Source organism: Tursiops truncatus, chromosome 4 (genome assembly GCF_011762595.2).
Source record: "Tursiops truncatus isolate mTurTru1 chromosome 4, mTurTru1.mat.Y, whole genome shotgun sequence".
Taxonomy (NCBI): domain Eukaryota; kingdom Metazoa; phylum Chordata; class Mammalia; order Artiodactyla; family Delphinidae; genus Tursiops; species Tursiops truncatus.
In genome coordinates, this window is record NC_047037.1 from 76,549,591 (window position 1) to 77,641,994 (window position 1,092,404).

Below are 1,092,404 nucleotides of genomic sequence, written 5' to 3' on the forward strand. Positions count from 1 at the left end.
TGGCCAGAAAGCACAAGGCTGGGAAATAAAGAGGTGGAAGGGATGATGATTCACAAAATTTTCCCCAGCTCTGTCACTTACTAAGTTAATGACCTTGGGTAAATCACTTTGACTTCTCTGTGCCTATGTTTCCTCATCAGCAAAATGGGCATAATGGCCCAGTACCTTCATCACAGGGTTGTTGTAAGGATTAGATGGGATAGTGAGTGTAAAGGTTTATAAGAATGCCTGGTACAAAATAAACACCAGTAATATTAGCTAGTACTGTTTCACTTTTCACCTTTCTTGGGGTTCTTCCTCTCAGACTTGGAACACAAAAGGCCTAGAGAATTTAATGTACAAAGAATGGATGTTTTCACCAGAGGACATGTTAGTGTTTTATTCAATCTTTATTTTTTAATTTATTCATTTTTTTAATTTAAATTTTATTTTTGGGCTGCATTGGGTCTTCATTGCTGCATGCAGGCTTTCTCTAGTAGCAGCGAGCAGGGGCTACTCTTTGTTGTGGTGCGCGGGCTTCTCATTGCGGTGGCTTCTCTTATTGCAGAGCACAGGCTTTAGGCACACGGGCTTCAGTAGTTGCAGCACGTGGGCCCTAGAGTCCATGGGCTTCAGTAGTTGCAGCACATGGGCTCAGTAGTTGTGGTGCACGGGCTCTAGGGCACGCGGGCTTCAGTAGTTGTGGTGCACAGGCTCAGTAGTTATGGCACGTGGGCTTAGTTGCTCCACAGCATGTGGGATCTTCCTGGACCAGGGATCAAACCCATGTCCCCTGCATTGGCAGGCGGATTCTTAACCACTGTGCCACCAGGGAAGTCCTTTTTAAACAAATAGTTTTGAAGTACTACCTTAGGTGCCTGGGATCCACTGGTGAAGAAATTAGACACATTCCTGCCCTCACAGAGCCTGGACAGTTTTCTTTTTTCTGTAATTTCCATAATTTCCATAATGACTCTTCTCACATGCCATGTATTTATTTATTTTTAATTGAGATATAGTTGACATATAACATTGTATTACTTTCAGGTGTACAACATAATGATTTGATATAGTGTATAGTATGAAATGATCACCACAATAAGTTAACATCCATCACTACACATAATTACGAATTTTTCTTCTTGTGATGAGAACTTTTAAGATGTACACTCTTAGCAACTTTCAAATATACAATTACATGCATTTATTTTATAATCAAAGTATTTTCAATGAATAAATTTTTATACTAAGCTTTTGTTTAACGTACATGCAAGCACACATTACATGGAATAAAACATTACAAACTGAAAAGCAAGAATCCCTTCCTTAACTTCAGATTTCCTAGTTATCCAGAGAAACAACATCCCTTACCTGACATATGTCTCAGTAACTAGATAAACATAGAATCATATGAGACACAGAGGAAAGGGAAGAGGAGAGGGTTTAGGGTGAGTCAGAGGCTTTTAGCTAGGTGACTGGAGAATGGGGCTACCTTAGAGCTGTTAAGAGGAAGGACATACATTAGGAGGATAGAGGGAGTAATATCAGACTATAAGTACTGTTAAAATAGAAGAAGAAAATTCAGACTTTTACATTATTTTAATAGAAATTTATTGAGAACTGCTCTGTATAAGAATAGATACACGTATATGTATAACTGAATCACTTTGCTATACACCTGACACTATCCCAACATTGTTAATCAACTATACTCCAATATAAAATAAAAAGTAAATTAAAAAACATGTTACAAAACAGCAAGATGCTTAGAGCCTAATGAAGGCAAGGGCAGGGCAGAGCACACAAATGGTACTATTACAAGTACCAGCATGGCTAGCATAGCCATCTATAACCCTTTAGGGTCCTTTATGTAGAATAAGAAGAACTATTATTTCTGGGACTTTCCCAAAGTTCTCTTTAGGTTTGGACTGAGGCTTCTCCATCCCTTAGTGATGCTGCCTTAGAGCCAGAGTCTCCTAACTCATTTCTACAGGGCTAATATATTCCTCTCTTGCGCCCAGGTTTCCTGTCATTGAGAATGACGCATAGACAGTCCTCAGACACAAGTTTGCTAGCCCTGCTCCGGGCCAACCATCACCTCCTTAGGACATCTGCAGGCTAAGTCAGCCTCTGGGCAATTTGTATTCTGGTCCTTTTAATTCTGCCCCAGCTCCTTCTCTCTCAGCCATTCATTGAAAGAGCCCTAAGCCTCCTTCCATTCACCCCATTATTAAGATGATAGCTCTCCCCCGCCAGCTCTGCTTCCAGCCAGATGAAACATCACAACAACCTGGCTATCATCAAAACCCCTCCCCAACCTCCAAGGAAACTGCAGTCGGCCTTAAGTCCATTTGGACAGACTGTCCATCTGTTGCTCTTCCTATGGCTTGTCGAAGGACTGGACAGACTGAACATTCATGTGTATTTCTGTTGGTCAAGATCTTTCATTTTCTTTCCTGTTTTGAGTATTGCGATCTCTCTCTCTTCGCTCTTGAACAGTTGCCCCAGGCCATCGTCTCAGTCATTTTCTCTGAGAAGAGCAGCAGGGTTTATGGTGCACAGCACTCTCCTGCTGTATCCAGCACTCTTTGCTAAGGCTCGGCAGTAGCTTCTTGGGCAGGTGGATCCTCCTCAACATTAGCAACAGCCCAGATGGTAATGGCTGCAGGACTGGTTCCTTCTCTGTCTCTAATTTCCCAGGTTTTGAGTTGGTCTGCTCATTGTTGTCAGCACACTGGGCCACCACTTTCCTTACCCTCACAGAGGGACAGGAACTCCTTAGCAGAGGGTGGACTTTTCTCAGTAATTACATTATTATAGTACATATTTCTTTATACTTCAAAATATTAATATTAACACTATAAGGCCATAAAATACATAACTCCCACCCGGACTGAAAAGGTAGTTGTTCAGTCACAGGTATACAAGATGGAATGAGGCACTACCTGAGATTCAGAGTAGATAAAAGCCACAATTCCAGGAATTGGGAGTTTTACATAAAACACAATGTATAACATTAAGAAAAGAGACTGAATCTGAAACAGGAGGTGTTAGTCTTACACAGGCTTCCTGAGCCAGGAACCAGTTAGGTGGGCTTGACCCACAAGTGTGCTCTGAAATGAAAAGAAACAGTTAAAATCTGCTCCTGGCATAGAGAGCAGAGCTGGCATTGTAGGGAGGCTATTTCACTTAGAGGGAATCGTGAAGCCCCCTCTATTATTAATAGTAATATTTTCTTGCCTTCTGGGAAGGCTTAGAGAGACAAGAAAAAGGTCAGTCAAAACTTGAAAAGAAAAGCATATAAAAACCGGATAGTCATATGGCATTTACTCTTTAATTAAAAATGCGGAGCACTTTTGTCGCCTGAGGCTGTCTCTGAAATGTTAATATCACACTGGGCTTCATCAGATCTTTCAGGTTCTTGGAGTTCTACTCTGGAAAAACAGAGAAAAGAATTCAGTGAGATTTCACAGTAGAGCCACTTTCTCTTTCTAGATTTCAGTGATAGGGCAGAATATAAGGGGACATTGCAATAGCAATGAGGAGAAATAAACTACTGAAGAGAGGTGGAGATGTACTGTCCATACTTCCTAAATTACTATCTTTGATTTTTGTCTGGGCCTGCCCCTGCCCTATGCTGATTCTCTGCTGCCTTCCCTCCGCAGCTCTTCCGGACCACTTCTGAACTAAGTCTGACAGGGCAGGCAAGATCTCAGCACCTGGGCTCACCATCCTGGATTCCGAGACTCACAGCGACTGGTGTATCCAGATAAGTGCTAGGCACACTGGGAGCTGTGCACCCTGGGATCATGACTTGTGTCTCTGTGACCAGGTTTTTTTTTATTAATTAATTTATTTTTGGCTGCATTGGGTCTTCGTTGCTGCGTGCAGGCTTTCTCTAGTTGCGGTGTGCAGGGGCTACTCTTCGTTGAGATGCGTGGGCTTCTCATTGCGGTGGCTTCTCGTTGCACAGCGCAGGCTCTAGGCGTGCAGGTTTCAGTAGTTGTGGCACACGGGCTTAGTTGCTCTGCGGCATGTGGGATCTTCCCGGACCAGGGCTCAAACCCGTGTTCCCTGCATTGGCAGGCGGATTCTTAACCACTGCGCCACCAGGGAAGACCTGTGACCAGGTTTTTGACTTAGGGTTGCTTTGACCCCATGACTGTGTGACCAGAGCCTTGATATTCTTGAGAGTCCAGTTTCTCAGGGTGGGTGGAGGTACAGACAATCTGATTGCATCATGCTGTGAAAGGATGGATCACCAGGAATCTTTGTGTATTCCTTCGTGCATACATTCATTCTTTCAACAAATATTTATTTTTATAGCCAAGATATGGAAACAACCTGAGTGTTCACTGATGCATGAATGGATAAAGAAATTGTGATACACACACACATACACACACATACAGTAGACCATAAAAAAGAATGAAATCTTGCCATTTGTGACAACATGGATGGACCTCGAGGGTATTATGCTAAGTGAAATAAGTCAGACAGAGAAAGAAAAATACTATATTATTTCACTTATATGTGGAATCTAAAAATAAATGAATAATAATAACTTTAAAAAATAAGTTTATAGATACAGAGAACAGATTGATGGTTGCCAGAGGTGGGGGGGGGGTAAGGAGGTGGGAGAAATGGGTAAATTTTTTTTTAGTTTAAATAAATTGAATTTTTTAAAACAATCTGAAAACTTGAACTCTTAAAGAAAAAAAGCACCTCACCAAATTTTGCCTTCCACAGCCCTCGTATGTGAACAAAGGAAAATATAAAGAAAAGGGTATACACACTTCTCCCTATGCCATATTTAGGGTTACTTAAGTGCTGTTCTTATTTGAATTTGATTAGGTAAAGGATCTAGAAAGAAAGCCAAATAAATGAAAAATAAGTACAAATCAAACAAACAAATTATTGCTCAGCTGAAAGCAAACGTAAGAGAAACTAAAGCCCAGCATAATGTTTACTTTTCCACAAAACTCCTTTTCAACATGTTATATACTTATCAAACCATTAGAGTGTAAATTCTATAAGTGCTATCATCTTTCAACCAGTATTCACCATGAAAATTACAACTACTGAAAACTGTTAGTATTATTAAAAGGCTACTTTCTATAGATCCAAACATATCTGCTGCTGCAGTTTTACAGTTTAAAAAATTTATTGAGCACCTACTATATGCCAGGCACTGTGCTAGGTTCTGGCAGCACAATGATGAGCTTCGATGATATGTTCCCTGCCCTCTATAAAGTTTGATTTAGTTAAGTTTATAGAGTTTAATAATATAATTACACCAGTATATAAGTATAACCTGGTGTTATGAAGAAAAAACACAGAAATCCACATGATACTATAACAGGCTGACACAATCTAGTTTGGGAAGGGTTTTTAAGAAAGTGCAACTTGAGTCAGGATCTGAAGAATGAGGTGAAGAAGTGGCAAAGAACATTCCAAGCACAGGGCACAGCAGAAGCAAAGACACTGAGGCTAGAGGGTACATATTATCACTCCTCACTTATTTATTTATTCATTCCACACATATAGGACACCCAGGCACTGTGCCAGGTACTGCAGTTACCATGTTGAATAAGATGCAGCCCATGCTCACCACATCAGACCCTTTTGGTATTAATTTTTTACTTGACCACAACTGAACTTGCCATGACCCTTGGGCATTGTGCATAGGGCACACTGCCATCCATTTATAGCTAGGGCATTTCCCTCCAAGTCCTAACTAGTCTCACTTTCCTTTTCCTCTCCATTAGTTCATGTATGCTGAGATCCCAGCATGCCTCAGACCAAGCCTAGTTAAATTATAGACTCTCTGGGGATTGTACCTCTTTCAACAATGTTGTAGGGTCAGGACTCACCTTTTCTCAGTCTGTTCACTCTCTGTCCCCTCCAGTTTGATGGTTTCTGAAAGAGACAAAAACAACTTCAGAAAATGTATTGCCCATAAATACTAAAAGAGGGAAAGTTTGAAGAGGCTCCTAAGTCCTAGGACTCAGAGAGAAATCATTGTTGCCATATATGTGGAATAGATGGTTCCTTGATGAAATTTCATGGGGACTGAGAAGGAGCTTCCTTCATCCAAAAAGTAAATGCCTTCTTTTGTTCATTGTACCTTAAGTTCTAATGTTGGGAATAGGTTTTACTTACAGCTCTATTCTTTACTAAACTAAAAATACTACTGGGAGGTATAATACATTTAGTTTTAGCAATCATTTAGTGATGGGGAAAAAAGTTTCCAATCCTTTTCTGAAAGTAAGGTTTAGAAGGAGGAGGAAAAGGAAATCTTGCAGATGTTGGTGACTAAATGGGTTAGCCAGCTGGCGCTACCAAATAATACACAAGGTTGCATGGAGAGGTTCAAGTGGGAAATTTCTAGTGGGCTAGACCTCCCAAAGCCTGAGTTCCTACTGGCATGGACTTACTACTGATGCAACTTTGGGTGAAAATTCCTCTATGCTGACTGTTATGACCGTGCTGTTGTCCCGCTCTGCGCCTTATAGCAGGGGTTGTTAACCCAGGGTCCATGGAGGAATTTAGGGACTGCAGCAATCCTTTCAACAACACCCCTGATGGTTTTGAACACTTCCTGTCTTTGGCAGTTCTCTTTGTGTGTGCATGTGTGTGTGTGTTTAAAAATAATCAGTTTTATTGAGGTAAAATACACAGTAAAATCCAATCATTTTCCATACAGATTTTGATGAGTTTAACAAATGTATGCAGTCATGTAACTACCACCACAACCAAGATATAGAACATTTATATAAGCCCAACGAGTTCCCTCCAGCCCCTTTTCAATCAATTCCTTCCCCCCACCCCATCCCCTGTAACCACGGATCTGCTTAATGCCACAGTAGTTTTGCTTTTTCTAGGATTTCATGTAATGTATAGTCTTTTCGTGCCTAGTGTCTTTCATGTAGTGCAATGCTTTTGAAATTCATTCATGTTGTTTCATGTTACCAGTAGTCCATTCCTTTCTATAGCTCAGCAGTATTTCACTGTATGTATATAGCACCATTTGTTTATCCATTCACCAACTGCAAAAATTCAGGATGCCAGATTTTCAGTATTATGAAGAAAGCTGCTATGGACATTTGTGTGTGTGTGTGTCTGTGAAGACATATGTCTTTATTTCTCATGGGTAAATATCAAGGATTGCTGAGTTGTATAGTAGAGCATAAGAATTTCAGTTGCTTCACATCCTCTCCAACATCTGATATTTATCAGTCCTTTTAATTTTAGCCATGTTAGTGGGTATGGGGTGGTATCTCATTATGGTTTGAATTTGTATTTCCCCAACGACTAATGGTGTTATGACTGTGTAACTGTGCTTATGGGCCATTTGTGTATATTTTTATGTGAACTATCTATTCAAGTCTTTTACTTTCTGCCTTTTGTTACATGGATTGTCTTCTTATTACTGAGTAGTATTATATAAGTATGTATTCTGGTTATAAGTCCTTTATTATATTTATATTTTGCAAGCATTTTGTCCCAGTCTGTGTCTTGACTTTTCATTTTCTTAAAGTCAAAGGGCAAACATTTTTAATTTTGATGAAGTTCAGTGTATCAATCTTATCTTTTTATAATACAGTTTATGCTTACCATGTCCTATCTGAGATTTGCCTAACCTAAGCTCACAAAACTTTTCTTCTATGTTTTCTTTCAAAAGTTTTTAATTTTAGCTCTTATTTTAGGTTTATGATCCACTTCAAGTTATTTTTTGGGGTGTCTAGGTTCATACTTTCCCATGTGGATATCTAACTGACCCAATACCATTTGTTGAAGACTATCCTTTCTGCATGGAATTAACTTGGCACTTTTGTCAAAATCAGTTGACAAAATCATATTTTTTGACTCTCCATTTTGTTCCATTGGTCGATATGTCTGTCCTTTCACCAGTGTCACACCTTGACTACTATAGCTATATAATAAATCTTGAAATTAGGTAGTATAAGTCCTCCATCTTTGTTGCCATGTTTCAGAATTGTTTTGGCAATTGTAGATCCTTTGCATTTCCACATAACTTTTAGAATAAACTTTTTAATGTCCACTAAGGAGCCTGCCAGGATTTTGATTGATAGTGCATTGAAACCAAAGATCAGTTTGGGAGAACTGGTATCTTAATAGCTAGTCTTCTAAACCATGGACACAGCATAACTCTCCATTTATTTAGGTCTACTTTAACTTCTGTCAGTAGTCATGTTTTTTAGTTTTCAGTATACATACAGGTCTTGCACTTGTTTTTAAAAATTAATTCCAAAGCCTTTAATATTACTTGATGCTACTGTAAATGGTATTAAAAAATTCAGTGTACAATTGTTTGTTGTTAGTATGTAGAGAAACAATAGATTTTGTGTATTGACCTTGTATCCTGATACTTTGCTACACTAAATCAGTTGTAATAGCTTTTAATGGATTCCTTAGGCTTTTCTACAAACATGATCATGTCATCTGCAAAATAAGGCAGTTTTACTTCTTTCTTTCCAATATGTATGCCTTTTATTTCTTTTTCTAGAGTTGTGGCACTGGCTAGGACCTCCAGTACAAGGTTGAATAGAAGCAGTGAGAGTGACATCCTTGCCTTATTCCTGATCTTAGGTGAAAGCAATCAGTCTTTTATCATTAACTATGATGCTAACTAAAGGATTTTAGTAGCTGTTCTTTGCCAAGTTGAGGAAGTTCTTTTGTATTCCTACTTTTATGAGCGTTTATCTTTCTTTTTAAAAATTATGAATGGGTATTAATTTTGCCAAATGCTTTTTCTGTATCCATTGACACGTATTCTGTATCCACATGATTTCTCTTTTCAGTCTGTCAATAGGTGAGTTTTATTGCTTGGTATTTGGATGTTAAACTTACCTTATATTCCTGGAATAAACCCCACTTAATCATGATGTATAATACTTTTAATACATTGCTAGATTTCAGTTGCTAATTTTGTTGAGCATTTTGGCATCTATGTTCACAAGGGATATGTGTAGTTTTCTTTTCTTGTAATGTCTTTTTCTAGTTTTGGTATTAGGGCTCCCCCTGCCTTCAGAGCAGCCTAGAAACCAACTCCAGGCAGTAAGTTGTGGAAAATCATAGGGCTCACCTTATCTTTTCCCTTCTCTCAGGGACTATAGTTTTCTGTAGCCTGTTGTCCAATATCTGAAAACAGTTGTTGCATATATTTTGTCTGATTCTAGTTGTTTACGGCAGGAGGGCAATTCCTGTAGCAGTTAAGCCTTAATGGGAGGAAGGAAAAGTCTGTGTCTTCTATATAATTTTAAAAGAGCTTTAACTGTTAGAAAAGTCTCTTATTTCCTTCTACCTTCTTATAACCTTCATCGAGATACCCTTTAGAGCCTCAGTTAAGTAATCTTTGCACCCTATGGCAGTTTTTAGATATTTAAAGGCAGCACTTGTGTCCTCCCCAAGGCTTTTTTTTTTCCCCCCTGGCTGAGCATTCTGAGTTATTTCAGATATTTCTTTCTTTTTTAAAATACATCTTTATTGGAGTAAAATCACTTTACAATGCTGTATTCGTTTCTGTTGTACAACAAAGTGAATCAGCCATATACATGTATTTATATCCCCATATCGCCTCCCTCTTGAGCCTCCCGCCCACCCTCCCTATCCCACCCCTCTTGGTCATTGTAAAGCACCGAGCTGATCTCCCTGTGCTATGCAGCAGCTTCCCACTAGCTGTCTATTTTACATTTGGTAGTGTATATATGTCAATGCTACTCTCACTTCGCCCCAGCTTCCCCCACCCCACCCGCCATGTCCTCAAGTCCATTCTCTATGTCTGCGTCCATATTCCTGCCCTGCCACTAGGTTCATCAGTACCATTTCTTTTTAGATTCCATATATATGTGTTAGCATACGGTATTTGTTTTTCTCTTTCTGACTTACTTCACTCTGTATGACAGACTCGAGGTCCATCCACCTCATTACAAATAGCTCAATTTCGTTTCTTTTTATGGCTGAGTAATATTCCGTTGTATATTTGACTGATCTTCCAGATACTTTGTAAATCTAATTACATTCTATTTTTGTCAAAGTTCCTCTTAAAAATAATGGTGCTTATAGTGAATACAGTATTTCAGGATGTCTGTACACCAACACAAATAATATTATCCTTTCATACTCATGACAAAATCACCACTGGTTTTTTTTTTTAAAAAAAGCTTCTTTTTTAAAATGAAAGCAGACAATAAAAAGACAGCTTCTAAACTTTTGGATTTGATTACAAATTTAGCATTTTGAAGAGTAGATACGATGGTATCACCTGGTTTCAGTTTTTCAGCCCTGTGAAACTTTCTGTTTAAATGGTGGTTAAAAATAATTTATTTTGGAAAAGGCATTTGCCCTTTAAGAAATCATTCCTGAAAGAGCTGAGACTCTTCCAAATTTGGAGGAGGGAGGCAAGTTGTAAAAATTGTAGGTTGCTAGGCACTATTACAATACAGATTTTAGTTAGACAAGAACCAAATGAGGAAGTAAAACTTCAGGAGGAGCTATTTTAGTCTTTCTCCCCAATGGGTAAGCTGAGAGGGTAACTTCTGATTGGGAAAAGACAGTAATTGAAGGTTACAATTTCTCATGCTTTAACTGCCTTATTTGACAAAACAAAAAAGGAGAAGAGAGATTAGAAACCAGCTAGAACAACCATGGCATTTCCCTTTTATTCATTTAACAGCCTAAACAGGGTAAATATGTACGGTTGAGGAATAGAAAAACTGTAACTACTGAACAATCACTGGAAAGGACTTTTGACACCAGGTTAGTTAGTTGGAGGGCTGTCTCCTCTGAGAAAAGGATTAATATTGGATTAAGAGGAAGCTGCACTGTTGGAAAAATTTCTACTCATCAGTAAGCTTGTGTCTCTGTGGATGGGTCATGACTGTTTCCATGTTTGTCTACTGGCAGAATTTAGTTCCTTGTGGACTGAGATCCCCATTTCCTTGCTGGCTTTCAGCTGGGGGCTATTTCCAGTTTCTAGAGGCCACCCACATTTCTTGGCTTACGGCCCCTTCCTCCATCTTCAAGGTCAGCAGTGGTGCGTTGAGCCTGTCTCAAGCTTTGGATCTCTCCTCCTTCCATTTCCTCTTTCTAATCCAGGTGGGAAAGATTCTGTGACTCATGTGATTAGATTGGGTCTACTTGGATAATCCAGGATAAACCCATCATTTTAAACTCAGTATTTAATCACGTATGAAAAGTCCTTTTTGCCATGTAGGATAACATGTTACAGATTCTGGGGTATATGAGGTGGATATCTTGTTGGTGGCATTATTCTGCCTATCGTACAGCCAATGCCAGGGGTATCCACAAACAAGTGCAGACATTGCTAAAGTTACAAAACCCAGTTTTACAAACATCTCATATCTACGTGGCATGGTTACTTGGTACATCTCCCTCCTCCAGTAATATCAAGGCTCTTCTCTTTGACCAAACTTACTGGCACATGTGACTATCTGACCAAACAACTTTTTTTTTTTTTTTTGCGGTACGTGGGCCTCTCACTGTTGTGGCCTCTCCCGTTGCGGAGCACAGGCGCCGGAGGCGCAGGCTTAGCAGCCATGGCTCACGCAAGATCCCAGCCGCTCCGCAGCATGTGGGATCTTCCCGGACCGGGGCACGAACCCGTGTCCCCTGCATCGGCAGGTGGACTCTCAACCACTGCGCCACCAGGGAAGCCCCAGACCAAACAACTTTTATCTACCAATATTCTTTATCACATTCTTGAGGGGGTCGTATATGTACTATGCTCTCTTGTGGTCTTCTGCCTTTTAATACTCGTAGCTCAATTTGACCATCTCAAATGCAACAGACACCCTTACAACTCTCTCATGTGTACAGACACATCCTCTTTAACTCCCTTTATCTAGTCTCCTGAATTTTTCTGATTGCTTTTTTAGGGGAAGAAACATTTTACTTGGCTTTTCTCCATCCCTTTTCTTTGTTTCGTTTGTAAGCTAATCATTCCAATGCAAAACCAAATTTAGGAGACAGCTTACTTCCAAGCAGAAGGTTGCTTCTGCACATTTAGCTAATTCTAAATGGCAATGAGATTGACAGAAAGAGAAGTTCAAAACGCTCACTTTGAAAAGTCAAAGCCTGGACAAGCATGATATATCTGTACATCTGACCCTGCACTGTGAATTTTACACTTTTGTATCATAGAAATCTCTCGGTATACCCTGTACTTTGGCAGTTTGAACGGCTCTGCTATAAGCTTTGTGTTAATGTATTGAAACTGGATTAGCACTCCTAAATTTCTTGTTTTTGGAATACAGCTGGATGAAATGAATGACTGCTAATGTCATCCGTCTATTTTCTAGATGGATCTTAAAATCAGTACCCTGAAATCTTAAGATGCTGACCAGAAGCCTTACTCATCTTGTGCTTTTTACCATAAGCGAGTAAGAAGGTTTTACCTTAATTATTAGCACCAACCAAACTTTTACTGGAGGCAGTTACTGAGATAAAGTCCAAGCTTATCTTACAACTTCATCCAAACCAGCCCAAACCACAAACAGGCATGGGATTCTTATAAAGTCAGGGACCACTTTGCCCCCCATTAAACACAGGGCATTTTTACAACAGAAGTCAGCGGGGAGGCAGCTCAATGCAGTGCTGTTTAAAATAGCAAAACTATGGGAACAACCCAACTGTCCCACAATATGGACTTGGTTAAATAAATCAAGGTGTATCCACATAACGGAGTATCTTGCAGCCATTTTAAATGATGCTGTAGGATAATACTTAGTGACACTGAAAATATTCTTCCAACATTTAGTATAAAAAAGTTAGAAAACAGTACCTGTTATATTATTCAAATTGTGAAAAACAGTCCTCATAATACTGTCCCACTTATGGAAAAATAACGGGTTAATACATAGAAAAATCTGGAAGTTATACACTAAAAAGTCAGCATAATCATTTTTTCTTACTAGTAGAACTGTAGGTGATTTTTATTTTCAGTATATTTGGTAATGGATATGTACTACTTGGTAATCCATATGAGTTAATATTATTTTTTAAAGTCAGTGGGGAATAGTTCATCTAACTTACTTCTCGGTAAACCGAGACTCTTAGAGATGAGAAGGCAAATCTTATCGTCACCTAATCCTCCCCTTCTCCCACCAAACATTCCTGCTTGAACATCATCAGGTTCATAATCGTGAACATTTAGAAGTGTTTTCACCATTTTACTTCATTGAATTCTCACAGTAACCTCATGAAATAAAGTAGGTAAGGCAAGGAATCATCAGCTTTGTTTGGAAACCAGAAGTACATTTGTAAACCTTAGGTTAGAAGTGTTGCCTTTCCTGGAAATCCAGGCAACCTTATCAGCTGCTGAGTCCATATGGGCTTGAAACCCTGAGGGAACCTTTTCCTCCAAACACCTGCTGACTTTTTGCCAGCCTGGGCTCAGCCAACGAGCTCCAGAAGGCAGCTGATTGGGAAGTTAGCTGCAAAGTGGCAATCTGCAGAGGACACGCACTGACTCACCACATTCTTTAGAGGGGCCAGCCTGCGGCTTCTTCCTTTTCTTTAGTGTTAGAAAGAACACCATCCCACACACAACGACCAATGTTACAAGTAGAGCTGCAATCCAGAGGATGTGGTCTGGGACAGGGGGGCTTGGCACAGGTGGCTTTGCATCTAAAAATGAACCCAAGTTTTCAATCAGCCAGGAAGGTTGATTATAAAAGCTTTATAATTGCTGCTCTTCTCTTTATTTGCATGCCAGAATCTCCTCAGGGCTCTCCTGCCAGAGCAGCCTGAAATCCACTTGATTTGGGCCATAGAAAATCCCAGTCTCAGGGCCTCGGCAGCTGACTGAGAACCAAGCCAGCGACTCTGACCAAGTGCCTGGACTGAGCTGCCTTGCCTTCCCTTCCCACAGACTGAGACGACAATGACTATGATCTAGAAGAGGGTCACCTTGGCCCTTGGTTCTGGAATCTGGGTAATGTACCTGTACTGAGGCTCTGAAGGTACAGTCATCTGGGCAGCATCCGGCTTCCTCAGCCCCCTATGTGGTCAGGCCCCAAGTTTTTTTGTTTTTTGTTTTGTTTTGTTTTGTTTTGTTTTTTGCGGTACAGGGGCCTCTCACTGTTGTGGCCTCTCCCTGTTGTGGCCTCTCCCGTTGCGGAGCACAGCCTCCGGACGCGCAGGCTCAGCGGCCATGGCTCACGGGCCCAGCCGCTCCGTGGCATGTGGGATCTTCCTGGACCGGGGCACGAACCCGTGTCCCCTGCATCGGCAGGCGGACTCTCAGCCACTGCGCCACCAGGGAAGCCCTGGGCCCCAAGTTTTGACGTTTCTCTTATAGTAATTCCTCCATCCACTATCATCTCTAAATCAGGCTCCAGACACCTGTCACCCGGACAAACATAGCAGCCTCTTTACAGGCACCCATCTCCAGCTTTGTTTGTTCTTTCCCCTGATGTCTGGGTGGACTTCCTCAAGCATGGCGTTCAGCCTCTCTCTCCTACTGGAAAACTTTTGATATGTCTTCATGCCCTGAGGATCAGGGTCAGAATCAGCTCCTGGGAAGTCAGGACTTACTTCCTTGCACAAGGACTCCTAAACTTACGGGAAGTTAAGAAACAGGCTTTGGGTGGAAAAATTAGGACTGAGTGGCCCATGTTATAGACATTTATGGGAAGAGGTCTGGTAGTTAATCTCAAATTACAGGAGAATAGGACCAGCTGACCTTCCATTAGCTTAGGGGCATTTTGTGGACCGATGCCCTGTTTCTGGGACCTTAAGAAAAGGAATTGTTGGTACTGCAGGCCACATTCAACACTTTTTGAGTCTATCCCAGTTTAATCTCACTTGAACCTGTTTGGCATCCCAGTGAAGGAGGGTAATACTTGTTAACATGGAGGCTGCTACCTTTTGATACCCCAAAAGATTCCTTGACACAGGGCCTAACCTATATCTTATCTAGCCCCATTTTCCTGAGGCAGCTAGAGCTGAAACATTTCTGAACATGGCGGCAGCTAGGAAGGTTTTGGCAGCGGCTGAGAAACGGCAGAAAGGTGAGCCACGGTGAGGCTCTAGTGGTGGCGAGGCTCTGCTCCTGTGGGAGTCATGGCAGAAAGCCCCAGGGTGTGTCATGTGTGGTGATGTTGGCAGTGCCAAGAAGGTGCTAAATTTCAGGACAGCATGGGAGAGGCTTCTATCAGGTCAAGAGAGGCTACAGTGGAAGCAACCAGGACAGACAGGGTGACCTCGCCAGCTACTGAACTGTCAAGAGTCAGAGGTGTCTGATCAGAAGGAAATCAGCACCTGCACAGGGGACTGGCCCACTGGTACAGCTAAGCTGACTGGTGGGGACTGGCCCCAGGGGCTGTCCGTAAGAATGCATCAAGAGGCCAAGTTATGTTTGAACAATGAAACACCAGGAGAGGGGAGGCATTAAAGCCAGAGGATGGAGCAAGGAGCTGGATGGATGCCTTAGGAGGGGGCAAACCAAGGGGCCAGAGTTGGAGGAGGGGCCAAGGCAAACAGAAGGCAGATGGGTGGGGGGAGGGGTCAGGATCAGAGCAAGCAGTGTTGAAGGCAGTGTGGGTACAGAGTGCCTTTATTGCAGGAGAGACTCTTGCAATTACTGCTCCTCAAAAGTGGGGTCTCAAGTATGGATGTATTCTAGGGCAAAGCCAGGAATTTAAAATGGCAGGCTCCTATTAGTGTACACGGCTTAGTTTCAACCCTTTCCCAGTGGGATTGGCCCCCATACTACACTGTCAACGTGCCACAAGCATTTCTGCTTCTGCATATTTCCTTGACACATGTGTGCTGATGGCCACCACTGCCTGTGCCCATGGCAGGTACTGCTAATAGATTGTGGCCCTCTCACCTCCCAAGCCTGAATGCTGTTTCAGAATTTTTCAGAAGCTACCACAAGTTTGAGTGCCTGTCATCTCTTTATCACACTTATTAAGCCCAGTTATTTCTGTTATGGTAATATAAGGTCCCATGTCCTTTAGGAAGCCTTCACTGACCCTCAAGGAACTTGCCTATCTCTGAATGCTTATAAATCTTATTATCAGGCACTCTTGTTTTTAAATTTAGTTGTATATTTCCATGGGATATAATTTAGATTCTAATTCAGTCCTTTTACAATCCAATTTACCATGTGTGTCCATTGTGGAGTTCTGATTCTATTAGAAGGGCAGAGAGCGTGTCTTATACCTTTTGGTTTTCTCCCCTGAAACCAACAATGTTTAGAATGGTTTTGTACTCATAACAAGTGCTATATGTATATATGAATGTGTGCGTGTGTGTGTTTTAATGAGTGGAAGAATTTTAGCCTGGAGAAATCCTGGCATCTTCTAACCTAAGCTTCAGAATCTTCTATCTAAAGGTAGCCCAAAAGACTGGGCCAGTGTCAAGGCTAAGAACGTGCTTCCTCAAGAGCAGCATAGGTTCATAGCCTCTTGGACCTTGTAGCACTCAGATGAAACAAGAGCCCTCTGTCTGGGTCTTTCCTAACAGTATGAAAATGGCCCAGTTGGAGGTTTCCTGGCAAGCAGGGGACACTGGATGATCTGCCTTACCCATCTGTGTATAATACCTGATAAAAGAAACTGTCAGGCTTACCTATATTGCAAGGTGGTGAGAAAAGCAGTGTCTTCGTTGGCTCAAGTTGCAAGACACAGAAGATGCTCACATTTGTTTCAGGAGGGATGGAAAAAGACATGCTGATAGAAATGTTGTACAGTTCTGTGATATTATTTTGAGATTTCTTCATGACAGTGTCATACTCAGTAGTAGAATTCTTAGTTTTTACCAATATATACATCCTCTGAGGTTCTGGGTAACCTTGTGTAGATGAGCAGGTCAAATTTATGATGTTAGAATTTTCTGTTTGATTAGGAATTAGATTTATTTCTGGTTGACTGAAGTTAGCTGAATGCAGAATAGAGATACAAAAAAAAACAGAAATCAGTTTAAATTTAGATGTATCTAGAAGGGAACAACAAATAACTAGGTATCCTGGGAACTCACTGGGGGCACACCTGGCAGGCCTCAGGGTGTCTAAATTGTGGGCCTCAGCCCACGGTGAGAGCCACATAATGATCCCACATTTATTTTTCAGGAATGGAGTTGGGGCCACCATGCTTACTTCCCGCTGACCCCAATCAAGGATGTGCTCTCTGAGCAACAGGAGGGGCTCTCTGAGCAACAGGAGGGCTAGCTCCTTCTGCCAGCCAAATCCCTTGCTCTTCTTCTGTAGTCAGTAGGTACTGTGCAGGTTCTACATACTAATTTATAATTTAGTATATTGTTTCTAAAACTTCAGTGATTCGCATGATATTGTTACAAGTTTTGCTATATCCAACTACTCCTTAAGCGCTCTGCTTGTACGTGATGTGGCCGGTGGAAGGTAGATTGCCATGGTGTTACCTACTTTAAACCTCATTAACAATAATTAATCTGGACCTAGTAATCCCACACCTGGGTATCTACTCTAGAGAAATGAAAACTTACGTTTACACAAAAAATTTGTGCATGATTTTTTACAGCAAATCTATTCATAATAGCCCCAAACTGAAAACAACCCAATGTCTTTCCATGGGTTGAGTGGATAAACAAAATGCTACTTAGTAATAAGAAGGAACAGATTTTTGATACGTGCAACAACTTGGATGACTCTCAAAGTCATTACGTTAAATAAAAGAAGCTGGTCGTAAAAGGTTACATACTGTGTGACTTCATTTATGTGATATTCACACAAAGATAAGACCATAAGTTGCAAAACAGGGGTTATGGGTATAGAGAGGGTATGACTATAAGGGCATAGCATGGGGAAATTTTTTTAGGGTGCTGAAAATGATTTGTATCCTGTTTATATTGCTGGTTATATAAACCTATACATAAGTTCATATTAATAGAACTGTACGCCAAAATAAAAATAATTTTACTGTATTTTAATTTTAAAAAGTCTGTAGTGACATTTAGGTTTTTCAAGGCCTGGAAAAACAAGGGAGCTGTTTTGTCAGCTTTCGGGTTGTGTGCCTTGGGTTATTTCCCTCCTGTCTACTGGGCTTATGGTTGGGCCGCAAACAAGTCATAAGCAACCTCCAGGAGGCCGAAGGGAAATCCCAAATCAGCCAGCTGTCACCCTTGGTAGGAGCTCCAGGCAAAGATTTAGTGGGTGAGAACTCTTGGACTAAAGGAGAAAATGAATGTAAAAGAGATTTGAGACCTATATGGTTCATATAAACTCAAGGGCCAAATCACCCATGGTTTTCACTTAGCCACATTACCTTGGTTTCCTTAGTTCTATCTGGTCCCCAAAGCAGATTCTTACAGATCATTCAGAAGTAAACTATAAAAAGTACGAAGGACTTTTAGTTCCCTCCTCCCAAGCCCCGCACTCCCTTCAAACGGGCTTCCCAGAATTGGCTGTCCTCTGCCTCTCTCGAGGCGGCCCTCTCCCCCACCTATTGCAGTCTCATCTGAGAAGTCCCCGGATCTGAACGCGCCATTGGCTACATACCCAGCACTGACAGGTCAGAGCTCATGTGGTAGGTGGGCATCAGTCCTTGGGGTCTTTTATGATGGATGAAACATTGATACGAGCCCTTGTCCTTGATCTGAACGTTGTGGAGTCGCAGTGTCCAACTGTCCTGGTCAAAGCTCGTGCGGCCTATATACTTGGGATGAACATTGTGAGGTTTCTCTTGGCCTCTGTACAGCTCATAGAGAACCAACTTATTCTGGTCCTGCCAAAATATCACCAGGTCATCCAGGCTTAGGTTTTGCGAGTTTGGAAAGTGGCATGGCAGGTCTCCAGTCTCATTGAAAAATGCCTGACTTTCCAAGGAAGCAGCACCTAAAAGAAGGAAAGGTGGACAGTGGGGAAAGAGGCACAAAAGGGAAGAAAGAAAGAAAGAAAAAAAAAAAACAGAGACTCCATTTCTCTTTATACAATACCCAGATGCTATCTTATCAGTAATGATCTTGAAGAAGTAGATATTAAACTCTGGAACTGTGCATACACATTGGCATGTGCAGAAAGGAAGGGGCTTTTGTCCTCACTCTACTGATAACTAACTGGGTGGCCTTGTGCAAACTGCAACGCCTATGAGGTTCAGTTTCCTTATCTGTTTAATGAAGGGGTTGACTAAATGTTCTAAGGTTCTTTCCAGTACTATGGTTCTGTGAATTTAAATCCGAGAACAGAGAAAATCAGCAAAGTTAGACAACTCATTCACCCATTGGTTACTTCCCTATAATCTGAATATTGATCCTCTTCACTCTAGCTGTTACAGGCTCCATTACTTCTTCACCATGACCAAAAGCTCCCTATCTCCCCTCCCTATCCCCTTATTCCTTGGCCTGCTGTGGTGAAAAGAGTTCCGATATCCCTCCTTTCATTATGCCTCGGTAGCTGGGGATCACGGTGACTAATATCTTTGAAATTCAAATAGTTCCCTTTATAGACTTTCCCTCATGACTGCTGCTCCCATGGCCAGCTCTCCCAAGGGTAAAAACAGTTTGGAAATGACACAAATGGTCAACCAAGGCCTCTATTCTGTGACCTCTCTAAGCTCTTTCGGAGATCAGAAAGAGAACTGGGCAGATTTGATGGTTGTTTTGGGATTGTGGTGGTCGAAGACCATTTAAGGTACATGAATGAAATGCTGGAAATGAATCATAAATGGGAAGGTGAGGATGTACTTTTGGAGTACTGGGGAATCCCCAGGTACCACAGACTTGCTCTGCCCAGGACGCATTGCTTTTGGAAATGTTTTCAACCCCTGGAGAATGTGCTGGGAGAGTTCAGAGAAATGCTTTCATCCCTGAGGGCATATTGGGGTTTGTGGAGGGATTTGGGTCTCCTCACTCCTTAAATGTGATTGCTTGTAGGGTTTCTGTAGGACCTATTCTGGATCACAGAATTACTTGAGACCCGGCCAAGAAATTAAGTAGTGGTGAGTGAGAAGTGCAGGGTTAGGGGAGAAATGCTGTTTCTTAGTTAATATGAAGTTAGACGCCACCTTGGGGAGGGAGTTAGGATGGGTTCTAAGTAAAGCTTCATCATTCCAGACTTCAGTAAAGGGATGTTGACATTAAGGAGGAAAGGAGAAGCAGGTTGGTGAGGGAGATGAGAGGAGTTATCTGAGGCGTTCTTTGAGGGATGGCAGGAGAAATTAAATTGATCTGATCAATAGGGTTCTCTTCTAAGAGGGAGTAGAAGAGAAATAACAGTGACATGCACTTGGTGAAATTGAACTGTGTGCAGAGTGGCCCAGTGAGAACCATAATCAAGGGGGTGGGTGCCTGGGGTGGTCTTGAACTCTATGGGAAGGGACTCCAGGCATCAGGGAGAGTCAGCACAAGTTTGAATCACTGCCTATTGCATTACGCTCACTAGAAGCCTGTGAAGCTCTTGAAAGCAGAAAGTACAGTCTGTACAAAATGCATTCCCATATTGGAGGGAGGCGGGAAAATCTACCTGGGTACCTGGAACAGCGAAAGGGGGACCTAAAGAAGTCTTACTGTGTTCAGTAACTACTTATCAGGCACTCCTGGGGTGCTGCTACTCCTCTGCTAAACTCTGAATGATAATGTAAGTGTGTCACCTACTGTAAAAGCTTCTAGCAACTATCTCTGGGGAAACTCATGCTGGTTTTATGACTAACTTGCCATATGATATAGAGCAGATGGCCTAGTGGGGAAACCAAACACATAGTTGAAAATTCTGCCAGTTAACAGTCACCATTATGTTATTATTCAGCAGTGCCTCTGGCCTGGAAATGACTTTGCCTTTGGCTTCTTCTGTCTTCCTGACTTAGGGTTGCTTCTCTACAGAGCCTCACAGAGCCTCTTCTCCTGCCCACCCACTCTCTCCACTCACAGAGGGGTCCAAGACCCAGGCTCCCTCTCCCAAAGATTATATGGAATTTTTCTTCCACCCATGTAACTGCTCCCCTCTCACCTGCCAACCGAAAGTGTGGTCTGTGCTCTAAAGGCATCGGCATCCCCAAGGCGATGCAGAATCCCTGGCCCCACTCCAGACCTTCTGAGTCAGAATCTGCATTTTTAACAGATCTCCAGTTTGAGAAGCTGCAATAGAGTATTTCTATCTCTGCCTCCAGAGTGGAATAGAGAGATGACGGAACAAGAAAAATTTGTTTCCATCCATCCTTCCCCAAACCCTCTCTCTTCACCCTGGGGTGGAAATCACGCTGAAGTCCATTCTGAGTGGAACTGAAAGTATTTCACAACTTACTCCATAGTTCCTCGCCAACCACTGGCTTCCATGACATCACTTAGAGCTACGTATGCTAATTGCCTCTCTGATGATATGGGAAAACTTAGCTCAAAGTCCGTTTTTTCTAAGTGGCTTCAGGCCTCCCCTGTTATGACCCTAAACCTTAGGCCACCCAGCTACGGGACTTGCTGGGCTCCCCTGGAGGGTAAGCATTGAGATTCTCTCTCTTTCCTAGCACTTGAGTCATAGAAATGGTCTGGGTCTAGTTAAAACTGGTTGCTATGATGATGTTAGGAGCTAGGCACTCAAGAATCCATCTAGACACCTCCCTAATCAGCTGAAGACATTTCTTTCAAAGGATACTTGAGGACGTCATCAGCAAGAAACTGTTTGGCTGTCAGACAAAAACTACAGTCTTCTAACTTTGTGAGGTCTCTGACCCCACCTGGGACTTCAGTCTTCCCCAGCTACTACCCCGCATGCATGTCTTATGTATTCTAGGGTCATATCTGCCTCATATTACTATGCTTATCTGTACTCATGAATTTCCCTTCTTTTACTAAACTTCCTCCAGAGCTTTACTAGGCCCTATGGAAGCCTCATTCCATTGTAATAAACTCCTCTATGTCTTCAACCTCTTCATCAAATGTTTCCCCCAGGGTTGTGCTTTCATTGAAATCTGGCCCAACCCAAAGAACGTCGCATGCCTCCAGCCGCTGCTTGTTTTATCACACATCAGAGGGACCTTGAGCAGCACTCTTCCCCTTTTGAGGTGTTCTCCTCCCTCACTGCTGTTAGCTACTAATCATTTGTCACTACTTCCTTGCTCACTGAAGATTTTTGGCATTAGATGCAAGGTCTTTCTTTCCAATCAGTTATTCCTATCAAATTGGGTGACTTTGGCATGGATGAGTTTACCAACACCCTTGCCTCAAAGTTCTTTGATCTTTCCCACTTCAAAGATCTTCATCCACAGGCTATTTCAGCAGCCCCTTTCCCATGACATAATCTTAAACCTTATCACCAAGAACACCTCTGCCCCTAGAATCTTAAACCTCAATATACCAATCTCTGTCCACAAGATATTTTCCACCAAGATTTGCTCTTGATTCTACCTACATCTGTTCTTCAACTTTATTAAGACCTCAGCTCTGTCCAGTCTAGACCCTATAATGCAGTGCTTTCCAAAAGCACTCTCTTAATAGGTAGCTAGTATGACTGAGAAACTGAATTTCCATCTTATTTAATTTTAACTAATTTAAATTTAAATAGCCACATGTGGCTGGTGGCGGTCATATTGTTTGCACAGTGATAGAATATTTTTTCAATCATTCTCTTGCAAGCAACTTCAATAAACTTGCCCCTTTGTGCAGATTTCATCCCAAGAGCAATCTACTTTTGATCTGCATATCTGTTCCTTATGACTGAATGTTTGAGCACTCCTGGAGGAAATTATGCAGTTGATCAGGCTGGTGACATTACAAATTGGTAGTCTGTAGTTCCACTTAACTTGGCCTCTGAGCTGCTCGCCCTGCTCACCACCCTCTCCCTTCCTCACAGCACTTACTTCAGCAGTACCCTCTGCTACTGCTTTTAGTTTCTCTTTCTCCTATTTTTTTAAACATGTTTATTGGAGTATAATTGCTTTACAATGGTGTATTAGTTTCTGCTGTATAACAGAGTGAATCAGCTATACATATACATCCATCCCCATGTCTCTTCCCTCTTGCGTCTTCCTCCCATCCTCCCTATCCCACCCCTCTAGGTTGTCACAAAGCACAGAGCTGATCTCCCAGTTCTGAGCTGATCTCCCTGTTCTATGCTGATCTCCCTGTGCTATGTGGCTGCTTCCCACTAGCTATCTGTTTTACATTTGGTAGTGTATATATGTCCATGCCACTCTCTCACTTTGTCCCAGTTTACCCTTCCCCCTCCCCGTGTCCTCAAGTCCATTCTCTAGTAGGTCTGTGTCTTCATTCCCATCCTGCCCCTAGGTTCTTCATGACCTTTTTGTTTTGGATTGCATATATATGTGTTAGCATACGGTATTTGTGTTTCTCTTTCTGACTTACTTCACTCTGTATGACAGACTCTAGTCAACTCTCTGAAAGAGTAAGTGGAGATTGCTGCCTCCACCCCCAGCCTCTGTCCCCACCTCTGTGCTGAAACTTCCCTGGCAGATGTTGTCAGTGGCTTCCCCCCACTGCCAAACGCAGAACACTTTTCAGACCTCATCATCTCTGACCACGCTGTCGCATGCCACACTGTTGGCCATCTCTCCTTCTGAAACTCTATTCTTTCCCAACCTCTGACATCCTGGTCAGTTTTCTCTCATCACTCCTTAAATGGTGACTAGGGCAGGGATGGTTCTCCAGGAGTTTTCATGGCTGATATGGTATTTCTGTTAAGATTAGCTTTGCTTTGATCTCATGCTCACCATGGATCCCACTATAGATATAAATATAATGTGTATACAATTATGTATATTTATATATTATAGATATATAATGTGTATATTTTATAAAATATAGAACTATACTATATGTTATATGAAATACGATCTATTAAAATATATGGAGCATCATATAATGTAAAATGTAAAATGTAAAACACATCATTACATGCCAAAAAATTCAGCTCCTGTTAAGTGCAAGCCATCAGATTACACTACCCACTGCTCCCAGTATCCATCTCCTCCTAGGCACCTGGCTTCTCCATCACTTCCCTTGCCTAGGCAATTTCGGTCTCTTGCGCACAGTGCCTAGCCTCTCAGTTTCTTGTCCTCCTTTCCTCCAATATCTTGTCGCCCACTCTACCCCAGCCATTTCTTCCCTGGACCAGACCCCAGACCCTATTGTTACCACTGCACCCCATAAAAACTCTCAATATCAAGCATCTCACCTTGTGACCACCACCTCTTATCTTTTCATTTCATTCTTTCTTCTACCACCACTCCATCAATTCTCCCACCTCACTGGGATATATTATGAATTGGAATATTTCTCACTGTATCTGCAGATACTACCCTAGGCCAAGACTCCATTACCTCTTGATTAGATAGTTGCAATTGCCTCCTAACTGATCTCCCTACTTCCACCCTTGCCCACAAATCTAATTCCTTAAGCCCAATTGATCCTTTAAAATATGTCTCAGATGGTATAACCCTCCTGTTCGAAAGTCTCTGGTGACTTCCCACCACTCTGAAAATTATATCCAAATCCTTTCCCATCACACTGAGAACTATACCCCCAATCCTTCCCATGACCTACAAATTCTTATGTAATCTGGCCCCTGGTTCCTTTCAGACCTCTTCCCTTCACTTACTCTGCCCCAGCCATACTGGCTTCCTTGCCATTCCTCCAAAATGCCAGGCACATTCTATCTCAAGACCTCCCCCCTTCACTCTTGTTGCACAGCCAAGAAGGCATTGCAGTCTCTGAAGGGAGTTGCAGTCAAGGACTCGGCCCCGTCACTGGCCAGTCACGCTCTTTCACATATTTATATTTGTAGCCCAGGCACTTTCGTTCCTCAGTTTCTTTATTGGGGCCTTGGGCAGAGGTCTTCTTCAGATGCTTCTGCTCAAGCTGCCTTATGGTAGGAGGGAAGGAGGACCTTGGAGACACTTTCCCCATGGAGAATTACTTTTCCCCAGCTGACTCAGTATTTCTACTCTTAGCCCTTTCCCCTCATCCTTCCCTTCCACCTCTCCCCAGGGTCCATAAAACTGCTGGAGCCTTTTGTCTGGGGCTCCCTCAACAGTGAGAAGAACCCCCGTGTCTGTGCTGATCCACCTGATCCTTGACTGGTGTACTGCACAGAGGGAGAAAGAAATAAAAGTGTGGAAGAACAAGTTAAGAGTCAAGGGGAGTTAGTCTGAGAAGCTGTAGTATTTTCTAGAAGAAGAGAATGCGAGGAAAGGTAGAGAAACAATATTTAAAGAGATAAAGATTGTGACTATTCAAAATGGAAAAAGACGCAAGTCCTCAGATCAAAAGTGTGTTCTAAGTACCGAGTAAGATAAATGAGAATAAATCCACACCTAGATATGTTGTGGTGAAGCTGATAAACAAAAAGCATAAAATATTTTTTCAAATTTACAAAGAAGAAGAATTGAATCTTTTCATTCTTTAAAAAAATGAAGAAAGAATACCTATAAAACAATGACAGTTACAATGAAAGCTCCTTAGCAACCATAAACCAAAGAAGACAATGGGGCAATAACTTCTGAATGAGTAAAACACACACACATTCAAATAAAGCAAATTACAGCATTTCAACCCACTGGACTAATACAATTTCAAAAATTATAAAAATGAAAAGAATTTAGAAACATGAGAAAGTGTGTATGAAACAATATTGAATAGAACATATTCAGGGATTTGCCTATATATTGTGGTCACAACTATATATAACTAATTTTACTCTCTTGTCTGTTACACTGTAGTAAGGACCAGAGGAGTGATTTTTATGTATTTTTTTATTTTCTATATTTTTAAAGGTTTTTTTTTGATGTAGACCATTTTTAAAGTCTTTATTGAATTTGTTACAATATTGCTTTTGTTTTATGTTTTCGTTTTTTTGGCTGTGAGGCATGTGGGATCTTAGCTCCCCGACCAGGGATCGAACCCACACCCCCTGCATTGGAAGGCAAAGTCCCAACCACTGGACCACCAGGGAAGTCCCAGAGGAGTGATTTTTAAGTAGTGGAGGGAGCTGACTACTTTTTAATGGAGACATCTATAGGGAGAATGAATGAAAGAAAGAGTGAAAATGAAACCAAGAATGGGTAAATACTCTTAGAGACTGTTGAAAGAGTTTTCATAATTTTGAGGTCCTGGAACTTGGCCCTGTGACTGGCAATGGCTATAAAGGAAGGGCTACAAGTGTTTTTGTTTCTGTAAATCTTAACAGTACCGAGGGGGCCAAAATCCCGAGTTGCATACTCTGGAAATGGTATTAAGATCTCTCACAGAGTAAAAACAAGCCACAGTCTCTCAAACTCTTGCTGCTTCCCAAAGTAGTCTGTTTGCCATTGGAGCCTCTCTGTTCCCTACAAATTTCACTCGTGCTCCCAATCAGCCCTCTACTTATCCTATTCAGTGACCATCTTCCACTAAATTAACTTGTCTGACAGCCCATTCTCTCTGGAACCTACTAAATACTAAAATGATCCACTACTTCGGAAGTAAGATACTCCCTACTGGGGAGCAAACATCTATTTCAAAGGCCTCTGAGACAGTACCTTAACATAAAGGGGTGACTCCAATAGGAGAACTACTAGGCTCCATGACAGTTCTTTGGGAATTTGGGAATTACGTCTGAACTATCTATCTATTCACCTCTGTGATTATAGTGACAACTATCAACAGCAACAGGAAGTGGGAGTCAAAGTAATCATATAAACATAATCCTCATGCAGCCACCCATGTAGGCACCTGCAGAAACCTGGGAGGAAAGAGTAGACCCTTACACAAGATACGAAATGAGGGTTTGAGCCAATTTTATGTAAATCTTAAAGTGAATGAAGACCCCCAACTATACTCCTGGTACATTAATTGAACCAGAGGTATTGTTCAAGAGAAATGAGAAGCCTTAGGACCCAGTAAACCCCCAGACAATAAGAGCAACCATAAAGAGTCAAACTAGGAAGAAACTTCCTCCTGATACGTGAGCTACTGATTTTCCAAACACCACTCTGACTCCAGCTTTAAGTGCTACTGGAGGTGCTGGGTAGCAGCCAACAGAGCTGGACAGTTAGAGGTGTCTTTGCAAGTGGCACTTCAACATTCCTTTGGCTTTATGAATACAAAGCACAAATTATAACCTAATTCTGCAAGGCCATGGCTGCCCTCTCGCCCTTTTAGGTTTTAAACTCTCGTCCAATTTTCGCCTCATGGGCCAGGGCAGCAACTATAATGTCTGATTTCCATGACTAGGGGAGGACACAAAACATATGGAGGAAAAAGGAGACACAGAATTATTTCACTGTCCTGTTTTATCTCTGCTGTCAAATGAATTATTCAGCCCTGCATTTTTGCCGTGGATTATCTGGGTCAATTGCATCTCCTTTCTCCCTTTGGATTCCTGCCTATGGGCAGGTCACTGCTTGCCAGCCCAGCAAGCAGAGATGTGCCCTGAGAAGAAAGATAAAATTCAAATAGATTCTTTTCCATTCTTTAAAAAAGAATGAAATCTGTTTTATTATTTTTAATCGTGTGTTAAGTATTGGCAATGTTATCTTCCAATCAGGTGTCACCATTTTCCTATCCCACTTAAAATTTCTACTGCCAAAAATATAACTACTATTCTCTCACCACCATAAAGCTTAAATGACTTCCGTTTGGGGGAGTTATTTTTAAAGTTTCAATATTGATAACTCTCTTTTTAGAATTTAGGAAGTATCCAGGTATCCAAGTATCTGGTACATTTTTCTTTCTTCTCTCCCAAGTCATAAAAGCTGGGCTGGTCACTGTATGAGAAGGGCCAGGGCCCGAGCTGTAGGGACAGCTAAGGTGTCAGCTGCTGGGAAGGTGGAGGATGGACCTGGTGGGGAACTTGTGAACTTGACTAAGGCACAAGCCACATTATCTATCAAAGTTGTTTGAGTCCCCAAGGGACAAATCCTAGTATTATGGAGAGTTCCCTAGCAAGAGTTAGGAGGAACAGCATAATGTCAAGGTGAAGTGAAGAGAGGCTGAATCTATACTGCTAGGTGTGAATCCAGGCTCTGCCACTTATTAGCAATGTTGTCTTAGGCAAATTACTGAACCTCTCTGGGCTTTAGTTTGCACAGCTGTAAAATGGGGAATCATATAACAAGACCTAAAGCAGAGAGTTATGGTGACGTTTGAGTTAATATTTATAAGATGCTTAGAACAGTACCTGGCACAAAGTAAGCACTACATCTCTGTATTTGTCAAATAAATAAGAAGTGGGATAGGAAGGGGTTCTTGCTGGATAATGTCCTGCAAAGCTTTGTTTTATCCCCTTTCTCTCTTGCTCTTGCTCACACATCACTTCTACCTCCCCAAGAGCTAGAGTAACAGGTCATATTGGTGCTGGGAGGTGGAAGCTGCTGTTATGACCTAAGTCAGTAAAGTGATCAGTTAGCCCATCTATAGATCAGGCAGCACGTGTATAGCACAGACCCAACAAGCTCCAAGGTGCTAAACAGAAAACACATCACAAAAGGCCTGTCCCAGCCAGCATCAATCTGAGGGAGCATCTCTTCCTTGTAGCCTGACTCCTTTTACCCACAGCAGGGACAAGGACAGTGGCCAAGGGCCTGGTGTGTGGCTATCAGAAGGAGGTAAGCTCGTGGCCGGGCCAGTTAGTCAGGGGCAGCCTGTGTGCCGTTGTAGCCAAACAGCAGGCTGGGCTCCCCCTCCACGTCTGCCCCACACCAGGACCAGATGCCTTCCCTCTCGGTGCTAAGGGTGGGGAAAACAAGCAGCAGGAAGGGGATGGGCCAGGAGAAACTAAAGGCACCCAGTCGCAGGATGGGCGGCAGGAACCTCGGCCAACCCCAGTTTACAGATGAAACTGAAACTCAAAGAGATCAGTAAACAGGGAAGGTCTGAGTTTTGTGAGGCCTGACACTGCTAAAATTTCTTCTGAGGGGGAAGAGCTCTTTCAGAAAAAGAATACAGAACACAAAACAAAATGCCCATGGCCACTACGGTGCCACTCAACATGGGGAGAATGTGATAGAAAAGTCGAAAAGTCGCAGTGGAAAGAGACAGTGGTCTTAACTTATTGTGGTTAAAATATCTTATTAATGAAAATTTTACTAAGGCTTAAGACACAGGACCGCACTGTTAGGGCTCCTCCTGGGGTCTCGGAGGGGCTTGGAAAGAGCTGTGCAAGTAGGAGCCCTGAAGCTTAGTCCCTTAGCTTGATGGTAAATCAGCTGATACAGTTAGCTGAGGCTCACTGAAGCAGGTGGTAGCAGAGCTGGGTTTCTTGATCCTCCCAGTAATCAGTGCCAACTATGATCTATGGGCACGGGCTGGTGGGGAGGGCAGTGGATTGGGGGGGAGAGGGAAGGTAGGGAACGAGAAAAACAATGATCGCTAGTGGAAGGAGACTTCTAGAAGCCTGTCAGCCATTTCCTAAAAGTGTGAGAATGCAGAAGTGGGGACAGAGGAGCAGAAGAGTTAAGCCTCAGGCGTGTCAGAGTAGGGACCCTCCCTCAGCTCCCTGGGCACCAATGGACAGGCCAGGCTACCCTCCTCTGTGCATCCAGGACCACGGGTGTGAGACGACAGAAGGTGTAGGGCTCCATCTCAGGCTGGGCCTGCCATCAGCTGAGATACTTGTTCTCGATTGTGATACTTCCTTCTTCTCCATGAAAGTCTTTTGCATGTGGTATTGTGAACGCTGAATAGAAAGTGAGTAAAACCCATCAAATCTCAAACCCCAGCTTGGAGGTCAGGTTCATCGGGAGAGAGTGGGAGGATTCTAGGACTTTATAAAGCCCCGAGGGTGCTTACCAGACAGCAGGAGGGCCATCACAACGAGAGTGTTTCTCAGTCCCATGGTGCTAAAGTTAAAAAAGAGAGATAAAACTTGATTAGAAAATGAAACCAAAAACCAAAATATAACAAGTGGAGTTTGAAATTCACTTAGGCCCATGGGTGTGGCAGAGATCAAACAGTATGTACACCAAAGCCATTTTCTTTTCCTCCTAACCCCACAGACACGCTCTATTTCCCAGTCCCCCCCACCCCATGTTAGGTGGGCCATGTGACTGGTTTTTGGCCAATGGAATTGTGGGCAGAAGTGACAGGTGTTACTTCCAGATACAGCAGCACTAAAGCCTCTCTCTTACCTCCTTCCCCTGCCTTCTTGGATGCAGAGGCTCCAGAGGAGGAGTCCAAGGGCCTAGAAGATGGAAAGCCTCACTATGAAAGAAGCTGGTTTGCTGGACAAATTAATAAAACAGCTCTCAACACCCCACAGTGATCTATATTGGGCTGTGACATGAGCAGAATATAAAACGTTATTGTGTTCAGCTAATGAAATTTTGGGAGTTGTTTACTGCAGTAGCTAGCACTACTTATCTTGACCAATAAATGGGTATGGCGGGGCAAATAGAAAGTATTTATGTTCAGAAATCAATTTTTCTTTGGCTTCCCTGTGGTTTTCAAACTTTATTGTGCACAAAAATCATCTGGAGGGCATGTCAAAGCAGTTTCCTGGGCCTTGTCCACAGAGATTCTGATTTAGTAGATTGAGTGAAGCCCATGACTAACAACCTCACAGGTGATAGCGATGCTGCTGGTCTAAGGACCCCACTTGGAGAACCACTGCACTAGAGTGTTCACTTAATCTATATGATGGAGCCAAGGAAAATGACAGGCATTGCTCTATAAACTCCATCCTCTCTTTTTAACTCTCCTGCCCTCTGTCTTTCTTCATTCACCCACTTACCCCAACTTAGACCAAAAGGGCTGTAGAGTGGCTTACAGGGAAGCACAGAATAGGAAAGATGACCAACATTGCAAACGGGAAAAGCAAACCAAATGCAGGAATATAAAGTGGAGCCGAGTACAAGGCAAATGCCAAATGCTTACCATAGAACTCTGCCCACTTTGCATGGTGTGGGTCACAAGTTTGGCTTGTAGCTTTTTTAACAGCCAAAGAGAAAAGGTAAACCTAATTGGTGAATTAATTTACGGATCTGTCCATGAGATAAAAACACACCAATGCTCAGGGGAAAGTATGTAACTATTCCTGATGCAATAGCAGAAATTTCTTTCTTAGGGGTGATTTGTCTAGAAGCCATCCCTGATGACTTTGGGCTAGGCTAGACACCCTTCCTTTCTTTTCCCATAGCACCCAGCACACAGCTTTGGGCCAAAGGTGTCTGTTTCTTCCCTTCTGGGCTATAACCTTTCATTTTTAATTAAAAAAATTTTAGTAGATCATACCTGCACATGTTACTAAATTTAAAATGTAAAGGTGATCAATAGTGGGAAGCAACTCACTCCCAACCCTGCCCCCTAGCAGTCTGATTTTCCCCCATAGTAATAACTGGAGTGACCACTGATACCTGTTAGCAGTTTCTTGCCTCTACTTGAAGTTATTTTAGACAAAACGAAATGAAAACTTATACCCATATTTTTTTTCATTTTATTATAAAACACAACTGTTAGCATACTATAATGCAGTTTTGCACACTAACCACTCCCCTGGAGATTGTTCTGTATCCGCATGTACTGAGTATCCGTATTCTAACAGTCGCATATTATTCTGGTGTATTTTATTGGATGGCAGTAATTTACTTTACCAGCCCCTATCAATAGACGTTTAGGTTTTTCCAATCTTCTGCTGCAATGAAAAACCTTGATCATATGCCAAATCACATATGTGAGAGTAAGCTGTCTTCCTATAAGCAGAATGCCTTGACCAAAAGGTCATTGCAATTTTAATCTTCACAGATACTGAAAAAATTGTTCTCCCCTAAAATTTTATGTTTATGCTCCCAGCAGCAAAACATGAGTGTGCTTAGTTTCACGTAGCTTTTGCCAACAAAAGCTAATTTGCGATCTTTATCAATAGGGAAGGTTAAAATGACATCTCAGTGTAATTTTTAAAAATTTTTTGTTGTCATGAAATACACATAAAATTTACCATCTTACTCATTTTTTGAGTGTGCAGTGGTATTAAACACATTCACATTATTGTGTAACTATCACCACCACCCATCTCCAGAACTTCTTTCATCTTGCCAAAATTAAACTCTGTACCCGTTAAGGACTAACTCCATACTCTCCCCCACCCCTTCGTCCCTGGCAACCACCATTCTACCTTCTGTCTCTATGAATCTGATTACCCTAGGGACCTCATGTAAGTAGAATCAGACAATATTTGTCTTTTTGTATCTGGCTTATTTCACTTAGCGTAATGTATTCAAGGTTCAACCATGTTGTAGCATATGTCAGAATTTCCTTCCTTTTTAAGGCTGAATAATATTCCATTGTATGTATATGCCACATTTTGTTTATCCATTCAACTGTTGATGGACATCTGAGCTGCTTCCTCCTTTTGGCTGTTGTGAATAATGCTATGATCATGGATGTGCGAATATCTCTTTGAGACCTTGCTTTCATTTCTTTCAGGTATATACTCGAAAGGGGAATTACTAGATCATATGGTAATTCTATTTTTAATTTTGGGGGAACTACCATATTGTTTCTCATAGCGGCTGCACCATTTTACACTCTCACTAACCATGTACGAGAGTTGCAATTCTCCACATCCTTGCCAACACTTGTTATTTTCTGTATTTTTTTCTTTAGTACCCATGCTAATGGGTGTGAGGTGGTTCTCACTGTAATTTTATTTTATTTATTTATTTTTTGCGGTACGCGGGCCTCTCACTGTTGTGGCCTCTCCCGTTGCGGAGCACAGGCTCTGGACGCGCAGGCTCAGGGGCCATGGCTCACGGGCCCAGCTGCTCCGCGGCATGTGGGATCTTCCCAGACCAGGGCACGAACCCGTGTCCCCTGCATTGGCAGGCGGACTCTCAACCACTGCGCCACCAGGAAAGCCCAATGAATCACGTTTAGTTCAAACAATTACATGAAATTGGTATGGCCCTGGGAAATCCTGGACAGATGGTCCGTGTAATTCGTGCAGTGGGGAGGAGCACTGGATATGAGAAGGAAGTCAACATCGTTTCTGACTTCTCTGTTTGGAAACTCTTTCTTCCCGAGGGAGAAGCTGCCTCTCCTTTATTTCCTCTCATTGATACTGGTGTTGTTCTCTCAAACTATGCAGAATAAGCCTACCACACTTCTATCTCAGCCCTTCATGGATTTGGGGGGTAGAGATCATGTTTGTTCTCAAAATCCTGGCCCAACAGTGACATTCCTAGTAAACTTCACTAACATTAATTTGGAGACTGCCCACCATCCTGGCCAACACTTTAGACACTTAGTTTATGAGGCCCTTTTAAAATATAGGGCTAAAACACTTGAGATTGACATGATTCTCTCTTATACAGTATAAATGCCCCATGTAAAAAATTTCTCTCACCTCTAGCCATGGAGTGTGCGTGAGGGTGGAGGCTTGACTTAGGAAGCCAGTTTTCTTCAATGTCATCGGCTCTGAGGAAGAGCAGAAATGTAACTGCTTCCTGTGCAATGAACTCTTAACCCCAACTATGAGTCACTGCTTTTTCCAGGGGGCCTGAGAAGTAGACACTCTAGGCTTTGGAGGGAGAGAGCAAAAAGGGGAATGGGAGAGGAAAGAACCTAAGAATTTACAGAGAGGATTCTCTGAGAGGAGATTTCTGTCAGCTATGAGCAGAGTAAAGTCTGTAGGTGTGTGAACTGGTCAGAAACCTAGAATGAGTAGCTTCCATTTAGCTGGAGGTTCACTTCAGAAACCAAAGAAAAGTACCCATCAGACACTACTTTCCCTTGCTTTACATACCTGGCCATCATAGAATGTGAGTGAGAGTCAGCTGAATGACTAAGTATATTATTATGCCCCACAACAAGGTGAGATTATTTCTCCCCGTGTTACAGATGAAGAAATGGAGTTTCAGAGAGGTTAAAGAATGTTCCGAGTCACCTGGAGGTTGAGATTGAGATTGAGAGGTTGAGATCCAAGGTTGGGATTTAAACCTGCACAGCCTCCTTGCATTCTTTTTAATAAATTCTTTTGAGGTAACATTGGTTAATAACATTATATAAGGTTCATGTATACAACATTATATTTCCACTTCTGTATACACTACAGCTTGCTCACCACCAAAAATTTAGTCTCCATCCGTCACTCACTGTGTTCTTTTTAACACTGGTGTGGTTCCTTTAAAAGTTCCAGCTGGTTTCAGATGTGCTGTAGGACCCAGTGAAAGGATCCCAGTTCTACCCTCTCAGGACAACAGGAGAGCAGCACATCCCTGGGGCCAAGTGTGACGGTGGCTCCTGGAATCAGAGTGTGACACTCAGGGGGACGGGCTGGGCTGCGGGCAGGAGGGAGACATAAGTGTTCCTGTGTATCAGGAAAAGTTCTGTCCTGAGCTGCCATTCAGTCCACAAATATTGCTTGAGCACCCACTATGTGCCCAGCGGAGGATGCTCCTCTCCATTCCAGCCCTAGACAGGTAATCAGTTTCCTGGCCTGGGCTGACCTCCAGACACATGTTACTGTGTTTCAGCTAAGCTTCACCTAGAAGAGCTCAGGGAACTACAAGTATTGGGGCAGAAAAAGGAGAGGATTAAGAAGAGCTCTTTTTCATCTCAGGTCTGCAGGAGGATGTGGGATCTAGTTCAGGCCAAATGCAATATGCAGAGGTGTGGTGTAGTGGTGGCCAGCCATGGGGTGGGACAGGGGAGCACAGACATGATGACTCAGGAAGTGAGAGAAGGATTCCAAGGCAGAAGTTGGGGAGCACGAAAAAAGTTCCCTATTTCTCAACTTTTTCTAGACTATTAGTGGTGATCAGGGCACCAGGAAAAATGATGATAGGTTTGCTGGTGTCTAAGGAAGGTGTTCACTGAGACCGTCTCCTGCCAACATGTAGTGAATTTGCTCGGCGTCAGGCTTGTTCTAGAGGTTATGGGGGAGTGTAAAGATCTGCAGGCCTTGGTCCCTGACCCAGCATTAAAAAGAGAAACAGAATGTCCACAAATAGCTACCATTCAAGCTCCAGGCCAGTGTGGAAGGTGGACTCATTTATCTCCTCCTGGCACATACGAGAGTCCTTGCTCCGAGCGAAGTGGGAGACGCCACAACCTCCGTGGAGGGAGGACTAGATGGGCCTCAGCCCAGTGCTCAGGCCCTGGCCCTTTGCCTTCTGCCAGCTCAAACTGTGACTGGACAAGCCAGGTGTGCTGGATGGGCACAGCCAGCCAGGTGAGAAGAGAGTGAAGGCCAGGAGGAGGACAAGTTTGCCCGGGGCTTTGGCTGGCCTCGGGGTGACGTGCTGCATGAATCACTTCTCAGGGCACCAGAAGCTCTACCTTTAGAGCAGCTGTGATAACCTCTGAGGCCCTGGGAGGAATAGGGTAGGCTTATTTCCTTTTTTACGAAGTTTCTGAACTGCAAAATAAGAAGGTTGCTGGGACTTGACTATATCTGAATTTTAACTTCTGACAGGGTGTCTCATGATATGCTTGAGAGCAATGGAGAAATATGGGATATATACTCGCACAGTTACTTGGCTGAAAAGCTGTGCCCTAATGTCATTCATTCATTTAACAAATAGTTAGGAAGCCAGGCCTTGTGCTAGGTGCTGGGAATAGAATGATGAGCAAAACCAGAAAGGACTCCTCTTCATGTGGTTGCTTACAGTTTAGCAGAGGAGCAGGATAATGACCATACAAATAAATGTAAAATTACAATGGTGACAAGTGCTACAGAAGAGAGGTTCATGGTACTCTGAGGGCCCATAATAGGAAGAATGTTGTGATAGATTAAAGATGGACACATAGTCTTTGCTAATCTCCTCTCTTGAGTCTGGGCTGGGCTTAGAGGCTTGTTTGACCAATAGAGTGCACTAGAAGGGATGTTTAGGATTTCTGAGGCTAGGTCAAAAGAAGCCTTGCAGCTTCTGTCTTTCTTGGAATACTCGTGTAAGATGTCCCACTACTGAGACCACCATGCTGGAGAGGCCATGTGTAGGTGTTTGGGTCAATAGACCCAGCTGAACCCAGCCTTCCAGCCATCTCTGCCAAGCCACCAGACATGTGAATAAAACCTTGAATCATCTAGATCAGAGGTCAGCAAACTGCAGCGTGAAGACCAAATCAGGCTATCACCTATTTTTACAAATAAAGTTTTGTTGGACTACAGCCGTACCCATTTATTTAATTATTATCTATGACCGCTTTTGTACTACAATGGTCGAAATGAGTAGCTGTGACACAGACCATATGGCCTGCAAAGCTGAAAATATTTTCTATCTGGCCTTTTATGGAAAAAAAAATACTGACCCTTGCTCTAGATCAGTACTGTCTAACAGAAATATAATGCAAGCCACATACGTAATTTGAAAATATCTAGTAGCCGCATTAAAAAATTCAAAAAGAAATAGATGAAATTAATTTTAATAATATGTTTTGTTTAATCCAATATACCTAATATTATAATCTCAACATGTGATCAATATAAAAATTATTAATGGATTTTATTTTATTTTTTTTTGCGGTATGCGGGCCTCTCACTGTTGTGGTCTCTTCCGTTGCGGAGCACAGGCTCCGGACGCGCAGGCTCAGTGGCCATGGCTCACGGGCCTAGCCGCTCCGCGGCATGTGGGATCTTTTCGACCCGGGGCACGAACCCATGTCCCTTGCATCAGCAGGCAGACTCTCAACCACTGCACCACCAGGGAAGCCCTATTAATGGATATTTTACATTCTTTTTTCTGTACTAAATCTTCAAAATCTTGTGGATATTTTATACCTACAACAAATCTCAATTAAGATGAGCTACCTTTCAAGTGGTCAGTAGGTACATGTGGCTAGTGGCTACTGAACTGGACAGTGTACTTCCAGACTAGCCCATTCATCAGTTTAATACCGCCAAGTGACCTCAATTGATGCCATGAGGACCAGAAAAATCACTCAGAAGCCTGCCCAAATTTCTGATTCCCACATTGTGAAAGAGTAAGATATTCATTGTTGTAAGCTGCTAAGTTTGGGAGCAGTTTGTGTTACATCAGTAGGTAAAGAGAACAGATTGTGATACATCAATAGGTAAAGAGAACAGATTGAATAGGTGCTAAGTAGGTGAAGGGTTGTGGGAGTGACTTGGAAGGATGCTAGGCAAAGGGAATAGCATGTGCAAAGGCACTGAGGGCACATGAAAGGAGGTCAATGTGGACAGAGCAGTGGAGGACAAGATTGGAGAGGTCGGCAAGGGTCAGACCATGCTCATTTTATGGGTCAGTTAAGAATTTTGGTCTTTATTCTGAGAGCAACATCAACAGCAGAGGAGTGACATAATCAGGTTTGCATTTTGAAGATGACTGGCTGCTGTGTAGCAAATGGATAGTAGGGAATCAGGGCAGAAGCCAGAAAACCAATCAGTTGGCTACTCTAGTTGTTGAAGTGAAAGAAGATGGCCTTTGGTTGTGGTGGCAAAAGTAGGTAGAAGTTTATAGGTTCAAGCAGGATTATAGCCAGCAGGACATGATGATGGGTTAAATATGGGGAATGAGGACAAGGTATTGATTTATTCATTCACTCAACAACTGAGTGCCAGGAATCATTCTTGTTTAATAGACTGATACCATGGTGGGTGCTGTGGGGCTGTTTTTTCACTTTCACATATTTAGTAAAACTATGAATGAAAGCACAGAAATCATACTTCTGCTTTCAAATGTGCAGATGTGCATAAAAATGTGCACAAGAATGAGCCAGATAGCTGCTGGTCAGTTGGTAAGCTGAATTAATATTTATAAAGCCTGAAAAGAAAGTGGGATACTAGCATGCTGAATCTCAGGGTCCACATGAAGATCTGCACTTAAGTGAAGTAGTTAAGTAGACAACAGAGAAGTAGCTTATCCATAGTAAATGTAAAAATCATATAAGCGTTCGCATGGCAAGGCTAACCAAAAGTTAATTCACTCTTAGTGTAGAATGTGGTCACTGTGCTCTGTGCTAATCAGACCACATCACTTGTGGTTATACTTGAATGACAATGACAAATTAGAGTTTATCAAGGGATTCACCGGGGAATAGTGAAAGTATGTCAAATGAGGAACAGTTAAAAGGCCTGGGATTAATTAACTTAAAGAAGAGAAGCCTGTAAGTACCTGATGGCCCTCTGCAAATATTTAATGGCCCTCCCACAGGAAGACACATGCACTGTTGTTAAAGGGCCAGTAGTTCCAATAATTGGAAGTTACAGGGAGCCAGAGCTCAGCTTCAGATAATGAAGAACTTTGAATAGAGTGGTACAACCAAGGACTGGACTTTCTTGTGAGGTAATGAGCTCCTCATCACCAGACTTGCTCAAGCAAAAGTGGGGTAGTAATGCAGAGAGACATTTTAAGAGAGATGCTTGAATTGGGTGGGTGGTTGAACTTTATAACTTTTAAGTTTACCTTGAAGCTTCTCATTCCATTCCCAGGAGGGAGGAAAAATAAGGGAGAAAACCTGGACACACCACCTTTCCCTGCCCCCACCCAATTCCATTCCTCTTATTTTTAGCATAGTATATGGTAGGGTGCATTTAGAGGATCCCAGGGTCTGTGGAGGGTCTGCTGAGCTGACATGTGGTCTAAGGCTTCAGAAGAGATGGAGAACAGCAAGCACTCCTATAGTCCGGAAGGGTGGGGTGAAGATGGTGATAACTGACCTGGGACTTAAAAGTAGGTCAGATTTGGTCTCAGATCTGTCCTCTGGTGACAGGAACAGAGTAAGCTAGGGGTGTTAGTGCTTGCTGGAGAGAGTCAAGTTCTGTTAGAGCAGATGAGGCTTCTACCCAGCGCTCCACCTAAGCCCACTCATTCTGATATTCCCACTCCAGAGACTTGTCAGCCTAGGCCACTGCGTAACAGAATCTTTCTCAGAGAATTTCTGTCTTCCTTTCATGTTAGCAATTGTTGATTGTCCAGACCTCGATGTGGTGGCTATCTGCCTCTGTCCTTGAAAGCCTTTGCAAGCTTCCAACAATTCTTCCCAGGACAGCCCTTCAAACAGATTCCTGAAGAAGTACCATCCTAGGCATCCAGTTAATATGTCTCAAAAAACTGCTGCCTCCTGATGAACCACTTTTAAATGTTTGATTGAGTTTAGCTGGATAAGTATTTTAGCCATATTCTTATTTATTTTATTTTATTTTATTTTTTGCGGTACGTGGGCCTCTCACTGTTGTGGCCTCTCCCGTTGCGGAGCACAGGCTCCGGATGCGCAGGCTCAGCGGCCATGGCTCACGGGCCCAGCCGCTCCGCGGCATGTGGGATCTTCCCGGACCGGGGCACAAACTCGTGTCCCCTGCGCAGGCAGGCGGACTCTCAACCACTGCACCACCAGGGAAGCCCTTTAGCCATATTCTTGAAGTGCATGCACATGTATAAGAACAGAGGCAGAACCCTGTGTTCAATGTTTCCTACTAGTATAAAAGTCTTTGGCAACTTCCTAAGCTACAATCAAATATAGTAATGTTACGACACCTGGAAATAAGGGAAGTACCATGGTCTTTTCATAGGACAGTAAGAAAATCAGGCTGGACTGGAAGAGAGGTTGATGGTTGACTCTGGACAAATAATGGGAAATGAGTTTCTGTAAGCAGCGTAGGATAGCTTAACAAGGCCTAGAAAGTCAGATAAAGAGTTTATATTTGATTTGATAGAAAATTGGGAGTTTGGGATTAATAGTGTGGGAGCAAAAGAATTATGTAATGAAAATTTAAAGAAAATAGTCCTGTCAGTGGCCTGAGGAAGGAGGCGAGGGCTGATATCAGGGTGATCAAGAAAGCCAATGTTAAAGGCTTGTAGACCTTGAGATGAAGAGGCCGAACCAGCTTAGGGGCAGCAGGCATGACATGAAAGAAGATGGGCATTAGTGATGCCTTGATGAAAACGTGAACACTTCCTGGTGTCTGGTGGACATGGGAGGTGATTGGTACGGACACACGTCACCCATCCTGAGCTCTGCTTTCCTTGAGCTTCCCCACCAGCCACATCTCCTAGCTTAGGCTGGATCATATGTCTGACTTGGTTTCCAGTCTCTTCTTGGAGCAAATCCCTTTGGGCCCTCATTGGTGGAGAAGTTTCTTACCTAACACTGCCTTCCTTTCGTTAGCTGTCCTTTTGCTCACCCATTTGGGAGCACAGTGTTTCCACACAGATATGAGGGGAGCAGTATCAAAGATGCCTAGGTACAAAGAAGAAATGTCTAGGCAGATTCATAAGGAGCAGGGGGATGCTTTTCTTCACTCCCCAATATTGCAGGTAACTAAAGTCTTAAAATTGAGTCCATTCCCCTCACTTGCCCAGAAGAAGGAGCGTAACATGGCAATAGTAATTAGCTTTTCCAGTCTCCCAGCAGCAAGTTTGTGTATGAGACAGATGCCCAGTTTTCCTAGTCGCATCTAGAATCGAACCTTTCTGAGTCAAGAAGCACTGCTTTTTCAAATTATCAATGGTTTTGGAAACCACTTTTCCCCTTTTGCCAAAAAGTTCCTATGGGTAAGTATCATGCAAAGTTTTACAAGTTCCTCTCTCTGAGTCTGTAAACATCCAATTAGGGGCTCTGCCTGCCATGAATAAGACCCACAGAACTTACCAAAAGGCAGCCATGCCAATTCCGGCAACCTAAGGGAGCCCCTTCCTGTTCTCTCAGAACCAGAATCACGGTCAAAAAGAGAAAACCAAAGTTTCAAGGGCACAATCTTCTCCCCATTCCATGTACTAACCCAACCCTGGTACTTGGAATTCCCAAATTACTCATTCCTTGGGTAAAGGCATTTTTTGAAAGCCCCTGTTAAAATGCAAATGCTATCTGGAAAGGAGAAATGTCTTTTGTTTTTAGCTATTAAGAGTTAAGTTTGGGCTTCCCTGGTAGCGCAGTGGTTAAGAATCCACCTGCCAATGCAGGGGACACGGGTTCGAGCCCTGGTCCAGGAGGATCCCACATTCCGTGGAGCAACTAAGCCCGTGTGCCACAACTACTGAAGCCCGTGCTCCGCAACAAGAGAAGCCACCACAATGAGAAGCCCGCGCACCGCAACGAAGAGTAGCCCCTGCTCCCTGCAACTAGAGAAAGCCTGCGTGTGGCAACGAAGACCCATTGTAGCCAAAAAATAAATTAATTAATTTAAAAAATAATAAAAGAGTTAAACTCAAGTTAATTTATCTAAATAGGAAATGGAACTCGGAAAGAAATCATATTCACGAAAGGAGGGAGAACAGGGAATGGGACCTTTCCCATCTTGATGGAGAGACAGAAAGTGCTGGATACTTTTCTTCTTCTACATATATTCAAAATGGTTTCTCTCTCCCAAACCTCAGCCTAAGTGTACTCTGATGTGCAGCTCAGAAGGTCTCTATATCAGATTCGAGATGAGGATAAGTGTCTAATAAAGGGTTATATGCTCAGCCTAGGGCCCTATCCGTCCTTCCTGTCCATGAAAGGTGAAGTGTCCCCACTTGCTTGGACTCTGAATGACTCCAGGAAACTCCCCACCACCTCCTCGCTTGTTTAGACATGTTTGCTCTAGTTCTGTGTCTTCACAGCTTCAATCTCCTGGCCCAGAGACCCCTAAACTCAACTCCCACCTCTATCTGATTTTTTTTAAATAAATGTATTTATTTGTTTATTTTTGGCTGCTTTGGGTCTTCGTTGCTGTGCGCAGGCTTTCTCTAGTTGCAGAGAGCGGGGGCTACTCTTTGTTGCGGCGTGCGGGCCTCTCATTGCGGTGGCTTCTCTCGTTGTGGGGCACAGGCTCAGTAGTTGTGGCTCGCGGGGTCTAGAGCGCAGGCTCAGTAGTTGTGGCGCATGGGCTTAGTTGCTCCGCGGCATGTGGGATCTTCCCGGACCAGAGCTTGAACCCATGTTGGTGGATTCTCAGCCACTGCGCCACCAGGGAAGCCCATCTGATTTTTGAAGCATGGTATCTGAACCTTGATTCTTCTCCTAAGGAATCTAGCTTGGCTCACCCTTTCACCTTTCATGTTCTCTCCCCTCCCACCCTAGCCTCAATTTCATGAAACCCAGTCCTCACCTCCACCAGGAGGGGACATCTGTTATCTGGGGATATCAGAGGAGCCAAAATATCAAGCTCAAAGGCATAGTTATTGAACAGTGAGCACAGTCACAAAGAACCATTTCTTCTCTTCAAAGCACTGTTGCTATATGGTCATTTTTTAGTGTGACTATTTAATTAGCACTGTTTTCCCACTAGGTTAGAAGCTTCAGGAGGACAAGGACCATGTCTTTTATGCTCCCTGTTAGAAACCCGGTACCTAGGATGTAGGAAGCATTCAATAAATGTATTTAGAACACACAAATGAGCAGAGATTTGAAAAAGCTTCCATTATACACAGGATAGCTCATGTAAATAGAGTTAGTGGTATCTGTAGCAGCAAACAGAAGATATAATATAACACTGTGAACTTGTGCACATAATTAAATTGACTTATTTTAGTCTAGAGTCTAAGTCCCAAGATTGAGGTTGGGAGGAACAGGTCAACTCCTCAGTTATTACAATTTGAGAGGAGTGGGAAGTTCCCTTGGCCAAAAATTATTTTCACCTGTCTCTCCAGAGCCTTAAATAACTATTAGTGGAGGCACTATTTTAAGCCTATTTGCAAATGCAAATATGTTCATGGTATACAGAACATGATAAACCACTGCCTGGGCTCTCTTTTGACCTAGGACTATTTCTTTCCAAAGAAGCTATTGGTCTCTGGTGCCAGAAGGGGCCAATATTGGGATGGGGCACTTGGATGGGAGGAAGAAATGGGCAAAGGTTTCTGGACAGGAGAAGGGAAAGGCCAAACAAGAAAGCAGAGGCCATTTCAGAGGGTGTAAGTTTTGTCCCCGTCCTCTGGACTTTCTACTAGCACAAGGGGCTCAGTCAGGGCTAGCATACTTGGACAGCTTCTCCTGGAGCAGAGCTACTTGTAGCCCCCAGCACTCCAAGGCCAAGAGCGACTGCCAGTGTTTGGTAACTGGTGCCCTCTATTTCCTGCCTGTCGCGTCTCTTAGCTCACCAAAGCAGACAAAGGGATCTGACTGGAAGAGACACGGTTCAATAATGTCCCACCTCCGACGTAGCTGGTCTGAGAATCAAGCCTAATGGTCAAAGGTTTTAAACACGTACCCCTCACCCCTTCTTACCCACTCCCTTGTTGGCTGTCAGCCCCACCTCTGAACATCTGCCCCAGATGCAGCTTGATCCCATACCATGCTCCCCCAGGCATACAAGCTTCATAAGAACATACCTGTCACAAATGCCCATCCACTGCAGCTCCCAGAGACCAGAGGCATAAGCCCAGTGGCATTCCCGAGGAACACAGAAGCAAGGTATTAAGAATAAACGAAGAGGAGCCTTTGTGAGCTCCCCATACCTCCCAACACTCCTAATAGAGAAAGAATGTCAGGGCTGAGGCTAGATCTCAAATGCAGAAAGGGGAACTGACCAGAGAGAAATAACACCACAGACAGTGACAGTGTTCTCGCTGGTTCCAGATAACTTCTGCTGACAGGTGGGCATTTCCACTGATGAGAATGACTACAGATGCACTCCTGAGAGCGAGTGACTGTAAAGCCCTGAGGAAACCCCCCAAAGACAGCCCCGCCACAAACATGGCAAAGACACCTTCCCTGACAGATTACAGAGGTCTACAGGTAAAGAGTCAGCTCAGTTCAGCAAATGTTTTACTGGGCAGCCATGTGCCAGATGCTCTGTCTGGCTCGGCCGGGTTGCAGGAGACAGTCCTCAACGAGAGAGAGCAGAGAGTCCCAGTGTTTCACCTGTCACCTTCCCCACAAAATCATTCATTGAGTTTCACTCCATGGATCCTGTGAGAACCCAATGAGCCTACACAGCCCCTATTTTCAGATTACCCTAATCTAATCCTCATTGTCGTAGCCTAGAATGTTTCTGTTACCTTGGTTTGCTATTCCTGGAAGCCGATGGTACTCTTGAGTCTGGGGAAAAGTCACAAGAAGAAGTATGAAAGTATGTGAATTCCAAGTGGATTTTTCCAAATCCAGTGCTTAGGCAGAAATAGGCCTCACATATATAATCCTGCCCCAAACGCATAGCTTCTTTTTCTGACCCGATCAGGCCCTACAATGCCCTCTGCTCAATTTTGGGGGCAATTATGTGCCTCTGAGTCTGCAGCTCAGGAGAGAGGCAGCCCCCCTCTGAGCATGCCTCCCCACCTCTTGGAGGCTAGCTGTGCCCTGCAAGGCTGGAGAAATTAAGAGTGACAGAGTGAAAACTGCTTGATGTTGTCTGAGTGGAGGAGGTCCACCCAAGCAAGGGCGTGTGGTGCAGGGGAAGTAGTGCAGGTTTGGAACTGGTGATCAGCCCAAGGGCAAAGCCTGGCTTGAGCCACTGGACCCTGGGCAAGTTATTGAACGCCTCCCAGTCTCAATCTTCTCATCTATGAATTGTGACTAGTAATAGCTTCCTTGCCGCGTTGTTGTGAAAAACAAATGAGGTCTTGCATGTAAAGCACCCGACACAGAGCATGCTCTGCACTGTTTAGTCTTCGTTACTACTTTCCTACCTTCTTTTCGGACTTTCCAATTCTCACTTTGACCTTTCCACAAAAATCTTCCTTCTATCACTGGAAAGGTGATGATCATTCTTTCCCACTACTTCCCCTCAGCCACTCTGTGTGCATACCTTGGAAACGTCATCCTTTACTCGAATAGGCCCCACCTGGGGTTTTCCTCTGGATTTTACAGTCATATAGTTTTTAATTTGAAAGGGTCCATTTGGTTTCCTTATTGTAACACATGAAATTACCCCACCTATCAGAGCACAGGGAACTAATTCACATTCAACTTACTCTTCAACTTTTCTTCTCTTCCTTGTACTCAGCCATCAAAATATAAGGTTGACTAAATTGGAAAGTCCTGCTATCAAAATATTTGGAATAGTATTTCCCAAACTTCAGTCATTCTAGGTACTCGTACCACTTCATACCCATGTAAAATCTGTACTATTCTTTGTACAATATTTTTTTCTTAACTTACTTTAAGTAAATTTATTTTAAAAGGGATCCTTATGTCAATACTAAAAATTTTAAAAAGCAGTATCATTTGCCATAAGTAAAGGATGAGTAAAAATAACACGCCACACTGGACTTTGGGATGACAGAGACCTGTGTTCAAACCCCAGCTCCAATAGTTAATAACTGTGTGCTCTTGGGGAAGTTACTTAACTTCTCTGAGCCTTAGTTTCCTCACAGAAGTAATACTAAGTATCTTATAAGCTTGTTGTGAGGGTCAAATAGGATGACATATATACATATATATACATGGTACCTAGCACAGATTCTGGCATGTAGTAGGCCCTTTTTTAAAAAAGGGTTTTGGTTTTTGTTTTCTTTTTTCCATATCCCTTCTTTCATACATTTATTTTAGTTCTTGCTTAGAGCAGCCTCCTCCAAAGCTGTAACATAGAAGTGCAGGGAGATGAGACAGGCAGCAGAAATAAAAGATGATACAGTGTCATGGAATTCTCCTACTCTATGACTTAATTTGAGTTGCAGGGTTGTTTAAGGGACCTCAGAAGTCATTCAGTCTCTCACTCAAGTAACGACCCCCCTCGATATCATCTCTGATAGATGGATGTCCAGTCTTTGCCTTTTCACTAATATTAGAAAACTCACTACCTGATAAGACAGTTATAAGACAAAGGTCTTTTTCAGAGAAAGACAAATACCATACCATATTGCTCATATGTGGAATCTAATTTTTAAAAACGATATAAATGAACTTATTTACAAAACAGAAACAGACTCACAGACAACAAAAACAAACTTATGGTTACCAAAGGGGAAACATGGGGGGGAGGAATAAATTGGGAACTTGGGATTAACATACACACACTACTATATATAAAATAGCTAACCAAGAAGGACCTAATGTGTAGCACAGGAAACTCTACTCAATATTCTGTAATAACCTATATGGGAAAAGAATCTGAAAAAGAATGGATATACGTATATGTATAACTGAATCGCTGTGCTGTACACCTGAAACTAACAAAACATTGTAAATCAACTATCCTCCAATAAAATTAATTTAAAAAAAGACAAAGGTCTTCTTTATAATAATCCCAAACCTCCCACTCCTTACTCCTCACCCCCATAAGTACCATCTAGTTGTCCTTGACATGTTTTCTAGAACTACCAGAATGTATGTATGTGTGTGTCTATATCTGTATCTATATCTATCTAGATATAAAATCCTCCAAATAGTCAAAAGCAGATATTACACATTTCCTTCATAGTCTCTTCTCTCAACTAAATATGGTCAGCATCCTCAACTGTCCCTCATGTGATTTGGTCTCTAGAACCCTAATCAACTTGGTGGCTCTCGTACTGGCACCCATCTCCCTGAGTTTGTCAACTGTCTCTTTGCTCACAGAATGAAAGGTGCAGTGACAAGATCACTTTTGTTAATGAGTCAGAGATCAAATTAGCCTGTAAATAGTTGCATTGGGAGGTTGGCTGACCATGATTTTTTTCACATGTCGAGTCAGATCACCACCCTCTGGCCCCATCTTGTTTGTGTATCAGTATTTGGGGCCAGCGTTCAGCCAATCGAAATTACTCTGAATCCCACATATGTCATCCATTGTAAATTAGCCATCCCTCCAAGCCTGTGCCATTCGAAAATCTGATAAGGAGGCCTTACCAAGGGTCATCAGGGCCAAGGACAGAGGGTTCAACAGTGTTGGCGGTCAACAGTTTCAAATGCTAAGAGGTCAAACAAAATGAAGATCAGTTCCTTGTGTTTAGTGAGGAGGAAGTTGCTGGTAACCTCAGAAACCTGCCTTCTGTGTGGGGCTGCTTCCTCCACTGCCTCACTCCCAGGTGCTGTAAGGTCTGAGGAGGCCAAGGCTACCAGGAAAGCAGCAGGAGGGGAGCGGCTTATAGATGGTGGCTGAGTGGAGGAAACAGATCCCTTCCCTATGTCCTTGCTCAGCTTTGCTCAAGAGATGTTCCTCTGGGACCATATCGTTAGGGTCCACTCTGGGAGGCAAAGCTAGAAACCTGTGGTATTTGGAAACAGCCAAACACTTAGCTGAATTTTCCAATTCCATTCGTATTTGTTGCTTTATATAAATGGCTTCCTGTGGCCAGTGGTCAAGAGGCACTCTAAAAGTATTCCAGGTGGTGGTTCTGATACTGGATAAAATAGTTTCCACAAATAATTGTAGAGAAATGATTTATTGAAATGTTAATTAGTGTTTGTCTTCTGAGCTTCCTTGACACAGAGATTTTTGCAGAGAAGAAAGCAGAAGAGATCTAAAGTCAAAGGCACTTCTGGACTTTTGTGAAAGCCCCTGGAAAAGACAATACAGGTGCCCTAGAGGGTGAGACAACACGGAGAGTGCCTTTGAGATGCAGAAGGGAGAGAGGGCAGAGGGGCATGGGGACCACGTGTAGTGGGAATCAAGCACCGCTCTCACTGCTCCCAAAGAGACAACAACCTCAGGGGCAGTGGCTCATGCCTAGAGAGCCAGCGCCCTTGGCTCAGGGGACCCAGCCTCAGTACGTGACCTCATTCCCCACCGTGGCGTGGGGCAAAGAGCTGCCAGACTTCACAGACCACTGTGGGCTAGAAAGTAAGGCTGCCAATGGCAACCAATACAGACTAGGACTTCCACCACTTCTTAGGCACCAGGCAAACTTCCTGAATTCTGACTGGGCCCCAAGAGGGGAAGGGCACCCCTGTATGATCAAGATGGAGTCTCCTGTCCGACTGGCAGAATGGGGGCTCAGAGTTGGGATTAAGAAATAGGAAAAGTGATCATCTCTTACACACTTGGATTCATGGACAGAAATGCATAGCCTACACATGGTATAATCCATGCAGGGGGCCCGGGATTGGACTGTAAACACAGTTTCTGAATTTTTCTTTATTTAGAAGTGATGCAGCCTAGGGCTGGGTCCTGTTCTTATTCCCAGCCTTGTCGCACAACCTCTAATCATGCAGGTTGGTCAGCCACCCCAGCATCTGACTCTACTTTTTTTTTTTTTTTTTTTTTTTTTTTTTGCGGTACGCGGGCCTCTCACTGTTGTGGCCTCTCCCGTTGTGGAGCACAGGCTCCGGACGCGCAGGCTCAGCGGCCATGGCCCACGGGCCCAGCCGCTCCGCGGCACGTGGGATCCCCCCGGACCGGGGCACGAACCCGCGTCCCCTGCATCGGCAGGCGGACCCCCAACCACTGCGCCACCAGGGAAGCCCCTGACTCTACTTTTAATGAAACTCTGCTGGGTCCACAAACAGGATTCCCTGACACCACCTGAGAAAGAGCATAGAACATTTGCTATGACATTTGCCTTTTACTGCTGTTGTAAAATTGTATTTTTAGAACCTTCCTCCTTAAAGCATAAACACACTAACCACTAAGAGAATGAAAAGACAAGCCACAGACTGGTAGAAATATTTGTAAAACACAAATCTGATAAAGGACTGGTATCTAAAATGTACAAAGAACTCTTAAATCTCAAAGATAAGAAAACAAACAGCTCAATTTAAAAATGGCAAAAGATCCGATTATACAAAGTCACCAAAGATATACTGATGGCAAATAAAACATATGAAAAGATGCTCAGTTTCATATATCATTAGGGAATTGCTGATTAAAACAACAACGAGCTACTAACTACATAACTGTTAGAATGGTTACAATTCACAAAACTGACGGTACCAAGTGCTGATAAGAATGTGGGGCAAAAGGAACTCTCATTCATTGCTGGTAGGAATGCAAAATTATATAGGCGCTTTGGAACACAATCTGACAGTTTCTTATAAAACTTAACATAAGCCTACCATATGACCCCGCGGTCATGCTCCTAGGTATTTACCCAAATGAATTGAAAACTTATGTCCACACAAAAACCTACACATGAATATTTACAGCAGCTTTACTCATAATTGCCAAAACTAGAAGCAACTAAGATGCCCTTTAATAAGTGAATGGATAAACAAACTGTGATACGTCCACACAATGGGATATTATTCAGTGATTAAAAAATGAGCTATCAAGCCACAAAAAGACATGGTAGAACTTTATATGCATATTGCTTGATGAAAGATGCCAGTTTGAAAGGCATATATACTGTATGATTCCAACTAGATGACATCCTTAAAAAAGACATAAACCATGGAGACAGTAAGAAGATCAGTGGTTGCCGGGGTACTTGAGGAGGGATGAAGAGGTGGAGCACAGGGGATTTTTAGGGCAGGGAAACTACTCTGTATGGTACTGTAATGGTAGATACAGGTTATTATAAATTTGTCAAAAGCCATAGAACACAAAGAGGGAGACAAAGTATGGACTTTAGTTAATAATAATGTATCAATATTGGTTCATTAATTGTGACAAATATGCCACAGTAATGCAAGATGATAATACTAGGGGAAACTGTACAGCGTAGGGGGTATACGGGAATTCTCTGTATTATCTGCTTAATTTTTCTGTAAATCTAAAACTGTTTTAAAAATAAAATCTATTAATTAAACACACACATGCACACTCACCACATGCAATGATTCCTGGTAAAGCAACCAAGTGAACGATGTGACATTTTAGAGGGCTTCTAGACTAGTGGGTAAGAAATTAGCATGAATTTCACAGTCCAGAGGTTCACTTCTCCATGTTGCACATTTATCAGATGCCATGCATAAAATGTTGCAGGGAAAAATCTCCAGTTTTGTGGTTCTGCCCTCTATTTTGACATTTTCTGCATCTTTCTGGTGCAGAGCCATAGGTTTTTATGTCAATTACTTAGGTAAATTAAAGAAAAAGCCCCTGTTGTTTTCTAAGGGCCAGATCAATGTAAAAAAAAAAATAGCTTTCAGTTCCATGTTTCTGGAGGAACATTCTTAGAAATAAAATGTTTCTTTTTTCTTTGAGGAGGAGATACAATCTTGAACTACACTTAAAAAAGATTTTATATAGTTAAGCATCAGAGTCTTTTTCTCTGAGCCCAAATTCTGCAGCCTCAGTATTTATATCCTGCAAGTGGGTCGACAAGGTAGGAGAGACCCTCACCCTTACAACCTCTAGCACGGGCTCCCCTCCCGTCCTAGTCTGGCTTGTTTGGTCTCCCTAGCTGCCCCTCCTTCTATTCACTTTCTCATGATGCAAATTCACACCTATCATTCATGCATGCTAAGAAAGAGGCCATGTGTATTGTTTCTTAACTTGTATTTGATCAGCTTCTGAACACCGAAACTAGGACCCAGTGATACACTTTTGCCTAGATGTCCTCTAAGAAGTCAGAAAGGCAAGAGGCACCAACAGTTGTTTTGCAAGATGCTATCAAGTGAATACAAAACATTCTCTCAAAAATCACACGGTGGCTTAATATTCAGCAGCAAAGTACGTCTATTTGGATTGAAGATTACATTAGCATGTATTGAAAAGTAGGTTAAGGAAAAAACTGTCGAAAGGGTAAGCGTCAGGGTACATGCATTTTAGAAAAAGAAGTACTGTTGTACTGGAGATGAGGGTGGCCTTTAGATGAGCTCTTACTTTAGTGGTCTGGGTGAGTGAGGAAAGGGAGGAAGATGGAGCTGGGGGCGACAACCCCAGCATGTGAGGAGCCAACAGGGCAGAATGGGGTGGGGGTGTGCTACGACACACCCAGAATCAGGAGTTTCTGAGAAGTGTGATATCTACAGTGTGGTGAATGGAGACACTTCCTTGTTTGTCCCCATGGAACAAGGCCCTTCACTGGGGGACAGGCCCTAGGGACCAGCGGGGAACTGGACCACAGGTCAGAAACAAGGTTGAGCCAGAGAAGAACGGCAGCTCAAGGGAACCAAGGAATTCACAACTCAGTGGACAGAGACCAGGATTATACCAGCAAGATCACAACTAGAGCATCCCTCCTGCCTTGCCTGCCTGCTGAGTGCACAAACACCTCCTGGAAGGGCTGGGCAGAGCACCAAGGCTGGTGCCAGAGCATGTATGGGAACTGGTAGTAACTATAGACTCTAGTGACGTCCAAATACATACATTTTATGCTTCACCTGTGTTCCCACTGACCTTTGTATCTCAGTTAACATTTCCCATTTTTCAATAATTCTTAAAAATCCACAGATGTAATTGCACCATTTGGAATTTCTACTTTTTAATTTGCCTTCATTCACCAACAAATGCTTAACCAGCCTTGATTAAGTACAGGCCCTGAGCTGGTCCTGGGATCCAAGGTGAACAAAAGCAGAGGGTCCCTGTCCTCCCAGATCCTGCAGGTGAGTGCAGGAGACCTACGCGATCTAATAATGTCAAGGTACTTGTCACCAACTGATTTTCAACATAAACAACTTCAGTTACATATGATGTCCTAATGATCAAATACCATCTTAAAAGCATGAGGCAGATTCTAACTAGATCATGCAGGCCACAGTTAAGAAAAATTTCCCCAGGCCCTCCATCTCAAGGATAGGCTCTCTGAGAGATATTTCATATTTTAAATGGTCACAGTGTCTGCATGACCATTAGTCATGGGTGGAACAATCGAGAGAGCTCACTTGAGGGAGGCGTAGACTCAGTGATCCTTAACTAATTTAATAATTCTGTGCTCTAGCTATTCAGTAAGGTTTACAATACAATTTTACAATCCCAGGACTTTCTCTGATAGTTTACTCAAAAGATAGTTTACTCGAAAGATAGTTAACAGGTAACATAACCACATAAAATCTTTCCAAGAGGAAGGAAATATATACAGTGGCAAGTTTAAAAATTGATACAATAAATTGCCAACATTGGTGATGGAACTTTTCACAATCTAACAGTGAATATCTGATTCCAAACTTACATCCTTTCAATCTTTAGCATTACCTGGGAACATTAAACCTCAGTTCAGAAGATTGTGATCTCTGAATTTAAAGAGGCCCCTTGCTTAAGAGTATGCACTTACGCATTCTGAGAAACTGTCATTTCTTTCACAAAGCGTTTGACATTTGCCATTTCCTTTATAACCTCGGTTAGAAGAAATAAAATGAGGTAATATTCTAAATGTAAAAGATGCTAGAAGAGTTAAGTTCATGTATTTTTTGCTGTGTGTGCAGAAGAGGGAATACAATACATAACAAAACTAACACATTTTAACAAATGGCAGTATATTTCAAATTTAGGGAAGCACAAAGACCTGAGAAAGCACCTTTTTATGCAAAATATTTATATAGGAGTATAAATAAAATGTGCACTACAAAGTAAAATAAAATAGACTGGGGCATACAGGACACAACTAATATGACTAAGCTTGTTTAAAAAAAAAAGAAAAAACCACTGGATTTTTTAAAGCTTCCATTTCACAGCAGGGTTGAGGGAGGGGGTACTTCATACCCAAAGGCTCACTTCCCTGTGTCATCTTTGTAACCAAAAGCAATGCACATAAGACTTCTGTGAACCCTTAAAATATGTATTTGTCAACTTGAATTTGCAATTTTTAAAGTTGGTGGTGCAGAACCATAGAAGTGTAATTTTTGCAGTTCCCTTCACACACCTTTATCTGGAAAATTCTAAAGGTCCACCACCCGCAGAGGTGTTGCTATATGAAAGAAATTTTCCAGTAAAACAAGATGTTGCTCTTCCTACTCTGCAGCAATGTCAGTAAAGCTTCTTTTGAAAAGTGCCTTAAATAGATTTCCACATATCTGGTTTAAGACTGAAAACAATTTCAAATAAGCCTTGCGCTGGTTAGCTACAGCTTTAAGGTGAGGAGTTGGAATTTTTAAGAAGGACAGCATTTGTAAACCAGTTCCATCTTTGTGTTTCATGGATTGAAGACAGAATATTGTATCTGTCATCACACTTGAGTTGCATTTTCACTATGCACGGCCTATTTGCATACAAACAAAAGAGATTATTTTTAAAAGAGGTTTTCTGTGTTTTTGTTTTGGTCCTTTGGGATGACTGTGGTAAGAAAGGACCAAGCCATTTTCACACCTTGGATTTCACACGTGTTTAAGTGACCCCCTCACTTCCCCTTCCTCCCCACCCACTTCCAATGTCAATGGCGGTCAATGTTAGGATCTTTGTCACCATTTGTCCGGACTATTGCGGCAGCCTCCAGGCTGGTTCCCTCTCACTATCCTTTACCCTACCATTATCTTTCATCAAAAACAATCTGACTTTGAAACTTCCTTGCTTTAAAGACTTACTCCCTGTTCCTCATAGGCAGAAGTCACACTTACTTAGCAAGACACATGAGGCCCTTGACAGCCTGAATCCAAGTTTTCTCTTCTGCTTTTATCAGTCAACTCATATAACTTACCCTCGAGTCACACTTGAACTGTTCACTATTCCCTGACCCTCTCAAATCCTTTCAAGGCTTTTTTGCCTTCTTTGCCTTTGCACAGACTGTTCCTTCTGTCTGGAATGCCTTTCCTGCCTTCTCTGTCGGCAAAATGCTCCCCTTCCTTTAAGATCCAGATCATTCCACAGTTCACAGCTGAAACCTTTTTTTTGGCCATCCTCCCCTCCTCTTTTCACAATATCTATACCTTCCTTGCTCCCAAATCACATTACTTATTCTTCCATTATAGCTATTTCCTCATTGTGCTACAATCTCACTGCTCACATGGCTCTCCTGTCCCGAGTTCCACAAGGGCAAGGGACATGTTTCATTCCCCTTTGCGTTCCTGGTGCTTAGCAAAGGAACAGGTCCAGTAAATGTTATTAAAGTTAATATCTGTTAGCTGATTGCTTATAAGCTAGGTGCTCTGCTAAGTACTTTAAATCTATTACTTCATTTAATCTGCACAAAAAACATACAAAGTTTTACAAGTGAGGGAACTAAGTTGCAGAGAAGTTAGGCCACTTGCTCAGGGACACACAGCTGGCAACCTCAAGGTTTTAGTGGTATATAGAATTGAATCTGTTTAATTTCTAACTGATAATACTATGTGACTATCATTAGAATGTCAGGCATCAGCGTACTTTTTTGGTGTGGTTTGGCACTTTTTTGAGTATATGTCTCTACTCTGCCCCTTACTAATTTTGTGATGTTGAGTAACTTACTAAACCTCTCTAAACCTCAATTTCCTCATTTTTTTTCAATGGGGAAAATAATACCAAGCTCACACGGTCATCGTAAGGATCCAGGGACAACACCTATGTAAGTTCCTAGCCCTGTCCCTGCTCATCACAGCCATCACTGTTCCTTCCTTCTTGGAGCCACGCATTTCATATTCCTCCATTAGTTCACTTAATCCTTACCCTCTGAAAAACTGAAACTATTCAACCTTCTAACAGATGAAGAAACTGAGGCTTAGAGAATTAAGTAACCTGCCCAAAGTTCCTTTAAGCAGATGTTTTTCCTAAGGCCCCCCAGAACTGAATAAGCCCCTGATATCAATAACTAAGTAGTGTTTAAAGGGATCATGCTGCCTGTATGTGTGAAAATTCAGCTGGAGGCATTAAAGAGCCTGGGTTTGAGCCTGTTTTCCTTTTTTTAACTTTTATTTTCTGGCAACCATGAACACTTAACCAGCCAGGGAATTCTCTTGGAAATAAAGTCTTGGGTGAGCCACTGAATGGGCACATTAACTTTTCTACTCCCTACTGTCTAAATTCTCCATGTTCCTTGAATTTCCACCTTCTCCACTGAGCTCTCAATCAAGTTCTCCCCTCGCTCCCAATCCACTTCCTTCCAACCCCCCGGGGGAAGATCATGGGAACACTCCCAACTCAGTCAGAAGAGAAGAAGATAAGTGGCCTCTGCCTTAGGATCTGGTTTCCATAGGGAAGTGTCTTGCTGGGTCCACACTTTCAACCCCCTTAGCTTCTGTCTCCCAGCTCTCACCTGTCTTGTTCCATCACTCACTTCTGTTATCTGAGGGTCTCAAAGGTGTTCTATGTTTGCCACTTCTGACTTAGAGTCTGTACCCTGCTGCTAGATGACTTTTTACCTTGATTTCATCCTCCTTAGCAGAGCAATGAAATCCCTATTTCTAAAACCCACCAATCTAGAGGTAATCACTATGACTATTTTGACGTATTTGCTTGCTATCTTGTTTCTCTGCATTATTTTCTTTATAATTCCATAGTCTTATGTTTTTTTCTGTCATCAAGAAGTCATCATCAACTTCACTTTTAGTTTACTTAACCATTCACCTACTATGAAAAATTTAGGTTGATTCTTATTTTTCATTATAGTAAATAATGGTGTAATAAACATTTTTGTGCACAAATCTGTTAACATCCCTGACTGTCTAATTATATAGATCCCTAAAGGTGAAATTATTAGAACAAGATAAATAAGTGTATTTTTATGATAAAGAAAAATGATAGTTTATGTATCTTCTAGAATTAGAAGTATAAATTTGAATATGTTACCCATGATGACTAATGAGCAAAAACGTCTTTATAAATTAAAAGCAGATAAACAGAACTAAAATATTTGAGGTCCAAAAGGCTACAAAGGGGGTTTCAAGGACAACTTCATGAAGACACTCACTTGATTACCAATCACAGGACAGGGTTTCATTTTAATGTTTTTGGCATCCTACCTCATATAAATATATTTTAGGTGGCTTTTTTGTTTGGCTTTCACCTTATTCACTTGCATTGAGCCTGGCCTTCTCTTATCTATAATTAGGAGGTCTATTATAGCAACTTTTGAGTTACAGGTAAAAATCCATTTGCTAGAACTGAGTCAGAAAAGGCAGAGCCAAAGAAATTTAAGACTTCATTTAAAAGATAGGAAATAATAGATTTTAAAGAAAAGAATGTGAAGCCTAAAATATTTCATTTTCACAAGACTCTACATCCATTATAAATTCTTATAACCCTCATAGCATTGGTGAGTACCAGTAGCCTCATTTTACAGATGAAAGCACTGAAGTTCAGGGAGCTGGATAGCTTCCCCAAGGTGACATCACTAATAAGTACAAAATCACTTATTAACTACTTATTATTTGACACCAGCCCGACGGACTCAAAATGCTGGCACTTATCTAAGACACAATACTACCTACAGACAAACAGAAAACAGACACCTTTGTGCTCCTGGGGAACCCCACACACTTCACTCATAAAAATATCACCACATTTGATATATTTACCACTAAGCTGAGCTCTTTCAGGACAGAAATCATATTTGCTCGTCTTTGGTATATTTCAAATGTGTGGCATAGTGCCTGGAACAAAGGTGCTGAATGAACTGAAAAAATTACTTAGAACATAGAGAAATAGGCAGTGGCCAAGTGTGCTTGTATCTGAATTTTTAAGTCTCTTGATACAGCGTCTTAAATTGCTTTCCAGAAAAGTTATAGCCATTCACAATCCCACAATCAGTAGTATATGAAAGAACCATTCTTCCTGTATACTCTGAGCATTAATACCCCCATCCCCTAATGAAATATAAATTATTAATTTGATAAATGAATATATCTCATTGGTGTTTACACTGGCATTTCCTTAATACTTAGTGAAGATGAAAATTTTGTCTTTTAAAATTACATTTTAAACTGTTTATTTTGAAATAATTAAAGATTCAAAGGAAGCTGAAAAAATGTGTACAGGGAGGCCCTATGTACCCTTCAACCAATTTCCCCCAATGGTAATGTCTTGTATAACACTAGTACAATGTCAAAATCAGGAAACTGACATTGGTTTAATCCACAGAGTTTATTCAGATTTCACCAGTTTTATGTTTTATGTGCACTCCTCTGTGTGTGTGTGTGTAGTTCTGTGCAGTTTCATCACACGTGTAGATTCATGTAACAACTGCCATTATCAGGATACAGAACTGTTCCACCACCACAAGGCTCCCTGGTGCTATCCCTTTGTAGCCACACATACCTCTTCCTTTCCCCACCACCCCTAACTATGGCAACCACCAACTTGTTCTCATCTCCGTGATTTTGTTGTCTCAAGAATGTCATATAAATGGAATCACACAGTAGCATTTTGGGATTGGCATTTTCACTTAGCCCTGGAGATTCATTCAAGTTTCTGTGTGTACCAGTAGTTCTTTCCTTTTATTGCTGAGTAGTATTTCATGGTATATGTGTAGCACAGTTTGTTTAATCATTCACCCAAGGAAGGACATTTTTCCCCTTAGTTTTCGACCATTAAGAATAAAGCTGGTATGAGTATTCATGTACTGTTTTTTGTGTGAACATAGGTTTTCATTTCTCTGGGATAAATGCCCAAGAATGCAATTGCTGGGTTATATGGTAAATGTATGTTTAGTTTTGTAAGAAACTGCCGAACGCTTTTCCAGAGTGGCTGCACCATTTTACAGTCCTAGCAGCCACGTATGAGTGATCCAGTTTCTCTGCAACCTGCCAGCATTTGGTGTTACCATTATTTTTTACTTTAGCCATTCTGATAAGTGTACGATAATAGCTCACTATGGTTTTAACTTTCATTCCCATAATGGATAATGATGTCGAACATCTTTTCATGTGCTTACTTATTATCTGTATATCCTCTTTGGGGAAATGTTTTTATGTCTTTTGCCCATTTTGTAACTGGATTATTTGTTTAACTGTTTAATCTGATAAGTGAAAACACCTCATTGGTGTTTCTTCAATGTCTACTGAAAATGAACATTTTTTTGTTATTTGTATATTTTTAAATCACTTAATTATTAACGGCATTGGATTGCTTTTGTCACTTCATAATTGTTGTTTTCCATTCCCAATTAGATTATAAAAATTGTATGTCTGCTTTTTCTTCTGTATCCTCCATACTGCCTTAAAACTATCAGGTTCTTGATAAAGATTTATTGTTTACTCGGTTGAAAATAGTTGTAAGATGGAGGTGATGATCTAGGTTTATCTTTTGGGTACTTATTTATTTCAGGTTTTACCCCATGGTTATTTCCTGGCTGCTATTGACTAATTCATTTATTTTGCTAAATGTTCATTTAAAAAATTTTTATTAGATCTTTTAGTAGAGTCAAACCTGATTAATTTGATCCCCAATAATATAGAAGTGTGACATTTGCATTGCTTGGCCAATAATATCCTGAGGCTACAGAAGGCAAATTTTAAACTCATTTTGACTTCCAAGCTTTCTAAGACAATGCTTTAATACTTCCCTATTCCAATTCTACTATGTTTTTTCCTGCTTATTGACCTAAGTTATAATAATCCCCCAAATTCCACTCAGGCTTGTTTTTTCCTTTACATCATTAGGTTCACCACAGTCTTACAACATCCCCCTTACAACATCAGATTCATCATAGGGTTCATCTCTGAGAAGCTTTGAAAAACACATTTCTTATGGCTTAACAAAAGAGAATGGAATCTATGTCAGTACCACAAATCCAACATGTGAAATGACAGCTGCAGAAAGCAGAGGAGACTCCAGGTCTGGCCGATTGACTCTAGGGTGTCTCCGTGTGGCTCTTTATGGACAGCAGAAGTGAGTTTGGTTCAGTGAAGAGGTCCCCTTTCATCACCTAATGTTTTGTGGGAGTGATCTATCTGCTGTCTCTGTTCTCAGCTCTCTAAGATCTACCCCCTCTACTCAGCTGGGCGTGTGCTCCACAAAGGTCACCACGGACCTCTGGACTGACATTTCAGTCATTTTCCTACTTCACCTTTCTGCAGAATTTGACACCGTGACTACCCTCTACTTTTTGAAATATTTTTCTCCTTTTAGCTTAGGTGACCTAATCCTTTATTGGTCCCTCACCAACCTCTCTGAGATATTTATTCACAGTTTCTTTCTCTGGCTATTTGCACCCTCACCAAAGGATTATGTACACCCACCAAGTGGATTAGTTTGTTAGGACTGTGATAACAAAGTACCACAAACTTTGTGGTTGAAACAACCCTCCTTCTGAGGGTTTTAAGGGAAGGATCTCTTCTAGGCCTCTCTTCTTGGCTTGTAGATAGCCATCTTTTCCAAGTCTCTTCACATGGTCTTCCCTCTATGCATGATTCTGTGTCCAAATTTCCTCTTACTTTTAAGCATATCAGTCATCTTGGATTAGGGCCCATCCTAATGACTTCATTTTAGCTTGATTATCTCTGTAAAGACCCTATCTCTAAATATAGTCACATCCTGAGATACCATTAAGAAGAATGGTATTTTCATATACTACTGATTGTGGGATTGTGAATGGCTATAACCTTTCTGGAAAGCAATTTAAGACTCTGTACCAACAGTCTTAAAACATATAAATTTTGAGGGGACACAACCAACCCTTAACCCTTAGTCCCTAGAGTCACTTTTTCTGTATCTCATGTGCTCAGTGTAGAAATTTGGTAAATATGCTTTGTCTTTCCATGAACATGTCCTCCTCTTTTTTTAAACTGAAGTACAGTTGATTTATAATATTATGTTAGTTTCAGGTGTACAGCTGTCCTTCTCTTTCTTGCATCTCTCCCCTCCCCTGGTTCCTATGACATCACTTTTCTCCTGCTCTGTTCCCATTCTCTCTAGTCCCTCCTTGGTGTCTACTATGGACTCTTTATCCTCATCTACCTCCTTAAATGTCAAAATTTTCCAGCTTCCATCCTTGGCTTCTTCTCAATTCACCATCCCCTCTCCCTAGTGATCTCACCCACAACGAGAATTTCAACTATCACCTATACTTGTGCTGAAGCCTCTTAATGTTTTCTGCAGCCCATACCTCTTTTTTGAGCTTCACACTTGTATATCCACTTGTCTACTTGGACATCACCATCTAGCTGCTCCAAGAGATCTCAAATTCAGCATGTTAAAAAATGAATTCAACTTCTGTCCTCTTTCCCCTAGCCCAAACCCAATCCACTTGCTATATCCTCCATTTTGTGAGGATGCCACTGTACACTTAAATCTCTCCTTCCAAGCTCCATATCTGTCAAAAACCAAATCCTATCAATTTTGGTATGTAAATATCTCCTAAATGCATCCTCTCCTCTCTCACCCTACCATAACTGCCCTGGTTCTATGTCCTTAACGCCTCTCCTTGAATTAGTTTCCTATAGTCCTATTAGCCTAATAGTTTCCTAAATGAGTTCCTTGTTAACTCAGTTCTGCACTCTGCTGCCCGAGGCATTTTTAAAGCAAATTTTATCGTATTTTTGCTTGTTTATGGTTCTTCAAATGTAGGCTGTGACTTTAGGATAATCACAATGGATGCCTGGGCTTGGGGCAGGGGGGAGAGAGTGTCCTTGTTCTAACCCCTCCCAGTGTCCACCTCATCCTCTATGAGTACTACTTGCCAGGCATCTTCTCACAGCTATACCTGCAATTCCCCCATGCACCCCATTTGTCTACTTAATTACCCAGACCTTGGGTGTTTAAATTATGTTGACTTCCCATGAAGCCCACAGCTGGTGGTCTAAAAACCCTCAGGAGGGTCTCTGAGCCATCTTTTCTCTCCTGTACTAGTTCTCTGCTCCTGGCTTCATCCTTGCATCTAACTTGGCTCTTGGCTTCCCTACCCTCATCCTCCTTTCCAGCATTTAGCTTCCCACTGTGATCAGAGTCATTTCCTGGAAGTGGCTGGTCTTGTCCTTGGGCTCTGCCTGTTTCACTGTCAGCTCCCCTGGGAGCCCAGCCTAGGGTTGTCCTGACAGGCTCAGAGGGGATTGAACACTTCTGCTGGGAAAAAACTTTCCTGATTCTAATCCTAGCATTGACATCAAGTAGCTGTATCATCTTGGACAAATGACCTCCCTTCTATTTCTTAATCCTAACAGTAATAGTAATAAACAACAACAATAATAATAATCACTGAGTACTTATCGAGGCAAGGTTCTAAGTACCTTACATGGATTATCTCATTAAAATCTCACAATTATCACAATTATCCCAATTATACAGTAAAACACTAAGGATTTCAATTGTTAAGCAATTTGTCCAAGGTCACACAGCTAGAAAGTGAAAGAATCCGGGACAGAAACACTAGCACTTTGGTTCCTAACTGTGGCCACTTAACCCCTGCACTGTTCTTCCTTTCACCGTGCAGCTCACTCCAGAGCCATGAGATCCATTTGTAAAATAAGGAAATGAGCACTCTGGTCTCTTCCACATAGAATATTCTATGAAAATAGGCTTATCAGGATCTAATGATTTATGGGTAGAGTGAGTATATTTTGAGAAGGAGTTAAGAGACAAAAAAGTTAAACATAAAGGGCCAAAGCCCTAACAGTGGAACTCCACAAATTATGAGTGATCACATACCACTAGGTAGCTGACTGCTTTTCTGAGAGAAGCCAGCTATTGGTTACTTTTTCTTAAATATCTAGTTTTATTTTTCTGCCTGCAGATGTGATCCAAGTTCAAAAGCACAAAGTAGAAAATAAAAATCATCTGTATTTCTAACATTGTATGTATAGAGGTATCATGTATAAAAGTAGTAGCAGTGTACATTCTGTTTTTTGTCTTATACAAAATACATTAAGAATTGTTCTACAATAGAGTTTTTAATGATTGCATGGTATTTCATCATGGATGTTCCATAATTAACCAACTACTTATGTTTAGATATTTAAGTTGTTTCTAAGATTTTCCCTATGAGAAACAATGGCAAGAAAAATATGCTTGCACCCTTACAATAAATTCCTAAAAGTTGAACTACTTGGTTAAAAGGCGTATGCATTTTGCTTTTGGTATGTATCACTAGATTATTGTCTAGAAAGATTATATTATCATCAACAGGTAATAAGGATATAAATGTTCCTCCCTCCTTAGAAACACATAGGATTCTTGCTTGCTTGCTTTTCAAACAAAATATTTGCCAAGTTGATAAAAGAAAAATGACATTTCACTTTTAATTTGCATTTCTTTTATTTCAGATAAGACTAAATAGTATTGGCCATTTATATTTTAAAATTTCCTGTTCATGGTCAATTTTCAGGCACTGTGAAACAAAGAGAATCTTAACAAGAACAGTATAGACAGTGGCCTGTGGTTCTATAGACATCTGCAGGCAGTGTTAGCATAAGGTACCACTTCTGTGGTTCCACAAAATTATATATTCTGAAATTGCTCACTTCATACGTGGGTAACATTTCAAAATTTCACTGGAGGGAAAAGGAGTCTTTACTTGGAAATTAAATTCTAATCTTCTGAAATAAAAGCAGCAAAGCTGTCTACCAAACCAGTAAGCACTGGATAGACGAGGGTTACGTAGATTTTCAAAGAACAATAAGAAATAACCAGTGACCCCAGCTGCCACCATCCAAGAGAAGGGTGGATGTGACTTCTTCCAGTAAGTCACTGCCATGGGGGCCTGCCGGGACATGGAGAAACCTTGTGGTGCAGGACAAAGTGGAAAGAAACATTTTTACTCCTTATGACCAGCGTGACCTTGAGTTAATTATTTAGCTGCTTTAAGCCACAGTTATCTCATCCATAAAACACAATGATGATATCATCTGCCTGAGAGTCACTGTGAAGATTAAAATTCAGTGAAATCACACTAGTAAACTACACAGCATATCATGCATATTCAATACCTTGTAGCTAACTGAATTACTCTACCTCCTTCTGCTACCTCACCCTGCTCAGAATCTCCCGTGGCCTCTTTGTGACTCATGATCTGGGTTCTGCATTTGCTTTTTACACCTCTTATTCCTCTTCCTTTTCCTCAGCCTCTCTCCTTCTACTTTCTCTATCTCATTCCCCACCCCCAGGCCAAACTGACCTTGGTGTCCATTGAATTTACTCCCTGTCATTTGTTATACTTGTACAGACATTTTAAAATTTCCTGATTCTTGAAATCAGTAACTGTAACATTTAAATATCTGAAAAAAATTTTCAAAAATCAAAATTAAATCACTTAAAAAACCCCCAACAACCAATAAACATTTTGACATTTCCATAATTCTCATCTTTAATTAGTAGTCAAATATCTTCGGTAGACATTTTTTAAAAGCTCTCCTGCCTTGGAGGTATGGGATCATCTTAGAGTGATGGAGCAAGAAGGTGCGAATGGCTTCAAGACTCTAGCTAATCTTCCATAGCATAGATTGCTCTTTCTCCCAGATATTCCTGCTGCATAAATACATCCTTAATACATAATTAGCATTCTTGGGCAGGAAGGACAGAAAACAGTACCATCCTCGATCTCAGCCTGACACTGAGGTCACTTAACTCATAACTGCCTTTCAAGAATAAGAATGATCACTCACCATCCGAGACCCATCTTCACTGGTTTCTGCTGTTGGGGTAACTGTCTGGGCATGACCTCGTTTGTTGTCTGTCTGTCTGTGCTAGTTGGCAGTGGGAGGAGGAGCAACCCCTCCTACACTCCTGAAAGCTTTCCTCCTCAATGACTGTATACTTTGTAACTTTCTTTATTAAAGGCTGTTCCTCTTTTTTTCTACAGATTTTGCCAACACTTGTGGAAGAAATTTAACCCTTTTCTTGCATTTGAATTTGTTGACCTAGGTCTAAATATATTTAAAAAATAATAATTCAGTGGCTTGAGTTCCAGACATGGCATTAAGATGAAGCTGACTAAAAATCCCCCCTCTTGAAACTCCCTCAAAAAGCCTAGAAAATAAGATAATAAAAAGAGAAAAAAAGAAACCCACAACACTCTGCATCTGTAAGATAAAATAAAAGAATGTTCTGTAGATTTTGGTAAGACAATAAAAAGTGTGATTTATTATGGATGTGTATTGGAAGTGGGTAGCCTCCCCCTGTGATTTCCACCACCAGGATGACGGAGGATTTCACTGAACTTCAAGGGCAAGGGGGTGACCTCCTATGAGAGCTGCACAACCAAGGAGGTCAAACAAAAACTACCACTTTTATTATGTCATTTCTACTATAGCCAAAAGTTAGATTGGTCAAAGAGAGGATTCCTGAAATAGAGACCTGAAAAAAAAAAGCAGAACCCTAAAATTAAAAGATGTACTTGAGAGAGAAACATAAAATTCATCAAGTGGAATCTATTACCAGAAGAAAAGAAATTTCCACGTATGAACTAAAAAAGGCACAATTAAGGAACTCAAAGGGTTCAGATGGTCAAAAAAATGTTTTTAAGAAAATGGATTTTCATCCAGAGAAATCATTATGAGCATTTTAAATTCCAAAGACAAAGAAAACTAAAAAAAAGAGAAAAAAAATTAAAGTAGGATGACTGCAGAGAAAGTTAAACCAGCTTGGCATCTTAATCAACCCTAAATGTCAGAAAACTACAGAACAATATCCATAGTGTTTTGAGGTAGCATTCTCTGCCCAGATAAGATGCCAGTTAAGTGTGAAGTCAGTAGAAATATATTACCAAGCAGACAAAAACAACAACAACAAAAATACCACCACTAAGATAACCTTCCAAAATAAATTACTTAAATATGTGTGTTCCCAAATAATTAGAAATGAATTAAAATTGAAAGCCTAAGAATGGAAAAGCTATGATTAAAGAAAGAAATAAAACTTTGGTAAGCTTAAAAGCCAGTAAAATATACAGAGATAACACTAAAAAAAATTGTTGTAAATTAGTTTAGAAGATCAGAATGTTAAGAAAAATTATTAGAAATAGATTACCTATATTATTTTTAATGAAGTTTGAAAATAACAGGTGATAGGATTCTGGGAAGATGGCAGAGCAAGAAGCACCAGGAATCTCTCTAACTGCCTAGACAATTGCACTGGCAGAATCTGTCTGATGTAACTATTTTGGAACTCTGTAGTCTATTGAAGGCTTTCAATTTCCAAGGGAAGGCTTGGACTGTAAATTGTGGTTAATTTCAATCAATTTCAGCTCGTGGCACAGGGGAGCAGCTACGCATCTGCCACTCCCAGTTCCACTGCAGGCAATTGTGTACAAGTTCCTGGAGCATCTTGCACACAGCTTGCATGTATCAAGGTGGGCAAAACAAGACCCTGTACTCCAAATATCTGGGATATATGTCCTGATCCCTGATTGCTGCTTCAGGTACAGAAGTGCAGGCAAAGAGATGAGAAGCCGTTTTTGTTGCACCTCCCCAGCCGCCAGCTGAAGTGACTTACAGTGGATTGAAAGGACTGGTGCCCTTCCTCTTCCTTCCTTTTTCTCTTTTTCCACTCTTTGGAGCCAGACATTAAAGACTAGGAAATTCAAAAGCAACTGCATATATGGGGAAAATTAGAAAGTGGGAAAGACAAAGACTCAACAAAGACCTGAAAGGACCTTAAGTTTATACCTCAGTGTGATCCTTGGCACAGAGACAGCCTACAACGATTTAAAAAAACAAAAAGAATAACAAAAAGCAAACAGTGGGAAAGGTGGCTAATCTGATGTCCAGAGTTACCACAGTAGATTCAAATGTCCAGCTTTCAACAAAAAAATCATATCACAATGTATATAAAGGAAAATATAAACTTCCTCTTAGAATTTTCCATTAAAAGGAAAAAATAAATCAACAGAAACTGATCTTGATAAAGACTTGATGGCACATCTACTTTAAAACAACTATCTTAAAGATGCTCAAAGAACTAAAGGAAGATGTGGAGAAAGTCAAGGAAATGATGTATGAACAATATGGAAGTATCAATAAAAGAGATAGGAAACCTGAAAAGAAACCAAAAAAATTGTAGAGCTAAAAAGTACAATAACTGAAATTTTAAAATTCACTGGAAGGAGTCAAAGGAAAATTTCAGTAGGCAGAAGGAAGAATCAGTGAACGCGAAGATAAGACAAAAGAAATTGTCAAGACTGAGAAACAGGAAAAAAGATGAAGAAAAATTATCAGAGCCTAAGGTACCCATGGGACACCATGAAATCAATCAACATATTCATTGTGAGAGTCCCAGAAGGAGAAAAGAAGGAGAAAGGGGCAGAACACTTCACAAATTTGATGAAAGACATGAATATAAACATCCAGGCAGCTCAACAAACTGCAAGTAAGACAAACTCAAAGAGACCTACGCTGAGACATATTATGATGAAGTTTCTGGAAAGCTAAATACAAAGAATCTTCAGAGCATTGGTTGAGAAGGACTTGTAATATACAAGGGATTCTCAATAAGATTAGCACCACATTTCTTATCAGAAACTTTGGAGGCCATGGGCCAATATATTCTAAGTACTAAAAAAAAAAGAAAAGAAAAACCTGTCAATCAACAACCCTATATATGGAAAACCTGTCCTTCAAATGTAAGGGAGAAATTAAGTCATTCCCAGGTAAACAGAAGCTGAGAGAGTTGTTTACTACTAGATTTTCTCTGCAAGAAATGCAGAGAAAGTCCTGTAGGGTGAAATGAAAGCAAACTAGAGAGTAACTCAAAGTTGTATGAAGAAATAAAGATCTCAGTAAAGGTTAATACACTGGCAATTCTAAAAGCGAGTATTATTGTAACTTTGATTTGTAACTCTACATTTTGTTTTCTACATAATTTAAGAGATTAATGCATTTAAAAGACTTATTAGTTTATGTTTTGGAGCACACAATGAATAAAGATGTAATTTTGTAATATCAGCAACTGAAAGAGGTGGTGACAGAGTTGTAAAGGAGCAGAGTTTTTGTTTATTATTAAAGTTAAGCAAGTATAATTCAGATTAGAATGCTACAGCTTTAGTATGTTTAATTGTAATCTCCATGGTAACCACAAAGAAAATAGATATAGAATATGTGTAAAAGGATATAAGAAAGAAATTTAAACATTTCACTGCAAAAAATTCAACTAAACACAAAGGAAGATGATAATGTAGGAAAAGAGGGACAAAAAAGTCTATAAGGAAGGTAGAAAACAAATGGCAAAATGACAAAAGTAAGTCTCTCCTTTTCAGGAAGTATTGATAGTTGGAGACTTCATTAGACCACTCTCCATAATGGATAGAACAACCAAATAGAAGATAAGTAAGGAAACAGAAGACACAGTAGACTGACTAGATCCAGCAGACATACATAGAACACTTTACCCAACAACAACAGCATACATCTTCTCAAGTACACTTAAGATATTTTCCAGGGTAGACTATATGTTAGGCCTCAAATTAACTTTCAATAGATTTTAAAGATGTCATGCAAAATATCTTCTCAGACCACAATGGGATGAAGTTAGAAATCAATAACAGAACCCAAACTGGAAAATTCACAAATTTGTGGAAATTAAACAACATATTTTTAAGCAACTGCAGGATCAAAGGGGAAATCACAAGGGATATTAGAAAATACTTAGAGATGAATGAAAACAAAAACAAAACACGAAAACTTATGGGACACAGTGAAAACTAGGACTAAGATTGATATTTATAGCTATAAACACTGATGTCAAAAAACAAGGATCTTTGTTGTAAAGCGGAGACTAACACACCATTGTAAAGCAATTATATCCCAATAAAGATGTTAAAAAAAAAAACAAAAAAAAAACAAGGATCTCAAATCAACAATGTAGTGAACTAGAAACTTTACATCTTAAGAAACTAGAAAAAGAACAAACTAATCCCAAAAATAGCAGAAGGAAGGAAATAATAAAGAATACAACAGAAATAAATGAAATAGAAAAAAATAGAGAAATCAATAAAATCAAATTTGGTACTTTTTAAAAGATCAAAAAAATTGAGAAACCTTCAGCTAGGTGGATTAAGAAAAAAGACTAAAATTACTAAAATCGGTAGTGACCAATGGGTCAAAGAAGAAATAAAACAAAGGAGTCAAAAAGAAACTTTGAACAGACAAAAATGAAAACACAAATTACCAAAACTTATGGTATGAAGCAAATGCATTTCTAAGAGGGAAGTTTATAACAATAAATGTCTAAGTTAAGAAAGAAAAGAAGTTCTTTTCTAACTAGGTCTTTTAAGAATTTATCAGTAAATTTTAAAATTGTGCTATTTTTATCATCTATTTTACTTTTACTCATGTTTTAAACACACTCCATTGTCATTTTTTGCTTTATATGATCAGTTATTTTTTTAGCACATTTAATTCTAAGAAAAAAAGATTTTATTTTCTTTCATGTATTCCATTTTGTTTATTCTATTATTTCATTAAATTTTTTGTATATACAGCCATCCCTCATTTTATTGTGCTTTGGTTTATTACACTTTGCAGATACTGCATATTTTATAAAATGAAGGTTTGCAGCAATCCAGACTTGTCAGATAATGGTTAGCATTTTTCAGCAATAAAGCATTTTTAAATTAAGGTATGTTCATTGTTTTTTTAAATATAATGCTATTGCACACTTAATAGACTACAATATAGTGGAAGCATAACTTTTATATGCACTGGGAAACCAGAAAATTTGTGTGACTCACTTTGTTAAGGTGGTTTGGAAACAAACCAGTTGTATCTCTGAGGTATGCCTGTTAATTTCTGACCAATACATATTCCTTCACCTAAAGGGTTTTCTGTTTGCTTGTTTTCTGCTTTTTGTGTTTTTTTACATTTCTTGGGGAGTATGCATACTGGCAATGAATTTTATCAACATTTATCTGAAAAAGTATTTCTCCATCATTTCTGAAGAATATTTTTGCTGAGCAAAGAATTGGAGTTGACAGGGGTTTTTTTACTTTCAGCACTTTAAATATGTCACTCCATTGTCTTCTTACTTGCATGGTTTCTTCCTACTTGCAGGGGGAGAAAAAGAATTACAGTCTGCTGTAATTCTTATCCTTGTTCTTCTGCAGGTACTTTTTTTTTTTTTTCCTATTTTTAAGATTTTCTCTTTGCTTTTGGTTTTCAGCACTTTGAATATTGGTGTGGACTGAATTGTGTCCCCCCCTCAAATTTATATGTTGAAGTCCTAACCCCAATTACCATGGATGTGACTGTATTTGAAGGTATGGTCTTTAAGGGGGTGATTAAGTTTAAAATGGCTGTTAAGATGGTTCCTAATCCAATCTGACTGATATCCTTATAAGAAGGGAAAGTTTGGACCCAAAAAGAGACACCATGGATGATAGTCATGGACAAAGGGATGACCACGTGAAGAGACAGAAAGAGGATGGCCATCTGCAAGCCACAAGGAGATGCCTCAGAGGAAATCAGTCCTGCCATAACTTGATCTTGAACTTGCACACTTCAGAACTGTGAGAAATAAATTTCTGTTGCTTAAGTCAACCAGTCTGTGGCATTTTGTTAGGGTAGTCTAACAAATACAAATATTAGTGGGTTTTGGTTTTTTGTGTGTTTTTTTTGTTTTTTGGTTTGGTTTGATTTTGATATTTATCCTTCATGGTGTTCTCTGAGCTTCTTAGGTCTGTGGTTTGAGGTATGGCATTAATTTTAGAAAAATTTTGGCCATTATTTCTCCAGATATTTGTTCTGTCTCATATTCTTTTTCTTTAGTCCTCTGGGATTCCAATTACATGTATATTATACCATTTGGTATTTTCCTTCAGCTCTTGGTTGCTCTGTTCTGTTTTTTATTCCCCCATCCTATTTTTCGTCTTATCCGTTTATGTAATTTTTATTGACCTACTTTCAAGTTCCATGATTCTTTCTTTTGCTATGTGGTCTATTGATGGGCCTGTTTAAGGCATTTTTCTTCTCTGTTACTGCATTTTTAAATTGATTCTTTCTTATAGTTTACATTTCTCTGCTAAAATTATCTTCAAAATACCTTTTCCATTAGATCCTTTAACATATTAATTATAATTACTTTAAATCTCCTATAAGATAGTGCCAACATCTGTATCATATTTGTGTTTGGTTCTGATGATTGCTTTGTCTCTTCAGATTTTTATTTTTCTTGCCTTTTTGTATGCCTCTGCTATACAGATTTGTATGTTGAGGCCCTAACATCCAATGTGATAGTATTTGGAGATGAAGTCTTTGGGAGGTGATTAGATGTGGGACCCTCCTGATGGGATTAGTGCCCATATACAAAGAGACACCAGAGAGCTTGCATGCTCACTCTCTTTTTCTCTCTTACCATATGAGGACACAGAGAGAAGGCAGCCATCTGAAAGTCAGGAAGAGAGCTCTCACTGGTACCAAACCAAACTTGGGTCTGCTCGCCCAGTGCACAGCAAAGCCAGTCCATTGACACTGGGTTGTGGTGCAGGAAAGTATAGCATTTATTGTAGGGTGCCAAACAAGGAGAATAGGCAGCTCATGTTTAGAATACCTGAACTCTCCAATGACTTTCAGGGAAGGGTTTTTAAACACAGTGTGAGAGAGGGTGTGCACAATCTATGCACAGTTTTTTGGTTGGTTGATGATGAGGTAATAGAGTGGTGTTTCGGGGATCTCGATCATCAACATTCTGGTTCCAAACAGTCTGGGGTTTACTTGCTGGTGGTCCCCATGCAGTTAACTTTTTTCCACCTGGTGGGGTTTTTAGTATCTGCAAAACAACTTAAGGATGTGGCTCAGGATGTTATCTACAGCTCTTGAGGAGGAACTAAAGACTTGACTTTCTTGACTTTGTTTTATGGCTAAACTATTATTATTTTGTTTTGCTTGATTGTGTTTCTTTGTTTTTTCACCTTTTTCACTTCTCTGATTAAATTTGCTCTTTGGAACTCAGGGAAGGCCTAGGAAGCTAAAGCAATTTTATGAAGAAGAGATGGGGAACACAGGGGTGGAGCATGTCCCTGGGAAGGGTCCTGCTTGTTTTCATCATCAGAGTCCAACCATGCTGGCACCCTGATCTTGGACTTCCAACCTCCAGAACTGTGAGAGATAAATTTCTGCTTAAGCCACCCAGTCTATGGAATTTTGTTATGACAGCTTGAGTCAAGTAAGACAGCCTCATAAATTTTTGTTCAAAATCATATGTGTTATATAAAATAATAGATGCTGAGGTAAATATGTTTTGTGCTTAGAGATAAACATGCCTTCCTTCTGCTAGGTCCTTAGCAATGTGGGGATTTGTGTTAAGTTTGTCTGGAGTTGAGTTGGGTTTGAAGTTTGTTGTTGGTATGGTTAACCTCAGTGTACCATAGGCTTCAAATTTCTCTAATGATAACTTGTGTGGGCTATTTACTAGGGTGTTTCTCCAGATGTCTGCTCTACACCTGGCTTCATCTCTTTCTGCTTTGAGTCTTCCCTTTGAACTGCTCCCCAGAAAGAATCTGTCTTTTGCAGCTCTCCTAGCTGTATTCCATTCTTATCTTACTTGATGCTTATCAGAGTGGTTATGGAGGAGGGGCATGGGGAAGGCAGAGTTCTCTGATTTTCTAATTGTTTCAGTTTTAGTCAGACATTGTGAACCTGCTTCCTGTGGGCCTTCACTAAATGTTCCTGTCCCTCCTCCAAATCAAGCGCTGGGCTAGAACCTATTCCTGACTTTTTCCCAGGGATGAACATGGCTTTCCTGCTTTTGTCCCCCAGTGGCAATGGGCTTCTACAAGTGCCCTAAGGATATAGTTTTTGTTTTCATTGTCCCTGCAGATTAAGCCTTTTGTTCCATAAGGGAGACAGGATAGATGGGTTTGGGCAGAGTTTCTGCAGCAGTTTCTAATCTCATCTACCCATCCCTGTGAAGAAAATTTCCTCAGGATTTTCTCCAGTTTTCCTTGTGAGCTCCTGATGATGTTCTCACAGAAAAACGATGCAAGCCAGGGGCTTCACTGTATCACACTAACCTACACTCAGTCTTTACAATTAATTGTTACAATTTTCCAGCTGATTCTTGTTACTGACATGTGGCATCTGGAGGCATCTGCCCCAGGTAATCAAATGCTCGCATCCTATTTTTCCGTATAGGAGCTTGTCTCTCCCTAAATTTTGGGTTATATTTTTGCCCTGTCATAGAAATTCTTTTAAGAGTTCTTCATTGGTTTGCAGTTTGTCCAGCATTTTCTCGTTGTTAGGGTGGGAACAACTGTCCTTATAGCTTTCTACATCTTCTGGGGTGAAACTAGAATTAACCTCTATAATTATTCATGTACAATTTCTGGGGCTCAACAAAAATGACCAGACGCACAAGTCTGCTGAATACAAGGTTAGTATACAAAATCAACTTAGTGTCTATATACCAACTGCAAATAATAGAAAATAAAATTTTTTTAAGGATACAATTTGCCATCAAACAATATCAATAGAAATAAACCTCATGAAGATGTGTGGCATTTCTATCAAAAAAAAAACCCCTTAAAATTTATTAAGAGAAATTGAAAAATATAAAAATAAATAGAGATATTGGAGGGCTCAAAATATAAAAATGTTAACTCCCCCAAATTGACCTACTGATGTAAGGCAATCCCAATTAAGATCCTAGCAGATTTTTCTGGAAATTATCACACTGATTCCAAAATGTGTGTGTCAATGCAAAGAGCTAAGAATAGTTAAGTCAGTCTTAAGGAAAAAATGAGGTAGAAGGACTTGCTCTAGCTGATATCAGGACTTGTTATAAAGCTCTAATTAAAAGAGTGTGGTATAGATACAAAGGTAGGCAAATAAATAGACCAATGGAAGAGAATAGAGAATCCAGAATCAGAGAGACACATGTATCAACACTTGGCTTTTGGAAGAGCTAACACTGCTGAGCAGTGGATAAAGAAATTAATTTTCAATAACTGGGCTTGGTCAATTGGATCCATATGAGAAAAAGAAACTTAACCCACCCCGTACTTCACAACTTAATTCTATGTGGGTTATAGCCCTAAATGTAAAAACCAAAATATAATCCTTCTAGGAGACAATAGAGGAGAATATCTTCATTACCCTAGGGAAGGCAAGTATTTCTTAAATAAAATACTAAAATATTAAGGACATTAAAGGAAAATATTTTAAAATTTATAAATAATAAATTATTAAATAAATAAAAAATGTTTGTTCATTAAACAATATCATTAAGAGAGCAAGAAAGCAAGTCCTACAAATTAGGAGAAGATATTTTTAACCACGGAAAGGACCATATCCAAGACACATAAGAAACTCCTAAAAATCAAGAAATTAATAGAAAAATAAGCAAAAGATTCCACCAAAGCCAAAAATAAGATATCCAAAAGTCCAAAAGGCCAATAAACATATGAAAGTTTACTAGTCATCTAATCAACTTCATTAGTCATCAGGGAAATGCAAATTAAACCACAATGCAATACCATTACACACCTACCCATAGAGCTATACACGAAAAGACTGTCAGTTCCAAGTATTGCCAAGGATGTGGAACAATTAAAACTTTCATACACCGGTGGTGTGTGGGTAAATTTGGAAAAAATCTTTGGCATTTTCTACTAAGGTTGAACATAAGCTTCCTCTGCTCGTAATCTATTGCTGCATAATAGAAATATTGTTTCAGTGACTTAAAATAATAAATATATTTTCTCTTACTCTTTCTGTGGGTCAGGTATTTGAAAGTAGTTTAGCTGTAGGGTTTTTGGCTCAGGGTCTCTCACGAGTTTAGTCGAGATGTCAGTTCTTTGGAAGACTTCACTGCAGCTAGACAATTTCCTTCCAGGATAGCTCACTCACATGGCCACTGGAAGGAGGCCTTACTTCCTCAGTGTGTGGGCCTCTCCATAGGACTAGCTAAGTATCCTCATAATATTGCGACTGCTTTTCCCCCAGAGGAGACAAGGAAAAAACTGTAATGTCTTTTATGACCTAGTCTCGGAGGTAACACGGTATCACTTCTGTTATTTTATTCATTAGAAGTGAGTCACTAAGTCCGGCCTACACTTGAGGGTCATGGATTTAGGCTCCCCCTTTCGGAGACAGGAAGGTCAAAGACTTTATGGATGTATATTAAAATCACCACACATACCCTATGACCAAATAATTTGACCCTGAATTATAGAAGCAAAAAAGGGTGGGTGTATGGCCCCCCAAACATTTACAAGTACGTTTATAGCATCATTATTCATAATAGCCAAATTGTAGAAACAAATCAAATGTCTATCAACAATAGAATGCATAAATAAATTGTGGTATATTCTAACAATGGGAAGCGATTCAGAGATGAAAATTAGTAAACTACAGATTCATAAACTACAGGTACATGTGAAACCATAGATGAATCTCACTAATTCTTTTGCTCACTAATATTGAGCAGAAGAGACAAACTTCAAAAACTGTGCTACATTATTTCCTTTATATAAATGTTAAAAGAAGCAAAACCAATCTACAATGTAAGAAATCAAGATGGTGGTTACCTTTGAAGAGGAGAAAGGAGGGAATGACTTCGAGGGGTAATGAGGCGGAGCTTCTGAAATGCTGTTAACTGTTCTGTAACTTGCCCAGAGTGGTGGTTGCAAAGGTGTGTTTACAGTGTGATGGTTCAATGAGCCATACACCTCTTATTTGTGCAGATTTCAGCATTGTTTTATACTTCAAATTAGGAAAATTTTAAAAAGATACCAAGGAAAGAAAAGAATACTCTTCAGGCAAAGACAGAACAGGTTTTTGTGCTGAATTTGGCTTTCAACTAGCCAGTTTATAATACCTGCTCTAGACCAGGGTTGGTAAATGTGATCTTCAGCAGGCCTCAAAGCATATGGGTTACAGTAGCCTTTGGTGGTAGCATAAATCTATTCCTATAGAATTTGGAATTGTTGAATGTTGGTTCTGGAAAAGACCTTCTGGATCATTTGATCCAGTCATTTTTCAAACCAGCCTCTCTGGCAGAGGCAACCCCTTAGATATTCCACAGAACAGTTTCTCAGAACAGTTTAAAAACCACTGATCTAGTTTAACTCCCTTGTGCTACAAATAAACAGGCTTAGAGAGTGTGTGTTACTACTGTGTTATAACTGTTCAGAGTTATACAGCTATTACTTGGTGGTAATGACCTGAGATTCACTGCCATCTGAAGGTACCATATTGTGCTGCCCTGATGGAGAAGCCAAAAGGGAAAATTACACATCTCAGGATCATAGTCTTTGGAGTAGAAACTCTCCTATTGTGTCACTCAAGGTGGTGGCAAAGCAAAGTTACTAAAGAGAAGCTGACGTAGGAGATGTGTTGGAAAGCGTTTCATTTAGGGACTGCGCTAGGGAATACCCTGTTTGGTAACAAATATGTGGGGCATTCTTTTATCCAGCTCACCCTTCAACTAGCTTCTCAACTCTGCCTGCACATTAGAACCACCTGGGAACTTTAAAAAAAAATACTCCTTCCTGGGCCTCCCCATAGACTAATTGAACCAGATTCTCTGAAGTGGGCTGGAAAGAACTGGATATTCTGACCCTCATTGAGCTTTACCAAGATGTGCATGGAATGAGCTCATCATCTTAGAGGAGCTCTGAGTCTGGATAGCAAACTGGGCCTTGACACAAGAGGAAGAAACACTAGAGAGGAAAAAAAAATCCCTCTGGTGGTAGCAAAACTCCAGGCTTTCTGCCTTTGTTGCTATGACCTGAGGACATGGACCTCTTCTCTATGGCTCCAGCCTCAGGAATGCAGCCCCATCCCCCCAGCCCCCCCCCCCCCAACCCCAGTTCATCTCTGGTTTCTCTCATAATAAAATATTGAGCGAACCAGATTCTTAGGCCTTTCAATGACAAGTGCGATTAAAGTACATGGGTCTCATGCTTTGGCAGAACATGGGGTCTACCCCTTTGCTCAGAATGGGCAGAACCCAACAGGACCCTTCTCTCAGGGAGGTCACCCTTAGAGATGCGTTGGTTCTGTATTCCTCTGTCCAGCTAAGGGACCCTAACATCTTCCTAATCTGGGTTCTTCTCACCTTTGAACTGTAGAATGCCAGAGCTGGGAGGGACCAAGGGGGTTATCTCATGCAGTTTCCCATTTGATAGATAAAAACATCTAGGCCCAAAGTGACTTACATAAAGTCACACTGAATGCCAGTGGAAATGTCATGACACAAACACACTTGGTCTGATTCTACACCCAGTGCTCACTCTCTTTTTTTGTCTTGAAAGTATTTTTTAAATACCTAAGATACCAAAGATACAGAAAAGCACACAAAATAATATAATCTCACACTTATACTACCTAAATTTAACTGATTTTACCTTTTTAGCATATTTGTTTCAAATATTAAAAAGAAAATAAAATGTTACAGATTCAGCTACAGTCCCTTCCAACCCATTTCTCTCCTCCCCCTCTCTCAGGAGTAACAACACTCTAATGTTGGTGAATCCCATTCCGCTGAATGTTTTTATACTTTGTTCTACATATATATGAATCTTCTGTAACACTACATGATATTGTTTTGTGCCTTAACATTTGACAAAACAGTATCTTGCAACTTCTTTATTCATATAACATTATATTTGTAATGTTCATCCATGGTATAGATCTAGTTAATTCATTTTAACAGTGGCATATTATCTCATTCCATTGATAAGCCCTATCTTATTATTTCCCTCCAGTAGAAAGTTGTTTCCAAGTTTCGCACAAATTGCTTTGCAGTGAACACCCATGCACATGTATCTGTGTTCACAAGAGTTGAGAGTTTCTATAGAGTGGAGACCTAGAGGGGAAATCACAAGATCCTAGGATATGTTCACCTTCAACTTTATGAGGCTTTGTAAAATTGTTCTTCAAAGTAGTTGAACCAATTTACACTTCTCACGTCTTTACTAATGCTTAGTTGGCTCAGACTTTTACATTTTAACCAATTTGTCAAATGTGAAGCAGCATTTGTTGTTTTAAATTTCCAGTTTTTGATTACTAGTCAAGTTGAGCATCTTTTAATGTTTAATACTGAATCAGATTTCCTCTAATGTGAATTGCCTGTTCATCTCCCTTACCATTGGATTGTGTCCTGCTTACTTTTTAGGAGTTTTTTAATATTTGTTGGTTACAATCTTTTTGCCTTTTAAATGCACAGCAAATATATTTTTCCAGTTTGTGGTTTGTTTGTTCACTTTGTATATGTTGTCTTTTGTTTATAGAACTTTTAAATTTAATATAGTCTTATGTATCAGTCTTCCTTAATGAATTATTCTTTTTGTTTTCTGTTTAAGAATTCAGTCTTTTCTACAAGGTCATATGGGTATTCTATATTTTCTTATAAAAAATTGAAATTCTTGCCTTTAATATGTAGATTTTAATCAGTTTGGAATTTTGTATGTGGTATAAAGAAAAGATACACCTTATCTTTTAATACAACAGACACTAATTGTCCCAGCATCACTTACTTAATAGTTTATAGTTGTCCCATTGCATTGTAATGCCATCTCTGTTATATATCAAGTTCCCATTATTATGGGTGCCTATTTCCAGAATCTCTTTTACGTTCCACTTGTCTGTCTATCTATATGCCAGTGCCACATTGTTTTAATTACTCTAGCTTTATCATTTGAAGAGGCAAATTCCCTCTTCCTCCTAATTTTTCGTCAAAATTATTTAGCTACTTATCACCGTATAATTTCCTTTTAATCTTAGAAATGGCTTGTGAAGTTTTACAGAGATTTTTTTCAGAATTTTGTTAGAAATATATAGAATTTGATTAATTGGGGAAATATTATCATCCTTAGTGATATTGAGTGTTCTTATCTATGAGCATGGTACATCTTTGTATTTATTTAAATCTTTAAAAAATGTCTTCAGTACCTTTTTTCAATTTTCTTCATAAAGCTGTTCCACGTATATTTTTAGACTTATTCCTAGTTACTTTATAGATTTATTGCTATTGCAAATGTATATTTTAAATTCATTTCTTCTAAATGGATATTGTTGGTATATACAAACACCAGTGACATTAGTATATTGACCTTGTTTCCAGCAACCTTTCTTGTTAGTCCTTATATATAATTTATAGATTCTCTTCAATGTTTTGTGTAGATAATCATAATGTAACATCTTTATTCTTCATTTTCAGACTTTTTATTTTCTTATTATACTAGTTATAATATCCTGTAAAATGTTGACTAGGAATGGTAATAATAAACATATTTGTTCTCAAACTCCTTTTACTAGATTCTACCACCTTCTGCTTTTAGCCCTACTCCAAGATAAATTGTCTTGTTATATCCCACTAATCCAGAAGGTTTCTCAGTCCCTACTAACCCAGACCTCCCTATATAGTTGTGCAGCTCCTACTAACCTAATGTAACCAGATTGCACTTAATAAAGATGTCCAACCCTCCATAGGATTTTCATTTGAATGGTCCACTATTCTCTCAGGTGCAATGTGTTTGAAGTGATTCAAAACCTTTCTATATATCTATTTTCTTTAAAGGCATCACCATCCACCCAGGCTCAATAGTCAGAAACTTATATTCTTCTCTCAATTCCCACATCTAATTTATCACCAATCTTGTCAATTCTATATTCGAAATATCTGCCCAAGTATTCTCTCCTCTCCATTCCCAACACCAACGACTGGCTTAAGCCCTCAGTATCTCCCACCTTGACTATAGTATCAGTTTCCTAACTGGTCTCCCTGCCTTTCATCTCCGTTCTCACCTACCATTCTTCTTACTGCTACCAAGTTTATTTTTCTAAAATGCAAGTCTGATCATGCCTCGCCCAGCTTAAAACCCTTCACTGGCTTCCCAGTGTCTATTATATGAAGTCTTAGTAATCCAGCTGGTCATGCGAGGCCCTTTATTTACCCTGGCTAGCTCTCTAACATACTTTCCTACCACTCCCCACCTTGCTCTATAGTCTAGCCGAACTCAACTGCTTATAATTCAGCTATGCTATTTCCTGGTTCCATGATTCTTCACATACTGGTCTCTCTGCTTGGATCACTCTGGCAAAATCTTATTTGTTTTCAAACCCAGATCACATGTCACTTCCTCCAGAAACTATGGATTAACAGCTCAACAAATATTTATTGAGCACTACCTATATGCCAGGTACTATGCTATATGCCAGGCATACAAAGATGACTAAGACATACTCCAAATGGTGCAGCATCAGTTGGTGACTTTCTTTTCTTGCCCTCCTTTACCTTTAACTGCCTGAAGCATAATTTTTATTTACATGTTCTTTTGTTTTCTCCATTCTTGATAAATACACATATAGATATAGAAATATCACAGTATTCTCAAATACAGATGCATATGCACATATAGACTCAGTATTCAGAACATTCATGGATACAGTTTCAACTAGGAAGTGCAATTATAAAGGGTGAGATCATAAGCTCAGTACTTTGTGGTCAGAGCCTGGACCAGTCGACTCATAGAAGCACAGCATAACGAGAGTAGTAATTAAGGGTGTGTGCTCTGAAGACAGGTTGCTTGAGTTTGCATCTCAGCTCTATTACTTACAAACTGGGTGGCCCTGGGTAAATAACTGAATCTTAGTGCCTCAAGTTCATCAGCTATAAAATGGGGTCAGTGTTAGTCCTTGCCTCATAGTGTTGTTGAAAGAATTATTGAAGTTAAAACAAAAAGTGCTTAGAATAGTGCCTAGCACAATGTAAGTGTTTAATAATAGTAGCTATTATTATTTTACAGATGAGGACACTTTTGTCTCAATCAGTATCAGCAGGTCAAATGATTTTTACTTCTATATCTAGCAATGAAAAAACTATTTGTTCTGAGCCAAATGTATAATCTTATCTAATCTTTGTTGAATGAATGGTACATATTGGCAAAATGACTGGCCCAGGAGAGCTCATGACAGTGGAATGGAGTTTTTCTTTGTCTGGAGCTAAATGGCATATGTGGAAAGAAACTGCATTAGCACACGCTGATAGAGTCAACTATACACATTGAGACGTAACTAGGTGAGAGTGCATGGTGGTATAATAACTAAGAGCACAAGATCTGGAATCAGATTGCCTCACTTAGACTCATAACTCCACCACTTACTAGCTTTGTCACCTTGGGCAAGTTACTTCTTTGTATTTCAGCTTCCATTCCGTAAAATGGGATTGATAGTAAGTTCCTATTTCATACAGTTATTGTGGGAATTTACTGAGATAATGCATGTAAAGCACATAGAACATTACTTGGTACATAATATGTAATAAATGGTGAAGAAAAAAAGATGCACATAGTAGACAGAGAACCATATAAAGTTAACCTAAGTGTTCACTACAAGAGAAGAAATGGAGGTAGATGTTCAGTTGAATGAGTGATTCTCAAGAGAAAATAAGGGAATCTTCTAATTCTACTACACTTGGAATAACCTTTGTTAAAGTCATTATTTTGTTGTTGTTGTTCCTATGTAAGTCTCAACGTATTCCCGCAGTTATGTTTGGGGTAGACCACCAGGCTTTCCCAGAATATGTTCCATGGGACATCTGCCCTAAGATATGTATGAGAAAAAAGGGTTTTGTGGTTGAACAATGCTGCATGACATATTCTCTTGGAAATTCAAATGTATATTAGCACCCTAAGGGGTTGATAGGTCCTGGAAAAATGTTTCACTTAGTTTAACCCAGCATTTCTTGAATATATTTGATCAAAGAGCCCTTTTTCCATATACTATTTATTAACATTCCATGGAACTACTGTTCCATGAAATGAACATGGAGAAATGCTGACTTCAGTGAATAGCAAAATGACCTTAATACCAAAGCAAGGGCTAAGGGAGGTATAGGTGTGGGAAGGAGAGGGCTCATACTTTTTTAGACTGGATTGAAAATTTCCCTAGAACAATTCTCAAAGCCAGGAATCACACAAATCCCTCAGGGTCACAAACTCTCAAACACATACAAGGTTCCTGGGAGCACATGCAGGATCCCTGGAAGGCGCTGGGGGAGCACCCCTCACTCACATTGTATCCTGCTGCTCCTGCTGTGCTGGGATCCCACTGTGGAAGATCCAAAGGCTCCTAAACACACTGTGCCATCTGCCTTTGGCCATGCATTTCCTGATTCTACTTCCTACTTTTTAGAAGAGAAGAGGCTACAAGAAAACTATTTAAAGTGGAGAGGCCCTATAGGGGAACCAGAGGCCAGACACAGGAGTGGAGGGGGGAGGAGGGGATTTGGAGAGAAGAGACTGGGTTGAAACCTCCAGTCAGATTCAGGACAAGGATGCTCCTCTGGGTGGAGGCGAGATGAGGGACTCCAGTAGTGCCAAGCGAAGAGGAGCCTTCCTGGCAGAGCAAAACAGGAGATACACTTATGAGAAGTAATACTGACTTGTAAGGTGGGTGAGCAGAATAGGAGCTCCCTGAGGGCAGAAACCATGTTCAATGCATTTTTATAACTATTTTCTTCAGGAAAAAGGTGGTGGCTAGGAGGAGGGGGGAATTGTGTTTGTTACAGAACGGGGAGCACAGTGAGAAATCCCTGATAAAGGAGAGGTGTATAAGGTGGCTTGCTGTCTATTTATATTGGCCAGTGTTCATGTCACTTTCCAAATTAATGTCATTGGTTGGCTGGTTCCTGAAGGCAAGTGTGCCTTCCTCCTCTGATTTGCTTTACCCCTTACTTCCTACCAAGGAAGAAGGAGAGACTGGGAATACATCCTAGGTGGCCTGGTGCAAAAAGACCTAGAATCTTTCATCTTGGGCGGCTGAGGTCTGTGAGGGGCTGCTGAGCTGCATGCAGGATGGCAAATAATAAGGCCTAAACCAATATTAACGATGCCTAACTATGGATGGTGGGAGCACGGTTTTTTCTTACTTCCATTAATTTATATTTTTTCTAACTTTTCTATAATGAGCACCCTTTTCTTTTATAACTTGGAAAATTAGGTCTATTTCTCTAGTTCACACCCCACCATCTTTATTTATAGAAAACCTGAACAATCATTACACATAAACTTCCTATTAGTGTGTTTTTAGTGGGGAAAAAAAATGTTTTCCAAGCACGTGTGAGTGAATGGAAACATACGGCAGGAAATATTCCCTAGAAAGTTATATCCACATAATTCTACGAAGAGTGAGGGAGAAATTTGCTAGGGGTAAGATTTCCCAAGAACTTCTGGGGAAAATGGTAACAGGCTCTTATAGGTGGGAGGCGAGAGTGGCACGAGATGGTGTTTCGGTGAGGAGAATCACCTGGCAGCCTGCCTGGGCGGGGCGGTGGCAGGCAGGAAAGGTGGCCGCGGGCCAGGGCCGGGGCGGAGCAGGAAACGGCGGCGCGCGGAGCGGGAGGCGGAGCCGCGGGGAGCTCCCAGGTGGACAGGAGCCGGGCGGTACCTGCCCGCGGAGCCGGACCGGTCCTCCCGCCGCGCCGCACGCAGTGAGCGGAAAGCGGGGGGATTCCTAGGAGAAGTGGTGCGCCCTGAACCGGCCGCTGATGAAGACAGACACAGTGTCCCTGGAGCCCCTGAGCTGAAAGGGAACGGAGAGGGCCGGAATGAGCCCCGAGCTGCCCGCACCTTGGCTGCTGCTCTTCACCTGGCTCCCAGCAGGTGAGCCGTGGGAAAATGGGTCCCACCAGGGGCCCAAGGGGAGAGGAAGCCATTGTTGCCTGGCCTTGCAGAACTGGCCACAGGCAGGACAGCGGAGGCCCGGGCCGCGCTCAGGTGGCTCTTGGCACGGGCGCCAGGAGTTGCGGGGACTGAATCGAGTTTCTGTCTGTGGGAACCTGTTGTTTTCTTCTTTTATTAGCCTAGGCCCTTCCGAAACAGGTGCAACTAAGGAAGAAGCCAGGAGCCTCTGGGCTTCTCCTCCTGCTCTTTAGGCACTCCTTGGTCTCTAAAGCCAAATTGATAGAGGCGGAAACACCACGCTTACAATTCCTAATTGTAATTCCTAATTCCCACTTCTGACCCTGGGCACCCCATCCTCAGAATTAGGACTCTGTAGCCAGCAGTCATCTAGGTCAAAAGAATAATAAAAGAAGCCTTACAGACAAAAATCCCATTAGGGTATGAAACCCAATCCTTAAATCACCAGCATGATGTTTTAAAAGCTGTTCTATTTTTACAAAGAATATTGAACGCTCAACATTTTTCAAACACAATGATTATAACCAAAGGGTATATTCTTTTTTTTTTGAATTTTATTTTTATACAGCAGGTTCTTATTAGTTATCTATTTTATACATATTGGTGTATATATGTCAATCCCAATCTCCCAATTCATCCCTTTTTCCCCCTTTGGTGTCCATACATTTGTTCTCTACATCTGTGTCTTTATTTCTGCCTTGCAAACAGGTTCATCTATACCATTTTTCTAGATTCTACATATACGTGTTAATGCATGATATTTGTTTTTCTCTTTCTGACTTACTTCACTCTGTATGACAGTCTCTAGGTCCATCCACGTCTCTACAAATGACCCAATTTCATTCCTTTTTATGCTGAGTAATATTCCATTGTATATATGTACCACATCTTCTTTATACATTCATCTGTCGATGGGCATTTAGGTTGCTTCCATGACCTGGCTACTGTAAATAGTGCTGCAATGAACATTGGGGTGCATGTGTCTTTCTGAATTACCATTTTCTCTGTGTATATGCCCAGCAGTGGGATTGCTGTGTCATATGGTAATTTTATTTTTAGTTTTTTAAGGAACCTCCATACTGTTCTCTGTAGTGGCTGTATCAATTTATATTCCTACCAACAGTGCAAGAGGGTTCCCTTTTCTCCACACCCCCTCCATCATTTGTTCTTTGTAGATTTTCTGATGATGCCCATTCTAACCGGTGTGAGGTGATACCTCATTGTAGTTTTGGTTTGCATTTCTCTAATAATTAGTGATGTTGAGCAGCTTTTCTTGGCCAGCTGTATGTCTTCTTTGGAGAAATGTCTATTTAGGTCTTCTGCACTTTTTTGGATTGGTTGTTTGTTATTCTAATATTGAGCTGCATGAACTGTTTATATATTTTAGAGATTAATCCTTTGTCCTTTGATTCGTTTGCAAATATTTTCTCCCACTCTGAGGGTTGTCTTTTCATCTTGTTTATAGTTTCCTTTGCTGTGCAAAAGCTTTTAAGTTTCATTAGGTCCCATGTGTTTATTTTTGTTTTTATTTACATTACCCTAGGAGGTGGGTCAAAAAAGATCTTGCTGTGATTTATGTCAAAAAGTGTTCTGCCTATGTTTTCCTCTAAGAGCTCTATAGTGTCTGGTCTTACATTTAGGTCTTTAATCCATTTTGAGTTTATTTTTGTGTATGGTATTAGGGAGTGTTCTAATTTCATTCTTTTACATGTAGCTGTCCAGTTTTCCCAGCACCACTTATTGAAGAGACTGTCTTTTCTCCATTGTATATCCTTGCCTCCTTTGTCATAGATTAGTTGACCATAGGTGTGTGGGTTTATCTCTGAGCTTTCTATCCTGTTCCATTGATCTATATTTCTGTTTTTGTGCCAGTATCATATTGTCTTGATTACTATAGCTTTGTAGTATAGTCTGAAGTCAGAGAGTCTGATTCCTCCAGCTCCATTTTTTTCCCTGAAGACTGCTTTGGCAGTGTCTCCATACAAATTTTAAGACTTTTTGTTCCAGTTCTGTAAAAACTGCCACTGGTAATTTGATAGGGATTGCATTGAATCTGTAGATTGCTTTGGGCAGTATAGTCATTTTCACAATATTGATTCTTCCAATCCAAGAACATGGTATATCTCTCCTTCTGTTTGTGTCATCTTTGATTTCTTTCATCAGTGTCTTATAGTTTTCTGAGTACAGGTCTGTTACCTCCTTAGGTAGGTTTATTCCTAGGTATTTTATTCTTTTTGTTGCAATGGTGAATGGGATTGTCTCCTTAATTTCTCTTTCTGATCTTTCATGGTTAGTGTATAGAAATGCAAGAGATTTCTGTGCATTAATTTTGTATCCTGCAACTTTACCAAATTCATTGATTAGCTCTAGTAGTTTTCTGGTGGCTAAAGGGTATATTCTTAAAGTAAGCAAATTGCTAAATGGACAGACTTCAGAAAGTGGAGCTCCAGGTGTTCATGAACCAACCATGCAGTGTGAGTAGCCAGGATACTGAGGTGGTCAAATAATACAGACTGCTGTATTTGCCTGGCATTCGTTAAATGGAAGCCTACCTGCGTGACACATTTTAGAAGCAAAGAATGCTGAACACGGAAAGATCCTAAGTCCAGGAAGAAATACAGTTTACATTGTGACATATACACACATATATGAGATTTATAAAATAGGAACAAAAGGTACACACACACACACACACACACACACACACACACACAAAACCAGTTACTATGTTGGATAAAAGAATAACAAATTAACATTAAATATTACTTTAATAACATTTAAATTCATAGAACGTAATCCCCAAATTAACAGTATTAAATAGAAAAATCCAGTAAGTTGATTTTCTCAAGACCCACTGCAAACCGAGGTATGAACTTTGGAAAACCCTGCATTAGAACATATTCATTTTGGTCTGTCACCTTGTTCTCTTCTGTTTCTAAAGAAAAGTCAACCCAGCTCTCTGATTAGCATCCAAGTTTCTGCAGTTGCGAAGTGTGGGTCAGGAAAGAGATTATGTCAGATGTGGGTACTGGCTAGTTGGTGTGGCTTGGGGCCTCGATGAAGCCTCTGAGGTCAGGAAGTCCTGTGAAGTTACCAGAGTCTTTATGTTTGGAGCTGTGGAGAGATGGATTGTCAGAGGGTTTTGTGTGTGTGTAATTCTCCAAACTGTTTTTCCTTAAAAAGAAAGAAGTTTTTTTTATCACACAAGTGATATTTGCTGCTTAAAACAGAGCCTTAAGATACGGCTAAAGTAAGTTCCTATAGCTCTTTGCATTATTGGCTAATAGCTCTGGTTACCTTCATCCAATCTCAAAGTTTATTCCTGGAATGAAAAGTTTAGATTCCACCCCCGCCCCCCCCCCCCCCACTGCCAAATTCTAAATGGTTGTGTGTTGTTTGTGCTTTTGTGAATATTTAAAAAGATCTTAGAGGGGTGTTAGCTTATAGATCCACGTAGCTATCAACTTATATTATTCTTTAGGAAATCAGACAGCTGACTTCTAAGGGACAAGATTCTTAGCATCTAGACCAGGAGCTTCCCCTTGGTGGTCGGGGTGAAGGTTGGGATCATACTGAAAACCTAATGACATCTTGGTCCCTGATACAGTAGATAGTAAAAAGTAGAGCTTCTCAGGTGTTGGATAGGGGACTGTCCACTCGACTCCTCCCTTGCCCCCCACCCCCCTGCCGTGAGGCTCCCTGAAGTACCTCCCAGAACCCCAGTGCTCTGCGAACACAAGTAGAAATCACTCCCAGTCCTTGTCTTCTCCTCCCAGCCAGTTTTACAGATAAGGAAATCTGTGTCCAGGGAAGTCAGGCATCTCAAGTTGACACAGTGGAGTTGGTTTGAGAGCTGGGACGACGGGAACCCTGGCGTCCTCACTCTTAGTCCATTGCTCTTTCACCTATTTCATACCATGGAGCAGGTTTGTTTTGCCTAATTGAATCCTGGTAGAAATAGAAATTGACTACCTCCTGGAGGTATAACCAGATGTTAATTATTAAACCTCTTGCCTCAACAACAGTATAGTGGGATGAGATGCTGGGTAATTACTGTACTGTCTGCCTAAGTTTCTTTCAGCCTAATACTTTATTTCATTATTTGAAGTCCTTAGGGGAGAAATAAGATTGTGTGTTTTAAGAATTAGGAAGACTCTGATCATGTCTTGTCTTTCTCCAGTCCTCGTTTCTGGATCTTCCAATCTACAAATCTTAGGGTAAGGTGGGGTCAGAGGAAAGCATTCTACACTTTCTTCATTTCCCAAACCCAGTTAATCACCATGTGCTATTGCTTAATCCCAGCATCTTAACCATCTCCTTGCCTCTAGGCCTGCTACCTCTCTGCCTAGTTTCAACCATCCTCTACCCAGATGATAGGTTAGCCTACCTGGATTAATCTTTCCCACCTTCACTTGAGTCCTCCAAGAACATCTACTAGATCCCCATAGTTTATATGAGTGGATTAAAGCTCTTTGGAATTCAAGCCTCACTCATTATGGCCTCACTAACATGGGCAGCCTTGTCTCCACTACTGTGAGCGTGCTCTTGCACCCCCTCTCCCCCCAACATACACCGTTCTTCCTTGCTTTTTGTCTGGCCATATTACAAATGGTTGACTTTAACCATTTGTTTTCTGTACTTTCAGAGCACTTAAACTTTGTTCCAAGCAGCTTAGCCTGTCTTGTATGAATTTATTTGTTTATTCAGCAAAGGTTTAATGCACACCATGTGCCAGACGTACTCTCAAACAAAAGCAGACACGGCTTTGGTCCCCATGGTGCTTATGGTCTAAAGGAAATACAAGCAAATGTAGAAATACAACTATGATAGGGACTATGAGAAAGAGATACAAGGTACCACAAGAGCATATAATAGATGGATTTTGCTCATTCAGGAGGCCCTCCCTGGAGAAATGATGCTCACATTGAGAGCTGAGGGGTGATCATCCCAAACAAATGAATAGCATGTGCAAGGCTGCTGGATAGGAGCTCAGTGAGAATGAGAGGTGGCAAGAATATCAGTGTGACTGAAAGGAGGAAGCCACTGGACGTGTGGTGGAAAGGAGGCTGGGGATGGGTAGGACCAGATATGCATGGCCTCATGGGTCATGGTGGAAGGCTTTGTATTTATCATAAGAACAATGGACAGCTTTTGGAGATATTTAAGGAGAAAGAGTTGGGAGACGGGTGTGAAATCCACGTGGAGGAAAACCAGAGTATGTGCAGGTACCAGTTAAGCTGAAGCAGTATCCAGGCTGGAAGTGATGGTAGCTTGTGCTAGGGTGACGGTGATGATGGAGAGACAGAGATTCCAGAAATACTTAGGAGACAAATAAACCCAATTTGATAATAGACTTTATATGGAGTGAGGAAGAAAGAGATGTCAAGGACGATTTCTAGTTTTCAGTCTTGTCCACTCACTGAGATGGGAAATAGGGAAGAAGCCCAAGTTTGTACAGAAGGAATAGGATTTAGATTTGGGGTCTGATTTAGATTCTGAAACAACCAAGAAGAGCTATGAGGAGGATTTGGACCCGTGTGTCTTCTTGGCTCTTATTGTACAGTAGTAGGATTTGTTATTCAAAACTCTACCAGTTTCTAAGCCATCCTATAAAGCTTAGCCATGACCAGAGGTACCTTGCTTATCCGTTTACTTATGTATTGTTGACTTTCCCCAAGAGTATAAGTTCCAAGAGTACAGGGACCTTGTCTCTCTCATTAGCTACTTTACCCCCATCGTCTGGAACAGCTTCTGGCTCATAGTAGGTATTCAATAAATGAGTGAATGAGTGACCCGAAGGCCCAGGGCACACAGAAATTTGTCATTGTGGTGAGACTTAAATTTGCATGTGCTCTGAGATTAGCATGTGGGGACACAGATGAGTCACTGAGTCACAGACACTGAGCGTCTGGCTTTGGGAAACCCCAAGCATCTGCCTCTCAACCAGGTCTTGTTGTCCTCTACCCCTAATAACCAAAGGATATCAAATTCAAACCACCTGAGGGGCTATTTTTTTCACCTAGTAGTTTATCAAGAAATTTTTAAAGATTGATATTTCCCCTGTTGGAAAGATTGTGGTGAAACATGGGAGTGTCACACCCTGTTGATGGGAATATAACTTTCTTTCCTGAATTATCTATTAAAATATAAAAGTCTTATCCCCTTTGACCCAGCACTCTCTCTTTGAGAAATACATCCTACTAGAATAAAAGCATGCATGTGAAGAGATACTCTATATAATATAAAGGTATTCATTTCGACAAATTATTTCAGCATTGTTTGTAATAGTGAAATATTAGAAACAACCTAAATGCCCATCATTAGAAAAATGGGTAAATTATGGTTCATCCATGTAGCAAATTTTCATGCAGCCACTAAAATTTAGATCAATATATACTGAGATAGAATATAATGATATCTCATTAGTTTGAAGAAAAAACAAAGTTGCAGGTCAATGTACATAATATTAATTTTAATAAAAAAAAAACGTGTAGGAAAAGATGTGGAGGGTAGACACCAAATTATGGTGCCTCTGGAGAGTAGAGTTCATAGTGAGCAAGGATGAACATTTTACTTTATACCCTTCTCTATTGTTTGAAGTTTCTTATTATTTATCTTATAAATAAAAAAGGAAGAAAGGGGTTTCTCTACAAAATGCTTAAAATAAATTTGTGAATGTCTCTTAAAGGGTTAAACCTCCACCATTAGGAAAGTTATCCAGAAGGCAGGTGGTACAATGGAAACTGTAGGATTTGGGATTTTAGAGGTATACGCTTATATCTAGTTTCGCTATTTACTAGCTGTGTGGCTTCAAACCGGTTACTTAATCTCCCTGAGGATTTTCCTCATCTATGAAATTGAGATAAAAATAAGGCTGATCTCATGGGGGTTTGCCAAGGTTAAACTACGTACTGCATAATGAAGCCCCCAATACCATGCTGACCAACACTGAAGTGCTCAGTAGTTACCAGTTTCCTCCCGAGGGTAGTCATAGGCTTCTGCCACCCCAAGCCTAACAACTGTCGAGAAGCACCCCCAGACCTTTGTTAAACGTGCAATACGTAGACATAATTCCTCCCCCGCCCCAACCTGCTTCTTTCTCCCCTTTTCTCCTCTCCTTGCTCTCTCCGTCCCTTACTTCTTGTCCATGCATTGCCAGGCCCTCTTCCCCTTGATTCCTCTTCTGTTTGCACTGTTATCTGAAGAAATGTAACAAATACTGATGGTAAATATACTTGGGGAGATAGCTTGCCCTGACATAAACTCTGATAGGATTAAACCTGTGTACTTTTTGTTAACCTGATTAGTGGAGCAGAGGTGACTGGGTGCCTGAAAAACAGGAATCAAGACCTTCCATTGGAGGCACCATTAGGCCACTGCCCCTTGCTGGGAAAGACCTTGCTCTCCTCCCTGCCTGCCACTCCCTTCCAAGCAAGACCTTTCACGTGGAAATGAGGGGAAATGCCATCCAGTCCCCTGAAAAGGATTCTTAGTTTAAAAGGAAAAAAAACTTTTGTATCTGTATCCCTGTACTGTATGGATAATATGTTCTAGAAACTATAAAACATCTTGCCCACTCTGATACTACACAGGGAAGACAGGCTGAATAAATAAATGTGCAAAGATCTGCATCTATTTGGGAACACATGGCATTTAGTTGTAAAGATACTGTTTTTTTTAATTGGTATATTTACCTTCCACTTCAACGCGGGATGGTAGTCCCCACTCTGCTTAGCAGCGTAGTCTTGGAAAGTACCTCATGGTGGGAAACAGAGAATCCCCTTCTCCTTCCCTCCTTCCCATGAGCTCTGCTATCTCATCTGAAGTTACCTTTCCACCCTTACAGATCTCCCTTCCTCTTTCACAGAGACAAACTGTGAATGGGTTTGCCAGGTAAGACGCAGCTTTAAAAGCTTTTAATGCACTAACTCATTTTGCAAAGAGAAGGCAGTAATGATAGCTTACATTTGTATCATTTTAATTCATTCAAAATGTTTTTGCATGCTGTTCTCAATTGCTCTCAACCTCTTGAAGTGGGCAAGATAAGAACAAATGATACAAGTAATAGCTACTGTTTACTGAGTGTCTATTATGTGCCAGGCTCTTTGCTAAATGCTGGACATATTTATCTCATTTAACCCTCACTATTACCCTATCAGGCACGGATTATCATCATCCCAATTTTGCATATATAGAAACAACTGTAGTTTGGAAATAACTTGTCAGGTCTTTTAGCGAGGAGGGGAGTGGAGGCAGAATTTGAACTCAGAAAATCAGTCTCCAGAATTCATGTTTTCAGGAGAAAATTATAGACACAACTAGGCAATTAGATGGTGATGAACTGGGGAGAAGGAGATGCCACAGGATGAAGGGAATTTAAGAACAGAAAGAAAAATTAAGAATTTGAAAGCCCGTAGTACCAGGTTTAAAAGAGCAAGGATGCAACCAGGACACATATAAACAGGACACTTATCTTTTTGAATCTCTTCATATTTTCAGCCCAGATTCTGCTGCCCTTAGTCTCTTCTTGAAAACTTTACCTGCTTAGTAGTGTGCGTGTCCAGTGTGGTTAGTTTTACAGAGAAATTAGAGGCTAAAGGAAAAGATAGGAGGTTTCTGCCTTTGAAATGGTCTGTCTTGCTACTTCTTCTCTCTTCCTCCCAATCTGGAAATTCCTCCTGCTTTTTGAGAGTCCAGTGCCTGACTTCTACTTGGAAAGTCAGGCTTGCCTTCTTGGGAAAGATTGGATTTGGTGTGAGCAAGACCCGAGTTCAAATCCCGAGGCTGAGAGGGCTTGGTTTATTACAGTCTCTGAACTTTTGCCCACAGATATGAGCAGGGCTGACCCCACCCTAGGGAATTTTGTGAGGATTAGAGACGATGTATGTACATCACCTGGTACACAGTAGATGCTGAAACCCAGAGCAACAGCTGAGAAGAAGGGAGAAGGGTTTGCTGGTTGCTCGGTACCGTTTGGCCTGAGACTCTCCCCCACTCTCCATGTGAGGGTGGGCGAGGGGTGAAGGTCTGGGAGCTGTACAGGATGCTGTAGGGCCAACAGACCGCTGGAGGGAGTGTGAATGAGTTCAATATTGTCAGATATGTGGGAACCTGGCGTATTTCAAGGCTTGAAGTTCACGTAAGGCATGAAATTAAAGAGAGGATAAAAGAGAAATACCAGGCAACAAAGCCAGTGCTGACGTTGGTAAAGGTGAGTCAAGTCACCCCACGTGTGCTTTGTCCATAACAAGAGCATTCATGGGAAAGAAGCTGAGTGCGCATTTGGTAATGAAGGTGATCACCCTTGTCCCCATTCTTCTGCCTCAGGGTGTCAGATTCAGCCATCTTCAAAGCTACCCCAGAGCAACTTCTGGCTCCAACCAAATACCCTCTCTGACTCCCAGCAAACCTGCACTACCCCCCTGCAGATATTCCACCTCTATACAAATAATGTTGACTGGAGTCCTTTGAATAAACTGTCATTTGTATTGAATTACCATTCAGCAAAATAAAGAACATGTAGTTTATTAATCACGGTATTAGAGTAACTGCTGCCCGTTGTTTATTAATTATTGCTCATGTAGCCTGGCCCCATGTTCTGATTATTTGCAAGCTATTGAATACCAAACATCTTCCTTTATTTAAAGAATAGCCAGGTAGAGTGGCAAGAGACTGCTCAGGGGCAGAATCTTGGCTCCAACCCCCTTAGAAAATGAATGACCACAGTCAAGCCACTTGCCTTATTCAATCCTAGATTTGCTGTGTATGCACCGGCACAACTTGTTTCCTCCCAGGGCTCATATTTAGGGAGTAAATGAAAATATTTGAAAGTGCTTTGTGAACCTAAGATTTTGTTTACACCACAATTCAATGTTTTTCTCTCTATTCCAATCCATGTGTGTTACTGAACAAAATAAGCTAGTGTTTCTGTAGTGAATAGTGCCATCCTATTCATTGTCAGATCTTACCTGTAGCTGCTTCTGGTATGCAGTTAAAGCTGTGTTGGGTAAAAGCTCCAAGGCCTACTTCAGGTCAGTTCTGGAAAAAACCAAAGAGGTGGTGAAGGTGGAGAAGCAAAAATAAAAAATCAGATTATGAAATAATCCTTGTTAGGCTTGAGATACTAGTCATTAGCTCTTCCATTCTGATTGGACTGATTTCCAGGAACACTACAGCTAGTAGAGACAGCAGCTATTTCCCCCAAACTCCTCAAGGCTTATTTTCAAAGTGATGTTCTTTTTCCATTCACAACTAAATAAGGAAGTTATCCATCTTCCTAAAAACATCACTTTCACCTTATTACTCTTCTTCAGGAAAGCCTTCAGTGATTATCCATTAACTGGAAATAGACTCTGGAGTGCAATTTACACTCCACCCCACCTCCCCACTTCCTACTCCCCACAACCAGCTCGCCTTATTTATCCTCTGTCTATAAAGCCAGAGGCACCAGCTGGGTTGGTTCCCTCCAGGTTCTCCAAGGAACTGCCCCTTCCTGATAAGGGCCTTTGCTCACTCCTTTCTTCCATCCTGATACAATGAGTCTCTCTGCCCTTTCCCTATTTTTCACATATCATTTTTTTTTTTTTTTTTTTTTTTTTTTTTTTTTTTTGCGGTACGCAGGCCTCTCACTGTTGTGGCCTCTCCCGTTGCGGAACCCAGGCTCCGGATGCACAGGCTCAGCGGCCATGGCTCACGGGCCCAGCCACTCCGCGGCATGTGAGATCTTCCCGGACCGGAGCACGAACCCGTGTCCCCTGCTTCGGCAGGCGGGCTCTCAACCACTGCGCCACCAGGGAAGCCCTCACGTATCATCTTAATCCTACTTGGGTTTTAGGGTCTAGCTTAAATCTCTTCCTTCTATGTTGCTTCCCACCCACAGGTCTCCCCCACACTGCTGCAGACCCTCTCTCTAGCATGGCTGTCACTGGCACATCCTCATTACAGCCCAGCCCTGGAGATGGCTCAGGTCATTTCTGGGGACCAGAGCCTGTCCCAAGCAACATTCTGCTACCTCTCTGTGGACATGAGAAAAGTGGCTGCTGGTGGCCATCACAAACCATGGTGGCTGTCTTATGAGGGTTGTGTCCAGAAGGCGAGGCAGGACCCAGAACCATGTGGCTCTGGCCGTTGAGCCAGGCTCACCCAGCTGCTCTATAACAGGGGTGACTGTATTTATTTTGTTTATGGGAGTTAGTCAAAATGAAGGTAGCTCTACCTGAGAACTCTATTGGAGGGACTCCCAGCTTGAACCCCTTTCTCCTTGGCCCTCATAATTAGGGAAAAAAGGAAAAAAGACTCATACAGTGTCACTAACATGGCAGCATATATGCCAGCACCTTGCCAGGTACCATGCCAAGTGTCAGGAGTGGGTTATCTCATTGCATTCTTGCAAGGACCTGATTAGGTTAGTACTATTATAATCTCCATTCATAGCTGAGGAAACACAAGCTCAGAGAGAGTAAATAACTTGTCCAATGTCCAAGTGAGTAGTACAGTTTGATTTGAACCCAGTCGTATCTGAGTCCAAAGCCTGGGTTTACTTTAGCTAGTCTACACCGGTGGTTCTCAAAGTATGGTACCCATCAAAGTAGTATCAGCAACTCCTGGAAATTTGTTAGAAATATAAGTTCTTGGGTCCCACCCAAGTCCTACTGAATTAGAAACTCCTGCTGACAGTGATCTGGGCTGTCACGAGTCCTCCCAGTGGTGCATGCTCAAGTTTGAATACTACTGCTCTACACTAAACCTCCTATGAGAAGGCCGCTATAACTTGGCCTAGAGTCCATATTGACATAGGAACATTTGAAGATGCTGGTTATGTGTGGACTTCTGACCATGTCAGAGTCCCACCTGACATTTCTGTGCCACCTGGTTCCTCATCAACACACACTTGGAGCTTTCAGTATATCTGTAGATTTGGAGGGTAAGGGGAGAAAGTTTTTAAAAAGTAAAAAGAAAAATTGTTAGTTCCTTCAAGTCTTTCGTGATAAAATTTGTCACAGTCTGATCATTTTTTTATTTTCTTTATGCTTATGTCGACCAGTTGAACTGCCAAGTTTCACTGGTCATTCATTCTATCATTTATTCAACAAACATTTGTTGGGTGCCAAGGAGGTGACAGGCACAGTATGAGGCTCTTGTGTTTGAACAGTGAGTCAGAGGCAAACCCAGTTGGCCTTCTCAGAGCCTACAGTAGACAGGCCATCCCCAGAAGTGTGAAATGCTCTGCCTGTGGGTAGGATGAGGCACTTTGGGAAAACAGAGGAAAGCCCCTCTCCCAGACTTGTAGTCAGAGGAGGCTTCTTGAGGAGGTAAGGGTGCAGCTGAAGACCTAAGAAAGAAGTAGTACTTAGCCTGGTGAAGGGAGTGGAGTGGCAGCTGGTGATGTGGAAGAGTGCTCCAGCCAAGAGATGTGCATGTGGGAGCACCTGGGGAAGACAGCAGTCCTAGCACGGGAAAGACTGAGGCAAGTCCAGAGTGGCTGAAGCCCCAAGTTGGGGTGGGCATGAAGGGAGATGAGGCCACAGAGAAAGGCTGAAGGCAGACGTGACTGGCCTCCTAGGCCAGGGTACAGAGGTTGAACTTTATCCTTAGGGAAATGGGAAAACATTTTAAGAAGAGAAGTGACATGAAAAATTATATATATTAGCAAAGTCACTCCAGTACATACATGACCTTCTTTTTTTTTTTTTTTTTTTAAAGAAGATGTTGGGGGTAGGAGTTTATTAATTAATTAATTTATTTTTGCTGTGTTGGGTCTTCATTTCTGTGCAAGGGCTTTCTCTAGTTGTGGCAAGCGGGGGCCACTCTTCATCGCAGTGCGCGGGCCTCTCACTGTCACGGCTTCTCTTGTTGCGGAGCACAGGCTCCAGACGCGCAGGCTCAGTAGTTGTGGCTCACGGGCCCAGTTGCTCCGCGGCATGTGGGATCCTCCCAGACCAGGGCTCGAACCCGTGTCCCCTGCATCGGCAGGCAGACTCTCAACCACTGCGCCATCAGGGAAGCCCCATGGCCTTCTTTTAATATCGTTTCTTTATCATTGTTGGATGTGTTATCACTCCCTATGGACTGGGAGCACCTTGGGAGTCATGGTTTTTGCTCTTTTTCTCCTCCATCTCCTCCAGGGTGTCTGTGCAGTTTCCGTCCCAACCCTGCCCAGGCTAAGTAAGAACACAGACAGCTTGTGAGCTGCTCCCAACCAGTCAGGCGGTGTGTTTGCTTGTGTGCAATGCTTTTATTGCCCCATGAATAGAAGTAGGTCACCCCTTAGAGACCTACCTAAGGTCTGCCTTCAGCATTGTCTCCTGCTCTTGGCTGCAGGGTGTGTGTCCTTGCTGGTGACAGTCCAGCACACGGAGCGCTATGTCACCCTGTTTGCCTCCGTCGTTCTCAAATGTGACTACACCACCTCTGCCCAGCTCCAGGATGTGGTGGTGACGTGGCGCTTCAAGTCCTTCTGCAAGGACCCCATCTTTGATTACTACTCTGCATGTGAGTGCCCTCATCCCTCCCCCCTGCTCTCCCGGAGTCCTTCTGTGAAGTACCGCCATTAGGGTGTAGGAATTATTTAGGATCACAAATCCTTATAGTGAGAAGAAGCCAGAAAGATCACTTAATACTGTCCCCTCGTTTTATAGATAAACAAACGGAGGCCAGGTAGATGAAATAACTTATTCAGGGTCACATAATATTTATTTATTTTAAAATTTATGTCTCACCTTGTTCTAAAATAAATGAAGGCAGCTTAGACTTTAAATAAAAGGCAGAGCAAGTTGTGACTCCTAGTTCATTCCTGGTTGCCCACCCATGCGCTAAGATGAGGATGTAGGTCTGCCTCTCATCACCCCCACCTCCTCCGAACGCAGACAAGAAGACTCCTACCCGCCCCCCAATGACGCATGAGGAGTGGTCCCTTGTGAGCCTCCCGCCCACTGCCACACTCCCTTCTAGAGCCAGCCTTCCTGGTGGACAGTCAGTCCTCTGTGGACTAAACACTCTCAGTGCTGGAGAGCTCCCTGGCCACAGGCAGCCTGTTCATTGTTGGACATCCCTGAGTGCTGTGCAGCTCTCCCCATGCTTAGCCAAGTCCTGCCTCTCAGTAACAGCTGCCCTACTCACGTCAGTCCTGCTGTCTGGAACCAAAGCTCTTCCCTAGCTGCCCACCTCTGCCTCTCTCAAGAAACAAAGGAACCCTGATCCCCACCACCAGCCTGGGACAGTTAACCGTTAGAAATTCGGAGAATAGAAGTAGATACCCTGTTCACAGGAAGGAACTGAGCTTCCTGAGATGAGGAAAAGCAAGGGGAGACATCAGCTTTACCTTTTTTAGCCCTAATATCTTACAATATGAACTCCAAAACCTAACTGTCTGAGCCAGCCACAGAGCCTGACATTGTCCCCAAAACACCCCTCTCTAAATTGAGGCATTGTTTCCTGGGGGTTACTCTTAAAATGCCTGCATTAAGTGGGAAGGTAGGAGGGACCGGCTAGTAGGCATTTATCATCAGCAGATTTAACAGCTCTCAAAACTTTTATTGTGAGGGCAGGTGGATGAACCATATGGGAGCAGATTCTGGAGTGACTTTGAAAATGAGGCAAGAGAAACTGGGGGGGGGAGACGGGGATGCAGTCAGGATTTGGAAATGATGGCCTATTAGAGGGGTCTGGAGTCTTGCTGCTCAAAGTGTGGGTCATTGGTGTCACCTGGGAACTCATTAGAAATGCAGAATCTCAGATCCCCACTCCAGAATCTTCGTGGGGATGCATAGGCTCGGGAAAAATTGAGAACATTCATTGCTCCAGAAACCACTAAGGGCACCTTTCTTCATGGGAATTCCCCACTGCTGTGTGACGTAGGTGTGTACTCTTTCCCCAGCATACCAGGCGGCTTTATCCCTGGGCCAGGACCCATCCAATGACTGCAATGACAGCCAGCGGGAGGTGCGCATCGTGGCCCAGAGGCGGGGGCAGAACGAGCCCGTGCTGGGGGTGGATTACCGGCAGCGCAAGATCACCATCCAGAACCGTGAGTGTGGAGGCAGCAGGGAACTGGGGGTGGAGAGGTGTGTAGACCAGGCCCAGAGGTCTGAGTCATTGTGGGGATTTCCCCTTTTTTTCTGCTGCCTGATGGTCTACTTGGTCACTTTCATTTTTTGAGGAAAGTGCCAAATACACAGAATGTGCTATATACCATCTGAAGTCATTACCCTGGAAGCTGGTCTCAGGCAAGAAGACATCCTACAGCTTTGGCTAAAGGTCAGGGAGTGGGTGATTTCCTTTGCTTTTCCAAGATGCAGGTCTAACGTGTGGCTCAGGCTCCCTTGATTCCTTCCACAGATTGTTCTCAGGGCCTGCTCGAACCCCAGGCCCCTGAGTTCCCCTCTGGCTACTTCTGTTGCCCAAATCTAAGGAAATAGGGGTTTCCAAGTAGATGGCCACCTTAGACCCTCGCCCTCCATTGGTAGAGGAAAGAGCATTGTGCTTAGAATCAAAAGACAGGGTGGGTGCCCCCATGCTTCCACTCCCTTGCTTAGTGACCAGCAGCAGATCCATTCTTTTCTCTGGCCTCTGTTGCCACATCTGAAAGATGGGCATAATGGCCTCTGTCTCCCCACACCAAAGTGAGTATCAAATGTGATACCTGAGAGCTATGTCTAAAGCATATGCATTCTTTGTGGGAGTACAGAGAGTAGTGGTCAGCCCCGGCTATGGAGTCAGACTCAGGTGTTGGTCCCCGTTCTGCACTTACAGGGTGTGTGAACTTGGGCAAGTCCCTTCCATTTTTTTTAGCCTCAATTTCTGTAAGATGGGACTTGCCGTAGTACGTATCTCATAGAGAGTTGTCAAGATTAAGTGAGATAATACGTATAAAGCACTTAGCAAACATTAAGTGTGCAGTAAACTTCAATTATGATCACTCAACACTTTTGAATGGATGGGTCAGTGCCCCACATTCCTGTCTTATAATCCAGGACTGCTGCAATGGATTATTGGCACAGAATTCAGAGCGTATTTCAATGAGCTTTATGTGCAGTGTTACATAAATATTGGCTGGTTGAAAGTGAAAAAAAAAAAAAAAGTGGGAGAATACACCTAGAAGGCCACTCAGGGTACTCTTAGCAACAATGTGAGGAAATCAGTGAATATTCTATGACTGTTGAGGTAGATCAAGCCAGTTTAAAAATTGCTTCCACCTTTGTGTATAATACTTTGGCTATAATACATAAGTCTGATCCATTTACATTCAACCTCAGACCTTCCCAAGTCAACCCTTGAATGCTTAGCCTTAGGGAACATCTATCCTTTTCCAGTTTCTAGGTGCATCCTCAGAGGTTCAGGGTGACTCTGCTTTCTCCAGAGCCCACAGAATTAGCTCCAATCTAACCTCAAAGTTTAAAGTCTCCTTTACAGTTTTTGAAGGATGAAAGTGCCCATAGGGGATAGTCCCTGATTTGCCGTCTTTTTTTCTAATTTTGCGCAGCACTGTCTACTACTTCCCCTCCCAACCACGTTTGGGTCAAACTCTGCCTCCTTCTTACTCCCATGGGAAAACGGTATTTCCCCTTGGTCTTAATTTTTAACCTCAGGCTTGTTGTGACTTCTTGGAGCCCTTGTTTTCTGATACTTTTATGTCTGTGTTTGCATCATTTGAGAAGACCCTGTCAAATCAGTTCTTGGATAATTTAAAATATTAACATATCTGAATGTCCTCATTACTCTGACATCCCTGAAATAATCCTTATGCCTCTAATAAAATTGGGGCAGATTTATAACACACATTAACCTTGGAGGGGGAATTTCTTCCTAAGCACTTTCACCATTCTTCCAAGTCTGGGGCAAGCTTGTTTCTGGGAAAGGCAGTGGGTTTGGAAAATCATGGGGTAGGAAAAAACCGTAGGGATTGACGTAGAAAGAGAAGGAAACAGAAGTCGAAGTTAGCTCCAATGGTGCGTGACCTTGCATGTTTGTTTCATTTCCTCAGTAAATATTTCTTGACAAAGAGATAATAAAGAATTGCAGCTACGACTGCCAGCTGAGCAGGAGCAAGTCTTTAACTGAGGTCTTTAAGAATTTGAAGGTGTCCTCTGGTACTTACTGTGGCTGAAGTAACAGGGACGTGGGAGCTGCCCTGATGCCTTTGACTGGACTTTAAGCGCTTTGAGGACAGAAATAGGTCTTGTTTGACCTTCCATAGAGTCTGATATAGTGCTGGACCCACAAAAGGTCTTTAGTGAACATTTGTGACATTTACTAAATGTGAACATAACATTCACCTATCTTAATGGGGTAGATGCTTGGTGCTCATGAAAACTGAAATTCTTTTCTTGAGTAAGCTTTACTCTTAAAATATTGGCATTTCATCCTTACTTATTATTCAAGTTCATCTCACCTATCCTTTCAAGATTCAGAAGTATGTGTTTCCAGCTTGTGAGGAATCCAGGCTGTGGAGTTTTCCACCCAGTTAGGAGAGGACGGTAGAGCTTGGTGGTTAAGGGAACCAGCTTTGGGGCAGAGACATGAGTTTGAACCTACCTCTGTTACCTCTCTCTGTTCTAGCTTCCTCTAGTCCTAGTTTCCTCATCTGAAATGCAGCTAATAATCCTACCCACTGTATCAGGATTAAGTTTGATTGCAAGTAAGCAAAAGCCCCAAATATTAGTGACTTAAACAATAAAGAAGTTTATTTCCGCTCATGTATAAATTTGGAGGTAGACAGACAAGAACTAGTGTGGTGGGTCTGTTCCATTATGTCCTCAGGTACCCAAGTTCCTTCCAGCTCACCAAGAATGTCATCTCCTTCCTCATGGTCCAAGATGGCAGCCATCACATTTGCTTTCCAGATAACAGAGTTGAAGAAGAAAGGGGCAAAGAAGTTCCTAAACTGTTTTTAAAAAAGTTCCTGGGAGCCATCATGTGACACTTCTGCTTATATTGTGTCCACCAGAACTGAGTCACATGTCCATGTCCATCTGTAGATGAGGATGGGAAATAGTGATTTTATTCTGGATGGCCATGTACATGACCAAAACTTCTATGATCATGAGAGAAGGGGAGAACAGACATTGGGAGATAGCCGGTAATCTCTACCTCACCCACTTAGAGTTGTTTTGGGAAGTAAATGAGGTGATGTATCCCCAGTCCTTTCAAGGTACCTAGTAGGGCTCAATGAATGGTAAGTTCTGCCACCTTTATATTGTTTGGAGAAAGAAGAGAGTCTCAAACGAAGGAATTGAGGCCTTTCTCTGAACTATGAGAGGCCCTCTTGGGATGTGGAAGTACAATGCTGGGGACTTGAAGCGACCATAGATCAGATCCCTCTCCTTTAACCACTGGCACCTTCCCCTCCCCTGTTGCAGGAGCAGATCTTGTGATTAATGAAGTGATGTGGTGGGACCATGGAGTGTATTATTGCACCATTGAGGCTCCAGGGGACACGTCAGGAGACCCAGATAAGGAAGTGAAGCTCATTGTCCTGCGTAAGTGCTCCTGGAGCTTTCTATTCGGCCACCCCACTGTGACACTTTTACATACAGGAAAAAAAGAAAAACAGAAACACGCAAGCCTAGGTTATTGTTGTCGGTAGCCAGCCTCTGAAGTTCCCTTACCAAAGATAAACTTTTTTTTTTTTTTTTTTTGCCTGTATGTTGCTCACCCTTAACCTATAGTTCAAGAGCTGTGTTGATCAGACCTCTACAATGTTACAACCTGAAGCATGCACCTGCATGTTTAGTTCAATCCCTGCTCGGCTTCTCTCTTGCAGACTGGCTCACAGTGATCTTGATCATCCTGGGGGCCCTCCTTCTGCTCCTGCTGATTGGAGTGTGCTGGTGCCAGTGCTGTCCTCAGTACTGCTGCTGCTACGTCCGCTGCCCCTGCTGTCCCGACCGCTGCTGCTGCCCCGAGGAAGGTGAGAGGGGACGGACGAGCAGTGCGGTGGTGTGGTGCAGGAGCCTTGTGCCCCAGACAGATCCATTTCATATGCCCAGGTCAAAACCTTGGGTTCTTCCAGGTTCTCCTCCATGCCCTTCTCCCGTCAGAGGCTCAGAGGTCTTTGGCCTCAGCCCAGGAAATTATGCTCAGGGAAGCTATGGAGCAAAGTGGGAGGACTTCTGCCTGTTCACCTCCTAGCCTGCCTAAGGCTTCGTTCAGGTGTCTCTGCCTACATATCAGTGGCCCTGATGTGCCTGTGCTCCAGCATTTGCTCCTAGCACTGACCTTGCTTGGACACGAGGTGGCTGGAGGGAGTGATTTGCATAGAGCTGTGAGAGAGAAGGCCACTTCTCAAAGATGACTTGAAAAGAACAGATGAGAAGAGAGAGGTGTTGGAGCAGGGATTCTCAAACTTAAGAATCTCCTGGAGGCCTCCATCTGCAGAGTTTCTGATTTAATCGGTCTTAGGTGGCTCTGAGAATTTATATTTCTCAAAAGTTCACAGGTGATGCAATTCTGCCAGTCTGGGTGCCACACTTCGAGAGCCTCATTTTTAGACAAAGGAAAGAGGGGGCAGAAGAAGATCTTGCTCTAATGTGATCTTTCTTTGGGCTCAAGTTTGACCTTTTAAAACAGAATTGTGACATGCCATAAAAAATTTGGTAAAGGCAAAAGAAAAAGAATTATTCTACAAAGATCTTTCCTTACTAAAGAGATGGAATCAACAGCTTTAAATGGAAGGAGGTTTTTTTGTTTTTAAAGTAACATTTCCTTTTCCTGATGATATAAGTGAAGTATTACATTGTCGAAAATTTGAAATGTAGGAAAATGAAAAGACTAATCTAAGCACCCAGATATAACCACTCTTATCATTTTGGTCCATTTGAAAAGAAAACTTTTAAAAGAGAAAAAAAAAAAGAAATTGGTTGTTAAGACAGAAACAAAACCTAATCTACAAGGTCAAGAAGGTCAGTGGTCTGAGTCTAGTTTCAGGCCTATGTTCTGAGGTTGCTGTCTTACAGGAAAAGAGAACTAACTTTTATTGGATGTCTGGTGTGTGTGGGCCCTTTGCATATATTTCCCTTTTGAATCCTCACAACCCTAGAAGGCAGGTATCATCATTATTTAACCATGAGGAGACTGAAGGTCAGAGGAGTCACACAGCTGGTAAGTAGCAGAAGTAGTGCAGCGTCGTATTCATGATTATCTGACTTATGAGCGCCTGAATTTCCCACGAGAGAGGCTGCCACGACCTATCTGTGTAGATCACTATGGGATTGGCTGAGATACCAATGAACTCCTTCAAGAGAGGAAAAATAGCAGAGAACTCAATATTGGGCCACGGAGATCCCTACCATTCAGAGGCCTCTGGGAGAGATGCCACGTAGAAGTCACTGCCACTGGAGCAGAAACAGGCAGACTGAGATGGGAGAAACTCTCCCAAGATACTTTCTTGGAATCCCTAGGTCTGTGGGGTACTCAAAACAGTCAGAGCTAGGGACTCAGTCAGCACAAGCGATAAATGTATCCACTGTCAGTAAGCTGATAAACAGGTTCTGGGAGAAAGTGGTTTCTCCTAAGTGGTTAGAGGTCATTTAGAAGAACTGGTAAAATAAAGAAATGTGGGCCACAAATAAAAGATCCCTGAACTTGAGCAGATGAGATCACTTTCAAAGTGAGTCACTTGGGGAGTCTGTCCTGAGAAATTTGGTGATAAGAGGAGATTACATAGAGGGGGCAGGAGTTGTCAAGGAAAGCTCTTGGGTGGGGAAGAGGGTGTATGTGATCGTTGATTTTTTTTTAGAATAAGGTAACCCTAAGCATATGTGTAGGCAGAGAACCAAGGCCAATAGAAAGAGAGTGAAGGGAAGCATTGTGAAGTGAGGCGATGACTCAGAAGGGATGGAGCCAGTGGGAGAGACATCAGGCTTACAGTGAAAGGATTACCTTTAGACAGAAAAGGAAAAGGAAGCCTGCCCTCTGAAGAGAGAGAGGAAGTTGTTAACACCTGGAAGATGATTAAAGTGTCAGGGAAGGAGCTGAGGGAGCGAGCTCACACCAGCCTGTCTCGATTTCAGCACATCAAAATTCTAGATGCAAAAGGCAGCTTCGAGAACGATGCCAGTGATTCTTGAGCTTCCGAGACCACAGCCCACCTCCCCAACCTGCTCCTACTTTCCAGTGAGAGTTAACAGAGGACCAGAGAGGAGAAAAATGAAAATGACACCAAAGTTTAGTCATCCTTGGTAATTCACTTAGTACTAGTAAACAACCTACAGTAGAACTTAAAGAAGAAAAGTTATTGACACTGAATCTTATTTTTTTTCCGTGGGAACTGGAGCGACAACTTCCATCCCTAGATTGGTTGTTGACCCTCCTCCCCACAGAACCCCTAGGCGCACCCTGCAGTGGGCTATAGGCCACATGGAGAATCTCTGATCTATGCCACCCACCTCCCCATCCCCTCAGCTGAGGGAAGTGAGGCCTAGAGAGACTTTTCCACAGTTACACACAGCTTGTTAGTGATGAGCCCTGGACTAGACCTAGGTCTCTTGATTCCATGTCCAGGGCTGGTTCCTCTTCCTCAGCAAAGACATGTCATTAGCTGAAAGTTCATAGGGAGGGGAAGACATGAGAAGTTTAAACTGCTGCTCTGGAGGAGGGAAGCAGGGTTGCTAGATCAGTCAAGGAGATCTACGCACATTGCGAGAAGGGCTATATGAGGTCAGTTGCCTGACTGTGCAGCCAGTGTGGGCCCAGGAAGCATTGACTGGTGGTTTCCTAAAGCTGAAATGGCAAAAATTCAAGGGGCATGAGATTCTAGGATGCTCCTGAGGATGTCAGTGGAAGGACTGCCAGTCAATTTGGTATACTGTGTATACTGCCAGTATATGTATAAAAAAAAGGAATGTGTGACCATGGGTCAGAGAGGGCGAAGAACACACTGTAAGGGCAGGGAGGGGGTGGTAAGGAATAGTAAGAAGTTGGAGGTCCTCAGGGGCACCATGGGTGATGCACACAGAGGATGCTGGCTGCAGGTCTCTGCAGGAGGGGAGGTGTTGAGTGTTATTTCTGCCACAAAAGGGTCTTCTTAAAGAACATGCCCTGGGTTTTCCTCAGAAATGAGGATGAATATGCTTTTGGTGGTCTAGTCTCCAAATGTGTACTTTTTGAGATCTAAGGTGAAAGATGAGATCTTTCTATGAGATATCTTCTATCAGATCTAAGGTGAAAGAAGCGACTTATTTTAACAGTAACAGTGAGAGCCATGAGCTATTAGGCATTTCATGTGCATTACCTCATTTAACTTCAACAACTTTGTGAAGTAGGTATTATTATCCCCAGCTCAGATATGAGGAGATTGGGCTCAGACACTCTGGAAACTCACTCAAACTTACACAGCTAATACATGCTGGGATTCAAGTTGAAGTCCACGTGACCCTCAAAGCCTGTGTTTAACCTATTCCTGAGGACCATAATTCTCAGAATGTTGTTGAGAATCCACAATAGTCAACTCCAGTTCGACTCCCTGCATTAAAATCAGAGAGCTTGTTGAAAACATGGATTTTCTTACCTTGTATTAGACTGAAGGTCAGTCTGCGAGCAGGGTCCAGGAGTCTGTATATATAACTAGCGCATTAAAGGTGACCAAGGCAGACTTTACACCACTGAGGTTCAGAGATAACTTATTAGGAGTCTTGAAGCTTTGTTCGTTTCTCCATGTTTCTTATTTTATTACCTGATTCCCCATTAGGTGAGCAATAGAAACACCTGATAGCCTAGACTTCCCCATGGAGCTGTTTCCAGGGAGAGGAGGGCAAGGGAGAAGCTCAGAGGCTGTATTTTTCCACTCCCATCTCATCAGTTCCAGTGCATCAGGGAAGGGAGGGACCCTGGGAAAAAGTCTGTGGCAGCTAAGAAGGGAGCAGGTGTGTTAATCTTGGGAATATGTAAAAATCTGACAGGAAAGCGCGTGGAGGATCTGGAAGGGTCTCTAGGGAGTCATCTCTGCAGGGGGTCCCATTAATTAAAAAGTCATTGGGGGAGCAAGGAGTTAAGCCCAACTCTCCATTTCCCTCCTATTGAATTGGAGGAGTTGAAGAAGGAAGTGGCCCAAAGGGGGAATGGTATCATCTGGAGGAAACCAAGATTCAGTCAGAGGGGCAGGGGGTGGGTAGGGTTGTTCCCAATGGAATCAGATGTCCCCAGGCCTTGGAAGCAGAGGTTAGTCTGAAGTGGGTTTTGAATGGTGTGGTGCTGAGTGGAGAGAAATAAAGTGAGGCACTACCACTAGAGAAGGGTTTTTTTTTGTTTTTAGGTTTGTTTTTTTTTTTTTGCTTTATCACATAAATAAAGGAGTCTGGGGACTCTGTGGTTTGGCAGAAAGAGTACAGGCTTGAGTGGCAGGCAGACACCGGGTCACATGCTGCCTCTGCCAGTCACCAGCTGTGGGACATTGGGCTGGGAAGATAACCTCTGTAAGCCTAACTTCCTCATCTGATTCTCATATTAAGAGATTCCTCTGAGGATTAGTTAGCTCATGTAAAGTGACTGGCACATATTAAGGAGGGCATTGTGTGTGCTGAAGATATCGTGTATAGGGAGCTGGGGGAGGCACCTATTAGCAAGAGGGAGAGGAAAGTGCTGAGCAATTGAACCTATCTTTAGAGGGTCTGGAGTGCTGTCCTTTGGCATGAAGATGTGGCAGCTGGGTGAGCTGCTCTAAGTTTGCATCTGACTTCCTCCATGCTGGGCTGTGACTCACCATCAGGGCTGGGGCTCCAAACATTTTGGGGGGCTTGGCCGAAACCACTTCCTATTGTGCTGGAAGTTGGTTTCATACTAGAGCCATTGGGTAGCCTTCCTGATGGCCCTTTAGCTGCTGGCCTCAGCAAATCTCCCAACCTATGCAGCTGGGTCCAAAATGTCTGTCTTCTACCTCTTCCTACTGTGGTAAGAGGAAGCCTCTGGCAGAGCCCTGCTGCTTTAGGGGTGGCCACTGGGCTTGGGAAACCCAGGAGGAGGTGAGAGTGCTAGGCTGGCAGGCACTTCCTGCACTTAAGCACACAAGTACATTTCCTACGTGCATGGATAGACAGGGAGCTTGGGAGACATGTGCACTTGGTCACAATTACCTCATAATAGAAATTCATGAACAAAAACAACTAGATGTGTTTGTTTTTAATTTGTACTTGCTGTGGGTTGTGTGCTTCAGACCAGCTGCACCTAAGGGACTGGAGAAACATTTCTATGGATCCCTTGTGCTGCTTTTTTCTATTATTTTCTTTGCCCTGAAAGGAAATGGTATTTCCCTTCTCCCTTCTCTGCCTCTACCCCACCCATTAGAGATTCCCCCTACTTAGGGAAAACCCCAATACTTAATAAAGTGAGGAGAAGAGTAGAAAGGATCCACTTCAACTTTTTTGCATTCTCTGCCTTCTTCCCCCTGGTTTTCTCCCACCCAGGGCTGGCATTACCAGCTAGAAACGTTCTTCAGTCCCTCTCCCTTTACCAGTAATTCTGCCCATTGACCTCAGCACCTGCGTCCTCTTTTTCCACTCTGAGCAGGCAGTCCTCCCAAGCAGCCCCTGACTAACAGCCTCCTCTGAGCCCTTTGCATCTGTACCTTCTATATTTGGCCTATGGCCTGAAATTTCATTGCCTGCTAATACCTATGCATCTACCTATACATTTTAGGTGACCTTGGAAATGGGCAGAACAATGAAATGTTTTCAAGACTAGGAAGTCAGGTTTTAAGATTATATTTCCTAGTGTGCAGGAGTTGCAGTGTTGGCTAGGGAATTTATTCCCAGCTCCTTGCCAAAGGAATAGTTGATTCACTACTTCCCTTACACCCATGCGAGAGAGGTCACAATAAACTTCGAAGAGAGAAAGTGGCCTCTTGGCAAGGCTGCTAGGTGGAGAGAAGTGAAGTGGGAGGTGTGGGCCTTGCCCTGGCTGAGGGTCTGCATTTCTCCTTTTCCCCCTGCAGCCATGGCCCACCAACGCAACATGAAGCAGGCTCAGGCCCTAGGCCCTCAGATGATCGAAAAACCCCTGTACTGGGGGGCGGACAGGAGCTCCCAGTTTTCATCTTATCCAATGAATCCACTGCTGCAGCGAGGTAAACCTTGCCAGAGATTTGGGGTGGGAGAGGGTAAAGGGCAAGGGTAGGAGCATGGGCTGCATTGGGGCCTTCATGACCAATATGGTGGACATCTTTACGACTGAGGATGGGAGGGGGTAGATGCATGCTAATAAGGTGGCACTTCGGTGCCCTGATTCTGAGGAGTGTGTTTTGGATCAGCAGTTCTGCATGTTCTTTTCCTTATTTTCAATCAGATTTGTCCCTGCGATCCAGCCTCCCAGAGATGACCACCGCTCACCCTCCCATCACCAACGGTGTCCTAGAGTATTTGGAGAAAGAGCTGCGGAACCTCAACCCAGCCCAGCCTCTGCCGGCTGACCTCCAAGGCAGATCTGGCCAGCCCCGCAGCATGCTGTCCTCCCTGGGCTCTGAGGTCGTGGAACGCAGAATCATCCACCTGCCCCCGCTGGTCAGAGACCTGCCGTCTCTGCGGGGGACCAGCAACTCCTCCCACCAGCAGTGGCTCCCCCCGCCTCCCCCCGGACCCTGGGATCTGAGGGAGGGGAGAAGGCAGCACCGCTACTCTGATTTCCAGCAGGAGCACCGGGACCGGGAGCCTCAGCGCTGGGCGCTGGAGCAAAGGGAGCTGGGCCGACTGCGGAGCGGAAGGCACCGCAGCTCCAGGCAGCGCGGGTCACCCATGCCCTGGTCAGACAGGGACAGCCTCAGCGACGGCCCCTCGTCCAGCGAGGCCCGCTGGCCGCCCAACCGCCCCCGTCTCCGGAGCCGCTTCCCAGAGAGAGCCCACGGGCCCAGCCCCCGGGGCAGCGCTCAGAGACACCAGAGGCGCCGGCACCGCAGCTACTCCCCTCCCCTGCCCTCCGGCCTCAGTTCCTGGAGCTCCGAGGAGGAGGAGGAGGAGAAGGAGAGGCAGCCCCGGAATTGGGGGCCCCGCCGCCGCCGCCGCCGCCGCTCGCGCTCCCCAAACTGGCCTGAGGAGAAGCCACCCAGTTACCGCTCGCTGGATGTCACCCCAGGCAAGGATGGCAGGAAAAAAGGGAGTGTGGAGAGGCGCTCGGTGAGCCTGGGGCTTCCTGCTGAGGGTCGGGCGCGGGCAGAAGGGACCCTTCAGCCAGGCTGACACGGGCCACCTCACCTGCCGCCGCAGAGGGTCCCTCATCTCTGTTTTGCCCCGCTGGCCCTCTGGGCGTGGTGAGACCCCTCTTGCAGAGCTGGACGGGACCAGTGAGTGCCAAGAGCAGGGGAGGGACTCTGGGCGTGATGCTTAAGAGGGCCTTCTCACTCTCAGTCTGGCTCCAGCCCTCATCACAGTCCCGTGAGGCCAGTCGGGCCGTGTCCCCCCATTTCACGGGTGAGGAAACGAAGCTCAAAATAATTAAGCGCTTTGTGAGTAGTGGAGCTAGAACTCCAGCACAGGCTTCCACCAGCCAAGGCTTTACTTCCTGTCATAGCTGCCTTGCTTTACTTAGCAACAATTTCCATACCCCAAATTAGAACCGTGGGCCTGACAGGACGTTTGTGCCACTTCTGGGTGCTGCAAGTCAGTGTGCAAGGGCCTGAGACCCACCCCCAACCCCTCCGGAAAGTATCGTTAAAGTGATTTAGGGAAACAAAAACAAAACAAAACCCCCCAAAACCCTGATATCCCAAATATGGGTCGAAACTTTAGGACTCTGTGAACAGGCAAGGTGCCAATGGAAAGGGGCACAAAGGGGGATGCAGGCTCTTTAAGCCTCTGAATATAGACCTTTTTTCTCCTTTAAGATGCGACTTTAAAATATCATCTTATAATTAATATACCCCTATGATAGTATTCTTTCTGTGTTGTCACTTTGCAAAGTTATGCTGGCTGTTGCTCAGAAATATTCATGAACTGCCTCAGAACCAACCTACAGGCTAGCCACAAAAATCTATTTCTCTATTCGACTAAAATCCTTTTTCCGTTTTGCTTCTGTTGAGATAAAGGGATACGTAGTCAGTTGTGAGGGAAGTTCCCAGAGTAGAGGGATATTAGAGGAACAAGAATTTTAATCTCTCATGCACTTTGAAGGATACAACTCTCGTTTGGAAATGCAAATTCTGCTGTGACTTGTTTTAAAACCAATCATCTGCATAGTGTGTACAAAGAAACAGGCACCTTATGAGAGCCCCAGTGCTGGCCTTTCTAGGGAAGAACCTTGGCGAAAGAGTGATTTGTGAGGAAGGTAGCAAAAGCCCACAGGCATTTCTGAAATAATCAATGGCAATTATATTCTCACAGATGTCCCACGAGAGAGGCAAAGACCAGTAATAATGAAACTTAGTAGTATCCTTACTAAGTGGTACTGAGCTATGGACATTTATGCAACATCTCATTTAATCCTTTCAACACCCTGTGAGGTTTGTACTATTATGTTCATTTTACGGTGGATACAACTCTTTCTTCCATGTTACCAGTAAGAAAATTACACCCTGAAAGAAAATACAGAATCAATCAGAGCCAGGACAACCACTGTTACTTTGGTCATACGATTACTAGACAGTCTCTTATCTTCATTTTAACAGAAAAATGTAATTTAAAAGTCAGCTTTTGGCTTCAAATCCAAACCCTATTTTTTTTTTAAGTTAAACTTTTTCTTTATTTTCTTCTAAATTATATGGTGTCTTTTAAGTGAGAGAATGGTGAAAGGAGCACCAGTTATGTTTTGGATAACAGAATAAGCCCTTTCCAAGCCTTATTTCATTTAATCCTTGCGATAGCCCTGTGAGGCTCAGTGAGGTTAAGTAACATGCTCAAGGTCACACAGCCAATAGGGAGTGAAGCCAGAATTTGAACAAAGCCCTCTGACTCAAGACTATGCCCTTTTCAATAACTCATGCTGCCTAATTAGAAGAGAATTGTGTGGGGCAATGATGTTTTCTTGTGACTTTATTTCTTATCATCAAGATGTACACACAAATAATTCTATCACAAGCAAACCAAATTTTCGATTGTAAAGTTGCTTGTGAGAGGCAAAGTCGCTCAAGATAATTGTAAAGGCCTTCATTGTTTTGGATTTCTCTGAGCTTATCTCCAAAATAGTTATCACTTTACTTTATCACATTCAACTATCCACTCAAACTCTGAGTGACCAGAGGCCCAAGACCAAAGCTTGATTTGGAAGGTTGATTTTGAAGGGCACCGTGTTTTGTTTATTTTGTTTGTAACTTGAAATTTGAATGCTTTTAGTGGGCCCCAAATCTCTCTTCGCTCCTCTCCTTGGCAGGGCCGGATGCTTTCCACACACCTTCTAGCCTCTGAAGTCTTTGGAGCTTGCAGCTAACTTTAGAAGTTATGGTACAATTGGGCCACTAGATGGTGATCTTTGATTATATATAACTTGAGTTTCTTAAATTGAGCTGATAAGATGTATGACTATTTTCTTAAATCAAGCTTTCAACAGTTACAGCTTTACCATAACTTTTTACAAAATACTTATTAAAAATACTTTATTAAATATTCAGAGTAATATGAATTAATCAAAAAATCTTTTGGCTCAAATGGAGTGTCTCTCTAGAGTAATGTTTAACAAGTAGATACCAACAGGCAAGGCCTTGCATGTAAATGATCTCATGGGAACTGAACTAGGTAAGGAGTATTGTCTGCACGGTGCCCATGAGAAAAGGGAAGTTATGTTGAGGTATCTTCCATTTGACTCCAGAACCAGGACTCCAGCCAAGATCTCATTGCGTGTCTGGTGGTCTTTTCACTCCACCAAAAGTCAACAGTCTCAGAAATATAAGAAGCAGTAATATCAAGCTTTAAACTCCAGGGGTTTCAGACTGAGTGGCCCCTCTGTTTCTGGTATCCTTCAAATCGATCATCTTTCTTTCCAGTCTTGCTCTGTCAGGAAGGGCTTCCCAAGGCATTGCTGATTTGTTCCAATCTTGGCCTGTACACACCTGTTCTAATGCAAGAGAAAGTTACTGCATTCTTTCCTCTCCAAGCTAAACTCAAACTTGCTGTAGAGAATCCAAGATTTTTTTCTTTTTTCTTGACTCTTTGATTTAATTAAAAACATTTTAGATTATGGTACTTTCTTCTACTTTCAGTAAAATGTCTATTCTTTGATAATGTCTTTTCTTTAGAAAACCCTGTACAACTTCCTTTGGCTCCATTTTGTTGCTTTCCTTTGTCAGAGAGCATTCATCCCACAGCATTTTTGTTCCAAGAAAAATTTTTTTTATTTAATTTTTTTTTTATTTTGAAGTATAGTTGGTCTACAATGTTTCAGGTGTACAGCAAAGTGATTCAGTTTTATATATATATTATTTTTCAGACTCTTTTCTGTTATAGATTATTACAAGATATTGAATATAGTTCCCTGTGCTATACAGGAGGTCCTTGTTGTTTATCTACTTATATATAGTAGTGTGTATGTGTTAATCCCAAGTTCCTACTTTATCCCCCGCCCCTTTCCCTTTGATAACCATAAGTTTGTTTTCTATGACTGTGAGTCTATTTCTGTTTTGTAAATAAGCCCATTTGTATCATTTTTTAATCCTACATATAAGTGATATTATATGATATCTGTGTTTCTGTGTCTGACTTACTTCACTTTACTTCACTTTGTATGATAATCTCTAGGTCCATCCATTTGTTGCTACAAATGACATAATTTCATTCTTTTTTATGGCTGAGTAATAGTCCTTTGTATATATATACCACATCTTTTTAAAAAAAAATTTATTGGACTTCCCTGATGGTCCAGTGGTTAAGACTTCATGCTTCCACTGCAGGGGGCATGGGTTTGATCCCTGGTTGGGGAACTAAGATCCCACATGCTGCGTGATGTGGCCAAAAAAAAGAAAAAAATTATTGAAATATAGTTGATTTACAATGTGTATTAGTTTCAGCAAAGTGATTCAGTTTTATATATATTATTTGTGTATATATGTGTGTATATATATATTTGTATATATATTCTTTTTTAGATTCTTTTCCATTATAGGTTATTACAAGATATTGAGTATAGTTAGTTCCCTGCGCTATATAGTAGGTCCTTGTTGGTTATCTGTTTTATAAATATATAGTAGCATATTTTAATCCCAAACTCCTAACTTATTCCTCTCCCACCTTTTCCCCTTTAGTAGCCATAAAGTTTGTTTTCTATGTCTATGCATATATACCACATCTTCTTTATCCATTCATCTGTCGCTGGACATTTAGGTTGCTTCCATGTCTTGGCTATTGTAAATAGTGCCACTATGAACATTGGGGTGCATGTTTCTTTTCAAATTAGAGTTTGCTTCTTTTCCAGATATATGCCCAGGAGTGGGATTGCTGGATTATATGGTAACTCTATTTTTAGTTTCTTAAGGAACTTCGTACTGTTTCCATAGTGACTGTACCAATTTACATTCCCACCAACAGTGTAGGAGGGTTCTTTTTTCTCCACACCCTCTCTAGTATTTATCATTTGTAGACCTTTTGATGATGGCCATTCTGACTGATGTGAGATGATACCTCATTGTAGTTTTGATTTGCATTTCTCTAATAATTAGTGATGTTGAGCATCCTTTCATGTGCCTGTTGGCCATCTGTGTGTCATCTTTGGAGAAATGTCTAATTAGGTCTTCTGTCAATTTTTTGATTGGGTTATTGGGTTTTTTTTTATTGAGATGTATAAGCTGTTTGTATATTTTGGAAATTAATCCCTTGTTGGTCCCATCGCCTGCAAATATTTCTCTCCCATTCTGTAGGTTGTCTTTTCATTTGATTTATGGTTTCCTTTGCTGTGCAAAAGCTTTTAAGTTATTTAGGTCCCATTTGTTTATTTTTGCTTTTGTTTCCATTACTCTAGGAGGCAGATCCAAAAAAAAATTGCTGCAATTTATGTCAAAGAGTGTTCCACTTATGTTTTCCTCTAGGAGTTTTATAGTATCCAGTCTTATATTTAGTTTGCTTTTGTATATGGTGTTAGAGAATTTTCTAATTTCATTCTTTTACAGGTAGCTGTCCAGTTTTCCTATCACCACTTGTTGAAGAGACTTTCTGTTCTCCACTGTATATTCTTGCCTCCTTTGTTGTAGATTAATTGACCATAAGTGCATGGGTTTATTTCTGGGCTTTCAGTCCTGTTCCATGGAAGTATGTGTCTGATTTTGTGCCAGTACCATATTGTTTTGATTAGTGTAGCTTTATAGTATAGTCTGAAGTCAGGGAGTGTGATTGCTCCAGCTCCGTTCTTCTTTCTCAAGATTTGTTTAGCTATTCAAGGTCTTTTGTGTTCCCATACAGATTAAAAATCTTTTGTTCTAGTTCTGTGAAAAATGTCATTGGTAATTTGATAGGGGTTGCATTGAATCTGTAGATTGCCTTGGGTAGTATGGTCATTTTAACAATACTGATTCTTCCAATCCAGGAATATGGTATATCTTTCCATCTGTTTGTGTCATCCTCAATTTCTTTCATCAGCGCCTTATAGTTTTCAGAGTACAGGTCTTTTGCCCCCTTAAGGTAGGTTTATTCCTAGGTATTTTTTTTAATGGTATTGTTTCCTTAATTTCTCTTCTGATATTTTGTTGTTAGTGTATAGAAATGCAACAGATTTCTATACGCTAATTTTGTATCCTGCAACTTTACCGAATTCATTGATGAGCTCTAGTAGTTTTCTGGTAGTGTCTTTAGAATTTTCTATGTATAGTATCATGTCATCTGCAAACAGTGACAGTTTTACTACTTCCTTTCCCATCTGGATTCCTTTTATTTCTTTTTCTTCTCTGATTGCAGTGGCTGTGACTGCCACAACTATGTTGAATAAAAGTGGCAAGAGTGGGCATCCTTGTCTTGTACCTGATCTTAGAGGGAATGCTTTCAGCTTTTCACCATTGAGTATGATGTTAGCTGTGGGTTTGTCATAAATGGCCTTAATTATGTTGAGATATGTTCCCTTTATGCCCACTTTCTGGAGAGGTTTTATCATAAATGGATGTTGAATTGTATCAAAAGCCTTTTCTGCTTCAATTGAGATGATTGTATCATATGGTTTTTATTCTTCAATTTGTTAATGTGATGTATCACACTGATTGATTTGCAGATATTGAAAAATCTTTGCATACCTGGGATAAATCCCACTTGATCATGGTAAATTACCCTTTTAATGTATTGTTGGATTTGATTTGCTAGTATTTTTATTTATTTATTTATTTTTGGCTGCGTTGGGTCTTTGTTACTGTGCATGGGCTTTCTCTAGTTGTGGTGAGTGGGGGCTACTCTTCGTTGTGGTGTGTGGGCTTCTCATTGCAGTGGCTTCTCTTGTTGCAGAGCACAGGCTCTAGGCACATGGGCTTCAGTAGTTGTGGTTCACAGGCTCTAGAGCACAGGCTCAGTAGTAGTGACACATGGGCTTAGTTGCTCCACAGCGTGTGGATCTTCCCAGACCAGGGCTTGAACCCGTGTCTCCTGCATTGGCAGGTGGATTCTTAACCAGTGTGCCACCAGGGAAGCCCTATTTGCTAGTATTTTGTTGAGGATTTTTTCATCTGTGTTCATCAGTGATATTGGTCTATAATTGTCTTTTTTGTGTGATATCTTTGTCTGGTTTTGGTATCAGGGTGACGGTGGCCTCAGAGAATGGGTTCAGAAGTGTTTCTTCCTCTGCAGTTTTTTAGAATAGTTTCAGAAGGATAGGTGTTAACACTTCTCTAAATGTTTGGTAGCATTCATCTGTGAAGCTATCTTGTCCTGGACTTTTGTTTTGGGGGAGGTTTTAAATTACCGATTCAGTTTCCTTACTGGTAATTTCTTCGTATTTTCTGTTTCTTCCTGGTTCAGTCTAGGGAGATTGTACTTCCTAAGAATTTGTCCATTTCTCCTAGGCTGTCCATTTTATTGGCATAGAGTTGCTTGTAGCATTCTCTTATGATCCTGGATAAGTCTGAGTAAAGGCTTATCAATTTTGTTTATCTTTTCCAAGAACAAGCTTTTAGCTTCATTGGTCTTTTCTATTGTTTTTGTGGGTTTTTTTGGTCTCTATTTCATTTATTTTTGCTCTGAACCTTGTGATTTCTTTCCTTCTACTAACTTTGGGTTTTGTGTGTTCTTCTTTCTCTAGTTGCTTTAAGTATAAGGTTAGGTTGTTTATTTGAGATTTTTCTTGTTTCTGAGGTAAGCCTGTATTGCTATAAACATCCCTCTTAGAACTGCTTTTGCTGAGTCCCATAGGTTTTGGATCATTGTGCTTTCATTTTCATTTGTCTCTAGGTATTTTTAAAATTTCCTCTTTGATTTCTTCAGTGATCCATTAGTAGCATATTGTTTAGCCTCCACGTGTTTTTGTTTTTTTGCAGTATTTTTTCTTGTAGTTGATTTCTAGTCTCATAGGGTTGTGGTCAGAAAAGATGCTTGATAAGATTTCAATTTTCTTAAATTTACCAAGGCTTGTTTTGTGGCCTAGCATGTGATCTATCCTGGAGAATGTTCCATGTGCACTTGAATGTGTAACCTGCTGCTTTTGGATGGAATGCTCTATAAATATCAGTTGAGTCCATTTGGTCTAATGTGTTATTTAAGACCTGCGTTTCCTTACTAATTTCTGTCTGGATTATCTGTCCATTGATGTAAGTGGGGTGTTAAAGTCCCCCACTATTATTATGTTACTGTCAGTTTCTCCTTTTATGTCTGTTAACATTTGCCTTATATATTGAAGTGATCCTATGTTGGGTGCATATATATTTACAATTTCTTTATCTTCTTCTTGGATTGATCCTTTGATCATTATGTAGTGTCCTTGTCTCTTATAAGGACAAGGACACTTGTCAGTGTCTTTATATATATATATATATATATATTTAACATCTTTATTGGAGTATAATTGCTTTACAATGGTGTGTTACTTTCTGCTTTATAACAAAGTGAATCAGTTATACATATACATATGTCCCCATATCTCTTCCCTCTTGCATCTCCCTCCCTCCCACCCTCCCTATCCCACCCCTTTAGGTGGTCACAAAGCACCGAGCTGATCTCCCTGTGCTATGTGGCTGCTTCCCACTAGCTATCTATTTTACGTTTGGTAGTGTCTATATGTCCATGCCACTCTCTCACTTCATCCCAGCTTACCCTTCCCCCTCCCCATATCCTCAAGTCCATTCTCTAGTAGGTCTGCATCTTTATTCCCGTCTTGCCCCTAGGTTCTTCATGACCATTTAATTTTTTTTTTAGATTCCATATTTATGTGTTAGCATACGATATTTATTTTTCTTTTTCTGACTTACTTCACTCTGAATGACAGTCTCTAGGACCATCCACCTCACTACAAATAACTCAGTTTCGTTCCTTTTTATGGCTGAGTAATATTCCATTGTACATATGTGCCACATCTTCTTTATCCATTCGTCTGCTGATGGACACTTAGGTTGCTTCCATGTCCTGGCTATTGTAAATAGAGCTGCAATGAACATTTTAGTACATGACTCTCTTTGAATTATGGTTTTCTCAGGGTATATGCCCAGTAGTGGGATTGCTGGGTCATATGGTAGTTCTATTTTTAGTTTTTTAAGGACCCTCCATACTGTTCTCCATAGTGGCTGTATCAGTTTACATTCCCACCAACAGTGCAAGAGGGCTCCCTTTTCTCCACACCCTTTCCAGCATTTATTGTTTGTAGATTTTTTCATGATGGCCATTCTGACTGGTGTGAGGTGATACCTCATTGTAGTTTTGATTTGCATTTTTCTGATGATTAATGATGTTGAGCATTCTTTCATGTGTTTGTTGGCAATCTGTATATCTTCTTTGGAGAAATGTCTAGGTCTTCTGCCCATTTTTGGACTGGGTTGTTTGTTTTTTTGACATTGAGCTACATGAGCTGCTTGTAAATTTTGGAGATTAATCCTCTGTCAGTTGCTTCATTTGCAAATATTTTCTCCCATTCTGAGGGTTGTCTTTTCATTGTTTATGGTTTCCTTTGCTGTGCAAAAGCTTTTAAGTTTCATTAGGTCCCATTTTTTAATTTTCGTTTTTATTTCCATTTCTCTAGGAGGTGGGTCAAAAAGGATCTTGCTGTGATTTATGTCATAGAGTGTTCTATGTTTTCCTCTAAGAGTTTGATGGTGTCTGGCCTTACATTTAGGTCTTTAATCCATTTTGAGTTTATTTTTGTGTATGGTGTTAGGGAGTGTTCTAATTTCATTCTTTTACATGTAGCTGTCCAGTTTTCCCAGCACCACTTATTGAAGAGGCTGTCTTTTCTCCACTGTATATTCTTGCCTCCTTTATCAAAGATAAGGTGACCATATGTGTGTGGGTTTATCTCTGGGCTTTCTATCCTGTTCCATTGATCTATATTTCTGTTTCTGTGCCAGTGTCTTTATATTTTAAACTCTATTTTGTCTGATATAAGTATTGCTACTCTAGGTTTCTTTTGACTTCCATTTGCATGGAATACATTTTTCCATCCCCTCGCTTTCAGTCTGTAGATCTGAACTGAATCTCCTGTAGGCAGCATATATATGGGTCTTGTTTTTGTATTCATTCAGCCAGTCTCTGTGTTTTGGTTGGAGCATTTAGTACATTTACATTTAAGGTAATTACTGATATGTGTTCTTATTGACATTTTGTTAATTGGTTTGGATTTGTTTTTCTGGGTCTTTTTCCTTTTCTTCTTTTGTTCTCTTCTCTTGTGATTTGATGACTACCTTTAGTGTTATGTTTGGACTTCTTTCTCTTTTTTGTGCGTATATCTATTATAGATTTTTGGTTTGTGGTTATCATGAGGTTTTTATACAGCAATCTATAAATAAATATTTTTATTTCAGTTATTTTATTCTTCAATTCTGTTTGGTTGTTCTTTATATTTTCTAATTCTTTGTTAAAAATCTCTAACTTCTCACTCTGTGCATCCATTTTCTTCTTGAGTTCCTTGATAATCATTATGAGTATTACTCTAAACTCTTTCTCAGATAGATTGCCTGTCTCCACTTCACTTAGTTCATCTTCTGGGGTTTTATCTTGTTCCTTTGTCTGGAACATATTCCTCTGCCACCTTATTTTGTCCAAGTTGCTATTTGTATTTTTGTGTATATGGTATATTAGTTATGTTTCTAACCTTGGAGCAGTGGCCCTCTGTAGGAGGCGTCCTATGGGTCCCAGCAGTGCATTCCCCTCTTGTTACCCAAGCTGTATTCTCTAGGTGTTCCCCCTAAGAGGGCTGCTTGGGTCCTTCTGTTGAGGCAGGCTATGTGGGCAGTCTGGTAGGCTTGGTTGGCCCCTAGTTTGGTTGGTGTCAGCCCCTGTCTTGTACAGATGCTGCTGGCTGCTGTTTAGTGTGGTCTGGTCATGAGGTGCCTGGTTTTGGGATCCAAGTGGGCTCCCCAGGGCTAGTGCTGGCTCCCTGGTGGGCAAAGTCAGGATCCTGAAGACTCGGGCTGTTGCCCACCCACTAGCAGGTGAAGCCAGATCCTGGGGTTAGTGCCAGACTACTGGCAGGCAGAGCTAGTTCCCAGGTCTTGCTGCAGGGTCCAGGGATCTCAGAGCTTGTTTCAGACCATTGGTGGAAGGGGGGCAGTTCCTGACACAATTGGGTATGGGGTCTGGGGTGTCCTGAAGTTTGCATTCACATGATAGTGGGCAGGGTCAGGGTCCAGGTGGTCCCAGGGTAGGATCTGGCCTGCATTGCAGGATTGTGGATTTCTTGCTTCTGGTGTCTGCCCCCTGGTGGGTGAGGCTGATCTAGAGGCTTGTGCAGGCTTCCTGGTGGGAGGGGCTGGTACCTGCCCACTGGTGTGTGGAGCTGGGTCTTGGCCCTTTGGTGGGCTGGGCTGTGTCTAGAGGCTTTTGTGGGCTCTGTAGTCTTTAGGCAGCCTGTCTGTGGATGGGTGGGGCTGTGTCCCCGCCAAGTTAGTTGTTTGGCCTGAGATGTCCCAGCACTAGTGCACCTACAGGCTATTGGGTGGCCCAGGTCTTGACTCTAATGAGCCAATATGGCAGCTGCCAGGAGTGTTCATGTGGCTGAATGTTTAATATGTCTGCAACTAGTGTCTGTTTCCCCAGGGTGAGCTGTAGCCACCCCTACCTCTCCAGGAGACTCTCCAAGACCAGCAGGTAGGTCTGGCCCAGGCTCCTATCAAAGTATTGCTTTTGCCTTGCGTCCTGGTGAATGGGAGCTTTTGTGTACTCCCTTTAAGAGTGAAGTCTCTATTTCCCCCAGTCCTATGGGGCTCCTGCAATTAAGCCCAGCTGGCCTTCAAAGCCAAATGCTCTGGGGGCTCATCTTCCTGGTGCTGGATCCCCAGGTTGGGGAGCCTGATGTGGGGCTCAGAACTCTCACTCCTGTGGGAGAACCTCTGCAATATAATTATTCTCCAGTTTGTGGTTCACCCACCCAGGGGGTATGGGAATTGATTATATTGCAAGTCTGCCCCTCCTACCTGTCTCATTTTGGTTCTTTCTATATATCTTTAGTTGTAGGAGATCTTTTCCTGTAGGTTTCAGTTTTTTGTTTTGTTTTGTTTTTTATTGATGGTGATTCTGAAGATAGTTGTGATTTTGGTGTGCTCATGAGAGGAGGTGAGCTCAGGGCCTTTCTACTCTGCCATCTTGGCTACAGTCTCCCATCCCACAGCATTTTGATTAGAAACCATGCTCTCAAAACTCACTTTCTTGATAAAATGGAAACACACAATTTTTATAGCAACATGAATATAGTACATACATATACATTTTGAACAGTATGTTTTGAGGCAGATACCTTATCTTGCCATTTCAAACAAGAAAGGTTACATTCATAGATGACGTTGTAGATATTCAAAACTGAAATAAAAATAATCTCCTCCAATACAAAGTTAGAGACATACGAGAAATTAAAACCATAGTTCTTGAAGCCCTCATAGCGCAAGATGAGAAAGCCAAAAGATCAAGTGGAATAACTTCTGAAGAAAAGCCACCGCGTTTGGTCAGGAAAAGATAATTAGTGATCTGAACAAATAACATCAGAGAAATACCAAGGTGTGAAGCTTAACTTTTTAGATAAGGGCTAAGAACAAATCGTTCAGGAGAATATAAATGGGAAAAGGAAAACTGGGCCATATCTTCATGAATAAATGATAGAGAGAGGGACTGATGAATGGAACAGGGTACCTTGTTTTTCGATCTAAGAGAGACTTAAAGATGTTAAAAACCAGCAAAAAGCAGAGTGAATGAGACTCTAAGAAATTTTCAGAAATTAAAGGTGTTTGAGGGAGGCTCCAGCGAGGTAGAAAGATGAGAAACATAAGCCAAGGGGAGAAACTGGCTTCATGACAAGTCAAGAAATAATTTTTAGATTCAGAGCTGCTGTCCCAGCAGCCACCACTCACTGAGGATTTGCACCAGAATCAAGCCTACTCGTGTATTGTATACATAGACAATAGAGCCCAGCTGACTGGATTTTTGTATATTCTTCTATTCCCCAGGAGAGAGAGAGCTCCCATAGTGGAAGGAGTGTGGTCATTTAGTCACCAGGCACAACACTGCTTCTGTGGCTACTTCTCAGCTCCTGCATGTCATCAGCATCACCTAGATTTCCAGCTGACTTGGGAGGGGCCATTCCAGCTGACTTGAGATGGACACCGCAAGTTTGTATCTAACAGTTTTGGCTTAGATTCTGAGAATCAAATAGAAGAATTTTATAAACAAAGTTTGAGGAATTAATGACTGTAGTTTTAGCCTTGGTACACACTCTGCATATTTAGATAGTCAGACTTGTAATGAATTCTAACTGGGATGTGATCCCTCAGGAACTTAGTAGCCTGAGTCTTCAACTAGGTTACACTGCTCAGAACTGTGGCCATTCTCAAAGTGAGAACTCAGGAATCTTTAAGAGGAAATCAAACATTTCCTGCTCCTCTTAGGAGCAGAAAATCTATGGAGTACTATAGGGAAATTTCCATGGAAACTTGTCTCCCCCTATAGCATATCTAGAGGATCCCTCCATGTTACGAGTCCACTTTACTGCCCCCAAGCCTGGTCCTGAATGCCTTTGAGGGTTCACTCAGAGATGGCACAGGAAATACTCCAGCAATGTGCCCTCTCACAGGCTATTTATTGCATGTGTAGAAAGTCACAGAGAAGCACTTTTCCACCAGTCTTATTCCTGTCATTTGTTTTCTTCTTTTTTTTTTTTTTTTGCCTATATCTAATTTATATTTTCCTATATAACATGCATCCATTGAAACCACTTCAAATGCTTCTTGGGAACAACAAAGTACATAAGTAAAGAAGAAGTAAGTGAAAGCTACTGGCCTGAGGATTCTGCCCCAAATATCTATTTTGATGCACTTGATGAAGTTAAGCCTTGTTCCCGACTAAAGCTCAGAGAAGAGCCAGGCCAACCTGATAATTTTGGAGCGACCTTTCTCCTGGCACTACTCAGCCTTGCAGAGTTATTCCCCAAGCAAAGGCATCCAGGCAGGTTTTACTACTCAGTGCCCCAGGAGGAAGGGTCTGTGCCTCTCTGTAATAGGCCCTACCTCTCTCTCTCATTTTCCTCAGCCCCTTCTGGTGGCTTCATCAATCCATTTGTGCTTCATGTAGAGACTCTCCTTAAGCAGACTGTAAGTAGATGGCCTGAAAGGAAGCGCGTGCATGTGTATGTGTGTGTGTGTGTGTGCGCGCGCGCGCGCGTTCCTCAACAATATCTTTATGTGTATGGCCTTAAGCTCATTTTAGATCCTTTTGTATTAACATCCGTTGTTTCTCCCAGTCTCATTAATTACATGTTAGAGAATATTGGTTAAATACCTGCACTGTGCAAAGGTGTCTTTGGGATTTTTACTATCCATAATGTAACTGCGTCTAAATTGGTAAAACAGAAAAAATAAAACTTTAATGGATAATTCAGTAGCTGAGGGACTTCTGGTCTGGACAAGATGGTATAGACCTCTTTTTCCCTGCTCCTCCTCCCTAAGCACAACTTTATATATCCTAGAAATGACACAAGAGACGAGCAAAAGATGACTCTGAAGGGTGCTAAGAAGAAGATGATCTGGTTTGGGAACCTAAGACCAGATGCCAACACAGAGGCAGGGCATCTTGTGTCCCCCAACCAACAGAAGGCAGCCACCCAGACCTGATGTTTTTCTGGCTTCCCACTTGGCAACAGAAAGTAGTCCAGTAGCTTGTTCTTCCCCCTAGATGTAGTGGGAGTCCCTCTGACAACTTCAGGCAAGGGGGAACAACCGGGAGTCCTGCCAAAAATAAGTGACCAGGGGAAGCATTCTCCTACCCTGCTGGGCCAGAGACTCCTCTCTTCTATGGAGAGATACTGATGTGGATGGGAGCAACCAGTAAGAGACACCCAGGTAAAGCAGGTGGCCCACCTGGGGAAGCCTCTTTGTCCCCAACTCCTCCTCTGCCCAGAGACATTAGGGCTGACTGGTGGAATCATGAAAAAGAACCTGTCACAGCTAGCAGCCCTGTAGCTAGCAGCCTGGTCCCAGAAATCACTTTATCTCTCCTCCCTGCCCAGAGGAACCTGGGTAGCTGGGGGTGGTGGTGGTTACTAATAGAAGGATTTCCTCACCTGCCTCCCTCAGGCAGTCACAAAGTCTCTGAAAATTAAACTGTTGGAATCACAGCCCACAAAAGTAGGCTAAGACTCATGTGTTAAACCTAAATAGAGTAAATTCCTGTAAAATAAAATATTTAAATAGGTCCCAGATTGTCCTAACACAATAGACAAAATGTCCAGGATATAAATCAAGAACCTAGAAAACCACAACTTGAATGAAAAGTGAAATCAACTGATGCCAACACTGAGATGAATCAGATGTTGGAGTTATCTGATAAGAATTTTAAGGCAGACATTATAAAGATGCTACAACAATTACAAATTGTCTTAAATAAAAATGTAGAAAATCCCAGAAAAGAAATAGAAGTTATGAAAAAAAACAAGTGGAAATTATAGAACTGAAAAATACAATAGAAATTAAAAACTTGCTGGATGGGCTCAACAGAAGACTGGAGATGATGAAGAATAGAATCAGTGAATATGAGGACAGAACAGTAGAATTCACCCAATATGAATAATGGAAAAGAGGTTGGGAAAAAAATGACCAGAGCCTCAGGGACCTGTGGAACAATAACAAAATATCCAACATTCATTTCATTGGAGTCCCAGAAAGTAAAGGAGAAAGAGTGGGGAAATGAATAAACATTCAAAGAAACAATGACTGAAAACTTCCCAAATTTGATGAATGACATCAACATAGAGATCCAAGAAGCTGAATGAACTCTAAGAAGGATAAACCCAAAGAATCCATGCAATACACATCATAATTAAACTTTTGAAAACTAAAGACAAAGAAAAAAATCCTGAAAGCAGCCAGAGAGAAACAATGCATTCCCTATAGGGAAACACCAATTTGAATGTATTTCTCATGTGAAATCATGAAAAAGGAAATGGCCAAATATCTTTTTAAGCACTGAAAGAAAATAACTGTTGACACATAATTTTATATCTGGCAAAACTAGTTTTCAGAAATGAAGGGAAAATAAAAACATTCACAGATGAATGAAAACTAAAAGATTTTGTGACTAGCAGATACACCCTGGAAAGACTGGACAAAGGAAGTTCTTCAAACGGCAAGAAAATGATAAAAGGAAACTTAAGCATCAGAACGCAAGAAGAAACAATAGAAAGATCGGAAATATGAGTCCATACAATAGACATTTTTTGAGTATTAGATGGTATTATAATTTGTTTCAATAAAATATGATTTATAAAACCCAAAAGGAAAAAATCTCACAAAAGAAATAGAAGTTATGCAATGTGTTAACAATGATATGTAAAGGTGGGAAAGGTAAAGAGACCTAATTGGAAGTGAGGTTTCTATATTTCATTTTAAATGGTAAACACTGTGATACCAAGTACAGAGTTATAAGTAGCACCCAGAGCAACCACTATGAAAACTGCAGAGATGAACTCAAAAGTGCTATAAATTAAGATGGACTCCTAAAACATGTTCAAATAACCTGCAGAAAGGCAAGAAAAAGAATAAAGAGCAACAACAACCAAAGGAAACAAGTAGAAAATAAATAATAAAATAGCATCGTAAAGTGCTAACATATCAATAATTACCTTAATTGTAAATGGTCTAAACATACCAATCAAAAGACAGAGATTAGCAGAGTAGATTGAAAAATTAAAAAACCAAATCCAACTATATGCTGCATATAAGAAACTCACTTCATATTCAACCACAGGTAGGTTGAAAGTAAAAGGATGGGAAAAGATATACTATGTACACATTAATAATAGAGAAATAAAAAGCAGTGACAATATTAATATCTTATAAGGTAGCCTTCAAAGCAAAGAAAATTATCAGAGAAAAAAAGGGATATTATATAATGATGAAAGGCTCAATCTGCCAGGAAGACACGATATACTAATGTGTATAAACCACAGAGTCTCAAATACATGAAGCAAAAACTGTTAACGCTGAAATGAGAAAGAGAAGAATGTATGATTATAGCTGGGAACGTAAACACTGCTCACATTCAGCAACCAATAGAACTGTTAGGCAAAAAATCACAAGGACATAGAAGATCTAAACAACACTATCATCAGGATCTAATTAACACATATAAAACAGACCATCCAACAACAGTAGACTACATTTTTCTCAATTTCCTGTGAAACACTGACCAAGTAGGAAAAAAAAAAAAACACCTAAAACAAATCTTGACGAATATAAAAGAATTGAACTCATAAAGTATGTGTGCTCTGACTATGGTGGAATCAAACTGGAAATCTGTAAGAAAGACAACAGGAAACTCTCAAAACACTTGGAAGCTAAGCAACACACTTCTAAATAATTATGGGTCAAATAATAAGTCTCAAGGGAAATTAAAAAGTATGTAGAACTAAATAGAAAATTAAAACACAACTTAAAGTATGTAGGATGCAACTAAAGCAGTATTGAGATGGAAATTTATAGGTCTAAATACTTACATTTAAAATGAGGAAAGGTGTCATATCAATAACTTCTTTCCTCCAGAAACTAGAAAAAGGAGCAAAATAAACCCAAAGCAAGCAGCAGGAATGAGATAATACAGAAAATAAAATTGGAAATAGGAAAAAATTACTGAAAACAAAACCCCAAGGAAACAAAAAGTTCGTTCTTCAAAAAAATAATGAATTTGGCAAACCTCTAGCAAGACTGACAAAAATAGAACACAAAACACCAATATTAGGAATGAAATCAGATATATCATTCCACATAGTGCAGCCATTAAAAAAAATAAGGGAGTACTACATACAACTGTATGCTCATAAATATGACAACTTAGAAAAAAAATGGAACAATTCCTTAAGAACCACAAACTGCTAAAATTCAAGTAAGATGAAATAGACAATTTGAATAGCCCTATAACCATGAAGGAAATTGAATTTTTAATTAAAAACTCTCCAAAATGAAATCTCAAGGCCCAGATAGTCTCACTGGATAATTGTATCAAACCTTTAAAGGGTAGTTAAAACTAACTTTATACAATCTCTTCCAGAAAATGGAAGAGGAAACATTTCCCAACTCATTCAGGAAGACAGTACAGAGCCAGACAAAGATATGACCAAAAAACAAGGAAAACTACAAACATTCCTCATGAACTTAGATGCAAAAATCCTTAACAGAATATTACCAAATATTTTAATACACAAAAATAATTATACACCACGAACAAGTGGGATTTATTCTAGGTATGCAAGACTGATTACCAGAATAGTCAAAACAATCTTGAAATATACAATTGGAGGACTTATACCTTCCCATTTTAAAATGTACTATAAAGCTACCATAATTGAGACAGTGTGGTACTGACATAAGGATAGACATATTGATCAATGGAAGAGAATTGAGAGTCCAGAAATCTTATATTTATGGTAAATTGATTTTTGGCAAAGCTAGTTAGGCAATTCAATGGGGAAAAGATAGTCTTTTCTACAAATGCTGCTGGGTCATTTGCCAATGGCCACATGCCAAAAAGTGGATTTAGACCCTTAATTCATAGCACACAAAAGCAGTTAACTCAAAATGGACAGTGGACCTAAGTGTAAGAGCTAAAACTGTAAAACATTTAGAGGAAAAGGTAGTAGAAAGCCTTTGTGTCCTTGGATTACTTAAAGAGTTCTTAGCTATGACACCAATAGCATAATCCTTAAAAGAAAAATTTATAAATTGGACTTCATCAAAATTTAAAACTTTTTCACTTCAAAAGACACCATTAAGGAAATGGAAATACAAGCCACAAACTTAGAGACTATAGTGACAAATCATGTTTCTAATAAAATACTTCTAACCAGAATATATAAAGAAATCTCATAACTCAATAAGACAAAGAACCCAATTTTTAAAAATAGATAAGATTTGAATAGTGATTACACCAAAGAAGACAAAGATGGCTAATAAGCACATGTAAAGATGCTCTTTATCGTATCATGAGTCATGAGGAAAATACAAATTAAAACCACACGCCCACTAGAATGATGATAATAAAAGAGACAGACAATAATAAGTGGAGGCCTAGACATGGAGAAATGGGAGTCCTCATAATTGCTGATAGAAATGTAAAATGATGTAGCCACTTTGAAATGCCTTTTGTCAATTAAAGAAAAACCACATTCTAAAAAAAAAAAAAGTTCTGAAAAACCTAGGGGCAGGACAGGAATAAAGATGCAGATGTAGAGAATGGATCTGAGGACATGGGGAGGGGGAAGGGTAAGCTGGGATGAAGTGAGAGAGTGGCATGGACATATATACACTACCAAATGTAAAATAGCTAGTGGGAAGCAGTCACATAGCACAGGGAGATCAGCTCAGTGCTTTGTGACCACCTAGGAGGGTGGGATAGGGAGGGTGGGAGGGAGAGGCAAGAGGGAGGAGATATGGGGATATATGTATATGTATAGCTGATTCATTTTGTTATAAAGCAGAAATTAACACACCATTGTAAAGCAATTATACTCCAATAAAGATGTTTAAAAAAAAAAAAACACACGTTAAACATAAATTTACCATATGACCCAGCAATTTCACTCCCTGGCATCTACCCAAGAGGAATAATATATTCATGTAAAGACTTGTACATGAATGTTCATAGGAGCCTTATTTTTAATAACTAAAAATGTAGAAAAAAATCCAAATTTCCATCAACTGGTGAATGGATGAACAAAATATGGTATATCCATACAGTAGAATTCTATTCAGTAGTAAAAAAAGAACAAATAAGTGATACATGCTACAACATGGATGAACTTCAAAAACAATATGTTCAGTGAAGGAACCCAGATGCATAAGACCACATATCATATGATCCAGAAAAGACAACTCTGTAGAGACAGCAAGTAGATTAGGGGTTGCCTGAGATTGGTCTGAACAGGAATTGACTGCAAGTGGACAAGAGGTTCCTTTCTGAGGTGATGGAAGTGTTCTAAAATTGGATTATGGTGATGGTTGCGCAACTTTATACGTTTACTAAAAATCATTCAATTGTATACTTATAAGGAGTGAATTCTATGATACATCGACTATGCCTCAATAAAAATCTTAAGTATAGTACATGAATATCATTTCAAAATGTTTTCTCTGCATATATAGAGTGATAAAAATCCTTTTAAAATGTCTAATTTTAATTAAATATTTTAATTAAAAATTAAATTCTAATTTTAATTAAAAGTTTTTCCTACTTTAACAGAAGGAAATTGAAGTGAAACTAGAGGATTTGTTAAACTTCAAATCGTTCAAGTTTTTTTTTTTTTTTTTAAAGAGCCCTTCCAGATTATGAAAAAAGACAAAGAAAAATGCTGATTTCAAATGGACTACCTGGTATAAACATGAGAATGCTAGCAACTCTCATATTTCCTCTAATCTCTCCACTCCTCACCTCCCAACTTAATCTTACGGTAAAAGTAAACAAAGTTCCCAGTTACATTTATTTTAGAAAACCTGCAAAAGACACAGTTTTTGTTCAAGATATTTTCTAACTTCTGCAGAAGGATGGCCATCTTAAAAATCAAAAGCTGTTCTGGTCTTTTACAACTCTGTAGAGTAAAACGCTGCACTTTTCTTGGGGTAGTGTCATGGACACAAAGTCCTTAGAGTTCATTTTAAGATCCCATACATCAAGACAGGAACTAGCCAGGCATTCGGACTTCTTTTCATTATCTCAAACATATTTCACAATTCTTGAGAAACAAAGATTTACATTTCAGTTGAGTCATTAGACAGTTTGACAGCACAAGAGTCTTAATTTCTTACACTGAATAGCAGGTAAATACCACAGAGAAATTGTAGGCAAGATAGAGCATAGTCAGGTTTTGTATTCCTGAAGACCTCATCTGAACCTGAATTAGTTAGTAAATTCAACCTTTCTTTAGACACTCAGGTCATAAATATCCTGTACCCTCTAGATTCCATTTTCAGAAAAGTGATTTACAAGATAGTGTCTGAATAAAAAAAAAAAGTACTTTTAGGACCTGTTATTGATCTTGTTTAGTCTCCTTTTAAGTTAAAGGTGATGCCTGTCTTAAAGAGAGGCTCAAATTTTGGTTCACATATTTCATCCTTATAGATGAGATATTTTGTCTCCATATACATAAGTATTATTTTATCAAAGTTTATATTTATAATCTGCTTTACAATCATCATTCTCACAATTAGTCAGTGTTGGTTTTATATTTAACACAACTTCTCCATTCCCGAGTTCTTTATTTTTATTCATCTTATCTGGATTTCATCACACAGCTTGTGCAAGAGGTTCTCTCTCATACAGGCAATCTTCCTTAAGTTTATGAAAGCTATCAGTGGCCCTAAAAATTCAACCATATTTTGGTATAATTTTTTCTTTAGAATATTGTAACAACTGCTCCATTATCTTTTGGTATTGAATGTTGCTGTGGAAAAACATGAGGACAGTCTGTGGGGATTTTTTTTTTCTCTTCTCAGTAGATCAGTGGTTCTTAAAGTATGGTCCCTGGATCAGCAGCATTAACATCACCTGGGAATTTGTTAAAATGCAAATTTTCAGTCCCCATTTTATAGCTACTGAATTAGGAATATGGGGTATAGAATCCAGTAATCTGTTTTAATAAACCATCCAGGCGCTTCTAGTGCATGCTAAAGTTCAAGAACTGATTAAATATTTCCTTTTTCTGCCTGAATACTTGAAGATTTCTTACCTTGAAATCCAATAGCCTAATCCAAAATATCTTAGAATTGAGAGCTCTCTATCAAAATTTCCTGGATTCATCTTGCAATGTGTACTCTGGCTGGTCATGAATACCTAGTAAACAAATTAATCACTTGGCTTTTATGACTGGATGGCCATGTATGTCAGGATAGTTTTAATTTATGCCTGTTGTCCCAGCATATTTATTACTAGTGTCCCCTTTACTCTCAAGACATTCCTAGTTTGAATGATAGATGATTATTTATGACCAGTGAGTCCAATGGTTTGCAAAATACCTATGACTGATCAAGATGCTGTATGGCCTCTGTGAAAGCCCTGATAGGAGATTCAGAGTAGAGGCCCATAGGGTTTTTGAGTAAAATCACACCTATTTCGAAAAGTTCTTATCCTTATTTTGAGAGAGAACTCTTGGCTTCCTATTGGGCTATGGTAGAGACTGAACACTCACTTGACTGTAAAACAACAGCTGCCCCACATGAATTGGGTGTCCGATCTACCAAGCCACAGAGTCAGGCATGACCAGTAACACTCCTGCATCACGTGGTATATTTGGGACTGGGCTTGAGCAAGTGTAAATTGGATGAGCATGTAGTTCTCACTCCTGGTGTGCTACTCCCATTGCATTGCCATCCTGCCCTCATACTATGCTTAAGCCGCATGAAATGCTCTCCATGGCCAGTTGACTGAAAAGAAAAAAATCTGAGTCTAGTTCATAGATGGTTTTGCATGACAGCTGGAGATGACTTCTGCAATGCCGCAGCCCCACCAAGGAGTGGCCCTTCAGCAAAATAAAATGGAAATTCCATCCAATGGGCATAATTTTAAACAGGACATCTCATTGCCCATTTTGCCCACAGGAAAGCAGGCCTGTGGAGCAGCTCTATAGTAATGCATGGACAGGGGCTAATGATTTGGCAGGATAGTCGGGGACATGAAAGGAATAAGATAATGAGGATTGGTAACAAGTTGGTCTGGAAAAAGAGGTATGTGACGGGATCTCTAAGAATGAACTCAGAGTGTGGGAATATCTGTGTCCTATGTAAATGCTCACCAAAGGGCCTTTACTTCAGAGAAATTTTTCTTTACCCAGGTAAGCATGATGACCCTCCTAATTTCAGCGCTAGTGACCCTATGATCAGTTATTCAATGCCAAATGTTCCTGTGAGTCAAACCAAATTGATTACCCACACCAGCTCTTCTGCCTACTAAAATAACCAGCTCCAAGTTGTTTCTGACAATTTGGTGCCACTTATTATCTCTTCCATCCCAAGCTGCCATCATCCTTATTGAAATCACAGAATCTATTTCAATATCAGTATTTTCCACCTTCATCTCTGACCTACAGAAGGTAGCCACTGTGGTGCTTTTCAAATACGTTGGCACTACCTTCATTAATGCATTTCTCAATGTTCTTACGACAGCTGTGTCCTCAGGGTTGGGATGGTTTAGAGGGTAGTACATAAATCCACACTGGCATTCTCATCTCCCTAGATCTTTCTATTCCTTCCTCTATAAGGGATTTCTGGCATCTCAACTCAGCCTAGGTGAGAAGTGAATCCAATTTTCAGTCTACAAAAAGATAAAATAATTAGAACTCTACCAACTGCATGTGATAGCACATTGAATGCAGACTCTCTGATAAGTGCACCTATATAATCATTTTTAGCCTAACTGAAAGTCTTTTCCTCCATTTCTAGTGTGGTACCCTCATAATTCAGTTCCATGTTTATTCCTCTGGGGTTTTGCTGATAAACATTAGTGCAGTTTTGCAACTCTTTTACCATGCAGGCCTCTTGCTCCCAAATTTGACTGTGTAGTTGGCCCACATGCATTTTAGGATCTGCCTCTAGCTGTAGATGTGGAAGCAGTGAAGGAGAGCTGGGGAGTGTGTGAGGAAAGCTGGCACTCACTTGACTGGTAATCACCTCAAGTAGGGTCATTACAGGGTCTTCAGGCAAGGCTGGCACCATCAATCAGGTGTAAAGCGGCTGCTTCTGGCAACAGAGGCTCAGTGGTGTTTGTAGCTAACAGATTCCTAGTCATCTGAATTCTTCTAGGTTGAGCATTCCAATTCCCTGTGTTCCTGATATCCTGTCCCCTTTTCTTTCTCACTTTTCCCTGGATGTCTGTCCTCTTGTCTCTTTTTGTTTTCCTTCTAAGCTGTGTGTCTTCATACTTAAGCTTTTCTCTTTTTGCTCATCTGTCCTCTCAGCTAACCACATTCTTTTACAGGATTCTAATCTCACCCCTGTGTAACTTCTGCTTACACAAAAGTTGCCATGCTGCCACCACCCCTGACCCCCCAAAACCCACACACCCTTCAGTTTGAGTGTCCTATTCCATTTGACTCTCTGAACCTTTGTCTCAATTCTAAATTCTTGAGAGACTCTGATGAGCCCTACTTGGGCCAATGTTCCACCTTGGTCCAATCTCCAAGGATGGCAGAGTTGCTTAATACCTAGGGCTTCCCCTCTTCTGGGTGTGGCTGGTGAGGTTCTCTAAGAGAGAGGTTTGGGCAGGGAGGATCCTGTGGAGAATGTAAAAGAAATATAAGATATGATCCTTGTCTTTAGGGAATTGAATATCATGGACGCAGAACCTGCTGTGCTTCATGAGTAGAATTCTGGCTCCTTTTTGAATTTCTATAATTGGATATTGCAGAGAATATAGATGAAGTTAGCCCAAGGCAGGTTTATACCAGTAAGTTCTAACTTACTGAAGATCTGAACTTTCTTTCCTAAAGATTAAAACTTAATGTAGTAGACTATAGTATTTATGGAGTACCTACTGTATCCCCAATGCTTTGCACATATTTTATTTTATTCTCTGAGAAACTCTATGGACAGTTATTATCACCCTTTACCCAAGTCTCAGAGATATTAAGAAACTTTGCAAAAGGACCCACAGTAGTAAATAAGAGATTCAAACTAGAGTTTGCTAGTTCAGAGTCCATGTTTCTTCTGGTAATAATACAAAGCTGTCTCTCTAACCAGAGCAATAAGAAACTTACCTTTAGTTAGAACTAAATCCACCTCTTCTAGAGGTCCTAGTGTCTCAGAAGGCACCAGAGCAATGCAGAAACCAGACATGTTAAAAGTGAATTGTGCTGGCTTTGTTTGTTATGGCATAGCCTAGGAAGGAGGCCACATGCCACTGCTCAAGCTACACGTTGCAACATGGTCTACGTCCCACCATACAGGACTCATAATTTCTCAGGGACCACACAAGACCTTACAGACCCTCCCTAGATGCCATACCAAGCATTAATCTCACCCTTACAAAGGCCTCCACTATAGTCTGTGGAAGAAAGGAAAGGACAACAAAACAAAAAAAACATTATGTTTGGGTTTTTAGAAAGTAAACTCACAGGAATTCCTAGGTTTCCTTTTGTTTCCTATGTATCTCAGGCAGGGTGCTGGAGAAGCCTACAAACTGCAACCACTAACAGATGCAGCCAAAAGAGTCCTCCATAACGACTGTTCACCCAGCCAAGGAACCAGAAAAAGAGCAGGTTAGCAGAACAGAAAACACTGTTTGCAATACCAATACTACTCCATCCAAACACCAATGGAAAACTGTCTCCTCCACTGTAATGTCTGTGGGACTGAGCAGGGAGTTGAATTTTCATCCCTCAACCATTGCTACCATTCTGCTTCTCCCATCAGGGTGGTGTATGCAAGGTCAGTGATAGCAGGCAGTACTCCAGTTCCACCACTGGGGTAGTGTCAGCATGACTAAGCAAGGAGCTGAGCTTCCAACCCTTCCCAACCCTTGAAGGTGGTGCTAGTCAGCACTCTTCTTCCTTCCTGCCCTTGTGTCAGCAGGGCCCAGGGGGTTGCTGAACTTCTTCCTCTACCAGGCAGCAACGAGATGGAATGAACTGGGACATATTGGTGGTCCACGTTCTCCACTCTCACCATTTTTCCATCCCTAGTTTAAGTGGAGCTCAGCAGAGAACTGAACTCACACACCCACCCACTAGCAATGAGATGGAAGGGGAAGTATGAGGTGGAGCTATGTGGCACTCTAAGCTCCCCCATGCTGTCAGTGGGGCCCAGCAGGGAGCTCAACTTTAAACCCAGCAGCAATGAGGTAGTGCCAGTTGGTATCATAGGACCCAGGGTTGTCACAGGACCCAGTGGGGAACTGAATATCCACCTCCACCTGACCTGAGCACTACTCTTAAACAGGGTGACTTCTGCCAGAAAAGAAAAAGATTGCATGTAGAATCTAACAACATAATAACCAAAATGTATGAGATACAACTGAAAATAATTCACCATTCTAAGCACCAGGACAATCACAACTTCAATGAGAAAAGGCAATTAGCAGATGCCAACAATGAGATGATTCAGATGTTGGAATTATCTGGCAAGCACTTTAAAACAGCAATCATAAAAATATTTAAACTACCAATTACAAACAGTCTTGAAACAAATGAAAAAATAGAGTCTCAGCAAAGAAATAAAGCTATAAAAAAGAATAAAAAAATTATAAAACTGAAAATTACAATAAATGAAATAAAACTCACTAGATGTGCTCAACAGTACACTACAGATGACAGAGTAAAGAATCAGTAAACTCAAAAACAGATTAATAGAAGCTATCCAGTCAACAACAGTAAATGAACAGAGCCTCAGCGGCATGTGGGACAATAACAAAAGATCTAATGTTTATGTCATGAGAGCCCCAGAAGCAGAGGACGAGAGTAGGGCTGAAAAAATATGCAAAGAAAGAGTCAAAGGCTGAAAAAATTTCAAATTTGATGAAAGATGTTAACTTACAGATTCAAGAAGATTAGAGAGAGAGACCTTCAAGACGGCAGAGTAGTAAGATGTGGAGATCATCTTCCTCTCCACAAATACATCAGAAATACATCTACATGTGGAACAACTCCTACAGAACACCTACTGAATGCTAGCAGAATACCTGAGACTTTCCAAAAGGCAAGAAACTCCCCACGTACCTGGCTGTGTGGCTGACAGGGTCTTGGTGCTCCAGTGGGGTGTCAGGCCTGTGCCTTTGAGGTGGGAGAGCCAAGTTAAGGACACTGGTCCACCAGAGACTTCCTGGCTCCGTGTAATATCAAACAGCGAAAGCTCTCCCAGAGATCTGCATCTCAATGATAAGACCCAGCTCCACTCAACAACCAGCAAGCTACAGTGCTGGACACCCTATGCCAAACAATTAGCAAGAAAGGAACACAACCCCACCCATTAGCAGAGAGGCTGCCTAAAATCATAATAAGGTCACAGACACCCCACAACACACCACCGGACGCAGTCCTGCCCACAACAAAGACAAGATCCAGCCTCATCCACCAGAACACAGGCACTAGTCCCCTCCACCAGGAATCCTACACGACACACTGAACCAACCCTACCCACTGGGGTCAGACACCAAAAACGGCGGGAACTACGAACCTGCAGCCTGCAAAAAGGAAACCCCAAACACAGTATGTTAAGCAAAATGAGAAGACAGAAAAACACACAGCAGATGAAGGAGCAAGGTAAAAACCCACCAGACCAAATAAATTAAGAGGAAATAGGCAGTCTACCTGAAAAATAATTCAGAGTAATGATAGTAAAGATGATCCAAAATCTTGGAAATAGAATGGAGAAAATACAAGAAACATTTAACAAGGACCTAGAAGAACTAAAGAGCAAACAAACAAACAATGATGAACAACACAATAAATGAAAAATAAAATAAAAATTCTCTAGAAGGAATCAATAGCAAAATAACTGTGGCAGAAGAACGGGTAAGTAACTTGCAGGATAAAATAGTGGAAATAACTACTGCAGAGCAGAATAAAGAAAAAAGAATTGAGGACAGTCTCAGAGACCTCTGGGACAACATTAAACACACCAACATTCAAATTATAGGGGTCCCAGAAGAAGAAGAGAAAAAGAAAGAGACTGAGAAAATATCTGAAGAGATTATAGTTGAAAAATTCCCTAATATGGGAAAGGAAATAGTTAAGCAAGTCCAGGAAGCAGAGTCCCATACAGGATAAATCAAAGGAGAAACACGCCAAGACACACATTAATCAAGCTATCAAAAATTAAAGACAAAGAAAAAATGTTAAAAGCAGCAAGGGAAAAACAACAAATAACATACAAGGGAATCCCTATAAGGTTAACAGCTGATCTTTCAGCAGAAACTCTGCAAGCCAGAGGGAGTGGCAAGACATATTTAAAGTGATGAAAGGGAAAAACCTACAACCAAGATTACTCTACCCAGCAAGAATCTCATTCAGATTCGATGGAGAAATTAAAACCTTTACAGAGAGCAAAAGCTAAGAAAATTCAGCACCACCAAACTAGCTTTACAACAAATGCTAAGGAACTTCTCTAGGCAAGAAACACAAGAGAAGGAAAAGACCTACAATAACAAACCCAAAACAATTAAGAAAATGGTAACAGGAACATACATATCCATAATTACCTTAAATGTAAATGGATTAAATGTTCCCACCAAAAGACACAGACTGGCTGAATGTATACAAAAACAAGACCTGTATATATGCTGTCTATGAGAGACCCACTTTAGACCTAGGGACACATGAAGACTGAAAGTGAGGGGATGGAAAAAGATATTCTATGCAAATGGAAATCAAAAGAAAGCTGGAATAGCAATTCTCATATCAGACAAAATAGACTTTAAAATAAAGACTGTTATAAGAGACAAAGAAGGAACTTCATAATGATCAAGGGATCAATCCAAGAAGAAGATATAACAATTGTAAATATTTATGCATGCAACACAGGAGCACCTCAATACATAAGGCAAATGTTAACAGCCATAAAAGGGGAAATCGACAGTAACACAATCATAGTAGGGGACTTTAACACCCCACTTTCACCAATGGACAGATCATCCAAAATGAAATAAATAAGGAAACAAAAGCTTTAAATGATACATTAAACGAGATGGACTTAATTGATATTTATAGGACATTCCATCCCAAAAAAACAGAATACACATTTTTCTCAAGTGCTCATGGAACATTCTCCAGGATAGATCCTGTCTTGGGTCACAAATCAAATCTTGGTAAATTTAAGAAAATTGAAATCGTATCAAGTATCTTTTCTGACCACAATGCTGTGAGACTAGATATCAATTACAGGAAAAAATTTGTAAAAACTATAAACACATGGAGGCTAAATAATACACTACTTAATAACCAAGAGATCACTGAAAAAATCAAAAAGGGAATCAAAAAATACCTAGAAACAAATGACAATGAAAACACAACAACCCAAAACCTGTGGGATGCAGCAAAAGCAGTTCTAAGAGGGAAGTTTATAGCAATACAATCCTACTTCAAGAAACAAGAAACATCTCAAATAAACAACCTAACCTTATACCTAAAGCAATTAGAGAAAGAAGAACAAAAAATCCCCATAGTTAGCAGAAGGAAAAAAATCATAAAGATCAGATCAGAAATAAATGAAAAAGAAATGAAGGAAACAATAGCAAAGATCAATAAAACTAAAATCTGGTTCTTTGAGAAGATAAACAATATTGACCAACCAGTAGCCAGACTCATCAAGAAAAAAAGGAAGAAGACTCAAATCAACAGAATTAGAAATGAAAACGGAGTAGTAACAACTGACACTGCAGAAATACAAAGGATCATGAGAGATTACTACAAGCAACTATATGCCAATAAAATGGACAACCTGGAAGAAATGGACAAATTCTTAGAAAAGCACAACCGACTGAGACTGAACCAGAAAGACATAGAAAATATAAACAGACCAATCACAAGCACTGAAATTGAGACTGTGATTAAAATCTTCCAACAAACAAAAGCCCAGGACCAGATGGCTTCAGAAGTGAATTCTATCAAACATTTAGAGAAGAGCTAACACCTATCCTTCTCAAACTCTTCCAAAATAGAGCAGAGGGAGGAACACTCCCAAACTCATTCTACGAGGCCACCATCACCCTGATACCAAAACCAGACAAAGAAAGAAAGCTACAGGCCAATATCACTGATGAACATAGATGCAAAAATCCTCAACAAAATACTAGCAAACAGAATCCAACAGCACATTAAAAGGATCATACACCATGATCAAGTGGGGTTGATCCCAGGAATGCAAGGATTCTTCAATATACTCAAATCAATCAATGTGATAAACCATAATAACAAATTGAAGGAGAAAAACCATATGATCATCTCAATAGATGCAGAAAAAGCTTTTGACAAAATTCAACACCCATTTATGATAAAAACCCTCCAGAAAGTAGGCATAGAGGAAACTTACCTCAACATAATAAAGGCCATATATGACAAACCCATAGCCAACATCGTTCTCAATAGTGAAAAACTGAAACCATTTCCTCTAAGATCAGGAACAAGACAAGGATGTCCACTCTCACCACTATTATTCAACATAGTTTTGGAAGTTTTAGCCACAGCAATCAGAGAAGAAAAAAAAATAAAAGGAATCCAAATTGGAAAAGAAGTAAAACTGTCACTGTTTGCAGATGACATGAGACTGTACATAGAGAAGCCTAAAAATGCTATCAGAAAACTACTAGAGCTAATCAATGAATTTAGTAAAGTAGCAGAATACAAAATTAATGCATAGAATGCTCTTGCATTCCTATACACTAACGATGAAAATTCTGAAAGAGAAAATAAGGAAACACTCACATTTACCATTACAACAAAAAGAATAAAATACCTAGGAATAAACCTACCTAAGGAGACAAAAGTCCTGTATGTAGAAAACTATAAGACACTGATGAAAGAAATTAAAGATACAAACAGATGGAGAGATATACCATATTCTTGGATTGGAAGAATCAACATTGTGAAAATGACGCTACTACCCAAAGCTATCTACAGATTCAATGCAATCCCTATCAAACTACCAATGGCATTTTTCACAGAACTAGAACAAAAAATTTCAGAATTTGTATGGAAACACAAAAGACCCCGAATAGCAAAAGCAATCTTGAGAAAGAAAAACGGAGCTAGAGGAATCAGGCTCCCTGACTTCAGACTATAGTACAAAGCTACAGTAATCAAGACAATATGGCACTGGCACATAAACAGAAATATAGATCAATGGAACAGGATAGAAAGCCCAGAGGTAAACCCACACACATATGGTCACCTTATTTTTGATAAAGGAGGCAAGAATATACAATGGAGAAAGACAGTCTCTTCAATAAGTGGTGCTGGGAAAACTGGAAAGCTACATGTAAAAGAATGAAATCAGAACACTCCTTAACTCCATAAACAAAAATAAACTCAAAATGGATTAAAGACCTAAATGTAAGGCCAGACACTATAAAACTCTTAGAGGAAAACATAGGCAGAACATTCTGTGACATAAATCACAGCAAGATCCTTTTGGACCCAGCTCCTAGAAAAATGGAAGTAAAAAGAAAAATAGGGCTTCCCTGGTGGTGCAGTGGTTGAGAGTTCGCCTGCCGATGCAGGGGACATGGGTTTGTGCCCCAGTCCGGGAAGATCCCACATGCCACGGAGCAGCTGGGCCCGTGAGCCATGGCCACTGTGCGTCCGGAGCCTGTGCTCCACAACGGGAGAGGCCACAACAGTGAGAGGCCTGTGTACTGCAAAACAAACAAACAAATGGGAGTGATGAAACAAATGAAACTTAAAAGCTTTTGCACAGCAAAGGAAACCATAAACAAGACGAAAAGACAACCCTCAGAATGGGAGAAAATATTTGCAAATGAAGCAACTGACAAAGGATTAATCTCTAAAATTTACAAGCAGCTCATGCAGCTCAATATCAAAAAAGCAAACAACCCAATCCAAAAATGGGCAGAAGACCTAAATAGACATTTCTCCAAAGAAGACATGCAGATGGCCAAGAGGCACATGAAAGGATGCTCAACATCACTAATCATTAGAGAAATGCAAATCAAAACTACAATGAGGTATCACCTCACACCAGTCAGAATGGCCATCATTTAAAGATCTACAAACAATAAATGCTGGAGAGCGTGTGGAGAGAAGGGAACCCTCCTGCACTGTTTTGGGAATGTAAATTGACACAGCCACTATGGAGAACAGTATGGAGGTTCCTTAAAAAACTAAAAATAGAACTACCATATGACCCAGCAATCCCATTACTGGGCATATACCCTGAGAATACCATAATTCAAAAAAAGAGTCATGTACCACAATGTTCGTTGCAGCTCTATTTACAATAGCCAGGACATGGAAGCAAACTAAGTGTCCATCGACAGATGAATGGATTAAGAAGATGTGGCACATATATACAATGGAATGTTACTCAGCCATAAAAAGAAATGAAATTGAGTTATTTGTAGTGAGGTAGGTGGACCTAGAGACTTTGAAATAAGTCAGAAAGAGAAAAATAAATATGATATGTTAACACATATATATGGAATCTAAAAAAAAAAAGTTTCTGAAGAACCCAGTGGCAGGACAGGAATAAAGATGCAGACATAGAGAATGGACTTGAGGACACGGGGAGGGGGAAGGGTAAGCTGGGATGAAGTGAGAGAGTGGCATGGACTTACATATACTAACAAATGTAAAATAGATAGCTAGTGGGAAGCAACCACATAGCACAGGGAGATCAGCTCCGTGCTTTGTGCCCTCGTAGAGGGGTGGGATAGTGAGGATGGGAGGGAGATGCAAGAGGGAGGAGATATGGGGATATATGTATATGTATAGCTGATCCATTTTGTTATAAAACAGAAACTAACACACCATTGTAATGCAATTATACTCCAATAAAGATGTTAAAAGAAAAAAAAAGAAAAAATGTGTTGAATGGATAAAGCAATGAATAAATGAACAGATGCAAATAAAGACCAGCTCAATGTGGGAAAAGATTAAAAAAAAAAGAGTAGCACCTGCTCGCCTCAACTAGAGAAAGCCCGTGCGCAGCAACAAGACCCAACACACCCAAAAATAAATAAATAAAATAAACTTATTAAAAAAAACTATTAAAAAACCCTACTATTATCCTAAATGTGTATATTATAAAAAAGAAAAATAAATGATCCAAGTATCTATACACTATTATCCTAAATGTGTATATTATTAAAAAAAAATAATAAATGACCCAAGTATCTATATCAAGAAGTTAGAAAGAGCAAAGCAAATTAAACCCAAAGAAAGTAAAAGGAATGACATTTAAAAAAGAACGATTCAAGGTTGGGAAGGCTCAGTACGGTAAAGATGCCAACTCTCCCCAGACTGACCTATAGATGTGATAAAATCCCAATTAGGATCTCATCAGATCTCTGTGTGTGTGTGTGGGGGGGGGTGCAACTTGACAAGGGCCAGTGGCAGGATGAGACTAGTTAGGTAGGTAGGGACAAGGTCAGATGGCCTTGTTGAGGAGTTAGAAGTTAAGACTGAATAGGGAGCAATGAAGTGCTTTTAAGCAATAAAGCAATATGAATTACATTGTAAGAAAGATCATATTGCTAGTAATGTAGGAAAAATTGGAGGCCGAAAAGTAAACTTAAAAGGCTGTTGTAGGGCTTCCCTGGTGGCGCAGTGGTTGAGAGTCTGCCTGCCGATGCAGGGGACACGGGTTCGTGCCCCGGTCCGGGAAGATCCCACATGCCGCGGAGCGGCTGGGCCCGTGAGCCATGGCCGCTGAGCCTGCGTGTCCGGAGCCTGTGCTCCGCAACGGGAGAGGCCACAACTGTTGAGAGGCCCGCGTACAGTAAAAAAAAAAAAAAAAAAAAAAAGTCTGTTGTAATAATCTACAGATATGATGGTGGCTTTAACTGGTAGAGCAGCAGTGGGAAAGGAGAGAAGTGGACAGATTCGAAGCCTACTAAGTAAGTAGAATCTCCAAGACTTGTTGATCAACTGAGTATGTGTGAAGTGGCAGAGGGAGGAATCATGGAAAATGCCTAAGTTCCTAATTTGGAAAATGGGTAAATGATGTTGAACTTGGAACTACATAATCAGTCTTGTGACTTTTTCCTCCACTCCCAGGCAATCCAAAAATAGGAATAGAAATAATGGATATATGTGCCTAGTGGTAGAAGAGATTGGCAAAGACGTTGGAAGGTGAAGAAGGCCAAAAATTCTGAGGTGGTAGCAAATGCATAATTAAAATGTGGAGCTATAATAATTGACCATAGGTCCAAGCTAGTTTCATGGCCAGACTAGCACGCAGTATGAGAAAACTGAGATGTGTCAATTGGAGGTTAAAATGAAGATGAACAATGAGTTCAATAGAGAGGGGGAGGAAAAGTTGTAGAAGGATAGAAGATCTCAAAATTGGAGATTTTGGAGGTAGAGTCTTTCAAGGTATGTTTAAGTTTAAGATATAGTTGAGTTTGAGAATGACTGAGTTACCCTAGATAAAGTAAAATGGAGATCACTGGCATTAAAAAGGAGACAAAGAATTGGTGTTAATGTTTATGTCTATGGATGTGGAAGACTCCAACATATTGTTATATACTTCTCCAGCCTTATCTCCCACTACTACTCTGCACACACTCTACTCCACACAAATCAGACTACTCATCATTTTCCCAGTGTTTTGTATTCCTGCCTCTTCACCTTTGCTTGTGAGGGACTCTCTACCTGCAATGCTGTCTTGTCCCTTGCTTCCATGTCCAAATTCTAGTCACCTTCAAGGTCAAGCCTAATACACTATCTACTCCATGAATCCTTCCCTAATTCCCATGGCCAGAAGTAATCTCTCCTTCTTATGAATTTTTGTAACATTTTGTAATTTCCTTGGTATAGGTGACATTCTGTCTTCAGTAAACAGGATTGAAATAATGCATGTGAAAAGTAAAATGCTAAACAAATGAAAATTATTACACTAATTTTTATTTACATGATAGTTATTTAGGTACATGCCTTATCTTCCTACTGCAAACTCCTTAAGAGTAGGGACTCTATTTATTCCAATTTATTTCTCCCATAGCTTCTGACATAATGTCTCTCAGGTTAAAAAAAAAAAAGTTCCATTAAATTGAATTAAACCATGGAGGCAAAAGAATTCAGGTAAACTTACATAGAAATTACCAGAACCCAGGTTTCCTAAGAGGAACATGTGCTTCCTTTAGGTCAAAGATTTTTTTTTTCATTTTAGTTTCATCTAATTGTAATAAATAATGTATAATTAAATCACATTCTCCTGGTTTCCCTCTTACTTCATAAATCACTCATTCTCATCACCTGTTCTGGATCCTCCTCTTCTAGATCTCTAATGTTGGGAAACCCCAGGACTACACCTTGAACCTCTTCTCTGTATACGTTTACTTCCTAGGATATCTGCTCCAGTGTCACGCCTTTAAATACCGTTTATATGCTGATGACTCTCAAGTTTATATACCCAGCTCCAGGCTCTTAACTGAACTTCAGACTCATAAAACTGCCAGCTCAGCATCTCCAGCTGGATACCTTATTGGCATCTGAAGTCCAACATGCACAAAACTCTTAGTTACTTTACACCCCAAATCTATTCTTGCCCTAGTCTTCCCTACTCTCAGAAAATTGCACCATCATTCATCCTCATTACTCGAGCCTTCAAATCTAACAGTCAGCACTGATTTCTTTCTTTCAAATCATATATGCAAACCATATTCAATTCATGTCAGTCCTACCTTAAAGATAATTTAATTTATTCCAAGTCAAGCCATTTCTCCCCACCTCCACTGCTACCACCTTGGCCAAATAACAATCATGTTTTACCTGGACTATTATAAATATCTACTAATTGGACTCCCTGCTTCCATTCCTTCCTGCTTACAGACAATTCTCTACTTAGCAGCCAAATTGATCTTAGAGAATGTCAGATTATGTCATCCCCATGTTCTAAACCTCCAACGGTTTCACATCTCACTTAGAATAACATCAAAATGTTTTATCATGGCCACAGGCCCCACATAATCTGGTCCCTAGCTTCCTGGGACTGCATCCTCTACCTCTTTACACCTTACTCACTCCAGTCCTGTCATACTGTCCTTCTTGCTCTTCCTCAGTATTCCATTACTTCCTCAAGCCCTGTGTACTCTCTAAGATCTTGACAGCTAGTCAAGATAAGTGAGGTAACCTTGCACACAGGTATAGCAGATTACTCATCTTTGTTTTTCCAACACCTAACTCAATGAATGGCATATAGTGAAACTCAAAGATGTATTTGAATAAAAAAATAACTCTCTTAAAAATATTGAGGTTTTAACCAGCCATGTGATTAAAATGTAAGCCTACATTGTGATGCAGTTGCCAAAAACATCTAATGTTACCTAAGGCTACATTAACAGAAGTGTATTGTTTGGAGAAAAGTAGGTTGTAGTTCTTCTGGTCCAACCAATTCTGGAATGTCGTACATATTTGGCTTCAGATATCACATATTAAGAGGGATTCTGACCCACTGTTACATTTCAGGGAAAGGATATTTTTCAGAAGTGGAAAAACAGTTGTGAAAGGACTGGACTACGCCCTGTGAAGAGCCATGAAAAAAAACTGAGAATCTTTAGCTTGATGAATACTTACTTGATGACTGGGGAGGCGACATGAAAATTCTCTCCAAATAGCAGAAATTCTGCTGCATAAAAGAGAGGTTTATGCTTATTCTTGTTAGCCATAAAGGAAAGAACCAATGGTAGGAGGTTCCAAAGAGAAAGCTTTCAGTTCAACATAAGGAAGAATTTCCTGCCAGCTTTTCCCAAGTCAGTGTTCTGCAGAACACTATACCATGTGAAACTAAACAAAGTGTCTTGTGTCTTTACTGAAGGATATCTCAGAATCCTTAATATGCAAATGTTAAGAAGAAGATATATATGCTTCATTTCCAAAAGCTATTTATCCATAAAAACTTTTATTCACAGAGCACTGTTACTATCTCTTGAAACAATAGTTCATAGAACAGATTGAGTTAAAGCTGCTCAAAAATGAACAGAGAATCTTCTGAAGAAGCACAGTCAGGTTCACATTAAGATATCTGTGGAAACTGGATGGTGTTGCTGTCACTTCGGTACTTCGGAAAACTTGGTAACTAAGACTAGAGTATTAAAGCTTGGGAAACTTAAGCAACTTTCCTTGTTACGTTTATAACGTGAGACTGACTCAACACAGTTCTAGATGAGAATAATGGAGCAAAACCAATGGAAATGAGGCTCTCTAGGACAACTGTTCTGAACTTTTCCCCCAGCAATACACTGTAGAGTCATGATATTCCCATGTCTGTCCACTGATTCATTCATTGTGTGCAAGGTAATATTTCTCAACTTCTTTCGCCAACACAGCAACAAACAAAAACCTGTCATGTTCTACCACTCCTTCCCTCAACCCCCACATTTTGTTAGAATCCTGATATGGGACCATGTCCCCCATGGAGCACTGCCATTTTAGAAGCTCAAACCTAGAGTATTAATATAACTTTTTTTTTTAATAAACAGGAAAATCTAGGCCTAAATGAAGAAATGGCATTTAAAAATTTTGGGAAAAGTAAAACAGGAAAAATTATCAAAACAGATCCACTACTTTGAGGCCGAAGGAAGTACTAATAAAAAAGGAAGTTATGTTCATAAAAATACTGTTGTTATTAAATACTTGTTGCAATAAGCAAGATGATGTAATAATAAGACAAAGCTGGCCCAACAACATTGAAAAGGCAGGGGTGGAAAATTATAATTAGTGTCTACACAGCTGTCCACAGGAGGGCGTACTCTAGGGCTGAAACATTGTAGTCCCTAAGAAGAATGTACACTGTAGAAGAAATGGCTCATCAGGACTTCTGCAATTTATACTTGTTCTCTTTTCCAGAGCCATGTTTACTATCTTTAATTTGGTTTCCAAATATCTATCAGTACTGAGAAAGGGGATTTGGGTTAGTGGATAAAATACTGTAATTATCAGAAAGATATATCTTCTCCTATGTGTTAATAAAATGTCATTTTGTTTCCTACTCTCTGTACTGAAAAATTAACTACGGTCTTATCAAATCTGGATACCTGAGAAGCCAGGCCCTGGACCAGATCACACCAGACATACCAATTCTTGAGGTCCTTGTACACAGTACAATTACACTGCTAATGAAGAAACTTGAAATACCATTTCTCTGTTATTCTGCAATTTTGCCTCTAAATCAGCACTTCAAAAAGTGGGGTCATCAGTTCTAAATGGCAGGTAAAACAATTCCTACATAACTTTGATAACCACAGAGACTAACCTCAATTTTACATTTGTGTTTTTCATGGCCATTTGGAGGTAGCAGGCCAGCTTCAGCAACACTACACAAGGTTTACCGAGTTCACTGAGAGATGGGAAGACATAGAGTCTCAGGGGACTTGCTATAATGTACTGAAAAACCCAGTCCTAGAACTGCCTCTATCATGGGAGAAAAATAGAGGAGATTAGCTCAGATATGACACTACTTCTCTCTTCTAATCAAGTCGGAGTGAGAAATGCTTAAAGATGGTGATGGCCAAGATCAGAGTCAGGAATTGGGGTCTGGGCAGAGTCCAGGGAGTCATTAGAGCTTTGTCTTCTTGGTCTCCAGGTTGATCATGTTTCCTTGGATTTGGGGAATCTGCTTATCTGCTGACCCCTGAATATCCTCTAGCTTTATAGGAACATAGTAGTGGCCCATGATGGAGAAGATCAGGCAGACCACCAGCAGGAGGCAGGAAAACAAAATGAATTCGGCCCACTGCAGGAAGAAATACATATAAGAGAAGAATATGGAGAACCTGAAACTAAAGGGATCTTTATAGGATGAGGACTGGGGAGCAGATTTACCCAGGGTCACCTGTTTAGGAAGAGCTTTGGCAGAAGACAGGGCTCACTGGCCTCTCCTTGCATGGGCCTATGGTAGTCATTATTGCCACTTACATGTCTATTTTTCTGGCAAAGTCTGTGGGTATCTAATCCATCTCAAGTCAGAGGGCTGAGTGGGGAATGTGGGAGACAGAGGGGAGGGGGAAGAGAGAGCAGAGGAAGTTGGATAGACACGTGCTCCTGCTTCCCTTAGGTCCATACCTGTACCAGGCTGCTGAACTGTGCCACAATAAGCACGATGATGTTCCCAACTGCAACTGTCAACAACCAGGCTGCCTGGAGTACAGACTTCATGCTAGAGGGAGCCTAGAGAGGACACAAATTTGTTAGTAAACAAACTCCCTACACCACCCTCATGCCCCATGCATCTAACCAGAAAACTTCTCCCACAAAAACTTCCCCTACTAAGTTCAGCTATCACTGATGGTAATAATGTTCAGAGTAACAATACGATGGAGCTCTTAACTGAATATTTTAATTCATTATATCATAATCTTCATTACAACCCTAAGGGATAAGTTCTATTACTATTATTTTCTACATAAAGAAAAATAGCATTAGAGAGATACACTTGCTCAAGGTTACACATTAGGTGTGCAGCCAAAATCTGAATGTGGGCAGTTTGATTCCGTAGCCCTTATTCTTAGTATTTAAGTATCCTTTTCTGGATTCCAAACAGCATAGGGATGCAGCCTGCCATTACCCTAGGAGTCAAGTTGATACTCTGTTCAGGACCATAAGGAATCTAAGGCCAAAAAATATGGAGGCCTTGGCCAGGGTCACATACCTAATTAAGGCAGTGCCAGGATTAAAACTCCACCCTCTGAGCAACAGCTCCACCTCCACCTTCCACTTGCAAAAACCTACCTGAGAATAAGAAAACTCAAGTCCTGTGACAGAGAACATGACCTCCCCAGCTGTAACAAGGGCATATTGTGGTAGCTGCCATGCGATGGACATTTTGTTGGCTGGGATATATTCCATCTTCCAGGCCTGAGGACCCTGACTGGTGCTCTTAGTGAGGGAAAGAAGAAATGGGCTTGTCAGGAGTCTCAAGTAAACATTCCTGGCCTAAAACATTTTATGGTCTTATATCCGTCCCCTCATTGTACTTTCATCCTTGTGCTACCAAGCAATTTCTACACAATTTCAGTTTTTTGAAATTCCTTTCAGTAACACTGAACTCACTTGCCTGACTTCAGTCAATCAAATACCATTACTGCAGAGCCCTTAAATGGTAGACTATTTTGATACTGTACTTTAGATTCCCACCATTTTGACCTACTGGGTATTTTGATCCTGGCCAACATTTTAAATGTAAAATGGCATCTGAATTATACAAACACAATGAATTTTCAGAAAAGCATGTACTTAAGAAAAGTTTAACTCCTTGTTAAATTTTCTATGTAAATACAGTTAAACTATTTCTAACATTTTCCATTTAAATATCTATTTTACTAAAATTACTTTTATCAAAATGAGTTATTTTCTTGGTAACCCTCACATTGAAGATTTTCTTGATCAATGTTTTAAAATCCATATCAAATACCACTTGCTATGTTGAGTTCTATTTATTAGCCATTATTTTTGAACTCAAATCTTACACATTCAAATTCTGTCAAAAAGATGCAATTTTTCTGTGAAATTTTGGTCAAAAAGAAATCTTTTCAGGGTCAACTTTTTGTTATTAATGTTACCAATATACATGATTCTACAATTCTTTTTTCATCTAAAATTACTTTTATTACATGCAGGTTTTTAGCTGTAGTTGGTTTTATTTTATATAGACTATATTTACTAATATTTCTTACAATAATGGAATTAAATTTTTGGAATTATGTATTTTTGTTGGAGTAAAACCCAGTTATTAGGTAGTAAGTGTTATTAAATAGCCGGTGTAATATCTGGATATATCATGAGATAAAAATAGCAGAGCTAAAACATATAGGTCAAAAGTCCCTGAAATCAAAAGTCTTTCATGTCCAAATGCCCTTGATTCTCTGAGTCAAAAGCCATTGCGTTCGAAATGTAGTAAGGCAAATGTTGTTTTAGTTGGTATTGTGAACAATACCTAGGCATATATTTGGGTTTTCTTAGCCTAAGAGAAGACTGTGACCTAAGCTCGTAAATCAAGGTCACATTCTCAAATACCCACAGGCAGGTAATTAACTAAACAAAGCAGGCTGAATGGGAATGATAGGGACTATGGTGAACTGGACAGCCCAACCCCATCTAAAGTGTACAGCCAGTATAGCACCAGCCAACTGACATGGTAATACCTGTTATAGAATCTTCTGATTTTGTTTTTAAGAAATATAAGGAATACAGTTTCTTAGGTAAAATCACTTGAATTTTAAATATTGTCAATTAATAATAATTATTTTTATTTTTGTCAAGACTGTACAGACCAAACAAAACAGGACTACGTGAGGAACTGGGCCCTTAGGTCTCTAATATATGATCCGTACTCTAGATGCTTATTATCCTGGCATTCAGAAACAATATATATAGCCTCTATCTTGAGCAGTATATGAGAGACAGAAGGAAAACACCAGGAATGCAAGTGTTATGGGTTGAGTTGTGTCCCCCTAAAACTCATATGTTGAAGTCCTAACCCCTAGTACCTGAGAATGTGACCTTATTTAGAAATAGGGTTGTTACAGATAGAATTAGTCAAGTTAAAATGAGGTCACTAGGGTGGGCTCTAATCTAGTGTAACTGGTGTCCTCATAAGAGAAATTTGAACATAGACAAACATACAGGGAGAACTCCATGAGAAGATGAAGGCAGAGACTGGAGTGATTCTTTTACATAACAAGAAACACCAAATACTGCCAGAAAACCACTAGAAGCTAAAGGAAGCTAAATGAAACAGATTCTTTTTTTTTTTTTTTTTTTTGGTTCACAGGCCTCTCACTGTCGCGGCCTCTCCCGTTGCGGAGCACAGGCTCTGGACGCGCAGGCCCAGCAGCCATGGCCCACGGGCCCAGCCACTCCGCGGCATGCAGGATCCTCCCGGACTGGGGCACGAACCTGCGTCCCCTGCATCAGCAGGCGGACTCTCAACCAGTGCGCCACCTGGGAAGCCCTGAAACAGATTCTTTCTCACAGCTCTCAGAAGGAACCAGCTCTACCAACACCTTGATCTTGTACTTCTAGCCTTTATGACTATAAGGAAATAAATTTCTGTTGATAAAGCCACTCAGCTTGTGGTACTTTGTTACAGCAGCCCTAGAAAACTAATACAGCTAGGTCGGTTTAACATCAGAAAATCAATTAATATAATATACCATATCAATAGAAAACCATATGATTATCTTAATAGACACAGAAAAAGCATTTGACAAAATTCAACCTCCCCCCTTCATAGTAAAAAACAAACAAAACCCACAACAAACTAGGAATAGAAGGGAACTTAACCTGATACCTGAGAAATACCTATGAAAACCCCACAGCTAACATACTTAGTGATAAAAGACTGAATGCTTTCCCCCTAAGAGGATGTCTACTCTCACCACTTCTATTCAATACTGTATTGGAGTTTCAAGCAAGAGCATTAGTCAAGAAAAAGAAATAAAAGTCATCCACACTGAAAAGAAAGAAGTAAAGCTTCTTTATGCAGATGACAGGATCTTGTATGTAGAAAGTCCTAAGGGATCCACTAAAAAACTATTAAAACTATCAAATGAGTTCAGTAAGGTTGCAGGACACAAGATCAGTATCAATTGTATTTCTACATATTTGCAATGAACAATCTAAAAATGAAATTAGGAAAATGATTACATTAGCAACAGCAAAATAAAGAATAAAATACTTAGGAACAAATTTAACAAAATAAATGTAAAACCTATACTCTAAAAACTATAAAATATTGTTGAAAAATTTAGGTCTTAAAGAAGACCTAAATAAATGGAAAAACATCTCATGTTCACTGACCAGGAGACAATATTGTTAAGATAGCAAAACTCCTCAAAATCACCTACAGATTCAGTGCAATCCCTCTCAAAAATCCCAGCTGCCTTCTGATCCTAAGCTGATCCTAAAATTCATATGAAAATTCATGGAACCCATAATAGCCAAACCAATCTTTAAAGGGAAGAACTAAGTTGAAAAACTCATATACTTACTGATTTTGAAATTTACTACAAAATAAGAGTAATCAAGAGATTATTGTACTGGCACAAGAATAAATATATAGATCAATAGAATAGAACTAAGAATCCAGAAATAAGTCCTCACATTTCTGGTCAATTGACTTTTGACAAGAATGTCAAGACCATTTAACGGGAAAAGATGAGTCTTCAACAAATTGTGCTGGGCCAACTGGATATTCACATACAAAAGAATGCAGTTAAGCCCCAAGCTCACATCATATACAAAAATGAACTCAAAATGGATTAAAGACCTAAATATAAGAGGTAAAACTATAAAACTCTTAAAGGAAAATAATGGGCATAAATCCTCATGACACTGGATTTGGCAATGGTTTCTTAGATGTAACACCAAAAGCACAAGCAACCAAAGAAAAAAATTGATAAATTGAACATCATAAAGATTAAAAATGTTTGTACTTCAGTGGACACCATTAAGGAAGTTAAAAAGACAACCTATTGAATGGGAGGAAATATTTGCAAATCATATATCTGATAATGGACTTATGTTTAAAATATATAAGGAATGCTTACAACTCAACACAACCCAATTAGAAATTGGGCAAAGAATTTGAATAGACATTTCTCCAAAGCAGATTACAAATGGCCAAAAAGTACATAAAAAGGTGCTCAACATCATTAGTCATCAGGAAAATATAAATAAAAACCACAATGAAATACCATTTCATACCTACTAGGATGGCTATAATTAAGAAGATAGAAAAACAAGTGTTGGCAAAGATGTAGAAAAATCGCCACCTTTTATTGGTGGGAATGTTAAATGTACGTTCACTTTGAAAAAGTCTAGCAGTTCCTCAAATGGTTAAACATAGAGTTACCATGTGACCCAACAACTCCACCCGAGAGAAGTGAAAATATATGTCCACACAAAAACTTGTACATGAATGTTCATAACAACATTATTTATGTTAGTCAGAAGGTGAAAACAACCAAATGTTCATCAACTGATGAATATATGCATAAAATGTGTTATACCTATACAATGGAATATTATTGGGCAATAAAAAGAAATGAAGTACTGATGTATGCTATATGAATGAACCTTAAAAAATATGCTAAATGAAAGAATCCAGACACAAAAGGCCACGTTATATCATTCCATTTATACGAAATAGGCAGAATAGGCAAATTTATAGAGACTGAAAGTAAACAAGTGGTTGCTAGTGCTAGAGGGTATGGGAGGGAATAGTGAGTAACTGCTAATGAATATGGGGCTTCTTTTTGGAATGATGAAAATGTTCTAAAATTACACAACTCTGTGAATTTATTAAAAACCATTGAACATATATTATTGAAAATATATTCTATATATGTATTGAATATACAATATATATTGAATATGTTAATGCATTGAAAACCATTATACACTTTAAGTGGGTGAACTGTATGGTATATGACTTATATCTTAATAAAGCTGTAATAAAAAATGGCATACTAAAGATATGCTAATTAATTAAAATAAAAAAACTTTACAGATTATTCTCATCACACTTCTAGAAATTTTCCATCTTTTCCTTATTCACTGTCTTCTTTTTATATTTAATACAATGTCAAAAGTAATGAAATAGGGCTTCCCTGGTGGCACAGTGGTTAAGAGTCCGCCTGCCAATGCAGGAGACACGGGTTCGTGCCCCGGTCCTGGAAGATCCCACATACCGCGGAGCGGCTGGGCCCGTGAGCCATGGCCACTGAGCCTGCGCGTCTGGAGCCTGTGCTCCGCAACGGCAGAGGCCACAGCAGTGAGAGGCTCGCGTACCGCAAAAAAAAAAAAAAAAAAAAGTAATGAAATAAAATTAGAAGCAAGATTCACATCAGAATTAAAATTCAGAGGTGTCATGTCCTGAGTGCTGAGACAATTGCTTTTGCTGGAGCACAGTTAATTCATCCCCCAAACTTTGTGTAGAGACTGACATTTGTTACCAGTCTTGGTATTTCAGACTGTGATATGCTAGCAGATCAGTTTCCAAGGAGCTAGGAGACCCACATGTGGAGTCAGTCAAGAAGACCTAAACAATTTTTGTTTTCTTGGGGCCATAATGAGACTGCAGCAAACCATGTCACCTCATAGCAATGACTCAAGATAAATTATGTCTACCATTCCCCAAGACCCTGTGCCTGTTGCCAATGTTATCTCTTTTAAGTTCTCATGGAGCCCTTAGTAGGTTTTCTAAAGTCATTATAGAAACTATCACCTTTCACTAGAAATAAGTATGTGATGCTGTCTTGCCACAGAGTCTTATCTGGGTCCCAGGACAGATACAGATTCAGATAGATATAGATTTATATATAGAGATATGATATAGTTATCTAGACATAAATATAGATACAGATATATGGAAGGAGAGAGTAAGGATGGCCAGGAGCTACTTACATTAGTAATAACAAACAGATAAGCTGCACCAAAGTCTAGTAGACCCAAATTCAGTGAAAATTCCTCATTTTTTGTTCTACAAGGCACCGCAGAATATCTGGAACAGGACAATTTTAGGTTAGAATAGACATTACAGTTTAGAAAAGCATTCCCATCTCTGGAGGAAAGAGTGATTTCATCTCTCTACTGATGGTGAATCAATCAGCAAAGCTACCATTTCTCTTTGAGGAGAGGAGTCTCAGAGTGAATTATTTTCATGCCAGGTTTTTTCTACCCCTGATCTGAGCTTTTCATTGTCTGTTGGCTAATTTTTTTTTTAAACCTTAAACCTGAATGCAGAAGGCACAAATTGTCTTCTTTTGTGAACTTCAGACTCTAAGTCTTCTCATCTAAATTTTAAGAATTTTTCTCTTCTAAGTCTTATGAATTAGTGGAACAGCATAAAACAGTGAACCTGAAAGGATAAGCTCGAACGAGGTGTTAATAGGAGTTACCAAAGGGTAGGAGTGGGAGCCAGTAATAAACTGGCAAACCTCCCAGAGATGGCCTTGTTGACTATACAGTATGGCCTTTACAACAAGCATGGTCTCAATATATCTATGCAGAAAAAGGTGAGACTGAGGGAAGCAGGCAAAGGTCGAAAGAGAGCAGGAATCTGTGTATATTTAAAATTAGCTGAGATATACCTAATCCTCCCACCTATATGCAAAGAAAGCATTTAAAAAACAGTTGTTGATAAAAGTAAAATTACAAGGGTAATGCTCTTACTCTCCTCTTTGCACAGTTCTGTAAGCAGACACACCATAGTCTTCTTCAACACTGAGGGAGGTATCTGTACCCAGGGAGATGTTGATCTCTTCATGCAAAGTGTTAACAAACCTAAGGGTAGAGACATTGTTACAGATCAGACAGACTCTCCCACCTGATAAAAGGGCAGGGGCCTTTTCTGTTTTGTTTACTGCTATATGCCTAGTGCCTAGAATAGTGGCTGGCACATAAAAGGTACGTGATGTATATTGTTAACTGCGTGAATAAATGAACTCACATGTAAGAAGCAATCAGTAGTCTTAGCTGTCCCTAACTTTTTCTTTCCTCAGGTATTAGCTTTTTATCTGCCATACTCTCACCTGATTTCAGCTGGGATGACACTATTGTGATCACCCATGGCAGTCCGAGTCTCCTTACTAACCTACCTTAGGTGCACCTAATTTCTTTCCGTCTTCTAATGGTGTAATTCATCAACTGAGACTCCACTAAGAAAAATAATTATGTGTGTGTGTGTGTGTGTGTGTGTGTGTGTGTGTGTATATATATATATATGTATATGTATAAATACGTACCAGTATTTATATAAAACTGACACTTTATCCTCTTACAAATGAAGTCTGATTTGACTTATGCAAAACTCAAGACTCCCAGCCCACAGTAGGTTGAGCTATCATTGTTTTGGGTCTGCAGATAACCCTGGACTCTTCCAGAACCATCTTTCTAGTCTTTTGAACCCGGGCCGCTAAATTGCTCCCTCAGTTTAGGTTTCTGGTAGCATTTGCATTGGTCCCTGGCCCATGGGATTAGAAGGGCAGTTCCCTCTAAAATCCTTGATATTGATTTCTGGACATTCAATCATCCTGCACTAACCTAGAAATTGCTCCCTTTCATCCTTCCTGGAGGTTCCCATTGCTCTCTGACCCAGGGAAGTCCTATCCTCATTGTTGTCTTACTTATTTTTGATCTGTTTACTTTTTCTGAAGCTGCATATGCAAAAGTAGATTATTATGACTGTTCCACCCTTCAGTGAAATTCAAACTTTTTATTGAAAGCTCTCCTCTAAAATGCTATTCTCAACAGCAACCATCTAATCTTGATGGTCATAGGCACATGCATCTGTCTATTTCATGTCAGATTCCTGCCCCAGTGAGCAGGTGACCCCTTCAAGGCTCCATTTCTGTAAATGTCCCAGACTGTCTAACAAGACCTTCAGCCTTATCTAGATTCAAAACCAAGTCTTTTGACTTCAAGTGTGTTGCCTCTACTAAACCATGAGGCCTCTATAGGTTTATTTTAAATTTTACTTAAAAAACACAGTAACTATAAAAGATATTCAACTACCAATAACAAAGGGAGGATTATTTGCTTACTTCTAAATTTCTCTCTGGTGATCACCGAGAGGAAAGAATTCAGTTATTTTCCTAAGAGCAAGATAAGTGGATAAAATTCAGCAGAAGAGATTTATGTTGCAGAGCACAGGGGGCGTACATAAATACAGGGTCATCTTTGAATACCACATGAGAAAGCAAGCCAAAAGACTTGGTTTTGAATCTGTGCTTCTCACTGCCCTGGGAAATGCCTTCTGACACTAATTCTCTTGACATTCTAGGAAGAGAATCCCTGTACAAGACAAGTAGAATGTGAAGTCTCTTCATGTGAAGCCCCACAGATCAGAAGAGACCCAAGATTCAAGAGAACAGAGAGGCCTGGGTCTCCTTGGCATCCAAACCTCATGGCTGTCATCCCATTGGTTGTTTTGTTTTCTTCATCCTTTACCTACAATAGAGGGAAGTAAACATCAGTTACAGCTGACAAGAGGGAACTGATAATAAGAAACTTTGATCATCATTCATATCCTTGGTAAGATATTGATGAGCCCAGTCATTGTACTCTAAGATAATTTGGAAACTAGGCCATTCTTCAACTTACCATCATGCTAGAAATACTTTTCCCATCTTCTCGAATGATCAGAGTGTACCATTTTTTCTCCTCCACAGAATGCTCAGTGTAGACAGACAAATTGTGATATTTCAGTTGGAAGTGGAAATTCTGGCTTTTTGTCTTCAGGTGGAGTTTGGAATAGTGTGGCATTTTCTATAGAATGAAGAGCCTGTCACACTCACCTTCTACCCCATCTTGGAATCACAATCTCATAGTAACCCAGGGCAGGTGACCTCATTAGATACTTTCAACATTACCCTTTAACCTAGTAATTCCATTTCTAGAAATATACCATAGGAGTAATTAGAGGCTTGAATAAAGATTTATGAGTACGGATGTTCATTATAGAATTATGTATAATAACAAAAAAAATTAAATACCTATAAGGAAATACTTTACTAAGCCATGTTATATCCACAGAATAGAATATTATGTATCCATTAAAATCACATTCTCAAAGTTTACCTAAGGGCATGGGAAAATGCTTATGATGGTTAATGTTAAGAAAAAATCAAGGTCAATACAGCATATAGTGTTTCAACACTTTTTAAAAATTTATTTATTCATTTATACAAAAATGCTAACTATGATTATCTCCGTGTGATAGATTTATAGGTGGTTTTTATATCTTTTGACATACTCCCCAATTTTCTACAATAAATGTATATTACTTTTGTTTAAAAATATTTTTAAATGAATATTTCAGAATATATATAATATAGTCGTGAAAATATGCAAGCCAAACTCTTCCACAGGGTGTGTGTTACAAGGCAGTTTGAAATAATAACACAAATTACAACTATTGAGAGCTTACAATGTCCCAGACATTATGCTAAGCACTTTACATATAATATTTATCCTTACAACAGCTTATGACATAAAAATTATTGCCATTTTACAGATGCTAAAACTGAGGCTTAGAGATCAAATAACTTGCTCAGGGTCTTATAGCTAGGGAATGGCAGAACCAGGAATTGGACTGGGGCAGTTTGACTCCCCAAGTGCATGCTCTTCACCACTGTATTATGCTGCTGCCTTTGCACATAATCTGAATGTGTTTCTGATTCATTCAAGTCCATACGTCACCTGAAAGGATTTGATGGACTCTGCCAACAGAGAGTTGTTTTCATCTCCCAGCACTGTAACCTTCACCTCATTATCTGCCAGATTCAAGACTTGTAGGAAAATCTCTTGGGAATCTGGTTGGGGTGGGGCCATTTCCTTAGGACAGAGAACACGTTTTAGAATTACCAACAAATAACCCTTCAGATACCATGAAAACACATACCTCAGTCCTTTCTCGACAGCCTAGCTCATCTAGTCAGGAGGACACAGTTTCCTACCTCTAAAGAACATTTGGCTTAGAAAACTCTGAAGGCAGTTTGGAGGGGGAAACACCAGCTCAATATAGCAAGCACTGATGCCAGGTAACAAACTCCATGCCTTTTGACTCAGCCGTGGCCTCATACATCATTCCCTAATAGTGGCTATTCAACCTGCCAAAAGTTATTTGAGTGTCTGGTAAGCTATCTAAGAGATGGTTATATATCTTGGATACTGGTGTTTGGAAATTCCTTGACAATATACTCTGAATCACTCAGGTGGGAGGTGGGCTTCATTTTGCACTGCTGCTTTACCCCTGTATCTACTCATTTACCACAAACACTTATTATGCACCTTCTTTAAAACAGGTACTGTGCTTAGGGCCCAGGGAATCAAGATTGAACAAGTCAGAAAAGTGAACAAAATAGGTATGGTCCTGCTCTCATGGCTTAAGATTTATTGTACTCACATTAATTTTTATCTCTACAGTAGCAGCAACTGCAAAGGCCAGGCATGCTAGGATCATACCAACAGCCATTTTCCTAAGTGATCTATAGGGGAAAGAAAGAGACAATTATAGCTAAACTCTAGACTCTAAAGAATAAAATCTAAACCCCCTAAGCTTAGCTAATTTGGTCCCAATTACTTTTCAAAGTATTGCCTCCCCTTCATATAACCTTCTTTCTACTTTTACTTGAGTCATACTGAATTGTTCTCTGTAATGCACCAAATTTTCCCCTCTATCTTTGCTTATGATTTTTTTATCCATTATGTCATAATAACAAAAATAATAGTAATATAGCCAGATTTACTGAACATTTACCATATACCAGTCACTATACATTATTACCTCCTTTTCCTCTCCTTCAGAAGTCTTTCTTGACCCTGGCCTCTCTCTTCCATCTCTGCATTTCCCTGGCACTTTGCTTTCCTTCTTAGGGCACTTAACAAATTTCACCTTGTTGCAATAATTAACCTTGCATATTTTCTAGCTTCCTTACTAAAGAGTAAACTCCTTAAGAGCAAGATTTGTGCTTTTACATTTGCATAGCACTTGGTGCTGAACTCAATAAACTGCTCAATGAATGAGTAAATGACAAAAGGTCATCTGAATATGGTAAGTGGTTATCAAAAGGAAATTGCTATTAAATCAGAAATTAGAGAAAACTTAACACCCTCCTCTGTCAAACTTTACAAAAAATAACACTTCTATTTAGAAGGGGGGGAAAGCAGTAATTAGGGACAATTCTATCCCCACTCTTATGAGGTCCCCCATTTGTTTCATAGGGACAGTGGAAGATTTAAAGGGATTAGTTATCCTCAAAGGCTTTGGACTTCTTTGAAGAGGCAACTTTCAAGAACAAAGCAACAAGTTGGTTTAGGAGCCTAATCTCACATACTTTTTGACTTCCCATGAAGTAGAGTCCTAACTCTTCAACATCACATATGTAAGTCTGCAGTAATGGCTTGGACTCTCTATCATAAAAATTAATTAGATCTAATTCCTGTCCTTCAGTATTAACAGGCATTTAATCTAACATGGATAAACAGAAGCAGAAAAATGATAAATCAAAACAAATCATCACTAAGTAGAAAAGATATTGACTCTTTATCAAACTGGGCAAATGTTGAGTCAGTTTGGAGCAACATAGGCATAGTGAGCACTTACGTGAAGTTAATGCCACACTTGGAGACCAGAGGATAAATGATAAAGTCAAACAGTGGGATGAAGATAAGAACCAAAAAGGGATTTAGTACCTGTAACACCATGGTAAAAGGGATTAGTTACAACGTTCTTCTATCATGAGTGTGAGCATGTGCTCTCATTTGCATGTGTGCACTCTCTCTCACATCCAAACACACTTTCATCATACTATGTACAGAATGATTCCACATCCTTCAGTCTCTTTACACCCAAGACTCTATTTCCCCTGCATAGCACATTATCTTCCAAATATCCCAAGGAACCAGTTTCACTCTGAACCTGTTTTTCTGTCAATCAACTGGGAGCTTTCCCCTCCCATTTTCACTTATCTTCTTCAGCACCACAGCCAAGGGAAAAATGTCATGGCCAGGAGAAAGGAATGAGAGAAGGAAGAATTGGGGATTGTTGAACAAGAGTTTAAAAAGATACCTGGGAGTCACCAATAAACAGAGATTCTGATTTTGTTGCTCACACAACAAAGCCTTATACTTTCTTTGACAATATTTCCATGATACTTGACATGGAAAAAAATCCAGTGCTTATACTTTCCCTGTGAGCTCAAAACTCAGTCTCCCTGGAGTTGATCAGGAGCTACTTACTAAACAGAGGATGTGAAAGAGAAGTGTGGGGCTTAAAGAGAATATTTTCATTCCTATGTTTAGCTCTCCTCAGCATACAAGGAAAAAAACATCAAATTATGGTTGGTAATCCTACTACTATAGGTAATGGTGTAGATGAGGAAAGAAATAAGTACCCGGGACTATAGAGAAGTCTCCTACCTGCATCTGGTCAGGCTGAAGCACAAAAAACCCCTGAAACATGATAACAAATCACATTAAGATGGTGGCCTAAAGACAAAAAAAAAGCCTAGATCAACCATCTTGCTAATTAGCAGGTGAGAAGCTTAAGGTAAAATCTATCAGGTCTTTGGTTCAGGATCACTATTATCCTTGTAAGGGTATGCCGGGGGTGGGGGGGTGGGGGGGTGGGGGTGGGGGGCGTGGGGGGCGAAAGAGACTGGGAATGGCTTTAGGCTATGTCTCCTGAAGGCAGATGGGCTTAAGGGAGAATCTTATTTTCTGTTCACTATGCTTTCTTTAACTTGAAAGAGAATAAAGTCAGTGTGTTTTTTATTAATCTCAGTAACTGCAGTCGTAGGTGGTAATAATATGACGGACAAGACATCATGGTTAGGGTGAAGACTCCCACTGACACACAGGGTTTCTGAAGTTGTTCTCCAGGAGGTCAAAAAGAGGACAAACATGGTAAATCCTGGACAGCCAGGGGAAGGAAAAAGGTGAAATTATATTAAGCAGGCTCCAAACAGACTGGCATCATAAAACCCTGGCATCATTCCACCCTGCCCTCTTCACAACTGAGATGATAGAAAAACAATACAATAATCTAGGAAGTGGGAACAAATGAGAGAAGCGTTTTTGCCAATGAATGGAAATTGGAAAAAGAGGAAATAATGTTTACAATTTTCCCGTTATTTCTGTATCCATGTACAAAATATCCCACCTCTGGGTCCTCTGCTGTTAGCCCTGCCTAAGAGATGGTGTCAATTGTGTTGTAGCAGCAATCAAACCTGCTGTTCCCTGGCCAGGCTTAGATGGAAGAAAACATCCACTTCCCCAGGCTCTATCACTTCATTTGCTATCCTCTCAATGCTTCTTTGTATACATTTAAACCTTTCCATCCTTACATTTCTGATTTCTAAAGATAAGATTCTGCTTTTTATTTCTAGATTTGCTTTCTTTATTTTGCCTACTCAGTATCTTCATGCTAAAGGCACATCTATTATGATCTTATGTCAGTTTTCAGGCAAAAACACAAAGAAATTTCTCCTTAATATGGATTATAAAGAAAATGATAGACTTCTCTGGAAAAATCTCTTCTACTCACCAAATTCCCATTCATCCTGGTGGCTTGCAAGGTCCATCGTGAGCCCTAGGGCAAACAGATGCTATTAAAAGAAATCCTTTTCTCTGAGAGGGAAGGGGCTGGAGGAAGGGGTAGCTTTCAAAAGAACTATTCTTTTTTTTTTTAACATCTTTATTAGAGTATAATTGTTTTACAATGGTGTGTTAGTTTCTGCTGTATAACAAAGTGAATCAGCTATACGTATACATATATTCCCATGTCCCCTCCCTCGTGTCTCCATTCTTACCTGCTGATCCAAAAGAGCCCAGAACATGGGCAATGGGATATAAAGAAACAGTACCCTGGTCAGTGCCTTCACATCCATAATGAGCTGCCTCTGCAAGAAGGGGTGAGAAGGAACAGGCTGAATTGCCAGATAGGGTTTTCTTGCTTACAGTAGAAGTGGCCCAGAACAGTAAGAGAAGAGGTCAAATACAGCACGAGGGAATCAGTTTGGACATTAGGAAAGACTACATGGAGGCATCAGATGTTTCTGCAGTTCCAACTTACTGGGTATTTCTCAGCTGCCCAGTCCAGCCAGTGCTCTCGCTTTGGAATGTCCGCAGAACGGTTCTTGAAACGGTTGGAAATGGCAAACTAGGGCAGAGCGTAGATATCAGAGGAGAGACCAAAAAAACATCCCCTGCTTTTTCCAATTCATTATCTCTTCCCTCAAACACACATAACTCTTAAGTGACTTACTCCAACCTTTTGATTTCATCAGGCATTGAATTTCAGAATATTTCAAATCTAATTTTACCTATCCTTATTTTCTGTTGGCAACATACATAACTACATTTCAGAAGACTTTTGCCCATTTTTAAAAACGATTACATTATTTTTAACTTAATGGTTAAGTAGAGGCACAGAGGGAAGACCGATTAATCTCAGTTTGCCAAAAGGCACAGAAGTAGAGCAGAGGTCATTGAGAGAAGCCATGTTTGAAGACCTATATGCTCAGCACAGCATCTCTTTCCCTTTGACTGAAAAAGGTAGGTAAACAATTCATGGACTTACCCAGATACATTTGACAACTTGAGTCACTATGTTTCCTTCAGGAGGTGGTTTTCTGTATATTTTGCTTCCCATTGCAAACACAACTGCAGTTGATAGACAAATAAGGTTCTTAGCTTCTCATTTAGCACATTCAGTATGTAAACACTAAGGACAGAATGCTGAAATATAGGAGTAACTGGCACATCTCAAAAAGGGAGGGAAATGACTGACGCTATCTGACTCTGGAGTTAGAAAAACTATGGGAGCCAAAATGGTCAGTGTTGAGACTTTCCTGTTATCACAGAAATGAAAGTCACCTTTGAATTCTCACTCTTCTTTCTTCATCTCTACATCTGACATATTAGCAACCTTCACTGACCCTCTGTCTTCAGTGCATTTCCTGCCTGCCCCCTCTTTTGCATCACCACTGCTGTGACTCTTGTGTAGGACCTCATAACTTCTATCCTGCATTATCAAAATGGCCACCAACTAGTTTCTCAGTCCTGTTCTCTTCTTCTTTTATCTGATGCCAAATTAAAATCCTTTTTCCAGGACCTACCTAACAAGCCCAAACTCCTGGCATGGAAGGCCTTCCCAAATTCATTATTATCCTGGTGGTTATTATTATCATTAATGATCTCTTGGTGTTAGGAGTTTTACATTCAGTACTGATTTAACCTGACAAAATATGTAATACTCTATTTTACACATGAAGAAATCAAGGATTAAAGAAATTAAGCAATCTGTACAAGAAAGTGCCAGAAACTGCATTTTTGACCTGAGGCCTGACTCAAGAATCTATACTCTTAACCACCATAAAGCACCTCATTCATTCATTCTTGCATTACACACTCTGCTAGATACTACTGGTAATAAAGATAAAAAAGAGGTGGCCCCTGTCTGCAATGGCGCTCCCCCTCAACCTACCACTTTCCACTTTACCTTTCATTATTCTCCATTTGGCACCTTATCCTCTAACCACTATTCATCATTCCTATGAAAAATTCTTTTCTGTTCTATTTCTGTTCTTGAGCTCATTCTCTTTCCCTCAACGCCCATCTTTATCCTTTAACCACATCTCCACAGTTATCTACAGGTGAATTTAATTTTCTTATTTTCTCCTTTATTTTACCAGCAATGAGATATTAGTTTTATAATTATAAAAAAGTAAATTTTTTTCAAGTTTATTAAATTTAACTAAAATCCGTGGGAAACCTCCATCTTGGTACCCTCCCAGATGTACTTTCCTCCTGAATGGACTTCCCAGCTCTAGCCAGATGCCCCTCTAGTAGATCTTCTACCCAAGATGCTTTTCTCAGTGACCAGTAGCAATTTCCAATATCCTTACATCTAGAATGCCTGAATCACCTTACTTTTCTCTATCTTAACTTTCTAATTTCTCCATTCCTCTCAGTCAGATTCACTCTACCACTTTTTCTTTATTTATCCTCTCAGTTTCCCCAAAGCTTCTCCAAATAGCACCCTTTACCTACCACAGCCTTCTTACTGTTGATAGAAAAAATAGTTCAGAGAAAAGAATGCTAATCCTGGGAGACCAGTGGACAGACAAAGAGGTATCTAGATAAGTGGAAGATTTCGGACAGGAAATAGACTGCTCTTGAAACTAAGAATGATCCTAGAAAGAGGCTGAAATTCTCAGGAATTCTGGTCTAAAAAGTGACAGTGAAGTGATAAAAGGAAGACCTTGACAAGTTCACACTTAAATTTCAAGGCCACTTAACCAAAGAAGCTGAGTAGGGACCTTGAGTTTCTCTACCATCTCCTTCTACTAGTAGACGTTGCCTCTTACTTCACAAAGAAGATAGAAGGCTTCAAATGAAAACCCCCTCAACTTCTTGCCACCAAATCTATTAACTTCTGTATCCACACCCATCCTCTCCTCTCTCCATTTAGGTGAGGGTGATTGATGTTCCTCCTCCTGTATAAAGGCAATTGTGCCATGTGTGCTTTCATACTGATTATACTGTTTTATCTTACATCTTCAACATGTTTCTTTACTGGAGTCTTCCTAATGACATTCAAGCATGCTCAACATCCTCTCTTGACTCCATGTCGCCTTTCAGCTATAAATACTGTCTTCCCCTTCATCCCTCTTATTCACTTCCCAGTTTACTCTAATTAGTCTCAAATCTCCACCAATCTACCATAGATGATATCATCAAATCAATGACCCTCTTGTCGCTATATTTAATGGACATTTTCCACCCTTATCTTGCTTTCCCAGTCAGTAACATTCCTTACTCTGAATGAGTCCCTTCTTGAAATCCTCTTGGTAGCCAAGATAGAACAACTATCACTTTGGCCATTCCTTCTTAGTCTCATTTGTGGGTTTCCCCTCTTTGCCTGTCTTTTTTTGTTGTTAACTGTTGAACCCTTTACCTAATTCAAATACAAAATTTGACCCTTAACACATTTTTATTGTAAAGGAAATACAAGAACTTACAAGTAAATGCTGGCTTGTATAAAGGTATGCTCAACACTGAATAATCTCATTTAATAATATAAATACATAACAAAGAATTGACAATCTATATATTGGAGAAAATAATCATTGTTAAGTTTTCATTACATTAAGACTCATTCCCATACAAATTTGAAACATTATTCTAAAGGTTTATGCCATAGAGATTGCCCCTTAATTTGATTCTGGCATTAATGAAATCACCCTGGTTCTCAAAATACGATTTCTGCCTCTCCATTTGCACTGTTTTTTTCCTACCTGGAGAGCCATTCCCCAACTTTTCTTTTGTGAATCTTTATTTGAATAACTTCAGTGCAACCTAGTTACTCATGCCTTTGCTGCACTTCCTTGTAGATATCTTTATTTCTGCACTTATCACAGTGAACAGAACTTCATTGTTCACTTATCTGTATCTTTACCAGGAAAATAAAATTCTTTGCAAATAGGTACCATAACTTGTTTATCTCTAATTCCTGGTGCTTAGATCATTTGACTGTCTTTTAAATACCAGTGTTCCTCACGGTTCTATCCTTGCTGTCTTTTTACCGTACTCTTATTATCTCTTAGTTATTCCATCCATTTTCATGAATTAATTGCTATCCATATATTAATAGCTCCAGATCTTTATAGCTGAAACATTTCTTCTGAACTTTAAACCTGTATTTCCAAATAAATGTTTGATACTCCCAATTAAATGTTCCAAGGACATCTAAAATGTAACATGTCCAAAACTAAATTCATTAGTATTGCCCCAAACGTTTTCTTTCTTATTATCAGTTAATGACCCTACTATCCACCATTTGCTCAAGCCAGAGCCCTACATTCAATGTTGGCTTTTCTTCTCCCTTACTTTCACACATCTAGTCATATCAAGTTTGTCAATTCTGTCAGGACCAAGGAGGGTGAGCTAAGTGAGGCACTCACCTTGAGCACAAAATTTAAGGGAGTACCAAAATTCATTAATCAAGACAAAGGGTATCCTTGTCTCACCCTTAACCCATTTTTTCTCCACATTACAGTCAGAAATACCACTGAAAAATAAAAATCTAACCATCATTCCTCTATTCAAAATCCTTTTGAAGCTCTCTACTAGTCTCCTGATAAAGTTCTAATTCCTTAGTAGGTTAAAAGGCCCTTCATTATCTAGTTTCTGTCAATTTCTCCTCTCTATCTTTCCATTTATGCTCCAGGCAATTTGAATTCCTTTAAGGCCTTCAAATATGTCATACTATTTCTCATCTCCTTGTCTTACAGATACCGTGTCCTATTTCTGTTTCACTTTCAATCTTTTCTTTGATTAATCTTTGAATTAATTGCTGCTAATCCTTTAGGTCTTACCTTACACATCATTTCTTTCCTGACCCTCGCAGTCTTAGTCAGATATCCCTCCTATGTGTTCCTATAGCTTTCTCTGTATTTCACCAGCTGTGACAGTGATCATACTATATTGAAATTTCCTGTTTTCTTATCTGTCTCCCTCCTCCTGCTGGACCAAATAAATTCTTTGAAAGCATGAATTCTGTAGCTATCTAATTCACCAGTGTGACCCCAAAACCTAGCACAGAATCTGACACATAAACGGCTCATTAAGTCAATGTCTATCAAATTAATGAGTGAAAAAAATCAAATGAATAAATTAAATTATAGTGAAAAGTCAGAGAACTGACTTATTAGTACCCAGAAAATTGAAGCAGCTGACTAATGATGACAGCTAACACTTATTTAACATTTCATAATTTATTAAACATTTCCATTACAGCATCTCTTTTGATCTGCATAATTACTCTGATATGTAAATAATATTATTGTGCAATGATCCAGAGAAAAAGACATAGTACTAATCAGAGGAAAACCAGGAAAATATTTGGCTTCAAAGGGAGAAGGAAGCAGAGAATGCATTATCACAGGGCTCCAGGAATTACGCATAAATTTCCTTGGAATTGGAATTGCAATCTGATATAATAATATTAGCCCCCCCCCCCCAACCCCGGGTAGAAAATAATCAGATGGAACATTGAGTCTCTGGGCTCTTTATCCTCTATTGAGCTCTTTATGTGTTTGGACTGGATATCTTCCAGTGGGGGGTGTCACCCAAAGGCTCAGTGTGAGAACAGGTTTCCAGGTCAATGATTAGAAACAATCATGTCCAAGTTTCCCCTTAGGCTGTGTAAACTAAGCAACACACACATCCCCCTTCCACTTCCATTGCTGGGTTCCCTGTGGTAAAGAGAATGCCACTTGATCTAAGTTGCATCAGTTTCCCCCTACTTATCCAATTCCTCTTATTCTCTTTGCTTAAGAGCAAACTTCTTGGGAGCATTGCAGAGCAGGGCAGAAACGGCTAAACCTAGAAGCTACTTTAAAAGGCCCAACGAATTTTAAAAGTCTTTCAATTACCAGATAAATAACCATCAGATGAAATAAGCTAGTTCAAAAGGAAGGATTAATTATTTTCCTTGCTTCATTATATACTGTAGTGTAGATCAGTACATCTCAACCTTGACTACACATTAGAATCACCTAGATACTTAAAAAATTACAGATGCCAAGGCCTTATCCCACAGAGATCCTGATTTAATTAGTCCTACATAGGGTCCAGGGATCAGTCTTTCTTAAAGCTCTCTAGGAAACTTCTTATTAGTTATGTAACCTTGGGCACTTTTTTTTGAGGTTTCTGACTTTATTCAGTTAATTTATCTCCAATGTCTAGGGAAAACCCCTATAATAACACTTACCTAATAGGTTAGTGTGAGGACTGAATGAAATAGTTTGTGTAAAGTGCTTACATCACCCTTTACATGTGGAAGGCATCAGTGGCTATTAGTTTCCTTTGCCCCACTGCACTTACCAAGAGCTATCACCATAAGCAATCCTGGAACTCCAAAAGCCAATGCATAGCAGTCTTTCCCAAAACATTGCACATCTCCTACAGGAAAACAAAACAAAACAAAACAAATTAATCCTGAATCTTAAGTCTTTGATGTTCTATTCTGTAAACTCAGGTTTTTGAGGTCATAGACATAGCCATCCTCTTTCTTCCCATCACCTAATCCACAATCCTTCTTTTAGGCCAGACAAAGCAAGGTTAAAAGAAATTCTCTCAGATTTTCAAACCCTTATAAAAGGAGAAGATGGACAGGAGGAAGACTTGAACAGATTTCTGGCTGGCCTGAGTAAAGCTTATACAGAGTCCCTCAGAAAAGATACCAACCTCTCAGCATGGGTGTGACAAATGTAGAAATCAAGCTCCCTGCATTGATGGAGAGGTAGAAGACTGAGAAGTATCTAGTCCGTTCCTCTGCCTGAAAAAAAAAAAAGGCCAAATCATCAGTGCAATATGCCTCCTACCTCCACCCCCTACCTCACGTTCAGACTAAGTGAGAGGTACATACACAGAGACAGATTCAGGCACTGCCTCTGTGAATGTGTATGTGAATATCATATCAGATATTTTAACACATATCTCGCTGACCCCAGACAAACATTTCCCTATCTTTCAAACCCTAGTACAAGCATCTTTAACATTCTTTTACCCCTTTATCTTGGCAAAAATGATCATCTTGTACACTATGCCTATGTATTGTGTCCTATACATATCTATTCTAATATTAGTTTCTTTGCATTAAATGTCTGTTTCTTTCTGTAGGTTGAGTTCCTTTAGGGCAGAAATTGTATCTTATTATTTTCTGTATTCCCCACTAGCATAGTACCTGTTATACTACAGACAATAAATGTTTATTAACTGAATTTATTAAGTGATTGAGTGACTAAATTAAATAATTGATTTTGTGGAATGTGTGGTAGGAATAGGACTAGAACATGGGACAGTGGAGTAAATTGTCCGTCAAACAGGATAATTTACCTAATGTTTATGGGAAGTCTGCCAAAGAGTATAAAAGGATGTCTGTGGGCTTGGAAATGGCTGGTGGAAACCTGGAGGTGGGTTTGTACTATTATTGAAATATCTTTGTGGAGCAGTTACAAAATGAAGCAATTTTCAAATACAGTTGCTGATGCTTTATTCATTGTGCACTTCTGTGCTTCATTCTGACACCCCAGATCTTTTCCTGACACATCAGCACAATCCTCATTTTCTATTTATGGTGTGTTTTGCTTCCTCTTCTGGTCCCCATTTAAACTCATTACACCAATCTATGGGTATAGTTCATTGTGCATAGAATCCCACTTGCCAGAGGTTGGTTATTTCTCCAACGTCAGCAAGCAATTATGATCTATGGACCCTCAGGCAGATAAAGAATATAAAATAACTCAAATGGTCTGAAGGGTTAGAGACATGAAGGAAGACAGGACACAGAGAAAGAACAGAGTGAAAACCCAGAAACATGGTAACCAGCTACAGAAGAGGGAATAATACATGGAGACAGACAAAAAAGAAAACTGAGAGGAAAAAAGAGGAAGCTAGAAACGTTAGCTGATCTAAGAATAGACTACTTCCCTTGCCTAGTTGTCACTGCTTCCTTATACAGGCCCATTTTTACCTTTATTCATACTGTTTTCCCCTCCCACTGACAGTGGCAAGTATTTAGGAAAAGAAGGAATGATCATCCAGACAGGTTCATCTAGAGAAACTCATTCTGTTTTATTCCAAATGGTCCTTTTCCCCTTTCATAGAATCTCAAAGCTAGAGATGCTTAAATCATCTCCATACTACTCATCACCTCCCATTCCCAAAGTGATTACCATGTACCTTCTTAAGTAACTCAAGTGAGAGTAAACTCGCTACTTCCAACTATTTGAAGTTTTTCTTTCCATCAAGCCAGAAGCTAGCTTCCTATAGCTTTCAGCCATTGACCTTTGGTTTAATTACTGATATCCTTCAAATATCTATAGACAGCTAAGATATTCTCTTTAATTCTTATCTTATCCAGGCTATAAATATCTCCATTTCCCTCAACCTTTCTTCATAAGAGCATCTTTTAGTCCATCTACCACCCTGGTCACTTTCCTTTGAAATGTTGCAGTTTTTCCCTCTATTAATGACCAGTACCCAGCACTGAACACAGCTCCTCAGATATGATCTGACTGGTGGATCACTTCAATCTTGGCAAATGGTTACCTGCCGTTTGATGCCTGCTCTACATTCGTGAAAAACACAGAAATTACAGGACTCTTACATGTTTTTCTTCAAACTGGTCTCCACCAAAAGCTGCCACACAGGGTTTGATACCTCCTGTCCCCAAAGCTATTAGACTCAAGCCGACCATTGACAGGACTCTGAAATGGAGAGGTGAGAGTACTAACCATATTGATACTAAACACAACTGTAGAAATAAAATATAGAGCTACAAGAGAAAAAAAATGTGTACAAGGGCAAAGACCTCCTTCACATTTCTACACTGTGGGCATTTTCCATATGCCTTCAGTCCTAGGGGAGACTCAGGTACACTTATAATCCTTGAGTTTCTGCCAGAAAATATACATTACATGGTGAGATGTGTCCCTGATAGTTTCATTTACCCCTTGTGCACAACAGATAGAAGCAGATACTGAAGGAACTCCAAAGTTAAAGCACTGGTTCTCAATCTTGTCTTAGTCAAAGGGACACTTCAATAGAATGACCTTGTGAACCCTTATCCCACATATCCTTAGTAACCACAAAATAAAATGTTAAACTAGTCATAACTAATAGGAGTAGTGTCACTGATTTCTGAGGGGACAAAAATAAGGAGGTATTTAATATTTATTAACTTTCAAACAAAATTCTTAACTCATTGGAAAATACACATATAGGCACAGTATAAACATGAATATGTACGACCTGCTTCTTGAACAACTCTAATCTTCTCTACTGACTGAACCAACAGACATCAGAATCTATCAAGAGTCTCTGGCATCATAAACATCAAGAGCTTAATAAAGAGGGATAGAGAAACTGGAATATATGGAACTACACATAAATGGGAATAATCCAAGCTTTGAAAATGAATTCTACAATGTATTATAAGGAAATATCACAGACATTTTTTTTTAACTCTGGTAAAGGTACAATGTGTGGATGGGTGAATAGGTGAGGGAATATGGAGGGCATGAAGGTTTTAATGTCTTCAAGCACATGAAGAGTTTTTATCAAAAGGATACTAACTGGGCATTCTACTAGTCCCCAAATATTTAATAAAAACAAATGAGCTCAGATAAAGCAGGAGAGTTCAACTGGTCAAAGTTTTTTCCTTAACCAATTTGGTATTAAAACAGATTGGAAAATAAAGGGACATCATTGGTAAGAAGACAGAAAAACATCTGTAATGAATGTGTGAGACATTTACCTGCCCAATGGAGGAAAAGTGGTTTAGTTTATTCCATGATTTTACTCACGTGTGTAACATTTGTCCCCCCAGTATTGGTAAGGCACCCATGGACTTGATCACATGGCCAAGCACATACACCAAGGAGAGATAGATGATTGTCCTGTTGAGAGAGTTAAATCAGTCAGTCTACAAACAGAATTCAGAGATTTGAGTAATTACAGCCTCAGAGTTCATACTGTTCTCAATGCCAGGATAAATGGAGCGGCAGGAGGAGGGGGTAGAGGAGGAAAGAATTACCTGAGATATGCAAATAGAAATAATAATGGTGAATGAAACAAATAGTCTAGAAAAAGAGACAGTAACTCTTTACCCTGTAGTGTTAGAGATAATGGACATTCCTTTCTCATACCTGCTCTCTTTTCCCTCACTAACCCCACACAAACACAGAGTACCCCTGATCTTGTGTAGATATGTCATGACCAGGTTGGATTTGTAGCCAGCGATAATGTTTTAAGTAAGGAGAACCAGAAGAACAGGATACTTTGACCCGAGGTTTCTTCCAAGGAATGTCTTTGGCTCTAGAAATCCATAAGGGTCAAGAAAGAATGTCACATAAACAGGAAAAAAGGGATGGTTAACACAAAGAACTTTCTCTAAACACAATCACTGGGATATACAGAGAGGTAAAGGGCTCTCAGGTTCAGTCTGAACACTTGGGTTAATTGTAATCCCCACCACAGTTTCCTCATGGACAATTTCCCAAGGGTAAGAAAGGAACCAGGGTCTTTGAACAGACTTTCCAGTGATATAGCTCATGCAGTTGATAGGGACTTGTTGTTATGCTGTTTTTTCAAAAAAAATCTGAATGACAAACAGGAAGTAGAAGAGTGAGGAATTCCAGTAAGAACATATGTAGAGATATACACACTGAAACATGGCATACTACCAAATATACAATGTGTATTATTTGTATTAGGACACCAGTATTCTCTCTATATATAAGTAGAATATTAATACTAGAAGGAACTTTGGAAATTATATAGCTTACTTCTGTGATTTTGAAGTGTTATATGCTAATGTGGAATATAAAGAATGGAATGAAGGTAGCAGAGAGGCTGGAGATGTCAGAAATCTCAGAATGTGGATTTCTCATTCTAAATGCCTAATCTTCCTAGGTTGGCTCTCCAGGGAAGGGATCTTAGAGGGTTTATAATGGGAAGCAGGGGATAAGAAAGCTGAGTGACTAAACCAGGGCTAATTAATATTAGGGGAAGGGGCAGCCTTTTCCAAAAGGCCTTGTAGTGTCTTCTGGAGAAAAGTTTCCTTCATTGGAATAAAAAGAATGAATAGAAAGAAAGGGAATAAAAAGGGACTGGAAAAAAAGGCCAAAAATTATGAACACAAAATAGATAATCTATGCTAAATCATCACAGAGAAAAAACAAAAGGAGTCTGAGCTGGAGTGATAGTCTGCGTTGGGAGAACAGGGCAATATCAGGTTGTTGGACTAAATGAATGAGAGAAGTGTAAGTGCCTTAAAAGGAAAACAGGCAACCTTCTAGGTGAAAGATTCAGGGAATTAGTCTAGAATGTGAGGAATATAAGACAGGAAGCTAATGGCAGAGAACTTTAACAGAAGTAGAGAGAAGTCAAGAGAGACTTGGAAATTCTGCATTTGAAATGGAGTCATTGGGGTCATTACAATCCCAACCACAGGACACAGATCTGTTTTAGATAGACTTGACCAATCTTCCATTTGCAAATGAGGAAAGTGAAATCCAGAGAAGTCAAAGGATATTTTTAAGGTGACATTCTAATTAGTATTAGGATTAGGTCTAGAACTTCCACTTTCTTACAGCCCAGCATTCCTTCAATTTTATCATGAACAAGTTAATGTGGAAAAAGGAAAGGGAAGAGAAAGAAGTTTTAAATTTTATTTAACTGTAAGAATATCAAAAGCCAGAGACATTTTTAGTTAAAGCTTAGGAACTGAGAAGGAGTATGTGCAGTAGGCATATATTATTGTACATACTTCCTCTGATGGCAGAGGAAGAGACCTAGGATAAAGAGGGTCAGCTCTGATGAGACAAAAAAAAAAAAAAAAAATAGTGGGGGAAGGACATGCTATAGACACACTCAAAAAAACCCCAGAAATTGTAGAGAAGACGTCCAAAAGCATATTTGGCAATAAACATATTTAAGAGAGTGGCTTTTAGTGATTGCCATGATCAGGAGTCCAGAGTAATAGGCACAGGTCACAAGGTAAAAACCAACACTAGGGACTATGACTAAAAATGTTATTCTCTCTTAAAAGCAACTAAGCATCAAAAATTGCATCTGAGCATGTAATTAACCCTCTCAGTAGATGTTTATAGAAATAATAAAAATCCAGTGTCCATGCTTAAAAATTTTCTTTTCCATTTTATATCCACTGGCTACTCTTTCCTGTGTGTAGCCCTGAAGGAAGGTTCACCTCTTTCCTGACATAGCGAGTTCCTTATACAAGAGTCAGGGACCCTGGGTACCCATTTTCTCTTAACAAAGCTATGATTCTGCGACTGCAAACAGAGGAAGCACTTTTAATAAAAGTTGTTTACTAAATTCAGATGTTTCTAATGTTATAGGATGTTTTTCATCCTGAAGATAACATCTGAAGAAAAGGAGAGGAGTTTTAAATACTTATATGCTTATGTTGCTGTCATCATTGTTTTTGTACATGTGAGCTCACACACCCCCCGATAGAACAAGTTACTCATGTTTTCTCCAACTCACTTTCTCTCAGAAAGAGATACCAATTCATCCCCAAAGAGTTTTGTTATTTAAAAAGCAACCACAGGGTTTCCCTGGTGGCAAAATGGTTAAGAATCCGCCTGCCAGTGCAGGGGACACGGGTTCAAGCCCTGGTCCGGGAAGATCCCACATGTCACGGAGCAACTAAGCCTGTGCACCACAACTACTGAGCCCGTGTGCCACAACTACTGAAGCCCATGCACCTAGAGCCCGTGCTCTGCAACAAGAGAGCCACTGCAATGAGAAGCCCACTCACCGCAACTAGAGAAAGCCCGCACACAGCAACGAAGACCCAACACAGTCAAGATAAAGATAAGATTGGAGCTGATTTCTTTGATTTGCTTTGGTGTTTTCACGGCAGGAAATGCTTTCAAATCATTTTCTGTGTGTAATCTGAATGCAGGTAAAGAATTCCTCAATTTGTCAGAATGCTAATTAAATGTAATAATAATTTGTGTAACCTGCTGTGATACTAAAGTGGCTAATGACAGTCACTTGGGTTTCCAACCAGGAAGGGTTTGTTTTAATGCACATGTCTAATTTAAGAAGTTCACTGCTTTATTATCATGTAATATTGTCGTTTGCTTGAAATAGTGCAAAGCAAATAGTTGACTGATCACTCCTTAAGAATTTATGGTTTCTTGTAAAATCAACAGAGAATCTATTTCCAAAGAAAGAAATATCAAAATTAAGTAATAATTTAAAAATGTACGGGGAAAGTATCTCAGGCAACTCATAACAATTCCTAGATGTTTTTTATTAGTCCATGATGTTTTCACAGTAAGAAAGGCTCTAAATTTATAGATAAATGCTGGGCCTGCTACCTTAATATGTGAGTGTGGTTGCCCTGGATGCAGTGCAGAGGATACACAGAGGTGATAATTTTGTGCTCCAAGAGAATTAATGGTGGAAAGTTACACGATGCTCAAATAGCTCCTTCCTTAGGAAAAAGGAAACTATCCAAAAAGTCACACACCTAGCAGAATCTATTGGAACCTTGGGACTTAGATATTTTTATAATCCTATTTCTTTTTTTATAGAGCTTCAAAAAATCATCTTTGTTCAAAAAGAGGAAATATTTTCTTTACTATAAACGGACAGAACTTTTCTCATATTTTCACAAATGTTGGTGTTCTTCTATTTCAGGAATTAATTAAAAATGTTGTCATCAAATAAAAATTCCCATATTATTTAAATTTTTTTTTTTTTTTTTGTGGTACGCAGGCCTCTCACTGTTGTGCCCTCTCCCGTTGCGGAGCGCAGGCTCCGGACGCGCAGGCTCAGCGGCCGTGGCTCACAGGCCCAGTCGCTCCGTGGCATGTGGGACCCTCCAGGACCGGGGCACAAACCCATGTCCCCTGAATCGGCAGGCGGACTCTCAACCACTGCGCCACCAGGGAAGCCCTAAAATATTTCTTTTATTATTATCAAGTGTCAAAGGTAATCAAGGCTATTACTCTTGAGGCACAAAGCAGATGTTGACATAAGAATGCTCTTTGTCACTACCCCTTATTGTCGTATGCCATGGTGCCAGTGATGTCTCACCCTAAACCCTAGAACCTATGACTATAATGAGATGTCACTTCTTTAATTATGTTATATTATATGACACAATTGACAGTAAGATAGTGAGATTAACTAGATGAGCCTGATCTAATCATATGAGCCCTTAAAAGCAGAGACTTTTCTCTGGTAACAGAAGGGGAAGAGATTCAAAGTTCGAGAAGGGTTTGATACACCATACTGATAGCCTGAATATGGAAAGAACCATGTGTCAAGGAAAGGGGACACCTCCACCTGAATGATGGCAAGAAAATAAGAACCTACAATGACAAGGAAATGAATTCAGGCAACAACGAATGAGGCTGGTGGTAGATTATTACCCAGAGTCCAACCTAGGAGACACCCAGACCTGTGAGCCAACTGACTGCCTCCAACTTCTCACTTACAGAATTGTGATATAATAAATGAATCTGTTTTTAAGCCAAAAATAAATAAATAAATTTATTTTAAAAAAGTAGCTGAAGTAGAGATTAAAAAAAAAAAAAAAGGAATCACAATACCCACAACAAAATAAGTCATCTTCACACCTGCCCACACCTACCTCAGTCTTGTGCCTACATTTGAGTATCTGAGGGTGAATAAATTTATTAATTGAAACACTTGCTGTGCTGTGGGCCTGTTATGTACCAGGCACTGTTCTAGGTGCTGTGGATAAAAATATAAATGAGACTTTGTCTTCTAAGTGTCTGAAGAGGTATTAGATTCATATACAATAGTTGTGATAAGACAGAGTTTGGTAAATGTCACATGAGGGTAAAAAATGAGTTCAGAGAACTTTAGATTACTTCTGGCTAGTGGTGAAAGACGTGGGGCAGAGAATACTCCACTGCATAGGTGGAATTTGAACTGAGCCTTAAAGGGTTTGGACATAGAAGGCTGGGGAGGAAGGAGATTCCATGAAGTAGAAACTATGCAAACAGACATGGAAAAGAATGTCCCTGTTTATCATTAGGTAAGTATTAGTATTTGGTTTTTCTCTAGTGTACATTTTTGAAAGGGAGTATGATAATAAGAGCAGAAAAGTAAGTTGGATGCGATTAGTAGACAGTGTGTTAGCAGAAATTTTTGAGCAGAGTAGTAATATGAACAGAGATTTCTTTTAGGAAGATTAATTTGACAGAAGTGCACAGATTCAATTGTGAACAAAAGATATGGGAAGCAATGAAAACATCATACACGTCCATTTCAATAGCCCAATTTAGAGGCTAATGAAAACCAAAACTAGAGTAGTGGTGATTGATGGCCATGGGATTCAGTGTTGAGGAGGGAGAATGTGAGAGAGATTATAGAAATAGAATTGGCAGAATTTGAAAACTGATTGGATGTGGGAGTATAGGAAAGCTAGGAGAGAGGATAAGGTGGAATATCCAGGAGATGAATGCTAACATGCAGTTATAATGCATAAGGGCGCTTGAGTGACAGGTTAAGATTACAGAGTTTGAGGAGCCATTAGCATATAGGTAAAACTGACACCGCAGAGCCTGCTAAGGGAGAATCTGGAGAAAGGGAAGAGGGTAAAAGGTATACACTGGGGAAATGCCTACATTCAGGAAAGAGTAAAGTAAACAAAAAGCAAAAGAAAAGCCAAATGAGGAAGAATCCAAAAAAGTAAAAGAACCAGAAAATACAGTGTTAGAGAAGCCCAGGAAGTTTCAAGAATTTAGGAGTGATAACAGACTAAAATGTTAAAACACGTTCAAAGTGAATAAGAATTTAGAAAAGACCACTGGGTTTGATAACAAGGAGATCATTACCAGTGATCTAAGAGAGAAGAATTTCAATAGGATAAAAAGATGACATACTATATATTATTTCACTTACCGTAATCTGCTTTGTATTAAAGCTAGTTGAATATGAACACCATGAAGCAGGTATTATGTCTTATTCATCTTTTTATACCTCATGGTTCTTTGGACAAATAGAAGTTGCTCAATAAACATTTACTGAATTAAACTCGATCAGCTTAAGTTGAATCTGATTGGATTCTACTGCACTGCATTACATTACTCTACCCTAAGGAGTGATAATGAAGAGTGAGAAAGGAAGGCAACAAATAATAAGTGATTCTTTTAAAAATCTGAAGGTAGTGATTCTTTTAAAAATCTAAAAAAGAAGATAGAAAAAGAAAGGTTAACAATAATTTTGTTTGTTTAAAGGTCTCATATTTGCCCTTGCTTCTAGGTACAGGAATCACAAAGAGTGTCTCTGAGGAAGAATTTGAAGGAAAGAGATGGAGGTATTGAGGGTACAAAGACACCAAGGAGAGTGATCTAGGTGACGGTGATACATTTGTAAAAATTCATCCAGCTGTACATTTAAGACTTTTGGATTTGTGTACTTTATGTAAGTTATACCTCAATAAAAATAAATTCAAAAAAAATTAAAAGTACCTCATAAAGGATTGAGATTGAGGGCACGAGTGGAGGTTGCTAAATTTCCTCTGAAATAGTCAGGAAGCTATTACTTACCAAATCTCAGATCTATACTTTTTCAATCTTAAAGGAAGTCATTTTAAAAATAAATAAAATTACTACGTGATATATGTGAGTCTTTTATTCTATAACTGAATGAAGACTATATACCATGGTTTATACTTTCTTTCTGCACATAGTGCCAACCCTCTATCTGGATGGACTCGGTAACTACTACTACATAAGGAGCAAACATAGATCTCAGCCACCTGCCATACCTTTCCCAAGGCAAGAAACTGTGTTTAGTACTAAGTTGTGGTTGTAGCGCTATATTGGGTGCTGATTAAAAACTTTAGAAGAATGAATATATCTAGGTCAAAGTGAGATAGAAACCAATGTTTACTAAAGAGGATTCCTTGGAACACTAGGTCCACAAGAAATCCTGGAAAAATATTCCACGGTTAAATAAGTTTGGAAAATACTACATACCATAACCTCCTCTTGGATATTTTATAGTATGAGTTCACAAGTTAAAGGCTGTAAGAAGTCATGCAGTAAAGATACCTTTTTAGCTTTATTCAGCCTAGCATTTTCCAAACTTATTTGACTATGAGAGCTTTATGTTCCCATATAACATTCATTAGATCCTATACAACCAATTTTCAACAGAATGCAGTTTGAGAAATGCTAATTTAGACAATTCCATAGATGACAAGTCTACAGAAAATACCTGAGTGATGGATATCTAAGAGCCATCTCTAGCCCATGAGGATGATGTTATAGGGGACAAAAATAACACTATCCCAAACATATCTCTTGGTGCTATTTTCAGGGACTTAAAAGATACTGAACTGAATAGACCATTAGTCTAATTCATGAAGATATTTATTATATTATTAAGAAATAAACTACAGAAGGTTAGAGAAGAGAAACAGAGATGGTAAAAGAGCTAAAAAGAGGGATTCATAAGAAGATAGTAGAAGTGTTGGGATGACTCAATCTAGAGAAGAGATGGATAGTATATCAAATAACTACATTGAATTATAAATTTTCTTGTGGGTAGCAATCTCTATCACCTGAGATCAGAACAAGAACTAGTCTTAAATTACAGAATGGAAGATTAAAATTAGATAAAAGAAAAAAACCCTGCTGACTGAAAAGGGTATAGAAATATTGGAAAAACTGATAATGAAGAGACAAAACCTTTCTGTATTGTCAGTCTGAGAGAGATTCTTATTTGTCATGGATGACATAAGCATGTTCTTGCTTGGAAGCAAGAGGCTAGAAGTGATAGTCTCTGCACAATTAATATGTGCAGCTTCTTGGACTGTGACCTCCCATCATCCTTACTTGAATTTTCCCAACCATGAGTCAGCAATGGCTGCTCCCAGGATGGGAGTGAAATAACAGAGGCTGCTGAAGGCATGGTATACAGATGTGGAAGTGTCTTCACTCCAGTGCAGGAAATACAGGAAATACAGGGTCAGCACAGCTGAAGCAAAAAAAGAGAGACAAAATAAAATAGATGCATTAAAATGATTTATGGAGCAGAAGAACATTTGATATGGTCTTTGAAGTTGATCTTGACCTTCAACACTCCTATCAGTGAAGTGATGAGGGGTGATTGCTGGGCAGTAGAAGCAGGGCCCCTTGGAGTTGTGGGAGTAAATGGGGCTATGCTTAGTATACAAATGCAATACTCCTCCCTTCAGTCTACGTGTACATAGCATCATTTAGGCTAATCCAAAAGATAACATGGGGCTTCTAATATCCCTTCCTTCTCCTTCCCAGCAATGATATAACCCATAGACCCGAGGAACAGAAATGAAGAATGGAATGTCGATGATGAGAGTTTTTCCACTTATATTCTCATAGGCTGTGTTCTGATTTCCACTTGGCCTTTCTGTTCTTGGCCTGTATGAGTTAGTAGGTGAAATCCCATGAGGCATTTTTTGGAAGTCTTCGCCAAAGGAAAGGACCAATTGGATGAAGGCAGAAAGAGTAGATAAGGGAAATAAGTGCATATGAGATAGGTTGTTACAAACATGGGGTGAGAGTGAGTGGAGAAGAGTAGGACTCAGGGACACAAAATTACCTTTCATGCCATAATAGGAAAAGCGCTCACAGAATTCATTCACCACAATGAAGACAATACTCAGTGGATAGTTGGAGCCACAGATTTTCTAAGAAACAAAAAGGCAATGGTTCAAGCATGAACTATATTTCCCTGTTTAAACCATTAGATTGCTCCACAACAGAAAAAAATCATTTATTTTAAGTTGCCATGATAGGTCATGCGAAACAATGGCCCCTGCTCTTCATGAAACAGCCAGTATCACACTAAAAGTGCTTGCATTGCTGATTTAGCAGTGAGAAGCTATTCTGAATATTACTTTGTTCCTCAATTCATTTAACATGAAACTGCTCAGGCATTCCTTGATACTAGACACCAGGACCTGTTCATCTTCCCACAAGTACTAAATGAAAAGCCTGGGGCTCTGAGTAGGAGAATAATCATACTTATTTTCAGGAACATAACAAAGAGTTGGCCTATGGAGCACTTGATGTCCAGGCAGTCACACTCACATGTCAGTATCCTGCTTAGCTCCACTGTGCGGATTAACCTTTCTGTTTCCACTTGCCCCATTCACTCTGCTGGGAAAAATCCTAGCAACATGAAGGTTTCCCATTCAGTGGCTACTGAAGCCAGGCACAGAGCCTAGTACAGATTGCTAAAGGTAAGATGACTGATCACCTTGACCTTGGGCAGAGAGTTCTTAAATCTTGTCAAATTAAATGGCCATTGTTTCTATGAAAGAGAGATTCTATAACATTTTCATGTTAATCCTTTTGGGCATTAAAAGGACTACGCTATTTCATGCACTGTATCAGTCAGAATAAAAGGAACATCACGTATTATTTCAAATCCTTACCCATTATGATAGTCCAGTCAATATGAGAGGGGGATGGAGATATGTGTCCTTGGTTCAATCAAATCTTATCATGAGATTTTTATTGCCTTTTCTTATTCATAAGATGTACATACATCTTTGTAAGCAGCCTCAAATTCTTTGGGACCAGAAAATGTATAACTAAATAAATTAATGTATTCATTCTTTTATCCACATGGATATATAAAAACAACCCTCCAAAATGTTAATATACATTAACATATGATAAAAACTTGCTTGGAAGACAATATGAATTAGTCTTATTACCTTCCCAGCTCACAGCTCGAGAATCATGCAAACTGAAGTTTAGTAACACATTTCTACTAGCTATGTAACACTGTCACTGGCTGTGTTAACATACTGATCCAGGCCATGTCACTATACTTGGCTTTATACTTCAGTTTTGTTATTCCAAAGAAACTACCACCTCTAGAATACTACTACAGTTACCTCTTTGCCTGTAGTAAGAATTCAGTAAATACTGGCTAGTATGTCTGTATCCTCTCCATTTACAGGATTTTGATATGAGGACTGAATAAGAATTGGCAAGTGCTTTAACAAGTGTATAAAGTAAAACATTATTATTACTCTCTTGTTTCTCTGTCCTTTCTCCCACTGTAAACTGGAACACAGTAACAGAAACTAGATCTATTCTAAAACTTCTCTTGGTGGTCAGCATAGATTCTGTGCACAGGGGAAACTAAGGGCTGAGATTTTTTTTTGGTGAAGAAAGAACAATCACACACAGTTCTCCAGAAAGGAGTACTTGCCAAGTTTCCCTGGACATTCAAATTGCTTTTTTTCCACCCCAGAGAAACTCAGAATATACAATGAAATATAGCCAAGTCCTGGATACCAACTGAAGAACTCTACCTCTTTCTGCTGCTTCCTCTCCTAAGTTAAAGGAAACTTCTGTTTAGGTTTGGTTTACAGGTTAATTCTAACTCCAAGAGAGAATAGTTTTTAATACTCTAACACAGCTCAGCGTGAAGCTCCAGGGGCCAAGGAGGAGAACCAAAGGAGTAAGTCTGTTCCTACCAGAGACAGAACTGAATCTGAAGACTCACCGGAGATGGCTTCTTTGGAAAGCTGGGGGGTCGAGGTGGTACCTCTTCAGGGGAGACAGGTAAAAAAGGAGTTTCCTTGAACTCATTTGTCTGGAAGAGATTCATGGCTGGCTCCTTACTCTCTCTCTCTTCAAGCATTTGGCTTCGGTAGGCAGTTGGGACAGCTGCCAGGCTACTGTGAAAAGGGGGACTGGGAGGGGAAGAGGGGGTGGCTTCAGCAACTAGGTTTAACCCTGTGGGTGTCAGGCGTCAGCAGCTGCCTGCAAAGCAGAAAGCTATAGAGAAAGGAAGGATTGGGTCTCAGAGACTAGTTCAAAAGAACATTTATGTCACAGGGGAGTGAGAATAACACATCACGGGATGAGACAGTATAATGCTGGAAAATTTCAAATGAGTGAAAATTAGTTAAGAACACAATGCCTGGAGCATAGCTTAGAGCAGATTTTGAAATCGATTTCAGGGTAATAATAGCTACCATTTATTGCACACCTATTGTGGGGAAGGTTTATACACACACACACACACACACACACACACACACACACACACACATATATATTATATCTACATGTTCTAATTCTTACTACTATCCGCATTTTATAGGAACTAATGTCCTAAGAGGTTATGTAATTTGTCCAAAGTCATGTGGCCAGTAAGTGGCAGATCTGGAATTTTCACTATGCCACTACAGATTAGTATCAGTAATGCCTGTGGTCGTTACTTAGGAATGGAAACTATAGAAATAAAAACATAGCAATGTAGGGGAAATGAAATGCATCAAAGAGGGAAATAGAATTTGGAGAGATACAAAAAATGTTGATTTTTGGTTTTCAGCATAATAAAGTTCAACTAGAAATGTCTTATAAGCAATTAAAGAGGTGGAGCTGAAGAAAACAAAAGGAAAGGGTTGGTGATGTACATTTGGGAATCATTCTTCTCCTTTGCTAAATTCATTCCCTGTGTTTTCATTTTCTCACTTCAAGATGAATCCATCATTTAATTAGTAAATAAAATTTAATTTGTGTAAAAATTATGAGCCAGTTATTTTCTAGGAACCATTATAAACATCATATTTCTTAATTTTCAGTGAATGGACTCCCAAATGACTCCAGAATATAATATTTAGTTCTTATCAGAGGAGGAACAAGAACAGAGATGACAATGATAGATACATTTTAGACAGTATTATTTTTGCTAAGTCAAAGAGGTAAAAGAACAAGAGAGTACGGTGCCCATCTAGATGTCAATCAAAAGAAAAAGGAAAAGAGTGGCTAGAGAGCAATAAGAAAAATGAGGACTAAACCAAAAAAGAAGTCAGGAAACAGGAGAATGAATTATTTTATTTTAGAATATGAGAACCTATGACTCTCTCCCTCATAAAATTCTTACATTACCTATTTGAGTTATTGACAAATAAGACCAGGAGAAACTCTACCCTTTCCTCCCTAAACTCCATCTTAGACTTTGACCATGTTTTCCCAGCTTCTACTCACTCCTCCTCCTGCTTCTCTCCCATCAACCTTTACCCAAAGAAGGGTCCACTTCATTTCTGTTTGTGACATTAATGATTAAGCTACAGTTATTCTTTCAGGAAGTACTGCACTTTCTGACCTAGTTTGGTTAATGACTCTGGATACAAAACAGATGAACAGTCAAAACTTACTAGTCAAATTAACCACTAGAGGCACAGATGCTTTTAAGATCTAATTATATCACCGGCTCCCCCTGCTCTGGCCTTGTACCTCTGGAATAGCATTTGATCTCTCAGAGCAGATGGAATAGCACCGGTAGGCAAGGCACCAATTCATTTGTGCTTATAGGTGCCCTAAATACCAGACTTTAGAGTACTGGCATTGGTTCTCTGATACTCGTTTGTTTAGGTGAAATTCTTCTTTTGATTATGGCAATACCATGCTAGCATTTATAAAATCGAATAGTATCAGAGATGGAAGGAATCTTAATCTTGTCCTACATAAACTAAACTTCCCTGATGCTAAAAATCACTTAGGGATATATATATTTACATATATATTTATATTTGTATATATACTTATAACTACAAATTTTCACAGCAATTCACACACACACCACACACAATTTACAGGCCTTTGCTTTGAAAAGTCTTATTGAATAGATCTAAGTAGGTATCTAAGAACTTTTATTTTTAATAAGCATCTCTGGTAATTCTTATAATAGGGATTTGGTGAACACTGGTTTGAAATCCTTTTCCTAGTCTAGCCTGAAGAATATTACAGAAGAGCCTCCCAGCCTCCAAGACCTATTCTAGAGCCTTTTCTATCTTATCAAGATGCCTCTTGTACACCATCATTTTTGCTAAGTTGAAATCAGATAGAAGGATAAAAGGGAAAAGATCAAAGAGAAAAGCAATTCCTGAATAGAAATGAGTACAAACTCTTGAAAGATAAAAAAAAATAATAGAGTGAAAGAATCTAAAATATCAGTGATAAGAGTAAAAAATATTTGTGACCTCAATGATTATGACAGAAGAGAGTGATATTTTACAATCATGTACAAAAAGGAGGCTGAAAATGACAGATACTAATATAGTCAGAGAAGAGGCAAATATGAAATTAAAAGAGAACATGTGTTTAGCAAGGTGTATGAATACAAAATCATCACATAGAAATAAATTGTATTTAAATATCAGCAAAAACAAATAGAAAAGGGAATTTAAAACATTATACCAGCTCTAAAAGCATAAAAAATACCTAGGAATAAATCTATTGAAAGATGTCTAAGACATCAACACTAACCACTCTTAAAACATTATTGAAAGAAATTAAAGATCTAAATAAATGGAGAGACATACCATGCTCATGATTTGGAAGCCTCAGCAAAAATGTCAGTAATCCCCCAATCAATCTATAATTGCAACACAAAATCCAACAGGTTTTGTGAGTGTAGAAAATGACAAGTTGATTTTTAAAATTCATATAGAGATACAAAAAGCGAAGAATAGCAAAGGCAATCTTGAAGAACAATAGTGGAGGATTTGCACTAACCAGTAGGAGACCTATTATAAAGCTATAGTAATTATAACAGAGTGGAACAGACACAAAGATAGATAAGGCAACCAATGCAACAGAACAGAGTGCAGAAAAAGACCCACACATATACTGAGGCATCAGTTATGACAAACGTGACACTGCAGTGCAGTGGGGGAAATGATGGTGTTTTTAACTAAAAAAACACCATCTAGGGCTTCCCTGGTGGCGCAGTGGTTGAGAGTTCGCCTGCCGATGCAGGGGACACGGGTTCGTGCCCCGGTCCGGGAAGATCCCACATGCCGCGGAGCGGCTGGGCCCGTGAGCCATGGCCGCTGAGCCTGCGCGTCTGGAGCCTGTGCTCCGCAACCGGAGAGGCCACAACAGTGAGAGGCCCGTGTACCGCAAGAAAACAAACAAAAAAAAAAAAAAAAAAAAAAAAAAAACACACCATCTAGATACTCATATGGAAAAAAATATGTTTACCCATGTTTTTATGCATGGTGTAAATATATCTTACACCATGCATAAAAACCAATTCAATACAGATTACAGATCTGTCAAAGTTTAAAAAATTAAAGCTTTTAGAGGAAAACGTAAGAGAGCATCTTTATGGCTGTGGATAAGCCAAGATTTCTTAAATAAGACATAAAATATGGTAACCATAAAAGAAAAAGAATTGATATATGGGACAGTATTAAAATCAATAACTTTTTTGGGCTTCCCTCGTGGCACAGTGGTTGACAGTCTGCCTGCCGATGCAGGGGATATGGGTTCGTGCCCCGGTCCGGGAAGATCCCACATGCCGCAGAGCGGCTGGGCCCGTGAGCCATGGCCGCTGAGCCTGTGCGTCCGGAGCCTGTGCTCCGCAACGGGAGAGGCCACAACAGTGAGAGGCCCGCGTACCGCAAAAAAAAAAAAAAAAAAAAAAAAAATCAATAACCTTTTTGTTCACCAAAAGATACCATTAAGAGTAAAAAGACAACTCACAAAGTGGGAGAAAATACTCATATTACATATATTGTCAAAGGATTTGTGTCCAGAGTATATAAATCACTTCAAAAATCAATAAAAAAAGGTTCACATTCAGATTTTTTTAAGTCTTTTGCAATTATAAATAATACTGTAATAATAACCTTGCAAATAAGTCAAATGTATCTGTAGAATGAATTTCTAGAAGTGAGATTGCTGTGACAAAAATGTTTTTATAATTTTCAAAACTGAAGATTCATTCCCTTTTTTCTATTGAGTTGTTTGTCCCCTTCTTGTAAGTTTGTAAGATCTACCTTTATATCATTTATGTTACAGCTGTGCCACCCTCTATGTTGCAAATATTTTTTCTACTGATTTTGTTTGTGGACTTTTAAAATTAAACGTAACTTAAAAGGCACAAATCTTAAATATAAAACTCCACTATTTTTTACATATGTGTAACTCACACAACCACCACCCAGGTAAGATTATATATATTTGTAATAAATATTTATTTATAATAAATATTGGGTTAGCCAAAAAGTTCGTTCAGGTTTTTCCATACCATCTTACAGAAAAACCCAAATGAATTTTTTAGCCAACCCAATATAATAATATATATTATATATTATACTACTCCTACGAATTGAGTTAGTCCCTTTGAAGAAGGTTTCAACCTTTTTAGAATATATTTTTATAATATTTTTCCCATTCTTGAGTTGGTAATTTTGATTCATCTCTTAATAAATCAGAAATTACTAAAGTAATTATTACATGAATGATATGTGAATGATACAATTCCTGAATTCTGACATGTCTAAGAATGCCTTCTTGCCAAACTGTAGATGATATTTGATGAATACATAATTCATAGGTCACACTTATACCTTGTGCTGATACAGCTTTACTAACTTTAGAGTTTTAGTGTAGTGTTATGGAATAGTTCAAAGCCCACTGATTTTTGTTCCTTTGTAGCCAACTTACTTTCACGCTTATATTATCATCAGTTAGTGGATAAATAAACTATGGTACATCCAAACAATGTAATAATATTATTCAGTGCTAAAAAGAAATGAACTATTAAGGCATGCAAAAGACATGGAGGAAACTTAAGTGCATATTACTAGGTGAAAGAAGCCAATCTGAAAAGGATGCATAATGTATGATTTCAATTATAAGATATTCTGGAAAAGGCAAAACTAAGCAGACAGTAAAAAGATCACTGATTACCAGGGGTTGGGGTGTGGAGGAATGAATTGGCAGAGCACAGGATTTTTAAGGCAGTGAAACTATCCTGTATGATACTACAGTGGTAGATAAATGTCATCGTACATTTGTTAACACCCATATAACGTACAACACAAAGAGTGAACTCTAATGTAAACTATGGACTTTGGGTGATGGTGTGTGAATGTAGGTTCATCAATTATACAAAAAAAAAAAAGGTACCACTCTGGGGCAGGATGTTCATACTTGGGGAGGTTGTGCATGTGTGGGAACAGGGAGTATATGAGAATTCTCTGTACTTTCTGCTCAATTTTGCTGTGAAACTAAAACTGCTCTTAAAAATAAAGTTTATTAATTTAAAAAAAAAAGAACTTGCTGCTGGTTAGTGACTCTCAACTATAATATTTATCATTTCCCCCCAATTCAAAAATGTTATAGGTATAAATATTATTTATCTCATTAACATAAATGCTTATTTTTACTCTCAAAAGCAAAATAAGAAAATGATTAAAAAGTATCAAAGAGATAAGAGAACATGATAAAATGTGTGAGAGATAAGAGGACAATTGTTTCATTAAAACAATTACTTAGCTTCACCTTTACCCTAAACTTTAGCTTAATTTTCAACCAAAATTTAAGGAATATCAGATAGAAAGGCTCAGAGATGTAATTAAAACCAGGACATTTATTATAAATCAACAGTTTTGCCATTCACAATTGAAAACAGCAGTGTGGTAAAACAGAACACTGAACCTGAACTTCAGAACACCTGATCTGCCACTTGTTAACAATATGTGGGCAAGTAACCTAACCCCTGAAGTTTGTTTTCTCATCTGTAAAACTTCCTAGGAGTTTTGTTAAGATTAAATGAAAATACATGAAAATGCCGGTACCCATAAAAGGTAAAAAATGTAACATCAACTGAAAATTCTGAATCAGATTAAATTTCTCTTATCATCAAAGTTAAGATACATTTTCCTCAGCCTTAGGAATTTTTATTCCTAATATAAAATAAATTATCACATGTCTTATAAACTTTATACTTATAGCTGAATATTTCTTCAGTCATCACTGTCACTTCCTGATTCACTCAGCTGCAAATCATTTCCTAAAATAAAAAAAGGAAAACTGTAGTAATTGAATATTTAATATTTAATATTTTTGGATAACATAGATGTTTTACAAAATATAACCCCAAGGTGATCCTGTTTAGCCAACATTATGTCTTTAAATTATAGGATAAGCAATCTGATTATTAGTCACATCAGTAGCAACTCAAAGAATTAATATTACCTGTAAAGAAAAAATAAACCACCAATCTTCAGCATAGTTTTAGTATCACTTGGCATCTACTGATATTTTAATCTTCTTTCACATACCAACATCACCCTTCTTTTATACCACTGATTTAATTACATCAGGAAATGAGGAGAAAATGTGGTTCAGAAGATCAGACTATTCTGAAGAGTAAAAAACGTATAATTTTTTACTACAAACTCAGTCAAAGTCATTAAATAGTGTATGTTAAGAGTACCTCATCATTGATTCTTTTGTAATTCATCCATGTTCTTACAGTCAGGGAACTTACATTCCAGTGGGGGAGACAGACAATAAACAAATATATAATGTAATATTTATCCTAAGTAGGGATAAATATTACACTATTTAGATGGGTCTGGGGAGAGTGGTGAGAGATGCTATTTTAAATAGGGTAGTTAGGAATGCCTCCTCAAGGTGGGACATTAGAACAGAGATCCAAATGTAGAGAGAGAGTAATGAAAATACAGAGGTGGGGGAAAATGTCCAGGCTCAGGTAAAAGCAAATACAAATGCCCCAAGGCAGAAGCATGCTTCTTGTGTTCTCTGACAGCAAGAACACCCCTGTGGCTGGAGTGGAATGAATGAGGAAGAGAATGTAGGGAAATAGGTCAGAAAGATATCCAGAAGACCATGGTGTATAGATCATGGAAAAAACTTTAGATTTTGTTTGAAATGTAATGGGAATTCAATTCACTGGAAAATTTTAAACAGGCAACTGACTTGAACACTATTGTATATCAGTGAATAGACTATAATGGTGTGGAGGAAACATGGAATCAGGGAAAACAGTTATGAGTCTGTGCAGTTTCTCATGTAAGATATAATATCAGCTTTAAGAAAGACAAATACTGTATGACTTCACTTATATGTGGAATCTAAAAAACAAAACAAATGAACATATAAAAAGGAACAGAGTGACAAATACAGGGAACAAACAGGTGTCATAGGGGAGGTGGGTAGGGTGAGGAGAGAAATAGGTGAGGTACAAACTTTCAGTTATAAAATAGTGATAAGTATGAAATGTACATTGTGGGGAGTATAGTCAGTAACTATGTAGTACCTTTGTATGGTGACAGATGGCAACTAGACTATGGTAATTGCTTTGAAATGTACAGAAATATCAAATCACTATGCTGTGTACCAAGAACTAACATAGTGTTGTAGGTCAATTATACTTCAAAAACAAACAAACTCAGAGAAAAAGATCAGATCTGTGGCTACCATGAGTGGGGGGTTGTGGGGAGGGGAAATTAGATAAAAGGCAGTCAAAAGGTACAAACTTCCAGCTATAAGATAAATACTAGGGATGTAATGTATAACATGATAAAAATAATTAACACTGCTGTATGTTATATATGGAAGTTGTTAAGAGAGTAAATCCTAAGAGTTCTTGTTTCAGGGAAAAATTTTTTTCCTATTTCTTTAATGTTTTATGTATATGAGATGATGGACAGTCGCTAAATCTATAGTGGTAATCATTTCAGGATGTATGTAGTTAAACAGTTGTACACTTTAAGATTACACAGTGCTGTATGTTAATTATATCTCAATAAAACTGGGGAAAAAAGAAGTAATACTGGCTTAGACTCAGGTGGTTCAGGTGAAGGTGGTGCTAAGTGGTCAGATTTATAATTTGCTTTGAAGATGGAGCTTACAGGACTATCAACAGTACTGGACTTAGTACATGAGAGAAAGAGAAAAGTGAAGGATGACCCCCAAGATTTCTGGTCTAAACAACTGGATAAATGGTGGTATCATTTACTGAGATGAGAAAAACCAGAGGAACAAGATTGTGTAAAAAAAAATCACAAGTTCAATTTTTAACAAGGTACATTTGAAATACCTAGTAAATATTCAAGTATATATGGTATAGGCAATTGGATATACAAGTCTGAAGCTCAGGGTAGAGGCTACAGCTGCAAAAGATTTGGGAGTCATTGATTACAGGGGGTTTATTTGAAGCTATAGGATTGGATAAATCTTTTGGGTGGTAAATTACAATGGTTAACAAACTCTTGTATTTTTAAACTACTCCACAATCAACAAAAGCTGGCGTATTTTGAAGTTAATATCCAATTTAAGATGAGTACTTTTTAGGCCATATATAAACTGTTGTAAGATACCTCAGTCCACTGCATGAACTCCAGAACTAATTACATCACTTGATAAAGAAACCTGCTAAAGCTTCATTTGTGCATCTGGTTCACATGACCATTTTCTTATTTTCAAGGCTTAAGTTTCTACTTATTATGGCATAAGAATGTTTATCCTGATGTGATGCCTATAAAATGAGTTTCTCAAGTGACACAAACCCAAATGTCCTGAGTTCCGTGTTTCTTAATAGACTTCATACTACGGAGGTTATAAGCACAGCATTACCATGCTGTTGGCTGAAATGTTGTTTTGAAGATATGAGATTAGCCTTTGAATATGAGATGCTTAGTAAAGGAAATATGTTTTCAATCAAAATGGTAATTATGACTTGGAAAAAAGAGTATACCCATAGCAAATGCATTCAGATACCTAAACCAATGTTTCTCAATGAGAGCAATACTGCCCTCTAGGAGATGTTACAGAAATGTACGTGAGGGGTCTCTTGTCCCAGTGATTTGAAGATTGCTAGTGGCATTTAGTGAACAGGGAACTTAGGAATCTTAAATGTCTTGTAATGCAAGGACCAATCATGAACAATAAAGAACCCTTGTACATTCTGTAAAACTTTTGAAAGTCCAGTGGGATACTCATGTACTTGAGAGGTCTGTTTATAATTTTAAGGCCAGAACTAATTGCATTTTTATAAACTAAAAGTATCCTTTTGCACAGACATAAAATTCTCTGAAATTTACAAGGATGCAACTATCATGTAAACTGAAAGACTTTACTTTTCTTCTAAGAGCTTTACAAAGATTGTTTAAAATTGTTTCTGAAAACACAGTGATATCTATGTTGCTCATTGGCTTTGGGTCAGCAATACAGCACCTCAAAACTTATCTGTGTATGCAATTCTATGAATATGTATGTATATACCTTTCCAGTTCTTATTTTAACAAGATAAATAAAAAGAAAAAATATTGACATATGAGTTGAATATTGCCTTGCTTCCCTTAATTCCAAATATATTCATTAAAATTAAGTGCAAACATATGGCACTTTGTTATGTTGTCTCACCAGGCCTGAACATTTACAAAGTAGAATATCTATTACTTTACCATAAACTATTTTTATTTTGTCTTAATATTACATTAATTATTTTCAAAGATATATGTGCCTAGATGATATTAAGCTATGAAATTCATTTCAGAATAGTAAAGGGGACTTAAATATATGTTATAAAAGAGGGTGTTGAGTCTGCTAAGGTTGAAAATGGGATGACTGCAGTTAACAATAAAAAAGGGTTTATTTCCTCTTAGGAAACTTAAAGTTTGGATAAAATATATCAAGCAAAGAAATTCACTATTTTTTTGAAAGAAATTCCAAGTGGTTACTACTTGTATAACAAGATTGCTGCTGATTTTTCCATACCATTGTTGCATCCAAAATATTTCTAAATTCTTTTACTACTTCTGTAGTTTGTGGATTCCTTTGGATTTTCTATGTAGACAATTACATTGTCTACAAATAAGGATCATTTTATTTCCTGTTTCCGATTCTTATTTTCATTTCTTTTACTTGTTTAACCACATTTTCTAGAACCTTCAGTACAATGTTGAATAGAAATCATGATATTAGTCCTCCTTGTCTTCTTCCTGACTTTAACGGAAATGCTTCTGGAGTCTCTATTAGTATAATGTTGGCAGTAGTTTTGTTCTTCGTGATTAACTTTTATAACGTTAAGGAAATTCCCTTATATTCAATCTTCAGTAAAAGTTTTAAAATTAATAAATACTGACTGTTGTCAAATTCAAATTTGTTGAAATGATCATATGGCTTTATTCCTATAATCTGTTAATGTGGTAAATTATATTGATATAATTCCAGATATTGAACATTTCCTACACTTCTGTGATGAGCTTTACTTGGTCATGATTTAGCTTGCTTGTTTTAAGTACCGTGGTTATTCAATTTGCTAATATCTTATTTGGTAATTTTACATCCATGTTCTTAAGTGAAATTGGTCTATAATGCTTTTTGTCTTGTTCCTGTTCAGTTTTGATATTGAGATTACCCTAGAATTATAAACGAATTGGGTTGCTTCCCCTACTCTTCTATTCTCTGAAACAGTTTGTAGAAGATAAGAATTGTTTGTTCCTTGAAGATCTGCTAAAATTCATCTGTAAAATTATCTTCAATTTTCTAGCATCTTGGGGATATGGAGATAGGATGAAGGAGGAAGAGACGTTAATTGTTAATGGTTTCTTCAGACTTTCTACTTCTTTTTGAGTCAGATTTGGTAAATTATACTTTTTTCCTAGAAAATCATCCATTTTTATGCCAAATATACTGGATAAAATATTTGTAAAGTTTTCATAATGAAAAAAATAAAAACATACTATAATTTTAACCACTTTTTCATTCCTAATACTGTGTTTTATTCTTTTTTTCTTCATCAGCCCTAGTTACAGGTTGGTCTTCTTATAAGTTTTCAAAGAAATAACTTTTAGTCTTGTTGATCCTCTAATGTTTCTTTGCTATCTATTGTACTAATGTCAATTCTAATCTATAATACTTTCTTTCCCTGTTTTAAGGTCTTATTGTTCCTCTAGTTCCTAAAGGTGAAACTTTCACGCATTTATTTTCAATTTTTTTTAAAAAAGAACATTTTGAGGCTACAAATGTCCCTCTATCATTTTGGTTGCAACCCAAAACTGTTGAGATATTTCTGATATTGCTTAATTATAAATATTTTATAATTTCATTGTAATTTCCTTTTGTGTGTGTGTGTGTGTGGTACGCGGGCCTCTCACTGTTGTGGCCTCTCCCGTCGTGGAGCACAGGCTCCGGACGCGCAGGCTCAGCGGCCATGGCTCACGGGCCCAGCCACTCCGCGGCATGTGGGATCTTCCCGGACCGGGGCACTAACCCGTGTCCCCTGCATTGGCAGGCGGACTCTCAACCACTGCGCCACCAGGGAAGCTCTGTAATTTCCTTTTAACATGTAAGTCACTAGGTATGTGCTCCAAAGTTTCTAAGCATGTATTTTAAACTATTTTTGTTATTTATTTATATTCTCATTGTTTTATAGCCATGTGATATGATCAATAAAATATGAATTCTTTTAAATGTGTTATTTCATTTGTCCTAGTAGAAAGTAATTTCCATAAATGGTTTATATTATTAAAAGAATGCCTGCTTCTCATTTTTAGATTGTAAGATTCTACGTATTTACTGTTAGAATGGGCATGTTCAGCCTCCCAAGGCAATAGAAATAAAAACAAAAACAAATTGGAGCGGGGCTTCCCTGGTGGCACAGTGGTTGAGAGTCCGCCTGCCGATGCAGGGGACATGGGTTAGTGCCCCGGTCCGGGAAGATCCCACATGCCGCAGAGCAGCTGGGCCCATAAGCCATGTCCACTGAGCCTGCGCGTCCGGAGCCTGTGCTCCACGACGGGAGAGGCCACAACAGTGAGAGGCCCGCGTACTGCAAAAAAAAAAAAAAAAAAAAAAAATTGCTGGAGAGGGTATGGAGAAAAGGGAACCCTTCTTCACTGTTGGTGGGAATGTAAGTTGGTATAGCTACTGTGGAAAACAGTATGGAAGTTCCTCAGAAAACTAAAAATATAATTACCATATGATCCAGCAATCCCACTCCTGGGCATATGCCCAGACAAAACTATAATTCAAAAAGATGCATGCACCCTTATGTTCATAGCAGCACTATTCACAATAGCCAAGACATGGAAACAACCTAAATGCCCATCTACAGATGAATGGATAAAGAAGATGTGGTACATATATACATATATACAATGGAATACTACTCAGCCATAGAAAAGAACGAAATAAGGCCATTTGCAGCAACATGGAAGCAACTAGAGATTATCATACTAAGTGAAGTAAGTCAGAAAGAGAAAGACAAATACCATATGATATCACTTATATGTGGAATCTAAAAGATGACACAAATGAACCTATCTATGAAACAGAAACAGAATCAGGTACAGAGAATATACTGGTGGCTGCCAAGGGGGAGGGTGGTAGAAGAGGGTTGGATTGGGAGTTTGGGATTAGCAGATAGAAACTGGTATATATAGAATGGGTAACCAACAAGGTCCTACTGTATGGCACAGGGAACTATATTCAATATCCTGTGATAATGGAAAAGAATATGAAAAAGAATGTATATAAATATAAATAAATATATATATATAACTGAGTCACTTTGCTGTATAGCAGTAATTAACACATTGTAATTCAACTATACTGTAATAAAAATAAATTTTAAAAAAGGTATAAAAAAGAAAAAATAAATATGGACACAGACACACAGAGAAGGAAGACAGAGGCCAAGTTTGGAGCACTGTGTCTACAAGCCAAGGAACACCAAGGATTGCCAGCAACCACCAGAAGCTAGGAGAGTCACAAAACAGACTCTTTTTCAGATCCTGCAGAAGAAATCAACCCTGCTGACACTTTCATTTTAACTCCTGGACTCCAGAACTGTGAGAGAATACATTTCTGTTGTTTTAAATCACCTAGTTTGTGATATTTCTTAGCATCCCGAGAAAAATATCACAGTGTAGTTCCTTCCATTTGTTTGCGCTCTTGCAAAAAATAAACTGCTTCCTATGACCAATTTTAATTTACATAAATGACACTGTGCTGTGGACCAAAAAAAAAAAAAGATAGAATTTATTATATTTAAAAAAGGGCATGTTAATTGTGTTGTTCAAAGATTTTATACCCTTACTAAATTCTGTATCCTTGAGTACAGATACATTAAATCTACCATTACAATAGACTTGTCAATTTCCCCTACTTCTGTCAATTTTTTTTATATATACAAATACACATATGTAACTACATTTTTTAATACATAGTTACATACATTATGAAGGTATATTATTATGGGCATACAAATTCATTACTGTTTATCCTCCTAGTATTTGTCATTATTTGGCCATTCAAGAAATCAGATGCTATAATTTCACCTCTCAAGTTATAAATAATAGCACTAAATACATAAATAACTGGAAGTTCAAAAGACCTTTCCTAGTCCCTAATTAACACATAGTTTTACACTATCATAACCATAACCACAGTTTTACTCTACCACCCATGCTTGGCTCCTCCCTTATTTACTTCTGTTTTTAAGTTAGAGCAAGTTGGTCTTTCCTAGATATTTACTTTACCATTAAAATTAATACAGTGAGATTAGTTTTAAATATACAGAAAGTCCCATTCTCCCCCAGAGAGTATCAACCTGCGTGCCTTTGTTAAAAAGAATTTACTGAGCATCTACTATGTATCAGGAACCGTGTCAGGTGCTAGTATTCAGTGATAAGCAAAATAAGCAAGATCACTGCTCTCCTGGAGCTTATACTTTAGAAGAGAACAAATGAAAGAAATATAAATTTATAAATGATAATTGATATAAAGAAGATATTGCTCTGAAGGTCTATAACAAGGGGGATTTGATCTTTTCAGAAAGGTCAAGAAAGGCTTTCTTGATAAAGTATATATAAAACTACCATCTAAAGGAGAAAAAGTTAACTACATGAAAAGAAAGAACTATTTCTAACTGAATGGACAGTATGGGTAGAGTCCCTGAGGTAGGCAAAAGTATTTGAGTATGGTGACAAAAAGAAGGAAAATGTTGCTAGAACAGAGAGGGCAAGACTCTTATGTTAAAATGTTTTGTCTCTATCCTAAAAGAAATTATAAGCTATTGTAAAGTTTAAAGTAGGAGAGACAAATAATACTTGAATTATGAAAAGATCAATATGGCCGCAATGTACTTAGTAGATCAAAAATGGGTTTGAGTAGATAAGTGGTGAACCAGTTAGGAAGTCATTGCATTATTAAAGCAAGAAATAATGGTAAGTTTAACTAGAGTGACAGTGGTGGAGATGCAGAAAAGTAGATGAATTTGAGATTAAGGAGGTAATATAAACAGGACTTGGTGAAGGTGAAGGATTGACTATACTGTAAAGAGGGAGAGAAACTCAACCCTAGAATACAATCACTTCTGGTTTGCATAATTAGATGACTCCTGCCTTTCACTAGGAAGAAACATAGTGAAAGATTATAAATTGGTTTTGGACAAGGTGAATTTGAAATGCCTTTTAATATGAGATGTGTTGGACTTATGTGTCTAGAGCTCAGAGGTGTGGGTCAGAGATGCAAATTACAAGTTATCTATATATAAGTATTGACTGCCACAGAAATATGGAGATTATCTGTGGAAAGAATATAGAATAAAACAAAAAAAGGACCTAGAATTAAGCCTTGCAGAACCCCAGCTCTAATGACTAAGTAAAAGATTATAAACTAGCAAAGAAGAGTCAGAAAAGTATCTACAAAGGTAGGAGAAAAGCCAATAGGACGTTATGTTACAGAGTCAAAAGGAAATGAATAATTCAATAAGAAGGTAATGGTTGAGATGGCAGAGAGCAGAAGCAAGAAGAACTACAATTCTGCAGCCTGTGGAACGAAAACCACATTCACAGAAAGATAGACAAAATGAAAACGAAGAGGACTATGTACCAGATAAAGGAACAAGATAAAACCCCAGAAAAACAACTAAATGAAATGGAGATCGGCAACCTTCCAGAAAAAGAATTCAGAATAATGATACTGAAGATGATCCAGGACCTTGGAAAAAGAATGGAGGCAAAGATCAAGAAGATGCAAGAAATGTTTAACAAAGACCTAGAAGAATTAAAGAACAAGCACCTAGAAAAATTAAAGAACAAATAAACAGAGATGAACAATACTATAACTGAAATGAAAAATCCACTAGAAGGAATCAATAGCAGAATAACTGAGGCAGAAGAATGGATAGGTGACCTGGAAGACAAAATGGTGGAATTCACAGCTGTGGAACAAAATAAAGAAAAAAGAATGAAAAGAAATGAAGACAGCCTAAGAGACTTCTGGGACAACATTAAATGCAACAACATTCACATTATAGGGGTCCCAGAAGGAGATAAGAGAGAGAAGGAACTCGAGAAAATATCTGAAGAGATTATAGTTGAAAAATTCCCTAACATGGGAAAGGAAATAGCAACCCAAGTCCAGGAAGTGCAGAGAGTCCCAGGCAGGATAAATCCAAGGAGAAACACACCGAGACACAGAGTAATAAAAATGACAAAAATTAAAGACAAAGAAAAATTATTGAAAACAACAAGGAAAAAACTACAATAACATACAAGGGAACTCCCATAAGGTTAACAAGTGACTTCTCAGAAACTCTACTAGCAGAGTAGAAGAAACTCTACTAGCTAGAAGGGAGTGGCATGATATATTTAAAGTGATGAAAGGAAAGAACCTACAACCAAGATTACTTTACCAGGCAAGGATCTCATTCAGATTCAACACAGAAATCAAAAGGTTTACAGACAAGCAAACACTAACAGAATTCAGCACCACCAAACCAGCTCTACAACAAATGCTAAAGGAACTTTTCTAAGTGGGAAACACAAGAAAAGGATGTACAAAAACAAGCCCATAACCATGAAGAAAATGGTAATAGGAACATACATATCGATAATTACCTTAAACGTGAATGGATTAAATGCTCCAACCAAAAGACACAGGCTTGCTGAATGGATATGAAAACAAGACCTGTATATATACCGTCTACAAGAGACACACTTCAGACCTAGGGACACATACAGACTGAAAGTGAGGGAATGGAAAAAGATATTCCATGCAAATGGAAATCAAAAGAAAGGTGTAGTAGCAATACTCATATCAGATAAAATAGACTTTAAAATAAACAATCTTACAAGAGACAAGGAAGAACACTACATAATGATCAAGGGATTAATCCAAGAAGAAGATATAACAATTATAAATATATATACACCCAACATAGGAGCACCTCAATACATATGGCAACTGCTAACGGCTATAAAAGAGGAAATCGACAATAACACAATAATAGTGGGGACTTTAACACCTCACTTACACCAATGGATAGATCCTCCAGACAGAAAATTAATAATGAAACACAAGCTTTATGACACAATAGACCAGATAGATTTAATTGATATTTATAGGACATTCCATCCAAAACCAGCAGATTACACTTTCTTCTCAAGTGCACATGGAACATTCTCCAGGATAGATCACATCTTGGGTCAAAAGTCAAGCCTCAGTAAATTTAAGAAAATTGAAATCATAACAAAGCACCTTTTCTGACCACAATGCTATGAGATTAGAAATCAATCACAGGGAAAAAAAAGTAAAAAACACAAACTCATGGAGGCTAAACAATACGTTACTAAATAACCAACAGATCACTGAAGAAATCAAAGAGGAGGGCTTCCCTGGTGGCGCAATGGTTGAGAGTCCGCCTGCCGATGAGGGGGACGCGGGTTCGTGCCCCGGTACTGGAGGATCCCGCATGCCGTGGGGCGGCTGGGCCCGTGGGCCATGGCCACTGGGCCTGCGCCTCCAGAGCCTGTGCTCCGCGGTGGAGGAGGCCACAGCAGTGAAAGGCCTGCATCCCGCAAAAAAAAAAAAAAAAAAATCAAAGAGGAAATCAAAACATATCTAGAGACAAATAACAACGAAAACACGATGATCCAAAACCTATAGGATGCAGCAAAAGCAGTTCTAAGAGGGAAGTTTATAACAATACAATCCTACCTCAAGAAACAAGAAAAACCTCAAATAAACAAGCTAACTTTACACTTAAAGGAACTAGAGAAAGAAGAACAAACAAAACCCAAAGTTAGTAGAAGGAAAGAAATCATAAAGATCAGAGCAGAAATAAATGAAATAGAAACAAAGAAAACAATAGCAAAGATCAATGAAACTAAAAGCTGGTTTTTGAAAAGATAAACAAAACTGATAAACCTTTAGCCAGACTCATCAAGAAAAAGAGGGAGAGGACTCAAATCAATATAATTAGAAATGAAAAAGGAGAAGTTACAATGGACACCACAGAAATACAAAGCATCATAAGAGACTACTACAAGCAACTCTATGCCAATAAAATGGACAACTTGGAAGAAATGGACAAATTCCTAGAAAGGTATAACCTTCCTAGACTGAACTAGGAAGAAACGGAAACTACGAACAGACCAATCACAAGTAATGAAATTGAAACTGTGATTAAAAATCTTCCAACAGACGAAAGTCCAGGACCAGATGGCTTCACAGGTGAATTCTATCAAACATTTAGAGAAGAGCTAACACCCATCCTTCTCAAACTTCCAAAAAAATTGCAGAGGAAGGAACACTCCCAAATTCATTCTACGAGGCTACCATCACCCTGACACCAAAAACAGGCAAAGATACTACAAAAAAAGAAAATTACAGACCAATATCACTGATGAATATAGACGCAATAATCCTCAACAAAATACTAGCAAACAGAATCCAACAACACATTAAAAGGATCATACACCATGATCAAGTGTGGTTTATCCCCGGGTTGCAAGGATTCTTCAATATATGCAAATCAATCAATGTGATACACCATATTAACAAATTGAATAATAAAAACCATATGATCATCTCAATAGATGCAGAAAAAGCTTTCCACAAAATTCAACACCCATTTATGATAAAAACTCTCCAGAAAGTGGGCATAGAGGGAAGGTACCTCAACATAATAAAGGCCACAGACAACAAACCCACAGCAAACATCATTCTCAATGGTGAAAAAACTGAAAGCATTTCCTTTCAGATCAGGAACAAGACAAGGTTGCCCACTCTCACCACTATTATTCAACATAGTTTTGGAAGTCCTACCCACTGCAATCAGAGAAGAAAAAGAAATAAAAGGAACACAAATTGGAAAAGAAGAAGTAAAACTGTCACTGTTTGCAGATGACATGATACTATACATAGAGAATCTTAAAGATGCCACCAGAAAACTACTAGAACTAATCAATGAATTTGGTAAAGTTGCAGGATACAAAATTAATGCACAGAAATCTCTGGCATTCCTATACACTAATGATGAAAAATCTGAAAGAGAAATTAAGGAAACACTCCCATTTACCACTGCATCAAAAAGAATAAAATACCTAGGAATAAACCTACCTAAGGGGGTAAAAGACCTGTACGCAGAAAACTATAAGACACTGATGAAAGCAATCAAAGATGACACAAGCAGATGGAGAGATATACCATATTCTTGGATTAGAAGAATCAATATTATGAAAATGACTATACTACCCAAAGCAATCTACAGATTCAGTGCAATCCCTATCAAATTACCACTGGCATTCTTTACAGAACTAGAACAAAAAATCTTAAAATCTGTATGGAGACACAAAAGACCCCGAATAGCCAAAGCAGTCTTGAGGGAAAAAAACAGAGCTGGAGGAATCAGACTCCCTGCCTTCAGACTATACTACAAAGCTACAGTAATCAAGACAATATGGTACTGGCACAAAAACAGGAATACAGATCAATGGAACAGGATAGAAAGCCCAGAGATAAACCCATGCACCTATGGGCAACTAATCTATGACAAAGGAGGCAAGGATATACAATAGAGAAAAGACAGTCTCTTCAATAAGTGGTGCTGGGAAAACTGGAAAGCTACATGTAAAAGAATGAAATTAGAACACTCCCTAATACTATACACAAAAATAAACTCAAAATGGATTAAAGACCTAAATGTAACACTGGACACTATAAAACTTAGAGGAAAACACAGGCAGAACACTCTTTGATATAAATCACAGCAAGACCTTTTTTGACCCACCTCCTAGAGTAATGGAAATAAAAAGAAATAAAATGGGACCTAATGAAACTTAAAAGCTTTTGCACAGCAAAGGAAACTATAAATAAAACAAAAAGACAACCCTCAGAATTGGAGAAAATATTTGCAAACGAATCAACAAAGGATTAATCTCCAAAATACATAAACAGCTCATGCAGCTCAATATTAAAAAAACAAACAACCCAATCAAAAAAATGTGCAGAAGACCTAAATAGACATTTCTCCAAAGAAGAAATACAGATGGCCAAGAGGCACATGAAAAGCTGCTCAACATCACTAACTATCAGAGAAATGCAAATCAAAACTACAATGAGATATCACCTCACACCGGTTAGAATGGGCATCATCAGAAAATCTACAAACAGCAAATGCTGGAGAGGGTGTGGAGAAAAGGGAACTCTCTTGCACTGTTGGTGGGAATGTAAATTGATACAGCCACTATGGAGAACAGTATGGAGGTTCCTTAAAAAACTAAAAATAGAATAACCATATGATCCAGCAATCCCACTACTGGGCATATACCCAGAGAAAACCATAATTCAAAAAGACATATGTACCCCAATGTTCATTGCAGCACTATTTACAATAGCCAGGTCATGGAAGCAACCTAAATGTCCACTGACAGATGAATGGATAAAGAAGATGTGGTACATATATACAATAGAATATTACTCAGCCATAAAAAGGAATGAAATTGGGTCATTTGTAGAGACGTGGATGGAACTAGAGATTGTCATACAGAGTGCAGTAAGTCAGAAAGAGAAAAACAAATATCGTACATTAATGCATATATGTAGAATCTAGAAAAATGGTACAGATGAACTGGTTTGCAAGGCAGAAATAGACACAGATTTAGAGAACAAACATATGGACACCAAGGGGAGGAAGTGGGGCGGGGTGGTGCTGGTGGGATGAATTGGGAGATTGGGATTGACATATATACAGATATGTAAAAAACAGATAACTAATAAGAACCTACTGTATAAAAATTAAATTAAAAAAAAGAAGGTAATGGGTAATACTGTCAAATAAATAAAAAAGAAGTCTTTCTCTGTATGCAAATTTTAGACCATAATCGGTATGGCTCCACTGTAAATTCTTACTTTTCCAATTACGCATGCTTATGTATACTTACTTAAAGTATTCATCAGGAGGCCATTGCTGTCATGATGTTTATTATGACCAGTCACTACCTCAGGAATTCTGCACTGTGGCATGGTAGACATGGTAGGATGTTCCGAGACATAATTCCCTGGATCAGAGGGAGAGGATCTACACTCTTCATCTTCTGAATCACTAGAACTATCCTTACTGCTTGAAGATGATGAACTTTTGGAATCTGATGAACTATCACAACTACTCATCTGGTCCATTAGACTAGCTTCTGCCTTCAGTTCTGAAAATAAAACAGAAGTTAATAGCGTAAATAAATATTAAGTATAAATATTAAATAAATATAATAAAATTTGAATGTATCAGTTTCTAACAAACTTGATGGGGAATAAATAAGACTAAACGTACATTTACAGATTTAAAGCATTTTATTTAAAAAGCTCCTCTACTAGTAGAAAATGAAAAGTAAAATCCCTCTTCTTACCCCTTCTTCAAGTTCCTTTAATCCTACTCTCCAGGAACAATCACTCCTAACACTTTCTTGTGACCATATATGTTTTAAAATTCTGCTTGGAAACTGGCATTTTAGATTTTGACACCAACTCACTTACTGTTAGAGCTTGAGTGTGGTCTTTGTTACTAACCAACCAAGAGTTTAAAAAAAAATGTCAGGACTTCCCTGGTGGTGCAATGGTTAAGAATCCGCCTGCCAATGCAGGGGACACGGGTTCAAGCCCTGGTCCGGGAAGATCCCACATGCCATGGAGCAACTAAGCCCGTGCGCCCCAGCTACTAAGCCTGCTCTCCAGATGCTGCAAGTCACAACTACTGAGCCCGCGTGCCACAACTACTGAAGTCTGCGCACCACAACAAGAGAAGCCACCGCAATGAGCAGCTTGTGCACTGCAATGAAGAGTAGCCCCCGCCCGCCCCAACTAGAGAAAAACTGCGTGGAGCAGCTAAGACCCAATGCAGCCAAAATAAATTAATTAATTAATTAATCTTTTTTAAAAGTCAACTTTTCTAGCAAAAATTGCATCCCTGAACCCAAACCTTTCTTTCCCAGCTCTTCTCTGGTAGTCTTTCCTTCTCCCTGTCCTATGTCTGGACAACATATACACATAGTTCTCAGACACCCCAAAAAGTAAAATAAAAAGCTGCTCTGCTATCAAGCTGAGCTATATTCAATGTTGGGATTATGAAAAGTAAAAGACATAGGCAATATCTAAACTTAAATACTATATTTACTTATGCCATTATACTTAATTACCCATGTAACTCAAATAAAATACAAAAAAGAATGTGAACGTTTTAAATTGTAAAAATTGAAATCTGTTTTGTTAGAAACCGTCCTCCAATTCTCTTCTTATTCCCCCAGTACATGTAATGCAACACAATACATAGAGATGAATTTTTTCAGCTTTACTGAGGTATAATTGGCAAAAAACTTGCACATATAAAAAGTGTACAACATGATGCTTTGATATACATATACATTGTGAAATGATTACCATAATCAAGTTAATTAACACATAATCTCACATAGTTGCCATTTTGTGTGTGTGTGTTTGTGTACTGTGGTAGAAACACTTGTCTTGACTAGCCTGCTGTTGTTGGATAGCCCTTTCAATCTGGGAGAAGAATAAGCTATCTGAGTAGATGCCTTCTGTAACTAAGCTGGAGTCAGGACATGCTGGGCCTGAATTGTCATCTTCTGAAGGAGGAGGTTACAAGATGCCCTGAATATGCTGTTCTTCTAGTGCTTCCTTGGGTCCCTAACCAGATTACCTTCCTCTTTCAGATTTCTCCTTTGATTGTCTTTTGCATTATTTCCAGGGTTTATAGTTTTACTTAGTGGGGAGAAGCAGAAATAGATAAGTCTATGTCATCTTGTTCCACAATACATTTTAAGAGACTGATCTTACACAGAATATGTTCTCTATCAAAACAAAATAATTTAAAATTTATAAATGGAACCTAGATAATATTCAAGTAGTTGAGAACTAAACACACTTCTAAGAAACCCATGGGTCAAATACGAAATCAAAAAGATTTCAGAAAATACGTCTAATTGAATGAAAATAAAAACACAACTTATCAAAATCTGTGGAATACAACTAAAGCACAGCTTGGAGAGAAATTTGAAACATTAAATGATTATACTGGGGGGAAAAAGGAGGTCTCAATTAAATGAACTAAGCTGTACCTTAAGAAGTTAGAGAAAGAAGAGCAAATTAAAACTAAAGTAAGCGAAGGAAAAAAATAGCAAAAGCACAAAACAAGAGAGACAACAGAAAAAAAAGGGAAAATAAATGAAACATAAATTGACTGCTTGAGATAAATAATGTTGATCAAACTCAACCAGGTTTATCAAGAAAAAAAGATACTAGATATAAATTACTAATATCCAGAGTGAAAGAGGTGACAGCACTACAGACCTTACAGCATTAAATGAATAGAAAGGAACACTGTGAACTACTTTATGTCCACAAACTCAATAAATTAGATGAAATGGATCAATTCCTTGAAAGGCACAAACTACTAAATTTCACTCAAGAAGAAACAGATAACCAGAATATCCATAAATCTTCTAAAAAAAACTGAGTTGTAGTTAAAACCCTCCCCACACCCTACACACAGATCTCTAGTGACAGATGACTTCACTAGTGAATTCTACCGGTTATTTAAGGAAGAAATAATGTCAGTTTGATACAAATGCTTCTGTATAATTAAAAAGGAAGAAATACTTTCCAATTCATTCCTTAGGGCCAGAATTACTGATACAAAATCCAACAAAGACATTACCAGAAAAAAAAATATCCCTTATGAACAGACACAAAAGTTTTAAAGAAAATTTTACCAAATCAAATTTAATAATATATAACAGTGGTTTTCAACCAGCTATGATTTTGTCACCCAGGGAGACATCTGGCAATCTGGAGACATTTTTGGTTGTCACAACTGTTGGGGAATGGTGATACTAGCATCTAGTGGGTAGAAGCTAGAGATGCTGCTAAACATCCTACAATGCATAAGACAGCCCCTGACAAAGAACCATCCAACTCCAAGTGCCACTATTGCTGAGGTTAAGAAATGTCCTATATTAAAAGGACAATACATCATGATTAAGTGGGGTTTTCCAAGGAATACAAACTTTCAAAAATCAATCCATATAATTCACTATATTAAAAACTGAAAAATAAAAGCCATCTCAAAACAGCAGAAATTTCAGCAGTGATTCTTGATAAAAACTCAGCAAAATAGAAATGTAAGTTAACCTTATGAAGGACATCTAGGAAAAGCTTACAGCTGAAATCATACATAATTGTAAGGGACTGAATATTTTCCCTCCAGCATCAGAAACAAGAGGTTTTCCACTTTGACCACCTCTAGTCAATGTTGTACTGAAGGTTCTAATTGGTGCAGTAAGTCATGAAAAAGAAATAAAAGCCATCCAGATTGGAAAGGAAGAGGTGAAATTGTCATTATTTACAAATAACGTGATTGTCTATGTAGAAAAGCTGATGGTATCTACAAAAAAGCTCTAGAATAGTGAGTTTAGCAAGGTTAAATACACAGGGACAATATACAAAAATCGGTTTTATTTCTATCTACTAGCAATGAGCAATTAGAAGTTAAAATCATATAAACAAAAGCATTTATAATAGCTTCCGAAAATTAAATAATTATTAAAAATTAAATAATTATAGATAATGCTGACAAAATATTTGAAGGACCTGTATGTTGAAAACCATAAAGCATTTCTGAGAGAAATTAAAGATCTAAATAAATGGAGAGAAATACTGTGTTCATGGGTCAGAAGACTCAATATTGTTAAGATGCCAATTTTACCCAAATTGATCTATGGATTCAGTGCAATCCCAATAATAATTTCAACAGAAATTGAGAAGCTAATTCTAAAATTCACGTGAAAATGGAAGAGTCCTAGAATACGCAAAACAACTTTGTAAGAGAACAAAGTTGTAGGACTAAAATTTCCTGGTTTCAAGACTTATTATAAAGCTACAATTATCAAGACAATATGGTGTTGCCGTAAAGATAAACAAATAGATCAACATATCAGAATAAAGAGTCCAGAAATAGACACACACAATATGGACAACTGATTTTTTTTTTACAAAGGTGCAAATATATGAGGAAAGACAGTCTTTTCAACAAATGGTGCTGGAATAATTCAATATCCACATGCAAAAAAAAAAAACCTTTGATACATACCATGTACCATATACAAAAATTGACTCAAATGAAGCATGGGCCTAAATGTAAAACTATAAAACTTGTAAAAGAAAACATGAAAGAAAACCTTTGTTACTATGATCTTGGTTTAGGCAAAAAATTTCAATATGACACCAAAAGGAGAATCCAGAAAAAAATGGATAAAATGCATGTATTCAAAATTAAAATCTTTGGCTCTTCAAATTACATTGTTAAGAGAATGAAAAAATACAATCCACAGACTGGGAGAAAATATTTGCAAGGCATGTATATGATGAAGAACTTGTATTCAAAATATATAAAGAATTCCTAAAAGTCTAATAAGAAAATAAATAATCCAATTTTTTAAATGGGTAAAAAGATTTGAATAGACATTGTGCCTGAAGAAAATATAATGATGGCAAATAAGGACATGAAAACATACTCAACATCATTAGTCATTAAGGAAATGCAAACTAAAGTGACAATGAATATGATCCAACAATCCCACTCCTGGGCATGTATCTGGACAAAACCATAATTCAAAAAGATAGGAGCACCCCTATGTTCACAGCAGCACTACTTACAATAGCCAAGGCATGGAAACACCTAAATGTCTATTGATAGATGAATGGATAAAAAAGATGTGGTGTGTATACACACACACACAAACACACACACACACATACACACAATGGAATACTACTGAGCTATGAAAAAGAATGAAATAATGCCATTTGCAGCAACATGGATGGACCTAGAGATTATCATAGTAAGTGAAGTAAGTCAGAAAGAGAAAGACAAATACCATATGATATTACTTATATGTGGAATCTAAAACATGACACAAATGAACTTATCTATGAAACAAAAACAGACTCATATACACAGAGAACAGACTTGTGGTTGCCAAGGGGGAGAGGTGGTGGAGAGGGATGGGTTGGGAGTTTGGGATTACCAGATGCAAACTAGTATACACATTGGGTTGGCCAAAAAGTTCACTCAGGTTTTTCTGCTGAATCGCTTTGCTGTATACCATAAACTAAAACAACATTGTAAATCAACTATACTTCAATAAAATAAATTTAAAAAAATTTATTTTTTAAAAAAAATTAAGCCACAATAAGATACCACTATACACCCCATTAAAACTGATACAAGCATTGATATAGATGTACACTGCTGGTAGGAATGTAAAATAGTACAACCACTTTGGAAAACATTTTGGCAGTTGCTTAAAAAGTTAAATACACACCTATCATACAATCCAGCTATTTCACTCCTACATATTTACTATGGAGAAAAGAAAACATTTGTCTTTTCAAAGACTTGTATGTTATGTTCATAGCAGCTTTATTTGTAAAAGCCAAAAACTGGAAACAACCCAAATGTCCATCTTCAGGTTGAGCAGATAAACAAATTCCTGTATATCCATAAAGTAGATTACTGCTCAGCAATAAAAAGGAATGAGCTATTGATACAACCTTCAATAATGGATGATTCTCAAAATAATTATGTTTAGTGCAAAAATCTATGCAAAAAAGAGGACATACTATATGATTCCACCGATACAAATTTCTACAAAAAGCAAACTAATGATAATGACATAAAGCAGATCAGTAGTTACCTGGGAATGGATGGGGTGGGAAGGAGTGGGAGAGAGGGATTTCAAAGGAGGAGGAGGAAACTTTTTAGAGTGATAAATATGTTCATTACCCTGATTGTGGTTGTAATTTTAGGGTGTACACATATGTCAAAACCTAGCAAACTGTACCTTAAATACATGAAAATTTTGTGTCAGATACACATAGAAACACACCCGCACAAGTGATCCTACATGATTTCTGAGCCTGTGTAATTAAAAAGACAAAGTTTTGACCTCACTCCTCTGTATCCTTTCTCCCTTCCACTCTCCCTTTCTCGACCCTTATTCTTGGAACCCAGCCACTATGTTGTGAGGAAGCCCAGGCCACCTGGAAAGGAAATGTGTAGATTTTCCAGCTGACAACCCCCAAAGTCTCAGCCAAAAGCCAGCAACAACTGGCAGGTGTGAATAAGTGAGTCTTCAAATGATTCCAGCTGCTAGACCCCAAGTCAGTCCAGCTGACACCAGCTGTTCCTAGAACAGCTATGAACTATCCCTACTGACCCTACACAAATTGGAGATTTATGAGCAGAAATATGTTGTCATTGTTTTAAGCCTGCCCAAGATTTTCCTTAAATTCCATATATTTGGAAACCACAAAATATTCTTTATTTTTTGATCAAGAACTTTATTTTACTGGTTGTAAAGGTGCGCACATGCAGGCGCACACAATCACCAGTGCTTTTAAAAATTGTGGGACAGAGTTAATCATAATTATTGAGTTTAAATGCCATTTATCAACTTATTAAAGTGCAAGCAAGCAGCGAAAATAAGCTAAAGACAAGTCTTCCGTTTTTTGTTTTTTTATATATATATATTTTTAACATCTTTATTGGGGTATAATTGCTTTACAATGGTGTGTTAGTTTCTGCTTTATAACAAAGTGAATCAGTTATACATATACATATGTTCCCATATCTCTTGCGTCTCCCTCCCTCCCACCCTCCCTATCCCACCCCTCCAGGCGGTCACAAAGCACCGAGCCGATATCCCTGTGCCATGCGGCTGCTTCCCACTAGCTACCTACCTTACATTTGGTAGTGTGTATATGTCCATGACTCTCTCTCGCCCTGTCACAGCTCACCCTTACCCCTCCCCATATCCTCAAGTCCGTTCTCCAGTAGGTCTGTGTCTTTATTCCTGTCTAACCCCTGGGTTCTTCATGACATTTTTTTTTTCTTCTTAAATTCCATATATATGTGTTAGCATATGGTATTTGTCTTTTTTCTTTCTGACTTACTTCACTCTGTATGACAGACTCTAGGTCTATCCACCTCATTACAAATAGCTCAATTTTGTTTCTTTTTATGGCTGAGTAATATTCCATTGTATATATGTGCCACATCTTCTTTACCCATTCATCCGATGATGGGCACTTAGGTTGTTTCCATCTCCGGGCTATTGTAAATAGAGCTGCAATGAACATTTTGGTACATGACTCTTTTTGGATTTTGGTTTTCTCAGGATATATGCCCAGTAGTGGGATTGCTGGGTCATATGGTAGTTCTATTTGTAGTTTTTTAAGGAACCTCCATACTGTTCTCCATAGTGGCTGAACCAATTCACATTCCCACCAGCAGTGCAAGAGTGTTCCCATTTCTCCACACCCTCTCCAGCATTTATTGTTTCTAGATTTTTTGATGATGGCCATTCTGACTGGTGTGAGATGATATCTCATCGTAGTTTTGATTTGCATTTCTCTAATGATTAATGATGTTGAGCATTCTTTCATGTGTTTGTTGGCAGTCTGTATATCTTCTTTGGAGAAATGTCTATTTAGGTCTTCTGCCCATTTTTGGATTGGGTTGTTTGTTTTTTTGTTATTGAGCTGCATGAGCTGCTTGTAAATTTTGGAGATTAACCCTTTGTCAGTTGCTTCATTTGCAAATATTTTCTCCCATTCTGAGGGTTGTCTTTTGGTCTTGTTTATGGTTTCCTTTGCTGTGCAAAAGCTTTGAAGTTTCATTAGGTCCCATTTGTTTATTTTTGTTTTTATTTCCATTACTCTAGGAGGTGGGTCAGAAAGGATCTTGCTGTGATTTATGTCATAGAGTGTTCTGCCTATGTTTTCCTCTAAGAGTTTGATAGTTTCTGGCCTTACATTTAGGTCTTTAATCCATTTTGAGCTTATTTTTGTGTATGGTGTTAGGGAGTGATCTAATCTCATACTTTTACATGTATCTGTCCAGTTTTCCCAGCACCACTTATCAAAGAAGCTGTCCTTTCTCCACTGTACATTTCTGCCACCTTTATCAAAGATAAGGTGACCATATGTACATGGGTTTATCTCTGGGCTTTCTATCCTGTTCCATTGATCTTTCTTTCTGTTTTTGTGCCAGTACCATACTGTCTTGATTACTGTAGCTTTGTAGTATAGTCTGAAGTCAGGAAGCCTGATTCCTCCAGCTCCTTTTTTCGTTCTCAAGATTGCTTTGGCTATTCGGGGTCTTTTGTGTTTCCATACAAATTGCGAAATTTTTTGTTCTAGTTTTGTGAAAAATGCCAGTGGTAGTTTGATAGGGATTGCATTGAATCTATAGATTGCTTTGGGTAGTAGAGTCATTTTCACAATGTTGATTCTTCCAATCCAAGAACATGGTATATCTCTCCATCTATTTGTATCATCTTTAATTTCTTTCATCAGTGTCTTATAATCTTCTGCATACAGGTCTTTTGTCTCCTTAGGTAGGTTTATTCCTAGATATTTTATTCTTTTTGTTGCAATGGTGAATGGGAGTGTTTTCTTGATTTCCATTTCAGATTTTTCATCATTAGTATATAGGAATGCCAGAGATTTCTGTGCATTAATTTTGTATCCTGCTACTTTACCAAATTCATTGATTAGCTCTAGTAGTTTTCTGGTAGCATCTTTAGGATTCTCTATGTATAGTATCATGTCATCTGCAAACAGTGACAGCTTTACTTCTTCTTTTCTGATTTGGATTCCTTTTATTTCCTTTTCTTCTCTGATTGCTGTGGCTAAAACTTCCAAAACTATGTTGAATAAGAGTGGTGAGAGTGGGCAACCTTGTCTTGTTCCTGATCTTAGTGGAAATGCTTTCAGTTTTTCACCATTGAGGACGATGTTGGCTGTGGGCTTGTCATATATGGCCTTTATTATGCCTACTTTCTGCAGGGTTTTTATCATAAATCGGTGTTGAATTTTGTCAAAAGCTTTCTCTGCATCTATTGAGATGATCATATGGTTTTTCTCCTTCAATTTGTTAATATGGTTTATCACATTGATAGATTTGCGTATATTGAAGAATCCTTGTATTCCTGGAATAAACCTCACTTGATCATGGTGTATGATCCTTTTAATGTGCTGTGGATTCTGTTTGCTAGTATTTTGCATCTATGTTCATCAGTGATATTGGCCTGTAGTTTTCTTTTCTTTCTTTATGACATCCTTGCCTGGTTTTGGTATCAAGGTGATGGTGGCCTCGTAGAAGGAAGTTAGGAGTGTTCCTCCCTCTGCTATACTTTGGAAGAGTTTGAGAAGGATAGGTGTTAGCTCTTCTCTAAATGTTTGATAGAATTCGCCTGTGAAGCCATCTGGTCCTGGGCTTTTGTTTGTTGGAAGATTTTTAATCACAGTTTCAATTTCAGTGCTTGTGATTGGTCTGTTCATATTTTCTATTTCTTCCTGATTCAGTCTTGGCAGGTTGTGCATTTCTAAGAATTTGTCCATTTCTTCCAGGTTGTCCATTTTATTGGCATATAGTTGCTTGTAGTAATCTCTCATGATCTTTTTTATTTCTGCAGTGTCTGTTGTTACTTCTCCTTTTTCGTTTCTAATTTTACTGATTTGAGTCTTCTCCCTTTTTTTCTTGATGAGTCTGGCTAGTGGTTTATCTATTGTGTTTATCTTCTCAAAGAACCAGCTTTTAATTTTATTGATCTTTGCTATTGTTTCCTTCATTTCTTTTTCATTTATTTCTGATCTGATTTTTATGATTTCTTTCCTTTTGCTAGCTTTTGGGTTTTTTTGAGCACTCTTATGTGACTGATATAGGTATACCTATGTAATTATGTATCTATCTGTACAAGTTTCACAATAAGAGAAATTTCTAGACTTTCTAGGTAAGGAATAGGTACACTTTTAATTTAACAGTTATTAGCAAATAAGGATGATAATGAGAGCAGAACCTTATATAGTAGTTTCTTTGTGCTAGACCCTGTTCTAAGTGTTTTGCAGGAAAAATTCCTCTACAAAAAAATATATGTCAATTTATGTTTCTTCAAAAATGTATGCACACATTTGTTTCCCTTTATATCCTCACCAGTACTGGATGTTGACAATTATTTTAGCTACTACCAAGCAGATAAATGAAAAAATATCTCTTTCCCTATCAAAATACTCATGACATTTTTCACAGAACTAGAACAAATAACCCTCAAATTCACATGGAACCACAAAGACCCGAAATTGCCAAAGTAGTCTTGAGAAAAGAGAACAAAGCTTGAGGTTTCACATTCCCTGACTTCAGATTATGCTACAAAGCTACAGTAATCAAAACACCATGATAGGGCTTCCCTGGTGGTGCAGTGGTTGGAAGTCTGCCTGCCAGTGCTGGGGATGTGGGTTTGAGCCCTGGACTGGGAGGATCCCACATGCCGTGGAGCAACTGGGCCCGTGTGTGCCACAACTGCTGAGCCTGCGCTCTAGAGCCCACACGCCACAGGTACTGAAGCCCGCAGGCCTGGAGCCCACGCTCCGCAGCAAAGAGAAGCCACCGCAATGAGAAGCCCATGCACCACAGCGAAGAGTGGCCCCCACTCGATGCAGCCAGAGAGAGCCTGCGTGCAGTGGCAGAGACCCAGCACAGCCAAAAATAAATAAATAAAATAAATTTATAAAAACAAAACACCATGATACTGGCACAAAAACAGGCACATAGATCAGTAGAAAAGAATAAAGAGACAGAAATAAACCCATGCACTTATGGTCAATTATGACAAAGGAGGCAAGAATACATAATAGAGAAAAGATAGACTCTTCGATAAGTGGGGCTGGGAAAACTGGACAGCTACATGTAAATGAATGAGATTAGAACATTTCCTAATACCACATACAAAAATAAACCCGAAATGGATTAAAGACAGAAATGTAAGACCTGAAACCACAAAACTCCAAGAGGAGATCATAGGCAGAACACTCTTTGACATAAATTGTAGTAATATTTTTTGATCTGTCGCCTAAGAAGAAAGAAGCAAAAGCAAAAATAAATGGAACCTAATTAAACTTAAAAGTTTTGCACAGCAAAGGAAACTAACAACAAAGTGAAAAGACAACCTCCTGATTGGGAGAAAATATTTGCAAACGATATGACTAATAAGGGGTTAATATTCAAACTATATAAACAGCTCATAAAACTCAATATCGAAAAATACCTAAACAATCTGGTTAAAAATGGGCAGAAGACTGGAATAGACCCTTGCCAAAGAAGATATACAGATGGCCAACTGGTACATGAAAAAATGTTTAACATCGTTAATCATCAGAGAAATGCAAATCAAAACCACAATGAGATATCACCTCACACCTGTCAAAATGGCTATCATCAAAAAGTCTACAAATAACAAATGTTGGCAAGGATGTGGAGAAAAGGGAACCATAGTACACTGTTTGTGGGAATGTGGATTGGTGCAGCCAAGCTTCCTTAAAAAAACTAAAAATAGAATTACCATATGATCCAGCAATCCCATTCCAGGGTATATACCCAAAGAGAACAAAAACACTAACTTGTTTATTCATTTCTAGGCATACTCTTGTAACCCCTGCACAGTGTCAGACATTGCAAGAATAAAACTATTAAATTTTAGAAAAAAATATCTTTTAATCTTAAAATTTGAACTTTGAAAGCATTAGTGAATCTGATCCACTTTTCATACATGTATTGGCCACTGTACATCTTATGTTGTGAGATAGACTTAAGTCCAGAAAGAAATTCTGCATGTGACAAAAATGGCTTTTCGGAGCTAGAAGATTTAAGGAACAAACAGATGAAAAATACAATAACTGAAATGAAAAATACACTAGAAAGAATCAATAGCAGAATAAATGAGGCAGAAGAACAAATAAGTGAGCTGGAAGACAGAATGGTGGAAATCACTGCTGCAGAATAGAATAAAGAAAAAAGAATGAAAAGAAATGAGGACAGTTTAAGATGTCTCTGGAACAACATGAAACTGACCAACATTTGCATTATAGGGGTCCCAGAAGGAGAAGAGAGAGAGAGAAAGGGCCTGAGAAAATATTTGAAGAGACAATAGCTGAAAACTTCCCTAACATGAGAAAGGAAACACCCACTCAAATTCAGGAAGTGCATAAAGTCACATACAGGACAAACCCAAGGAGGAACATGCTGAGACACATATTATTCAAATTGACAAAAATTAAAGACAAAGAGAAGATAGTAAAAGCAACAAGAGAAAATCAACAAATAACATACAAGGGGATTCCCATAAGTCTATCAGCTGATTTTTCAGCAGAAACTCTGTGGACCAGAAAGGAGTGGAACAATATATTTAAAGTGATGAAAGGGAAAAACGTACAACTAAGAATAGCCTACCCAGCAAGGTTCTCATTCAGCTACAACAGAGAAATCAAAAACTTTACAGATGAAAAAGTTAAGAGAATTCAGCACCACCAAAGCAGCTTTACAACAAATGCTAAAGAAACTCCTCTAGGTGGAAAAGAAAAGCCTGTAACTAGAAACAAGAGAATCTAACAGGTAAAGAGAAACATACAGTAAAGCTAGGATATCATCCATACACAAATATATCAAAACCAGCAATCGTGAGAAGAGGAGAGTACAAATGTAGGATATTGGAAATACATCTGAAATTAAGAGAACAGCAACTTAACACATTATTGACCGGGGGTTTTTGCAGAAACTAACACCTGAGGCTGTAATACATCGCTGGTAAAAAATGTGTTAAAACAACCATCTATATCTATATCTATATCTATATCTATATCTATATCTATATATATATATGGGCTGCTATATCAAAACATCATGGTAACTGCAAACCAAAAATCTACAATAGATACACAGAAAAAAAAGAAAATACAATCCAAACAACACTAAAGACAGTCATCAAATCAAAAGAGAAAAGAACAAAAGAGGAAGGGAAGAAAAAACACCTACAAAAACAAATCCTAAACAATGAACAAAATGACAAGCAGAAATACATATCGATAATTACCTTAAGCAGTTCTAAGAGGGAAGTTTATAGCAATACAATCTTACCTTGCGAAACAGGAAAAATCTCAAATAAACAACCTAAACTTATAACTAAAGAAACTAGAGAAAGAAGAACAAACCCCAAAGTTAGTAGAAGGAAAGAAATCATAAAGATCACAAAAGAAATAAATGAAATAGAGATGAAGAAAACAGTAGAAAAGATCAATGAAACGAAAAGCTGGTTCTTTGAAAAGATAAACAAAATTGATAAACCTTTAGCGAGACTCATTAAGAAAAAAAGGAAAGTGCTCAAATCAATAAAATTAGAAATGAAAAAGGAGAAGTTACAACTGACATCATAGATATATAAAAGATCACAAGAGACTGCTATAAGCAGTTATATGCCAAGAAAATGGACAATCTAAAAGAAATAAACAAATTCTTAGAAAGGTATAACTTCTAAGACTGAACCAGGAAGAAGCAAAAAATATGAACAGACTAATCACAAGTACTGAAATTGAAACTGTGATTTTAAAACTTGCAACAAACAAAAGCCCAGGCCAGATGGCATGGCAGGTGAATTCTATCAAACATTTAGAGACGAGTTAACACCTATACATCTGAAACTATTCCAAAAAATTGCAAAGGAAGTGACACTCCCAGACTCATGCTATGAGGCCACCATCACCCTGATACCAAAATCAGACAAAAAAAGAAAATTACAAGTCAGAATCACTGATGAACATAGATGCAGAAATCCTCAACAAAATACTAGCAAATCGAATTTAACAGTACATTAAAAGGATTATACACCATGATCAAGTGGGATTTATCCCAGGGATGCTGGGATTATTCAGTATCTGCAAATCAATCAGTGTGATACACCACATTAACAAACTGAAGAGTAAAAACCATATGATCATCTCAATAGATGCAGAAAAAGCTTTTGACAAAATCCAGCACCACCCATTTATGATAAAAACTCTCTAGAAAGTGGGCATGGAGGGAACATACCTCAACATAATAAAGGCCTTATATGACAAACACACAGCTAACATCATACTCAGTGGTGAAAAGCTGAAAGCATTTCCTCCAAGATCAGGAAAAAAACAAGAATGTCCACTCTCGCCACTTTTATTCAACATAGTTTTGGAAGTCCTAGCCATAGGAATCAGAGAAGCAGAAGAAATGAAAGGAATCCAAATTGGAAAAGAAGAAGTAAAACTGTCACTTTTTGCAGATGACATGATACTATACATAGAAAATCCTAAAGATGCTACCAGAAAACTACTAGAGCTTATCAAGGAACTCAGTAAGGTTGCAGGATAAAAAATTAATACACAGAAATATCTTGCATTTCTATACACTAACAATGAAAATCCGAAAGAGGAATTAAGGAAACAATCCCATTTACCATCACATCAAAAAGAATAAAATACCTAGGAAAAAAACCTACCTAAGGAGGCAAAAGACCTGTACTCTGAAAACTGTAAGACACTGATGAAGGAAATCAAAGATGACACAAACAGATGGAAAGATATACCATGTTCTTGGATTGAAAGAATCAATATTGTCAAAATGAATATACTACCCAAGGCAATCTACAGATTCAATGCAATCCCTATCAAATTACCAATGGCATTCTTCACAGAACTAGAAAAAAAATTTTCAGAACTTGTATGGAAACACAAAAGACTCTAAATAGCCAAAGCAATCCTGAAAGGAAAGATGGAGCTGGAGGAATCAGGCTCCCTGGCTTCAAACTATACTACCAAGCTACAGTAATCAAAACAGAATGGTACGGGCACAAAGACAGAAATATAGCTCAATGGATAGAAAGCTCAGAAATAAACTTACACACGTATGGTCAATTAATCTATGACAGAAGCAAGAATATTCAATGGAGAAAAGACAGTCTCTTCAATAAGTGGTGCTCGGAAAACTGGACAGCTACATGTAAAAGAATGAAATTAGAACATTCTCTAACACCATACACAAAAATAAACTCAAAATGGATTAAAGACCTAAATGTATGACCAGATACTATAAAATTCTTAGAGGAAAACATAGGCAGAACACTCTGACATAAATTGCAGCAATATCTTTTTGGATCCACCTCCTAGAGTAATGAAAATAAAATAAAAAATAAACAAATGTGACCTTAAAATAAAATGGGACCTAAAAATAAACTTAAAAGCTTTTGCAGTGCAAAGAGAAACCATAAACAAAACAAAAACACAACCCACAGAATGGAAAAAAACATTTGCAAATGAAGCAACCGACAAGGGACTAATCTCTAAAACAGACAAACAGCTCATGCAGCTCTATATCAAAAAAAATAAACAACCCAATCAAAAAGTGGGGAGAAGATCTAAACAGACATTTCTCCAAAGAAGACATACAGATGGCCAAAAGGCACAAGAGAAAATGTTCCACATCGCTAATTATTTGAGAAATGTAAGTCAAAACTACAGTGAGGTATCATCTCACACCAGTCAGGATTGCCATCATCAAAAAGTCTACAAACAATAAATGCTGGAGAGGGTGTGGAGAAAAGGGAACCCTCCTACACTGTTGGTGGGAATGTAAATTGGTACAACCACTATGGAGAAAAGTAAGAAGGCTCCTTAAAAGAGTAATAATAGAGCTACCACATGATCCAGCAATCCCACTCCTGGGCATATACGGAGAAAAACCATAATTTGAAAAGACACGTGCACCCCAATGTTCAATGCAGCATTATTTACAATAGCCAAGACATGGAATCAATCTAAATGTCCAATGACAGATGAATGGATAAAGAAGTTGTGGTATATATACACAATGGAATATTACTCAGCAATACAAAAGAATGATATAATGCCATTTGCAGCAACATGGATGGACCTAGAGATTATCATACTAAGTGAAATAAGTCAGACACAGAAAGACAGATATCATATGATATCACTTATATGTGAAATGTAAAAAGATGATACAAATGAACTTATTTACAAAACAAAACAGACTCACAGACTTCGAAAACAAACTTATGGTTACCAAAGGGGAAAGGTGGGAGGGATAAATTAGGAGTTTGGGATTAACATATATACACTACTATATATAAAATAGATAGTCAACAAGGACCTACTGCATAGTACAGGGAACTATGCTCAATACTCTGTAATAACCTAAATGGGAAAAGAATTTGAAAAAGCATAGGTACATGTATATGTATGACTGAATCACTTTTCTGTACACCTGAAACTAACACAACTACACTCCAATATAAAATAAAAACTGAATTTAAAAAATGGCTTTTCATATCAGCAGAAGAAATACTGGCTTATTCAAAAAATGGATATTGATACTCTTTTTCAATACTATATTTGTTGATTCTCTATCAATATCTATGTAATTACACTGTTGGGGAGGAAGGAAGTTTAGATTCTTATTTCTTAGACTAGAATTCCAGATAGCCCAAACAGGTAAATGTAAAAAGTAAACCAGAGAAACACTAGTAAAGCTGACAGACATCTAATCATAAACTTAAAAAAAGTGTTTCAACCATAGCAGTAGGCATTGGCATAGTAGGGTCAAATATTAAGAAAATATTTAAAAGAAGATAGTCTAAGGAACATGCTCTGCAAACTGTAAATTCTTATACAAAGTTAGATCTTATGCTTGGATTACCTTAACTTATATTCTACAATACAATGTTTTTATTAAGGTCTCTGCTAAAAACCTGTCACATAGAGAAACTTCTTTTTGTATTGTAAAATTATAGTTGAAGATACTATATAGTTTAATTCTCCAAAGAACAGATTCCATACGATGAATTCCTTTTAGAATTTAGTAGCAGGGAAGAGTCCAAATCTTTGGAACCTCTTAGATAATACAAAATATACTAAAGTTTTCAGTTTTGTATTAGTGGATAGGAAGCTCAGATATAAATTTAATGTCTTAATAATTAGCAAATTTGCTTCCTCTTCCCTCCAATATCTTAATTTTCTGTTCCAGATTTTTATTGTACACATATATAAAATGATATAATGATTCAAATCCATTTTGGAAGCAGATATAACAATAAAATAAAATTCAAGATCCCTTGTAGCAACAAGGGTTCTGAGCTTATATTTTCCTTATTGTTTGAAAAGGGAACACTAATATACTAGGGAACTAATACTATACCGGGCCTAGAAGGGGGCAAGTGGAAACGGAGAGCTATATGCAAGTTATGAAGGCAAAGTGTAGAAACAAATAAACTTTGGTGACCAGGGTCTTACCCCTACCACAATTACTATAACATAAACACCCAAACTGCAGCTAGAAAAAAAAATGGAGATTTAAGTTTCCTTACTTTCAAAAAGACTGTGCCTCTCTAGAAGCACCTACCTGCTGAGAAGTGAGCAGCAGTTCAGAAGAACTTGCCTGCTGCTTTGGCTTACTACATCTCCTCACTCCACTACTGGTTTGGCTACATCTTAGACATCTATAGTCTGGCTACACATAAAAAAACTTCAACAAGAAGATGCTGTGAAGGACTAAATTGGAATCATCACAACTGTCAAAAAGAAGAAAACTCCAGTTACACATATCTAAACAGTTACTTTTTCCCCTGAATAATAAAAAATATAAATTCTGTTATATAGACACAAGCTTACGTACTTAATACTCTAAATCATAAACTACACTTCTCCCCTAGAACCATAACAAAAAACATTATGTTTTTAGAATTTTACAGTTAGTTCCCTTGTCAATTAAAATGAAAAATTTCACTTAACATTTATTAATAATTTATTTTAAAGGGCCATTACATACTCATAGATTTTACCTCTTTCAATATCATCCATCGGAGATGCTGGGGACATCTTGTCTTCCGATGGAGAATGTTTTACAAGATTGGGAGTCCTAGTTGAATTCCGCATTTGTTGCTGCTGCTGCTCTATACGATACTGAATTTTACTGCTTCCTTCAACTCTGCAATTAAGAACATCAAAAGGTCAAAACAGGTATGATGATTGCAATATAACAACAATTTCAACTTACAAAGCTACTAAAATCGACCACTTATTCTTTTTCCTAGAGATCTTTAAAACGATATTCAAGGATTAAAGCATTAATTTAATTCATTATTTAACAAACCTTTATTGAGCCCTGCTATAGGCATGGCATACACACAAATCCACTGAGGGATACAAATGTGAATTTAAAAAAAGCCACTGCTCAAAACTGAAGAGATAAGACATACAAAATGACTAAAATAAAATGAAATTATACATGAGTATAGCAGACACATTACATTCCCTAAATTCTGAAATTACCATTTCTGTTAAAATTAAATCACTCCCACATTTCTCATTCATAAGGTTAAGACATGTTATTAAAGGAGGTTCGTATACTTTCCCTTCAATACTTAAAAAAAAAAAGTATATAACACAACTATGCTTGACTTTGCCTCTCCCATTTCCAGTCACCAAATCCTGTTAGTCCTTCCTTCACAAAGTATTTAGAACTTCACTTTTCTCTTCATTCCTATTCTAAAACATCGTGGTTTGTGCATTTTTCTCTTTCCCACATTGTTTCATTTAAATCAATTTGTTTGGTGGATTTACATTTCAAAACAAGAATGTAAGCATGTCGATCCCTGGTTAAAAAAACTTTAATATGCAACCACCGTCAATAAGACAATGTCCTAATTTCATAGTTAATATTGAAGGCAACCTACCTTTATAACCTTACCTCTAGTCTACTTTCAACCTCATATCCCACTTTCTATACTTGTATACAGGGAAAGAAACAAATCTCTGCTCTATTCAAGCAAGTCTTATTCATAGGTTCCAAATAAGTCAGATACATTCCTGTCTTGTTTACATCCTCATGTTCTCTCTGATCAATTAAATCAGTATTTTCCAACCTTTCCTACAAATAAAAATCACCTGGGAAGAGGGGATAATTAAAAAACAAAAAAAAGTTTCCTGGGCTCCTTCTCTGATCTGTAGTTGAACTGGGGAACTCATTTGTTTAACAAGCACCCAAAGGCAATCCTTATCATGAAATATGTTTGGGGGGAAAAAAAAGCCCTAAATCTTAACCTCCTCTTAAGGTACATCAGTAAGGGCTCCCTGAATGCTCCGATGAACCATGTCTTCCTTCCTTTAATTCCTAGAACAATTTTTATCTATACTATTTGTATGGCTTGTTAATGCACTGCCTATTTCCCCCCAAAAAACATGTTAATTAATGCACTGCCTATTTCCCCCCAAAAAAACAATTTGAGATGGCTATGTTCTCTTATTGACATTTTTAATAGAATTATCTGCTAATCCAATTAAAACGTGGACGTTCTGAGGTTAGTATTTGTATAGGAAGTTCTCCTTTTTCTTGCCTCACATTTTCTAAGTGCTTGATAAAATTTTACTACTGATAATGAAATTATTTTGGAGATTGTGTAATGGCTCCTTTTAGTCCAGTTCTACAAAAGTATCTACAGTAGAATAAAAGACGTACCTACATATAAGAAAACATACAGAAACAAAACAAGCTTTTAAATATCATAGGGAGAAATGGTAAAAGCTTCTGGCTAAAGGATCTTCACCAAATTTAAACTTGGAAAAAGATCAAAACATTTTTGTAGGGCTTCCCTGGTGGCGCAGTGGTTGAGAGTCTGTCTGCCTGCCGATGCAGGGGACATGGGTTCGTGCCCCGGTCCGGGAAGATCCCACATGCTGTGGAGCAGCTGGGCCCATGAGCCATGGCCGCTGAGCCTGCGCGTCTGGAGCCTGTGCTCCCCAACGGGAGAGGCCACAACAGTGAGAGGCCCACGTAACGCAAAAAGAAAAAAAAAAAAAAAATTTGTACCAGACAGAAATAACCCTTATGTAATAGTGTGACTTAATCCAATAACTTTTTTCACTGACATTCTCTTAGCAATTTATGTGTTGATTAAATAATTTATTTCATTAACCACATACCTTGTTCTTTTTACAGTGATGTTGCTGCTGAGTTTTTCTAGTCGACATTCCCCAGTATCATGGTTAATAATCAAAATGCATTCTTTTAAGTAAGGTTTCTTTGAACCTTTGAAAACAGTTACTGGTGTAGTTGAACCCTGTTTAAAAAAATTAATTATTATTACTTGAAATTTATCATAGAAATTCAGTTGAGAGGGCCTTTGAGATCTTCTTTCTCAATCTATTGATATACTGTACTTCAAGTCACCTAACTGCCTAAATTTACTACTCTGGCAATAAGGAGTATAGTAAAAAAGACAGATGAAGAGAGGCTGAGATCTCAAAATTGCTGTCTTGAGGAAAGGGAACAGAGGAAGCAGCTGCCCTGAGCCAGTAAAGATTCGTTTCACAAATCTTTGTAGACGTGGTCTACAACAGGAAATTGGGATTCAATTCTAATACAACCAATATACTTTACAATAAGGGAACAAAAGTCCTGAGTTATATTTCCTACTCTTCCTCTTCTTCCTACCTAAATTTAATTTTTTAAATCTGGCATTTTATTAAAGGGGGGCTTCCCTATGCAGATTAAGGAAAATGAATGTATCAGGGAACATATGTTACATTAAACTCACTGATCAATTTTAGTGTCCTTAAAAGTGGGACAACCAGACATTATGTGCTTCATGATGTGATATAAAAGAAAGTAGGCAGCATCACCTATAAAGTGTTCTTGCCTGAAAAAAACCCCACAAAGAATCTAACTCTCACCAAGGCTTTAGAAATAACTACCAGTTTATAGGAAATATGAGGAAGGAGAAACAAGTTATATAATCCCAGACAGAAGTAATTTGAAATCCAGAATGTGGGTATATTCTCTAGGACAATTAACCTGGTTTCTCCAACAAACCAGTGGCATAAAAGGGGGGAGGGACTTTTACAGAATAAAAGAGATAAGAAACATAATATCAGAATACAATATAGAAATATAAAATAGGTAAACAACAAGGAACTACTGTATAGCACAGGGAACTATACTCAATATCTTATAATAATCTATAATGGAAAAGAATCTGAAAAAGAATATATATGTATAACTGAATCACTTTGCTGTACACTTGAAACTAACAGAACTGTAAATTAACCTCAGTAAAAATAAATAAATAAAAATACAATATAGGGATTTTATATGGATTTCTAGGGAGAAAAACTGAAAAAGGACATTTTTGAAACCATCATGAAAACATGAATATGGACCAAGTATTACAATTAATTCTACTATGTGTGATAATAGCAGGGTTACCATGGTACTTAGGTGAAAATTAAAATATCCTTATCAGTTAGAGATGCATACATAGCATTTGTGAATGTCTGCGATTGCTTTAAAATATGCCAGGAAAAAAGTAGGAAGCTCTATTAAAAAAAGATTAGCGGGGCTTCCCTGGTGGTGCAGTGGTTGAGAGTCCGCCTGCCGATGCAGGGGACACGGGTTCGTGCCCCAGTCCGGGAGGATCCCACATGCCGCGGAGCAGCTGGGCCCATGAGCCATGGCCGCTGAGCCTGCACGTCCGGAGCCTGTGCTCCGCAACGGGAGAGGCCACAACAGTGAGAGGCCCACGTACCGCAAAAAAAAAGGTTAGCAAAATGTTGATAATTGTTGAAGCTCAGTAAGTACACAGGAGTTCATTATACTATTCTATTTTCCATAATAGAAGGTTAAAGAATCCTGGTCATTACTAATAACCTACATCTACCTATGCTCCTCTTCTATCCTTTGTCCCTGCCTCCCTCAACCCTGAAGGAATTTTATGTTTCTCATTCTCTTATTTTATCCCACATATATGTATCCCTAAATAATATATTGTTATAATTGCTTGGTTTTGAACTTTATAAAAGTACATTAAATTTTTAAAGCACTGATTATAACAATTTTGCCAAATACAATAGTAATGTTAGATCAGGTTAGAAAAAGATGACTTCTAAAAAAGACTAAAGGGCCTATCATTTTTTTAAAAAATATTTATTTATTTAGCTGCACCGGGTCTTAGTTGTGGCACGTGGGATCTTCGTTGCCACATGTGGGATCTTCTTTGCGGCACGCGGGATCTTTTAGTTGAGGCATGCAGGCTGTTAGTTGTGGCATGCGGGATCTAGTTCCCTGACCAGGGATCGAACCCAGGCCCCCTACATTGGTAGCACAGAGTCTTAACCACTGGACCACCAGGGAAGTCCCAGGGGATATCATATTTTAAAAGTTAACAATCATTAGAGGCTTAACGCATTACCAGAGGAGTATGAGATAAATTTGGTAATTGAGGATGCCATAAAAAAGGGGTAGGTTAGAGACCTCTGAGAGGCTGGGAGAGAAAATTATGAAACCAAAAGTAAGGAACAAGTTTTTCTAAAACAAAAATGATCTACAGGAAGTCAAGCATGCATAGCACATAGATAAGGACATATCTGGAGTGGCCCCTAGAAGAGTGAGATGCAGAGCACTTAGCTGAAGCCCTGTAAGGTAGAGAGCCAGAAGCATGATCATGACAAAACTAAGTTGGGCCTACTTGGCTGATAAGTATATTTTTCAAACGTCTTGACTAAAAACAAGTGAGTAAGATATCCCAGAATAGCAACCCAAGGGCTTCAAATTACATTTAAGAGAGTCACGTAATATATTCTTCTTAAAAAATACTTGTATTCTTACTTAGAAAACATTTTAAAATACATTATTGTACTCTGAGTTTCTGAAGGAGGAGGACTGGATTAGAAATTTTTTATTGCTCCTAGCACCTGAAGTACCAAGCTCTTCACAGGTACTCAATGAATGTTGAATGTGAACAATATGAACATTTTTACCATAAATAACAAGTTAAGTAAGCCTTTCACAATCCCTGTACCTGCCTTCTATACTTTGAACAAGTTTTTTTAAATTAAACTTTTTTCCTCATTAAATTGAGCACCATTCTTATTTTAAATTTCAATTTCTGCCCTCTTATTTCATATTTCAAGAAAGGGGTATTAAACTATTAAGGTACCAGGAAACTCCGAAGCATATGAACTCTTTTTGCCTCTGAATAACTATGGAACACATGCTACCACCTCCATGTTTACTGCTATAACCCAACATCAGAACCCAATCATCAGGTCACCTAGATTACTGTTATCCTCCTCCCTATTCTCCTTCTAGTTTTATTTCCCATCTGCTAACAGGCGAATCTGATCATGCCTGATTATGAATACCAGGAAAGGAAAGTAATCAGTAATGGAATGGAAGAGTACAATAGTACTTCCAAAGTAACATGAGGGAAAACAAAGAAAAAGAAAAGGAAGAAGAGACGCTTGACAAAACTAATAAAGAACAGAAAAAAGAAAACAAATTAAAATAACTAATACACATACTATAAGATGATAGAAATAAAAATCAAGTATAAAAACTTTGAACTAAATGTGTATAGAATTCTCCTAATAAAAATAGAAAGTGTCAAAATTGGTTTAAAAATGAAACAGAATATTCTGTTAACAAAAGATATACTTAAAATGTAAGCTAAATAAAAGTAAGAGACACTTAGATTCCATGAACATGCAAACAAAGAGAAAGCAAAGGTGGCAATATTAATATTAAACAAGGTGGTATTTAACCTTAAAATCACAGAAACAGGGTAAAAAAGGTTTATTATACAATGATAAAAATATAATTCATTTAGAAGTATAACTGTTATAGGACGTTAAAATAGGAGTCAAGTCCTAAAATAAGCTGAAGTCCCAAGAACATGGTAGGCTATTTTCCCATGTAAGCTAAGTAAACTCAATGGAAAGAATAAGACTAGGCTCATCTTGGAAGGGACTTTGACCAACAGCGTCATCTAGAGTGGCATAGTAGCCATCAGACATATGGAACTCTCACAAGTCCAGGGTTTGTGGGCAAAAGCTGTTGAGCAACCACTAGAGATGCACTCATTGCATAATAGGAAGTGTAGCTGGAAGTTTCCTGTGGGCTATTTCATCAAAGTCCACAAAAGTACCTCACAAGATAGCACTAAAAATATGCCAAACTGGACAACACCAATAACAAATCATAACAGTCAAGTAAATCTTTTCCTTTCAATATTCAACATTTTGAAATTTTATAGCAGTCAACCATAGAGAATTGTTTACAAAAAAGAGAGATTTGTAAATGCCCAATATTAACCCCCTTAACAGTCTTCATTTTTATTAGTTTCTTCTATTTTATACTACCAAAGAAAACCTAGAGGAATGAGAATTAGAAAATCTACCCTATCGAAGAACCACGAGAACCTGAAGGTACTCTTAAAAGTATAATAATAAAAATTCTATTTTATGGAATGCCTCCAAGCTTCTAGGCATTTTCACCAAGATGATGAAAGCAAGTTGATAAAGAAAATAGGAGAATATAAATGCCTCAAACTAATAATCATTACATTTCCACAAAATTAAGAACTGTGAAGAAATGTAAACCTCCTACTTATTTGAAGAAGTTCTTTAATGAAGGGGTAAAACTCCACAAAATTTGAGAATATAATTTCTATTCTTATTCACAATTGTTCAAGGATTGTAGGCCCAGCAGAAAAAAAAATTTGCTCTTAGCAAGTGGTAATTTTAACAATTCTCTTCCATTCCAGCTATCTGAAAGATTCACAGGATAAAATTCAAATTCTTTTGCATTACACATCAGGCCCTTCTTTATCTGATTCCTAAATACCATCTCCGACTATGTCCCCATATGCACCCTTTCTTACCTAGCCATAGTGGCTTATATATAGTTCTTCAAATGTAACAGACTCTTTTGTTGCTTTGTCTTAGCCCACGTCTTTCTTTTCTCTAAGAGGTCCTTCCCTCTTTCCTTCACCTGGGTAATTTCAACTCATCTTCAAGACAGCATATCCTGATGTCTCCTCTCCCTCCCCAGGCTGAATCGCCGCTCTTCTGTACTCCCATAATATTCTGTGTATACCTTTATGATAGTCCTTACATTACTAAATTTTAATCAATTATCTCCTATCTTCCTCATTAAATGATAATATTTTTTAGGACACCTACCACGTCCAGTCTACCTCTGTCTTCTTTTTTTATTTTTATTTTTGGTCACGCCACATGGCATGCTGGATCTTAGTTCCCCCAACAGGGATCGAACCCGTGTCCCCTGCAGTGGAAGTGTGGTGTCTTAACCACTGGACCGCCAGGGAAGTCCCTACCTCTGTATTCTTAACAGCTACCTAGCAAAGGACTTACCACACAGAAAGTATATGCATATATGGACTGTCTGTCCAACCATCTCCCTTTCTCATACACACATATACACACAAAAATATTGAGGCGTAGTCATTTTGGACATATCTCTGGTGGGCTGAGGTGGGGAGGGAACTACTTTTTCCCAAATGATTTCTCTGCTATTTCATAAATTTACAATTTGAAGCTTGAAATTTTCCTCCTATAGTTGTCATTCCTTCAAGAAGTATTTTCAATTGAGACCAAAATCGAACACATGGTAGATGGTAACTCTTGATTAAAGCAGGATTATGTGTGAATGAAAAAGGTTTATTAATAAATGTAAGAATCCCCATCTGCTTGGAGTAGAAAGACAATGCAAGGGATGAGGATGGGAGGATTGCAATTTGAGAAAATAATATGCTACGTGGCAAAGAAGAACTCATCTAAAGTTCTGCAAACCAATCATCACTGATCAATAATCCTATAATCTGAGACCAGGATAACAGGTGGTGCCTGTTATCCACCTGAGGCTTTTCAATAACTTTTAAGATTAAGTGAATGACTTGGGCTTTTCTTTAATAAACCTCATAAAGCAAAAAAAAGCCTTAGATTATTGGGTACTTAATATCCAAACTATTTTAGAGACACCAGAATCTGAACACTTTTTAAAAACAGAGTAATACAAAGGCTTACTAATCTACAATGTTTCAGACTGAGTTGATTTTTCATTTTCTTCAATTTCTAAGGGAGCAAATGAGAAATATACAATAAAATGCACCCACAAATTTCATTAACATTAGGGAAACCTTCAGAGGCAGCAACTCATATAGTCTGACATATAGGTGGGGTCTCAATATATAGTGTTGACAGACAAAAGGAAACAGATGGAAGGCTAGATAGAGGATAGAGAGCTTGCTTGCTATACCTCTAACCATGACAAGCCATCACATAAATGTATACAAGAGAATGTGGATGAACTAGCACAAAACCATTCCTATTACAAAAGTTAAAACAATGTAAAAAAATCTCAGAAAGTCTAGTGTTTTCTATGTTAGAGTATAAAGTTAGTCTTGGTTTTCTTTGAGAATAGATCAAGTCAGTATAAAAGGAAAAAGAAACTTAGGTTGAATGCTAAGAAATTTCTAACTCAAGGACTGAGAAAACTAGAGCATACAACAAAGAACTTGCATATTTATGTAAACAGTATTTGACAGCATTACTTTGATATATCTGAAAATTTTTGAAATGGGCAAAATTTTGGTAAAGGCCTACCTGACCTAGTCTCTTTCTTTTCCAGTCCATTCCCTAAGTCATTGTTAAAATCACTCCCAAAGCACAAATCTAATCATGTTAGCTCTCTGCTTAAAAACCTCTAATGGTTCTCTAATACCTATGACATAATCTCAAAATTCTACATTACAACATAAAAGATTCTTTATAATCTGGTCCCAACCTACCTTTCCAGTCTCTACTCCTATCAATCATTTTTCATTATTCTGTAATTTACTACATTCATTCATTTATTCCACTTGTCCTTTCTCCATTTGGAGCCTTTCACATACTGTTCCTTTTGCCTAGAATATTCTACTCCTCTTATAACGGATGAAATTCCACTTGTCCTTTAAGTTTCAGCCCACATAGCATATGCTTTATGAAGCCTTTCAAGATTCCACCAGGCAGGGCTTCCCTGGTGGCGCAGTGGTTGGGAGTCCGCCTGCCGATGCGGGGAACGCGGGTTCGGGCCGCGGAGCAGCTGGGCCCGTGAGCCGTGGCCGCTGAGCCTGCGCGTCTGGGGCCTGTGCTCCGCGGCGGGAAGGACCGCGGCAGTGAGAGGCCCGCGTGCCGCAGGGAAAAAAAAAAAAAAAGATTCCACTAGGCAGAGTATCTAATTCCATTTATGTGCTTAAACAGAATTTTGTCTCTGTTCTAATCTATAGCACTAGATAGATGTTTATATGTCTGTCTGCTGTAACAGATTAGGACTACATGGCAGGGCATATGTTATTATTCCTAGTTTGGAGAACAAAATCTGGCTCATAATAGTGATTTAATAAATATCTGTTTAGACCTCCAATTGTTTCAAATCATTTAATATGATAGTTCTTGAAACTTACAAAGTAAATTTTAAGAGTTTAAGATTGTTTTACTTAAGATAGTTTAAAATATGATTTTTTTGCTTTGCTATATTTATTAATTTTTTAACTGACTACCACTACATGAATTGTACAATCATTTTCATTTAAATTTAGTGGAAATCCTGTAAAAACATCTATTTAGTTTAAATATATGGAAATACTCACTTCTATATTTGGTAGAGTAATTGTCACCTGTTCACCTTTGCCGACTTCAAGCTCTCCTTCACAAGAAGTGTCAATAGAAGCAGGTTTGAAGTCATCTAAAAATAGATATAGATACTGGTTTTTATAAGATGGAAGAATACCTGAATACCTGGGTATCAAAAATATGAGCATGTTTCAGAGTGATAAATCATTTTTCAATAGCCAGTAATTAAAAAGGCTTAGAAGAGTCTTAATATTGCAAACAAACAAAATACAATCCAGATTATTTGTGTATGTATAATTCTGAGAGAAAAAGAAATAGCTACACTCTAAAACAGTGTTCCTCACTTCATGATCCCTTGGGATCCTGTTTAGATCAAGATGAACTAGACTACGATGTTCCACTGCTAAAAATGAAATAATGTCAGTATCTTGACAATTTTCTAAAAACCAATATCAGTAGAACATCTTCAATTTTCAGTTTTTTTCCTCCCCTAAATTTTTCTTAAACCACCTTGGGCTCCTACTACCACTTGTCTGCTGTCCTAGCAGAATACAAAATGAATAAAAACACAGCAAACACACATTCATGGGGAAAATTTAAAGAAAACTTATTCAGTTTAACAGCTTGAGTTTTTCATGGATACATACACCACTAAAAGATGTGTAAATTTAACCAAATCTGCCACTTCAGAAGAAATTAAAATAAGTTTTCATTTTGAATTAGATTATAATTCAACTGATGTCATTAAAATATATCACCTAGAGGGAACACAGGGTGCTAAGATATTTCACATACTGAGCAAGTTTAAAAACCTCTAAGATATGAAAGTCACTTAAAAATAATTCACATCAATATACATCAATGACTAATAAGAACCTGCTGTATAAAAAATAAATAAAATAAAATTCAAAAAATATATATATATACATCAATGACTGAAAATAATTCTGATACAGAATTCCTTTGCTGTTGCCAGGTTATCTTCTGGTTTCTTTTAAATAGAGGCTGGTAATCCAGATTTTTGTATAAAAGATCTTGATTTTTAGGTATTTACAACCAAATCATGTTAAAACAACAACTGTGTGGGTCAAAAAAAGCATCTCTAAAGTCAAAATCAGCTGATAGGATGTAAATCTATAACCTCTGTTTTAGTGTTTAAAAACAGATTTTTTTTCTTTATATCATTACTTCTGATCTTCACAACTCTCTGAATTGAATATTCTCACCCATATTTTACTGATGGTGAACTCCTCTAAAGTAACGAAGCCAGTAAAAGATAAGCGAGGAACTCAAGCCACACACTCTACCCAGCCCATATTATATAGCCTCTTTGCCTTAGATCCACAGTTCCAAACTTTTGTGTATATGCATGTGTCTGGAGGGGTGGTGTTAGGAGATGAGGGATAGTCATAAGTCCCTATCGGAATCTGATGAAAATTATAGACCAGCTACAGATCCTCTCTGTATAAAAATGCATATATGGGGACTTCCCTGGTGGCGCAGTGGTTAAGAATCCGCCTGCCAATGCAGGGGACACGGGTTCGAGCCCTGGTCCAGGAAGATTCCACATGCCGCAGAGCAACTAAGCCCATGTGCCACAACTACTGAGTCTGCACTCTACAGCCCACGAGCCACAACTATTGAGCCCGTGTGCACAACTACTGAAGCCCGTGCACCTAGAGCCCATACTCCACAACAAGGGAAGCGAAGCCACCGCAATGAGAAGCCCGCACACTGCAATGAAGTGTTGCTCGATGCAACTAGAGAAAAGTTGCTCGATGCAACTAGAGAAAAGTGTTGCTCGATGCAACTAGAGAAAAGCCCGCATGCAGCAACAAAGACCCAATGCAGCCAAAAATAAAAAAATTAATTAACTTTTAAAAAAGTAATACATGCTTAAAATATGCATATATGAATATACATATCAAATTCTATATAATTTCAAGGGATTCACAAGCCCTTGAAGCCTATGCATAAATGCCTATAGTATATGTGATACCAATAACAGACAGAAATGTACTCAAAATATCTGTAGGTTTGCTTAATGAGCTGGAATTTATAACCAGTAAGTCCATCAAAACTATTCTGAACCTATTTATATTTCTAATTATTATTGTTAGAATAAATTGCACATTTTATTACTTGTTATATTAAGTAGTGTTGTCTTTTATTTACCTTCACACAAGAAATTTCTTTTTAAGTATACAAATTTTGAGATTCAAGGGGTTAAATATAGCTCTAGAACTACAGAATTTGTTGAATAATCTCATGTTCATGCTTTCCATATGTTTTCTAATGTCAAATGTATTCTCTTCTAAGTTGGAATGATTCCAGACTAAATAGTTTATTTCTTTTGGTTCTTCTTGGTTTGGAAGCCTCACCACTAATTTTATCGTTTATTTTCTCTGGATTTCCTTCATTTATGTTATTTTCTTCAGATTTACAATACAATTACTTATATTACATAAAGAGTGGAAAAACATTTCCTGCCTTATTCTCAACACTTTTCCTATCATTGTTGATCACTTCTCTGACTATTTTGGCTGTAGCATCACACAATGTCAATATCTTCACAAAAGAGTCCACAATTAGTAACATAAATTTATTTCCTGGGATCTGAACTAATTCAACTAACTCCAAAACCCATACCCTTTCCAGTATACCACACTAATCAGAGAACATTAATTGTAAATATAATTTCAATCCTATTTTTCATTAGTGTACTTTCTAATGTGTGCCCATACCAAAGCTTAACAACCAGTTTTTTGGGAGTGGCTCCACTTGGTGCCTCAGACAATCTTCCTGTAGTCACTGTCCATGAGCTCATCATTTCATGACAGGAAAAAATGGTGTCATTTACAAACTTAGGAATTTCAATCTTTATTCCCTTATCTGGTTATAAATTGTAAAACTAGTACTAGCTCAAATCCAAAATTTATTCTAATGGGTCCTATTGCTCAAACTCTTCTACCCAGTGAAGCATCTGCTGTTAAGCATTAAGTTTATCATTTACAGAACATCCCACGTCTTCCCTACCACATGCCAGACTATGTTTTTGATAGGTTTTACTGCCAAGCCCTGATAAATGCTTTTTTTTTTTTTTGCAGTACGCGGGCCTCTCACCGTTGTGGCCTCTCCCGTTGCGGAGCACAGGCTCCGGACGCACGGGCCCAGCCGCTCCGCGGCATGTGGGATCTTCCCAGACCGGGGCATGAACGCATCCCCTGCATCGGCAGGCGGACTCTCAACCACTGCACCACCAGGGAAGCCCGATAAATGCTTTTTGAAAGTCTAGGTAAAGTACATTTATTGGCACTCTGCATACACACATGAATATAACCCTTCAATAATAATGGTGACTACTATTTATTCTCTACCATGCACCAAAAACTGTGCTAAGTTGTTTATACTATCTTACTTAATCCTGAAACTCTGAAATGTAGATATTACAATTTCCATTTTACATTTAAGAAAACTGAGACTGAAAGCTTCGAGAATATTACCAAAGTTACATTACACATATAGGTGGTGGAGGTCAGAATTCACATCCAGGTTTTTCCAAAACCTCAGTGTATTGAACAGGCATCATTACCCAAGTACATAAAGATAGAATACTACTTTCTCCCAGGTAACATTGATTTGTTATAAATTAGGTCCACCCTGAAGGGGATTAAGAAGTACAAGCCTCCAGTTACATAAGAAACAAGTCATGGGGATATAATATACAGCATAAGGAACATGGTCAATAATATTGTAATAACTTTGTATGGGGACAGATGGTTACTAGACTTATCTTGGTGATCATTTCATAATGTATGCAAATGTCAAATCATTATGTAGGAAACCTGAAACTCACATAATATTGTATGCCAACTATGTTTCAATAAAAAAAATTTTAAATAAATAAATGTCATGCTAAAATATATTTGAACCATCCTTACAAATTATCATGATACTTTCAATATATATCTTTACAGCCTTACCTGTTAAAAAAAACTTAGAAGATTTAGAAAGATATTTACATTTAGTGAATGAATGAAAGCTTCAAGCATTATATAAAACTGATATTGAAAATATTGTATTTTTCACATACCTATCAATTTAAGGGCAGTTCATAATTTTAATAAAAAATGATAGAATGGCTGAATTTATTGCTTCATTCTATAGATAAGATGAGCTCAGCAACTTAAAGTGAATTGTCTATTTTACATGTTAATAAAAAGTTGAAATTAATGTATTATCTGTGTGTATTTCTGTTCTACTTTATTACAGAGCTTAAACATGAGTATATTTTTCTGAAAATAGAAACAAAGTTCTTCTTCAGTTCCCTGAGGAAAAAACATATCTTTATATGTAGTAGTGATAATTAAAAATACTAAACATTTTTGGTTTTCAGAAAGAAAAATGTGCAATTTTTAAAAAAAAAAAATCATATCCACCTGCCTGTATGAAACTCTATAGTTTCCATCCCTCACTCTGAGTCCTTAAGGATGAGAATCATATGGGAAATGAACCTATCCTCAAGGATAATGATTGGTTTTCTTTTAATAAATCTAGAAAGGTTCTGTCTGCTTCAACAAGAATAAAACTAAGGGCTGAAAACCTTTCTGATGTCTTCCACAGGACTAAAGGTGTATTCAAACATTTGGGGTTTTTGTGGTTATTATTATTGTTGTTTTGTTTATTTTCATTCTTGTAACAGGATCACCCGATACTCTGATTCTGAAGACACGATTCCAGCATTTTGAGAACTTTTATAAATAAAAGGCTTTGAAGCACCTGCAAAGTGCTTTTCGAAGGCTATTTCTTATTCACTTAATTTGGGGCTTATGCCCTTAAAAAGAGACTATATACCCAAGTTACACGAAAATAGATTCTTGAGCAAATTTGTGTAATCTCAAACCTTATCATTAAAAAAACTGATACTAAGATTACTGCATACCTGAGAAAGACGAGGAAAGGAGAGGGAAGTTATTACTTGAGAGAAAGGCATGGAGAAACCAGGTAAGAACTATATCATACTTCTGAAAAATGGGGCTGAAGAAGGAGAGAAACTGCACAGCCAGCACTAGCTGTTTCAAGGTCTTAGACCACAAAGTATGGTAAAGAAGGGACAGTGTTGAAGATCTGTTTGCAGATATCGCCCCCATTTATTCTATCAACCGGATATTAATTTTGCTTAATAAAATCCTTTCATAAAATGTAAATATATCCTTGGAGAGTTAAACTTATTGGTTCTTCATACCTTTACTCTGAGTTACTGTAATTAGATTGTGTACAACTTAAGTAAACTTTTGGAGAATGTGAGTTTCAATTGAAACATGGAACACTTCAGAGTAAAAACCATAAAGATCTCTGAACAGTCTAAGGACAGAATGACTGAGAAGGGTGGAATGATGAGACACTAAGGAAGGGCAGGGCTAGAAAGAGGAAGTGAAAAAATACCTACTTTACAATTTGGCCACAGAAAAATAAGAGGTTATGATTCAATGATCTCAAAGTTTCCTTCCCACTCTATAATTCTATGAGGGCTATTATGCAAAAAATGAATGTTTTACATACCAAATCATAATATACTATATTTTCCTTCCTGGAATCTACACCATCCAACTATTAAAGCATCCAACTATTGAAGCAGAACTGAGGTAGCCTCAATAACATAAAAGAGAAAAATGTATCAAAACTAGTTCCAGAGGACAAAGGGAAACCAAAAGGAGAAATCACAGGGGGTAAATATCTAATAAATTCATAACACACCCTTCAGTACAGTGATAATCAGTATTTGATAAGTGACTGAATGAAATCAGGGGTCCAAAAGAGATACAGATTATTAGAATCGTCCAGAATATTTCTCCAGGAACACAGTAAATAAGAACCCTCATCAGTCAGACACCGAAAGTGAAGAAAGGAGAGAATGTTTTCCTACCAACCTAAAGGCATTTTCATCAGCCAGACACCAAAAGTTAAGAAGGGAGAGAATGTTTCCCTACCAACCTAAAGGCATTTTCCCTTCCCATTTCCCTTTGCCCCCTTCCATTTGTCACCTTATTACAGCTGTTCCTTGAATAACACGCACCGGTCTGCACCGCACGGGTCCACTTACATGAGGATTTTTTCCATTAAATAGAGTATCTGTATTTTCATCTTACAGATCTTTAAATTAACGAAGTGTGGGGAAAAGTCTGTGTTCCATTAGAGATCACAATACGTGTAATGAAAAAAACTACAGAGTTTGAGTCCTGATTCTACCCAAACGGCTTCAGCTTCGGGATCTTGGGTGAGTCATGTATCGATTCCTTCGTTTTTGAGGCAGAGATAGCAGTCCGTGGATTTTCCACTGCGCGGGGTCGACGTCCCTAACCCCTGCGTTGTTCAAGGGTCAACTGTATACTTTCCTTACCACCTCTGCATGATCCGCCAGTCACGTCTGCCTCCACCCATAGTCACCCCTGTAGACCTCCTCCACAAAGCGTCCCTTTCTACCTGCTGGTCTTACCTAAATCTCTCTGCTCAGAATTACCCACACCTGCTCGACCAGGCTGCTTCCACCGGTCCCCTAGCACTCCGGACAGGGCAGCGGGTCGCGCTGGGCACCGCATTCTCCCATAGAATAAGGGGTGGGGGCCTCTGTTCGAACACGACTTGGAGAGAGTTGTGCTTCCGCACCCCCATACCCAGAGCTCCCCCCAGTTTCCCCGGGGGTCGTCCTCACTCACAGCGCACAGTGTGGAAGGCGCAGCGCGGCTGCTTCTCAAAACTCTCCCCTAACTTGAGAACCCGCTCGCGACTGTCAATATGCGAAGTTCCCGCGATTCCATTCATCATTCTCCTCTGGCTCCAACTCTGCCTCGGCCACCGACGCTCACTACCCTCTGCCAACTCAGCCTGAAGAACAGGCGCTCGGCCGCCGCGGGCGTGACCACCATAGCCTCCGCCCCGCGGCCGACAAGCGCGGTCCCACCCGGCCTCTCGCGTGCTGATTGGCCTCCTGGAGATTGGCGCCCCGCCCCTTGGCCCCGAGGCTCCTGGTCCTGCAGCCAGGCTCCATTTCCCACGTTGCGACGCACGCAGACCCCGGCACGCCGCGTTTCTGAGGTGCGCGGTGGGGGCGGGGTTATTCGGCGGAGCAGCGTGAAGCAGGACTGAGGTAGCCGTCCTGACTGGGCGGCTGGGGAAGGAGGGTGCCCCGGGATACCGGGAGGCCCGGACCGCAGGCTTCTGGACCAAGCGACCCGTCTTGTAGGAGCTCTTAAAGGGAGAATCGGCCTGCTCCACGCCTTTTCTGTGGAGATCTGGTGTGGAAACTGAGGCGGGGGAGGGGCGGAGCCTGGGCACTAGGCCTGATGTCTTGTCCAAGGCCAGATAGCACGAAAGCCGGCTCTAGAATCCGGAGTAGAGACGCCCGTGGCCTCAGAGACGCGGTCGGTAGACCTGACTGAAGGCGACGCCGTTGCCTCAGCAATCGTTTTTTGACCTTATGTTCCAGAGGAAGTTCCTGGTGGTATAAGGACTGGGATAGAGGGAGGAGGGTGAAGTGGGGCGGGTAAAAAAGTTTCAGAGTTTGGAACTGCAGATATTTAGGATTACTTGCAGCTGGAATCCATTGGGTTACCTTCTTTATCTTCTTCACAGTGATCTGTGGCGGCGGTAACGGCACGGCCCTGAAGACCGAATTCCCAAAAGATCAAGGCCAGACCTTGTGCTCTGGCAGCAGGGTAATAGCATTAATAATTGAAAAATAATTGTCTTTTTTTTCATTTTTTCTGTCAAAAGTTCGTGAGTTTAAGGGTAAAGATGAGAGAAGTGCTGTATTAGAAGAGAAGCATCCAAGAGAAGGTTTACAAATGGTTGCCATAACGGTGGTTTTTCAGGGTAATTACGTAATCCGAAAACTTTCTTACTTAACTGCTACCGTCGCCAGGTTTGTAATTTATTGTTCCAGGCAGGTAGATGAATGTGTCTCTCGCAGCCTATCCGCTTGTCCAAATTCTACTCTTTTAAGGCGGACTAAGACTGTTCCCTGAGGTAGTTAAGCGCTCGGGTTCTAAAGCCAGAATCTTTGGGTTTGAACCCCAGCTTCATACTCTGTACAGTGTGACTTTGTGCAAACCAAAGTTAAGGATACTGATCATTAAAATGGGAGGAAAAAATAATAGTACTTATTATACCTTACAGTTGTTGAGAGGATTAAATTAGGACAAGAAAGCATTGAAAACAATTCATGGGATAAAGTAAAAGCTCTCTGAATGGTTATTATTTCTGAGACTTTACTGTCATGCAACATTTTAGGGCCATCTTTGGTGGTTGCCTTCTTTTCTAAACCTTGAATTACTCTAGGAGGTAGGAATTATTATTTTGTTTACAGGTAAGAAAGCTTGTTCATGGAAACCCTGTCCTCTGACTCTGTGGTCTTTATTCTTATCATCTGTGTCACCTATTTGGCATGTAATGTATTTTACATAATTATTTTATTTTACATATGTGCGTATATAGGTCTGTGTGTATACTTTTCTTTCCTAACCAGAATGTGAGCAGGAAATCCGTCCTATATAAAATCTTTGTGAACCTTGGGTCTATCATAGAGCCCTACGCATGTTTGGTGGTGGTGATGATGTTTTAGTGATGTTTTATTATATTAGCCAGAGGGGAGAAACAGTGTTGTGAATCTATTTTACTTTAAAAAGGCTTTCAACCGGAAGTCTGAGGTTTCCATTTATAACCAGGAAAAAAGCAGAGCATCAAGAAGTTGAGGTTTTGGAATACCCAAAGTTTGTGCATTTATTCATTGTTTCAACATATATAAATACTAAGTACCTACCACGTGCCAAGTGCTAGTTTAGCCTCTGGGAATATAACAGTGAACCAAAGAGGTAAGAAGGCAGCCACCAAGGATGGTATGAGTTTTGCCCTTGTGAAGCTTACCTTCTAATGTGAATTTTCTCTAAACATACATCTAAATGAAATATGTTGTACTAGCCCAGGAAGAAACAAATAGACTAATGGACTAAATAGAATCTAAAAATATACCCAAGTGACATTTCAGATTGCTTCTCTTGTATCCATTCATGATAAATTATCTCAGAAATTTATGATAGCTATGTGCATTTGTTCTTTTTACACCAATCTGTAACCTCATCTGACGTTATAGCTTCCTATCTTAAACCACTCACAAAAATAACTTACATTTGTATTGAAGATATAAATAAAGTATGTTTTTGAAGATATAAGTAAAACAAAATAATAAAAACAGTAGAAAAAATTAGATTATATTTTAGCTCTTAGGGTAGGGAGGACCTTTCTAAGCATGACACCAAAGGCAAAGTCATAGAGGGAAGATTGTTATACTTGACTACATAAAAATTGTAAAACTACGGTAAAACCATAATCAAGCTTTAATAAATAAACGACAGATGAGGATAAAGTGTTTATAGCCAATATAAAAGATAAAGGGTGTATATCCATGTATGAAAAACTTAAAGCTTCTACAAAAGAATAAGATAAGCCAATAGAAAAATTGTTGAGGGATGTGAAGAGAAAATATATAAAAGAATAAATGGCCAGTGAACATGCAACGTGCTGAACCTCCCTAATAAAGAAATAGAAATTAAAACAAGATGATTGGGCTTCCCTGGTGGCGCAGTGGTTGAGGGTCCGCCTGCTGGTGCAGGGGACGCGGGCTTGTGCCCCGGTCCGGGAAGATCCCACATGCCGCGGAGCGGCTGGGCCCGCTCATCCGGAGCCTGTGCTCCGCAACGGGAGAGGCCACGACTGTGAGAGACCCGCGTACCGCAAAATAAAAAACAAAAAAACCAAAACAAGATGATACCATTTTTCACCTAGCGGATTGACAAAAATATAAAATATAACATTAGGTACTATTGAAGGCATAGTAAAGCGAGCACCCTCATACATTGTTGGTGGAAGTATAAATTGGAACACCCATTTTGGAGAAAAATTTGGTATCTAATCAAAAATTTTAAAATATGTGTCCTGCCACCCAGCCATCTGACTGCAAGGGAAAAATTCATCCCACAGAGTACTATCATGAGTACCTAAGACATATACTTTGATATTCATTGCAGCATTGCTTGTACTAGCATACACTCTGAATGACTTCCAGTAGAGGAGATGTTTAAATATATTTTGATACTCTCTTACAAAGGAAACATAGCATAATGCAGCCATTGGAAAGAATGAGATAACTATATCCACTCTCCTAGAAAGTTTATGTGCCAAGAGTTGTGCTGGGCTTTCTTTAAAAATGTTTCCAGAAAACTTGTTTTTTAATGATCTGTATTTTACCTAAAAAGGAATGATTTTTGGATCCTGTATTATGGCCAACTCTTTTTTTTTTAAATATTTTATTTATTTATTTACCTTATTTTTGGCTGCATCAAGTCTTAGTTGCAACATGTGGGATCTTTCGTTGCGGCACGGAAGCTCTTCGTGCCGGCATGCAGGCTTCTCTCTAGTCATGGCCTGCACATTTTCTCTCTCATTGTGGCGTGGGCTGCAGAGCGTGTGGGCTCTGTAGTTTGCGGCACACGGGCTCTCTAGTTGAGGCGTGTGGGCTCAGTAGTTGTGGTGTGTGGGCTTAGTTGCCCCACGGCTTGTGGGATCTTAGTTCCCCAACCAGGGATCGAACTTGCATGCCCTGCATTGGAAGGTGGATTCTTTACTACTGGACCACCAGGGAAGTCCCCAACTCTTTAATATAAAGGGTGAACTGTGGTGCCAGTTATGAAGAATAATAGCTTAAAAAGTGAGAAGTAGGTTATTTGGGAATATGTTTTGTGTTTCTTTACTCTTTTATGTGGGAAGGAATATAATGAACATTGTAATGGAAATTGGATTCATACTGATCTGGATTTGAATACTGACTCCACCACATGCTGGTGGAACCGTGACAAGTTTCTTAACTTCTTCAAACTTTACTTTTTTTTAATCTGTAAAATGTAGGTGATTAAAGGCTCTACCTCATAGTCCTGTTGTGAGGATTAAATGAGATGATGCATATGAAAGCACTTAGCACAGTGCTTAATTCATAGTAAGCACTTAATATATGTTAGTGTTTATTATAAATAAGTTAAGATTATACTTTTTTAAAAATGGTATCTTTGAGCTTTGAATGCCTTAATTAAAAGAATTTAATTTTCTTTAAATTTTTTAAAGAAAAGTTTTAGCAACAAATTGAATTGGGATGTGGATTTTTTTAAGATAATTGATTTATTCACTATGCTATTTATAAACAAGCTTTGGTTATCTTATAATAACATTTCTGAATTGTGTGTTGGGAATCCCCAGGACCAACTCCAGGTTTAGTAATTTGCTAGGAGGGCTCATAGTTCTCAGGATATAATCATAATCATAGCTATGATTTATTACACTAAAAGGATACAAAGAAAAATCGTCAAAGGGAGAAGGCAGATGAGGTGAAATTCAGAGGAGAACAGGTGCAAACTTCCAAGAGTCCTCTCCCAGCGGAGTCACATAGGACATGCTTAATTCCTCCTTCAGTGAGTTGTAGTAACACGTTGAAGTGTTGTTTACCAGGGATGCTCACTGGAGACTCAGTGACAAGAGTCTTTATTGGAGATGGTCATGTAGGCATCCTCTGCTACCGCATATCAGAATTCCAGACTTCAGGAAGGAAAGCAGGTGTTCAACATAAACCACATTGTTTTTACAAAGTTTAGGCCCAGTGAGCCAGTCATACTAGGAAATTGGTGGAAACCCTCCTGAAATCCAAGTTCCTAGACACCAGGCAAGGGCCAACCTTGTAAGAAGACCTTTAAAAAAGATATCAGTCTTAGGCCTGTATTAGCTCATTTCTGCACACTCGGTTTCTCTTTTATGATGAAAGAAAATTAACTCCTAACCTAGGATTGTTGTGCAGATTAGGGAGAGTGAATGTGAAGCACCAAGCACAGTTTCTGACTCTTAGAGAGTGCACAATAAACAGTACCTAGTGTAGCTGTTACAGTATGGTATAAGGGTCTTTAGCTCTTTTAGAGGTACACTAGTTGGAAAAACCAATTTCTCCCTATAAGGAAGAAATGAGAAAAATCTACCCTTCACTTCTTGAACCAAGCAAAGCTGCTGTCATTTATATTTCAAACATTATTTAGGGGGTGAATGTTTTAGGCTGTTGACCTTTATTTTTCTGATTTTGTCAAATATAGGTGGTATGAGAAATGAAGCCAATGGGTAGAGACCCAAGGATCTTATCTCTAGCTGCTGAAGTTGCAATAAGTCCTGAGCAGAATGTCCCTGTTATACTGTTGAAGTTAAAAGGTAAGAAAATCTTTTTGTGATCGGCTGACACTTTAACAAAACAAATTCCATCATGGGTACAATTTTAGCATTTGTTTTTAATTTGTTCAGTGAAATCTTAACACTGTGATAAAGCAGTGATTTCTTTTTCCTTTTTAATGTATTTTTAGTCATTATTCAACCTATAAAAATACGGATAACTCTTGGATTTATTGAGCAAAAATAAGTATATCTTATTTCCTTTTGCCTTAGAAATAATAAACAACACACCTTTTGGAAGCTCAGAGTTGAAGAAAGTCAAACAAGATATATATTGTTATGATCTCATTCAGTATTGCCTCTTGGTCCTCAGTCAAGATTGTTCTCGAATCCAGGGTGGTTGGACTACAATTTCCCAGCTTACACAGATATTAAGGTAAAATGAACAATAAATCAGCTTGTTGTTAAGGGATATAGTAGTAGATTCTTTTTTTTTTTTTTTTTTTTGCGGTACGCGAGCCTCTCCCTGTTGTGGCCTCTCCCATTGCGGAGCACAGGCTCCGGACACGCAGGCTTAGCGGCCATGGCTCACGGGCCCAGCCGCCCCGTGGCATGTGGGATCTTCCCGGACCGGGGCACGAACCCGTGTCGCCTGCTTCGGCAGGCGAACTCTCAACCACTGCGCCACCAGGGAAGCCTGAGTAGATTCTTAATTTCAACATTTGCTTTCTTTGCTTCATCTGGCTAACAAGCATTGGCATCCCATGGTATGTTATGGATGTACTTTTCCTTCATACTATATATTATTATTCCTAACTGTATTTGTGAATATTTCACTGTCAATTTCACTCCATAAGCTCTACGAAGATGGTGATCTTGTGCTCACCACTGAATCCCAAGGGCCTAATAGACTAAAGACTAAAGAATATTGAAGAAATAAATAGATTAAGGCACTGGCTTTATACTGGAAAAACTTACAGTAGACATGGGATGACAGTCATGTGGATTTATCATACAAGGCAGAATGAAATAGGTGCTGAAATGAAAGGCATAAGCAAAGGGCTGCAGAAGAAGAGATACAGAAACTTAATTTCACAGTGTATTGGTATAGCTGTCTCAACTGTATATTTCATTAAGTAACCCAAATCATGTCAATAAATTTAGAAGCAGCATTTACTGATCAGTAGATGCTAGATCAGCCATGCTAGAAATTTTGAGAAAAAGATCAAAATCTTTTTTCATATAGGAGGCAATAAAATAAATCAGGTGTTCTCAGTGTCTAAGCCACTTCCTAATTAAGTAACTGAAAATGCGCAGTACTAGTTGGATCGTAGCTTTTGAAACTGCTTATAATTAAACATAGATAGATAAAGGCCAGATTCAAGGTATACAGTTAGGAAAAACAGTTAACACATGTAATATTTTTTAATACCTTAATTTTCAAGATTAATTATTTCCTTAAGTAAATAAAGCCTTATGTCTTTGTGTTGTTAGATATGTTAGCTCATGGAAATATTGATGGAGCTAGGCTCTCAGAAGTGGACTCCAAGTCTTAAGAAATCCCCATGTTTGTGAACGTACAAAAAATGTATTTCATTTATTATTTTCAATGAAAATAGTACTCTTAATTAACTTTAGAAACCAAAGGGAAAAGAGAAACTGGTACATGTGAGTGTAAGTCTATTGACCTTAGGAAGTGATACGCAAAAAAAAAAAAGACACTGAGCATTAGTCAGTTTTTAGTGTACTCAGTATGTAGTCACTGTTGCTTATCAGTGTCTGCACAAGCCTCTAACATCGATACTTACTTATTAGAGTACACACATAGAGACCATTCTTGGATTGGGGACTTTTTTTGGTATTAGTCTGTACAAATAATTCTTACCGTTGAGGCTTTTGAATATACTCGTTTCGTATCCAGGGGGTGACTTTATGTGTGGTTTCAAGAGGACCCATTTCTCTAAATAACCTTCTCTCTTTCAATGTATATTGTAAACTGTTCCTACTAGACTTTTTGCTGTCTCCTCTTCTGATCTAGGGAATGTGCAGTCAGATATTTTTCAGATTTTAGGAAAGTAGATCTGTTGGGAAAAATTGATTATCTGTCCCTTGTAGACTAATGCTACCCTAGCTATTTTTCAGCTATCTGATGTGTAAAATGTATCAGTTAACACATATGTTACTCTTGAATGGTATTCTATTGCTTTTAGAGTGTGTGTAGCCCCTTCACTGAAAACTTGCCTCTTTCTCTTTATTGTGAGCCAAGTGTATTTTGTTTCCTGAAGGATTGACAAGTAAGTTTTTAGGACAGGTAAGGCCTAGCTCTAAGTACAGGCAAAATCCACACCACTGTTTACTTGTTACTTGTTAAGAAAGTCGTTACACTAATTTTCCTGTAAAAGTTCTTTATTGGCTTGGCAACAAAAGAAAGATACTAAAAATTCTCATTAAGGCATGGTGTCTATAGAAGCTTTAGCATTCATCTAAAATTTATAATTAGCACAAACTGAATTACAAACTTGTGCTCTTATTTCAGCCATTGCTGTGTGGGTTTGGAACCAGGAGAAGATGCAGAGGAATTTTACAATGAATTGCTTCCATCAGCTGTAGAAAATTTTCTGGTTTTGGGGAGGCAATTGCAAACATGTTTCATCAACGCATCTAAGGTATATGTATTTATTTAGGGTTTTTTGTTTTGTAGCCAAAACAAGTTAATTCTTGAGACGATGTTCCACATTGTTTTTTCAGGTGTGCAATATTTGGCTGAAAGTACAATTAGAGTAATGGATTCAAACATTTTGAAAGCTACAACCAAAAAAAAGAAAATCTCTACATTTGAAATTTTTAAAGTGCTGACTGAAGCATATTGTATGACAATATGCTTTTTGAAGGATCTGTTTTACTACTCAGTTTTGACCATCACCCATAGACATTTATTTCCATAACATTTTCCTAAAACATACTTTCTACTTAAATCAGTAGTGGAAGAAAGTATTGTTCTTTAGGCCCAAGGCTTTTCTCAGTAGCTCCAATGGTGAAGAAGAATATATGCTCCTTCAGATCCTCTCTAGTCAAAATGTTTCAACCTCAACATTTGGGTTCATTTCAATCCAACAAGTATTTCTTGGGTGAATTATGCTGGATGCTATATGTACTTTTTTTTTTTTTTTTTTTAACCTATGGATCATTTAGAAGTTTGTTGCTTAGTTTCGAAATATTTGAGGGTTTTCTTGCTGTTTTATTGTTATCAGTTTCTAATTTAATTCTGTCATGTCAGATAACATACTCTGTCATTTCAGTCCTTTGAAGTATTTTCAGACTTGTTTTGTGGCACTCCATATGTTTTATAGTGGTGAATGGTCCATTACAAGCTGTCCTTGCTTTGCACAGTGCTGTCTTAACTGAAATTCATGGATATCAGGGACATGTAAAGCTTTTGATATATACAGATTTCATTTAACATGGTACCATGCAAAAGCAAAGACTCCCCGTTACCTGAATGTGAACTCCTCAGTTGTAGTGTGTAATGTTCTGTAAATGTCAATTAGATCACTTTGGATATAGAATATATAAGGAGTGATAAGTCCACAAGGATGAAATTCCACCTTGGAAGAGTTCTTGGCTATATGTACATTTGGGCCTACTGCCACATCAGAGATAGAGCAGATTCAAAACTTTTGTGAATTATGAAGGGAAATAATGTAAGTCACTATAGGATGTTAAGTTCGATTTGAGATGCTTTGGGTATATAAGGAATACACATAGTTTTGGCTTTAAACAACTCTCAGGCTAATAAAGTAGATAAAACCTCTAGGTATTTCTTATAGAAAACATAAGACAGATATATTTTTAATTCAAAAAAATAAGTTTAAAAAGTTTAAGAGTGAAATTGAGCAAGATATACAACAGTATGGACAAAAAAGTGGTTTGAGTATGAGTATTGTTGGCAGAGAATTTAACTTAATGGTAGAGTATATGGGTCACAGATGCCACTTCTACCATCTCCATTGACATTTTGAGGGATGCTAGCAGTAAATAAATCTTTGCATATTTGCTAGATATAATTCAGTTCAGTTAAAGCAACATGAACTATAGAAATTGTGTTGAACTTGATTTCTTTTCTGGCTGTGCCACAAACTAACTCTGGGTTCTTGGGCAAATCACTTGATTTCACTCCACCTCAACTTCCTCCTTTGTAAAATGAATTTCCATCTCATGAATAGCTCAGACCATTATGAAAGCTTTATGTTTTCTTCAAAGCACTTTTATTTAATATTCCCCACTTAAAAGCAATAATAGTTATATTCTTTTCATTTATATAGTCCTTCAATACTTTTCATAATACTTTCTTATTCTTAGTCATGGTATTTGTATAGAGATAAAAAACTGTTTAGTATATACATCAAAGGGAGTAAATCAGCTACAAAAAAAAGAGGGCCACTTGACCACAGAACAAATTAAAATGGTGAATAAAAAGAAAATGACGAGAGACAGGATTCAGTGCACAGGGCCAGGAGGACACAGAAGTGTCCAGAATCCAGGCAGGAAGTTGCTGTCTGAGTCCATGACTCAGGTTCCAGTGGAGCAGGTACTGGTATGATAGACAGGCTGGTAGGGCAGGAGGACCAGCTCTCCTTGGTCTGAAAGCCCAGCCTCTGCCACTGAGCCCATCCAGTTCTTCCTGTCACACTAGTTTTTTAACATCTTTATTGGAGTATAATTGCTTTACAATGCTGTGTTAGTTTCTGCTGTATAAAAAACTGAATCAGCTATATGTATGCATATATCCCCATATCCCCTCCCTCTTGCATCTCCCTCCCACCCTCCCTATCCCACCTCTCTAGGTGGTCACAAAGTACCAAGCTGATCTCCCTGTGCCGTGCAGCTGCTTCCCACTAGCTATCTATTTTACATTTGGTAATGTATATATGTCAGTGCTACTCTCTCACTTCGTCCCAGCTTACCCTTCCCCCTTCCTGTGTCCTCAAGTCCATTCTCTACATCTGTGCCTTTACTCCTGTCGTATCCCTAGGTTCATTAAAACCATTTTTTTTACATTCCATATATGTGTTAGCATACGGTATTTATTTTTCTCTTTCTGACTTCACTCTGTATGACAGACTCTAGGTCCATCCACTTCAGTACAAATAACTCAGTTTCATTTCTTTTTATGGCTGAGTAACATTCCATTGTATATATGTGCCACATCTTCTTTATCCATTCATCTGTCGATGACACTTAGGTTGCTTCCACGTCCTGGGTATTGTAAATAGTGCTGCAATGAACATTGTGATACACGTCTCTTTTAGAATTATGGTTTTCTCAGGGTATATGCCCAGTAGTGGGATTGCTGGATCATATGGTTATTCTATTTTTAGTTTTTTAAGGAACCTCCATACTGTTCTCCATAGTGGCTGTATCAAGTTTACAGTCCCACCAACAAGCAAGAGGGCTCCCTCTTCTCCACACCCAATCCAGCATTTACTGTTTGTAGATTTTTTGATGATGGCCATTCTGACCAATGTGAGGTGATACCTCATTGTGGTTTTGATTTGCATTTCTCTAATGATTAGTGATGTTGAGCATCCTTTCATGTGTTTGTTGGCAATCTGTATATCTTCTTTGGAGAAATGTCTATTTAGGTCTTCTACTCATTTTTGGATTGGGTTGTTTCCTTTTTTGATATTGAGCTGCATGAGCTGCTTGTAAATTTTGGAGATTAATCCTTTATCAGTTGCTTCATTTGCAAATATTTTCTCCCATTCTGAGGGTTGTCTTTTGACTTGTTTATGGATTCCTTTGCTGTGCAAAAGCTTTGAAGTTTCATTAGGTCCCATTTGTTTATTTTTGTTTTTTATTCACATTTCTCTAGGAGGTGGGTCAAAAAGAATCTTGCTGTGGTTTATGTCATAAAGTGTTCTGCCTATGTTTTCCTCAAAGAGTTTTATAGTGTCTGGCCTTACATTGAAGCCTTACATTGAAGTTTTTAATCCATTTAGAGTTTATTTCTGTGTATGGTGTTAGGAAGTGTTCTAATTTCATTCTTTTACATGTAGCTGTCCAGTTTTCCCAGCACCACTTATCGAAGAGGCTGTCTTTTCTCCATTGTATATTCTTGCCTCCTTTTTCAAAGATAAGTTGGCCATATATGTGTGGGCTTATCTCTGGGCTTTCTATTCCTGTTCCATTGATCTATATTTCTGTTTTTGTGCCAATACCATACTGTCTTGATTACTGTAGCTTTGTGCTATAGTCTGAAGTCAGGGAACCTGATTCCTCTAGCTCCTTTTTCCTTTCTCAAGATTGCTTTGGCTATTCAGGGTCTTTTGTGTTTCCACACAAATTGTAAAATTTTTTGTTCTAGTTCTGTGAAAAATGACATTGGTAGTTTGATAGGGACTGCGTTGAGTCTGTAGATTGCTTTGGTAGTATAGTCATTTTCACAATATTGATTCTTCCAATCCAAGAACATGGTCTATCTCTCCATCTGATTGTGTCATCTTTGATTGCTTTCATCAATGTCTTATAGTTTTCTGCATACAGTTCTTTTGTCTCCTTAGGTAGGTTTATTCCTAGGTATTTTATTCTTTTTGTTGCAGTTGTAAATGAGGGTGTTTCCATAATTTCTCTTTCAGATTTTTCATCATTAGTGTATAGGAATGCAAGAGATTTCTGTGCATTAATTTTGTATCCTGCTACTTTACCAAATTCATTGATTAGCTCTAGTAGTTTTCTGGTAGCATCTTTAGGATTCTCTATGTGTAGTATCATGTCATCTGCAAACAGTGACAGCTTTACTTCTTCTTTTCCGATTTGGATTCCTTTATTTCTTTTTCTTTGATTGCTGTGGCTAAAACTTCTGAAACTATGTTGAATAATAGTAGTGAGAGTGGGCAACCTTGTCTTTTTCCTGATCTTAGAGGAAATGGTTTCAGTTTTTCACTATTGAGAATGATGTTGGCTGTGGGTTTGTCATATATGGCCTTTATTACGTTGAGGTAGGTTCCCTCTATGCCCACTTTCTGGAGAGTTTTTATCATAAATTGGTGTTGAATTTTTCGAAAGCTTTTTCTTCATCTATTGAGATGCAGAAAGGTAGGTTGTTTGAGATTTTTCTTGTTTCTTGAGGTATGATTGTATTGCTATAAACTTCCCTCTTAGAACTGCTTTTGCTGCATCCCATAGGTTTTGGGTCATCATGTTTTCATTGTCATTTGTTTCTAGGTATTTTTTTGATTTCCTCTTTGATTTCTTCAGTGATCTCTTGGTTATTTAGTAGCATATTGTTTAGCCTCCATGTGTTTGTATTTTTTACAATTTTTTTTTTACTGTAATTGATATCTAGTCTCATAGCATTGTGGTCGGAAAAGATACTTGATATGATTTCGATTTTCTTAAATTTACTGAGTTTTGATTTGCGACCCGAGGTATGATCTGTCCTGGAGAATGTTCCACGTGCACTTGAGAAGAAAGTTTATTCTGTTGTTTCTGGATGGAATGTCCTATAAATATCAATTAAGTCTATCTGGTCTAATATGTCATTTAAAGCTTGTGTTTCCTTATTTATTTCATTTTGGATGATCTGTCCATTGGTGAAAGTGGGGTGTTAAAGTCCGCTACTATTATTGTTTTACTGTTGATTTCCCCTTTTATGGCTGTTAGCATTTGCCTTATGTGTTGAGGTGCTCCTATGTTGGGTGCATAAATATTTACGATTGTTATATCTTTTTCTTGGATTGATTCCTTGATCATTATGTAGTGTCCTTCTTTGTCTCTTGTAATAGTCTTTATTTTAAAGTCTATTTTGTCTGATATGAGTATTGCTATTCCAGCTTTCTTTTGATTTCCATTTGCATGGAACATCTTTTTCCATCCCCTAACTTTCAGTCTATATGTGTCCCTAGGTCTGAAGTGAGTCTCTTGTAGGCAGAATATATACGGGTTTTGTTTTTGTATCCATTGAGCCAGTCTGTGTCTTTTGGTTGGAGCATTTAATCCATTTACTTTTAAGGTAATTATCGACATGTATGTTCCTATTACCATTTTCTTAATTGTTTTGCATGTGTTTTTTGTAAGTCTTTTCCTTCTCTTGTGTTTCCTGCCTAGAGAAATTCCTTTAGCATTTGTTGTAAAGCTGGTTTGGTGGTGCTGAATTCTCTTAACTTTTGCTTGTCTGCAAAGTTTTTAATTTCTTCATCAAATCTGAATGAGATCCTTGCTGGGTAGAGTAATCTTGGTTGTAGGTTTTTCCTTATCATCACTTTAAACATGTCTTGTCTTTCCCTTCTGGCTTGCAGAGTTTCTGCTGAAAGATCAGCTGTTAACCTTATGGGGATTCCCTTGTATGTTTTTTGTTGCTTTTCCCTTGCTGCTTTTAATGTTTTTTCTTTGTATTTAATTTTTGACAGTTTGATTAATATGTGTCTTGGCATGTTTTTCCTTTGATTTATCCTGTATGGGACTCTGTGCTTCCTGGACTTGATTGACTATTTCCTTTCCCATGTTATGGAAGTTTTCAACTATAATCTCTTCAAATATTTTCTCAGACCCTTTCTTTTTCTCTTCTTCTTCTGGGATCCCTATAATTCAAATGTTGATGTGTTTAATGTTGTCCCAGAGTTCTCTGAGACTCTCCTGAGTTCTTTTCATTCTTTTTTCTTTATTCTGCTCTGCGGCAGTTATTTCCACTATTCTATCTTCCAGGTCACTTATCTGTTCTTCTGCCTCAGTTATTCTGTTATTGATTCCTTCTAGAGTATTTTTAATTTCATTTATTGTGTTGTTCATCATTGTTTGTTTGCTCTTTAGTTCTTCTAGGTCCTTATTGAATGTTTCTTCTGTTTTCTCCATTCTATTTCTGAGATTTTGGATCATCTTTACTATCATTACTCTGAATTCTTTATCAGGTAGACTGCCTATTTCCTCTTCATTTCTTTGGTCTGGTGGGGTTTTACCTTGCTCCTTCATCTGCTGCATATTTCTCTGTCTTCTCATTTTGTTTAACTTGTGATGTTTGTGGTCTCCTTTTCACAGGCTGCAGGTTCGTAGTTCCCATTATTTTTGGTGTCTGCCCCCAGTGGGTGAGGTTGGTTCAGTGGCTGTGTAGGCTCCCTGGTGGAGGGGACTGGTGCCTGTGTTCTGCTGGGTGAGGCTGGATCTTGTCCTTCTGGTGGGCAGGGCCGTGTCTAATGGTGTTTTTTGGGGTGTCTGTGAACTTATTATGACTTTAGACAGCCTCTCTGCTAATGAGTGGGGTTGTATTCCTGTCTTGCTAGTTGTTTGGCATGGGGCATCCAGCACTGGAGCTTGCTGGCTGTTGTATGGAGCTGGGTCTTAGTGTTGAGATGGAGATCTCTGAGAGCTCTTACTGATTGATGTTATGTGGAGCCTGGAGGTCTCTGGTGGTCCAGTGTCCTGGACTTGGCTCTCCCACCTCAGAGGCTCAGGCCTAACACCTGGCCAGAGCACCAAGACCCTGCCAGCCGCATGGCTCAGAAGAAAAGGAAGGAAAAAAAACAACAGAAAAAAATGAACAGATAGAACCCCAAATCAAATGGTAAAAGCAAAACTGTACAGACAAAATCACAAAAAGAAACACACACACACACTGATAAAAAGAAAACAAACAAAAACAAACAACAACAAAAACGAACAGACAGAACCCTTGGACAAATGGTAAAAGCAAACCTAAACTGACAATAATCACAGGAAGTAACATATATACACACACTCACAAAAAGAGAAAAAAGGAAAAAAATTTTTTTAAAATAAAAAGGAAGAGAGTAACCAAACCCGCCAATGATAACAAGCACTAAAAACTAAGATAAACCTAAACCCAAAAACAAATCAGACGCAGAAAGCAAACCCCATGTCTACAGTTGCTCCGAAGTCCACCGCCTCAATTTTGGGAACATTCATTGTCTATTCCTGTATTCCAAACATGCAGGGTTTATCATGTTGATTGTGGGGATTTACTCCACTGCTTCTGAGGCTGCACAGAGAAATTTCCCTTTCTCTTCTTTGTTTGTACAGCTCCTGGGGTTCAGCTTTGGTTTTGGCTCCACCTCTGTGTGTAAGCCCCTCTCAAGCATCTGTTCCCTGCCCAGACAGGAGGGGGTTAAAGCAGCAGCTGATTAGGGCTTTCTTGCTCACTCAGGCCAGGGAGAGGGAGGGGTACAGTAGTCATAATTGGAATGCGGGCCAAGCATGTGGCGGGAGAGGCCAGTGTGACATTGCAACAGCCTCAGGTGTGCTGTGTGTTCTCCCAGGGAAGTTTCCCTGGATCATGGGACCCTGGCAGTGGCATGCTACAAAGCCTCCCAGGGAGGGTGTGAGTAGTGACCTGCCCTTGCACGTAGGATTCTTGGTGACAGCAGCGGCAGCGTTAGCGGTACATGCCCATCTCTGGGGTCCAAGCTGACAGTCGTGGCTCATGCCCATCTCTGGAGCTCGCTTAGGCAGTGCTCTGCTGTCTCTGGGCACACGGAGCAGGAATCCCCTCTCCTTGCGCACCCCGAAACAATGGTCTCTTGCCTCTTAGGCAGGTTCAGACTCTTTCCCAGACTCCCTCCCGGCTAGCTATGGGGCACTAGCCCCCTTCAGGCTGACTTCACGCAGCCAACCCCAGTCCTCTCCCTGGCATCTGACCTCCAAAGCCTGAGCCTGAGCTCGCAGCCCCCACCCACCTCGGCGGGTGAGCAGACAAGCCTCTCAGGCTGCTAAGTGCTGGTTGGCACCGATCCTCTGTGCAGAAATCTCTCCGCTTTGCCCTCCGCACCCCTGTTGCTGCACTCCTTCGTGGCTCTGAAGCTTCCCCCCTGGTCACCCCCTGTCCCCAACAGTGAAGGGGCTTCCTAGTGTGTGGAAACTTTTCCTCCTTCACATCTCCCTCCCAGAGGTGTAGGTCCCGTCCCTATTCTTTTGTCTCTGTTTTTTCTTTTTTCTTTTGCCCTACCCAGGTACGTGGGGATTTTCTTGCCTTTTGGGAGGTCTGAGGTCTTCTGCCAGCGTTCAGTAGGTGTTCTGTAGTCATTGTTCCACATGTAGAGGTATTTTTGATGTATTTGTGGGGAGGAAGGTGATCTCCACGTCTTACTCCTCCACTATCTTGAAGGTCCCTGCACTTGTTTGTTGATGGGTTATCATGGCAGTGGGAAGCACAGAAAAAGTTAATTATCAGCACAGACTAAAATGGATCAATTTGGACTTTGGTTTAAAATTAATTAAAATTCTGTTTCTAGTGTTAAAAAAAGAAAAAGAAAACTGAATTTTTTTTCAGAATTATTATTATTTTTAACATCTTTATTGGAGTATAATTGCTTTACAATGGTGTGTTAGTTTCTGCTTTATAACAAAGTGAATCAGTTACACATATACATATGTTCCCATATCTCTTCCCTCTTGCGTCTCCCTCCCTCCCACCCTCCCTATCCCACTGCTCTAGGTGGTCACAAACCACCTAGCTGATCTCCCTGTGCTATGCAGCTGCTTCCCACTAGCTATCTGTTTTACGTTTGGTAGTGTATATATGTCCATTTATCTATTAGTTCTATCTACCTAGTTGTTTCCCAATTATATATATATTTTTTAATTAGCTAGCAGGTAGGTAGTAGAGCACATGGTGGGACATACACAGGGTATTATGGCCTAAACTGCAAACTCGTTAAAATATGCATACACACATATATATATATATACGTGCACACACACACACACACACACACACACACACTCTCTCTCTCTCTCTCTCTCTCTCTCTCTCTCTCTCTCTCTCTCTTTCTCTCTCTCTCTCTCTCTCTCTCTAGGTTGGCCAGAAAGTTCATTTGGGTTTTTCATAACATGTTACAGAAAAACCCGAACGAACTTTTTGGCCAACCCAATATATGTATTTTATATGTAAGAATAGGAAAATAACTGCCAGAATTTTGTAGTGACTTAAGGGTAAATTTTGTTAACCAGTCTCAGAGGCCATGAATTTGTGGGTGACATTATCTAATGGGTTTTTAAAGGAAAGTAGTAAGTATAGGAGCCCAGCACTATACCTCGAGGTTGGCAGCAATGAAGATTACTGTGCCCTTTATTTCAGTGAAACTGGCTAAGGCAGTTTATTGGAGTAAAGGGATTCTTGATCTAATGTGACACTTCTTTCTTTTTTGATTGTTGGTATATTTGTCAGTATACATTTATTTAAGCACCTATCTAACCCTGAGGAAGAAAATACTTTCATTTTTATGAAGAGTAACCATAGCAGCCATGTTTTTGCTGTTGTCATTACTTTTAGGCCACAGTACATTCATGACATGGATAAGATAAATGGCCTTTATACAACTTTCCACTAAAATTATGTGGCCAGTAAGACAGAATTGTGAATGTAATCTGTTTCTTATTTCCCATTGTGACACATACTCTAATGTAGAATAATTTCTCACCCTACTTTCCAGAAGGAAAGAAGCAGAAAAAATTGTCATTTATTTATTGGATAAATATTGATTGAACATTCACTGTGTGTCAGAACTGTTTTAGACACTGGGTGTATAGTGGAGAGCTAAATAACATGGTCTCTGCCTTCATGGAGTCATAGAGTAGAAGCTGCAACTGAAATGCACTAATAATAATGCTTTTTATGTTGACACCTACATTTGCATATTGCAGTGATTTTCAACCCTGGCTACATAAACAAATCACACACCTAACCTTGTAAAGAGTCAGAGGTCCGACTTTTAACTTTGGAGATTCAGATTTCAGTATGTTTGGACTAAAGCCTGTGCACAGGGATATTTTTTAAAACTCCACAGATGATTCTTATGTATAGCTGGTATCGAAAAATCCTAGTGTATCAACTTGTAGTTCTTATACTACGTATATTGTCCCATTTGACCGCTGGATAGCAACCATTTCTGTTAAGTAGAGTAGGTATTACTAGCCTGTTACCACAGTTTTATAAATTAAGAAACTAAAAGCTACAAGATCATGTACCTCATAAATAGCTGAGATAGATGCAGAAACCAGGTCCTGTGACTCTTCAGAGAGAAGTCTATTCTTTTATTAATTAAAACAATTACAGAAAAGTCAATTGGTTTTTTTTGTGTGTGTTAAGGGTGAAGAAAAAGATGCATTACTACACTTTTTTGAAATTGTGACTGATTCTCTCTTCTGGCTATTGGGAGGACATGTTCAACTCATCCAGAATGGTAAGAAAAAAGATTTTTTAATTGATAGTCATTGTAGAGTCACCTGCTAACAGTTTGTTTTTTTTCTAAAAATAAATACCCCATTAACTACAGATAACCACAGTTAAATGAAACCACACTGAAATAACCCCACACACAAAAAGTAAAAGCACATTTGGATGTTCCAGCTTTAAATAGACAACATCAATAATGTGGATGTTACATTAAGTGGAAAATTGCTAAAATATAACTTTCTCCTTAGTTTTTTCTATTTAGCAAATCTAAGATAAGGATTAATGATCTTAACAGTTTAGTCTAGGGAAAATCTTTTTTTTTTCCCCCAAAGATTACAGTTATATTTTAGACTTAGTATGATAGACATCCCTATGTACAGAGTATAGATATAATTTAACTCACAGCCTAACTATTGATGTAAGAGTAAGCTTTTATATAGTGATATTTTACTAAACTTGAAAGTTACTATATAGGATTTCTGTACTTACACTGAGCAATACAAATACATGTTAGTTTTATATTATGTTTCCTTAAGACTAAGAAAGTAAACTAATAATAATTATGACAACATTCTTACCTTCTTGAAAGATTTAATCTAAGAGAAATGTAATTATATAGGAATAATATAAGAACATTGATATTTTTTAGAACGTTAAAATTGAACTGAATATTAATATTTTATTTTTTACTCTCAGAATTATGTCTGTGCATAATTTAAAGAGTCGGATAGTTCCGTAAGAATTGTTTAAAAAATACACACAATCCCTGGCCCTCACACCTCACTCCAGTTCCCGTTTTCTAAAGGCAACTACTTTCGATTAGTATAACTAATACTTTTGGTAGTTATATCCACATAGAGCTAAGTAACATGCTTGAATACTTCTTTTAAAAATAAGCATTATCTATTCATTTCCCATTATAGAACAAATATTAGTATAAACTTCCCAACTTAAAGAACTATTTTATCAAAAATATAAAGTACTTAGCCACACTATAGTGAGATATTAAAGACCTAGTTAATGAGAGACAGTGAGAGAGCGAATACTTGAAAAATTTTTAAATATGCCATATTCCTTTTCAAAAATTATAACAAAAGTGACAGTACTCCTCAGATCAATCTGTAGATTTAAAACACCAATAAAGTAGGTATTAAAACTAAGGTAAACAATTGGATACAAAATTAGGATGTCCAGTAACCTTTTCTCTCAAAAGAACCACCTCCTTGGAGAAATGGCTGACTATACATAGGTATGAGGTAGAAAATATGCAAGATAAGCCAGAAGTATCTTGAATAACTAGATAGGAAGGAAGCAATCAAAGTCTGTTAGGATTCTGTGAAAAGGACTCAGGAGCCAACATAAGGAGGCTTCTACTAGCTAAAAATGCGAAATTTGAACAGTAATAAGGGTAATAACTACAGTGGATTAAAACTCGTCAAATATAGTGAGATTATTAACTTTAACCTTTTATTATGGAAAGTAGAATAGTATAATGAACCCCTATGTACTCATCACTGAGCCTCAACAGTTATCAACATTTTGCTAATCTTTTTTTTATATATTCCCATACCATTATTAATAAAAGTTACCATTAGAGTCTGCTAGGGGACCAGTTCATTTTGAAAACTGTTAAATGGAGAGTTCGGCATTTATACTGCCTTTTCTTACATATTGATGAGGAGAAACTTTTCTTTATAAACATATCCCAACTAATAAGTGAAAAGGGTATGATAGAATAGTGCTATTTTGCAACCTTTAGTGAATTATCCATCACTGTCAACACCTCAAAAGGAGAGACAACCAGATAATAAGTGCCTCATCATAACCTCACATATGACATGGATATGCCAGAAATTCAAACATGAATCATTTTGATCCTGGAGCTCCAACTACCAATTTTTAGAAGGTCAGAGAAACATTAAATTATACGCCAGGAATGCAGTTAGCAAAGCTAGACTGTGGGAAACTCATAGGACAATTGACATAGTTTCGTCAATAAATAAATTGCAAGGGGGAAAAAAGGTAAAGTAGAAACCCATAGGTTAAAAGAAATTTGAAACATAACCAGTTCCAATGTGTGACTCTTAATTGGATCTTGATTCAAATAAACTTTTAAAAACTCACACAAAGGGCTTCCCTGGTGGCGCAGTGGTTGAGAGTCCGCCTGCCAATGCAGGGGACATGGGTTCGTGCCCCCGTCCGGGAAGATCCCACATACCGCGGAGCGGCTGGGCCCGTGAGCCATGGCCGCTGAGCCTGCGTGTCCGGAGCCTGTGCTCCACAACGGGAGAGGCCACAACAGTGAGAGGCCCGCATACGGCAAAAAAAAAAAAAATTCACACAAAAAGTGGAAATGGGAGGACTGACTGGATATTTGATAAAATCAGGAATCATGACTATTTAGGTTAGATAATGGCTATGTTTTATTTTTTAATAATTCATATGTTTGGGGAATATGTATTGAAATACTTGTGGATAAAATGATTTGATGTCTTAGATTTGCTTTCAAATAAAATGAGAGGCAGGAAGTAGATGGGATAGGTAAAACAAGATTGTTGGTGAGTTGATCACTGTTAAAGTTGAGTGACTGGTACATGCAGGGTCATTATACTGTTCTCTCTTACATATGTTTGAAACTTTAATTGTAAAAAGTTTAATTAAAGAAAGAAATGGGCAGAAGTATCAGTTTTAGTTTGGGGGACCAAATAGTTATCTGACTGCACTTGAAAAACATAATAGAGGCTCCAAAAATAAGTTATATAATAATATAAGACAAATAGTATAAAAAATAAAGTAGAATAACTTTAATAAATTATCATAATTTTTCCAATATAGAAAAAAGGTATATACACACTAGATACTATATGATTTCAGTGAATTCAAACTTAATTAAAGAGTTGTTAATGAAACATCTTTAAGTAGACAAAAATGGAAAAATACACTTATCCCAGCTACAGAGGAGAATTTTTTTGCTATTGAAGAATAGAAAATTAGAAGCCATAAAAATATTTAATAGTAGTGGTATTGTGCTTTGAAGTTGTTAAACATTAAAAAAGAATGGTACCTGGTGAGATATTGAAATACTGTATTATATAAATAGAAATGAAGAACAGTAGTTAGTATGTGAAAGAAATCAAATACGTTCCCTCAGGAAACTGAAAGAGGAAAAGAGGAAAGTTGTTTTGTAGAAGCTAGGGTAGTGTTCACAGAGCTGCCTTGCCAACATACCTGATCCCACTTTAATTAAAATTCTGAGGGGCTTCCCTGGTGGTGCAGTGGTTAAGAATCCACCTGCCAATGGAGGGGACACGGGTTCAAGCCCTGTTCCGGGAATATCCCACGTGCCACGGAGCAACTAAACCTATGTGCCACAACTACTGAGCCTGTGCTCTACAGCCCGTGCGCCACAACTACTGAAGCCTGCACACCTAGAGCCCATGCTCCACAACAAGAGAAGCCACTGCAATGAGAAGCCTGAACACCGCAATGAAGAGTAGCCCCCGCTCACCGCAACTAGAGAAAGCCCATGCACAGCAACAAAGACCCAACACAGCCAAAAATAAATAAATTTATTTTTTAAAAAAATTCTGATCAGTTAGTGAAGAAAGGACTATAAACTGACATTTACTGGGAACCTACGCTGTTCTAGGACATTTTACAGTAGTCTGTGAAAGAGCTGTTATTTTTAGTTTTATACAGGCAGAAATAGATGTTCTGAGAGGTTAAGCGACCTGCGTAAGCATCCAGTGCCAAGTCTTCATAACTGGCTGCTCAGAACCTAAAAATTATAAACCAATACAAACAAATACTCTACTGGGTAATTAATGATTTATTATTATTTAAGATAAGATATTAGCAGACATGATAAATATGATACATTATATAACAATTAAATTTTTAAGGACATGAGCCACTGATTACGGTCATCTGTACCATTGCTATTCCTTCACATTCTCTTTTTTTCACAGAAAATTTGGTTTTTTTCACTGAACTCACTGCTAGAAAAGGAGATTCAGTTTTAGGATTTTATATTTTACTTTTAATTTAAGGGGAGATAACAGTAGATTCTTAGCTTAGTATTTCTTTATTTTTCTTTTAATTTATTTTTGGCTGCATTGGGTCTTCATGCTTTCTCTAATTGCAGCTAGCGGGGGCTACTACTCTTCGTTGCAGTGCATGGGCTTCTCATTGCGGTGGCTTTCTTGTTGCGGAGCACGGGCTCTAGGTGCATAGGCTTCAGTATTTGTGGCACACGAGCTCAGTAGTTGTGGCTCGTGGGCTCTAGAGTGCAGGCTCAGTAGTTGTGGCTCATGGGCTTAGTTGCTCTGTGGCATGTGGGATCTTCCCAGACCAGTGATGGAACCTGTGTCCCTTACATTGGCAGGCACATTCTTAACCACTGCGCCACCAGGGAAGTCCCATCTTAGCTTAGTATTTCTTTATTTGTAACTGTCCATAAAAATGGGATAGCTATCTATTATAGTTATTGAAACTATTCTAGAAAATCTTTACTGCAAAGTATATAAAGGCAGGAAGTTTAACAGAAATGATTATGCTTTGGCTTGGTTTTGAAAGGGCAAGTAAATACTAATTGTATCATCATAGAATCTTAATCTTATTTTCTCTTCCTTTAGTACTGCGAAGTGATCATTTCTTGCACTTACTACAAACTGACAATGTTCAGGTAGGATCTACGGTCATGACCATGCTACAGAACATACTACAGATCAACAGGTAACTTGGCCTTACAAAATATGTAGAATTTTTTTATTTGTGATCAGAAGCATTACCAATTTTATTCCAATTTTCCTAAAATCTTCGATTGCATATGACTTGTACATGGCATTTAAAAAGCTCTATTATTACCATTGTATTTCAGAAAAAAATGGATGTAAAATACTGTAAAAGATTGGAAATTTGTTATCAAATTTGTATCTTATCGTAGAGCTTAAGAAGATTTTAATCCAAGTCGCAGGCTTAGAGAAGAAAAATTACTGTGATATCTGAAGGAAGATATTGGGATCACAATAAAAAATATTTAATCATATATTTATTTAGCAAACTGCAAGCTTAGTATTTGCCAGGTGCTATAGAAGGGCATAAAAGAAGTAATAGGCAATTTTCCCGGGTTAAAATAGAAAGGCAGAGTAAACACTGTTGAAATCATTGATTCTTTCAGTTCCATATGGATTTGTTAAGCATCTACTATACGTGCCAAGTATTCGTCTGTCATTGGGTTTACAAAATTGATTAAGATATGAACCTTGTCTTCAAATAGCTTACAGTATAGTGGAAGAGACTAACACATAAGGACAATTATATTACAGTGTAATAAGTTACCATGTTTAAGGGTACACAAGTATTAGAGGAGCTCCTAAACCAAACTGAGGGGGGGCTACTTCCTGGAGAAGGTTAACACCTGAGATGAAACTTTACGGATAAGAAATTAGCCAGGGAGGAAGAAGAGAAAACAGTATTTCTAGGCAGAGGTAACAATATAAGCAAGTGCACACAGGTAAGAAACAACATGCAGAGGGTGAAAAGTAGGCTAGAGTTTATAAGACAGGATACCGTAGAAGAGAGAGCTACACAAAGAGAGAACCCTAGAGATCTGCAGAGTCCCCTACAAGTTTTCAGTAGAGTACTGATCAGCACATGCGTTTGAGGAAACTATCCAATGTCGTGGAAAACAGTAATCCAGAAGGATTAAAAGGAGCAGTACCAGAAACACAGAGCCAAGAATACTGACTGATTCCAGCAGCCAAACTGGAAAACTACATGAAAAATGGAGCACTGAGAGTACTCAGGATGGTTTCATCCTAGTAGTAAGGGATAATAGCACTAGACTGAGCACCATTCTGGATCATCCCAACAAAATGAAAGCAAGATCTGAAAGGATCAAATTGTTTCCAAGCAACTTAACCACATGTGGTTATTGAAACTGCCTACATCTTAAAATTTTCTTTATTTGTAAAGTAATACAAAGGCAGGAAGTTTAGCAGAAATGGTCATACTTTGATTTGGCTTTAAAAGGATGAGAAAATCAAACTTGTGCCATGATAGAATCTCTGCTTTGCTCTTTTTTTTCCCCCTCTTCCTTTAGTAATACAAAGTAATCATTTCTGCAAACTGATGATGTTCAGATAGGATCTACAATCATAACTATGTATAAAATTCTAGGAAATGTAAATTAATTTATAGTGACAGAAAGCAGATCAGTGGTTGCCTGAGTATAAGGTGCCAGGGAAGGTAAGAAGGGAGGGACTACAGTGAAGCAAAAGGAAGCTTTGATGGGTGATGGGTATGTTCATTATCTTGATTGTGATGGGGAAATGTCAGAACTTACCAAATTGTACATTTAAATGTGTGCAGTTTGTTGTATATCAATTATACTTTAATGAAGCTGGTCAAAATAAAAAATCATCAGGTCTTCATGAGCATTTTGATACGGAGTAAAATAAAGGATGCATTCAGGTATGACACCAAGTTTTCTATAATGGATAATAGACAGTGGTATAGCCAAAACAAATTCAATATTGGTTATGTCCAACATAGGTAGATATTTTCAGCAGACAGAGAAATAAGAGTCCATGCAAAGACTTGTACACAAATGTTTATAGCAGCTTTATCTGTAACACCCAAAGACAAGACAACTTAAATGTCCACTGACAAGTGAATGTGACTTCTGGAAGAGATCTGGACTAGAACTGTGGACTTATGAGTTAGCCTAAAACCGATAGTTAAAAACATGAGAGAAGATGAGCTCAGTGGAAAATATGAATAGACTGAGAAAAGAAATGGGCTGAAAATAGAATCCTGGGGAGTAACCTTTAAGGGGTATATTGGGGAAGGGGAGCCCACAAAGAAGACTGAGAAAGAATGGTCAAAAATCTGTAAGTAGAGGATGGAAGAGGATCAGAAGAACATTTTATCACAGAAACTGAATGGTAGAGAATATCAGGCATAACCTTTACGGTTACTTTTTCTAGTGGATAAAAGTCATTTATATTGTTGTTGAGTAAGAATCTCTTTGCATTGTTCTCAGATAATAATCATTGCCATTATTTGCTTTCTACAAGCCAACATCTACTTTTACAGAATTGCAAAATATCCTAATCAGTAGTAAATGGATAATCAAAGGTACACACCCCTAGAAAATCACATATTCCTTGGTGGGGTGAGTAAAAGAACACCCAGTAATCCCTTTTGACTATTTCGACGTTTCAGGTAATTTTTCATGACATCAGTAATGCAACATGAGGTTGTTAGTGTAATAGAGGAATACTAAAAGAAAAAGTTCCTTCTATATTAAGTACATGATAATTGAATTCCTATAACATGTTTGTCTTCGTACATCATTAAGCAGTGAACCATGTACTTAATGTCCTGTGATCTTCCTCTTATTATTGCCTTGAAGCTTTTGAACCATCTATTTACTATTTTGCACATTTATCTTTCCTCCAGTATTTGATTGCAAGTTTCTTTGTCAACTTTGTATTCCTTACTTTACCTAGCATGGTGCCTTACAGTAAGAATTCAATTAATTGATTTAATGTGATGTATTTTTGGAACTAAGCTATCTGCTTAAACTATTGGTTATCTTCATGGATCAGGCCATAGGCATTAACTTGCTGCACCTGTAATGTTTAATTTTTTGAGATACTTATGTGTTGTTTAGTAACGGTACTTTTTTTTTTATTTTGTTCTATTAGTGGTGATTTACTCAGAATAGAAGTGAAAACCCTGCATTCAATTTTAGATGAAGTTGTTTTCAAACTTTTATCAACTCCTAGTCCAGTCATAAGAAGTACTGCTACAAGGCTCCTACTGTTGATGGCTAAATCCCATCAGGAAATTTTGATTTTACTGAGACTAAGTGCCTGCTACAAAGGTAGTACATATATTCTTTCTGCTCTTGAAAGTCTCAAAAAGAACATTTTTATTGATGGTTTATGGAAAACAAAATACCTGTGTTTTTAAAAAGTCAATAATTGAAATGTGCAGATAAACTCTGTCACAGCAGATAACAGTTCAGGGAAAAAACCTTTATGTAATCCAGCCATCTTCATGTCTCAACAGGTGGCATATGATACCTTATTGACAAGGTTACAATGAATATTTGCTCCCTCTCTGACAAAAAGGCTGTGTATTGATTATACCATATAGTGTAGTAAAATAATGACCAAAAAAAGATCAGTGATCTTACCTAACTTTACTGAGAAAATAGAGCTGTGCTTCAGAGATTGACAGCCCTTTTGATCTTTACATCAATTAATAATTACTCTTCAACTCCTATACTGCCTTTCCTCAAAGACAAACAAAAAATTTCCCTCACCTCCAAAATCAAACATATATGTGAATAAAAAGTCAGAAAACTTGAGAAGGAAAGGACTCAGTGTTTTACCATTACCATAGAATAATCTTTCATTTAATTGAGCATTTACTATGTGTCAGATCACTATTCCTCATACTTTATGTGTATTAAAATATTTAATCTTCATAACAATCCTGTGAGATGTTTACTCTTATCCTCATTATATAGCAGTGGAAACAGAGGCATGGAAAAAATGTAGGTGTTTACCCAGAATTACTCAGGTAGTTTTTTTTTTTTTTCAACTGTTAATCAAAGTTATATGTTAGCTTTGTTTTATTTCTTTGCTAGCCAGAGCCATGAATCCATTACAATATATTTTCTTATTTGGTATGGTCAAGAAGTAGGTTTCTAATTGATTAAATATACTTACTAATACAGGGTTATATTATATATAAAATTTCAAGAATTAGAATATAATGTGATGTATTTAATACCAAAACTATTACAATGGCCTTTAATCATTCTTGATGATTTGGAAGGCACTTTAGTGACTTATCTTGCATGAGTCATTACTGTGAACATTGTAATTATTTTATGTATTATAGAAATAGGGAGAGAAGTGCCAGTAATAAAACTGTCTAGATGATATTGTGCCAGATACACATTTTTTTATTTCTGTAATTAGATTTCCTCTATAGAAATGTGAATGTCCAACAGTTCATTCTAAAGGAATTTTATCTTAAGCTATCTCCCTTTCTTTTCTCAACAGTAGAACTTATTCAGTTTCCTCAAGATATTTTACAATTATTAATACTGCTGAGAACTTGAGTCTTGAAGAAAGTATGACATGGAAAGACCTATCTAGTGGCTTCCCCATTTGTACACTCCAAGACCATTTTCCCTTGCTGATGTATCTTGTGTACATACATTGTAATACATCATTCCTCCATACGCTGGAAATAGTACTTACTTTGTAACTTATATTACTACTCAGTTTTAATTTGGGATGAAAGTGCAGTATTTTAATATTATAGCACTTCTCCTATAGTAAATGCTCAGGAACCTATTGATTTACCCCAAATTACATACATTACTGTATATTTTTATGTAATAATAACTCCATATAATTAGTAGTAACTAATAACCTGCTTAAGTGCTTCCACAGGATAGGCATTTACTCAGTATGTATTCATTATCTTTTTTTAAATGTTTTTGTTTAAGGTATTTATGTTCAAAAAAAAAAACCACAACTATATGTCTCTACCCTTTGACTTATCACAGTGATTCCATTCTCCCTTTTTTTTTTTAATTAAAGAGGTTGACTAGACAGATTTTGCATCAGATCTCACGAGTAAGCACATAAGAACTCCAGGACAGTGGAAAATCCTAAAGACCTCAATCTAGAAGTTTTTGAGAAAAGGAAAAAGAAAAATCATGTGATTAATCTTGTTATTGTTTTCATTTGTTTCTAAACTAGACTTTTTAACCTCAAATTAATTCTGATTAGATAGCAAAATCATATTTTATTATTAATAGTTGTGCCTTTGTTATTGCATTTCAGGACTCAGAAGTCTACTAAATAAACAAGAGCCTGGGACAGAGTTTAGTCAAGAACTTAGACAGCTCATTGGTCTTTTAAGCCCTAAGGTCTATCAGGAAGTAGAAGAGCAGGTATTAAATTATAAAAATAATTTGCATGATATTTACTAACATTTCAGTAAACATTTTAGTTTCAAAATATTGGATAGTGGTAGTCTCTTGAATCTTTTATTTGCTCTCTCTCCCCCTTCCTTTACTTATTTTCCCCTAACATCCAGAGCAGCCATAGTTTGATGGGAGAAGGAGTTGTTTATGGTCTAAATTTTTAACCCCAGAGCCTTTTTTTTTTTAAACCTATACAAAGAGTCCCTCATACCCTTGAATCTTTGAATAAATGAAGCCAGGCATAGGAAGTGAAGCAAAGAAGTTAAAACATTAAATAAGCAAAACTATGAAATCCTTGTAATGGGAATGGAAGTGAGATTAATCAGGGAGAATTTGAAGCTAACTAGACTGTATCTTGAATACATTCTAGATAATGCCTAACTGAGCTTCCTTTGGGAGATCAGGTTTAATATTCTTAGGCCTTCCCTGTCCTGGGCCTATGCAGATGTTGCCTCCTGCTCAGCTTATTAAAAATGGAGATTAATACTTGCCCAGGCCTGATATTTTAAGAAGTAAACTTCTAAAAAAGACTTTCCTAGAGATGTCTCTAAATTAATTCTGGCCTTTAATTTCAGAAACTGCATCAAGCAGCTTGCTTGATTCAAGCTTTTTGGAAGGGTTTCCAGACTAGAAAGAGATTAAAGAAGCTTCCATCTGCTGTGATTACTTTGCAGAGGAGTTTCAGGTAAAAAATTTGGGTGAGAGGAATTATGATCTGAGAGGGCTAGATGTATCTTATTAGAGTATAGCTGAATGAAAACTTATAGTTTGGGGTGTTTTTTTTTTTTTCTTTTTCAATATTCTAATCCGTTTCTTTCATTCTTGCTTCATACATTTCTGAGTACCAGCACTTCATTAACTAGATGTACTTCCAAAAGCAAAAGACATAATGTAAGACAGGAATGTGATGTAACAAATACACAATCCTGTTCACTTAATGAGACTTTCTTGTGGGCCAGGCCTATAGAGGGAGCCAGTAATGGTCAATTATCTCATCAAACCCTTAAAACTAAAAGTTGCCATAATTGTTCATATGTAATTTTGGTAAAAATGTGTATGAGTACAAAAAGGTTTAAGTATGTTAACCTGATTTTCCTCAGTAAATATGGCATGGATACATATGGTCATTGAGATATGACATAGTTTGTCATTTGTTGCTATTTCAAGTAAACTAAAAATGAAATACTGAAGACATGGCCCAGTTTTTACATGACTAATCCATCCAGATTCTTAGAGGTGACAAAAAGAACACACACACACCACACACAAATGAGTTAGCTCTTAGGTCATTGTTGATAAATTAGAGCCATCTCAGAGGTGATTTCATGTAACCTAATTTAAAGCTAAATTTTAGTTCACTAAAGTGTAACTTGCATATTCCAGAAGTCAATGTTTTTTTTTTTTGTTTTTTTTTGTTTTTTTTGTCAATGTTTTTTTTTAAGAAAACTGAAACTATTCTTTTAATAACTGCAGCTGTGTTTCTCAGTTACAAATGTGTTTTAAAATAGTGAACTAAAATTTAGCTTTAAGTTAGGCTGCATGAGAAATCACCTCTGAGATGGCTCCACTTTATCATAAATGACCTTAGGAGCTAAGTCATTTGTGTCTGTGTGTTTTCTTTCCATTGCCTCTAAGAATCTGGATGGGTTAGTGGAAGGTATTGAAGCCACTCTGGCTGTGTCCCTTAGTGGACATGCTTTTCATTGATAAAAGTTTCCTTCAGAGAAAACTTAAAAGATAAGTTATTAATATCATTGGGCATGAGTTTTGTTGGTAGCCAAAAAATCGTTAATTTTTTAAGCATGCTTCAAGTGCCTAATATATGCCAGAGGCTGTGCTAGGTATTGGGAGAGTTAAACAGACTTGAGTTTGTATCCCTCCTCAGCAACTTGTGAACTGAATGATCTTGGACAAGTTGCCCCACCTCTCTCGCCTCAAATTTCCCATCTATAAGATGGGGATAATTGTCTGTGTACCTCACAAGATTAAAATAATAGAAAGGTTTTTTTAGCATGTTACTGGGCACTTAGAGGAAAATGCATATGGCACATTTTTTGCCCTTGAAGATTTACAAATCTAGTTAGACAGGCAGATCTGTTAAGTAAATAGTACTCATGAGAAGCAAGTATAATCCATTCCAGCATTGCTCAGAGTTTGTCTATCCTACTAGCTATTTCTTTAAAAATATTTAAAAAGTTATTTCTTTGGTTAAATAAGTTTGGGAGATGATGAATATTTTGAGAGTCACACTGTATATTCTTCTATTCAAGAGTCTGAGATGTTCTTGGTATAGCCTTACCTTTGTAGTGAACTCAGAGTAGTTATCCCTTATGGATCTTCCTGCTACCATTCTCAGCTATGTATCTTACATTTAAAGGTGCCCCTATGCCATGGATTCAGACCTTTAATGTTTAGTCTTACAGTAGTTGCCAAATTTGCCAGTTTACTTTTCTTTGCAATATTAAAATCTTTACTTAAAAGCATCCTAGGATTAAAGATTTTGTCCACTTAGAGGGGTATCTGTGGAATCTAATTAAGATTCCACTATTTTAAAATAGAAATTCCATTGCTTTATGAAACAACACCAGACCAGTTATAAATATATCCATTATAAGACATCAGCCATGAAGCCAAAATTATTTAAATCTCACATTATAATGAGTTTTTAGTTTTTTAATCTCCAGTTTGCTCCAGGCTTCAGCACCTTTCCTCTTCTATTAGTTGCAGCAAGTTTATGCAAATTTCTTTTACTTCCTTTGTAGCTGGGCTTTCTGCCAAGGTTATTTCTGTCTCTTTGTGGTCAGGTTATTATCTCAGAGTAGTTTCCCTCCCATGTTTTTTGGGGGGAGGGACTGCCCACCACTCACAGTTATGGACCTAGATTCATCAGAGCTTCGGATTCAACAAGAGGTACTCTTTTATAGTCACACCCTTGCTAAAGCACTTTCTTGGGGGTTTCTTCTTTATTTAATCACTTTTCATGGTCAGAAACTTTGTTTTCTGTTAAGTACCCTTTTCCTCAGCAAGGTTTACTGAAGCAGCTAACAGCTGCCTCACAAGCAGGAAAGCTCACAATTTACCTTCCTCTATCATGGTGCTGATACTTAGGTATTTTAATTTTATTTGTTTGACTTTGTAGGGGAAGAAAACAGTTTTTACCTCTATACATTTTAGGTTCGTTGGTTGGGGCCCTGAAAATTATACTGACAAAAACAAAAACAGATTAACAAGAGAAAAACAGTTTCTTAACATGTGTAGCACACGTCACATGGAAGAAACCTGACATGATGCATAACTCAAAGGGGTGGTTAGAATTTGGTCTTATATAGCTCTCGCCCTCTGAGATGGCCCACACTCTGTGGAGTGTGTTTCTCCCAGGGCCGTTCTCGCCTTTTGAGACAGACCACATTTTGTCTATGGAACATGTATTTCTCTAAATAAATCCACTTCTTACCTTAAAAAAAAAAAATTGGGGCCTATATAGATGTTAACAAAGAATAATTTATAGAGAAGTGACAGGTGAAAAGAAAAGGATTTTAGGCTTCTGAGGGCAACAAACTGTGGGAAGGTAAGTATATTGGGGAAGGTAAATATATTGGAGAACTTATGGAAGATATGGGTTATTTGTGCAGTTCCATCTCTATGGCCATAAAACTTCCTTGGGAGGGGAAATTTATGGCAGTCCTCATTTCTCAGCTGTTTCTGCTTTTAGCCAGTTAAGGGATCCTCTGGGAAGGCTTCTTTCTGTGTTTCCTGATTCTCATTTGCCTCCAGCTCAAAACGATCTTTATGCCAGAGTGGCATATTCCACTACCGTTCAACTTCCCCCTTGAAACCGAGCTTAAGGGCATAACTCTATCTCTTCTTTGTCTGCCTTAGGGACAGTGATTGCTTCTTTGAAATTTTTATTTTTTCATAGTTTATAGAATTCCGTCCAGTGAATGAACCAGTATTTATTTATATAACTCACTATTGTAGGACATATGGTTTGTTTTCAACTTGTTACTGTTGTAATGCTATGGAGAACATCCTTTAACATAAGTCTTTACATACGTATTAGATTTTTCCTTATGAAAATAATTAGAAATGGAATTAATTGGTTAACATTTTTAAGGCTTTTGATACATATTTTAAGTATTTCTTCAGAAATATTTTGATGCATGTATCCAAAATATTTCTTCAGAAAGGTTGTAGAGCAGCACATGAAAACTTATTTCATCATACTCTAACTACACTAGGAATTATCTTTGAAATTTTTTTTGCTGTCTGTATTTATATGATTACTAGTGAGGTTAAGCCATTTTTCATAAATACTTCTTGAGTGGACATATAATTATGAAAATTGTGTGTACTTAATGTTTCGTACTTAATGTTTCCATCACAGATCTAAGCGAACAAAGATGTTACTGAAGCTAAGTAGACAGAAGGAAGAAGAGGACTGCAGATTACAACTGCAACTTCAAAGGCAGAGAGCCATGAGACTTTCCCGAGAATTACGGCTGAGTATGCTTGAAATAGTTCATCCAGGTGTGTGGCAGTATCAATTTTATAAGTGTAATTAAGACTGATTAGGATATCTTTTAATAAACCAAATTTCCTAGCTACCTGATGATTTATTTTTTTAAATGGGGACCTTTTCCCTGTTTCTCCTTTTTCAGATAAATCTTATTAAATCTCTTGAGTCAAAAAAAGTAACTATTTTTTTTTGATTAAGGCCTATTAGTTTATGATGAGCAATCTCTCCAGTAATTTTTCTTTTCTTTCAGATAAATTAGTGAAACAAAATTTTATGCTTAAAGATATCTGTCTTTGACATAAAGAAAGAACCCCCTTGAACTTAAGTAAGGTGTTAGAATATTGCTACATTCTGCCCTCAGAACTCAGTACAAACCTTGTGACACCTCTTGCCACTTTCGACACACTAAGCTGAAATTAATATTAAAGTGTAGTCTGGGAAATCTGAGTCATTTCAAGATTCCTTTTTAGTTCTGCTCCTTCCCCCTTCTACTACTCATTCCCAGTATCCTTCACTAGCCTCATATTTCTCTTTCTTTCCCTTAAATTCAGATGTTTCCCAGGGTTCCATCCTTACCCCATTATTTTCATGTTGCTCTTCCTGAGGTATCCCATCCATAACTGCAGCTTCAACTACCAACTGAGTGCTTAGCACTCTGGAATCTTGTCTGCATCCTCACCCTCTCTCCTAAGCTCTAGACCAGCCCTGCCCAGTAGAACTTTCTACAAAATGAAGTGTTCTATATCTTCACAGTACCAATGGCTAGAGGTAGCTGTTGACTTGAAATGTGGCTAGTGCACTTGAGGATCTAAAATTTTATTTTACTTTCTTTAAATTTATGTAACCCATTGTGGCTAGTGCCTACTACATTGGACAACACAGCCCTGTAGCCAGCTGCCTATTGGTTAGCTTTACTTAGATATCCACAAGCATCCTCAAAACTAGTCATTATCTTCCCTCACTGATTTCCTCTTCCTGTATTCCTCATCTCTCAGGTAATTGCACCAACAGTCTACTCAGTGTCCCATCTATGAGACATCCTAGAATTTTTTCCCTCCCTCCACATCTAGTTCACCACTAAATCCTATCAATTTTTGGTACTGTCTCTCAAATATATCCCTTTTTATTTTTACCTTCCACCTTATTCTGTCACTTAGCTACTGTGAACCCTAGACTGTATGCTGACTAACTCCCAGAAAGTAAAAAGAAAGTCATCTGTAGAACTAACTGAGTGACTAAAGAGAAATTTAGAACCACGCAGAGTAGGTAACATATATACACAATGTGCTTTTCCCTTTTCGTAGTACTGAATGACTTTCTAACTATTTACTTGTGATTCTTTTTTCTAAATGTTCTTGCTATTGGATTTTTAGCCCTTTTCTCATTCCTCTGAGACAAAAAAAATGATATGAGTCTTTTCCAAAGAAGATGCATAATCTGAGAAAGCTTTTGGAGCGTTTTGTTTCTAAAATCTTATAACCATTGTAAAATAATAGAATTGGGAAAATCAATATTGAAAAAAATAAAAGGACTGCAAGATTGTTGGTACTTTCATTGTCCTGATTCTAGAACTTGAGAAAGCATAGAAGTGAGTATGTTGTAATAGTGTTTGTTATCTTTTTAGGTCAGGTGGAAAAACATAATCGGGAAATAGAAGAGAAATCAGCATTGATTATCCAGAAACATTGGAGAGGGTACAGGGAAAGGAAGAATTTTCGCCAACAGAGGCCATCTCTTGTGGAGTATAAAGCAGCTGTCACACTTCAAAGAGCAGTGAGTCTGAGTTAGTAAAAAGAGTACTGGATTAGGAGGCAAAGACATGGGTTCAAACCTGACTTTCCTGTTTATCTGCTGTAAAGTCTTGGTCAAGTCACTTAGCTTTTCTGAGCCTTAGTTTCTTAAAATGAGAACATCCTTATCACTGGCCAAAATGATTTAGACATTCAGTCCTTAGTATTTCCATAGACCCTTGTACATCATTTACCAAAATGCAGTGTTATTTGTTAATTTTTTTCTTTCTTACTTGAGCAATGAGAATCTCAAGGGTAAGGAACAAAGTCTTATTTATTGTCAGCTTCCTGCATGTACTTGACATATGAATGAATGTCTACCCTATCTTTTTCACTCAGTTGTTATGTGGATCAGATGACCTAATTTATGGGAAAGTATTTTGTCAATTGTAAAGTCCTGCGTAGGAGCAGCTTATCATATTAGATGTTTTTTAATGCACAGATAATACATTAGGTATAATTAGATCATTGTAATTCTTGAATTATAGAATGGTGTTCTTAAATGATGATCTTCCTGGGATTTATCTGGAGCATAGTAATATTTTATTGCCTTGGAAAAGCATAGTACAAGGCTGTCTATTTCACTTAATGACCAGTTTTCCTAATGTCTAGTTATTATACATAGTTAACGTTCATATTAGGATTTCAGATCATGTAGCATTTAGTTTTATTGTTATTGTTAAACTTATTTATTGTTATTGTTAAACTTTAGGTCAATTTATTGACCTAAATCCCTTTTTGTTGAACTTTGTTTGTTAATCCCTATTGTTAAATCCCTTATTGTTAAACTTTAGGTCAATTTCAGTTTTTCACAGTGATAGATTTTGAACAGTCTCCTTATTGATTTCTCTGATTAAGCTTTTACAAAGATTTTTTTAAACCACTTAAAAAACAGAGTAAATACTAGGGAAATAGGAAGAGATGTCTGCTGCCTCCATCTTTCTCAGGCTCTTTTGGGGATTTTAGGCCATGTGTGCAACAAACCGTCCTGCACCATCACTGAATCACACCCACATCTGCTGTTTACCCTCTGCTAAGCAATGCCACCTAAGGATTAACCCATGGACCCATGGATATCAGTGCCTTGGGTCCTTTCTAATACCTTTACCTCGTGGCTACCGACTTTTTTTTTTTTTGGCTGGGCTCCGTGGCAGCATGCAGGATCTTAGTTCCCCCACCCGGAATGGAATCTGTGTCCCCTGCAGTGGTGCAGTGGAAGCACGGAGTCTTAATTACATGTGGAAATGCTAATATTTTACATATATTGAGTTATGCTTATGTAACTCAGTACATGCAAAATATTAATTTCACCTGTTTTTACCTTTTTATTCTGCCTCCCAGAAAATTAAAAATTACATATTTGACTCATTTTATATTTCTATTAGCACTGCAGATGACCTTGATAACAAAGAAAAGGAAATAATTATCAATTTCACAGAACGAAGTTGGAATATCATTTCATTGAACTTATCCCTCAGGAGGAACTGGTTATTAGTGTCCTTGGCAGACAAAGGCCAGAACTGTTGTTTACCTTCTGTCCCTCACTTTGCGTAAAAGAGAGGCATTGTTTCTCAGATAGATAAAAATCAAGAAAACCTTATGTACACCTGCTCATTTCAAATTACACATCCTTACGTAAACAAGTTGGAGTTCTATGTAGTGGTATAGTATTAGAATTAAATTTGAAGAATTAGCTGTCTTTTCCTTCTTAATGTTCCAGGATTTTCTTTTCTTGCTTTTTCATCTCTTAAGCTCAGAAGGGGCCCCCAAGAACACTGGAGTACCGGGTACCCATGGGGCCAGGCGGGACCGGTGCCATCGATCAGTTAGCAGGACCCCACCCTCCCCGGCCAGCTTTAGACTCCCAGGGGAGTCTCCAAGGGAGATGGCCAGGGATGCTTAAATGGTCCTCTGCAATTTGGTGCAAGTGGCAAATGACTTTTCTTTCTGCAGAGCACTGCAATCTGCTAAGCCTCAGCATGCTCGCATTTTAGCCTTTATATGGCATCCTGCAAGGTTACCCTCAGTGCTTAGCTGGGAGCAGTCAGAAGGGGTTGGAGCATGGGTCCGCAGAAGCATTGGCTGACCTTAGTTTAAAAATCTGGATCCATTTTTACTGTTTGATGAATTTAAAGGCGGTAGACCAGGTGGATTTCCTGATCACCCACACTGAGGTTTTGAAACAGTGTATTACCTCCTGGAAGGGGGTTATCATGGCCAGCGAAGACTTCTGTGGACATGCTGGTCAGTTGAACACAGGAGACCTACAGTGGATGACCATGGGCTGGGGCATTGTGCGGAGATGCCTTGCTCGGAGGAGTCAGTCCATGGCCTACAGCTGTGGGTTAATTTGAGGAGCTCACAGAAGATGGTGGAGCCTTGGTACCAGGAAGTAAAAAGCAGCAAAATCCCTAAACCCATAAGGATGGTGTTACTGTTGCTGTCATTTCTGGAGAATCCCTGGGAATCAAGTCCAAGATTTATACTTACACACCAACTTTATATTTGGAGTTAAGATTGGACCAAGGAGCAAAGCATTCCCAGCCTATTCCTAAAGGGTGATCAAGCTTCATTTATACCATATCTGGAAACGTGCATATTGGACCTAACACCCAACAAAAGATAGAACCTCATCACACAGCTGTGCTGGGGGAAGGTGACAGTGTCCAGGTGGAGAACAAGGATCCTGAGAGAAGCCACTTTGTCCTAATTCCTGAGGAGCCATTAAGAGAACCAGTTGTTGGGCTTTCCTGGTGGTGCAGTGGTTGAGAGTCTGCCTGCCGATGGAGGGGACATGGGTTCGTGCCCCGGTCTGGGAAGATCCCACATGCCACAGAGCGGCTGCGCTCATGAGCCATGGCCGCTGAGCCTGCGCGTCCGGAGCCTGTTGCTCTGCAAGGGGAGAGGCCACAACAGTGAGAGGCCCGCGTTCCGCAAAAAAAAAAAAAGAAAGAAAGAAAGAAAGAGAACCAGTTGTTGGGACTCCCCTGGTAGCGAGTGGTTAAGAATCCACCTGCCAAGGCAGGGGACATGGGTTCGATCCCTGGTCCGGGAAGATCCCACATGCCGTGCAGCAACAAAGCCCTTGCGCCACAGCTACTGAGCCTGTGCTGTAGAGCCTGTGAGCCACAACTCCTGAAGCCCGTGTGTCTAGAGCCCGTGCTTTGCAACAAGAGAAGCCACCGCAATGAGAAGCCTGTGCACAACTAGAGAAAGCCCATGCACAGCAATGAAGAAGACCCAGCGCAACCAAAAATAAGTTAATTAAATAAATAAATTTTAAAAGAGAGAGAGAAACAGTTCAACATGGAGAAGTGTGCTGACCCCTAAAGAATCCAAAATGTGATTCTTTCTTGACTTGAAATTTTTGTAATCTTTTGTTATTGTCAATGAGGTGCTACTAGTTTTCAAAAATTACTTAGACTCCTCATGTAAGGACACAGCCTCATATACTGCAGAGACACGAAAACTATGACAAGATGTGCCAATTTTTTTTTATCAGATCAGTTCAGTTCTTGACATCAGCCAATGCTATTTAACTGACAACTACAGTAAATCTTTTTTTTTTTTTTTTTTTTTTTTGGTGGTACACAGGCCTCTCACTGTTGTGGCCTCTCCCGTTGTGGGACGCGCAGGCTCAGCGGCCATGGCTCAAGGTCCCAGCCGCTCCGCGGCATTTGGGATCCTCCCAGACCGGGGCATGAACCCGTGTCCCCTGCATCAGCAGGCAGACTCTCAACCACTGCGCCACCAGGGAAGCCCCAGTAAATCCTTAAAGTTCTCATCATAAGAAAAAAAAAAATTCTCTAACTACGTATGGTGACAGATGTTAACTAGACTTTTTGTGACAATCATTTCCCAATATATACAAATATCGAATCATTATGTTGGACACCTGAAACTAATATAATATTGTATGTCAATTATACCTCAATTAAAAAGAATAAAGAAGGTAAAAAGAACTAAAACTACAAAAATGGTCATAATAGAACCAAACCTAAGAATGTTTTTAATAAAGAGATTGCCATTGCTGATGACAGCCTGCAATGGATGAGTGAGGTCTAATTGCATATGTTTATCTGAAGTTTGGTCTTTATAATCATACACAATCCTAAAAACCTGTTTTACCATCCTCGAGGATCTGATGCTGGGAAAATAACCGTTTGCTATTCAGATATGCCTGAGTTTGTTTCAAATTAAGAACTACAGAAATATGCACCATTTTAGTGGTAGAAGAAAATTCTCATCACCCAGAACTTTCTGAATGTCTCTTTTTACTCTAGGTTCATTTTTGATGCACACAAATGAAGAGATTTCTCAGGCCATTCTTGATTTCAGAAATGTGAAAAATGGCTTTGAAAGAGCCAAAACCTGGAAATCAAAGACTGGAAACTAGTGACAAGCACAAGGGCAGGTCTGGCTGCCTTCTAGAATTTTCCATCTGTGGCATCCACCAGTTCAGTGCATCCAGTTTCCAAAGTTGCCAGTGCTTCTAAAGAATTCCACACTAAAGTGATAAACATGGTTTTTATAGCAATGTATGTGAGATATTTCCTGGCACAAGCAAATAAACCTAATTGTTCCTTCTTAAAAAAAAAAAAAAAGCAGCTCAGAAAGAAGGTGATGTTTGCTGGCGTCTGCTCTCTAGAGCCAGAATGATAGCTAATTCTTGCTACTTGATTATAGCAAAACAGTATCAAATATACATATCTATTAAAGACCAACAACAAAAGCACTTACTGAAACAAACCAGTTGAAAAAATAAACATTGGGAGATAAATACAATTTCAGAGAGTCCTAAAATGACAAAGAATGAGGAAAAGAGACAGAGATGTCAAGGTGGACTTTTCTGATCTAAGGGCAAAAATTCCTCTGTTCTGGAAACTTTACTCTGAGTTCCCAGAGTAGCATCATAAGCCTGGCTTCATACTAAAAGCAGGAAGTAGAGGAAAGAGAAGGAGAAGCAAGGAAGAAAAATCAAGAAAAGGGAAGAATAGAAGAAAAGGAGAAAATCTCAATAGGAGAATGTAAGCGCAATTGAAGGCTCAAGTACTATAGTAAAAACAAGGGTATTAAGGAAATCTTTATACTGAATGTGAAAACCTCCAAGCCCTTTTTTCTTCTCAGATCTCAGTGCTGTCAGCCAGGCTTGTATCCTGTAAACAGTAGGTTGAAAACATTTTCTTTAGGAAATCTGAACAGCCCAAGGGAATAGTTATACATGTACTCACAATGAGGTACTCCAATGAAACAGCCCAGTTCAGTAGCCCTATAAAGAAGTACAGAATAGATAAACCCTACCCATCTGCTCAGCATTTCTAAACAGCTTTTTAGTGCCCACTCTTAAATATCAGCTGAAAGTATCACTGGACGTCTGCAGGAAGCTAAGGCCAAAACAAATAGAATAAAACTACTTGGTGGAAATAGAGATATTGCAGGGATAAGAAAACTTTTAAAATGTATTATTTTCTCCGAGAGCTAAAAGAAAATAATACAGAAGCAAAAACCAAGATGCTGGATAACAGGGAACAAATGGAATAAAATTTGACAGAAAAAAGAAAGACATAATAAAAGGGCTAGAAAAAAAGGTTTGGGAAATCTAGAGAGCAGGGCAAAAAGAAACCAGAACCAGTCTAGGAGGTCAAACATTTGAAACAAAGAAAAAAAAAAAAAAACTGGAGGAGAAGAAATCAAATAATTTAAGATTTCTCAGAATTGAATATCATGTGGTTTAGATTAAAAAGACTGAATGTCCAATACAATGACAAAAATACACTCACATCTATTTCACATTATTGTGAAATACACTGGGGCAAAAAGTACTCCTCAACAGCATTATTGGAAGCTAAAAGATATTGGAGTAAGGCTGTCAAATGTTTGAGGGAAAATGATTTCCAACTAGAATTCTACATCCAACTAAACCATCAGTTAAAGGTAAAGATACACTAAAGACATTTTTATGCATCACAAAGTCTCTGAAACAAAGGAATAACCCAAGAAAGGACAACATGGAATCCAGGAAACACAAAGGAAAGATGAAAAGAGTCACCAAGATGATGGGGAATGGGAGATCTCGGGATGACAGCTACGCACCAAGCATAGGGAATAATCTATCCAGATTGGAACAAGTCAGAAAGCTCCAGAATATGTGTATCTAAGGAAATTAATTTGATAGATTGCCTGATGTGTTTTAATGTATGAACAGTTAGGGCAGAAATTGTGATAATCAGTGATAAATATATAGAAAAATAAGCACAGGAAAATAATAGAGTTATTAATTCCAGTGAAAATAAAAATATGCAAGGAAGAAAAAGTAATCATCACTACATGGTTGAAAAATGAATAGCCTTTATGCAGTCATAATAATGTAAACACTGAACATTAACTAAAATTATGATTTAATAATATTGGATATTTGGAGATATAAAAAGTATGTGTGAAAGAGAGCTAAGTCCTTATCTTTCATACAAGAAAGTCAATAGATAATACCTATCACTGAAAAAAATCACAAAAATGTAGATGGAGATAAACATCAGAAGAAAAACCTGAAAGAACTAAAGTTGCTGTCTTTGGGGGAGAGGTTTTTAACAATTCTTCTAAAACTGACACTTTAAACAATAGTTATATCAACAAACTTTTTGGAAAGCATCAAATAGTAAAATATTTTAGGTTTTGCAGGTCATACAGTTTCTTGGAACTATTCGACTCTACAGTTGTAGCCCAAAGGAAGCTGTGGATAGTATGTAAACAAATGAGCATGACTCTTGTTTCAATAAACATTTGTAGACACTGAATTTTGAATTTCACATAATTTTCACATGTCATGAATTAATTCTTTTCCTTTTGAACTTTGTAATCATATAAAATGTAAAAAACCATTTTTCAGCTGTTCAAAAACAGGCAGCAGACTGGATTGACCTGTGGGCCATAATTTGCCAACCCTTGCCTTAAGCAATGTGAACATATAACTTCGATGAAAGTAAAAACTACAAAGAAGGGAGAAGAGTGAAAAAAAAATTGGGCAGAATAATTTCAGATGTGTCTCCACATCTTGCCTGTTAAAAGATTTCTTACCAGGAATTCATTCTGAAGGACAGGAGAAAGCACATTCATTTACCAAGCTTTTTCTTGTATACCTTCTCCTTGATCTTTACAATCCTTTGGCTAAGTACAATTGGGATCCCTGTTTTCTGTAGACATAGAACCTATCCTATAGAGATTGAATGAGTTGCCCCAAATCAAACAGTTTTATAAGGGGCTAGAATTAAGACTAGAACCCAAAGCTGATTTCCCTTTTTTTTTCTTTATTGCCTTCTGTACAAATAATACATGAATATATCCTTGTAAAATATTAAAACACTACAGAAGAATATAACGATAAAGTTATTGTCCTCTGTCACCCCAGTCACAATCCTATCTTTCTCCCCATACATAAAAGGGTTAACAGCTGTTGTCACTATCATATGTTTTGGTAGGAAGGAAATAGTTCTGCTAGGGAAGAAAAAAAATCACAAATCTTTTTTTTTTTTTTGTCCCAGACTCTTAAATTCCTAGCAAAGTGCCGTAAGAAAAAGAAACTATTTGCTCCTTGGCAAGGACTCAGAGAACTCACTGATGCACGCAGAGTTGAACTGAAGCAACAAGTGGATGACTATATCAGAAGACATCCCGTATGTAGGCTTTTGTGCCATGGTACCAGTGTTACATTATTGCAGTGGGTGATATTCACCAACAAATAAGTGTCTCAGCTGTATATGTACATTTATTTTTGGCATAAGGTAATGCAGTTGCTTTACCGTAGTCAATGGATTTGGCGTCTTATAATTACGTGGACCATATAAGTAAAGTCAATAGTAAGGGAGACTTCACTTCAAATTAGTGGTTTTCCGTACTGCGTCAGCAAGACTTCTTCACATCCTCACCAACATTTATTATTTTCACATCCTAATGAATGTGAAGTGGTATTGTGATTTGGATTTGCATTCTCTAATAATTAGTGATTTTGAACATCTTTTCATATGTTTATTGGCTATTTGTATATCTTTTTTGGAGAAATTTCAATTCAAGTCCTTTGCTCATTTTTTAATCAGGTCGTTTGTTTTTGTGTTGTTGAGTTTTAGGAGTTCTCTGTATATTCTGGATATTAATCCCTTATCAGATGTATGATTTACAAACATTTTTTTCCATTCTGTGGGCTGCCTTTTTACTGTTGATAGTGTCCTTTGATACACAAAACTTTTTCATTTTGATGAAGTACAGTTTGTCTGGTTTTTCTTTTGTTGTCTGTGCCTTCAGTGTCATATTTAAGAAATCATTGCCAAATCTAATATCATGAAGCTTTTCCTCTGTCTTTTCTTCTAAGGGTTTTATAGTTTTAGTCCTTATGTTTAGGTCTTTGATCTCTATTTTTTTTAATGCACTGTGTGTGATTGTGATGCATTCTCCTGTTAAAAAAAGAAGTGCTGCTCTAGCCATACTCTAGTACACCTGTTACTCTGTGGCTGAAAAGTAAGGTGTTAGCTGGAACAGGGCTGTATCCAAGATCCATGAACTGGAATATTTGAGAAAGCTGGGGTGTCAGAAGCTCTGTCAGCTTCAATGTTGAGATTATTTCATCCTTGTCCAAACTAATTAGGTAAGTTCCTTTTAAAGTAGCTGACTAGCCAAAAGAATATGGTCCTTTGAATGATTTTGTCCCTTGTTCTGTGAAATTAGAAGCCGTTATAACATTATGGCTTAGATAAGTTTGGGAGTGGGGTTAGGACAAGAAGTTAGGTAGTCTTACCAGGTGGGGCTAGAACAAAAGGATTGGTCTTGTTACTCCTCTTCCAGGCCAGTATCTTTACCAAACCATTTGTAATTTTCACTATGATTTCTCAATCTTACCTCTTCTCCCAGAATACCATACTATGTGAGGAAGTGAGGTATAGGAGCATACCAAAAAGAATCTGGCCCACCTGCATTTTCATTTAAAGCTGCTTTTAAGAGGCTATTTAATGCTTGCTCAAGAGTACAAGGTAGATATCAACCATAACATTCAATTGATGAGAGACAGCTAAGCATTCTAGAACCTCTACTAAGTGGTTAAGTGAAACATACTTTGATATATGTGTCCTTCATGTGACACTTTTTTTGTCCTTTGTTCCCAGGGCTCTGAGGTATCAGATGTGATCAGCAGGGAGCTCCATTCCCAAGCACAAGAACGACTGCAACACTACTTCATGGGCAGGGCTCTAGAAGAGAGAGCCCAACAGCACAGGGAGGCACTGATGGCTCGGATCAACACCAACATCGAACAGTTGATGAGTATGTGCTCATTCCATTTTTGCTTCCTAAAAGGAACACCCTATGTAAGATTTTGTGACATCTAGATCTTCAGAAGGAAAACACCATTTAGTGGTCTATTAACCCATCTCCTATCCTCAGAAATTTCTCCTTCTAGATCATATCACCACACAATGATTTCAAATGATGCAGACCCCATAACCTTCTTGACTGCTTCCCTCAGCCTTGTGATCATTGATATGTGTCAACTCAGAAAAGTTATTAATTATAAAGATGCTGAGCCCTACTAGCCAGATTCTGATATACAGTATGAAAAGCTTTTTGAACATATTTTAAAAGTAGATGATGAGAGTGGTTATGGTGGCACTTTAATGAAGTGTTTTCACAAAAATTAATTCATCTGCTTCTCACAACCACTGGTGCATTTAATGAGAGATCCCATCCATGAAGCCAGTGTCTCAGATGGCCTCTGAAACACTTTTAGTATTTGTGGAGCAAAAGGGGCCAGGGTCCTCTCTTTAGTGCCATTACTTGCAAATTTTGTGTTTTTGAATGGATAGGTGGCTGGAACTGAGCCTCTCATCTGTAAGGATTCTGCTATTATATTAAAAGTTTCTGCTCTTTTAAATAAACCATCTAAAAAAATCTACCTCTTTCTTTTATTCTTTCCCTTTAAACACGGAAGCATGGGCTACAACTTGTGAATAGTCACATGCCATCTACAGCTGACAATAATAATAGACTCAGAGTTGGAACCTTGTTTTTGCCTGCTATTGCAGAGTTCCAACACTGTAGTTTCCAAGTTCCTGTTTGTTTGGTACAGAACTCTTCCACTCACCTTTTTATTTTCTGTTTACTACAGAAGCACCAAGTCTGAAGGAGGCAGAAGGAAAAGAACCTGAGCTCTTCCTAAGCAGATCCAGGCCTGTGGCAGCCAAGGCCAAGCAGGCCCATCTTACCACCCTGAAGCATATACAAGCACCCTGGTGGAAGAAGCTTGGGGAAGAGGCAAGAGATGAGATTGATGTCCCAAAGGATGAACTTAGTATAGAATTAGGAACTTTATTCATTGGTGGAACCAAACCCCCTTAAGGGAGTTACCTGGAGGAATGACAAATTATATTTCTAGAGATTATATGGGTTCTGCCTCTGACATGCTAGTAGACTAGCGTTATCCTAACTCATGGTTTTCCAGAGGTTCCTCTCCAAACAAGACTTGAAGGCAGTAAGCAGAGTTATCTTCTACCTTGATTTCAGTTCTTTTTCTTTATCCATACTTCCATCCTTGGCCACACATAAAAATTGGTATGACTTTTATTATGGAACTAAACTCAGCATTGTATTCTATTGCATATATGAAATGTGATATTTCTATTTTTGTTTCTGCTGTTTTCCAACTAAAGGTGTTTTCTGAATATTTTCAACAATTGTTCTGAAAAACTTGTCAGGGTTACTTCAGCTTTTCACACTTATTGATTTTTCTATTAATATAGGAAATGTGCTCTTGGCATTTATTATGGTGAGGAAAAGAAGTGGTCATTTGAAAGACATTTGACTATTTTCGACCAAACAGTGTTTGAACTCAATTTGTATCTTGTTATTTCTAAAAGGAACTACATTAAAAAGTCCTCCTAGGATTCAGTGCAAGAAAAATTTCTCCTGATAAAATTGCATTCTTCGTATTAAACTAAGAGAACTATATAACACACTATTTGCATTTTGATTTGTCTCTTAGGAATCTCAGAGCTAAAACAATGCTTACTTTCTGTTACGATTCTCAATACCTACATGATTATTTGGTTCCAATCTAATAATTTCTGATTTTCCTGTTTATCTTTAACTGTGTTTTAATACCAGAAGCCACCTCTATGTTTGTGCTAATATGGAATTTAAGTTAAAATCAATTAAATCATTGACTCTGTATCATAAGGAACCTGGAGTGTGCTTTTTCTATAAATGAGTAGGAAAACCAGTATTTCTGGATAAGAAGACCAAATACTATAATGTTGTTCATCCCACCAAAGTTAGTTTAGTAAAATTCTAGTCAAGATTCTAATGTAATTGTTATTCATAATTGAAAATGAATAAAATTCATTTGTAAGAATAAGGAGATGAGAGTTCTGATTTCACTTAGAATGTAAAAATCTCCATGAGAATGTTTCTTCCATCTTAACAAAAAAAATGCCAGGTAATCTATAAAAATCATTTTTCTTGAGCCTATCAGATAGTTGAGGCCTCAAGATAACCAAGTAAATTGATGGGACTCAGTATCTGTGAAATAAACCATTTCATCTTTTTTTTTTTTTTTTTTTTTGACTGCATTGGGTCTTCATTGCTCCACGTGGGCTTTCTCTAGTTGCGGCGAGCGGGGGCTACTGTTCGTTGTGGTGCATGGGCTTCTTATTTCAGTGGCTTCTCTTGTTGCCGAGCATGGGCTCTAGGCACGCAGGCTTCAGTAGTTGTGGCATGCGGGCTCAGCAGTTGTGGCACACGGGCTTTGTTGCTCCACCGTATGTGGGATCTTCCAGTACCAGGGCTCGAACCCATGTCCCTTTCATTGGCAGGCGGATTGTTAACCACTGCACCACCAGGGAAGTCCCCCATTTCATCTTTAGTAGAGCACAAGAGTCAAAAGTGGCTGGATAGGAAGAAATCAACTAAAATGTTAACAAATTCTTAGGAGTCCTAGGTGGTGCAGTGGATAAGGCTGCACTTCCAGTGCAGGGGGCCTGGGTTCGATCCCTGGTCAGGGAACTTTATCCCATGTGCATGCCGCAACTAAGAGCTTGCATGCCACAACTAAGGAGCCCACGTGCTGCAACTAAGGAGCTGGCTAGCCACAACTAAGGAGCCCGCCTGCCGCAACTAAGACCTGGTGCAACCAAATAAATAAATACATGTTTTAAAAGCAAAACAAAAAAAACATTCTTAAAGGCCAAGTGTGGGTAGCATGTCAGTTTAGAATATCTAGGGACTTCCGAAGGAGAAGTTAGACCTTTACCAAACACAAACAAGAAAGTTTGGGAGCAGGGCAGGAGACCTGCAGAGATGCCTTTAGTGGCACAGGCAAACATGAAGTGATAGGCTGCTGTTGGGTGACATGCCCAAAGACTCACCTGCTTTCCCAAACCCTTCTCTTAAAAGTCTTAAGCTGCTAGAGCAGGGGCAGCAAGCCCTCTTACCTCCAAGGCTCAGAGAAAATTCCATTGCGCTTAAGGAAGGGACAGAAACAAAACCTAGCTGTCTGTGTGGGGGCAGGGGGGGGCGTGTGGGGTAGTGAACAGTCTAGCCCCAGATACAAGTAGAGATCCAGTGTTGCTGAGGGCAGGATAGAAATAAAAACCCTCTCTCCTGGGAGGGAGGCAGGAAATGATTTTGGGCCCAGAAATCCTACACCAATACAAAGCAGATGTCTGCTAATGCTAATGATTGCTACTGAACTTTAATGATTAAATATTGAAGACTTTATTCATCTTATAACAAAGTTTGTACCCTTTAACCAGCATCTCCCCATTTCCCCCACCTAGCCCCTGGGAACTACCATTCTACCTTATGTTTGAGTTTGACATTTTTTTTGAAGATTCCACATAACAAGTGATGTCATATAGTTTTTCTCTGTCTGGCTTATTTCACTTAGCACAATATCCTCCAGGCTCATCCTTGTCACAAATGCAGGATTTCCTTTCTTCTCATGACCAAATAGTATTATATGTTTATATTTTCTGACATTTTCTGTATCTATTCATCCATTAACACTTAGATTGTTTTCATATGTTGAAGATTGTGAATAATGCTGCAATGATGTCTCTGAGATACTGATTTCATTTCCTGCAGGTATATACCCTGAAGGGGGCTTGCTGGATTACATGGTAGTTCTATTTTTGGTTTTCTTTTTTTTTTTTTTTTTTAGGAACCTCTATACTCTTCCATCATGGCTGTACCAATTTACACTCCAACCAACAGTGTACAAGGGTTTCCTTTTCTCCAATTTTTGCCAACACTTGTTATCTCTTGTTTTTTTTTAATAAAACATCTTAACAGGTGTGAGGTGATATCTCATTGTGGTTTTGATTTGCATTTCCCTGATGATTAGTGATGCAGAGTACCTTTTCATGTACTTTTTGGCTGTGTGTGATATAATATTATCCACTGGAGTTAATGCAAACTCCAAAGTTGAGGTCATAGTCCCCAACAAAATTCCCTCATAAATTTAGATATACCCAGACTGCCCACACTTCTGACCAACTTACCACAAATTTGGGGGTTCCCGCAAACCTATCAGGTTTGATAATTCTCTAGGATAAACCAGAGAACTCAGGAAACATTATACTTATGACTAGTTTTGCTGTAATGATACAAATAAGGTTTAGCCAAGTAAAGAACACTTAGGGCAAGGTCTTGGAGGATCCCAAACATGGAGCTTCCATGCCTTCTCCCCATGGAATCAGGATGCATCACCATCTTGGCACACTGATGTGCTCACCAACCAGGAAGTTCAAATGACCCTTAATGTTCAGAGTTTTTACTGGAGTTTCATTACATAGGCATGATTAATTGTACCACTGGCCATGTGACAGAAAGCAATCTCCAGCCCCTGACACCTCTCCAGTGGTCAGAAGGTCAGGCTGATATCATGTGGCTCGAAGCCTCAAAACTCTAATCCCTTTGAGCCCACCACAAAGATTAAAGACACTCCTATCGCTCAGGAAATTCCAAGGGTTTAGAAGCCCCATTGCAGGAACTCGAGGCAAAGAACAAATTCTTTACTGTACAACAACCCCACATTAACTGTCTGATATAAAGAGAGATGTACCCATATCTGGGCATAAGCAGTATCTACCTTAGTCCTTTCTGTTCTATACATGTATGACGTTTAGTCAAAAATTGAGACACACTAAAAAGCTGGGAAAAAAAAAAACTTTTGTCGAAATGACAAAAGATTCAGATTCAGAGATTCAGAGATGACTCAGATATTGGAACTCACAAAAAAATACCTTAATAACTGTGATTAATAAAAGACAAAATGTAAAAGTAAACAACGTGCAAAAACAAATGGGGAATTTCACAGAGATGGAAGCTTTTAAAATAGATTAGTGGAAATGCTAGCAAAAGCACAATATCAGAGGTTACGTTTATTAGCAGTTCTTTGACAGGCTCATTAGCAGACTAGAATTGAATAAAGAATAGGTAACTTTGCCAATACATCAATAGAAATTTTCCAAACAGAAACACCAAGAGAAAAGAAAAAAATGAGGGGTGGGGAAGTAAGGAGAATAGAGCCTCCAAGAGCTAGGAGACAATATCAAACAATATGACATGCAAGTAATTGAAGTCCCAGAAGTAGAAGAAAGAGAAATGAGGTAGAAATAGATGAAGTAAAAATGGCCAAGGATTTTTGAAAAATTAATGAAACAGATTCAAGAATCCCAGAGAACCTCAAGCAGGATAAAAAACAATTATGTTACAAATGTAAAAGCACACCTAAATACATCATAGTCACATTGCTTCAAATCAAAGATAAATAGAAAATCACGAGAGCAGAGAAAAAGGAAAATTTTATACCAAGGAACAAATATGAGTTTCAATAGACTTCTCATCAGAAACTATAAAAGCCTGAAGACAATGGAAATGACATCTTTAGAATGCTGATAGAAAAAACTATCAACCCAGAATTCCATATACAGCAATAATATCTTTCAAAAAATTAAGGCAAAATAAAGATTTTTTCCAGAAAAACAAAGCTGATCATAAAGGAAAAACTAAGATTTTTTAAAAGAAGGAACAGGATACAAGATAGAAATTAGATCTACACAAAGAAAAGAAGTGAGGGAAATTGTAAAAAGTAAATATAAAAGATTTTTTCTTATTTTTAATCAATTTAGAAGTTAATTTACTGTCAAAGATAGAGAATCTCAAAAGCAGCAAAAGAGAAGTGACTTGTCACATACAAGGGATCCTCAATAAAATATCAGCAGATTTGTTATCAGAAACGTTGGAGGCCAGAAAGCAGTGGGCCAATATATTCAATGTGCTAAGAGAAAAAACCTGTCAAACAAGAATCCCAGGCTTCCCTGGTGGCACAGTGGTTGAGAGTCTGCCTGCCTATGCAGGGGACACGGGTTCGTGCCGCGGTCCAGGAAGATCCCACATGCCGCGGAGCGGCTGGGCCCGTGAGCCTTGGCTGCTGAGCCTGCGCGTCCAGAGCCTGTGCTTCAAGAGTGTGAGAGAAATTAAGACATTCATGGATTAACAAAAGCTGAGGAAGTTGATTATCACTACACCTGCCTGGCAAGGAATGTTTAAGAGTCCTGCAGGGTGCAATGAAAGGATATTAGACAGTCAAAGCTGGTATGAAGAAATAAATATCTCGATTAAGGAATCTGGGTGATGGCAGGCATCTGATTGAAGACAACAGCATCTGAGAAAATAGAAACCCTACCATTTGGATGATTCAGTGAACATACCATGGATTCATGGCTGTGGTTTTTCCATAGACTCTTAATCATTTCCTATTTAGGACTGTTGTGAAATAATTCATATAAGTAATGGGGATATGTAAAGTCTCAAAGGATGACAGAAAAGCTCTACATTTAAAATAAGATCTGGGAAAAAAAGCATTTATAGGACTCACTCTCATAGGTCACATTTACATTTAAAATAAAAGCAACCATATGGAAATATTAGGCCAGTTTGTTTTTAAATGTCTATTTCTGACTTTGAATGTATTTACTTGAGTTTGTACATGTCTCAAAGAAATGAGGAAAATATGATGTTCTCAAAGGCCTACTTCTTCTTTGCCAAAGTGTCGAGAACATTCATGGTAACAAAACTATATCTACATAGCCACTCTAACACATTCATATGAATTAAAGGGCTTAAAAGTTATACTTCCAAAAAAACATATTTCCTATTTCTTAATAAAATTTTAAACATTCTACTTTACTTCTTCAATGGGTTTTTTGAAGAGAGGTTCTACAGTTTCTTGGTCAGCAAATAGAGGAACTGAAGAGCTTGTGTTCTGTAGGCAAACGTTAACTGATAAATACCTAATGTCTGTAAGACTAAAAAATGTTTGGAGAGTTGTACATCTGCATGTTGTAGTTGGGTTAATGAGTTTCAAATTATATAACATAAGCAATATAATTTTTTAAAAATTAAAGTCAACCTTTTCCCTTAAGGAGTCTACAGTATAAAACAATGATTTTCAATGTGTGCTTATGGATCCCTGTAGGGGGTTGTCCTGAGACCCCTTCACTTACTGAAGAGTCAAAACTATTTTCATCATAATACTAAGATGTTATTTGCCTTTTACACTGTGTCAATATTTGCAATGATAGTACAAAAGCAATGGTGGTGAAACTGCTGGCACAAATCAAGGCAGAGGCACCCGACTGTTAGCAGTAACCATTGCATTCTTCATAGCCAGGCATTCACAGTATTGAAAACAAAAGATGACCTTCACTTAAGAATGTTCTTGATAAAGGAGTAAAAATTAATTTTATTAAACTTCAACTTTATATATTAATATGAACTCACATTTGAATACATACCAATATTACTTAGTTAAAAGGTATTATTAAAAATAAAATTACAAAAAAATAAAAAAATAAAATTACATAAACTGACAGTTCAGTAAATCGTATTTGAAAGTATTATATCTACTGTATCCCTATATGGGAAATACCGTGTGTGTGTGTGTGTGTGTGTGTGTGTGTGTGTGTGTTTCTCAACATTTCTGCACATTCAGTGACGATATATTAGTAGTTTGAAGTCAGACATGGTGGGTGTGCCTATACCACAGAAATCAGTAAATGGTACATGTCTAAAATTTTACCCTTGAAGAAACATTTACCCCAGTTGTTAAACATTTACCAGCACATCACTGGATATAATCTACCTAAACAAAAGTTCAGTGGGATCTGTGATGGTTAATTTTATGTGTCAACTTGACTAGGCTAAGGGATGCCAAGACAGATGGTAAAACATTATTTCTGGGTGTGTCTGTGTTTCTGGAAGAGATTAGCATTTGAATCAATAGACTGAGTAAAGAAAATCTGCCCTCACCAATGTGGGCATGCATCATCCGATCTGTTGAGGGCCCAAATAGAACAAAAATGGTGAAAGAAGAGTGAATTCTTATTGTCTCTTTCTGAGCTAGGATGTCAGATATAGTAGCTTCTGGTTTTCAGGCCCTTCAGACTCTGGGACTTATACCAGCAGTCCCCCAGTTCTCAAGCCTTTGGCCTGAGACTGGGAGTTACACCACTGACTCCCCTAGTATTCAGGCCTTTGGACTGGGACTAAATTATACCACTGGCTTTCCTGGTTCTCCAGTTTGCAGAAGGCAGATTGTGGGACTTATCCTCCTTAACCAGTGAGCCAATTTCTATACTAAATCTCTTCTTATATATAACTATATATCTATAAAAAAGATGTATTCGTTCTGTTTTTTCTAGAGAATGCTAATACAGAGTCATCATTAATTTAAGTATATTAGGTGGTCCTGAAACCCAAAAGTTTAAGAACTCCTGATCTAAGATAATCTTGCAGCATTAGTCTTTAACAGTTTGTTCCTTACCTAGTCTATCTGAGAATGTAAGGATATGCTATTCATAGACCCTTCATCAAATCATCCCACCTTGCCTCTTTTCAGGAACCTAACTATACTACTCCTACTCCTAATCCTACTCCTACTCTTTCTCCTACAACTGCTGCTCTTGCATTTAACTGCAACTATTGCAATAAATAGTTGACATTTATTGTGTGATAAGTGCCTGACTCTACTAAGTATTTTATGATCATTATTTCATTTATTTCTTACAAGAACCCTACAAGATAGGAACATTTATAATTTTCATTCTATAGATGTGAAAACTGAAGCTGTGAGACATTGACTAACTTGCCCAAGTTTAAATCCAGGTCTATACAACTCTAAAATGAACCACTTATTCATTTCAATTAATCATCTATTCATTCACTCACTCTTTTTGTACTTGAGATTTATGTAGGTATTTAATTTGTTGCATGAAAATGGCCCATCTCCTTTATGGAACATCTCTTGAGGGCTGGGATGGTGCCCTATAATTTTTTTTAGTCCCTCAACTGTTATTTATGCACTTTGAGGTGCTCAAATAATAATTGTTGAAGACTGAGTTCTCAGTGTTTGACAAAGTGTCTATTACATCAGAGATTTTAAACTCTAAGATACTATTCATTCAATGAATACCTATAAGCATCTATGACGTAAAAGATGCTGTGCTAGATGCAGAAGGCACATACAGTCTCTGCTAATGAAGCTTATGTTCCAATAGAAGAGATAAACATTAAACAAGTAAATGATTTAAACTGTGATGACTATTATTTTGCAGGAAATGATGTGTATATGAGAGTCATTAACTTAGTCTGGGAGATGACCAGAAGAAGTCCCTCAAAGAAATGAACTAAAGAATGAACTGAGTGAATTACAGAAAGTTAGATGAAATGAAATGGCAGAGGATTATGTCCCAGATGAAGGAACAAGATAAAACCCCAGAAAAACAACTAAATGAAGTGGAGATAGGCAACTGTCCAGAAAAAGAGTTCAGAATAATGATAGTGAAGATGATCCAGGGTCTCAGAAAAAGAATGGAGGCAAAGACTGAGAAGATGCAAGAAATGTTTAACAAAGATCTAGAAGAACTAAAGAACAAACAGAGATTAACAATACAATAACTGAAATGAAAAATACACTATAAGGAATCAACAGCAGAATAAATAAGGCAGAAGAATGGATAAGTGACCTGGAAGACAGAATAGTGGAAATCACTGCCATGGAATAGAATAAAGAAAAAAGAATGAAAAGAAATGAAGACAGCCTAAGAGACCTCTGGGACAACATTAAATAAACCAACATTCACATTATAGGGGTCCCAGAAGGAGAAGAGAGAGAGAAAGGACTTGAGAAAATATTTGAAGAGATAATAGCTGAAAACTTCCCTAGCATGGGAAAGGAAACAGTCAACCAAGTTCAGGAAGGGCAGAGAGTCCCAGGCAGGAGAAACCCAAGGAGGAACATACTGAGACACATAGTAAAAAAATTGACAAAAATTGAAGACAAAAAAATATTAAAAGCAACAAGGGAAATATGACAAATAACATACAAGGGAATCCCCATAAGATTATCAGCTGATTTCTCAGCAGAAACTCTGCAAGCCAGAAGGGAGTGGCAAGGAAATATTTAAAGTGATGAAACAGAAGAATCTACAACCAAGAATACTCTACCCAGCAAGTCTCTCATTCAGATTTGATGGAGAAATCAAAAGCTTTACAGACAAGCAAAAGCTAAGAGAATTCAGCACCACCAGACCAGCTTTGCAACAAATGTTAAAGGAACTCCTCTAGGTGGGAAAGAGACTAGCAACTACAAAAATACCTTGTACATATATACACTGTTATAGCAAAACCTCATGGGAACAGTAAACCCAAAAACTACAACAGATACACACATGAAAAAGAAAAAGCAACCCAAACACAACACTACAGATGTTCATCAGACTATAAGAGAAGAGAACAAAAGAGGAAGGGAAGAAAAAAGACCTACAAAAACAAACACAAAACAATTAAGAAAATGGCCATAGGAATACATGTATCGATAATTACCTTAAATGTAAATGGATTAAATGCACCAACCAAAAGACACAGACTGGCTGAGTGGATACAAAAGCAAGACCCGTGTATATGCTGTCTAACACAGACCCACCTCAGACCTAGGAACACATACAGGCTGAAAGTGAGGGGATGGAAGAAGGTATTCCACACAAATGGAAATCAAAAGAAAGCTGGAGTAGCAATACTCATATAAGACAAAATAGACTTTAAAATAAAGACTGTTATAAAAAACAAAGAAGGACACTACATAATGATCAAGGGATCAATCCAAGAAGAAGACATAACAATTATAAATATATATGTACTCAACAAAGGAGCACCTAAATATATAAGGCAGATACTAACAGCCATAAAGGGAGAAATTGACAGTAACACAATAATAGTGGGGCACTTTAAGAAGCCATTTTTATCAATGGAAAGATCATCCAGACAGAAAATCAATAAGGAAACACAGGCCTTAGGTGACACATTAGACCAGATGGACTTAATTGATAGAACATTCCATCCCAAAGCAGCAGAACACATATTCTTCTTAAGTGCACATGGAACATTCTCCAGGATTGACTATATGCCGGGCCACAAGACAAACCTTAAATTTAAGAAAACTGAAATCATATCAAGCATTTCTTCTGATCACAACACTATGAGATTACAAATAAACTACAAGAAAAAAAAAACTATAAAAAACACAAACACGTGGAGGCTAAACAATATGCTACTAAACAACCAATGGATCACTGAAGAAATTAAAAAATACCTAGAGACAAATGAAAATGAAAGCACAATGATCCAAAACTTATGGGATGCAGCAAAAGCAGTTCTAAGAGGGATGTTTATAGCAATAAAATCTTACCTCAGGAAACAAGAAAAATCTCAAATAAACAACCTAAGCTTACACCTAAAGAAACTAGGGAAAGAAGAACAAACCCCAAAGTTAGTAGAAGGAAAGAAATCATAAAGATCAGAGCAGAAATAAATGAAATAGAGACAAAGAAAACAATAGCAAAGATCAATGAAACTAAAAGCTGGTTCTTTGAAAAGAAAAACAAAATTGATAAACATTTAGCCAGAATCATCAAGAAAAAAAGGGCAAGGACTCAAATCAATAAAATTAGAAATGAAAAAGGAGAAGATACAACTGACACCACAGAAATACAAAGGATCATAAAAGACTACTACAAGCAACTATATGCCAATAAAATGACAACCTGGAAGAAATGGACAAATTCTTAGAAAGGTACAGTCTCCCAAGACTGAAGCTGGAAAAAATAGAAAATATGAACAGACTAATCACAAGCACTGAAATTGAAACTGTGATTAAAATACCCTCAACAAACAAAAGTCCAGGACCTGATGGCTTCAGAGGCAAATTCTATCAAACATTTAGAGAAGAGATAACACCTATCCTTCTCACACTCCTCCAAAATATAGCAGAGGGAGAAACACTCCCAAACTCATTCTATGAGGCCACCATCACCCTGAAACCAAAACCAGACAAAGATACCACAAAAAAAGAAAATTACAGGCCAATACCACTGATGAACCCAGACACAAAAATTCTCAACAAAATACTAGCAAACCGAATCCAACAATACATTTAAAGAATCATACACTATGATCAAGTGGAATTTATCCCAGGGATCAAAGGATTTTTCAATATCCACAAATCAATCAGTGTGATACCCCACATCAACAAATTGAAGAATAAAAACCATATGATCATCTCAACAGATGCAGAAAAGCTTTTGACAAAATCCAGCACAGATTTATGATAAAAACTCTCCAGAAAGTGGACATAGAGGGGAATATACCTAAACATAATAAAGGCCATATACAACAAACCTACAGCTAACATCATACTCAATGGTGAAAAGCTGAAAGCATTTCCTCTAAGATCAGGAAGAAGACAAGAATGTCCACTCTTGCCACTTTTTTTTTTTTTGCGGTATGCAGGCCTCTCACTGTTGTGGCCTCTCCCATTGCGGAGCAGATGCTCCGGACACGCAGGCCCAGCGGCCATGGCTCACGGGCCCAGCTACTCCGCGGCATGTGGGATCTTCCCGGACCGGGGCACCAACCCGTGTCCCCTGCATCGGCAGGCGGACTCTCAGCCACTGCGCCACCAGGGAAGCCCAATTGCCACTTTTATTCAACATAGTTTTGGAAGTCCTAGCTATGGCAATCAGAGAAGAAAAATAAATAAAAGGAATCCAAACTGGAAAAGGAGATGTTAAACTGTCACTGTTTGCAGATGACATGATACTATACATAGAAAATCCTAAAGATGCTACCAGAAAACTACTAGAGCTCATCAATGAATTTGGTAACATTGCAGGTTACAAAATTAATAAACAGAAATCTGTTGCATTTCTATACACTAACAATGAAAGATCAGAAACAGAAATTCAAGAAACAATCCCATTTAGCATCGCATCGAAAAGAGTAAAATACGTAGGAATAAACCTACCTACAGAGACAAAAGACCTGTGCTCTGAAAACTATAAGACACTGATGAAAGAAATCAAAGAAGACACAAACAGATGGAAAAATATACCACGTTCTTGGTTTGGAAGAATCAATATTATCAAAATGAGTATACTACCCAAGGCAATCTACAGATTCAATGCAATTCCTATCAAATTACCAATGGCATTTTTCACAGAAGTAGAACAAAAAATCATAAAATTTGTATGGAGACACAAAAGACCCTGAATAGCCAAAGCAACCTTGAGAAAGAAAAACAGAGCTGGAGGAACCAGACTCCCTGGCCTCAGACTATACTACAAAGCTATAGTCATCAAAACAGTATGGTACTGGCACAAAAATAGAAACATAGATCAATGGAACAGGATAGAAAGCCCAGAAGTAAACCCACACACCTATGGTCAATTAATCTATGACAATGGAGGCAAGACTACACAATGGTGGAAAGACAGTCTCTTCAACAAATGGAGCTGGGAAAACTGGACAGCTACACTAAAAAAATGAAATTAGATAATTCTTTAACACTATGCACAAAAATAATCTCAAAATGGATTAAAGACCTAAATGTGAGACCAGACACTATAAAACTCCTAGAGGAAAACATAGGCAGAACACTCTCTGACATAAATCGCAGCAATATTTTTTTCAATTTGTCCCCCAGAATAATGGAAATAAAAACAAAAATAAACGAATGGGACATAATTAAACTCAAAAGCTTTTGCACAGCAAAGGAAACCATAAACAAAATGACAAGACAACCCACAGAGTGGGAGAAAATACTTGCAAATGATGTGACTGCCAAGGGATTAGACTCCAAAATTTACAAAGAGTTCATGAGGCTTAATATCCTCAAAACAAACAACCCAATCAAAAAATGGGCAGAAGACCTAAATAGACATTTTTCCAAAGAAGACATACAGATTGCCAAGAGGCACATGAAAAGATGTTCAACATCACTAATTATTAGAGAAATGCAATAACTATGAGATATCACCTCACACCAGTCAAAATGGCTATCATCAAAAAATCCACAAACAGTAAATGCTGGAGAGGGTTTGGAGAGAAGGGACCCCCTCCTACACTGCTGGTGGGAATGTAAATTGGTACAGCCGCTTTCGAGAACAGTATGGAGAACAGTTCATTAAAAAACTAAAAACAGAGCTACCATATGACCCTGCAATCCCACTCCTGGGCACATATCCAGAGAAAAACATGGTCCGAAAGGATACATGTACCCCAATGTTCATTGCAGCACTGTTTACAATAGCCAAGACATGGAAGCAACCTAAATGTCCACTGACAGAGGAATGGATAAAGAGGATGTGGTACATATATACAATGGAATATTACTCAGCCATTAAAAAGAATGAAATAATGCCATCTGCAGCAACATGGATGGAACTAGAGATTGTCATACTGTGTGAAGTAAGTCAGATAGAGAAAGAGAAATATCATATGATATCCCTTATATGTGGAACCTAAAAAGGTATGATACAAGTGAACTTATTTGGAAAATAGAAACAGACTCATCGACCTATAGAACAACTTACAGTTACTGGGGGGAAGGGTGGGGGGAAGGGATAGTTAGGGAGTTTGGGATCGACGTGTACACACTGCTATATTTAAAATGGATAACCAACAAGGACCTACTGTATAGCACAGGGAACTCTGCTCAATGTTATGTGGCAGCCTGGATGGGAGGGGAGTTTGGGGGAGAATGTATACATGTATATGTATGGCTGAGTTGCTTCGCTGTGTACCTGAAACTATCACAATATTGTTAATTGGCTATACTCCAATATAAAATTAAAAATTTTTTAAATATAGGAAATAAAATATAAAGTGGATAGAAAAGAATTTTATGATTAAAAAAAAGAATGAATTGGGCAGCTCAAGGAGTAGAAGGGGAGTGTTCCATGAAGAGGGAATGAAAAAACAGTATATCTATTCAACCAATGTATTATGAAGAAGGCACTTGGTAACTATTTGTTGTGTGAAGATTTGGCTAGCACACATGGAAAAGCAGTCTTGCCTTCCCATTAAGAGACCCAAGCAATTTTAAGTGCTTTGAATTCTCATGTAATATACTCAAAAAAATATCTAATAGGCAGAATAGAAAGATTAAAAAATAGATCAAGTTAAAGTAATAAATATGGAATGAATAAATTGGCTTCATAGGATGCCCATATGACATAGAGAGGACAAGAGAGTTGAGGGACTTTCTTGGTGATCCAGTGGTTAAGACACCATCCTTCCATTGCAGGGGGCCCGGGCTCAATTCCTGGTCAGGGAACTAGATCCCTCATGCCACAAGTAAAAGATCCTGCATGCTGCAACTAAAGATCTCGCACACCACAACGAAGATCCCGTGTGCTGCAACTAAGACCTGGCATAGCCAAATAAATAAATAAATATTACAGAAAAAAGAGAGAGCGAGTTGAGGCAAGGTCCTAGATGGCTGTCTCTAGAATGTGCAACCCTCAGCATTACACAGGCATAAAGAAGTCATGTATCTTAATGGAAAAGAGTCTCCAAGGGAGCAGAGACTCAACACCTGTGTCCCTACAGGAGTCCTAAAAGGTGTCTTATTACTGGGTCTATATATTATGCAGCCAAATCTTTCACTCATATTAATCAGCCTGTATTTCTTGTGCCTGTCAGCCTAATTAAAATGTGTGTAAGCCAAGGAAATTAGAAGGTTGGTCATCTTGAGGGCTGAGAGGAATGAAGCAGGAGAAAAAGGCTAGGGCTGCACTTCCTTCAGAGATCAGAAGAGAGACTGTTAACTGCTGGTTATACAAAACCTGTTAATATCTTAGTTTTGACTCTAGGTTGAATACACCTTCCTAAACAGCATGCGCAGAACTCTAAAGTAATAAATGCAGAAAATCTCTTAATTGTTAAAGAAATCTTCTAATAAAGATCAAGGCGAGTTCATTGAGCAGGACACACCTAGGACAATTTAGAGATGTTTAGGAGGTCTACAGACTTCCTCACAATATCTGCTCTACATGCAAATTTATTAGTTATACCAGCAGTAGTGGGGTAACTATGTTAAACTTTTTGATATTCTAAACTAGGAATATTGATGAGGGTAGGCTTTAGTGATACAGTCCTTGAAAGTACCTATGAAGCATATCAGAGATGCCAATTTGATATGTAACTTGAGTCCTAGTGACCTCTTCGTGCTAGTGTATTAACCATTAAATATAGTTGTATCCTGAGGGACTTTTATAGTACTTGGGAGTTCTCCAAAAAAGGGGCCTACCACATCCCCTAAGATACATGATAAGAACATTCTTCAAATTGATGGGCTAGAGAAGTCTCCATCACAAAGCCTGCTTTAAAGGCCCGAGATTTATTCTTAGATCCCAGATAAAAAATAAGCCACATAAAGTGCCTGACACATGGTCTGTGCTTAGTAAGTATTTGTTGAATCAATGCTGAATAAGAGCTGTATGGTTACATCTCCTAGGAATTTTCTTCTCTTTGATTTCAGGTTCCTCATGCCCTTGGCTCTAGGTGCCTCAGGATGAGAAAGTCACCACTGCTCCCCATATGACTTCCTCATATATTGTAAATGCTCAGTAACAATTCATATAGAAATAGTAACTGAGTTCTTGTGGCATAAATGTTGCTTCTCCTCTACAAACTACTGTGGCTTCATCCCCTATAGAGAATAATCCCACTTGTTTCAGCCATTCCCACCCTTTGCCCACCAGGGCTTCCAAGATTTTCTGCCTGGCTCCACATGTTCCATGAAGTATCCAGAGCCTGCTGATTCTGTGGGGGAAGACTCTTGAAGTTAGAAGAGGGCTCAATCAATTCTCCTGGAGCCTGGATTATTCCAGGCCTTTGAGTCAAACAGTTATAGCATCTCTAGCCCCTGAAGACACAGGGGGAGTTTTAACAGTGGTTTCTTCTTCAACTGTCAGAGGAGCAGATCCTAGCAAGAGCTGGGAGACAACTCTTGCCATCTTCCAGGCAAGAATGCCTGGTCTCTTCAGCTCTCCTGTTCTCCCATGTGCCAGGGTTCCTGCTTAGCCCTACCCACCTTTGGGCAAAACCGCTGCTGCTTGAGGATGCCCAGCAAGAGCTGAAAGACCTTCATATCAAGGCCTTAATATCAAGATAAGAGCATAAATCAGCAAGTTTCTGTATCCCTCAGGCATCTCTGATGCCTCTGAGAAGCTGAATCAGGACATCTACTCATTCCACACTTATAGCCTTCTCAAGAAACAACCTGCCATCCTTGGTCCCCATCCCAAAGTTCATCCAGCAGGAGGCAAGGAGACACCTGCAGCTCCACAGACAGAAGAGCCCCCAAATCCTAATCTCTTCCATCGTCAAAGATAGACTATCTACAGGGACCCATGGAGAGCAAAAACTGGAGCTGGGCTGGAAAAAAACACATCAAGGGCTGCTGTACATTTCAAGTTTTAAGGAGTGCAGGAAGCTGGAAGTCATCAGGCCTGGTCTCAGTTTTCCTAAAGTCAGCTCAGTCTCTCCATGGGTCTAGTGCTTAATCAGGAGTGCTGACATTCCCAGGAGGAAAGTCAGGAGAACAAAAGTCCTAATTCCTGTAAAGAGCTTCCTCTGGCATCTGTTTCTAGGAGTTAATTGGCATGAAGGATGACTACCAACTGCGACATGGAGACAAATGGCCTGAAATCTACCCCATGTCATATTGGCCTCCTTGGGACACCAGAACAAAGCCCAAACAATTCACACAGCAGCAGTCCCTCTGTCCTCAATGTAGGTGGGACACCAGTCCCGTCTACTGTGGCTGCATTCTGTAGGCAGGCCCTAGTCAAGAAATGGGCACCAAAGTATGCACAGGCATCTCTGCACTTCCAGAGGAGACACCCATGACTTACTACTTATGAGGGCTAGGGATTTCAGAACAGTCTTTTCTTAGGCTTTGAGTATTGGGTACACTCTGGATCCTTCTGGGATTTTTGCTGTCCTAGGGGAATATAGATAAAGACCCAGACCTCTGTGGACAAGTATACACAGATACTTTCATACAAAATCCAGATCTCATAATTTAGACTTCTTTACCACTAGGGAATCCTGATTAGTGAGGATTTTATTTAATGACTGTATTTAAATATAACTCACAGAGACCAGCTACATGAAAGGTCTGCACATCATCAGGGAGCAATTTCAGCTGTTGATGCAGTCAGCTGGGTGCCTCAACCCTAAACAGCTGCAGTTGATATACAGCAACATTCCCTTGCTCACTGACCGCAAATAAAATCTCTTGGAGAGCCTGCAGAATAAGCCCTGCAAGCCCTGGCTCATGTTGGGCCCTGGAAGGGCTGCCCTTTACATTCCAAGTTTTAAGAAGTACAAGAGAATGAAGCAAAAGCCAGCATGCCTGGTCTCAGTTTTTCTAAAATTGCAGTCCCCCGCACCCACTATACTCCATCTCTGCTTGCATCTTTCCTAAGCATTTTGCCATCTACCATATTACAGTTGACCCTTGAACAACATGGGAATTAGGAGCACTGACCCTCTGTAGTCGTAAACCCCAGAATAAATTAGGGAGTTGGTTCTCCCTATACATGTTTCTTCCTTACAGGTGGTTCTGTTCACGGGTTCAACCAGGCCAGATAGTGTAGTATTTATTACTGAAAAAAAAATCAGTGTATAAGTGGACCCGTGCAGTTCACACTTGTGTGGTCCAAAGGCCAAATGTTTATTTTCTCTCTCCTCACTAAATTATTATTTTCAAAAGGGCAGGAACTTTTGTTTCTTAGTCTCAGCAATATCTCCAGGTCTAAGAACAGTACACGGTGATTACAGGGGACTACAATTTTAGATGGGTAGCCAGCAAAGGCCTTACTGATGTTCAAACCTCAAAGGGTTATGTAAGCACTAGGGTGAGGATGCATATAGTGGGCTGAGTGCCTGGTACACAGTAAGCTACTTTCCCCCCTTTCCTTAGTCACTGACTCCCATTCCAGGACCCAAGCCCTCAACCCTCAACCTCTGTTTAAGGGCCAGTTCAAGCCCCACTTCCTAAAACGCATTTCCTAGTGTTCACTATTCTCTCTCTCATTCATGTCCTTAGAAACATCTCTGATCCTTTCATACAAACGCCAGGTTCTTGCCCAAGTTCCATCAGTAAGTTGCTGTTTGTCTTTGGGCAAGTCACTTTAAACTGGTTCTCATTTTTCATCAGTAAAATGAAAAAGTCATATTAGACCACCTACCTTCTGGCTCTAATATTTTATGACTCTAAGAGCAAAACCCACATCCCCACTCCCTTCACAGCTCATTCAACAATCCTAACGGCAGCTGGTTTCCCGGGGTGCAGTGTCTCAGCAAAACCCCAAGCCCTAAGCTGGGTCAGGCACCGCCAATCCAGCGGAAGAATTAGAAGAAATCGGCCGTCCCATCAACACCTGACCTTACCAGAACGCCCGCCCTCCCGGCATTTCCGGCTCTTCCCTAGATTTTCTTCCGGAACCCTTGCTCCCGTCTGACTCCGCCCCTCCTCTACTCTTCAGAGTCCATTGGCTGTTTCTTTGAGGAAGCGGAGCACATCCCGACGTTGATTGGTCTCTGTCATTGTTGATGAGTTAGTTACAAACAAGGCGTGCCTGGTCTCCCTGGTAACGCCCGGCTGCTAAGTCCTGATTGGTCCATAGCCTAATCCCCTTTTCCGTCCCAACTGCCAGTGGTTGAGTCCCTTGGCGGGGCGCTGCAGCGGTAGGTGTCGCGTACGGGATTCCCGAGCTGACGTGGCTTAAATTTGGGAGGGGGGCAGCTGGAGCCTCCGGCGACAGCCTCTTCCAGGTGAGTGGGGGACGCTCCCCAACTCTTCGCCTCCTTGAGCCTTGTAACGGTCACCCCCGCCACAGGACCCGCGGGGCTGCCAAAGCAGCCACACTCGGATTCCCTCCCCGTCCTGATTCAGTCCCGGATCCGGCCGTTCAGTCCGCCTCCCTTCACCTACCAGGCCTAGTTCTAATCGTCCACCCGCCAGCTGGCCCCGCCGGATGGCTTCGGGGTCGCCCTGTGCAGCCTCTAGGCACATATGCACTCTTTACCCCGTCCCCAGGACGTTTCTCCTCCGGGAGCGACGGGGAAAGGCGCTCCGGGCGGTCCTGTCAGGACGGCCTTGTTCCCTGAGCGGCCTGCTCAGGCTGACCTGTGTACGCAACAGCTGACGTCGGAGAGAACCTGCCAGGCCCCTGCGCTCAGGCCCTAAACAAACTTAGTGTCGGGAAGGGGAGGCGGGACCCAGACAAACCAAAAGTCTTGAGGGCAGAGATCGCAGAAACATTGGCGACAGTAACTCAAACGAGGGCCTGACGAATGATCCTGCTAATGAGTTGCTGGAGAGATTCGGAGAGAGGGAAGATCCTTGCGATCCCATCAGCACTAAAGTCCCAGGAATCAGAGGTGGTCAGGCAGTTAGAGGAAAGGGAACCCTTAATAGAGTTTGGAGGAAAAAGAACTTGATTTGGTGGTGTGGAGGATGTTTATTCTGCGTAACAGGAGTGGTGCGTAGGAGTGTGAAGCAGAGGATGAGCCCCTCGACAAATGAGGAATATATTTGTCTGACTTACTCAAAGAGTTCCAGTTGGTCTGTGCGGAGAGGACAGTTTAAGAGTGGGGCAGAGATATTTAAAAATCACTGGATAAGTACTTTCACTTTTGGAAGTAGTTGGAAGCTTTCTGAGCTTTTAAAGGCTCTCACAGTTCTGTGCAAGATGGCAGTGGAGAACTCCCCGCAGAAAGGCTGGAGGCCTTTTCAGAAGAATGAAGTAATTAAATTTGGATGGTCAGAATAATTGTGAATGGTCAAAAAATTGCAGACGTTGTACACTGACTGTTTCACAGCTTTTACTTTTCATCCTTTGACCATGGAATGGCCATTTAATGCTTTCCTCTTCACTGTATTAAATTTGTTGGACTACATCAGTAGTTTCCAAACATTTTTAATTGCTTGCCCTATCAATAAAACTTTTTTTTGAGCAACCATCCTCTAAATACTGTATATTTAATTATAAATAATGTATGAATAACACTGTAAATATATTACTTATAAAATATACAAAAACATACATATTTAAAAGGATGAAAACAAATTCTTGCCCATTTTCTGGGACACTCCCACCCCAATCTGGAGATCACATAAAGATGTTTCCTTATTTTTTGAGAAAGGTGTTTGCATCTCTGAGGACTTCCAGATTGGGGGAATCCTTTTTATTTTAATTTATTATTATTATTATTATTGAGGACCTCCATTCCTCTGAGATGCAGCCTCTTCTAAAAATAATCATCTTTAGGATATAACTCTCTTTTCCCTCTGCTTGAATATTAAAGTCTCTCTTTTTATCCCCGTTACATTAGTGGATTAATTAAAAGGATGTTGATTTTATTCTTGTTTATAAAAAATCATTCATAAACTTCTCTAGCTTAACTACTATTAGAAATAAATTATTTGGGACACATCTCATCACTGATCATTACCTACTGGTATATTGTTAGGAACCACAATATGAAAGGATGTTAAGCTCTACAATACTCCATTTTTAATTAAGGTAATTTAAAATCAGCAGTATGTGCTTTTGGTAAAAGTAAATTCAATACAAAAGGATATAATATAAAAACAAAAATCTCTTTCTCCTCTATGTACTGATCCTTTTCCCCATTCCCTATTTCCCAGAAGTAAGCACTGTAAAAAATTTGTTTATTCTTAAGAAAATTTCTGATCATATTCAAGCACATGTGTAATATATATCCCTCTCCTTTTCTCTCTCACACAAGTTGAATCGTAATATACCTGCTATTCTACACCTTTTTTTTTTCCACTTTATACTATAAGGTATTTTTCCCATATCCATAAGTATAAACTATCCCATTCTTTTAAAAGGCTGTACAGCATTCCCCTGTAGAAATATCAAAATGTATTTAGCCTGTCCCCTACTGATGGACATTGATATTGTTTTCAGTCATTAGTCATCACAAACACTGCTGTAGGGACTTCCCCGGCAGTCCAGTGGTTAAGACTCTGTGCTTCGACTGCAGGGGGCATGGGTTTGATCCCTGGTCCAGGAACTAAGATCCTGCATACTGCGAGGCCAAAAATTTTAAAAAGTAAAAATAAACTCTCTTAAAAACAAACAAAAACCACTGCTGTAGTGAATATCCATGTGCAAATATCCTTTGTTCCCTTGAATGAGCCTATCTATGGTATAAACAATACGGAATTCTTTAGAGCCCTACTACTGTGAGTCATTTCATTTTAGTCTAGTGGTTATATAACTGTAAGTATGTACAAGTATACGAGTGCCCTCATGCCTCCAGCACTATTTTCAGCCCCAGTGAAGAATGTTGGGTGATGAGGTTGCTCAGAAAATAGGTTATCTTCTGAATCTCTACCAGTAAAGAAGCTTTGTCGAGCTCTGTGACTGGGAAGATTACTTAACTTCCCTATGCCTTACACACTTTAATACTAGGGATATTGATAGAACTCCTCCTTGGAGTTGTTTTAAAAATAAAATGAGTAAAATGATGAGGATAAATAAGGTATTATATGTAAAGCAATTGGAGTAGTATTTAGTACATAGTACTGTGTATATAAGTTATAGATACCGTTTACTGCTAAATTTGTTTAATAAAAACAAGTTTTTTTGTGTTATGAAAACTGGTTTTCCATTTTCTAACTGTAAAATTATATCATAGTATTGCATATGCTTTTCCCAGCTATATAGCACCATTTCCTATCAGCTTCTCAAACTGGTTGAGGATCACTTAGAATTAAGGAAAACTACTGAGGCTCAGCTAAACATGCATTGAGTGAGTTTGAGGACTGATACGGAAATACAACCATTTTCTGTGTTGTTGTTTCTGTGGGAAAATGTGATTTAAATTCCAAAGCAAGTGGTGCGTATGCATGTAGTCATAGGCATGTGCTCACTGTCTTCAGTTACTTTATTTTCCCATGCATTTTGTACTAGGTTCTCTGTGGTTGGGGCATGCCTTATATTTCTTTTTATATTTTTGTGGTTCTTAGCATAATGCTCCACACCAAGTAGATATTTTGAAAACAATTAGCAGTGAATACTGAGAAAATAAGACTCATGGAATTCTAAATGCCACCTCAACACAGAAGTGTTGAGATCCTGTGGCAGAATTTATAGAAGGTGTGGCCAGCATTGACTCTGAGGGATTGTTTTATTTGCCTGAATGTTTTATTGAACCCTGACCTTGGCATGAAGCTCTTTATTTTATTCTTTTCCCAAATTGCTATTCATGATTCTGGTGCTTTATAAAACAACAGCAAGAGCATTGCTTGTCCAGTAGTCACAGATATTCCTTACATTAATTTATTACTATATGTTTTCCCCTTTACTAATTTTTATATGTGCATTTGCCCATTTCTATCCTACAGTGAGCCTTTCAGAGGCAGAGATCCATCTTTCTTCGTTTAGCTTAAGCATGGCTACTTAGTGGCTCTCTTGCCCTCAGATTCCCAACCTCTGAGCTACCTAAAGACCCTAACTGTGCCTGAGGTGCCCATCCTTTTACACTTCCATGTTATTCCTTTAATGTCAACAGCTATAGAAATCACTCTTGCATCATGGAGTCATAAGGCAAAGTCCAAATAGAAAAGACAAGAGAAATCCTTGTACTTACCTAGTTTTCATGATACTTAGTTCAGGTGATGACCAGTTTATTATTATTATGAACTTGTGAATTTAAACATTTTTGGTGGATTTAAATATCTGTTGCAATTTAATTCATAATCTTATTAGAAACTCAGTTGTTCCTTTGGCCTGTGGGAACTTCTTCAGTTTGTCTCCTGGATCCTTTTGACATGACTCTATGTTAGTCTTTGTTAGCTTCCTTGCTATTTTGTATGAAAAAATGTTTCAGGCTCATTTTGTACCATTTCCTGCTTCAGAATTGAAATCAGCCATTTCTCTAAGAAGCCCTCCTATTAAAAAAAAATTTTTTTTTAACGGGGAATAGTATTTCAAGACTAGAAATACTTACTGCTTCTCAGTTTGTCATAGTTTTTTTCAATGCACAGAGCTAGGAAAATATATGTGCTAAGGTAAAATACCTTATAGGTTCATACTGGTACTTTTGATTCAAATTCAAGATTAGTTTTTATTTTGGGGTTCTTAATTTCTTTTGTGTTATATGTCTATCTCCTTTTTTCATAATGACTGTATGATAGAATTACTATGCCCATAATTACTCATTTAATTCCACAGGGCACATATAATAGTTAAGGAATAATAATACTGATAATGAACACCGCCAATTTTGGTTGTTAAAATTTTTATAAGTTTTTTTTTGTATGTGCTATTTACATTTTCCCCATTTTTTAAAAATTGGAGCCCTATATGTTGTCAGAGCATATAATCATTAAATACTATGCTGTCTCCATCCCAGTCTTAGTTCTATGAGTAATATATTTAGTGCTCACACCAGTCCTTATGATGATGTTTCTTTAGTCATTTTGGTTATCTCAAGCTTTTTCTCTAATAGATGCCTTAGGAAAGGCTCCTGGGAAAATTTTTCATTAATTTTCTTGCAAGTTTGTAACATTCTGTCTGTGCTCTTTATATCTGAAGGTCATTTTTTCTGAAAATAAAATCCTTAGCTCACATTTTCTTTCCTTAAATATCTCAAGTCTGTAACTCCATTTTTTTTTCTGGCAAAGCATTGTTGTTGAAAAGTCTGACCATAGTCTTTTTTTTTTTTTTTTGCTTGTAAGTCACATTTCAGCCTAAACCTCAAAGAATTCTTTTAAGTCCATTAATTTTACTAGAATGTCTTGTTGGTCATTCTGGGTTGATATTCTCAGGTATCTGGTGGCTTCTTTCAGTATGTAACTTCAGATCTTTTAAAATTTCAGATAAGTGCTCTTGGCTTTTGTTTTTTGCGTTTGTTCTGTACCTTTGCTTTGGTTTTCTTTTTCGGGGATCCTATTATCCTCATTGCTTATCTGCAATATTTATCACTTTCTCTTGATTCCTTCTTTACTATTTATTTCTTTGAATTTTTTAAGAGAAACAAAGCATTAGGAACAATATTAAATTTACTATAGAAAATATGCAAAGATAGTTCAGAATTCAGTATATCTCTCACCCAGTATTCTCTAATGTTAGCATGTTACAGTGGAAAAGTGCATTTGTCAAAACTAAGAAATCAACACTGATGCGTTACTATTAACTAAACTCCATACTTTGGATTTTACTCATTTCTCCATTGATGTCCTTTTTCTGTTCCACGGTATTATCGTAAGATATCACATTTAGTTTAATCTTTTTATTTTTTAAATTGAGGTAATTGTGGATTCACATGCAATTCTAATAAATAATATAGAGAGAAACCTTGTATGCGTTGTTCAGTTTCCTTCAGTGGTAACATTTTAGAAAACTATTGTATAATATCACAACCAGGATGCTGATAATACATTCCCTGATTTTATTTGTATACATGTATGTTAAGTTCTATAAAATTTTATCACCTATGTGTAGGTTCCTGTATCCACCACCATAATTAAGATATTGAACAGTTCTAACACCACAAGGATACCTTGTGTTGCCGTTTTATAATTATAACCACCTCCTACCCTCTCACCTTCAGCTTCTCCCTAAGCACTGGTAACCATTCATCTGTCCTCCATTTCTAAAATTTTGTCATTTCAAAATATTCTGTAAATGTGGAATTATATAGCATGTAACCTTTTGGAACTGGCTTTTTCTTTTTCATTCAGCATGATTTCCTGGAGATTCATTCATCTAAATTGTTAGGTGTATCAGTAGCTTGTTCCTGTTTATTGCTATGTAGTATGCCATGGTATGTATGTACAGGCATACCTTGGAGATATTGTGGGTTCAGTTCCAGACCACTGCAATAAAGCTAATATCACAATAAAGTGAGTCACACAAATTTTTTGGTTTCCCAGTGCATATAAAAATTACATTTACACTATATTGTAGTCTTTTAAGTGTGAAATAGCATTATGTCTAAAAAATATACATACCTTAATTAAAAAGTGCTTTATCATGAAAAATGCTACCATCTGAGCCTTCAGCAAGTTGTAATCTTTTTGCTGGTAGATACAGGATCTTGCCTTGATGTTCATGGCTGCTGACTAATCAGGGTGGTAGTTGCTGAAAGTTGGAATGGTTGTGGCAGTTTTTAAAAATAAGACAACATTGAAGTTTGCTGCATCGATTAACTCTTCCTTTCATGAACAAATTCTCTGTAACATGCAGTGCTGTTTGATAGCATTTTACCCACAGTAGAATTTCTTTGAAAATTGGAGTTGATCCTCTCAAACCTGCCGCTACTCTGTTAACTAAGTTTATGTCATATTCTAAATGCTTTGCTGTCATTTCAACAGTCTTTGTAGCATCTTCACCAGGAGTAGATTCCATCTCAAGAAACCACTTTCTTTGTTCATCTAGAAGGAGTAACTCCTCATCCTTTAAAGATTTATCCTTAGATTGCAGCAATTCAGTCACATCTTCAGCCTCTACTTTTAATTCTAGTTCTCTTGCTGTTTCCACCACATCTGCAGTTACTTCTTCCACCAAAGTCTTGAACCTCTCAGAGGTCATCAGTGAGGGTTGGGCTTGACTTCTCCCAAACTCCTGTTAATGTTAATATTTTTACCTTTTTTCGTGAAGCATGAATGTTCTTAGCAGAATCTAGAATGGTCAGTCCTTTCCAGAAGGTTTTCAGTTTACTTTGCCCAAATCCATCAGAGGAATCTATGACAGCTATAGCCTTAGGGAATGTATTTCTTAAGTAATAAGACTTGAGAATTGAAATTACTCCTGGGTAATTTCAAAAAGAATTTGGGTTGCAGAATGGATGTTTTGTTAGCAGGCATGAAAACAACATTAATCTCATTATACATTTCCATGAGAGCTCTTGGATAACCAGGAGCTTTTTTTCTGAGCAGTAGGTCTCAACAGTGGGCTTAAATATTCAGTAAACCATGTTGTAAACAGACGTGCTGTTATCCAGACTTTGTTTTTCCATTTATAGAGCACAGGCAGAGTAGATTTAACATCATTCTTAAGAGCCCTAGGATTTTCAGGATGGTAAATGAGCATTGGCTTCAACTTAGTCTCCAGCTGCATTAACCCCTAACAAGAGAGTCAGACTGTCCTTTGAGCTTTGAAGCCAGGCATTAACTTCTCGCTAGCTATGAAAATCCTAGATGGCATCTTCTTCCAATAGGAGGCTGTTTTGTCTACGCTGAGAATCTGTTGTTTAGTGTAGCCACCTTCACTAATTATCTTAGCTAGATCTTCTAGATAACTTGCTACAGCTTCTACATCAGCACTTGCTGTTTCACCTTGTTTCAACCTCATGAACCAACCTCTGCTAACTTCAAACTTTTCTTCTGCAGATTCCTCACCTCTCTCAGCCTTCACAGAATTGAAGGGAGTTAGGGCCTTGCTCTGGGTTAGGGTTTGGCTTAAGGGAATGTTGTAGCTGATTTGATCTTCTATCTAGACCACTGAAACTTTCTCCACATCAGCAATAAGGCTCTTTTGCTTTATTATCATTGTAAGTTCACTGGAGTAGCACTTTTAATTTCCTTCAAGAAATTTTCCTTTGCAATGACAACATGGCTGTTTAGCGCAAGAGGCCTTTCGTCCTCTCTGGGCTTTTGACCTCCCTTCCTCACTAAGCTTAATCACTCCTAGCTTTTGATTTAAAGTGAGAAACTTGTGACTCCTCCTTTCACTTGAACACTTAGAAGCCATTGTAGGATTATTAATTGGCCTAATTTCCATACTGTTGTGTCTCGGGGAATAGGGAAGCCCAAGGAGAGGGAGAGGCGGGAACGACTGGTGGGTGGAGCAGTTAGGACACATACAGCATTTATTGATTAAGTTCACCACCTGATAAGGGTGTGGTTCATGGTGCCCCACAACAATTACAATAACATCAAAGATCACAGACCACCATAAATATAAGAATAGTGAAAAGGCTTGAAATAGTGCGAGAGTTAACAAAATGTGACACAGAGATATGAAGTGAGCAAGTGCTATAGGAAAAATGGTACCAGTAGACTGGCTCAACACAGAGTTGCCACAAACCTTCAATTTGTAAAAAATGCAATCAATATCTGCAAAGTACAATAAAGCAAAGCTCAATAAAACGAGCTATGCCTGTACCATAGTTTATTTAACCATTTACTTGTTGAGGGACATCCTTGCTGATTCCAGTTTGGGGTACTTACAACTAAAGCTGCTAAGAACATTCATGTATAGGTTTATGGGTGAATTTAAGTTTTCATTGCTCTGAGATAAATGCCTAGGAGTAAAATTACTGGGTCACAAAGTAGTTACATGTTTAATTTATGGTGAATTTCTTTTTGATTTTTAAAATTATCCTTCATTTCAACTTTCTTTTTTTTTAAGGCAATCTTTGTTGTGATTATTCGTATACTTATTCCCTTTAGTTTCATCTTTATTTCCAAAATATTTTTTTAATTTTAAATTATTTCTTGTGTTTCTGCTTCATTTCTGGGTTTTTCTATTTTTGTTGGGGGATAATTGATAAATTTATTTGTTTTAATTCATATGAAGAAATCACATATATACCTATGTGTGTGTGTTCACCAAAGTTTGCATCATAGAAAATGGTAAGAATATCAAAGTTTAATTTTTCTTTTGTAAAAGTAAATATGATACACATTTCTGTCATATACCTACGGTTTGTGCTCTGCTGTACTGTTAGGTGCTCTACATTCATTTAGCAATTAATACTTACCCGTTAATTTTTGTTAAGTAGGTGTCAATATTGGAAGTAGATATTAATCATTTTTTTAAGCTTCTTTGAGGTGTAATTGACAAAAATATATATATTTAAGGTGTTAGTGATGTATTGATATATGTATACATTGTTAAATGATTACCACAGTCAAGCTAATTAATATATTTATCATCTTATGTAGTTACCTTTTTTTTTTGGAGGTGAGAATATTTAAAATCTACTCTCTTAGCAAACTGCCTGTAGTCACCATGCTGTACATTAGATTCCCAGACATTATTCATCTGGCATAATTGAAATTTTGTACCCTTTAACAAATATCTCCCCATTTCCCCTATCCTCTACTACCTGGCAATCACTATTCTACTCTCTGCTTCCTTGAGTTTGACTTTTTTAGATTCCATATATAGATGAGATCATGCAGTACTTGTCTTTCTGTACCTGGCTTATTTCATTCCGCATAATGTCCTCTAGGTTCATCTATGTTTTCACAAATGGCAGGATTTCCTTATTTTTTTTAGGACTGAATAATATTCCATTGTGTGTATATACTGTATACATTTTCTTTATCCATTCATTTGTCAGTGGACACTTAGGTTGATTCTGTAATTTAGCTGTTGTGAATAATGCTGCAGTGAACATGGGAGTGCAGATATCTCCTCAAGATACTAATTTCATTTCCTTTAGGTATATACCCAGAAGTGGAATTGCTGGATCAGATGGTAGTTCTATTTTTAGTTTTTTGTAGAACCTCCATATGTTTTTCATAATGGCCATGCCAGTTTACATTCCCACCAACAGTGTTCAAGCATGCCTTTTTCTCCACATCCTGGCCAACACTTGTTATCTTTCGTCTTTTTGATAATAGCCTTTCTAACAGGTGTGAGGTGATGTTGTGATTTTGATTTGCATTCTCTTGATGATTAGTGATGTTGAGCATTTATCATATACCTGTTGACCATTTGTATGTCTTCTTTTGAGAAGTGTCTATCTAAATCCTTTGCCCATTTAAAAAATTGGGTTATTTGTTTTCTTGCTATTAAGTTGTTAGAGTTACTTATATATTTTGGATATTAATCCTTTATCAGGTGTGTGGTTTCCAAATATTTTCTTCCATTCCGTAGTTTGTCTCTTCATTGTTTCCTTTGCTATGCAGAAGCTTTTTAGTTTGATGGAATCTCATTTTTCTATTTTTGCTTTTGTTGTCTGCACTTTTGGGATCATAGCCAAGAAATAATTGCCCACACGAATGTCGAGAAGCCTTTTTTCTGTGTTTCTTCCACTAGTTTTACAGTTCAGGTCTTATGTTCGAGTTTTTAACCAAGTTGGAGTTAATTTTTGTATGTGGTGTCAGATAAGGGTCCAATTTTATTCTTCTGCATGTGGATATCCAGTTTTCCCAATACCATTTATTGAATAGACTGTCCTTTACTCGTTGTCTATACTTGGCACCTTCTTTGATGATGAATTGATCTTCCTTGCTTTGGCCTTTCAGGGTCTTTTGTGGTTCTATATGATTTTAGGATTTTTTTTTCTATTTCTGTGAAAAAAGCCAGTGGAGTTTTGATAAGGATTGTGCTGACTCTGTACATTACTTTGAGTGGTAGGTACATTTTAACAATATTAACTCTTCTAATCCATGAACACAGGATATCGTTGTATTTATTTGTGTCTTCTTTAATCTCTTTCACCAATGTTTTATAGTTTTCAGTGCACAGATCTTTCACCTCCTTCGTTAAATTTATTCCTAAGTACTTTATTATTATTTTTGGTGCTATTAAACATGGGGTTGTTTTCTTTTTTTGGTTTGTTTTGTTTTGTTTTGTTTTCTTAATTATTTTTTTGGCTAGCTCATTGTTAGTGTATAAAAACAATAACTTTTGTATACTTATTTTGTATCCTTTGACTTTACTGAGTTCATTTATTAGTTTTAACAGCCTTTTCGTGGATTCTTTAGAGTTTTCTCTTTGTAAGATCATGTCTTCTGCAGAGACAATTTTACTTCTTTCTTTCTGATTTGGATGGCTTTTATTTATTTTTCTTGCCTAAATACTCTCCCTAGGAATTCCAGTACTATACTGAGTAGAAGTGGTGAGAATAGGCATCCTTGTCTTGTTTCTGATCTTAGAGGAAAAGCTTTCAGCTTTTCACCATTGAGTATGATGTTAGCTGTGGTCTTGTCGTATGTAAACTTATTATGTTGAGGTACATCCCATCTGTATCTAATTTGTTCAGTTTTTATCATGAAAGAGTGTTGGATTTTGTCAAATGCTTTTCCTGCATCTATTCAGATGATTTTATGATATTTATCCATCATTTTGTTGATGTGGTGTATCACATTAATTGATTTGTGGATGTTGAACCATCCTTGTATCCAAGGAATAAATTCTACCTGATCATGGTGTATGGTCCTGCTAGTGTGAAGCTGAATTTGATCTTTTAGTATTTTGTTGAGAATTTTTGCATCTATGTTCATCAGGGACATAGGGCTGTAATTTTCTCTTCCTGTAGTGTCCTCGTATGGATTCATTATCAGGTAACGCTAGTCTTGTAAGATGAATTTGAAAGTGTTCCCTCCTCTTTGATTTTTGGGAAGAGTTTGAAAAGGATTGGCATTAATTCTTCTTTAAACATTTGGTAGAATTCACCAGTGAAGCCACCAGGTCCTGGACATTTCTTTGTTAAGAGGTTTTTGATTACCATTTCTTACTGTTATTGGTCTCTTCAGATTTTCTATTTCTTCATGAATGAGTCTTGGTAGGTTGTGTGTTTCTAGAAATTTATCCATTTCTTCAAGGTTATCCAATTTTTTGGCATATAATTGTATATTGTAGTCTCTTATGATCCTTTGTATTTCTGTGATATCCATCTTACTGTCTTTTCTTTATGTATTTATTTTTGGCTGTGTTGGGTCTTTGTTGCTGTGTGTGGGCTTTCTCTAGTTGCGGCAAGTGGGGGCTACTCTTCATTGTGGTGCATGGGCTTCTCATTGTGGTGGTTTCTCTTGTTGTGGAGCATGGGCTCTAGGCGCTCAGGCTTCAGTAGTTGTGGCACATGGGCTTAGTTGCTTCACTGCATGTGGGTTCTTCCTGCATTGGCAGGTGGATTCTTAACCACTGTGCCACCAGGAGAGCCCCTCTTTTTCTTTCACATATACTTTTATTTGAATTTTCTCCTTTCTTTCTTAGTTGATATACCTAACAGTTTGTCAATTTTATCTTTATAGAAAATCACTTAGTTTCATCAATCTTTTCTATTATTTTTATACTCTTCAGTTCATTTATTTCTGCTCTGATCTTGGTTATTTCCTTCCTTCTGCTAACTTTCAGCTTAGTTTGTTCTTCTTTTTCTAGTTCCTTAAGGTGTAAAGTTACATTGTTTATTTGAGATATTTCTTTTCTTAAAGGTTGGCATTTGTTGCTATAAAATTCCCTCTTCGGGAACTTACCTAAACATAATAAATGCCATATATGACAAACCCACAGCCAACATCATTCTCAGTGGTGAAAAACTGAAACCATTTCCTCTAAGATCAGGAACAAGACAAGGTTGTCCACTCTCACGACTCTTATTCAACATAATTTTGGAAGTTTTAGCCACAGCAATCAGAGAAGAAAAAGAAATAAAAGGAATCCAAATTGGAAAAGAAGAAGTAAAGCTGTCACTGTTTGCAGATGACATGATACTATACATAGAGAATCCTAAAGATACTACCAGAAAACTACTAGAGCTAATCAATGAATTTGGTAAAGTGGCAGGATACAAAATTAATGCACAGAAATCTCTGGCATTCCTATATACTAATGGTGAAAAATCTGAAAGTGAAATCAAGAAAACACTCCCATTTACCGTTGCAACAAAAAGAATAAAATATCTAGGAATAAACCTACCTAAGAAGACAAAAGACCTGTATGCAGAAAAGTATAAGACACTGATGAAAGAAATTAAAGATGATACAAATAGATGGAGAGATATACCATGTTCTTGGATTGGAAGAATCAACATTGTGAAAATGACTACTACCCAAAGCAATCTATAGATTCAATGCAATCCCTATCAAACTACCACTGGCATTTTTCACAGAACTAGAACAAAAAATTTCACAATTTGTATGGAAACACAAAAGACCCTGAATAGCCAAAGCAATCTTGAAAATGAAAAACGGAGCTGGAGGAATCAGGCTCCCTGACTTCAGACTATACTAAAAAGCTACAGTAATCAAGACAGTATGGTACTGACACAAAAACAGAAAGATAGATCAATGGAACAGGATAGAAAGCCCAGAGATAAACTCACGCACATATGGACACCTTATCTTTGATAAAGGTGGCAGGAATGTCCAGTGGACAAAGGACAGCCTCTTCAATAAGTGGTGCTGGGAAAACTGGACAGGTACATGTAAAAATATGAGATTAGATCACTCCCTAACACCATACACAAAAATAGGCTCAAAATGGATTAAAGACCTAAATGTAAGGCCAGAAACTATCAAACTCTTAGAGGAAAACATAGGCAGAACACTCTATGACATAAATCACAGCAAGATCCTTTCTGACCCACCTCCTAGAGAAATGGAAATAAAAACAAAAATAAACAAATGGGACCTAATGAAACTTCAAAGCTTTTGCACAGCAAAGGAAACCATAAACAAGACCAAAAGACAACCCTCAGAATGGGAGAAAATATTTGCAAATGAAACAACTGACAAAGGATTAATCTCCAAAATTTACAAGCAGCTCATGCAGCTCCATAACAAAAAAACAAACAACCCAATCCAAAAATGGGCAGAAGACCTAAATAGACATTTCTCCAAAGAAGATATACAGATTGCCAACAAACACATGAAAGGATGCTCAACATCACTGATCATTAGAGAAATGCAAATCAAAACTACAATGAGGTGTCACCTCACACCAGTCAGAATGACCATCATTTAAAAATCTACAAACAATAAATGCTGGAGAGGGTGTGGAGCAAAGGGAACCCTCTTGCACTGCTGGTAGGAATGTAAATTGATACAGCCACTATGGAGAACAGTATGGAGGTTCCTTAAAAAACTAAAAGTAGAACTACCATACAACCCAGCAATCCCACTACTGGGCATATACCCTGAGAAAACCATAATTCAAAAAGAGTCATATACCACAATGTTCATTGCATCTCTGTTTACAAGAGCCAGGACATGGAAGCAACCTAAGTGTCCATTGACAGATGAATGGATAAAGAAGATGTGACACATATATACAATGGGATAATACTCAGCCATAAAAAGAAATGAAATTGAGTTATTTGTAGTGAGATGGATGGACCTAGAGTCTGTCATACAGAATGAAGTAAGTCAGAAAGAGAAAAACAAATTCTGTATGCTAACACATATATATGGAATCTAAAAAAAAAAAAAAGGTTCTGAAGAACCTAGGGGCAGGACAGGAATAAAGACGCAGACATAGAAAATGGACTTGAGGACACGGGGAGGGGGTAGGGTAAGCTGGGATGAAGTGAGAGAGTGGCATGGACATACATACACTACCAAACGTAAAATAGATAGCTAGTGGAAAGCAGCCACATAGCACAGGGAGATCAGCTTGGGGCTTTGTGACCACCTAGAGCGGTGGGATGGGGAGGATGGGAGGGAGACGCAAGAGGGAAGAGATATGGTGTTATATGTATATGTATAGCTGATTCACTTTGTTTTAAAGCAGAAAATACCACACCATTGTAAAGCAATTATACTCCAGTAAAGATGTTAAAATAATAATAATAAAAAAACAAACAAAAAAACTTCCCTCTTAGACCTACATCCCATAAGTTTTGATATGTCATGTTTTCATTTTCATCTGCCTCAAGATAGTTTTTGATTTCCCTTTTGATTTCTTCTTCGACCTGTTGTTTTTTTCAGAGTGTGTTAATTTTCACGTTTGTGCATTTTCAATTTTTCCTCTTGTTATTGATTTCTAGTTTCATGCCATTGTGTTAAGAAATGATACTCAATGTGATTTCAGTCTTCTTAAGATTGTTAAGACTTGTTTTGTGGTCCAACATATGATCTATCCTAAAGAATGTTACATATGCACTCGAAAAAAGTGCATGTTCTACTGCTGTTGGATGGAATGCTCTATATATGTTTGTTAGGTCTTTTCTGTATAACGTGTTGTTCAAGTCCAGTGTTTCCTTATTGCTTTTGTGTCTGGATGATTTATCCATTGTTGAAAGTGGGATATTGAAGTCTCCTACTGTTATGGTATTGCTACCTGTTTCTCCCTTCAATTCTGTTAAAATTTGCTAAATATAATTAGGTGCTTTAATTTTGGGTGCATATATATTCACAAGTGTTATATCCTGTTATAGACTTACAAGTTCATATCCTGTTATGTAATAATTGATCTCCCCTGTCATTATATAAACACCTTCTCTGTCTCTTGGTCAGTTTTTTACTTGAAGTCTTTTTTGTCTGTTATAAGTACAGCTACCCCTGCTTTCTTTTGGTTACTATTTTCATGGCATATCTTTTTCTATCCCTTCACTTTCAGCCTGTGTGTTATCATTAGAGATCAAGTGAGTCTCTTGTGGACAGCATATAGTTGGATCTTGTTCTTTTAATCCATTCAGCCACGATGTCTTTTGATTGGAAAATTTAATCCATTTACTTTTAAAGTAATTATTGAAAGGTAAGGACTTGATTTTCAAATTTTTCTCAGAAAATTCTCCTCAGTGGAGGCCCTATTCTGAAAAAGATCCCTGGCTCATCGGTTGGAGAATTAATGTGGCCTGCGCTGCCTTAGGCACTTCAGACCTTGCAGGTTTCTTGTACTTACTTGTTGTTGGAGTGGGGATGCATTTCCCTTTTCCAACTACTGTTCTTGAATTGGCTGGACACATTTTCCAGTGAATACCCACTGGATTTTTTGTGGTTCTCTTGGTATTAGGTCTGTTGTGCTCTTACAGTTTCTATAGGGGAGATAAAATTTTGCCTCTGTTCTCTAAGGGTTTTTGGCTAGGTCTGCGAATTAAATTGATATAGGAAAGATTAACAGGAGAAAAGCATACAGATTTATTTAATATCAGCTTTATGTGGCATGGGAGCCCTTATAAGGAAATGAAGACCCAAAGAAGCAGTTAGAATCTAACATCTGTACAATGAGTTGGTCAAACAGTAGTAAATTGTGAAAATGAGACAACAGAAGGAGGTCATTAATCATAGAGCAATGACTTGGGAGATAAGTGTTAGTTTACAAGGTTTGTTTTTACAGATTTCTTTTGGCTTCAGCTCCCATCCCTGGAGACAACAATATTACTTTTCTTCCTGGTAGAGAGAGAACATCTTCCATATGGATGTTTTATCTCTTCCTTTCAGGGAGAAAAATGGGAGATCAGCACACCCTACTTGTACCTGCTGTTTTTCAAGTGCTTTAGCCCAAAATAATCCTTCTGCCAAGTGACATATTTTGGAGTGAGTGGCACATTCTGCTACCCTTTGCTTCCCTTTATTCCTCCTGCATGGACAACAGTGATACACAGATCTTGTGGCTTTTGGTGTTTTTTCTATATCCATGTTTATTTTGGAGTTTGTGGGAAACTTTGCCTCATTTTATTTGTTTGCTTGTTCGTTTTGGTAAAGGCTGTCCATGGGTTTTTAATTTTGTTATCTAATTGCTTTGTCTGTTTTTATGTGGGAATTTAGGAAGATCCAAAAGCTATGCTATCTGCTATTACCATCTTCTCAGAGTCCTATCGGTTGTTTTTTTTTTTCTTTCCTTTTGCTTATTCCCAACATAGTCTGAAAAATTTGAAGATAAAGTGCTTCTGCTTGATATGTTAGGTTCTGTTATGACTATTTGATTAGTACACATTTCTGTGCCTAAAAAAGACTCTTTAGTTATAGTGTTCATTTCCTTCTTTAATGATTACTATAGAAAATTGAATGTGTAGAGCTAAAAAGAAAGTTTAGAGTCTGTGTCCTGGTGAGTTTTGTTTGTTTTTTAGCTGACTGTAGTTGTGAGTCTCATAACCTGATGAGTGACTGATTATTATGTCGCTATGCACTTATATATGACTTTGTGTTTCCCTTTCAGTAATTATATATGTAATTTTATATGGTCCTATGTTGCCCTCCTAGTGGTTTTCTCTTCCTTTCCTGTTTCACACGTCTTTTCCAAATGCTATATGCTGCTTATCTAAGTAACCTGTTATAGAAACAAAGGTCTTGCCATTTCTTAATTAATGACCATGGCTGCCCTAAACACTGTTACTGAGTGGAAGAAAACTATAGCAGAGACTAGTTTTATTCAAGTGCTTATTTTGTGCAATAGCTTTTACATTTCTTCCTGCTGAGGATTTTAAAAGCCGAATAATATTTTGTCACTCAGCATAATTGCTTATAATAATGCTATGATAATCCAGTTTATTTTGATTTTTCCTATCAAAACATTAATATTCTCACTTTTAAGGAGTTTGTGGACTAGCAAGTGACACTGATCTGAATGAATGATTAAATAAATAATGAAGGAAAAAGGAAGAGAGAGAAATGGTATGTGTGCTTGCATGTGTGTGAGTGTGTGTGTGTGTGTGTGTGTGTGTGTGTGTGTGTGTGTATTCAGGTGAGTTGAGTGAGTTTTGGTGGCTTGTTATCTTTCAAGGAATTGGCCTGTTTCATCTATGTTGATGAATTTATGGGTATAGAGTTATTTGTAGTGTTCCTTTATTACTTTTTAACGTATGGTAGGTCAGTAGTGATGTCTCTCTCCTGTTTCATATCTGATATTGACAATTTGTGTCTTCTCTCTTTTTGTTTGTCAGTCTGACCAAGCTTTATGTATTTTATTCATGTTTTCAAAGAATCAACTTTTAGTTTTGCCGATTTTCTTTATTTTTCTATTTTCAATTTTATTAATTTCTGCCCTAATATTAATTTTCTTTTTTCTGCTTAAATTTGTTTTGATTTGCTCTTCTTTTTCAAATTTCCTACAGAAGAAGCGTAGGTTACTGATTTTAGTCATTCTTCCTTTTTTTCTAATGTATGCATTTAATGCTATATGTTTTGAACAAGGATTACATTTAAATTTTAGTGAAACCACATGGTTTACTGAGAAAGCTTCCTGAAAGAACAGGTTCATGAGGCACATAAAAAAGAAAAATTTGGGGCTTCCCTGGTGGCGCAGTAGTTGAGAGTCCGCCTGCCGATGCAGGAGACATGGGTTCGTGCCCCGGTCTGGGAAGATCCCACATGCCCCGCGGCTGGGCCCGTGAGCCATGGCCGCTGAGGCTGCGTGTCCGGAGCCTGTGCTCCGCAACGGGAGAGGCCACAACAGTGAGAGGCCCGCGTACCGCAAAAAAAAAAAGAAAAATTTTGCTGAACTATGGGGTGTATATGACAGATCAGAAGTGAATAATAGTCTGGCAGGGGAAGGAATAGTTAGAACTCCATGTTTGCCAATGAAATTATGATGAAAGAAAAGGCATTAAAGATAACCTGTAAGGTGTATTATTTTCCACTAAACAATTATGTATTTCATTTTTAAAACATTAGTGATGGTGATTAAAATCTCTGTGTAGTTGTCACTGAAAAGAACAGTGTTTGACTACAGTGTACATACTGAAATGCCTTTTTAAAGACATCATCCTGATGTAGTCTGTGTCTAATATATATCACATGCACAGTTTTCTTATTTAACTTATAAATGATAGTTACCATCATAGGAGAAGCATGTATCTGACTGATTCTTATGTTTTCTTTTCTTGCAGAAATGCTGAGCCGATTGTCAGGATTAGCAAATGTTGTTTTGCATGAATTATCAGGAGATGAAACTGATGAGAATATGAGGGCTTCCTTAGAACCTGTGAGTAGCTCTGTTCTGAATTAAACTAATGAGAAATATGTTCCGTGTTCTTCTGAGGACAAGAATTTAAGGTAGAAGGGTGTGAGCAGCCTTCCTTGTGCTAGGTGGAAGAGAAGATTAAGAAAAATATTGAGACTTTGTAAATTATCCTTTTCCTGTAAGTTTGTAGCCTGTGAGACACAGTAATGGGAATCAAGTCCTGGATGAGATTAGAAAGATTGTCCTCATTTGTCCCCCTGGGGCTTACTTAGTGCTAGATTATTTTAACTCCTCAGATATGTATTCCTGTTTCATAGGAAAGGTTTGAAACAACAAATGGTGGAACTGGAGCACCTTTTGGGTTTCAGACCATCTGTTTGCTATTGTAAATTCATCTATCACTTCTCTTATAGTCTGTATTGTATTTTTTGAAGGTCACATAGGACTCAAAAAAAGTCCTTTGACTTTCTTGAAAGACAAGCAGTATTCCCTGGTGATTAAGAGAATTTTATTCAACTACTCTCTTAATTTTAAATTTTGAGCTCTTCCACTAAATGTTTTGTGATCTTTGCTTCCCTTTATTTTTCTCTTTGGTAAAATTAGTATGATAAGACTGTAAATGAGATAATGTTTGTAAAATAGTTAACATTTACAAAATACTTAATATATATTGCAATGGCTATGATAATAATTATTGGTTAATAATAATATTGGGTAATAACTAATATTGGGTAGTTATTATTGGAAAGATTTCTTTTTAAAATTTAAAATTTTTAAAATTTTTATTTCCTCTGCCAGGTAAGTATGAGCGTGTCCCTGTCCATCCCTGCACAGCCTTAGACGCCTTACAGTGTACACACATGCTCACTTTGCTCCCCCTCCCTACGCATTCCCCCTCCTCCACCCTCCACCATCCTCCACACGCCCTTTTCCACAACTCTCAGCCCCTCCAAACAACTCTTATAATAATATCCAACCAACATCTCTGGAGGACTTCCACAGCCCAGGGCATTCAGTCCCCGGGAATTTTACCACTAGGCTACAAGATTTACATAAGCCAAGCCCCATTCTTGACAACTAAGGCTCCTCCTTTCCTCCAACCCATACCGTGCCCCTGGGTTCTCATCTCCTTGGAAAGATTTCTTAAGTAAGGATATGAGTTGGACAGGACATAAGATAAAGTTACAATGAAGGACCTCCTGTTTGGAAGCTGATACCTTTTCCCTTGTAAATTGGCAACTTTTTGTCCAAATACCAGGAATTACCCCAAGAATCTGACATGGAATTTAATGATAGAACACAAGAGGATGTTCTGGAGCGCCTGGCTTATGCAGAGCAGTTGGTGCAGGAACTAAAAGAAATCATTGGACAGAAGGATGCTCAACTACAGCAGAAGGATGAAATTCTACAGGTACCATTGTCCTTCCTTGCCAAGCACTTGATAAAAGACATAACAGTCACTTTGATTTTTTTCTTCACTTAGATTATTAGAGAATCTGATTTCCCTACTAGTCCAAGATGATGCCTACTGAGAATAACTTGTTATATGCTGGATAAGTGATGAATAAGCATTTGTGTATTTACCATCATTGTTCTCTGACAGGAAGAAAGAAAAGCTGCTGATAACAAAATTAAAAAACTAAAACTTCATGCTAAGGCCAAATTAACTTCTTTGAATAAACACATAGAAGAGATGAAGGCACAAGGAGGGACTGTTCTGTCCACAGAACCTCAGTCAGAGGAGCAACTCTCCAAGGTATGGTGACTGGGTATAATACACATTTTCTGAGTAGAAAAAGGCTCTCATTATAGCAGATCTTCACTAATCACAAAAATTTATGAAGCTAAAGTAATACAGCACTAAATGCAGTCCTTTTTTTTTTTTTCTTGCGGTACGCGGGCCTCTCACTGTTGTGGCCTCTCCCGTTGCGGAGCACAAGCTCCAGATGTGCAGGCTCAGCGGCCATGGCTCACGGGCCTGGCCGCTCCACGGCATGTGGGATCTTCCCAGACCAGGGCACGAACCCGTGTCCCCTGCATCGGCAGGCGGACTCTCAACCACTGCGCCACCAGGGAAGCCCAGTGCAGTCCTTTTTTAAAAAAAAAAATTTTATTTATTTATTTGGCTGTGCTGGGTCTTAGTTGCAGCACATGGGATCTTCGTTGTGGCATGTGGGATCTTTTATTTGCGGCATGCAGGATCTTTAGTTGTGGCATGCAAACTCTTAGTTGTGACATGTGGGATCTAGTTCCCTGACCAGGGATCGAACCCAGGCCCCCTCCATTGTGAGCTCAGTGTCTTAGCCACTGGACCACCAGGGAAGTCCCCAATACTGTCCTTTCTTTTTGAGCTTGCAGTCTAGCTGGGCTGTGGGCCAAACACAGAATAAAAGGCCAACAGAACATATGGAAATTAAATATTAGTTGTGACCTAGACTTTCAGGGAGTTAAAAAGGCTAACAGGAAGAAAAAAAATTAAATTGAGGCATTTAAGTAGGAGAGGCACATAGCTTTTGGAGGAGTTTTATCTTTAGTTAGAAGATTAAACTAGGTGAACTCTAAGGTTTCTCCCACCTCTGAAATTCTTTAGTTCAGTGACTTGATACAGAATATTCTTTGTCTTTATGGCCACATAATAGTATATTAAAGTTTCATGCATTGTGGCTTAATGAGCTAGATTACTTTGGGCTCCTCTAAGTGATGCTTTGTAGGTTTATGCCTGCCACCAACAAATCGTTCAAGGTTGGGGATGGAGAGAGGAGTGAGGAAAGTGCCTATGCCTTTTGAGGAATAGAGCATTGTCCTAATACTTATTATTACCTTTCCTCTATGGTTAAACCCCAAATATTCACATTCAGCCAGCTAGTTAGAGAACAAGAAACTTCAGTTGTTTGGAGAGTTTGGTATAGAATACAGAGAGGCCAGCACATCACAGTACACATTACCAGTTGGCTTAGATGTAACTCTACATAAGAAACCTTTTAATTTTTTCTTAGATTTCATCCTGTTTTAGTTTTTGACCCACTGGTATTCTTATTCACAATGATTTTAGTTCTTGGGAAATGAGATTTTAATCAATTCTCTAGGCACAACCTTTGGGGTCACTAGTTAGCTCACTAGTACTGTGGTTCGTCTTTCCTTCCTGGGTGTAATGCTCAGAAGATATTACTTTTCCTTAATTGATAGCCTTATTTAACTTCTCAAAGCTTATTTTAGAAGCTTCTCTTACTCTTCTCAACTGATGTATTCATTTTGATTCTTCTTTTCTTACTTTTTGTTTTTTTCCTCTCATTATTCTTTCTTCCCCCTTGCTGTGGTAGCACCAACCTGTCTCTCCCCATGTGGCTTTGTTTCTTTTAACTTTTCCCTTTGCTATGTTGTTAGATTTTTAAATCATCCATTTTATACTCTGCCTTCTTTTTTTTTTTTAAAGCTCTGAGACCTTAAACAAATTATCATCTTGTAGCTTCATTTCCTTCCTCTGTTTTAAATAAAAGCATTGGATTAAATGATTTCTAAGTTCCAGCAATCAGTCACAGCAGCTCTTTAACTATTGTATACCCATGACAGAGCTTGATAGTCTCTGGAAAGCGTAGTTCAAGAAATGATGGCAATCCTCAGATACTTGACTATTATGTGGAAGAAAGTGTAAAATTATTCTGTGTGGTTCCAATAAGCAGGCTAGGTTCATTTTGGGGGCTAGGGGCTGGTGGTGACTTCAGATGGGAGGTAGAATCTGGTTCAGTCGAAGGAAGAGATTTTGGGAAAAAATAGATTATTGAAATATTTGAATTCCTCCCCCCTTCCTGCCACTGTCTCTTTTATGATGCTTTGCCCCTCACTTAGCAGCTGTGTTTTCCTGAATTCTGTCCTCTTGTTCTTCAAGGCAGTGAGACTGAGTTTTCTGTTATGTTTTAGTCCTGTATGTCACTGACTGGTTTTGTCCTCAGACTAAAAACTATAAAAATGGGAAACATGGTGCCATTTCTTCCAAGTATTGACTCCCCTCTGGTATCTTCCTGCTTTTGGTTGCTCTCCAGCATTTTCAGATAGCTGTTTTTCTATATTGTCCAGTTTATAGTGGTTATCTGAGGGAGGATGGTTTTAATAGGAACTACTTGGCCATACTGAAACTGGAAAACTCTAAGATTCCTTCCTTGTTGTTAGGTCAGGTGTTATTTTTTGCTCCCATCAGTTGGATAACACTATAATCAAATGGCTGTATAGGGCAAATTAGATTCTTTTATTTAAATGACTTTATCTCCTGTGTTTTCAGCATGACAAGAGTTCTACAGAAGAAGAGATGGAAGTAGAAAAGATAAAACATGAACTCCAGGAGAAGGAGGAACTAATTAGCAGTTTGCAAGCCCAGCTTAGCCAGGCACAGGCAGAGCAAGCTACACAGGTAGGGGTATAAGTCACCTCATAATCATTAAGTTAACAAATCACTAAAGCCCAATGGATTGTTATATGACTAATAACATTAGTTCTATAATATTTGTCTATGAATCTATCAATTTCCTTCCTTCCTTTTTCCTTTTCCTTCTCTTCCCTCCCTTCCTTCCTTCCCCACTAAGTCTAGTAATTTTACTAGACTGTGCATTGGTGTTTGTCATCCATGGTTGGTATTTGTAGATACCCAGTATGCTTTTTCAATATTTGGTTTTGCACATTTTTATTTCACAAGAGTTTTCTTGAATTATATAGCTGTAGTATTTAGTCTGTTTTCTTCTTTGGGGACTTCTATTATCCATATGTTCTATCTTTGATTATCTTCCATTTTGTCACTTTTGGTTCCTTTTTACCTCTTCATTTTCAAAAGTTTCTTCTTTTTTTTTCTTATTTAAGGCATTCTATGTTTATTTACTTTTGTGTTCCTTCTTGTTTTGTGTTCTTTTCTGAAATGAATTTTCAGAATTCATTTTGATTCAGAAGAATCAAAGTTTTCCTGAATTCTGTCACCTCATTTCTGAGTTTTTCTGATTCTCATTTTTTAATTTTATTCTTTCATGTCTTGTATAATTTTCTTAATTTTTTTAACACCTGTTGAAATAAATTGCAATTTTGATTTTTTAAAAATTAATTACTTTTATTGGAGTATAGTTGCTTTACAATGTAGTGTTAGTTTCTACAGCAAAGTGAATAAGCTATATGTATACTTATATCCCCTCTTTTTTGGATTTCCTTCCCATTTAGGTCACCACAGAGCACTGAGTAGAGTTCCCTACGCTATACAGTCGGTTCTCATTAGTTAGCTATTTTATACATAGTAGTGTATATATGTCAATCCCAATCTCACAATCCATCCCATCCCCACTTCCCCCTTTGGTATCCATACTCGATTTGTTTTTTGAGCATGCCTATCATATGCTTTTCTCACCTGCTCCTTAGTTTTCTTTTTTTTAATAATAACTTTGGATGGGATTTGACCTTGATCATTTTACGTTTCTTATTTTTGTGTGAAATTAATTTTCCTAAACTTTTAGAAGGAGGTTTGATTCAGGAAAACTTTTTTTATTTAACAGACTTTTTTCTTTTGTTGTTTTTGTGTTGTGTTCAAAGATAAGGCAGGTGGATTTCTGAGATTTCCTGGCTTTCTTCTTCCTGCCCTTCACTCTGGTCTATACCAAATTGGCTCAGTAGTAATATAATATGTGTCATGTGTATAATTTTAAATTTTTTAGCAGCTACATTACAAAAGGTAAAGAAGAAACAGGTAAACTTAATTTTAACAATATATTTCATTTAGTTCAATTTATTAAAAATATACTTTTAACATTAATATAAAATTATTTTTGTGTAAATTTATAATCTTTTTTCTGCACTAAGTCTGAAATTTGGTGTGTATTTTATATTATATATCAATTTGGATGCTAAACTTTCATTGGAAATACTTCATCTGTGTTTAGATTTCATAAAATTTCCAGTTGAGAAAATAGATTCATATACTCAAGTTGTTCCATACATAAATAGAAACTTTCTAATAACTGAACTGAGTGCTGAAACATCATTTTCCTTTAATATTTGCATCCACGTTTAGAAACTGGTTAATTATTTAGAATCGTTAATTTGACTTTGAAAAGCATATCAGCTTTAAAGCTACATCTCTGAGAAATGAAAGCACATGTCCACATAAAGACTTGTATATGCGTGTTCATAGCAGCTTTACTTGTGAAACCAAAAACTAGAAACAACATGTCTATCAACAGGAGAATATTTAAACACACAATGGAATACTACTTAGAAATAAAAAGGAATGAACTATGCATCGGTAGTACACCTTTATTTTAAACTTAAGTGTGTCTATACTTATTTTTGAACTAGAAAAATAATTCAATAAAAATAAGTATTTATATTTTAATTACCAATTATGATTTACATAGGTATCAACTGTTATTCATGCTCTCTGCATAAAGTATTCTAATAAACACATCACATAGGTGTGTAGGAAAAAAATTATTTAAATGGAATCAATCCATTGCCACTGGCTAGATAGCTGGTATGTTTATTGTTAACACTAGGAGCAACATGCACACTTATTACTTGCACAACAATTCAGCAGTATATTATGTGATGCAACAAGTGAAGTGAAATATAATCATATCAAAACACAATTGTATTTAATGGAAAAATAATTTATACTTAAGTTAATTAAAATTAACTAATATTAATAAATTTCTCATTTACATTAAGCATATTTCAAGCCCTTGATAGCCACATGAATTGATATATGAATATATCATAGTTGATAATGAATATTATAACACGTGTATAGCCCTTTGTCTTCTATTTCTGTTATCCCTATTCTGTTTAATTTCTATTTCACACCTAGAAGTCTTTTCTTGGTGCAGTCGGTGTCTTGGAAGGCAGCCCTGATGAGTTAGTTTTGAGACTTCAGCTGGGCCAGATTGTTCTAGCACTTTTGTCCTTTTTTCTGTGGACCCCTTGCATTCAGCCAGTATTGGAGAATGGGAAAGCCCTGCCAATTTAAGCTGTTGTTCTAAGATTGGCCAACTGTGCTTTCCAATAAGAATTTACTGGCTATTTGGAGGTTTTCCTGTTCTCAAGGCCATCAGATGTTGCTCTGTCACTGCCTTCTTCCTGTTGTACAGACTCTAATACCAGAGTCTTTTGGTGGCTTGTCTCTGCCTACTTGTATTTTGGGGTTTGTAGTACTACCTTCCTAATTTATTGTTAATATTGTCCATGGGTTTTTGATTTTATTATCTAGTTGTACTGTCTGGTTCTATGTGAGGATTCAGAGAAATTGAACAACTGCTGCTATTGTTTCTGTTTTCCTCTGACAAATAATTTTGATAATTAAAAAAAAAAAACACAGTACATCAATTCCCTTCAGTGTTAAGCAGAAATTAGAAGGATATTGGTAGGTATTTAGGGCAAATGAGAAAGGGAGGTCCAAGAATTAAGAGTGCCAATTCTTTTGCTTAAATATTTTTTTCTTCTATGTCTTCAGTTTGCTAAGAGTTCAACAGAGATGGAAGAATTTTTAATGATGAAGAAACAGCTCCAAGAGAAGGAGGAACTCATTAGCACTTTGCAAACCCAGCTCAGCCAGACACAGGCAGAGCAAGCTGCTCAGGTAGGGTGGAAGGTACCTCAGAATCATTAGAATAAAGAATCATGACAAGTCACTTCAGACAGTCTATTTTTAAAACTTTAGTAGATGAAAGTATAGTAGCTAGAATATTATAGTAGAAATTAGAAGGGTGTGATAGTAGAAGAAATTAGAAGTGTTATTTACCTTGATGAATACACCATAGCTTAATTTATGGCTGTTTCTTAGATCTACAGGCCCAGAAACTTGGTTTTAATAGCACACAGAGATTCTGTCTTTCAGGAAGGAATGAGCTTATGCTAAGTTCGAAAGAGACTGTTAGATAAACCAAAAGAAATACAAGTGATTAGGTCCATTATTTCTTTATAGTAAAATCTTAATGATAAGTTATAGTCAGAAGATTACTTAGTGATTATGTAATGAGAAAGTGGTATAGGTTATGTGATTCAATGTTAAAAGGCACCAGTATGTGCCTTTCTTCTTCATAGTTATCTCTGCTTACCAGGACCAGACCGTTTGGACTGGCATCCTCAACTTTTTCTCTCTATTTTTCTAAATTTCCAGTTTGACCACCCACTCGTATTTTTCCTTTGGGAATGCTTTTGACTTAAGAAACATTTTTTTTCTTTTTTCCCTCAAGTGCCTTTGTATAATAGCTAATCTTATCCATTGGGTGTTAGGTGTTTACTTTATTGATAACTTGTAGTATTAGTGGTGCTCTCTGTCTATGGATAACCTACTGCTGTGTATACATTTAAAACTGGATATCCTAAAATCCTTGGTTTTACCTATTAGCTTTTATTGTGTCCTATTTTGTACACTTTATACAATGTAGGATGGAGAAATACAAAATAATTTTACTGAGTGGCTTAAAACATGGCAAGCCAAGATACACATACACACACACATGCACACACACACACATACACACACACACACACTATGATGGATCCGTTAATACATTTATGTGAATTAACAAATCCATCAGAATACAAGCCATTCATAATGTGCATCGCAAGCAACAATACAAACTGAAAGTATTTTGAGAGGTGAAAGGGGTTACTTGCATGTGACAACCAAGGAAGGTTACATGGAAAACTCAGGATTTAGGTAAAACTATGATGGATAGATAATATAGTTTCAACAAGGTTGGGAAAGGTATTCCAATTGTAGGGAATGCTGTAAGCAAAGTCTCAGGAAAAAGAATATGGTACATTTATGGGAAAGGATGTGTAGATGTGTTTGGCTCATGAAGGAGTCCAATGCGTATACATTTGAAACACAGGATTTCAAATTCATAGTGATTTCAGAATTCAGATAATCAAAGATATTATGAAGATTTTTTTTCTCCTACCTAGAAGGAGAGCCAAGGTTGGTTCAAGGTGTCACAAATTGAAAAATCAACAATAGTTGAAGGACCTGTGCAAAATGGACACGTGAAGAGCTGTTTGGCATGCTTAACCACAGATCTTAAGGAAATGAATAAGCAGGCGCGCACACGCACATACACACACACACACACACACACACACACACACACACACACAAAACCTATGAACAAAACAAAAACACTGCTACCGAGCAACTCACAACCAGTCAATTTATTTCCATTTCATTTTGTTAAGAGCCAGTTACAAATGAGGGTGATCTAGAAGCCTGAAAGTAATGACAGTTGAAAATAGCTGTCTGGGGAGGTGGTGTGGATTTGGATGGAAATATACCGAGTTCTTTGGTAGAAGCAATTCTTTGAAAATGAGATCTGAAAGAAAGATTTGTATTTCCAGTTGTAGAGAATCTTGAGTAAAAGATACATTAGTTTGAAGTTTATATTTATAAACTGAAAGTTTTTGAGCGTGAGTGTGATATTCAAAGAATTGTCTAGGACTTAACAGGAATCTAACTTTGTATCTTTAATATTCTAATCTCCTTAGATCTTTTAAAAATATACCTCTTGTATATTTAAACACTTCTATTAACCATGCAAATACAGTTTTTATTCAAAATTTATGTTTAGGCTGACTTCTGAATTTGATGGTAGGCTTTCTCTCATTCCGAAGTTAGCATCAAAGCCTATCTCTCTTCCAAAATTCTCATCCTTGGCATTCAAAATTTAATTTGAAAACCTTATTGTCTATCAATTCTCAGTGTCTGTGTTTGGAGAATAGTCTGTGAGTTTTGTTTGTGCGATATTCTGGGAGTGTAACTTGTATAGTTTCTCTGGTGTGTGTCTTCAGTTGAGTTCCATGCAGCAGGTGGTCCGAGAGAAAGATGCCCGCTTTGAGACACAAGTTCGTCTTCATGAAGATGAGCTTCTTCAGTTAGTAACCCAGGCAGATGTGGAAACAGAGATGCAACAGGTGTGTTGCTAAAACCTAGTAGAATGATTGTAGTTTTGGTTAACATTTAATTAAGTTATCACAGCCACTTTTCCACCCTTACCCACTGCTCTTCACTTGGTCTGGGTTTGCTCATTAATTGCCTTCTTTTCGGTGTTCTTCTCTTCTGTTGCATATTGCTTATTTATTTTCCCTTACCTTGCCTCTTACCCCTCTAATCAGGTTGTCCCTACTCAAAAGCTGAGTTTAATTGGCAAATGTATGTGGTAGTCAGAAATTGGTTTCTCTTCAGTTTGCTGATTGTAGCTACCTTTGTGCATTGAAAACCTGATCCAAAGCTTCAAAAACAATGAAGTCTGTTTTACACTTTAGAAAATTTAAAGATAAAAAGCAGTGATTTTGAAGCCATAAGGTCTTTTATTAACTCATTCATTATTTTTAATTCATTGAGTAATTTTTGAAAATTGGCTTCATTGTTTTTAAGTTTATCATCGACTAACTCAAAAGTATCTGTTTCTGTTTAGTATATAGTGCAGTGTGGTACCCAAAGGCCCTCCAGTGGTATTTCATAGTTGATTCATTTAACTGTTTTTGAGCTTCTTCCAAATTCTAGGCAATTCTTCAGAATATACCACTAAATAAAGTTAATTTATATAGCACTTTTAAAGTAGTATATTAATATATACATGTATTGTTGACTTATTCATTCAACAAATGTTTACCAAGTGACTGTACCATGCATGAAACTAGAAGAGAAATGGTTCTTGCCTATAGAGAATATTCTCTTTGGTGAGTGGGATATACGTGTACCTATGTTATTTAGGTACAGGACATGACTATATAATTTTAAAAGTGGATATGTATAATAAATATCTAATTATTAAAAAGGTTCCCTAATTCAGGGACTTCCTTGTGTCAGTTTGGTTGTTGTTGGCGCTCTGAAGAAGACATTTTTGGAGATTCTTTGTTGCTGTTGGATAGGAAGCATGGCATGCTGGTGTCCGACCCTTTAATCTGTCATCCTCAACATCTAAAAATCTTAAGTACACAAGTCTACCTGACATTTTGAAAGGTAAGCAGATAATGATGCTCATGCGTTAGCACATTATGTCTAAACGTTTTCTTCTCAGAAATTGAGGGTGCTGCAGAGGAAGCTTGAGGAGCATGAAGAAGCCTTGTTGGGCCGTGCTCAGGTTGTGGACCTGCTGCAACAGGAGCTGACTGCTGCCGAACAGAGAAACCAGGTACTGCCTTCTCTACTACCTGCCTTGGGAGTATTCATTTCCACTTCAGTTTGCCAGGCAGCAGGTATAAAATCCTGTTAGAAGCCTTCAGAGAATTGATGCCATTTATTCATTCTTTCAACAATTCCCTGTGCTTAAGTGGTGGGGATACTATGATGATCAAAATATATACAGTTCCTTCCCTCATGAGGCTTACATTTCACATCTTTTATTGTTGCTCTTTTCCTTTGTGATTTTAGGTCTAGGGTCCTAGTTTCTTTAGAATGTCGTATTTTCATCTAAGGAGTTTCTTTTCTGTCAGTTTACCCCTTCTCTGTCTTCAATGGTTCTTGTGCTTTATGTACTGTCCCTTCTTTGTTTGTTTTGTTGTTTAACTTTATGTTGGTTTGAAATAATCCCACCATGCAATATTCCCTTAAATTTAAAGGTGATTAAGGATGCTGATGTTCTAAAATCTTAAACTCAGGTATCCTATTCCCTGACTGTTGCCCATCCTGTCATTCCCTTTCTTAGGCTGTCCTGACTTTCATTCTCATTAAGATTTCTTGATCCTTTCATGTGTTGCTCTGGTATGTTGGTTCTTTCTTGGCCTCGCTCCTTTCCTTATCTGGTATAGATCTGCAACTGCGATTTGGACTACTCCTTTACCAGCCCTTGGATTCCCTGTGTCCCTGCCCCTTCACATCCAGGGAGCCAAATCCTAATGTGGAATCGGTGCTATGGTCCACATTCTCTGCTTGTTCATCTGGGTCCCGCATGCTGCTGGAGAAAGTCATATCTTTTCTTCTTAATTTTCAACTCTCCTTGAGAACGACTGTCTTTCTTGCATAGAAACATGTTCCCATATCTCCAATTCTAACAGAACCCATACCCTGACCCTGAGTCCCCTTTCTGGCTGTCATTGAATAGTCAGGTTCAAATCCCAGTTGTGCTACTTACTAGATAGGTACTGTGGAGATAGTTACATATGTGTGACTTTATGGTAAGTTTCCATTCTCTGCTCCTTTTAGTACCTTATAAGTATCTCTCTCATGGCCTCTAATATTTTGTATTATAATGATCTGTTTAAGTGTGACTCTCTCACTAAACTCTGAGTTCCTTGAGGGCAGGGACTGGATCCATTTATTCAGTATTTATTGAGTACCACATACTCAGTATGCCATATATTATGCTAGATGCTGGAGAACAGTGATGATAAAACAGACACAGTCCCTTTCCTTATTGAACTAATTTTGTATTGGGAGACACATAAGTGAAAAGCTGATGACACAAATAAATATATATATGAACAGAAACTGTCAAAAGTATCAAGAAGCAAAAACAGAGGGTCTTATGGAATTGTAGGTTTGGTCCTGAGTGTCTAGGCCTGGGCTTCACCTAGAAGAGACTCTTCACTATGCTTATTGAAATGAAAGAATGAATTTATAGTTCATGAGGCTTTGTCTTTTTTTCTTAGATTTTCTCCCAGCAGTTACAGCAGATAGAAGCTGAGCAGAGTACTTTAAGGAACACTATAGAAACAGAAAGACAGGAGTCCAAGATTCTGATGGAAAAGATGGAACTTGAAGTGGCAGAGAGAAAACTATCTTTCCATAACCTGAAGGAAGAAATGCATCATCTTCTAGAACAGCTTGAACAGGCAGGTCAAGCCCAGGCTGAACTGCAGTCCCGGTACAGTGCTTTGGAGCAGAAGTACAAAACAGAAATGGCAGAGAAGACCTCTCACATTTTGAGTCTTCAAAAGACTGAACAAGAGCTACACTCTGCCTGTGATGCCCTAAAGGATCAAAATTCAAAGCTTCTCCAAGATAAGAGTGAACAGGCAGCTCATTCAGCTCAGGTCATTCAGCAGCTGGAAGGTCAGTATTTGATTGCATTTGAAGCCCATTTGTCTAGCCCATTTGTCTAGCATCCCTTTAAAATTTCACGGAATCTCTTAGTGACATCATTTGCTTAAACCAATTGAATGAATAGAATGATTAAGAAAGGTGTCTCTTCTGAACTCTTTGTTGCATTTCTCCCATCTCTGACTGAAGTTATAATCTGGCTTAATAAAATTATTATTATAGTACTAAAAACTATTGATAGTAATGTGTCAGACATTAAAAAGAACCCTATGTGAAACATAACTGTGGTCTGAAGGGTTCACTGACTGAAATGAGTAGGATTTGAATTAATTTGCGGAAAGCTCAGGCCAGATCTAGCTGCAAAGGTAGGGAGACTGAATTGCGTGGAGTCATCTTTACTCTAAAGATGGATCTGAATGCTTTTCTTATAGGTGAAAATTTCTTTTTAAAGAAAACTTTTTTAAAAATGTGTTATTATTAAAGTAATACATGCCTCTGATTTAGTTTAATTCTAAAAGATTGGCATACAGGAAAGATTTTAGAAAGCATTAAATTGAACATCTGTATTGAAGAGAGCTGAACATTAATCAGAAAGCCTTAAGGGACATTACATGGGAACAGTGTGTTACATGAGCATGCTGTTCTCTTAATTGAACCATGTTCATGTTTAAAACATCTCAGTAGGATTTATACTGCTTACGTGGAGAGTGAAGAAAATAAAATAAAAAGCGCTAAGGGTATTTTCAAGGGGGAAAGGAAAAATGACTTTAAAAAAAAATACCTAGACCTGTTTTATTTTACCTTTGAAGGAGGTTTACTGAGATGTCCTTTGGTCCTTGAGAGCATATAAACAATTTATAAAAATGATGGTATTGGCATCGTAATTTTAATTAAGATAACGGAACTAGAATAAACAGCATATGGTGTATCCCTAGAAGATAACTCACTAAGTTTCAGGCTTGAGGCAAAGATCATTTCAATTTTATTTTCTTTTCCTTAGATCAACTCCAGGAAAAATCCGAAGAAATCAACCAATTTCTAAATAAGGCAACGTTGCTGAAACATGAAATAGCATCTCAGACTTCTTTGCCAGATGCTTCTAACGAGGGCACACAGGTAATTAAATGTGTACTTCTTATGAATATGATCTATTTGTCTTTGCTGTATCTATACTTGGGTGTTCTAATAGAATTTATTCCAGAAAGCAGTATAAGCCTTCTCTCTTTTCTGCCTATACAATGCTTTTTTGGAGCCAATTCTATTTGAAAGGAAACATGAAAGACAGTAGTGTCCCAACAATGAATAATGAGAAAAAAGTAGACAATGAGCAGCATAACCTCAAGAGCCTTTCCAACCTCTACAGCCTTTCTGTATTGGAGATGAGTCATTAATTTTAATCTTATAATCAGCTTTCCCAGTTGAGAAATCAATTTTGTTTTTGGTAGACTGAGATTTGATCAGGTTTAAAGTATACAATTCAGTCTAACCAAACTTAAAAGTCTATTGTAGAAATCATAATGCCCACATTAATCAGTTAACAGTAAAAAGTTTAATTTCCTGTTGATTGGCCAGTATATTCTCTCTGCCTTCTATAAAAGTCTCCGGGGAGCTAGATTTTAATCACCAGAAGGCTGCTTATTGAGCTTGAATATCAGAGCAAGGAGAGTTAGTTTGATGATCTTAATTAACTAGTGTCAAGCTGGGATAACTGGATTAATTCATCTCCATTATAAGATTATACCCTTCCAAACTGACAGATATAGGGGTCAGCAGAGTCCCATAGTTCCTGGGCAGTACTGTGCACTGACAAAAATTTTTCCTTCCTGGTTTTTGGCATCTAGGCTTTCCAATCTCTTCTATTCTCCCATTCTCAACTTTTTCCTCCCGTGTTTTGTTAAGACATTTTTCAGCAACTCTAAAAAATTCAGATTCCATATATATGTTTTAGCATACAGAATTTTTCTCTTTCTGACTTACTTCATTCTGTATGACAGACTCTAGGTCCATCCACCTCACTACAAATAATTCAATTTTGTTTCTTTTTATGGCTGAATAATATTCCATTGTATATATGTGCCACATCTTCTTTATCCATTCATCTGTCAGTGGGCACTTAGGTTGCTTCCATGTCCTGGCTTTTGTAAATAGAGCTGCAATGAACACTGTGGTACATGACTCTTTTTGAATTATGGTTTTTTCAGGGTATATGCCCAGTAGTGGGATTGCTGGGTTGTATGGTAGTTCTATTTTTAGTTTTTTAAGGAACCTCCATACTGTTCTCCATAGTGGCTGTATCAATTTACATTCCCACCAGCAGTGCAAGAGGGTTCCCTTTGCTCCACACCCTCTCCAGCATGTATTGTTTGTAGATTTTTTGATGATGGCCATTCTGACCAGTGTGAGGTGATACCTCATTGTAGTTTTGATTTGCATTTCTCTAATGATCAGTGATGTTGAGCATCCTTTCATGTGTTTGTTGGCAATCTGTATATCTTCTTTGGAGAAATGTCTATTTAGGTCTTCTGCCCATTTTTGGATTGGGTTGTTTGTTTTTTTGATATTGAGCTGCATGAGCTGCTTGTAAAATTTGAAGATTAATCCTTTGTCAGTTGCTTCATTTGCAAATATTTTCTCCCATTCTGAGGGTTGTCTTTCCATCTTTATGGTTTCCTTTGCTGTGCTTTTACGTTTCATTAGGTCCCATTTGTTTATTTTTGTTTTTATTTCCATTTCTCTAGGAGGTGGGTCAAAAAAGATCTTGCTGTGATTTATGTCATAGGGTGCTGGACCTATGTTTTCCTCTAAGAGTTTTATAGTGTCTGGCCTTACATTTATGTGTTTAATCCATTTTGAGTTTATGTGTATGGTGTTAGGGAGTGTTCTAATTTCATTCTTTTACATGCAGCTGTCCAGTTTTCCCAGCACCACTTATTGAAGAGGCTGTCTTTTCTCCATTGTATATTCTTGCTTCCTTTATCAAAAATTAAGTGACCATATGTGCGTGGGTTTCTCTCTAGGCTTTCTATCCTGTTCCATTGATGTATATTTCTGTTTTTGTGCCAGGACCATACTGTCTTGATTACTGTAGCTTTGTAGTATAGTCTGAAGTCTGGGAGCCTGACTCCTCCAACTCCTAAAAAAAAAAAATGGTTCTGAAAAATGTAGGGGCAGGACAGGAAGAGAATAGACTTGAGGACATGGGAAGGGGGAAGGGTAAGCTGGGAAGAAGTGAGAGAGTGGCATGGACATATATACACTACCAAATGTAAAATAGATAGCTAGTGGGAAGCAGCCTCATAGCACAGGGAGATCATCTCGGTGCTTTGTGACCACCTAGAAGGATGGGATGGGGAGGGTTGGGGGGAGACGCAAGAGGGAGGAGATATGGGCATATATGTATATGTATAGTTGATTCACTTTGTTAAAAAGCAGAAACTAACACACTATTGTAAAGCAATTATACTCCAATAAAGATGTCAAAAAAAACAAAAAATAAATAAAAATAAAAACAAAAATTCAAAGAAATTTATGGTGAACACCTGCATACTCACCATTTAGATTCTATTAATATTTACTGTATTTGCTTTATCATATATCTATCCATTTATCCATCTACCAATTCATCTTAATTTTTTGTACATTTCACAGTAAGTTGTAGACATCAGTACATTTTTCTCTAAATATTTCGGCATGCATATCATTGACTAGATTTTAATATTTGTTTATAGTTCTTTTTCTTTTGAAGTGAGATTTACAAAACATGAAATGTACAGGTATTAAGTGTACCATTCATTGAGTGTTGTCAAATGCGTCACCCAAATCCCTATCAAGATATATCACCCTACAAAGTACGCTTTTGCAGTCAACCGCATTACTCCCCTCCAGAGATGAACCAATGTTCTATATTTTTACCGTAGATTAATTTTGCATGTTTTATATCCTATAAATGTAATCGTACATTTGTGTTATTTTGTAGAAAACTTCTTTCACTCAGCATATTTTGAGATTCATTTATATTATCGTATGTATCATAATTTATTCTTTTATATTGCTGAGAAGTATTCCATTTTATGAATATACTGTATTTTCCTTTTGCATGACTGTGCTATAATTTCCTTTTGATGGATAACTGGTCTTTTTATGCTTTGGGTATTATGAATTAAGCTGCTATGGACATTCTTGTACAAGTATTTGTGTGGACATATGTTTTCATTTGTCTTCATTAAATGCTAGTTGAGGAATTTCTGGGCCATAGAGTAAGAATATATTTAGCTTTATGGGAAATGCCAGATCTTCTTCCAAGGTGATTATATTGTTTATACTCTCACCTAAAATATATGAGAGTTCTAGTTGCTCTGCATCTTCTCTAAGATTTGGTATTATCAATTTTTAAAATTTTAGCCATTTTAATGGGTGTGTAGTGGTAGGTCAGTGTGGTTTCAATTTGCATCTCCCCAATGACAAATGACGTTGAACATGTTTACTTGAGATTCTTAGACATTTCTGTATCTTCTTTTGGTGAAGTATCTGTTCATGTCATTTCCTCATTTTAAAAATTGAGTTTTTTGCCTATTTATCAAGTTGTAGTAATTCTTTATACATCCTGAATGCCAATTTATTATCAGGCATGTTTGGTAAATATTTTCTCCCATGCTGTGTCTTGCTTCTTTTTCTTTTTTAATTTTTTTAAATTGAAAATCACATATTGAATTTTTTTTATTAAAAGTAGAATTTCTTTTTTAACATTTATTTATTTGGTTCCACCGGGTCTTAGTTGCAGCAGGTAGGCTCCTTAGTTGCAGCTCGTGGACTCCTTAGTTGCAGCTCACCAGCTCCTTAGTTGTGGCATGCGAACTCTTATTTGCAGCATTTATTTGGGAACTAGTTCCCTGACCAGGGATCGAACCTGGGCCCCCTGCATTGGGAGCGTGGAGTCTTATCCACTGCAGCACAAGGGAAGTCCCCGTGGCTTGCTTCTTATCCATTTTCTTCATGATGTTCTTTAATTAGCAGACATTTAAAATTTTGATAAAGTCTATTATTTATCATATTTATCATTTTTTTTCTGGTTATAATTTTCTTTGTCCTGTGTGTGAAACCTTTGCTTAACCCCAAGTCATGAAGATATTCTCTTATGTTTTCTTCCACAGGCTATATAGTTTTAGCTTTCACAGTTAAGTCTCTGAACCTCAGTAAATTTTTGTGTGTGGTGTAAGATAAGGGTCAAGTTTTATTTTTTTCCCTATATGGATATCCAATTGTCTCTGCACCATTTCTTGAGAAGACTTTACTTTCCTCATTGGATTGCTTTGGTACCTTTGTTGAAAACAAATGATTAATAGGTCTGTTTATGAGCTTTCTAGTTTATGAGCTTTCCAGTCTAGTCTAGCCAATTCTTAGGCCTGTATCATATTTTTTTTCGGGCAAGGCTTTATTGGGGCCACAGGGGGAAGTGAGAACAAGTAACAGGTTCCCTTGCTGGCTGGCTCCCTGAGGGGAGGCGAGCTTGTTCCTTATATGGGGTGAGGGTAGGGGTGTGTCCAGGGGTCTTGCTGGAGGGGTGGCTTAGGTGGTTTGCCCACCCCTAAGGTGGTGTTGTAGCATATGCTCAGTACCCTGCTTTTGCTCCCAATACCCTGTTTTTGCTCCAAGCTCTTCAAAAGTGGCAGTTGGGTGTTTTTGGTCTCTTTGTATCTTTTGGGTCCAGAATTTGCCCCAACTGCACATGCATGCAGTTATTTTTAGTCCCATATAGTTTCTTTGTATTTTGTTGCTCGAGGAGATGTTTGTCCAGGTGCAAGCACTGCAGCAAAGGGTCCTAGGTCCCAGCCTATCTCATCCCCTGCTGAGAGACTCTACACCCTTATTCTTAAGGGGTACGGGACCAAAGGTCTCTTCTTCTGAAACTTCTTCCTGCATAAGGGGACAGGGGCCACAGACCCTAGTCCCTAGAGGTGTAGAAGTCTCTTGCTGACTGTCCCAAGGACCTGGGCCACTTTCCTTGAGCCATCATGAGCCTTACTTCAAATTGTCAGAGCCTAGAAGACACAAACTCAATCAAAAGGTTAGACAAACAAGGGCTATAAAGGAGAAAAACAACAATAGCCATTAAAGGGCCTAGGAAGAGAAGGAACCAGGTTACTTTGGGAGGGCTTCCTTAACTGTTGACCTGACAGGGGAGGCAATGTCGCCCCTGCCAAGAAGCCATTCTGTTTGGGTGTATATTTTTGTTAATCGCGGGGTTAAAGTTCAACATGTTTCTCTATTTTTAGAATGGAAGGTCTGGGTTGGTCCCAGGTCTCCTTTTTGGACCGAAAAGTCTTAGTCACAGGTTTACAACAATAGGGAAGACAACAGAGTACTAGACAAAATATAGTCTAAATCAGTATGACTGAAAAGAGAAGGGTTATGAGAAAACAAAAACCTCCTGCCAGAAAGCTTTTTATTTTTTTTGCAGTACGCGGGCCTCTCACTGTTGTGGCCTCTCCCGTGGCGGAGCACAGGCTCCGGACGCACAGGCTCAGCGGCCGTGGCTTACGGGCCTAGCCGCTCCGCAGCATGTGGATCTTCCCAGACCGGGGCACGAACCCGTGTCCCCTGCATCGGCAGGCAGACTCTCAACCACTGCGCCACCAGGGAAGCCCCAGAAAGCCTTTTATACCTTGTGGAATCCAAGAGAACAAACTGGAGAACCAGTTTTCAGTTTCCCTGCCCATACTGAATAGTGAGGATTGGTGGTTAATTGTCTGCTGAAACCAGGTGGTTTGTTGTCAGATATTCTCAATGTTGGTTTCTACCCGGTATGGGCATCAGGGCTGTTTTCTTTGCCTCCCTATGTGCCCTGTTCCCTTAGGTAATTTGAGAATTTTCCTTGTGGTGCCCACAGCAGTGAATGACTTCTACTAGTGTTGATTTTTGAGCACTTCTATGAGTTGTAATATCTCAGCCCCATATGTTACAGTGGAATTTTTTGCATTTAAAAGTCCTCTTTCTTTCCAGATTAGCTGCATGGGCATGTACAACAAGGAAGGCATATATATATATATATATTTATTTATTTAAAATTTATTCATTTTATTTATTTATTTTTGGCTGCATTGGGTCTTCATTGCTGCTCACAGGCTTTCTCTAGTTGCGGCGAGCGGGGGCTACTCTTCGTTACAGTGCACGGGCTTCTCATTGTGGTGGCTTCTCTTGTTGCGGAGCACGGGCTCTAGGCGCGCGGGCTTCAGTAGTTGTGGCATGTGGGCTCAGTAGTTGTGGCTCGCGGGATCTACAGCGCAAGCTCAGTAGCTGTGGCGCATGGGCTTAGCTGCTTCGCGGCATGTGGGATCTTCCCGGACCAGGGCTTGAACCCATGTCCCCTGCACTGGCAGGCGGATTCTTAACCACTGCGCCACCAGGGAAGCCCGGAAGGCATATTTTGAGTCTGTGTATATATTTATAATTTTCCTTCCCCCAATGTTAAGACTCAGGTTAGGGCTATTAGCTCAGCCCTCTGGGCTGAAGTGTTAGGTGGCAAAGGTTTTGCTTATATAACACTATAAGTGCTCACAGTAGCATACCCTGCCCTCCTGACTCCATCTTTAATGAAACTACTGCCATCAGTAAACCATTCTTCCTCAGGGTTTTCTATGGCCTGGTCTGTTAGATCAGGCCTACAGGCATAAACCTAGTCAGGGGTTTCAAGGCAGGAATGTGTTAGTTCTGGGCCTTCAGCCAGGATTAGAGTAGCCAGATTGAGGGTGTGGCAAGTTTTGAGGGTTAGTTCTGGGGAGTCAAGGAGTAAAGCCTGCTACTTAGTAAGGCAGCCTCCACTTAGCTAATGGTGGCCTTTAATTTCCAGAATCTTTTGTACTTGATGAGGGGTCTGGACTTCCAGCAGCTGTCCAAAGGTAAGCTTGTTAGCTTCTTCCACTAATAAAGCAGTGGCAGCTACCGCCCGGAAGCAGCCATGTCAGCCTTGGGCCATGGAATCTAGTTGTTTGGAAAAATAGCCCATAGGTTGAGGAACTTCTCCTAGCTTTTGTACAAGGACTCCCATAGCTGTCCCCTGTTTTTCAGCTATGTACAAGATAAATGGCTTTTTTAAATTGGGGAGACCCAGAGCAAAAGCTTTGGTGAGGGTCTGTTTGATCTTATTAAGAGCCCTTTCTTGTTCCCCAGTCCAAAGTAATGGCTCTGTATCTGGGCCTTTAGTGGCTTCATATAGAGGCTTAGCCATTAGTCTGAATCCTGGAATCCAAATTCCGCAAAATCCTGTCATGCCTAAGAAAGTACGAGGATTTTTTTTTTGGTCTTTGGGGCGCTTAGTTCTAATATAGCTTCTTTTCTGTCTAGAGATAGTTGTCTGCTTCCAGGGTTTATAATATATCCCAGATATTTAACTTGTTACTTTGAGATTTGTGCTTTTTTCTGAAAGATCCTGTAACCCTGGGTCCCAAGGAAATTAAGGACTTAAATGGTATTCTGATCTGAGGCCTCCATGGTGGGAACTACATATTAATATGTCATCTACATACTGTAGACTGGCCCCTTCTTTTAGGTGTATTTCCCTTAGTTTTTTTTTTTTTTTAATAAATTTATTTATTTATTTATATTTTTGGCTGCGTTGGGTCTTCGTTGCTGTGCGCATGCTTTCTCTAGTTGTGGCGAGCTGGAGCGACTCTTTGTTGCGGTGCGCGGGCTTCTCATTGTGGTGGCTTCTCTTGTTGTGGAGCACGGGCTCTAGGTGCACAGGCTTCAGTAGTTGTGGCACATGGGCTCGGTAGTTGTGGCTTGCGGGCCCTAGAGTACAGGCTTAGTAGCTGTGGCGCACAGGCTTAGTTGCTCCATGGCATGTGGCGTCTTCCCTGACCAGGCCTTGAACCCGTGTCCTGTGCATTGGCAGGCAGATTCTTAACCACTGTGCCACCAGGAAGGTCCCTCCCTTAGTTCTTTTCTTAGGGCCTGGGTGAACAAGTGTGGGCTGTCCTGAAACCCCTGAAGCAATACTGTCCAGGTATATTATTGCATTTGACCTGAGTGGGGGTTAGTCTACTAAAAGGCAAACAGATACTGAGATGAGAGATGAACTGGGATGCAAAAGAAGGCATCCCTGAGGTCAAGCACTCCAGGAATCTGGACTAATATAAGGATTGGCCACAAGGGGATGTATAGGGACCACGGCATCATTTACTCCTCTAAGGTCTTGTACTATTCGATATTCCCTATTTGGCTTAACAACTGGCAGAATAGGGGTACTGTATGGAGACTGACAGAGCACTAAGAGGCCACGTCTTAAAAATTTATGGATGAGGGGTTGCAAACCTTTTTTTGCTTCCAACTTTATGGGGTACTGTCTCTTGTTAGAATAAGCAACTTCTGGCTTAAGGCTAATTTTTACAGGTTGAACATTTATAGCCTTCCCAGGGATTCCTTTGTCCCAAACTGCAGGATTTACTGTGTGTAGAATATGGCTGGGAATAGGCCCTTGTTCTTCCAGTTGATTTGTCTCAGTCAGAATCAAGATAAGGGGCTGCTTCGGGCCTCCTAACTGTAATATGGCTCCAAGGGAGCCCAGAAGGTCTCTCCCCAGTAATGGGATAGGACACTCAGGCCCAACTTAAAAGGCACATGAGATCAAACACTGTTCAAATAGGCAAGTGAGAGGCCCAGTGAAGTAACGGGTGTGAGGCTTTCCATGAACACCAGTCACAGTACAGCTTTTGGAGGAAGGAGGCCCAGTGTGAGAGATCAGGACAGAGTAAGTGGCTCCATTATCACTTAAAAAATTGATTTTCTTACCTGCTATGTCAAGGACCACCCGGGCCTCCTTGATGGAGATAGATGTCTCATTGCGGGGAGCCACCAGAATCCCCAGGCCCGCTCAGTCGTCCAGCATGGCCATCTCAGGAGAGGGACCCCCCAAACGTGGTGACACTGAAACAAGAGGTTCAGGTGGCTACTTGTCACCCACAGGGAAGCTGCATTCAGTGGTCCTGGGGGTGCCCAGATCCTCTCCCTGAAAGAGGACAACTGCCCCACACTGAGCACTGTAAATCTGATACTGATCAGGGTTCTTGGCCTTCCCCAATCAATAGAAATTGATTAGAGGCCAGACAAGAAATTCAGGCAAGGCTTTATTGGGGCCCCTGCTACAGCAGGGCGGAGTGAGAACAAGTGATAAGTTCCTTTGCTTGCTGCTCCTGCCTGTATCACATTGTTTTCATTACTGTAGTTTGTAGTTAGTCTTGAAGTCAGGTAGTATAAGTCCTCTGACTTTGTTGTTCTTTTCAAGATTGCCTTGATTATTCTAGGTTCTTTGCATTTCTACAGAAATTATACAATCAACTATCTCAAATTCTATTTGAAAAAAAGAAGAAGCTGGATGGGATTTTGAATTGGCATTGTGTTGAATCTATAGATCACTTTAGGGAGAATTGACATCTTAATACTACTGAACTTTTCAATCCATGAGTATATATAGTATCTCTCTTCACTTATTAAGATCTTCTTTAATTTCTTTCAGCAATGGTTTGTAGTTTTGGTTGGAGGAGTTGTGCACATTTTAAAATTTATTCTGAAATAGTTCATATTTTTTAATGCTGTTGTAGGTGGAATTTATTCTAATTTCACCTTTCCAACTGTTTGCACTTTCATGTAAGTATATAATTGAATTTTGCTTATGTGAACTTGATATTTATTTTATTAATTCTAGTCTCATTCTGTAGATTCTTTAGGATTTTCTACATAAACAATCATGTCATCTGCAAATAAAGGCAAGTTTTACTTACTCCTTGCTAATCTTTATGCCCTTATTTCTTTTTCATGCAATGGCTAGGACCTTCATAACACTGTTTAATAGAAGTGGTAAGACTGGGCCTTCTTGCATTTTGCCTGATCTTAGGGGAAAGCATTTCATATTTTACCATTAGCTGTGTTACTAGTTTCAAGTTTTCATTAATCTTTTTTATCAGATTGAGGACTTTACCTTCTATTCTTAATTTGGTAAGAATTCGTATTAAATTTTGCCAAATGCCTTATCTGCATTTATTGAAATGATCATATGGGTTTTCTTCTGTTCATATGGTACATTACTTTAATTTTTGGCTATTAAACCAACCTTGTTTTGTTAGGATAAACCCAACTTGGTCATAAAGTATTATCCTTTGTATATATTACTGAATTTGATTTACTACTATTTTGGGAAGCATTTTTGTATCTGTACTTATGAAGGATATTGGTCTTTGTTTTGGTCATGAAGATTTTCCTTTGTTTTGTAGTACTTTGTCAGATTTTGGTATTAGGGTTATTATGGCATAAAAAAATGAGTTGGGGAGTGTTCCCTTTTATTTGAGAGTTTGTGTAAAATTGGTATTATTTCTCAAGAATTTGAAAGAATTCACCAGTGAAACTATCTGGGTCTGGAGTTGATAATGAATTGAATTTCTTTTACAGATATAAGACTAATAAGATTTTCTTTTTCATCTTGTGCCAGTTGGATTTTAGTTTTGTTTTGTTCTGTCCGTTTCATTGAAGATGTCAAATTTTTGTTATAACGTTGGTTATAGTATTCCCTTTTTTATCCTTTTAATGCTTGTACGCTCTGTAGTGATACCCACCCCTACCCCAATCCCTATTGTTTTTTTTTAATTAAGATATAATTGACATATAACATTGTGTAAGTTTAAGGTGTACAACTTGTTGATTTGATACATGTATATATTGCAATAGGGTTACCACCATAACATTAGCTAACACCTCCATCATGGCACATACTTACAATTTCTTTTTTGTGGTGAGAACATTTAAGATCTAGTCTCTTAGCAACTTTGAACTATATAATACATTATTGTTAACTATAATCACAGTGTTGGGTGTTAGATCTTCAGAACTTTTTCATCTTCGATCTGCAAGTTTCTACTGTTTGGCCAACATCTCCCCACTTTGTGCTTCATTTTCTTGATGAGACTTTAAACTAGAAATTATTTGACTTTTAAAAAAAATCTTTTCAAAGAACCAACTTTTGGCCTTGTCAATTTTCTCTAATGCTGGTCTGTTTTCACGTTTATTGATTTTTGTTCTTTGGTATTTCTTTCTATTTATTTGGGTTTACTTTGCTCTTCTGTTTCTAACTTCTTAAGGTGTAACTTTATATCAAACACTTCAGATCTTCTTTTCTCATTTAAACATTTAAAGTTACACAATTCCCTCTTAAGCACATGGTTTGATATGTTGTGTTGTTATCATTCAGTTTTTGAAGAGTTTTCTAATTCTTCTTATGATTTCTTCTTTGATCATGGATTATTTAGAAGTGTGTTATTTAATATCCAGATATTTGGTTTTATTTCTAGGTATTATTATTGATTTCTAATTAATTTCATTATGATCAGGTAATATGTTCTATATGATTTCAGTGCTTTGAAATTTATAGAAACTTGTTTTATGACATAGCATATGGGGTGTCTTGGTGAATGTAGCTTGTGCACTTGTAAAAAATGTATATTCTGTAGTTACTGGCTGTAACATTTTATAAATATCACTTAAATCATAGTATTATTCAAATTATATTTGACTGATTTTTGTCTAGTTGTTGAAACTTGACTGATTTTTTTTAGCATTTGACAAAATTTAATATCTATTCATAATAATAAGTTCTTAACAAATTAGACATAGACAAATGTAGCTTAATGTAATAAAGGCCATATACAACAAGCCCACAGCTAACATCATACTCAATGGTGAAAGGCTGAAAGCTTTTCCTCCAAGATCAGGAACTAGACAAAGGTGCCCACTCTCATCGCTCCTATTCAACATAATAATGGAAGTCCTTGCAAGATCTGGAATAGCCAAGCAGTCCTGAGAAAGAACAAAGAGGGAGGCATAAAATTCTGGATTTCTTTTCTTTTCAATTCTGTGTTCCAGAGATTTGGAGAGGAATGAATGATGAGGATGGCTCTTTTCTCCCTGAAGTCTGGAGCCTTCTGTAGGAGAATCAAAGACTGGAGTTGACTTGAAAGCTGAGAGTTGGAATTATCTGGAGGCTTTTTCAACTCAATTCTGGCGCCAGGAGTAGGATGACTTGAGTTTGCTGACATAATCACATGCCCTTCTCTTGTGGCTTGGCTGGTGTTTTGATTGCTATTTCTTCATTGGGATGATTTAGTTGTTCTTCTAAACAGAAAGTTATGAGATTCCTTGAATTCTAGAAATCAGAAATCAAAATTGGTTTCACTGGCCAAAAGTCATGATGTCAGCTGAGCTGCAGGGAAGGAGGCTTTAGGGAAGAATTCATTTCCTCATTTTTTCCAGTGACTAGAGCTGTATTACTTACACCCTTGGTTCCTGGTTGTTCTTCCATCTTTAAAACCAGGAGCCTAACATCTCGTCTTAGTCATCAGGTTGCCTTCCAACTCTTGAAACTAGACTGATTTTTTTTTTAAGAGTTTATTTATTTATTTATTTGTTTATTTATTTATTTGTTTTTCGCTGCGTTGGGTTTTCGTTGCTCCACTCAGGCTTTCTCTAGTTGTGGCAAGTGGGGACTACACTTTGTTGTGGTGCCCAGGCTTCTCATTGCAGTGGCTTCTCTTGTTGCAGAGTACAGGCTCTAGGCATGCAAGCTTCAATAGTTGTGGCACACGGGCTCAAGAGCACAGTCTCAGTAGTTGTCGCGCACAGGCTTAGTTGCTCCATGGCATGTGGAATCTTCTCGGATCAGGGATCGAACCCGTGTCCCCTGCATTGGCAGGTGGACTCAACCACTGCACCACCAGGGAAATCCTGCATACTTTTTTTTTTTTTTTTTTTGCGGTACGCGGGCCTCTCACTGTTGTGGCCTCTCCCGTTGCAGAGCACAGGCTCTGGACACACAGGCTCAGCGGCCATGTTTCACGGGGCCCAGCCGCTCCATGGCATGTGGGATCTTCCCGGACTGGGGCACGAACACGTGTCCTCTGCATCGGCAGGCGGACTCTCAACCACTGCGCCACCAGGGAAGCCCCCTGCATACTTATAAAGTGTACAACTTGATAAGTTTTGACATGCATGAAGCCATCACCATTATCAAGAAAATGAACATATTCATCACCCCCCCAAAGTTTCTCATGCCCCCTTTTAATTTTTCTCTCACATCTCCCACTACCCAGGCAACCACTTATCTTCTTTCTGTCATTATAGATTAGTTTGTATTTTTAATAAATTATATGTGCTCTTTTTCTTTCCTGGTTCTCTCACTCAGCATACTTATTTTGATATTCGTCCTATTGTATGCAGCAAGAATTCATTCCTTTGTATTGTTGAGGATATTGTACCTACCACAATTTGTTTATCCATTTACTTGTTGATGGACAAACTTGGATTGTTGACAATTTTTGGCTATTACAAATAAAGCTTCTATGAATATTCTTTTACAAATCTTTGTTTGGACCTGTGCTTTCTTTACTCTCAGTAAATACCTAAAAGTGAAGTGTCTGGATCATATGGGAGGTTTTAAGACCTTGGCAGTTTTCCAAAGTGGTGTTACCATTTTCTATTCCCAGCAGAAGTGTATGAGAGTTCCAGGGGTAAACCTCACTCGGTAGTGATATATTATCCTTATACTTTCTTGAATTCACTTGCTAAAAATTCTATTTGTTTCATAACTATTTGGCTGTTTAGGTTATCTATTTCTTCTTGAGTGAGCTTTGGTGTTTTATGTCTTTTAGGGGATTTGTCCATATAAAGTATCAAATTTGTAGGCAAATTTATATAAAGTTATTCATAATAGTCTATAATTATTGTTTTAATATGTATAGAATCTGTAGTGATGTTACCTCTCCCATTTCTGATATTGGTAATTTGTGTTTTCTTTCTTACACAGGTTAGACTGTCCAGAGGTTTATTAACTTTACTGATCTAAAAACCAGCTTTGAGTTCATTGATTCTGCCTTGTTTTCTGTTTTCTATTTTATTGATTTCTACTTTGATCTTTATTATTTCCTTTCTTCTGTTTACTTTGGATTTGATATCCTCATTTCTTAGCTTCTTAAGGTGAAAGCTGAGGCCATTAGTTTGACACCTTTCTTATTTCTAATATAGACATTTTGCATTATGAATTCCCCCCAAAAAATCTACTTTAGCAGTGTCTCACAAGTTCTGTTGTATTTTCATTTTCATTCAGTTCACAATACTAATTTCCCTTTTAATTTCTTCTTTGCCCCCGGGTTACTTAGTTTCCAAATATTTGGGAGTCATATGTCTAGAGGTCTTTCTGTTATTGATTTTTATTTTAATTCCATTGTGGTCAGAGCACATACTTTATATGACTTGGCTCTTTAAGAATTGATTGAGACTTGTTTTATGGCCCAGAATGTTGTCTGTTTTGGTAAATGTTCTATATGTACTTGAAAATAATATGTAGTCTGCTGTTGTTTGCTGGGATGTTCTATAAATGCCAATCATGTAAAGTTGATTGATAGTCTTATTCAAGTGTACTATGTCCTTGCTGCTTTTCTGCCTCTCAATTATTGAAATCCCATATTATAGTTGTGGATTTATTTACAGTTCTATCAGTTTTTACACCATGTATTTTCACGCTGTGTTATTGGGGGCTTAGACATTTAGGAGGTTTATGTCTTCTTGATTAAGTGACCCCTTGATATTATGAAATGACCTTCCTTATCCCTGGTGACATTCTTTGCTGTGAGATGTAGTTCTTTCTGATATTAATATAGCTATTCCACTTTTCTTTTGAGTAGTTTTAGCATGGTGTATCTTTTTTCACTCTTTAACTTATTTTTGTCTTTATATTTAAAGCTTATATGCAGCATAGAGTTTGAGCCTACTTCTTATCCAGTATGTCAATCTCTGCCTTTTACTTGGAGTGTTCAGACCATTTCCATTAATGTTGTCGTTGATATAGTTTTAAATCTCTCACCTTGTTATTTGTTTTCCATTTTTCCAACTGTTGTCTTTTACTTTTTTACTTTTCCTTCCTTTTAAAAAATTGGTTGAGTATTTTTTATGACTCTGTTTTTCTCCCTCTTCAGCGTATTAGCTATAATTCTTTATTTTATGGTAGTGACTGCATTAGGGATTATAGTCTGCATTTTTATCACAGTTACCTACATATAATATTGTGCTTCTTCAAGTATAGAATAAAAGCCTTACAATTATATACTTCTATTTCTTCACTCTTGGGATTTATATTATTATTATTTTACTTATGCATATATTATAAACAAAAAGTACAAAAATATAACATGTTATAAACAAAAATTTTTATTTTTGTTTAGTCATTTATCTTTTAGAAGATTCAAATAATAAGAAAATAAATCTTAACTACCATTGCAGTTACCATTTCTGGTACTTTTCTTTAGGATAGATCAAGAGTTGGCTGTCTTTTTCCATAAAGGGTCAAATGGTAAATATTTTAGGCTTTTAGGCCATAAATAAAACTTTATTTACAAAAACAGGTGGAAGGCTCTAAATTTTGCCAAACTCTGGTGTGGTTTCATATTTCCATCTGGTTTTGTTTTCCTTCTGCCTAAAGGACTTCTTTTAATGTGGGTGTACTGTCATGAGCACGCAAGTCTGTTGGTGATGGGTTCTTATAGCTCTTGTATGTTCGAAGACATTTTTATCTCTCCATTGTTTTTAAAAGATATTGTTAAAAGCTGACTAGAGAAGCTACATCGATAGGTTTTTTTTTTCTCTTTCAGTACTTTAAGGCTATTACTCTACTATCTTTTTTCTTGCATTTTGTTTTTGACAAGAAATCTGTCATCCTTGTCTTTTTTTTTTTTTCCTGGTTGCTTTTAGGATTTTATCACTGGTTTTGAGCACTTGGGTTATGATGTGCCTTTGCATAGTTTTCTTCATGTTTCTTTTGCTTGGACTTTGAATCTCTATGTTTATAGTTTTCATCAATTTGGAAAATTTTCTGCTGTTAATTAGTCAAATATATTTTTTGACCCTCTCCCTTCCTTTGGAGACTCCAATTACACATATATTAGATTACTTGAAGTTTTTCCAGAACTCATAATGCACTTTTAGTTTTTTGGATTCTGAAAATTTTCCTTCATGTGCAGTAGACTTGGAATTTCTCTCTTTGTAATCCAGACTTCAGTCTTAAATTCAAAAGCCAATGAATTGCAAATTTGTGTGAAAGATTTTCTCTTTCTGTCTTCAGATGAAAAGTATTACTTTAAAGGTTACCTAGGCAGATAAGTAGATGCTATTTTAAAGGTATTTTCATGGCTGGAGAACTTTTAGAAGACAAAAATGCCAGAGGCTGTCTGGACATTAGTATGAGAGTTTTGTACTGGAGAATCATTAATTTGTTGTCTTTCTACAATTTAGGCAGTCACTGAGGAGAGTATTGCCTTTTTGCAGAAGAGAGTGGTAGAACTAGAGAATGAAAAGGGAGCCTTGCTCTTTAATTCTGTAGAGCTGGAGGAGCTGAAAGCTGAGAATGGTACGTATAAATGAAAACCATAATTCTCTGACTTCTTAACCCACAAGTGCCTCTACTTTTATCACTATATATGTATAACATGTAGATTCTCTGATTCTATGATAATAAAGATCTTAGACAGCATGGCTGGTAATTAGTGAAGTTAGGATTAATACACATTAAACAATTTAAGCACAATACCAGTGTTTACATAAGTATAACATTTTACAGTATGGGCTATAGATGCTGCAGGAGATCTGTATTATATTCATTTTGGAGTGGCCAAGGAATCTTCTCAGAAATATGGCTTGAATAGGACCTTAATAAGACAATGAATTTTTAAATAGCCAAAATAAAGAGAGAAAAGACTTTCCCAGTAATAAATTTGTGGGGTGAGATAATAGAGATCAGTATAAATAAAGGTTCAGAGGTAGAAACCATTTTGGCTTTTGCTCATAGTATATACTGCTTAGAACCTTATCCCTTTTCTTTAGCTTGGCTAATTCTTACTCATGTTTCAGGCCTCAACTAGGCCATTATCTTTTTCAGGAAGTCGATCCTAATTTCCCAAAGTTGGGTTAAATGCATTTTTGTGCTTCCAAATTGCATTCTTTTAGCATTGTATTAAGATCATCTATTTATAATTTTATGTTTTATATTATAAGCTCTTTAGAGATAAAGTATAAGCTCTTCAAAGGCAGGGGCCCTTTTTTTTTTCGTCTTTTGCTTTACCAGGAACTAGAATAGTACCTGGCAAATGAGTGGCTGCTGAATAAAGTTTTGTTTGATTGAACTAAATTTAGCACTTTATTCTATTGGACTGTGTGTGAAGAGTTAGTAAGAATGAAGATAATACCTCCTTCCATTTGTCACCTGCTTCATAAGGACCTTATGGTTTTAATAACTTCTAGTTAATAACGTTTTACTTATCTATTTTATCCTGGAGTAACTGACTACCATGCTTTATCTTTAAGAGTGAGAATGAATACCAAATAAAGTTTGTACCATTTCCTAAAGTCTATAGCCAATATTTCCAACTTAACCATCTTACAGTTCCACTTAGCTATAAACTAGGGATCGTATACCTTTATTAGACTAGTCCCACCATTGCTGATAAAGAAAGAACGCCACAAATTCAGTTCATTATTCAACCCACTGAAAATACTTCTTTGAGATCTTATCCGTGATGCTTGTTTTGTAGTTTTGCAAGCAGTCCCTATCACTTTCGTGTAGCTCACTGTGATTTAGAGGTTCTGTGAGTTCCATTCTCTTTGTTCTTTCCTGCAGGGGTCACTGGACTTGTTTTCTGTATTAGTTTTTGGGTCTGGTCTCATAGGTTACCTTTGCTTTATGAGTCATGTTCTATTAAACTCACTTTTTGTGCTTCCATTTCTGCCACTGTGCTCCTTCCTCAAATAATCTTGTGAAATGTCTGAACATATTATATACAGTCTTGAATTCGTGTCATAAATGTTCATTCATTCATTCAGCAAATATCTATGGTGCCTTTCCTATGTACCAGGCACTAATTTGGTTGCTAAGCATATTGCTCTGAACATATTAGAGGACAAGACAGGCTATAAACATGTATATACATAAGAAAATTTCAGGGAGTGATAAGTATTAGGATAAAAATAGAACAGGCTGCTGCACATGTGCCTGGGGGAAGAAGAAAGTAGCGTCAGAGTGGTTAGGGTGGGCCTCTCTGAGCACTTGATACCTGAATGATGAAAAGGGGACAGCCATGCAAAAAGAGGCTGAGCAAATCGAATCCCAAGCAGAGAAGAGCAGTGCAAACACCCTGAAGTATGAATAAATTTGATATGTTTGCAGACAGAAAGAAGGCCAGTGTTCTTGGGATTAGAGTGAGCAAAAAAGGGGTAGTACAAGCAGAGGAGTTTGTAGAATAAGTGGGGTCAAATCATGTAGGTCACGTTAAGACATTTGGATGTAGTGTAAAAAATATGCTTCTTTTGTTTGTTTCTTTAATATATTTGTCTTAACTTCTCAGAAAGAGTATAAACTTCTTGGGGGCTTATTAATACTCAATATTTTTATCCTCCAAGGTACTACTACTGTTTTTAAATACACACTTTGTAAACATGGGGTGGAACTCAGAAGACTGAATTCTGATCCCAGCTCTATGAACTAGCTGTAGGTCATGGCATTTCTTTGTTTCCTCATATGGTCATTGAGGAGATTGGATAGCTCCCTTCTAGTGCTAAAATTTGACGTTCTTATGAAAATATGTGAAAGAATGTTGAAGACATTATAAGTGCTATATTAATACATTATAAGATGGATACAGAGGGTTATAGATAAATTAAGTTAAATTTATTGCCCTAGAAGTCCCAAATTATGCCACAGAAATAGCTGCTTTTTGTCATATGCTCTGGCATTTTTATTCCCTTTAAAGCCTTCCACTATTTATTATACTTCACTCAGGTTAATAATTAACACCTAGTACCATTCTATCTTATATCTCATCTTCTCATCTTCTTTTGCAACTTCTTTAATAAAATAAACGTTTTATCTCCCCCAAACTATTGTATCTGTTCTTTCCTCTTGGTTATTTCATGCATCTCAAATAGCCACATACACAATCATACCTCTGTTTTTTTCAAACACTCTACATTTATCTTCTAAGGATATTTATTTTGTGACTTTCAGAAAAACTGTCCTCTCAGATTACTCTCCTAGAGGCTCAGAAGAGAACTGGAGAGGCAGATAGAGAAGTCAGTGAGGTAAGTGATGCATTCTTTTTTTTTTTTAATGATTTATTTTATTTATTTTGGCTGTGTTGTGTCTTCGTAGCTGTGCGTGGACTTTCTCTAGTTGCGGTGAGTGAGGGCTACTCTTCGTTGTGGTGTGCGGGCTTCTCATTGGGGTGGCTTGTTTTGTTGTGGAGCACAGGCTCTAGGTGCCCAGGCATAGTAGTTGTGGCTCGCGGGCTCTAGGGCGCAGGCTCAGTAGCTGTGGTGCATCGGCTTAGTTGCTTCGTGGCATGTGGAATCTTCCCAGACCAGGGCTCGAACCCATGCCTCCTGCATTGGCAGGCGGACTCTTAACCACTGTGCCAGCAGGGAAGACCGATGCATTCTTAAAATAATCAGAATATGAGCTCAATCAAAGGGAGGTAATTTCAAACCTAAGCTTTTCTGCAATTTTCTAATGTTGATAGAGAATTACATTACCTGGAAAGTGAGGTTTAAGAGTTGTAATGTTTATTATTTATCTTTTACTCTCACTTGTTTCTAAATATTTGGAATTTTTTTGTTTGTTCAGAACCAACGCAAGTACAGTAGCACTTGCTTGGGATTTGATAACCCATTTTTCATGCTAGGTTATCATTTATTTCAGCTTCTTTGCCCATCTCAGATAAGTTTCTCAGTGAAGAGATTAGATAAAGTCTCTAGTCTCTCCCCAAATCCCCTTCCCCAGTTGGCACAGTTTCACTTAGGATTATATTAAAAAGGGTATTGTCAGAGAATGGTGCTTTTTATAACCTAAAAATTACTGTAAGAAATGTATGGTTGCTCAATATTCTGCTGATTTAAGATTACTGTTAGCTGTACTGTGTTTAATTGTCCTTCCAATCAACAAGTCAGTGATAGACTCATAAATGGCTTTGGGGAATAATGTAACTTCCTTTTTTTAAAAAAATTATTTATTTATTTATTTTTGGCTGTGTTGCATCTTCGTTGCTGCACGTGGGCTTTCTCTAGTTGTGGCGAGTGGGGGCTACTCTTCGTTGCGGTACATGGGCTTCTCATTGCGGTGGCTTCTCTTATTGTGGAGGACGGGTTCTAGGCGCACAAGCTTCAGTAGTTGCAGCACGTGGGCTCAGTAGTTGTGGCTCGCGGGCTCTGGAGCGCAGGCTCAGTAGTTGTGGCTCACGGGCTTAGTTTTTCTGTGGCATATGGGATCTTCCCAGACCAGGGATTGGACCCATGTCCCCAAACTCATTTAATAAAATACTAAATTTGCCATGAGATTCACTGGTTTTGTTTCCCAAGAAAACAATTATAGAATAATTTATGTGGATTGAGCAGTCTAACACAGTAATCCTTGTAATAGTAACTTGGTTAATATTTTGTAAAACAGGTCCATAATGTCTTCCCAATCCCCAACAGAACTCCTTTTTGATTATTTTATCCTGGCAATTTATCTCAATCAACTTGTTTGATATTTGTCTGTTAATGGCTGTCTTATCTAATACTTCCCATTTCAATAGATAGTTTAGGAAAAGGAATCCCTAACTTCCTCCTTGGCATGGGATGAAACAAAAATTTAATTCATTTCCTGCTTCCCTTTTTATTTTTAAGCAGTTCTTAGGAGAAATAAGTAGTTTTAATCTGAAGGAAAAGTTTCCCAAGTGAGGAATATTTAGAAAATGAGTCTCAGGTTTCCTTAAGTGTTATGAATATGACATGACCTCAGTGCAGCATTGACAGGATGCCCTCAGAGGTCCAAGTTGGGAAAACTGATGTTAAAAGTATTTAGCAGTGTTATGTTAGGAAGGTTTGGACAGAAAAGTTTTAGGTTTTGGAAAATGCACAAAATACCAGTTTTTACTTAGGCTCCTTTCTCCCTCCCTCCCTCCCTCCCTCCCTCCCTCCCTCCCTTCCTCCCTTCCTTCCTCCCTCCCTCCCTCCCTCCCTTTCTTTCTTTCTAATAAATTTATTTATTTATTATTTATTTATATTGGAGATTTATTTATTTTGGCTGCACTGGGTCTTCGTTGCAGCACGCAGGCTTCTCTAGTTGCGGTGCACAGGCTCTAGAGTGCACAGGCTCAGTAGTTGTGGCATGAGGGCTTAGTTGTGGTATGTGGGATCTTAGTTCCCTGACCAGGGATTGAACCTGGGCCCCCTGCATTGGGAGTGCGGAGTCTTAACCACTGGACCACCAGGGAAGTCCCTACTTAGGCTCTTTTCTATAAAACATTTGATTGAGGCTTTTTCTTTCTTTTTTTAAAAACAGATGAGCATGGTTGATATTGCCAGGCTCAACAAGAGCAGCTCTTCTGCTGAGGAAAGTGGACAAGATGTCCTGGAGAACACATTTTCTCAGAAGCATAAAGAACTATCCACTTTATTGTTGGAAATGAAAGAAGCCCAAGAGGAGATTGCATTCCTTAAGTTGCAGCTTCAAGGCAAAAGGGCAGACGGTGACCCTGAGGTCCCTGACCAAAAAGAAATGAAACAGACAGAGAGTGAAGGAATACCTCCAGTTAAAATGACAGTATTGCTTGAAGATACAGGGCAACATTTTCCCCCCATGCCAAATGAAGAGAGCGGTCTTCCAACAACTGAGAAAGAAGAACAGATGAACACTAAATACCAACACAGAACATCTGAGGAAATATCTTTAAGTGACACTGGAATGGAATTAAAATCAGCAAAGCAGGATGATGATGATAAATCCCCTTCTGTGGTATCAGGTATTTGTCAGTATCACCAGGATGAATTGGAAAGGCTAAAAGGTCAAATTTTGGAGCTTGAGCTAAACCTTCATAAAGCAGAAGAGATCTATGAGAAAAATTTAGATGAGAAAGCTAAGGAAATAGGCAGCCTAACCCAGCTGATTGAAGAGTTTAAGAAAAATGCTGAAAACACCAATAGTGCATTCACTGCTTTGTCTGAAGAAAGAGACCAACTTCTTTCTCAGGTGAAGGAACTTAGTGTGGTAACGGAACTGAGGGCTCAGGTACAGCAACTGGAAGTGAACCTTGCAGAAGCAGAAAGGCAAAAAAGACTTGACTATGAAAGCCAGACTGCTCATCACAACTTGCTCACTGAACAGATCCACAGTCTCAGCATAGAAGCCAAAACTAAAGATGTAAAGATTGAAGTTTTACAGAACGAACTTGATGATGTGCAGGTTCAGTTTTCCGAGCAGAGTACAGTGATCAAAAGCCTGCAGAGCCAGCTGCAGAAGAAGGAAAGTGAAGTGCTCGAGGGGGCAGACCGTGAGCGGGATATCTCAAATAAGGTGGAAGAACTTTTACAGGCTCTTTCACAGAAGGAACTTGAAATAGCAAAAATGGACCAACTCTTACTAGAGAAAAAGAAAGATGTGGAAATCCTCCAACAAACCATCAAGGAGAAGGATCAGCAAGTGACAGAAATCAGCTTTAGTATGATGGAGAAAATGGTTCAGCTTAATGAAGAGAAGTTTTCTCTTGGGGTTGAAATTAAGACTCTTAAAGAACAGCTGAATTTATTATCCAGAGCTGAAGAGGCCAAAAAAGAGCAGGGGGAAGAAGATAAAGAAACTGTTTCTGGCATTAAACAGAATTATGATGAGCTGAACCCAGTAGGGCTAATAAGTAAAGAAGAACTTCAGTATGAATTAGACCTTGTAAAGAAAGAAAGTGAGCAGAGAAAAAGAAAGCTCCAGGCTGCTCTTATTAACAGAAAGGAACTTCTACAGAGAGTCAGTAGATTAGAAGAGGAATTGGCCAAAGTGAAAGATGAACCCAGGAAAGACACCCCACTCAGTGAGAGTGAGAGGAGGGAAATGGAGGAAGATAAAGAAAGCAAAAAAGACTCAGAAAAATGTATGACTTCTAAGTGCCGAGAAATAGAAATGGTAATATCTTTAAAACAGGTAATATCTGAGAAGGAAGTGGAACTAGAGCAGATAAGGAAGGATTTGGAAGAAAAGGCAGCAGCTGAAGAACAGTTACAGGCTGTGGTCAAACAGATGAATCAGAATTTGCAAGAGAAGACAAACCAAATAGATCTGCTCCAAGCAGAAATCATTGAAAACCAAACAGTTATCCAAAAGTTAACCACAGGTAACAAGGATGCAGGTGATGGAGAGTCAGCAGCACCTGTAAAAGTAGCAGCAGCCATCAGTCCACTTGGTGCAGGTAGTGGAGAACACTGGAAACCAGAACTGGAAGAAAAAATAGTGGACCTTGAAAAAGAAAAGGAGCAACTTCAAAAGAAGCTACAGGAAGTATTAACCTCTCGCAAGGTGATTCTAAAAAAGGCACAGGAGAAAGAAAGACATCTTCGGGAGGAGCTCAAGCAACAGAAAGATGACTATAATCGCTTGCAAGAACAGTTTGATGAGCAAAGCAAGGAAAATGAGAACATTGGGGACCAACTAAGGCAACTACAGATTCAAGTAAAGGAATCTTCGGACAGAAAACTCCCAGGCAGTGGCCAGCAGGTTCCAGGTTCTCCCACTCAAGGTTTAGAAGAACCTTTATTCAAAGCCACAGAGCAGCAACCTGCTCAACCTGCTTCAGAGTCTGACTTGTACCCAGACTGGCCTTCTCATCCTGGAGATACAAATGGTCTGCAGGGCAATACTGCTATTGCCCAGATTAAGACACAGCTGAAAGAAATAGAGACTGAGAAAGAAGAGTTAGAGTTGAAGGTTAGCTCTACAATAAGTGAGCTGACTAAAAAATCAGAAGAGGTATTTCAGTTACAAGAGCAGATAAATAAACAGAATTTAGAAATCCAGAGTCTGAAGGCAGCGTCCCATGAAGCTGAAGCCCACACAGAAAGCCTGAGGCAACAACTGGAAAGCAGTCAACTAGAAATCACTGGATTAGAACATTTAAGAGAATTACAGCCTGAACTAGATGAACTGCAAAAACTCATAAGCAAAAAAGAAGAAGAAGTTAGATACCTTTCTGGACAGCTTAGTGAGAAGGAAACAGCCCTTACTAAAGTACAGACAGAGATAACAGAACAAGAGGATTTAGTGAAGGCTCTGCATACAGAACTGGAAATGCAAGCCAAAGAACATGATGAGAAGATAAAGCAGTTACAGGTGGAGCTTTGTGAAATGAAGCAGAAACCAGAAGAGACTGGAGAAGAAAGTAAAGCAAAGCAACAAATACAGAGGAAACTGCAAGCTGCCCTTATTTCCCGAAAAGAAGTACTAAAAGAAAACAAACGTCTCCAAGAGGAGTTGTCTTTGGCCAGAGATAACATTGAACATCTCACCCAGTCTCTGGCAGATGTGGAAAACCAAGTTTCTGCTCAAAATAAAGAGAAAGATATATTCTTAGGCAAGTTAGCTCTTTTTCAGGAAGAAAGAGACAAACTCATTGCAGAAATGGACATATCTTTAATGGAAAATCAAAGTCTCAATGGTTCTTGTGAAAGTCTGAAATTAGCTCTGGAGGGTCTTACTGAAGACAAGGAAAACTTAGTGAAAGAAATTGAATCTTTGAAATGTTCTAAGATTGCAGAAATAACAGAGTGGCAAGAGAAACACAAAGAGTTACAAAAGGAATATGAAATTCTTCTGCAGTCCTATGAGAATGTTAGTAATGAGGCAGAAAGGATTCAGCATGTGGTAGAAACTGTGAGGCAAGAGAAGCAAGAACTATACGGCAAGTTAAGAAGCACAGAAGGAAACAAGAAAGAAACAGAAAAGCAGTTGCAGGAAGCTAAACAGGAAATGGAGGAGATGAAAGAAAAGATGAGAAAGTTTGCTAAATCTAAACAGCAGAAAATCCTAGAGTTGGAAGAAGAGAATGAGAGGCTTAGAGCAGAGGTACACCCTGCAGGAGGTACATCTAAAGATAGTATGGAAGCACTTCTTTCTTCCAATTCTGACATGAAGGAGGAACTAGAAAGGGTCCAAACAGAGTATAAAACCCTTTCTAAGGAGTTTGAGGCTTTAATGATGGAGAAGGACTCTTTAAGTGAAGAGGTTCAGGATTTAAAGCATCAGATAGAAGGTAATGTATCCAAACAAGCTAGCCTGGAGGCCACTGAGAAACATGATAACCAGATGGTTGTCACTGAAGAGGCAACCCAGTCTGCTCCAGGTGAGGCCCATGAGCAAAGCTCTCCAAGTATGAACCCAAGGTCTGAAAATTCAGAATCCATTCATTCAGAGAACAGTGCCAAGCCTGATATAAGTGAGAATGTCAGCTTACATGATGAAATTAATAATTACCTACAGCAGATGGATCAGCTCAAAGAAAGAATCACTGAATTAGAGGAGGACAAGCAGAAAGACAAGGAATTTAGCCAGACTTTAGAAAATGAGAGAGCTGCTTTATTGAGTCAAATATCAGCTAAGGATGCTGAACTAAGAATGCTTCAGGAAGAAGTAACCAAAATAAACTCATTAAATCAGCAAATCCAAGAAGAACTTGCCAGAGTTACCAAGCTAAAGGAGACAGCAGAGGAAGAGAAAGATGATTTGGAAGAGAGGCTTATGAATCAATTAGCAGAACTTAATGGAAGCATTGGGAATTATTATCAGGATGTTACAGATGCCCAAATCAAAAATGAACTACTAGAATCTGAAATGCAGAACCTTAAAAAGTGTGTGAGTGAATTGGAAGAAGAAAAGCAGCAGTTAGTCAAGGAGAAAACTAAGGTGGAATCAGAAATACGAAAGGAATATATGGAGAAAATACAAGGTGCTCAGAAAGGGCCTGGCAATAAAAGTCATGCAAAGGAACTTCAGGAGCTGTTAAAAGAAAAACAGCAAGAAGTAAAGCAGCTGCAGAAGGATTGCATTAGGTACCAAGAGAAAATCAGTGCTCTGGAGAGAACTGTTAAGGCCTTAGAATTTGTTCAGACTGAGTCCCAAAAAGATTTGGAAATAACCAAAGAAAATCTGGCTCAAGCCAATGAACATCGCAAGAAGGCAGAAACAGAATTAGCTAGCTTCAAAGTACTGCTAGATGACACTCAAAGTGAAGCAGCAAGGGTCCTAGCAGACAATTTCAAGTTGAAAAAGGAGCTTCAGTCAAATAAAGAATCAGTTAAAAGCCAAATGAAACAAAAGGATGAAGATCTTGAGCGAAGACTGGAGCAGGTAGAGGAGAAACACCTGAAAGAGAAGAAGAATATGCAAGAGAAACTGGATGCTTTGCATAGAGAAAAAGTCCACTTAGAAGAGACATTTGGAGAGATTCAGGTTACTTTGAACAAGAAAGACAAGGAAGTTAAGCAACTTCAGGAAAACTTGGATAGTACTGTGGCCCAGCTTGCAGCTTTCACTAAGAGCATGTCTTCCCTCCAGGATGATCGGGACAGGGTGATAGATGAAGCCAAGAAATGGGAGAGGAAGTTCAGTGTTGCTATTCAAACCAAAGAAGAAGAAATTAGACTTAAAGAAGAGAATTTCAGTGTTCTAAAGGATCAGCTTAGGCAGATGTCCATCCACATGGAGGAATTGAAGATCAACATTTCCAGGTAAATGAATGATGACTTTTTTTGCTCTTCCAAAGGTAATTGAAGGCAAAGGAAGTCTCTATTTAAACTATTTCTATTCCCTTTAATATTATGGGACTGATTTTGGTTTAAATTCTCCCTGAAGATGTATTCCCTCTCACTTCTGTCTCTCTCGCTCTCTTGCAAATGACTTACAAATGACTTTCTGCTACAACTTGTATTAACATGAAAAATTTACATCTGCTTCTCTACCCATCTTTCTATTGAGAGATCTCTTAGATTTCTTCCTTTCTTCTCATTTCCATTATCCTTGTCTGCATTTTTACCATAGTACATATTATTGTACTCTCAAATTACTGCCTTAGCCTCTGAAACGATCTCCTCTTTTCTCTTCCTCATATTCCACATAAATTCATACTGCATATGCCTGCTAGAGTTACTTTCTTCAAACTCCAATTTTATTATCACTTTTCAAGCTCAGGAAATAACAGTGTCCCCCACACTTTGTACTCTCATTTTTAGTAGGATCCTTCTGCTCTGAGACAGGTCTCCTCATTGCCTCTCATACCAAGATTATTCCGTTAAGGGGCCAGACAACAGCTTGTCTAGAGCAAAGAACAAAATTGGGGGCACTTTTTAGAGTGTCCAAGGTCATGTCACTAAATTAGCAACATACTTTGGAGTTTATTTTTATACGAATTCTTAGGTGCAATATACCTTTAATACAGAACATTCAGTAGAGCTAATACCTCTTTATTAAAAAGATGAACACCTTCAATTATGAATATTTATTCACTTGTAGATCTGAGTACATGTTTTAGTATGTGTTCCTTAGGCATCAAGTACTTTTCCCTTGAAATCTGTAATTAATGACCTTCTCTCTTTTTCTAGGCTTGAACATGACAAGCAGATTTGGGAGTCCAAAGCTCAGACAGAAGTCCAGCTTCAGCAGAAGATCTGTGATACTCTACAGGGAGAAAACAAAGAACTTTTTTCCCAGCTAGAAGAGACTCAACATCTATACCGTAGTTCTCAGGATGAATTAGCTAAGTTGGAATCAGAAATGAAGATTCTCAGAGACCAGTCAACTGATTTAAATAACTCTTTAGAAAAATATAAGGAAAATAAAGAAAATTTGGAAGGGATCATAAAGCAGCAAGAGGCTGATATCCAAAATTGTAAGTTCAGTTATGAACAGCTAGAGACAGATCTTCAGGCCTCCAGACAACTGACCAGTAGGCTGCATGAAGAAATAAACATGAAAGAGCAGAAGATTATAAGCCTGCTTTCTGCCAAGGAACAGGCAGTCCAAGTAGTTGCTGAACTGCATCAGCAGCATGACAAAGAAATTAAAGAATTGGAAAATCTGCTGTCCCAGGAGGAAGAGGAGAATACTGTTTTAGAAGAAGAGAACAAAAAAGCTGTTGACAAAACCAATCAGCTTATGGAAACACTGAAAAACATGAAAAAGGAGAACATGCAACAGAAGGCTCAGTTGAATTCCTTTGTTAAATCCATGTCTTCTCTCCAGGATGACCGAGACCGTATAGTAGGTGACTACCAACAGCTGGAAGAGCGACATCTCTCTGTGATCTTGGAAAAAGACCAACTCATCCAGGATGCTGCTACTGAGAATAATAAGCTGAAGGAAGAAATTCGATGCTTGAGAAGTCATATGGATGATCTCAATTCTGAGAATGCCAAGCTCAATGCAGAACTGATCCAATATAGAGAAGACCTGAACCAAGTGATATCAAGGAAGGACTGTCAGCAAAAGCAGCTCCTTGAAGCTCAACTTCAGCAGACTAAGGAGGTGAAAAGTGAGTATGCTAAATTAGAAGAAAAGCTCAAGGAGTCTGAGGAAGCAAAGGAGGAGCTGCAGAGGTTCTCTCTTGCCCTACAGGAGGAGAAACGAGGTTTATCTAAAGAGATTGAGAACTTAAAAGTATCTCTATCCCAACTAAAGAAACAATTGACAGCCTTGCAAGAAGAAGGTACTTTAGGAATATTCCAGGCCCAATTAAAAGCAAAAGAAGGAGAGGTAGAGAAGTTAAATACTACCCTTTCTTTGTCTCAGAAGAGAATTACAGAACTGGAAGAGGAATTGGTTCGTGTTCAGAAGGAAGCTGCCAAAAAGGTAGGTGAAATTGAAGATAAACTGAAGAAAGAATTAAAGCATCTTCATCATGATGCAGGGATAATGCGAAATGAAACTGAAACAGCAGAAGAGAGGGTGGCGGAGCTAGCAAGAGATCTGGTAGAGATGGAACAGAAGTTACTCATGGTCACCGAAGAAAATAAAGGTCTCACAGCACAAATCCAGTCTTTTGGAAGGTCAATGAGTTCCCTACAAGATAGTAGAGATCATGCCAATGAGGAAGTTGAGGAACTGAAAAAGAAATATGAGGCCAGTCTGAAGGAGTTGGCACAGCTGAGAGAAGAGCAAGGCCTCTTAAGCAAAGAGAGAGATGTTCTTGTTTCTAAAGCTGCGTTTCCAGTTAACTCCACTGAGGATAACAGCTTGCCCCACCTTGAGAAACTTAACCAACAGCTTCTATCCAAAGATGACCAACTGCTTCACTTGTCCTCACAACTAGAAGACTCTTACAACCAAGTGCAGTCCTTTTCCAAGGCTATGGCCAGTCTACAGAATGAGAGAGATCGCCTGTTGAGTGAACTGGACAAATTCCGCAAGTCAGAGGAAGGGAAGCAGAGGTCTGCAGCCCCACCTTCAACCAGCCCAGATGAAGTACAGAGTTTAAAAAAAGCTATGTCATCACTTCAAAATGACCGAGACCGACTAGTGAGTATCTAGATTTCTCTTTCCAATCTTCTTTTGAGAGTTTTTGAAACTTTCTTTAAATTGATTTTCATTTTTATAGAAAATGATAAAAAAAATTTATTCATATTATCTGGGCATTCTAGGACGATTCAAACCTCTTAGGCTGGGTTTAATACCCTATAGTTTGTTTTTGCCTCTCTTTCCAGCATCCTCTTTTACTGCTTCTCTACTCATCCTCTTCATTTCAGCCAAACTGATTTACTCACCCACAAACTGATCTACTTACCCACGTTATTGTCCTCTGAACCAAAATGTCCTCTCCATTTTCCTTTTTTGGGCACATATTTCCTACTCTTTAAAGGTTGCCCCAGAGCTCAAATCCTCTGGCTACATTTCCAGATCGCTTGATTGTCTATTACCTTCTGTCTGTACTTCCCTAGTGCTTCTCTTTTCCTTTGTCCCATATTGCCTTGATATATATGGGTGTGTGTGTATGTGTGTGTGTGTTTAATTTCTATACCCTTATTTTTTATTTCCACAATTAAATTGTAAACTCTTGGTAAATGTGTCATGTCTTATACTTGTTCATATTTCCCATGGTTTTTAGCAGAAGGGTATTTAATCATATGGTAGATAATCAAAAATTGATGTATATTCTCTATATGTGTTACTGAAAACACTTTTCTCTATTTTGTGAAATTGTCGTGTAGGGAAATTATAGGAACTTTTGAGACTGAGGCTTTTATATCTGCCATGAACAAGTCATAAAGCCTAGGCAGGGTTATAAATCACATGAAGGCCTGACAGTCTGACTCAATGATATTGCATACAGGCTCTGCTACAGCCGCTGAGGCCCTTCTGCATACTTACTGAATGTATTGTTAATTGTCCATCAAATCTTCTTTTCCACATATCTTGTTCTCAGTCTGTCTCATGAGCATTGAAGTTTCTAGTCTCTTAGCCACTGGCTGCATGTACAATAACTTATTTCAATCACTATGAGTTTAAACATTTAGCCTAGGCCAGCGGTTTGTCACCTCTGCCTACACCATGCTTCCTTTCCCTCAGGACCACCCAAGAGATGAGCTAGGTCTGAACGGAGCTTAGGTGACTTTGGTTTTCTTTATGTAATTAGTCAAAGGGAAGTTTCGCAAATGAAGTCCAAGGGTCTAAGTGGCAAGGAGTTAACCCAGGGGATTCTAGGATTCTACTAGGGCATGACAAACAACTCTGAAAACATTCTGGAGTTTTCATATGTGTTCAAACTTCCTTAGGATTTTCCCTACCTAAAGGCTGTAGAGCAAATCTCTAGAGGTGCCTTTTTGTTTGTCTATACTTATTTCAGTCTGAAAATGATTTGAGGTAGCATATAAAGATATGAACAGTTTTTCAAGGTAATATAAGGTGAGGAACTGGGAAGGAAAAGAAAATTAGGATCTGAGAGAAAAAGATTAAACCAGAAGTAAGTTTAGTTTAGGAGTAAACTTATCCCAAAGGGCTATCACAATATCCTATTAGAAAGATGGACCACTAATTTTGCTCTGAGGTCTGGCAGCCATCAGAAGTACGGAATTTTAAAACCTCGTGTATGAATTGCAGTGTCCATATTTTAGGGAAAAGGAAGAAAGTAAAACTACTTGGAACAGATAAGAATAGTTATTCTTTAAGTATTGAGGCCTGTAAGAAATTTCTTCTGTGTTTCCATAGGGAGGTCACTATGAAGTTATGAAACATTCTTTACTTCTCTACAGTAAATATAATAATTGTTTTATAGGATTTTTATTTAGCTGTCCCTTGATGTAAGTGCATAGCAAAAGAATTTTGAGTAATTCACTGAAGTTACCTCTGCAAGTGGCTAAAATGCAGTTCCAGACACACAGCTTTCTGATGATCTGCTCTATTCCAAAGGTAACATTTAGAGTATCTGGACTAGAGGAGTGAGTGGATTGCATAAAGAATATCTGTTTGCTTTAAAACAAAACAAAAATATGTTTTTATTTTAGTTTTGGGTTAAAAGATAAAGCTATACACATATATTTGATGAGTCACTAAATTCTACAATGTTTGATAAGAAAAACAAACAGTAGCATTCCCAACCCTGTTTCTCCTTCTTCTGAGGCAATCTGCTTTCAACCCTTTTAATTTGTTATTTTGGTGTTTCCTCAGTAGCTAAATATCATGTTTATAGTGCATCTTGGCTTTTCATTCTTTGCATTAGCTGTTGACTTTCTTATATGCTAACAGGGTTTAGTTCTCTTTACTCCCTCTTTTTTTTTTTTTTTTGCGGTGTGCGGGCCTCTCACTGTTGTGGCCTCTCCCATTGCGGAGCACAGGCTCTGGACGCGCAGGCTCAGCGGCCTTGGCTCACGGGCCTAACCGCTCCGCAGCATGTGGGATCTTCCCGGACCGGGGCATGAACCCGTGTCCCCTGCATCGGCAGGCAGACTCTTAACCACTGCACCACCAGGCAAGCCCACTCCCTCTGTTTTCACAGTATACACGTACATTTTCAATATACAACCCCTTCCCCATTGTCCTGATGTAATTTAATTTTAATTTTGATTAAATCAATATTCAATGTCTACATTTTTATGACTACAAATGCTATTAGACCTGAGACATGTGTTACTGTTAGTTTCCTCAACACCTTTGTTTTTCCTGGAGTGAATAACTGTGTTTTTGTTGTTGTTGCTTACTTAGTTTTCTTTGTACTTATCAATGTAATTAACGCCAGATTTACTGCCATTTAATCCACATTTTTCAAGATGTTTATTCCTATCTATTTAGTCTTCAGGAAGAAAATTCTCTTGGAATCTCTTTTTTGCTCTTAAATGAATCAGTTGCCCTGTACTCCTAGGACACAGTTTTCATCTTAGAATATCTCCCTCCAGGGCTTCCCTGGTGGCACAGTGGTTGAGAGTCCGCCTGCCGATGCAGGGGACACAGGTTTGTGCCCCGGTCCGGGAAGATCCCACATGCCGCGGAGCGGCTGGGCCTGTGGGCCATGGCCGCTGAGCCTGCGCGTCCGGAGCGGGAGAGGCCACAGCAGTGAGAGGCCCGCGTATGAAAAAAAAAAAAAAAAAAAAGAATATCTCCCTCCATTTCTCTCCTGTGTTAGAGTTCCTGTTTCTTGTATTCCATGTTTTCCTCATCTTGGTTTTGTGCCATGATGTTGTTGGAATAAATCATTCAGCAGCTCTCTAAGTAAAGATACAGGGGAGGTAAATTTATTGAAAATGTCTTATCTCTCACACCTGATTGATAGTTTGGCTGAGTATAGAATTCTAGGCTGAAAATAATTTCCCTTCAAAATTGTGAAGACATTGGTCTGTTCCCTTTTAGCTTACATTGTGGTTCAGGAGTCTAAAGATATTCTGATCCTTGATCCTTTGTGAGATAGTTCTGTCTCTGTCTCTCTCCCTCTCTCCCTCATCTCTTATCTCTTTCTCTCTCTCTGGAAATACAGCTGGACCTTGAACAACATGGCTTTAAAATGCATGGGTTCACTTATACGTAGATTTTTTTTCAGTAGTAAATACTACAGTACTACAGGATCAGTGGGTGGTTGGCTCTGTGGATGCAGAACAGCGGATATATTCAGTAGAAGAACCGCATATATGAAGGGCCAACAATAGTATACATGGATTTTTGACTTCACAGTGGGTGGGTACCCCCACTCCTTCCTTGTTCAAGGGTCAACTGTAAATGGAATCTTTTAGTCTTGTGTGTTCTGACATTTCATGATAATGTATTTTGGTGTGGGTCTATTTTTATCATTCTGTCTAGTCCTTTGAATCTAAGAAGTCATGCTCATCAATTTTGGGCAATTCTTTTGAATTCTATTTTACCATTTTCCCCCATCCTTTTTCTCTATTGCCTGTTTTTCCCTGGAAATCCTGTTGTTTAGGTGTAGGGCCTTCTGGATTGGCTCTATAATTTTCTTACCTTTTTTATTGTTTTTGCTTTACTTTGGGAAGATTTTCTCACGTTCATCATATGAATCCTATATTGAAGTTTTCATTTTTGCTATCATGTTCCTGATTTCTAAAGATTTTTTTTTTCTCATGGATATATATTCTTAATTTATCTCTCCAAGAAGATTGGGGGTAGTTTTATTCTTTGAAATTTTTTCATAATAAGTTTTTCTTTATAATTTTAAAATTTCTACTATAATGTTTCTAATTTCCAATATTCTCTTAAGTCTTTGAGTACATGACATTCTTTCTTCTGCTGATGTCTTCTGAATTACTTTTCTTCTAGTTTCTTTTTATCCCTGCTTAATGTTAGCTGTTCTTCAGGTGAGGGTTAATCCTTGGTTTATTCTTCATGTTTGTGGGCAGAGTCTAAAATGTTTGTGGGTGGGACTTAACCAGCTGTGAGTTTCAGTGCATGGTGATCTTGCTGAGATTTTTGAGGGTAGTCCCCATGTTGATATTTTTAGTTCCTCTTGGGTTGGTCAGATTTTCTAGAGAAGACTTCTCAATTTCCCTTATGGATGGTAAAGGCCTGTGTGCCAGCACTCTTCAAGCTAAGAAGGGGAAAGGCTTCAAGCATTCAGAAAGCACACATTCACTTGATCACCCTTGTTTTGGAGCAGTACCCTTACCTTCTACTGTACCTAGTGTTCCATAGTCCAGAGACACTCTTTTAACTTTTTCTAGAGAATAAAATTCTAGTTGTCTGTCAGAGTAACAAAAAGTGTGGAACTGGGACGGTATTTAGGGATATAGTTGTTCTCAAGCAGTTTTCATCGAATCCTCCTTATTTCAGCTATCACCTCCTCCTCCCTACCCCCATCACCATCTTTTCCAGAGGTACTTGGTGCTGTTAATTCCTGAGCCTTTTCAAGAGTCTGCAGAGTAAATTCTATTGGTTCTTGGCTTTTCCTACTGCCAGCTTAAGACTTGCCTTTCCCAGATCTGTTAAGTCAGTTACCATTTATGCATCTCCTTTTCAGCTTCTAAAATTAATTTTGTTGCTGCTGACTCCTCTCTTGTTCTTCTTGTTTTTTATGCTTATAAAATGATGCCTTTATTGTAGCTTTAGTGATGTTTCCAGAGAGGGTGAAAGAGATGTGTGTTCAAGGCCTCTCTCTTTGCCCAGATGTCCTGACATTATTTCTTACTACCAAGCTTTTAAAGAATATTGGGGATAAAGAGTTAGAAGATATATCTGGAATGTAGATAGGCAGTTTTGCTAATTAAAGGCAAGTTCATCATCATCATCACCACCACTAACTTTTATGTGTGGAGTGCATTAATTTTCTCGTTGAATTCTCATAATCTTTATGAGGAGTACTATAATTACATTCATTTTATAGGTGAAGGAAATTAAGGCTTAGAAGGTGTGTGGAACATGCATAGCATCACACACTATGTGGGCAGGACAGCTGACTCCAAATTCTAACTGCTCTTAACACTTGGGCTGGGCATCAATGCCTTCTTTATAATCAACATCAGCTAAGCTAGAACTAAGATTGATATTCATGTAAGAAAGTTTAGAAGCCTAGCCAGGGCATATGGCTAAATAGAAAGCCAATCTATCTTTACACTTCTTGTTCTAGGGAGTTACCACCCACCAAGAAGCTGTTAAGTCCTTTAAGTCTATCCTATCTCCGAGTTGTAGATCTAGTGTCAACTTAGAATCTCAGGGCCAGTGGGCTGGGGTTGAAGTTGCAGTAGTGGTCAGGCCCTACAGCCTTGATGGCCGCTCCATCAGGAGATTCCCACCAGCCTGGCTGCTTGTATTTCACCATTTTAGGGATTCATGCTGCCATTATGTCAGTGGACTGTTAGGTGCTGGTAGTCAGTTGTGATGTTGACTGACTTAGCAGGGAGGTGCTGCTGACTTACAGCTGAATGAGTGAAATGTGATGAATCACCCTTTTACTTTCCTTTTGGTTAAAGCTGAAGGAATTGAAGAATCTGCAGCAGCAATACTTACAGATTAACCAAGAAATCACTGAGTTACGTCCACTGAAGGCTCAACTTCAGGAGTATCAAGATAAGACAAAAACATTTCAGATTATGCAAGAAGAGCTCAGGCAGGAAAACCTCTCCTGGCAGCATGAGCTGCATCAGCTCAGGTATGGTAATCCCTGCTATTTAACCCTTTTCTTTTAGTTTTTTTTAAATGAAATAATTATAAATTTATGGGAAATTGCAAAAATAGTACAAAGAGCTTTCATGTACCCTTCATCCAGTTTCCCATCACTATAGTACAATTTCAAAACTGGGAAATTGATATTGGTACAATTCAGAGATCTTATGCAGATTTCACACCAATTTGACATTCACTCAAGTATGTATATAGTTCTATGCAACTTTATAATATGTGTGGACTCATGTAACCACCACTACAACAAAGTATACAGCTGCCCTATCATCACAGATGTGTCCTTTGTGCTACTAGTTTATAGTCACACTTTTCCCCTCCCTCCCATCCCCATATCCCTAACTTTTGGCAACCACTAATCTGTTCTCCATTTCTATAATTTTGTCTCATTCTGAGAATTTTTTAAAGTATGCAACCTTTTGAAATTAGCTTTACTCATGCATAATGCCCTTGACATCCGTTAACATCATTGTGTGTATCAATACTTCATTCTTTTTATTGATGAGTAGTATTTCATGGTATGAATGTACTGCTTTAACCATTCACTCATTGAAGGACATGTGTTGTTTCTAACTTTTAGCTCTTATAAATAAAGCTGCTATAAACATTTGTGTATTGGCTTTTATGTGGACAATAAGTTTTAATTTCTCTGAGGTAATTGCCCAGGAGTGCAAATGCTAGGTCATATAATAAGTGGCGTTTAGTTTTTTAAGAAACTGCAAAACTGTATTCCAGAATGACTGTATCATTTTATACTCCTACCAGCAATATATGAGTGGTCCAGTTTCAATATCAAATGCTACATCCTTATCAGCATTTGATATTGTAACTAAATTTTAGTTTTTTACAGGTATGTAATGCTGTTCCACTGTGGTTTTAATTTGCATAATGGCTACTAATGTTGAACATTTTTTTACATGCTTATCTATAGGTCCTTTTTGATGAAATATTTGATCATGTGTTTTGTCTATTTTCTAAGTGGGTTGTTAATTTTTACTGTTGAGTTTTGAGAGTTCTTTATGTATTCCAGATACGGGTTTTTGTTTTTTTCGTTTGCTTTTTTTCTCTCTCTAGTTGTGGCATGCAGGCTCCAGGGCATGTGGGCTCTGTAGTTTGCGGCACACGGGCTCTCTAGTTGAGGTGCGCGAGCTCAGTGGTTGTGGTGGGCAGGCTTAGTTGCCCCACGGCATGTGGGATCTTAGTTCCCTGACCAGGGATCAAACCCGCACCTCCTGCTTTGGGAGGTGGATTCGTTACTGCTGGACCACCAGAGAAGTCCCCAGACACAGGTTTTTTTTGTCAGATACATGGCTTGCAAATATTTTCTTCCAGTCTGCAGTTTATTTTTTTCATCCTTCCATTGAGAAGGTCTTTTTAATTTTGATGAAATCAATTTATTGATTACTTTTCTCTTTATTCAAATTCAGTAATTTTTATTGTCTGTCTTCAAGTTCACTGATAATTTTTCTTTTTCCTTCATCACTTCCAATCTGCTATTGAGTCCATTGAGTTAGCTTTTTATTTTGGCTATTGTAGTTTTCCATTCTAAAATTTCCATTCAGGTCTTTTATCTTGCTGAGGCTTTCTCTGTTTTCATTTATTTCCAGTGTGTTAGTAGTTGCTTGTTGAAGCATTTCTATGATGGCCACTTTAAAATACTTCTAAATTCCATATATATAGTTCCAACATCTCTGTCATCTCGGGTGTTGTAATCTATTGATTTTCTTTTCTCAATCAAGTTGTGATTTCCCTGGTTTTTAGTATGATGAGTGATTTTCAGTTGTAACCTGGATGTTTTGGAGTCCTATAAGTTTTAAAACTCAATCTTACTTAAATCTTTGGTAGGCTTCCACTGACACCATGCCAGCAGGGGAAGGGGAACACTGCCACTTTACTGCTAGAGGAGGGTGAAGTCCAGTGGGCTCCTTACTCAGCCTTCATTGATAACCCCTAGTGGGAGGCAGTGCCCTGATACTGCCAGAGGAAGTCCAGGCTCCCCACTTAGTACTCCACTGAGACTGCAGTTAGCAGGGAGCAGTGCCTCATTACTGTTAGGTGAGAGTAGAAGTCTAAGCTCCACACATGGCTTCCATTGATACCACTCAGGGGTGTGGAGGGCAGCACTTCATTGTTACTGGGCAGTGGTGAAAGTCCAGGCTCCCCACTTAATCTCCACTGACACTGCAGGAGGGTGATTGAGGAGGGGCACCTGTTACCACTGGTTAGTGCCCACAGTTCAAACTTCCCTCTGGCATCTTCTGTTACTACCTCTGCAGGAACAGGGGGGAACATTTTAGTCTGTTATGGGTGGAGGTGGATGTCCAGTCTCCACATGTTGTCTCCAATGACACCGTAGCGAGGGTGAGAGTGAGGGTGGTTAGAGAGAGGCACCTCTTTACCAGAGTGATGGACAGTCCAGTGTACACAGTTGGCCTCTTCTTCTTCTTCTTCTTCTTTTTTTTAATATTTATTTATTTGGCTGCACTGGCTCTTAGTTGCAGCATGAGGGATCTTTATTGCCGCACGTGGAATCTTTAGTTGCAGCATGCAGGATACTTAGTTGCAGCATGCGGGATCTTTTAGTTGTAGCATGCGAGCTCTTAGTTGCAGCATGTGGGATCTAGTTCCCTGACCAGGGATCGAACCCAGGCCCCCTGCATTGGGAGCGCAGAGTCTTAACCACTGGCCCACCAGGGAAGTCCCCACTTGGTCTCTTCTGACACCACCTAGCATGGAGGGTGAGGTGCACCTAGTTACCTCCAGGCAAGAATGACACTAATCTGTTCACTAGGAGTTTGTTAATGGCGGTAGGGAGATACTGTAGTCTTTCCATGGCGTTCTGCTGCAGTTGGGTGGTTATTGTCATTAATGTTTCTGTCTTGCTAGTCCTCCCCTTCCTGGGCCTTTGGCAAAAGACAGCAAACTTTTCTTGGCACTCATTCGTGTTCTAAGTTGTTGGATCCTCCCTCACCCAGTTTGGGATATGTAGAATTCAAAAAGGAAAACCAGTGAAGTCACCACCATGTCATTCCTTAAGTCCTAGAGTCCTGAGCTTCTCTACCTTCTTCTCCATCTTTTCCAGTCGTCTTATGTTTGGTTTTATATATAATTTCCAAGGTTTTTTTATCTATACTTAGTGGGTGGAATAAGGAAAACTGCATCTACTCCATCTTGTCTGGATCTAGAAATCCAAGCCCTTTTCCTTTAAAGATGACTAACAGTGCTATATGTTCTACTAGAGGGAAAAAAATTATGATAGGAACTCATATTTTGGATGGTTTTTTAATTCATTGTTTCAGATTTGATCTGAAAAGTAAAGGTAAAGAATAAGTGTTTAACAGTGTATAAAAACAGGTCCTGTTGTTGCAGCCTCATTGTTGGGACTTTATTACTGTTTAGTGTAAGATGGTGGTACATGCCACCTTAGTAAAATCAAACCCAAAGCTTTCAGAGTTTGATACTAAAAGGGGAATCTCCATGTTGGAAAGTGCTGCTGATCAAGCAGCACCTGCTTTGTCTCACCTGCTGCTACAGGACAAACATAGGCAAGTGAATACAGAGAATATGAGGTGGGATCTAGAGTCCCATCCAGGTTACATTATCTACCATGATGACAGATATCAATATAGTAAAATTATTATTGTAACATCCCTAAGAGAGCTCTTAATGTGTAGATAGAAGAGATTTGTTCCTTCACAGATCCTAGATGCCATGCACTTTACTAACGTGATATTTCAAAATAAACCTTAAGCAAGGTTTATAGAGCAAAATGCTTTTTAGAATTTGGTCATTTAAATTTTATGGAGTGAAATTACGTCCAAAAGATTTTCATATTCAACATCTTTACAGACTTTTTTATAAGTGAAAATATATTAAACTTATTCCATGGAGTTGGCAACTTCCCCAGATAATACAAGAGCACATTTTTTTAATCAAAGGATGATTGCAGAGAAGGTAAAAATACTGAATTTTTGCTCTCTGGGAATACAAATTGCTTCTGTTTCTTCTTTCTGGAATTGAACCCTAGAAGAAAGATGCTCCATTTTAACCTCATCCTTTTTTCCGCCAGGGAATAGCTGCCCTAGCTTATTCTGTTAGAATCTCAATTCACCATCAAGAGATCATCTTCCCTCAGATGCACATTAATGTTGACCACTGAATTTAGGGCCCCCCAAAGGTGATTGGGAGCACATGGGAACATCACCTTGACATCTCCCACATTATCTCCAGATCACCTGGAACTAAAAAAAATATTGTGTCCAGTTGCTAGTGTAAACGGAAGAAGGGCTGCAAGGCTCTAAAGGGTTAGTTTCTGCAGCCACTTGTTCCTCTTTAAACTTCCTCACAGGGCATTCTGAAAGGATACTTTCCTGATAAAGTTGACCCTTAAGGGAAGAGAAAAAGAGGGAGAAAGAAAATGATTTCTGGCCTATTGATTTTTTTCCTCCCTCATTTTCTCCCTTTCCACCTTTCTCTTAGCCTTTCTCTCTTTACCTTCCACATTTGAGAAGTTTTGAAGAAAAGAAAAATTGTGTATCAAGTGGATGTGAGTAAATTATGAGAAGGAAAGGAAGACATTTAACGTCACTTTTAGAAGAAGAAAATGAGGACACAGATTTGATTCACTGACTCTAGGACCAGTTTCTTTAGCCAAATATCTTTAAGATTCCCTGTTTTTTGCTCTTGAAATACTTGGGAGAAATGAGGTTTTCAAACATGAAAAAGCTGGAACATCTCATTCAGACTTCTATGGCACTGGGTTTGGCTTATGAGAAGAGCCTGGATTTATACAGTAACATTTCTCTTCCACTTGTAGCTACTGATTTGCTTATTCTGCTCTGGTTCCTGTGCTCTCTTACTTAAGGGGTAAGTGAGGTATAGCCCGTTTATGGCTGTGTTCTCTTAAGTAATCAGGTTTGTTCCTTAGTGCCTCTTCTCCATTGAGGGTCTCTCCACACCATAACTACTTGTCCATCTTTCTAAACAAAATGGCGGCTTAAAGCTTTATGGAAGAATTGTGATCTTTCTTGTACATTCTCAGTCTTACACTCCTCCTTTCTTATTCTCTCTCATTTTTCACAGACAAATATCGGAGAAAGTGTTTTAGAAAATTTCTGTGCCTTTTCCATATAGTGGCCTTGTAATAAAAATTTATTTTAGTTTCTAAGTTTTAGCTCTGCCTTTTTAAAAAAATCTGACTGTAATCCAAGTCACCTCTTGACATAGCAGGATTATTTCATAATTGGTGTATGTCCTTTAGAAAAGAAAGGACCATTTTACCTTACTTCTAGAGAGAAACAAAAAAGTCAGATGCAATTCAAATAAAATCTTATATTTTTAGGAAAAATTAGAGACATGGGTACTATTCAAAGTAAACAGATGCTGCAGAAATTTGATTACAATCCTAATGGTTTTTTTCAATCATAGTGTAGAAAGAAGTAGAACTAAAGAATATGGCAGAGAGGCAGTTTTTGATAGAACTATGAAAATTAGCTGGGGTCAAATAGAAGCTTCCCTCTTGGTCAAATTCAGGGGATAAATAAATATCAGCAGTTTATATTTGTTGAGTGATTGTGATATGCCAGGCTCTGTGTTTGGTACATGACATAAAGTATCTCATTTAATCCTCACAATAATCCTAAGGAATAGATCATTTATTTCCATTTTACCAGTGAGACTCAGAGAGATTGTTACTTTTACCCAGAGTCTCATGCCTAGTGTATGATAGAGCCAGCATTTGAACCCAGATCCTTCAGACTCTACAGTTGCATTCTCATAACCCTGATAGTATACTGCATCATGGCATCGCCTTTCTGAAGAATTACAGTGGTTTCCCATTGCTTAGAGTAAGTTTTATTTAGCATGGTGTTCAATGCCCCACAGGGTCTGACTTCTTTCCTCTCCACCCTCATTTCCTGCCCTATCCACTCTATACACTACTACAACAATTCCAAAACTCACTATATATATTCATTCTTGTGCCTTTTGTTCTGTTTGCTCCCTGAACCTGGAATGCTTTTCCCTTTATGGAAACCTGCCTGACTCATTGTTCAGGATTCAGACCAAATGCCTGCTTTTCTTCCCCAATCCTGCCAGTTGCAATTCTTTTTTAAGTTCTACTCCATCATCTTGCTGCATAGTTCTGTTTATAACATAAATTTCTCTCTGGTTATGTATTTTCTTTACTACGTCTCTACAGCCCATAATACTGTTTTAAATATGCAATTATTCATCTTTGTCTCACAAGTATATTTTTGCCTGTGACTATTTCATGTGTTTTCTAGGATGGAGAAGAGTTCCTGGGAAATTCATGAGAGGAGGATGAAGGAGCAGTACCTTATGGCTATTGCAGATAAAGATCAGCAGCTCAGCCATCTGCAGAATCTTATGAGGGAACTGAGATCTTCTTCCTCCCCGACTGAGACCCACAAAATGCAGTATCAAAGACAGGTGAGTGATTTCAGCGCTGATTGCTACTCAGAGGTAACCACTACCCAGGAAACATCAGCTTCCTGCAAGCTAAGTGCCCATCTGCCACTATTAGGCAAACCATCTGATGACTTCCTATGAGGTGGGCAGGGTTTCTGGAAGGAAGGATTTAAGCATGAACAATGTTAAGAGAGAATTTCATCAGTGTTTGTATCCTGGCAGGCATCCCCAGAGACACCAGCTTCCCTAGATGGATCACAAAACCTAGTTTATGAGACAGAACGTCTTAGGACTCAGCTCAATGACAGCTTAAAGGAAATTCACCAAAAGGAGTTAAGAATTCAGCAACTGAACAGCAAGGTAGGTGTTTCCTGCTAGGCTGGAGTTCAATTTCTTGTTTCCATGACTAGAATCAAGAAGGTAAGTAGAATCTGGTTAAGCCTGGCTCTAGCTGTATTAGGGGACAGAAGCTTTACCTTTCTCAGAGCCTGGGTTGCTTACCCCAAAGCACTGCACACAGGGCCATTTCCTTTTCCTCACCCTTGGAGAGTCCTTGGGAGCGATTTGGAGAAACCCATTCAGTAAGAATAAAAAAGCCAACTCCTTAAGGGAGCCTTCCTCCCCAACATCATCTCCCCATCTGTATCACTTGTTAGTAATATTGAGTTAACTCCCCACAAATCCTCCAGCAAGTTTCTCTGTATTTCCCAATAGTGTGTAACAGGGAAGTCTCAGGAAAGAGGATTTTCATGTGTGATTAGATAACAGGGACAGAGGTGAGAGATCTGCTCTTCATTTCACTCCATTTGTAAGCTCCCTCATTGTGTATTTAATGTTCCGGAATTAAAGAAGCCAGCTTGCTTTTTCCCAAACCCCAGCCTTGCCACTCTAGACACTCTAGGGAAGCATGCTGAAGTAGAGGACCTCTTTCTATAGGGAAGAGCTGCTTTGCCATATGGTTCCTAGAGCAAAAGCCAAGGTAAGATAAAAAAAGATTATTCTTGGTGCCTTCACATCTCTGTCTTCTCCCCTCATCCATTCTCTGGCTTCGCTTCTTCCTTCATCTGCTTCCCTTCCACCACCCTCTTATGAATTATTATACTCCTGTTGCTCTCTGACTAGTCAAAGTATTCTCTAGTGGCACCTCCTCTAGTTCTGCCTTCTTCAGAGGAAGCCAGCTAGGTAGTGTATGTTAGCACTGGAAGGGATTTAAGTAATCATTGAGACTCTGGAATCCAAAAATTAGCTTTGAGGAGGGCTATAAATATCCAAAAAATATATGCAGAATGGTGTGTGTGTGTGTAAATTTCTCATCACAAGAACTCAGGCATTCACCAAGGGATCTGTGATCCAAAAATGGTAAAGATCAGTAGGCTGTATCACAGATGAGGAAACTAAGGCCTAGAGGTATTAAGTAATTTGCCTGATGTGTTAGGAGAAGGTCAGACTGAGGTAAATATGATAATGTACATGGAAAAGCACAGTGCCTGGTTTATGTAGAAGGTACTTACTAAATGTTGTTAAATTCAACTAATTGACACTGAAGTATCAGAGACTGATAACACTATTAATTTTGGCAGAGAAATTTGCATTTTTTTAAGTAGGTTTGTTGATCAAAATGAATTGGTAAAATTGCAGACCCTTTTTGGGGAGGTTGTCTGGGAGTTTTTAGGGGGGCAGTGGGGAGACTCCAGAGCAGATCCTACCCAGTTCCTCTTCTAGCCTAGTCAGTTATTTCCAGAAAGTTCTGCCCTTCATAGCTCTGTAACACCTCCTCTTTCTAGAAACTATTCAATAGACCCCATCTCAACCTTTGTTATATTTGCCCTCCTGAACATTAGACTGTGAATCACTCTGGGCATTTGTCTTTTCCGGACAGTACTTTAAACTGCAATTCAGGGCTATTAGTAGATGATGAGGTCATTTTCGTGGACAGCAACTGAAACATTTTTCATGTAAATGTTTTACTGAAGTAAAACACCGAAAAGCACACAAATCACAAGTGCATCATGGTATATTTTCTGAAAGTGAAGACACCTGTATAAGCAGCACCCAGATCAAAAATCAGAACATACCAGAACCCCAGGAGTCCCTTGTGTCTTCTATTCACTACCACCACCTTAGAACTATGTATAAATGGATCATATCTTCTCTTTTGTTTGCTTCATTTATTTTGTGAGATTCATCCATGTTGTTATGTGTACTGTGATTTTTCTGTTCTCATGCTGTGTAGTATTTATTACATTGTAGGCATATAACAATTTCTCTATTCTGCTGTTAAAGAACTTTTGGGGTTTTCAGTTTTGAGCTATTACAAATAGTGCATATAGTTTTTTTTTTATAAAACAAGTAAAAGAGATTGAAACTATGTATTATGTAATATGTAATAAAGAATATAATTTGTTTTGAGAAACTTTAGTTTCAGTTACTTATATTTAAATACTGTGTTCTGGGTCATTATCAAAGTTATGTTTTCTTTAACAGCTTTATTGAGATATACTTCACATACCACTTAAAGTATGAGAAACACTGCATTAGATCACTTTCATTCTGGGTGAGAAAGAGTTCTTCCTTTAGAAATCAGCTGTAAGGAGGCATCTCCATCCCTAGGATTGGTTGTTCACTTATTCATCATTCATCAAAAACAAATAACTGTTATCTGCCTTCTATAAGCCTGGCCATACATTAGGTATTGAGGATACACAGTGACCCCTCATGGAGCTAATTGGTGATATTAAAGCCTCACTCTAAATGGGTCCCAGCTAGCTAGGAGGACTGCTTCTTAGGTCCTAGCATGGGATGGTAGTAGATGGGCTGTCAGCATAGAATGTCTCCTCTCCAAGCCACTGCCCTAATTCTTCCCATGGATGCTCAGATTTTATATGTATCTCTGCTAGCATTGTTGGATATTTGTATGTAATGCAAACTTAAAACATGAAACTTAAAACTTAAAAACATGAGGGGAATGATTATTGGTATCCTGTAGTCTCTATTCCCTACTATTCTGTTTTTACAAGTATAGATATGGTGAAATACAGTAGCTTATGAGTTAGAGCAGAGGTCAGCAAACTTTTTCTTAAAGACTCAGTAAATATTTTGGGTTTGTAGGCCATACCATTTCTGTTACAACTACTCAGCTCTGCAGTTGTAGCACGGAAGCAACCACAGATGACACGTAAACAAATGGGGTGGTTATGTTCCAATAAAACCTTATTTACAAAGAAAAGGCAGGAACTTCCCTGGTGGTGCAGTGGTTAAGAATCCGCCTGCCATTGCAGGGGACACGGGTTCGATCCCTGATCTGGGAAGATCCCGCATGCCGCAGCTCAACTAAGCCCATGCACCACAACTACTAAGCCTGTGCTCTAGAGCCTGCGAGCCACAACTACTGAGCCCAAATGCCATGACTACTGAAGCCTGCATGCCCTAGAGCCCTCATGCCGCAACTACTAAGCCCACGCTCCACAACTATGGAAGCCTGTGCACCTAGAGCCCGTGCTCCTCAACAAGAGAAGCCACGACAATGAGAAGCCCTTGCAGTGCAACTAAGAGTAGCTCCTACTCGTCATAACTAGTGAAAGCCCATGCGCAGCAATGAAGACCCAACACAGCCAAAAAAAAAAAAAAAAAAGCAGTAGGCCCTGGCTCATAGTTTGCCAACCCCTAAACCACAGGGATCTACGTCTGTCCTAGACAGAACAGTACAGACATTACAAAAGGTGGTTTGTATGAGAGTGGCTTAAAAGCAGTTAGACTTCTTAAGTTATGGGAATTTTTGCTTCCAGTGAGTTTTACTGGTCTACCCTTTCTCCTCTAGATCTTCCAAGAAAAATGTGTTGGATTTTTTCAACACTGAGTGATTGGCGGGGGGGGTTGTTTTTTCATTTATTTGTTTGGTTTTTCTTGGTATGGTTTGGGCTGCTTACTGTGGCCAGGAAAGTTGACTTTCTTCTATATTAGGAGAGGACCATATTACTCCCTGTCTCAGAACCCAGTAGTTGTCATTGTACCCAGCTACCTTTGTTTTCCGATTAGTATTGCTTCTTAAACATTTATATTCTTTCCTTTACTAACTGTTCCCACCCCTGAAAAACCCTACAACCTACTTAAGTTCCCTTGCTGAATTCTCAGATGGGACACCATCAGAAAGCAGATAGCGCTCCAGACTTGGAATCAAGAACCATACTTGAGTCCTGGCCTGCCATCTTTTAGCCACATAACATTGGACAAGTCACCACTCATCTCTTTTTTGTCATTTGTAAGTGAAGATAGTGGTTCTTCCTCTAACTCTCTCAAATAAGATAATACTTTTGAAAGTGCTTTGTAAACTGAAAATTGCTCTTTAGAGGTAAGGTTATTTGTTGTGTTTTTCATTCTGGCTATGCAAATATTTTTGTTATACCACATGGATTTCTTGTTCTAATTTTCCATATGCATTAAATGTCCTTCCCAGTCAGAGTATCTCTAAAAAACTGTTTGTCCTTTCTCCTGTAAATGTTGATTCAACTTTTTTACACAAACATTAACCCAGAATACTTACAAAAGAGAATACTTGAGAAAAGACTGAATGTGCAGCCAGGTACACCAATTTCCTTTCACATAATGTACGTTATCCAACAAAAAGGTACTTCAGAGAGACATCTCTGTGGTTGTTAATGTATCTGGATGTTAATCATAACTAAAGCTTAAAATTTGACAGCCTGCAAGTGAGGAATTAGAATTATAGTTCCAGGAAAACCGAATTCAAGTCATTGGGTGGAAGCTACAATAGGTAAATTTTTTATTCAGTATGAAAAAGAAAAATATCTGTTTTTGACGTAAAAAATGGCTTGGGCTGCTGGACACATTCAAGGGAAGACAGAATTACTACCTGTTACTCATGCAGTAGAGGAGAGCCCTGACTTGAGTGACTGAAATGCTTCCCCCTGTGAGAGTTGATGCTCCCAATATAGTTTCTTACATACATAGGCATAGTAGGATTTATTCTGTTTCTCCCTCTTACCACCTGTTATCATTTTTACTTTCTCGGTAGCTTGTAACTGTCTACAGCATTGAAGAATCTGCCCAGGAATATTATTGTATGAATTTTTAGGTGATAGCTCTGTCTCCAGCCATATTGAGCTCTGAGGATTATAGTCATTTATTAGTAATCTCAACTTGGACCCAAGCTATTGCCTTTCTCCTTTTACAGGCCTTAGTTAGCCTATCCTGTTAGACTGCTTTTGGGTTTCTGCCTCCTAGTTATTCAGTTAATGTACTAGGCACCATAAGTAAAGTTTTTACCACTCTTCCAGAATTGTTTTCCTTTCTCAGTTGAAAAATTCTGAGTTTTCTCATGTTGGAGGAACACAGTGCTATTTTTGCTATTATTGAAAGAAAGGTCTTGCATAAAAAAATTTGATCCTTAAGACTTAGGACAGTTTGCCTACACACTGCTCGTAGTGAAACTAGTGAAACAGTCCTATGGGCTGGTGCTCATCCTCTCTCCTATTTCAGTTCTCTCAACTGCTGGAAGAGAAAAATACTCTTTCCATTCAGCTCTGTGACACCAGTCAGAGTCTCCGTGAGAACCAGCAGCACTACAGCGACCTTTTCAATCATTGTGCGGTTCTGGAGAAGCAGGTTCAAGAGCTGCAAGCGGTGAGTGAGAAGGTGAGAAGCTGGGAAGAGTGTTGGGAAATTGAGTGCAGATGATAAAGCGTAAAGCACAGCATCGAAGAGGTTGATGTCTTCAGGCTGAGGATTCATTAGGTGTGATGGAGACAGTGAGAGGAGAGGAGAGGAGGAATAAGGTCCAGGAAAAACTAAAGAGTGAATGGTAGGGGCTTCCCTGGTGGCGCAGTGGTTAAGAATGCGCCTGCCAATGCAGAGGACACGGGTTTGAGCCCTGGTCCAGGAAGATCCCACATACTGCGGAACACCTAAGCCCGTGCACCACAGCTACTGAGCCTGTGCTCTGGAGCCCGCAAGCCCCAACCACTGAAGCCTGCGCTCCTAGACCCCGTGCTCCGCAACAAGGGCAGCCACCACAATGAGAAGCCCGTGCACTGCAACGAAGAGTAGCCCCTGCTCGCCACAACTGGAGAAAGCCCGCGTGCAGCAACAAAGACCCAACGCAGTCAAAAATAAATAAATAAATAAATTAGTTTTTAAAAAGAGTGAATGGATTAGAAGGAAAAAGATGAGAGAGGTGGTGAGAGAGAAATCAAAAAGTGAGTGGGAAAAAAAAAAAAAGTGAGTGGGAAACAGTGATGACTGAGGCTTTTGGAAGGCTTTTTGCTTTAAGTAATAAGACAGCTGTAGGAAGATTTGGACCTGAGAAACAAAATAGGCAGAGCTGTTGACAGCAGTGGAGAGGAGAGGTTGTTGAAGTTGGAGGAGACTGAGAGTTAGGGTGGAGGTGAATAGGACATGGAAGGAAGAGGAGGGGTTGGGGAGGAGTTGTTGAATAAGGGAAGGAGCAGAGTAGCTTCTGGAATGTACATGAACCTCCACTAGAAGAAAGCAGATTTCAGTGGTAAGCCTTTAAACTTTTTTTTTTTTTTTTTTGGGGGGGGTACGTGGGTCTCTCACTGCTGTGGCCTCTTCCGTTGCGGAGCACAGGCTCCGGACACGCAGGCTCAGCGGCCATGGCTCACGGGCCCAGCCGCTCCACGGCATGTGGGATCTTCCCGGACCGGGGCACGAACCCGTGTCCCCTGCATCGGCAGGCAGACTCTCAACCACTGCGCCACCAGGGAAGCCCCTTAAGAGGAGAGATTCAAGAATGAGAATCTGAAGGAAAATCTAATAAAGAGTTTTATGTAGGAGATTAATCTATTAGAACAAAAGATTCTCACTTCTAAATCTGTACCTAAAGAGAGTGATAACGGAGGTATTCCTCTCCACATTTCTCTTTCTCTCCAATGCCTAAGTGAGTTCTCAGTTTGCCTAAGCACAGTTTCTTAACTGCTTTCATCACTGAATTACTAAACTTATTCTTCTTCTAGGGACCACTGAATATAGATGTTGCTCCAGGAGCTCCCCAGGAAAAGAATGGAGCTCACAGGAAGGGTGATCCTGAAGAACTGAGGGAGCCACAGCTAAGGTTGGGGAGGAGGTTCTCAACCCCGGAGCGTGTGCTATGTCTGCAGAAATTGGGTGGTCATCGAGTTAGAACAGGAGTCCATTGTATGGATTTACTATGCCTTCTTATCTTACTGGCCTCACAGAATTAATGTGAGGATTAAAAGTGACAATTCTAATAACAAATTGTGTGTGAATAGTTTATACAGCAACCCCGCTGCCCCACACACACCTTACTAATGTTATGGTGTTCAAATGAAAGCTATTCAGTCAGTCCCTAAAATCTCTTAAAGCATTTCCTACAGCTTTAAGAGATTTTCCTACATCTCTTGACAGGTATGCTTTTAAAATATTCTTTGTGTTTGTACAATTTTCTATAAATTTTCATGCTTTATAACCTTATGAAGACTCCGGATCCCTTGTGTCAGCAACTATGTCCTGCATCTAGTGATGCTGTTGTTCTCCTTTTGTCCTGAAGCTTTTCTGAAGCCCAGCAGCAGCTGTGCAACACTAAACAGGAGATGAATGAATTGAGGAAGCTGCTGGAAGAAGAACGTGACCAAAAAGTGGCTGCTGAGGCTGCCCTCTCCATGGCCGAGGAGCAGATCAGGCGGTAAAGGGCTGAGGGACACAGCCTCTGTTCACTTCTGACCCTTTCTGATCATACTCATGTGCATTTCAGTGGCCAGACTTGGGAATAATTAGGATCTAATTCTAATTCTCACTACAGATGGGTGCTGTAGTGAGGGTAGGATCAAGACAAGCCCCGTTAATCCAAGCTCAGCCCCTCCGCAATTCCCTCTTTGGCCCTGATGCAGAATGGAAATTGAGGCAGCTAATCAAGCGCTGCCTCCCAGGCCTGGCGCTGCCGTTGTCGTGTTAGCACCTCATACGCACTCTGCAGTGCTTGTGGAACTCAGCAGACTTGCCATTTAAAAGCAGCTCACCAATACTTATAAACATCTCCTCCTTCCTCACCCTAGCCTGCAGAAGGTGACAGACTGACCTACACGGTACCAGACCATTCTGTCCGCATCAAGGCTGCCCCTGAAAAGCTTATCTTATGGAGGAACAGACACAGAAGGGGTCCTGTTCAGCCAGCCTGGCTCTCATGAGGAGAACAGGCAGGATGGAGCTAGGCTGGGCATGTTCAGTTTCTCTTTCCAGGCTCACAAATCAGATTAAAGTGTTCCTTCTCTCCTGGAGAAAAGTGTGGGCCCTGCCAAGAAAGTCCAGGAGTTTTAGGCTAATGGACATACCTTCACATGGAGGAAACATCAGGAGTAGAGTTCCATCCTCCCCACCACGATTAAAACGTGCATCCCTCTAGGCAAATGCTTGATCAAGTGTGCACTATGTTTACTCAGCCCCTTGATACATTTCTCATTTTTGTGAGAAACCATTGAGTGGATAAAGGCAGCTTCTTCACTAAATGGAGAAGTTCCAGTATTAAATAAATAAGCAAATCAGCAAAAAATGAAGCAGAAAGCAGTAGAGGCTGCCAGTTCAGTTTAATTGTAAGAACCCCACAAAAATCTTTCTTGGATGCTTTTGCCTATTAGCTTTTAATAAATGGAAAAAAAATTAATGAGCTTCTCTGAGTCAGGTATGGTGTAGCAGAGGTTTAGAGACACACCTGGGTTTTGAATTCTAGCTCTACATCTCACTAGCTGTGCCACCGTGGAAAAGTACTTTTACCTCCTTAAGCCTTTGAAGATAATAGCACCAACCTCAAACCTGAGGATTAGATGTATGTAAAGCATGTGATCCAGCATCTGATCCACAGTAGGCAGTCAATTCCTGGTAATTATTACCATCTCTACTGCTGCTGAAAGAAATCTGTCTGCCCTTACACTCCTTGCATGGGGGTGGGGCCGTGGGAGCAGCCCTTGCTGCAAGTCCCTTACCCTGCATCACATGACAAGAAGGCCATCAGCCTCTCATGCCGTGGACCAATGCCTCTTTTTTTTCTCAACACAGGTTGGAGCATGGCGAATGGGACTCTGCCCGGTCTCCTATCATTGGCTCCTGTGGCTCCCAGGAGCAGGCACTATTAATAGATCTTACAAGCAACAGTTGTCGAAGGGTAAGAAGGGAGAAGGATAAAGAGAGGGTACTGTACTCTCAGACAGGGCTGGCTGTGTTGAGGGCAAGGGGTCAAGGAGGAGGAATGTGGGCCTGAGACTGGAAGGATATGGAAGGTTGGAAGAAACTAGTGGAAGCTGCCAAGTCGTTGGCCCCGAGGGGCTTTCTCTCAGGTTACCTCTTTTCTACAGTGGTTGGAGAAGGGAAAGGGACAGATCTCTATAGGGCAAAACTCTCTGACTTTCAAATTTTCCTTTCAGACCCGGAGTGGTGCTGGATGGAAGCGGGTCCTGCGTTCACTCTGTCATTCCCGGACACGGGTGCCACTGCTGGCAGCCATCTACTTTCTGATGGTTCATGTCCTACTTGTTCTATGTTTCACAGGCCATCTATAAACCTAGTTCTCACCTTTTGGATCACTCCCCTCAGAACTTGGAATTCCCTCACCTCTAGCATCAAAACCATCAATTCCAATGGAACAATCTTCCCACTTACAGGTCCTCTCTCCAACTCTCCACAGAAAGTGCCTGCAAAAAGAGGTGGATATGAGCACAGGTTAGAGCTGCAGGGACCAGTGAGTCTGCTTTCTTCTACTGTCCAGGACCTGACTCTTCCGCAAAATCTGAGGAGGCCCCACAGTTGGTTATTGAGCCCAATATTTGTTCAGATTTTGCAGGGCCCTGATCTTTTATGGTCCTATGAAAGATGCTGAGGAATGTCTTTCAGCCAGGAGGACGGTTCCAATAAACCTAATAATCAGAAGTCCAATATCATTTCGATTGATACTTTCTTTGTCTCATGTACCTTATATTTTGTCCTGCTTCAGAGGGAAGGTGAACCTGCCATAAACAATGGCAGGGGGAATGTTCTGGGGAACATTATCTTATAGGATATCTAATTAGGTCTCTGGCAAAATAGAGCCAGAATAGAAGAACTCCCCAGGGGTTTTAGCTGTTGGATCACAGGGGAGGATGGCATCGCTTTCCCTGGCTGTTCAGGCATAAGTGGAGTGAGAGTCATGGTCCTGGACTATAAGGTGAGGATCCCACTACTTATCCCTTCATCACATGTGTACTAAGGTATTAAGTGGCCTGTGCCTTTCCTTTCACTGAAAGGCAAGAGGAACTGGCTATGGACAGTGGGATTCAATTTTTGTCATTTGTGTGTTATCTGAATAAGCCTCGAATGTGGACCCTAAGACAGTACCCTAGGAACCAGTCCTAGGTGAGGCACTGACTCCCAGCCAGGGAGGTCTGACTGCTGTGACAACCACTCCTAGCTGCTTGAAGTACGAAGCTGCTTTGCTGTTGGTGACAGTTATTCCAGTTTCTCATTGCGTCGTCATCTGCCTTCTGCGGTAACAGAGAGCTGAGGAAAATGGAGGGAGATTATAGAGAAGACAAAATATTTAAATCCAAGCCTGAGAATGACAGCCGGGTTTGAATTCCGTTTGTGCCTATTCCCCAGCTCTCCTTTCTCCAACCCTTACCCGTTGGTTATTTTCTCATTTTGCACATGTTCCCTGCCTGCTCTCACCACCCAGAGAGGAGAGAAAACTGGTGGACGGACTGATCCGCTCTAATCCTTTGTTCTGTGGTGGCCAAATCATGGTCACAGCAACCCAGGAACTTTCCTGAACAACTGTAAAATAATAAAATTATTTTCAGAATGAAATACTGTGGTGGCGTGTAAATGCATGTATACACAGGTGCTTACATATATGTGTGTGCATGCTGAGGAGAGGAAGGTACATAGAGGAAGTAGGGATGGAGTAGCCAGGAATTACCATAGGAGTAGAAAGCTCTGCATATCCAGGCTTCATTCTCACTGGCCAGCGTCCGGCTGCTTGCGTCCTTCTAGCCTTAGCTGCTAGACCCCAGGGTGGTGAAGCAGAGTGAGGAAATTCCATCCTAATACTGAACCAAACAAGCTGGGCCTTAGGGCATGAGATTCATGCAGGTTTTTGCCTGGGCCTGGGAGAACTGTCTGGTGCATATTGAAAACATTTTGTCCCTAGGGATCCCTCTGGGTAGGAGTGCGGGAAGGGAAGTCTCATAGGGGAAAAGCAGGATGGGCATTATGATGTGTTTACATCAAGTCACTGCTTGAGAAACGCTAGCTCACTTTCTCAAGGTACAATAAGTAAATTGAACCACGTCTATCTGGCTTTAAGGCCCATGCTTGCTATTGTCTCACTGCCTCTCATCAAGAGTGAACTTGGGGGACTTCCCTGGCAGTCCAGCTGTTAAGACTTGTGTTCCCAATGCAGGGGGCACGGGTTCGATCCCTGGTCAGGGAACTAAGATCCCACATGCCACACGTTGCGGCCAAAAAAAACCACAAAAGAGTGAACTTGGGACATTTGCTAAGGAGAGGTGCACTTGATTGTTTGTTTGTTTGTTTTTGCGGTACGCGGGCCTCTCACTGTTCTGGGCCCTCCCGTTGCGGAGCACAGGCTCCAGACGCGCAGGCTCAGCGGCCATGGCTCACGGACCCAGCCGCTCCGCGGCATGTGGGATCTTCCCGGACCGGGGCACGAACTTGTGTCCCCTGCATTGGCAGGTGGACTCTCAACCACTACGCCACCAGGGAAGCCCTTGATTGTTTTTTAATTTAATTTTATTGAAGTGTAGTTGATTTACAATGTTGTGTTAATTTCTGCTGTACAGCTAAGTGATTCAGTTATACATATTTTTCATATTCTTTTCCATTGTGGTTTATCACGGGATATTGAATATAGTTCTCTGCTATACAGTAGGAACTTTTTGTTTATCCATTCTTTATATAATAGTTTGTATCTTCTAATCCCAAACTCCCATCCCTCTCCCCCCCCACCCCCTTGGCAGCCACAAGTCTGGCCTTTATGTCTGTGAGTCTGTCTCTGTTTCGTAGATAAGTTCATTTGTGTCATATTTTAGATTCCACATATAAGTGATATCATATGGTATTTGGCTTTCTCTTTCTCACTTACTTCACTTAGTATGATAATCTCTGTGTCCATCCATGTTGCTGCAAATGGCATTACTTCATTCTTTTTTATGGCTGAGTAGTATTCGATTGTATGTATGTATCACGTCTTGTTATCCAAGATGGGCTTTCTTGTCATCTATGATTAAATTCTATGATTTCTCTAAACATCTGTATCTGGATGGTGTGTCACAATATCTGGTCTGATCATTTCTATTTTTGACCCAAAATTAGGACTCAAAATGTTCTAAAAGATTTTTTTTCCTTCTACAAATTTACTCTTCCTTAAAATAATTTTGGTGCTGCCATAATAAATAGGTTATGAAGTAGGAGAAATAATCAGTTGATCTCCACGCTAGGCGTAGAATCCTTAGATTTGGAAGTGACTGAAGTCTTACGTTCCTAATGCAGAAATCCCCTCCTCTGTATCTTGGACAGATTTCATCCATTATCTGTTTGAATCCATTGGGGAGCCCACAACTGAGCAAATGAGGTCAGGACTCCATGTCAATCAAGATTAGGAGAGGCTTGGTCAGATACGGTAACAAACACCCCCAAATTCTCAGTAGCTAAAACAGTAATTAGTTTTTAGGATTATTTTTTAGTCAAAGACTCCAAGTCCCTCACACAATGGATGGAGCTCTACTTGTATTGTCATTCTTAGTTGGGGACCCTCTCACTCAGGGACCTAGGCTGCCAGAGGAGCCACTCTGGAGAGTTGCAGGTTGCCTTGTGTCTACTGCGAAAAAAATGCACAACCTAAAAGTTGAGAATTATGTTTTATTTGGCAGACAAAACTGAGGACTTAAACCCAGGATGCAGCCTCTCAGATGCTCTGAGGGACTGCTCTGAAGAGGTAAGGGAGGAGCCAGGATATATAGGAGTTTTTGCAAAGACCAGATAGTCGGAACTTCAAAAGATTACTGTTAATGAAAGAAAAACAGATATCTCAAGTTAATTTTCTGTGTATGGGAGGAGGTAAGAGTCTGGGCTCATTGATATGCACCTTAGCTATCTAGGGCCAGTGTCCTGTTCTTTCCCATCCTGAGTCCCCTCAGGCATCACCCGTGGCTTGATAGCTGCAGCATCCTTTATTTACTGATAATGATAGGCAACATTTTTTTCATTCACACTTGGTAAGCAGTGGACACAGGAGCATAGCAAAGCTTGAGCTGGTCTTGAAGTCTCACTTCGAGTCTCACTTGATGTTTCACTTCTTACATTTCACTGGTCAAAACAAAGTCACCTGAGCAAGTCTGACTTCAAGAGGGAAGGGAGGGGCAGCAAATCTTACAGAACAGTAATAACAGAATACCACAAAGACCTTTCATCATCTGGTACCACTTAGCTTTTTCAGACTTCTTCCTACTACCTGGGACCAAATCTTTCTGAATTAGCTCACACTCCTCACTGCCCCCTTAACAATCTCTGAACTTTCCTCCCTCCATGTCTTGCCTTTCCCCTATGAGTTATGCCCTTCCATCATTTGATTGATCAATGTTTATTTGAACATCTACTGTATGCAAACCCCAGTTTTTAGTACTGTGCGTAATGTGGAAGTGACTTTCTTTTTAAATCTTATCTTTCAAAACCACATAAAAATCATTTTTTCCATTAAACCTTTCTTGATTCCTTCAGCCCATACCAAATTCTCTAAATTTCTTCAATATAAACAGATACAATTGCCCACCTATTTGGGACACAAATAGTGTTGTACAGCATTCTTCTATGTGCTTTCTAGTTGAACGTTTTGCTCCGCTGACCAGATTATAGACTCTGAGAGTAAGAGCAGCACTTTTTTATGACCTCTGGAACCCTCAAAGCCTTGCAAAAGAGTAAGCACAGAGCATTTAATCCTTATTTATTTCAATGCCTCAGCAGAAGGAACTGACTCAAACTTCAGGAAGTAGCTGTGAAGACAGGGTAGCAGGAAATGACAGAAAACCTGAATACGGAACTGAAGCAGCAGCTCAGAGTTTCTTGCTCTGAAGTGGCAGGAGCTAGAGAGGAGCCGAGTGTCTACCTGAGGAGCCGAGAGCCTAGAGCAAACGCTTGCGCGGTTAAAGGTGGGTACTCCGGGCAGTGGGAAAGTTGGGGAGCATAGGACAAGAGTTGAAGTGAGAGGACCCTGCCTGACTTTTCGTCCTTGCTGAGCTGTGAAGTCCCTGCTAGTAAGCTGCTAACCTTTCATGGCCAGAAGGCCGGCCTGGGTGTGAGGTCTTGTGGATAACAAGCATCTGGGGATGGAAGCAGAAGGGAGATGCTGGAGCCCAGGGAACGCGATCCAGCAGCCACCCAGGACCCCTGGTTTCTGCCCACAATCTACAATCCTCTCTAAGGCCCGATGGTCCTAGGCACTGAGCTGGGAGGAGGACCACTGGAGATGAGACAGTCTCTGCCCCTGGAGAGCTTATGGTCTAGCAGAGAGACAAAACCCACAGGAGACATTGCAACAGATCAGGAAGTAGTGGTAGCTAATGTACACCAGTGCTGAGAACCAAGTGCCAGATGAAGGTGTGGTGGTTCGATTAGGGCTAGTTTCTCTGATTGTAGGGTCACAGGATCCCAGAATGTCAGAAATGGAGGGGACTTGATGAATTAGCGAGGTTAACCTCTCCATTTATTTTCCCTTGGGAGAAACAGTATCAGAGAAGTTCAGTGATTTACCAAATTATTTAAGTTAATATTTGTAAATTGCCTAACCTGGTACCTGGCAAATAAGTACATACCCTCTCTACTTTGACTCCCTAACCCATATTCCCACAGAGCTGGATGATCTGACTCTGTGTCCGTGTACTTTACTCAGGCAGCCTTAAGAAGAGGCCCTCGATTGTGCCTGATATCCTGGCCACCAGGCCTCACCGACTTATTCTCTGGTCTCCCACCTCTAGATAGTACCTCTTGGCTTCCGTATTTCCGGCCAGTAGCTCAAGCATACTAAATTGTCTCTGTGTCAGAAACCCTTCCCTCTGTTTCAAAAATACATGAGGATGGCAGGCTTATGGGAGAGTCAACCTGAGACCTGGGAGGAACAGCAAGAAAGAGGACAGGACTATCGGTCCTCACTGCTTCCCTATTGCTCATGAATATTTCAGAAACTTCTCTTTTCCAGTTTTCTGTGTGAACTTTTGTTGCAGAGCAGCCCAGGAGCCAGGACCATAGGTCTTATCAATGTGCCCCCCACCATGCATTACTGTTGCCCCACAGGGGAAGGCAGAGCTGCTCTTGGCAGTGACTCATCACACAGTGCAGCTGACTCGGTCCGTACTTCCCCAGTGTCCTCTTTGCATCTTGTTAACCAATCTACCCCCAGATTTCCCTTGGACTGGTTTCCAAGGGGTTTTTCAAAGAGCTGGAGAAGGATGGAGTTTTCAAGTGGAAAGGAGAATTGGAGAATCTGAGCACCTCTGGAGAGACTGGAGGGTCTTAGGAGTGGTTTTAAGATGGGCTTGTTTAAAAGACAGTAAACAGTGTGGGGAAGGAGTCTGAGCAGGGAAGGGTGGGCAGGGAGTTGCCAGCCAGCAAGTGGTACCAGGGTCAAGAAGTCTCAGAACCAGAACAGATGGGCATTGTCTGTTGTTTCCTCTCCACACCAAGATCCAGGATCCCACAGATGCAGAGCACCTGTGCAGCTCCTCACACAGGACTGGCAGGGCCAGCAGAAACACTGGGGATGCCCTAGTGGAATAACAATTTGGCACCCCCTCAAAGCAGTGTTCTCTAAATATTTCTCTAACATTTATTTAGTTAATAAAAGTCAAATAATTCTTAATGTTCAAAACAAGGGGCTTATTACATGCTCTTTTTTGAACCAGTTATCTACTTTCAAAGTATAATTAAACTGTTTTTAAAAATTGAACAATAAATGAATTATTCTCAGCAAATAATGCTTCCCCATGCATTGTTCAGTTGAGGAATTTCAGCTGAGTGCCCCTACTGACACACAGCTGTGCAGTGGCCAGTATTGAGTGGAGGTTGGAAAAATTCTCAACGGCGTTTAGCAGGTTGTAGAGGAGTGTAGATGTTCACATTATCAAGAGCTGGACAAATATATACCTCAAGAACTATGAAAGAAGTTATATGTAGATACCTGAGTGAAATGTTGCTGTAATTCCAGGGATGTTCTAGCAATCCTCATTGATTACCTCTTCAAGCCACTAGCTGGCTGGCCTCTTGACACAAGTGAAGGATCTCAGCCATTTGACACCCAGGTTATTTAGTATTACCTACATTCATGATGACTTCAGTCCAGACTAATGAGCCCAGGCCACATTAGTTTGTCTTAAATAAATCCACATCCCCCTTCCTCTAACTGAGAAAAAGTGCTTTCCTAAAACTTCCATCTGCTTTGCCTCAGATTCTATTTTCTTCTAAGAAAAAAATAGCATGAAACTTTGGCTGCTATATCATTGACTTCAGCGTTCTTGTTTTCCCTCTTCTTGATTTTTTCACCTAATCATTCCCATTTTCTGTCACCCTCAGATGTGGAAGTCTGTAGTAGGTCATGATGTATCTGTTTCCGTGGAGACCCAGGGTGATGATTGGGACACAGACCCTGACTTTGTGGTGAGTGTGGAAATAACTTTCCTTGGACAATGAAGGGCAGTGGGCAGGCGTGTGGGCCACTCTGTAACCCTTGAGGGGGCTTAGAAAAAGTCTGGGACTGGGATAGCCCTCATGGTGGGACTGCCTGGCAGGACAGTTTGCTGTCATGAGTGGGGCCTGCATGATAGCCTGTGCTGAGGATGGAAGGAGACGGGTGCGGAGGAGTTTGACATTGTGATTGACAGGCTATGGCAGGCTATGCTGAGGGAACAGGTTAACTGGGTGTCCTTTGGCGTGTGAGCCAGGATTTGAGCTGAACATGTATAATTTGGGGGAATTCGGAAGTTGTAGGAGACCTAAAGAAGAAAGTTTGAGGGATGCAGAGTAGAAAGGGAGGTTTCAGAGCTCACCAGCTTAATTTTAACATGGGGGCCTGGGTGGGATAAGCACAGAGAGGAGCCTGAGTAAAGTCCCTGAGTGCCGGAAGCAGCTAATGCAGGGGACGTGGGGGTTATGTGTGTCAGCTGTGTGGCCTCTCGCAGCCTGGCACATTTCTTGCCATCACTTATTGCTGAGTGTTGTCTTTTGTAGAATGACATCTCTGAGAAGGAACAACGGTGGGGAGCCAAGACCATTGAGGGGTCTGGACGCACAGAGCACATCAAGTAGGTACCAAAAGGACTGGGAGGAGGGAAAGAGATATGGGAAGAACCCAAGGAAACCTTGGAGACTCAGGAGAAGGCGAGGAGGGAAGGAAAGAGGGAAATTCCTGTCTGTGTGTCTTTGCTTTTCCTTCAGTCTGTCCCCATGTGTCCCTTTGGGTGTCATTGTGTATTTGTTTCATGTCTCTCCTCTTATCCCCCCAACCCTATTATCTGTCTTTTATTTCTAACCACTCTGATATTTCCCCAACTGTGCCTATTATTATAACTGTTTCTCTTCCGTCAGTAAGGCATGAGGAATTCAGAGAGGGAAGTGCTGAGCTTGTATCATTTACTATCTATCTATTCACATAAATGTAAATGTGTGTCTGGACTGTAGGGTGACTTCTGATGGGCCAAGGGGGATTCAGTAAAATGTCAAGGTAAAGAACTCAGAATAAATGCTGTAAAACAAGGACAATATCAGGTCCCATACCTGGTCTAATTGCCTTTTAAAATAAAAATTTGTGTTTGGCTACTTAATAGAAGTAGGAAGCCATGAATGGTAATATGAAGAAATATGACACTTGGAAAACCTGTTGATGTATAGGGATCTTAAAGATTATAACCCAATATTTTACCAGAAAAAAAAAAGCAAAACAAACAATAAACTCTGATACCATAACAGAGAAGGAAGTTACTCACAGACAAATCCAGGGGTTTCTGTGGGATATGTTGTGTATGAGGATTGAGAGATTCTCTCTTCTTTAATAATCCATGGATTATTCGGGATCATCTAACCAGGGCTGTTTGCTTTGGATAGTGTCAGAATGTCCAATAGACGCAATAAACAGTATAACAGGAGCAAAATTTAAAAGTAAATAAATAGGCAAAATTAATCTTTTTTAAGCTCCATTTTAACTCCCCTCCCCCACAAACAGCAGTGTTTTTACCTCATTTTCTTCTAGATTTTAAAAAGTGTCAGTGGATTATCACATTGCACAAGAAACACACTATGAAAACCTGGCACATGTTTATACAATTTGATAATATTCAGTACTCCACAGTGTTGTTTAATCAGACATAAATGATTTATTTCAAGTAACTGTAATGAATATCATATTTAAAGAAAGTAGGCAATTCTGGAAGCAGTTGGAAAGCAAAAACATGGAATTGGGTCATGCAGGAAGCTTCTTTGATGCTCCTCTGTAGGCTCATCAATCCTACCCAAAGTAAGACGTCTTTCCTTTTCTGAGAAAAGGCCGCTCAGTCCTAGTATCCTGAAAACTGTTAAGATAAGCATACAAACTCTCCTTGTACCTTTCCCCTCCCAGTGCCTGTCTTATGCAGAGTAGGAGTAGAACATTTTAAAGAAGACTCCTAAATCCCTGCCATGATCTTATGGAAAGAGCTGGAGTTTGGATATCAGATAGATTCAGATTCAATTCACAGCTTTACCATTAATAGCAATGTGAGTTAGACATATAGCCTCTCTGAAACTCAGCTTATTTATTTATCAAATGAGGATAATAATAGCTACCTGGCAGGTGTATGGTTAGAATTCAATGAACTAGCATATAGCAAAATCTAGTGCAGTACTTAGCACCACTTAGCAGCTCAATAATGTTATTTCTCTTTCCTGTTAATATAGATTAGTTGAATCAGATTTTCTTCCTAAAAACCTAAAAGTAAACATGTAAACAGATGGCGATCTTCATTCTTCCTAAGTGGCGTTTACCTGGACTGTTGTGTTACACAGTCCAGTATATATATTACTCTGACTGGTGACCGCTAGAGTTGTAAAATGTGAGTGTTTCCTTATTAGCCTAACTGAATCTATATCTGATAGAATAAGTGGTGGAGACATTTACACAAAAACCCACTCCCCTCCCGTTTACCCAGGCTACTGAGGTATAAAAGCTCAGTCTCTGCTAGTAACTAACCAGGTGATCCTGGACAGGTCACTTCCCTCTCTGATTCCCAGTCTTGCCATTGGGATCAAAAAGACCTCTACAGGACCTTCCAATAGTAAGCCTCCAATACTCTGGGATTCTTTCTGGCTAGTGTGGGCTAGGAAAACCTTTAACGTCAGATGGGAATCACTAAAGTCCTTGGAAAGGAGGGGAAGTTGAACAGGAGAACAGTAGCTGCAGAGCGCAGATGACTCAAAGCAGGAAAAGGAAGTGATTGTGGTTCTCATTAATCTCACTACCATCCTCTACACCATGATCTTTCATTTTTAAGTCTGCCTAAAATATATTTAGTTTGGGGAATGGTTTGGTAATTTGGTGAATAGTTCAAATGATCCTATCCATCCTTCATCTATTGTGTAGAGAAGTCCTGGGCCAGGCAGCTCCAAGCAGCCTAGTGCTTCCAGGAGCTGCCAGGTTTTCAAGGGCTCTTGCATTTTCTCCATCTTCTTCTCCCCACTTTTGCTCACTTGTGCCCATGTGCCTCTTTTTTTTTTTTTTTTTTTTTTTTGTTCGGTACGCGGGCCTCTTACTGTTGTGGCCTCTCCCGTTGCGGAGCACAGGCTCCAGATGTGCAGGCTCAGCGGCCATGGCTCACGGGCCTAGCCGCTCCGCAGTATGTGGGATCTTCCCGGACCGGGGCACGAACCCGTGTCCCCTGCACCACCAGAGAAGCCCCCATGTGCCTCTTTACAGTCGATATACCCCTCCCCACCCCTGGCTGGATGTAAACACTGATCTGCTTCTTGTCACTACAGATTAGTTTTGCCTATCCTAGAATTTCATGTACGTGGAATAGTATAGAAGGTATTCTTTTGTGTCTGTCTTCTTTCACTAAGCATAATATTTTTGAGATCTATTCATGGTCTTGTGTATATCAGTCTTTTGTTCCTTTTTAATGTCAAGTAATTTTGCATTGTACAGATATACCAGAGTTTGGTTTATTAGCCTGTTGATGGACATTTGGGTTGTTGACAATTTGGGACTATTACAAATAAAGCTGTCATGAACATTTTGATCCAAGTCTTTTTGTTAACATATATTTTTACTTCTCTTGGGAAACACCTAAATGTAGTAGAATTCCTGAATCATATAAAAAGTGTGTGTTTTAACTTTTTAAGAAACCAGTAAACTGTTTTCTGAAAGAAACGTTTTTTCACTCCTACAAATAATGTATGGGTTTCAATTGCTCCACATCTTTGTCTATACTTGTTATTGTTAATATTTTTAATTTTAACTATTTTTGTAAGTGTGTGGGGATTTCAATTTGTATTTTTCTGCTGACTAATTTTATTGAGCATCTTTTCTTGTGCCATTCATATATCTTCATTTATCTTCATTCTGAAGTGTCTATTCAAATCTCTTCCTCACTTTTAAAGTGGGATCTTTGTATTCTTATTGAGTTTTAAGAGTTCTTTATATATTCTGGATAAAAGTCTTTCGTGACATATGTGTTTTACAAATATTTTCTTCCAGACTGTAACTTGCCTTTTCATTTTATTAATGGCTTCTATTGAAGACCAGAAGATATTAATTCTGATGATGTCTAATTTATCAAAATTTTTTATGGTTAGTGCTTTATGTGTCTAAGAAATTTTTGCCTACCTCAAACTGTGAAGATTTTTCCTATGTTTTGTTCTAAAAGATTTATAGTTTTAGCTTTTACATTTAAGTCTATGATCTATTTCAAATTTGCTTTTGCATACAGTGTGAGGTAAAGATTGAGGTTCATTTTATTTCCATAAGGATATCTCATTATTCCAACATCGTTAAAAGACTAATCTTTCCCCACTGACTTACCTGGCATCTTTGACCATATACATGAGGGTCTATTTCTAGACTATTTTATTGATTTATATGTCTGCTCTGACCCACACTATACTGCACTGGTTGTTGTAGCTTTATTGTACTGCACTTTTTATTGCAGTCATGAAATCAGGTAGTCCTTCTCCTTTGCTCTCCTTTGAAAAAAAAAAAACAAACACTTTTTACCATCCTAGGACTTTACATTTCCACATACATTTTATTTTTTTTTATTTTTAACATCTTTATTGGAGTATAATTGCTTTACAATGGTGCGTTAGTTTCTGTTTTATAACAAAGTGAATCAGTTATACATATACATATCTCTTCCCTCTTGCGTCTCCCTCTCTCCCACCCTCGCTATCCCACCCCTCCAGGCGATCACAAAGCACTGAGCTGATCTCCCTGTGCTATGCGGCTGCTTCCCACTAGCTATCTACCTTACGTTTGGTAGTGTATCTATGTCCATGCTTCTCTCTCGCTTTGTTACAGCTTACCCTTCCCCCTCCCCATATCTTCAAGTCCATTCTCTAGTAGGTCTGTGTCTTTATTCCTATCTTACCCCTAGGTTCTTCATAACATTTTTTTTTCTTAAATTCCATATATATGTGTTAGCATACGGTATTTGTCTTTCTCTTTCTGACTTACTTCACTCTGTATGACATACATTTTAGAATTAGCTAGTCAATTCCTGCAAAAATGCCTGTTGGTGTTTTGAATGGGATTGCACTGAATCTATAGATCATTTTAGAGAGAACTCATATCTTAATAGTCTTGAGTTTTCCAACCCATGAACATGGGATATGTCTCCATTTATTTAGGTCTTCTTTAATTTTTTCAGAAATGTCTGTGACTAGTATGTAGAAATAAAATTGCTTTTAATAGTGATCTTGTCTCCTGGGACCTTGCTAAATATACCTAATAGTTCTAGTAGCACATTTATGTAGATTCTTTAGGATTTTCTACAACTATGATCATACTGTTTGTGAATAAAATCTTACAGTCTGTCACTCACTTTTGTGTTTTTACTTTTGTAATAAAAACAAAAAAAGCTCTTCCTTCTCTTAGCTCATCTTTGAGGTCCTGGGTGTCACTTGGTTTCTATAAACTGTATTGCTTCATCAATTCCAAGGTATTTTAAGCCTTAAAATAGACATCTGAGAGTTAATGTGTTAAAAGTTTCTTAGGTATGCCAATTAGGACATTGAATTACAATTTTTTTTTTCCTTTCTGTATTTCCACCTGATCACTATTTTCATACATTAATTATCTTTGTATTGCCAGAGCCTAATGGTGCCTCACACTCAAAAAAGTTTAATATTTATTTAATAAAGGAATAATATAACTAACACATTTATAGTGCCTTAGCTATATTCTGATGAATTTGGTAAGAAGTTGGTCATTGTTGGCCCCAACATTTTCATTCAAATTATATTATCTATTGTCATGATTCTCTGACTAACCTCATTGTCATCTATTAGGTGGATATTCCTGAATCTCATTTTCTAATCCCTTTTAAAAACTTGTTTCAACTATAATACAGTTATGATCCATGTAACAGTAATTGGATTTATTAAAACTTTGCTAATTTTTCCCATTTGAAAGTAATGTTTAGTCCCATTTTCTTCATTCTTCATCTGAACACTTTGGTTGGGAAATATTGGTCATTTACCTGTTCTTGGAACCAATAACTTTTCTGACACTGACAGTTCTAAAGTGTTGATGCTGTTGAAATAGCAACACAGGATCTCTGCCTTCACGGCTGCCAGAGGGTTTAGAGCAGGCACAGGAACAGAGGGTTCTTCCAGCTGTTAGCTTAATTTCATCTGGCTCAAAGCCAGTTTTCTAAAATTAACTTTGACTAAAGCTGAGAAGGCTTTTTAAAAAGACCTCTGTTGGGCTTATACTACAAGGCCACAAGATGGATCTATTCTTCCACGAAAGAGGAGACTTTCTGATGTGAGATGGCCATTCTACCTGTAAGCAATATATCTGGTTTTTCTGAGCTAGCGCAGTCCCAGGAACATCACTATATCTCAGTTCCTTAAACGTCCATTTCTTGCTGCAGGAAGTCAAATTTTTTATTTAGGGTTCTCTTGCCCAAATATTTCTAAGAATCCCCAGTGGTCCTTATATGTGTCCAAGTATCAGTCCTGATTGTCACTTATTGGTACTGGTGTTGGTGCTGGTGCTGAGCTGTCACTTCTTATCCTCAGCCCAAACAAATACAGAGAGGTATTCTCTACCCACATGGTAGAGATGAAAGTGAAGTAAGAAAGAGAATGCCTCCTTTTGGTGTTATGTTCTCTTAAGGACAGAAGTGTCCCAAATCAAGGTTATTTGAGCCTTAAAGTTTTGCAACAATTAGTGATGAGAGTGAATTTTATTAGTGAGCCCTTTTTAGTTTTTAGTTCTCTCAGGAATTAGCAGATATATGGGCAGTGTGAAGGGCATTCATTTTTGACAAGAAGAGACACAGAATACTTAATGTATAGATAAATTTCCCAATGCTGCATTTTTCGTAATCATCATTTTTAATGACTTCCTCATGTGCCATTGAAAAGTAATATTGCAATTTACTTAACTATTTCCCATTTTTTCCATATAAATTGTTTCTTGGTTCTTGCTATTAAATACAATGTTTCAGTGAATATCATTAGACATTAAACTTTGCCATATTTAAAACTATTTCCTTGGGGTAGACTTCTAGGACTAGAATGTGTGGGTAAAGGGTGCATGAATATCTTTGTGCTTCTTGAGGTAGAGTACCGAACTGTTAAACAATAAATCCATTCAGAGAGGAAAATAACTTTTCGGTTGCTAGAATATAGGTAACACTGTCCTCTAATATTTAGGAACATGAGACTAAATATCAGAAGGTTATTTAGTGAGCAAAATAACAGACTAGAAGAAATACTATTGGCTTATGGAGAGTTTATATCAGGCTGTATATGCAGACCACACTAACCTCCTACTCCCAGACCCAGCACAGGTACACTTTGGGGGCTATTGCTAAAAATGAACAGAACACGCTGCAAGATTTCAATTTTTCTGTGAAGGAGGGTTTGTTGACATCTCTGTGCTAGACGAGTCTCTGTGATGTGGTTACTTCCAGCATTCACCAGCTGAGGAACAAAGTGTCAGAGGAGCATGATGTTCTCAAGAAGAAGGAGATGGAATCAGGGCCCAAAGCATCCCACGGCTACGGAGGTCGGTTTGGGGTGGAAAGAGACCGAATGGACAAGGTGAGTTGAAAGGGGGATATTTGCTTTAAAAAAATAAATAAGTGAATTGATTCGTTTGTTGGTTTTATGGTTTAAAACTTATTCAAAAGTAAAATATTCATTTGGGTTTTAAAAGAGAATGTCCACATATTATTTGTGTCATTTGCCCCCTGATTTCAACACATAAAATATAGATGACGGAAAATGGGAGCCAAGAATTTAGAAGGGCTGGCCTAGTGTATGTAGACCCAGCCACACTGTAACTCCTAGACTAAGGAGACACACATAGAGAAGGGGAAAATATGTTTTAAAATCACTTACTGCTTTTAAATGGATGTGTCTCTTACTGGTTTCTTTACTGTATATTTAGTGTTCTTTTTGTACATATTTTATACATCACTTAATATGATTTGCACATAGACGTGAAAAATATTTATGTGAATTTATCTATTAGATGTCCTCAAATATATTATTATTTTTCCTTTATCCAATAGATACTATGAAAGTATGATAAAAAGAAAGCCTGTATGTTGAATTGTATTTTTCCATTGAGTTTCCTAACCTCAAAGATAAAGATATAGGACTTCCCTAGTGGTGCAGTGGTTAAGAATCCGCCTGCCAATGCAGGGGACACAGGTTCGATCCTGGTCGGGGAAGATCCCACATGCTGTGGAGCAACTAAGCCCATGGGCCACAACTACTGAGCCTGCACTCTTGAGCCCAAGAGCCACAACTACTGAGCCCATGTGCCACAACTACTGAAGCCCACGCACCTAGAGCCCATGCACTGCAACAAGAGAAGCCACTGCAATGAGAAGCTGGCACACCACAACAGAGTAGCCCCCGTTTGACGCAACTAGAGAAAGCCCGAACGCAGCAACGAAGACCTAATGCAGCCAAAAATAAATAAATAAAAAATAAATAAATTTTAAAAAAAGATAGAGGTATATTCCTATAAGAAAAAAGAGTTAATCTCCAAGGAGAAAAAGCAATTTAGTGAAAGCTGTTAGTTCACCCTTCTGTCATTGTGTAAAGTGCAAAGTAGGCATTGTATTCTCCCACAGAATTCCTAGGAAAGAGTAAAATAGATAAGCAGTCATTCATTCCTGAACTCAGCAAACAAAGTTGACCTACACAGACCCAAAAACACTGCAAAATGAGCTCCCAGGAACTCATATAGGGCAGTGTTTCACATCCATCTCTGTATTAATATTTATCCCAGCATGGAATCGGAAATTCAGGAGGAAGAAGAAACTTTCTAATTTCTTCTTAGTTGAGACTCTGCAAGGTATCACTATTTGGTTTGAAGTATTATTCAATTCCAAGATTATTAAAGCATCCATATCCAAATATTAAAAGAGACATACCTTTCAAAACCAAGTAGAAAATGGTAGATGGAGAAAAAAGTGGAGGGGAATAAAAAACAGTTAAATTATATGCCATCTTGGACTACTCACGGTGTTGTCTACCAGCCCCCTTTGGTATAAAGAGTCAATCACTGTTAATATTAGGGCCCAGGCTGCACTTCTGAACTTTGATGGTTGTGTAGGAACAAAGGTCCAGAACAAAAGCACCTGGCTGTGTTAAATATTCAATCCGGGCTATGGCATCTAGTCAGTCCCCTTAGGTGTCTCCCCAGTAACTACCCTCATTTCTATTTTGATGCACAAAGCCCGTGTTTCACCCTCTTTTTAAGCAGTGGTTTAAACACTTCCCTGTCTATGTAGTCTCTATCCTTCTGGTTCCCAACCCATCCTATGGGAGTTTCCTAAATGATGGGTTCCTAGTGGTATTAAAGAAGAGTCAGGATGTGCAAGGTTCCAGAAAAAGTCATCTTGCTCTCCCATCACACGTTCCTTGGCACTCCGTCAGAGATTATCTGTGTGACCTAGAGTGGAATTTCTTGTATTCTTACATCCCATCCTATCTCTGATCATTTTATTTTTTCATGGTCATTTTTATCTTCTCACTCATTCCGATCTTGATTTTTTTCAGAGTGCTGTGGGCCATGAGTATGTTGCTGAGGTGGAGAAGCACTCTTCCCAGACTGATGCTGCCAGAGGCTTTGGGGGCAAATACGGAGTGGAGAAGGACAGGGCAGACAAGGTAAGTGACAACTCTCTCCCTGTGCCACCCAACTCAGATCATGTGGGACTTACCAACAATCACCTTGAATGTAGGTCTGTGCTTCTCCTGTGGAAAGATGGGGCAGTGGCCTCACGGAGGGTCCATCATGAGGATGGCTCCCACACCTGCTTCAGCAAGTTCTTTGGTGCCGCTGTTGGAGGCCACATGCTGACCTGAAAGGTGTTAATTTAAAAGAGACAAAGACTCCCAAACTCTGAATAAGGAATCCCTAAGCCATTGTTTTATTGTTTTCCCCCTGCATTTTATTTTATTTATTTGTTTATTTTTTAAACATCTTTATTGGGGTATAATTGCTTTACGGTGGTGTGTTAGTTTCTGCTGTATAACAAAGTGAATCAGCTATACCATATATCCCCATATCCCCTCCCTCTTGCGTCTCCCTCCCACGCTCCCTATCCCACCCCTCTAGGTGGTCACAAAGCACCGAGCTGATCTCCCTGTGCTATGTTAAGCCATTGGTTTTATCATACCTGTACGCATGAAGGGAGAAGAGGAAATTCCAAAGTTCCTCCTTTGGTCTAATATGAAAGCCTTATAAATATTTATGCCTTTCAGGAAAACAGACATATCAGCTGAAATATTATTACAATGGTAGCAAATAATCAAATAAAACAACTAATTAAGGTTACAATGTTTTTAGAAGGTGAAGGTTACTTTTCACAGGACTTAGTACTAACTCCTTGAAGTCCAGGTGTTTTAAAGACTCCTTTGTACAAAAAGTAGTGATAGTTTTAAAGAGAGAAAGAGAAAAAGGACAGCATGATTACAGACGATAGAGTGGTCCGGAGAGTACGATTGATAACTCATTCATGTTCTCATTTTCACACCTTAGTAGATCAGATTCTTTGAGCTCATTCTTTATGGGGCAGAGTAGTGTCTCTGCCCTGCAGCAGCACACAGAGGGGACATTTCCTTCACAGCTAGCTGAGATTTTGTTTGTTTGTTTGTTTGTTTAACCTGCAGCCGTTAATAAGTAGGCCTGAATCCTTAAAGCTAAGTGTTAGAGTGTTATTTGAATTGTAGGGGTAAAAAAACCCAGAAAAGTTCAAAGCATACTGTAAGGTAAAGTAAAAGCACAGAGGATAATTTTTAAAAGCAGTAATGGAATATGGAGCACGTAATGGTCTCTAATCAGGGTGCAGTTTCTCTTCCTTCTTGGCTCCCCTACTGCCTTTGCCTAATCTTTCACTGTTCTTTCTTTCAATTCCTGCCTCACCAGCCACAAACCGAATCACCTTAACAATCAGTGTGTCTTGTAAATCAAGAAACAATACATACTAATAACTTTTTTTAAAATAAATTTATTTATTTTACTTATTTATTTTTGGCTGCATTGGGTCTTCATTGCTGCCCATGGGCTTTCTCTAGTTGTGGCGAGCGGGGCCTACTCTTTGTTATGGTGCATGGGCTTCTCATGCAGTGGCTTCTCTTGTTGCGGAGCATGGGCTCTAGGCGTGTGGTCTTCAGTAGCTGTGGCACGAGGGCTCAGTAGTTGTGGTTCTTGGGCCCTAGAGCACAGGCTCAGTAGTTGTGTCCCACGGGCTTAGTTGCTCCGTAGCATGTGGGATCTTCCCGGACCAGGGCTCAAACCTGTGTCCCCCGCATTGGCAGGCGGATTCTTAACCACTGCACCACCAGGGAAGTCCCATACTAATAACTTTTAAAATGCAAAATCTAGACTTGCTTAGGGACCTATTACTGAGCCATATGGGGACATAGCTAGGTTAGATATTTACCAATATATCCTGTCCCAAAGCAGCTAGGATCCAGATTCTCCTGGTTGCCTCTCATCCCACCAAAATCTACATCTCTGCGTTTCCACTGTTGTGTAAGGAAAGAGAAGAGGCACAGTATAATCAGTCAGTATAGGATGATATCTCTTACATGTGCACAGTGCTGCTTTATAGTTTAAAAGGCAGTTTTCTAGCTATTATCTCATTTTAGTTTCATGAGACTTAGGAAGAAAAACACTAATTTACTGAGTGCCCACACTTTATGTATCTTGCCCCATTTAGTCCTCACAATATCCCAAATAAGTTGGAATCATTTTACAGTTGAGGTTAATAAGGCAGGTATACCTATTTTCATTTCATATTTAAAGGGCCCAAGGGGGACTTCCCTGGCAGTCCAGTGGTTAAGACTCTGCACTTCCACTGCAGGGGGGCACGAGTTCCATCCCTGGTCAGGAAACTAAGATCCCACATGCCTCCGTATGGCCAAAAGAAAAACAAAACTAAAAAAAGAGGCTGAGCCTTAGTAATATTAAAGGACATACCTAAAGTTACACAACTACAAATAGGAAAGGTGGGGTTGGGGTTTGGATCTAGAGCTATCTGTGTCCAGGGCCCATGGTCATTGGTTTGTAGCACACTGCCTTTACACCAGCCTGTCAGGGTACTGTCTGTTTCTACATTGAACCCCCATACTCAGCTCTGAGCCCCTATAACTAACCCCTGGGCTGAGCTATAGGTGTAAGGGTAAGTGAGAGCGGGAGAAAATGTTCATCTCTGACTCTAATCAATTCTCTCTCCTTTTCTCTGTAGTCAGCTGTTGGCTTTGATTACAAAGGAGAAGTGGAAAAACACGCATCTCAGAAAGGCAAGGACCCTGCATTTCAGCCTTAGCAACCTGACTACCCAGACTTCAACTACCAACAGCCATCGTCAACTCCCTTTAGTTCCATGGCCCAGTTACCTGCTATTTTATTTTATTTTTAAATCCAAGCATGTACTTGCTTCTTTTTTTCTCCTATATTGCTTTCTATGAGCTTGGTCAAGTTTTCTTTAGTCCCATTTCCCCTCTAATGGATCAAAAATAGGATATTATACTCCTTTATTTTAGGAAGTTATTCCTAAGTTTTAATGTGCATCTGTGGCTTAAGTTTTAAATTAATCACTATTTCTTCCTGAGTAACACAGGAAATGAAGAATAATTTAATTACATTTCTTCTACGTTCTACAGTCTTTGTACCAACTGAACAATTGTTTAGTATATCGATTACATGTGTTTGTTTTTAAACCCCACAAAAATTAATCATTATTATTACTAGGTGAAGGCTTATTTAAATTGACCAACATATTTACCAGTTTACTAGCTCATCATTGTTTATAATATTTCATTGTTTCCTCCTTACTTCTTCTATTCCTTCTTGCTAGAGTATATCCTTTGATAATTCTTTCAGTGAGAGTCTATGAGAGAACTCCCAGGCTTTGTCTGAAAAAAAAATTTATTTTGCTCCATTCTTCATTGTTATTTTCCCTTCATCGTGGTGAAGATATTATTCCATCATCTATGGCATTTCTCTTGGGTTAGTCTGATCATCATTCCTTTGTACGTAACATGTCTTGTCTCTCTGTTTTTGTTTTGTCTCATGAAAATTTTTCTTTTTGTTTCTGATGTTCTAAAATATCATCAGGCTATATCTAGGTGTTGATCTATTTTTATTATTCTACATGAGACTTATTGCTCCTCTTCAACCTGAGAATTAACTTTCAACATGAAAAGTTCTCGGGCATTTTCTCTTTAGGTAGTGTCTCTCCTCTCTTCTCTTTTATTCTTTCTTCTGGAACTCAGATGTATATTAGAACTTTTAATTCTCCATCTCTCTCTCTCTTTTAAAAAAGACTTTATGTTTTCAGAACTTTTTAGATTTAGGACAAAATTGAGAGGAAGTTACAGTCCTGCACCCATACATGCATAGCCTCCCCCATTATCAACATCACTGACCAGAATGGTGTGTGTGTGTGTACTTTTTTTTCTTTCTTTTTTTTTTCTTACCAAGGATGATTCTACACTAACACATCAAAGTCAGCCAAAGTCCATAGTTTACTTTAGGGTTCGCTCTTGGTGTTGTGCTTTCTATGGGTTTGGACAAAAGTATACTGACATATATCCATCATTATACTGTCATACAAAGTATTTTCAGTGTCCTAAAAATCCTCCGTGCTCTGCCTATTCATCTCCCTCATCCCTCAGCAACCACTGATTTTTTTTTGTCTCTATAGTTTTGCCTTTTACAGAATATTTTATGGTTGGAATCATATACCATGTAGCCTTTCCAGATTGGCTTCTTTCATTTAGTAATATGCATTTAAGTTTCCTCCATGTCTTTTCGTAGCTTGATAACTCTTTTTTTTTTGCTGAATATTATTCCTTTGTCTTGATGTACCCCAGTTTATTTATCCGCTCACCTACTGAAGAACATAGTGGTTGCTTCCAAGTTTGGGCGATTATGAATAAAGCTGCTATAAACATCTGTGTGCAGGTTTTTGTGTGGACCTACATTTTCAGCTCCTTTGGGTAAATACTAAGGAGTGCAATTGCTGGATCCTATGGTAAGAGTATGTTAAGTTTTGTAAGAAACTGCCAAACTGTCACTCAAAGTGGCTGCACCATTTTGCATTCCCACCAACAATGTATGACAGTTCCTGTTGCTCCACATCCTCACCAGCATTTGGTGTTGTGAGTAGTCTGGATTTTGGCCATTCACACACCACACATTTGGTGTGTAGTGTTATATTATTGTTTTAATTTGCATTTCCCTGATGATATATGATGTAGAGCATCTTTTCATATGCTTATTGGCTATCTGTATATCTTCTTTGGCAAGGCATCTATTAATATATTTGACCTATTTAAAAAGTTGGGTTGCTTGTTTTGTTATTGTTGAGTTTTAAGAATTCTTTGTATATTTAGGGTAACAGTCCTTTATGACATGTGTCTTTTGCAAAGATTTTCTCCCAGTGTAAGGCTTGTCTTCTCATTTGCTTAACATTGTCTTTCACAGAGCAAAAGTTTTTAAAATTTTAGTGAAATCCAGCTTATCAATTATTTCTGTCATGTGTTGTGTCTTTGGTGTTGTATCTAAAAAGGCATCACCATACCTAAGGTCATCTAGGTTTTCTCCTATATTATCTTCTAGGAGTTTTATAGTTTTGCATTTTACATTTAGGTCTATGATCCATTTTGATTTAATTTTTGTGAAAAGAGAATTTTTGTAATGCATGTGTCTAGATTCATTGTTTTTTTAATCTGTGGATGTCCACTTGTTCCAGCACCATTTGTTGAAAAGACTATCTTGTCTTCATCGTGTTACCTTTGCTCCTTTGGCAAGCATCAGTTAACTATAATTATGGAGGTCTATTTCTGGGCTCTCTGTTCTGTTCCACTGATTTATTTGTCTATTTTTTCACCTCTACCACACTGTCTTCATTACTTTAGCTTCATAGTGAGTCTTAAAGTCTGGTAGTGTCAGTCTTCTAATTTTGTTCTCCTTCAGTATTGTGTTGGCTATTCTGGGTCTTTTGCTTCTTCATATAAACTTTAGAAACTGTTGATCCAAAAAATAACTTGCTGGGGTTTTGATTGGGGTTGCACTGAGTTTATGGACCAAGTTGGGAAGAACTGACATCTTGACAACATTGAGACTTCCTATCTATGAACATGGAATATCTCTCCATTTACTTAGTTTTCTTTGATTTTGTTCATCAGAATTTCATAGTTTTCCTCATATAGATCTTATACATATTTTAAGTTTATACCTAAGCATTTCTTTGTTGGGGTAGTAATGTAAATGATACTGTATTTTTAATTTCAAAATCCACTTATTTGTTGCTTGTATATAGGAAAGCAATTGACTGTTGTATATTAACCTTGTATCCTGCAACCTTGCCATAATTGCTTATTAGTTTCAAGAATTTGTCAATTCTTTTGGATTTTCTACATAGACAGTCATGTCATCTGTGAACAAAGACAGTTGTGTATCTTCTTTTCTAGTCTACATACTTTTTTTCTTGCATTATTGCATTAGCAAAGACTTCAAGTACAATGTTGAAAAGGAGTGATGACACAGGCCATAGTTGCCTTGTACCTGATATTAGTGGGAAGGCTTTAAGTTTATCACCATTAAGTATGATACTAGCTGTAGAGTTTTTGTGGATAGTCTTTATCAAGTTGAGAAATTTCCCCTCTATTTCTAGTTTACTGAGAATTTTTATTGTAAATTGTGTTGGATTTTGTCAAATGCTTTTTCTGCATCTATTGATATGATCATGTGATTTTTCTTTTTTTCTCGTTGATGTGATGGATTATGCTAATTTATTTTCAAATGTTGAACCATCATTGCATACTTAGGATGAATCCCACTTGGTCATGGTAGATAATTATTTTTATACATTGTTGGATTCGATTTGTTAATATGTTGTTGAGGATTTTTGAATCTGTGTTCATGAGAAATACTGGTCTCTAGTTTTCTTTTATTGTAGTGTCTTTGTCTGGTCTGAGTATTAGAGTAATGCTGACCTTATAGAACAGTTGTGAAGTATTCCCTGTGCTTTTATCATCTGAAAGAGTGTGCAGAGGACTGGTATAATTTCTTCCTTAAATATTTGGTGGAATTCACCAGTGAACACATGTGGGCCTGGTGCTTCCTGTTTTGGAAGATTATTAATTATTGATTCAATTTCTTTAGTAGATATAGGCCTTTCAGGTCATCTGTTTCTTTTTGTGTAAGTTTTGGCAGTTGTGTCTTTTCAAGGAACTGGTCCATTTCATCTTGGTCATCAAATTTATGGGAATAAAGTTGTTCATAGTATTATTTTATTACCTTTTAATTTCCTTGGAATCTGTTGTAATATAGCCTCTTTCATTTCTGATATTATAGTAATTTATGTTCTCTCTTTTTTTCTTTGTTAGTCTGACTAGAGGCTTATCTATTTTATTGATCTTTTCAAAGAACCAGCTTTAGGTTTCCTTGATTTTCTCTATAGGCTTCTTGTTTTTAATTCCATTGATTTTTTTGCTCCAATTCTTATTTATTTTTTCTGCTTACTTTGTATTTAATTTGTTCTTCTTTTTCCAGTTTCCTAAGGTGGACACTTAAATTGTTGATTTTAGGTCTTTTTTCTTTTCTAATATATGCATTGCTTTTCCTTATGCACTGCTTTCACTGCATCCAAAAATTTTGATAAGTTGTGTTCTTGATGTCTCTTAATTTCTCTTGTCTATCTCCATCTCTTCATCTCCCTGTGTTGTATTCTGGGTAATTCCCTTGGATCTTTGTTAAGTTCTGTAACTCTCCCTTCAGCTGTATTTAATTATCATTTAAGTTGTCCACTAAATTTTTAACTTTATTTCATGTATTTTCATTTGTGCAAGTTCCCTTTGATTCTATAGAAAATCTGCTGATTCCTTTTCCATAATGCCCTATTGCTTTCCTTATGTTTTTCACCCTTCTTTAACTCTTTAATTATTTTTAAAGTATTCATTTTATAATTTCTTTCACATTGTTATATTATTTGCAGTTCTTGAGGGTGCTAATTCTTCTATTCAGTTAATCTGTTTTCCCTCATGGTTATTTATTTTTTTGATGGTTTGTAATTTTTGTTTGCAAATTTATTTCAGTGGGGGGAAAGGGATATTTGTTTTATGAGAGTTTTATGTGCCCTGGGTTGAGAAGTTTCCCATCAGAGAAACTATGCCTTTATTTCTGTCTGAGTTCTAGGGGTTTTAATAGTAATAGACCATGTTTTCTTTATGATTTTTGTTTTCTATTATGAATTCAATTTCTTAAATAGATACAGGTCTATTCAGTCTTTCTTAAGTTATGGTATAGTGTGCTCTTCAAGGAATGTTTCCATTTTTATCTATATTTTCAAATATATTGGCATAACTTCATTTATAGTATTCCCTTATTTTCTTTTTAACCTCTGTAAGATCTATAGTGATATGTTCACTTTTACTTCTGATATTGTTAATTTGTGTTTTTTCTCTTTTTAATTATTTTTGCTAGAGATTCATCAGTATTATTTTTTATTAATTTCAAAGAAGTATCTTTTGGCTTTGCTCATTTTCTCTATTATTTACTTGTTTTTAAAATTTTATTGAATTCTGCTCTTATCTTCATTATTTTTCCTTTCATTTTAATGTGGGTTTAGTTTGTTCTTTCTGTAGCTTCTTAAGGTAAAAACTTAGATAATTGATTTTAAACCTTTGTTTACTGTATGGGCTTTTAAAACTATATATTTCCCTCTAAACACTGTTTTTGCTACATTCCACAGTCATGCATATTTTAATTTTCATTCAGTTCAAAACATTTTCTAATTTTCCCTTTCATTTCTTCTCTGACCCATGAGTTATTTAGAAGTGTGTTGCTTATTTTCTAGGTAGTGGGGAAATTTTCTAATTTTATTGTTATTAACTTCTAATTTAATTCTATTGTGATCAGAGGATATGTTATCTCATGTTCCAATCTTTTGAAATGTATTGAAACTTTTTATAAGGACAAGCATGTGGTCTATCTTGGTGAATGTTATATGTGCATGGAAAAAAATGTGTATTATGCAGTTTGGGGGTACAATATTCTGTAAATGTCACTTAGGTCTTGATAATGTTATTTGGGCCTTCTATAATTTTAGATTCTTTTTGTCGAAATTTTCTACTAATAATGAGAAAAGAGTGTTAAAATTTTCAACTATGATCATAGATTTGTCTATTTTGCTTTCTGCTTTGCTTCATGAGTTTTGATTCTGATAATAGGTTTATACCAGCATATATATTCCTGATGAATGACAAGTTGCACTCTTATCATTGAGTTATGTCTCTCTTACCTTTTATAATGCATTTTGTCTTGGGGTCCATTTTGTCTCATATTCATGCCATCCTTCTGATGCTTACTGTTTCTGCGGTATATATTTTCCTACATCAGTATTCAATTAATTTCTCAGCTTAGAATTTCTGTATGATATAAGTAGCATGAAACTGGATATTTGTATCCCACACCTTCAGGTGTAGGCTTGGAGTTTCCAAGTCTCATAGGTAAAACTTCCTTCTCTAAATGCTAAAAAGAACCCTACAGTTCCTCTCACTATTTCCCTGGACAGGTAAGTAGGCTTTTTCTAGAATTCTTTTATAGGAGTGGGCAGAACCTGCTCTCCAGCCACCTGTTCTTATAGGAAGTAGAACCCCAGACCCTAGATCCTAATCCCTAGGCACTAAATTTGGGACTTAAAACAGGTTGGGTTTTCTATATCAGCTCATAATTACCATCATGTTAGCTGTTTTGATTCACCTGTTTGTTTCTGGAGCCGGGAATTTTTTTCTTCTTTTCTTTTGAGATTCACTATTTAAAAAAGAAAAAAAAGAGAGATTGCTCTATTTTTCTGACGTTGCTAAGTGTTTATATAAGATTAGGGAAAGGCATATATTTCATATGCATCTCTCTTTTTTTCTGGAAGTCTCTCCTCTATACTCTCTATACTTTCTCCTTCCTTGAAGAAGGGAGAAAATTCAAATGATCTTCTCATCTTGAAATGGAAGTAAGGGAGGAGAGGAAAAGAGTGAACATTGTTTAAAGCTTATAGAAGTTGCTTAGAATAACATTTCTCTTTCATTTCCTAGTATTCAAGCCCCGCTCTCTTCCTGGGCCCCTATCACCCTGCACCCATCCCTCCTGACTCTTCTCTTCCACAGCACTTCCCCGTGGGCTGAGAGTGAGCTCTCATGACTGCTCCTTCCACCATAGATTACTCTCATGGCTTCGGTGGCCGTTATGGGATAGAGGAGGACAAACGGGACAAGGCAGCTCTGGGATATGACTACAAGGGAGAGACAGAGAAACACGAATCCCAAAGAGGTAAGTTGGGATTGGAGAGGAGGGAGGTCACAGGGTACATGGAGCCCTCCTTCTGTCCCTGAAGGCTGACATGGAGGACCCAGAATATGAGGGGCAGGTATGCAGGAAGTGGTGGGATGAAAAGTAAGTGTACGTATATAGGGGTAGCTGGGAGGAGACCAACAGGGGTGGAGGGGAAAACAGCAAGCTAAGGAGCAGGACAGAGGAGGATGACCAAAGAAAAGGGATCACTGAGAAAGGGATGAAGATAGACAGGCCGGGTGATGACAAGAGGGTGATTTGGCTGTGAGTCTTAGAGGCCCCTCTGCTTCACAGAGAGAAAGCCTTCTTCCCTGGGACACATAGGGGATGGCTGGGGGGCGCTCTTCAATTTTTCCTGTTTCTTCCCGTATATTTTCCCCTTTTCTGTCACTTCTTTCTTTTTGTTTCTCTCTTCCCATCTCTCATCCCTCCATTCTCTCTCAAGTGTTTTTCTCCCCATCCTTTTTCATCTTTTCCCACCCATGCCTCTCTATCATCTGATTTTCACACTTTCTCATTGATCTTTCTCTTTTCCTCATTCCTGTCTTCTGGTCTTCCTTCTCACTGCTCCCACTCCCTCTTCCCATACATTTCTAGCATTTTAACTCCTCTTATGACTCTCAGACCTTTCCATCCTGCAGATTATGCCAAGGGCTTTGGTGGTCAGTATGGCATCCAAAAGGACCGAGTGGATAAGGTAAAGCACCAGAACACTAGTGTCTTGAGAATGGTTCCCTGAAGTACATGGAGAAGAGTGAGAGGCAAAGCTGGAAAAAGGATGGGCAAAGCTAGGTGCCCTGCACTGTCCTCCTGGTGTCCTGCTCTTTCCATTGACTGCCCTCAGCATCTAAAGGGCATGTCTTCTGAAGCCTGAGATTTTTTTTTAATATTTATTTATTTTGGCTGTGCCGGGTCTTAGTTGTGGCACGTGGACTCTTAGTTGCGGCATGCGTGCAGGATCTAGTTCCCCAACCAGGGATCGAACCTTGGCCCGCTGCACTGGGAGCATGGAGTCTGACCCAATGGACCACCAGGGAAGTCCCAGAAGCCTGAGCTTTAACTAAGGAGAGTGGAGGGAGGCAGAGAGACAGAGAAACAGAAAAACTCCAGGAAAAGATATTTGAAATTTCATTGATTGCTTGGCATTGATTAACTCAATCAATAATTTCTTCCCACTCCATTCAGTCGTCCCCTACACCTCTTCATGTACTGGCCTGAGACCCTCCTGCATTCCAGGCAACTGGACTTAGAGATGTGAGATTCCAGGAACACTGAGCTTTTTAAAAGGAGAGCTAATCCCACCAGTCTAGAACTTCTTTACCCCTCTCTCTGCCACAAAACAGCACTATTTGAATACCCTGTCTAACTATAAGCATCAAAAGGTTAGGGAGACCTCCTATAGTGACCCAATCACGACTACTGCCTTCTGGATTATTACCACTCCCTTCCCTGTCCCCACCACTACCTATACTGTTCTCTTACCTGCAGAGCGCTGTTGGTTTCAATGAAATGGAGGCCCCAACCACAGCTTATAAGAAGACAACACCCATAGAGGCTGGTAAGTTTTAATTCCCTTTCTCTGTGCTCTTCAACCTCTTCTCCCTTCTCATTCTTTTTTCTTCTTAGACTACCTATTCCAAGCCTTTACCTACCTAGATTAGCTGAGGTAGACTTGACCCCTACCCTCATATTCCCAGATTCGCTCTCCTAGAAAAAATTAGGTTAAGTGGATATCTGAGTGACACTGGTGAAGAAACTGTATGCAGAGAACAGAGGGAGGAAGGGAGGGAGCCATTTGGGAAGAACACATAAGGAAAGGAGCTTTGGATGGGGGATAGAGGGTAGATGGTGGCCAGAGGGCATACAGCTTTAAGAAATGTGGACAGAGAAGATGCAGGTTAGGAGAACAAGCCTTATGATTTAAAAAGGGCAAGAGTCTGAGATCACATGGCCTGGCTGTATGGAAATCTAGGCATCAGGGTTACCTTATCCTCCTATAACCCCCTTGTTCCTTCATTGATACCTCTTTACCTCCCTTTCCATGAGTCCCCTCTCTACCTGCTCTTCTTTGGATATTTAACTGGTTCCTCTTCTTCATTCCAGTGCCACTCCCCTACCTCCAACCCAAGACAACCCTAATTTTTCTTGCCTGTGTCTGCAGCTTCCAGTGGCGCCCGTGGGCTGAAGGCAAAATTTGAATCCATGGCTGAGGAAAAGAGGAAGCAGGAGGAAGAGGAGAAGGCACAACAGAAAGCCAGGCAGCAACAGGAGAGAAAGGCCTTGGTAAAGATGAGCCATGAGGCTCAGCCACCAGTGGCCACTATGGAAGAGCCGGTGGTGTCAGCCCCACTGCCCAAGAAAATCTCTTCAGAGGTAAGTGTTTGGCCCTTCGGGATCCACGTCAAGGATTCCTTGCCCAGACAAGAGCCTAAGGGGTCTGCATTCTTAGAAAATAAAGCACAGGCCTCCCCTGTGTTAGGCAAAGTCTACAGTTGCTATCCCTGTCTTCAGGAAGATTTCAATCTGATTGTGTAATTAAGCTTCATATATACATATGAGAATGTTAGCTGAAAAAAACCAAGATTTACATAGTACAACACAAGATAGGTCACCAGCCAGTGCAGTCAATTACTGCTGCAACAACAAGAGGAAGGAGCTGTCATTTCAGGTTGGAGCCCATCTTGAGGAATGGATGATTTGAACTGGCAGAGGTAGGAAGGGGTATTCCAGGTCAGTGCAAGAGAGAAGATGGAAGTTTCTTGCTCACTGGAAAGTTGCTTCATCCTCCACAGGCCTGGCCTCCAGCAGGGAGCTGTCTGTCATCAGAGCGTGGGCCTGTGAGAACCAGTAGGGAACAACCAGTGCCTACCCAGCCCCCAAGGCAGAATCCCCCAGAGGTAAGCAGAGCCCCAAAGATTCTCTGCTCCTTCCCCATCTCCTCATGTCCTAGTAGGTGGACTGTACAGGATGATCAATGATCCTGGTTTGTCTGGGACTATCCTGGTCTTAGCACGGAAAGTCCTATATTCTGGGAAATCACCCAGTCCTGGGAAGACTAGGATATTTAGTCATCCTAGCTGTCATCTTTCACCTTTTTTTTTTTTGCTTTTGCTTTTGCTTCAATGTTTTCTTGGTCTTCCAAGGATTCTGACTTGCTTTCTACTTCCCTTCTATCATCTTTTGGTAGGTGCTTTGAGTGGATGGGTGTGGGAGGTTGATGAATGAAGAGGGATGAAAGATTGTGTTCCCTAGGAGAGACTGTTAGAAGGATGCAAGGATGGAGGGTAGAATGGAAGCATGGGGATGGGTGGGGTCTTAGCAGTCCTCCATTGGGAGATTTTGGAGAGGCAGCTCCTGGTGAACAGATGTCACCCTGCTTCACACTGTCTCTTCTCAGGACAACGAGGAGCCCCCAGCTCTGCCCCCCAGGACTCCAGAAGGCTTCCAGATGGAGGAAGAGCCAGTGTATGAAGAAGCACCTGAGCCTGAGCCCGAGCCTGAACCAGAGAATGACTATGAGGATGTTGGGGAAATGGACAGACATGAGCCAGATGAGGAACCAAAGGGCGACTATGAAGATGTGCTCGAGCCTGAGGATCCCTCTTTTTCCTCCACTCTGGCTGGTGAGTGGTGGGGCAGCTCCTGGATTTGGTCAGCTGTAGGGGAGAGGAAGAGGGAGAATTCCCCCATTACACAGAAGGACCTGTCTGTTTTCCTTTTCCATGTTGATGAGACCATATTCATATTTCTTATTATGCAGGATCATCAGGCTGCCCGGCTGGGGCTGGGGCTGGGATCTCAGCTGTAGCCCTGTATGATTACCAAGGAGGTAGGTTGGGAGTGGCCTGAGGGGTCTGGTGCCTGGAAGCCCTTGATACATGAGAACGGGGATGGATTCTGGGGGTCAGGATAGGGCCCAGACTTGGTATCAAGAACAGGCCTATTTCCCTTCCTGAGGTTTAAAGGGGACACAGGGGTGGAGGGATTCCTGCCTGACCATCCTAATATCCTGTCAATTTTCTCCCCAGAGGGAAGTGATGAGATTTCCTTTGATCCAGATGACATCATCACTGACATTGAGATGGTGGATGAGGGCTGGTGGCGGGGACGTTGCCACGGCCACTTTGGACTCTTCCCTGCAAATTATGTCACGCTCCTCCAGTAACTGTGGCTGTGTGTCTTCTGCACTGTGACTTCCCTTGTCCCAAGTGGCTCTGCCTCCACCCGCTTTCCATTTCTGCTGCCAGTGTCTGACAGGATGTCATGAGTTGCCTGAAGCTCTAGACAGACTGTCTCTCCCTCTCCATTAGGGTTTGGGGCAGAGACAGCATGAGGAAGGAGGTCTCCTTCCCCTCGGTGTCCTGTCTATCCTGGATACCCTAGATGATCTCAGGGATGTTTATCTTGTGTCCTGCCTCCTTCCCCATGAATCCCCCCTCTAACACCCACCCCCACCCCCACTCTACCTTCCTTTGTTTGTGAACTCTGAGCTTCCTGGTTTGCTTACCTGGGAAGGTATGTTTATATTTCCTGGTTGTGCTGTTTGCTCACTTTCCTTCTCTGCAGAAATATCTCTGAATCTTTTCTCTGCTCAGTCCTAAAGTGGAAATAAAGCGGGACCATGGCTCACCTCTATTCTGAGGTAAATAGTACTTTTTATGCAGCCCTCAATGGTCCTGACTCTCATGGCTCCAATCCTCCTCCCATCTTTTAGGGGTATCCAGAAAACTCCCTCCTCCACTGCCCATCACTCTGCACCCTGGATGTCAAGGGCCGTGCCCTTTCCTTAGACTCTACTGATACCCAGTCCAAAACAAGATGGGCCTGGGGAATGGCAGTAAGGTAGGGGAACAGGGGCCAGGAAGTGTCCATGATAAGACAGTTCAACTTCTGCTGGCTTCAGCAGTTGTGAGAGGCCAGCCACTTTCTGCCTGGGAGTAATGACTACACTCTTTTCATGCATAATGATTCTTGAGGCAAAAGCACAAATTAGGGGAAAGAAAGGAGGAAAAGATTTAGCTAAGAGAAAAAGACTAAAACTAAAGAAACAATGAGGTGTTAAGAGGATTTAGAGTGAGAGTGGCCTCTGCTAGAGAAAGTCTAGGCTTCCTTGTAGCTGGATGAATGAAATCGATGGTCATGTAAGAAGGTAGATTGAGGAAGCTCATAAAGTTTCTGTGTGGTCCAGAGCTGAGGCTGCTGATAGGAGAAGAAGTGAGGACCTTTGGACGGCCAGTGATAGGCAAAAAGCAAATCACCAAGCAAAGTATGGGGATGAGGGAGAATGAAAGGCCAGGACACGGTGAGTTTATTCTAACCCCCAGGCCATTGGGCTCGGCAAGGTCCAGAATAGGAGATCCTAGGCAAAACCAAAATCAAATCGAAATGAAAGTCAGGGATTTGGTATAGGGGATCTTTGATTGGTGGAAAATAGAAGTCTGTGCTATAACCAGTATCTGAAGTTGGATTCAGCTTTCAAAGATGGAGAAGACAGTGGGATCAAGGAAGAGCTAGGATTGGTGTCTGAGACCCATAGTTGCTGCAGGACTTTATAAAAGTCCTTAAAAGTTCAGTGGTGAGCTGTCCATGTGCTTAGAGCACTGCATCCCTCAGGCTCATTCCTTGGCTTTTCTTCAAGACACACCTTTGTTTTCACAGCGACTTCTATGCCAGTGAATCACGCATCTGTCTCTACACCTCACTTATAAGATTCACCCAGTTAGACTTTCAGAGTGAAAAGCAGCTTTTATTTCTGCCTATAGAGACATTGGGGTTTCCAGTGTATAGAGGTAAGTCACACTAGATATACACAATCTCATTCTTCACTTCAGTTTGATCTGCCATCACACATAGATCAGACTTTTGCAGTGGTTTTATTCTTACATCCAAGTTCCACCTTGCTTTTCACTTTTCCCTTCATTATAAGACAGAAACTTCTTTTCCAGATCCTCATATTGTTAAGGCAATAAAGTCCTTTCTGCCTCAGTTCTATAGACCTCGCCCTCCACATTTGGCTGATCTCTACTTGGACTGACTTTCTTGGTGGTGATTCTCTTCAAGGGCTCTGCTCGCAGACACCTCCCTGTCCAGGCTCTTATTCTTGGGTCCACAGTCCCCTTTCACTCTCCTTAGCTGCTTCTTAATCTGAAGCCGTGTCTAGCTGTCTTGCCTCTCTCAGGTGATGCTTGCTGCTCACGCTGTTCACTACAGCTTCATCCCACTAATCAAATCATCTGTCTAATCCACCATCTCTCTAAAAGGCTTCCCTTTTTCTCCAGTTGCCCTCTCACCATAAGATGTGCTTGATTGTGTAGGCCAGTGGATACCTGCAATACTCTGGTTTCCTGCAACGTATACAATTAGATACCTTGTAAAATGTGTTTGATGATGTTGATCAGCTCAATATTGTGCTGAAGGCAGCAGCTGGGAAAGTAAAGCGTGCCTGGAAGGGTGGGGCCCACAGAGCAGTGCGGTTAGTCTCCTGAATGCCCTCCTGCACCCTGGGCTGCCCAGAATGTCAAGGAAGAGCCCTCTGCTCTCTTCCTTTCTCTATACTTCTCTTGTAGCTCATGTTAGCCCCGGATTTTCACCTCCCTTAGTCTACAGCTCCCCTTGCTTTCTTTTTCTAATAAAATAAGAAACCCAAAATGGATTTTCAGAACTTTCTTCCTCCATATAGGAAGGACTAGATTCAAAACACATGGAACTGAACCCTGGATCAGTTCCTTTTCTCCCACTTCACTGCTTAGCTGTCGCAGTTATTCATCTTCACTGAATAAAATCTTAGCTCACATTCTAGTTATATTTTTTAGAAAATGGCGCCTTATATACAAATGTGAAATATAAACCAAACAATAAGGATTAGGAAAAATAGAGTTACGTTACTCAATAGTACCAAGTGGCACATTATAATGGAAGATGAGCATACTTCTACTCTGGGATTTGCTTTAATGCCTTCTTGACTCTTCTCAGGGGTGTCATCTACTTCATCTATACCAGCTCTGAACCATGTTCAGAGGGGAACCCAGGCAATAACAAACATTCATATTGACTAGACTCTTTTTTGTTGTTGTTGGTTAAATTCTTTGTTCTCTGCTCCCCCACAATGCCCATCCTCCTTTTCCCTTCTTTCTCACTCGCTGAGGACTGCTAGGAAAATGGCATCAATTAAAGAGAGAGGGTTAGGGTTAGGGCTAGGGCTAGGGTGAGGGTTAGGGTTAGGGTTAAGATAAACAGCTCAGCCTTCCTGGCTTCAGCTATACCTGGAGAGCTGATAGGATATACTTTTTGCACTGTGACCCAGGGACGTGAAGCCACACCAAACAAAGCATCTCCATTTGGTTCCCAACTTAAAATCATCATGTGTCTAAAACCTATTTGGTAAAGAAAGAAGAGCTGCATGAAATCATGACCATTGTAGATAACTATGTGAGATAAGAATTTGCTGTACTAAAAAGCAAACTTATCCTAATTTACTGCCATTGGCATGTCATTCTTTAGGGCAGTTGTTCTCAACCAGGAGCGATCTTGCTCCCAGAGGATTTTTAGCAATGTCTGGAGACATTTTTGGTTGTTATAGCTGTAGGGGTGCTACTGGTATCTATTGGATAGAGGTCAAGGGTGTTGCTAAACATCCTATAACACATAGGGCAGTCCCTTATGACAAAGAATTATCCAGTCTAAAATGTCAGTAGTTCCATGAAACCCTGCTTTAAGGGATGCCAGCTTCTATTGTGTAGTTTTATCTTACTTTTGTTCTCATAAGTTTTAACTATTTGTTACCAAAACCCAGAAGTGTCACGCACTTTTGACAGAATGCAGTCATGGCCAGCAATAGGTAGGAGCAATTATAGGGAATCACTATGTTCAGATATCTTCCTTCTCAAGAATCCCGATGGGGTACTCAAGTGATGTCTAGGACCTGGCGACTGGTACCACAGGAGCTGCAGTGGGCCTTGTCTGGACTTTTCCAAATGCGAGGTCTCCTTGGGCTACCCTGTGCATTCTGACATGACACTGAAGTTGGTGTTAGTGTCTCGTGATCATTTCACTTAGCTCAGGGTGGTGCTGGCCCGTGCCTGTGCTCTCCCTAATCCAGACGGAGAATATAATTTTCAGAGGAAAAGAACCTTGACTCTCAAGTCACTATTAAAATGTTTGAAAGTAGGCTCTGGCTTTTGGTCCTAATTTTCTCCATAAATATAATATCTCCTCTGGATTCTTCTTCATTTTTCAAGGCTGTCTTTCTATATGTTGCCAGGATTCTATACAACAATCGCATTCTAGGACCTCATTTCTACCTCTCATCCTTTGGCCTTTGGTGTCCTCGAGGCTGTTGTGCTTAGCCTAGGTCTCTATTCTTTCGGGCTGTTTGGACTGTCTGGGCTTAGACGCAGTGGGGCAACTAAAAAAAGCCCTGGACTTGGCTGTCAGGACAACGCCAGCTCCAGAAATTTCAAACTGTGCCCTTCACCCTGGGTGCCCTGGGAGGCATGTCAGTCCCCATCCCTACATTGCCTGCTCCATATCATTACAAGTGCTTATAAACTGAAAAGCTCTCCACAAAAGCACAGGCCTGTGCTGGTTATGGAATTTCACGGCTCTCTCATCTCATCTTCCAAATGGCCTCAACTCACCTATTTAAAATACTTCACAGACTGATTTATTTTAGAAAAAGAGTGTGGGGGGAGGGAGGAAATAAGTTATCAGTATGGCACTATAGCAGTTATACAAGCCATGGCTTAGGAAATTCTTCGGCCTTGTGCAGCTGCTCAGGTTTTGAAGGACATTTGCATGTTCCAAAACACCGAGATAAGCACATTTGCAGTTTACAGAAGGAAGTCCTCAAAACCAAACTCTGTCGAACTTTCAGTAACCCTGAGTGGGAATCCAAGAAGGGTGGCTTCTGAGCCTTTAGTAGGTGTGTCTTCCTCTTGGTCTGGCTTTAAAGGTTGTGACTAAAGTCTCTGAGGCCTGCTTACGGGGCTGACACATGCTGGTCAAAAGAATCGGGTCAGTCTTGTGTTCTACAACGTTGAAAGGACAGGACTTCAGGTGCTCAGACATGGAGGCAACTTCATTAAACTCCCAGCCCTTGATTTTGGAGAAGAGGCTGCTGAATTGCCAGATCTATGAGGAAAGAGAGAAGTTCCAAAGTAAACACTGGGGTGTTACCCTCAGGCCAGCTTTGTTTGAACAGTGTGGGGAAATGCCTTTCTGTTCTTAGATTCCTGAGAGTATTTAGTGGCTGCAGCATACATTTGTTAGTCCTTTCTCCAGCATCCAATTCCTAGATCCCCCTTCCAACTGATAATCATCCCAGCCAGCCATGTGTTGTGTGGAAATGACTAACACCAATCTGCTTATTGACATATACCCTTCCCCCATCCCCCACCTCCCCAGGAACAGTGGTTAGTTCTAGAATAGACATATGGTTCAAATCAGGACAACCAGTGCCAATGAGACTCTACTCCAGAACTTTTGTTTGTGATACCAAGAAGCAGATTCTCTTTTCCCCTCTGTGCTTGAACTTGGAAGCTACAGTCTTAGGAGCTTCTGGCAGCCAGCAGGGACCACGAAGCGAGAACTGTGTCTTAGAGTGGAGCCACAAGCGAAGAAGTAGAGATAAGAAATAGAGAGTAAAAAGGTCATTTGGGGGCATTTTGAGCTGCTAGATCAAGCCATACCTGAAGCCATCACCTTTGCACTCTTCAGTTATATGGGCCAATAAATTCCCTTTATTGTTTGTCATGTTAAGTTGGTTTTCTATTACTTAAAACTAAAAGTATGTTAACTAATAAGAGTCTCAGTAGAACAGAAACCTTAGGAGAAATCTAGAAGTCTGGCACTCAAATCCCTGTGGGCCTTTCCACCTAGGATGTGGTGGCAAAGCCACTAGTTTTAAAATCTGCCTATGAGGATAGGCATAATCTGATATCCTTCAACCTGATCATTTCACCCTCAGTTTCTTGTCATTGTTACTATATAAGAAAAGTGTATCCTGTGATCTATTAGTGTATCCTGTGATCTATAAGGAAATTAGTTTGTCCCAAATGATATTTAAGAGTGGTCAGCAATCACTGAATTGGGAAAAAATGTGAGCCAAAAAATAATGAAATTTCTAGTATGTAACTTAAATTATTTGCATTTGATTTTACAGAGGAAGATATTAGGTAGTTCTAAATGATACATTGTATCTTGGCAATACAATTCCCAAAGGCAGGGTCTTAGTCTCATTCATGTTTATGCCTAACACATGGTTGGTTGGCAGTCATTATCTAACACATGGATTGCAGGCATGGACTCAAGCATGAATTCATGAGGGAGAGTCTGATAATTATTTTTTGAAGAAGACTGCTCAGGGAATAAATAATAGAAATATGCAAGATGTTTTAGACATAATAAAAATAAATGTAAACATCTCCTAACTCCCCAATACCAGTTTGCATATACCCACATACTGGGAAGAGACTCAACAGTGAGATTTTGGAATTATTGACCTAAATGGGCATCATAAATTTGTGATTCACATTACCAATATATGTACCATAAGAGAGGATGCTATGGTGCTACGGCACCTTGGATATGACAAATTGGGAGTTTCACTTCTATAGAGTACAAGCCAATAGAACTTATACAGTTAAGCAAGCCTAACCTGATTGGGAAAAGGGGATGAGGTTTTTCCAAAGGGAAAGATTCTTTGATCTATACAGCAGAGTTTTTTTAAAAGAATTAAATAAGCATTTGAACCAGGGGAAATCAGTGGACCAAATTATTTTAGAATTTCAAAATGAATTCAACAGGGGCAAAACTTGTTTGTAAATAAATTGGTTGACATAGGGCTGAGGAGAATTTGTTGGCATATTGTATCAGTTGGAGTCCAGGCAGAAAACAGATGGCACACTCAAACTGGGTAATCTGAAGAGAATTTTATAAAGGAATGATATACAAATGTGTGGGCAGGGTATAGAAAACCCAGGCTAGTAACAATCTAGAGTGTTACTACCCTAGGCCTGAAAGGGAGGAAGGAAGTCAATGGAACCCAGAATCGGTAACCTATCAGATATCAGATACAGTTGGAGGGACATGGCCAGTGCAAAATGTCATGGAGGGGAGAATGCATGCAGGAAGGAAGCCAGAAGAATAACCATGTCAACCTCACTCTTCTCCCTCCTGACCATCTCCTGCTGATACACTCCCGTTAGATTAGCCCAACTGGAAGCTGGAGGGCAGGGGAGCTGGTTAAGCTAGTCTATAAAGATCAGCCTCCTGGGGGACAGATCACGATGGAGAATGGATCATGTGAGCAAACGGAAGACATGCAGGACACATACATAAATAGGCATTACCATTTGTATTGCCATTTTTATGTTTATGGGTCTGTCTCCTCTACTATGCTGACAGCCTTGAGTTCATAGACTGTGCTTTATTCCCGGTAACCTAGTACAATCTCAGTGCCTAGCACATGGCTTGGTGCACAGAAGGCCCTTAGTAAATACTTGTTGAATGAATGAATAAGTGAATGACTATTTACTTGCCTTTCTGTGAACTCTCCACGAGGTGCCTCCATGGGAATACCTCTTCTTCTTCCATTGCAGGAGGACCATCCCTCTCTCTTGTAACAAAGTGGCACAGATATTCCTCATCAGCACGGACACCTGGGAGAGCTGGGATAGGCTGATGCTGTCTAAGAACCCAGCAATGTACTGCAAAACCTCCAGGGGCAGGCTGGTTAGAGAATTCTGGTTTTTTCCTTCATGGCCTGAGAGATGGTTGTTCCCTCCCTCACTCAGCTCTGAAGCAACCTCCGGCTTGATGGCAAAGGTCTTGAGCTCCTGACTGTAGATTACTTTTGCCTTTTTCCCTGGGGGACAGAAATGGTTTTGAATAAAGGTACATCCCAAGTAGGCAAGGGGGCATCGGTGCTGGAACCAACCATTGAGACATGACTGAATGTCTGTGTGGACATTCTTGAAATGTAGGGGAAATTCATCCCTCCTGAAGAATTTGTTGCAAGTGAAAGTAAAGGCAGAACTGCTCTTGTTGTGTCTCCTGGTCACACACTCACTGTGGAGCTCCATATGGAGCCCATTCAGATTGGCAGTGGTTAGAAGGTCAGCCAGCACCGTCCTGGAGGAAAATTGTTCTGGCTCAAAACTGTATGTCTGTGTAGCAAAATCCATGAACACCCCATCAATGCTCCTGGATTCAGAGATGACATGACCTTTGAGTTCTCTTTCCAGAGCACACAGCAGGGTGGTTTTGATGAGATCTGATTTGGGGAGGTCCTCCACAGTGATCCCTAAATCCAAAGTATCTACTGCCTTGTGTTCACTTGGCCTACTACTCAACGAGGTGTCTCTGAGGTGAGCCCGCTTCCCGCAGTAGCTCATGGGAACTTTGAAGGTGTAAACAGTCTTCACTTCCTGAGCCTCGAGTTTGCCATAAACAAAGTCTCTCTCTTTAGGTGTACAAGCAGGCATCTGACCAAAGTGAATAAGCATCCTCCCATTGTGCACCAGATACATATTATAGTCCTTTGCATCCATAGCTGTTTTCAGTCTTTCCAGAACACCATCCTGCCAAGGGGCAAGCCCTGACTTTTCTATGGCTTCATGAAATTCCTGCTGCTTCTGGTCTTCCTGTGTTTCCTTCCCTTTGGCAGCGCTCTTTTCTACCATGTTGTTGCTGCTGGAAATCTGTTCTTTCTCTGGGCCATCCCTGCTCTTGCTCTCACTGCTCACTGATGAGCTCGTTAAAGCAGAGGCCGCATGCTCTTTGCTGAACATATTTTCCCACTTGTCAAACTTGGCTAGGTCCATCCCTTCTCTGGTTTTGGCTAATACCTCTCGTTCTTCTTGACTCAGCTCTGCCACCTCTCCGTTGGTGGTTGTTACCAAACCAGCATCTGCCCCACCCACCGCTCCTTCCATTTCCTTCCAACTGGCTTCACCATTCATGGTAGGTTCCTCTTCCATGGGTTCTCTAGTTTCTGGGAAAAGTTCTACCATTTTCAGAGATCTAAAGAGGACCTTCTGGTCTTGGAGGGCCAGGGCTGTGTCCAAGCACTCCTCATTGGGGGTCTCTTTCATGATGTTCTCGTGAAGGGCTGTTTCAGAGTCCAAGTTTGGCCAGCGGTTCCACTCCATGGAGCAGCAGACCACGCTGGCGGGGCACACTTGCAGGTGCTTGGCCAGCTTGTGACGGGAAATGGAAAGGGGGCAGCCATATTCGGAGTTGAGGCACGGAACCTGCTCCAAAGGGCACAGGAGCTCGTGCTCTGCCTCTTTGCACATGTGGAAGGTAGCACCGCAGGACAGGTGGCAGTTTATCACCAGGCAGGAGACACCAGGCTCCATAGGCATGTGGCAGTGACGGTTGAAGCATCTGTCACAGTGCCTGTGCTGCCCTCGTGGAGGCCTGCGCGCCCTACGCTGGAGACACCAAAGGCAAGGGGAAAGAGAAAACAAATGACTGCTGGAAGAGAAGCTCTATGCATGTCTGTGAGTGTTTACGTTTTAATTGACTTATTTCCTGTTTATTCATGTTTATTGTAGGAATCTTGAAAAATATAGAAAATCATAAGAAGAAAGCAAGAATACTCATAATCCCACACAATCTAGAAATAACAGCTATCAATACTCTTCTCTTTATTTCCCAATAGTTTATTCTATGTATTAACTGTGTTGAGAATAGAAAAAAAACAAAGGTGAAAGTAATGGGCTACAAGGTGACAATTGCTATTTTTGAGTTGTGGGTTGTGGAGGATTTATATGACACAGTTAATACTATGAATACAATTTTGCATTCTGCTTTAACTTGCTATTATGACATGTCTAGGCTGTTTTATTAATTTTTCTTTGCAAACTTTCTTCATAATGGCAGTGTAACACTCCAGAATGAGTGTTCTGTCATTCATTTAACCAACTACCACTAGGGGGTATGCTGGGAGGACATGGGGCATGACTGGTTTTGTTCACATCTTGGTCCCCAGCACCTGTCACAGGGCCTGGACCATCATAAGCACTCAGTAATATTTGCCGAATGAAGGAATTGTTAGCCATTTAGGTTATACCTGGATTTTTTGCTTTTTCATGTGTAAAGTGTTACTAAAAATCTTTGCTCACAGATCTTTCTCAGGTCTATGATTACCCCCTATTCTGTGTCAGTTTCTTCTAGGTTCTGCTCTAGCATCTATGGTTCGGCAAAAAGCCAATATATATCATCAGACCAAAAGGATAAATCTGCCAGATGCTTGGGCTACAGGCTAAATGAAGCCAGACCTGGACCTGTGAAAGGTAAAGTTCCAATAAGCACCTGGTACTTACCATAGCTTCCAAATTTCTTCTTGCTTTGTAACTCTAGGGGAAAATATAAATATACAAATATGAATGATTAGTAAGAAAAGTATTTTATCTGTTTTAAAAGGGGCCAAAGAGACTTCATGTATTCTTCCACCACCCTGGCCCACATTTTGCAGTCAAATATACTCTACCTAGATACAACAATTGTTAACATTTTGCCCCTTTCACTTTCTCTCTCTCTCAACACACACACACACACACACACACACACATTTTTTGCCAAACCACTTGAAGATAAGTTGCTGATGTCATGACCCTTCATCTGTAAGTACTTCAGCATGTATTTTCTAAGAATAAAGACTTTTTTTTGTAACTACAGTAACATTATCTCACCTAAGAAAACTAAAAATAATTTTCTAATATCATGTAACATGCTGTCTATATTCAAATTTTCCCAATTATCTCCAAAATATCTTCTGTACTTTTTAAAAAACAACTCAGTTTTGAACCAGGATCCCTTTAAGGTTAATTTATTACATTTGTTTGTTAAATCTTTTTAGCCTCTTTTCCTCTGGAAAAATCCCCCTCAACTTTTCTTTTTTAGAAGAGACAGCCTTAAATATCAAGGGAATTGTATGCTAGTTCATTCATGTATTCATTTGTTCATCCATTCATTCAACAAACATTTTTGATTACCTACTATGTACCAGTAAGTGAGCATAAGGGTCACCCGGACTGCTTGTTAAAGTGGCTTTAAACACTATTGTTCATTATAATCAGCTGTGATTCTTGTTAAATATATAGATCCCCACTGTTCAATATGGTAGTCACTGGCCACATGTGGCTATTTAAATTTAAATTAATCAAAATGAACTAGAATTAATAATTCAGTTCCTCAAGTCATATTAGCTACACTTCAAGTGTTCAATAGCTACTCTATTGGACAACACTGCTATAGATGCTGGCTGCACCCCTGACCTGAGCGAAGAGTGTATCCTGGAATTTACATTCTTAACACATTCCCCATCTGACTCATGCACTATAAGTGTGGAAGAGGGATCACGCCAGAATCCCTCTTAGGCTATAGAGGGATACCTCATACCCTAATAGTCAGCCTGACCACCAGTAGCTTCAGGGTTAACTAGAAGATTAATCAGACAGAGAGGGAGCTGAGCAGAGTGGAAAAGCTGTGAGGGTAGGACTGAGATGGAGCAGAATAGGATCAGGCAAAGAGCACATCTTTTGGATGCAAGAGTCTAGCTACTTGATCTTTTAACATACAATTTAACATTCAGGTAGGCTCCTGCCATATTCCAGATCACTCCTGAGGGGGAAAAGCCCATTATGGACTTACAGAAATTCATAAATACTAGGCTCAAGCATCTAGAATTATTTGGTACTCAGTAAGGAACCATTTACCATTGTAATTGGGGTGTTAACCAGTAGTAGTGGAAGAATGGAGTGGAAAGACCTAGAGTTAGAAACTGCTATGTAGAGAACATGATGGAGGCTGAGATTGTGAGACTGATGACGGTAGAAATAGGCAAGATGAGACAGAGAGGAGACATTACAAGGGAGGGTCAACTAACATTTTTGTTTCTGGCTGGAGATGGGGGAAGAAGAAGAGTCAAAGGTGATGCCAAGAAGGTGAATTAAGAAGAGAGAATGTTGGGTGTAATTCTGAGAAAAATAGAGGTCTAAGGAGGGAACTGTTTTGGGAAGAAAAATGGGTCCAGCGAGTGTAATACAAGTTGCTTTAGGTGATGACAGATCATGTGGGTGGGAAGATGAGGGGTTAGAATATAGAGATTCAGACTTGAGAAGTATCCACTTAAAAGTAAGAGGAAGCCATAACTGGGGAAGTGAGAACACAGAATAGAAATCTGAGCCATGAAGTACAAGGCTAAGTATGACCACTTTGGGGACAATAAGAAGAAGCAGAGCCAGAGAAGGAGAGACCAGTGAGCTAAGAGAGTCAGGACTATTGTTGCTAGATGTAAAGGAAAGGGTGAGTGATGGCCTCCAATGCTGCTGTGCGGTTAAGAACAGGGATGACAATGCCACTGCTCATGGCAGTTCCCCAAAGAGCTCTTGCCAGAGCATTTGCATTTCAGCTGTGAGGTGGGACCCTTGGCCATTCAAAATCTAGCGTTTGTTTGGAGTAGAGGAGAAAGCTATTAAGCACACACTCCAATGTTGGCAGGGCCTGTGCCCTGGCTGGGAGAATGTGATCATCTGCTTTCTATTCATAATAGACATTCATCAAGAATGGACTCTGGATGACTCAGGGTCCCCTGTTGGTTTTTAGGTGGGGAAGAAGAGGCAGATCACGAATGGAGTAAGGTTATGTGAAAAAAGCTAATAGCACCAGGAATATCCAACTTCGTATTTGCCAGCCGGGTTCTGTCACAAAGTTGAGCCCAGTTTCCAGCAAGGGCAAAGCAGCTCTGGCTAGTTCTGTGCACTCAATGTATGTAGTGAGAACTCTGCCCCTATCAGCAGGCATGTGTCTGGCTGGAGGGACAATAGTGATGAACTCTAAGCCCAATCATTTCTTTTTCTCCCTCTTCTTCCTCTTCCTCTCCTTCTCCTTCTTCTCCTTCTTCTTTTTTTAATTGAAGAATAGTTGATTTACAATGTTGTGTTAGTTTCAGGTGTACAGCAAAGTGATTCAGTTATATATACATCTATATCAATTTTTTAAGATTATTTTCCCTTATAGGTTATTACAAAATATTGAGTATAATTCCCTGTGCTACACAGTAGGTCCTTGTTGCCAATCATTTCTTATCCTTCAGCATTATAAAGATGGTTCTTAGCAACAGCGTTATTGAAGCTGGGAACATTTGTGGTGGAGTCTTATTGCTCTCCATCTCTTTGAGGTTATTTGAAAATATTCCTTTAAGAGAAAAGAAAAGCAATGAAGGCAGGCAACAAAGATGCTGTTGCTTTATGTTGCTATTTAAGGATCTTCTGCCAGGCTCTGGAGCTACCCCAGATGAGTGACTTTGAGAGAAGGCATGTGCTGAGCAGAAAGACACTGAGTGGAGATGACTTTTTGGAGACATTTGTCAGTGGAGGAAAGGAGAAAGACAAATATAGCCTAAGGGCATAAAAAAATCACATCTGAACCTTTTGTTGTATATCTGGGGGAAATCTTTCCCACTGAGATAAAGGACAATCCAAAATTGTTGATAGTCTAATTATTGCTGGAGAAACAGGGTAACCAATCATCCTGGTTTGCCTCGGTCTCTCCTGGTTTGAGCACTGAAAGTCCCAGGTCCCAGGAAACCTCTTATTCCCAGGCAAACTTAGACAGCTGATTGGTCACCTTAAGTTGGAGTCAGCTGGTGTTGCCTCAATTTAATCAAATTAGATTTATCATTGGTTGTCTTGTGACATGAGATGCCCTGTTCTCCCAATTTCTGTTCCTGTGCAGTGACTGGATACTTATCCTCCATGGGGTCTGTCTGAGTTTCCTAGATGGAGTGATTTCTCCATTTTGGATGTCATAGTGGAAGAGAAATAAAATATTAGTGCTTAACATGTGCATTTACATAACATCTCATTTAATCCTCACAATAATAATGTGAGGTGGGTATTACCATCTCCAGTTTACTGATAAGGACACTGAGGCACAAAGAAGCCTAAGTTTGTCTCGCTTCAAACTCTACTGTCTGCTACATCACACTGTGTCCATCAGAGACCCATAGAGACATTTGTGGTCCATCTCCATGGTTTGGGGAGAATGCAAGACCATGGCTAGAGTCTGTAAGGGGAAAGCCTTTTTTCCCCCAGTTGGGGCACAGAAAGGTGTCTACCTGTATAATCTTTCCAAATTGTAGAGAAGCTGGATGCTTCACATTAGGAAGATCCTCCATGCCTATGATGAATTTTTTTTCTTTTTTGGTCCTCCTCTGGACTACAACCCATACTGTGCCCTTCTGAATAGAGGAAACAAGAAGACTGCGCAGGTTCCATGCCTTTGCATTTCAGGGAATACAAATGTGGCAGGGAAGATTTTTAAGGTTAAAAATCTGCACTATAGGGACTTCCCTGGTGGCACAGTGGTTAAGAATCCTCCTGCCAATGCAGTGGACACGGGTTTGAGCCCTGGTCCAGGAAGGTCCCACATGCCGCAGAGCAACTAAGCCCGTGCGTCACAACTACTGAGCCTGTGCTCTAGGGCTCGCGAGCCACAACTACTGAAGCCTGCGTGACTAGAGCCTGTGCTCTGCAACAAGAGAAGCCACCGCAATGAGAAGCCCGCGCACCGCAACAAAGAGTAGCCCCTGCTCGCCGCAACTAGAGAAAGCCTGCCAGCAGCAATGAAGACCCAACACAACCAAAAATAAATAAATTTATTTATTTAATAAATAAATAAATAAAAAGGAAGGTTTCAATTGAGACTTGTCTCCTCTCGCGACTGACTCTGGGTGTTGATACAACCCGAGGGAAGTTGCTGTGATGGTGTGAGTGGTGAACGACCTGATGAAGGGCATAAACGGAACAGAAGTGCTGGGACCCATGGAATGTGTGTAGGCTGTGAAAGGAGCTCTGACTGGAATATCAGCAGAGGGTGGGAATGCCCCAGGAGGGATACAGGAATGATTTCTGAGGCCCTGAGAGTGAGTAGAGCTAACAGGACTCCCAGCACTCCATCAGCCTTCAGTGAAGGATTGGATTGGATGGAGTTGAACAGGACCCTAAAGAAGGCAGCATTTGAAACACCTGTGAGAGCAATTTGAGACCTTTAGGAGGAAGGGGTAATGATGTCAGATATATGCTAATTTGTGTTTTGTTGTTGTTGTTGTTTTGTTTTAAAGGAAGAAAAATAAATGTTTTCAACTTTATTTGGTTAATGTTGCCTTAACTGAATGGAAAAGACTCCGTGGACTCCAGTTATAACAGATACTCTGAATGCTGCCAGAATTGTTTGTAGGAGGTTACAACTTGTTCTCAACACTTACAGTCATAGAATCAGGAATCTGGCTCAGGTAGATAACCAGAAATCCTCTGCTCTGGAGCTTCTCAAACTTCAGTGTGCATAGGAATCACCTGGGCAATCTTTTTTGAAATGCAGCTTCTGATCTGGTAGAACAAATGGTCTAGGAAAGAGTCTAGGTTAAACTCTTCATTTTTTACAAGAGAAACTGAGGCCCGGAGAAGTAATGTGTCTTGCTTATGCTCCCACAGTCTCTGACTCTAATCACATGCTTTTCTTTTTTCTACTTCACCTTGATAGTTTACTGAGAAATTCTGTAGAAACCACAGTGCCACACAGAGCTACCTGCATGATGACGGCCAAGGGCATATGGGCAGCTTAGATGGTACCAAGGGCAAAGCAGGACAAGGCCTGGAAGAATGAGGAAGAGGTGGTGACCAAGTGTCACTGGCCAACAAGGTCATGAGAAGGCATAAAGCAGGTATATTTAAATCACTGACTCAAGCAAAAGAGAATGCAATTAACAGAAAATAGTTTTAACATTCTTCACTATAAAGTTAGTAGGCAATCAGGGTTGGTGTCAGGGAGATATTTTTAGGCAAGGGGCCCTCCCAGCACCCCTCACATGATGCAGCGACTATTTTGCCTCCTCATGTGGCTAGCCCTGGCAATAATTATTTATTCCTGAGCTTTAACTTTAGTGGAAGTGACAAGGTCAAGAGTTAAAGGACAGAGATTAACTGTTAACCTATTAACCAGTCAATTAATCTGTTACTTTAATTATACATTGTTAATCTGTTTCCCTGCTATGGAGATACTTAATTCTATGGAAAGAAAATGTATAAAGTTAAATATTAAAGTAATCCCTTTGCATCTTGAGATTTTAACACAACCAGTTGGCTGAGGATAGTTCCCACATCTGGTCGCATAATCCTGGGCTTTCAGGCTATGATTTCAGCCTTTTCACTATACCCTAAAAATCATCCTCCCTCAAATCTGTTCAACCTCACCATCTGCAGTTCTGTACCTACACTAGAAATCTCTCCACCTTTAAACTTTCTAGTTATTTAATTAGCTAGTTAATTCTCATATCTTGTACTTACATTATTAGTTTCAGTATTTTAAATTACTGTTTTGTATTGGCCAAGAAAGTGCAAACTAGATGGATTATTTAGGAGTAGCTCTGAGTCAGCTGGTCTGGTTGGTTACTGCTAAGCTAACATGCCCATCTTGCTAGGAAAGTACCCGGTATACCCCTTGAAGACCTTTGTGCCATGGAAACTCTGACAAAATTAAATGAAGTTAGGCAATTATACACAGTGCATTTGACTGTGCCTAGCAAACAGGCATAATTACAACCCAGACACCTATAGCAGAGTTATGGGATGCATCTGGAGGTTACAGGGGCAGGCAAGAAGGAAACAGGAGTTAAGGTGTCTGGTGGTAGGTCTCCTTTTACTTGACATTGGTGGCTTTAGCCTGTACAGTGCAAAGTTTAGAGTGTACAGAATCCCTTTTGCTGCACAGGCCACTTCCTAGGATGTCCTTAGCTGAACTTTTAACTGTATAACACTAAAGCAAGGTCCAGAGGAAAACAGGAAAATAAACACTGCTCCCTTATTCCTGCCAATTTGTTTGTGCATGCAACACTATGCTGTTATTCCCAAAGCTAGAAATAACCTATCTACACTTTAAAGTGTTTGACTCCTCAAGTATCATTAATCATTTTACTTTTGTCCCCCTGGAGTTGCAAGTTTCAAATTTGTGATAATTTTTGGTTTGCATGTATATACCATTTTTCAACTTGTAAAATACTTTCACTTCTATTCCATAGATGCATTTGGATTCAAGAGAGCTGGGGAGGAGTGAGTCATGTTTAGGGAATATTGTTAAAGAAAAACAGGTTTTAAACTCTGCAGGCAGAATTTAAATAATATACGCAGTAAATACAACTGTGCTAAATTAACTGGTAGAGTGACACAGGTGATGGAATTTAAAGTACATGAGAATGACTTGCAGTTTACATAGAAAATGCTGATTGGGGAAAGATCACAACATTTGGACTTCAGAAAACAGAAATCCTGGGTTCTGGGCCTTCCACCTATTTCCTCACCATCTCCTCTCCCCCCGCCATCCTGAACCCCCATCAATACTGTGTAACCTTAGAGATAGCACATAACCACTATGTGCTATCACTATGGTTGATTTTAGAAGAAAGAGCCTAAGCTGTTAGAAAGCAGGTCATCTCTTCCTGCTCTAAGATTTTAGATTCAAAGCAGGAGTTTACCTATGGCTGGGTCTCATTCTCAGTGCTAACCTTTTCACCCCCATATGTAACTTAATTTGCTTAACAACCCTCTTACTCAGAGCAAAAAGGTGATATGCCGCTCAGCCTCTGCCTCCATGTTCACCACTCTAAATTTCCCCTTGATGAACCTGCCCACATTTGAAAAGCTTACCTTAATGGCATGGGCTGAGTCAGCATCTGCTGCACTTGTGTCCCTTGATGGTGAGCAAGTAGACTGCCGGAGGTGGCTCGGCGTGCATTGGCTGCAGCAGAGGACGGAGTTTCGTCGAGGAGGTAGGGAAAGGAGAAAAAAACTTCAACAGAAATAGTTCAAGTGTTTTGAAGTTAAAAACAAAACTGTATCACAAGGGGCAATGTGACCAGGCTCAGCTTACGATTTTTTCTTTCTCTTGTATTTGTCCACACTCGGTCTCTGTTGGAGTGGCAGTTAGCAGGGGAAGCCGGAAGGCAAGTGGGGTTTTATATCAATGGGTTTTCTTTCCCTTGAGGAAGAAGGAAAATCCTTGTAAGAAGGATCATTTCAAGGCCCGAGCAGCCTCATAGAGTCCTGTGCATGTGGTTGGCAGATCCAGCTGTGCCCACAGTGGCTGGTGGAGCAGTCAGGACAGGCTGCCGCTCTAATTATAACCGTGCTTTTCACCTAAACCTATCAGTGGCTGAGGCAGCAACTTGTGCAAGTGACATGTGGTCCTGTTTCTCCTATTTCTTGTCGTGACAAGTGCCTGTCCTCTCCTGGCCCTCTTCTTTCCCAGATGGTTGGGAAAGGAAGATTTTGTAATTCAGAAATCAGGCATAGAATAAGTCCAGTCTGAGAAAATTAGAGGTGGTAGGAGGCTTAGCTATCACTTAGTCCAACTCTCTCATTTTACAGATGAGAAGACGGAGAATAGAAAGTAAATTGTTCGCCTAGATCTTCCAGCACTACATTGAAAAACGTAGTGAGTGGTTGGGACTTCCCTGGTGGCGCAGTGGTTGAGAATCCACCTGCCAATGCAGGGAACGTGGGTTCGAGCCCTGGTCCGGGAAGATCCCACATGCCACGGAGCAACTAAGCCCATGCGCCACAACTACCGAGCCTGCACTCTAGAGCCCGCAAGCCACAACTATTGAGCCCACTTGCCACAACTACTGAAGCCCACGCGCCTAGGGCCCGAGCTCTGCAAAAAGAGAAGCCACTGCAATGAGAAGCCTATGCACCACAATGAAGAGTAGCCCCTGCTCGCTGCAACTAGAGAAAGCCCGCGTGCAGCAACAAAGACCCAATGCAGCCAAATATAAACAAATAAATAAAGTAATTAATTTTTTAAAAAAGTAGTGAGTGGTCATCTCTAACTTGTTTTCTTTTTTTTCTTTAACATCTTTATTGGAGTATAATTGCTTTACAATGGTGTGCTAGTTTCTGTTTTATAACAAAGTGAATCAGTTATACATATACATATGTTCCCATATCTCTTCCCTCTTGCGTCTCCCTCCCTCCCACCCTCCCTATCCCACCCCTCTAGGTGGTCACAAACCACCGAGCTGATCTCCCTGTGCTATGCGGCTGCTTCCCACTAGCTATCTATTTTACATTTGGTAGTGTATATATGTCCATATACTACTCTCTCACTTTGTCACAGCTTACACTTCCCCCTCCCCATATCCTCAACTCTATTCTCTAGTAGGTCTGTGTCTTTATTCCCATCTTGCCCCTAGGTTCTTCATGACCTTTTTTTTTTCTTTTTCTTAGATTCCATATATATGTGTTAGCATACGGTATTTGTTTTTCTCTTTCTGACTTACTTCACTCTGTATGACAGACTCTAGGTCCAACCACCTCACTACAAATAACTCAATTTCATTTCTTTTTATGGCTGAGTAATATTCCATTGTATATATGTGCCACATCTTCTTTATCCGCTCATCTGTTGATGGACACTTAGGTTGCTTCCATGTCCTGGCTATCGTAAATAGAGCTGCAAGGAACATTTTGATACATGACTCTTTTTGAATTATGGTTTTCTCAGGGTATATGCCCAGTAGTGGGATTGCTGGGTCGTATGGTAGTTCTATTTTTAGTTTTTTAAGAAACCTCCATACTGTTTTCCTTAGTGGCTGTACCAATTCACATTCCCACCAACAGTGCAAGAGAGTTTCCTTTTCTCCACACCCTCTTCAGCATTTATTATTTGTAGACTTTCTGATGATGGCCATTCTGACTGGTGCGAGGTGATACCTCATTGTAGTTTTGATTTGCATTTCTCTAATGATCAGTGATGTTGAGCATCCTTTCATGTGTTTGTTGGCAATCTGTATATCTTCTTTGGAGAAATGTCTATTTAGGTCTTCTGCCCATTTCTGGATTGGGTTGTTTGCTTTTTGATATTGAGCTGCATGAGCTGCTTGTAAATTTTGTAGATTAATCCTTTGTCAGTTGCTTCATTTGCAAATATTTTCTCCCATTCTGAGGATTGTCTTTTGGTCTCGTTTATGGTTTCCTTTGCTGTGCTAAAGCTTTGAAGTTTCATTAGGTTCCATTTGTTTATTTTTGTTTTTATTTCCATTTCTCTAGGATCTAACTTGTTTTCTAGCTATGTTCATTTATGTTATATTCCACATATAAGTGATATCATATGGTATTTGTCTTTCTCTTCTGACTTCACTTAGTATGGTAATCTCTAGTCCATTCATGTTGCTGCAATGGCAGTATTTCATTCTTTGTTATGGCTGAGTAATATTCCATTGTGTATATATATACCACATCTTCTTAAGGCAGTTGTCTGTTGATGGGCACTTGGGTTGCTTCCATGTCTTGGCTATTGTAAATAGAGCTGCTATGAACATTGGAGTGCATGTATCTTTTCAAATTAGTGTTTTTGTTTTTTCCAGATATGTACCCAGGAGTGGAATTGCTGGATAGTATGGTAGTTCTATTTTTAGTTTTTTGAGGAACCTCCATATTGTTTTCCATAGTGGCTGCACCAATTTACATTCCCACCAACAGTGTTCAAGGGTTCGCTTTTCTCCACATCCTCTCCAACATTTGTTATTTGTAGACTTTTTGATGATAGTCATTCTGACAGGTGTGAGGTGATATCTCATTGTGGTTTTGATTTGCATTTCTCTGATAGTTAGCAGTGTTGAACATCTTTTCATGTGCCTGTTAGTCAGCTGTATGTCTTCTTTGGAGAAATGTCTATCCAGGTCTTCTGACCAGTTTTCAGTAGGGTTGCTTGTTTTTTTGATATTGAGTTGTATAAGCTGTTTGTATATTTTGGATATTAACACCTTTTTGGTCACATCATTTGCAAATATTTTCCCCCATTCCATAGATTGTCTTTTTGTTTTGTTTATGGTTTCTTCTGCTGTGCAGCAGCTTTTAAGTTTAATTAGGTCCCATATGTTTATTTTTGCTCTTTTTTCTTTTGCCTTAGGACTGATCCAAGAAAATATTGCTATGATTTATGTCAAAGAGTGTTTTGCCTATGTTTGCTTCTAGGAGTTTTATGGTTTCATGTTTTACATTTAGGTCTTTAAAGCATTTTGAGTCTATCTTTGTATGTGGTGTGAGGGAATGTATTAATCTCATTGTTTACATATAGCTGTCCAGTTTTGGTATCAGGATAATACTGGTCTCAAAATGAGTTAGGAAGTGTTCTCTTGTATTTTAGACGAATTTGTAAAGGATTGTTAATTCTTTAAACATTTAGTAGAATTTAACAATGATGCCACCTGGGCCTGGACTTTTCTTTGTGGAAAGTTTTTAATTACTAACTCAATCTCTTTACTTGTTAAAGGTCTATTTGCAGCATTTCTATTTCTTGTTGAGTCAGATTTGGTATTTTGTGTCTTCCTAGGAATTTGCCCATTTCATCTAAGTTATCTAATTTGTTATACAAATTATAAAGTAACACAAATGTTCATAATATTTATTTATAATGCTTTTTATTTCCGTAAGGTTGGTAGTTACATCCCATTTCTGATTCTAGTAATTTGATTCTTCTTCCTCTTCTCCCTTGTCCCCCTCCTCCCCTTCCTCCTCCTCCCCTCCCCCTTCTCCTCTCCTTCATCTTTTTCTTTCTCTTCTTCTTCTCCCTCTTTTTCTTCTTCTTCTTTTCCTCCTCCTCCTCCTCCTTCTTTCTAGCTTGCTTTGATTTCATTGGTTTGCTCTATTGCTTTTCTATTCTCTATTTCATTTATTTCCACTTTAGCCTTTATTTCCTTACTTCTGCTTGCTTTGGATTTATTTTGCTCTTCTTTTTCTAGTTTCTTAAGGTGAAAAATTATTAATTTGAAAGCAAAACTATGGAGACAAGGATCAGTGGTTGCCAGAGATTAGGGGAGAGGAAGGGATGGATAGGTGGAGCACAGAGGATTTGTAGGGCAGTGAAACTATCCTATATGATACTATAATGGTGGACACATGACGATTACCTATTTGTCAAAATCCATATAACGTACAACACTGAGAGCTAACTCTAATGTAAACTATGGACTTTAGGTGATAAAGATGTATCAGTGTAGGTTCATCAGTCATAACAAATGGACCATTCTGGTGTGGGTTGTTGATAGTGGGGAAGGCTGTGTGTATGTGGGAGCAGGGGCTATATGGGAAATCTCCGTACCTTCTGCTCATTTTGCTGTGAAATGAAAACTGCTCTAAAAATAAAGACTATTAAAAAAATAAAACATAATTAAAAAAAAAACAGTAAGCAAAAAACCTCACAACCTAAGGGCCAATGTCTCTACCCTAGGTCTGCAGTCTTGCCCTTCAAGATCCCTCTGTGATGACCCAGAATGTGATGGGTAACAAGACATTCAAACCTGCTACTGCTACTATCTCTATTACTTTCCCCCAGTGAATGCTGATACAGTTATTGTTATTATATAACGTATGCTACGAGATTATTCACCTAATTTCTCCTATGCTTGATTAATCACTTAGAAATGTCCTTTTTACTTTCTAAATTGAGAGAGAGGTTGGAGTTTCTTCTAATTAAATTGCCTTATGATCAAAGAATGCTGTTTGTATGTTATTGAGTTTATTAAGATTTGCTTCGTGGTCTAATATGTAGTCATTAGGTACTTGAAAAGAATGTGTATTCTCTACCAGCTGAATGCAGAAATCTACATACTTTCATTAAATCAAGCCTATTAACTGTACAGTTAAAATCTCTACCCATACAAAATTTTTATTCATTTGACCTATGGATAAAATCATCTATTATGATTATGTATTTGTTAAGTTTCCCCAAGAGTTTTGTTAATTTTTACTTCATATATTTTGGGAATATGTTAAATATATACAAATTCAGAATTATTATATCTTTCAGGTTAAATGTTCCCTTTATTCTTGTCTAATATAATTTTACTTCCAACAAAATGTTTTGCCTTAAAGTTTAATTTGATAGATATTAATATAACTATGCCAGCTTCCCTCCTATTTAAAAAAAACGGTTGATTTGAGAGCTTATTCTTTAAATATAGGCTTTTTCAGCTATAGATTTCTTTCTAAGCACTGATTTAGCCTCATCCCATAAGTTTTGGTATATTGTGTTTTTGTTTTCATTCATCTTCACATATTTCCTAATTTTCCTTCTGATTTCTTCTTTATTGGTTATTTAGGAGTATGCTTTTTAATATCCATATATTTGTGAATTTCCTGAATTTTCTTCTACTATTGATTTCTATTTTCATTCCATTGTGTTTGGAGAACATGCTTTATATGATTTTAACGCTGTTAAATTGATTATTTTATGGCTTCAAATGTCTTTTATTCGAACATTTCCAATGTCCATTATTAAGTTTTAAACTTTTCTGTACAGAGGTCTTAATTTTCTTAGTTAATTCCTAGATACTTTATATTTTTCATTGAGAGGTACTTATCTTGTTATGTGTTTATTATTGCTTTTGAGAAGTGCCATTAATTTTGTTCATTAATCATATAGCTGGAAAATTAGCTTAACTGTCATTCTAAAAGTCTGTTGAAAATGTAAGTTTATAAACCTGCTGACATTAAAAGTGGATGACCCCTAAATGCTACTGACCTTTTAAAAAGTCAAAGATAGTCTTGGGAAGAGGGAATTTTGCAGTCTCATTGGCCATCAAAGGGACTAGGAAGTCCTCTCCAGGGAGAGTTGTGGGGCTGATTGTGTAGTACTGGGCTATACTTGCGGGAAACTCCTAGTTTTTACAACATTTCCATGGAAATCCAAGTAACACTGAGCCAGATATTTGGGTTAAAAGCAGGCAAAGGAAAGAGCATGTACAAGATGCAAGAAGATCCTTTTTCAATACTGTCTGATATTTATTAGTACTTTGATCAGCAACCTCCAAAGTGTGCCATACTGAAGGGGTTCTGGAATTCCAGGCTGTTTCTTAGACTGTAGGCTGCAAAGCTCCAGCTTGTCATACTGAAGCAGGTTTGCCCAGGAGAGAAGCCTACAGCTGGATCAGCAAAGAGGCTAAGAAAGGAACTCTATTCTAACTGGGCTTTGTCGGTGAGAGATAATGATACAGAGAATGGAAAGAAGAGCTGGCTATCTCATCCTCATCAGGAAAACTGTACAGTTCCATGATTTGTGCTATGTCATAGGCATCAGAGTACAAAGCAGGAACTGAGGCCACTAGCCTCTCCAACTGAGGATCTTGCATTTGGACATCACTTGTAGCAATCTCAGTGATTATAGAGTCCCTTGCCCAATGGAAAGGGTCTAAGGGCTGAGGTGAGTGGGAGCTATAAGAATCTGAAACTGCAGGGAGAAAAGAATGAGGACTGGTTGATGCTGTGGGCACATTCTTGGCTGGAAGGACCTGGTTCGGTGGCTTCAGTGATTGCTGCTCTTGTTGCCACTGCTGCTTCCTCTTTTTGAACTGCCGATTCCTGAACCAAATCTGGGAGTGGGGGAAGAGAGATTATGGTCTGTTACTGGAGAAGGAGTTTGAGGCTTCTCCTGGGTGAAAAAAGTCAGATTATAACCCTCATGTCCTCTCCAAATCACTATGATACTGAGTTCTGAGAGAGCAGAGGTAGGTATGAATGGAGTCAATAGGAACAATGAGGGATCAAGGCTGGGCCCCAGAGGAAAAAGAAAGAAAAAAAAGGAGGGTATGTCTCAGAGGTTGTGCTGGGGGTTCAGAGAAAGGGTCCTGAACTCTAGAGAAGAGAAGGAAGTTCAGGGATGTAGGGAGAGGTGGAGAATTTGAACTAAGGGATTTTCAAGGATTATTTTAGAAGGCCTCTTCAGTGAACAATATTCTAACAAAAATTTGGGGTCTTAGCAGACTCAGTTGTTGGAGAAGTTACTTGTCTGTTGGTAATAAATGATTACCAGATTAGTCTGTTGTGAATAAATGAGTGCAGGGTTTTGCTAGAGAAGTTCCTAAGTAAGAAGTCTGTCAGGATGAGAGTCATTTCTCTAATTTGAGCTCTTTTGTACCTCTGGAGTTCTAATTCCAGTTATACTATGTATTATCTCCATGACCCAGTCACTTGGCTCCCGAAACTCACTTTTCCACATCCTCTAAACTGGGTGATAATAAAGCCAGCATATACAATGTGCCCAGCTCAGTACTAGCACACAGTAGGTACTCAATAAATGAAGTGTTACTACTTCATTGTGTTACAATGAAGTAACAATGTTACTTCTTCATTGTGTTACAGAGGGAATTTCCAGGCTGAATGGTAGAATGTAATTTGGATGGGGGCTCAAAGCACACCTCAGAGGATCAGACAGACCTTTATTGGTGACGCTGGTAGGTTGAGTTTTAAAGCAAGTTCTCTCTGGAGGTTTTTATCTGGAAACATATTGCAGCTAAACAGAGCCTCCAACTCTTCATGCTGTGTGTGTGTGTGTGTGTGTGTGTGTGTGTGTGTGTGTGTGTGAATGAGGTGCGTTCATGAGGCTTCTTCCATTTTGCTGTAGAGCAGAGATGGAGAGGAGGTGGTTACAATCCCCTTCCCACTCAGATCCCCAAAATACCACAACTGTGAATTTCCCATGTCTTCCCCCCAACCAGGCTTGGAATCTAGGAGATAAAGATCCCAGGTCTTGACTCTAGGAGGCTGAGCCCTGTGTAGCAGCACTCTGTCCTCTGTTTTCTGAAATTTAGTTTGTCCCTGCTAGGAAATGTTACCTCTTCAATTTTCTCTGTACCCAGTCTGTCTACCCTGCCTAACCTTACGACAGTGGACAGTGGTTTCCCTTGTCTTCTTTTCCATATTTTGTTTCTTTTAGAAACTGGGAAGAAACCTCATGTCCCTGTGCCTGAATATATAACACACTCTTCAAAATGGGTTTCCTTTTCTCATTTATTTATTCAGGAACCTAGTCTATCTCATCTAGAAAATGGGTTTTTTCTTCTCCAGGCTTTCTGAACCTCTATTCTTTGCTCTTCTGAGAAAAGGTTCATAAGAAATGAGACATAACTAAATATGTGGAGACAATTGAAAAATTATGGAATATTTTTAAAAATGGCAATGGAGAGAAAAAGGAAATTTTCTAAGAAAATACAATTACCAAAATTTGCTGAAAAGGAACTTCAGACACTGAATGGACTAATAACCATTAAAAGAACAAGTAAGTTACAGAATTCAAGGCAATGTTGTGCTAATTCTCCTGCTATATGCCCATTTCAGTATAAGGAAGAAGAGTCTTCACTTGGTCCTCACTTCTGTATTTGAAGTTCCTAACACCAACACTAAAACCAGACAAGAATATACACTACCAACAAAACTATAAAACTAATGCTACTTATGAACACACACAGAAATAACTTTTACACATATATTTAATATAATCACATATTTAAATGTACATATTCCTAAACTTATAGTATCTAATTTATTTTTGAAGTTCATATATATTTGAAATCAAATATATAAAATATTAATTTATAATTATTGATTTTTTCTACTCACATTTTACAAAAGTATTCTATTCAAACTGTTTGCATTTACTTTAAATAGCCATATCTTCATCAACACTCTGATCCTCTTCTTTTTTTGGCCATGCCACGCAGCATTCGGGATCTTAGTTCCCTGACCAGGGGTCGAACCCTTGGCCTCTGCAGTGGAAGCATGGATTCTTAACCACTGGATAGCCAGGGAAGTCCCCTGATCCTATTCTTTTAATTAAGTAGTGTAGTTTTACCAGGCATATAATCTTTACTTTGAAATAAGTTTTTTGTGATACAGCACTTTCGGAATACGTTTATGAAATGCTGTTACTAGGAATTTTGTTTTAAGTTACAAGAAACTTATATAATATTAAGATAACTCTTTTGCCCCCACATTCATCCTGTAAGGGTGCATTTGCAATCTCTACAACTTACTAGTTACCATATTGCTTTAAAACAAGACAATGTTTTATTCATGTATTTGTGTTGTCATGTATGGAAATAGTACAAATTTGAAACCATCCTTGTTCCCCAGCCACCCAATTACTCTCTAGAGCTCTTTTGTATAGTATAGTAGCCACTACCCAACATGGCTATCAAACACAAAAATGTGACTAGTTCCACCAAGTACTGAATTTTTAATTTTATTGAATTTTAATTAATTTAACTTTAAACACTGGTTTTCAATCCAGTTATTGGGAAGCTTTTTAATATGCTTAGAACAACTTGCATATGTGAATCTACTCTTTCAACTGTAAATTTTATGAGCTCTAAATGCAGAGTAAGTATTTCTGATGAAAATTTAGCATTTACATTGAGATATGTTGGTAAGTGTAAATTTTTCACTGGATTTCAAAGTCTTGATATGAACAAAAGAATGTTGGGACTTCCCTTGTGGTCCAGTGGTTGAGACTCCACGCTTCCACTGTAGGTGGCACAGCGCAGGTTCAATCTCTGGTCGGGGAACTAAGATCCTGCATGCGGCACAGTGAGGCCAAAATAAAATAAAAATTAAATTAAAAAGAATGTAACTATCTCATTGGATTGTATATTGTCTGTTTAGCAGAAATGTTACAAGTTAAGATGTTAAATCCTATGTGATATATACAATGTCTGATTTAATTATGTATTAAAAATAAAGGTAAAGGCTTTAAATTTATTATCTATTTGTGTATTAAACACAACATATGAAAGTAAATTAAATAAAAAGCTCACAGGTGATAAAAAGGAAAAGACTAATCTTTGTGTATGTATTTACCTTTTTACATACTCTTAAATTATTATCAGCTTGCTTTTGTGTTTATTTGTAATATTATCCCTTTTAGTAAGGTTATAACAATTTTTTGCCTCAAAGATTTATGCCTATATCTTGGTGTAAGAACCAGACTGTTCTGACACTTCCTTTCTTGTGTTTATCAAATGGATCTTGAAGCTGCTGATTGTCTGTGGCTTCCCACTTATCTGTGCACAAAGATGCAGAAGGAAGACAGCAAGGAATCATCAGGGCTTAAGAAGATGAGAACCCCCCAGACATCAACAGTTATACACTGGAAGGTTCATCAGACCATTCTGCGAAAAATCATCTGTGAAAAGATGCTTTTAGACATACAAAAGTTGAAATAATCCATTACCAGCAGACTTGTACTATAGGATATGTTAAAGATCATCCTTCAGGCAGAAGGAAAACATCATATATCTGAAAGGATTTGCATCTGGAATATATAATAAACTCTTGTATCTCAAAAATAAGAAGACGTATATTCCAATTAAAAATCCTTTAAATCTAATTAATAGATTTGAGTAAGCGTTTCACCAAAGAAGATATATAAATGAAGATGCGGAAGAGTGTGGAGAAATTGGAACTTTCATACAGCAATTGGAAATTATAGGTGGAACTGTTAAATGATATAGCCACTTTGAAAAACCATCTGGCAATTTCTTCCTAGGAATCTACCCAAGGGAATAAGAACATTTATCTATGCAAAGATGTATACCCAACTATTCATAGCAGCATTGTTCATTATTGCCTAGTTGGTAACAATCTAAATCTCCTTATTGAATGAAGACACCAACTTTTTGCATTCATACAATGCAATACCATTCAGCAATAAAAGTAATGGATTACTGATGCATTTTATACAACATGAATGAACCTCAAAAACACTATGCTAAATGAGATGTATACTTGCTAAGATTAAATGATAGACCCATGAAATTATACTATTCTGTTGTGGTTTTGTTTTTTTGTTTTTTGGCCATGCCATGCGGCTTGTGAGATCTCAGTTCCCCAACCAGGGACTGAACCTGGGCCACAGCAGTGAAAGCACTAAATCCTAACCACTACACCACCAGGGAACTCCCCTCTTTTTTTGTTTATATTTTCTATATAATAAAAAGTGGAAATAAGTAAAAAAATGTAAACTTCAGCAATTATTTTTTCAAAAAGGAGAGAGTTTCACCCTGAGATGGAACTTTCATGAGTAGGAACTATGTTTGTTAAGATAAGTGGCTAGAAGTGGAGTGGAGATTCAGTAATCTCTGAATCATTTATGTTTAATAGTAGAAATTTTGCTTATCAACTGTACTTTTCTAGGAATGTGATCATGAACAGTTTAAACTCTTCACCTAAGTTTCATCAATGCAATCCCTATGAAACTACCACTGGCATTTTTCACAGAACTATAACAAAAAATTTCACAATTTGTATGGAAACACGAAAGACCCTGAATAGCCAAAGCAATCTTGAGAACGAAAAACGGAGCTGGAGGAGTCAGGCTCCCAGACTTCAGACTATACTACAAAGCTACAGTAATCAAGACAGTATGGTACTGGCACAAAAACAGAAAGATATATCAATGGAACAGGATAGAAAGCCCAGAGATAAACCCACACACATATGGTCACCTTATCTTTGATAAAGGAGGCAGGAATGTACAGTGGAGAAAGGACAGCCTCTTCAATAAGTGGTGCTGAGAAAACTGGACAGCTACATGTAAAAGTATGAGATTAGATCACTCCCTAACACCATACACAAAAATAAGCTCAAAATGGATTAAAGACCTAAATGTAAGGCCAGAAACTATCAAACTCTTAGAGGAAAACATAGGCAGAACACTCTATGACATAAATCACAGCAAGATCCTTTTTGAACCACCTCCTAGAGAAACGGAAATAAAAACAAAAATAAACAAATGGGACCTAATGAAACATCAAAGCTTTTGCACAGCAAAGGAAACCATAAACAAGACCAAAGACAACCCTCAGAATGGGAGAAAATATTTGCAAATGAAACAACTGACAAAGGATTAATCTCCAAAATTTACAAGCAGCTCATGCAGCTCAATTAAAAAAAACAAAAAACCCAATCCAAAAATGGGCAGAAGACCAAAATAGACATTTCTCCAGAGAAGATATACAGACTGCCAACAAACACATGAAAGAATGCTCAACATCATTAATCATCAGAAAAATGCAAATCAAAACTACAATGAGGTATCACCTCACACCAGTCAGAATGGCCATCATGAAAAAATCTACAAACAATAAATGCTGGAAAGGGTGTGGAGAAAAGGGAGCCCTCTTGCACTGTTGGTGGGAATGTAAACTGATACAGCCACTATGGAGAACAGTATGGAGGTTCCTTAAAAAGTTAAAAATAGAACTACCATATGACCCAGCAATCCCACTACTGGGCATATACCCTGAGAAAACCATAATTCAAAGAGAGTCATGTACTAAAATGTTCCTTGCAGCTCTATTTACAATAGCCAGGACATGGAAGCAACCTAAGTGTCCATCAGCAGACGAATGGATAAAGAAGATGCGGCACATATGTACAATGGAATATTACTCAGCCATAAAAAGGAACGAAACTGAGTTATTTGTAGTGAGGTGGATGGTCCTAGAGACTGTCATTCAGAGTGAAGTAAGTCAGAAAGAGAAAAATAAATACCGTATGCTAACACATAAATATGGAATCTAAAAAAAAAATTAAATAATCATGAAGAACCTAGGGGCAAGACGGGAATAAAGATGCAGACCTACTAGAGAATGGACCTGAGGATATGGGGAGGGGGAAGGGTAAGCTGGGATGAAGTGAGAGAGTGGCATGGACATATAGACACTACCAAACGTAAAATAGATAGCTAGTGGGAAGCAGCCACATAGCACAGGGATATCAGCTCGGTGCTTTGTGACCGCCTGGAGGGGTGTGATAGGGAGGGTGGGAGGGAGGGAGACGCAAGAGGGAAGAGATATGGGAACATATGTATATGTATAACTGATTCACTTTGTTATAAAGTAGAAACTAACACACCATTGTAAAGCAATTATACCCCAATAAAGATGTTAAAAAAAAAACACAAACATAAACGTAAAACAAAAAATGAAATAAGAAACCTAAGCCCTAATATCAATAATTACATTAAATATATATGGTCTAAATATGAAAATTTAGAGACAGTGAGTGGCAGAGTAGGTGGGGAGGAAACGAGTCAACTGTATATTCTATACAATAAACTAAGTTCAAATATAATTACATAAGTTGGTTAAAAATAAAAGGATAGAAAAGATAAAATGCAAACATTAATCAAAAGAAAGTTGGAGTGTCTATCTTAATATCAGATGAAGTACAGAGCAAAGCCAAAAAATTATCAAGGACAGAGAGGGACATTACATAATGATAAAAGGATCAATATACCAAGAAGACATAGCAATCCTAAATGTGTACATATGAAACAACAAATGTGAAGCAAAAACTGATAGAGCTGAAAGGAAAAATAAACAAAACCAGAATCATAATTGGAGACTCCAACATCTCTCTCTCAATAACTGACAGAACAACCAGATGCAATAATTAATTCCCTCAAAGGATTGTAGTAAAGATTTATGGAACAAACGCCTGAGACCTTCAATACTCATCAGCAGGATATACAAAGTCAACCATAATAGACATGATCTCTGACTTTATGCAGATTATGTCTAGTGGGGAAGACATAATTAAACAGACATGTTCAAGTGTGGGTAAATGGAGTAGTGGAAATTCAGGCTCCTATGGGAGTTAAAAGGGCTTCTTTTCTTTGGGGGGATTTTATTTAATTTATTTTTTTTATACAGCAGGTTCTTACAAGTCATCCGTTTTATACACATCAGTGTATACATGTCAATCTCAAACTCCCAATTCATCACACCACCAACCCCACCCACCGCTGCTTTCCCCCCTTGGCGTCCATACGTTTGTTCTCTACATCTGTGTCTCAATTTCTGCCATGCAAAACGGTTAATCTGTACTATGTTTCTAGGTTCCACATATATAAGTTAATATGTGATATTTGTTTTTCTCTTTCTCTCTTACTTCACTCCATGACAGTCTCTAGATTCATCCACGTCTCTACAAATGACCCAATTTCGTTCCTTTTTATGGCTGAGTAATATTCCATTGTATATATGTACCACATCTTCTTTATCCATTCATCTGTCGATGGGCATTTAGGTTGCTTCCATGACCTGGCTATTGTAAAGAGTGCTGCAATGAATATTGGGGTGCATGTGTCTTTTTGAATTATGGTTTTCTCAGGGTATATGCCCAGTAGTGGGATTGCTGGGTCATATGGTAGTTCTATTTTTAGTTTTTAAGGAACCTCCATACTGTTCTCCATAGTTGCTGTATCAATTTACATTCCCACTAACAGTGCAAGAGGGTTCCCTTTTCTCCACACCCTCTCCAGCATTTGTTGTTTGTAGATTTTCTGATGATGCCCATTCTGACTGGTGTGAGGTAATACCTCCTTGTAGTTTTGATTTGCATTTCTCTAATAATTAGTGATGTTGAGCAGCTTTTCATGTGCTTCTTGGCCATCTGTTTGTCCTCTTCGGAGAAATGTCTGTTTAGGTCTTCTGCCCATTTTTTGATTAGGTTGTTTGTTTTTTTAATATTGAGCTGCATGAGCTGCTTATATATTTTGGAGATTAATCCTTTGTCGGTTGATTCATTTGCAAATATTTTTTCCCATTCTGAGGGTTGTCTTTTCGTCTTGTTTGTAGTTTCCTTTGCTGTGCAAAAGCTTTTAAGTTTCATTAGGTCCCATTTGTTTATTTTTCTTTTTATTCCCATTACTCTAGTAGGTGGATCAAAAAAGATCTTGCTGTGATTTATGTCAAAGTGTGTTCTTCCTGTGTTTTCCTCCAAGAGTTTTATAGTGTCTGGTCTTACATTTAGGTCTTTAATCCATTTTGAGTTTATTTTTGTGTATGGTGTTAGGGAGTGTTCTAATTTCATTCTTTTACATGTAGCTGTCCAGTTTTCCCAGCACCACTTACTGAAGAGACTGTCTTTTCTCCATTGTATATCCGTGCCTCCTTTGTCATAGATTAAGTGACCATAGGTGCGTGGGTTTATCTCTGGGCTTTCTATCCTGTTCCATTGATCTATATTTCTGTTTTTGTGCCAGTACCATATTCTCTTATATACTATAGCTTTGTAGTATAGTCTGAAGCCAGGGAGTCTGATTCCTCCAGCTCCGTTTTTTCCCCTCAAGACTGCTTTGGCTATTCAGGGTCTTTTGTATCTCCATACAAATTTTAAGGTTTTTTGTTCTAGTTCTGTAAAAAATGCCATTGGTAATTTGACAGGGATTGCATTGAATCTGTAGATTGCTTTGGGTAGTATAGTCATTTTCACAATATTGATTCTTCCAATCCAAGAACATGGTATATCTCTCCATCTGTGAGTATCATCTTTAATTTCTTTCAAGAGTGTCTTATAGTTTTCTGCATACAGGTCTTTTGTCTCCCTAGGTAGGTTTATTCCTAGGTGTTCTATTCTTTTTGTTGCAATGGTAAATGGGAGTGTTTCCTTAATTTCTCTTTCAGATTTTTCATCATTAGTGTATAGGAATGCAAGAGATTTCTGTGCATTAATTTTGTATCCTGCAACTTTACCAAATTCATTGATTAGCTCTAGTAGTTTTCTGGTGGCATCTTTAGGATTCTCTATGTATAGTATCATGTCATCTGCAAACAGTGACAGTTTTACTTCTTCTTTTCCAGTTTGTATTCGGCAATCTTCTCTGATTGCCGTGGCTAGGACTTCCAAAACTATGTTGAATAATAGTGGTGAGAGTAGACATCCTTGTCTTGTTCCTGATCTTAGTGGAAATGTTTTCAGTTTTTCACCATTGAGAATGATGTTTGCTGTGGGTTTGTCATCTATGGCCTGTATTGTGTTGAGGTATGTTCCCTCTATGCCGACTTTCTGGAGAGTTTTTATCATAAATGGGTGTTGAATTTTGTCAAAAGCTCTTTCTGCATCTATTGTGACGATCATATAGTTTTTATTCTTCAATTTTTTAATATGGTGTATCACATTGATTTATTTGCATATATTGAAGAATCCTTGCATCCCTGGGATAAATCCCACTTGATCATGGTATATGATCCTTTTGATGTATTGTTGGATTATGTTTGCTAGTATTTTGTTGAGGATTTTTGCAGCTATATTCATCAGTGATATTGGTCTGTAATTTTCCTTTTCTGTAGTATCTTTCTCTGGTTTTGGTATCAGGGTGATGGTGGCCTCATAGAATGAGTTTGGGAGTGTTCCTTCCTCTGCAATTGTTTGGAAGAGTTTGAGAAGGATGAGTGTTAGCTCTTCTCTAAATGTTTGGTAGAATTCACCTGTGAAGTCATCTGGTCCTGGACTTTTGTTTATTGGAAGAATTTTAATCACAGTTTCAATTTCAATACTTGTGATTAGTGTGTTCATAGTTTCTATTTCTTCCTGTTTCAGTGTTGGAAGGTTATACCTTTCTAAGAATTTGTCCATTTCTTCCAGGTTGTCCATTTTATTGGCATAGAGTTGCTTGTAGTAGTCTCTTAGGATGCTTTGTATTTCTGCAGTGTCTGTTGTAACTTCTCCTTTTTCATTTCTAATTTTATTGATTTGATTCCTCTCCCTCTCTCTCGATGAGTCTGGCTAATCATCTTTGTTTATCTTCTCAAAGAACCAGCTTTTAGTTTTATTGATCTTTGCTATTGTTTTCTTTGTTTCTATTTCATTTATTTCTGCTCTGATCTTTATGATTTCTTTTCTTCTGCTAACTTTCGGTTTTGTTTGTTCTTCTTTCTCTAGTTCCTTTAGGTGTAAGGTTACATTGTTTATTTGAGATTTTTCTTCTTTCTTGAGGTAGGTTTATGTAGCTATAAACTTCCCTCTTAGAACTGCTTTTGCTGCATCCCATAATTTTGGATCGTCGTGTTTTCATTGTCATTTGTTTCTAGGTATTTTTGATTTCCTCTTTGATTTCTTCAGTGATCTCTTGATTATTTAGAAAGTATCATTTATCCTCCATGTGTTTGTGTTTCTTACGTTTTTTCCCCTGTAATTGATTTCTAATCTCATAGGGTTTTTTTCTTTTTTTTTTGCGGTACGCGGGCCTCTCACTGTTGTGGCCTCTCCCGTTGTGGAGCACAGGCTCTGGATGCGCAGGCTCAGCGGCCATGGCTCACGGGCCCAGCCACTCCACGGCATGTGGGATCTTCCCGGACCGGGGCACGAATCCGTGTCCCCTGCATCGGCAGGCGGACTCTCAACCACTGCACCACCAGGGAAACCCCTCGTAGCGTTTTGATCAGAAAAGATGCTTGATGTGATTTCAGTTTTCTTAAATTTACTGAGGCTTGATTTGTGCCCCAAGATGTGATCTTGCCTGCAGATTGTTCCATGTGCATTTGAGATAAAAATTTATTCTGCTGTTTTTGGATGGAATGTCCTACAAATATCAATTAAATCAATCTGGTGTATTGTGTCATTTAAAGCTTGTGTTTCCTTATTAATTTTCTGTCTGTAGGATCTGTCCATTGGTGTAAGTGAGGTGTTAAAGCCCCCACTATTATAGTGTTATTGTCGATTTCCTCTTTTATAGCTGCTAGCAGTTGCCTTATGTATTGAGGTGCTCCTATGTTGGGTGCATATATATTTATAATTATTATATCATCTTCTTGGATTGATCCCTTGATCATGTATTGTCCTTCCTTGTCTCTTGTAACATTATTTTTTTTTTTTTTTTTTTTGCGGTACGCAGGCCTCTCACTGTTGTGGCCTCTCCCGTTGTGGAGCACAGGCTCCGGATGTGCAGGCTCAGTGGCCATGGCTCACGGGCCCAGCCGCTCTATGGCACGTGGGATCTTCCCAGACTGGGGCATGAACCCGTGTCCCCTGAATCGGCAGGCGGACTCTCAACCAGTGCGCCACCAGGGAAGCCCTCTTGTAACATTCTTTATTTTAAAGTCTATTTTATCTGATATGAGTATTGCTACTCAGGCTTTCTTCTGATTTCCATTTGCATGAATATCTTTTTCCATCCCCTCGCTTTCAGTCTGTATGTGTCCCTAGGTCTGAAGTGAGTCTCTTGTAGACAGCATATATATGGGTCTTGTTTTTGTATCCATTCAGCAAGCCCGTGTCCTTTGGCAGGAGCATTTAATCCACTCACATTTAAGGTAATTATCAATATGTATGTCCTTATTACCATTTTCTTAATTGTTTTGTGTTTGTTTTTGTAGGTCCTTTTCTTCTCTTGTGTTTCCCACCTAGAGAAGTTCCTTTAGCATTTGTTGTAGAGCTGGTTTGGTGGTGCTGAATTCTCTTAGCTTTTGCTTGTCTGTAAGGCTTTTGATTTCTCCATCGGATCTGAAAGAGATCCTTGCCGGGTAGTGTATTCTTGGTTGTAGGTCCTTCCCTTTCATCACTTTAAGTATATCATGCCACTCCCTGCTGGCTTGTAGAGTTTCTGCTGAGAAATCAGCTATTAACCCTATGGGAGTTCCCTTGTATGTTATTTGTCATTTTTCCCTTGCTGCTTTCAATAATTTTTGTTTGTCTTTAATTTTTGCCAATTTGATTACTATGTGTCTCAGTGTGTTTCTCCTTGGGTGTATCCTATATGGGACTCTCTGCACTTCCTGGACTTGAGTGGCTATTTCCTTTCCCATGTTAGGGAACTTTTTGACTATAATCTCTTCAAATATTTTCTCGGGTCCTTTCTATCTCTCTTCTCCTTCTGGGACCCCTGTAATGTGAAAGTTGTTGCATTTAATGTCATCCCAGAGCTCTCTTAGGCTGTCTTCAATTCTTTTCATTCTTTTTTCTTTATTCTGTTTCATGGCAGTGAATTCCACCATTCTGTCTTCCAGGTCACTTATCCATTCTTCTGCCTCAGTTATTCTGCCATTCATTCCTTCTAGTGTATTTTTCATTTCAGTTATTGTGTTGTTCATCTCTGTTTGTTTGTTCTTTAATTCTTGTAGATCTTTGTTAAACATTTCTTACATCTTCTCGGTCTTTGTCTCCATTCTTTTTCCGAGGTCCTGGATCATCTTCACTATCATTATTCTGAATTCTTTTTCTGGAAGGTTTCCTATCTCCACTTCATTCAGTTGTTTTTCTGGGTTTTTATCTTGTTCCTTCATCTGGTGCATAGCCCTCTGCATTTTCATCTTGTGTATCTTTCTGTGAATGTGGTTTTTGTTCCACAGGCTGCAGGATTGTAGTTCTTCTTGCTTCTGCTGTCTGCCCTCTGGTGGATGAGGCTATCCTGCATCCCACGTTTCTGATCAAGTGTATTTTCCAGCTGTTTCTATTTTTGCCAATCACTTCCACTCATGTGAGAAGCACATAGTTTTTTTTTATTGTTTTTTTCTTCCAGTTTTATTGAGATATAATTGAAATACAATACTGTATAAGGTGTACAGCAGAATGATTTGACTTACATACATCATGAAAAGATTATCACCATAAGTTAATAAATATCCATCATCTCATATAGATACAAACAGAGAAATAGAAAAAAAGTTTTTTCTTGTGATGAGAATTCTTAGGATTTACTCTTTTAACAACTTTCATATGTAACATACAGCAGTGTTAATTATATTTATCATGTTGTACGTTACATCCCTGAGAAGCACAGAATTTATTTAGTCTGGTTAGATGTTTCTGTTTTAGTCAATTCACAATTTAGTTTGTGTAAATTTCATTTTTTCATATAACCTCTGCAATTTCAATGGATAAACCACTCTTCATTATTTGTGCAACTTACTAAAATAATCAGATGACATCTTTGAAGGTACATCAATTGTTATTGAGTTTCCTTTACTTCTGTCTTTAGCAATATTAGGCCAAACAAGAAACCACTTCTAGAACAGCACACTTTCCTTAAAATTCTGGATGTTATATAAAAAATACTTCCTTTAAAATTCATGACTAAACTGGTAAAATCAGAGATTTCCTTGTCAGTCAAAAAATTTGACATTTGACTCCTTAATAAAAGGAGTAAGTAGAGAAGTGAAGCGTTAGAATCAGAATTTTTCATAGTGATGTCTGCTGATCCCTGGTGGTCTAGAGTATGGATTTTAATGGATTATGTGTTCTGGGGGATAGGAATCTGGTGTTCCTAGCAGGGTGGGTGGTAAGATCTAAAATCCCCTGTATAAAGCCAAAACCCCAAAACGACAGCTCCCTCAGAAAGTAAAGCAGAGAAATATCTCTTCTGAACATTGAGATGGTGAGTGTGGAAGCTGTCCAAATCTGGCTCTGGTGTCTAACATTACTACTTCCATATCTTAAAAAATGCCAACCCAGAGATTACATTTAAAATGGGCCAGAACTGATATGTCTCCCAGGTAGCTGACAGAAATATATTCAAAAAAATTTTCAAGGTCTTTAATGCAGACCTTAAGGAATTACCACAGATACAATTCCAAGGAATCCAAGCTTACAGTTAAAAGACAGGTGGGAAATACTTCAGGTGTATTAGCTTTAATTATTATGGTAACTATTAGCACAAAAAATGTTTAACATTTTTGAGAAGTAACCTTCTCTTTTCTATTTTCTAAGAGTTTTTTTTACATCTTTATTAGAGTATAATTGCTTTACAATGGTGTGTTAGTTTCTGCTTTATAACAAAGTAAATCAATTATACATATGTTCCCATATCTCTTCCTTCTTGCATCTCCCTCCCTCCCACCCTCCCTATCACACCCCTCCAGGCGGTCACAAAGCACCAAGCTGATCTCCCTGTGCTATGTGGCTGCTTCCCACTAGCTATCTATTTTACATTTGGTAGTGTGTATATGTCCATGCCTCTCTCTTGCTTTGTCACAGCTTACCCTTCCCCCTCCCCATATCCTCAAGTCCATTCTCTAGTAGGTCTTTGTAAGAGTTTTTTTTTAAAATTAGAAATTTATGTTGAATGTTTGAAATACATTGTAAATTTTAAAATATTCTCTAGGTTTTTTAGAAGGATGACACAAACCATGCCTTTCAATTTCTTCGTAATTATTTTTCTCACTTGATTATAGTTCACCTAATAAAAATAGAATAACTTTGTGACAGAGATTTCTTTGGTTTATTCTTTTCCCATCGAAGTGCTGGATTTATATTAGAAGCAATATTAGAATATTTATATAGCACTTTCTCTGAAGAGCACTTATTATGTGGTAAGCACTTTACACCTATGACTATCTTAGTGCTAATAATAACCAAATAGTTGTTACTCTTATTATCTCCATCATATAGATGAGGAAAAGGAAGCTCAGGGGGTTAAGCAAAATCACACAGCTACTAAGTCTTCAAACAAAGACTGATTGGCTACAGAGTTGCTGCACTGTTGACCCCTATGCTACACTGCATCTCTGAAAGATCTTCCATGACTACAATCTAAATTAGGATCCTTTTATATCTTTGATAGCACTCTATTCTTTTTTGCCTGAGCAATAGTACAATTTAAAATTATCAATTAATTAATTAGTTTAATGTCTGTCTCCTCTAGTCTCTTTCACTTTGAGAGCAGGAGCCATTTCTTCCATTTCCCTGCCATATACCCAATGCCTAGCACGTAGTAGACGCTCAATAACTAGTTGAGTGAATGATTGCAAGAAAGGTTAACTAAGAAAAATGTTTCCTTCATGGAGTAATGTCTCCATCTTGTGGAATTTTAGAATACTGTCCAAAAAATTTTTCTTTTAACAAGGAAGGTTTCACAGGAGAATTGATTCTCCTATTTCCCAGACTACAAGTCCGGGAAATATGAGAATTTTTGTTGTTGTTATTGGACTGGTCCTTTTGAGACTTTTAGAGCTGTAGAAAAGCACCACCCCTTCAGGGCAGGCCTTTCCCAGACTAGATTTGCTTGGTGAAACGAATTGTGCAACTGGGTGATTAACTGGCATCAGTTTAAGTCCAGAACTCGTTTGATTCTACCTTGCCAAAGGTAGAGCACAGATCCATTAACAAACTCTTGGCTCCGAATGATCACTCGGGCACATCCAGAGCCCCTTCTATGCAGCGTTCTACTACCTAAGAGGTCTATCGGCCGCAGTCCCTATCTCTCCATCACATATTCCTCACAGCGTATGATGGCTAAAGTAGAAATTGTGTACAGAAATAACCTCTGCCCTACCATCTGTAAATCAGTTATACATATACATATGTTCCCATATCTTGTTATAAAGCAGAAAGTAAAGCAGGAGTAAATTGCACTTCATTCTAAATCCCAAATTTTACTTGTATAATATTTTGCACATATAATTTGTAATAATTGTTTTAAAAATACAATATGTTAAATAGAGCTACTTCTCTACCTATTATGGGCAGTTCATTTTATGAAGTTAACATAAACTTGCTATTTAAACCAGACATGGACAAAAAGAAAAGGAAAAACTTTAAGCCAGTATGATTATAATTGGAGATTATATATACTGAGTCTGGTTTTTCCCCCCGTTTAATCTAGGTCCAAGTCTGGTTCTCTTTCACTATCCGACAACCGAGGTGACAGGCCGGAGGTCTACGACACCAGCGAGAGCCCCTCCTTCCCCACGATTCTATGGTCCTCAGGTTACTCTCGTCACTGGGAACTCTATGGTTCCGGGGCGGGCTGGGAGGCCTGAGTTTGAAAGCCGTGGCGGGAAGATGGCGGCCGCACCTGTCGCCAACTTCCGTTTCTTCCGAGCGGGAGGACGCTGGGACTGTGCCTTTCCCTGAATGGCCGAGAATATTTCGCGATGAATCTGACTCGCTGGAGTGGGAAACGACGACGTTCAGCACCAGGCTCAGACTTCTTTTCGGGAAGTGGCGGTGACAGCAGTGACAGCCCCCTGCTCCTCTCGGGGCCGGTGCTGAGCCCGCCCCCGGGCCTGAGACGCAGCCTGAAGGACCGCGGCCGCCCGCCGGCCAGAGCTGCAGGTACTCCCAGGCACTCCGTGGGCAGCGGGCGAGGTAGGCAGCTCAGCCGGGCCACTCGTCGGGAGGTGTCCTCACCGCGCGGAGCTCGCGCGTTTGCATGGCCTGCTAGGCTTCTACTCCCCTTTCTCAGTTTGTGACTAGGACCTGGTGCGGCACGTCACTTTCTGTTGACGTGGAAGAGCTTTCAGTCCATATTCAGCGACTGTCTTCAAGTGGTTTCTGGGTCTTTTCGACCTTTATTTACAGAAACAACTTACTAGCTGGCCAAATCTCATCACCTGTAGGGAATTCACTCCTAATATTGCCCAGTGCTCCTTACAGATCCTTATATTGTATGTGTTTTATGTCAGGATGTACTTTAAATAGCCTCTTTACAACACATAGGAATCCCAAAACACAGTGGAAAGCAAATTACTGAAGTCTTATGTTAGAACTAAATTCAACTATTTCCTTTTTTTTCCTAAAAGGGAAATGCAAGCAGACGTTTCCTGACGATAAAGTAGACAAGCTGCTATTGGCAAATTGGGGGCTTCCTACAGCGGTTCTGGAGAAATATCACAGTTTTGGTGTAAAAAAGATGTTTGAATGGCAAGCAGAGTGCCTTTTGCTTGGACAAGTCCTGGAAGGAAAGAATTTAGTCTATTCAGGTATTCAAATTTGTGCAAGTTAATTTCTCTACTATTTTTAAGACATTATTAATGTAAAGGACACTCTATTGAGGTAAGGTGGGTGAGAGAGTGCTTTATAACTAGAGAAAGTCTTAAAATATTTGAAAAGCAGAGTTTCATCATATGCATACTTAAATTATGAAAATTCCATTAGATGGTAGGGTGGGGGAAGGCAAAAACCGAACAATTTAAACAGAATTATCTGCCTACCATTCCTCTCAAAAAACATGTGTCCCAGAGCTTCCCTGGTGGCGCAGTGGTTGAGAGGCCACCTGCCGATGCAGGGGACACGGGTTTGTGCCCCGGTCCGGGAAGATCCGACATGCCGCGGAGCAGCTGGGCCCGTGAGCCATGGCCGCTGAGCCTGCACATCCGGAGCCTGTGCTCCGCAACAGGAGAGGCCACAAGAGTGAGAGGCCTGCGCACCGCAAAGAAAAAAAAAAAACAACAACAAAAAAACATATGTCCCAGAGTGAGTGTGCGGTATGAGATGTAAATGTGCTCTTCCCACAGTTGATCTCAGTTGCTTTTCAGTGTGTGCACATTTTATGTTATATGTTTCTAAATTGACCTGCTTATACAGGATTGTATATACAAAACCCTATGTAATATACTTTATGAAAGGTTTATATGGGCTTTCAAGAGCAACTTTGACTTACATAATTTTTAACCGTCTGTGCTTAGTATACTGACTTTAGAATCTAATCACTTGGTAAGATGTACGTCCTTTGTATCAGTTTTCTCTGAAATTGTGAGTCATCCAGATTTTCATTATGGCTGCCAAAAATGATTAGAGAGTTAACTATCAATAGATATAAGTTCAGGCTGTTTACTGACTGTGTAACCTTGCAAATTAGTTGAGAGAGAGAAGCAGAGGGAGGGAGGGAGCGAGCGCCTACGCGCACAGAGAGCATGAGTGCCAGGGTGTGGGCTTAGAAAAGTTTTTGGCATGTAGGAAATACTCAGTTAATGCTAACTAGTGGCAGTTGGTGGCATTGGTAGAATGGCCTGACCGTTTCAGTTGCTTAAACAAGAATTTGGGTGTCATTCATAACTCTGCTCACCAACTCACATTAATTAATCACCAAGTGTAGTGTCTGTTACCTCAAATGTCTTGATTCTGGCTACTACTCTCTGTTCTTAGGTCCATTACCTAGTTTACTATCATCTTCTAGATTATGCAATAGTTCTCTAACTAGTTAATCTTTTCTTTCTGCTCTTGCTTTGCTCCTGCAGCCAAAAGTGATCTCTCTAAAGTATAAATATGATTTTGTCATTCCTTTTCATAAAACTCAGTAGTCACTCTGCATTGCTTTCAGGATAAATTCCTTACATGGTAGGATTATAAAAGTCTTCTCCATGCGGCACTTTCATATGTCTGTTTTCACTCCCCTACTTGTACTTTATACTTCAGGCTTACTAAATTACTTGCTATCATCTGAACATACCAGACTTTCCTCTAGAACTTTACACATGCTGTTTTTTTCTGCTTGGCATTCCTTTCTTCTTGCCTTCTTTGCTCTCATAAGTTCTGTTTCCATAAACTTCCTTACAGCTCTTCTCCCTCAACTTCTATCATAGCTCCTATCACAATGTATTAAAGCTTTTTATCTATTTCTCCAAAGCAGGGCTTTTAACTGTTCAGTACTTAAAGGAAAGGATCTTTAGGTATAAGCTAGGTACTCAGTAATATTCATCATTTATTTGATGTAAAGATTTATTTGTCTCTATTTTCACTGTGAGAGTATTTAGAAACCTGGTTTAAAGTCAGGGGCATTTCAGGGTATAAAGGTTTCAGATGCTAGCTGGGGCCTTAATGATAGTTTAGCCTTGGGCTATTTAGTTACTGGATATGATTTAAAACATTTATTAATGCAGTGTATCAAATATTACTTCTTTTTGTGATAACCTTGCCGAATAACTTGTTTTAGCTCCTACAAGTGCTGGGAAGACTCTTGTTGCTGAACTACTTATTTTGAAGCGGGTCTTGGAAACGCGGAAGAAAGCTCTATTTATTCTGCCCTTTGTCTCTGTGGCTAAAGAGAAGAAATACTATTTCCAGGTAATGTTCTTTTACTAAGTTTGAAATTGTGAAAGGCCTGTTATTGGCAGCTTCGGCTTTACTCATTTAAAATGGAATTATAAAAGCAATTGGAAAATAAAATTTCTTTTATTACATCCCAATGTAGCTTTAAAAGTTGACCATTTATGAGGGGAAACTTTTAAATTACTGCATAAAGGAGAAAGGGCCATTAAATCAAAGAGCAATCAGTGAAAATTGTGTAAAAATTTATAAACTTTTCCTTAGGAAATAGGCAGGGTACTTTAATTAGCATATCAAAGTGCAAATTAAGAATCAACCTCTTAAGTGAATAGTAGGACTAGACTGAAGCATGGAAAGGAAGTATGTTTGAGGAAGCATATCCCATCCTGATGCAAGGCCATTTGGGAACGTTAGAGGATGAAGAACAAGATCCATTGGTGCTTATGTAAAGCTCCAAACCTGTGTTTTCTTCTCCTGTTCTCCTGCAAAAATGAATGAAAACAGTATACATTTGTGTGACGCTCACTGGTCTTTAAGGTATTTTTACAAATACAATACTTCATTAAATAGAATAAATTTATTCTGATTTCTGCAGAGAAAAAATGTGATTTTGGAATGCCAAGATTATTGCAGTGGTAATACAAAAAATCTGAGTTCTAGTCCCAGTTTTGTCACTACCTGTGTCTTCAGGCCAGATACATAATCTGCTGGGCCTCAGTTTTTTCACTGGTAAAATGAAACTATGGGGTTAACTATGAGTTAACTTAGTAAACACTCAGAAACATTTTATTGAATGAACAGCTCTAAAATTCAATGGTTCTATAAATCTTTTTAACAGTTATTTCAGAGGTCAAATAGCCAACCAAGCTGGTTTTACATGGTAACATCCTTTCAACTTAGACCAAAGTAACAAAATGATGATCCTTTTTACTGAGAAGGTATGTTAGTTAAAAGTTAAACTAAAAAAATTAACATCAAAGTCCCATTGCATTTGACTTTTGAAACCTTTTCTTCTGTTATATAAAAAACTAATCTTTAGGGGGATAATGAGAATATTTTCCTCACGAAGTATAAATTTCTGAAAATATTAAGTTTCTGAAAATATTACATTAGTGTTACTTAAAGAAAGTGAGTTTCTTGCTTGTTTATTAGATTAAAAATGTTAGTGCTTAAGGTAGTTTTTCTTTAATTTTAATTTCTATAAAGAGCTCTTAGAACTTATTTGATTAAGTATGCCATTTTATTTGACTCTGTCTTAACAGAAAATCTCTGTACTAAGTTTTATCAGTTCTGAACTTCTTATTTTTAGTATATGATTCTAAAAAGAACCAGTGTGCCCTGACCAGGAATAACTAACAGTAATCTGATAAATGTATTTGAATACTTATGTCTATGTTTTGGGAAAGAACCAATTTAAGATTCATGAATTTCAAATACTTTCCCCTGTATTTTTCCTTTTTACTCAATTTAGAGTCTGTTTCAGGAAGTAGGAATAAAAGTAGATGGTTATATGGGCAGTACCTCTCCAACAGGGCATTTCTCTTCTTTGGATATTGCTGTCTGCACAATTGAGAGAGCCAATGGTCTGATCAATCGCCTCATAGAGGAAAATAAGATGGATCTATTAGGTAAGCAAATAAGAAAATAAGTATATACTTTCTCTTGCTATTTTTGATAGAATGGAGTGAAGCTGTTGTGATTTCTGTATGACTTATGTTTTATTCTATTGTCTGTCATCTACTTCTAGAGGTGAGAATTGGCATCTGTAATGTTAGGAACTCTGTAAAAAAAAAAAAGTTTTGCATCCTACTGATGTTATTGACTCTACTTCCTTGTATTTTTGCACTTTACAAAGCATAGAGGGTATGCTTGAACCCTCAAGTCATTTCTCATTGCTTCTTTCCTATCTAAAGTTTACCAGGAATAGAAGGAAGCACCTGCCATCTCTGCAGTTAGTGTATATATGTATTCATTATCATATTCTGGTACTGTGGTATCTAGATTAGGCCTGGACCCAGAGGCTACCATTTAGCAGGCAAATGGTAGGGAGCTATAGAAACTGGCACTGTATTTGAGCTTGGAACTTTTCTACCTTAATCCTTTTTTTTTTTCCTTTTCCAACCACTTGGGAAAGCCCACTATGTAGAGGTAGCAACAGGAAGAGAATGGTTATAGCAGCAATAGAAGCTGCAAGAATATCAGTTAGCTACTCATTGTTTTCCTGGTGAACGTAAATGGTAAAGTTAGGGTAGGGTAGGGGTGGGGAGTAAAATCAAAGATTAATGAGACACAGGCTCCGCTCTATAAAGCTTGGAGAGAGAAATCACATTCATCAGTTTGTATCAGAATTGTCAGATTGTGTTATATCAGATTAAGTGTTATATCTACTATACCTAGCACAGTTCTTGGCACACTAGGTAGAATAAATATTCTTTGGATGGATGAATGAATGCTGAAATAAGTCATCATACAATATGATTTGGAAATAGCTTACTGATGAGGAAAAGGATCATCATGTACCATTAGGAAATAGTCTGAAAGGTCTTTATTTTTGTAGGGGGATTTGTGGGGGGGACACTAGTGCACATGCAAACTATGATATTATGAAAATGTTTAAAGGAGGCATTCGTTGATACAAATTTCAGTACTTCTTGAGCATTATTCCAAGTGCATAGACTGGTTTGATTCTCCAAGTAGGGGAGGAGGGAATTACGATCATGTTTATGTTTTATAGTAGGGTGAGTCACTAGTCTACCATAATCAAACAAAAACATCCTCTTAAAATCATTTATTTCTTCCTGATCTGATTCTGTTTTTCTAAGCACTTGCTAACATCAGTATGGTTGCCCTGGCTGTTTTCCCCATAGAAAAGTCAACCCACTGAATAATTGTTGTGGATGTCCTTGATTTTCATTGTACATGTATTTCTACAAGGTTGCCAATTAAGAATTGTCTGAGTAACACGACAAAGTTTTTCTTGAGTTAGACCTGAGTTAGCTAATCATTGATTTTTAGATCCAGAATACATTGTGGTAAGACCACTTATTATACTTGAAATATCTTGGACAAGAATTGTCTGCTATGTGGAATCTGATTTTTGTTTTATGGTTAGAAATTTGTATTACGTGCAGTGTATTATAATGACAGCTATTTATGGTACAAGATACAAGATATTGAGTCTTAAAATTCTTGGAATTGTGAAATTCTGTAAAAACTAGTATCTGGAAAATCTCTTTAGGAATGGTGGTTGTGGATGAATTGCATATGCTGGGGGACTCTCCCCGAGGGTATCTGCTGGAACTTCTGCTGACCAAGATTTCCTATATTACTCAGAAATCAGCATCTTGGTAAGTACCTGAAATAACTAAGTTCCTGAGATTCCAAAGAATGTTGAGAATGTGTTTGCAAAAGTGCATAATAACTAGGAGTTAAATACATCAGAGGAGGGTAGTACTTATTTAGAACAAACTCACGTACAGCATTTCATTTTTGTTCCAAAAGAAGTACTTAAGACTAAGAGTGATTTTAGATTATTTTTAAAACATTCTTAAATTTCTGACTGCTCACCACTTTTATGATAGAATTTTTAAAATCCAGTTTTTGTATTTGTTATCTGCACACACATCCTTTTTAAGTAGTCAAGGCTAATTATGAAAAATAGCATTTCTTTATCCCCTACTTTCCAGAGGTAACTATTTTCAACTCTTACAGCTTATTTTCTTTTTTAAAAAAAATTTATTTTATTTATTTATTTTTGGCTGTGTTGGGCCTTTGTTGCTGCGTGCGGGCTTTATCTAGTTGCGGCGAGCGGGGGCTACTCTTCGTTGCGGTGCACGGGCTTCTCATTGCAGTGGCTTCTCCTGTTGCAGAGCACAGGCTCCAGGCGCATGGGCCTTAGTAGTTGCGTCACTCGGGCTCAGTAGCTGTGGCACGCGGGCTCTAGAGCTCAGGCTCAGTAGTTGTGGCGCGTGGGCTTAGTTGCTCTGCGGCATGTGGGATCTTCCCAGACCAGGTATTGAACCCGTGTCCCCTGCATTGGCAGGCGGATTCTTAACTGTGCCACCAGGGAAGCCCCTCTTACAGCTTTTTAAAAATTCTGTTTACACGGATATCTCTAAATATAGCTACTTGAGTTTTTAGTTTTACACGTTATATATTGACTTTTTACTATGGAAGATGAAGATCTAGCTCTTTTTTATATTCTTTACTCACTCTGCCTGATCTCCTCCAGCCCCTTAGTCTTTCTTTATCCTCTCATTATATTCCCATTCTTCAAATATACTTATGTTCTAATTTTGCTTAGTTCAGTATTCAATATTACACTATTATGACTATATAAGTGTCGTTGTCAACTGAGCCATGTGGTATATTATGATTATTTTTACTTCCTAAATAACTTTTTGTTTTCTCTGAAATTAATAAATGTCTTTTGTTTGATGAGTTGGTTTTCTGTGAACTTATCATTGATTTATCTCTAGCCTCTTCCCCACTTATATAAATCTCCACCCAGTATGTTCCAATACATTTGTTATTCTGCCCAATTTGTTTTCTTGAAGAAGTTTCTCCTAAAGCCTCCTGAGTTGTTCCAATTTAGATAGGTGGTTAATCTATATATGTGCTGTACAACAGTTATCTTGAGATCTCTTTTTATCATTATCATTAATTCCCATTGCTGTTGGCTTGAGTCAGAGCCCTCCTTTTTTGTGATCATATGTATTTCTCTTGATTCACTTTCTCATTTTAGTGGGGATATCTTCTAGGAAGTTCCACTTTATTTCAGTGTACAGGCTATTATGGGTATAAATTTTGCAAAAATTAGCATGTCTGAAAATGCCTTACAATTATTTCATAGATTTTCCAGGTACAAACGTCAAGATTTTAAACACTTTTAGAGTTTTTAACATAGTACTTCATTTTTCTCATTACTATTGAGAAATGCAGTGCCATGCTAATCCTTCATCCTTTGTATAAATTTTATAAATTTATTTATTTATTTTTGGCTGCGTTGGGTCTTCGTTGCTGCGCGCGGGCTTTCTCTAGTTGTGGTGAGCAGGAGCTACTCTTATTTGCAGTGTGCAGGCTTCTCATTGCTGTGGCTTCTCTTGTTGGGGAGCACAGGCCCTAGGTGCGCGGACTTCAGTAGTTGTGGCTCGTGGGCTCTAGAGTGCAGACTCGGTAGTTGTGGCGCACGGGCTTAGTTGCTCCCCGGCATGTGGGATCTTCCTGGACCAGGGCTCGAACCTGTGTCCCCTGCATTGGCAGGCAGATTCTGAACCACTGGGCCACCAGGGAAGCCCTGTATAAATTTTAAAATTTTTCTCTGAGAGTTTTTAAGAGATCCTTTTCTTCCTTAGTATTGTGAAATTTCACTGATGTGTCTTGGTGTTGGTCTATTTTCTAACATTGTTCTGGGTACTCAGTAGTTGCTTTCAGTCTAGGAGCTTGTGTCTTTCAGTTTAGGGAGATTTTAACACATCTCTTGCAGTATGTGGGAAAACATACAGATAGTCATCTATATCCCAAATTAGTAGGGATATAGAAGATATGACTAATACAATTAGCAAATTTGACCTAATGGATGTATGTAGAATATTTACCAAATAAGAGCAGTATATATATTCTTTTCAGTTACATATGAAACATTTACAAAAAAAAAAAACCCCTATCATGTGCTAGGCCATAAAACAACATATTTAAAGGATTTAAGTCATTTAAAATATATTCTTTGACAGCAGTGGAATTAAGCTAGAAATAACTATAAGAAAAACATAACTGAAAGATGCCCACATATTTAGAAATTAATAAATAATTCTGACCCCTTTTGGGGTGAAAAAAATAATCACAGTAAAAACAGGAAGATAGTTTGGAATGAAAGTATAATAAAAATATCTCCTAATGAAATTGTGAAATGCAGCTAGAGTTGTTTTTTTGTTTGTTTGTTTGTTTATTTTGCGGTACGCAGGCCTCTCACTGTTGTGGCCTCTCCCGTTGCGGAGCACAGGCTCTGGACGCGCAGGCTCAGTGGCCATGGCTCACAGGCCTAGCCGCTCCGCGGCATGTGGGATCTTCCCAGACCAGAGCACGAACCCGTGTCCCCCGCATCGGCAGGCGAACTCTCAACCACTGTGCCACCAGGGAAGCCCTAGAGTTGTTTTTAAAGGGAAATTGATAGTATACAGTGTGTATATTATTAAAGACGAGAGACTGGAAAATTAATGACTTATTCATCTCTAGAACTTAGAAAAAGAATAGTAAAATAATGCCACAGAGAGTGGAAGGAAAGAAATAATAAAGATAAGAACAAAAATTAATGAAAGAGGAAAGTCATTATCCTGAACATTAAAAACAATTCTACAAGTCAATGAGGAAAAATACAATCTAATATATCAATGGGTAAGGAACTTGAACAGACATTTATAAGAGGGTATCCAAATGGTGTCTAAACATGAAATGGTGCTTGATCTCATTAGTAATCAAGGAAATGTAAATTACCTCTTCAAAGAGCTATTACCACACACTGTCCAAAATACCTAACAGATTGACAGTACTAAGTGGTAACAAAGATGTGGAACAGTAAGGCAGTCCTAGCCACAGCAATCAGACAAGAAAAAAAAAATAAAAGGAATCCAAATTGGAAAGGAAGAAGTAAATATGCCACTGTTTGCAGGTGACATGATAACTATACACAGAAAATCCTAAAGACACCACCAAAATACTAGAACTCATCGATGAACTATGTAAAGTTGTAGGATACAAAATTAATATATAGAAATCTGTTGTATTTCTGTATACTGACATGAATTATCAGAGAAATTAGGAAAACAATCCTATTTATAATTGCATCAAAAAGAATAAAAATCCTAGGAATAAGTCTAACTAAGGAGATAGAAGACCAATGCAATCCCTATCAAATTACCAATGGCATTTTTTTGCAGACCTAGGGCAAAAAAATCTTAAAATTTGTATGGAAACACAAAAGACCCCGAATAGCCAAAGCAATCTTGAGAAAGAAAAATGGATCTGGAGGAATCAGGCTCCCTGATTTCAGAGTATACTATAAAGCTTTGTTCCAGTACCATACTGTAATCAAAACAGTTTAGTACTGGCACAAAGACAGACTTATAGATCAATGGAACAGTATAGAAAGCTCAGAAATAAACCCATGCACCTATGGTCAATTAATCTACGACTAAGGCAGCAAGAGTATACAATAGAGAAAAGACTGTTTCTTTAATAAGTGGCACTGCGAAAACTGGACAGCTACATGTAAAAGAATGAAATTAGAATACTCCATAACATCATACACAAAAACAAACTGAAAATGAATTAAGGACCTAAATGTAAGACCAGATGCTATAGAATTCCTAGGGGAAAACACTCTTTGGCAGAACACTCTTTGACATAAATTGCAGCAAGATCTTTTTGGATTCACCTCCCAGAGTAATTAAAATGAAAACAAAAGTTAACAGGTGGGACCTAATTAAACTTAAAAGCTTTTGCATAGCAAAGGAAACCATAAACAAAATGAAAAGACAACTCATAGAATAGGAGAAAATATTTGCAAACAAAGTGACCGACATGGGTTTAATCTCCAAAACAGACAAACAGCTCATGCAGCCCAATATCATAAAAACAAACAACCCAATAAAAAATGAGCAGAAGATCTAAATAGACATTTCTCCAAAGAAGAATACAGATGGCCAAAAAACACATGAAAAGATACTCAACATCACTAATTATTAGAGAAATGCAAATCAAAACTACAATGATGTATCACTTCACACAGAATCGCCATCATTAAAAAGTCTACAAACTATAAGTGCTGGAGAGGGTGTGGAGAAAAGGGAACCCTCCTACACTGTTGGTGGGAATGTATATTGGTACAGCCTCTATGTGAACAGTACGGAGGGTCCTTAAAAAACTAAAAATAGAACTATCATATGATGCAGCAATCCCACTCCTGGCCATATACCTGGAGAAAACCATAATTTGAAAAGATACATGCACCCCAATGTTCACTGCAGCACTAATTACAGTAGCCAGGACATGGAAGCAACCAAAATGTCCATCAACAGGAATGGATAAAGAAGATGTGGTACATAGATACAATGGAATATTACTCAGCCATAAAAAAGAACAAAATAATGCCATTTGCAGCAACATGGATGGACCTAGAGATTGTCATAAGGAGTGAAGTAAGTCAGACACAGAAAGACAGGTGTCATATAATATCACTTATATATGGAATCTAATAAAAAATGATATAAATGAACTTACTTACAAAACAGACTCACAGATCTTGAAATCAAACTTATGGTTACCATAGGGGAAAGGTGGGGGGAAGTGATAAATTAGGAGATTGGGATTAACCTGTACATACTACCATATATAAAATAGGGAACTAACAAGGCTGTACTGTATAGCACAGGGAACTCTACTCAATACTCTGTAATTACCTATACTGGAAAAGAATCTGAAAAAGAATAGATAAATGTATAACTGAACCACTTTGCTGTACACCTGAAACTAAAACAACATTGTAAATCAACTATACTCCAATATATATATATAAAAAAATCCTAGGAATAAGTCTAAGGAGGTAGAAGACTTGTACTCAGAAAACTATAAGACACTGATGAAAGAAATTGAAGACAGCACAAACAGATGGAAAGCTATACTGTGTTCATGGATTGGAAGAATAAATATTGTTACAATGACCATACTACACAAGGCAAGTTACACATTCAGTGCAATCCCTTCCAAAATACCAATGGCATTTTTCACAGAACTAGAATGAAAAATTCTAAAATTTGTATGGAAACACATAAGACCCTGAATAGCCAAAGCAGTCTGGAGAAAGAATAACAAAGGTGGAGACATCACACTCCCTGACTTCAGACTATAGTGCAAAGCTACAGTAATCAAAACAGTATGGTACTGGCATAAAAACAGACACATAAATCAATGAAACAGATTAGAAAGCCCAGAAATGAGCCCAGACTTTTATGGGCAATTAATCTATGACAAAGGAGGCAAGAATATACAACAATGGTGAAAAGACAGCCTTTTCAATAAATGGTGTTGATAAAACTGGATTACTGTCTCACAGCATGCACAAAAATAAATTCAAAATGGATTAAAGATTTAAATCAAGACCTGAAACCATAAAACTTGTAGAAGAAAGCATAGGTAGTATGCTCTTTGATGTTGCTCTCAGTAATATTTTTAGGATATGTCTCCTCAGGCAAGGGAAACAAAAGTAAAAATAAACAAATGGGACTATATCAAACTAAAAGGTTTCTGCACAGCAAAGGAAACTTTCAATAAAATGAAAAGGCTGCATACTGAATGGGAGAAGATTTTTGCAAATGATGTATTCAGTAAGGGGTTAATATCTAAAATATATGAAGAATTCATATAAATCAACATAAAAAAATCCAATTAAGAAATGGGCAGAGGGTCTGAATAGACATTTTTCCAAAGAAGACATACAGATGGCCAACAGGCATATGAAAAGATGCTCAACGTCACTAATCATCAGTGAAATACAAATCAAAACCACAATGAGATATCACTTCACACCTGTCAGAATGGCTGTTATCAAAAAAGACAGCAAATAACAAGTGTGGACAAGGATGTGGAGAAAAGAGAACCCTTGTGCACTTTCGGTGGGAATATAATTGCTGCAGCCACTATGGAAAACAGTATGGCGATCCCTCAAAAAATTAAAAGTAGAACTGCCATGTGATCCAGCAATTCTACCCCTGGGTATTTATCTGAAGTAAAACAAAAACACTAATTTGGAAAAAATATGTGCACCCCTAGGTTTAGTGCAGCATTATTTACAATAGCTAAGATATGGAAGCAACCAAGTGCCCATCAATAGATGAATGGATAAAGAAAACATGGTGTATTTATATACCATGGAATATTATTCAACCATACGAAAGAAGGAAATCCTGCTGTTTGCAACAACATGGATGGACTTAGAGGGTATTATGCTAAGTGAAATAAGTGAGACAGAAAGACAAATACTTTATGATTTCACTTACATGTGGAATCTAAAAATACAGAACAGATGGTTGCCAGAAGGATGGGGGTTGTGGGGAGGAAAGAAATAGGTGAGGAAGATTGAGGTATAAATTTCAGTTGCAAAATAAATGAGTCATGGATATGAGGTGTACAATGTGGGGAATATAGTTAATAACTAATAGCTTTGTATGATGACATATTGTAACAAGACTTATGCTGATCATTTTGAAATGTATAGAAATATTGAATCACTGTGTTGTGTAACAGAAACTAACAGTGTTGTAGGTCAGTTATACTTCAAAAATGAACAAACTCGTAGAAAAAGAGATCAAATTTGTGGGTTACCAGAGGCAGAGTTGGGGAGAGAAGGAGCTGAATGAAGGTAGACAAACTTCCTATTATAAGATAACTAAGTACTAGGGATGTAACGTACGACATTATAAATATAATTAACACTGCTGTATGTTATATATAAAAGTCATTGAGAGTAAATCCTAAGAGTTCTCATCACAAGGGAAAAACTTTTTTCTGTTTTTTTAATGTTGTATTTATATGAGATAATGGATGTTCCCAAAACTTATTGTGATAATCTTTTCATGATGTAAGTCAAATCATTATGCTGTACACCTTAAACTTATAGAGTGCTGTGTGTCAATTATATCTCAATAAAACGGGGAAAAAACACACATGGATTGCAGGGGTGTAACTCTGGTACAGTCTCTTTGGAAAACAATTGGACATTATCTAATAAAATTAAGATAATATAAGACCCAGCAATTTTACTCCTAGGTATATACCCTAAAGAAATTTATGCACATATATACCAAAGGACACGACCAAGAGTATTGTTAGCACCATTTGTAATTAGTACTGTGTGTCTTTTAGCATCATTTTCATTTGTTTTTCACAGCCAGGCATATTTAGCCAGTCCTCTGTCTAAGGCCGTGCAAATTGTTGGCATGAGTGCTACTCTCCCAAATTTGGAGCTTGTGGCTTCCTGGTTGAATGCTGAACTCTACCACACTGACTTTCGCCCTGTACCACTGCTGGAATCAGTAAAAATTGGAAATTCTATTTATGACTCTTCATTGAAGCTTGTGAGGGAATTTCAACCCATGCTGCAAGTAAAGGTAAGTCATTATTTTTATATAATTACCACCAGTACTTTTGTGTTTGATTGCATTTTCTCACAAGTTAACAGTTTTTTTTGTTGTTGTTGTTATTTTTGTTTTTTGCTATACGTGGGCCTCTCACTGTTGTGGCCTCTCCTGTTGTGGAGCACAGGCTCCGGACGCGCAGGCTCAGCGGCCATGGCTCATGGGCCCAGCCGCTCCATGGCATGTGGGATCTTCCCGGACCGGGGCATGAACCCATGTCCCCTGCATCGGCAGGTGGACTCTCAACCACTGCGCCCCCAGGGAAGCCCAAGTTAACAGTTTTTGAGTTAAGTAAAGTAGGGGGTTGCAAAGTAGTTGAATATGCATTATATATGCATTAGAAGGATTCCTAATGCTAAGCTAATTGGTTTCATATTAAAGAATTGGTGGTGTTGGTGAGAGAGGAAATGTAGCTGTGTCTTAAATTTAAGTATTATCATTTCCTGTAAGTGTAAGTATAAAATTGTGTAGATTTTTCTTTTTAACTAGGAAAAAGATTTTCTTATGGCTTTGTTTACACTAAACACTAATGTGGAAAATTGACCTTTTGTTTAATGTTATAGGTATAATATAGGAGAGTGGAAAAATCATTTTTTGGAGTCAGAAAGACCTACTTCTGATACTTCATAGGGATACTTGATATGGCTATGATATTAGTTGAATCACATAACTTCAATGAATGTAGTGTCTTCATCTATAAAATGGGATATAATACTTGTATTTAGTATTGTAAGAATGAAATTTGATTTAAAAGAATTGCCTAGCACCTAGGAAGGGCCTGAGAAATATCCCCTCCCCACACCCCTAAATACACTTAAAAACGTTTAGTTCACAATATTTTTCTAAGCCTGATTCTTCAGTCCTGAGGTTAAAGGACTGACTCATGATCTGTGCTGTGAGGGATCTGTTTTTATGCCGAGCAGTGCCTCTGAGTACTGAAAAAGTTAAGGGTAAGTTTAGAACTAGGAATAGGACTAAATTCATGTGTTTTAGTACTGTCATAGGTATGCATTTGTAGCTTCCGCATGCCTGGTATGGAATCTTATTTAGTTGCTTCGCTCTGTACCCCAAATTTCACCTGACTGTGCCTTGGTTACCTTAAGCATATAAGTAAACACATTCATCTACTCTCCTGTTAATCTTCTTCTATTATCATGCCTATGCCTCCACCTCATTTAAATGTTACAACTCTTACCTGGATTTTTGAAATAGCCTCATAATTGATCTCTTTGCTTCCTACTTTGTCCCCTTCAGTCTGTGCTTAAATCAAGAGCTAGTGACCTATTTAAAATGAATATCACATGCTGCTCAAAAACTTGTGATGGTTCCCTGTTTCATTTAGAATGAAAGCCAACATCTTTAAAGTAGCCTACAAACCCCTGCATGATCTGCCCCACTCCCTTAGTGCGCTGACTTCAGTTTCTATATTCCTTCTTACTTCCTCGGTAGCCTTTTTGCTATTGCATAATATGCCAAGAATCTCCCACCTCAGGTTCTCCTTATCTGGAATGCTTTCTCCCCCAGGCATCAGTAGGGTTTACCCTTTCACCTTTGGACCTTTACTCAAATATCAATTTCTCAGACTTTCCTTGGCCACCTTATTTAAATTGCTGTGTTCTCCCATTCCTCCTATTTTCCCTTTTTATTTTTCCCCTTTGCACTTTTCAAAATTGAACATACTACGTGTTTTACTTATCTTGTTGTTTTTATCTATCTTTTCTTACTGGAGTAGAAGAACTCTGAGGGCAGAGCTGTTTTTCTGCTTTATTCTCCTAGAACAATATATAGCACATAGTAAATATTTGCTTAATGAGTGAATGGATTAATGAATTAATCCAGTTACACACACTCACCTTCCAGTTTTGAGAACTCCCTGGGCCACCACTGGGTGTTTACAAATGCTCTTTGTTCTGCTTGAGATGTGTTCTCTGTCCCCCAGTTACCTTTCATTAGGATAATGCTTCCCATTCTTCACGTCTCAGCTAAATCATCAGTTTCTCAGGGAAACCTTTCTTTCAGATCTTTCAAATTTATGTCAAATATGAGGCTTCAAAACACCATAAAATTCTCTTTCATAGTACGTATTATGATTGTATTTTACATTTGTTTGTTTAGTACTTTAATGTTTCCCCAGTGAGACCTAAACTCCTTAAAGATAGTACCTTGACTTTCTTTTACTCACCATAATATCCCCATTACTTGAGGGTTGGAGGTCAGTCAATATTAGTTGAATGAATATAAGATATTTCCTACTCACCTTGCATCATAAGGAAGTTTATTTTCTTCTTTTCTCTTTCTGCTTTTTCTTTGTTTTATTACTGATTTTGTGTAACTGATTTTTATCATGCCTTTGAGTAGAAAAACCTTTCCCTTGAAGCAAAATGAATGACTTTAAAATGATATGAAAATGTTTTGAAAGTACTACTACAGTGGCAACTTCTCTTTCTTTTTTAGGGAGATGAGGACCATGTTGTTAGTTTATGTTATGAGACCATTCGTGATAACCATTCAGTATTACTTTTCTGTCCGTCAAAGAAATGGTGTGAGAAGTTGGCAGATATCATTGCCTATGCGTTTTACAATCTACACCATCAAGCTGAGGGTAAGTTACTGATAGTAGTGAAAGCCTCCATACTTAGGACATTTGCTTGAAAGTAATGTTAATAATTATATTAGCAAAGCATGGCTCTCTTTCATCATTGCCACCACCTGCCTACTGTATACTCCTTTGTAAAACTATGCTTTTGTGACTAATCATCTCCTTATCCTCCTTACAATGTGTACACACATTTAGATTAATCTTCAGAATTTTAAAATGTTGGATTTCTACAGATATATACTGAGGTTCTTCATCTAGGATCCATGAGCTTTGAGAGGTTGACCTCGAAGCCCCTAAATTGTATAAAAAACTTCACATATACACATTTTTTGGGGGAAAGCAGTCATATCTTTTTTATATTTCCAAACTGTAACTCTAAAAAGAATCACACACACACACACACACACACACACACACACACACACACACACACACACACACACACACATATACATATATACACATGTATTGGGTTGGCCAAAAAGTTTGTTCATAACATCTTATGGAAAAAGCCGAATGAACTTTTTGGCCAACCCAATATTTTAAAAGCTTTACTGAGGTGGAATTTATGTGGAATAAAATGTACCCACTTGAAGTGTGTAACTTCATGAATTTTAACAAATGTGTTCACCTGTTTAACTCCCCACTGTGATCAACATGTAGAACATTTCTGTCACTCTAAAATGTTCTCTTTTGCTGTCAATCTCCTCCCTTTATCCCCAGCTTCAGGCAACCACTCATATATTTTCTGTCACTCTAGATTAGTTTTGTCTTCTAAGAATTTCATGTAGTAAATGAAATCATTTTGTGTGTATGTGTCTTTTGTGCCTGGATTCTTTTACTCATCATAATATTTTTAAGATTCATCCAGATTGTTACTTTTATCAATTTGTTTCTTTTTTATTGCTGAGTATTGATCTAGTATATTGCTATAACCATTAGTATATATTTTTACTGATTCTAGGATGAGTACTAGCTTATGGTCCCTTGGGGTCAAAGATAAGTGTAGGGAAGACAGAGACCAGTTCTAGTTACAGAATACTGTGATATTTTATGACTTTGTTATGACAGTGGCATCTTGAGGACAGGTGATGGATATCTCAAGCCTAGCTCCAATAAGTAAACTTTGCCTGAAGTTATATTGGGTAGACTCTGATCCAACGTTTTAATATCTCTTCTAGTTCCCTCTTAATTGATACTTTCTTATTATGCCAACTTATATTTTTTATGTGAACCATGATAACTTATATTCCTTAATAACCAGAAACATTATTAATATTTTCTTTGCTTGAGGCTCTGTTATTTTGATTTATAGCAGTGGTTCCCAAATCCTAGTGCTTAGACTGGAGCCTGGGCTATGATGAACTTTTCACCAGAAAAGTAAAGACATGGCAGCACATTTTTCGTAAAGATGAAGTTTAAATTTTGAAATTATCCCTACTGATTTTTTATGTTAAAATAACTTTTCTTTTGAAATAAGGAATCAATGATAATTTTAAAAAAATTTTAAATTGTTCTTAGAGAAATAAAACTTTGGCAACCCTCTGTGGATCCTCAAAATTTTAGGAAAAGTTTACCTAAAAGACTTAAAAATATATAAAATATAAGATACATTCTATGAGAAGGTTTACTAGTTCAGAAATCCAAAATTCTAAGAAATTCTTTAAGCAAACATAGTTCTTGCATCTAAGAAGGTCTTCTGGGGGAAGTTACACATAGAGGCAAAAACAGAGGGTAATGTATGATTAATTACCACATTGGTGCCAAAAAGGCTAGAAGAATTGTCATTTAGAACTAAGCTCCTATGTGATTCTGACACTGCTGGTTTGGGGGGTGGGGCACACTTTGAGCGAGGATTTTGATTTTTAGTCTCTGAGTGGTAGTATCTGTAATTTTCTCCTTCCTTCAGCTGTTTCTTTGATCTCCTCCTGTGGGCTTGATCTCACCCTAATATAGTGTTTCCTAAACTTTGGTACACATTAGAATTGCCTGGGGAGATTTAAAAATCGTTATGTCCAGGTTGCATCGCATCACAAAGTCCAGAGGTGAATGCCAGGCATCAGTATTTTTAAAAGATGTCCAGGTGATTTTTTTTTTTTTGTGGCGGTACGCGGGCCTCTCACTGTTGTGGCCTCTCCTGTTGCGGAGCACAGGCTCCGGACGCACAGGCTCAGCGACCATGGCTCATGGGCCCAGCCGCTCCGCAGCATGTGGGATCTTCCCGGACCAGGGCACGAACCCGTGTCCCCTGCATCAGCAGGCGGACTCTCAACCACTGCGCCACCAGGGAAGCCCCATCCAGGTGATTATTATAAGTAGTAGTTTCAGAACCATTGCCCTCTGTCATGACTCAGGCAGATAGCAGTTAAAGAGGTCCAAGGGGAGGTGACAGTGTTGATGATTTTTTTGTGACAGGATTGGTAAGATCATCTGAACTTCCACCAGTGATACTGGAACAAAAGGGCCTCCTAGAAGTGATGGATCAGTTAAAACGTTTGCCTTCAGGACTGGACTCTGTATTACAAAAAACTGTGCCATGGGGAGTAGCGTTTCATCATGCAGGTATCCGTATTTATAATATGTTATTAAGAAGCCCCCTCCAAGAATCCTTATAATTTCTTCATTTTTATTTTTATATTTGATTTGCATTTGATTTCTTGTTAACCACACTTAATACTCTTAGATTTTATTTTAAGAAATTGTGTGATTAAGGTTAAACAAGAATAACATGTAGGTTTACTTATCTGTATGGTATATAAATACTGGATATAAGCTTTTTTGTACCATTGGGTAAATGAATTCTAAAATTATTACCTTTCTATACTTCGTTTTTTTAAAAATTAGGTTAGAGTGGTACTTGCTATCCTAATTTTATGCCACTCTGTTTCCTTTTATCTCAAGGGGTATTGGAAATATTCTCACGAGTATATCAAAATCAAATTAAGTTTAGAATTTGTCGTATTGTATTTTGAGAGGGCTACAAGTGTTTAAAAACCAAATACCTAGGTTGTCAAAATTGCAAGGGTTATGACAGTCACCGAATTAAATAATTTCTTTCAGGGTATGATCTGTCAATGATGATATATGCTGAGGATATGATTAAGAATATATAGTTTCTGGGGAGTGGGAAGGGTAAGCTGTGACAAAGCGAGAGAGAGGCATGGACATATATACACTACCAAACGTAAGGTAGATAGCTAGTGGGAAGCAGCCGCATAGCACAGGGAGATCAGCTTGGTGCTTTGTGACCGCCTGGAGGGGTGGGATAGGGAGGGTGGGAGGGAGGAAGACACAAGAGGGAAGAGATATGGGAACATATGTATATGTATAACTGATTCACTTTGTTATAAAGCAGAAACTAACACACCATTGTAAAGCAATTATACTTCAATAAAGATGTAAAAAAGAAAAAAAGAATATATAGTTTCTATGATTAGGAACTTAACCTTTTCAATTTATTTAAAATTTTTATCGTGCCATATATAAATAAATTTTTAAAATATATATATATATATATATATATATATATATACCCATACACACAAACACATAAAAGAATATTTTCATTGTATATAACTTATAATGCATACTAGTAAAATGAATACCGGTGGACCCACAACTTATTTACAAACTAGAATCCCAATCCTTTTGATTTTTCTTAAAATAAAAGAAAATAAAAAATAAGCCACATAAGTGTGTATTCTGTATGCTGTTTTTCATTTACTCATGCATTTATTTTTCAGACATTTATTTATGTGTCTCACCATGGTGTTGGATAGACCCTGCAGATACTGTCATAAGGCATGTCTCTACCTTCAAGGAGTTCTTGTCTAGAGCAGGGGTCAGCAAACTACAGTCTGCTGGTCAAATCCAGCTGTTTTTGTAAATAAAGTTTTATTGGAACACAGTCTTGCCCATTTGTTTTGCGGCTGCTTTCATGTGACAGTGGTAGAGTTGAGTAGTTGCAGCAGAGACCATCTGTCCTGCAAAATCTAAAATATTTACAGATAAAGTTTGACAACCCCTGGTCTAGAAGATGAGATAGAAGTACAGTATACAGTACAAGGGTTGGCGGATTATACTCTTAAATTGGTAGACTTTGATTACTTCTTTGTTTACAGTCATAACAATAGCTTGAAAAAAATCTTTACATGCTTGTAACAGATTCTCAGATCCATTTGTAAGTGATCAAGTACAATATTTTCATTATATGTTAATAAATATATGCTATTGTAATTTCTTTTTTTTAGGTCTTACTTTTGAGGAGAGGGATATCATTGAAGGAGCCTTCCGTCAAGGTCAGATTCGGGTCTTGGCAGCAACTTCTACTCTTTCATCTGGGGTGAATTTACCTGCACGTCGTGTAATCATTCGGACTCCTATTTTCAGTGGTCGACCTCTAGATATTCTTACTTACAAGCAGATGGTTGGTCGTGCTGGCAGGAAAGGAGTAGACACAGTAGGTAAGTGAGTTTGAATTTTGTAATAGTGTTGCTGAAGGACAGTGTCAGTCTACCTGAAATTGAATGGCAACCCATTTCTTATCATGCTGTAGTTCTTTGTTATCCAAAACACTAATGTCATCCTTTTGGATTTGTTTAATATTTATATGACTATAACTTAAAATTTTCATATCATCAACTATTGATTGTCTAGTAATGTAGAATCAAGATTTTCTTTTGTATTATATACAGTGAAATGATTCAGTATTATGTTAGATGACATCACATTAGCTGTAAGATGACTTTTAATTTCCAGTATCATCTACTATTTTGTGCTAGTGAAGGGATTAATTTATATGGGTATTAATTCTGTTTAGGTGCCTGCTGTAAGAGTTCAAATAGGGATGCTGAGAGCTGGGAAGTACTCGCACACTTTTGGAATAGGAACTTCATGTACCCTCTTTCTCTTTCTAAATTGGTGCTGGCTCTGAAAACACTTTTTCAGTTTCTTATTTTGTATCAACAAGTAATGACAATATTACCAGCAATGCAAACAAAACTTTTGTCTTAAGCAATAGGGAAGAGGCTTGTTTGAATTAAATATGAAGATAGCAGCAAATATTATTTCTTGCCTGCTACATTATTCTGGGTATGACTAAATTGTTGAGTCTTCTAACATTAAAGAACTTCGAGAGGAACATTCTCTGTCACACTTTCTTTCTTCTAGTTTGTTTTTCCGTGTTCAGCAGTATAGTTTCTATCTTGTGGTATAAGATGGCTATTCCAGTCTCTGTTATCACATCTGCATTTCAGTCATCAGGAAGGAGAGATGAGGAAGTAAAGGGCCCATCCTACCCTTTAAGGACACTTCCCAGAAGTTGCACTTAGTATTTCTCCTTACACACAATTGGCCAGAACTAAGTCATATGTTTACATTCTCTGACTACAGGGAAGCTGGTGAATATAATCTAGCTGAGTGACCCTGTGTTCATCTAACATTTAGGGGTTTTATTAAAGAAAGAATGAGAGAATGGCTATTAGGGGCAAGTATTAGTCTCAGCCCTAGTAGCAAATGATTCGTCTGTATGTAATCCCTGAAGGGCCACTGGTCTGCCTCACTTTTAAGCCCTAAGAAGTTTGTTGATTAAACAAACCTTCCAACTCATTGGATTTCTCTTACTAAAGGCATCAAAGTAGTTTATCCTACTTCTGTCTCTTACTTTATCTACGAAATATGCAGATTACATTTATGTGTTTTAAAAGGGCGGGAGGAAGAGCTAAGATGCTCCCTTCTCATTCCTAACTGCCTCCTTCTGTCCTTCCTCCAATTTTCATTTCTCAGTAGACTCACAACTCTGGAGAGTGGAGTGTAAGTTCATTTTACATAGATACTCTTCTTTCAAGGCCAGAGGGTCTTCAAGGTGATGTAAAGATAAGGAGGTTTTATTTGCTTTGCTATGTTCTTAGCTTGTGCTTATCTTTCTCATGGGGAAGAATAATAGGAAGGTTGGCACCCTGGACTCATATCAAGCCTTAAATCAGACAACATTCAAACAATACTAAAATATACCACAACAACTTTGTTTCTGAGGTCTTGGAAACTTCTGAGATTTTGACTTTGCATAATGTTCCATTTTAGGTGGCATATGGCTTGCTCAGAATTTAAGTGGAGAATGTGCAAATAAAGGGTTTCATATCAACTATGAAGATTTAAATACTTGGTCATTCTTTTTGTAGCATTTTTGTAACTTCTTTGCATTTTATAAATGATATTAATATTTCCTGGATAGTTCATGGAGTTTTATTTAGATGACTCTTTAATCTCTCTTTGGATTTTTTGGAACCTTCCAGTGTAGGATGATGGTGCTTTGTGCCAAAACAGTGACTTGCAGTTAAAAAGTTCGCAGATCTATCTATATCAAATCTATGAATGATTTGACTCTAATTGACTTCTCAATTATAATATGGATACAGCCTCACTAGGCAGGTGGGAATGGGATCTGGACATATATACTGGCATTATTTTGGGCATTTTCATAAATCTTGCTCATCCTGAAAAAGGGTTGTCTATTTTGTTGAAGAATCAAAGCCTGGAAGAGCTTTACACTGCTCAAAGTGGCTTTTTACCTTGTTGCTAATGCTAGTTGATCCATTTTCTAGGTAGTTTTTTTGTTTTAAGCTGGGTTGTTTTATAGTTATCACAAGAGCCAGGTGGTATATTTTATTCACCTGGCTTTTGTTTGTTTGTTCTGATGGCACCTATGTTTTTGTAATTATATTTGGGGTAAATAACCAATGGTTATCAAGTTTATAGTTCCTTATATTTTTCCTATCTTGATTCTCAATTTGGCAGTGTTAAGAAAGCATCATCTGTATTTTCTCTCTGCCTGGGTGGTTAGTATAGTCCACCACAATCCTACTGTTATTTCTGTTTTTCTCTAATGCAAATGGCCTTCATTTTGCCTGTTGAATATCTTATTTACTGCCTCCTTTCCCTTACTATTGGATTCATTTTTGAAAAAAAAATAGTTTTCTCTAGTTTTAATTGTTGTAATAAGTGTTTATGTTTGTATAAATAGTATATTTTTTTTCTTAGTGACTTTTTTTAAGGTTTAATTTTTTTTTTTTTTTGGTGGCTGCGTTGGGTCTTTGTTGCTGCATGTGGACTTTCTCTAGTTGCGGTGAGTGGGGGCTACTCTTCGTTGCAGTGCGCAGGCTTCTCGTTGCGGTGGCTTCTCTTGTTGTAGAGCATGGGCTCTAGGCATGAGGGCTTCAGTAGTTGCAGCACGTTAGCTCAGTAGTTGTGGCACGTGGGCTCTAGAGCAAAGGTTCAGTAGTTGTGGAGTACGGGCTTAGTTGCTCCATGGCATGTGGGATCTTCCCAGACCAGGGATGGAACCTGTGTCCCCTGCATTGGCAGGCAGATTCTTATCCATTGTGCCACCAGGGAAGTCCTGTATATGTATTTAATTAATAAGTGCTTTCACATATTTTTGTTCACTTGATTGTTTCAATAGCCTAAAGCATTTAAATTAATGAGTGTTATAATGTGATTTCTAGGTATCTGTTAATATTTTTGATTTTATATTATCATAATGTATAACTGATACTGAACTCAGGTTTGGCTACTCATTACACGATAGGCCAGTAAGTCAAGTGACAAGGTGTTCAGTCAAGGAAAGTGACTTTATTCGAAAAAGCCAGCTAACTGAGAAGGAGAAGATGGTGGACTAGCGTCCTTAAAAACGATCTTAACACCTTGGTGCAGGCAAAGAGCTTTTAAAGTCAGTGTGAGGGAGGGTGCTTCCGGGTGCATGAGCAGCTTTTGCACAATTCTCGGATTGGTTGGCATCAAGGTGAAGTTTCAAGCATCACCAGTTTTCTGGGTTCAGCTGGTCTGGGGTCTACATGCTTGCAGTCAGCAGTTTTCATCTGGGGGTCTGCTTCCTATAGAACAACTTAGGAACGTGTGTTAGACCTTTTATCTATATCTTTCAGGGAACTGAGAGTTCGGTGACTCTGCTTTGTGGCTGGTTTATAGTCTAAATTGTTACCAGTTTCCTGGCCCAACAGCTATTCTTTGTTTCTACACCTTCACATTTCCTAATCATTAACTCTTGAGCCAGCCTTTTGAGACTGAGGGGAGGCCTGGGAGCTTTTTACTTCAAAGGACAGGGACACAGGGACTGGTATGCAGTTTCATAACCAGTAATAATTTGCATCTGCATTTTCCTTTATAGTTTTCAAAATATCTATTACTATTATATACTTAATTATTCAATAACAATAGTTAATCCTGTAGGGAAGGAAAAAACTTTTCCTCTACCCTCTTAGGTTCTATGCCTAGTGCCTGCAAATGAAACTGACAAATTACAGATTAACAGGAAAAAAGCCATACATATTTGACTTGATGTTAATATTTAATTTTTTACATACACAGAGTCCCTAATAGAAAAATAAAAATCTAAAGAAGCAGTTAGATGCTGGGGGCTTATATACCCTTTTAACAAAGGTTGATGAATTGTAGAGAAGTGACAAGACAAAGGAAAAGGGGTTTGGGCTTCTAGGGGGTGGTACATTGTGGGAAGGTAGATATATGCTGGAGTTTAATGCAAGTTAAGGTTTCTTTAGTGAGGTTTGTGCACACCCATCTCAATACTGACTTTTTGTCTCCAGTGATAAGAATTGTCCTCCTGCTGTGAGAGACAGGAAGGGGAACACCTTCACAGAGAAATTTATGTCCTGCTTCTAAGCAAATAAGGAGAAAGCAAAGAGCTCTTTCTATGTTTGCTGCTTCCCAATTGGCTTCAGGTCAAAATAATCCTTATGCTAAAGTGGCATATTTTGGTGTAGCATATTCTGATCCCCTTCAATCCAAAATTCAGAAAATAAAAACATTAGTGATAATTATATGACTATAACAACCACTATCTCTTGTCTCCTTTTAAACAAGCCAGTTTAAATTCTCTTTAGCAGGTATTTTATGTAAACGTGTTGGGATTCTGCAACTGTATAGTTTTTTTTGATTATAGGTGAGAGTATCTTAATTTGTAAAAACTCTGAGAAATCAAAAGGTATCGCTCTACTTCAGGGATCTCTAAAACCTGTTCGCAGCTGTTTGCAAAGACAAGAAGGAGAAGTAACTTCGAGCATGATAAGAGCTATTCTGGAGGTAAGAGAGAGTTCACTAAATCACCATTTGCTTTTTTGTTCCTGTAGTACAATGATAGAACTTTAGTATGTGAAAAATCTTAGTTTTGTGTTTCTTTATGAGATTATTTATAGCCTTCCCAAGTCTGAACCTCTTCTACTTTATATAGTTATTTCCTGGAGTTTAATACAGCTAGTGCCATACGAATCTACTTCAAAACAGTGTATTAAATCACAAATGCCAGATGGTTATTTTTTAGATGTTCTTTATTATTTTCTGAATTTAAAAAAATGATGACAGGGCTTCCCTGGTGGCGCAGTGGTTGAGAGTCCGCCTGCCGATGCAGGGGACACGGGTTCGTGCCCCGGTCCGGGAAGATCCCACGTGCGGCGGAGCGGCTGGGCCCGTGAGCCGTGGCCGCTGAGCCTGCGCGTTCGGAGCCTGTGCTCCGCAACGGGAGAGGCCACAACAGTGAGAGGCCCGCGTACTGGAAAAAAAAAAAAAAAAAAAATGATGACAAAAATGGACCATAGTTCCTCCATCCAGATAATACCTGTTGACATTAAAATAAAATTAAATTACAAATACACAATTAGAAGTTGCAAACTTTTACAGACGGAAGTATCTAAAGTGAAAAATAAAGCCTTTTGCTCAGAGTCCTCAAAGGTAACCCCTTTTAACTGTTTCATGTATTCATCCAAAAAAGTTTCTATTCCTATACCAGCATGCCTTGCTGTTGGTTTCATTGCTGGTGCTGGAGGACTGGTATTGTACTCATTCTCGTTTTTTCCCCTTTAGCTCTGTTTGAAAAAAAAAAAGAAAGTAATTGATAGCACAGGGTAGGTAAGACTGTAGAAAGTAGGCACTCATACAGTGCTGAAACTCTTTTGGAGAGAAACGTGGCCATACCTACTAAGAATTTTTTTAAAAATGCACAAAGACATTTATCCAGCAGATTCACATCTAGGAATTTTACCTAGGGATGTATTTGTGAAATTTCATCAAATTAAAGATACAAGAATGTTTATTATAGCTCTATTGGTAATAAGAAGAAACTGGAAACAACTAAAATACTATTAAAACTAAACAAATCTTGGTAAAACTATGCTTTGCTGTCATTAAAAAGAATGAAATAGCTCTGTTTAGACTGATTTGTTATGTTTCCAGTATACTTTAAATGACAGAAGACAAGGGGCAGATTAGTATATGTAATAGAATAGTTTGAGGAAAATGATATCTATAAGATGCTACTTTCATCTTTTTCTACACTGATTCTCACCCCTCTTCTAGGTGGGGAGTATTCAATGCTTGCATTCATATATGCCCACATATTTAAAAAAGGAAGGATGAGAAGAATTGATTTGGTTCATGGCCATGAACCATCAACACCCCCTTTATATTATATATGTTATATACTTATAGATGTATATTATTTAATTATGTTGTTAATTCCCACATTTCAGATAGATAATGATTCATTTATTTTCATTTATGAGAACATGCTATATCTACTTTTAAGGAAAACTTTTCATGTTGTCAGTAGGTGTTATCTACCTTTGTAATGAATGATGGTGGAAGAGTTAATAAAGAGTCTCTACATTAAGATGCTGATAATATTTTAAGGGAACAAAGTTATTTCTTTTATATTTTGAGGACCTATGTGTCTTATTAAAAAGTTACAGAATATTTCAAACCTCTTGTCTCAGATAATAGTTGGTGGCGTGGCAAGTACATCACAGGACATACAAACTTATGCTTCTTGCACATTTTTGGCTGCAAGTATGAAAGAAGGGAAGCAGGGAATTCAGAAAAATAAAGATTCTGTTCAACTTGGAGCAATTGAGGCCTGTGTAATGTGGCTACTAGAAAATGAATTCATCCAGATTACTGAAGCTAGTGATGGAACAGAAGGTAAATTATTCTTAATTGCAGCTTACTCACTTTTTCACCTTTAGTGATTTAGAGTATCTAAGACTGCTTAGTAAAAGGAAATTGACTTTTTCAGCAGTATAAAAGGAAACTGACTTTTCAACTCATTTTTAGTAAATCAGTGCTGTGTTCAGCAACATCAGACAATTAGCATAGAGCCTGCTAATAAATATCCATGCATTGGATTCTGTTTGTAAAATTTATCAGAGCCTTAAAATGTTAATTATAGAATGCCAAAAGACAGCATTTGTTTTATTTTATTTTTAACATTTGGTCCTTTATTTCTCCACCCCCAATCCCAAATCAGGAAGTGTGTATCATCCAACACATCTTGGTTCGGCAACTCTTTCTTCTTCACTTTCTCCAGTTGATACTTTAGATATTTTTGCTGACCTCCAAAGAGCAATGAAGGGCTTTGTTTTAGAAAATGATCTGCATATTGTTTATCTGGTAAGTTCTGCTTTCTTCATTATTATATTTGTGAAAATGGGGAGAAAATACCTATAAGAATCCTGAGCATCAAAGATACCCTAAGGGAATATCTTGCCTGCTTCCCTTGACTAGGGTAGTACTGGTGGGAGTAGAGAAGAAGTAAGAAGAATTGTTGTAAAGTAATAAGCTAAATGTTCTAGTGACCTTTTCAATCTACTTGCCTACTTGTCTTTTTTCTCCAACTTTCTTTCAAAAAGTATTTGAGGTGACGTAAGAACACAGCAAAGGACAATGAGATATCTGGAAATTAAAGATAAGATCATAATGTAAAACTCAAGCAAATGTTGGTACATAAACAAGAACACCATTAAGTCATGTACAGTTGTTGTGCCCAACATTGGTTCTGGGCTGTCTAGCAGCTGTAGCAAAGAGGGAAGCTTTGTTAGTCTCAATATTCATAAGATAAAAAACAAAAAAATTTAGGAGAAGCATTGCATTTTATTGCCTAAGAGAAATGTCTTATAAAGATACTATGGGACTTAGATTCTTGATAAAATATTTATAGTAAATGCAATTAGGAATTTTAAAAGTTTGTCTACATTAGGTAATCTTTTATTAATGTTATTTCTTATAACAAATATTTTTAATAAGAATCGAGTAAAATAAAGTTTGAGATCATATTCTCTGGGAAGAACCTGACTGGAAATAAATACTTAATTTTGCAATTAAGAGCAGATGTAGGGACTGGTGTAAGCAAGATGGTGGTATAGGAGATCCCTGGCTCTAGTCCTCATCAAAAGTACAGATTAGCAACTATTCATAGTCAAGAATGCCTTTCTGAAAATCCCAGAACCTGGTGGTGAGGTTAAAACACTCTCTTAGAGCACAAAAACTGAGAGAGGCCACATTAGAACACTAAGAACAGTGGTTTCACTTTGACTCTGTTGCCCCTCCTTCAAGCAAGCACAGTGCCACACTGAGGCATCCAGTTTCTCCAGTGGGGTGAAGAGAGTCAAGGTAGTCATCCAGTTTCCTCAGCATTATGGAGTATTCCCTGGGAAGGTCACTTCTGTCTCGCCTCATGGAGAACCCTGGGAGAATTGACAAGGCTGGACCACCAAGGGTCAGCTAGTAACAAAAAAGTGGGCGGGGCTCACAGTGACCAGTGTGTGGATCATGGCAGTGGCTCTGCATCTCTCCTGGCCACCTCACCCAATCAGAGAGGCCAGTAAGCGATTCCACTCACTGTGGCATCAGAATGATGTCCCCATCTGGCCAGGAAGCAGGGTGAGCAGTTCTGCCCAGCTGGCATCCCTGGCTAGTGGCCTGTGCATAATCCTCAATGTATATTTATACATTTTTATTTTTTATAATTTTGGGAGAATTTGTGGAGGGAAAAAATAGTAACAGAGCCAGATTAAGAATGTGATTTATGAGCTCTTAATAAAGGTCATAATAAAAACCTTTTAATTAAAAAAAAAAAAAAAAAGAGAGCCAAGCCAGCAGCCCCACCAGACTGCAGAGCTTGCTTGCAGTCTTGCCTGACCAGGGACCCTGACTGTGGAACATAGCCTGGAGTCCTGCATGAACACAGAGTTCATCCTGTGGGCACACCCAACTGTGGAGCACAGTCTCTGTCTACACCTGAACATGGAATCCAGCTAATAGCACCAACCAGCCAGGGAGTACAGTTTGTTCCTGCCTGACCAGAGAACCCAAGCAGCAGCCCTACCCAACCTCAGAGCTCAGCCAGTGGTCATGCCTATCCATGGACCCCAGCTAGCAGTTCCACCTGACCAGGCAGCTCAGGCAGTGGTCCTGCCTGAATGCAGAGCTGAGCCAGTGGCCCCACCCAACCAGAGGCCCTGCCTGCCCTCCTATGGACTCTAGCAGCTGGCCCTTTCTAGAGCCCCAAGCTAGCCTGACTAGTGAAGGTCTTTCTCTGCCAGAGCAAATGTGAGGATTGGAAGAGGAGACTGCTTCCTCAAATGCACAGACACCAACACCAGAATGCAAGAATAATGAAGAATCAGGGAAACATGACACCACCAAAGAAACTAATAAAGCTCCAATAACCAAACTTAAAGAAATAGAGATCTATGAACTGACTGACCAAGAATTCAGACTAATCCTTTTAATGAAGTTCAGTTACTACAAGAAAACACAGATAGGCAACAGAACAAAATAAAACAATATATGAACATAATGAGAAGTTCAACAAAGAAACAGAAACCGTTTTTAAAAAGCCCCCCAAGCCCCCTAAAACCCAGAAATCCCAGAGCTGAAGAATACAATGAGTGATCTGTAAAATTCAATAGAGAGCTTCAAAAGCAGACTTGATCAAGCAGAAGAAGGAATCAGTGAACTCAGAGATAGGTCATTTGAAATTATGCATCCAGAGGAGGGGGGGTGGGGGTTGGGGGGATGGAAAGAATGAAGAGTGAAAAAACCCTGCAAGACTTACGGGATGCCGTCATATACATTATTGAAGTCCAAGATGGAGAAGAGAGAGAGAAAATGGCAGAAAGTCTATTTAAAGAAATAATGGCTAAAAACATGCCAAATATGGCGAGAGATATGGACATGAAGCTAAAAGGACCCCAAACAGGTACAACCCCAAAATGACTTCATCTAGACACAACAAACTGTCAAAAATCCAAGAATCAGAATTTTGAAAGCAACAAGAGAAAAGACTCTTGTCATGTACAAGGAAACCTCAAAAGGCCATTAGTGGATTTCTTAGCAAAAACTTTCCAGAGAGAATGGTATGATATATTGAAAATATTTAAAGAAGAAAACTGCCAACTAAGAATGCTATACCAGGTAGTTCTGTCCTTCAGAAATGAAGGTAAGATAAAGACTTTCCCAAACAAACAAAAGGTGAGGAAATTCATCACCACTGAACGTGCATTATAATAAATGTTAAAAGGAGTTCTTCAAGCTGAAATGAAAGGATGCTAATTAACAGTGTAAAAACATATGAATGTGTAAAACTCACTGGTAAAGGTAAATTTATAATCAGATTCAGAATTCTGAATGTAATGGTGGTATGCAAATCACTTTTATATAAAAGTTAAAGACAAACATTGAAAATAACTATAATTACAATAATTTAATAGATACATAAGATAAAATGTAAATTGTAATATTAAAGGCATAAAATATGAGGGGATGGAGAAGTAAAAGCATAGAGTTTTTGTATAGCATCGAAGTTAAGTTGTTATTAGCTTAAAATAGGATTTTATAACTGTATACAATGGAATATCATTCAGCCATAAAAAACAAGGAAACCTTGCTATTTGTGACAACATGGATTAACGTGGAGGGTGTTGTACTAAGTGTAATAAGCCAGACAGAGAAAGAAAAATTTTGTATGGTCTCGCTAATGGAGAATCGGAAAAGTTGAACTCAGAAACAAAGGGGAATGGTGGTTGCCAGGGGCTGGGGTATGGGGGACATGGGGAGGTGTTGGTCAAAGGGTACAAACTTTCAGTTAAAGGCATACCTCCTCGTTTTATTGCACTTTGCTCTGCTTCATTGTGCTTTGTAGATACTGCATCTGTTTTTTAGAAATTGAAGTTTTGTAGTAACCCCACATTAAACAAGTCTTTTGGTGCCATTTTTCGAACATCATTATTTTTATTTTTTATAACTAAAAATTTTATTTTTATTTATTTATTTTTGGCTGTGCCTTGCGGCTTGAGAGATCTTACCTTGCGGCTTGTGGGATCTTAGTTCCCCGACCAGGGAGCGAACCCCGGCCCTCAGCAGTGAGAGCATGCAGTCCCAACCACTGGACCGCCAGGGAATTCCCTTACAGCATTATTTTTAGATTAAGATGTGTGCATGGTTTTTTTAGACATAATACTATTGCATACTTAAGAGACTACTTTTATATGCACTGTTAAACCAAAACATAACTTTTATACGCACTGGGAAACCAAAAAACTTGTGTGGCTCACTTTATTATGATAATTGCTTTATTGTAATGGTTTTTTTTGTTGTTTTGTTTTGTTTTTTTACATCTTTATTGAAGTATAATTGCTTTACAATGCTGTGTTAGTTTCTGCTTTATAACAAAGTGAATCAGTTATACATATACATATGTTCCCATATCTCTTCCGTCTTGTGTCTCCCTCCCTTCCACCCTCCTATCCCTCCCCTCTAGGTAGTCACAAAGCACTGAGTTGATCTCCCTGTGCTATGTGGCTGCTTCCCACTGGCTATTTTACATTTGGTAGTGTATATATGTCCATGCCACTCTCTCACTTTGTCACAGCTTACCCTTCCCCCACCCCATATCCTCAAGTCCATTCTCTAGTAGGTCTGTGTCTTTATTCCTGTCTTACCCCTAGGTTCTTCATGACATTTTTTTTTTTAGATTTCATATATATGTGTTAGCATATGGTATTTGTCTTTCTCTTTCTGACTTACTTCACTCTGTATGACAGACTCTTGGTCCATCCACCTCACTACAAATAACTCAATTTCGTTTCTTTTTATAGCTGAGTAATATTCCATTGTATATATGTGCCACATCTTCTTTATCCATTCATCTGTCGATGGACACTTAGGTTGCTTCCATGCCCTGGCTATTGTAAGTAGAACTGCAATGAATATTTTGGTACATGACTCTTTTTGAATTATGGTTTTCTCAGGGTATATACCCAGTAGTGGGATTGCTGGGTCATATGGTAGCTCTATTTGTAGTTTTTTAAGGAACCTCCATACTGTTCTCCATAGTGGCTGTACCAATTCACATTCCCACCAGCAGTGCAAGAGCGTTCCCTTTTCTCCACACCCTCTCCAGCATTTATTGTTTCTAGATTTTTTGATGATGGCCATTCTGACTGGTGTGAGATGATATCTCATTGTAGTTTTGGTTTGCATTTCTCTAATGATTAATGATGTTGAGCATTGTTTCATGTGTTTGTTGGCAGTCTGTATATCTTCTTTGGAGAAATGTCTATTTAGGTCTTCTGCTCATTTTTGGATTGGGCTGTTTGGTTTTTGGTTATTGAGCTGCATGAGCTGCTTGTAAATTTTGGAGATTAATCCTTTGTCAGTTGCTTCATTTGCAAATATTTTCTCCCATTCTTAGGGTTGTCCTTTGGTCTTGTTTATGGTTTCCTTTGCTGTGCAAAAGCTTTGACGTTTCATTAGGTCCCATTTGTTTATTTTTGTTTTTATTTCCATTTCTCTAGGAGGTGGGTCAAAAAGGATCTTGCTGGGATTTATGTCATAGAGTGTTCTGCCTGTGTTTTCCTCTAAGAGTTTGATAGTTTCTGGCCTTACATTTAGATCTTTAATCTATTTTGAGCTTATTTTTGTGTATGGTATTAGGGAATGTTCTAATCTCATACATTTACATGTAGCTGTCCAGTTTTCCCAGCACCACTTATTGAAGAGGCTGTCCTTTCTCCACTGTACATTCCTGCCTCCTTTATCAAAGATAAGGTGACCATATGTGCGTGGGTATCTCTGGGCTTTCTGTCAGGTTCCATTGATCAATATTTCTGTTTTTGTGCCAGTACCATACTGTCTTGATTACTGTAGCTTTGTAGTATAGTCTGAAGTCAGAGAGTGTGATTCCTCCAGCTCCGTTGTTCTTTCTCAATATTGCTCAGGCTATTCGGGGTCTTTTGTGTTTCCATACAAATTGTGAAATTTTTTGTTCTAGTTCTGTGAAAAATGCCAGTGGTAGTTTGATAGGGATTGCATTGAATCTGTAGATTGCTTTGGGTAGTAGAGTCATTTTCACAATGTTGATTCTTCCCATCCAAGAACATGGTATATCTCTGCATCTATTTCTATCATCTTTAATTTCTTTCATCAGTGTCTTATAATTTTCTGCATACAGATCTTTTGTCTCCTTAGGTAGGTTTATTCCTAGATATTTTATTCTTTTTGTTACAGTGGTAAATGGGAGTGTTTTCTTGATTTCACTTTCAGATTTTTCATCATTAGTGTATAGGAATGCAAGAGATTTCTGTGCATTAAATTTGTATCCTGCTACTTTACCAAATTCATTGATTAGCTCTAGTAGTTCTCTGGTAGCATCTTTAGGATTCTCTCTCTATATATAGTATCATGTCATCTGCAAACAGTGACAGCTTTACTTCTTCTTTTCCGATTTGGATTACTTTTATTTCCTTTTCTTCTCTGATTGCTGTGGCTAAAACTTCCAAAACTATGTTGAATAAGAGTGGTGAGAGTGGGCAACCTTGTCTTTTTCCTGATCTTAGTGGAAATGCTTTCAGTTTTTCACCATTGAGGATGATGTTGGCTGTGGGTTTGTCATATATGGCCTTTATTATGTTGAGGAAATTTCCCTCTCTGCCTACTTTCTGGAGGGTTTTTATGATAAATGGGTGTTGAATTTTGTCAAAAGTTTTTTCTGCATCTATTGAGATGACCACATGGTTTTTCTCCTTCAATTTGTTAATATGGTGTATCACATTGATTGATTTGCGTATATTGAAGAATCCTTGCATTCCTGGAATAAACCCCACTTGATCATGGTGTATGATCCTTTTAATGTGCTGTTGGATTCTGTTTGCTAGTATTTTGTTGAGGATTTTTGCATCTATGTTCATCAGTGATATTGGCCTGTAGTTTTCTTCCTTTGTGACATCCTTGTCTGGTTTTGGTATCAGGGTGATGGTGGCCTTGGAGAATGAGTTTAGGAGTGTTCCTCCCTCTGCTATATTTTGGAAGAGTTTGAGAAGGATAGGTGTTAGCTCTTCTCTAAATGTTTGATGGAATTCACCTGTGAAGCCATCTGGTCCTGGGCTTTTGTTTGTTGGAAGATTTTTAATCACAGTTTCAATTTCAGTGCTTGTGATTGGTCTGTTCATATTTTCTGTTTCTTCCTGATTCAGTCTTGGCAGGTTGTCCATTTCTAAGAATTTGTCCATTTCTTCCAGGTTGTCCATTTTATTGGCATATAGTTGCTTGTAGTAATCTCTCATGATTTTGTATTTCTGCAATGTCAGTTGTTACTTCTCCTTTTTCATTTTTAAATCTATTGATTTGAGTCTTCTCCCTTTTGATGAGTCTGGCTAATGGTTTATCAATTTTGTTTATCTTCTCAAAGAACCAGCTTTTAGTTTTGTTGATCTTTGCTATTGTTTCCTTCATTTCTTTTTCGTTTATTTCTGATCTGATCTTTATGATTTCTTTCCTTCTACTAACTTTGGGGTTTTTTTGTTCTTCTTTCTCTAATTGCTTTAGGTGCAAGGTTAGATTGTTTATTCGAGATTTTCCTGTTTCTTAAGGTAGGATTGTATTGCTATAAACTTCCCTCTTAGAACTGCTTTTGCTGCATCCCATAGGGTTTGGGTTGTCGTGTCTCCACTGTCATTTGTCTCTAGGTATTTTTTGATTTCCTCTTTGATTTCTTCAGTGATCACTTCGTTATTAAGTAGTGAATTGTTTAGCCTCCACGTGTTTGTATTTTTTACAGAACTTTTTCTGTAATTGATATCTAATCTCATAGCGTTGTGGTCGGAAAAGATACTTGATACAATTTCAATTTTCTTAAATTTACCAAGGCTTGATTTGTGGCCCAAGATATGATCTATCCTGGAGAATGTTCCATGAGCACTTGAGAAAAATGTGTATTCTGTTGCTTTTGGATGGAATGTCCTATAAATATCAATTAAGTCCATCTTGTTTAATGTATCATTTAAAGCTTGTGTTTCCTTATTTATTTTCATTTTGGATGATCTGTCCATTGGTGAAAGTGGGGTGTTAAAATCCCCTACTATGAATGTGTTACTGTTGATTTCTCCTTTTATGGCTGTTAGTATTTGCCTTATGTATTGAGGTGCTCCTATATTGGGTGCATAAATATTTACAATTGTTATATCTTCTTCTTGGATCGATCCTTTGATCATTATGTAGTGTCCTTCTTTGTCTCTTGTAATAGTCTTTATTTTAAAGTCTATTTTGTCTGATGTGAGAATTGCTACTCCAGCTTTCTTTTGGTTCCCATTTGCATGGAATATCTTTTTCCATCCCCTCACTTTCAGTCTGTATGTGTCCCTAGGTCTGAAGTGCGTCTCTAGTAGACAGCATATATATGGGTCTTGTTTTTGTATCCATTCAGCCAGTCTGTGTTTGGTGGGAGCATTTAATCCATTTACATTTAAGGTAATTATCAATATGTATGTTCCTATTCCCATTTTCTTAATTGTTTTGGGTTTGTTATTGTAGGTCTTTTCCTTCTCTTGTGTTTCTTGCCTAGAGAAGATCCTTTAGCATTTGTTGTAAAGCTGGTTTGGTGGTGCTGAACTCTCTCAGCTTTTGCTTGTCTGTAAAGGTTTTAATTTCTCCATCAAATCTGAATGAGATCCTTGCTGGGTAGAGTAATCTTGATTGTAGGTTTGTCTCCTTCATCACTTTAAATATGTCCTGCCAGTCCCTTCTGGCTTGCAGAGTTTCTGCTGAAAGATCAGCTCTTAACCTTATGTGATTCCCTTGTGTGTTATTTGTTGTTTTTTCCTTGCTGCTTTTAACATATTTTCTTTGTATTTAATTTTTGATAGCATGATTAATATGTTTTTTGGCGTGTTTCTCCTTTGATTTATCCTGTATGGGACTCTCTGTGCTTCCTGGAGTTGATTAATTATTTCCTTTCCCATATTAGGGAAGTTTTCTATATAATCTCTTCAAATGTTTTCTCAGTTCCTTTCTTTTTCTCTTCTTCTTCTGGAACTCCTATAATTCGAATGTTGGTGCGTTTAATGTTGTCCCAGAGGTCTCTGAGACTGTCCTCAGTTCTTTTCATTCTTTTTTCTTTATTCTGCTCTGCAGTAGTTATTTCCATTATTTTATCTTCCAGGTCACTTATCCGTTCTTCTGCCTCAGTTATTCTGCTATTGATCCCTTCTAGAGTAGTTTTAATTTCATTTATTGTGTTGTTCATCATTGCTCGTTTCATCTTTAGTTCTTCTAGGTCCTCATTAAATGTTTCTTGCATTTTCTCTATTCTATTTCCAAGATTTTGGATCATCTTTACTATCATTATTCTGAATTCTTTTTCAGGTAGACTGCCTATTTCCTCTTCATTTGTTAGGTCTGGTGGGTTTTTATCTTGCTCCTTCATCTGCTGTGTGTTTTTCTGTCTTCTCATTTTGCTTATCTTACTGTATTTGGGGTCTCCTTTTTGCAGGCTGCAGGTTCGTAGTTCCTGTTGTTTTTGGTGTCTTTCCCCAGTGGCTAAAGTTGTTTTAGTGGGTTGTGTAGGCTTCCTGGTGGAGGGGACTAGTGCCTGTGTTGTGGTGGATGAGGCTGGATCTTGTCTTTCTGGTGGGGAGGTCCACGTCTGGTGGTGTGTTTTGGGGTGTCTGTGGACTTATTATGATTTTAGGCAGCCTCTCTGCTAATGGGTGGGGTTGTGTTCCTGTTTTGCTAGTTGTTTGGCATAGGGTGTCCAGCACTGTAGCTTGCTGGTCGTTGAGTGAAGCTGGGTGTTGGTGTTGAGATGGAGATCTCTGGGAGATTTTCACCATTTGATATTACGTGGAGCTGGGAGGTATCTTGTGGACCAGTGACCTGAACTTGGCTCTCCCACCTCAGGGGCACAGCAGTGACTCCTGGCTGCAGCACCAAGAGCCTTTCATCCACACGGCTCAGAATAAAAGGGAGAAAAAGTAGAAAGAAAGAAAGAGGATAAAATAAAATAAACTAAACTAAGATTAAATAAAATAAAGTTATTAAAATAAAAAATAATTAATGAAGAAAAAAAATTTTTTTAAGTAAAAAAACAAAAGAAAAAATGGACAGATAGACCCCTAGGAAAAATGGTGAAAGCAAAGCTATACAGACAAAATCTCACACAGAAGCATACGCATACACACTCACAAAAAGAGGAAAAGGGGAAAAAATAATAAATCTTGCTCTCAAAGTCCACCTCCTGAATTTGGGATGATTCGTTGTCTATTCAGGTATTCCACAGATGCAGGGTACATCAAGTTGATTGTAGAGATTCAATCCACTGCTCCTGAGGCTGCTGGGAGAGATTTCCCTTTCTCTTTGTTCGCACAGCTCCCGGGGTTCAGCTTTGCATTTGGCCCCGCTTATGCGTGTAGGTCGCCGGAGGGCGTCTGTTCTTCGCTCAGACAGGACAGGGTTAAAGGAGCCGCTGATTCGGGGGCTTTGGCTCACTCAGGCCGGGGGGAGGGAGGGGCACGATGCGGGGCGAGCCTGAGGTGGCAGAGGCCGTCGGGAGGTGGCACCAGCCTGAGGTGCGCCGTGCTTTCTCCCGGGAAGTTGTCCCTGAATCCCGGGACCCTGTCAGTGGCGGGCTGCACAGGCTCCCCGGAAGGGAGGTGTGGATAGTGACCTGCGCTCGCACACAGGCTTCTTGGTGGCGGCAGCCGCAGCCTTAGCGTCTCTCATGCCCGTCTCTGGGGTCTGCGCTGCTAGCCACGGCTCGCGCCCGTCTCTAGAGCTCCTTTAAGCAGTGCTCTTAATCCCCTCTCCTCGCACACCAGGAAGCAAAGAGGGAAGAAAAAGTCTCTTGCCTCTTTGGCAGGTCCAGACTTTTCCCCGGACTCCCTCCCAGCTAGCCGTGGTGCAGTAACCCCTTCAGGCTGTGTTCACGCCGCCAGTCCTAGCCAAGCCCTAGCCTCAGCTCCCAGCCCCGCCTGCCCCGGCGGGTGAGCAGACAAGCCTCTCGGGCTAGTGAGTGCCAGTCGGCACCGATCCTCTGTGCGGGAATCTCTCCGCTTTGCCCTCTGCACCCCTTTTGCTGTGCTCTCCTCCGTGGCTCCGAAGCTTCCCCACTCCACCACCCGCAGTCTCTGCCCCTGAAGGGGCTTCCTAGTGTGTGGAAACCTTTCCTCCTTCACAGCTCCCTCCCACTGGTGCAGGTCCCTTTCCTATTCTTTTGTCTCTGTTTATTCTTTTTTCTTTTGGCCTACCCAGGTACGTGGCGAGTTTCTTGCCTTTTGGGAGGTCTGAGGTCTTCTGCCAGCGTTCAGTGGGTGTTCTGTAGGAGTTGTTCCACGTGTAGTTGTATTTCTGATGTATCTGTTGGGAGGAAGGTGATCTCCGCGTCTTACTCTTCCGCCATCTTCCCCCTCTTCCCTCTATTGTAATGTTTTGAACTGAACCCAGAATATCCCCAATGTATGCCTGTGTAAGATGAATAAGTTCTGGGAATTTAATGTACAGCATAGTGATTTTAGCTAATAATACTGTATTGTATACTTGGAATTTGCTTACGGAGAGAATCTCACCACACACATGCACACAGTGGTAACTATGTGAGGTGATAGATGTGCTAATTAACTTGATTGTGGTAATCATTTCACAGTGAATACATATGTCAAATCAGTATATTGTACACCTTAAATATATGCAATTTCATTTGTCAATTATGCCTCAATAAAGTTGGGAAGGGGGAAAGAGCAAGTGCATGTGTTTTGATAGGCAAGAGAGTGGGGGGTAAATTTGAAATTATAAGAATTAGGAAGGCTTATCAAGAAATGTATTTCAATAAAAACACTATATAGAGGCGAGCAGAGGAGAAATTTCTGGACAGGGCCTTCCCTCCGTCCTTCCAGTGAACATGTGTACTACGTGGGTGATAATGTGTTCAAACTTCTGTGCCTGAGAATGTGTCTAAGAAGAATCTCAAAGCTGGTCTTACCAGTTATCTGGCATGGCCTTATAAATAAGTCTCATTTATTTTACATTGGTTATGATTATGGGCTCTAGAGTCAGACTGCCAGTTTCCTTCTATGAAAATTAGATTTAATGCAAGTTACTAAAATAATTGCTGATAAAACATGTGAGTGAGACTTCTGTAAAGCTCTGAAAAAAAATTATAATCTATATGGGAAAACAACTAGAAGGATACTGTTCACAGAGTATTTTGCAATTTTCTTTAATGTCTAATTTCACTTGACCAAAAGAGTAACTGGATTTATGAGACAATGTATTGTGAGTATGGTTTACATAAGAAAGCCATGGTAAATTCTAATCAATAGACTCACACTCAAAAGACCTTAACCCTATCTCAAAAAATTGCCAAGTTAATGTACATTTATTTTTTTAAATAAAACATTTAAGTTTGCATGTACTATTTTGTTTTTTGAATATTTAAAACATTTATGTGATTCAAAAGTCAGAACTATATAAAAAGGAATACCCAGTGAAGTCTGGCAGCTATATGTCAATGCTCTGCATGCCGTTTCCTCTTACCTTCATAGATAATTGTTTTCATTAGTTTCTGGTGTATGTCTTTTTCATTGTATAAATATTAGCAAGTGCTAATAAATATTAGCAAGTGCTTAGATACAGTCTCACTTTACCTTTCTTATTCAGAGGATAGTATTCTATATACATTACTTTGTACCTCTTTTTCCCCTTTAACAATATATCTAATATATCTTGGAAATCACTCTTTGTCAGTTCATGGGATTTTTATTCTTTTTATATCTGTATAACCCCATTGTGTATGTGGATAATCCATTGTTTATTCAGTCAGTTCTCTGATGGATATTTGAGTTGTTCCCAGTATTTTGGTATGGCAAATGATGCTGCAGTGAGTAACTTTGGCATATATTATTGTTTAGTTTAGTTTTGATGGAGGTGTATCTTTGCAAAAGAATCCTAGAAGTATGATTGCTGGGTCAAGTGTAAAGACATAGGTGATTTTGGTTTTGCATTGCCCTCTATAGCATTTATATCATTTTCCAGTTTTACCAGTGCTATATGAGAGTGGTTATTTTCCCACAACCTCATAAATAAAATTATATTGTCAAGCTTTTATATTTTTGAGTGTACTTTTAATTTACACTTTTTATTATGAATAAATTTGAACATTTTTTCTATATGTTTAAGGTAGTATTCTTTTATTTTCTATGAGTTGTCCATGTCTTTTGCACATTTTTCTATTGTATTTTTGGTCTTTTTCTTAAGTTTTAACAATTCTTTTACATATATTAGGGAGAGTAGTTCTTTGTGGTATAAATATTTTTCTCCTAGTTTTTCACTTGGCTTTTGACTTTGTTTATTGTGTGTTTTGTATAGCATTTAAAAAAAAATGTAGTTGAATTTTGAACTTTAGAATCAGTGAGAAATGCTTTTCTTGTTCTGAGATTATAAATTCTCTCACATTTTCTTCAAGTAATTATATGATTGTAGTCCCTCTCTTTTGCGCTCTATTCCATTTAGAGTTTATTCTAATATATGGTTCTTCAATTTTATCTTTTTTCATAATGGCTATCTGTAGTCACATCTTTATTTATTAAAAAGATTTGTTTACACACAGTGACTGAAAAATTTTCTTCAGCTTTCATTTAACTTTTTTCTCCAATTTTTATGTACTAATTTGCATTTGTGTTTAGACGCATTTCTAATTTCCATTTGTTGTTGGGTATATTTCTATTTCATTTGTTGACCTGACAACAGACCAATTTTACCAATATGTACACTACTACCTCTGTTTTAATTAAAAGCTTTTGTTGTATTATCTAGTAGGGTTAGTTTCATTGCTCTCCTTTTTTAGTGTTCATAGGTATTCTTGCTTACCTCCCTTTTCATATATCGCTTAGAATTAACTTGGTATTTTCATTGGTATTGTTAAATTTATACATTAACATGGAGGAGAACTGACTGACATCCTTTTTAATTTGATTGGTCTTATTTATGAAAAGAGATGTTTTTCTATTTCTTTGAGTCTACTTTGGGGCTTTCAGGAGTGTTCTGAAAATTTTCTCATAGGGAATTTGAGTTTTTTTTAAATAGCTGTGTTGCAATACAATTCACATAGTATATAATTTAAAGTGTACAAGTCAATGATTTTTAGTATGTTCACAGAGTTGTGCAGTCATCAACATCTAATTTCAGAACATTTTCATCATCTCAGAAAGAAACCCTGTACCCATTAGCAGTCACTCCCCATTTTCCTTCAACCTCCTCATCTTCCCCTACCCCTGAGCAACCACCAGTGTGATTTCTGTTTTTCTATAGACTTTCTATTCTATTCTTATTCATATAAATGGAATTATATAATATGTGGTCTTTTATGGCTGGTTTCTTTCACTTAGCATAATGTTTTCAAGGTTCATCCATGTTTTATCATGTATCAGTTCTTAAGTCCTTTATATTGCAGAATAATATTTCATTGTAGAGATGTACTACATCTTTATCCATTCATCAAAATGATGGACATTTGATATGTTTTTACTTTTTGACTATTATGAGTAATGCTGCTGTTAACATTCATATTCAAGTTTTCGTGGACATATGTTTTGGATTCTCTTAGGTATATTTCTAGAATTAGAACTGCTGGATCATATGGTAACTCTAATTTTAACATTTTGAGGAGCTTCCAAAGTCCTAAAAAGCAGCTGCATAATTTTACATTACCATAAGCAATGTACAAGGGTTCACATTTCTCCACATCTCTCCAATGCTTGTTTTTATCTGTCTTTTTAAGTATATCCTTATGGGCTTGAAGTGCTATCTCATTATAGTTTGAATTTGTATTTCCCTAATGGGTAGTGACGTTGAACACCTTTCCATCTGTTTCTTGACCACATGAATATCTATCTTCCTTAGAAAAATATCTACTCAGATCCTTTGCCCATTTTTAAATTGGGTTATTTATCATTTTATTATTGAGTTGTAAGAGTTCTTTATATATTCTGGATACAAGTCTCTTATGAGATATATGATATGGAAATATTTTCTTGCATTCTGTGGGATGTCTTTTCAAGTTTTTGATTATGTCTTTTGAAGCACAAAGATTTTTAATTTTGATGACAATTAACAATGTTAAGTCTTCCAGTTAGTGTACATGGCTGTCTTCACATTTGTGTAGGTCTTTAATTTCTTTCAACAGTTTTTATAGTTTTCAGAGTACAAGTTTTATATGTCTTTTGTTAAACTTATTCTTAAACATTTTATTGTTTTTAATGCTATTGTAAATGGAATTCCTTTGTTAATTTTCTTTTCAGATTGTTTATTGAAATGTATGAACAATTTTTTAATATTTTGATCTTGTATGCTGCAGCCTATTAAACTTGTTCATTAATTTTAATAGTATTTTGGTGGATTCCTTAGGATTTTCTATATACAAGTTCATATCATTTGCAAATAGATGAATCATTTCCACTATAGATGAATTTTATTTCTTTTTCTTGACCTTTTTCTTGACCTGTCTGGAATCTCTAGTTAAATACGAATAGAGATAGTGAGAGCAGACATCTTTGTCTTGTTCCTGATCTTAGAGGGAAAGTGTTCAGGCTTTCACCATCAAGTATGATGTTAGCTGTGGATTTTTTGCACATAGCCTTTATCAGGTTGAGGAATTTACCTTCTATTCCTAGATTGTTGAATTTTTTTAATCACAAAAAGGTGTTAGATTTTGTGACGTGCTTTTTCTGCATCTATTGAGATCATCATGGGATTTTTGTCCATTATTCTATTGATATTACATTATTTGATTTTCAGATATGATATTAATCTTGAATTTTCTGGGTAAATCTCACTTGATCATGTTGTATAGTACTATTTACATGTTGCTAGATTTGGTTTGCTGGTATTTTGTTGAGGATTGTTGCATCTACATTCTTAAGACACATTGGTCTGTAGTTCTTTACTCTCATGATGATTTTGTGTGGTTTGAGGTAGTGAATGAATTAGGAAGTGTTCCTCTCTCTTTTTGGAAGAAATTGTGAAGGATTGCTGTTAATTATTTAAACATTTGGTAATAGATTTCACCAGTCAAGCCATTTGGGCTTAGACATTTCTTTGGAGTACATTTTTTGATTACTAATTCAGTCTCTATTCTTGTTTTAGGTCTATTTAGATTTTCTATTTTTTCTTGAATCAGTTTTGGTAGTTGGTATGTTTCCAGGAATTTGTCCATTTCATCTAGGTTATCTAGTTTGTTGGTATTCAATTGTTCATAGTATTTTTTTATGATTCTTTTTATTTCTATAAGGCAGTAGTAGTGTCCCCTCTTCCATTCCTGATTTTAGTAATTTGAGTATTCTCTCTTTTTCTTGATCAATCTAGCTAAAGGTTTCAGTATTGTTTCAAAGAACTGTTAACAATACTTAAATAAGGAAGCCTGTCTTAGCAGCTTATGTAAGCAAACAAGAACTTAAGCCTTAGTCAATGCACTTGAATCCAAGAAAGTGAAACTTGAGAACAACCAATCACAAAAAGCCAACTAGGTTCTCCCAAATAAGGCAACTGCTGAAGCTATAACCAGTCCTGTAATTGCTTTGATTTTCTTCAGCATCTTCTCTTTAAAAACTTTGCCCCTAGCTCCTGTCATTAGAGGACTCCTAACTGCCTTTGGTTTGGCACTGCCCAATTCTAATTGGTGCGTGCTCAAATAAACTCTTGAAAATTTTAATGTGTTTCAGTTTACCTTTTAACAGAACCTATTTTGGGTAGGTTGATTTTCTCTATTATTTTTTACTCTGTTTCATTAATTTCTGCTCTTTATAGTTTTTTTTTTTTTCCTTCTTGCTTTGGCTTTCCTTTGCCCTTCAATTTGCAGTGTCTTAAGGTGGAAGATTAGGATATTGATTTTAGATCTTTATTCTTTTTTAGTATAGGCATTTATAACTATAAATTTCTTTCAAAGCACTACTTTCACTGTATCCCATAAATTTTGGTATTTTATGTTTTCATTTTTTATCTTCATCTGTTTCAAGGTAGTTTTTAATTTCAATTGTGATTTCTTCTCTGACCCATTGTTATTTAGTAGCATCTTGTTTAATTTCTACATTGTGAATTTCCAAAATTTTTTAAAATTTATTTTTAATTTCATTCCATTGTCAGAAAACATATTTCACATGATTTCAATCCTTTTACATTTATTGAGGCTTGTTTTATTGCCTAGTAGATGGTCTGTCCTGGAAAATGTTCTATGTGGCCTCAAGAAGAATGTGCATTCTGCTGTTGCTGGTTGAAGTTCTACAGATGTCTGTTAGGTCTAGTTGATTTACTGTATCGTTTTCACCTTCTATTTCCTGTTGATCTTCTTAGTTCTTCTTTCCACTGTTGAAAGTGAGGGTATTTAAATCTTCAACTCTTATTTTTGAATTGTCTGTTTCTTCATTTCTGTCAAGTTTTGTTCATGTGTTTCAGAACCCTGTATGTATTTACAGTTGTTATGTTTGTTTGTTGGATGGGTCCTGTTGTCATTATAAAATATTCCTCTTCTGTGAACTTTTTTTTAGAAGTCTATTTTATCTGATATTAGTCTAGTTACTCTGGCTTTGTTATAGTTGTGGCTTGCATATTTTCACTTCCTTTTACTTTTGACCTGTTGTATTTTTGAATCTGTAATGTGTCTCTTATAGACAGCATATAGTTGGATTCTGGTTTTTTTCTTATCCAATCTGTCGATCTCTGTCTTTGATAGATTATTTAGTCCATTTGCATTTCATGTTACTATTGATGTAGTTGGATTTACATCTTCCACATTTTGTCTGTTTTCTATATATCTCACGTCTTCTTTTGTTCTCTTGTACTTTTACTGATTTCTTTTGAATTAAGCAAAACTTTCTAGTATAACATTTAAATTTCTTTACTTTTTCTCTATATTTTTTGAAGTTATTTTCCCAGTAATTACTCAAGGGGTTAGCATATACAGCTTAAAATTTATACTTACTTAATCCCATTGAGATATAGAAACATTATTCTTGTATAGCTGTATTCCTATTCCTTTTTTTTTTTCTTTTTGGTGCTATTAGTGTTATACATGTTACATCTAATCTACATGTGTTACAAACCCAACAATACATTGTTATAATTGTTATTTTATACAATTTTATGTCTTTAAAGAAGCTGAGAGTAGAAAGGAGAGCAAATGTATACATATAAAATTTGTTATATTTACATTTTTATTTAAGATTTGTGCTTCCCTTTTTTTGTTTCTATGGATTTAGTTACTCTCTCTTGTTATTTCCTACTTCAATATAGCTTTGCTCCCATCTGCCTCCTTTGGGCTGTTATTGTCAAACATTTTGTATTTTTATATGTTTTATACATACTGTTTTGTACAGTTGCTTTTTAAAGTCAGTCAAGAGAAGAAAAGAGGGGAAATATGCAATAATACTGTCTTTACAAGTACCCATGCAGTTACCTTTGTTGGCACTCCTTGTTTTTCTGTGTGGAATTAATATACTGTTTTGGGTCACTCTCTTTCAACCAGAAGAACTTTTCTTTAGTAGTTCTTGTAGGCAGATCTGCTAGCAACAAATTTTGTGTTTATCTGGGAATGTCTTTGTTATGCCTTTATTTTATAAAGTTAGTTTTCCTTTATATAAGATTCTTTGTTGACTTTTCTTTTCTTTCAGCAGTTTGAACACGTTGTTTCACAGCATTCTGTCCTCCATTGTTTTTTTTCTTTTTTTGCAGCATGCGGGCCTCTCACTGTTGTGGCCTCTCCTGTTGCGGAGCACAGGCTCCGGACGCGCAGGTTCAGCGGCTATGGCTCATGGGCCCAGCCGCTCTGTGGCATGTGGGATCCTCCCGGACTGGGGCACGAACCCATGTCCCCTGCATCGGCAGGTGGACTCTCAACCACTGCGCCACCAGGGAAGCCCTGTCCTCCATTGTTTTTGATGAGAAGTCGGCTCTTAATTTTTTTTGGTTTCCCTTGTATATGATGCATTGTTTTTCTTTTGCTGCTTTCATGATTTTCACTTGGTATTTTACATTTTGACTCTGATGCATCAGGGTGTGGGTCTTTTTGAGCTTTCCTAGTTGGAGTTCACTTTTAGTCTCTGGCATATGTAAAGTTTTCCGTTAAATTTGGAAAGGTTTTAGCCATAATTTCTTCAAATGTTCTTTCTGTTCCTTTCTGTCTTCTTCTGGTACTCTCATTATGCATGTGTTGGTACACTTTAATGCTTCCCACATTTCTCTGAGGCTCTGTTCATTTTTTTTTTCCTTTTTTCTCACCTCTCAGATTACATAATCTTGATGGATCTATCTTCATGTTTGCTGATTCTTTATTCTGCCAGCTTGCATCTACTGTTGAGCTCTATAGTTAATAGTTCATTTCAGTTGTATTTTTTAACTCTAGAATTTCCATTTGGCTCTTTTTTTTTAATCATTTCTCTTTATTCATATTCCCTACTTGATGAGACATTGTCATCATACTTTCCTTTACATTATTAAGCATGTTTTTTTTTTGTTGTTGCTGTTCTTTGACCATACTTTTAATGTCTCTTTGAAGTCTTTGCAGATATTTCTGACATCTGGAACCCCTCAAAGGTGTTTCTTTTGCCTGCTTTTTCCCCTGTGTTTGAGACACATGTTTCTGTTTCTTTGAATGTCTCATTGTTTTTTTTTGTTGTTGTTGAATACTGGACACTTCAGATAATAAATATATTATAGCAATTGTGAATATTGATTCCTCTTTCCCCTCCCTGTATTTTCTTAGAAGTCATACAAAATACTTAAGATTGTATTTAACATCAGAATACCGAGATTAAAAGTGTCTATGATTAAAGTCCTTGGATTCTGTAAAATCCAGCTTGTGTGCTTAGTGGTCTCTTCTTTTCTCTTGTCAGTGAGTTGTTTGTGATTAAATGAAGTTTCCATATAAGTGAGGCATTATCATATTTAGAAATTTTTCCAAATACTGAAGACTTTGTTGGTTTGTTTGTTTGTTTTTTCGGTACGCGGGCCTCTCACTGTTGTGGCCTCTCCCGTTGCGGGGCACAGGCTCCGGGCACGCAGACTCAGCGGCCATGGCTCATGGGCCCAGCCGTTCCGCGGCATGTGGGATCTTCCCAGACCAGGGCACAAACCTGTGTCCCCTACATCGACAGGTGGACTCTCAACCACTGCGCCACCAGGGAAGCCCATGAGGCCTTTGTTTTTAACATGAAGTATACGTTTACGATTTTGTCCCTTTTGTAATGCAATAGTTTTAGGTAATGAATGATGCTTCTTCCCTTTAGGTTACACCTGTGTTTGAGGATTGGACTACTATTGATTGGTATCGATTTTTCTGTTTATGGGAGAAGTTGCCAGCTTCTATGAAACGGGTGGCAGAGCTAGTGGGAGTTGAAGAAGGGTTCTTGGCTCGCTGTGTGAAAGGAAAAGTAGCAGCCAGAACTGAGAAACAGCACCGACAAATGGCCATCCATAAAAGGTAAATATCAAGGAGCCTGGACTATCCAGTTTTTAACACAGTATTGGATATACAGTAGATGTTCAGTTTATTGTAATCACTTTCATTGTCATTAAAATAAAAGTTTTGGCTGAATATAGTAAAAATTTTCAACTTCTTGTATTTACTGAATTTATTGATATTTTAGTTTCTTCTTTGTAGCTTATAAGAAGCCACTATATATCAAGACTTTTTAAAGTAGAACTCTTAATTACTTTCTTCCCTTAAAGAAGATATGATCAGAATTGCCAACTTAGTGTGGCTCCATTTGAGGATATGGTTTGTATCATCCTTTGAATTGATTTGTTACCAGTAGGGAAGAGCCAATTAAAAGATTCAGGTGGGGAAATTGTACAGGCTTTAGCTTCTTTGAAATATAATAAAATTATTTTTCTTAAAGCATTAGTCTCATATTATTTACATCATAGTCAAGTGTAAATTTTGTAAGGATTATATACTTGGCTTATTTGTGGCACAATTGCCTTTCACATCAAAACTTCTTTATAACCAAATTTTGATTGAAATATGATTAGGTGATATAATTGTGTATCAAGTGTTCTTTAAAATTTTTGTGCCATCATATTTCTTGAACCCAGTCTCATTTCTTAAAATTAGTTAGCATTATTGAAATATGAACAAAATCTTTTTGTTATACAGATATTAGTTTTTTGCTATAGTACTAACGTATGTTAGAATTTACGAACATTGAGCTCTTTGTCCACTAATCCTATATCCTATTAGGAATCTTCTCACCTTCTCACCCTCTTACCTTTTTTGGTTCTTTCTTGTTTCTCAACATACATTGTACTTTCATAGTAGACATAAGTGACCTCTTACCATACTTTTGGTAATTTACTTTCTAGGTTTTTTACCAGTCTTGTGCTATTAGATTTAATCAGTGAAGTTCCCTTAAAGGAAATTAATCAGAAATATGGATGCAGTCGTGGACAGATTCAATCGTTACAACAGTCGGCTGCTGTTTATGCAGGTCAGTTAAACAAGTGTTCCCACATTTATTTAAGACTCTGTGGTTTGAGGTCAAGTTAAGATTACTTTTTTTCAAATTCCATTTTACTGTAGGTTTCTCTAAAAGTGAGGGGATCATGTTAAGCCATAATTTTATATAGTTCCTGTCATCATCAAAACACCCAAAACTATGACTCCTGTGGGCTCAGTTACCCTGCTACAGAAGACTGGCAGCTGGCTGAGTGTCTGGATCTTGGTCCCCTTCCATTCCCTAGCAACCTGCTGACCATCGCTCTTCTTTCTGTTTTTCTGTCTTTTTTTTTTTTGGTGGGGGAGCATATTGTAAGAAGAAACAGACACAGTTCTCACTGGTCTTCATTTTTTCATCAAGTTATTGATTAATACTTGTTATTGTGGAAGATGGCAAGTGGAGAGGGCTTTCTGGACTTCTGTCTCATTGTTTTAAATATCTGTTCTCTAAGGAAATACTGGTCTTTCTTAATAAAATTAAACTCTTATCTTCTAAGCTAGGCAAACAAGGGAAGTTCTAGGTCTGATTTTACCAAGAAATCCTTAAGCCCTTAGGAGGGAAATCCTAGGCTGCTGGAGAGTGTGTTTACATGTGTAAGAAGTTTCCTTGTGAAATTGTGTGCATGAGAGATTACCGAGGGAAAGATGCCAGGAGAGGGTAGTAAGAAGGGAGAGACTTACCCTTCAACTCACTGGCATCAAAGATCTCAGATTACCTCTAGGGTTAATGTTCTTGTAGGGAAGTGATTTTCTTAATGACTTGAGACTTGGCTACTCTGGCCTCTTTATTTCAAGAGGGTATAGCTATCAAGCTGGGCAACCTTTTTTTTTTTTTTTATGAAATTATCAATGGGACTTTCACTCTTTGTAAATAATCCTCTCAGCACTTGACAATTTAAATTAGCTCTCTTGTTTTCCTCTAGGTGAAAAGAGTTCTTTACCTGTTTTAAGAGTTCTTTCTTCTTTAAAGAAAGTAAGGAAAAAAATAGAGAGAGAGAGGCAAACTAGTGAGGGCTTTTTGTTTGTTTTGTGTTTATGTGCTCTGCCTCAATTTTTTCAAATGCAAGTTCATGATTAAGAAAAAATGAGATGATATTTAATGTGTCTAGCCAATTAGCTAGGCCCTTAAAGATGTCTGCTCTCCTATTATTTTATACCTTGGGCCTGTTAAACTTTATAATTCTGCAGAAAAAATAACAACAGCAGTGAAATAAAAATACATCTCAAGAAACGGAGAATTGGTCTAGAAAGAATTTTTAATTCAATAAATATTATATGAATATTCTAGGGATGATTACAGTGTTTTCCAACCGCCTGGGCTGGCACAACATGGAACTACTACTGTCCCAGTTTCAGAAGCGTCTTACATTTGGCATCCAGAGGGAGCTGTGTGACCTGGTCCGGGTATCCTTACTTAATGCACAGAGAGCCAGATTCCTCTATGCTTCTGGCTTTCTTACTGTGGCCGATCTTGCCAGAGCAGATGTTGCTGACGTGGAAAGTGTTCTGAAAAATGCTGTGCCTTTTAAAAGGTAAGAAAAAACCCCTTGTCTACATATGTTATTAAATGAAAACAGGTCAATTTGTAAATAATAGATAATATACTAAAATATTTTTCCCTTAGATAATATCGTGCCATATTTGGTATAAGTGGAAGAAAATGTGGCTCCTTTTCCCCTTGAGGATTACTTTTTTCTTTTTTTGTATGTTTAAAATATATTTTATGACTTTAAAGACACTTCTAAATGTATCATAACTCTCTCCTAGAAAGTTTGAGTAAAGTTAAGTTACCAATGTTTCTGCTTTGATGGATTTTAGTTCTCAGTATATATCCAGGACTCATCTTAGATTTTCTTCAGGCAAGAAAACTTTAAAATATACTCTTCTTGAATATTCTTTGGAATACTAGTCCCTCAAAAACAGTTTATGAGAAGAGGACTTCTTGGTGTGTGTGTGTGTGTGTGTGTGTGTGTGTGTGTGTAAGTGTGTAACGAATTCATTGAATGGGCTGGACTCAGCATATTATCAAGGAATAGCTTAATTATTTTCTCAACCACTATTCTTTGAACTCACTGTTATATGGAATCTTAGCTAGATTCTATAGCTGTTTAGGCAGTTTCAAGTATTAACAGTTTTATTTTCAGGTTTTAAAAATTTGTCCTAAATTAGAGCATTAATCTCATTTCCAGTTCAGTGCTTCTTTCCTCTTTGGTTTGACACATGCTCTGAAACTTGAAACATGTGTGAAGGGATGGGAGCGTAGTCAAAGAAAGGGCCTCACTGCGCAGTGCCATCTCACATCATGGGTTCTACTCCGTGTACTTCGGCAGCAACGGCAGGTGTGATTCCTACTAGTGGGCCCTAGTACAGCATGCACGACAGCCAGCATAGCTATAGCTGTATAGCTACCTCTACCTAGATTTTGAAGGATGAAATTGCTTGGAGTCTTAAGCATATGCAACCCAAGCAGAGAATGTGGAGCTGTGGGGGCAGGGTCATCCCCTGTGACCCCAGATTGGCAGATCCATTGGTGGGAGATTTTGTCACTTTGGGGTGTGCCTCTGGCTGAAACCTACATAGAGTATGCTTTAAACCTACTTGTAAAGGTGTTGATCTCCTCTGGAGCCTGTGATTTTCACAGAATCTTTGGATATATTCATAGTTGCTTAGAAATATGTAATAAAAGACCTGAGGTGAAAAAATTCAGATGTGGGAGTATCTGTGTGGTAACAGCATACCACATATCATACTTAACCCTTCCAGGGAGTCATCTGAAGTCAGTACACATTTTTAAAAATTTAATTGGAAAAAATTTGTAAACATATTTTGGAATCTCTTCTGTGTGATTCTAAAGCTATTATTGCCATGACTATGATTCTTCTGAAAGCCCAGAACCTTCACTGATCAAAATTAATGAAACATAGTAATATGAGAAATCAACATTATCTGCCTCCTCATGTGACATACTGAGAAAGACACAACATTACTCCTGGAATATTTTTTATCAAAAATGTCTAATGTAAATTTAACTGTAGAGAAACATCAGACAAACCTAAATTGAGAGACATTCTACAAAATAATTGGCCAGCACTTTTCAAAAATATCAAGGTCACGGAAACAAAGACTGGGGAGCTGATTCCAATTAAAGCAAGCTAAAGAGACATGACAACTAAATGTACCACCTTACTCTAGATTGGATTAGAAAAAGGACATACTTGGAACAATTGGTAAATTTTGAGTAAGGTGTGTAGATTAGATACAGTATTGTATTAATGTTAATTTTCTGAATAGAAACTGATGTATTTGGAGACTGGCCACCCTTTCAGTGCCCGGTACGTAAAAGCCAGAAAACCCATCCAACATTCAGATTGTCTCAAATAGCTTGCCATTACCAACAATCTGTAATGAATTACCTTGTGCATATGTATTTTCATATTGTTGGTGATGTTTCTTCAGAGTAAATTCCTAGATGTGAGATTTCAGAAGGTAAGTGCATATATATAGATTTATTAGATTCCAAATTGCTCTGCAGAAGGGTCTAGCCAAGTTACACTCTCACTAGTCTATTACCCCTCAGCTCACCAGTAGAATCCATTGTTGGATGTTGTTAAAAAACAAAATTCAGCTGAGTAAATTTGAAGATCCAACTAGCTTTATTAGGTGATTCATGAATTGCAGCATCCAAACTAGGAACTAGAAGGGGTTTTACTAAAAGATGGAAGGTTTTTGTAGGAAGAAGGATAGGGCAAAGGAGCTATTAGCAAAATAAAAGAAAGGATTATTTTTATACCAGGGCAGCTTTTTGGGGGTAAAAGGGAAAGGCAAGGGGGTTTTATCATGCAGATTGTATCTTGGGGGTGGGTGGGGGTGCGGGGGGGGGGGGGTGGGGAGGGAGGATGGACAGATTACCTCTTGGTGCTGACCAGGAAATTCTAGACTGGTTGATTAAGATTACATTTCTGGTGAAGGTCAAAACTGCAATTAGGTTAGGTATTAAATCTAGGTTTGGTATCATGGGCTTTAGCCATTTGGGGCCTGTGGCTTTTCTCTTTAACAGTTCCCTCCTTTTCATCATACTCTCAGCCTGAGAGATGTGATCAAAATTTAAGGCATTAGCTTCGCTCTCAACTACTGCTCTGCAGCTTTGTTGATCTTTGTTGTGCTATCCATAGGTCATGACGTCTTTGATGAACTCCTGTGATATTCACAGGCCATGACTTCAGGTTTGTTACCAAGTCCAAGCTTGTTCTGCTGCACAACAGACCAATAAATCAGGAGATGAGGTGTTGAGGCAAGGAATAGCGACTTTATTTGGAAAGCTGGGCATCATCCGAGAAGATGGCAGACTAGAGTTCTAGAGTACCATCTTATCTGGGTCTGGATGCTAGTTTCTTTTATAGAACAGAGATGGGGAGGAGGTGAGGAAGTAAAGTAAAAAGGCTCTAAGTCTTGCAAAATATCTTCTGGTTTGGCCAGCGTCTGGGAGGAGATGTGTTAATTTCTTCTTTCTTGCAGCCATTCACGGGCGGGCAGGGGCAGGGTGTTTCCCTGTGAGCTGAATGAAGGCACTTTGGTTTAACATTGAGGCAGAGGGGCAGGGTTCCCCAAGGGACGCCACTATGTATGCTTATAGCTATAAAGAGCATCCTTTTAGTGATTATAGTCACAAAAGCAACAGGAAGCAAAGGTTAAGTAAAAGAAACAGATCCAACATGGAGTCAGATTTTGTTCTTCCCTGTTACAGGTTCACAATTTTTAAGGTGGCTGTTCTCCTCATTTCTTTTCTGATGTTCCACTCAGGGAGATCACTTCTCTGCTGGTCGGTGGCTGTGAACATGCATTTAAAACTTTTGAGAGAATCCAATGTGCTGATGTTTATGACAGCTATAAATAGGATAACTCCCAGTATTTGGGGTGTGCTTCAGAGCCATAGTCCCCAAGACCCAAACCAGTCAAAGACACTGTTGAAGGAGTCACCCTTTTAAGCCAAGTGGCTTACTCAGTGATCTTACATAATTAAGTTTCAGCTTCACCAGAAGTGTCAATCCAGGTACAACAGATGGTATTGGTCATAGCACAGACACTTCCCTGCTCAGCTAAAAGATTATCAAGGGCTATCTTATTATCAAGAGCAACTGTGACCAGAGAGTCTAAGTATTTTTGTTGGGCAATTAGTGCCCTAGCAATGGAATCTGCAATGTTCTCTAAGAGTTGAGGAAAGGTTCCTGATTATATTCTTCTTTGCTTTAACTCCTAATCAGGGAAGTAGACCCTGCCAAAGGAAGCAGTTCTTGAATCATGAATGCTCCTGTTAGACCTTTTCTAGAACAGTTAGGGGCACAGTTAGATAACCTAAGACGCCTAGTACAGTTGTGTGCCAGCCATATGGGCATTCATATGGGCCCAAGGAGAATGATAACCACCACAGACAAAGACAAGACCTGTCGGGATGCAAACCATTCCTGTTAAGGAATACTGATAAAAGATTTATTCACAGGGACTGCTGCATTTACCTTTTCAAGCCAGGAGTCAGTCAGGTTTTTAGTGCATGTGGAAAGAGAATCTCCCATCCTAAAATAGAGTTATCCTAAATACTGAAGCTTATCCCTTCTTAGTAATGGCCTGGGAGATACAGATGAGGGTGTTATCTTTCCAGGCCAATGCCAGAGTGAAATTAAGAAAGAAAAGGAGAAAGGGTTTCATGTTTAACTAAAGCAAGAAGACTTGAATCTGGTGTCTTGGGTGAAAGCAGTAGACATCAATATCAGTGACTTTTCTTACTCATCATTTTGATTCAGGGGTCTCCAGTGTTGTGTAGGACCAGATGTCAGGTGGTCGTCCTTAGCTGTGAGACATGTACCCAAGGCTCAATGCTTTCCATAATTTTGCATCAGTGTCAGTGGTCAGGAGCACTTGGTAAGCTCCCTTCTGACAGGGCTCAAAGGCTGCCTTTGTTCTTAGTGATGTCAAATCAGAAGGGTGGGAGAAAATTGGAAATATTAATTTGGTGAGTTGTAGCCAGATATTTAAGGACACTAGAAGAATTCAGGATCCAGTCCAGTTTACAGGTATGTAATAAAACCTCAAAGACAATTAACAGGACTAGAATCTAATACTATCTACAAAGGTGCAAAGATAATTTTTCTCTCTTTAATTACCCCTATATTTTTTTTAACCAAAGATAATCGTAGTAAAACTAATTTGTTTGCATTAAACTTGGCCTGATTATTTATATAAGTACAGCAAGAATAATGATTGACCATATAAGTCCTTTTTTAAGACTGCTTTGCTGAAACCTTGTAAGCAAGGTACCTGGTTGATTTTGTTCTGAAGCAGTTCTTTGAAGCTATCTGGTCATATCTGAGTCTGTGCACACCTTTCTCAAATATGACATTCCAGTCAAAGCCTTGGTAATATAGCCAGTGTTTCTAATTGTATCCTGTTGTAAGGAGAACAGATTGTTATTGAACTTATGCAAGCAAATAAATTGTTAAGAGAGTAAGAATATTCACTGAGAGTTCCTGAATTCTGGAGGGATCAGGTGGGGAGAAAATGTTTCATCTTTGTTCACAAAGGTATACTTTACCAAATTGTTGTTAAGTCATAGATAGCTTAAGAAAAGGTCTCCTTAAATCTGGAAGAACAGAAACATTAGAGTATCCTCCTCAGGTCATGTAGTCCTATGTAATTAATACTTTTTCTGCTTGAATACAGTTTTTCAAGGGCCCAGAGGGAGGAAGCCTAAGGCCTTTAGGGACACAAATAGTTGTTCTTACATATACTGTGGTGGGTGAAGGAATGGGAAAACAGAAAAATGAGATTTGTCAGGGAGCCAGGAAGAACCATGAGGCCATCTTGGTTTTCCCACAGCTCCAGCTGTTTGTTTAATTTACAGCCATTGTTTACCCATCTTAGTTTCTCTGATTCAGGAGCAGACTGTCGTCTGTTATAAGGACATCAGGTCTGGCAGTAAGCGGGTCATTTTTGGAGAAGTAGAACGAATCTCATCAACACTTGCCACAATCTTTATATAGATTCTGTTGCCTTTACATGAAAGTCAGCTAGGTCATTTCCCTGTTACTCAGGTTCAATATTTTTAGTGTGAGCCTCAATTTTGATGAGTAATTTTAGAAAGTAAGTGAATAGCAGTAAAAGGATTGTTTACTTGTTACCCATTTCTGATTGGGGTCCCAGAGGATGTCATACACCATTTTAAGATAATGACTAGAATTATAAGTTAGGATTATACCAGGATATATCAAGTTTCTAGGAATTTCACACAATTTCTAGAACACTTACACACCTAATCAAGTACAACATAAAGAAGGCTTAATGTTACTTCTTGTTTGGTAATGCTTCCGATGTTATTTAACATATCAAATAAGCCTAACATCTTTTGAAATGTTCCAGGGTCCTCTGAAAAATTTCAAAGTTAGTTTGTGGTCAAAAGACATCATTCAGAATTTGATTTGGGGAAGTTTGTCAAAGATATCAAATGGTTTGGACACTTGACTAAATAGGATCACAGGTCCATATGAAACAATACTCGATTGTCTATTTAGCAGATGAAGGAAAATTAAGTTCTAGTTTTATATAAGTACACTATTGATATTAAAACTTAATTTTTAAAATGCTTATAATAAGTCAGTTTTAGCCAGCTTGATTACACAAGGTAAAATCTTTTCTCTCTTCAGTGAAGAGAGAAAAGATTTTTGTATGCCTTTAGTTTACCCTTTATAACCAGAAGCTCTAGTTCAGACAAAATTACTCTCACTTCCCTTAACAAAATGCATCTTCATTCCTCATGCCTTTTCTTTTCGTTGTTTTTTTAAATAATTAATTAATTAATTAATTATTTTTTGGCTGCGTTGGGTCTTTGTTGCTGCACGCGGGCTTTCTCTAGTTGTGGTGTGCAGGCTTCTCATTGCGGTGGCTTCTCTTGTTGCGGAGCACAGGCTCTAGGGCTGCGGGCTTCAGTAGTTGTGGCTCATGGACTCTTGAGCACAGGCTCAGTAGTTATGGCACATGGGCTTAATTGCTCTGTGGCATGTGGGATCTTCCTGGACTAGGGCTCGAACCTGTGTCCCCTGCATTAGCAGGCAGATTCTTAACCACTGTGCCGCCAGGGAAGTCTCTCATGCCTTTTCTAGCCAAAAGCATATCGTGCTTTTCTTGCATATGGAGATGTTTCCTTTGTTGTTTCTTGTAGCTTTAATTACATATATTAGAATTTTTAATCTTTTGAAAACCTTAATTTCTGGCTAAAATTTAGGAACTAAACAGTTGTGGACTCTTACACTAGCGTTCCGAAGCTTGGCAAAATTATAAGTAATCTTTGTAACTTCTAGAAACATGTGCTTTCTCATAGAAACTTTCTTAGCATGGCACTGTTGACTGAAAAAAAAAAAAAAAGCGCAATGTGAGAGTTGTGAGTTAAGTTTTATTTGGGGCAAAATGAGAACTATAGCCCAGGAGACAGCATTTCAGGTAGCTCTGAGAAGCCGCTCCAAAGAGGTAGCGGGGAAGGTCAGTGTTATATGACTTTAGTGAAGGGGGGTACGAGCAGCCAAGCACACATTTTGGCAGAGGCTTGCTGCTAGTCATGAGGAGCAGGCGTCACTGTTAATGATTTTAGTGCTTTTCTAGATATGAGGAATGTAAGAATTGGGCTCATAAAATCTCCTGAAAATATCTATCTGAAGACCTTTTCTGCCAGTTTTTCCCAGAGCATGAAGTGCCTCATTCCTGATCTCCACCCTGAACTCCTTTCAGGGGGTGTTGAAGGTCAGCAGCTGCAGCAGCTCATGATTTAATCCTTGTAGAGGTAGATGGCAAGTGCCAATAGTTGGCAGCACCAAACATGCTTACTAATAATCCCAAATTTTATCTTTAGTTTTTAAACAATAGAAAGCCAAAAGTAGATAAAGCTGTGTTCAGTAATTAATCTTTCACCTATTTTATCTTATTTGGAATGATCTAAATGTTCAATAAATTTCCATTACTTAACCTAAGCTTAGCAAAACTTTAGGGTTTCAGGCTAAAGATTTGGAAAACTTATTTCAAAAGTTCACCTAGAAAATCTTTTTATTCTACTTTTATTTATTTAATTTACTTGCTCTAAACAATTATATTTAGGTTACTAATGAAAATTTCATCATACCAAGTTATTTTTCTTGCTGACAAATTTGTTAGCGTAGGTAGAATAAAAATATAATTAATGCTGACAACTACTAAGACTTGTCTGTTTTAATTAAAGCGACAAACTTAAACTAGCTTTTACTTCCTAAAGATTATCTTGGATAACTTGATCTTGAAAAGCATTTGAGTTAGCTATATTCCTTAGAACTTTGGAGTAGCCAATCCTTACAAGCTTGTCTTTAAACCAAAAAAAAAAAAAAAAAAAAAAAAGACATCTGTTATTGTACATCAACTATATTTCAAAAAAAAAAGATTACACTTCTGATGAAGGTTTAAATTGTATTTAGGTTATGTATTAAATCTAGGCTTGGTATCATGGGCTTTAGCACAAGTGATGCCATTTGGAGCCTCTGGTTTTTCTCTTTGACAAAAAGGTTTTCATTTTTACTAGTTGGATAGATGAGAAGTTGTATCTCAGTATGATTTTAATGTGCATTTCTCTAAATGTGCGTGATGGTGAATATTTTTTCTTATTTTCAGGATTATTTAAAGAAATATATCTTTGTGAATTATCTGGTTATGTCTTTTCCTTATGTTTCTACTAGATTTTGGTTTTTACCCTCTCCTTTTTAAAGAGTCTTAGAATCTTTTCTTTTTAAAACTGATTAGGGTTCTTAGCCATTTGTTTCACATGTATATTTCATACATTTTTCTCAAAAACTTATCAATTGTCTTTTGACTTTATTGCATTGTTTTCACCATGCAGAATTTTTATTTTTCTTTTCATTTATTTTTTAGCAATCTTTTTTTTTTTTGCTTCTAAATTGTCATAGTTAGAAAGGTTTTTCATATATTGAGGTTAAAGAGGAATTCACACGTTTTCTTCTAGTATTTGTAAGTTTGCATTTGGATTCCTGATTCATTTAGAATTTAATTTTGTGTATGGTGTTAAGTCTGGATCCAATTTTATTTCTCAATGGTTCCCATTTATAAAAAAGTTTATCTTTGTCCCAGTGATTTGAGATGCCACCATCATATATTAAATATCCATATGTAATTAAGTCTATTTCTGGACTTTCTATTCTATTTGCTATTCTTTCTGTCAGTTAATGAGCCAGTACCATGCTTCTAATTATAAGGGCTTTATAGTGTGTTTTAATGTCTGGTAGAGTAAATTCTACCTTATGTTTTTTCAGTATTTTCTTGGCTATTCTTGCATGTTTGCCCATATGAAACTTAAAGTGCTTTTTGATATTGTATTAGAATTCGATTGAAATTTAATAGAACTGAAATCTTTATAATGTTGAGTGAACCTACCCAAGGATAGGTAATATCTTTGCATTGGATCTAGTCTTGTTGATTTTTCAGGAGTTTTAAAATATTTTCCTCATACAGGTTTTCCTCATACAAATTTTGTACATTTCTTGTTAAATTTATTCCTGTTTAATCATTATCCTGTTTTTAATTAGTGGCTCTCTTCTGTGTCTTCTACATGGTTATTATTTGAATATGTAAAGGCTATTGAGTTTTATATTTTTTTATCGTGCTATTTTCTGAATACTTTTGTTTAAATTACTTTTATCATTGATTCTCAAGGATTTTCCAGATATATTGTCGTATCATTTGCAAATAGAATTATTTTACTTTTTCCCTAACAATTCTTGTGCATCTAACTGATTTATTTGGTCTAATTGAATTAGCTAATAGCTCTAATAGGTAGTGGTAGTAGACAGTAGTAATAGAGATAGTGGACATTTTTGCTTTGTTTGTGATCCTAGTGGAAATGCCTCTGCTACCCTAGTAAGATACTGACTTCAGGACTATGGGTGTGTGTGTGTGTGTGTGTGTGTGTGTGTGTGTGTGTGTGTGTGTGTGTGTGTGTGTAATCATTTTAAGAAAATGTCCATTAATTGCAATTTTCTCGTATATTTTTTTATCAGGAATGGGTTTTAAATTTTGTTAAAGACTTTTTCAGTATCTATGGAGATAGTCATAGGTTTCTCCCCCTTTACATCTCTTAGCATGTTATATTAATAGATTTCCTATATTGAATCAGTTTTATGTTCCAGAATAAATTTCACTTGGTCGTGTTATATTATTTTTTTACATGATGTTGGATTCTATCTGCTAATATTTAATATAGTATACTTTTGCATTGTTATCCATAAATAATATTAGTCTACAGTTTTTGTATGTGTATTTTGCACTGTCTTTACTCAAGTTTTCATATCAGACTTTCTTCATGAAAAACAAAAAGGAAGATTTTCCCTTATTTTCAGTACTTTGGGACTGGTTAAAGGTTTGATATGATTACCCTATGAAACAGTCTTGGATGGTGCCTTTTTATGGGGTTAATTCTCTGATCACCTTCTCTATTTTATTTTTTCAGAACTTAATCTCTTTAAGCTTTCTATGTCTAGTGGGGTCAATTTTGGTAGCCTTTCTTTCCCAACGAAATTATCTATTTCATCTGGATTTTCAAATATATTTTCATAGCGATCTATAAATTAGTCTGTTAGGAATTTTAAATATTTCTTCTATTTCATTGGCTATGCCTCTTTTTTGATTTATTATTTTGTAAATTTCTGCTTTCTGTTTTCTTTTTGATCAGATTAACTAGTAGTCTATTTTGTAAATTTTAAAAAATCAAGTATTTTGTTTTACTAGTTAGGTCTATTAAAAAAATCTACCTCATTAAATCCTATTTTTTGAATTTTATTACTACCTACTGCTTTCTTTTGTTTTACTTTGTCATACTTTTTCTAGTTCTTTTTGTTGAACTAGGAGTTTAATTGGTTGACATTCATATTTTTATTGATAAAATACTGTGTGTTTTTATTTTAATACTATGAATTTAGTACTGTGAATTTTCCTGTGGTCTCTTATTTTAAATGTACCATAGATTCTGATATTTAGGGCTTTCATTATTTTTTTTAGGAATTATGGAATTTGCATGTTTTCCCTTTTTTGCCTGGGTAGAAGTTCTTTTTTGTTGTTAATAATTTTTAGTTTATTGCATTGCAATATAAGCATGTTGTTTATAACATTTCTACTTTATGGAATTCACTGGCAATTTCTTTGTTTCCTAATATATGATCAATACAAACTAGATAGTTGTATTCTCTATTATAAAAGTAAAATGTTTGAGATATTTTCACAAAATCTACCTTTTTGATTATGTTAATTAAGTCTTATTCATTCCTATTTATTCCTCCCTGCCAGTACTTCATCTGTCTTTTAATAAGAATGGTTTATTAAAGTCTACTAATTGTTAGTACACTTCTCTCTTTGTCTCCTTGTATCTCTTACAGTGTTTGCTTCACAAATGTGGTTGCTTGTTATTTAGAGTGTAAATGTTCATAGTAAATATGACTGATTGATAGTTATCTTTGTTGTGCTTTTGGTTTTGAGCATTAAATTATACCCTTCTTGGAATATCCCTCACTGCTTTCTTCTTGTTTCCCTTTGCCTGGGAATTCCTTTGCCCATTCCTTTATTTTTAGCCTTTTTGAATTACTTTGTTTTAGGTATGCTTTTTTGTACCACATTGAGTTGTAGTTGTGTTTTGCTTTCTGAAACAAATTGAAGATCTTTTTAATAGATGATTTAATCCCATTCACATTTATCAATATGAATAACATGTTTGGTTTCAATTCTCTCAAATTATTTTATAATTATGTGTATTATGTGATATTTGCTGTTTCTTTCTCCACCCAAGGGTATTCTTTGGTATTTTATTTTTAAATTTAGAAAGGTGTATATTTTTGTTTTAATGGGTGCTTTTGTACTTTTTATTATATAGTTTGTCAAGATTTTAATTGTATCCTGTAATTCCTACCTATTGCCGGAACAACAGTCACTGACATTGAGCTTACTTTAACTTTCTTTTTCCCTCTCCCTTTTTCAAAGTGCATTCTTTCTACTTTATCTCAATATAAAACTTGCATACATTAATTTTCCACCTTTGCCTCCACCCTTGTGGGGGGGTAGGGTTGGAAGACTAATATAATCTACATTTTTAGTTATTCAGATTCTTACCATCGTTCTTATTTCTGAAGTATTCCTTCCTCTCTTGAGTGGATGAAACTTATCCTCTAGTAGCTTTAGGTTCCTTGAGGAGGGCTTATATAATATAGAATTCTTCAAGTTCTTGTGTGTTTCAGACAGATTTTCCATAACCTTAATATTTGAAGCACACCTTGGCTGGATAGAAATCCTTGGTCTATACTTTCTTTTATTGAGTTTTTTGAAAATGTTGTTTCTTTGCTTTGTATGCTGTTTTCGAGAATTCTTACGGGAGTGTGATTCTTTTGCCCTTCCAAATATGTAGGCCTTGAGAGTTCTTTTCTTTTCTTTCCTTTTAACATTTATTTGTTTATTTATTTATTTTTGGCTGCATTGGGTCTTCGTTGCTGTGTGTGGGCTTTCTCTAGTTGTGGTGAGCAGGGGCTACTCTTCATTGGGGTGCACAGGCTTCTCATTGCAGTGGCTTCTCTTGTTGCGGAGCACAGGCTCTAGGGTGCGTGGGCTTCAGTAGTTGTGGCACATGGGCTCAGTAGTTGTGGCTCGCGGGCTCTAGAGCACAGGCTCAGTAGTTGTGGTGCACAGGCTTAGTTGCTCCACGGCATGTGGGATCTTCCCAGACCAGGGCTCGAACCCGTGTTCTCTGCATTGACAGGCAGATTCTTAACCACTGCACCACCAAGGAAGTCCCGAGATATATTTTCTATATCTTTGAAGTTCAATAGTTTTACTAGGCATTTTAGTTAACTCTTGCTATGGAAGAAATTACTTAAGAACTTAGTGTCTTAAAAGCAACTAGTAAATATATATTTACTCAAAGTTTTTGCAAGTCATGAATTTGGGAGTACCTTTCCTCGTAGTTCTGGTTTGAGCTCCTCAGGAGGTTGTAGTTAAGTTGTTGGCCAGAACTGTAGTCATCTGAAGGGCTGACTTAGATCTGCTTTAAAGATGCCTCACACACATGCTGGCAGGTTGGTGTTCATTTCTCTACGTGAACTTCTCCATAGAGCTGCTTGAGATCCTTTTGCCATGATGGTTGGCTTCCCCCAGAGTGAGTGACCCAAAAGAGAGCAAAATGGAGACTGCAATGTCTTTTATGACCTAGCCTCAGTTTTTAGTTGTTTTGGGTGAGAGGCTAAATTGGTCCCTGTTATTTTATCTTGGTTGTAAACAAAAGTTTCCCAGCTTCCATAATTTTTATGCCTCATCCTGTTTATCTTCTCTTCATGGTACTTCAGTTACGTATGTTTGACCTTTTAGGGTGTAGAATCTATTATTTTACTATGAAGAGCACTGATATTTTGTCAGTCAGCTTGGCTAAGCTCAAACTTTTCCTGTTGTAGGCAATAGCTCAAATCTCTGTTCAGTTGTTTAGACTTTCACCTAGCTGCTTGGAGTCTCTCCACACTTGCATAGTTTTGAGGTCGGCCAGATATTTGGGCAGAATTTGTATGAAAAATATGGGGTTCTCCTTCTCTGGGTCTCTCAATTCTGAACTTTCTCTCTTCATTTTGAATCTCTTGTAGTTACTCTGAACTGTCTTTCAAATTCTGTCAATAAACTCCAGGTTTCCATTTAAAGACTCTGTCTTAGTGAGGCCTTCCCTAATGATGCTATTTAAAAACTGCAGAACCACCTATCCCTTTCTGGTGCTTCATTTTTTTAACATCTTTATTGGAGTATAATTGCTTTACAATGGTGTGTTAGTTTCTGCTTTATAACAAAGTGAATCAGCTATACATATACATATATCCCTATATCTCCTCCCTCTTGCATCTCCCTCCCATCCTCCCTTTCCCACCCCTCTAGGTGGTCACAATTGTGCTTCAATTTTTTACACAGCTCTTATCTATCACCAGTTGACACAGAATGCATTTTAACATTTGTTTACTTTCTGATTTCCCCAACTATAATGTAAGCGCTATGAGAGTAGATACATTTCCCTCTTGTTCAGTGCTATTTCTTCAGTTCCTAGAAAAGCTCAAATTGATGCTTAATAAATACTTGTATTAATGAATGAATCAATGCATTAATTTATTTCTTTTCCTACCTCTTGTATAGTACCCGAAAGGCAGTGGATGAGGAAGAGGAAGCAGTTGAAGAGCGTCGGAATATGCGAACTATTTGGGTGACTGGCAGAAAAGATTTAACTGAAAGGGAAGCGGCAACTCTTATAGTAGAAGAAGCCAGAATGATTCTGCAGCAGGACTTAGTTGAAATGGGAGTGCAGTGGAGTCCATATTCCCTTTTAAATTCTGATACACACTCATTGACCTGCAGTGAATCAGAAGTAAAAGAACACAAATTTATACCCCAAACTAAGAGTTCTTATAAAAGATTAGCATCAAAGAAAAAAAGTAACACAATATTTAATGATTCTTCTGTTACTCATTTACCAAATACAGTGCAAGATTTAGATAAAAGTAGAGAGCATACAGATTCCTTTTATTATAAATTTCAGGATGGGCATCAAGAATGTCAGTTGCATTCCATTTCCAGAGCAAAAAGACGGGCTTCTTTGAGTATAAATAAAGAAAAGCTAGGGACCTCTCTGAACGAGGGGAAAGTAAGCACTACGAAAGTTGTTCAGACTCTCTCATCTGAGAAAACAAAAAAAGAAGCTTTGAATCTCAGTTCAGAAGAGATGAGTACAACCTCTCAATTTTGGAAACATAGTAAGCATCTAAAACGATCTAGAGACAGTAGCCCTGTGAAAGACACTAGGATGTGTAGAATCAATTTACAAGAACAGACTCTGTCTAATCCTATTCATTGTGAAGAGTCATTTACTTCAGATGAGAAGAATATGGAATTTAGAAGTCCAGAGCCATTTGCTAAAAACATATCTTTCTGTGCTGAGGGAAGATATAGCAAAGTATCATTCCCATCACAAACAGAACAAAGTTGTTCAAGGAACAATAAAGTATCTAATGATATTCTTGTGGAATATTTTATCACAGGATCCCAGAATAAAAATGTGACTCATCAAGCCACCAGTGTGGTTAGTGAAAATGGAAGAGGATTAGCTGTTGAATCAGAAAAAACAAATGAAGTGCTGATACAAAATGATTCAAAAAACCAGCATGTTAATGTGAAACACCATGACACCCATCCAATTAACCAGTGCCTGGAAAAGCAGTTTGATAAACAGACGAATACTTACACCAAACTGAAAAAACCAATAGCAAGACAAATGCCCTATGAGAAAGACAGCAGTTATATGAATAGGGACTCAAATGTTGTTATGAAATGTGAAAGTACAAAGTTTAATGCTGAGGAAAATAAATCAAGTAATCTTCAGGTATCAGGAGATAACATAAGCAGCACTGAGATATCCAGTGGAGTACATCTACTAAGTGGAGTATTTGGTAAATCAGGAGGCCAGCGTGAGAATATTCTGAATACCCTTAGAGTACAAGTAAAAACAGATGCTTATGCAGCAGAGAGAACTAAAAATAATCATGTTTCTGACTTAGGTTTAGATCTCTGTGATTTTGAAGATAGTTTCTACCTGGATACTCAGTCAGAGAAAATAATTCAACAGATAGCAACTGAAAATGCCAAGCAAGAAGGAGCAAAGGATACCAGCCTGGCAACAGGAATGATGCAGAAGAGCCTAGACAAACAGAGCTCAGTGAGCTCCTTTCAGAAAGAGATTCACTTTACTTTTCCAGGTGAACAACATTCACCAGGAACGACAAGTCGTTTGAAACTTAAGACTGTAGATGCTATGAAACAAAGCACTGATTCACATGGGGTTGATAACCTGACTCCAGAAAGCCCAATTTTTTATTCTCCAATATTAATAGGGGAAAATGACCCATGTTTTAAAGGCAATGAACTTTCTGTTACTGACTCCCAATTAAATAGTTTTCTTCAAGGTTATCAAACACAAGAAGCTATGAAACCAGTTATACCTCTGGTTCCTAAAATGAGAACTCGTACTGATATAGAAGTAGAATGTCTGCCAGTTCCTGAAACAAGTTTGAATTTGAGTGGTAGTTTACTGTTTGACAGTTTCAGTGAAGAGTACCTGGTAGAAGAACAACCACCTGATGTACAAGCAAAAGAACGCCTTCCTTCTGAAATAACTTCAGTCCATTTTGCTGATTCTCTGTGTCTACAACCAGAGGGCCCAATTAAAAAATCAGATGTGAATGAGAATCAAGATAATCAGCAGCCATTGTCTTGTTTCAGTGATGAGTCTACTGTATTTTCAGAAATGGATTCTGCTCAGATGGTTGAAGCTTTGGATAATGTAGACGTATTTCCTGTCCAAGAGAAACATAATACTGCAGGATCTCTTAGAGTATTAGAACTGAGTGATCCAGTGATTGTGGGTAATGATTATTCCCAAAGAGAGGTAATTGGAGGAGATAAAGATAAAAGGTCTCAAAAATCCAAATTTACTGGGACAAGGCAAGATAATTCATTCATATGGTCAGGGGCATCATTTGATTTAAGTCCAGGACTGCAAAGGATTTTAGATAATGTGTCCAGTCCTCTAGAAAATGAAAAGCTAAAATTAACCATTACAGACTTGCTCAGTTTGAAAGGAAAAAACACAGAGGTAAATGACAAACAGGAAGTGATTTCAAATTTGGAGACAAATAAAGTGCAAGGAATTCCATTATCCCCTAATATTGTGGTAAAAGGCAATATTGACGCACTAGAGAACAATGTCATTCATGGTGAAACCTCCTCCCTCTTGCCTTGTAAAGAAAACTGTATAGTTGATGATAATGGACTCATTCCTCCTATACCATCTGCTTCTAAGTTGTCATTTCCAGGTTTTCTTGGAACATCTTCTGTAAAACTTAAGAAAATTAGTGGTGGTTTACAACTTGGTGAAAGTTATTCATTTGGCTCACCTTCAGATAATAAAAACTGCGATTTAAATCCAGAGACTAGAAATGGTTTCAAAGATGACAGTCCTATTGGAGACACAAGTTTTTCACCGCAGTTATCACAGGATGGATTGCAGTTAACTCTAGCCTCATGCAGTTCAGAAAGTTTGGCCATAATTGACGTAGCGAGTGACCAAACTCTCTTTCAAACATTCATGAAGGAGTGGCAAAACAAAACTCGATTTTCCATCTCATTGGCTTGTGAAAAGATCAGTAATTTGACATCTTCTAAAAGTGCTACTATTGGTGGTAGGTTTAAGCAAGGTAAGATTTTTTTTTTAATCTTTTACATTTTTATGTAAAATAGTGGACTGAGATGGGACTGAGACTTTTCAGTATTGGATATTAAATGTAATAAGTATGTTCAAAGTTTAATAAGTTTCAGGCTTCCCTGGTGGCGCAGTGGTTGAGAGTCCGCCTGCCAATGCAGGGGACACGGGTTCGTGCCCCGGTCCGGGAAGATCCCACATGCCGCTTAGCGGCTGTGTCCGTGAGCCATGGCCGCTGAGCCTGCGCGTCCGGAGCCTGTGCTCCGCAACTGGAGAGGCCACAAGAGTGAGAGGCCAGCGTACCGCAAAAAAAAGTTTAATAAGTTTCTCCTATGTGGTTTTATATGTGGAACAGCCTTATTGTTCAGCACAACTAGATTAAAAATAGTTACCCTCTGGTATAAGAGATGGGGGACCTCTGGACACATGGGCAGGAGAGCTGAGCAGTGAGGCCAAGAGCTCAAGCTGGTAGACTGAAAACGTGCACACCACTAGGACACTGTTTGTTCCTCTGGCTCTGATCCATTGTTGTGCCTGGGGTCTAATCAGGCCTGTGTCTGCCTCCTTCCAAGCAGGCCAGAAATCCCATCTAAACAGCCTTTCTATAGCAGCTCCCCACAGGAGTTCCATACCAGTGTTGTCTCCCAGGACACTGACCCAGCAGCCAAGCTTATTGCTGGTGGGGACACCACAGTTGGTATGGCTGGTTCAGAGGCCAGCATTAGAACAGTGTTTGACAGATTGATGCTTGGGTGCCAGGCATACATACATACAAACAATACCTCTTCTATGCCATTCTGGGCTCTGCCTTGTCTGAGGCCATAGGGCCCTTCTGTTTGGTTATCTTCCTCATCCTCTACTTTGTGAGTCTCTGGAGGTTTCCTGTACATCCCTGCTGCTTTAGCTCCTGGTTATGCCTGGTGTTAGAGTGTGCCAAGCTTACCATTAAACACAGCATTTCTCTAAGAAAGAAAGAAATATATATATATACATCTGTGTATCTATATCTATATATATAATCATATGCATATATTAATGTATATTAGTTAGAATATAATTTTGTAAAATTTAAGATGTATATTTTGAAAATGGATCAGACTTGTTATGGTACCTTAATGGTGTGACATGGTTTGAATTTAATTAATTAAAGTATAGCTGATTTACAATATTAAATTAGTTTCAGGTATACAACATAGTGATTCACTATTTTTATAGATTATACTCCATGTAATGTTATTGTAAAATAATGGCTGTATTTCCCTTTGCTGTACAATATATTCTTGTAGCTGATTTATACATAGTAGGTTGTACCTCTTAATCCCCTACTGATATCTTTCCCCTCCCCCCTCCTCTCCCCACTGGTACTCCCCACTTCTACTCTTCTCAAGTAGAACTTGTACCTCTACTGATAGTCATGAAAGCCTCAGAACTCTTTCAGGTTTTCAGAGAATTGAAACTTTTGGTTAAATAATGCCATGTATTCCTGTCTTATTTCATGGAAGTAATGATTCAGTATTATGGGGGATAGCTGTAGTCAGCTTGACAATCTGTTGTGGAAATCAAAGATATGATCAAATTTCTTAAATCTCTATATTTATGAATGAGTTTGTTCATAAAGTTCTGAGTATTTGTTTGATCTTCAATTCAGGAAGCATATGTGTTAATGACAAGTTTTATGCACTTTCATTGTTGACTAGCTCTTTCCATTTTTCATTCAACAAACATAAAATTGAGTACATTTTCTGTGCTAGAGGTTAGAGGGATAAAAACATTCACTTAAATTTAACAAATATGTGACAGTTATTTTCCAGGTATTGGGGATATAATTGTAAATAAGATGGATTAGTTTTTGACCTATGTCTGTGCAATTGAAAGGTGTATTATTTTAGGAAAAATATTGACTCAAATACAAAATCATACCTAATTCTTCACTAAGAAGTAAGACTCTTGATTTTTCTGGAGTTTCTAAGTGTTAAGAATTGCTAAATTTGCTACAAAATTTTTGTAGTATGCAAGTGGTCTTTATTTCTGAGTTATAGAAATTCAAAATGCAGCTTTTGGAAAACTTTAAAAAGTTAATTTTAAACTATCTTAGTCATTATTACAGATCTCTTTTAAGAAATCTTTGGTAGATTTTTCATAGTGACAGTTATCTTAAATGATGGGAAGCCTAGGAAGATCTTACACCTAAAAATGACTATCCACATGATGCATATTGTAGGGATCTGAAAAATTTGCTTATCAAATAATTTTTTATTATATCATTTTTTTTAGTACTCAATTTAGTGGTTTCATTTTCAGAGATTTTTAACTATTTCACTTTGGTTTTACATAGTTAGTTCCTCTCAGGAAAGCCCTATTGGAGATGATGGAATTCCTGTTAAAGGTTGTGATGGCATCTTGGTGGTTGGACTGGCAGTATGCTGGGGTGGAAGAGATGCTTACTATTTTTCATTGCAGAAGGAACAAAAGCATTCTGGTAAGTAATCACTATTTGGTTAAGTTACCATATAATTTTAATGTAACCTCTATGAGGATAGTGACTTGTTTGTTGAGAATAGTTTCCTGAAATTTACCTAGAATTTATTTTTTAGGATTAAAAAAAAACCTTTAAAAAATAGTAGCTATTGTATACATTATTTCATATATTAACTAGAATGACATTTTAAGAAGCCACCCCCCTTACTGTCTTCTGCTTGTCACATGTGGCTGTTACTGTGTTTTCTTCTTTGGGGTAGTGGATCCTTAAGGACTCACTGGCCACCTTGAGGATTTGCTTCTGAAGACTGGATCATGGCAGTTTCTTTCCAGGCTTTTATCCTCCTATCGACTGTATCTGGAACTCATTTAGAGGCAGTGATGAGCTAGACATCTACAGTAGTTGAATCACACAGCCTTTGGAGAAGCCTTGGAATTAAAAGGATAGGACCTAGGTATAAATTGTGATCTGATTATGGTTGTTGGATACCTAGTTGATTGTTTGGTTTTAGACAGAAGCAAAATTAATAAGGAAACATTTAAAAAGATGCCATATAATGTCTGTTCTGAGTAAGCATGAAATATTTTCAGTTGTTTCATAGGAGAACATCTTAGGATAAGTAATTACTTGAACTTCTTTTATTTTAGATGTAATTTTATACATTCATACTAAAATTCCCTCTGAAATGAGTTCCTTTAAAATTCATTTAAAAATAACTTTTCTTTTTTTAATTCCACATTCTGAGAAGCGTAAATTTATTTTTAGGAATCTTAATGTTTAGAATTTTCTCCCACCTGATTAAATAGAGCATTATAAATCACCTAGCCCAATCCTTAAGTTTTAGATTACAGAGCACTTCATCTATATAGCCAACATGACCTGGAAAAGGTCTTGCTGAACTAAACTGAGGCTTTTGAGTCTTTTTCAGTCTTGGCACTAAAGATTGCTGTTTCAAATGAATGCGTGTACTTTTTGCCTTAAGACTTCTTTTTTTTTTTTTTTAAGAAATTAGTGCCAGTTTGGCCCCACCTTCTCTGGATCCAAGCCTGACTGTGAAAGACAGAATGCGGCACCTTCAATCTTGCTTTCAAAAGGAATCTGATAAAGAACGTTCTGTTATCATCTATGACTTCATCCAGAGCTATAAAATTCTTCTTCTGTCTTGTGGCATCTCCCTGGAACAAAGTTATGAAGATCCTAAGGTTCCCTGTCTTATCTAAAAGAATTTTACATACTTCAAAAAATATTTAATTTTAATGTTTAGGGTTAATTCTTAAATGACTTGGTATTTATTTAGCTTCAACAGTACAGCTTAAGTATTTTAGAGTAGTCACTTCTTTGTCCAATAACTTCATCCACCCAGAACAGATTATTATGCACCAAATGCCTCTGTGTAGATAAAACCAGAGATGTCACACATTCCAAGCACTAAAGTTCACATCTTTCTTCAGAGACTTAAACAATTTTTATTTTGGTCATAAGTTCTAAATTTTCTGTCTCATAGTAAATTAGAATGAAAGGAGAACTGTCAGATTTAGATATATGATAGCAGGGTGTTTCAAATATCCATGAGGATAGAGGCAGAAAATAGCAAAAGCATACAGATATAAGAGATCACAAAGCATAGTAGTTAGAGGCCATTAGCATAGGGACAAATGGCCTTACTAGCCCCTGAGAACTTTTCCATATAATAGCAAACTATGATATACTGTTCATAATGATGACTCTGAGTTATTAAGGAAAGAGTAACTTATGTTGTTGTAATATACACTTAACAGTATAATGCACTTTCAGAAGATATTTATTTACAGGATCATAGCCCTGAAAAGGGATATCGTTTTTTCCCTTCTGTTGAGACTGGATACATGAGGTGTGTGGAATATTAATTTTGAGTTGAGATATGATACTAATTGGTTGTTATTATCAATATGATCAATGATAATAGGATAATATTTTAGTTTCTTTAGCTTTTTTGGCAAAGATTTTTGAAGGCAGTATCAGGTAAACTAATGATACTATTCTTTCCTATACTTCAGACCAGCCTTGGTTTATATGTGATAAATTTCATATAGTTCCTAAACTGACCTTTACTGGATATAAAAGGTTATCACCTAATTTTGATGTTCCAGAGCCCAAAATGAGAATAATGGTAATGTGAGCTTATTAAAACTGTAGTAGTATCCCAGATTTATATAACACCTTTGGCATAAACTATTTGAAATATTCCATACTTGGTTTTGTTAATCATCACATTTTTGGTGTAAGAAGAGAAGCTATTAATTTATAAAATTTCACTTTTATAAGAGACGTTTGCATCAGACTTTCTTATTCAACACCCCTAAAAGGGTTCTGATCACCAATTTCTAATGGTGGGGGGGAGGGGGTTTTGCTGTATCTCCAACAGTTCTCTGGGTACCAGTTGGGTGTCCTACAATTCAGCTCAATTCTGTTACTATCTACCTGGAATGAGCATCAAATCCCATAAGTTAAGGGCTCAGTCCCACAAGCCCCCAACTTCAAACACCAGTTGCAAGCCCAGCTCGTTACCTGTGCTTCTGGTCAACCAGCTATAAATAAATCAGATTCCCACAACCCCCTCCTTGAGTTTGATTAATTTACTAGAGCGGCTAACAGAACTCAGGAAACCAGTTTACTCACTAAATTACTGGCTTATTACAAAGGATATTAAAGGATACAAGTCAACAGCCAGACGAAGAGATACATAGGGTGAAGTTTGTAAGAAGAGGTGTGGAGCTTCTGTTCTTTCTAGGCTTGCCACTCTCCCTGCATCTTCATGTGGTTACCAACCCAGAAGCTCTCTGAACCCTATCCTTTTGGGTTTTTATGGAGGCTTCATTACATAGGCATAATTGACCAAACCATTGACCATTGGTGATCAATTATCCTCTGGCCCCTTCCCCTTCCCAGGAGTTTGAGGGGGTGGAACTGAAAGTTCCAGCCCTCCTATCACAGGGTTGATTACTGGTGGCAACCAGCCGCCATTCCTAGGTGACCTAGGGGCACTCCAAGTCACTGCATTAGCATAATTAAAGACACCTTTATCTCTGTTGGGAAGACCCAATTTATATTTCTTATTATAATTTACAATATCGCCCCCCCCACCCCATAAAACTACATTCTAGACCTATAAAAGAAGTAACCAAGTCATTTAGTAATTATTGAAATTATGAACAAGGCTTAGATTTCCTTATTCTAAATCCAATTTCGCTCTGCTAAAATCAAGTATTAGAAAATACAGGTCTTCTAGTCTCATAGGGAAACTAACAGTAGCAGTCAAATCACTAGTTGGATGGTCATGGTGACAGGTCCTCATCCTTGAGAGAAATTCTGTAGGCATTCTAAAACACTGGATATGAACTTGTAATGGCGAAATATTTATGTCTCACTTCTTCCAATATTGAATAAGCCACTCAACTGTACAATTAAATATGCTTAAAATAGTGTGTTTTATATTATGTGACTTACCGCAATAAAAAAATTTTTTTTAATTAAATAAACCTAAAACTATATAGGCCCATCTTTGTTATAGTAGTAGGAAAGCCAAAATTAGCCTTAGTGGAGAAGAATCCAGCTGCATTTTCAGAAACATGACTTTTGTTAGCTGAAAGGCACTTGGTTTTCAAGCCTACTTCTGAAGTAGGTCAGGAGGAGCATTGCAGTAGTGGAAAAGTATAAATTTTCCTTCTTTGAAGGCTACCTTTGAAGGCTCTTATTGGTAAAAAATGAGTTATTTTTTATACCAATTATCCTTTCCTTATCCTGGTACAATTATCCTTTCCTTCTCCTCTCCTGGGAAGACCATTGAATAAGTATTAAGTGAAAACGAGTGAGATTAGAAATGAGCTTTCTTTTTTCCCCTTTTAATTTAAGGGTACAGAAATATCTTTGAAAAATCAAGAAAATATTCTGATTGTTATCTCACTCAGGTGGCATGCTGGTTACTAGATCCAGATTCCAAGGAGCCGACTCTTCATGGCATAGTTTCCCGTTTTCTTCCTCATGAGCTTCCACTCCTGGAAGAGATAGAGACTGGCCAAGGAACTCAAAGCCTAGGGCTGAACGTCACCACTGAGCATTCTGGGCGATACAGAGCATCTGTAGAGTCCATTCTCATCTTCAGCTCTATGAGTCAACTTAATTCTTTGTTGAAGAAGGAAAACCTTCAAGGTAAAAACACAGTTCCTGGCATTTTTACGATGTTATGAGACTGGGGATAGTTATGTATTTAGCCACTCTATCACAGGTGGATAAATTATACTTTTTATGCAGACCCTTTCTTTTGATTGTCTAGTGCAGGAATCAACAAATTTTTTTCTGTAAAAGGCCAGTGATGAATATTTTTGGTTTTGCAACCTAGACAGTCTCAATCACAAATATTTAACTCTGCCATCACAGCACGAAAGCAGCTATAGACAATATGAAAATGAGTGTTCCAGTAAATCTTTATTTACAAAAACAGACATCTGGCCCTAGTTTGGCCGTAGTTTGCTGACCTTTGGCTCTACTGTAATGAGGTGAATTAGTGGCATCTTCTTCATTTATTCCTAATTTTATATTTGAATGTTATCAAATGGTTTTTATTCACACTTAGAATATATCTTTTATGGATTTAAAAAAATGAACTGTTTTCTTTTTAGAGCTATTAACTGTTATTTTTTTCAGCCAAGGGTGTTTATGTGAATCTTTTTTTTCCCTTGTGACAAATAGCATGAATTTATTGTGCAGGCTGCTGGCCCAGATTGAGTACCTTGACTTTGGAGAGCATAATATATGTTCATGGTGAAAATGAGAAAGTGGAACAAAGTTGGCTTCATTGTGAGGAGATATAAACTGTGGATTTACTGGCTGATTAATAAATACTAGAAACAGCAGACTGGTGAATTCACAGAGACCAGGGCTTGAATCTGTATTATTTATTTGTGAGGGACCTTGGGCAAGCTATGTTAACTCTCTAAGTCTGGTTCTTATTTTGTAAGTATTAAATGAGACAGAGAACTTAGTGCAGTGTTTGCAACAGAGCAGGCGCTCATTATTGTATTCCTTGATGATTATTATTACTGCTAGCACAAACCCTCTGTGCTGGTAATAAAGTTCTCCCCAACATCACTGGGGTAGAATATACAGAAGACCAGACTGACTTATTTGCTCACAGGAGACTTGCTTAAGTGATGTTAATTAGTAGCTCTTCAACAGGCATTGTAGTATTTCAGACAGCTTCTTTAAGCCAATCTAGGCAGGCCAAGGAGTGAGAGTATGCAGCACACATACCTCAGCTACTTTACAATAATGCTGAATGAACATAGCTCATTCCCTCTTAGTCTGACTAGTCTGCTCCTAGGATAGGCATCCTGGGTAGTCTGTATAGTTTCTAGACACTGACATTTGACGATGGTGATATGAATTAGTCTGTAACTTTTTAGATATTTGTTACCCATTATCAGATTTGTAAGTTTTCAGTCTGATTGGGAGGGGATGGTTCCACTATTTAAAGACAGTTTTTCACCTATAAAAAAAAGAAGACTGACTTTCCTTTCCAGAAAAGCACAAGAAACCGTCTAGATTTGTAATTTTTAACTTTCACAATTTCTTTCTATGTGCCTTGAAAGCTTTTTTTTTCCCTGCAGATTCAAAAGTGGGTGACCACGAGGTGTTAAATGCATTCTTGTACAGTGTTAAATATTTCTTATTCGCAGAATCCATAGAATTGAAGTACATTGAGATAAGGGAGGTTTTTGGAGAGAATGTGGACAACTATCAAATTTTATTTGAAAATAATTATTTCAGGATGTGCTTGTTAATTTTAATGGGCCTCCAGAATCTTCATCTTTTTCTTTTCTCATCTTCTTGCCTGTTGGAGAGGTGTGTTCTAGCTGACTTTCTCCCCATAGAGAGCTGATTTTTGTTTGGGTATGAATTAATACTAATAGTACAATGTGTCTTTGCTTAATTTGAACCAGGACAAAGTATCCTGTCCTCTTCACATTGATCAATTAGGTCCTTTCTAGATAGTTTGAACATAGATTAGATGATTTTCTAGGTATGGAGTGAGTTGGTTTCTCTCTTTTTCAAAGGACCTCAGCTGCACAGATTTATATTAGTCATAATCTTTCTTTCATGAGCACTATCATCATTGGTCCATGTATGGTCCTCTTATTATTCACCATTATTTTAATAATATAATGATAACTGTTAACTCACATTCATAACTTAGACATTTGTCTACCTTTGTGCTCCTCCTTCCTTGTACATCCCAAGTTTTATGTTTATCATTCCCTTATTTTCTTATTTAAATTTTATTTTTAATTAAAAATTTTAGCATATATATGTCTGAGTCCAAACAATGTATTATTTGGTTTTGCTTGTTTTTGAACTTTACAAAACATCTGTCACACTATGTCTTGTTTTACTTGCTCTGCATCATGTTAGTAAGTTTCCTGCATATTATTGCAAGTATGTGTAGTTTATTGATTTTCACTGCTCTGTAATATATCACTGTGTTTTGTGTGTGTGTGTGTGTGTGTGTGTGTGTGTGTGTGTGTGTGTGTGCACCAAAATGTATTTATCCATTTTCCTCTTGGTGAATGCTCAGGTTGTTTCTAGTTTTGTTTTATTTTGTTTTTTTGTTCTGCTATAACAGGTATTTCTGTATAAATATTCTTATAAATGTACATGTCTCCTGCTATACTGGGCAAGAATTTCTTTTGCATGTAGAATTGCTCCGTCTTGGAAATGGGAATATTCAACTGTACAAGATTATGTTAAATTGTTTTCCAGAATGGTTGTATAAAGTTTGTTCTTTAAACAGCAATGTGAAAGAAATCTTGCTGATTACGTTGTCTCTACTTTGCCAAGTCATTGGTTGTAAAATGACTGTAATTTTTCTTTCTTGTGCTTTGTTTTTGGTAAGAGAGTTACTCTAGTTTCATGGAATGCGTTGATGAATATAGCCTCTTTTTGTTCTGGAGGAGTTTATGTATCGTAGGAATGATGTGTTCTTTAAAAGTTCGGTAGAATTTGCCTGTAAACTCTCTTTATGGAAATATTTTTAACTACTACTTTGACTTCTTTAATAACGGTAAGATTATTCAGTTATATCTTTTGATTATGTTTTGGTAAGCTATATATATTTTTAAGAATTTATCTAAAGGTATTGCTGATTTTTTATATCTCTGGTTTATCTGTTATGTCGTCTTTTTCTTTCATAATACTATTGTTTAATCTCACTAGAAGTTTATCCAATTTTTCAGTCTTTTTAAAGAACCAACTTTTGCCTTTGATCTTTCCTGTTGTTTTTGTTTTCTATTTCATTGATTTCTGTGAACATTTATGTAATCTCTTTTCTTCTAGTTCCCCTGACTTTATTTGCAGTCCTTTTTCTAAATTCTTAAGTTTGACACTAAACTCATTATTTTTAAAATCATGTTTTTCTTTTCTAATATAAGTACTTAAGGCTATAAATTTTCCTCAGAGTTCTACTTTCATTATATCTTACAAGTTTGACATATATTGTTTTCATTGTTTTATCCTAAATATTTAACATTTCCTGGTATACCTCTTAGACTTATAAATTATAAGAAGATTGTTTTTAATTCTCAAATAGTTGGAAACTTTTATTTCATATTTTCATTATTACCTTCAATCTTTATTGTGTTGTAGCTAGAGAACATGTTTGTATAATACCCATTCTTTGAAGTCTTTTGATAATTGTTTTGTAACCTAAAACTTGAACTATTGTGTAAATGTTCTGTGTGCATATAAAATAATATGTATTCTAATTCTGGATGCAGAATTTTATAAATGTCTGTTAATTCAATGTTGTTGTTTAAATCTTCTATATCTGATTTTCCCTGTAGTTCAGGTAATTTTATATGTTTTGAGACAATTTTATTAGGTGCATACAGGTTTAAAATTGATGTATTTTCCTGGTGCATTAAACCTATCATTATGTTGTGACTAGCTTTTCCACTAATATGATTTTTACTCTTAATCTATTTTTTGGAATGAATATGGCAGCATCAACTTTCTTTTGATTAATACTTGCCTCATATATATATCTTTTCTTTTCTTTTTTTTTTTTTTGCGGTACGTGAGCCTCTCACTGCTGTGGCCTCTCCCGCTGCGGAGCACAGGCTCCAGACGCCCAGGCCCAGCGGCCATGGCTCACGGGCCCAGCCGCTCCGTGGCATGTGGGATCCTCCCGGACTGGGACACGAACCCGCATCCCCTGCATCGGCAGGCGGACTCTCATCCACTGCGCCACCAGGGAAGCCCCTCATATATCTTTTTTTCTACCCCTTTAAACCTTCTAGATCCTTACTTTTTAGATGTCTTATAAACAAAGTATAGCTTATTTCTTCTTCAAACTATCAGTTTTTTTTTTACAAATTTAGCAATTTATTATGATGATTGATGTGTTTCTATTCATTGTGATTATTGACATATTTACACTTTCCTGTTTTGTTTCTGTTCATCTTGTTTGATTTTGTAGATAGTTCATTCGTAGCTGTGCTCCGTTCTAATGATTCCATACCTGCAATTCTTAGGGATCTAAATCTGTCATTTGTTGTTTCTGCTGAGTCCAGTTCATACATCTTTGCTATCTTATATTTTTTATAATCTTTGTGAAATCATACAAGATTTGATCAGTAGAGCCCTGCAGGGCTTATTTGGGGGAAGTCTTCCTCTAGAAAGGCTATGCTCTGGCTTCTGCTTGTTACTAAACTAAACTTCATCCAAGGCCTACATTAGCTTTTCTCGAGAGTTTTGGTTCAGAACAGAAGTCTGAGAATCAGCTTCTCCTCCTATTGCTACTCCAAAAATCTATTATTCCCTCAACCTTTTTGCAGTAGGACTCCATTCCCATTGCAACCCTGTTTCTTCCTACTGTCTGTGAATCCAGGCTGGCTTCCTACCACTCTTGACTCTTCTCTTTCTGACCCTAGTTCCTTATTTCTCTGGTCCCACATCACATGAATTTCTGCTCTGGTTCCAAGTCTCCAAAGCCAGGCTCTGACTGCCCAGTATGTTCTGACTATTAGAGGCCAGTAGCTCTCAATTGTTTGCTTTTGGGGGTGGTTACAGGTGTCCTTTGGGATTTCGCCTGCTGATTGAGACCAAGAGTGCCTTAAAGAATGTGTGGGGGCTTCCCCGGTGGTGCAGTGGTTGAGAATCCGCCTGCCAATGCAGGGGACACGGGTTCGATCCCTGGCCCGGGAAGATCCCACATGCTGTGGAGCAACTAAGCTCACGTGCCACAACTACTGAGCCTGTGCTCTAGAGCCCATGAGCCACAACTACTGAGCCCGCGTGCCGCAACTACTGAAGCCCACACGCCTAGAGCCCGTGCTGCACAATGAGAGAAGCCACTGCAATGAGAAGCCCGTGCACCGCAATGAAGAGAGCAGCCCCCGCTCGCCGCAACTAGAGAAAGCCTGCGTACAGCAATGAAGACCCAACACACCCAAAAAAAAAAAAAAAAAAAAAGTGTGTATGTGGAGCTGGGGAAGGCAGGCCAGGGTTACACAGAGTCCTAGTGAGCCATAGTACTGGAGCAGAAATCTTTGTTATGGATTTTTTCTTAATAATTTTAGGATAGCATTTCCCACAGAGTGTTCTATGGACACTTACTTTTCACAATGTTAATAAATATTACACAGATAAAGGGTTTTATGGTCAAATGATTTCAGACTTTTGGTTAAAACAAAATTAAATAGTTGTCTTTGTTCATTTCTACTCAGAGCCTTTAATATATTAACAGGCATCATGAACATCTAAGAGTAATTTATAAATGATGAAACTCATAGTATACAGTGTCTCTCAATCCCAGCCTTTTATAGAGTATTTTTGAGACTAATATTCTAAAGAACATACTGGGAAAACTGATTTAGAGTGACTATTCTGTTGAGAAATGTCAGCAGATAGAAAAATACTCTGATTCTTACTTCAGGAATCTTATTCTTTACTCTTAGAGCATTGGAAAATATAATACCTTCATGTTTAGCTTTGTGCACGCCGGCATACCATGGGACCAGGAATACTGGAAAAAATTTTGGTGAATTAACCTTTTGTAGTCAGCTTAGCAAATTAGATTGGCTACCTTGTTCTTGCTAAGAGTAGAAGCAGAAACATCATCTTGGGAGAAATGCAATCTCTTATAATTCAGACTGTTCATAAGATTGCCTGTTTTACTCTGCATGGACACAGATAGTAATCCAATACTCAAGTGGAAAAGTGGAAAGTACTTTAATACCTTTCACTGATGGTTTGATAATGCTGCTCAAAAGACTGGATCTTGAAGGATAGCTTAGTAGCATCTCTGATTCTCCCAGAAAAATTCTATGTATGTTTAGGTAATCATGCTGATCTAGTCACTTAGCTGGTGAATTAATGTTTTTTGCTTTCTTTTTTTCTTCCAGATGTCTTCTGTAAAGTGGAGATGCCCTCCCAGTACTGCTTGGCCTTGCTAGAACTAAATGGAATCGGCTTTAGTACCGCAGAATGTGAAAGTCAGAAACACATAATGCAAGCCAAACTGGATGCAATTGAGACGCAGGCCTATCAACTAGCTGGCCATAGTTTTTCTTTCACCAGTTCAGATGACATCGCTGAGGTTGTATGATGGGAATAAAAAATTTAGAAAAGTCATTTTTAAAGCAAAAACGTGTGTGTGTGTGTGTGTGTGTTTCATAAGTGTGTTTACCTAAGTACCAAAGATCAGTAAAATAAAACAATCAGTTAACCAGAATACTTTGGAGATAGAATATTCTAACATCTCCTTTGTAAGTTTATACCTATATTTATGAATAGGAAGGTAGTAAAGAAGTATCCTAGAATGTGTGTTCCATAAGGAGATTTGCCTGGAACAGAAGGGGCACCCAGTAAATATTTTTTTATTTTAAAAAATTAACTACCACTATGAGATCCATAGTGGTAGTTGTATAACAGTGTAGGTGTTTCTCCATGAAGTTAGTAATTTCATGAACTCTCACTCCTTCTTCACTGCAAAATTAGATATTTTTCTTAGATGTTAGTGAAAAAGGGATTTTGGGAACGCTCTGCTTTTTTAAACCTACTAATATTTTTATCATCTTAGATAAATTTTGACATAGTTTACTCTTCCCCCCGCCGCCGCCACTCAAAAGTTGGTGTTCTCTTCCCTCCCCACACTCCATAAAGGGTGGTTGGGTTGTTTTAGAGGAGTTACTGATACAGGGTGGGTGCTTACTCTTGATATCTTTGAAGTTCTATTGTTATCTAGATGTGATTCAGTATTATAGTATATTGGTATTATAGACTTTAAATCCAGACTTCTTGGGTTTGAATGCTACCTGCTCTATTTATTAATTAACTCCATGACCTTGGACCACTTCATTAACTCTATATCTCAGTTTCTTCATCAGTAAAATACCTCATGTTAGAAATACCTCATAGAGTTGTGAGGAATAAGCAATAAATGTAAAACACTTAGAACAGTGCCTATCTCATAGTAAGTGTTGTATAAATATTATATAAAGGGCTTACAAATGCCCCCCCCCCACTTTAGCCACAGTTATGCGTTTTTAAAAAATGAGGAACTTTGTTTCTCCTAATCACGTGGTACATTTGTATTGAATTCAGTGGTGTTTTTTGGGGTGTTTTAAAATACTTTCTTTTGATTTCTTTAGTCCACAAGTCCCCAAGCCAGAACCTAGCTCGCTACACCTAAAATTACATGGGGAACTTGTCAAAAATATAGAATCTCTGGATATCAGCACAAGTAGGCTTGGGGCAAAGGCAAGAACCAGTACTCTTGTGATTCAGATGGGTGCAAAGGCGTGTGGGCCTTAGGCCTAGACCAAACTCTGGCCTAGAATAAAAGTCCTTTGATATTATTGGCTTGTTCTTAGATCTTCATGTTAAAATGGAAGTTATATTAAAGGTAATCTAACATTTTCATACATTGATTATTTTATCCTTGGTGATTTTAAGTTGAATCTTTCAAATAGGCAAGATGTTACTAATCATCTAGAGCTGCAGTGTTCAATAAAGGAGTCACTAGCCACTTATCTCTGTTTCAGTTTAAATTAACTGAAATTAAATAAAATATATCAATTAAGTTCCTTAGTCATGCTAACCACATTACAAGTGTTCAATAGCCACAGGTGGCTAGTGGCCACTATATTGGACAATACAAATATAGAACAGTTTTATTATTGCAGAAAGTTCTTGGATGGCACTGGTCTTGAGAAGGTATCAGCAAAATATGACTTGCAGGCCAGATCTGGCCTGCCACCTGTTTTTGTAAATAAAGTTTTATTGGAACACAGCTATAGCTGTTCATGTACTTATTGCCTGTGGCTGTTTTCATTCTATAATGGCACAGTTGAAAAGGTGTGACAGACAGTAAAACAAAGCTAAAAATATTTACTGTCTGGCCCTTTGTAGAAAAAGTTTCTGACTCCTGGTCTAGAGGGAAGCATGGGTTAGTAGAAAGAAAAAGGACTTTAGAGTTAGAAGACTTTGGGTTCTAATTCTTAATTCTACTACATTTTGGGCATGCAACTTTGAGCAAGTTTCTCCAACTGTCTAAACTTTGCAGATTTGTCATAAAGTTGTTATAAGGATTGCATGTTAAAGCACCTAGCCTGATGGCTGGCACATAGGAAGTGCTTAATAAATATTAGTGTCTCTTGCTCCCATCCAGTTCAACTCCCTCAGTCACAGATGTGTTAGTTAAGACCTGAAGAGAGAATTTATGTGTGAAGTTTTTATAATTAATTCTGAAGGATTCACCAAAAATGGAAGCTTAAGATAAAACTTGAGATCTTTAAATTGTCTTAATTATGATAGGTCTTCCTTCCTGGGGTTGTCGATTTATTGTTATTGTAATAATGTTTCATTTTTTCTATTCAGTTATTTTCTTCTCTCTTCTCTGCTGTCATTCATTTATATACTCTTTGATAAGTATATTAGAGTTGCCTGATTAAATACCAGCACTTGGTTAAATTTGAATTTCAGATGAACAGTGGACAATATTTTAGTATAAGTATGCTCCATGTCATTCAAATTTGACTGGGCATCATGTAATTTTATTTGCTAAATATAGCAACCCCAATCCTTATGTGTGCATATGTTCATATCTATATAACACAGTCTTTGGGCAAGTTAGTTATTAACATCCATAGTAAGCCTCAGTAATTTTCATGCCTAGGACCCCACTTATTCACACTACTTAAAACTAAAACCAGATTTTTGTTTCTGTCATCACCACTGTTCTAGGGAAACAGGTATATCTTTACTTCCACCCCTGGCCCAACTTGTAGAAAAAATTCTCATGCAAAGGGTTTCAATTTTTAGAATTATTATTGGGAAAATAATCCAAGGTTTAATAAATCTTACTGAAAGTATATAAATGAATGAGTAGAAAGAGTAGATAGTGTTCTGAATTGCCTAAATTGGAACCCCTCTAACAAGAACTAGTGAGTTTAAGGTATACATGGGATCTTCCCTCTGACCCGCAGCCTGGATCCCTGTTCCGTGTAAGCCTAGTTTCTTCAGTGGGTGCTTACTGGCCACTCTCTAACTTTCATTATTGCTGCATTGGATCAATCACCTTCTCCTGGCTTTTTGCCCAGGACCTCTCAGGGTCTAGCCTTGTGGTAGTGGAATTAGATGGCTTTTGGGGCCCCTTCCTACTTTAGTGTTCTCTGAGTTTTGTGATCACACAATAGCCATGAAGGCTCCCATGTTTATCCTCTATGGGGCTTAAATGATCAAGCAGCCGCATTGGTCACCACATCAAGGAGTATTTAGGTGAGCTTATAATCAGAGCAACCTAAAGTCGCAATGCCAATAGTTTGTCAGTCGTTCAGCACAGAATATACATTCTTGTATTCTTGACTGTTTAAGAGCCTGGTGTTACTGTTAATCTAATACTGACTAAATTAGGGTATAGACAGCCTACTTGATGTAAGATTTTATTGCCATTATTTATTAAATGTGATAATTCCAAATTGTCCAAAAATATTCTTACAATCCATGTTGAAATGTATAGAATCTTTTCTCGAATAACTTTTTTAAATGTTTTCTGAATGATAATACTTGTGATTTGATTCTTGACTAAAGAAGCATTAATTTCTTGCAGGTTTTATTTTTGGAATTGAAGTTGCCACCAAATGGAGAGAGAAAACACCAAGGCAGCAAGAAAACTTTGGGTTCTACCAGAAGAGGGAATGATGATGGATGGAAGCTAAGGCTGGGAAAACAGTTCAGCACTAGTAAGGTGCTCTTTGGGGCAGTCACAGGGCAGAATCTGAACTACTTTTAGCATTTTGGTGTCCTGAAAGAATGCTGATGAAATCAAGATCCAATGTAGTACACCATTTGAACTTATCCAGACAAAAACAAATTGGTTTTTTGTTCAGCTGCCCACAAACACTATGGAAACATTCCAGCATGGAAAATCTGGATCATAATCTGAGTTAGCAATTGTGTCCTTCCTATCATTAAAACAGTGTAAAGGTTTGTAAATTCAGACCTATATAGACATTAATTATTGATATGCACTACTCTTGGACTTCTAGTATAATATAATTTCTGTCGTTATATGAACATGAACAGAAAGGTATGGAAGAATTTAAAAAATAAAAAGACAGTCAATATAAATAAAATTTTGTTTTTTTCAATTTCAGAGCAAAATAGTAAGTTTTCCATGCATTTGTTTTGAGAATCTAATATGTTAATTTCAAAGTCAAATTGAATCACAACCCTTGGAAACTGTATACATGGGACAAAAGAGAGAAAGCCTTAATTTTACATTTTTACTGAATGAATTATCAATGGAAAATAAGGATAGAAAGTACAGCCACAACAGCCATGGAGAGAGCAGTCCAAGTTGCCATTCTGTAGAATTTTGACCATAATATTATTAATTATGACTTGCCTGCCCCGGGGAAGTTTCCACAGCTTCATTCTGTAGCAAAACTTTTTATTTAATCGCATTGGCCCTTTTACCCTACAAGTTTTTGTTCCTTAAAGGTTCATTGAATGTCTGTAGCATGGAAAATTCAAAGTTTTAAAAATAAATTTCCTTGATACAAAGACCATGAAAGTATTATGGCAAAAAGAAGGAAAAAACAAAGACTGGGAAACTTACAATCACATGAGCAATGGAGGAGGAAAATATAAAGGAAAGAGATGATGTAAACAATTGGGTGGGGTGTGGGGAAGCAGCTGTTTTACTAAGTTGACATCTCATTGATTTTTTTTTAATAGTAGATGTAAATTGACATTACTCAACATTAACATGTTTACATTTTATAATCTATAGTTATTATAGATTTATCATTATGGTGATTTCCAAAAAACCCAAATAGTAATTTTATAATAGTAAAGTTGAGTTTAGATACAGGAGTTATCAAATTTAGTTTTGAGATTATATTGTTTACTTAAAAGAGATTCTAGTTTGCTATGGAATTTGGACAAGAATCTGATCCTACTTTATTATAATTCTTTGGCAGGATGTTTTAAATAAATTAAGGGCATTACATCCTTTACCAGGCTTGATATTAGAGTGGAGAAGAATCACTAATGCTATTACCAAAGTGGTCTTTCCCCTGCAGCGGGAAAAACGTCTGAATCCTTTCCTTGGAATGGAAAGAATCTATCCTGTATCACAATCACACACTGCTACAGGTAATGAGAAATCTTAAATATGGATAATATCCAGTTTTGCAAAAAAAAATTCATATGTAATATTTGCTTATGTAATAAGCAAATAATAATATTTTAATATAATATAATAATAATAATATAATATTTGCATATGTAATATTTGCTTATGACGACCAATTCGAATGTTGATCATTGGGTTCAGTGAAGTTCTATAAACATTTATGAAACGCATACTACATCCAAAGCATAGGTGAATATCAGGTAGATAAAGAGATGAAATTTAGTAAGATAACAGTTCCTGCTTTCAAGTACTGTATAGAGTAACTTGGATGTCTGAGATTGGATGAGAGTATGGCCAGGAATTAAATATTTATTTGAGTCAGTGATCTTATCTAATTTCAGTCACAGCCCTATTCTGAATCTCTTAAGAGTCTCTCCAAGTTGAATCTAAGTAGGCCTGTGCAGTAATAAGGGAGTGTCTTACTTTACTCAATCGGAAAAGAAAGCTGTAGAGTCCTTTGCATGTCTTTTGGCCCTCTTGGGATCAGTATGCATGTAATCTCATGAAGAAAAAAAAGCATTCTTTTTCTAGGTAGTGCACAGCTTCACATATTTGTCAAATGCAATGTGCAGTGGAAGAAAGGGCAGCATTAACTCCTTCATAGAGGGGGCATTTTAGTTTGGTGGTATAGAATGTGGACTTTGATATCACATTTTCACAAGGTTTGAATCTTGGTGCTGAGAATCTTTAGACAAGGTACTTAACCTTTCAGTACCCAAGTTTCCAAATGTATAAAACAAGATAATAACAGTCCTACCTCACTGGGTCATCCTGAGGATTAAATAGGTCAGTACATGTAAAGTGTTTAGAATGATGCGTGGTACATTATCAGTTGTTGCTGTTATTGAGGATGGGGGCACCGTGAGGAGCTGCTTTTCTCTTTTCTTGCTTAGTCTCTGTTCTAAACAATTCCTCTTCCTTCTCCCTATTTAGGTAACCTCTTGGTGCTTCTTGCCTATTTCTTGCCCTGTTTTAAGGTTCATTTTGAAACGTAGGCTAATGTGTAAACTTATGTAAAATAAATCCTTGTTGGTGAAAAAACAATCAACCTAGAGTTTTCAAAGCTTTTGCACATTTATTTGTTGCTTATAAAGCAGAAAGTCATCAATTCCTTGTTGTTTTCCTGATTGTTTTTCATTATACTATGCCTACATTTAAAGACTATTTTAGAAATACAAGCTTACCTAAGTATAGTAAAGCCCTTTCATTATTAGAATTAATCTTCATGAAGCTATATTCATGTTTTGTAATTTACTTTTGCCATTTTATTTGTCTACCAGTGTTACCTCATTAATTCAAACACTAGACCTGAATATTAAGTATTGATATTATCATAGAAGAGAAGACAGTGTGCTGAGGCAGAAAGAGACTTGGATTCTTTCCTGTGCTATTTGTTAGCTTTATAAAATTGATTAGGCCATTTAATGCTAATAAGTGTAATAATATCTACCATTAATTGAACACTAATTTTTGCTAAAATCAAAATAACGAGGATATAGTATCAGGAGTTTATTCAGAAAAACAGTATCTGAGATACTTAAGATCTCTGATTCATCTAAAGAAGATGGAATTACATACAGTAGCTAGTAGAGAGCCTGTTAGAATGAAGAGTGTCATAAAACAGAGGATTTTTTGGTCACTATATGTGTATGATAAAAACTGCAGTAGCAGTCAGTTACCCGAACTTTTTGAACAACACCTGTGTGTTTTTGAAAAATTCATCCAATAAATAAATAAAATGTAAAATATTTGGGGGAAATTAAAGGCCATAAGCATTAAAACAAATAGCTTTCTGTTTCCTAGAAAATGTACTAGCCACCTGATTCTAGTTTCTAGTCATGTCAGTGCTACCTACCATTGATTCTTGTGATAAGTGATGAGGAGGAGGAGGAAAACTGGCCAGGTGATATCTAGAAAGTAACGTTCTAGTCACCATCTCTCACTACTACTCCATCTCCTGCATCCTGTGGCCTAACTCCTGTGGCCCCAGTTGTTCTGTTCAGCACTCAGTTGCTCTTCTGCTTCAGATCCTCTTTTCTGTATCTTGTTTGTTCCTGGCTTTTAAAGGCTTCGACAGTCATTTCTCCTAAGATCCATTTGATTTGTCTTTTACTCATTTGTATAACTGCTAGCATTTTATAGTGCTAACTTCTGGTACTCATTTTAGCGTAGAAATAGTATGATTTATCATATTCTTATCATGGGATTGTTTCTGTAGAACGAGGTTAATTATAAAACACTGTATTGTAGCTGATTCATATATTCACTTATATCACGATTGGTCTTGTACTTGTTATTTTTAGACACATGAACATAATAAAGTGTATATCATTTAAATTTAGTTTAACAATAACAGAGCATGCATTTTTAGGATAATTCAGAAATGGTATTCGTGTTAAAGTAAATGTCAGATTTCCCCTCTTCCCTTCCCCCCCTAATTTTATGTCTTCATTCTGCTTGATTTTAGGACGAATAACCTTTATAGAACCAAATATTCAGAATGTACCAAGAGATTTTGAGATCAAAATGCCAACACTAGTAGAGGAAAGCCCACCTTCTCAAGCCCTAGGCAAAGGCCTACTTCCTATGGGCAGGTAGACTCTATTTCTCTTTATTTGGGTTAATATACTTCTGGGAGTATGAATGGCTCAAAAATAGCCTATTGGACAAATAATGAAATCAGTTTAATTTTCTGTTCCAGGCATACACATTTCTATTCTATTTCAAATCCTGAGTCTGTCTATAAAGAAGCTAGTTGATGGCAAAAAGCTGAAAATCTGGGTCACTAATTAAATCAACCAGCACTATATGCTTAAGTCAAAAACTAAAGGGACAAGTTTAGCAGTGTCTGGAACATACCCCTTCCTGCCCTCTTCATATGCTCACAAAAGGAAGAAAAAGCACAGATCATTTATATTAGATATGGTCAATGAGATTTACTGAATTGAGTGAAGCAGTTTGTGGGAAAGGTTATTACAGAAATACCTTCCTGTTTAATTGAAGGTTTGCTGAACGAGGTCTAGTATATTTGTTAAGCTTTAAAGTGTGTTTCAAATAAGGTTTTTAAATTTCTTAGATGGAAATATTGACTTACTGAAAAACTCAGACCATTTTCATATATTTAAGACTACTTCATGTCCAGCTGATGATGTTTTTCGCACAACAGAGGAGGAAAAAAGAAGAGTTGTGGCCTGAACCCCAGGCACCAGGGAAAGATGGAGGAGAGAGCCTCAGACAGAGGAATGCCGTTTTCAGTTAGCATGAGACATGCCTTTGTGCCTTTCCCAGGTAAGGTGACCGATGATAGTTTTTGAGCTTCTTTTTGCTGTGGGAATGGTTTTCAAAGCACTGATAAAGCCTGATTTATGAATAAGACTCAGAAGAATACATTAGTTTCTCCATCTTTCCTCTCTTTGGTGGAGCCTGTTTTTCCCCTTCATGTTGCCAGGTTTATAACAGTCAGTCATTATTGTCTTCATGATCTGCTCTGTGGGAAACCTCTGTGCTGTTTGCTCAGCATCCTGCTGAAATCATGTAATCCTGGGTCATTGTAAACCTTTTTGCAAAATCCAGTGAATTTTGTTAGTTGTCATCCTCTTTGACTTCTCTATAGCATTTGTCACTCTGTTAACCCTTCTCTTTCCTCAATTTCTCTCCCCCCCGACCTCTAAGGGCACAATTTTTTTTTTTTGGTCTCTTTCTAACTTGTTTTGCTCTTTTGTTTCTTCTCCAGTTCTCCCCACTGCTGCTTCCTATTGCAGGGGGTAACCCTCAAGGCTATCTTACTTCTGTCTGACCTTTCCTCAGTACTCGTCATCAAAACATTTGGAAGTCATGATCTATCTCCCAGATCATCCCTATTATTTGTATACATATTTGCTCTTTTTGCCACCTGGCAGCTCTGGGTGAGTGCAGTTAACCAGCTGAATTTATTTGAATTCTGTCAGAAATTTATATTCCAAGGGTGAATTCAGGTCTATGATAGTATAACCCATTTGGCAGTTTTCAGCTTTGCTTTTTAAATATGAACTACCAGCATTTTACCATTGTAACTATATTTAAGTATTCAGTTCTGTGGCATTAAGTACATTCACATTGTGGTGCAGCCATTACCACCATCCATCTCCAGAACTTTTTATCATCCCCACCTGAAACTCTGTACCCATTAAATATAACTGTCCCCCTGGATTCCCACAGCACCTGGCAACCACCATTCTATTTTCTGTCCCTATAAATTTGACCACTCGAGATCATATAATATTTGTACTATTGTGCCTGGCTTATTTCACGTAGCATAATGTCTTCAGGGTTTATTCATGTTGTAGCAATTGTGTCAGAATTTCTTTCTTTTTTAAGGCCAAATAATATTTCATGATATTTATTTATTCTTACCTAAATAATAAAACTGTGTTTAACACAACAATATTTTATACTGATTTTGTTTAAAATTTTAAAATTAATTTAAATTAAATGTATATGGATTTAACCTGAAAATTTCTGCCATTTAAATGTACTGTTTAGTTAACTATCTAAAATAACTATTGATGGGGTTTATCCCAGGAATGCAAGGATTCTTCAATATATGCAAATCAATCAATGTGGTAAACCATATTAACAAATTGAAGGAGAAAAACCATATGATCATCTCAACAGATGCAGAAAAAGCTTTCGACAAAATTCAACACCCATTTATGATAAAAACCCTCCAGAAAGTAGACATAGAGGGAACTTACCTCAACATAATAAAGGCCATATATGACAAACCTACAGCCAACATCGTTCTCAGTGATGAAAAACTGAAAGCATTTCCACTAAGATCAGGAACAAGACAAGGTTGTCCACTCTCACCACTATTATTCAACATAGTTTTGGAAGTTTTAGCCACAGCAATCAGAGAAGAAAAAGAAAGAAAAGGAATCCAAATTGGGAAAGAAGATGTAAAGCTGTCACTGTTTGCAGATGACATGATACATAGAATCCTAAAGATGCCACCAGAAAACTACTAGAGCTAATCAATGAATTTGGTAAAGTAGTAGGATACAACGTTAATGCACAGAAATCTCTTGCATTCCTATACACTAATGATGAAAAATCTGGAAGAGAAATTAAGGAAACACTCCCATTTACCACTGCAACAAAAAGAATAAAATATCTAGGAATAAACCTACCTAAGGAGGCAAAAGACCTGTATACAGTAAACTATAAGACACTGATGAAAGAAATTAAAGGTGATACAAATAGATGGAGAGATATACCATGTTCTTGGATTGGAAGAATCAACATTGTCAAAATGACTATACTACCCAAAACAATCTACAGATTCAGTGCAATCCCTATCAAACTACCAATGACATTTTTCACAGAACTAGAACAAAAAATTTCACAATTTGTATGAAAACACAAAAGACCCCAAATAGCCAAAGCAATTTTGAGAAAGAAAAATGGAGCTGGGGGAATCAGGCTCCCAGACTTCAGACTATACTACAAAGCTACAGTAATCAAGACAGTATGGTACTGGCACAAAAACAGAAATATAGATCAATGGAACAGGATAGAAAGCCCAGAGATAAACCCATGCACATATGGTCACCTTATCTTTGATAAAGGAGGCAGGAATGTACAGTGGAGAAAGGACAGCCCCTTCAATAAGTGGTGCTGGGAAAACTGGACAGGTATATATAAAAGTATGAGATTAGAACACTCCCTACCACCATACACAAAAATAAGCTCAAAATGGATTAAAGACCTAAATGTAAGGCCAGAAACTATCAAACTCTTAGAGGAAAACATAGGCAGAACACTCTATAACATAAATCACAGCAAGATCCTTTTTGACCCACCTCCTAGAGAAATGGAAATAAAAATAAACAAATGGGACCTAATAAAAATTAAAAGCTTTTGCACAGCAAAGGAAAGCATAAAGAAGACGAAAAGACAACCCTCAGAATGGGAGGAAATTGCAAATGAAGCAGCTGACGACGGATTAATCTCCAAAATTTACAAGCAGCTCATGTAGCTCAATATCAAAAAAAATAAACAACCCAATCCAAAAATGAGCAGAAGACCTAAATAGACATTTTTCCAAAGAAGATATGCAGATTGCCAACAAACACATGAAAGGATGCTCAATATCATTAATCATTAGAGAAATGCAAATCAAAACTACAATGAGGTATCACCTCACACTGGTCAGAATGGCCATCATCAAGAAATCTACAAACAGTAAATGCTGGAGAAAAGGTAACCCTCTTGCACTGTTGGTGGGATTGTAAACTGATACAACCACTATGGAGAACAGTATGGAGGTTCCTTAAAAAACTACAAATAGAACTACCATATGACCCAGCAATCCCACTACTGTGCATATACCCTGAGAAAACCATAATTCAAAAAGAGTCATGTACCACAATGTTCACTGCAGCTCTATTTACAGTAGCCAGGACATGGAAGCATCCTAAGTGTCCATCGACAGATGAATGGATAAAGAAGATGTGGCACATATATACAATGGAATATTATTCAGCCATAAAAAGAAATGAAATTGAGTTATTTGTAGTGAGGTGGATGGACTTAGAGTTTGTCATACAGAGTGAAGTAAGTCAGAAAGAGAAAAACAAATACCGTATGCTAACACATATATATGGAATCTAAAAAAAAAAGGTTCTGATGAACCTAGGGGCAGGACAGGAATAAAGATGCAAACATAGAGAATAGACTTGAGGACACGGGGAAGGGGAAGTGTAAGCTGGGATGAAGTGAGAGAGTGTCATGGACTTATATATACTACTAAATGTAAGATATGGGACTATATGTATATGTACAGCTGATTCACTTTGTTATAAAGGAGAAATTAACACACCATTGTAAAGCAATTATACTCCAATAAAGATGTTAAAAAAATAAAATAATTCTTGATATATGGTTGGATCTAAGTCTATTGTCTTGTCATTTGTATTTTGTTCTATCTGTTCTTTATTCTTTTTTAAAAACTGTAAGTGACTATTTTTGTTATTGTTTTATTTCCTCTATTTTTTTTTTTTTTTTTTGCGGTATGCGGGCCTCTCACTGCTGTGGCCTCTCCCGTTGCAGAGCACAGACTCCGAATGCGCAGGTTCAGTGGCCATGGCTCACGGGCCTAGCCGCTCCGTGGCATGTGGGATCTTCCCGTACCGCGGCATGAACCCATGTCCCCTGCATTGGCAGGAGGACTCTCAACCACTGCGCCACCAGGGAAGCCCCTCTATTATCTTTTTAACTCTATATCTTAGATACTTCAGAGTTTACAATATGCATCACATCACAGTCTAGCTTCAAATAATTTTATACCACTTCATCCATAACGTAAGGAGTGTTTTTCCATTTCCCATTTTTTGTAATACGTTTAACTTCTATGATTATTATAAACTTTGCTATGTAGTTTTTTTTTTTGCTGTAAACAGTTATGACCTTTCAAAGAAATCAAGAAACAAAAGTGTCTTTTCTGTCTGTTTACTTTTTTACCCTTCCTGGCACTCTTTGTTCTTTGAAGTAGACTCAAGTTTCCATCTGCTATCAATTTTCTTTACCCAGAGTACTTCTTTAAGGTTTTTTTTGTAGTGCAGTTCTACTGACAGTGATTTCTCTTAGCATTTCCATGTCTAAATTTCTCTATTTTATCCTCACTTTTGTAAGATTTTTTTATTTGACATAGATTTATGGGTTTATAGTCCTTCTCTTTTAGCACTTTAAATATATATTTCCATTAGCTTATGGTTTGCATTATTTCTGATGAGAAGTACACCACTATTTTTCTTGCTATTCTTCCAAGCATAATATATTTTTTCCCAGGATGCTTTTTTGATTTTTTAAATTTGTTATTCAGTTTTAGCAATTTGATTTGGGTGTGAGTCTCTGGGTGGTTTTTTATGCTTTACTATTTGGGCTTTTGAGTTTGCTGAATTTCCTGAGTCCACTTAGGTTTTTTTTTCTTTCTTCTTCTTAATCTATGTGCTTATATTTTTCATTAAATTTGGAACATTTTCAACCATTATTTCTTATAATATTTTTGTCCATATTTTGCCCTTTTTTCCTATTACTCCAAATATACATGTGTAATACCACTTAGTATAGTCCCACAGATCACTGAAACTTTTTTTCTTTTCTTCTTTATTCCCCTCTCTTCATTTTTTTAAACTCTGTACTGCAATGGATATTTTCTACTGACTGTTTTAATGTTCACTGATCTTTTTTTCTACAGTGTCTAAATGCTGTTATATCCTTTTAGTGAATTTTGCATTTCAGATATTGTATTTTCAGTTTTAGAATTTTAAGTTTTTGTATAGTTTTCATTACTTTATTGTAATTCACTATTTGTTCCATCATTATTTTTATATGTCTTTAAATTCCTGAACATATTAAAATTCCATCATCTCTGTAATTTCTGAGTCATTTTTCTATTGACTGAATTTTCTCCTGGTCAGAGTTACATTTTCCTGGTTCTTCATATGTCTAGTATTTTTTTTATTGCATGCTGAACATTATGGTTACTACATTGTTAACTCTTTGGATTTTGTAGTCTTCATTTATAGCGTTTTCTTCTGGCAGGCAGTTAATTTACTTTCACATCAGCTTGATCATTTTGAGTGTTTTAAGCTTTGTGAGCAGACGTTTAGAGTAGCCTTTACTCTAGGGCTAGATTAACCATCATTGTAAGGTTTGGCCTTACTGCGGTCTCTACTTTGTGCTCAAGTTGTTCAGCAGGATTTCTCCACTCAGTCTGGTCAGAGCTTGAACATCTTTCAACATTCAAGAGTATGTTGTTCAAGTAGTTCAGCTGATAGCTGAACTTTGATAATAGCTATTTCTTTAGTGTTTGTTCTTTGTCTGGTTCTCTGAACTTTCTCCCTGCACAGTTTAGTATTTGGTCAAAAATCCAAAGGGATTACTGTGCATATTTCTGGTGATCCTTTTATGCAAAGTTCCTTTCTCTCCAAATTTCACAAGTTGTAGCAGCCTCAGCAGGCCCAAATTACACTTTCTTCTTCCAGCTCAGAGACCACAGTGCTTTGTTTCACCTCTTTCCCTGCGCTGCCTCCATTCAGAAACTTGAGACAGTTGCATGGCTCCTCTTATCTCCCCTCTCCTTCCCCTTTCTCAGGGATTGTAGTCCTGCATTGCCTATTGTCCAACATCTGAAAACTGTTATTTCATATAGTTTGTCCAGTTTTATTTTGTTTAGGGCAGAAAGGCCATAAAAGTTGTGGTCATTTGTTTCAAATCAGTATTTATATATTTTTGAATTGGTTATTCGTTCACATAGTTCAGAAATCAAAATGTTTAAAAGGTATATATTGAGAAACTTTGCTTCCTTCCCTGTCCTAGCTACCCTGTTATGTATAACTCTTATAGTTAATTACATATTTGAGTTTCTTATATATCCTTCCAGTATTTCTTTATACAGATACAAGCAAATATGAATATGTACTATTTTCTTCCTCTGTTCTTACACAAGCATAAGCATTCTGTATACACTGTTGTTTGCTTTGTTTTTTTGTTTAATATTTTTATGCTGAAGACTTGTGATTATCAGTAAAGAAATTTGAACGTAAGCCAGTTTAATTTGTATGCAGATAATCTTTGCAGCAGCCTGTGGGCTTGTTTACTGAGTCACAGAGTTAAAAGCCTGTTTAATTTTGATGGATATTGTCAAATTGCCATCTAATGGGACACAGTTACCATTTACTTCCAAGTAACAATGTATGAGTGTTTTCTTTCTCCACAGCCTTGCCACAGAATGTGCCATCCAACCTCTGGATTTTTACAAGTAGAAAAGAATTGTTTCTTGTTATAGAGTTAATTTGCATTTCTTTTATTGTGAATGAAGTTAAGCATTCTTTAATAGGTTTAAGATTCTTTTGTTTTTATTAGTTCTGTGAATTGCTTGTTTATATTTTGTTCTTGATTTATAGCACCTCTTTTATACAATATAGCAGTGAGTCCTTTGTGATATCAGTTGCAAATATTTTTCTACTTTTTCTTTAACTATGCTTTTGCTTGTTCTATTTTGTTTTTGCCGTGCTTATCCAGTCATTCCTAGTCCATAGATAAATTATTTGAATCCTCTTAATTATTTGAATACTCTTTTTCACATACAGGCCATTTGACCTTTTTTTGTTGAGCAAGTTTATTTTCAAAGCAGAGCACACATTTCTCTCCATACCCCTTAAAATGTCAGCACACATTAGAAACCAGTTTCTTGATTCACTCATTCATTCATTCCTTCAACAACCATTTGTTAAGGACCTATTAGGTACCAGGAATTGTGCATTTCTGTAGAATGCAAAGGAAGATTATCTCCCATCCCTAATGGCTCAGTGTTACGTGGGAGAGGCATGAAAGAACCATTTTAGATTATGTATCAGTGCTATAGGAACGCTGAGGAAAGCACTACCACAGTGGTTAACGGGCAGAGGTCAAGGGTGGCTTTACATATATTACATATCCTTGAAAGCTAAGCAAAAAATTTTTATATGTTACAGAGCTGAATTGCATCATATTAAGAGCAAGGTTTTAGCTTTTTTTGATTTGAGCTTTTTTACATGATCTCACGGTTGTATGTTGGAACTAAATTTCTGTCATCCTGCTCAGTGTTATAAAACTTTGTTTTGTCTTTGTACCGACTTTTCTAAAATCATTTCTGTTTCAGGTGGTTTAATATTAGCTGCTGATTACTCTCAACTTGAGCTGAGGATCTTAGCTCATTTATCCCACGATCATCGTCTCATTCAAGTACTAAACACTGGAGCTGATGTTTTCAGGAGTATTGCAGCTGAATGGAAGATGATTGAGCCAGAGTCTGTTGGGGATGATCTGAGGCAACAAGCAAAACAGGTGGTCTTTACTGAACATGTTTAACATAAATGAGGAGAATTTTTATGATTTAAAAAAAAATTTTTTAACTATCTCAATCATTTGTGGTTGAGGAGTGATTTCTCCCTCTTTGGATTTTTCACAACGTTCACCTGAGCCTGTCTCATGGTATTCATATTTTCCTTTGTAGAGTCAATAGAAAGAATCAGGTAGAGTTAGTCCGAGCCTACTTAGTTCTGGGAAATCTATATGCATTAGTGGTAGATATTGTGGTGGTGGTGGTAGATATTGTGTGTGTGTGTGTGTGTGTGTGTGTGTGTGTGTGTGTGTATTTTTAAAATCTCTTTCTAGTCTGTAAGCACACAAATATTTATCTTTTTATATTCACACGCATTGAGCCATGGTGCCTTTTATAGAAGGATGCTCTCTGAATGTTTGTTGAAAAATAAATATTGCTGAGCTGCGGATTATAATCAGTAACTATTAGCTTTTTAGTTATTTTAAGATTTATTTATTATTATTTTTTAAAATAGATTTTATTTATTTATTTTTGGCTGTGTTGGGTCTTTGTTGCTGCTCACGGGCTTTCTCTAGTTGCGGTGAGCGGGGGCTACTCTGTTGCGGTGCATGGACTTCTCATTGCAGAGGCTTCTCTTGTTGCGGAGCACGGGCTCTAGGTGCGCAGGCTTCAGTAGTTGTGGCACACTGGCTCTGTAGTTGTGGCTCACGGGCTCTAGAGCACAGGCTCGGTAGTTGTGGCGCACGGGCTTAGTTGCTCCGCGGCATGTGGGATCTTCACAGACCAGTGATCGAATCCGTGTCCCCTGTATTGGCAGGCAGATTCTTAACCACTGTGCCACCAGGGAAACCCAGCTTTTTAGTTTTTTGAGGCCATTAGTTAGCTAATCTGCCTGTAAAACTTCATACTGCCCTTGGACTTTTCACATGGGCCCATATTAGTTCCTACTCCTGGATGACTGTTGGGCACAGGGAAAATCAAAGGCCACATTCACACTGTTCCCTGGCCTAGATTAACAACTGATACTTGTTTATCACATGACCTGTGGGAAATCTGATGCCCTTTTCAAGAGAGCAGGATTGTTGGCTGAGGTAAAGGCACACCACCTCTAAGATCCTGCTTTACTGGTTTTACATTTGCACTTCTTGTTACTCACAGCTGTGATTCTTGACTGGCTCATTAGGCATGAAACAATTCCTCTCACCACTGCCTGTTTAGTGCCAACACTTGTTTCTTCCACTATTTAGAAAGCCAGTTTTGTCTTCTCTATTTAATCCTCTCAGATTAAATCCTGCATTTAGCAAGAATCAAACCCTAAGTTAAATAGGTAATATTCCAATATTTAATCCTCGTAGTAAGTACACGAAATAGGTTTTATTATTATTATTCCCATTTTACATAGGAGGAAACCAAGGCACAGAAAGTTAGTAGTTTGCTTAAGGTCATATAGCTATAAGTGGTGGAGCCAGGATAAGTTCAGAATGACAGAACTTAGACATTCTGACTCCATAATCTAAGCATTTATATACTGATGATAGCTGCCTCTATTTAATAAGTTCTTGCATGATTTAATAGGGTTTATGATATACCAGTTTTTTTTTCTTGAATCGTCATGCACTGAACCATCTAATCTAGATCTCAGTCTTGCTGAGGTATCAGTTAGCACTAAGTAATATCTGAATTAAGAAAAAAAAGTGTAAAAAGACCTAAAAGGAAAAGAAAACAGGAGTGAAAAAACTCCCTCTCAATGTAATTAAAAAAAAAATATTTTGGGAAGTATTTTGGATTTTGATAATCAATTTTTGCAAGTTATCTTTTTAAATTTTATTTAACAATATTTATATGATCTTGCTTTCTGTCAGGTGGTATCCTACACACACACACACACACACACACACACATATATAAAATAACTCATCTAATCCTAACAAACTCATGATGTAGGTATTACTGTCCTCATTTTATAGTTGAAGAAACTGAGATACAAGGTAGATTGTGCAAGATAATACCTCTTGTAAATGGTGGAACTAGGATTTGAACCCAGGCAATACTTATTAATAAATCAGTTTCTTTATTGGCCTATTTAGACCATTTTCCTCCACTACTCCCAAAATTTTCTCAAAAGTTTGTCTTTAACCCAAATGAATTCTGCAATTGTGGGATTTCAGGTGGCTGTGAGATGAAGAGGATATTTATTTCCAATGACGTCCTCCCTATTATGAAGCCATGTAGTCTACTCTTCCTGCTTTTTTAGTGCTATTCAAAGGTGAGGAGAGGAATGTTTGTAATGCTTCTCTTTCCTGACTCCTAGGCACTTCTTTAAGCAGCAGTTAATGAAGTATTATGAGGAGTAGAAAGCTTCTCTGAAGAGTTCTGGATAAATGACAGTCAGAAATATTTCCTTTTAAACAACTAGGGTTATTTTCTTCACCCACTCATATTCATTCATATTCTGCCCCTTCTTCTCTTTCTCTCCACACCTCAAAAAGTATTGCTAAAAGGCAGTAAAGGCGCTCACTGGATATCAGCTTCTATGGATCTAACCCACCAAAGCAAATCTAATCATTTCTTTGACTCACTATGAAAAGTTTACCAAATCTCAATCCTAATGAACTTTTTATGTTTGCATTTTATGTAGTTATGACCTATAATTTACTTACTTTGTGTGATGAGTCCCTTTCAGATTTGCTATGGAATCATTTATGGAATGGGAGCTAAATCTTTGGGAGAGCAGATGGGTATTAAAGAAAATGATGCTGCTTTTTACATTGACTCCTTCAAATCCAGATATACCGGTAAGGAAGCATTGAATGTTAATTATCTTCTAGATACTATTCTTCTCAACTCTCTTTCCATATTATATTTTTAAAAATTTGTGTTACAGAATTTTCTATTAACAGAAGTTTTCATCAAGCACTGTTGATTAAATAACATCAACCTTACTTAGAGATGTGCTTTTTTCATAAAAGTAGGGACAGAAATGGAATAGCAAAATGAAGTTGATGTATATGCTACTGTGTCGTTGTGAAAATCTTATAAAATCTAGGAATTGTCCTGTGCTTTAGGTTTACATAGCTTTATCTTGAAACAGTAAACCATTGAGTAAATGTACCAGAAACTGTGAGAGAAAAATTGCTTTTATAGAGCAGTTTGAATATCACCATTTTAAATTCTCTCTTCTTTCGGCAGTTTATTGAGGTAATTTGCACACAATAAAATTCACCTTTTTTAGTTGTATAGTTCTATGAATTTTGACAAATGCACGCAATCATACTGTCTACATTACAGCTGAGGTATGGAACCATCACCTCATCATCTCAGAGAGTTCCTTTATGCCCCTTTGTAATCTACCCTGTCCCCAGTCCCCAAAAAGAAAAACTTTTATTCACACATGACATGATCTTGTACATAGAAAATCACATGAATTCAACAAAAACAACTACTAGAACAAATAACTAAATTTGGCACAGGTTCCCACCATACAAGGTCAGTTTGTAAAAATCAGTTGTATTTTTTTTTTTTTTTCCTTTTTTTGGCCATGCCAGCATGGCATGTGGGATCATAGTTCCCGACCAGGGATTAAACCCATGCCCCCTGCAATGGAAATGCGGTGTCTTAACCACTGGACCACTAGGGAAGTCCCTGAATCAGTTGTATTTTTATATACTAGCAATAAACAATTAGTGAATGAAGTAAAAATAAAACCATTTACAATAACATCAAAAAACATGAAATACTTGGGATAAATTTAACAGAGTATGTGCAAGACTTTATTGAAAACTCCAAAGCAATCCTGAGGGAAATTGAAGAATACTTAAGTAAATGTGAGGTTTACCATGTTAATTTATTAGAAGACACAATATTGTTATCACGGTTCTCTGTAAATTGTTCTATAGATTCAGTGCATTTCCAATCAAAATATCATTAGACTTTTGTGTCAGATTTGACAAGCTGATTCTAAATTTATATGGAAATTCAAAGGGCCTGGAATAACTAGAATAATTTGGGGGGGAAAGCACAATGTTGATTATTTACACTCCTTGGTTTCAAAATTTATTATAAAGCTACAATAATCAAGATAGGTATAAGGGTAGACGCAGGGAACAATGAAACACAATAGAGCATCAGGAAATAGACCTATACATATATGGTGAATTGATTTTCAACAAAGTTGCCATGGTAATTCAATGGAGGAAAGATGGTCATGTCAACAGTTGGTGCCAGAACAACTGGATACCAGTATGGAAAAAAAAATGAACTTCTACTTTATCTCATACTATATTCAAAAATTAACTTGATATGAACCACAGACCTAAAAGTAAAAACTAGAACTATCAATCTTGCAGAAGAAAAGGGAGAGGAGCTTTATGACATTGAGGTAGGCAACAATTTCTTAGGTGATAATAACACTGAATTAGTCATAAAAAATAAATATTTATAAAAGACACCATTAAGAAAATATAAAGTCAAGCCACAGACTGAGAGGAAATATTTATAGTTCCTATTATCTAACAAAGGACTTGCATCCAGAATATATAAAGAACTCTTACAACTCAATACTAAGAAAGTAAATCATGCAATAAAATAAAGTTCAAAAATTTGAACAGACACTTCACAAAAGAAAATATGTGAATAACTACATCAAGTGTTATCGTCATTTGTTCTCAGGGAAAAGCAAGTTAAAACCACAAAGAGATACCATTATATAAACATTAGAATGCTAAAATTTAAAAACATTGTGTCTCTTTTACATTGCTGATTGGTTGTAAAATGGTACAACCACTTTGGAAGACACTATGGCTCTTTCATATAAAGTAAAACGTACACTTAACTGTATGATTCTGCAATTCTACTATTGGATGGTTGCCCAAGAAAAATGAAAACATATGTCCAAAGAAAGACTTGTATGTGAATGTTATAGCAGTTTTATTCATAACAGCCAAAGACTGGAAGTGTTAAACAACAAAATTCCTAGTGAGTAAATTAAAAAAAATTTTTTCCCAGTTTTATTGAGTTATAATTGACAGACAGCACTTTATAAGTTTAAGGTGTACAGCATAATCATTTGACTTACATACATCATGAAATGATTACCACATAGATTTAATGAGCATCCGTCATCTCATATTGATACAACATTAAAGAAATAGAAAAAGAAGATTTTTTCCTTGTGATGAGAACTCTTAGGATTTGCTCTCTTAACAGTTTTCATATATAACATTCAACAGTGTTAATTAGCTTTATCGTGTTGTACATTTCATTCCTAGTACTTATTTATCTTATAACTGGAAGTTTGTACCTTTTGACCACCATCACCCATTCCCTCTCCTCCCACTCCCCACCTCTGGTAGCCACAAATCTAATCTCTTTTTCTATGAGTTTGTTTTTGAAGTATATTTGAACTACAAACTATGTTAATTCCTGGTATACAACACAGTGATTTGATATTTCTATACATTTCAAAATGATCACCATGGTAAGTCTAGTTGTCATCTGTCACCATACAAAGATATTACATAGTTATTGACTATATTCCCCACACTGTACATTTCATACTTGTGACTCATGTGTTTTGTAACTGAAAGTTTGTGCCTCTTAGTCTCCCTCACCTATTTTTCTCCTCCCCCCAACTCCCTCCCCTCTGGCAACCATCTGTTTGTTCTCTGTATCGATTACTCCATTTCTTTATCAACTGAGTAAATTTATTAAAGATCAAATTGGCTTTATTCAATGATTCATGAATCGGGCAACATCCCATCTAGCACTAGAAAGGAGCTCCACCGAACTGTAGAAGAGAAAAGTTTTTTAAAGGCAGAAAGGGGGTAGGTGGATAAAGGAAATATTAGCAAAGAATGCATTGTTTCAGGCAAGGTCACTCTCCTAAGGGGATTGGAAGGGCCTATTGGGCAGATAACCTCACTAGTGCTGACCATGTAATACCAGGTTGACTGGTTAAAGGTTACATTCCTGGGGGTGTTGAGGCTGCAATTTGGTTAGGTAGTAAGTCTTAGTTTGCTAACATAGGGTTTAGCACAAGTGACTCCATTTTGGCCCTGCTGTCTCCTTTTTAACAGGAACAACTATCTGTCAACAGGATTATGGATAAACAGATTTTGGTATATCTCTTCAATGGAATGCTACTTAGCAAGAGAAGGCAGACACAAGTGAGAACATACAGTGTAATTTATGAAATTCAAGAACATGAAAAAGATACAGTGTAATAAAGTAGATCCATTAGTGTTTGAGGCTGATAATGGGGAGCTGACTGTGAAGGTGATTAAAATGTTTTGTATCTTGTAGTGGTTGTTGGAGGGGTGCATATGTTTGTTAAAATGCATCAAACTGTTCACCGGAAGTGGGTGCCTTTTATTGTATGTAAATTATATCTCAGCTTTGTTTATTGTATGTAAATTATACCTCAGCATTGATTGTTTTTTTAAAGTAGTTCTTGCAATCTCTGAATATTTGAAGCCTTCCTACAGGAGTCAGGTAAGAGAATTCATAGAGGTGTAGTCTCTTAAATCTCATCCTTTTCTTTGCTCTTTACTCAGCAGTATCACAGTAATTCCTGAAGAGAAGATGAGAGCCTGATTGCTTTCTGAAATTCCTATGCTAGTAGTCAGATATCACCAACAGCTGCACTTGGCAGGGTTTCTCCCCTTCCTTTCACCCACAATCTGTGCCAGCCACACAATAGAAATCCTCAAATGAGGGGTTTTAATTGGGAGGCATTAGTGTTTATTACTTAGGATGAGCAGAGCTGTGAGAAAGCAGAAATTGCACAAAAGAATAAAGATAGATTAGCAGTCTCTGTACTTAAATGTGTTTTAAAGAGTATAGAAAAAGAATGTTCCAGGAGAGAAGAACCTCTCTAGCTCAGAGACAGGAATGGGCAATGAAGAGACTGGCCCATCTGAAGCAAAGAGTTCATCCTGGAGAGTCATAAGACCTAATAACGGACCTATATAGCAAAGGATGAATGCTGGTATAGGGAATGTGAATGTGTTTGAGTAATATACTATATGTAGTCTTTTTGAATTTTAAGAAGTGAGTTGTTTAAGTTTCTAATAAAATATTACAACTTCATGCATTAGTTTCAGTTAGGTCCTATTTGAATCATAGCATAGATGGTAACAAGGAGCTGTTGGAATGTATTAAGCCTGGTAAAGATAAGCTCAAAGAGTAAAAGAGGGTTAGTGTGATCAAAGAACAGAACCCTGTGAAAAGTAGCATGGAGTAGTCTTAAGGTCCTGTAATAAAACCATCTAGGATTTAGTACCTGCTCTGTTGTTCTAGAGTTTAGTTTTGTATTTTTTGTTGTTGGTGGTTGAAAAACAGAGATTATGTCATTTCTAAAGTCCCTTTTGTTTCTAACTTTCATAGCTATATGAGGTGATGAGTGTTAATTAAATTTATTGTGGTAATTTCACAATATATGTATATGTGCTGCCTAAGCGAGCACTATTTCACAATATATGTAAAGCAAACTGTCATGCTGTACAGTGATGTGTATAAGTTATTTCTCAATAAAACTGGAAGAAAAAGTGAATGAAAGTTTATATGCAAAATTTTGATGATGTGATATTAATGTTAATCATGGTGAAGTTTTGGTATATTTCACTATATTGAAACTAGTGAGTGAGATTAAGGATGGACATTGATTGTAATTATTTCTTCATTTTCTTTGCAGGGATTAATCATTTCATGAGAGAGACAGTGAAGAATTGTAAAAGAGATGGATTTGTTCAGACCATTTTGGGAAGGCGTAGATATTTACCAGGAATCAAAGACAACAACCCTTATCACAAAGCTCACGTATGTTGAAATTTCTCTGGATTTTTAACTTAATATTTTAACTTAAATTTTTAACTTTAATGACATGTACTTTTTCAACAAAGACTGAACCCTGCTATTGTCCCTTTTAGAGATCACTAGCATATTAATTGGATCTTCTATTTTATTAAGGACTTCTGAAGTGATGGTACATGCCAGTATTTGCTGAACACAGTCTCTATAGGAGACTAATGTAAATATGAGTTCACTTAGTAATATTTCAGTTAAAGATGTTCTGTTTTAGTAAGCCAATTATTTATTAGCTTTGGTAATAAGTTATATATAAACTTAATTCTTACATTTGCTAATTGTTCTTTGTTTCAGATATCTATACTAATTTGTCATATTACACCAGATTGCATTGTCTTCAGAGATTAGCCAGTCATTGAATTGCGGTATTTTTTGGTTCATTCCTTTTGTTTATTTATTTTAAAAGCACTGGCTCATCAGAGGTTGTTATTAGGATACCCAAAATATTAAAGAAGATATTAAAATGATATTTAATATCATTCAAAAGATGTATTGATGGTATTTACTCAAATTATGGTTGAAATCTCTTTCTGAAATCATTGGGATCCATAAAAGTGTATCTGTACACTTTTTGTGTATCTGAGCATTTAAATTTCTGTTATAGTCCAAACCTTCCTATTTTAACTGGTTGTATTTTGCCCTTACCTCATACTTTTGTGTGTCAGTGCCCACTACACATTGTATGTAATGAAAATATCCAGCCCCCAAATTGCTAAACTACTGTCTTGAGCTAGAATCTCTCAGAGCAATAATGCTCTTAGGGACCATGGAGGAGTAGTTGGGGTTTTGTTACTTCTTCACTCTCTCGCCTCCCATATATCCACATACAGATGTCAGATATTTATCAGCCTTTTACCATATCTCCAAGTGAAGTAGGCACTGTAGTTGTTGCACTAGGAAAAGTAAGTCTTAAAATGTATTGGAAGAGATAAAGCAAACTAAAAAAATATAAAAGTAGCATGTATACTCAGTTATTTAGGCTTCTAGAGGAGATAGGACTTAAACAGATTCTTGAAGACTATTTAAAATTTAATTGATGGCATAAGAAAAAGATAATCACAAGTGACCAAGAGTTTGAGTAAGGATTGGCTAGAAGCCAATCTGATAGGAGTGGAAAGTTTGAGTTGTCACTTAGGAATAGATAATTTTCTACTGGTCAGATGGAATCAGCTATTGGGGAAGGCTTTTAATGGCAGGCTGAGAAATTTGGGCTTGATCTAATAGGGATTAATTATGTTTTTTGGTATTTACACAATGAAAAATGGAGGATAGAATGATTAATGTTAATGAACCATATAATTTTTTAAAAACTAATATTTTTGAAGTTAAAACTGTGAGAGTAAGACTTTTTATACCAAATCCTTAGGAGTCAGAGTTCTAATTGATTCATTATGTTGTTGCTGAGGGAAAAAAAAAAAAATTGCACCCCTCTGAATCAGATATGGAGTAAATATAGCCAGATTTATTGTTTGGTTTTCATTTAGTTTGGTTTTACATTTTATTTCAACTTTTACTGTACTGAAAAATATACATAGAGAAAGCACAAGAAACAAATTTAAATTTCAGTAAATTATCATAGAGCTATACCTATGTAACTACCATACAAACCAAAATACAGAATATTGTCAGCACCCCAGAAGCTCCCCTCATGCCTCTTCCTAATCACCATACACTGCCTTCCCAGAAATAACCACTATAACCTCTAACCCTATGGTTTTGTTTTGACCTCTCTGTATATCATATATATGTATTCTGTGTTTAGCTTCTGTCACTCAAAATTACATTAGGCAAGTCATTTATGTTGTTTCATGTTGGGGTAGGTATATGGCTCTGTTATATGAATATACCACAATTTATCCATTTTTCTGTTGATGGGTTTCTAGTTTGGAGAATTTTCTATTTGGATGGGTTTCTATTATGGATCTTGATGATTTGATTATTCTTGTTCAAGATTCCTGGTGCACATATGTTTCTGTTTATGTTTGGTAAAGCGGTAGACATAGAATTGCTCTCATCTTCAATTTCAGTAGATAAAGCAACGTTGTGTTTTATGGTAGTTGTAGCAATTTGTCCTCCCATATGAGTTTGAGTTCTCATTGCTCTGCATCCATGCCAACATTTGCTATTAAGTTAACATAATTTTAGCTTTTCTGGTGGGTGTAAAGTAGTGTCTTGTAGTTTTGCTTTTTCTTGAATACTATGTTTTGATATATGGTAAAGTTTTCCCAACTTGCTTTTTTTCTCTCCCCCAAGATTTGCCTGTTCTTGGGTTCTCTGCATTTCCATATAAATTGTAGAAGCAGCTTGTGAATTTCCACACAAACACAAAATCCTGTTGGGATTTTTTAATTGCAGTTGCCTTGAGTTCATAGATCAAGATGGGATTAATGACATATTTATAAATTTGAGTTTTCCAGTCGATAAACATGTTATATATGTCCATTTATTTAGGTCTTTAGGTCTTTTAAAATTCTCTCACTAATGATGTATAGTTTTGGGGAAGAGATCTTACAAGGTTTTTATTAAATTTATAGCTAGATATTGGAAAAGTTTCATGCTGTTGTGAATGGCATCTTTTTTAATTTTTAATTATTTTCCTTCCCTTTTTACATTTTCTAACCCTTTACTACTGGTATAGAAAGATAATTGCCTTTATTCTTTTGTCTAGAAACCTTGCAAATATTACTTACTAATTACAAAATTTTATCTGTAGATACTTTTAGGTATTCTATCTACACAGTTATTATCTGGAAAAAAAAAGTAGTTTTATAACTGTCTTTCTGAGTCTTATTCTTTGTTTTTTTTTTTACTTTTGCTTGACTTACTAGCTAGGACAGTGTTGAACAGAGTTAGTGATAGTGAGTATCTTTGCCACTTTTCAGGTCTCAGAGGGAAATTTTAAACATTTTACCAATAAGTAGAACTTTCCTTTAGGTTTTTAATAGTGTCTGTGTCAGAAAAAGTAAGCTCCCTTAAACATGTGCTTGTAGGCTGCAGAGTCTCCATCACAACTACTCAAGCCTGCTGTTCTAGTGCAGATGCAGCCATAGACCCTACATAAATGAGTGAGTGTGGCTGTGTTCCAGTAGAGCTGTATTTACAGAAACAAGAGATGGGCCAGACTTGGCCTGTAGGCTTTAGTTTGCCCATCCGTGGTCTGTTTCTTCTTTAAATGCAATCTGCCTTTTTTCTCTAGGTTGCTTTTAATACAGTATTTTTCTTTCCTTGTGATTTCCAACAGATTTTCTGTGATGTGCTTAAGTTTGTGGGTTTGTTTTTTTTTGTGGTACGCGGGCCTCTCTCACTGCTGCGGCCTCTCCCGTTGCGGAGCGCAGGCTCCGGACACGCAGGCTCAGCGGCCATGGCTCACGGGCCCAGCCGCTCCACGGCACGTGGGATCTTCCCGGACCGGGGCATGAACCCGTGTCCCCTGCATCGGCAGACGGACTCTCAACCACTGCGCCACCAGGGAAGCCCCTGTGGGTTTTTTTTTTTTAACTTCATGTGCCTGTGTGTGTGTGTGTGTGTGTGTGTGTGTGTGTGTGTGTTTAACTGATCTTTTTTTGAGGGTGTTAGGACTTCTTGAATCGGCACCGTGAGATCTTTTGTTGATTTTGGAAAATTCTTAGTCATTTCTTCTTCAGTCATTGCTTCATCAAAATCTCTCCTCTCTTTCTGGAACTTCTATTATAAATTTTAAAAACTTTTCTCTTTAATTCCTCATTTTTCGTATCCTCTGTTCCATGTTTATATTTCTTCATGCTTAATTCTGGATATTTTCTTCTAACTTATCTTTCAGTTGGCTGATTTGCTCTTCAATTTGCTGTTGAGCAACTATTGAGCTTTTAGGTTCTAAATGATATAGAACTTTTCCAGCACCCCAGAAGGCCTTTTTATCTTCTCTCCAAGTCGATACTATCTCCCCACTGCACACATACACCAAACTATAGGGAAAGCACTGTTTAAATGCTTTAAGTTCTGTTGTTTTAATTTTTTTGGTTATAGAGTTTCTATTTGGTTCTTAATGGTATTTTGTTCTCTGCCGAAATATTCAATTTTGTCTTTTATTTTCTTGATAACATGATCATTTTATAGTCTAATAGGTTTGATACTAGTCTGTAGTCAAATATGGCTCATACTTGAATCCCTGTAGTCTGTTCCTATTGCCTTTTGTTTTTCTTAGTTTTCTATAAAAACAGTTGTATTATCTTACCTCCTTACCAGGCCTCCTACTTATTGGGCTGTGAACCCAAATATTTCAAGACTATCAAGTTCTGCTCAGCTTCTTAGCCTGTCAGCTGCCTCTTCTGGAATCTGTTGATTTCCCTGGGAGAAAGGATGGCCTCCAATGCCAGGATCACCTCCTTGGTTTCCTTTCTCTCCCAGTTCTCTAGGTTCTATAATTCTTCACTTCCCTTTTCCTGTCTGATTCATTCAAAGAGGCATTTTCTGACCACCTTTTTCTGGTTATCAGTGGAAGGGTTAGTCCTAATGGCATAATCTCCTATTACCAGAAACCTGTATATTTTTATGTATATGAAAACACTCTAGTGATGAGAAGGGACTAAGATTGTGGGACACAAAGCTGAGACTGCCAAGTTTTCTTATTTTGGAATAGAATCAGGGAAGTACAGTATCATGAGAATGAATTATATATTTTAGTTATATTTGTTGTGTCACAGTAAAAACAACTCCCGTATTTCAGTGACTTATAATAAGAATATTTATTTTTAATTCATAGTATAGTTTGGCTCTGGGTTGACTCTGCCTCTGCTCTGTATTTTCTTCATTCTAAAATTCAGAATAAAGAAAAGTACCTACCTGGGATAAGCCCTTTTTTGTGACAGTGTTAGATAGCTTTTAAAACTCCTTGCATGTGCTGTATGTCAGTTTTACTCACATTTTATTGGCCAAAACAAGTCAAGGCCATTCTTTTAGAGTGAAAAACACTTTGAATTACATGGCAATGGGTGGGGGCCATGGGACTTCACAGAGAAAGGCAGCAAGTAATAGCAACAATAACATAATCCACTGCACAGAGGCATATAGTTTCAAGAACAGGAGCAGTCAGAACTTTGAAATTCAGTCACTCTTTAAACAATGACAACTGAATGAGTTTAGAATGGATTCATCAGCATTTGACAAAACAATAGTTAAAAAGTCTGTCTCTTTACCAGTATGTAATATACTAGGAGTTGGATGTAGCCCAGGTGACAGGGAACTAGAGAACACCTCTCAGGTTACATAGATCCCTCCAGTGAGTAGACCCTTCCCATTTTCTGAGCCCTTTTGCAACAACAGGAGTGATATTCATGGATAGATTACATCTTGGATATTAACCTAGACCCCTATTCCTACTGCCCCAGGATGTTCACTTTTAGCAGCTGTGGTTGCCTGCCAAGAAGCTCATGGCAGCAATAGTTTCAGGGAAGTTCTAATTTAATACCTGGGGATCTAGGATCTGCATTTTCACCAGCAGCTAATGATTAGGCCCAATAGCCCATAAAAAGCTCTGATTCATACCAGAGGGCTGCAGACTTGCTGTGGCCAAACTCTACATAGGACTGAGAGGCCACTGATATGGGGGATGTGCTTGAAACATTCCAACCCACATCACAAAGAATGGTATTCTAATTATATCTATTTAGTGTTAAGAGGAATTGTATTTTGAGGAATGGATCCTTTAAAGTGAAGTTTAGAATACTGATACTATATTTTTAAAAATAATTTTGAGCTTCTAGATACATTTTAAGTGTAATGTAGTTTTTGGTTCCTAACTGTCGAAGATTTCTAAACTGAAGCAATCTGACCTTCTTTTGTTTAGTCTATCCTCATGTGAATGATAGCCCAGGATCTAGAGCCCTGGATCATTCTGGTTGTTATTCTTAAGATACAGCTTATAGTGGATGCCCTGGGTCACATCTCAGTTCCAGATTTCCAGTCTGCACATGTGAGCACTAATCTGTGGACGCTAAAGGCAGGTATGAAACAATGCTGGCGTGTCTGATGGAGCATCTGTTGTTGTTTTTCATAGGCTGAGCGTCAGGCTATCAACACAAGAGTCCAAGGTTCGGCAGCTGATATTGTCAAAATAGCCACAGTTAATATTCAGAAGCAATTAGAAACCTTCCACTCAGCCTTCAAATCCCATGGTCATCGGGAGAGTATGCTCCAAAGTGACAGAACAGGTTTGTTCATAAATGAGGCCCTTGCTATAACATGGTGAGATTAATTACATCAGAAAAGAAAGGGGGAAACGATTTATATTTATTTCTCAGCAGTTCTCAAACATTTTGGTTTCATGATGTCTTTACACTCTTAGAAAGGATCCCAAAGAGCTTTTGTTTATGTGTGTTAATTATATCTACTAATATTTACCATATTAGAAATTAAAACTGGGAATTTAAAAACATTTATTAACATTTACAGGTAACAATAATAAACCCATCATGTGTTAACATAAATAACATATTTTTATGAAAATAACTACATTTTTTTCAGAACAACAAAAAAATTCGTGATGAGTGGTTTTATTTTTTCTGAAAATCTCTTTAATGTCTGGCTTAAGAGATGACAGTTGGAGTCTCTTATTTTTCTGCATTCAGTTTGTTGCAATATTACCTGTTCTGTAATCTCTGGAAAATCCTCTGTAGAGGATGATGAATGTCCCAGTTTGTGGGAGACTGATGGTTTCCCAGGATGTGGGACTTTCATTGCTAAAACCAAGGTAATTGATCACCTTGTTGTACGCTTATGAAAGAAGGAGACTGAAAAAGGAAAATAACCTTTGGGTGTTATTGCGAAAATAATTTGACTTTGCAGATGCTTTGAAAGAATTTCTGGGATCCTCTTCGATCCTCATACCACACCTTAAGAAGATGTTGATTTTCCTGTTCATGACTTTCCATGAACACATGCACACATTCACACTCTTATATTTGTAGAAAGAGGATGTATGGTCAAACTTATTTGGGGAATAACATTGTACTGTGTGCTTTGGAGGATTTAGAAGTAAAAGTTGTCAACCTATGTTTGAATTTTAAATCTGCTAAGGAAAGGAAGATATGATACCTGACTGTGAAATATTTACCTGACTCTTCACAGCAGAGTGATGCAGTGTCAAAATGAAGATATAGGTGGTATCACTCTTTAGAGTGAGTGGAAGACAATGTGGGTATGTCACTGAGGATGGCTTGATTGTGTCATGTTGAGTTAAAGGCAGTAGTAGGTCAGTGGGATCAAAGGGAGCTCAGCCTGAGGAAGCAGACCACACAGGGAACAGGAGGATCATGGCATTCTGGGTCAGAAGCCAAGTAACCAAGGGAAATCAAGAGGACAAAGGTATAATGATCAGAAAGCAGAAAAACTAGAGCATCCAGACAGCCAATGATGCAAGATAAGTGGGGCCCAATGGGTCAGATCAGATTTTAGCCAAACTGGCAAACAGATGCACAGCCTTTGCAGCCCTGGTATGGAAGCAACTTGCCATGCCTCATCTGCCTTTGTTCTCTTACCCTGTGAGAGCCACCTCTGAGAAAACTTGGGCTGCAGGTAGTGACAGCTAAAGAACTCTCTCTGAGGGAAGCACCAGATATCGAGGGAGACAGTATTTGTGCTGTCCTGTCCTGAAGAATAAGTATAGGAAATTTGAATGGCAAAAAGGAAGGACTGCTCTGAGAAACGGGCAAACAATGGAAGGCAGATACTCTAAAAGTATTAATGTTGAACCTTATTTTAGTGATCAGAGGGGCATAATCTGTACCACTAGGCCCACTAGTTAGGAAATAGTGACTATAATAACTATATTATAATAACTATAATACAGTGATTTTTTTAAACCATTTTTGGATTCATGAGTTCTTTTGAGAATCTTCTGAAAAGGTATACATCATCTCCACAGAAAAATATACAGACATAGACCCTTTCATATATCTTGAAGGAATCTGTGTATTTTCTGAAGTCCACATTTGGACCCTAGGTTTAGAATTACTTGTCTAGAGTGTGTGGTCCAACTGGGGAATCACCAATTCTACCATGGTGACACTTCTGGCCAGAAAAAGACATCAAGGAGTGTCAATCAACTCCATTTACTGATGTCTTTTTTAGACTCCTCATTTCTGGGAGGAGGTAGGTGGAGATTTGAGTTTACCTGATAGGTGGGCTAGGTGGCAATCAGCAATTAGTTATTTTCTTGATAGCTCCAAATTTTATGTGTTTTAATCTCTTAATTATAATTTCCCAAAATCTCTCAAAAAAAAAATACTCCCATAGCACAGTGACATGCTGATCAGTTTTGCTACTTTTCTCATGGGGTAGGATTGTTACCAAAGAGAAAACTGCAAGGGATGTTCTGTCCCATCAGAGGAGGCTTCTTCATCCTTCAACTCCATGATGAACTCTTATACGAAGTGGCAGAAGAGGATGTTGTTCAGGTATTTTTGCAGTGTTCATATCCATTCTACAGAAAGCTAAGACACTGTAAGTCAGGCTAAGATGCATGAGATTTCTGGAGCCCTTTCCTAGCCCCAGGATGGCTATAGAAAAGTAGAATCCTTAAGGGTAGAGAAAGAGCTAAGAGTGCTCATCTTTAAACTCATTTTAAAAGAAATTCCTGATGCAGGGATATTTTTGTCTGCGAGAAGTTAGATGAGAATTTGGAGTCTTGCCCTGAGGATTTCAAAGCTCTGAGCATTCTAGTGAACCTGGCAGAGCTTCTGTTTGTCAGTGCAGATTAGTGTGGGATACCTGGCTCTTTTCCAACTTAGAGTTTTAAGCACCATGAGGTAAAGAGCTCCAGTCTGGTTTATCCCCTCAGTGAGTGGGCTGGCAGTCAGTTCTTTGACTGGGCAGAGTTTGTTAACCTCTTTTTTTTTGTTTTGTAGGTAGCTCAGATTGTCAAGAATGAAATGGAAAGTGCCGTAAAACTCTCTGTGAAACTGAAAGTGAAAGTGAAAATAGGTGCCAGCTGGGGCGAGCTGAAGGACTTTGATGTGTGATGGTAGGGAAGCCTGGTGTAGGTACAATCACATGGAAAGAATAGAGATTACCCTTTCACCTACTTCATGAAAACAGAAAACCTCAAGTTCTGGTGAACTTACGATAGTAATTTTATAGTGAGAGTTTCAAAACATATATGAGTTTATTTTCTGTAGTATGAAAAACATTTTTGAGGCAAAATATCAAGTTTAATGATTATATTCGCTCTCAAAGAGTATCTATGAAATTGCCTTTTATAGTTTACTGTGGCCCTAAACAGTTTCAGAACACATGCTTGAAATACGTACTTAGCACTTTGGATCTTCATCTGTCTGGTTGAGCATGAAGAAAATGAAACTGCTGTCTCAGGGTCATTTTCATCCCAACCAGGATTCAGACACTGGTGATACAGACCCCTGAAGGAGCCAGAGGCAGATAAGGATTTGGTTTCACATAAACCACCAGGGTTAGGTGTTGTGTGTGATTTTCATCCAGTATCGGTGTAAGACTTTTGAAGTGGTATTTTTAAATAGCACTGGCTAGTAAATTAAGAATTCTGTAAAGTGGTAAGACTTGGTATGGATGTAGTCTAGGAATGGATTTTCATGAATTGCCATTTCTTCTTCCTTTCCCTCTCCCAATTCATGCAATTAATATATTTCCAATACTTAGGTATTATAAAACAAGCTACACCTCTTCAAGAGGTATTCTGATCTTAAGATCAGATATTTATACTGCAGTTTAATATAACACTGCCAGAGAAGGAAAACACCCCCTCATCAGTCCCTCAGTACCTTTCTCTGTGGCATGGTGAGAATACTCACGCTAAAAGATTGTACTTTATAATCCCAGTCAGAGGTGAATAACTGACCTTTTTTTTTTTTTTTGCTGTTTTAATAAAATTAATTTATGAGAAACTTTATACCAGCAGTTCAGTTTTCAAAATTGTGTTTGGTCTAAGTATCAGAAGCCTGTGTATCCATTTACTTATTCTATAGTTTGCTCAACAGTGTACACATAGGAAGTGTTTATTATATTCTTAATCAGTTATCAAAGAGCTCTTTTATGTTTATTCATCAGAATTTTAAAAGACAGTTGCTTTATAAACAAAGTGTAATACACTATTAGTAGTTGGATATTAGTGCACAAAATCCTCAGATATTTTGGTGCTGGGGGGAAGTGGCAGAAGACGACAGAGGTAAGAGGGAAGTTATATCATTATTTCTCGAGTTTTTTCCATATTCATCTGTACCACGTTTCTCAGAAGAGTTGCAGTGCTGTTAGTATTCTGGTGGCCTTGAGAATCCAGCACAAGAGAAACCTCAGCCTATTTACATGAGTGTTCTCCAAATATGAGCGCAGACATATAGATCACTTCCACCTCATCTTCTGCAGCCATGGCTCTGCATGTGTGGTTACATGCATTTTCTCATCCTTTTTGACCTTCAGCTGGGCTTAAAACAGGAACTCCTTGCTTTGCATGATTCAGTTATGAAAAAATTCAAGTTACCATGGTTTACTTAAATAACACTAGTGTCCATACAACACAATTCAAATTTCAATTGGCATGGTATATTAACTTAATGATCGCATAAAGTTCAAACTTCAATGGTAGCTCTTCAGTCTACAAATCACTATGTTAGTAACAGATGCCCTTTGTTGTAGGCAGAATAATGCACCTCCCCTCCCCAACTGCTCACATCCTAATCCCCAAAACCTGTGAACATTTTCGTCACATGGCAAAAGGAACATTGCTGATGTGATTAAGTTAGAGATCATGAAATGGGGAGATTATCTGGGTGGTTCCAATGTGAACACAAGGGTCCTTGTGAGAGGCAGACAGATGATCAGAGTCGGAGGAGGAAATGTGACGATGGAAAGAGTGAGACTGAGGTTTGAAGATGCTGCACTGCTGACTTTAAAGATGGAAGAAGGAGCCATGAGCCAAGGAATGCAGACAACCTCTAAAAACTGGAAAAGGCAGTGGAATGTACAGCCTCCAGAAGGGACACAGCCCTGGCAGCACCTTGATTTTAGCCCAATAAGATCATATTGGACTTCTGACCTTCAGAACTGTAAGATACTAATTTGTGTTTTTGTTTGTTTTTCAGTTTTATTGAGATACAATTGACATACAGCACTGTGTAAGTTTGTGTACAACATGACTTACATATATTGTGAAATGATTTCTACTATAAGTTTAGTTAGCATTCATCATCTCATTAGATACGAAAACGTTTTTTTTCCTTGTGATGAGAACTTTTAGGATCTACTCTCTTAGCAGCTTTCAAATATACCGTCCAGTAGTGTTAACTATAGTCTTCATTCTGTTCATTACATCCCTATTTTCTATATATAAAATCATGTGATCTGCAAATAGAGACAATTTTCCTTCTTCCTTTCCAATTTAGAAGCTGTTTATTTCTTTTTCTTGGCTGATGTCTAGTATAGGACTTCCAGTACTATTTTTTTCTATTAATTAATTAATTAATTAATTTTTGGCTGTGTTGGGTCTTTGTTGCTGTGCGCGGGCTTTCTCTAGTTGCTACTCTTCATTGTGCTGCGTGGGCTTCTCGTTGCGGTGGCTTCTCTTATTACGGAGCACAGGCTCTAGGTGTGTGGGCTTCAGTAGTTGTGGCATGCAGGCTCAGTAGTTGTGGCATGCAGACTCAGTAGTTGTGGCTTGCAGGCTCAGTAGTTGTGGGGCATGGGCTTAGTTGCTCTGTGGCGTGTGGGATCTTCCTGGACCAGGGCTTTGACCCGTGTCCCGTGCATTGGCAGGTGGATTCTTAACCACTGTGCTGCCAAGGAAGCCCCCTTCCAGTACTGATTGAGAGTGGTTGAGAGTTGGCACACCTGTCTTATTCCAAATCTTAGAGGAAAAGCTTTTAACCTTTCACCATTGAGCATGATGTTAGCTTTGGGCTTGTCATATATGGCATTTATTCTGTTGAGGTACATTCCTTCCATACCTAATTTATTAAGAGTTTTTATTATGAATAGACGTTGAATATTGTCATGCTTTTTCTGCATCTATTGAGATGATTGTATGATTTTTTTTTTTTTTTAATGCAGTACGCGGGCCTCTCACTGTTGTGGCCTCTCCCGTTGCGGAGCACAGGCTCCGGACGCGCAGGCTCAGCGGCCATGGCTCATGGGCCCAGCTGCTCCGTGGCATGTGGGATCTTCCCAGACCGGGGCACGAACCCGTGTCCCCTGCATCGGCAGGCGAACTCTCAACCACTGCGCCACCAGGGAAGCCCAATTGTATGACTTTTATCCTTCATTCTGTTAACATGGTGTATCACACTTATTGATTTGCATATGTTGAAACATCTTTGCATCCCAGGTATAAATTTCAGTTGATAATGCGGTATAATCCCTTTAATGTGCTGTTGAAGTCAGTCTGCTAGTATTTTGTTGAGGATATTTGCATCTGGGTATATCAGTTATATTGGCTTGTAATTTTCTTCTCTTGTAGTGTCCTTTTCTGGCTTTGGTATCAGGGTAATGCTGACCTTATAAAATGAGTTTGGAAGTGTTCCCTTCTCTTTGATTTTTTTACGAAGACTTTGAGAGGGATTGGCATTAATTTTTCTCTAAATGTTTGGTAAAATTCACCAGTGAAGTCATCTGGTTCTGGGCCTTTGTTTGTTGGGAGGTTTTTTTTTTATTACTGAATTAGTATCCTTACTAGTAATTGCTCTGTCCAAATTTTCATGATTCGGTCTTGGTAGGTTTTATGTTTCTAGTAGTTTTTCCATTTCTTTAGATTACCCAGTTTGTTGGAATATAGTCGTTCATAGTAGCCTCTTATGATCCTTCGTATTTCTGTGGTATCATTTGTAATGTCTCCTCTTTCATTTATAATTTTGTTGATTTGGGTCCTCTTTTTTCCTTGGTTAGTGTAACTGATGATTTGTCAGTTTTATCTTTTTAAAGAACCAATTCTTAGTTTTGTTAATCTTTTCTATTGTTCCTGTTTTCTGTTTCATTTATTTCTGCTCTAATCTTTATTATTTATTTCCTTCTGCTAAATTTGGGCTTAGTTTGCACTTCCTTTTCTAGTTTCTTGAGCTGCAGAGTTAGGTTGATTATTTGAGATCTTGGTTTTTATTTTTCTTTAATTAAAAAATACTTTATTGCTAAAAAATGCTGACCATCATCTGAGCCTTCAGCGAGCTATAATCTTTTTGCAATGGTAATGTCAAAGATCATTGATCACAGATCACTGTAACAAACATAATCATAATGAAAAAGTTGGAAATATTGGGAGAATTACCAAAATGTGACACAGAGACACAAAATGAATAAATGCTATTGGATAAATGGTGTCGATAGACTTGTTTGACACAGGGTTGCCACAAACCTTTAATTTGTAAAATACACAATATTTGTGAGTTTGTCTTGTTTCTTAACGTAGGCATTTTTTGCTGTGAACTTCTCTCTTAGACCTTTTACTGCATCTCATACATCTTGATAAATTGTGTTTCCTTTTTCATTTTTCTCAAGCTTCTCTTTTATTTCCCCTTTAATTTCTTCTTTGATCCATTGGTTGTTCAGGAAAGTATTGTTTAATTTCCTTGTAATTGTGAGTTTTCCAGTTTTTCTCCTGTTGCTGATCTCTAGTTTCTATACCATTGTGGTCATAGAAGGTATTTGGTATAATTTCAGTCTTGTTGAATTTGTTAAGACTTGGTTTGTGGCCTAACCTGTGATCTATCCTAGAAAATGTTCCATTTGTGCTTGAGAAGTGTGTATATTTTGCTGTTGTTGGATAGAAAGTTCTGTATATGGCGGTTAGAGACATTTGATCAATAGTATTGTTCAAATTCGCTCTTCTTTAATGATTCTCTTTTTGGATGAGAATCCATTTTTGAGAGTGCGGTATTCATGTCCCCAACTATATTTGTATTACTGTTTATTTCTCCATTCAGTTCTGTTAGTTTCTGCTAACATATATAGGTGCTCCAATACTGGATGCATAAATATTTACAATTGTTACATCCGCTTGATGAATTGGCCTCTTTAACATTATATAATAATCATTTTTTTTGTCATTTTTATGTTAAAGTCTATTTTGTCTGATATAAGTCTAGATACCCCCTGCTTTTTTTTTTGGAGGGGGGGCAGCGTTTATCATTTGCTTGACGTATCTTTTTCCATCCCTTTGCTGTTAGTCTATGTGTGTCTTTAAGGCTAAAGTGAGGGTCATGTAGTGTTCTTTTTTTTTTTTTTAATCCATTCATGTTTTGATTGGATAATTTAATCCATGAAAGTAATTATTGCACCCGGATGCTTTCTGGTTGGGCAGGACTGGGAGCTACACTGAACAGTGAGTGGAGCTATGATTCTGCTCCCCTGCCTGGATGGGGAGAGTGGAGGGTGAGGGGAGGCAGACCAGGCTCCAGGGTGGGTAGGGGTATTTGTTTGAGGTCCCAAGTCAGGCAGACCTGCACCTTGCTGAGTTCCCTGGTCAGACTGCACCACTGTCTTGGCTATGCTGATGAGCAAAGCCACTAGTTGGGACTACCACCTGGGTGTTGTAAGTAGGACCTGGGTCTGCAAGATCTGAGTGCTGGTTGTTGCAGGCCTCTCACCCCTTCTTCATCAGGATCTGATTCTCAGAGGTCAAGCCCTGCAGATTCCCTTGTTATCCCCATAAGGCAAGACCCCAGTGGGACTCCTAAGAAGGGACCCAAAACACTGGAAGAGCTGGATGTCCACTGGGATCTCTTTTCCCACTGGAAGAACTGTAAGTTCAGGGGAGACCCATGCTGTGCTGGCCTGGGGGAGAGGCAGTATGGTCAGCATGTAGCAGCTCCTCATCCTTCTAACATGGTCTGTCTCAGTCTCTGTGGTACAGGGGATGCTTCAGTCTCACCCCACATTCTAGGATTTTCTCAGTGGTGTCTTGTCCATGAATAGTTGTTAGTTGTTCTTGTGAGGAGGAGTGAAGTTGGGAATGACCTATGTCACCATCTTGGTGATGTCACCCCTAAATTTGTGTTGTTTTAAGCCAGTAAGTTTGTAGTCATTTGTTATAGCAGTAACAGGAAACTAATACACATGGTGAGTTACCAATTGCGTCATTTCTTTCAAAGTCTGTCAATGACTGGTCACTGTACATCTGTCATTTACTTTACATACAGACAATAAAGCACGTAGCAGTGTTGACTCCTAGTCTCCCAGTGTTAAATCCATGTGACATTTTATAAAAATGGTTAACCAGAAGAGGAAATTGGCTAATTAAGATGCAGGTGCACCATGAAATGAAAAATGAAATGAAATGAAAAATGACAGCAGTATAAAGTGAACTTCAAATTGGATGTAGAGTTATATAAGAAGTAGTTGACTGTGGAAGTATTGACACTGATGCCATTCTAGATACTCTAGATATGCAACTTGAAAAACCTAGAAGGCAAAATTATCAACATAAATGAGGGAAATGGTTGTGACAAAGAGGATGAAGATATCCTAGGGGAAGCGATTTCAGCAAAAATCTTTGTTATTTATTAACCTCCAAATTTACTGTAATTCCAATCAAAGTCTCAACAGGAATTTTTTTTTTTGAGATAGATTATATACTAAAATTCACCTAGAGAAAAAAACTCAATACCTATTAAACTAAAAAAGATCAATATTAGGACATATTATAAAGATTGTAGTAATTTAACTATTTGATAAGGACCTAGAAATAGACAAATAGATTACTTGGGCAGACTAAAAATTTAGAAAACAGACTTAGGTGTATATGGGAAATGATTTAAATGGCACTTCAAATTAGAGGTGAAGGGATAAGTCATTTAAAAATAGGGGTGTAATGATATGTTTTCCATTTGTAAAAGTATGGAGACTCCAGATGGATTAAAGGCTTAAATATAAAAAATAAAACTTTGAAAGTAAAGGAGATATGAGAGTTTATTATTTTATAGATGTAAAGGCCTTTAAAACAAAGTTCAAAAATCATAAAGCTAAAAGATGATAAAATTTGACTACATTAAAAGAAAAAAATCCTCAATATGAAAAAGTGATGACATCAAGATACTGAACAGCCTAATCCAGGAGAGGGGCATAGATAACCCCAGAGGGCTCCATAGCCTAGATGAGTCTGAGTTAGCAAGTGAGACCACAGGGCCCTGCCCCAAACAAGAGAGCAAGGCACACATTCACTAAGTGTACTTTAGCACAAATCAGTGAAAGGTGCTCAAGTGTCTCGAACAGACCTGCCACTGTTATAGAGGGAATCACAGAGGACTCAGAGTGAATCACAAGGACCAGGACCCTTCTTCCTTTACACCGAGTTCATGTAAGCCTTCCTCTAAACCCAGAAACCAATCATCTTTAGGAAGACTCAAAAATAAGGAAAAAGCAGTTATAAAAAGTAACTACACTAATTTCCAGAGTTATACTAAAAATCAATAATAGATAACCTGTGGTAAAGAGTCTGACTCCATCTCTTGATGTTTGCTGACAAGTTTCAAGCCTCACCCCCTCTTTTCCCCTCCAGCCCCATGTCTGGGTGAACTGAGAAGAAAGCCTGAGTGCTCCCCTCTTTCCAGTGCAGCCTCTCTCTGCAAACTCTGGTCCCACTCCCAACCACAATAAAAACCCTGAACCAGTCTCTTTACCTGTGCTCTCAAGCCATTTTAGACCATTTTGAGTGCTACCCTCCTCTCCCCAGAAAGCCTCTTTATGTCAATAGTAAATCTTTTTTGTGTCCTCCTAGGGTGTGTGTATGTGTCATTAGTCTTAATATCCAAACCAAATTTTGGGTAGGGTGTCTAGTCTACTTCTGTAGGATTACCACAACAGAACTATTAAGAGAACATAATAAAAAATTACAAACAGACAAGTCACAAAAGAGGGGGTAAGAACGTAAACAAAAAGGAGTTCAATTTCACTAATCAGGAATAATAAAAACAAGATGCCATTTTCACCTTTCAGATTGAGAAAAAATTAATATTGAGAGTGGGCAAAGATGTAGGGCAACAGTAGTTCTCATATACTGGTGAAGAATAGTTTAATTGGCAACATCTATTTAAGAGGTTTAAACCAGCACACCCTTTGACTGAATTCCACAGTATCTTCCCTGGAGAAACATTTGCAGATATGCTAAATGCATGTGCAACAATGTTCACTGCAGTCTTGTTTGTAATATTGAGGGATTGGGAAATATCTAAATGTTTACTAGTAGAGTAATAGTAACAAAGTATGCTTTATTGACACCATGCAATAATATAAGTAAGTTAAAAAGAATGATTGATGTTTGAAGTACTGACCTGGAAAGGTATCTCAGACACAGTATTTGAATAAGCAAGTTGCAGCAGGGAAGAATGTTTGGAAGGAAACAAACCAATAACTAGTACAGATAAGGAGGTGACCAAGGGAAATTGCACTTTTATCTTGTCTAAATTTATTATTTGGTGTCACTACAAATATGTATTCATGTATTACATGTGTAATTAAAACACATTTTTGAAAGAAAAATTTTAAATAATGTTTGGATTCCCAAACCAGCTCAGAACTACTCTTTAATCCATAAAGCAGCTGTTCATTTGCTGTGAAAGGTAGAAGACAATGTTTTTGAAATGCAAGTAAATCAACAAAATTGAAAGTATTTTTTAATTTTTATTTATTTATTTATTTAGTATTTTTTATTTTTATAATTTTATTTTGAAATAATTTCAAACCTAAATAAAAGTTTCAAGAATAGCACAAACATTCCCACTTAAGTGGGAAACCACACTTAAGTTTTGTGATTTGGGCCAATTATGTCTTATATAGCAAATTGGTCCAATTCCAGATCATGTGTTGCACCCACTTGTCACGTCTCCTTAAATCTGGAACATCCATCTTTCCTCTACTTTCGTGACCTTGGAAAGTTGGAATACAAGGTAGTCATTTTATAGAATGTCTCTCAGTTTGGTTTTATCCAATATTTCCATATTGTTCATTTTTGTCAGAATTATCACAGAGGTGATGCTGTGTTCTTTTCATTACATGCTGTCAGATGGCACATGATTGTTCCCCTACTGGTGATGGTAACATTGATCACCTGATTAAATATTGTCTGCCGGGTTTCTCCAGTGTAAAATTATTTACATATAGTGTGTGTGTGTGTGTGTGTGTGTGTGTGTGTGTGTGTGTGTGTGTGTGTGTGTGTGTGTGTGTGTGTGTATGGTGATTAGTAAGTACTTTTTGTGAAGATACTTTGAGACAATGTAAATATCCTATTCCTCTATCCCACGTTAACTCGCTAGTTTTAGCATCCACTGGTATCTGTTGTCCATATTATCACTACAGTGGTTGCCAAAGAGAAATCTGAAAATTCCATCCACATTTATTGACATTCTGCAGTAAAGAAGAGCTTTCTCTTTTCCTAATTAATCAATTAATGTCAATGTGGACTCATGAGTTCCTATTTTATTCAATTCCTATCATTACTTTTTGATACAAATTATCCCTGATTTGGCCTGTATATTCCTTTTCAAGCTGACTTCTGTGTCCTTTTGACACATCCCCATGATTCTTTGAATATTTTCTGGCACAAAAACATGCTTCACCCTTGAAATCAGCTATTTCTTCAAGGAGCCCCAGTTCCTTTTAACAGAGAATAGTGTTTAGAAATAAAAATCTAGGCACTAGGTATGTTCCTTTTTCCTCAGGTGGTGTTCCCAGTCCTCTCGGTGTTCGGACTTAGGATATGCATGTGTACAACACACGCACACACTTAGTTACATCATATATATGTGTGTGTATGTGTATATATAAAACTCATACTGACAGTTCAAATTCTAGTCCAGTGCTACAGAGGTTATTCTCACTTTCCCTTTTACTTGTTCTTCTCCATCAGTGAGAAACCTGCCTCTTGCCTCCTCAGTGTATTCACCCAATTGCTCAGTCCCTAATCTCCTGACCTGCTGGGCTGGCTTCTGCCCTGTTCCACCGCCTCCCTCACACAGGCACCGCTACTGACCACCTGAGGGCTGACCCTGCCCTTCGCTCCAGCTCTGTCCTCCTGTGGGCTGTCCCTCTCACCCTGCTCCAGTGCAGTCCCTACGTGGGGCTGTGGTCAGAACTTGCTCAGGTTGGTTGACTTTTGGACTGAATGAATGGACAAAGAAAAGAGGGAGGGAGAGAAGGAAGGAAAAATGTCAAATCAGTATTTTAAACACTGAATTACAGCTACGTGAAGCCTGAGTGATTGTAATTCAAAGAGGGTGAGGAAGTAAATGGATCCTTTTGAGAAAATTGCGAAGGGGAGACTGGGTATTTGGATTTTTAAAGAGTCTATCTTAATAGTTTTAACTTTAAATCAGAAAACATTCTTTAGCCTAGGGTTGGTTCGGTTTTTTTCCCATTTTTATATAGACCGAAACTAGGAGGGAAATTTGGTGGTGGTGGGAAATTTTTTCTGAAATACTTAGACAGCATTTGGAAGAGTAAGAGTAGTTGGCCAAGGCCACAGTGGAGGTAAATATAAAGAAAGTGCATGAAGAGGAATTAACCATGCAGCTGAAAGCCAGAGGAGCAGAAGAGTGCAGGCTTTCTGGGGGACTTTTGGAGGTGCTGGTTAATGTATGTTCATAATAACCAGTAGGTGGTGGTGTAAGCCCATAATAGCTTATTTTTTTTGCCTGCATTGGATTAAAGTCTGAACTTTAAAAAAGTGAGGAAGTAGGTATGAATGTTGAATTTGTAAGTACATCTTATTTATTTCTACCATTTTAGATTAATAAACTAGTAAAATCTTTCAGTTTGGGGAACTTGTGTTCAGTTTTTTTTTTTTTACCCCTTTCTCTATTTTAGTTCCAATACATATGCTTTACATCGCTCCCCCACCCACCTCCCCTTTTTAAAACAATTTTAGTTTGCAAAACCATAGTTCACACTGTTGCAAATGAGGGTCTTACCTCTGTCCACATTTAATCTTGGCAACAATCATTAGTGGTGTATGACATAACATAAGAGAGCATCTATGTACAAACATATACAATTTTATTGATATCTCTACAGACTACAAGAATTTTAAGTATAGTCACAATTGCTGAGTGCAACAGAAAAATAGTAATTTGTCATTTTCTGAAAAGATGCAAAAATTCTTAAGATGAAAGAAAGATACATCAATGATGTCATCTGTTTCTTATTTCCTAGAATAAAACATCACATAATTAAGTACTAAAAATTATAGGTTATTAGAGATTTTGATCCTGTGCACACTTGTCCATAACTACCACCTAGTTTATTTTCTGGCTTTGCAGTTGAGAAGGATGGGCCAATACCAGAGGGGAGCAGTGTGAGAGGAGAGAACTCTTCTGTTTTCTCATTGACTAGTATTGCGTTGGATAGGCGGACTCTCCCGTTTTTGAAGGTGAAATCACTCTTTCAGGGCACTGGAGGCCACATAGTCAGCTGCAGGCATTCTTCTCCCTTTAAACACATGTCCAGTAACTAAGAAAATAAATCCAAACTCCTTTGCCCTGAGAGCAAAGACAAAAATCAAAAAGGGAGAGTTGCTCTCCCTTCTTGCTAAGATCAAATCCAATAAAATATAGCTGTGGCAGAACCAGGTACCTGGTACCCATGTCTCCTCCAAATGAAGAATGAGTAATAAATTTGGACCTGATTTGGTAAATGATTGTTTTGAGAATTTCTACTATCCCACTATTGAGAATTAGTTTTCCACTTCACGTTGCATGGTATTAAATTTCTTATGATATCTTTGGTGTCTGGTGATGTCACATGTATAAGGCAATCGAAACCTAGATGTTTGAATTGGAATAATTAGTGGCCAGTCATATAGGAGAAAATCACAAAGATAGAGATGTTAAGAATTAATGGGGCACTGCCTGGTCAGAAATTTTTACAGAACATTTGTTTTGGGTTGAGACACAGAATAAATATCAATCTGGCCAATATCTCCAATATCTTGTTTTCCTTGACCCCTCAGAAGTGGGGCTGAGACGCCAGTCAGGGTAGACAAATGTGTCTTCCTTAGTAATAGTTATCAACCTTGGCTGGACATTGGAACTATCTTGGAGGCTTTCAAAAACACTGATGTTTGGTACCCACTCTGAAAGATTTTGGTGTAACTGGGAATTTTAGAAGCGCCTTAGGTGATGCTTATGCACAGCCAAAGTTGAGAATCACTTCCCTACATAAATGTATAAATAGACCAACTGTGCCTCGGTTCCTCATCAAAGCTTCTTATGCTTCACTCTGGCTCCCATGTCCCTTTTTACCCCAGCCCGCTTGTACCAAATTGCACTTTCTCTTCTTTCCTAAGTCAGACCTTTCCTATTTTGAATTTTGTCCTTTCAGGGCTATGTTGTCTGCACATATACACAATAAACTTCTACAGCCATGCTCCCTGGAACGGTGCAATCCAAATACATGACTTACTGGCAAGTATTTCTGGCCCCTGGAGCAGTGTGTCTGTGAAACAGTAACGTCACAAGTGGGGTTGGGGCTACAGAAGACATAGGTGAAGAAGCTGCAAAGGCTACCACTTTTCTCCTGATGCAAAGGGCAGGCCTCGCAGAAACATCTGACTCTTGACATTGCCCTCTCAGAACAAAAGTGGTCAAGTTAACAATGCCTTCCCATGGACACGGGCTATAATCACACAGATACTCCTGGGTTGTCCCAATGACCCTAAACCAATGAGAGGGCTTTTAGCTTACTCTTCTAAATATGCTTCATTTTTCCCTTCTGCCAAACATTTTAAAACCAAGTATCTCAAAGAGCTAATCTTAATCTTCTTCAACCAACCTTGGGCATAATCTTTATTTTCCTTTTCCTTCCTCAAAGCCATGGTGATCCCTTAATGCAGATAACAGACACATGGTTCACATTTTAAAAAAGGACTCCAACGGTAAACTTTTTCCTTTACAATCCCTTAAGATCTTCGAGTACTAGAGACCTGGATTCTGATTTATTAACTGGAGAATCATTCAAATGCTATATGAAAGATTTGAAACATTATCTTTATGACTGAATTATCAGAAAACATCTCACTCAGTTCTGTCACCATCCTTCCAAAGTTAGTCAGATAATGGCCATGATGATGACGGGCACTAAGTCTGGGTCTCAATGAAGTGTAGAAAGCAGAGCTGGCAGTACTGCTTTTGCAGTGGATTAAAATAAATGATAAATCAATCATCCATCCCTCCAAACTCCAAGGTTAATGGATGATTTCTTGGTAGGGATTATTGCTCGCATATTAGAACCAGGAAAAAAAATACCTCTAGCTCCATGATGAATTAAAATGCTAAAGGCCCATTTTCTCCTGGGACACTAAGAAGGGGTTATCTCTTCAGGGAATCATAATGAGATATGGTCAACTTGTAGAGAGACTGTGATTTGCAAGCCTTATCTTCTGATGTCACCTTAAGCAGACAAAATGTAATTTTGATGACAACTAAGGCTCAGAGTCATTTTCTCTATCATTGTTCAAGTTACTAGGAGTATTTTTCTTATGTTCTAAGATAGAGGCAAGACATTTAAATAGTAGAGAAGAGAGATGTAAAGTATTACATGGATCAACAGTACTCATTTTCTAAAGATGATGATGATGGTGAGATGGTGGTGTGTGTGTGTGTGTGTGTGTGTGTGTGTGTGTGTGTGTGTGTGTGTGTGTGCGCGTGCACGCGCATGCTAAGGTCAGTGCAACAGAAATGTTCAAAGAGAAAAATCACGTCCATATTAGATTCTTGTTATTGCTATCTCTGAATTAGAAAAATAATTTTGATACAGTAAAACCTCATTAATTTGTATTCCACTAATCAGGAGTTTGTGGGATGAAGTTACCCTTACATTAAGAAAGGGTTTATAAAAACAATATTGAAAGACGAAAAGAACCTATTCTTTTCAAGCATTTCAGAAGCACCTTACTTCCAATTGACGTGCCAATTATAAACTTTTGATCTATTCATTAAAGCCAGTTTTAAGCACTTCTGTGAAATGCTATTTTGTCCTTTCTGGTATTTTTTCTGTATGCTTTAAAATATTCTGTAATTGTTATCTTTCAGTGATTCATGTAAGCTTTCCCCAAAATAGCATTTTATTGCATATGAACCACACATGTAATTTTGGGTATAATAATTTGTTACTGTGTACTAACAATGTTTAATTTTATACAAGACATATTACATATTCACACTTAATCTGTCTCCAAATGATGTAGAACAGTGGCTCTCAACTGGGGGTAATTTTGTCAATGGCTGGAGACATTTTTGATTGTCATTTTGGGGCGGGTGGGAGTGGGGGTCGCTAGTGGCATCTAGTGGAGAGAGGCCAGGGGTGCTGCTAGACACCTGCAGTGCAAAGGACAGTGCCACATAACAAAGAATTTTCTGTTAACAGTGCCATTGTTGAGAAACCCTGATACAGAACAAGTTAAGTCACATCCTATTGGGGCTTTAGAGATAGTCATTGAATTTAATGCCACTTTGGGCTTTATTTCATTGCTTCTAAAATAAACCAATATTTTACTCTTAGGTTTTTTTTTAAGTATAGAAATGATAAAGTATTTGTTCAGAAAATCAGAAAACTGGGTCCTTAAAACTGATGGTACAAATAGTGCAGTGCAATTTGCCTACCAGTGTTTTCCAAATCCTGGTCTCAAGTTTCTTCAGTATTTTTACTATATAATTTTATGTATCATGTTTGTATTTCAAAGTCAGGTTCTGTTACCCTAAGGCTGTTCACAGGAGTCTGGAGAGATTCCTAGAGAGGCTTTTTTGAGAAATCAGGAGAATTCAAGGACTCTGAGAAATGCTATCCTGGTATACATTTTCTGACTCTTTCCCCCATCTCTTTTCAAAGATTACTCTTCTCAAAGATTAATTTGTTCTTCTCAAAATTACTGAGAACATTTGAAAGAAGTGCCACTTTAAACAAATTCACTAAAAATTTAAAAACTAAAAAAACAAGCAGAAATACTATTTTTGGCTACTCAAATAGCCTGGACTTCAGGAAAATGGTGAATTCTTAAGAAACAATGTGAGTCTGGTAAGACCTTGATTAATCAAAATTCAATGAGCCGAACCCATTAATTTTCTTTAAAAAGATTCTTTTTGAAAGAATAACATACATATTATAGGATGGGTCCCAGAATCTGCATATGTTCATTTCCTAAGACTTTTGACTTCCAGAATCATATTAAATGATGGTAGCAGACATCTTTATTTTGTTTGCCTCTACTAGCTCTCTGTTGAGTTATAATAGATAATCTTTTATCATGTTAAGGATATTCTTTATTCCTTTTTTTTTTTAGATGTTGGGGGTAGGAGTTTATTAATTTATTTATTTTTGCTGTGTTAGGTCTTCGTTTCTGTGCGAGGGCTTTCTCTAGTTGTGGCAAGCGGGGGCCACTCCTCATCGCGGTACGCGGGCCTCTCACTATTGTGGCCTCTCTTGTTGCGGAGCACAGGCTCCAGACGCGCAGGCTCAGCAGTTGTGGCTCACGGGGCTAGTTGCTCCACGGCATGTGGGATCTTCCCAGACCAGGGCTCGAACCTGTGTCCCCTGCATTAGCAGGCAGATTCTCAACCACTGCGCCACCAGGGAAGCCTCTTCATTCCATTTTTAAAAGAGCTTTTAATAAGGAATAGGTATTTGGTACCTGTTGACATAATCCTGTGGCTTATGTTATTTAGCCTGTTGAGTGACAAAATTTCTGTTGTCCATAATGGTGACTAAAGCCAAGATAGCAAAAACACCACCACTTTATAACAATTTTTAATAGTAAGTATTGAACCAAAAAGTAATTTCTAATGAAAGCCCTTGTTAATCATAAATGTCAGAATCCCTTTCCTAAAACATTAACTGAGGTTTTACTGAATCAGACTAAAGAGAATGACCAGTTTGGTCTGTGAGTGTCAGGCTGCAAGAGCACCTTTGAATTGAAGACCCCACTGGGATTGAACAGTAATATACTGTGTAATTGGCAGACAAGGATACAAATGGAGCATTAAAAATATATCACTTTAGAACCTGAAACCAGAGTGAGTGAAATCAGTTCTCAAAGCTAACTACATTGTTCCTGTAAGTCTAGTTTCCCCAAACCTATTGTCAACTCCCCTGCAGAGTATAAGCCAGGCTGAAAAAATGCTTCGAGGTGACCCAACCCTGCACGGTTTGTGACTAAAAATAGCAACTTGTTCTGAAGGTGATAGAAATGGATATAATTGTGTTAGGAATAATTTACTGTACTGGCAATATTTGATTATGACCAAGAACTGTGAATAATGTAAAATATTATGGAGAGAGAAGAACGTTAATCAGACTCTTGCCATAAGAATTCAATAATGTTCTAGATAATGAAAGTTATAGATGAAAAGAAAAGTCTGGTTTTGTTTGTTTTTTCAGTTGGGTATTGCAAATGTACTTGAAATGCACTGATATCTTCTAACACAGATTTTTTTAAATTGTCAGGTGTGGTCCAATTTATAAAAATAGTTTACCATAAATCTTTTTTTCTTCTGTCACAACATGCTTTTTTTTTCTTTTCCTCTTAAGATGTTAATTTATCATGCAAAATTTTTTTTCATTAAGTGCATTAATGGTTTTTGTTTGTACAGGATTTTTTCAAATCAGGACTCCCCGTAGTTCCTAAATGTAAATCCTTAGCAAACGACATGCCAAGATGATAGCTCCATTCCACGTGGGAAGAGGCAAATTCAGCCATATCTTGGGGTTTTAACCAGGGTTCCAGCCTTTGGGTTGTACAGTGTCTCTGATAAGTCTCCCTTATGATAACTTCAGATGGACTGTAATGGAACATTTTGTGGAAGAAACTGTCTTCTAGCAGTTGAATAGTGATGCCGGGAATAAATATGGTTTCCCTGAATAATGGTTTCTCAAAGCAGTCATAGCTTCTTTAGAAGTTTAGAATTGGTACCATTTCTTATCCTTATATTTCAGCATTAACTGCAAAGAAAAAATAGTCACCATAAGATGTTAAAAAATTATTTAAAAGTGCTAATCAAAGCAAGCTCATATTGAGCTAATCATGCATATCAAAATCTCAAAACTTATAAGACTTCCTTTATTTTTTGAAATAAAGTGCATATAGAAAGACTTTTTAAAAAACCAATCAAGCTCTAAAGATTTGCCTGACAGGAAATGATTTTTAATGATTGAGACAAAAAGGGGTGTGTGGATCCCAGCCTCTACTGCCCCCTCACACCTTGTTGGGGGAGATCATGTAATCAACCTAAGTACCTTTTTAGCAGCTGATGCACAATATAGACCCAGTGTACCAGAACCAGTGGATAATTTTCTTTTAAGTCATCCTCTAAGGTAAAGAAGTATCAATATAGTATTAAAAAAATTTTTTCCCCCCAATATGAGGGGAGTTATAATACTTATAAAGAGATCCCAGTTACCTTGGCTCTCACACAGGATTACTTTCAGTGACATCTCTGTTTAGGCTTTCTTTTGCAGGACCTAAATGTTTAAAGTTATTACTGTATGAAGATGCCTTTATTTACTTAGGCAGTTTACCTCATGTGCATGTTTGGAAAATGCTTCTGCACTGGTCATCATGCCTGCAGTTTTCTCTTCCAGCTCTCCTAGCCTCTGTCCTCTCTCATCAAGTGCGATCCGTGCACGAGTCAGCTCTCCCATCACCCCTCCGGCAGCACCTTTCATCCCTTCTATACCACCTGGTCCAGGAATGTGCTGTGCGAGGCTGCGTGATGCTTTTCCTGCTGAAGCTTCCCCAACTGGGAGTTCAAGCCATAGCAATTTAAAACATTCTGTCAGTAATTCAAGTAATTATAGTCAAGTTTATCACCAAAGTACTTACATTGAATTCTACTGTCATAATTCTCATGAAGAGACATATTTGTTCCTATCATAGATCTGTATTTGCAGATGTTAGCATTTACCGAAGAAAAATGCCCATGAAAGAGACTGAGAGAGATATTGGTACCATATGCCTTATTATGTGTGTGTGTGGGGGGGTGTTCCATACAATACGGCATAATTGCATTTCTTTCTTTTTTTTTTTTTTTTTTGCGGTACACGGGCCTCCCACTGCCGTGGCCTCTCCCCTTGCGGAGCACAGGCTCCGGACGCACAGGCCCAGCGGCCATGGCTCACGGGCCCAGCCACTCTGTGGCATGTGGGATCCCCCCGGACCAGGGCACGAACCCGTGTCCCCTGCACCGGCAGGCGGACTCTCAACCACTGCGCCACCAGGGAAGCCCAACTGCATTTCTTGACATTGCTGAATTGGGATGCTCACAATTTTATTGTGACCTCATATTTAACCCATATTAGTGTCTGTTCCAATCTCAGGCCTGATCATTTATTTAAATTTCTGCCCAAGTTGGCATTCTAATCTTCTGTATTCATCTTGCTGTCAGTCTTTGTAGGCCGCAGTTGTCGTTTTTTCAAAAATCTCTGTGTGTGTGTGTATGTAAATACTAGAGAATGGGGTGTATGCATGATGGGCATTAATAAACATTTGTAGGAACTTTATAAAAGACTAAAAATTTCCCCATCATTTACAAAGCGCATTTTCACTTAATTTTAATGAAGTAACTTTTAAATATTGAAAAACAGCTCTCTTAGTAAAAATTTAGTGAGAATTCCCAAGGATATAACATTAGGAATGGAATCTAGATCAGTTTTTTAAAAAATAAGAGGCTTATTGAGATAAAATTCACATATCATAAAATTCACCACCACCCCTTTTTTTAATTTTTGGCCAATGCTGCACAGCTTGCGGGATCTTGGTTTCCAGAACAGCGATCGAACTCCTGGCCCCGGCAGTGAAAGCTCCAAATCCTAACCACTGGACTGCCAGGAGATTCCCAAAACTCACCCTTTTTAAGTGTACAATTCAGTGGTTTTTAGCATATTCACAGATTTGTGCAACTATCACCACTGTCTAATTTTAGAACATTTTCATCACCCCAAAAAGAAAACTCTGTACCTATTAGCAGTCCCTTTCTAGTCCCTCCTTGCCTCAGTCCCTGGCAACTATTAATTTACTTTCTGTCTCTATGGATTTGTCTATTCAGAACATTTTGTATAAAAGGAATCATACAATATGTGGCCATTTTTGTCTTCCTTCTTTAATTTAGCATGATGTTTTCAAGGTTCATCCATGTTGTAGTATGTATCAAACGTCATTCCCTTTTATGGCTGAATACTATTCCATTGTATGGAGGTACCTAGATCTTTTGCATAGTTAAAAATTCAAAAAAGGAGTTTTGATCTGTAAGACCAAATGGTGGGTGAGATATTCTGGAAAATGTATTCTTAATTTATCTCTGAAAATGTTCCCTAGTATCTTTCTACTGCATTTTGATGATTGTTCATCAGAGTTTCGCAGGTAGATTTTTTTAAAGTAATTTATTCTGTACCATTGGTAAACCTTGAATTCTGAATAAATAATCTGTTTCCTAGAAGTAAAGGCAGGCAGATTCAAAAACATTTTTTCAGATTTTAGTAATCAAATGTCTTCACCCTGCCTTGCAGGTATGATCTACCTGCAAATGACACATTTATTAGCTTACTCATTTTTTGTATGAATTGCATGTACTATGAATTGCATATACTATTAGAATTGCGTCTAATATAAAGTGACCAATTTTATTCATGTTTGGTAAACAAATAGTTTTCATGGTATAGAAGCAAAACGCTAGTCTAGAAATAGGTCTTCTGTTACTCACAGAGCTCTTCTCTGTCAAATGTTTGTCCACTTCCACCAAACAGTCCTTTGAGAAAGCCTCTGTTTTGAGCTTCTGGTGTCTCTATGGGAGTAAACAAATCTCCTAGCATGTCCTATATCAGATCAAAAGAAAACAGCATTAGACTAAGAGTAAAGTAACAGATCAAAAGATAACATGGTGGCAGGTTAGAGCATGTCATGAAAAGGCAGTCTGTTCTCCATACATTTTCCTGGTGATTTTTGCTTTGCCCCCAGTTCTCTCTGGCCTTTCTTTCTCCATCTCCTTCCTTTCCCTTCCCTTCTCCAAGAACTGACATCCTAAAATTTTCACTTTTCTGCCCTCTTCGTTTCTTCCTTCTACAATTAGAAAGCATGGGAAGCTAATATTCACCCTAGGATTAATTTACACTTGATCAGTGACTGCCAATCTAGACTTCTGATTCTTTTTCAATTACCATAGCGTCTTTCCTGTCCTAGTTCCCTTTCTGGAACCAGGTGGTGTGTAGAGAAAGGCTGGATTTATTTTTATATCACGTACAAAATAATGAAGTAGCTCAAGATAATTTAAATGAGTCAAAGTAGGCAGCTACTGCATGGTGAGGTAAAATTGTTCTTAATATTTGATGTAATTTAGAACGACTGGGGAGATATCTTGTTAGAAACACAGATGCACTGGCTTTATTTCCACATGCACTAAATCAAAATTTGCATAGATGTATTCTGGTTATCTGTATTTTTAACTTGCTCTAACTTTTCCTAACTTTTAACTTGCCCTAAAAAGTTTTAACTTGCTTTGGTCTTTCTAAAGCAGACCAAAATTTGAGAACCATTGGTTTGGAGGAAGGAACTTCAACCCAAAGTCAGACCGTTGACCTAATATCAGTTTGTCTGTGAACTTGCAGCATGACTGTCATCATCATCCCCTTTCACCTCTACTCCCCAGACCTGTGCTCTTCCTCCGAATCCCTTCTCTTTGGAAATGGCTGCACCATCTACTTAGTTCCCCAACCCAGAAATACAGGAATAATTATTAATTCCTTCCTTTCCTTCACTCCTACATCTAATAACCCTCCAATCCGACTGATTACACTTTATAGCCATTGAATCTGCTAACTTTTCTCTCTCCTCACTGTTGGCTGCCTTATTTCAAACCACTATTATTTTTGGCCTTAATTATTTTAAAAAGCCTCCAAATTTTTCTCCCTACTTTTAGTCTTAATTCCACAAAACTAATTGCCATACTGCAACCAGAATATTAGCTTTAATAAACAAATTTGTTAAACCTTTTCAATGACTTGCTATTGCCCTGGGGATAAATGCCAGATTCCTTAAGGAGCTTACAAGGTGTTCCAAGCTCTGTTCTTGACTAACTCTCCAGCATCAACCCTTCACTCTCTCCACTTCCCAACTCAGCACTTTGTTGGAAGTTGCCTGAACCTTGGGGCTGTCGCATGCCTCTGCTCTGTCAAGAATATTATTACCTTTTCCATCTCCAGCCATCCATTCCTATGGATAACTCCTATTCATCCTTCACAACCTTTTTCTAACTACCCCTTCCCTTTTGTTCCATCAACCCAGGTGCCCCTCTCACATGTCTCCCCAGCACCGGCACAGCCATATAACAGCATTTTCCAGAGTATTGTGGTTGTCTGTTTACTTATCTCTCCCTCCACACTAACAGGTAGGGACTCGTATCTTGTTTATGATTGTGTTCCTAGAGCCCAGCCAAGTACCAGGCATATAAAAAACTCTAAGTATTTGTTGAATAACATTTATTATTATTTATTTTTAAAGCTTATTATGTTCCAGGCACTGTGCTCAGTGCTTTATATGAATTCTTTCTTAATTCTCACAGCAGTGCTTCAAGGTAGTAGATTAAGTAAAATGGCCAAAGTTATATAAGTGAGCAAAATGCTACTTAAATAGTTCAGAGCTTATGCTCTGAACCTCTATATTGTAATGAATGGGTTTTAGTTTTCTTATTTCTAAAATAAGGAGGAGAAACCAATTAAATCCCTAAGATGCCTTTTAACATTTTGTGACCACATTTACTTATCCAAGGTTAGATAGCCTTTTATATTTGTTTCTAGGTTCTGCTTAACCGCTATGATCAAAGACAAATGCCCAATTCTAACCTACAGGATATGTATTTATTTTGTATGGCTCTTAATCACAATTAAGATTTCTTTAAAAAAATTTCATTAACTCCCTGAATTGTATGCAGAATTTTTGTGTGTACATACATATTCCCCACCCTGGAGGAAGATTTTCATAATCTTTCAGAGGATTCTCCATAGGCAAAAAAACCAATAAAACACACAAAACAACCATTGATATGTATGATCACATTCTTCGCACATCCCGTTTTTTCTTATTTTTTTCTGTGTATATCTGGAACCACACTAGAACTTGGTAGCATCACAATGATGACCATATATTCAAAACATGTTCTAGGGCAGGCATATTTATTGTCTGGCTCAATAATATTTTAGCTTTTAGACATCTTTCTAACTTTTTCTCTTTTTACAACTGTGTCCTATGTTTATTCATAAATGTGCCTGACCTACCTGTAGATTATCACACATCTCTTGGCTGTATGTTAACCGCTGAATTTCAGTAGGAGAGACAAGGTATAATGCCTGTCCTTCATTGGTAAAACAAAACGTCCGTGCTATCCTCATGTCTGTCAGTGGCAAATAATTAACATCCAACATTGGGCGAAGACTAGGTAGGCTGAATGGAAAAAAACAAATCCACATTTCATTTTCAAGTTGTTAGAAGCTTTTAATTTCTTTGTATAAAATGTGCAGATCCTTACATGAAACAATACTTTTTATACCACTACTTTATGGTTGTTTCTTTATCCTCTTGAATTTTCAATGGTAGTAAACTAGACTTTCACATAAAATCATATTCACAAAAAATTATGGGCACAGTTCTTCTATCTTAATCCACACAGATACTTAGCAAATGTCTTTGAAGGATGGATTAAACGCAGTGGCCAGCAATTTCAAAATGCTTTTTGGAGCTTTTCACAGGTTCCTACAGTACAGTTATAATCTTTGATTATGGCAGAAACACCACAGCTAGAAAGTGGCTGCCTGCATACTTGGTCCATTGTCTCTTTTTAAGGCAGAACTGGGTCTGAGGAGGTTATACACTGATGAAGTGGGTCTTGTTCACTGTGCCTGGGAATGGAGTGGCTTTGCTCCCCATTCCTTTACTTCCTCTATACACAGAAAGTGAAAATCACCTATGACTTAGGGCACCTGCACTGAAGGGATGATTAATAAACAAACATGGCTGGGGGCTGTAACAGAATTAGTTACAAATAATAGATCAAAATTTGCACATCCAAGCTAATACCACATCTCAAGTGTCTTACTGATTGGCTCTATGCTTATCCTAATGTTGTAGTCAAATGATTCTGCTTACATATTTATAAAAATGTACTTTTGGATACTGTCACTGGAGCCAGATTTACAAACTACTAAAGAAAACCAATCTCGATGCTTTTAAAGCACATCTCTAATGCCAAAAAGAGAAAAATAAACTTGTAGTTAAATCTCAAGCTTTGAAATCATTCTACTAATTGTAGTGTGCACAATGATTTTAAATTAACCCAGATCATAAAACCAGCACCTTGAAAAAAAAGTACTTATTTCTCTTATCAAAGTAGTTTGTAATTACAACTTAAGCCCTAGAATCTTACCATATAAAATGGGACCTGAAATCTGTGCTATAGGAATAAGTTTTTCATGAGGTCCTAGCGCTGTGCTGTCCAATATGGTAGCCACTAGCCACATGTGGCTATTGAGCAGTTGATATATGGCTTGTCTGATTTGAGATATTCTGTAAGTGTAAATTATATACTGAATTTCAAAGATTTAGTATGAAAAAAGTATATTAAAAATACATGTGATGGCGTTTGAAGTAACAAAGATCCTTAGGATATGAGTCCAGAACAAACCCAGTTAAACAGACTTCCATTCATTCAGATTAATGGGCTGTGGTGGGGAAGAGGTTCCTATGGACTTTCCTGATAAGTTGTGTTGTCTATGTAGCATAATAAAAGTAAGCCAACAAAATACAACAGGTGTAATCGCTTTTGGTAGGAAAAGGAAAGAGTAAGTCAATTGCTAAGGTCTAGGAAACAAGTACTCTTAAAGATGAAAAAAAAAAAAGTTTTTTTCTGTGCAAGGACATTTTTATAAGGAAATAGTGTCAGGTAACTAAAGATGGTTCCCACTAAAAATGGCTCTCTCAGCCCAATTTGAGAACTTTATACATAGATAAGCCTCTTGCATCTCTCTCTACTCTTTTCTAGGTCTGGGTACATTGGCACATGAGCAATCATACCTACCTAGCAACTATCTGAAAACTAGGACTTGAGGAGATTGGGCTCAGTGTAGTTAAGTTCTGCATTGGAAGTACGGAGTCCTAACCACTGGACTGCCAGGAAAGTCCCGTAGTTAAGTTCTGACAGGGTCTGGAAAGATCTGGGAATATGCTTAGCAAGGTCAGGAGCATGCCAATTTGTAGACTCCAGTTACTCAAGCCACATGTTTCCTAGCCACACCTTACACATTACTAAAATCATGTCAAAATCACTTTTCAAATATTTTTGAGATCCTCGTGAACACAAAGAGTTTCCACTAGGACATAATATTAAAGTAGTCATTATCATGTAAAACAGCTTTTACAAAGGGCAGAGACAGAAAGATCATTTTATCTTTCCTATTGCTATGACTCCTGTTGCTTTTTAAACTCTTGCTTTTCATTTCTCAAGAAATTCCCCTCCTCATAAATGTAGATGTAGCATGTATTCATTTAAGTAGAAATTAATTTTCAGATGTACCATTTAAGAAAAGAAGACATACTAAAATTTTGCAAAAACAGGGTAAGTAGTCACTATCAAGCTAAAAACTCAATTGCGAAATAACATTTTTGAGTGACTAAACGTGAGCTCAGGGGAGTGTATACACACATTTTTTTTTCCTTCTAAACTAAGGCATGTCTAGGAGTTAAGTCGTTATTTTCAAACAAGACTGGAATGGCCTTCAGAAATCTTTAAAAAGAGCTTGAGAAAGAGAAACCAGATGAAGAGAGAAAGAGTAAGAAATATGTAAGAGAATGAGCAGGCCATAAATGATTTTATGTTTTCAAAACTTTCTCCTTCATTAACTACTTCTTGGCTTACAAATCTACTCATGTCTCCCCTATTAAATAAAACATAACAATAAAAACACTCTCAAACACCCAGGTTTGCTCTCGAACTACTTTCCTGTCTCTCATCTCTCTTTTTACCAAAATTTCCCCAAAGAATACTGTCTCAGGGGTTGGCAAACTTTTTTTTAAAGAGCCAGATAGTAAATATTTTAGGCCTCCAGGGCAACTACTCGACTCTGCCCTACTGTGCACAAGCCCCTCTGGGCAGTATGTAAGCAAGTGGGTGTGGTTGTGTTCCCCGAACCTTTGTTTATGGCCATTGAAAATTTGAATTTCATATACTTTTCACATACCATGAAATATTCTTCTCTGATTTCTTTCAACAATTTGAAAATGTAAAAACCATTCTTAGCTTGCAAGCTTTACAATATCAGATTTGGGGGAGGGCAGGGTAGATATGGCCTGGGGCTGTAGTCTGTCAGCCCCTGATCTATGCCACTGCCTCTTCTTGCCCCCTTGAAATTTAGTCTTACCTCCACCGTGCTCCTAAGATTTGCTTTCTCAAAGATCACTAATATCTAGGTGCCAGATCTAGGGTTTTTTCTTGTACTACCTCTTGACCATCGTTTTGATACTCTGCTGTCGTTTTCATTTCATGAAGTTCTGCTACTCTGATCCTTTTCCTAGCTCTCTGATGACTTCTCAATCTCCTTTGCTGGAGTTTCTTTTTTGTCCACTACATAAATGTAGACATATGCACCCCTCCCCCTCAATTTTTGTCCTAAGACCAGTCTATTTCTCCGCTTTTTTTATAGTGTCCTCTTTGATGATTTCATTCACGGCTACAACTTTCACTAATGCATTTACGTAAATGGTTTCCAGAGCTGTATCTTCCATCCCTATTTTTTTAAGAGTCCAGACCTTAAATTGCTGGCTAAACTTCTGCAGGCTGGCATATAAGCACCTCACATTCCAAGCATTCATTCTCAATTCATTCCCAAACTTCTCATTATCAGTCTTTCTAAATTCTGACTTTCTTATCTGCTAATGACCTCACTATTATCCAAGTTCATGATAAAACTTTTTAACCTTTAAGTTCTTTTCTAACCCTGAGATTTAAAGACCTCCATTACCTTTCACAACCAATTGGTTTTACATTCAGCAAATTTCTCTCAATTATCCCTCACATCTGTTTCCACCTAGCCTTCAATATAGTTACGACTTTAGTTCAAAAGCGCATCCAAGCTCTCCCTCCATGTATATTTCTTAATGCATAGCTAGAGCAGGTTAAAATAAAATGACTTTTAGTATACTGTTCAGTATTGATCTCACTTTTTCCTAGACTTGCAACCTCAGGCAAATTTGTTAACATATGTAAAATGGAGGATGCAAATAACACTTTATTTTCCTATGTCCTAGAGAAGTTATAAGGATAAAATTAAATTCTGTATGGAAAATTCTTGTGTGTACTATGAAACATAGTAAAGGTAACAGTTCATTTCTTTTCCTTGTAGTTTATTCATCTTCATATATCCCGTGCCTAGCATAGCATCTGGGAGATAACATGTGCTCAATAAATGTTGAATGAATGTGTGGATGACTGGAGAATCACTCTTTCCTTAGATTCCTTGATGTCAATTAACATATTTCATTCACAATGCAAAGCATTTTTAGCAAAAACAAAAAACAAACAAAAAGCAAACAAAAACAAATAAAAACTCAAAGTCTCCTCAAACTTTTGAGCAATAAAACATTCACAAACATAATGAAACAATGATCTCAGGTTGCTTCTTGATAACATCTTGCACATTACACATATACTTTTCATAATTGTACCTTGTTTGCACTATTATGATTACCAGATAATTTATAAAGAAGGCAAGTACCTCATTATCATGATATGCCCATTGGCACAAAAGCATGCCAAGCAGGCACTGTTACACATGACCACCACATCTGCTTGCAGTATAAAAGATGTCTCGGTGATGTTGTGAACATAGAGGCAAGTCTGAGAAGGCAGTGAGAAGACTTTGGCTTGTTTTTCTGAGCAGATTATTGTATACTGATGATCTCCTATTTCTTGGGATGGAGAGGGGCAGTTCATGACCAGCTTTCTTCTCCAAGATTTCTCATTTTCATCTATGTTGTTTGGATCCCTCCAGACTTCATATGGTGGTTGCATTAATCTGCCAGTTCGGTCCATACAGGAGAATGTTAGGACAGCTCCTTTCAATGAGAGGAATGTACCTATAAAAACAATTTCATATCACTGGCACATGAAATTCTAAAACAGCTGCTATTCATCTATGGGTGATAAATGTTTTATATTATGATAATTCATATCTATAGTGTCATAATATTGCAGTATTATACATAAATCAGTAGATTTGTGAGTTCGTCAGTTGCAATAACTTGGAATCATAAAAGGTGGGGTCTAAAAGGAGTCTAAGACATCAACTTGTCAAATCCTCTCATTATATTAATGAGAAAACAGAGACCCAGAAAAATGATGAGACTTGGGCCAGGTCACATAGCAAGTCAGTGGCTGAGCCTGGACTAGAACTCAGGTTTCCTAATTCCTAATCCAGTATCCTTTCATTATACTATATAGTATTCATTAAAATACTTTTTTAAAGAGCAAATTTTAGAAAATTTATAATTTTAATTTATTGAATAACCAGCTGAAAAAATAATGCCAACTGATTCCACTTCTTTATTTTATAGACTCATTCACTAGAAAATGCTATTTTTCTTCTTCTGAAAATGAACACTCAGAATATTTCATGAAATTTAAATATCTAGAGTTCATGCTAGCAATTTTGATTGTATTAAAAAAAATCCAAACTAGCTTTGATGTTTAGGCAGGCTTATGCATCTTTTATACAGAAAAATGGTTTACTCACCTACACTCTCCAAGGTTGAATATCCATGCCAAACTATTACCTATGGGTGATTTTTACCAGTCCCAGAGACAAGATACAATGAAGCTTAGGAAGTAACTTGGGGTAGACTGACCTTTGGACATTTGCAGATTCTCCCCTAAGCAGCGCCCTAGCAGCCTTTTCTTTCCTTTCTCCTTTGACATCATGTAGAGAGAGTAAGGAAGTTATCCCAGGCTGATATACCTCAGGAGTGTACATGTACCAGAGACTTAGGAAGGGTGTTATAAAAATACATTCCATTTAGAAAGTACTTTATAAAGTATTTAAAATTAAAAATAACATGTTTAGATGATGTAACATGATTTTTAAAAAAAAGCTCAGTAAGTCCAAAATATAGCCTCTACTATTTCAGAAATACACATTACAAAGGAAGCTTAAATTTAAGGACTTCTGTAGTAAGATATTAACAATTCGGTCTACAGTAAATAATTCACCAGACAATTAATGAGGATTTTCCTCCTAAAAGAGGTCTTACTGGCTAGAAGTGTACCTTCTCCAGCTTTCCAAATTACCAGTCTTCCCCACTAAAATCTTAATTCATTCAATCAACAAATACTTATTGAGGGTTTACCATGTGTTCTAGGCTCTGTTTTAGGCACAGGGGAATAAAATAGTGAATAAAACAGATAAAAATCCGTACCTTCACAGAACTAACTTTCTATGATAGAGACAGACAATATATACGGTAAGTATATATATGAGATTAGATAGCAATAAGTACTAAGGAAAAAATAAAGCAGAAAAGGGGATAGAAATTCTTGGAAAAGGGTGTGATTAAATTTTAAATAGAGTAGAAGATGTTAAGGACTAATATTTGTTCATTTCCCCTCCCCAAATTCATATGTTAAAGCCCTCCCCCCCTCCCCCAGTGTGAATGTATTGATATTTGGAGATGGGCCCTCTATGGGAATATTTAAGGTTAAAGGAGGTCATAAGGGTAGGGCCCTGATCTGATAGAATTGGTGTCCTTATAAGAAGAGACACCCAGAGACCTAGCTCTTTCTTTCTCTCTCTCCCTCTCTCTCTCTCCCCCCCCTCCCCTCCCCTCCCCTCCCCCACACATAGGAAAGGTCACATGAGTACACAGTGAGAAGGCACCTGTCTGCAACTCAGGGAGAGAGCTCTCACCAGATACCAACAGTGCAGGTATGTTGATTTGAGACTTCCAGTCTCCAGAAGTGTGAGAAAATAAAATTCTGTTGTTGAAGTCACCCAGTTTGTGGTATTTTGTTAAGGCAGCCTGAGCAGATTTATACAGAAGAGGAGGCTTCTTTGCATTGTACTGTGGAATTAAGGCTCAGGAAACCAGCACAAAATATTCTGGCAACTGTGATTATCCTTTATCTCTGATCCAAGAGTCTCACGTCTTCTATCAGCATCCATGAAACTGGCAACTTAAATTTATTAGCTTGCAAGTAAAGTAAAATCTCAAACTATTCACAGATCTTGACCTTCTGGAGCAGTTACGGGCAGACTTATAGGAGATGAGATCAGAGATAATACGGAGCTAAGTCATGTAGGTTCTTGTAGGACACAGTAAAGACTTAGACTTTTACTTGGTATGAGATGGGAAGATTTTGAGAATAGAGTAATATAATCTAATTTCCATTTAACAGGATCACTCTTCGTGCTGGGTATATCCTAAAGGGAGTCAAGGTTGGAAGAAAGGAGAGCAGTTAAAAGGTTAGTACAATAATTCAGGTGAGAAATGGATAGAGGCTTGCTCAAACCAGGTGGTAATAGTATAAAGGGTGAGAAATGGTCAGAATCTGAGTATATTATAAAGGTCAAGCCAACAGAATATGCCAATAAGTTGGGGTTAGAGTGTGAAAGAGATACAGTGGTCAAGATTGATTCTAATGCTTTTGACCTGAGAAACTGGAAGGATGGAATTGCCATTAACAGATATGGGAAAGACTGTGGGAGAAAGGAAAGGAATATTAGGAACTCAGTTTGGGACATAAGTTTGAGATACTTATTAGACATCCAAGTGTATGTCATATACCTATAACTGGATACCTATATCAGGAATTTGGGGATAGGCCAGACTATAAGTATAAATATATGACCCATTAGATTACAAAAGGCATTTAAGGTAATGAGGCTGGCTGATTTCATGTAGGGCTTGAATATAAATAGAAAACAGAAAAGGTTTAAGGAGTCTGTCTTTGAGCATGCCGGTGTTTTAAGTCCAATGAAATGTAGAGGAGCGAGCAAAGGGGACTGAAAAAGAATGGCTATAAAGGTGGAAGAAAACTAGGTAAATAAAGTATCCTGGAATCTAAGCGAAAAGTGCAATGTTATAAGGTAGGGAAAATGGTAAACTGCAATATGTTGCTAATGTGTCAGGTAAGATGTGACTTGAGAATTGACCATTGGATTTAGCAGTGAGGTCAGTGATGACTTATATAGAGCTTTTTGTTGATTGGTGTGGGGGAAAGTTTGATTAGAATGCACTCAAGAGCGAATGGGAGAATAAAATTGGAAATAGTGAATATAGCATAACTATTTCAAGGAATTTTGCACTAAAGAAAAAGAAGTGAAATGGGGCATTGTAGGAGAATAGATTCAAGGAGAGTTTTTCTCTTTTAATGGGCGAAATAACAGCATGTTTGTATGCTGATCTAGTAAAATGATGAATATTTATTATAATTATATAAAGGAAACAGGAAAAATTCCTGGATTGACTTTCTTGTGTAGGTGAAAGGGAGTAGAATCTAGTGTACAAGTGGAGACATTCACCAAGTCAGGAGCTTACAGTTCAGTCACAACAGGAGAAAAGGTAGAGACCATGGAGATACAGACAGACAGGTTGGTAGACATGGTGGTGGCAGCTGCTGAAGTTCTTATCTGACCGTTTCAGTTTTCTCAGTGAAAGAGGACACATGGTCATTAGCTGAGACTGAAAACAGTGGAGGAGGTATGGGAGCTCTGAGGAGAGTGGAGAAAATATGTAATTATTGTTCAAGAGGGTGGACAGAGGACTACCCAGCAGCACAGGAACCCACTTGAGGTTAATGATGATTTATTTCAAAATGAGACTTTTTAGTCTGGTTATATATTCTCCAGCCATATCCAGCTACACAGATACAGAAATAAAGTAGGTAAAATTAAATTTAACCAGGATTGTGATTAACCATATTACGTATGTATGATGTTATGATTTATGATAAATATCTATTTGGTCTTTATTCCTGTTTCTGGCACAGTGCTCTAAAATCCTTGGAATTTCCTGACAAGAGCAACACAGGTGTCTTTCATTTTGTTAATTAGGTGATTGGGGGCCTCACCTAAGGATAGGGGCTTCTTGCCAGGGGAACCAACCAGGTGATCAGAGGGTTAGCACTTTCAGCCCCACCCCCCTACTTTTGGGGCCAAGAAAGAAGCAGGAGATTGAGTTCAATCACCAATGGGCAATGGTTTAATTAATCACACCTGTGTAAGGAAACGTCTATTAAAAACCCAAAAGGTGGGGGTTTGGAGAGCTTCCGGGTTGAGCAGGCAGAGCTGTGGGAGAGAGCTCTTGGAGAAGGCATGGAAGCTTCACGTCCCATCCTACGTTCCTTGCCCTAGGCATCTCTTCCATCGGATGTTCAGCTATATCCTTTTATAGGAAACTGCTAAGCAGTAAGTAAACAGTTTTTTTGATTTCTGTGAGCTGCTGTAGCAAATTAATTGAACCCGAGGAGGAGGTTGTGGAAACCTCAGGTCAGAAGAACAGGTGACTTGGGATTGGCATCTGAAAGAGCGGGAGGGGACAGTCTCATTGGACTGAGAACTTACCCTGTGTGATCTGACACTATTTCCATGTAGATAGTGTCCGAATTGTGTTAAATTGTGGAACACCCAGCTGGTGTCTCAGAGACTTGCTTGTTTGTGGAGAAAACCTCCACTCATCTGGTGTCAGAAGTGTTGTGAGTGTGGTAGTCGTGTGAAAGTAAAGGAAACGCACAGGAGAAACACAGAAGGAGGAAGGACTGGCTTTTTCCCTATACAGGAGGAAAGAACATTGTTTTCTCCATCCCAGCATGCAAAACTGCATTTGTACTATTATCACCTGCGGCTTATTTAAAAGCAAATTCTCAGACTCCATCCCAGACCTACTGAATTAGAAACTCTGAGAATGGTTGTAACAAACCCTCCAAGTGATTCTGATACAGACTAAAGTGATGGCTACTGGGATGGATAATCTTTAGGTGTTTTCTCACTCTAAAATTCAGTGATTTAGTGCTTTAGTTCAAATTTCCGTATCATTGATGAGAATTTGTTGTCAAGACAATCAAGATAAATTAATGTGAAATTAAATTTAAAAAGATAAGTGGGCTTTTCTTTGTTGAGAGATTTTTGATTACTGATTAAATCTCCTTATTAGTTACAGGTCTGTTGAGACTGTCTGTTTCTTCATGATTCAGTCTTGGTCGGTTATATGTTTCTAGGAGTTTATCCATTTCTTCTAGGTTATCCTACTATATTAAGAACTATGTATCTAGATCATTGGATTTTCCCAAAGAAGTACATTCTTTTAATCTCTCCATAAAAGAAGGGAGTCTGGCAAGAGTTTGAATTCATGACAGTAGCATGTGACAAAAGGGTATGTGAAATTTCATTTTTTTGATAGTACCTGTAGAGAATTTTATTTTGCTTTTTTAATTCAATGAATTTTAAAATATCTAAAAATCTTAATAGCTTCCCACGTGTCTAGCTATTAAGGGCTTAGACAGATTCCATGCTTTATTCAGCAGTTTCAAGCGACAGTATATCTACTTTGGGGAAAATAGAATTGCTACAAACACATTCAATACAACTAGTAATAAGAACTGTAAACAACTAATAGAGCTGCTACCTATAAGTGGAGTGTGTATATTTGTTTTCCTGTATTAAGCTGTGATTATACTTCAGTCAAATACAATCATTATGCTTGAACTATATTCTTACTGTATTAGTTTTTAAGATATAATGCATGAATTTCACAAATATGTTTGAAATATACACATCTTACATGGAAAGGCCCTAACTACTTGCATAGAGCGAAATTTCTCATCAAGGTTTAGACTTAAGATGAAAAACTACATCCTTCTCATTTGATCTCCAGACAAAACCTATTAACTAGTTTCATATTATATCTGTGAGATAGCACATTCACTCATCTATACATTTGCATAAGTTAATTGTTCTTCATCAGAGAGCTAGATTTTAAAGGAATTAAATGCTAGCAAGTAAGTCTGACATAGGGAGTGGGCTGGGAAAAGTCTAGAGTAGAGGGTAAGTCTAGGAGATATTTCTTGTCAACAGGCAAAGGACAACACAAGAATACTGTAAGAAAAAGAATAAAGGCAAGAAGATCATCTCTGATATACTTTTGCATATGAAAACAAATATATCTAAGCTTAGATGATATGTAAACAAATATATCTAAGCTTAGATAATATGTAATAAAAAACTGAATTAGTAAGTTAAAATCATATCCTTAGTATACAAAAAGGAAAATCTAGAGAAAATGAGGTAAGTCCATCTACACAAATCTTTATCTCTTACATTTTTAATTTTTCTTTATCAGCCCTTCTTTAAGTGAGGCATGTGTTCATGGGTTTTAAGTTTGTGAAACTAAAATATTTTAACCACAATCAAGTTAAACTCCTTTCTCTTTCCACTGTAATTTTTTTCCAGTTAAGTGACATTGTAGTGAATAGGCATTTCAGGAATCTGGACAAGGGGAAATTAAGATGGGGGTACATCTAGAATTTAGTAGACTTATGTACGTGATTCACAATCACTACCATGTCTAGGTTATTGAAAGCCTTTTAGGTATAGGAATGGCTCCTAGGAAAACTCCCACCACCCTGATGCAACTCAGCATTAATCTGACATGGAAGTGCAGGGCTGAAGATCATATTACAAATTATATACTATGTCAATATTAGAAATATATAGATAATGTAGAAGAAACAAGATTTGAAATTTGAAATGTCTGGATCCAAAAGCTAGTCTGTAGAAAATTCTTCCAAATCTTACAGCTCCCAAGAAACTTGATACACGTTTTCCAAAATTTTGGCAACAAACATGAAGTTCATATGATATCCACCAATGATAGATGATTGACAGGTAGCAAAGAGAAAAGGGAAGTGAGGAAATAAGACTGGTTGGACCAGAGAGCTGGTGCTGGGAAGTAGCAGGAAATCAGATTAGAAAGGTAGAACAAAGCTGAGCTTATAGAGATCACTGACTTCCAAGATTTTCAAGAAATTGCTTCTATGGGTAAGTGAAAGGTATCAGAGAATATGGTGTATAGAAATTAGGTGATGAAGACAATATTGTAATAAGACCAGTACAGAGGCAGTAAGTAAAGGGATCAGAAAAGAAACGGAAGTGATGGAAGTCATCTAGGTAGCATCATGGCACTATTAACAGAAATGGGGAGAAGAGCAAGAAGAAATAGTTCGGGGGTAAAGAGAATGAATTTATTATGGAAAATCTTTAGTTTAATCATGAGTTTAAATCTCTAGTTTGATCATGAAGCATGAAAATAATTTTTTTTTACAAAGCAGTGATAGGCACTTCATGTAGCAGGATTGGTAATTACAGAATAATTTGTAGCTGGTAGCACAAAGCGTTACATGGAAATGAAATAGGATTTAAAGTGAGTCTCAAAAAATTAGAGGGGTAGGAAACTTTTGGAGGTTATAAATAAGTTTATGGCATAGATTTTGGTCATGGTTTCATGGATGTGTACTTGTCTCCAAACTCATCAAGGTGTTTACGTTAAATATGTACAGCTTTTTATATGTCAATCATACTTCAATAAAGTGGCTTTAAAATTAGAATCTCAGCAAATTTCTCAAAGAATTACTGTTGGAGAGTAAAATTTCTAGGGGCAGAAGTGTGGAGGGGGAGATGCGACAGAGAAGGGGGAATGTTTGCTGGTGGCGTAATTTTCATTTATCTTCATCTGTATTTGGATTTTTTTACAATTAGAAAATTTAAGCACCAGCGGTTGAGATAAAAAAGCATACCACGTCACAATTTTTTTTTTTGTACAAACAAAAACCCCACAGATCTAGGAAGTCTTTTCCAGCTCCTTAACATGGTTGTAAGGCCCTCTAATCTTCCCCTGCCTGCTTTTCCAGCCTCAACTAGCACCATTCTATCTCTAGGCTTTGGCTGTGCCATGCTCTTTTTTACCTCTAGGTTTTTACTCATGCTGCTTTAAATTACTCTTAAACATCAGTACTATGCACAGCTCCCTTCCAAACCGGTCCCATTTCAGATGGCTGCTGTGTTAGAGAGGTCTTCCCCAAACCCCCGCCTCCTATGCTGCACAGTATTCTTTACTTTCCTGATTGTAATTTTCTGTTTACTTTTGTTCTTCCCTACATATAATCTGGGAATAAAGATCATTCTGTGTCCTGATCACCATTGTATCCCCAGTGACTAATTAATTAGTATGAGCTTGGGAAATGTATGTTGAATGAATGGATGAATAAATTTCAAAATAGATTGTATTCAACTTTGAGGAAATTGCTAGACTCAGATAAATTTTGCTAGGCCAACTGATAAAAGGTAATTTAACAATGTTTTGATGGGAAGAATGCCTTCAGAGCCTGAGAACATGTCACCCACTTTAGCACTGGCAACAGAAGAGGGAGATGCCTCCGATTCCAAACCTTTAAAAATGGTTCCCATAATCTAGAGCAGTACCGATAGGGCAGGGACTAGTGGAACAGTGGAGACTAGTGGAGAGTAGATACTGGAAAGAAGGTGAAGAAGGAGTCAGGAAGTGAGATGTGAGGAAGAGGGGACAAGTTTTCTACTTTAAATTTGAATTGGCTTTCTGTCATCTCTATAGTTTTTCTTTTTCTTTCTTTTTTAAGTTCTATCAGACTATTCCACTTGCAACCCTTTCTTGTTGTAGTATGTATTGATTGATTGCTGCGTCAGGTCTTAGTTGTGGCACCCGGGATCTTGTTGCAGTGCGCGGGTGTGCTGGCTTCTCTCTCTAGTTGTGGTGCACAGGCTCCAGAGCACGTGGGCTCTCTAGTTGTGGCACTCGGGCTCTCTAGTTGTGGCACATGGGCTCAGTAGTTGTGGCACGCGGGCTTAGTTCCCCGCAGCACGTGGGATCTTAGTTCCCTGACCAGGGATCGAACCAGTGTCCCCTGCATTGCAAGACGGATTCTTAACCACTGGACCACCAGGGAAGTTCCTCTATATTTTCTTATGAAACTCCACCTTCCTTTTTCTTTTTATTGTCATAAATTATGGCTTCCAATTAGGCTATTTCTCTTTCAGTGGTTAATTATAAAACAGATCTGAACCTAGACTCATAGTTTCCTCCCTTACAGGTACTGCTTAATAGACTTAATATTTTTAGAGCAATCTTAGGTTTACAGAAAATTGAGCAGATAGTACAGAGAGTTCCCATATGCCCCCTTTGTCCTTTCCTGTTATTAAGGTCTTGTATTAGTGTGGTACATTCGTTACAACTGATGAAGTGATACTGATATATTAACTAACATCTTGAAAGAATGGAATACTGACATAGAAACTTGAAGATAGCTTCTCATTATCTCTCTTTAATGGATAAGGAAAGAGTACGCAAATATTTATGAGCCAGATGCCAGAATATTAAGTTAAATATATACTTATTTTGTATTTTGCCATCATTTTAAGTCTAATTGCTAAGAATGTTGAAGAACTTTCTTATAGTACTGAGAGATCCATTAAATTAGTTCCAGACACTTGTTTATTTCTATGCTTGTGGCATAGAAAACCACATTCGTTAGAAAATCTCTTATTAGAAAACTGTCTTTCACTCACAGTTGTAAACTTGTGTATACAGGAGTTTGATTTTTACCTTTAAATTTGATGAATACATGGCATATATTAGGTATCCAATCTGTATACAAATTTATTGAGTTAAATAATGGATTGAATTAATACTTAAAAATTCATTTTGACCTTACTGATCTGGCTCTCTCTCAACCAGTATAAGAGAATTATACATATTTCCTTAAAATTAGAACTATAATAAAAGATATTTTCTTATTGTGAAATATGTTTACAATTAAAATCTAGTGATCCTAACAGATTAACTTTTAAAATATGGTGCATGTTATGGGCTGCATTTTGTCCTCCCCCACGCCAAATTCATATGTTGAAGGCCTAAACTCCATTGACTTAGAATGTGACCATATTTGAGACAGAGCCTTTAAAGAGGTGATTAAATTAAAATGAGGCTGATAGGGCGGGCCCTCATCCAAACTGTCAAATGCCTTTCCAAGAAGAGGTTAGGAAACATGGGGAGACACCAGGGGTACAAGCACACAGAGGGACAGCCACGTGAGAATATGGTGAGAGTGTGGCCAACTGCAAGCCAAGTAGAGAAGCCTCAGAAGAAACCAGCCCTGCCAACACCTTAATCTTGGGCCTCCAGAAGTGTGAGAAAATAAACTTCTGTTTTTTAAGCCATACACACACAAAATACAATATGTTTATCTGAATTTGCCTCACTAGTAGAGAGCTGACTGTTCTACCTACAGTAAGTTACAATCCATCTATATGAATTTAGCATACCAGTTAACAAAGAAAACAGAACTCTATCTAACCTACCATGCCATATATGTGTTCTTTTAAAATAAAATCCCTTATCCTATATATTAATAAAATTATTTTTACTTAAGAAATGTTTTTCAGATAACTTTTACTCTCTTTTCTATATATGAAAAAGCTATTGATCAGAATAAATTTTAAAATACTCAAAGGAATAACAGGAGGAATCACACATCTCTTTAAAAGGAAAAAGACAAGTCAAGTAGGAAGAGAATACAACATATACTTTAGCAACAATACTCATAACGTGGGTCAAATTCTCTAGGTACTAGGATAAAAAGGGAAGAAATTGTGTGGCATGGCTTCAAAACAAGATGGGCACAGATTATCAATGAATTCAGAAAGCCACCTCAAGTCAGACTGCTTCCAACTTAATCATCTGAGTTCTTTAAGGATGATGTAAAACACTCATAGGCTCTGATCTGGCATGTAACTTTGGAGAAATGCTTCAATTCATTAAAAATTTTAAACTTTCGCTTTAAGGCTTTCCTAAATGCTTTTCAGAAACTTATTTCCCAAGGCATTGTTTAGGTTGGGAGTTCCACAATTTATTACCATAGAAATGGTTGACTATTTCACCCTGCAAGTAAGCTGCAATACTTGGGATAGTATATGATTTATAAAATTCTTAATAGTTCCTATTATACAGAATACTTAAATCTTTGCTCCAGATCAATACAAATTAAATGTTTTAAAATACCATATATTTAAATTTGAAAAAGTAGCAATGAAGGAATAAATAAAAACTCTTACCACTTGGCAATACCATGACTGGCTCTGTAAATCTTTGTTCATCTGCTGAAGGTAGGTTTAGGGAGATGATTAACACCATTCCCAGACTAGTTCCAACAAACAAACAAGGGGAGATAGTACAGTCATTTTTCCGAACAAAGGACTCCATGAAGTATAGTGCTGTAATCGCTTCTTTAGAATCTTTGTCAATACTGGAGATGCTAGAACTTCTCGAGCGATTATAGGAATTTTCTCGACTTTCTATGGGAATTTAAAAACCAAAAATTTAGTTTTAGTGTGTTTCCAGAACAAGTAAAGCCAAACTTAGTAAGTGAAAACCAAAATTATGGGGGAGAAGTAGAACTTGATTCGTTGTTAACTGATCTGTAAGGCAGTTTATCCAGTTCACCAGCTTATTTTGAAGATGAAGAGACAAGTCCAGAAGTGTAAATCATAAACTTAGGAAGAGCTGGAACTAGACCTTGAGTCTCCAGAGATCCAGTCCACTGTGTTTTTCTCTCTACCTCACCTCACAAGTTAGTTGAAATTCTCTAATCTAGAAAAAAAAGATGTTTAGTCTGAATAGTTAAGGTTACAAGAACTTCTGGTACAGTTTTAATTATGTTTCCCTCCTATCTCTCAATTGTTGGAAGTACTTCTAATGATTTCTTGACAATTCCCACTTACTGACAACATTGTGGCTACTTACCTGAAGGGTAACAAATGTTCTGTGGTAAATACATTCCTCTGAGTTTGTTATATTTGGAGTAATTAAAATTGTAAAAATTGAACTATTTATATTTACACCAAGACTAAAGAGCAAATGTTATCTCCCTGAACTAGTTACAAGCTGCCTACTTTGAATGCAAATACAGTCTTGGCTTTGCCTAGGGCCAAATACAGAGTCCTAGACAATGCCACCCCACCAATAATCTTTCTGAGAGGGCTTCAGCCCACTTAAAGGAAACAAGGTGGTTTCAGGTTCTCCTGCTCATCAACTCTTACACATGTGTAACACTCCAACAAGCAGAAACTCACCACCTCAGGTAAATATTAGGAAGGTTGTATTGTTCATATAATCACTCCAGAGTACAAGTTCCTCATATTCCTCTTTCTACTGCCTTCCCTCTCCTTTCCTTTTTGATAGGTATAAGTGTGACTCATTTTTATAAAAAGAGATAATATAATATATAAATAAAATAATATACAATAAAACCAAATATAAGTTCCCCAGACTATCCCTTTTTCTACAAACCAAAATATAATATTCCTAATTTCCCCCTTCTATCCCTCAGCAAGTTTATACAAATAATTGTTTGTAATAGAATTTAGATCTGAGAGGGAGCTTGGAAATAATCTATATATTTTACAGATTTGGAGACAGAGACATAGAGTTAAGTAATTTTCCCAGAATCAACAAGTTAGAGGCAGAAAAGTCTAAAACTCAAAATTCCCAATTCAATCCAGTGATTAAAAGTACTACTTCCTTTATAACCTTTACATTTTGCTTCCATTATAACATTCCTAGCTAATGTTTCTAGGTTGCTATTCATAGGCACCTGTGAGAGAAGATCATCTGGACCAAATTTAGTATGGCATAGTGTTAAAGGAAAAAACTAAAAATTTTCTTTTTTTACTTGGCCAAGCTGCATGGCATGTGGGATCTTAGTTCCCCAACCAGGGATCGAACCCACGGTCCCTCCAGTGGAAGTGCAGAGCCTTAACCACTGGACCACCAGGGAAGTCCCTAAAAATTTTATTTTAAAAATTTGAAGAATAATATAGATCATTACTACCAAGTTTTTTGAGGGGTGGTAATGGTGAATTACTTTATAGCATAGAATTACCATAGCATATTCCTAAGATTATTTTTTCCTATTTCTAGTCCCAAAGCTTTTTATCAGCAAGACAATAGCAGCAGTTACAGGACTCCCGTGTGTGTGTGTGTGTGTGTGTGTGTGTGTGTGTGTGTGTGTGTGTGTGTGTGTGTGTGTGTGTGTGTGTGTGTCTTAATTTTAGGCCTTCTGGCTCTTGTACTTTACTCCCTGCCCCTAACAGTAATTCCATAAGTAAGCAAATAATCCTCCCTTTTTCAAACATACGAAGATGAGATTGCAAACTTTAGAATTTAATGTCTTCCCTTTTTCTTGGTCACATTCACTTAACAGTTGAGGAAACTAAGGTTATAAGACATTAAATAACTATCTACAGATAGAGACACTAAGAGGCTTACCATTGAGATGGAAAGAAACTGGGAGTGCAGATTAAGACATAGGTCTCACTTTGTACAGAGGAGGTGAAAGCCTACTCATAAACAGCCATTCTGGTTTTAGAGATGAAAGAGGTGTAGTGAGGAATGGATTTGGAGTCATGGCCACGGCTCGACCAGGTTCTCAGCTGCTCACTGTCTAGCTGACCATAGTTTTTCAGATCTTTCACACCTGACCACCATCCCTTATCCTCCAGCTCCTGTTACTGTGGTATGTCAAATTTTAATTGTATCCACAAAAATTTGTATGTTTAACCTACCTTCTGTTGTAACTGGCAAAGAAATCTCCATGCAAGCAGCTGACTGTGCTTTTCGAAATGGTGGTCTTCCAGGACCCCAGCGATTTACTTTTGAAACATCAGCACTGGAAAGACGTTTTCCAGAACTGCAACTCTGAGAAGTTGGACTTGTGCAGTGTCCATTTACATGATCTGTACCAAGAGGAAGAAGGCAGCATAAATATCATAATTAAATCTTAATATAAAGGAATCTAAGTGTGTAGATTAATAAATGAAGAGAATTCCTTTTTTCAAAACATATAAAGATGGCTAAGTCCGTGCTATTTTAGTATTTAGTCACAATTTCAATTTTGCCAAAGTATTTAGCCAAATTTTTCATGATATTTATTAAATATAAGATTCGTTTTTAAAATTTGACTAGTTAACATAGTTTAAAATTTATTCTATGTCCTCATTATGTATTCTGCCATTTAATAGCAATACAAAATAGGTTATAGTATTAGACTTTCTTTTGCATAATTTTTTTTTTTTTTTTGCTGTATGCGGGCCTCTCACTGTTGTGGCCTCTCCCGTTGCGGAGCACAGGCTCCGGACGCGCAGGCTCAGCGGCCATGGCTCACGGGCCCAGCTGCTCCGCAGCATGTGGGATCTTCCTGGACCGGGGCACGAACCCGTGTCCCCTGCATCGGCAGGCAGACCCTCAACCACTGCGCCACCAGGGAAGCCCTGTTTTACTATTTTTTTAAAATGAGTTAACATTTATTGAATACTTAAATGCTAGGTATTTTATACACATTATTCATTTAATCTTCACAACAACTATGCAAGGTAGGTGCTTTATTATCCTGATTTTTGCAGGTGAGGAAAATGAAGGTCAGAATAAAGGGTTCAGAAAATCATCTAATATTACATAAGTAGTATTCATGGAGACAGGATTCTAATCCAGATTTTTCTCACTTAGTGTCTGTATGCTTAAAAACTAGGCCACAGGGTCAGCTAAAATATTTGGTAAGGAGTAGCAATTTTGATGGCATATTTCGTAGGGTTTAGGAGTAGCCTGTATAATGTACATTGAGATCCAAGCCCTTTGGGACCAGTCATCTTCCATATTAACCTAGATCTCTGAAATCAGATTTCCTGAATGGAAAGGCACAAATATCACACGATGAGTTAGCTAGGGGGAAGCAGAAGTCAAGAGCTCTAGCCCTCCTTTGCTAACAAATCTAGTCTTATAAATAGGAAGAACACTGAGGGCAATAGCTGCCAGTAACAAAGACTTAGAGTGACTACTTTGGAGGTACAAATTGCCCCCCTCTGGGCATACCAGTTAGGAAAAGTTGCCCCTTCCACAGGTGTGAAGCCTTGTTCTAGGGCTTATCCAGAGTAATGTGGGATGGATTACAGTCCTCTTCACGTTCTCTTATCTAGGTACAAAAGTATATAGCAGAGCTCTGAGAACAGTAAAATTTGTTCACTTAGCCAGGACTCTGGACTTGCTAAGCCAAGGTCCCTGCCTATCTATTACCATCATTTGGTGGCTGTTTCATGTGAATATTGTTTCATTTGAGCTCATAATAGGGCAGTATCAATTATTAGATTACTCAATATGCTGGTCTTTTTTTCCCCCTACCCACTGTATGGCCACATTTTCCCCAGCTCCTCATGATTGACTCATGAGGTCTGGCTGAAATTACTATACATGGGTAGCCCAGAGTTTTTGGCCATATTCTTCTGTTTTCAATAGGGCTGATTAACTTAAAGGATTTTTTTTGTTGTTGCTAAAAATTTTTAAATATATGGAAGTTAATTTGCTTTAATTTTTTTAAAACCGCAGTAAATATTCAAGATAGATATGAGTAGATACAAAACACTTATAAAGAAATTTGGTTATAGCCCGGACACAGTCATTCTGGAAATTTATGATAAAGAAATAATGCTAAATACAAAAGAGAAACAAAAACCTCTATTGATAAAATTATTCAGTATAGTTTAAGTTATAGATAAAAATTGGAAACCAGCTCTCCTTTACAATTTAGCATAAACTTTTAGGTACACTGTGGTATATATTACATAACAGAGTATTATAATCTTTAAAAATGTTTTTGAAATGCTTGTTGAAACTTATAAAATATCTATGATGTGTTTCGCTTAGCTCTTGTTGCATAAAAACCACTCCAAATGTTAATAATGTAAAATAACAATCATTTTATTATGCTTACAGATTCTGTGGGCAAGGACTTAGACTAAGGCAAGGTGGGGATATTATATCCATGATGTCTGTGGCATTAGTCAGGAATGCTTGAATGGCTAGGGGCTTGGAATCTTTTCGAGGCTTCTTTTTTTTTTTTTTTTTTTAAGAAGATGTTGGGGTTAGGAGTTTATTATTTATTTTTGCTGTGTTGGGTCTTCGTTTCTGTGTGAGGGCTTTCTCTAGTTGTGGCAAGCGGGGGCCACTCTTCATCGCGGTGCGCAGGCCTCTCACTATCGTGGCCTCTTGTTGCAGAGCACAGGCTCCAGACGCACAGGCTCAGTAGTTGTGGCTCACAGGCCCAGTTGCTCCGCGGCATGTGGGATCTTCCCAGACCAGGGCTCGAACCCGTGTCCCCTGCATTAGCAGGCAGATTCTCAACCACTGCGCCACCAGGGAAGCCCCTTTTGGAGGCTTCTTTACTCACATGGCCTGGGCTAGAATGATGCAAAGGTTGAGCTCAGTTGGGACTGTCAATGGTGCCTTCTTTAGAAGGCTTGGGCTTCCTCATAGCATGGTGGCCATTTTTACATAGTGGCTCAGGGCTTCAAAATGTCTGGCAAGTGATTTTGAAAATGGGATGGAAGCAATATTTATGCTGCTTTGGTGTTATTGCAATGGAGATTTTACTTTGTTTTGTTTTTGGAAGCAACATTCCAGTGTCCAGTCACAAGCTTTCTGTATGTCAAGAGGCAGTTGTAGTAGAACACTGATCTTATAACAATGTGCTCTTCAGTTCAACAATTGATCGGCAGTAGTCTTCTGATTCTGTTTCTAACAGTAGCAAAGTTGTCTGCTTCCCTGGTATGTCTGTTTGGTGGCCTTATTCTGAAAGTCATACCTGTAGGCCAAGCTTAGAGTTTACGTCTCCATCTTTCAATGACTTGATAAGCACCTAGTTTCTTGTATTAAGTCACTTTCTGCATAATATAAATGGAATGGTTTGTTTCCTACAACTGCTTCCTGATTACAATGATGTTTTATCTCAGCTGTAGTGCTCTATGCCATTTAGAGAAAATTCAACATTCTAAAAAATTCAACCTTAAAACAATAAGCAGATTAGAGCAAATGGGAAATTGTTATTCTTTATTTTACAGAAAGATTCTCAAATCTAAAAAAATTACAAGTTTCTTTAAATTAGCTGATTCTCTTGTATCTTTAAATCAGTATTTGATTTATTGTATATATTATATAGAGTAAGGTACAATAGTGATTTACTGAAAAATGGCTTATTGACTCCAGTTGAAATTGTTTTTAACATAGTCCTTGCCAAAGCTTTATAGTAGTATGTAAATGAAGATTTAATTTAATACTTGATAGTCTTGTTAAACTTTTTAATATACCATACGATTCCTAGAAAATGAAAATTAGTATTATGCCTATGCCACAGAGGGTGATTCTATGGTGAAATAAATGTTCAACATAATACTAAATCAAAATAAGTATTGGATTTTAAAATTCATGAAAACAAATGAAATAAAAAGGCTTTGCTTTGAACTATATAAAATGTTGCCAGTATCAAACAGTTAGTTAAAATATATGAAAACCCACATAACTTTACCCTTGCTTACTTTTATAGTTCAGAGGTAACTCTTCTTTCCCTCCCTCCCTTATTTTTTTTGATTTGAATTTTATTTTATTTTTTTATACAGTAGGTTCTTATTATCTATTTTATACATATTAGTGTATATATGTCAATCCCAATCTCCCAGTTCATCACACCAGCACCCCAATACCTTTGCCCATTTTTTAAATCAGATTGTTTGATTTTTGTTACTGAGTTGTATGACCTCTTTATATAGTTTGAATATTATCCCTTATAAGATATATGATTTGCAAATATTTTCTCCCATTCTGTAGGGTGACTTTTCATTTATTGATGGTTTCATTTGTTGTGCAGAAGCTTTTTTAGTTTGATGTAGTTTAATTTTGCTTTTAGTGTCAAATCCAAAAAAAATAATGCTAAGACTGATGTCAAAGAGCATATTGCCTATGTTTTCTTCTAGAAGTTTTAAGGTTTCAGGTCTTACATTCAAGTCTTTAATCCATTTTGAGTTGCTTTTCTGTATGGTGTAAAACAGAGGTTAAGTTTCATTCTTTTGCATGTGGCTGTCCAGTTTTCCCAGCACCAGAATATTTTGAAAGAGAATACTTTCCCTATTGTATACTCTTGGCTTCTTTGTTGTAAATCAATTGACGATATATGCATAAATTTATTTCTGGGATCTCTCTTCTGTTCCATTGATCTGTGTCTGTTTTTGTGCCAATACCATATTGTTTTGATTGCTATAACTTTGAAACAGTTTGAAACCAGAAAATGTGATGCCTCTAGCTTTGTTCTTCTTTCTCAAGATTGCTTTGACTCTTTGGGGTCCTTCGTGGTTCCATACAAATTTTAGGATTGTTCTATTTCTGTGAAAAATACCACTGGAATTTTCATAGGGGGTTGCATTAAATCTGTATGGACGTTTAAAAAATATTAGTTCTTCCAATCCATGAGCACAGAATATCTTTCCATTTATTTGTGTTTTATTCAGTTTCTTTCATTAACATCTTATTTTCAGTGTCTAGATCTTTCAACTCCCCAGTAAAATCTATTCCTGGATATTTTATTCTTTTCTTAATTTCTCTGGTAATTTGTTGTTGGTGTATAGAAAGGTAATTGACTTTTTTGTTTGTTTGTTGCGGTATGCGGGCCTCTCACTGTTGTGGCCTCTCCCATTGCAGAGCACAGGCTCCAGACGCGCAGGCTCAGCGGCCATGACTCACGGGCCCAGCCGCTCTGCGGCATGTGGGATCTTCCCGGACCGGGGCACGAACCCGTGTCCCCTGCATCGGCAGGCGGACTCTCAACTACTGCACCACCAGGGAAGCTGGGCAATTGACTTTTTAAAATTTTTTTTTGGTACGCGGGCCTCTCACTGTTGTGGCCTCTCCCGTTGCGGAGCACAGGCTCTGGATGCGCAGGCTCAGCGGCCATGGCTCACGGGCCTAGCCGCTCCGCAGCATGTGGGATCTTCCCGGACCGGGGCACGAACCTGTGTCCCCTGCATCGGCAGGTGGACTCTCAACCACTATACCACCAGGGAAGCCCACAATTGACTTTTATATATTGATTTTCTGTCTTGGAATTTTGCTGAATTTGTTGATTAGTTCTAACAGTTTTTGGTGGAGTCTTTGTGGTTTTCTGTAAAGATTATGTCATCTGCAAATAGAGAAAGTTTTACTTCTTCTATTCTGATTTGGATGCCCTTTATATTTCTTGCCTTATTGCTCTGGCTAGAACTTCCAGTATTATGTTAAATGAAAGTGGCAAGAATGGGCATCCTTGTCTTATTCCTGATCTTGGAGGAAAAGCTTTCAGCTTTTCACTTCTAAGTACGGTGTTAGTTGTGGCCTTGTCAATTTATGGTCTTCAGTATGTGTTGAGGCACATTCCCTCTATGCTCTCTTGGTTGTGAATTTTTATTAAAAACAGATACTGAATTTTGTCAAACGTTTTTCCTGCATCTATCAAGATGATCATATAATTTTTCTTCATTTTGTTAATATGATATATCACATTAATTTGCATATGTTGAAACATGCTTTCATCCCTGGAATAAATTCTACTTGATCATAAGATCCTCTTAATGTACTGCTGAATTTGGTTTGATAATATTTTGTTGAGGATTTTGTATCTATGTTCATCAGTGATATTAGCCTGTTATTTTCTTCTCTTGTAGTGTCCTTTTCTGGTTTTGGTATCAGGGTAATATTGGCCTTGTAAAATGAGTTTGGAAGTGTTCCCTCCTCTTTATTTTTTGGAAGAATTTGAGAAGGAGTGTTGTTAATTCTTTTAATGTTTGGTAGAACTGACCAGTGAAGAGGTGTTTGATTACTAATTTAATCTCTTTACTAGTAACTGGTCTGTTCAGATTTTGTATTTCTTCATGACTTGGTCCCAGAAGGTTGTATCTAAGAATTGATCTATTTCTTCTAGGTTCTCCAAATTATTGGCATACAATTTCTCATAGTAGAATGTTACGATTCTTTGTATTTTTGTGGTACCAGTTGTAACGTCTCCTCTTTCATTTCTGACTATTTATTTTAGTCCTCTCTTCTTTGAATCTGGCTAAAGGTTTGTATATTTTGTATTTTCAAAAACCAGCTCTTTGATCTTTTCTACTGTCTTTTTAGTCTCTATTTCATTTATTTCTGTTCTGATCTTTATTTCCTTCCTTCTACTAATTTTGGGCTTCATTTGTCCTTCTTTTTTCCAGTTCCTGAGGTATATTGGGTTGTTTGAGATTTTGTTTCTTAATGTAGGCATTTATCACTATGAACTTCCCTCTTAGAACTGCTTTTGCTGCATACCGTAAGTTTTGTTATATTGTATTTCCATTTTCATTTGTGTCGAGATTTTTAATTTTTCTTTTGATTTCTTATTTGACACATTAGTTGATTTTCTGTCTGGATGAACTGTCATTTGATGAAATTGGGATATTCCCCTACTATTTCTACTGTTGTCTATTTCTGCCTCTATAACTCTTAATATTTATTTATTTATTTTTAAGTTGGGCTGGCCAAAAAGTTCATTCAGGTTTTTCCATAAGCTGTTACGGGGAAAACCCAAATGAACTATTTGGCTAACCCAATAAAACCATTCAAGCCACTCTTTGTCTTTTCATTGAATAATTTAGTCCATTTGTATTTAGAGGAACTATTGATAGGTATGAACTTACTGCCATTTTGTTAATTGTTTTCTGGCTGTTTATAAGTGCTGTTTCTTTCTTTTCTTGCTCTCTTCCTTTGTGATTGGATGCTTTCCTGTAGTGGTATGATTAGATTTCCTTTCTCTTTTATGTATATAATACAAGTTTTTGCTTTGTGGTTACTATGAGGCTTATATAAACCATTATTTTAATTCCTTAAAACTTGATGTATTTTTTGACACATAACATTGTACCTCTGTGTCCATGGGTTCCACATCCATGGATTCAACCAACCACGGAACCCTCAGGTATGGAGGGCCAACCATACTATGACATTTTATAGAAAGGACTTGAGCATCTGCAGATTCTGGTATCAGCATGGAGTCCTAGAACCAATCCCCCAGTGATACCAAGGAACAACTGTATTAGTTTTAGGTATACAAACATATTTATAACAGTCTGTTTTAAGTTCATAACAACTTAAGTTCAAATGCATTCTGAAGCTGTATATTTTTACCCTCCCTCCCAAATTTTGTATTTTTGGCATCATAATTTACATCTTTTTATCTTGTGTATCCTTTAAGAAATTATTTTAGCTATAGTTATTTTTACTACTTTTGTCTTTTAGCCTTCATACTAGATTTATAACTGATTTACCCACCTCCATTACAACATTAGATTATTCTTAATTCTACTATATATTTACTTAGTGAGATTTATACTTTCATATGTTTTCCTGTTACTAATTAACACCCTTTTGTTTCAAATTAAAGAAATCCCTTTAATAACTTTTTCAAGGCCAGTCTAGTGGTGATGAACTCTTTCTGCTTTTGCTTGTTTGGAAAACTCTTTATCTCTACTTCAATTCTGAAGAACAACTTTTCTGGGTAGAGGTTACTTATTTGGCAGGTTTTTTTCCTTCTTTTAGCACTTTGAATATATCATGCCACTCCATGATGGCCTACAAATTTTCTGCTAATCTGCTAATAGTCTTATGGGAAATTCCATTGTAGATAACAAGTTGTTTTTCTCTTGTTACTTTTAAGGTTCTGTCCTTGTCTTTAACTTTGGACAATTATGTGTCTTGATATAGGTCTCTTTGGATTTATCTTATTTTGAACTTTCTGGGCTTCCTGGATCTAGATGTCTGTTTCCTTCCCCAGATTACGGAAGTTTTCAGCCAGTATTTCTTCAAATAAGTTTCTTCCTTTTCTCTTTCTTCTCCATCTGGGATCCCTATAATGCAAATACTGGTCCACTGGATGTTGTCCTATAAGTCCCCTAAGTAATCTTCACTCTCTTTTTTTTTCTGATTATATGTAATCCACTCTCCTGTCTTACAGTTCACTGATCCTTTTCTGCTCCATCCAGTCTGTTGAATGCCTCTATTTTTCTGTGCAGTTATTGTATTCTTCAGGTTTGTGATTTCTTTTTGGTACTTTCATATATTTTCTATCTCTTTGTTTAAATTCATTGTTCAATGCATTGTTCTTATTTTGAACACTTTATCAGGTAAGTCACTTATCTCTGTTTCACTAAGTTCTGTTTCTGGAGTTTACCTTTTTCTTTTGTTTGGATTATGTTCCTCCTTCTTTGTTTTCCTTGTGTTGGTTTCTACACAATAGACAAAGCTGTGGCCTCCCCCAGGCTTGATGGAGTGGCATTTTACAGGAGGTGACCCTTAGCATTCAGCCTGGCATGAGCTCTTGGTAGTCTCTAAATCCTTTGTGATTGTCCAAGCTCATTTTTGTTCTTAGTGGCTCCCAGTATTTGAGAGTATGCCAAGACCTGTTTCCGCATGGGTATTTTCTCATTCATCCAATGTTTAGAAGTTAATCAGCTACTTCTGGACATCTTTCAGAGGAAATTGCTCCATTTAGAGCTTTAGATTTGGTGTATCAGTGGGAGGAGGTGAGTTCAAAAGTCTGCTATGTTGTCATCTTGGACCATAACTTGAAATAACAAAAAATTGTAACATTAAAACACCAGTATATCCTGATTGATGATGAAGAAGCAAACTGACACCTTACCCTGCACCACATAAGTAAGTGTTCACTTCAAGTCCCATGTTAAGAGTGGGAAGAGTGTGTGTGTGTGGGTGAACCCACAGTGTATGCTGAGAAACAAATAAGAAAGAAGTTAGTCTATCTAAATAGTCTCCAAAGAGATGAGATCTTGTGTTGCTAAATTGCTCATTGCTTAACAAAATGTTGTAATTCCTGAAATTTGCAAAACTAATGTCTAAAGATATAATAATCATGTGGGTAAAATCATCCCCCCTCTCCCAGTATGAACAAATTTACCTCAACTTTGAAAAAGCTTATGAGTTTTTTGTTTCTTTGAAACACCTGCTGTAATTTACATTCAGTGAGCCAGTTCTTCAAATTCTGAACTTCCTTGTAAAACACTTGCAAACCAATAATCACTTCTTAATGTTTTTGTGTCTGAATATTCCTTTCACAATGAACTGTACATACAGTATATATTTTCTAAGTCATGTGAAAACTTATAATGAATAATTTGAATCTATTCCTTTTGAGGGGGAAATATCCTAATACGTTGAGTTTAAATTGTTTGGTTAAAAAGATTAAGACTGAGTTTTATTATTGTATATACTATGCAATGTTATGCTCTAACAGTGTTCTCTGGATACTGTAGTATCCATCTCCAATTTACTTTTCTTTAAAATAACTTTTAATTTTAAAATTTTAGCTTAATTCCCTCAGAGTCCCACCTCCCATTTAGACAGAGTGTTAACATTTTCTTTGAGTATCCTTCCAGAATTAATCTAATCATTTTTCAAAAGAAGTGGAAGCACATTTCACAATATTTTGTACCTTAGTATTTTTTCCATTTCACACTGTGCCTTGGAGGCCATTCCATATAGATATACATAATTGTTTTTAGTATAGTATAATAGTTTACAAAGGAAAAAAGTATCCATTTTTAGGGCTATATAACAATTAATTTGACTATTTTCTTATTAATGAACATTAGGCTTTCAGCATTTACTATTTCAAAACAAACTTTAATGACCGTAGTAATACTTCTTTGTACACATGCATGATTATATCTGTAGAATGAATTCTCAGAATTGAAATTGCTTGGCAAAAGAATATGCATTTTAAGTTTTGATTGCAAATGGTTTCCAAAAATGGTTAACCAATTTACATTCACACCAACAGTATATGAGAACTCCAGTCTCCCAACATTTTCACTAACATTTTGCTTTATACAATTCTTTGATATTTGTTGATCTAATAGGAAAAATACTGTTTTAATATTCATTTCTTTAATAATGAGTGTTGGACACCTTTTTATTCTAAAGACACTTATATTTCTTTGTGAACTACCAGTACTTAACCTTTGTAAATTTGTCCAGTGTTTTCTTCCATTTCTTGTTTATGTATGAGCACTTTGCACATTATAGAAACTAGTCTTATTTGTCAAGTTATTGCAGACTGTCATTTGTATTTTTTCTATATTTTTATATAATCAAATTTATCAACTTTTTTGTTTTGTTTTTACATGGGTATTGAATTTTATGCCATCTTTAGCAAAGCCTAAATATTTCTCATGTTTTCTTCTAGCACTTTTCATGGTTTTTCTCTATACATTTATATTTTTATCATCTAGAATTTATTTTGGCTTAAGGAGATTACTTTTCTGATGCCCGGTTACTCATCCCCAAAACATTTATTAAATGACCTATCTTTATTTATTGAATGGCCTACCTGATTTTCAAGACTACTTATTTACAATGACAAAATTTATGTATGCATTTGGGTCTCTTTCTGAATTTTCTGCTTTGTTCTACTGATTGAACTTTCTATACATCAGTACCAAAATTGGTATAATTATTAGTAGATACATAATATATTTTAAACAGTAATTTAATACTGTATTTAACTATCTGGTGGGGCTAGACCAGATAGTTATGACTTGTTTTTCAGAATTTTCCTGGCTATCTTACATGTTGACATTTTCAGATGAATGTTAAAATCACCTTTTACTCCTCTGAAAAATCAGTAGATTTTTCTACTGTTATTTTCAGTAGAATTATTTATTTCTAAAGTATAAAATGTACACCAATTTCAAGTCTTCTTATCCAAAAGGAAGAAAGCAATGTATGTCTTATCATTAATTCAAGTCCTTTAAATGTTCTTTAATAGAGGTTAAAATCATTTTCACATAGATCCTATGGATTCAAGTTTATTACTACATATTATCTTTTTGATAGCATTATAAACGTGGTTTTCCCCATTTTAAAGTTGATGTTTGTTTATTTACTACTGGGGTATGAATCTGTAATCAGCCACATCACTGAATACTCACTATTTTTATTAGTTTTCAGTTGATTCTCTTGAGATTTCAGGTATAAAATTTTATCCCCTGTAAGTATAATACTTTTTATTGCATTCTTTTGAATACATATACATAATATATCTTTTATATAATTTCATTGGCTAGAACTTAAAATGTAAGCTAACAGTCTACAGATGGTAAACTCTTAATTTTTGGATGTCTGAACAAGTCATTGCTCCCCTTCATTCTTGGATGATAGATTCTTATTTGACAATTACATTCCTCAGCACAGGTTGAGATATAATTGACATACTGCACATATTTAAAATTGACAACCACTAATCTGTTCTTAATCTCACAGTAAAAATAATAAATATATCCATCACCTCTGGTCAGTTTTCTCATTTCTATTTGTAATCCCTCTATCCTGCCTCTCCCTATTGGCGCTCTACTCTCAACAACCACTGATGTACTTTCTGTTACTATACATTAATTTACATTTCATAGAATTTTATATTAGAGCATCATACAACTTATACTTGATTTTGTCTGGCTTCTTTTACTCACTATGATTAGTTTGAGATTCCACCATGTTGTTGTATGTATTAAGAGCTCATTTCTTTTTATCGCTGAGGAGTATTTGACTGTATGGATATGCCACAATTTGCTTAACTATTTTCCTGCTGATGAATATTTGGGGTGTTTCCAGTCATCAATTATCTTTTAAAGAGATTTACAAACTAAGTAAGTAATTGTTTTTACTTACTCATGCATTTACCATTTCCAGTGCTCTTCATTTCTGTGTAGATCTAGATTTCCCTCTGGTATTATTTTCCTTTCTTTCCAGAAGGACTTCCTATAATATTTCTTGTAGTGCTGATTTTCTAGTGCTGGATTCTTTTAGCTTTTGGGTCTGTAATATATTTTACCTTCATTTTTCAATGATATTTTGTCAAGTATAGAAATGTAGATTGACAATTTCTTTCAGTACTTTAAATATGTTCTTCCACTGTCTTCTAGCTTGTATAATTTGAGGAGAAGTCTGCTGTTATTTGTTCCTCTATATGTTAATATATATATATATTTTTTTGGCTGGCTGGTTTTTTATGACTTGATTATGATGTGCTTTGGCGTAATTTTCTTCATGTTTCTTATGCTTGAAGTTCATTGAATTTTTTTGATCTGTGGATTTACATGTTCATCAAATTAGAAAGATTTTTGGCATTAGTTTTTCAAACATTTTTTCTGTCCCATCATTTCTTTCCTCTCCTAGGAATCCTATTGCATGTTTATTAGGCAACTTGAAGTTGAACAATAGATTGCTCATTCTCTGTTCACTGATTTTGGTCTTTTTCTTCCTTTGTGTCATTTTGGATGGTAAATCTTTGATTTCAGTAATGTTTTCTTTTTCAGTGTCAATTCTGATGTTAATCCCGTCCAGTGTATATTTCATCTCATATGTATTTTTCACTTCTAGAAGTTTAATTCAGGTCTTTTTTATATTTTCCATGTCTCTTCTTAACATGCTGGTGCTTTCCTCTATCTCCTTGAATATATGAGGTATAGATCTTCGAGTTATGAGGGGGTTAAGTCCCAATAAAGCCATCATAAATTGAATATATCCTATGTCGAAAATGCATTTAATACACCTAACCTACCAAACATCATAGCTTAGCCTAGCCTACCTTAAATATGCTCAGAACACTTATATTAGCCTACAGTTGGGCAAAATAATTTAACACGAAGCCTATTTTATAATAAAGTGTTGAATATCTCATGTAATTTATTGAATACTATGCTGACAGTAAAAAACAAAATGTTAGTATGGGCACTGAATGATTAGAAGTGTATCAGTTGTTAACCCTCATGATGATGTGGTTGACTGGGAGCTGTGGCTCACTGTTGCTGCCCAGCATCACAAGAGAGTATTGTACTGCACATTTCTAGCCTGGGAAGAGATCAAAATTCAAAATTTGAAGTATGGTTTCTACTGAATGTGTATTGCATTTGCATCATCATAAAGTTGAAAAACTGTAAGTTGAACCATTGTAAGTCAAGGATCATCTGTATATTTACAATAGCTGATTTAATGTCCTTGTCCACTAATTTTATCCTGTGTGTCACTTCTGGGTCAGTTTCTACTGACTGATATTTTGTCTTTATCAATTGTATTTTCCATTTATCATGGATTGTATTTTCCTGTTGACATGGTATCATTGCCTGGATGCCTGTGTTATTAAGTGCTATTTGTTTTCTATTCTTTAGATATTGATTTTTGTTCCAGGGCACAGTGTTTTTTAGAAATGGTACAGTTTTTTGCTTTTTATTTTGAAATAAATATATAACCACACCAAGTTCCCAAAAAGTATACAGGATAGCAGTATAGCTTGTGGATAAGTGAAATGAATGGCAGTAGTAATACAAGTAACAGGAGGGAGAAATTAGGAATATTTTGTTACTATAAGATACTTTCACTATCCATGAAGCAGTACAGTATTATTTAAAAGTGGACTTGTATCTGTTGTAAATGTATATTGCAAACTTTAGGGCAACTGCTAAAAAAAAAAGTAAAAAAGAAGTATAATTGATAAGCTAAGAAAGAAGAGGAAAAGGAATCATATAAAATGCCCAATTCAAACCACAAAAAGAAGAAATAAGTGGAAGAAGAAAACAGAAACAAAGAAGAAGGGAAATGAATAGAAAGTAACAACTGTGGTAGACATTATTCCAACTATATAACCACTTTAAATGTCAATTGTCTAAATACATCAATTAAAAGACAGACTATCAAAGTGATTCAAAAAATGGGACCCAGGGCTTCGATGGTGGTACAGTGGTTGAGAGTCCGCCTGCCGATGCAGGGGACATGGGTTCGTGCCCCGGTCTGGGAGAATCCCACATGCTGCAGAGCGGCTGGGCCCGTGAGCCATGGCCGCTGAGCCTGCGCATCCGGAGACTGTGCTCCACAGCGGGAGAGGCCACAACAGTGAGAGGCCTGCGTACCGCCAAAAAAAAAAAAAGGGACCCAACTTTATGTTGTCTACAAGAAATTTAAGGATACATATATAGATTAAAAGTAAACAGATAGAGAAAGATATACCACCCTAACATTAATCAATAGATTAATAGCTGTGTGTGTATATATATATATATATATATATATATATATATATATATATATATATTTGCTTTAGGATGGTGAGGAACATTGTTAGACCAGTGACCCCATAAGCATTGGCCCAATGCCCCCCATAAGCATTGGCCCGATGCCATACTTCATTTGTTGTGAAATGAGTTCCTTGATGAAAAGTAATGCTATGCAGAATATCATAATAAGGCATTCTGTTAGCCCATGGATAATAGTTCTAGTAGAAGCATTCCATTCAGGGAAGGCAGATCCATATCCAGTGTAAGTGTCTATTCTAGTAAGAACAACATGCTGTTCCTTCCATGATGAAAGTTCAGGGTCATCAACCTGCCACCAGGTAACTGATCACCTGAGACATGGTGCCATATTGGAGACAGTGTTGATTTTTGCTGTTGTCATAATGGGCACTCAACAGTGGTTGTAGTCAAGATGACCTTGGTGAGTGGAAGTCCATGTTGCTGAGCCTTTGCATAACCTGCATCCCTGCGACCATGGTTACTCTGTTCATGAGCACATTTGGCGATGACAGGGTGGCTGGGAAAGAAGCTGACTGGTATCCACAGAATGGGTCGTTCTATCTACTTGAGTGTTAAAATGCTCCCCAGCTGAGGTCACCCTTTGGTAAGCATTCACATGGGACAAAAACCTTCCTATATACTAGCAACAGAATTTGAAATTAAAAGCAATTAACATTTACACTAGTATCCTGAAAAATAAAATACTTAGGTATAAATCTAACAAAGCATGTTATATAAATCTAACAAAATATGTGCATGATCTATATGAAGAAAACTATAAAATTACAAAAATTCCTTACTGATAAAAGAAACTGAAGAACAAATAAATGGAGAGAGATTCCATGTTCATGGATAGGAGGGCTCAATCCTGTCAAGCCATCACTTCTTCCCAACTTGATCTATAGATTCAACACAATCCCAATAAAAATTCCAGCAAGTTACTTTGTGGATGTTGACAAACTGATTCTAAAGTTTATATGGAGAGGACAAAGACCCAGAATACCCAATAGGATACTAAAGGAGAAGAACAAAGTCTTAGGACTGACGCTACTTGACTTTAAGACTTATTATAAACCTAAAGTAGTGAAGACAGATGATATTGGTAAAAAGATAAATATATCATTGGAATGAAATAGCCTAGAAACAGATTCAACAAATATAGTTAACTGATCCTTGACAAAGGAGCAAAAGCAATACAATGGAGAAAAGATAGTCTTCTCAACAAATGGTACTGGAACAACTAGACATATACATACATAAAAAACAAATCTAGACAGACTTTACACCCTTCACAAAAGTTAACTCAAAATTGATCATAGTCCTAAATGTTAAATACAAAATTGTAAAACTACTAGAAGAGAACATAGGAGAAAATGTAGATGACTTTGGTGTTACATCTAAAAAGACATTATCAAACACAAAGGCACAATCCATGAAAGAAAGATTGGTAAGTTTGACTTCACTAAAATTGAAAACTTCTACTTTGTAAAAGACATTATCAAGAAAATGAGAAGGCAAGCCGCAGACTAGAAGAAAATGGTTGCAAAATATATATCTGATAAAGGACCGTTAACCAAAATACACAAAGAACTCTTAAAATTCAACAAAAAGAAAACAACCTGACTAAAAAATGGGCAAAAGATCTAAACAGATACCACACCAGAAGATAGATGGCAAATGACCACACAAAAATATTTTAAATTTCAAATCAAAACAAGAATGAGAAACCACTACACAGCTATTAGAATGGCAAAAATCTAAGACACTGTCAACACCAAATGCTAGAATGGATGTGTAACAACAGGAACTCTCATTGATGGTGGGAACGCTAAATTGATTGTGGAAAGACAGTTTGCTAGTTTCTTAAAAAGCTAAACATAATTTTACCATATGATCAGCAATCATACTCCTTGGTATTTACCCAAAGAGGTTAAACTTATGTCCATACAAAAGCCTGAATGGATGAATAAACTGTGGTACATCCAGACAATGGAATATTATTCAGTGCTGAAAAGAAATGAGCTATCAAGCCATGAAAATAACATAAAGGAAACTTAGTTACATATTACTAAAGGAAGGAAGTCAATCTGAACAGACTGCATACTGTATGATTCCAACTGTATGATAGTCTCAAAAAGGCAAAATTATGGAGACAGTAAAAAGATCTGTGGTTGCTAGCAGTTACGGGGGAAGGAGGGATGAGCAGGGTGATGCAAGATTTTCAGAGCAGTAAAACTATTCTGTATTACACTGTAATGTATTATAATGATGGATACGTGTCATTATACATATGTTAAAACATCAAGTGTAAGCCCTATTGCAAACTATGGATTTGGGGAGATGATGATGTATTCATATAGGTTCATCAGTTATAACAAACGTACCGTTCTGGTGGAGGATGTTAAGAGTGGGGAAGGCTCTCGGGCGGGGGAGGGAAGGGGAATACGCAATATGTAAAATTGCTTTAAAACATTAATTATATTAAAAATATGAAAAGGGAACCCTCATACACTGTTAGTGGGAATGTAAATTGGTGCAGCCACTGTGGAAAATGGCATGAGGGTTTCTCAAAAAACTAAAAATAGAACTACCATATGAACGAGCAATTCCACTCCTAGGTAGATATCCAAAAAAAAACCCAAAACACTAATTTGAAAAGATACATGCACCCCAATGTACATAGCAGCATTATTTACAATTGCTAAGATATGGAAGCAACTTAAGTGTCCATCGACAGATGAATAGATAAGGAAGATGTTATATATATAAATATATATATATAAAACACACACCCATGCACACACACAGTGGAATACTACACAGCCATAAAAAAATTTTGCCATTTGCTGCAACATGGTTTGTCTTGGAGGGCATTTGCTAAATGAAGTCAGTCAGACAAAGACAAATACTGTATGATATCACTTATATGTGCAATCTAAAAAATACAACGAACTAGTGAATATAACAAAAAGGAAGCAGACTCAGATACAGAGAACAATCTAGTGGTTACCAGTGGGGAGGTGGGAGGGGCAACATAGGGGTGGGGGAGTGGGTGTTATAAACTATTGGGTGTATTATAGGCTACAAGGATGTATTGTACAACACAGAGGATATAACCAATATTTTGTAATAACTAAATTGGGTATAACCTTTAAAAATTGTATAAAAAGTAAAAAAAAAAAATATATATATATATATGTATGTTATTTTTAAAAGTGTACAGGGAGTTTCCATGTACCCTTCACCCATTTCCCCATCACTAATATCTTGCATAACTATAGTTTAAAATCAAAACCAAGATGACATTTGTACAATTCACAGAGCTTACTCAAATTTGTCAGTTTTAGATGTACTTATTTGTATGTATGTGTAGTTCCAAATAATTTTGTCACATGTGTCAATTTGGGGAACTACCACTATAATCAAGATTCAGAACTGTTCCATCATCAACAGGATCTCCCGTGTTACTTCTTTATAGCCACACTAGTCCTTCCCTCACCCATTCCTAACTTTTGGCTAACACTAATCAGTTTTCCAGCTCTATAATTTTATTTCAAGACTGCTATATAAATGGATTCATATAGTACTTAACCTTTTAAGATCAGCTTTATTTCACTCAGTGCAATTATCTTGAGATCCATACAAGTTGTGAATATCAACAGTTTGTTCTCTTTTATTGCTGAATAGCATTTAATGGTATAAGGTGCCACATTTTGTTTAACCATTCACCAGTTGAAGGACATGTGGGTTGTTTCTAGCTTTTGGCTATTACAATTAAAGCTGCTATGAAATCTATATATAAATTTTTGAGTGAAGATCACTTTTCATTGTGTAGAACAGGGGTCCCCAACCCCCAGGTACCAGTCCATGGCCTGTTAGGAACCAGGCCACACAGTAGTAGGTGAGCGGCGGGCGAGCCAGTGAAGCTTCATCTGCCACTCCCCATTACTCCCCATCCCTCGCATTACTGCCTGAACTATCCCCTCCCCTCATCTGTGGAAAAATTGTTTTTTCCCACGGTTTCCACGAAACCGGTCCCTAGTGCCAAAAAGGCTGGGGACTGCTGCTCTAGAGTAAGTACCCAGGAATGGGATTGTTAGATAATAGAGTAATTGTGTTTTAACTTTATAAGAAAATGCCAATCTTTTTTCTACAATGCTTATACCATTTTGCATTCCCACCAGCAGAGTATGAGAGTTTCAGTTGATCTGTGTTATCCTCATCATCACTTCGTTTTTGCCAGTATGCTTAATTTTAGCCATTCTAATGCGTATTTAGTGGCATTCCATTCTTGTTTAAATTTGCATTCCTCTAGTGGCTAATGATGTTGAATATCTTTTCATGTGCTTATTTGCCATCTATCTTCTTTGGCAAAGAGTCTTTTCAAGTAGTTTGCCCATTTTTTTTTAAAGGAAATATTTCATTTTGGAATAATTTTACATTTAGAGGAAAGTAGCAAATAGAATACATAAATTTCTCATTCTCCTTTCCCAGTGTCACCTTGGTGCACTACTATTGGCTGAACTCTAGACTTCATTCATATTTCACCAGTTTAAAAAATTTTTTTCCTACAGTTTTTATTGAGGTGAAATTCATATAAAACCATTTTAAAATGTACAGTTCAGTGGCATTTAGTACATTCACAATGTTGTGCAACAACTACCACTATATAGCTCCAAAACATTTTCATCACCACAAAAAACAGCACTGACCCATTAAGCAGTCACTGCCCACTCTACTCTTCCCTAGCCACTGATGACCATCAATCTGCTCTCTGTTTCTAAGGATTTACTTATTCCGCATATTTCATATAAATGGAATCATACAATATGTGGCCTTTTGTCTGGCTTCTTTCACTTCATGTAATGTTTTTGAGGTTCATCTACGTAGCATGAATCAGTAATGCCTTTTTAAGATAAAATATTTTAAGATTGTAAAATACACATAAAATTTACCATCTTAACCAATCTTAAGTGTACAACTCAGTGGTATTAAGCACATTTGTACTGTGCACCGGCCAGCTCCAGAACTCTTTTCACCTTGTAAAAATGAAACACATTACCCATTAAAAAATAACTCCCCATTTTCCTCTCCCCCAGCTCCTGGCAACCACAATTCTTTCTTTATCTATACATATCACTACTCTGGGTACCTCATGCAATTGGAATCGTACAATTTTTCTCTTTTTGTGACTGGCTTAGTTTACTTAGCATAGTATCCTCAAGGTTCATTCATGTTGTAGTGTATGTCAGAATTTCCTTCCTTTCTAAGGCTGAACAAATTCCACTGTATGTTTTACACATATTTTGTTTATCCATTCATCCACTGATAAACTGTGGATTAGGTTGCTTCCATATTTTAGCTATTGTCAATAATGTGTGTTTTCCATGGCAGCTGTACAATTTCACATTCCCACCAACAGTACACAAGGTTTCTAACTTCTCCACATCCTCGTCAACACATTATTTTCTGGTTTTATTTTTTAATGGTAGCCACCACCTATTGGGTATGTGATATTTCATTGTGGTTTTGATTTGCATTTCCCCGATGATTAGTGAGTTGAAGATCTTTTCATGTGCTTATTGGCCATCTGTATATCTTCTTTGGAGAAATATCTATATAACTTTTTCCCATTTTTAAATTGAGTTGTTTGTTATGGAACTTTAGGAGTTCTCTGAATATTGGATAGTAGAACCTTATCAGACATACGATTTGTAAATATTTTCCCTGTAGGTGGTCTTTTCACTTTCTTGATAATGTCCTTTGTGCAAAAATTTTTAATTTTGAAGTCCAATTTTTCTTTTGTTGCTTGTGTTTTTGGTGTCATATTTGAGAATCCATTGCCAAATTCAGTGTCATGAACATTTTCCCTTATGTTTTCTTCTAAGAGTTTTTTAGCTTTATCTCTTAAAGTTAAGTCATTGATCCATTTTTTTTTTTTTTTTTTGGAAGTGGTATGAGGTAGTGGTCCATCTCCAATATTTTGCATGTGGATTTCCGGTTGTCTCAGTATCATTTGTTGAAGAGACTATTCCCTGCCCCCCACCCCAAACCTCACTGAATTGTCCTGGTAACTTGTTGAAAATCAATTGGTCATAGATGTATGGTTTTATTTCTGGACTCTCAGTTCTATCATCGATCTATATGTCTATCTTTATGCCAATATCACACTGTTTTTTTTTTTTTTTTTTTTTTTTTTTTGCGGTATGCGGGCCTCTCACTGTTGTGGCCTCTCCCGTTGCGGAGCACAGGCTCCAGACGGGCAGGTTCAGCGGCCACGGCTCACGGGCCCAGCCGCTCCACGGCATATGGGATCTTCCCAGACCGGGGCACGAACCCATGTCCCCTGCATCAGCAGGCGGACTCTCAACCACTGCGCCACCAGGGAAGCCCCTATCACACTGTTTTGATATGTGTACCTATGCAGGAAGTTTTGAAATTGGGAAGTGTGAGTCTTCCAACTTTCTCCTTTTTTCAGTATTGTTTTATCTATTTTTGCTTTGTCATTTCCACATGAATTTTAGGATAAGCTTTTTCATTATTTAAAATGGCTATTGGTATTTTGGCTGTGACTGCATTAAATCTGTTAGATTGTTTTGGGTATGACTTAAACAATATTAAGCATTTCAATTCATGAACAAGGGATGTATTTTCACTTACATAGGTCTTCTTTAATTTCTTTTAGCAATGTTTTGTAGTTTTCAGTGTACAAGTTTTACATCTCCTTGGTTAAATTTATTTCTAGGTATTTTATTATTTGGGAGACTTACAAATGGAATTTTTTAAAATTTCTTTTTCAAAATTTTCATTGCTGATGTATAGAAATGCAGCTGATTTCTGTGTGTTTATCTTATACGCTGCAACTTTGCTAAATTATTAGTTCTAGTTCTTTTGTGGATTCTTTGGGATTTTCTGTATAGAGGATCATGCCATCTGCCACAGGGATAGTTTTACTTCTTTATTAATTTGGATGCTCTTTACTTATTTATTTTGCTTAACATCTCTGGCTAGAACTTCCAGTACAAAATAGAAGTGGTAAACAAAGGCATCCTTGTCTTGTTCTTGATCTTAATGAAGAAAGTTTTCAGTCTTTCACCCTTGAGTAGAATGACTGTGGGCTTATCATGAATGACTTTTATCAGTTTAAGGACGTTCCCTTCTATTTCTAGTTTTCTGAATTTTTTTGTTTTGTGTGGTTTTTTTTTTTGAATCATGAAACGGTATTCAATTTTGTCAAATCCTTTTTCTGCACCAATTGAGATGATCATGTGTGGGATTTTTCCTTCATTCTGTTAGTGTGGTTTTTTTACCTTTTTAATTTTCTTCTGTTGAACCACTCTTGTATTTCTGAGATAAATCTCACTTGATTATGGTATATAATCCTTTTAATATGCTGTTGGATTTTGTTTGCTAATACTTTGAGAATATTTGCATGTATATTCATAAGGGATATTGGTCTTTAATTTTATTATCTTGGGTGTTCTTTGTCTAGGTTTGTAATCAGAGTAATGCTGGTTCATAGAATGCATTAGGAAAGGTTCCCTCTTCTATTTTTTTGCAAGAGTTTGATAAGGATATGTGTTAATTCTTCTTTACATATTTGGTAGAATTCACCAGTGAAGCCATCTCATCCTGGACTTTTCTTTGTCAGGAGGTTTCTGAGTACTGATTCAATGTCCTTACTTGACATTGAATAGCTAAGCTCAGATTTTCTTTCTTCTTAAGTCAGTTTTGGTAATTCATGTATTTCTAGGAATTTGCCTATTTCATCTAGATTATCTAATGTTGGCATACAGTTGTTCATAGTATTCTCTTATAATCCTCTAACTTCTGTAAGGTTGATAGTAATGTACCCACTTTTATTCCTGATTATAACTGTTTGTATTCTCTTTTTTTTTCTTAGTCTAGGTGAGGGTTTGTCAATTTGTTGATCTTTTCAGAGTCAACTTATGGCTTGATTATTGATTTTCCATTATCTATTTTATTTTCTTTCATCTTTATTTTTTTTCTTACTCTGCTAGCTTTGGGTTTAATTGGCTGATCTTTTCTAGTTTGTTACGGTGTACAGTTGGATTATTGTTCTGAGAGCTTTCTTCTTTTTTCTTTTTAACATCTTTATTGGAGTAAAATTGCTTTACAATGGTGTGTTAGTTTCTGCTTTATAACAAAGTGAATCAGTTATACATATACATATATCCCCATATCTCCTCCCTCTTGTGTATCCCTCCCACCCTCCCTATCCCACCCCTCTAGGTGGTCACAGAGCACTGAGCTGATCTCCCTGTGCTATACAGCTGCTTCCCCCTAGCTATCTATTTTACATTTAGTAGTATATATAAGTCCATGCCACTCTCTCACTTCATCCCAGCTTACCCTTCCCCCTCCCCATGTCCTCAAGTCCATTCTCTATGTCTGCATCTTTATTCCTGTCCTGCCCCTAGGTTCTTCATAACCATTTCTTTTTTTTTTTTTTTAGATTCCATATATATGTATTAGCATACGGTATTTGTTTTTCTCTTTCTGACTTACTTCACTCTGTATGACAGACTCTAGGTCTATCCACCTCACTACAAATAACTCAATTTTGTTTCTTTTTATGGCTGAGTAATATTCCATTGTATATATGTGCCGCATCTTCTTTATCCATTCATCTGTCGATGGACACTGAGGTTGCTTCCATGTCCTGGCTATTGTAAATAGGAGCCTTCTTCTTTTTAATATAGGCATTTATAACTATAATTTTCCTCTGAGATGTGTCTACGGTGTAACCTATCGATTTAGTTGTTTGTTTTCATTCGTCTCAAAGTATCTCCAATTTCCCTTTTAATTTCCTCTTTGATCCATTAGTTGTTTAAGAGTGTTCTATTTAATTTCCAAGTTTGATGAATTTTCCAGCTTTATTTCTTTTCTTTTCCTTTTTAAAAATTAATTAATTAATTTATTTTTGGCTGTGTTGGGTCTTCGTTTCTGTGCAAGGGCTTTCTCTAGTTGCGGCAAGCGGGAGCCACTCTTCATCACGGTGCGCGGGCCTCACTGTCGCGGCCTCTCGTTGCGGAGCACAGGCTCCAGACGTGCAGGCTCAGTAGTTGTGGCTCACAGGCCTAGTTGCTCCGTGGCATGTGGGATCTTCCCAGACCAGGGCTCGAACCCGTGTCCCCTGCATTGGCAGGCAGATCCTCAACCACTGCGCCACCAGGGAAGCCTTCCAGCTTTATTTCTGACTTCTAGTTTCTTTCCATTGTGGTTAAAGAGAAAACTTTGTATGATTTTAATCTTCTTAAATTTACTGAGTCTTGTTTTGTGGCCTAAAATATGTCCTGTCCTGGACAGTGTTCCATGAGCCCTTGAGAAGAATATGTCTTCTACTATTATTGTGTAGAGTACTTTATATATGTCTATTAGGACTAATTGGTTTACAGTGTTATTCACATCCTCTTTTTTGATCACCTGTGTAAATTTTCTATCCTCATTGAAAGCAGCCTATCGAATTCTCCAACTATTATTGTAGAATTGTCTAATTCTCCCTTCAATTCTGTTAATGTTTGATTCATATATTTGGGACTCTGCTATTTGGTGCATATTTATTTACAATTGTTTTATCTTCTCACTGAATTGATGCCTTTATCAATATATAATGTCCTTCTTTGTTAGTTTTTGACTTAAAGTCTACTTTGTCTGTTAGTATTAATATTGCCACCCAAGCTTTGTTTACTATTTGCATAGAATATCATTTTCTATCATTTTAATTTTAATATATTTGTTTTTTTAATCTAAAATGAGTCTCTTGTATAGTTGGATCTTATATACTTTTTAGTCTGCCAATTTGACTTTTAAATGGTGAGTTTAATCCATTTAAAGTAATTACTTTAAAAAAATAATTACTAATAAAGAAGCACTTCTGCCATTTTTATATTTGTTTTCAAAAAATATCTTTCTGAATTGCTCCAATACTGCCTTCTTTTTTGATTCATTTTTTTTTCTAATATACCTTTTTTATCCCTCCACATTTCCTTTTCTGTGTATTTTTTAGTTATTTTCAAATGGTTATTCTGGTGATTATAATTAACATCATAAATTTATAACAATCTATTTTGAATTGATACCAACTTAGCTTCAATAGCATACAAAACTCAGCTCTTATAGAGCTCCCTCACCTCCCCTTATGTTGTTGTTGCCTTAGTATCTTTATACATTGCATGCCCATTAAAAAAGATTTATAACAGTTTTATACATTTGTCTCTTAAGTCATGTAGGAAACAAAATAGAGGGGTTAAGAAAAATATAATAATACTGGCTTTTGTATCTGCCTATTTAGTTACCTTTACCAGTGTTCTTTATTTCCTTAAATGGCTTCAAGTTACTGTCTAGTGTCTTTTCACTTCAGCCGGCAGACTCCCGTTAGTATTTCTTGTGTGTGTGGGGGGGGGGGGGGGGGGTCTACTAGTGATAAACTCTCTTTGCTTTTGTTTATCTGGGAATGTCTTAATTTCTCTTTCAGTTTTGAAGGAAAATTTTGCCAGTTATAGAATTCTTTGTCGACATTTTTCTTTTCTTTCAGCACTTTAAATATGTCATTTTACTGCATTTTGGCTTTTATGGTTTCTGATGTGCAACTGGCTTTTAATCTTATTGAGGAGCCCTTATACATGATGAGTCACTTCTCTCTTGCTGCTTTTAAGATTCTCTGTGTAAAGTTTGATTGTAATGTGTCCCAGTGTGGGTCTCTTTGAGTTTTTCACATTTGGAGCTCATTGACTTTCTTGGCTGTAGAGATTCACATCTTTCCTCAAGTTTGGGATGTTTTCAGCCATTTCCTCAAATATTCTTTCTTCCCTTTTTTCTCCTTCTCTTCTGGTACTCCCATAATATACTGGCATACTCAATGGTGTCTCACAAGTCACTGAACCTTTGTTAATTTTCTTTCATATTTTTTTGCTCCTCTGAGTTGATAATTTCAATTGGCCACTTTCTTCTGCCAGCTCAAATCTGCTGTTAAACCTTTCTGGTGAATTTTTCACTTTAGCCTTTGTAATTTTTAGCTCCAGAATTTCTACTTAGTTCCTTTTTATAATTTCTATTTCTTTATTAATAGTCTCTATTTGTTCATCCATTGTTATCCAATTCTTAATTGGCTTTTTCATTTGTGCTTGTTTTAGCTTCATAATCTTCTAAAAAATTGTTTCATTGCTCCCTTTGAGTATCCTAAAAGTCTTTAAAATAAGTCTTTGTTATTCTTTTAATAAAATTAATTTCATATAGAATGAACTATTGTAGTACTTAACTTTTGTCTCTTTTAGCACGAGATTTTTTTTTATGTAGTCTGGAATTTTTTCTCCAGCTCCCCCTTCTTTGTTCTCTACTCTGGGTAAGTAGTTTTATAGTTGCTTTCCACTAGTTTCCAGATCTTTAAGTCTATAATTTTCAGAGTTCTTGATCCATGATATTGCAGGAGCTATGAAAAAAAAGCTAGTGGGAAATCCTGTCGGTCCAGTGGTCATGACTTGGTGCTTTCACTGCTGTGGGCCTGGGTTCGATCCTTGGTCAGGGAACTGAGATCCTATAAAATGCACGGCACGGCCAAAAAAAAAAAAAAAAAAAAAAAAAAAAAGAAAAAAGAGCTAGCTACTCACCTAGTAAGTCAGAAACCAGGCCCAAGAATTGTTTGAGGGTTTTAAAATCATGCAGGTGGTAGGGGTTGTTGTTGTTTTCTCTATTTTTTTGTTTTAATTTCTTAGGTCATTAATTTGATTTAAAAATGTGGTTTGTAAGATTCTACTTTTACATATTAAGGTCTTCTTTGTGGTTTTAACATTGGTTTAACTTTTATAAGTTTTTCAGTGGGCACTTGAAATTATAACACATTTTCAAGGTATAAAGCTCAGGATATATTAAATAAATCTTCCAAGTAAATTATGTTTCTTTGTTCCCATATGGTTTTTCTTACTTTTTGCCTCCTTGAGTTGTCATTAAATTATGTTAGAATCTCTTATGGTTATCACATTTCTGTTTAATGTTTCTTGTACATCAAGAATTGTAAGAAATGTAATTATTATCCTACATTATTTGGTTTATTAAAATTTGTAAACAGTTTCATTGTAGATGGTACATTTCTGCACTATAAGTATCAGCACTTTTCTAATTTAATGTATTTTGCCTTGAACTCAGCTGATATTAACATCATAATTCCTGTTTTATTTTTGCTAGTAGTTGTCTTATATGTCCTACTACTAGCCTTTGAATCACTTTGCTTTAGATGTCTCTCTTGTGAATTTTGTTTTGCTATACATGCTGAAAGCCTTTTTCTTGTAAGTAAAGTAATTCACTTTTTATGTCTATTGACAGAGACATTTCATTATAGTTCTGTCATTTAAAAAAACACATTTAGTATTTTTACTTAATTTTCTGGGAGACAATTTACATACTAACCCCCTTCTTAAGTTAATGTGACAATTTTCCATAATGAACTGCTTAAAGAGAAGCTTTGGTCTAGAATGGAATGAAACAGCCAAAAACCAAACGTACAAAAAAATAGATTAAAAACTTTAAAAGACTGTTTAAAAATCCAACATTTTCACCAGTTATATTCAAACAACATTCAAATGATATCGGCATATGCATTTTTAGTGTTTCCTTGTGGTTGGCTTTCCTCACCATCTTGCAAGTTACAAACAGAGCTGCAGTCAGTTGTAGTCTGTCATGCTAGATCATAGAGGTTCACTCAGCTTCATATTAGTTGAAGGCCCTGGGTGGAGGACTCTAAGGTCTTGAAATCCCAAATCATCATGGCTCCATTGATTCCTATAGGGCAAAATTTCTGATCATCTTGCTTGTCTATCTTGCAAATAGGTACTTGAGTGATGCTATTCTGGTGTACCATCTCTGAGACTGTATTATGGTCCTTGATTGTGACTCTTGTCTATGTTGTGGAAGTGTTCCATGGCTAACATGTGCTGCATGCTGTGTTTTGGAAAGTCTAGTTTGGAGACTAAGGTCAAGCAGCCATGGTCATCTTAGTTAAAAAGCACTGGGCAGCATTCTTGGCCAGGAGCTACAACACCACTGTTCTCTGAGACAAATAATACACTCAGGAGTGACAGGAACTCTGTTTTCAGATTGCAACCTGAACACTATTTGAGACATCAGGACTGCATGTGGTGCTTACTCAGGCTCCCAGTGGTAGAGAAGTTGAACCAGGGACCCAGCCTCCAGTGCCACCAAACTGTGACATCAGTTAACCAAAATGCATCTTGCTGCTCCATGGCATGCTGGTTGGCTTTTCATCCACTTTTTAATTGTATGTAGAAGCACTCTGCATTTGAAGTCACATGATCCTGCTGTCAGCAAAACACGGAGATACCGGTCCAAACTAAGGACAGTGAATGAACTGGCTTTTTAATGTTCTTGCTTACCCACTCGTCATTTTTATATCCAAGTGACAGACAGAAATGAATTGTTTTTCACTCTCCACAGCAAATTTGTTCTTTAGAGGGGACCACTTCACAAAAGTGGCTGCATGATTAATTCTCAAGGTTACCAGGGTTAGCGTCCAAACCCCATCTTTCCAACTCCTGCAAAGGACAGTGTGATCATGCTCGAGAGCTCTATCCCTACCTGTGATGTCTCCACTGTGCTCCTGGAGTGCATGAGGTTTCACCCACTGGCTCCCATTCCTCTTAGAGGTGGGAACTTTGTGGGTATTGTGGCTAAGGGCAATCTGAGTATGGCACGGCAACTGGCTCCAGTAAAAATTGTTTCAGGGACAATATTTTTGGTGTTTTTAAAGGTTAGAAAGCTGGGGTCAGGGCAGTCCTGACAGGCTCAGAGTGTAGAATTTGAAGACTCTGGTCAGTCAACAGGAACAGGCTGTGTTCCATTCTGCAAGTTTTATGTAGATTATTTCATCTTCCTCTTCCTTCTCCTCCTCCTCTTCCCCCCTTCTTCCTCTTCCTTCTTCTTTTTCCTTCTCTAGTTTCTGTAGCTTCTTTCACTATATGGCCTGTATTTTCTTATTTTCTTTTTTATATGTATTATCCTTTGCCTGATTTATTTGGGGTATTAATTTTTTTAGTGGTTATCTTGAAGATATAATTTTAATTCTTCTTGAATTGCTATATATGCATAATGTCAATTTATTTCCCCTTGTGAAAGGTGAAATTAAGTATAATTCCTCTTCCTCTGCTTATCTTTGCTCTCAGTTCATCACCGATTAACCACCACACTTAGCTATAGAAATACTAACTCTTGTTAGCAACTTTAACCTCTCTTTTCCCTCTCGAAAAAATAAAAGTTAAGGTATTTCTATATCATTATGGATTTTATGTTTACATTTTATTTTATAATAATATTTGCCACTGTCATTTAACTTTAGTTTTACAATTAAATAAATTAAATTATCACTACTTGTCCTTTGACCATGGCCTCTCCACGCATCTTTTCATTGGCTGGAGGCCATCCTGTAGTAGATATTTTTAAGGGTTCACAGGGGCCTGTGTTTCATTTACAGTATTCTATAATGCATATATAACACTATATTCATAACGTTGTGCCAGCCCCTGGATTATGTGCATTCAGGGTTTGAATTATCAATTCATTTTTAGGTCATTAATTCAAAGTCTTTATTAAGAAAGAGAAATGTCTGTATTTTTTGTTAAAAATTGAGAAACAAGATAGTTTTTCACTGAATGTTAAAATGTTAGGGAATAAAGCAATTTACCATGATTCTGGTAACTACTTCATAAAAGGCTAACAACTTGAGGGTTCTAATTGCATAACTGTCCAACGTATGAGGTTTTTACTGTTATTACTATTATTTTACTTTTACTGTTATACTGCCACTCCAGATAAGGATTTTTGTAACAAAGAAGTTATTACATTAGTACCCAAAGCTCTCCAACACGTTGTCATCTTTCCTTTGTCTTCAGTGAACAGCTCATATACACAGTCATTAATACCTTTACACAGATGACTGTAATCTATTACTTTGGGCTTGAGATTTCCCCTCTACACTCTAGCCCTACATTTCTTTTTTTTCCTTATTTTTTTAATTGAAGTATAGTTGACTTACAATTTGTGTTAGTTTTAGGTGTACAGCAAAATGATATATACATATATTTTTTTCAGATTATTTTTCATTATACGTTATTGTAAGATTTTGAATATTGTTCCCTGTGCTATATGGTAAACAGTCCTACATTTCTAATTGCTCACTGAGTGGTTAACATGAATGTCCCTGAGCAACTCAAACTCATTTTCCTTTCCTCTCAAACCAGGTATTCTCCATGAGAATGGTATTCTCCATTTTCTGCACTCTGTAGTCATCCTTGACTCCCCCTATTTCCTTATGCCTTACCAGTCCTGTTCCCTCACTGTTCCCAATCCCAGTTGTAAAGTCTCCCATGGTAACACCTCTTCATTTTCACTGTTGTTATCCTACTTTGGTCCTTATTTGGTGTACTACAATAGCTTCTTACACATTTTCCTCCTTCACTAAAGGGTTATACACCACTGGAGAATATTCTTCCTGAAACCATGTTACAAGCAACCCAGGATATATTTTACAGCAAAGTTTTACATTGGAAGAATTTACATACATAAAGACATTTATCCTCTTTCAGAATCCTTACAATTTTTTTTCTGGAGATTTGTGGGAAACAAGTTTTAAAAATGAAATTACATTGACAACATAGTTAGAAATAGGGATTTAATGAAATTTTATTGTGAATACTTTTAATTGCAAAAAATCCTTTAGTAAAGTGATAAGCACTTGACTATTTTATCTTTTATATATGTGAGTTTTCATAATCATCTTTGTCTAAAGTATGTGTAAAAATAGAATGAAACAACTGGGAAGGAGATAATTGGCGACTGACAGTTTTAGGAATTGTTTATTAATATGTTTATTAATAACAATCATGCCTAACTGACCTCCAGATTAGAATTAAAACTAAGAGCTTTCTTTGCTACTTCCAATAAATATGGAAGTGGGCTGAGAATCTTCTATTTTTTTTTATTATTCCTGTTCAACATTCTAGGAAAGAAATTATGATATGTGGAAATTATGTGAATAAATATCAGAATGCATATTTTTCTAGAGAAAAGCATTCTCATTCTTTAGTCTTCATTTGACATTTGTCACAGTACATGCTATACAAAATGATAGGTAATTATAAGATTATAAGTTTTGCAATGATATATACCTGATTTAAATTCAGTTTTGCTATAGTTGTATGACCTTAGACAAATTTGAATTTTTCATAGCCTTAATTTATTTGTAAAGTGGGAACAATATTACTGATCTATCTCGGATAATTTGTACAAATTATGTAGCATAATGTCTGACATGTAGTAGCAGGTCAATAAATGGAACTAGAATGTTGATTCTTCCTCTGACATCAATTACATTGGCAAAATACTAATTAACTTCATAACAATTTTGTTAATATTAAACTAATAATAATACTAAATATGTTAGTGCTTTGCATTTAAAAATACAATAACATAATTGTCCAATTTAATCAAATTCGTCTAAGATGATATGTAATCAGATTTTGAATGTAACAAACTATTTGACTAAAAGTTATTTAATTTAGATACAATGAGATGAGGTATGTGAATATGCTCCATAAACTTTGGGTATTATGTTCTGTGATCTAGGTTAAAATCTTAATTCTACAATTTATTAACAATATAACCTCAGTTTCTACTCTGAAAAAAAAGACTGGGAACAATAATAACTATCTTAAAGAGTTGCTAAGAAAGTCAAATAAAATAATGTATGTGAAACAGCTTTGTACACTAAAAAATAATGCAAAGACTAATTATTGTACTTTTCTTATTTCAACCATGACATTAGTAGGATTTAATGCTATGACTTTAAGTCAGAATAAAGGAGATGAAAATAAAAGTAATTCAATTAAATTTCAGAAAAAAAAACTCTTGGCACAAGCAGATAAAAGTTCTGAAAGAAAAATTTATGAAAGCCTATTTATTTCAGAGCTAGAATTATGAATAAGCCCTAACCACCACAAAAAATAAACTAAAAGTGAATAAAATCTCCTATAACTTTCTTAAATGGAGAGAACTCTATTCTTTTATGTATCGGACTTTGTTGTTGTTGTTGTTAAATAGCATTAATTCTAAATGATATTAATATACAAAATGGGAAAAACAGTTCCAGAAAAAGTGATGTTCATTTACATGGTTACAGTCACAAGGGTCCATATGCATGACTAGTTAATGTTTAAAACCATTCTCATGATAAAAAACAAAAACCCGAAAACATTATATACCTTGGTGTGTAATGATTTATGAAACATAATTTTGTAAAATGATTAACAAACAAAATGTTGAATGCTGCCAACAGAACTGTATGGTGATTTTTAAGAAAGGCTTTTTGGAAAGCCATTAAACACTGCCATCTAGGAAACTTGTTATTCATGGACTGGTTGGTTAAAATGTTCAGCCAAATGAATGTAAGAAAACTTAAAATTGTTGGCTTTTGCCTACCGTACCAAGATCAGCCTTAAGATCTGTTGGCAGACTTAACTTTCTTGATCCTTTAACTGAAACAACAGAAAAAGGAAAAAGTTAATTATATAAAATTAAAGAGGAGTGTGAGGGAACAGTATGTTTTACAGTATAAGTATTGTGAACGTTACATTTAGTGAGCATTATGGAAGCAGAAATATTGTTCAGTGTTAGTTTGTTGTCATTCAGGAATAAATAATACGCAAACAGAAACATGAGAAAAGCAATTGTTATTACAGTAAATAATTAAGTGCATCTTTGCATAGTTTTTTTCACATGTAGCATGAGAAGTGATTTCTTATTTTGGAAAGAACCAAAAATCAATTCCAGATAAATCTGATAGATAAAGAAGTACTGCAACAAATGTATAAGTTCAGATCATAAATAACAATGGTAAGGGGGAAAACTGATTAACTCTGTAAGCATTTTTTGAAATAGAAAGAAAATTCTATTATAGATGTGTATGATATAGTGAAGGAAACTTTACCATACCTATGGCAGGTGAAATGACTTATATATTGAATACTACAATGTTAAATTCAATAGATAAAAAAATCTTAAATAAAAAATATTTGAAAATAAATTTAATTATATTATTATAAATCAAGCTGTCATAAAATGTTTGAATAAACCAAGAAAACTCCTACAATTTATTGAAAATTTGCCTCATTATCTGTTAATAAAAATTTTACATTGGGCACCTCATAAAATATTTAACTGGAATGTTATAATAGAAAGAAATTGCATTAGGGGAAATCATGTTAGAAATATTTTCTGTCAGTTAATACTTTATTAAGACTCAAATTGATACTATCAATTAATTTATACCTTCTAATGAGTGATTTTCTTTACAATTAGGAAAGATATTTTAAAATAAAGATGCAGTATGATACAGTAGAAAGAATACTCAATTTAAAATCAGAAAACATGAGTCACAAATTTCTGAATTGTTACCACCTAATTAAAAAACTTTGAAAAAATTTTATAAAAATTCCTTCATCAATTTTCAGCTTAATCTTCCCATCTGTCAAATAACATGTTTGATAGTATCTCTAATATTTCAGCTGGAATTATTGAAATATATTTTATAAAACCTAAATATAATAGAAACCTAAATATACTTTTTGTGTGTCATGAAATATTACTCATCTTTTGATTTTTTTCCAACCATTTAAAAAACCCATTCTTAATTCACAAGTCATACCAAAATAGGTTGCAAACTGGATTTGGCCTGTGGGCTGTAGCTTGCTGACTACAATATGCCATGCTAAACTACTTATTAAAGGAAATCTAAGCATTATCATTCTAATAAAAATAATAGCAACAGGCAGTTGTCTCTATAAAAAAGATATTAAATAATTCTATTAAGGAGAAATCAAATCAAATTTGAGCAATTTGGGTTTAGAATCAGCAGCACAACAAAAAGATTGTATTTATATAAAAATATGTCAAACTAAATAAATACATGTAATAATTATGCCAGAACAGGTTGCAAATAAAGTATATTTTGTAAATTGATTCACAATTCAGATAGACTGAGGAAGTGGGATGTTACTATTTTAAATCTTTCACTTAATTTTTAAAATAGGAACTAATTCTTTATAATGTAAGGATTTGTTTCAGAATTTCTTTTTAATTGTTTCTATTTTGTTTTTAAATAGGGTATTTCAATATATCTATATAGTATAAATTCAAAAATGGATTATAAAGATGCTTTCAGAAAGAAGTCAAACAGTTCCTTTCTATTAGTCTAGTATCTAATTTACTCTGGCTCTCAAATCTCCACTTTTTGGGATACCCCTTCCACTTCACCACCAACCTTCTTGGCTTCCTGTAGACTGCTTCCTACCTAAAAATTGGGGGCCCGTAACAAACCCCAACCTCAATTGTATAAATGGGGGAGGAAAAGGGAGCAATTAGATGGTGGGATTGATTGACAAACTTCTTTAATAACAATGTTAATAACAGGTGTCTGTTATTTATGCACAGAAAAATCTTCACTTGTCCAGCTACTAGTAAACTCATACTCATCCTTTAAGACAGCTGAAAAATCACCACCTCCTCGAAGGCAGCCTCAGCCTTAAGGCTTCATTTGGTGCCATTATCTTAACTTTCATAGCACCTTGTACACATCTTTTTTTTTTTTTTTTTTTTTTTTTTTTTAACATCTTTATTGGGGTATAATTGCTTTACAATGGTGTGTTAGTTTCTGCTTTATAACAAAGTGAATCAGTCATACATAAACATATGTTCCCATATGTCTTCCCTGTTGCGTCTCCCTCCCTCCCACCCTCCCCATCCCACCCCTCCAGGCTGTCACAAAGCACCGAGCCAATATCCCTGTGCCATGCGGCTGCTTCCCACTAGCTATCTACCTTACTGCGTTTGTTACTGTGTATATGCCCATGACTCTCTCTCGCCCTGTCACAGCTCACCCTTCCCCTCCCCATAACCTCAAGTCCGTTCTCTAAGAGGTCTGTGTCTTTATTCCTGCTTTACCCCTAGGTTCTTCATGACATTTTTTTCTTAAATTCCATATATATGTGTTAGCATACGGTATTTGTCTTTTTCTTTCTGACTTACTTCACTTTGTATGACAGACTCTAGGTCTATCCACCTCATTACAAATAGCTCAATTTCGTTTCTTTTTATGGCTGAGTAATATTCCATTGTATATATGTGCCACATCTTCTTTATCCATTCATCCGATGACGGGCACTTAGGTTGTTTCCATCTCCGGGCTATTGTAAATAGAGCTGCAATGAACATTTTGGTACATGACTCTTTTTGAATTTTGGTTTTCTCAGGGTATATGCCCAGTAGTGGGATTGCTGGGTCATATGGTAGTTCTATTTGTAGTTTTTTAAGGAACCTCCATACTGTTCTCCATAGTGGCTGAACCAATTCACATTCCCACCAGCAGTGCAAGAGTGTTCCCTTTTCTCCACACCCTCTCCAGCATTTATTGTTTGTAGATTTTTTGATGATGGCCATTCTGACTGGTGTGAGATGATATCTCATTGTAGTTTTGATTTGCATTTCTCTCATGATTAGTGATGTTGAGCATTCTTTCATGTGTTTGTTGGCACTCTGTATATCTTCTTTGGAGAAATGTCTATTTAGGTCTTCTGCCCATTTTTGGATTGGGTTGTTTGTTTTTTTGTTATTAAGCTGCATGAGCTGCTTATAAATTTTGGAGATCAATCCTTTGTCAGTTGCTTCATTTGCAAATATTTTCTCCCATTCTGAGGGTTGTCTTTTGGTCTTCTTTATGGTTTCCTTTGCTGCGCAAAAGCTTTTAAGTTTCATTAGGTCCCATTTGTTTACTCTTGTTTTTATTTCCATTACTCTAGGAGGTGGGTCAGAAAGAATCTTGCTGTGATTTATGTCATAGAGTGTTCTGCCTATGTTTTCCTCTAAGAGTTTGATAGTTTCTGGCCTTACATTTAGGTCTTTAATCCATTTTGAGCTTATTTTTGTGTATGGTGTTAGGGAGTGATCTAACTTCATACTTTTACATGTAGCTGTCCAGTTTTCCCAGCACCACTTATTGAATAGGCTGTCCTTTCTCCACGGTACATTTCTGCCTCCTTTGTCAAAGATAAGGTGACCATATGTGCGTGGGTTTATCTCTGGGCTTTCTATCCTGTTCCATTGATCTATCTTTCTGTTTTTGTGCCAGTACCATACCGTTTTGATAACTGTAGCTTTGTAGTATAGTCTGAAGTCTGGGAGCCTGATTCCTCCAGTTCCTTCTTTCGTTCTCAAGATTGCTTTGGCTATTCGGGGTCTTTTGTGTTTCCATACAAATTGCAAAATTTTTTGTTCTAGTTCTGTGAAAAATGCCAGTGGTAGTTTGATAGGGATTGCATTGAATCTATAGATTGCTTTGGGTAGTAGAGTCATTTTCACAATGTTGATTCTTCCAATCCAAGAACATGGTATATCTCTCCATCTATTTGTATCATCTTTAATTTCTTTCATCAGTGTCTTATAATTTTCTGCATACAGATCTTTTGTCTCCTTAGGTAGGTTTATTCCTAGATATTTTATTCTTTTTGTTGCAATGGTAAATGGGAGTGTTTTCTTGATTTCACTTTCAGATTTTTCATCATTAGTATATAGGAATGCCAGAGATTTCTGTGCATTAATTTTGTATCCTGCCACTTTACCAAATTCATTGATTAGCTCTAGTAGTTTTCTGGTAGCATCTTTAGGGTTCTCTATGTATAGGATCATGTCATCTGCAAACAGTGACAGCTTTACTTCTTCTTTTCCGATTTGGATTCCTTTTATTTCCTTTTCTTCTCTGATTGCTGTGGCTAAAACTTCCAAAACTATGTTGAATAAGAGTGGTGAGAGTGGGCAACCTTGTCTTGTTCCTGATCTTAGTGGAAATGCTTTCAGTTTTTCACCATTGAGGATGATGTTTGCTGTGGGCTTGTCATATATGGCCTTTATTATGTTGAGGAAAGTTCCCTCTATGCCTACTTTCTGCAGGGTTTTTATCATAAATGGGTGTTGAATTTTGTCAAAAGCTTTCTCTGCATCTATTGAGATGATCATATGGTTTTTCTCCTTCAGTTTGTTAATATGGTTTATCACATTGATAGATTTGCGTATATTAAAGAATCCTTGCATTCCTGGAATAAACCCCACTTGATCATGGTGTATGATCCTTTTAATGTGCTGTTGGATTCTATTTGCTAGTATTTTGTTGAGGATTTTTGCATCTATGTTCATCAGTGATATTGGCCTGTAGTTTTCTTTCTTTGTGACATCCTTGTCTGGTTTTGGTATCAAGGTGATGGTGGCCTCGTAGAAGGAGTTTGGGAGTGTTCCTCCCTCTGCTATATTTTGGAAGAGTTTGAGAAGGATAGGTGTTAGCTCTTCTCTAAATGTTTGATAGAATTCGCCTGTGAAGCCATCTGGTCCTGGGCTTTTCTTTGTTGGAAGATTTTTAATCACAGTTTCAATTTCAGTGCTTGTGATTGGTCTGTTCATATTTTCTATTTCTTCCTGATTCAGTCTTGGCAGGTTGTGCATTTCTAAGAATTTGTCCATTTCTTCCAGATTGTCCATTTTATTGGCATAGAGTTGCTTGTAGTAATCTCTCATGATCTCTTTTATTTCTGCAGTGTCAGTTGTTACCTCTCCTTTTTCATTTCTAATTCTATTGATTTGAGTCTTCTCCCTTTTTTTCTTAATGAGTCTGGCTAGTGGTTTATCTATTTTGTTTATCTTCTCAAAGAACCAGCTTTTAGTTTTATTGATCTTTGCTATTGTTTCCTTCATTTCTTTTTCATTTATTTCTGATCTGATTTTTATGATTTCTTTCCTTCTGCTAGCTTTGGGGTTTTTTTGTTCTTCTTTCTCTAATTGCTTGAGGTGCAAGGTTAGGTTGTTTATTCGAGATGTTTCCTGCTTCTTAAGGTGGGCTTGTATTGCTATAAACTTCCCCCTTAGAACTGCTTTTGCTGCATCCCACAGGTTTTGGGTCGTTGTGTCTCCATTGTCATTTGTTTCTAGGTATTTTTTGATTTCCTCTTTGATTTCTTCAGTGATCACTTCATTATTAAGTAGTGTATTGTTTAGCCTCCATGTGTTTGTATTTTTTACAGATCTTTTCCTGTAATTGATATCTAGTCTCATGGCGTTGTGGTCAGAAAAGATACTTGATACAATTTCAATTTTCTTAAATTTACCAAGGCTTGATTTGTGACCCAAGATATGATCTATCCTGGAGAATGTTCCATGAGCACTTGAGAAAAATGTGTATTCTGTTGTTTTTGGATGGAATGTCCTATAAATATCAATTAACTCCATCTCGTTTAATGTATCATTTAAAGCTTGTGTGTCCTTATTTATTTTCATTTTGGGTGATCTGTCCATTGGTGAAAGTGGGGTGTTAAAGTCCCCTACTATGAATGTGTTACTGTCGATTTCCCCTTTTATGGTTGTCAGTATTTGCCTTATGTATTGAGGTGCACCTATGTTGGGTGCATAAATATTTACAATTGTTATATCTTCCTCTTGGATCGATCCCTTGATCATTATGTAGTGTCCTTCTTTGTCTCTTCTAATAGTCTTTGGTTTAAAGTCTATTTTGTCTGATATGAGAATTGCTACTCCAGCTTTCTTTTGGTTTCCATTTGCATGAAATACCTTTTTCCATCCCCTTACTTTCAGTCTGTATGTGTCTCTAGGTCTGAAGTGGGTCTCTTGTAGACAGCAAATATATGGGTCTTGTTTTTGTATCCATTCAGCCAATCTGTGTCTTTTGGTGGGAGCATTTAGTCCATTTACATTTAAGGTAATTATCGATATGTGTGTTCCTATTCCCATTTTCTTAATTGTTTTGGGTTCGTTATTGTAGGTCCTTTCCTTCTTTTGTGTTTCTTGCCTAGAGAAGTTCCTTTAGCAGTTGTTGTAGAGCTGGTTTGGTGGTGCTGAACTCTCTCAGCTTTTGCTTGTCTGTAAAGGTTTTAATTTCTCCATCAAATCTGAATGAGATCCTTGCTGGGTAGAGTAATCTTGGTTGCAGGTTTTTCTCCTTCAACACTTTCAATATGTCCTGCCACTCCCTTCTGGCTTGCAGAGTTTCTGCTGAAAGATCAGCTGTTAACCTTATGGGGATTCCCTTGTGTGTTATTTGTTGTTTTTCCCTTGCTGCTTTTAATATGTTTTCTTTGTATTTAATTTTTGACAATTTGATTAATATGTGTCTTGGCGTATTTCTCCTTGGATTTATCCTGTATGGGACTCTCTGTGCTTCCTGGACTTGATTAACGATTTCTTTTCCCATATTAGGGAAGTTTTCAACTATAATCTCTTCAAATATTTTCTCAGTCCCTTTCTTTTTCTCTTCTTCTTCTGGAACCCCTATAATTCGAATGTTGGTGCGTTTAATGTTGTCCCAGAGGTCTCTGAGACTGTCCTCAGTTCTTTTCATTCTTTTTTCTTTATTCTGCTCTGAAGTAGTTATTTCCACTATTTTATCTTCCAGGTCACTTATCCGTTCTTCTGCCTCAGTTATTCTGCTATTGATCCCATCTAGAGTACTTTTAATTTCATTTATTGTGTTGTTCATCGTTGCTTGCTTCATCTTTAGTTCTTCTAGGTCCTTGTTAACTGATTCTTGCAATTTGTCCATTCTATTGTCCATTCTATCGCCAAGATTTCGGATCAACCTTACTATCATTATTCTGAATTCTTTTTCAGGTAGACTGCCTATTTCCTCTTCATTTGTTAGGTCTGGTGGGTTTTTATCTTGCTCCTTCATCTGCTGTGTGTTTTTCTGTCTTTTCATTTTGCTTATCTTACTGTGTTTGGGGTCTCCTTTTTTGCAGGCTGAAGGTTCGTAGTTCCTGTTGTTTTTTGTGTCTGTCCCCAGTGGCTAAGGTTGGTTCAGTGGGTTGTGTAGGTTTCCTGGTGGAGGGTACTAGTGCCTGTGTTCTGGTGTATGAGGCTGGATCTTGTCTTTCTGGTGGGCAGGTCCACGTCTGGTGGTGTGTTTTGGGGTGTCTGTAGACTTACTATGATGTTGGGCAGCCTCTCTGCTAATGGGTGGGGTTGTGTTCCTGTCTTGCTAGTTGTTTGGCATAGGATGTCCAGCACTGTAGCTTGCTGGTCGTTGAGTGAAGCTGGGTGCTGGCGTTGAGATGGAGATCTCTCGGAGATTTTTGCTGTTTGATATTATATGCAGCTGGGAGGCCTCTTGTGGACCAGTGTCCTGAAGTTGGCTCTCCCACCTCAGAGGCACAGCACTGACTCCTGGCTGCAGCACCAAGAGCCTTTCATCCACAGGGCTCCTTAATTTGGGATGATTCGTTGTCTATTCAGGTATTCCACAGATGCAGGGTATATCAAGTTGATTGTGGAGCTTTAATCCGCTGCTTCTGAGGCTGCTGGGAGAGATTTCCCTTTCTCTTCTTTGTTCTGACAGTTCCCAGGGGCTTTGGATTTGGCCCCGCCTGTGCGTGTAGGTCGCCGGAGGGCGTCTGTTCTTTGCTCAGACAGGACGAGGTTAAAGGAGCCGCTGATTCGGAGGCTCTGGCTCACCCAGGCCGGGGGCTAGGGAGGGTCACGGAGTGCGGGGCGGGCCTGCAGCGGCAGAGGCCGGCGTGACGCTGCAGCCTGAGGCGCGCCGTGCGCTCTCCCGGGGAGCCGTCCCTGGATCCCGGGACCCTGGCAGTGGCGGGCTGCACAGGCTCCCCGGAAGGGCGTGTGGCTAGTGACCTGTGTTCGCACACAGGCCTCCTGGCGGCGGCAGCAGCGGCCTTAGCGTCCCATGTCCGTCTCTGGGCTCCGCACTCTTAGCCGCGGCTCGCGCCCGTCCCTGGAGCTCTCTCAAGCAGCGTTCTTAATCCCCTCTCCTCGTGCACCAGGAAACAAAGAGGGACGTAAAAGTCTCTTGCCTCTTCGGCAGGTCCAGACCTCTCCCCCGGACTCTCTCCCAGCCAGCCGCCGGCGCACCAACGCCCTGCAGGCTGTGTTCACGCCGCCAACCTCAGTCCTCTCCCGGCGCTCCGACAAAAGCCGGAGCCTCAGCTCCCAGTCCCGCCCGCCCCGGCGGGCGAGCAGACAAGCCTCTCGGCTGGTGAGTGCCGGTCGGCCCGATCCTCTGCGCTGGAATCTGTCCGCTTTGCCCTCCGCACCCCTGTTGCTGTGCTCTCCTCCGCGGCTCCCAAGCTCCCCCACTCCGCCTCCCGAAGTCTCCACCCGCGAAGGGGCTTCCTAGTGTGTGGACACTTTTCCTCCTTCACAGCTCTCTCCCGCTGGTGCAGGACCCGTCCCTATCCTTTTGTCTCTGTTTAGTTTTTTCTTTTGCCCTAACCAGGTACGTGGGGGGTTCCTTGCCTTTTGGGAGGTCTGAGGTCTTCTGCCAGCGTTCAGTAGGTGTTCTGTAGGAGTTGTTCCACGCGTAGATGTATTTCTGGTGTATCTGTGGAGAGGAAGGTGATCTCCGCGTCTTACTCTTCTGCCATCTTCCCGGAAGTCTGTACACATCTTTTATAACACATTTTATTATACTTGATTTTTTTTTTACTCTGTCTACTATCGACTAAAATACTGAAACTTTGCGTTCTCTAGGGATGGGGATTATATTCCCAATACCTAATTAATTATTGGCATAGAATAGATGTACAATAAGTGTTTGCTGAATGAAAGTTTAAAAAAAAACAGTAAAGTCGGAAGGTAGGGGTGAAGGGTTATTCTGAAGAGGCCTAAACAGACAGAAAGCATGTTTCAAGTGGTACAAGAATATGTTACACATTAACATTTGAGGAATTTGGGTTGGAAGATGAGTAAGGCAAGAGGGAATAAGAGGCAAGTAGTCCTGGAAATAAACTGAATGAAAACAGTACATATTAACCTGTGCAATGTGCCCTTGGGAATGCAGCTCTCTGAATTTCTTCATTTTTACTGTTACCTAGCAAAAGCATACATACCACTACCATTTCATATTGTTAGCCAAAGAGGAGAAAATGGGAAATAGAAACTTCACATTACTCATTGTCTTAGCACACTGCACTAAGAGAGGTGGAGAATCCTGGCTCAAAGGAATCTTTAAGGTTACATAGTCCAATATCCTACTCAATATAAGTATTCTCTTACAACATTCTTGACATCATACCTGTTTGTGATAGAAACCTTCAAAGTATAAAAAAATCCAATTTTGGGTTGCTATAATTGCTACAAAATTTCCTTCCATTTGAGCTCAAACTACTTTCCTTTACCATTTACTAGTTTGTTCCAGTTCTAACCTCTGGCACAATTAAAAAAAAAAAAAAGAAGTACCTCATTTTTGCTCTCATATGCCAGTTCTTAAAGCATTACGGGCCATCTAGGTACTCTGATTTGGTCAGCAGGAATCTGTATTTTAATAAGTGTTGCAGGCAATACTAATAAAAGAGGTTGGCAGATAGATCACATTTTGAGAAATCATGTTTTACTGTTTTATAAACTTTAACCAACCTATGGGACTTTCACTCAAGACCCTTCCACAAAAAAGTACATCCTGTGATGCATCTCAGATTTTCCATTAAAGAGATGCCATGTTGTCCTTAGTTGTTAAGTTTGATATAGATATTATGCTGCTGAGCATTTTAAGGTGATTATGATTATATATATATATATATATATATATATATATATAAAGTTAACAGGTACTTTTTTAGTTCCTTTTGAGCAATTTTTTTCGTATCTGTCTTTGATCTTCCATTTTCTAAAGAGGAAGAGAAGTTGATAGTTACAAGGATAGTAATGCTCCTATTAGAAGAGAATAGATATGTTTTTTCCCTTCTGTAAAGCTCCACAAAGACTTCTGCTTTTCTCCAAGGTGAGTTTCCTAGGGTCTGGCGAAATGAAGCCCAGTGATCAAAACCATAGCTGAAGTCAAACCATAACTCAAACATTTGCCAGCTGAGTGACCCTGGTCTGGTAGTTACTTAAATCTCAGGATGACTGTTTCTCTTCCTTTGTAGAAGGGGTTTGATAATTAGTCCCTACTTCAAAGGGATCTTGTCAGTATTAAAGAAATATGTGTAAAGTACTTAACATGGTGTGGTAAATAATATTAGGTATTATATTCTTTATTAAACTTAGTTGGCAAGAAAGCTTGTCATTCTGTGGTATTCTGTATCAAAAATGACTTACCCAGACAACATGTCCTTTTTGCAATCTAGTGTCTAGTATTAAATACAGCACGTTTGATAATGCCTCCAGTTGCATATGGTACCATTATTTCTTTCCTCTGCACAATCCCTCAACACCTTGAAAAGCTGCCTGTCTTGGCTCACAGACAGTAATACAGAAAACAGTACCATACTGTAATCCAGCTGCGGGGCAGGGAATATTGCTGCAGCAAGTATTAGAACAGTTTGATTTCTTATTATCCTAGTCCTGTTAGATTCTGGGAAAATTGTCAGGAAATTCTTGCTACCTTAACATGTTGTGGCTTACATTTTTGAAAATAAAAACAAAGGAAAGAAAATGAATAACTGTACATTTAAAAAGGTGAATTTTATTCTAATGTAAATTACATGCCACTAAATCTGAGTTTTAAAAAATTTGAAGCATCCCCACAGATAGTTTTATTCACTTACCTAACCATATCTATCACCTTATGAATCACCTAGAAATTGTTAGGTAGGATGTCATAAGAGACCAAAGATGATGCAAATGAGTAAAAGGATTAGCTGATGGCAAAATACATATTAATATTTATAAATTCAGGCCTAAAGATTTGGTGACAGCCAAGCGCTACAATAGGACCAGATTATAAACCTTTGCAAAACTATTCATCTCTACTCCTAGATTATCTGCCTCCCAAATTCAGGTTCATTTACAGTAATGAGACATGGTACTGTGATGGTTTACCATAGCTTATGCCAGAATGGGGTCATATGCTCAGCCCTAAATATAAACAGAAGTTCAGGTATTACAACAGGGTTTTGCCTAGGAGGCTTCAGTATATCTTGACTGTATCATTGCCTGTATATTCATATGCCTTTTTCCTAAGTCCTGATTCAATTTAAAGTAAATAATTAGTGCAGCCTGGCTTATCAGAGGAATGTCGTATTGGCTTCAAATAATTTTTTATTCAGATCCTTGGTTCCACATTTGAATCAAAATTTTAGCAACAGAGATGAACCCTCAATCAGTCTGAATATGGCTACTACTTTAATGGGAAATATCATAAAAAGCTAGGTTAGAAGTTTCTAACTCAAATCTTTGATAAGCTGTTTGTTGATTAGAAACAACTGGATTGACTTTTTGATTTCCCATGAAGGATTTCTACTTTAAGGCTAAGCTACAACTATTAATTGGAAATTTAGAATGGTCAAGGAGAACACGTTTAGTCTCTTTAGGCCATGGGAGTTCATCATTGCTTTTATAATATAACCACTATTGTATATTATTGAGAATCTCTGTTCTGGTCACTAGCACACAGTTAAGATTAAGAAACTTGGCTAAAGTTATAATGGTAGGAAGAGGTAGGGTAAGGTCAAATTTCTAAGACTCCAAAGCTATGCCCTTTGCACTAAGCAATACAATCTTCCTGACATAGAAGATACCTATGTATCCTAGACATCTTCTATAAAATAAATAAACCTAACACTAAATTAAAATAAAAAGTTGTTTAGATTAAAATGTTTGTAAAGTTTATCTATCTATTGATTCATTACTATATTCCAACTAGTCAGTTAATTAATTTCATTTGTCTCTATCTTCCCTATGCTGGAAACGAAGATAGGACAAAAACACCTGGGGGGTGTGTGTGTGTGTGTGTGTGTGTGTGTGTGTGTGTATGTATGTGTATATATATACACATATATAAATATACATATATATGCATATATACATATACATATATATACGTGCAAGTGTAGTTAAAAAACACACACATAAAAATATTTTGGAGTTACTGTGCCATGGTGGAGTCCTGAAAGACCTATACACCTCTAATTTTGTTGCCATTTCCCACCCCCCATTTTTTTATAAGTGGTTATGATATAGCCAGGCAAAGAGGTATATTTATTAGAATTTGCCCCAGCATACAAAATTTTAATGTCATGACTCTAGCTTTCTTGCCACCTGAAAATATGTATTACATTTCTATCTAAATGATGTTAGTGAATCAGTGACTTTTTCTTAGTGTCATATGAGCAAATGTTAGTGTCATATGATAAGCTCCATATGAGCAAATGTTAACTGATTATGAAACTTTATTTCTGTTCTTGTCTATCTTGAATTATAAACTCCTAGAGAGAACTAGGTTCTTCAACACACCTTTTTGAAAGCATACAAAAGGAGGTCAAGTAATTTGTGGAGTGAGAGGAACTTGAGGTCTAAAGATTAGGTTGGTTCCAGCTAAGCCATGTACTAGCACGATAAACTTGGGCAAGTTATAGAATTATTTTTCTTAGCCATAATTCTCCACTCATATAAAATGAGAACTATACCAACCTTACAGGATTGCTATAGAACTAAATATGATAATACTCATGAAAAATACCTTGAGTACTTTAAAGTACTATACCAATGTTGATTACTGTTTTTAGCAAACAAGGTTTAATAAATTCAGATTGTGATAATTTGATTATATAAATTATAAAAACTACTTTCAAAACCAGTTTTTCCTGGAACTTAAATGGTAAACAGTGTTTCTGATGTTTCATGAAAAATATATCTAAGTTCTTTTTAATTTTTTTGTTAAAACATTGTCTCTTTATAATTTAGCAACTTCTCTCTGCTTGGATGTCATAATTGCTTGGGTTTTTTTTTTCCAGCTTTTTTTTTTTTTTTTTTTGCGGTACGCGGGCCTCTCACTTTTGTGTCCTCTCCTGTTGCCGATCACAGGCTCCGGACACGCAGGCTCAGCGGCCATGGCTCATGGGCTTAGCTGCTCCGCAGCATGTGGGATCTTCCTGGACTGGGGCATGAACCTGTGTCCCCTGCATTGGCAGGTGGACTCTCAATCACTGCGCCACCAGGGAAGCCCTTTCCAGCTCTTTTAAAAAATTTTTATTTTATATTGGGGTATAGTTGATTAACAATGATGCATCAGCCTCAGTGTACAGCAAAATGACTCAGCCATACATGTACGTGTATTTATTCTTTTTCAAATTCCTTTCCCATCTAGGCCACCATAGAATATTGAACAGAGCTCCCTTCACTACATAGCAGGTCCCCGTTGGCCATCTGTTCAACACATAGTAGTGTGTATATGTCAATCTCAAACTCCCAATCCATCCCCTCCCATTCCTCCACCCCGGCAACCACAAGTCCATCCTCCAACTCTGTGAGTCTGTTTCTGTTTTGTAAATAAATTTATATCATTTTTTTAGATTCCACATAAAAGTGGTATCATATGATAATTGTATTTCTCTGTATGACTTACTTCACTTACTGTGATAAGCTCCAGGTCCATCCACGTTGCTGCAAAGGGCGTTGTTTCATTCTTTTTAATGGCTGAGTAACATTCCATTGTATAAATGTATCACAGCTTCTTTATCCATTTATCTGTCAATGGACATTTAGGTTGCTTCCATGCCTTGGCTATTGTAAACAGTGCTGCAATGAACATTGGGGTGCATGTATCCTTTCAAACCATGGTTTTCTCCAGGTATATGCCCAGGAGTGGGATTGCTGGGTCATATGGTAGCTCTATTTTTAGTTTGTAAAGGAACCTCCATACTGTCCTCCATAGTGGCTATACCAATTTACATTCCCACCAACAGTGTAGGAGGATTTCCTTTTCTCCACACCCTCTCCAGCATTTATTGTTTGTAGCCTTTTTAATGATGGCTGCTCTGACTGGTGTGCAGTAATATCTCATTGTAATTTGATTTGCATTTCTCTAATAATTAGCAGTGTTGAGCATCTTTTTATGTGCCTCTTGGCCATCTGAATGTCTTCTTTGGAGAAATGTCTATTTAGGTCTTATGGCCATTTTTTTATTGGGGTGTTCGTTTTTTTGGTATTGAGCTGCATGAGCTGTTTTTAGATTTTGGAGATTAATCCCTTGTCAGTTGCTTCGTTTGCAAATATTTTCTCCCATTCTGAGGGTTGTCTTTTCATCTTGTTTATGGTTTCCTTTGCTGTGCAAAAGCTTTTGACTTTAATTAGTTCCCATTTGTTTATTTTTGTTTTTATTTCCATTATGCTAGGAGATGGATTGAAAATATATTGCTGTGATTTATGTCAAAAAGTGTTCTTCAATTGTTTTCCTCTAAGAGTTTTATAGTATCAGGCCTTATATATAGGTCTTTAATCCATTTTGAGTTTATTTTTGTGTGTGGTGTTAAAGAATGTTCTAATTTCATTCTTGTACATGTAGCTGTCCAGTTTTCCCAGCACAATTTATTGAAGAGACTGTCTTTTATCCATTGTATAGTCTTGCCTCCTTTGTCATAGATTAATTGACCATAGGTGCTGGGTTTATTTCTAGGCTTTCTATCTGTTTCACTGATCTATATTTCTGTTTTTGTGCCAGTTCCATACTGTTTTGATGGCTGTAGCTTTGTAGTATAGTCTGAAGTCAGGGAGCCTGATTCTTCCAGCTCCATTTTTCTTTCTCAAGATTGCTTTGGCTATTCATGGTCTTTTGTGTCTCCATACAAATTGTGAAATTTTTAATTCTAGTTCTGTGAAAAATGCCATTGGTAATTTGATAGAGATTGCACTGAAGCTGTAGTATGGTCATTTTGACAATATTGATTCTTCCAATCCAAGAACATGGTATATCTTTTCATCCTGTTTGTGTCATCTTTGATTTCTTTCATTAGCATCTTATAGTTGTCAGAGTACAAGTCTTTTGCTTCCTTAGGTAGGTTTATTCCTAGTTATTTTATTCTTTTTGATGCAATGGTAAATGGGATTGTTTCCTTAATTTCTCTTTCTGATCTTTCGTTGTTAGTGTATAGAAATGCAACAGATTTCTGTGTATAAATTTTGTATCCTGCAACTACCAAATTCATTGATGAGATCTAGTAGTTTTCTGGTAGCATCTTCAGGATTTTCTATGTATACTATCATGTCATCTGCAAACAGTGACAGTTTTACTTCTTTTCCAATTTGTATTCTTTTTATTTCTTTTTCTTCTCTGACTGCCATGGCTAGGACTTCCAAAACTATGTTTAATAAAAGTGGCAACAGTGGACATCCTTGTCTTGTTCCTGTTCTTAGAGGAAATGCTTTCAGCTTTTCACCATTGAGTATGATGTTATCTGTAGGTTTGTCATATATGGCCTTTATTATGTTGAGGTATGTTGCCTGTGTGCCCACTTTCTGGAGAGCTTTTACCATAAATCAGTGTTGAATTTTTGAAAAGCTTTTTCTGCATCTATTGAGATGATTATATGGCTTATATTCTTCAATCTGTTGATGTGGTGTATCACATTGATTTGCAGATATTGAAGAATCTTTGCATCCCTGGGATAAATCCCACTTGATCATGGTGTAGGATCTTTTTATTGTATTGTTGGATTCGGTTTGCTAGTACTTTGTTGAGAATTTTTGCATCTATGTTCATCAGCAATATTGATCTGTAGTTTTCTTTTTTGTGTGATATCTTTGTCTGGTTTTGGTATCAGGGTGATGGTGGCCTCATAGAATGAGTTTGGTAGTGTTCCTTCCTCTGCAATTTTTTGGAAGAGTTTCAGAAGGATAGGTGTTACCTCTTCTCTAAATGTTTGATAGAATTCACCTGTGAAGCCATCTGGTTGTGGACTTTTGTTGGGAGTTTTTATTATTTATTTATTATTATTGTTTTTTTTTGGTATGCGGGCCTCTCACTGTTGTGGCCTCTCCCGTTGCGGAGCACAGGCTCTGGATGTGCAGGCTCAGCGGCCATGGCTCACGGGCCCAGCTGCTCCACAGCACGTGGGATCTTCCCGGACCGGGGCACAAACCCGTGTCCACTGCATTGGCAGGCAGACTCTCAACCACTACACCACCAGGAAAGCCCTGTTGGGAGTTTTTAAATCACAGTTTCAATTTCAGTAATTGTGATTGGTCTGTTCATATTTTCAATTTCTTCCTGGTTCAGTCTTGGAAGGTTGTACCTTTCTAAGAATTTGTCCATTTCTTGTAGGTTGTCCATGTTGTTGGCATAGAGTTGATTGTAGTGGTCTCTTATGATGCTTTGTATTTCTGTGGTGTCCATTGTAACTTTTCCTTTTTCATTCCTAATTTTATTGATTTGATCCCGCTCTCTTTTTTTCTTGATGATTCTGGCTAAAGGTTTATCAATATTGTTTATTTTTTCAAAGAACCAGATTTTAGTTTCATTGATCTTTGCTATTGTTTTCTCTGTCTCTATTTCATTTATTTCCTCTCTGAGCTTTATGATTTCTTTCCTTCTACTAACTTTGGGTTTTGTTGTTTCTTGTTTCTCTAGTTGCTTTAGTTGTAAGGTTAACTTGTTTATTTGAGATTTTCTTGTTTCCTGTGGTAAGACTATATTGCTATAAACTTTCCTCTTAGAACTGCTTTTGCTGCATCCCATAGGTTTTAGATCATTGTGCTTTTGTTTTCATTTGTCTCTAGGTATTATTTCCTTTCTGATTTCTTCAGTGAGCCATTGGTTGTTTAGTAGCATATTGTTTATCCTCCAAGTATTTGTGTTTTTTTTAGTTTTTTTTTCTTGTAGTTGATTTCTAATCTCATAGTGTTGTGGTTCGAAAATATGCTTGATATGATTTCAGTTTTCTTAAATTTTCCGAGGCTCACTTTGTGGCCTAGCATGTGATCTATCCTTCAGAATGTTCCATGTGTGCTTGAGAAGAATGTGTATTCTCTTGCTTTTGGATGGAGTGGTCTATAAATCTCAATTAAGTCCATCTGGTCTAATGTGTCATTTAAGGCCTGTGTTTCCTTACTGATCTTCTGTCTGTCAATCTTTCTAATGAGGAAAGTGGAGTGTTAAAGTCCCCCATTGTTATTGTGAATTTCTCCTTTTATGGCTGTTAGTGTTTGCCTTATATATTGAGATGCTCCTATGTTGGGTGCATAAATCTTCACAATTGTATCTTCTTCTTGGATTTATTCCTTGATCATTATGTAGTGTCTTTCTTTTTCTCTTGTAACAGTCTTTATTTCAAAGTCTATTTTCTCTGATATGAGTATTGTTACTCCAGCTTTCTTTTGATTTCCATTTGCATGGAATACCTTTTTCCATCCCCTCACTTTCAGGCTGTATTTGTCCCTAGATCTGAAGTGGGTGGGTCTCTTGTAGAGAGCACATATATGGGTCTTGTTTTTGTATCCATTCAGCCACTCTGTCTTTTGGTTGGGGCATTTAATCTGTTTATGTTTAAGATAATTACTGATATACATATTCTTATTTCCATTTTGTTAATTGTTTTGGATTTGTTTTTGAAGGTCTTTTTTCTTCCTGTTTTGTTCTCTTCTCTTGTGATTTGATGAATATCTTTCATGTTGTGTTTGGATTGCTTTTTCTTTTTTGTGTATCTTTGTAGATTTTCCATTTGTGGTTACCATGAGGTTTTGATGTAGCACTCTATGTATAAAGAAGATTGTTTTAAGTTGATGATCTTTTCATTTTAAATGCATTTCCAATATCCTGCATTTGTACTCTCCTCTTCTCACAATTGCTGGTTTTAAATTCGTATTTGTATGTGGATGATTTCCTACCTTTACTGTGTGTTGGCCTTTACCAGAGAGCTTTTCCCTTTGTAATTTTCTTGTTTTTAGTTGTGGCCTTTTCTCTTCCACCTAGAGAAGTTCCTTTAGCATATTTTGTAAAGCTGGTCTGGTAGTGCTGAATTCTCTTAGCTTTTGCTTGTCTGTAAAGCTTTTGACTTCTCCATCAAATCTGAATGAGAACCTTGCTGGGTAGCGTATTCTTGGTTGTAGGTTCTTCCCTTTCATCACTTTAAATGTATCTTGCCAACCCCTTCTGGCCTGCAGAATTTCTGCTGAAAAATCAGCTGATAACCTTATGGGAGTTCCCTTGTATATTATTTGTTGATTTTTCTCTTGTTCTTTTTAATATTTTTTCTTTGACTTTAATTTTTTCAATTTGATTACTGTGTGTCTCTGCATGTTCCTTCTTGGGTTTATCCTGCCTGGGACTCTCTGTGCTTCCTAGACTTGGGTGACTGTTTCCTTTCCCATGTTAGGGAAGTTTTCAACTATTATCTCTTCAAATGTTTTCTCAGGTCCTTTCTCTCTCTCTCCTCCTTCTGGGACCCCTATAAAGTGAATGTTGGTGCATTTTATATTGTCCCAGAGGACTCTTAGACTGTCTTCATTTCTTTTCATTCTTTTTTCTTTATTCTGTTCTGTAGCAGTGATTTCCACCATTCTGTCTTCCAGTTCACTTATCCATTCTTCTGCCTCACTTATTCTGCTATTGATTCCTTCCAGTGTATTTTGTATTTCACTTATGATATTATTCATCTGTTTGTTTGTTCTTTAGTTCTTCTAGGTCTTTGTTAAACATTTCTTGTATCTTTTTGATCTGTGCCTCCATTCTTTTTCTGAGATCTTGGGTCATCTTTACTATCATTACTCTGAATTGTTTTTCAGGTAGATTGCCTATCTCCACTTCATTTAGCTGTTCTTCTGGGGTTTTATCTTCTTTCTTCATCTGGGACATATTCCTCTGATGTCTCATGTTGTCTAATTTTCTGTGATTGTGGTTTCCATTCCGCAGGCTGTGGGGTTGTAGTTCTTTTGCTTCTGTTGTCTTCCCCCTGGTGGAGGAGGCTGTCTAAGAGGCTTCTGAAGGCTTCATCATGGGAGGGACTGCTTCCTGCCCACTTCCAGTTTGTGGATTGACCACTTGGTGGGTATGGGATTTATCACGATTGTGCTCCTACTGTCTCACTGTGGTTTCTTTGTCTTGTAGGATGTAGAGGATCATTTTTGGTATTTTCCAGCATTTTTTGTGGTTGATTGTTCAGCAGTTATTATTTTGGTGTTTTTGTAAGAAGGGGTGTGCTCACATCCTTCTACTCTGCCATCTTGTCTCCACTGACCGGATGTCATATAATTCCAATTGTGATTATTTTTTGTAATTCCCATATTTTTTGTTCTCAATTTATTAATGAAAATCAGGGGGAAAGCTTAGGCTTTACAACTAAATAGAACTCAGTTGGGATTCTAGCTCCACTTATTTAAATACTCTGAGCTTCAGTTTTCTCATCAGAAAAAAGGCATATCACAGGGGTGTTGTATTATACAAGGAATAAAAAAGAAACTGCTGTCTTGGAAAATTGTGGGTTACAATTATTTTTAGGTTCCTTAGTCACTGACTTTACTTGGGGTCTAGAACATTGGTAATTCAGGTTTGTTAAAGTTGTAAATCTAGTCACAACTATTTTTTAATGAATGCCTAATTTAAGAAGCTGTACAACTTGTGTTTGATTCTGATTTGGTCCCTATGAGCAGCATCAAATATTCAATGAATCTGCATAAAATTTACAGGACCTTTTTTCTGCTCACTACTTTTGAGAGAGCAGTGCCCCTCTGAGGTGATTCTTTGCAGTTTCCATGATAATCACAGTTGTTTCTGATCACAGAAAATATTTAATTGTATCATGAAGAGTTAAGAAGAATTTTTACAAAACTACTTTTTGGCTGTTAGGTTTTCCCTAAATTATCTGTTGGCCACTCCATTATTTTCTTATAGGCCTGATGAAATTATCCAGGTTTACAGTAAAAAAAACCCCCACCACTATCTAAATTCTATGGCAAATGTCAAAAGCCTTAGGTATTCCTGCTTTATATCTCCTGAAGTTGGTGTCTGTAGTTTTAACCACTGCTTTAGGAAAATTAGTCTTCATTCACCGTGAGAGACCTGTGTTTTCAGCACAACACGTAAGAATAAAGGTTTTGAGACAAATTGTGAAGTCTAGAAAATTATGGAGTATGAATAACTTCTTTGTTCATAAAAGAGATTTTCACTTTCACCTGGCAAGTGATGTACTTGATTCCTCTGTCTCACAGCTGGTATTTCATTCCTATAAAAGCCTGGTGCTGCCTCGGGAGTTCTGGTAGCAAGTCCTAAAGGAAGGGAATAAAAAACTATTGGCATGTAATTTTTAGCCCAAGTAAACCAAGTATTTTTACCTTAGAGGTGAATTTCATGATAACTATTTGGAAGGGTGTCTGTTTTGTGCCTTTACCTGAGTATTTTGGTACTGCCTCAACAGAGGACTCTTTGGAAGGAAGAAGCATTCTTCTTTAGAGGATGTAACAGGGTTCTAGACATGTAGAATCACACAGAGGCAGCATTCAAACTAGGCTATGAGACCTAGTTCTAACTCAGGTTTGAGAACAACAGAGTTGATTACTTCTTTTTTAGTATTTTGTGACATTATTTTTTGTGATATTTTTTAATAAAGATTTTTTTTTTTTTTTTTTTTTTGCGGTATGTGGGCCTCTCACTGTTGTGGCCTCTCCCGTTGTGGAGCACAGGCTCCAGATGCACAGGCTCAGCGGCCATGGCTCACGGGCCCAGCCGCTCCGTGGCATGTGGGATATTCCCGGACCGGGGCACGAACCCGCGTCCCCTGCATCAGCAGGCGGACTCTCAACCACTGCGCCACCAGGGAAGCCCAAGATATTTTTAAGGATAAATATTTCTATCACCCTAGTCTTCACTTGAATTTGGTAGCATTATAAGTCTGTTGTATATTGTGGACAGTGAGAATCATGAGGATGGATAGCTGCATAGGTAGCAGCTGTATTAGGACATAATGCTAACCTAAAAAATGATGTTGAACTGGGAAAATGATTTTTAAAGGCAAACCTTCAAGTAGGACAAATTAGAAAAATGCACACCTTGTGGGCAGATATAACCCTACAGTTGAAGGCTTGGTTAGTTTCTTGGGCCAAAGAAAAAGGGGCTGTTTCCTTTAGGGGACTGCAGTTCTGTTCCAGGTAAGTGGAGCTAGGGCTCATGTTAGCTTCTGCTCACCCCCTTGGGATGTATGTTTATGCAGTGCACAAAATGCACAAGCTTACCTGGTGAGGGAAAAATGGTTACACAGCTTTAAGGAAAAATAATAACAATTTGTATAACTATTGCTTTAATGTTGGTTTCTGCAGATAGACTGTCAGTTCCATTTGGCATGGGGTATGTTAATTTTGTTCATTAGTTTATTCTCAGTGGATATCATAATATCACTCTAACTGTAGATATTGTAAATTACTTGTTAAATAGTTGGGTGAATGAATAATATGAAATGATTGTTATCCTGGAAGCTGAGAACATCAGCATTCTGGTTGGCTCACTGGGACCCTTTCAGCTCCCAATCCCTACTCTTGTCTCTCTCATCATCCTAAAGGAAATATTTAATAGTCATTCTATTAATTAGAATTATTATTCTATTAATATTTAATTTAATAAAATATTAAACTTCACCCTATATTACTTGTGGTTTATTGGGCTAAAAGGGAGTTTAAGATCCATGTAGGAAAGCAGAGTTATAAAATGATTATCAGTTTCTGGCTCTCCTAATTTCTGACCTCTCTTACTCAGAGATATTCCTCATAATTAACTCTGAAATCTTGAAAGACTCATACCTGAGACTGGAAAAAAGAAAAGATATCTGCTAATACCACATCTATTCAGCATTGTTTTGGAGGTCCTAGCTAATTTTTTCCCTTAGAAAGAAGAAATGGAACTGTCATTTTAACAGGGGGGAGCATAATTGGATACATAGATAATCTAAAAGAATTGACAAATTACTGAAATAAGTTTATCAAATATTCCGGACGTGAGGTCAATATACAAAAATTAATTATTTTTATATTCTAGCCATAAAAAATAATAAAAAGATATTTAAAAATTTACAACATAAAAATATCAAATACTGAGTAATAAAGCTAATGAAAGATGTGTAAGACCTCTACAAAGAAGACTAAAAATATTAAAGAAGACACATAAATGGAGAGATACCAAGTGGAAAATTCATTGTTGAATGTCATTTCTGACCAAATGATCTATAGATGAAATAAAATTACAATCACTATCCAGACATATTTGTTTGTGTGCAAACTGACGTTTTTTCTAAAAGTTATATGAAAAGAAAAGACCTAAAATAGCTATAGCATTCTTGAAAAAGAGCTACAAAAACAAAATTGAGGACCTATACAACCAGCAATACTATAAAGCTACAGCAATTAAAACAGTGTGGAATTGGATTAATGGTAAACACACAAATGAAATAGAACATAAAGTCTAGAAACATGCGCATACATGGTAGAGTACACTAATTTGTGGCAAAAGTACCATTTCAGTGTAGTGGGGGAAATGATAGTTTTCTCATAAATGGTCCTTGTCAACTGGATACCTAAATGAAAGTAATAAACCTTGACTCTTTCCTCACATTAGACACAGAAATACATTTCAAATGGAACTTGAACTTAAAAGTGAAGGTACAACAATAAGCCTCCTAGAAGATAGGGAAATAGTTTTATGAACTTGGGATGGGCAAAGATTTTCTTAAAAATAAAACAAAGCACATAAAGCACTAATAATAAAAGAAAGTATTGATCAATTGAATAACATTAGCATTAAAAACTTCTGCTCATGATAAGATCACCTTTAAGAGAGTAAAAGCAAGGCACAGAATGGGAAAAGATATTTTGCCCTATATACATCCAACAAAAGTACTTCTTTTTATGTATGTATCTACCTATCTACATACATATGCAGAATTTCTTATATATCAAAGAAAGTTGGCAACATAATAACAATGAGTAAAATACTTGAATATCTTATAAAAGAGGATATTAAAAATAGTCAATAAATGTAAAAGTTCATCAAAATCATTAGACATCAGGGATATGCACTGCAAGTTAATTCTACAGCAAGACAGCACTATATACACTCCAGAATGATTGAAACTGAAAAAAGAAAATTGGAAAGTATGTGGAACAAATAGAACTTTTATACACCGTTAATGGAAGTAAAATTGGTGCAACCACTTTAGAAAACTTGGTAGTATTTCCTGAAGCTGAACATATGCATACCCTATGACCTCAAAACTCACTCCCAGATACATGTAACACAGAAATGAGTTATATTTGTATTAAAAATTAGACAAGATTGGTCATAAAAACTTTACTTATAATAGCCCCCAACTGAAAACCACCTAAAATGTTCAGCAATAATAAACTGCATAAATAAATTGAGATATATTCATATAATGGATCATTACACATCAATAAAAATCATTCAGCAACATAGATATCATACACATAATGTTGAACAAAATAAGCAAAAAATAAAAGTAAATACTGAATGATTCCATTCATCTGAGAGTCCAAAACCCACAAAACTAATCTATGATGATAAAAGTCAGAATAGTAGGTAACTTTGTGGGGGTTAGTGGCTGAGAGGGGCATAAGGGGAGGTGCCCGGGGTTCCAGTAACATTCTATATCTTGATCTGGGTAAGTTTACTTGGTGTATTCATTTGTAAAAACTAGTCTACCTGAACTCTTAAGAATTATGCACTTTGAGGTTTACATATTGCACCTCAGTTTAAAAAAAGTTTACCTCAAAAGAGGTAAGGCCAAGGAATACAAAAAGAAATTACAAATAAAAGCAAGAGTTGTGGTATTAATAGCAAACAAGGTGAATTCAGGTGAAGGACACAATATGAAATGAACAATGGTGATTAATGGTAAAGAATGTATGGATATATCTTTGAATATTTACACATGAATATTTTAAAAAATAAACAGCAGATACAAGGAAAAATAGACAGAAACACATGATTAATACAATATTTTAATTCACCTTTTCCCCATCTTTGACAAGTCAAGTAATCAAAATATAAGTAATGACATGAGAGACTTAAATAATATGATTAATAAGGTAAAACTTACAGCTACCTAATGCCACATATTTACATTAAATAACTCTTGGGTCAAAGAAATATAAACAAACTGTTTACTATATAGAAAATACTGTTAATGCAATCATAATATATCAAAAGCTATTACATGTTAAAACAGAGTTCAAAGAGAAATTTAGCCTTGTTTTATCAATATGTAAGAAACAATAAATATAAATGAATTAAGCATCTACCACAAACAGGTGAAAAAGGAAAAAGTAAAATGAAGGAAAACAGAGGAGACTAATAAAGATAAAGCAGAAATCAGTAAGCTAAAAAACAAATTTAAAAAAACCAGTAAAACCACTGTTTGGGTTTAAACAGCAAAATAGATCAATTTAGTTACCCTAATTAAAGAAAGGCTCTCAATCTTTTCATATGTGTATTGTATATTTTTAGAAATGTTCCGTAATGAAAAAATTTTTCAGAGAAAGTACAAACATACAAGATAAGTAACTATAAAGGGTAAATGACAGGGGAATTCTACTAAAATGTTAAAAAGTAGATAACCAATAGTATTTAAATTGTTGGGCATAAAGAAGTCCTTAAAAGAAAAGATCAATGATTAGAAAAAAACTGCTCTAAGGCAAGATATACCACAGCAAAGTTAAAAGTTAAAATTGAGAAAAATATTTGGATCTCATGTCATAAAGGGAAAATCTTCTTAACTTATGAAGAGGACTAATTAATTTAAAAAGAATGAACAACCCTATAGAAAATGGGCAAAGTATATGAATAGATAATTTACAAAAAATATTTAAAGAACTCTTAAATATATAAAAGGGTGTTCAACATCACTTATAATATGTGAGAGGTAAATTGAAACTGCATTGACATATTCTTTTTACCAAACAGACTTGCAAAGATAAAAAAATTTGATAACCAATATTTTCATGTTATTGCTAGAAGGAGAGAGAACTGTGCAAACCCCAAGAAGAGCAGTTGGGGAGTATCTATAAAGATTAAACAGGTGTATACTCTTTGACCCAGCAACTTCAATTTTAGGAATTTATCTGATAGATATACCTGCACACATTTAAAGTGAGGAATGTACCAAGGTTAGTCACTGTGGCATTGTTTGACATAGCAGTAGACTGGCACTAAACTATATGTCCTTTAATTGGTAAAATGATTAAATAAATTATAGTACACACATATAATTCAATATCATATAAATGTAAATAATAAGAAAATACTTTATGTAATGAAATGGAAAGCAAGATACACTGTAAAGTGAAACAAGCAAAGTACAACGAAGTGCATAATATTACTATTTTTGTACAAAACAGAAGGCAAAAGTCTGTTTCTTTTTGGTTTGTTTACAAACACAAATTGCCTGGAAGGATAAACAAGAAACTACCAATAATGTTTAATTTTTCAAGAGAGTAGAAACAATGTATGGGGAAGGATGGGAGGGAAATTTATTTTTATTCTATTTCTTTTTGATATTAGAACCTAATAAATGTATTACTATTCAAATTCAGATTATGGATGAGAATTTAAAGTGAGGTTAAATTAATTGAATTTGATATAGAATATTAAATTATATTTTAATTGAAGATTTCTGACACGGGAAAATATCAAAGTAATATTTTAAGGAGATTAATTTTGCAACATGATATGCAAAATGAATTCTAAGAGGGAGAGATGGAAAATAGAGACACCTGTTAGAATAATTTTGTAATATTCTAGGTATGGTGTAATAAATACCTATATTAAGATGGTGCCAATGGGAATGCAAAAGAAAGGGTAAATGTATGAGACCATGCTTAACATGAAAGCAGTAAAATAAGGATTAGATGGATATGATTAAAACAGAAATTTACACAGGACACAACTAGATTCTATTCAGCCTACATTCCTGAAGAATAACAATAAACAACTAACAACTCTTAAGGAAGTAGATTGAAGAATGTCACAATTCCAGCTGAATTTCTAAAAGTCAAAATTCATTGCTTTATAAAGAGATAACTAAATGTTTATAAATTTGCATGAAGTTAAAAATAAAATAAATAAAATAATTTAAATAAAAAAATAATTTTTTGATACTCTATGAAAACAGATCTACAATTCAATGTCAAAGATATACCTAATTTTTTGGTGCTTAAAAATTTACACATTACTATGTGTATATTACAGAAAAATCAGGTAAATAAAAAATCTTTAAAAAGCAAATTATTCACAATGCTGACACCCAACAATTTGTACTATACCTTTTTTTTTCACAGACCTTAAAAACTTATTCCTAAGAAGCTTTATACTCATATTTTTAATATAATGGGCTCACAACATATATTATCATTTTTCTTTTGCCAATGAATATACATGTTTCAAAACTATGATCCAGAGGGATGGTTTCATATGTTACTGCACCTACAGTATATATTTCCCACTAATTCAGCTCTAGCTATGAGACAGTTTCTGTATAATATTACAATTTTTACTTAGCATTATTAATATATCTGCAAAATAACTTCCTTTAAAATGTTTTTAGAAGTATTATACTCATACCTCTGATCTTAATTTTTTGGGAAGTAATAAATATTTTAAGACATTTATTTCTATTTTATTTTGGAATAGAATTTGCTTATGGTTAAATTTCAAAATGAAATTACACCTAATTACCAAAATTATGAATTTCTCAAGAATTATGAAGATAAAGCAGTAGATTACTGCAATGAAGTAATCTTCAGAAGATTGAAAAATACCACTCATGTTTACCTGAAGTGGGAGACTTGCAACGCTCAAGTTCCAGGGGAACTGGACTGTCATTCAGCTCAGTTAAACCTGAAAATAAAATGACAAAAAATGAGAAAATTTGCTAAAATTTCGCAGATAATTCTTATTAATTCCTATAAGTTTTAAAAGGTTTTATTTTTCCCCGTGAGAACTTTTCTATGCTTATGTTATGACAATTATTTTGAAAAATTTTAACAATGACATAGGAAAAAATAAGCAATAACTGATATATAAAGGGTAACTGAATATGATGGTGGAAAGATATAAAAGTCCTTTTCTTATTTTTTCATATGAAGTAACTGTTTTAGTAAATGATGTAGTTTCATCTGAAAATAAACCAAGAAAAACATGAAGTAGAAGGGGTTTTTAAAAAGATCTAATCAAATCTTCCACTTCCAAGAGAAACGGTTATTGGCTTTTTAAAAGACCTTCAAGGAGATATAACAAATTTTAAATATTATACCTATTTATAAAAATGCAGTATTGTATAGTAAATACTAAATGATTTGTTCAATGGTATCAAATTCCTTCTTATAATAAGCACTATATTTTCCTCATTTCTAATATTTCTTATATTCTATTGTCACTTTCCTGAAAAATATGAGGATAGGCACAATAGATTAATAAACATTTTGTAATTCCCACTATCTGCCAGTCTGCTTTCCTGTGTCATTCACAAAATATCCTTAGGGTTTTCCTACCCTTATTGGAGAGTTTCATATTTTTTCTTTGTAAATAAGTATTCAGAGTTTCTACTTTAATGTAAATCCCATACCCAGGGGTACTTAAGAGCCATTGTCAATTACCCAAACCATCTTTATTCATATTCCTTTCCACCACCTCCTTTATATAATTTGTACCAATAAACTTGCTGTAGGTTCAAAAAAATCATAGAATTTTAGAAAATGTCCATTGTCACACTCTATCCCAACCCTTACATTTTATAAATAAGAAACTGTAAGTTCGGAGAGCTTAAACTATTTAAGGTTACAGAACTGAGTAGTGCCAAATCTTCAATAGAATTCTTTATATATTTTCCTTAAGAGTCTTTTGTCGGAAGTAGGTATTGTGAATATTTTCTTCCATTTGTGACTTAACTTTCCATTTTCTTGGTGACAATAAGATGTCTTTTGATGAGCAAAAGATTAATTTGCCTTAAGGGCAATTTATTGATTTTTTTCTTTTCTTTAGAATTTTTTTTTTTTGGTTCCTATATAAGTAATCATTGCCTACCCCATGGTAATGAAAATATCACTCTTTGTTTTCTCAAGAAACTTTTTTAATTTTTAGCTTTCATTTTCAGGGCTATAATTAATCTCAAGTTAATTTTGATTATGGTGTGAGGTAGGGATTAAGGTCCATTTTCCCCCTATTTGCCCAGTTGTTCATGATTATTTATTAAAAAGATTTTCCCTCCTCATTGATTTGTGTTAGTGCCTTAGTCAAAAATAAATTGACCATGTATGTATGGGTCAAGTTCTGGATTCTCTATTCTGTAATCATTGGCCTATTTGTCTTTTTTTTTTTGACTACCACACTATCTAATTAATGCAGGTTTATATTACATCTTGTAATCAGGAAGTGAAATCTTCCAACTTTGTTCTTTTGCAAAAGTGTTTTAGTTATTCTAGATTCTTTGCATTTCTACATACATTTTAAAATCAGTTTGTCAATTTCTATAAAAAGATATGTTAGATTATTATTGAGTTGTGATAAATCTATAGATAATTTGGTAGAATAAATATCTTAAAAATATTGAGTCTTCCAACCCATAAAGATGGTATCTCCTCCATTTCAATAATGTTTAAACATTTTCTTTCTGTAGATTTGAGTGTACAGGTCTTATACATGGCATTTTTCAAGTCTTCTATTTCCTCTTTGGCCTTCTGCCTAGTTCTCGTATTATATTTAAAAGTGGAGTATTAAAATTACCAATAATTGTTGAATTGTCTATCCCTTTGATTCTGTCAGATATTGCTTCATGTACTTTGTAGCTCTGTTGTCAGGTGCATATATTTATAATTGTTATATCTTTTTGATATATTGACCATTTAATCATTTTAAATTGTCCCTCTTTAGTGAAATTTTTTGATTTAAAATCTATTTTGTCTGATATTGGTAGAGCTATTAGATTACTGATCTGAGATCTTTTTTCTAATTTAAGCTTCTAATGTTGTAAATTTTCCATTAGGCACTACTTTAGTAACATCTCAATATCACAAATTTTGATATTTTGTGTTTATACTTTCACTAAGTTAAAAATATTTTTAAAATTCCCTTGTGATTTCTTTTTTAAGTCATGAGCTATTCTTAATTTTCAAATATTTGGGGATTTTAAGACATATTTGTTACTGATTTCTAATTTAATTTCTTTTATGATCAGAGAACTTACTCTGCTTGATTTTAATTCTTTACTGTTTCATGACTCAGTCTATATTTGTGAATATTCCACATCTAATGAAAAAAATGCACATTTTCATTAGTGTGGTGTAGGTGTCTATTTATGTCAGGTCAATTTGGTTAAGAGAGTTGCTTAAGTTTTTTATAGCCTTACCAATTTTTGTCCTTAGACAACTCAAGTGAAGTGCTAATCAATCAGATTCTACACAGTACTGAGTTGAACTAGGGCTGGTCTGCAGCTTTAATTAGATTAGGTTTCCCTTCAAAATCTCTTTGCTCCTCAATCCAACACGCAAACTTCCCTAACCCTTCCTCAAGGGGCTGATTCCTAATTTTCCCAGTATTTGTGCAGAAAGAGGGTTGAGATGCAGTTTCAGATAGTTTAATTCAGTTTGGGTCAAATTCTATAATAACCCCTGAATGCAAGCACTTTGAGAGTGCATAAATTCTCTGTGCTTTCTCATTTGCTGCCACTTTCTCAGAAAAATTCTGAGAGTGGTGGGGTTAGTTGGCAGAGAATTGCCAAACTGAATAATTTTGTGTTTAGAGCTATTTCAGATTCCCATTCAACAGTTCAGTCCAGATAGTCATTAAACCTATAGTTGTTCCTATTCTTTGCAGTCTGTCCATCTATAGAAAGCCCATTCCTTTCCTGACCTGTGTCCAGCTCAGCCACTTGCCCCAGGTATAAAAGCAGCTGGGGGTTCTGCTTATCTATGAATGGCTCTTATCTCTCTGGAATTCAGTTAATCAAGGCTTCTTTGAATCCACTCTTCAGAAGCCTCGTAGAAAAGTATAATTTTAATTTTATCATTGTTATTATCACAGGATTTTATTATTGTTGTGTCATCATTGTTACCATGGGGATGAAGAATTTTTATATCTTTCAACATCCTATCTGGAAATGGAAAGCCCCTCCATTTATGTCTAATCTCTTGGAAATACTGTTAAAGCTGTATTGAAGGCATGTGGAACAAAGGAATGGAAACCAGGTAAACTGGTTAATCCATTACTGACACTAGTAGGTATTCATTGAAGTGCTCAGGGTAATGCCAAATAATTGTGTTTTTCCTCATAATATATTGAACACTCAATGGTGAGATTTCCCAAAGATTATGTGGAGAAAGTTATGTTTGATATATGGATAAGTAAAGCAAATGGACAACTAAATTTGGAAGATTTGTATGGTGATTCATTAGAAAATAGTAAATCCCGGTTAAGATCAGATAGAGATATTTTATGGTAAATAAATAATTGAATATCAGAAGACAAAACCCCCTTGGGTACAATGAATTATATCAACATTTATTTAAAGATTTCTAAGAATATATACCTATAATGTGTCTTAATGGATAATTTAATCAATATCTTATTTGAAGTAGCAACTTGTGAATGTTAAATAAAATACCAATATTCTTTAGGAGACTAATACCCAGTGTACAAATGTCTTCACATATATAAATAGTCTACACTTTGGGAATGTTCTTACCAAATTACCATTTACCATATAAACTTCTCTGGTCTCAATGCTTTCAAATTTGATTGACATTTTAGCCAAATAATTTTTTTGTTGTGGGGTGATATATTGCAGGATGTTTATCAGCATCTATGGCTTCTACCCACTAGATGCCAGTAGAGTACTCCTCCCCGCAATTGTGACAACAAAAAATGTTTCCAGACATTGCCAAATATCCTCTGGGGGACAAAATCATGCCGGGTTGAGAACCACTGCCCTAAGTTATATTAGCTGTTTTATTTGTTCGAGTCACACTGAAATTACTATTAAACTAAACTCTAGAAAACTCACATAAATTACTAAGTAATATCTCCCCTATTTTTAATTTCTTTGTTCATTTTTTTAGAATTCAAAGATGGAACCTTATATTTTTATCAGTGTGCTTTTCAGTACAAAGTTTGGAGTAAGAAAACACTGTCAAACTGATTTCAAAAAGAAACCTATTAAAATACAGAACTGAAAAGCAGAGATGTGAAAATCACTTGTTTCATTTCTCAACCAAATCATACATTTTGTAACTTATCCCTCTGATTCTGTAGCTTTCTTCTTTTCTTTTATGTACCTCTCTATTACAATAGAGAAAACTTCCTATTAAATACTAATCTTTGTACATATGCTCTGATTTCCTCTCCTGTAACTTTCTGAAGGATTTTGCTTCTTTAGTTATTATTCCCTCTGTCCCCTACCACCAATCTCTCTTTCTCTATGGATCATTCAATATTCACATCAACTTTAAAATATGCTCTTTATCTAAAATGAAAAAAATCCTTCTTTTAACATTTTATTCCAATGCAGGTACTGACCTATTTTTTGGCACCCCTTCATAACCAAACATCTCAAAAGAGTTATTTAGTTGTGTTGTTTCCTCACTTGCCACTCCTTAGTCTAATATAATTGTAGCTTCTATCCCAATATTTTTCAAAACTACTTTTTAGAGAGTCACTAATAACCTTCACAGCACAGCACGCACTAGACCCTTTTCTAAGCTTACCCTACTTATCCTATCTGTAGCATTTGATGTGGTTGACCACTTCTTGAAACACTCCCCTTTAATTTGGCTTCTGCAATAGTCTCATTTCTTCTCTTCTCTCTGGCAAGTCCTCTCTGCCAGCTATTCTTCTTCCTTTGGAAATTAAATGTTGAAATTCCTGTTTCTTTATCCACAAGTCCCCTCTTCCCTTCTTCTGCTCCCTCCATGCCTACATAACTTCATTCCCATAACATTACATACTAAATTACAGCCCTGATATTCAGATTTGTTTACCTATCCACTTATCGTCTTCACTTGGATAAACAATACACACCAAAATTTAACATGTCTAAAACCGAACTCTATTCCCTACCAACATACTGTGCCTCAACCCTAGTTTCTTCATCTTTGTAAATAATATCATGACAGTCATTGGCTCAAGCCCAAATTTGGAAATAATCTTTGATTCCACTTTCTGATCTCCCAAATTGAATTATAATTAGTAGCTCTGTAAGTGATTCTTGCACCTATCTTTTTTCTCCAACAACAGTGCTATCACCCTGGCCAAAGCTACCTTTTCCTGCCTGGAGTATAATATTGGCCTCCCAACTGGTATACTGGCTTTCATTCTTTTTGGCCCCACAATATTTTCTTCATTCAGCAGTGTGGATAACATTTTTAAGATATAAATCAAAGCATATCATTTTCTTGCTCAAAACAGAATTTCTTATAATTGCTTTAGAAGTTTGTATGATCTTGTCCCTGCTCATCTAGACATCAAAATCTTAAACCACTTTCCCTCTCAATCACTACACCCCAAGCCTCCTTGACCTTCTATTTCTAGAAGATAGTTAAAGTCCTTGACCACCTTAGAACCACCTTAGAACCTTCTTATAAGCTGTTCATTCTGCCTGGAATACACTGCTCCCTGCCCTTTATGTGCCTAGTTCTCTTTTAAAAAATAACTCTTTGAGGTTCAACTGACATATTTATAAAGTATTTAATTTGATAAATCTTGACATATGTATACCCCTGTGAAACCATCTCTACAATCAAGATAATAAATGTATCCAAGAGTTTCTTTGTGTCCTTTTGTAACCCTCCCTTCCAGCCCTCTCCATATCAGCCCCTTCCCCATCCCCAGGCAACCACTGGTCTGCTTTCTGTCACTCTGCATTAGTTTTCAGTTCCTAGAATTTTATATAAATGGAATCATACAGTATCTGCCCTCTATGTCTGGTTTCTCTAATTCAATGTAAGATTCATTATTTTGAAATTCATCCATGGTATAGCACATATCAATAGTGCATACATTTTTATTACTGCATAGTAGACCAATGAACAAACATACGAGATTTGTTTATTCATTTAGTTTTTGACGGAGATTTTAGTTGTTTTAGTTTTTGATTACTAAAGATATTTGAATTTTTGGCTGCTATGAATGTCTTTGTATGGATATATGCTTTCATTTATCTAGGGTAAATAACTAGATTAAAGTGGCTAGGTCATATTATAAGTGTATGTTTAAATCTTTAGAACCTGACAAATGGTTATACCATTGTACATTCCCACCAGTAGCGTGTAAGAGATTCTATTTTTTCTACATTCTTGCCAGTACTTGGTATGATCAGTCTTTTAAATTATAGTCATGATAATAGATGTATTATTATATCTCATTGTAGTTTTAATTTGATTTTCTTAATAATGAATGTTTTTGAGTATCTTTTCATATTCTTATTTTTATCACTATATTTTCATTTGTGAATTATTTATTCAAATTTTTGGCCTATATTTTTATTGGGTTGTTTGCTTATTATTGAGTTCTGAGAAATTAAAAAATGTTATTCTAGATACAAGTCCTTTATCAGATATATGCTTTGCAAATATTTTCTCCTAGTCCATGGCTTAACTTTTCACTCTCAAAACAGTGTCTTATAAAGAGCAGAAATTTTTACTTTTGAAAAAATCCAATTTATCCATACATTTGTTCTTTTATGGAGTATGTCATTGGTATATTACCTAAAACACTTTTGCCTAACCTAAGGTAACAAAATTTTTCTTCTTTCTTCCTAGATTTATGGTTTTAGGTTTTATATTAAAGCTTATGATCCACTGTAAGTTAACTGTTAAAAATATAGTACAAAGTATGGATCAAAGTTATTTTTTTTACAAAAGGATATTCAACTGTTTAAATATCATTTGTAGAAAAGATTATTCTTTCTCTGCTTAATTACCTTTGCATCTTTGTAAAAAAATCGGTTGTCCATATATGTGTAGATGTATTTCTGGAGTCTGTTGAGTTCCATTAACATATCTGTCTTTGGACCAATACCAACCTGACTCAATAACATACTAATTTTTTAAAAAGTCTTGAAATTAGGTAGTGTTGGTTCTCCAAGATTGTTCTTTTCAAAGCTGTTTTGACTACTATAAATCCTTTGCATTTCTATATGGACTTTAGAAATCAGTTTGTCAATTTCTATTAAAAAGTCTGCTGGATATTTATTGGGATTGTATTGAACTACAGATCAATTGGGAGAGAACTGATATCTTAATAATATTGAGACATGTAATTTTTCATTTTTTAAGGTCTTCTTTAACTTCTCTCAGAAATGTTTTCCGGTTTTCAACGCATGGGTCTTTCACATCTGTTGTTTAACTTATGGCTAAGTGTTGCAGGTAGACAGAAATAAAATTGATTTTTGTATACTGACCTTATATCCTGTACTTTGTTAAACTCACTTACTAGTTCTAGTAGCTCTTTTGTAGACTTCATTAGATTTTCTTCATAGATGATCATGTTGTCTATGAAAAAGGATGATTTAACTTCTTTTCCAGTCTGGATAACTTTTCTTTTTCTTGCCTGACTACACTGGCTAGAATCCCCAGTACAATGTTAATTAGAAGCAGATGTGAATTTTATATATATATATATATATATATATATATATATATATATATATTTTTTTTTTTTTTTTTTTTTTTTATTGTGGCTGGTGGGAAAAAATAGGCACTATTCCCTTTGAGTGTTGGATACCATTTCCTTTAATCCTTTCAGATGGTTCTTTACCTGTCCCTGTGTAGCTACATCATAGGTATGTGTTGATCTGTTGGAGGAGGAAACTGTAGATATCTGGGATCCTCTCTTTAGGATCTGTAGCTGCTTTGGTGTCCCCAGTTTCTCATCTCCATCTTCTCAGCATAGGGAGTTGACTGGTTTCCTCTTGGGTTTCCCCTTCTCCCTTTGCTGCGGTCTAGAAACTCTCTCAGGGCAATAAAGAGGTATGGTTATAGGGTTTAATTGTTTCTTATCTGTCAGAAATTACTCTTCTTCATTGTCTGATGTCCCATGTCTTAAAAACCACAGCTTCATTTATTATGGCTGTTTCTGTTTGTTTGAGGCAGGATGTTAAATCTTGTCCCTGTTACTCTACCTTGGTCAGAAGTGTAAGTTCAAAGCTTTGTCTGATTCCTTCTTATCTTGTAAGGATTCACTTAAATGTTTCCTCCTCAGATAGGGCCTTCCCTAACAACACTCTCAAAAATAGGTCCAACTTTTCCACGTCTAATTTTTCTCTTTCATAGGATTGCTTTCTTTTTTCAACTGTAATTGTATATCTATGAATTTCTTTATATGTTTTCTCTTATAAATTGAGGGAAGAGACTATAATTATTTCATTCATCATTATATATCTACTGCCTAAAAAATGTTTTATACAGAGGATGCTTAATAAATATTTTTTAAATAAATGGACTTTTCCCATTCATTGTTTACCATAATTTTTGCTAGTTTTTGTTCCTTGAGGCATTCCTCTTATTTGTTTTACTCCTCCTCCATTCTTGACTTTCTCCATTTTTAAAAAAATAAATTTATTTTATTTATTTATTTTTGGCTGCGTTGGGTCTTTGTTGCTGCGCGTGGGCTTTCTCTAGTTGCAGCAAGTGGGGGCTACTCTTCGTTGCGGTGCACAGGCTTCTCATCACGGTGGCTTCTCGTTGTGGAGCATGGGCTCTAGGCTCGTGGGCTTCAGTTGTGGCATGTGGGCTCAGTAGTTGTGGCTCACGGATTTAGTTGCTCCATGGCATGTGGGATCTTCCCGGACCAGGGCTCGAACCTGTATCCCCTGCATTGGCAGGCAGATTCTTAACCACTGTGCCACCAGGGAAGCCCGCTCCATTCATTTTTGAAAATGTTTATTTGCCTTTCTTTGCTAGTTTTCTCTTATCTTCCCCTTTTCGTTCAATTTTTCTTTATGTTACTGATTTGTATTTCCAGGATCTGTTATGACTCCCCACATTCTGAACAAACTATGCAGTGAAAGAGAGAAAATGTCTGTAGATAGGACTGAAACTTTCCAAAGGATTTCCCAATGCATAACTAGAAATTGATGCATAAGCACCTTTTCTGACAATGTTCTACCTTAAGCATACCTTCCAAACCTCCTTTGGTGCAAATGGTATATTATCAATTTTTTTTTTAAGTAAATACCTCTTCAACACTGGTAAGGTTGTTCTAATAATGTTCTTTCTCAACTACCTTTTAAGTTGTCAAGCAAGCATGTCCTTTTGTTTATGTACATTGTGAACTTTTCTCAAATGTGCACTTCTACTATGTAGTCAAATTATAGATATTACCAACAAACAAACAAAAACCTTTAACCACAAAGCATTAACTAGCAGAATTTGTCATTATAACAAGTAGAAAGAGCACTAGGTGATGAGGCAGCTGACTGGATGTTAGCCCTAAATTCTTCCATAGATTTGTTGTATTCTGGAAAGGTTATTTAACGTGTGACGTGGTTTCATCTTCTATTATAATAATAATATCTAATATTTATAGACGTGCAATTATAAACACTAATCTTGAAAAGTTCCAAAAGTCTCTAAGGGGAAAGTAGGGATTATGATTTTTACTTTATATATGAGAAAAAAGAAACTCAGAGCAGTTAAATGACTTGCTTAAGATTATAAATGTAATGAGTAGTCAGTAAGAAGAAAAGGCAGAACTTGATATCAACCTTCTCACCCTATGTCTCTTGCTCTTTCCAAAGCATTTCTTTGCATCCACAAATCATAGTCCCATGGAAGACATAGAACATCTTTTATGGCCTTCTGAGGACTTGATTTTACTTCTGTCTTGACACTTTAATTCTTTGTTTAGAAGAAACTATGATTTCTTTTGCAAAATTCCAGTGAACCTAGAAGCCATGTCTACTCTCATTTATCAAATCTGAAAATTCTGCTGGCTATTCTTGTGAGCAAAGAGTCTCCTGTCATGCTCTATCTCACTACCATCATCATTGACTTGCTGAGCTCATACTTGTGCTGGGTGTAGAGGATAATAACAATTTTAGATATGGTTTTCAGGTTTTTATCATGCATTTATAAAGGTAGAGCATATGCATAAAAATACAAATAAATCTAAGTACCAATTAAATGGTTCAGACACTACTGTGTAGAAGCCTGTACACCGTAGGCACTATAGACATTTAAATTAAGGAATTGGTGCAAAGGGCTCTAATGGCAGCAGGAAAGGTTTACTATAGGGAGTGAAATCTAAGGAAAGTTTCACTTATAAATAAATTATAAGTGTAGTAAGATACATACACTGGCTTAAGAGGAGTGTTTTTATAGCAGTAGTAGAAAATTCATTTGAAGATGCAGATAAGAATTATATTTTAGAGTACCCTGAATGAAGGTTTAAAATCTTGGCTTTTTTATTCTGAAGGCAACATAAGATTATTGAAGTAATTAACTTTAATATCATGGTTGATATTGTAGAATTCAGATTAACTAAGAGCCTGCTTCTTATCCTCAGAATCCAACTTCTTTTTACTATAAAAGCATTATGTCTTTATTATAGAAATACTATAAAATACATTAAAAGAAATTTATAAAATCTACAGTCTCATGTTCCAGAAACTTCTTCTATCTGTACAGATGGATGCATTCTCACACACACACACACACAGTAGGGGGATTCTACCTTGAGAAGGCTAAACTAGGATTCTGAAGTCTGAGTATGTGTGTTAAACCACCTGGAAACTATTTTCAGGAAAGGTTGTGGCTGAAACCATTTAGGTGGTAGGGGATGGGTAACGAAGAATAGTATAGGGGAGAGGTCAGCAAATTTATGTGAGGGGCAAGACAGTAAATATTTAGGTCTCATGGGCCATATGGTTTCTTTTTTTTTTTTCGGGTGGGCAATTTTTTTTTTTTAACATCTTTTTTTTTTTGCTGTACACGGGCCTCTCACTGTTGTGGCCTCTCCCGTTGCGGAGCACAGGCTCCGGACACGCAGGCTCAGCGGCCATGGCTCACGGACCCAGCCGCTCTGCGGCATGTGGGATCTTCCCGGACCAGGGCACGAACCCGTGTCCCCTGCATCGGCAGGCAGACTCTCAACCATTGTGCCACCAGGGAAGCCCTTAACATCTTTATTAGAGTATAATTGCTTTACAATCGTGTGTCAGTTTCTGCTTTATAACAAAGTGAATCAGTTATACATATACATATGTCCCCATATCTCTTCCCTCTTGCATCTCCCTCCCTCCCACCCTCCCTATCCCACCCCTCTAGGTGGTCACAAAGCATCGAGCTGATCTCCCTGTACTATGTAGTTGCTTCCCACTAGCTATCTATTTTACGTTTGGTAGTGTATATATGTCCATGCCACTCTCTCACTTTGTCCCAGCTTACCCTTTCCCTTCCCCGTATCCTCAAGTCCATTCTCTAGGGGCCATATGGTTTCTGTTGCAACTACTCAATTCTGCCATTGTAGTTTGGAAGCAGCCAGAAACAATATGTAAATGAATGAGTTTGGCTGTGTTCCAATACAACTTTTATGGAAATTTTAATTATGGAAACTAAAATTTCATATAATTTTCAGGTGTCAAGAAATGTTATAATACCTAATAAGTTTCTGTTTTAGTAACAGCAGAAGCCAACACAGATATGTGTTCTATCACAAGGCACCAGGAGTAGAGGCAGTGGGAAGCACTGAAAAAGGGGGTGCTCAGAGTAGAAAACTAAAGAATAGTTCTGAGCAAAAATAAGTCACCCTCTGCACCCCAGAAAAACTTTAAGGCTTTCACAGGTATTGACTTCTTTTAGCTAAGGAACACAAAATTTTAGGTTTTTATAAGTGATGTAATTCCATTAAGTATGTACAAGCTGGTGAGGTGAGGTCTAAAGAAATTTAGGATACAAGCAACAAACATGTATGTATCCATATATATATTTTATACAAATATGAGATTGTCTTATATGTATTAAGTTCTTTTTAAACATATTGATTAACATATTATATACATCTTCTCATGTCAATAAGTATTCACCCATAATATCACTAGTATCATCTGCACCTCCAATCATACTCTCACTCCCCACTCTTTCTGCACCATTTAATAGAATATCTGACACACCATCTTCAGATTTGCATTTGCTACCATGGTAAATGTTAATATTAGTGACTTTTATTTGTGACCTTAATTCCCCAGTTTCACAATGTTTGTTTCCTAAATTCACTATAGAAATGTGTGTTTGTATATTCTATTTTAATGAAAAGCATCAGAAATGCTACCTCCAAGAAATCTAATTACATTAGAAAAAGCAAGTATTGTGGCCCTGGTTAAAATAATTTTATAAAATGGCCAAAGGCATAAGGTTTCCAAAATAAGCATTCAATTATTATTGATGCTAGAATATCAGGTTTATTATTTACAAGGACACCATGGCTCTTCCTCCTCAAAACAAAAGACAATGGCTCTTGGACTAATAGCACATGGTACACATGGTTTGAAATAAACACTGAAACAATGAATATGGGTAAATGGGTATATAACTATTTGAAATATTTATATAATTTTTATTAACATTATCAGGTTGCATTTCCGTAACAAAACAAAAATTTGCATGCATGCTGAATGTGTTTTTAAAAACACATTACTAAGCACAGATATATGGATTTAACTCAAGCATTATGACTTAAAAAAAAGCTATTTGCCTAACCTTTATTGAACTTACTCTGGTAGGAAGTACGGATCCGTTTCGTTAAATCAGGATAAAAGTTAGACAGGCCACGCATGCAAAAGTTGTCTTTGGAACATGCCAGAACACCAGCATCAGCAGCAGGCAGAAGAAAGAGAGAAAAATAGTCTAAAGTGAAAGGAAGTGATATCATACCAGAATATAGAACAGCCAAGATGAAGAAATTGCAGCAAGTTTAGGTAATCAAATTAGAAAGGAGATATTAAAAAATTAAATCAATTAGAAAGTGAGGTGATAGATGAATGATGAGAATGCTGTAGTAATTTTAATCAAATATCTTATAAAAATAAATGGCATATTTCTCTTTATGCTTTTTACATAGTAAACTTATTTAGCTTATAAGTAATATGTATGTTACCTCATAAATATAAAAATGGTTGTCTTTAATCTTCAGTATTAACAAGAAAGCTTAGGGATTTTAGTCTTTTTTTTTAATAACAGAGTACTCATTATATATACTAAATACAAGCAGAGTTTACAACTTCATCACAGTTTTTCCTAATTTTAAAGTCATTAAAATTCTGAGCTCTAATCATAATTTTTGAGGCTCAGTAAGTTTAAATTAAATAATAATTGTATTACCTCTGTCAAAATATATACTTTGTCATCCCACTGTGTATATCCAGCAAGTAATTTAGATGTTGTCTTAGGATCCACAGCTTTTCTGATTGAATTAGTGTTTCAGCATGCAAACAGTGCCTACTATCCCCTAACATCTTTCTATCAATCAAGAGTCCATGAACTTTCAAAAGTCAACTTTCTCTTTCTCAATCGTGAGGGGATCTCATGGTATATTCATGCACAATTTCTCTTACTCTGCCTTTCTTTCAAAAGCCAGTAGTGGTAGAAGCAGAACCTGTCTAATTTTACATTGCTAGCACTCATAAAATATTGCTAAAAGTTGAGATCCCTAACAAAAAACAAAGAAGCTCCAGGTTCTGAAGGAGAACTTTTGTGCTCCTGAAAAGGGTCTAAATTAGCAATTTGGAAAGGGTATAGGTTTACAAAAGAAAGATTAACAAAGAAGGAGAATTTCAGTATATCAAGTAATTTTTCATTAGTTCAAAAGGAAACTTCATTTATTACCACATTCAGATGTTAAATTTGGCACATTTGCTATTTAGAAAATAACACCTACCATAATGTACTCTTTTTACTTTAAAATAGTCTTTACGTGGGTATATTTAGTAAAAGTGTCAATATTCAACTGATTATTTTAAAAAACAGTAGAAAAATTTAAAAACTGTATAAAATAACACATAATACTATAGATGCATTTCCACCTGCAAACCTTTTAGCTCAGCCAATATTTTACCAACTAAACTATGTCAGTGGACAGAAAATATACAAAATGTTGGCAATGTTTGCAAAGCCAGCTATTTGGATATGTACTGAAATTTTAGTACAACTTTGGATAATTTGGCATATCAAGGTTTGGCGTTATGCGTAGAAAGTATTTTGGCTTGTATTTTACTAACTTTGTATGTTTTTCTAATTTGTCAAGAAAAATATCATCTTTCATAGCATTTTAAGATGTTAATAATGTTTACTGCATTTGTGAAAATACCTCCAAGAAAGTCACCATCCAACAAGGAAAGGTGACAGCCAAAAAATGGAGTTACTTTAAAATATTAAAACTAGTGAATGACCTTAAGTTATATTTTTAAAGCTATCATATATTAGAAGAAAACTATCCCAGTTAACACAACCATTGCAAGCAGCTTTTTCAACTAGATAGCCTGATTTTAGCATTTTTATATTTAATACCTTCTTATCTTTTGTTATTTTTTAGGAATTCAACTTAAGAAACTTGAGATCCTTCCTAACGTTAACAACAAATTGAAGTTTAAACACCTCCTTTACCCTTTCAAAGATTCTTACTATGTTTCTGACCAATTTTACTTACGTGGTATTGTAAAGTATGTTGACTTTATATTGCTGTGCATTTGAATAGCATCACAGAAGAAAGACAAGAAATCTAAAGGTAAGAAAACAGGTGAACTAATCAAGTTCATAATGATCTTATCTCCTACCTGCAATGAACTGCTTGTTTTTTCGAGGAGACCGTGGTTGTCGTTGGTACAGGTCACTTGATCTATATAGGTCAATGGTCCCCATGCTTAACAGTACTGTCTTCTGTATAAAATCCACCACAGCCAACCCATTGCAGTTCCCAAATGCAACTCTGAGAGAAAAAAAAAATGCAACTAGAATGTATTACACCAACCATTATTATTTTTATCTCTGAATTTAAAAATAAATAAGATTATTGGAAAGTAATGCTTTAGGGTTGGGTAAGTCAGGCAGTGACTGGTGAAAGTCAGGAAGGATATGGTGCCTTTACATAGGATACGTTAACCTTATATAATAGCCATGACCACTGCAAAAAATAGGAATGACCTGCAATCATATTTTCTCATATATTTTATCATGTAAGTAGTGATTACTCAACTTGCTCTTTAACTTGATTTTATGTTTTTACAGATGAATCATATAAAATCTTTTTGCTATGAAGGGGGGAACAGATCAAGAAATGTCATACTTCAATAGCTACAGCTGCTTAGGTATGCAATTAGGTGACTTTTTTCAAAAATAATAATTATTAGGTTCGAAATTAATTCTCTTCTTAAACAGAGTGTATACTTAACACAAGATTTTACATAAAGATTAACTACATATATCAAAGATTTTGACACCATAGTAGGTATGAACAGAGATCTAACTCATTCACAAAAATTTAAAAATTTCTCAATCTTTTGTTCTTTATTTTGTCCCATTTACTAAAATACAAAGGCCATTTGATTAATTTCTTAACTAAATCTCCTGAAAAATTAAAATGGATCTCCTAAGCAGGCATTTTGGTCACCTTAACAACTGGCATACACTAAACTCTCTTTTTGCTCCATTTACAACATGCCCTTTAGCTGAACAATTGTAAATCTGCTTTTTGTTTCCTAAAGTAAATATAAAATAGTTGTATAAAAGTTGTTTTGCTCATTTTATGTAATTCCACGTTGTTTTTATTACTTAGATTGAATATGACTGACAAATCACCCGCTTACTCTAAATCTAGTTATTTCTATTCCACCATATTGCCTTCCTCACGAAAAGTGAAAAGTTTTGCTACCATACTATACTAGATGTTTTGCTATTTTACATAAAGTTCTATATCTTCCAGGAAGACAGACTCTGGAAAATTGGAAAAAACATTGTTATAAAAGTCAGAAGATCCTATCTCATCATTTATAGGTTATGCGATTGAGAAAAATTAATGAATCTTGTGAGGCCTTAGCTTCTTTACTTTGTAATGAGAATTATAACGCTAGATTTATCTAGTTCACAGAGCTTTTATTAGCATCAAGTCACAAATGTTATTAAAGTAGTTTGAAAAATTTCCACACAAAAGTAGAACTGATCTTAATATTATTATAAGTGCAATATTATACATACTATATATTGTAGCAAATTAATATCTCTAAACTTTTAATGTTAAAAAATAGTTAATTACTTCTGCTTACAGGTATGAGAGAGTTCCCAAATGCAGTACTGAGAAGAGAAAAAAAGGCAACTAGAATGTATGACACCAACAAAAATATTTTTCTTTTTGAATTAAAAATAAGAATACTGGGGACTTCCCTGGTGGTGCGGTGCTTAAGAATCCACATGCCAATGTAGGGGACACGGGTTCGATCCCTGGTCCGGGAAGACCCCATGTGCCGGGGAGCAACTAAGCCTGTAAGCCACAACTACTGAAGCCCATGTGCCTAAAGCCCGTGCTCCGCAACAAACTCCACCGCAATGAGAAGCCTGTGCACCACAATGAAAAGTAGCCCCCACTTGATGCAACTGAGAAAGCCTGCATGCAGCAACAAAGACTCAACGCAGCCATAAATAAACAAGTAAGTAAGTAAGTAAGAATCCTGGAAAGTTATACCTTAGGTTTGGGGAGGTTAGGCAATTGTTGTTGAAAAGTCAACATGGATACTGGATTTAATCTCCTACCTTAACTAGGAAGCTGAACAAAATATATTAAACGGCAGTCTTCACATATTGGTCAACAGGCAACATAGAATAAGATGAGAGAAGGATAACAATCGAAGTAAACTTTAGTTTAAACTAAGTGTTCTAGCTTACTGAATGGAGCGATTTCCCAGGAAACTGAAACTCAAGGAGAGATCAGAAGTCTCACCAAACCAAGGAGACAGAAATCAGAGTCTAATGTGGCAAAAACAGAATTTATGAGGCAAAATACTAGAGAGAAGAGAGCTGCATAGATAGAATACACCAGAGATTTATAGAACGGTTCTCTTGAAATTTTGTCTGGGTACTGATCTGTGCATCCATGTGAATAAACTACCCCAGGCTTGGGAACAAACCACCAAAAGGATAAAGCAGAACAATTCACAAAGCTCATACAAGGCTGAGAATATTTCATGTCACTACCAGCCAAACTGCTGAGATCTCCAACTACATGGGAAAACAGATATAGGGGTGTCACTTCAGTAGTGGGAACAAATTAGCCATAAACTAAAGGCTTTTCTAGACCCACCCTAAAAAAGCTTAAAAACTGATTCTAAGTAACATAACTTCCTTCCAGATAACTATCTATTGAAAAGAATCCAACAAAATATCACCATAAATGTAAAATTCACAATGTTAACTATGTGAAAAGTAGTAGGTATCAAGAAAAAGATGGATAACCAGAGGAAAAAAGTAAATCACCAGAAACATACCTAGAAATAAAAGAGATGATAAAATTAGCAGAAAAGGATATTAAAAATGCTTTGGAAAATATATTCCAGATATTCAAGAAGGCTGAGGAAAACATGAATGTGATAAAGTGAGAATTAGAAGATATTAAAAAGACTCAAATTTTGAGAGGTAATTTAATCATTTCAGATATATTTTTATCTGAATATTAGACATCATAGCAGAGAAGAATAGTGAACTTGAATAAAAAGCAATAGAAAATTTCCAAAAAGCAACATGAGAGAGAAGAAAACCCCAAAGCATCACTGACCCCTGGGACAAAATTGAGCAGTCTAGAATAAATGTAATTGGAGCCTCAGAAAGGAAGATCAGCAGAAAACATATTTACAGCAATGAAACCAAAATAGCAAAATGATAGCCAAACTTGGTAACAGTAAACCTAAAGATCCAAGAAACTCCTAAGCAGAATAAACAAAGGAAAATACATCATCACACTGTTGAAAACTAGTGATGAAGAAAAAATGTTAAAAGCAGCCAGAGAGAAAAGATATATTTCCTACACAGAGGCAAAGATAAGAATGATGAAATCTACTCACTGGAAACTACACAGTCCAAAATGACATGACATCTTGAAAGCAACAAATGATTATAATGGGTCAAAATAAAATTCTATACTCAGCACATATCTTTCAAATGGTGAAATACAGATTTTTACTCATGAATAAAAATCTGAGGGAGTTCATCACTAGGAGACATGTACTATAAGAAATAATAAAGGAAGAGATTGGTTCAAAATGGCGGAGTAGAAGGACATGCTCTCACTCCCTCTTTCGAGAACACTGGAATCACAACTAACTGCTGAACAATCATCGACAGAAGGACACTGGAACTCACCAAAAAAGATACCCCACATGCAAAGACAAAGGACAAGCTGCAATGAGATGATAGGAGGGGTGCTATCACAATAAAATCAAACCCCATAACTGCTGGGTGGGTGACTCACAAACTGGAGAATACTTATACCATAGAAGTCCACCCACTGGAGTGAAGGTTCTGAGCCCCATGTCAGGCTTCCCAACCTGGGGGTCTGGCAATGGGAGGAGGAATTCCTAGAGAATCAGACTTTGAAGGCTAGTGGGATTTGATGGCAGGACTGGGGGAAACAGAGACTCCACTCTTGGAGGGCACACACAAAGTAGTATGCACATCGGGACCCAGAGGAAGGAGCAGTGACCCCATAGCAGACTGAACCAGACCTACCTGCTAGTGTTGGAGGGTCTCCTGCAGAGGAGGGGGGCAGTTGTGGCTCACCAGGGGACAAGGACACTGGCAGCAGAAGTTCTGGAAAGTACTCCTTGGCTTGAGACCTCCCAGAGACTGCCATTAGCCCCACCAAACAGCCGCGGTAGGCTCCAGTGTTGGGTCACCTCAGGCCAAACAAGCAACAGGGAGGGAACCCAGCCCCACCCATCAGCAGACAAGTGGATTAAAGTTTTACTGAGCTCTGCCCACCAGAGCAACAGTCAGCTCTACCCACTACCAGTCCCTCCCATCAGGAAACTTCTACAAGCCTCTTAGATAGCCTCATCCACCAGAGGGCAGACAGCAGAAGCAAGAAGAACTACAGCCCTGCAGCCTGTGGAATAAAAACCACATTCACAGAAAGATAAGATGAAAAGGCAGACGGCTATGTACCAGATGAAGGAACAAGATAAAACCCCAGAAAAACTAAATGAAGTGGAGATAGGCAACCTTGCAGAAAAAGAATTCAGAATAATGATAGCAAATATGATCCAGGACCTCGTAACAAGAACAGAGGCAAAGATCCAGAGGATGCAAGAAATGTTTAATAAAGACCTAGAAGAATTAAAGAAGAAACAGATGAACAATACAATAGCTGAAATGAAAAATACACTAGAAGGAATCAATAGCAGAATAATGGAGGCAGAAGAACGGATAAGTGACCTGGAAGACAGAATGGTGGAATTCACAGCTGTAGAAAAGAATAAAGAAAAAAGAATGAAAAGAAATGAAGACAGCCTAAGAGACCTCTGGGACAGCATCAAACGCAACAACATTCGCATTATAGGGGTCTCAGAAGAAGAAGAAGAGAGAGAAAGGACCCGAGAAAATATCTGAGGAGATTATAGTCGAAAACTTCCCTAACATGGGAAAGGAAATTGCCACCCAAATCCAGCAAGTGCAGAGAGTCCCATACAGGACAAACCCAAGGAGAAACATGCCGAGACACATAGTAATCAAATTGGCAAAAATTACACAAAGAAAAATTACTGAAAGCAACAAGGGAAAAATGACAAATAACATACAAGGGAACTCCCATAAGGTTAACAGCAGATTTCTCTGCAGAAACTCTACAAGCCAGAAGGGAGTACATGATATACTTAAAGCGATGAAAGGGAAGAATGTACAACCAAGATTACTCTACCCAGCAAGGATCTCATTCAGATTCGATGGAGAAATCAAAAATTTTACAGACAAGCAAAAGCTAAGAGAATTCAGCACCACCAAACCAGCTCTACAACAAATGCTAAAGGAACTTCTCTAAATGGGAAACGCAAGAGAAGAAACGGACCTACAAAAATAAACCCAAGATATTTTTTGATCCACCTCTTAGAGTAATGGAAATAAAAACAAAAATAAACAAATGGGACCTAATGAAACTTAAAAGCTTTTGCACAGCAAAGGAAACCATAAATAAGATGAAAAGACAACCCTCAGAATGGGAGAAAATATTCGCAAACGAAGCAACTGACAAGGGATTAATCTGCAAAATATATAAACAGCTCATGCAGCTCAATATTAAAAAAAAAAAACCCAATCCAAAAATGGGCAGAATACCTAAATAGACATTTCTCCAAAGAAGACATACAGATGGCCAAGAAGCACAGGAAAAGCTGCTCAACATCACTAATCATTAGAGAATCAAATCAAAACTACAATGAGGTATCACCTCACACCAGTTAGAATGGGCATCATCAGAAAATCTACAAACAACAAATGCTGGAGAGGGTGTGGAGAAAAAGGAACCCTCTTGCACTGTTGGTGGGAATGTAAATTGATACAGCCACTATGGAGAACAGTATGGGGGTTCCTTAGAGAACTAAAAATAGAATTACCATATGACCCAGCAATCCCACTACTGGGCATATATATACCCAGAGGAAACTATAATTCAAAAAGACACATGCACCCCAATGTTCACTGCAGCACTATTTACAATAGCCACATCATGGAAGCAACCTAAATACCCATGGACAGACGAATGGATAAAGAAGATGTGGTACATATATACAATGGAATATACTCAGCCATAAAAAGGAACAAAATTGGGTCATTTGTAGAGACATGGATGCATCTAGAGACTGTTATACAGAGTGAAGTAAGTCAGAAAGAGAAAAACAAATATCGTATATTAGCACAAATATGTGGAACCTAGAAAATGGTACAGATGAACTGGTTTGCAGAGCAGAAATTGAGACACAGATGTAGAGAACAAAACATATAGACACCAAGGGGGGAAAGTGGCGGGGGGTGGTGGTGTTGGTGTGCTGAATTGGGACATTGGGATTGACATGTATACGCTGATGTGTATAAAATGGATGACTAATAAGAACCTGCAATATAAACAAACAAACAAACAAACAAAACAACTAATACTAAACTTTCTTTGGGTTATTTGTATGGAAATATGTTAATATAAATGTTTCAGACATTACATGAAATTTCTAAAAATCTTATATGTTCTGGTATAATGTTATATGTCATAATTCTAGTTATTACTTTAAAATGTATATCTCAGAAATAACTAAATTTCCTTGTCAATTGCATTATTATGAACTTTCATCAAATCTTTAACCGTGGTCATTTTTAAGTCTTTTGTCATTTACAGACAGTTCTGGGTGTATTCTGATGCTTTTGAAAGTATGTTCCTATAAAAGGGTTTCATCTTCAAGGAATTCATGGAAAAGACTCTGACAAGTACAGGTTTCTGGTAACTGACTATACTGCTGAACTGAATGAATAAGCATTTTCAGAACTCTAATGGAAAACTGATGAACTCATAAAAGTGCTAACAAAAGATCAAGATAAAAAACATTAATTACACGGGACTGAGTGAACTGATGAGGATGTTTATAATTTTTGTGACTTTCTGTTTGAATAAAAAAAAAAATATATATATATATACACACACACATACATATGTACTATTTGCTCAACTCCTAAATATACACTTTTCACATTTTAATTTTCTTAAAAAAAAAGGATGACTAATAAGAAAATAAACATTAAAATTTTAAAAAGCATTTCCAATATAAAATAGAGCAAAAAGGGGAATGAAATGTTGCCATTTGCAGCAGCATGAGTGGACTCAGATGGCATTATGCTAAGTGAAATAAGTCAGACAGAGAAAGACAAATACTGCGTGTTATCACTTATATGTGGAATCGACAAAAAATACAACAAACTAGTGAATATAACAAAAAAGAAGCAGACTCAACAGATAAAGAGAACAAACTAGTGGTTACCAGTGGGGAGAGAAGGGGAGGGGTCTGGGAGTAGGAAGTATAAACTATTGGGTGTAAGATAGGTTCCAGGATGTATTGTACAACATGGGGAATGCAGCCAATATTTTGTAATAACTATAAATGGAAAGTAACCTTTAAACATTGTATATAAAAACTAGAGCAACTGTACTGTAGGAACACAATATGCCTTCTAATCCCTTGTATATAAAATAGCTACCCTATTCTCCATAGCATTATCTTATTCTAGAATTTTTTGGCCTGTCAGTATTGATAACTTATCTTTAAATAAAATAGCTGAAGTATTAAAAAGAAATAATAAAGGAAGTCCTTTAGGCAGAAGAAAAATGATTCCAGATTAAAATATGGATCTACACTAAGTAATGAAGAACACCATAAGTGGTTAAATATGTGGATTAATATTAAAGACTCATTTCTTCAAAAAATCATTGATCACTTAAAATGCAAATAACAATGTATTGTGGGATTTATAACATGATAGAAATAAAATATATGGCAACAGTAGTACTAAGAACAGGAAGAGAGAGAGAACAGGAAGAGAGAAGTATACTGTTAAAGGATTCTTATATGTGAAGTGGTATAATGCTGTTTATTTATTTGAAGTTAAAGATATATATATAATATACATAATAAACCAAAGAGCAAAATGTAAATTAAAAAAAAAGTTTTTAAATTAAAATTTAAAACAAATACTTAGGACAATAGGACATAAAATAGAATCATTAAAAGGTAACATAAAAAAGAAACAAATGCGAGAACAAATGGGACAAATAGAAAAATCTTTTCATTCAAGGCAACAATAGGGATAATCACATTAAAGTCAATAAATTGTCTAAACACTCCAATTAAGGGCAGAGATTGCCTGAGTGGAAAAAAAAATTCAGATCCAATATATGTTGCCTACGACAAATACAGTTTAAAAATAAATTAAAAGAATGGAAAATGTATACCATGAAAACACTAATTAAATGAAGGCTGAAGTGGCTATATTAATGGATCATTAATATAGACAAAGTATGTTTCAGAACAAGAAAAATTTTGAGAGATAAATAGGGAGAATGATTATGAAGTCAATTCATCAAGAAGATATAGCAACCTTTTATGTGGATTCATCTGGTAACAGACCTTCAAAATACATGGAGAAATACTGAGAGTTAGAAGGAAAAACAGACAAATCTACAATTAAGGCTGAGGATGCAAACATTCTTCTTTCAATAATCGATAGAATTATTAGGCAAAAAATAATTAGAATATAGAAGTTCTGAACAACACTATTGACATCCTTGACTAAACTGAAATTTATAGAACTCTCCATCCAATACTCATAATAGCATCAAATTATAAAATAGGTATAAATTTAACACATGTAGAAAATATGTATACTGAAAATTATAAACCATGTTGAGGGAAACGAAAGAAGACCTAAATAAAGAGATGTACCTTGATCAATGGTCAGAAAACTCAATATTGTTCATTTTCCCCAAATTGATCTACAAAGTGAAAGCAATGCCAAACAAAATCCCAGCAGACTTTTTTTGTTTAAGAAATTGAAACATGATTCTAAACTATGTATGAAAATGTAGTGATCTAAAATAGCCCAAACGGTTTTCAAAAATAAAAAAGTTTAAGGAGCTACACTATAAAATTTCAAGACATACTCTAAAGCTACAGGAATCACAATAGGCTGGTATTGAAAAAGTATTGAAAAAATATAAATATTAGTGTAATGAAACAATATCCACAAACACACACATAAATGACAATATTTGGCGAAAGTGCTATGGCAACTCAGAGGAAAGATAATATTTTCAATAAATGATAAAACAATTAGATACCCATAAATTAAAAATAGAGCCTTAACTTTCACCTTTCATAAAACGCAAAAATTAACTTAAAATGGATCAGAAGAAAATCATAGTAATCTTGGGTTAGACAACAGTTTAAAAGGGCATGAAAAGCACAAACCATAAAATAAAAAATTGATAACCTGCATGACATCAAAATTAAATCATTTTGCTCTACAAAAGATACCATTAACAAAATGAAAAGATTAGCCACAGACTGAGAGAAGATATTTGGAAAATACATATCTTATTCAAAATATTTACAGAACTCCCAGTAATAATAAGACAACTTGATTTAAAAAGTAGGTAAAAGTTTTGAACAGACATTTCACCAAACAAGATGCACAAATGTGAAATAAGCACTTGAAAGATGCTGAACATCATTAGTTACTAGGAATATGTAAATTAAAATCACTACTAGATACCAGTGCACCCATCACTGGTATCTAATTGAAAATATCGACAATAGGAAGTGTTGACAAGAATGTGGAAAAACCAAAACCCTCATACATTGCTGGTGGGATAGCAAAATGATATAACCTCTTTATAAAATAGTTTATCCTGTCTCATAAACATATACTTACCATATGACTCAGTAATTCTCCTCTTATCTACTCAAGAAAATACAAATAAATGTTACACAAGGACTTTTACCTGAATGTTAATAGCAGATTTATTCATAACAGCCCCAAACTGGAAACAACCCAAATTTCCACCGTTAACGGACACAACACATTTTTGTATATCCACATAATGGGATATTATGCAGCAATGAAAATAAGGATGAATCACAAAAGCATTATGCTAAGTGAAAGAAAACAAACAAAATTATTTATGTTTCTATTTATATAAAATTGTAGTAAATGTAAAAACTATGGTGACACAAAGCAAATCAGTGGTTTTGTGGGGCCAAGGAGTGAGAGGTAATAATTGAATGCAAAGGGCACGAGAGAACCTTTTAAGGTGATGAATAGTTTTTATAAAATTAGTCTGTTGGTGGTTACATAACTTATATTGTCATGTATATTTGTCAAAACTCATATTACATACTTATAATTAGGAAACTTTATTTCATATACATTAATACTTTAATAAAGTTTATTTTTAACATTAATATTTAATTAAATTATTACCAGAATGGACCCACGTGCTTCCTGACCTGGTGGTTGACCGTCCCACCATGCTTTGAGGGTGCCACCTCTGGCCTAGGGTTGTGGCCCCAGCCCTGAATCAGTGAGGCCAGAAAAAGCAGCTAGGCCAGAGCAATGACTCCAACTCACCAGCCTGGACTTGGGGAAGCCACGGGCCGTTATGCCCCTGGCATGGCATGGCACAGCACCCGCAGTCTGGGGGAGGTTGAGGACAAGATGGTGGAGTAGAAGGACTTGAGCTCAGCTCTTCTCACGAAAACACCAAAATTGCAATTAACTGCTAAACAACCATCAACAAAATAGACCGGAACCTACCAAAAAAGATATTCTATATTCCAAAGACAAAGAAGCCACAACAAGATGGTAGGAGGGGCACTTTTGTAATATAGTCAAATCCTATACCTGCTGTCTGGATTACCCACAAACTGAAAAATAATTATATCACAAAGGTTCTCCCATAGGAGTGAGAGTTCTGAGCCCCGCATCAGGCTTCCCAGCCTGGAGGTCTGGCATCAGGAGGAGGAGCCCCCAGTGCATTTAGCTTTGAAGGCCAGTGGGGCATGAGTACAGGAGCTGCACAGGACTGGGGTAAACAGAGACTACACTTTGGGAGGGCAAACACAAGGTCTTGTGTGCACCGGGATCCATGGCAAAGCAGTGACTCCATAAGAGCCTGAGCTGGACCTACCTGTGGGTCCTGGAGGGTCTCCTGGGGATGTGGGGGTCGGCTGTAGCTCACTCTGGGAGCAAGGACACTTGTGGTGGAGGCCCCAGGGAATATTCATTGGTGTGAGCTCTCCAGGAGGTCGCCATTTTGGCACTGAGACATGTCCCCACCCAACAGCCTACAGACTCCAGTGCTGGGATGCCTCAGATCAAACAACCAACAGGGTGGGAACACAGCCACACCCATCAGCAGACAGGCCGCATAAAGTTGTCTGGAGTGCAAGCCATTCCTTGACAAGGCCCTGCCCACCAGAGGGACAAGACCCAGCTCCACCCACCAGTGGGCAGGGACTAGTCCATCCCATCAGGAAGCCTGCACAAGCCCCTGGACCAACCTCACACACCAGGGGGCAAGAGAAACCAGAAGCAAGAGAAACTACAAACATGCAGCCTGAGAAATGGAGACCACAAACACAGAAAGTTAGACGGCAGAGAAATATGATATGGCAGAGAAATATGTTCCAGGTGAAAGAACAGGATAAAACCCCAGAAGAACAAATAAGTGAAGATAGGCAATCTGCCTGAAAAATAATTCAGAGTAAAAGATGATCCAAGATCTCAGAAAAAGAATGGAGGCATAGACCAAGAAGATACAAGAAATGTTTAACAAAGGGATAGAAAATTTAAAGAACAGAGATAAACAATACAATAACTGAAATAATATACTAGACGGAATCAGTAGCAGAATAAATGAGGCAGAAGAAAGGATAAGTGAGCTGGAAGACAGATTGGTGGAAATCATGGCCATGGAACAGAATAAAGAAAAAAGAATGAAAAGAAATGAGCACAGTCTCAAAGACCTCTGGGATAACATTAAATGCACCAACATTCACATTATATGCATCCCAGAAGGAGAGGAGAGAAAGGCCCTGAGAAAATATTTGCAGACATAATAGCCAAAAAATTCCCTAACATGGGAAAGGAAATACTCAAGTCCAGGAAGCACAGATAGTCCCATACAGGATAAAACCAAGGAGGAACACCCCAAGACACATATTAATCAAGCTGACAAAAAATAAAGACAGAGAAAATATTAAAAGCAAAAGGGAAAAGCAACAAATAACATACAAAGGAATGCCCCACATGGTTATCAGCTGATTTTTCAGCAGAAACTCTGCAGGCCAGAAAGTGGTGGCATGATATATTTAAAGTGATGAAAGGGGAAAACCTATAACCAAGAATACTCTACCCAGCAAGGCTCTCATTCAGATTCAGTGGAGAAATCAAAAGCTTTACAGACAAGCAGAAGCTAACAGAATTCAGAACCACCAAACCAGCTTTACAACAAATGCTAAAGGAACTTCTCTAGGCAGAAAAGAAAAGGCCACAACTAGAAACAAGAACATTACAAATGGGAAAGCACACCAGTAAAGGCAAACATATAGTAAAGGTAGGAAAATATACACACACAAATATGATCACAAAACCAGCAACTGTGAGAAGAGGAGAGCACAAATGCAGGATATTGGAAAGGCATTTGAAAGTAAGAAACCGGCAACTTAAAAAAATCTTGTATATATATATAGACTGCTATATTAAAACATCATGGTAACTGCAAATGAAAAACCTACAATAGATACACACACAAAACAGAAAAATCAATCCAAACACAACTCTCTTTTGGCACTGAGACATGTCCCCACCCAACAGCCTACAGACTCCAGTGCTGGGATGCCTGAAGAACAAGAACAAAAGAGAAAGGGAAGAAAAAAGAACTTCAGAAACAAATCCTAAACAATTAACAGAATGGCAATAAGAACATACATATTGATAATTACCTTAAATGTAAATGCTCCAACCAAAAGACTGGCCAAATGGACACAAAAACAAGACCCGTATATATGCTGTCTATAAGAGACCCACTTCAGATCTAGGGACACATACAGCCTGAAAGTGAGAGGATGGAAAAAGGTATGCCATGCAAATGGAAGTCAAAAGAAAGCTGGAGTAGCAATACTCACATGAGACAAAATAGACTTTATAATAAAGTCCACTACAAGGGACAAAGAAGGACACTACATAATGATCAAGGGGTCAATCCAAGAAGAAATTATAACAATTGTAAATATATATGCATCCAACATAGGAGCACCTCAATATGTAAGGCTAATATTAATAGCCATAAAAGGAGAAATCAACAGTAACACAAAAATAATAGTGGGGGACTTTAACACCCCACTTACATCAATGGACCGATCATCCAGACAGAAAATCAGTAAGGAAACATGGGCCTTAAATGACACATTAGACCAGATGAACATTCTATCCAAAAGCAGGAGAATACACATTCTTCTCAAGTGCACATGGAACATTCTCAAGGATAGATCACATGCTGGGCCACAAAGTGAGCCTTGGTAAATTTAAGAAAACTGAAATCATATCGAGCATATTTTCCAGCCACAACACTATGAGATTAGAAATCAACTACAAGAAAAAAAATTGTAAAAATCACAAACACGTAGAGATTAAACAATATGTTACTAAAAAACCAATGGATCACCAAAGAAATCAGAGAGGAAATAACAAAATAGAGACATATGAAAACAAAAATACAATGATCCAAAACCTATAGGATGCAGCAAAAGCAGTTCTAAGAGGGAAGTTTACAGAAATACAATCTTACCTCAGGAAACAAGAAAAATAAACAACCTTACACCTTAAGCAACTAGAGAAAGAAGAAAAAACAAAACCCAAAGTTAGTAGAAGGAAAAGAAATCATAAAGATCAGAGAAGAAATAAATGAAATAGAGATGAAGAAAACAGTAGAAAAGATCAATGAAACTAAAAGCTGGTTCTTGAAAAGATAAAATTGAAAAACCTTTATCCAGACTCATCAAGAAAAAAAGGGGAAAGTGCTCAAATCAATAAAAGTAGAAATGAAAAAGGTGCAGTTACAACTGACACCACAGAAATACAAAGGATCAAAAGAGATTACTACAAACAACAGTATGCCAATAAAATGGACAACCTAGAAGAAATGGACAAACTCTTAGCAAGGTACAACCTTCAAAGACTGAATCAGGAAGAAATAGAATATACGAACAGACCAATCACAGCACTGAAATTGAAACAGCGATTTAAAAACTTCCAACAAACAAAAGTCCAGGACCAGATGGCTTCATGGGTGAATTCTATCAAATATTTGGAGAAGAGTTAACACCTATCCTTCTGAAACTCTTCCAAAAAATTTCAGAAGAAGGAACAGTCTCATACTCATTCTATGAGGCTACCATCATCCTGATACCAAATCCAGACAAAGATATCACAAAAAAAGAAAATTACAGGCAAATATCACTGATGATCATAGACACAAAAATTCTCAACGAAGTGCCAGTAAACCAAATCCAACAATACATTAAGACGATCATACACCATGATCAAGTGGGATTTATTCCAGGGATGCAAAGATTCTTCAATATCCACAAATCAATCAATGTGATACAATACATCAGCAAATTGAAGAATAAAAACCATATGATCATCTCAATAGATGTAGAAAAAGCTTTTGACAAAATTCAATACCCATTTATGATAAAAACTCTCCAGCAAGTGGGCACAGAGAGGGAACATATCTCAACATAATTAAGGCCATATAAGCCATATACTTCCAAATTGGAAAAGAAGAAATAAAACTGTCACTGTTTGCAGATGACATGATACTATACATAGAAAATCCTAAAGATGCTACCAGAAAACTACTAGATCTCATCAATGAATTCAGTAAAGTTGCAGGATACAAAATTAATACACAGAAACCTGTTGCATTTCTATACACTAACAATGAAAGATCAGAAAGAGAAATTAAGGAAACAATCCCATTTACCACTGCATCAAAAAGAATAAAATACCTAGGAATAAACCTATCTAAGGAGGCAAAAGAGCTGTACTCTGAAAACTCTAAGACACTGATGAAAGAATTTGAAGATGACAAAAACAGTTGGAAAGATATACCATGTTCTTGGACTGGAAGAATCAATATTGTCAAAATGACTATACACCCAAGGCAATATACAGATTTAATGCAATCCCTATCAAATTACCAATGGCATTTTTTGCAGCAGTAGAACATTTTACAATTTGTATGGAAACACAAAAGACCTGAAATAGCCAAAGCAATCCTGAGAAAGAAAAACAGAGCTGGATGAATCAGGCTCCCTGACTTCTTCAGGCTATACTACAAAGCTACAGTCATCAAAACAGTATGGTACTGGCAGAAAAACAGAAATACAGATTAATGGAACTGGATAGAAAGCCCAGAAATAAACCCATGAACCTATGGTCAATTAATCTACAACAAAGAAGGCAAGAATATACAATGGAGAAAACACAGCCTGCTCAATAAGTGATGCTGGGAAAACTGGACAGCTACAGGTAAAGGAATGAAATTAGAACATTCTCTAATTCCATACACAAATATGGATTAAAGCCCTAAATGTAAGACTGGATACTATAGAACTCTTAGAGGAAAAAGATAGGCAGAAGACTCTTTGACATAAATAGCAGCAGTATCTTTTTGGATTTACCTCCTACAGTAATAAAAATAAACAAATGGGACCTCATTAAAGTTAAAGCTTTTGCACAGAAAAGGAAACCATAAACAAAACGAAAAGACAACCCACAGAATGGGAGAAAATATTTGGAAATGAAGCCACTGACAAGGGATTAATCTCCAAAATCTACAAACAGCTCATGCCACTCAATAACAAAAAACAAATAACCTAATCAAAAAATGGGCAGAAGATCTAAACAGACATTTCTCCAAAGAATTTATAGAGATGGCCAAAAAGCACGTGAAAAGATGCTCAACATTCCCAATTACTAGAGAAATTCAAATCTAAAGCACAATGAGGTATCACCTCACACCTGTCGGAATGGCCATTATCAAAAAGTCTACAAATAATAAATGCTGAAGAGGGTGTGGAGAAAAGGGGACCCTTCGACAATGTTGGTGGTAATGTATAGATAAATTGGTATAACCACTATGGAGAACAGTATGGAGGTTCCTAAAAAAATTAAAAATAATACTTCCATATGATCCAGCAATCCCACTCCTGAGCATATATCTGGAGAAAACCATGGTTCGAAAGGATACATTCACCCCAGTGTTCATTGCAGCACTATTTACAATATCCAAGACCACTATTTACAATATCCAAGACTTGGAAACAACCTAAATGTCCATTGACAGATGAATGGATAAAGAAGATATGGTACATACATATAATGGAATATTACTCAGCCATAAAAAAGAACAAAATAATGCCATTTGCAGCAACACAGATGGACCTAGAGATTATCATATTAAGTCAGACAGAGAAAGACAAATATCATATGATATCACTTATATGTGGAAACTAAAAAGATGATGCAAATGAACTTATTTACAAAACAGAAGCAGACTCACAGACTTCAAAAACAAACTTATGGTTTTCAAAGGGGAAAGGTGTGTGGGTTGGATAAATTAGGAGGTTGAGATTAACATATACACACTACTATATATAAAATATATAATCAACAAGGACCTACTGTATAGCACAGGGAACTCTACTCAATATTCTGTAATAATCTATATTGGAAAAGAATCTGAAAAAGAATGGATCTATGTATATGTATAACTGAACCACTTTGCTGTACACCTGAAACTAACAGAACATTGTAAATCAACTATACCCCAATATAAAAAACATTAAATTAAAAAAAAATACCACCAAAATGGCAGTCTGAAAGAATCACAGCTAGAGTTATAGAGTTGTGGATTGTGGTCCCTAATAGTGTACTGGAGAGAAATGGACAGAGAACAATAATAGGTAGAGAAAAAAATACTTTTAATTGGATATTTTGGTTAACCTACACAAAAGGTAATTTCACTGAGAAAAAAGTGTGTGATTTTTTTCTTCCAATATTTTGTAGGTGAGGAAATTCAAAAGAAAATACTAATCAACAGGGAGATATTTTCAAGATTTGGGATTTATAATAAAAATAACTAATTTTATTAGTCCCTTCTTTGTTTCTTTAATCAACATCTACCTTAAAGTCTGTGTCTTATTAAATTAGCTCTTTTAAATTGTATGGGTTGATAAACTTTTCTATTTTATTAGTATAAAATATTTTTAAATAAAGAAATTAATATAATTTGTCTACCTTAGAAAGGGAATTAAAAGTATAGATTATAAATTCTCTACAAGTCCTATGGGCATCCTGTTCTATTTGCCATTTATAAACAATGTTAATGTATAAGCACTTACATAAGTGAAAATCAAATATTTTAAAAATATTCCTATTTCATATCTTTAAATGTATGTTGGTGCTTCAAGAAATTACTTTCCTGGGACTTCTCTGGTGGTCAAGTGGTAAAGAATCCACCCTACAATGCAGTGGATGTGGGTTTGATCCCTGGTCAGGTAACTAAGATCCCACATGCCACAGGGCAACTAAGCCAGGGCACCAGAACTACTGACCTCTCGTGCCTCAACTAGAGAGCCTGTGTGCCATAAACTACAGAGCCCACGTGCTCTGGAATCCACGCACCACAACTAGAGAGCCCACGTGCCCTGGAGCCTCTGCGCCACAACGAGAGACACCTGCGCCACAACAAAGAGCCTGTGCGCCACAATGAAGAGCCCGCACACTTCAATGAAAGATCCCGCATGCCTCAAAGAAGATCCCACGTGCCGCAACTAAGACCCGATATAGCCAAAAATAAATAAAATTAAATTTTAAAAAAGAAATTACTTTCCTTTCTAAAGCTGTAACTCAAAATATTGACAAAAAACAAGTTTAAATATGAGTTTATTTAATGACTGGATACTAGGTCACAACATGAAAAGCAAAAATTTGCTTTTAAGTACCTTAACATTTTTGTTATTGATATATACTCAGGAAAAATGCTCATGTGATATGTAGTTGATACAGTCTGGAAAAATTAGACTGATTTAATAATTTCATCTTTAAAACAGCTTTGTGTTTTCTCTCTGATTTTACCACCATGTAAAAAGAAACAAGTAGTGCTAACATTAAGTTAAATTAAAATTAAACATTTAAGCCCAATTAAACAGAATTGAAAGCTCAGTTCCTTAGTCTTAGTGGCTTTATTTCAAGTGCTCAGTGTAGCTAGCAGTACCATATTTTACTGCACAGATTATAGAACATTTCCTTACTGCACAAAGTTCTATTGGACAGCTGTAAGTTATGTAAGCCTTAGGTTTATTTTCTCATAAAAAGTCTAATTAATTTTAATTTCCTAAATTCCCAATATCAATTGTCTTGGTCAAAGAAACAAATACTATTTTAATATTATAAAATTCCGTATTTAAAGAAATTATAAAAGACAAGACCTGAATAAAATGGACTTATAACACTACAAATCATTAGGCCTTCATGTATTGGCTCAAATTATAATTTCTAGATCTTTAATTATATTCAAGAACTTAGTTTAGTGTCAAACTGAATTTACTGATAATTTAGGATACCTGGATAATTTACAAGAAAAAGACATACAGATAGGTATTCAGATCATAAAATCTGTTTTTTTCTTAAGCAGATGGACCTTTCTAATTATGTTAAACACTTTTCACTATGTATAAAAGACAAGGTTATGTTTTAGGGTTTCTAATTCAAAATGAGAAATGTATTACAAGTTTTCTGCTCAGCCTAATATTTCTCTTAACACTTAGAAAAAGTATATTTATTTTTTACCTGCTTAAAGTGATGACCAAACAACATTCAATATTTGTCAGCTGGTCACAGTAGTGCTGATGAAATTGTTAATATTTGTTTCCCACATAACTGTTCAATATAGCTGTAATCTAAACCCAGCTAAACTACTTCCCTTCCTGATGAAGGTGAATCACATGATCATCTAATAGCTATTGAAACTTTTAACTTGTCTCATCCTGACTTGACCGATGTTCAACTCTAATATACTATTAATTGATTGTGGTTTGTATACTTAAGAAATCAGATATATCTTATAGTTAAATATTATAATTTTAATATAAAGTATCTAAAATAAAATATTCTATTACCTATACTTATTTTATTTAGATCCACTTTAATGTACTGATAGTAGATGTGCGTTCAGGGAGGCACATGATTTTGATATACTGTAAAAATAAAAGGAATATCTTATTTGGATATTTCAGTTTTTAAAAAAGGAAAAGAAATTATGACTATTGGAAGTAATCTAACACCTGGGGGAAAAAAAATCCCCTCAATTATTAAGAATAAAGCCCAGATTAATAAAGTTCTCTAGTTGATTTACAAATAAGTAGTCCTACATGCATTTACACCATTAAATGGAAAGAAGATTCACTGTCATCAGACTCTACTACAAGAATACTAAATAAGTTACTGAGGCTAAAAGGAAATGACACCAGATTAAAACTATAGAATTGGGGGCTAAAGAAGGAACAGAACATTTACCAAAATAAATCATATGCTGGGTCATAACAAAATTTTCAATAAATGTTAAAGGAATGAAAAATGACAAAATATGTTCTTTCAAACACGTAATTAAATTGGTAATCAATAATCATTAGGTATATAGAAAAGTCCCAAATATATGGAAATTAAACAACACAGTTCTAAATAACCCAAGGGCAAAAAGGAAAGAAATATTTTAAACTAAATGATATTGAAAATAACAAGGCAATATTTATGGAAGGTAGCTCAAGCAGTGCTTGCAGGAAAAAATGTATTACTCTAAATGGTAATATAAGAAAGAAAACAACCATACCCCAATTAAAAAAAGAAGAAAAAATGAAAGACCTGAAAGCAATTATGCAATCTTCCAGCTTAAGAAGCTACAAAAAGAAGAGGAAATTAAATCCAAACTAAGTAGAAGGAAGAAAATAAAATAAGAGGTTAAATTAATGATATAGACAACAGAAAAACAATTGGGACTATTCAGAAGCCAAAAGTTGGTTCTCTGAATATATTCATAAAATTGAAAGTCTCTAATAAGATGGATCAAGAAAAAAAAAAGAGAGAAGATGTAAGTTACCAACATCAGAAATGAGAATCCCAGTGACATAAAAAGGATAATGAGGAAATGTTATATATAAATTTTATGTCAGCAGGACTTATAGAAATGGCTGCATATGGAGCTCAAGAAGTCCTTTCCTCAAAAAGCAATGACAAAAGTGGACAAAATTGACATAAACCAGTATTTAGGCCTCTGGAAATTTCCCAAAGCATACATCAAATTGAGAATTGTTTGTTGAAGAAAATCTACTGAAACTGAGTAAAAACAGTGGAAGTCTGTGGAATTTTGGCCAGGGGCTGCTCTGATTCCTCCCTCCCCAGTTTCACAGCCTGGGTTCTACCAGAGCAAACCCAAGCCCAGATGTCTTTAGTGTTGAATTCTATCAAACATTTAAGGAAAAAGACCAATCCTTTACAAACTTTGCCAGAAAATACAAGATGGAATTCATTCTACATAGTCAGTATTACCCTCATATCAAAGTTAGATAAAGATATCCCAAGAAAACTAGATCAGTTCCACTTCTAGGTAAATCCCCAAGAGAAATGAAAACTTATGTCTACACAAAGACTTATTCATAAATTTTCATAGCAACATTATTCATAATATCCAAAAAGTATTAACAATCTAAATGTCCATGAGCTTTGAGTAGAAAAATAAAATCTAGCATATCTATAAAATGAAATATTATTTAGCAATAAAAGGAAATGAAATACTGATAGATTCTACAACATTGATGAATCTCAGAAACATTATGCTAAGTTAAGGAAGCTAGATGAAACGACCACATATTAAATGATTTCATGTATGCCATATGTCCAGAAAAGGCAAATCTATAGAGATGAAAAAGAAATTAGTGGTAGGAATAAGAATTGATGACAAATTAAAGTGAGGGTCTTTTGGGGGAGTGGTTAAAAAGTTATAAAACTTGATTGTGTTTATGGTTTTCACAACTCTGCAAAATAACTGAACTGTAAATTTAAATGGGTGAATTTTAAGTTATAAAAATTATATTAAAATAATTTTGAAAACCACTTCAAACTATCATTATGTTTATTGCTTTTTTCATGTCTCACATGTATGACAAGTCCCTTGAAAATCACATATTACTAAAATGGACACAAAGAGAAATAGAAAACCTAAATAGTCCCTGGTGCAGCCACTGTGGATAACAGTGTGGAGGTTTCTCAAAAACTAAAAATAGAACTACCATGTGGCCAGCAATTCTGCTTCTAGGTATATAATCCAAAAAAAAAACAAACAAAAACAACCCACTAATTTGAAAAGATAAAGGCACCCTAGTGTTCATAGCAGCATTCTTTACAACTGCCAAGGTATTAAAGCAACCTTAGTGTTCAACAACAGATGAATAAATAAAGAAGATCTGGCAGATAGATATATACAATGGAATACTACTCACCCATAAAAAAGAATGAAATTTTGCCACTTGCAGCAACATGGATGGACTTGGAGGGCATTATACTAAGTGAAATAAGTCAGACAAAGAAAGACAAATACTGTATGATATCACTTACATGTGGAATCTAAAAAATATAAAAACTAGTGAATAAGACCAAAAAAAAGCAGAATCGCAGATACAGAGAATAAACTAGTTGTTACCAGTGGGGAGAGGGCGAGATAGGGGTAGGTGATAAATAAAAAGGTTATTATGGAATTATATGAAATCATGTGTGTGAAACTTGAAAATTGTAAAGCTGAACTTCCCTGGTGGTGCAGTGGTTAAGAATCTGCCTGCCAATGCAGGGGACATGGGCTCAATCCCTGGTCCTGGAAGATCCCACATGCCATGGAGCAACTAATCCCGTGTGCCACAACTATAGAGCCTGCAATCTAGAGCCCACAAGCCACAAGTACTGAGTCCACATGCCACAACTACTGAAGCCCACGCACTCTAGGGCCAACGTGCTGCAACTACTGAAGCCTGCATGCTCTAGGGCCCATGTGCCACAACTAATGAGCCCGCATGCTGCAACTACTGAAGCCCAAGCATCTAGAGCCTCTGCTCCGCAACAAGAGAAGCCACTGCAAATAAGAAGCCTGTGCACCGCAACTAGAGAACGTCCGTGTGCAGCAACGAAGACCCAATGCAGCCAAAAAAAAGAAAATTGTAAAGCACTACAGAACTTAAAGAATATTCCATTCAATTAAAAAATAAATGAAAAAAGGACATTTTAATAGATTTTTATAGTATTGTTAAATTGATTTCATGAATACAATTATATATTACAACCAGAAAAAAAAAAGAAAATCTGAATAGCCCTATATCTGTTTTAAAAATTGATCTGTAATTTAAAACCTTCCCACAAAGAAAACGCTAGGCCACATGGCTTTCCTGGCTAGTTCAAATATCTAGGAGAGAAATAATACAAACCTTATACAAATTTTTCTGAAAACAGAGGAGGTGAGAACACTTTTCAATTCATTTTATGAGGCCTAAAAACCTTGATACCAAAACCTGACAAACACATTACAGAAACAGAAAATTAAAGGTTAACATTCCTCATCAAAAAGCTCTAAGACGGCTTCCCTGGTGGCGCAGTGGTTGAGAGTACGCCTGCCGATGCAGGGGACACGGGTTCGTGCCCTGGTCCGGGAAGATCCCATATGCCGTGGAGCGGCTGGGCCCGTGAGCCATGGCCGCTGAGCCTGCGCATCCGGAGCCTGTGCTCCGCAACGGGAGAGGCCACAACAGTGAGAGGCCCGCGTACCACAAAAAAAAAAAAAAAAAAGCTCTAAGAAATCCCTAATAAAACACTGCCATATCAGACAGAGTAATATATTAAAAGCATAACACATTATGACCAAATGGATTTTATTCTAAGACTGCAATAATAGTATACTATTTGAAAATTAATCAGTGTAATTCACCAAAGTAACAAAATAAAGGAGAAAATAATACAACCATCTTAATAGATACAGTGAACAAATTTGACTGACTGTACAAGTCACTCACGATAAAATTTTTCAGCAAATAAGGATTAAAAGGCATCTCTGACAAATCTACAGCTAATGATATTCTTAATGGTGAAATACTGAATACTCTCCCCCAAGGTTGGTAATAAAGCAAAGTGTCCATTCTTACCATGTCTATTCAACACTGTACTAGACAAAAAAAACTAGAAAGTCAAAAGTAGAACTGATTTCTATTCATAGAAACATAATTGACTACATATAAAATCTTAAGGAAACCACATGTAAGTACTAAGACTAATAAGTTAACTAACAAAGCTATAGGATACAAGTATACAAAAACACTAGTGTTTCTAAATACAAGCAGTGAACAATTAGAAAATGAATTTAAAAATAATACCATTTGCAATATTATCAACATATGCAAAATACTTTGAAATAAATTTAACAAAATATATGCAATAACAGTATACTTGGAAAATTATGAAGCATTGCTGAGAGAAATTAAAGATGCCAAATAAATAGAATGCTACACCATGTTTATAGATGGGAAGACAATAATATCAACATGCCAATTTTCCCCAAATTTTTCCATGGAATCAATATAACCTGAATCATAAACCCAGCAAGCTGTTTTGGATGAAACTGACAGGCTGATTCTAAAATGTATATGGAAATTGAGGAGTCCAGTTCCGGGCTAAAAACCTTTGTGTGATTTTTCAGTCTGACCATAGGCAATTACAAAGGCTTTTTACTTGGTAGGCTTCTCAAGGGAAAGCTGCCCTCAGAAGACCAGATTTAGTGCACAGCCAATGCACTGCAGTCTCTGAAGGGAGGTGCGGTCAAGGATCCAGGCCCCTCTAGCAGGTTATGCTCTTATGCCCATTTTCATTCCTAGCTCAAGTGCCTTCATTGGTAGGTATTTTTTTCTGAGGCCTTTGCAGAAGTCTTCAAGCACCTCTGCTGATGCCTCCTCATTGGGGATGAGGTGGTACTCTGAATATACTTTTTCCCCACTCTGACTCTGTACCTAGTACTCTTCCACTCCTAGCCCTCCCCCTTTGCCCTCTCCTCTGACTCAAGGTCCATAGCACTGCCAGAGCCTTCTGTTTGGGGCCATCCCAACAGTGAGAAGACCCTTATTCCTGTGCTGATTCACTTGATCCTCCACTGATGTGCTGTTCCATAGGGGGAAAATAGAACAGGGGGCAGTTGGTGCTTTTTCCAGTTTTACTTCTTGCTTACTCTATCAAAGTAAGTGATTGAAGGCTTCATTTTGGCTCATTGTGTTAAGCAGCTACTCTGATACCTAAGGAGCTCAGCTCTCTCTCTAGCCCAGCTGTGTTTCTGACAGAAATTCAGAAGACCTGGAATAGCCAGAACAATTCTGAAAAAGTAGTACAAATTCAAAGGCCTTATACTACCTGATTTCAAGACTTACTATAAAGCTACATTAATCAAGACACTGTGATACTGGCATAGGGAATAAAATAGATTAATGGAGCAGAGTAGAGATTCTGGAAATAGATTCACAGCTGATTTTTTGACAACCATGCCAAAAGAAGTCAATGGGGAACAGAGGATCTTTTTTATCAAATGGTATTGGAACAGTTGAATATATGAGGAACAGAAAAGAAATCAACTGCTACACATCATACTCAAAATTAATTTGAGATTGCTCATACACCTAAACATAAATCCTACAGTTATAAAACTTCTGGTTCAAAAAAATCTCCTGAGGTAGGCAAAGATTTCTTAGAACACAAAAAGCAATAAACATAAAAGAAAAAAATTGATAACTTAAGCTACTTCAAAATTAAAATCTGCTCATAAAAAGACACCATTAAAAACAGGTAAGCCACAGATTGGGGGGTGAATATTAGCAATACATATACTTAACAAAGAGACTTGAATACAGAATTAACTTTTAAAACATTCTGCATTCAATAATAAAAAGAAAAACAATGGGTAAAATTTTGAACACACTGTCCATAAGGGAAGATATATAAATGATCAACAGACGTGTGAAAAAGGTGTTCAACATCATGAGTTAGACCGTGTGGAAAGGTTAATTAAGAAGACTTACAACACCAAATTGATTGTTGAGGATATAGAACAACTGAATGTTTACATACTGCTGGCTGTAATGTAGATTGTACAACCACTTTGAAATTTTTTAAAGTATTTTTTATAAAAATTAAACATACATCTATCCTATTACCCTGTGATTCCAATCCTAGGTATTTACTGATAGAAATGAAAATACAGTTGACCCTTGAACAAAACAGGTTTGAACTGTGCAGATTCACTTATATGCAGATTTTTTCAATAAATACAGTCAGCTCTCTGTATCCATGGATTCCACATTTGTTGATTCAACCAACTGTGGATTGTAAACTGTAATACATGATCCTTAGCTGGTTGAATCCGTGGATATGGAACCCACATATATGGAGGGGTGACTATGGGACTTAAGCATACACAGATTTTGGTATCTGTGTAGAGTCCTGGAGCCAACCCCCTCATGGATACCAAGGGATGACTGTACAAGTCCCTTAAAACTTGTACAAGAATATTCTTAGAAGCTTCATGTACAATAGCCTCCAAATAGAAATAGCCCAAATGTCCATTAACAGGAGAATGTGACGTATTCACATGTTGGAATTCACGTATTCACAAATCATGATGTATTCATATATTGGTAAACTTCCAAGCAATAAAAGGATTGGACACTCATGCACACACATATACATACATATGTATACGTTTTTATATATTGGTGAATATTATTTAGAAACCAGTATCTGATACAAACTTGTGTGTATACATATATGTGTGTGTGTGTGTATATATATATATATATGTATACATATATACACATACAAACATATTTATACAGTTGATCCTTGAACAACATGGAAGATGGGTTAGGGGTGCCAACCCTCTGCATTGAAATTCCCATATAACTTTGTAGTTGGCCCTCTATATCTGTGGGTCCATATCCTTGGATTCAATCAACCACAATGGTGTAGTATTGTAGTATTTATTGAAAAGATTCCATGGATAAGTGGACCCGTGCAGTTCAAATCCATGTTGTTCAAGGATCAACTATATATATACATATATTTGAGTATGTGTGTGTGTGCATATATACATATATACACATACACATATACCCACATACATACTGGTTTATAATTCTCTAATAAAAGGAACCAGAGTTCCTTGCAAAAATTTGATTCCAGGGTTAGGGCAAGGAATCTATAAGATAAATATAAAACAATCTAAATATTTTTACAGAACCATAGAAGACCCAGAATTGCCAAAGCAATCCTGAGGGAAAAAAAAAAAGCAGGAGGCATAACTTTCCCCTACTTCAGACAATACTACAAAGCTAAAGTAATCAAAACAGTGTGGTATTGGTACAAAAGCAGACATATGGATCAACAGAACAGAATAGAGAGCCCAGAAATAAACCCACACACCTACAGTCAATCTTCGACAAAGGAGGCAAGAATATAAAATGGGAAAAAGACAGTCTCTTCAGCAAGTGCTGCTGGGAAAGTTGGACAGCTGCATGTAAATCAATGTAGTTAGACTACACCCTCACACCATGCACAAAAGTAAAGTCAAAATGGCTTAAAGACTTAAACATAACACATGACACCATAAAACTCCTAGAAGAGAGCACAGGCAAAACATTCTCTGACATAAATAGAACCAATGTTTTCTTAGGTCAGTCTCCCAAGGCAATAGAAATAAAAACAAAAATAAACAAATGGGACCTAATCAAACCTACAGGCTTTTGCACAGCAAAGGAAACCATAAAAAAAAAAAAAGACAACCTACAGAATGGGAGAAAATATTTGCAAATGATGGTACAGACAGAGGCTTAATCTCCAAAATATACAAACAGCTCATACCAGTGAACAACAACAAAACAATCAAAAAATGGGCAGAAGACCTTAATAGACATTTCTCCAAAGATGACATACAGATGGCCAGTAGGCACATGAAAAGATGCTCAACATCATTAATTATTAGAGAAATGCAAGTCAAAACTACAATGAGGTACCACCTCACACCATTCAGAATGGCCATCATTAAAAAGTCTACAAATAACAAATGCTGGAGAGGGTGTGGAGAAAAGGGAACCCTCCTACACTGTTGGTGGGAATGTAAGTTGGTGCAGGCACTATGGAAAACAGTGTGGAGGTTCCTCAGAAAACTAAAAATAAAATTACCATATGATCCAGCAATCCCACTCCTGTGCATATACCTGAACAAACTATAATTCAAAAAGATACATGCACTCTTATGTTCATAGCAGCACTATTCACAATAGCCAAAACACAGAAACAACCTAAATGTCCATTGACAGATGAATGGATAAAGAAGATGTGGTACATATATACTATGGAATACTACTCAGCCATAAAAAATGAAATAATGCCATTTGCAGCAACATGGATGCAACTAGAGATTATCATACTAAGTGAAGTAAGTCAGAAAGAGAAAGACAAATACCATATCATATCACTTACATGTGGAATCTAAAATAGGACACAAATGAACCTACCTAGGAAACAGAAACAGACATAGAGAACGGACTTGTGGTTGCCAAGCGGGAGGGGGAGGGTCGGAAGGACTGGGAGTTTGGGATTAGCAGATGTAAACTACTATATATAAGGACAGATAAACAACAAGTTCCTACTGTATAGGACAGGGAACTATATTTAATATCCTGTGATAAACCATAATGAAAAAGAATATTAGAAAAAGAATGTATGTGTATAACTGAGTCATTGCTGCACAGCAGTGATTGGCACAACATTGTAAATCAACTACACTTCAATTAAAAATATATAAATATAAAAAGGAAGGAAATTCTGCAATATGCCACAACATGGATAAACCTTGAGCACATAATGCTAAGTGAAAATAAACCAGTCACAAAAAGAAAAAAAAAAGATAAATATGAAATGTTATGGAGCACGAGAAAATAAGAACCTGCTGAAAAAATGATGGGTAGGTATAAAAAGGACACAGAAGCCATCTTGATAGGGTCCCATAGGGCTGAATCTGGAACAATTTGAGCATCACAATAACAAATGATAATAACAGATCTTATCTCATTGAATAAAATAGAAATTCATGATTCCATAGTGATATAAACAAATGAATAAGTAAATATTTATGTAAGATAGGAGGTTATACTCTCTAACCAGTAAAATGCTTATGAATAAATGTAGAGGAAATAATGGAGTTAGAAAATCACCAACGGATACTAAAACTAATGAGTGAAACTTGGATAAAATTTTTACATAATTTCACAAATCTCCCCATAAATTACTTACTATTTACAAAGGAAAATAATAACGTTATAACGGTGAAACCTAGTGGGCATCATCTTCACCAAACAATCAAAATTATCACGACTAATGTTAGGATAAACTATTTTCAAGTGCCTTTTGATATGACAAACTAAGGAAGACACTGCCTTCTGTGCTATACCTGCCAAAATGCTTAATTTGATTCTAATCACGAGAAAGTATCAGACAAACTCCAACTGAAGTACATTAAACAAAATAACTGGTCTGTACTCTTGAAAAATATCAAAGTAAAAAAAAAAACAAATGCTGAGGAACTATCCCAGATTAAAGGAAATTAAGAAATGAAAACTAAGATGTAAGAGCCTGGATTTGATTCTGTTCTGGGAATGTACTATACTTATGCTGTAAAAGAATGTCCTTGTTCTTAAGAAATACACAGTGATATAGATCACTTTTCAACTCTTAAATTTGTTATCTTTCCAAGTTCAGAGAAAAACCCTCAGTTACTCACATCTTATTAAAAGTCCAATATGGTAATATACCCCCAAATCTAGATTTCAAAGGTTCTTACAAGAATCTCTATTACAGCAAAAAAAAATTCCTAAAGAAAAAGGAGAGATCTACAAATTGTCTCTGATCATAGACTCAAATGGCAAGTAAAACAATTCAAGCTTTAAGGGCCTCACAGACTAACATAACCAAATTGAGTAAATTATTCCTAAATAACAATGTACAATAGGTACCACATCACACTGTTGTTTGCAGACCATTCTCCATGAATAATTCCGTTAATCCTCCGGGTCTTCTTAGTGAAGGCATTTACAGCCAAGTTAAGGACGTTTGTATAACGTTCCCAGACATCCCAGGCTTCGAGGTAGCTCCCTCCCTGAAGACACTCCAAGGGAGTAAAGATAAAGACCTCTCCCTTTCTTCCCCAGAGAAGATTTTCTTACATTCCAGAGTAAAGATAAGGTTTCTTTCTCCAGATGGGAGAATGGATAGACCACCAGCAGAACTATTTTCAGATCTGAGTTTTAAAAACTTGCGTTCTCGTTATACCACTGCACATGCAGGAACCTTCTGTTCCTCACCATATTAACATGTTGGGACTGAGGGTCAGGAACTGATGCAAGATGTTGCTCTAGCTGCTGGTTTTGCTATCAATAATAAACTATCTTTGTCTCTGACACATATGCCTGTCTTCTGTCACTATACACACAAAAGTGTGGCAAGGCTAATTAACTAGCTTGTAAGAGGGGAAAATCTTAATCTTGCAAAGTTTCTGACTTAAGAGTTGACCTTTGATAAATTGCTCAAAAGAGTAGAACAATCAATAATCAATGGGAAAATAGGGCTACTCAGTTGGCTAAACTTGATTACACTAATCCTTGGGACTTATTCTCTGGGTTAGACTTAGGCCAACTAGGATATTGGACAGCAAGTGGTTTCAAATCTTTTTTATAATAATTGTGATTGTCCTTATGTTTTTCTCCTTCTTTGATGTCTGATATCCAGGTACTTAAATGCTGCTACAAAATCACTGATCTGGGGCACTATTCAACAAATTATCTGCTTTGTAAAGAGGCTGAGGCCCTCGTAGTCAGTCAGCTGAGGGGGTTGAGTTTGACCAAAAGGGTGGAATTGAGAAATTCTAACAAGAAAAATGGGACAGACCTGGCATATTTCAGATGGAAGTATTCCTAAATGATGACAAACATAATGCAGAAAATGTCTTTTACATATAGGTCACAAATTAAACAGCTAAGGTCTTCTGGAGATGCCATATATAACTAAAACTGCTTTAGTTAATGATTCATACAGTTGCCCAACAGCAAATACCCTGACTGGTCTCTTTGTTAGCTGCTAACCCATTACCATTTTAATGGAAAACGCAAAGTTCATTATTTAGAAAGTGTCTGTGGTTTTTCTTTCTCTGCTTTCTCCTTTCTCGTATATAAATTCTGTTTTGTATGTATTAGACAAAATCGACATATTGGTTTACTTTGTATTCAAGTAAATAATGTGGTAACAATTAAGTATGTCTGAGTTATCCTTTGACAGGTGGTAATAAAGTACTGTTCTTTCTAGCTCTGGAACACTACATTAGCTCATGTTGTTTCTCTACATCCTAGATAAATAATCAATTTATAAAAACTCCTCAAATTATTCTACTTTGAATATGTCATGTGTATCCTGCTCTAAGCCTAACAGATTATACTTTATATGTGTTAATATATTTATTTAATCCTCTCAACATTTTATTGTCATTTTACAGAAAAAGAAACTGAGCACAAAAAGCTTAAGTAACTTTTCTAAGATCCAACAGCTAGAAAGAAGCAGAATTAGGATTTGAGTCTCAAAGAATCTGACTCTAGTGTTAATGCTCTTTAACTCTATACTAGACTATCTTAGTAAGTAAAAACAAACAAATAAAAAAACAGAGCTCTCCACTAAGCCTAATTATCAAAGCTCCATGGTTCTGTATCCTCTGGAAATGATGGGAGGAGAAAGAGCTGATAATAATAGAAAAGCTGACTCAACATAATTCCTTTTATCTTTGGAATAAAAGTGAAGTAGTCACACTTTATCTTCTCATAAGATTCCTTCAATGACTTTGATTTCTCACGCTCTTTTTTACACTCATTTTGTTCTCTCAGTTACTTTGCTGCATTCTATCAATTTCTATATTTACTCTTTTAAATGACTTTCAAGTCACAGTATATTAATATTTCCATTATTAAATACCCTGACTAGAATATAAACTGAATGAGGGTAGTGCATTTTTCCCCCTGAATTCTAGGGAGTAATTATTTTCAAAGGTCCAAGCTTTTATAGTCATTTTTGATATCTGATGATTCTCACCACCTCACATCCCCAACTCCCAAAGGAAGGTACTTTTCAGAGGCATAGTGCTATTTCTTCTTGGTTTTTTTTAAGTTTTAAAAATTACACTTGAAAATATTCTTACTTTAAAAAATTGAAACAATAACTATAAAATGAAAGTTCCCTTAAATCAACCCACTGTATGCCAATCCCCTTTTCAGATTACTTCCACGAACAGTTTTGTTTATATCCTCTTGGCCTTTTTCTATATTTTAACAAGTAGATATTTGTTCTATAACTTTCTTGTTTTCACTAAAATATGTCTAAGAGGTATTTCCTTGCTGTGTTTTTTAACTTTTGCATTGTATTCTATAGTATAAAAGTAACATTAAAAAAATATCTTCCTATTTATGGACTTTTACATGGGTTCCAAATATCTTGCTATTATATATAATGATGCAAAGACCATCCTTCGACAAACTTTGTGCATAAGTGACAGTCTCCAGGAATTATTAAAATTTCAGTAAGGTTAGATTTTTAGAGTCAAAAGATATGCTTAGTTTTATTTAAAAAAATAAAATATATGTATATGTGAGGATCTACTTTCTAACACTGTTAACAGAAAATACTAGTAATCTTTAAAAATTTGCTCATATAATAAGCAAAAACCACTATTTTGTTATTTCATTTTTCTTTTTCCTTGTTGTTAGTGTCGTTGAGAATCTTTTCAGGTTTGTTAGCCATTTGTATTTCTTTTGTTTACATACTTTGCTTACTTTTGATTGGGTTATTTTTCATATCAATTTACAGAAATTTTTAATGTATTCTGGGAGCTTATAGCATATAGAAATGTATTCTGGATGTTTATAGCATATTACAGATAAACAAATTTTGCCTGGTGCAAATAATATCATGAATCTTGATTTTATAAAGTTTACTATATATTTTGGTAATTATTTATATAAATTCATAGGAAGCTAGTTTTTTAAATGGCTTCAAAATATTTGTGTATACTCTAATTTATTTACTTAGAATTTTGTTACAGACAACAAGGTTGCTTCTAGTCTTTTGCTATTAACAACACAATAATGAATATCCTTTATAAATTACTTTGCATTCAAATATTGAGTATATTTACAGGATAAATTTCTAGAAATAAAATTACTCAATTATTTGAAAAAAACTTTATATTTTACTCTTTAATTCAAGTATAAGACACATAAATGAAATTGTACACTTCAATGAATTATCAGAAAGTGAACAACCTTAAATAATTACCACTACATCAAGAAATAGAATGTTACCAGCAGCTGTGCTGTGCATCTCCTGATTTTTGCTCCTCTCTCGTCTCCCCAAATCTGACTTCCTACATACACCAAAAATCAGTTTTGCTTGCTGTTGATAAATGTTTCACTTTTTTCTAAAATATTGTTGCACATAAATGAAGTTAATTCATTTCATTGCTGTAGAATTCAATTGGATTAATATAATACAATTTATTTATTCAGTCTACTCTGATGGTCATTTGTTTGTAGTTTGGGACTATTATAAATATAAAACTGCCATTGCAAATAATGCTACTGTCATTTGGTGCATATGTGCTTGCATTTCATTGGGTATATACCTAGAAATGAAACTTCTGGGTTGTAGGGCATGCATACATAGGTATGCTAAAATGAAGTAAATAAAGTTAACAACTTTATAAAGTAGATTCACCAATTTACCCTCTTAGCAGCAGCGTCTGAGAGTTCTTGATACCCAATATCATTGCAAACACTACCAACATTACCAATGGTAATGGTGTACCTTTTCATATAAATATGAAAATATATGTCATTTAGATACTCTCTTTTTTGACATGTTTGTTCAAATTTCTTCTGCATTTTTTGCTATTGAGTTATATTTTCCTTATTGATGATTCTGTTTACACTCTGGATAGGAGTCCACTGTCAGATAAAATTAATCCAAATATCTCTTCCTTGTCCTGCCATTTCACTCTCTTAATTGTGCATTTTTTTCCAAGAAATTCTTTTTTTTGTTTGTTTTTTTTTGTTTGTTTTTTTGCGGTACGCAGGCCTCTCACTGCTGTGGCCTCTCCCATTGCGGAGCTCAGGCTCCAGACGCGCAGGCTCAGCGACCATGGCTCACGGGCCCAGCCGCTCCGTGGCATGTGGGATCCTCCCGGACCGGGGCACGAACCCGTGTCCCCTGCATCGGCAGGCGGACTCTCAACCACTGCACCACCAGGGAAGCCCCCAAGAAATTCTTAATGTTTTCCTCTATGGTTTATACTTTTTGAGTACTGTTTAAGAAATAATTCCTTAACCCAAGTATTATGAAGAAACTCTCCTATTACACTTTCTAGAATCTTTGTGTACAGTGGAAGAGTCAAATTTCATTTTTTCTATATAATTTTTCAATTGACTTTGTACTACTTATTGGGTGGCAGGGAACCTGTCATTTCCTCCATTGCTCTGCAGAACCAATTTGGCTAAATATGCTTGTATCTATTTCTGTGCTCTTTATTCTGTTCATTGGTCTATTTGTCTATCCTGCACCAATAAGAACACTGTCATGACTAATACAGCTTTATTTAGTAAGTCTTGTTTTCAAGTAGAGCAGTCTTCTAATTCTGTTTTTCTTTAATACTGTCTCAGCTAGTTGTGGCCCTTTGCATTTCTCTGTACGTTTTAGAAGGGAAAATATCAGCTGAAATTTATATTGGTATTCTGGTATATCTATAGATCAATTTGTGAAAAATTGTCATCTTTACACTACTGCTGAATTTTTCATTCCATGGTTTAGGTTCTTAAATTTATCTTAAGTTTTATAGTTTTCTGGGTAGAAGTCTTAAATATCTTTTATTAGATTTATTCCTAGATCTTTTATTATTTTTATTTTATTGTAGATGAAATCTTTATACAATTTTAGTTTCTAACTATTTTGTAAGTATATGAAAATATAGTCTATTTTTTACCTGGACTCTGTATCCAGTAACCTTGTTAAACTCAATTACTAATTCTAATAATTTATCTGCTAAATGATTTTTTTTTACATTTCCTTTGTTTCCAATCCATACGACTGATTTATTTACCTTTCTCAGTACAATGAAAATAGAAGTGGTCACAGCAGTCATCCTTGTCTTGTTTTTATCCCAGAGGTAAAGCTTTTAACATTTTTAAGTATGAATAATATTTGCTGCCATATATCACACTAAAGAAATTCCCTTCTTGTTTTAGTTAGTTGTTAGTAAATGTTTATTTTGCTTTTCTCATCTATGGCTTAATCATTATGGTTTTCTACGTTATCCTATTAATGTGATGATTTACACTGATTCATTTCAAATGTTGAATAAACCTTGCATTCCTGGTATAAAACCAAACTTGATTATGATATTTTTATTGCTATATTTATTTATAGTTTGGCTGGGATTTTTGTATCTATGTTCATGCATGATATGGACTTATAATTTTCACTTTTTGTAATGCTTTTTTCAAATTTTTATTTTTTAATTTTAAAAAATTTTAAATTCAACTATAGTTGATTTATAGTATTGTGTTAGTTTCAGCATGGTAATTTGGGTTTTTTGTAGATTATATTCCATTATAGGTTATTACAAGATACTGCGTATAATTCCATGTGGTATACAGTAAAAACCTTGTGCTTATCTATTTTATGTATAGTAGTTGTGTTTGTTAACCCCATTCTCCTAATTTGTCCCTCCCCTCTTCCCTCTACCCTTTGGCAACCACACATTTGTTTTCTATGTATGTGAGTCTGTTTCTGTTTTGTATATAGATTCGTGTGTATATTTTTTAGATTCTACAATACAAGTGATATCATATAGTATTTGTCTTTCTCTGACTTATTTCACAAAGCATAATATTCTTTAGGCCCATCCATGTTGCTGCAAATGGCAATATTTCATTCATTTTTTATGTCTGAGTAATATTCCATGGTATATATGTACCACATCTTCTTAAGCCAATCATCTATTGATGGGCATTTGGGTTGCTTCCATGTCTTGGCTATTGTAAATAGTGCTGCTATGAACATTGATTGGTGTGCATGTATCTTTTCAAATTAGAGTTTTCATTTTTTCTGGATATATACCCAGTAGTAGAATTGCTTATCATATGGTAGTTCTACTTTTAGCTTTTTAAGAAACCTCCATTCTATTTTCCATAGCAGCTGCACCAATTTACATTCTCTCCAACACTGTACAAGGGTTCTCTTTTCTCCACATCCTCTCCAACATTTATTATTTGTAGACCTTTTGATGACAGCCATTCTGATTAGTGTGAGGTGATAACTCATTGTGGTTTTGATTTGCATTTCTCTAATAATCAACGATGTTGAGCATCTTTTCACATGCCTGTTAGCTATCTGTACATCTTCTTTAGAAAAATGTTTATTTAGGTCTTCTGCCCATTTTTTAAATTGGATTCTTTGTGTGTGTGTGTGTGTGTGTGTGTGTGTGTGTGTTTGATATTGAGTTGTATGAGCTGTTTGTATATTTTGGATATTAACCCCTTGTTGGAGGCACAGTTTGCAAATATTTTCTCCTATTCCATAGGTTGTCTTTTCATTTTATTGATGGTTTCCTTTGCTGTGCAAAAGCTTTTACATTTGCATTGATTTCTTTTGCCTTGGGAGACTAATCAAAGAAAATATTGCTACACTTTATGTCAAAGAATGTTTTGCCTATGTTCTCTTCTAGGAGTTTTGGTGTCATGTCTTACATTCAGGTTTTTAAACTATTTTAAGTTTATTTTTGTATATGGTGTGAGGGAATGTTCTAATTTCATTGTTTTATATGCAGTTGTCCAGCTTTCCCAATACCACTTGTTGAAGAAACGGTCTTTTCTCTATTGTATATTCCTGCCTCCTTTGTCATAGATTAATTGACCATAGGTGTGTAGGTTTATTCTGGGCTCTCTATTCTGTTCCATTGTTCTATATGTCTATTTTTGTGCCAATACCACACTGTTGTTTTTTTTTTTTTTTTGCGGTACGCGGGCTTCTCACTGTTGTGGCCTCTCCCGTTGCAAAGCACAGGCTCCAGACACACAGGCTCAGTGGCCATGGCTCATGCGCCCAGCCGCTCCGTGGCATATGGGATCTTCCCGGACTGGGGCACAAACCCGTGTCTCCTGCATCGGCAGGCGGACTCTCAACCACTGCGCCACCAGGGAAGCCCTACCACACTGTTTTGATCACAGTCGATTTGTAGTATAGTATAGAATCTGGAAGGGTATGCCTTGTTTTTTCCCCCCAGGATTGCTTTGGCAATTATGGGTCTTTTCTGGTTCCATATAAATCTGTAGATTGCTTTGGGTAGTATGGCCATTTTAACAATATTAATTCTTCCAATCCAAGAGCATGGGATACATTTCTGTTTCTTTGAATAATCTTCAATTTCCTACATCAATGTTTTATACTTTCAGCATATAGGTATTTCACCGCTTCAGTTAAGTTTATTCCTAGGGTTTTTTTTTTTGTTTTTTGGATGCAATTTTACATGGGATTTTTTAAAATTTCTCTTTCTGATATTTCATTATTAGTGTATAGAAATGCAGCAAATTTCTGCATATTAATCTTGTATCCTGTGACCTTGCTGAATACATTTATTAGTTCTAATAGTTTTGGGGTGAAGACTTTAGGGTTCTCTATACAGAGTATCATGTCACCTGTAAATAGTGACAGTTTTACCTCTCCCCTTCCAACTTGGATACCTTTTATTTCTTTTTCTTGCCTGATGGCTGTGGCTAGAACTTCCAATACTATGTTGAACAGAAGTGGTGAGAGTGGGTATCCTTGTCTTCTTCCTGAATTTAATAGGAAAATTTTTAGCTTTTAACCATTGAGTATTATGTGAGTTGTGGGTTTGTCATAAATGGCCTTTATGATGTTGAGATATGTTCCCTCTATACCCACTTTGATGAGAGTTTTTATCATAAATGGATATTGAATTTTGTCAAATGCTCTTTCTTTGTCTACTGAGATGATCACATGGTTTTTGTCTTTCCTTTTGTTAATGTGGTGTATCATATTGATTGAGTTGTGTATGTTGAACCATCCATCCTTGTGACTCTGGAATGAATTCAACTCAATCATGTTGTATGATCCTTTTTACGTATTGTTGGATTTGGTTTGCTAATATTTTGTCAAGGATTTTTGCATCTATATTCATCAGTGATATTGGCCTATAATTTTCTTGTCTTGTAGTATATTTGTCTGGTTTTGGTGTCAGGGTGATGGTGGCTTCATAGAATGAATTTGGGAGTGTTCCCTCTTCTTCAATTTTCTGGAATAGTTTGAGAAGGACAGGTATAAGTCCTTCTTTGTAATTTTGGTAGAATTCCCCACTGAAGCCATCCAGTCCTTGACTTCTGTGCAGGGAGGTTGTTTTGTTTGTTTGTTTTTGTTTTTTTAATTACAGATTCTACTTCACTTCTAGTGATCAGTCTGTTCAAATTATCTGTTTCTTCTTGATTCAGTTTTGGCAGGCAGTTCTATCTACAGCCAAAGGGGCTTGTCTCCTCTGTGTAGGGCCCCAGGACTGGGAATTCCAGTCTGTGGCTTGACCTACTCAGCCCCCAGGGTAAGGGTCCACAGGTGCAGACCTTCTCAACCTTTCAGCTCCCTACCCAGGGTGGAGGTCCCAACCCTATGACTTTTTTTCCATCCTACCCTGTTACATGGAAATCTTTCTTGCAGCTTTAGTTGTATAGGAATTCTTCTGACAGTTTCCAGTTCCATGAGACTTGTTCCACATGTAGGTGAATTTTTGAGTTGTTTGTGGGGGGTGATGAGTTCCACATCCTCCTACTCTGCCATCTTGATCCAATCCCTTTTCAAGTTTTGACATCAGGTTATGTTGGCCTCATAAAATGAGAGGAATATGATTTTTTTTCTTTCACAATTCTCAGAAAGAGGAATAAGTTCTCAGAAAGAAAATAAGTACTGTTGTTACTTATTTCCTAAAACTTTGGTGGAATATACATGGATAGCCAATTGAACTGGAGTTTTTTGGCAGTTGAGAGTATCTATGAGGCAGGCGTCGAAGCTTTCTCATACAAGTGTAGGTTCTTCAGAGGCTTTGTAATGACTGTCAACCCCACAGTAACTTTATAAGGGAAATATGCTCTCTACCTGACTTACTTATTCCAACAACCTTCAGCTCCTGAACCTGGCAATACACCTTCATAGCTCTTAATTTTGGCATTGCCTTGCCTTTGTAGGTCAGTCTCTAAGTAGGGAACCCTGAAAATGGCTTGAGCTCAGCCAACTTCAGTGATAACTACCCGGGTTAAAAGATAAGCATATCTTCTTGCCATATCAAACAATGGGATTATCAGCTGTCCCCACACTCCCTTCCTTTCCTCCCCTCATCCATGGACTGTTCCTGCCAGCTTTCCTACCAAAGAATTTTTCAGCCAAGAAGCAAGCTCCCAATATCATATTCACATACATCTACCCCCGCCCCAAATTCTAGGAACACAGGTTTTCTTCAGGTATTCACCCTTTCAGCTGGCTTCAAGGAGTTCTCTTAGAGCTCATGAGACTTAGCTTAGGGGCAGACTGGGAAGTATAGAAATAGAGCCAAATATATATATATTTTAATGTATTATTTGATAAAAGATGATTCCAAATTTAGAGGGGAAAGATGAAATATCCAGGAAGTGGTATTGGCATAACTCTTAGTCATCAGGTAAGAAATAAAGTTTAATCCCTATTTCATACCTCATACCTAAATAAACTCTAGATAAAGACTTAAATATATTAAAGAAACAATGATATAGGACAATATTCTTCATTATTTTGAAGTGAAAAAGGCTTTTCTAAGTATGACACAAAATCCAGAGCCATAAAAGAAAAAAATAGAATTTAAAAATTAAATTAAAAATTTTTAAATTTTTGCATGGAAAAAACCATCCTAAACAAAGTCATAAAAGAAACAAAAGAAAGGAAACTATCTATAGGTTACATCACAGAGAAAGCTAACTTACTTACTATGTAAATATTTTTCACAAATCTAAAAGACAACAACTCTGCCAAAAAATGGACAAAGAATGGAAACAGAAATGTCACAATAGAGAAAAAGATGTCCAATTTCACTTAAGATACAAGGGAAGTGTTAGTATTATAATAATATACTCCCTTTTACTTAAAATGACAGGGATTAAAAGTTTGGTTATATACTATTGTTAGAAAGGTTGTAGGGAATCAGGTATTCTCAAACATTGCTGGTGGGAGTAGAATTTGGTACAACTTCTATGCAGGGCAACAACCTAGGAATAAGGATTAATTAGAACTAAATTAGCTTTTAAAGGGAATACAATCCAACTTTCAAAGACAGGATGTCTGACTGGATTATGCTGTTCTGCACTTTCTACTGACTCTCAGTTTAGCCTGTCAGAGGAAATGAAAAATACTTTTTGGAGAATGATAACATCATTTAGAACCTCAAATTATCTCTATAATATTCTCTATAATATATATATATATATATATATATATATATGGGAGTATATAATGTTCATATAATTTTGAATTAAAAAAAACAAAACGGAAACAAAATCAAAAAGCAAACGTAGGTTACATGAAGACAATATAATGTGACCAAAAACCAAGACAAATGCTAAGCTAGAAACCAGTTATGGAGTTATCAAACACATATTTAAAGTAACTATATTCGACATGTTCAAGGAAATAAAAGACAAGAGTGATAATTTAAGAAGGTAACAGAAAGCTTTAAAAAGAACCAAATGGAAGGTCTAGAACTAAAAAATAACTGAAATTGAACTCCATGAGTCAATCTACCATTAGATTAGACAGCACTGAAGAATTAGTGAACTTTTAAAGACAAGTCAGAAGAAAGTATCCAAAATGAAACACAAGGAGGGAAAGGATAGAAAAGACAAAGCAAACAAACAAACATGTATGAGTGTATTAACATCCTAACAACCTCCCAACAACATTAAAAGTGGGGATACTATTAAAGTTTGACATCAAGAAAGAACACAGAATCACAGTTTATATTTAAATTATTATTTTTCTTAGTACCATTTTCAATCTAATAAAAATCCAGGTAAGGGCTTCTTTCCATTTTTAGGATTTCACTTAAGTATTTTAAAAGAAACATTTAAATATATCAAACATATCAGATAAACAGTACACATTAGAAGACTATTAACTACTTACATTCCATATGCCGAGCTTACAGCAAGGCTAGTAATCTGTTGTGGAGGTTCACCATCCACCCAGACCAACTGAATAACAAGTTCTGCTTGATACCCTGGAGGCATCCGCACTGGTCGTGTCTTAACACTAGAAAACAGAAAAAGTAATTGCATCATATACAGTTCAAATACGTATGTTCATGCTTATTTTCAGAATTTACAACAAATCTTCCTACAGAAATATACAACACCAGGCATTGAGGACATTATGCAGGTAGGCAGTATCTTCTCTAGCTGTCTCAAAATAAACCAAGACACTTGTGATTTCTTAGCCTTTCCTTTAAGTAGTTTTTCAGTCAGATCCACAACTTCACCTGGCTTTCATCAGTTCCTTTTTCTCTTGTGATAGTAGTATTTTTAATTATTTTTATTATTTATTTTTCTTACATAATATTTGTTACATATATGTAAGTTATAATGCATAACAATAAAAACTATGACCATTAATCTACCACCCAACTTAAGAGTTCAACATATTCAAAAGCTGAATTCCTGCTTTCTCCATGAATTTGCTCCACTTGCATCCTTCTCTATTCCAGCTGATAGCAGCTCTTATCCTTCTAGTTATTGAGTTTAAAAACCTTAAAGTAATCCTTGACTAATATTCTTATACCGTGCATCTCATATCTCACATCCAACCAATTATCAAATGTATTGGTGCTACCTTCAAAATATATGCAGAAGCTGACCACTTTTTTATAATACTTTAGTACTGCTACCATCCTAGTTACAGTTGACAAATAAAAATATGGGATATCCATTTAAATCTGAATTTCAAATAAACAATAAATAATGGGTTTATTTTGTTTATTTTGTTTTTTTTTTTTTTTACTGTATTTCCCATGTAATATTTGGGATATACTGATACTAAAAATGTTCATTGTTTCTCTGAAATTCAAATTAGTGTATCCTGTTCTGTTTTGTTTTCTTCTGTTTTGCTGAATCTGCCAGACCTTAACATTATCTCTAGGTAGGTGCAATAGCCTCCTTATTGGTCTCCCATCTTTTACCTTTCCCTTCCATCCCCAAATCTACCTTCACCATAGTGACCAAAGTGACCAGTTTAAAATTTAAGTCTGATCATATCACTTCTGTATTTAAAACCCTATAATCATCCCCATTTAATTAGGAATAAAAGTCAAGGTCCTTACAATGGCCTATAATTTGCCCTCTATTACCCATCTGACTTCATCTCCTACTACCTGTCCTCTACTGCCCACCATCCTTTCCTTGTTCTAGCTACACTGACCTCCTTATATGCCAGGCACTTTAAGACCTTTGCTTTAGCTGTTCCTGCTGCCTGGAATACTTTTCTACCAGATATTCTTCAGATAACTCCCTCATCTACATTTGGTTTAAGTCTCATCCTCCTAATGAGGCCTATGATGACCTCATACAAAGTCAAAAGAAAATCAGATAATTGCACAAACATGTGTATATTGATAAGAATTGTAATATTGCTAAAAATGAAGAGCTGGCAGTATTGAAAGGCTTATTTATTAGCTTATATATATGGATATCTAAATCCAGCAAAGGAAAGTCATTTAGGGATGGATGCCAACATATAATTTAGTAAAGCATAGATTATATGCAACTCAAGAACCACTTGTAATATACTGTAACTCAAAGAATAATATACTTCTGCTGCTTGGTCCTTTGGAGCTTATATACATAGAGGATTATACTGAATCCCCTTGGTTCTCTTGATAATCCTTAAGATTGTCACTACTACTTTACAAGTCTGCATTAAATGCTACAACACATGGTATTATTTACTTCATCTCCACTATCAGATTTCTGCTGATTTTACTGGTTTTTCTCTTTTATCCCTATCTTTTATATTTTTTAAATTTTATAGAAAAATACTCAGGTCATTGCAGGACCCACTTTAGTGATGGGTCTTCTTAGCTAATAAATCTATAGTGCTTTCTTAAGCTTTGTTTAATTTTTTGTTCTCTTTCTGTCTTTCATTTTAATATAAATCAATTAAGTGAAGCAAAGTGATATGAAGGAAAAATTAAATGTGTAAAATTATAACATTATGAAAGTTTTCCATTTGCTAAAGTTTAATGATTTTGTTTCCCCTTCATAGATTTTCCTCTCAGTAATGCCTACTTATACTTCCTTTTTTAATTTCACAAGAAAAATTTGGGGTGCGGGGCAGAAGCAATGATTACAAAAGTACAGCAACTGCTAACTGTATGGTAAGCTTATTTTTCTCCTGAAACCTCATCTTTAAATTTCCCATAAGTGTTTTTATAGGAAATGAGGAAACTAGTTATCCACAGTTTCTTGAGTAGCAGACTCAGATAGTTTCATATGAGGCTCAGAGAAATTCCTTGCTTAGGCTAAATTCTCCAACCAGCTAATACTAGAAACATTTGGTTTGACGATGTAGAAGCAGTAAGTGGTAACTTAAGGAAACTGCATTCTTTTGTACCCTATTACCAGAAAGCATAAAAACAAGATAAACATCACTATAGGCTTGATTAACTTTAAGTTTTATTTGAGCATGACACTAAATTTGTTTAGATATACTGAGACAATGCAGTTTATTACAAAATAGTATCAGTTGAAAAAAGAGAAAGAAATATTATGCAATATCCTAGTAACCATGAGAGAAAAAAAGCCTTTTTTCTGACATAGTATTCTTGTAGTAAACTTGGTTTAACTTTTGGATTACAAGAAGGCTGAAGACGTTCCCTAAAAATACTTTATCAGTTGAGAAGTACCAGGCAAGTGGCAAGTTTCTGCTCTGCCAAACGTTTTCCCATTCTATCAAAGCTATGTTTTCTTTAGGGTCGGTCAGGGAAGGAAATATATTAATTAGTAATGAAGAATGGAAATATTGTGCCCTCTTCATAGATATTCCAAAAAAAGAAGACAAAGGTACCCCTTGGTGGACTGTAGACCACTTGACAACAACTTAATAAAAGAGGAGGATGATTTTATTTGGTACAGTTTCAATGAATTATACAATTAACATGTAAAATTGTTTTAAAATTTGGTAGCAACTCTTACTTGAGGCATGGGATACTATCCTTCGTTACTCCTTCACTAGCCACAGTGTTAGTGCTCCCAGAAAGACTCCTTGAAGAAGGAAGCTGGGATGAGAGATCAGGAAATGGAGGACTTGTGTCTGGTTCTGGCGTAATAATATCTTCAATATCACACTGAAGTCGTACCTCTAATGACTTAAAAAAAGAAAAATCAAGTTTTGATTTAACCTAGATTTTCGTAACAATCACATCAAAATATCTGGTACTCTTTCAGTAATTATTCATTATTTTTTTCAGATTAATTAGTTCAATTCATAGTAAAGTTGAGATACCCCAAACTGAATTAAATAATAAATTATATAGAATATTCAGTGGCATTCACAAAAAAATGTAAATTAAAAAAATAAATAAATTTATTTATTTTTGGCTGTGTTGGGTCTTCGTTGCTGTGCACGGCTTTCTCTAGTTGTGGCGAGCAGGGGCTACTCTTCATTGTGGTGTGCGGGCTTCTCACTGCGGTGGCTTCTCTTGTTGCAGAGCATGGGCTCTAGGCACGTGGGCTTCAGCAGTTGTGTGGCACACGGGCTCAGTAGTTATGGCACATGGGCTTAGTTGCTCTGCGGCATGTGGGATCTTCCTGGACCAGGGCTTGTACCCATGTTCCCTGCATTGGCAGGCGGATTCTTAACCACTGAGCCACCAGGGAAGTCCTTAAAATGTTTTTTAATTCTTCAGAATTATAAGAAAATACCTACCAGTGGAGATAAATTTTCTGTATAATAAATATTCCTTAAGATAAAGTATAAATTACAATTCCATATATGATAAAATAAAAGGAGAAACTGGTCATGGTTATTCCAATGAAAGAAACTAAATTGGATGTGTGTGTCTGTAAAAACACACACACACGCAACACACAAATTGTTATTTGTACAAAGCTTCTTAGCTTTAAAAAACCTTCATTCAATCTTGACTTTGAATTACTTCAGTATAAATTTTCCAAAATAAATTCCATATTTTTGTTTGTTTCATTAGTTTAGCTCTTATATAATTTCATTAGCTTGGTCAGAATTGCTTAATGAAAAACATATGATAATTTATACTGGAATAAAAAGGTGATCCACACCCTTTTTTTTTAAAGCTGAAAATGTTTTTAAATTACTTTATGACTGCATTCAATGCTCAAATAAAATCTATTTTATAACATAAACATTCACTTTTCAATGTAAAAATAAGCATTTTTGAGATTAAAAACAATTGCTTACAAAAAGTGTAATTATGGAGTAGTGAATACAGCAATATTATCAAAATGATTGTCATAATTATCTTAAAACTTAAAACCTCTGGTGACAATAACAATTACCAATTATTGAGTGCTTACTAAGACACTCTGCTAATGACTTTATATAATCATCACAAGAACTCTATGAAAGTGGCATTACAATTTCTAGTTTATGATTATTTTCTGTTTTTCTATTTTATTTACACAGGAAGTTATATGAGTGATGAAGTTGAGACTTACCCAGACTGTACTACTGACTAATGGGCCTTGTGACTTGTTCAGAATCACACAGATATTCATTGGTAAAGCCAGAATTAAAAGCTAGGCTCATCTGACTCCAAAGCCTGGGTTTTAACTAATATATACTTTAAGGGCAATGTTTAATTTTAGCCGTTGAGGTAAAAACAGTTATACATAGGCCTTTAATAGATAATCTTTATTTTCTGATAAAATGGTAAAATGGACTGGGTAGAGAAGACCCATTATCTATAGGTGCCTTAAGTTAGATTTAATTTATCCCATGAGAGCATCATTATTTTGAATAATTAAATTATTTCATCAGTTTAAAAATTAAGATTACGTAAGGCAGGCCCATAATTATTTCCACCCTACAAATATGTTGCTATTTAAAAAATCATTCAAAGTAATCTTATTGTAGTTGAGAAATAATCATTTATGGCAATTAGTTGGCAAAAAGATAAATTTTTAAAAAATTTAATAAAGATATAGAATAAAGCTTGCATTAATTTGACATTTATATATAAAATAAATCAGTAACTATCTATATAAAACCTATAGGCACAATCTATCCTATTTAATAATACTAAATTTTGATAGAGAACTGTTTTTGTCATTTTAAGCCAAATTTTTTTTTAATATGTTATAATAAGTAACAAGAACAATTAAAAATTCTATGAATTGGATTACTGGCCACATACTGTACTCTTGGTGGCTTAAAACCATACCAAGCACTAGTTAAGATCTATGATAACTGTTTTCTTTTAATAACTCTAAGTGTGAAAGTTAAATTTTAAATGACTTACCACTATTTCTGTTGTAATTTCATGTCTGCTGAATTTATAAATTATGACATATGCAGAGACTCCTGATACACAGAATATTCTGCTCTCTGGACACCAGTGGATCATCTGAATGGCATATGGATCTTCCTCTACAATTTCACATGTTTGTTTTCCTTCTCCTACCTTCTGTTTTTCAAACACTTTTGAAGTTTTTAGCTTGTACAGCATCTGCAGTGTTACTATAAGATATTGAATCATAGTTATCTTCTAATTTGAACTTAATTCATAGATGTTGTCGAAGCCTTTTAAATATACATATTAAATCACAAAAGTAAAACCCAACTGAACAAAATAAACTACATTTTAACAAGGAATCATTCAATGTCATGCTCTCATATCAGTACCATTTAGCTGGAGGAAGACTATAGGGAAAAAATAAACATTTATTGAACATATACTACATACCAAAGAACATGTAGGACCTTTGTATGCATTGTCTCATGAGCTCCTCAGAAAAGTCCTGCGAAGTGAGTATTTTTATCCTTGTTTATTGACAAAAATACTTGGGTTCAGAAACTTTTAAATGAAACTACTGAGCCTACTTCTCTCTTAAGGGGGACTCCTCAATACTATTTCACAATTTTTTCCTTTGATTGTTAGATGAGAGGTTGATGCTATTCTTCGAGGGTTTATTCCTCTCAACAGATTTTTAGACACTCCTTCAGATGAGAAACATTTGTAATTTACCAGTACCAGTTAGTAATATTGGGAGTCCAATGATCTGGACTCTTTTAGAAAGAATCTTTTCTGAGTAGCTCTGTGTTAGGAAATGGTCAGTTGTAATTGCTAAAAAAGTCTGGTTTTGTGAATTGTTTTGGGGAATATTTATTTGGGGGAATATTAGTTCCATTTTAGAACCTGATGATAACTCCGCTATATAAAAGCTCTGATTCTACAAAGGATCCTTGAGAAACATTCTAAAACTCTAGGAGTTCCTGCCAAAAGTGCATAATCTGGACCTAATCATGAGAAACATTAGTCAAACACAAATTGGAAGAGATTCTACAAAATAACTGGCTTGAACTCCTAAAAATGTCAATTTCAAATACTCAGCAACCATTCCAGACTAAAGAAAACGCAACAGATACGATAACTAAATCCAACAAATAATCCTAGATTTTCTTTTATTATGAGAGATATTATTGGAACAACTGGCTAAAACTGAGTCAGATGTGGAAGTTAGATAATAGTATTGTATTAATATTAAGCTCCTGATTTTGATAACTATAATTCGATTATATAGAAGAATGCCCTTGTTTGTAGGACGTATACACTGAAGTATTTAGGGGGGCATGTACTGTTAGAGGAGCATGATGTTTGCAACTTACTCTCAAATGATTATAAAAAGCCATATATATATGTATATATGTATGTGTGTGTGTGTGTGTGTGTGTGTGTGTGTGAGAAAATGGAGGGAAGAGAGGAAGACTAAAGGGTGGGGGAGGACAGGAGGGAGGGGGAGGGAGGAAGCGGGGAGGGAAGGGAAGAGAGAGAGAGGGAGCAAGCAAGTGCTAGATTGAGAGGAGGGCGGGTGAAGGGAACACATGCATACATAGATATTTGGGGAATCTGGCTGAAGGCTATACAACAGTTCATAGTATGTTTTTATGATTTTTCTGTAAGCCTGATGTGACATGGAAATATTAAAGAATATTGCAGACATAATTATTTAACTTTGAGTTAATCAACAGAGATTATCCTTAGTAGGCCTGACAGAATCAGGTGAGCCCTTTAAAAGAGGGATCAGGGCCTTCCCTGAAGTTAGAGAGACACTCCCTTGCTGGCCTTGAAGAAACAAATCACGAGTTTTAAAGCTGCAAGAAAATGAATTCTGCCAACAACCACAAAAGCTTGGAACAGAACTCTGAGCTGCAGGTGAAACTGGAGTCCTAGCCAACACCTCAACTGCAGTCTCTGAGACCCTGAGCAAAGAACTCAGCTAACCTGAACCAGATTCATGACACACGGAAACTGTGAGACAGTATATGGGTTTTGTTTTAAATTGCTAAATTGTGGTAATTTAATACTCAGCAACTGAAGATGTATACAGTTGACCCTTGAAGAGTATGGGTTTGAAATGCATTGGTCCACTTATTCTCAGATAATTTTCAATAGTAAATTCTACAGTATTACACAATCTGAGGTTGATAGAATCCTCAGATGCTGAACCACAGATACAGAGAAATAGTGTATAGTGAGGGCCAACTATAAATTATGCCCCAACTATAAGTTATGCTCAGATTGTGTAGAGGGTTGGCACAATCTGACTGACTCCCATGTTGTTCAAGGTCAACGGTACACATATTAACATAAACTCAACTTTCAAATTCGGTATAACCTCATTTCCTGTACTGGACCTTATCCCACAAAATTGGCAAATTAAGTGATATTTCTCCAATGACATCCATCGATTTGGAGATATGCCCTTATAATTGATTACAGTAAAAATATTAAACATGCTGCAAACCTCTGCAACATATGTTCTGAATGTAATAAAATATTTTATTTAAAATTAACTTCTTAAAATATTATCGTGCATGCTTAAGGGTGGTATGCACTTCAGTCATTAGAGTGTTAAAGTGTCTTCTCACATTTTAGAAGCTAAGGAGTGACTCTGAGGTGGTGGAAAACGAGCAAAGATGTTTGCTCGTTGTAATTGTAACTATACAATTAACTGTGTTCGTGGAACAAACTCAGATTTACATGAAAAGGTTCATAAAAATAAAAAATCTGTTGTCCCTTGGAATTTCCCCCTGAACAATTGATCTTTATTGTGTGAGGTCAGAAAGGGCCCTCAGATTTCATGGCTTTAAATCTTTTAATCATTTCCTCTTGCTGATGCTTTGCTCCACTGCTAAAGGACTCTAGATTGCAGACGAAGATTATCACTAATGTTCAACCTTCTTCCCTCTGCTTTTCTGTTTATCAGTCTTTCTCAGTTCACTTCTATAGCTTCAAGTATCACTTCTATGCTGCTTCTTAATTAGTTACCATTCTTGACTGTTCTCCCTACCTGATAGACAGTTTTACTTGAATTTCCTGGTGTTCCAACAAAATCCAAACTTCCAGAACTCTTCTGTATCCTTATTTCCAAAGAGTTATCTCTATCTTGATGGTTACTCAGAAACTTAGAGACATTACTCACTTCTTCTCCTCCTAGTCCTGACTATCAAAATCTTAACTATCTCCCAAAACTCACATTAAATGTCACCCCACCAAAATACCCTTCCTGGATCTACCTGGTTCAAATAAATCTCCCATTTCCGATAAAAAATAGAATTTGGGTTGTACTACATTTAGAGTTCTTATCATATTGTTTGCCCTGTAAGTTCTCTGAAGGGTATGTATGGGTATAATCAAGTCTTAAATCTTTGCATGCCCTTCAACATTGAACAGAGTACCTGTAGTCCTTAAATTATGTAATTCTCAAGATTTCAAAAGAAGTTTTACATTTATCAAATTATTTCTTTTGATTCTCACGGACTTGGTAGACAAGTGGCAAAGAAAAGTGAAGACTAGTGGGATAAAAGCACTTTTCTAAGAGTGAGGAGGTGAAGGAAATTCCTTGAAAAGAGTTAGTCTGACAAAGTTTGGTACTTTTTCCAATGTACATTACCTCATAAATATAATAGGTTGCTGATAAAGAGTGATTTCAGTTGTGTCTGTTTATATCATAAAAGTACAGTAGAGATAATACTTTAGACTGATTCAATAATATAGGAAATGCATTTTTGTAACACAGCCATATGTGTATGCTAAATATGTATCAAAAATATTAACTGTCCAAACTAAAAAGTGGTCAATGGCTATGAGTAAATATTAACTGTTTTCTGTAATATAAGGAGAAACTTAAAACTTACTTGCAGAAGCATCCCAAAACTTTATCGATCCATCTGCATGACTAGATAAGAAATAAATTAGCATTAAGTATGGTAAATAAAAATCATAATTGTTCTAAATGTATAAAAACTTGAATTACTATTAAAATTTGGTTTAAAAATACCATTTCAATGAAAACTAATGTATGCTAAACCATTTCTAAGCTTAAAACAATGGTTTATTTTTTAAATACCACACAAGAATCTAAATTTTAGAAAAAGACAATAATTATTTAGATTTATTGTAAGAATATTTTATATGTAATAACAATGAAAACTGATCTGTGAAGAATGAACAGTATAATTTTATATAAAATTGTTTTCACTGAATAAAGAGACCTGAGTTAGATTACATTAAAATAATTTTGAAATGAATATCATAGCGGAATTAAAGTTGAGCATAAAAATGTAAAAAGCAAATCCTTAAACCTATCTAGAGTTGTATCATTATTTGATAATAGGTATAATGGTAATTCTATAAGAAATCGTCTACAAATAATCGCCATTTCCCCAATGACTAATGATGTTGAGCATCTTTTCATTAACCATTTGTATATCTTTTTTTGAAAAAAATCTATACAAATCCTTTGCCCACTTTTAAAAAATTGGTATATTTGTCTTTTTGTTTTTGAGCTGTAAGGGTTCTTTATATATCCTGAATACTAAACCCTTATCAGATATATGATTTTTAAAAGTTTCTTCCATTCACTGTTACCTTTTCACCTGATAGTGAAGACCATTTTATCTATTTTTTTCTTTGTTGCTCATGCTTTTTCCCCTTTTTCTTCAGTACATTTATTAAATGCATAATTGCATGAAGCCTGAGCTGTGTATGGGCCGTTAAAGGGTTGAGTGCATAGCTAAAACTAGGAAAACTGCTGCCCCTTTCTCATGTTGGCAGAGCAGCTACTGCTCATAGTTGGGCCAGGTCTATGGCCTGCAAAGGAGTGGGTAAATATCCCACAGCAAGATTCTGCTGAACTGGAATGGAGCCAGGAGTGAGGGCACTGAGCCACCCTCCCAAGGAAGTGATCTTACAGCCTATTCTTCCTGGTGTCCAAGCTCTTTTGCTCTGAAGACAGATGGGGAGCTTACAGGCTCTCTTCTGGCTGGGATGAAGCAGGTAGATAATAGAAAAGAAAGCCAGAGAGACTGGGGAAGGGAGACAGGAGTTGCTTTTTATTGACTTGGTCATGGGTTCCATAGAGGAGCCCCTTGGTGTTTAGGAGCATTTTTCTGCTTCCTTTTTTTTCCCCTGAAAATTCTCCTGCTGTCTGAGCTGCCATGCTAGTAATCCAGCATCCATTTCCTATAATTTCTATGTTTTGGTGTAATATCTAAGAGCCACAGCCACAATCATATTCAGGAAATATTATCCCTGTTTTCTTGAGTTTTATAGTCTTAGCTGTAAATTTACATCTTTGACCACATCTGAGTTAATTTTTGTATATGCTAGGAGGTAATAAGGGTCCAACTTTATTCTTTAGCATGTGGATATTCAATTCTCCCAACACCATTTGTTGATGAGATTATTGTTTGCCCCATTAAATAGGCTTGACACCATTGTGAAAAACCAATTAGTCATAGATGTATGGTTTTATTTCTGGACTCCCAATTCCATTCCATTAAATTATAAATCTGATCTTATGTCAGTACCACACTGTTTTGATTACTGTAGCTGTGTAGGTAATTTTACAATTGAGAAGTGTAAGTCCTTCAATTTTGGTCTATTTTAAGATGATTTTGGCTATTTTGGGTCACTTGCCATCTCATATGAATTTTAGGATAAACTTTTTTCATTTCTGCAAAAAGATCATTGGGATTTTGATATGAATTGTAGTGAATCTGTATCACTTTGAGATACTGCCATCTTAATAATATTGCCTTCTAATTCATAAACATGGAATGATTCCACTTATTTGTGTATTAATTTTTTTCAGCAAAGTTTTATAGTTTCCAGTGCACAAGGCTTTTATCTCCTTGGTTAAATTTATTTATAAGTATTTTATTTTTTGATGCTATTGTAAATAAAATTGCTTTCTTAATTTTCTTTGCAGATTGTTCATTGTTAGTATATAGAAACACACTAACATATATATAAGATTATGTCATCTGCAAATAGATATAATTTTACTTCTTCCTTTCCATTGTGATGTCTTTTATTTAAAACTGCAACAACAGCAACACTCAGAAAACTAGGAGTAGAATAGAACTTCCTTAACCTGGTAAAGGGCATTTTTGCAAATGCCCTTTTATTTTTCTTGCAAATGCCCTTTTATTTTTCCTGCCTCACTCCTCTGGCTAGAATTTCTGGTTCAATAAGAAATAGAAGTAGCAAATGCAGAAATCTTTGTCTTGTTCCTGATCTCAGAGGGAAAGCTTTTAGTCTTTCACCATTGAATATGACGTTACCTGTGGGTTTTGCAAAAATGCCCTTTACCAGGTTAAGGAAGTTCCATTCTGCTCCTAGTTTTCTGCATGTTGCTGTTGTTGCAGTTTTAAATCGTGAAAGTGGTGTTTAATTTTGTCAAATGCTTTTTTTATGCGTGAGATGACTATGTGTTTTTTCCCCTTTATTCTATTAGTGTGGGTATTACATTGATTTTTATATGTTGAAACACTCTTGTATTCCTAGGATAAATCCCACTTGATCACAGTTTATAATCCTTTTAATATGCTGTAAGATTCAGTTTGCTAATATTTTGTTTAGTATACTTGAATCTATATTTATAAGGAATATTGTTGCAGTTTTCTTTTCATTCAGTGTCTTTGTCTAGTTTGGTATTAGAATGATGCCTCAGATAATGAGTTAGGACGTTTTCCCTTCTATTTTTTGGAAAAGTTTGAAAAGCATTTGGTGTTACCTATTTAAATGACTGATAGAATTCATCACAAAGCCATCTGGTCCTGGTCTTTCCTTTGATGGAAGGTTTCAATTACTGATTTAATCTCTTTACTCGTTATAAAACTGTTCAGATTATCTATTTCTTCTTGAGTCAGTTTTGATAGTTTGTGAATTTCTCAGAATTTATTCATTCATTTAGGTTATTTAATTTGTTGGCATAGAACCGTTTACAGTATTCTCTTATAATCCTTTTTATTTTTGTAAGATTGACAGTATTATACTCATTTTTCATTGTGATTTTAATAATTGTCCCCCATTTTTTTTCTTGAGTCACTCTAACTGAAGTTTTGTCAATTCTGTTGAAATTTTCAAAGAACAAACTTTTGGTTTCATTGAATTCCTTTATTGCTTTTCTATTCTCTGTTTTGTTTATCTCTGCTCGAATTTTTATTATTTCTTATATCTGCTGGTATCAGTTTTTCTTCTAGTTCCTCAAGGTGTAAAGATAGGTTATTGAACTTTCTTCTTCCTTTAATGTAGGTGATTACAGCTATAAATTCCCCTATGAGTACTGTTTTTGCTACATCTCCATGCTATTATTTTTCTTTTTATTTATATCAAAGTATTTTCTAATTTCCCTTGTGATTTCTCATTTGGTCTGTTGGTTGTTTAAGAGTGTGTTGCTTGATTTCCATAAATTTATGATTGTTCCATTTTGTTTCTTCTGTGTTTCTTGACAATCTTGTACATACCTTTAGCAACTTTATTATTTATTTCCATAAACCAACTTTGGCTTTGTAAATCTTTGCTATTGTACATTTTCTTTCTATTTCATTAATTTTTGTTCTTTTTTTTTCTTTTTTTAACATCTTTATTGGAGTATAATTGCTTTACAATGGTATGTTAGTTTCAGCTTCACAACAAAATGAATCAGTTATATATATACATATATTCCCATATCTCTTCCCGCTTGCGTCTCCCTCCCTCCCACCCTTCCTATCCCACCCCTCCAGGCGGTCACAAAGCACCGAGCTGATCTCCCTGTGCTATGCGCCTGCTTCCCACTAGCTATCTACCTTACGTTTGGTAGTGTATATATGTCCATGCCTCTTTATCGCTTTGTCACCGTTTACACTTCCCCCTCCCCATAGCCTCAAGTCCATTCTCTAGTAAGTCTGTGTCTTTATTCCTGTTTCACCCCTAGGTTTTTCATGACATTTTTTTTTTTTTTAAATTCCATATATATGTGTTAGCATACGGTATTTGTCTCTCTCTTTCTGACTTACTTCACTCTGTATGACAGACTCTAGGTCTATCCACCTCATTACAAATAGCTCAATTTCGTCTCTTTTTATGGCTGAGTAATATTCCATTGTATATATGTGCCACATCTTCTTTATCCATTCATCCGATGATGGACACTTAGGTTGTTTCCATCTCTGGGCTATTGTAAATAGAGCTGCAATGAACATTTTGGTACATGACTCTTTTTGAATTATGGTTTTCTCAGGGTATATGCCCAGTAGTGGGATTGCTGGGTCATATGGTAGTTCTATTTGTAGCTTTTTAAGGAACCTCCATACTGTTCTCCACAGTGGCTGTATCAATTTACATTCCCACCAACAGTGTAAGAGGGTTCCCTTTTCTCCACACCCTCTCCAGCATTTATTGTTTCTAGATTTTTTGATGATAGCCATTCTGACTGGTGTGAGATGATATCTCATTGTAGTTTTGATTTGCATTTCTCTCATGATTAGTGATGTTGAGCATTCTTTCATGTGTTTGTTGGCACTCTGTATATCTTCTTTGGAGAAATGTCTATTTAGGTCTTCTGCCCATTTTTGGATTGGGTTGTTTTTTTGTTATTAAGCTGCATGAGCTGCTTATAAATTTTGGAGATCAATCCTTTGTCAGTTGCTTCATTTGCAAATATTTTCTCCCATTCTGAGGGTTGTCTTTTGGTCTTCTTTATGGTTTCCTTTGCTGCGCAAAAGCTTTTAAGTTTCATTAGGTCCCATTTGTTTACTCTTGTTTTTATTTCCATTACTCTAGGAGGTGGGTCAGAAAGAATCTTGCTGTGATTTATGTCATAGACTGTTCTGCCTATGTTTTCCTCTAAGAGTTTGATAGTTTCTGGCCTTACATTTAGGTCTTTAATCCATTTTGAGCTTATTTTTGTGTATGGTGTTAGGGAGTGATCTAACTTCATACTTTTACATGTAGCTGTCCAGTTTTCCCAGCACCACTTATTGAATAGGCTGTCCTTTCTCCACGGTACATTTCGGCCTCCTTTGTCAAAGATAAGGTGACCATATGTGCGTGGGTTTATCTCTGGGCTTTCTATCCTGTTCCATTGATCTATCTTTCTGTTTTTGTGCCAGTACCATACCGTTTTGATAACTGTAGCTTTGTAGTATAATCTGAAGTCTGGGAGCCTGATTCCTCCAGTTCCTTCTTTCGTTCTCAAGATTGCTTTGGCTATTCGGGGTCTTTTGTGTTTCCATACAAATTGCAAAATTTTTTGTTCTAGTTCTGTGAAAAATGCCAGTGGTAGTTTGATAGGGATTGCATTGAATCTATAGATTGCTTTCGGTAGTAGAGTCATTTTCACAATGTTGATTCTTCCAATCCAAGAACATGGTATATCTCTCCATCTATTTGTATCATCTTTAATTTCTTTCATCAGTGTCTTATAATTTTCTGCATACAGATCTTTTGTCTCCTTAGGTAGGTTTATTCCTAGATATTTTATTCTTTTTGTTGCAATGGTAAATGGGAGTGTTTTCTTGATTTCACTTTCAGATTTTTCATCATTAGTATATAGGAATGCCAGAGATTTCTGTGCATTAATTTTGTATCCTGCCACTTTACCAAATTCATTGATTAGCTCTAGTAGTTTTCTGGTAGCATCTTTAGGGTTCTCTATGTATAGTATCATGTCATCTGCAAACAGTGACAGCTTTACTTCTTCTTTTCCGATTTGGATTCCTTTTATTTCCTTTTCTTCTCTGATTGCTGTGGCTAAAACTTCCAAAACTATGTTGAATAAGAGTGGTGAGAGTGGGCAACCTTGTCTTGTTCCTGATCTTAGTGGAAATGCTTTCAGTTTTTCACCATTGAGGATGATGTTTGCTGTGGGCTTGTCATATATGGCCTTTATTATGTTGAGGAAAGTTCCCTCTATGCCTACTTTCTGCAGGGTTTTTATCATAAATGGGTGTTGAATTTTGTCAAAAGCTTTCTCTGCATCTATTGAGATGATCATATGGTTTTTCTCCTTCAGTTTGTTAATATGGTTTATCACATTGATAGATTTGCGTATATTGAAGAATCCTTGCATTCCTGGAATAAACCCCACTTGATCATGGTGTATGATCCTTTTAATGTGCTGTTGGATTCTATTTGCTAGTATTTTGTTGAGGATTTTTGCATCTATGTTCATCAGTGATATTGGCCTGTAGTTTTCTTTCTTTGTGACATCCTTGTCTGGTTTTGGTATCAAGGTGATGGTGGCCTCGTAGAAGGAGTTTGGGAGTGTTCCTCCCTCTGCTATATTTTGGAAGAGTTTGAGAAGGATAGGTGTTAGTTCTTCTCTAAATGTTTGATAGAATTCGCCTGTGAAGCCATCTGGTCCTGGGCTTTTCTTTGTTGGAAGATTTTTAATCACAGTTTCAATTTCAGTGCTTGTGATTGGTCTGTTCATATTTTCTATTTCTTCCTGATTCAGTCTTGGCAGGTTGTGCATTTCTAAGAATTTGTCCATTTCTTCCAGATTGTCCATTTTATTGGCATAGAGTTGCTTGTACTAATCTCTCATGATCTCTTTTATTTCTGCATTGTCAGTTGTTACCTCTCCTTTTTCATTTCTAATTCTATTGATTTGAGTCTTCTCCCTTTTTTTCTTAATGAGTCTGGCTAGTGGTTTATCTATTTTGTTTATCTTCTCAAAGAACCAGCTTTTAGTTTTATTGATCTTTGCTATTGTTTCCTTCATTTCTTTTTCATTTATTTCTGATCTGATTTTTATGATTTCTTTCCTTCTGCTAGCTTTGGGGTTTTTTTGTTCTTCTTTCTCTAATTGCTTGAGGTGCAAGGTTAGGTTGTTTATTCGAGATGTTTCCTGCTTCTTAAGGTGGGCTTGTATTGCTATAAACTTCCCCCTTAGAACTGCTTTTGCTGCATCCCACAGGTTTTGGGTCGTTGTGTCTCCATTGTCATTTGTTTCTAGGTATTTTTTGATTTCCTCTTTGATTTCTTCAGTGATCACTTCAGTATTAAGTAGTGTATTGTTTAGCCTCCATGTGTTTGTATTTTTTACAGATCTTTTCCTGTAATTGATATCTAGTCTCATGGCGTTGTGGTCAGAAAAGATACTTGATACAATTTCAATTTTCTTAAATTTACCAAGGCTTGATTTGTGACCCAAGATATGATCTATCCTGGAGAATGTTCCATGAGCACTTGAGAAAAATGTGTATTCTGTTGTTTTTGGATGGAATGTCCTATAAATATCAATTAACTCCATCTCGTTTAATGTATCATTTAAAGCTTGTGTTTCCTTATTTATTTTCATTTTGGATGATCTGTCCATTGGTGAAAGTGGGGTGTTAAAGTCCCCTACTATGAATGTGTTACTGTCGATTTCCCCTTTTATGGTTGTCAGTATTTGCCTTATGTATTGAGGTGCACCTATGTTGGGTGCATAAATATTTACAATTGTTATATCTTCCTCTTGGATCGATCCCTTGATCATTATGTAGTGTCCTTCTTTGTCTCAGATTCTAATAGTCTTTGTTTTAAAGTCTATTTTGTCTGATATGAGAATTGCTACTCCAGCTTTCTTTTGGTTTCCATTTGCATGAAATACCTTTTTCCATCCCCTTACTTTCAGTCTGTATGTGTCTCTAGGTCTGAAGTGGGTCTCTTGTAGACAGCAAATATATGGGTCTTGTTTTTGTATCCATTCAGCCAATCTGTGTCTTTTGGTGGGAGCATTTAGTCCATTTACATTTAAGGTAATTATCGATATGTGTGTTCCTATTCCCATTTTCTTAATTGTTTTGGGTTTGTTATTGTAGGTCCTTTCCTTCTTTGTGTTTCTTGCCTAGAGAAGTTCCTTTAGCAGTTGTTGTAGAGCTGGTTTGGTGGTGCTGAACTCTCTCAGCTTTTGCTTGTCTGTAAAGGTTTTAATTTCTCCATCAAATCTGAATGAGATCCTTGCTGGGTAGAGTAATCTTGGTTGCAGGTTTTTCTCCTTCAACACTTTCAATATGTCCTGCCACTCCCTTCTGGCTTGCAGAGTTTCTGCTGAAAGGTCAGCTGTTAACCTTATGGGGATTCCCTTGTGTGTTATTTGTTGTTTTTCCCTTGCTGCTTTTAATATGTTTTTTTTGTATTTAATTTTTGACAGTTTGATTAATATGTGTCTTGGCGTATTTCTCCTTGGATTTATCCTGTATGGGACTCTCTGTGCTTCCTGGACTTGATTAACGATTTCTTTTCCCATATTAGGGAAGTTTTCAACTATAATCTCTTCAAATATTTTCTCAGTCCCTTTCTTTTTCTCTTCTTCTTCTGGAACCCCTATAATTCGAATGTTGGTGCGTTTAATGTTGTCCCAGAGGTCTCTGAGACTGTCCTCAGTTCTTTTCATTCTTTTTTCTTTATTCTGCTCTGCAGTAGTTATTTCCACTATTTTATCTTCCAGGTCACTTATCCGTTCTTCTGCCTCAGTTATTCTGCTATTGATCCCATCTAGAGTACTTTTAATTTCATTTATTGTGTTGTTCATCGTTGCTTGCTTCATCTTTAGTTCTTCTAGGTCCTTGTTAACTGATTCTTGCAATTTGTCCATTCTATTGTCCATTCTATCTCCAAGATTTCAGATCAACCTTACTATCATTATTCTGAATTCTTTTTCAGGTAGACTGCCTATTTCCTCTTCATTTGTTAGGTCTGATGGGTTTTTATCTTGCTCCTTCATCTGCGGTGTGTTTTTCTGTCTTTTCATTTTGCTTATCTTACTGTGTTTGGGGTCTCCTTTTTTGCAGGCTGAAGGTTCGTAGTTCCTGTTGTTTTTTGTGTCTGTCCCCAGTGGCTAAGGTTGGTTCAGTGGGATGTGTAGGCTTCCTGGTGGAGGGTACTAGTGCCTGTGTTCTGGTGTATGAGGCTGGATCTTGTCTTTCTGGTGGGCAGGTCCACGTCTGGTGGTGTGTTTTGGGGTGTCTGTAGACTTACTATGATTTTGGGCAGCCTCTCTGCTAATGGGTGGGGTTGTGTTCCTGTCTTGCTAGTTGTTTGGCATAGGATGTCCAGCACTGTAGCTTGCTGGTCGTTGAGTGAAGCTGGGTGCTGGCGTTGAGATGGAGATCTCTCGGAGATTTTTGCTGTTTGATATTATGTGCAGCTGGGAGGCCTCTTGTGGACCAGTGTCCTGAAGTTGGCTCTCCCACCTCAGAGGCACAGCACTGAGTCCTGGCTGCAGCACCAAGAGCCTTTCATCCACAGGGCTCCTTAATTTGGGATGATTCGTTGTCTATTCAGGTATTCCACAGATGCAGGGTATATCAAGTTGATTGTGGAGCTTTAATCCGCTGCTTCTGAGGCTGCTGGGAGAGATTTCCCTTTCTCTTCTTTGTTCTGACAGTTCCCAGGGGCTCAGCTTTGGATTTGGCCCCGCCTGTGAGTGTAGATCGCCGGAGGGCGTCTGTTCTTTGCTCAGACAGGACGAGGTTAAAGGAGCCGCTGATTCGGAGGCTCTGGCTCACCTAGGCCGGGGGGTAGGGAGGGTCACGGGGAGTGCGGGGCGGGCCTGCAGCGGCAGAGGCCGGCGTGACGTTGCAGCCTGAGGCGCGCCGTGCGCTCTCCCGGGGAGCCGTCCCTGGATCCCGGGACCCTGGCAGTGGCGGGCTGCACAGGCTCCCCGGAAGGGCGCGTGGCTAGTGACCTGTGTTCGCACACAGGCCTCCTGGCGGCGACAGCAGCGGCCTTAGCGTCCCATGTCCGTCTCTGGGCTCCGCACTCTTAGCCGCGGCTCGCGCCCGTCCCTGGAGCTCTCTCAAGCAGCGTTCTTAATCCCCTCTCCTCGTGCACCAGGAAACAAAGAGGGACGTAAAAATCTCTTGCCTCTTCGGCAGGTCCAGACCCCTCCCCGGACTCTCTCCCGGCCAGCCGCGGCGCACCAACGCCCTGCAGGCTGTGTTCACGCCGCCAACCTCAGTCCTCTCCCGGCGCTCCGACAAAAGCCGGAGCCTCAGCTCCCAGTTCCGCCCGCCCCGGCGGGCGAGCAGACAAGCCTCTCGGCTGGTGAGTGCCGGTCGGCCCGATCCTCTGCGCTGGAGTCTGTCCGCTTTGCCCTCCGCACCCCTGTTGCTGTGCTCTCCTCCGCGGCTCCCAAGCTCCCCCCACTCCGCCTCCCGAATCTCCACCCGCGAAGGGGCTTCCTAGTGTGTGGACACTTTTCCTCCTTCACAGCTCTCTCCCGCTGGTGCAGGACCCGTCCCTATCCTTTTGTCTCTGTTTAGTTTTTTCTTTTGCCCTAACCAGGTACGTGGGGGGTTCCTTGCCTTTTGGGAGGTCTGAGGTCTTCTGCCAGCGTTCAGTAGGTGTTCTGTAGGAGTTGTTCCACGCGTAGATGTATTTCTGGTGTATCTGTCGAGAGGAAGGTGATCTCCGCGTCTTACTCTTCTGCCATCTTCCCGGAAGTCCTAATTTTTGTTCTTAACAGTATTATTTTCCTTTTTACTTTTGGGGGAATAATTTTTTATCCTTTTTAACTTCTTAAGATAGATAATTAGATCATTAAATTTTTAGTCTTCTTATTAACATGCATGGGTATAAATTTATATTAACTTATATAAACATATAACATGGGTATAAGCTTACCTCTAAACATAAATTTAGATTTATCCACGTTATATTTTAGTTTCACTATCTTTCTGTTTGTGATATATTAAAATTTTACATTGTGATTTGCTTATTAACCAGTAAGCTAGTTGGGAATAGACTGCTTAATTTTGAAAACTTGTGAATGTTCTTTATATATTTTTGTCATTCGTTCCTAGTTTAATTCCCCTGTGGTCAGAGAACATGTTATATATGATTACAATCCTGTGACATTTATTGGCACTTTTATTATGGTCCTGCATATGGTCAATTTTGGCCTGTGTCTCATGTGCACTTGAAAAGAATGTACATTCTTGAACTGTAGAGTGTAATGTTTTAAATATGTCAGTTAAGTCAGACTTATTAATCATGCTGTTCAAAACTTTCTTTATTGTTATGGATTTTTCCTTTAATTTTAAAATCAGTTGCAGAGAGAGGTTTGTTATATTTTCTTCCACTTATTGCAGAATTGTCTATCTCTTTGTGTATTTTGGGGCCCTGAACTCAAAATTCTTATGGATTCATCCTTTTATTATTTTAAAATAGTCCCTTTTACATTTGATAATGCTTCTTGCTTTAAAGTTTACTGTGGTAGGCAGAATTCTAAAATATTCCCCAGGATTCCTGCCTTCTGGATAATCCTGTATATTCTCTGGGACTGTGGATATAATAGAGAATATATCACTCCCATGACAGTTATATTATGTTGACTTTAAGAAAAGGATACTATTTGGGTGAACCTATCACATGAAACCTATAAATATAGATCTAGAGGTCAAAGATGAAAGAATTTTGAAATTTGAAGCATGAGAAGTACTAGATGCATTGTTACTGGCTTGAAGTAAGAAGGGGCCACGTGGCAAGAAATGCAGGCAGACTTAGGTAGCTAACATGCTCTCCCCCCATGACACCTAGCAAGGAAATTGGGAGCTCAGTCCCACAACCACAAGGAACTAAATTTTTTTAATAAAAACAATGAGTTTGGAAGCAGATTTTCCCTCAGAACCTCCAGATGACAACTCAGCCTTGTTGACCCCTTGATTTCAGTCTTATGGTACACTGAGCAAATATCTCAATCATACAGTGCCAGATGTCTGACCTATAGAGCTGTGAGTTAATAAATGAGTTTTCAGCTGTTAAGTTTGTGGTGATTTGTTATGCAGCAATGGAAAACTACTGGTATAAGTAGATATAAGTAGAGATGTACCAAAATTTTAAATTGTTCATGTTACAATTTTTCATGTATTTACTTTCAAATTTTTAGCATACATATACTTAATGTGTCTCATAAGTGATTTAGAATTTTTTTTATTTAGACTGACAGTCTTTGCTTATGACTGCAGAATACAGTCAAATTATATTTAGTGTAATTACTGATACACTGGAATTTAAATCTGCCAACCTCACAATTATATTCTATTTGTCTAACCAATTCTGTCTTCTTTCTCTCTCTTTTCTGTCCATTTAAGGATTAATCACATTTTAAAATATTACTCTATTTTATTAGTTTTTGAGTATTATATTCTTGCACTATTATTTTAGTGGCTAACACAGATATTACAAAACTGACCCTTAAATTGTTGATCCTTCAGTTGTTAATTTGACACCTACCCAGACAAAGCAAGAATGTTAAATATTTTATCTCTATTTTCCTTTCTCCCACCTTTTGTGCTAGCATTATGATATATTTTCATTCTACATCACAATATTATTAAAAATTATTGACATTTTAATACTTATACCAAAACATAATATTATTGCTATTTATTTAGATTTATTCTTGCATTTACCTTTTTCTGTTGTTATTATTTAATTTCTGCATTTCTATTATTCTATCTGGTATTGTTTTCCTTCTATTTAAAGTATTCACTTTAATTCTCTCAACATTTGTTTGAAAAAAAATTTGCCTTTATAGTTGAAGAATATTTTTGCTAAGTATGAAATTCTATATTAGCATTTTTCCCAGTAGTATAGAGATTTTATACCAATATCTTCTCTTTTCACCATTTCTGTTAAAATATCAACTCTCAATCTTATTACTGTTTGTTTTATTGTAAAGTGTCCACCTTGGCCGCTTTCGAGAATTTTTTCATTACCCTTTGTTTTCATCAGTTTTACTACAATCTGTGTAGATGGTTTTCCTTTTATTTACTCTGCTTTTAGTTTTTAGCACATTTTGAATTTGTGTTCGCAATGGAAAAAATCTGAGCCATTATCATTCAATAATTTATTCTGCTTTATTCTCTCTCTCTTTTGTTTGTGTCTCCAGTTATATATATGTTCAAACTTCTTCACCAAGTATCGTATATCTCTTATGGTTTTCTTTTTTCTCTGTGATTCCATCTCGATATTTTCTACTCACTATCTTCCAGATTACGAATCCTTTTTTCAGCTGTCACTACATGCTGTTAAGCCAATTTATTTAGTTCTTATTTTCAGTTATGGTAACTTTTAGTTACATATTGATTTTTTTTATTGTGGTAAAAAGCACATAACATAAAGTTTACTATGTTAACCATTTTAAAGTGTATAATACAATAGTATTAACGATATGCACATTGTTGTGCAGCAAATCTCTAGAATTTTTTCATCTAGAAAAATTGAACTCCACATCCATTGAACAACAACTCCCTTTTACCCTCTCTCCTGAGAACCACCATCCTTTCTGTCTTCTGTCTTTATGAATTTGTCTATTCTAAGTACCTGATATAAGTGGAATCATGCAGTATTTGTCTTTTTGAGACTGGCTTATTTCACTTAGCATAATTTCTTTCTGGTTCATCCATGTAATAGAAAGATTTCCTTCTTTTCTAAGGCTAAACTAAATAGTATTCCATTGTATACAATGCATTTAAGAAACCCATTCATTTTTTGATGGACATTTATGTTGCTTCCACCTCTTGGATACTGTGAATAAATGCTGCAATAAACATGTGCAATAAACATGGAACACCTTTGACATCCTGTTTTCAATTCTTTTGAATACGTGCTTAGAAATGGGATTGCTGGATTATATGGTAATTCTAATTTTAATTTTTTGAGGAAACTCCATATCGTTTTCCATAGCAGCTACCTCAGTTTACATTTCAACCAACAGTGAACAAAGGTTTCAATTTCTCCACATCTTCACCAACACTTATTTTCGTGTTGGTGCTGCATAGTGCTATCTTAACAGTTGTAAAGTGATATCTCATTGTGGATTTGACTTGCATTTCCCTGATGAGTAGTGATGTTGAACATCTTTTCATACGCTTATAAGCCAATTGTGTATCTCTGGAGAAATACCTAATTCGAGTCCTTTCACATTTTAATTGAATTGTATGTTTTTCTTGTTGAGTTACAGGAGTTCTTTATATAGTTTGGATATTAACCCCTTATCAGATATACGGTTTGAAAATAACTTCTCTGACTCTGTAGGATGTCTTTTCACTCTGTTGATTGTTCCCTTTTTTTCACAGAAGGTTTTAAGTTGACGTAGTCCCATTTGTCTATTTTTGCTTTTGTTGCCTGTGTTTTTGGTGTCACAACTAAGAAATAATTGCCAAATCCAGTGTCATGAAATATTTCCCATTTTCTTTTGGGTGTTCTTTAGTTTCAGGTCTTAGATTTAGGGGTTTTTGTTTTCAGTTGATTTTGTGTATGGTATATGGTAAAGGTCCAATTTCATTCTTTCACATGTGCAAATAATGTTTTACCAACATCATTTGTTGAAGAGGCTATCCTATCCCCTTTGTATAGCCTTGGTATCTTTATCAAAGATTTGACCATATAGGTGATGGTTTATTTATAAGTTCTTTATTCTGTTTCAGTGGTCAATATCTCTGTCTTTATGTGAGTACCATACTGTTCTGATTACTTTGTAATATTTTTGATTAGCTTTGTATCTTTTTTTGAAATCAGGAAGTGTAAGGACTCCAGCTTTATGTTGAATCAAGTTGTGTGAGTGGGTATCCTTCCTTTGTTTCTGATCTTAGAGGGAAAACTTGTAGTTATTCACCATTGAGTATGATGTTAGCTATGTGCTTTTCACACATGACCTTTATTATGTTGTGGTAATTTCCTTCTATTACTAGACTGTTGAATGTTTTTATCATTAAAGAGTGTTGAATTTTGTCAAATGCTTTTTCTGCTTCATCTGAGATGTTCATGTGGTTTTTGTCCTTCATTTTGTTGGTGTGGTATATCACACTGATTGCTTTTCATGTTGAACCATCCTTGCATCCTGAGGATATATCCCACTTGTTTATGATCATTTTAATGTGTAGTTGAATTTGTTTTGCTCGTATTTTGTTAAGGATTTTTGCAATAATAGTCACTGGGGATATTGCTCTGTAGTTTTCTTTTCTGGTAGTATCTTTGTCTGATTTTGACATCATGTAATGCTGGTCTCATACAATGAGTTTGGAAGTGTTCCCTCTTCAATTTTTTGAGGAGTTTAAAAAGAACTACTGTTAATTCTTTAAATGTTAGGTAGAATTCTCCAGTTAAGCCCTCTACTTCTGGGCTTTTCTTTGTTGGGAGATTTTTTTATTACTGATTCAATGTTCTTACTGATTATAAGTCTGTCAGATTTTTAAATTTCTTCATTATTCAGTCTTGGTCGGTTGTATGTTTCCAGAAATTTACCCATTTCTTTTAATTTATCCATTTTGCTGGCATATAATTCTTCAGAGTAGTCTCTTATGAACCTTTTTTATTTCTGTGGCATCAGTTGTAATGTCTCCTTTTTCATTTCTGATATTTGTTGAGTCTTTTCTTTTTTTCTTAGTCTAGCTAAGAGTTTGTCAATTTTGTTGATCTTTAAAAATCTCAGTTTTTAATATTTTCTATTGTTTTTCTACCCTCTATTTTGTTTTTATTTCTGTTCTAATCTTTGTTATTTCCTTCCTTCTGCTAAATTTGGGTTTAGTTTTTTCTAATCCCTTGAGGTGTACAGTTAAATTGTTGATTTTAGATCTTTTTTTAATGTTGGCATTTACTACTATAAACTTCTTAGAGGTTTACTTGTAAACCTCTTAGTTGTGCTTTTGTTGCATCCCATAAGTTTGATATGTTGTCTTCTTTATCATTTCTCTCAAGACATTTTCCAACTTCCTTGTGATTTCTTTAACCCATTGGTTGTTCAAGAGGGTATTGCCTAATTTCCACATATTTTGTGGATTTTCCAGTCTTCCTTTTGCTATTCATTTCTAATTTCATTTCATTGTGGTTATAAAAAAAATACTTGTTATGATTTCAATCTTCTTAAAAATTTTAAGACTTGTTTTATGGCCTAACATGTGATCTATCCTGGAGAATGTTTCACGTGTACTTGAGGAGAATGTATATTCTGCTGTTGTTGGGTAGAGTGTGCTGTACATGGCTATGAGGTCCAATTGTTCTATACTGTTTTTCAAGTCTTCTGTTCCTTATTGAACTTCTGTCTGGGTGCTCTCTATCCATTATTGAAAGTGGGGTATTGAAAACTACTATTTTTGCACTATTTCCTATTTCTCCCTTCAATTCTGTCAGTGTTTGCTTTATATATTTGGGCAATATGTTGTTAGGTGAATATACATTTATAATTTTTATTTCTTTCTGGTGAATTGACTATTTTATCATCATATATTATCCTCCTGTGTCTTTTTGACAGTTTTTGGCATAAAGTCTATTTTGTCTGATAAAAGCATGCTCACCCCGATGCCTTTTTTTGTTAGCATTTGCATGCAGTATCTTTACCCATCCTTTCATTTCAGGCTATGTACACCCTTATATCTAAAGTGAGTCTCCTGTAGACAGCATACAGTTGGATCTTGTTTCTTTTTCCATTCTTCTACTCTGTGTCTTTTGATTTGGGAGTTTAATTCATTTATCTTTAAAGAAATGATAGTATAGGACTTACCACTGCCATTTAAAAGTTGTTTTATGCTTATATTGTATTTATTTTGCCCCTTGTTTCCTTTCTTGCTGCCCTCCTTTTGTTTCATTGATTTTTTATAGTGACATGTTTTGATTTGTTTCTCACTTTCTTTTGTTCAATTTCTTTGCAGTTACCTTGTGTATTATGTAAAACATCTTGTAGTTATACTGATCTATTTTAAAGTGACAATTTAACTTCAATTGCATACAAAAACCCTACTCCTTAAGTGGGCTACACTGACCTGCCCATTCCAATACCATGTAGAGCAGACACTGATGTCTTCCCAAAGGCAAAGGGACTAAAAACTGGAAGCAACTCTTACCAATGTACCCAGCAGCCCTTGGGCTTAAACCTGGTCTAAACTTAGAATCACCTGGAGTTAAAACAACATGGATGCTCCCACCCAGATCAATAGACAGACTCTGTGGGGAGGGCACATGTGATGTAATTTCTAAATACTCATCATGTAATACTAGTGGGAAACTGCATGGCAACCACATAGCAAACATTTCTTCTGATTCTTTAAAGTGCATACAAATTTGGAGGGAATCAGGGCCCCACTGTAAGTTATGATTCTCCTGTGGGGCTCATGAAATGGCACCTTTAACAAGTTTTCTTATTGGTGCAGATATTATTCCCTCAGGCCCGTATTCAGTAGCACTGAGCTAGAGATATCACGCATAGCACAGCTGAGACCACTGAGTAGTTTTTCCAGGGCCTGTTTCCTAGTGGCTGAGCTCCTCCTGGAATAGGTGTGGCCTTGTTGTTGCCTAGGGTAGATGCTGCTGGGTTAGTGGAAATCACATGGTGTATTTAAGGTTTAGGGTTGTGTGAGGGGTCACCCTTAGAAATCTACCCCAAAATACCCTTAGTCCTCAGGGCCTTTAGCCCCCTCTCCTCTCAGGGCCCACTTGACCCACAGGAATCCCCGGGGGCAAGGCATGACCACCTGTCCTCAGGTGAGCTGAGCCTCCATTCCCCATAAGATCCAGAGCATGAAGTTGTTTACATCACAGATCTGTTTGAAAATAAACCAAAGGTTTCAGTGGAGGGTGGATTAATATTTTGTGTTGGGAATGGACAGAAGCCTTTGAAAACGATGCCATGAATGCATATTTGAGGATTAACAACGGAAGATGTGATCTACGTTAAGTAATACAGCACGTTATAACTGAAAAAAACACTACTCCTTTCTCTCTCCCCTCACTTTAATGTTAATGATGCTGTAAATTATCAATACATCTCTTTATATTTTGTAACCATTAACACACCTTTATAGTTATAGTTTCTTTTTGTTTTTTTTTTTTACATCTTTATTGGACTATAATTGCTTTACAATGGTGTGCTAGTTTCTGCTTTATAACAAAGTGATCAGTTATACATATACATATATTCCCATATCTCTTCCCTCTTGTGTCTCCCTCCCGCCCACCCTCCAGGCAGTCACAAAGCACCGAACTGATCTCCCTATGCTACGCCGCTGCTTCCCACTGGCTATCTATTTTACGTTTGGTAGTGCATATATGTCCATTCCACTCTCTCGCTTTGTCACAGCTTACCCCTCCCCCTCCCCATATCCTTAAGTCCATTCTCTAGTAGGTCTGTGGCTTTATTCCTGTCTTACCCCTAGGTTCTTCATGACATTTTTTTTTCTTAAATTCCATATATATGTGTTAGCATACGGTATTTGTCTTTCTCTTTCTGACTTACTTCACTCTGTATGACAGACTCTGGGTCCATCCACCTCATTACAAACAGCTCAATTTCGTTTCTTTTTATGGCTGAGTAATATTCCATTGTATATATGTGCTACATCCTCTTTATCCGTTCATCCGATGATGGACACTTAGGTTGTTTCCATCTCCTGGCTATTGTAAATAGAGCTGCAATGAACATTTTGGTACATGACTCTTTTTGAATTATGGTTTTCTCAAGGTATATGCCCAGGAGTGGGATTGCTGGGTCATATGGTAGTTCTATTTTTAGTTTTTTAAGGAACCTCCATACTATTCTCCATAGTGGCTGTACCAATTCACATTCCCACCAGCACTGCAAGAGTGTTCCCTTTTCTCCACACCCTCTCCAGCATTTATTGTTTCTAGATGTTTTGATGATGGCCATTCTGACTGGTATGAGATGATATCTCATCGTAGTTTTGATTTGCATTTCTCTAACGATTAATGATGTTGAGCATTCTTTCATCTGTTTCTTGGCAGTCTGTATATCTTCTTTGGAGGAATGTCTATTTAGGTCTTTGGCCCATTTTTGGATTGGGTTGTTCGTTCTTTTGTTATTGAGCTGCATGAGCTGCTTGTAAATTTTGGAGATGAATCCTTTGTCAGTTGCTTCATTTGCAAATATTTTCTCCCATTCTGAGGGTTGTCTTTTGGTCTTGTTTATGGTTTCCTTTGCTGTGCAAAAGCTTTGAAGTTTCATTAGGTCCCATTGTTTATTTTTCTTTTTATTTCTATTTCTCTGGGAGGTGGGTCAAAAAGGATCTTGTTGTGATTTATGTCATAGAGTGTTCTGCCTATGTTTTCCTCTAAGAGTTTGATAGTTTCTGGCCTAACATTTAGGTTGTTAATTCATTTTGAGCTTATTTTTGTGTATGGTGTTAGGAAGTGACCTAATCTCATACCTCTACATGTACCTGTCCAGTTTTTCCAGCACTACTTATTGTAGAGACTGTACTTTCTCCACTGTACATTCCTGCCTCCGTTATTAACGATAAGGTGACCATATGTGTGTGGTTTTATCTCTGGGCTTTCTATCCTGTTCCATTGATCTATCTTTCTGTTTTTGTGCCAGTACCATACTGTCTTGATTACTGTAGCTTTGTAGTATAATCTGAAGTCACGGAGCCTGATTCCTCCAGCTCCGTTTTTCGTTCTCAAGATTGCTTTGGCTATTCGGGGTCTTTTGTGTTTCCATACAAATTGCAAAATTTTTTGTTCTAGTTCTGTGAAAAATGCCAGTGGTAGTTTGATAGGGATTGCATTGAATCTGTAGATTGCTTTGGGTAGTAGAGTCATTTTCACAATGTTGATTCTTCCAATCCAAGAACATGGTATCTCTCTCCATCTATTTGTATCATCTTTAATTTCTTTCATCAGTGTCTTATAATTTTCTGCATACAGGTCTTTTGTCTCCTTAGGTAGGTTTATTCCTAGATATTTTATTCTTTTTGTTGCAATGGTAAATGGGAGTGTTTTCTTCATTTCACTTTCAGATTTTTCATCATTTATGTATAGGAATGCCAGAGATTTCTGTGCATTAATTTTGTATCCTGTTACTTTACCAAATTCATTGATTAGCTCTAGTAGCTTTCTAATAGCATCTTTAGGAGTCTCTATGTATAGTATCATGTCATCTGCAAACAGTGACAGCTTTACTTCTTTTCTGATTTGGATTCCTTTTATTTCCTTTTCTTCTCTGATTGCTGTGGCTAAAACTTCCAAAACTACGTTGAATAAGAGTGTTGAGAGTGGACACCCTTGTCTTGTTCCTGATCTTAGTGGAAATGCGTTCAGTTTTTCACCATTGAAGACGATGTTGGCTGTGGGTTAGTCATATATGGCTTTATTATGTTGAGGAAAAATCACTCTATGCCTACTTTCTGCAGGGTTTTAATCATAAATAGGTGGGGTTTTTTTTGTCAAAAGCTTTCTCTGCATCTATTGAGATGATCATATGGTTTTTTCTCCTTCAATTTGTTAATATGGTGCATCACGTTGATTGATTTGCATATACTGAAGAATCCTTGCATTCCTGAAATAAACCCCACTTGATCATGGTGTATGATCCTTTTAATGTGCTTTTGGATTCTGTTTGCTAGCATTTTGTTGAGGATTTTTGCATCTATGTTCATCAGTGATATTGGCCTATAGTTTTCTTTCTTTGTGACATCCTTGTCTGGTTTTGGTATCAGAGTAATGGTGGCCTCGTAGAATGAGTTTGGGAGTGTTCCTCCCTCTGCTACATTTTGGAGGAGTTTGAGAAGGATAGGTGTTAGCTCTTCTTTAAATGTTTGATAGAATTCGCCTGTGAAGCCATCTGGTCCTGGGCTTTTGTTTGTTGGAAGATTTTTAATCACAGTTTCAATTTCCGTGTTTGTGATTGGCCTGTTCATATTTTCTATTTCTTCCTGATTCAGTCTTGGCAGGTTGTGCATTTCTAAGAATGTGTCCATTTCTTCCAGGTTGTCCATTTTACTGGCAAAGAGTTGCTTGTTGTGATCTCTCATGATCCTTTGTATTTCTGCAGTGTCAGTTGTTCCTTCTCCTTTTTAATTCTGTTGATTTGAGTCTTCCCCCTTTTTTTCTTGATGAGTCTGGCTAACAGTTTATCAATTTTGTTTATCTTCTCAAAGAACCAGCTTTTAGTTTTATTGACCTATGCTATCGTTTCCTTCATTTCTTTTTCATTTATTTCTGATCTGATCTTTATGATTTCCTTCCTTCTGCTAATTTTGGGTTTTGTTTGTTCTTCTTTCTCTAATTGCTTTAGGTGCAAGGTTAGGTTGTTTATTTGAGATGTTTCCTGTTTCTTAAGGTAGGATTGTATAGCTATAAACTACCCTCTTAGAACTGCTTTTGCTGCATCCCATAGGTTTTGAGTCATCGTGTCTCCAGTGTCATTTGTTTCTAGGTATTTTTTGATTTCCTCTTTGATTTCATCAGTGATCACTTCGTTATTACGTAGTGTGTTGTTTAGCCTCCATGTGTTTGTATTTTTTACAGATCTTTTCCTGTACTTGATATCTAGTCTCATAGCATTGTGGTCAGAAAAAATACTTGATACAATTTCAATTTTCTTAAATTTACCAAGGCTTCATTTGTGACGCAAGATATGATCTATCCTGGAGAATGTTCCATGAGCACTTGAGAAAAATGTGTATTCTGTTGTTTTTGGATCAAATGTCCTCTAAATATCCATTAAGTCCATCTTGTTTAATGTACCATTTAAAGCTTGTGTTTCCTTATGTATTTTCATTTTGGATGATCTGTCCGTTGGTGAAAGTGGGGTGTTAAAGTCCCCTACTATGAATGTGTTACTGTCGATTTCTCCTTTTATGGCTGTTAGTATTTGCCTTATGTATTGAGGTGCTCCTATATTGGGTGCATAAATATTTACTATTGTTATATCTTCTTCTTGGATTGATCATTATGTAGTGTCCTTCTTTGTCTCTTCTAATAGTTTTTATTTTAAAGTCTATTTTGTCTGATATGAGAATTGCTACTCCAGCTTTCTTTTGGTTTCCATTTGCATGGAATATCTTTTTCCATCCCCTCACTTTGAGTCTGTATGTGTCTCTAGGTCTGAAGTGGGTCTCTTGTAGACAGCATATAAATGGGTCTTGTTTTTGTATCCATTCAGCCCGTCTGTGTCTTTTTTTTTTTTTTGCAGTAGCGGAGCACAGGCTCCGGACGCGCAGGTTCAGCGGCCATGGCTCACGAGCCCAGCCGCTCCGCGCCACGTGGGATTTTCCCGGACCAGGCAACGAACCCGTGTTCCCTGCATAGGCAGGGGGACTCTCAACTACTGAGATACCAGGGAAGCCCCAGTCTGTGTCTTTTGGTGAGAGCATTTAATCCATTTACATTTAAGGTAATTATCGATATGTATGTTCCTATTCCCATTTTCTTAACTGTTTTGGGTTTATTATTGTAGGTCTTTTCCTTCTCTTGTGTTTCTTGCCTAGTGAAGGTCCTTTAGCATTTGTTGTAAAGCTGGTTTGGTGGGGCTGAACTCTATCGGCTTTTGCTTGTCTGTAAAGGTTTTAATTTCTCCATCAAATCTGAATAAGATCCTTGCTGGGTAGAGTAATCTTGGTTGTAGGTTTTTCTCCTTCATCACTTTAAATATGTCCTGCCAGTCCCTTCTGGCTTGCAGAGTTTCTGCTGAAAGATCAGCTCTTAACCTTATGGGGATTCTGTTGTGTGTTATTTGTTGTTTTTCCCTTGCTGCTTTTAATATGTTTTCTTTGTATTTAATTTTTGACAGTTTGATTAATATGTGTCTTGGCATGTTTCTCCTTGGATTTATCCTGTATGGGACTCTCTGTGCTTCCTGGACTTGATTAACTATTTCCTTTCCCATATTAGGGAAGTTTTCAACTATAATCTCTTCAAATATTTTCTCAGTCCCTTTCTTTTTCTCTTCTTCTGGAACCCCTATAATTCAAATGTTGGTGCGTTTAATGTTGTCCCAGAGGTCTCTGAGACTGTCCTCAGTTCTTTTCATTCTTTTTTCTTTATTCTGCTCTGCAGTAGTTATTTCCACTATTTTATCTTCCAGGTCACTTATCCGTTCTTCTGCCTCAGGTATTCTGCTATTGATCCCATCTAGAGTATTTTTAATTTCATTTATTGTGTTGTTCATCATTGCTTGTTTCATCTTTAGTTCTTCTAGGTCCTCATTAAATGTTTCTTGCATTTTCTCTATTCTATATCCAAGATTTTGGGTCCTCTTTACTATCATTATTCTGAATTCTTTTTCAGGTAGACTGCCTATTTCCTCTTCATTTGTTAGGTCTGGTGGGTTTTTAGTCTGCTCCTTCATCTGCTGTGTGTTTTTCTGTCTTCTCATTTTGCTTATCTTACTGTATTTGGGGTCTCCTTTTTGCAGGCTGCAGGTTCGTAGTTCCCGTTGTTTTTGGTGTCTTTCCCCAGTGGCTAAAGTTGTTTCAGTGGGTTGTGTAGGCTTCCTGGTGGAGGAGACTATTGCCTGTGTTCTGGTGGATGAGGCTGGATCTTGTCTTTCTGGTGGGCAGATCCACGTCTGGTGGTGTGTTTTGGGGTGTCTGTGGACTTATTATGATTTTAGGCAGCCTCTCTGCTAATGGGTGGGGTTGTGTTCCTGTCTTGCTAGTTGTTTGGCATAGGGTGTCCAGCACTGTAGCTTGCTGGTCATTGAGTGAAGCTGGGTGCTGGTGTTGAGATGGAGATCTCTGGGAGATTTTCACCATTTGATATTATGTGGAGCTAGGAGGTCTCTTGTGGACCAGTGTCTTGAAGTTGGCTCTCCCACCTCAAAGGCACAGCACTGACTCCTGGCTGCAGCACCAAGAGCCTTTCATCCACATGGCTCAGAATAAAAGCGTGAAAAAGTAGAAAGAGAGAAAGAAGGAAGGAAAGAAAGAAAGAAAGAAAGAAAGAAAGAAAGAAAGAAAGAAAGAAAGAAAGAAAGGAAGGAAGGAAGGAAGGAAGGAAGAGAAAGGAGGGAGGGAGGGAGGGAAGGAAGGAAGGAGGGAAGGAAGGAAGGAAGGAGGGAAGGAAGGAAGAAAGAAAAGAAAGAGGAAAGAGGATAAAATAAAGTAAGATAAAATAAACTGAAGTTATTAAAATAAAAATTAAGAAAAACAATTTTTTTTAAGAAAAAAAAAACAAGAAGAAACAAAAAAAACGGATAGAACCGTAGGATAAATGGTGACAGCGAAGCTATACAGACAAAATCTCACACAGAAACATACACACTCACAAAAAGAGGAAAAGGAGGAAAAAAGAGTCAGTCTTGCTCTCAAACTCCACCTCCCCAATTTGGGATGATTCGTTGTCTATTCATGTATTCCACAGATGCAGGGTATATCAAGTTGATTGTGGAGCTTTAATCTGCTGCATCTGAGGCTGCTGGGAGAGATTTCCCTTTCTCTTCTTTGTTTGCACAGTTCCCATGGCTCAGCTTTGGATTTGGCCCTGCCTCTGCGTGTAGGTTGCCGGAGGGTGTCTGTTCTTCGCTCAGACAGGACGGGGTTAAAGGAGCAGCTGCTTCGGGGACTCTGGCTCACTCTGGACGGTGCGCGGGAGGGGTGCGGATGCGGGGCGAGCCTGCGGTGGCAGAGGCCGGTGGGACGTTGCACCAGCCTGAGGCGCGCTGTGCATTCTCCCGGGGAAATTGTCCCTGGATCCCGGGACCCTGGCAGTGGCGGGCTGCACAGGCTCCCTGGAAGGGAGGTGTGGATAGTAACCTGTGCGAGCACACAGCCTTCTTGGTGGCGGCAGCAGCAGCCTTAGCATCTCATGCCCGTCTCTGGGGTCCGCGCTGTTAGCTGCGGCTCACGCCCGTCTCTGGAGCTCCTTTAAGCAGCGCTCTTTATCCCCTCTCCTCGCGCACCAGGAAACAAAGAGGGAAGAAAAAGTCTCTTGCCTCTTCGGCAGGTCCAGACTTTTCCCCGGACTCCCTCCCGGCTAGCCGTCGTGCACTAACCCCTTCTGGCTGTGTTCACTCTGCCAACCCCAGCCCTCTCCCTGCGCTCCGACTGAAGCCCAAGCCTCAGCTCCCAGCCCCGCCCGCCCCTGCAGGTGAGCAGACAAGCCTCTCGGCCTGGTGAGTGAGTGCTGGTCGGCACTGATCCTCTGTGCGGGAATCTCTCCGCTTTGCCCTCCGCACCCCTGTTGCTGTGCTCTCCTCTGCGGCTCCGAATCTTTCCCTCCTATAGTTATAGTTTTTAAAAATGCTTTTATCTTTTAAATTCTATACCTGAATTTAAAGTGATTCATGCACCACCACTACAGTGTTACAGGATACTGTTTTTGTCTGTGTATTTACTTTTACCAGAGAGCTTTATATTTTCATATGCTTTCATTTTGTTGTCTAGTGTTCATCCATTTCAACTCAAAGGACTCCCTTTATCAATTCTTGTGAGGCAGGTATAGTGGTAATAAATGGTTTCAGTTTGTTTTTTTTGTTTTTTGTTTTTGCAGTACACGGCCTATCACTGTCATGGCCTCTCCCATTGCGGAGCACAGGCTCCGGACACGCAGGCTCAGCGGCCATGGCTCACGGGCCCAGCCGCTCCGTGGCACGTGGCATATTCCTGGACCGGGGCACGAACCCGTGTCCCCTGCATTGGCAGGCGGACTCTCAACCACTGCGCCACCAGGGAAGCCTTGGTTTCAATTTTTGTTTATCTTGGAAGGTCTTTATTTCTCCTTTTTTTTTTGAAGTATAGTTTTCCAGATATAGTGTCCCATGGCTGGCTTTTCTTTTTTCTTTATGCACTTTAAATATATCATCCTTCTCCCTTCTAGCCTGTAATATTTCTGCTGAGAAATGCAATGATAATCTCATGACATTTTTCATACAGATAATGAGTAGCTTTTCTGTTGCTGCTTTTAAGATTGTTTCTTTGTCTTTGACAATTCAATTATAATGTGTCTCAGTGTGGACCTCTTTGGGTTCATCCTCATTAGAATATTCTGATACATATCCAATGAATATGGAAGTCCATTTACCTCCTCAGATTTGAGAAGTTTTTAGCCAAGATTTCTTCAAATTGGTTCTCTGTCCCATTCTCTCTCTAGTCCTCTGGGACTTCCATAATGCTATACTGGTATGTTTGATGGTTTCCCATAAGTCCTTTAGGCATTCACCACTTTTCTTCATTCTTTTTCCTTTTGTTCCTCTGACTCAGTGATTTCTTATTACCTATCTTCAAGTTTGCTGGTTCTTTCTTCTGATTAAATCTGCTGTTAATCCCTTCTAGTAAAATTTTCAATTCAGTTATTGTATTCTTCTCTTTAAAAGTTTCTTTCTGGTTCTTTTTAAAAGTTTCTACCTCTTTGTTGATATTTTCATTTCATTCATACATCATTTTCCTGATTTCATTTAGTTGTCTACCTGTGTTCTCTTTTCATGCATTGAGCTTCTTTAAGACAGTTATTTTCAACTGCTTGTCAGGTAATTCACAGATACCAAATTGTTTAGGGTCAGTTTCTAGATAATTATCTTGTTCCTTTGATTGGGTTGTGTTTGTCTGTTTCTTCCTGCACCTTGTTATTTTTTACTGTGAATTTAGCATTTGGAAAACAGCCACCTGTTATGGACGGCTTTATACAGGGGAAGACCTTCTCCAAGCTCAAGATCCTTGGGGTCTCTCAAACCTTCAATGGGGATGCATCTTCTCTGGGACTGTATGTGTAATTTCCCAATTAGAGAGGTTTGCTGGTTTCTTTTTCAGGAGCTTGCATCTCTTGCTCCTTCTATTATCTGTCTTAGTTCTGCAAGTTTCTTAGCACTTCAATAAGCCACTGAGCTCTCTTTTGTTCTCTGCAGCCCCCAGGCATCCAGGTTCCATCAGTACTCTGACTCAGGGGAGATAAAAACTAGTCTCTTTGGAAGTCCCCTGAAAAGCAGGAACATTGGATGTACAGTCTACTCCACTACTTCCCTCTCATGAGAGAAGATTCCTCCTGAACAAGAGCTGTGCCAATTTGGGGAAGAAGCTGATATAGTTGAAATAAAATGGCTGTTTTTACCCATTTCAGTGTGGCTACTCTTGGCTTTGAGCTCCCCTGGGGTACTATGATTTCCTAATTGGTTTCTAGAGTTTTCATAAAGGTTTTTGGACCATATATTGTTGCATCAGTGTGTCTGTGGGAGAACGAGGTCTGGGGCTACTTATTTTGACATCTTGCTGATGTCACTCTCCATTGATTCTTTTTTTTTTTTTTGCGGTACGCGGGCCTCTCACTGTCGTGGCCTCTCCCATTGCAGAGCACAGGCTCCAGACGCGCAGGCTCAGCGGCCATCGCTCACGGGCCCAGCCGCTCCGTGGCATGTGGGATCCTCCCAGAACGGGGCATGAACCCGTGTCCCCTGCATCGGCAGGCGGACTCTCAACCATTGCGCCACCAGGGAAGCCCTCCATTGATTCTTTTATAAAGTATTTTTCTGTCCTTCTTCTCTAAACCTGATTATACTGTGGTATTTGAAGTGAGTGTATTGTTAATAGCATAGCGTTGGTTTATGTTGTTTAATCCACTCCGCTAATCAATGCATTTGAATTGATGTATTTAGACCATTTACATTTAAGCCTTAACACTTCCATGATTAATTAAGTCCGTCTTTTTTTTTTCTTTTCTATTTTTCCCTCTTTTATTGTCACTGTTTTTTTCCCCCTGCTTTCCTGTAGGTTAATTGAATTATTTTAGTACATCCATTTTTATGTGTCAATAATGTTTTTCAGTGTATCTCTTAGCCCAGATCTTTTTACAGCGTTGCTTTAGGTACTGCATTGTAATATTCATTTAACTTGTCACAGTCTACTGGTGTTATCATACTACCATTTCAAGGGAAGTATAAAAACCTTACCTTTCTTTATACCAGTTTACCCTCACCCATTTATAATTACCTTAAATATTTCCTCTATACATATGTAGAACCACATCAAACAATGTAACCATAATATTTTCTTCAACCATCAAATATAATTTTAGCAACTCAAGAGAAAGAAAGCCTATTGTATTAACCCATATTTTTGCTTACTGTGTTCTTCCTTCCTTCCTCATATTCCAAGGTTCCTTCTTTTATCATGTGCTTTCTGTTTACAGAATTTCCTTTAGCCATTCTTTCAGAGTAGTCTGATGTTGACATACTCTTAGTTTCCCTCATTTTAGAATGTATTAATTTCTAATTAATTCCTGGAAAATATTTTTGCTGGGTATATTATTCTAGGTTGCCAGTTCTTTTCTTTCAGCACTTGAAAAAGATTCAGGTTTCCTCTGGCCTCCATGGTTTCTAATGGAAATATGCCATCATTCAAATTGGTTTTGCCCTGTCGGTGAGGTGTGATTTCTCTTTTGCTGTTTTCATATTTTTTTCCTTGGTGTTTAGTATTCAAAAGTTTGACTATGATGTGTCTTATTGTGAATTTCTTGTGGTTCGCTCACCTTCTGCAATCTCTAGGTTCATGTCTTTTGCCAAATTTGGGAAGTTTTCAACCATTATTTCCTTATGAACTTTTTAAGCTCTGTTCTTTCCTCCTTCCTCACTGGACTTCCATTGACAAAAAAGGGGAGGGTATATGGCTCCTCATTACTGCTGGGCAGTGCTGGGAATTCTCTCCCCACATTATCTCTGTCACCACAGGTAAAGAGTTTCACTACCATTCAGCAGGGTTAAAAGTCCCAGCACCCTACTCAGCCTTAGCTCAGTGTCAGAAACTGACACCCCCTTCCTGGGCAAGTTCAGGCACCTTATTATGGCCTGATGAGGGTGAAAGTCCACGCTCTCCACTCAACCTTTGATGAAGTGGGTAGGGGTGGAGTCATAGTTTTTTTCTGTGTTGGTTAGCTATAATAGAAAGATTATTTTCTAAAAGTTTACTGTCTTTATAGGCTTCTCCTTTCCTCACCTTTTGGCTAGAGAGAGCTAGCTTTCGTTGGGCTTTTTAGGTTTGTGCCTGGAGCTCCAGGTTGCCAGCTTCTTCAGCTCCAATTCTGGGATATATGAGGCAAAAAGAAAAGCCAGGAAACTCACTTCCATGTCATTCCTTGAGTCTTTGGGGACCTATCCAGTCTGACTTCTCTCCATCTTTTCCAGTCATATTATAATAATATCCAGGGGTTTTAATTGTACTTAGTGGGAAGAATAGGGAAAAGTACATCTATTCCATACCTCATAAGCAGAACTCCTTATGATCTTTTAAGTCTTATCTTTATCTGTTGCTATGTTTCCATTTTCATTCCTAATATTAGAGCATGAAATGGGTTGCTATAGGAAGTAACAACATTTCCGGTGCTATAAGTTTTGAAGTATACTTTAAATAGCCACTTGATGGAGATACAGAGCACTGATTCCTGGATTTAGATGGAATCAAGAGATATTGGTAAGGGCCTGTCTAAGGCTAATAATCTATGATTTCTACAGAAATTCTTCTTTGACTAATCTCTCATGATTTTTCTATCTCTGACTTTCTTCTGGTCTTATAATCTATACTTACTTATTTTTGTTATATGTCTATGTTTTCAATGATTTGATTTTATCTTCTATAAAGGTTATAATCTTTGGATAGAAGCTGTGTCTTATATTTTAATTTAAACTGTCAGCATTCCTACAGCACAATTATGGGAAAGTGTGAAAATTCAATGAAATCTTTTTGATGATAAATTGATAAACTCATAAATCACATCCCACTTACCCAGTAATAATAATTTCTGGATATGTCTGTGTGCCAAGGTTCCAAGCTCCTCCACTGATTGGCCACTCCTAAACAGATTATGTGGGAAGAATTTATAAGTTTTATTTTTTAAATTTAAATAACTTAGAAATTTAAAATAAAAATATTTTAAAATAACAGTAAAAGTTTCACTTAAAAATAAATAGCTGTTAAGTAATGAAGAATGAAATGTGTACCTATTTTTTAACTCCTTCATTGAACAAACAATTCCAAATGCAAAATTTCATATCCTTTAAAAATATAGATTTTAACAGATATTACCATTCATATTAAAAATGCAAAGAAGTATCTTTAATCATACAAATGTGGTGTTGCTACATCTTCCATGTAATCTATGTACCTCCAAACTATGGTGGTGCCATTTAACACAAAATACTATGTAAATTGTGCCCCCTGGAGTTGTCCATCTCAACAGTCCTGTTCAAATAACAGAAATCATAATAGGGGGGTCTATTATAATTGTAAGTATTTGAATCCTGTAGTTAAATATAACAAAATGGAATTCTAGAAAGTTATTTAATGAAAGTCTTTGACAATTATGTCTTATTAACCATTGATTGATAAGAAATAACTAGAGAGAGTTGACTCCTGAATTTCTTAAAACGTAATCCTTCACCTAAAATAATCAAAAGTAACATCTTATGATTCAAGCATATGTTAGTTTAAACATATATTTAGTATATAAATATATATGATAGGTAAGTATATCTTAGTAGATAATTGTATACTTTTTATATAAGAAATTTATATTCTCGTAGACTTAAAGCTATGTAGCATTTAGGAAATTTGAATTTCAGAAATTATGTCTTTTATAGGTGCCAGCTTATGACTTGAAAAGAATTTAGTTCAAGTTTTCTTCTACGGAAAGTCAGAAAATAACAGAAAAAAGTATGATCATATGATATGAATATGAATACAAGAAAATTTCTAATTGTTGCTTTTACCTTATTACTGTATCCTTGTTTTTTATGCTTGACTCCTATAGAGTAGAGCACTAGAATCAAATCTGGTGGGCAATCAGCAAAGTATGCTGTGCACGTAACTGGTGATTCATGAATGTCCATGGGATATGGATTTTCAAAGATAGGAAAGCTAATAGATAAAGATAATATATTAGTGTCATTTTGCACTGATATAAAAATGAAATAACTTTTATAAAACAAACCCTAAACTCTTCTAAATATTGATTATATTGAATATATTTCACATAATTGTTTTTTAAGCATCATAAAACAATGATCACCTGAATAAGAATTCTCTTTTAAAAATATATATCTATAAAATGTAATATGAATACTGGTAGAATTTTACTTGAATAAACTCATTTTCTTTCCAGTAATTTCAAAATTGCACAGTGATATCACTTTCTAAAATGGATAGACTAAATTATGTTAAATTGAAAATATGTAGCAAGTTGACTTATCAGTCAGTTATTAAAACATTATCAACTAGGTACTTTATCTACATACAAGTTTATCTATATATTTATATAATACAAGTATTAAAATATCTTAGAAAATTTTACATGCTCTCCAAGGGACATAATACATAGGCAAGTATTTTGGTTTTGTATTTTTATAGGGAGTAACTGAAAGTTGTGTGTGCAATGTAGGTATGTGTGTGATTACACATGTTTAAGATTGTTTCCTATGTAACTAGAAAACAGGGGAAATGCAGACCTATGGCTGTAGTAAATTTCATATCCTCAAGCCATATATCATTTTTAAAAGGGGTATCAGTAAGAACCAAATTAAGAATTCTTAGAACCACAATATATTGTACACTTCTCATGTACCAGATGTACCAGGTACTGTAGTAGATGGAATGGAGTATTATTCTATGCTGCATCCGTTCTCAGTCTGTGTGATCATGTTACTTCTGATACAGCGTGCTTTTGGGGGGTGGGGAGGACTATTAAAAATAATTTTCCCCATATTATAGGAACTTAATCAGAAACTTAGTTCAAACACCAGAAAGAGTTTGGTGTGTGTGTGTGTGTGTGTGTGTGTGTGTGTGTGTGTGTTGACAGCGGTTCTCTTCCCTCCAATCTTAATGGTTTCCCAGATAAGAATAGTAGTATATGCAAAATCACATGGAAAGGAGAAAGTTGTGTTTAATAAATGGCAAGTAGTTTAAACTGAATGGATCAGAGGTTCCCTGTTTCAGAGCAGAAATTATCAATATTTCTGATATTGAAGAATTAGAAGTAAAATAAGTGCATCACCTTAAAGATCAGATCTACAATTTGGGATTTGATAATAGCAAGAGATTACAATGATAGACTCCTGAGAAGGTGAACAATATCATGGAAATGTTTGGGGAAAATAACTTTATTATATTGGCAAAGAGTAGAAAAATGACATTTAAGAAAGAAATAACTAAAAATGTATTACAAAAATTTACATGTGAAAGTGTGAACTGGTTGTTGTAGAAATGTAAACAAAGATGTAAATCCAAGAAGAGGAAAAATTTTTAAGCCCTAATGCTTGCTTTCATGTAGAGGATTAACTGGAAAAGAAGGAAGGAAGGAATAAATTAATTTGAAAAATGAGTACAAAGCTGCAATTTAATTGTTAACATTAAACATGGCTAAAAGTAACTATTTGGAGGGAAAGAGAACATGTTCAGTTTTTCCACATTAAACTTCTTGTAATAGACAACAAAATAGGAATGTCACATAGATTTTAAAACATGGTGCTGAAGAAGGCAAAATATTAGATAAAAACGTGCAAACAAAACGTCAATTCACATATTTATATAAGGTAATGAAAAGCATAAGAATTAGTGTATAAAAATAGTAACTTTTATGTTATATGTATTTTACCACAATAAAAAAGTTTTAAAAAGAATAAATGTATATGCTAAAGAATGTGAGTATTAAAGACAAAGTATAGTGGGCCTTGGAGGATGTTAGACAATTAGACAAGGTATGAGGAACCAACAAATATGGCACAGAAGGAAGAGGTGACTACCAGTGAGATCAGAAAAGTATATTTTAATAAAACCTATATTAGAACTTAGAGAAAGAGGCATAAATCCACACTCGTACACAAAACTTAATCAGGTTTTATGCTGATAAATACAGCAGCTAGGCAGAATTCAGTTATGGTGATATTATGGACCAACCCTATTCCCTTTCAAAATATTGAAATACATGTGATGCAAATTATCACAAAGAAGAACTTTGGCTCTTACATTCACAAACTACACTGAGAGTAAAACTCAGACTGTACTTCATCCAACAAAAATTTATTAAGAACCTACTTCATGTGGAGACAAAACCTGTCCTTCATGAGGCCTACAGTCTAGTAGGGAGACAATCTTTAAAACAATAACAAATGGAAAATTTCATCTGTGTCAAAGCTATGAAGGATAGGAACATGGATCTAAGACAGCCCTTAATAGGATATTTGACCAAATTATACAGATAATGAAAGATTTTCTTTAATGAGAAAACGATATCTGAGTTGAGATTCTTATAGATGTTAGTAAGGAGAAAAAGGAATGGAAGATTATTCCATGCAGAGAAGAGAGAATGTACAAAAGCTCTGCAAATATAACGGGCTAAAAAATGATCAGTGAGTCTAGAACAAAGAATGAGGGAAAATGAGCTTCATGCCTATCATCATTGATAATGAAAATATGTAGCAGGAAGACAGTGTTCATCAGTTTCAAGTCTACTTTTACTGTACATGTAAAGTAGTGGAGAGCACCACTCTAACAGCAATATTTAATATTTGTTTCTACTGCCCACAACATAATGAAAAAGAAAAGAAAGTAAAAGAAGGCATCTATCATCTCTTGCCTCGAGATCCTGATCTTCTGTATCGTCTGCCACAGTAGTTCAATAATACTTTTATCATGTGCCATTTTTCTTTAGTCAATAGAGCAGATGGACAAACAGTACATTATGTAATTTTTGTAACAATTGTTTTTTGCTTAGGGAAATAGCAGAAATGTGATCCATTTTATGTGTTTGGAGTCCCCAAAGGCATCTTTTTAAACATTAGGTGTTGCCTTTAAAATATCTTACAATATTCTCAGTGTCCCCTAAACTCTCCTGGTTTAGTTTTCATTATTGAACCAAATTACATTTTTGTAATTCTAGCAAAACAATATTACACATAAAGAATATTTACCATCTAAAGAATTCTAATGCCAATTATCTATAATGTCCTCCTATATTTTAATTGCAATAAATAGAGTCTAAAATAGTGTTAATCCGTACATGGACAACTTACTTGCTTTGTGTCAGATCAACTACAATGAGATCTTTCTCCAGAAGTACAGCAACGGCATAGGGTTCTTGAAATTCTACAAGTAGAAAAGAAAAATGGAAAAGTTTTCATATTTAACATTTTATAAAATCACCAAACTTGTATTTCCTTTATCTCCTGTATAAATGTTATTTAAATGATTTGAGAAGACCAAAGTATGAGCTAAAATAAGAAGTAACAAAGAGCACTTTTTAAAAATATATGTTGTCCATTGTAAAGCAATTATACTCCAATAAAGATGTTTAAAAAAAAGAGAAAAAGAAAAACGTGGGACTCAAAAAATATATATATATGTTGTGTTTCTCAAACAATGTTTAAGACCATTATAGGAAACAAGGAAAAAATGAGAAGTTGCATAGCATAGAGTTAAATATTATCTCAATAATCATGATAGTAGTAGATTATTTGAAGAGAGTGAGTCTGTCACCTCCATCTCACATTTATCTTAGTCTTCCATAACCTTCCATTTCAGATCTGATTTCATGCCTACAGGAGATATACTAAGGAAACAGTTCTGCTTCTCTCAGTTGTGATACATATTCACCTCCCTATGAGAGCAACACTCCTTATACTAAAAAAATTACTTTCAATTCAATGTGATTTAACAGGTACTTAAAGACTTCCTACTATGTGCCCAGGAGTATATATCTCAAAAAATCAGAGTCTGAGGATAGTCTAGGATTTTCAAGTTCTTAAAATTCAACCCTTCCTTTCTCCCTTTCTCCATCCTCCCTTCCTTCCTTCAAGATGTTTCAGAAACTGTCTTAAGAACAAAGGATATATGGGGAATAAGAATGACAAGGTCTTTGTTCTAATAAAGTTTACAATCTAGGGGTACATACAAACAATTAACAAGTAAACAAATAAGATTAATTCAGAAAGTAAAGTGAACTATGAAAAAAATAACAAGGGTAATAGTATAAGAAATGACTTCTGGTTGGTGGGGGAACACTAATTTAGTTATAGTGGTCAAGGAAGACATTGCTTTCCATCTGTAATAAAGGACTAATAAAGGAAAGCCACAGTTACAGTGTTAGCTCAATTTAAGGAAAAAAGTATTTACAAAAACATTTTACATACATGGTATTTGATTCTCAGTAGCTAGAGCATGTATCATCATTTTTTCATTTCATAAAGAAAACTGGAGTCCAAAGAGGTTATGAGATTGGCACAAGGTTACAAAACTAGTAAGTTATAGACCTGAAACTTTAATGCATGCTGTTTTCATTATACCAGCAGTTTCTACTGGCTAGTTTAAGAGGTATTTAATCCTAAACTCAACAATCACTTGGCAGGAATTTTGTATTCAAGAGTATTCAAGTCTTGAATGGTAAATTAAAATAGATGGCCTTCACAGTCCTTCCAGTCCTGAGAAGCTACAGAACCTATTCATATTTATTTTTTAAGTCACAAGCTATGAGAGAAAAACTAGAATCAAAAAAACACAAAAGAACAAAAACTGAGGAGCCTGACCTTGTTTGGGTGCATATTTATACAACAGTATACAGTCCTCAAACTATTTGCTACTCAAACTTTTTCAAACTGAGGCATTTCCCCTCTTCTCCCTTATCTCTTAGAGCTGTTTTAAGTTTTCAACATTATTTCAAAACGTTTTGGGGTTTGGGGATTTTTTTGTTTGTTTTTCAGTTTGAAGAATACTACTAGTTTCCTCTTTGTCTTCTCATCCCTCTCTAGGAAAATCACTGGTTGGGAAGCAATGGCTACAAAAATAAAACAGCTGAGACATTGGCATGAATGAGCAAAAGTCTTAAATAAATTTTTATTTTAGGTAATAACACCTGTTTTAGATTATTGTTTCTTTTCAAATAATAAAAACTGGTAGCAAAAGTTTCACGTTTGTAGAAGTACTTGGTGTGCTGTGGTAACCACTGAATAAAAAGATTTCTTGTGGAGTCAGTGTTAGGTTCAATTTGTGTCTATTATTTATTAACAGTTTGATCCTAAGCAAATTAGTTAACTTCTTTGATTTTCAATTTCTCTACCCATTGAAATGGCAAAATAATACTACCTTAGACTGTTAATAAAGATTAGATGTATATAAAAATGTTTGATGCAAAGGCTGGCCTATAGTAAGTACTCAATAGATGCCAACTGTATTACTTTTTTTATTAGATTGGTTGTTTTTGAGCAGGCTCAGCCTTTTAACCCTAGCCCCCAACAAGATGGAAAAGCTCTATCATAAATACTACTTCTCTGAAGAGAAATGCATTATTTATGACACTTGTAGAAGACCAGATACAATTAAATATAGATGCAAAACTGACAAATTCGGAGTATAGTTGGTTAGTTACTCTGGGCAATGCCCCCTGAGATAAGAGGATTAGGCATTTGTGTTCTTTGAGAAATAGGCTGAATTGTCAGATGTCACAAATGATTCAGCAATATTAAAAACTGTTAATAAGTGTATTTTGTTTAACATATGCATAACACATCATTATGTGGCTATAAAGGAGATTAAAGTTCCATATTTACTAATATGGAATCATAATCAAAATACTGTATACTGTTAAGTGAAAAAAGTGTGATACAGAACAACATATAGAGTATGCTGTCATTTGTATAAAAAAGATAATGCATATATGCATACATTATTTGGGGAGAATACATAAGAAACTTAGTAATAGTGGTTGCCCCTGGAAGGGCAGTGAGAAAGTTTTCACTATATACTGTTGTGTATTGTAGGGTTCTTTTCTGGCATTTTCATGTACTATTGTTTTAATCAGAAATAGTTAATAAAATACACTTATATTTTACTGAGTAAAGTTAAACTATTTCTCCCAGCTCCTAGTAAGTAAAAAGTTCCATCCTCATTACCACTTCTCTGAAAAGCAAAGTAATATATGTGGCTTGGAAGTGATTAGGCTTGGTTACAGTACATTTATAATTTGTTTAACATTATTAGAAACTGTCCTAACATCTCTACTGATGTGCACAAATGTATATACACATATACCTATAGTGTTTGGTCTTGGCAACCGCACATTTTCAGTTTCTATTACTGGTATGCACACCTTTTTTCTTGAGGCTCCTTAGTAGAAGGCATTTTCCTAAGCTCAGCTTTTGGTCCTCTGTTCTTTCTTTCTTTCTTTGTTCCTTTATCATTCATTCTCACAACTCCAAAGAGCATCTATATTCTGATGACTCAAAAATAAATATTAAAGACCTTTTCTCTCTCCTTTTCTGCTCTCTAAACAACTCTACTGACTCAAACTTATTTTTCTCTCTTTCCAAGAACTGTTATTACTTCATATGAAACCACTATTCCTAAAATGTTGTCTTTGACTCATCTCTCATATCACTCCCTAATCCAGTTGTTGACCAAATTCAATGGGTTTTCATCTTCCATTCCTACAAGCAGCACTCTGTTTCAGATCTTGACCATTTTAATGTACACTACCACAAAAGCCTCCCAGTTGGAATCTGAAGTTTTAGATTTCAGGGTCTCTCTCTTCAAACCCACACACTAGAACATTGCTTTCTTTCACTTAATATTTCCTCAAAATTCCTCTGTAGTTCCCTATTTCCAAATACCTACAAAAGGCTTTCAAATTTTTCTCTGAATTGATCTCACTCTAGCAAAACCTCACAATTTCTAAAACCTTTACTCAATATTATTTTCAAGGCCCAAGTCATTCTTCAAGCCCTATCTAAATCCTACTTGTTCCATGAAGCTTTGCATGAATATTTCAGTCATCGACTACCTGACTAGCCTATAAATTGGTACATTATTTAAACTCTGATTCGTATAACTCAGCGCTTAATTAAGCCATTATGTTTTTTAAACTTAAGTCATAATTATCTTCCTCATGTGGCCAGATTTTCTGATTTGACATCAGAGATCAGTTTCATACTTCATCCATATTCTCAACAAGTTCTTGTCATACTGAGGCCATAGAAGCATCCAATAAATATTTGTTGGTTAATTTACAACACAAGTAATTTGTCTGCCCCTGGAAACTCTGGGAATAAAGTGCCACACTGATTGTTATTTTATATCACTTTATTTCAGTTTTTAAATATGAAACTCAGTAATTTAAAACAATGAATACATTTATAATAAAACTAATAGCTATTTATCTTCATAGTTTATAAGGTATATTCCCTTTGGCCTTCCAGTAATCATGTGGTATCAATATTATATTCTTTCTTCAAATGATTAATCAAACTTGTAAATATGAAGTGACTTGTCCAAGGTCACATAGCTAGTAAGTGACAGAGCTAAATCATAAGCCCAAATATTCTGTCTCCAAGTACAGTGCTCCTTTCCCTACATCTATGTTCCCTCTTGAAAATGTAGTAATATATATATATACATACTACCTTTTGTAATCATAAACTCATATTTCCCTTTTATATTTCACCCTTCTCAATTTTTAGATTCCATTATTAAAATATTTCATCATTAGATTCCATTATACAGTTTGCATATAAGTTTAGACTGTTTTTTTACGTTTACGAAGTCTTTATATTTGGGATAATAAAAATACATAAGCACCTCTCCTCCCAAAGGCTCTTCTAATTATTTTCAAAATTGGAATAAATCACTAACCATACATCAGCAATCCTAGAGTAATCACAGGTGCTACAGTTGCATCTGAAGCAAAGCCAGATGTGAAACAGATGCAGCACCACCAGAGTTACAGATCACTGATATCAGGTAAGTGCTTTAACTTTGATTGGCACAGGATTGGGATGGGTGGAGCTGGCCTAGGAAAGGCTATTAGGAGACCTCAGTTTCTCCAAGTGATTTCACCCCGGACCCTGAGTGGACCCTCCCAGCTCAGCTTCCACCATCCTTATCAAAGTTTAAAGCACTTACCTGATATTAGAACCTGAAACTCCAGCACTGTTGCACTACATCTGTCTTACTTCCATTTTCTCAAGTAGGTACAGCTGCAGAACCTGCTCCAGCACCTGTAGCTCACCGTGTTGTATCACAGTCGATATCAGCTGCTAAAACTAAAAATATTTAAGCTTAATTTTGTTAGGAACTTATCATTTCAAAAATGATTTTTCAACATTAATAGTTTCATTTTAGTTACTTACCATTTGGATAGGGTGTTTCACATAAAGTTAGAAATTCAACAATAGGATGATCCATTTCAAGCACTGTAATTGCTTTTCCATGCATGATGGTTAAACTTGGTCTTCTGCAAGCTTTGTCATAGGACAGCCCACCAGAAAATATTATGAATGGTTCACTACAGAGGAAAAAAAGTTAATGAGACTGAGTTCTTTAAAATGACACAATCTCACAGTATTGAGGCAAAAAGGAATGGGCTTAGTAGGGATTATATACAATAATTTGACAGAGAGTAAAAGCCTTTCCTGGCCCCAAATATCTCACCCAACAATTTACTATTCTACCATTTCCTTTTTTCTGGATGTATATTCTCACCATTAAAATTACTAATGAATCAATCTAAAGATGTTGAGGTGAGATGGGGGAAAGGCAGTGAGGTTGGTGAGAGGGGAAGATGCTGACTGACTCAACAGAACATCTTCACATATATTAGTTGGTTACCAAACTCTAAATTACTACTATTAGAATATTAGGCTATGTTACTTTATCATATTAACCAGTAGGCATGTGGGACCCCAAATCACTAAGAAATAGAGGCAAATTTCAACATGAAATGAAATGTGACAGTGGCAAGCCCAGAATGGTAGAAGGTAACATGAAAAGTCTACATAATAGAGTTTCTGTGGGAAAGGGTTATGACAAACAGATGGAGAAAACGCATATATAACGGGAAAATGATTCACCAAAAGTAAATGTGACCGTCTTCTCAACTTTACCTAGGGTCAGCCAGTTCTATTTAGCTTGTAAAACTAACTTCGAACAAATTTTTTCATTTCTGTTAACTGCAGGTTACAGTTAGATAATAGAGTGGGGCTGAAATGACCATAAAATATCGTAGCTATGAAATATCTCCAAAAGTTTTCATTTTCCTTTTCTCAAATATCTGTATCTCTAGTATATGTATATAAAAGAAAATGTGTGTTGATATGAAGTATTTTTCAATAAGACCAAACTGAAAATACTCTCCAAAATTTTTTTAAAGGAACTAGACACTTTTATTGTACCAAATTCCTTGAGAACATGTTTCTCTAAGTAATTCACTTCTATCCATCTACTAAACTGAAGAATCTACTTGTTTCTAGAACTCACTCCATAAAATTTCCCTTTCTTTTCCATTTTGTATCATACACAATACCAAACATTATCAAAGGGACATTTGCTAATCTTATGCTGGCTATGTAGTAACAACAAAAAACCCTTTTAAAAAGTTTCCATCAAAACCTACATATAAAATGCCTTCACTACTTTTTATTTAAAGTTCTGTCTTAATATTTTCATATAAATATTTGTGTTGTAAGCTAAAAAAGGGAAAATGCTCTAATTTATTTTTTTAGATTCCATATATGTGCGTTAGCACACGGTATTTGTTTTTCTCTTTCTGACTTACTTCACTCTGTATGCCAGGCTCTAGGTCCATCCATCTCATTACAAATAACTCAATTTCATTCCTTTTTATGGCTGAGTAATATTCCATTGTATTTATGTGCCATATCTTCTTTATCCATTCATCTGTTGATGGACATTTAGGTTGCTTCCATGTCCTAGCTATTGTAAATAGTGCCGCAATGATCTTAATCATTATTTTAAACTGCCTTGCCTTGAATTCTTGATTTCTGAAGTACATTTTCTTCATGTTTACCCTTTTCTCCCTTCATCTGGCACCATCCTATCTTCCATCCCTTAAATCCCATCTCAGGCATCTCCTTTCCTAAGAAGAATTTCAGTGATTTCTCTCTTCACTGTTGTCCTCCCTACTCCCTTTAGGCAAGGTTAGCTGTCCTTTTGCTGTGCTCTCATAGCATGTCTCTATAAAAGCACCTTACATGTTGTATAGAAACCACGAGTTTATGGGCTTACTTCTGGTACTAGACCATAACAGATTCAAAAGCAGGCGGTAATTTCTATTTTAGTGTGCCAAACAAATTGCTCAATGCACATTATGCAGTAATAACTTAATACATTTTGTTTTAATTGAATTAAGCTACATATTGTTGAGCACCTCATAAAAAATACATTTATATATAACAAAATACATGTCATAAAGTCCATGGATCATGTACTTTATCAGGGAAAAACCTCTCACGCCTTCACATGAACCTCTTCATTCTCATTTTACAAACTAGGGTTTCAAATTTCTTAGTCTATAGCAAATAAAAGACTAGATACTAGTGGATAAACACAATGGAAATTAGAAGTCCCAAAAGCCCAAAACTGAAGGATAGAGGAAAACTTTCAAAAACAAATACATACATGAAAAGAAAAGAAAAAAAAGAAACCACAAGCTGCTAGGAACAGTTAATAAGTGTGAAGTGGTCAACTGCTTCAATAGTCCTTTAAGTGTGACACTGTATAACAATGGATGTAAATAACATTGAGCCTGAAGACTCAAGCAAAGTTTAAGTTATAAACACTGATTTAAGAAGGAAAAGAATATATGTAAAATATTTTCATCCATAATGATTAAATTTTAAGTGTTTTAATACTTTAGTTACAATAGTAATAAAATCATGATGATTTTTACTAGTTATACATAGTAACATTAGGCTGAACTAAAGAGGTATTGATCCATCTATCTACTATACCTTGAGAAGAGCAGCTATAAGCAAACATTAAATGCACCTATGACAACAGGAAAATATTCTAGTGTGAACATTTAAGTAATATAAAGTAGAATTATCCAATTTAGACTTAAAATAAAACTAAGGTCTAGGCAAGATTTGTAATTATGGTAATTCTGGATGAGAGTATTGCCACTAATAATTACTGTAAGTATAAACATTGCTGATGCATAGGATATGGCTGCTGTATATACAAGATAAATTTCTATTAAATATTATTTTTTATTTAATTTTCTGTATCTTAAAAGTTAGCACTATTGTATTATGGCAATATACATAAATGTTTACCTTCACAACTAACTATAGTCTTTCCAACTTCAGAATGTAAGATCCTAAAGTACAGAGACTTGGTTATGTATTTAATTCATGTGTAATACCAACAGGTACATAGCTTCTGCTGTTTAATAAAGTTGAATGACTGCTGCTTGTAATTGCATGGCCCAAAAGCCCTATATTGTTAAAATTAATGTATATAATACTCATCTGAATATTCATATAAATTTTAAAATAACTGATTTGCTATTTATAATAACGTTGACATAATACATTTGCCACTTGAACAATAAGAAATCTGTTATTATCAATGAAGAAGATTCAGCCAGTTAATATAATTATGTAAAACTTTAAACAATATATAAACATTAAAGGTTATCTGAATTTCTTGTCTCTGTTTCTTACATATTTTCCCATAACTCTCAAAGTAAAAATGCATACCTGTTTCTACAGGTTTTGTATTCTACTTTAAGAATTGGTTTGCAAGATTCAGATTTTCTTCCTTCTCTTTGAGTTTTTCCTAAAGAAAGAAAAAGGACTTTATTAAATATGATTTAAATTCTACTAACCCATGAGAATTTTAAAAGCTTAATTAAAGGAATATTTTTAAATGTAATTATGTGTTTTTCATAATACAATAAACACATTTCTACGCATCCTAACATATTTGTTAAATTTATAAACAATTTGTTGAACCCTAATAATTGACTGTTATATAAACAATAAAGTTATTTGTAAACATATTTGTATTGCTTCACATTCTCCATGTATAAATATAGTATCATATAAAGTTATCTTAATTATTTAAGTTTCAAGATAAACAACTTCAGAATTGAAGACATACACATACATACTTATCTGCATAATGAAATGTATAATGAAAATCCATACTAGGCTGAAAATTTTACCTATAAAACAAGCAAATCCCTTTCTTATGCAGAAAGATTTTCCATTTAAAACTTATGAAAATCTTTGCATTTTCATCAAATTTATTTAAAGGAAAGTCCATTAGACAATGAACACTGATGGTATATTTCATGATTTTTTAAAATTTTAATGATGTCCTCTATTTGCATAAAACAAAAATAATAGTTTCTTATAAGGGAAGGATTATGTTGTTTAGACTCCATAAGAGTCTAAATGAAAGATCAAGAAGAGTTGAAAATGGAAATAAAGCTGCTTCTGCCTATAACATACCTATCTTTCTAGTTATGATTTTACTTATAATTCTACATCTCATTTTGATAAAATTCATCTGTTTTTCAAGATATGTTTGTTTGTTATTTTAATAAGTACCCTATTTATTCTTGTATTGCCATAGCTGTTTATAGACACAGAAACCTATTATGTAGATAGATGTTTACATGCATATAAGTTAAAATTTCAGAATGGCAAAGCCAAATCCAACTAGGATGTCAGGACAATTTTATCCAATTTGCTTAACGGGCTATCAGCATAGAATACACCTTATCTGCTCCATGGCATGCTTTCTGAAATTGCCTTCTCTTTCTTTTATGTCAACTAAAGAGGCAACCCAATAATAAAATACTGGTCAGTATCATTCACATTGTAAAATAGGATTAAAAGTATCTATATTATATGTGAAAAAGAAGTGCTGACATTAACTGTATTATATATGAAAAACAATTGCTGATATTAAATATAGATCATTACAAAGAGACAACTTTGGCTCAGGGACTCACTCTGAACAGTGGTCTTAGAGGTGAGGAACATCTGGTTGGTGATTACTAGTTTTGATAATGAATGGAAATAGAGAGAACTGAAGGAAATGACAGAGTCAGCAAAGAGACCCATTCTTCTCAGTTGATGTTTTTTCTATCCAGAGCTTCTCTAATAATCGCCAAACCATTAGTTGACCAAAACAGTATATTTGCAGTTGTTTATATATATGGGACCAACTACTATTTTTCAATCAATAAACACCACTATCATGCACTGATTTTAGTAGAAAAGAGTAATTGTTTAATTAATTAATGTTTTACTTCAATTTCCAACTCTAATAATTAATTTGGGGGTAAAGCTTTTCTGTTTTGATTATATTCATTGCCTGTCAGTAATTGAAATATGCTTAAATGTCATGTTGCATAAAACATTATCAACAACTGCATTTATTGCTTTTCCTTATGTTCAGAGTACTGTATTAAGTGGGAAGATGCAAAGAAATAACTAACTACCAAAAAGCTTAAAATTTACTAAACTGAACAAAACAATTTTTGAAAATGACAACACGCGGTACCATAAACAAGTGATAGACATGAAGTGTTGTAGGAGTTGAGAATAAAACTGTGGCTTCCTTTTACAACAGACTTACCTAGATTTTCACAGAAGACTTCCTAGAAGCTAGATTAAACATTAAAAGATAGAAGTTGGCTAGGAGAGCATAAGAAAAGACATGAAGGCAGAATGTGCCTAGTATGTTGAGAGAATAATGGATAAGCCAAATTGGGCAGATTAAAAGATTAATGTAGAAGAAGAGTACAAAAAGGCTGATGAGGTATGATGAGCCATACAATGGCAATCTATAAAACTGATTTGCAGTATAGACAAGGGAGAGTCACTGGAAGCTTTCAAGTTGGGAAATAATATGTGTAAGCAATGCCTCAGAAATATTAATATGGATTTATTTAATAAAGAAATTTTGAGGATGTAAGATACTGATAATGGAAAACAAGGAGAAGATAATCACAACTGTGCAGGAAAAACTGAAGAAAAGTGAACAGTCTCAAAGAAAAGTGGGATACTATTAATCACACCAACATGTGCATCTTGAGAGTACTGGAAGGAAAGGAGAGAAAGGAGGAGAAAAACACTCAGAAATATTGGTTGAAAATGTTCTAAATTTTTTGAAAAGCATTATTTATACATCTAAGAACCTCAATAAACTCCATGTAGGATAAAATCAAAGAAACCTACTCCCAGACACATCAAGGTAAAAATGCTAAAATCAAAAAAATATATATTGAAAGCAGCAAGAGGAAAATGATTCATTGTATACAAGGGAGCCCCAATAAGATTAATAGCTGACTTTCTTACCAAAGACAATGAAGCCAAAAGGTAGTGGAATGACATACTTAATGTACTGGGAAAAAAAACAACAACCCTGTTAACCAAGAATCAAAGTTCATCAAAATTATCTTTCAAAAATGGAGGTGAGGGCTTCCCTGGTGGCGGAGTGGTTGAGAGTCCGCCTGCCGATGCAAGGGACACGGGTTCGTGCCCCGGTCCAGGAAGATCCCGCATGCCGCGGAGTGGCTGGGCCCGTGAGCCATGGCCGCTGAGCCTGCGCGTCCGGAGCCTGTGCTCCGCAACTGGAGAGGCCACAACAGTGAGAGGCCCGCGTACCGCAAAAAAAAAAAAAAAAAAAATGGAGGTGAAATAAAGATGTTTCCAGATAACAAAAACTGACAGAATGTGTTGCTAGCAGAGCTCCCTTTCAAAAAATACTTAAGTTCTTCAGGCTGAAAGAGAGTAATATGAATCTACACACAAAAAAAAAGATTACAAGGAAAAGTAATTAACGTAGATAATTATAAAAGACAGTATAATTGCATATTTCCTCTCCAATCTTAACTGGTTAAAAAAGCAATGTAAAAAGTAATATGTATATAATTGTAATATGGGATATATAATATATTTGAAAATAATAACACAAAGAAGGTGTATGGGAACAAGGTTACACTGGAGGAAGAAAATGACACCAAATGGCAACCTGAGTCCACAAGAACAAAGGAAGAGAACCACAAATCAGAAGCAGAAAGGCTAATGTAACAAATTTTATACATATGTGAGTTTGTATATATATATATATATATATATATATATATATATACACACACACACACACATACATATATATAATATATACCCTTGACTAAATAACAAATGGGTGAAAGAAAAAAACAAGAATATTGTAGAACAGTGTATGCTACAATGCCATTCATACAATGAACAGTGTTCACAACATCGTTCAACAATTGTAGAACAATGTATAATACAACACATCAAAACTTCTGAGATGAAGCCTAAGCAGAGCAGAGAGGGAAATTTATACCTACGAGCAGCTATATTAAAAAAGAATATATGAAATCACTAACCTAACCATTCACCTTAAGTCACAGAATAAAAGAACAACCTGAAGCTGAAGCAAAAAGAAAGAAAGAGATAATAAAGGTTTGAGCAGAAATTAATGGCATAGAAAAGAGAAAAATATAGAAAATCAATTAAACTAAAATTTGATTCTCTAAAGAGATCAAGAAAATTGACAATCCTTTAGCTAAACTGACCAGAAAAGAGACAGACAGAGATAAAAGACTTACACACACACACAAAAGATGGAACATAATTACCTATTTCAGCCTGAAGGGGCTGGAGTGTGCCTTAGGCTGCAACTGGGGGTACGCAGGACAGAGCCCAAGTCTCCCATTGAAGCCCCATTGTTAGTGTATGCAAGAAGGGAAGGGTGGAGCCCCACCAAAACATGCTTGCAGTGGGCACAGCTCTGCCTCTGTGAGCTCTGGGAGTACACAAGCACCATGGGCTGTCCACACTCAGAGGCAAGGCTGAAATCTGTGCTGATCCCCAGGAACCGCACAACTTTCGAAGCGGGGCTGAAATTTGAGCAGTGTCCTGGTGGCTTTTGAGGTTTTATGCCATCATCTCCTTTGTAAGCTCAGTGCCTACGGAACATTCGAGCAGACTACTGGTACTCCTGTGGCTGGGTGGATCCAGCATTAGCAGCTTCCAGAACACACAGAGGCAGGGTCGAGGTGTGGGTTGACTCCATAAGTCTCGGCTGGTCCCAGTGCCTGATTTCAGTGGATCTGTGCCAGCCTATCTATGCTGGTGGACTGGTGAGCACAGCGCCTGAGAGAAATCTGGGCTGATTGCTTGCATTCTCAAGGCTGAGGCAGGGCCAAGGGCAGTGCCAACAACAGTATACTTTGTGAGCCCACACAACAGGTAATGGGCTAGACCACAGAGTGCACTTCCCAATACACAGCTCCTGTGGAGGAACACTCAGTGGCTCTTCTTCCAGTGGAAGTGTTTCAGTCCCACCTACCTCACACCACAGCTTAGAAACGGATCAGGAAGCTTCTACTCCAACAGTTGGGGAACAGACCCTACCCGCAACAGGGCTGTGTAAACCACAGAGCAAAACGGAGGCCCCGCTCAACATCCAGTGCAGGCTCTGATCACCCCAACACCAGCCACACCCCACATCAAGAGGATAACAGGCAGCACACACTGAGGAAAGCCAAGGAAGGCATCCATACTAAAAACAGCCCTCTAACCAAAAATATTAGACTCACACAGGCTAGACAGGGAGGGTCCCACATAAAAACAGCCCTTCAAGACCACAGTAGATAACTGTTTCTCCTAAATTCGTAGAGTCACAGAAATATAAAATGAAGAATCAGAGGAACCACTTCCAATTAAAAGAACAAGAGAAATCCCCTGAATGAAAAAACAATTAAACAGATCTCTCCAGTCTACCAGATCCTGAGTTCAAAAAGGATGTAATAAAAATACTGAAGGAATTAAGAAAGGCTATTAATAGAAATGCAGACCACTGTAACAAGGAACTAGAAACTATAAAGAGGAGCCAATTAAAATTAGAAAACTAATTTGCTGAGCTAAAGCAATAAATACCAAACTACATAATTCAGAAGAACGAATAAGTGATCTGGAAGATTAGAATGGAAATCACCCAGTCAGAACAACAGACAGAAAGACAAATGAAAAAAAAAACAAACAAAGTGAAAGCAACATACAAGACCTATGGGATAATATAAAGCAAACAAATTTACACTTAATAGGGATCCCAGAAGGAGAAGAAAGAGAAAAGAGGATTGAAAATGTATTTGAAGAAGTTACAAATAAATTGGCTGAAAACTTCCCAAATCTAAAGAAGGAAATTATATCTAGGTACAAGAAGTACAGAGGGTCCCAAAAAAAATGAACCCAAATAGACCTACACCAAGATATATTATAATTAAAATGGCAAAAGTTATAGTTAAAGAGAGGATTCTAAAGGCAGCAAGAGAAAAACAAAGAGTCAGTTACAAGGGAACCCCCATAAGGCTATCATCTGATTTCTCTACAGAAACACAGACCACAGGGGAGTGGCAAGATATATTCAAAGCCCTAGAAGGGAAAAACCTGCAACCTAGGATACTCTATCCAGCAAGATTAGCATTTAGACTAGAAGGAGAGATAAAGAATTTCTCAGATAAGCAAAAACTAAAGGAATACAGCAATACTACATGTAACCCAAAAGAACTATTGAAAGGACTTATGTAAACAGAAAAGAAGCAAGAATCTATAGGAAAGAGAAAATCACAGTTGGAAAGCAAATCACTTTAAAAAGCCAGTACATAAATTTTAAAAATAAAGATAAAAAAATTTGAACGTGATGAAACTACAATGAATAGCAAAAGGATAAACATGAAGATGTAAAACAGTGCATCAAAATAATAAAATGTTGAGGAGGGGTGTAAGAAAATGGAGAATTTTTAAAAAATGTGTTTGAGCCTATATGACTACAAGTCTAAAGCAAGTAGGTAGTAATGGGTTAATACACTTGAAAAACACTAACCACAAATCAAAAACATAAAATAGATTCACAAAACCCAAAAAGAACACAAGCATAATACAAAAGAAGATTATCAAACCATAAAAGGAAAGAAAAACTAAAAGAAAGGAACAAAACAGAAATATAAAATCAACTGGAAAACAAGGTTTAAAATGGCAATCATCAAAAATTACCTTAAATGTCAATGCACTAAACATTCCAATCAAAAGGCATAGAGTGGCAGATTGGATAATAAAACAAGAGCCCACAATACGCTGTCTATAAGAGATTCATTTCAGGGCTAAAGACACAGACTGAAATTGAAGCGATGGAAAAAGGTATTTCATGAAAATAGATATGAGAAGAAAGAGAGTGTAGTAAAAAGAATTCTACACCATGACTAAGTGCTATTTATCCCAAGTGTGCAAGGCTGGTTCAACATTCAAAAACCAATTGATAAATCCATCATATCAATAGGCTAAAAAAGAAAAACCACATCATCATATAAATAGATGCATAAAAAGCATGTGACAAAATCCAACACCCATTCATGACAAAAACTCTCAGTAAACTAGAATGAAACTGAGCAGGACCCTGAGAGGCCTTCTCAGACACAGACACCCCACTGTGTCCCCTGCCTTTTGTTTGTAGAAGAAGGTTTAGCCTCCTAGGCCTTTGCCGAGTTCCAAAGAGCAACTTTAATTAAAGAAGTGAGAAAATACAGGAACAAAGGAAAACCACCAAGCAAGACAAAATAATATTAATTAGCCATAAAACATCATGAGGATACTTAGCTCCTCCACAAGAGCCATAGATAATATTTAGAGCCATATCCTTAAGTTGTTTTGCAGATACTAAAAAAAAACCCACCAGGTGGAAGAAGTTAACTGCATGCTGACAACCAGCATGTAGACCCCAGACTAGCTGGAACCAGAAAGTTGATGATCGAGATTTTAGAAACATCACCCTGTTATGTCACCATCAACCAGCCAGAGCACAAGCTGATCATGTACTCTGCAACCCTCTCCCACACACTGTCTTTAAAAGCCCTAAAGGCCAATGGGGAGTTCAGGTCTTTTGAGCATGAGCTGCCCATTCTCCTTGCTTGCCCCACATTGGGCACTTTGCAATAAATACTGTACTTTTCTTCACAAAAACCCAGTATCAGCAGATTGACTTTACTGCACACAGGCAAGTGTACCCAAGTTTGGTTCACTAACAGAAACAGATGGGAACATTGTTAACTTATAATACCTACCAAAAATTCTATAGGTAATATGGTACTTAATGGTGAGAAACTCAAATCTTTCCCACTAAGATTAGGAACAAGGCCAGGCTGTCACCTCTCACTACTGTTTTTCAACATTGTACTGAAGTTCCAGCTAATGAAATAAGACAAAAATATGAAATAAAAGGTATACAGACTGGGAAGGAAGAAATAAAACTATCCATCCATAGATAACATAATCACCTATGTAGAAAATCCAAAAGCATTGACAAAAAATCTTCTGGAACTAAGAAATGATTATAGCAAGGTTGCAGGATACATTGTTAATATACAAAAGTCAATTTATTTCCTATATACCAGCAAAAACTAACTGGAATTTGAAATTGAAACACAATACCATTTACATTAGCATCCAAAAAAATGAAATACTTAGGTATAAGTCTACTGAATATGTACAAGATCTACAGGAGTAAAACTAAAAAATGCTGATGATGAAATCAAAGAACTAAATAAATGGAGAGATATTTCATGTTCACGGATAGTTAGACACTATATTGTCAAGATGTCAGTTTTCCCAATGTAGTCTATAGATTCAATGCAATCCCAATCGAATTTGGGATTTTGTGGATACCAACAAACTGATTTTTAAAGTTTATATGGAAAGGCAAAATATCTAGCATAGCCAACACAATACTGAAGAACAAAATGGGAGGGCTGAAAGTACCGGAACTTCAAGATTTACTATAAAGCTAAAATGATCAAAACAATGTGGAGAAAGATAGACAAATAGATCAGTACAACAGAATAGGGATCCCAGAAATAGACCTCTGTAAATATAGCCAACTGACCTTTGACAAAAGAGCAAAAGCAATACAATGGAGCAAAGACAGTCTTTTCAACAAATGATGTTGGAACAACTAGACACCTACATGCAAAAAAAATGAATCTAGACACAGATGTTACACTTTTTACAAAAATTAACTAAAAATGGGTCATAGATCAATTTGTGTAAACACAAAACTACGTAACTCCTAGAAGATAACATAGGAAAAAACCTATCTGACCTTTGGTATGACGTTTTAGATACAACACCGAAGACATAATCTATGAAAGAAATAATGGGTAAGTTGGACTTCATTAAAATTAAAAGCTTCTGCTCTGTGGAAGATAAGAGAATTAAAGACAAGCCACAGACTGAGAGAAAATATTTGCTAAGGCACAGCTGATAAAGGATTGTTATCCAAAATTTACACAGAACTCTTAAAAGGCAGCAATAAGACAACCAACCCAACAAAAAATGAGCCAAAGGTCTTGACAGATACCTCACCAAAGAAGATATACAGATGGTAAGTGAGCATATGAAAATATGCTCCACACCATATGTTACAAGGGGAATGCAAATTAAAACCACAATGAGATACCAGGACACATTTATTAGTATGGCCAAAATCTGGAATACTGACAACATCAAATGCTGAAGAGGATGTGCAATAACAGGAACTCTCTTTCATTGCTGATGGGAATGCAAAATGGTACACCACTTTGGAAAACCGGACAATTTGGCAATTTTGTAAAAAACTAAACATACTGTTACCATAGGATCCAGGAATTTCACTCCTTAGTATGTACCCAAAGAAGCTGAAAACGTACATCTACACAAAACTCACACATGGATGCTAATAGCAACTTTGTTCAAAACTGCCAAAACTTGGAGGCAACCAAGATGTCCTAAAATAGGTGAATGCATAAATCAATGGTGGTACAACCAGATAATGGAATAATATTTGGCACTAAAAATAATGAGCTATCAAGCCATGAAAGATATGGAAAACCTTAAATGTATGTTACTAAGTGAAAGAAGACAATCTGAAAAGGCTACATATTGTATGATTCCTACTATATTCTGGAAAAGGCAAAATTACGGCGAAAGTAAAAATGCCAGGGGTTGTGGGGGAAGAGGGTGAGAGAGAGATGAATAGGCAGAGCATGAGGATTTTTAAGTTATTAAAACTACTTTGTATGATACTAGAATGATGGATATAGTCATTATACATTTGTGCAAATCCACAGAATGCACAACACCAAGAGTGAACCCTAAGGTAAACTATGGACTTTGGGTGATTATGATGTGGAAATGTAGGTTCATCAGTTATAACATATGTACCACTTTGCTTGAGGATGTTGATAATGGAAGAGGCTACTCATGTGTGCGGGGCAGGGGGTTTATGGGAAACATTTGTATCTCCTTCTTAATTTTGCTGTGAACCTAAAACTGCTCTAAAAATTGTCTTTAAAACTAAATATATCAGTAGAAGGACATGTGCTCACTCCCTCTTGCGAGAGCACCGTAATCACAAATAACTGCTGAACAATCATCAACAGGAAGACACTGGAACTCACTAAAAAAGATATCCCACATCCAAAGACAAAGAAGAAGCTGCAATGAGATGGTAAGAGGGGTGTAATTACAATAAAATCAAATCCCATAACCACTGGGTGGGTGACTCACAAACTGGAGAACAATTATATCAGAGAAGTCCACCCACTGGAGTGAAGGTTCTGAGCCCCACGTCAGGCTTCCCAAGCTGGGGGTCCGGCAACTGGAGGAGGAATTCCCAGAGAATCAGACTTTGAAGGCTAGCAGGATTTGATTGCAGAACTTCTACAGGTCTAGGGAAAACAGAGACTCCACTCTTGGAGGACACACAGAAAGCAGTGTGTGCATCAGGGCCCAGGGGGATGAAGGAGTGAACCCATAGGAGACTGAACCAGACCTACCTGCTAGTGTTGGAGGGTCTTCTGCAGAGGCGGGGGGTGGCTGTGGCTCACCAAAGGGACAAGGACACTGGCAGCAGAGGTTCTGGGAAGTACTCCTTGGTGGGAACCCTGCCAGAATCCGCCATTAGCCCCACCAAAGGGCCTGTAGGCTCCAGTGCTGGGTCGCCTCAGGCCAAACAACCGACAGAGAAGGAACTCAGCCCAACCAATCAGGAGACAAGCAGATTAAAATTTTAATGAGCTCTGTCCACCAGAGCAACACCCAGCTCTACCCACCACTAGTCCCTCCAATCAGGAAACTTGCACAAGCCTGTTTGAGAGCCTCATTCACCAGAAGGCAGACAACAGAAGCAAGAACTACAATCCTGCAGCCCGGGGAATGAAAACCACATTCACAGAAAGATAGAAAAAATGAAAAGGTAGAGGACTATATACCAGATGAAGGAATAAGATAAAGCCCCCCAAAAACAAATAAATGAAGTGGAGACAGGCAACCTTCCAGAAAAAGAATTCAGAATAATGATAGTGAAGATGATCCAGGACCCGGAAAAATATGGAGGCAAAGATTGAGAAGATGCAACAAATGGTTAACAAAGAATAGAAGAATTAAAGAACAAACACCTAGAAGAATTAAAGAACAAACAAACAGATGAACAATATAATAACTGAAATGAAAAATACACTAGAAGGAATCAATAGCAGAAAAACTGAGGCAGAAGAATGGATAAGTGACCTGGAAGACAGAATGGTGGAATTCACTGCCGTAGAACAGAATAAAGAAACAAAAATGAAAAGAAATGAAGACAGCCTAAGAGGCCTCTGGGACAACATTAAATGCACCAACATTCACACTATAGGGGTCGCAGAAGGAGAAGAGAGAGAGAAAGGACCCGAGAAAATATTTGAAGAGATTATAGTCGAAAAGTTCCCTAACATGGGAAAGGAAATAGCCACCCAAGTCCAGGAAGCGCAGAGAGTCCCAAACAGGATAAACCCAAGAAGAAACACGCAGAGACACATAGTAATCAAACTGACAAAAACTAAAGACAAAGAAAAACTGTTAAAAGCAACAAGAGACAAATGACAAATAACATACAAGGGAACTCCCATAAGGTTAACAGCTGATTTCTCAGCAGAAACTCTACAAGCCAGAAGGGAGTACATGATATACTTAAAGTGATGAAAGGGAAGAACCTAAAACCAAGATTACTCTACCCGGCAAGGATCTCATTCAGATTAGATGGAGAAATCAAAAGCTTTACAGACAAGCAAAAGCTAAGAGAATTCAGCACCACCAAACCAGCTCTACAGCAAGTGCTAAGGGAACTTCTCTAAGGGGGAAACACAAGAGAAGAAAAGGACCTACAAAAACAAACCCAAAACAATTAAGAAAATGGTAACAGGAACATAAATATTGAAAATTATCTTAAATGTGAGTGGACTAAATACTCCAATAAAAAAAAAGACTTGCTGAATGGATACTAATATAAGACCCATATATATGCTGTCTACAAGAGACCCACTTCAGACCTAGGGACACAATCAGACTGAAAGTGAGGGGATGGAAGAAGATATTCCATGAAAATGGAAATCAAAAGAAAGCTAGAGTAGCAATACTTATATCAAATAAAATAGACTTTAAATATAAAGAATGTTACAAGAGACAAGGAAGGGCACTACATAATGATCAAAGGATCAATCCAAGAAGAAGATATACCAATTATAAATATATACGCACCCATCATATGAGCACCTCAATACATAAGGCAAATGTTAACAGCTGTAAAAGGGAAAATCAACAGTAACACAATAATATTGGGGGACTTTAACACCCCACTTTCACCAATGGACAGATCATCCAAAATAAAAATAAACAAGGAAACACAAGCTTTAAATGACACATTAAACAACATGGACTTAATTGATATTTATAGGACATTCCATCCAAAAACAACAGAATACACTTCCTTCTCAAGTGTTCATTGAACATTCTCCAGGATAGATCATATCTTGGGTCACAAATTAAGCCTTGGTAAATTTAAGACAATTGAAATTGTATCAAGTATCTTTTCCAACCACAACGCTATGAGACTAGCTATCAAATACAGGGGGAAAAAACTGTAAAAAAACAAACACGTGGAGTCTGAACAATATGCTACTAAATAACCGAGAGATCACTGAAGAAATCAAACAGGAAATCAAAAAATACCTAGAAACAAATGACAATGAAAACACGATGACCCAAAACCTATGGAATGCAGCAAAAGCAGTTCTAAGGGGGAAGTTTATAGCAATACAATCCTACCTCAAGAAACAATAAACATCTCAAATAAACAATCTAACCTTACACCTAAAGGAACTAGAGAAAGAAGAACAAACAAAACCCAAAGTTAGTAGAAGGAAAGAAACCATAAAGATCAGAGCAGAAATAAATGAAATAGAAACAAAGAAAACAATAGGAAAGATCAATAAAACAAAAAGCTGATTCTTGAGAAGATAAATAAAATTGATAAACCTTTAGCCAGACTCATCAAGAAAAAGAGGAAGAGAACTCAAATCAATAAAATTAGGAAAAAGGAGAAGTTACAACGGAAACTGTAGAAATACAAAAGAATCATAAGCGACTGCTACAAGCAACTCTATGCCAATAAATTGGACAACCTGGAAGAAACGGACAAATACTTAGAAAGGTATAACCTTCCAAGACTTAACCAGGAAGAAACAGAAAATATGAACAGACCAATCACAAGTAATGAAATTGAAACTGGAATTAAAAATTTTCCAACGAAGTTCAGGATCAGAGGGCTTCACAGGTGAATTCTATCAAACATTCAGAGAAGAGCTAACACCCAGCCTTCTCAAACTCTTCCAAAAACTTGCAGAGGAAGGAACATCCTGAACTCATTCTACAAGGTCACCATCACCCTGACACCAAAACCAGACAAAGATACTACAAAAAAAGAAAATTACAGACCAATATCACTGAGGAATATAGATGCAAAAATCCTCAACAAAATACTAGCAAACAGAATCCAACAACACATTAAAAGGATCATACACCATGATCAAGTAGGATTTATCCCACAGATGCAAGAATTCCTCAAAATATGCAAATCAATCACTGTGATTACATCATATTAACAAACTGAAGAATAAAAACCATATGATCATCTCAACAGATGCAGAAAATGCTTTTGACAAAATTCACCACTATTTATATAAAAACTCTCCAGAAAGTGGGCACAGAAGATACCTACCTCAACATAATAAAGGTCATTATTCTCAATGGTGAAAAACTGAAACCATTTCCTCTAAGATCAGGAACAAGAGAAGGATGTCCACTATGATTCAACATAGTTTAGGATGTCCTAGCCATGGCAATCAGAGAAGAAAAAGAAATAAAAGGAATACAAATTGGACAACAAGAAGTAAAACTGTCACTGTTTGCAGATGACATGATACTATAGATAGAGAATCCTAAAGATGCCACCAGAAAACTACTAGAGCTATTCAATGAATTTGGTAAAGTTGCAGGATACAAAATTAACGCACAGAAATCTCTTGCATTCTTATACACTAACAATGAAAAATCAGAAAGGAAATTAAGGAAACAATCCCATTCACCATTGCAACAAAAAGAATAAAATACCTAGGAATAAACCTACCTAAGAAGGTAAAAGATCTGTACTCAGAAAACTATACGACATTGATGAAAGAAATCAAAGATGACACAAACAGCTGGAGAGATATACTATGTTCTTGAATTGGAAGAATCAATATTGTGAAAATGACTATACTACACACAGCAATCTACAGATTCAATTCAATCCCTAACAAATTACCAATGGTATTTTTTACAGAACTAGAACAAAAAATCTTAAAATTTGTATGGAGATACAAAAGACCGCAAGTAGCCAAAGCAATCTTGAGAAAGAAAACTGGAGCTGGAGTAATCAGACTCCTGATCTCAGACTATACTACAAAGCTACAGTCATCAAGACAATATGGTACTGGCACAAAAAGTGAAGTATAGATCAATGGAACAGGATAGAAAGCCCAGAGATAAACCCACACCCCTATGGTCAACTAATCTACGACAAAGAAGGCAAGGATATACAGTGGAGAAAAGACAGTCTCGTCAATAAGTGGTGCTGGGAAAACTGGAGAGTTATAAGCAAAAGAATGAAATTAGAACACTCCTTAACACCATACAGAAAAATAAACTCAAAGTGGATTAAAGACCTAAATGTAAGACCAGACACTATAAAACTCTTAGAGGAAAACATAGGAAGAACACTCTTTGATATAAAATACAGCAAAATCTTTTTGACCCACCTCCAAGAGTACTGCAAATAAAAACAAAAATAAAGAAATGGACCCTAATGAAACTTAAAAGCTTTTGCACAGCAAATGAAACTATAAACAAGACAAAAAGACAGCCTTCAGAATGGGAGAAAATATTTGCAAATGAATCAGTGGACAAAGGATTGACCTCCAAAATATATAAACAGCTCATGCAGCTCAATATTAAAAAAACAAACAACCCAATCCAAAAATCGGCAGAAGACCTAAATAGACATTTCTCCAAAGAAGACATACAGATGGCCAAGAGGCACATGAAAAGCTGCTCAACATCACTAATTATTAGAGAAATGCAAATCAAAACTACAATGAGGTACCACCTCACACCAGTTAGAATTGGCATCATCAGAAAATCTACAAAAACCAAATGCTGGAGAGAGTGTGAAGAAAAGGGAACCCTCTTGCACTGTTGGTGGGAATGTAAATTGATACAGCCACTATGGAGAACAGTATGGAGGTTCCTTAAAAAACTAAAAATAGGGCGTCCCTGGTGGCACAGTGGTTGAGAGTCCGCCTGCTGATGCAGGGACACGGGTTTGTGCCACAGTCCAGAAAGATCCCACATGCCGTGGAGCGGCTGGGACTGTGAGCCATAGCCGCTGAGCCTGTGCTCCTCAACAGGAGAGGCCACAACAGTGAGAGGCCCATGTACCAAAAAAAAAAAACAAAAAAAAACTTAAAATAGAATTGCCATATGACCCAGCAATCCCACTGCTGGGCATAGACCCTGAGAAAACCACAATTCAAAACGACACATGAACCCCAATGTTCACTGCAGCACTATTTACAATAGCCAGGTAATGGAAGCAACCAAAATTCCAATCAAGTGATGAATGGATAAAGAAGATGTGGTACATATATACAATGGAATATTACTCAGCCATAAAAAGGAACAAAACTGGGTCATTTGTAGAGACATGGATGGAACTAGAGACTGTCATACAAAATGAAGTAAGTCAGGAAGATAAAAACAAATATTGTATATTAATGCATATATGTGGAATCTAGAGAAATGGTACAGATGAACTGGATTGCACGGCAGAAATAGAGACACAGATGTAGAGAACAAACATACGGACACCAAGGGGATAAAGCGGGAGTGGGATGGTGGTGGTGGGATGAATTGGGAGATTCAGATTGACATATATACACTAATATGTATAAAATAGATAACTAATAAGAACCTGCTGTATAAAAAATTATTATAAAATAAAAATCAAATAGTTTGTTCAATAGGAAAATTAATAATACATGAACATGAAAAACAGGAATTTTATTGTGCTTGTTGACTACATGAATAAAGAATCATATAATAACAAAAAAAACTATATATATCAGGCAACTACTGTTCAAAGGAAAGCTAGTACAGCCGTATTTCTTATCAGACCAAATGTTTTAAGACAACAAGCATTATTAGGCATAGAGATGATTTACAAAATGACCAATGGTTTCTTACATCCTAAAAATTCTAAACTTGAATAAATTAATAAAATTAAATTCTCCTTCTGAGAACAGGTAATATAAATTTGCAGTGCACAATGGCATTTTTACAGCAGGTTTCTGGTTGGCAGTTCTCAGGTTACTTTTATCTCCCTTCCTAATAAGCACTAGTTTTGATGCAGGCAATCAAGTTTTACTTTTGTGCATTTTTGAAAGGTAGAACTTACTTCTTGTTAACTAGTTTCACTAACTGTACAACCACCTTGAGTACAGGCTTTACACAAGTGTTTCTTATTAGACTATTCACCTCGAGTAGGCCTCTAGGTTTTACCTACTCCCCTCCATTCTACTCCATGGAGCCTTTGGAGCAAACGTTCAAGTTTGCATTTGGAGTATTTATATTTGTTGATTCCAAAACCTACCAAAAAACTACAGTAATCAAGACAGTGTGGTGCTGGCATATAGATTAATGGAATGGAACTGAGAATACAAAAATAAACTCTTACATTATTTGTAAATTAATTTTCAAAAAGGGTGCCAACAAAATTCAATGGGTAAATAATCTTTTTCACAAATGATGCTGGAACAATAAAATATCCTCATGCAAAAGAACAATACTGAACCTCTTCCTTACACCATTCATAAAAACTAGCTCAAAATGGATCACAGACCTAAATATAAGAGCTAAAATTATATACTGTTAGGGCTTCCCTGGTGGTGCAGTGGTTCAGAGTCCGCCTGCCGATGCAGGGGACACGGGTTCGTGCCCTGATCCAGGAAGATCCCACATGCCGCGGAGTGGCTGGGCCCGTGAGCCATGGCCACTGAGCCTGCGCGTCCGGAGCCTGTGCTCCGCAACGGGAGAGGCCACAACAGTGAGAGGCCCACGTATCGCAAAAAAAAAAAAAAATATATATATATATATATATATATACTGTTAGAGGAAAACAGGAATAAATCTTTGTGACCTTAGGTTAGGCAATTATTTCTTAGATACTATACTAAAGGCATAAACAATAAAATCAAAAGCAGATAAAATGAGCTTTATCAAAATTAAAAGTTTTGTGCTTAAAGGGCACCATTAAGAAAGTGAAAAGACAACATACAGAACAGGAGAAAATATTTTCAAATCATATATTTAATAAGAGATATGTATTCAGAATGTACAGTGAACTGTTACAACTCCATAATTTAAAAAAAAAACCTTCAGTTTGTAAATGGGCAAAGCAACTGAATAGACATTTCTCCAAAAAATACACAGAAACAGGCAACAAGCACATGAACAGACGCTCAACATCTTTACTCATTAGGGAAATGCCAATCAAAACCACAGAGTGGGGGGAATCGGGAAGATGGCGGAAGAGTAAGATGCGGAGATCACCTTGCTCCCCACAGATACACCAGAAATACATCTACATGTGGAACAACTACTACAGAACACCTACTGAACAATGGCAAAAGACCTCAGACCTCTCAAAAGGCAAGAAACTCCCCACGTACCTGGGTAGGGCAAAAGAAAAAAGCATAAACAGAGACAAACGAATAGGGACGGGACCTGCACCAGTGGGAGGAAGCTGTGAAGGAGGAAAAGTTTTCACACACTAGGAAGCTGCTTCATGGGCGGAGACAGCGGGTGGCGGAGGGGGAAGCTTCGGGGCCACGGAGGAGAGCACAGCAACAGGGGTGCGAAGGGCAAAGTGGAGAGATTCCCACACAGAGGATTGGTGCCAACTGGCACTCACCAGCCCGAGAGTCTTGTCTGCTCACCTGCCGGGGCTGGGAGCTGAGGTTCCGGCTTCGGTAGGATCCCAGGGAAAGGACTGGGGTTGGCGGAGTGAACACCGCCTGCAGGGGTTAGTGCACCACGGCTAGCCGGGAGGGAGTCCGGGGAAAAGTCTGGACCTGCCAGAGAGGCAAGAGACTTTTTCTTCCCTCTTTGTTTCCTGGTGCGCGAGGAGAGGGGATTAAGAGCGCTGCTTAAAGGAGCTCCAGAGACGGGCACGAGCCGAAGCTAACAGAGTGGACCCCAGAGACGGGCATGAGATGCTAAGGCTGCTGCTGCTGCCACCAAGAAGCCTGTGTGCGAGCACAGGTCACTATCCCCACCTCCCCTCCCGGGAACTTCTGCAGCCCGCCACTACCAGGGTCCTGTGATCCAGGGACAATTTCCATGGGAGACGCACGGCGTGCCGCCAGCTGGTGCAACGTCACGCCGGCCTCTGCCGCCGCAAGCTCGTCCCGCATCCGCACCCCTCCCTCCCCCTGGCCTGAGTGAGCCAGAGTCCCCGAAGCAGCTGCTCCTTTAACCCCGTCCTGTCTGACCGAAGAACAGATGCCCTCCGGCGACCTACATGCAGAGGCAGGGCCAAATCCAAAGCTGAACCCCGGGAGCTGTGCGAACAAAGAACAGAAAGGGAAATCTCTCCCAGCAGCCTCAGAAGCAGCGGATTAAAGCTCCACAATCAACTTGATGTACCCTGCATCTGTGGAATGCATGAATAGACAACGAATCATCCCATATTGAGGAGGTGGACTTTGAGAGCAAGACTGACTATTTTTTCCCCTTTTCCTCTTTTTGTGAGTGTGTATGTGTATGCTTCCGTGTGAGATTTTCTCTCTATAGTTTTGCTGTCACCATCTGTCCTAGGGTTCTATCTATCCGTTTTTTTTTCTTTTTAAAAATTTTTTTCTTAATAATTATTTTTATTTTAATAACTTTATTTTATTTTATCTTATTTTATTTTATCCTCTTTCCTTTCTTTCCTTCCTTTCTTGCTTCCTTCCCTCCTTCCCTCCTTTCTTCCTTCCCTCCTTCCTTCCTTTCTTTCCTTCTTTCCTTCTTTCTTTCTTTCTACTTTTTCTCCCTTTTATTCTGAGCCATGTGGATGAAAGGCTCTTGGTGCTGCAGCCAGGAGTCAGTGCTGTGCCCCTGAGGTAGGAGAGCCAACTTCAGGACACTGGTCCACAAGAGACCTCGCAGCTCCATGTAATATCAAACGGTGAAAATCTCCCAGAGATCTCCATCTCAACACCAGCACCCAGCTTCACTCAACGACCAGCAAGCTACAGTGCTGGACACCCTATGCCAAACAACTAGCAAGACAGGAACACAACCCCACCCATTAGCAGAGAGGCTGCCTAAAATCATAAGTCCACAGACACCCCAAAACACACCACCAGATGTGGATCTGCCCGCCAGAAAGACAAGATCCAGCCTCATCCACCACAACACAGGCACTAGTCCCCTCCACCAGGAAGCCTACACAACCCACTGAAACAACTTTAGCCACTGGGGAAAGACACCAAAAACAACAGGAACTACGAACCTGCAGCCTGCAAAAAGGAGACCCCAAACACAGTAAGATAAGCAAAATGAGAAGACAGAAAAACACACAGCAGATGAAGAAGCAAGATAAAAACCCACCAGACCTAACAAATGAAGAGGAATTAGGCAGTCTACCTGAAAAACAATTCAGAATAATGATAGTAAACATGATCCAAAATCTTGGAAATAGAATAGACAAAATGCAAGACACATTTAACAAGGACCTAGAAGAACTAAAGATGAAGCAAGCAATGATGAACAACACAATAAATGAAATTAAAAATACTCTAGATGGGATCAATAGCAGAATAACTCAGACAGAAGAACAGATAAGTGACCTGGAGATAAAATAGTGGAAATAACTACTGCAGAGCAGAATAAAGAAAAAAGAATGAAAAGAACTAAGGACAGTCTCAGAGACCTCTGGGACAATATTAAACGCACCAACAATCGAATTATAGGGGTTCCAGAAGAAGAAGAGAAAAAGAAAGGGACTGAGAAAATATTTGAAGAGATTATAGTTGAAAACTTCCCTAATATGGGAAAGGAAATAGTTAATCAAGTCAAGGAAGCACAGAGAGTCCCATACAGGATAAATCCAAGGAGAAACACGCCAAGACACATGTTAATCAAACGGTCAAAAATTAAATACAAAGAAAACATATTAAAAGCAGCAAGGGAAAAATAACACACAACAGAATCCCAATAAGGTTAACAGCTGATCTTTCAGCAGAAACTCTGCAAGCCAGAAGGGACTGGCAGGACATATTTGAAGTGATGAAGGAGAAAAACCTACAACCAAGATTACTCTACCCAGCAAGGATCTTATTCAGATTTGATGGAGAAATTAAAACCTTTACAGACAAGCAAAAGCTGAGATAGTTCAGCACCACCAAATCAGCTTTATAACAAATGCTATAGGACCTGCTCTAGGCAAGAAACACAAGAGAAGGGAAAGACCTACAATAACAAACCCAAAACAATTAAGAAAATCGGAATAGGACCATACATATCGATAATTACATTAAATGTAAATGGATTAAATGCTCCCACCAAAAGACACAGATGGGCTGAATGGATACAAAAAAGGACCCATATATATGCTGTCTACAAGAGATCCACTTCAGACCTAGAGACACAAATAGGCTGAAAGTGAGGGGATGGAAAAAGATATGCCATGCAAATGGAAACCAAAACAAAGCTGGAGTAGCAATTCTCATATCAGACAAAATAGAGTTTAAAATAAAGACTATTAGAAGACACAAAGAACGACACTAAATTATGACCAAGGGATCAATCCAAGAAGATGATATAACAATTATAAATATTTATGCACCCAACATAGGAGCACCTCAATACATAAGGCAAATACTAACAGCCATAAAAGGGGAAATCGACAGTAACACATTCATAGTAGGGGACTTTAACACCCCACTTTCACCAATGGACAGATCATCCAAAATGAAAATACATAAGGAAACACAAGCTTTAAATGATACATTAAACAAGATGGACTTAATGGATATTTAGAGGACATTCGATCCAAAAACAACAGAATACACATTTTTCTCAAGTGCTCATGGAACATTCTCCAGGATAGATCATATCTTGTGTCACAAATAAAGCCTTGATAAATTTAAGAAAATTGAAATTGTATCAAGTATCTTTTCTGACCATAACGCTATGAGACTAGATATCAATTAGAGGAAAAGATCTGTAAAAAATACAAACACATGGAGGCTAAACAATACACTACTTAATAACGAAGTGATCACTGATGAAATCAAAGAGGAAATCAAAAAATACCTGGAAACAAATGACAATGGAGACACGACAACCCAAACCTATGGGATGCAGCAAAAGCAGTTCTAAGAGGGAAGTTTATAGCAATACAATCCCACCTTAAGAAACAGGAAACATCTCGAATAAACAACCTAACCTTGCACCTAAAGCAATTAGAGAAAGAAGAACAAAAGAACTCCAAAGTTAGCAGAAGGAAAGAAATCATAAAGATCAGATCAGAAATAAATGAAAAAGAAATGAAGGAAACGATAGCAAAGGTCAATAAAACTAAAAGCTGGTTCTTTGAGAAGATAAACAAAATTGATAAACCATTAGCCAGACTCATCAAGAAAAAAAGGGAGAAGACTCAAATCAATAGAACTAAAAATGAAAAAGGAGAAGTAACAACTGACACTTCAGAAATACAAAGGATCATGAGAGATTACAACAAGCAACTATATGCCAATAAAAAGGACAACCTGGAAGAAATAGACAAATTCTTAGAAAAGCACAACCTTCCAAGACTGAATCAGGAAGAAATAGAAAATATGAACAGACCAATCACAAGCACTAAAATTGAAACTGTGATTAAAAATCTTCCAACAAACAAAAGCCCAGGACCAGATGGCTTCACAGGCGAATTCTATCTACATTTAAAGAAGAGCTAACACCTATCCTTCTCAAACTCTTCCAAAATATAGCAGAGGGAGGAACACTCCCAAACTCATTCTACGAGGCCACCATCATCCTGATACCAAAACCAGACAAGGATGTCAGAAAGAAAGAAAACTACAGGCCAATATCACTGATGAACATAGATGCAAAAATCCTCAACAAGATACTAGCAAACAGAACCCAAAAGCACATTAAAAGCATCATACACCATGATCAAGTGGGGCTTATTCCAGGAATGCAAGGATTCTTCAGTATATGCAAATCAATCAATGTGATACACCATATTAACAAACTGAAGGAGAAAAACCATATGATCATCTCAATAGATGCAGAGAAAGCTTTCGACAAAATTCAACACCCATTTATGATAAAAACCCTGCAGAAAGTAGGCACAGAGGGAACTTTCCCCAACATAATAAAGGCCATATATGACTATGACAAACACACAGCCAACATTGTCCTCAATGGTGAAAAACTAAAAGGATTTCCACTAAGATCAGGAAAAAGACAAGGTCGCCCACTCTCACCACTCTTATTCAACATAGTTTTGGAAGTTTTAGGAACAGCAATCAGAGAAGAAAAGGAAATAAAAGGAATCCAAATCAGAAAAAAAGAAGTAAAGCTGTCACTGTTTGCAGATGACATGATACTATACATAGAGAATCCTAAAGATGCTACTAGAAAACTACTAGAGCAAATCAATGAATTTGGTAAAGTAGCAGGATACAAAATTAATGCACAGAAATCTCTGGCATTCCTATACACTAATGATGAAAAATCTGAAATTGAAATGAAGAAAACACTCCCATTTACCATTGAAACAAAAAGAATAAAATATCTAGGATTAAACCTACCTAAGGAGATAAAAGACCTGTATGCAGAAAATTATAAGACACTGATGAAAGAAATTAAAGATAATACAAATAGATGGAGAGAAATACCATGTTCTTGGACTGGAAGAATCAACATTGTGAAAATGACTCTACAGCCCAAAGCAATCTACAGATTCAATGCAATCCCTATCAAACTACCACTGGCATTTTTCACAGAACTAGGACAAAAAATTTCACAATTTGTATGGAAACACAAAAGACCCCGAATAGCCAAAGCAATCTTGAGAACGAAAAACGGAGCTGGAGGAATCAGGCTCCCTGACTTCAGACTATACTACAAAGCTATAGTAATTAAGAGAATATGGTACTGGCACAAAAACAGAAATATAGATCAATGGAACAGGATAGAAAGCCCAGAGATAAACCCACGCACATATGGTCACCTTATCTTTGTTAAAGGAGGCAGGAATGTACAGTGGAGAAAGGACAGCCTCTTCAATAAGTGGTGCTGGGAAAACTGGACAGGTACACGTAAAATTATGAGATTAGATCACTCCCTAACACCATACACAAAAATAAGCTCAAAATGGATTATAGACCTAAGTGTAAGGCCAGAAACTATCAAACTCTTAGAGGAAAACATAGGCAGAACACTCTATGACATAAATCACAACAAGATCCTTTTTGACCCACCTCCCAGAGAAATAGAAATAAAAACAAAAATAAACAAATGGGACCTAATGAAACTTCAAAGCTTTTGCACAGCAAAGGTAACCATAAACAAGACCAAAAGACAACCCTCAGAATGGGAGAAAATATTTGCAAATGAAGCAACTGACAAAGGATTAATCTCCAAAATTTACAAACAGCTCATGCAGCTCAATAACAAAAAACCCAATCCAAAAATGGGCCGAAGACCTAAATAGACATTTCTCCAAAGAAGGTATACAGACTGCCAAGAAACAAATGAAAGAATGCTCAACATCATTAATCATTAGAGAAATGCAAATCAAAACTACAATGAGATATCATCTCACACCAGTCAGAATGGCCATCATCAAAAAATCTAGAAACAATAAATGCTGGAGAGGGTGTGGAGAAAAGGGAACACTCTTGCACTGCTGGTGGGAATGTGAATTGGTTCAGCCACTATGGAGAACAGTATGGAGGTTCCTTAAAAAACTACAAATAGAACTACCATATGACCCAGCAATCCTACTACTGGGCATATACCCTGAGAAAACCAAAATTCAAAAAGAGTCATGTACCAAAATGTTCATTGCAGCTCTATTTACAATAGCCCGGAGATGGAAACAACCTAAGTGCCCATCAACATATGAATGGATAAAGAAGATGTGGCACATATATACAATGGAATATTACTCAGCCGTAAAAAGAAACGAAATTGAGCTATTTGTAATGAGGTGGATAGACCTAGCATCGGTCATACAGAGTGAAGTAAGTCAGAAAGAAAAAGACAAATACCGTATGCTAACACATATATATGGAATTTAAAAAAAAAATGTCATGAAGAACCTAGGGGTAAGACAGGAATAAAGACACAGACCTACTGGAGAACGGACTTGAGGATATGGGGAGGGGGAAAGGTGAGCTGCGACAGGGCGAGAGAGAGTCATGGACATATACACACTAACAAACATAGTAAGGTAGATAGCTAGTGGGAAGCAGCCGCATGGCACAGGGATATCGATCGGCTCGGTGCTTTGTGACTGCCTGGAGGGGTGGGATAGGGAGGGTGGGAGGGAGGGAGATGCAAGAGGGAAGAGATATGGGAACATATGTATATGTATGACTGATTCACTTTGTTATAAAGCAGAAACTAACACACCATTGTAAAGCAATTATACCCCAATAAAGATGTTAAAAAAAAAAGAATAAACAAGGAAAAATTACAAAATCAACTTGAAATCAAGGAATAAAATGACAATAAATACATACCTATCAATACATGGAATAAATGCTCTGATCAAAACACATGGAGTGGCAGATTTGATAAAAAATAAATAACACAAGAGCCTACCATATGCTGCCTACTAGAGATTCACTTCAGGGCTAAAGACAGAGACTGAAAGTGAGGGGATGGAAAATGATATTTCATGCAAATGGAAATGAGAAGAAAGAGATGGTAGCAATACTCATATCAGGCAAAATAGACTTTAAAACAAAGTCTATAACAAAGACAAAGAAGGGAATTACATAATGATAACAGAATCAACATAAGAAGAGGATATTACACACATCAACATATAAGCATACAATACAGGCACACCTAAATATATAAAACAAATACTAAGAGACATAAAGGGAGAAATTTACAGGAATACAATAATAATAGGAGAAGTTAACACCCGACTGACATCAATGGACAGATCATGCAGAGAGAAAATCAATAAAGCAATACAGGTCCTAAATGACACAAGAGACCAGGTGGACTTAGTTTATATCTACAGGACACTACATCCAAAAAAAAATAGAAAACACATTATTTTCAAGTATTTATGGAACATTCTCTAGGATAGAGCACATATTAGCTCACAAAACAAAGTTTCAACAAATTTAAGAGGACAGAAATTATTTCAAGCATCTTTTCTGACCACAACAGTATGAAACTAGAAATAAACAATACAAAGAAAAATGGAAAAATAAGAAACATATGGAGACGAAACAACATGCTACTAAAAAAACCAATCGGTCAATGATGAAATCAAAGAAGAAATCAGAAAATACCTCAAGACAAATAGCAATGAATACAGAACCTTACAAAATCTATGGGATGCAGCAAAAGCATTTCTAAGAGGGCAGTTTATACTGATACAGCTCTTCGTCAAGAAACAAGAAAAATCTCAAACAGCCTAAGTGACCACCTTAAAGAATTAGAAAAAAAGAACAAAAAAGCCTAAAGTTATCAGAAAGAAAGAAATAATAAAGATCAGAGAAGAAATAAATAAAGATTTAAAAAATAACAAAAAAGAGCAATGAAACCAAGAGCTGTTTTTCTTGAAAGATAAACAAAATCGACAATTCACTAGCCAAGGTCACAAAGAAGAAAAGAAAGAGGACCCAAATAAACAAAATAAGAAAGGAAAGAGGAGAAATAATAACTGATAGCACAGAAATACAAAACATCATAACATCATATCAAAACATCAAAAAACATCATATTATATGCCAAAAACTAGACAACTTGGAAAAAATGGACGAGTTTCTAGAAACATACAGCCTGCCAAAACTTAGTCAAGAAGAAACAGATAATGTGGACAGACCAATCACTAGAAGTAAAATAGAATCTGTAATAAATAGAAAAAAAAAAAATTAGGGACTTCCCTGGTGGTCCAGTGGCAAAGAATCCACCTTACAATGCAGGGGACAGGGGTTTGATCCCTGGTCAAGGAACTAAGATCCCACATGCCATGGGGCAACTAAGCCTGTGTGTCACAACTACTGAGCTCATGTACCTCAACGAGAGAGCCCACGTGCTGCAAACTACAGAGCCCACTCGCCCTGGAGCCTGCGCACCACAACTAGAGAGAGAAAACCTACACGCCACAACTAGAGAGAAACCCACATGCAGCAACAAGAGACAGGCCCATGCACCATGATGAAGAGCCCACATGCCTCAATGAAGGTCCCGAGTGCTGCAACTAAGACCCGATGCAACCAAAAATAAATAAATAAATAATGAATAAATCTTAAAAAAAAAAAAATTCCCTGCAAATAGAAGTCCAGTACTGGACAGATTCACTGGGGAAATCTACCAAACATACAAAGAATAACTTATTCCTATCCTTTTCAAACTATTCCAAAAAACTGAAGAGAATAGAACACTCTCTAATTCATTCTATAGGGCCACCATCACCCTGATACCAAAACCAAACAAATACACTAAAAAAAAAAAAGAAAGAAAGAAAAGAAAATTACAGGCCAATATCTCTGATGAATATAGATGCAAAAATCCCCACAAAAATATTAGCAAATCAAATCCAACAATACATAAAAAGGATCATACACCATGATCAAGTTTGTTTTATTCCAGGGTCATGAGGATTGTTCAATATTCACAAACCAATCAATGTGATACACCACATTAACAAAAGAAAAAATAAAAATCACATCATAATCTCAACAGACACAGAAAAAGCATTTGGCAAAATTCAACATCCATTCATAATAAAAACTCTCATAAAAGTGGGTATAAGGAACATATCTCAACATAATAAAGGCCATTTACACCAAACACAGAGCCAATATAATACTCAACAGTGAAAAGCTGACAGACTTCCTGCTAAACTCAGGAGCAAGACAAGGATGTTCACTCTCACCACTTCTATTTAACATAGTATTGGAAGTTCTAACCTAACCACAGCAATAAGAAACTGGAAAGGAAGTGGTAAAACTGTCACTCTATGAAGATGACATGGTACTGTATGTAGACAACCCTAAAGTTTCCACACAGAAACTATAAGAACTAATAAAAGAAGTCAGCAAGGTAGCAGAATACAAGATTAATATACATAAATCTGTTGTATTTCTTTATATTAACACTGAAATGTCAGAAAGAGAAAATAAAAGAAAAATCCTGTTTAAAATTGCATCAAAAATATAAAATACCTAGGGATAAACTTAACCAAGGAGGTGAAAGACCTTACACTGAAAACTATAAAACTTTGATAAATGAAACTAAAAGTGATTTAAAAAAATATATATTCCATGCTCTTGGATTGGAAGAATTAATATTGTTAAAAATGGCCATACTACCCAAAGCAAACTACAGATTTAGTGCAATCTTTATCAAAATATCCATGACATTTTTCACAGAACTAGATCAATCCTAAAATTTATATGGAACCACAAAAGGCCCAGAATTGTCAAAGCAATTCTGAGGAAAAAGTACAAAGCTGGAGGTATAACCCTTACAGACTTCAGAAAAAGCTACAGTCATCAAAACAATGTGGTACTTGCACACACTAAAAAAGGCACATAGATCAATGGAACAGGACAGAGAGCCCAGAAATAAACCCACAACTTATGGTCAATTAATCTACGAGAAAGGAGGCAAGAATATACAATGGAGAAAAAATAGTCTCTTCAGCAAGGGGTGCTTGGAAAGCTGGACAGCTACATATAAATCAATGAAATTTGAACACTTCCTCACACCAGATACAAATATAAACTCAAAATGGTTTAAAGACTTAAATACAAGACTTGACACCATAAAACTCCCAGAACAGAACATAGGCAAAATATTCTCTGATATAAATCGTAGCAATATTATCTTAGATCAGTCTCCCAAGGCAAAAGAAATCCAAGCAAAAATAAACAAATGGCACTTAATCAAACTTAAAAGCTTTTACAGAGTAAAGGAAACCATCAACAAAATAAAAAGACAACCTACAAAATGGGAGAAAATGTTTGTAAATGATGCAACTGACAAGGGGTTAATATCCAATATATACAAGCAGCTCATATAACTCAATATCAAAAAAAAACCCCAATCAAAACATGGGCAAAAACCTAAATAGACATTTTTCCAAGGAAGACATACATATAGCTAACAGGCACATGAAAAGATGCTCAACATTGCTAATTATTAGAGAAATGCAAGTCAAAACCACAATGAGTTATCACCTCACACTGGTTAGAATGGTTATCATCAAAATGTCTACAAATAATATATGCTGGAGAGGATGTGGAGGAAAGGGAACCCTTGTATGTTGTTGGAAGGAATATAAATTGGTGCAGCCATTATGGAAAATAGTATGGAGGTTCTTCAAAAAACTAAAAATAGAGCTACCCATATGATCCAACAATCCCACTCCTGGGTATATATCCAGAAAAAAAATGAAAACTCTAATTTGAAAAGATACATGCGCTGCAATGTTCATAGCAGCACTATTTACAATAGCCAAGACATGGAAACAACCTAAATGTCCACCAACAGATGAATCGATAAAGAAGATGTGGTATATAAATACAATGGAATATTACTCATCCATAAAAAAGAATGAAATATTGTCATTTCAAGCAACATGGATGGACCTAGAGAATATTATACTTAGTGAAGTAAGTCAGACAGAGAAAGACAAATACTATATGATATCACTTATATGTGGAATCTAAAAATTAATCTATATACAAAACAGAAACAGACTTATAAATATAAAAAACAAATCTATGGTTACCAAAGGGGAGGGAGGTTGGGAGGGACAAATTACATGTATTGGATTAACAGATATAAACTACTATACATAAAATAGATAAGCAACAAGGATTTACTGTATCAAACAGTGAATTATATTCAGTATCTTGTAATAACCTATACTGGAATATAATATGAAAATAAAAATAACTGAATCACTACACTGTACACCTGAAACTAACAAAACATTGTAAGTTAACTATACATCAATAAAAAAATACTTAAAGAGTATTGAAAGCAAAAATTGTAACATTGTATTTAGATGTAATACATATGATAACTGTTGCATGAAGGACAATGGGTGAAGATAAATAAATATATGTGGTAGTGAAATTTCTACATTTTATGTAAAGTGTTACAATTAACCCTAATAGAATATGGAAAGTTAAGGAAGTACAATATATTGTAATCCCTAGAGCAACAGATTAAAAAGAATATGTGAAGATAAATTGCCTATATGTAAATTCAAATGGAATCATAATAAAAACTTTCAAATAATCCAAAAGAAGGCAAAAAGGGGAGATAAAAGGAACAAAAAATGATAGGACCAACAACAACAAAAAATAAACTGGTATACCTAAATCCAGTCCCATCAGTAATTATATTTAATATTAACGGACTAAACACTCCAACTAAATTATGTAAGACTGAATAAAAAAGCAAGACCCAACTATATGTTCTCTACAGGAGACATGATAGCTACCTAACAATAAAACCTTAAAATACATGAAACAAAAAAGTACAGAATTAAAGTGAAAAGTAGACAATTCTATAATCATTAAATTTTAATACCGCTTTCTCAGAAATTGATTCCTAGTCAAACACCAGTTAAATCACAGAATATCTGATAAACGATATCAGCCACATTTAGCTATTTGATTTTTAGAGTATAAAAACAAAAATAAATAGAAGTACAAGGAAAATATTCATAACACATATTTTAACTTACTTCTCTAAGAATTGAAAAATCAACCAATAATAAAAAACAGTGAAGATTTAAACAGTACAAAGTAAAAATGAGAATTTCAAATTTGACTCAGATCATATATGTGTGTGTGTGTGTGTGTGTATATCTCACATCTATATAATGGATATTACTCAGCCATGTAAAAGAATGAAATTCTGCCATTTGCAACAACAGGGATGGCAGAATAGCATAGAGTACTATGCTAAGTTAAATAATTCAAAGAAAGACAAATACTCTATGTTATCACTTATACATGGAACCAAAAAATAAAACAAAAACAAAGCAGAAACAGACTCACAGATATAGAGAACAAACTAGTGGTTACCAGAGTAGAGACGGAAGGGGGGAGGGGCAAATTAGGGGTATGAGATTAAGAGATACATATACATTTATTTATATGTATACAATAAATAAGCAATAAGGAATATTGTACAGCACAGGGAATTATAGCCATTATTTTGTAAAAACTTTAACTGGAGTGTAATCTATAAAAATATTGAAAAACTATGTTGTACACCTGAAACTGATATAAATAATATATCAACTGTACTTCTATTTAAATAAATAAATAAATAAAGCATCCCTAAGTAAGTTTTTAAATGTAACGTAATCGCTAAGTAAACTGCTAAGGTAAATGTTGCAATAATTTAATCTTTTGTGGTGGAACATGCAACTGTGGTACAAAAAATGGCAAACCAACCCAAGCTGGAATAGTTCCATCTTTTGATTTCACCCACTATAAAAACATACCACTATTTTCTCAATGTGAAACTATAATAAACACTCAGAAACTATGAAATAGAATGTATTTCATTAACCTCTAGGTTTTGACCTCTTTATTCTTACAACCAACCAATGGTAAGAGATAAACACAAAACTCAGATCATCACCAATATTAGGGAAAATAATATGGCCTCTGAATAAAAAATATTCATACATTTGAAATTTTTATTCTGCCTAGTTAGACAGATCCAACATAAATCCTAAATATCTCCTTTCAATGAGGAATATAATAAGATAAATACAACCTACGATAAAAACCAGGTAGTCATAATTTAGTGGAATCAAATGGCAGAAATGGAAATAAATGGGAGAATTTAGAAAACAACAGACTCCAAAGCAGTATAGAAATTAGGTCCAAGAGTCAGATCTATAAAGTGCCATTCTCTCACTACCTCCTTACCCCTTAAAATTCGTCAAATATCCTATATTATCTCCTCTGCTTCAGGTACATCAACCATCAGTTATTCAATTTTTGGTATCAAAATTGAATAGGTATCACTTACAATGTAGGAAAGTTGATAGATAGGAGGAAGGGAAGTATAGAAACTTTGGGTCATAATGTAGGGATCTGAAGGAGGTATAAAGGGGTATTTAGAATCAGAAGCTATGTGCTATTACCTCTTTCTAGTGATAATGATACCAACTTTCCTACTTCAAGTAACGGCACTGAATGTCCAGAGTTGATTTCTTTTGAAAGCATACATCTTACCATGTGGAATTGTGGTCTGGAAAGGACGACTTGGGCTTTTCAGGTTCCATAAAGTCAAGCTACCATCTGAATGGCTGCACATGAATTGTTTGCCCTCATGATGCCAATCAATTGAATGAATAGCCTAATGAAATAACAATTAAAAACAAGTAGAGGAGGGGAAAAGTTGATACATCATTCTATATTCCAAAGGAAAAATATTTTAACACAGAATTATTATAGCAATAACACTTAGGAAACATATGTAATTTTTCTGACCTAGGTCATACTACCTTTGGTTTCAACCTTCTATAGGCTTATAGAAGGCTACAAAAACTCACCTCCTAAGATAAAGAAAAGTTAAGTAAATTTCATAGTATTGTTAGATCCCAGAACTTTTTGTTGTAAATTCTAGGTCCTCCCCGTACCCTTTAATGCTTCTTTGAAAATTATTACACAGAAGTAAAAGCAAGGTTATCAGAAAATAATCTCTGGTGAGGTAGAAGCCTAGTTCCACTTAAAATAGCCAACTTAAAAGGTAGTTTACATAAGAGTTGCAATTTGAGGGCTTACTACATGACAGACCCCAGGGTAAGCAGTTTAGGTACATTATCTCATTTAATCCTACAAAACAGATATTATGTTTTTCCAAATTACACGTGGTGAAATAGGCCTAGAAAGATTGAGATACTTGCTCAGGTTACACCACTCAAAGCCAGTGTCTGACTACAAAACCCATATTTGGAATCATTGGACTATATTAACTCTAACATATACTATTTAATTTGACTTAAAGCAAGAAGAGTTTAAAATTTTTGTATTTACAGATTCATTCTGTAGATGTGAATTAAATAAAATTAAAAAGTGATCATTACATTTTCCTAATTTGTTTTATTCCTAGTGGTTGCACAGTGTCTTGCATAAAGTAGGTACTCAAAATATCTGTTAAATGAATAAGTAATTAATGTTATCAAATATTTCCACACTCTTGGTATTCTTTCAAAATTAATAAAGTATATATGGAACTTGGGTAATGTGCTAATAAGCAGAATGAAAGAAACTCTAGTAGGCATAAAAGTTGAACAGATGTATATACAGACAGCATGATCCTTTCCTTAAAAGAACTTAAACAACTGCGAGGTAGGAAACATTTATACCAATATTAATACTACTTATTGTTTGGAACTTTTAACGTTTAGTTTTTTAATCTATATTTATAAAACTAAGTTATGTATATATTTATTTTATACCAAACTTATACATATATACACACACACACACACACATATTTCCAAACAATAAGTATTGTTAGAGTTATAAATAAATGATGACTAGAGCAGTCACTAGACATATCAGAAATGAAATAGTATATGAGTGGACCTCAAGATAAGTAAGATTTGGTTAATTGCAAAAGATACCATGACACACTGGACTTATGTTTTCTCTCACCCTGGTCTTTATTACTGGGCAGAGAAGACTTCTTTATTGCCAGGGTTCAGCAGAGGCAGTGAGAGGGAAAAAACGCTCTTCTTTGTCTTCTCCTCTGCGTATTTCTTCTCATTTTTTATGTGACTAAAGGGAAATGTCACTTCTTGCCTCCTCTACATGTTAACCTGGATGAACCTTAGTCAATTTAAAGTTCTCTCAGACTACTTTGCTATAAATGGTAGGCACAGAGCCCCAGCCCTAACCTTTCTTTCTATCCCACTGCATTTCTGTCTACTGGAGAAGACAGATATAAAAATGATGTGTATAACATAAAACCAAGATAAGTACTATAAAAGAAGTACATTTATTGTACAGAAGAGTAGGCATGTAAAACCAACTTGTTATTAAAGAATAGGATGTCAAATAGCCCATCATTGAAGAGACTGAACAGCTGGAATTTGAACTGACTTAATGGGTAAAAATTCAATTTCTATTTATTTGATTATACACCACTCTTTTCTTTAAAAAGGACCTTAAGCATTTGCTGAAAAACCAAATATAATACAACTAATTAAAGAAAAAAATTTTTAATGAAGAACAATATGGAAAATAAACTCAGTGGCTGTGACTGAATTTCTTGTAAACGAAAAAGACAAAGGAAACCCAAAAAGCTAGGTAACAATCTGAAAAAAGGAAAAACAGCAGTTAGTAAGGAATTAAAAAGTTATCCTCATGTCAGACTCTGAGAGATTTCTCTATCAGAGATTATTTAAGAAATATTGATGTAATGAAACAAAAATTTCACAGCTAATGTGGAAGTAAAATTCATATGGTTATTTCTGAAAATGATCTTGGATTTCCAAAACAAAACTCTGAATTCATCAGTGGTTATTTATCAAGTGGCTAGTTAGATAGTCCAAATAGCTTTACAGTAGCTAAATAATAGAATTTTGATATGCATAAGAGGAAAGAAGGGAGTTCATGATAAGGTATTAGCAGAAGCAAAGGCCTGGAGGTAGGAAGTAAATGGTATGTTTAGGAGACAGTGAGTAACATGTCTGAAGTGTAGAAGTGTGTAGAAGGATGCAGTAAATTAAATTCAAGGGAAAAAGCACCAGGGCCTTAAACCTCCTGTCAAGGAATAAGACTTTGTACTGTTGACAACTGGAAGCCATTCAAAGGTTTTGAGGTAGAGAATTACCTGATCTGCTATGTCTTAAAATGATAATCTTGTTAGTGAAAGATATATTGAAAAGGTAAGATATCTGAGGAAACATGATTAGTTAAAAGGCTACTGTAAGTCTTCCAGGCAAAAGATAACATCCTCAACTAGGATGCTGAATGTGGGAATGAAAAAGGAGAAGAAATAAATCAAAGACAATATAAAAATTGGATCAAGAAGACCACAAAAGTGATTGCATATGATATATGAAGAACAAAAAAGGGTCAAATATGACTCTGAGGGTTATAAATTAAAATAACTAAATCAAAATTGAAAAACTGAAAAAGAGGTTCAGACCTGTAAATATAAATTCAGTGCCAATGGAATATTCATCTGGACTTATAGATTATTAGATATTTGGATCTAGATCTCAGGAGAGAGGTAAGAGTTAAAGATATATGAATTTTTAATTTATCAGCATAATATAGGTAATATTTGAAATGGTGGGAGGGGATATGAACATAAATGTAAACTGAAGGAGAAATGAAGAGAGGGTGAAGACGTAGAATCCTGAAGAGTATCTATAATGTAAAGGAGAGTTAAGGAAAGAACCAGTGATGGAGAAAGGAGGGGTGAAAAATGAGGTGGAAAAACACAAACAAGGGAAGAAACCATTTTAAGAAGGAAGGACTGATGTAAAGTCACAGGTTTAGTGAGGAACTTAAAAGACTAAGGAAGGGGTCACTGATCATCGGTGACTTATGAGAAACCATTTCAGGACAGATGATTTCAAAATATGAGACGTAAAGTGATGAGGAAAGTTTGAAAAGTTTGGTAATAACATGAAGTATACAACTATCTTTATTAAAATGATAGGACATATAATTATGCATTAAAGTAAATCAATTTTATATATATTCATATAATTCTAAGTATAAAGTGTAGTATTCTACTGACTTAAACATTGTTAATCTTTATTTAAACATTTCATTGCAAAATTACTTTCACTTACTTTTTAAAGTTAGAAATCTTCCTTCCACACTTTTTAAGGCCACAGGAAAACTAGCTGATTGAGCATTCTCATCTGGATTTCCATTTCAGCTGCTCCACTCTAGTTCCAACTGGCTAAATACACAGATGGTATTTGGACTCTTATCTAACTGCTAGTCTTTTTTTTTTTTTTTTTTTTGCAGTACGCGGGCCTCTCACTGTTGTGGCCTCTCCCGTTGTGGAGCACAGGCTCTGTACACACAAGCTCAGTGGCCATGGCTCACGGGCCTAGCCGCTCTGCAGCATGTGGGATCTTCCCGGACCCGGGCATCCGGTTAGGAAGCCCTAACTGCTAGTCTTAAGAGAGGAAGTGATCTTCATACTCATCTTTGTATTTTATGTATTTAACAAAAGGAAAACCCTAGCTTAGCTCTCTAGGACCTTCTTGCCTTATGATTCAAGGTGCCTCGTAAGTTGATCATAAAGAGCATAATTGTATGACATTGCTTGCCAGAGTACTGTTCACTAATCATGACCAAATTACCCAGCTGTTATATCATTTACTTCTGAATTCTTTATCACCATGACAATAATCTTGTATATATCATAAAATCTTAGTTTTCCAGAACCACTAAGAAATGAATGGGGGGTAGGGGTTATGGGATAGCCGAAGACTTGTACCTTTAAGCACCAAAATTTAAATTTTATTTTTATAAGGGGATGGAAGAGGGCATAAAAAGAAACTGTTCTAAAAAAATGTGTTTTCCTTTCAAATTTATTTCTCTATTTATCTTAGTGTTGTCTTAAATTCTTTGGCACTCTTCCCATTTAAGCCTGGGTAATTCTAAACACTGATTTTTGACCTGTATTTTCCTCTCTCTCATCACTGTAACAATTTTTAGTTTATTTGAGAGCCTAGATGATCCCCTTTATTTCCACAGCTACAAGATATAATTTCCCTTTCTCACCTTTTGCCCCTAGCCTCACTCTTTTCACATTAGCTTCTTCTTAAGAAGGAAATAATAGCCTAGAATCAATCTTCGAACAACCGAAGTATCAATTAACAGACTATCCTTGATAAGAGTTCATTGTTTTCTCTACATGAAAACCTAAAATCTCAATTCTGTACGATAAAATGTACTTCAAGATCTGACTTTTATTATTAAGTATTACTATTTTAAAAATCTCTCTTTACTGTAAGAAGGCAAGTATTAGAAGATAAGGCCTTTCAAACTGACTACTTAAACTTTCTGCCACAGAAAAACAATTTTCTAAAGATGTGAATAGTATCTTTAGAGACCTTAAGGACAAAAAGGTTAAGAAATAAGCATAGGGCTTCCCTGGTGGCGCAGTGGTTGAGAGTCCGCCTGCCGATGCAGGGGACACGGGTTCGTGCCCCAGTCCGGGAGGATCCCACATGCCGCGGAGTGGCTGGGCCCATGAGCCGTGGCCGCTGAGCCTGCGCGTCTGGAGCCTGTGCTCCGCAACGGGAGAGGCCACAACAGTGAGAGGACCGTGTACCACAAAAAAAAAAAGAAAGAAACAAACATAGAGCCTAAAGGAAAGAAAAAGATAGGTAATAGACACCAACATATGTAAATGCCCAAAAAAGGCTTAAAAATAATCCGTCAAGGCAAAATTTCCACTCAGGAGAACAACCCAGAGGTGGAACTCGTGCAAATACCAACAGGCAGTGTGAGGCACTGGATCAGAACTAGGCAGTTTTCCAATGATAAAAATACTGGTAACATACAAGGCTTAAATGTAGAAAACAGGCATAAAATCACAATACTCTTTTCAAATATTCCAGTAGAAATCACTTACCTCATCATAATAAACTCTCAGTTCTGCTCTTTTAGATTTCAAGTCCCAGAATACTACAGTACCATTTTCATAACCTATTAGCAGCTGGAAAACATTAGAACAATCATTTTTGTAATTCTAACATTAATTTTACCTTGCTCCAAATAAAGATTAATGTTAATAAAATAAAGTATAATCATACTACATTATACAACTTTATTTAGAATACCAATTTTTCCAAACCTGAATACAGGTTTTCTACATTGAAAAAAATTGGCAAATGAACTCTACTTCAATATAAACATTTACCAATGAAATCTACCTCATTCCAAAGAGTATACTGAGAAAATACGTAAGTATATATGAAACAACATAAAAATAAATGAGAACATTGGAACAAAAGAAAAATGGGATTGAAAATGAAGATGAAATAAAGGATGAAATGTGATAACTTTAACAAACAGTGTATATGCCATTCAGTTTTTTGCACGTGAAAAATGTGGCCACAAATTTGGCTTCAAATTTCTTTCTATCAAATCCAATTTTCTGACTTACGTCAGTATTTTAAATTGGTGATTTATGAACTCTCTGCAGTTCAAAAAGGTATTCTAGAGATTCACATCATTAAATATAGTTGATACTGATTTATAAATCAATAAATAAGACAATTAACAAAATATACATTCTTCATTTCAAAAGAAAAGGATTTGAGAACAGAAAATGATTATTAGATGATCATATTCAACACTCAGTCATTCAGCTAAATACTGCTAGCTGTGCTGATGGTTTTTACTATGATTCTGAGTTTTATTTGTAGTTATATTTTGTTAAATTTAATCTACCATTAGTTAAAAAAAACCCAGAAAGGATAAAAATAGGCCAACGTTCAAATAATATTTCACAGGAATGTGCCTTAAGATGATTTTCTTGAAATCCATTAGTATTTCTCTGGTGAAAATTCTTATACTGTTAATAAAGATGTTTCAGTAACTCCAAAACACAGTGGTAAAAACAGAAAATATAATGGTAGTTATAAGTTACTCCTACATAGCTTCTTGAGACCTAATCATTTCCCTAGAAATTTTATAACAGAACACAAAAAAACAACAAAAATAAGCCAGCTAGTAGTTTTAACAGGAAACAAAATTTCAAATATCAGATCATGAAAGCAATGCATATTACTTTTGAAGGCATAGCATATACTTAAATGTTTTATTATTAAACTGCAAACAATAAATTCTAAAATTGACTTAAAAAATTGAGCTTTCTACATATTAAGTTAAAGTAAATGGCATAATGACTTCATAAATTTAAAAAGTCAAAATTAGTGTAAACAAAGACTTTCTTAAAATAAAATTTATATAAAGTAATATATACTGTACTAAGATATGTATTAACTTCAACTTTTTTTTATATACCAGAGAAAATGATAAACAATAAAACCAAATCCTATGAGATGTATGATAAAAGTTTCTATGAAATGTATGAAAAGAAGATTTGTAAGTCTAAAAAGTTTGGAAAATCTGACCTAAGCAAGAAAATGAATAATATAACCTTTCAGAAATTGAGCCTCAAGATGTAATGGAATGATATTCTAAAATGCTATTATATTTTTTATAATAAACATAAGATAGAAGTCATTTTGTTTATAAAACATTATAAGCAATAGCCCCAGTAAATCACAAAATATAAAATAATAAACCTCAAAGTATCAAAAAATTGAGATAACTATACAAGATTGTGATATAGGAAATATGAAAATATATTAGAAACACTTAAAGAATTGAGAATGAGAAAAACAGCCCCTGACATCCAGGAGACACCAGACAAAGTCATTCTGTGACCATGATGAATCAAGACAAAAATAAGATCCCTCTGTAATCATGCCTGATCACATCAAAACAGGAATATTGCCCACATCACAAATACATATCATATATGTACGTGTGTGTACATATATATATATATGTATGTGTGTGTGTGTGTGTGTGTGTGTGTGTGTGTGTATATATATATATAGGCAAAGAAGTAGGTGATTTCTTCACTACATATTATCAGGACCTGGAAAAGTTTCTGAAGAAAATAGGTATCTGCAAAAATATCTGTTAAATTAGTTAGTAAATACCAAATAATCAAAATCAAAGATACTATATATTCTCTAACAAACATGAAATAAAATTAGAACTCACTGACAAAAATATTTTGGAAACTAAAAAATATGCATTTAAGTAATTATGGCCAAACAAGAAATCATAATGAAAAGTATGAAACAGAAAAGAACAAAAATGCCTCATATTGAACCTTGTGGGATACAGATGATCCTCATCAAGAGGGAAATATATGGTTTTATAAATACAGGCATACCTTGAAGATATTGTGGGTTCAGTTCCAGACCACCTCAACAGAATGTAATATCAAAATAAAGTGAGTTATACAAGTTTTTTTTTGGTTTCTCAGTGCATGTAGACTTCTATACTGTAATCTATTAAGTGTACAATAGCATTATGTCTAAAAAAGCAATGCACATAACTTAATTAAAAGTACTTTATAGCTAAAAAATGCTAACCATAATCTGAGCCTTCAGTGACTCATATTTTTTCAAGAGTAATATCAAAAAGATCACTGGGCAGAGATGGGATCAAGATGGAAGAGTAGGAAGACCCTGAGCTCACCTCCTCCTGTGCACACACCAAAACTACAACATATATATAAAATAACTCTCTCTCAGAACAACCTGAAGACTGGCTGTACAGCTTTTTTACAATTAAGGATATATATATTTTTTAATCACATAGAGACAGGTACAAGGGTGAAAGAAGTGATCTAGTCAGGACCCACACCCCCAGCAGGTCACCCAAAAGACAAAGGGGATATTACAAACTCAGAGGCCCCAGCCAATGCTCACTTCAGCTCCAGCCCTCCCACCAAAGCCACCAAGCACACACAGTCTGCAAAGGGACACTCCTACACAATGACACACTTTCCACACCAGGTGAGACAAATGTTTTGCCTAATTAATAAAGACAAACACTGAAAGTGAAACAAATTAAGAAGGCAGAGGAATATGTTCCAAATGAAATAACAAGATAAAACTCCTAATGAAATGAAGATAAGTAATTTACATGATAAAGATTTCAAAGCAATGTCATAAAAATGCTTACCAAACTCAGAAGAATAGAGGATCACAGTGAGAACTTCAATAAAAAATTAGAAAATATTAAAAAAGAACCAATCAGAGCTGAAGAATACAATAACTGAAATGAAAAATATACCAGAGAGAATAAAAAGCAGATTAAGTGGTAAAGAAGAATTAATAAATGAGTTGGAAAACAGAATAGTGGAAATTACCCAATCAGAACAGTAAAAAGAAAAAGGTTTTAAAATGAGGATAGTTTAAGGGACCTCTGAGACAACACTGAGTGTCACAATATTCATGTTATAGGATTTAGTCCCAGGAGGAGAAAAGAGAGGAAAAGGGGCAGAAAATATATTTGATGAAATAAGGGCTGACAAATTCTCTACCCTGGGAATGAAATAGATATCCAGGTCCAGGAATCAGAGACAGTCCTAAAAAGATGAACCCAAAGAATCAACACCAAGACACATCATAAGAAAAACAGCCAGAGTTAAAGAGAGAGAATTCTAAAGGTAACAAGAGAAAAACAAAGAATCAAACAAAAGGGAACCCCCATAAGGCTCTCATTGATTTTTCAGCAGAAACTGTAGGCCAGAAGACAGTGGCATGATATATTTAAAGTGCTGAAAGGGAAAAATCTAAACCAAGGATACTCTACACAACAAGGTTAGGCATTCAGAATTGAAGGCGATATAAAGGTTCCCAAGACGAGCAAAAAGTAAAAGAGTTTATCGCCGCTAAGCAGGCCACACAAGAAATGTCAAAGGATCTTCTTTACGCAAAAAAGAAAAGGCCATAACAAGAAATGAGAAAATACATGAAGAAAATAAATCTCATTGGTAGAAGCAAATATAATAGTAAAGGCAGTGGATCAACTGCTTAAAAAGCTGATATAGAGGTTAGATGACAAAAGTTGTAAAATCAATTCTAATTACAATGAGTAATTAAAGGATAAACAAAAAGATGTAAAATATAATGTCAAAAACATAAAACATGGTGATGGGATTATAAAAACTGTAGAACTTTAAGAATGTGTTTGAATTTAAATGACTATCAGTTTAAAACAAATATCTATCTACCTACCTACCTATTTATTGCATAGTAACCAAAAACCAAAAACCTAGACTAGATACACAAATACAAAGAGAAAGAAACCCAAACATAATACTAAAAAAAATCATCAAACCATAGGGAAGAGACTAAAAGAAGAAGAAAAGAATAGAGAAGAACTACAAAAACAACCAGAAAACATATAACAAAATGGCAAAAAGGACATGCCTATCAATAATCACTTTAAGTGTAAATGAACTAAATGCCCCAATCAAAAGACACAGTGTGGCTGAATGGATAAAAAAAAACAAGACATCTATATGCTGCCTATAAGAGACTCAATTCTGAGCTAAAGACACACATAGACTGAAAGTGAAAGGATGGGAAAAGATATTCCATGGAAATGGAAATGAAAAGAAAGCAGGGGTAATATAACTCATATCAGACAAAATAGACTTTAAAACAAAGATTGTAACAAAAGGCAAAGAAGGGCATTACATAATGTTAAGAGGGGGGTCAATCCAAAAAGAGGAACTAATATTCATAACATATATGCACCTAACATAGGAGCAACTAAATATATAAACCAAATATTAACAGACATAAAAGGAGAAATTGACAGTAACACAGTATTAGTAGGGGATTTAATATCAATGAATAAATCATCCAGACAGAAAATCTATAAGAAAACGTTGGCCTTCAATGATACTTTGAGCAGTTGGACTTAATAGATATCTACAGAGTATTCCATCCAAAAACTATAGAATACACATCTTCTTCAAGTACACATGGAACATTCTCCAGGATAGATCACATGGTAGGCCACAAAACTAATCTCAGTAATTTAAAGAGTAAAATCATATAAAGTATCTTTTCTGACCACAGTGGTATGAAACTAGATATCAATTACAGAATGAGAGGTGGAAAAGACACAAACACATGAAGGCTAAACAATGGGCTGCTAAAAAAAATAATGGGTCAATGAAGAAATCAAAGAGAAAAATTTTTTTAAATGTCTTGAGACGAATGAAAATTGAAACACAACTTTTCAAAATCTGTGGGATGCAGCAAATGCATTTCTTAGGGGGAAGTTTGTAGCAGTACAGGCCTATCTCAAGAAATTTAAAAAATCTCAACAAACCTGACTTGAAACCTAAAGGAATTACAAAAAGAAAAAACTCAGAGTTAGTAGAAGGAAGGAAATAATAAAGATCGGGGAGAAATAAATAAAATAGAGACAAAAAAAAGGAGAAAAAGATCAATGAAACTAAGAGGTTATTTTTTAAGATAAAGAAAATTGATGAAACTTTAGCCAGACTCATCAAGAAAAAAGAGAGAAGGTCCAATTAAATACAATCAAAAATGAACATGAAGTTATACAAGATATCACAGGAATACAGTAATTGAAGAATACTACAAACATTTACACGACAACAACTTGAACAATCTAGAAGAAATGGACAAACTCATAAATGTACAATATCCCAGGAAAAAACAGAAAGTATGAACAGACACCAATTACCAGTAATGAAATTGAATCAGTAATAAAAAACAAAACCAAAACTCCCAACAAACAAAAGTCCAGTATCACATAGCTTCACACTGGAATCCTACCAAACACTGAAAGAAGATTTACTATCTATCCTTTTCAAACTCTTTTAAAAAACTGAAGAGAAGGGAACACTTCCAAACTCATTCTTTGGATCCAGCATTACACTGATACCAAAGCCAGGCAAAGACACTACAACAAAAGGAAATTACATGTCAATAAATCTGAAAAATATAGATGCAAAGATCCTCAACAAAATATTAGCAAACAAATTCAACAATATATAAAAAGGATCATACACCATGATCAAATGGGATTTATCCCAACGGTGCAAGTTTGGTTCAGTATCTGCAAATCAATCAATGTGATACACTATATTAACTAAAGGAAGGATAAAATCACATGATCATTACAATCAGTGCAGAAAAAGCATTTGACAAAATTCAACAACTATTCATGATAAAAATCCTTATCCAAGTTGGTATAGAGGAAATATATCTCAATATAATAAAAGCCATTTGTGACAGAACCACAGCTAACATCACACTCAATGGTGACAAGCTAAAAGCTTTTCCTCTAAGTTCAGGAACAAGACAAGAATGTCCACTCTTATTCAACATAGTATTGGAAGTCCTAGCCCCAGGAATCAGACAAGAAAAATAAATGAAAGTCATCTAAATTAGAAGGGAAAAAGTAAAATTGTCACTATTTGCAGATGACATGATACTTTATATAAAAATCCCTAAAGACTATTAGAACTAATAAATAAATTCAGTAAAGATGCAGGATACAAAATTAATATACATAAATCTTCATTTCTATACATTAAAAATGAACTATCAGAAAGAGAATGCAAGAAAGCAATCCCACTTAAAATTGCATCAAAAAAATATAAAATATTTAGGAATAAAGTTAACCAAGGAGGTGAAAGACCTACACTCTGAAAACTATATGACACTGATGAAAGAAACTGAAGACAACATAAATAAAGATATTCTATGTTCATGGATTGGAAGAATTAATAGTGTTAAAAAGTCTAGGGGCTTTCCTGGTGGCACAGTGGTTGAGAGTCCAACTGCCGATGCAAGAGACGCGGGTTCGTGCCCCTGTCCAGGAGGATCCCATGTGCCATGGAGCGGCTGGGCCCATGAGCCATGGCCACTGGGCCTGCACATCTGGAGCCTGTGCTCCGTGGCGGGAGAGGCCACATCAGTGAGAGGCCCGCGTACCGCAAAAAAAAAAAAAAAGTCTATACCACCCAAAGCAATCTACATATTCAATGAAATCCCTATCAAAATACTGATGGCATTTCTCACAGAACTAGAACAAATAATCCTAAAATTTCAATGAACCATAAAAGACCCTGAATAATCAAAGCCATCTTGAGAAAGGAGAACAAAGCTGGAGGTATCACACACACTCCCTGACTTCAAAATATACTATAAAGCTAAAGTAATCAAAACAGTATGACACTGCACAAAAACAGACACATAGATCAATGGAACAGAATAGAGAGCCTAGAAATAAACTCACACACATACGGTCAATTAATCAACAACAAAGGAGGCAACAATATACAATGGGAAAAAGACAGTTTCTTCACATAAGTGGTTTGGGGAAAACTGGACAGCTACATGTAAAAGAATGAAACTAGACCATTTTCTCACAACATATAAAAAAATAAACTCTAAATGGACAAAAGAGGACTTCCCTGGTGGTCCAGTGGTAAAGAATCTGCCTTCCAATGCAGGGGACGGGGGTTCGATCTCTGGTCGGGGAACTAAGATCCCACATGCTGTGGGGCAACTAAGCCTGCACGCCACAACTATTGAGCTCATGCACCTCAACGAGAGAGCCTGCATGCTGCAAACTACAGAGCCCAGATGCTCTGGAACCCGTGCACCACAACTACAGAGCCCACTCACCCTGGAGCCTGCATGCCAAAACTAGAGAGAGAAAACCCTCATGCCACTACTAGAGAGAAGCCCACGTGCTGCAATGAAGAGCCCATGCACCACAATGAGCACTGCAACGAAAGATCCCACATGCCGCAATGAAGATCCCATGTGCCACAACAAAGACCTGATGCAGCCCAATAAATAAATATTTTTTTTAAAAAGCCATAGCAATGGGCATACCATTAAAAAATAAATAAATAAATGTACAAAAGACTTATATATAAGACCTGAAACAACAAAACTCCTAGAAGAAAACATAGGCAGTATGTTCTTTGAAATCAGTCTTAGCAATATTTATTTGGATCTGTCTCCTCAGGCAAGGACAACAAAAGCAAAAATAAGCAAACAGGACCACATCAAACTAAAAATCTTTTGCACAGTTAAGGAAAGCATCAACAAAATTAAAAGACAAGTACGGAATAGGAGAAAATATTTGCAAATGATGTGACTGACATTCAAAATATATAAAGAACTCATACAACTCAATATCAAAAAAACAAACTATCCGATTAAAAAATGGCATTTTTCCAAAGAAGCTATACAGATGTCCAACAGGCACATGAAAAGATGCTCAACATCACTAATCAACAGGAAAATGCAAGTCACAACCACAATGAGATATCACCTCAACCTGTCAAAATGGCTATCATCAAAAAGACAACAAATAATTAACAAGTGTTGGCAAGGATGTGGAGAAAAGGGAACACTCGTGCATTGTTGGGGAGAACATAAACTGGTGCAGCCGCTATGGAAAGCAGTATGGAGGTTCCTCAAAAAAATTAAAAATTGAACTACCATACAATCCAGCAATTCCACTCCTGGGTATTTATTTAAAGAAAAGGAAAACACTAATTCAAAAACATATATGCACCCCAATGTTCACTGTAGCATTATATACAATAGCCAAGATATGAAGCAACTTAAATGTCCATAAACAGATGAATGGATAAAGACGTGGTACACACACACACACACACACACACACACACACACACATACACACACACACTGCAATATTTCTCAGCCATAAAAAGGAATGAAATAATGCCATTTGTGACAGCATGAATGGACCTGGAGGGTAGTATGCTAAGTGAAATAAGTCAGACTAAGAAAGACAAATAGTATATGTTTTTACTTATATATGTGGAATCTAAAAAACAAAACAATCAAATACAACAAAACAGAAACAGACTCACAACAGAGAACAAACTAGTGGTTGCCAGAGGGAAGGGTTGCAAAATAGGTGAAGGGGATTAAGAGGCACAAACTACCAGTTTTAAAATAAGTCATAGGCATGTGATATACAGCACAGGGAACATAGTCAATAATATCATAGTAACTTTGTATGGTGCATAATCTATAAAAGTATCAAATCACTATGTTGTACAGCTGAAATTAATATAAGTAAACTATATTTCAATTAAAAATAATCACTGATGACAGACCACCTTAAGAAATATAATAACGAAAAAGTTTGAAATACTGTGAGAATTACCAAAATGTGACACAGAGACATAAAGTGAGCAAATGCTGTTGGGAAAATGGTGTCAATAGACTTGTTCGGCTCATGGTTGCCACAAATCTTCAATTTGAAAAAAAATGCAATATCTGTGAAGTGCAATTAAGTGAAGCACAATAAATCGAGGCGTGCCTGTACATATTAAAAGGAGAAAAGTATAAATTTTTAATAAATATAAGCATTTAACAGTAGAATGTCAAGAAAAAGAATAAAGTCCAACAAATAGAAGAAAAAATGAGTCATCTTATCCAGGAGCAAAGCATACCTTTCACTTATTCAAGTTTTCAGGAATTTTGAGTTTTCCACATATAGATTTTCTTGTTAATCTTATAGCAAATTATTTTTAAAACTTTTGTTGCTATTTTGTACAGGATCTTCTCTTTATTATGTTTTCTAAGAGGGTACTGTTTCTATAGTTGGATTTTAGTATGCTACCTTCTAAATTATTTTATTCTTTGTATTAATTTTAATGTTGATTTTCTTAGGCATTCCAGGTTATATTAGCATATAATCTAAAATAGAGACTATTTTACTTCTTCCTTTCCAATTTTTATACCTCTAATTGTTTGTACTTGTCTAACTGCATTACTAAAACATCCTATAGTGTTAAAAATAGTGGAGGGGATGAGCATCCTTGCTTTCTTCCTAACTTTAGTGACAATGTCTCTTGGTGTTTCCCTATTAAATAAAATCCCAGATTTTACACATATATATATATAATATTATTATTATATAATTATATATACATATATAATATATATAACATATATCATTAAAGAAGTATGAATTCATTCAATATTTTATAAATTTATTTTATCAGGAATAGATGTTTAATTTTTTAATATTTTTATTGAAATATACATATAGAAAAGTACACAAATTACAGCTGTGTCTTTCTTTAGTAATGACATTTAATTTTTTTCTTCCAATTTTGAGACATAATTGACATACAGCACTGTATAAGTTTCAGGTGTACCACATAATGACTTGACTTAGATACATCATGAAATGTTCATCAAATAAGTTTAGTGAACATCCATCATCTCATACAGATACAAAATAAAATAGAAAAATTTTTTTCTTTTGATGAGACCTCTTAGGTTTTGCTTATTTAACAACTTTCATATATAACATACAACAGTGTTAATTATATTTATTATGTTGTACATTACATCCCTAGTACTTATTTATCTTATAACTGGATGGTTCTACCTTTTGACAGCCTTCATCCAATTCCCCCTCCTTCCACTCCCTGTCTCTGGTAACCATAAATTTGATCATTTTTTCTATGAGTTTTTTGTTATTTTGAAGTATAATTGACCTACCACATTTTGTTAGTTCCTATTACACAACATAGTGATTTGGTATTTCTATACATTTCAAAATGATCACCACAATGAGTCATAGTTATTGACTGTATTCCTCACATGACTCATTTATTTTGCAACTGGAGGTTTGTTAAGCTTAATCTCCCCCACCTATTTCTTTCCTCACGCCAAACTCTCCTCTCTTGCAACCACTTGTTTGTTCTCTGTATTTGTAACTCTGTTTCTGTTTTGTTGTATTTGTTCATTTGTTTTGTATTTTAGATTCCACATATAAGTGATTCACAACAGTATTTGTCTTTCTCTGACTTATTTTATTTAGCATGATACACTCTAGGTCTACCCATGTTGTTGCAAATGACAAGATTTCATTCTTTTCATGACTGAAAAATATTCCTCTGTGTGTGTGTGTGTGTGTGTGTGTGTGTGTGTGTGTGTGTGTGTGTACCACATCTTAATCCTTTCATCTATTAATGGGCACTTAGGTTGCTTCCAAACCTTGCCTATTGTAAATAATGCTGCAATAAACATAGAGGTGCACATATCCTTTCTAATTAGTGTCTATGCTTTCTTTGGATAAATATCCAGGAGTGGAATTACAAGATCAATTTATTTTTAATTTTTTGAGGCGCCTTCATAGTGGAAAACCACTATGCCTTCCATAGTGGCTGCATCAATGTACATTCCCATCGAATGGAAAGAAATTTTTGTTTCTGGATTTTTTTATTATTGTGTTTCATTCTCAATACGAAATGCACAATCAAGTATAGTGTGTGGGGATCTATGCACTGTAAGAATTTTTCTTCATCAGGTCACTCCATGTCACCCCCTAAGTGGAGACATAATTGAGCAGTACTCCTTGCCCAGATAGTACCAACCAATCATCTGACCCTGTCTATGAACCAGGCCTGAATTCTGTCCTACTCCATTAGTTTGTTTTAGATATTCCCCTCCTACTCCATAAGACCATATATGTGGGTTGAGAGAAAGGCATTGTTGCAACATAGGAATTCTTGGTTCCCCATTTATCCAATTCACTTAGGCCTTTTGGACAGTTCAAGGTTGATTTCCCAAATATACCTCTTCCATTGTAAAATGGACTGTCACATCCCTCACCCAATCCTAGGAATCAATGAATATGATGACATCCAACTCATGCTGGACAGGTCAAGTCACAGTCACTTGGTGTCCCATGGTTAGGTGTTCAGTCTCCACAAGGGCCCATTAGCATACCAGAAGTTACTTTGAAAATGGAGAGCAACTGTTGTTCCTCTCTTATGGGGCTTTCCAATAGAGTGTTCTTAACTACCAAATACATTAAGCTCTAGCAGACCATAGATACCAAATGGTAGGGTAGGCTGCACTTGGACTTAGGGAAGAGACCTTTTTTTCTCTAGGCTCTACTCAAAAGTGGCAGAATTTTGGATAACCTAAAAAACTGATTTGGAACAGTAATTTCTAGGGCCTTATATACTATTATCTAAATCCAAAAGCACCCACCAAGTGACATGACACTTTCTTAATAAGGAGAAATACAAAAGCTTACATTTTACCTTAGAGGAGATGCCCCTCCATCCCCAGACCATTAGACCTTCAAAATCATCACATATAGGGCCAGGTCCTAGATATTTATGGGATAAAGCCTTAGGACACATGAGTCTCTGACATATGAATCTTATGAGCTATATAGCTACTTGCCACTTCTGCTCACCAGATGAGAGTTGGAAGACCTCAGAAAGTGTCCTTACTTGGAAATAGGGTCTTTGAAGATGTAATTAGTGAAGAATTTTGCAACGAAATCATCCTTAATTTAGGGTGGGCCCTAAAATCAAATGACTGGTGTCCTTATAAAAGAAGAAGAGAGGATACAGAGACACAGAGGAAAAGGCCATGTAAAGACAGAGAAAGAGATTGGAGTTATCCTGCCAAAAATCAAGGAACATTAGGCGGCACCGGAAGCTGGAAAAGGCAAAGAAGGATTCTCTTCCAGAGCCTTCAGAGAGAGAATGGCCCAACCAAGACTTCTGGCGTGCAAACTGTGAATTAGTAAATTTCTGTTGTTTTAAGCTACCCAGTTTATACAACGTTGTTATGGCAGCCCTAGAAAGCTATACCAGGTGTCAGGGTCATACTCTTTCCTATCAGGGCTTTGACTTTAACAAATAAGACCTTTCAAACTATGTGTTCAGTCTCCTTATAAAAAGATCCTGGGCCTATTTTTAGCACAGTCTGCCCTAGAGCTGCAGAAGCTAAGAGTTCCTTTAAGTTGTTTTAGAGGGCCTCTGGAATGCCTTAAATCAGTAATGAACTGTTCTAAGTTGATCATTTTATTTTCATACAGTCTCTGTGTTTTGGTAGGTGAAATAATGCTCCCTCCAAAACTGTCTATGCCTTAATCCTCAGAACCCATAAATATATTACCTGATATTACAAAAAAAGACTTTAGATGTAATTAAGGTTTGTTGAGATGGAGAGAGTATCCTGGATTATCCAAGTGGGCCCAATCTGAACATACGAGTCCTTAAGAGTGATGAACCTTTCCCAGCTGTGGTTAGAAAGAGGTTTGATGATGGAAGGAAGTCAAAGAGATGCTAAATTATTGTCTTTATAGATGGAGGAAGGTGGCTACAAGCTTAGAAATGTGTAAAGCCTATAAAATCTGAAAAAGGCAAGAAAAGTTCTCCTCTAGAGCTACCAGAAAGTAATGCAACCCTGTAATATTTTGATTTTATCCCAGTGAGACCTGTGTTGGACTTCTGGCCTACAGAACTGTAAGACAATACATTTGTGTTGTTTCAAACTACCAAATTTGTCATAATTTAAATTGGAATAGAAAATAACACAAATGGCATCAAAGCAAGCTATTTTATTCCATCATCATTATAATTATCATTGCCCTTTATGAATTAAGCACCACAAATATTCGATCTCCTGTTGGCTTGCCTTTCCATTAGCCCCTCATCCTAATTAATCAAAGGAGAATGTTTGAGTAATTTTGATGTCACCACATGATAGGGTTTAATACTTCACTTGACACCTTCACTGGGTCCTTTGATTTTAGGTAGGAGATAACCCAACTCTAAAATCCCATCCTGAAGGTCTACAGTCTAGAACAGGGGTCAACAAACTTTTTATGCAGGGAGAGACAGCAAATATGTTAGGCTTTGCAGGCATATAGTTCTGTCACAACTGTTCAGCTTTGCTTTTGTAGTAAGAAAACAACCACAGAAAAACATGTTAATGCATGAGCATGGCTGTGTTCCAAGAAATCATTTTACAAAAACAGGCAGTACACTAGATTTGTCCCATGGGCTACAGTTTCCTATCCCTGATCTAGAACAATTCTGATACTATTATCTTAACTGGGGTTCTATAGAAAATAGACTGAGGCAAGGCCTAAGTGCTAATGTTTCACTAAGAAGTATAATCTCAGGGCTGCAATAATAAAGGAAAAGTGAAGTAAAGCAAAGAAGTAAAAGATGATTCATTATCATACTAACCACTACTTCTTGGGGAGAAGCAGAAGAGACATAGCCAATAACCCAGCAGGTGTATTTACTTGGCTTGCAGGATGTCTCTAACAGCTTACAGGGAAAAACCATGATTCAGAATAGCCCAACCATAGGAAGGAAGGGAGGGAGAATTTATTTCTTGTGTCTTATCTAATAATATTGGTCAAGGTTTTCTTCATGGGAAATTAACACCCCTTCACTCCAGGGCTGTGTCATTTGACCCCTTTGGCATCTGTTAGGGAAGCCAGATCTCATGCCTTACAGTATGGCACATTATCTAAATCCAGAATTAAAGAGAGGAGCCAAAGACTCTGGGTATAGCCAGTCAGCTTCAAAAAGTAGTACTGCATGAAGCTGATTAACCCTGACAAAACTGAGATGAAGCAAGCAGCCAAGGGTTTGAGAGATATGCAAAGCTGAGAGAATCTAAGGAGATGTACACAGTAACATGCCCAATACAGGTACCTCTCAGTCCAAGAGCACCCTCTTGTATTTGATAGGCTAATATGCAGTTTCTTTAGTAAATGGTGTCTCAGGGACAGGGGGTTCTATTTTCTGATTTTATGATACTATTTTGTTTCAGCAGGAACCTTAACATAAGTAATTTGTTCCTTCTTTCACTGTACCAACAAGCCTCCACGAAAGTTTTCCCCTTCCAGGTTGAATTTATCCCAGAAATGCAAAAATATTTACATTAGAAAATCTATTTACATATTTCAACAAATAATTAAGGAACAGTCATTTTGTAGTGTAAGTACCTGACAGTTAGCTTTTTAAATTGCAATGTAAGTGCCTGACACTAAGCTTTTGATTACTGAGGCATCTACTGCAAAGACCTCCATCTGAAATAAACCCCTTGCCAGCTACACTACTAGATAAAGAGCCAGGATGAGCCACCCAGGAAGTTTCCTTTTTTTTTCCTTAAGAAAGCTCTGGTTGACTTAGATAAACTGGCCATTTGACTGACTGCTTGCATTTCCCTTCTTGCACTTTAATTCCTCCTCTTGTTTTAAATTCACCAATAAAGTGAACCTGTGAAACCATAGGTATCCCACCCCGATCTCAATAAAACTCCAGGTCCATGTTCCCTCCCTCCCTCCCTCTCTCCCTCCCTCCCCCTCTCTCTCTCTCTCTCTCTCTCTCTCTCTCTCTCTCTCTCTCTGTCTCCCCCTCCCTATTTCCCTCTCTCCCTGACCACGACATCCCTGTGTGGCCCCAGGCATGCCATGTACTCTCCAGGAGCTATGAGTAATAAACCATGTTTTTCAAAGTCCTCAGATAGTTGTTGCTGAGGTGTGTCTTGCAATCATAGTAAGAATCACAAGGGCTGTTCCAGCCTCAACACTGGCTTCAAAAGGGTTAACATTTGTGAAGACTCACCCAATTGAGTGTCACCAGGCATTTCTACTATCACTGTCAATACCATCTTTATCAATAGGCTGAGACTGGTACAAAACACATCTTGATACTATAGAAAAGCATTAAATAAAATTCCACACCATTCATAATGTAAAGCCCTTGGAATACTGGAAAGAGGTGGAAACTTTCTAACTTCATCAATCAAAGGCCTGCAGCAAACATCTTAAAGTTGAAACCTTGGAGGCATTTGCTTTGCAATTAGAAACAAAAGACAGTTCCCATTAAAACAATTTATATTCAGCACTACACTGGGTTCCTATCCAACAAAACAAATATATATATAATATATATATTTTAAGGCAAGTCAAGGAAAATTTAAACACAAAAATTTTTCCTGCCCTTTGGCCTCCTCTCTCCCCTCTACTGTACTTTGTGCACCTGCATTACGCATTGACCAACCCCCCCACTCACCGCATCGGCAGAAATACCTGCTCAACGATAAAGAGCAACATTCTCCTAGCTAGCACCAACTAGACAACTCCTTAAAAGATAACATTCCTTTTTAATCTTGTAAGGGGTCACAATGACCCATCACTTTGTACTTGCAGATCTGGATTGTGTAAACTATCTACATCATTAAGTGTATAGCCCTCTGTCTCAAAAACCTATATAACTGTGCTTTGACCTCTAATGGGTAGAACAGTTCTCAGAGTTTTCTGAGAAGCTGTTCCCAGGTTATAATCTTCAATTTGGCTCGAATAATATTTTCCATCTCTTTCAAAAATTGACTATTGGTTAATTTTCCATCAACATATATATGAAACAAAATTTGTCTACAATTGCTATGCTTTTATACACAAAATATTTCAGATAATCTAAAGACAGCTACTAAAAACAAAACATTCCGTGATGTAGTCAAATATAAAATAACAAAAATGAACAATATATTATATACTAACAATTAATTATGAAACTGATTTTAAGAAAACTAATTCATAGGAGCAATAAAATCTATAAGATACTTAAATTTAAGGTAACAAAAGATATGTATGACTTTCGTGAACAAGTTATGAAGCCATATAAAAAACATAAAAGAAAGCCAAAGTAAATATACCGTGTTTATAAGATGGAAAGATGGAACACTCATGTCTTAACTATGTAAATCTTCTCTAAATACATCAATATGTTCAAGTTTCAAACAAAATCCCAACAAGGATTTACACAGAGCTTGATAAGCTAATCCTAAAATTCATATAGCAGAATAAATGGTCATAAAAAGCCAAGATGAGAGAGGGAGAAGGGGAGACCTACCAAATATCAAGATATTTTGTAAAGTTATTATAATTAATAAAGTGTGCTATTAGTAGAATAATAGATAAATATATCAGTGCAACAGAGGAAAAAAATCCAGAAAAAGACCCACCCAAATATGGGAACTTGAAATATAAGTGAGATGTCCTTATAAATCAGTGGAAACTGAACTGACTATTCAATAAATGAATTATTCATATGTAAAAATGAAAGTATACCCTTATTTCAAACCAACATAAAATAAATTACACATAGATTAAAATCGAATTGTGAAATGGAAAGCCTTAAAACTGATAGAAAAAATAGAATTATATTTTCCCTCAGGAAGGGAAAGATCTACTGGGTAACAAACAAAATGCAGGAGTCAAATAAAAAGACTGAAAAGGCTGAGTACATTCAAATCAAGAATTTGTATGTGACAAAAGGCTACGGATGGAAAAACTAGTCAACAGGAAGTCAAGTGATTTATTTAAGGTTATATGCTAATAAGCAGTGGAGCCACAATTCAAACACAGTCTTCTGCCTGTAATACTAATTTATTTTGCATTCCTTTTAATTTTTAATTACATAATTAACACATATTATATTCTTTCATAAAAATTTGAACACAAGTAAAATAAGAATAACTTTGACCATTTTCCGCAATTCTAATCACTAGTATCCTCCCCAGATTTATACATTTCCTTTTAGGCTTTTTTCCTTGAGTATCTGAATATATAAGTAAAAACACAAATTCATTATTCAAGTGGTTTTATACTACACTTAGTATTCTACATCTTTTCTTTTAAAAATGTGGTTTGAAGAACTTTCCTTATCATCACTGCCTTCCACAGTCAGTATACATCATCATTCATTTATTCAATTTTCTATTAATAGATCTTCAGGCTGTTTTCAGTATTTTGACCTTTGGTCATATAAACAGGATAGATATCTGAAATGGATTTTCTATCTATCAACATGTTGTAAATGTTGATAACAAATTGCCCATACTGGTATGTATACCCATGATTGCTGCATCTAGATGCCCATTTTTCAATGCCTTTTCCATTACCTGATATTATTAATATTTTCAACTTTTAATATTTTGCCAGTCTAATGGGGGACAAGGGGCATACTGCATTTCCCTAGTGATTACTAATGAGGCTGGTTCCTCCTCACTGCCAAACCCTTATCTTCAGAGGTAAGAGGCAACCACACCTTCAACTCTTAAAATCATCTTTTCTAGTAGACTTAGTTTCATATTTCTAATTATATTTATAATGCCATTTCTTGATTTATTAATTAGACATTATCTATTGATTTCCTATTATGAAAGATGAGGATTTAGCAAAAGATCTTTATAGATTTTGCATATTCATTATTTGCCTGCTATATATCTAGAAAACACTGTCTCCCAGTTTGTTGCCTGTCTCTTATCTTATGGCATATTCATTAAAGCTTTCCTAAAGAGGTCCCTACTCCACAGTAACAACCTGTTTCTTATTGTTTCTTCTAAAACTCTCTGAGTTGCTATTTGAATATCTGTGTATTTTCTCCATCTGGAATTTACTTCTGTGAATGGTATAAGGTAGAGGTCTTATATTTTTTCCAAAATGGATACTAATTGGCCAAAGCCATTTATTCAATAGTTTATCATACCCTGAAACATCTTCGCAAAATATACAAAATTCTCCCAAACACCTGAACCATTTCTGGAATATCTGTTTAGATCTATTGGTCTTCTTATATTCCCCTGTACCAATATCACAATGTTATTCATTCTGAAAAAATGTTTTGCCTATTCTTAAACATTTCATTTTTCTTATGAATTTTAAAATCAGCTTGTAAATTCTTTAAAAATGTAAGTAAATTCTCTATATCCACTTTGATGAGAGTTTTTTTCATGAAAGGATGTTGAATTTTGCCAAATGCTTTTTTCTGCATCTATTGAGATGATCATGTGATTTTTATTTTTCCTTTTGTTAATGTTGTATATCACATCAATTGATTTGCAAATGTTGAACCATCCTTGCATTCCTGGAATAAATCCCATTTGATCATAGTGCATGATCTTTTTTGCACACTGTTGGATTCCGCTTCCTAACATTTTGTTGAGGATTTTTACATGTATATCCATCAGAGATATTGGCCTGTAATTTTCTTTTTTTTGTAATGTCTTTTTATGGTTTTTGGTATCAGGGTAGTGCTAGACTAGTAGAATGATTTTTGGAGTGTTCTGTCCTCTTCAATTTTTTTGCAATAGTTTGGGAATGATAGGTATAAGTTCTTCTTTATATGTCTGTCAGAATTTTCCTATGAAGCTGTCCAATCCTAGACATTTTTGCTGCAAGGTTTCTTTTTTTTTAATTACAAATGCAACTTCACTCCTAGTGATTGGTCTGTTCAAATTATGTTTCTTCTTGATCCGGTCCTGGTAGGTTGTATGTTTCTAGAAATTTGTCCATTTCATCTAGGTTGTCCATCAAAAAGTCCATAGAAAGGGCTTCCCTGGTGGCGCAGTGGTTGAAAGTCCGCCTGCCGATGCAGGGGACACGGGTTCATGCCCCGGTCCGGGAAGATCGCACATGCCGCGGAGCGGCTAGGCCCGTGAGCCATGGCCACTAGGCCTGCGTGTCTGGAGCCTGTGCTCCGCAACAGGAGAGGCCACAACAGTGAGAGGCCCGTATACCGCAAAAAAAAAAAAAAAAAAAAAAAAGTCCATAAATAGGGCTTCCCTGGTGGCACAGTGGCTAAGAATCTGCCTGCCAATGCAGAGGATGCGGGTTCGAGCCCTGGTCCAGGAAGATCCTACCTGCAGCAGAGCAACTAAGCCCATGTGCCACAACTACTGAGCCTGGGCTCTAGAGCCCATGAGCCACAACTACAGAGCCCATGAGCCACAACTACTGAGCCCATGAGCCACAACTACTGAAGTCCATCGCCTAGAGCCTGTGCCCCGCAACAAGAGAAGTCACCACAATGAGAAGCCCATGCACGGCAATCAAGAGTAGCCCCTGTTCACCGCGACTAGAGAAAGCCCGCGCGCAGCAATGAAGACCCAAAGCAGCCAAAAATAAATAAATAGTAAATTAAATAAATTTTTTTAAAAGCTATTAAAAAAAGTCCATAAATAACAAATGTTGGAGAGGATATGGAACTCTTGTACATTGTTGGTGGGAATGTAAATTGGTGTAGCCACTATGGAAAACAGTAAGGAGGTTTCTCAAAAAACTAAAAATAGAACAACCATATCATCCAGCAATTCCACTCCTGGGTATATATCTTAAGAAAATGAAAACACTAACTCAAAAAAATACATGTACCCCAATCTTCATAGCAGCGTTATTTACAATAGCTAAGATATGGAAGCAACCCAAGTGCCCATGAACAGATGAACAGATAAAAATGATGTGGTATATATACATATATGCACAATGAAATATTATTCAGCCATAGAAAGGAATGAAATCCTGCCATTTTCAGCAACATGGATGGACCTACAGAATATTATGCTTAGTGAAATTATTCAAACAAACACAAAAATATATATCACTTATATTTGGAATCTAAAAAATAATACAAATGAGTGTGTATAGCAAAACAGAAACAGATGCACAGATATAGAGAATAAACTAGTGATTACCAGATGGGAGCGGGAAGGGCAGAGGGGCAAGTTAGGGGTATGGGATTAAGAGATACAAACTGCTATGTATAAAATAGATAAGCAACAGGGATATATTGTATAGCACAGGGAATTAGAGCCATTATCTTTCAATAACTTTGAATGGAGTATAATCTGTAAACATACTTAATCACTATGTTGTACACCTGAAAGTAATATAATAATGTAAATCAACTATACTTCAATTAAAAAAGTAAATTCTAATGACATCTGATTGGAATTACACTGTATTTATAAATCAGTTTGAAGAAATTCAATGTTTTTTCTCTCACCATCAGGGGACTTGTCTTTCAGGTTCAATATTTATTAGGCTAATTCAGTTTCTATCATTTAAAAATAAAGAACCAAACCCATACTAAATAATTTATTTAGGTGTTTTATATAGTACTTAGCAAAAATTATATACTTGAAGGGATATTTATAATGAAAGTGACAGTCTAGAGATTTTCACATTATCAACTTTGTTTCTCATAATTAAAGGAAAATTATGAATAATCAAAATTAATAAGGATTATTTCTGTAATCTTAGAACATTTTCTATATTATTACCTATTTATAAAATTAAGATTAGCTAATTTATGATTATTTAATATTGGTTGTTTATCATTACCATTACTGAATATCAGGGACCAATGATTAATGATATTGACAATATTTTTAACTTCAGGCATTGAATATTTGAAAATTAAAGTTGTTCTATATGTTACATGCCTTCCTCAAAATTCTAGAATTAAATATCAACTTTAGGTGAAACTAAAGACTCAATTTGGGACCATTATTAGTGTAAATAATATGTTCATTTATTTGCTCATTCATTCATTCAACATATTTTAATTTTAGATTACACTGAATGCACTGTGCTAGATGTTAGGTATAAAATAATAGTAAGAAACACCTTTATTCAAGAATAAGGAAAATAAATTCAAGAATAGTGGTATTGTAATACTCACTTTCCCTTCATCTCTTGGGCTATCACTTAAATGTACAACTGGACCTGGATGAGTCTTTGTGGATCTGTTAAATCAATTCAAAAGAGTAATTAAAAAAAAAAACATTAAAACACCTTACCGTTAGAGACTGAAACAAAGAAATTAAGATTATACTGGAATACACTCCCAATATTCTAGAGTTTAGCTTAGACTGATTTGAGTCTTTGGTTGTTTTTCTTTAAGACTACTTTTTTTTCTCCTACTAACTCTATTAAAGTAGGTCTATTTTTAAAAATCAGGTTTAAGGACATAGATCCACATAACAATGGGATTCTTTATTATCTTATATGCTTATATGTTTGTTGCCAGATCTGGTTCTCTGAAAATTTGACAATGAAGTTTTACTTATACAGCCACAAGGCTAATGCTGCAAACCTGTTTCAACCAAACTGCAAATTACATACCAAATTTAAAATTTCCTTTGACATGAAATCTCTGATTTTGCTCCTAAAGGAAAGTACAGTGGCTCCTTTTATTTACAAATAGACCCTTTCTAGTGATAGCCATCTTACAGAAAACTGAGCAACTAGGGAAACGTAGTTCACTGGTTCTGTCTCATTTATCTGGTTAACTAGGGTAATCAATAATAGTGTAACAGCGTATTGTTAAAGGGATCTTTGCTCTGTTAATCTGACTTTAAATTTATTCTATTCTAATATCTGGCATGTTTCTTTTATATTTCCTACTTTAACTGATGTCACCGTTGAGTATGAATATGTCATGGTTAAATATGACATGAACGGATATGACATAGATTTATTATTGCTCTTTTTTTCCAAATCCTTTCTTCAATGACCTAATTGTGCCAGATTAACCCTAGTATAAGTATATTGACATATTTATAATTTATTTCTTAAGCACACATGAAAATCATCAAATATTCTGCACAAAAAAATAATGAAGATTTAAATTTTAGAAATTCTTTGGACTTAGACAAAAGTGACAAATTAAGTAACCCCAGGTTCCCTAGATACTGACTCACCAGAGTAACTCAGAAAAATACATCTTTTTTAGATATTTTGTTAGTGGCTTTATCCTAAATTTTCTCACTTGAAAATGGAGATGATAGGGCTTCCCTGGTGGCGCAGTGGTTGAGAGTCTGCCTGCTGATGCAGGGGACACGGGTTCGTGCCCTGGTCCGGGAGGATCCCACATGCTGCAGAGCGGCTGGGCCTGTGAGCCATGACCACTGAGCCTGTGCATCCGGAGCCTGTGCTCCGCAACGGGAGAGGCCACAACAGTGAGAGGCCCTCATACCACAAAAAAAAAAAAAAAAAAAAAAAAATGGAGATGATAGCAGTGTACCTACTGAATAACTGTGAGGGTTAAAATATACATATAGCATCTAACATAATGCCAAAACATAGTACTCAATAAATAGTATGTATTATGATTGTTGTAAATCATTGGAATAATTAGAAATTAGAGTTACTATTTGCATTCTGGGATATGTGCAGGAAGAAAAGGCTTCATAAAACGTTTACAGGGTTTTTTGCATTTCTTTTATGTTTATATGTAATATATTATTCACATATAAATGCAGTGCTTTATTACAGTATAAATGCCTCTGATAAAAGACAATGTTTTTCAATTATCTTTTGGTAACTAATAGTATCCAACAAACCAAAAACCCTATCTGTCTTTTGGGTTTGATTGGAACAACAAATACCCAAAGTGTACACCATGATAAACTAGTGAATATATATAAGGTGTTTCACATAAAGACTGTCCCATATCAAAAAAAAAAAGTTTGGGAAACCTTGAATTAAAATTAAATATTTTTATTTAATAATATTAAAGTTCTTTTACAGAACTTCTTAGAGCCATAATATGCAAATCACCATTGCAAATCTTCAATATTTTCCAAAATTTTGGTCCATAGAATCCTTTTTCATTGATCCTCTATTGAGGGAATCACTGAAATACACGTTGAGAAACACTACTTAGACCATATGAAAGACTCTTCCATTTAGCTTATGACTCTATAAAACACTCAAGTTCAGGAAAAAAATCTACAATTAATCTTCAGGTATTTGTAATAACTTTTTCAGACTATAGAAGAGACTTCTTTTTAATTGTAAAAAAAAACCCTGAAACTCAGAAGATAACAAAATTTAAGAGAAAAAATCTCTCATATTATTTCACTGCCTAGATATGACTGTTAACATTTTGATATTTTTTCTGACTTTTTCCCTAATATTAAATTTCCAAAAACTACCAAGCATTACTTGCAAAATTTACGGCCATTAGAAATTGACTTTAAAAAGCAACTGTGTACCCTGGATTCTATAAATCCCATAAAAATTACTTTAGATAGAATTATCAATGAAATTAACTTCATGGGATAGTCATCTAAACAATTTTTCTAATATCCCTATTTATTTCTCTCCCTCCCATTCACCAGAATGGCTTCTCAATAGTTTTCTTTGTGGACTTACTCTTCCCTTATCTTAAATACTGGTATTCCTTTGTATTCTGTCCTAGACTGCAATGTATTCCCATATTATATATGGTCATGAATTCAAGAGCCCACAGGAGCCAGGCAGGTACTGCAAATGAGTTCAACAGGCTGAATAAGAACTGTGCCAAACTGGATAGCACATTACCCACCTACAAAACGAAAGTTGTCAGTTCCTGTTGATTACTGACTTCCATGCAAGAATACTGGACTGGGATTGTTTCATCAGGAATTTTTTCATGAAAAGATGGAAATCCAAATTTTTATCTATACTCTACCAGTTCTTAAATATTGGAAACTAATAATTCAGAATATATTTAAATACTCTGATGGGCAAACAAAACATATCTGTGAGTCAGAATTGGTTCACTGTCTACCTCATTTGCTACCTCATTTATATACACTTTTCATGCACAATCTCAAATATTCTTATAATTTCAATGACCATGTAAATTCTGATCTCATTAGGTTCAGATTCATATATCCTACATCCTACCATTCTCCCATACCAATTCCATTTGAATAACTTAAAAACACATACAACTCAACCTACCTAAAATTGAACTCATTATTTTACTCCCAACCTACTCCATCTCCTGCATTCTTTCACTAAATGGCACCCTTATCAACACAGTTACTCAAGTCAAACGCTTTGGGTCACTCTTAATTCTTAATATATTATTCTTACATCTTCCCACAATACCCAAGTATTGCCTCTTCTATCTTCTAACTATTTGTTTAATATGTCAGCTTATCTTCACTCCTAAATCCACCCTAATTTTTACCAAGAATACAGTCTTTTCTCTTTTCAATGATTTCTCCATACCTGCATTCAGAGTGGACTTCCTACATGCAAATTTGGTCAAGTCAATTCTTTGCTTAAAACTCTTCAAAATCTAGCTCCCGACCTTAGATAAAGTCTAAATGCTCAAACTGGCTTACAAGCCTTTCATACTATATATTTTTATTATCTTCTCAACCTTATCTCTTGCCATCCTTTCCCCCAGCCTTTCCAACCAACTAAACTACTTAAAATTTCTGTGCATGGAACAAAAACTCTCACATTCTATCCTTTAAAACTTCTGTTCCCTCTTCCTGGAAGCCCTCTCCTCCAGTTCTCCACTCACCTAACTGAAACTCATCCTTCAGATCTCATGGATGTAACTTCCTTCACAGATACTTCTCTGAGACCTCATGTCTATATTAGGTATCCTTCTTACAGAATTTTCACTTTATATTTCCAATATATTGTAACTGCCTTTTTACTTAATCTCACCTATATTACACTGGAATCCCGAGAGGAGAGAAACTATGTCTTCTCAGTTTATACTTGTTTCCAGGAGCTAGTATATCATAGTGCTCAATAAATATATTTGAAGTCTGTATGCCTTACATCTATGATTTAGTTCTAAATTTCATGCTCAAATTTTTAATCACATGTAGAAAAAACTGGTTATTTTTTTTTCTTTTAAAGCTAGGGCTGTCCTTCAGAAACAGCTATTTCTGTGCTATAACCTGGAACATATTTTCCCATATAAAATTTTTTAATGTCATTTTTGTTCTATACTACTATTTTATAAGGTATTCTACAAACATTACCGTTTCTACAAACATCACAAAAATGGCTTCCAGTTTCCAAATAACCAATATACACATTATGAGAACACAAGCTATTTATAATTATGGGAACTGCCTACAATTACAATTAGGAGACTTCACTAAAAACACAAACAAGCTAAAAAAATAACAAACATTGAATGAAAAGTATTTCAAGTAAGAACTTAAAATAGAAATAATCTCATATAGCTCAAAGATAATTCTGCATTTCTCACACTTAAAACATGTACTGTTAAAATTTGTTTAAATTTCTAATTATAAAATGATTCTTCTTAATTAAATATTTTATTATTATCCCATACCCTTAACACATATTAATAAGTGGCATGCATTTTCTAATGTATCTCAAGAGGTAGAGAGCAATTAAAAGACTGACTGCTCAGGGAGACTGGAAGTTAGCATTTAAAATTATATCTATCACAGTGGGACTATAATTTCATGGAAAAGACTTCTGGAAATCTGGTGTAAATAAAGCAAGAAACAGTCAGGAGATAAGGTGGCTACTAATGATTTCTTGAGGATATTTCAAAGTCATTTTCAGAGGCACCTACAACTCTATAAAACACCGGATTTATATAAATGTGAGATTCTATTCAGAATCACATGCATAAGAAAATATTACGAAAAAATAAAATGCCTTATTTTATTTCTTTAATTTCTCCTAATTTTACCCTCCTTTATAATATACATTTTAAAATTTTCATTAGTTCTGAAATCATAAAGTATGGACTATGTAAATACATATAGGGTGTAAGTCATAGTTCAGGTCGTATTAATCTGAACTATGAAAAGGATTTGTTAAGTAAATGAATATAGAAACAACATTGCAAATGTGGTGAAATATTTGATCTGTTTAGATAAAAAACTCTTCTTAATTACTTTATCAGCATTGAATTGACCACAAATGATACACCTATTACTATCTGTACTAATATTAAATTTATATAAAATCTCTATGTTTGATCTCTCAAGTTTACTTTATCAATATCCCAAAACAATATTATGAAAACAAATATTAAGTTCAGCCCTATTTAGTGCTTTTATAGAACTAAGATTATAGGGAGAAAAGCCTTTCCCAAATAGCTGAAAAAATAGATAACTTTTTGGGAGACACATAATTGTCTACCAGACAAGTGTTTTTAAAAATATACACATAGAATATTAAAATATATATGAGCAAAATAGCTCATACCAATTATAATTATAAATGAAAGCTGTAAGTCAACAGCACTTGTATCTATTTATCATACTAATTTTCACTGTCATTAGTTATTTAGTAGCCACTCTGTGGAAAGCACCAAAATAAGCCAAATATGAAGAAAAAAACAGCAATGAACAAAGGATTCTGCCCTGGAGCAGTTCTTAATCTAATGAGGAAGAATTATCATTAATTAAAAAAACTCATTAGGACATAATATGAGAGGAATATTTTAATAAGAATATAACTAGTAACAACCTTCCCTATCAAGTAATATACATGAACATTGAAACATTGGGAATAGGGAATAGTAGATTTATTTTAAAGACCACAGTCAAGTTTCATGAAAATAGGCTGTTTTAATCAGAGTTTTAGAGAAAACTAATTATGCAATTTAGAATGTATATATACGTGAGAGAATGAGCCAACCTCAAGTCAAACGTACCTTATTAAGGACCTAATATGTACAGAGCACAAACATTTATTAAAGAAAAATTGTTTTTCCAATTAACACATTGACCAGGAAAATTGTCTCTGTATATGCTACAAAAGATGGCTTGGAATTCCATGAAATTTCACATTCAAGGGATTTCACATTTCACATTTGTAGAAACGTAAATATCAGTGCCAAATGAAAGTGGTAATTGCCATCAGCCACATACCCAAAGAGCTGTATACATCACAACATGAAAGATACTGATGAACTGATTCTTCTTGGAACTCAGAACAATATGTTAATGAGGCAAGTGAAGAATAAGCTACCAGCATTTAAAAATATGTGAACTGATCATAATTATTTTTACATAAAGCTAAATGTGGTCATAATCCACTTGCCACTCCCACTGGAAGTGGCTATACTAAGGTTGACTATAAAGAAATGAGATGATTTTCATGTATAAGTTTTAGAATAAGCTTTAATATTTTGTCATCAAATTTTGTATACATAATAACCCTTAATTATTTACAGTATTTGGAAAGTCTAAAATTAGCATATGTTAATACTACAATATCTATTTTTAAAAGCCTTTCGAGTTTTAAATTATTTTAGATGAACTTTTCACTCAAATTCATCATAAATTAGCCATTGATGTTTCAAATAACTCTGCAATTTGATATATATACTGCATAACCATAAGATATATTTAATCCAAATAAAGTGGTATTCAAGTTCAAACTTACAGTTCAATTGCCTTGTTCCACATGATAACATATCCAGAAAGAATGAAAGATTCAATATTTACAATATGTGTATTTCCTCTTTCTGTTCCAACATAGAGCCATTTACTCTGGAAAGGTAGATGACAGTAAGTAATTCTGAAAGAAAGAAAATTACAATTAAAATATCTAAATTTTATATCTGGTCAGCATTATATTTTCCTTATGCTTATAACATAGCGATACCTATATAAACAATAAAATTTACCATATACTCAGTAGCCCTTAGTTATTAGTTAGAGTTTATAGGATAAATAACAATAGTATGTCATTAAAAATAATAATGATAAAACAACCACTATTAAGTATCTAACATGGGCATTGATATATATTATTTCTAACTGAAAATAGCACTTCAAGACATATATATATTTCTGTTTCACAAAAATATTTGCTTTTACTTGCCTAGGACTGACAGCTAATAAGTGGCAAAACTGGGATTCAAATCCATTCCTGTTTGGTTGAAAAACTGCCATATTTCTACAATGCTACACTGTTTGCTTTTTTTCACTTGAAATAAAAATTAGGTATATATGAAACATAAATTTCAGAGGTCAGAGAGTCTGTAGCTTTGTCTACATGAGGTGATGAATTATTTACTTTTTATTCTGATGTTTGGCATCTAAGTAGTATAACGAAAACTTATAAGGTCAGAGATCCATTATACTATTCCCTTATTCTTTTGTTCTGCCTTCATCTTCACAATGGGCTTTCTGACCAATTCTGGGAAACTGTTCCACAGCCAAAGCAACCATGACTCCTATATATGAAATTTCGGTATTTATCAGAGTCTTCTATCCACAGCATCATCACTTTTTCTAGTTGGGCCTACTTAGGCTCCCTAACCACTCTTAAAAAGACATGGGATAAGTTCACAGTTATTCCTTATCCGAACTTGTTACTAAATCATAATATTTCCTAGAGTTTATTTAGAAAAGGAGCTGGTAAATTGTTAGCAGAGCAAAACAGAATTCTGACACCAAGCAGACACACAACTATGGAAAAAAAAAGGAAAATGAATGGTAAATTCCAAAAAGGATTCCATCTTGTACCTCTTTATATAAGAGTGAACATGCAGTATGTCAAATTCATATTTTCAATCTGGTTCATTGACTTTCTCTACACCAAACTTTATCTATTCAAAAGTATTCTGTTGAAGGCACCTTGCACACTACAATCCAAAAAACTAGAAGCCTTGTTATTACATACACATTTACAGAGTCAATTGACAATCTAATTAAAGTATAACATATATGACATTGGACAATTTTGATTAAAACCTAAAGTCTAGAATTGCTGTTGCCAAGAGATACTCAATAATGTTCCACAGAAAATAACTTGATAGTCATGTTTCTAGGCAATGAACAATCAATTTTCAATTCAATCCATGTAGAAAGAGGAAGCTCATTTTAAAAAGGATCTATGATCACCCTTTCTGAATACTGGGAGAGTAGAAAAAACACCAATCCCATTAAAGTAGACACAAATACAGGAGTTCAGATAGAAAAGGAGCAAACTTAAATATTACATGGTCATTTATAAGGTTAAGAAGAAAAGTCTAAGAACTGCCAGGTTTCAGTAATGAGACCTGAAGCAAGCAGCAAAATTCCAATATAGACAGACTTTACAGTAAGTACAAGAACAGTGGAATACATGAAGATCCAAACAGAAATATAAATATTCCTTGGACCAACACTACTGTATTCCTCATTCTTATTGATAAGAAACTAGACCCTTTATGACAAAAGGGTTTCATCTTATGTCCAAAGTCCAACTGATGGGTCATGGTTAAACAAGTAAGAGATTCCCAGAATTAATCTGAACCCAGTTTGAAAAGTAGAACAATAAAACAATAAAAACACTAATTTGAAAAGATATATGCACCCCTATGTTCACTGCAGCATTACTGACAATAGCCAAGATACAGGAGCAATGTAAGTGCCCATCAGTAGATGAATGGATAGAGAACATGTGGTATATACATGTACAATGGAATATTACTCAGCTACAAAATGGATGAAATCTTGCCATTTGTGACAACATGGATGGACTTCTGCTAAGTGAAATAAGTCAGACAGAAATACAACTATTATATGATTTCACTTATATGTGGTATCTAAAAAACAAAACAAATGAACATAACAAAACAGAAACAGAGTTATAGATACGGAGAACAAACAGGTGGTTGCCAGAGGGGAGGAAGATGGGAGGATGAGTGAAATAGGTGAAGAAAATTAAGAGGTACAAACTTCTAGTTACAAAACATATGAGTCATAGGGATGAAATGTATAGCATGGTAAATAGAGTCAACAATGTAATATCTCTGTATGGTGACAGATGATACCTAAACTTATCGTGGTGATCATTATATATAGAAATATCAAATCACTATGTTGTGCACCTGGAACTAACATTGGGTTGTAGGTCAATTATACTTTTTCTTTTATTTAGTATCTATATGAAATTATGGATGTTCACTCTTCTTATTGTCATAATCACTTCATGATGTATGTAAGTCAAGTCATTATGCTGTATACCTTAAAGTTACACAGTGCCTTATGTCCATTTTATCGCAATAAAACTGCAAGGAAAAAAAAGAAACTGAAACCTAAGGACAACCACTCGAAAAAGCCAGCTATGCTTTCCTAAATAAAGCAACTACTTAAGCTATAGCCAATCCCATAATCCTTTGCTTTGCTTTCATGTCTTATCTATAAAAGTCTTGCCCCTAGCTATCTGTGGAGCACTCTTAACCACCTCTGTTGGCACTGCCCAATTCAAATTGATTTTCGCTCAAATTAACTCTTAAAATTAAAAAAAAAAGTAATGTGATTTACTTAAGATGATTGACATAGGTGAAGGAGAGGGCATCATTAAACTTGTGCTGTGTGTTTGATAACCATAAGTGACTAATCAATATCCTTATAGAACTTAATTTACTGTACTTAATAGCTACATTTTCATTTATAATGTATTTCTACCACCACCACCTGCAAGATGAAGGATTTTCTATTATATGTGGGCCTTGGAAAAATAATATTGTTCCTATATCCATATTCACTCATTCTTTCGTGGTAAATCATCTAACACATTGTCTTCCTTCCATTCGTCCATTTATTCAAGCTTCACTGAATAATTCTTTATAAAAAGTACTGTCCTTGATTACAACATACCTAATCTTTTTCCTTAAAAAAATATAACATCTAACAGGAGAGATAAGACAAGTTGACATGAAAAATAAAAGTAAAATGTGTTAATTGCTATAAAGAGTTCAAAGGAGGGAGGGATTAATTCAAGGGAAATCAAGGGAAGCTAAGGTAGAAAACTGTACAGTATTTGAATTGGGCCAAAGGACTCTGTAATTTGATATATTTTTTACATAAGCATATTAAATAAACAAAATACATGTTTCTCAAGCTTGAATAATATACAGATCTTTAAAAAAATTTTTGCTGATCCTCACTTTGACTTACTTTTATAACTTCTTTAACTTATATATAAAAATAAGAAATTCCTCATACTTATGACTCATATATACATAAAACAAAAAACAAATTAAATACAAATAAAACTAGAATTCAAATGACAATTAATTTACATGACATATGAATTTTTTTTACAAAAATAAAACAATCTCACAATATGGATATGATTCTGACTCCACAGGTTCTTTTATGTCTATACTTATTCTGTGTCTCTCTTTCACCACTTGCCTCTACTTGAATACCTTTGAATTCTGTTCCATAGTATACCATCACATAATTTTATAATCATTTGGTATGAATACATAATACATGTGCATAGTCCACTTTGATTTTTTATTAACCCATAACAATTAAAATAATACTACTTGGTACCAACACAACCATAAATGCAAATATAACTTCACATATTGAAATTGTATGGCAGTATTTTTGCATAAGAGGGTTTATTCAAATCATTCAGAATATTTCCATTAGTCTGATTATAAATTACTGTGGATAATTCACAACCCCAAGACTATAAATCCTATTTTGAGAAACACTGTCAATACACAAGCCAAAAATATACTGTAAAAAGGAAAATGGCTTAAAATTACAAAAATTATGCTGTATAAAATTTAGTGGAAGATTTCAGTTTTGAAACCTTCCCCCCCACTAAGTTCTAACATAGTTCAATTTTAATCTTATTTTTTGTCTGGATTCCAGGTGAAACTTCTAGTACCGGGCATGATGACTCTGGCACCAGTCCCTTCTATAATATTTATAATCATTCTTTATAACCTGGTTATACTCAGAATCAGGTATATGATTCTGCATATTAAAAATACAAACCAGAGATGACGATTCAATAGTTCTGGAGTAATATCTAGGAATACTGTTTTAAAACTCTTTCTGGGTGGTTCTGATACATAACCACAGTTAAGAACTACTAAATTATAACAACAACCTTAAATTTTTAGTATAGATAAATATCTCATTAAAATGCATATCCCAGATTCCAGTCACACAAACTGTGACTCCTTGGACTTGGGATGGAACATATGACTGATATTTTAACAAATATTTTGCTATTCAAAATGAAGTCCATAGACCAGCAGCATGGATGTTACCTGGAAGCTTAGTAGAAATTCAGAATCTCAGGCCCAATCCCAGAATTAGAATTTGAATTTTATGAAGAACCCCCAGGTGAGTCACACACACATGAAAGTTTAGGAAGCACTTCTCTAGGTGATTCTGATACAGACAATTCATGAACTACATTTTAAGAAATGTAGTTCTGTGGCTGAATGACTGCTGCTTACTTACTCTTCAAGTTTTAGGATAAGAACCTAAATTACTAAGTTAGTAGTAGGGATAAAGCTATGTAGTACCCCCCAAACAGCTAATGATGGTTATAATAATGATGATAAGGTGAAGCACAACAACAGCTAGGGAAAGGGACAGATAGCTACCCTAAGATTCCCTCAACATCTTAAGTCAAAGGCTGATATTTAGGAGTTTTAGTGGAAAAACTCAAATCATATAAAAAGCAAAAATAAGGAATTAAATTTTCTTTATGAAAAAGAATCTGATAATTTTAGACAACCTATATCTAGCTGAATTATAATACAAGAGATAAAATTAAATAGGTAGTGACATTTTAGTTAAATTTCATTCATTGTCTTAATGGGCTCTAATTAACCAGACAGTAAAAAATTCACTGAATTTTATTGCCCATAATTAGTTGAAAAACTAACAAATGTAAGTCAAATTTTAAAAATAAGTCAAATCTGCATTTGCATAGGGAATAACAATGATTTTTGGCAAATGCAATTCTGAGAAGCTTACTTTCATTCTCCTACAGTGAAAGAAATAACATTTTCTATCATCATTTAAATTCATAGAATATTTCAATTTCTGAACGGGAGAACTGAATTAGTGGAGGCCACGTGGGGAGCAGGAATGAATCACAGGTCTTCTGGTCAGGGTGATAAAAGTAGAAGTATGATGGGGAGCCATAACCCCACCCCAGTAAGATGCCTCTCCCAACCTCAGGTGTTAGTTGAAGGCCAAATAGGGAACCTGAACTTCTATTCCCACCAGTTAGCAACAAGAGGTCATCTGCCCTTCTGTTGCCAGAGCAAGGTCAAAACAACCCACCCAAAACAGGAGGTTTAAATAAGACCTAGGGTGCCATAACATTATACTGAAAGTGTTCAGTTTGTATTAAAAAATCACTCATACCAAGAAATAGAAAAATCACAGTTTGAATTAAAAAATAGATACCAATATCAAGATGATACAGATGTTAAAATTCACTGAAAAATATTTAAAAGAAGCTATCATAAAATGGAACAAGCAATTATGAATAAAATGAAAACAAAAACAAAAACCAGAAAGTCTCAGCAAAGAAACAGAAGATAAAAAGAAGAATCAAATGCAAATTTTACTACTAAAAAGTACAATAAAGAAAATTTTAAAACCTACGGATAAACTGAATAGCATAATGGAGGAAACAGAAGAGGCAGTAAACTCAAATATAAAGCAATATAAATTATCCAATCTGTAAAACAGACAGAAAACAGATGTAAAAAAAAAAAATCAGAGACTCAGAAACCTGTGGGACAAAAACAAAACATGTGATAACAATCATGTTATCAGGGTCCCAGAAGGAAAAGGATGGGACTGAAAAAGGAGTCAAAAAAATAATGTCTAAAAACTTCCCAAATTGGTAAAAGGCAAAACAAAGGATTCAAGAAGCTGAAAAAACTGAAAAGGATAAACCCAAAGAAATAAAACCAAGACAGATCACAACCACATATCTGAAAACTAAAAATGAAAAGAAAAAAATCTTGAACGTGGCAAGAGAGCAACAACACTTTAACTACAGGGGGAAAATTCCGATGATAGCAGATTTCTCATCAGAAAACAGGGGACCAAAAGGAAGTAGAACATTACTCAAGGGCTTAAAGAACTGTCAACCCAGAATTCTATACATGCCAAATATATTTCTGCTTTTATTAGATGAAGGAAAGCCAAGAATTTGTCACTAAAAGATCAACTCTAAGAGAATGGTTAAAGGGAGTTTACTAAACAAAAAGGAATAATTTTTTTTAAAATAGGAATATTTGAATATCAAGTGTGAATAAAAAACAACAAAAAGTAAAACTATGGGTAAATACAATATATTTTCCTTCTCATAATTTCCTAAATTATGTTTGACAGTTGAAGGAAAAATTATAACACAGTCTGATTTGGTTCTAAATATAGAGAGAGGAAAATTTATTATAAATGAGGGAAATAAAAAAGAAAAGGTCTTTATACTTCATTCAAACTGGGAAAATGCAATAGCAAAAGACTGTGGTAAATTGTTTATATATAATGAAATGTCTACAGCAACCTCTAAAGAAGTGAAGTGATACAAAAAGACACTAAATAATAAAGATAAATCAAAATGAAATTCTAAAAAAATGTTCAAGTAAAAACAGGATGGCAAGAAAAAAAATACCAAGTAGGTTAAAAACAGAGAGATCAAGCAGACTACAAGAAATAAAATGAGATCTTAAGTCCTGAGATATCAATAATTACAGAAAGTGTAAACACCAATTAAAATATACAGATTGACAGAGTGAATTGAAAAAACATAACCAAACTATACACTGTCTACAAGAAACTTACTTCAATTATATTGACATGGAAAAGCTGAAAGTAACAAGAATGACAAGATATATCATGCAAACATTAATCAAAAGAAAGCAGAAGAGGTTATATTAATATCAGATTAAAAAAAGAGTTCAGATAAAAAAGAGTTCCGATAACCAGAGACAGAGAAGGACATTATGTAAAGATAAAAGGTCAGTCCACCAAGAAGACAGAGCAATCCCAAATGTGCATGCACCAAACAACAGGTTGCAAAATACATGAAGCAAAAACTGATAAAACTGAAAAGAAAAAGAGAGACTCCATGATGCTAGTAGATTTCAACACCTGTCTCTAGCAAATCAGTAAGGATACAGAAGAACTCAACACAACCATCAGCCAACAGAAACTAATCAACATTTATAGAATAATCTGCTAAACAACAACAAAATAGGCATTCTTTCCTAGCAGCCATAAAACATATACTAAGATAGATGATATCCTGGGCTAAAAAACCTCAGTAAATTTAAAATAATTCAGATCATATACAATGTGTTCTCTAAACACAATGGAATCAAACTAGAAATCAATAAAAGAAAGATAATAGGAAAAAAATCTCCAAATACTTAGAATTAAGCAACACACTTCTAATCCATGGGCCTAAGAAGTCATCACAAGGGAATTCAAAAAATACACTGAACTGAATGACACTGGAAATACAATAAATCAAAATATGTGGGAGCTTAGACATTGATTTGAAACTTTTCCTAAAGCAATGCCAAAAGGGAATTTATAGCACTAAATACTTACATTAGAAAAAAGGAAAAGCTTCGAATCTATGTCTAAGTTCCCACTCTCAAGAACCTAGAGAAATAAGAGCAAAATAAATCTAAACCAAGTAGACAAAAAAAAATAATAATAAAAAGCAGAAATTAATGAAATTGAAAACAGTAAAGCAATGGAAATAATCAATGAAACAAAAAGCAGTTTCCTTGAAAAGTTCAATAAAACTGAAAAATCTCCAGCAAAACTGACAAGAAAAAAAAAAGGGAAGACCATTTAGCAATATTAGGAATTAAAAAGGAATATCACTACAGATCATGCAAACTTAAATATGACAGTAACAATTTTACACAAGTAATTCTGACAACTTATGAAATGAACTGATTCCTCAAAAAGCACAAATTAGAGGGCTTCCCTGGTGGCGCAGTGGTTGAGAGTCCGCCTGCTGATGCAGGGGACACGGGTTCGTGCCCTGGTCCGGGAAGATCCCACATGCCGTGGAGCAGCTGCGCCCGTGAGCCATGGCCGCTGAGCCTGCGCGTCAGGAGCCTGTGCTCCACAATGGGAGAGGCCACAACAGTGAGAGGCCCACATACCGCAAAAAAAAAGCAAACAAACAAACAAAAAAAAAGCACAAATTAGAGCAATTCCCCAAATCTGAAGTAGATTGAATAGTTCTATAACTAGTAAGAAAATTTAATTAGTAATTTAAAAATTTCCAGAAAAGAAATCTTCAGGTCCATATGGTTTCACAAGAGAATTCTATCAAATATTTAAAGAAAAAATATCACCAATTCTAACAATCTCTTCCAGAAAATACAAGAGGGAAAACTTCCCAATTCATTCTATAAAGATAGGATTACCTGAGAGTGAAATCAGATAAAGACAATACAATAAAGAAGCCCACAAAGTGTATACCCTAAAAATATATAACTTTTACTTGTCATTTTAACTCAATAAAGCTGGAAGGGGGAAAAAATTATGCACCAATACTCCTCATGAATACTGATGTAAAAATCCTTAACAAAAGATTAGCAAATAGAATTCAGCAATATATAAAAAGACGAAGAGAAGCTTATTCCAGGAATGCAAGGCTAGCTCAATATTTGGAAATCGGTCAATGTAATTCACCATAGTAACAGGCTAAAACAGAAAATATGATCATATCAATTGATGCAGAAATAGCATTTGACAAAATTCAACATGCACTCATGATAAAAGCTATCAAAAATAGTATTAGAGAGTATTCTCTCAACTTCATAAAGATCAGCTACAAAAAGCCTACAGAAACATTATACTTAATGGTGAAAGAATGAATGCTTTCCCTCTAAGATCAAGAACAAGGCAAGTTCTTCTATTTCTAGTTCCTTGAAGTGTAAAGTGAAATTATTAAGGTCTGTCTCATTTTGTAATGTAGGCATTTATCACTACAAACTTCCCTCTTAGAACTGCTTTTGCAGACTTTCATAAGTTTTGATATATTATGTTTCCAATTTCATTTGTTTCAAGATATTTCTTGATTTCTCTATTGATTTCTTCTTCAACCCATTGGCTGTTCAAGATCATGTTGTTTAATCTCCACATATTTGTGAATTTTCCAGCTTTCCTCTTGTTATTGATTTTTAGTTTCATACTGTTGTGGTCAGGAGATATTTGGTATGATTTCAATCTTCTTAAATGCTAAGACATGTTTTGTGATGTATCATGTGATCTCTCCTAAAGTATGTACGTTCCATGTGCACTTGAGAAGAATGTATATTCTGCTCCTGTTGGGTGGAATGTTCTGTGTATGTCTGTTAGATCCATTTAGTCTAAAGTGTCATTCAGGTCCATTATTTCTGCAATGATCTTCTGTCTGAATGATTTACTCATTGCTAAAAAAGTAGGTATTGAAGTCCCCTACTATTATTGAATTGCTATTTTTCCCTTCATATCTGTTAACAATTGCTTAATATACTTAACTGCTCCAATATTTAATATGTATATGTTTACAACTGTTATATCCTCTTGATAAATTGACCCCTTTATCATTATATAATGAACTATTTGTCTTTTGTTAGTGTTGGACTTACAGTATATTTTGCTGATACAGGTATAGCTACCCTTGCTCTTTTTTGGTTTCCATTTTCTTGACATATCTTTTTCCATCCCTTCACTTACAACCTGTTAGTGTCCTTAGTGTATGGTATTGGAAAGCAGACTTACATTCATTGTAAATGCATATTGAAAAACCACTACAAACTTTCTAAAGAAGTATAACTGATATGCTAGGAGAAGAGAGAAAACAAAATCATACAAAATGCCCAACTAAAACCAGAAAAGGTAGAAAAGGGGGAAGAAAAGATTTAAAGAATAAGTGCAATGTTTAGAAAACAGTTACAAATATGGTAGATATTAATTCAACTATTCAACAATTACATGTAAATGTCTTTGTTGACAAATTAAAAGATAGAGATTTTCAAAGTAGATAAGAAAAATAACTATGGGTTATTGAAACAAAAACTCTTAAAAATACTGACAGTGTTCCACTCTGTGATATTTATCCAAAGAAAATGAAAACACTAATTCAAAAAATATACACACCTCAAGGTTCATAACAACATTACTTACAACAGCCAAGATACGGAAGCAACCTAAGTGTCCAACAACGGATCAGTAAATAAAGATGTGGGAGATATATACAATGGAATATTACTCAGCCATAGAAAGAATGAAATTTTGTCATTTGTGACAACATGGATGGACCTGGAGGGTACTATATTTAGTGAAGTCAGAGAAAGACAAATACTGCATGTTTTCACTTATATGTGAAAGGAGAAAGATATACATATGATGCTAACACTAATCAAAAGAAAGCTGAAGTAGCTATGTTAACTTAAGACAAAGCAGACATCAGAACAATAAATATTATCAGGGATAAGGATGGGCATAAAATAATGATAAAAAGGTCAATTCTCCAAGAAGATGTAACATCTTAATGTATATGCACGTAACAACAGACATTAAGGGCTTCCCTGGTGGCGCAGTGGTTGAGAATCTGCCTGCTAATGCAGGGGACACGGGTTGGAGCCCTGGTCTGGGAGGATCCCACATGCCGCGGAGCAACTAGGCCCGTGAGCCACAACTACTGAGCCTGCACGTCTGGAGCCTGTGCTCCGCAACAAGAGAGGCTGCCATAGTGAGAGGCCCGTGCACCACGATGAAGAGTGGCCCCCGCTTGCCATAACTGGAGAAAGCCCTCGCACAGAAACAAAGACCCAACACAGCAAAAATAAATTAATTAATTAACAACAGACATTAAAATACATGAAAAAAACTGATAGAAATGCAAGTATGAAGAGAAGAATTTATTAATATAGCTGGAGACTCTAACACCGAGGCAGAAAGTCAGAATACAGGTGACCAGAATAGCAGCATCAATCAACTTGATGTAATTGACATTTATATATTACTCCAAATAAAAACAGCAAAATTATATTCTGTTTAGGCTCACATGAAATATTCACTAAGACAAACACATTCTGGAATAAAACACACCTTAACAAATTCTAAAAGTAGGAATTACATAAAGTGTGTTTTCAAAATATGATGGAACTGAACTAGAAATCAAATACAGAAAGATAGCTGGGAAATTCCCACACATTTAGAGATACATATCTAAATAAAGCATGGTTCAAAGAAGACATCTCAAGAAGATTTTTTTATATATTTTAACTAAATGAAAGCAGAACTACTCAAAATTTACAGGACACAGTGAAAGCAGGGCTAAGAGGAAAATTTATAGCACCAAAGTGAATATTTGAGAAAATAAAACAAACACATGGTTACCAAAGGGGAAAGGTGGTGGTGCGGGGATAAATTAAGAATTTGGGATTAACATATACATACTAGTATACACAAAATAGATAATCAACAAGTACCTACTGTATAGCACAAGGAACTATACTCAATATTGTGTAATAACCTATATGGGAAAAGAATCTGAAAAAGGATGAATATATGTGTGTGTGTATATATATATATAACTGAACCACTTTGCTGTACACCTGAAACTAACACAACATAATATGCTGTAAATCAACTATACCTCAATTTAAAATAAAACTTAAAAAAAAAGAGTTTTAAAACCAATAATCTAATATTACACTTTGGGAAACTAGAGAAAGAAGAGCAATTTAATATTAAAGCAAGAAGAATAAAGGAAAGAGTAAAAAATTAGAGCAAAAGTAAAAAAAGTAAAAAATAGAGAAAATCAACAAAACCAAAATATTGTTCTTTAAAAAGATTAATAAAATTGATAAACCTCTAGCCAGGCTAATCAAGAGCAAAAGAGAGAAAACACAAATTACCAATGTCAGAAACAAAGGAGGATCATCATGCTACTCCCATGAATATTAAAAGGATCATTAAGGAATACTATGAAAAATTCTATGTCCACAAGTTTTATAACCTATAAGAAATGGCCTGAGTCCTTGAAAGACACAAACTACTAAAGCTCACACAAAGAAAAGTAGATAATCTGAATAGGTGTTGGGAGGTGGAGATATTGAATAATATCCTTTGAACTGAGAGGGAACTTTAGGACCAAAAAATGAAGCAGGCATCTCCAGAAAGTGTAATTATGAAGTTTACTGTAGTTATCTTACACAAAGGCAGGACTGGGTGGACAATGATTCAGAGGCATTTGCAGCTGCACTCCAAGAGGATGAAAGGGGTGCCTAGAGATATAAAAGGGCCAAAGGTAAGAATAGAATCTGCCTACCAAGTGAGAAGCATGTCCGTACCAACAGGAACAAGGGTTTCCCCCCACCCCGGGGGCCTCATGACCATTAAGCATCTGTATCAGCAAAAGGCATTCTTCTAGTTTTCATAAGGGCATAAGGGTAGAAGTTGATTGGGGACTTATCTGGTTTGGGCATATTCCTTGTGAGTAGGCTAAAGCTCAGTCCCACAGAAAGAGGAAGAATTAGGACTTCAGGCCTAAGATGGAGCTAACAAAATGGAATCTGTGTGGTTCAGTCACACGGTAGGACTATACCTATTAAAGAAACTGAATGAATTAATAACCTTTAAAAAAATAAAAGAAAGCAACAGGCCCAGATGGGTTCATCAGTGAACTCCACTAAACATTTAAGGAAAAGAAAATACCAATTATCTATAATCTCTTCCAGAAAATAGAAGCGGAGGCAACACTTTCTAACTCATGCTATGAGGCTAACATTAGCCTAATACCAAAACCAGACAAAGACATCACAAGAAAGGAAAGCAATAGACCAATGATTCTCATGAGCATACCTGCAAAAATCTTCAACAAAATATTAACAAATAAAATTTTTAAACTGTATAAAAATACTTCTACACTACAACTCAACGTGATTTATTCTAGGTATGCAAGGCTAGTTCAGTATTTGAAAATCAATTAATGTAATGAATTATACCACCAGTCGAAAGAAGAAGGATATTGTCAATAGATGCAGGAAAAACATTTGAAAAAATCCAGCGCTCATTCATAACAAAAATGAAACCAACTCTTGCTAAATCTGAGTTCCCTTACTGAGTTTATGATTAACCTCTCCATCAAAAACATTATTCCCTTTCTTGTCCCCTCTGACATCAATTTGGTGCTAACTGAAAACTAATCAACCAGAGTCAAATGCCTAAAATTGCTATTGTTGATGACATCATTAATGTACTAAAATTGCTACTATAGATATCATCATTAACGTACAAACTCAGGTTGTTTCTCCAGGGCAAGATGAGCTAACAGACCCCTGAGCCATGGACCACGTGGCCTGAGAATCATAAACTAGAGACATCCTTTCTCCTGAAACAAAGATTAAGAAATGTCACGAGATGATGATTAATCCAGCCTCTATGTTCTTCCCCCTTATAAAAAAAACTCTAATTCAAAGACCAAGTTGGAGTAAATCTGAGACACGTCTCCCACTTCCTTGCTTGCCGCCCTACAAATAAGCCCTAACTTGGCTTCAAACAACCACTGTCAGAGTTTGGCTTTCTGCGCCGTGGGCACACGAGCCCTTGCTCAATAACAAAAACTCTCAATAAACTAGGAATAAAGAGGAACTTCTTCAACTTGATAAAGAATAGCTACAGGGGCTTCCCTGGTGGCGCAGTGGTTGAAAGTCCACCTGCCGATGCAGGGGACACGGGTTCGTGCCCCGGTCCGGGAAGATCCCACATGCCACGGAGCGGCTAGGCTCGTGAGCCATGGCTGCTGAGTCTGTGCTTCCGGAGCCTGTGCTCCGCAACAGGAGAGGCCACAACAGTGAGAGGCCCGCGTACAGCAAAAAAAAAAAAAAAAAGAATAGCTACAAAAATGCTTCAACATCACACTTAATGGTGAGAATACATGCTTGTCCCCTAAGATCAGAAACAAGGGAATGATGTCCCCTCTCATCACTCCTATTCAACATTGTATTAGATGATGTAGCTAATGTAATATGAAAATTAAAAAGAAATAAATGATATATAGATTGGGAAAAAAGAAATAAAAATGTCTATGTTCATAGAAGACATGATTCTCTATGTAGAAAATTCCAAAGAACTGACAAAAACAACCTCCTAAAACTAATAAGCAATTTTAGTAAGGTTTCAGGATACAGGACAATTGCTGTCAATTGCTTTACTATGTACCAGAAATAAACAAATGAAATTTAAATTTAAAAACACAATATCATCTATAATAGCACCAAAAAATGAGATGCATGGATATAATTCTAACAACATATGTACAAGATCTATATGCAGAAAATTTCCATGGGTTAGTAATGGGACAGGGAGGGAGGAGAGTGAGTGTAACTACAAAGGTACAGCACAAAAAAGATCTCTGAAATAATAGAACAGTTTCTTATTTTGATTGTAGTGGTGTTTACATGAGTGTCCACATATGATAAAATTGCATTATTTATGGCAGACTCAACTACAAACACACACACACACACACACACACACACAAATGAGCACATGTAAAGTGAGTGAAATCTGAAACTGTGAGTAGTACAATGTTGATCTCTTGGTTAATATTGTACTATAGTTTATAAGATATTATAATTGGAGAAAACTGGGTGAAGGGAACACAGAACCTCTCTGTACTATTTTTGTAACTTGCTGCAAATATACAATTATTTCAAAATAAGAAGTTTTCTAAAAAGTGAAATAACAACAAACAAAGCCTGAGAGAATTCATCCCAATAAACCTACAGTAAAATAAAGAATAAAGAATATTCTTAGGAAGAAGAAAATGAATCCAAACAGAATTACAGAAAGAGATAAGGATCAGAAGAAAGAATAAACATATAGTGGTAAAAATATATTAATATAAACTGAATATTGAGATTATAAACTATATTAGCAATACACTACGGAGTTTAAAGTGAATCTAGAAATAAAACACATGGTATCAATTATGCAAAAGGCAAGAGGGATGGTAAATGGAGATAAACGTTAAGTTACTGTCATTATCAAAGAAGTGACAAAAGAAATACTGTTTTAGACTGAAATAAGTGAAGCTTCTATGTTGAAACCTCTAAGTTAAACCCTCAAACAAAAGGGAAAAAATACATATTAACTTCACATAGAGAAAATAGGATAATCAAAAGTTCAAATCGAAAGCAAGGGAAATTAAAAAGAAATATAAAAATTAGAGTGAAATAAAAAACATTAAGATAGTAGATATAAACCCAGATATATCAGTAATCTATATTAAATGTAAATATACCAAGTACAAGACCAAGATTGTCAGACTAATTTTTTAAAGTATATGTTTACAAAAAAGAACATAGAGAAATTGACAGTAAAAAAATAGAAAATACACACCATGCAAAAACTAACCAAAGAAAGCTGGTATACCTATATAAATATCAACAATGTATATTTTAAAACAAGATACATTACTAAAGAGAAAGGGGATATTTCATACTGATAAAGGAATAAATAAATATATATAACAATTCCAAATCTGTATGCATCCAACAATTTAGCTTCAAAACATATAAATTGTTAGCATTAAAAAGAGAAGTATCCCTCCACTTCACTGTGCAGCAGAAACTAACAACATTGTAAACAACTATACCCCAATTAAAAAAAAGAGAGAGAAAGAGAGGTAGTCAGATCTATAATCATAGTGGGATATTTTAACACTCCTCAATACTACCTGGAACAAATACAAATAGAAGCCAGTAATAATTTAAAAATCCAAACAACACAATGAACAAACCTGGTCTAATTTACATATATAACATGCACCCAATAACAGATGAGTAAAAATTCAGTTTTTGTGCACATTTACCAAAATTGTCCATATTCAGAATCATAAAACAAGTCTTAACAAATGAAAAAAGAACTAAAATCATATAGACTATAATCTCTCCACAGTAGTATTTCATTGTTTACTAACAATAAAAAGATAAATAGAAAACCTCCAACTGCTTGGAAATTAAGTCATTTATAAATAACACAAGAAATCATGGAGAAATTATAACAGATTTTAGCTTCACATTAATAAGGATAAGACATACCTACAATCTCCAAATACAGCTAAAACAGTATAATTTACAGGAAAAATTTTAGCCTTAAATTCATTTGTTATAATGAAGAAATATTAAATTAATTACATGAGATTCCATCTCAAGAATCTAGTTAAAAGATAGTTAATCAGACACAACAAAAGTTGCAAAGAGTAGTCATCAATGAACTAGAGTAACATACATTGTTCAACTGAGGAAGTCAACAAATCCATCAAAATGATAAATCTATCAAAATCACAAAAATGATAAATATGCAGATTGATCATGAAAAATGATAACTCAAAAATCACCAATATCAAGAATGAAGAACAGATCTTCTCTATCCATTCATCAGTTGATGGACACTTAGGTTGCTTTCATGTCTTGGCTATTGTAAATAGCGCTGCTATGAACATTGGGGTGCATGTATCTTTTTGAATCGAGTTTTCAGCTTTTCTGGGTATATGCCCAGAGTGGAATTGCTAGATCATATAATAGCTCTGTTTTTACTTTTTTAAGGAACCTCCATACTGATTTTTCATAGTGGCTGCACCACTTTACAGTCCCACCAACAGTGTAGGAGGGTTTGCTTTTCTCCATACCCTCTGCAGCATTTATTATTTGTAGACTTTTTGATGATGGCATTCTGACCAGTGTGAGGTGATACCTCATTGTGGTTTTGACTTGCTTTTCTCTAATAATTAGCGATGCTGAGCATCTTTTCATGTGCCTGTTGGCCATCTATAAAGAACATGTGGTGCATGTGTATATATATATATATATATATATATATATATACACACACACACAATGGGATATTACTCAGCTATAAAAAAGAATGAAAGAATTCTTTAACACCATACACAAAAATAAACTAAAAATGGATTAAAGACCTAATTTAAGACTGATACTATAAAACTCTCAGAGGAAAACAGAAGAACAGCCTTTGACATAAATCGTAGCAGTATCTTTTTCGATCCATCTCCTAGAGTAATGGAAATAAAACAAAAGTAAACAAATGGGACGTAATTAAACTCAAAAACTTTGGCACAGCAAAGGAAATCATAAACAAAATGAAAAGACAACCCACAGAATGGGAGAAAATATTTGCAAATGAATCAACTGACAAGGGATTACTCTCCAAAATCTACAAACAGCTCATGCAGTTCAATACCAAAAAAACCACAAACAACCCAATGCAAAAATGGGCAGAAGACCTAAATAGACATTTCTCCAAAGAAGACATACAGATGACCAAGAGGCACATGAAAAGATGCTCAACATCACTAATTATCAGAGAAATGCAAATCAAAACCACGAGATATCACCTCACACTGGTCAGAATGGCCATCATCAAAAAGTCTACAAACAACAAATGCTGGAAACGGTGTGGAGAAAAGTGAAAACCATGGTTCGAAAGGATACATGCACCCCCAATGTTCACTGCAGCACTGTTTACAATAGCCAAGACATGGAAGCAACCTAAATGTCCATCGACAAGAATGGAAAAAGAAGATGTGGTACATATATACAATGGAATTAAAAAGAATGAAATAATGCCATTTGCAGCAACATGGATGGACTGGAGATTATCATACTACGTGAAGTAAGTCAGACAGAGAAAGAAAAATATCATATGATATCACTTATATGTGGAATCTAAAAAAAATGATATAAATGAACTTATTTACAAAACAGACTAACAGACTTAAAAAACAAATTTATGGGTTACCAAAGGGGAAAGGGAAGAGGGGAGGGATAAATTAGGAGTATGGGATTAATGAATATACACTACTATATATAAAACAGATAAGCAATACGGATTTACTGTATAACTCAGGGAACAATATTCAATATCTTATAATAACCTATAATGGAAAATAATCTGAAATATATAACTGAATCACTTTGCTTTATACCTGAAACTAACACAATATTCTAAATCAGCTATACCTCAATTTAAAAGAGAGAAAAAAAATGAATGAAAAACAGGAAATTACTATAGACACTACTGTTAAGGCCAATAAATTTAAAAGTTTTGATGAACAGGATAAATTTCTATCAAAACATAACTTACCAAAACTGACTCAAGGAAAAAAAGAATATCTGAATATTCCTAAACCTATTAAAGAAATGAATATGCCATTTAAAATCTTCCCACAGAGAAAAACCCAGGCCCAGATTGCTTTACTGATGAAGTTTTTTTCAAATTTTAAGAAAGAAATAATACCAATCTTTCACAAGTATTTGTAGAGTATAGAAAAGAGGAAACATTCCCTCATTCCCCCTCCATTTTATAAGGTCAAAATAACTATGACTTAAGAACCTAGCAGGGAATTCAAAAGAAAGGAAACTTACATGCAAAGCTCTTTTTAACATAAATATAAAACTCTTAACCAACTTATTAGCAAAATATTAGCAAATTCAGCACATATATTAATGCTAATACATCACAAAAGTTGTATTTATTCTGGGAATACAAGGGTCATTTAACACGCAAAAATCAAGTGATGTTATTTACCACATTAATAGATAAAAAAGAAAAAAATAATATGATCATCACAAAAGATGCATAAGAACTATGTGATAAAATTTAACACCATTCATAATTTTAAAATATATATGCTTATAACAAATTAGGAGCACAAGAAACTTTCTTAAACTAATAAAGAATATCTATTTAAAAACGTGCAGCAAACATACACTTAAAGGTGAAATAATAAAAATATTTTCCCTAAGATCAGTAAGTAGACAAGAAAAGCATTGTCCTTGGACATTTTATTCAATATTGTACTGGAAGTCTATGATGGACAGATTCCAAGGTAGTCCCCACAATCACCACCTCCTGATATCCTTGCCCTTGCATAATCCCCTTCCCCTTCTGTGTGCACAGGACCTGTGATTTGCTTATAACCAACGGAATATAGCAAGGGTCATGAGATGCCACTTTCATTACTAAATCACATGTGATTGTAACATTCATCTTGTGAGAAGACTCTCTCCCTTATTGACTCTGAAGAAGGAAGCTCCCAGGTTGTCAGATGTCCTATGGAGAAAGGCATATTGGAAGCAATTGACAGTGGTCTCTGGTCAACAGCCAGTAAAAACTAAGGCTCTCGATGCATCAACTTGTTAGGGAACAGAATGCTGCCAACAACCAAATAAGTTTTGAAAATGGATCCTTTCCCAATCAAGCCTCAGATGAGGTCACAGCCCTGGCAGTCACCTTAACTGTAGTTTGTGAGATCCTGAAACAGAAACTCATCTAAGCCGCACCTGGTTTCCTGACCTACAAACTCTGAGATAAGAAATGCATGTTGTTTTAAGCCACTAAGTTTGTGTAATTTTGTCACACAGCAATAAATAACTAATACAACAGGCGGGGGAAGGGGAAGCTGCGACGAAGTGAGAGAGTAGCATTGACACATATACACTACCAAATGTAAAATAGAAGGCTAGTGGGAAGCCACTGCATAGCACAGGGAGATCAGCTCGATGCTTTGTGACGACCTAGAGGGGTGGGATAGGGAGGGTGGGAGTGAGGCTCAAGAGGGAAGGGATACGGGGATATATGTATACATATAGCTGACTCACTTTGTTGTACAACAGCAACTAACAACACTGTAAAGCAATTATACTCCAATAAAGATGTAAAAAAAATTAATAATAATAAATAAATAAATGCTTCAGTACTCCAACAGTGCAAAAAAAAAAAACTAATAGAAGGTCCTAACCCCAGTGCAATAATAAAAAGAAATAAATACAAAGACATAAAACTAAAGAAGGAAATAAAACTGTCATTATTTGAAGATGGCATGACTGTGTACATAGGAAAATCTACAATAAATAAGCAATTTGAATTTAAGTAAAGTCATTGGACACAAAGTCAACATATAAAAATAAATTATATTTTCATATTCCAACAAAAATATTAAAAATAATATACTGTAATATAATTATCATTATGTACAATTTACAATATATTATCCTTTTATCATTATGTACAATTTTCAATAGCATTTAAAATTATCAAATATTTATGACTAAACATAAAAATATAGAAGACCTCTACCGAGAAATCCATAAATGTCATTTAGAGAAATCAAAGAATACCTAAGTAAGTGGTGGGATATATACCATGTTTGATTCCCTGACTGTGTGTGATTCAGGCAATGAATCAATATGTCATCATTGTTAATGACAATCAATCGATATTGCCATTCCCCATCATCATGGGGAATGTCAGTTCTCCCCAAATTGATCTACAGATTCAAGATATTTCTAATCAAAATCTCAGATGTGTTTGTGGAATTTGACAAGTTATTTCTAAAATTTACAAAATTTTAAAAGTTTTTAAATTAAAGAATTAAATTTTTAAAATTAAAGAATCAAATTAAAGAATATCCATTAAATTGAATACTACATAACAATGAAAATAATAAACTATGGCTACATGCAACATGAATGAAACTTACAAATATAATGTTGAGCAAAAGAAGCCAAATAGGGACTTCCCTGATGGCACAGTGGTTAAGAATCCACCTGCCAATGCAAGGGACACAGGTTCGAGCCCTGGTCCGGGAAGATCCCACATGCCAGGGAGCAACTAAGCCCGTGTGCCACAACTACTGAGCCTGTGCTCTAGAGCCCACGAGCCACAACTACTGAAGCCCACGTGCCTAGAGCCCATGCTCCGCAACAAGAGAAGCCACTTCAGTGAGAAGCCCACGCACAGCAATGAAGAGTAGCCCCCGCTCGCCACAACTAGAGAAAGCCCACGCAGAGCAACAAAGACCCAATGCAGCCTAATTAATTAATTAATTAAATTTATTTTTAAAAAAAGAAGCCAAATACAAGTAAGTAGATATGTACAATTCCATTCCTATAACTGTGAAAAACAACAGGCAAAACTAATATATAATGTTTGAAATCAGAATAGTGTTACACTTGGGGGTTAGGTAGTGATTAGAAGGTAACACAGAGGGATTTCTGTGGCTTTAGCAATTTTCTGTTTCTTGAATTGTGCATTTGTCACATGGATGTAAAATTATTTCAAGGCATACACTTTAATATTTACACAGTTTCTTGGCAGTTTGGTAACATTTGCATACACACCAAAAAAAGAATAAGGAAACTTTTTATGTACTAATAAGGAATGATCTTGAGAACATGTAAAGGGAAAAAAACAAGGTACAAAACTGTTTGTATAATGTGCTACAACTTATGTAACAGAAATATATGATACTTTCATATTTGTCTATAAATACATAAAGAAGAAAATTATGTTACATATAATATTTGCTTATATGTGTACAGAATGAATCTCTAGAAAGACACAAGAAATTAATAACACTGCTTGGCTCTGCGGATAGACAGAGTGTCCAGGGGACAGGAGGGGAAGAAAGATCCTTCACTGTACATACAACTTTTATCTTTTGACTGTCAAACCAGGCAAATATGCTAATTAGTTAAGAAAATTTTAAAAGAAAAGTAATTCAGATTATCTTTATAAAGCAATAAAATATTTTAAATTTGGGTTATAAATAGTGTCCCCCAAAGCCAACTCTGATGGGTCAAGTTTGCTAGAGATTTCAGAAATAAGGTTCTTAATAACATATTCCTTCCTGGCGGTTTAGCTAATATTCCTTAGAAGTATTCTGACAATATTAATTAGCAGAACACCACTGACAGAAAAAATAAACTCTGATATAATTAGTACAAATACTTTATGATCTGTATATTATAGCCTATCTGTTGAATTTTACTTGAAAACCATATAAAACAATTCTAGGCTTTCCCCAACATTACATGATTTATGATCAGTGATAGCAAGGACTGTTAATATGCCTGAAATGTAAATGCTTGATTTTATTCATTTTTCAGATCATGTACCACAGAAATCAAAAGTTTTTCTTCCATATTTAAGTTTATAAACTCTGATATGAGAGGAACCCAAAGATCATCCACCAGAAGCAGCTGGAATATCTAAACCTACTTCTCAACAATCTAAGCCTGGTTGCTACCTTCAAAGACTATAAAACCAAAGACTGAAGTTGCCCTAATTAAAAAAACCTAAAATTTACAAACTATATAAACTAAATATGTATATGGCATAAGCACAAGGATACATAAACAAAGAATATTGCCCAACATTCCAGTTCTACAAGGATTAAGTTACAACCCACTGCAGTCACCCACTGACAGGGCCCCCAGAGGGGAATTCAGGACAGAGAAAAACAGGATGGAACATTCTGTGTTTTAGATATATGGTCCCTAGACAGTTAAGATTCATATCTAAGGAAGAATTTGAATGACCCCAGATTCTTGCATCTTCCCATACATAGAAAAGCACTTAAATCATTAACTTGAGATGTCTGTTCCTTGTGATTAGCAGTAATCTTTTATGCTTGCTACTTGTATTTCCCAGCCAAAAAATTTATATACTGGCTCCTCCCCTGTGGTTTTGGAGCAGTTCCTCAGAGCTATCTGAGAGGCTATCTCCCAGCTATAGTCCTCAGTAAGACCCTCAATAAAACTTCACTCCCAACTCTCATATTGTGTGTCTTTCTTCCAGTTGACAAGTATATAGAAATGTATACAGTTAAATGGCCGATTTAAGAGGGCTTAGAGTTCCCAAAGACACTTGGTTAAATTCTCCTTCATTGACTTAAGCCTTGCATTCATGATACATTTAAAGATATTTTCTGCTCCACAATAAATTGTGATATTAATTATTATTCTCAAGTTCAAGATAATTAATTTAACTTTCACAAAAAGATAAATATCACATTTTTGTAAGCATTAAAACAGGCAATGTCAGACAGCACTGGCTTTTAATTTCATGTAAAAGAATAAAATTAGAACACTCCCTAACACCATACACAAAAATAAACTCCAAATGGATTAAAGACCTAAATGTAAGACCAGACACTATAAAGCTCTTAGAGGAAAACATAAGCAGAACACTCTTTGATATAAATCGCAGCAAGATCTTTTTTGAACCATCTCCTAAAGTAATGAAAATAAAAACAAAAATAAACAAATGGGATCTAATTAAACTTAAAAGTTTTTGCACAGCAAAGGAAACCATTAAAAAAATGAAAAGACAACCCTCAAAATTGGAGAAAATATTTGCAAACGAAGCAACTGACAAGGGATTACTCTCCAAAGTCTACAAACAGCTCATGCAGCTCAATATCAAAAAAACAAATAGCCCAAAGAAAAAATGGGCGGAAGACCTAGATAGACATACAGATGGCCAAGAGGCACATGAAAAGATGCTCAACATCACTAATTGTTAGAAAAATGCAAATCAAAACTACAATGAGGTATCACCTCACACTGGTCAGAATGGCCATTATCAAAAAAACCTACAAACAATAAACGCTGGAGAGTGTGTAGAGAAAAGGGAACTCTCCTATACTGTTGGTGGGAATGCAAATTGACACAGCCACTATGGAGAACAGTACAGAGATTCCTCAAAAAACTAAAAACAGAACTACATTTGACTCAGTAATCCCACTCCTGGGCATATACCCAGAGAAAACCATAATTCAAAAAGATACATGCACCCCAATGTTCATTACAGCACTATTTACAATAGCTAGGACATGAAAGCAACCTAAATGTCCATCAACAGAAGAATGAATAAAGAAGATGTGCTACATATATACAGTGGAATATTACTCAGCCATAAAAGGAATGAAATAGTGCCATTTGCAGAGATGTGGACAGACCCAGAGACTGTCATACAGAGTGAAATAAGTCAGAAGGAGAAAAACAAACACCGTATAATATCACTTACATGTGGAATCTAGAAAAATGGTATAGATGAACTTATTTGCAAAGAAGAAATAGAGACACAGATGTAGAGAACAAACTTATGGATACCAAGGTGGGTGGGTGGGATGAAGTAGGAGATTGGGATTGACATATATACACTACTATGTATAAAATAGGTAACTAATGAGAACCTACTGTATAGCACAGGGAACTCTACTCAATGCTCTGTGGTGACCTAAATGGGAAAGAAATCTAAAAAAGAGGGGATATATGTATACGTAAGACTGATTCACTTTCCTGTACAGCAGAAACTAACAAAACATTGTAAAGCAACTATACTCCAATAAAAATTAATTTAAAAAAATAGGCAGTGCCTGCAAAGTTCCTAAGATTTAAACTTGTCCAAAATCTGTCAGCTTGGTCTTTTACGTTCCTACCAGTTAAATATACCTCAAATGAGTTAATAAAATTATAACTGGAAATCATCACCATCAATCATTTCTTCTCCCCAAAATGGCTATAAAAGAGGCCAGAACATTTCCTTCAACATTCTAATTGTGAGGGGAAAAAAACTCATTCTGCCCATCTACACAAAAGGGTAGGGCCAGATCTACTCAAAACATTGACAAACAAAAAATCTTACAAGTAGAGAAAGAGATAAAATCAATATGGCAATATCTGAGGTAGGTAATATTTTTAGTGGTAAAGGTACAAGGAACAGTATAACAACTCTTGACTGATCTTTCAACTTTTCATATCCTGAAATATTTGCTACATTACTTATTTTAAAATTTAAGATAAAATAACCAAAATTAGATATAATATAAAGAAAGAAGTCCTATCTAGTTTTAGCAAATAGCTAAAATATAAATTTCCTCCTCTCAAAAAAATACTGGATTAACAAAAACTTCCATTGATGCTGAATCCCAAAATACTGTGGACATAATACTCATGAATACTACTCAGAATATTGAAGGTTAATGATTCAAATATTACAGTACACATATAAGAAGAAAAAGAAAAAGCTCCAAATAGAAAAAGGAAGAATGTCTATAGCTGCCATCCTTTTTTCTCAACAAACCTATAAAAACAGGTTTACTTCATTAAGCTCTGCCCATACAGTGATGATTCCTTATGAACTATTACCATTCAACAAAATAAAATAAGCACTTTCTTGAGCTCTCAGCAGTGGCTGCCTGTCTCTATCATCTACCTAACTCAGTTTTGACTAGTACTTGCTAATCTGTGTAAATTTACTTCTCAGAGGTTTCTTTTTCTTCCATTAATATCAATTTTTCCTGTGATAGCCCTTCTCAATCACACCAAAAAGTTTGACTGTTTCCCAAATAATAAACAAATATCAGATCATTTAATAGTTAAATAACAGATACAGATAATAAAATACAAATTTTACTTCATCTCAAGGTGGATTATCAGCTAAGTAGATGTCTGTTATATTCTAGCTCTGGTTGAAACCAACACTAGAAACATTAAAATTTGGGACAATTTGTTAGAAATAAAATCTAGTAACATTTTCCATATCCATTCATAAAATTTTCTTTTTCTAATTATTATTTCATTCTAAAATGGGAGAATTTGAATTCTGATCCATTCACCATCTTTGAAAATATCAATCTTGGATGTGCAATGTTGCGCAACACTTAGTACCAACATTTTTGGATGTCTAAAACCTCTGTCTCATATTTTTTTAAGGTAAAAAATATTTAAGCAAAAGGGTGAAAGTGTAGGAGGTAACTTCCATGATCAAAAGGTGTGGAAATACATTTAGTATTTACTTGACTTTTAAATTTTAGGTCTGGCTTTTCAGCACCTTGACCTAAGGAAAAGAACACATCATTGGTGAAGTCCTAGTTTATAGCAAGGAGAACAAGAATGCTAGGAGTTCCCATTAGAAAAGGACTGAATCTATATCAATTATGAATTTTCTATGAAAATAAACTATTAGAAAAGTAAGCATAAATATTATTTCTAGCTATTAATATTATTTTTTTAATTCTTTCAAAAATTAACCTGAAACTTGATCGGGAAATAATTTTCTTACACGTTAAAATATTGTTTAACTCTTACATTCTTACCGTTCTCTGTTAAATTTAAGAGAATGAAGAACAGCTGGCCTTTTCTGTCTAAGGTTCCACAAATGAAGTGTATCATCTGAACCTGCACTGACCAAAGCACCCTGGAACAAAATGAAGACAAAGTGAGCGATTTACTAATTTATGGGGGTTTTTTTGCGAAGCAAAAACAAGCTAATTTACTGAATTTTTCACTGCTTTTAATGTTATTTGTATTTATATAATGTAGAAATACAAGGAAGGACAATGCACATACTTCAGTCAGGAAGCCTAAGAATGCTAACAGTAGAAGAAGCAGGTAAACTACTGTATATGGATTGGTGAGAATGATTAGTTCAAGGAATATGCATTTATCAATAGAGGGATTATTATTATAAGAATCATTGTGACTATTAAAGATTTCTTATATTTTCTTTGGGAAAAACTAAGTTTAATTTTTTTGTTGTTTTTACTATTTATACATATACCATGTAGCTCTACAGAAAAGCAAATATCCAACCCAGTTTTAAATTGCAATCTGGTCATATAAAAATACACTGTTTGTAAACATTTTCTGTATAGTTAAGAAGTGTATAGTCTTCCTAAAAGAAGTATATAGTCTTCCTTAAAATTTTCTGTATAGTTAAGAAGTATATAGTCTTCCTATATAGTATATTTGACATAATTTAATTTGTTTTCTTACTTCAAAAAGCTTCATCTATGACAAAAGAAAACATCTGTAATAAAAGAAAACATTTCTCCAACTAGAATTCAGTATAACTACAAAAATAATACTAAGATCCTTTTTATACAAAGCCTCCAAATAAAAATGGATCCTACTTCAAATACAATAGGATGGGTTCTACCTATTAGTATGGCAGACACCATATGGGCAGAAAATTAGCTGCCATGTATGACTTCATATACATATTTTAAATTATTTATTTTACTGAGTTAAGTAAGATCATCTTAAACTATTATAAACTATTTATTTTACTGAGTTAAGATCATCTTAAACTATGTCAGAACTTTTGCCATTGAGTTTCCCAGCAAAAAAACATCAATGCTTGCCCTGTCAGAGCCTGAAGCTACTCTAGAGTATTGAATGTGTTCTGTAAAAGTGATCTTGCACAATTATGGTAGTCTGGAGATACCTAAAATTCTTTTCATACTTTACAAAGTACTCGGTTACAAGTAACCTTTCACAGTTTATTAAATCAATCACAGATATAAAAATGATAAACCATGTAGATGTTAGGAAGAACTATACTGAAATTCCTAGAATTTACTTCTTCTTTAGGAATTAGAGAGAATATAGGAATCTAAATGCTCTTCCATAACAATTCCTACAACAAACATATGCTCATGTTGCCTATGATGGTTCTCGATATTATATACCTATGATTTTAGTCTCAAAGAAAAATAACTTTTAAAACAATAATCATAACCAGAGAGTATAACCATTAAAATGTTTTAAAATGTGTACAAATTGCATATTTGTATATAAATATGTTAATACACATATTCAAAGAGGTATACATTGATATATACATTTTAAAATGAACTCATAGATAATTACATTCATGCAATAAAATGTATCCTACACATGCCTTGAGGATTTTTGTGTTTGTCTGCTTTTTTTTGTAAACTGTTCTCAAGTGTTCTACATATTCAAATTAGAAAATTATTAGGACTGCTTGGAAGTACTTGATGAACTACAATTTTTTTTTTTGAGATATAGAATAGTGATCTCATTTCTCAGGAAAGTGGAAACTCATTTGGGATAGGGTGAAGATAGACTATGATATATAAAATTAATAAAACATTGTCTACAGTAAATAGTTATGTGTTATACAAAAGATATAATATAATATGCCAACGGCAATGAAAGTAAAATAAATCAGCAGATGTTCAATAATATCTTAGTGTAATAGCTGAATAAATCTAGGAAGGAAGTCAGTATTAATAATTCTATGATAAAACTAGGAGATAACTTAGCATTTGAGGGAGGTGAACAGAACCACTGAACAACACCAACAGAAACATAAGACACATGAAAGTAAGCACATTGGCAGGGTGTCTAGGGCTCATTTACAAAAGCAAATCCATAAAAAGCACTACTAATGAAGATCTGTGAAAAGATTAAAAACTGAATAAAAACACAGGTCAAGAGGTCAGAAGCTGGGAAGTTTGGAAAAAGGTACAGAAGTTGAGTATAAGGCAGATCGAGGTGAGCAGTTCAGGACAGACAATGTAAACACTGGAAAGATGTTGAAGGCTTGCTTTTATTTCTTCTTAGTTATGTAACAGCACAGAGGCAAACTTATGGCCTTGAAGACAATTCTCAGAGGACAGGACACACAGAAAATCACCTGGGAACAATTTATGCCTGCCAGTAAACATCCATGCAGAAGGCAAAAGGCTGAGATCTCTCAACTAGGAGCTATAGAGTAACACTGAGACTTCAAAAAGGTTGTCAGTCTAGATACTAAAGACTAGTTATTACGATAAAATATTTTTTTAATGTTTCCCCTGCTCTTCCTTATTTCCCTCTCTCGTTTTGGTACCCCACAGCAAGTATGCCTACAACATGAAATATGCTAGGCTGGTCAACAAGGAGAATCTCACAGCCTTATGAGAAAGATTTTTGAGCTAAGAGAAGTAAAAAGTGGACATTTCCCAGTATCACAAATTTTTCATGCCTCAGGTATCTCTGGTGTAAAGTTATATGAAACATTTCACCCATGTTTATGAGTAAAAGTTCTTAGAATATATATATGCAAATATATAGAGATACTGAATAAAAGATCACCATTCATGCCACAAGAAACAACCAGTGATACCTCTTTTTTTTTTCTTTCAATACACTGAGTTCAATCTCCTAAGTGCCCAAATTTGGTATGGCATAAACTCTTAAAACATTTTTGCATTGACTGAATCACTTAATATAAAAGAGTTCAAAAGACTCAAGGATCCATTGTAAAAATATGAGTCAAGAAGGCCTTAAGGGACTTCCCTGGTGGTGCAGTGGTTGAGAGTCCGCCTGCCGATGCAGGGGACACGGGTTCGTGCCCCGGTCCGGGAAGATCCCACATGCCGCAGAGCGGCTGGGCCCATGAGCCGTTGCCGCTGAGCCTGTGCATCCGGAGCCTGTGCTCCGCAACGGGAGAGGCCACAACAGTGAGAGGCCCGCATACCGCAAAAAAAAAAAAAAAAAAAGAAGGCCTTAAGTAGCCTTCAACTACTGGAAGATCTGCAAACTTTCTGAGCTTTACAAACTTTGTCTTTAGGGAGTTCCTCATCACCATAGGTCTATAAAAATAGGAGTAGGGTAGGCAGCCAATTGTTATAAAGCTATGCATATGTATACCAACAAATGAATATGGAGATATATACAGACAAAGAAGCCCAAAGTAGATAACTGAAAAGATTATTTAATGGAAGATAAAGACAAAACATGAAAATTAATGCTGGATTAGAAAACAAATTGGTGGGAGAAGAGTGTGTAGAGGGAGAGTTTAATGGTCAGTGTAGCAATCAAAGGATTTTAGTAATTTTTTAAAAACCATTTAAACAATTAATCTATAAATTATACTACACAATCACAATAACAGGATCTTCTGGTACATACAAAATTTTTCCTTTAAAATTTAATAAACTGACAAATACAGGAGTACAGTCTTTTATGAAAACTGTGACCATGAACAATATTGCATACGTATATATCTTTAAGCATGTAGAAAAATAATATTAAAAAGATTACACAATGTGTGTGTGAGATAGAAATATCTAAGAAAATCCTTACCTCATTGATCAAGAATTGGAGCTGCAGAACAGCTGCACCACTTTCATGTTGACAATAACAATCAACGCCAGGTCTCCCAAGTCTAAAATAATAAAAGTCAAGGATTCTAACATTTTAATTAGCATTAATACTAATGTGTAAAGAAAAAACTAACTTACTTAGCAACTGACATTTGGCTTACTAGTTATCTTTATTTTTGTAAATAAAGAGTTGAAAAATCTTGGTCTTAGTTGATGGAAATTACATTATATAGCATTGCTTGTCAGAAAAATGTCCCTCGTACATAATCAACCCCCCTCAAGAACAGTAATTTTGCATCTACACTCACAGACAAAAGTGTCTTCACAGGAGCTTCAGGATCCAGGTTGGAGATTGTGAAACCCTGGTGCAGTCCAAGAATGAAGACAGCCATTTTGAGGAGACAGGCTTGCACTTAGGCAGCTGACTCACTGACTGTGGTCTCAGCTATAGAAACAGAAATAGCTCTGTACCCCTGAGAACTTAGCTACAGCTCCATTTGGCTCTGGGTCTGTCACCAGTATATGCCACATGTCAAGGGACCCAAAGGAGTCACACTCATTCATGTATCAGGTAACAGGCATAATAAAGAACTTAAAGAACTTGTTCCTGGCTGTAGAACAGGAAGTGACCTTTGAACCAGCTCCAGCCTCACTAGGCTGCGGTGTGGGAACCCCTGAAGGTAAGTCCCTGGAAGTAAGGTACAGTCCGTCAGACTGTGGATTCTGAAGCGGCCTGTAACAGGGCTCCAGCAAGTCCCAGCCACAGTCTAGGAACAATCATGCTGGCAAAGGAACCCTATAGGAAACACGCTTGTCTGTACCCTCTAAGATCCTAAAAGGGGTTTATACTCAGCTCAAGCCCCCTCACTGCCAGTCTTCTAGAATTTCTGCTTGCACAAAGACCAGGCAGGAGACACTCCTGTCTCTGTCCCCTGGAGTTCCTGAAAAGGCCCTGTATGTGACTCCAGCTTCCTCATAACTACAGTCTGCCAGTCTACAGCAGTCCTGAGGGTCCAAGGTCTCAGTAGGAAACACACCTGGCTGCAACCCTGGAGAACTGAAAGGGCCCTACACTGAGTCCTAGCCCCTTCCAACTGGAGACTGTGAACAGTTCTGCTGCCACAGGTACCCAACAGGACACACTCCTGTATGTACTCCCAGAGATCCTGAAGGGGCCTAATACTCCCAACCACAATCCCCAAGCAGTCCTGGCACAGGAACCTGTCAGAAAACATAACTGCACTCCAAGAGATCCTGAAAGGGCCCTATACTCAACTCCAGCCCCTCTGGCCACAGTCAGGGACCAATTCAGTCCATCCAGTGATCTGGAGGGAGACATACCCATCCATGACTGCAGAGCAAATCTTGGCTGTGGAATCTGAAACAGCATTGAGGCTCAGTTCCAGTACCTCTCAGCTACAGTCCAGGGTCAGTCCTGTCCATCCAGGGACCCATCCAGTGACCAGGCAGCAGTCCACCCAAGATCTGGCAGGAGGCACACCCACCATTTACCTGGTAATAGGCTTGCTACCTGGGGACCCACACGTGGACCCCAAAGCAGACCCTTGTCCCAGTCCCACCCTACTGAACAAGGTACTGCAGGTAGTCACATCTACCTGGGGACTGGAAGGGATCCACACCAGCATAAGACCCAGTAGCAAGCCCACAAATCATAGATGCTACTGCAGACCCAGCAAAAGCCTCACAACTGGCTCCAATGCAGCACAACTGCAATTATGGAAGTAATCCTATCAGCTCGGGAAACAAACAGAACGTCTTTATCTTCTGAAACCAGTCTGTAAAGACTGGAAGAGGTGCTTGCTTCACAAATGCACAGACACTAATATAAGGCTACATAGACAACAAAGCATTATACAAATATGATGCCACCAAAGGAAAGTAATAGAGCTCCAGCAACTGACCCCAAAGAAATGGAAATTTATGATTTCCCTGACAAAGAATGTAAAATCATCATCTTAAACTGTATGAAATGCAAGAAAACACAGATATACAACTAAGCAAAATCAGGAAAACAATTCACGAACTAAATGCATTTAATAAAGAAATGGAGAAATCAAGATGGTGGAGTAGGACATTGGGCTCACCTCCCCCAATGAATGCATCAAAAACAGATCTATGTGTGGGGCAACTCTAGCTGAAAACAAACTAGAGACTGGCAGAAAGGCTCTTTTACAACCAAGGCTATAAAGAAAGACCCACATGGAGTCAGGTAGGAAGGGAGGAGAGGGGATCAGTCTGGGACCAGTTCTTGTAGCAGGAAACAGACAAGAGGAAGGAGATATCACAGGTTGGGAGATTCTCCCTGGGGACTGAGGGGTTTGAACTACATATTGGGCACCCCAGCCACTGGGTTGGACATCAGGTAGATGAGTCCCCTGAGCAGGTTTAAAAACCAGTGGGATGTACCAGAGAGTTGAAAGAAACTGAGACTCCACTCACACATGCTTGCTTACTCCCAGGAACAAGGTGGAGAAAGTAGGCTGAAAACGCCCCAGGGCTCATGCCAGTTTCCCACTACTGCCCCAGTGCACCCCAGCCTGCATCTGGAGACTGCTGCAGCCCCTCTTGCTCCAGCACACCTCTCCACTAGGGCAAAGGCTGCCACTGCTAAGGAATAACATACTTGGAGGTGATGGAGCTGGTGTGCAACCAGCCCTGAATCTGAACAGGGTGAGGGCGGCCACTGCTGGTGTGTGGGAAGGAAGCAGTTTGGAAGCAGCCTGGGGCTCTGACTCCTGTATGGGAATCAACCCAGCAGGCATCCTGGCCCACGGCAGGCAGTTGCTCCAGCTCCTCTTGCTCCAGAGCTGCTCTCCACTAGGGTGAAGGTACACACATTTGGAGGAAGCAGAGCCAGCTAGGGCCAGGCCCCGCTTCTAAACAGGGCAAGGGAGAATGTTTCTGGTGAGCACATGAAGGCAGCGGATCAGAAATGGCCTGGGGCTCTGACTGGCTTGCTGGGACCATACCAGGGCATAACCCAGCCCCACTGGGGGCCGCTCAAGCCCCTCTTCCTCTTATGTTCCCTTCCACTGGGATGGAGGTGCCAACACCGAGGGCAGGGGAGAGTGCACACTTACAGGGAATGGAACCAGCTCCAATCGACACATGGGACTTCAGCTCCAGCATCTTGGGCCCCAAACCCACTCCCATAGGGTGGTGACAGCCACTGAGCATAGAAGAAACCCAGGCTCACACCTGGCTCTGGCTCTAGCCCCTCCACGTCCACCCCTGCCTCCCAGCAAGGTGGTAGCTGCCAGCACACCCAAAGGGAAGATGTGACCTGTGCTCACTTCAGATTAGCAATCCCAAGAAAGCCACTCAGCATGTGAAGACTGCATGGGGATGCTGTCACACAGGACACCCCTGCAAGACTGAAATAGGTAAATGTTTCACCTAATTTTGTAAAGACAAAGAAAGTTAAGTAAAATGAGAAGACAAAGGAATTTGTTTCAAGCAAAAGAACAAGAAACAAAGCCCTGAAAAAACAACTAATGAAACAGAGATAAATAATTTGCCAGATAAAGAGTTCAAAGCATTAGTAATAAGAATGCTAACTGAACTTGGGAAGAGAATAGATGAACACAGTGAGAATTTTAACAGGGAACTAGAAAATATAAAAAAGAACCAGTCAGAGAAAAAGAATAAAATAACTGGAATGAAAAGCATACTAGAAGGATTTAACAGCAGACTAGGTGATGCAGAAGAATGCATAAGCAATCTGTAAGAAAGAATAATGGAAATCACCCAATCATAACAGCAAAAAGAAAAATAAATTTTAAAAGGTAAGGATAGGGCTTACCTATCCTTTGGCGCAGTGGTTGAGAGTCCGCCTGCAGATGCAGGGGACGTGGGTTCGTGTCCCGGTCTGGGAGGATCCCACATGCCACGAAGCGGCTGGGCCCATGAGCCATGGCCGCTGGGCCTGCGCGTCTGGAGCCTGTGCTCCGCAGCGGGAGAGGCCACAGCAGTGAGAGGCCCGCATACCACAAAAAAAAAAAAAAAAAAAAAAAGGTAAGGATAGTTTAAGGGATCACTGAGGCAACATCAAGCATACTAACATTTGCATTATAGGGGTTCAAGAAGGAGCGATAGAGAAAGGGGTTGAAAATGTGTTTGATGAAATTATGGCTAAAAAATTTTCAAGCCTGAAGAAGGAAACAGACATCCAGATACAGGAAGCACAGAGGGTCCCAAACAAAATGAACTGAAGAGACCCACACCAAGAGATATCATAATTAAAATGGAAAAAGTTAAAGATAGAGAATTCTAAAGGCAGCAAATGAAAAACAAAGAGTCACATACAAGGGAATACCCATAAGGCTATCAGCTTATTATTCTACAGATTTTGCAGGCCAGAAGGGAGTGGCATGATATATTTAAAGTGCTGAAAGGGGAAACCTACAACCTGAGATACTCTGTCCCACAAGATTATCATTCATAAATGAAGGAGAGAAAAAAATTTCTCAGACAAGCAAAAACTAAAAGAGTTCATCAATACTAACTAAATTGACCCTAAAAGAAATGTTAAAGCATCTTCCCTAAATGGAAAAGAAATGGCTACAACAAGTAAGAATTTATAGGAAAGGAAAAATCCCACTAGTAAAGGCAAATATATAGTAAAGACTGTGGATCAACCACTTAAATAAGCTAATGTGAGATTAAAAGACAAAAATTGCAAAATCAACTATAACTGCAATAAACAGTTAAGGGATAAATATGAAGATGTAAAATATGACATCAAAAACAAAAAACACGGGGGAGGGGAGTAAAAGATGTAGATCTTTTAGAATGTGTTTAAACTTAAATGACTACTGCTTTGGAAGAAGTAGACATAGTTATAGGTCAACATATATAAACTCCATGTTAACCACAAATCAAAACCATACAATAGGCAATAGGTACACAAAAACTAGAGAGAAAGGAACACAAGCATACCACACACACCCATCAAACCACAGGAGAAGAAATTAAAAGAAGAAGAAAAGAACAGAAAAGAACAAAAACAACAAACAAGTAACAAAAAACAAGTAACAAAATGGAAATAAGTACATACCAATCAATGCTCTCTTTATATGTCAATGGATTAAATGCTCAAATCAAAAGACATAAAGTGCTGATTGTATTTAAAAAAAACCCAGGACACATCTATATCCTGGCTATAAGAGACTCACTTCAAAGCTAAAGGCACTCAGACTAAAAGCGAGGGAATAGAAAACGATATTTCATGCAAATGCAAATGACAGGAAAGATGGAGTAGCAATACTCTCATCAGACAAAATCAACCACAGAAGAAAAAGAAGGGCATCATATAATGATAAAGGGATAAATACAAGTAGAGGATATAAGACTCGTTAGCATATATACAGCTAATATAGGAGCACATAAGTAAATGAAGCAAATTTTAACAGACGTAAAGGGAGAAATTGACAATAATACAATAATAGTAGGGTACTTTAACATCTTCTTACATCAATAAACAGATTATCCAGAAAAAAAATTAAGAAACAGTAGTCTTAAATGACACATTAGACCAACTGGACTTAATAGGTATCTAAGGGACTTTACATCACCAAACAGCAGACTACACATTCTTTTCAAGGGCGCATGGAATGTTCTCCAGGACATATTACACGCTATGCCACAAAACATGTTTAAACAAATTTAAAAGGATAAAAAGACATCAAGCATTTTTTCTGAAAAAAAAAAACAAAACTAGAAACTAATACAAAACTAGAGATCAATCACAGAAAGAAAAATAGGTAAAAAAAAAAAATGGAGACTAAACAACATGCAACTAAAAAGCCAATAGATCAATGAAGAAATCGTAAAATACCTCAAGACAAATAAAACTAAAAATGCAACTTTGCAAATCTATGGGACACACACACAAAAAAAGCCATTTTAAGAGAGAAGTTTACAGTGATATAGGCCTTCATCAAGAAATAAGAAAAATCTCACATGAACAACCTAATGTACCATCTGAAAGAATTAAAAAAAAAAAAAAAGGAACAAAGCCCAAAGTCAGGAGAAGGAAGGAGATAATAAAGATCAGAAAGGAAATAAATAAAATAGTGACCCCCCCCAAAGAAAAACCAGAAAAATCAATAAAACCAAGAACTTATTTTTTGAAAAGATAAACAAAATTGATAAGTTTATAGCTAGGCTCATCAAGAAAAAAAAAAGACAAGATCAAAATTAACAACATAAGAAACAGGAAAATTTATAATTCATATCACAAAGGTACAAAAAAACATAAGAGAATACTACAGTTATATGCCAATAAATTGAACAACCTAGATAAAATAAATAAATTCTTAGAACCATATCCTTCCAAGACTGATTCAGGAAGAGACAGACAATCTGAATAAACTATCACTTGTAGTGAAATTGAATTTATAATTTTTAAAAGCTCCCAGCAAACAAGGCTCCAGGACCAAACCACTTCACCAGGAAATTCTACAAACATAAAAAGAAGAACTAATATCAATACCTGTCCTTCAAAAACTATTCCAAAATAGTCAAGAAGAGGGAACACTTCCAAGTTCACTCTATGAGGCCATTGTTATCCTAATACCTAAACCAAAGACACCGCAAAGAAAAAAAAAGAAAGAAAATTACAAAGGACGGAGACAAGATGGTGTAGAGGGACATGAGCTTACTGCTCTTATGAAAACACCAAAATCACAACTAACTGCTAAACAACTATCGACAAAAAACAAAACAAAATAAACAAAAAAAGCTGCAACCTACCAAAAAAATCGCCTATATCCAAAGACAAAGAAGAAGCCACAATGAGACAGTAAGAGTGGTGCAACTGCTATAAAATCAAATCCCATACCCACCAGGTGGGTGACCCACAAACTGGAAAATAATTATACCACAGCAGTGAAAGTTCTGAGCCCCACATCAGGCTCCCCAGCCTGGGGGTCTGACAATGGTGGCAAGGGGAGGAGGAGCCCCCAGAGAATCTGGCTTTGAAGGCCATCAGGGTTTGATCACAGGAATTCCAGGACTGGGGGAAACACAAACACCACTCTTGGAGGGTGCATGCAAGGTCTCGTGTGCGTCAGAACGCATGGAAAAAGCAGTGATCTCATAAAAGACTGTGCCAGACCTATCTTCTGGTATTGGAGGGTCTCCTGTGGAGGTGGAAGAAGGCTGTGCTCATTACAGGGACAAAGACACTGGCGATGGCAGTTCTTGAGAGTACTCATTGGTGTGAGCCCTCCTAGAGACTGTCATTTTCTTAACACCTGGCCCCACCTTACAGCCTGCAGCCTCCAGTGCTGGAATACCCAGGCCAAACAACCAACAAGATGGGAAAACAGCTCCACCCATCAGCAGACAGGGTGCATAAAGTCTTCCTGAACCCACAGCTCTCTAGACACATCCCTTGGCACAGCCCTACCCACCAGAGGGACAAGGCACAGCTCCACCCACCAGTGGGCAAGAACCAGTGTCCTGCACAAGCCTCTTAGACAGCCTCATCCACTAGGGAGCAGACAGCAGAAGCAAGAAAAACTACAGCAGCCAATGTAAAACCCTGCAGCCAATGTAAAGGAAACCACAATCACAGAAAGTTAGACAAAATGATATATGGCAGAAGAATAAGTCCCAGATGAAGGAACAAGATAAAACCCCAGAACAACAAAGCAAGGTGGAGACAGGCAATCTACCCAAAAATGAATTCACAGTAATAACAGTAAAGATGATCCAAGATCTCAGAAAGGGAGTGGAGGCATAGCTCGAGAAGACACAAGAAATGTTTAAAAAAGATCTAGAAGAACTAAAGAATAAACAAACAGAGATGAACAACATGATAACTGAAATGAAAAATACACTAGAAGGAATCAATAACAGAATAACTGAGGCAGAACAGATAAGTGAACTGGAAGACAGAGTGGTGGAAATCACTGCTGCAGAACAGAATAAAGTAAAAAGAATGAAAAGAAACAAGGACAGTCTAAGAGACTTCTGGGACAACATAAAATGCACCAACATTTGCATTATAGGGGTCCCAGAGGGAGAAGAGAGAGAAAAAGGCCGTCAGAAAATATTTAAAGAGATAACAGGTGAAAACTTCCCTGACATGGGAAAGGAAACAGTCACCCAAGCCCAAGAAGCGCAGTGAGTCAGAGGCAGGATAAACCCAAGGAGGAACATGCCGAGACACATAGTAATCAAATTACAAAAATTAAAGACAAAGAAAACATATTAAAAGCATCAAGGGAAAAGCAACAAATAACTTACAAGGAATCCCAAAAGGTTATCAGCTGTTTCTCAGGAGAAGCTCTGCAGGCCAGAAGGGAGTGGCATGATATATGTAAAGTGATGAAAGGAAAGAACCTACAACCAAGAATACTCTACCCAGCAAGGCTCTCATTCAGATTCCACAGAGAAATGAAAGCTTTATAGAAAAGCAAAAGCTAAGAGAATTCAGCACCACCAGAACAGCTCTGCAACAGATGCTTAAGGAACTTCTCTATAGGGAAAAGAAGAGACCAAAACTAGACACAAAAAAATTACGAATGGAAAACCTCTCTGGTAAAGAAAAACACACAGTAAAGGTAGGAAATCATCCACTAACAAATAAGATATCAAAACCAGCATTCGTGAGAAGAGGAAAGCACAAATGCAGGATATTGAAAATGCATTTGAAATCAAAAGACCAGCAACATAAAACAATATTGTTCCTATATAGACTTATATCAAAACCTCATGGTAAAAAAAAAAAACCTCATGGTAACCCCAAACCGAAAAATCTACGATACACATGCAAAAAAGAAAAAGAAACCCAAACACAATGTTAAAATTAGTCATCAAATCACAAAAGAAGAGAATAAAAGAGTAGGGGAAGAAAAAAGACCTACAAAAACAAATCCTAAACAATTAACAAAATGGCAATAAGAACATACATATCAGTAATTACCTCAAATGTAAACGGATTAAATGCCCCAATGAAAAGACATATACTTGCTGAATGGATACAAAAACAAGACCCATATATATGCTGTCTACAAGAGACAAACTTCAGATCTAGGGACACATACAGACTGAAAGTGAGGGAATGGAAAGGTATTCCATAAAAATGGAAATCAAAAGAAAGCCAGAGTAGCAATACTCATATAAGACAAAAAGACATTAAAACAAAGACTGAAACAGAGACAAAGAAGGACACTACATAAAAATCAAGGGATCAATCCAAGAAGAAGATATAACAGTGGAAAATATATATGCACCCAACATAGGAGCACCTCAATATATAAGGCAAATGCTAACAGCCATAAAAGGAGAAATCAACAGTAACACAATAATAGTGGGGGACTTTAACACCCCACTTTCATCAATGGCCAGATCATCCAGAAAGAAAACCAGTAAGGAAACACAGGCCTTAAATGACATGTTAAACCAGATGGACTTAACTGATAGTTATAGAGCATTCCATCCAAAAGCAGCAGAATACACATTCTTTTCAAATGCACATGGAACGTTGTTCAGGATAGATCACATGCTGGACCACAAAGCAAGCAATGGAAAATTTAAGAAAACTGAAATCATACCAAGCATTTTTACTGACCACAATGCTAAGAGATTAAATATCAACTACGATAAAAAAAAATTGTAAAAAACAAAGCACGTGAAGGCTGAACAATATGCTACTAAAAAAATCAATGGATCACTAAAGAAATCAAAGAGGAAATCAAAAAATACCTAGAGACAAATGAAAATGAAAGCATGATGATCCAAAACCTATGAGACACAGCAAAAGCAGTTCTAAGAGGGAAGTTTATAGCAATACAATCCTACCTAACGAAACAAGGAAAATCTCAAATGAACAACCTAACCTTACACCTGAAGCAACTAGAGAAAGAAGAACAAACAAAACCCTAAGTTAGTAGAAGGAAAGAGATCATAAGGATAAGAGGAGAAATAAGTGAAATAGAGACAAATAAAACAATAGAAAAGATCAATGAAACTAAAAGCTGGTTCTTTGAGAATATAAACAAAATTGATAAACCTTTAGCCAGACTCATGAAGATAAAAAGGGATAGAGTTCAAATCAATACAATGAGAAATGAAAAAGAAGTTAAAATGGACACCACAGAAATACAAAGCATCCTAAGAGACTACTATAAGCAACTATATGGCAACAAAATGGACAACCTAGAAGAAATGGACAAATTTTTAGAAAGCCACAACCTTCCAAGACTGAACCAGGAAGAAACAGAAAATAAGAACACACCAATCACAAGTACTGAAATTGAAACTGTGATTTAAAAACTCCTAGCAAACAAAAGACCAGGACCATATGGCTTCACAGGTGAATTCTATCAAACATTTAGAGAAGAGTTAACACCTATCCTTCTGAAACTCTTCAAAAAAATGCAGAGGAAGGAACACTCGCAAACTCATTCTATGAGGCCACCATCACTCTGATACCAAAACCAGACAAAGATGTCACAAAAAAAGAAAACTATAGGCCAATATCACTGATGAACATACATGCAAAAATCCTCAACAAAATACTAGCAAACTGAATCTAACAATACATTAAAAGGATCATACCCCATGATCAAGTGGGATTTATCCCAGAGATGCAAGGGTTTTTCAATATCTGCAAAGCCATTAGTGTGATACACCACATCAACAAATTAAAGAATAGAAACCATATGATCATCTCAATAGATGCAGAAAAAGATTTTAACAAAATCCAACACCCATTTATGATAAAAACTCTCCAGAAAGTGGGCACTGAGGAACATATCTCAACATAATAAAGGCCATATATGACAAACCTACAGCTAACATCACAGTCAAAGGCAAAAAGCTAAAAGCATTTTACCTAAGTTCAGGAACAATAGAAGGATGTCCACTCTCGCCACCTTTATTCAACATAGTTTTAGAAGTCCTAGCCATGGCAATCAGAGAAGAAAAATAAAAGGAATCCAAACTGGAAAAGAAGAAGTAAAACTCACTGTTTGCAGATGACATGATCCTATACATAGAAAATCCCAAAGCAGCTACCAGAAAACTACTAGAGCTCATCAATGAATTCTGTAAAGTTGCAGGATACAAAATTAATACACAGAAATCTGTTGCATTTTATACACTAACAATAAAAGATCAGATAAAGAAATTAAAGAAACACTCCCATTTACCACTGCATAAAAAAGAATAAAATACCTAGGAATAAACTTACCTAAGGAGGCAGAAGACCTGTACACAGAAAACTATAAGATGCTGATGAAAGAAATTGAAGATGACACAAACAGATGGAACGATATCCATGTTCTTGGATTGGAAGAATCAACATTGTGAAAATGACTACACTACCCAAGGCAATGTACAGATTCAATGCAATCCCTATCAAATTACCAGTGACAATTTTTACAGAACTGGAACAAAAAAATCTTAAAATTTGTATGGAGACACAAAAGAGCCCAAATAACCAAAGCAAACTTGAGAAAGAAAAACCGAGCCGGAGGAATCAGTTCCCCTCACTTCAGACTACACTACAAAGCTACAGTCATCACAACAGTATGGCACTGGCACAAAACTGAAATATAGATCAATAGAACAGGATAGAAAGCCTAGAAATAAACCCATGCACCTATGGTCAATTAATCCACAACAAAGGAGGCAAGAGTATACAAACAGAAAAGACAGTCTCTACAACAAATTGTGTAGGGAAAACTGGACAGCTACATGTAAAAGAATGAAATTAGAACATTCTTTAAGATGATACACAAAAATAAAATGGATTAAAGCCCTAATTGTAAGACCACATACTATAAAACTCTTAGAGGAAAACATAGGCAGAACACTTTTTGACATAAATCACAGCAATATCTTTCTCAAGAGTAATGGAAATAAAAACAAACAAATGGGACTAATTAAGCTCAAAAGCCTTTGCACAGCAAAGGAAACCATAAACGAAACAAAAAGACAACCCACAGGTTGGGAGAAAATATTTGCAAACCATGCAACCAACAAGGCATTAATCTCCAAAATCTACAAACAGCTCATGAGCTCAATATATTAAAAAAAAAAAAGAAAAAAACAGACAAACCAATCAAAAAATGGGCAGAGGATCTAAATATACATTTCGCTAAAGAAATGTACAGATGGCCAAGAAGCACATGAAAAGATGCTGAACATCACGAATTATTAGAGAAATGCAAATCAGGACTACAATGAGGTACCAGCTCACTCCACTCAGAATGGCCATCATCAAAAAGTCTACAAACAATGAATGCTGGAGAGAGTGTGGGGAAAAAAGGAACCCTCCTACACCACTGGGAATGTAAATTGGTACAGCCACTATGGAGAACAGTATGAAGGTTCCTCCAAAAACTACAAATACAGCTACCATATGATTCAGCAATCTCACTCCTGGGCATATACCTGGAGAAAAACATGGTTCGAAAGGATACACACACCCCAATGTTCACTGCAGCACTGTTTACAATAGCCAAGGCATGGAAGCAACCTAAATGTCCACTGACAGATGAATGGATAAAGAAGATGTGGTACATATATACAATGGAGTATGATTAAACCATTAAAAAGAATAAAATACTGCCATTTGCAGCAACATGGATGGACCTGGAGATTATCATACTAAGTGAAGTTAAGTCAGTCAGAGAAAGACAAGTATCATATGATATTGCTTATATGTGGAATCTAAAAAAAATGATACAAATGAACTAATTTATGAAACAGAAATACTCACAGACTTAGACAATGAACTTATGGTTTCCAGGGGGAACAGGTGGTGGTGGCAAGGATAGATTGGTAGTTTGGGGTTGACATGTACACACTACTATATTTAAAATAGTTAACCAACAAGGACCTACTGTATAGCACAGGGAACTTGGCTCAATATTCTGTAATAACCTAAATGGGAAAAGAATTTGAAAAAGAATGGATACTTGTATGTGTATAACTGAATCACTTTCAGTTCACTGTACACCTAAAACTAACACAACATTGTTAAAGAAGTATACTCTAAAATGAAACTAAAAAAGAAAATTATAGGCCAATATCTCTGATGAATGTGTATATAAAAATCCTCAAAAATATTAACAAACCAAACTTAATATATAAAAAGGACAATATACTGTGATCAATAGGATTTATTCCAGGGATGCAAGGAAGGTTACAATATCCACAAATCAATCAATGTAATACACCATGTTAACAAATTAAAGAATAAAAATCACATAATCATCTCAATAGGTGCAGAAAAGCATTTGACAAAATGCAACATTCATTCATGATAAAAACTCTCATCAAAGTTGGTATGGAGGGAAGATATATCCACATAATAAAGTCCATTTATGACAAACCCACAGCTAACACCATACTCAATGTTGAAAAGCTGAAAGCTTTTCCTTTAAAATCAGGAACAAGACAAGGATGCCCACTCTCACCACTTCTATTTAACATAGTATTGGAATTCCTAGCAACAGCAATCAGACAAAAAAAAAAGAAAAGAAAGAAAAAGGCATCCAAATTGGAAGGGAAGAAACAAAACTGTCACTATTTGCAGAAGACATGAGACAATATAGAGAAAACCCTAAAGTGTCGCCCACCAAAAAAAAAAAGAACTATTAGAACTTACAGACTAATTCACTTAAGTTGTAGGATACAAGATTAACATACAGAAATCTGTTGCTTTTCTATACACTAAGAATGAAATAACAGAAAGTGAAAGTAAGGAAACAATTCCATTTGAAATCATATCAAGAAAAACAAAATACCTTAGAATAAACTTAACCAAGGAGGTAAAAGACCTATACTCTGAAAATTATAAAACACGAAGCAAGTTGAGGCTGATACAAAGAAAAGATATCCTGTGTTCATGGGCTGGAATAATTGATATTGATAAAGTATCCATACTACTCAAAGTAATCTACAGATTTAATGCAATCCCTATCAAAATACCCATGAAGTTTTTCACAGATCTAGAATAAATCATTCTAAAATTTATATGGAACCACTAAAGACCCCAAATAGCTAAAGCAATCTTGAGGGAAAAAAAAAGAAAACAAAGCTAGAGGTATCACACCCCCTAACTTTAGACACACTACAAAACTACAGTCATCAAAACAATATGGCACTGGCATAAAAACAGGCGCACAGATCAATGGAACAGAAGAGAAAGGCCAGAAATAAACCCATGTACATATGATCAATTAATCTATGAGAAATATGGCAAAAATATGCAATAGGAAAAAAGTCCCTTCAAAAAGTGGTGCTGGGAAAACTGGATAGCTACATGTAAAAGAAATAAATCAGAACATTTTCTCACACCTTATACAAAAATAAACTCAAAATGGATTAAATATATAAATATAAGACCAGAAACCATAAAATTCCTAGTATAAAAGACAGGCAGGGGGCTTCCCTGGTGGCGCAGTGGTTGAGAGTCCGCCTGCCATTGCAGGGGACACGGGTTTGTGCCCCGGTCCGGGAAGATCCCACATGCCGCAGAGCGGCTAGACCCGTGAGCCATGGCCACTGATCCTGCACGTCCGGAGCCTGTGCTCTGCAACGAAAGAGGCCACAACAGTGAGAGGCCCGTGTACCACAAAAAAAAAAAAAAAAAAAAAAAAAAAAGACAGGCAGGACATTCTTTGACATAAGTCATAGCAATATTTTTTTGGATCAATCTCCTCAGGCAAAGGAAACAAAGGAAAAATAACAAATGGGACCTAATTAAACTTAAAAGCTTTTGCATAGCAAAGGGAACCATTGGCAAAAGGAAATGATAACCTACTTAATGGGAGAAAAAACTGAAAATATGACCAATAAGGGTTAATATTCCAAATATATAAAAAGGTCACACAATTCAATATCAAAAAAACAAACAACCCAATTAAAAATGTCAGAAGACCTGAATAGACATTCTTCCAAAGAAGACACACAGATGGCCAACAGGCACATAAAAAGATGCTCGGGCTTCCCTGGTGGCGCAGTGGTTGAGAATCCGCCTGCCGATGCAGGGGAGACGGGTTCGTGCCCCAGGCCAGGAAGATCCCACATGCCGCAGAGTGGCTGGGCCCGTGAGCCATGGCTGCTGAGCCTGCGCGTCTGGAGCCTGTGCTCCACAACGGAAGAGGCCACAACAGTGAGAGGCCCACGTATCACAAAAAAAAAAAAAAAAAAAAAAAAAAGATGCTCAACATTGCTAATCATCAGGGAAATGCAAATTAAAACCACAATGAGATATCACCTCACACCTGTCAGAATAGCTATCTTCAAAAAGACCACAAATAATGTGTTGGCAAGGATGTGGAGAAAATGGCATTCTTCACAGAATTAGAACAAAAAATTTTACAATTTGTATGGAAACACAAAAGACCCTGAAAAGGAAAAGCAATCTTGTGAAAGAAAAATGGAGCCAGAGGAATCAGGCTCCCCAACTTCAAACTATACTACAAAGTTACAGTAATCAAGAAAGTATGGTACTGGCACAAAAACAGGAATATAGATCAATGGTATAGGACAGAAAGCCCAGAGATAAACCATGCACATATGGTCACCTAATTTACGACAAAGGAAGCAAGAACATACAATGGAGTAAAGAAAGCCTCTTCAATAAGTGGTGCTGGGAAAACTGGACAGCTACATGTACAAGAATGAAATGAAATTAGAATTAGAAACCATACACAAAAATAAACTCAAAATGGATCAAGGACTTAAATGTAAGACTGGACACTATAAAACTCGTAGAGGAAAACATAGGAAAACATTCTTTGACATAAAACCACAGCAAGATCTTTTTTTGACCCACCTCCTAAAGTAATGTAAATAAAAACAAAAATAAACAAATGGGACCTAATTAAACTTAAAAGTTTTTGCACAGCAAAGGAAACCATAACAAAATGTAAAGACAACCCTCAGAATGGGAGAAAATATTTGCAAATGAAACAATGGACTAAGGATTAATCTCCAACGGACAAAGGATTAACCTCCAATATATACAAACAGCTCATGGAGCTCAACCTCAAAAAAACAAACAATCCAATTAAAAAATGGGTGGAAGACCTAAATAGACATTTCACCAAAGAAGACATATAGATAGCCAAGAGGCACATGAAAAGATGCTCAACATCACTAATTATTAGAGCAATGCATATCAAAACTAGAATGAGGTATCACCTCACACTGGTCAAAAAGGCCATTATCAAAAAATCTAGAAACAATAAATGCTGAATAGCGTGTGTGAAAAGGGAACCCTCCTGCACTGTTGGTGGGAATGTAAAGTGATACAACCACTATGGAAAACAGTATGGAGGTTCCTTAAAAAACTAAAAATAGAACTACCATATGACCAAGCAATCCCACTACTTGGCATATACCCTGAGAAAACCATAATTCAAAAAGGGACATGTACCACAACGTTCACTGCAGCACTATTTACAGTAGCCAGGACATGGAAGCAATCTAAATGTCTATCAACAGATGAATGGAGAAAGAAGATGTGGCACATATATACAATGGAATATTACTCAGCCATAAAAATAAACGAAATTGAGTAATTTTTAATGAGGTGGATGGACCTAGAGTCTGTCATAGAGTGAAGTAAGTCAGAAAGAGAGAACAAATACCATATGCTAATGCATATAAATGGAATCTTAAAAAAATGGTACTGATGAACCTAGTGGCAGAGCAGGAATAAAGACGGAGATATAGAGAATGGACTTGAGGACATGGTGGGGGAGGGGGAAGCTGGGGCAAAGTGAGAGAAGCATCAACATACATACACTACCAAATGTAAAACAGATAGCTAGTGGAAAGCAGCAGAGTACAGGGAGATCAGCTCAATGCTTTGCGACAACCTAGAGGGGTGGGATAGGGAGGGTGGGAGGGAGGCTCAAGAGGGAGGGGATATGGGGATATATGTATGCATATGGCTGATTCACTTTGCTGTACAACAGAAAACAGCACAGCACTGTGAAGCAATTATAATCCAATAAAGATGTATAAAAAAAGAATTTTATTTCAACTATTACATTTTTCAAACCCCCTAAAAAAAAGAACAAAGCTGCAGCCACCACACTTCTTGATTTCAAACTATATTACAAAGCTACAGTAACCAAAACAGTATGATACTGGTGCAGAAACAGACACAGAGACCAATGAAACAGAATCAAGAGCCTAGAAATAAGCCCACACACATACAGTCAACTAATATTTGACAAGGGAGCCTAGAATACACCATGAAGAAAGGATAGTATTTTCAAAAAATGACATTGGGTGTTTTCTATACATAGAAATAAATATTCTGATGCAAGAGAATGAAATGGATCCCTATCTTATATCATTCACAGAAAGTAACTTGAAATGAATTAATGATTTCAACGTAAGACCTGGAACTATAAAACTCCTGGAAGAAAATATACACCAAAATCTCCTTGACATTGGTTTTGGCAATGATTTTTTGGATACCACCAAAAGCACAAGCAACAAAAGCAAAAATAAACAAGTGGCACTACAGCAAACAAAAAAGCTTCTGTACAGCAAAAGATGTAATCAACAGAATGAAGAAGAAACCTACAGAACTAGAGAACATACTTGCATGCCATATATCAGGTAAGAGGTTAATATCCAAAATGTACCAAAATACTCATAGAAATCAACAGCCACAAGAGGAGGGGAGGGGCAAAGGACCTGAATTTTTTCTGACATTTTTCCAGAAAAGACATACAAATGGCCAACAGCATGAAAACATGCTCAACATCACTAATCATCAAGGAAATGCAAATCTAAACCACAATGAGCTATCATCTCACATCTGTCAGAATGACTGTAATCAAAAAGCATTGGCAAGGATGTGGAGAAAAGGGAACCCTTGTGCACTGTTGCTGGAAATGTAAATTGGTACAGCTATTATGGAAAACAGTTTGGAGGTTCCTCAAAAGATAAAAATAGAGATACCATATGATCCAGCAATTCCACTTCTGGGTGTATATATATACTAAGGAAATGAAATCACTCTCTCAAAATGATATCAGTATCCCCATGCCCCATGCTCTGCAGCATTATTCACAACAGCCAAGACATGGAAACAAACTATGTGTCCATCAACAGATGAATGGATAAAGAAAACATTTTTTATATATGTGTGTATAAATATATGTACATATATACATATATATGTAATGCATGTATACACATACACACACACACAATAGAATATCATTCAGCCATGAGAAAGAAGGAAATCCTGCCATTTGCAACAACATGAATGGACTTTGTTGGCATTATGCTAAGTGAAATAAGTCAGACAGAGAAGGAAAAATACTGTATATTATCACTTATATGTAGACTCTAATAAACTTGAACTTGTAGAAACTTAGAATGGTTGTTACCAGGGTCTGAGGAGGTGGAGGAATTGGGGAGATGTTGATCAAGAGGTACAAACTTGCAGTTGGAAGATGAATAAGTTCTGGAGATCTAATGTATAACACTGTCATTATAGTTAAAAATACTGTATTATATACTTCAAAGTTGTAAAGAAACTCTTTACAAAGTTATAAAGAAACTAGATCACAAAAATAAAAAGATAATTATGGGATATGATGAAGGTATGTTGGAGGATATCATCAAGAAGATAAAACCACCAGTCTATCCAGGCAATTAGAGGCTCCACACACCCTCCATTGTCCTTGGAATGTAAGGTCCACCCAACTGCTATTCTCATACTAGTAGCCATTTCAAAGATGCAGCTTTGAGAGAGTAATGTATTATTGAGACCATCCAGATTGAATACATGGCTGAACCCAGGTAAGCCCTCTATATAAACTTTCAGGATTCTGGTGGGCCAGAGTGGTCATCTATTCATCTTGCAGTCTTTCAGGACAAGCCTTGTATGCAAATTGCCTTGCTGATTAAAACTACCACCTACCAATCTGGACTGGTCTGCCTCTTTCTTTGGCCTCTCTTTGCCCTCTGTGTATGGAACCCAGTTTTGAATTTCACCTGGGGTGCTCCTGAGTTTGGGAACAATACCTAATACTACATTGTAATCATATTGCAATATGTAAATGTATCAAACATACTGTATACCTTAAATTTATACAATGTTATACTCTGATTATATCTCAATAAAAAAATAAGAAGAAAAAATAGGAGATTCTGCTTTACCTTCATTTATTCCTTCCCCAACACTCTTCCTTTACATAGATTTACATTTCTGACATATCATTTTCTTCTTCCCTAAAACACTTCTTTTTAACATTTTTAGGTGCAGCTCTGATGGCAGTGAATTCTCTAATTTTTTGTTTGTCTGAGGAACTCTTTATTTCTACCTACTTCTCTCCCCAAATTTTATTTCTTTTTGAAAATTTTTAATTATTTTCTTATTTTATTTTTTCATTGTGATAAAATATATATAACATAAAATTTACCATTTTAACCATTATCAAGTACACAGTTCTGTGGCATTAAGTACAATCACATTGTTGGGAACCATCACCACCATCCATCACCAGAACTTTTTTGTTCTTCCCCAACTGAAACTCTGTACCTATTAAACAATAACTCCCCATTACGCTCTCCATTCCTAGCCTTGGAAGTTACCATTCTAGTTTCTGTCTTTATGAATTTCATTACTCAAAGAACTTCATATAATGACAATACATGTCCTTTTGTGACTGGCTTCTTTCACTTAACATAATGTCTTTAAGGTCCATTCATGTTGTAGCATGTATCAAAATTTCCTTTCTTTTCAAGGCTGAATAATATTCCACCATGTATATGTACTACTTTCTGCTCATCCATCCACGTTTTAAATTTTTTTAAATAATATCTTTCCTAGTAAGTGTGAAGTGGTATTTCATTGTGGTTTTGATTTGCATTTCCCTAATATTGAGCATGTTTTCATATGTTTAATGGCCATCTGTATATCTTCTTTGGAGAAATGTCTATTCCAGTCCTTTGCCCATTTTTAGCTGGGTTTGGTTTCTTGCTGTTAAGTTGTAAGCGTTCTTCACATATTCTGATATCAATCCCTTATCAAATATATGATTTGCCAATATTTTCTCCCATTCCACGGGTTGCCTTTTCACTCTCTTAATAGTGTCCTTTGATGCACAAAAGTTTTTAATATTGAAGAAGTCTAATACATCTATTTTTTTCTTTGGTTGCCTATGCTTTGGACACCATAAGCAAAAATCATTGCTAAATCCATTGTCATGAATTTTTCCTTTATTTCTTTCTAAGAGTTTTATAGGTTTAGCTTTTAGGTCTTTGATCCATATTGACTTAATTTTTGTATATGGTTTAAGGTAAGATTCCAACTCTATTATTTGTATGTGGATATCCAGTTTTCCCAGAACCACTTGTTGAGAGGACTGTCCTTTTCCAATTGAATGGTATTGGCACTCTTACCAAAAATCATTTGACCATGTATTCAAGGGTTTATTTGTAGGCTCTCTATTCTATTCCATTGGTCTATATGTCTGTCTTTGCACTATTACCACACTGCTTTGATGACCATAGCTTTGTAATAAGTTTCAAAATCAGGAAGTTTGAGACCTCCAACTTTGTCCTCTTTCAAGATTGTTTTAGCTATTTGGAGTCCCTGGAAATTCCATATGAAATTTAGGATGAATTTTTCTCTTTCTGAAAAACATATTGAGTTGATAGGGATTACACTGAATCTGTAGATCACTTTGGGTAGTACTGACATCTTAACAATATTAAGCCTTCTAACTCAAGAACACAGGATTTCTTTCCATTTATTTAGATCTTCTTAAACTTATTTCAGAAACATTTTGTAGTTTTCAGTGTACAAGTCTTTTGTCTCCTTGGTTAAATTTATTCCCAAATATTTTATTCTTTTTGATGCTACTGTAATTGGAATTGTCTTCCTAATTTCCTTTTCAGATTATTCATTGTTAGTATATAGAAAAAACTGATTTTTTGGTGTTGATTTTGTATCTTGAAGCTCTGCTGGATTTATTTATTAGTTCTAACATTTCTTTTTAATTTTCACGGTTTCCACTTCACTTGTGAAATATAATTTCCTAGATACAGAATTATATGTTGCTGGCTTTTCCTTTCAACACTTTATATATTTCACTCTTATCCTTGTTCCTCTACTAGTAAGGCAGTTTCCTTCCTCTGGCTTCCTTCAAGATTTTCTGTATTTTCTTATCTAAAGTGAATATTACATGCCTCATGCAGTTTTCTTTTTTGTATTTATCCTGTTTGTTGTTCCCTGAGATTCCTCAATCTGTGATTTGGTGTATGTTATTAATTCTGAAAAGTTCTCAGCCATAGTTTACTTCAAATATAGTTCTTCTGTTCTTCTCACTCTTTCTTCTCTTTCTGGTAGTCCAAGAACATTTACTTTACACCTTTTGAAACTGGCACACAGCTCTTGGATATTCTACCATGCTTTTTCTTCAATTATTTTCTCTCTTTACTCTTTAATTTCTATTGACCCACGTTCAAACTCAATGATTCTTTCTTTGCCTGAGTCTTGTCCATTGATAAGTTCATCAAAGGTATTCTTCATTTCTGTACAGTGTTTTTGATTTCTGGCATTTCCTTTGGACTATTTCTTAGAGTTTCCATCTCCCTGCTTAGATTACCCATCTTACATGTGGTTAACTTTTAGACACATTGTCTAATGTTTACATTAGAACTCTTAGCATATTAATCATAGTTATTTTTAATTTCTTATCTAATAATTCTATAATCTGTGTCATAGCTGAGTCTGGTTATGATGCTTGCTTTATCTATTTAGATTGTATTTCTTATTGCTGTTTAGACGGCATGTCTTATTGTTGGAATGGCTTACAATTTTTTGTTGAAAGTCAGACATGAAAGTATGGGGGCTCCCCTAACACTTTGGCCCTCAGGAGTTTCATGTTTTCATGCTAATCACACATTCAGCATCTAACAATTTGGAAAAAAAATTACTATTTGAGTGTTCCTACCAGCTTATGGTTCCAGCGGCTTCTGAAATGTCTGTGACTCTCTAGATTTGCTGTTCTCTTCAGATTTTGGGGTGGAAGTATGCCCTGCAACCTTATTTCTCTAATAGGTTCAGGAAAGGTTGTTGATTTTAGGTTGACCAACATTTTAACTTCATTTTATTTCATTTGACAACTTCCAAGCTCTTCACATGTAGAAGTTGAAACCAGATAGGCCATAAAACAAGCCTTAATACATTTAAAAGGATTGAAATCATATAAATTATGTTCTCTGGCCACAATGGAGTGAAGTTAGAAATCAGTTACAGAAAGAAATTTGGGAAATTCACAAATATGTGGAAATTAAAGAGCATATCCCTAAATAACCAACAGGTCAAAGGAGTCACAAGGGAAACTTTAAAATAATTTTAGATGAATAAAAATGAAAACACAACATAATAAAACTTAGGGGATACAGCTAAAGAAGTTCTTAGATGGAAATTAAGCATCTATACAAAAAAAAGATCTCAATTTAATAACCTAAAATTGCACCATAAGAAACAACAAAAGCAGAGTAAACTAAACCCAAGCAATCAGAAGAAAGGAAATGAAAAAGATGAGCTGATATTACTAAAATGGAGTATAAAACAAAAATAAAGAAAATCAATGAAACCAAAAGTTGGTTCTTTAAAAAAACATCAAAATTTACAAACATTCATCTAGATCAACCATAAAGAAAACACACAAATAATTAAAATCAGGAAGTAAAAAATGGGACAGACTACAAATCTTACAAAAATAAAGATTATAAGGGGATACTATAAACAATTATATGCCAACAAATTAGATAATATAGATAAAATGAAAAAATTCCTAGAAAGACATAAGCTAATTGATTAGAAAAGAAGTTTAAAAATCTGAATAGACCTTTAAAGCGATTGATTTAGTAATCAAATAACTTCTCAGGATGAAAAGCCCAGATGGCTTCATTGGTGAATTCTACCAAAAAGTTAAGATTAATACCTATTCTTCATTAACTCTCTTAAAAATCAGAAGAGAAAACACTTTCCAACTTATTCTATTAGGCCAGACTACCCTGAAATCAGAAACAGACAAAGATATTACAAAGAAAGAAAACTTAAGACCAATAATTTATTAATATAGACACAAAAATTCTCAGCAAAATATAAGCAAACTGAATACAGCAACATCTAAAAAGGGTCATTTATCTTGACCCGGTGAGATTTATTCCAGGATTGCAACACTGGTTTAACATTAAAAAATCAATTAATGTAATATACCATATCAATAGAATAAAGAACAAAAGTCACCTGGTCATCTCAGTAGGTGCAGAAAGTATTTGAGAAAATTTTGTACACCTTCATGATAAAAAACTCTCAATGAATTAACAATAGAAAGAAATTTCTTCAATCTGATAAAGGGTGTGTACAAAAAACCCATTGCTAGTTAATGTCATACTAGTGAAACAATGAATGCTTTCCTTCTAAGATCAGAAATGAGACAAATATATACTAAAGGTTTTATCAATGGCAATTAAACAAGAGAAATAAAGGACACCCAGATTACAAAGGAAGAACTAAAATTACTTGTAGGTAACATGATCTTGTACACACATGAATACCTTCTTTTATTGTGCTTTGCTTTATTGCACTTCTCAGATACTGAGTTTTTTTTACAAATGTAAGGTTTATGGCAACCCTGCATTGTCAGATGATGATTAGCCTTTTTAGCAATAAAGGCATGTACACATGTTTTTCAATTAAGGCATATACATTATTTTTTTAGATATAATGCTATTGCATACTTCATAGGCAATAGCAGAGTGTAAACATAACTTTTATATCCATTGGGAAACCAAAATATTCATGTGACACTTTATTGCAATATTTGCTTTATTGCAATGGTCTGGAACTGAGCCCACAGTATATCCAAGGTATGTCTGTACACAATCCTAAGAAATATACTGAAAAATTATTACAATTAATAAAAGAGTTCATTAAGGCTGCAGGTAACAAAATCAATGTACAAAAATCAATTATGTTTCTCTATATACTAGCAAAGCACTATCCAAAAATTAAATTAAGAAAATAATACCATTTATAGTAGCATCCAAAGTAATAAAATAGGAATAAACTGAACAAAAGTATAAAACTTATATTCTAAAAACTATAAACATTGATGAAAATAATTAAAGACCTAATAAATGGAAAGACATCTCATACCTATAGATCAAAAGACAATATTATTAAGGTGGTAGTACTCCCCAAATTCAGAATCAGTTCAATCCCTATCAAAATCCCAGCTGCATTTTTGCAGCAACAGACAAGATGATCCAAAGATTCATATGGATATTTAAGAGACACAGAATATAAAAATAATCTTAAAAAACAAGAATAAAGTTGGAAGATTCTAACTTAAAATTGTATAGAAAGCTACAGTAATCAAGACAATAAGGTACTGGAATAAGGCAGACATAGAGTTAATTGGAACAGAATTGAGATTCTAGAAATAAACCCTCACATACTTAGTCAACTGATTCTCAACAAGGATATCAAGACAATTTAATGGAGACAGATTATTTGTTTTTAGGAAATAGTGCTGCAACAACTGAATATCCACATGTGAAAGGATGTAGATCCCATCCTAATACCATATACAAAAATTAACTCAAAATGAATCACAGCTTAAATTAAAAAGCTAAAACTATAAAACTAATAGAGGAAGGGAGTCACACGAATTTTCTGATTTTCCAGTGTGTATAAATGTTGTTTACACTATACTGTAGTCTATTAAGTGTGCAATAGCATTATGTCTAAAAAAATGTACATACCTTAATTAAAAATACTTTATTGCTAGGAAGTGCTAACCATCATCTGAGCCTTCAGTGAGTCGCACTCTTTTTGCTGGTGGAGGACTTGAAATATTGAGAAAATTACCAAAAAGTGACACAGAGACAGTAAGTGAACAAATCCTGTTGGAAAAATGGTGCTGATAGACCTGAAGACACAGGGTTGCCACAAACCTTCAATTTATAAAAAACGAATACCTGCAAAGCAAAATAAAACGAGGTATACCTGTACTTAATTCATAGAACTGTATATTATTAAAAGAAAAGTCAAATTTACTATATGATAATATTAAAAGATGAAATTTAAATTGATTAATGTATTCTCTAACAAGAAAAGTAACATCTCTTAAAAATAACTATTATGTTAAAACATAAATCTATCTTTAATATAAAAATGAATCAAAAAATTATAAAGGACAGAGACTGTCAAATTAGGCAGAAAAGCAATACCCAACTATATGCTGCCTACAAGAACACACTAAATATGAAGACACAAATAGGTTAAAGTAAAAGAGACGGAAAAAGATGCACCATGCTAAGAATAATCAAAAGAAAGCTTCAGCGGCTATATCCATATCAGACAAAGTAAATTTCAGATCAAAGAATACTACCAAAGACAAAGAAGGTCATTTCATAATGTTAAAAGAGTTAACTCAACAAAATAACTTAATACTCCTAACTGTTCATACAGCTAAAAACAGAGCTTCAAAATACATGAAATAAAACAAAACAAAACTGATAGAACTTCAATGATAAACAGATCATTCTAAAATGATAGTGGGAGATTTCAATACCTCTGTCTCAGTAATAGATAGAAGTGGATAAAAAATCAGCATAAATATAGATTTGAATAACACTATCAATTTTTTTAACATCTTCATTGGGGTATAATTGCTTTACAATGGTGTGTTAGTTTCTGCTTTATAACAAAGTGAATCAGTTATACATATACATATGTTCCCATATCTCTTCCCTCTTGCGTCTCCCTCCCTCCCACCCTCCCTATCCCACCCCTCCAGGCAGTCACAAAGCACCGAGCCGATATCCCTGTGCCATGCGGCTGCTTCCCACTAGCTATCTACCTTACGTTTGTTAGTGTATATATGTCCATGCCTCCCTCTTGCCCTGTCACAGCTCACCCTTCCCCCTCCCCATATCCTCAAGTCCATTCTCCAGTAGGTCTGTGTCTTTATTCCTGTCTTACCCCTAGGTTCTTCATGACATTTTTTTTCCTTAAATTCCATATATATGTGTTAGCATACGGTATTTGTCTTTCTCTTTCTGACTTACTTCACTCTGTATGACAGACTCTAGGTCTATCCACCTCATTACAAATAGCTCAATTTCGTTTCTTTTTATGGCTGAGTAATATTCCATTGTATATATGTGCCACATCTTCTTTATCCACTCATCCGATGATGGGCACTTAGCTTGTTTCCACCTCTGGGCTATTGTAAATAGAGCTGCAATGAACATTTTGGTACATGACTCTTTTTGAATTTTGGTTTTCTCAGGGTATATGCCCAGTAGTGGGATTGCTGGGTCATATGGTAGTTCTATTTGTAGTTTTTTTTTTTTTTTTTTTTTGCGGTACCCGGGCCTCTCACTGTTGTGGCCTCTCCCGTTGCGGAGCACAGGCTCCAGACACGCAGGCTCAGTGGCCATGGCTCACGGGCCCAGCCACTCCGCGGCATGTGGGATCTTCCCAGACCGGGGCACGAACCTGTGTCCCCTGCGTCGGGCAGGCGGACTCTGAACCACTGCGCCACCAGGGAAGCCCCTATTTGTAGTTTTTTAAGGAACCTCCATACTGTTCTCCATAGTGGCTGAACCAATTCACATTCCCACCAGCAGTGCAAGAGTGTTCCCTTTTCTCCACACCCTCTCCAGCATTTATTGTTTCTAGATTTTTTGATGATGGCCATTCTGACTGGTGTGAGATGATACCTCATTGTAGTTTTGATTTGCATTTCTCTAATGATAAATGATGTTGAGCATTCTTTCATGTGTTTGTTGGCAGTCTGTATATCTTCTTTGGAGAAATGTCTATTTAGGTCTTCTGCCCATTTTTGGATTGGGTTGTTTGTTTTTTTGTTATTGAGCTGCATGAGCTGCTTGTAAATTTTGGAAATTAATCCTTTGTCAGTTGCTTCATTTGCAAATATTTTCTCCCATTCTGAGGGTTTTCTTTTGGTCTTGTTTATGGTTTCCTTTGCTGTGCAAAAGCTTTGAAGTTTCATTAGGTCCCATTTGTTTATTTTTGTTTTTATTTCTATTTCTCTGGGAGGTGGGTCAAAAAGGATCTTGCTGTGATTTATGTCATAGAGTGTTCTGCCTATGTTTTCCTCTAAGAGTTTGATAGTTTCTGGCCTTACATTTAGGTCGTTAATCCATTTTGAGCTTATTTTTGTGTATGGTATTAGGGAACACTATCAATTTTACCTGATTAATACTTACAGATAAATCCACCCAACAATAGCAGAATACACATTCATTTCAAATGCATATTTAACATTTGTCATGATAGACCACAGACAGGGCCATAAACCAAGCTTCAATTAATTTAAAAGTATTCAGGTCATATAAAGTATATTGTCTGACCACAATTGAATTAAATTAGAAATCAATAACAGAAAGATCTCTGGAAAAATCTCTAATGTTTAGAAACTAAATAAAACACTTATAAATAACCTACACATAAAGAAAAGAAATCAAGCAGAAATTAGAAAATATTTTAAGTTAAATGGAAGGAAAAAACAACATGTTAAAATCTGGGGATGGAGAATTACAATTCTGCCAAGATGAAAGAGCCCTATTCCTCCCAGTTTCTGTCTTTCACAACTGAAAACAAAAATAAAAACCCTGCCCTGGAGATAATATTATAAACAAGTGAAAGGAAACTCTGAGGTAGAAGGGAGAAATGCCTAGGCATCTCAGGAAATGGGGAGTGACACAGCAGTGAGTTCCTTGAGTTTCCTTATTGTGTCCCATATGTCCTGGACAGGATGCTGCAGAAGTTTCCAACCCAGGACCACCAACTAGCACAAGCAAAAAATAAAGACAAAAACAAAAAACAATCCAAGAAAAGGCTGTTCTCCCAGTCAAAGGACAGAGAAGAGGGTAGGCTAAAAGCAAATTGTGGCATTACCCACAATTCTAGCCAAACAATGAGAAAACCATACTCTAGCCAAACAACAATGAGAAAACCATACTCTTCTCTTTCCCACTCCATGGGAGTTCAACAGAGCTGACTGCAGAGCTGATCTTCTACCTCATCTCACTCCCACGCTGCAGAGAGCACACTTCAACTCCCCCAGAAGGTAGTATTTAAGGTCACAAGCAGGTTGCTAATCACCCATCCCCTGCCTGGAAGAAGCAGGTAGCACTTTGTTCCACTGCCAGGTTGTATCAGTGCACTCAGCAGGATGCTGATCACCCATCTCCATACAAGCGGAGGCAGGTGGCAGCAATCCAATCCTGACGCAGTAGTAGTAGTGAGTCTAAATTAGCAGTTGATCTTCCATCCCCTTACAAGCATAAGGAAAAGTTGTTCTAATTCCCCCACCAAGATAGCATCAGTGGAGTCCAGGGGCAACAAGATTGAATGAGGTAGTATAAGGTGGGGCTAGTCATCATTAGCCTTCACTCACACCCTCCTAGCACTCCAAGTCAGCAAGGTGGTCATTCAGAACCAGAATCCTCACTTCCACCTGACAGCAACAAGACTGAACAAGGTGGGTGAAGCAGGGCTAGTCAGCAACCACACTGTATCAGAGAATCCTAGTAGGAGCTGAACCTCTATTCACATTGATGAGGCAAAACAAGGTGGTGCAGGGAGAAGTGATTGATGCTATGCTTCTTATATCTCCTGATGTCACTGGAGCACAGTGGGAAGATGAACTTCCACCCCATCCATTTTAAGTGAGGCAGTGTCAGTCACTATCCTTTTTCTGGGGGTATGTTGACAGGGCTCACCAAGTAACTGAACATGCACACCCACCTGGCACTCAAACTGCAAATGAAGAAGTAAAACTGTCACTATTTGCAGATGACATGATACTAAATGTATAACATCCTAAAGTCTCTATCAGAAAACTACTAGAACTAATAAATAAATTCAGTAAAGTTGCAGGATACAAAATTAATATACAGGAATCTGTTACATCTCTATACACTACCAGAAAGAGAAATTAAGAAGACAATCCCATTTGCAATTGCATCAAAAAGAATAAAAGATCTAGGAATAAGTTTACCCAAGGAGGTAAAACACTTATATACTGGAAACTATAAGACATTGATGGAAGAAACTGAAAACAGAAATAAATGGATAGATATACTATACTCTTGGGTGGAAGAATTAATACTGCTAAAATGTCCATACTATCCAAAGCAATCTAAAGATTCAATGCAATCCCTATCAAAATACCCATGGCATTTTTCACAGAACTAGAACAAATAATCCTAAAATTTGTACGGAACCACAGAAGACCTCAAATAGTGAAAGCAATCTTGAGAAAGAAGAGCAAAGCTGGAGGTGTCATGCTCCCTGGTTTCAGACTATATTACAAAGCTATAAGTAATCAAAACAATACGATACTGGCATAAAAGCAGACACATAAACCAATGGAACAGAATCAAGATTCCAGAAATACACCCATGCATATATGGTCAACTAATATTTGACAAGGAAGCCAAGAATACTTAATGGGGAAAAGGCAGTCTCTTCAATAAATGATGCTGGGAAAACTGGACAGCCATATGCAAAAGAATGAAGCTGGACATTATCTTACACTACACACAAAAACTAACTCAAAATGGATTAAGAACTTGAACAAAAGACCTGAAACCATAAAACTCCTAGAAGAAAATATAAGCAGTAAGCTCCTGTAAATCATTATTGGCAATGATTTTTTAGAGTTGACACCAAAAGCAAAAAAACAACAACAAAATACAAAACTAAGTGGGACTACATCAAACTAAAAAGCTCCGGCACAGCAAAGCAAACTGTCAACAAAATGAAAAAGAAACCTGTCATATGGGAGAAAATATTTGCAAATCATGTCTGATAAGGGATTAATATCCAAAATATATAAAGAATTCATATGACTCAATAGCAAAAAAACCCAAACAATTCAATTAAAAAATTGGCAGAGGAGCTGAATGGACATTTTTCCAAAGAAGATATACAGATGGCCAAGAGGTACATGAAAAGGTATTCAACATCACTAATCATCAGGGAAATGCAACTTAAAACCACAATGGGAAACCAGCTCACACCTGTCAAAATGGCTATTACCAGAAAGACAAGGAATAACAAGTGTTGGCAAGGATGTAGAGAAAAGAGAACCCTTGTGCACTGTTAGTGAGACTGTAAATTGGTGCAGGCACTATGAAAAACAGTATGGAAGTTTGCAATTGACATGTAAACACTACTATATTTAAAATAGTTAACCAACAAGGACCTACTGTATAGCACAGCGAACTCGGCTCAGTATTCTTTAATAATCAAAATGGGAAAAGAATGTGAAAAAGAATGGATACTTGCATGTGTATAACTGAATCACTGTGCTGTACACCTGAAACTAACACATCATTGTTAATCAACTATACTCCAATATAAAATAAAATAATTTTTTTAAGAATAAAATAAAATAGAACTACCATACAATCCAGCAATTCCACTTTGGGGTATTTATCAGAAGGAAATGAAAACCTAACTTAAAAAGATATCTATACTCCCATATTCATTGCAGCATTATTTACAATAGCCAAGATATGGAAACAGCCTAAGTGTCCAATGATGGATGAATAGACAAAAAATGTGGTATACATAGAGAACAGAGTGTTATTCAGCCATATTAAAAGAATGAAATCTAGCCATTTGTGATAACATGGATGGACACTAAAGGCAAATGCTGACTGAAATAAGTCAGACAGAGAAAGACAAATACTGTACAATCTCATTTGTAGTGGAATCTAAAAAACAAACAAACAGAAATACTGAACACGTAGATATAGAGAACAGATTGGTGGTTGCCAAAGGTGGGAGGTGTGGGGTGGGCAGAATCAATGAAGGTGGTCAAAAGGTCAAACTTCCATTGTAAAACAAATAAGATCTGAGGACATAATGCATAGCGTGGTGATTATAGTTAATAATACTCTATTGTATATTTGAAAGTTACTAAGAGAGTAGATCTTTAAAGTTCTCATCAGAAGAAAAAAAATGTTTGTAACTATGTGTGGTGATGCATGTTAACTAGACTTATTGTGGTGATTATTTCACAATATGTACAGATACCAAATCATTATGTTGTACACCTGAACTTAAGATAATGTTATATGTCAATTACACCTCAATAAAAAAAGAAAGAAAATGATCCAGCAATATGCTGTATACAATAAACTCACTTCAAGTACAATGACATAAATTTACAGTAAAAGAATGGAAATAGATATAACATGTAAACATTAACTTGTTTTTAAAAAGTAGGAGTGGTTATACTAAGATCACATAAAGTCAATTATAGAGCAAAGAGAATTACTGGAGATAAGTAAAGACATTACATAATGGTAAAGGGATCAATCCATGGAAGATATAACAATCCTAAATGTGTGCACACCAAACCACAGAGTCTCAAAATACAGAAAGCAAAAACTAATGAAGTTAGAAAGAGATAAATATATCCAAAATTAGAGTCTGGAGAACTAATTCACTCTACTTTCAGGATTTGACAGGAATTTTCAGACAAAAAATTAGCAAGAATATGGAACTCAACAACACAATCAACCAACAATATCTAGTTGACAAATAGAAAACATTCCACTCAACAAGAAAAGAATGCACATGTTTTTCCATAGTCCATAGAGTATCCACCAAGACAGATCATATCCTAGGCCACAAAACAAATCTTAACAAATTTAAAAGAACTGAAATCATAAAGAGTGTGTTTTCTGACCATAATGATATCAAAACTAAAAATCAATAACAAGAAAACTTCCAAACAGTTGCCAATTAATTAAAATACTTCTAAGTAACTGATGGTTCAAAGGAGTCTCAAAGGCAATTTTTAAAACTACATATGATTGAATGAAAATTCAAATGCACATATCAAAATCTGTGGAATCCAGTTAAAGCCATGCTGAGAGGAGAATTAATAACACTAAATGTATACCTTAGAAAAGAGAAAGGGAACAAATCAGTAACGTAGGTTCCTACTTCAAAAAACTAGGAAAAAAGAGCAAAATAATCTCAAAGAAAAGTAAAGAAAGGAAATAATAAAGATAATTCAGAAAAAAATTGAAAAGAATAAAACAGAGAAAAATCAATTAAACAAAAGCCTAGCTCCTCAAAAACAAAAAATCAGTAAAATTTAAAAACCACTGGTAAGACTACAAACTATGCAAATTTAACAAGATAAAAGAGAAAGCTAAAATAGTCCTAAAACTAATTTTTAAAAGTGAATCTGTAATAAAAAAAAATCTCACAATCTCTAGGCCCAGGTACTCTCATTAGAAAACTCTTCCAAACACTTAAAGAATTAACACCAATTTTATACAAACTATTACAGAAAACAGAAGCAGAGGGAACACTTCTCAATTCATTTTATGAACCCAGTATTACCCTAATACCGAAAGCAGATAAAGACAATAGAAATAAAAAGTTAACTCAAAATGGAACCTGTATTTAAATATAAAATGTTTAACTATAAAATTTTTAGAAAAAAATGAAAGAAAATAATTAAGATCCAAGGTTAGACAAAGAGTTCTAAAAGGTGATTCCAAAAGAGCACATGCCAGTCTCTGGTGTCCGAGCTGATAGCCATGGGTCACGCCCATCTCTGGAGCTCATTTAGGCGGTGCTCTGCCTTCTGTGGGCAGACAGGGAAGGAATCCCCTCTCCTCACGCACCCCGAAACAAAGGTCTCTTGCCTCTTAGGCAGGTCCAGAGTTTTTCCTGGACTCCCTCCCGGCTAGCTGTAGTGCACTAGCCCCCTTCAGGCTGTGTTCACGCAGCCAACCCCAGTCCTATCCCTGGGGTCTAACCTCTGAAGCCCTAGCCTCAGCTCCCAGCACCTATAAAGGAAAAACTGATAAACTGAACTCTGAAAGGCCCTGTTAAGAGGGTGAAAAGACAAGTTAAAGACGAAGAAGACAAATATCATATTATCACTTATATGTGGAATCTAAAATATGATACAAATGAATTTATTTACAAAACAGAAACAGACTCACAGACATAGAAAACAAACATGGTTACCAAAGGGGAAAAGAGAGGGAGGGATAAATTAGGAGTTTGGGATTAGCAGATATAAACTAGTATATATAAAATAGATAAACAAGGGACCTTCAAGATGGCGGAGGAGTAAGACGTGACGATCACCTTCCTACCCACAAATATATCAGAAATACATCTACATGTGGAAGAACTCCTGTAGAACACCTACTGAACGCTGGTAGAAGACCTCAGACTTCCCAAAAGGCAAGAAAATCCCCACGTACCTGGGTAGGGCAAAAGAAAAAAAGAAGTTAACAGAGACAAAAGAATAGGGATGGGACCTGCACCTCTGGGAGGGAGCTGTGAAGGAGGAAAAGTTTCCACTCAATAGGAAACCCCTTCACTGGCGGAGACAGGGAGTGGGCGGGGGAAGCTCCAGAGCCACGGAGGAGTGGGCAGCAACAGGGGTGCAGAGGGCGAAGCAGAGAGATTCCAACACAAAGGATCAGTGCCGGCCAGCACTCACCACCCTGAGAAATTTGTCTGCTCACCCACCAGGGCGGGTGGGGGCTGGGAGCTGAGACTCGGGCTTTGGAAGTCAGACCCCAGGAAGAGGACTGGGGTTGGCTGCATGAATACAGCCTGAAGGGGGCTAGTGCACCACAGCTAGCTGGGAGGGAGTCCAGGAAAAACTCTGGTCCAGCCTAAGAGGCAAGAGACCATCGTTTCGGGGTGTGCGAGGAGAGGGGATTCCTTCCCTGTCTGCCCACAGAAGGCAGAGCACCGCCTAAACGAGCTCCAGACATGGGCATGAGCTGCAGCTATCAGCTCAGACACCAGAGACTGGCATGAAACACTAACACTGCTGTTGCAGCCATCAAGAATCCTGTGGGCAAGCACAGATCACTATCTACATGCCCTCCCCACCCACCCACTCTCCGGGAGCCTGTGCAGCCTGCCACTGCCAGGGTCCCATGATCCAGGGACAAATTTCCCAGGAGAACACACGGCACGCCTCAGGCTGTTGAAGTGTCACAGTGGCCTCTGCTGCTGCAGGCTCACCCCGCATTCCAATTATAATAACCGTACCCCTCCCTCCAAACTGCATGAGTGAGTCAGGGCCCCCTCATCAGCTGGTGCTTTAACCCCATCTTGTCTGGGTGGGAATAGAAGCCTGAGGGCAACCTATACACAGAGGTGGGGCCCAAACCAAAGCTGAACCCCAGGAGCTGTGGGAACAAAGAAGAGAAAGGGAAATTTCTCCATGCAGCCTCAGGAGCAGTGGATTAAATGTCCCCAATCAACTTGAGGTACGCTGCATCTGTGGAATACCTGAATAAACAACAAATCAACCCAAAATTGAGGCAGTGGACTTTGGTAGCAACTGCAGACTTTTGGTAGCAACTGCTGTGGGAACAAAGAAGAGAAAGGGAAATTTCTCCATGCAGCCTCAGGAGCAGTGGATTAAATGTCCCCAATCAACTTGAGGTACGCTGCATCTGTGGAATACCTGAATAAACAACAAATCAACCCAAAATTGAGGCAGTGGACTTTGGTAGCAACTGCAGACTTGGGGTTTGCTGTCTGTGACTGATTTGTTTCTGATTTTTATGTTTATCTCAGTATAGTTTTAAGCGCTTGTTACCATTAGTGGATTTTTTTTTATTGGTTTGGTTGCTCTCTTCTTTTTTCATTACTTTTTTTTTATTTTAATAATTTTTAATGTTATTTAAGTTTATTTCTTTATTTATTATTAATTATTATATTTCTCTTTTTTTCTTCCTTTTCTTCTGAGTCGTGTGGCTGACAGGATCTTGGTACTCCAGGCTGGTGTCAGGCCTGAGCTTCTGAGATGGGAGAGCTGTGTTCAGGACATTGGACCACCAGAGACCTCGAGCCCCATGTAATATCAATCGGCGAGAGCTCTCCCAGAGATCTCCATCTCAGCACTAAGACCCAGCTCCACCCAATGGCAGGCAAGCTCCAGTGCTGGACGCCCCATGGCAAACAACTACCAAGACAGGAACACAACCCCACCCATTAGCAGAGAGGATGCCTAAACTAATACTAAGTTCACAGACACTGCAAAACACACCACTGGATTCAGCACTGCCCACCAGAAAGACAATATCCAGCCACAGCCACCAGGACACAGTCACCAGTGTCCTCCACCAGGAAGCCTACACAAGCCACTGAACCAACCTTACCCATTGGGGGCAGACACCAAAAACAACGGGAACTACAAATCTGCAGCCTGTGAAAGGAGACTCCAAACACAGTAAGTTAAGCAAAATGAGAAGACAGAAAATAGGCAACAGATGAGGGAGCAAGGTAAAAAACAACCAGACCAAACAAATGAGAGGAAATAGGCAGTCTACCTGAAAAAGAATTCAGAGTAATGATAGTAAAGATAATACAAAATCTTGGAAATAGAATGGAGAAAATACAAGAAATGTTTAACAAGGATGTAGGAGAACTAAAGAGCAAAGAAACAATGATGAATAACACAATAAATGAAATTTAAAATTCTCTAGAAGGGGGCTTCCCAGGTGCCGCAGTGGCTGAGAGTCCGCCTGCCAATGCAGGGGACATGGGTTCGTGCCCCAGTCCGAGAAGATCCCACATGCCACGGAGAGGCTGGGCCCGTGAGCCATGGCCGCTGGGCCTGTGTGTCCAGAGCCTGTGCTCTGCAATGGGAGAGGCCACAACAGTAAGAGGCCCGTGTACAACAACAACAACAACAAAAAAAAAAAAATTCTCTAGAAGGTTTCAATAGCAGAATAACTGAGGCAGAAGAACGGATAGGTAACCTGGAAGATAAAATAGTGGAAATAACTACTGCAGAGCAGAATAAAGAAAAAAAGAATGAAAAGAATTGAGGACAGTCTCAGAGACCTCTGGGACAACATTAAATGCACCAACATTCGAATTATAGGGGTTCCAGAAGAAGAAGAGAAAAAGAAAGGGACTGAGAAAATATTTGAAGAGATTATAGTTGAAAATTTCCTTAACATGGGAAAGGAAATACTCAATGAAGTCCAGAAAGCACAGAGAGTCTCATACAGGATAAATCCAAGGAGAAACACACCAAGACACAAATTAATCAAACTATCAAAATTAAACACAAAGAAAGAATATTAAAAACAGCAAGGGAAAAACAACAAATAACATACAAGGGAATCCCCATAAGGTTAACAGCTGATCTTTCAGCAGAAACTCTGCAAGCCAGAGGAAGTGGCAGGACATATTTTAAGTGATGAAAGGGAAAAATCTACAAAAAAGATTAGCCAGCAAGGATGCCATTCAGATTCGATGGAGAAATTAAAACCTTTACAAATAAGCAAAAGTTAAGGGAATTCAGCACCACCAAACCAGCTTTACAACAAATGCTAAAGGAACTTCTCTAGGCAGGAAACACAAGAGAAGGAAAAGACCTACAGAAACAAAGCCAAAACAATTAAGAAACTGGTAATAGGAACATACATATAAATAATTACCTAAAATGTAAATGAATTAAATGCTCCAACCAAAAGACATAGACAGGCTAAATGGATACAAAAACAAGACCCATATATATGTTGTCTACAAGAGACCCACTTCAGACCTAGGGACACATACAGACTGAAAGTGAGGGGATGGAAAAAGATATTCCATGCAAATGGAAATCAAAAGAAAGCTGGAGTAGCAATTCTCATATCAGACAAAAAAGACTTTAAAATAAAGACTATTACAAGAAACAAAGAAAGACACTACATAATGATCAAGGGATCAATCAAAGAAGATATAACAAATGCAAATATTTATGCACCCAGCACAGGAGCACCTCAGTACATAAGGCAAATGCTAACAGCCAGAAAAGGGGAAATCGACAGAAACACAATAATAGTAGGGGATTTTAACATCCCACTTTCACCAATGGACAGATCATCCAAAATGAAAATAAATAAGGACACACAAGCTTTAAATGACACATTAAACAAGATGGACTTAATTGATATTTATAGGACATTCCATCCAAAAACAACAGAACACACTTTCTTCTCAAGTGCTTATGGAACATTCTCCAGGATAGACCATATCTTGGGTCACAAGTTAAGCCTTTGTAAATTTAAGAAAATTGATATCATATCAATTATCTTTCCTGACCACAACGCTATGAGACTAGATATCAATTACAGGAAAAAAAATGTAAAAAATACAAACACATGGAGGCTAAACAATACGCTACTAAATAACCCAGTGATCACTGAAGAAATCAGAGAGGAAATCAAAAATATCTAGAAACAAATGACAATGAAAACACAATGACTCAAAATCTATGTGATGCAGCAAAAGCAGTTCTAAGACGGAAGTTTATAGCAATACGATCCTACCTCAAGAAACAAGAACAATCTCAAACAACCTAACCTTATTCCTAAAGCAATTAGAGAAGAACAAAAAAAAAAGCAAAGTTGGCAGAAGGAAAGAAATCATAAATGAGAGCAAAAAAAAAAAAATAAAAAATAAATGAAGGAAACAATAGCAAAGATCAAGAAAACAAAAAGCTGGTTCTTTGAGAAGATAAACAAAATTGATAAACCATTAGCCAGACTCATCAAGAAAAAAGGGAGAAGACTCAAATCAACACAATTAGAAATGAAAAAGAAGTGAAAACTGACAGTGCAGAAATACATAAAGGTTTGTGACCACCTAGAGGGGTGGGATAGGGAGGGTGGGGGGAGACACAAGAGGGAGGATATATGGGGATATATGTATATGTATGGCCGATTCACTTTGCTATAAAGCAGAAACTAACACACCATTGTAGAGCAATTATACGCCAATAATGATGTTTTTTTTTAAAAAAAGAAATACATAGAATCATGAGAGATTACTACAAGCAACTATATGCCAGTAAAATGGACAACCTGGAAGAAATAGACAAATTTGTAGAAAAGCACAACCTTCCGAAATTGAACCAGGAAGAAACAGAAAATATAAACAGACCAATCACAAGCACTGAAATTGAAACTGCGATTAAAAATCTTCAACCAAAAGCCCAGGACCAGATGGCTTCACAGGCAAATTCTATCAAACATTTAGAGAAGAGCTAACACCTATCCTTCTCAAACTCTTCCAAAAAATAGTAGAGGGAGGAACACTCCCAAACTCATTCTACGAGGCCACCACCCTGATACCAAAACGAGACAAAGATGTCACAAAAAAAGAAAACTACAGACCAATATCCCTAATGAACATAGATGCAAAAATCCTCAACAAAATACTAGCAAACAGAATCCAACAACACATTAAAAGGATCATACACCATGATCAAGTGGGGTTTATCCCAGGAATGCAATGATTCTTCAATATACGCAATTCAATCAATGTGATACACCACAATAACAAACTGAAGGATAAAAGCCATATGATTATCTCAATAGGTGCAGAAAAAGCTTTTGACAAAATTCAACACCCATTTATGATAAAAACTCTCCAGAAAGTAGGCATAGAGGGAACTTACCTCAACATAATAAATGCCATATATGACAAACCCACAGCCAACATCATTCTCAATGGTGAAAAACTGAAACCATTTCCTCTAAAATCAGGAACAAGACAAGGATGTCCACTGTCACCACTATTATTCAACATAGTTTTGGAAGTTTTAGCCACAGCAATCAGAGAAGAAAAAGAAATAAAAGGAATACAAATCGAAAAAGACGAAGTAAAATTGTCACTGTTTGCAGATGATGTACTTTACGTAGAGAATCCTAAAGATGCTACCAGAAAACTACTAGAGCTAATCAATGAATTTAGTAAAGTAGCAGGATACAAAATTAATGCACAGAAATCTCTTGCATTCCTATACACTAATGATGAAAAATATGAAAGAGAAATTAAAGAAACACTCCCATTTACCACTGCAACAAAAAGAATAAAATACCTAGGGATTAACCTACCTAAGGATACAAAAGACCTGTATGCAGAAAACTATAAGACACTGATGAAAGAAATTAAAGATGATACCAACAGATGCAGAGATATACCATGTTCTTGAATTGGAAGAATCAATATTGTGAAAATGACTCTACTACCCAAAGCAATCTACAGATTCAATGCAATCCCTATCAAACTACCACTGGCATTTTTCACAGAACTAGAACAAAAAATTTCACTATTTGTATAGAAACACAAAAGACCCCGCATAGCCAAAGCAGTCTTGAGAAAGAAAAACGGAGCTGGAGGAATCAGGCTCCCTGACTTCAGACTAAACTACAAAGCTACAGTAATCAAGACAGTATGGTACTGGCACAAAAACAGAAATATTGATCAATGGAACAGGAGAGAAAGCCCAGAGATAAACACGTGCACATAGGGTCACCTTATCTTTGATAAAGGAGGCAAGAATATACAATGTAGAAAATACAGCCTCTTCAATAAGTGGTGCTGGGAAAACTGGACAGCTACATGTAAAAGAATGAAATTACGATACTTCCTAACACCATACACCAAAATAAACTCAAAATGGATTAAAGACCTAAATGTAAGGCCAGACACTATAAAACTTTTAGAGGAAAACATTTACAGAAACGGGATGACACTAAAACAAAATTTGGGAGGAAATTCACAGCCCTACAGGCATATATTAGAAAAGAAGAAAGTTCTCAAATCTGTGACTTCAGTTTCCACCTTAAAACACTAGAAAAAGATAAAATGAAACCCAAAATTAATCAAAAGAGGGGAAATAAAAAAAATCAAACCAGGAATCAATGAAATAAAATATAGGAAAACAATACAGAAAAGCAATGAAACCAAAAGTTGGTTCTTATGAAAATCAGTGCAGCTGATAAGCTTCTAGCCAGACTAATCAGGAAAAAAGTAGAAGACACAAATCACCAATATCAGGGATTTTAAAAGGAGCATCAATACTTATCTCACAGACATTAAATATATGCCAATAAATTTGATGATGTGGGTTACTCATTGCTAAAGAAACAGTAAACTTTATTTGGTCATAAATATTTCACTTACCTAAATATTTAAGGAAATGTAATTCGTATTAATATAGCAAATAATGAACCAAAAAATAAGGATACATTCGTATAGCACCAGTTCTCGTCCCAATAGCCAAGATTTTCTGAACTGGATCAAAGGCTAATGCTGTGGGCTGATAAGGAAAACCATGCCGAACTGTCTGAAAGAGAGAAAACAGTGAAAATAGTCATCAGGGAAATAAAAATTAAAATCACAACAAGATACCACTATCCAACCACCAGAATGACTAAAATAATTATTTATTTTTTAAAAACTACTACCAAGTATTGTTGGTAGAAGTGTAAAATGACACAACCACTTTAGAAAAATGTGCTGTAGTTCTTTAAAAACTAAACATATACCCGTCCTATGACCTAGAAATTCCACTCCTGTGTATGTACCCAAGGAAATGAAGAGCATATACCCACATAATAATTTGTATATGTCCCTAACAGCTTTATACATAACAACCTAGAAACAGCCCAGGTGACAATCAACAAGAGAATTCAAAAACAAAACTGTGGTATATGCATACAATAGAATACTACTCAACAATTAAAAGATAAACTAATGACAGAAGCCAAAACATGGATGATTCTCAAATATATTATGCTAAGTAAAAGAAGCAATACACAAAGAGTACATATAGTATGATTACATTTATATTAAATTCTAAACAAGTAAAACTAACCTATGGTGAAAAAAATCAGAACAGTGGTTGATTTGAGGAGAACTGACTGGAAGGGGTATGAAGGAACTTTATTTTGACAAGGTTTGAATTACAAACATGTATACTTTAGTCAAAACTCATCAAACAGTACAATAAAATTGTGACAACATATAAATACATATATGAGTGTTCCAGTATAATTCTTTCAACTCCTCTGTATGTTTGAAAGCTTTCATAATAACACAGCGGGAAAGAAAGGAAAGAAAATATAAAGAGTTCATAATATCACAAAAGAGATAAGACTAACATGTAAAAAAGGAATATGCAATATTAGACAGGAGCTAATTTCAATATGAAATGTGCTATAACTTTTCCAAAAAAATAGAGGACCCACATAGGTCAGGATAAAAGGGATTCTATACCTTTTCAGCCACATATTTAGTGCTCCAAAAACTATTTTTAATGGAAATATCTTTATAATAAAATATGGCTTTTGTAAACATTTGAAGATGAAAAGATTAACTATAGCATGTAGTTTATCTAAAACTCATTCCCCAGAGAAAACACGGTAAGGAGTTCATTGCATAAACTCCTCATTTTCTTTTAAAGCATATATGAACATATATGCATATGCATATTAACTAATATATAACCAGATCTGTAATCTGGTTTTCTCCCTTAGCAGTATATCATAGAAATATTTCCACAAAAAAATATGTTTAGATGTATAATGCTTCAACCTATTTAAAAGTTGCAGAGCTTATTATAGTATGAATATACCACAATGTCTTTAACCAACCAACTACTGTTCTATAACCTCCAAAGAATTCTCAACTAAGTTGGTTAAAAAATTATTACTAAGAAGACCCATTTTCTATTCATGATCCTTAACTGAGGTGTTTCCCTTTGATTCTGAACTGTCCTTCTTATTTTGACTTATAAACAGAATTGTCAACAGGAAGATATTCATAATCTTCATGCAGATCAATGTGGATAACAATAATTGAATATAGTTTCTCTCAAAAAAAAACAGAACAGGTGGGAACACTTCCCAACTCACTCTATGGCCAGTATTACCCTGATCCCAGAAACAAAGTCATCACAAGAAAAGAAAACTAAATACCACTAATTCTTAATTAATATAGGTATAAAAATCCCCAATAAAATATTAGCAAACCAATTCCAGCAACATATAAAAAGGAAATACAATGTGACTTGGTAGAATTTATGCCAGGAATGCAAGGTTGGTTTAACATCAAAAAATTAATGTAATATCCTATCTCAATAGAACATAGGACAAAAATCACATGGTCACCTCAATAGATGCAGAAAAATTATTTCAGAAAATCCAACACCCACTCATGTTAAAAAGCACTGAATAAACAGAACTGTAGAGAACTTCCTCAATCTGATAAATGGCATGTACAAAAAACCTACAGCTAACATCATACTAATTAGTGAAAGAATAAGTGCTTTCCCTCTAAGATCAGGAATGAAACAAGTATGTCCGCTCTTGCCACTTCTACATCCTATCCAGGGCGATTAGGCAAGAAAAAAAGAAAGACATCAGATTTTTTTGAAAAAAGAACTAAAACTATCTGCAGATGACATGATCTTGTGTATATAAGCCTAAGAAATACACTGAAAAATTACTAGAACCAATAAAGAAGTTAAGCAAGATTACAAAATTAATGTACAAATCAATTATATTTCTATATACTAGCAATGCACTATCCAAAAATGAAATTAAGAGAACAATTTCATTTACAATAGCAGCCAAAGGAATAAAATATTCAGTAATAAAATGAACAAAAGAAGTACAAAACTTACATGCTAAAAACTACAAAACACTTTTGAAAAAAATTTAAGACAACCTAAATAAAAAGAAAGGCTTCTCATACCCATGGATTAAAATACTATTGTTAAGGTGACAATACTCCACAGATTGATCTTCAGAATCAATGCAATCCCTAACAAAACCCCAGCTGGCTTTTTTTTGCAGAAATTGACAAGTCGACCCTAAGATTCATATGGGTATTCAAGAGGCCCAGAACACCAAAATGATCTTGAAAAAGAAGAACAAATTTGGAGCATTCACATTTTTTAAATTTAGACAAATCTACAGTAATCAAGACAATGAGGCACTGGCATAGGATAAACATTTAGATCAATGGAACAGCATTGAGATTCCAGAAATAAATGTTCACATTTTCAGTCAGTTGATTACTGCCAAGGGTGCTAAGACAATTCAACGAGAAATGAACAGTCTTTTAACAAATGATACTGCAACAACTGGATATCAACATGCAAAAGAATCAAGTTGGACTAATATATACAAACTAACTCAAAATGGATCATAGACCTAAATGTAAGGACCAAAACTATAAAAATTTTAGAAGAAAACATATGCTTAAATCTTAGTGACTTAGGATTAGGCAATGGTTTCTTACATATGACTCAAAAGGCACAAGCAATAAAATTAAAAATAGATAAATTGAACCTCGTGAGACTTAAAAACTTTTGTGCTGTAGAGGATACTATCAAGAAAGTAAAAAGACAACCCAAAGAATGGGAGAAAATATTTGCAAAGCATATATCTGATAAGGAATTTATATCCAGAATAAATAAAGAACTCTTACAACTCAATAATAAAAAGACAAATAACTCAATTGAAAAAATGGGCAAAGGATCTTAATAGACACTTATCCAAAAATATATATATAAATGACCAATAAGCACATGGTAAGATGCTCAACATCATTAGCCATTAGTAAACTGCAAATCGTATCCACAATGAGCTATAACGGCATACTCACTAGGATGGATACAAAAAAAGATATTAATACAGGCTGACTAAGATGTAGAGAAATTGGAGCCTTAATACATTACTGGTAGAAATGTAAAATCATGTAGTTTCTTTGGAAAATAGTTTGGCATTTCCTCAAAATGTGAAATAGAGTTACACTATAACCCAGGGATTCCACTCCTGGGTATATAACCAAGGAAAATAAAAAAGAAATCCATATAAAACTTTTATACAAATATTCATAGCAACATGACTCAAAATATTCAAAAAGTAGAAACAACTCAAACATTCATCAACTGATGAATGAGTAGATGAAATTTGTATGTCTGTACAATGGAATATTATTCATCAATAAAAGCAACTGAAGTATGATACATGCTACAACAGGGATGTACCTTGAAGATGAAAGAAGCCAGTCATATATTGTATAATTGCATTTACGTGGAATGTACAGAATAGAAAAATCTATAGAGACAGAAATTATTGGGTTGGCCAAAAGGTTCATTCAGTTTTTTCTGTAAGATGGCTCTAATAGCTCTTAGTCATCTTTAACTCCATTCAAAACAATTTTGTTAGATTGTACGTGACAGCTGTCATATCAGTGTGCATTTAAAAAAAGCCAACAAAATTGGTGAATTTTTTTTTTTTTTTTTTTTTTTTTGCTGTATGCGGGCCTCTCACTGTTGTGGCCTCTCCCGTTGCAGAGCACAGGCTCCGGACACACAGGCTCAGCGGCCATGGCTCACGGGCCCAGCCGCTCCGCGGCATGTGGAATCTTCCCAGACCAGGGCACGAACCCGTGTCCCCTGCACCGGCAGGCAGACTCTCAACCACTGCGCCACCAGGGAAGCCCAAAATTGGTGAATTTTTGTGTAGCCATTTTAAAATTGAAGATGGAAGAAAGAAAGCAACATTTTCAGCATATTACGCTGCATTATTTCAAGAAAGGTAAAAACGCAACTGAAACGCAAAAAAGATTTGTGCAGTGTACGGAGAAGGTGCTGTGACTGATCAAATGTGTCAAAAGTGGTTTGCGAAGTTTTATGCTGGAGATTTCTCGCTGGACGATGCTCCACGGTCATTAGACCAGTTGAAGGTGACAGCAATCAAATCAAGACATTAATTGAGAACAATCAACGTTATACCCCTCTGGAGATAGCCGACATACTCAAAATATCCAAATCAAGTGTTGAAAATCATTTGCACCAGCTTGGTTATGTTAATTGCTTTGATGTTTGGGTTCCACATAAGTTAAGTGAAAAAAAACTTCTTGACCATATTTCCCATGCGATTCTCTACTTAAACATAATGAAAACTTCCGTTTTTAAAACAAATTATGGGGCTTCCCTGGTGGTGCAGTAGTTGAGAGTCCGCCTGCCGATGCAGGGTACATGGGTTCGTGCGCGGGTCCGGGAAGATCCCGCATGCCGCGGAGCGGCTGGGCCCGTGAGCCATGGCCGCTGAGCCTGCGTGTCTGGAGTCTGTGCTCGGCAACGGGAGAGGCCACAACAGTGAGAGGCCCACATACCACAAAAACAAACAAACAAACAAACAAATTATGACGGGTGATGAAAAGTGGGTACTGTACAATAATGTGGAATGGAAGAGATCCTGGGGCAAATGAAATGAACCACCACCAACCACACCAAAGGCCAGTCTTCATCCAAAGAAGTTGATGTTGTTTATATGGTGGGATTGGAAGGGAGTCCTCTATTATGAGCTCCTTCTGGAAAACGAAACAGTTCCAACAAGTACTGCTCCCAGTCAGACCAACTGAAAGAAGCACTTGATGAAAAGCATCTAGAATTAGTCAACAGAAAACGCACAATCTTTCATCAGGATAATGCAAGGCTGCATGTTTCTTTGACAACTAGGCAAAAACTGTTACAGCTTGGCTGGGAAGTTCTGATTCATCCACCATATTCACCAGACATTGCACCTTCAGATTTCCATTTATTTAGGTCTTTACAAAATTCTCTTAATAGAAGAAATTTCAATTCCCTGGAAGACTGTAAAAGGCACCTGGAAAAGTTCTTTGCTCAAAAAGATAAAAAGTTTTGGGAAGATGGAATTATGAGGTTGCCTGAAAAATGGCAGAAGGTAGGGGAACAAAAGGGTGAATAGGTTGTTCCATAAAGTTCTTGTTGAAAATGAAAATGTATCTTTTATTTTTACTTAAAAACTGAAGGCACTTTTTGGCCAACCCATATATTACTGGTTGCCTAGGAATGGGGGAGAGGGGCTCTGGATAATGGGCATTTACTGCTAATGAGTACAGAGTTGTTTTGGGCGTGATGAAATGTTCTAAAACTGATTATGGTAGTTGTTACATAACTGTGAATATACTAAAAACTAGTGAAATGTATGCTTTAACTGGGTGAATTTTATTGTAATTTGAAAGAAAAAATACTGTTCTCCTCAAGAATATCAAATATTCTGATATTGCATCATCAGACAATGTATACAATTAGAAGTTAGGATCAGTTGGGATACCTGGCTGATTTCAAAAGAATCAAGGCTATCAATTGGAATGGCATAGATGTGGTAAAAAAAAAAAATTGAAGCAGAGAAAAATGTAGGACAACTGAAGACAACTTGTCAAGGTGAAAAATTCTCAATTTTAGACAGAGTCAGAAAGGGTTGTTGAAATACTATAGTTTATGTTCAGCTGGTGAAATAAGCAAAGCTGATAAGCAACAAATAAAATGAGGTTCTTAAATATCTAATTTTTCCTAATATTACTTTGTTTCTCTTGCTTTGTTTTGCTCTCTATTTGTCTGCTCAGGCTGCTATAACAAAATACTGGGTAGCTTAAACAAGATGTTTATTTCTCACAGTTCCCAAGGCTAGGAAGTCAAGATCAAGTTACTAGCCAATTCAGTTGCTGGTAAGAGCCCTCTTCCTGGGTTGCAGATGGCCACCTTCTCACTGTGTCCTCATAATGGGGAGATAAGCATCTCTGTCTCTTCCTCTTACAAAGCCACAAATCTCATCATGAGGCCTTATCCTTATGACCTCATCTAATTCTAATTAACTCCCAAAGGCCCCATATCCAAATACTATCACCCTGGGGGTTAGGGTTTCAACATATGAATTTTGGGAGAACACAATTCAGTCCATAGCATTCTCCCTTCAAAACATTACAGGGGATGAGGTAAGGTGGCCAACTGTACCAAAAGTTACACAAATCTCTCTAGATATCTGGAGCAAAAAAAGATGGTTACAAATAGGTGGAAATGCTGGTCATGTCACCCTGAGTTAGGAAGCTGTTACTATCTCTGAAATGAAAGACACAAACTTGTACTCATTGCTGACACTGCAAAAGGCACTAGCAGAAATAAAATGACTTACTTTCTTCGTGTCTTTTAATCTGGCACCTTCCATTGGCAGAATCTAACCACAACACAGCTAGGAAGGAATTCTGAACATTTAGCTTTAGTTTAGTTTTCATTTTAATTTCCTCAGTATACAAATGAGAACACCGAAGGGCCAGTATGGAACAAGGGCAGTATGAGACAAAGAAGAACTCATATTAGGCCTGGCTGACTGGGCTTAATATTATCATAATATTTCAAAACAGCCTCAAAACCACCTATGACAGAGACTGTCTGTTGCTTCCCACTATCTTCTTCTCCCCTTTTTCTATAGTACTAAAATTTTGAGTTCAGCACATGGCAATCCAGTTCACACTACATTTCCCAGCCTCCACAGCCGAGATTAGATTCTAAACAAAGGAGTGAGAGCAGAAATGATATAAACCCATAAACATAAGGGCAAATACAACTTATTTTTCTCACCTTTCTACTAACTGGAAAATGGATTCAACGGCAGGAATTGGATCAGCCAACTTAGAACATGAGATGAAAGCCATATGTTAAGGACAGTAGAGCACCAAGATAGAAAGACCTTGTTGGGTTCTAGATACCATAAAGCCATTGAATCAGTCCTTGGTTGCTTAAAATTAGACAGATTTCATGAAAGAGAAATAAACTTCTACATTGTTTAAGCTGCAGTTATTATGGCCTGTTAAAACATCTTAACTGTCATCCTAACACCCATACCAACCATTCATTCCTAAAAAGAAGTAAATATTTTTTAAACCAACAAGTTAGTTTATGGGGAATGTTCCCTAGTATTGCTCATTAGTGTGAAAAATGAAAGAAGCAAATATGGGACTTCCCTGGTGGCCCAGTAGTTAAGAATCCACATGCCAATGCAGAGGACACGGGTTCGAGCCATGGTCCGGGAAGATCCCACATGCCGGGGAGCAACTAAGCCCATGTGCCACAACTACTGAACCTGTGCTCTAGAGCTTGCGAGCCACAACTACTGAGCCCACGTGCCACAACTACTGAAGCCCTCACACCTAGAGCCGGTGCTCTGCAACAAGAGAAGCCACCTCAATAAGAAGCCTGTGCACCACAATGAAGAGTAGCCCCCGCTCACCACAACTAGAAAAAGCCCACACACAGCAACAAAGACCCAAGGCAGCCAAAACTAAATAAATTAATTTTTAAAAAGATACAAATATGGCTTTTGATTGTATACTACTAGGATTCCAACTTGCTACTGTATTGGTGATTCATGCTTATACTTATCTCTATACTACTGATATGCCAAAGCTATCATTTCTATAATCTGAGCATAGAATTCCTAATATCATATACCAGTTTTCATCTAATAACATGAATGCAACAATTGAAAACTACCATATATAGAAAATAAAACTACCTATAGATTACAGAAGATAGAATATTACAATTATGAAATAAATTAATTCTATTTAAACTTCCTCTAGATAGACAATTTGCCTCTCAATATTTATGATTACATAATATGTACTTTTTCTGATATAAGTTCACTTGCCTGGTTAGGTCTACAAATGTTACAATCTTGGCAAAGGGTAGAGTGGGGTAAATCATTCCTGATCTTGGATCCAGAAACTGGAAATTAACCACAGTCTCAAAATTTGTTCAGTAAGTCATAAAGTCATATAATCTGAGATAAAATATCTGGGCTGTTCTACTACAAAAAAGAACGTTCACATGGACACACATATTTTGGTAAGCAAAAACCAATTATTACTGTAACTGGAGCAACTCCCATTGATGGGAAAAGTCCCTCAGTTTCAATGATATTTGTTTCCAATAACAGCCAAATTACTTGAACTTTGAGGGTTTTTAGGGATATGTGTGTATGTCCATAGCTCTTCTCTAGATGTGATGTCATCTTAGATCCCTGAAAATATTGCTGAATGATTTCCTGCTCCCTTAGATGAAGAATAAGACTAAGAGAACTATGATAGGCATATGACACCATGGAGTGGCATAATGGTAACAAAAATAACAAGTTCCTATGAAACCCTGTCACTTTGCGATAGAAAGGTAAGATTGTGCTATATGCACAAGTATGGCAAAATACCTACTCATGCAAATGCCCTTGGCAATTGATGTATTGGTACCAGTTTCTCATTAAGACTTTTAAATCTCTTGAAAGATTGAGAAAACCACCATGCTCAAAGATCTAAAAGGCGGTTGATATTAAAATTAAAGGAGAGGGACTTCCCGGGCGGTACAGCAGTTAAGACTCCACCCTTCCAATGCAGGGGGCGCGGGTTCTATCCTTGGTTGGGGAACTGAGATCCCACATGCTGTGTAGCGTGGCCAAAAAATTAAAAAAAAAAATTAAATTAGAATAATGCCCAAATATACCCCCATTTGATAAGATATTTGGAAGTAGATATAACAGAAATGTGATTTTATCATTAATATTTTAAAATTTTATATTCATTTTAGTTTTATTTTCATCAAACTCAATCACGCCACATAATTTAAAAAGTCAGATAATTCTATAGGACATGTCACGAAAGTTAGAAATAAGCTGTCCCCTTCCCTCGCCCATTTCCTGCTTTCTAGAGGATCTTTTTGCTATTTGTTTTGGCATTTACCTAATGAGTCTGAAAATAACATTTCGGTAGGCGGGCCTCTCACTGTTGTGGCCTCTCCCGTTGCGGAGCACAGGCTCCGGACACGCATGCTCAGCAGCCATGGCTCTCGGGCCCAGCCGCTGCGCAGCATGTGGGATCTTCCCGGACCAGGGCAAGAACCCATGTCCCCTGCATCAGCAGGCGGACTCTCAACCACTGCGCCACCAGGGAAGCCCTGAAAATAACATTTTTATATTGCTATTCACTGACTTCAAAAAATTCTCTCTCTTTTCTCCCACCTCCTCATTACACATACAAGCACACTTGCCATATCCCTATCTTCTCAATAAATCATAGCAGTTAGTGTTAACACTCTATTAATACTGCTCTCTTATTTTGCCTCACAAATGTTTTATTCCCTGAGGTTACATTTTTTTAAGTTGCATTTGCTAAGTTTTTATGTGCTTTTGTCACTAATTCAACCCCAAACTTTTCCCCAATTGCCCACATTATCTTTCAATATGTTAAACACAACAGGTATATAGATTCAGAGAGAGGAAGGAGAAAGAGACAGAGAGGGAAAGAGAGAGAAAGGGACAGACTATTTACATAAAATTCAAACAATCCCTAATGACTTAAAAGCAAATCAGCTGTTGCCTGGGTCCAGGAACAGAAAGAGGGATGGGCTGCTGCAAAGGCCACAAGTGATGAAAATGTCTGTCCTAGTGATTTCACAGGAAACACATCACATAGTACAGTATACATAATTTCAGATTGTTTTAAGCATTATAAAGTAAATACTTATGAATATAGGTACAAAATACTAAATAAGATACTAGTAAATCCAATCCAGTAATGTATACTAACAATGATAAACCAAGACCAAATTATTGTTTATCCCAAAAATTTAAGTAAGTATATATACCTCATATTTCATTTGTTACCAACATATTTCATCCTTTTCTTTTCCTTAATTTAAATTTTAAGTTTTTCAGGCCTTAGCCTTGAAACTGGGGGCACTTCGGCTTACAAAATAAACCTTGACAAGATACAGACACAGAAAAGCAAATAATATTCTTCATCATATAAATGTCTTTGCAAATGCCATTTCTAAAAAGGAGCCTATACCCTACAAATTGATGCTACCTCTTGTGAATGCAATCTTTAGTTTTTAAGCAGTCTCTAATTCTGATTGGTTGTTTTATTTATTAATGTGTTCCCCTGACAATAATATTTAAATTGACATAGCATTTTCAGAAAAATATAAATACATGTGAGTTTTCTTGAAAAAGCCATAAGAAGATCGTTAGTACTTTTTCTTTCATAAGGATGGAAGAAAAAATAAAATTTTAAAGTATGTCTCTGTTGGGTTTAGATAGAGTTTGGTTGCCTAATCTCATTTAAATTAACACAAAGACAGCTCAATATGAGGATATATACTGACATTCATTAAATCAACAAATAAAAAGATAAAACCTCATGATTATATCAGTACGTTCTGGAAAGACATTTGATAAACTTCAGCAGTCAATCCAAGTAAACATCTTATGTAAAATAGGATTAGAGGAAAACTACTTATATATGATAAATATTAACAATAACAAAAATAACAACAAATAAAATACTAAACGGCAGAAAGGTATAGTATTCCCAGTAAAGTCAGGAAGAAGAAATACATGTTCATTATTCCCATTATTGTTCAGCTTTGTTTTAGAGATTCAAGCTAATTTAGTAAGACAAGAAATTGAAATAATATATAAATATAGGAAAGTAAAAAACAAATTACTAAAATTTTTTGGAAGAAAAAGAATCTGGTAAGTCGTCTAGATACATGATAAGCAGACAAAAATCAGCAACTTTTCCCTCCACTAAAAGTAACCAATTACCAATAAAATTGGGGGGGAAATACCCATTTTTATTTTTGGTTGTTAATTTGAAGTCTGTCAAATTTTTTAAAAGTCTAAAAATAAATGTTTTATTCAGTAGCATTGAATAATATATTTTCTAATATATAAAATGGTTAGGGAGACAAAATATTTTTCACTAGACTAGAACTTAGTGATTAATAATAGAATTATATTCATATGTATCAATGTTTATTTAATACTACAGAAGTTACAACACAACTGTTAAAATTCTATTAGAAATGCAGAGTTGATGTAGTTTCTGTTGTAGCTAGGACAACAAAATCCCATCAGGATTTAGTATTCAAGAAGCAATTATTTGTTTATATACTTCAGAAACTTTTTCATTATTGTTGTGTGATTTAAGCTGCTAAAAGCATCTCTTTCCAAAGTATCTACAAAAACCTAGTTTTTTGTAGGAAAATATATTTACACATAGGAAAAACTGGAAATTTTCTTTATACATAGTAATAAACAAATGAGGTCCTAATTATTAGTGTTTTTCAAAAATAAAGTATTTACCTACTTATCTCTCAAATTCCAAGTCAAGTTCTCACTCCTACATGAAATATTTACTAAAATTCTAAACCAACACCACAGTGTAGCACTTATTGAAGAATGATTATTGCCCTTTGATCTCCCCAAATAAGTTCTAACTCCTTTGTGAGCAGGGACCATGCCTTTAATGTGTCCCCTTCACTAAGCTTAGTGCTATGATTAAATAGTTAGGCTTTTTAAAGTTCATCAATATGATTTGTCCATGTAAGCAGTAGTTCCTTTAAAAACTATTCTCTTATATTTTTAAGAAAGATGAATAATTACTTACAACCAAATATTTTATAAGTATTGAAATAAAATCTTTATCTAGAATATCTCTGTATCTGGAGCTATTGTCTCAACTTTCCACAGTAATGAAAGCACACTTGAGATTTTACTTTAAATGTTCAATAGTTATCATTCTCACCCTCTTCCCTCTGAGCACCTTCGTGAATTATTATAACCACATGCAATTACATAATGCTAAGGTGTTAGAACAGAAAAAGAACCCACACTTGGATAATATATTTTATATATATTTAATTGGGAATATGTTATAGATACTAATGTATCATTAAATCTAATGTAAAAGTAGGTTATTCTTTACTACCTAATTGTGTTTCTTCCTACCATATTGTATTACAAACTACTTGAGGTTAGAGATTCTGTTGTTTCAAGCTTAACAGCCTTACAGGCATTCAAAAAACTACTGATTTTTATTACAACAGTTTAACACATATAGTGAGTAACTTGGACTCTATAGTTCACACTGTTAATCTTACCAAAAAAATCTGACTCATAAATGAGGTAATGCATGTAAATGTGCTTTATAAATTGAGCATACTATGTAAATATATGTTTATAGTATTTAAACTTAATAGAAAGGTGTCCTTTCAAAACATGAGGGAATCACGTTCAAATTAAATGAATTTATCTTCTCTAATACTATCTCATTATCTCTCATATTATCACGGTCTCTCATAATATCACGTAGGTATGCTAAAATATACCTTCAAAAAAACACACCAAGTAACATGAACAGGCCTAATTCTCACTACAGAAACGTATAGAGATATATATACAAATATGTATTGACATAAGTAATATGAATACGAGCACACTAATAACAAGTAACCATGGGTATACCCAAAGGTATCCAAATCTATCATCTTTACTATTTAATAAAGGACACAACTGAAGGATAGAATGTCTTCAATGTGGCCAGATTGTTCTCTCCAAAGTACTTCCACCGTTTATGTTTTGTTTCTTCCATCCACAGGACTCATTTTTATCTTCTAGGTGATTTTACCATCTGGCTTATATATTTTCTTTCTACTCTGAGCCCTATTAACAGCCTTATGTCTTCAATATCCTTGCTTCAATCTATCATACACCTTGACTACATCATTCTTCCTTCCCTTTAAATTCAACTGAGCACCACAATTAACATCACCAGCCTCAAATGAACACAGCCTCATCATCATAGACTTCCAGACCTCTTTCAAGAACCCAGATTTGGCATTCTCTATATTCACTCACAGTACCTTTCCTGCCATCACTTCTATTCCATCTTTCTTACTAACCTAGTATTTCCTCTTAAACCCTACTTATTTGATACCCTTATTTTCTTTCTGGCTACACTAGTGTCTATTCCCAACTTATTTAACATTTCAACTTAATTCTGTATCATGCTTAAAGGAAATATATACATCTTTTTTGAAACTATTTTATATGTCTATATAGCTATCAAACAAATTTCTGGGAACTTAAAGATCTTTTCCCATTGATAAATAAGAAAAATGGAAATCAGTAGTCATAGAAAAATAACCTGGACTAGGGGTAAAATAAAAATCACTTTTAAAAGAAAAGAAAATAATCTTGTGAAGCAAAATTACAGGTAGGATGATGTGGAAGAATATTGCACTAGGAGTTAGAAGAGCTAGTCCAGGTCCTAACTCTGTCACTGACTATCTAACCTGTACACATTACTTAAGCTCTCAGTTTCTTCATCTATAAAATAAAGGGAATGAACTAAATTATTTCAAGGTGTTTTCCAATTCCATACTATACTCCTAATACAAATACTTGTACTAGAAACAATGGCAGACTTAAAGACACATGATAGACCAATAGATATTTCTCACAAAGAATGTATTCCTTAAAAGAAACAAACAATGGGCTTATATTTAGTGGCATATTCCCTGATTCAAAAGGACTAATTATCTACTTAGTTACTGTGTTAGACTATTAAAAATGATTTGCTGTTTATTTAGTTTGATTCCCTTGTGAGCTACATACTTGGATTTCAAACAGTCCACTGAGATAGCTGATACTATTGTTATTTCTATTAGTATAAATAGTCTTTAAGTATTTGAGGGCCACCTCTCTTCCTCAGATGGCACCTTCTTAAATTTCCAATAATAGGAAGGGTAGACATTTTGAGCCTCCATTACAAATAAAATAAGATCTAAATTTACAATCTACTTGCAGAAACAGCATTTTGCTCTCTACCAAAGAAGTAATGCAGAGCTGATGTCTTTCTTTCCTCAGCCTATTTACTGTCAATTGCAAAGAATGTGAAAATGAAAATTTTCCTCTTGCTACATTAGAAATAGACAATGAAGACTATATGTATACAGTCCTTGCCCCCAGGGTCGCTGTCACCACCATTTGTTTACTATGTACAGGGTATAGTGAAGAACACTTTACAATTTGCATTTATTTCTGTAGCCCCATGAGGTAGGTGGTGTCATTACAGAGGAAGAAATTGAGGCTTAGTAAAGTTAATCAACCTATCCAAAGTCACCAAGCTAATGGATAAACAGTTCGATTGATAGCTTTGGAAATGAGAGCCATGTAGCTTTTTGGTACTCTAATCTTATCTCAGGATGAAAGAATGTAACCTTCTGATTTGCATGATAAGAATTTAAAATCAGAACAAGAAATGCCTTTCAAAAGGATCATAAGAAATATCAGAGTTTCAACTTGGGGTAGAATCAATATCAAGGGAAACCACAAAGACAATAACCAAACACTTCTGCTCCTAACTTCACTAAGTTGTGTAAATAAAATCAAGTGAAGGATGCTTCATGCTTCAATCAAGAAAATATTAAGATTGTATCAAAAAAAGGAGGAGCTGTGGTCATCCCTGATCTTTGAGTCATAGGGTATGGAAAAAGGGGCATTACAAACCAGCAAAATGTTTTTTTTCCCCCTTTTTATTCATTTATTTAGTCTTCATCTTTGTTGCTGCGCGTGGGCTTTCTCTAGTTGCAGCGAGCGGGGGCTACTCTTTGTTGTGGTGCGTGATGCTTCTCTTGTTGTGGAGCACAGGCTCTAGGCGTCCGGGTTTCAGTAGTTGTGGCACACGGGCTCAGCAGTTGTGGCTCACGAGCTCTAGAGCGCAGGCTCAGTAGTTGTGGCGCACGGGCTTAGTTGCTCCACAGCATGTGGGATCTTCCCGGACCAGAGCTCAAACCCGTGTCCCTTGCATTGGCAGGTGGATTCTTAACCACTGCATCACCAGGGAAGTCCCCAAAATGCTAAAAATGTTTTTTTTTTCCTCCCACTACTCAGAGCCATTCTGGAATAAGCTATTTCATGTTAAGAAGAAACTGATCCATGCCAACCTTTAAGTTCTTATGGCTTTATACCTCAAGGTACTTATAAAAATCTAAAGTGTTAGCTTATTAATTTTCTTGGAATGTGTAAAAACAGTTCATTTTACAAAAAAATAGGGCAGAAAAAAACAAGAGCATGGTGATAGCAAAAGTATGGTGGTTCAGGGTACAGTAAAAATGGATACAAGAACTCAGAAATTTATAATTAAGAATGGGAGAACAAAAAGGGATAGCAGGGGCAGAGGGGGAGAGACAAATTAGGAGTTTGGGATTAATATATACACACTACTGTATATGCAATAAACAACAAGGACCTACTGTATAGCACAGGAAACTCTATTCAATATCTTGTAATAATCTCTAATGGAAAAGAATGTGAAAAAATAGATATATATGTATATGTATAATTGAATCACTTTGCTGTACACCTGAAACTAACAAAACATTGTACATTAATTATACTTAAATTTTTTTTTTTAATGGTTTAAAAAAAAAAGAAGGAATAGGAGAACAAGGTCCACACTCAAAGGGGAAAGAAAAAGGCTGGCAGAGATCACCAAAGGGAAAAAATATAGGCCAGTGACCCTGCGCTCTGTCAGGCCTCCACCTCAAGTTGCTGCTGGTAATAGGCCTCAACTATAGCCAGCACAGTCAGTCCATTAGGTAAAAACTGAGAAACAGGTGGATGCTTGAGAGGGCAAAATGTGAGCTATTTATGCTGACTCTAAGAGTTCTACCCACCAAAGCAGAATTTCAGAAGCAGTGTAAATATTTTTTGGCTCCATATACCCCCATAATTTCCATTAATTTAGTCCACTGCCCAAAATATAACTCTCAGAAGGTCAACACATTTTTTAATACCACAGCAACAAAAACTCAAAAGACAAATACCTAGTAAAGACAACACCTGGGAGACACATTTTATAAAACAACACATTGACTAAACACCTTTTCACAATGGGACTATCATAATGATAGCAGTGTTTATACTCCTAAAGTGTGGGAGGGATGTCAAGATAATAGTAGGGAAAAAGTTAAGAAAGAGAAGACTGGAAGCTGAATACCAACCTCATCTACTGAAATAGAAGCTATGAAAGATGTTTTCATGTTGAAAAACATTAATCCCAAAGGTAATACTTAAAGATTTATAATCCCTGATCCTTGGGTAGTAGCAGTAGAAAGATGAAGAAAAAGAAACCTTAAGAACAAACACCTTTGGTGTACAGATCTTTCACTTCCTTGATCAAATTCATCCCTAAGTATTTTATTCTTTTTCTTGCTATTCTAAACAGGATTGTTTTCTTAATGTCTTTTTCAGATAGTTCATTGTTAGCATATAGAAATGCAACTGGTTTTTATATGTTGTTTTTTTTTATGCTGCAACTTCACTGAATTTATTAGTTTGAACAGGATTTTTAGGAGAGTCTTCAGGGTTTTCTATATATAATGAGATCATGTCACCTACAAACAGAGACAATTTTACTTCCTCCTTTCCAACTTGAATGCCTTTTCTTTCTTTTTCTTTCCTAATTAGTCTGGCTAGGACTTCCAGTATTATGTTGAAGAGAAGAGGTGAGAGTGGGTACCCTTGTCTCATTCTAATCTTAGAGGAAAAGATTTTAGCTTTTCACCATTGAGTACAATGTTAGCTGTGGGCTTGTCATATATGGCTTTTATTAGACTGAGGTACACTCTTCTATACCTAATTTGTTGAGAGTTTTTATCATGAGAGTATATTAAATGTTGTCAAATGCTTTTTCTGCATCTATTGAAATGATCATATCATTTACATCCTTCAATTTGTTAATGTGGTGTATCACATTTATTGCTTTGTGTATGTTGAGCATCCTTGCTTACTAGGGATTTATCATCTGACTTGACCATGGTATATAATCCTTTTAACGTACTGTTGAATTCTGTTTGATTCTATTATGTTGAGAATTTTTGCATCTATGTTCATCATGGATATTGGCTCATAATTCTCTTAAAACACTGGTGAAAGAAATCAAAGAAGACACAAATAAATGGAGAGATATCCTGTGTTCATGGATTGGAATAATTAATATTGTTAAAATGTCCATTCTTCACAAAATGATCTACAGAGTCAAGTCAATTTCCCATCAAAATTCCAATTGCATTTTCACAAAAATTTTAAAAATCCTAAAATTTATATGGAATCACAAAAGACTCCAAATAACCAAAGCAATCTTGAGAGAGAAGGACAAAGTGGGAGGTATCACAATTCCTGATTTCAAACTATATTACAAGTCTGTAGTAATCAAAACAGTATGGTACAGGCATAAAAACAGACACATAGACCAATGGAACAGAATAGAGAGTCCAAAAATAAACCCATGCATATATAATCAATTTTCAACATAGGTGCCAAGAATGTTCAATAGGGAAAGAATAGTCTCTTCAATAAACGGTATTGGGAAAACTGGACAGTCACATGCAAAAGTATGAAACTAGACCTTTATCTCATACCATATACAAAAATCAACTCAAAATGGATTAAAGGCTTAAACATAAGACCTGAAACCATAAAACTCCTAAAAGAAAAGATACAGGAAAAGCTCCTTGACATTAGTCTTGGCAACAATTGTTTGGAATTGACACCAAAAGCACAAGCAACAAAACCAAAAATAAACAAGTGGGACTACATCAAACTAAAAAGCCTCTGCACTGCAAAGAAAGCCATTGACCGGCAATCTACAAAATGGGAGAAAATATTTGCAAACCATCTATCTGATAAGGGGTTAATATCCAGAATATATAAGGAATTCATATAACTCAAGAGCAAAAAAACAAAACTAAACTAATAACCCAGCTAAAAAAAATGGGCTAAGGGGGCTTCCCTGGTGGTGCAGTGGTTGAGAGTCCGCCTGCCGATGCAGGGGACACGGGTTCGTGCCCCGGTCCGGGAAGATCCCACATGCCGTGGAGCAGCTAGGCCCCGTGAACCATGGCTGCTGAGCCTGCGCGTCCGGAGCCTGTGCTCTGCAACGGGAGAGGCCACAACAGTGAGAGGCCCATGTACCGCAAAAAAAAAAAAAAAAAAAAAAAAATGGGCTAAGGACCTGAACAGACATTTTTTTCCAAAGAAGACATACAAATGGTGGAATTATAAATTGGTGCAGCCACTATAGGAAACAGTATGGAACTTCCTCAAGAAATTAAAAATAGAACTATGATATGACTCAGCAATCCTACTTCTGGGTATATATCCAAAGAAAATAAAAACATTATCTCAAAGAGTTATATGCACTCCCATATTCACTGCAGCATTATTCACGAGATACAGAAACAACCTAAGTGTCTGTTGATGGATGAATGGATAAAGAAAATACTGTGTACACACACACACATGTGCACACACATGATGGAATATTATTTGGCCTTTAAGAGGAAGGAAATTCTGCCATATGTGACAACATGGATGAACCTGGAGGACATTATACTAAGTGAAATAAGCCAAACACAGAAGACAAATATTACATGATCTTACATATATGTGGAATGTGAAAGAAGTCAAACCCATAGAAACAGAGAGTAGAACAGTGGTTACAGGAGGCTGGTGGGATGGGGAAAAAGGGGAGATATTTAATGGTACAAACTTTCAATTATAAGACGAATAAGGTCTGGAGACCTAATATACAACATGGTGACTATAATTAATGATAATATATGTATCTCTGAAATTTGCTAAGGGAGTAAATCTCAAGGATTCTCATCACACTCACACACAAAATGGCAACTATGGGAAGTGATGTATCAGTTTGTTTGTAGTAATCATTTCACAATGCACACATATATCAAAACATCATGTTGTATATCTTATATACAATTTTTATTTTTCAAAAAGAAAGATAGCAATAAAATTTTTAAATCTACTCATCAATTTCATTAAAGGATCTGGATTCAGGATAAATATGCTTATTCATAGTAGCAAAAACTAACAATGCATAATATCGGAATCAGGATTCATTATAACAAGAAATATATGGGATAAAAAGACCAAGATAAAAGATTTGAACAAATGCAGAAAGAGATCCACATACCTGCATGGATAGGAAAAATATTAAGGTACTACTTATTTCTCAAATTAACTTATGGATTTAATATATTTTTAAAATCAAAATCTCAATGCATTTTACGTGTACTGGAGGAGGTAGATTAAGATTCTTAAGTTTAGCAAGAAATATATACACTTTTAAAAAGTGTAGTAAGAAAAAACTAGGTCTACCACTTAATAAAACATGTTCTAAATGTGTAATGATTAAATAAATCCGTATGCTACTAGGGTAGGACTAGATACCAATGAATGAAATAGAATTGATATCTCAGAAGCAGACCATGATTTTTGGTTGAATTTAACATATGATAAAGAAAACATCAAGAATTACTAGGAAGGGAATTAATTATTCAGGAATTGGAATTCAGGAAATTAAATAACTACTCAGAAAAATAATTTTAGGTTCTCAATCACACCACACAAAGTCTTGATGTTTGATTGAACTCTAAGTCTTGGCTAAAATGTTTCAAAAGTGCCACTGTATTTCTCACCCTGGAGTTCTTTGATAGATGGAAAAATGACCAAAAATTCTTTCCCTCCAATCAATGAGTAGAGCCTATATCCTCCCCTCCTCTCTATCTTAGTCATGTGATTTGCTTTGACCAATAGGACAACAGTACATATGACCCAACATTTGAAAAGTGTTGTGCACTGGGAACTGGTCTTTTGCTGCTCTTAGAACCTCAAGATCATCATGTGATCCAGCCCAAACTAGCTTAATGGAGAATGAGCAGCCACAGGGAGGAAAACCAATCATAGTTGACAGCCAGCACAAACTCCAGACATATGAGTGAGGCCATGCTAGATCATTAATCCACCAGCCAACCCAACAGCTGATCCCAAACATGGGAGAGAGCTGAGCCTGTGTCTGTGGTTAGCTGGTGGGTCCACAGCAGAAAACCTGCCCAGCTAACGCACAGAATCATGAGCAAAATAAAAGATTATTTGTAAAGCCAGAAAAGGAAAAGAAAAAAGGAAACAAAGCCTTTGGATTGTCAGTAACAAGATTTTGTAGATAGACCTGCCTATTTTACAGACAGGACTGCCTTTGTTACTAGGCAGGTCTGTCTGAAAACACCTAAGATAGTATTCAAGTATTTAAGTGGTTGGAGGTTATTTTCAGATAAATAAGCAGAAATTAAGAGAACTACTAGTGATAAATGACTTGGCAATAGTGAAACAACTCATAAAAACTGGCAAATTTGACCTGGCTTAGAGTGTAACTCTCAGGTTAAACAGACTGGATTTTGAATCATAGCCCTACATTTATTAGTCATGTGACTTTAGACAATTCATATAACCTCTCTAAACTTTAATTTTCTTATCTGATTCATGAGAATAAGAACAATTCTTACTTCATAGGGTTGTTATGATGACAACCAAAAGACGTAATCCCTCCAAAGTGCTTCATACTTTCTGCATACTTACTGTATTTCTGGTGCATGACCAGAAGTAGGCACTAAATAAATTTTAACTATTATCATTGCCTTCTTTTATAATTTAATGTAAAAAATGATACCAGATATTCATTTTGACTATCCTTGGCTTTGTCAGGTCCTTAAAATCCACTTACTCTATGTTTAGCATCTCTAAATTTACTGTTACCTTCTCCTCCTGACAGGCTGATGATTTAGTCTAGTTAGTGGAAAATGTGGGTATATTTATGTCTGTGTGTGTGATGAAACATGAAAAAAAATGATGAAAAAATATTTAAATGCCAAGTTACCTAAATCCTATGGAGTGGCAGAAAGGCATTAGCTTGAACTGGTCAGTACTGGCAAAAATAGTTTATGTTCTACTTTATTCAACTGTCTTTCCCTAGGCAAGATAAAGCAGATGAGTCAATAAGAATCAGGCCCCTGCTTCTAAATAAATTAGTCTCAGAAGTAGAACAAGCTAATGAAAAATAAGCCTTCATTTTTGTTGTAACAATTTTAGGACTAGGAACAAAGCAAGTCATATTTGTATTAGATGGAGTGAAATAGAATTATGAGACAAAATAAGCCCTGATCATATACTAAAATTCTTACAGTGACCATCATGCTAGTTCAGTTGATATTTTTAGACTGGACTTGATCCCTATGCCTGACTGTAAAAAGAGCACCTTAGGCAGACACTGAAGAGCAGAGCCAAATCATGATTCAAGAGTCATCATCAACATTATAACAATTATAAAGAAGAATGCCTCCACCATGAAAACAACATGCTCTGGAACCAAGAGAGCTGACCAAGGGGAAGTGGTTTGCACCAATATTTCCTTCTTAAGCCACTGCCCACCTTTTTAAAAAGTCTGAGGTTAAGAGCACTCAGTTGAGCAACCAGCGAAATACAGAATGTGGGAAATTCTAAGACAAATGACCTGGTTTCTTCAACTATCAATAGCATGGAAGAAAAGGAAAGGGAACTATTATAAATTAAAATAATCTTAAGGGACATATGCAAAGAAAAAGCACGCATGGCCTTTGTATCATTATACTAACAAATCTATTATAAAAAGACATTTTTGAGACAATCGGGAAAAACTAAACAAGTATTAGATATTAAATAATATTAAGGAATTAATTTTGCTAAGATAGTATCACTATGGTTGCTTCTTCTAAATCCTTACATGTTAGTAATATATACTTAAGTACTATTGGGTGAAATAATAAATATCTAGGACTTGTTTTATTTTTACTTTTTGGAGGAGGAAATACATTATTTATTTACAATTCTTTCACTTTATCCACAATTTCCCACACAAACATAAGAACTAAAAAAAATAAAACCACCACTTGGGAACACAAGTGTCTTTCTTTAATTAGTCCAGTAGAGGGAGGGTCACAGCCCTCTCACTCTGTGAAGGAGACAATTGAGGCACACTGAAGGGGAAAAAGGGCTAGAAAGAATGCCTGAGAAACAGCTTTCAATGAGAAACACTACATGCCAGCGTGGTGGGCTTCTCTGGCAGACTCATGGTGTTACCCACAGGGGACACTGCCTGGCTTCCCAAGAGGGTGCCACCTCCTTGCCACCATCCCCCACCTCTTTGCTACCAAACACTGAACATCCAACACAGGTCACACATCTCATGAGCTGTGTGGGGAGTGACAGTGGGGGACACTGAACACCTCTCTCTCTGGGAAGAGCCCAAAACCCCAGGGACACACAGGAAACCCCTTTCCTTGGCATTGACAGTCAGTCACAGCTTCTGTCTTGAATACAATGCTGACCTATAAAAGTAAAAACAAAAGCACTTCCCAGATTCCAGGGGAAAGGCAGGGACTAAAAACATGCAGAAGGGCTTCTGCCTCTGTAGTCCTCTCTCTGGGAGGCTGCTAGGGGTGAAGGGTGGGGAGCTCTGACTGCTGAAGATGGGGAAGGAGCAGGGCAGATGCTCCACAAAGGCTCTAGGATTTGTTTTAAATTACTCCAGTAAACCAATAACTCCAGTAAATTGTTTCTAAGTTCTACAGAATAACTGACCTGATCTCTTCAAAAATATCAAGATGAGAGAAGTCAAAGACTGAGTAATTGCCCCATTTTAAAGGAAACTAAAAAGACATGACAGCTAAATATAACATATGATCTTGGATTAGATCCTGGCTCAGAAATAAATTTACCTTTATCTTGTCATAAAAGACATTAGTGAGACAACCGGCAAAATTTGGATAAAGTCTATAGATTAGATAGTAATATTATACCAATGCAGATGTCCTGATTTTGATAATTGTACTGTGTTGTTTTTTTTAAGTCTTTATTTCAAGAAAATAAAAGCTTATGTATTTAGGGACAAAGGGGCATCATGTCTGTGACATACTTTCAAACAGTACAGAAAATGAGAAAGAATAGTAACTCAAATGTGATAAAATAATATTTGTGGAATCTGGGTGAAGATATATGGAATTCTTTGTACTACTTTTGCAATCTTTCTGTATATCTGAAATTATACTTAAATGAAATTTAATAAAATAAAATATTCCAACAAAAAAGTCGTGTGTTTGAGGAAAGGGGTAATAGACAAAATAATAACAGCAAAATGTGATAACTATTGAAACTGAGTGAGGGATACATATAGTTTTTTATATTCTTCTATTTTTGTCTATATTAAAATTCTTCCCTATAATATTTTTGTTAAAGAATGCTCAGCTAGGGCTTCCCTGGTGGCACAGTGGTTGAGAGTCTGCCTGCCGATGCAGGGGATGCAGGTTCATGCCCCAGTCCGGAAAGATCCCACATGCCGTGGAGCGGCTGGGCCCTTGAGCCATGGCCGCTGAGCCTGCGCGTCCGGAGCCTGTGCTCCGCAACGGGAGAGGTCACAACAGTGAGAGGCCCATGTACCGCAAAAAAAAAAAAAAAAAAAAGTACAGCTTTATTGAACAGCTTGTTAAAGGCAAAGAGACATATGAAAGCATTATTTGAATAAGAACTGGCATTCAAGAGATTAACATTAATAAAAAGACATTAATGAAATATGGGAATAGATGTGTTATACTGAATAAAACATTATGAGGTGTTTATTAAAATAGAGTTCAAACTATATCTCTAGTTCAAGAGCACAGAATGGGTTATTTTCCTTTGCAAAAAACTTGGCAAAAATATAACAATAGTCAACACTGTCTAACCTTAATGTTACTTTAATGTAATCTTAATGTCTTTGAACTTGATTTCTGCACTTGTAAAAGGCATACATTCAACTTTATTATCTCTAAATTCTCTTCCATGTCTAAAATCTTGTGATGATTTCAAATTATCTCCAAGGGATTCAATGGTTTCCCCAAGATTTGGAAGTCTTCAATCTGCATCCCAGTTGCATGAGCCAAGTAAAATAGTCCTGAATTCAATCTGTGTATTCCTATATTCCATAATGTATTATATAAGGAGGTTACCTAATCATGGGGAAAACACACTGTATATCATGTCTGGCCCTTAACAAGAAATTATAAGACATACTTAAAAACCAAAAAAACCACAGTTTGAAGAGACAACAAACATCAGAACCAGTTTCAGATATGGCAGAAATTTTGTAACTATCAGTCCAGGAATGTAAAACAACTATGATAATATGCTAAGGGCTCTAAAAGAAAAATAGTACACAAGAATAGGTGGGTAATGTAAGTATAACAATTGAAACTCTAAGAATAAAAAAAATGCTAGAAATAAAGCACACTATAAAATGGAAAGGAAGAACACTTTTGGTGGGTTCATCAATAAACTGGACACAGCTGAGAACTGAATAAGTGAGCTTGAAGAAATGTCAACAGAAACTTCCAAAGCTGAAATACAAAGAGAAGAAGGAATGAAGAAATCAGAATAGAATATCCAAGAACTATGGAACAATTACAGAAGGTGTAATACATGTAATGAGAATATGAGAAAGAGAAGAGAGAAAGAAACAGAACAAATACTTGAAACAACAATGACTGAAAATTTCCAAAAATTAATGACAGACACCAAATCATAGTTCCAGGAAACTTAGAGAATTCTAAGCAGGATAAATACCAAAACAATCTACACATAGGCATATCATATTAAAACTGTGGAAAGTCAAAGACCAGGAGAAAAATCTTGAAAGAAGCCAGAGAAACAAAACCTTACCTGTAAAGAATCAAGGATAAGAACTATATCAGACTTCTCTTCAGAAACCATTAGTGGAGTAAAATATTTAAAGTGTTTAAAGAAAAAAACCACCAGCCTGTAATTCTGTATCCTGTGAAATTATTCTTCAAAAGTGAATGAGAAATAAAATTTTTCTAAGACAAACAAAAATTGAGTGAATTTGTCACCTCGCAAGAAATGTTAAAAGAATTTCTTCAGAAAGAAGGAAAATGGTCAGAAACTTAAATCTACATATAGAAAAGTAATGTGTAAGAGAAGGAATAAATAGAGGTTAAAAAATACTTTTATTTTTCTTATTCTTAATCGATCTAACAGATGATAGTTTGTTCAAAATAATAATAGCAACAATGAATTCGGTGATTATAACCTACAGATAAGTGAAATGAACAAGAGCAATGTTATAAAGGACAGGAGGGAGAAATTTGCAATACACTGTTAAAAGGAACTTGTACTACCCATGAAGTGACAGAGTGTTATTTAAAAGAGGACTTGGATTAGTTGTAAATGTATACTGCAAACTCAAGGACAATCACTAAAGAAGCATAAAAAGAAGTATAATTGATAAGTTAAAGAGAGAAAATTGAATCATATAAAATGCTCAGTTAAAACCAGGAAAGGTAGGGAAAAAGTCTAAGACAAAAAAAAAAAAAATGACCAAAGCACAAGAGCAACAAATAGAAAACAGTAACAAGTATAATATATGTTAATCCAACTACATTAATAACGATTTTAAATATCAATAGACGAAATACCAATTAAAAGACAGAGACTGTCAAAGTGGATTAAAAGAAAATAAGAGCTCAACTATACTTTTTCCACAAGTAACCTACTTTATTTGTAAAGACACCGATCAATTAAAAATAAATGAATGGAGAAAGGTACCAAGTGATATCACAGTTCTCCTGCATCACTCCTCCCTCCAAGCCTTCATCTTGAATCTTAATCTCTAACTATATATGATCACACTAAAGCTAGCAAATACAATCTTTAGACAAATTAACTGCTTTCTGTGACTATGCCCTATGCACTTCCTTGCCTGCATCTCCACCAGACTCAGTAAGTTAAGTTTTTGAGTATGATTCATTCAACAGCCTGGCCATCCTGTTCCCAAATGCAATTCTATCCTCAAAATACATAATTGCTAAGGATATTATTTTACCTCACATAATTTTCTTTTATCAAATAATCTATGTTTGCCAGTATAGGAGTGACTAAAAAGAAAGGGTTCGAAAAATAGAAGTGAGACTGTTTCAGCATTGTAAAATGTTTGCAGTGATGTAGGACAGATAATAATTTCTCTCTGGAACTTAGTTAAAATAACTAGTTTAGCTGATGTCACAGAGTTCAGAAGAAAAATCAGAGTATTATAGACAGCTTACTTCACTCATACACAACAGAGCTTCCCAAAGGATTTTCAAAAATTAGCTTTATTTCTATAAATAGTGTATTTTTGAAAATCAGTTTTATTTCCACAGTAAATGGAATTTTGCATATCCACCCAGCTATACAAAAATACTAAATTAATTTGCTGGGTTGAACTCTCAGAAAAGCAAGAGTTACTTCAAATCTTCTTTTTAACCTGCTGGAACTTAAAAATGGCTGCATCTCAATAGATGTGGAAAAAGCTTTTGATAAAATTCAACATCCATTTATGATAAAAACTCTCCTGGGCATAGAGGGAACATACCTCAGCATAATAAAAGCCATATATGACAAACATACAGCTAATATCATATTCAACAGTGAAAGCTGAAAGCATTTCCTCCAAGATCAGAACCAAGACAAGGATGCCCATTCTTACCATTTTTATTCAACATAGTTTTGGAAGTGCTAGCCACAGCTATCTAAGAAGAAAAAGAAATAAAAGGAACCCAAGTTGGAAAAGAAGAGGTAAAACTTCCACTGCGTACAGATGACATGATACTCCACATAGAAAATCCTAAAGATGCTACCAGAAAACTACTAGAGCTCATCAGTGAACTTGGTAAAGTTGCAGGATATAAAATTAATACACAGAAATGTGTTGCATTTATATACACTAACAATGAAAAATCAGAAAGAGAAATTAAGGAAATAACCCTAGTAACCATCACATCAAAAGGAATAAAATACCTAGGAATAAATCTACCTAAGGAGGCAAAAGAACTGTACTCAGAAAACTGTAAGACACTGATGAAAGAAACTGAAAATGACACAAACAGATGGAAAGAAATACTGTGTTCTCAGATTGGAAGAAACAATATTGTTAAAGTTACTATACTACCCAAGGCAATCTACAGATTCAATGCAATCCCTATCAAATTATCAATGGCATTTTTCACAGAACTAGAACAAAAAAAATTTAATTTGTATGGAAACACAAGGACCCCGAATAGCCAAAGCAATCTTGAGAAAGAAAAATGGAGCTGGAGGAATCAGGGTCCCTAGCTTCAGACTACATTACAAAGCTACAGTCATCAAAATAGTATGGTACTGGCACAAAAACAGAAATATAGATCAATGGAACAGGAGAGAAAGCCCAGAAATAAACCCATGCACCTATGGTCAATTAATCTGTGACAAAGGAAGCAAGAATATACAATGGAGAAAAGACAGTCTCTTCAATAAGTGGTGCTGGGAAAACTGAACAGCTACATGTAAAAGAATGAAATTAGAACATTCTCCAACACCATACACCAAAATAAACTCAAAATGGATTAAAGACCTAAATGTAAGACCAGATACTATAAAAGTCCTAAAAGAAAACAAAGGCAGAACACTCTTTTACATAAATCACAGGAATATCTTTTTGGATCCGTCTCCTAGAGTAATGAAAATAAAAACAAAAATAAACAAATGGGATCTAATTAAACTCAAAAGCTTTGTACAGCAAAGGAAACCATACACAAGATGAAACGACAACCCTCAGAATGGGAGAAAATGTTTGCAAATGAGGTTTAATCTCCAAAATATACAAACAGCCCATATAACTCAATAACAAAAAAACAAGCAACCCAATCAAAAAATAGGCAGAAGACCTACATAGACATTTCTCCAAGGAAAACATACAGATGGTCAAAAGGCACATGAAAAAATGCTCAACATCGCTATTAGAGAAACGCAAATCAAAACTACAATGCGGTACCACCTCACTCTGGTCAGAATGGCCATCATCAAAAAGTCTACAAATAATAAGTGCTGAAGAGGGTGTGGAAAAAAAAGAAACCCTCCTACGCTGTTGGTGGGAATGTAAATTGGTACAGCCACCATGGAGAACAGTATAGAAGTTCCTTAAAAAACTAAAAAGAGGACTTCCCTGGTGGTACAGTGGTTAAGAAACACCTGCCAATGCAGGGGACACAGGTTCAATCCCTGGTCCGGGAAGATCCCAAATGCCACAGATCAACGAAGCCCATGTGCCACAACTACTGAGCCAGTGCTCTAGAGCCTGAAAGCCACAACTACTGGAGCCCGCATGCCTAGAGCCCACGCTCTGCAACTAGAGAAGCTACCTCAACGAAGAGTAGCCCCTGCTCACCACAACTAGAGAAAGTCCATGCACAGCAATGAAGACCCAACGCAGCCAAAAATAAATTAATTATTTTTTTTAAAAAAACCTAAAAAGAGAGTTACCTGGCTGCCTGCCAGGGAGCATTTTACAGAGGAAATAAAATCTGCGTTATTTTCTCAAAATGGAGAGGAAAAGAAAATGTGAATAAATGGAGAAATAGTGCAAATGAAAAGAAAACAAGAAATTATACTTATTTAGGATAGTTGTTTTCAAGTACACTATTTCAACTATATAATTATACTAAACAATAGCTGTTGTCCAACAATTATATAACAAACTCAAATCAACCAACATGGATTGTTGGTTGTCAATAAGAAAAATTTCTCTTGTCTAAGTATTGAACCAGGCCTGCTTAGCAACATATTGTAGGAACTTCAGCTACAAAAGCTACTTTTAAAGTAATAAATTGCTAAAAGAGAAAAAAAGCAGCCTCTAACAGCTGTCAGCTGGAGCTTGCCTGGCACTAACAGCTAGGCAGGCCATGGTGTTCTCCTGTTGAACATGTACAATTTCACAGAACAGATATCAAACAAGGCCACTCTATGAAGCAAGATAAAAACAAAACCACTGCAGAACCATGTCTAGGTCAGATAAATACAAGAACATTGCGCAAACCACACTAATCATTAAACGTTCCCCTCATCTAGCTAACACAAGCAACTGCTGCTCTTTAGCAATTATAGTTTTATGCCATTCCTCTTGCTTCCTGGATAAAAATTCTTAGGATACCAAATGACAGAAATGTCCCCAACTTTCTAACAACACTCAATTCATGTTTCTTTGAACTTTGCTAAAATCACCTGACCCAAGCCCGTATCCTATAACAAGCCCTTCCTAACATCCTCTTACTGGGATGTCTCATGGTTCCCTATGGTATGCAATCTCCTTTGTTGTAATAAACCCAGATTTGTTTGATCATATTTATACAGTCTTTGGTTGATGGGCACAGACACTGCATTTCCTTTCAAATATTCCAAAACCCAGCCTACACATTATTTTGATCAGTCTTTTGCCTGAAAATTGTCAGTATGATATTGGTATAAGAACAGGCAGAAAGATGTAAAAACATTGTAATCCCAGATACAAATCCTAATACATATCAAATGTTAATATATGACAAAGGAGTATCACAAACAGTAGAAAAAGGAAGAATCAGTTATTAAGTGGTATGTTAAAACTGACTGTCTATTTGGAGGAAAAATCATTTTAGAGTCACACTATGCAGCCAAATTCTGTTTGGATAAAAACATTAAAATATAGAATATCAAAGCACCAGAAAAAAAATAGAAATAGGTATTTAACCAAAACTCTGAATTTTAGAGGCACTTCCTTGCTTAGGAGATAAAAAAAAAAAGGGACCAATAGATTTAACCATACAAAAAATAAATCAATAAATACATGTAAATATATATATGTATATATATAAATGAAAATCATGAACTAGGGAATATTTTCACAAAAATATAAGACAATTGATTAGTATGCTTTATAAAAATGTTATACAAACTAATAGAAAATTACTAAGAACAAATAGATAAGAGGGTAAAGGATATGAAAAAATAATTCATGAAAGAAGAAACTCAACTGGTTAATAAATATATGGAAAAATAATCAAGGTCACTAATAATCAAAAAATACAAATTAAAATAAATTCTATTTTTCATCTACTGAATTAGAAAAAATATTTTAAAATATCTAAAGCTGGTGACTATTATTTAACTGGCAGTTATATATTACTAAAGTGAGTTTAAATTGGTGAATCCTTTTGGAAAGTAATTCAGCAAGATATATAACTCAACTCATATATATATATATATATATGTCTATATAACCCAACTATTTTACCTCTAGGAATCTAGTCTGAAGAAATAATAATAAATATGCTGAAGGTTTAATGCTCACAGACATTCATAACAGCATTATTAAAAGAATGGAAAACTGAAACAACCTGAATTTCCAATAATAAAGGAAGAGTGCATCCACTAGATGGACTGTTCTAAAGCCATTAAACTTATGCAAAGAAAAAAATCTTAACAACATGAAAAAAATATTAATGTTTAATAATAAGCAAAAAAATCCTAGGATGTAGAATTCTATATAGGATCCACAACACAAACCAAAATACAACTGAGAGACTGAACATACAATACAATATGTAATGCTGGACCAGGTATGACAACAGAGCTCTGGTCCACAACTCTGCAGCAGCAAGTAAGCTCAGAAAACCAAACCACAATCCCTGCAGCAATCATTCCAGGAAGCCAAACCACAACGTCTGCAGCTATCAGCCCAGAACATTAAGATTTGGTCAATGACTGCTGGGCTTCCTAATTTTTGCAGACCCCTCCTCCACAACACTTCAAACTCAGTACTAATAAGAAAGGCAAATATGATTCCCAAACCCATCATATAGGATGCCCTACTTATAGTTAGTCTGCCTCCAGCTTCTCATGCCAACAACCTCTAATAAGAGCAGACCTTACTCAGCCATAAAAAAGAGTGAAATAATGCCATTTGAAGCAACACGGATGGACCTAGAGATTATCATACTAGGTGAAGTAGCTCAAACAGAGAAAGACAAATATCATATGATACCACTTATATGTGGAATCTAAAAAAATGATTCAAATGAACATATTTACAGATCAGAAATAGACTCACAGACGTAGAAAGCAAACTTATGCTTACCAAAGGGGAAGGGGGGGAGGGATAAATTAGGAGTTTGGGATCAACAGATACATACTACTATGTATAAAATAAACAAGTATATCATAGGAAACTATACTCAGTATCTTGTAATAACCTATAATGGAAAAGAATCTGAAAAAAGAACATATATATATACATATACATATATATAACTGAATCACTTTGTTGTATACCTGAAACTAACACAACATGGTAAATCAACTGTACTTCAGTTTAAAAAAAAAAAGGAGCATACCTGAAGCCTACCCTTTTTTTCAGTATAAAGCTTTCCCCACTCCCTTGCTGGTCTTTGAGTCTTTGCCAAAAGCAAGTAATGGTCACTGACTCCCTTGCTATAGCAAGCTTTGAAAAAACAACATCTCTTCTCATATGGGTGGTCATTTATTTCCACACAACAAAAAACTAAACAAAAAATTCTGATATAAAATGTACCTCAAAGAAATCACTAATCATTATCTGTATCTGAGTATTCAAACTACAAATTTGAATAATTTAGGAGTGTTTTCTCTCTACCTGTTGTATTTTCTGTTATGAGCATGTTTATATTTGTAATAGAAATGTAATTTTTCAATTAAAATATCTGATGGACTATTACTCAGCAATAAAAAAGAGAAAAATTGCTGATAGATTCAACAACACAGACATATATCAAAAACATTATGTTGCATGAAAGAAGACATACACACACACGTAGACACATACACACAATACATACTGTGTGATTCTATTTATATGAAGTCCAAAAACAGGCAAAACTAAGCTATGGTGATAAAAGTTAAGAATTCATTGCCTCTGGAAAGTGGTGGAAGTAGAAACTGACTGGAAAGGGGCAGGAAGAAACTTTTTAAAAATTTAAGATATGCTATATCATATTTTGACTGATGGTTACATAGTGTTTATAACTGAAAACTCATTGAATTGAGCACTTAAAATCTGTTAATTTTATGATGTGTAAATTATACCTCAAATTATTGCTTCCCTGCTCTTTCTTATGTTGCTTTCAGCTGTCAGCTCTCGAGTGTTCTTCTCCTAGTATCCAATCCTCTCGATATTTATCTTTTACTCCAAGCTTCTTAAACCTATAGCTCTCCTCAGAATAAAATACATGGGCATGTGAAAAATGTTTAAATTAAATAAAATTTTTATCATAAATGTATAATCCTGCTTTGTATGAAGACAGAAATTAGGTTAGTTATCAAATAGCATGATTTGAAGATAATTCTTTAAGGATTACACTGAGCATACCAAGTTTAAACACCTTTCAATCCTTTAAAGAGAATACTGATAAATAAAAGAGAATCTGTGACTTAAACAGCTATTTTGGTATATTAATAGTCCCAATAAAACCATTAGACTTGTTAGGAGAATGAAAATTGTGGCAAAAGAAATATGTTTTTAACATTTTCCAGGTTCTTTCATTTTAGAATAAAAGAGCTTTTAGTCAAGAGAATAGAAATAGAAAGAGAAAGACAATACATATGTTAAAAATGATGCAAAAATAGTAGAAGTACAAATAAAGAGGAGGGAAGAAGCAAAGAATTTAAGCCACTTTTTAAAATTTCATTAAAGAAAATAAAAGAGGAAGTTTTATAAAACTTGCCAAAAAAATGAAGTACACATGATGCAAATCATTAATCCCATAAAAATATAAATGGTTCATATAGTGTGTGCTGGCCTTGCAAACTCATTCCAAAAAAATGATGACCTAGTTAAAAAGTACCTAATATAGAGTTATACATAATATAGGTCTTTAATAAATAAGTACATAATACGTAATATACATAATAAGTAAATGAATTCACCTAATGCCTAGGCTAATACTAATACCTGTGTCAGAACAAAGGAGTACTGAATATTGATCAGTTTGAAATGTAGAGAAATACTGAATCACTATGTTATGTAACAGGAACTAACATAGTGTTGTAGGTCAGTTATACTTCAAAAACAAACAAACCAACAAACAAACTCATAGAAAAAGAGATCAGATTTGTGGTTACCAGAGGTGGGGTGGGGGGTGGACGTTGGATGATGGCAGTCAAAAGGTACAAACTTCTGGTTATAAAATAAATAAGTACCAGGCATGTAATGTACAAAATGATAAATATAATTAACACTGCTAATTATATGTGAAAGTTGTTAATAGTAAATCCTAAAAGTTGTCATCATAAGAAAAAATTTTTTATTTCTTTAATTTTGAACCTATATGAGACGATGGATATTCACTAAACTTACTGTGCTAATCAATAATAGATGTAAATCGCATCATTATGTTGTACACTTTAAACTTATACAGTGCTGTATGTCAATTATATCTCATTAAAACCAGAATTTAAAAAAAGAGTATTGAATATTACCTCAAATAGCAACGGAATTTTGGTTAAGATAGAACTGGAAAAAGCAAAGAAAGATCCTATAATAAATAAACTACCAGGAGGCTTTTGAATTATATAAGTAACCAATAAAAATAGTGTACAAATTATTTATAAATGGATTTCTCAATAAATCAAAGTACGTTCCTCATCAGTATTCTGCTCCTCCTCTTAATGCACTCTAATTCAGTTCTTCAAGTATATTTAGTCTATTAATCTGATATCCTATAATGTAGAAGAAATCTACGTTAATAGACTTGACCAATGCACTTTCAGCTTCTTGCTACATAATTCTAAGTAGCGTGAGTCCTTGCAAATGTTTTCTTTTTTCACCTGTCTTTTAAATATTCACTTAAAAAAAGAGACGTGCAACGGGATCCCATCCTATCCCTCCAGTAAGTTATTTCATAGATAAAAATTAATACTGTTGAGTGCAACCTAAAAAATCTACTCCACTCTTATTCACTTTGATATATCCTATGTCTTTAATATTTTCCTCTTTTCTAATATTCTCAGGGAAATATACCCCACAGTAGCAACAAACAGTAGGAATAGCTCAGGCTGACTTAAAATATTATTTTCCAATTCCTTAAAAGATGTGACCATCTCTAGAAAATAACTTTTAAGTCTACTTTTCATCTTGTGGTACACTGCACAGCCCACCCACTTCCTCACATATAGTCATCCAGTTCAGAAATGAATCAGAGAGCTTTGTTCTCAACAACACACACAAAAGCACAGGATAGCTGATCTCAAAACAAACCAACAGACTCTAACAGCACACAAATTGAACTAAAGATAAGTTCAAGTCAGATGAAAATGAAATGTGGACCTTGTTTGGATCCCAATCCAAACAATTCAATTATAAAATGATACTATGGAACAATTTAGGAAGTTTAAACATTAACTGCATATTAGATTATATAAAGAAATTTTGTTAATGTTTTTAGATGTGACAATGGTTTGGGGTTCATAGCTTTTAAAAGAGAGAGGGAGCCCTTATCTGATCTCTGAAGTTTTTACAGATAAAATGGTATAATGTCTGGGGTTTGCATTAAAATAATGAAATGGGAGATGAAGATTTACAAAGTTGATAATCGTTGAAGCTAAGAGTTTATTATACTATTGTCTCTGTTGTTATTTTGTTTTCCATAAAGTAACTGAAAACAAAAGACAGGTGAAAGTAATGAGCATCTTTGTGAAAGGCAGAATAATGGCTCCCCAAAGAACCTGTGAATATGTTAGGTTATATGGCAAAGGGGAGTTAAGGGTTGCAGATGGAATGAAGACTGCTAATCAGTGGACCTTGAGACGGGGAAATTAATCTGGATTATCCTGGTGGGCCCAATGTAATCACGACTGTCTTTAAACGTGGAAGAGGAAAGCAGGAGAGGTAAAGTGATGCAATGCGAGAAAGATTCAACTGGCCACTGTTGGCTTTGACGACAGAAGGGGGCCACCAGTCAAGGAATTGTGAGCAGCCTATAAAAGCTGGAAAAGGAAAGAAAACACTCTCTCCTAGACCCTCCAGAAAGGGATGCAGTCCTACCAATGCCTGGATCTTAGCCCAGTGATGCCCATTTCAAACTTCTTACCTCCTGAACTATAAGATAATAAATTTGTGTTGTTTTAAGCCACTAAGTTTTTGGTACTTTGTTGCAGCAGAGATAGAAACTAATACAATCTTCTAGTAGAACCACATATTTTTATATGGAGATAAAGCACAGAGTTTACTGAGAATTCAAATGAAATATGTATTCTCCTCAAGTAAAGAAAAATTTCCAAATCAGATACCCTTACTTTTTTTGTTGTTTTTTTCGTTTAAAATAATCTTTTACTGCTCAGGATATTTCTTTTTCTTGTGTCTTATTTTGTTTGTTTTTGTTTTCTTTTTTAATAACTATAAATTCAATTAGGGAAGCTTGCCTTTGTCTTGAAAAACAAAATAACAAGGCTTTTATATCATGCTAACCTTGTCTTGTCTTAAGAGAGAGAGGGAATTATCTTGCAAGAGTAAAATTTATACCATGAATGATGCAGGTCTAAGTTTGGTGGTACTAAAAGGAGAAAACAGAGCACTGCTGACAAAAGTATAATCTGCTGGTGGCATTTGTGGAAAAGAAGCCCTTGCAAATTTCTAAACCACAGTAAACTCTGTTAGGAAGATACCCTTACTACTTTAAAGGGCAAATCATACCTCTATTTCCCACCTTACTCTTCCTTTTCTGGTAGCCTCAATTTCTCTTCTGTGGATAGACTGCATTACCCCCCTACAATATACCAAAATGCTATCAGAATCTACCATCTCTGCTACTTTCCCAACACTTTTCTCTTATTTAAAATCAATTTACACGCTTACTCTTAAAAGTACTAATCCTATCAATTCTACTCTCTATTATAGTGTGACCTTAATTCTGTCCATCATTTTACCATAAATATTTTTACCCTAATCAACTTCCTCTTGGTCTAATTCAGCTGTCTCTTGGTAGTTCTTGGTTTGTTTGCTTGTTTTTCATTTGTTTCGTTTTCACCATCCTTGATCTCTTTACAATGCTGAGATACTCTTGAATTTGTCTCTTAATAATCTTTCTTAAGAAAGCTTCAGATTATCTCCTTCTACTTTTGAGTTTTCCTCATATCATTCTGCTCAGTTCTCCTATGTCTCCTTTGCTAGCTTTACATTTTCCATCTACTTAAATGTTGACAAACTAAGCATTTCCCCCAGACTCAACCTAACTTCTCAATTTACTGTACTGCTTATTTTCAAACTTTCTTTGGTTTGCAGACTTATAGACAGGTTTTTAGTCAATTTATAATGAACAAATTAGGCTGAACATTAAGCCATCCAATAAATTTTCATGACAGTCTAATTTTATTGTGTTCATTTAGGTAAAGTACTAGATTTCTAATGTGACTGAAATCTATAGGTGATTAACAGAGGAGAAAAACTGAAGAAATATAACAGTTTTCTCTAGCTACCCTACCTTTTAAATCCAGGTATTAAACCTACATCTAAAACCACCATTATTTGTTGCTTTTATGCTATTTTCAATCCAAGAGATACTTACTGTATATACATAATCCAATTATAAGACACAACTAAAATTAATACATTAAATATTATATATTTTAATTAAAATTCATTATATTGATAATATATCATCATTACATAATATATTCAAAGTCATTCTCTACACCATCAACAACAATTGGTAACTTGGGGCCTCCAATAGAACTAAAATCATACTTTCTTTCTAATATCTTACGTAAGTCCAGAAAGTACCATAAGTGATTTCTCTGATAAGTCAACCAAAACACATTATTTCACTCATTAGAGTCAGTTGGCTGAGAATGTTTATGACCTAATCATTTTTAACTCTGTATAATAAATATGTTTTGAATAATAAACTTGTCAAAATATCTTCTTGTATTCCTTCAGTGACTATGAATGCTCCATTTAACCAAGCCTCTCTACATGTATCACAGTAGGCCTATTATGCACTTTTTGGAAGTCTTATATTCTATTGTTTACAACTACCTTCTATAAATCCTTTAAATACAATTTCTATTTTTTTTTCTAAAACTTAATCACTGATTTTCTACCAGTCCTTATAAATAACTTTTAGCTTTACTTAGATAAGTAGAAATGATTCCCCGGTATGCTTAATATATATTTTTAAATAAAAACACTTGTGTTTAACACATATCAAAAGATTAGGCTTCAAATAATAAAGAAGAAAAGATAAGAAGAAAAGTTGTCTTCTTTTTTAAATTAAAAAAGAAAAGAACTCTTGCTATAACTAAGATCTTTTATAAAGATTATTATTTTGACAATTAATTAGGAACAAAAACTCAATTTTCTCTGAAGAAAAACTCAATTTAAAAGCTTAGAACAGGACTTCTATTGTACTTGAAACCTTTAATGGATACAAAGTTATTGCTATTAAACTAATATGTAAATGGTTCATGGAACCATAATGTAGGAAATCAATATAATCATTCTATCATTACAAGTAAACTATGAAACTTAACTATGGTTTTTCACAGGCACATCTTCAAGTAAAGTCGGAAGGGGTCTACAGAAATGCACTAAACTTCAAGAGATAGGAATCTACTCTAATCATTACTGATAATCCTACAGATAACCAAAGTCAGAAATTACATAAGATTTTAAATTAGTTCTATATTGAGACATACACAAAGCACAACACCGTTTGTTTTTAAGGACATAAGAACTGCCATACTAAATGAGACCAACAGCTCAATTTGCTGAAAATATACTAGTACCAAAGGACCTTTTGTGAGAAAACATAATTGTTCTCTATGGTAACCTAAAAAATTTGTAATCATACTTCCCACAAATCTATAATTTCTTACTCAAGCCTGCCCCTGCACCCTTATGCTCTCAGGATAGGCAAAGTAGAGAGCCTAGAGTACTGAATAACTTGGCTTTGGTTTTTCTAGCTCTTAAAAAAATTTTATTTTAATTCTTTTTGGTTCTTAAATTTGTTAACACCTCAATCCTAACAAGAGAGCTTAATTCTTCTGGTTTGCCTCCATTACTATTCTTAAAGATGTCTATTCGCTACTGTACATTCTAGTGACGGGAGCATGAAGTCTTTGTCAGATGCTTTATCCATAATAAGTTATCCTGCAGTATCAACTGTACTATGTTTTATTCAACCCATTTATAAGTATAGAATGAGACAAGTCCACACATCTCAGGGAATCTTGTATAGTTCTTTTAATGAATGAAAACTGCAGAAATGTGGAACTATGATCATGGTCTTGTGCCAATCTCAGGTACAGAATCTCCCAAGTAAAATGATATGAAATTGGAAGAATATGGGACAATGAAAAACCTGAGGAAGGGATATCTAGGCAATTAATCTCCTTTCAGCTTTCCAGGGTCCTGGAAAGCCCAACTCTCCACAGTCCACGACCATGTTTCTGAGCTTACACCAGTTTATCTGGAAAGATATGATATTATGTTTGGTATGAATATCATGATTACAAATCCATTTCCATGTAAGAAGTTACACTAGTTATCTACACATTGTCTCTGACACCATGACCATTTATAAATTCAACTTATAAATGTTGATGAATAGTGAGTTGGTTAATTTAAGAGTTTATTCAAACTTCAGCTATTATGCCATCTGGTTCTAGTGATGTATTTATTTTGTCTATTTTGTTAATTAGGTCTAGAACATCCTGTATGTTTGTCACTGTCAGTCTAATATTTCTGAATTGTTCCCCTAAAAAGATCATTTGGAAACAAAAATAAAATTGAAATAAATTTAACTGAATCTTTCTACAATCTTCTTTTCCATATCTTTCTAAAAAATATATACCATGTTCCTAAAGTGGTGTCACTCTTTTGCTCAGTGGTTTCCTTGTGTTTATGTAATATAAAATGTATTTAATAAAAGCCTTTTCCAAAAAATTGTTCAAAATATATCTATTTTGCTCTTAATACATCACTCTATCAGATTCCTTGCTCTCATTTATTCACTCAACAAATATTTGACTGCCTTCTATGTGGCAAGCTCTGCTCTAGGAATTAGAGATAGTTGTGAACAAAATAAAGCCCCGTCCTCATGGAATTACATTATAATAGGAGAAGCAAAAAACCAAGCAAATAATATATAATTTAATAACAGGTAGTTATAAGTGTTATCAAGAAAAAATATCAGGATAAGGGTAGAGAGTAAAGGGGATGAGCAGTGGTCAATGAAGATCTCTTGGAGAAGTTAATAGTTGAACTAAGAATTAAATGATGTAAAGGGAACAAGTAATATAATTATTTGGGGGGAAAATGTTCCATGTAAAGGAAATAGCAAATGCAAAAAGCCCTGAGGCAGGAATCATGTCTGAGAAACAGTAAGAAAGCAAGTGTAGCTGGTGCAGAATAAGTAACAGAAAACAGTTGAAAATCATGTCTTGTCAGGGGCCAGATCATTTAGAGCTTTGTAAGACATAACAGGACTTTTGATTTTATTTTTAAGAGAAATGAAAAGCCATTGAAGAACTCTGAGCAGGAATGACATGATATGATTTAAATTTTAAAAGGATTCTTCTACCTATTATGAGACTGTGGTGAAGACTGAGTGAAAGCAGGGGAAACCCGAAAAGGCCATAAAATAGTAGCCCAGGCAAGACATGTGGTGGAAGAGACATGGTCAGATTTGAGATGTATTTTTAAGGGAGAGGCAACAGAATAGTCTTTATCTTCTCAAAGTCTCTATGTTTCCTAAGGAATTAATCATGTTGCCTTTTCTAATAAGTAAGAAAAATGAAGCAGAAAAAGTACTGGATTTGAGAATCAAAAACCAGAGCATTAAACTTATCTATGTCTCTTACCAACTTGGAGATGTAAGGATACCACTTAAATTCTCTGGTCTCAGATATCTTCTCAGTAAAAGGAAAATATTAACACTATCCTTGGCTTCTTTATAGGACTGTTACGAAGGTCAGATGGGATATTTTGCAGATGAAGCTTTCTAATTTTAACTTAAGCAAATTACTAGATTAACAAAAACTCTCCATTCTCTTTGTAAAACACAGATTGATACTAATGGTTCATTAAATGCTTGAAACTAGTAAACTTGTAGCTAGAATACTCACACCCTCCTGCTCCCAGACTAACTAGGTATGGGCCAGGTAGCTATAGGGATGAACACAAAATAAATCTAGAAAAAAAATATATGTATATATATATACACACACACATATGTATGTTCATCTACACTTTGTATATAGGTCTGTATATATATATATATATATATATATATATATTCATCTAGATTATACACCCATGTGTATAAACTGTCAGCTGATATATATACGTGTGTGTGTATATATATATATATATATATAATTTATTTGCTTGTTGAAATATATATCTCATCTGACACTGAAGTTTCCTCCTTATTCTACTTTAAACAAACAAAAACTGAAAATTGCACGTAATGAATTTGGGACGGTTTATGGATGAGAAGTTCACATAGAACTCTAATCAGAGAACCAGTGTGCAACAAAATAATTTTGGTCATTTATCAAGTGATTTGTAAATTGATGCATATTTAAATGTTTTCATTTAAAATAAAATGTTTAAGACATATATCATTATTAATGACTTTATGCTTTAATCTCTTTTCAATTAATCAACCAACCATGTATATGCTACTTCATTTATAAAGTATATCAAGTGCCTGCTATACTGGTTCTCAATATTGACTGTGCATCAGAATCTCCTGTGGGGTCTTTTTTAAAAATGCATGTGCCTAGGCCCAATTCCTAGAAACTCTGATTTTCTAAGACTGGGTAGAGCTAGAAATCTTTCTTTTAGACAGAGTTAAGAACCAGTGGCCTAACAGGTAGTGAGCACCCTAACAATAATAAGAAAATAAAATATAATTGTCTCCCAGAGTTCATAGTATAATAGTAGTGACAAAAAAATCTTTTTTAACCACAATAAGTTGCTAAATTCACACTATAGCAGATCCTATAAGCAAACAGAGAAGAGGAGGAAAAAAAACCTAACTCTGCCTGGGGTGGGTAGATGAGGAAGGCAGTGGTCAGAGCTGGTTTCATATAGATGGTGTTTCAACTACAAAGTAATGAAAAGTAACTGGAATTCTCCAATTATATTAAAGCTGGAAGAGATATTCTAATCTGTAGCAATAAGCTAAGAAAAGGCGTTGAGATATGAGAAAATATGGTGCTTTCAGGGAATACAATATATTTAGGGTATCAAGGAAATGAGGATGGAAAGGTAAACATGAGCCCCTTCTGAAAGGAACTATATAAAGATCAATTAAACAGTCTGAAGTTTAGTGTATAGAGCAGTGGTTTCAAATTGTGTTCATGGAATTCAAGTTTGGAAAAGGCAGTTCATTACTGCACAAACATCATGGGCATTCAAATGCATACATACTGAACTTAAAACATTGCAGTAAACCGATGCCATTAACCTGTTTTTTGCTGACCTTGAACAAAAATTTCTTCTACCATTTCTCTTTTTGAACTTCATATAGATGTGTCACTGATTATAAAGGCTGTACTTTTACTTTTTTAAGGTTAGCAAATATCCTACGACCTGTCTATGGATAATATCATACAACAAAACCAAATATAAAAAACAGTTTTTTATTTATTGGCTGAATAATTTATTATAATTTATTTTTTTAATGTACACCAATAAAGTACCATATTTATTTGTTTTAATAGGTGTTATTTTGCTTGGATTTTACATAAGACCCTTGTTTCTAGATCACCACTGCTCTAGGGAAACCAACATAGAATTTTTAGCAGGGAAAATGACATAATTACATTATAATTCAGAAATAACCATTATTATAACAAAATGAATTGGAATAGGGTAAAACAAGAGGTGACAAAATCAGTTAGGAAGTGATTTCAAGAGACCAGGCAAAACAAACACATGAAAGAATACTCAACATCATTAATTAGAGAAATGAAAATAAAAACTACAATGAGGTATCACCTCACACGGGTCAGAATGGCCATCATCAAAAAATCTACAAACAATAAATGCTGGAGAGAGTGTGGAGAAAAGGGAACCCTCTTGCACTGTTGGTGGGAATGTAAATTGATACAGCCACTATGGAGAACAGTATGGAGGTTCCTTAAAAAACTAAAAATAGAACTACCATATGACCCAGCAATCCCACTACTGGGCACATACCCTGAGAAAACCATAATTCAAAAAGAGTCATGCACCACAATGTTCATTGCAGCTCTATTTACAATAGCCAGGACATGGAAGCAACCTAAGTGTCCATCGACAGATGAATGGATAAAAAAGATGTGGCACATATATACAATGGAATATTACTCAGCCATAAAAAGAAATGAAATCGAGTTATTTGTAGTGAGGTGGATGGACCTAGAGTCTGTCATACAGAGTGAAGTAAGTCAGAAAGAGAAAAACAAATACCGTATGCTAACACATATATATGGAATCTAAAAAAAAAAAAAATGGTCATAAAGAACCTAGAGGCAGGACGGAAATAAAGACACAGACCTACTAGAGAATGGACTTGAGGACACGGGGAGGGGGAAGGGTAAGCTGGGACAAAGTGAGAGAGTAGCATGGACATATATACACTACCAAGTGTAAAATCGATAGCTAGTGGGAAGCAGCCGCATAGCACAGGGAGATCAGCTCTGTGCTTTGTGACCACCTAGAGGGATGGGATAGGGAGGGTGGGAGGGAGGGAGACACAAGAAGGAAGAGATATGGGTATATATGTATATGTACAGCTGATTCACTTTGTTATACAGCAGAAACTAACACACCATTAAGCAATTATACTCCAATAAAGATGTTAAAAAAAAATGGGCACAGGTTCGTGGTGCCCCAAAACAATTACAATAGTAACATCAAAGATCACAGATCACAACAAATATAATTATAATGAAAAAGTTTGAATTATTGTGAGAATTACCTAAACGTGACACAGAGACATGGAATGAGCAAATGCTGTTGGGAAAATTGTTCCAATAGAATTACTTGACGCAGGGTTGCCACAAACTTTCAATTTGTAAAAAGCACAGTATCTGCAAAGCGCAATTAAGCAAAGCACAATAAAATGAGGTATGCCTGTATACGTTATACTTTATACACTGCAGTATTCAAGGCTCAAATTGTCCCAAATTTGGCCAATGTGAACTCCTTGAAGTTGACCCCTGTATCCACACAACCCCAGTGGTATTGAAAGCATTCCTGCTTTCTGGCATAGCAAGAGGTATCAAGCTCATCTGGTACATTTCCTGCCCTGGACCTAGAATCAGCCATTCTTTTCAAGGAGCCCTTCTTCCTTTTGTTGGTAAATGGCTTTCAGAGACTATGATCAGCACTGGGGATGCTCACTTCTACCAGACTGTCATTATTATTTCTATGCCCTCTCAGTAAATAAAGCTAGGAAATACGTGAATTTCAGAAAGAAAACTAAATCATGCATTCATATGGATATTTCCAATTTAAGTGAACAATTAAATCATCAATTATTATATTTGTATCCCTTTGCTTTCACACTGAAAATCTTGGTTTTAATGACATTAACATGATTGCGTATTTGCTTATGCATATATATAACATATACATATATAATGTATATTATGCATAAAATAGTTTCAAAGCTACAAGACTAGTATTACTACTAACAACAGAACTATCAATTGTGGGACTTCCCTGGTGGTCCAGTGGTTAGGACTCCAAGCTTTCACTTGCATGCTTTCACTTGCACAAGCTGTGTGGTCAAAAAAAAAAAAAAGAACTATGAATTGCAACTGAATATTTCATTGTGGTTCTTTTTGCTCTTTAGGATATACCTCACCATGGAGGTCCATTAAAAGTTTGAGTTTTTTGTTTTTTGGTTTTTTTTTGCAGTACGCGGGCCTCTCACTGTTGTGGCCTCTCCCGTTGCAGAGCACAGGCTCCGGACGCGCAGGCTCGGCAGCCATGGCTCACGGGCCCAGCCGCTCCGCGAAATGTGGGATCTTCCCGGACCAGGGCACGAACCCGTGTCCCCTGCACCGGCAGGCGGACTCTCAACCACTGCGCCACCAGGGAAGCCCAAAAGTTTGAGTTTTAATGTCATTTGAAATAATTGTTCTTTTCTGTGTGATTTATACTATCAATTTTATATACTCCTAGGTTGTGGTATATACTATCGATTTTATATACTCCTAGGTTCATTTGTATCCATTTGTTTCAGATTTGTAGGAGTTTTTTTCCTTTTTGATCCAAATTTTTTAATTATATGAAATGTTCACTTGTTCCAAAATCAAAACTATAAAACAAGGTGCAGTCAGAGAAGCTTTTTAAACACTTGATCCCTCCTTTTCACAATAAAGGTGTTTTTTAAGGTTATGAAATTGGACTGAATTGTTAAAGAGAACCTGATACCAGAGAGAGATTCAACAGAGTGCATTGTTAGTAACAGTTACAGGGGGGAAATTACATGTTAATGAAATAAGCCTTATTCAAATCAGTAAACATGTTATAGATCCAAAATAAATTTTACATACACACACACAAAAAAGAAGAGACCAGGCAAGAAAATATGGTGGAATGAACAAGTACTGGAGATGGTGAGAAGGGAATAAATTGTAAAAATACTAAGGAAATAGGATAGAATTTGACAACCAATCAAATAATAGAGAGGAAGATAGTTTTCAAAAGAGCAGATTCTTGATTTGTACTTTAATTTTGGCCATATTAAAAAGGTAGAAGTACTCAGAAGGTACCAACTGCTTAGTACTCAGAATAGAATGTTCTTTGCACATCTAATCAGTGAGTCCAAATTAATTCCCCATTTTAGTAACAGTTTTAATTTTGGAGTTTCTTTAATGCATCTTTACACATTTTATTACAGTCCAGGTAACCTAAAGTCATATAACCACTTTTTAAAATTAACTATATTCCTATCTAAAGATGTCACAGAACTTTCCCCATTTAGTGAGATTTCAATACTATTAGTGTTCAGCTCACATAGCTTTCTATCCTTATAATTTCTTTGAATATTGTTACCTAATATTTTACAACCCACTGGTTATAGTCATTCCACCAAGAACAAGGTGATTTTAAAACTTTAACAATCATATAAATATGCGTTTCACTGCCTTTTCCAACTTATACATTGCCTTCACCTAATTGTCTTGTTTGATCTTCCCAACTACCCTCTTAGGTAAGAAGAGCAGAAATACTTATTACCATACTACAGATGAGAAAATCAAGTCACAAGGCAGATAAATGGCTTTCCAAAGAATATGTGGCTGGCAAGTGGCAGAGCTTTAAATAAAATATAAATTTTCTGATTCCTAGGCCAGTGCTCTACCTACCATCCCATATGTTTTTGAAGTAATACATATTTAACTTCAGCCACTTTGCATGACTGTCTTGCCTAAATAAATAGGAAGGTGATTATCTATCCCATTTTCCTCTCTTGCATTCACCCATTTCCCCTGAAATGTTTTACTTAAAACCTTCTCTACCAGTTTATACCATCAACAGTCCAATGCCATTCTGTTTCAGAAATTTATCTTTTCTATATCAAGTTTACCTCTACTAAAACTATCCTGCATTACTATCATATTCACGAACTGAGAGACTTTGGAAATTTTTTAAGATTCTTGGAATGGTAATAGTAATACATCAAAGATTAGAGAATCAGGGCCTAAGTTCCCTGCTTAGCAGTTCAAATTTGGCCTTTAGGACCCTTTCACATATTTGCCTCATGACCACTGTTAAGCTCCTCCCTAATCTGACAAAATATCTATTATTTCAAAGTGAGGACAAAATTGTATACAACTTTGTATACAAAATTGTATTGTATACAAATTTCACAGGGTAGATTAGAATTAAATCTGTTTATCTAACCTAATTCTAAATAAACTTGCTTTTATGTAATCTATAATATTTTAGTAATTATAGATTTGTTTTTATAATGACCCTACTGGGAACAGAAATTAAGGGAATAATTGAAACTTATCCCATGACACATAATCTGTTTACTACAAAAATAATTTTAATAATTTCAAAAAAATTTGTGTTGAATTACTGAAAAATTTAATACTTAATTTCAAAAATTTACTATTTCTTCTCATGTATTCAAACACATTTATAAAACTATATTCATCTGCATCATATGAATGACTTGGTAACTTTCTTACTGCACATGACACGTCAAAAGCACATTCTTACGCCACCCCCCAAAAAAGGACAATACAAATTATAAATCACTTGATGTCAGAAAATAAAACAATTATCTCTATATATTAACACAATGCTTGTTTTGTAAATTCTCATCTCTCCCCATCAGAAACTCTTTCTTTTGCTTATTTATTAGAAGTTCAATATTAAAGTATAATTACCGAAAATGCTTCCTCAGTAAACCAGAACACAGGCTATTTTTGCGTTCTTACAAGTATTAAGCCCATAGCGTTTGTTTGTTTGTTTATTAAGAATTTAAGAATCTGGGTGTGTTTTTATTCAGAATTTTAAACACTGCCACTAGATATTTTAAAATGGACATATTCATCTAGCTCTTATCCACTTAATTCTAGCAACATCTTAATAGCTTTAATCATTTTATACTGAACAGTGAAATAAAATTAGTTTCTCTGAATGACAGAATGGGATTAACTATTTATACATAAATATTAAATTTAAAAAGTAGTCCATTAATGGGCCTTAATATTATCTTGCAGAGTCTACTTTTTATGTTTGCTTATTTCCCTCTTAAACTATCATTGCTTTTTAAGTTGATGCTTGGAATATCTTAATTCAAACTGACCTACCCACAAAATTCTCTGCACCAGACTCTCTGATACTGGCATCTCAACAATTTCCAGTCCCTGGAGTGTTTTAATTCTTTCCTCACAGTAGTAAAATAAAGAAATAATAAGCTTTAAGCCAATTCAAAACTTACCTTACAAATCTGGAAATAGTCTGAAGTCAAGGTTTCCTGAATCTCCTCTCTGAGAACCCCTGCAGTCCCTCCTGGATGCATGGAACCACTTCCAGCCCCGCCACCACTGTTACTGCCACTGCTGCTACTACTGCCAGGGGAGGAGGCAGTTAAGCCATCCAAAACTTTTCGGAAATTAAACTTCTTCATTTTAAAAACTGTTGAGAAATTCAAAGGAAAGGGTGACTTAACACATGGAATTATACGTGGGTAAAAGTGTTTAGCTTTTCATCAGTCATGGCAGTAGCCAGTCCGCATTTTACGAGCATTGGCTTTCAATGAGTAAAAAAAAAAGGAAAAAAATCAACCTTTGGTCAAATTTTAATTCTAAAATGCATATCTTTGAAAAAGAAAAAGAAAACACAACTCCAAAAGCACCAGTATTCCCTCCTCAGACACCAAATTTTCAAGGGCTTTATCCCCAGCTGTAGCTACGCTTTATCAGCACCGGGGTAAAAATAAAAGGCAGTGTCATCATCGTCATTAGCATTATATCATCATTATTATACAATCAAACCAGAGTCCATCAGACCAAGACTCTCTTTCTTAAAGGTGGGCTTTCCTCCTAAAGGTTGAGCTCAGTATTTTATTTTCAGAAAAATGGTGGTGGGGGAGAGCTCGTATTTATTCTGCCACCACCTTCTGGGCTTTCCCTCATCATCTTCAACGCTCCCTTTTTCTCAACAGGAAACGCGGGGTGGTGAGGGTGCCTTTTACCATTTCCACCCGGTACAGCCCGGACCCCAAAACACTTGCAGGTGACCCACAGCAACAGCCGACGGGAGGGGCCAGCAGCGGCGCCGACTGCCTCCGCTTCCCCCTCCGTCTCCCCCTTCCCTCCCCGAGTCTCTGCCCCCACCCCGCTGCTCTCACCCTCCACACCACCACCACCACCACCCCCGCCCCGCTCTGCCCGCAGCCGCCGCCTCGCTAGCCCGCCCGTCCGCTCTCCCCGCAGCACGTTGGTGGCTCTTGGGGGACATGAGGCAGTGGTGACGACGGTTGCGGCCCGAGTCCCGCCACAGCCTGCTGGGCAAGGAGAGCCGCCGCTCCCGCGGTCCCTCCCCGGGCCGAGCGCCTAGGCGCCGGGCTCTCGCCCGCGGGCGCGCTAACACGCAAACACCCTCACACAGACATTCGCGCGCCCAGCCGGAGCACACGCAAACACCCTCACGCAGACATACGCGCGCGGGCGCTCACGCGCACAGACACACACACAGGTGTGAGGGAGCCAAGGTTGGACGGCGGCGTCGGCGTCCCAGAGGGATGACTGACTCCCGACTTAGGCACCTTACTCAGCCGCTACTATCCGCCTGCCAGCCCGGAAAGCTGTGGGTGCGGAGGGATGCGGGCTCGCAGGCGTCCGTCCGGCCCGGCTCCGGCCGCTTCTCCAGTCCCTCTGGCAGCGAGCGGCGTCCGGCGCTCTCCGAGGTCCTACCGGAGCAGGCAGTCTCCACCGCAGGCTCCGCCCTCCCGCCGTGGGAGGCAAGCCCCGCCCCCAAACCACCCCCTCGCTCGCCCGCCCTTTCTCCCCTGGCTGCTAGGGGCCCGCGAAAGGGGCGGAGAGCTCCGGTACGTCAAAGGGCGGGAGTAGCCTCGGCTCCAATCCTAGGCTCCAAATAGCCAAGTTCCGCGGTGCGAGGCGCGGAAGAAATTTGTGGATAGGTCGAAAGAAGCGCCAATGAAAGGGGGAGGGGAAAATTTAGAAAGGCAGGTGAAGTATTTGATTGACAGCGGTATTGGCCACTATGCTGGGGGGCCGTGCTTTGTGGGCTGTAATTGGCGCTACCTGTTGAAGGACGCAAGTGTGAATCAATAGAATGCCAGGAAGCGTGAGAACTTGGGCGCCTTCAAGGCTACAGGAAGGGTTTCCCTAGGTCTGACTCTGGACAATATTGTGATTTGGGCAACTATTTTGCAGTTTACCACCTCTGAGCCTCTTCCCGCTCTCCAGGTGCATCTATGGGCTTCCCTCACTGCCGTGCTACTTGTATAATTGCTTAACAGGTCACATCTGCCAAATGGAATGTTATTGCAATAGAGTTTTGGAATATACAGCCTTTCAGATCCTGAGGAATGAATCGCTCACCTTGTTCCAACACGTAGACTTGTCCCTTCCTCCCATTTTCATATATACAAAAAAAATTTTTTAAGAAACATCTCTCTCACTTAGTAAGCCATGTCAAAAATATTTTTTAAGCTTTTTCTATGAGTCACTATAATCATTTTGAAAGATGCATGGGAAGATGTGGTTCTGAGTCCTAACTTGCTACTGAATTTGGGGAGTTTTGGACCTCGATTTCTTCATCTCCGAAAATGAAGGGCAGCTCAGGGGACCATAGCAAGCTGTAGACTACAATCTGGGCAATGCAACAGAGCTTATTAGTAATCATCCCATATATTCTTACATTTTAGCGATCTTCTAGGATAACCTCTTCTTTTTCTTTCTTTTCTTTTCTCTCTTTTTTTTTCCTTTGGAGGAAGGGAATGGAAGGGATGAGGGATGAAAGGGGAGACCTGAAAGAGAAATGAGTTGCCCAAGGTCACATAGCAAGGAAATGGCAGAGATAGAATAGAGCACAGTTTTTTTGGATCCTCAGCTCAATGCTCATGTTCTCTTTTTTATTTTTTTAGTACTATTTTACTCCTTTGGAGACCTCCCAAGGACCCCTCCAATACTGCTTAGTAGTCTCTTATTGCCACAGTTAGAAAGTAATGCTCTTGTAGTCAGACATGGTATTGTATATTTCTCCTATCTTATTCAGCACCTGACACAATGTTTCACACATAAGAGGTGCTTAAAGGGTTTTGAACAATTGGGTTATTGACAGTCATTAGTAAAAGATTTATGAGATGGCACCCAATTATATCTAGTTTTGGAGGGGTAAAAATAAGGGTGAAGCAAATGCCATGTCTGATATAAACCCATTTTAGTAGGGTTCCAAATTTTATATTGGATTCCTAACAATGTGTATCTGTCCTTACTCTCTTTTTCTTCTCTTCTTCCTGGCCCATTTCACCTCTAAGCATGGGTGCCTATTGAGGCTGAAGAGTTTGCTTTCCTCTTTTTTATGTCTTGCTTTTCTTTTAAAAAGGGGAGAGGGGAATTGCTTCAACTCTTTGAGAAGTAGGCATTGTGGTCTAAAATAATGGATTTAGATGCCCTCCTCTCCTTCATCAGAAAGTCTATTGGCAACTCCTTAATTTTCAAATAAAGGGAAACAAACCTATAGCAAGTGATCGTTTGGTCTTTTGATGAGAATGAAGAAAGAAGATATCCTAATTCAGCAAAGTGACAGGTAATGTTTGCAAGAAAACCCCCTAAGCTGCTAATCACTAACACTATACTATCTTAGCAAACTAAGTGGTGGTTTTATTCTAAATATTATGGGAGAACTGAGAATGAAAAAGCACACAAAACAGATTGACAAAGACTCTGCTTGAGGACCTGGAGGGAATTCATTGGCTTTCTTGAGTTAAAAAGAGGTGACAGGGCCTCCTTGGTGGCGCAGTGGTTGAGAGTCCGCCTGCCGATGCAAGGGACACGGGTTCGTGCCCTGATCCGGGAAGATCCCACATGCCACGGAGCAGCTGGGCCCATGAGCCATGCCCCCTGAGCCTGCGTGTCCGGAGCCTGTGCTCCACAACGGGAGAGGACACAACAGTGAGAGGCCCACGTACCGCAAAAAAAAAAAAAAAAAAAAAAGAGGTGACAGAGTAGATATCTCTTCAGATGGGACAACAAATAGGAATGGGAAGTAGAAGAAAAGTCATCAGAATATATAAATGTTTTCAAACAAATATTAGAAGCCTAAAAAAATATGATTAGAATGAGACTGTGGACTCTTTGAGGCTATTCTAAATATTCTTCTTCCTCCACAGTAGATACATAACACAGTGTCTTATACATAGTAAGTGCTCAGTAAATATTAATTTGAATAAATTATAGCAAGTAAAAATCTTCACATAATTGCAGTCTCACAGAGAGAGAGAGAGAGAGAGAGAGAGACACTGGGGACAAAGGATATTATGATGCCAGTTTACAAACTGTGAGCAAAAGATAGAAATGAGCAAGAGATAGGGTGAATTATGTACATGAGGAGACAGCATAAACATTTATAGCCTAAAATTCTTACCAGGTAAGAGAAGCATAGTGAAATATCTATGGAAGCAAATTCCATTCTTAATTAATTAAAGAGAAATAAGATATTATTCTATAAACCATCTGGTAAAGGGAATGAGACCAGACTATGAAATATACCTTATAAATAATATAGAGAACTTTAGAATTGAGTCAGATACTGAAATTGTAGAACTATGTTCTTTCTACTGCAAACTAGAATACCTCATGGAGTGGAGTTTCTGATAAGCCGTGATGTTTTCCTAAAATGAAAAGTTTGAAGAACTTCAAGAAAGAAAAATAGCCTAACTTGGTCCTTGGAGAAAAGTTATCAGATAATCTAAACAAGTCTAATACATTAGAAGGATTTTTCGGATATATGTTTAAAATATATTACAGGGCTTCCCTGGTGGCACAGTGGTTGAGAGTCCGCCTGCCGATGCAGGAGACACGGGTTCGTGCCCCGGTCCGGGAGGATCCCACATGCCGCGGAGCAGCTGGGCCCGTGAGCCATGGCCGCTGAGCCTGCGCATCCGGAGCCTGTGCTCCACCACGGGAGAGGCCACAGCAGTGAGAGGCCCGTGTACCGCAAAAAAAAAAAAAAAAAAAAAAGAAAATATATTACAACTCACTTCATGGGTTTGTGATCTTGGCTTCAAGCCAACAAGGAAGCTAACAGATGCTGCTTTTCCACACCCCAAAAATAATCAAATAATCATAGAAAGTATGTATGTGTGTGGCACTTCATAAAGAGAAGATTTACTAAACTGACCAGGCTTGGAGAAAAAACTAAGCCAAATTGACAAAACGCAGTCAAATGGTCCATCATACATAAAGTTGATAAATTCTACCACTTATTTAGCACCTGTATGCCAGACAGTATACTATGAAATTTATAAACATCTTTTTAAACTTCATCCTTACTATAACTCTATGAGATAGGTATTATCCCCATTTCACACGTGAAGAAATTTGCGACTCAAAAACATTTGAGAAGTTCACCTGAGTTCACTTATGTATATAACCCAGTCTTCAAATTCAAGGCTAACTTCTAAGATTATGCTCTTAATCACTGCCCTATCACTAAGTAGAGGATTAAATAAAAACAGGAACAGGAGAAGTGTGGGGGTCAATTCCTCTGAAATAGTGAATATATGTGTACTAGTTTGCTAGGGCTGCCATAATAAAATACTACAGACTGGGTGGCTTAAAACACAGAAACTAAGTATCTCACAGTTCTGTAGGCTAGAAGTCCGAGATCAAAGTGTCAGCAGGGTTGGTTTCTTCTGAGGCCTCTGTCCTTGGCTTGTATATTACTTCCTTCTTACTGTATCCTCACATGGTCTTTCTTCTGTGGTGTGCATCACTGGTGTCTCTGTGTGTCCAAATTTTCTTCTATAAGGACACCATTCAGATTGGATTAAGGCCCACCCTAATGGTCTCATTTTAACTTACTCTCTTAAATGCCCTATCTCCAAATACAGTCACATTCTGAGGCACTGGGTGTTAGGGCTTCAAATAAGAATTTGGGGGTAGGAGGGACACAATTCAGCCCATAATAATGTGGCAATCAAATTCAAGGTTCTTTGAGGAGAGCATCTATTATGACCTGGGACTGTGTAAACAATTTTACATTTCATTTCTTATTTAATTCTCACACAGTCATGTATCGTAGCTATTGATAACTCTATTTTACAGGTGAGAAAATGGAAGCAAAGAAGGGTTAAGTAGTATGTCCAATATCATACATTTAGTAGGTTGTGAAATAGGAATTTGGACTCCTATAAACCATACCTCAAAGCTCTTTCCTCATGCTGTTAACTTTCTTTAGAGAAAAAAAAGAAATCCCATTATATAGATATTTGATATCAGAAAAGGATATTATTATAGAATATAAATATTAGGATAAAACAGACAGAAGAGATAAAAGAAAGGAAAAATATATGCTAAGGAGTTTGGATACTAGACCTAAAAAGACATTTGAGAGTTGGCGGGGGAGTGAGAACTAGCAGCAGAGAACATTTGGGATGGCAAGATAATAGGAAGTCTTATCTCACAATAAATCTCAGTATAATTTGAAGTATATTAAGAGTCCCAGGGGAGTATTCCCACCAAAGAAAATCAGTTATTCTGTAACTAATTAGACATTGCTCAGAGAGGCCATAGTCTCAGAAATATCATAACAGCTGGATGATGACGCAAGACTTACCATAAGGCCAGGCTGGGAATTATTTACATTAGCAAGTGTGAACATTTCCAATCTGCTTACTAGAGATACTGGCTTTTGGACTGAGCAACTTAACTTATCACCCGTTTCTGACTCCTCAGTCAAGTTATAGCACCATCCTTTAGTATTTGCCAGTCTAAGAATTAGAATTTCATTAAGAGAACACAGTTGAAAAACAGGTTCCACCTATAGCCTTTCTGGCAAAACTTTCAAAAGGATTAGGAATTATATTTCCTTCCTAAATCTTCATCTGACTTTTTTCTGACTTTAGTATATATCCTTCAGGAGGGGTACTGATTGGTAATTGTCAGCTTTCTGTCATATGGCAGGAAATAGCAACCAGCATTAAAATCCCTTATTCAGCCTACTCCAAGCCCACAAAGGGAGAAACCACAGGGTTAATTAAATAATGTCATAGCCCTCATGGGTTTTAGATAAACAGACAAGTGTCATTAGGATAGACCCAAAACATACAAAGTATGGCTCAGCACACAATCAATGACAGAATTGCAAACAGAACTCATGCCTTCTAGGGCAAAACGCAAATATTTGCCATTAAACATGTAATTAAAGTCAGCTCTTCGTGCATATTTAAAAATAGATTTTCACATATCCATCCATCACGTTGGGATGTGGTAAAAGAAAGGGATTTAGTCTTGAGACAGGACTAAGTTTACTCACTGAAGCACTAACAATTCCTTTCAGCCTCCTACCCTCGGTTTTTCCTTTATATATGTAGGTTATTTTAAGAAAAAAATGGGATTATGTATGAATTTGTAGAATGCAAACCACTATACAAATATATTGTTATTATTTTCATTATTCTTTTGCTTTAGTGAAACAGTTTATAGGAACTTACTTTAGAGTTGAATTTATTTTCCCATTATTATTAATATAAAAGATGCTTGCATCTCTGGATTTACTGTTGCTGAAATTGAAGGAGAGGTTTGGACTAGATGATCTTTAAGGTTCTTTCCAATCCAGAATTCTGTCTTTATATAATTTATTTAGTCAAGGTTCACTGCATTCTCTTCCTAAATACTATAAAGCATCATTGAAAAAGTAATTTAAAAGATATCCATTTAGGTACAGGCCAACAGAGTTGAACTGCAGCCTACAGTAGGCAAAAAAACATAGGAATCCTAAAAACCTTCTGTCTACCAGTTAGACATACTTGGAGATCACATTTTTTATTAATATTTCTATTTATATGAATGTCATATATATCTGATTATAAAAGTAAGGTGTGCTTGTTATAAAAACTTTACAATATTTAAGCATTTATTTCTAGTCCATTTCAGGACATTTTTGAACAAATTGGAAGTGTCCAGTATATACCACTTTGATTTGGGGTTTTTTTTAACTAAACGTTTTGTTGTGAACTCAAAATTTTGTGTTCCGTATTTCATTAAATATTCTTCAGAAATACTGTTTTGAATGTCAGTATATATTCAGTCATACAGATGTTTATACAATGTATTTAATCATTTCCACATTCTTGGATATTTCATTTATTTCTAATTTTACACTATTATAAATGATAATGGTGAGAAGACTTTTATACTAAATCTTTGGCAAAGTTTCAGATCATTTTTTCATAAATGTGCTTTGTATATTAAATTTTTGCATGATATTAATTCCTCAGACAGGAACTCTTCAATCAGATTTTTTTAGGGAATATTACTGTGTCAAAATAATATGTCTTCAAACTTATTTCTACATTTTATTTTTAAAAGGTTGCACCCTCATTATACCCTCATTATGAGCTTATGTTCCTGTGGAGAACTCAAGTTACAATAAACATTTTTGTAAAGTGATATCCCATACCAGCTACATTGACATTTTTGTTTAGATGTTGAAAAAAATTAATAAGGTTTTAAAATTATAAGACTTGGTAAGCATAATCAACTAAACAGAGCAGAAAAATATGACAAGGTAAAACATATAATTTGAGTAATGCTTGTAATTTCAGTTTGGAGGAAGAAAATATAAAAGTTTTCATAGAACTTTAAACTTAGAAAGAAACAGTAATTCACATGTTTGATTTTGAAATTTAAGAAATAATAACACAGGGGCTTCCCTGGTGGCACAGTGGTTAATAATCCACTTGCCAATGCACGGGACACAGGTTTTAGCCCTGGTCTGGGAAGATCCCACATGCCAGGAAGCAACTAAGCCCGTGCACCACAGCTACTGAGCCTGCGCTCTAGAGCCCTTGAGCCACGACTACTGCAACCCACGCACCACAACTACTGAAGCCTGCACGCCTAGAGCCCATGCTCTGCAACAAGAGAAGCCACAGCAATGAGAAGCCCATGCACCGCAATGAAAAGTAGCCCCTGCTCGCCACAACTAAAGAAAGCCCACACGCAGCAGCGAAGACCCGACGCAGCCAAAAATAAATTAATTAATTTAAAAAAAAAAATAACATAAACTTCCATTCAGTTATATCAACAAATTAAAATTATAATTTTGTCATATGCTATTGTTATTTGAGGAGGAAAATGAGAAAATAAGGACAGGGAGAGCTTAAAGGATAAAAAAGAAATACAGATAGACCTACAGAATCATAATTTCACAGGAAAACAACCAAATCTTAAAAGAATATTTAAGGCTTTTAAAAATAGGTTGGATTTTTGCCACTATAGACTAAATAGAGATGCGAACTCTTGGAATTTGTTATACAAATTGAACAGGAGAAAAAGATTCAGACCACAGACCATAGATGCTCTGTCCCTAATGCAGATGATAACAACTATAAAGTGTTGACAGCCTTTCCTGGGTTTGGAATATGGAGATAAGTGGAAACAGTTTCTTTTATGACCAGCCTCTTGTTTCCTGAAGCTTTGATTCACCATGACTCATGATGCTTGGACCAATTTAAGTAGGAATATGCATTTGTTTTTGTGATGGCAATCACAAAATTTAATAATGCCATTACCTAATTTTTTATAATGGTTAACAAAGGGTTAAGATAAGATTTTTATAATATGGACAATAAAATGTCCATATTAGTTATTAGCTCTGCAAAAATTGGCACCCTAGAATTTCAGAGTATAAGCCAGGGTGCCGGCATGACTTTGCTTTCCCATAAACAAAAGTTCCCAAAGACAGGAGTGTAGAAGGATGAGTGACTTCTTGTCTGCCCAGTTGCAGACTCTAAGACAAGAGAAAACCCTGTGTGTCCTCTCTGGCCCTGCAGGATAAGCTTTCCCTTTCAATCAGCTCCTTGGCTAGCTTGGGCTGACAAAACATTGTTGTTCTCTTAACTTTTGCAAAGTAGAGGAAACTTACAAGTATTTTTTCAGTAACATCCAGAGTGATTTATGGCTTCTTCTAGCTCTCCTCAGTTAGAAAAACAAATTTTATTTCTCTGCGTCACTCCTTCCTCCCCATTATCACACTCTCTATTGTCTTCAGCCATAATCCTTTATTTAATGCAAATATTACTTTGTTTTGTGTAGTTTTTCAAGCATGTCTGTGTCTATCTAATGTTCTTTAATTATGGAGACCAAATTTCTTGGATTTTCTGGAACAGTTTCTATTTAAAATATTCTATGCCACTCTTCTCACAAACCATTAAAACCACTTCAAAAAACTTTCCAGCTACTCAACAAATACCACTGTTTTCCATGATGCCATTTTAAAATTTGGCAAAACCTGTGGAGAAGGAGGATACACAATAATATATTTTTAAGAGCAGGAACTCTGATTTCAGACAGACCTGAAATCAGGTCTGCTAGTTATTCAGCATGAGACCTTGGACAAGTTATTTATCTTTTCTGTGTTTCAATTTTCTTATCTATAAAAGGAAGATAAAATTACCAACCTCATAGGATGGTTGTAAAGATTAAGTGAGAGAATTCATGCTGGCACTCAGCACACTGCCTGGCACATAGGAAACCCTCTATACATGTTAGCTATTATTTTTTCAGCACCAGAAGTCTCATATGAATATTGGTGATCATAAAAGAATTGTAAGAAAAAAATTTAATTCTACTGCTAAAGTAAAATATCTTAACATGAAAACTACTAAAATGCTATTTGTTGTGATTAGGACCTTGGGAAGTAGGCAGCTGGGTATTTGTAGATTAATAATTAACTAGCCCTTTGGAAAGGAAATCTTCGTAGAAACTATAAACTTGGCTGGCTTCAGTTGGGGAGGCCCAGAATGGTAAATCTTGGAAAATAGGCAATTAATTTAGTCATATTATCTTTTTAATGAACACTGTATCCTTAAGTCACATCTTAATGAGAACTTGCTAGTGAAATATGGGAAGGAAAATGTATCTATAGCTCAAAGATGGTTGAATATGTTTAAAGGTTTTCAACAAGGAAACATTGTTCCTCTAAACAGAAAGAAAATGTATAAACTCAGTCTCTCTTTGTCCAAACTCCGGATGGAGAAAAGTTGTTGCTGTTATTGTTTACTTGCTTACTCTTTGTTGTTGTTTTGTGCTTTGTCTTTTTTTCCTCATTAACAACTTTTGGAAATTGGAATAACCATTGGCAGCCACTGGGTATTATAAACTCTTTCCTGATAATCCACATGAAGTACTCAGAGACTTGCCAAGAAATGCTGGAAAAAAACTGGAAAGAATAAATAATTATTAAGCAAACCGAGTTCTTCAAACAAGTATGCGGAGAATAATGTGCCATCATTTCAACAGCAGATGATGAAACTGACAATGCAAATATTGTATTAACTAATATATCTCTTGGCTGAATTTTTAAATTTCTCTTCACGTAATTGTATACTTTTTAAATGAAAGTTATACATTATATGTATAATCTAATGTGATATAAAGACTTATGCCACTGTAAGACTTTTGATGTCAATTTGTTTACAAATAAGAAAAAATAAACCTTTTGTAAGAATATATGCCCTTATTTATAAATCTTAAAATGTGGTTACCATATTTATAATTCATCAACTCTTACAGAGATTTCCACAATCCAAGAAAGAAAGAAGCTAAAGGAATCAAGGGTGGTGGCTACAAAAGCATATGTTCCAAAGGATGTGAGAAGCAAAGCAGAGAATGAGGAAGGAGCTTAATTTCCCTTATATATACCAGGCCTATTGAAGGCCTTAGTCTTTTATAGTACAGGATGAGAAAAGAGGAAAAATACCAAGAATAGATATGAGTCAGTTTTATAATCTGTAAAATGGCTTACAAACATCAATTTTGTCTATTTTGTTCATGGTTATATCCTTGGCACTTACAGTAGTGTCTGGCACGTGGTAGGTGTTTAGATTTGCTGAACAAATGAATACTAGTGTATGATATTCATGCTCCATGCAAGAATTTCAGGTCTGAATTTTTTGAAAATGTAATTAAGCCACAAATTAGATAAAAGGCTTCAGTTATTTAACAAGTATGTATCGCATGCCTATTTTGCACTAGGTAGGATGCTGGATGTTATAGGGCACAAAAGAAAGAGAAAGAGTAATACTGACTCAAAAGACCTACAATAATTGAGTATGGAAAGTGACAGACATGCAAACAATTACTTATAAACAGAATTTTGAGAGTAATGTGAATGGTATAAGCAGAGCCCTGTGATTGCATTGAAAGAATAAACAATTATTTCTTACAGGTGCCTCAGTGAAGAAGAGCTGAAAGAATTGAGAAGGTTGGTTTTAGCTCTCCCTGAATCTTTTTGTATACTTAGCTTCCTCAACACAGGTCTATGTTGATTTTCCTTCTACTGCTTTGAGGTGTTTTCCACCTCCTTCACTGAGTCATCTTTTCCCAACCCCTAAGGATTTAAGGAGCAAATGGAATATGAGCAAGAATTGGTAGTTATCATAAATTACTATTTCAAGAAGTTTGGTAGTAAGGGAAAAGAAGAAGGTAGAGAAAATTTAAAAGTGAAAAGAGAGGGGCTGGAGGGGATAGAAATGAAGAATATTCTTGGACAGAGAGGTAAAACCAGAAAGAAAAATATTAAAGATTCAAGAGTAAAATAAGATAACCAGTGAAACAAGGTCATAGTCCATAACAACAATTTCATAATCTTTGTACTTTCCCCAACCCTCCAACTTCTCCCCTCTCATTACAACCCTAGCAGATGGTTTTGCCCTTAACAGAGAAAATGGAAGCCATTAAATGAGAATATTCTCGTCCTCCTACCATCATCTTCAAGGCAATAATAGATAATAACATCAGCACCCTCTGTGCCTTCGCACTCTCATCCCACCCCTTTGTTAATTGAAGAGGGAATTCTCCTACTAACAGCCCTTACCTCCCACCTTGTTCCCTCCTTCTCACATTTAGCTACACTCTCCTGCTTCTACCAAGCTTCACATATGTCTTTCTCTTTGTTTATCAGTATGACAATTAAGAATCCCTGGGAACCTCGCACCTTCTCTACATGCAAAAGTATGATCAGGGCTTCCCTGGTAGCGCAGTGGTTGAGAGGCCGCCTGCCAATGCAGGGCCACTGAGCCTGCGTGTCCGGAGCCTGTGCTCCGCAACGGGAGAAGCCACAACAGTGAGAGGTCCGCATACCGCAAAAAAAAAAAAAAAAAAAAATGATCATTTACCCTAATTTTCCAAGTTATGGTTGATTTTTAGGACAAAAATACTCATGAGAAAAAGTCCTACACAGTTATAAGTGAACATAAGATATTTCTTCATTCTACAGTAGAAATGGTGAAGTAATGGTGAAGGAAAGATTTTCTTTTGCAATGCCAGGGAGCATGGGAAGGAAGATTTAGAAGATTCCTACCTAGGAGGATTATAATAGGCTTTATTCGGCTTCTCAGTAAGAATAACAATTTCCTCAACATATTATTTTTTAAATCATTGAAACTTTTTTTAAAATCCCAGATTACTACTAAATTAATTGCTTTAGAATTTGCATGGTGTTTTGATATTCAGATAAAAATAAACAGAAGCCCAGTATTCGTTTTGCTTTGGCATTTAGATTTTTTTAATACAATAAAAAAGCAGGCTTGCCTCCTGGGTGTAAGGAGAGCTTCTAGCTGTAAGAGTCAATCAATCGGGAAGGGCATTTGTGGGTAGAAGTGAAAAATTGCCAACTTGACCTTGAAAATAATGAAAAATAATTGAGACTCGTGGCAACGAGCATTTATTTCCCATGTGCTGCAGTCTCTCACGTTTTTTATTTGGTTTAAATTTCTGTCCCCTACCACCTACTCACATATATTCATGTGCACTATTAACATCGTAATGTATATTAATAAGCCCTCACAGCTGGTTAAGAAGCTTCTTCTAGCAGGCTAATAACATCTATTTGACTCAGTGATGCTGTGCATAACGTAATCTAATAAAACTGTGTCATGTACACTGAAAAGCAGCCAGAATAAAAGAATAGCTCACCCACCCAAAGCGGCAGCAACTAGGAACACAGCTATACTAGCAAAATCATCCTCATTAATATAGCTCAGTGGAATTTGTGTCCTTGTGTATAATTCTTTGATTCCATATACATGCATTGTGGTGGGCTGATATAAAATAATAGAATCTCAAGGTTGGGAAAGATATAAAAGGTCATCTACTGCAATCAACTGTTTATTATTCAAACTATCTCAACAATATTTGCTCCAAGTGGTCTTCCAGCAGGTATCTGAAATGTTACCCTCCTCTTCCCAGTATCCTACCCTTACCTATCCCCTGCAACAGCAAGAAGGAGTAAAATACGTCTAGAGAAGAGGTTTTCAACCTTGGCTGCACAATGGAACATCCATGGGAGATTGTTAAAATCTCCACACTGAGGTTACAGACCAGGTCAACTAAATCAACCTCTGGGGATGGGACCCAGAAATCAAAATTTTTTAATACTTCCCAAGTGATTCCAAATGCAGCCAAGGTTGAGGATCACCTCTCTAGAGGCAATACGTCCTGAAAATGGTAAGATTTTTACTGGAAGCCAAAGTCGGTCACGCTGCAACTTTTGCCTACTGGTCCTAAAAGCAGCTTTCTTGAGAATTCTCAGCTGAAGTGCAGGGAAAGACTCTCATCTCCTTGTCAGATCAAAAATGAAATAATAGGTTATATTTATAAGCATGAGTGAAAGTTTCAAAACTATAAGTGAAGACATCACATTGATACCCATTTGTTTTTAGTGCTTGAAGGAAATATCTCTTTCCTTAAACTTTTGCATATTTGAGTGGAAGAGAAGCCCCTGTCTAAAGAGGATTAGACAGGAAAATTCCATGTAGAGTCTGGGTCCATGGACATGACCCTGTCACTGCTTCTCTACCCATGAGATGCCTGCCCATCTCTTTCTCATGTGAGATGTGATAACATCCAAGTAAACGTTTTCTTTTAGGACACCGAATGATGGGCTTCCTCTGTACCTAGCAGAGATATTGCAAAGTAACAACCATACAAAAATCCTTAGAACATAGAGCAAGATATTAAGACTGTAAAACATCTTAAGGTATTGTTTACTTCCTTTTTTGTTATAAATATATAAAAGATATCTTGGGAACTAAATGACCTAAGTCTTACAGTATCGTGTTCTCCTGATTATCAAGTCCATCCATTCTCAGAAGAAGAAAGCATTGTCACATCTTTAATGATCTAAGTGAACCAAAATGGACAGTCCAAGTATGGTAATCACATTTTCACACGAAGGACTCTAGAAATATTTAATAATAGATACCACATCTTATTCAATTTTTTTTCTAGGTTAAATATACCCTCAAATTCTTCAACTATTCCTCATAAAACATGTTACTTTCCTTCAATATCTTGGTCATTTTACTCCTATTACTTTCCAAATACCTGTAGCCCTCTTAAATTATTGTTCCCAGAAATATGGAGATTATCTTCTTGATCCTAGATACCATAAAATAAAGGTCATCTTACTTAAAGTATTAAGATAAGTAGTTGATCAACAATTTAAAAAGTTTAGTAATATGAAGAACCATTAAAAAAGTGATACTCCTCTAGTATATAATGGTACACTATGAATGAAAGGCTATAGTCTCAGGCCTGAACAATTAAAAGACTAGAGTTGCCATTAACTAGTCAGGGAAAAACTTAGGAAGGAGAAAGTTTTGAAGGAAGGGCAGAACAGGACTTAATTTTGGACCTGTTACTATTTTGGTCCCTGTTAGTTGGTAGTTGGATATTTAAGTCAGGTATTCAAGGAAGAGGTCTGAGCTATGAATAGTAGAAAGATATAAATTTGTGAGTCACCAGTGTTTAGATGGTATTTCAAGACATGATTTTGGATGAGACCACTAAGGGAATGAGTATAGATAGAAAAGAGAAGAGATGCAAAGACTGAGCCCTAGGGCATTCTGACATAAAGTAGTAGGTAGTAACCAGGAAACAAGAATGAAAAGGAGCAATGAGATAGCTGAAAAACTGATAGAGCGTGTTCTGCATGCCAGTGTGCTCAACTATGTCAAATACTGCTGAAAGTCTGTAAGATGAAGACTTGAGGTCATGAATGACATTGACAAGGGTGGTTGTGATGCAGTGCCAAGAGCAAAAGCTTATTTAGAGCAGATTCAACAAAGAATGGGAATAGAGGAATTGGAGATCAAGTGTATAAATACTTTTTCTTTGGGTTTTCTGCAGAAAGAAGAAGAGAAGTAGCATGGAGCTGGAAGAAACTGAGATTGAGAGAAGGGTGATTTTTTTTTTGAGATAGAATAAAAACAGCATGTTTGTTTACCATTAGGAAAAATCCATTAGAGAGGAGGAAATCAATGATGCATGAAAAGTGGGGAGAATCGTTGGAGAATATCCTTGAGTGGGAGAGAAGGGAAAACATTGAGAACACAGGTTGAGGGCCTGATCTTATCTAGAAGTACATAGAATTTATCCATAATAACAGGGGAGAAAGCAGAGTATATGGTTACAGACGCGTGAGGGTAGATAGAAAAGGTGGTGTTGCTTTTGAAAGTTCTTTAATTATTGCTTCTATTTTCTCAGGAAAAGAGGAAGAAAGATCATAAACTAAAAGCGAGGATGAAGGAAGAAGTGTTGGAGGTTTAACAAGAAAGAAGTATGAAATAATTATCTAAGTCTAACAGAGTGGGAGTATAATTGCTAGGCAGCATTAAGGGCCCATTTAAGATTAATGGTAATGAATATTAATGGAGACTGGCCAGCTTGGTTGTGTGTTTTTCTTTAGTCATATCAACTAAACAAGTACAGGCATGCAAGAAGCATAAAATTGGATTTAACTAGGACTGAAGACAAGTGAAAACAACTTAGTGAGAAAGTAGAAAGAGGCTGAGAGTATAGGCAAGGAGTTAGTATAGTGATTGACTATAGAATTCAAGCTGAATAACTAAGGAAGTGAAGACATAAATGATGAGATAGTGAAAAGGAAACAGGCTAGATACTTTATTGGTCTTGGTGAGTTCAAGGGATTGTTGGAATTGAGGTACTAAAAGAAATGAACTAGAAAGGTTAGAGAAAGAGGTAGTCGGTGTGTAAAGTTTGACATTGAAATCATGCAGAGGTTTCAGTTATTGACAAGCACAAGGTTTAAGTTGTGACCTATAGGGTGAGTGAGGTAAGGTGAAAGACAAGGTCATTGGAAGAGAGGAAGTTGAGAAACTGAAAAATCAGGCAACTGGAAGGATCATCTATGTGTATAAAGAAATTACGAAGAATCAAGACAGCAGTGTTACTGGAAAGAGTGACAAAAATGAGGAGGAGTGATCTACCGGGGGTCAATACATGACTGCAAACAGGTGGGGTAGTGGGTGGAATAGACATCTGATGACATAAAAATCAAATCTTAAGAGGAGATGGTTTAGAGGTTGTTTTGGATATTTCTGTACGCAACATACTTGTTTTCATCTTCAGATTATCATTGATCTTTGTTTAACACATATTCTACATTTTTATTTGTGACTTAGATGAAATGATAGAACAAAATAAATCTAAGGATAGAGCTCCAAACCATGCCACTAGAAACCTCCCTCCAGGCTGATACTGACCCATTAATAAACATCCAACTAATTATTGCTATGGTTTAATAATATAATTATCTTGTGCATCCATAAGGATGTCCAGTATTGTGAGACAAGGCATTCCTTATTGAAATTTTGATATTTTATATCAAGTTCAGTGTTTCTCAGCTTAGCATATGCTGCCCCTAGTAGTCCGCAGATATATCCTCAGAGGTCCTCAAGTTCTATATGAGAACTATTCTAGTGTCCTTTTATTTAAATTTTTTAAATTGATACAGACATATTCAATATAATTTGGATGACCTCTTTATAAGTTAAGACTGCTACACTTCTGTTTCTGGGTCTGCATTTATCCTCACATTGATACCAAGAAGTACTACTTTAATTGTTTAAAAAAAAAAACACAGAGGATGCCTTAATACTTAAATGACGCATGCACACAAAAAGCAGGCCAAATGACATCATTGTGTCCTCTGTAAGTGATGATTCTGCAGTGTTTCAAATAAAGAAAAGACGTGGGTGACCTGAATCATCACATGGCATGTGGTAGGATTGGAAGATCAAACCCATGGAAGTTAGTACCACATTCACATTGCTAAACAGTGATTTTAGCTCATCTAAACAATGCCAACTGTCACATGAAATTAATGGGATGAATTTAAATAATTCTGGTTTTGTAGCTTTATTAGATTCATATTGGATGATCTTGGTATATAGTCTTATCTATATTTGATTATCATTAAAATAAAAAGAATTTAGATTTAATTATTACTAGAGTTGGAGAAACACCAGTCTTTTCCATTTTCCTTATATTTCTAGTCTAATGACTCTGATTTTAAAAAGTGAGAGACATGTCCTTTATCACCGCATGCTGGCAACCAGAAAACTATCCACTTTTCTACATCCTATAAAGTCACTCTTGTAGTATTGTCAGTAACACTCCCCACTCCTTAATCTCAAAAACTTAACATAACAAAAGTTTCTATGTTCCTCACACTACAAGTCTCATGTAGAACAGGAGAGAATCTCTCCTCATCATAGTCACTCAGACACCCAAGCTAATAGACTTCATCTGGACAGGAGCTTCCCTGATCACCAGAACAGTGGCAAATTGCACACAGGCTCTTTAAAGTTTCCACCTGGAAATGCTCCATATCGTTTCCAATCATGTTTCATTGGCCAAAATGAAAAAAAAGTCATATGACTTTCCTTCTAAGGAGACGAGGAAGGCCAGTCCTACCAAGTAAGTAGCAAGGGAAATGGAAAGATAATACTAATGACTGTCCACATCCCTAGAGTCTTACAGGATGAATACCATATTCACCAGTTTAGAATTAACATTTGTGTCAATCAGAGTTCTTTAGTTGCAAACAACAGAAATTGACTCTAGCTATCTTAAGCAACAAAAAGGAATTCATAGAAAGGACTAAAAAGAGAAGATTAAATAACCAGGTTCAGAAAGATAGAAAATCAGAGCCATTCTGGGTGTCTCAGTAGTAAAAATAAATGAACGGCCTCTTCAAGGTGTCCCTATTAGGGTGAATGAAATCCACACAAATTCAGTGTTTTTGATGCTCATCCAGGGGTTGGGAATAGCTTGGTTATAATCAGTTACATGCCCACCCCATGGCTAGGGGACATCAAGTACCCCTAATATCCCATGTCAGTGGGGAAAGAGGTAATTTCTCAAAAGAAGTATCAGTGTTTTAATGAAAAGAAGGATAGAGGGACACTGGAAAACCAAAAAGTAACCTTTTTTTCCCTGTTGAAAATCTGAGCTTCATTATGCTGTCTCCTGGCATCCCTTCAGTTCTTGATCCCTCAGAAGTTTATTAATATTCTCATGGTCATAGGATGGGAGACTAAGAGAAAGATCCTGTCTGCCCACAATTATCTTTCCTACTGACATGCCACATAGCTGAAATCTTTCACCACTATAGACATTGTGTTGTACAGTCATCATCTCCAGGAGGGGTTTAACATCAATCATCACTAAAACAATTTATGGATAAATTTGTGAGATTAGATGGCCATAATTTTTCAGAGCAAGACCATGTGGGAAGGAAACGAAGGACGATGGGGACATTTTTTAAAGTCTGCATTCTGGGGAACTTCTTGAGAATGATGATTTGGGGGTGGGGGGCAGTTCTAGAGAGAAGTCCTGGGCAGTCTTAAGTACAAGTTTTATGATTGGGAAAAGAAACCACAGGAAACATTTTTACAGGAAGAGAATGAACACAAAATTCTTTCTCTCATTCCACACTTGCAGCAGCTGACCTTTGAAATTTGGCTACTATTGAGTTTTCCATGAGTACCACCTGTTTTTCCTACTCTCGAGACGCAGTTATAAATAAAATGAGTTATTAATATTTGGCAATGCAGCTTCAAACACTAAATAGAAAGTTTTACTGACTACTCTGCCGAGTCCTTGAAGACAGATGGACCAAGCATGTGTGCATCATTTGGAAAGGCAACAGTTTGCAATGGAGGGCCAAGACTTCATTCTGTCCGCCCAGCCCCCCCCGCCACACTGTTTCTGCAGGCTGAGCTCTCTGCATAATCAGAGATAGTTCTGCACATGTGAGAAAAAGACAATAGCTCAAGTCTGGGGTGGGTTATATTTAGTTACTTTTATTTATTTAATCTTTTTAAGGAGACTGATGCCAAAGAGTCTCTAGATATGCTTATAAAGCATTTTATAATGAACCAAATTCTCCCAGTAGAATATCTCACTAGTCATAAATTAAGCAATCTGGTTGCTGCACGTGATCTCTCAGACCTTAAGTAACTGCTACTTTGCAGAATGGCCCAAATGCAGAAACAAATATAAAGTAAAGAAACGGGCTTCCCTGCCAGTTTGCTAATAAATTGCCTCTTCAGTTCCCTAAATGAATTCCTAGTGGCCTAAAAGAGTTGACATTGACTCTAAACCCTGTCAGACTTCTAGGAAAGGAACTTAGAGGCCAGTAGGAAAAAAATGATAAATTATTTAGATTTTAAAAGACTAAAGATGAAATAAAGAAAACATTAGTCCCTGCATTCATGCCTTAGGCTAAGAAGTTAAAGTCAATTTTTCTAAGAAGCAATGTGCAGCACAGTGATCTTAAATTTTAAGGACTTACTCCAAGAATGGACTAAGAAATGCATTATATACAATGCTACTGGTTACACTATAAAAATGCATTATACAGAATGCTACTGGTTGCGGTATAGTGGACTGAGGCAGCTATTTGCTACAGGCTAAATTAGGGGGACAGCTAAACCTTCATGGGGTCACTGTAGACCTGATACTGGATCTAAACCTAAATCTAATCATGTCGTCGTGTCATTCTCCTGACTAACATACTCCAGTGGTTTTCCATGGATCTTAGAATGAAGTCTAAAATCTGTGACAAGGCCTGCAACATCCTGTCTGATCTAGTCCTTGCCTACCTTCCAGCCTTAGCTCATGAAATATACTTTAGCCACACTGGCCTCCTTTCAGTCCTTCCAGTACCTCAAGCTCCTCCTCACTTCAGATTCTTTGCAGATACTTGCTCCTTTAATGGGGATACCTGTTCTCCATTTGGTTAAGTGGCTAACTCCTCACATCTTTCAGGCCCCCAATTAGCCCTCCTTAGTCTTCCCTAACTCCTGGAGGATGTCAGGTCTCCTAATTACATTCATTTGTTTAAAAAATCAAAAATAATGAAAATAGGGTTATTATAAATTAATGATGAGCAGTAATTTATAATAGTGATAGAGCAAAGACATTTCCCAAATTCCGAAACTGGTTGTTCCCCAAATCTCATGTGTACATAGATTTTATTTTTTTAAGTGTGGGATATGTTTTTCAATCATACTTGAAGTCCCAGGCTAATTTTAAAAGATTGATCCACCCCAAAACATGCTTGAGTATGGTGCTTTCCATATTATTTTGACTACACTTAGCCACAGTTTATAATATTATTTATAGACAAAAAGACATTCTGAATTCTACATAAAGACACCAAGAATACATTTATCCTGTGACAGCAGCTTTCCCGTGACACTCCCCCTCCCATGACAGAGATGGTACAGGGACCTAGGGAAGAAGTGGAAGGAGGAGAAGTGACATAGGAGCAGTCACCCGATGCTAGGTTGATACTTCTAGACACACATAACGTTTAATTTCCCACCTACACCTCACTTCTCATGTGCTCTACAATAGGAGAACAAATAGCAGGGGTATCAGAGATGGGAAGGATGGTATATGAAACAGGGTTGTGAGTAATATTGAGAAAATATTCCAAAGGTTCCAGTTGTTTGTAAATCAGATATTCTCAGATCCGGGAGTACTTGACCTCATATCTATTAGTTAAGATATATTCTTCCCAAAATAATAATTAGAAGATTTTCCTTAAACCTGAAGCCAGAGAGAAGGTATCTGAATAATTTATGCAAAAGCCAAAAGATTTATACCTGCTCTGTCCAGAGAAAACCTTGCTAGAGACTAGAATTCTTATGTCTACCTGCCAGACAGACAGTGCTTTTTGCCCTTGGACACAACTAGCTGAAGACTCATCATTTTTTTTTCACTTTCCTTCTCTTCCTTTTTAATATTCCCTATTAGTCCACAAAGTGCTTCAGTCATTACAGCCTTACCTCTCAATATAATTTCCAAGGTTAGAGCTTAGCCTTCATCATCACATTTTAGACTGGCTTCCTGATGAGATGTTAGGAGATCGGACACCTTAATCTCACCAGCAACACTTTATAAATGATATTTAAAGTGGGTCTCCCCTGTGAAATTGTTTTGCAAAGAGTGCTATCTACCAAGTGTTGATTCCTGTGTCTCACTCCTAAATTTAAAGCTCTAGCTTACATTGGGAGTGTTTTGACATTTATCTTCTTCTTATATTTCTCTTGCCTCATTTTCCACACCCATTGCCTCAAGTCTATGAAAACTACATATGAATCTAGACAAGAGAAGAGGCTGGTGATTGTGTGTGCGGGGGCAGGGCAGGGGAAGGGGATGACCAGAGTACATTTTTACAGCAGAGGACCTCAGAGGCAACCATCTGAGTGATAAGGGGACTTCTCTTAACATTGTGATTGTGAAAGGAACACTGTTTTTTCTAGGCACCTGTGTTTATTTAAGGGTAGAGTGAGAATAGAGGTGGCCTTTTTGATAGATTTTTTTGTTTCACCACTTTTGATAGTACTGATATGGGTAAAGGAAAAATTTTTTCTCTACCATGTGGATCATCAGCAGTCCGAGTAGGATAATAAATGGCAAATGTTATTGGTCTTAGTCTCAGGGATCAAAAAGGAGTGACAGGAATATGGCAAAATGAAGAGGGCCCCATCTAAAAGAGGCAGCTGCTCTTTGGCTCAGGTGGATTATTGCCACTTAGGAACATGGGCACTATGTTATCAGTCTTTTCAATTTTTCAAAAGAAGTCAGAAATCCAGACTTTTATGTGAGCTCTCCCAATTGTTTTCAGCGTTGGCTCAAACTAATGCTTTTTCGTGACTTTACAAGAAAGTATGGCATCTTTTTTTCAGGAGACATTGACATCCGTTCTATCTTGACTGACTCATCTGGTGGGAACAAGAAGTCCACATGCCAATGCAAATAAAGAAGGGAGAAGAGGTTCAGGAAGAGGGAGGTGAGTGGGGGAGACATTCTGCACTGTATAAAGATAATAAGTATTGATGCTTTACTTTTTACCAAAATATATATATTCCACCAAACTGAGTTCTTGAGATAAAGAAGATAAAGAAGAATATTGGGATATACAACTGTGATAAATCTGGTAAGAGCTGTGCTTATAAAGAATTGAGGTTGGTTACTAGCAAAAATATAGAGAAATTCCCTCTATGATAAACAACAAAATAATTCAAGATACTAGTTACCTGAGATGCAATCTGAGAGGGGTACCAGAGGGCTTTAATTGTATTGCTGGTGTTTTACTTCTTAAAATGGGCAGTAGGTTTGTGAATGTCCACTATAAATTGGTATGAATTTCTATATGTCTGAACTATTTCATAATAAGCACATTTTAAAAGAACGTTAGGCCTTTGTCAGACTTCTGAATGTTTTTTCTACCAAACAATTATATTTTCTTTTCAAGGGCAAGAGGGCAAATGGCCCTTAGACTTTTCTTCCCTCACTAAAAATCTCTCAGCCTCTGACAGATGACAGGAGTCTGTGAGCTGAAAAACACACCTCAGGTTGGCAGTAACATTGAGAGTTTATCAGAAATGTGCTAGCCAATAGCCCAGCCATGACTCCAGCAATTACACCCTAGATATCTGTTTGCTGTCTGAATCCAGACAGAGATGTTTATGAATGACAGTGCTGAAGAGCCTGCTGTGGTTTTTAGAAGGAGGTAATTGAGATTAGTAATTCCTGAGTAATATCCAGGCACCACAGTGGGCATATGAATTGCTATCATCATCACCATCATCATGACAAGCAACATTCATGTAGCATTTAAAAGTATACAAAAAGATCTTATATACATTATATTATCTGAGCCTAGCAAAAACCCTGGAAGGAACTGAGGAAAAGGAGTATTACATTCATGGAGAAAACTGAGTAACAGAGTAATTTTTCCAAGGTCAATGAGCTATTAAGTGTCACAACACTGAACTCAAATCCAGATTTTCTGATTCCAAGCATTTATTTTTTCTTACTATGCTCTGGGTCAGCTGAATGGTTGAGCTCGCCCAACTTCTGATACTGAGAGGTAGTTGATAAAGAGGTCCTGAGATTCTAACCCTCAAAACATAATTAATCAAACATCTCTAATCCCCATAATAGGTTAATAGAGATCTATAGCCATAACTTTATCAAAACTCTTTCTACACAATTGCCTACCAGTGACTCATTTTCCCTAATGCCACAATTTGAGTCTACCTACCTGGCTTGGACCAAATGTTTGGCCATGCCCCAGACTTGATGACCAGTCCTGTTCTTATCGTGGGTAATTTAAAAAAAATTCTTACATGTGAGAATAATATCTCACCATTCCAGTATTATCTGTCTGACTGCTAGTCCCATCTAATATGGTGCCCACGTTCTTATAACTATAAGACTTTTTTTTTTTACAAATTATTTATTTTTGTTTTAATTCTATATCCCAGCAACATACTTACCTTCTTATTTGTAGTGGTTTTTGTCATTTGATTCTCATGTGTTTTACAATCATACAATGATATCCTCTGTAAATAGTCATAATTTTACATATTCTTTCAGATTTTATATCACTAGTTTTTTTTCTCTCATATAGTTGAAATGAGTAATACCTCCAGTGAAACATTAACTAGTAGTGGTTACAGGGGGCAACCTTGACATGTTCCTGACTAGCAGGGGTTCCTCAGTGAATCCTCATTAAGATGCTTCTGATGTGATGAGGAGCTTCACTAGCAGCTTGAGGAAGTATGTACTTGCTTCTCCTCGCTGAGGGAGAGAGTGTGTGTTTTCTAGTTTTTTGAGATACTGTAGACATATAACATATATAAGTTTAAGGTGTACAACATGATTTGATACGTGAATATGTTGTGAAATGATTACCACATAAGGTTATAACTTCTATCCTCTCACATTATTTTTGTGTGTGGTTAGAACATTTAGGATCTACTCTTTTAATAACTTTAAAGTGTATAATACAGTGTTGTGAATTACAGTCATCATGCTGTACATTATATCCCCAGGACTTATTCACCTTATAGCTGGAAGTTTGTACCCTTTGACCAACATCGCCCCATTACCCCCAATCCCAAGCCCATGACGAATACCATTCTACTCTCTATTTCTATGAGTTTGACATTTTCAGATTCCACATATAAGTGAGAACATAGAGTATCTGTCTTTGTCTGACTTATTCACTTAGCATAATGCCCTCAAGGTGCATCCATGTTGTCACAAATGGCAGGATTCTCTTCTTTCTCATGACTCAGTAATATTCCACCATATATATATATGATATATATATATCATATATATGCCATATATATATAATATACATATACCATATATATACCATAACTTCTTTATTCATTGATTTATCAATGTGTTTGTAAATAATCCTGCAATGAACATAGAGGTGCAGATATCTCTTCAAGATAGTGATTTTAATTTCTCCAGATCAATACCCAGAAGTGGTATTGCTGGATTATATGTAGTTCTATTTTTAATCTTTTGAGGAACGTCTATACTGTTTACATTCTCACCAATAGTGCACAAGCATTCCCTTTTCTCCACATACTCACCAGCAATTGTTATCTCTTATCTTCTTAATGACAGTCATTTTAACAAGTGTGAGGTGATATCTCAGTGTAGTTTTGATTTGCATTTTCCTGATGTTGAGCATCTTTTCATATACCTGTTGGCACTTTGTATGTCTTCTATAGAAAAAAGTCTATTCAAGTCCTCTGCCCATTTTTTGATCAGATTGTTTGTTTTCTTGCTATTGAGTTGTATGTGTTTCTTATGTATTTTGGTTATTAACCCCTTATCAGATAGATGATTTGCAGGTATTTTCTCCCATTGCATAGGTTGCTTTATCAATTTGCCGATTATTTCTTTTGCTATACAGAAGCTTTTTAATTTGATGTACTCCTACTCATTTATTTTTGCTTTTTCTTTTTTATGGCTAAGTAATATTCCATTGTATATTTATACCACATACTCTTTATCCCTTTATCTACCAGTAGACACTTTATCTACCAGTTGCTTCCATATCTTGGCTACTGTAAATAATGCTGCAATGAACATTGAAGTACATATCTCTTTTCAAAATAGTGTTTTTGGTATATTTGGGTAAATACCCAGAAGTAAAATTGCTGAATTATATGGCAGTTCTATTTTTTTTTAATTAATTAATTTATTTATTTACTTTTGGCTGTGTTGGGTCTTTGTTTCTGTGTGAGGGCTTTCTCTAGTTGTGGCAAGTGGGGGCCACTCTTCATCGTGGTGCGCAGGCCTCTCACTATCGCAGCCTCTCTTGTTGCGGAGCACAGGCTCCAGACGCGCAGGCTCAGTAGTTGTGGCTCACGGGCCTAGTTGCTCCACGGCATGTGGGATCCTCCCAGACCAGGGCTCAAACCTGTGTCCCCTGCATTAGCAGGCAGATTTTCAACCACTGTGCCACCAGGGAAGCCTGGCAGTTCTATTTTTAAGTTTTTGAATAGCCTCCATACTGTTTTCCTTAATGGCTATACCAATTTACTTTTCCACCAACAGTGTATAAAAGTTCCCTTTACATCCTTGATAACATTTTTTATCTCTTGGTCTTTTTTATAAAAGTCATTCTAACAGGTGTAAGGTGATATCTCATTGTGATTTTGATTTGCATTACCCTGATGATTAATGATGTTGAGCATCTTTTCATATGACTATTGACCATCTGTATGTCTCCTTTAGAAAAATGTCTATTCAGGTCCTCTATCCATTTTTAAAATCAGGTTGTTTGGTTTTTTGATATTGAGTTGTATGAGTTCTTTGTACAATCTACCACTTTTACTGTGTGTTTGCCTTCACCAATGAGACTTTTCCTTTCATAATTTTCATATTTCTAGTTGTGATCTTTTCTTCTTAGAGAAGTCCCTAAAGGGACTTCTTGTAAAGCTGGTTTAGTGTTGCCAACTCTTAGCTTTTGATTATCTCTTCTTCAAATATGAATGATAGCCTAGCTGGGTAGCATACTCTTGGTTGTAGGTTTTTTCCTTTCATCACTTTGAATATATCATGCCACTCCCTTCTATCTTGCAAAGTTTCTGTTGAAAAGTCAGCAGAGATACATATAGGAGTCCCTTTGTATGTAACCAGTTACTTTTCTCCTGTTGCTTTTAAGATTCTCTATCTATAAATTTTATCATTTTTAATTATAATGTATCTTGGTATTTTATTCCAGGAATGAAAGGATGGTTCAATATCCTCAAATCAATAATGTGATACACCACATTAACAAAAAGAAGGATAAAAGTCAATGATTATCTCATAGATGCAGAAAAAGCATTTGATAAAATTCAACATCCATTCATGGTAAAAACTCTCATCAAAGTTTGTATAGAGGGAACATATCTCAACATAATAAAGCCCATTTATGACAAACCTACTGTTAACATCATACTCAATAGTGAGAAACTGAAAGCTTTTCCCTAATATCAGGAACAAAACAAGGTTGCCTACTCTCATCACTTCTATTTAACATAGTATTGGAAGTCCTACCTACACCAATCAGACAAGGAAAAGAAATGAAAGGAATTCAAATTGAAAGGGAAGAAGTAAAACTCTCACTAACTGTAGATGACATAATACTATATATAGAAAACCCTAAAGTCGCCATCAAAAAATTATTAGAACTAATAAATCAATATTTGGAAATGATATGACTGACAAGGGGTTAATATCCAAAATACATAAACAGCTTATACAACTCAGTATCACTCAATATTAAAAAAACAAACAACCCAATTAAACAAGGGGCAGAAAACCTGAATAGATATTTTTCCAAAGAAGACATACAGTTGGTCAACAGGTACATTAAAAGATGTTCAACATCACTAATCATCAGGGAAATACAAATCAAAACAACAATGTGATATCTCCTCACACTGGTCAGAATGGCTATTGTCAAAAAGACCACAAATAACAAATGTTGATAAAGATGTGGAGAAAAGGGAACACTAGTGCACTGTTGGTGGGAATGTAAACTAGTGCAGCCCTTATGGAAAACAGTACAGAGTTTCCTCAAAAAAACTAAAAATAGAACTACCATATGATTCAGCAATTCCATGTCTGGGAGTAAATCCCAGGAAAATGAAAACACTGATTTGAAAAAATATATGCACACCGATGTTTATAGCAGCATTATTTACAATAGCGAAGGTATGGAAGCAACATTAACATCCATCAACAGATGAATAGATAAAGGAGATGTGGTATACATACACAATGGAATATTACTCAGCCATAAAAATGAACAAAATTTTGCCATTTGCAGCAACATGATGGGCCTGGAGGGCATTATAATTAGCGAAATAAGTGAGACAGGAAAGATAAATACTATATGTTGTCACTTATGAGTGGAATATAAAAAAATAAAACAAGTTAATATAACAAAACAGAAACAGACCCACATATAAAGAGAACAAACTAGTGATTACCAGTGGGAAAAGGAATGGGGGAGGGGCAGGATAGGGGTATGGGTTTAAGAGGTACAAACTATTATGCATAAAATAAATTAGAAGGATATATTGTATAACACAGGGAATATAGCCAACATTTTATAACTTTAAATGGAGTATAATCTATAAAAATATTGAATCATTATGTTGTACACCTGAGACTAATATAATATTGTAAATAAACTATTTCGATTATTAATTAATTAATTGTATAAATAAATAAAAGTCTTTTTTTTAAAAAAATGGTGCTTTCCAGCATCAGTGTCCTGGTAGAACAATCTCCCCAAAATGGCTGCCACCAACATTTATGTCCCCAGGTGGATCTCAGTTGCCTCTTGTCTCTCCAGGCAGCCTCCAAAATCAGCAAATAGGTCTGACCCAGTCTCCTTTCAAATTACTAATTCTGTGCTGATACTCAGAGCACGTGAGATTTTGTGCAAACCCTTTAAGAGTGGAATCTCTGTTTATAACAGCCCTCCAGTCCTCCTGTACACAAGCCCCATTGTTCTTCAAAGCCTGGTGTTCTGGGGCTTGTCTTCCCAATGCAAGACCCCCAGGCTGGGGAACCCGATGTGGGGCTCAAACCCCTTCACTCCTTGGGGAGAACCTCTGCAGTTGTGATTATCCTCCTGTTTGTAGGTCATCTAGCTAAGGGTGTGGTTTTTACTATACTGCATCTCCACCCCTCCTACCCATCTTGTGGTTCCTTCCTTACATCTTTAATTGTGGGAAAACTTTTCTGTTAGTCTTCAGGTTGTTCTCATAGATAGCTGCTCTGCAAATAGTTGTAACTTCGGTGTGCCGGTGGGTGGAGATGAGTGCAGGGTCTTCTTACTCTGCCATCTTGGCCATATGTCCCTCGACGCTCAATTGTATAACTTCTATTAGCTGAAGGAGTTCTAGGAAACATGAAAACCTTAGGCTTTCTAGTCACACAGAGAATTTTCTAGTATGTTCTCTCCCTCTCTCTCTCTCTTCTTTCCCTCTCTGAAAATCATTCACACTGTCATTCCAGAATATTTTTTATATGCCACTGTTAAGCCCAGCACATCCTAATTAAGAGAGAGCCTAACAATCACTTAACACACAAAAAAAAATCTTGGCCAAATTTAGAGATTTGGTTTGTCCAAGTAGAAATTGCTTCATATTAATGCTATAGAGAAAACAAGTTTCTTTCTCTTGGCAACATTTTTCTCATAAGTAGATGATTATTACTTTGTGGCCTTGTAATAAAGTGCTCCAACCATTATCAGACATGTCAACTGCCAGTTTGAACAGGTTTGAAATGCCTGGAGCTCTAAAAACTGATAAGAAAAATCAGAGCTTATTTCAGCTTTTCAAAAGCTTCTTGACACTCTAGGTGACAGATATCCTTATCATGGTTTTCTCTTCTAAGTAAAATAAAAAATCAGACAAGCTAGAGTGGCAAAGTGAGGCACTTTGTATTAAAGTTCTTGTCCCCAACATGCTGATTTGGTCTTTTAAGTTATTTGTTTGCAAGTATATAAGAATTTTCCAGTGTTTCATAGTTTTCTCTTTGTTCTGTAAAGAAATTAAATGTACTTTTCCAAATTTAATCGTACATGTTTAACCTCTGAAAACTCAAATTTGAATTTTCTAAGCTTCAATATAAAGCCAATTCGTTAAAGTTTCAACAGATATTTTTGTTTGTTCATGCATTGTATACAGACACTGTAATAAGAACTGAAGGTACAATAGTGAATAAAATAATGGACTCTGCCCTTACTCTTACCGAGCTTACAGTAGAGTGGAGAAACAGACATTGTCGGTCAAAGAAGGTTTATCAAGGAAATTTAAAACTAAGCTAAAACCTTGTATTGCTTAGGAAAGTAATACCAGCTGCTGAAACAAACCCCAATTTCTGGGCAATTTAATACACTAGTGATTTACCCTTGTTCATGTTACAGCCAAATGAAAGTCCCAGGCACCTTCATCTTTGGCCTCTGTCCTCTTCCAAGTTCTGAAAAGTACTGAATCCTTTTCAGTCAGATGGTGGATGGCAAAATAGAACAAGGTTTGCTTGTGGCAGGGTTTTATGGACCAGTCCTGACAGTGGCACATCACTTCCACCACATTTTATTAAATTACATGGTCACACTTAACTGCAATGGAGGCTAGGATTGTAGTGTAGCCATGAGCCAAGGATGAAGAGGGAAAGGTCGATGCTGGTGAGCACAGGTAGTGCCTACCACATCTGAAGGGAGAGTAGCAGTAGCTGTGGAAGTTGAAGGGGAAGAGGACTGGGAGAGAGATAATGAAGCACGTTATAGGGTGAGAGAACATAAAATAGAAAACACGGAGGTGAGAGAGCTTAGCATGTGGGACTTGAAAGTTGTCCATTAGGGCTGGATTATGGAATTCAAATTGGTGAAGTGAATGATGGGCAGGTCATGAACATCTTTGCAGACCGCTTTAAGAAACATAGGAGAAAAGAATATTTTATCCCAAGAAAAGTGAAGCTCCATTAAATGTTTTACCCAAGGAAGTGAAATGACTAGATCAAATATTTAGAAAAACCAGAATTCCCGTAGTGTGAAAAGAATTGGAATAAATGAGAGAGAGCAAGACTGGAGGCCAATTAAGAAGCTGTTTCAATAATCCAGATGATGGACTCTAAACTAGGATAATGTGACTAAAAGGCCTCGAAAAAATGTGGATTGTTTTGGGAGATATTTAGGAGGCAGAATTGAAATAATATGGTTTCTAATTAAATGTGGGTTGCATGTAGCAGCAACCTGCAACGTTTCAGATATTTTTCTGTATTTTATCTAGGTATACTTACTTATTCATCTAGGTAAGATACAGCAAACACTCCTAGTTCATATCACAACCATTTATCAACCCTGGAATGAGGTTAGGGTATTCCCAACTCAAAGAGCAAGATATCACACCAATATATTACATTTAGAATTATAAATACAGTTGAGGACTTTACTTCTCGTGCAAGGCCAATTGACTGAAATCATTACATAAATCAATAACTGAGATGAATTAGGAAGTTTCCAATTGACTCTGGTCATCTGATATCTCACTTTTCTCATTTTATAGACTTCTAAAAATTACAGGATTGCTCAAATTGAAACAATTTTCTGCTTCATGGCAAGCCAGGTTATAGCTTGGTTTGGAGTGAACATTTAATTTTGTCACTGGCTGAAGAAGTCAGGGACATCTTAGTCAGACAAGAAGCAGGAGATGCCAGCAGCCTTGCTGTGCAAAGGCCTTTTCAGCATATTCCAGGACATGTTGGTTTAGCAGAATCCTAGCCTGTATTCTGGGACCTACCACCTGAAGATATTCTGTCTTTGCAGTATCAAATCATAAGGATGCTGCTTGCCAAGACTCACACTGTTGTCCACCTGGCCAGGCCTGACCACTTTAAGAATTGAGAATAGTGGGCAGAAGGTCCTGGTTGACAGTGTGGAAATTAGGCCATGCCTACAAGCTCATCTTTAGAAGTAACTGCCTGCTGGATTCTGAAGTCCCCTTGTGTATCCCCTACTTTGCTCTTGATCAGTGATCCTGAGTGATGTCATGCTGTTCCTGACTCTGTTTCTTCAGTCCTCTCTCCTCTAGACACACCCAGAAACTTCCTACTTCCTCATAAATCCCACTTACTTCCTTGTGCATTACACACGTTCTGGTGTCATACTTTGATCTTCAACCTGTCTGAACAGGGCATCTGGCTCCTCCCCAGGAGGAAGGTGTGTATTTCTTCCAGGTACTCCACTTCCATCCTGGAGTTTCCCCTAAATTCTGGAGAGCCTCTTTCTTACAACTGTTATTCTGGCTTCACTCCAGTCATTGCGCTTGCTCTCTGCAACTGGAATTACCCATTGGATCCCATCTGTTCCTCGAAGAGTGATACCACTTGCTTTCTAGTCTTGTAAAATGTGATCATAGAGCTGGCTCCATATTTCTTTTTTGAATCTGGGATTTAAGAAACTTGCAGCAGCAGGAATTAACTAACAACAATTACTCCTGTTTCTTAATAAAAGTCTATTATTTATGTTCTTTGGTTCTTAAAATTAGAAACACATTTTGAATCCCAAATATATTTTAAGTTGACTTTACCCATAATTTAGTTGACAAGTACCTAACAAAACTGCTACTTGATTCAGAGGCAATGATTACTAAATACTGTGGTTTTAAAATATTCTGTAGTTCGTAGCTAAATTTTGTAGTTAAACTCAAAATACTGCCTTAGGTGATTTGCCCCTGTTTTTCTGAGTACGGTAAGATTATTAATAACTAATGCTATTTTTTGAAGTTTTTTAAAACTCTCAAAGGCTAGGATTCATAGAAGATACAATTCCTCACTGATTCTTCCTTTCAAGATCCCATGACCTGTTTATATTCTGACTCCAAGATGCGCCTTGATTAAATAGAGCATGCAGTAGAAAAATGGAAGAGTGGTCTTAAGAAGTTAAAATGCCATAATAATAACTACCACATTCTGAGTACCTAATGTACAATGTACCTAATTGTACAATGAATGTACAATTCATTGTGTTAGTTGCATTTACAGATATTATTACTAATCCTCATAGTAAAAGGTATGCCTTTTTACCTCCCTTTTGTAGATAAGGGAAAGGTAGTTGAAGCCCAGAAAGATACAGCAGATACAACTAGTTAAGATGAGGTCATACTGAAGTAGGTTGGGCTCCTAATCCAATGAGACTGTTGTCCCTATAAAAAGAATACCATATGAAGAGATAGACATACACACACAAGGAGAACACCATGTGAACATAAAGGCAGAGATTGGGGTGATACCTCCACAAGCCAAGGACCACCAAAGATTTCCAACAACCCACCAGAAGCTAGGAGGCATGGAACATTCTCTCTCACAGCCCTCAGAAGAAACCAACACTGCTAACACTTTGATCTTGGACTTCTAGCTTCCAGAAAACTGTGAGAGAATAAATTTCTGTTGTTTAAGCCACCTAGTTGGTGGTACTTTGTTACAGCAGCCCTAGCAAACTAATATATAAGCTTCAGAGAACAGAAAAACATGAGATATGGAGAAATTGACAAGAAGCTCAGTCACTTGTGTAATTAGGAAATAGGAAATGAACCTAACCCGGAACAGTTAGAACAGACACTAGGGTTAGAGAGGGGCCATCAACAAACCTGACTTGATCTCAAATCAATGAGTTGGATAAACTCATTCCAAGATCTGAGAGGAAGCAAAGCCTCCAGGTAGATTTAGGTGAGGGGAATCTGGGGGCAGGAAGAAAGTCAGGTGTACTGTCAGTAAACAACACTGCCCTGTGACAAATTCATTCTTCTTACAAGTGTTTGGTCAATATATTTATTGATTCTCTGTGGTTACCTTGCCTACAAATGAAGGTCACTGAAAGGTTTTTGTGTATTCACTTGTTTTAAATATTTGATTACTCAAGGAAGTTAATTGGGTACCTCTCTATTCATTTTGCAAAAGTAGCAGCAGAACATGTGGCGATAGAATAGTGGCAAAGCAACTTGTCTCTCTTCTTTATGACTCTTTCTCTCCTATATCCATGAAGGATTCCTTTAAAAAAAAAAAAAAAAACGGCAGTACACTTCCTATATATAAAAATGTGCTTGGTCATCCTGGTAGCATTGGAATTGTACATTTTATTGGACAGCATTTGTGAATTTTTTTTCATTAGAATTACATTTCTTCTTAGAATTATACATCCAAGGAATTGGTTTCACCATTCTGCTGTGGGGGTAACAAAAAAATATATAAATAATTGGCTAATTTGCATGTAAATGCCAACCTACAGCATGTGCCAATATAGGGATGGGTCCCCACAAAGTTAAATGTAAACAAATGAAGTCTAGGCTTCATTTCACTGCCAAGTTTGAGTAGGTGATTATGCAATAACACTTGGTAAACAGAACTTCAATGACAATTTTTAAGGCTAGGAAAATATGCTAATGTTGTTAAAATATAGTCTAGTATTCCCAATTGTGTATATTTGAACTCTTATTTGTCAGTGGTGATCTTTCAACTCCTTGGTGAATCAGGAAAAGCCATATTCCAATTATTATATCTTTAGATTTATTTATTCACCTTCCTCTCTCTCTCTCTTTCTTTCTCCCTCTCCCTCTCTCTCTCTCTTTTTCACTTTCTCTCTTCCTCAATAGTCTTTGAAGAATTAGGGCAATATGCTTCTTGATTCCAGTCTCTAAGCGGGTAGATGTTTGTTGTAACCACTGTTTCACTCTAGACTTCAAAGCCTAATCAGCAGAATAGGAAAGCTCCCGAACTTTTAAATTGGAAGACTATAAGCAAAGAAAGCCCTTAATTCTTTGTTCTCTTCAGCTTGGAAAAATAGAAAGATATTCTGAAATTTATTTTATTTTTGCTTTTGAGAGCTGTGCTGTATTACTTGTCACCTGACACTGTACAGAGGTTTACATTTTTAAAAAATTCCTTTTGAATTTGGAATGCGCAAAGACCAGCCATCAATAGAAAAAAGCCTCATTCTAAACATTTATTTTTTAAAACAGTTTTAGCGTCAGTTTTCTTTTAAAAGAACATTTTAAAAATTCCTGAGTTTATAAGATAATTATTAATTTTTCCTCCCACCCACTCCTTTACCCTGTTTCAATTCTCATCAAATCATGTGAAGATTCTCTCTCTCTTAAGGGGGAAATAACAGATAAAAATTAAAAGACCACATTCCTCCAACATTTTATCCAAGAAAGGGGTATCTCTATGTAAGAAGAGCCAACTGACCACATCACCCCAACTCTAAATCCTAGAAATTGACCTTTCCATCCACACCACCATTTTGAATTCTCAGAGGTCTGCAGGTAAAGCTCCAACCCAATAAGACCAAATCCCTTTCTTTGGTTCCCTTTGGCTTGGCTAGGCAGGATGGAACCTTCAACACAACTCTATTAAATAGGAAGAGAAGAAGAAAAAGAAAATAAGCAGAGTACAAAAGGATAAAAACAATGCAGCAGTTTCTGACAGTCTTGTAGCCAGCTCGCTTTCTATCCTATTCCATCTGTATCCTCTCTATTAAGACATATGCTGAGCCTCAAAGCCCTCTCTTAATAACTCTCACCAAGAGGTCATTTTAATCCTCTGTAAACTAGACTAAGCTAGACTGAGTGCCTTCTGCTTTCAAAATGTCATTGCTCCAGTTCTGGTAATGAAAAACTTTCCTTGTTCCCATTACAAAAACCTGCAGTAATCTCACCTTTCAAATGAGACCCTAATTCCTTACAAGGTGTGACTAAAAGTATAACCAAGGGAATTCCCTGGCGGTCCAGTGATTAGGGCTCCACGCTTTCACTGCCGAGGGCCCGGGTTTGATCCCTGGTCAGAGAACTAAGATCCCACAAGTCGAACGACATGGCCAAAAAAAAAAAAAAAGCTTTAAAAGTAGAACCATATTTTATGAGACATGGTGTAAATTTAAAGTTTAAAACAAATTACCCTTCCCAACAGGAGACGTTTCTTTACACTACTCTTTGTTACTATATGAGGTAATAAACAGAATGCCAGATCTGGAGTTAGGAGACCCAAGTTTGAATCCCAAATCCATCATTTATTAGTTGTTTCACTCAGAACAAGGTACATAACTTCACTAAGTTTCAGTGTCCTCATCTGGAGAATGGGGATAATAATGTCCCCTCACCACCTGCCTCATCATAATGTTCTACCAAAAAGATAATCAAAGATTATAAAGTTTTATAATTACAAAACTTTAAGCAAATGTAAGTTATTAGCACTACTGTTGTCTATAAGCTACCTTAAATAAAGTATTTTTAGAGGAAGACAGAGGAAAAACAAAGTAACAAATAAATATACAAATACTTAATCCAATAAAGCTCAGTTTTAGTATGATATCACTCAGAAAGAAACAACAGTTCAACAACCAAAATAGAAATTATTGTGATAATAATAATTTAAAAAAATTTAAATCTTTACAGAAGTCTCTCAAAAATATCAATTTTATCCTAATGCATAGCAAAATTTCTTTAAGTTTTCTCTCTCCATCTCTCTCTATATGTACTTTTCACCTCCCTCAATTCTATCTCCAAACTGCTTTAAAAACTCAGAATAAATCTTTTCCCCAAACCAGCCCATTCTGGTTCTTACTCCTTTCGCTTTCTGGCCTATTATGTTATCCTTCCAATAACCATCTTCTCTTACCTGTTTATAGATGTTCATAGATGAGGAGTCATGTGACTCTCCTTCAGTCCACTGCCACAATTCCATCTGCATTTGTTATTTACTTTGACCAATTGTTCTTTTAGTTCTTCAGAACTTTTGGGTTGCCAAAGTTTGGTGGCTTGTTTAGATCACTCATTTGCATTATATTTATAAACTCTGTCTAGAAGTGAGATCACAAATTACAGGGTCTACTCACTGCTACCCCTCCCACCCACGTTCGTGGTAACATCACCAGTGGATTACTGCATTTTTTTCTCCCCTGAGCTCAACACACTACTCCAGACCAGTTGTTCTCAAACACTGATGTGCATCAGAATCATCTAGATGACTTATTAAAATAGAGATTACCTCAGAGTTTCTGAGGCAGTAGGTCTGGGGTAAGGACCAAGTATTTGCATTTCTAACAAGTTGCCAGGTGATACTAATGTTGCTGGTTGGTGGGCCACACTGTGAGAAACACTACTTCAGTCAGTTACTACCATAACTGAACACAGTTGGCCCTAAGACGGACCCTATTTGCTATCACTTGTTAGGATACCTTATCCCCATGGGTCTTCAGAAAACAGGTAACTGCTCTCCAGAGCAGAAGAGAACCCTTAACAGTTCATATTACAGGTATCCTATAAAAGCTCTCCTCCCTTTGATTCACAAAACTTCTGGTTTCTCCTTCCAAGATGCTTCTACTCAGTATCATGTATTCTCCATCTCATGTCCTTTGTCTTGGACTTAGATCCAGCTTTTTGTACTATGCCTTTGGACTGAATATGTGAACTATCAAGTTAATTTCCAATCTCACCTTTGATCAGAAGAAAGCAGTGAAGGGGTATCTGCTACCCTTAGAAGATAATTTGGACAGGAATCACAGGGTTTTCTAACAGTGGGTGGGACAGTACAAACAGTCCCCAGACTGACAAAGAAAAATTATGCTGGACTTTGCTTGCTTCTGTCCTATCAAGCATTCAATGTGGGAAAAAACCTAAATGGTTAAAACTTAGAAAACTAAATGTGTCACTCTGTGGAGAAGAAGGAAATGAGGGGGAACACTCGAAGTTAGAGGGAATACTAAAGAGGTAATTAATGTCTTCTCTCTGCTAAGCTGCAAATAGATAGCTGAGGACTTTTAACACTGCTCTCAAGCACAGATGCGCCTTGAGGTATACCCACCTGCAATGATACATGTACACAAAGAATAATCTTTAAAAAAAAAAAGCTATATCCAACAAAAAGTTAAACACACAAGGGGACTAACACACCTGAGTGTCTACTTTGTGCGAGACGGCTAAACAGAAACAGTTCAAGTACAGGCCAGACACAAGTGATAAATGACAACTGACCTGTTAAACTGGTGTCAACATCTATTGAATACAATTAAATAATTACCCAGAGGTTATCATTTAGCATACTACGTTAGCCAAATCTCACACACAGTGTAATGCAGAGATGACTCAACCATATTCACCAAATATTTACCAAGTACCAAGCTGGCAAACATCAGTGTATAAGACAAAAAAAACCTGCCTTTACACAGTTTATAGTCCAACTGGAAGAGACAGACAGTAAACCAAAAATGTAATAAATAAACAGATTGGCAACATTTGAGCCAAGATTTGAAGAAGGATCTCCAACATTGGTAACTTCCTCAGGTAACTTCTACTTTCACTGCCTTTTGTACACCTGGCTGAATTTACTGATGGCGCCAGTGAATCTCTGCTGGCCCAGGATGCATGTTGGTTCACCATGGGTCTTTGAACAGGAAGACTGATTTAAACTCCTACAAGCTCCAGGAAGAAACAGGTCTGGCATTTGTGTGAGTGAAGCACTTGTCGCTTCCCCGTCCAGACTTTTAGATTTTCAAACTATTGTTTCTTCAAACTGTTGACTTATACTAGTTTGATATATTCTTTTGTATTTTATTATTATAAATCATAGTAGCAAGAGTTAAAGTTTATTGGGTATCAAGCTAAGTATCAAGCTTAGTATTGAGCACTGTATATACAGTATCTAACTTAATTCTCACAACAATTCCATGAGATAGAGAATGTTATTACTTCCATTTTACAGATGAGAAAGCGGAGGCTTAGCGAGGTTAAATAACTTACTCAAAATCACACAGATGATAAGTGCCAGAGTCAGGATTCAGTCTGTCTGACTCCAGAGTCATTTTAGCCTCTATTTAGTAACTAAATTTAGTACTGAATTAAATGTATTCTTCAATAGAAACTTTAAAATGTATGGTAAAGATTATCTAATTCAACAGTTTTTTGAAGACTTTGCTCCATCTTGGGTAATTCACATTCACAAAGAATGTGACATTTGTTCTTACAATGCTTCTGATTGATCCAGTGTTGTGGTTCTCCAAGTGGTTTTATTTTGCAGTAGAATTTTGTGGTTTTATTTAGCAGTAGAATCCTCTACTAAACAAGATCTTACAATAGAAGACTGAATCAGTCATAGTCCTAGCATGGAAAATTCAAACACAGATGGAAAACTCAAAAAGGGTGACTGAAAAGGGTTTAATGAATGGACTATTCACAAAAGACTGGATAGGGTAAAGAGAAACCAGCAAGGGATGGTAAAAATAACACAGGACTAACCACAGTGGAATGCAATGGCCACCCCTAGGCTTGAAGGGGCAAAGGAGACAGAATGGTTACCAGAATCTGGCAAGAACTGTAGCTATAGGAAGGCACCAGCAGATAGGAGCTGTGGACTTTTATAGAGGAATGTAGCCATTGCCAAACCACAACCTAGAAGGGAAGGAGTCAGGGAAATAAACACCCCTGATTCTCTCTCCTCTGCCCTACAGTCTCCTACTGCTCCTCCCTTTGGCTGAACCCAGCTTGAGGGCAAGGAAGACCAGATGATGCAATCCATGGAAGTCAGCTTCTTGGGGGCAAAGAGCAAGATGGAGAAGGGCAGAGAATGGATTTAAACAGGCAAACAGAGAATATCCAGTGCAAAACCAAATATGCAAAACTCATAAAGCAGAGCTACTCTTGTTGAATTGGGTGGTGGCGGGGTGGGGGAGGGTGGTCTGCCAGCTTGCCTCTCTCTAATCTTGCTCATTGTGACCACAGCAATCTCTAGGGTACCTTTGTCAAACCCCAGTGCTCTGGTCTACTACTTATGTTATAAATACCTTAGTCACAATAAACAACAGGTCTGTGTGCTTTGCAAAAATACAATATGCATGTGAATAAGATAACTTGGACTTACCATAGGATGATGAGGGGCACCAGACATGTCTCTGAAGGTTCAGGGTCCCAGGCTCTGAAAAGAATAGTCTGATTACACACATGATCATTCTGAGGGGATGAATCTGGGAACCTGAGGGCTCAATGAAATGTCTATAGGTCCTCCAGCTGAAGAAACTCATATACCCCTGGACGGGCTTTGGTTGTAGGCTAAGGGGCTTCTTTTGAGTAGCCTCATTTGTCTTTAAGTAGAACCCTTCCAAAGTGATTCACATTTAAGTTTCATTGTCCATCTGATTAGAGAGAGAACTTTATATCCAAATACACTGAAATGCGTAGTTGTTCACAAGGGCAAATAAGGAGGTGAAAGAAAAGGGAGATGAGGTAAAGATACAGGGTCATTGGGAAGAGGGTTAGGTAGACAAGAGAAGTGATTAATCAGAAAAATGACCACAGCGCTTCCCTGGTGGTTAAGAATCCACCTGCCAATGCAGAGGACACGGGTTCGAGCCCTGGTCCCAGAAGATCCCACATGCCATAGAGCAACTAAGCCCGTGCGCGGCAACTACTGAGCCTGCACTCTAGAGCCCGTGAGCCACAACTACTGAGCCCGTGTGCCACAACTACTGAAGCCCATGTGCCTAGAGCCCATGCTCCACAACAAGAGAAGCCACCGCAATGAGAAGCCCGCGCACCACAGCAGAGTAGCCCCCGCTCACCGCAACTAAAGAAAAGCCCACATGCAGCAATGAAGACCCAACACAGCCAAAAATAAATAAGTAAATATTAAAAAGAAAAGAAAAATGACCACGGAGTGCCCATCACAAACAGAACACAACATCTAATACTGTTACTGGCAGCTGAGAAGCAATACCCTCCAAATGTGCTCTGAAGTCTGAATCTCAGCCTGGCCTCCCCAGCGGGGGCTGCAGCAGGTCCATCAGTCATTGGACAAAGCTGCTGCACATACCCTCTGCTGCTATGCAGAGAAGTCTGACTAAGGAAGCCAAAACTAGGATGGAGATGGGTGGGGTGGAGAAACGCCAGCACACAGGAGCCAAACAACCAAATATTCTGTCACTGGTGCTGCCACTTAAATCTCTTGGTTCACTGGAGAGAGGCTTTTTTGTGGGGAGGGGGGTTGTTTTTAATCTCAGTAGCTATAATGGCCTTCATGGGAACAAAAATAAGCTGCGTTGAGGAGAAAATCACAGCTGTTCTTTCCTTTCTGAGGAGTTTACACATCTCTTATATTATTCTGTGTTGGTGCAGCTGCCCAGGCAAGAAGAGCACAGGCTACACCTATGACAGGTAGAGAGCAAGGTGGTATGACCTGCAGCCTATACCTATCCTGTATCTCCTCTGTGCTATGGCCCCTGGCCCTTCCCCCTCACGGTGTGTCTCTCCTCTAGGTTGGCAAGCCTTATATTACTAGCATAAAACATTTGTCACACATGAGATAGACTCAACTCATTTTACATATATTATCACATTTAGTACTGAAAGTAACTTTATGAGGTGGGTTCTATGATTACCATATGTCTATTCAGATGGGGGCATTAGGACTTGGGGACGTCAAGAGACTCAGTAAATAAATGGCAGGCTGGAGTGCAAGCCTCAGTAGCCTGACTTCAGTATCTGTGCACTTAACTGCTAGACCATCCTATCCTGTCCTTACATGGACATTTGCTTTGCTGCTTCTGTTCTCTGAGCCAGCCTGGCCTCCATGTTTCTGACCCTGGACTGATCACTTAATCTTTGATTTCCAATTATTTCCTCTGTCACAGATGCTGAGAAGGGAAGGTCAGATTCACTTCACTTGGCTTCTCTCTGCTCGTAATGAGAGCCAGTTGGAGGGCCACCCTGAGGCGCAGCGGGTCCTGGGTCAGTGAGGGATGAAGCACTCAGGCCTCTTCCTGGAGAGCCACACCTCATCAGCTTAGAATCCCATTTTCAGATCCTAACCTTGAATGCAGAACCCTGCCAGAAATGTTCCACTAAGTCCAGAAAGCTTCCCCAAACCCTCTTAGAAGGAAAAGGAAGCTGGGCCATTAGTCAGAATCTATGGCAATGCCCATAGAAAGCAATGCTCCTGTGGCAGAACTGAGTCAGAGAGAAGAGGAAAATGAATCACACTCCAGAATCATCCCACCAGGTATTTTCAGAGAATTAAGGATGACTTAAATACTCATGTACAGGAATTCAATTATAATTCAGAAATCTACTAAATTTTCCTTGATTAAAATAATACATGGGTTTAGATAAAGCCTTTCAATTGGTTAGTCATAACACTTAAAATTGCTGAAGAAAATGAAAACTTCAGGCATCTGTTTAGAGTTTCCTGAAAAAAAATTTAGACTATGTTCATGTTTCACATGTACATTTTAGTATTTATAGGAATAGATTTTAAATTGTTTGCTTTCTATATATATCATGGAACTTCATGCTTCAATTCCATATCTTCTGCCTTCTTTCTTTTCTAAGTAACACTCTATCCAGTATTCTGGTAAATTTGGCATATGCATATATGCATACATATGTGCTCTTTCATGTATAAATGAAAATACTATGGTTTTTTTTTTTCTGCGGTATGCAGACTTCTCACTGTTGTGGCCTCTCCCATTGTGGAGCACAGGGTCCGGATGTGCAGGCTCAGCAGCCATGGCTCACAGGCCCAGCCGCTCCGCAGCATGTGGGATCTTCCCAGACTGTGGCACGAACCCGTGTCCCCTGCATCGGCAGGCGGACCCCCAACCTCTGCGCCACCAGGGAAGCCCGAAAATATTATTTTTAAAAGATTCAAAAGAAAGTTTACATGAATCACAGAAGCAGCTATTTAACCACCTTTGTTTTTCTTTCTCTACTCTGCCCCCTCTATATGGTATGAACTTTGTCCTCTATTCTAAAGAATAAAAGGATATGTAGAATTACACACATTTTGGCATATACCAATAGTTATTCATGGTTTTGGTCTCTAAAGCTTAATCTCATCCATAGAAGTAATTTTATCCTTTGTATTAGGTCACATGTGGTTGCAGGGAAGAGAAGGCTTCTTAAAATGACTCAAGTAATCTTCTGAGCATACAACTGGAAAAGCCGAAAACTCTAATTTGAAAAGGTACATGCACCCCAATTCATATCAGCACTGTTTACAATAGCCAAGACATGGAAGCAACCTAAATGTCCACTGACAGATGAATGGATAAAGAAGATAAGGTATATATATGTACACAAACACACACACAGTGGAATATTATTCAGCCATAAAAAGAATGAAATAATGCCATTTGCAGTAACATGGATGGACATAGAGATTATCATACAAAATGAAGTAAGTCAGAGAAAGACAAATATCCTATGATATCACTTATATGTGGAATCTGAAAAAAATGATACAAATGAACTTATTTACAAAACAGAAATAGACTCACAGAAACAGAAAATAAACTTATGGTTACCAAAGGGGAAAGGGAGGGGAGGGATAAATCGGGAATTTGGGATTAACAGATACACACTACTATATATAAAATAGGTAAACAACAAGGACCTACTGTATAGCACAGGGAACTATACTCAATATTTTGTAATAACCTATAATGGAAAAGAATCTGAAAAAGAATATATATATATATATATATATATATATATATACTTACTGAATCACTTTGCTGTACACCCAAAACATTAGAAATCAACTATACTTAAATTTTTAAAAATAGGGGGGATTTGGAGTTTATTATAATGATACAGATCTCTAACAAACCTAGAGGCCTCAGAAAAGTCAAATCAACCTCAGTAACAGTCATTCTCAGTTTTCAGTCTAGGATTCCACCATAAACAGTATTCAGCTGCCAATGCCCTCAACTTCTAGGCTTCTTGGTTCTTAATGCATGTGTGTGTGACAGAGAGGCTGATTGGTCAGCCTTGCCTATACATTAGATCTCTTTGAGTCAGATGACTACTTCTCCTGTGGTCACTGTAGCCATGGTGGGACAGGGTTACTTGCTACCAACAGAGTCATACTGCAGATCCTCTCAATAGGTTATACAATTAAGTGGATGTGAGTGCATGTTTGAAGTTGAATGGGAGGGGAGGGGGAGAGAAAGTGAAAAATATCAATTTCTAATATATTCATTGAGGGAAAGCTAAAATGGATGAAAAATATCTTTATTCAAGGATTTTGAAAGGTTCATATTGTGCTTTCAAACCCTAGGTTTCTAGGATGTTCTTATCTTACAATTTAGTCACACACTGTATGTTAAAATATCTGTTCTCCAGCCCCTAAACTGTACCAAGCCCTAGAGCAGCCAATCATGAAAAATAATACATAACAGCAGTATACAACTTACCAATGGGTCGTGTCCTAAGAGTTTACTGGTGTATTAGTTTTCTAGGGCTGCCATAACACATAACATAGACTGGGTGGCTTAAACTACAGAAATTTATTTTCTCACAATTTTAGAGGCTAGAAGTCTGAGATTAAGTTGTCATGAGAATTGGTTTCTTATGGCCTTTCTCCTTGGCTGCAGATGGCTGTTTTCTCCCTGTATTTTCACATGGTCTCCCCTCTGTGTGTATGTATGTGTCCTTATGTCCTCTTCTTATAAGGACACCAGTCACATCGGTTAAGGCCTAACCTAATAACCTCATTTTTTTTTAAGTACCACTTTGAAGACACTATCTCCTAACATAATCACATGCTGAAGTAGTAGAGGAGGGTGGTTAGGACTTCAACATATGAATTTTGGGGTGTACACAATTCAGCCCGTAACAACTGGTAAGTCTATTATTTGGAACTAAGAATAGAGGACACGTTTTGCCATCTCTTAATTGGACAGTAGCCTCCTACCTGATATCACACTTTGCTGCACTATTTTAAATCTGTCAGAAAGCCATGAGATGGACCCTTTTCTAAACTCATTGATCCTTTTCTAAATTACTAATCTGATTTTGTTATTTCCTGCTTGGAGGACTTCTCTGGCTCCTTAACACTTTGGTGTAAATTCCAAATGCTTCCTACAGCACACACAGCTTCTCACAGTAGGCTGCAGTCAGTCTTCCCAGCCTCACCTCCAGCCACTCCACATGATGCCTGGACCACTGACTGGTAACATGCTGAGAAATTTATATATTCTATATTTTATGTTCTTATTTATTCTGTGTATTTAAACCAATGTCATAGTACTTTAAATATGGAGATGATTTCATATGATTGCTTTCTACCATTCTATTGTTAATGTATATCTATTTCAATTACATTGTAAGTGAAACAGGATTTTGAACTAGTCTAGGAACATAATCTGTTGTTCTGATTAGTTTCTAAAATATTTGTGAGGCACCTATCATATGTCAGGTACTCTCAACATTTATTACATAAAGATGAAAAGGTCACTGAGTTTAGGAAGTTCACAGTCTAGCTGGGAAAGAGGACAGGCAGGTAAAGAAATAACTGTAATACAATGTGACAAGTACGTGAATAGAAATATGCATATGGTACTCTAGGAATGCAAGGTAGATTAATTTTCCCTGAGGTGGTCAGGGAAAACTACAGGGAGGAGAGTTGATATTTGAGCTGGGAACTTGATAAGAGAGAGAATGGAATTTCAGGCACAGAGCAGCAAAAGCAAATCATATACAGACACCTGCCAGGACATCATTCAACCCTGAACCACTATCTCTTTTCTCTGAGGATCTGAAACTGAGGATTGAGTAGACTTTTCTTTTGAACTTTCAAAACCTAAAGCATCTAATGTCATATCCCCTTGTATCTAGACAGTGACTGCTGAGTTCAGACTCCAGGGCTCCTATACACCTGCCAGTCTGAAAGGAACCAACTTCAGATTCCAAGGTAATTTGCCTTCTAAAAGAGTCCTGAAGTAATTTCCAAGATGCTTCATTGTATCTCTCTTCCTAGAATAAAGAAAAAGAAACTTAATCTCTGGAAAGTTTCCCTGCTACTTATCATCATTCCTTTTCAGAACATTGGTTCTCATCCCTGACTGTTAAGTTAGATTTACCTAGACAGATTTTAAAGATTCCAAGGCTCAGGCAGCACCCCAGACCAAATAAATCAGAATTTCTGAGACTAGGACCCAGACATCAGTATTTTTAAAGCTCCCCAGATGATTCCAATGTACAGCCAAGGTTGAAAATCACAGATTCAGAATTTATGGGGATTTTCCCCCTTAGTACAAATGTTTAACTATCATAACTCTCAAGATTCTCCAACAAGATTAGGATTACTTATTCATTTAGAAATGGAATGGACAAACGTTGCTTTTATTCATCCCCAAGGTAAAATTTGTCTCCCTGTTTTGGTTTATCTCAGTCACACTTGTCTCTCTGGTTTTGACCTTAATGTTCATCTCTCTGATGTGTATGTATCTTTCTCTTGGGCTCATGGCCTCGGGTGAGGAGACAGGTTTTGGCCAAGTGATTTTAAGAGAAAGGTCTGAAGCTTATCCCACCTCTGGTTCATTGTTGCTATAGCTGCAGGTCCCCTTAATTTAAGGTTGCAGACTCCTGTGTCTTTACCCAACTCAAAGGTCTTCTTTGGAACTAAATCTCTGCAGTTCCCTCTCCATGTCTGGCCTGGTCTCAGGCCCTGACCCACAGGCTGAAATCAGGATCAGTGTAGGTGTTCCCATTGCCTAATCCTCCCAGTGTGCTGATGAGGGAGAGAATGAGGGGAAGAGAAGGGAGGAACTTCAGGTTGAGGGAAGATGGACAATCAACCTTCATCCTGAGACAGGAGGCCTGATCTATGCCCCTCTTTCTCCCTGATTTGAGAGGAGAAATTTGAGAATACAGAGTGCAAGGGGAGCTGGACAGAGGAGAGAAGAGTGAGCCAATTAGCTAGCCACCAGAAAGTCAGCAGGAGAGTGGAGAAAGGATAGGATCAGAGCCCCAGCAATCATGGTGACAGTGACAGGAAAATGAAGCCCAGACCAGGCAACAGTCTGATGCTGCAGTCCATTGAGTCAAAAAGAACTGATTTCTCATCAAATTAACCAGCTAACGCCTGTGGATGAAGCATCCCACACAAGTGTTGGCTCTAGCTGGGCTGTTCTTTTGTCAGCATTGAAGTGACATCATGTAAATTCACAAGCAGATGCCAAACTTGATGAAAACTCATGATTCACTCCATGTCTGTTGGGCATACACAGCTAACTGGATGACCTCTAAGGTCCCTTCTGACTTTTAAATTCTAAGATTCTGTGATCCCAAGTGACTGCTATGAACCTGGCATGTCCCAGAAAGTGCACTTGGAGAATTTCCAAGGAGCTTTGTGTCTAGGTGCCAACATGTTATATGCGAAAAATGAGGAGCTCACCATGCCAAGAGGCAATTTCCAACAGGGGAATGGCTGCTTATGTGTGCTCATTCTTCCTAAGCAGTCCTCTCAACAGTACACATACAGAGGGCCAGTGTCTCTGATCAGTCCCTACCCAGGCAATGAAATTTTTTTTTCTAGCAGAGATCTGACTCTTCTTTCTGGTTGCCCATAGACAGTACTCACTTAGGACCATACTATAGAAGGCACACCCACCTCCCACTGCTATTAGCAATCTGTCCACCCTTCTGTGGCTTTCTAAGCTTACTTATTCAAAGGCACCATGGGGGCCTTGGTCTTTATTTCTGATCCCTCCAGGCAGTAAACATTGTGCCAGTTCTTTCTGGGCTGAGAACTAGGGTCAGCAGAGAACTCAGCGGAAATAGGAACTCTGCAAGGATGGAAGCAGACCATGTGTTCCCCACCACGTGCATAACACGTCTCTGTTCTCATGCTGAGGTAGCAGCTGCAGCACTGCAACCTATCTCCACCAGACCCTTGCCTCATTCTTTTTCTAATCATTTATTCTGGCTGTTCTTCTTTCTGCCAACAATAATTCATAGTGATTTCACATATAATGCTCCTCTCAACATGGTGCAGCATAAACAGTGAAATTATAATAAAAATGATAAACAGAAAATACTGCTTACACAATTCTTTGTTTGCACATGAAAATCAGGGGAAAGACAAGATATTTCACTTCTAATCATGAGTTGGGAACACTGGTAGAGTTTGGCTTATAATCACTTTTTTAAAAAAATAACATTTTCTACTTCATGAGTATTCTTATAGTAAAATCTTTGTTAATAGGAACCCAGCTACTGAGACTGAGTTCACTTGCGGATATTTACTATAGCTTTATATTTTTAGAAGGAGACCAAGTACAAGAAAAAATTAGACATCATGGGTTCAATTTTTTTAAAAGACTAACTTTAAAGCATGTTCGGAAGTCCATAATGAATTGGTGCAATCTTATAAACCTCTGCTGGGTACATCATCTGCAATAATAGGTGATAGACAGTCAGGAAGATTCACTCATTCTACAAAATCCTCAAACTTTGAAGAAACATTACGTTCCCTGGTAATTCCATGTCTTCAAATTACCCAGAGTTGTGAGAATCAATAACCTGAGCTCAAGAGGGGAACTCATGTCAATTACTTTTGCCATGCCTGTAAATAAAGCACATCTCTGGGATGAGAAATCCAAGTTAAATGCAAGAACTCAAACAATTCTGGGACTTTTGAGCCAGAAGAAAAGAAATTTGCTCTGAGAGGGATTGAGAAAGCCAGTTAGGCCAGTTCCTAGGAAACAGAATATAATCAGACTCCCAGAATCCATATAGCCAAGGCGAGGCCGGAATTTGAGAGAAATGGTAGGAAAGACACTTATGAACTTGCACCATGTCTTCAGACCAAAGTATGTTTATTTTAGGATAAGGAGATTTGAGGCTCAGATAAGCTTTTGCTACCTTTACTAGGATCCTTAGCACCAAAAATATATGCTGTGCTTTAAAAATTAGAACATTGTAAATGTCTTTATACTCATTCTTACTTATTTTTCCATTCCATTAAATTACAGAGTCACCATCATCCATTATTTTTTTAAATTGTTTTTCCTACCTCATATAAGGTAAATTCTTGTTCATTATAGCTCTTGATTTTGGACTATATCTCCCTGCCCTACTTGGTCCACTATAAAGTGACTGCATTTACTAAAATGGAAAAGAAGACTCTTATGTAAAAAGTCATATGTAAGGTTGAAATTTTTTCCTAACTAAATTAGCAAGAAAAGTCAATTTTACAGAACCATTACAGATTAATGTTTAGTAATCATAGAAGATAGTAAAGAAGCCTAGAGATTAGAAAAAGATAACTTTACCTAATTAACAAAAGTGGCAAGGTAAAAGAGAGCAACTTTTTCTATGACTTGGAACTATGGACAAACAAGTATGAAATTACAAACAGATTTATTTACAATGGTGAATAAGCACATAGATAAAGAAGTAGTGACCATCAGGACCCAGTATGGGATCTTAAAAAAAAAATTATTTTCTTTCATTAAGATTAGAGGTTTGCTAAATAAAAGAAATTCTAAAGACAAATTATGATTTCAGTAAGGCTTTTAGACTGTCATGGACAAGATGATTTGTTGTGAGATAGGATGATGGTTTACAGTGGGTTGAAATTTCTTCAGAATGTGTCACTCTCTCCCACTATACTGTGAGCGCAATGACAGAATGGAACATATTTCATATGTCTTTGTATCACCGGTACTTAATTCAATGCTTGACAAATACTAAGTACCCAAGCCATTTTTCCTGAATTCATAGGCACTTAAACAAGTCTACTCAAAATGAACTTTTTAACAGATAGAGGTCAACCACAGCAGAACAGATAGAGGTCAACCACAGCAGAATTATTAAGTGGCATGTTTTAAATGCCCTGTGCATGACCATTATCCTTTTCAACACTCTCATACTAGCAATCAACAAGTAAAATTTTAAAGGCAAGTCGTCTAGTGCATAAGAATCAGAAACTCATAACCAGAAAGAGGATTGTGGTCCTATATCTCATAATGTCTATTATAGTGCTGCATACAGAATAGGTGTTCAATAGCTATTTTCTTAACTTTTTAAAAAATTAATCATGCCATTCTCAAGCTTTAACATTTATGGTGGTTGGGACAAGTAGATATCCACATTTGGCCCCCCTATCTCACACAATATTCGAAAATTACTCAAAATGGGTCAAAGGCCTGCATGTGAGAGCTAAAACTATAAAACTCATAGAAGAAAACAAAGATGTAAATGTTCATGACCTTGGATTACAGAATGGTTTCTTATATATAACACCAAAAGCATGAACAACAAAAGAAAAAATACATTAAACTGGACATCACCAAAATTTTAAAACATTTGTACTTCAGTGGACATCATAAAGGAAGTGAAAAGACAACTATGGAATGAGAGAAAATATTTGCTTGTCATATATCTGACAAAGGACTTGTATCTAGAGTCTATAAAGAACTACTACAACTCAATAACAGGAGGACAAATAATTCAATTTAAAATGGGCAAAGACTTTGAATAGACATTTCTCCAAAGAGTTGTATAAATGGCCCATAAACACATGAAAAGAAGCTCAACATTATTAGCCATCAAGGAAATGCCAAACAAAACTACAAGGAGATACCACTTCACACCGTTAGAATGACTATAATTTTAAAAAGATAGACAATAACAAATGTTAGCAATGATATAGAGAAGTTGGAACGCTTATAAACAGCTGGTGGGAATGAAAATGGTGTAGCCACTTTGGAAAATAGTTTGGCGGGTCCCCAAACGGTTAAACATAGAGTTACCATATGATCCAGCAATTCTACTCCTAGGTATATATCTAAGAGAAATGAAAACATATGTCCACACCAAAAACTGTACATGAATATTTATAGCAGCATTATTCACAATAGCCAAAAAGTGAAAATAAGTGAAATGTCCATCAACTGATAAATGGATAAATAATATCCATACAATGGAATATTCTTCAGCAATAAAAAGAACTGAAGAACTGATGTATGCTACAATATTGATGAACCTTGAAAACATTATGTTGTGTGAAAGAAGCCAGTCACAAAGAACTACATATTGTATGATTCCATTTATATGAAATGTTCAGTATAGGCAGATGTATAGAAATTGAAAGTAGGTTAGTGGTTGCCTAGGGCTGGAGATGACGGGAGGACTGAAGGGTAACAGATAAGGGGAGCAGTGTTTCTTTTTGTAGTAAAGAGAATGTTCTAAAATTATGGTAATGGATGCACAACTCTGTGAATATACTAAAAGCCATTGAATTGTATGCTTTACGTAGGTGAATCACTTAGTATGTGGATTATACCTCTATTAAGCTGTTTTAAAAGAAAACCTATTGTGGGCCTCCTGTTTATCATAGACATGGAGATACACTACCCACATCCCCCTTCAAGGAAGGACTTGCTGCCCAGCTGTGAGGGGCATAGTCAGCAGAGAGCCTACAGCTATCAGGTCCTTCAGGGTTACCCTCAGATTTAGGGAGCTGCCTTGCCCAATGTGAGATGACAGAAAATATATACATTGGTCTCTGCCCCTGGTTCCTGGCACAAAGCTCCTAAAACCCTTGTAATTTTTTAAGTGGTAAGAACACCTGGAGCGCCTCTTGTTTTTGACCCCATCCCTAACACAGGGCTCCTAAAACTCTTGTAAATTCCTAAGTGAAAAGAGCACTAGGAGTATTTTTTGTTCTAATGAAGTGACTCTGGGTGGCTCCTGGATGGGGGCTGGTAACCAGAAAAACTAAGCCATGATTAGAAGCTTGGAATTTTCAGCCCCATCCCCCTGCTCCCTTTCTCCAGAGAGGGGAGAGAGGCTGGAAATGGAGTTAGTAATTGACTATGAGTACATGAAGAAACTTCCATAAAAATCCAAATAGCACCGGGTTTGGAGTTCCAGGTTGGTGAACACATCCACCTACTGAGAGGGTGACACACCCCACCTCCATGGAGACCACAGCTCCTGTGCTGCAGACCTTCCCAGACCACACCCTATATATCTCTTCATCTGGCTGTACATCTGTGTCCTTTATCATATCCTTTAATAAACTGTTAAATATAAATGTTTCCCTGAGTTCTGCAAGCCACTCTAGGAAATTAATTGAAGTGGAGGAGGGGGTCGTGGGAACTTCTGATTTGTAGCCAAATTGGACAGAAGCTGTGGGTAACCTGGGGGCCTACTCCCTGTGAGTAGGCATCTAAAGTAAGGTAGGAGGTGGTGGGTCTGAGCCCTTATCCTGTGGGATCTGGCACTATCTTCGGTAGATAGTGTCATAATTGAGTTAAATTGTGGGACGCCCAGCTGGTGTTGCAGAGACTTGCTTGCTGTGGGAGTAAACTTCCACACATTCGGTGACCAGAAGTGTCAGAAGTGAAGTGTTCTGCGTGAGTAGTAAAGGAGACTCACAGGAGAAAAGCACAGGTGGAAAAATGAGCTTTTCCTTTACATCCAAGGTCACACCCTTCCCAGGGCAGCCCACATTCCAGTAAGGCAGGAGTATAAAGACCCAGCTATTGCCACTGGATCAAGAACAGTTCTGACTAGCAGTGCTCACTACAGAGCTCCTTGCTGGGTTGCCTGAGGCTTTGTCAGACCTGCATCATGGTTTGACTTCTACCTCTGCTCAATCCTGCTTCCTCCTCTTTCCTTTCACAAGTATTGATCTCTAACCTTGAACCTCAAACTAACTCAGCAACTGTTTCCAGGGAAACCAAACTGTGACTATGTTAAACATGACAGATTAGGCATACACATATGTATTCTATATCTCAGAAACTCCATTAAAATGAAGGTAAAGTAATATTGGTCTTGTTTTTAACTCAGGTGAAAAGAAAAGAAGCTCTGTCTATGAAGGGATAACAGTTGTTTTAGCAGAAAAGAGGAAGCAGTAAAAATGCTTGTAGAGTGGGATACCAATGAGAAGTTGGACGATTTCTTCCAGAAGACCGCTGAAAGTTTCAGGACTTGGAAGGACAGGAGCCTCTGGATGCAGATGCAAAAACGACGTTGACAAGAGGGGACTGATTGAAATCAATATGCCAAATGCTTACAGCTCCTAGGCTTCTTCTTTTATCTTTGCTTAAGACTAGAGATTTATTTCCTAGAAAAAACAGAGTAGGGAGACCCTGAATTTGTGAATCCTAGGATCACCAGAGGAGGAGTGAGGTTCGGAGCTGAAAATATTGGAAATAAATGAAAATCTGAATGTTGAATAGGAAGACTGCTCCCCTCCCCTCTGCTTACTCCTATAAGTTCTCTTCACAAAGGCTGGAGTGTTGACCTCAAAAAATAGATTGGGGATTTTTCTCTGTAGAAACTGAATGACTTCAGAAAAAACATAATTACTCAATACTGGCATTTGAAGGTCCTCAATGAAGAAGCTATCTGACTGCTCTATCACCCTACACTGCCCCCACTCATGGAGTTTCCAGTTTTATAGTATGTCATTCTTAAATATGAATGGTCAGGCTAGGGTGACCAGACACGTAAAGAAAGCCTTCAACATGAAAAATAGACCAAAACAAACAGGGAGAAAAAGAGCATAGAAGAAAATGCAAGGAAAAGAAAAAAATTTCCAAGAACAAAATACTCATGATTTAATATCTGTGGGAAAAAAGGAAAAGTTATTGCACTTATGAAGCAAAAATGGGAAGGGAAGAACAATTAGAGGCTAAGAACTTTTGGTAAACAAAAATATGATAAAAATAAAAATGCAATAAAAGGCTTGGAAGACAAAGATGTGGAAAGCACTCAAATATAGAATAAATGACAAAGAGATGAATAATAGAAGGGAAAAGATTAAAAAGAAAAGAGCCAAGTACCAAGGCTCATAGAAAATGATAGCATAAGAGATAAAGAGAAAATTGTGATGAAAAAAACAAATCACAAAGAAAGGATTGGAAATGACTGGACTTTTCAACATCAACACCGAAAGCTGTAAGATACTGGAGAAATACCTTCAAAAGTCTAAGGGAAATTTTAACCTTAATTCTATGCTAAATTAAATTATCAATCAATTGTAAGAACAGACTAATGATGTTTTTAGGCATTCAAGGACTCAAAACTGGACCTTCCATATACCCTTTCTTAGGATGCTTCTGGGAGATGTGCACCACTAAAAGCAACAGAGTAAACTGAGAAATAAAGAGTTACATAATTCAGGAAACATGAACTCTAACACAAGGGAGCAGTGAAAGATGATAGTAGGATAACAAGTCCAGATTTGAGCAGGAGATGGGGGCAGAAAGAAGGTTCTCAAAGACCACAAAAAGGGGGGGTGGGGAACTGATAGGTTATCTGATGAAATTGACCATATAGAAATAGTATTGTGAGATGTTTCTAAAAATCTATGGTTCATTTAGAAAGAATTAGCAGTAAGTGGATAAGAAACAAAGTCATTAAAAAAACAAGGAAATTTCTTACTCAAAAAAAAAAGGCAAAGAGGTATACAAGAAGGAAACATAATCAGGGTACAATACCTAGCTAAGCAGTAAACATTATTTATATCATCATCATAATGTAAACATTAAGTATTAATTTACCCCTCCCAAATTATATGATTGTTGAGAGGATGGAGTAGACAGAGGAAGAAGAGGTAGAGGTATATAAAAGATAAATCCTCATCTACAAAAACAAGATATCGATAGATAATGTTTTAAAATGATGAAACAATAAACAGCAGTCAAGTATTTCATTTTGAAATATAGGAAACAGAATAGAATGAAAAAAAACTAAAAGAAATGGGCATGGTTGCCTTTGAGGAGCAGTACCAGAGGCAGGGAGGGAGAAGTGGACAGGGAACTGATAAATTTTCTTATGTCTTATATTTGACTTTCAAAACAATTTGCACATATTATTCTGACAAAAGTAAAATTGAATTGAAAAATAAAACCTGTAAATACCCCCAGCTTCCTAGCATAGTCAATCTAAACTACTTGTCACTCAAATTTTGAAAAGGGGAAAGAACATGAACTGCAGATTCAGACAGATGTGTCACTTTTTAGCTGTGTGACTTTGGTCAACCTTTTTAAGCCTTTTATTGCATCATCTAAAACAGGATTCATAATACTTTCTGGTAGGTGTGAGGGAAGTTAATAAAAATAGTCTTGTTTAGGCTTCATAGGCAATAATAGGCCTTTGACTGAACAGAGACCTTAAAAGAGTTACATGCCAAACTGCTGACCAGCAGAAGCCACGAAAGTAGGTCTTGAGAACCAACAGATAGGGGAGGGAGTAAGTCTGGCAGGTTTTGAGAACCAGCAAAGGGAGTAAGTCACAAAGCTTCCTGGGCCCTGGGAATCTGGCCAGTTCCTGGGGATCAGTGAACATTCTGAGACTTATGATTAGAAATACAAGCATTTAACATAATAGCCAGAGCTACACATTTGCATGTAAGCTGATGATTATCAGTTTGCAGATTGGCGATAAAAGCAGGATTCCTTTGGACGACACTCTAGAGTCTCACCCTTTGGGTGGAAGCACCACCCAGGACCTTCCCAACTGTGACTTCAGATTGCTATTCCAGGGACTCCCCAGCATTGCTTGGATCTGGATGAAGTTCTCCCAAATTGCTGATGTATGCGCTTCTGTCTCTTTATGTATTGCTTGTTCTCCCAAACTGGTGATGCAAATTCTCCCAGGTTGATGATGATGCTTGTTCTTTCAATTTGGTGATGAAAGTTCTCTCAAACTAGTAACGTATGTGGCGATGTAAGTGCTCCCAAGTCAATGATGTATGTGTGTATATATATATATATATATATATATATATATATATATATATATATATATATATATATATATATATATATATATATATATATAGCTTGTCCTTATACTGTAACCTACTACTAATATAATAAATTTCCTTATTTCTTGCTTATTGCAGTGTGGAGTGGTTATTTTGCCAGTAAATCCTCTAAACCTAAAACCGAAAGTAAGTCTTCCAGCAGAACATAAATCTTTCGGCAAAACAGTAGGACTGTTGTAGAGCTAAGATAGTACCCTATCTTATTGTGATACATAACATGGAGCCCAGTATATAACTGAGGCTTGAGAAATGTTAGCCTTTGTTATCATTTAACTGGCTTTCAGGAACCTCCATCAGTTTACCCTTTTCCAATCTCCATTTTTTTTCTCCCTACAACCTGACATGGCTTTCTTTTTGCTTTAGCCATATCTCCTTTCTCCATGCTTGTTACTGGCTTTGTACAAACCTCTATCTCCAAATGGAAAAATCTTCCTTAACCTTTTTTCTAAAATTCTACATGCATCAAAACGAAAAACAAACACACAACAAGAACATCCCCTGGACTTTTCAGTTACATAATTTAATAATCTACCTTTTGCTGCTTAAATAAATAATAAATAAATAAATAAAATTCTACATGCATCATTTTCTTTGAAATTCATTTCTTCTCAGTATACCTCCAGGACTTTTAAATTTGAGGAACTCAGGTTATATGGCAACCTGATCTGAGGGGAGTAGTTACGGGTCTTATTTTACTGCTGAAATTGTATAGGAAACTTGTTTTTCTTAGCTTGGATAGTATGTTTATTTGGGGTAGTTTGGGAATGAGTGCTCATGGAAATTATTGAGTCTAAGCACACTTAAATCACTACTTGACACTCTTTTCTCTTCTTCCTTAAATCTACCCCTGTGTAACCCCACCTGATACCTTTACTCAGAATTCCCTTGATTCTCCTACAAGTGCCATCACATATAACACTTGGCACCCATTTAAATGTTGCTTTTCTTAGGTGATCTCATCCTTTACTTTCTAAACCAGTTGTAATGAGGGAAGATACAGCTTTCCATTTGTTTTGCATACTCCCATAACACCCGATACATACCATACTCATAAAATCCTGATGATGTGTTATTTGATTCTAACTGATACATGGAGTGAGGTAGCCCAACATATAGAGGAGAAAAAATGGGAATTTAGGCATCTCCTTGGAAGAAATCAATTGTCAAGAATCCTTGGGAATACACAGTGGCCCCTTCAAAAGAGAAAATATGGCTGTGAGAGTAGGAAGAAGAGAACCAAGGCAAGTATGGGAACAGCAGGGATTTTTGGAGACATAGCATGAAAGGGAGAGAGACTGTGTAATCAGCAAAATGGCCACAGCTCTTCAAGTGAAGCTCAGGTACTGCAATAGTACTGGGGCTGGAAGCATCACCATCACTATTATTATTTAGATCTTTGAAATGTGCCCATCACTGAGCCCTGAGACACATGTACAGAAACAAACACATGTTTCAATATTTACTCTCTGGGGCCTGAATCCATGGTGGTACAGTTGTCGATCCTCCCACAGCCATCAGGCACATGCTTGACTAAACAGATGGCCATCCAGAATTTTTTCACTTGGGTAGGAGGGTGGAGGCTTGTACAGCCAGAATTCTTAATTCAATATATCTTCCTGAGTATATTCTCTGAACAGGCCACCTTATAAGCACTATGGGAAGGGCAGTTGACAAGGTGGAGGGGTACGGGGGAGGTGAGGGGGAAAGGGGGCAGCAGCCATGTGTCACAGAACACAGAACCTAAGAGATCAAAAATCTAGTTTCAAATTGTTTCTTGCCACTAAATTGCTAGTTGACTGTGCAAAAATCTCTTCACTTCTCCTGGTCTTAGTTTCCTCATCTGTGAAACGGTAATAATAATGTTTCTCTTGCTTATTTCTCATACTTTAACAAGGATCAAGCAAGTTTAATATGTGTTAAAATACTCTGTAAACTGTAAAAGATTACATCCTCATCTCATGATACCCTAGTGTCTAAGACAACTCTTTTAAACTCTTTTTTCCCAAAGGAGAAAAATAAATGCTTTCTTCTTTTAAAGGCTTTGTAAAAAATTTACTTACATAACAAAATAGTTATTTACTACCCAATATTCTTTAAATTTCCACAATTATTCTAGATTAAGGAGGAGAAAATAATTTATTTTTAAAAATTCAGAATGAAAAAAAAATTCAGAATGATGTTCTGTATCAAAATATTTTTCAAAAGGAAATAGAATTTGAGTAAAATTTTACGTAAGATAAACTTTTATTTCTACTTCAATATTTTTATAAGTAGGCCCTTTAAACTAGTGAAAGGTCTATACGTGAACATTTCAACCATATATTTATTTTTAAATCATCTCCCAGTTGAACCCAGAAATGAGAAGAATGAATGAATAAAAACAGATAATGCAAGACTGAGTGATTTGGGAAAAGGGCAGAAAAAATATTATGGAAGAAAAGATGACACACAGAGAAAATATCCTTGTAGGAACACATTTTTTTAAAGAAGTTTTCGGGGGACATTTATTCTATAATCTATACTCCTAGTTCCATGATAATTGTATCTAAAGTTTAAAAACTGAAAGTAGTTTAATTCTCTCCTGTGCCCTGAACTGAAACCAGATTCTGAAAAACAATACTTGATAGCATGCATCACATATTATCCAGGGATGCCACGACTGGATTGGCCTGGGTTCCAGTTACCAACTCCTGTCTAACCTTAAGTGAGCTATTTCACCTCTGCCTCCTCATCTATAAAAATGAGGAATCGGCACCTGGTAATCACTGGAGTTTCTTTACCTAGGACTCCAGGCCATGGGACTTCTTTTGACTTCTGAGAGTTTGTTTTCCAGTTTATTGGAGAACAGTAACAATGTTTATGTTAATGCTTTATTTCTGGATGGAAAAGAGATCATTGAGATGTTCCTGAAGTTTTGGTATTGTGAAGACAAAAGAGCCAACTGGGCTTTTTCATATAGAAGTTAATATGTAAACAATTCAGGAACAGGTAAGAGCCATCACAAATTACCATATACAACAGTAATATCTGGGATCAAACTGACTCTTGTCTTTTTACTCTGTTGCTTAACTCAGCCTCAGCCAGATCAAGTTTTAGTCGCTCAAAAGAATCTTGTCAGAAAGTAATTTTTAGTTTTATCTCCTGTAGGCCATTGACATTTTTGAGAATGAAAGCAATTTACTTCCAGAAATACAGTTTGAAATAGATAAAAAATAAAATTTGATCATGGTATTGAAAGGAGAAGTAAGTTTTGTATTTTTGTTATATTTAGGAATAGGTGGAGAATTTATATCTAGCTTAAATGTGTTTGATTTGAAAACCACAATCTAATGTTTTTTACTGAGTGTATTTTTCAAAGTGTCCATTGTATAGTAAATGACAAGAAAATAAGTAAAATTTTCAAAACATTGTGCAGGTAGTGATTTATAAAGAGCCTCACTGAAGATGGTGACTCCTTTTCCTTCTATCCTTTCCTCCCCTTTTTTTCTTTCTCCTTTCTCCATTCAGCCATGTCTTCCTGACAAAGCCCCCAGACTGTGTAGGACTTGGCTTCTCTGTGATGGAGAGGCTACAGGAAGATGGCAGCTGTTTATGGGAGATCTAGTAGCCCAGTCACAAAAAGGGAGTTATAGGGGCTGACACTAGGTGATGGGATTGCTTTTCTTTCTTTTTTTAATCTTGTTTTCTTTCCTTCTCCTTTTTGAAAAAGCTTTCTTTGATTATCATTCCTTTCACTTGGGCTTAGCCATTTAAATCACTGCTTCTTGTTCCTCTTTTAAATTTTCAAGATGCCAACCAAAAAGGATGAAAGCAGGGGGGAAAGTGTAACTATCTGATAGCTGGGGAGAAAAAAAAACTTAGCTCCAAAGGAGAACTATCTTTTAAAAAATTAATACGTAATGTATACCTATAGAAAAATGCATATGTGATAAGCATATAGCTTGATTAATTTTCACAAATTGAATACAGCCATTTAACCAATACTCTGATCAAGAAACAGATTAGCAGCATTCCAGAAACCCTAAACCCCAAGGCCCCTTCTAGTCCTTATTTTCCTCTTCAAAGGTAACTGCTATCCTATTTCCTAATAGCAGAGATTTGCCTGTATTCATATTTTATATCATTTGAATCATATCATATATATTCTTTGTGACTGTTTTCTTTTGCTCAATGCTACATTTGTGAAGTTTATTCATATTGTTGTGTTCAGTTTTAGATCTTAATTCTCCATGGCAAGATAGTATTCCATTGTGTGAATATGCCACAATTTATTTTTCCTTTCTATTTTTGTTGGACATTTGGGTAGTTTCCAGTTTGAGGCTATTATAAATAGTGTTTCTATATACATTCAAGTGCGTGTTTTTTTGGTGAATATGTGTATGCCTTTCTATTGGTTATATCCTGGGACTGGAATTGCTGAGTCATATGCACATTTTTGGCTTCAGTTCTACCAAGCACTTTTGGGGATATAATGGTTTGACACTTCAGGGAAAGAATTTGGTTTTTGCTTTGCACACAAAGAATAACTTTCCTCTTCCTTCCCTCTTATAGTTAAACTTCCCTGCATTCATATATGTTTTATTCTTTTACATGAAGCTTATTTGCTTTTCCTAGATTTAATAAAAGTGGGATAGTCTAAGGTTAACAGAGCCTTCTTCTGAGAAGAGAGACTGAGAATGTTGTATAAAACTCTTCACTGTGCTCCTGTTTGCCCTTTTCACAACCATGGCAGAAAATTATTTTAATTTTCTTCAGCGCTATTTTCAGGAGCTCTAACCATATATTTAAATTTTCTGAAATCATGCATAGTTCCATTCCCTAATCATACCAGTTTGTACTTCTCTCCACTCACCTCTTGATTCACCTAGAGACATCACATCTGTTTTTTAACTATACTGAACTATATATAGGAGCTACAGCAAATAATTTAAGGACAGAGAAAAAAGATAATCTTTCAAGGGACAGACTAAGAGAATATGAATGCCTTATATCAGCTTTTCAAACCATTTGAACAAGAGGCCCCATTAATCCTTTGTCTATTAATCCAATAATTGTTTGATGGTCTCAGGAAGGATTTCAGCAAAAAGTAGGTCAAGGGATGAACTATGCTCAATTGCTGATTAGCCTTGAAACCTTTGTGAGATTTCTGGAATTACAGAACTCCCATGATTCTTCAGGCTTCCCATTCAGTCTGTTTCAACTCAAAGTTTTGGACCTCCACCATCACTGAGAAGCCTTAAAACACTCTTTTGGTAGATAACATAATGCTGGCATATTTGCCTCCAACCAAGGTTAGATCCAATTCGAGTATCCATTCTCCAAGTAGTTATTGAACACCTGCAACATAGCATGCTCATTTATATATTTATTTAAATCAGCATGCTGCTGATTTAATATTGGACTAACCAGATATAGTTCATGTGTCCTTGTAGAATTTATAGCCTAGTGAATAGTTTTAAAAAATGGAGATGAGTAAATATATAAGCACAGCTTGTGATTAGCCTAAGAAGAAAATAAACAGAATAAAGTAACCAAGCATAATGAAACAAGAAGGACATTGGGGTCTATGGAAGGTAATATTTAAACAAAAATGTAAATGATGAGAAGGAACCAGCCACTTACAGAGCCATGGGAGGAAGTGCTGGAAGGGAACAGCATATGCAAAAAGGCCAGTGCAGCTGAGGAATGGCTGGTCAACTTTTAAAGAAATGCATATTCCCTCTGAATTTATTTTGAATTTATGATACAAACTTTGGATTTTCCAACTCGTTTAAAATGTAGCAAGGACAGTCAATTTGTTAATAGTAAATCTTGTATAAATGTGAGAGATAGCCCTAATTGCTCTATGCTAAATACTTGTAGTTTGGCAGCAGGTGTGTGGATTAGAACTGGAAAATGGGGATAGGAACAAGGAGTCCAAATTAAGTGACAGAAAATAATCAGTGGCAGAAATAATGGAACACCAGGGCAGTTGACAAAGGCATAGCGCTAACACAGCTGAGGTTCAAAGTGTTTGTCAGGAGCCAGAGCTTCAGTCTAAGGGAACAAAGTCAAGTAATATTGGCAGAGCCAGCATTCTAAAACATCTGAAAGATTGCTCTCAAACCAACAGGGTTTCCTGGTCCCTTGCATCCTTGGAGGAAGCAAAATGGCGAGTTGGACAGGCTGGAGCAGGCAAGGGACCAGAAGTAGGAAGTTAGAGTTGGAATGTACAAGAAGTGAGAGGGTCATGAGACAGTGGGTCAGATATTGGACAGCAACTAAGGAAGAAAGTCACATAACCAGAGAAACAGGGAGAAACCAAAAGACAGGTATGAGGCAACCAGAGGAATGCAGGACTTTGATAACAGAGAGAAGGGATTTTAGGCATCCATTTCACCATCTCAGAGGAAGATAGCTGCTGTTGCAAAACAGGGACCAGGATTTTAAGAGCTTTAATCTCTGTAACTTCTTTATGTTTATACTTTTTACTATAAATGTAGTAAAAAACTATTTTCAAAACAATTAGAAGGAACACCCTTAAAACCTACACAGCCTGTGATCCTCAAGAGACTGGGGAGCTAAGGAGTCTGTGTCTCTGTAGCCAAACTGGGGTGGGTAGGGGGACAGATCTCCAGAGATGGCAATAGCTACAGAAAGAAAAACAGGAGAGCACAGAGAGCTGCTTTGGAAACCTTGGGGCTGAGTGGTAGAAGGGCCTATATGAGGTTCCCTGACATTTGGTGACCAGATATGAGGTTAATTCCACTTGGACTCATGCTGAATCTCATGAGGCCTGGTTGGAAACTCAGGGACCCAGGAATGCAGGTGAATGAAAGCATAATTCAGCCAGGCAGATGTAGTGGTGGCCACCATCTCATCTTCAGTTGAGGTGGCTTACTTAGACCTGAGCTAGGATAGACCCCCAAGAAGACAATCTTCAGAACCTTGCTACTTAGAGTCTGATGCATAGACCAGCAGCATCAGTTTCACCTAAGGATACTATTAGAGATTCAGAATCTCAGGCTCCAGCCCAGACCTACTAAATTAGAATCTGCATTTTAAATTACAGGTGATTTCTATGTAATTTAAAGCTTGAAAAATACTGGTCTAGGACATCCTTGGAGAATCCAAAAGAGCATTACAGACTATATAAAGAGAGGACAGGAGGAAGAAGCTCATCTGTGGAACTGGAGACAGATGATGAATTGCAGTTTGAACCAAAGCTAGACTGGGAAAAATCCGAGGGGGAAGGCCCAGCACAGCACTACTGCAGGGGGAAGGGTGGAACCTCTTGGTGAGAGAACAGATTCCTTTCCTTGGCCAACAAAGCAGGTAAGAGTTTAAAAAATATCAGGCAACTCTAAAGATCCTCTCAGGAGAAAGTTCTAGATGACTGGGAGAAGATACTTAGCCATGAAGAGCCAGGGATTAAATTGGTAACAGACTCTGTTATAAGACAAAAAAAGAAGAGAAAAAGAGAGATGGAGCATCCAAAGGAGGCAAATGGCTGCATTCCATCAGAGGAAGCAAGCCCAACTCACACCAAAAGATTTCCAAGTATGCAAAACAAAGAAATCTGTTTGCTTTTCTTTGTTCCTCTGAACAAACAGCAGTCCTGTGGAATATTCCTATGAAGACTAGGTACCATTTCATAAAAGCAAACTATGAAGTCAGAAAAGTCCAGATGGATATCTGACCATCCCTACTTGTCCAGCCTCATATCCTACTAGGCTTCACTTCATACTTTATATTCTAGCAATACTGAGGTGGGTTTAGATCCAGAAATTTCCACACACCTTAGTGTGTGAAGGAGATGCCATGTGGTAGGTAAGGGAAAACGTGTGACACTAATAAGGAATCCTAAACTATTATAAAGGCTTTTGAAAAGGCCAGATTTTCTGCTGAGCATGTTAGGGACAAAACTAGGGACTTAGTTTCATGATGAATTTTGTACTCTGAATTTTACCCTCAAGCAAGGATGAATAAGTAACCTGGGTTTCACTGGTGATTATTATATTTTTATAATTATTTGTTTGGTTGACTACTAAGAGATCATCTTTTTGTCTTTGTGTCTACAGCACTCAGCTTTGTTCCTAACACAGAGAAAGTACTCAGTTCATATCACTTGGAAGAATGAATAAATGAAAGATTTGTCTTAGCTCAGAGGCTCACACAGGCTTCCTGTAAAGGCAAATATCAGTCTCCAAATTGGTCCAAAGCCAGTAAATAAAACATATAAACAAACAAATAAATAGAAAATCATCCCTGGAGCAGAGAAACAATCAGGCTGAGAGGAAGGAATATGCAAAAATCAGCCCTGACTTCCTCTTGTTAGTCCTAAATTTCCAGCTACTTCCAGAGGTACCTATTTTAATGACACAAACTTAACAGGTCAAAAATTATCCCCTTCAAAATATTATACCTTCCTAAATTCTCCGTTATTATTGATGACACATGTATCTTCAGTTTCCCCTTACTCACAATCTCAAATTTACTTTCTTTTCTTTGTTCCATGTACATCCTTGTACAAAGTTCTGTGGTTTGTTTTACTGAATGTCTTTCATATCTCTTCTTTCCTATCTTATCCCATAGTTGTCATTCTTGTACAAACACTAATCATTTCACTATCATATCATCATAATATCCCCCTGACTGGACTTTCTTCCTCTGGTCTCCAACTCTTCCCAGAAAAGCTTTCAAAAAAAGTTTTCATCCTGTCATTCTCTTAAGAACAACCAATTTCTTCCACTTGTCTATTGACTCAAATATAAATAGACAGGTAGATAGATGTTTATGTATTAATATTTCCTCATTTCTTAGTATCTCTGCATGGTATAAGTCAAACTGATATTCTTACCATTCCCCCCTACCAACTCTTGATAATTCCCATTTTTGTTCATTTTTTAATGATTTTTCTCTTTGCCTGCATGGCTCTCAACATCTCTCCATAAATTCACGACCAGCATTCAATTGAAGTCAGATTCAAGACTGACTTGCTACCTTCTTTTGTTAAGCTTAGGTTACACTGATAATCACCTTGATTTTCATTTCCAAGTACTTTCATATATATATATATATATATATATATATATATATATATACACATAAATTATGTATATAATTCTTTTTATATATTAATATTGCTTATTTTATCAACCAAACTAATTTATATAAAATTAAGGGACTTTATTACTTTAATGTTTTAACGTAGAATTATACAGAAACTAGATTATTACTAATGATTTTAGAGGAAATAAATGAATAATTTTGCTTTGAAATATTGCTGTTGCCATTTGTTTTTCTTCATAAATAGATTACTTGATCCATACATCTACAGATTCATTCATTCACTGATCAACTACTTACTTATTGAGCACCTATTGTTCTGAAACTGAAGTGTGATCTGGAGATGCCAAGATGAATAAGACACTATCAATACGCTCAAGGAGCTTACAGACCAGTGAGGAGACAGAGAAAAAACTAGATAATTGCAATTATATCAGACACCTGGAATTGTCAGCTACTTTTCTAGGAATTCCCCTCCCTGACCCACATAGTCACAAAAGGCAGTATTACCCTACCCTAGTAAGCAATTATCTCGTGAGTATTTTACATTTTTATTGAAGAAATGATTCTTAAGTCCAGCGGTAAAAAGTTATATATCATTCAGTCAGAGTTTTATTTGGTGCCCAGCAAGACAACAGCAGTTAGATTGACTAACTCACCAGTGGTGATACTGGTCTAAAAACAATGACTAGAAGAAACTTTGGGACCTGAACAAGATTTACTCTCTGTTTTTCTCAAGGAAACGTGCTCTGAATAAAAGAGCCCAAACTGAATTGTTCTAAACTGAATGGGCTGGGGACTTCTAAATAGCCTATTTCTTGAGATGATCCAAATTATGTAATTTAAATTGAGATATCCAGGAATCATTTTATTTTCAACAAGTTCTGTCTTTTCCTCTTCCCTGGTGTTCTGTGGTAAGTGACTCCTATCTGATTTTCAGTTATTGACTTCCTCATAATCGCACATTCTTTGTTCCTTCTCTTCTATGATCTTCAGTGGAAACTGGTTTGTCTTGATTCCCTGTTGGAACATATATTTTAGGAGTGTGAGTGTCATGGTTCATGGCATTCTGATACTGCAGGTTCAGAAATACATCTATTTGGTAAGATGAGGTGAAAGGAAAAAAACGTTGATAATGACTCTGATAAATGTGAAAATAGAACAATAAAATGAAATTCAATAAAGAAAATTCAAAGTAGTTGATTTATAGACAGAGGCACAAATATATAAATACAAGGTAGGGAACAATACTGTGCAACTGTGTAGAGCTTTTCAGCTAATAGAATGATTTGCAAAGGGAAAAAGAGAGGGATGAACTGCATTTAGACTTCTTACATACTTGAAAAATTTTAAGAGACTAGTGCTCGTCAGGCATTCTCCAGGGACAGGAAAAAAAAGGAAGGGAAAGGAAAGAAATTGGCTTAGAATAAAGAATATTATTTTTAGTTGTATACCAGCAAAGCTTTCCTTACTCTCAGATGGATAAAATACTGAAACAGGCTCCTAAGGGGACTGTAAAATCTCTAATTATTCAATAAATATTTATTGCTATCCTTAGGGAATCATCATATAGAGGACAGACAACTCCCTGAGCTGGAAGATTTAATTCTTTGCCTTCTTAAAGAAAGGTAGCTGAACAATCTTTCAGATTCTGCCTGACTTTAGAATACTTCCAAAAACATGATTCAGGGGAATTCAGGATTCTAGAAAGTGAATTGTTTAGAGCTGTATGCTGAATTGATCCCATGCTATAACCTGACTTTCTAAAATAAAAAACAAAAAGAGGTATCTGTATTTTATATGGGCCCTTCTCTTAATTTTAAATTTGACTTTCCAAAGTTTGTTGACTTCCATGACTAGTTGTGGTTTGGAGAAATGGTTCCTATTTTATACCAGTTTTACCCTCATTTACCACTTGTGACCACTAACATTTTCAACTGTCATCAAGTTCAGAATGAATATTAAAGATAGAAATAATTCAGTCTAATTAACATAATAACTAAATAAAAATGTTCTGTCTTATAGTTTCTAAAACATGCCCTTGTGAATCTATGTTCTATTCTGGAACCTAAATTCCTTTTCCTTCCCTGGCCCTACCACATCTTAATTGTAGCTCTGAAGTATCCTGAATTCTAGAAATGTGAACCCTGTGATTGCATTTCTTGACCCAGAGGCCACGGTGGTGGGGGTGAGGAGACACCAGAGGGAAGACATTCAACAAAATGAGAGCTGACTTACCTAGCAAAGCAAGAATGACATTCACTCTAATAGCAAACCCCCCATTTCAAGTTCTAGGTATGAGCTACCCAACAGAAATATCATGTGAACTACATGGATAACTTTAAATTTTCTGGTAGCTACACTAAAATATATTTTATTTAACCCAGTGTACACACAATATTATCATTTCAACATGCAATCGATGTAAAAGCATTAATGAGGTATTCCACATTCTTTGAAATCTGGTGTGCATTTCACACGTACAGAATATCCCAATTTGGACTAGCCACATTTCCAGAGCTCAATAGCCACATATATCTAGCAGTTACTATGTTGGTCAGAGAAGTTCTAGATCATATATCTAACTTCAGCTGCAAGGAAAGGAAAGAGCAAAGCAAGGAAAGGGTGGACCTGCTCTGTGGTATTTGCCCTAGCACCTCACTAATTCTTTTCCCTCTTACCATATAGGAAAAAATACTTTGAGAGGGCATTGGACAGGACATTGCCACATCTTTGCTTAAATGGTACTTTCTCAGTCCCACCTGATCACTCTATATAAAATTGCAACTCTTCCCCACACCACACTCCCTCTTCATTATGCTCTTTATTCCATAGTACTATAACCTTCTAATATACTATATTATATATTTATTATCATGTTGTTCATTGTCTGTCTTCCTCCCCGATAGAATATAAGAGAAGAGAGGGCAGGATATACGTCTGTTTAGGTCACTAAGGTAACCCAAGTAACTGGACCAGTGCCTGGCATATAGTAGGTTCTGATGAATGTTGGAGGAATGAGCAGAACTTTAAAGCTGATGAATGTTGGAGGAATGAGCAGAACTTTAAAGCTTGGATTTCAAAGACATTGGGGTCCAGAGAAGTAAAGTGACTTGTCGAGGTCAAATAAGCTGGTCAATGGCAGAGCCAGTCCTAAGACCCAAGCTTTTGAACCACTCATATGAAGCTTTTTACACCACTCCATGTATAAAAAGAAACGCAGAAAAATAATTCAGTTATTAGATATGAATTACAAATTAACAGTATTGCTAGTGCAACAAATTTGCATTGGATTATGGGTTCCTAGAAGGCAGAGACTGTGTTCTTATTCAGCATTGAACCTTCTTCCCCAGCCCCATCATTGCAAAGAATGTTTTATACATTGTAGGTACTGAATTAAAAACAGAATTAGCGGTCAGTGGTATCTGGTTTGTTGTATAATGTGTGGTTTTCTTTTATTGGGAAAGCAGTAGAGAGAAGTTGCTGTGTTCACCACAGAAAGTTACTAGCTTTTCATCATGGCTTGGAGAGCTCAGGATGAGGCTGACATATCTTCTGCTACTATCAGCAACTAGCCTGTGTAGCTGAACCACTAAAATCTAAGAAAAAAGAAGGTGACTCGGAGGCAGATTTTAACAATGTCTAGTTTCTAATTGTCTCTAAAGATCTGACATTTGCATAAGTGTTGATAGTTTGAATCAAATTTTATGTATGTTCCTGAGATTCTGGCTTTTTAGATGGAAATCAATGTGGTGATGGTAAATAATTAAGCTGAATAAATGACCAACAAGAACTGCCCTTTGTATGTACCTGTAATAAAACTTAGCTATTGTCATGATGTGATTACATTTATGATATTTTTATGCAATAAAATACAACCTCTCTTTTAAGAATGTTCACAACATCCTTAATCCTTGATACCCCTGGGAGAATAGAAAGAGACAGTTGTTACCTTTCTTCCCTAGAGAAGGAAACAGAGATGAAGAAAGATATCTGTTGGTTATTCAGCAAGTTAGCAGCCAGATCACAAATCCAAATCTCTGCATTCTAAGGACACCTAAGAAAGACTTTGAATAAGCGTCCAGTGATCTTTGATATCCGTTTGAACTGAAGGTCATGTCCTTATTTAAAAGCAATACTAGCCAGGACCCTGAGAAATCCCATTTGCATAGGAAATCCACAATCAAAAGTTTACAGAAACATACTATTGGCATCCTAGTAGCTTGCTCAGCTTGAACATGTGCTATCTGATCCTTTTTTAGAATCATAAAAAAAAAAAACAGTGCTGGAACTTTGGGTGCATCTTAAAGTACAAACTCAGGACAACTCGGAGCAATGCCTCTGTAATTGAATTTGAATAGAGAATTTTTAGTAATTTTAAAACAAATAGTGGGCATCCCACTATCATTTTTTTGAATTTTAAGTTTCCTTTAAGGATTACAGATTGAAAAGCCATAAAAATTAAGCCATATTTTACAGATTAATTTGGCTGGATATGTTAAAATATCATCATTTGCCAGGACTAGGGTCCAGTATAAGGGAGAGAGTCTTCAGAGGCTAATGTTTTCCTGTATTTTATTGTCAGGCAGGTGCTATACAAATGCAATTTGAGTTTCCATTTATGGTTCCATCCTATATTAATCTGATTCTGAAACAAGCAGTGTGACTAAGGAAAGAAAGCACTGTCTTGAGAGTCAGAAGAATAGATTTAAATCCAGCTCAGTCACTTGCAATACAAGCTCAGAAAAATCATTCAACTTCTTTGAGTCTTGGATTTTTTATCCCAAGAGAGGGAAGGGAGAAAATTCTAGATGAAGGGAACCTTATGATCAGAGACCTGGAGGTGAAAGTTATAGAAGATCTTGGGCTTGACTAAGGCAGAGACTACATATTGTAAAAAAAAGAAGAAGAAGGTGGCATGGATAAAGTTAGATAAATAGGGTCAGAATAAGGGTGTGAACTTCACTCAGTGGGCCACTGGCAACCAGAGTAATGTGAGAAAACAGTGTGTAAAGATTGGCCAAGTGTGGTAGCAGTATGCATCAAAGAGCAAAGTACCTGGAATTGGGAAGGCCCCCAAAAGTGATCTGCAGTAATTCCTCTGCGAGGTGAGGAGATCTGAAGTAACATTCTGGTAGAGGGAATGGAGGGAAGAAAATCAGTAGGACTTGGTGAGTCTCTTATATATATATATATATATATATATATATATATATATATATATATATATATATATATATATATATATATGAATGAAAGGAGGAGAAGGATGAGTCAAGGATGACTACAAGTTTTAAGTCTGGGTGATAGCAAAGATGATGATTCCACACACAGAGAAAGAAGATGGGGGAGGAAAATGAAAGGGTTTCCAAAATGTTGAATTAGAGTGGTGATGGCGAGTCATCCATGGGGAAACATTGATTGAGGTTTTCATGTGTGGACCCAGTGATGTGGCTATATCCAGATTAAGTATGACGATGATAGTTGAAGCCATTGGAACAGATAAGCTCTCCTGGTGAATAGAGAAAGACAGAGCATAACTCAGGATTTAAGATGGAGCACTGGCGAATTAAATATGATTATGTATGTAAAGTGGCAGGCATATAGTAAGAGATCAATAAATGGCAGCTTTTACTATAGTTAAGAACACAGATTTAAAAGATAAGGCAGACAAGGAGCTTTCAAAGGAGAGAGGCATGCATGGTAAACCACAGCAGCTCCCCTATCTGATTAGAGAGTGCAGTCTCCATGGTAAGGGAGTCAGCCTTCAGTGCAAGGATGCCCCAGGGCTCCTGAGAATCATCTTTCACAAAACTCCTTACGAACTATAGGAAAGAGCTGAATATTAACAGCTAATATTGTTGGTGGGTTGAATTCCTGAGAGAAGTAGTAATTGTTCATTCAGGCATTAACTGGAAGTGATGTAAAATATGACCCACAGATATTTTTTTTAAGCCAGAGTTTGAGTCTACCATTATTATTCTCCTAGCCAGTTAAGATCAACCGTGGGGCCACAAACTTTTTTTTTTTTTTTTTTTTTTTTTTTTGCGGTATGCGGGCCTCTCACTGCTGTGGCCTCTCCCGTTGCGGAGCACAGGCTCCAGACGCGCAGGCTCAGCGGCCATGGCTCATGGGCCTAGCCACTCCGCGGCATGTGGGATCTTCCCGGACCAGGGCACGAACCTGTGTCCCCTGCATCGGCAGGCAGACTCTCAACCACTGCGCCACCAGGGAAGCCCGCACAAAGTATTCTTGCTTGAGTTAAGTCCAAGGGCAGTTAGCATCAAATGGAACAGGGACTTCCACTTTGTAGTGCTCCTCCAACTTTATGGCCACTTGACCTCAGCACTCTGTACCTGGACAGCTCTCTAGTCAAGCAGCCCTAACATGAGACGTCTTAAATGCCATAGTACCCATGGTACCCATATAGCGAGTTACTCCTAGAAAATCATTTATCCATTTGTTAACGTATATTGAGTACCGACTCTGATCCAGGCCCAATGTCACCCACATTCAAAAAAAGAAGGTTCTAAGAAGGGGTAAGTCACTGAATAGACAAGGAAGTGGAGAGCAAATAATTAGTAAGAGCTAAAGAGATACAGGCTGCTAATAAGATGACGCAAAGCATTTAACTCTTTATCTGTCTTCATAAGCTCTTTCTACTTTATAGCAGAGAAGACAATTAGATGTGTAGGCTGCTCAATCCTAATTTCTGAATTCAAGAAGAAATTAATGGTTCCAAAAAAGAAGAGTTTTTCCACTTTTCCTACATCAATCCAGCATGAGCACAAATGTATCTCTGTTAAGGCTAGGGGGAGAAAATGGGAGGGAGAATATGATTACTGCCAGAACAAGCTCAACAGACAGGAACAGAAAAGAATTTCACTGGCAGAAATTAGAAATTGTTCTTTCTCACTCCACCAACACATAAGTAATAAACGCAGAACTACCTTCTGCTGCCTTTATAAACTGTGTTACAGAAAAGATGCCTCAAGGGATACAAGTAGAATCTGCCATGCAGTAAAACTCTACCACCCCACCTAACACACCTGAAACTATTTTTAAAATATTTAATTTTGGGGGGCTTCCCTGGTGGCGCAGTGGCTGAGAGTCCTCCTGCCAATGCAGGGGACACGGGTTCGTGCCCTGGTCCGGGAAGATCCCACATGCCGCGGAGCAGCTGGGCCCGTGAGCCATGGCCGCTGAGCCTGCACGTCCGGAGCCTGTGCTCCTCAACAGGAGAGGCCACGACAGTGAGAGGCTCATGCACTGCAAAAAAAAAAAAAAAATTTAATTTTTGCTCATGATTTTTAAAATATTAACTCAATAGTCTAAGTTAGATCATAAATGAGGCTAAAACATTTTGGCCACAGACCTTTGCAAACCCTCCAGAACAGATTGAAAAGCATATGGTGCAAACTTTAGAATTAATAAAAACTGCCACACACACACACACATACACACACAAAACATACACGCACACAAGTTGAATGTTTCATGCATGAGACGTAATGTTTCAGAGGGTACCAGACATGTGTAATGAGATGTTAAAATAAGACTCGGCCTTTGGCCAAAGCTCCAAGGATAACGAACACCAACCACTCCCACATTCCAATGTGAGGTGCTAAATCCCCTAAGCAGGGCTTGCTGTTTTGTAACCATTAGTTGATCACCCATTCCCTACCTAGGAAAATAAGGCTGGAGATGCTGAGAGAGTTTTTGGAGACTGAGAAAAAGATTTCTTCTAGAGTGAGCTGTGGAAGTGGGATGACATTCTCCTTCCCCATCATGCCCACCTCGCACCAACATGGAACCCTCTATTCCACCTCAAGCCCAGTGAGAGGAGTATCAGGGAGAACACCAGAATTCAGAATGCATCTCCAGGTCAACGGTGAGGTATCTAAAGGGTTAGAGACTGACGGAAGTACCCTGAGGCAGAGAATAGAGCACTGCAGCTGGTAGGTAACTACATCCCCACTGACAGCATAGCCAAGGTGCTTGTTTGCTGTGAGTCAGTTGTGGACAACACAGGAAAGAGGCTGTTGACCTGGAACTGGTTAGAACAGTGCCGAGGAGGGTTTTCTGTGAGGAACAAGACAACCTTCAGCAGCAGTCAGCCAAACAATAGCTCAGCCAGAGACTATGACATGCCCTTGAGCAAAAAGATATGTAAGGGCTATCAGTTTCCTTGGCATGTGAATATAAGAAAAAGGAGAGAATGAATATACTTAACCATGGGAGTTGGAGCTAAAATATCATTCATTCATTGAACAAATATTTTTTGCGAGGGCACTACCATGCTATAATAAGGAATAAGAAATATGAAGTCCCTGTTCTCAAAGAGCTAATGTTCTAGTGGGGAAGCAGACAAAAAGCAGTTAAAAATAAATAAATAAATAAGATAATGACAGAGTATTATTATTGCCACAAAGGAAGTGAATAGAATATTTGAATAAGGAATAGCAAGGGAGAGAGACCCTACTCTAGGGTCTGGGAAGGACTTGTTGATGTGTGATTTTTAAACTGAGACCTGAAAAATGACATAGATCCAGATTTGTGAAGAGTCAGGGAGAGAATGTTCCAAACATAGATAAAAGCAAATGCAAAGACCCTGAGGAAGGAAATTGCTTGGCACATTCCCAGAACTGACAGACGGCCAGGGCAACTAGATCAGAGTGAGAAAGACAGAAAGATGAGCTCAGAGAGGGAGACAGGAGCCAGACCATGCTGAGATTGGGAGGCCATGGTGAGTACAATGTGACCTAATGAAACAAAGTTGAGACCTCTGTGGACTAAGTGAAAGATACCTTTAAAAAAGAGCAGAGACTGAGCAGTAACTATGAGCTGTCTAGAAAAATCATAGCTAACAATTATTGAGTTCTTTGATGCCTTTTAGTGTACTATATTAGAGGCCAGCAAACTTTTCCTACAAATAGCCATATAGTAAGTATTTGAGACTTTGTAGGCCATACAGCCTTGGTCACAACTACTCAACCCTGCTTTTTTCGTGCAAAAGATGCCATAGACAATATGTAAATGAATGAGTGTGGCTGTGTATCAACAAAACTTTATTTATGGACACTGAAATTTGAATTTCATATGTTCATGTGTCAGGAAATATTCTTTTGATTTTAAAACCATTTAAAAATGAAAAAAATATTCTTAGTTTATGGACCTTAAAAAGCAAAATAGCAAGACTGGCCTACAAACGATGGTTTGCCAACTACTAGTCTACATACTGTACTTGCAATTAACTCTTGTAATACTCTCAACAACCCTATGAGATAGTTACTATTAATATGTTCCATTCATAGAAGAGGAAACTAAGGCAAAGTTATCACAGCTAGAAATCAGCAGACCAAGCAAATCTGGTTCTAGATTACATGCTGTTAATTTTGTAATCTTGCCTTATGCTAATAAATAATTCAAATTTAACATATTCAAGAGAGCCCTTATGGAATGGTGGTATAAGAAATGGTAGAGTAAAATTCCTTTCCTCCATAAAAGCAAAGAGAGCACTAGCAAAAAAAATAGTCAAAATCAACTGTTTCAGAACTCTGGAAATTAACCAAAGACTTGCTATAATCTGAGAGGCATTTATTTAAGAAAAGTGGTCAAAAAACAGGTGAGGTTTTTTAGTGTTTAAGTTGCCCTATTCCCATCCCACTCTTCCCAGCTCCTCAGTAGCCTTGAATATTAACAACCTTGTGAATACATAGCTGTGAATATCAGCCTAGCAGCCACTGGTAGGAGACAAAATTGGTTTGGAACACCACCTTATCAGAGAATTACCATTATCTTACTTGTTTGACAGCTCCCTGGAAGCCCCAACTCACAGGGCTTTATTTGATCTGGCCCAGAACTCATTCAGTTTATATAGTCTTTTCCCTGAGGCATCTGTCAAAAACAATTTGTGGTAGTTGTTTAATGTCACAAATGCCTGCAAGGAAGATAATTGTTGGGACAAATAAGAGGTTATCAAAAAAACCTAAGAAGAAAAGCTGGGGAATAAGATATCATTAGGGGGCTTTGAAAAGCTCCATCATATTCTTAGAAATCTAGAAGGCTACACACATGTGCAAGCCTGTGAACATGCCCAGGAAAGAATTCAGAAGCTCCTAAATTCTTGACTCTGGGTAACACTGAGGTTCTACATAAACAGGTAGTGAGGGATAAAGCGGAGTTGTGAACTACCAGAGAGCTGAAGGGTGTGCCCCAACACACACACAGAGCTCATTAGCAAAGGATAGGAGACATATTAGTTCAAAGCATTTAAGAAAATCACTGTGCAATTATTAGCTGACCACTAAGATAATCAAGCAGAGAGTTTAGTAATGGAACATGTGCAAAATTTACAGAATTAGTTTATAAAATTTACTAAACAAATAAGAAGCAATAACAACAATAAGGGGAAAAACAACAAACCCCAGGAAAGAGGGGCAATCTGATGTGCAAAGTTGACACATTATTTTAAATGCCTAGTTATGAACAAAAAAATTAAGATACATACAAAGAAACAAGAAAAGCAATCTATGAATACTGCATTGGACTTTCTAAACAAAGACTTTATATAACCTAGTAGAAATATGTTCAAATAACTAAAGGAAAATAAAAGAAGAATGTCTTACCAAATAAGAACTATCAAGAGATAGAAATTATGATTTTCTAAAAAGCAAATATAAATTCTAGAGTTGAAAAGTACAGTACTGAAATAAAAAATTTACTACCTCAGCTGTTACTGACTCAACAGCTGATTTGAGACAGCAGAAGAAAAATTATCAATGAACTTGAAGATAGATCAACATTATCCAGTTTGCAGAGAAAATAGAATGTATACATGCTTCTAGAAGTAGAAGTAAATGAACAGAGTGTCAGAAACCTGTAGGACACATCAAAAATATCAACATAGGCACAACAGGAGTCCCAGGAAGGAGGAAGGGCAGGAGGGAGGGAGGGAGGGAGGGAGGGATAGCGCGCGCACGAGAGAGACAGAGACAGAGAGAGAAAGGGCAGAAAGAATATTTGAAGAAATATTTGCTGGAAATTTCCAAAATTTGATGAAAAACATTAATCAACATATCCATAATCAAACTCAAAAAAGTCCAAGTAGGATAAACTCAAAGAGATCCATACTGAAACACATTGTAATCAAACTGTTGGAAGCCAAAGACAATGAATCTTGAAATCAGTAAGGCAAGAAATTTATCATGTACAAGGAAGCTATAATAAAATTAACAACTGATTTCTTATCAGAAACTGTGGAGGCCAGAAGACAGTGAGCTGATATACTCAAAGGACTAAAAGAAAACCACAGTCACCCAAGAATTCTACACCCAGCAAAATTTTCTTCCAGAAACAGTGAAATAAAGAAAGTCCAGATAAACAAAAAACTGAGAAAATGCATCACTAACAGACCTACCTTACAAGAAATACTAAAGGGAGACCTTTAGGCTAAAGTGAAGGATACAAGAAAATAACTCAAATCCACATAAAAAATAAAGAGAACCAGTAACATTAATTATTTAGGTAATTATAAAAATTATAATTATAAATATATTTAAAAATTATAACACTTGGAGAGGAACCAAGATGGCAGAGTAGAAGGACATGCTCTCACTCCCTCTTGTGAGAACACCAGAATCACAACTAGCTGCTGGACAATTATCCACAAGAAGACACTGGAACTCACCAAAAAAGACACCCCACATCCAAAGACAAAGGAGAAGCCAAAATGAGATGGTAGGAGGGGCACAATCACATTAAAATCAAATCCCATAACTGCTTGGTGGGTGACTCACAGACTGGAGAACACTTATATCACAGGAGTCCACCCACTGGAGTGAAGGTTCTGAGCCCCACGTCAGGCTTCCCAACCTGGGGGTCCGGCAACGGAAGGAGGAATTCCTAGAGAATCAGACTTTGAAGGCTAGTACGATTGGACTGAAGGACTTTGACAGGACTGGGGAAAACAGAGACTCCACTCTTGGAGGGTGCACACAGAGTACTGTGCACATCGGGACCCAGGGGAAGGAGCAGTGACCCCAAGGGAGACTGAACCAGACCCACCGACTAGTGTTGGAGGGTCTCCTGCAGAAGTGAGGGGTGGCTGTGGCTCACAGTGAGGACAAGGACAATGGCAGCAGAAGTTCTGGGAAGTACTCCTTGGTGTGAGCCCTCCCAGAGACTGAAATTAGCCCCACCAAAGAACCCAGGTAGGCGCCAGTGTTGGGTTGCCTCAAGCCAAACAACCAACAGGGAGGGAAACCAGCCCCACCAATAAGCAGTCAAGCGGATTAAAGTTTTACTGAGCTCTGCCCACCAGAGCAACACACAGCTCTACCCACCACCGGTCCCTGAGCTTGCTTAAGCCTCTTAGGTAGCCTCATCCACCAGAGGGCAGAGAGCAGAAGCAAGAAGAACTACAATCCTGCAGCCTGTGGAACAAAAACCACCTTCACAGAAAGATAGACAAGATGAAAAGGCAGACGGCTATGTACCAGATGAAGGAACAAGATAAAACCACAGAAAAACAACTAAATGAAGTGGAGATAGGCAACCTTCCAGAAAAAGAATTCAGAATGATAGTGAAGATGATCCAGGACCTTGGGAAAAGAATGGAGGCAAAGATCGAGAAGATGCAAGAAATGTTTAACAAAGACCTAGAAGAATTAAAGAACAAACAAACAGAGATGAACAATACAATAACTGAAATGAAAACTACACTAGAAGGAATCAATAGCAGAATAACTGAGGCAGAAGAAGGATAAGTGACCTGGAAGACAGAATGGTGGAATTCACTGCTACAGAACAGACTAAAGAAAAAAGAATGAAAAGAAATGAAGACAGCCTTAGAGACCTCTGGGACAACATTAAATGCAACAACATTCACATTATAGGGGTCCAAGAAGGACAAGAGAGAGAGAAAGGACCCGAGAAATATTTGAAGAGATTATAGTCGAAAACTTCCCTAACATGGGAAAGGAAATAACCACCCAAATCCAGGAAGTACAGTGAGTCCCTTACAGGATAAACCCAAGGAGAAACATGCCGAGACACACAGTAATCAAATTGGCAAAAATTAGAGACAAAGAAAAATTATTGAAAGCAGCAAGGGAAAAACAACAAGTAACATACAAGGGAACTCCCATAAGGTTAACAGCTGATTTCTCAGCAGAAACTCTACAAGCCAGAAGGGAGTGGCATGATATACTTAAAGTGATGAAAGGGAAGAAGCTACCACCAAGATTACTCTATGTGGCAAAGATCTCATTCAGATTCGATGGAGAAATCAAAAGCTTTACAGACAAGCAAAGGCTAAGAGAATTCAGCACCACCAAACCACCTCTACAACAAATGTTAAAGGAACTTCTCTTAGTGGGAAACACAAGAGAAGAAAAGGACCTACAAAAACAAACCCAAAACAATTAAGAAAATGGTCATAGGAACATACATATCAATAATTACCTTAAACGTGAATGGATTAAATGCTCCAACCAAAAGACACAGGCTTGCGGAATGGATACAAAAACAAGACCCATATATAGGCTGTGTACAAAAGACCCACTTCAGACTTAGGGACACATACAGACTGAAAGTGAGGGGATTGAAAAAGATATTCCATGCAAATGGAAATCAAAAGAAAGGTGTACTAGCAATACTCATATCAGATAAAATAGACTTTAAAATAAAGAATGTTACAAGAGACAAGGAAGGACACTCTTAATGATCAAGGGATCAATCCAAGAAGAAGATATAACAATTATAAATATAAATGCACCCAACATAGGAGGACCTCAATACATATGGCAACTGCTAACAGCTATAAAAGAGGAAACTGACAGTAACAAAATAATAGTGGGGGACATTAACACCTCACTTACACCAATGACAGATCATCAAAAACGAAAATAAATAAGGAAACAGAAGTTTTAAATGACACAATAGACCATATAGATTTAATTGATATTTATAGGACATTCCATCCCAAAACAGCAGATTACACTTTCTTCTCAAGTGCACACGAAACATTCTCCAGGATAGATCACATCTTGGGTCACAAATCAAGCCTCAGTAAATTTAAGAAAATTGAAATCATATCAAGCATCTTTTCTGACCACAATGCTATGAGATTAGAAATGGATTACAAGGGAAAAAATGTGAAAAACACAAACACATGGAGACTAAACAATACGTTACTAAATAACCAAGAGATCACTGAAGAAATCAAAGAGGAAATCAAAACATACCTAGAGACAAATGACAATTAAAAAATGACAATCCAAAACCTATGGGATGCAGCAAAAGCAGTTCTAAGAGGGAAGTTTATAGCTATACAAGCCTACCTCAAGAAACAAGAAAAACCTCAAATAAACAATCTAAACTTACACCTAAAGGAACTAGAGAAAGAAGAACAAACAAAACCCAAAATTAGCAGAAGGAAAGAAATCATAAAGATCAGACCAGAAATAAATGAAATAGAAACAAAGAAAACAGTAGCAAAGATCAATAAAACTAAAAGTTGGTTCTTTGAGAAGATAAACAAAATTGAAAAACCATTAGCCAGACTCATCAAGAAAAAGAGGGAGAGGACTCAAATCAATAAAATTAGAAATGAAAAAGGAGAAGTTACAACAGACACCACAGAAATACAAAGCATCCTAAGAGACTACTACAAGCAACTCTATGCCAATAAAATGGACAACCTGGAAGAAATGGACAAATTCTTAGAAAGGTATTACCTTCCAAGACTGAACCAGGAAGAAATAGAAACTATGAACAGACAAATCACAAGTAATGAAATTGAAACTGTGATTAAAAATCTTCCAACAGACGAAAGTCCAGGACCAGATGGCTTCACAGGTGAATTCTATCAAACATTTAGAGAAGAGCTAACACCCAACCTTCTCAAACTTCCAAAAAAATTGCAGAAGAAGGAACACTCCCAAATTCATTCTACAAGGCCACCATCACCCTGACACCAAAAACAGGCAAAGATACTACAAAAAAAGAAAATTACAGACCAATATCACTAATGAATATAGACGCAATAATCCTCAACAAAATACTAGCAAACAGAATCCAACAACACATTAAAAGGATCATACACCATAATCAAGTGGGATTTATCCCAGGGATACAAGGATCCTTCAGTATATGCAAATCAATCAATGTGATACACCATATTAACAAATTGAAGAATAAAAACCATATGATCATCTCAATAGATGCAGAAAAAGGTTCTGACAAAATTCAACACCCATTTATGATAAAAAAACTCTCCAGAAAGTGGACATAGAGGGAACCTACATCAACGTAATAAAGGCCATAGATGACAAACCCACAGCAAACATCATTCTCAATGGTGAAAAACTGAAAGCATTTCCTCTAAGATCAGTAACAAGACAAGGATGTCCTCTCTCACCACTATTATTCAACACAGTTTTAGAAGTCCTAGCCATGGCAATCAGAGAAGAAAAAGAAATAAAAGGAATACAAACTGGACAAGAAGAAGTAAAACTGTCTTCTGTTTGCAGATGACATGATACTATACATAGAGAATCCTAAAAATGCTACCAGAAAACTATTACAGCTCATCAATGAATTTGGTAAAGTTGCAGGATACAAAATCAATACACAGAAATCTCTGGCATTCCTATACACTAAAGATGAAAAATCTGAAAGAGAAATTAAGGAAACACTCCCATTTACCACTGCAACAAAAAGAATAAAATACCTGGAATAAACTTATAAAATACCTAGGAATAAACTTACTTAGAGAGACAAAAGACCTGTATGCAGAAAACTATAAGACACTGATGAAAGAAATTAAACACGATACCAACAGATGGAGATATATACCATGTTCTTGGATTGGAAGAATCAACATTGTGAAAATGACTATACTATCCAAAGCAATCTACAGGTTCAACGCAATCCCTATCAAATTGTCAATGGCATTTTTTATGGAACTAGAAAAAAAAAATCTTAAAATTTGTATGGAGACGCAAAAGACCCCAAATAGCCAAAGCAGTCTTGAGGGAAAAAAATGGAGCTGGAGGAATCAGACTCCCTGACTTCAGACTATACTACAAAGCTACAGTAATCAAGACAATATGGTACTGGCACAAAAGCAGAAACATAGATCAATGGAACAAGATAGAAAGCCCAGAGATAAACCCATGTACCTGTGGTCAACTAATCTATGACAAAGGAGGTAAGGATATACAATGGAGAAAAGACAGTCTCTTCAATAAGTGGTGCTGAGGAAACTGGACAGCTACACGTAAAAGAATGAAATTAAAACACTTCCTAACACCATACACAAAAATAAACTCAAAATGGATTAGAGGGGCTTCCCTGGTGGCGCAGTGGTTGAGCGTCTGCCTGACAATGCAGGGGACACGGGTTCATGCCCCAGTCTGGGAAGATCCTGCATGCCGCGGAGCGGCTAAGGCCATGAGCCATGGCCATTGAGCCTGCGCGTCCGGAACCTGTGCTCTGCAACGGGAGAGGCCGCAACGCGAGAGGCCACAACAGTGAGAGGCCCGCGTACCACAAAAAAAAAAAAAAAAAAGGATTAGAGACCTAAATGTAAGACCGAACACTATAAAACTCTTGGAGGAAATCATAGGAAGAACACTCTTTGACATAAATCACAGCAAGATCTTTTTTGATACACTTCCTACAGTAATGGAAATAAAAACAAAAATAAACAAATGGGACCTAATGAAACTTCAAACCTTTTGCACAGCAAAGGAAACCATAAACAAGACAAAAAGACAACCCTCAGAATGGAATAAAATATTTGCAAGTGAATCAACGGACAAAGGATTATTCTCCAAAATATATAAACAGCTCATGCAGCTCAATATTAAAGAAACAAACAACCCAATCCAAAAATCGGCAGAAGATCTAAATAGACATTTCTCCAAAGAAGACATACAGATGGCCAAGAAGCATATGAAAAGCTGCTCAACATCACTAATTATTAGAGAAATGCAAATCAAAACTACAGTGAGGTGTTACCTCACACCAGTTAGAATGGGCATCATCAGAAAATCTACAAACAACAAATGCTGGAGAGGGTGTGGAGAAAAGGGAAACCTCTTGCACTGTTGGTGGGAATGTAAATTGATACAGCCACTATGGAGAACAGTATGGACGTTCGTTAAAAAACTAAAAACAGAATTACCATATGATCCAGTGATCCCACTACTGGGCATATACCCAAAGAAAACCATTATTCAAGAAGACATATGCACCCCAATGTCCATTGCAGCACTACTTACAATAGCCAGGTCATGGAAGTAACCTAAATGCCCATCAACGGACGAATGGATAAAGAAGATGTGATACATATATACAATGGAATATTACTCAGCCATAAAAAGGAACGAAATTGGGTCATTTGTTGAGATGTGGATGGATCTAGAGACTGTCATACAGAGTAAAGTAAGTCAGAAAGAGAAAAACAAATACCGTATATTAACGCATGTATGTGGAACCTAGAAAAATGGTACAGATGAACCGGTTTGCAGGGCAAAAGTTCAGGCACAGATGTAGAGAACAAACATATGGACACCAAGGGGGGAAAGCTGCGTGTGGGAGGGGATGGTGGTGTGATCAATTGGGCGATTGGGATTGACATGTATACACTGATGTGTATAAAACTGATGACTAATAAGAACCTGCTGTATTAAACAATAAATAAAATTAAATTTAAAAATTTAAAAAAGAATTATAACACTTCTCTTCTCCTATCTGATTACCAGCTGCTATCTGAGGGTCCAGCTTCTAATAAGCTCACATCTGTATGCTGACTGAGATCGTGCCCAGACCCCAAAACAGCCAGTGGGTACCTTCTCCCACCTTCTCTCTGTGGCTAACTCCAAGGTAAAACCAATTCACCAGGATCTACCTGGAAGAAACGTGTCCATACATTTAGCACCCCAACTTTTACGGTTGCCACCTAAGGGTCAGACCCTCAAATCACCTAGCTGTGATAACCAGTCTGGCTTGCATTCATTCATGAGTTCCACAGGACTTTAGCCAACAAAGAAGCAGGTGGGTTTTTTTGTTTTGTTTTGTTTGTTTGTTTGGGCTGTACCACATGGTCTGCAGGATCTTAGTTCCTTGGCCAGGGGCTGAGCCCAGGCCCTTGTCAGTGAAAGCACAGAATCCCAACTACTGCACCACCAGGAAATTCCCAAAGAAGCAGTATTTAAACAGGCATGTGAGCCCTGTCTGCAGCTATATATGTAGGCTCACTGTAGAAGGAGCAGGCAAAATTGTTCATCTCCCAGTTTCTCCCCAGAAGAAGTTTACTTACACTTTACTAGCTGCTGCCAGAGGGGCTAGCTTCTAATCAGTCTGCACCTAGGCAAGGACTGGAATCCTCCCAGGAACCAAAAAGAACTGGTGGGCTAGTAGTCACTTACCCCACATTCTCCCTCTTGCTCATTCCAACAAAAGAACCAAGTCTCCAGCTTCTACCTGGTAAAAGCTTGTCCACATATCTAGCACCCCAAATTTTGTGTGCCATCTGAAATATGGGCCTTCAAATCACCTAGTTCTGATTGCCAAAAGGGCTTGGCCTTCACAAGTCCCACAGAACCATATTAATTTTTAAAAAGGAGTTTTCAAAGAGGCACAGAAACACTTGACGCAGCTATTCCCTCACCAGGCTCAACACAGAGGAAACAAGCAAAAAAGCCCATCTCCCAGTTTTTCCCTGGAAGGAGTTTGACTGCACACTTCACCAGATGCTTCTTGAAGTCCTGGTTTCTAATCAGCCTGCCTATGGAAGCTGACTAGGCTCCTTCAAGGAGTCTGAGTAGGCATGTTCCTGCTGTCACCCCCTGGCTCACTCCAGTAATAAAATCAAGCCACTATCTTCTCCCTGAGCGAAGCTTGTCTGCATATCTAGGACCCCAACTTTTATGGCTGCCACCCAAGGTACTGACTCCCAAATCACTTAGCTCTGAGAGCTATCAAGGCTCAGCATTCACAGTCTCCCAGAGCCACACAAAACAAAGAGGTGATTCTATTTGGTTTGTAAGCACTCCCAGAAACTATTCCTTCTGGTTCAGCACAGAATGAGTAGCAAAGAAAATGCTGCTCCCAGTTTCTCCTTGATAGGGCCTAAAGTACATATCTAATGTGCTGACTTTCCTAGACACTGCCTGAAGGTCAGGCTTCTTGCATCATGGAGCTGAAGGCGCAGGCCATTTGTAGTCCTCTGGGAGTCTGAACAGGCATAAGTATGGGCATTCTCCATGCTGTTCGGACACTGACAGGTCCTGGCAAAACCTCAACTACAGACAGCCACTAAGAACAAAGATAGCAATTTGGACAAAAGTTTGATAGGTAAGCAGGAATTCTAGCCGGGTTGATTGATGAGCTTCTTCTCCTACACAAGACCAGTCTGTCAAGACTAGAAGAGGTGGTTTTATCTAATGTGCAGAAAACAACACGGAGAGTCAAGGAAAATGAAGAAATAGGAACACATTCCAAACAAAAGAACAAGAATAGATCTCCAGAAACTGACCTTAATAAAACAGAGATAAGTGATTTATATGATAGAGAGTTGAAACTATTGATGATAAAGAAGCTCACTGAGGTCGGGAGAAGAATGCACGAACAAAGTGATAATTTCCACAAAGAGATAGAAAGTATTGAAAACTATCAAACACAAATCATAGAGCTGAAGAATACAATAATTGAACTAAAGAATTCAATAGAGGGGTTCAACAACATACTAGATCAAGTGGAAGAAAAAAAATAGCAAACTCAAAGACAGGGCAGTAGAAATCATCCAATCAGAAGACCAAAAAGAAAAAAGAATAAAAAAGAGTGAAGATAACTTAAATAACTTATGGGACAACATCATGAAGGCCAACATATGTATTATAGATGTCCCAGAAAGACATGCTATTATATATGGAACATTCAAAAGACTCCACCAAAAAAAAACATTGTTAGAACTAATAAATGAATTCAGTAAAGTTGCAGATGTAAAACCATTATGCAAAACTCAGTTGTGTTTGTATACACAAACAAACTACTGGAAAGAGAAATTTTAAGAAAACAATCCCATTTAAAATAACATCAAAAAGAATAAAGTACTCAGGCATAAATTTAATCAAGGAGATGAAAAATCTGTACATTGAAAACTATAAAACATTGATGAAAGAAATTTAGGAAGATACAAATAAAGGAATGATATTTCATGTTCATGGATTTGAAGAATTACTGTTGTTAAAATATACATTCTACACAAAGCAATCCACAAATTCAATGCAAGCTCCTTCAAAATTCCAGTGCCCGTTTCACAGAAAAAGGAAAAATAACACTAAAATTCATATGGAACCACAAAAGACTCCAAATAGCCAAAGCAATCTTGAGAAAGAAGAACAAAGCAGGAGGTATCACATTTTCTGATTTCAAACTATATTATAAAGCCATAGTAATCAAAATGGTACAGTATTGGCATATAAACAGACACATAGACTAATAGAACAGAATGCAAAGCCCATAAATAAACCCACACAGATATGGTCAATTTTCAAAAAAGGTGCCAAGAATGTACAACGGAGAAAGAATAATCTCTTCAGTAAACGGTGTTAGAAAACCTGGAAAGCCAGTATGGTGGTTCCTCACAAAATGAAAAATTAGAACTACCATATGATTCACCAATCCCACTTCTGGGGATATATCCAAAGGAAATGAAAATAGGATATTGAAGAGATATCAGCACTCCCTGTTCATTGCAGTATTATTCTCAATAGTCAAGGTGTGGAAACAACCTAAGTGTCCATCAATGGGTGAATGGATAAGGAAAATGTGGTATATATATACAATGGAATATTATTCAGACCCAAAAAGAAGGAAATCCTGCCATCTTCAATAACATGAATTAACCTGGAGGGCATTATGATAAATGAACTAAATCAGACAGATAAAGACAAATACTGCATGGTATCACAATATGTAGAATCTTTAAAAAAATTTTTTTTAACTCGTAGAAAGAGATGGTAGAGTGAATGTTGCCATGGGCTTGGCGTGGATGAAATGGGGAAAGATGGTAAAAGGGTGCAAACTTTAATCTATAAGATGAATAAGGTCTGAGAATCTAATATATAACATGGTGACTATAGTTGATAATACTTTATTGTATAATTGAAATTTGCTAAGAGAGTAGATCTTAAGTGTTCTCATCAAAAAAATTAAACACATGAGATGATGAATGTGTTAGTTAACTTGATAGTGTGAGTTCTTTCATACATATACATGAATCAAATCATCACATTGTATACTTTAGGTATAAGACAATTTTATTTGTCAATTATACCTTAATAAAGCTGGGGAAAAAAGGATAAAAGATCACAAATCAGTAATCTAAACTTCCACCTTAAGAAACTAAAGAAACTCAACCTAAGGCAAGTAAAAGGAAGGAAATAATAAATATCATAGTAGAAATAAATGGAATAGATAATAGAAAAACAATACAGAAAATTAACAAAATTAAAAGTTGAGTCTTTGAAAAATTCAACAAATTGACAAGTCTTTATTTATCAAGAAAAAAATATCTAAATTTCTAAAATCAGGAGTAAAAGAGGGAGCATTACTACCAAACTTACAGAAATAAAAAGGATTATAAAGAAATACTATGAACAATTGTATGCCAGTAAAATACATAATATAGATGAAAATGGACAAATCCCTAGAAAGACACAAAACTGACTCAAGGAGAAGTAGAAAATCTGAATAGACCTATAATAAATAGAGAAATTGAATTAGTAATTGACAGAATTCCCAAAAGAAAAGCCCAGGTTGTCAACACTTCACAAATTCTCCCAAAAAATAAAACAGGGGGAAATACTTCCTGACTAATTCTATGAGGCCAGTAATATCAAAAGGAGACAAAGAAATCCCAAGAAAGAAAACTAGGGACTAATATCCCTTACAAATACAGAAGCAAAACTCTTCAACAAAATACCAGAAAGCAGAATCATATGTCACAACTAAGTGGGATCCACCCGAGGAATGTATAGGTAGCTTGACATACGAAAATCAATGTAATACACCATATTAATAGACCAAGAAACAAAACCACATGAGGTAGTAGAGCATAATGGCTAAGAGCACAGTCCCTGGAACCAGCTACATAGGTTTCTATAGTAGCTCCACCACTAGCTAGTTGTGTGATCTAGGGCAAGTCAGAAATTTTCTATGCCTGTTTCCTCCTCGGTTATTTTGAGGATTAAGTTAGTAGAATGTAAAGCACTTAGAATAGTGTCTGATACATAGTAAGTGCTAGTCAAGTACTTTCTGTTGTTATTATTTTACTACTTTTTATTACTAAATTTATTAAAGATCATGAAAATTATGTCTTATCTAACTCCAAATTACATTTGCTGCTGTGCAACAAGTATCTAAACTGACATACTCAATTTACTATCTTTATATGTTATAGAAATGATGTTGAGAATTAACAGATGCTTTCAGAGATTAAAATAAACTCATCAATCTAAGAAAAAAAGTTTACCATAATCAAAATCTTGATATCCCCTACTTAAACCTATTCATCCTCCAATGTTTTCCTTCTCAGAAAATGACAACACGCAGTTTCTCAGGCCAAAAAAAGATTTAAGTCAACTTTGCTTTCTTTTCCCCCTCATATTCAATATCCAGTGCAAAAGCAAATTCTTCAAAATTTATCACAATCCATCCACTTCCTACCTTCCCAGCAGTAGCATGTTAGTCTGAGCTGTCATCACCCCTCTTTGGATTACTATACGTACTCACCACCTGACTGGCATTTCACTCCTGCTCCTCTACAGTCTAGTCTCCACACAACAGCCAGAACAACACTTTAAAACTGTAAATCAGATCACGACTGTTTATTCCATGCCCTACAGGGCCCTACATAATCTGGCCCCAGGACACCCCCTTTTATTTTTTTAACATCTTTTTTGCAGTATAATTGCTTTACAATGGTGTGTTAGTTTCTGCTTTATAACAAAGTGAATCAGTTATACATATACATATGTTCCCATATCTCTTCCCTCTTGCGTCTCCCTCCCTCCCACCTTCCCTGTCCCACCCCTCTAGGTGGTCACAAAGCACCCAGCTGATCTCCCTGTGCTATGCAGCTACTGCCCACTAGCTATCTATTTTACGTTTGGTAGTGTATATATGTCCATGCCACTCTCTCACTTTATCACAGCTTACCCTTCCCCCTCCCCATATCCTCAAGTCCATTCTCTAGTAGGTCTGTGTCTTTATTCCTGCCTTACCCCTAGGTTCTTCATGGCCTTTTTTTTTTCCCTTAGATTCCATATATATGTGTTAGCATACAGTATTTGTTTCACTCTTTCTGACTTACTTCACTCTGAATGACAATCTCTAGGTGCATCCACCTCATTACAAATAACTCAGTTTCGTTCCTTTTTATGGCTGAGTAATATTCCACTGTATATATGTGCCACATCTTCTTTATCCATTCATCTGTCAATGGACACTTAGGTTGCTTCCATGTCCTGGCTATTGTAAATAGAACTGCAATGACATGGTACATGACATTTTTGGTACATGACAATTTTTGAATTATGGTTTTCTCAGGGTATATGCCCAAGAGTGGGATTGCTGGGTCGTATGGTAGTTTTATTTTTAGGTTTTTAGGAACCTCCATGTTGTTCTCCATAGTGGCTGTATCAGTTTACATTCCCACCAACAATGCAAGAGGTTTCCCTTTTCTCCACACCCTCTCCAGCATTTATTGTTTGTAGATTTTTTGAGGATGGCCATTCTGACTGGTGTGAGATGATACCTCATTGTAGTTTTGATTTGCATTTCTCTAATGATTAATGATGCTGAGCATTCTTTCATGTGTTTGTTGGCAACCTGTATATCTTCCTTGGAGAAATGTCTATTTAGGTCTTCTGCCCATTTTTGGACTGGGTTGTTTTTTTGATATTGAGCTGCATGAGCTGCTTGTAAATTTTGGAGATTAATCCTTTGTCAGTTGATTCATTGGCAAATATTTTCTCCCATTCTGAGGGTTGTCTTTTGGTCTTGTTTAGGGTTTCCTTTGCTGTGTAAAAGCTTTTAAGTTTCTTTAGGTCTCATTTGTTTATTTTTGTTTTTATTTCCATTTCTCTGGGAGGTGGGTCAAAAAGGATCTTGCTGTGATTTATGTCATAGAGTGTTCTGCCTATGTTTTCCTCTAAGAGTTTGATAGTGTATGGCCTTACATTTAGATCTTTAATCCATTTTGAGCTTATTTTTGTATATGGTGTTAGGGAGTGTTCTAATCTCATACTTTAATATGTACCTGTCCAGTTTTCCCAGCACCACTTATTGAAGAGGCTGTCTTTTCTCCACTGTATATTCTTGTCTCCTTTATCAAAGATAAGGGGACCATATATGCATGGGTTTATCTCTGGGCTTTCTATCCTGTTCCATTGATATATATTTCTGTTTTTGTGCCAGTACCATACTGTCTTGATTACGGTAGCTTTGTAGTTTCAACCCTTTTTTCTGTGAATTCTTCCCCTGCTCCCCTCACTCCAGCCACAGCTAATTTCCATGTTGATCCTCTCGCTGGCCAAGCACATTCTTTTCTTTTCTTTTAAACATCTTTATTGGAGTATAATTGCTTTACAATGGTGTGTTAGTTTCTGCTATATAGCAAAGTGAATCAGCTATACGTATACATATATCCCCATATCCCCTCCTTCTTGTGTCTCCCTCCCACCCTCCCTATCCCACCCCTCTAGGTGGTCACAAAGCATCCAGCTGATCTCCTTGTGCTAGGGCATGTCCTTTTGATTACCTCTTCCAACAAACTGCCCTTAGAATACAAGTTTGGGGTGGGAGGGGACAGGCTTTGCTGCAGATTGCAAGTGTGGAGTGCAAGTAGGCAACAGGGAACTGTAGATGTACACCCTCAGCTCTATTCAGCACTCTGATGGTGTCAATTTAACCTGGTTACATAGCATAACCTTTGCCCTGTTGCTGAGAGATCCAGGCAGGCTCCAGATCCCAGGATTACTTAATGTATTAGTAAATGTTTCTCCATTGCTTCTATTTGTTATCTGAATTCGTAAGAAGCAAAAAGTTTACAGGCTATAGTACAAACTTGCAATAAATTCAAATAGTCATCTGTGCTCTCTTCTGCCACAATTAACAATCATAAATATTTGGTGATTTAAGACTTAAAATTATCATTTTTTAAAAAAAAAATAGTCATTTTAAGAACTACAGTGAAGCTCATCTCAGTCGTTTCAAAAAAATTTTTCCTTATTTAAAAATTTAAAGCAACTGAACGTATTCATTATAATTAGGTATGGCTGCAAGTAACAGTGACTTAAACAAGGTTGAAGTTTATTTCTCTATCAGGTAAAAGTAAGGTGGCCCAGGGCTTGTATGAGAAACCACAGTCTTCAAGTATTAATGCTTTTTCCAGATCACTGCTTTGACATTCTATGACAAAGTCTTTGTCCTCATGGTCCAAGAGGGTAGCTAGAATTCAGTCATCACATCATATTTCCAGGCAGAATAATACAGAAAGGGATGAAGGAGAAGGGCAGAAGACACCCATCAGCTGCTTTTTAAAATGGTTTCCTGAAAGGTGCTGAACAATATTTCTGTTTACCTCACATTAGCAAGATCATAATTACCTTGTCCTGAGGATCAGCTACAAGGAAACTGGAAAATGTCTATATTCTGGGAGGCTATATGCCTAGGTAAATATTGGGGTTTATATTACTAAGGAAAGAGAAGAATAAATATTGAGGCTAACAACTGGCAATCTATGCCACATTTCAGGATAGAGCTCTGGAAATTCTGATTCTAGAGCAGCTTAGCCACAGTTGTTGCTAGGGATGAGAAGATTAATCCATGTAGCTATTAAGATATGCCTGGCTAGAGGTAGAAAAAATGGAGGTGGAAATTTAGGAGAAAAAGTAGGTATAGAATGCTTTGATTTTAAAATATAAAAAGAAATTATTGATTAGAAAATACTGATGAGGGGCTGGAAAGGTGGCTATGCTTTTAATGGATACCTCCTCTGCCCTTCATGCTACAGACGTGGGAGGGTTTGTGGAGAGTCGTGTTAAACTGAGGGTTAAAAGCTGAAGTTGACAAACTATGGCCTTAGGACTAAATGCAGCTCACTCTTTTTGTAAATGAAGTTTTATTAGAAACCAATCATGTTCATTCATTTACATACTGCCTATGGCTGTCTTCATGCTTATAAGGGTAGAGCCCTGTAGTTGCAACAGAGACCATGTGACCTGCAAAGCTGAAAATATTTGCTATCTGGGCCTTTACAGAAAACGTTTGCTGACCTCTGGTTAAAACACCTGCGTAAGGCAGTCCAGTCCCTGACTTTAATACTTGGCTATGTTCTTAAAGCAATTTCACATGTAAAAATAATAGTGGATTGTAAATATGATCTGAGACGTAATTACAAGAATGTAATAGCTGGATATTATTGAGGGAGGGGCAATATTGCTTGTCTTAAATAATGAGTTGTCTTTGCCCTGGAGAAATTCCTATTTCTTATTGTAGCTAGTTGAGTTCTCTCTGGATTCTGCATTCTTTTGTTTCCATAAGACCCTTTGCCTGGCTACTGGAGCAACTGAATGTGGACCTTCCCTCTGATAGATAATGATAACATCCCCAAGGAGTCATCTCACATATTGTCCCTGCTGTTGTTATAATGCAAAATGGAGAGATATAATTTTCTTAAGGTAATAACTTTACCTTTACATATAAGGAAAGCATCAAAGCACAGTGAAAAGGAAAAATAAAATCATCTTTCACATTCCAGAGCAAATGTTACTTCCTCTGTGATGGTATCCGTGCTCTGCTAGATGGAATTATTGTCAGCCTCATCTGTCTTCTGTAGCAAGCAGTGTGTAGCTCTATTGAATCTGTCACATTATGCCTTGTTTTGAGATTGTCTGTGAACAGATCTCTCTCCTCTTCTAGAATGTGAAATCCTTAGGGGTATAACTTTTATCTTGTTAGTTTGTGAACACCCAGCGTCCAGCACATTGCCTGGCACCTAATATGTGCTCAGTAAATGTTGAATTGAAACGTGAAAATGTGCTCTCACCACCACATCTTTTCTCTTTCTTCTCCATTACAGAGGCTGGCAGACCTGCCACCAGCCCACCTTGTTCTGGCCACTGTATTGTCTTTCCCTTTCCCTTCTTAGTTTATTTGCTCAATTACAGATCTACATAAACTGTTTGTGTGTGGAAAATGTGTCTTTCATGCTGAAATTCTCCAAATATGGATTTTCTTCTTTCTCTAAAAATTCTCGTTCTGTGATACTTTTTTCCTCTGGACATTATTTTCCCTCAACCCCTTCTCCACTCCTAAATTATATCCTCCTCTATGCACCCACTAAGCAGTGAAGCAGAAGAGAGAGAAAAGGGGCTTGCTTTTTCTATATTCCGCCACCTCCCTTACTCTTGCTCCACTAACCCAAAACACTTGAACCTGTCTTGGCAAGAATTTACTCTGGTAAGAAGTGCAGCAGCTTTCCTGCCCTGAATTTTATTTTATTTTTTTAACATCTTTATTGGAGTATAATTGCTTTATAATGGTGTGTTAGTTTCTGTTTTATAACAAAGTGAATCAGTTATACGTATACATATGTCCCCATATCTCTTCCCTCTTGCTTCTCCCTCCCTCCCCCCCTCCCTATCCCACCCCTCTAGGTGGACACAAAGCACCGAGCTGATCTTCCTGTGCTATGAGGCTGCTTCTCACTAGCTATTTATTTTACGTTTGGTAGTGTATATATGTCCATGCCACTCTCTCACTTTGTCCCAGCTTACCCTTCTCCCTCCCCGTGTCCTCAAGTCCATTCTCTACTAGGTCTGCATCTTTATTCCCATCTTGCCCCTAGGTTCTTCATTTGTTTTTTTTTAGATTCCATATATATGTATTAGCATATGGTATTTGTTTTTCTCTTTCTGACTTACTTCACTCTGTATGACAGACTCTAGGACCATCCACCTCACTACAAATAACTCAATTTCGTTTCTTTTTATGGCTGAGTAATATTCCATTGTATATATGTGCCACATCTTCTTTATCCATTCATCTGTCGATGAGCATTTAGGTTGCTTCCATAACCTGGCTATTGTAAATAGTGCTGCAATGAACATTGGGATGCATGTGCCTTTCTGAATTATGGTTTTCTCTGGGTATATACCCAGGAGTGGGATTGCTGGGTCATACGGTAATTCCTTTTTTTAGTTTTTTAAGGAACCTCCATACTGTTCTCCATAGTGGCTGTATCAATTTACATTCTCACCAACAGTGCAAGAGGGCTCCCTTTTCTCCACACCCTTTCCAGCATTTATTGTTTGTAGATTTTTTGATGATGACCATTCTGACCGGTGTGAGATGATATCACATTGTAGTTTTGATTTGCATTTCTCTAATGATTAATGATGTTGAGCATTCTTTCATGTGTTTGTTGGCAACCTGTATATCTTCCTTGGAGAAATGTCTATTTAGGTCTTCTGCCCATTTTTGGATTGGGTTGTTTGTTTTTTTGATATTGAGCTGCATGAGCTGCTTGTAAATTTTGGAGATTAATCCTTTGTCAGTTGCTTCATTTGCAAATATTCTCTCCCATTCTGTGGGTTGTCTTTTTGTCTTATTTATGGTTTCCTTTGCTGTGCAAAAGCTTTTAAGTTTCATTAGGTCTCATTTGTTTATTTTTGTTTTTATTTCCATTTCTCTAGGAGGTGGGTCAGAAAGGGTCTTGCTGTGATTTATGTCATAGTGTGTTCTGCCTATGTTTTCCTCTAAGAGTTTGATAGTGTATGGCCTTACATTTAGGTCTTTAACCCATTTTGAGTTTATTTTTGTGTATGGTGTTAGAGAGTGTTCTAATTTCATTCTTTTACATGTAGCTGTCCAGTTTTCCCAGCACCACTTATTGAAGAGGCTGTCTTTTCTCCACTGTATATTCTTGCCTCCTTTATCAAAGATAAGGGGACCATATGTGCGTGGGTTAATCTCTGGGCTTTCTATCCTGTTCCATTTATCCATATTTCTGTTTTTGTGCCAATACCATACTATCTTGATTACTGTAGCTTTGCAGTATAGTCTGAAGTCAGGGGGCCTGATTCCTCCAGCTCTGTTTTTCTTTCTCAAGATTGTTTTGGCTATTTGGGGTCTTTTGTGTTTCCATACAAATTGTAAAATTTTTTGTTCTAGCCTGCCCTGAATTTTAAAACTCATGAGAAAGGAAGAGCCTCTTCCCACCCCAACTCTTATCAAAACATGGCCTTAGCTACAAGGACATATGATTCCTGTATTTTAAAAACAAACTTATGAAAAACTAATTGTGATGAAAATGGGAGCCCACAAGAATAGATACTCCCCTGATGTCCTTCACAGGCCATGGAGTAGCTCTGCCTTTATTAGCAAGGGACCCATGAAAAGGGTCAAAGAAGGGCTCCTTTCTGGCCCAGCCTTGTATTTGTGAGCCTTTTACCTTTTACTTGTGCTGCTGCCAGTGCTGCCTCTTAGTGTTCCAGCTTCCTAGGCACCCACCAGATTCAGCTGCCAGGCTGAAAGGAAAGAAGAATTGATTTCAGTTTCCAGCTACAGAATGTCCTCACTGCTCTGACCTTGAACAAGGCTATTTCAGTTTCTTGCCAGTCCTCAGTCCATAGCCAGAGTTGTGCTCTCAGCATTGTTTTAATGCATTTCTCCAGGATTTTCCCCCTCATTTCTTCTCTCTGGCCTCTCATCTTGGCTGGCCCTGTGCCCTGACCCTCTCCAAACCTAGCAGGGCCTCCTCACCAACCAGGATAATCATGAGCAGTAAGAGCCTTGCAGCACTGGTTCTTGGCGGGCTGACAGGCACCAGAGAGGACCAGCAGCTGGAAAAGAACCAAGGCTACCTGGTCCATCCCTCCTAGTCTGAGAATCCCTTTGTAAATGAAGAGAGACTGGTCCTAATATTGAGGTGGTGTGACCTTTGGCAGGATCTATTCTTGCCTCCTTTTTTATTTATAAGATGAAAACAACACCAGAAGTCACAAATCTTCACACAGAGACACTCAATGTCAGAGCAGTGGCAAGAGCTCCTTGAAAGAAAGCAGTGATTGCTTTAGGCTAGAACTATTAAAGATTTGAGAAAGCAGTACAGGAGAACTCAAATTTGCTCAGACTTTCCAACAATAAGATCCAAACTAGATTAGCTCTGTAGTCAAGCAATTACACTTCTCTTTCCAGCAAATATATCTTATTTTCAGAAGTCAGACTTGGAAATACTGATTCTTGCACAGTATTGCTGTTCTAGAATCCTTTATTTACCCCCATTCCTCTCCCCCTGGGCCACATCCTAGCAAAAGGGAGTTGTGTGACTCTCCCTGAAGCAAAGTTTAGCCTTCTTGCTAGGAAGCAAAATGAAGATCCGTAGATTCTTCTGCAAGCTGGAAGTCAGGAATGGAGAAACATGTGATTTGGTTTCAGTTCTACCTCAGCTACTTGAGCAAGTTTCTTCACCTCTCTGGCCCTCAATTTCTTCTCCATACAAAATAAGTAGGCTAAGTCTTTCTCTAAGATTCCTTCCAGGCTCTGCTGCAATAATTCATTCTTAACTGCATCAAGTGCATCACAACTCTGAAGGCAAGAGAGAAATGACTGGCTCTCAGATGCACTGATTTCTCTTTGCAGCATGAATGGAAAATTTACTGAGAACACTGCCATATTGCCTTAGACATGGGGGGAGGAGAGTTGTGAGCAAAGAAAATTGTGCTCCAGAGTCCTGGGCATCGATTCCTCTTGAGAATTCATAGAGTTGACACACATTCCTCTACTGGCATCTACAGAGGCAGCAAGAATCATCTTCTTTAAGCATTATCCCTGCCCTCCACTGCCCATCCAGCTTACTACACATGGAGCGAGTACTTTTCTATGTCAGGCACTATTAGAAATATAAAAATTAATTTGGCAAGATTCCTTTCAAATCAAGCTTACAATATTTGGTAGGAGCGCAAGGACCCAGCAAGGCAAAAACCCAAGGATCCTACTTGAAGAATCATTCTGATCCTCTTTTTCATCTGCTCAGGAAGGGAATTAAGTAGTGGTTCAGAAGATCTTTGACATCAGACACACCTGGATTCAAATTTGGGCAAATTAATCTCTCCCATTTAGTTTCCTCATCTTCAAAATATCACAAAAATAGAACCTCTCTCAAAGGATTAGTGAGATAATAATGCAAGTAAAAGTTCTTTACTTTCTTGTCATAAATAGTTTTTGAGGGTTTTTATATATTTTGGAAGATAACTAAGGATACAGTTTTGAGTGCAGAAGTGCCCCTCATGAATTTTTCAGTGGTGCAAACATTAATTAGATGTCATACAAGTAAATATATAGTTTAAAAAGCGATAAGTGCTATGTGTCATTTGGACCCTCCAGGGAACAGATGCAAAGACAGAATTATAAGCAAAAGAGATTTTGGGGGGAGGTTAATGCCTGAGAAACATTAAGGGCAGAGAAAGCAGAATAGGGCAGAAGAGTCTCAGACTGAAATGCAGATCTGCCAAAGGCTCGGCCAGGTCAAGAGGGACTTAGGAAAAAAGATTGTCCATTAGAGGAATCCCACATTGGATAGAAATGACCAGGCAGTAGGACTATCTGCTATGTCCACTCATTAGACTGGGGCTTCCTGGAAGAGTGTGGCCGTGGCTAGAAAGCTGGGGCAGGTCCTGAAGTCACTAAAACAAGGCATTCAGTCATCTGTACTCTTTGCAGCTGCATAGCAAATTCTTGAAGGAAGATCCACTTGGTGTACCACCATGGCTGTCCATGCTATGAAGGAAAACTCTAAGAGAGGTTAATGCAGAACCTAACCTAGGCTTCCCTGACAATGTATCATTTACATGGAGATGTAGAAGATAAAGTAGTGTTAACCAGACCAAGAGGTACCAGCAGGAGCTGTCCAGGGTAAGAAAGAGCATCTGTGAAAGCACTCTGCCAGGAGAGGGAGGATTTGGGTTAAGGAACCAAAAGAGAACAAGATTTGAAGCTGAAGAAGCTGGAGCCAGATCTGGCAGGACCTAGTAGGCCATGAAAAAGGATTTTGGTCTTTTTCAGAAGAGCAAAGAGAAGCTGGTGAAGAATTTTAAGAAGGGTGAGGGAGAAGTCAACAACACGATCAGATTTGCAGTTTTTTTAAATTACTGTGGCTGCTCTGTTGAGGCAAGAATTAACAGAAGAACAAGAAAAAGTGCACGGAGACCATTTAGGAGGTTCTTGCACAATGACTGGGACATAGAAAGCCCTCCAAATATAAGACCAATCATCGTTATTATTAATACTTACAAGCCTGAATTATGTACTCTTACTCTTGCTCTTTGTATTAAATCTAGACACTTTTGCATTTGCTTTAAGCTCTCTACCAATTACCTCCAGCCTAGTCTTCATTCATCACAAATTATACTGTTCAATAAGCTCACATCCCATTGCTCTGTTTCAGACATTTTACTTCATCATAACAACCTTACTATTCCCTGAACACTTTATACATTTCTGCTCCAAACCACAGTTCATGCCCATCTGGATGCCCTTCCCCACCCTCTGCAAAAATTATCTTCCCCTCTTCTCAAACCCTGCTAAAGTTGTCCCAGACCACTCCACTTAGCCTAATATGCCCTCCATCCCATCCTCCTTCTGGCACTAAAAACTTTGTAAGGCAGAGGTATGTATTGCAATGTGTTCTTTTCATGGTATTTCCCCCTCTTTTGACTTGTAGAAATCAAGGGCTTGAGGAGTAACAGGCACTTAGAAAATGAAAATGTAGAGGAATAGCTTATATTTCCCAAAAACTTATTGTTTAAAAAAATAGTCAGAAATGGTCAATATAGATTGTTTACGATGGAGAACAGGAGCAAATGGGAAAACTGCTAGAAAAGGAAAAAAATAAATGCGATGTGCTAGGAAAAGACAGCTAGTAGTAATAGGAACTAAAATGTATTTAGCACTTACATTGTATCAGTTACTGTCCAAAGAACTTAATATATATTATCTCATTTAATTTTCACAACAACTGTATGAAGTATGATTCTTATCCCTATTTTGTAATGTTGAATGATGAGCATCACCCAGTCCCCTGAGCTCTAAAGAGAAAGAACATTTTCCTGGGCAGCTAATTTTTGAGCCTTAGTTATGTCATGTGGTCGGAGGGGAGAGGGTCACTGGAAAAGCTGATAGAAGCCAAATGGCTTAGAAGATGAAGTTGACCCCCAGAGGGAAAGATTGGGTAGTGGGAAGGAGAGGGAGGAGAGGCAAGGAAGAAGGAAGTGTGATTTGGAAAGGTGAAAAGTTTACAAGATACTTTAAGGAAGTTTTGCATATCCCTTCTCAACGTCCTCAAGAATTTTTAATGAAGATCTACATTGCCCTTTAGAATTTTCTACCTCAGGTTTTTTTAGTCTTCAATAATGTGCCAAGTCTGGCCTTGATGAAAGCTAGATAGCCCAGCTCCTTCAGATTTCCCTAAAGGTATGGTCTCTGGGAACTCTGGAGAAGTGTACATTACAGACATTAACTTTAAATGGAGAGGCACCTCTTTCTCTAGATCTGGAGGGTAGGATGAGGGAACACAGTTGGGAAGGGTTTTCTCTGTCACAGTGAAGGGCAATTTTGAAAGAGTAGTTTCATGGAATGTCGGTGCCAAGGAAATGAAAGCAGGGACTTTGTGCAGAAGCTTTAGAATTCCCATGTTGATCAAAGTAGTCCCGAAGGCTCAGGAGAGCCAAGGAGTGGAGTCTACACTGAGGCCACAGTGAAGGTGAAAAGCCTTAATTTCCAGCAAATTGTAGCTAAATCGGCACTGTTCTGCTTCCTCTTCCTTAACATTCAGCTCATTGACTTACCCACCCACCCAAGAACAGACTTTATGTCCTGATCCCCAAGTTGCTGGTGGCAAGAAGAACAAGCAAAGCTTTGCTCAAGGAAGAGCTATTATAACAAAATAACTATAATTAGCGTGGTAGTGCAGGGAGAGAAGCTCCATTTCTTCTGCTGAATTCAGGGCCTTATTTGCATTTGAAAAACAATCTCATTAGAACAGTGTATTAGATTATAAGATATTTTCCAGGAAAACATTTCAGAAGAACCATAGCGATGCCTTGCATGTACACACACAAACAGACACAGACATATACCCTTAATTTTCCAATTAAAAGTACATACATACTTTTCAAGTTAAAAAGCAACCAGAAAGTAATATAAACTGATCACTAGATGTTCCTAAATTTAAGGCGGAAAGACCCGTGGAAGTTTAGAGAGAAAAGGACTGGGAGTTTGGATGAACAGACATTAAGGAAAGCTATATGACAAGTTTAAGAGAACTGTGGAATTAATGCTGTTTAAAAATAATTGTGTTAAAAATCTTTCTCAGGGAATTAGTCCATTTCACGGACTTAGGTGATTACAAAAGTAATCCCCTTTTTCAGGAATTTTAATTGGGTGGCTACAACCGTATACACATGGGGAACCCCTCCTAGTGCTAGAATTGCAGTCAGCATGTTCAATTCATCAATGGGGGATGGTAAATCCCCCAATTCAAAGGGGTTCCATATAGCTACCACGTACCTAAAACCACCCCCAAATGGTTTCCTTGCTTTCATGTTCCACTTCCAAGTCTTTACTTTTGGCTAAACATGCTCACATGTTAGGCTACTTGCTTACTTTCATTCCCCCTTACACTTACCTTACAAAATATTTCTGTTTTCTCTCTTGGTTGCACAATTACAGAAGATAAAACTATTTAGGACTGCAAGGATCCTTAATGATCATCTTGTCCTATTCTCTCATTTTCTTTTCTTTTTTAAATTAATTAATTAATTTGGCTGCGTTGGGTCTTCGTTGCTGCATGCAGGCCTTCTGTAGTTGCATCAAGCAGGGGCTACTCTTCATTGCAGTGTGCGGGCTTCTCATTGCGGTGGCTTCTCTTGTTGTAGAGCACGGGCTCTAGGCATTCAGGGTTCAGTAGTTGTGGCACGCAGGCTCAGTAGTTGTGGCACGTGGGCTCTAGAGCACAGGCTCAGTAGTTGTGGCACACAGGCTTGGTTGCTCCGTGGCATGTGGGATCTTCCCGGACCAGGGCTCGAACCCATGTCCCCTGCAATGGCAGGCGGATTCTTAACCACTGCACCACCAGGGAAGCCCCTTCTCTCATTTTTTAGATAAGGAAACCAGGACAAGATAGGTTAATTTTCCCAGGATCATATAGCCAGTTAAAGGCAGGGGTGGGGAAAGACATAGAACCCAGGTCCCCCTCCCACAGGCCTCCTACTGTCATGCCTGGTCTTCAGTAGCTTTCCTTGGGCAGCTCTCTATCTTCTAATTTTCCCTCCTGGGGGCCTTTGACAGCTCTTTATAGCATCTTTATAGATGACAGGGAGCTCAGTATGACACACACACAATATGTTTATGCAAGGGCAATCTCAAATGCCCTGGTTTGTTTCCTAAACACATTTTGTGGCCTTTTGGCTTACTTTGCACATTGGACATATGTTTCACTTTAAGTAGGCTGGCCCAAATTCCTTCCTTCTAAAAGGAGTCTTAAAACAGGAAAAAAGAACTCAACAGAAAATCCTCTCTTTTTCTTTTTAAAGAAAATGGAAAATACAACAAATGCATAACAGAAAACTGGGAAAGTCGTGATCCTATCACTTTACCCACCATTGTAATCACTATGATGTACTTCCTCCGGGCTGTTCTCATAGGCATCTCTTTTTCATATCATTGTTATATGTCCTTAATCTGACTTAGCTCTAAATTGGTGCTGGAATAAGCTGTCTACAAACTGTCTTGTTCTTCCTCAGAATCAGTGAAAGGACATCCACAGAACACGAATAAATCTTAGAGCTTCACCCAGCACATAACTGGGAGTTATCAATTTTCTGTCATTATATGGTTGGGGTTTGTGGTATAGCCTGCTAATTTTCTATTGAATATCCATAATCCCCTTTTATCTTACTAAGAGAACCCCAATTTTATTTAAAGCAACTTAATACCAAGCTTAAAAAACTATATTTCTGCAGCCTCTCTTTTAGTTAGGATTGGTCAAATGAAACAGACCTGGTGAAAAGATGTAATCAGCAGTCACAGGGGGGAATAGTGCAGGGAATGCTCTTTAAAGGGGACTGGCTGACTCAGTCGATAAACATTTGTTTTGTTCTCCCCGATTCCTCCCTCTTCCTACCTGTATGGTAGATGTGATGGCTGGAGCTGCAGAAACCAACTGTGACCATAAGGCAATCCTGAAGATGAAAACTACAGGCTAAGGAATAAGGCCAACCTTGGCATTGTGGTGATGCTATACCAGCTCTGGACTACCAACTTTCCAACTTTACGTTCTTTGACAGAAAATTATATGTCCATCTTGTTTAAGCTATGTTTTTATCAGAATTTTTTTTTTTTACTTGAAGCCAAAAATTACTGACACAAGAGCCAAACAACTCTGAAATGCTTTCAGAGAGCTTCCCTTGAATGCTCTCTTTGAATGCCCTAATGGTTCCTCTAAGTCTGGATCCTTTGGTTACTTGGGGTTTCTCAGTCCTCTCTACACACCTCCACGTCCCACATTGGTGCCTTGGCAAGGCCACAACCTCACCCTTTGGACTCTTTAGACTTGACTCTCTTGACACCCAGGGCTAGGTTCTTTTCCTCTTACCTTTGCCCATTTCCCGTTGCATTTGCTGAAAAGGCCTGGCTTTGCCTGGGAAGCTGCTGCTCCTTCTAAACCCGCCCCTCCTCATTCCACCCCCTCCTCAATTTAGTGTCTGCACCTGCTGGGGCTCAGCCTAGACAATTTTATACTAAATGCTTAACAGAAGATTTACATGTAATATTTCTTTGTAGAACATCACCTAAGATGTGCTTAAATTTTATCTACTATTTCCAGATATATATTTTCCCTTCCTAACAGTCTCTATCAAATCGAGTGACTAGTCCCCATAGTTCCAGCAAGGGGTGAGCATTGCTGATTAGACCCAGCTGAAAAAAATCTATCCATAGGTGGCTAATGAAGAAGCTTTCAGGGGAAAATTTTCCCCCAAAGTTTAGCCATAGAACTAGAGAGGCCCTTGTTCCATGATATTATTTTTACCCCTTATCTTTCTCCTTGAATTATTATTCTAGCAACACACAGGATCTGAAATTTTTAAGATGTAGATTTACTTAATGGATAAGTGATAACTTTTAAGCCAATCTAAAATATCCAACTTGTGGATAAAAATAAGCAAAGTAAATTATTAAATAGTAACTCGGTGCCTGGATTTTAGTGGTAAGTACAATTCTATCCTAAACTATCACTCAGCAACATTAGCTTGTGACTATAAATTAGTCTGGTCAAGTATTTTCTCCTTGGATTCTCGTGGCTATCCTTAACCCAAACCCTCAGGGAAGGAATCTTCCTGGTCCAGATTCCCTACTAATAAAGCATTCACAGGACTATTGACTAATGTGATTTAACTTGGCTCAAGTGTGCTCCCACTTGCATAAGAGCCTGGTTTGAGATAGGAAAACACAGAAGAGACCTGCTTGGCTGGCCCTGGGAGGAATGGGTCAAAGAAGAATGACTTGGCAGAGATGGAAGGCTAGATAAACATCTCTGGGCATGAGGCTTGGTTTTCAGAGAATCATATTACTCTCAATGAATTAAGAACTGCTATATATACACACTAATATGTATAAAATGGATAACTAATAAGAATCTGCTGTATAAAAAAGAAATAAAAATTAAAAAAAAAAAGAACTGCTATAAAGACATTACAAAGGAAGTCCATTCTGACAGGGGCAGTTCTAAAACTTGGGGCCCTCAATAGCTTCCTTCTCTATCTTAATAGAGGCTGCTTATAAGATCTAATCCAGAGATTAAATTATTTCTTCCCTAGGAAATCTCATTTACCGTCTGTGTTATGCAGAGCAATTCTACACACACATACAGCCCAACTTCTACCTCCAAATTTTCTCCCCACCACCCATGATGACTTGGCAAACAGAGAGTATTCTAGCTACCAGGACCTCCTCTCAGAATTATAAACAACAAAACATTAATTTCTTTTACACATAGATAAAAGACAAAATGAAAATAGCTCAGTTCAGGTGGTAGAATTCTGGGTGGTTTATTTTTTTCTTCTTTCTACTTTCAGTCTTCCCATACTTTCTTTGATTATAATACATATTAATAAACATTAACATTTCCTGAGTACTGACTCTGGGCCAGGCACTCTGCTAAGCACATTACATATTTTATCTCACTTAATCCTCTTTAAAAATCTATGGATTTACATATAAGGAAACTAAAGAAATTAAGTAACTTATCAGTGAGTAGCCTGCATCTAAGTCCAGGTCTAGCTGACATTAAAGTCAGGACTCTTAGCTACCACAATATTATTTTTATAACGGAAAAAGTACACATTAAAAAAAGACTATAAGATGTTGAAACTAGAAATTTAGTCATGGATTTATCTCAAGGAATTGTACTGTTCTAAAAACGAGAGGGTACATGGCATGGTAGTATATATAGCATGGTGGTTAAGAGCCTGGATTTTGGAGCCAGAACTCACGAGTTCAACTCTCAGTGTACAGTCTTGCTACCTCCATGACCCTGGGCAAGTTACATAACTTCTCCATGCCATATTTTCTCCATCCACATAATGGAGATAATAGCACCTACTATGGGGTTATTGTGAAGATTAAATCTGTTATATTACATAAAATGCTTAAGTAGTGCCTGGCACATAGTAAGTACTATGAAAGTATTGCTGTCCTTATTGTTATTATTATTATTATTTTATTCCAAGATATTTTGAAGCCAGGCTTGTATCCTCCTGAAAAGAAATCTGGGCTATAATTCTCCTAAGCTCCTGGATCAAGGATTTTAAGAATGAGACTGCCTGACCTTTCCTAGCGGGATAGCTGTGAGGTAAGGGATGAAGGGGGCATGGTGGTCAATCCTTTTGGGGGCTGAATGGATGCACTTTGCAGAGAGAAGTCTCCTGGTATCATTTTAACTACACAGTCAACACTCAGAGCAGAAATTTCCTGTTCATCTTTTTTTTCCTTCGTGTAATCAATTAAAATTATTATATTATCAAAGGTCTGTTCATCAGTTTTAAAAGCAGGGGGAAAAGTGTCTAAGAATTACCTAATGAAACTCAAATAAATAAAAGTACAATATATGAAATAATAAAAATATTTCTCCAGCAGAAAAAATAATTGCCTAATATATACTCAAAAAGTAAAGTGAGTCTTTCTCTTATTAAGCTAATGGATGAGTACAAGAACTTAAGTTTCACTGTGGGGAGAATTCCTAAGCCACTCAGGTTTTCCAGAATGGTGGTCCCTCCTCAGGAAGTCACGGGCCTTGAATCCTGGACCCCCAGCAGATGTCAGTGGCTCCCAAATTAAGGCCGAAGAAAAACTATGAAATACGTATCAGGTGAAATCAGAGAAGTGAATCCAACTGGAGGAAAACAGAGAAAATGGTGGTCTCTTTGGTGTAGGGAACATAAGTCAAACAAATAATGCTTCCTCACGTCTCACCTCACCATTGCCCAGTGTAAAATTCTCCTCCAAGATAGCCTTAGCCATAGTACTTCTGGAATCTGGGAGCTCCCTCTCTCTAGGGCAATGGCTCAGCTGTTGAACAGCTTTCATGCTGAACTGGAATCTGCCTTTTAATTTCTACTCCTTGATCTAGTTCTACATCTTGATAGGGAAAAACAAATTTATTCTGCCTGTCACATAAGAGCCTTTGAAACATTTGCAGACAATAATCTGCTGTTCCTTTGGTTGACATTTTTTTCTTCTCCAGGCTAAATGTGACCATTTCTATCAACTATCTCTGACTTCCTGACTCTCACCATTCAATTTGCCTTGCTCTAGTTGGTCAATATCCCCCAAGAATTGTGGTACCTACCACAGAACCCAGTACTTCAGTGTGGTCTGACCACAGCCCACTGCAATAGGACCAGGGTTGCCTGTGATCTCCACCTCACTTCCCTTCATGCAGTCAAAGGTTGGGTTGGTTTTTTTCAGCAGACACATCATAGTCTTGGCAAATATTCAACTTGTGGTTAATTAAAATTCCCAGTTCTTTCATATGAATAAACACTGTCTAGGTAATCTCCTCCATTCTTAATAGCTGTGTTTCTTTTTTACCCTAAATGTAGAATTCTGCAATTATTTCTGATACATTTTATCTTATTGAGTTAGACAAGACACTCTAGACTGTCTAGACAATTTTGCATTCTGATTTAGTTCTGTGGCTATACTTTCTAGCTTTGTGTCACTCGTAGGTTTAGTAAAAATGCCATAACCTATTAATGCATTGCAAAAGTAAAGCAAACTTTTCTGACATTATTGGAAGTGTAGGCTTGGGTACATGTTGCAGAATGACTTCTAAATTAGCTTGAGCAATTTATAGACAGCATTTTTCAATTCTCTCCAACCCACCCGCATGACATGCAATGCAAGGCACACAAAGAAGAAAAAGAGGCCTCTTTCCCATGGGTAGTGAGCAAGAAAGAAAAAGGAAAGAAGTAGTGACACTACCTCCATCTTCCCTATTCTCCTATCCCTAGTCCCAGGATTGTACACTCTTGTGCTCTGATTCAGGCATCATCCCTTGGGGTAAATGAGGCTGACAATGTGTTTATAGCTCTTTCTAGACCAGTGCTCAGCCTAGCCACCCAACTTCCCTGTCCAGGAAGATCAGAGGCAACAGGTTGGTATCGAGGCAACATTTGAAGAGGATGGAAGTCAGATGCAGCAGCCCCAGTCTGTACAAGACCCAGCCTGTTGATAATTCTCTATCTTCCCACCAGCAACCAGCTCTTCCTCCCTCTTCCCTTCACCTCCACAGGATCAGTACCAGACAGAAAAGGAGTTTTTCCCTCATTGATTCAGTTCCTACTATTTAGAGCCACTCAGAGGAAATGGGGCTAACTTTTATGAGCTTAATATTAGGAAAACAAAGTTTACTAATAAAACTAACAAATAGAAACAATTTTATGGCCAGGGTCTGCTCACCAGTATAATGTTTTCTCTGAACCCAAACATATTCAATCTGACTTTTATATCTCCCCTCCCACAGGGAGATAATCGTAACAAAAATCTCCAGGAGATTCCCTTACATAGGATTATATGGGCTGCTTTTTCCTCATATTTCAAGGTCAGGTAATCTCAAATGGAACTTTAAGAAATGTCCTACACAGTCGTCAGAGTGGGAGCCATAAAACAAGAGAATAGAGAGTAGGACCGTACTTGGGACCTGGCTCTAAAATCAGTCCTGGATTTCAGTATTGGATTCTTTACCTATCAGCCATGTGGTCCTGGGCAAATTACTTATCTTTCTGCTCCTCAGAGATGGGTACATAAAAGTAGAGTTGATGTGATAAGAATTAATCAAGTCTTAAATTAGTTATTATGGTCCCTGGCATCTATATAGTTCTTAATAAATATGTTATTTTAAAATAGTTTTCTAATATATATATTCAGCTTTCATTTTTTCTGGTATTCAATTGCTATGCTTTGATCTAAAACAATTAAGAAAGTTGGTAACTGTTGTCACCAGATTCTTAGAATCCTAGCATATTAGAGGTCTAGTCTGACCCGTCCTTTTGCAGATGAAGAAATTGAGGCCCAGGTAGGAAAAAGGAGCTTCTTAAGGCACACAGTGAGTGCATGGCTGAGCCAGGACTACAAACCAAGTATCCTGATTCTCAATCCTGTCCCCAGTTATAGCAGAAAGGAATCAGAATCAGCTATATAACCAAATGCAGATTTAGATGCTAATATATATAATATATCTATATGTAATTGGTATACATATATATTATTATATAGAGAGAAATTTTAAATATTACCTATAGCACAATGAATCTTATGCTCAAAACTCCTACTTTAAAACCACCTCTTTACTAAGCAGCATGGGGTCATGGGGAAAGGGCATAGAACTTGAAAACTGAGTGGGCCTGGATCCAAATCCCAATTCCAACACTTACTGCTTATATGACCTTTAGCAAGTCATTTAACCAAGACAGGAATATTACCCCCTATCAGTGGCTTTTGGGATGCACAAGGCTCATCCAAGTATGGAGACATGTTGGCACCCCTCCTTAGATGATGCTCACTTGATTCCCCTGATTTTGGTGCTTTGCTAGGAGCAAGCCACTGCCAGGTGCTAGTGAGATGAGAACCACGTTTGAGAGGAAAGACACTGACCTGTTTTCTTTGTCATGGGTGGGATGGGGACATGGTACTTGGAGTTTCCATCAAGGCTACTTGTGGGTACAAGGTTGTTTCCTAGAGGACATCAGCTCAGGAAGTATACCAAGACCCAGGATTACTTATCACAGGGAAATTGTCTCTAGATTGTTTAATGTCAGGCCTTGGTTTTATTGGCTGGCCTTAGAGCTGTCTATGCACTGGGATTATATATCCCAATCCTCAAAGTCTGTTATCACCTAAAAGCAGCTTTTGCTTTTGGCACTTGAAGGGTTGACTGCCACAATCTTCTCTTAGTAAGCTTCCTTATGCATTGGATATTTATAAATATTTATGGGAAGAAAGAAGGCAAGAAGGCAGGAAGGAAGGTAGGAAGGAAGGCAGGAGGCAGGAAGATTGGTTCAAGGATGCAACTGTGATTGGTCCTTGAGAATTAGGAAATAAAATTTTGTTCTGAGAGTTAATCTATACAACCAATTCATAACGGATCAAATCAGAATATGCAAAGTCATCTTAAAGGGACAGTACAGATTCTTAGCCAAATAAGTGGTTCCCCAACCTGGCTAATGATCAGAGTCACTTGGGATCCCTGTAAACATTCAGATTCCTAAGCCTTTCCACAGACCCAATAAATTAGAATTTCTAGTTGAGCCAAAAAATATCTTTCTTTGTAAACCCTCCAGGTGATCTTGTGGCAATAAACCCCAGCCTAGCCAGCAGACTGGCTTTGGGAACCACTGCAAGAGGCCTGAAAAGGATTAACATATATAAGGAACAATGTGTAGGTCTGAAGAGGGCTGGTCAGCAAAGGGAATGTGGAGAAAAGGGCACAACTGGCACATTCTGGCTCAAGTAAGCAAAATTCTAGAATTGGGTGCCCTGCCAGGGTTCCAGAAACATCCAGACTATTTGGAGGGTGGATTCCTTTTGAGAAGATAGCAAAGCCAAATGAGCAGAGCCTGATGTTATTAAACATTTGAATCGACTGACTCCCCTTATCAAAGTTCCTTGCTCACTGAGCAACTTTCTAATGATTTCTCTTCCCTTGCAACTAGTCTATAGGGAGAAAAGGTGCAGATCAGGCCAAATATTTCCTATTGTAAATTAATAAACTGGCATTCTGGTTATATATCTGTCTCTTGTGAGTTAGTATGAGTCAGCATCCTTGAGTCTGATCAACTCAGAGGTTCTGCAGAAATTGAATTCTGGTGCTGCAAAGCTGAGGGCCTGACCCTAGGTCCCAGTGAATTCATCAGAGTAAAAGCATGCCATGCAGGCCCCAGGAAACCAGCCAGTTAACCTCTCTTGGAGAAGGAAAATGAGAAGGAGCCCATTTCCCAGGGAGACACACTATGGAAGATTTTCTTTTATCCTTTTTTTTTTTTTTGGCCACGCCACGTGGCCTGTGGGATCTTAGTTCCCCGACGAGGAATCGAACCCGGGCCCCCTGCAGTGGAAGCATGGAGTCCCAACAACTGGGCCACCAGGGAATTCCCTAGATTTTCTAGATACTACATGTGTGTTATTGGGTACATTAGCTCAGAAGGGGTTATGTTGCAAGAACCTAACCTAATAAGAAGAGTCATTTAAATTGCTTTTTCTCTTCTCAAAGGGCTTTCAAATGTATTAGCTCATTTGACATTTGAACCAACCTGCGAGGTGAGTCAGGCATATATTATTATTATTATTATTCCTGAGATGAGGAATCTGAGCACATAGTCACTTACCTTAGATCCAAAGTAAATGGCCCAGTTAGGACCAGAATCCAGATCTTTTGGCTCTTATACATTATTCCTTTCACTTCTCCTCTAATTTAATTTAAAAAATACTCTAAACAAAACCCTAAAGAAGCAATAGAATCACCTGAATGAGATAGAGTGGGACTGTGTTTGCACATGTGTATGGGAGATTAGGTTAAGGACATGGGTATGGAGGGGTAGACAGCAGAGCAGAAGAGAAATCAGATCAGTGGGGATAATAAGAAAGCACATCACATTTTCTTTCTTCTTAGCCCAGACAACTGAGGAATGGTTCAGTTGAATTGAGTACCTATTGTGCACAAGCCCTCATGTGCTAAGTGTTATCAAGAGGAGGAGAGCTTCAGAAAGAATATTTTTAAGCATGTATTTTGGTGTGGCAAAGAGTGACACCCCACCCCCAAATCTTCTTCCTTCTTTAATGCAGCACCAAAGAGTATAATCCACACCCAGTGTATTTCGGGGAGGTGGAAAGGGAGACTGTGGTAGTTGAGAAGCTGACTTTGATTAGGACTCTGGCAGCCAAGACCATTTGGAAATGAGGTCTTGATGACATCTCATCAGGGATGGATGTTTGTGCAAAATGCTTCTTGGGGAATAAAAAAGACTGCAGCTTCCTCAACATTTTTCCATCATTGTATTTTACCTTAGGTCTTTAAGTCTTTGCTGACTTCACCAGTGACAGTTCCCAAAATAAACCTGTTTTTTGCAATTGCATGAAAACAAAATCTAGATTCCAGAGGAGCAGGAATTATGAAAGGGGCAAGTCCCTGTGCTCCTCTTTCTCCTGCTCTGACATGCTCTTCAGCATGATCTGCAGCTGGGACAAAGGGCTCCAGCCAGACCTCTCTGTTGATTAGCCCACAGACCCTGCCCAGTGGCATGCTTCAGTCCTCATATTTTGCAAACTGGTTTCTCTTTATAAATCTGTACATTCTGATGTGAGCACTCTGGGGTGGCAAAGGGAGAGAGAGCTGCCTGTTCCCAGCCTGATCAGTTCATGTCTGGCTGGATAAACCTCCCACCTCTCTGGCTGATTCATCAGGCTCAGTCTATTCAAACAGATGGGACTTCTATTTAGGTATTTTAATAGCATGTATTTAAGATACCCTATTGAGAATCTGATCTGACAGAGGTTTGGTGAAGCGTTGACGTACTGAAAAACCAGGCTCACTAGGTAAAGAACTTCTTCCCAAGCCAGATAATTTGAATCCATTCAATCAAGTACTTCACTAAGGGCCTACTGTGCAACGGTGTGTGCCCAGCATTGAGTTAAGAGCCATAAAAGTAGAATGCTTGGCAGACAAGCCCTCAAAAACTTCTTTCTCTAGGGAGAAATAGTGCATTGATGGATGTCTTTGTAATTTTACAAACATCTATGACTGCCTACTATGTGCAAGGGGTTTGAGCAGGTAAGGAGCTAAGTAGTCAGAGTAGTGTCCATAACATCCCTTTTGTATCAAGTCTACGTCAAACATTGCAAGGGAAAGTGGCTCTCTATTGTCTCATGGTGAGAAAAATGAAAAAAAAAAAAGATCTAACATTTACTGAGCACCTAAATTGAATGTATTGAATGGTCTTCAGTACACCATGTTCCTTCTTGATACCATGCTGTTGCTTGTTATTGCCCTAACTTTAAGTAATATCACTCTCCCACTCTGCTATGCTTATCCATATCTGATCCTTTTTTTTTTTTTTAAAAAGAACAGATCTGACTTTCTCCAAAAGCTTTTCACTCCCAGCCTTCACCCAATAATGATATCTTTTCTTCACAGCCTTTAACCTGCCTTTTGGAACTTCAGTTTAGTACCTAAAGGCATTCATAATGTTTTGTATTAGTCTCAATCTTTGAGGTTTGTGAGACTTGGATAGTCAATAATACTATAAGCTCTTTAAAAGTAAAACTCAATTTATATTTGTTCAGTTATTCAGTATCTGGTAAGCATCTACTTTGCACCAAATCACCACTGTGAGGGAAACATATAAATAAGAAAAGAACTCTCAAGGAGCTCACACATACACTTTCTATTCTAAAATGGAATCAGAATCCGTCTGGAAAACACTTAGCACGGTTCCAGACACATAGTAAGTCTTCTATAAGTGAACTATCATTAGCTATTATTTCTGTGATAGTGGATAAAAGAGTGAGAAGTAGAGATAAGAACTAAGAAGGGAAGTCATAACTATTAGGTAACTTTTGGAGGTATGTAACAGGAAACCCAACTCAAATGACTTAAGCAATAAAGGGGACTTACTGGCTTATCTGAGAAATTCCAGAGGAAGGGTAATGAGTGGTTATGATCCAGTCAGGGTTTTGTCTCCATTTCTTTGTGATCCTTTTGGTGCCACTCCCCTGTTTTGGCTTTATCCTCAGGCTGGTAGCAAGATGATTGTAGTAACTGTAGGCTTCACATTTATACACAGCATCCAGAGAAAGAGAGAATTCACCTCTTCTGGCGGCTCTCTTAAAAGTGAGGAAAGATCTTTCCTCAAGGCCCCAGCAAATCTCCGTTCTCATTTCAGTGTACCAAGTGAGTCACAACCTTTTTCTCAACCAATTCCTTGACCAAGAAATGCCATGACTACTTGGCTTGGACTAGGTTTCTGACCCAGGCACTGTTAAGAGGATGAGATTACTATATCAGTTAGAATGGCCTGCTTATACTGCAGTAACAACCAACTCCCAAATCTCAGTGGCTTAATACTGCAAAAATTTGTCTTGCTCTTACTATATGCTGGTATAGGTCGGCAGGGGGAGCTCTACCATTATAGTCACTCTGGGACCCAGGCTGATGGAGGCTTCATCTTGACACATGCTTTAGCAATCACTGTATCAAGGGGAAGGGGACCCGGTGAATCATACACTAGCCCTTAAAGGCTTCTACCTGGAAATGACATATATCACTTCTATTCACATTTTATTAGCCAAAGCAAGTCACATGGCCACACCTACATTCAACAAGTTATGAAATGCAATTCTATTATGTATCTAGGAGAACGAGAATATCTGAGAATAGCTACAATCACTACTGCAATTGTTCTTGGCCCAATCAGGACCAGCTGTATAGATGACTTCTCCTGAAGCACATGTACTTCCTTGGGAAAGGGATCCCTTAGCAAAAATTAGGTACTACTAGGAAGGGAGCAATGGATGCTAAATAGGCAATCAATAATGTTTATTATAGAAGTTATATGAAGGCAAAATGATCTCAGACATCACAGAAATGGAGAAAGGAAGATCATGAACAGATTGGCAAAGGTTGAGGGAGAGAGAACCACTGTAGGACTGTAGCCATCTAGAGATCTGCACAGCAGGAAGGGCCCAGATGAAAATAGGCAGCAGGGCCAGGGCATGAGTTAGCATCTTTGCTGCTGCACTTCCCAGCCCAGGCATGGGGACATAAAAGGTATATCAGGAAGGTATGTAGGGATGGTGGATGATTTGAGGGGTTTTGTGTGAGGTCTTGGGTTGTTAAAGAAGTTGAAGAGTTGAAGAAGTCAAGGGGTCTTCAAATGGGCAGTGGGGCCAAAGTCATAATATAACCCAGAACCAGTCATATTCTTAAACTAGGTTAAGTCCTTGAGAAATAACCTACAACAAAGACTTGTGACAGCTGGTGCAGACAGATAAAATGGAATCCAAATGATGGAAAACAGAGGACAGCCAATATGAGATACTGATACAAAGATAAGGCCTTCTGTCCACCGAGTCTATACATGTTAGAAAAAGGAGGTCTCCATGGGAGAGGAGAGTGTGAGTTTACATTAGAGCCAGGGGAGGAAACACAATATAGAAAAAAGAACTCTTCTAGATCAGCAGTCAGGGAACTTGTATTTGAGTCCCAGCAATGACTATAAATATGATACAGGCAAATCATCATAAACTTCTTTCAACTTGTTTCCTCAGCTGAAGAAAGGGGATAATCATGCCTCCTCTACCTTCCTCAGTGATTTATGTGAATCAAATGAGATAGGAAAGCCCCTTGGTAGACTACAAAGCCTTAGATAAATGTATGTGTGGGATTATAACAGAGATGTGGATCAGTGGGAAGAGTTGAGGGTGGTTAGGATATAGGTGAGACTATCTCCAACTGAACAGAGCCCAGAGTGAAAGACAGAGTGAAGATGAAGTAGAGATATCAGTGGGCTGATAGGCATTGTCTAATAAGTCAAGACTTTTTCAATTGCAAGAGACAGAAACCCAACTCAAACCGGTATAAGAATAAAATTAAATGTATTGACCCACATAATAGAAATAATTACAAGGGTAAAAATGGCTTCAAGTATGGCAGGATTCAGGTGCTCAAGTGCTGTGGTTGGAAATCGCTCTCTCCATCTCCAGTGTCTGCCTTCCTCTATGTTGGTTTCATTTTCAGGCAGGTTGTCCTCAAATGGTGACAAAGATTGCCCCAGCAGCTACCAGTTATGCTCTACCAGTTTAGTAACCCTAGTAGAAAAAGGCAGTACCTTTTTCTCATTTCAACAAAAGTCCTGAAGTAACTCTCATCTGGCCTGGATCATATGCTCCTCTCTGAATCAATCACTATGACTGGCATCAATCCCAGCTGAATCATAAGGATGGAAAATGGGGGAGAAATGCAAACTGTGGGAGAACAAATGAAAACCACCCACGTCCACCATAGGAAGTAGGCTTAAGAGGCTTGTTCCTGAAATGATGATTGTGGAGAAGAGGACACAGGACACAGGAGGGAAGAACATCAAGGGAGGATTTGCAGCAGAGGGAAAGTACCACTTATTGGAGAAAAGCAAGCTTAAAAAAGGGATTTACCAAGTGCACTTTGGGAGATAGGGAGGTGGTATAATGTGACAGATGCTGAAATGAAGATATCTGTTGCTCAAAACACTGTGAGGATATGTTTAAGAATCCCCAAAGTAGCTCAATGCACTCTTTGAGAAATAGTGGTTTAGGAGGCAAAAGCAGCCACTGTCACAGACTTTCAATTAGTTTTTTGCTTGTTAGGTGTTTTTGTTCTTAACTGCTGGGGTGGGGGAAGGAGGAAAAAGACTGTGTCAGTCTTGAAGGAACTAGACTAATGCAGGAGACATGGAGAGAGGTCTCCATATCACTGCCATAATTTTATAGCTTAATGAGTCTCAGTGGAAAAAGCAGCAAAGAAATTATCCATAAATTTACTACAGTTATAACCTGTCAAAGAGATGTGAAATGTGACATAAACAGCATGCTAGGTCCTCTCCACCCACCAACTAAACATAAAGGCCCACCCGTCTTGCCTTTTTTCCACCCTCCTACATACACATTATACCTGCACACAGGCACATAAAAGCAGGGAAGGATTCTCTTGGAACATTCTCAGAATCATTCATTAGACCTCCCAGGTAGGTCACTACCCTGAAAGGAAAAGCTGCCAGCCTCCCGTTTTTGAATCTGGTAGAAAAGGGCTGATCAAAGTTGACTTCATACTGAGAAAATGCTTAGTTCTGGATCCATCCTCTGGATCTTAACAATTACCATCACCTCCACCCCTGATATTGGTACACTTCCAAGCATGTTCAAACAGAAGGGCTTCACCTCATACTTAACCAAAAGAAGACATTAGCCCACTATGACCCTGGACTTAAAGGCTTGACTCTGTGACAGAGAACTGGAGCACAGATATCACAGTCACAGGTTAGTACTCAGATGGCCAGAATGAATCTATGTTAGGACTTAGAGTCTAAATCCCAGGAATGGATATAAAGGGCAATGCAGAGAAGCTAATTCCTTCAGAAAAGAAAATCCAGAGAGACCTTCAAGATGGTGGAGGAGTAAGACGTGGAGATCACCTTCCTCCCCACAAATATATCAGAAATACATTTACATGTAGAACAACTCCTACAGAACACCTACTGAATGCTGGCAGAAGACCTCAGACTTCCCAAAAGGCAAGAAACTCCCCACATACCTGGGTAGGGGAAAGGAGGAAAAGTTTCCACACACTAGGAAGTCCTTCACTGGTGGAGACGGGTAGGGGGTGGGTGGGGGGTAAACTTCAGAACCAAGGAGGAGAGCACAGCCACAGGGTGCAGAGGGCAAAGCGGAGAGATTCCCACAGAGGATCAGTGCCAACCAGCACTCACCAGCCTGAGAGGCTTGTCTGGTCACCCGCCAGGGCAGGCTGGGAGCTGAGGCTCGGGCTTCAGTAGGATCCCAGGGAGAGGACTGGGGTTGGCTGCGTGAACACAGCCTGAAGGGGGCTAGTGCACCACAGCTAGCCGGGAGGGAGTCCGGGAAGAAGTCTGACCTGTCAAAGTGGCAAGAGACCATTGTTTTAGGGTTCACAGGGAGAGGGGACACAGAGCACCACCTAAACGAGCTCCAGAGACAGGCAGGAGCCGTGGTTATCAGTGCGGACCCAGAGACCGGCATGAGACGCTAAGGCTGTTGCTGCCGCCACCAAGAAGCCTGTGTGCGAGCACAGGTCACTATCCATACCTCCCCTCCTGGAAGCCTGTGCAGCCCATCACTGCCAGGGTCCCGTGATCCAGGGACAACTTCCCCGGGAGAACACACGGGGCGCCTCAGGCTGGTGCAACGTCATGCTGGCCTCTGCTGCCACAGGCTCGCCCCACATTCTGTACCCCTCCCCTCCCCCCGCCTGAGTGAGCCAGAGCCCCCTAAACAGCTGCTACTTTAACCCCATCCTATCTGAGCAAAGAACAGATGCCCTCAGGCGACCTACATGCAGAGGCGGGGCCAAATCCAAACCTGAACCCCAGGAGCTGTGCGAACAAAGAAGAGAAAGGGAAATCTCTCCCAGCAGCCTCAGGAGCAGTGGATTAAATCTCCACAGTCAACTTGATGTACCCTGAATCTCTGGAATACCCGAATAGACAACAAATCATCACAAAATTGAGGCAGTGGACTTTGGGAGCAAATGTAGACTTGGGGTTTGTGTTCTGCAACTAAATTGTTTCTGTTTCTGTTTTATGTTTATCTTAGTTTAGTATTTAGAGTTTATTATCATTGGTAGAGTTGTTGATTGATTTCGTTGCTCTCATCCTTTTTTTTTTTAAATATATATATAGATATATTTTTTTCCTTTTTCTCTTTTTTGAGTGTGGATGTGTAAGCTTCTTTGTGTGATTTTGTCTGTGTAGCTTTGCTTTTACCATTTGTCCTAGGGTTCTGTCTGTCTGCTTTTGTTTTTTTAGTATAGTTTTTAGTGCTTATTATCATTGGTGGATTTGTTTTTTGGTTTGGCTGCCCCCTTCTTTCTTCCTTTCCTTATTACTTTTTAATTTTTTTATTTTTAATAATTTTTAAAATTTTTTTAATAACTTTATTTTATTTTATTCTTTCTTTCTTTTTTTCTCCCTTTTCTTCTGAGCCATGTGGCTGACAGGGTCTTGGTGCTCCAGCCGGGTGGCAGGCCTGTGCTTCTGAGGTGGGAGAGCCGAGTTCAGCACATTGGTCTACCAGAGACCTCCCAGCTCCACATAATATCAAATGGCGAAAGACCTCCCAGAGATCTCCATCTCAACACTAAGACCCAGCTCCACTCAACGACCAGCAAGCTACAGTGCTGGATACCCTATGCAAAACAAATAGCAAGACAGGAACACAATCCCACCCATTAGCAGAGAGGATGCCTAAAATCATAAGAGCACAGACACCCCAAAACACACCACTGGATGCAGTTCTGCCCACCAGAAAGACAAGATCCAGCCTCATCCACCAGAAAACAGGCACCAGTCCCCTCCACAAGGAATCCTACACAACCCACTGAACCAACCTTAGCCACTGTGGGCAGACACCAAAAACAACGGGAACTATGAACATGCAGCCTGTGAAAAAGTGACCCCAAACACAGTAAGTTAAGCAAAATGAGAAGACAGAGAAACACACAGCAGATGAAGGAGCAAGGCAAAAACCCACCTGACCTAACAAATGAAGAGGAAATAGGCAGTCTACCAGAAAAAGAATTCAGAGTAATGATAGTAAAGATGATCCAAATCTTGGAAATAGAATGGAGAAAAAACAAGAAACTTTTAACAAGGACCTAGGAGAAATAAAGAGCAAACAAGCAGTGATGAACAACACAATAAATGAAATTTAAATTCTCTAGAATGAATCAATAGCAGAATAACTGAGGCAGAAGAACAGATAAGTGATTTGGAAGATAAAATAGTGAAAATAACTACCACAGAGCAGAACAAAGAGAAAAGAAAGAAAAGAACTGAGGACAGTCTCAGAGAACACTGGGACAACATTAAATGCACCAACATTCGAATTTTAGGGGTCCCAGAAGAAGAAAAGAAAAAGAAAGGGACTGAGAAAATATTTGAAAAGATTATAGTTGAAGACTTCCCTAATATGGGAAAGGAAATAGTCAATCAAGTTCAGGAAGCACAAAGAGGCCCATACAGGATAAATCCAAGGAGAAACATGCCAAGACATATATTAATCAAATTATCAAAAATTAAATACAAAGAAAAAATATTAAAAGCAGCAAGGCAAAACAACAAATAACATACAAGGGAATGCCCATAAGGTTAACAGCTGATCTTTCAGCAGAAACTGCAAGCCAGACGGAAAGGGCAGGACATATTTAAAGTGACAAAAGGGAAAAACCTACAACCAAGATTACTCTACCCAGCAAGGATCTCATTCAGATTCGATGGAGAAATCAAAAGCTTTACAGACAAGCAAAAGCTAAGAGAATTCAGCACCACCAAACAAACATTACAACAAATGCTAAAGGAACTTCTCTAGGCAGGAAACACAAAAGAAGGAAAAGACCTACAAAAATTAACCCAAAACAATTAAGAAAATGGTAATAGAAACATACATATCGATAACTAACTTAAAAGTAAATGGATTAAATGATCCAACCAAAGACACAGACCGGGTAAATGGATACAAAAACAAAACCTGTATATATGCTGTCTACAAGAGACCTACTTCAGAACTAGGGACACATACAGACTGTAAGTGAGGGGATGGAAAAAGATATTCCATGCAAATGGAAACCAAAAGAAAGCTGGTGTAGCAATTCTCATATCACACAAAATAGACTTTAAAATAAAGACTATTACAAGAGATAAAGAAGGACACTACATAATGTTCAAGGGATCAATCCAAGAAGAAGATATAACAATTGTAAATATTTATGCACCCAAAATAAGAGCACCTCAATACATAAGGAAAATGCTAACAGCCATAAAAGGGGAAATCAACAGTAACGCAATCATAGTAGGGGAATTTAACACCCCACTTTCACCAATGGACAGATCATCCAAAATGAAAATAAATAAGGAAACACAAGCTTTAAATGATACATTAAACAAGATGGACTTAATTGATATTTATAGGACATTCCACCCCAAAACAACAGAATACACTTTCTTCTCAAGTGCTCATGGAACATTCTCCAGGATAGATCATATCTTGGGTCACAAATCAAGCCTTGGTAAATTTAAGAAAATTGAAATTGTATCAAGTATCTTTTACGACCATAACGCTGTGAGACTAGATATAAATTACAGGAAAAAATTTGTAAAAAATACGAACACATGGAAGTGAAACAATACACTACTAAATAACCAAGAGATCACTGAAAAAATCAAAGAGGAAATCAAAAAATACCTAGAAACAAATGACAATGAAAACACGATGACCCAAAACCTATGGGATGCAGCAAAAGCAGTTCTAAGAGGGAAGTTTATAGCAATACAATCCTACCTCAAGAAACAAGAAAAATCTCAAATAAACAACCTAACCTTACACCTAAAGCAATTAGAGAAAGAAGAACAAGAAACCCCAAAGTTATCAGAAGGAAAGAAATCATAAAGATCAGATCAGAAATAAATGAAAAAGAAATGAAGGAAATGATAGCGAAGATCAATAAAACTAAAAGCTGGTTCTTTGAGAAGATAAACAAAATTGAAAAACCATTAGCCAGACTCATCAAGAAAAAAAGGGAGAAGACTCAAATCAATAGAATTAGAAATGAAAAAGGAGAAGTAACAACTGACACTGCAGAAATACAAAGGATCATGAGAGATTACTACAAGCAACTCTATGCCAATAAAATGGACAACCTGGAAGAAAGGGACAAATTCTTAGAAAAGCACAACCTTCCGAGACTGAACCAGAAAATATGAACAGACCAATCACAAGCACTGAAATTGAGACTGTAATTAAAAATCTTCCAGCAAACAAAAGCTCAGGACCAGATGGCTTCACAGGCGAATTCTATCAAACATTTAGAGAAGAGCTAACAGCTATCCTTCTCAAACTCTTCCAAAATAGAGCAGAGGGAGGAACACTCCCAAACTCATTCTATGAGGCCACCAACAGCCTGACATCAAAACCAAACAAAGAAAGAAAACTACAGGCCAATATCACTGATGAATATAGATGCAAAAATCTTCAACAAAATACTAGCAAACAGAATCCAACATCACATTAAAAGGACCATACACCATGATCAAGGGGGTTTATCCCAGAAATGCAAGGATTCTTCAATATACAAAAATCAATCAATGTGATACACCATATTAACAAATTGAAGGTGAAAAACCATATGATAATCTCAATACATGCAGAAAAAGCTTTCAACAAAATTCAACACCCATTTATGATAAAAACCCTCCAGAAAGTAGGCATAGAGGGAACTTTCCTCAACATAATAAAGGCCATATATGACAAACCCACAGCCAACATCGTCCTCAGTGGTGAAAAACTGAAACCATTTCCACTAAGATCAGGAACAAGACAAGGTTGCCCACTCTCACCACTATTATTCAACATACTTTTGGAAGTTTTAGTCACAGCAATCAGAGAAGAAAAAGAAATAAAAGGAATCCAAATTGGAAAAGAAGATGTAAAACTGTCACTGTTTGCAGATGACATGATACTATACATAGAGAATCCTAAAGATGCTACCAGAAAACTACTAGAGCTAATCAATGAATTTGGTAAAGTAGCAGGATACAAAATTAATGCCCAGAAATCTCTTGCATTCCTATACACTAATGATGAAAAATATGAAAGAGAAATTAAGGAAACACTCCCATTTACCACTGTAACAAAAAGAATAAAATACCTAGGAATAAACCTACCTAAGGAGACAAAAGACCTGTATGCAGAAAATTATAAGACACTGATGAAAGAAATTAAAGATGATACAAACAGATGGAGAGATATACCATGTTCTTGGATTGGAAGAATCAACATTGTGAAAATGACTATACTATCCAAAGCAATCTACAGATTCAATGCAATCCCTATCAAACTACCACTGGCATTTTTCACAGAACTAGAACAAAAAATTTCACAATTTGTATGGAAACACAAAAGACCCCAAATAGCCAAAGCAATCTTGAGAAAGAAAAACGGAGCTGGAGGAATCAGGCTCCCTGACTTCAGACTATACTACAAAGCTATGGTAATCAAGACAGTATGGTACTGGCACAGAAATAGAAATATAGATCAATGGAACAGGATAGAAAGCCCAGAGATAAACCCATGCATATATGGTCCCCTTATCTTTGATAAAGGAGACAAGAATATACAGTGGAGAAAAGACAGCCTCTTCAATAAGTGGTGCTGGGAAAACTGGACAGGTACATATTAAAGTATGAGATTAGAACACTCCCTAACACCATATACAAAAATAAGCTCAAAATGGATTAAAGTCATAAATGTAAGGCCAGACACCATCAAACTCTTAGAGGATAACATAGGCAGAACACTCTATGACATAAATCACAGCAAGATCCTTTTTGACCCACCTCCTAGAGAAATGGAAATAAAAACAAAAATAAACAAATGGGACCTAATGAAACTTAAAAGCTTTTGCACAGCAAAGGAAACCATGAATAAGACAACCCTCATAATGGGAGAAAATATTTGCAAATGAAGCAACTGACAAAGGATTAATCTCCAAAATTTACAAGCAGCTCATGCAGCTCAATACCAAAGAAACAAACAACCCAATCCAAAAATGGGCAGAAGACCTAAACAGACATTTCTCCAAAGAAGATATGCAGATTGCCAACAAACACATGAAAAGCTGCTCAACATCACTAATTATTAGAGAAATGTGAATCAAAACTATGATGAGGTATCACCTCACACCAGTCAGAATGGCCATAATTGAAAAATCTAGAAACAATAAATGCTGGAGATGGTGTGGAGAAAAGGGGAAACTCTTGCACTGTTGGTGACAATGTAAACTGATACAGCCACTATGGAGAAGAGTATGGAGGTTCCTTAAAAAATACGACCATATTTTCCAGCAATCTCACTGCTGGGCATATACCCTGAGAAAACCATAATTCAAAAAGAGTCATGTACCACAATGTTCATTGCAGCTCTATTTACAATAGCCTGGACATGGAAGTAACCTAAGTGTCCACTGACAGATGAATAGATAAAGAAGATGTGGCACATATATACAATGGAATATTACTCAGCCATAAAAAGAAACGAAATTGAGTTATTTGTAGTGAGGTGGATGGACCTAGAGTCTGTCATACAGAGTTAAATAAGTCAGAAAGAGAAAAACAAATACCATATGCTAACACATATATATGGAATCTAAAAAAAAAAATGGTTCTGAAGAACCTAGGGGCAAGACAGGACTAAAGATGCAGACGTAGAGAATGGACTTGAGGACACTGGGAGGGGGAAGGGTAAGCTGGGATGAAGTGAGACAGTGGCATGGACATATATACACTACCAAATGTAATACAGATAGCTAGTGGAAAGCAGCCACAAAGCATAGTGAGATCAGCTAGCTGCTCTGTGACTACCTAGAGTGGTGGAATAGGGAGGGTAAGAGGAGACGCTAGAGGAAGGAGATATGGGGATATATGTATATGTATAGCTGATTCACTGTTATAGAGCAGAAACTAACACACCATTGTAAAGCAATTATACTCCAATAAAGGTGTTAAAAAAAAATCAAGGATGCTTGAATTCTTACCTCATATGCATATCTCCTATTACTCTGTCCTCTGTAGCTGTTGCCAGGAAAGGCTCTCTGGTCACAAACCCTAGAGTTCTGATATTTTCTGTTGACTCTCACATCTTGGTTACAAGGCCCTGTCTTCTCCCCAGTGATTGATAGTAATTACTGCACACAGTGCTGGGAGAGGTATTACTTTAAAAAGAAACAGCACATAGATATAAATTATCACAAACCCAGCAATTCCACTCTTAGTTATATACCCCCCAAACTGAAAACAGGTACTCAAATACTTGTACATGAATGTTCATAGCAGCATTATTATTCACAATAGCTAGAATGTAGAAACAACCCAAATGTCCATCAACAATGAATGGATAAACAAATTGTAGAAATACACAAAACAGAATACTACTCAGTCGTAAAAAGGAATGAAGTACTGACACATGCTACAACACGGGTGAACCTCCAAAATATTATGATAAGTGAAAGAGGCCAGATACAAAGGGTCACATATTGAGTGATTCCATTTATATGAAATATCCAGAATAGGTAAATGCATAGACAGAAAGAAGACTGGTAGTTGCCAAGGGCTGAGGGGAAAGGAGAATGGGGAGCAACTGCTTAACGGTTATGGGTTTTGTTTTGGGGTGATGAAAATGTTTTGGAACTGGTTGGAGATGGTGCTTGCACAATATTGTGAATGCACCAAATGCCACTGAATTGTTCAATTTAAAATGATTAATTCTATGTCATATGAATTTCACCACAATCAAAAAAGGGAGGGGGATACTCACTCAGCTAGCATATAGCTTTATCCCCTAACTGCCTCACTTCTACCTGAAGGTGTGTGTAGAAAGGTGAAGTATCGGCCATTATGTGACCATGAAGCAACAAATATTTGCCAAGAATGGCTGAGCATAAACATAAAAGGAAGCTACGTCTTTGATATCAAGAAGGAAACCATGGTATCATCAATTTTAATTTATTAAGAGACAAATAAAATCCCTAGTTGAAGAAATAGGACAATCTTTCTTCTTTACAATTTCTTCTTTAAAGATTGACCTTAACATAGAATTCACGTGTAAGCTTTCAGTTAGATGCATTTGTTAGATGTACTTTTGGTTAGATGGTTTCACCAGTTGCTGGGAAAATGCACTTTGCTGCGTAGATCAGCACTCACCATCTGTAAGTATTCCAAACAGGAAGATAATTAATACAAAATAGCATCACAAACATTAGGTATTCAAGTAATGACAGAAATGGAAAATAACAGTCTTTTATATAAAGGCCATGGTTTACTCCTGGCCTGAATAAACATAAATATTTATTCATTCAATATGTATTGATGACTACTTACTATGTGTCAGGCATTGAGCCAGGGATATGAGCCAGAACACTGCAGTGAGCAAGAAAGATAAGCCTCTGCCCTCATGGAGCTTACATTCTAGTGAGGGGAGAGACAGACAATAGACACATGAGCAGTCTCACATACACTGCCTGTTAATATCATGCATACAGAGCAACACACTGGGCTTCCAACTCCTTTGATTTAAGACTGGCTGTCAGCTCCTCCGGCTCTGGTCTGGTTTCACAGGGTGCTCAGGTTCCTCAGTTACCTAGGAGTCAGCAGCACTTTCAACATCACAACATCGGTCTCAGTAGTCAACAATTTCTCAGTTCCTTATCTCCACTGCTGATGTCATCCCTACGTTTCATCTTACTTCAGGAAACACACAAACCAAGAAAACACCTCATCCCAACCATTCCCACCCCTAAAAGGGGAAAAATTAAACCAGAAGCAAAATCCATTACTGTTCCCAAGAGAAAGAGCCTACCAACAAAACAAAGCCTGCCTTTCTGGTAGAGGATGAGGGAGGAGAGGAGGGTGGGCACAGCATTCAGGTCAAAAGCTTATACATGAGGAAAAACGCAAATAATCACTAAGCACAATACATAACTCTAGCACCTGAAGACAATGCCCTAGACCAGTGCTGTTCAAGAGAAATATAATGCAAGCTACAAATGTGAGCAAAATATGCAATTTAAAATTTTCTAATAGCCATATAAAAGAAACAGGTGAAATTATCTTTAATAGCATATTTCCTCTAACCCAAGATAGCTACAGTACTATCTTTTCAACAAATAATCAATATAAAAAATTATTAATAAGATATTTTGCATTCTTTAATCCCGTTCTGAGTCTTCAAAATTTGGTATGTATTTCATGTTTACAGCACATCTCAGTTTGGACTAGATATAGTTCAAGTACTCAATAGACACAAGTGGCTAGTGGCTACCATATTGGACAGGGCAGCCCTAGACAAAGTACTCACTAAGTTCCCTTTTCCATGAACATTAAAGCTAATGGCTCCCGAGAACTAAGGCTTCTAGACGTCTCATTGGCTGCACCAAAGAAGCTATATTCTGCTACCCTCTACTGTTAGTCCTGGGGACACAGCCCTAGGTACCACAAACCACAAGTAAACATAATTCACTGGTTAAGAAAAAAGTATATATATATAAATGTATGTATGTGTATACATATACATACATATACATATTCAGGCAGGAACAAAATGATATGACGTGGTAGAGAAAAGACTATGTTTTCCTAGTGCCAATTCATCTGTTCATTCATCCATTCAACATTTGTTGAGAGCCTATCATGCACCAGAATTGACTGCATATGCTAGTATCCTGCCCTCAGGGAACTTACCATCTTTGGGGGGAGAAGTTGATAGATATAAATAATTAAATAAAAAAATAAATAAGTTCACTGTCCATAGCAATTTTGCTATGAAGAAAATAAAACAGGAAAATATCATCATGAATGGGAGAAGAGATTACTGTAGATACGGCAAAGAAGGCTTTTCTGAGAATGCGCCATTTAAGCCGAGAATGAAATAATAGGGACAAAAATGGAGAAGAATGTTCTGTGCAGAGAATACAACTAGGGCAAAGACCTCAGGCAGGAAAAACCTTGGCATATTTGCAAAACGAAGAATGTCAATGTGGTTAGAGAGTAGTTAACAGGGAGAAGAATAGTAGATGTAGTCATAAAAGTAGCCAGGAGCCAGACCTCTTTGGACCCATAGAAAAGGGTCAGGAGTTTAGAGTCTAGATGTTATTCTAAGAAAAAGTCAATGAAGGGTTTTAAGCGCCAGGGGTGAAGGGGGGGGGGTGGTTTGTTAATATGGCTTGGAGTAGGCTGGTAGTGGTGGCGTCAGATTTAGAATATGTTTTCAATTTATTAGCAAGTCCTATCAGCTCTATTTCAAATCTGACAGGACTTGCTGATGAATGGGACATGGGATGAAAAAAAGGAAGGATGGCCAACTACTAGACTTTTGGTGTGAGCATGCAGGTGGAATGGTGGTGTCATTTACTGAGATGGGGAGATAAAACAGGAACAAACACTGCTCCCGCTCCTCTATTTCCAATCTTGATAAATGGAACAACCATTCAGTCAGAAGCCAGAGCTTCATCCAAGGCGGTGCCATAGCCAAAGAGTCACCAAATCCGTTAATGCCACCTCCCCAAACTTAAAGCTGTCCCCTCCTTTCCATCCCTACTGACTTGGACAGGTCTTTAGACCTATTACTCACTAAGACTATTGAAATCACCTTAATAATCTCCACATTTAAATTCCAACCCAACGTCAATGCTACAAATTGTTCCCCTGCTTAACATTCTCCAACAATCTTTTTGAAGAGCAACTTGGCAATAGCTATCAGTTTAAAATGGACATGTCCTGTGATTGGCTATTTCTCTCTTATGGTTCTATCCTATAGAAGTACTCAGAGAATGCGGATATGAGGGTAATTCATTATAGCACTTTAATAGTGAAAAACTGGACACTACCTAAATGCCATTCAAGAAGGGAATTGTTACATAAACCATCATATAATTATATTATAAAATTCAATCTAGTCCTTATCTTTAAAAATGAAGCAGGTTTAAATATATTGATTTAGAAAGATCTCCAAGATATTTCAAAAACAAATGGCAATGTGTATATGATTGTATTTATTTAAAAAGCATTGCAGTATATCTGTGGGGATGTATGAGTATGTTGTTTCTAAAGACCTAGAAAATATCACATTAAACTATCAACAATGGTTACCTCGGGGTAAATGAAATAGGGATGGGCTGGGTGGGGAGTTCTCATTTTTTACCATATATATATATATATATATATATATATATATTTCTTATTGGATGAATTTTTAAATAATTAATACATTTATATAACAACAACAACAAACTGTACAACTATCCCGTATGCTTTGACATGATTCAAGGCACTTTAGCACCTGGCACCAGCCTTCATTTCCAGACTAATTTCTCAGACTTACTTACATTAGGTAGGCGATAATGTACTTTCGTGTGATAGGAAATGTGGGTTGATTCTTGAAGCTGGGTCGTGTACTACACCTATCTGCTTTGCAACTGGAATAGGAAAGGCAGCGCCTAGTATTCAGGAGGACAGGAAGCTCTTTCTGAAGAGAAGCTAAGGTACTTGTTCCTTCCCTTGAGGGCACACCAGAATTAGTTCATTCCTTTAGCTCTTCAAAGGAAGAAGTAAAATTTCAAGACTCTTGCCCCTTCTCAACCCATTTGGCTTTACATGTTTTAAGAATACCTGTACTTATCTTGTTCACAGTTTATTTTACTTTTATAATATGAAAATCCAACAGAAAAGACAGCAAATTTAGTGCCATAATTCCAATTCCTTTCTGAAAAATCTTCTTCATTTCCCAAGAGATGTTTAGATATTAAAAAAAAAAAAAGTGATAGTAGCCCAGCTCTGATAGAGATAACACATGTGAAATAGCTTTGGTAGAAACAAAATGCTGAACAAACAGAAGGTAGAATTATACCAATTTCTAAATTCTAAAGATTTTCATATTTGTTTTTGGATTGTCATTTCCTAGTTAACGTTTTTTAAACTCAGGAATAAAGAGAACAAGAAAGTACATATGTAAGTCTTTCTATTGTGGTCCTGGCTGGGAATCTAGTCATAGAGTCAACCGGTAGAAACAAAATGAACTGTTCTTCCCAATCTTATTCCCATTCAGCGTCTAATTCTCTCAAAATGATACCAAAAAGAGTTATGAAATATTCGATTATTTCCGCCCTAGTCTGTGAGATTAGAAATGAAGTACCTTGGCAAGATAGGAAGAGAGAAACCTAATTAGCAACTGTTTATGCTCTGGTTTGCTACATTCTAAATCCTAAACCTGCCACCTACACTAGTCCCTCAATTAAAATATCCTTCAACTGGTTTGAATTGCTGTAGAACATCAGAAGGTTTTTGTTGTTGTTGTTTTGTTATTATTATTCAGCCTCATTATAAAATGTATTAGCTACCACTTACCTCCATAAACTATCAGAGCAGAAAGGAATCATCGGTGATTCTAGCATAATCCTCTCATTACTGACAGATGAGAAACTAGCCCAGAAAGATTACATCAGATAACGGTGTCACACTGCAAGTGTCTAGTTAACTGGAGCTGGGACTAGAACCTAGTCTCCTGACTTCCAGGCTATGCTAAATTGGATATTTTCTTTTAATCATTTAAAGTTAACACTCCTTAAGGTGTTTTGGAAAAAGTGGTATCTAAATAAGAAAAAGGCTTCAACTTCAAGGGCAGATAGAATGAAAGCAGTTTTCCAGCACATACAAAGCTATGGATCATCTAGGGCCAGTTATTTACTCATCATCTTACTTTTGGCCAAATATATGAGTAATATTTTTTTGGTGTAATGAGAGGAGAAAAAGTTGGAAAGTAGGGGGTGTGGGAAAAAAGTAGGTGGGAAAATGGTTCCTTGGTTAGGGAAACATCTTGATAGGCCACTTTGGATGTGATAGGACCTTTCAAGGCCCTGCTTGGAGTAGGAATAAAACAAAGAACTAAATTATTTTCTCTAATACATTTATAACTTTCCAAGGTCTTTGGAAAGAAAAGGGTGATAATGAGAAGGAAAAAGGAAGCTGAAATTTTAGCAAGGAAGGCAGCACTCTACTTGGGATGAAATATGTGAGAATGGCAAAGACACTCTTGAAGAACAAGGATGTATACAATCCACTCATACCTTGACTCTTCAGTGCTGAGACAAAAACCCCTCTCACTGCCCGCCCCCTGCCCATTACTACAAAAATTTCAGTGAAGCTCTGCTACACAGACTTGTGTCCATAGTACTGTGAGAGTCGGTATACGTAGTGCAGAGGAGAGGTGAAGAAGCCAGGGAAGCAGGGAGGCTTCCTGAAGTAAGGAGAAACCTGGCCAGTGTAATGGCTAGGATACCAAACGAAAATGTTTCAAGGAAAAAGTGGGTTTATAGCACCAAATCCTAAAGAGCAGCCAAAGAGATTGAGAAATAAAGGGCTGTTAGGTTGGACAATTAGGACTGGAGAAAGCTGTTTCAGCGTAGTAATAGGGCATAACACAGACTGCAAGAGGGAGATGAAAGAAATACGCAACAAGTCTAGATGAGTCTTTAAGAAGTTGGTAGATAATGGATAAGAAAAACAGAACAGTAGCTTTAGGAAGCAGAACGTGTAAGTTGGATTCAAGAAAAAACAATAACAAGAAGCATATATTCACTGAAATGAAGAGCTGAGAGTTCACCTACAACTACATTTTAAAACTTAACATCTGATTACTATTTTATTTAAATGAACTTCTTTCTAAATTATGAATGTTTAGAAAACAATGTTTAAAAGTTGAATAGCCCCATATGCACGAGGTACATAAAGTCATTCTTTTTTTTTTCTTTTACATCAAATAAAAATTTATTTCCAATATATTTATCAACAACCTAACTATACACCTTAAAGAACTAGGGAAAATTAAATTTGAATATATCAAATAGAATGAGATACTATAGATTAAAATGGAGACAGAGGAGAGAAAAAACAACAAAGAAAATCAGCAAAAGTAGGTTCTTAGCAAAGATCCAGAAAATTGACAAATTTTCAAATAAGTTGACTAAGAAAAAAGAGAGAAGATTTAAATTATTAAAATAAGAAATAAGTGTGTGGACATTTCTACTGAATTTACAAACATAAAAAGGATGCTAAGGGTATATTAGCACAATTGCACCTCAAGATTTTAGATAATCCAGGTGAAATGGATGAATTCCTGGAAATTCTCCCACCAAAACTGAACCATGAAAAAATAGAAAATATGATTAGATTTTAAAAATTAAGAAAATTGAATCATGAATCTAGAAACTCCAACAAAGACAGCCATGTACCGTATGGATTCACTGTTGAATTCTACCAAACATAAAATATATATATATATATATAAATATATATATTTTTCACATCTTTATTGGAGTTTAATTGCTTTACAATGGTGTGTTAGTTTCTGCTTTATAACGAAGTGAATCAGTTACACATATAGATATGTCCCCGTATCTCTTCCCTCTTGCATCCCCCTCCATCCCAGCCTCCCTATCCCACCCCTCTAGGTGGTCACAAAGCACTGAGCTGATCTCCCTGTGTTATGTGGCTGCTTCCCACTAGCTATCTATTTTACGTTTGGTAGTGTATATATGTCCATGCCACTCCCTCACTTTGTCCCAGTTTACCCTTCCCCGTTCCCGTATCCTCAAGTCCATACTCTAGTAGGTCTGCATCTTTATTCCCATCATGCCCCTAGGTTCTTCATGACCATTTTTTTATTTTTTTAGATTCCATATATATGTGTTAGCATATGGTATTTGTTTCTCTTTCTGACTTACTTCACTCTGAATGACAGTCTCTAGGTGCATCCACCTCATTACAAATAACTCAGTTTTGTTCCTTTTTATGGCTCAGTAATATTCCATTGTGTATATGTGCCACATCTTCTTTATCCATTCATCTGTCAATGGACACTTAGGTTGCTTCCATGTCCTGGCTATTGTAAATAGAACTGCAATGAACATTCTGGTACTTGACAATTTTTGAATTATGGTTTTCTCAGGGTATATGCCCAGTAGTGGGATTGCTGGGTCGTATGGTAGTTCTATTTTTAGTTTCGTAAGGAACCTCCATACTGTTCTCCATAGTGGCTGTATCAGTTTACATTCCCACCAACAGTGCAAGAGGGTTCCCTTTTCTCCACACCCTCTCCAGCATTTATTGTTTGTAGATTTTTTGAGGATGGCCATTCTGACTGGTGTGAGATGATACCTCATTGTAGTTTTGATCACATTTCTCTAATGATTATGTTGAGCATTCTTTCATGTGTTTGTTGGCAATCCGTATATCTTCCTTGAAAAATGTCTATTTATGTCTTCTGCTCATTTTTGGACTGGGTTTTTTTTTTTGATATTGAGCTACATGAGTTGCTTGTAAATTTAGGAGATTAATCCTGTCTGTTGCTTCATTTGCAAATATTTTCTCCCATTCTGCTGGTTATCTTTTATTTCCAATTCTCTAGGAGGTGGGTCAGAAAGGATCTTGCTGTGATTTATGTCATAGAGTGTTCTGCCTATGTTTTCCTCTAAGAGTTTGATGGTGTCTGGCCTTACATTTAGGTCTTTAATCCATTTTGAGTTTATTTTTGTGTATGGTGTTAGGGAATGTTCTAATTTCATTCTTTTATGTGTAGTTGTCCAGTTTCCCCAGCACCAATTATTGAAGAGACTCTTTTCTCCATTGTATACTCTTGCTTCCTTGATCAAAAATAAGGTGACCATATGTGCATGGGTTTATCTCTGGGCTTTCTATCCTGTTCCATTGATCTATATTTCTGTTTCTGTGCCAGTACCATACTGTCTTGATTACCATAGCTTTGCAGTATAGTCTGAAGTCCAGGCGCCTGATTCCTCCAGCTCCGTTTTTCGTTCTCAAGATCACTTTGGCTATTCGGGTTCTTTTGTGTTTCCATACAAATTGTGAAATTTTTTGTTCTACTTCTGTGGAAAATGCCATTGGTAGTTTGACAGGGATTGCATTGAATCTGTAGATTGCTTTGGGTAGTAGAGTCATTTTCACAATGTTGATTCTTCCAATCCAAGAACATGGTATATCTCTCCATCTGTTTGTATCATCTTTAATTTCTTTCATCAGTGTCTTATAATTTTCTGCATACAGGTCTTTTGTCTCCTCAGGTAGGTTTATTCCTAGATATTTTATTCTTTTTGTTACAGTGGTAAATGGGAGTGTTTTCTTGATTTCAATTTCAGATTTCTCATCATTAGTGTATGGGAATGCAAGAGATTTCTGTGCATTAATTTTGTATCCTGCTACTTTACCAAATTCATTGATGAGCTCTAGTAGTTTTCTGGTGGCATCTTTAGGATTCTCTACGTATAGAATCATGTCATTTGCAAACAGTGACAGCTTTACATCTTCTTTTCCAATTTGGATTCCTTTTATTTCTTTTTCTTCTCTGATTGCTGTGACTAAAACTTCCAAAAGTATGTTGAATAATAGTGGTGAGAGTGGACAACTTTGTCTTGTTCCTAATCTTAGTGGAAGTGGTTTCATTTTCCACCATTGAGGATGATGTTGGCTTTGGGTTTGTCGTATATGGCCTTTATTATGTTGAGGAAAGTTCCCTCTAAGCCTACTTTCTGGAGGGATTTTATCATAAATGGTGTTGAATTTAGTCAAAAGCTTTCTCTGCATCTATTGAGGTGATCATATGGTTCTTTGCCTTTAATTTGTTAATTTGGTGTATCACATTGATTGATTTGCATATATTGAAGAATCCTTGCATTCCTGGGATAAACCCCACTTGTTCACGGTGTATGGTCCTTTTAATGTGATGTTGGATCCTGTTTGCTAGTATTTTGTTGAGGATTTTTGCATCTATGTTCATCAGTGACATTGGCCTGTAGTTTTCTTTTTTTGTGACATCTTTGTCTGATTTTGGTATCAGAGTAATGGTGGCCTCATAGAATGAGTCTGGGAGTGTTCCTCACTCTGCTCTATTTTGGAAGAGTTTGAGAAAGACAGCTGTTAGCTCTTCTCTAAATGTTTGATAGAATTCGCCTGTGAAGCCATCTGGTCCTGGGCTTTTCCTTGTTGGAAGATTTTAAATCACCGTTTCAATTTCAGTGCTTGTGAGTGGTCTGTTCATATTTTCTATTTCTTCCTGGTTCAGTCTCGGAAGGTTGTGCCTTTCTAAGAATTTGTCCATTTCTTCCAGGTTGTCCATTTTATTGGCATATAGTTGCTTGCAGTAATCTCTCATGATCCTTTATATTTCTTCAGTGTCAGTTGTTACTTCTCCTTTTTCATTTCTAATTCTATTGATTTGAGCCTTCTCCCTTTTTTCTTGGTAAGTCTGGCTAATGGTTTCTCAATTTTTTTAATCTTCTCAAGGAACCATTCCTTCATTTCTTTTTCATTTATTTCTGATCTGATCTTTATGATTTCTTTTTTTCCGCCAACTTTGGGGTATTTTTGTTCTTCTTTCTCTAATTGCTTTAGGTGTAAGGTTAGGTTGTTTATTTGAGATGTTTCTTGTTTCTTAAGGTAGGATTATATTGCTACAAACTTCCCTCTTAGAACTGCTTTTGCTGCATCCCATAGGTTTTGGGTCATAGTGTTTTCATTGTCATTTGTTTCTAGGTATTGTTTGATTTCCTCTTTGATTTCTTCAGTGATCTCTTGGTTATTAAGTAGTGTGTTGTTTAGCCTCCATGTGTTTGTATTTCATACAGATTTTTTCCTGTAATTGATATCTAGATTCATAGCGCTGTGGTCGGAAAAGATATTTGATACGATTTCAATTTTCTTAAATTTACCAAAGCTTGATTTGTGACACAAGATTATGATCTATCCTGGAGAATGTTCCATGAGCACTTGAGAATGTGTATTCTGTTGTTTTTGGATGGAATGTTCTATAAATATCAATTAAGTCCATCTTGTTAAATGTATCATTTAAAGCTTGTGTTTACTTATTTTCATTGTGGATGATCTGTCCATTGGTGAAAGTGGGGTGTTAAAGTCCCCTACTATAATTGTGTCACTGTCAATTTCCCCTTTTATGGCTGTTAGTATTTGCCTTAGTGTTGAGGTGCTCCTATGTTGGGTGCGTAAATATTTACAATTGTTATATCTTCTTCTTGGATTGATCCCTTGATCATTACGTAGTGTCCTTCTTTATCTCTTGTAATAGTCTTTGTTTTAAAGTCTATTTTGTCTGATATGAGAATTGCTATTCCAGCTTTCTTTTGATTTCCGTTTGCATGGAATATCTTTTTCCATCCCCTCACTTTCAGTCTGTATGTGTCCCTAGGTCTGAAGTGGGTCTCTTGTAGATAGCATATACACAGGTCTTGTTTTTGTGTCCATTCAGCCAATCTATGTCTTTTGGTGGGAGCATTTAATCCATTTACATTTAAGGTAATTATCGATATGTATGTTCCTATTACCATTTTCTTAGTTGTTTGGTGTTTATTTTTGTAGGTCTTTTCCTTCGCTTGTGTTTCCTGTCTAGAGAAGTTCCTTTAGCATTTGTTGTAAAGCTGGTTTGGTGGTGCTGAATTCTCTTAGCTTTTGCTTGTCTGTAAAGCTTTTAATTTCTCCATCAAATCTGAATGGGATCCTTGCTGGGTAGAGTAATCTTGGTTGTAGGTTTTTCTCCTTCATCACTTTAAATATGTCCTGCCGCTCCCTTCTGGCCTGCAGAGTTTCTGCTGAAAGATCAGCTGTTAACCTCATGGGGATTCCCTTAGGTGTTATTTGTTGTCTTTCCCTTGCTGCTTTTAATATTTGTTCTTTTTATTTAATTTTTAATAGTTTGATTACTATGTGTCTTGGCATGTTTTTCCTTGAACTTATCCTCTGTGGGACTGTCTGTGCTTCCTGGACTTGATTAACTATTTCCTTTCCCATATTAGGGAAGTTTTCTACTATAATCTCTTCAAATATTTTCTCAGTCCCTTTCTTTTTCTCTTCTTCTTCTGGGACCCCTATAATTTGAATGTTGATGCGTTTAATGTTGTCCCAGAGGTTTCTGAGACTGTCCTCAGTTCTTTTCATTCTTTTTTCTTTATTCTGCTCTGCAGTAGTTATTTTCACTATTTTATCTTCCAAGTCACTTATCTGTTCTTCTGCCTCAGGTATTCTGCTATTGATTCCTTCTAGATAATTTTAAATTTCATTTATTGTGTTGTTCATCACTGTTTGTTTGCTCTTTAGTTCTCCTAGGTCATTGTTAAACATTTCTTGTATTTTTTCCATTCTACTTCCAAGATTTTGGATCATCTTTACTACCATTATTCTGAATTCTTTTTCAGGTAGACTGCCTATTACCTCTTCATTTGTTAGGTCTGGTGGGTGTTTGCCTTGCTCCTTCATCTGCTGTGTGTTTCTCTGTTTTCTTGTTTTGCTTAACTTACTGTGTTTGGGGTCTCCTTTTCGCAGTCTTGCAGGTTTGTAGTTTCCATTGTTTCTGGTGTCTGTCCCCAGTGGCTAAGTTTGGTTCAGTGGGTTGTGTAGGCTTCCTGGTGGAGGGGACTAGTGCCCGTGTTCTGGTGGATGAGGCTGGATTTTGTCTTTCTGGTGGGTAGGTCCACGTCTGGTGGTGTATTTTGGGGTGTCTGTGGCCTTAGTATGATTTTAGGTGGCCTCTCTGCTAATGGATGGGGTTGTGTTCCTTCCTTGCTAGTTGTTTCACATAGGGTGTCCAGCACTGTAGCTTGCTGGTCGTTGAGTGGAGGTGGGTCTTGGCATTGAGATGAGGTCTCTGGGAGATTATCGCCATTTGATATTAGTGGAGCTGGGAGGTCTCTTGTGGACCAGTGTCCTGAACTTGGCTCTCCCACCTCAGTGGCACAGCCCTGATGCCTGGCTGGAGCACCAAGAGCCTGTCCTCCACACAGCTCAAAATAAAAGGGAGAAAAAAAAGAAAGAAAGAAAAAAGAAGATAAAATAAAATAAAATAAAGTTATTTAAAAAATTTTTTTAATTAAAAAAAAAAATGGACGGACAGAACCCTAGGACAAATGGTAAAAGTAAAGCTATACAGACAAAATCACACACAGAAGCATACACATACACACTCACAAAAAGAGAAAAAGGGAAAATATATATATATATCGTTGCTCCCAAAGCCTCCTCAATTTGGGATGATTCGTTGTCTATTCATGTTTTCCACAGATGCAGGGTACATCAAGTTGATTGTGGAGATTTAATCCACTGCTCCTGAGCTGCTGGGAGAAATTTCCCTTTCTCTTCTTTGTTCGCTCAGCTCCTGGGGTTCAGCTTTGGATTTGGACCCGCCTCTGCATATAGGTCACCTGAGGGCATCTGTTCTTTACTCAGACAGGATGGGGTTAAAGCAGCAGCTGATTCGGGGGCTCTGGCTCAGTCAGGCCGGGGGGGTGGGGGTGGGAGGGAAGGTTTTGGATGTGGGGCGAGCCTGCGGTGGCAGAGGCCAGCGTGACATTGCACCAGCCTGAGGCGCGCCATGTGTCCTTCCGGGGAAGTTGTCCCTGGATCACGGGACCCTGGCAGTGGCGGGCTGCGCAGGCTCCCGGGAGGGGAGGTGTGGATAGTGACGTGTGCTGGCACACAGGCTTCTTGGTAGCTACAGCAGCAGCCTTAGCGTCCCATGCCCGTCTCTGGAGTTTGCACTGATAGCCGTGGCTCACGCCCATCTCTGGAGTTCCTTTAAGTGGCACTCTTAAGCCTCACTCCTCGTGCACCAAGAAACAAAAAGGCAAGAAAAAGTCTCGTCTCTTCGGCAGGTCCAGACTTTTTCCCGGACTCCCTCCCGGCTAGCTGTGGTGCACTAGCCCCCTTCAGGCTGTGTTCACGCCACCAACCCCAGTCCTCTCCCTGGGATCCGATTGAAGCCCGAGCCTCAGCTCCCAGCCCCCGCCTGCCCCGGCGGGGGCGCAGACAAGCCTCTTGGGCTGGTGACTGCTAGTCAGCACTGATCCTCAGTGCAGGAATCTCTCCACTTTGCCCTCTGCACCCCTGTGGCTGTGCTCTCCTCCATGGCTCTGAAGCTCCCCCCTCCACCACCCGTAGTCTCCGCCCATGAAGGGGCTTCC

The 1,092,404-nt window shown here is 37.4% G+C and overlaps 11 protein-coding genes, 1 long non-coding RNA gene, 2 other non-coding genes and 3 pseudogenes across 47 annotated transcripts; 8 read left to right on the plus strand and 9 right to left on the minus strand.

The window, feature by feature from the left end:
- Window positions 1-237: 237 nt before the first annotated feature.
- On the minus strand, window positions 238-63,075 carry CD86 (CD86 molecule). 5 transcript variants are annotated; one of them, XM_019923337.3, is made up of 7 exons: window positions 62,977-63,074; window positions 29,716-29,765; window positions 18,503-18,838; window positions 16,600-16,908; window positions 13,498-13,650; window positions 5,853-5,898; window positions 238-3,408 (listed from the first exon to the last, which is right to left on the minus strand). In XM_019923337.3, exons 1-7 carry the CDS (start codon window positions 63,027-63,029, stop codon window positions 3,393-3,395), a joined length of 963 nt encoding a protein of 320 aa, XP_019778896.2. In that variant the 5' UTR covers window positions 63,030-63,074; the 3' UTR covers window positions 238-3,392. The 5 variants fall into 5 exon arrangements, with proteins under 5 accessions (XP_019778896.2, XP_019778894.1, XP_019778895.1 ...); XM_019923335.3 differs by having other exon boundaries at window positions 238-3,413; window positions 62,977-63,073; XM_019923336.3 differs by lacking the exon at window positions 62,977-63,074 and adding an exon at window positions 43,131-43,237 and having other exon boundaries at window positions 238-3,413.
- Window positions 63,076-81,578: 18,503 nt separating this feature from the next.
- Window positions 81,579-121,774, plus strand: ILDR1 (immunoglobulin like domain containing receptor 1). The gene is made up of 8 exons (XM_033855773.2): window positions 81,579-81,905; window positions 95,265-95,435; window positions 96,820-96,969; window positions 100,301-100,420; window positions 100,705-100,851; window positions 106,867-106,998; window positions 107,217-108,040; window positions 120,397-121,774. The coding sequence occupies exons 1-8, from the start codon at window positions 81,851-81,853 to the stop codon at window positions 120,436-120,438; spliced, it is 1,641 nt and encodes a 546-aa protein (XP_033711664.1). The 5' UTR covers window positions 81,579-81,850; the 3' UTR covers window positions 120,439-121,774.
- On the minus strand, window positions 99,604-186,417 carry SLC15A2 (solute carrier family 15 member 2). 3 transcript variants are annotated; one of them, XM_033855771.2, is made up of 23 exons: window positions 183,508-186,417; window positions 180,678-180,867; window positions 178,755-178,842; window positions 178,010-178,151; window positions 169,964-170,056; window positions 168,766-168,865; window positions 166,842-166,932; window positions 166,479-166,556; window positions 161,170-161,252; window positions 160,663-160,749; window positions 160,400-160,489; window positions 160,135-160,179; window positions 159,009-159,041; window positions 158,194-158,282; window positions 156,994-157,075; window positions 156,288-156,422; window positions 155,190-155,354; window positions 154,990-155,036; window positions 153,261-153,371; window positions 152,493-152,589; window positions 146,817-146,963; window positions 146,151-146,255; window positions 99,604-99,913 (listed from the first exon to the last, which is right to left on the minus strand). In XM_033855771.2, exons 2-23 carry the CDS (start codon window positions 180,813-180,815, stop codon window positions 99,896-99,898), a joined length of 2,064 nt encoding a protein of 687 aa, XP_033711662.1. In that variant the 5' UTR covers window positions 180,816-180,867; window positions 183,508-186,417; the 3' UTR covers window positions 99,604-99,895. The 3 variants fall into 3 exon arrangements, with proteins under 3 accessions (XP_033711662.1, XP_019778171.1, XP_033711663.1); XM_019922612.3 differs by lacking the exon at window positions 99,604-99,913 and adding an exon at window positions 121,083-145,821; XM_033855772.2 differs by lacking the exons at window positions 99,604-99,913; window positions 155,190-155,354 and adding an exon at window positions 121,083-145,821.
- A 129-nt stretch (window positions 186,418-186,546) lies between these two features.
- EAF2 (ELL associated factor 2) lies at window positions 186,547-235,540 on the minus strand. Of its 2 annotated transcripts, none has more exons than XM_019922611.3 (6): window positions 235,369-235,536; window positions 228,670-228,764; window positions 221,165-221,301; window positions 219,025-219,170; window positions 201,181-201,441; window positions 186,547-186,989 (listed from the first exon to the last, which is right to left on the minus strand). In XM_019922611.3, the coding sequence occupies exons 1-6, from the start codon at window positions 235,475-235,477 to the stop codon at window positions 186,943-186,945; spliced, it is 795 nt and encodes a 264-aa protein (XP_019778170.1). In that variant the 5' UTR covers window positions 235,478-235,536; the 3' UTR covers window positions 186,547-186,942. The 2 variants fall into 2 exon arrangements, with proteins under 2 accessions (XP_019778170.1, XP_073660277.1); XM_073804176.1 differs by lacking the exon at window positions 186,547-186,989 and adding an exon at window positions 197,320-197,804 and having other exon boundaries at window positions 235,369-235,540.
- Window positions 223,298-223,370, minus strand: TRNAG-ACC (transfer RNA glycine (anticodon ACC)). Its single transcript has one exon. It is a non-coding gene; the product is annotated as a tRNA-Gly (tRNA).
- A 129-nt stretch (window positions 235,541-235,669) lies between the features above and the next one.
- IQCB1 (IQ motif containing B1) lies at window positions 235,670-283,743 on the plus strand. 7 transcript variants are annotated; one of them, XM_019923041.3, is made up of 15 exons: window positions 235,670-235,799; window positions 236,285-236,367; window positions 240,835-240,946; window positions 241,178-241,340; window positions 243,441-243,570; window positions 254,001-254,094; window positions 258,722-258,821; window positions 261,800-261,978; window positions 263,963-264,072; window positions 264,681-264,790; window positions 268,490-268,632; window positions 270,246-270,394; window positions 277,950-278,081; window positions 279,561-279,717; window positions 280,559-283,743. In XM_019923041.3, exons 3-15 carry the CDS (start codon window positions 240,847-240,849, stop codon window positions 280,786-280,788), a joined length of 1,797 nt encoding a protein of 598 aa, XP_019778600.1. In that variant the 5' UTR covers window positions 235,670-235,799; window positions 236,285-236,367; window positions 240,835-240,846; the 3' UTR covers window positions 280,789-283,743. The 7 variants fall into 7 exon arrangements, with proteins under 7 accessions (XP_019778600.1, XP_033711665.1, XP_033711666.1 ...); XM_073804178.1 differs by having other exon boundaries at window positions 235,729-235,747; XM_019923042.3 differs by lacking the exon at window positions 235,670-235,799 and adding an exon at window positions 235,834-235,947.
- Window positions 270,401-277,943, plus strand: LOC101321053 (pirin-like; annotated as a pseudogene).
- A 15,778-nt stretch (window positions 283,744-299,521) lies between the features above and the next one.
- On the plus strand, window positions 299,522-386,613 carry GOLGB1 (golgin B1). Of its 11 annotated transcripts, none has more exons than XM_019922633.3 (22): window positions 299,522-299,631; window positions 318,343-318,437; window positions 319,675-319,827; window positions 320,020-320,172; window positions 322,693-322,821; window positions 325,891-326,016; window positions 328,227-328,349; window positions 329,459-329,572; window positions 331,029-331,431; window positions 332,420-332,535; window positions 348,742-348,856; window positions 351,506-351,579; window positions 353,819-359,022; window positions 359,893-361,804; window positions 367,690-367,868; window positions 374,182-374,347; window positions 374,549-374,686; window positions 379,823-379,978; window positions 381,316-381,413; window positions 381,870-382,004; window positions 383,372-383,477; window positions 383,737-386,613. In XM_019922633.3, exons 2-22 carry the CDS (start codon window positions 318,345-318,347, stop codon window positions 383,869-383,871), a joined length of 9,828 nt encoding a protein of 3,275 aa, XP_019778192.2. In that variant the 5' UTR covers window positions 299,522-299,631; window positions 318,343-318,344; the 3' UTR covers window positions 383,872-386,613. The 11 variants fall into 11 exon arrangements, with proteins under 11 accessions (XP_019778192.2, XP_019778193.2, XP_073660280.1 ...); XM_019922634.3 differs by having other exon boundaries at window positions 379,823-379,966; XM_073804179.1 differs by having other exon boundaries at window positions 328,242-328,349.
- TRNAG-CCC (transfer RNA glycine (anticodon CCC)) lies at window positions 353,678-353,750 on the minus strand. The gene has a single exon. It is a non-coding gene; the product is annotated as a tRNA-Gly (tRNA).
- A 1,767-nt stretch (window positions 386,614-388,380) lies between the features above and the next one.
- Window positions 388,381-429,128, plus strand: HCLS1 (hematopoietic cell-specific Lyn substrate 1). 3 transcript variants are annotated; one of them, XR_012331506.1, is made up of 17 exons: window positions 388,381-388,509; window positions 390,926-391,009; window positions 391,580-391,653; window positions 398,518-398,647; window positions 400,622-400,732; window positions 403,318-403,372; window positions 410,295-410,405; window positions 411,068-411,123; window positions 411,915-411,984; window positions 412,588-412,799; window positions 413,219-413,323; window positions 413,824-414,049; window positions 414,187-414,255; window positions 414,455-415,068; window positions 422,024-423,928; window positions 424,595-424,723; window positions 428,682-429,128. XR_012331506.1 is itself a non-coding variant. In XM_004316807.4 (14 exons), exons 2-14 carry the CDS (start codon window positions 390,926-390,928, stop codon window positions 414,589-414,591), a joined length of 1,440 nt encoding a protein of 479 aa, XP_004316855.1. In that variant the 5' UTR covers window positions 388,381-388,509; the 3' UTR covers window positions 414,592-417,078. The 3 variants fall into 3 exon arrangements, 1 of the variants encoding a protein (XP_004316855.1); XR_012331507.1 differs by having other exon boundaries at window positions 428,778-429,128; XM_004316807.4 differs by lacking the exons at window positions 422,024-423,928; window positions 424,595-424,723; window positions 428,682-429,128 and having other exon boundaries at window positions 414,455-417,078.
- Window positions 419,340-431,808, minus strand: FBXO40 (F-box protein 40). The gene is made up of 4 exons (XM_033855214.2): window positions 431,788-431,808; window positions 424,754-424,786; window positions 421,964-423,916; window positions 419,340-419,555 (listed from the first exon to the last, which is right to left on the minus strand). The coding sequence occupies exons 1-4, from the start codon at window positions 431,806-431,808 to the stop codon at window positions 419,340-419,342; spliced, it is 2,223 nt and encodes a 740-aa protein (XP_033711105.1).
- Window positions 431,809-438,283: 6,475 nt separating this feature from the next.
- On the minus strand, window positions 438,284-439,807 carry ARGFX (arginine-fifty homeobox; the record flags this gene model as incomplete). The annotated part of the gene is given in 3 exon segments (XM_033855215.1): window positions 438,284-438,441; window positions 438,444-438,855; window positions 439,700-439,807. Coding segments are annotated over 3 exon segments (678 nt in total), but the record flags the coding sequence as incomplete, so codon positions are not given.
- Window positions 439,808-454,644: 14,837 nt separating this feature from the next.
- POLQ (DNA polymerase theta) lies at window positions 454,645-569,386 on the plus strand. 9 transcript variants are annotated; one of them, XM_033855777.2, is made up of 30 exons: window positions 454,653-455,128; window positions 455,563-455,742; window positions 457,695-457,825; window positions 459,279-459,435; window positions 461,046-461,154; window positions 468,750-468,969; window positions 471,451-471,598; window positions 474,011-474,157; window positions 475,846-476,058; window positions 480,570-480,709; window positions 482,395-482,599; window positions 482,925-483,067; window positions 503,002-503,195; window positions 504,077-504,201; window positions 505,498-505,741; window positions 519,432-522,541; window positions 524,882-525,025; window positions 526,031-526,227; window positions 528,973-529,213; window positions 535,462-535,655; window positions 539,169-539,306; window positions 540,544-540,718; window positions 543,226-543,352; window positions 543,925-544,046; window positions 551,443-551,627; window positions 554,309-554,420; window positions 559,316-559,440; window positions 565,523-565,676; window positions 567,805-567,920; window positions 568,371-569,386. In XM_033855777.2, the coding sequence occupies exons 1-30, from the start codon at window positions 454,915-454,917 to the stop codon at window positions 568,482-568,484; spliced, it is 7,824 nt and encodes a 2,607-aa protein (XP_033711668.1). In that variant the 5' UTR covers window positions 454,653-454,914; the 3' UTR covers window positions 568,485-569,386. The 9 variants fall into 9 exon arrangements, 7 of the variants coding, with proteins under 7 accessions (XP_033711672.1, XP_033711671.1, XP_073660285.1 ...); XM_019923270.3 differs by having other exon boundaries at window positions 454,654-455,095; XM_073804184.1 differs by lacking the exon at window positions 482,395-482,599 and having other exon boundaries at window positions 454,652-455,128; window positions 480,629-480,709.
- Window positions 522,746-524,841, plus strand: LOC141278511 (ATP synthase F(0) complex subunit C1, mitochondrial pseudogene; annotated as a pseudogene).
- A 14,806-nt stretch (window positions 569,387-584,192) lies between the features above and the next one.
- STXBP5L (syntaxin binding protein 5L) lies at window positions 584,193-958,262 on the minus strand. The gene is made up of 29 exons (XM_019922992.2): window positions 958,120-958,262; window positions 956,791-956,987; window positions 909,629-909,726; window positions 869,490-869,571; window positions 865,709-865,809; window positions 839,387-839,521; window positions 832,896-832,959; window positions 811,587-811,670; window positions 806,204-806,327; window positions 774,954-775,032; window positions 771,585-771,739; window positions 766,482-766,554; window positions 763,185-763,332; window positions 762,202-762,269; window positions 732,637-732,677; window positions 728,738-728,955; window positions 726,435-726,607; window positions 723,376-723,501; window positions 683,139-683,290; window positions 668,153-668,218; window positions 661,495-661,587; window positions 641,034-641,084; window positions 609,133-609,303; window positions 606,625-606,864; window positions 595,210-595,570; window positions 590,722-590,887; window positions 588,156-588,267; window positions 585,976-586,196; window positions 584,193-585,399 (listed from the first exon to the last, which is right to left on the minus strand). The coding sequence occupies exons 2-29, from the start codon at window positions 956,977-956,979 to the stop codon at window positions 585,358-585,360; spliced, it is 3,633 nt and encodes a 1,210-aa protein (XP_019778551.1). The 5' UTR covers window positions 956,980-956,987; window positions 958,120-958,262; the 3' UTR covers window positions 584,193-585,357.
- LOC141278587 (uncharacterized) lies at window positions 595,416-600,896 on the plus strand. Its single transcript, XR_012331508.1, has 3 exons — window positions 595,416-597,411; window positions 597,882-597,948; window positions 600,723-600,896. It is a non-coding gene; the product is annotated as an uncharacterized lncRNA (long non-coding RNA).
- Window positions 631,769-641,001, minus strand: LOC109547897 (actin-related protein 2/3 complex subunit 1A pseudogene; annotated as a pseudogene).
- Window positions 958,263-1,092,404: the final 134,142 nt, after the last annotated feature.

What these genes read in the sequence shown, in the direction of transcription:
- CD86 (XM_019923335.3), bottom strand. Translation starts at nt 63,029, where the DNA reads ATGCCCAGACAGTTACCCCAACAGCAGAAACCAGTGAAGATGGGTCTC. An exon ending in CTCACCACCTTGCAATATAG is followed by an intron (nt 13,651 to 16,599) that starts GTAAGCCTGACA and finishes GTTCATTTTTAG; the next exon opens with ATGCAAAGCCACCTGTGCCA. An exon ending in TGGCCCCTCTAAAGAATGTG is followed by an intron (nt 5,899 to 13,497) that starts GTGAGTCAGTGC and finishes TGTCTCTTTCAG; the next exon opens with AAACCATCAAACTGGAGGGG.
- ILDR1 (XM_033855773.2), top strand. Translation starts at nt 81,851, where the DNA reads ATGAGCCCCGAGCTGCCCGCACCTTGGCTGCTGCTCTTCACCTGGCTC. An exon ending in CTTTGATTACTACTCTGCAT is followed by an intron (nt 95,436 to 96,819) that starts GTGAGTGCCCTC and finishes CTCTTTCCCCAG; the next exon opens with CATACCAGGCGGCTTTATCC. An exon ending in CAAGATCACCATCCAGAACC is followed by an intron (nt 96,970 to 100,300) that starts GTGAGTGTGGAG and finishes CCCCTGTTGCAG; the next exon opens with GAGCAGATCTTGTGATTAAT.
- SLC15A2 (XM_019922612.3), bottom strand. Translation starts at nt 180,815, where the DNA reads ATGCTTGAAGAGAGAGAGAGTAAGGAGCCAGCCATGAATCTCTTCCAG. An exon ending in TTCCAAAGAAGCCATCTCCG is followed by an intron (nt 178,843 to 180,677) that starts GTGAGTCTTCAG and finishes TTTGTTTCTTAG; the next exon opens with AAAATCTGTGGCTCCAACTA. An exon ending in TTCCTATTATGGCATGAAAG is followed by an intron (nt 178,152 to 178,754) that starts GTAATTTTGTGT and finishes TTTTTGCTTCAG; the next exon opens with CTGTGCTGACCCTGTATTTC.
- EAF2 (XM_073804176.1), bottom strand. Translation starts at nt 235,477, where the DNA reads ATGATGAATGGAATCGCGGGAACTTCGCATATTGACAGTCGCGAGCGG. An exon ending in TTACTCTACCAAATATAGAA is followed by an intron (nt 221,302 to 228,669) that starts GTGAGTATTTCC and finishes TTTTTTAAACAG; the next exon opens with GGTTCAACTACACCAGTAAC. An exon ending in GATGGATGATATTGAAAGAG is followed by an intron (nt 201,442 to 219,024) that starts GTAAAATCTATG and finishes TTTTATTTTCAG; the next exon opens with AACTGAAGGCAGAAGCTAGT.
- IQCB1 (XM_019923041.3), top strand. Translation starts at nt 240,847, where the DNA reads ATGAAGCCAATGGGTAGAGACCCAAGGATCTTATCTCTAGCTGCTGAA. An exon ending in TGTTCAACTCATCCAGAATG is followed by an intron (nt 254,095 to 258,721) that starts GTAAGAAAAAAG and finishes CTCTTCCTTTAG; the next exon opens with TACTGCGAAGTGATCATTTC. An exon ending in ACTATATCAGAAGACATCCC is followed by an intron (nt 278,082 to 279,560) that starts GTATGTAGGCTT and finishes CTTTGTTCCCAG; the next exon opens with GGCTCTGAGGTATCAGATGT.
- GOLGB1 (XM_019922633.3), top strand. Translation starts at nt 318,345, where the DNA reads ATGCTGAGCCGATTGTCAGGATTAGCAAATGTTGTTTTGCATGAATTA. An exon ending in AGGCAGAGCAAGCTGCTCAG is followed by an intron (nt 326,017 to 328,226) that starts GTAGGGTGGAAG and finishes GTGTGTCTTCAG; the next exon opens with TTGAGTTCCATGCAGCAGGT. An exon ending in CTGAGGGAGCCACAGCTAAG is followed by an intron (nt 381,414 to 381,869) that starts GTTGGGGAGGAG and finishes TTTGTCCTGAAG; the next exon opens with CTTTTCTGAAGCCCAGCAGC.
- HCLS1 (XM_004316807.4), top strand. Translation starts at nt 390,926, where the DNA reads ATGTGGAAGTCTGTAGTAGGTCATGATGTATCTGTTTCCGTGGAGACC. An exon ending in GACAACACCCATAGAGGCTG is followed by an intron (nt 411,985 to 412,587) that starts GTAAGTTTTAAT and finishes CTGTGTCTGCAG; the next exon opens with CTTCCAGTGGCGCCCGTGGG. An exon ending in CAAGGCAGAATCCCCCAGAG is followed by an intron (nt 413,324 to 413,823) that starts GTAAGCAGAGCC and finishes GTCTCTTCTCAG; the next exon opens with GACAACGAGGAGCCCCCAGC.
- FBXO40 (XM_033855214.2), bottom strand. Translation starts at nt 431,808, where the DNA reads ATGGCGGGGGGAGAGGAGATG. An exon ending in GAAGAAATTTGGAAGCTATG is followed by an intron (nt 423,917 to 424,753) that starts GTAAGTACCAGG and finishes AGACATGCATAG; the next exon opens with AGCTTCTCTTCCAGCAGTCA. An exon ending in CGTGGAGAGTTCACAGAAAG is followed by an intron (nt 419,556 to 421,963) that starts GCAAGTAAATAG and finishes CTTTCCTCATAG; the next exon opens with ATCTGGCAATTCAGCAGCCT.
- POLQ (XM_033855777.2), top strand. Translation starts at nt 454,915, where the DNA reads ATGAATCTGACTCGCTGGAGTGGGAAACGACGACGTTCAGCACCAGGC. An exon ending in ACTCAGAAATCAGCATCTTG is followed by an intron (nt 461,155 to 468,749) that starts GTAAGTACCTGA and finishes TGTTTTTCACAG; the next exon opens with CCAGGCATATTTAGCCAGTC. An exon ending in AGCTAGTGATGGAACAGAAG is followed by an intron (nt 482,600 to 482,924) that starts GTAAATTATTCT and finishes ATCCCAAATCAG; the next exon opens with GAAGTGTGTATCATCCAACA.
- STXBP5L (XM_019922992.2), bottom strand. Translation starts at nt 956,979, where the DNA reads ATGAAGAAGTTTAATTTCCGAAAAGTTTTGGATGGCTTAACTGCCTCC. An exon ending in AGTCATGGTATTGCCAAGTG is followed by an intron (nt 595,571 to 606,624) that starts GTAAGAGTTTTT and finishes TTGTTTTTATAG; the next exon opens with GTACATTCCTCTCATTGAAA. An exon ending in GGGCATATCATGATAATGAG is followed by an intron (nt 590,888 to 595,209) that starts GTACTTGCCTTC and finishes TTTTCCATTCAG; the next exon opens with CCTACCTAGTCTTCGCCCAA.